This window comes from Caretta caretta, chromosome 11 (genome assembly GCF_965140235.1).
Source record: "Caretta caretta isolate rCarCar2 chromosome 11, rCarCar1.hap1, whole genome shotgun sequence".
Classification (NCBI taxonomy): Eukaryota; Metazoa; Chordata; order Testudines; family Cheloniidae; genus Caretta; species Caretta caretta.
Genome location: NC_134216.1, coordinates 67,533,102 through 68,678,131, shown reverse-complemented (window position 1 = coordinate 68,678,131; position 1,145,030 = coordinate 67,533,102). Strand labels below are relative to the sequence as shown.

At 42.4% G+C, this 1,145,030-nt stretch overlaps 5 protein-coding genes and 2 long non-coding RNA genes across 16 annotated transcripts; 4 read left to right on the top strand and 3 right to left on the bottom strand.

Annotated features, from left to right (window-relative positions):
* Nucleotides 1–83,865: 83,865 nt before the first annotated feature.
* ABCA12 (ATP binding cassette subfamily A member 12) lies at nucleotides 83,866–170,087 on the top strand. The gene is made up of 45 exons (XM_048869959.2): nucleotides 83,866–84,274; nucleotides 86,824–86,939; nucleotides 88,036–88,142; nucleotides 90,017–90,270; nucleotides 90,372–90,484; nucleotides 91,005–91,129; nucleotides 91,989–92,162; nucleotides 93,527–93,691; nucleotides 95,291–95,492; nucleotides 97,110–97,249; nucleotides 100,257–100,376; nucleotides 101,873–101,963; nucleotides 107,114–107,293; nucleotides 108,512–108,827; nucleotides 111,842–111,956; nucleotides 113,623–113,952; nucleotides 115,125–115,194; nucleotides 115,291–115,425; nucleotides 116,669–116,824; nucleotides 121,027–121,213; nucleotides 123,656–123,874; nucleotides 124,528–124,724; nucleotides 125,748–125,908; nucleotides 130,173–130,409; nucleotides 132,353–132,482; nucleotides 134,994–135,246; nucleotides 136,671–136,757; nucleotides 137,817–137,910; nucleotides 138,577–138,704; nucleotides 139,709–139,796; nucleotides 142,709–142,814; nucleotides 149,209–149,263; nucleotides 149,752–149,929; nucleotides 152,678–152,793; nucleotides 153,525–153,684; nucleotides 155,478–155,746; nucleotides 156,587–156,797; nucleotides 158,195–158,304; nucleotides 159,464–159,608; nucleotides 160,348–160,482; nucleotides 163,951–164,054; nucleotides 165,207–165,299; nucleotides 166,204–166,309; nucleotides 167,781–167,918; nucleotides 169,360–170,087. Exons 1-45 carry the CDS (start codon nucleotides 83,880–83,882, stop codon nucleotides 169,477–169,479), a joined length of 7,131 nt encoding a protein of 2,376 aa, XP_048725916.2. The 5' UTR covers nucleotides 83,866–83,879; the 3' UTR covers nucleotides 169,480–170,087.
* Nucleotides 133,302–147,046, bottom strand: LOC142068580 (uncharacterized). The gene is made up of 3 exons (XR_012664458.1): nucleotides 146,558–147,046; nucleotides 138,670–142,879; nucleotides 133,302–136,796 (listed from the first exon to the last, which is right to left on the bottom strand). It is a non-coding gene; the product is annotated as an uncharacterized LOC142068580 (long non-coding RNA).
* A 26,294-nt stretch (nucleotides 170,088–196,381) lies between the features above and the next one.
* BARD1 (BRCA1 associated RING domain 1) lies at nucleotides 196,382–262,867 on the top strand. 2 transcript variants are annotated; one of them, XM_048868912.2, is made up of 11 exons: nucleotides 196,382–196,575; nucleotides 199,014–199,070; nucleotides 203,494–203,639; nucleotides 211,391–212,418; nucleotides 223,921–224,001; nucleotides 225,376–225,548; nucleotides 241,882–241,990; nucleotides 246,654–246,789; nucleotides 249,228–249,320; nucleotides 260,366–260,463; nucleotides 261,185–262,867. In XM_048868912.2, the coding sequence occupies exons 1-11, from the start codon at nucleotides 196,421–196,423 to the stop codon at nucleotides 261,515–261,517; spliced, it is 2,409 nt and encodes an 802-aa protein (XP_048724869.1). In that variant the 5' UTR covers nucleotides 196,382–196,420; the 3' UTR covers nucleotides 261,518–262,867. The 2 variants fall into 2 exon arrangements, with proteins under 2 accessions (XP_048724869.1, XP_048724870.1); XM_048868913.2 differs by lacking the exon at nucleotides 203,494–203,639 and having other exon boundaries at nucleotides 196,454–196,575.
* VWC2L (von Willebrand factor C domain containing 2 like) lies at nucleotides 260,550–384,915 on the bottom strand. 5 transcript variants are annotated; one of them, XM_048868914.2, is made up of 5 exons: nucleotides 383,948–384,915; nucleotides 381,247–381,713; nucleotides 351,826–351,955; nucleotides 320,729–320,773; nucleotides 298,591–301,960 (listed from the first exon to the last, which is right to left on the bottom strand). In XM_048868914.2, the coding sequence occupies exons 2-5, from the start codon at nucleotides 381,655–381,657 to the stop codon at nucleotides 301,812–301,814; spliced, it is 735 nt and encodes a 244-aa protein (XP_048724871.1). In that variant the 5' UTR covers nucleotides 381,658–381,713; nucleotides 383,948–384,915; the 3' UTR covers nucleotides 298,591–301,811. The 5 variants fall into 5 exon arrangements, with proteins under 5 accessions (XP_048724875.1, XP_048724874.1, XP_048724871.1 ...); XM_075118126.1 differs by lacking the exon at nucleotides 383,948–384,915 and adding an exon at nucleotides 381,955–381,974; XM_048868918.2 differs by lacking the exons at nucleotides 298,591–301,960; nucleotides 320,729–320,773 and adding an exon at nucleotides 260,550–260,755 and having other exon boundaries at nucleotides 383,948–384,910.
* LOC142068579 (uncharacterized) lies at nucleotides 379,659–380,770 on the top strand. Its single transcript, XR_012664457.1, has 2 exons — nucleotides 379,659–379,776; nucleotides 380,417–380,770. It is a non-coding gene; the product is annotated as an uncharacterized LOC142068579 (long non-coding RNA).
* Nucleotides 384,916–385,094: 179 nt separating the features above from the next.
* On the bottom strand, nucleotides 385,095–1,139,514 carry SPAG16 (sperm associated antigen 16). 5 transcript variants are annotated; one of them, XM_075118125.1, is made up of 16 exons: nucleotides 1,139,336–1,139,514; nucleotides 1,126,815–1,126,861; nucleotides 1,125,161–1,125,259; nucleotides 1,111,566–1,111,693; nucleotides 1,103,996–1,104,133; nucleotides 1,099,646–1,099,753; nucleotides 1,094,589–1,094,706; nucleotides 1,092,725–1,092,794; nucleotides 1,073,923–1,074,074; nucleotides 1,011,658–1,011,788; nucleotides 717,477–717,620; nucleotides 666,374–666,559; nucleotides 621,866–621,992; nucleotides 559,513–559,578; nucleotides 520,599–520,725; nucleotides 385,095–385,440 (listed from the first exon to the last, which is right to left on the bottom strand). In XM_075118125.1, the coding sequence occupies exons 1-16, from the start codon at nucleotides 1,139,382–1,139,384 to the stop codon at nucleotides 385,265–385,267; spliced, it is 1,866 nt and encodes a 621-aa protein (XP_074974226.1). In that variant the 5' UTR covers nucleotides 1,139,385–1,139,514; the 3' UTR covers nucleotides 385,095–385,264. The 5 variants fall into 5 exon arrangements, with proteins under 5 accessions (XP_074974226.1, XP_048725226.1, XP_048725230.1 ...); XM_048869269.2 differs by lacking the exon at nucleotides 1,139,336–1,139,514 and adding an exon at nucleotides 1,138,830–1,139,061 and having other exon boundaries at nucleotides 1,126,815–1,126,903; XM_048869271.2 differs by lacking the exons at nucleotides 520,599–520,725; nucleotides 1,139,336–1,139,514 and adding an exon at nucleotides 1,138,830–1,139,061 and having other exon boundaries at nucleotides 385,272–385,440; nucleotides 1,126,815–1,126,903.
* Nucleotides 1,034,560–1,034,940, top strand: LOC125644789 (zinc finger protein 593-like). The gene has a single exon (XM_048869274.1). The coding sequence runs from the start codon at nucleotides 1,034,560–1,034,562 to the stop codon at nucleotides 1,034,938–1,034,940; it is 381 nt and encodes a 126-aa protein (XP_048725231.1).
* Nucleotides 1,139,515–1,145,030: the final 5,516 nt, after the last annotated feature.

Below are 1,145,030 nucleotides of genomic sequence, written 5' to 3'. Positions count from 1 at the left end.
GGGAAGGACACGAGGGTGAGGAAGTGAAACATGTGGAGCACAAGCGTGTATAGTTGTTCGCTTGGTGTGGTTCGGAAGCGAACTGGCTGCAGGGCCCGCAGCCGGCTCGGATTATGGAGCAGAGGAGACTACGGGGCTCTTGGGACAGGAGCCTGATTAAAAGGTCTGGAGGGCCTGGGGTGAGGGGTGGGCGGAGAGCAGCCTCTCACAGGACCCTCTCAAATAAAACCCAAGAGGTGGGCGACAAGGCTGTGCAGGAGGGTCTGAAGGATGGAGAGCCTCCTGCGCCGACCGAGCACTTGGGGATTCACCCACTACACTCGCAGCTGGCCTGTGCTAGGCGACTCCGGCTTGTGAGGCTCAGGCTGCGGGCTGAGTAGACTTCCGGGCTTGGGCTCTCGGACCCTGTGAGATGGGAGTGTCACAGAGCTTGGGCTCCAGCCCAAGCCCAGAAGTCTACACATCAATGAAACAGCCCCGCCACCTGAGCTTCACGAGCCGGAGTTGACTGTAAATATATAATACCTATTTAATACGGTTATCTACATAGCACTATGAAACACACAGGGCCTGATTCTCCATTGCCCGTACTTTATGCAGTCATTTACACCAGTGCAAAGTCACTTCTGGTTTGGTAGCATTTGACATCCATATAGCAGACATTTTGCAATAATGTGATTGACTGCACAAGTTAGAGGGCAAGGTAGGGTCAGGCCAAATGTTTATGGTGGAAAAAAATCTGTTTTCAGCTTTCCTGTATAATTACAAATACAGAATTTTAAAATCTGTAGTGAACAGTGCTGTGTATACAAATTCTTTTCTGAAATTAAAGAAACGGTTTGACAGTGTGCAGAAAGCACATACAATATATTGAAAAGTAATATTTGCACTTTATGAAGGCAGTTTGAGGACAGGTCATATTAAAAAAAAAAGTTCACAGAGTCCAAGATCAGAATGAACCATTGCAATCATCCAGACTGACCTTCTGTATAACACAGGCCATAGGACTGCACCAAAACAGTTGCTAGAGACAATATTTTAGAAAAGTATCCAAATCTTGATATTAAAATGGTCAGTGGTGATGGAGAATCCACCACAACCCTTGGTAAATTGTTCCAATGGTTAATTACCCTCACTGTTAAAAATGTATGCCTTATTTCCTGTCTGAATTTGTCTAGCTTCAACTTCCAGCCATTGGATCATGTTATACCTTTCTAGATTGAAGAGCCCATTATTAAATATTTATTCCCCATGTAGATACTTAGACACAATATTGCCAACCCATGATTTTATCACAAGTCCCACAATAGTTGAAATGTATTTTAAAACCTGAGCTTCTAGGATCAAGAGACTGCGTGAAAATTTCAGCTTTTCATTTTTTAAAAAAGCAAGTTTCTAGGCATCATGTTTGCCAAGAAAAGCTGGAGAACATGAAGCGAGAACAGCCTAAAGGCTCAGACACTGGAAGGCAAATAAAAACAACCCCAAATTTGGGGGGCCTTATCTCTTGATATTTGAACTCTTAGGTTCATTCTGTGTACATAAGTGAGAGATAAATGAGAAATAGTAAATAGAGTAAACTTTGTGCATGTATTACTCTTAGAAGCAGCTTGTGACTTACAGTAATAAATCTGTTCCAAAGGGTATCTGTGGCCAAATGAAAAATACTGTGAAATAGTACTGGTGCCATCATTATTATAATTTACACCGGAGAGAGAATAAAACTTCCATAAAGAGTACAAATTTAGAAAGTTGTGCTGGGCCTTTGGGACAATTAATGTATGAAAAATGAAAACCTGTGAGGTGTTATGCACCGCTTGTGACAGATATGGGAATTTCCTGCAATAATCCAGGACAAACCTTATTGAATTAAGTTAAACCAGACTGAATTAAGTTTAAATATCTTAGGAGTTCATGTTATTAAAAACGCAAATGTTTATGTATTATTGTGGGATTGTATGTAACTTCTTTAAGGAGGAGACATGGCTAATATAGACCCTATAAAATTTTATGAGCTCCAACAAACTCTTTGAAACAATGTGCTAGCCACACATTAAATGACATTCCTAGGAAGAAGGGAAGGCAAGGTCTTCTTTCTGGACCCATACTTTTGAAGCTGCACCCTGAGGAGAACACCACTGTCACCTGGTACATGAGCACAAGATCAGAGGCTCCAAATGGTTAAAAGAGTAATTCACAGATTCATGGGGTGGATGCTCTGAGCTAAGGCAATTACAAACTTGTGACCACAGAAAAATCTCTTGGTGGGGTTTGAAGGTTGACCTGCCGGAGCCCTTGTAGGAACTGGGGTGATTTTTGGTAAGCTTTTTAGAATGCATATAGATTCTTTGATTGTTTTCAGTGTTTTCTCTGTAATGCTTTTATCCTGAGAATAAATATGCTTGCTGAAAAAGAGCATTATGGTAAATTAACTGTGGGTAATTACACTGTTGGTAGCCTCTCAGGGGAAAAGCAAAGCAGGCCTGCTTAGGCAGTTGGATATGCTTGTGAATTCACAGTATAGATAGGGAACTGTTTAGCTTGGAAATACCCTGGTCAGGAGGGAGAGAGATGCATGTCTCTGCCCGAGAGAAGTGATGGCTGGGAGCCAGAAGCCTAAGGGTGCGGGCCCTTAGCTGGAGGATAAGAGGAAAATACAGTTGCAGTTGCCCTGAACTGCGACACAGGTATCCAAGGATGTAAAATAAATTGTAGGATATTACAGTGCACTATCTGAGAAACTGTAAAGAGAGAGACTGTGTATGTCGTTTGAGAAATAGGGTATACTGTACTATTACAGAACAGATATTTGATCATACAATCATTCCTGTGTCATAATACTGACACACACAAAAGCGCAGAGGAGACACAGCATCCAAACAAAGAGTTAAAGGGACACTGTCAAAGTAAATGATGGAATTTGCTTTCCCAGCTGATCCAACAGTTTGTTGTCTTTTAGGGCATGCTGCAAGGTCTCTGTCATTTCACGGTTTGCGTGATGGGGTGGCTGGAGCTGGGGCTGAGTTTGTTCTGTGGCTCAAGACGCTTCTTGTGAATTGACATTTTAGTTGATCTTATTGAGCTGACAGTTTAGTTGTGCTTTAGTCATCTGTGTGGGTTTATATGTGACATGTATGTGCTGCAATTCACAACAGACATTTTAAAAAAATAGAAAACAAAGAAATAAGAGCAAAGCCTACCTGGGATTTAGTTTGCTTTTTAAAATTACTAAGAGCTAATTTGCTTTTTAAAATGAATAATTATTACTAATTGCTGCTAATACATTTTTTGGTGATGATCACAAGCTTAGGGACAGCTGAAGTACCCCACACTCCCGCCTCTTCAGCAGGAAGAAAGGAGCTCACTATAGTTTTGCCTTGTGCTTTGAGCTGCCACTGGGGGCTCATTTGGTCCAAGAATGCAATAGAATCGTACTGAAAATTATAAGGAGAGACTAGGGTAAGACAAACAATAATAGGACCACAGACATCATATAAAATGTGTTACTTTGTTCATACCAAGATCTACATTCGTGCACAGACAATCAGACTTAATTAACTGTGCATTCTGCTGCTTTAATGAAGAAAAGTGAAAAGCAGGTCAACACTGAATAGGAATATACAAAGAACACAGTTCCAGTGTTTGCAGTTGTCAAGGCGATACCCTAGATTCCCCTCTCTGGAGAGGGTAGAAACTAATGGCAATGCTCTTTATCTACCTTGGCTTCAAATCATTATTGTAATGCTCAGTTTTTGCATGCAGGACTAACAGGATTATAGGGAAAAAAGAGGTTGATTTAATCACTTATTAATTTTGGTATGTTAAAAGGACCTCTGGGTGGCCTATTTTTTTTTGTTAGGTCTTCTCAATAACTAATTGTTTTGCTAATTGTTCATGCAAATCAAAAGCAATTAAAAGAATGTACCTTTTGAGTCAATTATGTTCGCAAAATCATTTGTCTTCCTTTACTCTCTTTATGTGACTCCACTAAAAACATCACGGTTCTAATAGCATCCAGACACAGATATTTTGTATAATTTGAGGAGAGCCAATGCACAACATCTGTTCCATGAACTGTTTTTCATACTAACGGTCATTTAAAACATCAGAAAATGAGAATCCAACGTACAATTCAGGAAGAGAACTAAATTTTAAAAGGTGATTGCTATTATTTGCATTACAGTAGCACCTAATGTCCTCATTCTGCTATAATTTCAGGGCCCATTGTGCTAGCCACACACACAAAAAATGGTCACTGCCCCAAACATTTTACAACATAAGACACCAATTCTGCAAACACTTATGTATGTGTTTAACGTTACTATCCACTATCCACCTAGAGGATAGTAGGGTCATAAGGAAGAGCCAACAAACATTTGTCAAGAACAAATCATGTCAAACCAACCTACTTTCCTTCTTGGACAGGGTTATTGGCCTTGTGGGTGGGGGTGAAGCTGTAGATGTGATGTATCTTGAATTTAGGAGGGCTTTTAAAAAGGCCCCACATGACATTCTCACGTGCTAATTAGGGAAATATGGTCTAGATTAAATTACTATAAAGTGTGTGCAAAATTGATTGAAAGACCTCACTCAAAGAGTAGGTCTCAATGGTTCGTTGTTCAACTGGGAGGATATATCTAGTGGGGTCCCATAGGGGTCTGGTACTAATCAATGTTTTCATTAATGACTTGGATAATGGAGTGGAGAGTGTACTGATAAAGCTTGAGGATGACTCTAAACTGGGAGGGGTCACTAACATTTGGAGGACAGAATTAGAATTCAAAATGACCTTGATAACTTGGAAAATTGGTCTGAAAGCAACATGATGAACTGCAATAAAGAAAAGTGCAAAGTGCTACACTTAGGAAGGAAAAATCAAATGCGCAACTACAAAATGAAGAATAACTGGCTAGTCAGTAGTACTGCTCAAAAGGATCTGGGGCATAGAGTGGGTAAAAAACAGAATATGAGCCAACAATGTGATGCAGTTACAAAAAAGGCGAATATCATTCTAGGGTGTATTAACAGGACATATTTGTAAGACACGGGAGGTAACTGTCCCGCTCTACTCAGCACTGGTGAGGCCTCAGCTGGAGTGCTGTGTCCAGTTTTGAGCATCACGCTTTAGGAAGGATGTGGACAAACTGGAGAGAGTCCAGAGGAGAGCAACAAAAGTGATGATAGGTTTAGAAAACCTGAACTATGAGGAAAGATTAAAAAACTGGGTATGTTTAGTCTTGAGAAAAGAATACTGAGTGGACCTGATAGCAGTGATCAAATATGTTAAGGGATGTTATAAAGATGACTGTTCAGTTGTTCTCCAGGTCCGTTGAAGGTAGGACAAATACTAATGGGCTTAATCTGCAGCAAGGGAGATTTAGGTTAGATATTAGGAAAAAGCTTTTGAATTGTAAGGGCAGTTAAACTCTGGAATGAGCTTGTAAGGGAGGCTGTGGAATCCCCATTGTTGGAGGTTTTTAAGAACAGGTTAGACAAACATCTGTCAGGGATGGTCTAGGAGGTGTACTTGGTCCTGCCTCAGTGCAGGGGGCTGTATGAGATGACCTATCAGGGTCCCTTCCAGCCCTACATTTCTATGATTAGGGAATGACTCACAATAGTGAAGATATGCATATTCGTAAATGTTTAAAGGGGTATGGCTTAAATAGACAAGTTAGAGGCAAAGAGAAGTGATGTGATTTACCCAGCATCACACAGGAATTCAGAAGATTTTAGAACCCAGCTTTCCTGATGCTCAATCCAGCATCCTGTCTATGGGATCAATTGCCTCTCAGATTTATGGTGACTTCAGAAAGGATCATTACTAGCATCACCTGTTGGGTTATAGCATGGAATGCTAGAGTTAAGCTAAGCATTTCTTGACTGTATGTTGTTCAAAAGCTGCTCCACACTAAACAGGTCACCAGCCTTCGGTAGCTAATTAACAGAGGTTTATTTAGCAGCTGTGCTGCGGAAAAGACTAGCTAAGTATAGTCCATGGTAACCAGAGAGGCCCGAAAGCTGTAATTATTTTACAGTTCCTCTATCCATTGTCTATCCCTGCGCAAGTGTGCCGGCACCCAGTGCCGAGAGGCAAAACAACAGCTGGGGTTGGTTCGCTACGCGGTGTGCTACACCCAATAATCACAACGGGGTGGAGAAGCAGAAAAGTTTATTTGAAGCTTCAGAAAGGTACAGGGAGAATAGAATCTCAAATCCTGCACACAGAGCAGGAAGTTACACAGGCTTTTATACATCCTTTCTTCAGCATACTTATCCAATAACAAGCCGCCCTAAGTATCCATATAGCCAGCCAATCCAGTTATCAGCTAGTTCCCTTGTTTTTTGTATCATTTGTTAAACTATACATAAAGCTGCTTTATTCAGCATTTTTCTTCCATATCTGCCCTGTTTGGCCTTGTTTAGTTTCAGGCAGTCTGACTCTGCAACCTATTGTTGCAGATCCTCAGCATAACTGCTGCGAGCGCCTCCGGGGGGGGGGGGGGGGGCAAGGACACTTGGGCCTAGTACGCAGAGCTGCTGCAAGTGCCTCCAGGCCGGGGGTGGGGGGGCAAGGACACTTGGGCCTAGTGCGAGGGGGCTTCATCGACACTCGTGGTCTTCCATCCCCTCGAGTTACCTAGTGGCCATGCCCCAGTGTCCCCAACACAAGCAATTCTTGTGATTCTACCTTCAGTTTATCCTCAGCAGTTGATAGTGACTCAACTCCTCCTTCATTCATCAGCATAGGCTGACCATTCTGCTGGCTGTCCTTGGCACGTCTGGCAGCAGGATCACAAATACGACTGTGGTGACTAGCTTGTCAACGGCTGAGTGTTGCTCTTCTAAAGCAATTTAGGCCAGAATTTTCAAAAGCGCTCAGCACCCACAGCTGAGACCAGATTTTCCGAAGTTCAGCTTCTGTTTATGCACCAAAATAAGCGCAGAGGAGCTGAGCATCCAAAGTGAAGAGCTGTTTGGAAAATAGGCGCATACTTTTGTAGAAAACAGTACAGACTAGATAACATCTACACTTGCTGTTGGAGGAACTGCTACTGACTTCCTGAGGTCTCTTCCAGCCCTGATCTTCTGTGATTCTCACAAGACAGGCAAAGCATGGAAAGAACAAGAGCGTGTGCTAAGCAACAGCGCCACCTGTGGGCATACTGCCGTCCGATATTTTTTATGACACATTCGTCTTTGGCGCTTTTAGGTCAGTTTGATTTCTGGGTCTGCTTCCAAGAAGAAAGCCACTTCTATGTAACCCTTCTGCCCGTCAGAGTTGGCAGCAACAAGGGCCGGGTTCAGTATCTAGGGGATCCATTCCAATAACACAATGCAAACCGGCTCGAGCCCCCACCCAGTGACCTGGGACAAATATATACCACCCCCGCTGGGCGCCTCCAAGAGGCAATACTTCCCCTCTCGCAAGCACAGAGTCTGAGTGTAGCCAAAAGCCTTTTAATAACAGAGAGAAACAATGTGGCATTATGTTGGGGAAACACCACCAACAGGATTCATAACACAACCCATGAACAAAAAAACCCACCCCAAGCAAATTGGGGCATGCCCCTTTCCCTTTGGTTCTTGAGTCCAGCAACCCCAAATCACCCAAAGTCCCAAAAGTCCAAAGACCCAAAAGTCTCTGTCCCTGGTCAGGGCAGCCCCAGAGTTCGAAAGTTTATTTGCAGAGCTTTACCTCCCAACCTGGGTGGAGATGGGACGGGGGTAAGAGGCACCTTACATGATCTGAAGCTGACCGCCCCACAGCTCCATAGGCCTTCACTTCGCTCCGCTCCGCCAGCCGCCCCACGAACTCCTTTGCTCAGCTCCGCGGCCCACAAGCAGCTCCCACCGTCCCACGAACTGCTCCACCAGCCGGTCCACAAACTGCTCCACGTCCCACCAGCAGCTCCCGCCGTCCTACAAACTGCTCCACTAGCCTGTCCACAAGGCACTCCAGCCGTCCCGCAAACTGCTCCACAATATATCTTCAGGCTCCCCCACTACTTAACACAATGCTCAGTGATTTCAGCTCTTAGGTGAATTCAGCTTGTAGTAGGGGAGCCTCAGTGCTGGTGCACCATTAGCCCAAAGTGAGCTCAGCAGCCTGTAACTAGACTCCTAATGGAATCAAAATTAGCTCTGATATTCCACAGTGGAGAGAGAAGGAAGTGCAATTAGCATGTAAGGTCCTTACCAAGGGGCCCATGTCACCAAGTGTTAATGCTTGTCCCCAGCCTCTCTCAATTCACAGAGTTTAATGTTTAAAACCCATGACCCTTGCCTAGCGAGTGCCACTTAGTTGATGGTGAGTCCCTCCATCATAACAAAAGGCCAAGTACAGTTCCAAGCACAGTTCCCATAATCAGGGTAATAACAATTTATTCTTCCTGCCCCAATAACAGAGACACTGGGGATCCCACAGCAGCCAAAGTGACCATTTGGGCAGCTGTGGCCTCATGCTAGGCGGGGTGGGTGTGCCTATGCAAATGAGATCGGCCCCTGAAGTTCTTTTCCACAACTTGCCACACCTCACCACCAGATGTCAGGGTGGAGCTCATCCTGACACTGCTTACATCTCTTTTCAATTGTGCTAGCGTACCATCTGATCCCCTAAAGAGGTGGTAGTGGTGGGGAGAATGGGACAAGGCAGGATGTACTAAGCCAAACCTGTGTTCTTCCCGCCCCCCACGCAAAAATGGGCTAAAAAATTGCATCTGAAAAACAACAATTCAGTCATCTAAAGCACCAGCAGGTTAGTTATGAAAAATAGCCCCATTAGAAAAGGGTAGGTTGTTTAAATGGCCAAATTGAAAAAGGCACAGTTGAAAGTAATTTGGTTCCACCACCTTTAGTTTTGCAACAAAGAAAAAGCACCTTGCCCAGAATTCTTTTTTGGGAGCTCAAAAACAAACAAAAAGGCAGTTTTGTAATTATATTTGTCCACTAAGTGCAGAGACCTCAAACACCACCCCTCACTGAACGGAGCTGAGGCAGGTGCTAATTATTTCCAAGCTGCAGAGTTTTGATGCTTATGGTTCTCATCTCATGGTTCCTAACTTGTTTGTTGCATCCCACGGATTAGTGAAGGAGAAAAATTGTAGCTCAAATCCCTCCAGGGTGATTTGTTATCTTGGCTTTCGCGTTACCTTCCTACACATTCCTTTATTTTATTTTAAATTCCATGAGCAGAAGTCATCGCTATACACCAATTTGTATGCAGTGGTCGGGAGGGTTTTTGTTCTGAAGTCATTTGATGCTAACGATAAAGCTGGCGATAATTTGTGGGGCATTTTTTTTTAAAGATAAATAATTACAAACAATTACATTACAAATGACTTGTTAGGATTCAGCCTGTTTACTGTTTTAACACCCTCTCTCTGTAGGAGCCTTCACCCAGTGCAAAAAACTGCTGCGGTAATTCTGAATGCAAATTGGAAGCACAAAAAGGAAAGCACTAAGCGGGGTTTAAAAATAAGAGCCATTATCTCTTGTTTTCCTTCAAAATGGAGCAAATGGCCATGGCTGAATAACCAGGCCACAAGTATCTTCCCGCAGCCTGCATCTCAGAACAGCTATGGAACTACTCCACAGAAGCTGAAGTAGTCTCCATGAGCAGTGATGCGCCCCACCTATGGGCAGAGAGGATGGAAGGACTGTCCCCTCGGTGCGATGACTGATACTTCCTAGGACCAGAGAGCCATAAGCAGCAGTAAGGAACAGGAAGTAAAGTGAGGCCAAACTATGGGTCTGATGAGCCACGTTTCTTTTCCAGAATGAACTTAATACATTCAAGGGGTAAAATCCTGGCCCCTTTGAAATTAATGGCAAACCTTCCATTGACTTCACTGGAGCCAGGAATTCACCCATAGAGGTTCAGACCAGCAAAGATCATTGTGATGATCTAGTCTGACCTCCTATAGACCACAGGCCACAGAATTTCACCCAGATTATTCAGTATATTGTAGTATTGATTATTTTCTTCTCCGTTTTTGTTGCACTGAAGAAATGAAGAAAGCTGTTGAATATTAGCCACATAATTGTGCCCTTGGAGAAATGTCCAATGACATGCTAGAGCGGAGTCGGTTTATCAAAGGGCAGAATGTGGCTGTATTTCATTGACTAGTTTAATGGAGTTAAAATCTGACATTCTAAGGACAGAATCCTGTACATTTTTATTGATGGTATATAGCATTTAGCTAGGGAGTCTGATGATAGCAGAATTTTTTCACCCAATGCTTAAAAGCAAGGTAAACTTTGGCAGAATCTGCAAAATGATGGTTTGCTTCCAACCAAAGTTAGTTGACCCAGGCTGAGCACACTGGTACAGAAAAACACAATTAAAGAAAACATTGAAAAAAACAGGCCTTAACCCAACTAAGAACAGATTAATCACAATAGGTCCGATAAGCATCTTTTAAAGGTAACCTGGGGAGTTTCTCTATTCCAAGTCTATTCCTAAAGTGCTAAAATCCTGCAGCCAAGCACCATCAAAAACTATTGGATGCACAGGATTAGGTGGTTAGTGACCACTTATTGCCTATAGTCTTAAATTTAGATAATAAACCCTTCACGACAGGGACTGCCTTTTTTATAGTATTGTACAGTGCCTAGCACAACGGGATCTGAGCGCTAGGTGCCACCTTTATACAGGAACAATGTTAACAGACATGCCTGGAAGTTAGGAGTCCTGGGTTCTATTTCCAGTATGCATCCAATGAAGTGAGCTGTAGCTCACGAAAGCTTATGCTGAAATAAATTGGTTAGTCTCTAAGGTGCCACAAGTACTCCTTTTCTATTTCCAGATTAGGCACAGAGTTTCTGTGTGAATCCTGGGCTAAATTCTACCCTGATTGTAAGTGCACTGAAATTACTGTCAAGTATCCGAGGGGTAGTCGTGTTAGTGTGTATCCACAAAAACAACGAGGAGTCCGGTGGCACCTTAAAGACTAGCAGATTTATTTGGGCATAAGCTTTCGTGGATAAAAAACCCACTTCTTCAGATGCATGGAGTGAAAATTACAGATACAGGCATAGATATATTGGCACAAGAAGAGAAGGGAGTTACCATACAAGTGGAGAACCAGTGTTGACAAGGTCAATTCAGTCAGGGTGGATGTGGTCCACTCCCAATAATTGATGAGGAGTGTCAATACCAAGAGAGGGAAAATTGCTTTTGTAGTGAGATTACTGGTGTTACAGCAGGGATAAGCTTAACCTTCTGCATTTTGTGTTGTATTCATAGTTTAGATTTTCTCCTCATTTTTCCAGAGCGTCACCCAACACTTTCTCTGTTCTATACATATTTTCCTAAACAGGGCTCAGTCTCATTACAAAAAAAGAAAAACTATACCAATTGCCCATCTTCTCACAGACAGATAAGTGCTTCTGTTCTCGGCAGAGATTTGCATAGCATTTCCAGGGAAGCCTGTCCTTTTCTTACTAAACCACTCACCTGCATAATTCCTGTGTGCTGCATTTGCAAACAAAGCCTCATCTTCAGCCCACTGAAATCAATGGAAAGACTCCTATTAACTTCAGTGAGCTTTGGATCAGCTCATAGAGCACCTCCATCAACCCCATATCTGTATGACGGGGAGTCACGTTTAGTCAGACAGTCCCTAAGGGTATAATAATATAGGCAGATCATGGAAGCAAGCAGTGCTGGCCATGCTTTGCCTCTAGTTCCCAGAGCAAAGGGGAATCCCCAAGGGAAGCTATCAGACAAGAAGTGTCAGCAGCAACCTACAAAACCAGTAGCAGCAATGGGAGGTGATAAGGAAAATCTAACCTGCAATAAAAGGGACAGAACCTGCTCTACCTGCTGTCACTCAGCAGCATGGGCATGCACCTTGCTCTTTCTGGAGTTTTCAGTATGGGGAGTAGTTGTCTAAGCAACTGCCCATGAAATTACCAGATACTGAAAGAGATGTCAGTGGCTTCAACAGTTTACAAACTCTGCTAGACCAGTTTTCTGACCCGCTGGCATTTAGACTGACTCACAACCCTGAAATTCACGTTGTTACAAGGCTGAAAGGAGACTGAACTAAACAGGGTTCCAGTGACGCAACAGAATGCCTGATGTCATCTGATACAGCAGCTACGGGATAGAGTAGAAACTATCTTCTCTCTGCCCACGCTCTCCAATCCTCTCCTTGCCTTTCCAACTAACAGCATGATCAATTTTCCTGTCTCCACTGCCAGAAATTGAGCTGTCATTTTTGATCAGCAACTCTTGTTTTTAATCTACTCCCAGTGTTGCCAAATCTTGTGGTTCGGCTGTAAGTCTTGTGATATTTGGTGTGTTTTTTCCCCTTAAAGTCTCAGCTTTTAGAGTCATATGAATACATGAGAATCTTAGGCTTCCTTTTTAGAAGAGTGTATTTCTAGCCCTTGCGGCTGCAAAAAGAAGTTTGAAAACATAACCCCAAAAGGTTCAAAAACTCAGTAGACGAATAAAAAAATAGCTTATAGCTTATAGTTCATAAGCTGCAACATTATTTGAAAACCCATGACATGATTTTCAAGGCCCAACTGATGATTTTTGAAGCGTGCCGACGCCACTCCTCCCATGCATGTATCTCATGAACGCTGTATACATCCTCAAACTTCTTACTCCTGGCAGTGCTAAAATGTTAGTTTTCTGCCCTCAGCCTTCGCAGCGCTATCCGCCCTAGTCTACCCAATTCCATGTGCCGGCTTGCTCTGAATTATGCCACACACCTAACTTTGTGATCTGCCTTCCAACTCACAGACTTACCTCCCTGTGTTGTTGCTTTCAGGTTTGTACCCGTATTTTCACTTTGTCCGACTTCTCACACGGACACATACCGCTCTTCCCTCAACACTCCTCACTCTCTTCCTTCCTTCAGTTTTTCAGAACCTGATCAGAGTTCAGATGCAGAGGGCTGTCCCTAAACCTCATGCTCCAACTCTGCTTATTGCTTGTCTCATTTTCAGTTGAAATCCCCTCTTAACCCCTCACTCCTTCGCATTTGATATTTTACGTTTTATTTCTGTCACTTCCGCCTAACGATACTGACTTTCCACCTCTTCCCCATTCCGTAGGCTGGGATGGAATTTGGATGGGGCGCTACCAGTTTGTTGGTTTGGGCTGGTCTTTCAATTGCGTTTTTCGCTGTGTACGTCATTGTTTCCTCTGCAATCCTTGCCCAGCGAGATGATAGTACAGGTATTACGCAGATAAATATAAGGTAAGGCGATGCAGTGCTCAGGATTAGAAATGGACAAAACCAAGAGGGTTTTGCGAAAGTCTTGTCAGTCAGGTTTTGGTTTGGTTTCAGGCCTCATTATTCTTTGTTGATGGTAGCGCCCACTATATGCTAGGAGCTTTCTAAATGTGCAGTTCTCCCACTCCAAGACTGGGCCCTGGGCTACAGTATCCTGTGTGTTAGGGCTTGTCTACAAGTACAGCGCTGCAGGGAAGATAGTATCTCTGCTGAAGGGAGAGCTTCTCCTGTCAGCGTAGGTACTCCACCTCCCCAAGAAGCAGTAGCTATGTCGATGGGAGAAGCCCTCCTGTCAACGCAGTGCTGTCTACACTAGGAGTTCAGTCGGTATGCCAGGATTGTTGATTTCCACACCCCGAGCAACATAGTTATACTGACAAAAATTTGTAATATAGACCAGGGCTTAGTCATTCTTATCCTGACTTCTTTCCTTTGGTAGTCTTAGATCAATGGTGAATTGAGTGACCAAACAGCGTTCTTAAAACCAGAATATTGTTTATATTAATAGTAGAAACAAAGCTTTAAAAGGGGTTTTTTAAAACGCAGTCTGCATGCATGTCTATTTTACCTAAAATCTTACTTACCATCCCTTCATGGTAACCTCAGCCAGCCTAACTTCTTCAGACAGCTCCAGTAGATGTCATCTGTCTCAGTCTGGTTCCTTCAACAACTCCCCTCCCTCCACTGCTTGAGACAGAGTCCTTTCAAAGGCCACTATAATTATTTTGATCTCTTGTGTTCCTGTCTAGACTTTGGCTCTTAACAACTCTCAAATGTTTGCTCCTTTCCTGCTTGTGTTTCCTGACTGTCCCCATTAAACTAAATCAATATATTCAAACAGTAACCGTCCCAGTAACCAATCAACCTACCGTATTCATAAATTATTACCGAGCAGCTCCAAACCCATCACAGATGGTCCCTTCCCAGAGTGGCTCACAGTTTAAGGCAGACAGACAAGAGACAGGTGGGCTGAGGTTATGGGGAAGAGAACAGGGAATGATGGGTGTCATTTGCCTAAGTCAATAAAATTGTTCAAGAAATGCAGGAAATGCAACTATTCTTATAGCTGGTTAAGCAAAACAATGAAAACATTCAAAATATTTGAGCCAGCTCTTGAAGGCGAGAGGATTCCCTGTAGACAGTGTGGAGAAAGTGAGCTTGTCAGAGGGCTCTAACTGCGGAGAGGGCAGGGGCTTTTGGGGTGAGCTCAGGGAAGTCTTACCATGCACATGGGACTGTGCCTAAGAAGGCACAGAGGTGGTGGTGGGAGAAGCTGGCATGTAGGCAGAGAAGGCTGGGAAGCAACACAACGCAACAAGGGCAAGTAAGCAGTAAGGGTGACGTATAATATGGATGGACAGTACTGTGTAGTAACTACCGTATATACTCGTTCATAAGCTGAATTTTTTTAGTAAAAAAGGGAAGCACCAGGGAAGGGGGTCGGCTTATGAACGCGTATAGAGGGGGAGAGGTGGGGCACAGCCCCCTCCCCAAAAAAGAGGGGGCAAGGAGAGGCAGCAGAGTCAGAAGGGAAGAGGCGGGGCCAGAGTCTCTCCGCTTCTGGCCACGCTGCTCTCCCCACAGCCTCCAAAGCAGCTGCCGCTCCGGCTGGGCCAGCGACATCCTCCTCTGGCCCGCCCCAGGTAAGGTGGGAAGGAATGGGATGGGGAGAGTGTGGGGGTCCCAGGCTAGGGGTGGGGCGGGGAGGGGTTACATGGGGAGGGGTTATGTGGGGAGGTCCTGGGTTAGGGGTGGGGTCATGTGGGGCGTGGTCACAGGGGTTACTCTCCTGACCCCCTGCTTCTCCCCACTCCCCAAAATTTCCCCACCAGTTGGTGCTCTGGCCTGTCAGGGTAAGCCACTGGTGGGCTGGGACATTTTGTTTACTTAGATTTACCTCCGTGCCTCCGGACGCTCGAGGTAAACAAACCGTCTCGACCCGCCAGCGGCTTATCCTGATGGGCCGGGAGCCAAAGTTTGCCGACCCCTGAATTATAGGGTCAGTTTATGAATGGGTCATAAGAATTTTCCATTTTTACTTATCCATTCTGGAGCGGGGGAGGGGGAGGTGGCTTATAAACGAACCGGCTTATGATCGAGTATATACGGTACTTACAAGGAATTTATATATGGAAGCCTCACTTGTAATGTTACTACTCCAAATTTCTGTTTTACTCCTCATGTGCGTAGCACTGTGGGATGCACTGTAATAAGGCCTATTCCAGTTTTTCAAAATAAATCTGTCATCCAAAGTTAGCTCCACCATCAGGGTGAAGTTGAAACTTACCTCTCAGATTTTAACATGCATATTAATCGACTCACTTTAAATTTAAAAACAGTACTAGACCGAAAAGACACAGACGTTATTCAAATTAGCAACAACATGTACAAGGTAAAACAAGACTTGAATAACCTTATTCATGATGAGGTATGAAATACTGATTTCCCACACTTGGATAGAAATTGCACTTAAGGCTTTGCTTGTATTACAAGGTGTATAGTTTTGGCTGTGTTAATTATGTATTGCCACTTACACAGTTTATTAAAACTCTTTAAATCACTTATAAAGGCTCTCACCACTGGTCCCTCTATTAATTTGGCAAAGCTGTCTCCTTGACTATTACAATCATCAAGACGACAAGCAGGGGCCTGTTGACCAATATATGCTGGCTAGCATATATATAATAATATTAATAATGTGTAATATCTGCACCATATATGTATTAAGTATGCATTAAGCACAAATAGCATTAAGCACAAATATTATAGCAGTTATATAGCCTAAATTGGCCTATACATTTCCTATAATCCTATTCACTTATGCTAAGTATCCTATAACACCTTGCATTAGCTGAAGTAAGCTTTGGCGTAAGTAGATAGGAAAGTCAGGTCCAGAATATATGAGTATTTTACTATGGCAGCAGGTAGGGAGTTATTCTCACGGGCCTGTACTGGAATGTCCCAAAAGAAGAGGACAAGACATATGAATGTCTTTGCCAAGATGATCAGTGCTGCAACCCTGTGCTCTGGGTGTTCCTAAACCTCTGACTGGTAGAGGCTGGGATGGGACAACAGGGGATGGATAAGTTGATAAATTGCCCTGTTCTGTTCACTCCCTCCAAAGCATCTGGCACTGGCCACAGTCGGAAGACAGGATACTTGGGTAGATGGCCCATTGCTCTGACCCAGTACGTCCCTTCTCATGTTCTTGTAAAGCCTAGTTTTACCCTAGTACAAACCTAGGAGGTGCCTTCACGTCCACTGATACCTAGAATGTTCAGAAAAACAAGGTAGAAAGTCGATTGGTTAAATCTAGTTTCTGGTGATGTACCTGGTAAATTTTACTTCTAAACGTGTAGGTTAAAAAAGATGACTTAAGAAGTGTAACTCTGGGAGCATACCGTCTATGTAAGGTGAACGTAGCAATGCGGCACAAGACAGCATCCCGGAGACTGGTATCATATAGAACCATTTTCCTGTACTATATTATTACTGTCTGAGGTTGGTTATTTGGTCTCTTGGGTATATTTCATATTGAACCAAAATGTGGTCAGGCAATTGACTATACAATTTATCAACAGGTTTGATAGTGCTTTGGTGCTGGTGAAAATATGCTTTAAGCCAGGGGTCTCAAACATGCGACTGCAGAGTTATTTGCTGTGGCCTGCCAAGCTCCCTTCCCCTCCCACCCCCCCGGAGTTATTTCCTGTCCCCGCCAAGCTCCCCTCACCCGCCTCCCCCCCCGCAGCGCTCCGCGTCCACGCTCCTCTGCCTACCTCCAGGCGCTTCCCACCACCAAACAGCTGTTTGGTGGAGCTTAGCGCTTTCCAGGAGGGAGGGCGGAGGAGCAGGGAGTGCGTGCTCAGGGGAGGAGGCGGAGAAAAAGTGGGGCAGGGATTTGGGGAAGGGGTTGAAATAGGGGCAGGGAGGGGGTGGAGTTGGGGTGGGGACTTTGGGGAAGGGGTTGGAATGGGGGCGGGGAAGCAGTGGGAAGAGACGGGGCAGGGGCGGGGCCTCATGGAAGGGGTGGAGTGGGGGCAGAGGCAGAGGGGCGAGCATTTGTATCTTTATATGAAAAGGTGTCAGTGATGCGGCCCTCGGGCCAATGTGCTAGTCCTCATGTGGCCCTCGTGGTAATTTCAATTTGAGATCCCTGCTTTAAGCCAATGTGATCGTGTATGAAGGATTCAAAGAGGGGAGTTACATGGTCATACTGATGTACAATCCACATCCATAGAGTGAAAGATGGTGGTGGTTGTTGTTTTTATTAAGGAACTATGTTCTGTCCATCTGTATTATTTAATGTAGGGCCTGATGTTGTTCCACTTAGAGTCAATGATAAAACATCCACTGAGTCACTGAGATGTGGGATCCAGTCCTTAGAGTTCTCAGAAATCAAGGAAAATCTGATACCACTACCAGCTAATTAAATAAGTGCATTGATTTCCCCAGTTAGGCAATTAAAAACATGAAATGCTGCATTGCTAATTTCTTCCTTAAAATTAATTTTACAAATGTTTGTTGATTCAAATGAAAGGAAAACTGTATTGCTCAAAAGGAAAAGGCTTTATTTGGTAAAAATGCTCCAAAATTTGAGAATATGTTCTTGCAGTCTGCAGATACTGGTTAGTTTAAATCCAGTGCAAATAATTTAATTCTGTTTCTCTACTTATTTTTTACACCATCCCACAATAATACATTCTGCATGGGAAGATATTAAAGGGGATGATGGCAATTTGGGATGTTTCCCAGTAACTTTTATCATTCTTAATAACTATTAGGAATAGCTCCATCAGATTCATATCCCAGTCATCAACAGCCTGAAAGACAGGTCACAGCCAGGCTTGTCTGCACCTGTGGATGGAACTAATGTGTCTTTGCACATGGTTGATTGTACAACAAAGAATCAAACACATACTCCTCATGCTTCAATGATCTTTTTTCCACAAGGAATATGGAGGAGACTCATCAACATTCCTGGAGAAAAACATCTGCTAATCCACCCATATTGGTTAACAGGTTTAACCCCTTTCTTGATAAAACCATTAGGCCCTCTCACTTCATTGCAGATAACTGTGGAGTGCGGGGGCAGGGGGGCACTACGGGAGCAGCTAATATAGTGCCATTTCCAGCTGATTGACAACATTAGAACTTGGAGCCCACACTCCTCTCAAGCATAAAGGAGACTGTCATAAATATAAAGGGAAGGGTAAACCCCTTTAAAATCCCTCCTGTCCAGAGGAAAAATCCTCTCACCTGTAAAGGGTTAAGAAGCTAAAGGTAACCTCGCTGGCACCTGACCAAAATGACCAATGAGGAGACAAGATACTTTCAAAAGCTGGGAGGAGGGAGAAACACAAAAGGTCTGTGTCGGTCTGTATGCTGCTTTTGCCGGGGACAGAACAGGAATGGAGTCTTAGAACTTTTAGTAAGTAATCTAGCTAGGTATGTGTTAGATTATGATTTCTTTAAATGGCTGAGAAAAGAGCTGTGCTGAATAGAATGACTATTCTTGTCTGTGTGTCTTTTTTGTAACTTAAGGTTTTCCTAGAGGGATTCTCTATGTTTTGAATCTAATTACCCTATAAGGTATCTACCATCCTGATTTTAGAGAGGTGATTCCTTTACTTCTATTAAAAGTCTTCTTGTAAGAAAACTGAATGCTTTTTCATTGTTCTAAGATCCAAGCGTTTGGGTCTGTGGTCACCTATGCAAATTGGTGAGGATTTTTACCAAACCGTCCCCAGGAATTGGGGTGCAAGGGTTGGGAGGATTTTGGGGGGAAAGACGTGTCCAAACTACGTTTCCCAGTAAACCCAGATAAAGTTTGGTGGTGGTAGTGGAAATCCAAGGGCAAAGGGTAAAATTAATTTGTACCTTGGGGAAGTTTTAACCTAAGCTGGTAAAAGTAAGCTTAGGAGGTTTTCATGCAGGTCCCCACTCTGTACCCTAGAGTTCAGAGTGGGGAAGGAACCTTGACAGAGACATAAAGGAATTATCTGTCTTTCACATCCATGGCAGAGCCGCTGAACTGTGATCAAGTATCAAATGCATGATACTTGATCACAGCCGATCAAGGCAGCCGATCAAAGGCAGCATCCAAGCTAAGACTGGATCCCAGTGTTTTCAACTCCTGAAGCTATTACCAGCTTCTTACCTTAATTGATGAGGAGGTGTCAATACCAAGAGAGGGAAAATTGCTTTTGTAGTGACCTCCTCATCAATTATTGGGAGTGGACCACATCCACCCTGACTGAATTGGCCTTGTCAACACAGGTTCTCCACTTGTAAGGTAACTCCCTTCTCTTCATGTGCCTGTATATCTATGCCTGTATCTGTAATTTTCACTCCATGCATCTGAAGAAGTGGGTTTTTTCCCATGAAAGCTTATGCCCAAATAAATCTGTTCGTCTTTAAGGTGCCACCGGACTCCTTGTTGTTTTTATGGATATAGACTAACACAGCTACCCCACTGATCTTTGAGTATGGTTTCTCAACCATTTATACACCCACCTTATAGTATTTTCATCTAGACCACGTTTCTCTAGTTTGCTGATGAGAATGTCATGTGGGACGGTGTCAAAGCCTTACTAAAATCAAGATATATCACGGCTAATGCTTCTCCCAATTCACTAGGCCAATAACCCTGTCAAAGAAGGAAATTAGGTTGGTTTGGCATAATTTGTTCTTAACAACTCCATGTTGGCCATTACTTATTACCCTATCTTCCTCTAGGTCAGTGGTTCCTAAACTTGTTCCACCGCTTGTGCAGGGAAAGCCCCTGGCGGGCCAGGCCAGTTTGTTTACCTGCCGTGTCCGCAGGTTCGGCCGATCACGGCTCCGAGTGGCCGCAGTTTGCTGTTCCAGGCCAATGGGAGCTGCTGGAAGTGGCGCAGGCCAAGGGACAAGCGGCAGAACAATTTTGGGAACCACTGCTCTAGGTGTTTACAAATTGTTTGTTTGTTTATTTGTTCTAGTACTTTACCAGGTATTGAAATTAGGCTGACTGGTTTATAGTCCTCTAGGTTCTCTTTGTTCCACTTTTTAAAGTTAGGTGCTGTGTTTGCCCTTCTCTAGTCAACAGGAACCTCACCCCTCCTCCATGAGTTCTCAAAGAAAATCGCTAGCTCTTCTGACAGTGCTTCAGCTAGTTCCATAAATACCCGAGGACGAAGTTTGTTAGGCCCTGCTGACTTGAATACATCTAACTTATTGAAAAATTCTTTAATTTGTTTGTTCCGTATTCCGGATTGTATTCCTTTCCCCTGGTTGATAATCTGAATTGTGTGAAGTATCTGGCCTGCATGCTGTCTCACAGCACCATGCACCAACAACTGGTATCCCCTCACTTCCTCTGTTCCCTTAATATTCTTCCATGCTGCAAAACCTACTGTGACTTAGGTCACCTTTCACTCGGAAGGCTCCCAGAGTGCTTTAAACACTTGGTTCTGATCTGGCAAGGGGGCTCTTGCTCTGCCAGTTCTCACTGAAGGAGAATGGCCTAACACAAAGCATCTCTGAAAAGTATCTTCCCTTTGGTTGGCAAGCTACTCTGAGTGGAAAAGCAGCAAGCACCATAGTGAAGAACAGTGGTCACAGTCATCAGGGTAAAAGCTGAATTGGTTAAAAACATAACCTGATACAAAGAGGCCATGAAGAAAGTAGGCTTCCTACAAGAGCTGGTATGGAATCACATTTTGCATTGACATTTGTAGAGGGCTGGGTGAGGCATACATAAATCATTTGTTGGTTCATTATGCCTATTTTTGTCATCATGAGTAGACCATTATAAGTAGGCTTGGAAGGATTCGATTTTTATTGGTACATGTCAGTCAATGTTGGCTTCACCGCACATGCACAAACGGAAAACAAATATTTCCATCAATAATTGAAATGTACAAATAGGCAAAGTAAGAAAAATGCTGCTTTAGAACTTCTTAGAGTTTGTTTTAAGGATATGTACTTCGTATAATTTAACGTGATGCTGAGAATTGGTGTCTTAGCAGTTGTAGGGCTTTTACTTTTTGAATCTCAACATCTAATGTAATTAAATAATTGTCTGCCCCCCTGCCTCCCTCCCAAATTTCCCAGAGCTATGAAAATTTAAATAGATAAAAATAGAAAAAATGCTTAAAATAAACATTGGTATTATCCATTAAAATTATAAAAATAAAAATCAAATTCTGCTAAGCTGAATGATTAGACCATGATTTTTGCAAATTTACTTTGTTCAAAATTATTGGTTAAATTATTCCTACAAGTAATTCTGGATTGGCAACTTCTTTTAGAGCAGTTCATTACAAATCAGCATTGTGCACATAGGCCACATGGTATGTTTCTGCTCCCTATTGTATATGGGTAACTCTTAGACTCAAATTTCTGTTGCAAATGCTGGTGATCATGAGTTCAGTATTTCCAGCTCCAAGCATTCAAAAATCAGGCCAGCAAAACCATGAGATTGGCCTAAATATTATAAGATTTTAAAAATGTCATATTTTTATTTGCTTTCTGGTATTTGAGACTTTAGGGTTCACATTTTCAAACTTTTCTCTGCAACCATTAGGGCTAGAAACTTACTTTTTCTTTTAATGGAAGCTGACATTCTCACTTAATTAAATGACTCCAGGAGTTGGGGCTTTAAGAAGAACATCAAATATTGCGAGAGTGGGCAACAGTGCAAATTCAGAATTTGTTTTATCAGAATATTGTGCACTAATCGCTTGGCGTTCCCTTTTTCAGTGAGCTTTCTGCCAGTGCACTCATTGGAAGAGCGTTTGCTGACAGGGAACACTTCAAGAAGTGCAAAATAAACTTGGTTAAAAATTCAGATGCATATTTGGAGCTGTTTTGTTTTCAGTATTCACCCTTCTTTAGCTGCTAGAATATTCCTGATGCTCTCTGCTAATCTGGCAACTCACATAAGAGTTATTTTTCTTAAATGGAACAGTACTGCACTTAACAGGGCTTTAAAACTGGACACTCAAAATCACTTTTTCCCCTCCCTCTCAGAACATCCCAAGTCCTCCTGGTTTTGCGGGTATTCTGTCTGATGGAATAATTTCTTCAGGCGTAGAACAGTCCCATAGACAGCTCTGATAGTCTTCTTTGGCTTTTTCCATAATGTCTTCCACAGGCACCTGCGCTGAGCAGTTGGAATGAGATGTCACCATCAGTATTTTCTTTGTAATCCATATTGATTTTGATAATTGACAACAGAGTCCAGGACAATGGAAGTAGCATGGATAGGATGCTGCTTTTACAAGACTTGCCCTAGTCCCACTCTCCAATATCCGATCTCTCTATCTATGATAGACTAGCAGACTCAGCTGCCGGCAAGATATCTGCAGCTCCCTCCCAGTAATAATGAACTTGGGGTGGCATCTGCAGGTACTCAAGAAACAGCTTGAATCTACAAAGGAAAAGCTTAGGGGTAGAATTGCATTTTTTAAAGCGGTTGCTGAATGCAATATTTTACTACCTTCACAGTGGGCATTGCAATGTAGGTACTTTAAATCCAGATACTACTCATTAGCCATGTCTGTTTAGAATAACATCTGGCATCAAAAGAGAACACAAAAAGAAATCTGTTAGCTCAGCAATAAAATACAAGGCGTGCCATGCTAAAGATCACTAGGCCAGATAGATCATTTAGGTACAAAGCTGTAGGCTGATTTATGCAATCATTTGAAGGTGGTGATGTTCCGTGACACACTCCCTGTCATAGATAATTACCTTTGAAGATATTTTTGAACAGCAAACATATTATTACATACAAAAATACAATTCCATAACCCAGGATAAATTAAATTAAATTATGCACATAGTAAGAATTAAGCCTTTTAAAACTAAGTTTTCTTGCGCTAGACAGAAGCTGGTCTTAGAACTGATTTTCTTTTTGGTTTGTTGTTTATTTGATATCTGTTAGTTTTCCTGTATGGAATAGAAATGAGCAACGCTCATTGTGCTCCTGCGAAAAGGAGTGAAGTCAAGAATACAAGCCAGCCCAAGCAGCCCAATGCACACCATTTGGTCAGGTGACCTGTGGCTTTCAGGGTCCTGTATGAGTTACACTACAGTCCAGAGTAAGAGAAAGGTGCCAGAGACTTTTGAATATGATCACTGTTTTAGAAGTAAAGGAAGCTAGATTCTGTGGTTTTACAAGGAACCTTCCCTAACTGGAACTACAGCTTTTAAAGATGTTTTATGCTGCTCCAGCCCTTTTACATGATGTATAGGGGCTGTAGTGTGGACAAGGGTCTCACTCCAGAAATTTAAGGCTTGGTTCGTCACTGTGTTACTCCAGTTTTACCCTGGAGTAACTTACACTGGTCTCCAAATAACTAGCTTTTGTTAGGGGACTTGAATCCACAGAGTGATTTGAAACTATTCGAGCAGAAGAGAGCCACTGGGAATATCCCACCCCAGAGCATTTTTTCAGTATTTCCAGATCCATCATGATTTAACTGAGCTTAGTGCAAGATTAAGACAAACTGACAGTTACTGCTCTAGAAAAGATACGCTGGATAAGACAGTCCTTATGGAAGCCCATTTCTAAAATTTGCCAACTACATCTTAATATCAGGGGTTCTTAAATTTGGAAGAAGAACTAAACCTTAATTATATGGGAGATGGGTGGTATGCTGCATTCAAATAGGTTTCATCTATTTCATATTATTTATAACACTCATGTACATCTAGATTTCTTCATACTGTATATCTCATGTCTGTGCAATGGCCTTCTTTCGTAAGAAGTACCTCCACTCGGTGTCAGATGACTGTCAAGAAGAAATATCTCCATACTGTATGCTTTGGTTATGCAATAACTTCTGGGAAGACGCCATTTCCCAGATCTGGGGCATAAAAACATTGTGATCTCTGTTTCCCCTGAAAGATCTTCACTGTAAGTATCTCCTCAGTCTCAGGGCAGTACAAATGGAAGTTGCTGCTTTTACTGTCTATTTTGTAATGAGCTTGCACGTAGCACACGGGCACGCTATGAAAGCACAGGCGTGAGGGCCCCATCCTGAAACCAGTTAAACATGTGAGTAACTTCACTCCCACAGATTGTTCCATTGACTTTCATAGCACTAGTCATATGAGTCACGTTACTCATGTCCTTAAGCGTTTTCAGCACCAGGCCCCACAATTGGAAGTCAGCCATCGACGGTGCCTTTTAAAGGATAGATTATTCTTTAGGCACAACTCTGAGCAAGAAGTGGTACCTAAACTGCACCTCCCCAGAAGCAGCTCCTGGAGGGGTGCCACAAAAATTTTCAATTAAAAAAATTCATTTTCATTTACTTTTTTCACTGAAATTTCGATTTTCAGTGGAAATTTGAAAACTAAAATATTTTGACTTGGAAATGCCACACTGGTGCCTTATGGGAGTTGTAGTCTGGGTACCTTAAACTCTCATTCTCCTCTAGAGGTTGGGGCCTGGGTTCCTTGGCTGGACTACATCTCCCATGATGCACCATAGTCTCCCCCCTCTTGGAGAGCAAGTCACTGGCAATGGTGCACAATGGGAAAGGTAGTCCGGGAGCGAGCCCAGCTCATAGGGGAGAATGGAGATATCAGGCAATTGAACTACAGTTCCCATGAAGCACTGTGGCAGCATTTCCAAATAGAAATATTTTGGTTTGGGGGCATTCCATTTTTGGCAACAAAAAAAGTCAAAATTTTCCAGAGAAAGTGGATAATTTCACAAAAAATTTTACTGTGTCAAAACCCCAATTTTCTATTGAAAAAGGTTCTGTCCAGGAGTCATTGTTCCTCAGAGGCACGATTCCTTCCAGCTTCCCGTTTGTACTGGGAAGGGGGACTGGGTTGTAATTTGCTGTTGGCTATTACCAGGAGCAAAACACCCCCTATACATGACTCAGTCACCCTGGCTGGTACACTGGGGAGGCGAGGGAGTTGAAGTCAAGGGTCCTGCCACTCCCTGGCTACCTGCCCTTGGAGAGTGGAGGAAACAGTCAGTGCCCTGTGCTCACACCCGCATGCTCTGATGCAAAATCCAGGTGTCTCACAGAGGTGCTCAACTGGGATTCTTACTCCCCTGCACAAGTGCATAGTCCTAGTCACAGTCTCGTCCTTAATCCACAGTGTAATCTTGCCAGGGATCAAGAAGATTACACAGGTGTTAGCCTTAGAAAATTAGGCCTCAGCTAACTCGTGCCAAGGGACCCAATATCCTGGGTGAACTCTCCTCTTGCATGAGTTCCGACACCAGAAGAGCCTCCGCTTGCTTGTGGATCATGATACAGACTTTGAATGTTTGGCTTCATATAAAACAAAAAAAGTGGCATGAGCAAGGCCTGCGTGTGGCAAAAATCTGGGACATTGGTCTCATGCTGGGTCCTCTGCTGAGGGGTGAGTTTTATCCATACTAATGATCAGTGATTTTCTCAGGTCATTACAGCTGGTCAGAGACAGGGCTAGAACAGAATCTGGGTCACCTGCTGACTCCAAGGGCATGTCTACACTGCAACTGCAGCGTGTGGTTGCAGCACATGTAGACAGACTGATCTAGCTAGCTCAAGTAACCATAGCAGTGTATGCTATCTACATATGCTGCGGTCACACCTCCCAAGTGCAGTGTAGGCATACCCCAAGTCCTGCTCTCCTCTCCGTTACACCATACTGCCTTCTCCCAACACACTGTGTTTCCAACCCTTCGGGGGTGAACATGCTTCTCTCTGGGAAGGATCGGTTAGTCCCTGGGGAAGTATTTTATCTGATTTCACCAGACTAGGCGCTCTTTCCTGCACCACTAAACTGACCCCCACATTTGCCAGGCCGGCACAGGGCAGTTTCTGTGGTGCCTTGCTGGTTGCTCAGGGATCCAGGTGGTGCAGTTCCCTTGGGGAGCCTGGCCTCGGGCCTCCGTCCAGACACACATGTCGGGCATGTGGTGATGGGTTCTGAAGGTCTTGTTTCATCGTGTGGAAGAGGGGGTTCTCCTGATCCTGGGGGGCCGGGCCCCAGACCCAGGTCAGGTGATGGCTTGGATCTTGCCTGGGATGCACGCTTGTGGTTGGTTCTTGTTAACTAGACTAGAGTTTGTTGGCAAGGGGAGAGCAGAGAGAGTGTTGGTTGGAGTATCGGTGTGCATGCAGGCTTGCATTCGGTTCTTGAGGCACACAACAAAAACACTAACCCAGGAACCTATCCTTGCAACAAAGCCTGTTGCCAACTGTGTCCACATATCTATTCAGGGGACACCATCATCGGGCCTAATCACATCAGCCACACTACCAGAGGCTCGTTCACCTGCACATCTACCAATGTGATATATGCCATCATGTGCCAGCAGTGCCCCTCTGCCATGTACATTGGCCAAACCGGACAGTCTCTACGTAAAAGAATAAATGGACACAAATCAGACATCAAGAATTATAACATTCAAAAAGCAGTCGGAGAACACTTCAGTCTCTCTGGTCGCTTGATTACTGACCTAAAAGTCACAATTCTTCAACAAAAAACCTTCAAAAACAGACTCCAATGAGAGACTGCTGAATTGGAATTAATTTGCAAACTGGACACCATTAAATTAGGCTTGAATAAAGACTGGGAGTGGATGGGTCATTACACAAAGTAAAACTATTTCCCCATGTTTATTTTCCCCACCTACTGTTCCTCACAAGTTCTTGTCAACTGCTGGAAATGGCCCACCTTGATTATCACTACAAAAGGTTTTTTTTTTTTCCCTCCGCCCCCTCACCTGCTGGTAATAGCTCACCTTACCTGATCACTCTTGTTACAGTCTGTATGGTAACACCCATTGTTTCATGTTCTCTGTGTATATAAAATCTCCCCACTGTATTTTCCACCGCATGCATCCAATGAAGTAAGCTATAGTTCACGAAAGCTTATGCTCAAATAAATTTGTTAGTCTCTAAGGTGCCACAAGTCCTCCTTTTCTTTTTGTGGATACAGACTAACACGGCTGCTACTCTGAAACCTCACATTTACCCTTGTAACTCCCACTTTGAAACCTTCCCTTCACACCACACCACAGACCTCTATGACCTGAGTCAGAAGATGGATTCCAGTGTCTTGGAGGGGTAGCAGGCAGCTCTCCTCTGTAGATGAATTAAAGAGGGGAGATGCATACCGCTTGATGAATAGTGGATGACATTAGCATTGCTTATCTATAGCTTAGAGACCTGCTTGAAACACCCTCTGAATGGGAGCAAACCTTCCAACCACAAGCATTTATATTCACGCTCCCCATTCACCTACAGTGCCTTAAGGCCTTTGTGAAATGATCTGCATACACACATCCTCTTGCAGTGGGTGAGCTCAAGCTTTGGGAAGTTGTCATGCAGCTTAAACTTGTGCAATTTGCACTTAGTCATCAGTATAGTCCATTACAGTTTGCAAATAAGGGTGTGTGGTTAGATAGCTAATTTTGTAATAGCAGCCAGCTACCATGGTGATGGACATCTAAGAAATCATTCTAACAACAACAACTGATAAATGCCACATATCTGCACTCAGTGTTGTTGTAACTGTGTGGGTTATTACAACAATCTGTAACCTACTAACAGCCCTCTCCAGCTGCTTCTCCCCCAGCCCTCTTCAACCCTATAACTGGAGGGGTATTCACCTTGAACAGTCCTTTGAAATGTGTTAATTACTTATGCTAAACAATCTGTTCCACCTTGTATTTAGCAGTGATGCTCCTGAGTTAAAAGAAAAGGAGGACTTGTGGCACCTTCGAGACTAACCAATTTATTTGAGCATGAGCTTTCGTGAGCTACAGCTCACTTCATCGGATGCATCCTGAGTTAGTTTCCCAGACCTGAAGAAGAGCTCTGTGTAAGCTGGAAAGCTCATCTCTGATCCAATAAAAGATATTACCTCACCCACCTTGTCTCTCTACATATCTGCACCACATTTTGACAGATCAGTTTTTTTTTAAATGCAGTTTTAGCTATTAGAGGGTCAAATGGCTTCATGAGCAATATCACGTTCACTAGTTCTTTTGGTAATGATTTTCATATCTGGGAGTTTTTTCCATATATCCCAGTCCTTCACTCTAGAAAACAGCCTCTAGAAAGTTCTACCTCCAAGCAAACTAGAAGATAAAAAGAGGTTTTATTATCCAGTGAAATGTGTCCATACATATATATATATAATGTATCCGCTTTGATCTACACAAATCCATATTTTGTTTGGCTTTATTACAGTAACCACACTCTTAACCTAGTTAGATGGTTTCTGTATTAGCTCAATAACATCTAATTTTACCATCCATTCAATTCTGCTTTTACTTGTGCGAGACCCTTAGTGCGAGACCCTTGGGATCAAGAAATGAGCTTTGTGGTGATTTTTCTATTCTAGCAGCTTGGACATATGGTAACTTAATCTTTTGAGCGCGTTTCCTCGCTGCTTCTGTGCTTGATTAAGCTATATGGGCTTTTCCAGTAATTTGACTGTAGCAGCGCTGTAACAGAAATACCAGTGTGGCTGGTTACAGATGCCATTAAGTTACTTTTTGTTATATCAACATCCTGCTGAATGGAGTTGGCTTCTAATTCACTGGGCCATGGTAACAAGACGGTAAAATTCTTTTCATTGTAAAAGGTTGTTAGAGAAAAAAACATTTTTTACTTTGGCTGGTAATTTGATTTGCCTGATGTATGTATTTTTGGAGGCACGCTGGGATCAATAGAAATGTGCTGTATTCTATCTTTGATGCAATCACGTCCATTGGATACCTAATCAATTTCTTTAAGAATACTTTTCTGGAGGCAAGTTACACTTGCTGACCCGTTTGATCATCAGTAAGGAGTAAGTTTTGACAGGAGAGTAATTAACTATTGGAACAATTTGCCAAGGATTGTGGTGGCCATTTTTAAATCAAGAGTGGACGTTTTCTAAAAGATCTGCTCTAGGAATTATTTTGGGGCAGTTCTCTGGCCTGTGGTAAACTGGAGATCAGACGAGATGATCACAATGGTCCCTTCTGGCCTTGGAATTTATGAATCTGCAACTCACACCCCTCTGCTACCCGGCTACATACATCGGACTTCCTAAACCACTATCTCAAGCTCTGTTGAGGGGTTTCTGCCCTTATGTAGATGTGTGCACTACCTGGACTGATTTTGTGCCCAGTGTATGAAGCAAGATTAAGTTTCAGTTTAACAGTGGGTGATCCCTAATTATTTTGTACCGAATACACTTTCTGTGATTACGTTACACTTAGCTCCAAGTATCTGTTGTGGAATACACTCTTTATTCATTTATTTCCAATGCCCCAAAGCAATCTCTTGCATAGCCTTGCCTAGCACATTTGTTAAAAGACTTCATAAAGAACTCTATCTCTGAATCAGCACTATCAGATCTTTGTCCTCCACCCCTATGTTGATGGATATATTTTATATTTGTGTGTTTTTGTGAGGGGAACACACTTTTATAAGAGGCTTTTATTGTAGGCATGACACCACACGCCTGATAGCGATGAAGACCTTTGGGTAATGTTGGAAACACCTCCATATTTCTCACAAGCAAATCTGGCTTTTGCAACTTAAGCCAGGTACTAAGGGTGTGGCGAAATCTCCATGACTGGCAACTTTTAAATAAAGATTGGGTGTTTCCCTGAAAGATATATGCTCTAATTCAAACAGGAATTATTTTGGGGAAGCCCTATGGCTTGTGTTACACAGTGGTCCTCTCGGGCTTTAGAGTAGATGAAACTATGAGTTTCTTTACCCTTGTAGTCTGCCTGTATGTTTTTTAATTAAATGCAGTTCAGTTTTTTTGATTGCTTACTGCCACTTTTATTTGGGATGTATCATTCTATGCAACGAGGAGAAAGATAGTCCAGAAGAGGATCTTGATAAATGGAGAGATGCGTTGGAGAGACATGGCTTCAAAATCAGCAGAGAAAAAAAATAGAGTTTATGGTATGTAATTTGAATAATGTGAACACTGAAGAATTAGCCCTGAAACTAGATAGGCAGACAATACCAAAAATGCAAAGTTTCAAGTGTCTGGGTTCCAGAATCTGCGGAAATGGGGAAACAGAGGACAAAATTAGAGCTAGGATAAGAAGTGCCTGGCACAAATGGAGAGAGATCAGTGGTGTGGTATGTGATTGGAAGATACCAGTAAGATGAAAAGGAAAAGCCTATAACCAGTGGTCCATCCCATTTTAATGTATGGTACTAACGTTGGGTAAAAAAGAAGAAACATGAGCAAATCCACAGAGATGCGAATGTTGATGGATGAGGGGTGTCAGCAAGAAAGACCATGTGAGGAATGTGCATGTTAGAGTCATGCTCAAAGTAGGACCCCTATATGAAATTATGGGGGAGTGCAGGCTTTGATGGTTTGGTCCTGATAACGGTGTGAGTAAGACAGTCCAACAGATCAAGGCTGAAGGAAAAAGACAGAGGCCAACCCAAGAAGTAGTGTTGGGATGTCATAAAGGAAGATATGTTCACATGTGTTGTGATAAAGGATACAGCATTGAACTGAGCACTTTGAAGGGAGAGGAGTCTTAGAGTGGACCCCATTTGCTGGGATTTACACAAGGAAGATGATGACTTTCATTTTGGAAGCAGTTTTCACCAGCCCTGCAAATATCACTCGGACCGTCCCTGAACACAGCTGTTGCCTGGGACACACCTACTCTTGTTTTTGCAAGCTTTTACAACACAGAGACTTTACCATGGCAAAGCCTCAGGCCATCTCTTTGTATTTAAAGGGGACCCTCCGGGACTATAGAAGTCTCAAAGCCCCTGAAATGACCGTATCATCTGGCCAAAGAGCCAACTGCCAGGGCTCCAACACCTTCTGATACAACCCCCACCTGGTGTGTCCTCCCTTCCCCTCATCCCAGCATATCCCACATTTCCATAAGAACTGGAACACTCCAAAAAGGCTTTTCGGGAGCTGGTTCTGCCTCCTCATCTGACTTCTCCATCCTTGCTATCGCTTCACAAGCTTCTCTTCCAACCAGCCCTCCAACGATGCCCACCAGGCCCCCTGCTGATGGCACTGAACCCACACTAGAATCATACTCTGGGTAAGACCCTGTTGGTCACTCAGAACCTGCTGCATCTTTTGCAGATAAAAATGAAAATTCAAGGTCCTAAAAAGACCACCTCTGGGTGTCTCATCTCCAAGCCTCCATGTTCCACCTCTCGACAGACCAGAGACCTCTTACTGAATGGATACATCTTCCATCCCCGCAACAAGAGGCAAAACAACCTCATCACGTTCCCCATTCACTGGGCTGAGGGTGGCATGCACACTCTGAGCAAGTGAAGGAAGAGCAGAAGCAGGAACTGATGTATCATTCACACTCTGTAGACCAGGGATGGCCAAAATGTGGCTCCGGAGCCACATGCGGCTCTTCAGAAGTTAATATGCGGCTCCTTGCTTAGGCACCGACTCCAGGGCTGGAGCTACAGGGGTCAACTTTCCAAGGTGCCGGGGGGTGCTCACTGCTCAACCCCCGGCTCTGCCATGGGCCCTGCCCCCACTCCACCCCTTCCCGTCCCTTCCCCTGAGCCTGCCATGCCCTCGTTACTCCCTCTACCCCCCCCCACCCGAGCCTCCTGCTGGCCACGAAACAGCTGATTGGGAGGTGCGGGGAGGGAGGGGGAGGGAGGTGCTGATCTGCGGAGCTGCCGCTGGGTGGGAGGCGCTGGGAGCTGGGGCTGGAGGGACCTGATGTGGGGCTGCTAACATATTACTGTGTCTCTTTGGCAATGTACATTGGTAAATTCTGGCTCCTTCTCAGGCTCAGGTTGGCCACCCCTGCTGTAGACTATGGAGGGTCCAAGCCAGCTCCTCCATCGTTCCATCACCCACTCGCCCAGCTCCAGGGCCCTTTCCCAATTCTGTCTTGCAGTTGCTCCTTGCAAGCAGAACTCTGCCCCCCACCTTCCTGCTGTCTACTGTACAGCCCTTCCAAAGGAGGGAATGCTGGATCATTGCCACCCCGTCCCACTCATCCCCCAACCATAATGCCTTTCTCTTTGTCAAATTAACATGGCCCCTGACAGTTGCTCAGACTACTGGACGTAAGTCCCCAGCCTGTCATTCTCCTCACGGTTCGTGACCATGACTGAGGTCATCCACAAAAGCTACAACCTGAGGGAAACTGACATTGACATGGACCTGGCCCTGGCCTTCTACCCCCCCACCCCCAACTCCACTATCTGATGCTAAGAGTCTAACAGTGGGATCCACAGAGAACCCCATGTGCTTAAAGAACAGCCCAGACCTCAGTGGGATTGCCTTCTGCCAAGCCAGCCACTAACCAAAGGGTAGATAATCACTCCCTTGCACGGTATCTGCAGCCAGGAGATACAGGACTGGGGATCCCATAGTGCTGTAGTACATCACACAGATACTCATGCCACACTCGATCAAAGGCCTTGTTTTGATCCAGGGACTACACGTACCCTCACCACGCACCTGCTGCCCCGCCTCAAACACCTGCCGAAGATTACACACTGAGTCTGTTAGCAGCCTGCCCTTGTCTGCACTGGCCTGGGCTAAAGGATCAGGGTTGGAGCCACCTTACCAAGCCTCTTCAGGAGCACCTTTGCTAAGATTTTATAATCTGTATTCAAGAGGGTGAGAGATTTTCAAGTTTTCTAACAACCACCCGTCTCCCCCTTTGGTCAGCAGGATCAACAAGCCCTTGTTAAATGATCTCTCCAACTCCTACCTACTCAGTGCCTGATTAAACACAGTGGTCAACACCCAGGTGAAAACCTCTGGGAAAATCTGGTGCAATTCACTTGTCAACCCATCTGTGCTGACCAGGAAGAGGGTGTGGTCAAAGCTGGGTCTGTGAGGGGATCCTTCCCATAAAGAGTGACTACTCTGAGACTCTGCAGCCTCCCTTGAGGATATAACACAACCCTTCTTTTAACTCCACCATTTCTCTACCCAGTGCCTCCTCCCCCCGTCTTCCTGCCCCGTCTGTGTCAAACAGTCAGTATCTCTCCATTTTCTGAATCTGCCTGTTGTTGGCAAGATTCCTGAAAAACCGCTTCATTTCCTCCTTCCTATTTAGCCACCAGCTCGCCAAGGAGGGGTATGCCTCAGTTACGGTCTCTGAATTCCTAAACTGAGCAAGGAAATGAAAACCCAGGCCTCTTCCCCCTGCTCACCCAGTCGCTGCCACTCATTACTTCCGTGAGCCTCGGATTCAACTTCCAAATTCCCTTCCCAAAGCGAATGACTGTATCCAAATGCCAAGTGACCTGCACCAAGAAATGATCTGAAACCTTCAATGCAATGGTCCTAAACCCTACACACTTTACTCCCTTCTGTATGTACAGTCTATCAGTTCTAGTCCCCCTTGCCCCTCTAAAAACATGTGTATCCACCATCCTTCTCACTTCTGGCTTGAGGTGTCCAAATCCCCTTTCCACACCTGGTTTAAAAAGACTGCCTTCACCACCAGCAGCAGAGCAGGCTCTCCCAAGGCACTGGTGAGTTACTGAGCACCAGCACGCCACCACCATGCTTGCTGCTCCCTCCGTTATCCACCTGAGTGGCTCCTGCCAGACCTTGTGACTCAAACTCCACCATCGGGGCGGACAGAGAAAGCGGCCCAGCTCATGCCCCTCTCCTCCTTCCACACTCTCTAGCTTTGCCTGGTTCTGTTGTTTTTCCTACACCACCATGTTCAATGACGCCTGCTTGTGGCTTTTACTACTGTCCAGCTCTTTGCCTTCTCCTGGGTCTTTCCCCCCAACCTTTCCAAACTGCCTGCCCTCCTGAATCCCAACATTCTTCCCTGTCCCCTAATCTGCTCCCTGCTCTCAGAAGTCTTCTGGTCTACTAGCTGCAAGAACTCCTCCTGGTGGGGCAGGCTCCCTAGAGAAGCCCTTCTCCCCACCCCCAGACTTGGGAGAGAGGCCCCTTCTCTCCTGTCCCAGCCCTTCTGGATTGGCCCAAACTACTCTCCATACCCTCTGCTTTATGCCCTTGCGCTTCTGCAATGCCTCCTTCTGTCCTCCTCCCTTCTCTTCTTCCTTTTTCTCCCCTTCTCCTAAATGAGAGCCTAACAGGAGGGATTCAGGCCTTCCTTGCAAATCCCCTGGGTGTTCTCCCTGGAGCTGCCGAGCAGATGCAGCCTGCCCTGACTCAGCAGCCACCTTGCTCCTCTCATCCAGGTTCACAGCTAGTTCTCTGAAAGGGTCAGGGGCCCAGCCTACCTCTGACAGGATCTACAAGGCTGGGGGAATGAGGCAACTTCAGGTTCACCTGGGACTAGTTAACTCCTTGTGTTACTGGGAGCAGGTAATTAGGCAGGAAAGCGCCTGGGTAACATAAAAGAAAACTGCTCCCAGGGGGTCCTCATTAGAACCAAGCCTTCTGGGGAGAGGAACAGTCCCCAGGGCACAGAAAGAGAAAGCTGCTAAAGAGAGGGCTTCTCAGGAGGAAGCTGGTGAGCGGTACTCCCCAGCAAAGGAAGAATGCTCCTCAGTAGGGGAGTTCCTGGAAGGAAGGGACTGTGGATGGTATGTCTCAAAGAAACTTGACTCTGATGAAAGACTTCACCTGGCAACAGCAGATGCCCAAGGTTAGAGGAATTAGATGCTGTCCTGAGGAAGGGTCCTTGTGGCTTGGCTTCCATGCAGAAACTTGGCTCTTCTTTACCTAGTGCCAAGAGGTCCCTAACTCCAGAGAAGGGTTCTGGGTCATGAAGGCCTCACTGGTAAAGGACCACCTTGTCTGCAACTGGGGTTGACAGACTAAGGTTAACTTAGACCCTTCAGATAGAGATGCTGAAGGGGAAACCTATTTGTGTGATGCTCTGCCATTGGACTCGACTAAACTAGAGTGCTGAAGGGGTGCTGTTTGGGGAAAGTGAGGCAGAGCTGCAAAGGTGGTGCTGTGCTGGGTATCCTGGAAGCGTTCCAGGGGTGAGGGGCCCCATTACAGGGGATAGATAAAGATTACACTCCTTGCAAATAGATGGCCGTAGCTGCTAGTCATAGAAGTAGCTGTGTCTTGTTGAAGAGCAAATGAAGGTGGATTTGACTTGGGAGCTGGCAGCCAGTGATAAAGAGCTGACCAGCCAAGACTGGTGACTGTGCGGTAAAGCCAAGCAATCAAGCGTATTATTTATTTTGCCTGGCCCTGCTTAATAAGCCTCTGAAGCTTTAAAGGGTCGGCTTTTCATAAGTGCTCAGCTTTGGTGTCACTCTGACTGGATTGGAGTTACCACTAACTTCAGAGGAATAGCCAATAATGAGCACACATGAAAATCCCACCCCAGATTTTTCAATCCTAGGTGCCTGAAATGGAAGCTTGGATAGTCAGCACATTTGAACATGTGGCCACTTTGTTTTAGATGGCCATGTTTAGGCACTCAGGTTTGAAAGCGGTGGCCTAAAACTCTCCCTCAGACCGAGGGCTTCTTCTCTAAGGCAGAGTTGATTGGAATCACTCTAAAAAAGAGCAGCAGCTATCCGAGAGCTTGATCCCACTGCCAATGCTACAGCTCCCTTTTCTCTCCTGTGTGATGGGTGCTTCATGGGGGAACTCTTACAACTTCCTTTTAAGAGAGAGAATTAAAAGGAACCCATTATTTTGCCTCCAAAACATAGGAAGACACCTGGTCCAGTGGCAGTGTGCTACCATTGTGGACCAAGCTGTTCCAAAGTGACTGGTGATTTTGGTGGCCTCCATTCATGGGTGCCTAGGGCGAAACATTTTAAGGGGCCTGACTTCAGAAAGTGCTGAGCACCTGTCCTCAGATAATCAGGTCCCTTGCAACTGTCTCAGTTGGACACCTGAGGCCCCAAAGCCACGAGTCACTGTGGGGAAAAAGCCTCTGATTCCCATAGGGGAGACTTACAGTGCCAGACACTTGCTGTCTGCTCACAAGGAGCTTGGAGTGACACATCAGGCCCCTTTATTCATCCTCTGAGGGGAAGGAGTGTCTTGGGTTGCCCAACAAAGCCTTTTATGCTAAATAGCAAGCAGCATTCCTGCTCCGGTAGCATAAAACTCTCACGCCTCTTCAGCATCAACTAAGTGATTGCCCCGAGAGATCAAATACTCCTGCAGAAACCTACCCTGCATAGGAGGAAGACAGCAGATTGAAGGTGGCTGCAGGTCCCTTAACTTTGATTTTCCTCATTGCTGCAAGGGCATTTAATACTAATGAATCAACTCTTTCGTTGCTGTGCTCTGCTCCATCCTCTCTGCTGTGGTAGAAATGATCTTGGTGCTGTGCTGTCTGGCACATGGGATATCTTTTGAGCTCAGTCCTGCAGGCAATCCTGCCCCAAGCCAGCACAGCACTTAAGCATGTGCTTAACTTTAAGTATGTGAGTTGACCCAGAGCGCTCAGCACCTTGTGGCGCTGAGCCCTAACTGAATCTTTCCCTAAGTCACTGGTAGATTATGCAGCAGTCAGAGGGTTTTTGCAAAGAATGTAAGAATGTAGAGAGACTTTTATTGTGCAAATAAGATGTCTGCCATTGTATAATGCTGAAATCTGATCGAAGACGGTGTCAAATCCAAGTGAAAAGAACGATGTACACTGTACATTGGCCAAACCGGACAGTCTCTATGCAAAAGAATAAATGGACACAAATCAGGCGTCAAGAATTATAACATTCAAAAACCAGTCGGAGAACACGTCAACCTCCCTGCACACTCAATTACAGACCTAAAAGTTGCAATTATTCAACAAAAAAACTTCAAAAACAGTCTCCAATGAGAAACTGCAGAACTGGAATTAATTTGCAAACTGGACACCATTAAATTAGACTTGAATAAAGACTGGGAGTGGATGAGTCATTGCACAAACTAAAAACTATTTCCTCATGCTAATCTTCTCCCTACTGTTACTCACACCTTCTTGTCAACTGTTTGAAATGGGCCATCCTGATTATCGCTACAAAAGTTTTTTTCTCCTGCTGATAATAGCCCACCTTAATCGATTAGTCTCGTTAGAGTTGGTATGGCAACCCCCATCTGTGTGTGTGTGTGTGTGTGTGTATGTATATATATATATATACACATAATACATACACAGAGTGACTGGGTCAGGCCAGATGGCTACAAGAGAGTGGTCGAAGATAGATACATTAGTTCCAGGTTAAGCAGGTCCCTTTTCCCTGGGTAACATAGCAGGGACTATTCTAGAACACTCAGGAACTTTCTAGAGCTAATTAAGGCAGGCAGGCTAATTAGGACATCTGTAGCCAATTGAGAAGCTGCTAGAATTAATTAAGGCTAATCAGGACACCTGGTTTAAAAAGGCTGTCACTCCAGTTAGTGAGGTGTGTGCGTAAGGAGCTGGGAGTGAGAGGACTTGCTGCTGGAGGACTGAGGAGTACAAGCGTTAACAGACACCAGGAGGAAGGTCCTGTGGTGAGGACAAAGAAGGTGTTGGGAGGAGGCCAAGGGGAAGTAGCCCAGGGAGTTGTAGCTGTCGCCCAGCTGTTCCAGGAGGCCCTCTAGACAGCTGCAGTCCACAGGGCCCTGGGCTGAAACCTGGGGTAGAGGGTGGGCCCGGGTTCCCTCCAAACCTCCCAACTCCTGGCCCAACACAGGAGCTTCCCCCGGAGGTGAAGGTCTCTGAGCTGGTCCCCGACCCACATGGTGGATCAGCAGAAACTGCGGGGATTGTTCTTATTCTTTTTTTCCCCATGCTGGTCAGTGATGAGGTTATTTGAGTGAATGGCAGATTTGAGCCATGAAAGTGGCCAAACTGAGGGCTGCCATGAATCTCTGAGGTGAGCAAAATCCGTCAATAAGCGCAGGACCCACCAAGGTAGAGGAGGAACTTTGTCACTCTCTATATATAATCTTCCTACTGTATTTTCCACTGCATACATCTGATGAAGTGGGCTTTAGCCCATGAAAGCTTACGCTCAAATAAATTTGTTAGTCTCTAAGGTGCCACAAGTACTCCTCGTTCTTTTTGCTGATACAGACTAACATGGCTACCACTCTGAAATCCAAGTGACAATCTCAACAATGGAATATAAATTAAGACTCCAGAATGTGGCCTGTTTGCCAATCAGACTGTTACACAACGAACCCCTGCAGATATCTTTCATATCATTCTGCATTTGGTGTGGTTTTTTGGAATGGTGGCTAATCTGATTATGCTCCAATGGCCGCCTTCAGAGCTCACCCCTCTCCTCCTCCAGGCCCCTGCTGGCACCTAACCACTGCTCACCTTCTGCCTCTTAAGCTTCTTCATGGTTTAGTCTCTGCATGTATACAGCAGCACTACACATTTTTCCGTGGTAGGTGGAGGGCGGCTCTTTCAGCGCCGGTTCGCTTGCCTGCTGGCTGAAGTCTTGCATTCGCAGGACTGTTCTACCTTCCTTCTGCAAGGGAAAGCTAAGGGTCGCACCAGCCAGTTTAATGCCTTTGCACATCTGGTAGAACATCACTCACCAGGCCTGAGAGCTTCTCAGAGATTATGGCCCTGATTCAGCCATGTATTTAAGCTTGTGCTTAATTTTAAGCACACAGGTGGGCCCATTTGGTGTTGCCATGCATGTGTATATATTTGTGACTCAAGAGTTTTTCCTTGCTTACAGTGCCGTTTCCTCCTTACTGCTTCTGGATGTTTCAATTCCCTATCAAACTGGCTCTCGGAACTGCTCTGTCTGGGCAACCCCCCTGCAGAGGCCATGCTACAAAGGGGCTCAGAGAGCTGAAGTAGCATCTGGACTCACTGCATTGGAACTGGGTAAAATAGACCAGAGATAATTGTAAAAGCCTGGTCTCTTCACACCAGTGATGTATACACCTATTAGAGGTGGGGCTTGACCTCACTAGCCCATAATAACCAGCCACTATTGCAATTCCTTTTCTCACATTCATATTGGGTAATATCTGTGGCTATTCTCATGACACTGGATCCCCTTCCCTGGTCCCTTTCTCTCTGATTGGCTCTGCTGCACTCTGCTTCCTATCTCCCTGATGATGGTGGCAGGGCTGACATCACCCCTTTGATGTGATCCTCAAGGGTGACTATGAGGCCTTTGGGTCATATGTACAGCCCCTGGATAGTGTAAAGAGGTGGTTGTACAGAGCAGTTGTCTCCAGACATTGATTCCCTTGTTTCAGTAGTTGACTACTGTCACACGGTTTGGGGTGGAATCCAGACCAGTGAGAGTCTGAGTCACCCTTCCCCTGTAACCCTGGTTGCCTCATATGCTTCACTGCTGTAACTCCCTGTCTGGGACGTTCACAGTCAGCAGCAAGCATGCATGCCATCACCTGAGTGTCTGTTTAGAGCTACAACCCTGGTCCAGCAACTCTGACCCCAGCAGCCTGTCATCCACACACCAGTCATGCTCGCTGGTTTCGACCAGCCTGGGTTACTACTTGTAGGGTGACCCCAAAACACTCCCAGTCCTGAATTTTCCCAAAACCATGTGCTCTGCAATGTCCAGCCCTCTCCTGGACAGTTCAGAAATAAGTTTTTTTTTTTTTTTTGTTCCTCTACAGGCACAAAAGCCCACCTCAGCTTATTAATTTAAGTGTGTGGCAGGGGAGAGTAAATATACTCTTCTTATTTAAACACAGCACTGAGTTGGTTTATAGTGAAAATAAAACAAATTTGTTAACAATTGGACATAGGTTAAGTGATGCCAAGTAAAGAATAAAAGTAAAGGTGGTTGCAAACAAATCAAAGTGAAAACAGGTATCTAAAAGTCTAGAACTTAATCTAGCAAGGTACAAGTTTTGCTGAAGATGGTTTCTCTCACCAGTCATTCTTCTTCCCAGCCATGGTGGACTTTCTCTCAGTCAGGTCCTTTCACAGAAGTACAAGGTGCTGGCTTCCCTTGTCTTCCGAGATGAAAGATCTTTGCCTAAGCAGGTTTCTCACCTATATTCAGTTTTCAGAAACGTCAACCCCTCCTTGGCCGAAGACCCATCTTTCTCAGCTTCCAAGAACTCTGGCCTCTTGTGTCTGTCTAGTGATGGGTGCCAAAGATGGCTTGTCTTTACTTATATCTTCCAAAGTTCAGTGCCTTTTTTCAAGAGGCAGGATGCTGTTTTCCCCTTCCTGTGTGCTTCCATTCACCTATCTGTCAATGGGGCTTCCATTATTTTGATTCAACCATGCTTAATTTACATAGGAGACAGGTACATATCTCCACCCTGTTTGGCCACAGACTTCAAAATATAGATCAAGGATCAATATTTCCTCATACAGTGCTAATATAGGCATTGTACCATGATATTAATCACCATGGTGTCAGTAGCTTTCAGAAAAGACCTCTCTCTACACTTTTATAATACAGTAATATTGTATACAGTCAGTTAATTCAATTGCTTATCACGTGTGGTTCCGCCCCCACCCTGCATCTTTATAGACCAGTAAACCTTTGCAATGTATTCTTTGAAGATTAAAACCGAGACCCAGTGTCTCTCTCCTGCTGGGCATAGATGCCATGCTGTCTCCTTCCCCACTTGTTAGCTTGATTTCTTTGTTTGCCTGATAGTTGTTGGATCTTCATTGTCTCTGCCTGACAACTATTCAGAGAACCAAATACACATTCCTTTGTCTAGGGCAGATCTGTTTACCAATGCCCTCTGACATACCTGGCTTACACACATTTTAGTCCTCATTCCAGCATGTATCCATAACTCTTAATACACACTACATACATGCATCGTGCCAGGATATTAACTATCACTGAGTTATTAAATTTCCAATGATACCTCACAAGGCACGTTTTGTACAAAGAATATTACAATCGTGTGTAGGCTGTGAATTTAGGGATAGTTAGGGTCACTTCCACGCAACGGACACCTTACTACATGCTCTCGTGCTCTGACACGTGTAGTGTTGGCTCAGTCCTGCAAGGTGCTGAGCACTCCGCTGCTGCTCCAACAGAGAACTTAAGAACATGCTCGGCCTTTGGCATGAACACCAGTGAAGACCACTCAGTAGTTTTTCATTCTCTCCTACTTGGGCTTGCTAGCTCTCTAGGGTATGCCTACCATGCAAGTGGCGGTGTGATTGTAGCTCAGATAGGCAACCAGTGCTAGATTTAATCTAGTTAGCACAGGCAACACTAGAAATGTAGATGTGGCAGCATGGGTTAGCAACCTGAGTACACACTCCCTGGGAATCCTAGGGACCCTTAGTTTCTCACTACTTTCCAGTGCTCTCAGTCCCAAACACATAAAGCTACATTATTTAGGGCAAGTAGGCAAGTATATGGAACATGAAGATGCTCATTTGCATTCGCTAGCTTATGCACAGACACCTGTATTTACAAGAATAAAAACTTCCCAAACAAAATCCAGATGCGCGAATGTTTGTGGGAAAGCAAACTAAGACAAACAACTGTTTGGATGAGGAACTATCGTTTTGTTCTGGGTTTATACAGCGCTTTGCACAATGGGGTCCTGGTCCATGACTGGGGCTCCTAGGTGCTACATAATATAAATAATAGTAATAACTAAAAAAAGTGCACACCTGGATTATGCTGAATCATGCTTCAGAACTCACAAATGTGTTTGCAACTCGCTTTCCCCACTCCTTGCTCATCTCCATGTTCACAGGAACAGATTCTGCTTTTCACTCCTGTGTGAGTGAAATTGGAAATCAGAATCGGCAGTTTGCACTTGAACCCAGAATGGCAGAAACGTCATTCTCTTCTGCTCTTCAACAAGTTACCCTCTGGCTGCCTCCCACAGGGAGTGTTTGAGGACTCCGTTCAAAAAGGAATGAAGGATATAAATTTGCTTGAGACAATTATTATCCTAATCACAATGTTCTTTTTAAATAAGTGTTTGAGTAAATACCAAAAGGGAGCAATTAAACTCTTGCCTCATAAGACCTTGGCAAAGCGCTGAATGGTGAAGCCATAACTCCATTCCCTTTCTGGAATTTATTCAGCTCGAGAGTAATGGAGTCAGATTGGTAAATGGCAATCGGACAAGAAGAAGTTTGCCATGCTAGAGTCTCATTCACATAGTTAAAATTAGAGTTGTATTGAGATTAGAAAATGCTGTTGAAAATGCTAGTGTTAGAAAATGCTGTTGAAACACACACACAAATGATACTTTTCTACTCACAGCATAGAGTAGTGGGCAACTTGTGCACAGATTTGGGAAGTGGGGACTAGAGCTGGCTGGGTAACATCTTTTGGACAAAATGTTTTTTTTGTGTGTGTGAAAAAATGTGGATTCCCATTTCCCAAAACATTTTATGAATTTGTGTTGAATTCATCAAATTGTTTCGGTCAGGGAAAAAAGATCCCCCAAAATCTAAATGTTTCATTTTGACATTTTCGTTTGGATTTTTGTATTTGAAATGACATTTGGTTTTGAATTTTGTTTTTATTTAAAAGGTTAAAAAAAATCTCAAAGAGGGAAACAAAATGTTTCATCTCAGTTCAAACCAAACATTTTGTTTGCCCCGAAACACTTTTATTTTTTTTTTAACTTTTTCATGTCGTCACAAAATTTTCATTTCAGGTTGACCCAAAATAAACGTTTTCCACAATTTTTCAGTTTGAGCAGAGAACCAAAAAGAATCAGTTATTTGTCCAGCTGTAATGGGGACTTTTCATCCTCTTCCTAATTGTTCTGTGCCTGGCCAGAGGTATGTTCTTTAAGCTGTCTGAGCCTCTGTTTCCCCTTCCCATCCTTTGCCCTGTCTGTTTACATTATGAGCTCTTCTGGGCTGTGGTCCCTTAAAGTCTTTGGAGTATCTCCTTCACAGTTCCTGAACGCACACACTCCTCCTCACAGCATTCCGAACCTCTGCAGGGAAGGCGCATCACTTCTGCAGGCAACAGCTCCATCTTTGTTATTTCAACGCCATTGGCTTGTAGTTGCTCTGCTACCTCTTCCAGTTGTTTCTGTCCATTAGAACCGGCTCCAAAGTAAGGAGAGGGGAGGGCCTTTTTAATTGTCATCTTGGCTTTGCAAGTCACAAAGCTGGCTCAAGTGTGGCAGAAATATCTTTTTCACCCCACGTGAGTTCCCAAATTTTCTAGTGAGAGGAGAAAAGACCCATTGGCCCAATGATAAAATAAAAGGTGGGGGACAGGAAATGAGGCTCAAGGCAGGCTTTGCATGTTGAATTCACCCCCTGTTCCATGACATTATTATAAAGTTCTCTTTTATTTCAGCAAGTGTGAAATGTGGGTGTCTCAGTGACAATTAAACCAGCTCATTAAGCGATGCTAATAACTCATGGGCAAGGCTGATTTGTCCCTTCTGTTGCCCTATCCCATCCTAAAAGCATCCTTCCATTTTGCCAGCTAGCCCAAAAGAGCTTGGTAAGACTGTCTGAGTTAGGTAGGGGGTGACTCCTGCTGAAAGAGATTCGAGGCGAGAAGTCATAACCAAAATTGCATGCACGTTGCCTTGGAACAGGCAGTCAAGATTGTATTGTGATTATTGTTAGAGGAAAGAAAGAAAGAAACTAAAAATTCTGCAGCTTATTCCATGGTGTTTAACTCTGCTTCCTTCCCCAGACCTGAAGAAGAGCTCTGTGTAGCTTGAAAGCTTGTACCTTCCACCAACAGAAGTTGGTCCAATAAAAGCTATTACCTCACCTACCTGGTCTCTGTCATATCCTGAGACCTACAACAACACTGCAAACTGTGTTTAACTTCTCCACTGAGTAGCTGGGGTTCTCTCCCCATTTATACATGCCAAAATTCATAGAGGTCAAGGCCACAATGGTGTTAGTATGTGTTGGCGTTACGTATTATATGTGTAGAGTTGGATGTAGGCAGTTGTAGGTTATATTCTCATTTTAGGGCGTGTTTGACAATGTTGCCTTGTCTGATCAAATCCAGTTTCATTTATTGTTTTGTTAGGGTCACCACAGAGCTTTGTGCTTGGACCCTCAGGAAGTTAGATCCTCAGCGGGTGTTAACCACCTGAGCATCTGGCCTGTTATTTTGAATATTCTTCTGCAGGAGGATTAAATGGAACACTGCAAAGTGCTAGACTACGACTCAGCATGATGGAAAACTGGGTCAGACTTTTTGTCAGCCCACAGACCACTTTCCTTTAAGGGCAATGAAAACACTGGGGAGCTGCTAATGCATTCAGACACTGATCAAGGGCAATCAGGCTATTTCAAATCACACCTATGACCAGGCTCTAATCCCTGCAGTGAAGGTGTTTTGTTCAACCCTGAACAGTAGAGAAATGAGATATTACACACAGGATCTCAAGGTTGGCCTGGTAATCCAGTGACATCGCAATGCAGAGGACACGTCCTAGCTGGGCTGGGGAATGTACGGTGGCAGCCCAATCAAGCCCTGAAGGAGAGGAATAATAATACTTTGCACTTACATAGCATCTTCCACCCCAGCACCTCAGCTCTCTTCACAAGCATTAATTAGTTAAGCAACACAGGACTGGGATGTAGGCGTTACTATTCCCGATCTATAAGTGGGGAAATGGAGGTACAGATGGAGTAAACTACTTCCCTAAGGTTAGATGGGAAGTGTTGTGACAGAGGCAGGATTAGACTCTTGTATCTTCTGACTCTTAGGGTGGGATGGGGGAATAGGGAGCCTCATAATCATAGTGGGTTTATAACCATATTTGGTAAATCAGTAGAGCTGGTTGGAAAATGTTTTTTTGTCTCCCATGGAAAATTATGATTTTTTTTAAAAAGAGGAAGAGTACCCAAAACTGGAAAAAATGTCCAAAAACTGTTGGGGAAAAAAATCCCCAAACTACTGGATACCGGGAAAAAATTGACCAAAATTTTAATATTTTTTTCAGTTTTTGGCTGAAAACTTTCTGGGTTGGGGTTTTCCAGTAAGAGGTTGAAAGTTTTCAAGGAAAGCTGTTACTTTCTGCAAAACTTCTCATCTTGTCAAAAATCATTTTTCAACAAAAAAAAGTTTCAGGAGAAAATTTTCACCCAGCTCTATGGCAGATCTAAAGCGTAGGCTCTCCCCTCCAAATGTGACTGTCACCTAAATATGAACGCTGGCCTGCTGACTGGTTAGAGAATGCTGATAGACATCAGCACAGTGCATGGTGAAGGCTAAGCTTATGAAGAGTAACAATTTTACATAGAGCCTTCCCTAGGGAAGCATCGCAAGCTGGTTTTCTTGTTGACCCTCATATGGGAACCATTCTTGCAGCTCCATGGGGAGTAGAACAAAGGGGCACATCTGCACTGCGGGGGAAAAAACGACCCTGGGGCAGCAAATCTCAGAGCCTCAGGCTCTGAGCGTGGCTGGCGGGTATTTTTTGGGTTTTGTTTTTCGGAGACGTAACCTGCATCCTGCACTAGTGACACAATACAACCGTTTTTAGGAGGGGAAATGGAAAAAAAACCCTATTGATTTTCCAAGGGGCGCAGCCAGTTGAGTTAGGAGACGTCTCTTGGACTATGGATGCTGCAGATATTATTATTACTACTTAGTATAGCCACAGTGTGGAATAAAGCTGTGATAAGCATAGTGCTCTACTGACCGGGGACAGCACTCCATGCTTAAATGCAGTAAAGGTCGGGATTTAGACAATTGTTATCTCATTGTCACACCTGATATGGAGTCTGTAGTACTCATTATCTCAGGGAAGAGTCCTCTCTGAAGTGGAAGGATTTGGCTGAGCTCTTGAGCTTCAAATTGGCTTCCTCTTGGGAAGGGGCAGGTCCAGATTAGCTGCAGCCTGGAGGTAGTTTTGATTGGCACCAAGACCAGCTGAAGGGGAGAGGGGGCATGAGTGATACTGAATGACACCTGTATATAACAAGGAATAAACAAGCAGAATCTTACAACAACTAGACACACAAACCATCGAACTGGAAGTTGACACAGTGTTGCTTGCTGGATTTCTGGCCTTGTGCATTATAAGATGTGCTTTTATAAGGTGGTATATCTAAAATTTATCACCAGAAGTGTACACATTTTAAAGCAATACAGATTAGGATTAAATATCCTGTGTCAATTCATTTCTCTCTCAGCAAGGAAACAACCCACTCCTGGAGCTAAATCCAGTCTAATCTACCTATTTACCAATCCATTTCTACAGCACTCATCACCATGATGAGTGACAGTGGAAGTAATTAACCATTGGAACAATTTACCAAGGGTCATGGTGGATTCTCCATCAATGACACTTTTTAAATCAAGATTGGATGTTTTTCTAAAAGATCTGCTCAAAGAATTATTTTGGGGCAGTTCTCTGGCCTGTGCTATACAGGAGAACAGACTAGATGATCACAGTGGTCCCTTCCGGCCTTAGAATCTGTGAATTTATGCAACTTCCTGACGACTTAGAAGCTCCCACAATACTACATCATAGCTCTGAGTGTGTATCAGTTTGGAACTGTACAGCTGATTAGTGGCTGACTAGAAAGAGAGAGAGATGTCATACTTTAATGTGCTTGCAGTGTTCTTTTAGCCATGTTGGTCCCAGGATATGAGGGAGACAAGGTGGGTTAGGTAATATCTTTTATTGAACTGGTGAAAGAAACAAGCTTTTGAATTCTTGGAAATTTGAAATCTTGTGTCTTCCACCACCAAAAGAGACAAACTCTCTCATACTTCTAATCTAACAGATATGGAAGACTATCTTTTAATTCAAGAGCTAGAAGCCTGTGGTTTTGGTAAGAAGGGACTTTCATGGTTATGAACACTGTGTGAGGTATCCAGATCATGTGGTGATTGGTGTAGTACAAAAATGTCAATACATAGATGAGTCCTATTCCCAAATCCACATTTATTCAGGTCACTAACAATCGTAGTGACTTATATGTAAATGTGGAGATGAGCAAAACTTGATGTGGTCTTGGTTTACTTGGTAGACTTGCTTGACATATAGACTTTGCAAAACTAAAACAAGGAGTATTTCAAATCCAGCTCCCATGGAATCCCAAGCCCCAGACTTTAGGAGAATTCAGATAACTGATTTTGATTATGGCCCAACTTTATTTCCAAACCTCACTGATTAGGTTATGGTTTTGATTGAGTGAGAGGGTATGTGTGTGTCCCATTTTACCTGAAAATCCTCAAGATTTTGTAGTAACAATGATTTCAGGTCAAAGATTTTACTCTCAACTTTTCTTTAGTAGTGGCCTTAGACTATAATAGATAAATCCCACTCACTGTTTAACTGCACTGCTGTTCTCCCAACTCCTGACTATGGGACTGAGTTGTAGCTATTTGAGAATGAACTCAGCCTTACAAGGCAAGGTATCCATGTATATGTGTGTGCAGTTGCCCTCTTTTACATAGAATCAGAGCTGCTCAGATCCTCCCACTGGCTGAGCTGTTGAGCTATTCCAACAGTGGTTGAATTTTACAGGCAATGGATGTATTTTTCCATCCTTACCATTCTTATCATAATTTCCGTTAAGTTGAGATTTGATAGAGAACCCCCATGTATACACAGCTAATCTGACTTCAGCTAAGCAGAGAATGCACATGTCGCTGCTGCTGGTTTTGACTCCCAGCCATTGCGTGTGTATTAAAGGAGGGCAGAGAAATATGATCTGTCATACGGGCCTGGCAAGCAGCCGAGTCATGAATTTTTTATGACACCTCTTCCTCAGGTGCTATGTGTGGGCAGATAGGTAGTTTCATCAAGGCATGTAGCAACTTCAGCAGACGCATCTTGGAATGCCACCCATTTTATCACTCAGGGACTGAACAAAGCACAGTTAAGAGAGACTGGATATTATAATTAACACAAGCCACTACAGGCTGCTGCGTCTGTCTCCGCACCATTAGAAGAATAACCTGTTGCCTTTGCTAGGAGCTATTGCAGTGGAGAAGGGAGCTAGATTTACTGAGAATACAGCAGCTATGAGTGGCTGAGGTAGCTGCTCCAAAGCTATGCTGTGGGGAGGAGGAAGGGGCTCGTATGCTGGACGCAGCAAATCTGGTTGGGTCAGAGCATAAATTTTGGCTTTCTGAGACTGAGGGGAGAGAGAGGAAGCGGCTCGTCTGCTTTTGCTTGGGCTCTCCCAAGGATGGCTTCACTCTTTCAGCACTTGCGGATCCTGCTATGGAAAAACTGGCTGAGCGTCAAGAGGCAGCCTGTGAGTATGAAAATGAAGCTGCTGGAGGGGTGAGGAGAGAGAATGAGGCAATGGAATGGAGGGAAGGGGAATTCAGTAGTTTTTAAAGCCTTTGGGAGCAAGTGACAGGTGTAGAGAGAGGAGGAGGGCTGGAAGTGAAAACTTGTATTTTTGCATCAGCTGAAGTCAAAGGCTCTGATCCTGCATCGGGATCCACCAGTATGGACCCTGGGCATACAGGTGGAGTTCCATGGAAGTCAGTGGGGCTCTACAGGGGTCCAGAGGTCCATGCTGGGAGGACCTGATGCAGGAACATGGCCATATCTGGTATTTTCACTGTCTGAACTAAGGACTTGATCCTACCGCTAGCTCCAGGTGAGCAGAGTGCAAGGTACAGAAAAGGGCAACAAAATGATTAGGGGTCTGGAACAGCTTCCATATGAGGTGAGATTAATAAGATTGGGACTTTTCATCTTGGAAAAGAGACACCTAAGGGAGGATATGATTGAGGTCTCTAAAATCATAACAGGTGTGGAGAAAGTGAATAAGGAAGTGTTCTCAGAACACAAGAGCTAGGGGTCACCAAATGAAATTAATAGGCAGCAGGTTTAAAAGAAACAAAGGGAAGTATTTCTTCACACAATGCACATTAAACCTGTGGAACTCTTTGCCAGAGGATGTTGTGAAGGCCAAGACTATAACAAGGTTCAAAAAAGAACAAGATACATTCATGGAGGATAGGTCCATCAATGGCTATTAGCCAGGATGGGCAGGGATGGTGTCTCTAGCCTCTTGTTTGCCAGAAGCTGGGAATAGGCGACAGAAGATGAATCACTTGATGATTACCTGTTCTGTTCATTTCCTCGGGGGCACCTGGCATTGGCCACTGTCGGGGACAAGATACTGGTCTAGATAGACCTTTGGTCTGACCCAATATGGCCGTTCTTATGTCTGCAGCTAATTCTAATTCTGTCAAAAGAATGCTGCTAAGGGGAAACTTCTCGAGGATGGTGAACATGGGGCCATTTTGGCCCCAAACTCTAAGGAACAAGGACTTGTCTATAGAGAGAAACTCAGAATGCATTTCCTCCCATGGTGCACCCAGCAACCCTGCAGATCTTCCTAGCCTCCTCATAAGCAGCAGTGTTTATTCGTCTCTCATTGATTCTTGTGCTGCTCCCAACACCCTGGCCTGCAATTACATTGCAGGAGTTTACATTAGGAATACCGTGTGTGTGTGTGTGTGTGTGTGTGTGTGTGTACGTGCACAAGGTATTCTTAATTAAACAACATGCATCAGAGACTTGATTGCAAGGGAGGAGGAGAAAGTGGGTAATAATATAAAAGGATGATAAAGGTACTATTTTCAGTGACATGTTGGTGTTCTAAATAGCACAGAGATGAAAAGGCATGTAAATCAGTTGTCTGTACAGGCTCAAATGTTGCTGAATGCTGAAACTGTGCAAATAGCCGCTGAATGGGAAGGAGCATTTTCCTGTGTCTGGTTTGGTGGAGTTGTTTCCCCCATTGGACAATGCAAAGACTCTCTGTTCCACTCCTAGAAATCAGCTCTGCTGTCAGTTACACGGGCGTAAGTCCACATGCCCCATTGCCCTTGCTGGAGTTCCTCTGATCCATCCTCCCTCTGATGGTGTATCTCAGAGACGAATCAGGCTCCTAGGCAATGGGCCTAACTCTGGGTTTTCAGTAAAGAGAACATTTCATCACCTTTTGGAAAACTGTGTGGATAATATCTTTTTTTAAAAATTGTGAATATTGTTGAAAAATATGTTTAAAATGGGTCGGCTTTGAGCACAGCTGACAGTAAAACAATCCTCTCACGCTTTGACTTCTGGCATAATATTCACCATCCCAGGAACTTTTACACTCCTGCCATTACTATTATCTAGCACTATCTCAAGGTGTATAACATTATCTCCATCTAAGAGATGAACCTTCCTGTGTTTCGGTATTTCCAAGTGAATCACCTTAAGGTCATTTTGCAATTCTATTGCCCTTATAAATACTACCTGGTTTTTAATAGTGTACATATAATAGTAATACCCAGTTTTTATCATCAGTAGATGTCAAAGCACTTGGAGGTCACTATTCTCATCTCCACTTTACAAATGGGGAGGCTCAGAGCAGCGAAGTGATTTGCCCAAGCTCACCCAGCAGCAGAGATGGGAGTAGAACCCTACTTTTCCATATCCCTGTTCTAGCTACTAAGGGCTTGTCTTCACTACAGCTGCTGGTTAATCTAAGCTATGCAATTTGAGTTACGTTGGTAGTGTAACTCAAGTCGACGTAGCTTAGATCTACTTACCGTGGGGTCCACACTATGCTATGTTGACGGGAGAAGCTCTCCCGCTGACATTGCTTCTTCCTCTCGTTGAGGTGGAGTACAGAAATCGATGGGAGAGCGCTCTTCATCGATTGAGTGTGTCTTCACTAGACCGGCTAAATCGATGCCACTGCATCGATTGCAGCAGTGCCAATTTTGCTCATAGTGAAGACGAGCCCAAAGCAACACGGCCTCTCAAAACAAGACAACCACTATTTACAGCATACTATTTATGATACATACCTATTGGTACTTGTACTTTCTAACCAAGTTCTGGTGCTCACCAATACCACCAATATAACAAATATGCCTTTATTCCTGTTTTATAGCTTTGGTCGTTCACCTTAATTTCCTGGCCTTTGATTGTTTTTATAATCCTGGCTATTGTCCGAATCAAATTCCCTCCGGAACCACAACCAAACTGTAAGTAACTGGAACATTTCTATATCTTTGGGATTTAGTTCCCATTTCAGTGACGGACATATTACTTTTAAGTATTTGGTTCCTTTACATGTACAATTCTTTATAGTTTCCAGATGAAATTTCCTTAGGTACAGAATGCTGCATACAAAATGTCTGCTTTTCTGAGGTTATTTTTGTTTACAGGTCTTTCATATTATCTTCATAGTTAGAAAGTGGGGTTTACACATGTTCCCCATTGAGATCTTCTCAGGTACTACTCTAATGGGGGGCAATATAACCCCCTAGATAAACAAAGGGAGAGAGGGCAGTATGAGACAATTAGCCTGCTAAACCCAGGGTTGTGAGTTCAATCCTTGAGAGGGCTATGTAGGGATCTGGGGCAAAAACTGGGGATTGGTCCTGCTTTGAGCAGGGGGTTGGACTAGATGACCTCCGGAAGTCCCTTCCAACTCTGATATTCTATTCAGCAAAGAAAGTAAGTACAAAGCTATTGGCCCGTGCTGAGATCCACAAGGGTATTTAGGCTTCTAACTTCCACTGTAATCAGAAGTTAGGAGCCTAAATACTTCTATGGATCTGGGCCCATACCCTTAGCTGGTGTAAATGGGTGAAAGAGATCTGCCTCTTTATGCCAGCTGAAGATCTGGTCTTAAATGTATTCCATTTGGTTTGCACATAACCAGTGTTGCCAACTCTTGAGATTTTATCATATGATGAGCAATATTTGCTGTTTTGTTGTAAAGCTTCACCTCTGGGAGTCATGTGACTATGTGGTCGGCTTTCATTTTTGTAAAAAAGTAGGTTTTTAGTTCTTGTAGTTGCAGAGGAAGAGGAACACTTGGAAATATGGGGTGAAATCCTCCTCCCTGCTGTGGCCCTGTTACAGCACGGAAAAGGACTGTAGCCCTGTAAAGGGCCCTAAAACCCCTGTATCTGGCCAAAGCAGGATTCCTTTGGTGCAGCCACCACAGAAACAGCCATAAGTCTGCCTGCTAAGGACCCCCTTGCACGTTGTGATGTAGTGTGCATGGCGGGAGTAGGACAAGGAATATGAGAGAAATGTCAGGGGCAGGGCTACAGCACCCCATGCTTCCTGACCAGCTGTAGTGCATATTTTTAAGGATGCAGTCACTAAGCGTAGGTAAGGAATTGTTTACAATCACATAGCGATGGACAGATTATTACATGTAGCTAGCACAGTCAGGAAAGAGAATAAGCTGCAGAGAGATAGAACGAGCTTCTCAGACACCGACTTTTGTATGCTTAAAGATTCTCACGGAAAACCTCAGTTTAAGAACATAAAAGTACCATGAGATCTGCAACTATGTCCAGTCAAGACTAACACAGCTCACATCTTAATATCAAATTCTCCATAGGACAGGCTCATATGCAATCGACAGATCTGGAATAATTCAGTAACTAATGTTCAATAATGAATAAATAGATGGTGAGATTTTTGGGGTAAGGAGTATCTTTTTTTTGCATATCTGTACAGCGCCTAGCACATACTGATGCCTCTAGCTGCAACAACAGTACACATTGTAATAATAATGTGCTGTTCACAGATAATTCAGGAACAGAAAAAGAGCTGAAATGGGTCAGGTACATTATTTGCTATGCCTAGTAAAATATTCACTCTTGGAGTGGAAAAATTAACTAGTTGGTACAGTAACTATGGAAAAAACATCACTCTGCGCCATCCAGGCAGCCCAGATGGTTTTACAGGTCATGGGAACGTGTACAAGATAGAATCTATCCCTAAGGGCTCAAGCCACTCAGTCTGCTGAGGAACATAAATTAAACTCCTCGCCCTGACTGGCACTTGCCTGACCCCACCAAACCTTCCTGTCCCTCTCCTCCACCTTTTTATTCTACTCCTTTCCTTTCCTTTCAGTTGCCCCCTCACATCTTTCTATTCTCAGTATATGCTCTCCCTAGGAGACTGATCCCTGTCTTCTATTCAGTGCATGATGTCTTGAAAACCATAACCAGATTCAAACAACTGTTTGATATTCTTACTTAGCTGCCCAGTTACAATGCACCCATCACTGTAATGCCAAGTGCAAGTACATCGCTCTCCAGTTAGACCATAAGCTCCGCTCTTCCAATGACATGGACTTTCTGAGGAATCGTGCTCGACACAGTTTACAAAGGAGATGTCACTGGGCTGATTCACAGCCTGCTTCGCCGAGGAAAGGCCTGTGCACAAAGCAGAACCATGCACTGTGTGCTCTTAATGTGTCAGGAGCGTACCTCATTTCTGCCCTGAAAGGGTTCCTCATCTGGGGGCCCTCCATGAAGAATGCTCTCCTCCCTGCCCCACTTTCCATCATCCAGCATGTCCCTGGTTTTGACACTTGTAATCTCGGGGGTAGGGTCTAGTGCAGAGAGAAAGATGATCCTTGTGCTGAAAGCCAGTCTTGAGTCTAAGCTCTGCCCAGACACATTTGTATTGTAATGTACAAAGCGGGAGGACTGTGCTACCCATGAGCAAGGACTGGGTGGGTGGACACTGAAAGCCCACCGAGTATGGAACTCCCATTGGCCTCAGAGGGGAGTACTGCTTGCAGGATTGGGCTCTAAGTTAGTAACTCAAGAGGGAGATAAGGCATGAGATAATGATTATCAGATTAATACTGGAAAATGCCACACCTCCGTTTAAAAGTAGAGGTTATACAATTTGCCTGTGGCACATGAGCCAGGATTTACATAGGGTCCTACTAGTGTAGCAGAAGCAACAGATACATATATTACATTTTTAAAATAACAGACATTTAAAAAGCCCTGAACAGTTTCACTCTGGGGCTAGGAAGAGAGAAAGAAAGAACCCCAGGTGACAGATGCGAGTCACAAAGGCGCATCTGGAAAGCGCTCAGGTACTACAGAGAGGACGATCATATCTGAACACGAGTAGAACGGATCCTGCAAGGTGCTGAGCATCCTCAACTCCCATTGACTTCATGGGTGGTACAGGGGAAACCTGCACTTCCAATGCAGCATCATTCATGGGGTGAAATCTTGGCCCCACCGAATGGAAGTTTTGCTGCTGATTTCACTCATGATCCCTAAATTAGCTGGTAAAATGAGCTTCCAGACACTAAGGGCATGATCCTGTGTTTAACGTTAAGCTCATGAGTAATCCCATTGAAGGCAATAGGACTAAACATGTGTTTAAAATTAAGCACGTGCTTGAATGCTTTCGTGGGTCGGGGCTTTGCTTCATGTTCTCTTCTGTATTGGAAAGCTTTGATAAAAGGTTACATTTTTGATCATTTTGAAGTTTTTCTTTTAACAAACGATACTTTAAAAAACTTCTTGTGACACAGGAGGGAAGAACCTTTGCCCCAGGGCAAAGCAGATCACAAACACCCTGAAGGACAGCACGCAGACAAGTCAATAACTGCTACCTAAGCAGCCCAGGTGGCTATAAATTGCACCAAGGGATGAGTCTGCCTCAGGATCAGCTGGCTAGATTGGTTCTTTAAGGCCACCTTTGCTCCCTGCCCTGGTTCCCTTGCCAAGCACAGTTCAACCGAACCTGAGAATTGGAATCTATAGTTTAGAAAACTTGTTTTGCGTTTTCAGACTAGTTTACCTCGTTCTCCCGCTAAAGAATTTGGCAACCCCCATCACATTTTTAGGGAGCTAGTTCAGGGCTCATTGATGTTGCAGGTTTCATTCTCTCTTTGCTGATACAAAACTGTCACGCAGGGACGGCCGATAGAGCTGAGCCCTGGCCTCTCTGTGGGACAGGCTGCCAGTTAGTATCGGTTTTGATGGTGACTGTTGCTATGTGGAGACCTGCCCATTAGGCACTGGATTGAGATCACCACAACGAATGGTTGGTATGAGGCTACCAGCAGACTGTGCTCAGGCAGAAGACCAAGTGGGAGCCAGCTGGCCACAGATGGCACTAAGAAAAGGAGTACTTGTGGCACCTCAGAGACTAACCACAGATGGCACTGATATCGTGGCTGTGAAAATGAAGGGAAAAAGCCTTAGTTAGAGTGGGATTTCTAAAGAGTCGGCACCGACCTCACTCTGCTCCCATTGAAGTCAATGGTAAAACTTTTATCAGTTGGTGATGCCTGCTTGTTTCTCCTGGGCCAAGTTCAGTCTTGACTTTTGGAGAGATGCCAACAACTCTGTTGTCAATATGTCACAATACACTAAACTGCTGGCAGCAGAGACCAGCTGGTAAACATTTTTAATGAAATCCTTTTCCCTGTATTCATGTGCAATATCTTATTACCAGATTCATAAAGCTAGGGATGGACCAGTCAGTTATTGGGTCATTCAGCAGATAATTCTGAAGTTGTTTGATTTTTTTAATATGTGTATTTGATGTCAGAGCTACATTTTGGAGAGATGCCAATGGCTCTTATGTCAGTTGTCCTTAAAGGCCACATAGTTGTCGCTAGGGCAGAACTGGTCAATATTTTAACGAGACTCTTTACCCCATGTTGATAGTGTTGGGGTAATGCCTCATCACTCAATGTACCGGTAAATAAAGGAGGGATAAGCAAATGAGATTTGGTAAAATAGGAACAACCTCAGTCTTCTATCCAGAGCGAGATTCAGATATTTTCTAAGGATTGAAGGAGTTCATTTAACTTTCTTTCCATTTCTGTGCACTTCAGTATTTTCTCATTCAGCCTGTGAGAGGCCTGCTCCAAGGCCCTGGATCTGAAAACCCCAAACTTTAGGAAATTCTGGATCTTGTTTAGTGTCTGGCCCTCATGCTTATAATGGAGTAAATTGAAACCTCATATTCATACTGGTGCTTTTAGCTGAATAGTTGCCTTTAATTTGGGAAGGTTCAGATCTTGACTCATCTGGATCAGTTGATGCTACCTAGTTGATACTAGACATGGGTGTATAGATTCAGATAATATAAGGATTTTGATCCCGTTCAACTACCATTGAAAACCTCAAACCAAATCTTTTTTTGGATATTCTACTTTTCTTTCATTATATTTCACTTCTCCCACTGTTCCGCATTTCTGGGTTTCAGCTGGATGTGGAAGTGCCAAAATAAAATTAGAGAGGCTGTTCTTGTACAACGTCCAGCCCAGCTGGAAGCAGATGAATCTTGTTTCTGTAGATCCAACATGTCAGGATTCCCTGGATAAGGTTGGGAGAAGCATCCACATGGATGGGCAAATATTTGAACAAAACTTCCAATTTTTTCTTTAGCTTTCCCAATTGCACTCTAATAAACAGTCGGATGCCAGGCCCGGAGGTTAATAGTTGCATTTGGTACAGAGTTTTGTCAAATTATTCTTCACAATTAAGTTTTAGTCACCAATTAAAGGGATAAACATGGATTTGGGGAAAGACTGGGAAGTTCTGAGGAGCTTTCAGGTCACACAATGAAATCTTCTAAGATGGCAGAAGTACCACTGGAACGATATATCCATTAAAAAGCAATCAGACAGTAACTACAGTCCTGGCAGGGGGAAGGAAGAAGTTGAACAAGGAGGAATAATTCAGTAGTGTAAGAAGAAGCACATAATGCAGCAGTCTGAATTAAAAGCTACACGTTCTCATATAGTCCATGAGAAGGCAAATAAGCAAAAATGGACTCGTTGGAACACCGGTATTAGGTTAGTGGTTTCTAACCTCTCCTCACTCCCTAGCCCCCTTTTATCACCTCATGATGTGCCCTGGCACAGATTCTCAATAAGACCTGAATATAATTGGTAATTTGAGAAGAGGGTGAGGTGAGAATTATTAATGGGTTACCCCAATTCCTGGTTATAAACTAAATAGAAGAGGTGGTGTAGGTTGCAGAGCCAAGAGTGCAACGATATATCTAGAAGTAGCCCTAGCCTGTATCAAATGAATATTTCTCAGTCGAGGAACATGAGGTAGAATCTGTGCTTGTGAAAATATGGTGGAGTGTGTATTACCAGCGTCCTGATCCAAACAGTGACGGTGCGTAGAGAGGCTACAACAGCAAACAATGGCTGATGTGAATGTAACCGCCAAGTTATGAAGTGGCTTAATGTTGGTTTGGGGTGTGGTTTATCTGAAGCTGGGAACAACAAATTCTGGAGCTTCACCAAGCAGCACTGGGCTGGAGGCACGGAGTTGATGTTTTTCACAAAGGGTGTAACATTAGCCACTGGAGTCATGTGTCATGAGACAGGGGTCTTGATCTTCCTGACCATGGCCATATGACTGGGCCAGGAAATAAAGTCACAGTTCCTTGCCAGCATAAGGGAGGGACGTGATAGGGATGGGAGCACAGAGTGAGAGAGGGAATGGTGTTTGGGGTAAGGGAGAAGATGGCATGTGCAGCAGATTTAAACATTTTGTGTGGAAAAGTCCAACAAGGTCAATTTTCATGTAAATATTTTTACTATACATTTTGTAAAATTTTAGTAACTACTGTATAAATGACAATAGACATCTAATGAGTTCCGAATGACAAAACACCATTCGGATTAAACACAGTGCTTTTTAACGAACAAATTTATCCACAAATACGTTTAATGCACTATTTGGCAGGCGGAGTGTTCTATGGAGTCCACGTGTCTTATGTATGGAGCATGGGAGGACCTGATAAGGTTTATAATATGATGGCATGATATGGCAAAGTTGAGAGTAAGAGAAGTTACCCCAAGAAAGTGGTAGTTCTGTGAGGAAGGGAGAGAGGGCGGATGGACCAAAAGGTCATAAAAGTTGCCTGAAACAAATAAAGAATGAATAGGGGAAGGAAAAATATTCTTAAATGGCAAGGAGCAAACATTTGTAAGGCCTGAGAAGTAACCATTCAGATTCCATCCATCTTGTAGTACAGAATATAAACGTTGGCAGGTGCTGCAAGGTAGAAGATGAATACAGAGAACGTGAAGTGGAAAAGTGAAGCACTAAAAACCAGAAATACAGGATGTAGACACGTAAGATTAAATTAATTAAGGACAGCAGTAGTAGGAAGCCAGTGAGTAAGTTAGCAGAACAGATTCAGTCCTGGTATAAATTGGCGTAACTTCCAAATGGGAGTTGCATATTCTTATGCCAAGGCTGCATTTTAACCAGGGTTGGAGAATGCCCAATCAAAGAGAATAAGGAAAAGGTAGAGAAGTGTATTGGTCAACAGATTACATGCCAGATCCTCAGCTGGTGTAAATCAGCTTCTCTCTGTGGGTTTACAACCAACTGAGCCTCTGGCTCTATGTTTGTCATTAGCATTTACCATTATCTCATGCTCCTGTGCTGGTTTTTCCCGTACAAAAATTAATAAGTAAAGGAGACAAACCTCTGGAAGTTTAAAGTAGAAAATGCAAGATATGTAAGTTTGATTTCCTTTGCCTGGTGTTGGTAATGATGGCCCTGATCCTACAAACACTTAAGTGCTTGCTTACCTTCCCTCACATGAGCAGTCTCATTGACTTCAATGAACATTCTCGCATGAATATTGTTAAGCATGTCATGTTTGCATCTCAGGGATCATGGCTGTATTCCTCTGGGCCCCAATCCTGCAAGAGGACTCCTGTGCTCATGGGAAGCGCCAATGAAATCAGCAGACCAAATCCGCATCTGGTGCAAATCCGTGTAACTTTAGTGGCTTTAGTCTAGTAGAACGGGTTGAAAAATTTTCGATGGAACAGTTTTCCATCAGAAAATGCCGTTTTGTCAAAACCGAAACATTTCATGAGAACATATTGGTTTTGACAGACTTTAAGGTGGGAAAGTGTCAAAATGAACCATTTTGGCTTTACTGTTTTAATAACGTCAAAACATTTGATTTTGATATGGTAGAAAAGTTTCTTTTTAGACTTTGTTGTTTCAAGATATTTTGATTAAACTTTTATATCCTATTAAAATATTAATTTTAATGTTTTATATATAGTCGATAATAATTTATAATGTTTCAGCATAATCAAAGCAAAGTATTTTCATTCAATCAAAATGAAACCTTTTAATGGTTCCAAATCAATTTTTTCTTTTGGAATTTCCATTCTGCAGGACATTTCAAATTTTTTGACTTTTTGTTCCAATTTGGAAGTCAAACAACTGTCAAAATGTTGGAATTTCCTGGGGAACTGGCATTCCAGTGCCCAATCAGCTCTATAATCGAGCTATACTGATTTACAGCAGCTGCAGATGTGGCCTACTATGTCTCTCCGTGGGTGCGGACGCCTACCCAGATGAATCCAGGTGTAGGTCTGCATCTCATTGCGCTGTGAGTTTTGTTTGGTTGGGATTTATGTACTTTTCTTTAAGAGTTAGTAAAGAATTAAGAAACCTAAAGCAGTTTTAGAGAGGGAACATGGTTTTGCCTGAGAGGGGTGTGAATGCGCTGGCTTTCATTGCTAGCAAAGGCAGAGTGCCATTGGATGTCTTATTAAAAAGATCAGACTCTGGCTTCTGAACCACATTGTCAGAGTGGGTGAATCCACTTGGACACGAAGATGCTGCTGTAAACTGCCCTCATCGCAGCAGGGGAAAGACTAGGGCAGGCGTTTCCTTGGACGTGTTGCTGCACGCTTTCAGTGACAGTGAAGGGCTGCCGCTGCTTTACATTGTTTCCTCCATAAAGCCAGGGGTTCTGTGAGGTACAACTCCTGCCCTGAGTGCCCCTTGGGGCTGGGGGTTTACCAAAGGCCATATGGCCAGCCAGAGGCAGAGTTGAGGGTGAAAGCTCAGAACTTCCTGGTTTCTGCTCTGCGATGGATGTGGTGATGCTTTGTAACCACCTAAGAATACTGGTATGGAATCTGGCTACTAAGGGCATGTCTACACTATAAACTTAAGTCAACCTATGTTAGGTTGACTTACAGCCACCGGCGGTGATTCATCTGCCCGCACTGCCTTTCTTCTGTCGGTGGTTCGTGTCCTCACCAGGACCGCTTCCACTGACTTAAGAGGGGCAGTGTGGGGGGCTGAGAGACCGGGCTCTCGGCTCTGCGCGCAGCTCCCTGCCAGTAGCCCAGCTTCCAGCTCCCCACCAGGAGCCTGGCTGCCCCATCTCGGCTCCCTGCTCCCCACATATAGTTTGTTGTTTTAAGATCTGTTTTCTCTGAAATCCTTTTGTCCCAAATAAATAATACTTGCCCTTAAGAAGGCCGTTGGTTACCACGGTCATTGCCCCAGAAGGAAATGAACTGCGGGTACTGAACAGAAGCCAGGTCTGCTGGGAAACCCGGTTAATCACAGGGGTTGGTGGCCTGGTCTAAGAGTGGGAGAATGGCATGATTCCATCCTGAGAAAGGTGACAGCTAGAGGGATGCTCTCAGAGAGACCAGGAGTGGTCAGAGGTGGATGAGGCACCATTTGAAGAACTTGTCCTGCTTGCCCAGTAACACGCTCTACTGGCATAAAGAGACTATAAAGATGGCAGGGAATGCCCCCAGTGCCAGGGGCTCTCTGGGTGGCAGAGAGCTGCCAGGACAGCTCTCTGTAACCGACCCTTGCAGCTCCAGCATAGAAGACCTGCTAGAGGCGAGCTGGGGGAACGAGTAGATACGGCAGCTGCGCATCACATTCCAGCTGTGCTGGGCCGCAGTACAGTCCTTAGTTACCCCTAACCTTGTGGCTGCTGTAACTTACCTGGGGAGGGGCTGCAAGTCAAGGAGGTGCAAAAACAGCTTCAAGGCACCTTTGCTGTCCTCTCCCCATTTCTACACCAAGGTCCAGGATAGTGGACTGTGCCTTTAAGGGAGTAGATCAGCAATGGCACACATCAGGAAAAACAAGCGGCTGGATCCAGGGCAGTTGCAACAAGGATCTGTTTGTCGTAGCCGCCAGCAGTGGCATAAAGTGGGTGGAATACAGCCCACAGCTGGTGCCTTTGCGACATTGATATGAAGGCAACCAGCCTCTCCGGGTGCTGGTGTGCGAGTCACCATCATGGCTGAAACACTGTGGATTGACCTGGGAACCTGCAGAGCTAAATGCACGAACCACTACACCTTGAGCTAAAGGGCCCAGGCTCTATAGGTGGGGGCAGCACAATGTATCCTCTGTGGATTGTCACAGCAGGGCCCTGTAACACACACTGCCCCGAGGGTTACCCTTGCAGATGAAAACCTGGGTCCTGGAATGCAAGGAAACCGTTCTCTTTAGATTCCCTGGATTTAAATGTATTTATCCCATTGACTCAGAGCCGTATGTTCCAAGTGTTTGCTATGTTGCTAACACTGATGTTGCCACTGGGACCGTTCAGGCTGTCGTTTCAGCTTTGCAGGCATTGCTGACCGCTAATACACTTAATAGGTCTAGTGCTCGGAGAGAAAGTGGTGAGCAGATCAGGAAAAGGTGTGACTGGTCGTCTGTTGTGGTTAAAGGACAAGCTAATCAATTGCCACTACAGGCCACACAGAGTTTCCAGGTGGCTGACTCATTTCCGTATAAGAAATAAGAGCAGCCTTCTTTGCCAGGTGTTTTTTATTACTTGTGCATCTCTTCTCATATGCTGTGATTAAATGAAAGAGCTTCAGGATTTACTAGAGGTGCCGTCACTGAAAATAAGGGTCTTTAATGAGCCATGTTGGTTGGCAAAGGGCAGGGCAGGGCAAACTGTATTTAAAATGCTGGCCTCTCTAATGACGTAGACCCCATTAAATACCATTGACGATCTGGGTCTTTGGATATGACTACACTGCAGTGAAACATCCGAGGCTGTCCTGGGTCAGCAGGCTTGGGCCTGTGGGGCTATAAGATGTCAGTGTAGATGTTCAGGCTTGGGCTGAAGCCTGGCTCTGGGACCTTCCTGCCTCACGGGGTCCCAGGACCCAGCCCGACCCCAAACATCTACACGACAGATTTACAGTCCCACAGCTCGAGCCCTGTGAGCCTGAGTCAGCCGACATGGGCCAGCCACGGGTGTTTTGTTGCAATACCCTTAAGCTCAATTCTGGCCCTGGCTATGGGCTTGCACAAGGGAGGAAGGGAACATAAAGGCACCCACTCACTCCCCTGGGCTGGCTACATGGATGATGGATCACTGAACACGGGATGTGGGAGAGTGGGAGGAATGCAGCCACTGTGAGGCTGATACTGCCTTTCCCAAACAAGTTGAGGCCAATGGACAGGCATTGGTAGCTCCATCCCCCTTTGTGCCTAGATCAGCACAGACGAGCCAGCACACTAGGGGAAGCCGTCTGGTTCCAGATCTGCTCCTGCACTGCCCCATCTGTGAAGCTTGTAGCAAAAGCCACAATGGAGTCATTACTTCACTGGGGGCTGGATACAGAAGCCAGTGGTCCTGCAAAGAGGTTGTCCCAAGCAAACCCTGAAGATCCACCCTGTGATTATGGATGTTTAGCCATTATGCTGGAGCTAAGTCCTGCCTTTCAAAAACAGGAACTAGCCATCACAGTTCTATGGCTTTTCTTATCTTTTATATATTCATCTTTTTCCCATTTCTCAAAAGCTTGTATTGTGTGTGTACTGACAAAAACCTTAGTAAAAATAAGGAACACTGGTTCCCATTTACACTAAGGCCCCTTGTCATGGTTCTGGCAGGCTAAAGGAGCCTTAACATAGGCAGACATGTCCTTCACAAGTACCAAATGAGAATCAAGCCAAAGCTCCTGAGCTTAGAAAATCATTATAGATTCAAATGAAGAAAACACCATGTCACAAGAATTAGATTTAAAAAAAATTTTTTTTTCAGGTTATCTAGCTCCTCGGAACCTCCCCAGTGCTGGTTTTTTCCCATTCCTACAAACCTTGCTCTGTGATTCAGATGCCAAGTGCAAGGACACACCATACACACCAGAAGATCTGTTACCAAGACTTCCTGGCAACTCCCCTCTCAGACGGTAAGGGAATATGAAACTGCCTTGTTGTTATTGGCTATGGAGCCAGCCATTCAGTGACGTATGGGGGCAGGCATGCATGCAATTTCTGTCCATCGCTCTCAGTGAGTGGTAGACCAGTTCTAGGCACTACAATGCTTTAGCAACGTGTGTAAGAATGGGCAAATTGCCCACTGGGCACGTTAAAAATGTTTCTATTAAAATAATTATAGAAGGAGCTGGCACCAACATTATAATTCTCTGATGCTTTCCACGATTAGAAAATCTTCCAACACTCAATGCGCACACACACACACACACGAGGGCTGAAGTAAGGTTGCCAGAGAAATACAGGGGTGGCGCAGATCCCCACTGCAGGGGTTAAGATTTTACGAGCAGGACCTCTGTGCACTCATCTTTTGTCAATATTCCCTAAAGCAGCGGTTCTCAACCGGGGGCCCCTGGTGGGCCACGGGCGGGTTTCAAGGGATCCACCAAGCATGGCTGGCATTAGACCCGCTAGGGGCCAGGGCAGAAAGCCAAAGCCCTGCCATGCAGGACTGAAGCCAAGGGCCCCCAGCCCCAGCCCCATCACCCAGAGCCTGAGCAACTTAACTTTATGGTGCCCCCTGTGACGTGGGCCCCTGGACAATTGCCCTGCTTCCTACCCCCTAATGCCAGTCCTGGCTTTTCTATGCAGAAAACCAGTTGTTGTGGCACAGATGAGCCATGGAGTTTTATAGCATGTTGGGGGGGCTTCAGAAAGAAAAGGTTGAGAACCCCTGCCCTACTTTGAGCCCTAAAAGATGCTCTTGGTAAATCAGCTCTCCTAGCTCGGAACGATGATCTATCACCCGAGGCGGGTAGGCCAGATACTCAGCTGGTGTAGATGATCTGTCGTTCCATTGAAATCAGCAGAACTTTGCTGACTTACACACATGATGATCTGGCCCAGTACCTCTGGGGTGACACTGGGAACTTTGTGTTACAGTGACTACTATCATTTCTACTGGGCTAGTGTCTAGAGGCCCCAACCAAGAGCAGGGAACCATTATGCTCCGCATTATACGAACACACTGTAAGGGTGTGTCTACACTGCAGGGTGAGCCTGGGTCTGTGGGTCTCAAGTCATCAGGCTCGGTGCTTCTAAGCCTGCGCTTGAGTGTTCACACTGATAGTGACCCTGGGTTTAGAATTTCTGAACCCTGATCTCACACCCTCGATCACACGTCCCCACTGCCCTTCACAGACCAGAGCCAGACCAGCCTATCCCAGGTTTCTTAGTGCACTCCCCAGCTGTAGCCCTTTGTTCGTGGTGCACTGTGGGAAAACTTGACTGTCCATTCCGTGGCACTGTACCAGAAACCATCTCAGCCTGTCAACACATCCAGCTGAGCCATCTTTCGGGTCTGCATGCTCCCGGCAACCAGAGCCAGCAACATGGATGAGGCCCCATTTGAAGAACTTGTCCTGCTTGTGCTTGCACTCCTGTTTCGGGAAATGGGCAGAGCATGGCAGATGTACCCTAAGTGATGGTTCTTGCACTAAAAAGTTTGCTACCTAGGTAGCAGAGCTGGTCGGAAAAGCTCTGATGCAACATTTCATAGAGACGGTTTGATTTTGTTGAAATTGTGATGGAACCCAGGCAGGGCTCTGATGGAATCCTGCCTGCCAGGTTTCTGAAACCTGCTTCATTTCCTCACCTGCCCAGCTCTTTGACAGCTGAGAACCTGAAAGCACTAGGAACCCGAGCTCCGAAGCTCTTTGGCTTCTCAATTCTCTGCAGTTTTCCTGGCGGGCAGCTGTGGAGTGGGGTTCTCAGGGCTCCCAGCTCTCTGTGTGTTTATCGAGTTGCCTGATAGGGAGCCAAGACCCAAGAAGTCTTGGGAGCTGCAATTTCCAGGGGAGCTCGGGGGCAGACCACCAGGGGAACTGCCCCAGAACTGGAGCTCCATCCCCTTTCACCTAGAATTTCAAAATTTTGGGGTTTCGTTCCAAATGGGAATGAAACCAAATCTGAAAATATTGAAATCCTGCATGAAACAGAATTCCCTTTCTCCTCACAGCTCTGCTAAATAGACCAAGCGCTGGACTTGCCTGAGGTCCCCTAGCAGATGAGTAGCAGAGCAATGAATAGAGGCCTGGTCTCTCGATTCCCGGTCCACTGCTCGATCCAGTAGACCAGGCCGCCCTCGCTGTTTTGGCAGTCATCATTTGTGCTTCTTAAAGAAGGTGGTTAATTAGGGATCAAGAAATTATAACTCTCAGGCCCAAAGTTGTTTCAATTGTTGCCATTCCTCCTAATTTGTCTTTTATTGTTTTGTGGAAAGAGGGCCAGATAAGGTTTTATTTTCCCAGCAGAAAATTTTGACAAATGTGGAAAAAAACTTGAAAACTCAAAAACTGATTTAAAAAATAATAACAATTTGGCAACTGAAAACCAAAATATTTTGGCCAAATTGTAGCACCCCTGCCTCCTCCCCCCAGTCATTTGGATTGTTACTCAGCTTCCCTGTCACTGGTAATGTTTATACATTGCTTTGTACAATATAAAACGAGTGTATCTGTATGTGATCATGCATTTGTGTATGCACGCCCGCATGCTCATTGATTAGATGCTTAATTTATCCATTTTACAGGCTGTGAAAGCCTAACTGAAAACTGTAGGGTATGTGATATCAGCAAAAGGGTTACTTGGAGCAAAACAACATCCGGAGGTCTCTGATTTCAGTCATGGCTCTAGGGTAGGATCAGCCAATGGGAATTTGTTTTGATTACGTAACGCTTCTATCTTGGTGTTTCACTGGCTGGATGTGTTGCCACTAGACATTTTTCTGGAGGATTTTAGGGGAGTCACATTGAGAAAACTAAGAATTTGTCTCCTATTATGCAGCTTGGTTAAACTTGTCATTTTGCTAACTTACCTCTGAACTGTTCATTTCTATTGCTCCAAACACAGTAAATAAGCCAGTTTCTCAGCTTCAGTTCCATCTCACTTCCGGAGCAATTGAATGTCATCTGGCTGCTGCTAGCCAGCTGAGATTTCCCTCAGTGAAGTGAAACTGGTTCCCATGCCAACACCCTTCTCTCCTCACTCCCACCCTCAGTTTAGGAGATGATTCACAGGATGGAGATAGAGCTCTGGTACCCTATGGTGATTCTCAAGAGGAGTATAGTCCCTTAGTGAGCACGGCCTGTTGTCTTAATTTAGAGTAGCCCCTAGGTTGCTTTAACTTGCAGTAGAGCCTGGGCAACTGTAAAATCAGGGAAACACAATCAGCTCCTTGGTGTCCCATCCCGGTCTTGTGCCGAGCATGTCTTGGGCAAAGGACAGAATCTGGCGTGATTATGTTTAGCCCTTCATTCAAATACAGGAAATTAGATAGAGATTGGACCTAATTAATGCCAGATGTAATTCAAATGTAGTCAGTGGGGCTACATAAGGGGTGAATTTGGCTTTCTCTTTGTATTCAGTATCTGGGCCTGCCACTGGAGTCAATGGTACTGAACCAGAACTTCAGCGCAAACTTCAACGTAGCATGAATCAAAACCCCTCATCCAACCAGCCCTGAAAGTCGGCTCCAGCTTTAACCTGAGACCATCTCTAGTTTAGCATAAGTTCAGTTTTAAGCAACCGTATGTGGAGTTACAGGTCTTGTCTCTTTCTTTATAGGAGAAAACAGAAAAGGTCATCTAACCTGGGGAAGGCCATCCATCCATCACCGCAGAGTGCTGAGGTTCCAAAAAGCAGGAACGCTTCACGAGGTATGTTATTCAATTCTGTTAGTGTTTAGAGAGCTCTCGGTGTGCTGCATGGAAAGGTCTAATCTTTTAAAGGTTCATCTTTTAAAGCTCTCCTGACAGAGATGCAATTCCTAGAAGAGTGCTGTTGAAATGATGGATATGTTCTCCATGGCCGCTTGAGTGTACTCGTGCTATTATTTTAAACTTGTGGGAATAATCACAAATAAATGTCTTTACAAAGCTCAAAAATTTCTTAACCCGTTCGGGATCAGAGGTTAGGCCCTCCTAGAGCCGAATCCGGTGTTGGAATGTGGCCAGAACACTAGGGTTTTCTTCTAAGGAATTCCATGAGATCTTTGATGCCCACTAGGGCCATCCAAATATTTCATAAATAAAAATGCATGTAACTAATATTGCCTTTTTCCCTGTTCAGAACTCGTCCACAAACTGACTATGATTTTTGCAAATTTCTTATTCAAAATTCTTCAGCAGATAATTTCTGTGAATAATCCTTTCCCTGTAGCTCATTTGTGGCAATGTGAATATTTAATCTTTGAGATGTTTTCATTGGTCACAAGTTTCTCTTTCACTGAAGGAGTACTGTATATCTTAGGTTTCAAGTATAAATAATCATAATTATTATTATACAGTATGTGCTAGGAGTTTCCCAAACATTCAAGATGGACATCTCTGTTCCAAGGAGCTCTAATTCAATTATGAATTCACAATTCACATTCTGTAATATCTATTACGTATTCATAATGACCAGAGGTGGTCAGGAAGGCTTAAGTTTTACATCTAATTAAAAAAATTACAGGTCAGATGTAAACTGGCATAACTGCATTGATTTCATTGAACTATATAGTTGCGAACACGTGAATGTATACAAATTAGGTCTGTTAAGCAAGTAAAAAAATTAATTGTGATTAATCGCACTGTTAATAACAGAATACCATTTATTTAAATATTTTGCATGTTTTCTACATTTTCAAATATATTGATTTCAATTACAACACAGAATACAAAGTGTACAGTGCTCACTTTATATTTATTTTTGATTACACGTATTTGCACTGTAAAAAACCAGAGAAATAGTATTTTTCAATTCACCTAATAGAAGTAGTGTAGTGCGATCTCTTTATCATGAAAGTTGAACTTTCATATGTAGAATTATGTACAAAAAATAACTGCATTCAAAAATAAAACAATGTAAAACTTTAGAGTCTACAAGTCCACTCAGTCCTACTTCTTGTTCAGCCAAATGATCAGACAAACAAGTTTGTTTACATTTGCAGAAGATAATGCTATCTGCTTCTTGTTTACAATGCCACCTGAAAGTGAGAACAGGCATTCTCATGGCACTGTTGTAGCCGGAATCACAAGATATTTACGTGCCAGATGCACTAAAGATTCATATGTCCCTTCATGCTTCTACCACCATTCCAGGGGACATGTGTCCATGCTGATGATGGGTTCTACTCTATAACAATGCAAAGCAGTGTGGACCGACGCATGTTCATTTTCAGTATCTGCGTCAGTTGCCACCAGCAGAAGATTGATTTTCTTTTCTGGTGGTTCAGGTTCTGTACTTTCCACATTGGAGTGTTGCTCTTTTAAGACTTCTGAAAGCATGCTCCACACCTCGTCCCTCCCAGATATTGGAAGGCACTTCGGATCCTTAAATCTTGGGTTGAGTGCTGTAGCTATCTTTAGAAATCTCACATTGGTACCTTCCTTGCGTTTTGTCAGATCTGCAGTGAAAGTGTTATTAAAATGAACAATATTTGCTGGATCATCATCCAAGGCTGCTATAACATGAAATATATGGCAGTATGTGGGTAAAACAGAGCAGGGGACATACAATTCTCCCCCAAGGAGTTCAGTCACAAATTTAATTAACACATTTTTTTTAATGAGCATCATCAGCATGGAAGCATGTCCTCTGGAATGGTGGCCGAAGCATGAAAGTGCATACCAGTATTTAGCATATCTGGCACGTAAATACCTTGCAATGATGGCTACAAAAGTGCCATGCAAATGCCTGTTCTCACTTCTGGTGACATTGTAAATAAGAACAGGGCAGCATTATCTCCTGTAAATGTAAACAAACTTGTTTGTCTTAGCAATTGGCTGAAGAAGTAGGATTGAGTGGACTTGTAGGCTCTGAAGTTTTACACTGTTTTGCTTTTGAGTACAGTTGTGTAACCAAAATAAAATCTACGTTTGTAAGATGCACTTTCACAAAAAAGAAATTGCACTACAGTACTTGTATGAGGTGAATTGACAAATGTTTTTCAATTCAGAGGCTTTTTTTGCCTCTGTTTTCACTAACAAGGTCAGCTCCCAGACTGCTACGCTGGGCATCACAAAATGGGGAAGAGATGGCCAGCCCTCTGTGGAGATAGAGGTGGTTAGGGACTTTTTAGAAAAGCTGGACGTGCACAAGTCCATGGGGCCGGACGAGTTGCATCCGAGAGTGCTGAAGGAACTGGCGGCTGTGATTGCAGAGCCATTGGCCATTATCTTTGAAAACTCGTGGCGAACCGGGGAAGTCCCGGATGACTGGAAAAAGGCTAATGTAGTGCCAATCTTTAAAAAAGGGAAGAAGGAGGATCCTGGGAACTACAGGCCAGTCAGCCTCACTTCAGTCCCTGGAAAAATCATGGAGCAGGTCCTCAAAGAATCAATCCTGAAGCACTTGCATGAGAGGAAAGTGATCAGGAACAGCCAGCATGGATTCACCAAGGGAAGGTCATGCCTGACTAATCTAATCGCCTTCTATGATGAGATTACTGGTTCTGTGGATGAAGGGAAAGCAGTGGATGTATTGTTCCTTGACTTTAGCAAAGCTTTTGACACGGTCTCCCACAGTATTCTTGTCAGCAAGTTAAGGAAGTATGGGCTGGATGAATGCACTACAAGGTGGGTAGAAAGCTGGCTAGATTGTCGGGCTCAACGGGTAGTGATCAATGGCTCCATGTCTAGTTGGCAGCCGGTATCAAGTGGAGTGCCCCAAGGGTCGGTCCTGGGGCCGGTTTTGTTCAATATCTTCATAAATGATCTGGAGGATGGTGTGGATTGCACTCTCAGCAAATTTGCGGATGATACTAAACTGGGAGGAGTGGTAGATACGCTGGAGGGGAGGGATAGGATACAGAAGGACCTAGACAAATTGGAGGATTGGGCCAAAAGAAATCTGATGAGGTTCAATAAGGATAAGTGCAGGGTCCTGCACTTAGGACGGAAGAACCCAATGCACAGCTACAGACTAGGGACCGAATGGCTAGGCAGCAGTTCTGCGGAAAAGGACCTAGGGGTGACAGTGGACGAGAAGCTGGATATGAGTCAGCAGTGTGCCCTTGTTGCCAAGAAGGCCAATGGCATTTTGGGATGTATAAGTAGGGGCATAGCGAGCAGATCGAGGGACGTGATCGTTCCCCTCTATTCAACATTGGTGAGGCCTCATCTGGAGTACTGTGTCCAGTTTTGGGCCCCACACTTCAAGAAGGATGTGGATAAATTGGAGAGAGTCCAGCGAAGGGCAACAAAAATGATTAGGGGTCTGGAACATATGAGTTATGAGGAGAGGCTGAGGGAGCTGGGATTGTTTAGCCTGCAGAAGAGAAGAATGAGGGGGGATTTGATAGCTGTTTTCAACTACCTGAAAGGGGGTTCCAAAGAGGATGGCTCTAGACTGTTCTCAATGGTATCAGATGACAGAACGAGGAGTAATGGTCTCAAGCTGCAGTGGGGGAGGTTTAGACTGGATATTAGGAAAAACTTTTTCACTATGAGGGTGGTGAAACACTGGAATGCGTTACCTAGGGAGGTGGTAGAATCTCCTTCCTTAGAGGTTTTTAAGGTCAGGCTTGACAAAGCCCTGGCTGGGATGATTTAGCTGGGAATTGGTCCTGCTTTGAGCAGGGGGTTGGACTAGATGACCTTCTGGGGTCCCTTCCAACCCTTATATTCTATGATTCTATGTTATTTCTTTTGTTTATCATTTGTTCAGTGCAAATATTTGTAATAAAAATAATATACATTTTGATTTCAATTACAACACAGAATACAATATATATGAAAATGTAGAAAAACATACAAAATGTTTAATAAATTTTAATTGGTATTCTACTGTTTAACAGTGTGATTAAAACTGCGATTAATCACAGTTTTTTTAATCACGATTAATTGTTTTGAGTTAATCATTTGATTAACTGCGATTAATCGATAGCCCTAATACAAATAGTTCTAAGAATGTTGACTTCAGTGCAGCCATGCCGATTTACATTTACAGTTGAGGATGTGCAGTATACCTCAAGTAGGATAATAAACAGTGCCACCCGGTGAATCACTGAGATCACTTCCTGCAATGCTTTGGTGTTCCTTAGAGATGTCCCATCCAACCACAGGCCCAGCCTGACCTCCATTACCTAGTAAGACCTTGTAAGATGACTCCACCAAGTGTGATGACTGCAAGACTGAAGACCCAGCATGAAAGTAAATGTGAAGACCCAATAAAACATTCAAATGGATGAGTTTTAAAAGGTTACAAAAGGAAAATGTGACCCTTAGGATTTCATTAGATCAGATAAATCCAGTAAATATTTGATATTGACATACGTCCTTGAAGATGGAGTAGTGACTAGAACTTTTTGGGAAATAGTTTTTATGAGAAAATGCCAATATTGAAGCCAGAACTTTTTACAGAAATGGGTTGGTTTCGACCAGTTTTTCAAGTTGAAAATATTTGGGGGGGGGGGGGGAAGGAATGAGACTGTTGACATGTTTTGTTTCGACATTTTTGAAAAAAAAAGTTCAGCTTTTTTGGTTTGAAATTAATTTTTGTTTTAAAATTTGAGCTAATTATTGTAAAAATGAGGTGTAATGGTCAAAATCAAAACAAAACATTCTGAAATGATCAAAATGAAATGTTTTGAGAGCGAGCACACCTGATTTAAAAAGAAAATTTCGGTTCACAACCAATGTCAAAATTATTACTTTTTGTCCCAGTCTGGGAGGAGAAATGTTTTGATACAATTTTTGTGCAACGGGAAAACTGTTTTCCACCCTGCACTGTTACTAATCACACAAGCAAAGACGTAGCGTTGCTAATTGTGCTATTGCATGAGGTGGTTTACTCGAGAGGTTAAGAGTCATGGGCTTATTTGTGTCAGAACATTACATTAAGTATAGTGTTTGAAAATTCTCATTATTACAGCGATATTGGATTCAATAGCTAACCTGAAAAGCACCTTGGAGGACATTTCATCACCGTCCAACTTGAGTTCCAGAATAAACGTGCTCAACAAAATTCTAAGTTTGGGAAAGGTAATTTTTGCACCCGTGGCGCAGTGACGTGGAATGAATTTGTTTTTGTTTAAATAACAGAGTTTTAAGCGGAATGGGGCCGATTCCTAGCTGGTGTGAATTGATTTCAATGGAGTTATGATGATCGCGACGCCAGCTGACAAGCTGCCCCTATCCTTTGAACATGTATTTTATTTTAGGAAAGGGAAGATAGTTGCGGAGGATGGGTTGTTAAGTGACTATGGTAAATTTACAAAAAGAAAAGGAGTACTAGTGGCACCTTAGAGACTAACCAATTTAGTTTTCCTCTAAACATAACCAGCAAGTATTATGTTAGACATCCAAATTACTTTGCCACTTCACAGATTACCAAATACCAACAGACCATACCCTGATATACGAGCACAGGACTTTTCTATTTTCTTCAAAGCAAGGGCACTTCATGAGGCAAAATGTATATCCTCTTTCACATTCAGCTAAAATACCACATCACAGTCATTGCGATCATAGTCAGCATTTGCCAACAGCTACCACACGGTGGTTTCAGAGATGCCCCAATATCCGTCTGTGATAATAATTGTTTAGGGATGTGAGCTTTTTGTCAGTTAATGTACAACACTATTCTCTGGACTTTGTCACCCTTTAATTGATGAATTATAAACTATAATGAATATATTAATGTTTTTATGTTACGGCCCCAATCATGCAAACACTTACCCATGTGCTTAACTGCAAGCGTGTGAATAGACTCAGAGAAGTCAGTGGCACCATTCACATGTATAAAATTAAAGTATGTACATAAATGTTTGTGGGATCAGGGCTAAATTGTTTAACGTAATTACCACCAGTCACAATTCCTTACTGCTTTGATTAAAGTCACTGTCAGGAAAACCCTGTTTTTATCACCACTAAAGTTAAATTTCCCTTTTAGGTGCAGACACAGGATTCATCGGCAGCAAACATCAAAATTGTTATCTGTGAGATCCTGTCACCATATATAGCCTCTTCTGATCTCCCCTGGGAAAGCATGGGAGCAAATGTTCACAGGACGTTTTGTTTTACCAACTCATCTCTTTTAGAGTCATTTTTCCAAGCATTCAGAAGTCAGATATCTCAGGTGACTAGCCACCTCCTCTTGTCTCCATTGAGAATATTAATAATGGCTATTATTATTCTGATTGTTGTATTGGGGTAGTGCCTGGGAGCCCTCCTAATGGACTAAGATCCCATGTACAAGGTGCTGTACAAACACACAACCAAAAGATGGTCCCTGCCCTAAATAATTTGCATTCTAATTCCTTAGGAGAAAGGATAATGTAATTGCTTATGGGTCACATTCTTCAAAGCATCTATTGGAATGAAGCACTCAATGCCCATTGAAAAGCAATGAGACTTAGGCGCCTAACTTACTCCCACTGGTGTTTTGAAAATTTCCATAATAAAGATGGTTTGTTTCCTCCTGTTATTAGTCTGCCTGCTTTAGTAAATATAGGGATTTGCTGAGAATATTAGTAGATTTTTAAGGCCAGAGAGATCATCATGACCATCTAACCTGACCTCTTTCATAGGAGCCATATAATTTTACACAGTGTCAATCCCAATAATTTGTGAAAGAGCATATCTTTCAAATGGCCATATAATTTATCACTCAAAACAATTATATCTTAAATAAAGTGTATGCTCCCTATTTATCAGGACAAGGGCTGGTTTTCACTTGTCTTGCCTTCTCATTCTCAGTCTCATACAGAAAGCTAGACTAGATGACACCCATGAGCAGAGTTCTCCGAACGAATCGCCTGATGGAGTCACAGCCCGTGCTGCACACATGCAAAGTCTTTAAAACTAGTTAGACCGCAGGGATCTTATGCTTTGACGCATTCATACTCCAGCACTGAGATGCGTCTAATAAAGGAATCCTGGTCACGGCACTCTGCCACTTAGAGCCAAATGGTCGGCTGATGTAAAGATGCTGCTTTGTTGACTTACATGGATTTCTCCCTGTTTGCACCATCAGGGAATTGGGCCCATGTTATTTTCTCACCCTCCCCCCCTTGGTTCTCGTTTTACCACCTGTCATCTTCCCTACGTCCATTGCTTTATGATCTCTGCTGTAGAACCTTGTTGTTCTCAGTCCACGAGGGAATCTGCGGAGGGGATTTCATGAAGGAGAACAAGTTATTCCACCACGCTGTGCTCATCAGTGACTCACCGTGGAAGGACTAGCTAGAACTGGACTCCTCCCAAGACCTGTAACAACTTAAACAATCGCTTGAAATGGAATTTAGATAGGCTGGCCAAATTCATCCATGGTGTAAACCCATTCATTTCAGCAGAGTTACACTTGGGAGGAATATGATCCATTGACACAACTGTAGGTACAATAGGCAGAATCACCCAGATATGAGATCTGCTGAATGCCTGCGCAGGGGAATAAGGAGGCGTGTGGAACCTCCTTGCCTACAGAGTGTACCTGCATTGCCAGATCCTAAGTGGAGGGAAATCAGTTGCCAATGGACTGCTACCCTCCCTGCCCGCACAGGTTGGTGAGGAGTGGTTTGTCAGGTGTGTGGAATGAGCAGAACCCCATAAAGCACCAGGCAGCACAACTAAACTGTCTTAGAGGGGGTCGTAAACTGTGCTAGAAAAAGGGAGGGGGCATCTTACTTCCCCACAGAGCAGAGATTGAATTGTGACTCCATGTGACCCCAATCTGGTTCCTTCTCATGCTCTTGGGTCATTGCAGTTGTGTGTTATCCCTTGCTGAGGCTGGATTGTAAGGGTACAGCCTCGCTCAGAATAAATAGCGTACTCAGCCCACAATTGTATTACATTCAAAAATATTTTCCAATTTTAATTTTCATACAACTGGTAAAGGCCTTCCAAAAGTGTCCTGGGGTTACCGGAGTTTAAAATGCTCTGGTACGAATTCTAGATAGCTGTACCCGTTTGTATGTGCAATGTGAATATTTTGGTTATGTGGTGCAGCTAGTTAACAAATATTAAATTCTTCTTTACCCCTTAAATAATTTTATCTTGTTTTTATGGTTTAAGTTGCAGCAGGACCCTCAGTACCAGATGATGTTTGTCAAAGAAACCGTCTCGTTCCTGTCACTCATCTCACGAGTGCAGAATGATACCTCTCTGTGGCATTTCCTCTTGATGGCCCCAGATGTGGTCCAAGGCAGTCTGAGGATGAAGGATATAGTTGCTTTTCTTCAAAACACAAACAGGTAGGAGAACAGCAGGGGTGGGAAGGGCGCTGACGGTATGGTGGTTATGCTTGTTATTGAGCAGCCAGTCGTGATGCAACAAAACCTGAGTTTTGTTGGTGCAGGGCTATCTTACTATATGTCTGAAGGTCTCTAAGGATGGTGGGTAGAACACTGACTTTCAGTGAGACTCGAGCCCCTGTGGGTACACAGCCCGCAGAAGTGAGCCTTTCAGCCTGAGGTTAACAGACTTGTGTACTAAAAACCTCACTGCAGACATTCCAGCTCGGGCTGGAGCTCGCCCTCTGAAGCCCACCCGGACCTGCAACTTCCAAGTTCTGTCTACACGGCTAATGTTCGAGCACTAGCACAAGCCCTGCTAGCCCAAGCCTGTCAACCTGGGTTGGAGGGCTTGCTCCTATGGGCGGTGTAGACATACCCGATGTCGCTAAATCACTTGTGAAAGTGACTCCTGTGCCACTCAAGCACTTTTGCAAATTTTACCCAGTGTCAGCTGGCGGTCAGCCTGTTCTGAGGCATAGTCGGTATGCAGCTATCATTACCATGTGGAAGTTGAAACGCTAGGTAACTGACTGTCCAAAATGTCAGATGAAGACAAATCCTTTCTTCAGTGCTCTGCGGTAGATTTTTGATGATGATATTAGCTAACCAGCTCCTTCCAGAGGATCTCAGGGCCAGATGCGCTGGTATACGCTAGCGGCTTTGTACCACTCTCTGAATTTGGCTTAGAAGAAATCTTAAATGAGGTTTATGGTTACTTCGCATTGCTACATTGGCATCAAGCAGCCAGACCAGAGAGGTGAATCTGGCTTTTAGAGTTTTGTGGCTTTGAAACTATAGCTCTAGGTAGGAAGAAGTACCTTTGGCATGATATTTGTTGCTCAACAGTTACAGAGAAAATGGAGGGGACAAAACAGAGACTCAGACATAGGCTTTATTGCCCCGATTGAAACCTTTGACACTATCTTCAACTAGGATTGTGAAAACTTTCCTTAGTGGGCTCAGTCCTGAAGTCCTTTCCCAATTCTTACTCAGACAAAACTCCCATCGAAATCAAAAGGACTTCAGGATGTGCCCCAAATTGGGGTATCAGGAGAAATTTGTGCAACTCATCCACTGGCTGTGTGACTGAAAGCTGGATAGTGTATCTGCAGAGATCATTGTCTCTGGTCCACTTTATAATATCCAATGGAGTCAAACCACGTATCTCTTTGCCAAGTCTCTTTCCAGCAATGATTGATGGAGATGAGGCTGGCAAGCTGTATTTAATATCAAACACCTGCTAAGCTCCTTAACTTGAACAGTTTGAAGACCCTTACAGAAGTTGCCAAGAGGGTTGGTTGTGAACCTTTTTATGGAGCTGATTGTGATCTTGGAGGACTCACTCTTGCTCATCATTAACAAGAAGCAGAGGAAACTAAAAACAATCCAAGTGCCATTAATCTGGAGAAAACTGAGATAATGTCCTAACCTGCGCTTGGGAACGCACATGTAAGCTCTAGTATCCCGATCCTCAGTGGAGCCACTCTCAATGTGATAACAGATTTCACTTCCTTTGAAGGGGTTTTGTCAATGCTACTCTTTTTAATCAAGGAGTTACCTGTGAGTGTCCACATTCATTAGATTGCTGCTTCCAGACCTGTAACCAGGACTATATCACGCAAGAAGACATAACATTCACTATGCTATTCCATCTCACAGGGACATGTATCACCTGTACATCAAAGAGCTGTGCAGAATTTTGTTCGTGGCACCTTGGAGCTGGTATACCTAGAAAGTGGCATGATAAATGCAACAATTAAGGGTTTCTGCAAAGAACTTGCACAAATACAATTCGAAATTATGATTATGAAAGTACGTCTTAGCCAGGCTGGGCATGTCCTCTACAGGAAAGATGAGGTTCTCAAGAAAATATTAAACAGTGATCTTTTTATAGGTGAATGATCAAGAGGCACACAAAGAACCTTCATTCATTGTGACGTTGATATTAACATATGGGAAGCTGCTGCACCAGAGCAGAGCAGTCAAGTAACATCTTGTGCAGAAAGTTTTGGAGTAAATTTTATTACCCCACAGGAGAAACTGAGGCCTTGCAAGCAAAGAAAACAAGAATTATGGATAGGGTTGCCAATTTTGATTGGACATATTCCTGGAGGTTTCATCACATGATGTAATAATTAATTAAAGATTAATCTTTAATTCCTGAAGACTCCAGGACAATCCTGGGGGGCTTTGGCAACCCTTATTATGGACACACCTAGTAAGCATTCCTGTTTTTTAAATTTTCCTGCCCAGCCAGGAAATTAATAATTGGACTCTTCAGCTACCTTCAAGACCACAAAAGTTCTTGCAAAACTTTCAATGTCGAAATAAAAGACAAGCAGTTTCTATTTCTACTACCTACTCCTTTACAAAATTTTTGCTCACTTTGGGCAATCCATAGCATCTAGTGCCCTCACTATTCCTTTCCTGATGCTTTTGGCACAATGAGTCAGGTGCAATTTTTATGCATGTCCCAGCAGCTCTTTCCCCTTTTGAGGCTCTTGCTGCTTACTCTTTCTAATGTGCGCCTGGGCAGAATGAAAATATTCAGGTTAACAATGAGGGGAGAAAACCTATCCAAGAACATTACAATAAATATGGAGATGCAATAAGCAGCATACTTCGTCCTTGCTCTGGGGCCATTCTTGCAAGGCAGTATGTGTTCGTCCACACAGTACAAATCAGCTCTACTATGCTGTTTGCATATCTCTTGCAGTATGTAAACAGGGCAGCAGTTGTAACTCCACATGCAATGCTGCACTGCAAAATGACTCTGCACCTACCATAAATTTTATACATGCAGAACATAGAGGGCCTGATCCAGTGCCCATTGAAGTCAATGGAAAGCGTCCCAAAGATTTCAATAGTCTTTGATATATGCCGTGTTGTTGTAGCTGTGTTGGTCCCAGGTTATTAGAGAGACAAGGTGAGTGAGATAATATCTTTTATTGGCCCAGCTTCTGTTGGTGAGGGACACGAGCATTTGAGTTTATGCAGAGCTCTTCTTCAGGTCAGGTTCTTCAGGTTTTTCAGGCCTGCGTAAGCTTGAATGCTTGTCTCTCTCTCACCAACAGAAATTGGTCCAATAAAAGATATTACCTCACCCACCTTGTCTCTCTAATGGTCTTTGAATCAGAGCCATAAGACTGTGAATATTGAATAGCTATTTTAATGGATACCACTGTAATACAATCAACCTAAGTGACAGCTTTTTCTTTTCTAAAAGAGCCCTTGTTTCCCTTCGGTCTGAATGTTTTAGAGAAAAAATGAATTCTCTGAAATGGCCACACGTTTCCCATCCATTTATCTTGTCTTCTGTGGATTCCCACTTTATCTTGATCCTTACCTGCTCTATTTCTTAGTTTCTTTCAGGATAAAATTCACCCTGCACAGTGCACCGCCAGGACTGTGTGTCACTTTTGTCCTACTTATGCCTTATTTTGAGAAGTTAAGTAGTGTATAGGTTTTGCTTGAGCTTCTTGATAGGAGTGAAAGTAATGAGTGTAAGGTGTTACACATTTCTGCTATTATACTGCTATGGGTTTCCTTCAAAGCCCTTTGTTAGCATTTTGTGCAGGATCAAACACATAATTAAACATAAGGGCAGCGTCTTTTTTGTCAAGTATGTTAAGAATGGTATGCCGCACTCCAGCTATTTCCCCCGGTCTTTTGTTTCTCCCTGTAAACCTGGAACTACAATTTGTTATCATTGTTTTTCCCCCGTAGTGCTCTGATGGCATCTCAACAGGTTTCTCCTCCAGTCATGAGTAATGATGGAATCAAACCTATCCAAAAAAGGGCTTTGCGTCTTTTGTATTCCCAGAACTGTTCAGAACAAGGTAAGATCCTTCAAACTATCTTTGTTGAAAAACTGCAGTACCAAGGAGAAACATACTGTGAGCTTGTAGGCAACCGGACCAGTCCTGTGCCATTCAGCTTAATGAATTGTCCCTTCAACTTTTAACAAATCTAAATAAATAAATAAAATGTCTCATTGCCAATGGAAACTTAAAACTCTTCCTCAATTAATCTGCTGCTACCAAAAAAGATATGTTTTTACAGCGTGATAATTAACATGAATTAGCTTTCTCAGTGTAATATCTTAGTGGAGACAAAGTGCCGTAGTTTTTACCTCAGTGTAACTAGGCACGGTCAACCCCAGGTGGAGAGTATGGTATTGAACTCAGGTAACTATGTAGAGGTGAAAACTGCAGTGCCTTGTCTCCAGTTGGACTTTACAGTGAGATAGCTATCTCAAGGTAGTTGTCTTGCGTTAAAAACACACTTATTGGCAGTGAAGGCAAAGCCTTTGAAACTTGTAGGGTATAGTCAAGTGGGATTACATGAGTGGTCAGGAGGGAAATAAAACATATTTTATATATACATATACAAAATATGCTATTCTCCATGTGCTCCTTTACCTAGTCCTAATCAATTTTCTGTTGTCTTGTTCAGTATGATTCATGGATAGTAGATGTTGGCATTGATAAGGAGGTTGTGGGATTAGTACAGGGTGGAATTCCATGCTTAAGGTGTGGTCTGGAAAAAAGCATGAAGTCAACTGGTGGGAGAAACAGACAGGGGAAGAGGTTCGAGGTCGCAATGATTGCAGAGCAGAGGGTATGGGAGGTGGTGCAAACAGAGATAAGAACAGACAACTGAGGGAATTGTGAAGGGCCTTGAAGATGAGCACAGGAAGCTGAACAAGCAGGCAACATCAAGTTGTATTACTGGCAGCAAGATTCTGGTAGTGCTAATGGAGTACCTCTGCTAGCAGCCAGATGTTCATGATCCCAAGGTGTTCCTCATATGGGGAAAACATAGATAGGGAAACCAGGACACTTATTTAGCTGCTTAAATATAGATTTAGGTGCCTAACTTTAGACATCCAAGTTTGCAAATATAACCATAATTTTCAGTTCAGTTTCCAAATTAACATATGCATCTTCTTTATGCTTCCATTGTAGGCAAAAATAACAGCTCAACAGTGGCTGATATTTGCAATCTCTCCATTAACTGGAAAGACAACCGAAGTTTGGTATCTCAGATGGAAGAAGTTTGGAGGTAAAAAAGGACTTACAGAACCATGGAAAATGACAAAAATATCATTGAATCTGCATTTATGTTTTCACTTAAACTGATTTCATATTTTCTAAAACACTTTTCTTTCTTTTTAGAAAAATCAAATTACCGGAGTTTGATGGAGAAGACTTCAGAAGAGCTATTTTCTCAAAGGATTTAGAAAGCATACAAAAGTCCCTATATCTTTTAAAGGGCTTCCAACAAAATTTTAATAGAAACAAATCAGAAAACGTAAATCCATTCACAGATGTTGAGAATGAAACCATTCAGCGATTGTATGAAATTCTGAAGTTGGGAATGAATATCCCCTTTGACAATAAATTAAGGAAACCATTAAGTAAAGAAACAATTGATGAAGTCTATAACTTCACATCTCTTCTACTTCAGAAAGACTTTTACGGGACTTCTATTTTCAATACAGCAGCCCATTGGAAAGAAATTCAAAGTGCTTTTAAATTAGCTACAGTGATTTGGGATCTAGAATTTTTAAATAAGACTAATTTTAATACAGTGAAGACATGGGATATCATCAAAATGAAGATATCTCATAGGATTTCATCATTCCCTGAAGACATTAAAAACTCTATCTATACAATGCAAGAAATCCCATCTTTGTTTTCAGATTCTTTTCTTAAACCTACTATCAATGAAGTCTTTCAGGAGCAGTACTTTATTTTCCAGAAAATCTTTACTAATGTGATGAATGTGAATATGATGAGTCAGTACTATCTATTGAGAAACGTTTTTGAATTTATGCAGATAATGCAAAATTCCACTGATGAAGATCTGTGGAAGGAGCTGAATGCCAGTTGGCGTACTGTTGAAAAACTAAGATCCACGAAATGGAACAACACTGACATCATTGCATATGGGCAGTTTTTAGATATATTGCACAATCTTTTATATACATTGAATAATGGGTCAGATGTTCTTTTCAATAAAGAATTGGAACAGCTGACAGAATTTGCTACCCAAACGTTACAAGAGTATGGTGGAGAAGCCTCCAGGGTGGCCAATATCTCAATGACCATAGAAGCCATACAAAAAACCCTGTACGTATTAAAAGATTTGCAGCAAAAGTTTAATATTAGTCCATTAGAAACTATTGATCTAGTCTTTAATTTTAACAATAAAAACACTGGTAGATTTTTGGAAATATTGAGGGCAGGAATGAAAATCCTTTACGACAACAGATTGGGCGAAGCATCCGACAAAGAAAAAATTGATGCTGTCTATAATTTCTCGCATCTGCTACTTCAAAAAGAATTAAACAAGACTTTCTTACAGCACAATACTTCACTGGAAACAAAAGTGTTGGATCTCTTGCATTTAGTCTTGAGTCCCTTTCTCGTGGAAAATAACAATCGTAATGAAAAGCCACAGAATTGCTCTGTCCAAGACATTCTTCACATAATTCTTCAGATGTTGCTTAAAAATGTCACACTAAGTGAGTCCTTACCAGGAAGCCATTGCAAATTCCTGTTTATTTCCATGGATATTCAGACCAGAACAATGGAAAATCAAACATTTACTGAATTGTTTCAGCTTGCAGTAAGAAACCTAGAGCAGACTCCAGAATTTGCTAGCATCTTCAAAAACAATAATGAATATTTTTCAAGGGAGCTGTCATGTATCATCCAGTCATTACAATTTTCTTTTAGTTTTCTTTCAAACTTAAATACTGTCTCTAACTTTAAGAATCTTTGGATAGAAGAAAAGTATCAGACTCTGACAGCCATCTCTAAGGAGCTTCCCCAGAGTAATGCAACGTGCCTAATACCAGCCTTTCAGAATCTGGATAGTGTAGTTAAATCTTATCCTTTAAACATTTTGATTCCTATTATTTTGAATGAAACAGACTTGAAGTCACAAAATTTCTCTGGCAGTTCACTGGACTGGAATAGGTTGCCTTTGTCTACTGCCAGTCTTCTGCCAACTGTTCCCCAGTGGAATGCCAGTATATATGAATTGGTACAGATGGTCCAAAATGCCTCCAACCAGCCTGAATTGAGACTTTTCTCAAGAGTCTGTAAGAGCATTGGCAATCTGATGATCAGCAAATGGAACCTGACAGAAGTGGATTCCAGTGTGAAACTATTGGAAATACTGAAAAAAGCTCTCAATGTTGTTGACATTGAATTAGCTCCCAGAAAAGCAAAAGCACATCAGTTCCTTCATAACTCTAGCTTGGGAATGAAACTCGCAGATTTGGAAGGTATATTTAGTTTGTTAAAACACTTCCTCAACTCAACTTCTGCCACAAAGAACAAGCCTGACTTGGAGAGGATGTTTAAAAGATTTGCCCCATCAAATGAGATCCCCGCTGAAAGACTTTTCTATACTAATCCCTATTCAGAGGAAACGCAATGTTTTTTAAACTTAACTAGAGTAATTTGGTATAAACTCATAAATAAAGAGCTTTTATCCCTCCAAAAACTCCTTGCTACCATGGCAAAGGTGAACATAACTCAGCATTACCTATTGATCTCTTCCCTGCCTAAACTAATGCAGTATATCCAAAATTCCACTGATGGAGCTCAGTGGAATGAGCTCAACAGTTACTGGCACATTGCTGAAATACTGCGGTCCATGAAATGGAGCAGCACCGATGTGATTGCCTACAAGTCACTTTTAGATGCATTGCAAAAAGATTTACATACAGTGAAAAATGGCTCAGGTCTCCATTTTAGTAACGAATTGGAGCAGTTGATAAAACTTGCATCCCAAGAGTATGGTGGAGAAGATGCCAGAGAAGCGAATGTCTCAAAATATTTGCAAGCAGTACAAAGGAGTATATTCATTATAAATGACTTGCAACAAAAGTTTAATATCAGTGAATTGGAAACTATTGATCGATGGATGAATTTTGACAATAACTCCACCCAGAGATTGCTTGAAATATTGAGGGTGGGAATGAAAATCCTTTCTGACACCAGATTGGGTGAAGCATCCAATAAAGAAAAAATTGATGCTGTCTATAATTTCTCACACTTGCTATTTCAAAAGGAATTTAACAAGACTTCCTTACAGCACAATACTTCATTAGAAGCAAAAGTGTTGGATCTCTTGCATTTAGCTTTGAGTCCCTTCCTGGAGGAAGGTAACAATGACAACAAAAAGCCACAGAACTGCTCTGTCCATGACATTTTTTACATAACACTTCAGATGCTGTTTAAAAATGCCACACTACCCGAGTTCTTACCAGGAAGCCATTGCAAATTCCTGTTTACTTCCATGGACATTCAGACCAGAACAATGGAAAATAAATCATTTACTGAATTGTTTCAGCTTGCAGTAAGAAATCTAGAGCAGACTCCAGAATTTGCTAGCATCTTCAAAAACAATAGTGAATATTTTTCAAGGGAGCTGTCTTGTATTATCCAGTCGTTACAGTTTTCTTCTAGTTTTCTTTCAAACTTAAATACTGTCTCTCAGTTTGAGAATCCTTGGATAGAAGGAAAGTATCAAACCCTGACAGCCATCTCTAAGGAGCTGCCCCAGAGTAATACAACGTGCCTACCACCAGCTTTTCAGAGTATGGATAGAGTATTTAATTCTCATCCTTTAAGCAGTTTGATTGCTTTTATTTTGAATGAGACGGACATGAATTCACAAAATTTCTTGAGCAGCTCAGTGGCTTGGAAGAACTTGTTCATTCTCTTCAGTGATGTCCAGGCTGATGTCCAGCGGAACTCCAGCGTGTATGAACTGCTACAGATGGTCCAAAGTGCTGCCAGCCTCTCTGAATGGAATAATTTCTCCAGAGTCTGGGAAGCAGTTGACAACTTGCTAAGCACCAAATGGAACCTGACCAAAGCGGCGGGGTATGTGAAGCTGCTGGAAGTGATGAAGAGGGATCTGGCTGACAGCGAATTATCTCCAGGAATAATAGAAGCTGCTCATTATGTTCTTAAGAAACTGAACTCTTCTGATCTGCCAATCTTATTGAAAACGGACCTCAACCCAGAGTCTGCCCCTAACAGAGCTGATTTCAATACTGTATTGGACAGTGTTGCTCATCCTTTCAGTGTTATGGCAAAAACCCTTTTCAATAAGAGCCTGACTTGGAATGAAGGAGAACAAACCCTGTCTCCTAACAATTTGGTCGCACAGTAAGTTAATTTATTTCCAATTTCATAACTGTCACAATTTCTTGTAGAATCTACAATGACCTCTGGCTTCCAGTTTATTTTATTTGGCTATTAAAGGAGCAACATTACACTGAAGTTACATGAGCTACACCTAGCTAGGGACATAAAATACAATAAGAAAAGGTTCTATAAATACATTAGGAGCAAGAGACATATGAAGAAAAATGTAGGTCTCCTACTTAGTAGGGAAGGATCGCTAATAATGAATGACATCAAGAAGGCTATAATGTTTAATATGCCTGTTTTGCTTCAGTCTTCACTAAAAAGGTAAATTGTGACCAGATACTCAACACAATTAATATTAACAAGGGGGAAGAGCCGCAAGACAAAATAGGGGAAGAATAGGTTAAATAATATTTAGATAAGTTAGGTGTATTCAAGTTGGCTACAACTGATGAAGTTACCCAAGGGTACTTAAGATACTGGCTGAAGCAATCTCAGAATGATTAATAATGATCTTTGAGAACTCCTGGAGGACAGGTGAGGTCCCAGAGGACTGGAGAAGGATAAACGTAGTGCCTATCTTTAAAAACGGGACCAAAGAGGACCTGGGGAATTATAAACCACTCAGCCAAAGTTTGATACCTGGAAAGATACTGGAACAAATTGTATTAAACTGTCTGTAAGCCCAAAGAGGATAATAGGGTTATAAATAATAGCCTACAGAGATTTGTAAGAACAGATTATGCCCAACCAACCTAATTTGCTTCTTTGTCCCTAGTGGATAGTAAACACAATATATCTTGATTTTAGTAAGGCTTTTGTCACCTTTTCACATGACATTCTCATAAGAAAAACTAGGAAAGCATAGTCTAGATTAAATTGTTACAAGGTGGGTGCAAAATTATCAGAAAGACTGGACACAAAGAGAAGTTATCAATGGTTCTCTATCAAACTTGGGGAATGTGTCCAATGGAGTCCCTCAGGGGGCTGTTCTGGGTTCAGTACTATTTAATATTCTCATTCATGACTTGGATAATGGAGTGGAAAGTATGCTTGTAAAATTTGTGGATGCCCACAGGTTTGGAAGGATTGCTAGTGCTTTGGAGGAGAGGATTAGAATTCAAAACAACCTTGACAAATTGTTGAATTTGTCTGAAATCAACAAGATGAAATTCAGTAAAAACAGGTGCAAAGTACTGCAGTTAGGAAGGAAAAAATCAAATGCATAACTACAAAATGGGGAATAACTGGCTAGGCAGTAGTGCAGCTGAAAAGGATGTGGGGGTTACAGTAGGTAAATAATTGAATATGAGCCAGCAATGTGATACAGTTGCAAAAAAGGCTAACCTCATTCTGGGTGTATTAACAGGAGTGTCGTACGTAAGAAATGTGAGGTAACTGTCCTGCTCTGCTAGGCACTGGTGAGGTCTCAGCTGCAGCACGGCGTCCATTTCAGGGTGGCACACTTTAGGGAAGCTATGGAGAAATTGGAGAGAATCCAGTGGAAATCTACAAAAATGATAAAAGGCTTAGAAACCCTGACCTATAAGGAAAGGTTTAAAAAATTGGGCAAGTTTAGCGTTGAAAAAGAAGACCAAGGGGCGGACCTGGTAACAGTCTTCACGTATGTTAAGGGCAGTTATAAAGAGGATGGGGATCTATTTTTCTTCAAGTCCACTGAAGATATAACAAGAAATAATCAGCTAAATCTGCAGCAAGGGAGATTTAATTCCGATATTAAGAAAAAGTTCCAGTTATAAGGGTAGTTAAGCTCTGGAATAGGGAGCTTGTGGTATCTTTGTCATTGGTGGTTTTTAAGAACAGGTTGGACAAACACCTATCAGGTTGCTCAAGGGTTATTTGACCCTTCCTCTGTGCAGGGGGCTGGACTAGATGGCCTCTTGAGGTCCCTTCCAACCCTCCATTTCTCTGATTCTGTGTCTGAGACCTACCACCCTTATTTATGGTTCCAATCCACACAGACATTGAGAACATGGGGGTGAGGAAGATTTCATAGTCACTAAACCACACGAACACTGGGAGATTTTCAAAAGTGCTCAGTGTTGGCCTATCTCTGTTCCCATTGAAGTCAATGGGAGTTTTAACCATTGGCTATAGAGAGAGAACAACCAAATGCTAAATGCTTTTGAAAAATCTCACCCTAGGGAAACTAAACTCCTTTGCCTCTTCCCCCTCGTTAAATGACTGCCACCTGCTTCTTAGTTTTCCCTACTGTGCCTTTAAAATCAGTCACTTTCATTCAAATGAGTGACCATTTAACATACATTTCCTTTTGCTCATTGTCTCAGAGTGAATTTCCGCAGAGGACTTCTCCTGTTGTTGGTGAGATAATGGCAAAAGAGATCAATGCAGTAAAAAGCAGGAGCATCTTCAGTGATTAAATATCACAGACTAGATCCTCAGCTGATGTAAATTAATTGACTTCACTGAAGTGATGCTGATTTACACCATCTGAAGATCTAGCCCTAGTGCTGCTGACAGGTTACTCAGTAATGCCCCTTGTTTCTTTTAAGCCGAAAAGGACTTATTCCAGTCTTATTTTTCAGGTTTCTGGTTTTAGAATTGGAAAACGCCATCTTACAGGTATCAGCCGATAACATTTACAAGCCATACTTGATCTGTTTAATGAATGTGAGTGGAAGGCAAGACAATGAGTTGACAGGTAATAATTATTTCATTAACTCTGTGGGAGTTATCTGGTAATGTCTTAAGCCTATCTTTTTAAAATGCTGTGTGTAATGACATGAAGAAATGGTGCTGCGTGTTATCAGTGTGCTTGAAAGTCCATTGGAGCCGTGAGAGCTCAGCACCTCTGAAAATGAGGTCCCTTTTGATTCGTCTCATGGATTTTTATTTTTTTGGTCCTTAGATGTGTCACGGTATCAGTGTAATTTGTCCACTCCAGTAATCATAAAAACATGGAACACTCTTCCCTTTGTGGTTGCATGGCTAGTAAAATGTATGCTGCTGACTCCTAAATAGTGAGTCCTTAGTAAAATCAATCTGGTATTTCCTCCTCTGCTGTGTACTGCTGCAGCTTCTACAATCCTTTAAAGTGGCAGCCATTATCCTGAGAGCTAAGCTTCCATTGGTATAATGGTGTTTCATATGAACACGCTTGGTACATACTTACAGCAGCACCGGAGTTGCTTGTTTGCCTCACATACGAGGTGTTACCGACTCACTAGGTCTCGTATGCTTTCATGAGTGTTGTTTCCATTATGGGATGTGTTTCTGGATTGTGGGGGGCGTTATCTTGAAGGTGATCTCTGAAAAATCTTGGCAGACTCATTAAGGGTTTTAGTAAAAGGGCTGATGCAGATTACTTCCCCCAGAGCAAGAAGGAAGCAAGGACCAGCCTGTGACTCTCGGTTCCTACCCTGCTCCTGGGCAATGCTGCTATGTGAGGGCTTCTCGGGATGTCGTTTTATGGCTGTCTCCTGCCATGCCTGTCCTGGGGGAACTCTCTGGCTGCAACAGGGGCTCTTAGAGCCCCTTTATATCACTCGGTCCCTTTAATGCCATGTCGTAAAAGGGTCCAAGTGGGGGTGAGGCTCTCACAAGCTGGACCATAGGGGTACAATCCAGGCCTGAGAGCATGACTGCAGAGGTGCTAAGCACCATTTGAACTCAATGGGAACTGCGTGCACTCAGCACCTGCGGAAAGCAGGCCCCTGAAGAGGAAGTTCAGTTTTCCATTGTGCAGGGTTTCTGTAAGATCTTGTGTGTCATCTAAAGTAACTTATTTTCCCTTGCAGAAAACATAACACGTCTTCTGAACCACGCTCAGCTAGAAGAAGCTCCTTTCACTCAAAATGGCATCTATGAGAAACATGCATCTATTCCAGAGATCCTACAGTCAAAGGTAAGTCTGCTTAAAATGCTGACTCAGAGGAACCCCGCACTGATACTACATCAGTGTGCAATGAAGCGTTCAGGAAACCAGCATATAGAAAACAGGTTTTAAAACACCTGACGTGAGCTAGAAATGCAGCTTGATCTTACTGCAGCTGCCTGTGCTTTGGGGTTACCATTACCCAGGCCAGAGAACGCTCTTTCCCACATGGTCAGTGCAAATGCCCCATACATGTTTGGGAGCAAAGGGAGGTGCTCAGAGTCTGCCCGGACTGACTCCGAACTACAGTGGTTTTCATCACCCCTCTGGAAGAGGCAATCAGTGCTGTGTGGCTTGTGACTGGCAGTTCATTTCCTTGTTGGATGGATGGAAGGTTTATCCGTATTTTTAAGGCTCAAGCCACTCGTGAGACTTTCATAAGTGCTTAGTGAAGTTAGGGGCACCATTCCCATGAGACTTGTGGCCCTAACTCCCACAGGTGCATTTGAAAAATCATGCATGGGGAGATTTTTCAAAGGCACAAATGACAATTCAGCACTTAAGTCCCACTGAAAGTCGATGGGAGTTAGGCATCTCTAACTGCCACTGGAAAATCTTCCCTGTAACTAACAAGACATGCACCTTTGGCGTTCTGCTGGCATATTCCTGTCTATGATTGCTTGTCTCATTAGATTGTAAGCTCTTCCGGGTAGGGACTCTCTCTAAATATGTTTACACTGTACCTAGCAAGGCAAGTCTTTATGCTGATTGGGGTCCCTCAGCACAACTGGAACAATAATATAATAATAATTAATAATAAATAATTAACAAATAAGAGTTTTCATTGCTGGAGATCCTGTCCCAGGAATTAGTTAGTGCCAGGGTTGGCATTGTAATGCCAGTGTATCATCTTTTCTTGTGCTGATATGTCTTTCTTGAAAATAAAAATAGCCAGTTTTTCCCCAGACCACTCTGGAAGGGAACAGCAGAAACACGGGTTTCAGAGCCTGAGCTCCAGCCTGAGTGGTAATGTCTATGCTGCTATTTTGAGCCTTGTGCTGCTAGCCACACAAGCCCTAGTAAGTTGACCCAGGCTCTGAAACCTGCTGCCACAGGATTGTGGGTTTTTTTTTTCAAAGTAGATTGACCCAAACTTGCAGACCAAGAGGAGAGTGGGCTAGAGTAGCTGTCTACCACATGCCTACAATAGGGGACTCCTCTGTGGCTGCAACCAGGGTTTCTTTATGCCACTCTAGCTCTTTAAAACAGTATCAAGGAACCAGAGCAGGTGTGGGGCTTTCACCACAGGTACCTGAAGTTAGTGTCCTATATTTAAGTTTAAACACCTAAATATTATTGAAGGGGTCACAGAGCGCACACTCGGAATTGTTTACAATGCTTAACTTTTATTGAAAATATATGAGAGAAGTCAAATACACTGTGCAAAATCACAAAAGTGGTGTAATGGACATCAGGATGTAACACTGTTGTTAATTGTTTCTCTTACAACAGCACCTATAAGCCCCAGTGAGCTAGGCACTGTACAAACACATAGTAAAAGATAATCCCTCCCCTAAGGACTTTACAATCAAAATAGACAAGGCAGATAAAGGGTGGGAGGGGAAGCCAGAGTCAGGAAGAGACGTGACTTGCTCAAGGTCACATAAGACAGCAGCAGAATTAGGAGCTGAGAATTCCAGGTCAAGTCCCTGGACCTTTCTGCCTCTCCAGGGCTGGGAACAGTCACTGTGAATTTCAGTTCATTTTAAGACCTTTTGAACTAAAGGGCTCGAAAGCTGAATCCTGAATAAAATCAAAGCAATGTCTATATCCTTTAGCCTAAAGACCACTTCTGATCATCCTTTTCTGTAACTTGCGTCTGTCTCTCTTTTTTTAATTTAAAGACATCTCGCCTCCGAAGCATGATAAAACTTCTTTGTGACTACAAGAGCTTTAAATCACTGCAGCGTATCTGTCAGCTCCCTACTGTTAGCTTTGAAGCACTGTGTGAACAAAGTCAATTTCATGAGAAGCTCCTTCACAGCTTTGAGTTAAGCAATCACCTTATGACAGATGTAGTTCATCACAACAGGGTTTTTCGAGAACTTGGAGATATACTGATTGGGGATCCCACCAAAATCCAGTCACAAATGAATTGGTAAGGACTTCTCTAAGCTCTTCTACACCAGTGTTTCTTCCTGAAATTATTAATGTGGACCCTTTATTTTCTTTTAATGTTCCCATTTTTTAAAATTTAAGGATTCAAGAAAATGTACCGCAAATTGATTATTTTCAAGATATCCCGCGGTATATGGCTATAATGAGTTCCATGATGAATACCACTGAGAATGCAACAGCTTCTCAAAATCAAGGTAGTTTTACCTGTTTACTTTAAAACCTTGGTTTATAAGAATGGTCGCTAATTTACTTGTTGCTGTTGGCCTTTCTGAGGCAAATTTCACAGATTGTCTTATGAAAGCTATATGGTGACGGAAGTAAGCATGTGCTATGTCCATTGGCTTCTTTTTTAGGACAGGCTGTAGGCCTACGGAAGTCAGTTACAAAACTCCTATTGAGTCAAAGTTGCTGGTTCAAGCCGTCAGAGGTCCTAAACGTATGTACAGGCAAACTGTGCTCGGTGCAGGCCCCAAAAGCTATGGCTCCAAAAATCCCTAGGTCTGCCAGAGGCTTACAGATTGACAAATGGTCCATCCAAATTCAGACATGTTTGACCGGTAGTGCTCCTCTCAGCCAACATGCACAACATCTTCAGTCTGGGCAAAAATGTTTCTCTTCCGCTGTCTTAACATAGGTGCTCTGTGCATAGATATATAATAGTTCTGTAAGTATGGAGAAAACCATTATATCATTTTTTGGTTTTTTATTTTAAAGAAATGCTAATGGCTATGTTTAAAAATGTCGACCAGCTCAAAGAGGAGCTCAGAAATGAAGCAGGAATGTCCATAGCAAGTATCAAAGCCCTGATGGAAATGCCTCTCCCAGAAAACACAACTCAGGTAAGTTTATCCTAATTCTAGCTGAAGGTCCCTTTAAATTGGGCACTCAAATAATTAAATCCAGGGGCTATTAATGAAAGCAGCTCAGCAAATCTCTGCTCCTGTGGGAACGCAGAGGGAGATACATGATCTTTAAGGGACACAAACTCTATAGTGCTTTATAGATCAAAATAGACACCCTGAGTTGTAACTGAAAGAACTTTGTAAGCCAGAGCAGCCTCTGGAGACCAAGAGCAGTATGTTCTTTGACTGACACGAGTAGCCGGTGGGTAGTCACATAGTGGGTGATTGCTGAAATATTTAGCTAGTGCATTGTGCATTGCAGTAATCCAGTTCAGTGGTCACAAATGCGTGGATATTTTTGGTGAGGTCCACACTGCAGAGAAACAGTGGCAATGCAGATGGAAAAGGGCATTTCTGGCCACTGATGCCACCAATAATTATAAGAGCTACCCCTGGGATCCAAAATATCCTTGCAGACAATGAATCTCAGCTAAGGATGGACACGCTATCCTCAATGATTCGGCTCCAAAGACCTCTTCCCCTAGCCCTGCCTCAGAGCCTCACCATCATCTTGTCTCGTTTCAGTCTCAAACAGCTCACTTTTATCCAACCCCCAACTTTGTCAATCACTGGGAAAGTTAAACTGTCGGGTCATTTCAGCCTGTGCAAAATGTGTTAAAGCACTACCATTCTGCTTTGATTCTCCATGCAGGAATAATAGGGAGGAGAAGGTATGTTTCTTAGTCTACAGCATTGGAAGGTGATGTTGGGGAAGAGTTTAGAAGCAGTCGTTTAACCCATGCATGTTGGAGTAACCTAATAATGTACCAATCTCCTGCTTTTTGTGCAAATACAGCTCGTTTCTCGGATTCTCCAGCTGGAGTCGTGTGACGTCCATTCCATCGACCCAAAGCTAGACGCAGTAGTAAAGGAGTTCTGCAACCTGTCACTCCCAGAAAGGACCCGCCAGTCTTACATTCTGGGGGTCATATTCTTACGTCACTTAGACATTTACAATTTTCTGTACAAGGTTTGTGTTGGATTTTTAGAGCACTTTTCTGGCTTTTATTAGCTACTGTGGCTAAGATCCTCATCTGGTATACCTGTACTGGTATGGAGCTAGGCTGCTTCCCACCAGCTGAGGATCTGGCCTTGTGTATGAAATAACAAATAATGTTATATTGCATACCTATGCTGACATATACATTAAGACAACTGTCCATTATAGAGCCAGCTGGTGTAAATTGGCATGCCTCAGTTGTAACCATTGGGGCCACACTGATTTACAGCAACTTAGGACCTGGCTCTCAAGCTACTCTTGCCTGGTACACCATCCAACTGGCTCACAAGCTACTCTTGCCTGGTACACCATCCAACCATCCTAGCCTAGGTCAGGATGTGAACCCAGGTTCCAATGGATACAAGACACTGGGCTAAGGCTCACTGTACCAATTAGTTATCCCACTAAATCCAAAACTGTAAAAGGTTCTGTGATATTTATTTGCCCAATCCATAATAATGTTGCAATTGCTGTTATGGCCAATCAAATATTCAATATGTGTGACTACCGTTGGTGACAACCATATGCTAAAATAGGTATGATTCGTCAACAAGTATGTTTTCGATACGCCTTTAACAATGCTGAAATAATTGTCCTTCTGAACAATGCAATCAAATGAGAATGACAGTGAACTTGGCTCTGTAGTGATTGACACAAGGACATAAGAACAGCCATACTGGGTCAGACCAATGGTCCATCTAGTCCAGTATCCTGTCTCCGATAGTGGCCAGTACCTGAGCTTCAGAAGGAGTGTACAGAACAGGGCAATTTTGGAGAGATCCCCCCCTTCTTCCCCTCCCAGCTTCTGGCAGTCAAGGTTGTCCTGAGTATGGGGTTGCATCGCTGTCCATCTTGGCTAATAGCCACAGGTGGATCTAAGCTCCATGAATGCATCTAGTTCCTTTTTGAACCTGTTATACTTTTGGCCATCACAACACCCCATGTCAGTGAGTTCTACAGGTTAATTGTGCACTGTATGAGAAATAACTTCCTCTTGTTTGAATTAAATCTGCTGCCTAGTCATTTCATTGGGTGGCCCATGGTTTTTGTGCTGAGGGTCTTCTACTGTATTCCAGCCATCCTCAAAACAAACCTTCCCACATTTTAACTGTTCAGAGCCAGGTTCTTTAGAGCGATACCTAAAGTTCCAGGGTGGAATTTTCAACAAGTGGATAAGTGACTTGGGAGTACAAGTTTCCCATTGATTTCCTATGGGATTTGTGCTCCTAAGGCACTTAACCACTTCTGTAAATCCCACCTCTGACCCCAAAGAATTAGTGCTAGGTAGGTGTGTATATGCTGACAGTTATTTTCTTCCTTCCTCTGTCTTCTAGATGTTTTTCCCCAAAGAACTGCAGAAATCAATGGACAAGATGTTAGGCCTCCTGAAAGAGATGGAACATTTCAGGAACCAGGTGGCATCTGGCATGCGTCCGCTGTTAGAAGCCATTAATTCATTCAAAAAGCTACGGCAGTCTAGAAATGTGCCCCTCTCCAAGGTGTGTATTAGCATGGGAATGGTCCTGAGCTAAAATGCCTTTGGAGTACTTACACAGTGTTGGCCGTAGAATCTCTAAGTACATCCAGGGAAGTAGCTAGAGGTCAGCAAGTCTCTGTCAGGGTACCTAGAATGTTCTTGTTTGGAATGACATAGGTAGCAGTCACATGGTCAATATGGGCAAGGGGAGGAATGAAAACACAAAAGACTTACAGCTATGTTGAAGTGGGGTAACTAAGAAGGAGATTAAAGGAGACCTGCAGCCACATTGAAAAGACCCAACAAGAGGCTAGTAAACACAGCACGAGAGCAGGGGTGCTGGAACCCCTAGTTCCAGCACCTATGCTTGAGAGTGACACAGCAAGAGCCTGATCGGGCTGCTTCCCTGAGACCCCACTGCTTCCTCCATTCCACACCTCACCCCCAGGTCCCCGCTGCTCGCTGCATCCCTCCTCCTTGGGATGGGGGAGTGAGGAGGAGGGGACGTGGAGAGCCAGCGGCTAGTAGCCTGAGGAGGCTCGGCCCGGCACTGGGGCTGGTCTGGCTCTTGGGGGGTTGGCGGCTTGGCTCAGCCGGGTGCTGGAGCCGGTAGCTCGGCGGGGTGGGGGCCCTTCAGGAGTGGGAGGAGCTAACGCTTGGGTGGCCGGCAGCTTGGCCCGGGCTGACTCTGGAGCGGGGGTGGAGGATGGCCCAGCGCTGGGGGAGGCCAGCGGCTAGGCCCGGCACTGGTGCCAGCCTGACTCTGGCGGAGGTGGGGGTCGGGGCAAGGGGGCCGGTGGCTCGGGTTGGCTCTGAGGCTGGGCTGGCACACAGGGAGGCTGGTGGCGCCGCCTAGTGCTCAGAGGGGGGGAGTCAGGAGGGGCGGAGGCTCGGCCTGATGTGGCTGTGGTGGGCAGACAGGGGCTTCTTCTTTTATGGTGGAAGGGGGGGTTTGGGGCTCCAGCATGTCTGCGGGGGGGGGGGGGGCGGGCCTTGGGCAGAAGAGGCAGGGCTGGCGGGTTCCCCAAAACAGGGGTTCATCCGCTACCATGGGCCTGATCCAAAGCCAACAGAAGACAATAGAAAGTCTCCCATCAACTTCAGTGAGCTTTGGCTCAGGCTGTAATCACACTTATCATTGTGATTACACTTATCAGCCAACTGGCTGGTCATGGTACCTTACGCTATCCCTAGGGCTGGGTAACCATCCTTCTGCAGCTCATCTCTTGTCCTGTCATTATGCATCTTTTGCATTATGGGAGTAAATCTTGCTCTACATACTCCAGGGAATAAACCACCTTGAAATTAATGAGAGTTGAGGATGCTCTGCACTTTACAGGAGACCTCCAGCATGTCTCATGATTGGGTTCTCAACTCCTTTCTATAAATTTGCCAACCGCTAACACATATCAGCACAAAGTATCCTTTGATATTTATGCTTTTCATTCATATTTATGAATAAGCATGCAAAGTCTCAAGGTTTTCCAAGTAAAGTCCCTTGTTTTGTACACAGATAAACTCTCATCCAAAAGCCAGCATAAATGTGGTTTACTTCTCCCACTGAGATAAGATGCTTTAAACATGCAGGTGTGTCTTTTTGCTTTTGTTTTTTGTCCCGTAGGCATTGTTTAAAACAACCAACATAACAATAGCTCATGGATCATTTAAGTCCATTTCGAAAGCTCTCTGCAATGAGGAAATCACACCCTTGTTTTTTGAATCTTTGCTGCCTAATTTTGGAGATCCAAAAAGACCTAGTTCTTCTATCCAGGATGAAAATATACAGAAAATAATGCGGAAATATGGCATTCCCCCGGATCCCAGTGAGTTTGCGGCGAAAGACGCGCCACAAGAGAAAACACTGAAACTATTCGCTTTCTCAGAGAATGTAGTTAGACTTAAACAGAAGGTCAGCTTAAAAATGTGTGGGCTAGATTCTGTTCTCTTTTGCACTAATTGTAAACTGGCGTAACTCAGTTAACTTCAATGGAGCTTCCCTGATTCATCATGAGAATCACTCCCTTCCTCCCACCCCCCGAGCTGGTTGAAATTTTTCAGACAAAACTTTTCATTGAACAATTGCTTGCTTTTTTTTCATGAAAATTTTGTGAAAACCTGTGTTGACATCTTTAAAATTTTTCATTACTTTTTCCCTTGCATCTTTCTGATGCCACTAGCTAAATGGGGTGACAGTTTTTTGGTTATTGAAAACTCTGGGTTTTGGTAAAGTAAATGTTCTTTTCGTGGGTTCCTTTCTAACCTTGAGAAACAATTGGAAAAAAATCTTGAAATTTTTTGTAGTTTTTAAAAAAAAGGTTTTGAACAGCTCTAGCCCCTACAGGTTTAGCGGCACAGAAATGCTTCAGACCAAATCCTCAGCTGGGTTAAACTGGCAAAGCTGCATGGAAATCAATGGTGCTATGCCGACTTCCACCAGCTGGTTATTGTATCAATTCTTTGTGGAGCACTGATTGATTGATCATGGAACTGTAATGTTTCCTGATGTAGCAGTTTGTGTGGAATGTGATGTATTATTTTGTGCAAGATGCTGCATGATATGACAGCTTGGGTCGGGGTATCCCTGCCACTTCTGCAAGTGGAGACGCCTTGGAGCTGGCAGATCCCGGTGGAGAAGTGGGGAATGCAGCCTTCATGGCATTGTCCCTCTCTTCCCCCAAGCCTGCAGTAGCCCGTCTGTGGGAATCAGGCTCCAGAAGCCAGGTGGGAGTCGATGTGACTGGGGGACACAGCTGCTTTCCACAACTCTACGGGAACTCATGAAGTCCCTTTTCTCGACATAGGTCTTGCTCCTCTAGGCATCTGTCTCTTCCATTTTATGTAACGAAAAAGAGCTGCTTGTTTGTTTGAACACTGGGACAGAAACATTTGGGAGCTGACCCAAGCATTTCTGATTAGATCCAGCGAGCAGCTGTTCTGGGCCAAACCCTCAACTGGTGCAAATCTGCATACTTCTGTTCAATGGAGCTGTGCTGATTTACACCCGCTGAGGATCTGGCTCACTATGCTTATGGGTGACTTATTTTCATAAAGTTTAAAAGGCTTCTGAGTGGAGTAGGGTGGCGGCTTAATGTTCCCTCATCTCCCAGTTCCTGTGGTGGGCTGGTTTTAGGACTTGACAGGTCAATGCTTTCATCCTAATGTGTCATTTTTCCAGCTGCACTAACATTATTAGCTCCTCCTCATTCACAAAAGTCATTTAACCTTAAAGCAAAAAAAGCTCTGCTAGAACAATGAGAATCTTGTTGTCTTGATTTCAGCAACAGGAGACCTTGGGGTGGATTAGCTCTGTCAAGAGGTATTACGTCAGTCAGTGCAGAGAGGGTTATGCAGACATTAATCGGACACAGCAACAAAAATACTCTTGGGGAGTTTCGTGCGTCTACTTTATTTGTGCTATTTGTTTTTTTTTTGCCTTGCAGCACCTTTCTGCTTATCGTTTTATCTGGATTTGGTTAGTACCTCTACTGGAGCTTTAATATGGTCTTTCCTCAAACCTATGCTGTTTGGGAAGATTCTGTATACACCAGACACCCCAGAAACTCGAGCGATCATGGAAAAGGTATGATGTTGTGAATAATGAGAGGGGCTCCGGTCAAGCAAATCCCAATGAGAGAGCTTCTTGTTGAGTCTCCAGCGCAGGCTGGCTTTTTGGAGAAGTAGCAGAATACTGTGCTGCAAGTATTAGACTTGGTTGATAACCCCCCCCGGGAGAAAAATGAATCTTGACACATTACTGTAGAACATAGCTGATGTGGTCTCAAACTGGGGGTAATCTAAGGCTTCGAAGACTCTTTGAGACGAAAGAAGAATGTAGATCAGTCATCAGCAAAGAATTGTTTAATGCATTTAAATTCAAAATGGGAGTGAGGTACTGATCGTGGGGTGTTGGTTGGGACCAACTGAAATTACGGAAGCTGGATCACAATTTGGTGAGTATTCAGAGCTCGGGGTTTGCTTTGGACCCATCGCTGATTGGGTTATCCCTAAAAATAATGAGGTTAGATAAGCTTGCAAACCCTTCGGAACTTGTTTCCAGTGCGCCGTAGCTTTGTATTTCTGTTTGTGGGAAGGCACTGCAGAGAGAATCCTGATCTCCAAGAAACGAAAATACAAATGAAAGTGAAAGGCAGCAAATTTAAAACTGGGGAATGGGAAGCGTGATTTCACACAATGCACAGCCTCTGGGGCTCTTTGAGACCAGCTGTCATTGAGGCCAAGAGCTTAGCAAGATTACAAAAAGGACTGGACATTTAGACAGATGCCAAGAATATCCAGAATTATAATAGAAAGAATGTAAAAACAAATTATGGTGAAACCCTGTGTCCATTGAAATCAGTGACATCACTGACTTCCATGGGGCCAGGATTTAACCCCAAGAGTTTTGGAAGTGATGGAGACACTCACTCTTCAAGGCATAAACCAACCTCTAATGAATGGGGGTAGGAAAAATATTTCCCTGTGCTCAGATTATCCCATAACGATCTACTGCAGGGGTTTCTTGCCCCATAATCTGAAGCAGTTGATGCTGGCCACAGTCAGAGACAGAATGTGGGACTGAATGGACCCCAGGTCTGATACATTCTGGTGATTCCTATGGTCTACAGGTCAATTGAAACATAAAATTGTTAAAGAGACAGCGACGATTTGTAATCTACCCCTTTGTGACTGTGGTCAATAGTTTCCTTTGCATGAAAAATCCAAGCAGCACTAGAAATGTGAGGGGCATTATGGGGTTTGGAAGCATTTCTCTGCAAAAGGCCTTAGACCCAAATCAGTCCTGGCATAAGCAGCAATATCTTCCATTAATCATAGAATCATAGAATATCAGGGTTGGAAGGGACTTCAGGAGGTCATCTAGTCCAACCCCCTGCTCAAAGTAGGACCAATCCCCAACTAAATCATCCCAGCCAGGGCTTTGTCAAGCCTGATCTTAAAAACTTCTAAGGAAGGAGATTCCACCACCTCCCTAGGTAACGCATTCCAGTGCTTCACCACCCTCCTAGTGAAAAAGTTTTTCCTAATATCATTACTCCTCGTTCTGTCATCTGCTACCACTGAGAACAGTCTAGATACATCCTCTTTGGAACCCCCTTTCAGGTAGTTGAAAGCAGCTATCAAATCCCCCCTCATTCTTCTCTTCCGCAGACTAAACAATCCCAGTTCCCTCAGCCTCTCCTCGTAAGTCATGTGTTCCAGTCCCCTAATCATTTTTGTTACCCTCTGCTGGATGTTTTCCAATTTTTCCACATCCTTCTTGTAGTGTGGGGCCCAAAACTGGACACAATACTCCAGATGAGGCCTCACCCATGTCGAATAGAGGGGAACGATCACGTCCCTCGATCTGCTGGCAGTGCCCCTACTTATACAGCCCAAAATGCCATTGGCCTTCTTGGCAACAACGGCACACTGTTGACTCATATCCAGCTTCTCGTCCACTGTAACCCCTAGGTCCTTTTCTGCAGAACTGCTGCCTAACCATTCGGTCCTAGTCTGTAGTGGTGCATGGGATTCTTCCGTCCTAAGTGCCGGACTCTGCACTTGTCCTTGTTGAACCTCATCAGATTTCTTTTGGCCCAATCCTCTAACTTGTCTATGTCCCTCTGTATCCTATCCCTACCTTCCAGCGTATCTTCCTTTCCTCCCAGTTTAGTGTCATCTGCAAACTTGCTGAGGGTGCAATCCCTGCCATCCTCCAGATCATTAATGAAGATATTGAACAAAACCTACCTGAGGACTGACCCTTGGGGCACTCCACTTGGTACCAGCTGCCAACTAGACATGGAGCCATTGATCACTACCCTTTGAGCCCGACAATCTAGCCAGCTTTCTATCCACCTTATAGCCTTAATGTCAATGGCAGTTGCTCTCCCTTCATCAGGACTGACTTTGGTCCTTCATCACAGCGCGCTGTGTAACCCAACAGGAAAATATAGAGAGTTTTGTGACTGCACCAAATTACTGCTTTGTGCTAACTCGATAAGGAGCTGAGGTCAATAACCTTTAGTAGCTTCTGAAGGAGTTTTCGGGGAGGAAAATGGTTGATTCTTGATTAACAGAACTGGACTTTTATTCTTAGACATAGAGGAAGTCTACAGTTAAAACACTTTAAGCTTCTCCCGCCGACATAGCACTGTCTATGCAGGGGGTTAGGTTGCTATAAACTACGTCGCTCAGGAGTGTGGACTTTTCAAACCTCTGCATGACGTAGTTATAGTGATATAGGTCTGTAGTTTAGATGAGACCTTCGTCATAATACTTAAGGCCCCAATCCAGCAAAGCATATAAGCAGGTGCTGAAGTCCAGCTCTGTTCAGCAAAGCCCTGAAACGTAGGCTAAACGTTAAGCACCTACATGTGACTGAGGCATGTGTTGAAGTTAAAGACATGTTAAAGTTAAGCACATGCTTAAGCATTCAGCAGAACAGGGATGGACTGCTGAATCGGGGCCTAAAGAAGGAAAAACTTGCTCAATGTCATGTGAAAGGACCATGGAAATATTAATTTAGCTTTTTGTAAACAGGTCAAATGGATTTATTGTATGTGTTTGTTTTGATTTGTTTTTTTAAGTCTAATGCAACCCTGAAGCAAATGGCTGATCTAATGCAAAAGTCCCAGGAATGGCTGGACAAGTCACCGTTGATCATGAATTCACTGACTACATTAAACGAAACAATTCCAGTTGTCAAGGTATTATTATCTCACAGCTAACAGGGTTCCTTTGTCGCTCAAGTTAACAGAAGGCTGGGGGCAGATCCTCTCTGATATAAATTGTCATAGCTCTATTGACATCCACCAACAATACAAACACCAAGAGATTCTAAAGGGGCACCTTTTCAGAGCTAAACCCTCCTTCTGAAATGCTTACAGTACTTCCTCTAAAACTTCCAACACACTGAGGACTGATGGTTGGCCATACAAAGGGGAGAATTCTCTTAGGTTTGTAAATGCAATTGCCTTCTGCTTGACGTAGCAATCAAAGCTGGGTGACTCATCACAGGGCTCACCCCAGCCTGAGATACCAAAGAAGTGGTTCTCCTCAGGAAGCAGAAAAGCTGGGATAATACCTATGTCTCCTCATTAGAAAAGTGCTGGAGAGCCTAGAGGATGAACGAATGCCATTCTGCCTTTGTAGCTCAATGAGGAAAAATATTTAAATATCAAGGTAAAACTTCAGACTCTCTCCATGAGGAACAAGTCACTGTTCAAACCTGGAAAACTGTAACGTGCCTCCTCTTTCTACTCACTCTCCGTGCTTAAGTTACTTTGAGGCACTTTGAGGTTACTTTGAGTTACTTAAGTTACCTTAGCAGCAGTGATTGGCTTCTTTTTGGTGAAGAAACAGAACACAGCCTGTTATAGAAAGGATATCTTGGGAACACAGAGTAAATATTAACTGGTCTCAGTGGGAGAAATTCACCACAGTGTATATAGCATAGCTGGACTCCTGGAAAATCCAGGACGGAGCATGTGAGAGTCAGCGATGAAACATTCTCCACTGAGCGGACTCCTTTGTGGAATGAGCTATTAGAGATTCAGCTAAGCTCAAACCTGAAGGCCTGAAGCTCATTTACACGCAGGCCACTCTGCACTGTGCTCTGACAGCGTACAGCGCCCTTACAGGGTCTGTCTACACAGCATTCTGGAGCCCGCGGGTTCGAGCCTCCCAGGAGGGTCGACAGACTCGGGCTAGCACGGCTCATGCTAGGGTTCTAAAAATAGCTGTATAGACGGGGCTGGACCTTGGGCTCTGAAGCCCAGGGAGAGGGGTGGGCTGAAGAGTCCAAACCACAGCGTCTAAGCACTGGCTGTATGTCTAGTTTCAGAGCGCTAGGGTAAACCACACCTGCTGACCTGGGCTGGGACGCTTGCTCCTGCGGGCTCCAAAACTGCAGATACACCAAAAGTTGGTAGAAATTACATTTGCACATACTTCAACGTCTCTGTGTCACTAAGCATCCAGGCCTAAGTGCTTTCCAGAACCAGTCCGATGCCCAGTGAAGTCAATGTGATCGTTTTCCGTTGGATCAGGCCCTTAGAGAGCTGTAAGACTCTGTCACTGGCTAAAGTTTTCTCTCCGTAACTGAAATCAAGTGAAGAGAGGAGGCTCAAGAAGGGCGTAAGTAACATGGAGGGGATCCAAACAGGATGAATGTCACTATCTCTCTCTCACTCTCATTTGATAGAATACCCTGCAGAATCCATTTGTGCAAGTTTTTATCAAACTCATGGTGAAGCTGGATGCTGTCAAACTGCTGAGCGAAATAAATGAACTGGGTAAGTTGCTATTCATACACCTCCTATTTATATAACAGTGCTCAGAACATCACAACTGCCTCACTGCCTTAGACCATTGGTGTAACGATTCCTGCTGGCCAGTAGCTGATGCATTAGTGCCAATCAAGCTCATCCATAGTGTATATTTGCCTGGAAAGATTCCTCCTTCACCTTCTTAAAATATCAGCATATGTCCTGAGCAATGTGGTTTGAGTGCCCACATTATGGATGGATAAGACAGATGGGGGGAGAAAGGGAGCATTATGAGCCTTGTTTTACAGATGGGAAACTGAGGCATAGAGGGATTAAGTGATTTAGCCAAGGGCACACAGGAATTCTGTGGCAGATTTTGCCTTGAAGTGCAGTCTCCTGAGTCCCAGTCTTGTACCTTAGCCCAATGCCACTCATCCTCTCCATAAATATGTCTTATGTGGCATCCAGTGTGTAACACAAAACACATTATCAGATGCATAAGCCAGTCTTTTAGCTGTGGGATCCCTGAAATGTAACCTGTTACTATGTTGTTGTTGTTTTTAAAGAAGCTAATGTCAAACCAATATTTTTAAAAAAGGTAAACAGGATGATGCAGCCTGATAGTGATCCCAGGAAAAATTTCAGGAAGGCTGATGCGGGATATCATCAGTAAAGAATTAAAGGACAGTAGCATAATTAATGCCAATCAACATGGTTTTATGAAAAATGAGCTTGTCAAACAAATGTATCTCATCATAAACTGATCACTAGTTTGGTCGAGAAAGGTAACTGTGCTGAGATAATAGATTTCTGTGAGTCATTTGACTTAGTCCTGCATGACATTCTCATAAAAAAAATTAACACTATACAAAATTCCTGTTTTCCATATTAAATGGATTAAAACCTAGTTAAATAATAGATGTCAAAATAATTGTAAATGAGGAATCACAGAACCCTAGAAGTATAAGACTGGAAGGGACCTTGAGAGGTCATCTAGTCCAGTCCCCTGCACTCAAGGCAGGACTATATAAAAACAAGACCATCCTTGGCATGTGTTTGTTAAAAACCTCCAATGATGGAGATTCCAGAACCTCCCTAGATAATTTATTCCAGGGCTTAACCACCCTGACAGTGAGGAAGTTTTTCCTAATATGCAACCTAAACCTCCCTTGCTGCAATTGAAGGCCATTGCTTGTCCTATCCTCAGAAGGTAACGAGAACAATTTTTCTCCCTCCTCCTTGTAACAACCTTTTATGTACTTGAAAACTATTATCATGTCCCCTCTGTCTTCTCTTCTCCAGACTAAATAAACCCAGTTTTTTCAATCTTCCTTCACAGGTCATGTTTTCTAGACCTTTAATAATTTTTTGTTGCTCTTCTCTGGACTTTCTCCAATTTGTTCACATCTTTCCTGAAATGTGGCACCCAGAACTGGACACAATACTCCAGCTGAGGCCTTATCAGCACGGAGTAGAGCAGAAGAATTACTTCTTGTGTTTTGCTTACAATACTCCTGCTGATACATCCCAGAATGGCATTCCCTTTTTTTGCAACAGTGTTACACTGTTGATTCATATTCAGCTTGTGATCCACTATAACCCACAGATCCCTATTCACAGTACTCCTTCCTAGGCAGTCATTTCCCATTTTGTATGTGTGCAACTGATTGTTCCTTCCTAAATGGAGTACTTTGCATTTGTCCTTATGAATTTCATCCTATTTACTTCAGACCATTTCTCCAGTTTGTCCAGATCATTTTGAATTTTAATTCTGTCCTCCAAAGCACTTGCAACCCCTCCCAGCTTGGTATCATCCACAAACTTTATAAGTGTCCTCTCTATGCTATTATCTAAATCATTGATGAAGATCTTGAACAGAACTGGACTCAGAACTGATCCCTGTGGGACCCCACTTGATATACCCTTCCAGATTGGCTGTGAACCACTGATTGATTACTCTCTGGGAGTGGTTTTTGAACCAGTTACACACCCACCTTATAGTAGCTCCATCTAGGCTGTATTTCCCTAGTTTGTTTATGAGAAGGTCATGCAGGTACCTACTTGGAGAATAGACTTCTGATAGCAGACGACTCTTTAATTGATCAGAAAAAGGCTTTAAAAGCTCCAATGGTTGGAAGCTGAAGCTAGAAAAATTCAGACAAGAAATAGGGTGCAAATTTTTAACAGTGAGGGTAATTAACCATTGGAATGACGTGCCTAGGGACATGATGGATTCTCCATCACTTGATGTCTTTAAATCATAGAATCATAGAATATCAGGGTTGGAAGGGACCCCAGAAGGTCATCTAGTCCAACCCCCTGCTCGAAGCAGGGCCAATTCCCAGTTAAATCATCCCAGCCAGGGCTTTGTCAAGCCTGACCTTAAAAACCTCTAAGGAAGGAGATTCTACCACCTCCCTAGGTAACGCATTCCAGTGTTTCACCACCCTCTTAGTGAAAAAGTTTTTCCTAATATTCAATCTAAATCAAGACTGGATGTCTTTCTAAAAGATAAGTAGGGCTCAGACAGAAGTTATGGGCTTGATGCAGTGTTTACTGGATGAGGTTCTATGACCTGGGCTACGTCGGAGGTCAGACTAGATGATGATAATGGTCATGTTCCAGTATCGGATATGGACTGGCAGCAGAGCCTGCTTATACACATGTGACGTGTTCATCATAAGTTCCTTTAATGCTCTGCCAGGTATGGCTGAGGTTTCTTTAAATCAATGGTCACCAACCTGTTGATCCCGGAGCCTCGGCCAGTCAATCGCAATCTCTGGGCCGCTAAAAGTCCAGTGGGTGCAGGGGCTCAGCCCTGCCTTCCTTGGCCCCACGCCACTCCCAGAAGCGGCTGGCTGCTGGCATGTCTCTGCGGCCCCTGGGGGAAGGGGAGGGTGAGACGGCTCTGTATGCTGCCCTCGCCCCTTGCACCATCGCCGCAGCTCCCATTAGCTGGAAACCGACCATTGGGAACTGCGGAGGTGGCGCTTGCAGGTGCGAGCAGGAGTGGCGTGGGGCTGCAGCAGGCAGGCAGCCTGCCTGAGCCCTGCTGTGCTGCCTGTCCTGCCTGGAGCCTGCACCACGCCACCCCATGCCCAGCCCAGAGCTCCCTCACAGACCCCACACCCCCTCCCACATCCCGACCCCTTGCCCCAGCCCAGAGCCCCCTCCTGCACCCAAACTCCCTCCCTGAGCTTGCACCCCAAGTCCCTGCCCCAGCCCAGTGAAAGTGAGTGAGGATGGGAGGAAGGACTGGAGGGAGCAGGGCCTCGGCGAAGGGGCGAGGTAGATCCTGGGTTGATCTTAAATTCAAAATGTGATCTTGTGTGTAAAACGGTTGGAGACCACGGCTGTAAATGAACGCGGTGCCACCTAATGGCTGAATAGTGTAATATGGGTTAGCATTCCATTATAATTATAGTCCCTTCCAGCCTCAAAATTTATGAAAAATAGTCTTAAAAACCATAAGGCCTAGTTTAAATGATTCCAATCCTGAATGTTAGTCAAATAGACATTGTAAGAGAATCTCTGCAGTAAATTGTATTAATCCCCTCTGGCCACCAGAGGACACTGTTCAGACATAATTATTCACCCAAATAGTGAATTGGAAGCCTGATGGGAAGTGATTTTAATAATTCACTCACATCAGAACTGGAGTTTTGCTTTAAAGTTTTCAGGTCTCTCAGGTCCCCCTCTCCTCCCTACTCCCACAGTGGAGTAATGTAGCAGCCACTTTAATAACATAAGAACAGCGATACTGGGTGAGACCAAATGTTCATCTAGCCCAGTGGCCAATGTCAGGTACCCCAGAGGAGATGAACAGAACAGGTAATCATCAAGTGATACATCCTGTCGCCTATTCCCAGCTTCTGGCAAACAGAGGCTAGGGACACCACCCCTGCCCATCCTGGCTAATAGCCATTGATGGACCTCCATGAACTTATCTAGTTCTTTTTTGAACCCAGTTATAGTCTTGGCCTTCACAACATCCTCTGGCAAGGAGTTCCACAGGTTGACTGTGCATTCTGTGAAAAAAATCTTCCTTTTTAAACCCGCTGCCTATTAATTTTATTTGGTGACCGCTGATTCTTGTGTTCTGAGGAGTAAATAACACTTTCTAATTTACTTTCTCCACACCAGTCATGATTTTATAGATCTCTATCATATTCCCCCCCCCCCTTAGTCGTCTCTTTTTCAGGCTGAAAAGTACCAGTCTTACTAATCTCTCCTCATACAGAAGCCATCCCTTACCCCTAATAATTTTTGTTGCCCTTTTCTGAACCTTTTCCAATTTCAGTATATCTTTTTTGAGATGGAGCGACCACATCTGCACTCAGTATTCAAGATGTGGGCATACCATGGATTTATATAGAGGCAGTATGATATTTTCTGTCTTATTTTCTATCCCTTTCTTAATGATTCCCAACATTCTGTTTGTTTTTTTGACTGCCACTGCCCATTGAGTGAACGTTTTCAAAGAGCTATCCACAATGACTCCAACACAGCCCTTGTTTGTGCGAGTGGAAGCTGATGTAGATCAGGAGTGAGTCTAGCTCATTGCAACCCATATCAGCATGCTGTTTAGAATGAAATGAGTGCAAATAGTCACCTATTGGGTGCAATCACCTGTCCTAACTGCAGCAAAACCATCATACTTGTGGCCGCTGTTCCACATTAGTTACACTGCATTATGTAGTCACAATGTACAACAGCCAGAAGACAGCAGTACTTTTATTGGCTGCATTAACAGGTCTAATACACACAGCACCATGGCAGACCTACCTCCTACTTGACGGGCTTGGATAAAATAGATTGTGTTCACCACTGAGCTAAAACAGATCAGCAGACATGGCGATTACACTGAAAATCACTGGACGTGGAACGAATGGAGAACATCATACACAGTTTAAAAAACCAGCAGATTAGCAGTAACCTCTGGTTTGAAATGGTTGTCACATTCCATAGTTGACATTCTCCCAAAGACAAACTCATTAGCGTGTAAAAAATGATTAACCTAAAAATTGGGTCAACCACATGCATTCATTGCACTGATAAATGCAGAATAATATTTTACGATTAATGTTTAGTGTGATTGTTTTTTTCCATCGTTATTAGCAGTAACAGCATAATGAAGTGATGGTTCTTTTGCTTCATTCCCTTCCCCCTCACCCCAGATGATATAAGGTTGGAATTGCAGAACAACGCTGACATCATCAATCAACTGAACACATTATCTACCCTGGCAGTAAATGTATCCTCCTGTGTGTCGTTTGATCGCATTCAGGTGGCAAAAAACAGAGAGGCGCTGGAAATGGTAGCTAAAGAGCTTTTTTTGAGGAATGAACTTTTTGGAAGTAAGTGCCATGTTCAGTTACAGAAATGCCCATGTAATTAATGAATTAACCCTTTTTACCCTGTTATCATGTGCAGTAGCCAAAGTGCAGTTCATGAGTCAAGTGCTATACCCAGAGTTCTATACTAGGAAAACAATAGGTCCCAGCAAACAATGCTCAACCTGCAATCTTCAGCCAATCAGCCATGACATATTGCATGGCCATGCCTCCTTATCACAGATGAGAGTGGGCTACAATCTGCTCCTTTTCATGCAGATAGGTGTAGGTAGCCCTTGGTATCCTGGCAAGGTGCCAGTAGGGTCTTCTGTTGAGCCACCTTGGGAACCCCTGGTGAATCTCCAGGATACAGAGCTGTCCTCCAGATAGGCCTGTAGAGGGAAAGGGATATGTAAAGCAAGTAATATGAAGAGACCACACCTTTCTTTAGCAGATCATACTGTTCTTAAAATGCTTTAATGAAACCAAATAGTAGCCCATTATTGTAGGAGACATATATTAGCAGATGAGAACTACATTCGTAAAAGGCAGATGAATTTGGCCCATTAATATTTGGCTATCATATCAAGTAGGGAAAAAGAAAGGATCTTATGTGTGACCTTCGTTTAATTTTTAAAGGAATCGGAATGCGAGCTCAGGACTTTCTTGAAAGTCCCATAAACTGTTCTTTTTTAATATCCCATAATTCAAGCCACCATTAAAAACATCTCCCTTATCAACAGAAACTCTACTAACCTTAATAATGTGATGTATCAGTAGTTATTAAAACTGATTTCTTGTACCTCTATCATACATGAGATTTGATAATCTGTATATGGAATATTTATAGTTTTCCTAGTCGGGTTAGATCTAAGACCAAGGTTTTCCAAAAGTGACTAGTGATTTTGGGTACCTCCAATACTGAATGCTGATGTACGAACAACTTAAAAGGGTCTGCTTTTCAGAGGGTGGGTTCTTGGCACCCAGAATCACCAGTCAGTTTTGGAAATGTCAGCATAAATACAGTGTGAGCAACAACAGCTAACTCTGCTTTGACATGCTTGATAGTGACAACAAATTGCATATCTAGCTGAGCAGTAGGCTCTTCAGTTAAAAGACGGTTGGGTTTTAATATGCAAAAGGGTTATAAAAATGAGGAGTTCAGATTTGATACTTATACGTGGCACTATCCTACTGCAACCGTTGTTGACTGAAAAATAAATTTCACTTTGTTTTCTCAAGGTGTCATTTTCAATCTACCATCAAGCAGTAACAGACAGAGGAGAGCAACTCCCGACAGTCTCTCCCTTCCTCCACTAGTCAATTATACCATCCGAATGAGCAGCAGGATTTCCCAAACGACAAATAGGATCAGGGAGAGGATCTGGACCGTGGGCCCACATAATTCAACCTCGCAGAGCCAGATCTACAGCCGAGCCTTTATCTATATCCAGGACAGTATCGAGAGAGCAATCATTGAGTTGCAGACTGGGAAGAGTCCAGAAGAAATAGCTGTTCAAGTCCAGGCCACTCCCTACCCCTGCTACAATAAGGACATGTAAGTTCATGAGCCCTCAGGAAGTCAGCAAATCCATACCCTTGCACTGAGGCAGGACCAAGTAAACCTAGACCATCACTGAGAGGTGTTTATCTACAGTGTTCGTAAAATCCTCTAGTGATGGGGATTTCACAACCTCCCTTGGAAGCCTGTTCCAGAGCTTAACTACCCTTATTGCTAGACATTTTTTCCTAATATCTAACCTAAATCTCCCTTGCTGCTGATTAAACCCATTACTTCTCATCAATGACAATGACTTGCAGAACGTGTTATACATTAGCAGGATAATTACAATGGTTGGGACTTACCGGCTTCCTCAAAGCCATGCTCCCATGAAAAGAAAATCATAATAGAAAAGGAAAATCTATATGAAGATTTAAAGAAATATTATTTTGTTGTTTTAAAGGATCCAGGATGAGACTCTGGCCCTACCGAAATCAATGGCAAAACTCCCAGTGACTCTAGTGGGGTGAGGATTTCACCCAGAGTGCCTTGTCTCATCATTGTACTATAAATATGTGAATCGTCATAATTCCCATAGGTACTACTGTAGGTGAAAATTACTACCTCCATTTTAGAGACAGGGAAACTGAGGCATAGCGAGTCACTGGCGGAGCTGGGATTAGACTTCAGGAGTCTTGGCCTATTTCAGTAGGTGTATAAATCCAGATAGTAGCTTAGATAGTAGCTGAGTAGCAGATAGTAGCTTATCTGTTGAGGAAAAAAAAAGTCCCTAAGTTTACGAGCCTAAATATGAGCTTTAAGTTACTTGATATTACTTCAAGTTGCGGTATTTATTTTTTGTTCCAGCAATTCCAGTTTAGACACCATTCATAGTGTACAGTTCTGCTACATATGCCTCTCTCTCTCAGGGGTTGCAAGAGCTATAGAGGAGATGAGGTTGTAACTCTCCTCTCAACAATGTTGAGGGGAGACAGATGAGATTCCAGTGCACTGAGCAGTCAGGGTTAACTGCCTGCTATACCAAGTGGTGCAGTATGAATGGTGTGTGAACCAGAGTGAGTCTTGATAAACAGACTGGCACAGGAGTGAGGAGTTTTGGATTCTGCTCACCTTGAGCCAGATCTCAGTGGGCGTAAATCAGCATAACTCAGCTGACTTCAATACAGCCATGCCACTTTATACCAGCTGAGGATCTGGCCCCTGGGTGCGACAGTTATGATAAGAAATGGGATCCTGGGTCTGTGATGTCTCTGAATTATTACAGGGACCAGAGGCGGCATCCAAGCTGGGTAAACACATGTGTGAAAAGCCATTTTCAATGTATTTTACAGCAGTGAGGGATGTTCAGCAAATTGCACTGTTGGCTTGGACACTCATTCTACAGAGGGCAGTATAACTGACTCCACTCGGGCAGACCGAAAGAGTTGGGCAGGGACGGTGTCCCTGGCCTCTGCTTGCCAGAAGCTGGGGATGGGCGACAGGGGATGGATCCCTTGATGATGACCTGTTCTGTTCATTCCCTCTGGGGCACCTGGCACTGGCCACTGTCAGAAGACAGGTTACTGGGCTAGATGGACCTTTAGTCTGACCCAGTATGGCCGCTTTTAATGCAGGACATTTCATTCTCAAAGCACGAGGTTGTGCCACCTGAACTAAAAAGCTAGCTGCATCCTGTAGGGCACTTGTTAACCTTATAGGTCGATCAGCCGAGAGACCGAGAGAGAGAGAGTTGTATTCTCCTAATGTAGGTTACAATAGGATAATTCACATGCAAAGGTCTGCCACCTTATTGTGACTGTGAAGTGGTCAGGAATAGTTCAGACAATATGTCAATTATTTACAGCAAAAATACAGATTATTATTGTTAAATCATTGTGTACTATGATGAACTATTTCCTGGAGGCACTCATTATTGAGCTGTAAGCTGCTTTTCTCGCACTCTTGCTGCCAAGAAAACAACTCACCTTCACAATTCTCTTTCCCCCACCTGGAAAGTTCAGAAGATGCCATTTCATTCAATCATTAAAATACCCAGGAGCTGTGGAATGACGCTGCAGTAGAAGCTGCTATAAAATCAACATTCATCAACTGATACCGCTTAGTTACCATTTTACAGGCAAAGTTGTGGCAATCTCATATGTCATTGTACCGTAACATTTGGAAACTGCTGAAATTTGGAGACCTGGTTGACGTTCTTTTTAGTTGAAAAATGCAGTTTCATCTAAATCAAAACCTTTCATGAACGTGGGTTGATTTTTATGACGTCTTTGAGTTTCCAACTAAAACAATTCAGAACAAAATTAAATTTTAATTTCGCTTGAAATAGTTTCATTTGAGACTTTTTGCAGAAATAGTACTGGCTTTTTTCATCAGAAAGGGAACATGCTATATGTTCCTTAAAATTAATCTACTGTGGAAAATCAATCAGGTAACAATCTTGTTTTCAAATACAGTAGGCTCAATTTACTACCACCACTACTTCCTTTTGAGTGGAAGGAAAGTCTGCTGGCTAATGCATAGGGATGAGGATCAATACATGTGGATTCTAATACCAGTTCTGTCACAGTCTGACACTGGGCAAGACATTTGGGCCACAGTTTGCAAATGTGGGTGTCAAGTCAGGCACCTGAATCCAGGGAAATAAGCAGCCCGATTTTCAGAAATGGTAATTATCTGCTGACTGTATTGACTAACTTTATTCGGAGTCATGAATTCCCAGCACTTTGGATTTAGGGGCCTAACTTTAGGCGTACAGTTTTGAAAATGTTGGCCTTAATTTCTCTGTGCTACAGTTTTCCCAGCGGTTAAAATCAGATGAATAATACTTACATGGTAGCAGGGTAAAAAGGGTTAATTCATTAATATTTTTAAACTGTTTGGAAGGTCCTATGTAAGTACAAAATATCCTTATTCTAATAATTATACTCTACATTTAAAAATATGAGCATGGTTTTCCTCTGCAAAGAGTATTGGTTTGAAAAGTATATTCTTCATAAATCCCAATCCAGCACATTTTCTATTCAGCTAAATCCTGCATTTGTCTTTTACAGGTTCTTAAGCAGTGTGACCTACTCTCTTCCATTTGCTCTGATGGCTGCTTGGTCACTGTTTATAGCTGCTTTTGTGAAAAAGCTTGTTCAAGAGAAAGATCTAAGGCTATATGAGGTACAGTAATGAAATTATGACTAGATTTTCTATCTAGAAGATAATGTGACATTGACTGGAGCAACATAAGTGTTAAAAGCCCCGTTTTCAATGTATAAAATGCACATGTTAAACATGTAAATGTATGGAGTCAATGAAATGAATGAATTGTAGTTGAAGGGAAATCACTTACTTTCTTTGTTAAAATGAGAGCTGGCGGCTGACAGAGTTTCTGCAAATAAACCAGCTCCTGCTGCGTGTTTCCATTTAGGTGGGTGGGGATGACAAGCTGTCGATGTGTTATTAGTGGTTTTATTCAGTGAGGAATGGGGGACAGCTATATGAAACGTTCAACCTAAAATCAACTTATATACAGCCTGGTTCAAGTTTAACCTGTGTTTCTGAACGTGCTGCAATGGTTTGCTGGAACTGCTCTGTTTGTGTAAACTGTCTTGCAAATCTTTTGTTATCTTGACTTTTCCTGAAAGGTCGCTCAGGGCAATCTAGTCACATAAGTCTCATGGCTCGTCTCTTGTGTCCCTGATTGGACCCATACCCCGTGTGATCAGGAGGGGTTTGCAAACTCAGGAGACACAATGTTCCCTGGGTATCTAAAGGAGAGGCTGAAATTGGGGCAGGCCCCCAGCCAGTACAATGCCCCAGGTGTTGTATTTTACATCATCTCTTGCGAAAGAGAGCTCTTGGCTCATTGCGCCTACCAGAGGGAAAATAATAGCATTGAAAGCAAAGTGAAGTTCTTTTCCCTGCCATAATTTAATTGGATTTTCAAAGTGAACATGGACTACAGCCTTGAGAGCCAAAGGGCTTTTGCAAGCCTAACCCTCAGCAATCAACAAGAACTCAGACAGATCTGTTCCTGTTACCATTCCCATGGAAACAGCTGCTGGATCACCAAAAAATGTCTTAAACTAATGGACACTTACAAAAATTGAAGGAAATTTCATGAGTTCTTTTCTTAAAACAACCCAAAACCAATTAATTGATTGATCTAATTGATCGCAGCTTTCATGCCATTTTCCACAGGAACCAGAGGAGCGGCAGGCTTGTTAGAAATGTAACCAGTCGCATCAGTTATAGAAAAGAGCTGTGAATGTGGTTTCTCTTGCAGCACATAATATTCTTAGGCTACTAAAGCTGAGAGGGCCAGGTTCACAGCTGATGTAAATGAGTGAGCCTTTGTTGCAGCAGTGTCTGTTTATACCAGGAGGCTCTGGATTTCTAGTGTTAGGTAAGAGGGAAATGAGGAAATTGACTTTTTCTTTTACAGTGAGGTCCTTGGTTGAGATTTTAAAAGTGTCTTTGCAGTAAAACCACTCAATAGTCTTTTAAAATATATTCAAAATGTTTTAGAAAAGCAACGAATACTATAGGCTTATACGAGAGGCTAATGTTAGTATTTGCGTTGGATTTTGGGGGCCATGTATACCTTCTGGGACATGTCACTCTTTTACTGGACTGTTCTGCAAACACAGGATAGTCCGAAGATGCAAATTTGCTAGGCTACACTGGTTTATAAGTAGAGCATATGCCAATATTAGAGAGGGCATGCTCTAATTTCATGCACTATCCAGAGTGTGAGAAGAGAGAGAAGTATTTCAGTGACAAGTATATAATCAGAAATATCTCTTAATAAACAGCTGTCCCTTTTCTGCCTTCTTTTCCATAGTACATGAAGATGATGGGTGTCAACTCCAGCAGCCATTTCATTGCCTGGTTCATTGAAAGCGCCACCTTCCTTCTAATCACAGTCATGTTTCTCATCATTATACTGAAAGTTGGCAACATCCTGCCCAAAATCAATGTGGTGATTCTGTTCCTGTACCTTATGGACTACAGCCTCTCCATCATAGCCATGTGCTACCTCATCAGTGTCTTCTTCAACAACACCAACATCGCCGCCTTGGTCGGCAGCCTTATCTACAGCCTCACCTTTTCTCCCTTCATTGTGCTGCTGGTAATTGAGAATCATTTGAGCTTTTCAGTGAAGAGTCTGCTGGTAAGTTTTTTTCTCATTAAAATAAAGGGGTGGGGGTGTCTGGCAGCAGACATTTGCTTCTGGTGCTCCCGAGGGTCACAAATGAATGTGAGCTGAGTGGCTTCATTCTAGACTCTGCTTAGGGACATCACCAACCCACTGCACAACGTGACGCAAGATAGAATTCTCCAGGTTCTGATCAAGAGCTACCCACAGCTAGACTAGCAAGGCTGTTATGGATAGAAATGAGGGATTCTGTCAGCGCTTTAAGGGAAGGTTGCTGACTTCATTACACCTGGCGCTGCCAATTCGTTGATTGCACAAACCTCAAATTCCCCTTTACATAGCAATGAAACCAGACCTCAAGAATTATAACGTAATGCTTGCTCCAAAAGAGAAAAAACAAGATGATCAGATATCAGTTCCTTTCTGAACTGAGATATGGAATAAAAGGACTTAGCAGGAGGGGCAAAACATCTCACTGGCTAACGCATCTCTGTCCTGCAATGGAAACCTCAGATCCTGCACTCCATTGGGATCCCACAATGTAAAGCAGTTACACCCAAATCTTCAAATACATTTAGGCTCCTAACGTCCACTGATTTCAATTCAAATTGGGAGCCTAAATACCTCTGAGGATCTGGGCCTTAGTGTCATTTTGGCATACGGGAGTACCTTTCTCATTGCCTGGACTGTATAAAGTCAAGGTATTAGTCTCATAAGTAAAAACCTCTGACTGGAGACAAAATTTTCTCTGGAATCATAGATGTTTAGGTCCCAAAAGCCAAATTCATTGCTTGCATAAGCAAACATAAGTCCACAGAATTCAGTGGATTAATTTTGCCCCGTGCTTCAAGTAATTCTGACTGACTGATTAACTTGCAAAGTTGCAATTTTTCAAAATTTTTATCGGCCAAAATCCTCTCTTTGTGAATACTGCTTGCGTAAGATATCGAACTGTCTGATTTTTGTGTACAAATGCATGTTTTTGCACAAAGAAGCAACTGCATATGCAAAATCATAGGGGCACTTTTAGAGACCACCACTGAAAATTTTATCAATAATGTGTTTGATCCAGTGCTCACTGAAGTCAGGGGAAAGATTTGCTGCCACATCTCTGGCCACTGGATCAGGCCCAGTGAAGGTTTTTTTGTGAATTCTTCAGTAATTTTGTTTTCCAATTTGTTCCACAGAGCCTGTTGTCCCCAACTGCATTCAGTTATGCAAGTCAGTACATTGCTCGTTATGAGGAACAGGGCATAGGTAAGTAGGGGACATATGAAACTAAGTTTTGCTCCTTCATGACGGTGATACTTCATCAACATATTTCACACTATATTCTCTATATCTTTACTACAGGCCTGCAATGGGACAATATGTATAGCTCACCCATGTCTGGCGACAATACTTCTTTTGGCTGGATGTGCTGGCTAATTCTGATAGACTCTTTCATCTATTTCATTCTGGGCTGGTACATTAGGAATGTTTTCCCAGGTAAGAATGCCAAGTATTACAGGCGACTGCCACACAGTCTCCCTTGAAAATTATAAATCAGCCCTGGCGGATTCCAGAATTCATGGGAGTGGGTAGATCTGTCCTCGGCAGTGCCCTCCACTTGTAGATCAAGGAGGCATGATTTGCTTTTTAATTGTATGTGACACACAGTAATAGCTTAGGGGGTGTCCTTGGGTTCCAGTTGTGACTGGGTATCTGAGAGGTGTAATGAATCTGTGACAGGGTGACGCAGCAGCCCAGAAAGGGTTAGGGGGTCCCTGCCGGTCACATGGCTAGGTGGGCTTTTTAAGAAGCTGGACTGGGAAAGGCTGCGTATCTTTTCCCCTGGCTGATAGAAGCCAGGGAAAAGCCTTTGGGGATGTAGCCAGTATTTGTCAGCATAGGAGCCGACTCCGTGGGTGCTCTTGGGCTGGAGCACTCATGGGGAAAAATTAGTGGGTGCTCTGCACCCACTGGCAGCCAAGCTCCCCTCCCCCCCCTCCTCCCTTGAGCATGCCATGTCCCCGCTCCTCCACCTACCTCCCAGCGCTTCCCCCTGGCCGCTACCAAACAGCTGTTTGGCTGCTCCGGGGGTGGGGAGGGAGGGAAGGAGCGGAAACATGGCGTGCTCAGGGGAGGAGACAGGGAAGAGGTGAGGCCGGGACAGGGATTGGGGAAGGAGTCGGAATAGGGGCAGGGAGGGGGCAGAGTTGGGGCAGGGACTTTGGGGAAGGGGTTGGACTGGGGGCAGGGGTGGGGGCAGAGGGGGATCAAGCACCCACCAGTGGGAGCAGAAGTCGGTGCCGATGTTTGTCAGTGGAGTTGTTTTATTTTGTGTCCTACGGCTCCTTTCATTTCACACAATAACTCATGCCCTGAGGCAAGGGGCTTTAAAGGACTTGGATGTGGTGTTTGTTTCCCTTCCCTGGCTGGTGAAATGGTCTATCAGTGTACAGACACCTACAGTGGGCCTGGGAAGAAAAGTAAAGTGCTCCTTCCATCTGACTATGAAATTACTCAGGATAATATATTACACAATATTTCCTACTATGCAAGCGGAGAAAAATCCTATACAGGAGTTACCAATCGTACACGTGGGCATCAAGGCGAGGATAAACTCCTCCGGACTTTATCTTTGCTATTCACCAGTGCGCAGTCGCAGCCAGTACTTTCTGTAAGATGTCAACGAGCATATACTTCAATTTGCTTCTTTCCTCCTTTTTCCTTTTGTTTATGGTTGCAGGAAAATATGGCATGGCTGCCCCATGGTATTTCCCATTGCTTCCCTCCTACTGGGCCGAAAGCTACGGTGACAGACCATTATGGAACGAGAAGAGATGCGGACTCCTCTTCACCAAACTCTTGCTCAGAAAAGAGGCTGCATTCGCCAGTAAGATGTGTACGTGCCTACTAGAATTGTTAATGATGGTAATCCCGGCAAGCGCTATATGAAGCTAAGTTTACAACGGGGGCGCCATGTCGTGTGTAGGCAATGTTTGTCCAGAGGAATGGACAGTACAGGAATGGACTTGTTAAATACTCAACAAGTCCATTCCTGTACTGGAGAGATTGCTGGTTGCAGTGGTAGCCCAGTTGTTTTAAATGTAAGGGATAACTCTGAAACCTTTCCTTATCTAGAATCAGAATGACCGGGTTAAGTACACCCGCTCTGCCATGTCTATGTGCAAACTTGACACTGGCCCATGCAATCTTAGAGAGGTGCAGTTACCTAGTTTGGACATGCAAATGCAGGTTTGCCTTTGACAAAAGGGATGCCTGTATTTAAAAGCTTGCTAGGTTTACCTAAGGTACATAAATATGGTTTGCTTGAAGAAAGGGAGTACTTGTGGCACCTTAGAGGCTAACGAATTTATTTGAGCGTAAGCTTTCATGAGCTACAGCTCACTTCATTGGATGCTCACGAAAGCTTATGCTCAAATAAATTGATTAGTCTCTAAGGTGCTACAAGTCTTCCCTTTCTTTTTGCGAATACAGACTAACATGGCTGCTATTCTGCAACCTGTCACGGTTTGCTTGGTATTTTTAGCATGCCCTATGCGTGTTTTAGGGAATACCTTCAATTCTGGAAAGCTGAGCTAATATTATTTAGTTAACTACAGGCCTAACAAAAAACCCCTTACACTGACGTCAGGGAGTGATGGATCCAATCCCACAACTGCTATCAAGCCGTAGTGCTTACTGCCTTGAGAAATCGTATGAAAACCAGTTAGACTCTTCTCACTATGCTTTGTAGCAAGTGTTTTCAGGATCAGGACCTAAGGCGTTATCTCAGACAAGTGGCAAGGGATTAAGGATGGCAGGACATAATTCCATGTCTGTTTCTTTTTAATCAGTTTGTAACATAAATTTCTTTAGTTTGTCTTCTTCAGAAGTATCTGAGCACAGAGCCAGGATCTGCTGAGTTTTAGTCCTCGCTCTTACTCCCTCTGGGGCCTAGGGCAAGTCACTTCAGCTCTTTGTGAGGCTGTGTCTACACTGGAAACCTTACAACAGCGCAGCTCTATCGCTGCAGCTGTGCCACTGTATGGTTTCCCATGTAGCCGCTCTATGCCAATGGGAGAGAGCTTCATTAATTTAATATATAATTGAATTAAACCACCCCCAATGAGCGGCGGTAGCTATGTCGGTGGGAAAGCGTCTGTACACACCGGTGCGCCTGTCGGTGAAAATTACGTTGCCTGGGGGTGTTTTTTTCACACCCCCGACCGACAAAAGTTTTACCAATAAAAGTGCTAGTTTAGAGAGAGCCTCAGTTTCCTTGTTTGTACAATGTGATTAGCACTGTAACCCTTCCCTACCTTCCTGATAGGGGTGTTGAACAAACTGATTGATTAGTGAAGACGGGTTAAACGCTTCGTTCTTATATAATGCTTCTCGTGTTCATAAAGTGCTTATTATTTCAAATAATGGCTTTTTATAATATGAACAGGAATAGCAGCAGCTAAAATAATGAGAGTACAATGCAGACAGTTAAATTAGCATCATTATTACTACTAATGATAATAATTAATTTTTACAAAAAAGTGCCTAGAGGCCCCAACCACGATTGCTCCCCCACCCCCAGCGAGGCCTAATGAGAGACAGTCCTGGTCCGAAGGAGCTCACCCTTCAAACAGACAAGACAGACAAAGGGAGGTGGGCGGGGGGAGAGAAGTAGTGGAAGTGTCTTGAGCAAGGTCATGGACAGGTCAGTCATCAAACCATGAATAGAGCCCAGGCAGGGCGGCGAGTTACATGGGCCCATGGTGCCCAGGCTCCAGCAATATTCAGGGCCCAGGGGCCCAGCTCCACCAATGTTTGGGGCCAGGTCTCTCTCCCAGCCCCACCTGCTGCCCCCACGCATCTCCTCCAAGTGTCTCCCAGACCCCACTTGCTGCCCCGGGCGCCTCCCGTGGACCCCGGAGCATCCCTGTCTCAAGCTGGTGGTTGCCCCCTGCAGCTCCACCCTGTGCTCTGCTGTGCTGGCTCCGGGCATCAACTGCTGCCGCAGGGTCCTAGTGACCCCCTCCTCGGGCCAGGGCAGGCTGACCCTGACCCTGCCTTTCCACCTCGGACCCTTCTTTTTTCCGTTGGGACCCTCCACCAGCACAGGGGTCCCCCCCCCCGCCCGCAGTCACTGCTCCTGCCCCATGCTGGGCAAGGGGCAGCCCCATCCACCACCCCCAGTGAGGCTACAGTGAGGGGCAGCAGCAGGGGAGGAGGCGCACATGTGATGGCAGCCCCCCCACCTGGCACACACCACAGGGAAGGCAAGGGGGCTTCCTGGACCTGAGAGGGGCCCTAGGAGCATGTGCAGTGACAGTGGTGAGAGGTGAGTGTGCTGCTGGGGGAAGGGGAGAGGGCCCCCCCCCCCCGGAGCTCGCTGGGGTGGGGGGGTCTTCCTCTCTGGCCCCAGCCCTGGGGCAGCCTGCCTGCACTCCAAACTCCTCTTCCCCTGCCCTGCCCCACCCCAGAGCCCGCACCCCCAACCAGAGCCCTCACCCTGCCACATCCTAACCCTCTGCCCCAGCCCTGAACCCCTCCCACACCCCAACCCCCTCATCCCCAGGCCCAGCCAGAGCCCTCACCCCTGCATGCTGCACCCCAACCCTCTGCCTGAGCCCCCCCACACCCCAAACCCCTCATCGCCAGCACCACCCTGAGCCCTCACATTTTTACATAATTTAAAAATATATATATAGGCTTACAAGGCAGGGGTGTGTGTGTGGGGGGGTACTTAGACCTATTCTGGGCACCACCAAAAATTATACAAATGTGCCGCCCCGGGTGTCTTGACTCCCAGTTAAGTACCCTGCCACTCGACACACCCTCCCTCCTCAGACAGTTGTGTATTTATTGAGCATTATTTGCGTTAGGTGGCATGGGCATGGGGCCACTTATAAACTGATTAATTTTTACTGGTATGTGTTGTTATAAGCTGTAGAGAGACAAGGTAGAGGAGGTAAGATCTTTTATTGGAACAACTTCTGGTGGTGAGAGAGACAAGCTTTCGAGCTACACAGAGCTCTTCATCGGGTCTGGGAAATGTACTCCAAGTGTCACAGCTAAACACAAGATGGAACAGATTATTTAACATAAGTAGTTAACACACATTTCCAGGGGCCATTCAAGGTGAAACGGCCTATTGACAACCCTCCAGTCACAGGGAGGAAAGGAAAGGGTGTGAGGAAAAGGCAGCTTGTTGGGAGGTTGGGGAGGGGGGGTTGTGTGGATTGTAGATTGCTGTAATAAGCCATAAATCCACTAGTGCCTCTGTTCAGCCCGTGATTTTTAGTGTCTAGCAGAGTAATGAATGTAAGCTCCCAGGCTCGTCCTTTGAAGGTGCTGTGCAGGTTTCCTTTGAGGACGAGGACTGAGAGGTCCGATATAGAGTGATCGTTTTGTGAGAAATTTTCAGCCCAGGTGACAGGGTGTTTTTTCTTTTCTCATTTTCCTGTGAGAGTTCATTGGAGAGTGCAGTGATTGTCTGGTTTCACCCACATTGTTGGTAGTGGGGCATTTAGTGTACTGGATGAGGTACATCATATGTGGTGATAGGCATGTGTAGGACCCATGGACCTTGAAAGGTTTGTTGCGGGAGGGTATTGATCATCATAGCAGTGGAGCTATGTCTGCAGGTTTGGCATCTGTTGTTCTGGCAGGGTCTGGTGCCGCTTTGAGTTGCTGTGTGCTGGTCTCTGGAAAGCTTGCTTCTGATGATGAGTCTGGAGAGGCTGAAGGTTGTTTGAAGGCCAGAAGAGGGGCTTCGGGAAAGATGTCTTTTAAGATGTAGTCCCTATCGAGTAGGGGTTGTAATTGTTCAATGATACCCTATATGGGTTCCAGTGTGGGGTGATAGGACCAACACATCTACAGCACCACATACAATCATGGAAGTTTGAAGCTGTAGGAAGTTAGAGGGAGAAATATTGGAAAGTTCAAAAATGATGCAAATACCAGGGAATGTTCCCAAGTTTTCAGCTGACAAGAATGTATTTCTCTTTATTGTTCTTTATAAAAAGCCCTATACCTTTTCTCGATAAAAAGGTCCATAGCCTCATATATAAAGTCATAAGTTATCTCTTCTGGTTCTTTTTTTAGATGTCAAAAGTGCCCTTCCTCCTAACCTCGAGCCTGAACCCCCCAACCTCACCGTGGGAGTCTCTCTTCATGGAATAACAAAGACCTATGGCTCCAAAGCTGCCGTTGAGAACCTCAGCCTGAACTTCTATGAAGAAAACATCACCTCCTTGCTGGGGCACAATGGAGCTGGAAAAACAACGACAATGTATGTCTCTCTTGAAGAGTGGTTATTAGACGCTTTGTCAAATGGGTCTGTGTTGCGAGTGGGGATGAGTGAAAGAACAAATGGGAGTTCTCAGTGTTATAAGGTCTGGATAAGATGTCTTCTTTGATTTGGTCTTTTTGTAATTATCGTACATGGTGTACCTTGCCCCTTGTCCATCCCCCCTGTTATAGATAAGGGTGTTTTTCTACTTTGGAGTCTGACCGTACTGGTTTAGAGCATTTTAATAGGGGAAAGTGATCTCTCCTGATATCGAGGAAACAGAATTAAAAGCCGTAATAGTCATTGGGTGCGTCCTAATCTAATGGAATTCCTATAATATTATATAGCACAGCAGTGACTGCAAGTTCCATGGCACTTTGGTGCCCATGGCAACTTGCTCCCAAAAGCAGCGGTTGATTGGCTCATATCCCAGGCTGCAGCAGTATTGGGAAGAAGCTTAATGGCTGCGTATTTAAATGAAAAGCAAATGAGTCTGCTGGGCTGGGAAGAGCAATGGGTTAATCTATTTTGGCCTTTCAGTTCTGCCAGGTTTGCATGTTTTCATTATTAGGATTTTTAAATAATGAATCTTAGAACAGACCTGTAGGACTGGATTTCCCCTGCGTCCAAGCTGTGCTCAGCACTAGGGTGGGATGATGAGCCCCCCAGGAGCTGTTTACACCTCCGGCGCTGTGAACTGGTCTGTGGAGAATCCAGGCATGCGTAAAAGCAGCAGGAGTTAGAGCAGCCTAAGGAACCCTACATCACAACAAGAGCAATGTAGCACAGTGGAACTCCACCCCACAATTGACATCCATCCTAGCTCCCCAAACATGTCCTCTGTGCTGCACTAGGCTGGGGAATGACTGTTCCAGGAGCAGCTCCATCAGTCACACAGGTGCCTAGGTTAGAGAGTATGAAACCCAGAGTTCTCCATTGTAAGCCCACCTCTCTGGAGTCCTATGCTGCAGACTTAACACAAGGCCCTCCTTCCTCCCTTCCACAGCACCCCAGCATTAGAGCGATAGGCACAGCATACCAAACCTTGCAACAACTGAAAGGCCCAGGAATGATGAACATGTAGGCGTTACCCGGACAGTACATTAAGCTGATAAGTAAAGAGATCCCTAGGAGGACTGAACCCACAAAGGCAGACACACCTTATGACTCTGGATTACTAATTCATCCTGTATCCGCCGAGGAGATCACAGAGAGAGATAGTGTGAGAATAATCATAGTGACTTTCTGGAACTTGACAGCTCGGGCAAATTCTGACGGGGATGAGCAGGGGTCACAGGTTCCTTTCTTTTTCTTTTTTAAATGCAATTAAGGGAGGGTTTGGAGTCCCAAGGGAATGAAGAGCTCTTGCTCAGGGCTTAGCAGCAGCTGGAAAGGCCAAGGGGCAGCTTGAGAAATAGCTTCTCCTTTTAAACCCTACAGGAAGTCTCTGAAAGCGACCTATATTGCATTAGTAGTCATTATGGGGAGAAAGTACTTTCCTCAGTTCCACTGGGTATTGCTGGGTAGGTAATTATTTGCCTGAACTAACCTACTGGATGGAGACCTGAACTACATGAGGTGCTCACTGTAGGTATTTTGTCTGGAAGTCTACGATTTGCTCTTTTTCTTGCTAAGAATGGCAGTGAACTCAGTGAACTCTCACTTTCAAAGCCAATGTGGTTACCAGCAATTTGGAGGTCACTAGATAGTGCAGCTAAAACTCTCTAAAATTTAGAGTGATCTTCACAATGTGGTTTTTCAGTAACTAAACAGCAGCTCAGGGGTCCATATTTATCTAAGTGTGGGGTAAGCCCAGTGGCCTGATGGCAGAGCAGTGTGCTTCCACAAAGAGGATCTGAGTTCAGAACCTGAGCTTTGGCCCCTTGACTCTGGGCCATCAGACCCTGAGCGTGTTGCTGGTATAGAATAACCCTCTTATGGGCTCCCCAGCAAAGACACAGAGCTGACAGGTTTCAGAGGAACAGCCGTGTTAGTCTGTATTCGCAAAAAGAAAAGGAGTACTTGTGGCACCTTAGAGACTAACCAATTTATTTGAGCATGAGCTTTCGTGAGCTACAGCTCACTTCATCAGATGCACAGGCTCTGAAGGGAACTGTCTTGTCCTCATTGGCGGAAAGGAGCGTTGCCATGATGTGGAGTCTTTGTGAATGGCAACAGGGGAGGGATAAAAAGGTGAAGTGGGGATACCTCTTGCTCCCTTTCTCTTTACCTGGCTGCACAGGTCAGTCCAGTCTTTCCTCATGCTGTAGGCCCCCAGAGCTGTCTGGGACTTCCCCTTGGCAGCTCGAATGTGGCTGCCTTGCACTAAATCAAGGAGAGTTATATTAGGAGTCCCGCTAGGGGAATTCTGCTAGGCGCTCAGCGAGCCCCTGGGGAAGAGAATCTCCGCATTTGTTTACGCCATTTTCTTTTTTCTCCCAGATCTATTTTGACAGGGCTGTTTCCTGCATCATCAGGCACGATATTTGTTTATGGCAAGGATATCAGGACCGATCAGGACCTCATCAGGAAGAACATGGGTGTCTGTATGCAGCACAACGTGCTATTTAGTTGCCTCACTGCCAAGGAACATTTGCTGCTCTATGGCTACATCAAAGTCCCGCACTGGAGTGAGCAGGAGCTGGATGAGGAAGTGAAAAGGTCTGATAATGCGGATGCCACACTCCCTCAGCATGTGTCACCTACAGTGTTCTCGCATGTTAATGCAGAGTATGGCTGTAATAGTCACCACAAGTGGTTGGACTCAATGCAGGAATCACTGGGTAAAATTCTACAGCCGGTGTTAAGCAGGAGGTCAGGCTAGGTTATTATAGTATCCCTTTTGGCCTAAAATCTTTGGAGCTAGGAAAACATGGACCCTGTCCCAAGGAACTTACAATCAGCTGTAGATATTCTTCTTGATGAGATTCCCCAGTATGGTTCCAGGTACTTTGCACCACTCCAGAGACAGAGCTCCAACGAGCCAGCTAAAATGGGATTAGAGCTGCTTTGTGTCACCAAAACGTGCAAAGACCAGGAACCTACCAGTGAATCTGGCACTTTGTGTTCTCCAGCCGCAAGATCCTGCCCTTAACCTTGACATGTCAGATGGAATTTTTGAAGCATCCTAAAAAACACCCCCCCTGTGTCTGAGCTACATGTTAAACTATCATGCTGCATTATGACAATTCTGCATGGCAGTTCATGCCTGAGCAGTTTTTCATTTGTGTTAATGTTGCTTGATGCATTCAGATTCCCTTCCTTTTGCTAAATAACTGAACTGCAGCCTTTGGGGGCTTTTTTGCGTTTTGAAGGACTCTGAAGGATACTGGCTTGTACAGCCATCGTCACAAACTAACTGGCTCCCTGTCGGGAGGGATGAAAAGAAAGCTGTCTATATCGATAGCTCTCCTTGGTGGATCAAGGGTCGTGATCTTGGATGAACCAACCACTGGTGTGGACCCATGCTCTCGGAGGAGTATTTGGGAGATTATATCGAAAAATAAAAAAGGTACTGCAAAGATACTCGGGGTAGCATTTTTTAAATGCACCCAAGTGATTTAAGCTCCTAAGTGGCTACATCACTTTTGAAAATGGGACTTAGGGTCCTTTGTTGCTTTTGAAAACATTACCCAAGATTCTTACACATGAAAATCCAGCAGCAGTAGCCACAGTTAGAAATGGGGGCCCTGGCAGGTAAAAGTTGCCCTTGCTGCTAATGGCAGGATTAGGGTTGGTTGGAAAATGGTTGGATGTTCAAGAATGGGTACGGACAGGCTTGGCCAAGCAATTGTGTCCCTCATCCAGGCTCTGATCCAAAGCTCATTTAAGTGAATTAGAGTCTTCAGTGGGTTTTGGACCAGGTCCCCAGTCCTTGAAAAATATTTCCAGAAGAATTATAATACATTTATCAAGGAGGGAGCAGTTTTCTCGAAGTCTTAATTGTTGTAATAATTTCATGAAAGGGGCCTGACTGACAGTCCACATGATTCATGCCCGATCTTGTACTAGCACCCAAGTGACTGGTCTGAGGGCTGAATGGTTCAACCAGGCCAGAATCCTTCTCCCTGGGCTATGAAGTAGCAGCAGGACTGCTCCCGGGGCATTACTCCAGCCACAGGGATGGATGAAGCTCCATAGCCCAAGCACCTCTGGATCTATAGCTGGTGGAAGATCCATTGGTACCACCTTTTTCTGCCTCTCTAAAAACCTCCATGGCCTATGAGATATAGAGACCACAAAGAGCTGGGCTTTATGGGGAATAGGGTCTTTTGAGACCCTCGATGGGCTCCTGTTATCTTCCGCTAAATTCACTTTGAAAAATTAACTCTGCCATAGTGCTTAGGGGAGCTTTCAGTTTCTTCCTAATTTTGCCTCTTAATCAACTCCACTATTAATTCTAGACATGTACATATGATATTCAATGCACTGTCTGTAGCCCTCATTTGACTGTCTTTTGCCTGTACCACATATTTCAAAATCTCCATTTATTCTATCATGTGTCTTTTGCTTTGTTTTCATATGCATTTTCCAGGCCGAACAATTATTCTCTCTACCCATCACTTGGATGAAGCGGAAGTTTTGAGTGATCGAATTGCGTTCCTGGAACATGGAGGACTCAAATGCTGTGGGTCTCCATTCTACCTCAAAGAAACGTTCGGTGATGGATACCACCTGACTCTCACTAAGAAGAAGGTTTGTAACTGTGTTGGGAACTGAAGAGGTTTAGGCTGAAATTTTCAGAAATAACGAGTGGTTTTGGTTGCCCAATTTGAAATACCTTCAAGGGGCCTGAGTTCCATCGTAAAAAGAATTGAGAAGAGAGAGGCAAATAACGGCATCCCATGAAAATCAAGCACACTGTGGAAAGGTTGGTAGAAGGTCTTATCTACATGGTGGAAATTGACCAGAATAGCTATTCTGGAATAATTCTCATGTATGGACCCTTTATTCCAGATTAAAAATGATATTAGTCCAGAATAAAGTCACTTTTATTTCAGAAGAGTTCCCACTTGGGGAATTATTCTGGAATAGCTATAGTGGCCAGTCTGAGTTTCCCCAGACATGCCATAAGTGGTGGAGTGAATCAAAATGAAACCTTGAGTCCTGATTCAGCACTTAACCACACTGGGAAAAGATTAAAGGGTTTATGGGTAGGGTGACCAGATGTCCTGTTTTTAAAGGGACAGTCCTGTTTTTTGGGACTTTTTCTTATATAGGCGCCTATTACACCCCCACCCCCGTTCCGTTTTTCCACAGTTGCTGTCTGGTCACCCTATTTATGGATGCCTTCCAGTCACATGGCTGCTCAGGTGGGGTACAAAAGGAACAGGAAGCTGAGTCAAAAGGGGAGTTTAGGGGAAGGGTGAGTCTTCTCTCCTCCTCGCTGTCTAAAGCAGGGAAAGCCTCTGGGAATCTTGGCCCAGTGTTTCTCAGCTTTCTTAGCTTGCAGTCATACTTATCCATAAAGTAAGCTTGAAGGAGATTAAGCAGATGAAGGTCCCACATTCAAAATCAATGGGAGTTGTGGCCCTGATCCTTCTTGATGCTTTTGAAAATCTCAGCCTCGGCCAATGGGGCTTAAGCACTTGCTTAAAGTTAGGCACGTGCTTGAAGTGCTTTTCTGAAAGGGGGCCTTTGTGTGCAAGGTTTTAGTCTGATGTGCTAGGGGACAAGAAACAAAATAGTGGGATGTAACCAGAAAATAGAGAAATTCCCCAGGGGATGGGGGTGGGGGATTTCCTTGGCCATGGCATCTCCACTTCTGATTACCAAGTAGCTGCTCTTATTACTCCTGAGGGCATTCTGTGCCAAAAATTAAAAATTCTGCCCCAGAAAAATAAAAATTCTGCACACAATATTTTAAATTTTTGCAAATTTTATTTGTCAAATAAATGTGGAGACTCCAGCATAGCATTGGGTATCACTGGCTGCACAGAGGTGGGAGATCATTGTGCAATGCCCACGGGACATGGACTCAGCGGTGAGACTGCACCCAACCCTGACACCGCTCAAGGACTGGGGTTACCCCAGAAACACCCCAGAGCCCTGCCCCTCTGTGCCAGGTGCACCAGGCAAGCTCAGCAAGGCAGGATCCAAGTGTGGAGGGGCTTAGTGTGGGTGGATCCAGGTGTGGGTTGAGAGGGTTCTGTGTGGGGCAATCTGGGTGCGGGTGGCTCAGTGGGGGATCCAGGTGCAGGGGGGATCTGGATGCACAGGGACTTGGTGGGGGGTTCTGGATGCAGTGGTAATGGGACTCTGCAGGGGTGTCCCGGTGAAGGTGGTTGGGGCTCAGTGGGGGGAGGGTGTCTGGATGCGGGTGGGATAGAGCCCAGCAGAGGGGGTATGGGTGTGGGGGGCTCAGTGGGGAGTCCAGATGCAGCTGGTTCAGGCTCGGTAGGGTGGGGATCTGTGTGCAGATGGCTTGTCTGGGTGGTCCAGGTGCAGAGGGAGTGGGGTTTATTGGGGGGGGTTCTGAGTGCGGGGGTGAGGCTTGGCAGGCGGGTCTGGGTATGAGGGGGTCAGGATGCATAGGGGTTGGGCGAATGGGGGAGCAGCTCCCTGTACAGGAATCCCTCCTCCTGCAGCGGAGGAGTGATGGGTGCAGGAAGCGGGGGGGGGGGGGGCTGAGGGGGAGTTTGCAGAGCTCCCTTCAGCTGGGGGAGAAATCTGGTGGTAGATCTGACCCAGCCCCAGATGCTGTGCAAGGGAAGAGGAAGTCCCATCCTCCACAGCCCAGCCGGGACTAGCAGCTGAGCCCGCAGGGTAGGAGCCATCAGCCAGGTCTTCGTCAGTCCCTCCTCCTGCCCCACAGTGATTTACCTCTCTGCTGGCTGCCCTAGGCCCGCAAAACATGCTGCATGACTGCTCTTGTTGCTTTGCTTTGCGTCCCTGTTAGGAAGTCATTTTTCTGTGGGGGAAGCAAAGAAATCTATACGGGACATAAATTCTGTGCATGTGCAGTGGCGCAGAATTCCCCCAGGAGTAAAGTCTTACAGAGGTTCTGTGTTCCTTCTGACAATGAGACCTTCAGTCTCCTCACTCCACGCTCTGCGCCTGTGTTGCGGTCTATGATGGTTTACCAGAGTAAGCCATACCATCCACAGAGAGAGCTGGCTGTCAACCCTGCTGCTATTTATAAATGATACTGGACCAGCTAAACCCCCCATGGCCCAGGGGCTGAGTGCTGGGCCAGCTCAGGGAGGAAGAGACTAACAAGGGGCAGAGGCCTTGAGTTTGCCTTAGAGCAGAGAGTTCTCTAACTAGGCCATTGACCCACCCTCTTTGCCCCCCTGAAAGCTGAAACACAGACGTCCTCCATTCTAAAAGAGGAATAGGATATCATGGGAGGTTAAAGGCAAAGCTGCCTGTCGAATGTAAATTCAGCAGTTGGGAGAGAGTCCATGGGAAATGTCTTCCCTGGAGCCGAGTGTTATGCCACTTCACAGAAGAAGAAATCTGCTATTGATACTATGGTATCATCAGAAGCCCTGCCAGGTAGGGTACTTTGCAGACACTTAGTGAGAGCCACTCCATGCCCCAAAGAGGTCACAGTCTAAATAAATAAGAGAGACAAAGTGAGTATTATTAGCTCCATTTTACAGGTGGGAAATGAGACACAGAAAGCCTAAGGCTCAGCTCTTCAGAGGGATATAGGTGCAGAACTCCAATTTAAATCAATGGGAATTAAGTGCCTACCTACTTTTGAAGATCTGGGTCTAAAGGTATGTCTACACTGCAGCTGGGAGCGAGCCGCCCAGCCTGGGTACACAGACTAGCATGAGCACGCTGAAAATAGCTGTGTGAACATTGCAGCTTTGGCAGAGACACAAGGGGCCGGGTGAGTTAGAGCTCAGGTGGCTAGCCTGAGTCTCTGCTGGAGCTGCTTCGTACACAAAAAAACAACAAGGAGTCCTTGTGGCACCTTAGAGACCAACAAATTTATTTCAGGGGAGGGACAGCTCAGTGGTTTGAGCATTGGCCTGCTAGCGTTGTGAGTTCAATCCTTAAGGGGGCCATTTAGGGATCTGGGGCAAAAAAAATTGGGGATTGGTCCTGCTTTGAGCAGGGAGTTGGACTAGATGACCTCCTGAGGTCCCTTCCAACCCTGTTATTCTATGATAAGTTTTCGTGGGCTAGAACCCACTTCATCAGATGCATGGAGTGAAAAAATGTAGGCAGGTATAAATATATAGCACATGAAAAGATGGGAGTTGCCTTACAGTTGGCGCTCAGTGTTAAAGAGGCCAATTCAATTAGGGTGGATGTGGCCCATTCCCAACAGTTGATAAGAAGGGAATGGGCCACATCCACCATGATTGAAATGGCCTCATTAGAACTACAAAAAGTAATTTTCCCTCTGTTGATATTCACCCCTTCTTGTCAACTGTTGAGAATGGACCACATCCACCCTAATTGAATTGGCCTCGTTAGCACTGCCCCCCCGTTTGGTAAGGCAACTCCCATCTTTTCATGTGCTGTATATTTATACCTGCATACGTTTTTTCAATCCATGCATGAAGTGGGTTTTAGCCCACGAAAGCTTATGCCCAGATAAATCTGTTAGTCTCTAAGGTGCCACAAGGACTCCTCGTTGTTTTTGCTGTTACAGACTAACACGACTACCCCTCTGAAACCTATCATACACACAGCTATTTTGAGCATGCTCGTGCTTGTCTGTCTACCCAGGCTGGGCGGCTCACTCTCAGCTGAAGTGGAGACATACTCTAAGTGACTTGCCCAAGGTCAATCAAGTCTATGGCAGAGCTAGGCCTTGAACCCAAATCTCCTGCAGCCCAGTCCAGTGCCTCAGCTGTAAGACCATTTCATCTGCCTTTGATAAAATTGGAATCTCGTGTCTTGAAGACGGTTCACATAACACTCGCAGATAAAGTCGTGGGTTAGGAGGCTGGCACCCCTGACTGATATTTGATCATCAAGAAATATCTTCTTTTCCTAGTGTCCAAACCAGAACCTGGCAGAGGAGTACAACACCTCAGCAGTGACCTCCCTGATCCAGTCACACCTCCCAGAAGCTTATCTCAAGGAAGATGTTGGTGGAGAGCTTGTGTATGTGCTTCCACCATTCAACTCCAGAGTCTCTGGAGCGTATCAGTCTCTCCTGAAGGCTCTAGATACTGGCTTGAGTGATCTCCATATTGGCTGCTATGGCATTTCAGACAGCACCGTGGAAGAGGTATGAGTTTAAAATCTTTTAGTTTTAATTAAATGATATGGAGAGTCTGTGATTAACTTTCCCAAAAATCTATAATTCTGCTTTGGGGCCAACCAGTGACACGACTGGGTGGGAATGGTGTGTTGTTGGTTTTTGGTAGGTTAGTCGGCTGGTGCCCACCCCCACCCCCGCCCACTGGGTTTTGTGTTTTGTTGTAGTTCTATTTTTTTTAAAGTCCAGCAATGAGAATGTTCTGGCTCACCAAAAATTCCCACCTTGCTCAGTGTTTTTCAGTATCTTCCCAGGAAAAAGAGATGATGGGCCGGGGGGAACGGGAGTGGTGCTGTGCTACTTAACTTCTTTTGGCAATCCCAATGAATCAGGGTGTTTCGGCTGAAACAATCAGAATGAGAGAGTTCATAATATCTACATTTTGTATGTTGTCCATTATGCTTCAGGGTGAACACCATATAGGCCACTCAGAATGACTGTCTCCGTCTGTCTGTCTGCAAACCCACAGAGAAAGTGCTGCATCGTTTCCCATTCAGAAGCTTTAGTTCACTAACATAAATGTGTTCAGATGAAAGAGTAAATTCTTCAGAAACTGATAGGGGCTGCTGGAGAGGCATTGGTCCAGGTGCCCAGTCTGACCTGTTGGACTCTAACCCCCAGAAAGTGTGTTTTCTCTATCCTAGCCAAAGTCACTGTGAGGCTAGTGTTGAGAATCTGCTGACATTTCTTGTGAAGAAGATTTATTTCCCACTGCTGAATCATTAACTCCCACCAAACACAGGCATTCAGCGAAACATAAAGAAATTTTAAATATTAAGGGCTAGGTTATCACAGCCCTTTCCTGGCAGTGCAGTAAGGGGGCAAAAGGCCACCATTACCCCCTTGAACAGATCTCCTGGACTTGTCTTCACTGCAAAGTTAATTTGACTTAACATGGGTGTTGCCCATCCCCACAAAACCCCCTAACTTGAGTGCTTTTAACTTGGCTGGACCAAGAGGCTGTGTCTTCAGTTGGCAAAAAAGTGTGTTCTTAAGTTAATTAACTTGAGGTAAAATCCTAGCAAGGACAAAGCAATTTGTGATTTTTACATGGGTCGGCAGGTCAAGTTAAAAACTAGGCTTCCCAGTAATCCTTAATGCGACTTGCTGACTTGTGTGAAAGTCACAAATTGCCTAGTCTTCACTACAATTTCACCTCAAGTCAAGAACACACCATTTTTGCCTAGTAAAGACAAGACTGAAGCGGGTATAGGGTAAAACCTGAGGGAACGCAACTTTTCAGTTGACAACACAACCATTCTGCCGTGCAGATACAGCCTACTGCCACGCGAGTGCTGTTAGTCTTCCAATGCCTTTCCTCAATTCCCCCCATGTGCCCAGACAAGTTCTTCTGTAATTCACTGGGAAAAAGTGTAACAGCAGCACTAAGAATCATGGGATGTGTCCCCAGAAGTCAGAGCGCCACACATAAGTCAGTGCAGACATAGCAACTCGAGTGTTATTTCACAGCGTGGCCTCTCACTCGAGCTAGCTACTCAAGAGAAGTCACTTGAGTGTAGATAACTCGGGATAACTCCGCAGTGAAGGAAGGCCCTCTCAGTGGGGTGAGCAAAGGCTTCTTGCTCAGTACGCCCCACTGCAAGTGAACAGGCAGAGAGGGAACCTGGGTGGGTGGAGACTCACTCACTAGCCAAAGTAGCTGATAGGGTGCACAGTGGAGAGGAAGCCACTCCATCAAAAGCGGCAAATTTACACCTCACCCAGAGCAAGGAGGACAGCAGGGAGGGGACTTTAATTCAGAGGGGTGTCTCTGAATCTCACAATGTCTTATGAAGGCCAGGGGCACAACTGGATGATAAGAAGACAAGCTGAATGGTTGTTCTGTTTTGTCATTATGCTAGGGAATGATTGTAACTTGGAATATTCTTCTCTTTTGTTTTCTTGTCCTGTAGGTATTTCTTAACCTGACTAAAGACCTGGAGAAAGACAAACAGCATGATCCTGGATTGTCCCAAGAGGCCAGTGGACTAATGGACACCAAGGAGATGTCTCTGAGCACGGATAGCGTCACTGAAAGAGATGGTACTCATTTAACGTGATTTTATTCCCAATTTATACCAAGTGTAATTAATGACAGCTAGGCTCAGCAGTGAACACACTGTCTCCTTTCTTTGGTTAAATACAGACCAAACTTCAGCCAACCAATCATCATCTGTCCAATACAAGTACAGTACATAATAGTTTTATAATAATACTGGTTTCTAATTGTCTGAATCACAAAAAATGTTCTCAATATATTTTTTTACCCACCTTCTGATAAATAAGTCCTTCCTTAGAACACAGGATTGGGACTCAAGAGAACCAGGTTCTATTCCTGGTTTGGTCCTTGGCCTGATGGGTGACCGTGAGTAAGTTACATCACCACCCTATGACTCACTCTTGTCATATGTAAATGGAGACAATTAAACTGACCTCCTTTGAAAAATGCTTTGAGCTCCATTGATGAAAAGTGCTAGATAAGAGCTGGGTATTATTATTATTATTTAATCCAGTCAAATACAGCTCTCGGTAAAGGTGCAAATGTGCATCTGAGTGTAAGCACTGTAACGGATGCAGATGATTATTTATAAAAATTAGACCAGCCTCAAAGAAACTACCTGGAAAGACCTTTAATTTTGTGTAGCACAAACGCAGCTAGGGGAGAGTGAGCTGGTTTCAGTTTCTTTCTGTCATAACCATGCCGGCAGATTAGAAACCTATCTTTTTGCTTGTAAATGGACCCTGTAAGATAGAGAAGTAATTGAGGAGATACAGGCTAGGTATTAGAAAAAACTTTTTTTTTTTGGATTTATAATTTTTTATTAATTTTTCCAAATACAACAAATATACCAAAATACCAGCTTCATCCTAATACACAAAGTAAGTAAGGAGGGGTAGATTAAAGGGAGGGGAAGCAACATGTCTATCTTCAGGGTCTGCATTCATCATAGACCTCTAAAAAGTCAGCCCAAATAATTTTGGGGATGCCAGAAGCTGGGAATGGGCAACAGGAGATGGATCACTTGATGATTTCCTGTTCTGTTCATTGCCTCTGAGGCACCTGGCATTGGCCACTTTCAGAGGACAGGATACTGAGCTAGATGAACCATTGGTCTGACCCAGTATGGCCATTCTTATGCCCCTTCTGCGGAATGCCAGTTGTTAGGAAAAACTTTCTAACTATAAGGATAGTTATACACTGGAATGGGTTACATAAGGGGGCTGTGGAATTCTGGAGGTTTTTAAGAAAAGATTAGACAAATACCTGGTCTAGGTATACTTAGGGTATGTCTACACTGGAACGCTCCCGCAGCAGCGCTTTGAAGTGCGAGTGTGGTCGTGCGCGGGTGCTGGGAGAGAGCTCTCCCAGCGCTCCTCGTAATCCACCTTACGCTCCCAGCCTGTCTACACTAGCCCTTTAAAGCGCTCAGACTTGCTGTGCTCAGGGGGGTGTTTTTTCACACCCCTGAGCCGGCAAGTTAGAGCTCTATAAAATGTAAGTGTAGACAAGCCCTTAATCTTACCGCAGTGCAAAGGGCTGGACTAGATGATGTAGGATTAAGTATAAACTCAATTCCAGCCCTGCATTTCTATGATTTTATGTCCCTTCCAAAGGAGAGCACTGAACATTATTTGCTTGGTCCTGTATTATATATGTGGTAATATTTCATTCATGACAAAGAAAACTCTGATGGACCAAATAGAGAAGAATATCTGGTACAAGCATTTGTCTCCATTTTTTATGTATTCTGTGCAATTATCCATTAGTTTACATGGCAGTTCCTATGCCTTGTTCTTTTTCTTCATTTGCAATTTTCAGATAAGTTTTATTATTGATTTGTGTGTCTAAGAAGCTATTTATTAAATGATGAAAACATCAAACTTGCAAATATGAACAGCTGTAAGTTTCCTATGCCAGTTACAGTTGTACATGTAAGCTATTTGTGTTTTGCCGCTAGGGTAAGGAATGAGGAAGGATGATTCAGTGGTTAGTGCACTCCCCTGTGAATTGGGAGACCTGGGTTCAGTTCTGTGCTGTGGCATTGCTTTCCTCTGTGACCTTGGGCAAGTTACATCAGCCCAAATCCTGATTTGAACAGAAGTTAGGTGCCTAAATACTTTTGAGGACCTTGGTCTTAGTCACACTGTGCCTCAATTCTCTGACTGTAAAATGGGGCTAATAGCACTTCCCTACCTCACAAGAGTGCTGTGAGGATAAATACATTAAAGATTGTGAGGTGAGCAGATAGCACAGAAGGAGGGGGGCAGCATATAAGTATTTAAAACAGGTAAAAGGCTCACTCCCTCTCGCACACAGGCAGGCATCTGTGAGAGAGAGGGGTGATGTAGTGACCTGATCTAGGAATGCCTGAGTTCTAATCCCAGCTCTGGCCTTGGGTAAATAATTTAGCCTCCCAGCTCCAATTCTCTCCATCTGTAAATGGGAACAGTAATATTTACATACCTCACAGAGGTGTTGGGGGGGTTGATTCATAACTCTGAAGTGTTTTGACAATGACAAGTGCTAAGTGGGGTTCTCTTTATTATGCACAGACCAAGTCCTGGTTAGATCAAAAAAGGTGACCGGTTTGCCACTGCTGCTCAAGAGGACAACAGCCGTTTTCATTAAGAGGTTCCACCACACCCGACGGAACTTGAAAGGCTTTTTTACTCAGGGCATCCTACCCGTGATCTTTGTGACAGTAGCCATGGGCCTCAGCACATTGAGAACTGAGGTGGCTGAATACCCAGAACTCCACCTTTCTCCCTCCTTGTATGGTTTCTCAGGGCAGGCAGATTTCTTTGGGTAAATCTCTCTTTTTTCATTTTTATTAAACCTGTTTTACTGATTGTTTATAAAATGGCAGATTGTGCTGTCAGGAGAGTGACTAAGCAAATCCAGTGGAAAAGTGTTACACAGAAAACCATGTAATAATAAAGTCATATTCCTAGGTTGTCTGCCTGGGAGAACAGTTTTGCTAAACCCAGCAATCTGAGAGCTTAAAAAAATAGCTTGAATAACTTAAAATCTCTCCCTAGGAATTAACTCAGAAGTATGTGCTCCAAGGTTTTAATGGTATTTGTCATTGAAATCCACTGCTGACAGCAGCCATCTTGCCCAAAGGGATATATTTCACTTCCTTTTTGTAATAAGAAGAGGGAGTGTACCTATTCCCAACCCTTGGGCCTTCAGCTCCAGGCTACCTAGATTATAGGTCTGGGACTGAATTCTAGCTCCCAACTCATGTTGTGGGCCCATCTGCCTCTCTCTTCCCATCTTCATAAAAAAGCAGAGGCTCCATTATCTAGGCCTCACTTAACCAAACCTCTCAGTTACCCAAAGGTTAGTCATGTCTCCTCTCCCACCCCACCCCTGAGGTTTGATTTCAGTACGTAAGCCCTTCCCTATTGAAGCCTGGGGGTCTTCCTAACCATAAAGACTTAATTATGCTTAAAACCAGCCCTTGACTTCTCCAAAACCTCACCCAAATTAATGTAATGTGCAGCTTTCTAATTCAATAATGAAGTTTCCTGGCTGTCTCCAGTAGACCTGGTCTTTCAGTTAGGAATACCAAATTCAGCTCAAGCCTTCTCCCCGCTGCCTTGTTGCTCTTAGAGTTCTTACCTTAGCAGTGCTCATGTCCTCTTCTTCTAGCCAACTGCTATCTGGGTGGGGTGGGGAGGCAGAGCTACCTGCCTCAGTGAGTCAGCAGAACTCACGTCCTCCATTCCCAGCATGACCTATTCCTGCTAACAGGGTGGGTGGTTTAAGGCAAACACTGCCAAATGGATGGATTTGGAGGGAGGCTCTTCTTTGAGCGGACTAGAGTGTTTTGGCTTCACAGAAGACGGGGGGAATTGATGGAGGTGAGAATGTTGACATGTACCTGTTCTAACTCCATTACCTGAAATCACAGTAGATGGCTCTCATTTGGAACGAAATTCAGAACTGCCACAATCGTATACGCCATAGCGACCCCTCCCACCCCCTAGGCCTGAATTCAGCAAAACACTGAGGCCTGTATGTAACTTTAAGCATATGAGCAGTCCTGTGGAAGCCATTGGAACTACTCTCATCCTTAAAGTTACACAGGTGCTTAAGTACTTTGCAGCACCAGGGCCTAAAATAATTTATTTCCAATCCTTATTTCATGCACTGGATGGGTTTTTACTACTGGGTCCGTACTGCAAGTATCTTGAACACTTCTCTCGTTCTTTGTTAAATCTTAGGAACTTTAATGAGACCACAGATGCTTTAGTTGCTTCGATGCTTTCTTTCCCTGGAACAGATAACACATGCTTGAATGAAAGCAACTCGTAAGTAGTTCTTCATCTCCTTCCTTTTAAATTCCTAATCTGAAAAAAGGAAATGACATAAAATTAATAGCTGTCGGGTATGAATAAACATCCTTTGATCAGCTGCAAAGTTTTCATACCCTGGAGTCACATCAAAAAAGGCTTCGTCTCTTGCCAGAGTTCCCAAAGATAGACTCACCTCTTGAAGCAATCTGATTTTAAAACTCCTTAAATTTACAAAGAAAATCAAACTTGTCTAAACTCGGAGGACTAGATTGTGCAGCCCACACACGCTATGGTGAGCGCTTACATGAGTAGTCCACTGACTTCACTGAATTTACTCACATGAGTAAGTTCTCATCATAGGTGGTAAGGGTTACCCTGTAGTAAATATAGACCAGAATGAACATCTTGGGTACTACTCAGCATAAGGAAGCCTATCACAGTCTAGCCCCGGAGGCCGGGTAAACATCCAAGCTTGAAGGGTCTCGTATCTTTTGGCTGAGTGGGCAGAGGGTGAGGTTTCCTGGGATTTTACTGCTAAATCTTCAGGGGGTCGGTGCAGTAACTGCTGAGAATTCCTGAGTGACTTCGTACATTGTGTGCCGTGCAGAGAAATATTTGGGCTGCCTAGACACAATTTGTCAGCCATCAGAGGACTATCCAATTAATGCAACACCCCTGAGAGGGGGGGTTATGTTTCTTTTGTAAGATAATTTTGTCCTCTTCATGTTAGCTTCTTAGGCTGCTTTCTACGGGATTTGAAGCAGCCTCACCAGGCTCTTTCTTAGAAGTCTCACAGCGCAATCACTAGAAACAGATCTAGCAAGAACCACTAAGGAGCAAGGCCAAGCACCTCATCAGCAGAGCTGAGCAACCTGAGCCCCCAGTGAAGTCAGCAGGAGCTGAAGGATGCTCAGCACCTCCCGAGAAGCACCATGAGGAACATCAGTCTCTGCAATGTGTTACCTGTGCTCTGTCATCTTCAGTCCATTCACTAGAACTCTGCCATTGTGCAATTACAAGTCACCTGCTTGCCAGTATACAGAAAATCTCAGGGTAACGTGTGCTCATTTTCAGGGTGTGTTTGAACGACAGCATGCTTGGCCAGTGGGTATTCCATGGAAACCAGAGTACTAGATATTCTGCATGCAACTGCACAGCCAGCAGCCAGGTAAAGTTAAACCTTAATGGGGGAGAGTAAATTTAAAACACTCAAGAGGTACCTAGTGTGCTGGAGAAACTATCCTGTGGGACGGCTCACAGGCCTGGCATTGTGACTGGGGAGTCATTACCGCCAGGTCGCTGCTTCAGATTCATCCTAGCTTGTGTTACAGTCAGTAGCTCCTAGAGGCCCTAACTGGGATCAGAGTCTCCTTGTGCTGGGCATGATGCACAAACGTTGTGAGAGGCTGTCCCAGTGAGCTTTCTGCCCAAGGCCCTGCTCAGGCAAACATTTATGCATGTGTTTAGCTCTCCTACCGCAAGTAGCCCCAATGATTTCAATGTGTTTGCAGGAACAGGACCTAAATGGGCAAAGGGTGGAGGAGAAATAGGTCTGATGAAGTGATGTGATCCCTTGTAGCTTTTAAACTCCACAAATCGGAGACCCAGGGATGTGCTTAGCTGAATAGGGGTAGACTTAAGCCTGTGCTTAAACTAAGGCACACGTGTAAGAGTTTTGCTGAATTGGGACACTAATCAGAATGTATGGCCCAACACTACAGAGCACCGGACTCCTGTCTTTGTGAAGAATTGACCCTTGGGCGGGGCGGGGGAATATAAATTTTGCCTTGTGATGTTTTTAATTAAAGGAACAATTTTTAAAACTTGTTTTCAGACTTGTCCAAGGATTGACTTCTCCCCACCTCACAAAAGAACTTTTTCCTCTCGGATGATTTATAATCTTACTGGGCATGATGTGGAAACGTACCTTCTAGCAACTGCCAAAGATTTCCTCCAGAAAAGGTTGAACATACCACGATTTCTTCTCTTTCTCTTTGTCCTGTGTCTCACTGGCCAGTGGCTTCTTACGTGTTTGATTCTCCTTTAGGAAAGCAGCCTTTTTATATTCATTTCTCACATTGCTTATTGCAATAGGCCCAAGACGGTTACTTTAAAGTGTGGTGGGACTCCATGTTGGTTGCACTGAGCACTCTGCTAAGTTATATTGTACAGCGTATGCGTAACTACTGAAAGGTGCAGCTATAATGGGCAACCCCCCCCCTCCCTTTACTCTGATAGATTTTGAAGAAAAGCCTTTGTCCAATCTAGAAACTTAAGGAAAGAAATCTGGCAGAGTACCCAGTTAAGCAAGCCTTGTACAGAGATTGTAGAATCAGAGTTTGGGTACACACAGTATCTAAGTGGGTGCTTCAGTCCACTGAAGTTAAGATTAGGTACATGCTTAAACCGGCTAAACCAGGGCCTTATGCTAGCTGGTGCTGTATAGCACAAGCTGGGTTTGTGTGTGGAAAGTGCTAAGGTGCAAAAATAAATGTACAGTTAAATTAGTCAAGGGAAAACCTACTCTCCGTACTGACTGAAAGGGAACTGTTCATCTTCCATGCAAATCTTCCACAAATGTGGAATTGTACCACTAAAGAGGGTAGAAAGATAGCTTGACTCCGCAGGAACCAAAATGCATTTCAGAATCGTGTTCGTCGACACAGAGCAGGACTTAGCTGAACTGTTACCTGTTTACTTGCTTTTCAAAAGTAAAGGCTCCTGCAGCAGTGTTAACTGGGCCACACTACAAACACTGGCCCAAATCCTGTTCTCACCTGCACCTGTGTGAATCCAGGGTGACACCTGTGATGATCATTCGTTGTATAGTGCCTGGAGGCCCCACGAGAAATTGACGCACCTCCAGTGACTTCAGCGGAACTAATGCTGCTTCACACCTGCCGAAGATCTAGCCCGGCCTCTTTCCAATGACAATAATGCATTTTGCTGTATTGTTTACCATGCAGATATGGCGGCTGGAGCTTTGGGTTGCCTTTGACTACTGACCTCAAGTTTGATATACGCCCAGTGCCTGCAAACAGAACGCTAACTAAGGTAATGAATGCCTCCTGCTGCAATGCAGCTGTAAAGTCAGTGCCGAGTGGACAGGCATCTGAAATGTCCATTGCTAAATGAAGGTGAAGCAAGATTAATGTCCTTGTGTGTTTTAGGGGCGTTACTGAGTAAGCACAGAACTCTTCATTTTACCGTTAACACAAGGAAATACATAGAGAATTAAGGAGGGAAAAAGAAATTGAAGGAACTGGATTCATCTCCACTGGTGAAGGGAGGGACACTGTACCCCTCAGCTCCCCCTAACTCTGTTACTCTTGCTGCATCCAGGACCTGCACCACCCAGAGCCCAGCTCTTCACTTTCACAAGCTCTCACTCTCCCCAGCCGCTGCTGCTTTGCTCCAGTAATGGCTCACCTAGCCTGGCCTCGCTAGGACTCCTGTCCTCTCCTCCCACCTCCACCCCATTCCCTCACTCTGCATCCTCTCCGCCAGGGGAGCAGCACAGAAGGTGCACCCAAGGGGATCCAGAATGACAGCAAGAGAGCCCTCTAGAGGGGTCTTTCAGTGCTGCTCAAGCCATTATATCCTGCCATCTAGCAGTGCCGGTCAGGCATAGGGATTCAGTTCTAGACTGCTCACGCACCATCTGTTATGAGGGTGAGCTGGGGTTTCTCCTCCCAGTAACAGAAGCAGTCCCTGGGCTTTGCCCAGTGTACACACTTCTCCCCTCAGCTCTACCCTGGTCATCAATCAAACTCCTACGCAGTCTTTCCACGCCTCATATTAAAAAGCCTTGTTTGGCCTTCACTTGAACTGCCCTGGACAGTTTGCCTCTACTGTGCTAGAGGTCTGGCATTACAAATGCAACTGTGTCCATTCTTTTAAATCAAGCATTGCTACAGATGACAAATGCCCTGCCTCCTAGAATACTACCTAACAGAGTGCCAGATATGCACCAGGGAGTTCATGTGAATAGACCCATAGACTCCTCGCTGGGTGAGTAACTGCTCACCAGTGTGAGTAAAGGGGGCACAATCTGGGCGGTAGTGCAGAGTCATTTGTACTTAGTCATGGGGCTGCTTGTTTTTCAATGTAGCAAGGTAGAGAAGGCCAACTGAATATTGGGCTATTTCAGAAAATACAGTAATCTTTTCTGGTTTGCATGCAGGTGGTCAATCCATCCCGAAATCGGCAGCTTGCCTGGGCCAAAGAACTAAAAAATATCTGTTTCCTTCCCTTATTTTGCTTGTCCCTGTCTTCTCTTTTCTCCATCTTCCCTCTCTTAGTCATTATGGGTATTACTAGTTGTATTCTTTCCTACCTACTGATGAGTGGCAAAGCCACACTAACAACACCATCTGCCCTTTGAGGGAGCGGGATGGACCCTCACTGCAGCCGACTTGTTTCTTTAGTGCACTCAGATTTACCCATTGCACTTTCTCATCTCTTCAAAAACGTTGTAACAAGTATAAATTGGCATAAAAAAATCCATGGTTGGACTCTGAAATAAAAGAGGCACAGTATGAAAACTGTCAAGATCTGGTAAATTCATGTACATCCTTATAGCCATGACAGTGTTCCTTCAAGCACAGTTCTGCTCTGAGATGTGGCTTCATACAAAATGGAATTGTGCTGTTACATAGTTTATTGTCTCAGTAACTTTCAGAGCAAACCTGCTCTGCTTGCAGGTAAAAAAGATGCTTTTATCTAACCGCCAGCCCATCAGCCTGAGCTGGCAGTCTGAGAATTAGTGCTGTTTGTTGTTATTCATCTTGCGGTAACACTTCGAGACCCCGGTCAGGTATTGGAATCTCATTGGCCTGGGCAAAGACTCCCAAAGAGTTTACAATCTAAGTGTAAGATGAGAAAACCCAGGCTGGGTCATTCAACATCCCCAGAACCTCCAATTCTGCTGTAGATCAAGTGCAGTTGAGATGTGCACTGATTTTACTGCCCATCAACGGGATGTCTGGGCACCTTCCATGTAAAATCAAGAGCAAAATCCTTAGTGGACTTCATGGAGTCTCTGGCATGTCTCATTTTCAGGGTGAAAACTCTGCTAGGGGTAAAGGTGGTGGATTTTTTATGTTTGGCTGGTTTTTTGTAGGGTTTTAGGAGTAGAAAGGGCACCATCTCTAGGTAAAGTCTCTGCAGATGGAATGTTGGCAGCCATCCTGCACCGAGCCCTCCATAGATGGACACCTGAAGTTGTTGTGGGTCTGTACAGAGCTCACTTCAGGATCTGGGCCCTTGTTAACAGGTCTGGTGATAGTGCACAAGCCCGCTCCCTTTTCCCATAGCAGCATTGCCTCTGCAGGGCTAATGGGAGTAAAAAACGTACATGTGTCGCTAACGTAAGCAGATAGAACGTGTAATACACAAAGTGTGTATTCCATATTCTGTTCTCCCTTCAGTTCCTCTGGATTTATACCAGTGAAATGAGAGCAGAATTTATCCCAGGGGGCACAGCTGTTAAATAACAAGGTGCTGTTTTCACAGTGTTTTCTACCCTGGGACAATTAAGTGCCCAGTAGGCACTTCAATAGGCCTTTTAGAAAATACCAGCCACTGACATTGCTGAAATGCAAAAGCACCTATTGTGGAAAAGCAAAGTGTCAGTACATGTGATGCCCCAGGCACCATTAACATAAACCATTAGCAACGGGCGTGTCTTTCTCATCTTTCTGAAGTCAACTGAACTAGGTCTTCTAGAAGTCGATGGGACTAGTCACAGGCTTTGGCACAGTGTAGGATCCGGGCTAATGCACTCAGAATCTTGCATGATTGGGTCGCTGGCCTGTAGTTTGTAGATGGCCCAGCTTTAGCAAATGTTTTTACTGCTACTGTTTTTAAATATGAGTTACGGACGCATTCATTTGTGCAAATGGAAGAAACCAATGTTCTTGGTCACGATTTTCTGCCTGTTGTTTTTGTTTCCTAATGGGGTACAGGTGTGGTATAATCCAGAGGGGTATCACAGCCTTCCAGCCTACCTCAACAGCCTCAACAACTTCATTCTTCGAGCGAACATGCCGAAAAACGAGTCTTCCAAATACGGTGGGTGCTAACCAATCCTTGACACAGCTCATGCTGCCCCATGTGAAGGGGGCCCAGTTCTCCACCTGCAGACAGAAGACAATAGTGGGTGGGCCAGATTCACTCCTGGTGTAAAATGGAGCTGTGCCCATTTAAACTAGAAGGAAATTTATCCTCTGGATGAAATCCTGGCCCCACTAAAGTCAGTGGTGAAACGTCGATTGACTTCAATGGGGCCATGTCTGCTAATGTTGATTCAATTCACTCTCCTTTAAAGGGTGTCAGTATTTCACATGTCTGTTTCTAGAAACAGGGGAGGGGATAAGGTAAAACCTTAAAAATAGGCTTTCCTTCTCCCACAAGCAACAAGGGCTTCTGCCTAGTATTGACTTCCACGTCAGCATCGAGATAGCTGACTGTAAAGATGTGACATTTCTATGCAAAGAAAGGCTACTTTAGGTTGCTTCCAGTGAGGTGTTAGATTTAATGTTTTTCTCCCTCTGAGCTGTTCATTGTTGGACTTGTGGTAATTAAAGCATTTTATTTTACAGGTGTATACGTTGTGGGGAGGGATACAAACATATTCTCACACACCCCTGAAGTCATTTGGTACACACCGAATGCAGGGTGGTGAAGTGGAGCGTAAAGGTTTATCAGCATTCATTTGGAATGACCTGCTTAGCTTTGCCTCACTGATACCATGCAGTGTCCCAAATTCATGCTGATAAACCTTCATACTCTACTGCACTGTTTGTTCCATCTGCATTACATGTGTAATTCAGGCATACTGGTTTGTGCGGGTGTGTGTTTGCCTGTGGCCAGGTCTACACTACAGACTTCTACTAGCATCCTCTGTATAGCTCTCATAGTCAACAAAGAGGTGTTTTTACCAGTGTACAGCTTGTTCCACTCGTGGGGCGGGGCATTACTACTTTGGTCAAAGTGCCGATTTGTCAAGATAGCTATATCCACAGTAGGAGCACTTTGCCAGTACAGCATAACCGTATTGCTATTCCAGTAAAACATGCCTTGTGTCGATACTGACGGTTATCTATAGAGTGAGAGAGAAGAAAGTCTTATATTCGATTATGGGGCCTGACAAGAGTTCAGAACTCACCTATCAAGTGACTTGCTTCAGCAAACACCAGCCATTCTGCCACATTCTAGTCTCTCCTGGCCTCTCTCATGTCAGACGGCTTGTGTTCCTGCTAAAGGATCATACTCAGGGGAAACGGGCTGGAAAGTCATTTGGCTTGTCAACATAAAGCTCTTTATTGACGGATGAATTAAAAGGTAAATCCAACAGAGAAGGAAGGCCTATTTGAAGCTCTAGGCCTCCTTGACAATAATTAAAAACACGATTACTATTATAACGATGTATTATGTGTATTAGCACAGCGCATAGGAGCCAGAGACTAGGGCTCCATTGTGCTAGGTGCTGTACAAACGCAGCACAAAAAGATGGCCTCGTCCCCCAGGGGCTTACAATCTAATATAATCCTAAGCAGAAAGGCAAAACATCTGCACAGATTTCTTTCCCCATCACCACATAATAATCACCAGCCAGTGTTCATGTGGCAAACTCCCTCAGCACTCATCTTCTCGCGAAGCAAAACCAACTCCCCGGGCCCACAGCCACCTCCACCATACCTGAAACACCCGCCTCTCGGGTCAGCAGGGCCCAGCTATTTCACACTCAGTGTGGGAGCAAATCCCCAAGTGGGAAGGGGCCAGCTGGCAGCCCTCTTTTTAAAATACAGATGGGCTCCAGCTCCTCTCTGCTGCCGCAGTATGGCACAGAGCCACAGGCCATCTCCCCAGCAGGAATGTCCCTGACCAATTTAGTTGTCAAGGGGTGAATCCTGGCCGTGGAGAGGAGTGTGGTGGTGTGCTGGGGAAGATTCCCCTACCCAATCATCAGTGAGCTACTCAAGCTGAGCTGAGTATTCCACCAGCAGCGCCTTCTCATCAAGCCTTATCCAAAATAGAGTGGCCCGTGCCATGAGTGGGAATGGGCAGACACAGTCAGAGGGTCCCCCACAAACGTACCTTTCAACATGCCAAGGCCCCAGCATGGGACATGGGGTGAGACCCCAAATGAGGGATGCAAAACTTATTTGAGAAGGAAACCCAAAGTGCTGCAGGATCTTTCCCTTTAACATGAACAAATATCTGCCACCCCAGCGTCACCATGCTTTATTTCTGGTTTAAATAATTTTCAACACGAAAAGGAAGGGCATGCCGCATATATGTGGAAAACAGGTACCTTGGGGACTAAAATGAGTGACGTCCTTCAAAATGAAGGACAGTGGAAGCATATTTCCCAAACCGCTCTTCTGCTCGGAGAGCCATTTTTTCCTAATCTGTCCCCAAGCTTTCTGGAGATGGCCTTTTATGTTTGTTAGAGCAGGTCAAACCTCGGAATGCCCATTCCAGGGGAAATTCTAACATTTTAACATTTCATTCTGGATTATAATGAAACCAAAAAAAAAAAAAATTCCTGTGAGATGAACTTTTCCAACACAATTTTTGAAAAAAAAAAAAAAATTAAATCAGGTCAATTGAAATACTTTGTTCTGATTTTGACTTTTTTATTTTAAATTATGTTAAAATTTATCATATGAAATAAACTTTCAAACAAAAAGTCGCTTTGAAACGAAAAAAATCGAAACCTTCCCTTCTGGTAAGTTTGACCTTTGTTTCAGACTTTTTCCCCCCTGAAACAAAATTTCAACGAGGTTGACACATTCCCATGGAAAGTTTCAAGTTTGACAAAATGGCATTTTCTGATGGAAATATGTTCTGCTGGAATATTTTTGAACAGCTCTAAAGTTTGCACTGCATCTAGCAAGTTCTGGGTGTCCTTGGAAACAAATGAATGATAACAAATGACCAGATTGATAATTCCCAGGTCCCCCTAAGGAACCTGTATTCAGTACAGGGAAAATAAATGAATTGATGAGTAAAGCTTAACAGGACTTGTATAAACTGGTCTGAAATACAACTGAAGAGACCCTTCTCTGCAGTAGTTTGCTGGCAGCAGAAGCCATTTGTTGCTGTGACAAATAAATGACAGTTTAAGAACCATTGAAGTGGCCAGATAAAAGCATAGTCATTTCAGCAATTTGAAAGAGGTGCCAATCCTGCTTTTGAGGTTTGACTTAAACTTCATATATTTAAAAAAAGAAACACATAAAAGGAGCTTTTTGCCCTGTCACCAAGCAAATCATAATAGCTTTCGACTTAGGTATACTGGGCTTCCTTTTCTCCACACCTCCCGCCCCCGCCCAAAAAGAAGTATTGAAATGGAAATTTTGACTTCAAGCTAAGCCGCAGTGAAGGAAAAATGGCTTTATTCTGCTGCATTAACAGATTAGTCAGACTGGATCACCTTTTTTTTTTTTACAGAAGGAAAACGTTTTCTAGTTGTTTGTACATCGTTGTTAGCAACTGGAGACTTATATTGAATCCCTCAAGAAAAATATTGCTCTCGAATGACACCGCTTTTGTTTTCCTTAAAATGAACTGCACCATTCATTTGCTTCAATGATACAGACTGAATAGAGCACATAAAACGGAGGCCACCATCTTTATACAGCATTAGAAATTTAGGCACCGAATTGGAAGGCGGCTGATTTTCAGGGGCATGGAGTACTCTCAGCTCCTTTTGAATTTAACGGCACACTCTGGGAATCAGGCCACTTCAGTGCCTAAATATGGATTTAGTTGCATAATTTTAGGCATTTAAAGTTTGAAAATATTACCTTAGCCTCTTCCAGGTCCAAAAAGTCATGGAAGCTGGTCCCCTCTTCCATAGAACTTCACTGGAAATTGGAACTGATCCACTGGGGTTCAGTGGAGTCCCTCTTTTTATTGTATTATGCTGCAGAAGTCTATAGAAAAGAAGCCGTAACGAGGCCAATCAAAATCCATCCTCACAAAATAGTATTTGCCAGGGGCTGATGCCACAGATGGCTCATCAACGGCACAGCTCCCATCCTAGAGCAGGGAGGCTGTAGAATGTATAAAGCGACATTCTGCAGCTATGTTAAGTCCTCTTCGCCTTGGGAACCGAGAGCAGCTTCCTCCACTGCACAGCCTAAGAAGCTCATTATTTCCATGGAAAGAATGGCCTGTGAGGGCCAGCAATTCCCCGCCTGCATGGCCATTGACACCCGTACAACATGAGTGTTAAATGCTGCCAAATAGGATGGAAATGTTTTGCACCAGCTTTGCTCTTACTGTGCACAGATGTAAACGACAACTCGGGGTGCAAAGCAGTGGAGAATCAGGCCTGGAGTCTTATTAATACTGGACCACGCCTCTGAAGACATTGCTGTGGCAATCACAAATGTTTCATCAAGCTGATTCTTTTGTGGATTTTGTACAAATATGTTCACTCAAAATCAGTAATCATGAAAACAAGTAATTGTACATGTTATGGAGAAAGAGAAAGGAGAACTCTTGATAATTTTTCTCCTTCATACGAATTAAAAAAAAAGTGACTACCTCTGGCATGAATCTGAGCATGATTTGGCCAAAGAAATAACCTTTGCACGAACTCTACAGCTCTTATAAAAACATGTCAATTAACTTTTCATTCCCAGCATCAGTTTCTAATCTATTCACGGGGCTCCCCCTAGTGGCTAATTTAGCAAGTGACAAATGTTTTTCTCCTAGAGGAACTCGACATTCTTCTCTCAAAACAGGCTATTAACACGTAGGCTTTTCCATATGGAGAATATAGATCTGCAATAATACAGGGCCTATTCTGATTGATCCCAAAGCACCTTTACAGCACTCTGCTAGTGTAAAAGGAGTCTTAGTATAAGTGAGAATAATGGCCATAGACTTTGGTAAGGTTGTGGGTTCTAATCCATTTATGATTGTCCTTGCACTGCTGGAATATTTTTTTATCTCAGTGCAGTAGATAAATAGATTCTCATTGCTTCTAAACAGAGCAAAAGCCCTTCATATGTGATATAACCCATACTGCGGGCTAGATGCTGGCTTTGGAAGGGAAGTGTTTAAACCAAACATTTTGGCAGATCTCTGCATGCCATATAATGGTAAGAGAATTCCTGCCACCCACTGCCATTTGATTGTCACAGACCTGATTTTGTGAATCTGATTGGGAAAGACTTGAGTTTCTCACAGGGCTAAAACGAATAGTCAGACCAATTTCTGGAGGCTGGCTGTTTCTTTTGGTCCAGGTGCTTCTTTCTCGCTTCACATGACAGAACTGTTCAGTTTAAACTTTCTCATCAGAAAATATACTGATTGCCTTCCTAACTGCAAACAGTGTTATCTGAAGCTTATTCCAATGTCTGCTGAAAGGCTGGAGACCCAGTGGAGAATGTGAAAGATGATTCCACACTGGGTTATCCAAGATAATACTTATCAGATATGGGGCAGCTCATCAAAAATGGGCAAAAGTATGTCCTAGAATCACAAGAGCTGCCTATCACTCCAGTACATACTTAGTGATAGTGGTACTAATAGGGAGAGGGCTGTTCAAGTGATCTAGTGAGCACCTGACTTGTAACAGGTGAGTTAAAATCCTGACTCTGTATCAACTCCTGTGGTGGCTTTGGCGTGTCACTCGACCTCTCTGCCCTTATCTTCCCCTGCTTTGAAATGGGGATAATGCTGACTTACAGTGTACAGTACCGCACTAGAGGGTACTGAGGCTTAGTTAATGGTGTCAAGGGTTTTGCAGATAAAAAGGACCCTAGGCTTGATTGAGTGCTCTTGGAAATCACTGGGTCAGGCAATTCTCAGCTGAGGACTTGGAGTCTGAATGGGGCCACTGGAAACGGACATATTAAATAAGTCTTTGTACCAACATAGGATGGTGTTCTTTCCAGGGACAAAGGGTGGGTGAGTGCTATCCACCTTCTACAGATGTGGAAACCGAGGCACACAGACATTAGGGCCAGGATTTTAAAATGTGGCCTCTGCGTGCTTCAGCGTTGGGCCACCCAACTTAAAGCACATGGGCCCTAATTCAGCAAGCTATTTAAGTACATGCCTAACTTTAAGTAGGTGAGTAGTCCTATTGAAGTCAAAGGGACGAGTTACACAGCTAAAGGCGTATGCTTGGGTTCCTTGCTGAATTCAGACTGCAGGACTTGATTTTTCAGGGCTGCTGAGCATCCACAGCTCCCACTGACTGCAGTTGTAGGCACCGAACACTCCTGCAAATTAGGCCTTGCAAGAGCCGCTCAAAATAGTTGATGGCAATTGTGAAAATTCTGCCCAAGATGACGCCATGAATCAGTGGCGGAGAGCAGAACCCCGCTCCGCCTGCCCCAGATTCCCTTCCATAACCGGTAGCCGGCATTACTTCCAGCCTCCACGCCTAACAAGGAACTTCACCATACATGTTACAAAACTACTTCTCTTCTTTTTGTAGGTATTTCCATTGTGAGTCATCCCTATCCCGGTGGACAGAGTAAAGAACAAGTCATGTAAGCGGTTTAATTTGGCTGATACCTGCTGCTCTGATTCATTTAGTGGCAATAGGAGCAAAACAGCTGCCCGGAAATCATGAAACACCTAAATTGGTCAATAACTTTTTCTGAACGATCTAATTGCTCTTTTCACAAAAGCAAACTGTCTCTCCCGTGTCTACAGCGCTACTGATTTCCCTTTGAGTTTCTTCCCAGAAGGCCTGATAAATGTGGGGCATTATAGAAACAGCATCAGTTTTGGAGCACGGCCACAGCAATGACAATAACGTATTTTTCTTTCTGCCTTTCCAAACAATCTGCTGTCACAGTCCCCCACCCTGCAAAGCCTTTCTGCCAGCCTTAGTGGGTACCACTCTGAATGGTCTCTACAACCAGTAGGGAATGTTGGCAGGATCAGGCCCTTGATTTTTTTAAGCTATGAATATTGTCTTCTAAATCAGGGAGATCAAACATTGACTCTGTCTTTCTTCCCCTTTTCTCCTCAGGCTCAGTAGCTTGCTTGATATCCTAGTCTCAATGTCTGTCCTGATTGGCTACTCCATCACAACAGCCAGCTTTGTGCTTTATGTGGTGAAAGAACATCAAACCAAAGCTAAGCAACTGCAGCATATTTCAGGCATCAGCGTGACAAGCTATTGGGTGACTAACTTCATCTACGACCTGGTAAATTACTTAACTTTTATGCACAGAGAACAGGATTCTAGAGTGAAAAATCCCCACTTCTGTTTGTTCCTAGACTTATTAATATCATCACTACCAAAAGAGCTAGGTCTTGTTCTCAAAAGCATTACCGATTATTAATTGTGAACCATAACTCTGGGGTATGTATAAACCTCAGCAGAGTTATAAGAGATCAACATGGCAAAGACCAAAACTTGGGTTAGTTTTTAACATGTAGATGCCAAATTGCCTTTGAAGTTAGATTGCAGAGGTGGAATTCTTGTTGTCATCCAGGATTTATACATCTGGGTAAGGCTCATGGACCTGATCCTGCAGCTCCTACTCCCATGAGGAAGGGCTGCAGGATATGACCCATCTTCAGAACTCTACTGCAGATGGCAGACACTCTTGGAACCTTCAGAATACAAGATCCTACATTTGTAAACATCTCTTGGTGGAGATTTGCAAGATTGGAAAAAGCCAACTGGTGGGTTAAGTAATATAATAGATAAAGGTTTCCAAACTCCTGACATCAAAGAAAAGTTACCTTCTGTTACTGTTAGTCAGGTCAGGGGTGATGTGCTGTATATATCTGGACTTATCTGCCTCAAAAGGATCCCGCGCTTTTTTACGTCTTTTGAAAATGTCCCTTTCAGGATTCCATAGTCCCCTTTGTCTTATGGTTTGTGAGCCATTATGGTGCTCAAAGGTCACATTTTCAAGGTTTTCTCCTCAACCACAAGGAGCTAGGAACTTACTTAAAAAAAAAAAAAGGTGAGATTCTCACCTGACTCCAGAAGCTGAGGTTTTAAGAAAACCAGCAAGCATTGCAAGGCTCACAACAAAATCATGACGACTGACAGTGCTGAAGATAACCTCAGGGGGGTGGCAATGAAACAGAACCTTTTCACCCAATAGATGATCCCCCAGCTCATCTGAGTTGATGTTTATCTGACAGCATGAATTTGCTTTCTCTTTTGTATTGTTCAGGATTTCCCCCCACAAGTTTGTTTGGCTCGCCATGTAACTGATTCTTATTTTGGTCATCAGGATGTCAGAATTCTGGCACCCATTGTAAACGTTATCCTTTTCGTGCAGCTTCCGCTTCCCACCCCCCATCTCCCTCCCACACCACACACACTAACTTGGACGTGTCCCTCAGTCAGGCTCACACAGCTTGTGGCAGAAACTGCTGCGGGCCATGTCTACAGGGAGAGGGGTTTTTTGGGTTTTGTTTAGCTACTGGCATGGCTACCCTGGTAGTTAGGGTGCTAGCCAGAGACTTTGGAAACCTGGCTTCAGTTCCCTCCTCTGCCACAGAGTGTGTGGCCTGGCGCAAGTTGTTTAGCTGCTCTGGGTATGTCTACACGGCAGCTGGGCAGATAGCATGGAGCCAGCGTGCTAAAAATAGTAGTGTGGATGCTGCTGCTTAGGCTAACCATCCAGGCTCCAGGCTGGGAGGGCTTGAGCTTGGGTGGCCAGCCTGAGTGTCTCCTGGAGCGGCAATGTGCCTGCTCTCAGCCATTTTTAGCACATTATCTTGAGCCCTGTCTACCTCACCTGGGAGGTTCCCACCCAGCTGCTGTGTAGTCATTCACTCTGTGCCTCAGTTTCCCCTCTGCACAATGGTAATAATAGCACTGCCTTGCCTCACAGGGGTATGGGAAGGGTACATTAATGACTGTGGGGCACTCAGGTACCATGGTGGGGGTGGGAGGGGGCGGCATATGAAGCACCCATGACCTGGCTCTTAGCATAGACACTCTTTGCAGCAGTGCAGCTTGAATTGTGCAGGTGCAGCTTACCTTGGCTTGCGAGCTGCATCAATGCAAACTGTGCTCTGCTGATGTCAATGTACCTATATTAGCAGTTTGCAATGCGGCTACACTGCTGGCTAAATCCCAGGAGAGGCAAGGCTTTAAGATTTGATTAACTCCACATGACCCTCTGGGGGCAGGAGCCGTCTTTTGGTTCTTTGTTTGTACAGCACCTAGCACAAGGGGGTCCTGGCCCATGACTAGGGCTGCTGGGCACCACTGGAATAGGAATAATAACAACAGAGCCAAATGTTCAGAACTACCCGCCTAAGCCTGCTCATGGAGTTGGCCAATGGAACAAGCAGCTCCTGGTTGTGAGTGCAAACGAGGGATTTGAACACACCATAAATGCGGCCAGGTTTGAAGAATTGGCGCTGAGTCACTGGTCATACACCTGTGACTGTGACTCTGGCCTACCTCTGCTTTCATGCTCCGGGCTCTCAAGTTGGTGCCCCAGATTTTTAAATGGCAGATCGAAATAGCCCCAGCGTTCTAACTGCAATCACTATTCAGCAGGCTGAAACTAATCCAGAGCTCTCAGCAACCGGATATTTCTCAGTGAACACCTACTAGCAAATTCTCTGAAATCCCAAAGTCGGGGATACCAGGAACCGCTTGAGGCATCTACTGTGTAGATCCCTGGCTTGACAGAGTATTGTAAACAGCATAATGTGACTCTATAACAGGAAAGGCACGGGACATTTCTCATTCACATCTAGGCCTTTCATGCCCACACTTCCTAGGGTTCAAAACTGGGATGCTCCGGAGGGCCAAACAGAATTTAAAGTCTCCTCTCCCATTGATGGACAGCTTACTGCACCTCTAGAGCAAAATTGACACCTGGTGTCATTCCCTCCCCTGTACAAGCTGCATGTAGCTCTATTAGAGTATTAATTATTCTGACTACGATACACTCTTTAATATCATTTCACAGGTTCTTTTTATGGTCCCGGTTGCCCTCTCAATAGGAGTTATTTCAGCTTTCCAAATACCTGCTTTCTTCAATGATAATAACCTCGTGGCTGTATTTCTTTTGATGATGATGTTCGGGTAAGTGTGTGGCTCAGTTATTTGAATATGACTCCATGGTGGGGTGGAGGGGGATTTGCTTAGGGTTTGGAGTCCTGACCAAAGCTGTGCAACTCTCCCATCACCGCTACTGGGAATCCTCTCTCTTGGCAGAATAGGAGAGGCTGAACTGACCCCGTAATATAGATAGCACTTGATAAACATTAACTAGTTAGCCTTCAGAAGGCTTGGGAGAGATGTGGCAAGAACTGTTATCCCCATTTTAGACAGGGGTGGACCAAAGGTGGCAGCTTAAACTGTAGAGATTATAGAGACTCAAGACACCATGGTTGGGGTGGATGATGCATGGTTGTCCTTATTTCCTGTTTACACAGACTTTACCTGAATAGCAGCTCTAAATGTTCGTAACTAACACCAAAAACCGATATGCTCAAGGTCACAGAAACAGCCTGGATTGTAACTACAGCTGATTGAAACTATTCAAATGTCAAAATATCAGTGACATTCCCAAATTTAAAAAAAATCAGGAAAATTTAATAATTCTTGCCTGCCTGAGAGCAGCGTTGTGAGGTTAAAAGGTGGTGAAGAGATCCGCTGATGAAAGGCGCTATATGAGAAATAGGCATCATTACGACTATACCCGCCTGTGTATAGCGAGTGAGGCAGAAGTGCTTGAGCTGAATTATTTTGTTGCCCGTTTTCACCACTCTTTAAATTACTTTCATATTCTCTCTGCTGCCGGTGATCTACAGATATGCAACGTTTTCATGGATGTACTTGCTGGCTGGGATCTTCAAGGAAACAGGAATGGCCTTCATAGTTTATGTCAGCATCAACTTGTCCTTTAGCATTAATACCATCATTACTCATTCGGTTGTGTTTCTACTTTCCCAAGAAAAGGCTACTGATCAGGTAAGAGCTCACTAACACTTTGGGCTTGTCTACATGATGAATCAGTCTTCACTAAAGGAGTGTAAATTCTAGTGCACACTAGTGTGTTGCGCATTAACTGGCCTGGGTGGACCCTGCTGCTGGCATGCACTGAAAATTTCCTAGTGTATGCTAATGTATCCCGTTTTAAACAGTACTACTAATGCACCATGTAGAGAAGCCCCATGTTAACTCTTAGAAAACTGATTGGTTTCCAAGTCTAACTAACACACGTTGCGGCCTGAGTCAAAGGCTACTGAAGTCAGTTGGAGTCTTTCCGTTGATCTCAATGGGTTTTGGATCATACCCGTGGACTTCCATTGTTTTTCAAGGTTTTGAGGCAGGTCAAGTAGGGGACATTACTCTAGAGATCTGGTGAGGTTCTCTAAGGTCCAAACATGGGGCAAATGAGACTCTTTCTTCTCCATTTAATTTACCCAAGCCCCTCCCCCCTCTGATTAAGAACTAAGGGTGGAGAGAGAGGCAGATGGGAGTGGACATCTGGGAGGGGGAAATCAGATGCATGTGGGAGAGATCAGGGAATGAATGCGGGTCCACTTTTTTGAGAAAGATGGTTGTTTTGGGAGTTAAGTTTCCCTAGTGCAAATTACTGAGGCTGAGTACTAAATCTCAGTGCCCCAAGGGCTACATCAGCAGACGAACTTTCTGTAGTCTAACTGTGAAACAAGTGGTCTCTACAATGAATTCCTGTCCATACAAAGGGAAAAGTGCCTCGAAGGCACTGACATTTCCCTAAAGTGGAGCACTGCTCTTTAATAGATCTACTTCTCGTGTGTCTTAGAGAATCCGTACTGGCTAAAATGTAAGCTTTGGGTTTTTTTTGTTTATTACAAGGACAATTCCTTAATTAAAAAAAAATCAGCCCTTGTCCCATTGTCAGGCAGTACCTGTTTACCAAACCCTTGGATCGTGTCATTTGTAGTTGTCTAGCCACATCAGGATGGAGACAATCTCCTTCCATGCTAATTTATTGCGTATCCAATGTGCCATGTGTAATGTCAGTTGTGTTCAGCAATCTTCACTGCTAGTGTTAGCGAATAACGATATTATACAGGAGCTCTTCACTGCTAGGCTCGGTGCTTGGCTGTTTGTCATGCATTAGCAACTCCCTGGGCCAAACGTGTCTCCTTGTCAGTGGGCATGGAGCTGCTTGACCAAGAAGAACTGATGCGCTTGTGCTACAGAAAGCGAGAAGAAGGATTTGGGTACTACCTGTGTCCCTTTGAGCTTCATGGAGATGCCCTGCAATTCAGCATGCAGCGGGATGGATCCACAGCTCTGAGGCTCCATGGATGGGGAGCACATTGGCCGCAAGGGTTAGCGCAGCTAGATAGCTACCCCAACTTCATGAAGAACACCAGTCTGCAACCTGCTTACTCAGCTTTACCTCACTGTGCATTCCCTGCATCAGGAGAATTCCCAGCTGCAGCCTCAGAGCACCGTTCTGGTGGTTGCCTGCTACCTGAGCAGTGCAAACAAGCTGGAATAAGAACCAAGGATCTGTACCAGGAAGTATGATCACTGGGTGCTGGCTAGAAGGGTGCCATTTCTAAAGCACCTAAGGGAGTTAGGCACCAACTCCCAGTGACTTTCCCACCCTGAATTCCTTGCAATTGTGAAACAAACCGTTTCGGAGCTCTTTGCTGTTGATTTATCTGTGGTTTGAGATAGGCTAATAAGCCCAAACAGGCGTCAGTCCCAATGCCGTCCCAAGAATAAAGTCACAATGATCATTGGTGTTTCTCTTCTTTCAGGGCTTGCATGATCTCTCTGAAATATTGAGGCACGTTTTCCTGATCTCTCCTCAATTCTGCTTTGGATATAGCTTGATTGAATTGTCTCAGCACCAGGCGCTGATGGGCTTCTTAAAAGCCTATGGCGTGGATTACCCTGACAGAACCTTTGAGATGGACAGAATAAGCTCCAAGCTGCTTGGCATGTTTATCCAGGGCACTATATTCTTTGCAATTCGGCTCTTAATGCATGACGGGATGATTCAGAAAGTCTGGTCTAGTATATTAGAGTAAGTAACATCAGTATTCCTACAATGGATATAGATTAAAACAGAGCTCAGTGCTTTTGTCTTTGACATTGTCATCGTTATCAATTATAATTATTTTGCATAGCTCCATAAACTTACACAACGCTTTGCAAACTCAGCGTAAGCTCTCTCTGCTGGCAGTTCCCATATCTACCTGTGGTTATAGTGATGACTAATGGAAATGTGTGCACCTTAATTTTTTGTTGCACCTCCCTCTCTATGGGCATTGGGAGTAATTGCTTATCCTGCACTAATTCTGCATGTGCTGGACAATTTCAGTACCCGGGAAGGGAGAGGTATTCGTTGTTGTAATCCCTGCGTAGGCCAGTGAGTTCAATTTCAAAGAACAGGCCTGGCTGACTGTATCCATTCTGTGTTGGAAAGGCAACTCAAAGGGCTGCCATTTCAGGTCTCCAGTGCCACAGGATGCTGATGGGTTGATCGGAAGAGTGGCTCTGGGGCCAGCAGATCCAGAGCCCCTTCAATTCATACAGTGGCACCTTGAGCCCAAGCTGATTTGGATTCAGTTCATGCATGATCTGCCCCCCAAATTCAAACGGTAAAAACTGTCACCAAAACTGAAAGCTGCCATGATGTAGGACCGACACCAAAAGCAATGCATTTGTTGAATACAAGGAAAAGCTTCATAAAGAAAGAACATTTGTTTCTAAGCTTCGTACATGGAATAATAATAGCAGAGAGTTTTAAATTAATATAATGAGAGCATATAATAGGATCTCATTTCAATTTTACTGAAAAGACACTAAGTCCTCTGCACACGCAGATCTGGAATGTAAAGTCACCTGTCTCCTTCGCCTTCAGATTCCTGTTCGACAAAGTGCATGGCAGGCCACCGCTTCTGCTGGAGGCAGCTGATGAAGACAAAGACGTTCAGGCTGAGAGGGAGCGGGTTGAGTCTGGCCGAGCAGACGTCGACGTGGTACAACTCCAGAGCCTCTCCAAGATCTACCATCTTCCTCTCAGAAGGATCATGGCAGTCAAAAATGTCAGCATTGGAATCCCAGCAGGAGAGGTAAGCAAGCAGGCTATGGCAGTAGCAGCCTCTCCTCTAGAAAATGTCCTCCAAGCCACTTCCTCATTGTCTTCCCAATCCCTGCTTAAGACTCAGGGAGACCATCTGACAGCAACTTATTGGACAATAACTTGCTTTACTGGTACCTCATCCTTCCTTTCTTCCCTCTGGTATTCGTCACCTCCATCTATTGAGTATCATTGATTATTTGTATTATAGTAGAGCCCAGAGAACCCAACTGAAATCAGAACCCCCTGGAGCTAGGGATAGCATGGACATAAAGCGAGAGATGGTCCTTGCCTCAGAAAGTTTAAATAGACAAGACAAAGGAAAGGTGGGAGGGAAACTATGATAATCTAGAGAATGCACTCCAGCAGGGACTATCTTTTTACTGTGTGTTTATACAGCGTCTAGCACAGTGGGGTCTTGATCATTGGTTGTTTGTCTGTCATGGATTTACAGTTACCATTAGAAATGTAGTCATGACTCTTTATTCAGACTGCATTGGGCTTGGAAAGTGGGATGGGCAGTTAGAGAGGCAGTGTGGTCCAATGGATGGGACTAGGAGACCTGGGTTCCGTTCCTGTCTCTGCCACTAGCCTGCTGGGTGATCTTGGGCAAGGCCAGATTTTCAGAATTGCTGAGATCCCAGTTTGACACCAACAGCCAGATTTTCAGAAGAGCTTAGCATGCTGGGAAAATGGGAGCTGACACTCTTTGAAAATCTAGCCTCTGATCTCAGTGGGGGAGATTTTCAAAGGCATAAATGGCAGATACACCCTAAATCCCATGAAAGCCAGTGGGAATTAGACTCCTAACTGCCATTTGTGTATTTGACTCTCTCTCCCTCTAGACCTTTGCTTCCTCTCCCATCTGTCTATGTCTGCAGGACCAGGGCCTAAGAATGGTACTGAGTGTCTGTACAGTGACTAGAAAAGGAGTACTTGTGGTCTGTCTACACTGCTGTAGGAGGTATGATCTGAAGCACATGTGGACATATTGAGTTAGCTTTAATCTGGCCAATGCAAGTACCAATAACAGTGAAGCTGCAGCAGCATGGGATTGCAAGAGTAAAATGATCAGGATTTGATCCTTCACATGGCCTACATATGAAAATGCACTTTGCAATAAAAGGAAGGCTAGTGTTATAGACACATTCATTATTTCCTACTATATTAAACAGAGGAGCCTAATACACACTGCAATACACTGCCCAATAAACAACCACCATTATAATATTTATATGCACTTTGACTGCCTGAGGCTTTTCCATAATTCGTCTTGCTCAAGGGCCAGGGGAGGAGAAGTGTCAAGTCGCGTTGAGCACTCGCTGCATAGCAATACGTTAGCATTAAATGCAGCATGCTAAATGTCTCTCTTTCTGTCTCATAAACCAGTGCTTCGGGCTGCTTGGCGTGAACGGTGCCGGAAAGACAACTATCTTTAAAATGCTAACAGGAGACATCGGGGCTACCAGTGGAAGATTGAGAGTCCGGGATCAAACTGGGTATGGAGGATTAGCTATCCAGAAGTGATGTATCAACAAGGCTGTCTGGAAAACAATTTGTCATTTGCCCTGGCTCGGATGAATCAACAAAGCAAATTAAAAAGAGTTAGACTTAATAAAAAGCAGAAAATTCAGCCATTTAAAATATTATATTTATTTCCTCGGGTCTTGAGTCTCATTTCACTGACAAATTTTTATGCTGGTGCAACTCTGTTGGTGTCAATGGAGTTTCTCCAGATTTACACCACTGTGAGATCAGAATCTGGCCCTCAGTCATTAAGAGCCTGATTCTGTCACCCTTTCTCTTGTTGAATAATATCACGCTCCACAACTGGTCCCACTGAAATCAGTGGGTCTGATGATGGAGTAAAGTGCTACTAAACATGAGTAAGGTTGCGAGTCTGTCATAGAGGTCATGGGAGTCACGGATTCTGTGACTTTCCGTGACCCCCATAACTTCCGCAGCTGCAGGGCTGCCCAGGGGCCAGTCACACTGGCCGCTGCTGGAGTGGCCCCAGGACCAGCTGCTCAGGCAGTCCCCGGTGCCAGCAGTTGGCCCCGGGGATCACCCAAGCAACAGTCCTGGGGGTGGCCAGAGCAATGGCCCCAGGGAGGGCCAAAGCATTGGTCCCGGGGGCGGCCGTGGGGACCGCTGGAGCAGCAGCGGTCCCGGGGGCGGCCAGAGCAGCGGCCCTGGAGGCTTTCAGGAGAGCGGCCTCTGTGGGCCTTGGAGCAGCAGGCCACCGTGGGGCAGTCAGCCTCCACTGCTGGAACGGGGCCCCACAGCACAGAGATTTAGTCATCATGGGCATTTATAGTAAAAGTCACGGACAGGTGAATTTTTGTTTATTGCCCATGACCGGTCCGTGACCTTTACTAAAAATACCCATGTCTAAATCTTCGCTTTAAACATGAGTAAGGCCACTGGAAACTGGCCCATCAAAACCACTGGACATACAAGCAGTGTGAGGTACTACTCAGTGTGAGACACACAATCCTTCCTTTTAGGAGCTAAGAATGTCAGATCTGCACAGGCCTTGCTATCATGAACTAAAAGCGTTCCTGCCCCAGTGGGGGATACGTTTCCTTCCTGTTTAATAGAGCATATAGGAGACTTATGAAGTGTTTATAAAATGACCTTTCACCTTTCCTGATCCAGATCCCTGAGTGACATTGATGACACTCACTGGTCGCTCTTCGGCTACTGCCCTCAAGAAGATGCCTTGGATGACTTGCTGACAGTGGAAGAGCACATGTACTACTATGCTCGGCTACACGGCACCCCAGAGAAACAGATTAAAGGAGTGAGTAGACCCATTTGACTGAAGAGTTCCCTTGGGACCCAGTCAAGTCAGTGTGAGTCTTTGCATTGACTTCAGTGGTCTTGATCAAGGCCATTATGTGTAATAATAAACAATGAGGATGACAATCATGAATTTCCAACCTGGGACTTCATTGCTTTGTGGCTAGATGGTTGTGGGATGGTCACAGAACTTGACTGTTTTGTAACACGGGGTCACATGAATTGACTTAGAACTGGGCCATGCTGTTAAAACTCTCCCTACATAGACATCTGTGCAAATACTCCCATTGAGTTCAGTAGTAAGTGTTTACTAGATCAAGTCCTAAATGAACAAGTGAAGCTGGAATTTGTAAAAGGGATTAGTAAAAGTTGTGTCCCTAATGTTTTGATCCCAAGGGGTCTTTGTGAAATCGTTGAACTCCTATGTATTTTAACGTGTATTTCAAAGCAAGTCTCCACACTTCAAAGACTTCTGTGGAGTGAAACCCAACCTGGCAGCAATATGCTATTTCAAAGGACATTTAATTATAGTATCTGAACCACCAGAGACTGAGGGCTAGATCCCTCCTGATGTAAATCGGTGTAGCTCTCTTGAAGTCATTGGAGCTACACTGATTTGCACCTGTTGAGGATTAGGTCCTGAATTGTTGGCAAATACATACTTGTTCCAGATATTCTATGGTTGGTCTAATTCTCAATGTAAAGCAAGTTTTTATTATTATTATTATTTGTACCCACAGATTGTACATCAGCTTCTTCATAGACTTAATCTGATGCCGTACAAAGACAGAGTCACCTCGATGTGCAGCTATGGCACTAATAGAAAGTTATCAACTGCTCTGGCCCTCATTGGTAATCCATCAATTCTATTGCTGGTAAGAAATCAGAAATTTTGCGATGAAAAAATGCGTAGCTTTTAAGGCCAGAAGGAACCATTCTATCATCTATTCTGACCTCCCGTCCGTAGCCTTGGATAATTTTAAAGTGCAAATTGCATCAGTCACTCATCACAGGTTCTTTTACTCAGCAGCTATGTAAGAAATGTTGCTGAGTTGGAGATTGGTGAAGCACACACACAAACTTTGGACTTTAGTTAGTAGAGACAAATATAACTGAAATGATAGAAAAATCAATATGCATAAGTACAGCAAAGTGGTTTACTGCATTGTGCTTACTTGCAACCTTATGGAGGCCATTAGATGTGAAGATGGAAAGAAAAATAAGTGGTGATGACGGTTTTGGCTGTCGCTAACTGTGTCATTCTGATGATCCCAATTAAAGGTTGGATTTACACCTTATTTTATGTCTCAGACCTTCTTCCCCTGAATACCCACACATGCCCCATGAGCATGGTTAGATCATTTTCTGGCCTTCGGTCCATTTATGGGTTTCCAGGAAATCATAATTGCTGTTATGATCGTTGACATGGCTTTTTGCATCAATACTTTTCCTAGTGTTTCCAATATATTCAAGAAGTTAACCTCATGGTTACACATACTAAAAATCCCCTAGAAGTTCATTAGCATTCCTTTAATTTGTTCTTTGCTGTGCACTTGTGTATTGTAATGCACTCGTTACTAAATCTTATAACCCTAGGTCACTCATAACTAATAAAAGCAATTTTATTACATGCAATATTTTATACCTATATATCAAGCTTGGCTTATAACCTCTGTAGGGTCTGGTCAGGAGTCACAGGTCAACATGTATAACACAGGTCTTGGGATTTCACCCAGTTACCCTTGTACTGAGCCTAATAAGTTGTGTTTGACTTAAGCATTTCTTCCGGAAAGGCATCAAGTCTTCGTTTGAAGACATCAAGAGATGAAAAATCCACCGCTTCCCTTGGTAGCTTGTTCCAATGGTTAATCAGCCTCGCTGACAAATTTGAGCCTTATTTTTCATTTGAATTTATCTGGTGTTTACCTTCCAGCCATTGGTTCTTGTTATGCCTTTCTCAGCTAGATTAAAGAGCACTTTAGTTCCCACTATATTCTCCTCAGGAGGGTACTTACATATTTTAATCAAGCCACCTCTCAATCTTCTTTCTGGTAAGCTAAACAGATGGAGCATTTTAAGTCTCTCACTCTAAGGTATTCTTTGTTCCTGTCGTCACATTATTTAGTGGCTCTTCTCTGCACCCTCTGCAATTTTCCAATAGCCTTTTCAAAATGTGGACACTGTATGAAGTATTCCAAGCGTGGTCTAACCAATGCTGTATACGGAGATCATTATCCTCCTGACTGTACATGTCTGAAACGCCCCTACTTCAGACGAGCAGTGGTAGAGAGAAATCCAGAGGCTCTGCATGAGTGCTCCTTCACGGATACTATATGGTGTCTCCCTATTGCTCTTAAAAGGAAAGGAACCGAAAATGCCATCACATTATTCCATACTTATTGTCTATCTACAATGTCCATATCAGATTTAAGATGTGATCACGCCCTCCCTGGAATAGCAAGAAGGGGATGAAAAGAGCAGATAGTCTGTACCAGTGGCCCCAAATTGCCATGGGGTGAAAAACAGAACCAGAACAGTAGTGTTCCTTTAAGATACAATCTAGAAAGCATATATCTCTTGCCACATGGAGGATATTAGAATGTTTCACCTAAATGTAGCTTAACATTTTCTTCTTACATTATACTGGAGTTTTGCTCTGAAGTAGGATCATAACTACAAATGTTCTCTTTGTGCAAACTGCCATTTGCTGGTGTCAAAGAGATGCCTCAAGCAGTGGGTCTGGCTTTGATGTAAGAGTCACGGGGGTTTCTCTCTCGAGGGTCACCCACAAGTTTCAGACAGCCGGGAAAGGACGCACACAAAACATTCCATACATGCACGCCCAAAGTCGCAGTTCAGATTTCCCAGTCAGGCTTTTCAGCTTGCAGTTCTCCAGGGCATAGCCCTAGCACACCAGGTTTAGTTCACTCGGCATCCAGAAGTGGCCAATGTTTAAATTACCCCCATACCATCTAAGCAATTGCTTTTCTCTGGCCCTGCTCCGATTGGCCTCATTCTCTGCTTTCCTCAACAAGCCTCACCTGGCCTTTCAGGATTAAATCAGGGCAATTAGACCCAGTCTTTTCTGCCTAATTGTTGTTAAGGCAACCAGCCTTATTCCCACATGTCAGCACTCTTTGGGCTCGTAGGAAAGAAAAGGAAGTGTGAGAGGATCAGAAAAATGTTTCAGCATAAATAAACATAACAGAGAAGGGGGGGGAAACCAAGAGAAGATGATCTTTCAGACGCCATTCATAGCACATTCACTCAGTCACACCACAGGCAACATAAGTCTTTTAAACTGGAGAAACCAACCCCACAAAGTACCAGACCACCTGCCACTGCTGTGTTGTAAATTCTGCAATACTTAGTGATCAGTTTTCCAAACATTGGGCCAGATGGGTACAGCTCTGATTTACACCCATTGAAGCGCCACCCCTAAATTTATATAATTCCTTCTAACTTCTCTTCTTACATATAAAATCTCAATAAAAAGGGAGAAGAGGAGGTTGTCTAAGCAGAAGCTGCTTTCTGAATAACAAGCTGTTTTCTTTCTGCTTAGTATAATACATTGTCACCAACAATAACAATTTTACAATAGGAAGCTGGCTGGTAATTTTGTTGATGATGAATGTGATGGGGCACGACATACTGTTACTCATCTGTAGCTTATTGTCTATGGAATCCTGAAGACAGAAAACTTGTTTTGTCCGTAAATGAAGCAGATATTACCCAAAAGACAGATAGGTGTGGAGACAAAGAGCCAGTCTGGTATTACCTCATGTTTGGATCACAGCTACAATTTACTAATAAGTTGTTATTTATAGAAGTGTGAAATAGAACATCTACATAGAGGGATGTTTATCAGAGTCAGTTTTGCGCTAGGAAGAGCAAGGCTGAGATTTTCAAATCAATTGATATTTTGAAATGAATGGGAAGTGCGTTTCCAAATCCTCTAGGCAGCCAGAGTGTTTCTAAATTAGTTTAATGTTCAGATAAGGTCCTTAGCTGTGGAGAGGGCTCTGCCACAAACCTGCTATGTGAACTTGGGCAAGTCACTTCCCCTCTGTATCTATTTAGTTTGTAAGCTCTTTGGAGAAGAGACTTCCTCTTAGTATGTGTTTGTACAGCGCCTAGCACCAGGGGGTCTCATCCTAGGCACTGCCATCATACATACAAATAATACAGACCAAAAGCTCCATATAAGAGCTAAGTGGTTGTATTGGTAGCTGTATTGTCTGTAATGACCATTCTAAACAAAGAGCAGATATGGAGAGGAAGAGAAATGACATTTTCTTTCCTATTGAAACTTACAATCTGTTTTTTGTTGTTGTTTTTTAAAGGATGAACCAAGCTCTGGAATGGATCCTAATGCTAAACGACACCTTTGGAAAATCATCACTGAGGAAGTCCAGAACCAATGTTCCGTGATACTCACTTCCCACAGGTAGAGTTTACTGGCTGCCTTTATGCTTTATTAAGCCCAAACTAAAATTGCACTTTGGAACACCCTAGACCAGTGGTTCCCAAACTTGTTCCGCCGCTTGTTCAGGGAAAGCCCCTGCCGGGCCCAGCCGGTTTGTTTACCTGCCACGTCCGCAGGTTCGGCCGATCGCGGCTCCCAGTGGCCTCAGTTCGCTGCTCCAGGCCAATGGGAGCTGCTGGAAGCGGCGGCCAGTATGTCCCTTGGCCCGCCAAATTTCAGTGCCCCCAATGTTCCCTCGGTACTTGGAACTTTGGGGGCACTGAAATTTAAATACATTTCCAGTTCCAAGTTTTCCAAGTCTGTATAATGGACTGAATCCTAATTCTGAATCACAGCAGCAGAAAAATGTATCTGGATCTGCATTATGCTGCTTGAGCCCATCTTTAGTAACATCCACCTGCAATAACATGTAATAAGAAAATCCAGGAAGATCATCCAGGAAATGCTGAACACTTCCTGGAAATGTGTGATTGCTTTGCACTGAATGGATCCTTGGCCCAGATCCTCAAAGATATTTAGGCATTTAACTCCCTTAATTATCTTTGAGGACCTGGGCCCTCCCTATTCTAGTGGAATAGGAGCCAGATAGATTTGAGGTGAGGTGATTAAGATGATGAGTTACAGGTTAATCTCCTGAGTAGCTCATGGGAAACCATTAATGTTCTGGCCATTAGAGTTTCTTTTATTCCCATTCAGTGACTGTATAGAGCATGGGTGGCCAAACTTACCGATCCTCTGAGCCACATATGACAATCTTCAGAAGTTTGAGAGTCCGGGCATGCCTGCAGGGGATTGGGGCTTCTGCCCCGCAGGAAGCACTTGCCGGGGCTTGGGGCTTCAGCTCCACTCCTGCTGAGGCCCCGAGCCATTGGAGGTGCACCCTGCCAGACTGAAGCCCCGAGACTCCCCTTCCCGACAGGGCAGAAGCCCCTACTCCACCACCCTGTTGTAAGGCAGAGGTCCTGAGCTCTCCCCCCCGCCCCCCACAGTGTGGTAGGTTGAGAATGGGGGAAGCAGGAGTGCTCAGCGAGCCGCACTTTAACTATAAAAGATGAGGCTCACGAGTCACAGTTTGGCCACTCCTGGAATAGAGTTTCTTTGTTTGCTTTTCAGCATGGAAGAATGTGAAGCTCTCTGTACCAGGCTGGCTATTATGGTGAATGGACGTTTCCAGTGCCTTGGCTCTTTGCAACATATTAAGACCAGGTCAGTAAAATGTATCTACTATCCTTTCACTGTATTGCATTTAGAGCCAGATGCCCAGCTAATGAACAACAGTGGAGCTCCACTGAAGGATGCTGATTTACGTCAGCTGAGGATCTAGCTGTGTGTATTCAGGGCATTAGCACGTAGCGAACAAACCCAGGACGTCACTGAAAGCCTTTCTGTCTTTTGTTTCTGAGAATCTGTGATAAATAATGGCAGGGGGCTGGCTGGCAAACAAGAGTTCTGTTTTGTGATAAATGTTGGGGTTTTGGCATTGGGTTTCATTCTGCAGCTGAACGAAGCCGAGGCTTTTCATCATGTCTGAGAGTGAGAGAGTCCCACCCCAGACTAGCCAACACTCAGCTGTAGTGAGGGGGACCAAGTTCAAGGGCCTATTCCACAACAGGCAGATCAGGGTCTTGAACCAGGGTCACCCCATCCCAAGTGAGTGCTCTAGCCACTTGGCTTTTCTGGGGTTGGTTGGGAGTTCTGTCTCCCTCTCCCATCCACCCAGGACCTGAGAGCTTTCTACAAATCGACACTTGCCAACAAAAAAACATTTTGTTAACAAACTGTCAACCAGCTCTCTCAATAATGCATGTTCTGCCTCCATGAAGCTTTTGTTCAGTGTTTGAGAGGCATGTTCCTCTACACAGATGACACAATAACTTGGTCGACTTTAATATGGAAATTAAAAACATATGATATTGATGAACTTCACAGCTTATTAATGATCACCCTGACTGGATTGCTATCCAGATTTATTCCTAGCATGACGCTGTTGACCTCACTGGAGTTACTCGGGGGCTGGCTTTGTTTCACGAGAGCTTCCAGCAAGGCTACTTGACTCTCTTGTGTCTGTTCCGTACCTGCTGTGCAGCATGCATTCTGATTTTCTGTCTAGGTTTGGAAGAGGATTCACCGTGAAGATGCACTTGATGAGCAGTGAGGTCAGCACGGAGGCTCTGACGGAGTTAATGCAGTCCCACTTTCCAGATACGTGCCTGAAGGTAAGCAGGATAGATCAGACCAGATGCTGGGGGAACTGAGAATGGAATCCCATATCAAACCTGTTATATTCACAATGGATATCTTGTAAGCTTCTTCTGACCACAGCTTTGACTCAGCAATAGCTGCCCAGAGCATTATGCTCTCAAAGCATAAGGGAATTGTACACCCAACTCCTTCTTCCAAAGCAGAGGCAAGGCTCAGATTTACAGAGCTGCCAAAAGGGTTTGGACACCGAGGTCCAATTAATTTCAATGGAATTAGAGCATCCAGATTTCCTAGGTGGCTTTAAAAACACAGCCAAATGGTAACAGTGAGCATGCAAGAGAGGAGTCTAATCTGGCAACTCCTTACTCACTTGAGTAATCCCACTGATGTCAGTGCTACAGAAGGCTGGAGTTAGAATCATAGAATATCAGGGTTGGAAGGGACCTCAAAGCAGGACCAATCCCCAGCTAAATCATCCCAGCCAGGGCTTTGTCAAGCCTGACCTTAAAAATATCTAAGGAAGGAGATTCCACCACCTCCCTAGTTGTCTAGCTCCACTTGTTTTCAGTGGGAGCTGGGATTACTCAGTGCCTCTGGTGATAGAATTACATTGGCATCAAGGTGGAGTAACACAGTGTTGAAGCAGGACCAGCCAACCCTCTAGCGTAACGCCAACTTTCAAAGTCATCCATCCAAACGCTAGTTCGTCCTGCACTTTAGTCTTCCCCAAAAGCCTAAGATAATAGAAGTTTTAGTTGGATCCTCACATAGATTCCAGAATATACCTGATATTTGTTGCACAACAATATTTCCCATGCAAGAAATTTCTTCTCCAGCTTTCTCAGTCTTCACTGAGGCTAGCTGACATTACAGAATGGACTAACTAGCACGTCAGCTGGGGAGTAGCTTTACCAGCCAGGAAAGAGAAATAAAGCTCCAAACCCCTGTTCCTCAGGGCTTGTTTATTGGCCACCAAAGAGTACCACAAACATAAAGCAACTCACTGGAAACACATGAGGCCAGCGGTCCTCAAAGTGTGCGTCATGACCCCAAACTGGGTTGAGACCCCATTTGGATTGGGTCACCAGGGCAGAAAGACCCAGCCCAGAGCTCTGGGGTTGGTGGTGGGGCTAAAACCCTAGCCCGCAGCTTCAGAGGCGGCAGTGGGGGGCTGAAGCACTTCTTATTTAAAATACTAACTATTCTGAGTCACCCAGGGCACTGGGGTTCGTGTCGTAATTTTTTTTGTCAGAATGGGGTCACGGTGTAATGAAGTTTGAGAACTGCTGCACTAGGCAGTCATTGCCCATAGGCTTTTCTCACTTGAGTGAGTCAGAAAGGGAGAAGACACATCCTCCCCCTTAATTCCGTTTTGAGTCAGCTTCCCCTACCTTTTTATACTACACCCAAGCAGCTGTATGGCCTGCCGGGACCTTTTACAGGTGGCAGTGACTTGACTTTGTCACTCTGCTCTTGTTCCCACAGGACCGGCATCTCAACATGGTGGAATATCACGTGCCCATCTCCGCAGGAGGAGTAGCAAACATATTTCATCTTCTGGAAACCAACAAAATAGCCTTCAAAATCAGGCACTTCTCAGTGAGTCAAACCACTCTAGAGGAGGTAAGAAATTCAGCAAACGTTTCAGACATGAACTGATTAACAGACACATTGGACCACATATTGAAAGGGGCTTCATTCCGCTTGCCTTTTGAGTGCGCACACCTGTACGTGCATCTTCTCGCACTTCTGTCTCCAGATGCATATGGTAGCGCTGGTAAAATGCATAAGCAAAGTTGTGTGTGACACACATGAAAACATGGCACAAAGGACTTAGTCTGCCCTCAGTCACGCCGGTTCAGTACTGTTGATTTCAGTGGGACTATATAAGTGTAAATGAAGGCAGAATTTCAACCCACATTTTTCCAAAGTGAAGAGTGGTCTTGTGATTAGGGACCTAGGCTGGCAGTCAGGAGCTGTGGCTTCAGTACCTGGCCCTGCCATTGACTTCAGAAGTTATTCACTCTCTTTCTGTGCTTCATTCCCTATCAGTAAAATGATAATATTCCTTTCTCCCAGCTTTTGCTTGTCTATTTAGACTGCCAGCTCTTTATGGCTGCTCTTTTCTTAGTATGAACTAGATCTTCAACTGATGTAGGTTGCCATAGCTTCATGAACTTCAGTGAAGCTGCGTCAACGTATGCCAGCTGAGGATCTGCCTCTATATAGTTATATAGTGAGGCCCCGATCTCAGGTGGGGCATCTAGATTCTGTTGTAATACTCATTTTGTTTATGATTGTTTGTAATGTGGGTGCCATAGTTACATTCCCTCCATTTCCACTTCAAAACTTTTTTCACCAGTATACAATATTGTAGGAGAAACCCAAGTTTAAGGGCTACCTTGAGTTAGGCCTGCATGGACCATCCCATTGGCAGGGGATAGCTGGAGCACTAGGCTCTGCAGTCATGCCCCCAAGATGACCCACTTTTAGTCCCGGTGGTGTGGTGGAGCTATCTAGTTTTTATGCCACCTGGCGATTCCTCTGTGACAGGTGAATCCTCAGCTCATCCGATAGGGCAGCTGTCCAGCCCCTTTGTGCCAGCAGAGTAGTGCAAAGTGAATGGATCTGGAAGCAAAACTATTACCCTGCAATCCTAGATACAATTCTGAGAGTGAATTGTGTGTGTAGATGTGTGTAATAGGGTGTGTGTGTGTGTGTGTGTAGAATGGAAGGGTGTGTGTATATAATGTAGGTGTGTGTGTGTGTGTATGTATAGGATTGCGCATGTACACCATATAAATATATAGGTAGATGTGTGTGTATATAGGTATACATGTGTATATATAAAATATACATTAAAGCTGGGCTTTGCAAGACATGTAAGTGCCCCAATCCCATTTGAGACCTAGGTTTCTCAGACTCCTTTTGGAAATCCCATCCCAACCACAGAATCCCTCCCTCCCAGGGCTATGGTCCATAGGAAAAAAAGGCTTTTTTGGCAATTTCTTGACTTATTTTTTTAGGTTTGTCACATAACCAATATTTTCCTTTAAACTTTTAGGTTTTCATCAACTTTGCCAAAGATCAGACTGGGGCTGACAATGCAGATGCGAGTACAGACGTAGGCTCAGACTGCTCGGATACAAGTAGCCAAGATACCAACATAAGCGCCATCTGTTAAAGGGATATTGCGGTGTTAAAAAAAAAATTGTATTTTTCTAAACAATGGGTTTTTTACTTATTTTGTTATTAGCAACCTGGTAAATATGTAAAACTGGCATGTCAGATTGGTCTTGCCCCAGTCTTACAGTTCTTGTTCTAGGTTTATTTTATATCTATATTGCGAAGTTGGTGACATCTCCTGATACTTGCTGTTCAAATACGCTGGAAGCTCTTCGCCATTGGCTGTCACCAAGAAGAACAGTGGGGGATAGAGCAGAGCGGCTGCTCTGGAGTCAGGGACGTAAGTGAGAAGAAGGACGGGACAGTCGTTCGGACGCTAGCTGGGCCCTCAGGAAACCCGCAGTTCAATGTCCTACTTTGCCACAGACTTCCTGTGCGACCTTGAGCAAGTCACTTGAAATGTCAGTCAAATGGGGGGATCACAACACTTCCCTCCCCCCCAGAGGTGTTGTGAGTCTAGATACATTAAAGGTGGTGATTCTCCAGCAATGGAGTCCATCTTAGATAGCTATGTAAAGCTTTTCTCTGTATGTGGATTATGTCAGTATTAATACAGTTATTTAAAATCCATGCTTCCTGTTGTTTTTGTTTGTTTCTGTAGTTTGCACCAACTCTACATGACCCCTAGTACAAATCTCCCGGTCCCACGCAATTTTCCCCTACCAATACTCCACAACTCTGCAAACCCAACAGCTTGACCACAGGAAGCATTGTACCGAGCAATATTGCCCAGTCACACTCCAATTTAATCACCACCTCTCTGCCACCAACTGAAACACGTTAACCCGGCCTCTCCCAGAACAACCAATCACCCAATCCCTGCAGAACTCCGCCAGGTTTATCCCTCACCCCACAGGGACGACACCTCCTGGAGGACAGTGCTTCCCAGCTGGGGTGCTGCACTTCACGCTGCCAATTGCTCTGTCTTCCCCTTTGGCCTGGGAGGTTCAGCAGTATTCAGGGCCTGGCAGGGTTGTTTCCACGAGGGTGAGAAATCAGTGCTGAGTCAGGTATAGTCTTATTTATTTCTCCTCCCCCCCAAAAAAAAAAACACAAAAAAACCTTACACAAAGTCCTGTTGATCTGAGTCCAGTAGAAACAAACAGGAGCAGGCTGTTTCCTTGCTCAGACATCCCCAAGTCTACCTCTCAAGCGAGCTCTGTGCACAAGCAGCCCTGTCTCTCTGCTTCCTCTTGGGGTCATGCCCACAAATCCTTCTGGCTTTTGCCTTCACCACACACAACCTGCTAATGATATCCTAGCCGCTGCATTTGCAAACAGAGAAACTCCTCCCTCCCACAGCTTAGCTCAGCTCTGCCATGCCACCTATTACTTTGGGTTATCTCCCAGTTGTCTGCAGCTACTGTTACGTCATTGGCTTTAATGAGGCTTGTGACTGGATCTAAGATCCTGCTGATTGACAGCCATTAGCACCTTTCAGCAGAACAACAGGTTAAAAATCCCAGCATTGGATCTCGCTGCTATTTTCCAAGAGTAGTGGGTGTTCCAATGAGGTCAGAGAATATTATACCTGTATTATTTATTTGTATTTCCATAGCATTGAGGAGCCCCAGCCATTGACCAGACCCCATTCTGCTAGGTGCTAAACAAACACAGAGCCAAAAGGTGGTCCCTACCCCCGGCGAGCTTGCAACTGAAATACTGGTGTTGTTGTAAGAAAGGGGATCCCCAATAAAGCTGTGTGAAGCCTCCATTGCAAAACCTGAAATGACGTGAACCTCGCTTGGTTTCAGGGTCACGTACAACATTCAAACCGGGGGGGTTGTTCAAACTCATTTTGGGCCAAGGGAAAATTTGATGAGACCTGTGATATATTTTGCTTTGATCTTTAGGGAATGAGTTTCCCTACTTCAAGTTCGATTTTGAGGCTTGTTGCAAAAGTCACACAGGGGCAGGTATTGTTCATAACTAGTGTGTTCAGGATCATATTGTGGGCTTCAGTCTCATGTAGTTTGGTTGCTCCAGAAAGGTCATTGTCTACCCTTGATCTTTGTGCAAACTTCCTGCTGACATCACTGGGTTTCAATGGTAGCAGCTGGCCCTAAATTTAGAACCCAACCCACTGATCATAATTAAAACAGGAATTCAGTCCTTTCTACAGAACGCACTTCACACCCTTAACTTAGAAGTAACTGAAAATGCCGCCAAAGCATTCGTCGTAACTTTTATTTATTATTGTTGCTTCTGCCCTGTAAAAGGCTGCCTTTTCTCATTTTCATGGCATGTATTATACAGATCCTGGATGAAATTAGTCTTGTCTTTGATGGAGGTCTTGCTTTCTCTGCAAAGGATTCAGAGCATGTCTACGATTTAAAACCTATCTGGAATTCCAATCAGAGTATTATTTTATTATGTCAATTGCTTTGTATGCTGCCCCTGGAAGATGGATCTTCAATGCTGTGTCCAGATGTACTTTATATTTAACTGCGAGAGGCTGCGTGCGATACAGAGATGCTTGTGTTTCTTTAGATTGTACAGATCAAAAAAAAGGGAAATGATTCTTTAGAATACTTCAGCAAGTTTTAGTGGGTTTTTTTTAAAGGCAGAACTTTGAGTTTCTATCCAAGTCTAGCCATTGTACCTGATGGGCCAGGGGTACGATATATACTTAGAACTTGGTGGTAAAAGTAAAATGTCTGTTACCTCAGTCAAATCTCTAGGTATTAGTCCAAACAAGCAAAAGTTACACGCTTCAAGTAGTTTATTGGTAAACCTTGGAGAAGTGGTTTGAATTGTTTTGGCAAATAGATCAGACAGATTATAACAGATACAGCCCAGATCTGTGTTAGCTTTTCTGTGGCTTCCTGCAGAGCCCCCACGCCACAAGCACAGCTGTCCCTGACTCCTGCAGATCCCTCTGGATCTACCCATGACTTTCTCTGGTGGAGGAAAACTCCAACCTTCCTCTCAATGGAATGATATGGGAGACTCTGTCAGAGGACCTGTTCAAATCCACCATAGAGATTTCTTTTCGCTACAACTGATGGGAGGGCATACTCTGGTCTCACGTTTGGTTGGGAATAAGAGAGAAACTGAGATGCCAATTGATAAAAATTCTGACTTTAAAATCACCTGACAAGCCTGAATTTTGCCCAGGCAATATCAGGATAATATGGACTATTATATTTTGGTGCTTTAAATGCCAATCTCTTTAATTGACACAAATGGACTCATCAAAATGGGACAGTGAGCAATTAATGTGTGACTTACATTGCAATGGAATCCTACACACTTTAACCACTTATCGGTCAGCACGAGTCTATTTTCATGCAAACTGGTGGCTAGTTTATGATGAGGTGAGGGGATCAGTCCATGCTGACAGTGTTGGAAAATAACAGGTGACTTGATCTGAGGAATCACTCTGCTTATTTGCAGGTACATTTTCTCTCATTCTGTCTCCGTTTAAACCCCTAACTCCCACTTTTCCCTTTATAAATATCCTCTTGAGAGGGCTAGATTTTCAGAAGAGCCTGGTGGTAGATTGTCAAGGACTCAGCACCTGAGCTGGTTGGGAATGTTTCGATGAAACGTGTTTTCACTGGAAAATGGCAGCTTGTCAAAACGGAAACTTTTTGCAGAAATATATTGGTCTTGACAAAAAATTTTGTTGGGAAGTTTTCTCAGATTGAGGGCGGACTGTCTGGTCCAAAGGAGCGAGCAACCAGAATAGCCAATAGCCCAGTGGTTAGGGAGCTTACCTGGGCAGTGGGAGAGTGGGTTAAAGACACTGCTCAGAATCAAAGAAGGAACTTGAGCCTGTGTCTCCCCCTGTCCGGGTGAGTCCCCTACCTGCAAAGTGCAACAGCTCCAACAGAGGAGTGTGAGAATGCCTCTACAACCCGGTGGCTAAGGCACTCATCTGATGTGGGAGACCCCCACTTCAAGCCCCAGCTCTGTCTGATGCACTCCCTGCTTTGCACCCATGATTACAGGCGGGTTTTCAAAAAAGCCCCTCTCCCATTGAGGCACCTACATAAGGGCAGTCGGCAGCTCCCGGGGCGACACTTGTGGCCAAATGTCCCGAAGCGTTCAGCACCCGATGTGCATCCGAGAGGCCGAGCTCTGATTCCGGCCCCTGAATGGAAGCTAAGCTCTTCTGAAAAGCTGGCCCCTGTTATGCCCTTTTGGTTTGTCTCCGAGGGAGAAGGAGCTGCCTGAGTACCACGGCTCATCAGCTCTCTGTGGGTGTGAGATGAACTCCGAGAGCAGACCTTTGACCTCTGCTCACTCACACATTATCTTTTCAGCCTTCATAATGCCAGCCGATTTTTCAGGGAGTAAAGACAAGTCCCCGTTGGATGGAGCATGTGGCTTATACATGCTAATTAGAACTGCATGGTCCTCAACTGGGCTTAATTTGAGAAGGCTCCTGAAAATTACAGAGGAAAGTGAAAAACAGTCATACACTACGTAACGGTTAAAATAGTCTGGGGCCAGGGAGTCAAGTAGGAATTTTATAATTAGTTATGTGGAGTTGTGAGACTGATTCAAATCAATTTCATAATTGGCAACGTGGAGTTAGAGACACTGGCTCAAATCTCTTTCCCATCTCTGTTAAATTAAACACTTCGGGGAGCTGTTTATTTTGTGACACAGCTCCAGGCTCAGACTTTGCAGACGAAGCTTCTGCTTTTAGCAGAGACATTGAATTCTGCTACTGTGTCTTCCATCTTCCTGGATCCAAATGCAAGGCCTTTATCTGAATGAGGCTGACTTCAGCAATGGGGTGAAATAGATGGCACCTGAGTGGTAAATTTGCAAAGTGAAGTTCATGCCAGCAAGGAAAACATCAGTCAAAGGGCACCATCCAATGAACATCTCTGATTTGCCTCTAGTTAGAATATAAAATCAAACTTTAGTGGGTTTGTTGTTGTTGTTGTTTATTTGCTTACTTGCTTGTGTAAGAAAAACTAGCTTTTGTGTCATTTCAGCATGTGACTAATTTTACCCACATGAGTAGTTGGACTGACATGTCATTGGGACTTCATGTGTGTAAATTACTCATTGGCAGGCTCAAGCATGTAGCAACAAGTTCCCAACTCAGACCCCAGGCCTGCAAACACACGGGTGTGTAATTTTATTCATGAGAATAATGCAACTGGCATTAATGGGATTACTTATGTGAATAAGATTTCTCCTGGGATAAACTGTTTGCAAGCTCAGAGCCTTAGCTGATAATACTGTCACCAAGATTTTCAAAAATGGGTGCCTAAAGTTAAATGACTTATGTCCCTATGTAGGCCCCTAAAGAAATGGCTGGGTTTTTCAAAGTACTGAGCAACCTGCAGGACCCTTTGAATTCAGAGGAGCTTCAGGCAGTTTATTTAGGCACCTAAAGAAGGATTTAGAAGCCTTATTTTATGCCTCCTGTCATAAATATAAAGGGAAGGGTAATAAATACCTTTAAAATCCCTCCTGGCCAGAGGAAAAATCCTTTCACCTGTAAAGGGTTAAGAAGCTAGGATAACCTCACTGGCACCTGACCAAAATGACCAATGAGGAAACAAGATACCTTCAAAGCTGCGGTGGGGGAGAAACAAAGTCTCTCTCTCTGTCTGTGTGATGCTTTTGCTGGGGACAGAACAGGAATGGAGTCTTAGAACCTGGTAAGTAATCTAGCTAGATATGCGTTAGATTATGATTTCTTTAAATGGCTGAGGAAATAAGCTGTGCTGAATAGAATGGATATTCCTGTTTTTGTGTCTTTTTGTAACTTAAGGTTTTGCCTAGAGGGGTTCTCTATGTTTTGAATCTAATTACCCTATAAGGTATTTACCATCCTGATTTTACAGAGGTGATTCTTCTTACTTTTTTTTCTATTAAAATTCTTCTTTTAAGAACCTGATTGCTTTTTCATTGTTCTTAAGATCCAAGGGTTTGGGTCTGTGGTCACCTATGCAAATTGGTGAGGATTTTTTATCAAACCTTCCCCAGGAAAGGGGGTGTAAGATTTGGGAGGATTTTGGGGGGAAAGGCGTTTCCAAATGAACTCGTTCCCAGTAACCGGTGTTAGACGTTTGGTGGTGGCAGCGAAAGTCCAAGGGCAAAAGGTAAAAGAGTTTGTACCTTGGGGAAGTTTTAACCTAAGCTGGTGAAAGTAAGCTTAGGAGGTTTTCATGCAAGTCCCCACATCTATACCCTAGAGTTCAGAGTGGGGAAGGAACCTTGACACCCCCATTTTTAAAAGTCTCAGTCTAGAGGTTGTTTAGCCTGCTGCCAGATCCCCAGCAAGTGTAAATTGACATAGCTCCACTAAAGTCAAGTGATCCAGAACAATTTACACCATCAGAGGATTTGGCCCAGTTTGAGGTTTAATTACATAATAATTTGCAATAACATTTTTTATTAAATTAATAAAAAAGTTGACTTCAACTGATTCTTAGTATTAAAACGTATAAAAATGTGGATTAGATAGGAAATGTAAAAATTGTTTGAGTCAATTTTTTAAGCAAAAAAAAGTATGATTTTTGCTTAAAGCAGTCGAAAAAAATTACAGGACATGTCCTCAGATGGTATAATTCAGCGTAGTGCAACTGAAATCATTATGCTGATTTACACCAGCTGACGAGCTGACTCTAGGATTTTTTTATGAACAGAGAAAACTTTAAGTGTCTACACTTAATAGGGGCAATAGGTTTCGTAAATGGGCTGCACACAAAAAAAGATCATTGGAAGGCAACTGAACATAGGATGGGGGTTTTTTTTGTTTTTTTTTCTACTGGACAATAGCTGTGATCTTGTCATGTAACAAAATACGAACAGAGTATTTAAAAGAAAGAGGGGGTGATGAACTGAGAAAGGACAGACCCTAAATCCACTGGAATCATTAGCCTACAATGGTTTTTAAATAAGATTTGCTGTAGTTAGTTTATGGTTAGGGTAGGCCTCGTCCAGCCGCAGCTCGCGCCCAGCCCCGCTTCGCGGCCCAGCCCGACCGTCCCAGCCCTTAGAGCCAATCCTTATCCCGAAGTTACGTATCCGGCTTGCCGACTTCCCTTACCTACATTGTTCTAACATGCCAGAGGCTGTTCACCTTGGAGACCTGTAGTTGTTTGAGGAGCATGTGGCAATGAGGAAGACGGCACTGAACCAGTGAGAACAACATTAGTATGGAAGAGCGGGTCCCTTAACTTTCTGTTGTCTTTGCTACTTATGAGGTTTGCATACACAACTTCATGAATGAGAGAGGCCGGATCAGCCTATCCACTACTAAAGTATGATACAAAATTGTACAAAAAACATTTAAAAAAAATCCTGGAAATTCTTAGTTAAAAATGGCAGAACATTTCATGCAACAGGGAAATTTTTGATAATGTAGGTAATTTTTTTGCTAAAAGTTTCGTTTTTGGGAAAAGCACCATTTCCTTCATTTAAAAAAAAAACGTGCATGCCAAAAATTTCAACCCAGCTAGTGCCTATGGGAGTTAGGTGCCCAAATACCTTTGAGGAGCTGGGCCTTATGCACACAGAAGACTAAGTCACTTGAGCACTTTTGAAAACTTTACTCCATATATTTAGGCTTGGCAGAATTCAATTGTAGTGCTTTTATAATTTCAACAGAGCATATCAAAGTTTATTTTTAAGCATTTTATTCTATTTTTATCTATTTACATTTTCGCAGTTGTGGGACATTGGGGGGGATCAGATACCAGAGAGAAATCAGACTACAATTATTAATGACAGTAGACACTGAGATTCAACAAGTTAAAGTTTTATAACCAGTAAAATGCAGATTGTCAAAATATACAAAAGTAAATACCCTTAAATCCATCTATAATAAGTTCTCAAGCAAGATTTTTTCTTTCTTTGCCTCTCTGTAAATTTCAATTATTATCGATGGGAATATTTTTTGTCAGTATGTGTATTTACTGTGAAATCAACGTTTACCGACATGTACTGATAAAAATCCCAGCTTCCACACACTTTAACACGTAGCAAATTATCAGCCAATTTATACCCCAGCTGGGTATGCAGGCAATCCACAGAAAACCCAGTGACAGGTGGTGTGTACGGGGAAAAAGGGTTAGGACACACATCTGTTTGTGTCATAAGTCATTTGCTAGAAGCATCAGCAGGAAACAGCGTCCATATTGAAACAATTACAGAAATCCCAAATGCCAAACCAACATCATTACTGGCAGCCAAGCTCTCCCCTCCCCACCTCACCTCCTCTCCTGAGCGCGCCACGTCCCCGCTCCTCCACCTACCTCCCAGCGCTTGCTGCCGCCAAACAACTATAGCAAGCTCCGGGAGGGACTGTATCTTGACTGTCAGAATACAGTAAGTAGTGATAGGGAGGGAGGAGCAGGAACGTGGCATGCTCAGGGGAGGAGATGGGGAAGAGGCGGGGCTGGGGCGGGGATTTGGGGAAGGACTCGGAATGGGGCAGGGAGGGGGTGGAGTTGGGGCGGGGACTTTGGGAAGGGGTTGGAATGTGGGTGGGAGGGGGCGAGATATGGAGTCGGGGGAAAAGGAGGGGTCAAGCACCCACCGGCGCCGGAAGAAGTCGGCACCTATGACAGCAATATAGGTTATGTATTTACCGTTCTTCCTTTCCAGGCAGTCTTATTTATCTCCTAGCCAGCTGTACCATACTCCTCTTTGGTTTTTTGGAGTGATGAATAATGTCTTTCTGATAAGGAAAACAACGAGGAGTCCGGTGGCACCTTAAAGACTAACAGATACATTTGGGCATAAGCTTTTGTGGGTAAAAAACCCACTTCTTCAGATGCATGGAGTCCAACTCCAACACTTGGGCGGGTTTGTTTTCCTCCTCAAGTATAGCCTGTATGATGTTTCAGTAGCACTGGCTATCACTACTTACTCTATTCTGACAGTCAAGATACTGACTCATGTGGTAAAAGAACAAAATGGCAGCACATTTCAATCACTGGTGTGGCAGGATGGTGGGTGCCTGCCTTCACCTTTAACCCAGTCAATAGTTTGGGCCAGTGCCTCAGGTATGTTGGAGTAGCACCTGAGGAAGGAAGGAGGTCATGATGGGTAAATTTTGGTTTTCATGTAGGCCTCGTACCTATCTTAGATACTTACGTGGCCCCCATTACCACAGTATCTGAGCCTCAGAAACTTTAATGTATTTATTCTGAGTCATGTAAGGTAGGGAAATACTATACCCCCATTTTACATGTGGGGAACTAAGGCACAACGAGTAAGGGCTTGTCTACATGAACAATTAGTTTGCAGCAAGCTGGGGTCTGAATCTCCCTGCGCCCCTCAGCCTGCTGTACACTAACTGTCTGTGAGGGCCCTGCTGACACTTATTAACAGTAGGTTAATGTGCTTTGATCTAGTCCTCTTTGAGATGGGGCTAGATCAAAGTGCATTAACAAACTATTACTGTGCGTTGGCAGGGACCACACAGTTAGTCCACAGCAGGCTAGTGAGGGGTAGATTCAGACCCCACCTTGCCGTGACCTCCATCTTCATGTAGACAAGCACATGGTGACTTGCCCAGGGTCATACAGGCAACCTATGTCAGAGCAGGAAATTTAGGCAAGATCTCCTATTGCCCTAAGTTAGAATTAGAACCGGTCAGAAAAATTCAGACAAAACATTGTTTCATCTGCATTTGCTGATTCAGCAAAATTGACATGTTTTGTGAAGACGTTTCATTGCACTGAAATTCTGATGGAACCCAGGCAGGTTGCTGGGGAGCCCGGGCTCCCAGGGTCCATAGCTCTGGGGCAGACTGCCATAAGAACTGCCCCAGGGCCACAAACCCCAGGATTTCCAGAGTCCAGGACTTCAGAGAAGCCCCACCATGAAGACTGCCCTAGTGCTGGGAACCCCAGGACTTCCAGGGTCTGTGATCTCAGGGCAGCTTGCCTAGTGGACTACCCCAGAGCCAGGGCTCTATTCCCTTTCACAGAGAATTTCAAAATTGGAGACTTTTGTTCCTAATCAGAATGGAACCGAAATGCTCCACGTAGCCTCCATCTTTCTCCACCCAGCTCCAGCTAGTAATACCCTAACATCTTTCCTCTCATCTGGAGCTTGTTTGCCTTCTGGGACAAGACTGACAGCTGCACCAAGTTGGACTCAATGTAGCAGAGGAGAGCTGTGGGGAAAGGTAGCTATAAGCAAACTTTTCACACCCCCACCCCCTTGATGCTGGACCAGTCAGAGGCCAGCTCGTGAAATAATTCAGAGCGACCAAAGGGGCGCACTGGAAGGGACGATGCCTCTGTGAGGTATAGTGTCTCATAGTGCTATAATTGACATTGTCCTACATTACATAGCTTGTGGAGGGTGATGAGCATAGAAGTTACTATCAAGCCTGGGCCTTAATGGCATAACAGAGCCTTGCAATTAGAAAGTTAGAATTCTCCGACAAAAGGGAACAAACAAAATGAAAACCAAATCGCTGGGTACATTTGTATTACTCTGTTAGCTATATTAGAGCTAGTTCAGTGTATAAATTAGAATTCAGTCATCGGAGACTTTCTCACCAAGGATTTATAGTGTTGCCTAAAAATACAGGAAAAAGGAAAGCTTGACTTTCCTTTGAAATTTGTAATGGTAGAACTGCAGAACTGAACTGAATATACTGTAAATAAGGATCATTAATCATAAGCAAAGCAGTCTGTGTTTGCTGTTATTTACTGAAACAACATCAATCATGAGTGGTTGCTTTGGTATTAATTTGGATTTAATATGTAAATCTGTAGGAAAGAAAACCATTCTTACCTGTAAATACGTAGGGATTTTTTTTCTTAGTGTTCTCTTGCTAGCAACTGAGTCAGGAAAAAAGTTTTAGCTACATAAAAGTGTTGGTATTACAATTTTCCAGACCTAGTCACAGACGTAGGGAATGATGGTCTTGGGGTTAAGGCTTAATCTGGAAGAGCTGGATTTAATGCCTGGCTGGTGTTTTGTGTGAGTTTAGGTAAGTCCATTAGTAAATGTCAGTTGTACAGGAGTATATATCCCTATTGCAAACGGGTGCTAGGAGTCTACATTATTAAAGTCTGAGGTGCTCAGATACCGGGGGAGGGGGCCATATGGATACACAGATGTGGTTTCAAAGTGTGGGTATAGTAAACCCTAAATATTGCATTCATACTTTGAGAGCAAATTCTGAAATGTTGAGCCCATCCTCTACCTAGCTCTTCTTCTCCCCAGTGCAGCTCATGAAGCAAGCCTAGAAATAGCTAATGGTTGCCAGAGGCCTTATAATACTCCCCCGTTTTCTCTGGGGCATGGCAACCCCAAGCAGCAGCAATGAGTCCCTGGATCGCTCCCCACCAAATTGGCTCAGTGGATGAGAAGGCGTAATAAGGGCTGATTCCAGAGGTGAAAAGTAAGCTGGTCCGGTCTGGCGTACTGGCAAGAGCCAGTACACCGTGCCAGACCAGACCGGCTTCCCCAGGCTGGCGATTTAAAGGGCCCAGGGCTCCGTGCAGCGGCTGGAGCCCCAGGCCCTTTAAATAGCTCCCGAGCCCTGATGCCAGAGCCCTGGGGTAGTGGCAGCAGGGCTCTGGCGGTGATTTAAAGGGCATGGGGCTCCAGCCACTGCGGGGAGCCCCGGGGCTCCCAGCTGCTTCTGCAGCTTGTAGCTCCGTGGGTGATTTAAAGGGCCGGGTATTTAAAGGCCCCGCCTCTTCTGGTTGAGGCCCCGCCTCTTCTGGTTGAGGCCATGCCCCCTACTCAGGACTCCGGTGTACTGGTATGTCCTTTAAGTTACTTTCACCCCTGTCTGATTCACCTCTAAGAAGAGACCCACTTTAATAAGTAGGACTCCATTTATCTCCCTCTCAGTGCTGTTCTGTAATGTCTGCAATCAGAACATAGGAATTGCCAAACTGGATCAGACTAGTGGGCCATCCAGTCCAGTATCCTGTCTCTGACTGGCCAACCCCAGCTGCTTCAGCCAAAGGTGCAAGAAACCCTGCAATAGGTTCTTATGGGTTAACCTGCGCTCAGGGACACTTCTTTCTAACACCCGGGCATTAGAGGCTGGCTTATGTCCAGAAGCATGAAGGATTTAAATCTCTTCTAAGATTTCTTTTCAATCCAGACTCTGGGTGCTCTCATTTTCCATACAAATGGTTGCTCCTTCTTATAAATCCTGCTAAGCTCACACATGGCAATGAGTCCCACAGCCTCACTGTGTGTTGTGTGAAAAATCATTTTCTCGGATCAGTTTTAAATTTGCTGCCTCAGCCATCATAGTCATTGCCTCAGGCCTGGGAACAAAGGCAGGAGCTGATACGTCCTAAATGTTTATCGCCCATCATAATAGGGATTTCATTCACTTAACATTTAACTCACATTTGTGGATTAGTCATGTTTTTGGTGTTTATGTAGCGGTGAGAGACTCCTTTAATCAAGGGGTTGCCAGAGCCTGCTGGTCCCCATTGAAGTCTGTGGGTCGGTTCTCAAGTCCCATACGTTCCCTATCATAATTCAAGTAGCAAACAGGAATTTTAGAAGCATCTGTGCAGAAAGGAGGGCCGTGCTGCTTTTGCGGGAGGATAATTCAGTGCATGGGGAAATTACGAGCAAGAATAAATGTTCCTTTCTAGTACATTCCTTTGTACTAATCAGGACCTTTGGGAAGCAATAAAAACAGGATGGTTACAATACTATTGCTTGTGACCTTATCCTGAAGGCTGCATCTGTGTGAGATGGCGCTGCCAAAAGACAGTGCTTTGTGGATGAGTTAATGCTGCTCCAAATTACTGAAGCACAGACTTCCAACAGCAATGCTTCCTCTTTCATCTGTTGAAAAAGGCATTCTAATATGAACGAAAGGCTCATTAATTCCCACATGCTTCAGGAATGCACACTTTCATCCCTCTTGCTTTATGTTTCTTCCTTTTGACCCGTCTCAGAAAGATTCTGACCAAAATATCCAAAAGAGCTGGGCTGACTGAAGATTTGGTCCACACAGTAAAATTCTGCCCTAGGATTGAAGCCTTTGGGTGAACTTCTGGCCTCATCCAACCCCGAAGGGATTTTTGCTTTTCTTATTAGAAGAGCAAACACACGTTGGCGATCAGAATTTGCATCCCCCTGTATTCCTAATTTCTTTAATTCTATCTGGGCAGATTTTCCCTGCTCCAGTTAATGTAGCCCAAGTTGTTCAAATTATAGCAACAAAAAGGAGTGAAGGTTTCTTACTAACATGTAACATCACTTTTATCTGTGGAATCAACCCCACAGCTGTGCTCACCATTGTTTTACCTTGATGAATCTGAGTGTACTGATCTCTGATTGACAGTATAAGGATCATTGACCTGCTTACAGCACATATGCCAATCAAAAAGGCAAATTGAAAAGGCTGGAACTTGAAAGGGGAATACTGCAGTACATGTTCAAAAGGAGGCATACTGGAAAAAATTAAACCTTCACCAAGGCACCCTATCTGTCTAAGAGGAAGTTTAATGTATTTAGAGTTTTTAAAAAGCTTACAATGTGCAGAGCATGATTATTATTTATTTGAATTATCATAGCTTCGAGCAGCCCAGTCATGGACCGGGACCCAATTGGGCTAGTCATTGTACAAACACAGGACAAAACTCTATTATAGTTATTTATTACTTGAATTATGATAGTGCTAAGAGCAGGCTCCCATTGTGCTGGGTGCTGTATAAACATATAGTAAGAGACTATCCCTGCTCCAAGGAGAGTATGATCTAAATGGACAGGACAAATGATGGGAGAGGAAACAGAAGGGAAGTGACTTGGCCAACGTCACACAATAGGTCAGTGGCAGAGTCAGGAACAGAGCACATACCTCCTAGATCCTACTCCAGTGCCATATCACACTGCCTTTCTAGCGGCTGATTCATAGGTCCATGTGCCCCTCCTTGGCTAGACTCTGTTGAGATTACTTGTGATGTTGTTGTGGACTACAGTTGGTTAGCAAATTATTTTTTTCCTCACAATTTTTTCCCCTTGAAATGTTTTGGGGGGTTTTATTGAAAAACTAAATTCTAAAAACACTTTTTGTTTATTTTTCCAACCCCTCCCCCCAAAAATTGTCCATGAAAAAAGAAAATTACTGGTGAAGATTTCCAGTCCATTTAAAAGCCATTTTCCTTTAAAAAAACATTCTGACAGAAAGTTTCCTACCAGCTCTATTATTGACGCCTAGAACGTGTTGAAAACCTTGTAGAACCTTTGGGTGTGGAGAGATCTCAGCTGGTTACTAGTGGAGTTCCTTAGGGATCAATCTTGGGACCAATCTTATTTAACATTTTTATCAATGACGTTGGCACAAAAATTTGGAGTGTGCTAATACAATTTGCAGCTGACACAAAGTTGGGAAGTATTGCCAATATGGAGACGGACCAGACTATCATACAAGAAGATCTGGACAACCTTGAAAACTGGAGTAATAGACATGGGATGAAATTTAACCGTTCACAGTGAAAGGTCATGCATTTAAGGACTAACAAGAAGAATTTTTTGCTATAAGCTGGGGTCTTATCAGTTGGAAGTGACAGAGGAGGAGAAAGAACTGGGTTGACTGGTCGATCACAGAACGACTATGAGCCGCCAATGTCATGGAAAAGGGCTAATGTGATCCTAGCATGCATCAGGGGAGGTATTTCCAGTAGGGATAAGGAGGTTTTAGTACCATTATACAAGGCACTGGTGAGACCTCACCTGGAATACTGCGTGCAGTTCTGGTCTCCCATGTTTAAGAAAGATTAATTCAAACCAGAACAGACACAGAGAAGGGCGACTAGGTTGATCTGAGGAATGGAAAACTACCTTACGAGAGGTGACTCAAAGAGCTTGGCTTGTTTAGCCTAACCAAACGAAGGCTGAGGGCAGATATGATTGCTCTCTATAAATACGTGAGAGGGATAAATACAAGGGAGGGAGAGGAGTTATTTAAGTTAAGGGCCACTGTTGACACAAGAACAAATGGATATAAACTGGCCATCAGCAAGTTTAGGCTTGAAATTAGACAAAGGTTTCTAACCAACAGAGGAGTGAAGTTCTGGAACAGCCTTCCAAGGGGAGCAGTGGGGGCAAAAACACCTAACGAGCTTCAAGAGTGAGCTTGATAAGTTTATGAAGGGGATGATATGATGAGATTGTCTACAATGGCATGTAGCTGATCTGCGACTGCTAGTAGCAAATATCCCTAACGGCTGGTAATGGGACACTAGATAGGGAGGGCTCTGAGTTACTACAGAGAATTCTTTCCCAGGTGTCCAGCTGAAATGCTAAGGGTCCCACTGACTGCCATATTTTCCCAAATTGCCAGAGACCTTGGGAGTTTTTTTGCCTTCCTCTGCAGCATGAGGCATGGGGTCACTTACAGGTTTAAACTAGCGTAAATGGTGGATTCTCTGTAACTTGGAGTCTTTAAATCATGATTTGAGGACTTCAGTAACTCAGCCAGAGGATAGAAGTCTATTACAGGAAGAGGGGCAGGGTCTGTGGCCTGCAATGTGCAGGAGATCAGACTAGATGACCATAATGTTCCCTTCTGGCCTTAAGGTCTATGAGTGTAAGACAACAGAATGGAACTCCCCTTCCCCCCCAAACAACAGAATTATAGCCCTCTAGTGGGTTTAGTTTGTACACCAGGCCTCCTATGCGTGGACTAATTTCAACCCACAGCGAAAGCCCTAAGAACTCCCAGACATTACTCTAGTATTTTCACAAGCATCTTAGTAACGTCAGCCTTTCAGGCTAGTGTAGAATCTTAAGATGATTTGACTCATAATTGGTTCAGGCCCACTAGAACAGAAAATTTTGAATATTGAGGGATTTGTTCCCAAAAGGAAATTAAAAAAAGTCTCTTACACTCTTCGTCTAAGCAGCAGAGTCAGCATCAAATTATTAGTCTACTCTCAACAGCAGGAACATCTGCTGGAGTTAGACATGGCATTTTTAATTAAAGTCAGCAGCAAAGAAGCTTGTGGTTCATCAGTTCTGCTTTCACTATATGAATCGCTAAATCCAAGGGCACGTCTACAAAGGATTTTGTCCGCGTGCACTCTCTGAAACCGAAATAGAAAAATAGCAAGTTAAAAAGTGACTAAAATGACAGATTATTTGCATTTGCAACCACGGGTTCAATCACTCATTGAAACCACTCTGTACAGATCGGAGAATCCCAAACTAATTTAAGATCTTTATGAGATTCATCTTTTGGTTCAGTGCTGGTTTTTTCTTCTTTCTGTGGAAATAGGAGGGGCAAGAGGAGAGATTTCCTATGTAAAGCTACAACAAAAGAAAATATAACACGAACTGCCCCCAACATGCACACAGACACACTACAAGATGTAGTTTCAAGGAAAATCTAAATACTAATTTCTTAGGGAAGTTCTAAAGCTTTCACAACACTCAGCTCTTCTGTGGGTTCTCTCCCACAATTACTGATCAGCATTAATGAATGGCAGATAGGCCATAGCCATTGCATTGTTTTTATAGTAGAATTTTACCACACTGTTTAAGGAGAACTGAAGCACTGTCACTTAGCTGGAGCAGATTTCTCTTTCCTGTCATTGGCGGTCTCGTGAGCTTTCACACAAACCCTGATAGCTAGCTTTTATCTTTATAGTCCCAAGGTCTTTACTGGTCAGTAGGCAGGTCACCAGGAAGCATTGTGTCTCTGATCCACAATCCTCCTAGGGCTCCACTTTGTGAGGAGTAATTACAACAGCCTTTGGGTGCAGCTTCCCTTGTCTGGTGTATGGGCAGATGGGGCCATGACTTTACCTGCTCCCTGCCCTCTTTCATCCACTGACTCCCTCACCCCACAGCCCTTGCACACTCCCCTGGAGCTATGATCCGTGTAGCTCGTCTAGTACAATCACATAGGGCCGAATGGGAATCTTTACATGATTTTTCAGAGGTGGAATTGGGCACCATATCAACCATCAATCAACTGGGGGGAGGGATAGCACAGTGGTTTGAGCATTGGCCTGCTGAACCCAGGGTTGTGAGTTCAATCCTTGAGGGGGCCATTTAGGGATCTGGGGCAAAAATTGGGGATTGGTCCTGCTTTGAGCAGGGAGTTGGACTAGATGACCTCCTGAGGTCCCTTCCAACTCTGATATTCTATGAACCATTCTGAGCATTTCTGTGGCGCATCTTTAGAACTGCTGCAGGACCCAGTTCCACCTTTGACATGGTGTTTTTGAGAGGGAAGAGGAGTTATTTAAAGAGCTGCTTGGTACCTGATTTAAAAGGGAAAAACTCTCACTGGTTCATAGTCTTTCAGTGTGGGGAAAGCAACCTGACTTGTCAAACATAAGGGCAGTTGCCTTTATTTATCACTGTCATTTTTACTGTGCCTGGTGCTGTTACATGATGAATAAAATAATAATTGTAGCTATACTGAAAATCAGCGGGGAACTTTGCTTAATGAATAAAATATCAAGTACTGGTGTATTTACATAAAATGGGCATTACCACATGGGCAGCGCTCTGTTTTAGCACAAGGTAGAATATGATTTTCCCTTCCCTGTCAGTTGGGAACCTTGGCACCATACTTCACCCTGAGCTTTTCTTTGAAGAACCACATTGTTAAGAAATCACATTATCAATTTAGCAAGGCTATGAGCATTGTTGTCTCGGCAGGATATGGAATACTTGATTCATGCATGTATGGAACTTGACTATCTCACTATATCACACCACTACGGAAACTATTTTACTGGCTTTCTGTCACATAACAAATTGATTTTAAAATACGTGGGCCTCATATAGGCCAGAATTCCTTTGCCTTTACTTTAAATACTGCATAAACCAAATTTAGTGATCTGTTTATTTTTCACTCCCCTGTTGTCTGCAGCATTTTGCTTCTGACTCGCCAACGGTCTGCAATAATTCACTGTAGAGACAGGTGGTTCTTATATTTTCAGTGTCTGCAACGCCTTAACCTTACAAAATTGGGGATAATGAATCACTCACGACTTTTATAAATTTCCTGAATAAAAATATTTGTTAGCTCTTAGCTGCCTGGGGCAGTGGTTTGTCTTACGTCTATCTTAGTTGTAAATATTTGTAAATCTGCAAATAATGTTTCTGCACAGTGGGGGCTATGTTCATATATACTGATTTATTGGGAAGGACTCCGAGCATATTTCAACTAGGGGAAGGGAAGATGAGGTACTTAGCTGTTTTATTGTCCTATACAGTATATATTGGCATCACATATTTTTCTAATGTAAATGCCAAGTTCACAAAAGGGCTCTATGGATCATATGTTGTTTGTAGCCTGCGCTGAACGTTTCAAATTGGGATTACTTGTTAAAGGCTCATTCTCTCAGGAAGACCTTTAGCAATGTTCTAATCCTTATAACCCGATCAGCTGGACTCCAGTTTTTGTGTATTGAGCACGTGGTGCATAAATCATAAGAAAAAGGAGCATGAAGCAAGGGATCAGCTTGGTGACTGCTCATATTTAGTGACTGAGTCAGCAAATAGAACATTACTTTAATTCCGGATTCTTACGTGGGTTTTCGAGTTTTGAGGAGGCAGATCCTTACCCCGGCTCCATCCCCTTTGAGAAGCGGGATGGGGAGCTGCGCTAACAAGGCATTGCCCTTGCATAGGGGTCCCCCACATGGCACAGAGACTTCACTGCCTGTTCTTCAACTTCCAGTGCTGACTCCGCTGGCATCTTGGCCATCTGAGGGGATGTGAGTGCTAGTTTTGACAGAAGGACAGGCTGGGAGGTATAGCCAGAGCATGCTGCTCTCCAGTGATCCTTGCCCTGTGGTTATATATCACTTAGAGTTATGGCTTGCTCCTCCGGTGTGCTTGCATTCTGCTAGATTCACCTGGGCAGGGGAAATAGGGGACTTGCTGCCACTCTTCCACTGCCTTGATCCTGAAGGCAAGCCCAGAGGGCTGCTCAAACTTGCACTGGCTAGAATGGGGCCCCCGTGGGCATTGCTGCTGTTCTGTCTCACTGATGGCTGTATTTCTCCTGCCCTGCCCATGCTGAGGCCTCACTTGTGTGTTGTTTTTTCCCCTGAGTCTGTTCGTTACTGTGTCGCTGCTTGATGAGATATCCCCAGGCAGGGGAGAAATCTGGGCTTCACACATCCATGATTTTTGTCCTTTTCTGCTGCATACTGGGTATTGTAATTTCTGCTGATTTTGCCACTGCTTGGAGCAGTACAGGCAGCATCAATCGCCGGCATTCTTCCTTACTAGCCCCTGGGGCCTCTTTCATTCCACTAGCAGGACCTCCTCTCCATCACCTGTATGTGCCTTTTCTTTTGGGACACTCTTCCTGCAGTAAGATGGCGGCCGCCGCATATAGCCCGCTAGTGCCTCCTGATCGCGGCCATTCCATGACGTGACCTTCCTGTTCCTCTGCAGCAACTGGCCCTGCTGCATCACTGGCCTCATCCTCATCATCTTCTCTCTCAGAAGAGGAAACTCAGCCATGAGTCATCCCCGAAGAAAACCTCCTGCCTTCCAGATATGCTGTCCTCTTCTGCATCAGTATGGCCTAGTGGGTAGAGCACTGGACTGGGACTCAAGAGAGCTTGGGGGGCGGGGGCGGTCTTTTTCTGGCTCTGCCACTGGGTGACCTTGGGCGAGTGCTTCAGAAGAGCTAGATAATAATAGTAATCTGCGCTAGAACAAGAGCATTCATCACATACTCTGTATTCAAGAAGCTGCTCCCTAATCCCTGGCTTCCAACTTTTCCCAATCAAATCATGCAAATAAGATTGATGTTGTGGTATAGCTGTTCAGGGAGGTCACTCACTGCCAGAAATGCCTTGTGGGACGAAAAGATGCTGGTTGCCAGCCTGTTGCCTTGACTATGCAAGGGATCTAAACATCTCTTCTTTCAAGGTGCCCACTTTTGTTTTCGCTTCCACTCTTGGTATGACTAGATCATTTATTCACTGCGGGTGAAATTCAGCCATGAGGCGATGGCCAGCACAAAGTTAACACACCACTTAAATCGCACCACTTGTGATTCCAGGCAGTTACTAAAGGGATACTGCTCAGTATTATTAACACAGTGGGGCGTGTTTCCCAAGCCCCAGAAACAGGCTATTACAGAGCTCTAACCCCGCTTTTCACAGCTGGAACCTAGCTCACAGATGTGACTACCATACTGCTAATGGCAACAAAGGGGGGGCCTGTATTTTTGCACATGCAGAATGAGGTGCAGGTGCAAATCAGAACGCCTGCATCTTTAGCTCTGTGTGTTGTAGCTCACGAAAGCTTATGCTCAAATAAATTGGTTAGTCTCTAAGGTGCCACAAGTCCTCCTGTTCTTTTTGCATTTTAATAGCCAATGCAGATTTTGCTGATGCCAATTACACTTGCAAAAGATGGGTCATTGTTTTTTATATCAGATTCTCAATGCATCTTCATTGTTTCTTTCCTCCCTGGGGGGATAAGGAACAAGTGTTATCTCTAATACAAAGACAATGATTACCTTTTCAGAAAGATGCATTGTCATGTTCCCTGATTTATCTAGGGCAACCTAGATTAGGAGGCATAAATCTTATTTATTGAAGCCTGAATTTGCTAAGGTTGAAATTCATGGGGGGTGATATTTTACCCTACCAAATTTCAAATTATTTTGGATGTCAATAAGGACATTTTCTGAGACTTTGAGGACGCTAAGAGATTTCTAGACTCCAGATCCCGTGTGAGGCTGAGAATCCTACCCTAAGTGGAGCAGTACACTGAAAATGGTGCTCTAATTAGTTGATTTGAAGACGATTATTTAACCTTATGCAAATGGTTGTGGAGGGCCCTCCCAAAAGCACAAAATATCCCCCAAAACTGAGGAGCTACTGTTTGATTCTTTGCCCATAACTCCTTAGCCACATCTACAGGTGCCACATTTTTGTCATTTAGCAGGAATACACAGCTGGCTCCTGTGTTCAGTTTTGCACCTTCTTAAATTAGCTGCTGAAACAAAACTCATCTTTGCTTGAGTAAGGGAGAGAGTGAATAAAAAGGGTTCTGCTACAAATCTTTGTTAAATATCACAGAAAGATCTGCCCCAAGGGCAACAGTGGATGCTGCTAACATTGTCCAAACACACTCAAGAAGAGACAGTGCTCTGATACCAAAATGATAGGCAAGGTATAGGAATCTGAATTGAATAGGACATTTTTTTGCCACACCATTATCCCTAAGACACAACATGCAGGCCTTGGTTAGAAGAGCACTTAAGCACCTGCTTAACTTTAAGCAGGTGCTTAAATGTTTTGCTGGATTGAGGGGACACAGTGCAGTTATCCAATCTCTAACTATGGTTGGTAACATGGCTACAGCATTGCATACCTTGCATTTCACCCTTACTTAGCCCTAAGCCCAAGTATATACAGATTTTGGATACCTCTAAAATTGTCCTGAAAACTAGCTTTTCATGTTATGTGGAGAGTAAAAGGGGAGAATTCGATTGAAGAGAGGACCATATCCCTCTTCTTAGGGATCATACTTGTGCTTTTCCCTGTGATGTCCCAAAAGCTAGCCACCCCTTCTACCAAAAGCGTAATTTCTCCATATTAAACCTGAAAATTGAAGAAGCTACTTTTGAGGGTGTGGGGAAAAAACCCCAAGCAAACTCATTAAGATACGTTTTAAACCCAGACTTAATAGTCAACAGAAATTCTCCATCAAGCAGCAGTTAAAAGTCCCAGAAACAAGAGCGAAAACTTGTTCCCTAACAATTAAGTGTTGTAATATATCTCAACCACTGGAGAGACTGTCAGTAAAATAAAGGGTTTATGGCAATAAATGCCATTTTATAGTTATTTTATGGCCCCTATTCTGGAAGGTACTTAAGCATATGCTGGGACTACTCATGTGCTTAAAGTTAGGCACATGCTTAAATACTTTCCTTGAGTAGTGGCCATTATGGGGAGTACCATATGATAAAGTAGTGTATGTGATCATAAAGATTGTGCGTGCTGAAACACTACAGTCACAAACGTTGTCTTCACAGCCGTGGGCCGTCAACTGCTCCCTTGATACGAATTGAAATTACTGCCTGAGTTCTGATGGAGCTGATTGCAAAATTTTAAAGTACAAAGGAAAATGGAATGGGTGCCAGGGTCCGTGTGCCAAATGAACATTTTACTCGTGCCCAAGCAGCTGCTGAAACACCACTGAAATTTAAAACAAGCTGTTTGTACATTTTACTGACAGCTGTTCTCCATGATTTTTGTCAACCAAATTTTGCCGCTCTGCACCACAGAATTCTTTTATTATGAAGTCCCCCCCCACCCCAAAGAATAACTTGCTTGCTTTAATCACATTTGCTCAGAGATTTATGACTTGATGAGTATTCACTAGGAGAGTTTCTCGACATGAAATGTCAGTGAGCCTGTTATAAATTGCTTCTGGCATTCCTACTCTATCTTTGATTTGGCTGGGAGTATTTCTACCTGAAAGTGATAAATTCCTGCTATAACTGCTTTATGTGCTTCAGTAATTACACTGTGCAGAAAAGGGGGAGGGAGGGGCTTCTACAGAGATATCCTTTAAAAATAGCAAGCAGTAAAAGCAGTGGAATGGTTTGAACTCTGAAGTGTTAGTGAACAGAAAACAATGACCAGTGAAATATCTGTGTCAGATTGAATTTGATAAATGATCAGGAAATAGAAGAGACACAGAAACCTTTAAGGCCACTGTGTGAACATTTTAATATTGCCGTGTCGTGGTGATGCACATTTTTGCTTGTTTACATACACAGCAACTCAAAGACCACTGGCCTCGGCTTGCTACCTTCACCCCATCTCTCTCCACAACCTTTCGTGCTTTGACTGCGTCTGCAGAGAGTCTTCCAGGCTGGAGAATTTAATGATTACAGCAGAGCCCAATCATGCCATCATTACAGTATTTAATGTGTTGGCATTTCCATTACGAACTCCACATTTTAAACATTTTATAACTTTCCTCAGATAGCTAGGTAACAAACCTTTGGCGTAGGCAAAGCAAGTGCAGTTCCACAGGGTGGAGTTTCATGACTGTGCTGTTAGGTCCCCACAAACACTACAATCACAAAAATCTTGGTGTCATCCGACTGAGGAAGATTTAAAACTCATCTCTCTGATCTGCCAACTTGTTTTGGTTTCCTTTTCAGTCTGTATAACATGTGTATCATATGTGCGTTGCATTCCCCTGCAGTGGCTAGTCTACACACAGGGTACTAGCCTACTACTGCTCCCAGCCAATGAGATCACCCATTAGCTTAAATGGCAGAGTCTGTGTTTTGGTAATGGAAAGTCCAAGTTTAAAACCAGTTTTGAGGGTTGTTACATAAGGTGAAAACATAAGAAATGGACCCTCATGGAACTTCCTCTTCTAATTCTTGTTCTGCGCTTGCTGATTCTCTATGCAGAAGTAATGGGGCAATACCATGGTAGGACTTGCTTTCATTGCTATTCCCTGACATCATAGTAGCTGTAGTATGCAATTCAAAAGGAGAGAAATGTTGAGGCTAAATTCAGCTATTGATACTCAATATGCCTTCAGATCATTGAAACCATATTCAGTATTCCAATAAGAAAGGGTTGCCGTGATGCCTTCAATTAGAAGGACAGGGTCAAGAAAATAAATAGAGAAGGCTCAGTTTTAATTTTTCATAAGAATTTGTACATTGACATGTATAATGAAATATCCCCTAATATGCATGTAAAATCTAATTAAAGTGTCCTACAGAACAGAGTATGTGGCAATGTAGCTCCATTTATCAGATTAAACATTTGCTTACAGAGAGCACTGAGTATTCTAAGTGCGAGAATTATTGAGGTTTGAAATAGGTTTGCACAGATAGTTGTATGTATCCTTATCAAAGCAAGAGGCAAGTGAATTACAAAATGGCATTACTCAGCAAAGAATTAATCTTTTCTATTTCCCTTAGCCGGGACTAAAAATTCCTCCTGCCTCCCGCCTATTCCAACTGAGAGAAAGAAGTTAAAAACTGCTACACGGCCTGCAGATTGACGAGGCACGGGCATGGAATTGGACAAATTTGGAACACTTCAAATAGGAGGAGGAATGCATTGGGCCAGATCCATAACTGATATAAAACGTAGCTCCACCGCTTGCAATGAGCGGTGCCAATATAAACCAGCTGAGGACTTGGCGGCAAGTGATCAATGGGCCAAATGAAATACTCAGCCAAGGTGGATCACAATCGAGACAGAACGGCAGAAAATTAACTGTGTACTCCTTTTCGCTCTCTCTTTTGACAGCTGAGTGTGGCTTCTCATGTTCTATTGCCCTTGATCCATCTGACTGACAAGTAGATAAATCTCATTATGAATGTTTTTCCGTCTTAAAAAGACATTGCCAAATGGTTTAGGCTCACAATTTGAACGGCTTTATAAGAACACTCCCAAAAGCTACACGTTTGACGAACATTTTGTCTTCTAATATGCTAGAAAAGCCCATGTGATTCTATAAAATATTTAATTACTACAACAATAATAATAATAAAAAAATAACTTTCTACCAAGCATTGTGCTTGCTACTGTAAGTAGTTCCATTAAGGTCACCTGGCTTGATTATACTCTTTACATAAGTTGGGTGGAATTCAATTATTATTATTTTATAATTCTAACAGATACTATTGCTATGTATTTTTATGCATTTTAAATATTTTTTCATGCATTTAAATTTCCACAGTTTTGCAAATTTATGGGTTTCAACATATTTTGTGGTTTTTATCTATTTAAATGTTCACAGTTGCAGGAAATTAAGGTGAGCGTCAGGCAATAGGGGGTTCAGAAAAGTTGTTCTGAGATTCAAAAAGTTAAAGCTTTTTAACTGTTAAAACAGATTGTTAAGATCACATCAAAATATTCAAATACCCTTAAACTCTAGTAAGTTCTCAAGCAGCCTTTTTCTTACTGTGCTGATGTATAAATTTCAGTGGAAACACTTTTTTCATCAGCTTATGTGTGTATGGCGAAATCCACATTTCCCAATCAATATCGAATCCTTCCAAGCCTATCTATCCAGAACTGAACTTGATGAGGAACAGAATCAGAACAGTTTCCGTTACAAGGAGTGGAAAACTTACCATTTTACTTTTTAAATGAACACAACTAAAGAGATGAAAGGGAATGAGAAATACAGAGACGTGGGAAGGCCTTAATATTTTAATGTATAAAAAATTGAACAAATAGCCTAAGGAAATCCATAAAAAGCTTAGTTCTGTTTTCTTCAGGAAACATACAGACTTGTTCCTGTGGCGAATTACTTTCCAGCAACTCTGCAAAAACAAACAAAGTGTCTGATCCTGCAAACACTGCCATGAGAAACTAGTCCCACTGATTTCAACTGCACGGAAATCAATGGAACTAGGTAGTATCTCTTTGCAGTACTGAGCTGAGAATGCATAGACCATTGCACTGTACATTTGAGTACGCTATTAATATTGCTTTTCTTGCATAGAAAATGCCAGCCCTGCCTCATGTATATTTCTGTGCTCTGTGCTGCAATTCTTTAACTGAGTAAATTGTGTAGTTTTGAAGCTGTAGACTTTTTTTCAGCTGCTGCGACACTTGCAGTTGGTTTAAATGGCCCAATCCTGCAAACATTTACTAAAATGTGCAGTGCTTGCCAAATGGACTGGTTGGACTATCGTTGCTGGGAGATCATGCTCTCAGATTTGCAGTTAGAGATCTCCCATATGCAGAAAAGGCTGGCACCATCCCTCCTTTCTTTGAACCTAGTGGAGTTGATGGGGCTGGAGATCTTCACAAGTGATGGGGCCTGGATGAGGAGCAGGGCAGCCAGAGGCGGGGCCAGGGAGTTGTGGGCTGTACGTTGCCCCCTTCCCAGCAGAGATCACAAAGGAGATTGTGTCAGTTTTCCCACTGACCTCCCACAGGGCAGGGATGCCCCATAATGATGGACCCACTGCAGCTGTGAGAGCCTTGGCCCAGCTGCTCCTGGCTGCCAACTGAGCCCCAGGGCTTTTGTTGTGTGTGGCCCTGCAATGCGGATGGCCACAACAGGGGAGAGAAAATCTCTCATCCCCCAGGGCAGGGGGGAGAATGGGGGTGTCTCAGCCCTGGCCCCCAGGGTGATGGGAGTGGAGGGGAGGGAGTCTCGGCCTTGCTCCCCCAGGGCGATGGGAGTGGAGGGGGGAGTCTGAGCCCTGACCCTCCCCCTCAGGGTGATGGGAGTGGAGGGGGGTGTCTCGGCTCTGCTCCCCAGAGGGAGGGGAGGGGATGGGGGTGTCTCGGCTCTGACCCCCCCAGGGTGATGGGAGCGGAGGGGAGTGTCTAGGCTCTGCCCCCCAGAGGGAAGGGAGGGGAGGGGAGGGGGGTGTCTCGGCTCTGACCCCCCCAGGGTGATGGGAGTGGACGGGGGTGTTTAGGCTCTGCCCCCCAGAGGGAGGGGATGGGAAGGTCTCGGCTCTGACCCCCCCCCCCAGGGCGATGGGAGTGGAGGGGGGTGTCTCAGCTGTGCCCCCCAGAGGGAGGGAAGGGGAGGGGGGTGTCTCGGCTCTGACCCCCCCAGGGTGATGGGAGTGGACGGGGGTGTTTAGGCTCTGCCCCCCAGAGGGAGGGGAGGGTCTCGGCTCTGACCCCCCCCCCGGGCGATGGGAGGAGAGGGGGGTGTCTCGGCTCTGCCCCCCAGAGCGATGGGAGGGGAGGGGAGTCTGGGGCCTGACCCCGCCCCCCCCCAGGGCGATGGGGATGGAGGGGAGTCTCGGCCCCGTCCCCGGGATGAGAGTGGGCGGGGCTTGCGTCCAGGCCCCGCCCCCGGGGAGCGGGCTCCAACCGGGCAGTCGCTCTCCTGCCTGATCCGCCCCGCCATCCCCAGACCCTGCGCCAGCGGCCCTGGGGCGGGGCTCCGCGCTCCTCGCAGTCCGTGCGCGCGCCCGGCCACGCCCCCCGAGCCGACCCGCGCATGCGCCGTGCTTCGGGCGGGAGCCGGCGGTTGGTTTGAGCGGCGGCCGGTCCCGCAGTAGCGGGAAGATGCGGGCTGCGCTGCGGGCTCGATCCGGCAACCAGCCGGCTCCGGCAGGGAGGCCCGCGCCCGCGCCGCGCGGCATGGAGCGGCCCGCCGGCAGCTGGGACGGCACCCGGGCCGCCCTGCGGCAGCTGGAGGGGCGGCTGCGCTGCTCCCGCTGGTAACCGCGCCTGCCCCGGGGCCCGCGGGCTGGGGGAGTCACCGCGACCCTGGGGGAGACTGAGCGGCCCTTCCCCCGGGACAGATTCACCCCCCGACAGGATCCCGCCCTTCCCCCCGCGGAGAGCCTGACCCGGCCCCCCCGAAACACTCCCTCCCCCCTGGGGCTCCCCCCCGAAATACTCCGCCCCCCCCCGCGGAGAGCCTGACCCGGCCCCTGGGGCCCCCCGAAACACTCCTTCCCCCCTGGGGCTCCCCCCGAAACACTCCGCCCCCCCCCCGCGGAGAGCCTGACCCGGCCCCTGGGGCCCCCCGAAACACTCCCTCCCCCCTGGGGCTCCCCCCCGAAACACTCCGCCCCCCCCCCGCGGAGAGCCTGACCCGGCCCCCCCGAAACACTCCCTCCCCCCTGGGGCTCCCCCCTGAAACACACTGCCCCCCCCCGCGGAGAGCCTGACCCGGCCCCTGGGGCTCCCCCCCCGAAACACTCCCTCCCCCCTGGGGCTCCCCCCCGAAACACTCCGCCCCCCCCCCGCGGAGAGCCTGACCCGGCCCCTGGGGCCCCCCCGAAACACTCCCTCCCCCCTGGGGCCCCCCCGAAACACTCCGCGCCCCCCCCGCGGAGAGCCTGACCCGGCCCCTGGGGCCCCCCCGAAACACTCCCTCCTCCCTGGGGCTCCCCCCAGAACACTCCCTCCCCCGTGGGGCCCCCCAAACACTCTGCGCCCCCCCCGCGGAGAGCCTGACCCGGCCCCCCCGAAACACTCCCTCCCCCCTGGGGCTCCCCCCCGAAATACTCCGCCCCCCTGCCGCGGAGAGCCTGACCCGGCCCCTGGGGCCCCCCGAAACACTCCCTCCCCCTGGGGCTCCCCCCCGAAACACTCCGCCCCCCCCCCAGCGGAGAGCCTGACCCGGCCCCTAGGGCCCCCCCGAAACACTCCCTCTCCCCTGGGGCCCCCCCCGAAACACTCCGCGCCCCCCCCCGCGGAGAGCCTGACCCGGCCCCTGGGGCCCCCCGAAACACTCCCTCCCCCCCGAAACACTCCGCCCCCCCCCGCGGAGAGCCTGACCCGGCCCCTGGGGCCCCCCGAAACACTCCCTCCCCCCTGGGGCTCCCCCCGAAACACTCCGCCCCCCCCCGCGGAGAGCCTGACCCGGCCCCTGGGGCCCCCCCGAAACACTCCGCCCCCCCCCGCGGAGAGCCTGACCCGGCCCCTAGGGCCCCCCGAAACACTCCCTCCCCCTGGGGCTCCCCCCCGAAACACTCCGCCCCCCCCCGCGGAGAGCCTGACCCGGCCCCTAGGGCCCCCCCGAAACACTCCCTCTCCCCTGGGGCCCCCCCCGAAACACTCCGCGCCCCCCCCCCGCGGAGAGCCTGACCCGGCCCCCCCGAAACACTCCCTCCCCCCTGGGGCTCCCCCCTGAAACACACTGCCCCCCCCGCGGAGAGCCTGACCCGGCCCCTGGGGCTCCCCCCCCGAAACACTCCCTCCTCCCTGGGGCTCCCCCCGAAACACTCCCCCCCTTTTCCCCCCAAGAGTCCAGGTCGCCCATCTGATGACACGCCTGAGGCCTAAGTGTTGTTAATGTGTAGGGACTTTGGGAGACAGGAATTATACACTGTTCTGTTCTTGAACACTTAACAATAAATATAGTGAATAACCCCCCTTCCTCAGGCCCCCTTAGTGCTTCCTGTTTAAAGAGCACATTTGACCTCCCCACCAGACACATTAAACCATCGGAAACTGACATCCTGTTCTAGTGGAGGGTTCTATGTAATTTTGATGTAATTGCATTGCCATGGTTAGGTGGTGTGATTGCTCCCGAAAGGACATCCACCTCAGTGGGAGTTGATACCCTATAATGATTGTATTGTAAAACTGCTGTAAAAATGCCCTTGATTTTCCCAATACTTGGCTACTGTGGTAATGGGCTTATACATCCCTAGAGAGATTAACAGTGAGCAGTGCTAATGTAGTGAAGCAGAACTGTGTTTACTTGTTTCAGAAAACTGCTGTTGGCAGCTTGATGAGCTGCTGTATGGACAGAGCCTAAGGAAGCTGGTTGTGCAGTAAATCCATCTACACTGGAATCAGAACCATGCTAGCTGTCAGTGGGCTTAAAAATGTGTTGCTAGCAGGATTCTATCATGATTTCCCTGATTATTATGGAAGGAGACATTTTATCAGAGAACCATGCTAGCTACACTGTATGCTACTTTCCACTGATTCAGTAGAATTCAGTAGCGTGATTTATAACACTGTCCTCAAACAGAATATCTCAAACTCATCAGAAAAATCATGCTAGAGTCCTGCTAGCAATAATGTTTTAACTGCAGGCACAAATACAGATGCCTTCAGACTAAACTAATTGGTTCTTTGATGTTCTAGGAGCTAAGACTTTTTTTAATCGTTAATGTTTTTCTTCCTCTCTGAATAGCATGAACATCCTTAAGGAACCTGTGTGCTTGGGAAAATGTGAGCATGTCTTCTGTCTGTAAGTACCATATTTACTTAAAATGAAACAGCTATAAAGAAAAGGACCCTAGTCCTGCAAACAGTTATGTATAATACCCTTAACTTTACATATCTGAGTAGTTCAGTTGACATCAGTGGGACTGTTCTACATGTGCTTAAGTTTTCCTGGTTTGGAGACAGTGAGGTCAAAAGAAAAAGCTAAACAATTTTAAAAGAGAGTAATATTTGAAATTCATGCTGTCCTTATTCTTATAGTCGTTTTGTGGGAAAGGAAGGCTTGGGGAATACAACAGGGAAAATTAGATGTGTAAATGTTTTTTAAAAAAATCAGGCTCTGCCTGATTGGGTCTTCACAAGGAATCACAAATCTTGGAATTAAGGCCTTAGTCCCACAGAGGTCTGCCCAAGCAGAGAGCCTTGTGGCTTTAGTAGGGGTCCAGGTGGGTGCAGAGGTCTATCTGAATGGAGGTTTTAGCAGGATCAGTGCCTACATATTTAGGGTTTTAGTTCATAGCTCATTGAGTTGTATTTGTAAGAGGCACATTCTCTGAACTGTAAGGCTAAAATTATCTTCTTTATATTTGAATTGTAGTGCTGAGAATACCAAGGGGAGCCTTACAGTTACAGGAATTAGTCTGGAAAGATTCAGTAGTTTGTCCACGCTGTGGTACCCTCATCTGAGAGAACAATGTACATATTGGACAGACTGAAGTATTCATAGGTTTTATTGGCATACCAAAGCGCAAACAGAGGATTTAATGTATCCAAACTAGCAGGAAAGGGAGAACGCTGTCTGTTTTCACTGTCCAGAAATTCCCATATAGCATGCAGGATCAGGTTACAGATGGGAAGATATGCAAGTCCTTAGCTTAACAGTTTACTTGATGTCAGTTAATTTGCATATCACCGTAACCTCTTGTTAATACGGTAGACACTGTGCCCATAAAGGTTTACATGATCAATATATTCTCCCTCATGTGGGGCTCTCCCTGTTTCACTGTAGGTAGGAGAGTGGCAGATACCACCAATTTGGTCTACTTAATGTATCCTCTCTTCACACAGGCACATCATACATCATTTGAAAGCTTATTATGTCTATTTTAAGATGAGGTATGATGTGAGGCTGTCACACAGTGTTGTTACCATAGAAATTGGTATAAACAATGGCACCATCAACCGGTTCAAATATTTACATTCACTTCCATCGGTTTAAAGACTCAGTATTGGATTTTGTGACCTCAAAGCATCACAACAATGGTCCAAAGGATAAAACAAAATCTAATAATAAATGTGCACAGGTATCATTGAAATGTAATAGTGCTGATGACATTTCTGGTCAACTCCATGGTCATTTTGTTCATCATTATGGTCTCGGTCAAGAGCGTGGGGGTTGCCACAGTCTTTGTTGCCTTGGCACATACACAGTTTTGTGCAGGGAAGATTGTTCTGACTACAGACGCAGTTGATCATGCAGTGACGCATGCTGGTAGAGACACAAATAAAGTGTTACAGAAGCTTAGATGTCACTGGGCCCTTGAAGAATATGGGAAATAGTTCATTATCCACATTTTTCCATCCATCTTGCAATGGTGATCCAATATCTGGTGTACCTATGTTGCATAGACATCCAAATCTTTGTTTGATAAGATGCCCCTTTGACATGCTCATCAAAACTTCATCATGTGACAGCAGTTTGGCCAATGACTTGTCCTTTCTGATGGCTAGTTTGAGGTGCAAGCAATTCAGGTCTCTGTGGGTCTCCTTTTCTTTCTTGTTCTGGTCATACAGCACTGCTACAGTAGTTGTAGCATATGCTGAGTTACAGCAGTATGAGTCTCTTTAATAATATGTTGTTAGTGTCTTCAGACTCAAACACCTTTTGAGTGTTAGCTAACGTTTCCCTGACAAATGCTGGAACTGCAAGAGTATCTCCTCACTGATCACGCCATTAAAGAAATGAATAAAGTTTCAGAGCACTCAGATCTTCCAGACGTCTATAACTTCTTTGGAACCTCACATCCCTCTTAAATCACTGTCTCTCAGGCTCTGTTGGAATCCCTTTACCATGTTCCATTTAAACCATCTTACCACAGAGTATTTGATGCTCTGCAAAATAATCTTCAAATTTAGTCTTGGTCAAGAGACTTTACTATGTGTAGGCTATATCATTGTTTTAATAAAAGCAGTTTTGAGAGGTGGTAATATGGATCATTGGGAAATAGTAATAGGAATCTTTAATTGAGTTAATTGGCTGGTTGTCAGACATCTAAAACATAGTAATTTAGTTTTGGATAACCCCACTCTAATTTGGAGAACAAATCTTCAAAGATTTTTGGATATTATTATTGAAGTAAGATTTTTTTTTTTTTTAGAAAAGCTTTCAGAACATCAAAAGATGCTCTAATCTGAGTTGAGGGTCAGGGGGAGTAACCAATGGACACCTTAGCTTTTGATAAAGGCTGCTTTTTTCCCCTCCAGGTCTTGCTGCTAGAAAGCAAATAGTCTTTATTACTAATCGGTTTCAGAGTAACAGCCGTGTTAGTCTGTATTCGCAAAAAGAAAAGGAGTACTTGTGGCACCTTAGAGACTAACCAATTTATTTGAGCATGAGCTTCATGGTCCTTTATTTATTCAGTGATGAACTAGTTTATTATTCATCTATACCTTCTGATCATTATTTCCAATCCATTTCCTGTGGTAGCTTATTCCTGCATAGTGGCTGTTTGTTTTATTGAACTTTTATATGATGGTTTAGGCTATTCAATTGTAGTTTGTTTCCAAACAAGCCAGCAAGAGGTAAGGCAAAGTCTGACATGAGGTTATTCTGGTCCATAGCCCATTAGAGAAAACTATTAATATATTAAAAGGGTGGGAGGGAAACAGGTGACAATGTTGCTTTCACACATTTATCTTTATACAAGTGACCTGCAGTAATTGGGTCACATGTTGGAGACTTTTCTATGGGCTGTGATATTTATTATTTGAAATCCATCCCTGTAGTATGATCTGATCCAAAGTAATTTCAGGAGGTTAACAACAGTGAATGGATGTCCTGCATCAAGATAATGGAATATATACGGGAATGTACAGTTAATAGATTGACAGCCCCTGCCCTGAATAGTTTGGAACCTAAATAAATACATAAGTTAGATACAGAGTGGAAGAAAGATCCCCATCTGTAACATGGGATATCAGTTTCTGAGGATAAGAGAGATAACAGTTTAACTTCCAAAATACTCAGCACCTGGCAGCTCCCACTAAGAACAAAATCAGCTGGGTGCTGAGCTCTTCTGAAAACATGCCCATAAGTGACTTGCCCAATGTTACACAAGGAGTCTGTCTGAGCCAGAAGTTGAACTGAAATCTCCTTAGTCTCAATCCAGTGCTTTAACTGCAAGACCACTTGTTCTCTCAACAACGTAAAGTTCATGGGGGAAGAGTTTCAAAGATACAGATGTCAGGCACCTAACTGTCTTTTGTGCCTTTGAAAAAATCTCCCACCTTGAAATTAACAGAGAGAAGTATACCTTAGTGTGGTGGTTTTGGAGAGACTTTAAAAACCCCACAGTGTTGACCTAACTGCTCCCATAGGTCAGGTCTATGGAGACTTAGTGCATGGCAAGTCAGAGTACGAATCTAGAGAACACTAATCCGATAAACATGAGAGCGGTGTTTTTGAGAATCCCACTTGATAACTTGTTTGATGGACCCAAAAGTCTTTTCGCTATAGTAATCAAATGAGTGAATATAATTCTGTGGAGGAGGATGGAAAAGTAGTACTTGGAAGCTACAAGTTTGGGTTTAAGTGACCTTTACTAAGCAAACTTGTTTCTTCTTGAGCTGTTCAGAAATAAATGCTCTGAAAAAAATAAAGTGATAAAATAATTCTGACACCTGTGTATTCCTAGGGGACTTCTTACTTAGAAATGGTGAGAGGTGTGTAACTTAAAAGTACCAAGACAGTTTTAATAACAGACAGGTGAAAGTGATAGCTTACTATAGATTGGATTTTCTATCACACTTGTAAAAAGGAATGCTGTTGAAAAACAGCACTGTTTAGTTGAGGGGACAGAAGAATCTAGAGTTAAGCTATTCAGAAATGTAATGCCAATGTGTAGAAGTGAGGCTTTGGAATATTTTAAATTTTGATTAACATGGGTGAGTGTGAGATTCAAAAGTTTATTAAACAGTTTTGATGACACAGCTTCCTGATAAGACTTTTGCTTAATTCTGGCTTGTAATTTGCCAGGCCAAATATTTGATTTCCTTTTCTGCAGTGATAAGTGAATTGTAAGTAATTCTTGTAGTCTTTGCATGGTCAGCTTTTTGGAATTAAAATAAAAAAGTCTTGCCTATCAACTACTAACATAGCTGGATACTGAAGAGAATATGCCAGTTTACTCGTGTTGAATGACTTGTGTTTATACATGCTTGACTTTCAGAGCTTGTGTGGGGGACTGTATTGGCACAGAATGCCCAGTGTGTCACACTCCAGCCTGGGTACAAGATGTGCAAATAAATAGGCAGCTAGACAACATGATCCAGCTGTGCAGCAAACTGCGTCATCTACTGGGCAAGGACTTCACAGGTGAGACGAGATCTTGTCTCCCCACATTGTGCTCCCTATTCAAACTTGGGTCAATTTCATATGCTTTTAAAGGACAAGAAAACTGTCTTTAAAAAAGATTCTGAAGGGTTATATCAAATCATATTTGGAAAATCAGCATTTGAATGGAACAGTTGCTGGGTTTATCTCCTTCATCAAATCTACATAGATCTTTATTAAAGAAAGGGAAAAAGTCTAGAATTGCATTAGTCCACAATTCATTAGAATCTGTCTGCTAAATTTAGAGTTAAAGATATGTAACATTCCGAAGTCACATGACACAGTGAATTACAAGTAGGAAAATGGCAAGCACTGTCATATCCTATACTCTACATTTGTGAGAGCATGTAATGTTCTAAGGCTTAATTCTTCAGTGAGCCCTATACAAGGCGATCTCATTGCAGGTTCAGGGTTCTTTTCACTCACCATCGTCGTGTTGTTGCCGTCCTATATATAATGTGTCCAGTAGTTTTCAGATTAGGTTGTTGTACATGTGAAATCTTATGCTTTCTGCTTCATGATGGGGAGAGAGGCAAGTCTCAATTCTCTTGGATTGTCAGAACCAGAGTGACACAACTGTACCTATTCTCTGTTGTGAAAATCTGTCATTTCTGACCATTGTGGTGGTGACTGTGCTACAAAACTGCAGAGTTGCTGATCTAGGATTTCCCTTCCATTATTTCCTTGCCAGACTTTTGGCTGAATGACAAAGAAGGGAAGATTGAGGCAAAATGATTGTCTCTTGAGTAGTTATCACATTTTAGAAAACACTCATTTAGCTGTCAAATACAGATGAGGTACTTTTTTCCCCTCATTGCTTATTTCCAATATTAATCTAAATAGAAGATTCTCCTTTATCAACCAGATTCCCTCAGAAGGTTCACATCACGATCACTTCTATGGTAGTCCTTTTTTGACATCCAAACACTGGATTGTGATATCACTGAAGCAGCGAGGCTAAAGGATGTCTAACAGTAATAAAGAGTTTTTCTTATGCAGCTGAAATCTCTGGGTAATCAAAAGCTATGAGTAAGATAGAAAATGTGGATGACAGTTTAATAGGGTTAGGGAAAATATTTAAGTGTGGTATAAGAGTACACACTTTAAGAGTATAATGGGAAGGGAGGGCTTTTGAAGTGATTGGCTTGAGGCACTTTTATATAGTGTTGAAGAATAATAGTCAAAGCTGAGAAGCAACCTTTTATGGTTATCGAGTGAACTTTAGTGTTATTCCAAATGTCAAAGTGAATGGAGAAAATCATGCATGAGGTTCTTTTGGTCTGAAGTGAAGTTTCCCTATATGGTGGCTCTAATTACAAGAAGAATGGAATGAAATGTATTTTAAAATAAGGTTCATGCAGTGCAGTGGAAACCAGAGTAACAGATGAAATATTTTCCTGAAATTATTTTAAAGGTAAATATATTCAGCTTTGAGAAACTTGAGCTTTATTGTGTCTAATCTGTTTTTTTTAAAACCACTACAGTATTTTTACAAGCACTTTTTCAGTACTACTGCAGCAGGAGAGTGCTAAAATTTAAAGTGATGTGGTGATTGATTTTTCCATTTTTGGAGGATTCCTCCCTTATTAAGTATTAGTGACCTTTTATTAATCTCTCATTCCTGACTTAAGGAAAAAGCAGTTCTTGAGGGATGTTGATAGTGTATTGTCATAGATGCTATGGATGACATAACTAGGTGACTAGGCTTGATCAAATGAAAATAAAGACATTATTATGCTACATCTAATGACGAATGATAGAAGGCTGCAGGAATTGAAGATTTACAAATTGTGGTAATCTAGGTTGTTTTGCCACTCCTGCTCGCGCTTGGAAATTAGTCACTTCCTGTAGATGTGTGTCTAGTGGAACTACCTCACAAGTGTTAAGTTAAATATGTGTGTGCAGGATCAGACCTTTCTGGTTATGATGGTAATTTGCACAATGCAGATCAATGTATTTTTGCAGGGTTCCAGATGGGTTACTAAAGACAATACAAATAAAATTATAGTAAAGCCACAAAAAAGTAACCCTTCATGCCAAGGCTTACTTTCAGCCACATTTTTGTCCTGTGGCAATAAGAAATGGACAAATTTCTATTTTTGTGGTTTTGCCCTTTGCATTTTTTGTGCATGTAGCAAGGCAAATTGAGCAAGTCAGCATTCCGCTTCCACATGCGTATGTGGCGTAATTTTGGAAGGGGCCTTCTCCATGTAATTGAGGATGGGTGGAAATCAGGAGCAAACTGTCTTTGCAGGCAGAGATTTGGTAACACCAGCATGGCGGACAAAGATGAGTTTTGGGGCAGTCTTTGTGAGTGGAGGGCAGGAAGGTGGTTATGCTGGAAGGCGTATCAGACTCAACTATTGCACATGGATGCCAATCCAGGAAAGTACTTAAGTGTGTTGGGGTACCAGCTGTTTTTGAGAGAGCCTGCAAGACACACAGAAAAAAGTCTGTCCTGGACTCCTGCTGTTGGAGCCTCAAGTGAAAAACTGGATCCAGAATATGGGGGTCTCTTTTGTTAGGTAGTGCACATATTCTTCAATGGTGATCTGGGCCCCATTGTCCTTGTTGCTATAAAGGCACCTAGTCTGATAACCCTTGCGCTGAAGATTCTCCAGTCTATTTAGACCAGATGGGGAGTTGGGAGAAAGGAAGGGGTTTTTTTAACCCTCATTTTAGTTATTGAGCGGCCTGAGGTCCGAGGCAGAACTAGGGGTAGGACCCATGACTGATTTCCAGTCCAGTGTCTTAAATGATAAGACCAGCCTTTGTATGCAGTGTAGTTGTAGCTGTGTCAATCCCAGGATACTAGAGAGACAAAGTGGGTGAGGTAATATATATATAATTTTTTTTTGGACCAACTTTTGTTGGAGAGAGACCATCTTTTAATATTTACACTTGGGATCCTGCATTTGGAGCCAGTCTTAAGCAACATACAAGAAAACAAAGTAGTCAGATCTCTGCAGACTTTTGTTGCCCTTGAGTATAAGTGACTGGTAGTACGTACACCTAAGTGGAGGACTTTCATTTGTTGGATTTGAGTTTGGCTCTCTTTCTCTCAAAAAAGTGCCATCTCTTTAACCACCTTTTTTATACCACAAATATGGAGAAGAAATCTGCAATTGTAAAGATCTGCATTGTGTAGACTTGAATCTGCACATCTTAAGAAAAATTAGTTAATATTGGAATTGTGTTATAAGAAATAGCCTGCAGGTGGCAATACAGTTATTAAATGTGTTAATGGGACAGTTAAATTTTTAATTCACATGTAATTTAATTCAAAATTAGAATACCTTAAGAATTTATCTTGTTTAGCCAGCATTGAATCTATGATGCTGCTCCTTAAACAATTAAAGTATTTTATGAAATCTTGAATACAAGTAATTGCGATATAATAAGAGCTTGATTATACCCATATAGGGCACAAAATGGAGCATATAATAGAAAATCAACTACTGTGCCTGCATACCAATTTCCATCTCTTCTATCTGTGCATTAAAGCATGCCATATGTCTAGTAGAATTGCACCTTAACTGTGTTCTTGTCTTGATGTTCTCTAGATTTGTACATGTACTCTCTGTATATTATGAAGAATTGAATTTTTTGAAGACGTCTCCTAGAACTACAAAAACATTTCACTACTAACCCCTTCACCTGAAGTATTGTGTATGTTGCTGCAGTTGCTAATGACTTTTATTTGACTTTCAATACTCTTCTCCCTTTCCCAAAATACAAAAGTCCTCTTCTCCACTGGGAAGGAGGAGATAAACTGCTCCTCTGAATTATTATCATTAACAGCTCTGTCATCCCCCATAGTTGCAAGACTTTTTTGTCTCACCATTTTTGACAATTCCCCTTCCAAGTGAACCTTATTACCTGCATTTACTAGAAAGTATATAATTACTGTAATTAAGGTGGGTAATTAGGAAGAACTTGTCGAATCATGGACATAATGTATGGCATACTAGAGATAAAGAAGCCTGATTTACAGTAATACTTTTCAAAATTAGCTTCTAAATACTTCACTAGATTTTCTCAGTTCAATGTACTTTAAAGAGAAGAGATTCTGTCATAAATTTTCCTGACAACCATTTATAGATAATTTTATCTTATTCTTCATAACACAATATACCTTAAACTAATAGTTAAATTGAGGTTTTTTTAAATTCTTTCCATTTTTATATTAAACCAGACTTTACAGCTGTTGGTCAGATCCTGTTAAGCACACGTTGATGCTGGTGGGCAGCAAAATAGATTACCTTTGATTAGCCTTTATAGATCACAATTTAGTTTCCATATTTTGATGTGGAGGGAAACATATCGGATGCCTTCTGTAACAGATTACATTGCATTTTGTGTGTGTTGTGACATTTTTCATAATAGCGAAAGATGAGTGTTTGAATAGCTGGAATTTCTCTCCCCTTCCTACCCCCCACCCCACCCGTGCTGAATACTTAACTTGCAAAATAATCATTCTTCAGTGAAGGCACTAATGTTGCACAGATGGTACCAAAGCACTTCCCTTTGATTTTTAATAAGGGACTAGTTTGTCAAAGAGATTTCTCAACTTCTGTTCTGAAACCCATAATAGAGAATAATTTGAAAGACACACAATGTGCATCATTATATTCCTTTGATGCAGATTAATGATAGCTAAGACACATTTTCTAATTGCTTCTTTTTCCTCTACAGTTTATTATTGCATTACAGCAAAAACTTGAATATGGAGCTCTTTAGCGATAAGTTTCTCTGTACCTCATAATATTTTTGTCTGGTCTGAATCATTTTACAGTCCACAGAATTGATTTCTATTAAATGTCAACGTTAAGAAACTTGGTTTTATTATGTGAAAATAAACCAGACTTTGTGAATAGAGATGATTCTGTTTATTTATCATGTATATGAATATTGTGTTTAGCATATAGGTAATCAAGACCAAATTTGCTGGAGGAGTTTTAGGCTGGTTTTAATATGGGTACAGTGGGTTGTTTTTTTACATTATTGTAATTGCTTTAGGCTAATCCAGAATTAGCAAATTCTGCTGTGTTGATCTGTCTGTCCTATTAAATAGATAATTTTTAAATTTTGGGGTGAGATATAAGTGGAATTAAGAATTAACTTTTAAACACATACAACTAACTTTCTTCTTTTACATTAAGGTGCAAATTGTATCAACTTTTTGTTTCTATCTTGGAAGCAGCATATGATTCCTTTGGATCAAAATCTACTTGCAACTTTTTCTGACGGAGGCTTAATTGAGTGTTCTTAATTATTGTAATGGCCTCTGTATAAATGACTGTGAGAACTTCCTTTTTGTAGCTAATATACAATTCTTAAATTGTAACATAGATCCATGTGAATGTCCTTCTGCAGATAGAATAGAAAGAAATCGATTGTCTTCCACCCCTACTGAACACGTGTTAATCTGGGATGGGGTTACAGAAAGGAGGAGTTGAGGGTTCAGTGTCTCAGGTGTGTTTCCTCTCTCACAAAACTCTGAAAGCCTCTGCATCTGCATCATAGAATATCAGGGTTGGAAGGGACCTCAGGAGGTCATCTAGTCCAACCCCCTGCTCAAAGCAGGACCAATCCCCAATTTTTGCCCCAGATCCCTAAATGACCCCCTCAAGGATTGAACTCACAACCCTGGGTTTAGCAGGCCAATGCTCAAACCACTGAGCTATCCCTTGCCCCCTAAAAAGGAGTAGAGTTGGCACTTGTCCTAATTGTCTTTTCTCCCCCATGTGAGAGTCCCTAAATAGGTAGGAGAGTGAGTGTTGTTGTTTTTTTCCAGTAGCCAGGTGGAAAGATTCACCTGTCGCTGATACTACTAAGCAATGGTTCTTCTGAAAGATGAAGCCTCTGGAGAGGATCCAGGGACAATACCTTGTAAGAGTCTAGTAGTCCCCTTCCTAGAAGCTAGGTAGGTGGCTAAATTTCTATGGCTCATCTTTTATATTGGCCTGTGGCTAGTAAGTGTCTGGAAATCTGGGAATACTCAAATTTTCTCAGAGTATAGACCACATTTAATAGTCTTTTGAATGTATCTCCTCCTATTAATAATCATGCAATATCCATATAGCAACTGAAGCAATTGCTTATAGGAAAAATACTAGGAAAGTATTCAGTGTATTTTCAGCATTCTTTTAATGCAACTAATCTAAAATTGAGGAGTCTGACTTCCATATGACCAGCCAGCCCTCTGTTTACTGTCAGTAGTCCACAGATCAGTTTGAGAATCTCTGTAATCCATTTTCCAAGCACTACTGATGTCACAAGTGGTACATCTGAAGCATAACATGCTATGCAAATATTTAATTATATTAATATTGCTTTAGAATTTGTACTACTGAAAGATAGTGCCTGTCATCACGATATCTCTAGGACTTTTCTCTTATTGTGCTATATGTGTTAAAATAATCTGGGCTGGTACAAAATCTCTACACACATGACTCTTGCAAATTTATAAAAAGAAAAGGAGTGCTTGTGGCACCTTAGAGACTAACCCATTTATTTGAGCATAAGCTTTCGTGAGCCACAGCTCACTTCATCGGATGCATCCGATGAAGTGAGCTGTAGCTCACGAAAGCTTATGCTCAAATAAATGGGTTAGTCTCTAAGGTGCCACAAGCACTCCTTTTCTTTTTGCGAATACAGACTAACACGGCTGCTTCTCTGAAACTTGCAAATTTATTTAACTCTTGTTCTCTAGTCCAGTGCTTCTCAAGCTATCTGATGTGTGGTACCGGCAATTTTTTTTCCCCAATGTGCACGCAGACCAGCAGCTGATGGCTCGGACCACCACTTTGAGTAGTACTGCTCTAGTCCATAGAGATGAATGATAGTTATATCAAGGTAAATATTTTAGAGTAGACTCTGCTAGTTGTGTAAACAGTGAAGACAAGATGAAAGTAAATATCTGCATTTTATATTGTGCATCTGTTTGCAATCAAGCCATTCCTTTTTTAGATACCAGTTATTAAAACAAAATTGGATCTGAGATCTTTATAAAGGTTAACTAGTTACAGGATTTGTCTCAATTTTAACTTTCCATCAAACCCATTCCTTAAAGTAAGTGGAGAATCTATAATGCTGTAGTTGACAACCATCATGCCTATATACCGTAGCTATTACTGGATATTTAAATGATTGATCAGCTAGCCTGAGGTTGTATTGTTTTTGAAGTAAATCTCAGCCTAATGCCGTATGTTTCTCTTTTTTTTTTAAACTGAATCTCCACCTATTTAACTACACTTAATTGGAGGGATACGTAGGGTAATTTAGCTAAGGATAGGAAAGCCTTCTATCTTGAAATATCATTTTTGAAGATTATTGGAAGTATTTGTTTTGGTGTTTGACTGCTATACTGCAGAGTTTTTAGTCAGATCTATCTTTGCAATTTTTCATGTGAATTTTGTTAAAAGTGAAATTATCTCAAATTCCTTTCTGTTGGAGAGTGGGAAAGTAGCATGCCTGTCTGGTATCCATAAACTTACTACCGCTTGAGTTAGCGTGAGTGCTGCTACTAATTCTAAAAATAGAAGATATGTAGAAGACAACATTATGGCTGGAAATTGAATGCCCTGAAATAGAAGTAATACATTTATTACAATCTCATGACAGGCTTCCATTTTTAATATTCAGAATTTTGATTTAGTTCTATTTCCAGAATGGTAAACAGCTGATCTTGGCCTTAAAGCTCATTTTTAAAAATCCCTGTTTCCTACCAGATTCTGCAGAAGACTTGTTCACATCAGTAGGTCCTGATCATGAAACAAGAAGTAAGAAGAGGCAGATAAAAATGTGGTTCAGCCCACGCAGTAGGAAGATCAGGTGTGTGCTAAACAGCAGTTCCCTTCAGAAGCAGAATCAGCTGGTGACTAATGGTGGCAGCATTCACCAGGGCCCATCTTCTACTTTTGACTTCCTTCCTTCTCCTCCTCAAGAGAAGCCTTCCAAGATGACCAAGGAACCACCACCACACAGATCGAAGAAAAAGCTGAAGAAAAAGAGTCTAGCGCACATCAACCAAGTATGGGGTATAGAGAAGGAAAAGCAGAAAGAGGGCAGTGGAACTGAAGGGGAGACCCAAGATGAATTTAAAGAGAAGACTGTGACCTTTTGCAGCCAGCCATTAGTTTTATGCAGTCCCGAACCAAATAATATGGAAGAGACAGTAGGACAGGAGTCTGTAATGGAAACCGACCGTAAGGATGGAAGTGTGTCCCACTTGGAAATGGCCACACATGTAAAACCCACAGAGGATAAAGATAGCTCTGCACAAGTTAACACAATGAATACAGAGAAACCTCTGCCATCAGAAAATGAAATTACTCCTTTAAAGCGCAGAAGGCAGCAGTCCATATCTTCCACTGTTTGTCATTCTAAAAGACTGAGAAGAAGTGACCAGAGTGCTGATACGCACTCAGTCAACCAAGGTGTTTGCAATCCTGCGGTAACTGCCATGAGCACTATTAAAATCTCTCCAACTATTAAACATGGAACTCCAGTTCATATCTCCTCTCCTGCATTTAAACTTACTGGTGGCACTGTATCAAAGACAAGAAGCTCTGCAATTTTTCAAGAAATAAATAGCCCTTCACTTTCAAAAACTCCCTCTACCCCATTCACTTCAAATACTCATAATCAAATGGAAACCACACACAGTCCTTCCCTCTTGAAGAAGTCTCCTAGTAATAACACAACTACCAAAAGGAATCACAGAGGAGAGACCTTGCTCCATGTTGCTTCAATCAAGGTAGGACTTTCTTATTCTTCTGGTTTGAGACAATGGTTCAATGGTCACGTTAAGACAAGTGCAGATGTTTTTCAGACTGTCACTTTCAAATTGCAACATTAGTTCCATATCTCATGTTTTTCTGGGGCAGGGCCAATTTTTATGGTTTTGCTGTTGTTTAGATCACCAAGTGTAATGAGAGTGTGTTAACACTGCAAAAACAAAACAAAAAAAAGCCTTATGGCAGTGAGTCTCGGAGCTGGAGGTCAACTGACTCAGCCTTGTGGTATGGGGCTACAAAGAACAGTGTAGATGTTCCCACTCAAGTTGGAGCCTGGGCTCTAAGAGTATGTCTACACTGCAATTAAACACCCATTGCTGCCCTTGTCAGCTCGCTCCAGCTTGGGCAAGAGCCTGTTTAATTGCAGTGTAGACATTCAGGCTCAGGCTGGAGCCCAAGGTCTGGAACTGTCCCTTCTTGCAAGATCCCAGAGCCCGGGCTCCAGCCCGAGCCTGAATGACTACAGCACAGTTAAACAGCCCTGTAGCTTGAGTCAGCTGACATGGGCCAGCTGCAGGTGTTTAATTGCAGTATAGGCATACCCTGAGACCCACCCCCTTTGCCAGGTTTCAGGGCCTGGGCTCCAGCCCAGGCGGGAACATCTGCACTGCTGTTTTCAGGCCCACGGCGTAAGTCCTGCAAGCCTGCTTCAGTTTGCCCTGGCTCTGACACTTGCTGGGGTACGTCCTCCCCTCTGGGCTCCCCCACCCCCCTTTTTTTTTTCTGGTGTAGAAATACCATGGGTTCTCCAAATTGATGTCAAAGGTGTGGTTCTTGCAACCCTTGGAGATTTCAATGTATGCTCCAAGATCGGCTAGGATTGTCTTGCAATGACTTCCAGAAAGTGATATCAGTCTAGGCTTTGTTCTAAAGATATTGTATATGCCAAAAAGTTGAATGTGTGATTGACATTGTTGTTGGGTTTATTTTGGATATTTCAAGTCTACCCTGCTAGGTGGCCTTATCAATTAATTGGTTGGCTGTTCAAAGAGCACATCAACACTGGAGCTAGATTATTTAAGTATAATTAATGTTGCATGAGACTACCTGAATACTGGTATTGCCTAGGTTTTGAGATCTTGACTTTACAGCACTAATAATAATCTTCTAATATCACTTTTTAGATGGACTTTTTATGGTTTTCTTAAACATAATTGAAAGCAAAAATTCAGTCATAACTGGTAGACAGAGGTAGATTGCTGCATATCAGGATTTTTGTACTATGTTCCTGTCTCTGGGAGGAGAGGGGATGATCTGATGGTTATAGCAGGAGACTGAGAGTTGGGATTCCTGGATGCAATTTCATTTTTTTAACTATGCTTTGCATTTACACAGTGCTCATTCATCTGTGATCAAACCTGCCAGTTTCCTTGACGTTTTACAGTCAGAGTCCCTCTGTCAGCTTCTGTGGTGTTACAGTGGCATGCTCCTATTTCTTTAAATGGATTTTTCCTCTCCCTTGTTGCTGTGTGAAAGACCCACACAAACAGAAAAAACTGTCTGTACTTAGTTAACTGTTTCCCCCGTGTAGTCATTGTTGTCAAATTCACTAAATAAACAAGAAGGGGAGGGATATTTTTTTCATTCTCTTTTTGGCTATAGTAATCATAGGTGTTCTAATAGCAGCTAAAACAGTTTGACATAAATGACCTTTTAAAATTTGTGCCCTCTTGAGAGGGTGTTCTTTGTTTTCTGTTGTACAGCTCCTCAAGTTCTCTCTCGGGGGATCAGACAGAGAAGTCTCACATATGGAAAATTTTGGTAATGTTATCTGGGGTCATTTCAAAGAACTTGTGCTTTGTGCATAAGCACTTTAAATATATTTTATATTAAATCATACATAAAAGATATAGTCTCATCAATAAAATGCCTGTACCTCTAGAATTGATATACCTGTAAACATCCTGACATTGACACAACATTTCTATTTGTAGAGTCAAAGAATTTCCTTGATAAATAACTGTTTTCTTCCTTTCATGGAGGCATTATAGCAATTCTCACCTGCTGCTTATGAAACAATTCTTCCATTTGATTAAATGGAAGTAGAGCCTATGGGTTATGAGTACAAATCCTCTGTTTGAAATCATTTATACTTAATTAGTCATGGTAGAGAAAATTATATACTGTAGTTAGTGACTTGAGAGCTCTAAGGATGGTCTGGCTATTACTCCAGTTCACAGATTCAGCATACTCATCTTTTTTATTATTAAAATGCTGCTTACAAACTATCCCTGTATATTTCCAGGAGGATTTTTTAAAAGGATGCTGTCAGGATTGATTGTCCTAAAATTGGGCCTATCTTGACAGCTTTCCCACACTTTTCCTTCAAGATTGCGGTATGTTCAATGTATTTTTGAGATGGGAAAAGAGCAGCTTTATCGTGAGATTCATAGTAAACTAAGAGAAGTCAATAAGGTGCAATTATCAAGGTACAGTTTTCTTGATGTTTATAGTCAGTGAGCTAAAAATGGAAATCTGGTGCTGTTCCTCATTAGTACTGGTACAATTTTTCTAAATTTTCTTTATTTGCATTAAAAAACCACCCAGTATTACTAATTATTGGTTTAATTAGATGGGGCTTCTCCGTTGCCCTAAAATAGAATGTGACTGCCTTTAAGTTCAACAGCTGAAAAAAGGGAGAATGATCTTGTGTTTAAGATGTGCAACTCAACTGAGAAGACCTGGGTTCAATTCCCAGGTCTACCAAAGATTTCTTGTGTGACCCAAAATGACTAGTTTAGAGTATGTCTGCACTGCAATTAGAAACCCACGGCTGTCCCATGCCAGCAGAATTGGGCTTGGGGGGCTTTGGCTAAGGGACTGATTAATTGCAGTGTAGACATTCAGGTTGGACCTCAAGCACTGGGACTCCCCCACCTCATGGTGTCCTAAAGCCCACGCTTCCTTCTGTGCTCAGAGATCTACACTGCAGTTATATAGCCCAAGCTCTGCGAGTCCAATTCAGCTGGCACCGGCCAGACTGGTTTTTAATTGTAATGTAAACATACCTTTTATCTATCTGTGCTTCACTTCCCCTTCTGTAAAATTAAGATAATACTTTTTCTTCCACACTTGTCTTATGTATTTAGACTGTAAAATCTTGAGGGCAGGAATATCCTGTATTAAGTGTGCATACTGCTGCTAATGCAGTGCTCTAGGAACCCCTGTAATGCAAGCTGTGGTGTATTTAAAACTGTTTAAAATTACAAGCTATGCTTTAAGTTTTAAGGGGTTTTTGAGTCTTGGTTGAAGGCAAGAGTGCACATAGGGAAGCATGCGATCTGGGTCTTCAGCAGTTGGTCTGTAAACAGCCAGGTGAGCTTAATTATGCTTCTCTGTCTTAGGGCACAGCCTGCTTCGTGTGTGTGTGTTGATTCTTGTGTTTTATGGTTCTGGATTCAAAGAAGTAAAATAGTGTTATCTTGCAACCTTTGAGCAAGTGATTTTGTGTGTGTGTGTATACAGTGAACTGAACATAACAAACAAAAAGGGGAATTGAATAATCTCTGTACTTGACTTCTCATGTAAATTAGGCTAAATTAGAGAATTTTAGACTATAATACATGTAAGGTAGCCCAGTCAGTGATTTTAGTTCCACAAGCAGAATGAGTTTTTCTCAGTCTTTCTAACGTTGTTTTTCTGATTTCTTCATTCACCCATGTTTGTCAAATTGTCACTGTAATGGAAACAGTCTTCTTAAAAAAAAAAAAAAAATCAGAATTAAAACTAAATTCTCTGGGACTTCATTAATTATAAAATCTATATTATTTTCATTAGCATGTAGATCCTAATACGTTGCTCTTAATGAAAGTTAATTGAGTTTTACTTTTTTTGTCTTTTTAAAGGAGATAATTAACAACATTATCAGGCATTAAAATTAAGTATATTGTGCTATTCCAAATCAATCGAAGCTGGTAGAGTGTGTGGCTGTTTCCCATTTTACTACTTCTACACTAATAATAAACATACTAAAAGCAAAATGGTTCTGAAAAAAGGTTATAGAGTGGATGAGCTTCATGCTGAACTGCATTCATAAATTAGAATGAACGTAGCTATTTGCCTAGTGAACTGAAATCATGTTTTTTATTACTCTCCATACTCATTAAAGGTAAAATTTCCAAGTAGTTAAAGTGCAAAATGTGGTCTTTTATACTTTTAAAATGATCTAAACGGTTGGGGAAAGCCCCACTCCATCACAGTCCTCCCACATCTTAATTATCTAAATTCTTCTATTACCAAACATTAGATCAGAGAACTACTGCCCTTCATATGTGGTGATCAAAACACGGGAACTTGCACCTCTTGGCTTATAATTACACAGGGTTTTAAATTTGGCCTGGAATTAGAGAATCCTGTAAACTTCTTGCATAAACTTCCCTTCAGATAAGATTTTGCCTGTATTTTTCCTGCAAGCTAAAGGGCGACTGGGTAGGAGAGACTGTACGGAAGGCTTCCTAAGCAAAAGCAGCACTAGTATAAAGTCCAGCAAGAGGAAAGAATGATAAACCATGGGGTGGGATGAGGACAACACAGATGCATAGCACATTTAGTTTGGAAGAGAGTTTGAGCTTTATGCCATAAAGTTTGAGCTTTATGCCCGCTCTCCGACTCTGGGAGTAGGAAGCAATTTACATGTATTTAGGTGACTTTATTTTAATTGAAGGAACAGTGTGGGACAATCAGGACTTGCTTTGGGTGTTAGTAAAAAGATTACTTGGCATCTATCCTCTCTATTCCAGGGATCCTCAATTTTTGTGTATCTGTCTGAGTTTAGTCTGCAGTACTGGACCCTTTACTTTCATGGTACGCATTTAGTGCAGTCAGGACTGTTGGGTAACCCCCTCTGAGCACCTGAGCTTTATCATGTATCCTATAGGGCTGCATTTCTAGAGAGATTCAGACGCATAAGGTATAAACCTCCTTTCACAGTGTTCCTGAGCCTAAAGTTACTATGTCCACACTCCAAACTCCTCTATAAAGTGACTTCTGGATTCTGTTTCAACAAGTTCAATTTACCAGTCATCTGTCCCCAAAACCTCAGTATTTTTACTGAGGACAACTAGAGTGGTTAAGTTTTATGTAAAAAAGGCAATCAGTTTAAATACCTAAGCCACATAAAGCTTTTTCACACAGCAACAGTGAAGAAAGATCCAGTTCTTTAAGAACTGGAAACTGATTGAAAAACCCCAGGAATTGGCAGGGTAACTCAGAAGCAGGTGCAATACCTGCTACTGCCTTTAATTTGTTTGACATTGATTTAATCTCTTGATGTCGATTCCGCATGAGGCAGGGTAAGGCCGCAACCACCCCACTCCATGTGCCATACATAGCAGAAGAGATTTAAAGTTGATTGTGTCCTTTTAAATCTAAGTGCTGTAGTAATACTAAGCAGACTATTGTAGACAATAATTTCCAGGTTTTTTCAAATGAAATTTACACCTGATGGCTTAAATGTATTTCAGACAAATATAAAAGCCTCATAACTACTTAAAATATTGAATTTAGAAATAAAAGAATTGACCATGATCATAGCAATCTTTCCCAAATATTAGTGCTGAATGTAAAATTGTTTCCAGTGTTCTACAAATATTGCTTTTTACAGTGCTCAGTCTCTGTGACTTGTTTTAGTTATGAGACGGGAGCTTAACTCTTCTTGGATGTTTTATATTACAAATATATGTGCTGAACCACCATGCTCATTACTCACTAAATGATCTGCTGGTGAGGAAATTAATTTTAGAGAAATCAGAGGTGATTATTTTCTTTAAAGTTTCAGTCAGAGCATTCACAATTACCATAAGTTCTCTAATTCCTTGTCATTCTCTTTCTCCGCTTAATACAAGTTATAAATAAGATGTGGGAAAGCAATAAGAGCTGGTGGGGGGGAGGAGGGGAAATTGGGTTGTTTAACAATCAAGTAGTTCAGTCATTAGATCAAGGTATTGGGTTCTTTTGTTTGACTTGCAATATAGTAAAATCACGTGGAGCTTTAGAAAATAGAGAGGGAGTAGAATTCTGTGGACTTATTCCCTGGTCTCAGCTTCAGTCTTCTTCACGTGATACTCTAATTCTCATTGTACTTCATTTTTTCCACCCTGGCACTTAATATTACCATTAACTGTAACTCACTGGTTATTATAAGGATGCTGCAAAATATCTTTAATAGAAGTAGAAAAGGGGGGAAATTTTATAAAATAGTTAAAGGGTTGCTGGCTGCTTTTCTTAACCATCTGTCAGCACTAGCATTTGATACAATTGATATTAGGACTTGAAAAAATCCACTTGCCCATGCCAAATGGGAAGCTTTTCTGGGGAAGTGCCATCAGCATCTGCAGAATCTAAGGTTTCATTAACAAAGGGGAGGAGGGGACCTGGGGCTGGGGGTAATGGTTTTGAAAATATCCTTTTCCTCGTAAACCAATGCAATGCTGTCTTCTAGATTTGCAGATAGGTGGCTCCAGTGCCTTTCATGCTGCTGTGCTGCTTGGAGCTTTCCCAACCTGCAGCATAGTGAAGGCTAACCGGAGCTGTGTAATTTTTCATTGCTGCTATTCACAATCTTGATAATAGCTTAAAATGGCCTTCCCTTGGTCTGTCTCCAGCAGATAATGGTGCCCGCACACCCTGTGATGGTTTTCTTCCTGTACACAAACTAGTTATTTCTTTGGGGTGTTATTCACTCTTTAACAATAACCCCCCCCCATTAATTTACAATATCAGCTTTAGCTAGCTTACCTCTTTTCCTGTGTCAAACATATGAACATCAGGCAGTATCCTCCCAAGTAGGAGAATCCCAAGTCTTTCCAATAAATTTGTTGGGCAGAGGCCTATATTCTAAATTGACCAAGGCCAGAGAAGTCCAGCTCAGTGAGTTACATAAAATTACTCAAAGTCAGCAAAAGTGAGAGAGACTGAATTAGTCCAGACTAAAAGGTCTACTCGTGTCACCCAAAGGTTAAGATCATAACTAGTAAACAAAGGAGAATGGAATCGGAAATTAACAACCCAAAATTGGTGGGTTGGAAACAAGGTCTAATTGGTGGACAAAAGAGGGGATGGGCTATCCTGTCCATTAACCCCCAGGTCCTTTTGAAAGACTTCTGGGGGATCTAATGCTGAGAAATGGGTGGACTGTAATGAGTGAGCTTTGCCATCATCTGTTGGGACCCAAGAATCCATCATGACACCATTGGACATCTACTGTCCTGCTCCTGAGAAATGTCCTAAACTGACCAGGCAGGGCCAGAGAGATGGACCCAGATGACATTGCCACCTTCACAAGCTTTGGCTAAATCCTGAGCATCACTCGGATCATGAGATTTGGGTTTCTGCTGTCAGCTCCTGCATGCCATGTTCCTTCCTTGTCCATCTTTTTTTCTTTTCTCATCACTCTTTTGCCTTTTGTTTAATAAGTCTGGCTAAGCCACCCAAGAAAGAGATTTACAACACTGCTGTGAGCCTGCAACCAGAGAGGCAGCTCTAAGTAATGTCTTAAACAGCCTGATGCTGAGATGCTGATACAATTTTGCCAGGTCTCAGAATGGCTGGTAAGACTGTGTGCTGCACGTGTTTCTCCACAGCCAGGGTAGCAGGTAAGCGTGAACACCACAGAAACTCCATTTTCTATCTTTGTGATTCTTTTCTATACCCTTTTGTGGCTATTTGTCCTTTTTTTTGTTGAAAGGAAGCAGGATCGGATTTCAACATCAGCTCCAGCCCATCTCAACTAACTTTTTTCTCTTCCCCAGATGACCATCCCCGGTTGTTACCATAATTAATACTATCTAAAAGAATGTCATACAAGGTTTTCCTTCTGAAAAAAAACCAACTGTATACAACTAAAAGGAATAAGAAATATTGTTAAAATGAAATTCTTACTTAGTACTTTACAATTCAGATGCTTTAACTATTTTTCCTTTTTTCTGTAGCTTTAATAAAAGGTTATTAAGGATAGCGCTATGGGACAAAGCAGGCTGAGGTGGCTATACTTGAAGCCCCAAATCATATTTCAGTGTTTAGTATTATGTAATGACAGGGTCATGTTAACACTTTTGACTCTTTGGGCCCATTTTTTCCGTTAACCTTAACATAACAAGCCCTTGCTAGCGTAAGCTCAAACAGGCACAAAATATTTTAGTAGTATCATACCTCAGTGCAAATATTGTCTGATAGAGGGATTGATGACTTATCGTAGTGTCACAGAAACATGTAGAATCAAGCAAATAATTTTGTATCTGATCTTGAGAAATTTAACTTACTTTAAAATAAAAGCCAAAGCAAGTTTTCTGTGCTTTTTAGTTAAATGAGTACTAGATGGTACTCTTGAAACAAAAAATATGTATAGATGGAGACTCCTGTTGTGTTTTCTTTGCAGCCGGTGAAAACTGTCAAAAGAACATTAAATTATCACTCATCTTCCTGATTCCCTCCAATTGGAGATGGACCATATATAGAATCAGATCCTCAATTGGGGCTCAATTCTGCCAGGTGCTGAGCACTCTGGCCCTGACCCAGCAAAATGCTTAAGGCACTTGCTTACCTTTTAAACATGTGAATTATCCATTGAGATCAATGCTTAAAGTTAATTATGTTGTTAAATGTATTGTTGGAGCACTGTCGGGAGCTTGGAACCTAGCAAGATTGAATCCCTAGTATATGCCAGTTGAAGATCTGTCCCCCCCCTATTTTTTCCTTGCATGTTTCTTTTTTTAACGAGTATTCACTGTGAAGTAGTTGAGTGCATTTTCAGAACCTCTTAAAAGTTCAGGGTGCAGAAGACATAACTTCCATGGGTCTACTAACATGCCCTGCAGCTGTAAATTTAAACTTTAATTTCTGGCTGTATTTCCTCTGTCAGTCTCTAGGCCACAAACAGCTTTCTTAATGCATCACTTCTAATCCTGATTGACAGTAGCTGTTCAGTCATTGTGCATGTGTGTAATCAAAATGAAAGCTCCTCTCCCATTCCCTCCACTTTTATTGTGAATTGTAAGTGGTTAAAAAGAGAAGTTCAACCTCGGTAACAAAAATGGATTTTTTTTCTCATTTCCAGGGGGGAAAAAATCCCACTTAACTCCATTGTAAACTGAGAAATATAGTTTTCTAGCTTTACTCTAACACTTTTTCATTCTGTATATGTTGACAGTACTTCTAGTACTTCTACAGAAAAATTTTACTGTAATAAAAATTAAACTAGCATTTTATAGATTTGTAATATGAATGTTAACATTCTGAGCAGTTAATGTACCTAATGCCCACACCAGATTCAAATTATTTGTAACGGCTCTAAGGGAACCCTGCAAAAATATCAACCACTGTTATACATGTTTGCAAACTTAATAATTTTAAAAGAGAAGCTCAAATATCACTTACCGTAGGTAATTCTTTTTATCCATGGGAAAAGCTCTGTTGCACTGATCACTGAGTCCAATGCCTGTGAAGATTTTCTCTTTGTACATGGTTTCCACTTGTCTCTTTCCTTGAGACCAAAAAATATTCTAACTAAAATAGTTTTTTTCTTTAATTGCTTAAAATATAACATTTTGCTGGGGTTGTGATTATAATGCATGGAACATATCTCTGTTATATAAATTCAGTTGAATGATATAAAACCAGAGCCTTTCAGCATTTTATGTGAATGTTGAGTTAATATTTCTTTTATCAGTTGCTGGTTATTTTTTCTGCTGAACAGAGTTTGTTGTCTTGGAAGAGTTTTCTTTGGTTGTAAAGAATGAGGATTAATGCTATTCTACATTGTCTCAGAAATGTTCCCTGATATCATAGAACAGGTTTGATGCTTTCCTTCATTTGGTTTATTACTGTGCTCAATTTTGGGCCTCATATTTGTTGTTCCTAAAAAAAGAGGTGAATTCTAAGTTATGTAGTGGGATAATGATCGGGATCTCTTTCAGTTAATATACCTGATGGCATGAGAATTACAGCTATCACATTGTGATTCAGGTATTAACTTCTTCCACAGCTTTTTGTTGAGAGGGAGAGCTGCTGGTTTTTAACCTTTTTGGGTTCCCTTTCTCTGTTTTCAATAGATCTGCACTTGAAGCCCTTCCTTGTTTCAGCTTTTGCCATGGGGGCAGGAGATTTTGTTTTATTCCATATTGTGTCTCTAAGTTTGCAGTTCTGTCTTCCACTTCCAATTATTTTTCTCTCCTTTCTTTGCCGTCCGTGTAGCCTTAGGTTTCTTGGTACATGGAGTTCTTTCTTCTTCCTTGTGGTTTTTCCTACCTTGTCTCTTCTTCTATAGGTCCCCCCTTCTTTCTTTCTCCTCTTGCCTCGTTTTTCCCTCTTCCCATCTCAGAGTTTGTAGCTGGCAGTACAAATTTTGCCAAGGACAGTTCTAATAAGACTTCCCTGGGGACTGTACCTTGACACAGTGGGAAGCCTTATGTGTTCCAGTGACCGAGAGCTATGCTAATGGGAGTTTTAACTCCTGGTAGGGCCATCAAGCTGGACAAGTGAAAAGATAGGAACCAAAAGAACCACAGTCAACTGGTCCTCGAGGTTGGGGTTGAGTGATAGGTCAATAACATATTCTCATAAAAATATTAAGCGATAGAAGCACAACAAAGTAGCCATTCCAGCAAACCGCATTATAAACAGGGGTGAAGGAGCCTTGTTCATGCTCTAAGCAATGTCTGACTGCACAGGTTCAGAATTCTAATAAGCAGGGAGTTTGGGAGCTGTTAAGTCACCCAACTTTAACCAATTTTATGTGTATTCTGGTCAATTGTAGCTTATATTTTTCTAGGCTCCTCCTTCTACTCCCCATAATTTCTGTCTCAGGCATTCCCCTTTCCTTCCTGTATTGCTTCCACCTCTGTGCCGTAGCAAAACTTGAATATCTTGTTGTGTTCTGCCAGAATGGAAATGAAATTATGATGGTAGCATAACTGCCAATGATATAAGGGTGCTGGCAGTTTTAACATGCATAATAATTGAAAGATTAAATAGAAATACTTTCTCTTTGCTTTTCTTTCAATATTTTAGTCATGCAAGTTGGATGTTTCTAAGACAGGCACATAAATTGGGTTCACTTGTGCATATTTCTAGCTAGTCATTTAGATTAGTTTGACAAAATTTTTGGTTTGAAGGACATGTACCTGGTCTTAATCCTTGCAGTCAGTCTTAGCCAATAGATTGCAGTCTACGCACACTTGTCCAGTTATGTATTCTGAATTATTTATAGTGTGTGAGATGTGCCTTATTCAGTCTGCTCCTGACTTAAATAAAGCTTTTAGGTGTTTCTGACTACACTATACTAATAAACAGTGTTTTTTTTAAAAACAAGGAGTAAAATTTGTCAGGTTGACATTGTCTAAATGAAAGTCTTGATTTAATTGTAATCAAAATGATGCAGCTGCTTATTGTTCTCTCCCATTTATTTTTCTCTTTGTTCTATCTATCCTTCCTAAGATGTTTAGCAATGATTTTTTTCCCCCTTCTAGGGTGATGTATCAGCCGTTGAACACTTACTGAAAAATGGAGCAGACCCCAATGTTAAAGACCATGCTGGATGGACACCATTGGTGGGTGTCAACATTCTTCTGATATTTTCATTTTTGTCTGTTGTCCTTTCCTCCACACTTCCATTTTTTACAGTTTGTTCTTTCCTGCCCCTATCTTTATTGTATCCAAAACGTAAAGAAGACTGAAAGAATGAGTACTTGTGGCACCTTAGAAACTAACACATTTATTTGAGCATTACAGACTTAAAAGTCACAATTATTCAACAAAAAAACTTCAGAAACCGATTCCAACGAGAAACAGCAGAACTGGAATTAATCTGCAAACTGGACACCATCAAATTATGCTTGAATAAAGACTGGGAGTGGTTGAGTCATTACACTAAAAAACTATTTCCCAATGCTAATCTTCTCCCTACTGTTACTCACACCTTCTTGTCAACTGTTTGAAATGGGCCATCCTGATTATCACTACAAAAGTTTTTTTCTCTCCTGCTGATAATAGCCCACCTTAATCGATTGGTCTCATTAAGAGTTGGTATGGCAACCCCCATTTTTTCATGTTGTGTGTGTGTATCTCTATATCTTCCTACTGTATTTTGCACTGCGTGCATCTGATGAAGTGGGCTTTAGCCTATGAAAGCTTATGCTCAAATTTGTTAGTCTCTAAGGTGCCACAAGTAGTCCTCGTTCTTTCTGCTGATACAGACTAACACGGCTACCACTCTGAAACCTGTCATAAAGAAGATGATTATGAGAAATAGTCTTCATTATGGCAATGCGAGAGTGCTCTTCCTGTAGAATCATCCCACCTCTCATCAAGTGTCAGTATTCTCTATCACTTTTACCATCATATTCACCTATGATTTCTTAAGTGTGCAAAATGCTCTCTTTCCAGGTTAGAGTGCAAGTACAGTTTTTTGTAAGTCTTGTCAACTGTTAATTAGATCTGTAGTTCCCACCATTTTGGGTGCACGTTAAATAGTGGAATTTGAACTTTGGTTACCAACAGGTATACCTTAGATATATTTTTGTATTCTTGCATGCTTGAATTTCATTAAAAAATTATAGGTAGTGAGTGCTAATCCCTTTTCATCCGCTGCCTTTTTCTCCCAAAGAGCATGTTTGACCCTAGTCGATAGCTTGGAAGGCATTCCTTTATAGTCGTCTTTGCACACCACATGGTCTATGTTCAGTTCCTCTGTGCTCTTTATCAATGCCATGTTTGAAAAGATAATTACTCATGATGGCCATTGCATTGTCAAAATTGAATAGTATCTCCATATCATGCTGCCAGTCTGAGAGATGCTATGAAAGTGAATGCATTAACTCATAGTGACAAACATCCATTATTAAAAAAACATTCTGTACTTTCATTAGAATTTTATGTCTTTTTTTTTTTTTCCCCGTGTGCTTCTTGTCAACATCACCGGCTAGCATGAGGCTTGTAATCACGGGCACAGGAAGGTGGTGGAGCTATTACTACAGCACCGGGCGTTGGTGAACACTACTGGGTATCAGAATGACTCACCGCTTCATGATGCTGCCAAGAATGGGCATATGAGCATTGTTGAGCTGTTGCTCTCACATGGAGCCTCCCAGGATGCAGTGTGAGTAGCTGTGTAATGTTGTTTTGTAATTGACGTCTTTATTTCAAAATTGATGTTGCTGGTGAAAGTCCAGGATGTAACATTGAGTAAATTTTGATCCAAAGCTCTTAATACAAAATATATGGTTTATTCAATGGGAGTTTCTTTTTGTGTTCAATTATACAATGCCCCTTTCTAACTTGGATGTTATCTTTTTTGCTTAGGCTTCAGGATTGTCCTAAGCTTTTCTTTATGAAGTTTGGAACAAATCCCAAAGTTTGGGCTTTAAAAAAATAAATTAGCATTAAAAAAAAAATCTGAGTGCATAATGGAGATTATTACTGATATTTTAAAAAAGTACTTCCATTTTAGCTATGTATATTTCTGGTGAGTTTGCTCTATTGATACGCATGTAGCAAACATCTGGAGTTGTAATGTGATTGATACTGACTCAAACACACAATAATTATTCATGGATTTATCTTTCTCGTTGTCATCACATCAGTTGAATGAGATGCTGGGTTGTTCATGTCATGCTACAATGGCAGTAGCGTTGCTATTTGTATCAGCAGCTACTGTATACAATCTGTAATCTGGAACCATGCATGTTGTCGTAAATGGCATGTGCACATTACATGCTTGTAGAATGTAGCCTTGTTCATGTCTGACTTGTTTGCTGACGTATGTACCTCCTTGGCCATAGTGTGAAGTGGGAATAAGGAAGCTTTAGTAAATTAGCTAGTTTCAAATGTTGTAAACTTGTTGAAGTTCTGTTACAGAATGGAGGTATTCGATCAGAAAATACTTCTAGTTTACATGAAATGTGTCAGGATATAAAAATAAATCGGAAAAGTACAAAAGGAATCGTTCCCTTGGCCTGGCAGCATATTTAAAAAAAAAAAAAAATAGGATAGTACATCTGCTTCCTCAGGTGTCAGCTTTTCAAGATAAAATGTTCACCAGTTGGGTATTGGTAGCTGCCTGCATGATTTTTACAACTCTCCTGGGTTTCTGAAAATATTACACAACCAACCAATTTGGGTATAAATCTTTTTGATAGCAGCCAAAAGACTGGAGAAATTGTACAGTAGAACTTTAAATTGGCAATACTAGAATTTTCAGGTCAGTCTTCTTATTAGCCCACCGTTTTCCGTTAGCCATACTGGCAAATATATGACCACCTTTGGTCAAAAAGTCTCCTACTCATTTCAAAACAAGAAAATAGATTGAAGTCCAGTTCCATTCAAAATGTGAACTGACAAGACATAGTCTAGTGTGAATATAAGCAATGTTCTAATATTTATTGTAGCAACAATGATATCTGAAACAGTGTGATATGGGGTATCCAAGACTACATCCCCTCTAAAATCAAATGTTTTATGAGACTGGCTACAGGTTGTATCAGCATACTGCCTTTGGTGGTACAGAAAAGGTCTCCGTTTGAATTTTTAAATGGGCAATGTTAATAACGGGGAGGCACTATGACTACAGAATTTCCAGGGTATACAAAATTCATTTATAGTTTAAGTGGTTTTACACCTAGCAAGAATTTTTAAATGTACCTTGCCAAAGGCTTCTGTAAAGCGAGTGATGTCTGAGAATAATGATAATGCTAGATAATTCTCATGGAGTAATTTATACTGTGATTTATTCAAACTTTATTAAAATCTTCTGCGTACAAATTTAGCATTCTTTGTGTTTCATCTCTTGCAAATGGACCTGCAAATGCCATGGCAAGTGTTTAGTGTTATGCCACTTGGTAAGTGCCACAAAAAAGATTTAATTTTCCTCATCTTATATAGTCCTTCTGTATCTGTTGCTGAGATGCTGTTGTGTAACACACTACTGTAGTAGTTGCAGAATTACATCAAAGATCTTTTCTTCCCATTTGGTAAAAGCAATTTGTCCTCTTACTCCAGTAGATAAAGTGACTCCCATGTTGTAATGTATAGAAGAATGCCACCCCTTCTCTGATGTCAGGACTAAGTCATCAATGTAATAGTACAGTGTAAGCTAGGCATTTTCCATCCGTAAATCCCAAAACGCTTTGCAAAGAGGCAATTATTATAATTGCTATTTTACAGATGTGGAAACTGAGGCACAGAGAAAATTAAAGTTCAAACAAAACTTCTAAGTCGTAGAAATACTTCTCTTATAACGCTTGCTCTTACTCCCAGTGTGACAGCACCCTACAATGAGACTCCTGCAGTTCCCTCCACCTCACAGCTCTTCAGTCTTCTTCTTTTTGGCATCCCTTGCTTCAATTTATTTTCAGTGAAAGCATGACATAACACGACGTCACATAAATTCTGACTTTTCTAATTGCCTTTGTAGCAATAGTTGTGACCAAGCTGGTAATATAGAGGTTCAAAGCTCCTTATTGATCAAGGCAGGATGGTTTCTTAACGCTGAGTTGATAATCCCATTGTCTTTCAGGCTGTTTATGTACACATCTGCCATGGGATTTCTGTCACTGTCAGCCAGGTTTTTGAAAGGGTAGAGATTTAGTACTGAGTTTTGAGCAAGATCTGAAGTTTTACTAGCTGTTTAAGAGTCTACTAGACGGATGCACAACTTGAAATGGAATAAGTTTGTGGTCTTAGGCTGTACTGCTCAAACTGCGTTGCTGTTTTCTTCATCTCAGTTCATCTGACTAATATTCCAATTTTCTACTAGTTTTTGTTCATTCCCATCTCCCCAGGCTCTTGAGAAGCTTAAAACTTCCTATTAAAGAGAGCCCTCTTTGACATGGGATATAAGTGGTTCTTAATTAGCTGATTAACCTTTTAGAGCCATATAAAAGCCTGAATAATCAGTTTTCCTGTATCTCTCTTAGCCCACTAAGTTTTGTCAACATGTTAAATGTGTTCAAACCGTATTTAGGCCCCCTGTATAAATATATCCATCATTAAGCAAAATGTGGCTTTTGCAGTCAAACACTTTTATTTTGAGTGCAGAATTATGTAAACCAATATTTTCTTTTCAACAGTGTGCATTAGTAATTTGGGGTGTTGGAATAAAAGTGATGCCTGAGTTGAATTTAGGGTATTTCTACATTTGAGAGCTGGAGCTTGAGAAGACATGTCTGCACTAGCTTTGGTCGAGCTAGCACAGTAAGGATAGAGTGTAGCCATTGGGGCACAAGTGATTTGTACCTGGCATCTTGGGCAGGCACGTACTTGGGGTGGCTAGCTCCTGCCACTGCTTGCGATACGATGACAACGCTGTCTAGCTCACTAGCTTGAACAGAGCTAGTGCAGGTGTGTCTTCTCCTGCTCGAAGTGTGGGCGTAACCTTAGAGTGCGAGTTTGAAATAGTTCTATATGACACTTCGTAAAAAGTGTACTATAAAATATAGTAACCTAGTTTAATGCTGCTTTTTAGGTATTTAGTATCTAATTTACTGTAGTGCTTAGAGGTCCCACCTGAGATGAGACCCACTGGGTTAAATTCTGTAGATATACATGGTAAGACCTGAAATCTTATGCTTTGTCTGCCCTGTCTGTTTAGATTGTAAAAAGAGGAAGGAAGTCCTTTTATCCCCATTTGACAGAGAACTGAGGCAAAGACTTGCCCAAAGTCACACAGGAAGTCTGTGGCCATGCCAAGAATTAATATTTTAGCTGTCCATATACTACTCGTATATAGAGAGTCTTTGTGACTTTTTAAAATTTTACTTTTCAAAACCTTTAAACAAACATCTGATGTACCGTAGAAGTAAACTTTACATCTAGTACATCTCACCTCAAAAATACTGTCAGATTTTTATCTCTATGATTTAAGTATAGGAAATAGCTTTACTATAAAAGGGAGTGTGTGTACATATTTTGTAGGATGAGAACACAGTTCAGAATTGTTTTTATTTTCCAGAAGACAAATCATAGGATTTCAATTTTCCTTGGCAATACTTTTTTGAAAATCTGCAAGATTAAGCAGTTAGAGCATGTTCTTTGCTGTTCAATTTTTTTCTGACTAAAAAAGATACGAACTGCAAATGGAAAATATTATATGGACCAGTGGACCTATTAATTGCCCGGCTGGTCTAGTTAATTTTTTTTAAGTTAATCTCCTACACATTTATGTTTTCATGTGCTTGTTCTCTTGAGTTCTTTTTTTTTCCTTGCTTCACAGCAAGCCAAGTGACTTGAAAAATTAGATCTATTGCATTTGCAATTTCACAGTTATTCATAAATGCTTTCACTCAAATGGGCTATCTTGCCAGTTCCTCATGCACAATAAGTTTAACATTGGTAAAAATTGTCTCATTGCCTTATTTCTTCTAGGTGTGTTTTAGCCTTCATCCAGTTGGTGCAAGTTTGAGTGTGAACAATCCCAGGTAAATGGGAATATTTTATTTAGAGGTAGACATGCCTCTAGGTGCAGATGTGAGCAAGGCATGGGCATATACTGCTCCACCCCATGAGTATCCCAGATCATATTGTGCCTCAGATACTCCTCAGACACAATTCCTTCCTTGCTTCCCCCTTCCTTGAGTGCTGCTGGAGGTATGTATTAATTGGCTTTTTGCCCTATACCAGCAGCAAATCATAACCCTTCCCACTCCCAACCCAGCTTAATTAGTGCTGGCTGATGCACTGGGGAGCAGAGCCAAGGCTCTACCCATTCCCCATCCACCTACTCCCAGGGGGAATAAACAGACCTGTTTGTTTGTGTACTCCCAGATCCAAAGTCTACACCGCCAATGCCATGGTATAAGAAGAGGGTTCTTACTGTTCACCATATAGCGTAAGTATGAACAGTGAATCAGTTACTCACAAGTGAAGGCGGGTGGTGGTGGTCGGGGTCTTTCTCCTCAGGGGGACTGAGTCATCTATCTGCCGCCCTGACTGGAAAACCGAGAAGTCTGCTGCTTGCCAGGAGCTAGGATTCATGAGATGACGGAGAGACTGCCGAGACTCATCAAGCCCTCTGATCGCTACCCTCTTCCTGCTTCTCCATGTGGGCACCAATGATACTGTCAAGAATGACCTTGAGTGGATCACTGCAGACTACATGGCTCTGGGAAGAAGGATAAAGGAGTTTGAGGCACAAGTGGTGTTCTCGTCTATCCTCCCCGTGGAAGGTAAAGGCCTGGGTAGAGACGGTCGAACCGTGGAAGTCAACGAATGGCTATGCATGTGGTGTTGGAGAGAAGGCTTTGGATTCTTTGACCATGGGATGGTGCTCCAAGAAGGAGGAGTGCTAGGCAGAGATGGGCTCCACCTAACGAAGAGAGGGAAGAGCATCTTCGCAAGCAAGCTGGCTAACCTAGTGAGGAGGGCTTTAAACTAGGTTCACCGGGGGAAGGAGACCAAAGCCCTGAGGTAAGTGGGGACATGGGATACTGGGAGGAAGCACGAGCAGGAGAGCCCAAGAGGGGAGGGCTCCTGCCTTATACTAAGAAAACAGGACAAACAGCAAGTTATCTCAAGTGCCTATACACAAATGCAAGAAGCCTGGGAAACAAGCAGGGAGAACTGGAAGTCCTGGCACAGTCAAGGAATTACGATGTGATTGGAATAACAGAGACTTGGTGGGATAACTCATATGACTTGAGTACTGTCATGGATGGATATAAACTGTTCGGGAAGGACAGGCAGGACAGAAACGGTGGGGAAGTTGCATTGTATGTAAGAGAGCAGTATGATTGCTCAGGGCTCCAGTATGAAACTGCAAGCCCTGAGCAAACTGAAACTGAATTGTCAGCAAGTTAAGGAAGTATGGGCTGGAAGAATGCACTATAAGGTGGGTAGAAAGCTGGCTAGATTGTCGGGCTCAACGGGTAGTTATCAATGGCTCCATGTCTAGTTGGCAGCCGGTATCAAGTGGAGTGCCCCAAGGGTCGGTCCTGGGGCCGGTTTTGTTCAATATCTTCATAAATGATCTGGAGGATGGTGTGGATTGCACTCTCAGCAAATTTGCAGATGATACTAAACTGGGAGGAGTGGTAGATACGCTGGAGGGGAGGGATAGGATACAGAAGGACCTAGACAAATTGGAGGATTGGGCCAAAAGAAATCTGATGAGGTTCAATAAGGATAAGTGCAGGGTCCTGCACTTAGGACGGAAGAACCCAATGTACAGCTACAGACTAGGGACCGAATGGCTAGGCAGCAGTACTGCGGAAAAGGACCTAGGGGTGACAGTGGACGAGAAGCTGGATATGAGTCTGCAGTGTGCCCTTGTTGCCAAGAAGGCCAATGGCATTTTGGGATGTATAAGTAGGGGCATAGCGAGCAGATCGAGGGACGTGATCGTTCCCCTCTATTCGACATTGGTGAGGCCTCATCTGGAATACTGTGTCCAGTTTTGGGCCCCACACTTCAAGAAGGATGTGGATAAATTGGAGAGAGTCCAGCGAAGGGCAACAAAAATGATTAGGGGTCTGGAACACATGAGTTATGAGGAGAGGCTGAGGGAGCTGGGATTGTTTAGCCTGCAGAAGAGAAGAATGAGGGGGGATTTGATAACTGCTTTCAACTACCTGAAAGGGGGTTCCAAAGAGGATGGCTCTAGACTGTTCTCAATGGTAACAGATGACAGAACGAGGAGTAATGGTCTCAAGTTGCAGTGGGGGAGGTTTAGATTGGATATTAGGAAAAACTTTTTCACTATGAGGGTGGTGAAACACTGGAATGCGTTACCTAGGGAGGTGGTAGAATCTCCTTCCTTAGAGGTTTTTAAGGTCAGGCTTGACAAAGCCCTGGCTGGGATGATTTAACTGGGAATTGGTCCTGCTTCGAGCAGGGGGTTGGACTAGATGACCTTCTGGGGTCCCTTCCAACCCTTATATTCTATGATTCTATGCAGAAAAACCTGAGAGTCTCTGGATTAAGTTTAGAAGTGTGAGCAACAAGGGTTATGTTATGGTGGGAGTCTGCTATAGACCACCGGACCAGGGGGATGAGGTGGACGAGGCTTTCTTCCGGCAACTAACGGAAGTTATTAGATCGCAGGCCCTGGTTCTCATGGGAGACTTCAATCACCCTGAGATCTGCTGAGAGAGCAATACAATGGTGCACAGACAATCCAGGGAGTTTTTGGAAAGTGTAGGGGACAATTTCCTGGTGCAAGTGCTGGAGGAACCAACTAGGGGCAGAGCTCTTCTTGACCTGCTGCTCACAAACTGGGAAGAAGTAGTAGGGGAAGCAAAAGTGGATGGGAACCTGGGAGGCAGTGACCATGAGATGGTTGAATTCAGGATCCTGACACAAGGAAGAAAGGAGAGCAGCAGAATATGGACCCTGGACTTCAGAAAAACAGACTTTGACTCCCTCAGGGAACTGATGGGCAGGATCCTCTGGGAGAATAACATGAGGGGGAAAGGAGTCCAGGAGAGCTGGCTGTATTTTAAAGAATCCTTATTGAGGTTACAGGGACTAACCATCCCGATGTGTGAAAAGAATAGTAAATGTGGCAGGCGACCAGCTTGGAGTAACAGTGAAATCCTTGCTGATCTTGAACACAAAAAAGAAGCTTACAAGAAGTGGAAGATTGGACAAATGACCAGGGAAGAGTATAAAAATATTGCTTGGGGATGCAGGAGTGAAATCAGGAAGGCCAAATCACACCTGGAGTTGCAGCTAGCAAGAGATGTTAAGAGTAACAAGAAGGGTTTCTTCAGGTATGTTAGCAACAAGAAGAAAGTCAAGGAAAGTCTGGGACCCTTACTGAAGGAGGGAGGCAATCTAGTGACAGAGGATGCGGAAAAAGCTAATGTACTCATTGCTTTTGTTGCCTCTGTCTTCACGAACAAGGTCAGCTCCCAGACTACTGCAGTGGGCAGCACAGCATGGGGAAGAGATGACCAGCCCTCTGTGGAGAGAGAAGTGGTTAGGGACTATTTAGAAAAGCTGGATGAGCACAAGTCCATGGGGCCGGATGCGCTGCATCTGAGAGTGCTAAAGGAGTTGGCAGCTGTGATTGCAGAGCCATTGGCCATTATCTTTGAAAACTCATGGCGATCGGGGGAAGTCCTGGACGACTGGAAAAAGTCTAATGTAGTGCCCATCTTTAAAAAAGGGAAGAAGGAGGATCCTGGGAACTACAGGCCAGTCAGCCTCACTTCAGTCCCCGGAAAGATCATGGAGCAGGTCCTCAAGGAATCAATTCTGAAGCACTTAAAGGAGAGGAAAGTGATCAGGAACAGTCAGCATGGATTCACCAAGGGCAAGTCATGCCTGACTAATCTAATTGCCTTCTATGACGAGATAACTGGCTCTGTGGATGAGGGGAAAGCAGTGGACGTGTTGTTCCTTGACTTTAGCAAAGCTTTTGACACAGTCCCACAGTATTCTTGCCAGCAAGTTAAAGTAGTATGGGCTGGATGAATGGACGATAAGGTGGATAGAAGGCTGGCTAGATTGTCGGGCTCAACATGTAGTGATCAATGGCTCCATGTTTAGTTGGCAGCTGGTATCAAGTGGAGTGCCCCAAGGGTCGGTCCTGGGGCCGGTTTTGTTCAGTATCTTCATAAATGATCTGGAGGATGGTGTGGATTGCACCCTCAGCAAGTTTGCAGATGACACTAAACTGGGAGGAGTGGTAGATACGCTGGAGGGTAGGGATAGGATACAGAGGGCCCTAGACAAATTGGAGGATTGGGCCAAAAGAAATCTGATGAGGTTCAACAAGGACAAGTGCAGAGTCCTGCACTTACGACGGAAGAATCCCATTCACTGCTACAGATTAGGGACCGAATGGCTCAGTAGCAGTTCTGCAGAAAAGGACCTAGGGGTTACATTGGACGAGAAGCTGGATATGAGTCAACAGTGTGCCGTTGTTGCCAAGAAGGACAATGGCATTTTGGGCTGTATAAGTAGGGGCATTGCCAGCAGATCGAGGGACGTGATCATTCTCCTCTATTCGACATTGGTGAGGCCTCATCTGGAGTACTGTGTCCAGTTTGGGCCCCACACTACAAGAAAGATGTGGAAAAATTGGAAAACGTCTAGCGGAGGGCAACAAAAATGGTTTGGGGACTGGAACACATGAGTTATGAGGAGAGGCTGAGGGAACTGGGATTGTTTAGTCTGCGGAAGGGAAGAATGAGGGGGGATTTGATAGCGGCTTTCAACTACGTGAAAGAGGGTTCCAAAGAGGATGAATCTAGACTGTTCTCAGTGGTAGCAGATGGCAGAACGAGGAGTAATGGTCTCAAGTTGCAGTGGGGGAGGTTTAGGTTGGATATTAGGAAAAACCTTTTCACTAGGAGGGTGGTGAAGCACTGGAATGTGTTACCTAGGGAGGTGGTGGATCTCCTTCCTTTGAGGTTTTTAAGGTCAGGCTTGACAAAGGCCTGGTTCCGATGATTTAGTTGGGGATTTGTCCTGCTCTGAGCAGGGGTTGGACTAGATGACCTCCTGAGGTCCCTTCCAACCCTGATATTCTATGATTAGGAATTTTCCACATAGGGGTAAATGGTAAAAGTATAGCACTGGGAGCTGATCTTTCTTTTTCCAAGAAGGTCTGGAAACCAGGGGAAAAAATTATTTACATTGGCCTACTGAATAAAAATACAATGGCTAGAGGTGTTAAAATGAGGCATTTAGAACAAGTATTATTTATGTTGGATATACGTGTGGATACAAAAATTTAGCATTTGACTGCCTAAATTGGAGATGACAAACAAAAAATCAGCCTTCTCAATGCTTTTGAAGCTCTCCTTAATTCTGCATACATATCTGCCTTATCATACATTCTTTCCTTTTCTCTGATTCCTTATTTCCTGACTAGCAGGTTGTCCTTTCCCCTTGCTACACTTTGCTGTATTGTTACTGTTACCCCATATGCTGGAACGGTATCTGTAGGCTTGGTAAAATGTGTTTTGGATTATTTTTTTTAATTTCAGTGGATATTATCAATGTTTGTTTTAAACGCTTTTTTCTGATTTTATTGGTTTTCACAGTTGTGGGAAATGATAGGGATCAGAAAAAATAATTATTTAATGACAATAGATGTTGAGATTCAGAAAGTTAAAGCTTTATTACTCTTAAAACACACATTGTCAGCACCACATGTCAGAGTATATGAAGTAAATATGCTTAAATCAAACTCAAAGGAGTTCTCAAGCAGCATTTTTCTTCATTTGCCTGTCTGTAAATTTCAATTATTATCAATGGAAATTGTTTTTGTTGGTTTGTTGTGTACAGTGAAATCAACATGTACTGATTTTTTTTAAAAAAAAAATTTGAATCCTTCTAAAGCCTCTAACTCCATGACGGAGAAATATTCTCAATCCCCGTTGTGCCCTACCCTGAGGCTGAACACTGCTCCCTGCACCAAGTGCACTTGTTTAGCTTGAGGCCAATGTCAAGCTCCACCCGTTGTGGTCAGCCATGTCACCCTCATCCCTCAGTAACCAACATCCTTGGAATTTTACATTAAGATCCCATTAGACTGGCAGTAGCCAATGGACTCCCAACGCCCTGGAGTTCAGTAGTGTCGCCCCATCAAACAAACTCCAGTGCTAACGGTCATCAGCTGCTGTTGAGGAGGTCTTTGACTTTGTGGTCCTGCAAAATCCAGCATGGAAGGTCCTGAGGGGTCAGCTGCAGTATCATATGCAGCATCACTCTCCGTATTCATTTAAGCATCAGGCTTGAGGTGCCTTCGAAGGTCTCTGTTCTCCAGCACAGTGATCTTTCCAATATTAGATTTAGGCTCTCTTTAGCCTGGAGTGTTTTCACCATCAGTTAGTACTTAGATAAGTAGCTGATAGGCTTTTTGCCTCAAAGGATACATCTGGCTCTTGTAGACCTAAATTAATCTTGAAAAGTCTAATTTCACCCTCATTCAAGAAGAGGTATTTATTGGAGCACTTCTGGACTCTGGATTAGCAAGAGTAGTACATCTATCTTACCTAAAAAAGATGGAGCCTCTAACTTCAGGATTCTATCAACAAAGAATAAGAGGCTAAAGTTAAGGTTGAGGAGCTCTTTGTTTAAAAGGAGACTCTTCTATGTACTCTAAACTTGGCATGCTTACATGGATCACCTCGAAATGTGGTGTGCCTTAGTGAGGGTGATCTAAATTTGGAGTTATTTGAGCAAAAGGTCCCCAAGATAAAGTCTCTTCCTGCCCCTCCCCTGGGGGAAAAAAAAAAAGCTTTTCTCAGGGTTGATTTTACTTAGTTTTTTCTGTTTCAGAGTAGCAGCCGTGTTAGTCTGTATCCACAAAAAGAAAAGGAGGACTTGTGGCACCTTAGAGAAATTTGTTAGTCTCTAAGGTGCCACAAGTCCTCCTTTTCTTTTTACTTTTTTCTGTGCATACCTGGGGGTCAAACCATGGCTCTGATTTTGCCTAAGGTGTCTCAATCAGTCAACGCTTGCCCCAGTTAGTGACAACCACTGCCCTCTTGGGAAGGCAACACTGAAGATGTTGTTCAACAAAGTGTTAGGTTTGAGCCTAAGGTTTACGCACCAAACGGATTACACTGCACACGTGTAGGCAAAGTATGCAAAAGGTTGCTACCCAGCCCATTTTCGTATGACCGGGGTGGCTCAAGGGGCCGTGCTGTGGCCATTAAACCATAGCAACACCTGGGTATTATATGTTCAGAACCCACCCTTGGCAGAAATCTGAAAATGAAATGTATGCATGTTGCTCCAATCTGCCTTTGTCAAAGGGTTGGTTTTTGTTTTGGGGGGAAGTGGGCAGGGAAATGTAATCTGAATGCAGCAGAAAATTCAGAAATTGCTCAAAGTATATTCAAAAGGAAAATAAATTACACATGCAAATACTTGCTCGGGGAAGGAGAGAAGAGTGGAGTGCATAGGAGAGGGGTTGTGGGGCACAGGTCAAGGGATGGGACACTGGGAGTTGGTGGCAAGTTGAGTAGACGGTATTAGGGGTGTGGGGCCCTGTCAGGCTCCCATTCCTTCCTGTGTCTGTGCTAGGATCTGGGGGCTCTGCCCCTGCGCGGTCGATTTAAGATCCTCTTCTTGCTCCCCATATGTGTGGGCCAAGATCTTGGGAGGCCCTAAGGTGACACAGATTTAAACCTGAGAGTACCAGGAAATACAAAGTTAAGGTACACACCATCCCTGTGTGGAGTGGGGGGATGGGAGTGGCCTGGAGAGAAGGTAGACTGAGTGTGGCAGAGGAGCCTCGGCCAAAGCAGGAGCATAGGGAGTCTATTGGGTGGGGGAAGAGTAAGAGGTGTGCAGGACTCCATGTACAACTCGGGCTACAAAAATCAAGGAGGCAGGCGAGCCTCCATTAATCTGCCTGATGTGTATGCAGCAGCAGGGTGTGCCAGACTTGTTATGTTCTAACAGCTTCTAAAGTGCTACGGATTAATGGGTCAGGACTGGAAGGGTGAGCTGGGAATGGTGGTAGGGGAGCCTGTATGTTGTGGGAGAGGGGGAGTGGAAAAGGAGAGAGAGACATGAGTCTTTGCTTATGTGCTTAGTTACTGTATCTGCCATGTAATGAAACTGTCAAGTTCTTGATTTCTCTCGCTCTCCCTGTTAGCAACTATACATGCAAAACTTTTCAAAGCATGACCATTATCCCTACTCTATTATAGCAAAGTGTATAGAGGTGGGTATTTATGATTTCACACAACCATGTTGGGCCTAGTGGAGAGAAAAGTGGACTGGCACAAGATGCCACTGGGCAACATTAACTCTATTAATTAATTGTTTTTTGTCAATGAATAAAATTAATGGTTTCATGGAAGGTAGCTCTTGTAATCCTGTTTAAAAAAAAAAAAAGACAATGGGTTGATAAAGGCAACTGTGATATAGTATACTTGGATTTCTACTGGGCTTTGACTTACGACCACATGACATTTGATTTTTTTTAAAGTGTATTATATAGAATTAACAGAACACACATTAGATGGATTAAAATCTGGATCACAGACAGATCTCAAAATGTAGTTAGAGAGATGCCACTGAGCAGGGCTGTTTCCAGCAGGGTCCCCCAAGAATCGGCTCTTGGTCCGAACCAGTCCTTGGTCCAAGTCTGTTAAATATTTTTATTAGTGATCTAGACAATGATATAAAATATTTGCTGGTGAAGTTTGTAGATGAGGTACAGATTGGTGGGACAGGTTACTGTTGTAGAGCAATCTGAATCACTTGGCTAAATAATCACAATCCCAACAATGTGTTCTAATTAGTCTAATCAAGGTAATAGATCTGGGAATTAAGAACACAGGTTATCTACAGCAGTGGTTGTTCCAGAGTGTACATCAACTCATCTAGATATTTGCCTAATTTTACAACAAGCTACACAGAAAGCACTAGCAGTCAGTACAAAGTAAAATTTCATACAATGACTTGTTTATACTACTTCATATACTATACACTGACATGTAAGTAGAATATTTATATTTCAGTTGATTTATTTTATAATTACATGGTAAAAGTGAAAACGTAAGCAGTTTTTCAGTAATAGTGTTCTGTGACAGTTTTGTATTTTTATGTCTAATATTGTAAGTAAGTAGTTTTTAAGCGAGGTGAAACTTGGGTGTACACAAGACAAATCAGACTCCTGAAAGGGGTACAGTAGTGTGGAAAGGTTGAGAACCACTGATCTACAGGATGAGAGATTGTCTTGGAAAGCAGTGACTTAGGGGGATTTAGGGCTCATCATAGATAATCAACTTAATGTGCTCTCTCATTGCAATGCTGGGGCATAAAGATCTTATGGAAAGAAAACCCACAATACTTGCCTCTGAAGCGTCACATTGATCTAAACTAGAGATGGGACACCGGGCGGGGTGGACCACCTCTGAGGTAATACAGAGAATCCTTTCTAGGTGCCCAGCCGGTATGTCTTGCTCACATGATTGGCAGGGACCTTGCTGGGGGTGGGGCATACCACCTTCTGTAGATAAGATGTGGTTTGCCTGCTCAGATCATCTGGGCATATCTCACCTAATTATTTCCTGCCATTACAGGGGCCACAGGCTTTGACCCACTTAGCAAAATCTACAGCCTATGTTTATTCAATGTTACAGTTGCACAATTAAAATAAAAATATATATCTCAAAATATTCAGCATGTGTAACATGGCCCACTTGTGAAAACCTGAGGTCTTGCATTTTCTAACATTATTGTACTTTAATTGTTTGACTCTAACATTATGTGAACATCCCTTATTTTTTGTCACTTTGCAATATCAAGCTTAGGCAGTGTATGCACCGGTAAAAGGCAAACTTAAAATGCTCTTTGAGACAAATAATTCCTAATTGTCATAAAACCCCAATTAAATACAATATGAAGACTGAAACAGTGCAAATGAACAAACTGTATAATAAGGCATATAGTTGTTCTTTCACTTAATTGTCAAGAGTTGAAGCCCTCGGGATTCTTTTGCAACAATTAATGACATCACTATCACTCTATGAAATAAAAAAAGCATACAAAGTGATATGAAATTTAACATTTTTAAAAGCTAGGTTCAGCCATTTGGTGTAAAGATGATGATTTTAATGCATATGCTAATATTTATTTCTCTTTTGGACCTGTTTGAAGGAACCATCTTACAGCAGCTTGATTGAAATATTGCCCTAATTTAAGGAGAGGCCAAAGCCTACCCTGATGATGCATGACAAAGCAGGAACAGCATGGTAGTATTTAATGGGCTGCAATTCCCAGGGCTGGACTGAGGTGTGACAAGTTATCTTTTAATCTGCAGCATTTGTAATATGCCAACTCCCAGCATTCAGAAATACAGGAGAGCTAGGAGCTGGCACTATTGTGAAATTAGGGTGTTTTAGCAAAAACCCGTCCAGAATCTTTGACCAGAGATTCTCTCTGTTAACAAGTTGCGTGTACTAAAGAGCAATGAAAAAAGTAGTGGTGCATTTAGGTTAGAATGATCATACAGCTTTGATTTCATTGTTTTTTCTTGGTTAAGATTAATACAAGGATCTTTCTGTTTATGCCAAATCATGTAACTATGCTGAGGTACTTCCACATATGGACTAAAATCAGATTTCCTCCTAGATACAGGCTTTATATGGCAGCATATGGCTATCCTGAAAAGATAGTGCTATAGTGACACAGCAGTTTTTGGACCTCTTTAGCTCTGCTTTTTCTATTACTCTTTACTCTGTAACATGGCATAACCAAGTCACTTCATTCCCATCGTGAGCTCTTACATTTCCTTTTAAGCTCTAGGGCCATGTAAGGTGGAAGGAAGAGGAATAGCTGTAGTAGACATTATTCCTACAAAGAACAAGGCAGGTACAATGCCCCGGGGGAGTGCTAGTGAGACCAGGCTTACCAACACCAGTTATTGTACCTGTTCTGTAGCTGCAGGCTTTTTCCTCTCTAACTACTGTCCTGCAGCTATAAGGTGGTGTGGGGAGGAGACAGATGTCACAGCCACACTCAGATATGCCCATGGTTCACTGCAGGTACAACTATCCAAATTATAGCTGGTGAATTATGTGGGGAGTAGGAGGTTTCCTGCATGCCCCGTAGCATGAGTAATCACCCTGATTTCTCTCTGTTGGCAGATTTGTCACCTGTGACATACAATAGCAAACTGAATAAGAGAGAGACCAAAATTTGAGTTGATGCCTATAATAGAAAACAATCTTGGCTAGCTGTGGGAGCCTTACGCGCATGGGTGTTTTCTGTCACAGTTGTGGTCTCGTTAACAGGCATCTTGTAGTACATCATATAGATCAAAATATGACACTGTTCTGTTTGAATTGTGTTTGAATTCTGGTAGCTGGATTATTTGCTAATGGAATATTGAATGAGGAGAAAATAACATTTACAATAAACCCTTGGTCTTGGCTTGATTAGTATCTCTAACCTACTATATAGAGACTTTCAGTATGTCTTTTATAGTCTGTAGTAGCTAATATGGATTTTTGTACCTAAACTGTGTATTTTTATACTTGCTAGCATATTTTTTTTTCTATATCAGCAGTGTGACACAATGTTGGTGGATTCAAGTGAAGACCTTGTATGCCTGTTTTACCTGTATATTTGTTTGTATTTAACTTGTAATAATCTGTTGGAACTTTCCATTTGGAATCAACATGCTTTTTCTTCCCTGGTGGCGTGATTGCAATTAAGCGTTACAAAGCAAAATGCTGGCTGTTGTGATAGATATCAATGGGTGAGCAGCAAAACATTTAACAAGGGCTGTGGTTTATTTAACCTATCATTCGGTTGTAAACTCTCTTACTTTTCATGTTGAATGTAGCAGCTTGTGATTCTGAATCCATCTGCCTTTGATGCAATTCTTGAATCTTTTCTGTGTGTTTTAGCAGAAATTGCATATTAGTAAGAAGGTGGAAAAACTATCCAGATAATGCACCCAGTTAGTTAAGAATCACGTCACACATTTTATTTACTTAAACCATCTGTGCTTGTTTTACCAGTAATATATTCGGTCTGCGCCCTGTGGACTACGCAGAAACTGAAAAGATGAAGTCTGTGCTAATGCTACCAATGAAGAATGAATCATATTCATTTAGTCAATGCGGGGAAGTAAGTGTTCCTAAAAATCAAATTCATCTTGTGAGCCCTGAATACTTTGGACCTAGGGTAACTAGGGCATCTGGCTTTACAGACAGGTTAGAAATGGGCTGGGACAAATAGTCTCAGTCAAACTTGTAAAACTCTCCAACATTCCCAAGAAGATTTCTGTAACAAAAATGATATATATAAGATTTTATATGCAAGACTGTGGGGTCATCTCCATAACTCAGAATTCAGAGTAACAGCCATGTTAGTCTGTCTTCGCAAAAAGAAAAGGAGTACTTGTGGCACCTTAGAGACTAACCAATTTATTTGAGCATGAGCTTTCGTGAGCTACAGCTCACTTCATCGGATGCATACCGTGGAACCTGCAGAAGACATTATATACACACAGAGACCATGAAACAATACCTCTTCCCACCCCACTGTCCTGCTGGTAATAGCTTATCTAAAGTGATTATCAAGTTGGGCCATTTCCAGCACAAATCCAGGCTTTCTCACCCTCCTCCCCCCCCCCCCCCCCCCACAAACTCACTCTCCTGCTGGTAATAGCCCATCCAAAGTGACCACTCTCTTCACAATGTGCATGATAATCAAGGTGGGCCATTTCCAGCACAAATCCAGGCTTTCTCATCCCCCGGGGAAACACACACACACACACAAACTCACTCTCCTGCTGGCAATAGTTCATCCAAACTGACCACTCTCTAAGTTTAAATCCAAGTTTAACCAGAACGTCGGGGGGGGGGGGGGGTAGGAAAAAACAGGGGGAAATAGGCTACCTTGCATAATGACTTAGTCACTCCCAGTCTCTATTTAAGCCTAAATTAATAGTATCCAATTTGCAAATGAATTCCAATTCAGCAGTTTCTCGCTGGAGTCTGGATTTGAAGTTTTTTTGTTGTAAGATAGCCTCAGAAACAACTCTGACATCATAATCAAAAAGGCTGACAAAGGAGGTGCTGTTGTCATCATGAATAGGTCGGAATATGAACAAGAGGCTGCTCGGCAGCTCTCCAACACCACTTTCTACAAGCCATTACCCTCTGATCCCACTGAGAGTTACCAAAAGCAACTACAGCATTTGCTCAAGAAACTTCCTGAAAAAACACAGGATCAAATCCGCACAGACACACCCCTGGAATCCCGACCTGGGATATTCTATCTACTACCCAAGATCCATAAACCTGGAAATCCTGGGCGCCCCATCATCTCAGGCATTGGCACCCTGACAGCAGGATTGTCTGGCTATGTAGACTCCCTCCTCAGGCCCTACGCTACCAGCACTCCCAGCTACCTTCGAGACACCACTGACTTCCTGAGGAAACTTCAATCCATCGGTGATCTTCCTGATAACACCATCCTGGCCACTATGGATGTAGAAGCCCTCTACACCAACATTCCACACAAAGATGGACTACAAGCCTTCAAGAACACTATCCCTGATCATGTCATGGCTAACCTGGTGGCTGAACTTTGTGACTTTGTCCTTACCCATAACTATTTTACATTTGGGGACAATGTATACCTTCAGATCAGCGGCACTGCTATGGGTACCCGCATGGCCCCACAGTATACCAACATTTTTATGGCTGATTTAGAACAACGCTTCCTCAGCTCTCGTCCCCTAAAACCCCTACTCTACTTGCGCTGTATTGATGACATCTTCATCATCTGGACCCATGGAAAAGAAGCACTTGAGGAATTCCACCATGATAGCAACCAGTTCCATCCCACCATCAACCTCAGCCTGGTCCAGTCCACACAAGAGATCCACTTCCTGGAAACTACAGTGCTAATAAACGATGGTCACATAAACACCACCCTATACCGGAAACCTACTGACCGCTATTCCTACCTATCTGCCTCCAACTTTCACCCTGACCACACCACACGATCCATCGTCTACAGCCAAGCTCTACGATACAACCGCATTTGCTCCAACCCCTCAGACAGAGACAAACACCTACAAGATCTCTGTCAAGCTTTCTTACAACTACAATACCCACCTGCGGAAGTGAAGAAACAGATTGATAGAGCCAGAAGAGTTCCCAGAAGTCACCTATTACAGGACAGGCCTAACAAAGAAAATAACAGAACGCCACTAGCCGTCACCTTCAGCCCCCAACTAAAACCCCTCCAACGCATTATTAAGGATCTACAACCTATCCTGAAGGATGACCCAACACTCTCACAAATCTTGGGAGACAGACCAGTCCTTGCCTACAGACAGCCCCGCAACCTGAAGCAAATACTCACCAACAACCACATACCACACAACAGAACCACTAACCCAGGAACCTATCCTTGCAACAAAGCCCATTGCCAACTGTGTCCACATATCTATTCAGGGGACACCATCACAGGGCCTAATAACATCAGCCACACTATCAGAGGCTCGTTCACCTGCACATCCACCAATGTGATATATGCCATCATGTGCCAGCAATGCCCGTCTGCCATGTACATTGGTCAAACTGGACAGTCTCTACGTAAAAGAATAAATGGACACAAATCAGATGTCAAGAATTATAACATTCATAAACCAGTCGGAGAACACTTCAATCTCTCTGGTCACGCAATTACAGACATGAAGGTCGATATCTTACAACAAAAAAACTTCAAATCCAGACTCCAGCGAGAAACTGCTGAATTGGAATTCATTTGCAAATTGGATACTATTAATTTAGGCTTAAATAGAGACTGGGAGTGGCTAAGTCATTATGCAAGGTAGCCTATTTCCCCCTGTTGTTTCCTTACCCCCCCTCCCCCCCCCCCCCGACGTTCTGGTTAAACTTGATTTAAACTTAGAGAGTGGTCAGTTTGGATGAGCTATTGCCAGCAGGAGAGTGAGTGAGTGTGTGTGTGTGTGTTTCCCCGGGGTGGGGGGGAGGGGTGATAAAACCTCGATTTGTGCTGGAAATGGCCCACCTTGATTATCATGCACATTGTAGGGAGAGTGGTCTCTTTGGATAAGCTATTACCAGCAGGAGAGTGAGTTTGTGTGTGTGGTTTTTGGAGGGGGGTGAGGGAGTGAGAGAACCTGGATTTGTGCAGGAAATGGCCCACCTTGATTATCACACACATTGTGAAGAGAGTGGTCACTTTGGATGGGCTATTACCAGCAGGAGAGTGAGTTTGTGTGTGTGTGTGGGGGGGGGGGGGGGGCGGAGGGTGAGAAAACCTGGATTTGTGCTGGAAATGGCCCAACTTGATGATCACTTTAGATAAGCTATTACCAGCAGGAGAGTGGGGTGGGAGGAGGTATTGTTTCATGGTCTCTGTGTGTATATAATGTCTTCTGCAGGTTCCATGGTATGCATCCGATGAAGAGAGCTGTAGCTCACGAAAGCTCATGCTCAAATAAATTGGTTAGTCTCTAAGGTGCCACAAGTCCTCCTTTTCTTTTTGCGATAACTCAGAATGGTTCCCAAATACTGACAAACTTTATTCCACATCGTGTGTTGTCTTCCTCTGTTGTTTGTTGTATACACACATCCAGTAAAAAGACACACCTGTTCTTTGCTCTAAATGCTTTTACACACTTTAAAAGTATAATAGGCTCTTCCAGTATCTCCCGTCACCCAATAATTAAGATGTTTTCCACTGCTGGGTTATTACACGTCTTTACAGTCTTCTGCCAGAGGCCTCTCAGTTTCTCCCAGCTGGAGATAACAAATTGGCCTCACTGTGCGCCTTAACAGTAACAATTGTAGGACTGTGTGTGGGTGGTGGTCTTATTTACACACACGCCCTTTTTCCCTGCTAGAGGAATGTATAGAGGCTTTAGTGTAAATGAAAATTAGACCTTACATACGTATTTCTCTATGTACCCATAAAATGTAATAAAAATATTTACTCTTCATTGTTTAGAATGCCCTGCAAGACCTTTGGGGCTGGGGGGAAGGGTGGTGCCTCTTTGGACAAACTGACTTTGTGGCTGTCTTTGATATTGTGTCTTTGTAGAACGGTTTCAACTCTTAGTGCCTCATTACAGTAAAATTTGTATACCATTTGTAAGCTAATGTACAAACATTTATTCATGTGTTTTATGTGTCTGTGTTTGTATGTCTTGTGGGTGTATATATACAAAAATATTATGGTAGCACCCAGAGGACCCAATTGGGGGGGGGGGGGAAATAAAAAGCTATGTTGTGCTAGGCACTATACATTAAGGGTCATTTTAAAATCTTTACCCTTTCATGCCCCAGTTTAAACCGTTCAGAACACGTTGATTTAAAATGTTCCTGAGTACGTTATGTTCTTCAGTTGCTTAATACTCAGTAATTGCTATTAGTCGGGACTGTGTGGTGAGTTTCTTGTCACATTACTGTGACCTATGGAAGTTAGGCATGTACTACAGTTCCCAAACAAAACACGCTGCATCTTCATCAGCCCGTTTGCTGAAAGCTGCTACTGATTCAAAAGGTCCCCAAGACCGAACTTTTAGTTAATTGAAAATTGCTTTGGTATGTTACATAAATTAAAGAAAGTATCTACAATGCCATAGCATTTCCTCTAGATAGATTTATGTATGTGTCCTGTAAGATGCCATGAATTATTCATTTCAAAGTCTTATTCTTTATTTAATAGACTGTCAAATAGATTAGTTGTTTTCTTTAAGTTCAGTTTAGGAAGGACTTTAGCATTTTTTCCTCTTGTCGTCACACAGCAAGCAAGCCCAGGCCACCCTAGAGAAGGGCCTGTTGTTTTACTGGGAAGCAGCCTCAATTCAGAGCAACAAAAATCACTGAGCAAACTTGCAGCAGTGCTGAAGGCTAGAAAATGTGTGGAGTTTAACAGCACAGGTAAGTAAGCCCACGTTGGAATGTCTCTTAGGTATGTATGTTTTAATGCTCACTTTGTACCAGGGTTATACATTTTAGCTATCAAGATGTTAACTGCATAATGTTTTGTAGATTGAAATAAAACTTCAGGTTCCAAGAATGATATAGTATTTATGCCGCTCATAAGACTGAAGCAATATAAAGTTTCACATCTGTTAGCCCACAGCCTATGGGTGCTCTTTCTGAAGAGAGAGAAGCCTCTGGCACAAGAGAAGATGTGAGCTTGCTGGCAACAAAAATGAGTTGACTAGAAACTTATCCTTTAAAAGGAACCAACCACCAGGATACTAACTCTGAGTTCCCAGCTTCCTAGTGCAAGACAGGCAGAATTCACTAAACGCTTATATTTTGCCCCAATTACATTGCTAGCAGGGTACCATGCCATTGACGTGGTAGTTTAGCCCTGCTTAGCTTACCTACTGCTCTTGGAACCTTCCACTCAGTTCTTCTGGACCACAGGTGGTGAAGGTACTGCCTGCAGGAGCTCTGTGTGTCTGCCAGTCACCAGTTTGGCTGTTTTCATCCATATCTTCTTACATCTGAGATCCTTCTCCCATAACAGTCCTTCCCTTCTAGGTAGAACCAGGAGCAGCATTTCTGTTTGTGAAGCTGTTTGCCTTGGGTGCTTGTTGCCTAGTTTTTTGTCTCTGGGTTTTTTGTTTTTCTGTTGCATTTCAGCACCAGTGTGGCTGGTGTTTTGCCGCTTACTTCGCACTTTGGCAGCAATTTTTGGGTAACGTATCAGTGCCGGCCTCTGCGTTTGTGCTGGTGTTATGGATGCTTAGCGCCCTGTTATTGCTCCTCTAGTTCTGATGCCTCAACACTACAGCTCTAACGCTTGCCATGCTTCAGCACCTGTCTTGGTGCTCCCATGCTGGACGCTGGGGATCTCTGCTCTTGCTCTGATTCCTCAGCTCCTTGCATTTCTGGCACTTCGCTGCATCTTTTCATCTTCTGTTTTTTTCTTTTTTGTTTTTGCGTCATTTCTGTTACATGACCTCTAACATGGAGGAAGGAAGGGACACAGCAAAGCTGCTTCATGCTTGTTAGTACTGCAGGGCCATGTCTATAGTACATAAGGTAGAAAATATGGTTATCTTCCTTGGACTTTACCACAATGTCACATTTTGCCAGATGTCACCCTGAGTACTAAGAAAACATGGGAAAATACTTCAGGTCTGCCTCAACACCCCGGAAACTCCTATCAATCTGTATGAAGCCAGCCTGGTAAACCTGCTGACTTAGGACTCTGTTTTTGTCTTGTTTGCGTTGGTGCTACCTGCATTGGTGCAAACCCAGCTCCCCTCTCCGAAGCCCATCATTAGTGGGATGGTCTCGTCAAAGTGCTTGAAACCACTGCCTTCAAAGCTGAGGCCACAGTTGGGGCTCCTCTGCTTGGAGCCACTGGTGCAGTGCTTTAGCTCATCTTAGGCAGGGCCTCTCCAGAAGGTGAGAAGAACTAAAGAAGAAGCCAGCAGCATTTCAGCATGCTGTTGTTAAAGTCTCTAACTCCAGGCAGCTGATGTTACTCTCCTTCCTCATTTAAAAGGACAGAAAAAATTCATAACAGTTTTGGTTCTGGCCCTAGAGTTGCTATCTGTTGCACTTTTACTTCATTACTTGAGATGTCTCTTGAGCTTTATTACACTTTTGGAGTGAGAATCCTACACAGGTAGTATCTTTAGAGGAAAAGCAACTTACTGATCTGTAACTCTTCTCTGAAGATAGTATTGTGACGAGTTCTTTTACCTGCCATCTGTCCTCAGAGTTTCAAGTTCATCTTTACTAAGTTGATGATGAATAGTTACATTTGTTGGATATTTTTTTAAGCATTCTCTTAATCCCTTTTATCGATTCTTATTCCTCTTGAGAGATTTACTACCCATGCAGTGTAGAACTGACTGAAAGATTCTCAGGCTGTGGTTAAGCTGATCATGTGTAATGGAAATGCTTAGAAGGGGCCAGGCTCCTGCTCCACCTAACTACTGTTGCATGTTGAACCTGAAAATCTCGAGCTGAGACAATTCCACCAGTCTTGCATTAAGGTACTAACATCCAGTAGTGAGAATCCTATTGCAATTATACCTTTGGAGGAGAAGTAGGTTAATAGATCAGTAATGCTTCCTTCTCTTATAAACTACAAGGCTACACTTACAACAACTAAAAGCAGACAGAAATATTGTGGGTTTTCAGTTATAACACCCACTTGCACAAGTTTATAAAGAGAAGAGTTTAATTGCAGTGAATGAAAACAGATTTTGAGTTTGGGGAAGAATGGCTGCTCATAAATGGGGAGGAAAGAGTTCGTAAATTGGGGGTGACTGGATTTGCAACAAGTCTTATAGATCTGGTTATTTTAGGTTTGTAGGCTTTCTTACATGTGTAACTTTTTATTCTAGTGACTCACGTCATTATCGCTGATGATCCAATGCGAAGTACTATCAAAGGTATGCTGGCCATTCTGGCTGGATGTTGGGTCCTGAAATTTGAGTGTAAGTATTTGAATAGGTGGAACGTTTATTTTTCAAACAAATGTATAGTTTGACCTGAGGATTAATATTGTCTGAGAACTTTCCATTCCTGTTTCAGAAACTTGTTTCAAATATGGATATTGGCTTAACCTAAACTATGGGGCTTTTTAAATTTTGAGTGACAAGAATTAATGTAATTAATTGTGATTACATGTAATTACTCCATCTGTGGAAAATGTGTAATGCATCATTGTTAATCAGATACCAGTGAAATAGTCATCCCCCAAATGTAAGGAGGGGATGAATTTGTTTACCGCTCAGCATATTAGCAGTAGTGCTGGAATGCTCATGGTAAATGTTCCGATGTATGTGTTTAAGCATTTTAAATGGCTGTCGAAGGGCTGATTTGCTATAGTAGTATAAGACTTCCTGATCAGGAGAAATGACAGGATGACTAGTTACCAGCAAAAACCAGTCAAGCTTATGGCCCCATCCTTGTGTTCCTTATGCTTTGCATAGCTCCCACGGAAGTCAATGGAAAATTTTGGTGCTTTAGGTGTATGGGATCAGTGCTTGTAAGCAATATATAAAGCAGTAGTTACACTATCCAAAACACCTCTGCATTCAAGGACTTATATATGCCATCTAACAAAATAGTAACTTAAATGAAAGGGCAGATGAACAAATAACTATATAGTATACATCTGACTTTATTAATTCCCCTTCTAATTTACATTGTGAAAACCCTTCTTGTTTCCCTTGACTTCTCTGGGGACGGAACCCCTCTTCCCCCCCTTCCCCCCCAACCTTTATAATTAATTTGTGTGCAGTTTGTCTATCAATGGAGAATTCATAGAGAGCTTTCTTCAAGTGGTTTCAGGAGTGTCTTGGATGATTAAACACTGGATATGAAAACTCATCTTTACTCAATAGGGACTCTTCAAATAACTTAGCCTAAATTTTTCAAATGGACTACTGAGTTTGGGTGCCCAGCTTAAAGGGGGCTGATTTTTTTCTAAAATGCTGAGCATGAGGCCCCTTTAAGGTGTTCCAAGTTGGGCAGCCAAAATCACTAGTCACTCTGGAAAACTTTGGCCATCTGCTTCTAATGTCCATGTAACTTCCTAACATCCACTTGATTTCTTCTCTGTTCTTTTCAAATGGCACATTGGTTAAATGTTCCCTTGGATACTTTGGATATCACTTATTTAAAACAGATTATATTCATCCCATTTATCTATAGGTAATTCAAAAAGAAAAATCTTCAAGGAGTCTTGGTACTGCAATCTGTTACAAGTATGAATAGTTTCTCATTGACTCCCTCTGACATGTGATAAATGTTGGTATGCCCAAACCAACAGGTTGATTTGGGTATCGAGGACTAGCTTCAGATAGTTTGGCTGCTGAAAAGTAGTGGGGAATTGTGGGACAATTATGGTATTGTAGATGTCTGGCTGCTTAGAGGTTACACGTGGGCAGGAAGATAAAACCTCTATGTGGCTGGGGGTAACAAATTTCTGAGGGGTTAGGAGCCAGACCTGGGTTTGCACAGAGTGCATATGGAGTTTCTTCAGTAATTAGAATTCTGTTTCACTGAGAATCTTTAAATCTAACATTTCTGTGGCAGATCTTGACTTTATCAAAGCTACATACAGGCTGTTCAGGAGGTTTGTTAATTTTCCAGGTTAAGTATCCTCCTCTTCTCCATCTCAGCATTTTACTGGTCAAACAATATAGAAACTAATACATAATGATGTCACCAGTACAGGATTATCTCTTCCTTCAATTAAGCTCTAGGGAGAAGATGGATTTTTCTTGCAGAGGTGAGATTGAACATTTGTGAGAGAACTTGGTTGTTTTTTAACTTTAGAAACGTAACCGAAAAAAGTAAACGCAGTCTGTACAGAAATCTTTTTTCCATGACATTTTAATACACTTCTTTGTTTTCTGTTGAGTTTTATTTAATGTGGTGGTAAAGTACTGATGATTATACTCCTGGGTGCTAATGCTTATAGCTTAGTAAGCAACATACTTTTTAAAAGCAAGTGCTTCTCCTCCCTACCGGGAAATGTTAGTAATAACTCACGGGGTCTGATGCAGTTAAGTGCCTATAATTAACAACACCATTCCATCTGCTCCCACCAGTTTGTTGTTGGTCTTCTTCAGAGTCATTTACAAGTTAAAGATTGTTATAACAAATAATTGGATGCCTACTGATGAAACATTTGTTAGGAAAAAGGGTTTTACTTTGCTCTGCTTTTCATACTCTCTCCTTATTTATCATTGCTTTCATGGCTTCTGTTTAGTAATTGGTTACATCCATTTAGATGAGACACAAAATAAACTTTTAAAAAGTGTGCCCTTACTCTGGTGTATTTCTCTTGAATCTATATCAAAGCCATTACAAATAAATTAGACATAAGAGATGTTTGTTTTGCTTAAATTTTTAAGCCAGGAATTCAAACTTGGGGTCCACTTCAAAACTCACTGAGTTAATAGAAAGATCCAGTATTTCACTTGTGAAAATATTCCCATTGCGGCACATGTTAAAATTGTTTTCCAAGTGTGTTCTTTAAAGGAAATTTACATTATGGCCTGAAGAGTTTGTTCATGTCACAAAAAAGATACTTGCTTTGTACTTTGCAAAAAATATTTTAATAAAAATACGTATTTTTCTGTATGAACACCTCCCTTACAGCAGCTTTTCATACTTTTGTGTAATAAAAGCAATCTCCTTTCTCAGCTGCCTGAATCATTCTATAGCATCATGCAGTATTGGAGATGGTATATTTATTTTAGAATTATGTGTGATCTCCCTATATACTTTCTTACTAACAAGCTGAATTTGGAACATTCTAGTGAAGTGCACTACTCTTATTTGACCTAGGGACAAGGCCTGCTACTACTACAGATGGCCCAGAAACCTCAACTATTTGAATTCCCTTTTGGCTCTCACTGGAGGCTGATGATGTAAGAGGGGTAATACTGTGCAAGAAGTATCTTCAGAGAGGAAAGATTTCATAGTACCTATTGCCAGTTGCTTATTGTCTATACATTTTATATGTACTTGACACACTATTGGCAATATCTCCATTTTCAGAGCAGCATAAAAATCAATTGAGACACCATTGTCACCCTGCTCCTTGCCGTTGGCCATATCTTTCATTGCTGTTGTTATTTTATTGCCTTCATTATTTCTGGGACCTTAATAGAGACAGAAAGTAGCATATCCTCATCCTCCAGTAAGTATGTTGAGATTAAGTTTCAAGTATTACTGAATTTCATCTGTTTTTTTCCTAAATCAGAATATAATTTGATTAAAAACAGCAGAATTCTTTAATATCTCTGGATTCACTCTTTTCTCCCTTTTTCCTAAAAAAAAAAAAAAAAAAAGCTTGACTATTTTTCATTCCTCATTTAAATAGATGACAATCCTGATGCATGTTCTTGTTATAATAGCTACTATGAATGTCAGAATAAATGCATTCAAGAAACATTTTCATGTCAATGCACACATCAGGAATATGTAGCTTTAACTACACCACTCCAATCTCTACGTTGCTTCACAAAAATATGTAATTTTAAGGAGTTTGTAAAACTAATTATGAAAAATGGTTTCAGAAACCTTTTTATGTTTTTCAGTTTGAAATCTGATCTCATGTGTTTCTTCCAAGGTACTCTGGATACTAGTAAGACTACTATGCTTAAGGCGTAGGCCAACCGCTTTGTCAGATTCTGTTAACTGCAAAGGCTGCTTTTGGTCCAGAATTCCTACTTTCTTTTCCCAGTCAATTCACCTAATCAGTTTCTGCTCTATCTGCATAGAGACCCCTATATTTCCATTTCCAGGGTCCCAATCTACAGGTAAGTGAACATTTGCTGTTGCTGCCACAACTAGACCCTGGGCCCTTTGATACTAATTTGGCTGTGCAATAGCAGCAGTAAAGATAAAACGTCACTTAACCTTTTAGAAAGTTTTTTAGGATGGTAGTATTCTAAAAGATTTAGAAACAAAATCTGTGCTTAGTTGTACCTAGTGTAAATCCTGCAGAACACCATTAAGGTCAGTGCAGTAAGTTAGGGCTTATGCCACTGTAACAGTGGGTGAATAAAACCATACTCATGTAAATAGCCCTGGCTAATGCAAATAGCTTCACTAAAATCAGTAGCATTGTTCACGTGAGTAAGGGTTGGAGGATTGTGTCCTCACCTTGTAAAATTTACAAATTGCAGTTTCTTAATTTCCATGGCCTGGGAGCTACATGAACATGAAAGGGTAGTAATAAAGGTAAATTAGTGTGAGCATTCAGGCAGATGGTGCATTGGGAATTTGTGGTGTTTGCCCCAAATGTGTTGTGATGGGTTGTGGGAAGACTAGAGACAGAAATGATTCAGGGTAAACAAGAGGAACAGTGTGAGCAGCAGCACCTGTATGAAAGAAGTCAGTCTCCCCTTTCCCAAATGTGGGGACATTAACACACAAGCTTACAACTTCTAATATTTAATGTTTATAATGCACTAATGCCTGGACACCTGCTCAGGGCCCCATTTGGTAGATGCTGTGTGCACACAGACAAATGAGTCTGTGCCACAAAGAGCTTAAAGTTGAAATAAGGGGGGTTTAAAAGGACTACTTTTAGAATGGTATGGATTTATATCTTTAGACACTGGTTATCTCCAAGATGAACAACTAACTTTTTTTTATAAGAGCAATTGCGCTTAACTCGATCCTTCATCAGACAGATTCTCAACATGGTTTACTAAGAAATGGACACCCTGGTGTAGGTTACTGTACCCCTAGAGTATGATTCCAATCCCTTTGAAGTGGGAGGTATTCTTACTCTTTTGGGTAGCTGATCCAACAAACTTTAGCCACAGCAGTTACAGTCATCAGTTTAATGACAAGGATGTTCCCCAGCACAGATTGAAAAGAACCTGTTAAATGAATATACATGCCCACCCCAGAATTGGCAAGTCTATAACTTTCATTGGTGGTAGAAATGCAGAATGGATCAAGATTTTTTATAAAGGAATCCTGATTGCCGATGTTTGAGTGAACAAATTCTACTCTCTAGCAGGTCAGTCCATTGTAAGCATTGGCTTATTTTAAATCTGTTCAGAGGGTATATATTAGAAGTTAATAGGAGGTATGTAAACATTATGAAAACGGTTTATTTACAAACCTATATATAGTAGAGCCAGTTTGGGGAGGAAAAAACAAAACGAAAGAGGGCACTGTTGTGTGCCTCATGCAGAATCTATAGTTTTCACAAGGGGGGAACTTAGTCTATCCTCCCTAATGCTTGCCTACCACCACCACCTTATGAAAGTTTAAAAGATAGATCATCTTTTAAAATTCAGACATCCGTTATGGATTTGTCTTTGTTTTCCCAGGCTTATCGATTCAGGGATGGCCATCTTATTAGGATCTGTTCTAGGGAAGTGAAGTAGCATGTTAATGATGGAGTGTGATGATAATTGCTTTTTAATTGGGACTATAGCTTAATTCTGCTTCGTGATGGCTCATTCAGCCAGTGTCTCAGGATCAAATTCTCAGCTCTGGTCTTTCAGTACGGAAATTGTGAAATCACAGATCATGTGGCATTTTCAAAAGCACTCTGCACTGGCCCAACTTAGCTCCCACTGGAGTCAAAGGGAGTTTTACACGCGACTTCAGTAGGAGCAGAGTTGGGCCACCGCTGAGAACTTTTGAAAATCCTTCTCTAAGTATATAAGTATAACTCAATTATTTATTCATTCCGTATAGTATTTTATTTAATTTGGTCTCCTCTTAATCAGGATGACTGGCTGAATCTGGTAGAGGGGTTGTTAAAAAGGAAACTACCATGTTATTCAGGCACTCATGCATATTGCTGAATAAAGTGGTTATCATACAGCAGACTGCAAGTTCAGCTGTATAATGGTATTGTTTCGTTGTCTTGGCTTTCCAGTCTATTTGTATTACTGTAGTATATAGCAGTGGTTATCAACCTTTCCAGACTACTGTACCCCTTTCAGGGGTCTGATGTATCTTGCATACCCCAAGTATCACTTTGCTTAAACTACTTGTTTACAAAAATCAGACACACAAATATAAGTGTCACAACACTGTTACGAAAAAATTGCTGACTTTCTCATTTTTGCCATATAATTATAAAATAAATTAATTGGACTATAAATATTGCACTTACATTTCAGTGTGATATTTGAGCCTGTTTCACTTGTGTGCTTTGTCATGCTGGGAGGCAGTGAATTACAATTTTCACTGTCGCCGCTTTCAGCTCCTCTTTTTAAAACTCTGTCCATTTTGACTTCGCAACCACGTACACCCCATGACAACTTCAACCTCATTAACGTGCTTGCACACCTCAGTAAAGACATAAAATGCCTGTCTAATACAGTGTATATACGCACGTTACGTTACCATATAATTTAGTATATAGAGCAATATAAACAAATCATATGAAATTTTAGTTTGTACTGACTTCGCTAATGCTTTTTATGTAGCCTGGTGTAGAACTAGGCAAATACCTAGATGAGTTGACGTACCCCTTGGAAGACCTCTGCATACCCCCGGGGATACGTGTACCCGGGTTGAGAACCACTGGTATATAGGTTTCAGAGTAGCAGCCGTGTTAGTCTGTATCCGCAAAAAGAACAGGAGCACTTGTGGCACCTTTAGAGACTAACACATTTATTTGAGCATAAGCTTTCATGGGCTACAGCCCACTTCAAGCTTATGCTCAAATAAATGTGTTAGTCTCTAAGGTGCCACAAGTCCTCCTGTTCTTTTTACTGGTATATAGGATGCCACTATGCTAGGCACCGTACATAAAACAGACAGTCCTGCCCTAAAGAGTGTAGAATCCAAGTACCCTGTCTCCTGTTCTGAAATGGTAGCTCCTTTAAGAGTAGGAATCATCTTTCTGTGTAATCTGAACTGTGTCTACCTCAGTGGGGCTTTGTTCTATAATTGGGGCTTCTAGGTGCTATCACAAAACAGTTGTTCTAATGTTCTCAGAGGTGCAGCCTTCCCTAGAGTAATGTGTTCGGTTCTAATCATCCTAGTTAAAAAAGGATATAGCCGAAACAGTGGTCTAGAGACATGGGAAGACTTCTGTCTGAGAAGAAAAAGATTGAGACTTACAGACTACTCCAATAAGAGGGAGCTCTGATACAAGTAAACATAATTAACACTATGGAAAAGTATTTTGGGCCTTTCTGTTACCTTTTCTCATATTAGAATCTGAGGATATTCAATTGAACTAATTCACTCAGAACAGAAAAGAATACAAAGTATATGACTAACCTGTGGAACTCATGGTCACAATATATCAGTAAGGCCAACAAGTAAGTAGCTTTAGAAATACTTACGGAGGAGAATGTCCACAGTTAGTGTTTGGCTTATATGCTAAAGCAAAAGAGATTACAATTTTTTTATTCTCACAGGATTTGGAAGAAACTTCCCCTATGGGAAAATTATTCCATAATTATTTGTATTAGGATTTCTTGCACCTTCCTCTGTAGCATCTGGTCCTTACAACTTCCAGACAGGATACTAAAACAAATAAACCACTTCTCTGATCTAGTATGACAATTTTAATATTTCCTTCACTTCCTTATGCATTCTTGTCTCTCTGCTGTTATCCTGTGTGTATTGTCTGTTCTCTTCCAAGCGGTGCTGTTTCCTGACCACCTATTAGTCATGCTATTTGACAGTAAAATGACATCTAGGATTTAGAAGTTTGAAGCAGCAACTGACATTCCCGTATTGCTGAGGATTCTAGTAATTTTCACATTGCTTCCCATACACAGACAGGAACAAGGTACGGGAGATTAGAGAAGAGACTTAATGACAGCTGTTCAAAAAGCATCTCAGCACACGTGGTTCTGTAAAACCGTCTAGCCGTGAGTTGTCGAATATTACAAGAGCAATGACTTAAAACAAGTTCTGCTTCAGCATCGTTATAGGATAGACTTTCTCAAGTGGTGGAAGCCTACAGTCATATTATTACAAAGATCACTCCAAGGAGTGGTATATAGCCTTAGTGAAGTCAACTCACTTAAAATGTCTGCATTTGAAAGATTTTCATCTGTGCACCAATAACTTATGCCCAAGACTTCTTTCCGTAACTGTAAGTGTACCGTGTACATTGTGTGATTCTGATAAAGTGGAGGTTAAAATGAATGAGATGAAAAGTCTTCAGACAAACCTTTATTAGTAGGGTGTGTGCATGTGTATACGTTTTAAAAAAATACTTAGCACTAATTCCTGTAACATTTCTAACTCTCAGTGTTGGAGCTTAGTGAAAATGAGATGGGTAACACCAGTATCATCGTCACTATCTTGGTTAAATGTTCTCATGGCAGTTAAAAAATTAAACCATTACAATGACTGCAATTAAATTTTACTGAAAGGATTTATCAGTGGAGTTGCCTGCATGAAATGGGGAGACATATGTATGCAGAGAAGATTTAATGTACTTTGCATTTTCTGCTAAAATAGATGCCTTTTACCAGTTAGTCACTTTCACGATTTAAAGTTCAGTTATCCTCAGGGAAGTAACTCTGTAAAAAGATAACGTAGTGTTCCATATTCGTTCTGCTTCCTCTTTTGCTCTTATCAAATTTGCTTTGTTTACCACTGACAGCACTACAAGCTCAAGTTGTCATTTGAAAATCAAGTTGTGATTAATCTAGCCTTGTAAAGCTTCACCTTCCTTAGCAAGGATCCTGAAATTTGAACTTTGCTGGCAGATTGACTGATGCATGAAGCAGAATAGCATAAAGCCTGTTCTCCAACAGGTATACTGGCTCTGCACTGCTAGCAAATAACCCAGATTTGTTGGTAACCCAAACAGAAAATATGCAGTTGTCATTCTGTTTTCCTGACCAAAGCCGCTCTTTGAAAAATAAACTGATACTTCAATGTTAATAGTCTAATACTTTTTCAGAGGTGCTGTGCACATGCAACTTTCATTTACTTTATTGGAGTTGTGGGTGTGGAGTATTTCTGAAAATTGAGGCATATATTTTAATATGCATTTTAAATATGGGAACTTTTAATGTACTTTTCTATAAAAGTAAAAAGTTTATTTGTGGTGATCTGTAGATAATGCAAGGACCAGTCCTGTTTTCAAAGCTAGATCAGGTAGTACATTTCTCCTTTTAATTATAAGTAATACTCATTAACATCCGTGCATTCTTGAGAGGAGGGGAAAAAACCCAACCTTAAGGTGAAGTCCTATTGGGATTTCCTTCTGTCCATGTGCAGTGGTATCAATGTAAGGGTTGTGGGAGTCGTTTTAAAACTATGGTTAGTGCTTGAGTTATGAAAACCTTTGAAATATTTTGTCAGTATTTGCTGCTCTGGGTCTCCAGTAAATACGTGATTTCTTCCTTTTTTAGAAAATAAGTATCTTTTTGGAACCCTTTTTAAATTTTGTGCAAGTTCATGTTAATTTCCCACAAAGGAATTGAGCAGAACATGCACAGATTCAGGCTGGCATGCATAGATGAGAGGAAAAAATGTGGAAAACATAGTGTTGTGGCATCTAGACTAGGCCTGTAGAATTTTTGACCTCCCCATATACGGGAGGCCCTGTTTGCAATCAAATATATAAGCACAACTTGCCTCATCAAATTATCATTTGCTTTCATGTAAACAAATAGCTTGGTGAGTTTTTTATTTATAACTTGTCTTAAAATTCAAAAATCAGAATGAAAATTAAAATCAAACTGATCAGTGGCCTGTTGGAGCACAGTTGGGCTTTCAGGCTCCTTGGGGTTGGCACAAGCTGGAAGATCTCTCTCTTAAGGTTCAGTAGTGCCACCCATCACCATAGCAATGTCCTTCATAGACTTCATGGAATCTCGGGCTCTTCTTCCTTTGGGGGCTAAAAACTGTAAGTAGGGTTGGGGTTTTTTTGTATTGGTTGAGTATTGGTTTTGTTGGTTTCAGATTTTAGGATGGGTGGGGGGCCTGTGTATAATGGAGTGTCAATATTGTGAGTACTACTGAGCGAGTGCACCTTTTGATGGCTGTTAACAGGTTTTATTGATCTTCTTTCAAAAGCAGCTTCACAAATGTGTATTCATGTAGCATTCACACTTGTGCACCTCTAAAACTCTACTCAAATGCAAATAAATTGGTGAATCTGAAAGGGAAAAGCCAAAGTTAAGGTATTCGGATGTTTCTGTTCTGATTTCAAACATCAACTACAAATGACCTGTTTCTGATCATTTTCATTAAAACGGGAATGAAATGTGATTCCTTATATTAGTAATACAATACAGAGTCAACTTTTTATTAGCTTATAACCAGCCCAGGTCAGGCACTTGCTATCATCTGATGGCTGTTGGTTGGCCTCCAAAATAAGGTTATTTAAGGGGCCAAATGATCAGCAAAGCAGTAGTTAATTCTGACATTTTAAAATGTCTGTTAATGACACTTCAGAGTTCATGCCCAATGGGAGATGGAGTTCATACTTGTCTGTCATTGTTTCAGGCAGCTTGAAGACCTGATGCAATTTTGTCCGTCTGATTTGTATTCGGAAGGTTATTTGTGCAATCGTGAGAACTATGCATGGTGGTTGGGTTTTTTCCCCCTAATTGAAATGAAAGCTTAGATTCTGCAGCATGAATGTCCAGCAGAGTCACTAAAATATATCAGGCAGGCCCAGTGTATGCTGTGGATGGAACGTTTGACGCCACTCAGCTACAGTGCTCTACTGCAGTACCTATTCCATCTAGGAGTAGGATTTCATTTTCCAGGGGCATCAAGCTATCATCTTTCAGAAGCACTTCTATAAATTCACTTTAAAGAAATTCTTAGAAATTGGCTAAAGTGGAATCTCTTAGTCTTTGATGTTGCAAGGATTTCCACATATGTTTAACTTGATCTGGTAGGAATAATCCCTTTGACTTCAATGTAACTATTCACAGTATGTAAAATTAAGCACACATGTAATTCTTTGTTGAAACGCGACCTGAATATATGAAGTACTCCTGTGAGTTGGCAATAACAATGTTTTGCTCTGTTGCCTTGACATGTGGCCTAATTGCAGGGGTGAAGGCATGTTTGCAAAGCAGAATTCGTGAACGAGAGGAGAAGTATGAAATCTGTGGTGGCCCACGAAGAGGCAGACTCAACCAAGACCAGCTGGTAGCTATTTTTTTTTAAGTGATCTTTTATACCACTGCCACATGCGTGGATAAGAGATTTAATACTTCAGTGTGCACTTATTCAGGTGTTTTTGTGAGTGGTGATTGAATTTATTGTTAATGGTTGTCACAAGCTGTTAATGGATATCTGACTTATATTCCCATAAACCTTGCCAAAGCTTCAGAGGGAAGTCTCCGTGTCATTATGCAAGAAGTTGCATGAAACACAAAGGCTGAAGTTTCCTCTAGGATTCTCCAGTCCAGTTTCAGTTGCTACTTGGAATCACTCCCATCTAAAAGGAAGGAAAAATATTGTAATTATTTTTCATTCAGTCTATGTCCATCCTATCTTTTTAACTAACATCTACTGATTTAAATGGACCGGTGGTGTGATGTAATTTTATCACTTGTATTGTTGTAGCACCTAGCAGCCCTAACCAAGACCAGGGCCCTATCGTGATAGGCACTGTACTAACAGAGGACAAAGGTGTTCCTTGCCCCAGGGAGCTTACAGTCTAAGTAAATGCCTTTCAGAGACTAGCTTTAATTGGTTGGAAACGTATATTGAGGTTTCTAGAAACTGGAATGGTAACTTGTTGCACAACTTAGCCTATATTTTCTGATGCTCCTATTGAGCTAATGCTTGTTCCTTTGACTTCCCCATCATATGCGGAGCTGTGGAACCCTGTACTTATTCTATTTCTTGTTTTCTTTTTTCTTAGCTGCCTAAGTTGTTTGATGGTTGCTACTTCTATTTTTGGGGAACTTTCAACCACCACCAGAAGAACGATCTCATAGAGCTGGTTAAAGCAGCAGGAGGACAAATCCTCATTAGGCAGCCAAAGCCAGATAGCGACGTGACACAGACCATCAACACAGTGGCATACCATGCCGAACCTGGTTCTGACCAGAGTTTCTGCACACAATACGTTATCTATGATGTGTCTTCTAAATACAACCCAGATAAAATTCGCCAAGGCAAAGTCTGGATGGCCCCTTCCAGCTGGCTTATAGATTGTGTGATGTCATTTCAGCTGTTACCTGTTACAAAGTGAATATCCCGGCAGCATGAACAAGTTTCACAAATGACCTCCGAGCCTCTTGAGCAGTTGGAACACACTGCTAGGCAGTCTAAAAGCTAAAACCGCTCTTCATTATTCACACTTAAAACCACAGTAGCACCCATTAATGACTGGGAGACTCACTGTGAATTGCTGAATTTTGTGAGTAAATGAGCAAGCAATGAAAAATAAGGATAATGCATCAAAAATGTACTTTAAGTTAATTTGACACAGCTAATTTTCAGTTATATTTCAGCATACTAATATATGTTCCATATAGTATTTTGTAATTTCTAATGAAGTCTTTGTAACATGAAACCTTTATAACACCCTTTGTTGTTCAAACCTTCCCTTCAAAGTGGATGAAATCACCATTTCTTATGTGTGATGTATAAATTAACAGCGTTCTACCGTAAGTATCACATAGTCAGATTTCCTTTTAAAGCCAAGAATTAAAAAATAGAACCCTAAAGTTAAATGCCTAAAACCATACTCCAGCATCTGCCTAATTTCACTGAGATCTAAGGTAGCTGTGTGCTCAGCACTTTTGAAAATGAATACAGATTTAGGAGTCTAACTTCAGACTCCTAAGTGGTATTTGCAAAACCACCTAAGTTACTTAGGACAAGTCCCATTAGACATTCCATAGGATTTGTGGTCTTAAGTCACTTAGGCACTTTTGAAAAATCCCACCCCTCTATTTAAAAATATTGACCTAACCTACTCTTAATGTTTCACAACAGCATATGAGTCATTATCAAAACTCATTCCACTTTCATACCTGTAAATATATAATTTAAAAAAATCCTAGCAAAATAGCATCTCATTTAAGGTGTGATTTTTTTAAAAAAAAAGTTAGATTTAAAGAGTCAGATTACAGCTATCATAAGAATTGTTTTATCCATGCGTACAAATGGTAATTGTATTACACATATCACTGCTATCATAGCCCCTTTAATGGGAAAACTACGGCACCCACAAGCATAAAATCATGCCTTTTAGAAAATAGAGTTTTTATTAAAAATGTATCCTGATTGCATTTGAGTGAAATTTGACATTTTACATATTTCGTTCTAATCACTGATTTTTATTGAATCCTTTATTGCTTTCTTAATTGACCACAGTTTATGTTAATGTCTATAATCTTGCTTTTTTTCAATGTATTCGAATGGCTTGTGAAGCTTTTCATCCTGTAGGTTGCATATGGTATAATCATGACTTGGAGCCGGGTGATTGTAGTGATTGCTATGTGATGATGACGATGGCTGTGTGATGGGATTAAGCCTTTGTGTTCGCATTTTGTATTGCTTGTAATAAAACTTACGGTGCCAATGACTAAAATAATTTATTACGTAAGTTTAGCTGCAGAACAGATATGAAGCTTGTACATAACTTAACGAGAATTTCAGAATTATTTTGCATAAATTCCCGACACAGCAGCTGAGCGCAACAAAGATTCCGTCTGTGGGAGACTCTTCTGCGGGAAGGACAAATGATTTCTTTTCTATAGCCATTGTCACTGGGGATTGTAGGCCATTTCCATTATTCTCCATGGAACTCTTTGTGGAATGTTGCTTTCTTCGCAGACAGTACAATGGGTAAAATTTTCAGAAGCGGCAAAGTGACTTTAGGAGCTGAAGTCCCCGGGATGTAGATCTCTCATTTATCCTGGGTAGCCTTCGGACTGTCACCGTATACTAAAAGCAGGTCTCGTGCACTTGGCTTTGTGTGTGCAAGCGTGCGCACAAATTTCACTGATTAACGGAGTAACTGTTGCAAACTGCTGATTTCTGTGAATAAGCAAATGATGTGAGTAAACACTACAGAGGCGAACATGTATCCATTAATTTATTTTGACACTGGTAGTTCAGTTAACAGCGAAATATCAAATCTAAGTAATAGACTATAGTATACTTCATAAAAATAAGACGCATTCATTGCTGTTGTCATGGAGCACAGCTTTACACCAACAGGGAGTTTAACCCTTTAAGGATTTACTAATCTAATCACTCTCCTCAGAATTTTAAGTGGAGAATCCACCATTTGGGGAGGTTTAGGGGAGCTGCAAATTCTAAATCACACACATGGGAATTAAGGACTGAATAGAAGTGAGGTTAGAAACTATAAAGTTGCCACAACTCAATGTCAGGGGATGGGAAAAATAACCACATCCTCCTATGTTTATTTGGTTTGCTCACAAGTGGACTTTTGTGTTTTTCTGAACTAGATCACATTTCCAAACCGGGTTTCTATGAAATGCTGCAAGAACCATATAACATCAGACTGAGTGTTATCTAGTCTTCTCAGCAGAACATACAAAAGTCATAAACTTGGGCCCAGATCTTGCAAGATTTTCTCTGCAGTCAGACCTTTGTTGATTTCAAGGGGGCTCTGTGTAGGTACCAGAATCTGCCTATGGGAATAATTGCAGGATCAGGGCCAGTTTTAGGGCTAGAAGATGGAATAATTCTGTAAAAAATAAATATATATATTTGAGACTACACAAGAATTTTTTAAAATCCGCTAAGAGAACCAGTATAGCAGTATTCACTTTGAGTGTTTCAACTCTAGTACTTAGTATAGTTTACATTTATTGTTAAATTTTTTGACTTGCTGCTTATTTAAAAAAAGCTGTACCCTCACATTAATTTAATTTGATTTCCAAGTGGTTTGGGTATTTGATTCCATAGGATGACCTGGTGAGGTTACTGCTGCAAAGGGAATTATTTATTTGATGTAGACAAAGAATCAAAGATGCAGAAAACAGAAACGCTGTTCAGATTTCACAAAAGTTAGGATTCTGTAGCTTTACTTCTGTAAAAGGCCAAACAAGGGCACGCCTAGAACCCCTTTTGAAGCATTTAGGGCCAATTTTAAATGTTTGAGCTTCCTGGTTCCGAATCTTGATTGCAATCCACAACTCTTACTAATCATTGTAAACAGGTTCAACACCTGTCTCTGCCACAGACTTGCTGTGTGACCTTGGGGAGGTCACTCAGTCTGTTTGAGACAAAGTTCCCCATCTGTGAAATGGAGAGAATACTTCTGCCTCGCTGGGCTGTTGAGGATAAAATCATTAATGTCTACTGGGTACTCCTGTAAGGGTAATGAGGCCTTTACAAGTGCTTAATCAGCAAAAGCTGCCCTACACAGCTAAATAGACAAGACAGACAAAGAGATGGGAAGAGAAGCATAAAGGTCATGTAGCAGAGCCAGGAACAGAACCTAGGTCTCCTGGTTCCCAGCCCCGTGCTCTGACCACTGTACAGTTCTCATAATTAAACACTTTCCTTTCTGTTGTGTTTGCTTTCAGAGAGTGTTTTTGACTCCATTTAGTTCTTCCAGAAATCAGTGTGCCACACTGAAGTTGGGCCACTCTGGATTAAATTCTGTAGCAAAATTTAAATTTCTGCCACAGCGTGAAATAAAATCCAAAGCTCTTTTCCTGAATGAAATATTAATATGGACAGCATAATAGGAGATTCTGTTATCTACATTAATATTCAATTCAATACCAAGGCCTCTGGTTTGGAGTTATTTTTCCCCCATTGATTTTGTGCTGTGGCAGCAATGTGAATTTTTCACACTGCTGATAACATGAACTGCATTGCAGAGGTGCCAGAGGAGGTGGAGGGATTGGCAGCCGGGAGTCAGGCACCGTTGGAGGGAGGATTTGGCAGCTAAGAGCAGTATCGTGCTGGGCTGCAATCAGTAAACCAGACAGACATGCCCAAGGTCACGCACTGAGTGAGGCACTGAAAGCAGGAGTTCCAGCTGTGACTCCTGTCACCACCGGACAAACCCCTTTAGAGGCACATCCCGTGGCCTGAATGCAAAGCCCCTTGACATCAATGGGAGTATTTCCACTGAATTCTTTTGGATCAGGGTCTGGCTCCAGAAGCTGTGACTATTGGCTGCTGTTAGTAAGGAAGGTAATCAAGTCAAGTACCATTGACTGGGCAACAAAGATATATTGTGTTTAAGCCATCCAGAGCCCCCATTGAACAGTTTCCAGATTGTGTTTTAAACTCCACCAACCCTGAGCAATTCTTTTATGGCCATAGGCAGAAGGTTTAATAGAGAAACTGTCATTAACACAAGTGTTAATATAATTTAACTGTAGCGAGGAGACTACAATTAAAGGCTAGGAGGGTCACCCCCACCTCCAAGCCATCAGATTCCCAATTCTTTGCTTTTAACACACTTGTCAAACACAAAGCAGTAAAACCTTTCAGGCTTGAAATCACACTGAGCCATTGTTTTCAAATGATGGCCCGCCATGGAAGACCATTTCTAGACATGGCATTTTTAGAGAAATTGCTTGGTGAAAGATATCTTAACTTGCGCAGTGAGAAACACAGGAAACTTCCTGACTAAATAAACCCCGTTCAGGCTCTTGGACATAGACCCGATTTTCCAAAGAGCTTGGCACCAATTTAAACCCCTAATTAAGGGCCAGATTTTCAGAAGTGCTCAGCAGCACCTGTTGCACCATTTATGGCCAGATTTTCCAAAGAGCTCAGCACCCAATGTTCTGGGCTCCATGGAAGATCTGGCCACTTTTTTTTGTGCCTCATTGGGACCTTAAACTCTTTGGAAAAGTTGCCCCGGCATTATGGGTACTGAGCACTTGAAAAATCAGCCCTTAGGAAGAAATCCAGTGCTCAGTGAAGCAAACAGGCTCAGATTGACAGCAATGAGTGTTGGATTGCCCCTTTGAAGGTGTTCTTTTGGAATTTTGAGTCTTCTGGTCATAAATATTAGGAGTGATATTTCAAGGTCCTTAGCATTCTCATCTCCCATTGAAATAGATGGGAGCACCCTGTGAGAACAGACCTGGTATGCTGATGTTTAACTGATAATTGTTTCATTTCCACCAACCCCCAATACATTACTCAGGTGTTGAAGGTGTTTTCCAAGTCAAACTTTGTGTTTTACATGAAAATATGGGATTGCAATCCCTGATTCTTCTTCTAGTAGATGCAGCCATGTATTCCACTTAGGTGTGTGCGTGCTCAGCACACCGGAGCAGGAGAATCTTGCATAGCAGTAGTCATAGAGGGGTGGTGTTCATGCTTCATGGCTATCGTCCTGCCCTGGCTGTATGAGGCAGTGCTGCCCTGACCCCACTCAGTTCCTTCTTACCGCCTGTGGCTGGAGTCGGAGCTCTGTGTGGTTTAATCTCACAATCCTCCATCTCAGTGATTTTTTTCTAGTTGTATATAGTTAGTGCCCTAGGATGAGTTAGATTTAGGGTTAGTTGCGTATTTCCCTGGGGATGCCCTCACCAGGCTGTAAGCACTGTCCTTTGTGTCTGGGGGGGGAAGTGATTCCCAGCATTCCCCACATGCGGTGCTTGCTCTGCTTGGGCAAGGCTCATGTCAAAGAGCAATGTTCGATGTGCACATCATTCATGAAACAGACTCGGGTGGCTTAGAGACCTTCTCCTAAAGCAGCACCTGCTCCAACAGACCATGCGTCCTGCTTCGGCACCGAGGCCTACGTCAGACCGGAGGTCGCCCTCAGGTTCTGGGAGAGCTGCTGTTTTGCACTCTGGACCTGGCACCTCGCCAAAGAGACAGTGGAGCCATTCCCCATCGAGGAAATGGTTGTATAAGATCAATTGTGACCACTCCATGACTCTTCTGCCTCCTCCAGACAGCGTATGGGTTGGTGTGGTGTTAATGGTGGCGTACAGGTTGGAGCAGCTCCCTGTAACCATTCCCTGATACCGCGTAGGGAAGTGTCCTGTGGGCTGTCTTTACGGCTTGGGGCATTCTGACGATTGACCCATCTGCTACAAGGGTCAACAGGAAATGCCATCTGTTCTGCTCTTGCGAGGGCCTTTGTTCAGGCTCCCTCTCTGATGCCTTCCATCTGCGCTGGCACGTGGAGCTCCTGCACGCTTCCCCCCAAGCCTGATCATTCCACAGGTCAGCCTCAAGCTGAAAACGGATGGGGCCAAGCTCATCATTCCCCAGGGATGGTGAAGAGTTGGTTCTCTGACCTTCTCATGCTGTCAGTTCAGCCTCTCATACCCTTTCTTCTCCATCCTAACCTACCCTCACAGAATCACGGTCATACCTTGCATCCCGGGCTCAGGTCCTTGCATCTCCCAGTGTGGGTGCTTTGTGGTTGAGTGAGGCAGGAGGGCATTGCTTGACAGCCGTCCAACAGGTTCTCCTTAATAATAGAAAGCCCTCTCCCAGAATGGCCTATACAGCTCAGTGGAAGTGGTTTTCAGTGTGGTCATTCGCCCACAGAGTTCAATTGATGCTGGCATCTACGCAGTACATCTTGGAGTACTGGCTACATCCTCAGCCTGCGGGCCTTGCGCTCAGCTCACTGAGAGTGCATCTTGTGCCAATTTCAGCATTTCACCCTTCACTCATGGAAGATCAGTCTTTTCCAATGCAAGATTTCTCAAAGGACTTCTTCGCCTCCATCCACCAATCCAAGAGCCGTTCCAGTGTGAGACCTTAACGTGGTCCTGGCGGCCTTAATGGAACCACCGTTCGAGCCTCTGGCATCTTGTTCCTTCCCGCTTTTGTGTGAGAAACGTGCATGCCTGACGCGAATAATATCTGCAAGGCGGGTCTGTGAGCTGCAGGCTTTGAGGGCACGGCCTCCCTACACACAATTCTCTAAAGATAAAGTAACTTTATAGCTGCACCCAAACTTTTTGTCTAAGGTGGTCTCTTGGTTTCATTTGAGCTAGGTGGTATGTTTGCTGCGTTCTTTCCTAAGCTGCGTTCATCTCCGGAGGAGCAGCGTCTCCACACTGTAGACGTCAAGTGATGGCTAGCCTTCTACCTGGACAGGACTAAACCATTTGCTGCTTCTCCTCATCTGTTTGTGTCAAATGCAGATTGTATGAAGGGGCAAGTGGTCTCTTCACCTACGATCTCTATGTGGATATCATCTCGTATCAAGACTGCATACAAAATAGCTTTGATGGCACCTCCTCAGTGGGTGCGAGCTCAAGCAATGTCAGTAGTTCCTCAGTGACATCTCAATAGGGGACATCTGAGGGCTGCCACGTGGTCATTGATGCATACATTCATGAACCATTATGCTATTACCACATCAAGCAGAGTGGATGCAAGCGTTGGGTGGGCAGTCCTGCAATCCTTGTTTAGACAGACTCTGAGCCCTGCCTCCTGTGGGCGCTGCTTGTGAGTCACCTAAGTGCTATACATGGCTGCATGCACTAGAAGAAGAAGAAACGGTTACTTGATGCAGACATGTTGTGCGACCCATCCTCTGTCCCCTCTGCATTGGAGTCTAGTCTCTGGGCATTCAGTGCAAAGGAACTGAAGGGCGGTGCGGGGGAGCTGCCTCATGTAGCCCGGGGAGGGGCTATGGCCATAAGGCATCAGCGCGGCCCCTCTACGGCTACTACTAGGCAAAATTCTCCAGCTCTGGTGGACTGGATGCATGCACACCTACGTGGATTACCCATCTGCATCACATCTTGAAGACCCACCGTTATAGTAAGTTACCGTTTCTTTATTTCTATTATTGTATATGATTTATTCGGAAAGGATTTACTTTAGAGTGTAAATAATTGGTCGCAGACAACTTTAATAGAAGAAAGGGAAAGTCTTGCAGGTGGAGCCAGTGGTTTTAAGTTTGAATTAAAAATGAAGGAGCTGATCCATGCAAAATGTCTGTTACTTTCCCAGTCGCATGCCCTAAAGAGTGATGCTGCAACCTGGAGCACGCACGCGGCCGGAGTTTTGAGAGAGGGTGCACTTCAGTTATGAGGGAGCCTGAGGGGTTTGCATTAGGGACTAGACAGTTGGACTTGTGGTTTCACTTCTCAGGCAGGGCTGCTAGACAGAGGAGCAACACCCCAAGAGTGTGTCTAGAGACCCCAGCCGGGGGCAGTGCCTGGACTGCGTTCTGACCCAGGAGACTTACAGGGCACAAGGAGCCCAGTGAGGTGGGCTCCAAACCCCACAGACTGGGGAGCGTCCAGCCAGAGGCGGGAGCACCACCAGACCGTGTGTCTGAGACACAAGTGCTTCCACGGTGCAACTGTCTCACACTGACCATGGGGAGGGGATTGAAAGAGGCACTACATGCTTGAGTCCTTGTCCCATAATATGCTTACGTTTGCACACCTTCTTTCATCCCGAAGGATCCCAAAGCATGCTGCAAACAGTGGCCCTGGCCTTGCATTGTGCTTCACTCTTGTGCTTTCGTGGGGCACCAGTGAAGTCAACGGGGATCTGAGCAGACCTCCTGGCATATGGGTCACATTCTGACTGCTTTGCACCACGCTGGCAAGGCAAACCCGATGTGTAGCTGGCCTGACCAACCAGTTAAGATGGATTTATGGCTGCCTTGCTATGCAGTCGGAGTGTATCAGCAAACATGATGATAGGTCAGATGCACTGTGTAGAACATATGCAGGTCTAGCTTGAGCTCTCATTTATACTAAGGCTGCTTTACACTCCTGCGGCAATAAAGGGGCTTTTAAAGTGGGTCTGAACTGGCCCTTTTCACTGTCAGAGGGGTGTGAAGTGGCCTCAGTGATTGTATAATGCCACTGACCTGCAGCTGGGGTGGCAGCCAGCCAGTGCATGGTGGGGGAGGGGATAGAGAAATTCTGGCCAGTTACACTAGTGCAAACCCCTGCTCTTCTGGAATATCATCTGATCCAAGCTTTAATGCCCCCACACAAGCAGAAGGGGCCTCGACTTTATGGCCTCAGCTAGAAGACCCATCAGCGTTAAACATGGAACTTGATTCACGCTGAGAGCTCTAACCCATCCTCAGCAGCCTTCGTGGGAGGTGGCGAGAGGAGAGGGAGCCGTATTTGACTGAAAGCTATTTGCATTTTGCAAATTGTATCCATTATTGTTGTAATCCACCAAATTACGTGTTTGCGAGCCCATGAAAATCCCATTATTCTTGCTTTTATTTCCTCATCAGTTTGGCTCAGGGCACCAATTGTGTCAGCATGGAGCCTCATTAGTGCCGCTGATGTTAGAGCCATGAAGCAACTTGGTTCTCAAAGCACCTTTCTGAAAGAGATGGTTATGGCAAGCTCTCCGTATGACGGTACCAGCCTGCATCCCTTCCCGGAGCCATTTGTCGGTGCACACCTGCGGCAGGGCGACTAAAGCCGCTGCTGAGTTGTGTTGTCGTCCAGCCCCAGGAGCAGGTTGTGCCTGGGTTAACGGTTCTGAAAATACAGCCCAGAATCTCTGCATATAATAAATTGTCAGCTTCACACAACTCCCGGCTTATCAGGTATTGAAGGTCATGCCACATGTCATTCACAAGGCATATTCCCTAAGATTTGCAGGTCTTCCCTAGTGCTTACTCGGGTAACATACCCAGGGCACTCACACTAAGTATAGGCTTCAAGATCAGCCACTTGGAGTGGAGCAGAAGCCTTGGGGGAGCAATGAGCTTCTGAGGCGGTGAGTGAATAGAAGAGCGAGGTGCAAGAGAGAGCAGGAGGAGGAGAGAAGGAAAGAGAGCGCCTCCATGCTTAAGTGGATGACCCTCAGGAGGTAGACAAAGAGTCCATTTCAAATGATTATTATCATGTTTACTAACATCTCAGTACCCTGGTGACTGGTACTGCACAAAAGGCCCCTAGATAAAGAAGCTGCAAAGGTGGCTTAAATCCTTATTAGTGGTCCGGCTGCAGCCCCAGCAGCCAGGAAGTGCAAGGGTCTGTTGTATTTAGAACTGATGGAGAATTTTTTGACTAAACCTCTCTCTGGTTTTTTTGTTTTTTTTTTTTGCCATTGGAAAATGCAGATTTGTGGAATCCAAAGCTGTTTGCGGGAAAGGGTTGGTTTTGACAAAGTTCCTCTATTGGGAGAGAAAAACGGAAGTGAAGAGCGTTGAAATGGGGGGTCTTTGGACACTTTCCCGTTTTTCAGTTCCAACCGACTTTTTCCTTCCACAATGAAATTAATTTAGAACAAACCTATTTAAAAAATAAAAAGGTCAAAAATGGAAACTGTTTGAAATTATTATGAGCCAAAAAATTGGGGCCGGGGAGGGGAGGGGTAGTTTTGGTTCACAAAGATGCAGAGATTGCATCCCGGGTCAGAACAGGAAACATTTTCAAAATCTCAAACATTCTTGCGGGGAATTCCTGCCCAACTAACCCTTTGCTCTAACTGTGCAAAGGGTTGTACGTGCACACGGTAGGAGACCTGAAGATTTCACCGTGTGTCTTGACAAGACATAGGCAGCACTGTTCTGATGTTACAGCCAAGGCTCTGAGGCACAGAGAGAGTCAGTGAAATGCTCACGGTCACACCAGCAGGCTGTGGCAGAGCTGGGAATTGAACCTGGATCTCCTGACTCCAAGCCAAGAGCCTAACTGCACCATCTTTTCTCCTTGGCCCCTCTTCCCCAGGCCTGTGCTCAGACTGTCGCCCTTGGTTTGTGGTATTATGAAGAATTAGATTCACAGAGTTCATCCTGCGATGTTCCAAATGGATTCCAGATGGCCAATTAAGCTATATTTTGTCCTCGTTTGCCAACAATCTTCCTAAAACTATCATTACTTATGAGGCTAAATCACAATTTCCTTTCAGTCCTGCAGAGCGATAAATCTTTTTACATTTTTTAAAATATTTGATCTCTTAAGTGAAATGCATCTGAGCACGGAAAGCAGGGTATATAATGAGCCCGTAGGATGTGATCCATATACACAAACTTAAAAGTCGATGGTGGGCTCTCTGCTTCTCTCACACATTCACACACCTTAGCTGATATTAAACTTAGCATGTTAAAAAACTGAATGATAAATAGATTGATGTGAAAGTGATGAGAGAGAGTGGACGCAGGACCTTCATGAAGTGATTGTTCTTCACTGAAGGGAATCCTATACAATTCCTAATAGTGTGGGGGGGGAAATACACATGTCTAACTAGTTCACTGTATGGACGACTCCTTTGCAAAGTTAAAGTATTATATTAAAAAACCCTAAGTTAAATGAACATTAAAGTTGTAAAGTCAAGCATTCAAAAACTTAGGAAAATGCAAGAGAGGTAAACTATATGGCCACTTATGTGGGCTGGACAGTCATATTATTTGTGGGGTACTAAATAAGAGAGGATCTTTTTCAAAATCCTCAGTTCTGAGGGCCTTTTAAAGGTCTTCCATACAGTAACACTGTGCTAAACTAAACCTGTGTAGATTTTTTTTATTCAACTTTCTCCTCAAAACGCCTTGCCTTGGGGTACCACTTCTGCATCAGACTTTTGCAGGCTAATTCTCGACATTATGATCCTGCATGTCCTGATTTCCAGACAATGCCGACTAATGGATTTTTGCATTAGTAGCTAGTATCAGGAAATCTACTACCAAAAGGTTAATGTACATCCATTAGTTTTTTTTATTTGTTAGTACAAGACAACCAATTTCTGTAAATTCACAAGGACTTAAAAGGGCATGAAGCACTTGAAATCCTGTATCTGAGACGCGTTTGTGCTATTAATGTTGCTCTGATTAAATATTGTCGATGAAGCTTGATTCATTCACTGCACCTTAAGTAATGTGGTCTCTGCTTTCTGAGACACTAGTCTCAACAATAAAAAATTCTATTGTGTAGATCTTTGAGATTTTGTCTCCCTGGCACAGATCCCATTGGGAATGGCTTTCTAGCTCACATAGGTCCTGGATTACATGAGAAACAGTGATTTCACACATTTAAGTGTACCCCAGTTACATTCCCAGTATGTTGAACAGAAGACAACCCAAAAAGAAATAACATAGCTTGTCCTACCCCATTCTGTGGCCTATGTTGTACGGAAGGTCAGGCAAAATGATATAATACTGTGGCTCGCAGACGACTATACCCCTTTCAGGAGTCTGATTGGTCTTGGTGCCCCCAAGTTTCACCTAATTTAAAAACTACTTGCTTACAAAATCAGATATACAAATATAAAAGTGTCACAGCACACTATTACTGAAATATTGCCTACTTTCTTATTTTTACTATATAATTGTAAAATAAATAAGTTGGAATATTAATATTGTACATTTCAGTATATAGAGCAGTGTAAACAAGTAATTGCATGAAATTTTAGTCTGTACTGACTTCACTAGTGCTATTTATGTAGCCTGTTGTAAAACTAGGCAAATATCTAGATGAGCTGATGTATTCCCTTAGAAGATCTCTGGGTACCCCCAGGGTATGCATATCCCTGGCTGAGAACCACTGATACAATGGACTTAAACCCTGTTAAGCGAATGGCCACAACCACCAAGCCTCCAAGACAATGCATCAGAACTGTGCCTAATTTGATGTGGTGTTTTAGTAAATTTCATGAGAAGTTGTTTTCTCTCATCAGTGGCTCACTGTCTGGGGCTTTATATTTATGATTCACCAAATCTTAGATGTGCCCTAATCCAACTCCCAGGCTTCAAACCCACAGAACTGTGAAAGGTCAGGAATATTAGCATCTCCAGGCTAATTAAGCTAGAATAGCACTATATAGCTTTATCAGTGGTTAAGGCTTGATTCTGGAAGGTGTTGAATACAATGTCCCTGCTGCCAATGTTGCTTAACACTAAGCACATGCTTAAGTGCCTTAGAATCATAGAATCATAGAATATCCGGATTGGAAGGGACCTCAGGAGGTCATCTAGTCCAACCCCCTGCTGAAGAGCAGGACCCATCCCCAATTAAATCATCCCAGCCAAGGCTTTGTCAAGCCTGACCTTAAAAACTTCTAAGGAAGGAGATTCCACCACCTCCGTAGGCAACGCATTCCAGTGTTTCACCACCCTCCTAGTGAAAAAGTTTTTCCTAATATCCAACCTAAACCTCCCCCACTGCAACTTGAGACCATTACTCCTTGTCCTGTCCTCTTCCACCACTGAGAATAGTCTAGAACCATCCTCTCTGGAACTACCTCTCAGGTAGTTGAAAGCAGCTATCAAATCCCCCCTCATTCTTCTCTTCTGCAGACTAAACAATTCCAGTTCCCTCAGCCTCTCCTCATAAGTCATGTGTTCCAGACCCCTAATCATTTTTGTTGCCCTTCACTGGACTCTCTCCAATTTATCCATATCCTTCTTGTAGTGTGGGGCCCAAAACTGGACACTGTACTCCAGATGAGGCCTCACCAATGTTGAATGGGGACGATCACATCCCTTGATCTGCTGGCTATGCCCCTACTTATACATCCCAAAATGCCATTGGCCTTCTTGGCAACAAGGGCACACTGCTGACTCATATCCAGCTTCTCGTCCACTGTCACCCCTAGGTCCTTTTCCGCAGAACTGCTGCCTAGCCATTCGGTCCCTAGTCTGTAGCTGTGCATTGGGTTCTTCTGTCCTAAGTGCAGGACCCTGCACTTATCCTTATTGAACCTCATCAGATTTCTTTTGGCCCAATCCTCCAATTTGTCTAGGTCCCTCTGTATCCTATCCCTGCCCTCCAGCGTATCTACCACTCCTCCCAGTTTAGTATCATCCGCAAATTTGCTGAGAGTGCAATCCACACCATCCTCCAAATTCAAAGATAATGGCCAATGGCTCTGCAATCACAGCCACCAGTTCCTTTAGCACTCTTGGATGCAACTCGTCCGGCCCCATGGACTTGTGCACGTCCAGCTTTTCTAAATAGTCCCTAACCACCTCTTTCTCCACAGAGGGCTGGCCATCTATTCCCCATGCTGTGATGCCCAGCGCAGCAGTCTGGGAGCTGACCTTGTTCATGAAGACAGAGGCAAAAAAAGGCTTGATTCTGCCTTGCCCTGTTAGGGATTGCGTGTTCAAGTCAAAAATTCCGTGGCACTTTAATTCTACCTTAATGATTCCTCAATCTATATTTTTCAATTGCGCGTAATCTTACAATGATCTTTGGAGCAGTTTACCAACAAAAAGCCTTTGATAACATTCAGGGTGGTCGCTGTGTTAGTCTGTATCAGCAGAAAGAACGAGGAGTCCTTGTGGCACTTTAGAGTACTTGTGGCATCCTCCCTTATGTCAGGTATCCAAAAGTCAATAACCCGACAGTATTCCTGACTGGAGAGCTAAAGTCTGATTTTTCAGCTTCCGGACGTTATTATACTATAATGATGATTATTTTTCTGCTTGAAAGACGCGTGGCTCATGACCTGGTGAATCCCACAGCATGTTCTTGTATTTCATCCCCACAGCAGCAGCTTTCAGAGCAGAAGCATAGTAGCACTTTGTACCGCTGCACAGTTGGGTGTGTAGTATCTGTTTCACCTAGTGACCTCTTCTATGTGCTGGCGATGGAGGAATAAGGTACTCCCAGTTGTACGTCATCAGATGGTAATTCCCAGATTCGAGCCACACCACCTATCTGGAATGGTTTGCTCATGAAATGAGTGTGTGAATTTATATGGCATTTATTTAGTTCCTGCACATTTTGTGGGTATATTATTTAATATAACGTAGGGTAGATGTGGTGGATAAGATAAGACATTTGAAAAACAACCCCAGTGTCATTCGTATATGCTACAAGACATTGAAAGAGAACTCGATACTCTCTGCCTATCCTGTCCAACGCTCCTTCTTTTGTATGTCCTATTTCTCCTTCCCTTGTCTTTTATCCTTCTCATCTACTCCTCCAGGTTGTCTCCCATCCTGTTCATATTTCCTTCAGCTTGATAATTTTACAGATTGACCCTCAAAGTGCCTCTCCCACTATTAGGGATGGGGCAGAGAGGAGTAACCTTGCATTTTCCTTTAGAAGAAGGTCGTGTTTGGTTTTGATTTCTGATCCCTGAATTAATAAGAGCTGCCCACAGAATATTGAAAAGGTCAAGGCCCCATACCTCCATAATACACCCAATGTGCAGTAACAGTAGGAGACATTAGCATTCTAACACACCATTCCTATGACCAAAAAAAAATCGTAAATAAGAATGGAAAATGGCATAAAATGAAGTCAAACTTCATGACAAATGTTGTTATGAAACTGGAGACATGGAACCAGAGGTACCCATTCTCATTATAGTGCTCACAGTGTAGTGTGACACATGCATTATATTAGCAATGTGTTCCATGAAAGAAACAAAAGGCATTTCTCTTTTGTCCTCTCCCCATCATGTAGCCTATGGGTGAACCTCACTAATGACTAGGAGACACCCTTCAAATGACTGATTTTTGTGAATTACACCCTGGTCTTGCACTATTAGGTCAATGGAAATTTTACTGGTGACTTCAGCGGGACCAGGAGCAGACTATGGGTAAAATTCTCACAGTGCAGAGGCCAGCACAAATTGTATGCACTGCTTAAATCCCATTTAAGGCTTCGAAATACATCTTGAGTGGGACTTATGTGATGCAAAGCCCTAGCACCGTTCCTCTGTAGTGGGGGGGGGGGGGGGTAAATTCTGCCCAATGTGACTAGCTAGGATATAGTGGGCAGGACATGTCACATGGCTTGAGTTCTATTCCCAACTCTGTCATTGCCCTCTTGTCGTGACCATGGGCATGTCCCTTTGCCTCTGTTTGTCCTGCTAGACTTTGTCTGTTAGTAAACTCTACAGGGCAGGGATTCAGAGTAGCAGCCGTGTTAGTCTGTATCCGCAAAAAGAAAAGGAGGACTTGTGGCACCTTAGAGACTTACAAAGGTATTTGAGCATAAGCTTTCGTGAGCTACAGCTCACTTCATCAGATGCATACAGTGGAAAATACAGTGGGGAGATTTTATATACACAGAGAGCATGAAACAATGGGTGTTACCATACAGACTGTAACAAGAGTGATTAGGAAAGGTGAGCTATTACCAGCAGGAGAGCGGGGGTGGGGAAGAGGGGGAACCTTCTGTAGTGATAATCAAGGTGGGCCATTTCCAGCAGTGGACAAGAACAGTAGGGGTGGAAATAAACAAGGGGAAATAGTTTTACTTTGTGTAATTTCCCCCCCTACTGTTCTTGTCCACTGCTGGAAATGGCCCACCTTGATTATCACTACAAAAGGTTCCCCCTCTTCCCCCGCCCCCGCTCTCCTGCTGGTAATAGCTCCCCTTTCCTGATCACTCTTGTTACAGTCTGTATGGTAACACCCATTGTTTCATGTTCTCTGTGTATATAAAATCTCCCCACTTTATTTTCCACTACACGCATCTGATGAAGTGAGCTGTAGCTCACGAAAGCTTATGCTCAAATAAATTTGTTAGTCTCTAAGATGCCACAAGTACTTCTTTTCTTCTTAGGGCAGGGATTGTCTCTTTTTATGTGGTCTGACTACCTCACAATGTATTCTGTTCCTCATTTTGACTGTTGCAGCTTAGTGTTAATGATTCATGGTAATACCACAGGGTATCAGAAAAAAGAAAAACAATATTTTATGCAGTCCTAGGAAGTTTCACAACAGGATTCAGCTATGAAAGCTTTAATGAGAAGAGAGGCAAGGCGATCAATTATATGAATTGTAGTAACATAGCACCGAGGAATTGTATATGAATTGTAGTAACATAGAACATTTAATAATGGGCCCGGACCTCACTGCTCTTGGCCCCTTTCAAACACAGAACACAAGACAGTCCATGCCCCAAACAGCTTTTCAGTTCCACCAATCACAGTTTGTCTTTTGCGCCATGTTGGTTAGTTACATGAATCATCCAATCAGACAAGATACATTAAAACTAGGCAACACAGCACAAAGTTCTGGGCACACTGCAGACGTTCTCAATGGAGTTTTGGCAGATGAATCCCCTAAGTGGGCAAGTGGGATTTAAGTGGGGCATGGTCTTGAATTTCACCAGGAAAAAATTCCCAAATAATTTCAAAGACTGAATACATTTGATAATTTGTTGACCTGTTTTCAAATGGAAGAATAAAGGCAACATTCCCTGAATAGCTTATTTGTTGCAGTTTTTTCAGGCAACTCTTGAAACCATGGAAGAATGTGACCCTTTACAACGACCCCACTGTTGACATCTTCTCTGTCTTCGATGCACGTGACCCAAGTGGGCTCCATAACTAGTTGATTGATATTTCATACACTTCAGAAACCTCCCAAGTCTGGCACACAAAACATAGGTGCCCCAAGAATCTACAGAGGCTAAGGCACTGGGAGAACTTGAATTACAAGTTAGTCATTCTCCCTTCCAAATAAATCACTGTGTGAGAGCTTTATGTCTTCGGCGCTTACTGTATTAATTTTATGCATGAGTGCTTTTTTTCTTTTTTTTGTCATGTGAAATATATCACTAGCCTACTAGAGCAAAATATCATTATATCTGAAAAGGGATTTGGTCACTTACACGTTGTCACCGAGGATCATTGCACATAGATTATGTAGGGCTGTACCGTGCAATTTTTCTTGTGTTTATTAAGTGATTATAAATGTTGAGCAGAATGCCTTAAGGGGACATTTAATGTCTGTTATTGTAGTGACATTTCATTTAAAAAATGACCCACCTGGGGCGGGATGTGGCTGCCGGGCTTTGCTCGAGGGGATGTTTTGTGAGCAGGTGTCTATAGCCCTTTCTGGCCTGAATAAGCAGATCTCCTTTGCGTTCCTATGTTTTCTCTGTTGTTCTCATGCATGCATACTGGAAGGTGGCACAGTCTAGTTGTTAGAGACCAGAACTAGACATGAGGGCCTCAGGGTGGGTCTTGGCTACTTCACAGAGTTCCTGTGTGACTTTGGCTAAGTCACTTAGGTTTTTATCAAAGGGTCCTTTGGTTTTGGGAGTCTCCCTTTTTAGATGTCCAGCTACACTTGATTTTCTGACGTGCTGAGCACTCAAAGCTTCTGTTGGTTTCAGTGGGTACCAGGGTACAAGGATGGGCCAGAAAAGTGCTATATAAATATGAAGTAGTAATATTTCCCTTGGAATATTCACCCTAGTATATGTACTTGCACCCAAGGAGGAGGAAAAGAGTATTTACACAGAGTGTATGCTTTTGCATGGTGTGCAGATCTCGTTTGCCTACCATCTACTCCTCTCTCTGTGGGAGACAGCAGGGACATTTCGTTGGGGCTTTCCCCGTCCATGATACCCCCCAGCCCAAAACAGCTCTCATGTAAGCTGCCTTCTCCTAAGGAAGATGGCTTCACCCCTGACAACCAGGGTTAGATTCTTGTATCAGAGAGAAGAATTAGAGGTTTCTAGCAGCCCAACCCTTCCCTCCCACCCTGAAGAGGGCTGAGCTATTCCAGCTCACTCCTCTCCCCATCTCGTGATGAGGAGAAGGAGAGGAAGGGATGGCCTCTTGTCTTCTGAAACTTTTCCTCCACAGTGTTTGCAGGTGAGGACAGTATTTTCCAGCCTGATCTTTTGCTTTCTGTGCCCCCAGCCTTGGCTGCTCTAGAGCTGCCCACAAAGTGACTGGAAATAAGATCAGGGTAACTTTCCTTGTACAATTTGCTGGTGGTTGTGAACAGAGACAGTATTGATATCCCGGACAAGATGTGAATCAAAGCCAGGCTCCTACTTCTGGCTCAGGAGTCTAGTAGTAGCAATGGGGGATGGGGAGCGGGACATTTGCTAAGTCCTTTGTTCCCTAAAACTCAGCAGGAACTAGAAGTGCTCTGAAGGCAGCAGCAGTCATGAATCCCTCGTTCAGACTGAGATGGACCGATGGCTTGACTGAAGGTTGCTGGGAAATGGGGCCTTTGACAGCCCATGAAGTTAAGTAAACAAGGCAAATGGGGGAATCTGAGATGTCAACACCCTGTTCTCCCCTTCCCCCCCAAATACCCCAAAACAATGAGTCTCTTAACTGTTTGAATCCAACCTTCACAGTACATTCCATAGCTCACTTGAGTACACACAATTGGCATCATAATACTATGCACTTCTCTGACCTCTTCTCAGCCAAGGATCTTACAAACATTAACTAAGCTCTGTAAGTTTGGTAAGGTGGCTCGTTGACTGCAGCAGGGAGGTTACTGTACCTTGCCCATGATCACACGGTATCAGTTAGTATCACAACTTGGAATGGAACCCAGGGGTCCTGTTTCCTGCTGCTCTGATCTTATACTGAATCACAGTCTTTCCCCGGGGCTGAGGGAGGAAGAGCAAGGATGACTAGGATGTACCAAAGAGAATTGCTCCTAAAAGGCACTGCTCTTTCAGAGTGGTTTGCCTTGTTGCTCATACTCTTTGAACAAAAGAAGCAACCGTATCCTATTCCACCAGATGATGAGTCAGAAGATGTGTTACGCTCCAGCTCTGCTACAGATGTGCCGTTGTGATCTTTGGCAAATTAGTTAGCCTCGCTCAGCCAGATTTTCAAAAGAGCTCAGCTCCTATTTTGGTGACCAAATCAGTCGTCAGATTTTCAGAAAAGGTGTTCAGCGCTTTTGAAAATCTGGTCTTGTCTCCCTGTTGGACACTGTGCTCTTTGGAAACGCTGGCCCCAAATTGTGCATGCTCAGCACTTGAAAATCTGGCATTTTGTTCCTCAATATCCCCATCTATAAAATGGAATAAAAACGGTTGTCCACATTTGTAAAATGCTTTGAGATCCGGGGATTTAAAAAAAAATGACTTTTTAGCTGTTAAAAAGTGAAGTGTCTGTGATTTGTTAATCAAAAAGACTGCAGAGAAGGGAAAATATATGACTTCTTATTTGTAGAAAGTAAACAATCTGAATAAACTACCTGCCACAAAAGAAAAACAACTAATATAAAGATATAATGTTGTTGTGAGATGGTTTATAATATATGAACCATGAGAAATGAAGCACAAGTGATTTGTGACCAAGAGTGTAAAAAAAAAAATCCCTGTATTACATGGTTGCATATTTGTTACTTTTATTAGTTTTATAATATATGGCCGGACCATTTTGCTTGCAAATCACTTTTGTGTAACACTGCATTTTCCTCCCCAAAGTGAGCTTTTCCTATCAGTTATATGAAACACAATTCCCTGCAAATGGCTAATCCTTGAACTTTATTAATGCCTCGTGTTCTTCTAAATGATCTGCATTAGCCCAGATAATAAAGCTCTTGTTTTGCTATTATGTATCCACCTTATCTCATGGGCTTTCCATAGCAGAGGAAGGATGAAAAATCTGTTAATAAAAATAATAATAATCCAAACCATAATATGGTGCATCAATAGTAATGTGATTTTTTTATACCAGCTGCTGCTCTTTGGGAATTTTCAGAGGCCACATACTAATCTAATAATAACCTCAGTCCATATTTTGATGTGATCTATCATACCAATATTGAATTTTCAGCCCTAATCATTTTGATATACATGGTGCACCGGAATAACGATAGTCTACAGAAAATCCCTAGGTTTACGTCCGCACCCTAGCATTTTGATCAGGACACATGTTTTTTTGAGGTTTGTGTCTCAGCTTGACCTATGTTATTTATCACCAATGCATGTAAAAAATTAAGCATTGGGATACTGTAACATTTCTGCTTGTAAGTAATTCAATTGTAGACAATGGGATATTAACATATGACCTGTAGACACAGGTTCTTCATGTGAAGATTCTTAGCATTGCTTGTATTGAGTTTAAGAGTCCAAGCTTGCCCCCATTGAAATCAACGCCAGATCTGGCACTAAAAATATGATTTCATCTGAGGTAACTGTGTGCCTCGTTAACTTTCATGCCGTTATGTCTGTTCCCCAGGCCCTGTAGCCATATGAAAAAACATTTTAATACTTTCTTGTTTTCTAAAATGCTCAATTTCTTTTCTCTCCCTGAACCAAGCTCCCAAGTGTTAGATTCTTCATAACAGAGCCTTTAACAGCTTTTAATGATAAGAGAAAGGCTATGACAGCTCCAGCATCTGCTACAGCAGAGCCCCAGAATTGCTGACCATTGATCCCACTGTATGCATTGGCTCGAGAGTGGAAGTAATTTCCTCCTTTTGATGTCCTTGGGCCTCATAGAGATGGAAAAGCCGGGCCGATGTATTATAGTCCAATGCCCGTTTTTATTCCAGCTCGAAAAACGTGACACAGAGTACTAAAGAGCCCCAGTTACACGGTGAAACCTGCTTAAATGAACAGGTGCGTAATAAAACCTGTAACGAATGAACCTGCTGCACACCTCAATGCCGATACATCCTGTTACACGACAGAAAATGTATCAAATAACGAAAACGGCTAATCTGACCCTGATAAATGCCTGTTGTGTAATAATTGGTGCCAAGACTATGCATGCAGTGAAACCCTTACACATTTAATTCCGGGTGAAAGAATTGAGTTCACAAAGGAATGTGGGGTTCTCTACACCTCCAGTAATGCATTCAATAATTTTCTCTTGTATAAGGAGATTGAAACAAATCATATTTGTTTGTTCTAGCGGGCAAGGAACCAATGTGTACTAAATAGACTGACAATAAGCACCTGTTTAACTTTTATAGTGTCAGTCATCCCATTGCAATATATAAAATTAAGCACGAGCTCAATCCTGAATGCTGAATGTTCGGGCCTGTTACAGTGAAGCACTGAAGTTTGTGACCAGCTTTAAGCGTGCAAGTAGCCCCATTAGCTTAAATGGGATTACTCATGCATTTAAAGTTAAGTGGGTGCTTTGGTGCTTTGCTGGATTGGGCCAGAATGCCCAGCACCTCACAGGATGCCAGCCCCAGAGCTTGCAGGATCGGTGCTGAAATCAGTATGGTCTAGCTTTTCAAAGGTATTTAGACACCTAATTCCCTTTGATCCTTTGAGTTCTAGTGACTTAGATGGGTAAGTGACATTTTCAAAAGTGATAGGCACTTAGGATCCTAAGTCCCATTGACTTTCAGTCTCTGGCCCTGCCATAGCTGTGCAAGGAAATACCACCCCACCATGGGATGCAGGCATAGCGCACATTTACAAAACAACCTAGAACAGGCTGGGTGACTCTCAGCATTGGGCACATAATCTGATGCACTTAATCTGCACATAATCAGCACTGGGCACATAATCTGGGTGACGCTCAGCAATGGGCACATGCATTTGATCATCACCGGGACATAAAGGGTCACATTTTCAGTAGTGGCTACTGCTGTGGGATGGCTCAGTGGTTGGGAGCTCAGTTTGTGACACTCTGGGCCTGGTTCCCAGACTTGCTCAACTCTGCCAGGTCCAGCCAGTGAGCCCTCAGCAGGTGCCATTGCCACCACACTCACTCAAGTGTAACGTGTCGCCCCGAAGTACTGCCTCACCTCAGGAGCAACCCAGCGGGACACAGGCGAGTGGTCGTGTGCCTGTCCCAATGCTTCGCCAGCTCTGCAGCTCAGCCATTTTACAATGGCCCAATTTGGCTTGCTCAGTGTGGCTCATGTTAGGAGACTACATCTACTAACCTCAGACAGTATCTATTTCCCAGTAAGACACCTTAATGTTCACTTGTCTCAACTTGTTTGAGCCCTTTCTTATGTCTGGGGGGGAAACCTAGTATGAGAGACTTCCTGTTGCTCTAGCAAGAAGAGCCGTCAAAACTCAAGCCAATAGTTAAAGCCAAGATTTTTCAAAAGCAACTAGGGACTTTGGGTGCCTCTATTTTGGGGTGTCCAACGTAAGATGCCATAAAGAGGCCTGATGTTCAGAAAGTTCTGAGCATACACCCTTTTTTGCCACCCCTCCGCCTACAGCCTCTACTCTAGCCTGTAGGTTGGAGCACTGGTCACAGCTGTCTGCCTGACTTGTGTGTGGTGGAAAGTTTGGGTTCCATATCAACCTGGTTACCTTGACTTATCCCTGGTTGACCCACATTACGCCCTCTGTAATGGTCTCTATGAACTCCCCCATCATCCACGAGTGGCCATTCCACCTACAGTCCAATTAAGGTAATGTTGAGCTCCTTCCCTTTCCACTTTGCAAAACCTTGGTTTATAGCTAAGATGGCGCGACGCTAATGCCATTTTTGTCTGAATCAGAGACTACCATTTTCCTTGTGAACAATGCTGGCCGAACACTGGATATAAAACCCATTTGTAAATGTTGTTACCTTCTTATCAAGGCATCCAGCCCTCCTTCAATATATTGCTGTCATCATTACCAGTACAAGCAGCTTGTTTCAGGATGGATTAGAGATGCTGTGGGGTCTGAGATACTCTGTGGGTTTTCACACCCTGATGGTAAACGTGTTTCTTTTTCAATGTTTGTAAAGGAAAAGGGGAGGGAAGGAAATCAATCATGCACTGCGTTATCTGGCTAGCTATAAAATTAGCAAATGTCTACAGGACTTTAATAGTCCAGCACAGTAAACTTGAATCCAGTGGAAGTTAGGGGAAATTTAAAGACAAGAATTATACACCTGTAACTGAAATAGGTCCCAGTGCTCCCTTTTTGCTCTCAAATTCCTCTCATGCCAATAAAATACTAGAAGAATACAATGGAAGATTGGATCTTTGGGTATTATAGCATCTTGACTTAGAAGTGCTTTAACCTTGGCCTCATGCTTCCTGTGGGGCCTATTGTCTTTGCTACATAAATACCAGCACTAGCAAGGAGCATGTTGAATTTCATCTAAGGAAAATTAAATATGAAACCATCACAATCCCATTGATTCTGAACATGTGCTATATACGTTAAATTGAACTTAATGGACTGAAAAACGAGCATCTCACCACATATGTGAGAGAATTATTTGTTGCTCACATATTTATATTGGTCCCTTCCCCCTCCTTCAAAATACATGTATCCATCTATGGGGGCAGACAACACAGAAACTATTCTATTAGCCTGCTATGACTCTGTGCCGACTCCATTTCAGATCTTTTTTTTTGTGTGCGACCGATGAGAAATTCTCCTGGGAAGTTCTTTGTCTCAAAAAGCTTCAGTGGTAAAAAATAATGCAGTGGAAATACAGGAACAGAGTTGACATCCAGGGACTCCAGCAGGATTGTGCTTATGAAGCGAGCAGATGATGTTTGACTCCATCAAGCCATCTCCATGGTAATAATAACATGTTATTAAGACCAAGTCATTAATTATTAATTAATTAATGGCCCACTCTTAAAAACATGATTAGTATTTTGCTTTGGAAAGGGTATAAACCTCGAATCAATAAGGTTTAGGAAGAAACTTCCTAGTGTTCAAATGATCGTATACCTACCTTGTCTTGCACCTTCTGAATCAGCTAGTGATGACTACAGTAGGACATGCAGCCTGGAATTTCCTATGTTCTTAACGTGAACATCACACTGGTGAGTATTAATATAACCCAGTTCTATCATACTGCTTTAATGTTATAGCCTAGTATCTCTTAGGTGAAGCTTTGCAACTTTTTTATTCAAACTATTTAAGTGTTATATCGTACATATTCTTTATAGGGATTTTTCCTGTGTTTTGTTGACCACTTGCCAGTAACTATCGCTGACCCTGGCCAGCGTCATGGTCACAGGCAGATCAGTTTTTGTAAACCAGTCCCATCTGCAGTAGCCTGGTCTGAAGTGGTTCCATTATCTGGACCCTGTATTTACAGCTCCGTGGTGTTTATCATTGTCAGTCACTGGCTGGGCACGTGTTACTTCAGTCAGCCCACAAGCATTGTCAGCAGCATTGTTTGTGTCCTCAAGAAACAGGCAGCCAATGCCCTCTTTGGTTTTGTTTAGATGTTTGCTGTTCCTCAGGAGTGATAATGTCATATGACTATGTTGGGTAGAATTCAATTTTTTTTATAATTTCGATGGAGAATAGCTTTTTTTTTTAGGCCTTTTTTATTTTTACCAATATAAATGTTCATGTTTGTGCAATATTATGGCCATGATGTCAATTTGTAGTGATTTAAATGTTCACAGCTGTGGGGTATCAGGCAAGAATTATTTCATGACAGGAGACACTGCGATTCCAAAAGTTAAAGTTTTATAACCGTCAAAACAGAAACTGTCAACATCACATGCCAAAATATACAAAGAAAATAGCCATAAATCAAACTCTCATAAGTTCTCAAGCAGTTTTCTTACTTTGCTTAGCTGTGAATTTTGATCATTAGTGATGGAAATATTTTTTCATCGGTTTGTGTGTGTACGGGGAAAGCGATGTTTACTGACATTTGCCAGTAAAAATCTAATCTTTCCAAACCTACATATGACCTTCGTGCAGCCAGCATAGCTGCTATCATCAGAACCATGTATGTTGCTATCCCTTTTTGCTTGAAATCGAAGTCTCTCATATGTGCATTGAAGGTATAAGTTTGGCACTCACAATATTTTTCCTGTTCTACTTTCCTACTCTGTAGAGTCTTTTGTAATTTTTTCAGGACTTTGGGTCCAGATGCTTGTTAGAGCATGACACTAATTTTTGTTTTCTATCCACCCATAAGTCTGTAGACTGGTGAGCCTAATAAAGCACCATGAGATGCGTGGCAATATTCTAATCACTGCAGAAAGGTCCCAAATTGTATTGGTTCGCATACCACTTTCTTTAAAGAATTGATGTTAGAAATAACATATGCAAATTTCTTCTTTTATGCACATTTATTTTTAGGCCTCCATAGGATAACATAACTATCCGTTGAGTCGTTGTGAAGCGATGGAAACAGCTACAAATATGGTTCAGAGCTCTTTCTGTTTATCACTGGGTTCAATCATAACTGGGATTCGCAATCTGTTATCTTCCAATTTTTAAGTTCTCAGCCATTTGACTTTACGAACTACACCTGTGCCACGTAAAGCTAGAGCAAGGCATATATCGATGCCAGACCTTTGCGATAGCAGCGAGAACTCAACCAATCAGCACCCATAGTCTACAGGGAATTTGCATACAACAATTTCATTGGTTGTATGAGGGAGAGTGCCCAGATGGTGGTCACTTGGCCCAACTGCCAGACACATGCGATAGCATGGGCTTTCAGCTACTAATAGTAAATAAATGCCTCAGGAAGGCTAAAGTGTTCCATTATAACATAAAACCGCTCAGGTATTTAGACAGTTCATCAAAAAGAAACACAGTGAAGCAGCCATTATTATTACTCGGCTTTCGTGATACACAGATTACCAGGAACAATTCAATATGTCACACAATGCCATTGACACGTTTGGGTGTGTGTCGATGAACTACATTCCGCCGCTTTTAAACGTGTCTAACGAAAGTGTGCAGCTCCTGCTCATTCTGAGCTGGCTCTTTGTTGAACACTGATGAGCCACAGTTCACTTGGCTTCCCTTTTATCGAATTTCAATCAAGGAAAATATGAAGTGTTTTGAGTGGCTCTTGGGGAAAACAAAATGAGAAGGGAACACGTGTGCGAGAGGGCCGGGGGAGGTTCTGGTGGAGTGGGCGTGTGTATGTAAAAGGCAGGGGTCTCTGGTAGGGGATGTGCATGTATTTCAGGGCAGGGGGCTTAGAGAAGGGTGGAGGTGGGAAAGGCTTGGCTGGGTGTCAGGCAGTAGGTTACGCCTCAGAAGCTCGGGCTCCCTCCCAAGCAGGGCAGCCTACAGTCTGGGTGAACCACTCCCTCTGCTCGGAGGAGGCTCAAATTGCATCCACCAGCTGAAAAATCAAGTCACTCTCCTTAGCCCAAGCTTTTTATGCACGTGAGCGACCATCACCACCCCTCAACTTTCTTGCAGCAACGGGAGGGAATTCTTCCCCATGCATCCCCCGCAGCAGCTTCCTGTGTGGGGACTCAGGAGCTGGATATGAGTGTGCCGTTGTTGCCAAGAAGGCCAATGGCATTTTGGGATGTATACGTAGGGGCACTGCCAGCAGATCGAGGGACGTGATCGTTCCCCTCTATTCGACATTGGTGAGGCCTCATCTGGACTACTGTGTCCAGTTTTGGGCCCCACACTACAAGAAGGATGTGGGAAAATTGGAAAACGTCCAGCGGAGGGCAACAAAAATGATTAGGGACTGGAACACATGAGTTATGAGGAGAGGCTGAGGGAACTGGGATTGTTTAGTCTGCAGAAGAGAAGAGTGAGGGGGGATTTGATAGCTGCTTTCCACTACCTGAAAGGGGGTTCCAAAGAGGATGGCTCTAGACTGTTCTCAGTGGTAGCAGATGACAGAACGAGGAGCAATGGTCTCAAGTTGCAGTGCGGGAGGTTTAGGTTGGATATTAGGAAAAACTTTTTCATGAGGAGGGTGGTGAAACACTGGCATGCGTTTCCTAGGGAGGTGGTGGAATCTCCTTCCTTAGAAGTTTTTAAGGGCAGGGGGTTGGACTAGATGACCTCCTGAGGCCCCTTCCAACCCTGATATTCTATGATTCTATGACTCTCTGAACTCAGGGCTCCATGTGGCTGCAGGTTTTACAAGTGCTCTGAACCAGCCCTGTTCTGGATGAGAGGAGAGCTGGGGGTGTTTTGCTCATTCACCTCAGTAGCTTGAACTGAGTAAGGCAGGGCCTAGCAGAAAGCCACCCAGCTGCATGCCCAAGGAGCGTACAACATCTGTCTGTACAGCCACTGTGCAGAACACACCACTAAGTAAAACTGCTCTGCCAGCATGGTCAGCAGCTTTGTTAAGGCTGAAAGCAATCGGGAGAATGCCTTGTGGTTTGTGGGCCTTTTCTCGTGTCCTGCAGTGGGTGTGTGTGTGACAACTGGAGGGAATGTGGGGTTTTTTTTATAAAGAGTTTTTAGTGTCCCACTTCCAACAAGCTCATGTCTGACCAGTGGCATGCACACCACAAATTGGGACCCTCCACACTTTGCCCTTGATTGACATGTTTGATATTGGTTCTGTCTTGTCTGCTAACCCATCTGACGGTGCATAGGCAGGGATCGGCAGGCTGTGGATGAACTGACCTATGAAAGAGCAGCGCCAAAATCAGCCTCTCGTGAACTGCGGGCCACCACGTGTTATTAACACCTCAGGCATCCACGGGGGAGCAAGCAGAGCTGGCAAGAGTGAGTATACGCTGACTCCAGCCACCACTGTGCCACTCACTTGACTTATGAGGGGAGGCTGAGGGAACTGGGATTGTTTAGTCTGCAGAAGAGAAGAATGAGGGGGGATTTGATAGCTGCTTTCAACTACCTGAGAGGTGGTTCCAGAGAGGATGGTTCTAGACTATTCTCAGTGGTGGAAGAGGACAGGACAAGGAGTAATGGTCTCAAGTTGCAGTGGGGGAGGTTTAGGTTGGATATTAGGAAAAACTTTTTCACTAGGAGGGTGGTGAAACACTGGAATGCGTTACCTAGGGAGGTGGTAGAATCTCCTTCCTTAGAAGTTTTTAAGGTCAGGCTTGACAAAGCCCTGGCTGGGATGATTTACTTGGGGATTGGTCCTGCTTTTGAGCAGGGGGTTGGACTAGATGACCTCCTGAGGTCCCTTCCAACCCTGATATTCTATGATTCTATGATTCACCTCTATCTGATAAGCAGTGGTGGCAGACAGGGTACGAACTGCATTTGTTTTTTGGTGCCGCACTTTTTGGATGCCTTTAATGGAGCCTGATTTTTGGCACGCACTGAACACCTACCCTCAGGGTTTTCCTTGGCCCAGCCTAGACTCTTTTAGGGTTTTTATCTGTCTACCTACCTACCTACCTACCTATCTATCTAATCTGATAAATGGATGAATATGCTGTAGCTTTTAAACAAGAAATTACCGGCACTTAGCGTCATGCCATCAGAATGGTCATATACTGTATCTCCTTGGTTGTTTTTTATTGGGGAGGGGTGTTAGCTAGCCTTCAGTGCATTGCAAGGGCAGGACTGGTTTAACTGAATATGACTGTAGTATGTAGGATTGTTGTAGCCACGTCGGTCTCAGGATATTAGACAGACAAGGTGGGTGAAGTAATATTTTTGATTGGACCACCTTCTGTTGGTGAGCTCAAAAGCTTGCCTCTCTCTCACCAACAGAAGTTGGTCCAATCAAAAATATTACCTCCCCCCACCTGGTCTCTCCTTGATTGTATGTATTTTTGTCTTTTCCCTTTAACAAGCAGTAAACGGAAGGAGAGTCTTTCATGCTATCTGGTGGATGGACGGTACAGTCACAGTGAGACTTTGCTCTTTGTGCGCATGCATGTTGCTTTATTATGTTTTTCAGACGCACGGCTGAATAGCTTTCACTGCAGTGATTCTGGCCTCCCTGCTGATTGGGCTGACAGCTCGATCCTCAAGAAGGTCAAGTAAAATGGAACTCAAGTCATTATGTGCCATTGAAGCAATTACACGCTGCTGACTCAGGGGCATAGATAATCAGCAGTCTGGGTGCTGACCGCGGTTGGTGGTGGCTGAGGGACGGATGAAGGGAGTTGCAACTCCAATTTGTTCCAGTCTTAGTCTGTTTCAATTCGTGCCTCTCTAATGCTGTTACACAAGGATGAAATATGCCTCATCATGCTTTGCAGGTGATACAAAGCAAAGATCGATTTCCACAGGAGTGTGGGGAAAATAATCTCAAATTCTAGATAACCACATATTAATAAGGCTCTGAAAACAGACAATACTGTGAGGCAAAGCTCCTGGGACTGAAGGAGATGTGAGGTACTCTCATTAAAGAGGCGAGAGAAGATGTATGCTCACACCAGTACGGGGGACAGGAAACCGGAGCCCGTTACAGCTTGAAAGGTTTGAATAAAGCAAACTGTATTTAAATTTAAAAAGCAATAACTTACCAGCTCCCTGTGGAGTTTCCTCTTCTCTCTTTCTGTCACCTAGGTCCCTGTGTGACTTTGCTGCAATTTCTCGGTGGTCATGTTTTCCCTCAGACTCCTTTTCTCTACTTATCAGCCTTACGAAAAAATCATTTTTTTCTGTAAAAATCCTACTTGTCTCCCACACACCCTCCCACACTCTGCCTCAGTCTCTCTCTCTGTCTGTCTCACTCACCCCAACTCCATTTGCTAATCTCTCCTATCTCTGTCCTCAGCTCCATTTTTACCACCTTCGTCTCTTTTCATTTTCCCAAGCAATGTCCTATGCTCTCCACCAACTCCCCCCCCACTTCCCTCTATCCCCTCAGCTCACCCTGTGCTCCCTTCTCTATCCACTCAGCTCCTTCCTACTTCTCTCCCCTCTGCACTCCCCCTATGTCCCCTCAACGCCCCCAAGCTTCCCCTCCATCCCCTCAGCGCTCTCTCCATCCCCTCAGTTCCCCTGGTGTTTCCCCTCCATCCCCTTAACCCCTGCACTGCTCCCAGGGCAGTTATGAGACCGACGCTATAAGTGGCACAAAGAGGAGCTGATCCCCTGCTGCCTGTTCTGAACCTGGCTGTCTGCCATCTTTTATCCATGAGCCTGGGTGCTCTGCCATGCAGGGGAGGGAGATGTCTGAACCCCCTGGCCCCACTGCTTGGGGCTGGTCACAGCCCTGGAACCACAGGGCCGAGAGGCAGGCTTGGCACAAGTGGGTGAGGGGTAGGCAGAGCTCTGGCTCCATAAGCCTGCACACTGGAGCCTGTTCAGAAAGGGCAGTAATCTGTGCCAATAAGAGGATGGGCAAGTGCGGCCCCTCTGGAGCAAGGGGGAAGCAGAGACCAGACTGTGATTCTGAGAGTGACACTCGAGTTCCTGCATTGCCCCTTGGGCGTGTTGGATCACAGGGCTACAACCCAGCCACTCCATAGCTGCTAGATTGATCTGAGCAGCATCTGCTGACTATGCCAACTCCTAAATGCACGCCTGTCCAGCTCCCTAGACCTCTCCACTGGAACGCCCCTGCGTTCACATTAGAGATACCTCTCCGCTTTGGGTTTATGGACATACACAGCTCATAGCAAGGATTTACCTTCGCATCCTCTGAGCACAATTGCAGGTGCAGAGCCCTCACTGAAAACCAGGCATTACGAAATCGAGCCATGAGTGTCAGCTTTAGAGGAGGAGAAAGGACAGGCTGATAGTACAGGCTGTGCTCCTGGATCTAATAATGTATGTATCAGACACCTTGCTCTTGAGATAGCAGATCCTGGAAGCCCCACACGAATCTTTCAACAAGATTAAAGAGATGCTATTAATTGCTATCGATCATGGGTCAAGAAATTAAATTGCATCTGCAACTGTATCTCTGAAAGGCCGAAGAGTAGTTAATGGGTCTGCCTGGCCCAGTGCTGTGATTAATTAAAAGGGGAAGAGAACCACAAAATATTAAAATAAATAAATACGTTGAGATGTGTGTGCTTATCTTTGGAAATATACAAATGAAGAGACTAGACAGCTCACTAGAAGGTAAAAGTCTCAGTTTAATGCTTCCTGTCCTGGAAAATTGTTAATAAAACTCACTGTGCACTACATTATTATTAGCATTTATTATCAATGGGGCTTGTGCTCCTAAAACCCTTAGGTGCTTCTGAAAATCTCCCCCTATATGTATTACGCTAGCATCTAACCCAGATCAGGACCCAGATCAAGGTGCTGTACAAACACATACTGAGATACAGTCCTTGCCCTAAAGAGCTTGCAATCTAGGCCCCCATTCAGGAGAGCATCCCTACTCAAGACTGTACTTTATACATGTGCTTAATTTCAATCATGTGCTCAAGTGTGTTCCTGAACTGGGGCCTATGCAGCTGAGCCAGACAATGGATGGGTGGGAACACGGAGGCATGCCACAGTGACTTGCCCAAGGTGACTCAGTCGGTCATTATGCAATGTTGTTGTAGCCAGGTCGGACCCAGGATAGCAGAGTGACAAGGTGGGTGTGGTAATAAAGCTTGTCTCTCGCTCTCCAACAGAAGTTGGTTCACTCACCTTGTCTCAGTAGCTCATTAGCAGCTTTGGGCCCAGAGCCCAGGCATTATGACTCGCCTATCCATTAGGCTGCACCGCCTACTCTGAAGATACGGGAATGCGTTCCTTTGCCACGGCTATTCAAATGTTTAGCTGGCCAGGGATGTTAACATGAGCTGGTCCCGCTCTACTTTGCTGAGATGACTGCAGGTGTGTCCTTCTGTGACGTGCTTCTATCGTATTGAAACTGCTCAGAGCAAAGAGCAGCAGATAGATTACTGTACAATACTATGCAAAATACCGACCGACTAGGGATGAAGAATTCTGGGGCTAGTCAGCTAGGGACAGCTTGTGACCAGATCCTCCCCAGTGTGTATCCCCTACTCAGGAGCTGGCTCAAGCCCTGCTCCCTGTTCACGCAAAAGGGGGTGGGCAAGAGGCAGGCCCATGGCCACCTCACTATGCAGCTACATTTGGGCGCAGACACTTAGCCTGGGATTTTCGAATGAGTGTAAGGGAATTAAGCACACAGTTCCCACTGGCTTGCCATAGGAATTAAGCATGTAAATCCCTTAGGTCCTCTTTGAATCCAAGCCTTAAGGGCTACCAGTGACTGCATCACCCTTGCTGACAAGGAAGTCTGAGGACCAATGGCACAGATCCGTAAAGGTATTTAGGTGCCTAACTCCCACTGAAATCAGTGGGAGTTAGGCACCTAAATACCTTTTGAGGATCTGGGCCAATGTCTCATTATGGTGGTGAGGTTCTTCACATGTGACAGAGTTCTACATTGGTGCAAACCTGCCTCGTAGCTACCGGCTGTGACCTGCAGTGTGAGAACGCAAGCAGTCATTCTGGTCACCTGTAGTTCATAATAGATAGGGCTCCCGTTTACTGAGCATGACCCTGCCTTTGGACTCCCCTATCTGCCGACATGGGACGTTTTGAAAGGGGAGGTAGGTAAAAGCTGTTGAGCCCTAGCAGCAAGTCAATATCTTTCTTACTCAGCGTTGGCGATAGTTGGGCTTTGGAGGATCCAAGCAAGAAACCAATTGTCTGACGGTCCCTTTTCATAGAAACTCGTAAGCAATGCCAAGGTGAAGTGGTGGCAGTCCATGGTGCCAGTTAATGACAGCGAGCAGGGCTGAATGTAACAGATGACTGCCTAAGGATGTGTCAGCTAAATAGTCATTCAGCTGTGTTATTAGTCATGCCCTTTAAGTGAGATGAGCCAGAACCACAAAACACATTAGAAGGATTTTTAGTCTATGTGGTTTTTACATACGCCATATTGTGTGACACAAAGAATTTATATCGCTACAGCAAATGCCCGTGTCCATTGAATAACAGGAATAACTCACAACTCTGCACACAAAGGGCTAGATGGTGCCTTTAGACACAGCCCTGAGCAAAAGGTGTTGCCTTAGGCTGCAATAGGACTCAAAGATACCCTGCTACAGGACAACTCCTCCCCTGCACCTGGACTCATACCGGTAGTAATTACAACAGCCCAAGGATGACTCTGCTGTGTTGGGCCGTGCACTGGAAGGACAGAGGCAAGGTTCTGCCCACCCACTCCTTGCTCATTACTCCATCTCAGGTTGGGGTAAATGACCCGATGTCATCGGCTTACTCCTGTGCCAGTGTGTAAAGGGAGGTCGTACTAGTTTATGAAGGACTGTAGTGCAAGACACACGCTAGACCCAAATGAGATAGGAGGGCCCAAGGACCTACTTCTTAGACTGCACCATTTGCCTTTTGTTTGTTTTTAAACTGAAGAAATAACCCACAACTCAAAGCATCATGTATTTTTATGTATGTAAAGGCCATGGACCATGGATCTCCCTGCCACTACAGATGGACACAAGCCCAAAGCCTTTAGATGTAGGAACAAGCTCTTGGCACAGCCCTTCCCACAATAACAATGGCAGAAGACCACCCTGGCACTGTAGAACAACAGGAATAATCCAACAAGGGGAAAAATTACTCACAAGTAACATAAAATGAGGGATGGATGGCAAATACCATCCTTCCGACAGAATTAGGCCTTATTTTGTTATGTCAGTGCCCAGCTAGCATGGATATAATCACTTCAGAAATGTATAAGTGAAGGGCTGGTTCTTATTGAAGCTTGTGTTCCTTTACACCATGAAAGGGGCCACAGTGTAAATGCGGTTCAAGTCCAGCCTATGTAAAAGGCTCTTCCTGGCCAGTCCATTATGTAATCCTTTAAATTCCGTTCTGTGGAACAAAAGCCCTAATTTCACCCAGGATACTGTCATCTGTTTTTCTGATCGCAGTATCCTCATCAGAAACCAGTGTTACCTCTCTGCTGAGCAGTGACAGATGTCCAGGGCCTTGCAGGTCAGCTTCCCTCAGGAGGAGAACTCAGAGATGTGGGGTCAGGGTACGTGCTAGGTGTAACTTGCTTTCTTTACACTCTCCACCAGTCCTGGAATGGGGTGGTCAAATAGCATGCAGGCAGTCCCGCCTTCCAGGCATCTCAGTCCAACAACAATGCCTGGATCCCATGGAGCAACCCTGTCACAAGTATTGACTCTAATCAGAACCAAGGGATAACACAAACTCTCCTGCTCCTCCCATACCTTCCTCTTACCCGTGTACCCCAAATCCTGCATAATCCCAAACTAGCAAGACATCACGCCTTCATAGAATCATAGAATCATAGAATATAAGGGTTGGAAGGGACCCCAGAAGGTCATCTAGTCCAACCCCCTGCTCGAAGCAGGACCAATTCCCAGTTAAATCATCCCAGCCAGGGCTTTGTCAAGCCTGACCTTAAAAACCTCTAAGGAAGGAGATTCTACCACCTCCCTAGGTAACGCATTCCAGTGTTTCACCACCCTCTTAGTGAAAAAGTTTTTCCTAATATCCAATCGAAACCTCCCCCACTGCAACTTGAGACCATTACTCCTCGTTCTGTCATCTGCTACCATTGAGAACAGTCTAGAGCCATCCTCTTTGGAACCCCCTTTCAGGTAGTTGAAAGCAGCTATCAAATCCCCCCTCATTCTTCTCTTCTGCAGGCTAAACAATCCCAGCTCCCTCAGCCTCTCCTCATAAGTCATGTGTTCCAGACCCCTAATCATTTTTGTTGCCCTTCGCTGGACTCTCTCCAATTTATCCACATCCTTCTTGAAGTGTGGGGCCCAAAACTGGACACAGTACTCCAGATGAGGCCTCACCAATGTCGAATAGAGGGGAACGATCACGTCCCTCGATCTGCTCGCTATGCCCCTACTTATACATCCCAAAATGCCTTCCCAAGAGGCAAAACTTGCTCTCACACTAAGCTGATGCCCAAATAAATGTGTTAGTCTCCGCAAGGACTCCTCCTTGGTTTTGCTGCTACTAACATGGCTACTGCTCTGAAACCTCTCACGCCAAGAACGCTACCTCAGAAGACTCGCTGTAACACCAACAACTGCTGCCACCTGTGATAACAATATCAGCTGCACCGGGCTTTAAGCTAGCTCTTTGTTTCCATGCTACTAAACCGGAACAGCGCTGTGAACGTTGGCTTTGTCCGCTGCTTCCAAGTCAGTTGCTGGGTAAACCATAGTACAATAAAGCTGTCTTGCCTACGAGCTGCATGCTCTCAATTAGCTTACCTCACGATTTTATTTCTTTTGAAATGACTTCAGCCACTGAGCACTCCCTCCCACTCATGGCACAAATTATCTCTGCTGCTTAACATGCCCTGTCTGTCCCTGGCCCTAGGTTACCTCCCCCGCTATTTCCCTGTCAGCCTCACCAGCCTTGTATTACTTTATTCTGCCTCCCAAACCCCAGCTTCCCCTTGGGCACTTTCTCGGTGCCTTTCTCAACTCCTTGCTGGTTCATTGGTGGCCTTTCCTTGCTGCAGCTGGGCAGCTCTTGGTTTGGGTGGCTATTGCGCAGGCACTAGAGGATACAACTGCAGCCTCTGGAGTGGGCAATGTGTTAGCAGCAATATGCTGCCCGCAGGCCTGCTTTTCACAGGGGCCCACATCCTCAAAGGTATTTAACCTTGTACATACCTATGAGAAGCTCAGCCAGGAGCCTGATACAGGAGAGAAGCTCACTGGCAGGCCCTGAGGGTGACTGCCTCTTGGAAGTGATCAGAAGCATGGCCGGGCTTCACTGTATCTCCCTGCAGCAAAATCCATTTTTTCATAACCTAGGAGCACGGCTTGACTACTAAGTTAAGCAGCTTGTTAATTTCCTCCTTTAAAAGCGTGACACCATTTTTTCCTAATATCTCTCTGCCAAATGATTTTCCAAAATCCAAGTTAGTAGTCCCCGCATTGTTTATCAAGCCACTTCTCAACTGGCTGGGGAAGAGAGACACGGTCAGTCCCGTCAGCCCTTTTTCACACCCAGCCGCCCTTTACTCTGCGAGGTGTCCCGCTGAAATCAACCGCACTACTCACGGAAGAAGGGATGACTCCATGCAAGTACTAGTGTGAGAGTCTGGCCTTTAGGAAACAATTAACCAGCATGGGCTGGGATATAGATATGTCTAGTTTAATTAATAATATTTTGCACGTGTATTGCTGTACATGTTCCAAGCACTGTACAAACATTAACTACATTCATTCATCTGCAATTAATTAGTGTAACTACTAATTAGGGTAAATAATGTGCCTCTCCTTCTGTAGGTACCAAATTGATTTTGTGAACTGAAAGCAAATTATTACTCTGATTAGATGGCATCAGGTTTAAAGTGGTACCACAAGGGGAGTGATAGCAGTGGGGTTAAAGGAAAGGCCCAGGCGTCAGGACGGTGGTGTTCACAGCACTACCATAACTTTTCAGTGTGACCTTGGGCAGTCATGTGACCCCCTCTGTGCCTCAGTTTCCCCATCAATAAAAGAAAGATCTTGCTATTGACCTCCTTTGTAAAACATTTTAAGAGCTGAGTATTTTATTAATGTCTGTTAAGGGGCTCCAAGATCCTTGGCTGGTAATCGCTGAAGAAGTGCCAAGGACGATTACCATTTTGGGACTAGTCAAGCGCTTCCTACCACAGTACAAGACCTATGGAGTAAATCTAGTGTCTTGTGTAATTCGCCATCCTATAGTTTGAATTACTGGGCTTTCAATTCACTGAGCCAGAAACTAACTTTGTCGCACCTGGGGACATAAGTGTGTAGGCTAGAGTTGAAAAGGCACGAAAGCAATTACAAGTTCCGGAGCCATCTTGCAACCAATAAACGAATGTTCAAGAAAAGGCTGCAGCAAAGTGCCGCAGCTGGTATAAATCAGCGTCATTCCATTCACATCAGTGGAGCTAAGCCAGTTTACACCAGCTGAGGATCTGGTGGTTTAACCTACTCCGCCAGAATCCAGGCACTCCTCAGCTATTTACAGCCACCAGGTGAGCTCCTGCAGTCTCTTCTGCACAGTCTTTACTCAAGCAAAACCCCCCGGCGGAGATCCCAGCGCCCGTGCTGTCCTGTTTCATTTGGAACTGGAGGAGAGTGATGAGCTGACTTGTAGTTTGGGGGACGAGTGGCAGAGTAAAATACACCAAAAAACATTTTTTTTTTGCAGGTTAACACACTTTATATTTAACAAAATAATTTTTAATAATATATTTTTACACATCAAATATTGTTGCTCGAACCCCGTATTTTTACAGTCAAGTTTGGGGTTTTTGTCCCATTCTTTTTTCCAGGCACACTGTTGTTTAGAGCGTTTTGAAACTGGCTAGTCATTGCCCGCTAGCCGCTTACAAGTATGATGGTCCCTTATTTAACAGTAGCAGTGTACATGGGCCACATTCTCAGCGGGTGTAAATCGTAGCTGACGTCAACAGCGCTATGCTGAATTCTGGCAGCTGCGAATCTGGCCCCACTAAAACCCAAATGGGGAGGAAATAAGAATACAGTGGCAACAGGCTGGTTGCAAACAAAGGATCTGAGCCTCCTACCATTGATGCCGAAGTGGGCCAGAGCCTCAGCTGGTTTACATCAACATGGCTCCATCGATTTCGGAGGAACTGTGCCAATTTAAAGCCGCCGAGGAGCCGTCCCTAAGAGTTTTGCCATTGACTCTAACAAGAGCAGTTTCGGGGCCCAAAGTCTTAACAAAAAATTCATAAATAAAAAAGCAAACCATGGTTCAAAAGCCGTGACCTGGTTACAATAGAACTGTAAAGTGGCATTACTGTTTTGAGCAGGTCTGTCACAGTATTGGGTTACATCTTCAGGAAGATAAACAAACAGGTGTCAGGGCTACAAAGCCGGAAAGTAACTCGCTTGCAGTGAGGAAAAGACTCTCTCTGGCTGCTAACCAAGACCACGGAGCTGCCCTCCTCTAGGCAGCTGCTTTTTGAAGATGGCTTCTCAGTGTATGCACCCTTTGCCCTAGTAAGTCCTTGATATAGCTCTTGGTGTGCTTAGCCTTTGCTGCAGAATTATTACATCTTGGTGTCCCAGTTACATGTTCTCATTCCATTCCCCTAAGAAGGACACGGTAGCTCCTTAATAATGGATACATCATGGCTCTACTAAAGGTTTTCTCTGTGTTTCCACCCCAGCCACATCATTTATTTTTTATTCCCACGAATGTGAATTTCAAAGCTGACACTAGGCTACCTTAGTGCAAAGGAAACCATGTCTCTCCGTGCACAGAAAGCCTGGAATGCCTCTACTTTGTGTGGTCATGACTAAATCACACAGGGATGCTCATGAATGATTCAAGATCACATATTATCTATGAATGGCTGCCACAGTAAAGTTCCAACCTGGGTGCAGATCAGTGCTCTGCAGAAAGGGCTCTTGGTGGTCTGCACGATGGCAAAGCTATTTGTACTGCAAGGAAACCAGTTTACTCAAGGCGTTGGAGGGCCAACCCCTCACCACGTTCATTTTAGGAATGGCTCTTGCTGGAACTAGCTGCTTTTAGGAGGGAAGACGTGTAATGTCTGTGGGAGACATTCAGATCCTCTGTCTCATGCTGAGTAGCACCTTGCTTTGTGATTGGGCCCACTGGCTTCAATTGAGCTACACCAGGAGGAAGGTATGACTCAGCATGGAGAGGAGGTTAATAATCTGGCCTTGTATGACAAGTGCTGCTGTAAATCCAGGGAAATATGCCTTTGCGGGCCTAGTCACTGGTAGCACATCACACCAGTCTGAGCCTTGGCCAGTTTCCACTGGAGTCAGTGGGAAGAGTCCCAGGATGAGCTCATTTAAACTTGATCATTTGCTCTTGGGCTGCTAGGGTCTAGGCGTGTCAGAGATGCAAGGAGCATGCTCACCTCCTGGGAGTGGGGATGTTACAGATGGGTTCCTTGGCCGTGTGAGCACAGGCCTTGGGGAATGGTGAGAAAATGAGGGGCTCATTAAGAGTGTTCTCAGGAAACCATATCTTGTCCACTGTCCATAGGACAGGAGAACACACTAGGCAACAGCTCATACCATGTATGTTAGTGAGGGCATAGGTTTAGCTTGCTCTGTGAACAACCAGTTGTCCATTGTCACTCTTTCTGCGGGTGCTCTGGGGCAGTTTTGTGATTTTAACGTTTTTTTTATCACATCCAATATTTTAATTCATAACAAAAAATCTCCAGCAAACAGCTGCAGAAATCTCACTGGGGGGCTGGTCAGAGATGTGTTCAGATCTGCACTTGAAACAGAAACAGTGGCCAAATCTTGGTCTCACTGAGGTCAAGTGAAATTCGCCACTGACTTCAGTGAGACTAGGGTTTGAGGCAGAGTGGTGATGGCACAGTGACAAGGTACATGCAGACGTAGCTGCATGTTGAAACCAAATCAGAGGGCTAGGGTCAATGCTGATCAATGCATATTCACAGTGGGTCTGTGCACATTGGGCCAACAGTTTATGCTAGCAGAAGCCACAAAGGGCCGAACTAATCGCTGGTGTAAGGCAGCACAGGTACACCAGGAATGTATGTGTATCCAAAGTGATTACGAACAGCCCAAAACAAAGAGCTTGATCCATGCTGGTGACAAATGGAGCACAGTTTCAACCTCGGCTGCAAATCTAGTGTTTGTCATTTTCCAAATTATTTTGATTTGTGTTTTCCCATCATCTTCATCGGTATCAAGGGAGTTGTGTCCACCTACTGCTGTTATCCGGCATCATTTAGTGATTTGATTGACAGCTTTAACGTATCGGTCGTGATTATTGTGTAGATTTCTTCAACTTGATTGTCCCCACTCGGTGGAGAAAGCGTAACACAGACAGAGTGTTCCTAGCGCATGGCCGATCCCTCTTTATCTAGGTATCTAGCCTGACCTTTCTGTAGTTTACAGTCCAGTTTGATTTATTCCATCTATCCAGCCATCCACCTCCCATCTCTATTTTTAGCATCATGAGACATTTAAAAAGTGTTCATTCTTGTTTTACCCATAATCTTATTACCCAGAAGACCCTGGCTGTGAAAAAGTTTAGGAAGATGCTAAAAAAAAAAAAAAATCACAACAGCGAAAATGCAATTCACATTGTAGGAAAAGCTACAAGTTAATTGGCAGGGTGGAGGCATTATGAGTGGAGGAACCTGTGCAGGTATTTTCCCTTCCAAAACCTCAGCTATCGAGTCCCCATCAAGCAAAAGCAGATTAGATATCTAGCTACTGGATATATATTCTGTATACGGTGTGTGAGAACTTTCCTGTTAGCAAAATATTCACTTTTGTTAACCCTAAAAGGTTTTGCTGGTGACCCTATTGCAGCTGGCAGGAGGTTTAACATGTGCAGTGTAGAAGCCGTTACGTTTGCTTTTTAATAGACTTGTCATTGGTCTGGATTTTGCCTCTACAGAGTCTGCTTGCCGTGGCATTCGCGTTTTGAACACTGAGCAGGCTTCCACCAGTCCCCGTTGTGACAGTGACAGATGTTACACTCATCCACTTTCACTTCAATGCCAGCCGGAATTATGGTGGTTCCTGCAAAGCAGTTTGGACCTGGAAACACACATACAAAATAAATAAATAAATTAAAATTGGGGCTGGGTGTGTATGGGAGGAGGGTGGGGGGGCAGGACGCATGGTGGATTTGAGAGTGAGACCACATGAGAATCGTTTACGAGCAGGGAGTCTGATGAAGTCACCCCAAAGTACAACCCCGCTCCACCCCTTCAAATCACCAGGCAGTTCAACATCACCATAGTCCATTAGCACCAGGCAGGAAATCCTGGCCCCCTTGAAATCCATGGCAAAACCCTCATTCACGTCAATGGGGCGAGGATTTTGCCCATTGGGCAGTTCAATAACATTTTCGTAGAAGGCAGGAGAGTGCTGAATTGGTTTCCAAGCATAAAACAAAGCTTCAAACGTTTAGCTTCCTTCACGCCCCTCCCCTGTTATTGGATACTTTGTCATGGTCAAAGGCTTCCCCTGAGCAGCTGATTGGTAATGCAGTGTCCCCTTCCCGGCTGCAAGGCCGCAGGAAAACATTGGGACAAAATCTTCAGCTGGTGTAAATTGGCAGCGCTCCAGTGAAGTGACTGGAGCCCTGCCAATTTATACCCGCGGCACATGTGGCTGCTAAAACTCCCTCCAGCTCCTTAAATTCAGTCCCTGGGATCCTGAGCTGGTTCCCTGATAACAATGAATAATTCACAGCATCAATAATTGATTTGTCTCCCAAACAAGCTTGCTTATAGATTTTATTTTATAAAGGGGATTCCTTTAATCTGCTGATCTTGACTTTAAAAAAAAAATCTTTATTAGGCAATTTCAAACCCAAGTTGCTTCTGAAGTCAGCAGGATTTTTGTTTTCTCATGCCCATTAAAGGCCCAACAAAGAAAACATGGCCCAGCTGGTTATGTACATGCAATGCTTCTCTCCCACATACCCACTAGCATTGTGCATGTGTGAGTGTAATACTGAGCTTCAGATCTCAATAAAATCAATTCTGAAAAGCCAGAGATGTGAGGTTTAGCCTCTTTGAGGACCGTTGGCTGCATTATCCCAATCACCAGGCGAGCTGATTGTCGAGGTTAAATTAGCTAAACCAAACTGCTCTGGAAATCTGATTGTCTCGTGTATTTGGTATTGCCCAAAACTATGGCCAAGTGTAACATCATCAACTGTGCTCTAGTTCCATTTTTTTGCATTTGTTTTCCTACTACCGGGAGCGAATTTGCAATAATATTTGAACATCAAAGCACGTGAACCACAGGCTAGGTGTAGAGCAGAGCTCTAAACTAGACTTAGCACTGTTTGAAAGGAAAGCAGCTCTTTCCAATGTGTATTTATTGATCTGTCTCGTAGTGCATTTTAAATCTACATTTCAAGAAAAAAAATCATATCTGTAAACATGCGTATATAAGTGACTGTGAAACGGGGAGGCTCAATTGCATTCCAGGCTCTTTTCACATTAACTAACAGGTGGAGCTGGTTAGGCATTGGCCATTGGAGTGATTTTCTAATGGGAAAATGTAGTTTTGGCAAAATTATTATTATTTTTAATCTGGAATACTGATTTTGCCCCAAAACTTGATTTCCCCATCAGGGAAAACCAAAGTGAAATATTTTATTTGGGGTTGTTTCAACCCAAATTAGAATATTTCATTATCAGAAATGACCCAAAATGTTTCCTTTTGAATCAATTCAACAAAATATTAAACTGCATTTTTTTATTGCGGTCCATTGCTTTACAGGAGTTACAGTTCTGGCACTGATTCTCTGTGGTTCAAGCTCCCACGAGAGCTACGTCTCTTGTATCAGGACAAAAATCAAATGTTTAAGTGTCAGAATTTCTCACGGGACAGAATTTCAAAACTGCCCTCAATTCTACGTACCGTACCAATGTTAAGAGTCCATTGAAAGTTTATTTCATGCCATTGGCTCGGTGCATGTGGAAATGTTAATATAGTCATTGTTCTCAAGTTGTCATCATCAGTAGCTGTTTCCCATTCAATATGACCCCCAAATTGACATTACTTGTAGTATAGTAGCACCTAGCTGCTTTATTGGGGCTCCACTGTGCTGTGTGCTAGTCACACATTAGTAAGAAACAGGCCCTGTCCAAACAAGGGTGCAAGCCAGATGATGGATGGGAGGGCAAATGACTTGCCCAAGGTCACACAGTACATCGGTGGCAGAGCCAGGTCCAACACCCAGGCTTCCTGACTGTGCGAACAGTAACCCATCCGCTGGACCATCCATTTGCCTTTCTCGGCCAAACCTTTGGAAACCAAAGGAAGTTTTCAAGCGTACATGTGCACAGACAGACCCAAGCACACACTGGAAATGCTCTTCAAGTTTCTTGCGTTTTGAAAGATTAGCCATTTGCATGACATTCCCAAGACTTAAAAATGGGGACTACTGCTGGAACTGGTAATCTGTCCCAAAACGGAAGAAATCTAAGCATATAAACACTGCATATACTGCAGTAGTCATCTACTTGAAAGGTTACCTCCATTCCATGGACAATGGACAACAGAAATATCTCCATACATATGAATTCAATAAAATAACCTTTCAAGTGACTCCCAGTTAGGCCCTGTGCTTTAACCTCACTACATAGGCAGAAATACAATTCAAAACTTTCTCCCCTTCCCTGCCCCCCACAAATCCATTTGCAGGAATAACATTTGTGGCATCCTATTAAACAAAGGGAGGGTGGTGAACTTCACACGTTTAGCTTAACATTTGCTCGCCTGAAATGTCTCCCCTGAAAACTGGAGCTATTATGGGCAAAGCAAGACATCTGGGCACTCTAAATTATAGATGAGTCTAAATCCGAGGGCCAAGCCATTTAATGGGAAGGAGGTGAAATGCAGTATGTAGCTTGGTAGGACTTACTGGTCCGTGCCTGTCACAGGCATGACTGGGAATGGGGTGGTCTGGCGCCATACCAAAGATGTTTGCATTTTACAGCATCAGAAAACTTTTTTTTCCCCTCTCATTAACTTTATTAGTACCATGACCTTACAGTACACTTCTCAGAGCCCACAGGCCACAAGTTTGACATTGCTGGTCTTAACTGCCCAGAAGTAATTTAGATAGTTGTCAAGCAGAATAATTGGTGTTTCTTGGCTATTATTCACATTTAAATCATCCCTCCCTTTAATAAGTGCTGCTATAAATTTTGATCAGCTTTGTCTCAGCTTCTACTGTCCACGCTAATAGAGTCACAATCAAAGCATATGAGTGAGACACCTCTGATGACTTTCACGCTAGCATCTGGAGCTATTATATACGCCCTCTACCTGCTACTTTACCACCATCCACTTTCATACTAATAGGAACCACTTCCTTGTAATCTATGGGTTAGCATAGGCGCCGACTTCCCGTCTTCCCGGTGGGTGCTCGACCCCCCCCGCCGTCCCTGGCCCCGCCCCGCCTCTTCTCCATCTCCTCCCCCGAGCACACTGCGCCCCTGCTCCTCCCCCCTCCCAGAAAGTCGTAAGTGCCGCCAAACAGCTGTTAGGCAGTGGGGTGGCAGGAAGCGCTGGGAGGGAGGGTGAGGAGTGGGGACACAGTGTGCTGGGGAGGGGGGAGAAGGAGGCGAGGTGGGGTGGGGGGAGCTTGGCTGCCAGTGGGTGAGGAGCACCCACTAATTTTTCCCCATGGGTGCTCCAGCCCCGGAGCACCCATGGAGTCGGTGTCTATGTAGGTTAGTGCATTTGTCTCTGTTCTCCAATTGCCTGGCAGACTGTGGTGGGCTAAGGTATAGCCAAGGTGCATAGAAGTACCATGCTCCATGTTGGGAGAGAAAGGAAGCTCTTGTGACTAAGGCACAGGGCTAGGATTCAGGAGAGCTGCATTCAGTTCTTGGCTCTGTCACTGACTTTGGGCAGGCCATTTCCCGCAGGTCCCCATCTGCAAAATGGGAATAATCATTCCTCTCCTGTGGATTTGGACTGTCTGCTTCTCAGAGCAAAGGTGTCTCTGACTATGTGTTCGTTCAGCGCCCTGCTCACTGCATCCCCAATCTTAGCTGGACCCTCCGGGCAATCACACAAAGAATGGATAATAAAAATAACCATGTCGTTACCATGTGGCGCTAACATTGTAGCAAACAACTTTGACCTTTAAATGGCCACCCAGGATCTCCTCACTAGTCCTTTTAAAGGAGTACTGTGCCCGTCCTCCTACTCTGTGCGCTGCGGCTTTAAGAAACAAGGCAGAGAAGCGCAAGAAGCGTATTGCCTCGGAGTAACTCCCTGAGGCGGAGTCAAGCATCGGCTGCGTGGGCCCTGGTTGACAAAAGGGTACAGCCAGTCCTCCAGAAAGACCCACGAGAGCAAGGAAGGGGCTTCATGGGATCTCAGGCCTGTTTGAAAAGAGCAGGCCTGGCCCGCTGCAAGAAGGTGTGGGCAGGGCCAACTCCATGCACAATGTGATTCCGGCCAAGATGAACGCCTAGAAAAGGGAGCAAGCTGAAACTGAGGCAGCTGCAGTGGGACCCAAGCAGATACGAGCACAGGTTTGGAGGACACTGGTGCTTGTGGGATATATTAATGATCAGAGACCATTGGAATTATTGGGAATCTTTCCATTGAGTTCAGAGGACTTTGGATCAGACCCTAATAAGTTGGAGTGAAGGCTGAGAGTGCATACCAGCAATTTACGGTGAAATACGGTACATAGATGTTGAAAATATTCCCAAACCAAGTATGACCATCCCAGAAAACTTAGAGCCAAGGTTAAACTTAAAAGAAATCCAGACATGTGACAGTAAAATGCAGTTAGGACACCCAAATAAGCTAAACTCTGCCCCCTAGGGATGCCATGCAATACCCAGGGGATTATGATTAATGCATTTTAATGTTTGTAATCCAAGATTAGAGTCCCCCACTCATGGTGTCACTACAGGAAAGAGTTAATGTTGTTTGGATGCCTTAATGGAGCATTTCCACTACTCCGCTTTGAAGCACACAGCATTTCTATGGCTGTGTATGTGTTCGGGCCGTATAGCTTTTTGTCCCCATTGAGTGGCTGGAACATGTAAAACATTTATGAGTCTGCTGCTGCCGCCACGCATCTAACAAACTTTAGTTCCAGACACTCATGCTTTTAAGATCCAGAGGTTCTGGGTTTAATCTTCATACCCGACCTGGAGCCGTGTTATAATTGATGTAGGTAGGTCTCTCTCTCTCTCGCTCTCTTCCCCTCCTTCCTGCTAAACCAGAAAAGACTTCAACAAAAGAAAATGACAACATCTGGATTCCCTTTTAACGACCACAATGACTCTGCGCTGTCTAGACAATGCTAAATGCGATTTGCATTCTGCTGTTTTCATGACTTTCGTTTTCATTCTTTATAAAATAAAGGCTTTGCTCTCCAGAAGCAGGACCAAATTGTGCTCTCTCTCTCTCTCTCTTTCACCCACACCCCTTGCGTCTTAATGTCAAGAGAGCTGTACACCCAGAGTTTGGCTCTCTTCTCACTCACACAGATTACGGACTCCAGCAGAGTCACCTCTGATTTACACCATTGTGAGCAGAGAATCAGGCCTGGTCTCGGAGGACAGACTTTGGTCTGCAATTTTGCTTAATTAATCAATCACTCCGTATTGGCAGACATATTGTATGCAACATACTGCTGTAGGTTGGGTTAAACCTCATTTAAACTGTGGAGTGTGTCCTCCACCCCTCATTGAAAAGAGCTGTAAGAGACAGCTGCCACCCGAGAGAAAGAGGGCGCCGGAGCCCACCCAGAAATCTGAACTGTGTACATGAGGGAAGCAGGGAGACAGCCTGAGAAGGGTCAGAAGATGCGAAGCGTGAAGAAGCTGGCTAAAAGAAAGTTGGGGCTGTAAGCAAAGAAACAATCTCTTCTTTTTGATTCCTCCTGTGTTCAGGGAAACAAGACTTTGTACACAAACAAGATTAAGGACAGAGTGTGGTGCACTTTCTCCACCCAACTGGAAATACCGACAAGATCTCAAATTCTGGCTAGCCATTCACGGTAACAATAACACATATCATGAATAGCAGCATGGTAGATAAAAGTACAATGACAAGATTGTGGCAAAAACGACTTCCCAAAACATCTGCTCCCTAGTACATGAATGTCACTCATCCAACGCTGAATGTTGAAAGCATAATTTAGAACACCACTTGAAATGTATTTTATCAATTTCAACTCCAGTGATTTACATGCTAATAAATCTGATCCTAAATGAGTACGTTTGGTATTCATGAAAAGATCACTTTTTCATTCACACGGGACCTCTGCAGGATAGATTCTGAAAAGATCACTTTTTCATTCACACGGGACCTCTGCAGGATAGATTCTGAGAACCATTTTTGGACCAGGCCTTTTTGAAAGCTCTAGTAAATGAGTTTTGCCGCAGCACAAACAGGGCAGATTATAAACCCAATGTCTATATTTCTTCACCAGCCTGTTGAAGTAATTGTTTCTTCACACAGTAGGCTTACAGACTTCTGCGTACGGCTGAACCAAACTGCTGTCTGTGGTGTTCACAACAGCTTTTAATTCTCTGCTTCATGAAATCCGAGATACGTTGTTGTGTTATGACACCTAGAACAGACTTTTCCATCAAGTGGACTCATTTGCTTCTGTTTAAAGTCCCAGGTCAAACACACTTGAAATGCCACTAATTGCAGCGAGCTGGATTTAAAGCTGAACTAAGCACCTGTACCTCTTCAGAACAACGGTCTGTTTGCCTGCCAGACTCCTAACAACAAACAGATTCCAAAACAGTTACCAGATCGGGGCAAGGGCTATCTGCCCCCGGAGTACAGAGAAAAGCCCTTTTCATTAAAATTTAAACAAAAAGCTTCCTCTGGAGCTGAGGGTGGCAAAGAAGGGGGAAGAATGTTTTCTCGATTGCTGCCCTAAGGCTGCCTGTTAATCATTTTATTTGAAAATTCAATACTCCCACAACTCCCACACACATGAGAGACGGAGGGATTGCCTGGCACTTAAGGATGTCAGATTTATAGCACCAGGCTCCAATTAACTCTTCTGAATGCGTGAGGAGGAATGCAGCCAAGCTGTGTCGGGGAAGGGGAGGGAGCTGGGATCTTTTAGCGCCAAGGGGTTTGACAGGCTGAGGGAATCCTCTACCTGTCAGCCGCTAGCACAGACTGCAGCTGCTGACCCTGCTTGTCTGCCTCTAGCAGAGCCCAGGTTGGGAATTCTGTGCCTTCCTGCAATGGATTTTGGCTGCGTCCGTGGCACTAACATGCAGCAGGGATGACACCGGCAAAGAGCTGCCAAGCTGCAGAACCAGGCTGGAAGGAGAGATGCATTCAGCGCTGGAGAGGGATTCTGCAAGGCCAGGGGGAGGGCTGGATTAGGTCTCCTGCTTTGCTTCCTCCTTCCACACCGGCCTGGCTGTCTGCCCCATTCCCCATCCCACCACCCTGCTGGTGGAAGAGAGCCGCCCAGCTCCGGCCCTGGTGATGGTATGTAGGGCCAGAGCCGGAGCAGGGCTCTCTGTGTTCCACACAGCAGTACTTGGCTCGGCTTCCCGCCTGGGTCCCATATTTCCAGGAGCAAAGCAAGGAGAGCTGATGCAGGGATCGACCCGAGAGGAGCAGACTGGGTGTGTGTAGACCATCTAGGCTGCTTGCAAGCTAGGGGAGCCCCCTGGATCAGTTGTCTCTTACCCCTCTCCCTTTAGTCTGGTCTATTTCCCTACTCCCCCACCCCCCACATACCTTCTGTTGCTTCCATGCTCCTCTCCCACCTTCCTCTGCTGCCTCTTCCCTCTCCTCCCACCCCTTGTTCCCTCTTCTCCCTGCCCATCTGCTCCCCTCCCACTGTGCTCTCCACAGAGCAGGACTTTGCAGTGACATTGACTAATGGTTAGTCTCATTCTGCCTGTGAGTCAGGGTTGGCTACAGCTGGGTTGTGCTTCTCTCCCTTGGGCTATGAGGGCTGGCTGGCTTCCAGGCCATCAAGCAAACTGCTGGACCATTCCACCCCTCGGTCCCTCTGCACAGAGATTGCAGCAGCCAGGGGGAATGGTAGGGGAGTAGCAGCTCATGGAAGGAAACAGATCGGAGGACAGTGCGAGGTGGGCAGGCTCTGAATGAGAGAGAGGAGAGGGGACAGGTGGGGGAAAGGAACTGGGAGCACAATGCACCCACTGGAAAGGAGAGACAAGGCAGGTGCACCATATGTCGGGCATGTGATGTGCTTGGACCCGCCTTGCACAATAGCAGCCCCTCCTGGGTAAGACCTCAAGACACTACCGCAATAGAAATGTGAATTAAATAGTAATAACCCTACCAAGCTCTGCGATTTATTGATCCATTAAGGACCTGACAACTGCCTCTACATCTAACAGGAACACTGCCATGCTTCAAAAAGGGCAGATCTCCTCCTATGTGGTGTAATGTGTCCAAATGAGGGTGCAATCAGCAGCAAAGCGCACTGTTCCAACGACAGCCTGCTTGGAATAAGTGGCTTTCTCCAGAACTGGAAGCTGGGTAGTCACTGGGGAGCTTTCTAGCTACCTGTGCGTTTACACATCTGACAGCTAATCCAGACATACAAAGGCAGAATCTCACACAAGGGAGCAGTAGGTGGATTTGTGATATTCCCTGGAGGAATGTCAGCCTGCAAATCAATGAGCGGATTACATGGTAAAAATAAAGTATTTTGATCTGTGGCAGATCTAATCTAGCTCCAATACGCTTCACGTTGTGCGCCCTTTATCCTCACCCCAGTGCTCCGATAAGTGCTACCACGGCCCATGAACGCATACCGCTGAGGACCAGATCTGGCCACCACTGTTAAGCTGAGGCTCTAAGAAAAACACCAAACTATAGCAAACCTAGCAATAAAAAGCACAAGCAACAACGATACAGCCTTTCCCAGCAATCCTGCTTAAAGATCTTCCGTCACAAGGCAACACTGGACGAGGGTGCAAAGAGTCACAGCCTACGGGCTGGTGCCAGCAACCCCTTGCTACCATTCGGGCGTAATACTAAGCACTCCCCGCAGCAGCAAGGATCGGGCCCCACATCGCTATGGGCAAGGCAGTGGGAACTCAGAGGGACGGACCCTCCCGGGTCCTACAGGTGGCAACGGGGCTGCAAATGCTGTGCCGAGCTTCAGGAATGTGGGCTGCTTGCACCAAAGGTGCTGGGCTCTTCTCCGCCTGCTCTGTTCTCTCTGGAGTGATATGTTCCCCTTCTGGGGGGGTGCACTGATAGACTCCACACTCAGAGGAGTCAAGCGACTGCTCCAATTTTAGGAATTAGGATGAGACCTTCATGGTGGGGGGGGGGGGGCGGGGGCGGCAGGTTATTCCATTACTGCCTGTTTCTTGAACTTTGCTTGGAAGCAGCCAGCGCTGGTCACTGCCAGAGACAGGAGTCTGGGACTGGATGGACCTTGGGTCTGACCCAGCTGGGTGATTCCTATGTGCTTATGTTGTATGCAACGGGCAGATGGTTCCTCCCCCTGTGCTCATGCATAAGGGCCCATTGTAACCAGCTCTTAGTGAGGCATTTAAACCCACAGAGAAGGGGTGGGGGGAAGCGGGAGCAATCAAAGGCCCAAAACTTATTGGGTCAGACCCTCAGCTGGTGTCAATTGCCAAGTTTATACCAGATGTGGATCTTCCCCATTAACAATAACTTAGATTAATAAATGCTAATGACATGGGGCACTCAGGCAGACAGAGTTTTATGCTCCTGGTTTAACACTGACTGAAATGAGTTAAAAAACAGACATGATTTTTTGTTTGATTGCTAAACTAACATTTTGAATGTGCCATAATCCAAGCCTTATGCTTTCTCTTTATGATCCTGGATGAGCACCTGTGTTGATAACAAATGCCAGAGAAGCATCCAACCCGACTGCTGTTGAGCCACTTTTAGAGTAAATTATGACTTTGTCCTACTCCCTGCTACGGCATTATTGAGATGTGGAATAAAACATTAGAATTCAATAGCATCCTGCAAGGATTGACTTAAAGCAAACAAGTAGCAGGGAGCATGTGGTTTAATTTTCTTTCCGACGCTGAGCATATGGCATCATGCCGACGTTTTGTACATTTTAGCAGTTCAGTGCCAAATGTCACAGCGATTCCTAAGCGCTGGGGGCTGCATTCTGCTCTCCGTTACATCTCAGGCAAGCCAATTGAAATCAATGGCTTTGCCGGGGGGCCTACATCCGTGCAGAGCTGAGCCACGTACGTGTGAACGAATGCTGCAATAAAAGATTAAACACTATGAGTGAGCAGGAATTACGTAGGGCAGATGGTGACACACTGAATAGTACCCTGCACTACGAGAAGTCCCCTTGGCTTCAGTGGAACTACTCATGGAATAAGGTTCCAGTAAATAAAGTACTTTTCTGGAAAGTAAAGATATCACAATACGGACTTAAATTTCACCCAGCTCTATGGGTCCCCCTCCTTCCCCCAGTATGGCTAACATCTCCAAAATAATTCAGATAATTGGTTAATCCAAGGGATATATATTGTTTTAGGAAGAGGTGAACAGATACTTTCTTATCTATCTCATGTTGGTTAATTCTTGCCAATTACCTGACATACAGTAAGTACATTTAGACATATTTCCTCTGTCTCCCAAACAATGTGGCACATTCCCAAGGAGCGGAAGTTACATTGTGTAACCACAAGAGGGTGTTGGCTTGTTTTTTTGCTTGAGGTAATAATCCTCTCCTTGGCTCCATAATATTCAGAGCTGGGTAGATATTGCAAACATTCCCATGAATATTCATTCAAATGTCTTAATGAATTTGCTGTCAGAGTTTGCGGTCCATGAATATTCTAGCAGAAACGTTTGCTGAAATGGAAAGAGTTTTTGGCAAGTATGGCAGAACCTTCTCAGAAAGCGAATGCCGATTTCCTAGCCACGAATATTCACACCAAAAACCTTGTTCTGAGTTATGACCATCCAATCGGGGAACTAAAACAATAGCATCTGGCCGGCATGTCCAATCCAAACAACTCATATTCCCAACACTGATTATTCACAAAGAACTGACCACACACAAGCTACAGAGCAAGAATTATACACAAAAATAAACGGGGGAGGGAAATCAATCTGCTTGCAGCCAATCCACAAAACAAGAAAGAGGTGACAGTTGTAAAATAAATTATTCATTACAAATTATTCCCCCAGTTCTATTAATATTTATGCATTCACAGCAAGTCTGCTTAATTTCTCACGAGGGTGCCTGAAGTCATGACTGTGGCCCATGTAGGAGCGTATCCAGGGGGTAGAGGGAAGAACTGGAAGTAGGACTAAGCCCAGATCTATTCCGGATTCTGTCACTATAGTCTTGTATATATTATTTTGTTTTCACAATGTATAAAAGAGGTTATTTATTTACCACTCCAGGCACTTGTGTCAACATTTCACAATGCACAACTCAACCATCCCCCTAAACCAAATGCTTGAGAAACCAGTGGGCCTTGCAAGACAATGGACAAGTTCCAAATCCTGGGTGCCTCAGTTTATCCACTTGTGGAGTTATTATAACAAGGTCTCACAACGCTGTGATATTTTTAAATATCTTGTGCCTGATTCCCAAGGTCTTGCACTTGGCTTAGCCATTTATATTTACACTTGTGCTAAATCACTGCACTATTCTGATCCGGTAAAATTGTCCAGCCATGTCGCACAGCTGGACAAGTCGCATGGCGTGGGAGCTCCTTTGAGGTCTCTCAATGAAAGGAGGCTATAACAGAGCTTCCCTGCCTATTCTTGAACTCGAGGTGACAAGTTATTACAAGCGCTATAACAAGTGCCAGTCAACATATCCCAGCTCACTCTGTTGCTGTCCAACCTCAATACTCATGCATCACAAAGCTTGGCTATTGAATCAATCAATGCTCTTAAATGCACCAGAATCCAGCCAAAGCATGCTATAAAATAAAGAGCAAAGCAGTTGGGTCGGTGCATATTCTCACTGAATTTCCATTTTTTTGTTCTTTTTTATTGCTATCATTGTTTTTGGCAGATACCCTCACCCACAGCTATTTTCCGCAAAGCTTTCCCCCCGCCATCCATTGTCAGACAAGTCAGGAACTATGTGTTCAGCCTGTTTGAGGTTTTTTGTTGTTTCAGGAGGAACTGTCTAATCACATGGATCAGCTATTTCACATACCTTACAGGCTGGAGACATTTCAAATTCCTTGCTCTGCCCACCTGGATGTATCATGAGCCAGGTTCTGATGCCTTGACTCACACTGAATAGGATGTTATCGCACAAGCAGGTCCCTGGATGCCAAGGGCTCTACTTGCAGAGTGAGTTATTACTCAGTGTGACTGGATATCAGAATCAGAACATAAGAACGCCCATACTGGGTCAGACCAAAGGTCCATCTAGCCCAGTATCCTGTCTTCCGACAGTGGCCAATGCCAGGTGCCCCAGAGGGAATGAACAGAACAGGGAATTATCAAGCGATCCATCCCCCGTCACCCATTCCCAGCTTCTGGCAAACAGAGGCTAGGGACACCATCCCTGCCCATCGTAGCAAATAGCCATTGATGGACCTATCCTCCATGAATTTATCTAGTTCTTTTTTGAATCTGGTTCCCAATGGACCCCACTTCTGTATGATAATGCCATTTAGATACGCTGATCTTGCACAAGCTTTTCAGATGTTAATTCCTTTCTCTCAACGCTATTTATACAGCACTCCAAACCACTATTTATAGCCAGTTCAGACTGTAAGAAAAGATTTCAACTTGTGTCCTTAATTAACTTGTCAAAACAGTGAGAGAGGTTTGGCTTCACCCCAAGATACCAAAACTTAAACTCTTCTTCGGGGCCAAAATGAGGAATTCAAAAGTCAGCTGATTAAGATGAGGTTTGCCTGTCTACAGAGGTAGATTTTAAAATAATGCTCCAGGATTCTACAGTGCTGGTCCAAAACCCCCCAAAAAACCACAGCAGCAACTCCTGTAATATATTGGATAGTAACAATACTAGAGTATTGCTTTTATTAGGCCAGTAACAATACTGTGTTATATTTATCATGTTTATTATTTTTCCCAAATACAACAAATATACCAAAATACCACATTCATCATCATGCACAAAGTAAAGAGGGGTAACTTAAAGGTAGCGGAGGGGAAGCAACATATCTATCTTCAGGGTCTACATTAATCTTCGACCTCTAAAAAGTCAGCCCTAATTGATTTGAATTGTTCAGAAATTCCCCTACTGCAGAATGCCAGGTGTTTGTTAACTGCAAGCCAGGCATCAATATTTAGCAAGGATGGACTTTTCCATTTTGTCAGGATTAATCTTTTAGTGACCAAAGCTGCATGTTGGACCTACGCTGCTTTGTTACCAGGTAACCTGCCGGTATCTGGAATATCTCCAAGAAGGGAGCCTAAGGGGGATGGCTCTAACTGAGCATCCAGTATCAAACTGGCCCACTGACCCATCTCATACCAGAAATTCTCAACAAAGGGCACTCCAAAACATGAGTGCTAATGTAACGCCAAGGGATTTATAAAGGCGGACCGCTGTTGGAAATGGGAGGCCCTTTATCATTAGCTAGCCAACAGGAGCAGCAAATAGGGGAGTTTGGGGAGGGACTTCTCCAGGTGACCTTTGGGTGAGTTTGTTGTCTGTGAGCCTGAGTGCTTGTTTGCCTGCCCTGTGCCTGCTTGATGGAAGGTTACAGTGTGGTCTGTTTTGAGGGGGGGCTGTGAGCTGAGCCTAGCGGCCTGCTAGGCGAGGCTGAGAACTTCCTAACGAGGCCTTAGCCTGCCATCCTTTGATCCCTTAACCCTCTAGGATCCTGTGGCAAGGGGGCGGGGCTAACTGAGGGAGAACAGGGGTTTAAAAAGCCAGCTCCTAAGCAACCAGAGGAGCTAGCGAACTGATGAGTTTTGTGAGGGAGAGAGAGAGAGACAGGTACACCTAAGAAACATACTCAAAATTTAAGCCAATAACCACCTCTACTTCCCCTACTCCCCCCCCCCCGCAAAAAAACCCCATAACCCCACAACTACAAGACAAAAACAAAACCACCCTGCCTGCATTGTTTTGAATCTTGCAGAAGTCCAGCAGCAGAGTGCGGGATATGCAGTGTATTGCACTGAATGCACCCTGCCTTGTGGGTGGACGGCAAGTGAGTGTATTCAGTGCAAGGAACTCATGGCCCACAGAGACCAAGTACGGGCTCTGGAGACCAGAGTGGCTGAACTGGAGGAGCGAAGGGAGACAGAAAGTTACATAAATGATACTTTCGGAGACACAGTAGGGCAGTCCCACCCCTGAGTCCGACAAACTCTGTGATGTTGAGGAGGATCAAAGTCTCAGGGAAGGAGAACATCAAAGCGGAGTGGAGGGAAATGATCTCATAGTTGGGAACCTCCTTCCAAATGTCATGCTATCCTCTCACACTGAGGACACCTCTGAGAGACAGGAGCCCAGTTATTGGGAAGAGACAGGTAATAGTAATTGGGAATTCAATTAGAAATATAGACAACTGGGTTTGCAATGATTGGGAGAATTGCATGGTGAATTGCCAGCAGGGTGTGAAGTTTATGGATCTCTTGAGACATCTAGACTGGCTTATGTGCAGTGCTGGGGAGAAGCTGGTGGTCGTGGTATAGGTAGGTACTAATGACACAGGGAAAGGTAGGCGAGAGGTTCTGGAGGGCAAATTTAGGCTGCTGGGTTAGAGATTAAAGTCCAGGACCTCCGTGGTGGCATTCTCTGAAATGCTTCAAATGCTGCACACTGGGCCAGTTGGACAGGCAGAACTGCAGGGTCTCAACGCGTGGATGTGATGACGGTGTTTGGAGGAGGGATTTAGATTTATTAGGAACTGGGGAGCCTTTTGGGAAAGGAGGTGCCTATACAGGCAGGATGGGCTCCATCTAAACCAAAACACCCAGATTGCTGGCATATAAAACTAAAAAGGTTGTAAACTAAGGGCTGGGGGAAAGCTGACAGGTTCGGAGGAACACACGGTTCAGACAGAGGCATCCCGTAGGGGAGGATTTATTAAAGGGAATACTCTAGATCCTAGTAAAGAGGAGAGAATAGAACTTGATGAAGTACAGGTAGGAACAGAAAAGAAACTGAAATGGAAAAGAGTCCCATTCAATTACATCACATGAAGGCAGACAACTAAATACTGACTGATCTTTTAAGTGCTTGTATACAAATGCTAGATATCTAAATACTAAGGTGGGTGAACTAGAGTGCCTGGTATTAACTGAGCATATTGCTATAATAGGCATCACTCCACCAAGTTTCTCTGATGCTAATCAATGGGACACAGTAATACCAGGGTACAAAACACATAGGAATGACACAGTAGCTTGTGCTGGTGGGGGCGTGGCACTGTGTGTGAAAAGAAGCCGAGAGTCAAATAAAGTAAAACTCTTAAATGAATCAAGCTGTACAATAGAATCTCTATGGATAGAATTCCATGCTTGAACAATAAGCATATAGCAATAGGATGGTCACTGTGATAGTAAAATGTTCAGGGAGATGAGAGAGAAACAAGAGGAAAAAAACCCCAATAATAATGGGAGATTTCAACTATCCCTATATTATTATGCGTACAAAGGTAATACCAGGAGATACTAACTGAGATCAGGGCCCCATTCTGTATGTACACAGAACAAGAGACAGTCCCTTCTCTACACATAGAAAGGAAAACAGGGACTTACCCAAGATCAGTGACCGAAGTAGGAAGAGAACACAGGCCACTGGTCTGGAAGGCAGGAGGCCTATCTACTAGTCTCTCTCTCTACTCAGGTGCCCAGTCCCTTCCTCTCCCTGCCAACCACAGAATAACTTCCCCAGGCCAGCAGAACCCTCTCTGAACTATGGCAGCTCCTCAGAGGCGAAATGTGCAGCATCTATTCAAAATATGCTGCGTTCATATCAACGGCCTGTATTCGGCAGTTATTTAGGGTGGGGCAGAGGTGTAAAAAGCGACTAAATTTTAGGTTTAAAATCCACTAAACTGCATCAGTCTTAATGCTTCCAATTAAACCCCCCCTATGGCAGGGAGCAGGGTGTTGTGGTCGGTGTAAATCTCTGACGTGGTTGGCAAAATCTTTGCCAACCCATCTGCCACCACAAATGCTAGTCCTCAAAACTCCACAGCTTGTAAGCTGTGTGCGTTGTATGTAAATATTTTCAGCGTAGGCAGGTGAATCCTGCTTGCTAGCGTAAACAATAAATCCCCTCTTATAGACCCCGAGACGCAGACCTGATTGATTGCAGTCTTGCTCTTCACGTCTAGCTTCCACCAATAGAAGTCCCTGGTAGGAATGCAGACGTGCCATCTGGGATCCAAGAAAGTGAGAGCCTTTTGTGTTGAGAGTGGTATGGGTGAGAAAACTGGGAAGTGAAGCAAAGCTGAGCTGTTTGGCAAGCATCCCCGTGAGAAAGAGGATGCTTCTATCTCTCTGACAGCATGGATTAAATCATTACAAATCCTTCCAAGTTTTTTCCTCCAGAGTCTTTGCATTAGAATATTGAGGCAAGAACACGTCCTCCTGGATGAAAACCTTCCACTGTTGTGGGAAAGCCACCAATCAGGAGATGCAGTTGTTCCTCATCCAGCCAAACTAAGTCTTTGTTCCGTGAGTAGTGGTTTTTAAAAGACAAACAATGCTCTTGAACAGAGCTGGGTGAGATTTTTAGTCCAAAAGTTCTTTTCCAGCCAAAAAAAGGCAGACATGGGTGAACTGAACTATTTCACCAATTCACATCAATTTCAATAAATTGTTTCAATCCAAAAAAATCTAAAAAAAAAACCTAAAAAACCTGAATGTTTAAACATTTAATTTTGTGATTTTTGAAACGTTTCAACTTTTTAATTCAAAATGATATTTTTGTTTCAAAGTTACTTTAATTTTATTTTTAAATGGAAAAGAAAGCTTGAAATATAAAAAAATTTTGGTTCAAACAAAATGCTTAATTCAACCTAAAATGTACTTTTTTTTTTTTAAGATACACCAAAATTTTGAATAAATTTGTTTTTGGGTGAGCCCAAAATGATTTTTTTTAAATTTTGGGAATTTTCAGAGAACTTGAATGATGAGAGATTGACAGCCCTACAGGCTTGCACAGAGTTGGTTGAAAGTTTCTTACTGAAAGATTTTTTCTGCAAATAATAACAAAATAATGATAAAATTAAAATGTTTGCAAAAAATTTTCCATTTCTGTGGAAATGTCAAGATTTGTCAAAAAAAAAAAAAAAAATCCCCAAACTCCAAGACTGTTTCAAGCAACTGAAATTGTTGCTGTTTTGACAAGAACCCAAACAATTTTGAGGACTATATTTTTTTTGTTGAAGGAAGGAAGGAAAGGGAAGGAATAATTTCCCAACCACCTCAAGCCCCAATTCTCTCTTTATTCATGGAACAGGAAGAGCCCAGAAAAGTTTTGGAAGCCAAGTCAACATTTTCTGACTCGCTGGAAGCCCCATAGAAGCTCAATTTCTATGCCCATTCGATCCTTGGCCTCTCTGCTGAAAGTGCTAATAAAAGATGCTAACTAAAGACAAACATGATGATGGTTTTTGTTATGTGACCCCCTCTTCCCTAACAGCTGAGATTTCCAACATGTGTTGAATAGGCCATCACATAGTAATGGATTTTAGCTACTCCTAGTTTGGGTCACATTCATCCTACTGACCAGGGGGTGAAAGACTTAGCATCCCATTACCAATCTCCTGCCCCATCCAATCCATCACGAAGATTTAAGGCCTGCTACACCGTTGCCCCACACTTTGTGTGATCAGTGCAAGTTGGGGGGTCAAATGTCTGACTGTTTTATATCCATTTTATGCCCATGTACATGACCAGCAGGTGCAGAAGAGTGGGCAGTCAGGCCTTTAGTTTTATCTTTGTTATGTTCCTTTCTGGACACAACAAAATAGGCCTAATCTAAAGCTCACTGAAATCAGTAGAGATCTTTCCTTTGACTTCAAAGAGCTTTGAACTTTCCCTTGACTTCAGCGGGCCCAGTGTTCCAGGTGAGAAACTAATTGAGGATATTGGCGTAAGTGGAACTAAATAAATCTCCACAAACTAATCTTAAATTGTTTTCCATCTTCTCCAGCGAGGTTTTCTAGCTTTCATTTATTTTGCAGGGCAACTGAAGAAGCTGCTACATAAGAGTTACTATCTCTAAGTAAAAGAATTATTTGCAGTTTCCTTATCTATTTTAAATCCAAGTTGTTTACTCAAATTAAGGTGTAAATCATTAAGAGGAAGCTCAATCCAATTCCCATTCAAATCTAAGGGAGTCTTTCCATTGACTTAATCGGGAACTGGATCAGGGCCAACAAAGCAACATCGCAACCTTGTATTTGAGGACAGTTAACAAACGCAATGGTCCTGATTCTCATGTACTCTAAGGCCTCTTTGTACTACTCAGGCTGTGTAAAGGAGCTTTAAAATCATGGGATAAGAGGGAAGGTTCCGTCATGGATCAGTAGTTGGTTAAAAGATAGGAAATAAAGGGTAGGAATAAATGGTCAGTTTTCATAGTGGGGAGGAGTAAATAGCAGAGTCCCCCAAGGATCTATACTGGGAAAAGTGCTGTTCAATAAATGATCTGGAAAAGGGGGTAAACAGTGAGATGGCAAAGTTTGTACATTTGTATTAAGTCCAAAGCTGACTGTGAAGAGTCACAAAGGGATCTCACAAAATTGGGTCACTGGGAATAAAATGGCAGATGAAATGCAGTGTTGATAAATGGGTAAAGTAATGCCCTTTGAAAAGCAATCCCAACTGTATATACAAAATGATTGGGTTTAGATGAGTTGTTACCATTTAAAGATCTTGGAGTCATCGTGGATAGTTCTCTGAAAACATCTGCTCAATGTGCAGCAGCCATCAAAAAAAAAAAAAGAAAAAAAAAAGCAAACAGAATGTTAGGAATCATTAGTAAAGGGTAGATAAGCCAGTAAATATCATAATGCCATGATATAAATCCATAGTACTCCCACACCTTGAATACTGGGTGCAGCTCTGGCTGTCCCATCTCAAAAAGGTATATTAGAATTGGAGAAAGTACAGAGAAAGGCAACAAAATGATTAGGGACATGGAACAGTTTCCACATGAGGGGAGGTTAAAAATACCAGGATTATTCATCTTGGCCTATGTCTACACTAAAGAGCTTACAGTGGCACCAGTGAATATTCACACTCCTGAGCAACGTAAGTGGGAGTGTAGACACGGTCTCAGAAAAGAGAGGACTAAGGGTGGGGGAGGATATGACAGAAGTCTATAAAATTATGAATGGTGAGGAGAAAGTGAATCAGGAAGTGTGATTTACCCCTTCACATAACACAAGAACCAGAGGTCACCCGATGAAATTAATAGGCCACAGGTTTAAAACAAACAAAAGGAAGTACTTCTTCACATAACACACAGTCAACCTGTGGAACTCATTGCCAGGGGATGTTGTGAAGGCCAAAAGTATAACTGGGTTCAAAAAAAGAATTGGGTAAGTTTATGGAGGATATAAGTCAATGGCCATTAGCCAAGACTGTCAAGGACACAACCCCATGGCTTCAGGTGTCCCTAAACCTATGGCTGCCAGAAGGTGGGACTGGATGACAGGATGGATCATTTGATAAATGCCCTGCTCTGTTCATTCCTTCTGAAGCATCTGACACTGGCCAGTCAGAAGACAGGATACTGGGCTGGATGGACCATTGGTCTGACCCAGTATGGCCATATTTATGAGAATCAGGCTCAATAAGCCAAATTCTGCTCTCAGTTACACCAAAGCAACCCACAATGGAGCCAATGATCTGGTGCCTATATGTCTAGTATAAGAACAGCAAATTAATTAGAAGGTTCTGAGGCTGTAGATTCTATGCAGGGTGATGAGCCAAAGTCAGAAGCAGATGTCTATTAACCAAACTGCAAGGGTATTGCTTTCATTTTGCTAGAACACTGTTATTGTCTCAAATCTCATCTTCCCTATCTTTGTAATTATTAACACATACATGTATGAAGCCTAGCCCTGAATGGCATCAGTTTTCATTGGTTATTCCTCTGCTACGTGGCTTTCACAGAGATATTCTGATGAAGAAAAGTTTCTGAAACAGATGCTAGACCAAGGCACGTCAATGGTGATTTGCCAGGCAGCCTCAAGAGTCCACTGCATTTCAGGCTAATAAATATAGGGGATAAGCGTGCATTTCCTAAATGATGATCTGCCTTCCACTGACACAGATTGATTTAATCTTAGCTGCTTTGCATCAAACTTAGATTACCAATAGCTTGTTATCATTCTTAATCAAGCGCAGTAGTCCCCAAACAAATCAGGGACGGAAGGCATCCTAAGGGAATACACTGCATTACTCCTTTTTATTGATGGCACAGTTACTTAATTTGATGAGGAGACATAAATGCAGGCAGCACTAGATACCGAACCAGAAATGTTTTGGTACAAAGAAGATCTATAGATGCAATTTGAAAGCACTCTGCTTAGGAAGGATGGCTTCTACCAATGGAAATTTTGATTTGAGATGTGCACACAGAATACAGATTACTACTCCAAAAGGAAGTTAAATACAGGCTGCTGCTTTTAGCATTTAAAACAGATCAGCGGAAAATTGCATCTCCAAGTTCCTTTCCCCAGGCAATTCCTGAGCATCATATCTGAGGTAACATGGCAAAGGCATGCCATCCCTCCAAGCCCAAACGAAGCTGCTTGTGTATTCGGATGTTTCCCACAGGTGTATGACTGTATAATCATCTCCAGCATAGCTATCCCTCCAGATTGCTCAGTTCTAATTAGTGACCCTTATTATGTTCCTGATTGGTAGTAAATGCACTATTCTTGGTAACCATGCACTGGGGTTTCCATTTTTGGAAAAAAAAAATGGGTGAAGTCTTATGCAAACTAGAGTTGTGTGAACTCTGGAAACCTTCCTCTTCATTGCAGGGTGGCCTTTCACTCCAGGAGAACCTTTTCCCTACCAAGTAATGGCACCGACACAAGCTGCTCCATGGCTCCGCAGCACCACATATAACTCAAAAAGGGACATATTTGCCACCGTTTGCTAGCAAGGGTTATGGCGTTCTCCACCACTGCTGTAGAGAAAGGCAGGAAGAAAGTTGCCTATACATGCACGCTATGAATTAGGGCCACAATTCAGGAGAGCACTAAATCATGTGCTTAAATCCATCCCTGTCCAAGACAATATTTAAGCATATGCTTAATTTAAAGCATGTCCTTATGTTCAATCTTGAACAGGAATACTTTCCTGACTAGGGGGCTAAGGCTGTGCAAATTTGCGGAAACAGCTCAACAAAAAGGCCAGAGAAATCTCCTGCAAATTCGTTTTGCCCACGTTCGTGCCCCAAAATGTGTGCGTTTTTCTAAAATTTCACAAAAATGGTAATTCAGTCGCAAGAACATGCAAAACTGCAACATTTGGCCGTGGAAACAACCCCATTCAGAGCTGATGCTGATCTTTAAAGGAAGCGCAAGCAATTCTGACTTTAGTTGTGTTCTGTTTCAGTCTCACATTTTGAATTTCACTGCAATATTTTGCCCACCTTCACGACCAGCATTCCTTCTCTGTTATGAGCTGTAATGGGGCTTGAATCAGAGAGCTAATGGTGACAGCACGACCCTCTGAACTAGATTTGCTGGATCTCACAGATGAGTTTAAGGCCCAGCTTGGAGTTGTGTGATTTCCTTTGTTTTGTTCTGAGCACAAAGCAGGAATTCATGTCTGGGTCCTAAGAGACAATCCTCCAAGAAGCAGAGTACTCTCAACTCAGCTTCTTGGAGATACTCAGCTCCTTGTTGGATCAGGCCTCACATTCATATTATCCTCTTGACTGGTTATTGAGATTTAATTGATGTAAACGCACACATCCCTGCTTTACCCCGGTGTGACTCATCCACCCTGCTTGGCTCCGACAAGCCCCACAATAGGGTAGACAATTTTCAGCTTTAAACCAAGAAAAAAGATCTGATTTTTGTTTAATTGGAGCAAGACCAAATCTTGACCACAGACGTCCCATGGGCCACCAATGGGGATCCAACACCAGTTTTGGCCCTTAGTATTAGATATGGCTTGGCATGTCAGGCTCAAGCTCATGCGACTCCCACCAATGTCCAGGGGAATTGTATGGGCAAGGTTGGCCTCTTAATCAAACGGGTCCCGTAGGTCTCAACAAGCAAGTGGTTCATGGTGTTAATTTAACCTTTCACGACGAGGCAAACCTGAGAAAAATACAGTAATGGGCCTCCCATCCTCATTAGCTAGATGGCAGAGGTGCATGGTTTGAGAAGGCTGGGAGAATAAAAATGGACCCAAAGGCTATGTCTACACTGCAGCTGAGAGCGTGCGTCCCAGTACTGGTAGCCAGCCATGCGTTGGCACGGCTTGAGCAAGTGCACTAAAATTAGCGGGACAGCCACAGCGGCATGGGCAAGCCAGTTGAGAACAAACCCGCCCGGACCCCAGGCTACTAGCCCAAGCCACCATCCGTGTTACCCTGCTACTTTTAGCATGCTGGGCCAAGCAGACCTAGCGCATCTTCTAGTCAGGCTGGGAAGCACTGCAGCGCACGGATACCCACAGTGTTCTTGGGCTGGGTAGTGCAGCCTGCCACCAGCTCTGGAAGAGGCAGGCGCGGCTGTGTTAGGGCTAAAGTTGCTTGGATTTTTAGACAGCGTGGTCCCGCCTCATTCCTTCATATATCCCTGATGCTGCAAATATATTTACTCTGTGACGACAGTTTTCTGCATTGCCTTTGGGCCTGACCCAGCTCTAGGATGACCAGATGTCCTGATTTTATCGGGACAGTCCCGATATTTGGGGCTTTGGGTTATATAGGTGCCCCCCATCCCCTGTCCCGATTTTTCATACTTACCTACCCAGCTCCCAGTGGAGAGACTCTCAGCCGCTTCTGTGGGAGCCAATCAGGCTCATGGTTATTCATTGGAAACTTTATCGGGGGGGGGGGGGGGAGAAGAGGTTTCCTCTCCACAATTCAGTTCCTAATCGAGTTTGAGTCCACAGTGAAGTCACCTTGGTGTTATCGATACAATTGTATTGATAATATCACACCATGCTGTCATGGTAATGATTGTGCTGTCAGCAATACTGCATCATGACTTCCTGGTAGGATGGGTGGCAAAACGCACCACCAAAATCATCACTGGGGAAAAAAACCCCAACATTTACTGTGCCACGGGAATAAAATTTACCATGGCATCTCTGGAGTTCCCTCTCCTCAGAGCAGGAAACACTGCAGTGCAGTAAAGCCTCTCTAAGAAGCGAGTGCAATTGTTCTGATTTTCACATTTGCTCCTGCTTCTCCAGCCAGAGCTGGAAGAAACTGCAGAAGCAGAACATTCAGAAGAGCTGTGATGTTGGACCCCACAGGACCCGTCTGATTCTGCTGAGTTGCTGTTGCTTTGTTATAACTCCACTCCGGAGACTCCAGCCGTCTCATTATGGGGAGGAAGAGGAGAAATGATAATAAACTATCAAAAAACCAGAACACAGGGAATGAATCTTTTTAACAGTCAAAGACCACTGCAGATTATGCAGTACAATTAAACTGATCTGGCCATATCAAAGAAGACATAGCTACCCCGACTGGTGCATTTCACACGCTCTGGTTAAGAGCACATGCCTGAAATAACAATGTTGCTGGAGTTTGGGAGCACTTAGAGCTGAAGTGAATATTTGCACTGAATGAATTTTTCAGTGAAGTTAGCTTCTTTTTCTTCTAGGGCCTGATCCAAAGTCCACTGAAAGCCATGAAAAGATTCACACTCGCTTAAGTGGGTTTTGGATGAGGCAAAGTATTTGCAAACAAACTGATTGCAATGAGTTTGTAAAGCAGAGGTGATGGCTGCCCTACATCTGCCCACTGTGTACAACCAAGGTGCAGAGTGTCTGTCACAGGAACGACATGAGGGGCCGGTCTGGCTTTACAAAAGCAATAACCATAGGTGCTCCTCCTTCTTTCTTCCTCCTTCCCCAAGCTTGCAAAGGATGTGCACAAAACATTCCAAACACAAACACCTGGGGCTAGATCCCCAATGGGATTTAGGTGCCTAGCTGCCACTTTAGGTACCCAATCCAAAGTTTAGATCCTCAAAATCCCTTCTCTGCTGCTGCCTAAATTCCCTAGACACCTAAGTACATATGCAAAGTGAGCATATGCAAAGCCCCCTAAGCTGCTTGGTGCCTCAGGCCTGGTAGGATCCACAAACAAAGCACCCCCCCACCTAACTTGCCTGCAGGACCCAATCTGGTAGACTCCCAGAGACTGGCTGCCTCACACAAAACCCAGCTGAGGAGGAGAGTGGGGATTTGAACCCAGGTTTCCCACACCCTGGCTGAAGGCTCGAGCCACCGAGATATAGTCGCAGGGGGAAGACCACAAAATCACCATCATGGGCTCGTTTGGCAAGAAAGAGCTGATCTGGTTTAAGCATTTAACTCCAGGAGAACATTCACAGCTGGGAGTCCCAAGCAGAGGGAAGCATCTCCCCGCATCTCAGGGTTAGGTACCTAAGTCCTTTTGAGGGGCAGGGAGATGCTTAAGCCACATCCCTCTCCTCAGCTTTTCCTATGGCTAGTTTAGGCAACTCCAGCTCAGGATGCTGGCTTCTGTGAATCCCATTTTTAGGCGCCTAAACTTTTCATTGGATTGGAGCTTGAGCACCTAACTCTGGGCTGTGGATTCCACTAAACAGCAGCGTGCCTAAATCCTAGGCACTGCACCACTGAGTAAGCCCCCTTCGTGGATCTAGCCCCCAAAATCAAAATTCGGGTTTACCAGCCAGGGGTTTCAGCCTGCAGTCCTCCAATGACCAGCCCCAGCATTCAGGTTCAGACTACCTGCAGCTTCCAGCATTTAAACTCAGGAGAGCTGTTTTTATCTGGTTCTTCTCCTGTCTGGATTGGCCCCAGACTCTGCCTTCCTTAATAAGCCTCACTTGGCCTTTCAGGATTAAACCTGGGCTATTAGTCCCTGTGTTTTCTGGGATAATTGTTCCAGCAATCCAACTGATTCCCAGGTGCCAGCACTCTCTGGGCTCAGTTGACTCCCAAAAGAAAGCAGGACAGGAGCTAGAGCAGAAAAATGGTTAAGAAAAAATAGACACAAAACCAAGGGGCAGGGGGAGATAGGACAATCTTTCATATTCACTCATCTGTACTCATGCAACATAAGAATTTGGGGTCTAGATCCACAATGGGATTTAGGTGCCTATCTGCTACCTCAGGTGCCTAAGTCCAAAAATTAGATCCTCAAAACTCCTGATCAGCTTCTGCCTAACCCTGTAGGTGCCAAAATTCCCTAAGTACCCAAGTTTCCCACGGTAAAGTCCCCTACCTGCCTAACTTTCTGCCGCTGGCCACGTGTAAAACTGCCAAAATCCTGACATAGGGAAGCTGCTCAGTGCCTACACCCTCACAGGATCTTCACACACCTGCCTCATCTGTAGGGTCTAATCTGGTAGGGTCTCACAGTCTGCTTTAGAGTACTCCTGTTGGATTGGGGCCCACAAAACATACCTGAGGAGGAGCCCCCCCTACAGCTCAGGCCTTAGAACACTTACCTGGGATGCAGGAGATTTGCACCAGGCCTTGAACTTGGGGATCTCCCCCTGCCCAGGTGAGTGCGCGAATCACTGAGCTATTGGGGAGTTATCACCACTTTGCCTTCTCCTCCTGCTTGTTTTTTTTTCAACAACGGGTCAGTTCCCAGCTGTGAATTCTGAGTGTAGACAGGCACCTTCCTCCAGCCCAGAGTTAGATGTTTAACCCCCTTTGGGAGGTGGGGCCTAATTCCCACCCCTCTCCTCAGCATGTTTTATTGGCTAGCTCAGGCAGCTCCCTGCTCAGCATGCTGGCTATTGCAAAGTCACTGTGCTCTCTCCAGGCTTTGTAAAGGGAGCCTGGGGCCTACCTTGGGGCCAAGGATTCCACGGGGCAGCAGGGTACCTACGTGGGGCATTGCATTGAAGCCCTGAGTTCCTTTCAGGGATCTGGCCCTTGTGAACTATAGAGACGTTTCTGAAAAGGAGGAAGAACCCTCCCCTGGTGTACATAATCCCCCAAAGCCCCAGACCATCCTCTCACGCTTTCTCACCTCTCACTGGGATCGTGAGGGTTAATTAGGGTTTTCACACTCAGATCCTCAGGTGAAAGGTGCTAGATAAGTGAAGAGCAGTATTAATAGAATAGCAACACTACACAGGCTGTAAAATCTTCGGGGAAGGGGCTGTCTTTTTGTTCTGTTTGTACAGCGCCAAGCAGAGTGGGCTCCTGGTCCTAAGCATTACTTCAATACAAATAAATAAAAACATATTCATATTCCCTTACTTAAGTTGCATACTTCTAGTGGCTGAGCAATGCATTTCACTTAATCAAATGGCATTACAGTGCTGAGCTCTAACTACTCACATCAAAGCTGTGGGAGATCAAGGCCCAGATGTGCAAAGGTACAGAGGCACTGAACTCCCACTAGTTAAAATGGAATGTAGATAATTCATTACCTTTGACAATCTGGACGATGGGAGTAAGGCACCTAAATACCTTTGAAGATCTGGGCCCAAGTGCCCAGCGCTTCTCAGGATCAGGCCCCAAATGGGAGATGAATCAATCTATTGTTTTTATATAAAATGCAGGCTGACATCTCCAAAGTCCCCTAGGGGATTTGCATACCAACTTCCTATTCATTTTAATGGGAACAGGGTGCTCAAATACCGTAGACAGCTTTAAAATGTTAATCTTTATTAAGAAATATACAAGTAGCCAAGATACTTCCATTTGAAAAGCAGCTAATTTGCATGTAGGTCAGCAGCATTACTTTTAAAATCAGATTGTTACTATGCCCACTTAAAAGATATATTTACAAGGCAAACCATCACTCTCACATACCATACAGCTGTCTATTGGTTAAACCACGTGTATTTCAAAATGTGCCTGGATACATAAGTAAGAAGATGTAATAAGATACCTTTGCAGATGGCACGACATTTTAGGTGAAGAATATTCATTTTAAGAATTATTGATAGATTTTAGCTGCAGGCAATAAAAGCTACTTCTGGGCCATTACAACCTTGAAGATAAATAATACGCTTTAAAAAACTTGTCTAAATAGCTCTAGCCTCAAATTAATTCTAATAGCACGGACGGTGCTGATCAAATACGGCAGAGATTTTCTTTTCTTTTTGACTTCATGTAAAGTAAACTAATTAGAAATAAACTAATAAAGTTAACAGTAACAATACAAAGTGAGGCAAAATGAACAACATGTAAGAGTAACATTTACAGCCAAAGAAAGGAAATATAAATAAAAAGATTAAACTCTTGGTTCTACTCCTTCAAACACATATACATGTGTGGAATCCTGATTTATGCAAGTATTCCCATTAGTGTCGATGGAATTGCATGTGAGTAAGGATTACTTGTCTGAGTAATATTATGCCAGATAAGGCCATATATCCTTAATATACAACACTGTGTCAATTTATTATTATTCATTATGGACCAGATTCTGCTACCCTTTGTCATTCTGGATAGACTCATAGACCTGAAGGGCTGGAAGGAATCTCAAGAGGTCTTCTAGTTCAGTCCTCTGCACTCAAGACAAGACTAAGTATTATCTAGACCATCCCTGACAGGTGTTTATCTAACCTGCTTGTGAAAAGCTACACAATCTCCCTAAAAAGAAAAGGAGTTCTTGTGGCACCTTAGAGACTAACAAATTTATTTGAGCATAAGCTTTCGTGAGCTACAGCTCACTTCATCGGCAATTTGTTTGAGTGTTTAACTACCCCGATATGTAGTTTTTCCTGAAGTCCAACCTAAACCACCCTTGCTGCAATTTAAGCCTATTGCTTCTTGTCCTAGCCTCAGAGGTTGACAAGAATAATTTTTCCTCCTCCTCTTCGTAACAACCTTTTATGTACTTAAAAACTGTTATCATGTCCCCTCTCAGTTGTCTCTTCTCCAGACTAAACAACCCCTTTTTTTTTTTTTCAATTTTTCCTCATAGGTCATGTTTTCCAGACCTTTAATCATTTTTCTTGCTCTCCTGGGGATTTTCTCCAATTTGTCCACATCTTTCCTGAGATGTGGTGCCCAGAACTGGACACAATATTCCAGTTGATGCCTTACCGGTGCAGAGTAGAGTAGAAGAATTACTATTCGTGTCATGCTTACAACAGTCCTACTAATCCATCCCAGAATGAGTTTGCTTTTTTTGCAACAGTGTTACACTGTTGACTCATATTTAGCTTTCAGTGGCATTCCTTGCACAGCAAGCAGGGCCGGCTCTGCAGTTTTTGCCACTCCAAGCAGTGAAAAAAACGGCCGCTGCAGATGGCAAAAGGGAGAAGCTGCCACGTATTTGCCTCTGCGGCCGGCGGGACAGAGGAGTTGCTGCCGAATTGCCACCGCGGTTCGAGGACCTGCCGCCCCTTTCTAACTGCCGCCCCAAGCACCTGCTAGGAACGCTGGTGCCTGGAGCCGGCCCTGACAGCAAGGCGCTACTCAGAATGAATAAAGGGAACAGAATCTGGCCCAGTTTTATAATGCCTCATATCAGTGTTGATGTCCCTTTGGTGGTTATATACCAGACCCCCAGCTGTGGTCAGATCCCCAGCTTGTATAAATTGTCAGCTAAAGAGAAAGCTAAAAAAGTGATGTCTTAAACAGAGAACTCGGGGCTCATTTATTACACCAAAGTCAAAACACCACCAGCTGAGGATCTGTCCCTGGGTTTCTAATATTGCTGTTTTAAATGAAGTCCAAAAAGACAATCGTTCACATGTATAATAGCTGATTCACCGAGTTGTCTGCTGGGGTTTTTATACCATGCTCATTATTGTGGTATTAATTCACCCTAATATAGCAGCACTAAGGCTCTTGGAAACCATTCACTGCTATTACAAGGCAGGGCCTGCCATTCTTATACAAATGTAGCTCTGACGGAAGTCAATAGCTGTTCCATGTCTGTAAAAATACAAGGTGAAAACCTCACCCACTGAAGTCAATGGCAAATTCCCACTGGTTTCAAGAGGGGGTGGGATTTTACTTGCAAGAGCAATATTACCCATAAAGCAGCAGGTTAATAACAGAATTAAAGCACTAACTCTGAATTTTCTGGTTCTTTCCAGTTTTAGCCAACTCCTGAGCATCATAGTAATGCATTAGTTGAAAATTTAATGATTTTAATGTCTGTTTTAACACTTTTATATCTTTTAACAAAATAATTATAAATTCAGTAGAAGAATTAAAGCTGTGTTTCCTCCTTTAAATGCAATCATAGATGATGTATGTAAGAGTATTGGCTGCAAGTCAAGTCAGCAGAAAGCCAAAATTGAATCTAACTCCACCGCTACAGCTATGTATGATGGCTTTTGCAATTTTTTTATATTGGTTATAAATGAGGCGGAAACTGTGATTATGCCAATTTTGGAACAACACAGTTCTTCTAAAACACCAAAAATAAATAAAATTAATTTTAAAAACCAGCGCCACCAGCAGAATTCAGACATATTTATGTGAGCGAACGCTGCATTCCACTGAGTATACCAAAGGAACCCATGCAAACCTTACTTGTTAATGGAACTACAGCTATTTAACATACTATCGCTATATGAAGGAGCACTGGTACAAAAGTCAGCGTAGTGATTGATTATCGGTAAAATGTGAACAGTAAGTAATTGCCCATAAAGCGTGCAGATCTACGCGAAGGAATGAAAGAGCCCCCTTTCCATTTGGAACCCTAAACACAAGAATGATAAGTAGAGTTGGGTGAAAATTTTCTGCACAGAACTTTTTGCCATTGGAACATGCCAATTCGTTGAAATCAAAACGTGTCAGTTGTGATAAAATATTGTTAAAGAAAAGAAAAGAAATTAACCGTTTGGATAAGCTGAATGGAGCATACCATTTAAGCCCTATGGGAGCATTTCAATTTTTCCTTTCAAAATGACTTTTCATTTGAAAATGTGTTTTAGCTTACATTATAAATTACACCATAATATTGCATTAAAAAGTTGGAATTGAAACAAAATGTTTCAGTTGACCCCAAACTCAATTTTTTCAAAACTTTTGCTTCATGGGAAATTTTAGAAATTCTCCGGTTTCATTTTTCAGTTTGGAATGAAAACACATTTTTTGGAAATGTGGCAATTCCCACATAGCTCTAATGATAAGTGTTGCTGTGCGCAAAACCCACAGTCTAGGAAAGCCGGTCCACAAATCTAGACGGGGCAAGGTCTGAGTGATATGTAAATTTAACTGCAAACTGCAATTTAACTCCTTTCTCCACGGTCTTTCAATGCATGCATTTGCAGCCCTGCTCCCCCAGAGAGCCCTGTTGGTGTCAATGCAACTCGTGCGCAGAGGTCTGCTCACACACATCACTTTGCAGAATTGGGGCCTTAGTGTCTGAGTCAAAGCCCACTGAAGTTAGTGGAAAGACGCCCACTGATGGGCTTTGAATGGGGCCTAAATAAAGCAAATTCCCTCCTACCTCTGCAGGTCTCCCAGGACAGTAGACTCTCACTGAGTTGCACTAATGACTGGGGCTCAGATCCTCAGAGATGTTTAGCTGCCTAACGCACATTGATTTTAGTAAAATAAATGGGAGTTAGGTGCCTAAGTGTGTTTGAGGAGACCTGTTATAAATGACTGACTGTGGAGAAGTAGCAAGGAAGTGAATAAACAGAACGAAAGAAATGTACTTTCTTAATTTAGGTTGGGACTCTAAATTTCTGACAGCGATGCCCTAGGAGGGAAAACAAATTCAAGGAAATGAATACATAATAATCCTTCTACTATGAGAAGTACATGGATTTCCTTAATATTTACATTCTTCAGAATATGCATCACTATGTTAATTAAAATGTTAGACAGTCCAGAGTTTTAGGGCAATTCTTAGAGATGAGGCACTCCAGATCCAAACGTCTACCGAACTCTGGAAAAGTTCTGCTCCGCATCTGAATCTATCTGCAACATTTCGCAGCTGGGCGCTTCTCTCGTCAGTATGGATAGCGGGAGCTTGGGGATCACACAATAACATGTACTGCATGGGAATGCAAAAGAGCACAATGTGTGCTGATTAACACATGTCTTCTGTAGTGCAGGCCACTTCAGAGAAACACACACTAGCTTGAAATGAATGAGTGCCACTCTTTACTCTGCCTGCCTATCACCTGTCATTCAGCTGGCTCCCTGAGCTCTGACCACTCTAGAATTGACTCATTTCCACTGTGGAATGAGAGGGAGGCAGGATGCTGTGAGCCAATGCAGAAGTCTGCACCTCTTGTGCAATTTGGAGAGACAGAAGGGTCAGGCCAGGAATGATGATGCCCTGGCTACCCTGTCCAAGAGGCCAAACATGTCATGGAAGGGTGCACATGGGCTGATGATACTAACACAGTCGGGTTGCAACAGTGGCCTGGATGTGGCACTTTGTGGTCTGAAGGTGGAAGAACCCACACGCCACAACCACAACAGGACTTCCCCCCCCCATAACCCCCCCGCTCCCTGTGCCAAGTCTTTTTAGTCAGGCTGGTGGTGGGTTTTGCTCCAAGGTCCTGAGCCAAAGCCCTTGGAGATCAGTGGAAAGACGCCTATTGATGTCAATGGGACGCAAATGGTCGGGTACCCCAAGTGAATAGGTTCAGGGTCTATTTTGCCTCAGGCTGGTGAATGTAGCGAACAGACTTCAGTAAGAATGCAACTCATTTTTTCCACCACAAGGCCTTGTCATTTAAATGCAATTAATGAGATTTATGACCTTCGTAGATTGCTGGATTGCAATGCCGCGCAGCGAGTCAGGTTGCTGATCAAATAAACTGAGCATATGCCACTTTCTGGGGGAAGTCGCTGCATTGAATTAAATCACCAACTGGGAACTGGGCACACTGCTGTGTGCCAGTCCTTTCAGGCACCACGACAGTGCAAAAGGGCTGATTTGTCCATGTGAAGGCAACGGATCCCATTCTGAGCTGGTGGGGTTTTATACCCGGTTTGCATTGTAATGAATGATTACCCAAGTTGCAATGCAGTGGAGAATCAGGCTCCCCTTATGATGTTTCTTTTATAGATTTCAAATTATTATTAGAATCCTTCAAGATCTTTTTCTCGCTTGAGAAATTATTCTTGGCTCAACCACATTAACCAACTCAAATCTTTTTGTGCCATTCATACGGCCTCCATTACTTCAGTTTCAGAGCACCTTTAACCGCACTGCACTCCTGTGAGGCAGGGCAGTGCTATTATCCCCATTGTACAGATGGGGAACTGAGGCACAGAGAGACCAAGGCCCAGATCCTCAAAGTTATTTAGGCACCTAATGTACATTGAACTCAATGGCATTTAGGTGTCTAAATACCTTTGAGGATCTGGGACTATGTGACTTGCCTAAGGAAATCTTTTGCAGAGCAGGGAATTGAAACCAATTCTTCTGCATCTAAGGACAGCGCCCCAGTCACTGGACCAGCTTGATATTTAGCCAAACTTTTGATGCTTTGTCAGTGGTGAGGAATGAAGTATCACGAAGCCAGATTGTGGCTGTGCAGGGAAGTAAGGGGGTAAACATGTCCCCTTGTTTCTTTGGACTTCCTACCCAAACCACGGGCAGTGGTGCAAAAGCCCCTGGTGGGTGAAAGGTGTAATTGCAGCACCTCTGCAGAAGAAGCTATTATTTTGCAGGGGAAAAAAATCTGTGCGGGACATGAATTCTGCTCTTGTGTTTCTTTTGTTAAAAAAGTGTGTGTGGGGGGGGGCATGGCCCCGTGGCCCCCATGGTTCTGGTGCCAATGTGTAGTGGGCCTTCCATGGGCCCACTACATTGCCCACTCTGCATAGGTGGGGGGGACGGGACTCCAAAAATGGCCTTGGCTTCCCCGCCCCAATGTGCAGTTCAGTACGGATGCACCAGTATGTACACTGCCCTAGGTACTGGCCCGGGGTGTGAGGTGGGAACAATCTGCATCTTGGGCTGCTCCTGCAACATCGAGATACCCCTTGCACAGGGCTTGTGGTAAAGCCCCTAGTGACTCCATCGCTATTCTGAAATGACCATGCCATTGCAAACAACAATATCCACTCAAGCTGTGAGGAGTTTCACTCCCCTTATAACAAATTATCTTGTGTTTCTTAGATACTAAGTTAGTGCTTTAACAAAATGGTTAAAAAAAAGTGTCAATTTAAAAGATTGATGTTTCCTATTATATTTTTTCAATGCCAATTAATTACTTAATTCATTAGCAGTGGAACACAAGAATAGGCATTGAAAAGCCTGTGCTTTGTGTAGATGCCTTTAATTATGGCTAATTAAATACTGTGGAAGGACCTGATTATACCTCTGAGCATTTCCTAAGCTGGAGAAAGAAACAGGGTCTTGTAGTCTTGAATGCATGTAACAAAAGCAGAACTCAACAACTACATGGCTGTAAAAAGAAAGAAGAGTACACATTATCGAGAAACACTGGGGGAAGCATTCCATCCTCAGTACGTGGCTGCCTGCCCCATGGAGAATTATAGATGTTACCACTGTTTGTTTTGGATATTAGTAGAATCTGGAGTAAACTCGAGTAGGAAGCAGTGCATGCAGCCGCTGAAAAGGAACAGCAGTGCCAGTGAGTAAACACAGTCTCAAGGCAAATTGATGTAATGCTCACTAAAGTGAGGAGCAGATTTCCAGATGGCCATTGTACATATGGTTACGGCGGCTGCTCTCGCCAAAACTGCAAAAAAGAGCAGAACACTTTCCAAATGAAATCAGCATTGACCTTGGAAGATGAAAACGTACCAGCCCCAGAAGTTGGGCTGGTTATTTGGTTTCTTTTCTTTTTGCTTCTTCTCTTTATTCCTCACCAGTGATTGCACCAAAGATCAGAATCCAAAGAGTTGTAACCTAAACCATCTCTGCCGCCATCTGAACCAGTGAAACATTTCTTTTGAAAGACATGTCGTGCTATCACTTTAAGGAAAGCCTTCCTCGAGATCTTGCAGTTGGCCATGCTGGCAAGCAGACTTATTTTTGGAACCCAACGTGCTGGCTGAAACAGCGTGGTGGTGGTGATGGTGATGGTCGTCGTCGTGGTGGGGGAATAACAATTAAACAAAGTCTCTTCCTACTAGGACACCACAGCCATAGAGCCTCCTCTATATACTGTATTTCATTTTCAGTTCTTATTTATGCCAAGAGTGATTCTTCTCTGTGGTCATGTCACTCTTTTGCTGGTAACAAGCCCTTTTGAACGCTATTTTGTTCTGCCTTAATTAAAAGGATCTGACTAGAGCTGGGTGATAAAACTGTGCCATGGGCTTTTATTTGCTATTGGCCACTCTTGCCTAGCCGGTTGGAAGCGGACTTTTGCTGCTGGGCAGCCTGATTGAACTTCTTAATAAATGGCAGGTTCTCAAAGTGTCAGCTACATATGTTACAGAACGGGATTGTTAACCACTGTATCACAAGTGAGCAATCAGGCAGCGAGACTAAATACTTCTGTGGAGTGTTGTCTATCCCTGCCGGGCTGTGCAATTCATTCTAATGATCATGGGGGCTATACTGGACTAGCTTCAATGTCAAGCTTTCTAATCTAGAATCTCATTTTGCCATCTTCCTCCTTGTGACATGAAACTGTCACCTACGCTGATGAGCAAACACCTTATGCTTTATAAAATCCTTTCTCGGCAGTTAAATGCTAATCTTTTAGCTGGAAATACACTCAAACAAAGAGTCCAATGGCATCTTCTGAGTTGCATAGAGCCATTGTCAGAGGGCTGTATGCCAGTGAGATTCTATCAAAAGCTCTAATAAGAATTAAAACATGGTCCACAATAGAAGACACACTTTACTACATTTAAAAGCTAAAGTATTAATGGCAAGGTCACTCCTATTGATGATGCAGATATTTTTTGTTTTGTTTTGTTTTGTTTTTTCTGCCCCAAAAAACTCTCCAGCAGAATGTGCGACATAAATCCTCAATTGCTCTTGCAGTTTTAATCTGGGGAAAGTATGAAAACCAGGGACTTCTGGGTGAAATGCACAACTGCAAAATATGACATGTTGGACAAGGATTGATATGGCTTGGGAACATGAAGCCTAGGGTCATTCATCAAGTCCAAGGAGCTCATGTTGCAAGAAGCTGCCTACAAAGGATAAGGGGCCAGATATATTGTAGCCTTACCCGTTATGGATCCATTTATATATGTGCAAAATGGAACCTTTCTGATTTGGTAACATTCTCCACCCACTCTGCACAATCTCCATGGCCAGTGTAAATGACCGGACAAGGTGCAGCCCCTGAGTGAATGGGGCCCCAGATGGAACTCAATGTAGACAGACCTTCTTGGGTTTAGTCAGCTGTTCGCTACCATTGTATTGGAAGGGAATGGAATGGAGATCTTTTTAGCCCTAAGGTGTCATCAAGCTCCAATAGATCAATGTTTCCCAACAGTTGCTGGTTGGTGACCCCTTATTCAAAGTTGAACGTTTCACGGCTCTCCCACCCCCGACATTCATTATGACAATGACAAGCATGTATAATTTCTCTCTCTGTGGGTATGCCACCACTGCGATAGAAATCCCTTGGCACTGAGCCTCAGAGCCCAGCTCAGCTGACTTGGGCTTGCAGGGCTTTGGCTGCAGGGCTAAACATTGCAGTGTAGACTTTTGGGTTCAGGCTTGAGCCTGGAGTCTGAGACCACCCCCCTTCGCAGGATCTCAGCGCCGGGGCTCTAGCCCGAGCCAGGCGAGCCTGAGTCAGCTGACCTGGGACAACCATAGTCCTGCCACAGGTCTTTTATTGCAATGTAGATGTACACTAAGTGTTTCAAGAGGTTGACACAGAATACTTAACCTTGATGGGTAAGGGTGTGCAGGGGGTCATGGAGCGAGCTAGTCAGAGACAATTGCCTCCATGCACATGAAAGGGGTGGAGCTCCTAGTACAGTTACTAACATAGTTGACCTCACAAACTTTGAAGGCTTTGGCCACCCCCAAAGAGGTGCTGGATACTTTCTTTTCTTTGCTTTGGAATTTGAATATTAGAATATCACGATCCCTCCCCAATAGCCTTTCGTGACCCCTTTGTGGGTTGAAACCCATCAGCTGAGAAACACTGCAGTAGATCAATACGGTGCTAGTCTAACTTTGCCATGTATTCCCCAGTGTCACCTTCCCCAGTTAAAACAATCGTTGGCTAAAAAATACAAAGCTGCAGTCAAATCAGCACATTCACATACTGCCGGTTTGCTGTAAACTCTCCTGTGTAACTGTGCCGCTCAGCAACTGTGTCCCACGACAATCCACATAGCCTTAAACAGTGGAAGCCAGTGTGCCAGTGGAGACACACTGATTTACACCACCTGAGGATCTGGCCCATGGTTATATAGGAATACATTTAGCCAGGGCTCAAACCTAAGGAGCTGTCCTTGAAAATATACAGTGGGCCTGATTCTCATTTGTGCTCAGTCCCCTTTATGCTGCCAGAGCAGTACCAAGTGACCATTAATGTAAATGAGAATTAGGCTGCGGTGCATCACTATTATTCTAAACTTCAGCATCCTCCATGCAAAAGGTGCAATGCCTTCAAGCGTTATTGCTTTAAAAAAGGCAATTTGGAGGCTGAGAGACGACTGCCTGTTTGCTGAATGCAATGTCTGATGCAGTCTGCTGTTGCATATCTGGAAGTCGAATAGCATCACACTTGGACCTGCCAAGCCTGGTTACTGTTAGTGCTTCCAATTACCGGCCGTCTCCTCCAATCTCATTTTTGGCTTCACAACACTCTGATGATTTATTTAACCTGAATTTAGAAGCGGAGCTTTTGTTTGATCAAATGTGAGCCTGGCGCTGGGGTAGAAGGGAAAGGAGCCGGCAACATTTCTGAGATCACACTAAGTGCAAATAACAGGGCCTACACGCATTCAGAAACCTGCTACTGTGCGCAACAGAGAACCGCTGGGTTGGGGCAGCACCATCTGTCATTGGGAACTTCAGGGATCTGGTTAATATTCAGCGTGCAGATCCCTAAAGAGGCACCGCCTGGTTTTAAAAGGTCGTTGCTCTGTTGTGAAGACCCTGTTGCACTAGAGCAGTGGGATTCAACCTTTTCCACGCTGGGACACCAGGTCACAGCAGAGAAATGTTGCTGGACTCCTTGCCCATCATTTCAGGCGCCCCCCCCCCCCCTCATCTAGCCTTAAAGAACGGGATTGCAACCCCTCTGGAGCTGTTTGGGACCCGCAGGTTGAGAAACCAGGTCCTACAGCAAGTACCTATGTGGATGTATCACTGCCCTCTATTGGATGGCATTAGAGCTGCTTCTCTGTTTGCAACAGGTCTTATTAGTCTTAGGGTTTGTCTATACTACCCGCCGGATCGGCGGGCAGCGATCGATCCAGCAGGGGGGTCAATTTATCGCGTCTAGTGTAGACCAGGCCTAAGCAGCATCCCCTTTCACTCAGATAGTAAGGTCCTGGGCTTTCAAAACAGGATGCTCTGAGTTGCATCCCTGCTGCCACTGTGAAGTTCTGAGTGGCATCTAGGGTGAGTTAGATGCCCATTATTTGTATTGCAGTAGCATCTAGAGGTTCCAGTCAGGGATCAGGCCCCTGTGCTAGGCACTGTACATGCACATACAAAACAAGAGACAGTTCCGGCCCCAAAGAGCTGCTTTGTTACTCTGTTAAGTAGCTATAGGCTGCCTTAACGAATATAAAGAAAAAGCCAGGGGTGAGAACTGATGTAGTCACTTATTTCTAGAAGTCCAGTGCACCTCAAGGCAAACCAAGGTATAGTGGAGATACTGGTAAAGCAGAGAATACATAGGTCCCTGCTAAATAGCCATCGCACTTTAAACCAAAATCAATAAATTGAGGTTTGCTGTTATAAGGTTGCATTTCCAGACTCCTGTGAATTCCCTCTCCAGAATGGGTTGCAAAACCAAGAGCTTTTGACATTAAAATGCAATTTCTGTTGACGCCATCGGGCGCTGCATTATGTAGGTCATGAAATGGTAGGGTATTCCCATTTTCCCACCTGTCTTATCCTTTCTTATCTCCACCACGCAGGGCTACTGCTTCACCTCCCCCTGCTATTCGCTGGTGGCATTAGGACTGGACATGTCATACAGCTCCAGCAGGAAAAAAAGAACAGCTTATTTTTTCCCCTGCAGTGAATCTGGCTTCTGCACAGCATAAAGGGAAAAGCCTTTGGGCGTCATGCTGAAATTCTGTCTTGCAGCCTTTCAATGTATTAATCAACACAGCGTTCCTCCGGTCTGGAGAGGCAGCCTTTTGGTCCCAGCTATCCTGAATGGTAGGGGAGCTAACCACTAGGGACCCACTCTGCAGCTGATATCAATTGGCTGACTATGCTGATTTCGACCAGCTGAGGACCTGGCCCTGGAAATTCAGCTTTTACTATTTAATTTCAAAGCTATTATAAAATCGGACACAGGGCTGGGTCCTCAGGTGGTGTAAACTGGTGTATTTGCACTGGAGGGAATGGAGCTATGCTAGTATACACCAGCTCAGAGAAAACACAGTTGAAAAAGGTGGCTTCTGTGCTGCGTGTAGTGAATAAAAGTAATTGCCAGTATAACCGATAGGTTTCTGGTTTTAATCACAGTTTTTCCTCCTCCTTTATAATTACTGCTCATCATTTCCTGTAATGCATTTCTTGTTTGTGTGACACCGCTTGAAAAGTAACCAAAAATTCTCTGTCGAACCTTCACTTGCAGTGTTATCAGGGCACAAGAGCCCTGTGCAAATCAACGGCAGCGTGTCAAATAAAGGCAAACTAAATTCTTTCATTAATTTTTGGCATCTGATGACCTGATCTGTAACCCAGCGAGTATATCTGCAATTACTATGCTGTACTGAACTTGGTAATTTGCCCCACTATCAGCATGCATCCTATTTCTCACTTACTGGGGATTAACAATGAGGCATCAGATCCTGCAGACCTTACTCCTGCCAGCAATCCTTACTCCTGGGAGGGTCCCATCGACTTCAAAGAGGCTGCTCCAATGCCGAACGGCTACCCGTGAGAGTCTGATTTTGCAGGATTGGGCCCTCTGAGAACTAGCAGCCAGGGCTTGCAGGGTAAGAATCTGTATAATCAAACCCATTGATTTAAAAGATCCATTGTGTTCCTCCTGAACTGAAACACTGCAAATTGACTGCAATAGATTTGCTCCACTCTGCTCGGCTACAGAATGAGGAATCAATCAGGGGGATTGCTTGCTCCCAGTTTCTGAGTCTTTTTTTTTTATGCTAAGAGATGAGAGGGGGAAGGAGGGTCATTGCTTTATTCTGCATCACAAGTGAGAAACTAGAAACCTGGTAAATGCCGTGACTTTGGCTAATGAGATTCAGAAATACAGAGGCAATATTAAACAGGAATTCTGAAACTTACATCTCCTGTCATTTTTCATGTGTTTTAATTGGGCAAGATGTAATTAAAGGCACAGTTGCCGTGGCGCATAATAAAAACTCTTTTCCCAAATATATTCTGAGGCTCCAGTCCTGCAAGATGCCCAATCCTGCAAGTACCCTCAGCTCCCACCAGGTATAATGGAAGAGGAGGAGGCCTGACATCTTGCAGGATTGGGCTAGTTAGATAGAAAGATAGTTAGTTAGATACACTCCTAGCTGCAGCGTAGCTATAACCAGAGAGAACCAAAGCAGGCTGCATCCTAAAACAAAGAGTTAAAACTCACCTTGCCTTACTCTCCGTTGGCTAGCTGCTGACTGACTGCTGAGACCTAGAATTGCCGGCTTCCCTACAGAGCCCCCTAGCCTGCAAACTGGACCAGCAATCCCCCCCGCCCCGCCACACACAACTCACGCTTTTAAAGTGACAGCTTGCAATTCCAACACAGTCCTCAATACACCAGCCTACCATGGTCACATCATAATAAAAGTTACCATTCTCTATGACTTCAGTGAGAGCTTTTCCCAAGCAAGGACTTGGTGAGGCCTGCAGGAAAAGTCTGCAGGCTCCTGGGGAACTGTACACTCCTCCATGGGAAGCCCAAATGAAAACAACATTCCCCTCTTCTTTACCCCATGTTTTTATACGCACATTAGGATGACCAAGCCCAGGCAAGATCTGAATCTTGCCCAGCTTTGCTTAGCACAAGTGTGGAGGAATTCACTACAACCTTGTAAAAGGTTTTCCTCTGATTTTTTTTTTTTAAATCAGCCCTCAGTGTGCCAATCTGATTGCACTTTTTGCTGCAGGAACTCAATTACATGAAAGAGAGGCACCTCAGCATTCTGTTCCGAAAATGACACCTTGACACCGACCACTTATTGGAGTACAGAGCGGATGAAAACACCCACGGGGAGCGGAGGATGATGGGAGCTAACCAAAAGGGCGAGGGGTTGGGCCAACGCTCTAGCACGAAGTCGATGACGATGATGAATTGCAACTGGCGTGCCTTTGAGCAGCAATGGTGTGGAATTCCCCATGTTGCCATGTTGGAACTGTCTCTCTTTCCCACCCCGATTTCGTTGCGTGCTTTATTTTCATGTTTTCAGCCTCTCAGGACTGCAATAACTGGTCGGTGTCAAGGTGTCATTTTTGGAACAGAATGCTGAGGAGGCCTCTCTGTCACTCAATTAAATTCCTGCAGCAAAAAGTGCAAATCGCTTGGCATATTAAGAGCTGATGGAAAGAAAAAAATTAAGAGGAAAATTGTCACTTGCACATATACATAGCACAAAGTTAACCACATTCATTCACCTGCAGCAAAGGAGCATCACCTCCACAACTTACTTGCCAATCTTTTCCCAGGGCACGAACAAGTGCTGTTAGAAATTGCGGGTCCCTCTGGCAAACCAGTTTCACAAAGCTCACAAGCTTTCTGCTCTGCCTGGGAGACTATGCTCTTCTTCTGTGAGCATGTCAGGGTTTGGGATGAAGGACGCACCTTAAAAACATGTTTCAAATCCCACTAATCAAGCCAGTGGGAGTTCTGCAAGCTTAAGAACCAAGGATGCTGCTTAAACATATGATAATGTCCAGAACAAGATTACTGGAATGATCTAATTCTAAATGGTGGACGAGTGAGAACAAGACAAAAGCCCCAGGTCTGAAATTAGTGACTGCACCAGAGTGGATGGAAGGTTGGGGGCAGGAGAAACATGGAGAGAAAACTTCTGAGTGCATTTTTCATTCTAATTTCTCCCAAACTCACTTAGCTCTAATCTTTATTTCATATTTTTATTCTATTCTCTTTGTGCTAGAAACTCCCTATTTCATGTAAAGGGAGCACCTCAGACATCAATTATTTGACATGTCAATCCCTTTCACACGTTCTCTGTTCTACATATAAGTAGGCACCAATAAGAGGCATTAAACATTCATAAAATTAGAAATACATGAAACCAGCCTCGGCAGCTCTTTTCATACAGCTATGACTAATAATCCAAACCCTGTGGAGGAGCAAAGTAAACCCTTCTGTAATTCTTTCAGAAAGCTTGACCAGTAGAACATCTTTCATAGTTTGCCTCTCAGTCATAGACATTAGATTCAATGGCCAGATCCTTAGCTAGTGTAAATCAGTGTAGGTCCATTAGCTTCAATGGGGCTGCACTGATTTACACCAGTTGAGGATCTGTCCTAGGTCTCTAAGGCAGCCAAATGGTTTGCAGTAGCATAATTGGATACAAACATCATTCATACTCTTCTAAATTACTGTGATGATTTGATTGCCCTGGGAATAATAATGACATGCCTGCTTTCATTTTAGTACCTTCTGAACTGCTCCGGTTCTGTCAGTTTACCTATGCTCCCAACCTGATCTTGATGTACACGGTCCAGAAGTACTGCCCTGGAGATAGGGAGATGCTGGAATCTGAAGACTCTTCTCAGTGTAAAGAATTAACAGTGATTCCCAAGTTTTTACACAAAGTTTCAACAAAGTTGTCCCATGGGCTTTTCTCAACCTGTGTTTCTTATCACAGCAAGGAATCCTAGCATATACTGCAGATTTCCCAGATACTCAGTCTCTCTTTTCTGGATCAGTTCTTTGCCTACCACGCTAATCCACACACTTTTGGTTAAAGCGGATCAATATGACAACCTTAGCTGTTGCAAATTAAAGCGGGTCCATTGACTGCAATTCACACCAGATGAAGATCTGGCCCAGTCTTTCTTCTGGGTTTTACCCATTCATTGCTAACAAGAGTTATGGCTGCCATATACATAAATGGTTGTTTTTTTCTATGGCTTTAAGTGTATGCAAATGTGCTTCCAGAGTGACTGAAGATTATACCATCCCAGGTAGCACCTTGGACTCAAACACCATAGAAGAGTCAGGGGATACCAATAAGTAAAGGACATTCTCTATCTGTTTCCTTTAGTCTTGCCACAGCCTCAGTGAAAAATTAATTTGCCACCTACCACCTAGCCTTTTAAATGGCATCTCTTTCTGTGTGCCCATAACCTGACCAAATATTTAGCGTCTTCAAGATGTTTATGCTAGAAGAAAGGGGTTAAGAAGAAGAAAAAGGGCTAATAATAGTTCTGTAAGAGGTGTGATCTTCCACCAGACCTCCGAATGCTATTTTGCTTCCTTTACCCCACAAATTGTATGCTGAACTCTAAAGCAACCTAATTTCCAAAGGTATCTATTCCTAATGTACATTAATTCAGTTCATCTCTTTGGGGGCTGTCACCTTGTTGTGATGAAGGGGCATGTGTGTTCCAATGATCCTCAGAGCTAAGCTGTCAGGAGCTTCATGTTCCTGGTAGGGTCTCCCAAGGCGAACAGGTCTGAGGGGAGGTCCAAGTCCTCAATGGTAGATCAGGCAAAAGAGGGTCCTCGGATCTCAACAGCTGTGAAAGTGGATGAAGACTGCAGCAAGCAGAGATCTCCAGTTGTCTCGGACTTTCCCTGCCACTGAGCCACAGACCTCCAACTTGTCATGATCATGTGGTCGCTGTAGGCACACCATCTTCCCCAAATTTAAATAAATCATGTGCAGGCTTCTACCATGGGAAATAACATCTTCCCAACCTTCCAAGCCCTGCAGCAACAGACTAGTGGTTACAGACACAGGACCCAGACTTGCTGCTGCTGGGGAGAGGCGCCTCTCCCCCAGCCCTGAGCTGCTGCAGTGAGAGAGGGCTGAGTGGAGTCCTCTCTCCCCACTGCAGTCCGGGTAGCCTGCACCCCAAACCCTTCAGCCTCGCTCCCCAACCCTCTGCCCCAGCCCTGAGCCCTCTCCCACACTCTGAACCCCTTGGCCCCACCCCACTACATGCATTTTGTTATGTGCACCAATATGAATGTTATGTGTCACACATCACCTCCATATTGGTGCACATAACAAAATACATTCCGCACATAGTTGTCAAAAATTAGAGGGAACACTGGTCCTGGGCCTGGTTTAGTTCAACATCTTCATTAATGGTCTGGATGATAGGATGGATTGCGCTCTCAGCAAGTTTGAAGATGACACTAAGCTGCGGGGAGAGGTAGATACGATGGAGGGTAGGGATAGGGTCCAGAGTGACCTAGACAAATTAGAGGATTGGGCCAAAAGAAATCTGATGAGGTTCTACAAGGACAAGTGCGGAGTCCTGCACTTAGGGCGGAAGAATCCCATGCACCGCTACAGGCTGGGGACAGACTGGTTAAGCAGCAGTTCTGCAGAAAAGGACCTGGGGATTACAGTGGATGAGAAGCTGGATATGAGTCAGCCTTGTGCCCTTGTTGCCAAGAAGTCTAACTGCATATTGGGTTGCATTAGTAGGAGCACTGCCAGCAGATTGAGGGAAGTGATTCTTTCCCTCTATTCAGCACTGGTGAGGCCACATCTGAGTATTTTGTCCAGTTTTGGCCCCCCCACTATAGAAAGGATGTGGACAAATTGGAGACAGTCCAGCAGAGGGCAACAAAAATGATTAGGGGGCTGGGGCACATGATTTATGAGGAGAGGCTGAGGGAACTGGGCTTATTTAGTCTGCAGAAGAGAAGAGTGATGGGGCTTTTGATAGCAGCCTTCAACTACCTGAAGGGGGGTTCCAAAGAGGATGGAGCTAGGCTGTTTTCAGTGGCAGCAGATGAAAGAACAAGGAGCAATGGTCTCAAGTTGCCGTGTGGGAGATCTAGGTTGGATATTAGGAAAAACTATTTCACTAGGAGGGTGGTGAAGCACTGGGATGGGTTACCTAGGGAGATGGTGGAATCTCCTTCCTTAGAGGTTTTTAAGGTCAGGCTTGACAAAGCCCCTGGCTGGGATGATTTAGTTGGGGCTGGTCCTGCTTTGAGCAGGGTGTTGGATTAGATGACCTCCTGAGGTCTCTTCCAACCCTAATCTTCTATGGTTCTATGATAAATTAACTCAAACTCCAAAATAATGAGTAATGAGCGTATATTCTAAGTAAATTAAGAAAGAAGCTTAGGTGAAATGTGGATTTCTATGCAAGGAAATAAATTGTTATTTACATTAATTTGTGCCCATGCCCTCAAAGATGAAGACATTTTTAATATTTATAGCCTATTAAAATAAATGTACATAATAACTGTGCCGGATCCTGGCCTCTTTGCCCAGGTAAAACTCCAGCTGAAATCAATGGGACTCTTCCTCATACAGAGGAAAGGATCAGACTTTTTATTTTAAAATCTGTATCAACTGTGATAATTTAAAACTTTAATTACAGACGCAGGTGACAGATTGCCTATGAAACATCTTTCTCCTATCCAGTATTTCACCATGAATCTCACCCGTAGTCTATGCAGCTAGTGAATAAGTACAGTTGCCAGAAAGTATTTCATTGTAGATGTGTTAGGTTTCATCTGTTTTGTTGTGTGCAACTAATTACCTTCTTGAGGGTTAGTGGCAACAAAAATTAAATTAAAGTGAAAGCCAGAGCCCAAATCAGAAACGTATAAGGCTTATTTTGCTCATCCCTCCTGAAAATGAAAATGCCAGGGCACAGTCTAATATTTTAGCAACTGCATTAATGTGCATGTAAGTGGGTGAGAAAGCTTTTGCTCTGAAAAGAATTTCACACTTTAGTGAAGAAAAATGTTAACTAGTCTAGGGCTGCGTTTATTGGATTTTTAAATTAATTTCTGTGACATAGGCATGCCACAAAAGCCCCAGTGATGAATTCTTGCTAATGTCAACATTATTTTGGGAAAGAATTTTTAAATAGTGCCCATAATTCATGAGAATAGAGACCTCTGGGAATTTACTGCATAATCTTATTTTGCCCTTTCCTTGTTTTCACTCACAACTACACTTCCCAAACCAGTCTAGATTCTTTTAATTTTAAAATGTATCTGGATTTTTCTTTAGCAGAGCAGTGAATGGGAAGTGGGATGCAAACCTGACATGGAACTATATCAAGCAGAGCCAATTTAGAGCAGTGGGTAAAGATCACACTGTAGCTAACTCAGAACAGCATAGGAAAAAAACAACCTATCTTGTCTTCCCAGAGGACTATGGTCTATAGCCGAGCTGTTCTCCTTGTTTTACTTTAAAACGTAAGAGCCAAATCCTCAAGTCCTAAGGACTTGGTCCTAGGCAAACAATCCGGTGCATGGGGAAGTTTCTCTCATCTTGTACATTTTTCCCCACGATCCAAAGGCGATAAGAACCCATTTAACTTGGACAGCAGCTTAAATCAGATTAAAAGAATTGGAAGATCATAAACATAAAAAAAGAAAAAAACGAATGCACTCTGTGCCAGAGTGTATTCAAGAGGATTCAAGGCATCATAAAGAGCAACCTCCCAATTATCCTTAGGAAAGAGCTTTAAAGTATGTCCATCCACTGATAATGAGCTCTGGCTCTGAGACTGGGTCCCTTACTCACAAATCCAAGCACCACTCGCCAACTTCAAGACAGGCCTTTGGTGAGAGTAACAATGGAAGTTGTGTTAGGTGACAAGAAGCAAACAAGGGGACAGACCAATTTCACAGTACGACAGGCTGATTGGGAGACAATTGGCTGGATGCTCAGTTGTATCCAAGGGTGCGTCTCCTGAACAACACAAGCTGCAGTTCTGACCCATAATTAGCAGCAAGTAGTGGTGAAAAAGGTGGGTAGCGTCTCATGCTGGATGTTAGAGATGGAAGGGTCCAAGAGCACGTGACAAAATACAAGATGAGAAATAACAACACACTCTCATGTGCAGAAAGACCTAGGCGAAAAAGCTCAGGGGACATCTTAGTGGGAATTTGCTTATATAGGTTGCTGCTCTTGCTTCAGTGTGAAATGAGTGGACAGTTTTCTTATTGAGATAAAGTAAAGCCCATGGGGCAGGAGGGACATCACAGACCAGGGCGGTCTCGAGCTTGATTTAAATAATAACAGGCAAGTTTAAGATCATGTGGAGACAAAAGTTCACAATAGTTGACAGACTTTTATCTGGAAAAGTCAAAATGACCATAAAGAACAACTTGGGGCAATAATTTTGTATTCTGTCACTCCTGGAGAACTTGAAATCCAGTAACCTTCCATCATTAGTCAAAAACCCTGTACAGTACCTGGAGCCATCACCCTTAAAATGTACTGTGACAATTTGGACAATGGGACATGAAAGAAGGAATGTTTCCTCCCAAATTTTAGCCTTGCAATGAACTCTGCCTACTGTATGTGCAAATCAATTAAGCTGCCTGATATAACAAGCTTTGCAGTCACTCCACTGAATTTTTCAAAGCACAGAATAACAGTTCTATTTCTTTGGACAATTAGGAGTAAATTTCCAGACCCGCTTGTTCAGGATGCAGGGGAAAGGAATTGATATTGGCTGCTTATGAATCTTCAGGTCAGGTAGGATAGAGTCAACACATTTCTGCATTAACCTTCCTTCTGCACAGCGCTTCTGCCCTTGGCAACACATAATTAAGACAGGCATGAAAATCATTCTCAATGTATCAAAAGGAAATTATTCTCCAGTTAATGACAGCAACAGTTACCCATACAAGCAAGCTACACTGCTTACAAAAGAAAGCACAGCAAAGGACATGGGGCTCTATCTTAACCAACAATAATGGCCTTTCGAGCTAAATTCATAAGGAATAACTTTTCAAATGAGAATGTGCATTGCACACTGCTCTGCAGATTTAATCATATCCCCAAATCTCTTTCATTTGCCTTTATAGAACAATAACCAGACAAGCAGTAAGACTGAGCCGAAATCTTTTGATCACAACATATCTTTCCACTGAAATAGTTTTCTTTAATGGAAAACAAAAGCTGTAGGGTGGGGGAAAAAATTGTATCACTCTGTTAAGTGAGATTGTCAAACAGAATGATCCATGAGCGTATTTGTGAAACTTATCTTTAATTGACTGTGTGCAGTGGAGTTTTCAGAAATAAAAGCTTGGTCTGAACATGGGTAGTTGGCTTCTTCTGGAAAGTGATGCAAAACCTCCTTTTAGCATATGTCAGAGGGCTTCGGAGGGTGAGGTGACCCATTCGATATCTTTCTATGCTTTTGCAATCAAGATACCAAGGATTTCACAGAGCCATAGATTCCAAGGTCAGAAGGGACCATTATGATTATCTAACCTGACCTCCTGTAGATTACAGATCATAGAACTTCCTCAAAATTATTCCTAGAGCAGATCTCTTAGAAAAACATCCAGTCTTGATTTAAAAACAGTTAGCGATGGAGAATCCACCTTGACCCTTGGTAAACTGTTTCCATGGTTAATTACATGTTACACCTTTCTCTGCCAGACTGAAGAGCCCACTATTAAATATTTATTCCACATGTAGGTAGTTATGGACTGAAATCATGTCACCCTTGAACCGTTTTGTTAAGCTAAATAGATTGAGCTCCTAGAGTCAGTCACTGTAAGGCATGTTTTCTAATCCTTTTATCATTCTCATGGCCTTTCTCGGAACCCTCCCCAATTTATCAACATCTGTCTTGAATGGTGGGCACCAGAACTGGACACAGGATTCCAGCAGCCATCACTCCAGTGCCAAATACAGAGGTAAAATAAGTTCTCTGCTCATACTTGAGATTCCCCTGTTTATGCATCCAAGGATTACATTAGCCCTTTTGGCCACAACATTGCACGGGGAGCTTGTGTTCAGCTGATTATCCATCCCAATCCCCAAACATTTTCAGAGTCCCTGGATCCCAGGATACAGTCCCCCAAGATGAGAGGTCAACTATCAAGATGCTAGTAGAAACAATAATGCCAAACAGGAATGCTCATCATGTTTCCTATAATAACAAAGAGGTGACATGGACAGACAGATAACTGGTGAGCCTTAATCTCCCATATTTCTTCCCCACCATCCTCCCTTGCCTCAGAAACCCACCGTCCTTAACAGACCTGGGCTCTTGATCTTAAATGGCTTGGGGGTGAGTATAATAATCATACCTAGCTCTAACAAAGCACTTTTCATCAGTAGATCTCAACGTACTTTGCAAAGGAGGTCAGGATCATTATCCCATTCCACACAGTGGGAAGCTGAAGCATAGGGAGATGAAGTGATTTGCCCAAGGTCAAAAAATGGGTTTTGGTAAAAAGTTTTGCATTTCCAAATTCCATTTCTGGTAACATTTTTCAGTTCTGGTGAAAAAAAATCTACCAAAAATCTACCAAACCATTTTACTGAAAATATTTTGTTTTTAGTTTTGGCGGGGAGGGGGGTTGGTTAGAGGGGGAGGTGTCAAAAGACTAGAACATTTTATTGACGTTGACATTTTTGTGCAAACATTTTCATTTTTGACCAAAAGCCACAAGGAAAACATTTCAGACAACTCTAGAGATGTGTAGGGAGTGGAAGTTACACATTGATAAGAAGACATGGACATGAACAGCAGGGAGTTTGAGAGTATTACTGAGCCTATGATCTTACTGAGTATAAGCTGGTGTAACTCACATGTGAAGTGGGCTAGAAGAAAGTGTAAGTTACACCTGCTTAGACTCACCTCTGAATTTATCCCAATGCATGACTAAAGAGAATGTCTCAAGGGGTGAGATGTGGCAAGGATAGACTGAGTGCCACTGTAGATGCTATTTAGGTAAGTACTAGCAGAAACGAATGGAGACAAATAATACCATAGAAAGGACCTGAATTACAGTTAGCCTAAGGTTAAGGCTCCGTTCCCTTCCATTCTCCAGTGAACGCATACAGCTACAAAGTGGGCTTTACAAAACAAGGATCTGAGTGGCTGATTCTGACTAGATGGTGTAATGACACCCTAAAAATGCCCATAGGCATAACTCACTGAATGAAGTCATAATGACAGTCATGTTACCGCAGTGGTTAAAGATGCGTTGTATCCTGACATAGGTTCCCCGCTTTGTGTGCTGTTGTTATGGTGATATTATGGCACAAGTAGTGCACTGGGTCTCTGTCAATGGAAAATAAATGCTTGCACCAAAAACGCTGACCAGTGGCAAATAATAACTTAAATCATCGAGGGCCCAACCCCGCTTTCACCAAAACCAGTGGGAGTTTTGCTACTGACTTCAATGAGAGCAAGAGCAGCCTATTGACCTTAGACAAATGTTGACCCCTGTCATCTCAATCTAGAGCCAAATGCTGCTCCCCTTACTCATGTAAATAGTCCAACTGACTTCAAGTGGGACTAAGTGTGGGAGCAAGGTAAGCAGGAATTAGCTCTTGGAGAGCTGAAATTCTCACCTTGATTGATCCTCACTAGTTTTAGGACACATCTTTGCTCGGGTGAACAATCCCATTGAGATGACTCATGTGAGTAAGAGTGTCCTTGAGTTGCATTGATGGAAGTTGATAACGAAAGCACACACACAATGAGAAGGAACAAACATCGACCTTTGCCTGGCAAAGTAGTTTCTGGGCTGCGTATAGGTAATCAAAAAATCTTTATAGAATTTTGCTGTTATCTCTTCTTTAAAGCTAATACAGTACATTCTTACCATTTTTGCAGACAGGACAACACTGTTCTGGTTCATAGACTGGGTTGACACATTCAGGAACTGCGCAGTCTGCTACAAGACAGTGAACTTCATTGCTGGGCTCACAACGACACCATTCACATGGAGAGGGCTAGGAACAAATCTAAAATTAGCCCATTTCCTCCTGCAGCTCAAACATTTGTAACATTTATATGTTGCCATAAGACAAAACATCTGCGTTTAATACGACTTCACTGCATTCATTCATCATGTGCAACACAAATTAGCCTGTAGGACAAAATAGTAAACTCTGAAATATTTTTAAAAGTGCTAAGGAGAATGATCAGAATTATATATTTTTTAAGGACCATGCTTGTACTTTGTCCATTGTCACACTTACCTCTCTATTATAAAAGGACCCAGAACAGGTCAGCGGGTCTAAAGCAAGTCACCAGTTTGGCTTTTGTTTGAAGGCACATGAATGCATTGCACAGATCGTGTTCCGTTGCTCATCTGTTGTCTTCTTGTGAGTAAGTCTGGTGTTAAGAGTTATAAGAGCAGAATTCTAGTAAACCTCAGCTCCGTGGCTGTTCTTGGGAAGGGGGCAGAAGGACTGCATGATGTTCAAATGCACATTCATGTCATGTGTAAACTCACAGTTGCAAACCAACCTAATGCCCTGAGTGTGTTGCTGCCGGATCAGCTGGCTCAAAAGCTGGAAACTTCAGTGTTGCAGCCTCGGGTTAGAAGAGTGGATACGTTTTTCGGAATCAAGAAGAATTTCTGTTGCTTTTCTTATAGGGCAGGGATTGTATTTTTGTTCTGTGTTTGCACAGTGCCTAGCACAAGAGAGCCCCGATTGGGCCCCCCAAAGCACCACCACAATATAAATAATAAATAATAATAATAATTTAATTTTCTAGCCCCACCCTGAAGAAGGTATTTAAGCATATGCCCAAGATGAAGCTCTGAGTAATACCACTGAAGTCAATGAGTCACTTGGGAACCAACTGAACTGGTTACATTTTAGGACTGCCAGTCTAAAGGGTGTGCCTTGAACATGGTAGAGAGAGTTGTCTTCATCTCACTTGCCTTCCCTTTTAATGGGGAATTGAAGAAATATTTTAAAAAATAGAAAAGTCACTGTTTCAGGTCTCCAAAACAACAAGTGTGTGCATGCAGGTGAGATAGACACACACACACATACAGAAAAGGAGGGCAATTGAAGAATTAGAATCACAGAATCATAGAATCATAGAATATCAGGGTTGGAAGGGACCCCAGAAGGTCATCTAGTCCAACCCCCTGCTCGAAGCAGGACCAATTCCCAGTTAAATCATCCCAGCCAGGGCTTTGTCAAGCCTGACCTTAAAAACCTCTAAGGAAGGAGATTCTACCACCTCCCTAGGTAACGCATTCCAGTGTTTCACCACCCTCTTAGTGAAAAAGTTTTTCCTAATATCCAATCTAAACCTCCCCCACTGCAACTTGAGACCATTACTCCTCGTTCTGTCATCAGCTACCATTGAGAACAGTCTAGAGCCATCCTCTTTGGAACCCCCTTTCAGGTAGTTGAAAGCAGCTATCAAATCCCCCCTCATTCTTCTCTTCCGCAGGCTAAACAATCCCAGCTCCCTCAGCCTCTCCTCATAAGTCATAACTCATAAGTCATAACTCTCCTCATAATTAGTGCCTGGCAGGCTGGTGTGTGAAATCTCTAGCAATCGAGCATGCCGTGCACCAAGTGTTCGTGTGGGCCATGCTGCTGCACACTCGAAAATCCATCGTGAACTTTGATCTACTCTAGTTTGAAACAGCATAGCACACTAGGGAACTTCCAGTGAGTGGGAGCAGGGGCCACTCAACCAGCTCGTGTGCCCCACGCTAGAGTGCTGATGTTACAGCCCAGCGTGCCACACACTAATGCTCCATCCAGCTATGCCCTTAGATAGACTGGAGAGAGGGAGTGGGGCTAGGGGTGGGGAAGAGAAATAAAAACGACTAAATTAAGCGCATGTGAAAACCAAATCACTAGAAAATCATTTTATTCGATTACCTGTCAGACACTGAATTCGGGCCTCTTCTGAAACAGCTGATCCCCTCACTAGCAGCTAAACTAATGGGTGGAGGGTACTGGTGCAAACTCTTCCTTCCATCACATAAGGCGAAAGCTGTAATAATGCCATTGAATCCAACGGAATTCCTCCAAATTAAATGAGAGCAGAACGCCGATGAAATGTTTCAGATCATGGTGACGTCTCTCACCAATTCGTACAAGACATATAGAACACCCTGAGTTCTGGTCTTGGCAGGTAAAAAGCTTTTCTGTTCACCTCGAAGGGGCTCCATATGTCTTGAATCAAATCATTTGTGCCCAGGGAATTCATTTCCACCCTAAAATGGACTAATTAAAGCATCCCTCGCTTTGTCTGAACGTCTGCAACCTGTAATCCCCATCAACTCTCATTACTAGTGGCTCTGGCAAATTAGGTAAAATCAGCACATCCTGAGTTAGGGAAGCAGTCTGTGGAGGTGGAAATCCTCTGTCTAATTATCTGCCCTCATTCCACTCTGCTTTGATTTCTATCTGCAGCACCAGGAAGCTCAATTCCTTTTACCTGCTTTTCTTATTCAAGTCTATTTAATAACAATAAAAACAACACAGAAGAAACCCAAACTACTAGCCCAGGGATCAATAAGAAAATTGCTGTCTTGTTTTTCCCCAATTTAACCAATAGTTATATGGAATAGTCCAGCTCGATCTTCTGCTATATTGAGACCTTCATTAACACATCCTGGAGAATGTCTCCTGGCCACAAAGTTACACTGGTTTCTGTGATGCTGAGCTGCTAGCCCTGCAAGCTATTCTACTGCATATGACTGAGATTGAAGTGCATCAGCAGATGTAGGAGATGCCCCTAAATGACTCTGCACTGAGTAAATGAGACATGACATGTATATCTTTTGCTTCCGTGTTGTTAGCGTTACCTGAAAATGACACTGTAATAAAAGGTGATGTTATTTGACACTGGAAGCAGCTGTTGGGATGGGAGACCTTTACTCAGTTATAAGATGGAAAGAACTCTTCAGCTTTTCAGAGGATGAACATTCTGCAGAAGATAAGAGAATATTCGACGTTGAATTTCTCTACCAGCTTTCTATTTCCCACCACATCAAGTTCAACCTACTCGTTCTTGCCTTCACACCCATGCTTAACCTTGCCCCTTTATACTCATTAGTCTCTTATTGCAGCACCCACACATTCCTTTGCCTCCACCAATGATGCCAAGCTTGCTGACTACAAATGCCTCAATGCTTTCTTCAGCATCTCACCTTATACAGGGAACACCCTTCCGGAGTTGCTCTGCAAAGCCGCTCCCGTCTTCTGTAGGATCTGATCCAAAGCACAGTGAAATCAAGAGGATTCTTTTTTCTGACATGAATGGGCTTTGGCTCAGAGCCTTAAATTCCTCCTAGAGACACACTTCTTCTGGGATGCCTACAGGAAACTAACTGACTGAGGAGTCTGTTATTTATCTCATGAATGAACTGCTCTTCTGTACAGAGAGATGAGTCAAGTGTTGGGAGGAAAGGCACTGAAACTGAAGCTGGGAATTAGTGCAGGAATTGGGATTCATATGAGGCACCTCCAGGTCTTTTTCTGACTTCTCTATCCAGCCCATCTGTTCTTATTTTCCTCCAGGCATCAGCTACTCTTCTACTGACCCTACTGAAGTTCTCTTCCAGATGCTGATGCTTTGTTTGCTTTTTATTCCTATGCAAATATCATACATGGTGAGCGCTCTCTATCGTGTGCCGTGCGAAACTCGGACAGTTTTCAGCAGCACCAGGGTTGGGATTTAAAGGTGTGTCACTCATGGAGCATGGCACCGTGGTAAACAGTTTGTAAATTTGCAACTGGTGAAATTCAAAGGGGATGTTCTCCTGTCCTTATTGAAAACCAGTGATGGGAATGTTTGCTAACGCCTGACATACAAAAAGAGCATTCAGTCATGACACTTACTTTTAGACAGAGCAAATAGACTAACCAGAATCTTTTAGAGCTGATACTTTACTAAAAACTCTGAGGAGATCAATGAATTCAGATGAGTAAAGGGTTATGTATGGTACAAGATTTTAGGCAAGAATTTTGACACTATCCTTCTGAACAAGAACAATGTCTTATAAGAGGTCTTTAGGAAAGCATTTTTTTAACAAGACTTTTCAAGAACCAACCCATGTGTGTGTGTGTTAGGACTCGTCTCATTAACAATCCAACCAAAAGAAGGACCATGATTCATGTCCATATGTATATAATACATATGCACACGCTTATGGCAATATCACTTTGATAATATTTTTCAACAGAAATTCTGAACAATATGATGGATCAGGGTCAAATTCTCTACCCCTTTTGCAGGATCTCCAATTAACATCCAGGTATACTAAATTAGAACCCCAGTGAGCGATGTCGGTATAGATTTTCATGTTGTCATTTCCATCAAAGCTCAGGGGAGCTGGTGAAATAATGTAGTGCTTTCATTTTCTAGGGCACTGATTCCAACTCTAGCCAAGGCAGTATGGCGCAAATGTGGTCATCATCTGACTATTGTTCAGAGGCCTTTAAGAACTGAGTTGGTGGATCCAAGTCTGGTGCCTTTCTCACCATCAGTACTGACAATGTTTTAGCTCCCCTGTGGGCAGTCTCAGCAAAGAGGCCATTCACCGAAAAATCATAGTTCAACTATCATCTTCTTCCTAGAAGTGGATCCCTCCAGCACAGTGGTCGGGCTAGAAGATGTAAGTCTCTTGTCTTGGCAAGTGGTGGACATCTACAGCCACTTTTTAGAAAAGAAAATTAAAAATTGGGATAGAGAATACACACAGCGAAATAAGCATTTTATGTGCAAGGGAGGAGATAAGGATAAATCTGACAGATGTTATAAACCATACCAAGAAGACAACAAAGAGAAAGGAGAGATAAGGATTCAAGAGGAAAAAATAATGATCCTTCCCCAAGATGATGATGATGATGATATTTATTTATTTTGCGGGAGAATGTGAAAACCTGTTGGGATTCAAATCCCAATACCCAGTTCAACGCTCTACATTTGGGTGCCGGTTGGGCATGTTTCCCTGATCTAGTCTGGATGCAGCCAAAGATGGTGGCAAACCTATGACAATAACTGATCTCAAAAGACTTTGGACATTTTTGTCTAAACCTCGCCAGAAGCATTTACAAGAGCTTGGCATTGCTCAGTCTGAACCCTAGACTGGCCTAGACCCTGAATTCTAGAGTGAATCTAATCTAGATATCACCATCACCTCTTTGGTCACTGACTAGCTGCCTAAGCTATCTGCCTATTCCCCAAAACAATGTTGAATACTTGTCTTTACCATGTAGGTTTGCTCTTCAATTGTCTATCACTGGGTATTAAAAATTCTTACTAAAGCATGGAGCAAATATCTGTAAAATAAATATTATATAGTGGCCTCCCTTACAAGTTCTTCAGTTGCCTTAGATGAGTAGCTCTGTGTCTATTTCTCAATCAATTTTAGGTACTTCTAAGCAAACCTAGTTAGAGTGGTAGATAGGCAGTTATCTAAGACCACTGAAGAATTTTCAAGGTGACGAATGATATTTTTTCTTTACCTGTTTGTTCCATCCTTCAGAGAGATTTTCTCTATTCTCCGCCCCCCCCCTCCCCCCGAGTTAATACTGTCACAATTAACTAAAAGGCTAACTGCAGCTCTGGCCCTGCCTGGTCTCTCTGAGAGCAGCCCCTCTCAAGTCTTGGGCCTCTAGCCATGACCCGTCTGTCATGGTGGAATTATTTGATTCTCCCCGTCTCAGACCAGGCTGTGGGCTGCAGTCCCCTGGGATCAATTGTGGTTACCGCAGCAGGCTTGAGCTGGGTTCAGTACCTGCAGTTCATTTCCCCGAAGGGCAATGACAGTGGTAACTGGTAACCCAACAGCCCTCTTAAAGCCACATATAATTGATTTAGCACAAAAGCATTTCGGAGACAACAGATCTTAAAAAGAATAAAACAGTCTATATGCAGGCCTGCTTCTCCCTAAGGCTTACATTCCCCTGGACATGGAGAAACACCAGCTCTTTTAGAATCAGACTCCTCTCCAGAGCCTTCCTCTTTGTCAACAGGTCCCCAGATAATCCCTAACTATTCACCTCCACCCCTCTCCACCACTCCTTTCCTGAGAAAGGCTTTTTAACTGTTTGTCATTATTTTGATCTCTGGGCTGCCACCCTGACAAAACAAGGCTTGCATCTTCACTGGAGACAAGATACAAGATCCTCAAAGCTAAGTGCTTCTCCCATTGTCCTGTTTCAGAGTAACAGCCGTGTTAGTCTGTATCCGCAAAAAGAAAAGGAGTACTTGTGGCACCTTAGAGACTAACCAATTTATTTGAGCATGAGCTTTCGTGAGCTACAGCTCACTTCATCGGATGCATACCGTGGAAACTGCAGCAGACTTTATATACACACAGAGAATATGAAACAATACCTCCTCCCACCCCACTGTACTGCTGGTAATAGCTTATCTAAAGTGATCATCAAGTTGGGCCATTTCAAGCACAAATCCAGGTTTTCTCACCCTCCACCCCCCCACACACAAACTCACTCTCCTGCTGGTAATAGCCCATCCAAAGTGACAACTCTCTTCACAATGTGCATGATAATCAAGGTGGGCCATTTCCTGCACAAATCCAGGTTCTCTCACCCCCTCACCTCCCTCCAAAAACCACACACACAAACTCACTATCCTGCTGGTAATAGCTCATCCAAAGTGACCACTCTCCCTACAATGTGCATGATAATCAAGGTGGGCCATTGTCCTGTAATAGTCCCCTAAGAGTTTGTTTACAGATTGCTAATCTGGATTCATTGTTTTGCTTCCTTGATTGTTTCTCCCACAGCTCCCTATTAAATTAGATCAAAACATTCATAGAGGGAAAGTCTTACAATCCAATATACAATAACTTCCCTTCACTGACCAGGTCACATACAGTGTTCAGAAAATGAAAAGGAGTACTTGTGGCACCTTAGAGACTAACCAATTTATTTGAGCATAAGCAGCTCAAGGAAGTTTATGCTCAAATAAATTAGTTAGTCTCTAAGGTGCCACAAGTACTCTTTTTCTTTTTGCGAATACAGACTAACACGGCTGTTACTCTGAAAAGTGTTCAGAAAAGCATTACATCTCAGTATTCTCAGATTGTTTCATAGCAGTTCCTTGTCCACCACAAATACTTAGTAGTAAACGATTGTACAGCAGTGCAAACTTTACAAAAGATAGTTCACAAATATTTTCAAGGGGGCTGGTAGGAAGGTTGCATATCAGGTTATTTTTATCATCTAATTCAAGTTATAGTTGTCTTGTAGTTAAACCATCTACGGTTTGTTCCAGCTCTGTTGAAGGCAATGTGAGTCTTTCCACTGACACCAATGGATCTAAGGTCAGGCCCACGATGCATCTTACAGTGAAATACATGCATGCAAGTTCACGGAAAGGGCTGGATAAAAGGAGGAATCTGATTGGTTGATGAAAATTCCACATGGTTTGGAACAAATAGAGAAATGAACACAGCGGGGCCTATTTTGAAGACACACAATTCCCACTGAAGCCAAGATACATCCACACCTTTCACAACTGCAGAGTAAATTCCACTGTTTTTAGGATAACAACTTTAGTCAGGACAAATTACCTGCCCTGCCCTTCTTTTTCCATAAAGAGAATGCAGAAATATAGGTATGTTTTAAGTCTAGATTGGAAAAAATAAACATATTCTCAATAATGTATCTGAATATTGACAGATATTGAGTTGCTATATTTTTTTATATATTTTTTGCTATATGTATTTTGTAAGGGGTTTTTTTTGGGGGGGGGGTAAAGGTTGGTTGTCTTCTTCTGAAACATCAAAGATGGCCCTGGCTGGAGATGGGGCGCTGGATGGGGTGGGTCAGGGCTCTGAGGTGGCACGGAGCATTCCTTCTGTCATGTGCTTGGCCACAGGTGCTGGAACAATTTTTACAGTGGGGGTGCTGAGAGCCATTGAACTAAACTGTAAACCCAGTACACAATGCTTAAATAAATTGGTTCATCTCTAAGGTGCCACAAGTCCTCCGTTTCTGTTTGCGGATACAGACTAACACGGCTGCTACTCTGAAACCTGTATACAATGGAAGCCACTTCAATCCAGGTGCTGCGGCAGTACCCCTAGTTCCAGCACCTATGTGCTTGGCTGGCTGGTTCTTGCTCACTTACTCAGGGTCTAACTGATCACCATATGTGGGATCGGGAAGGAGTTTTCCCCCATGTCAGATTGGCAGTGACCTTGGTTCTTTTTGCCTTCCTCTGCAGCATTGGGTGCAGTACGCTTACCAGGATTCCTAGGTGCCAACTCCGTGGGCACCCACTGGCAGTCAGCTCCCCTTCCTCCCCCCAGCGTCCCTGCTGATCAACTCCTTCCCTTCCCTCCCAGTGCCTTCGGCATGCCGTGGAACAGCTGTTCCGCAGCATGCAGGAGGCAGTGGTAGGGAGGGGGAGGAATGGGGAAAGGGCATGCTTGGAGAAGGGGGTGGAGGCGAAGTGCGGGGTGGGGCGAGGCAGGGCGGGGGTGGGGGTTTGGAGGAAGGGGTGGAGTGGGGGTCGAGCATCCCCCCGGTAGAGAGGAAGTCGGCGCCTAAGCCAGGGTACATCTCCCTTAATCAATTCCCTGCCATTGCAGTGGCCCCAGGCACTCGTGCACCTCAGTGCCTCCTGTTCTCTGCCTTTGGCAAACAATAATTTAGTCTCCTGTGGGATGTCATGCTTGGGTCTCATTTCCATTGTTGGGTTTAGTGTGCGGGTGCTGGGTGGTGTTGGTGGTCTGTGATATACGGAAGGTGTAGTGAGGGGGTGTGGTGCCCCACCACCCCGCAGAGGGAAGAACCTCCCAAGACACCAAAGTGGGCAGAGCAAGTGGAACCTGTGCCCGCCCCCCCCAGAGGTCAAGGCGCAGGACAGGAAGTATAAAAGCCCAAACCCAGAGCTCACTCGGGCTGCAGCCGCCAGAGAGGCCAGATGCCTGTGACCTGGCTCCGGCTTGGAAAACCCTGACAATCCGCGGCTGACCCAAGGACTGGCCGGGTCGGCTAATGCCGACTGGTGCATGGAGGAGCTGCCAAGCCTACCCGTTGCCAGCTACCCCGAGGAGCTGCCAAGCCTACCCGTCGCCAGCTAGCCGGAGGAACCCATAGTGCTGGAACCCTCCGAGGATACCTCCCTGACCCAGGTACCCTACGAGGGGGAGTCCAGAAGTAGCCTGGGGGCAGCCGAACCTAGTCGGGCTGCAGCACAGCCAGAGGCCATGTCAGTGTGTTGCGGCCAGGATCCCCACTGACCCAGCAGCGGGTCTTTAGCCGCTGCTAGGGCCCCGGGCTGGGACGCAATGGAGTGGGAGGGCCTGCGTCCCCGCTGTCACCCAACTCGTGGGTGGCCGTCTTCCCCTCTCCCTGGTCGCTCAAAGCCAGGAGCCTGAGGTTTGCTGTTGAACGATTTGCTCAGTCCCTGCCAGAGGGCCTGAGCTTCTGACTGTTTGTTTGCTGGACCCACCCTGACCCAGGGCCCGGGCTTATATTGTATTGCTTGCGGAGCCCTGCCTGAAGGTCTGGGCCATAGACTGGGTATTCCCCAACCCAGCAGAGAGGGTGTAGCGAGGCGGTGTGGTGCCCCACCACCCCACAGAGGGACGAGCCCCAGCGAGGCCCCTTACAGGAGATCAAACTAGATGATCTGGTGGTCCCCTCTGGCAGAAAATTTATGACTCTATAACTCTATGAAATTCTCTAACATATAGTTTGTGTGATTGTATCAGTTTCTACTGGAGCCTTTTCAGTTTCAATGCCATGGACTGCTTGGGAGAGAGTCAGATCTCAAAATGGATGCAAGCTGTAAATTCTGGACCCAGTTCCCAACGTTACCAAGGTTCGAGGGCACGTGGTTCTTAGGTTTGGACTCATTTTGACTTGGTTTCAAAAGACCTGCTCTCCATCAGGGATGCTGCTGCCACCCTAGCGGTTCCCACGAAGCAGAGGCAAGATGTGGCATGTCACCAAAGCTTTCATGGCTGCCAATAATTCCATTTCCCTGCTCTCTCATTGTCTGCGAGCCACTGGTACCAGCTCTCGTATAGATAATTGCCGTCAAACCTCCTCTGTGCAGAATCTACTGATGGAATCATGCTTTATGCAGAGATAGCAGAAGGAAGTACAGAAAAAGGTAAGGTGACGTCTGTCAAATTGTGCACTGATACCTGGAGCGTAGATGTAAATGTTAATGATGCTAAGGACAATGGCAGTTCTGATGGAGATAATTTTTGTAGCTACAGTTTCAGGTGGTGAATTTATAGGGAGGAAGATGAATAAGATCTGAGCCACAACGGCTTCCACATTACAGCTAAGATAGTAGGTTATAAATGGGAAGAGAGGAAAATAAAAAGAGACCATCGACACAGGATGGCATTCATCAGAGGTGACTGCAGGAGTTGAAACTGGAATAATTTTCATTGCTATTTAAATTGCCTCTGATCTCAGGCAGAATAGCAGGGGATTGCAAGAAAGCTGAAGGAGTGCCTTCTCCTAAGAAACTTAGCAGGTGTTAAACTATTGAGGACAGACAGATTAGCTTGACATCCACCCTAGACAAGATAGCAGGATCAATCAGAAAGGATGGAATAGTAGGTTATTTATTTATAATTAGAGGTGGCTTAATATTGCAAGATTTTGAGCAGCAACTTATTACAATACATAATTAGCCCCATTGACTTCAATAGGCAGAAGATATTCAGTGTGAATAAGGGTATTAGAATTATCCCATTCATTGCAAACATCCATTTGAATTCTGACTAACTTCAATTTGGCCATGCTTGTGCCCTTTTTTATTTGTTATTCAGAACCGAGGGTTTTTTTGTTCACCTTAATGTTTGGGGAATGGCTGTTCTTCATACAAACACGGCTATTTGCATGTGAGTATTCATTAGTCACTATTCATTACTTGTTGGTTTATTTTCATTTTAAAAGTTTCAAACATCCAATCAGAGCAGCTACAATATTGTGTGACTTACATGGCCATTCACACAACAGGAATCACAAAGGTTCATACCCTCCTCCATAGGCTGAACTGTGTTCAAATAAACTAGCTGGTGAATATTTACACACAGTAAATACAATCATAGAAAAGAGGACTGGTTCCCAAATGAGTCGTCAATAGATAATAGTGCTAAAATGGTTAGATAATTTATTTGCAATGAATAATTAAATAAATATTGACTGACCCTCTGTAGTGTCATGCGTCACAATATTCAGAAGCACTCAATCCACTTTAGAGACTGATGCAAACAGTAGACAGATTTCAGAAACACTGAGCATCCATAAGTCCAAGTCAACAGGGTGCTTAGCATCTCTGAAAACCGGGCAATATATACAAGGGTTATCATGGTAACCACTGAAATGTAGCAACCAGTGAGGAATTATTTATTCAACCGAAAGAACAGGGGAATAAACATACAAGTTCTTTAAAATAAGTAAAACACTCTCTAGAAATGATAGCCCTGACTCTCAAATCCAGCTGAGCTGTACTCAGTTCAGCACCTGACTAGGAAGCAAAGATGACCTGATTCCACCTTTGTCGCTTCCACATGCAGAAGCTCTAAACAAAAGTTAGAGCAGCCTAACGGCTGCTCTAACTTATGTCCAGCTGCCCGCAGTCACAAGGGGCTGTTTTAGCAGCTAGGAAAAGCCATAACACAGAAGGATTTTGGCCACCCCCCCCATGGCACTGAGTGCTGTTGTTAAGGAGAGACATAGAGCTTCTATGGCAGCTCCCAGCCACGCAAGGATTGCCCCTATGGGGGACACACCTTCCCTTCCCCTAACTATGCCCCTCCTATAAACAGTGGACTGCATCCCCACCACTGAGGATTCTCCATATGCTGCAAGAATTCCAGGCTAGCCGGTAAAGCTTGCTTAATGGCTGGGGGAGCAGCACACAGGGGTTGTACCATAAAGAGCTAACCAGGTCCCATATTTGGTGTAACAGGAGGGTCATGTAATGATTGGCTTTGCTAGGTTTGCTGTATTTTCCATGTGTCGGTCCAGCTGACCGATTTCTAAGGCTATGTACACACTACAGCTTACGTTGGTGTAAGTCATGTTGCTCCAGGGTGTGAATAAGCCACCCCCCGTGACGTAAGTTACACCCACCTAAGCGCCGGTGTAGACACTGCTGTCGGTGGGGGAGCTTCTCCTGCCACCGCAGCTGCCGCCGCTCCCAGGAGCTGGAGTAATTAAGTGGACGGGAGAACTCTCTCCCACCAGCTTAGAACATCTGCATGAGCAGCGCTCCGGCGTTAACAGCTGCAGCTGCGCCATTGTAAGCTCTGTAGTGTAGCCATAGCCTAAGACTCCTGGAACTGGTTTTTGGTCTGGGTCGTCATCCTTCAATTAGCGGATAAAAGGGAACCAAATTTCATGAGAGGATCCAACCTTGGCCTCTCCCAAAAGCCTGCATATCCAGAGTCCGTTATTTCATTGACGGAAGCTATTCAACATGACTCCGCACTTCTCTTCTAAGAGCAAAACTTTATGTAGACACACGTGTCTACATCATTTTATTCCTGACAACAGCTGTACTTACAGAGCCCTATGGCTGGAGGGACTAGCGGTTTGTATTACTTGGGTTTGTAATTAGTATGCTTCTATTCCGATAGCTTTTTTCGTTTTGGACCCGCCCACCGCACGTGGAGTAAGTCTCCTTTCTAAAGGTTACCGCGGGGACTAACACAGGGATCAGGATATGGCTGGACCGTGTGAAGTACCGTCGATTTAGGACACCAAGAGAATGCATAATTTATCCCATGTATCTGCTTCCCGATCCACCTTGCATTCTTCAACACCCTCTATTGTTGCATGTGGTCCTCCTGGTGAAGCATCCTTAGAGGGAGGCTTCTTTGGAAGTCTGGGTGAATCCAAAGCCTGTTTGGAATTTTGATTCTTGTTTCTTGTGTTTTCGCTGGGTCTGATTCTGCTGCTGTCATTGCGTTACCCTGATTAGGGACTAATTGTGCAGTAAAACACTACTGACTATGGGTAAGAGCGGCAAGAGCAGGCCCTCAATGTTGCTAGGCTAAAGAGACTATATCAGGGACTTGACAGTTGCATAACACCAATATGCTGGTTGGTGGGGAGGGTCACAATTCCACCCTCAGCCCCCCCTTATAAGGTAGCAATCTGCTGTCAAAAGCCCAGGAGACCTCAGGTCTGCACTTCCCCAGACTTACTACACTGGGGTCAGATCCTCAGTGAGTGTAAATCAATGTAACTGCATTGCAATCAGAGCCGCTGATTTACACCAGCTGAGGATCTGAATTTATGGCTGATTCCTATGCAGGGCCACAAAAGGGAGATAATCCTTGTTCCTTCAAGCTCCCTCCCGTGAGCCCTTGCATGGGAACTGTCCAGAACGCAGCCCTTCAGCTGAGTTGAAGTAAGTGTTTGGAGTCAAGCATGTTGCAAGGCCTCCTGTCCCTGTATTTTCAGCACTTTGAAAATAACTCAGTGGGGGCGGAGATGGCAGTGGAAATTCTGTGGGCTCACTGTGGTGTGGGTGCAGTGCTTTGAGATTGTGCGGAGAACAGCATCTCCACTGGATCTTTCGCTCTTCTTCTAGGCTTAGCCCTGCTGCCTCTTGAGGAAGGCCAACCACACACACATTCCTTCCCCTCCCACCTCCCGATTCTCCTGCTGGTAATAGCTCACCTTTCCTGATTACTCTTGTTATGGTCTGTATGGTAACACCCTTTGTTTCATGTTCTCTGTGTATATACAATCTCCCCACTGTATTTTCCACTGTATGCATCCGATGAAGTGAGCTGTAGCTCATGAAAGCTTATGCTCAAATAAATTTGTTAGTCTCTAAGGTGCCACAAGTCCTCCTTTTCTTTTTACACATTCCTGTGGTGTGAATGGCTCTCTGGGTCTTCTGGTTCACAGTGGCAAAACAAAACTCCACCTCTTGGTTTCGTTTTTTTCTTGGCACCTGCCAGAAGTTTGGTCCAGTCTTATCAGTGACTGGTTTGTCCCTCTCCTCTGAAATTCTAGGGCCAGGAATTCTAGGAATTTGGACCTGAGATTCTTTTGTGCCATTCTGGCTGCACAAAGGGACCATCAAGCTCCCGGATCTGGGCAGCTGAAGATTCCAGTGTTGTGGGGGCAACACTGGTCCCTTTTGGCTTATATGGGTGGGAAAGGTGAACCCAGACAGCTGGTGTACTCCAGTGATCCCCCACGTGGTATAATGGCCCCTTGTGGACTGTTACCAGTGGGACGAATTTAGAGCAGCTCAGCCTAGGGCAGACAGAGTTTTGTCCATTCTTTCTCTGTGGCCCACACTGCCTTGTGTATTGGCTTTAAATAAGTTTGTTGTTGATGGGACTCATTTTTCCTGAATACCATCCTCTTGTTCACTTACATTCAACTCAGGATTCCCCTGTGATTAAGAATCATGGGATACATTGGTGGCAATAGTTCATTCTGATCCTGGTCAGTGGTGCTGGCTTAGCTTGGCTGTTTCCTCCCCTTTATCTCCAAAGTAAAGGGATGTTGGCTGAGCCAGGGCTGAGGAGAGGCTGGGAGCTGCTGGCTTGCCTTTTCCTTGGTGCTGCTGACAGTGCACCAGCTTGGTGGGGGGATGAATCCGTGTTTACAGCTCTACACACACACACACACACACACCTTTCAGGGCCTGATCGCAAGCCCACCAAAGTGAACAGAAAGAGTGTTGCTGGAAAGAGCAAGAGAGAGCAAGAAAGGGATTAAAACTAGCCCCTGCTGCTGATGGCAGAGAGTGGGCTGGGAAGACTGACCTACTTACCTCCTCTCAATGTCCTGCTCCCTCAGCCCAGGGCACATGGTATGGCTGAACTGCCCCGATGCCACAACTGTGCTTGCCAGCCTGGCGAAAGGGGAGGAGGCAGGTTGGATCCTCCGTCTCTCGGGAAAGCCCACTCAGTCTTGCTGCTGCTATGTTACTGGTCGAGGGGGTGAGGGAGGGTGAATTGGGTTCTCCCATCTGCTGATGCTCCATCAGTGGGGTAGATGCTGTTGTTTGGTTCACCAGTGTGGTGGGTTGAGGTGTCCTTTCCTGCTGCTGTTCCTGGGAAGGTTGTTTTTCCTCTTCCTTCTATCAGTTTCACTCCCAAAGGTTCTTTCTTTGACTTAATGTTGGTTTTCTGTCAGATTGGTCGGTGAATTTTGAAGCAGAGGGAGTGGGGTGCATGAAAACTCCCTCAGGCAATCCCTGTCCCAGCTCAGCATCACGTGGTCTCCATAGGGGCAGCTCGGACTTAACACCAGATTTTAACCAGCATAACTTCATTGGGCTAACTGAAATCAACGCAGATGCGCCAGATTACACCAGCAGAGAATCTGGCTCCCAGGCTACAGTGGAATTCATTCCTGTTTACACTGGTGAGAGTAAGAGAAGAAAACAGGCCTAGGGTCTTTTAAATGGAAGCAAGTGTTCTTGGAATGACGTAGTGAGAAGGACCCCACCAAGGTTCCAGGTTGAGATTTCTCCTATTTAACTTGCTAGTAAGCAGTTTGGATGAAGGACTAAGTAGCAGGAGATGCAGATGACATGAAGGCAGGAGAGGCTGATGACACTAAAAAGGATGGCAGTGTTGTACAAGAGTATTTAAACAGCGCAGGGCAATGGGTAAAAGACTGGCATGATGGAACTCAGTGTCAGACTATGTAAAACTGGGCACCCAGAAAGAACCACTGAGATGGCGAATATAAATTCTAAATGTTTCCTTAATCAAGAAAACACAGGAGGAAAAGGACCCAGGGCAAAAGTAATAACCAGAAATTCAGGGCACAGGACCAGATTATTACACCAGTGTAAATCCAGAATAACTCCATTGACGTCCTGATTTACAGAAGTATAACTGAGATCAGAATTTGACACTCATTGTTAGTCGCTGTCAAAAAAAAAGAACAAAACCAAAACCAAACAGAGTTTTAGGATGGATAAGTAGGGGATTTAATTCCAAACCACAAAAGACAATGGTCCCTCTGTACAGGGTATCTTTTAGGCCAAAATAATATGGGTCCAATCCTGCAAGGTGTTCAGTGCCCTCAGCTGTTACTGATTTCAAAGGAGCTGCAGGATCCATCCCTGTGTTGTAATAGGCAGGAACACTCAAGTTAGGGAAGCAATGGGTTAGCGGTTTGTGCTCAGGACTAGGACCAAGGAGCCCTGACACTGACTGACTCTGTGGCCTTGTGCAAGTCACTTAACCTCTATCTCTTAATGTCTCCTTTGTTAAAATGCTGGTTAATGCTGCCGATAAGACCGGGTAGGAGGTAGAGAGGATCAGTTCGTTAGTGTTTGTACACTTTATATAAAATGCCAACGAATACATTTCGGAAAAGGTAGAGAGGAGGGTGGTGAGGCTCAATTTTATACTGGAATAAAATTCTCATGGGGAAAGTCTCCTTGATTTTAACATAGATTAGTTCAGGAATAGGTAACTACCTATGTTCCCTGTAAGATGCATGGCCACACAGCAGCCTATTAAGTGCTGTGCAGGCATTCAGGGAACCCGCCCGGCCACGACCTGCCAGGGAAGGGGTGCCCCTCCCCTTCCCAGACCTGCTGAGTCTGGGGGAAGGGGAGGGGGAGGGATGCCTATTCCACGGCCCCAACCCAGCCTGGACCTATCATGGCTGGGACCTACCATGGCCGGGGTGCCCTTCCCCCAGCCCCAACCCAGCCCTGGACTTGTCGCTGCAGAGAGAGGCACCTCTCCCCCCAACCTCGCCCAGGTGCTACTGCAGGGAGAGAGAGAGCTGGGGGGAAGGGGGAATCCTCTCTCCCCACCGTAGCCCCTGGGCAGCCTGCACCTCAAACCCCTCATCCGCCCGCCGGAGCCCTCACCCCCAACCCCAACCCTCTGCCCCAACCCTGAGCCTCTCATCCCTGGCCCACCCCAGAACCCGCACCCCCAGCTGGAGCCCTCATACCCTTGCACCCCATTCCTCCACCCCAGCCCTGAGTCCCCTCCCACATGCCAAACCCCTTGGCCCCACCCCCACCATATGCATTTTGTTATATGCACCAATAAGGAGGTGACGTGTGACACTTCACCTCCCTATTGGTGTACATAACAAAATTCATTCCGCACATGGGTGGGAAAAATTAGAGGGAACACTGGTAACTACTCCCTGTGCTCATTCAAATCCCTCCTGAAAACTCAGTCCAGCCAACTCACCTATGGGCAGCGAGGGAAAGGGGCGGGGAAAAAACAATGCAGCCATGGAGGAGGAGGGCATATGCCTCCCCGCCCCCGCATAATTAGTGAGGTTTCCCCCTCTGTTAGTGATCCTCACTTTTTGGGTCATGGTGAATTTAGGATCGGGGCCCCATTACAGTAGGTACTGTACCAACCCAGACTAAAAGTCAGCCCATATCCAAAGATTTTACAATCTAAACAACATTCATCACCTTAGTAAGGCACCATCTCTCTGCTCTGCGAAGGGCTGTCAGGGAGGAAAGCTCCATGAGGATCCTCTAGCATAGTTTCTCTCCGATCATTCTGACTGTGAGGATGCAGAGGGCAGGCTGGAGTCTCCCCAGCCTCCCTGCAGACACCCAAGGTGAAGGGGGCACAGTGCCATGAAGTCAGGAGAGCCACATGAAGTTCTTGGGGGCAATCTGGCTCAGCGACAACAGTAATTAATAACAGGTTGGGAGGGGAGGGAGGCATCTAATTCCAACTGCTATTGTTTGAAATCCCTTAGGGAGTCACACAAGGATGTCAGAGAAAGTCTTTTCTGCCCCCAGGGGATGATATTACCTCTGATCATGACTGGAAGGCAAGGAAAGGTCTTTTTCTCTGAAAGGATTTTGGAATTCTTTGCCTGTGTTTAAGAAATGGACTGGTATTTACCGAACATCCAGAGATAGCCCTGGATTAAATTACTGTTAGCAAGATTCCCCTGCTAAAATAGAGGACAGAGATCCTGGCTGTGTGGTTCTTGCCTTCATTATAATCCTATGCAGCTGTTTTGGGGCCCAATTCTCCTCTCACTCGCATGGGTTTTACACTGGCGTAACTCCCTAGGCTCCAACAGAGTTATCCCTGACTTATGAAATCAGAATCACAGCTTAACATGGTCTCTATTTTAACCAACCATACTGAAAGCTGTCATTGAATGATTTATTCAATTTTTGGTTTAAAAACAATCACTAGGCTAATTATCTACTCGGGCATTACTTTTTAATTAATGTAATTCTGTGTAAAGCACTTGCAGCTATCAACACTCCATCAACCCACACGCCTACGCTTTTCAGAGCACTCTATTACAGTACCGAAAACCTTCCATGAATTCTTGCGCTACTTTTTCATCTCCTTCCGTAGGAGCTGTGCTCACAGGCTGATGGCAGGATCGGTCCCGATGACATACAGTATGTAAAGCTGTATATTTACAACTCTCTTCAAGAATCATGAGATTTCAGCCATATGGTCAAAGGAACTGAAATGTTTTGATAAGACTCATGAAAAAAATGATTAAAAATAAAGAGCCAGATCTAGGCACAGAAGGGGAACCCCCGCTCCTGGAGAGGGGATCAGCTCTTTGTGCCATAGACTCCCCCACCTCTAGGCCTTCATGGAAGGCACTTAGTGAGGGAGAGGGTTGGGGTTGGGGGTGAGGGCTCCGGCGGGGGTGCGGGCTCTGGGGTAGGGCTGAGGGGACACATGGACGATACCCCATATGATCCTGCCCTTAATTAGGAATGATAATACAGCCTATGGCTAGGTTAGCTTTTCCATGTAGCCTTCCCTCTGGAGTGCCTGGGAACAGCTGCATGCTAGGTGTTCTTCCCTGGATCTATCCCTACCAGCGTGGTTCCTGTGGAGATGAGGGTGTTGCTAGGGCCAGAGCCAGTGCAGGCGTAATGCCGACAGACCCTGGTCATCAGCGGGCGGGATCGAACCGGGGACTTCTAGAGGTTAGTGCATGAGCCTCTACTGCATGAGCTAAAAGCCAACTGGCTGTTAGTTAAGGCTGTAGAGCAGACTCATTTTATCTCTCTAAGTCAGAGGTGGGCAAACTATGGCCCACGGGACCATCCTGCTCGGCCCCTGAGCTCCCAGCCGGGGATGCTAGCTCCCGGCCCCTCCCCTGCTGTCCCCCCTCCCCCGCAGCGCTCTGGCCCACTGCTCCTGTCGGGCAGCATGGTAGCATGGCTGGCTCCGGCATGGTAAGGGGGCAGGGAGCGGGGGGGTTGGATAAGGGGCAGGGGGTCCCTGGGGCAGTCAGGGGACAGGGAGCATGGGGCGGTTGGATGGGGCAGAGGTTCGGGGGGGGGCTGTCAGGGGACGGGGCGCAGGGGGAGTTGGATGGGGTAGGGTCCCTGGGGGCAGTTAGGGGCAGGGTTGTGGATAGGGGTCATGTCAGTCAGGGGATAGGGAGCGAGGGAGGGCGTTGGATAGGGGGTGGGATCCTGGGAGGTGGTTAGGGGTGGGGGGCCTTGGGAGGGGGCTGTAAGGGGTCAAGGAGCAGGGGGGTTGGATGGGTCGGTGGTTCTGAGGGGGGCAGGAAGTGGGAGGGGGTGGATAGGGGGCGGGGGCCAGGCTCTTTGGGGAGGCACAGCCTTCCCTACCCAGCCCTCCATACAGTTGCGCAACACCGATGTGGCCCTCGGGCCAAAAAGTTTGCCCACCGCTGCTCTAAGTGGTCTCGGTGCCACCAGATGGGACAGAACACCACACCCAGAAGGTGTGTGGGTTACATAGTGGCACAAGTCTTCTCTGAGCAGATACCTTGTCTTCCAGCAGGTTTGGAAGGAGACCCAGTGGCTTATTTAATGGAGCAGATGTCTCGAGTTGGGCACCCACAAGTCGAGGCATACAAAATGAATGAACACTTCTGAAAATGCAGCTTTTAGTGATACTAGTGATGGCCACATGTTCATTCCTGGGTCTTATTTAGTGGGGAAAAACCCAAACACATGGGCATAAGGTTACAGACCAAATCCTCCTCTGTTCTGCCACAAGGAGGAAGGATGGGCTTTTGGTTAAGGCACTAGACTGGGACTCAGGGGATATGGGTTTGATTCCTAGTGCTGCCACAGACCGTCTCTGTGACCTTGGGCAAGTCAGCTGGGGAGATTTACATAGACCAGGTAGGCCCAACTCCCATTTAAAACCCATGGGACTTGGCCACCTAACTCCCATCTACACCTTTAAAAACTTCCCCCCATGGGTATCTGCACCTCAGCTCCCCATCTGTCAATAGGGCTGATGTTTCCTTTTTCAGTCATATCTATTTATATGTTGAGCTCTTTGGGGCAGGAGCTGTCTTTTACTATGTGTATATACAGTGCCTGGCACAACGGGGGCCTGAACTCAGCCGGGGCCTCTAGATGCTGCTGTAATACAAATAAATAACAACAACATGAAGTGACTGGAATTATTCCAGATTTACACCCATCTAACTGAGAGCAGCATACACCCCATTTACTATTAGACTTGGTAACAGAAACATCAAATTATATTACAATACTGTACTCGCGTATAATGTAATAGACATTATTATATACACACCGTCAGTACCTAAAAACACAGCACACTTTTAAAGTAGGTATTGTTATAGTTCAGAATATGTCATGCCATTTTACTTTATTATGTATTTTTTGTATAAACTATGACAGAAATACAGTAAGTCAGTAATTTCAGATACCTTTGCACAGACACTGTCACTGTAATTTTGCCAGGAGGGAGACAATAAATCATACCTTTCCATTTGTCTGACATTCTGTTTCCTCTATCTGATTTCAGTGGCTGTGTGCTATCTTGCAAGCTAGCATTGTTCATGGCTCCTTTTATTAAAGGATAGGCATGTTATTGAAATGTCTTTTGTACTATGATTTTCTAGCAGCACGTGAAATTGCTGAACATATGAGAAAAAGGTCTCATTTGTTCAAGCTGTAATGCAAAGTCACTGCTGAATGCATCTAAGAAGGAAAAAAATTATTAAGATTGAGGCCCTGTGCTGACCTTGTTAGTAATCAGTTTCTTGTAATTTACAAACAGGTATCTGAAAATTACTAGTGACTTGAATCACTGGTCAGCACACTGCCAAAAGGTTTTAATAACCTTTGCTCTTGCTATTATTAGCCTCCTTTGATCTGAGTGCTTGCCAAGGTTCAACATGAAACTGACACTGAATGTTCACGCTATGAAAGGAGGAGGCAAACTCTGTATGGAAAATTCGTTACCAGACTAATGAAGCTTCTCGGATTTAAGATGTCATATTTCTGTTCTCTTGTGCCACTTTAAAATATAGAATGCTCGTCAAAGTGGCAACTGGACTATTAGATTTACTTGGGAAAGGCGGAGTTTGAGGAGGAATGATCATCGCTTTTCAAATTAAACATGCCGCAAATATTTTCCTCTCTCATCCACACTGCACATCTCTATCACATAGCCTGCACGTGAAATGAGTGCAGAAATCCCTTTGAAATCAATGGGAATTTTGTGCAGTGAAGGAGCTTGGAATGTGCAATAGAAATCCCCACGGCAGTTAATAGATCTGAGAAGTCTGACCTAAGAATTTTAAATATAATGCAGACATTGATTAAACAAACTACAGTTCGAGTGACAGACAGTTTGTATATCAGTTTTGGGATTCATCTTGGTATAACAATATCATACAATTGGTAACAGTCTGCTAAGGTTCCAAAATGTGCATTTAATTAGGCTGTACTTATTGTAGTTGCTAATGGTTAGAGAAGGGATCTTGGTGTCACTACATCTGAATTCTGTTTTTGGCAGTCACTGTAGGAAAAAAATCACTTAACTCTCTGCGCCTCATCTTACCCCAAGATAAAATGAACATTATTAATTATTATTAGTATTACCGTCATCATCAGAGTGCACAGAACATAATTATAGACCAGGACCCTATGGTGTTAGGCACTGTACAAACACAGAACAAAAAGACATTAATACTTGTCAAGTCCCCAGGGGTGTCATGAAGATACCTGAATAACGTATGCTGTGCGTTGATAAAAGGTACTACCTAGCTTCCAAAATATTATGAGTACATTTGCATTAACAAAACATTTTTAAAAAGAAGTAACAATGGAACAGACGTTAGTATTCCCAAGTAAATGTTCCCCAAATAAATTAATAATTAATGTTTTACAAAGCCATACTTAATACAGTTATTACTACTTAGTATTTGGATTACCACCCAAAAGGTCCCAATCAGGATTGCAACTCCACTGGACAAGGGACTGCACCAGAAGACATGAACTCTGGCCTGCTGTGTTAAACCCAAGCCAACAGAGCACAGCGGTATATCCATGCATAGTCAACTAGAGGATCAGGGCCAAATTTCAGACATGATACAAGTGAATTTAAGAAGAGATGGGGGAAGTTGAGGTCGGAGGATGAGGCTGACAGTAAAACAGCATGTGTGAAATCCTGGTTCCATTAACATTAGTGGGAATTTGGCCATTAATTTCAGTGATGCCAGGATTCCACATCCTATGTTAATTCAGTCATGTGCATATCCTGATGGTATGGAAGATCCCACAGTGGTAATGGATTACTTTCACTCTCTTTTTTTCACCCCTTGGTCATGCTTAGTCTAGATAATACTTAGTCCTGCTTTGAGTGCAAGGGACTGGACTAGATGACCTCTCGAGGTCCCTTCCAGTGCTACAATCCTATGATTCTAGGCCCAGTACAAATTATGAATGTTTACTGGCTACTTAGGGATTCTTTTGGGGGATGGGTGTGAGACAATGAGACGAAAGGAAGTGGTGAGGGATATGAGAGTGGGTGAAGTTACATGGGAGTGGCAGAGAACACAGGAGAGGAACAAGGAGATAAGAAATGCTGGGCTGGGGACAGGTATCAGAAGAAGAAGGATAGATAAGGATCTGGAGGATGAGCGGAGGTGGTATGGCAAGGCAGAGAAAGGGTATCAGTAAGAACATGTTAAACAAAGCAGGTAGATGTAAGAGTCAGTCAGTAGCTGGTAGAGCCTGAGATCCTGTGGTTGGTGGAGATTGGCTGAGTTGGAACATGAGACTGGGGTAGCTCATCCTGCAGCACACAAGGAGTGTCTGTACTGAGGAGTGGGGAGAGCTGCCCCAAGCTCCTGGAGTTCTGGTCCATATGAGTCTGGAGAAGCGAGGCACTGTGCTGGGTAGGCAGGCTTGCCAACCCTCTGAGCAGCTCCTAGGTTCAGAGCATTGGTGGTGAGCTGGTGCTGTAGGAGACATGAATACAAGGTGGGAAGGCCCTGCCATTGGAGCTGTGTGAGTAATATCTGTGTGGGAAGGAGGGGGATCACATAGCAGGACAGTAGGTCTCTGGGCCCCAGTGTCCCTGGAGCAGATCCTCCATTGATATGGAAGTGGAAGGAAGGAAGCAAGACCTACTCACTTCTCTTCCTCATGGTTGCCTTGCCTTAGTACTAACTGATTATTGCACCATATTGGCTGACAGTATAGAGTGGATGGATCATTTATCCCCCAGCAATGAATGCTCCTAAACAGTATTTTTACGTGTTGATATATACACATAGAGAGGAGCACTCTGATGATCAGTCTGTGTCTTCCTATCCTGAGTGGTGAAAGAATCATGGGATGCACAGAAGCTGTTATGGACACACAATGGATTAATCAAAGTAAAAACTTAATAATTTCAAGGATGCTCCTACCTATGGCTATAAATGTATCATAGTCATGCTATAAAAAAGTATTTTAAATAGGGGGGGAGTTATGACTCCTTTTATTCCGTAAATTATGTATTAGAATAAAAAATCACCAAGCACACAGAAAAGCTGCAGTCTGATCTTCTCATGACTCCTTCATATTTGCCTAATTAACACTAAGAGTCATCTGACACATTGTCTCATTAAATCTACAAAAGTGTGTATGTGGAAATGCTAATTTAAAACACTAAGTGCATTTATGAAAACCTGAGGCTGTTTCCTTGTTGTCGTTGGGTTCCCCCCTGCATCCCATCCAGTGAGAAACGGGAGAGCTCCTGATCTGTTAGAAGAGTTTTCTAGGTTGGCACTGAATGGCACGGGTCTTGGATATTTGTAATTGAAACTGAAGCCACGGCTGATGTGTGGGGAAGAAAGAAGGTTATCTGACCACTTGGGTGAGGGGGAACAAAAGGCCACCACATGACCTCACAATAGGGTGAACCCTATATTATCTCATCACATGAAGAAAGTCTCCACCCTTTGCTACTGCCACCTTCTGACTGCGTGGATGGAGGGAGAGAAAGGAAAGACCAACCTCCACTGGTCATTCTGACGTTTGACCTTGGGAGCAGGGGAAAGAGTGGAAGAAGGCTCTAGAGGCAGCAGCTGTCAGGAAGTGGCTAACGAGATGGGAAGAGAATGAAAAATGAGGGAAGGAGAAAGGTAGAAGGCATAGAGCTCCGCCCTCTTCTCTGAACCCCACTGGAGGTGGTGGGAATTCTGCCTTTTGGGACTAATGCAGAAGTCCAAGGAAGGCCATGTTGGGAACTCAGACTGGGAGAGGAGGGTTTGTTCCTGCAGTAGTGAGGTAAGCTGAGTTAAGACTGGCTCCTCCCAAAAGCCCTGACCTGGTTCTGCCTCCCTTTTCCCCTGCACATTGCTCCCCAAAAGCCATCTCAAAACCCTGGAAACTGGTCAGTTTTGTGGCTATTAAGGCCCAGATTTTCAAGGTATTTTGGCATTGCTGTATTCAGTGTTGTAATGCCTCACTGATTTAGGAGCCGAAATCCCATTGACAGTTGAAATAGACATATTTGTGCCTAAATCATTTTTGAAAAGCAGATTCAGGCTCCTAAACCAGTCAGGTATTACGATGCTGAGTGCAGCAACACCTAAATACTTTTACAACTCTGCGCCTAAGTGCCTAGCAAGGCGATCCTGGGTACTGCCATCATCTTCAGAGCACTTACTGCATCCCTACCCACTCCCTCCAGATGGGATCCCCAACCCTGGGCTGAAGTTCCATGAAGATCTTGTAAGGTTCACATCAGGGTCACGAGGTCTTCATGGTTTTCTTAAAGGTTATTTGGCCTTTCTATAACATTGCGACCCTAGGCACCCTGTAGTCACACTCTACACACTACTGCAATGCTGTCAGTGCAAAATATGCCTTGTGAGGTACCATATGAAAGATAATAACATGCTGATTATTAATATCACTGTAAAATGCATGTGTTAACTTTATATGTGAAGCGATGAATTTTCTCTATATGATGTTTAAGACAAGATAGCCTAGCCTAGATAAAGATGACAAACAGGTCTGTCCTAGAGAAAGCAATATGGGCTTACCTCAGTTTACATGTTAGTAGTAAACACAGCTATAGAGTTAAACCAGCAGGGGTTCTCCTGTTCCTGAACTTGAGAGACAGAGAATTAACATGGTTACTGCACTGGACACAGGAGACTGAGTTTTCCAGAATGCCTTCCTGACTTGTGAAACAAAGACATCCCTTTGGGAAATATAAGGAACACAGGGAGACTCTATCTTTATTCTTCACTTTAAGCGACAAAAAAACCAAATGTTTTGATCTTTGAGATGGATCCTGGACAGGTCAGCCAGGAAAAGTCTGGAAAGGAGACTGTGGATGAGAGGCACCATCTTGAATGAAGACTGTATCTTGCTAGACTAAGTTTGAGACTTTTAGATGAGTGTTTTTGCTTTTAATTGCTTGTAACCATCTCTACCTTTATCTCTCTTACTTGGTATCCTCTAATCCTTGCTCCTTTCTCAATAAACTTGTTTCACTTTTACTCTGGAAGGGAAGGGAGTATTTACCCCAGTTAAATTAATAAACTATGATGCACTGACTCTTTAAAAGAGCAGTGAACTTAATATCTTCTGTGAATGCACAGTGGCATTGCAGAGAAACATCTCGGAGGAGCTCCAGGGCTGGAGTTCATTGGTTGTTTCCTGCTAGGTGAGGTTTGGGCTGGGAGAGCCTTGAGGGGTTTGCTGGTGAGAAAGACAGACTGATGTGGCAGGGAGCTGACACCAAGTCTAATCATCAGCAAAACTCTCTCTTGCTGAGACTGAGAGTTAACACAGTGGCCCACAGCTTTTTTTCTCCCCAGCAGTGTGTAACAAACACATAAGGAGCTTTATAAAGTATACAAACTATTTTTGAAGCTAGATTTGCATCTGAATTTCAGCTCAGCCTTTCTTTTAGGCATGCAAATATCAACATTTGGACAGCTAGTGAGTAGCTGGTACAAATGAGGTGGCTGGCTGTCCACATGCTCATATTTGTGCATAGTTTATTATGGGTGCACAAAAATTACAGGCACTAATTGTGTCCTCAACATGGAAGTCAGATTTTGGAAAATGGGAGTCTTAGTAACAAAGCAATTCGCACCAGGTACCTCTCTTTTACCCCCAAAACTAGTCAAATGCCTCTGTACTCACAAAGAGCAACAGATTGAGAAAAAATTGGATTTCCCATATCTATGGAATTGTACTGCACTGTAAACAGAGTTTAACTCCATAGAAATATCTTGAGGAATAACAGGACTTTGCTATTTTAGTATAGTTGGAGTTTCACCATAAGCAAGCTTCTTGTAAGGGCCACTCTATCTCCACAGTATATCCCCTCTCACTTTCTCAGGAGCAGAGATGAGTGAATAATTGACTTTTCAGTTCGGTGGCTGACTTTGTGAAGTTTCAGTGCTCCTAAAAGTGCACCTTTTTGTGAATTTGCTATTTGCAGGAAAAAAATCACTCCGCTCTACACAGGAACCCAGCTATGAGCAAGAGGAGGCTTGACTGTGATCTAAATTGAATCAGGAGTGTCTCCACTGAAGTCCTGCATTGAGGATTGTTTGATGCGGGGCATTCCACTATCGGATAGGCTTTTCCTTAGTTGTTGGGTGGTCATGATGATCTTGGAACTCCTCTGTCTACTGATCAGTCTCCAGCTAAAAATTTAGCATGAAGTTCAGGTGGGGGTTAAGTTTCAGCACAATAAACAGAGAATCAAATATATCTTATTAATTTTAACTGAAGTTTTGCGCCTCAATCTCAGTGCATAACATTGAAAACATACACCTAGTGTTATCAGTGGTAAAGTACTCATTCATTGTTTCGCTGAGTATAAAGGTAAAATGTGACCATTAGTTCTGTGACAACTTATTTTTTCTTGCACAGGGTTTGTGACATAAAGATCCACTTGGCATCCCTTATGCTCTAGGATCTCTCCTGAAAAGGTTTTACATTAATTTAGCATGGGTACTCGACCCTGACCCAGGAATTACACTAGGCCACTTATTTTTGAAGGCGTCACCCAAAGATGGTAACGTACCATCTTCAAGGGTCAGAGATGATGCCTGTGATAGTAAGTTGGACTAATTTTTCTTAGGCTACCAACATTCCAATATGTTTTTACAGGTCACACCATCAGCAGCCTCATGTCGTATTCTTCTGCAAAGCAAAGGACACACTGTTCATGAGTCTTTCAAGGATATGTGTTGTGACAGGGTCAGGCCAGATGGCTACAGGAGAATGATAGAAGGCAGATATATTAGCCCCAGGTTAAGTAGGTCCCTTTTCCCTGGGTAAGGTAACAGGGAAGGTTCCGGAACAATCAGGAACTTTCTGGAAACAATTAAGGCAGACAGGCTGATTAGAACACCTGCAGCCAATCAAGAAGCTGCCAGAATCAATTAAGGCAGGCTAATCAGGGCACCTTGGTTTAAAAAGGAGCTCACTTCAGTTTGTGGTGCGCGTGTGAGGAGCTGGGAGCAAGAGGCCGTAGGAGCTGAGAGTGAGAATGCATATCTCGCATACTGCTGGAGGACTGAGGAGTACAAGCATTATCAGACACCAGGAGGAAGGTCCTATGGTGAGGATAAAGAAGGTGTTGGAGGAGGCCATGGGGAAGTAGCCCAGGGAGTTGTAGCTGTCGCACAGCTGTTCCCGGAGGCACTCTAGACAGCTGCGTTCCACAGGGCCCTGGGCTGGAACTCGTAGTAGAGGGTGGATCCGGGTTTCCCCCAAATCCTCCCAACTCCTGATCAGACACAGGAGGAGTTGACCTGGACTGTGGGTTCACGAAAATGGCCAAACTGAGGGCTGCCATGAATCTCCGAGGCGAGCAAATCCGCCAATAAGCGCAAGACCCACCAAGGTAGAGGAGGAACTTTGTCACAGTGTCTAATGCACTATGGCACCTTATGAAGCTATTAGGCTGCTTCTAGGGGCTGGACTTCACTACGGGGAGATCAACGCTGCTGCAATCAATGCAGCAGGGATCAATTTAACAGGTCTAGTGAAGACCCATTAAATTGATGGCAGAGCACTCCCTGGTTGCCCAGCTCTCCAAGAACAGTAAGAGAAGTTGACCAGAGAACATAGCTGGAGTAGCATAACTTAGGTTGACTTACCCGATTGTGAAGACAAGCCCTATTCTGACTAATGCTAGTTATGGGTAGATGGGAAATCCCCCATGAAAGAAAAACTAAACAATATACTGTTTACTACAGGTAACAACAGCAAGAGAAGATACTATCTGGAAATAAAGAAGTTCTATCTTGTGTTACTGAAATGCTGGAAAATACGAAGACTGAGGTGAAAGTATTTTCACTGCCAGAGAAGAAAAGAAACTGGCAAGTATATAGAGGGATAAGGCTTATACCCATGAAGAGTCAAAGGTTGCGCTTCAAAGCAAGTCTTCATTATTGAGCTATGAATCTGGAGGCCACATGTTCTAGGACTATAAATTCATGTGTTGGATATAGATGCTACTTGCAACAGCAGTATGGCATTTTCCTTAGCTTAATGGAAAACCTGTAATCTAACTTACTAAAATCACAAATATATGTTGCGTTAATGGTAAAGATTTTTTGAAAGTATGTTTTGGTCTTACATTTAAGGGTTCTTTCAAAAGTATCACTGAGTACTTTCAACCCAATTCTCCCAATAGGAACTTGACAGTTATGATCAATTACTGAGCCATATACTTCCCATTATTTTAAAGTCACCTGCATGGAAATTTAGCTACTAGTGAACTTGATTATCATTATTTAACCAGACACAGCAAGTCCAAATGCTAACGACAGTTACATACTTTGATGTTCTTGTAAATATTAATTCTCTGAGCACTAAACCGGCATTTTTTGTTGTACAAATTTGGGGTGGGATTTTTGAAAAGAGCTCAGCATTGGCTTTACTCTGCTCCCATTGGAATCAATGGGAGTTTTATTATTAACTTCAGTGGGAGCAGAGATAGGCCAATACCGAGTGCCTTTGAAAGTCCGACCACTAAAGTTCATATAACATGCTAGTATTGAATAAATACTAAGATGGCTCATACCTTAAATTCCTCCAAGATTTTGTAATTTTTCCCATGATATTCACAAAAGTTTTTCACTTCTTTGCACTCTGGGCAGCATCCATTGTGTTCCACTTTAGTACACTTTGGGTGGATTTTAGGGCATTCTGGTTGATCACAAATAGGTCCATCCTCAGTACAGACACAAGGACAGTTGGAATGCCCCGGGAAAAAACGTTCTCCCAGTTTGTATACAAAGCCACTGTCATCCACACAGCCTTTCCCTCGATAGTCATCAAAGATCAGATTGTCATTACTTGAGGTCTGGTCGCCTTCATCAGCAGGGTAGTCTTCATGATTGATGGCAGCTGGAGTGACCAACCCAAGTATTAGCAACAGAAGTATGCAGGCTTCATGAATAGGACAAGCCATCCCCCTCCTCAACTTCTGCATACGGTCCCAGTCTCAGATAGAAACAGCTGCTTCCATAGGGACACCAGAGGGGTGGTCTGAAAACAAATATTTAAAATGAGAATAACTTGAAATATTAACAAAAGCAGACGTATGAAGACCATGCTTTCAACCTGTATCTGGAGATACAGTGCTTTCAAAACATACAGATGTTAAACATTGTTTCATTTGAAACAAGTCTCTTATCCTCAATTATTCTGAAGGAGAACAAAGCATACTAAATACGTACATTAAAGCAATCAATTGCATAGATATATAGAGAGAGATATACACACATACACGTGCATGCACACACGGGCCCATATGACATCTCCACTCAAATGCTGACTTACACTGGTGACTAATGTTTGCTTTTACCTAGTTGTACAATTGGGTCATCTGACACACAAAGAAGTGGAATGATTGCCTGCAATCGCACAGTGAGTGGGTAATTCACTGGGACTGAACGCAGGATCAGAACTGTTCCTTTCCTTTTGCTGTAACCACTACCTCTTCCCTGCTACAATACACAGCTCAGTTTCTTAAAATCAAGAGAATAAACAATCAGGAGAAGGCTTAGCAGAAAAAAAGAAAAAAGGTAAAACAATAATAGTATGAATTCTGGTCAGATTTGAGCTTCAATTATGAAAGACACTCCTGTATTTTATTTAGACTTAGAGAGATGGAATGCAACAGTGTTTTAAATGTGGCATTTTTTCAGAGGAAGGTAAAGAGGTTCGGCTGAGAACATCTGTCAAGTCTGGAGTTTTTGTTGTTGTTTTTTTGCTATAGTCCAATGTCCTTATTTACTATTTCTAGACGCTGACTTTTTTCTGGGAAGCAGTATTCAGATTTGTATTAATTTCCAGCTAGGAATTTATATAACAGTATTTTAAAATGTCTGGCAAGCGCGCAGAATTATCGTAATATATTTGTCTCATTAGGTTAGTGACAGTCTCCATTCTAAAACTTAATATGCCATCACAGCTACGTACAACACTCATACCATTTGGCAATGGAGAGTAAGACTTAAATGGCCAAGATAATGATTGACTGATCTGAAAAGGGAGGAAAGCCTGGCCCTGGCCCAGGAAGAATTAGGCACAAAAGAAAGACTCAGCACATATTTTCCTGTTACATTATTGTCTGTGTTGTGTGTCACATCACTGTCACCAATGCATGCAGTCTCAATTCTTTTCTAAATGCCATTCAGATACCAGTGTAACAGCAGCAGGAAAACAGTCTCTCACCTGTTTTCAGATAACTGGGCAGGGAATGGCTGTCCTATAGTCAAAAGTATTTGTAGGAAACTTTTTATGAACTGAAAAAAGATTAGCTTTATGTTTATTAATAGTGAGGCTTGCAGTATCTGCTAATAGCATACATACAAATACATGAATATAGGTATGTGTATTTACACACACACACATCTGTAGAAATGCACACATATTTATATGGATATCTATTTCCTCTTCCCTCAAAAGAAACATTTCCTGTATACTCCGATTTTTGGTGAGTATTGATGTTAAATGGTTATATTGAAAAAATCCGTCAAAAAGAATGAATCTGGAGAAAGCTAGAACCTCACAAGAGAAGCTAAAGGATCCTGCTAAAAAAGGCAGTTTTTCTAAAGCTACTATAGGGGGAGACACCGGATATTACACAAGCTTTGTCAAAATCAAAAGATATCCTCTTAATTCAAGTTCTAGATATGATTTTATCACAAGGGTAAGGTACTGTAGTACCGTCAGCAGGAACTGTTATAACATGCTGTTTGGGGGAAAGGGGGGGGGGGAAAGTATGATGCACACAGATAAGTCTGCATCATAGAACTGGAGAGTAAAGAGTTTTGCCCACCTAGAAGCCACAGGTAGGCATCAATTTTCTAAGCTCAGGTAAGTGGAGATTTAAGGGGGGGGGGTGGGGTGGGAAACAGCCATCAGGAAAGCAATTGATATTTGAGGTAATGTGAAAGGATCCAACCAACCCAATAAACCTATCTCCGTTTGCTGGTCAGGCACTACAAATGAAAGGATTACATATAAATCAATGCTGGTTTGGTACAGCCTGTGCCCCTCGTTAGATGTTCCACAGCAATTTCAAAGACCCAGGCTAAGGCATGGGAGGGAAACGGACCCGACTGCAGCTCCCTTCTAGGGAAGGGCTTTCACCAAGTAAACAAACCCGGCTCAGCTACGACTCACTTTAACAGTTCAACTTTTCCATCCTTTCTCGTGACCGGCTAACCCGGTGAGCAAAGGCAGATCTCCCCCAGAGACTCGCGGCTACTCACCTAGCGGGCTCGGGGTGTCAAGCTGCCAGGTGGGGTGGGTGGGGGGGGTCACAGGCCAACCTGGACGAAAAGGTCAGCAGTCTCCTAGCCAGAGCAGCTCCTCTGGATTACATTTTCAGCGCCGAGTCCCGGGCAACCCCTTTCCCTCCACCTCCGGCAGCCCCCGCGGCAGGGGAGTGGAGCTTTCGCCCGGGGTTCAGCGTTCAAAGCAAGCGGCAGCTCCAGAGGCGAGGCTGCCTCGCAGCCAGCCAGTCTCCGGCATCGCGTCCAACTTGCCCCGTGGTCCGGCGGCTCCCCGGCGGCGTTGTTCCGCAGCGGGGCTGGCTTAGGCGGAGGAGCCCGGGCGCGGCAGCCGCCGCCGGCTGGGGGAGCGCAGAGCCAGCCCCGGCTGGACCGCAGCCGGCACCATCCCCCGACGCCGCCTCCACCGGCTCTCCGGGCGCTGCCCCCCGCGGCCCCGCTCGGGCAACGGGAGCAACTTTCCCCGGGCGGGCTTCAGCCCCGCAGCCGCGTGGCCGGGCGCACGGTGCCCGCCGCCGGGGTCCCTTCAGCACCGCGGCCAGCGCTCCGCATGGCGAGCCGGGCGCTGGGCGTGCCGGGCGCGGAAACTAAGAGCCCTTCCTGGGACGGCCCATTGCCGCGGGGGCCAGAGCCGAGACTGCAAGACACGCGTCAGCAGATCGCCCAGGCAGGGGCCAGCCCCCGCTCCCCACCCCTCCCCGGTCCCGATCTGCTCAATCCGGAGCCGGGGGGCGCTCCCCCGGTCAGCCCGCGGGGCTCAGATTTCGGCTCCCTGCAGCTACTGGAGGAAGAGGCAGAGATGAGCGGCCAGGCGCCTCTCGCCAGCTCCCCTCGCCCTGCCGGCGATCAACCCGGTCGCTGCAGGAAAGGGGGGGAAAGCCCCACGTTGCTGCATTATTCAAACTTCGGAGCGGCTCGCAGGCTAGAAGGGGGGTTGGGGGAGGTAGGCGGGGGGGACTGGGGGGGGGGGTGTAGCCGAGCTCTTGTGGCTCTCGCTGTGTTACAGTCAAAACCGGCCTCCTTGCAATTCGTCTGGGCTGGCATTAGGCGTCATTGTAAAGCTACTTCTCCAGCAGCACCCAGAGGTTGCTCCCTGTGTTCAGAAAGACACACTTCAGCACAGAGAGACAGTCGGGGTTTTATTGGGATCAAAGGCAGAGTTAGATGCATTTCACGCAAATTAGGGCTCAGCCAACAATGAGGGCGAAGGCATTTAGCTAGTGGATCGCTGCTGCCATGGTGTCCAAGCATCTCCCCCCCACCACCCAACCTGAGATGACATCCAGGGGGGCTCACTCAGCTCCAGAGTCGAACAGTTCCATCCGAGCCCCCCGAAAGCAGGTGCTCCGCCTTGTGATCAAAGACAACGCTCTGCACCTCCTCCTCGTGGCCCACCAAGCTGGAAAGCTGCCCCGACTTGAGCTCCAGAGTCTTCACCGTGCCGTCGTTGCTTGCCAGGGCCACGACGTGACCTGGAATTCAGAGCAAAGTCATGAGAGTTCTAGAAGGCGACCTGGGGGAGCAAAGGCTCCAGCTGTGAAGTCTGATGCTGTGGACTCTTGCTTGAAATGCACCCACATCTAGCAGGCCACCCTGTCCGGCTCATCTCACTCCTTGAGAGGAAAGGGACATCCTTCAATAATAACAGAGGAGATTTCAGAGTGATTCAGTGAAGCTGAGGACCTGGACTTGCTGCTCATTGGGAAGGCAGCTATTCTATTTTAATTTTGGTTCAATGATTTAGGGCCAGATTCTGATACTCTGGCTGAGAAGCACTTTAGTCTACAGGTAGTTTCACTCAAACTAGTCAGCACTCCTGGATTAAGGTGCCATATCACCCAAATGAACCAGAATCCAGCAGACATTAATGTTGATATTCCCAGCATAATAAATAAAGGTGCCTAGGTGAGTTTAGGCATCTAAATTCCATTGGACTTTAGCAGGAGTTGAGCACATAAGTCCCTTGGGTTCCAGTGAAAACTCCCAGCCTAATTAAACAGTCAATATAGAAGTGGATACAGCAGTTAAATGGGGGGCAGGGGGGAGAAGGGGGGCTTAAAGAATCCAAAGCTTCCTTGCACTTATTTTTAAAACAAGCAGTCTCTATATTTTATCAGTCCAAACAAGCCCAGTATGTATTTATAAGGTTATTATTTTGCAGTTGAAATAAAAAGCATGGCCAACAGCTGGTAAGTGATACATTTGAATCACCCCTTGTTTTCTCAGCCATCAGATGAGAGAAACTCTCTGCTTCAAAATTAACTGCAATAATCAGGATCTTCACATATGTCCGTACACACAAAACAATAACAGTACCCAACAACAACAAAATCAATACATTCATTTCAAGGCAGATATGGTCTGCTCAACAAAGCCATCATTGTATTTCAAGTCATGATTTGGGTCAAACACCTTTAGCTATTAGAGGCAGGTTCAATATACCCTCTGAATGATTATGGCCCTTTTTTATGTATTGGTTCTTTTTTTTTTCCCCTGAAAGCAAAGACATATCACCCATAGAAGCTGAATTAATGGTGGCATTGACAAAGTCAATGCGGTATTGAAGCAAAAGTTTTTGAGGAAGAGTAGGGAAAACAGGTCCAAGTGTTGCCACACTTACTCCATGAATAGCTGATCAGGACTTAGGAGCGAACACAAGTGTGTGGGAAGAATCTGGCCCAAAAGAAAATGTAATTTTAATGATGATGAAGCCACAAGGATTTGTGTATCAGAATCTGATGTAAATTTTATCCTGGAAATATACTGTCCGTCCTTTCAGAATAATTCACGACAATGATGTCTCTTGTTATGCTCACCACAATAGGATGGCTTCATTTGACAGCGTATGAGGTAAACAAATGCCATTTTCTCCATTTATCAAGTGAAACATTCCAGCAAAATAATCTCAAAAATGCATTGAGAACATTTAATCACAGGTTATGCCTGGAGTGGTCATGGCTATTTGTACAAGAGGTGGAAGTATGGAAGTAGAGCTAACCATGATAAATATGCCTTATTTGCAAACCTTTATAACTACCGGGCTTCTTCATCTAAAACAAAGCCTGACACAGCAAAGATCTGTAGGATGGATTAGGGTGTCCAAAGCACCAGATGCGAATATTTATTATAAACTCTCTTTTAGCAAGTCTTTGCAAGTCTTTGCTGACAGAAGCATTACATATGGATTTCACTTGCAACCAGACTCTATAGGCAATTGCTGGGAGGTTTTCCCTAAGAGACAAACAAATGACTTTTAGCTCAGAGTCTTAACGTTGAAACAGCTGGGTAGGGAGTTATTGTCACATTTCATCTTTTTAAAACAGTAACAAATGCATATATTCAAAAGAGAGAGGATTTGGACAGTCCCAGTTAATGTTCGGAAAGTAAAATCCATCCAAATTGATATTTGAAACAATAAACTTATTTGTCTAGTTAAAATTCTCGTTGACTACTGTACAAGGGGAGTAGGACAGGCCCTAACAGTGCATCTTTATAACCTTTGCCAGCTAAATCATATGCCTGAAAAATACAGATATTTATGTTATTTGGTTGGGGTATGTGAATATCTGAAAATGTTAGTAAAATATAGTAACAATTAGCTAGATGGCGCAGTAGTGATCAAAGAAGTATGTGTCTGATAGCTAGTACTCTCTGGGAAAAATGTTTGGGGGTATGTAAGTGTTAGTGGAGAATGGTTCCTTTCACCCACCTTCAATGCTAGCCAATTTATGGCGCATTGCTATTGTGGACTATGAACAAAGCAACTTATTTGCTCTGGAGCAGAAGGGTGTATGAGTGAATGTGTGAGTGAGTGAAACAGCAAATGAGGAACAGAGGGCACATAATGGGAATGTCTCATTTCCGTTACCCTTTATGTCAACACTGATCTACCTGCTCATGACGATTTGCTGATTATAAAGTAAATGTACTCCCTCCTTCCTGCCAAAACAAATTTTTTCTTGTTTCAAAGAAACAAAGGACCTGCTTGATTTTGAGATCCCAATGTCAGGAAGCAGGGCTAGCAAAGAGGATGGGAAAGCAACTGAGCACATTAGATCAGGAGTCACAGAGACAATAAGCATGGAAACTCAGGCTGCCATTTTTGCAGTCATTGCTCAAAGCAGTTATTTTTGCCTTCATCAGCAGTAATACTCATGAACAGATGGAGGGTACAGGACGGGCAGCTAGACAGTCAATGGCAGTAGAGTACTGGCCCTGGGGATGTGCTAGGAGTAATATGGCTCCAAAAGGGGCACTGCAAAATACTTTGAGACCTCTGGGGTCTGAACTCCGTCTACTCTAGCACTCACTCCACTGTTACTGCTAATGCAGCTACACTGTTCCTGCCTGTGACTAGAATAGGGGTAATTGTTCTTGTTCAGCTGACTGGTGTTAGCACCAATGTGAATCACTGTGCAGACAGAAGGCCACAGGAGATGGGCCAGTTCTTATGACCATGTTAGTTATACTTGCTCCTTGCTTTACAGTGGAAAAAAAATGCCAGAAGCCACTAGAGATCATAATGGTGGGACATATTCATAACATTCCCTGTTGCATATGTGTTTGGTGTCTGTTGTGTCTGTTCCTTCCCTCTCTACTGGCCAGCAGCATAGAGCTTAATTCCCCTTGTACAGACCATATAAGGGCTTGCAACAGATATATAATGTGTGGGAGTCTATGACTGTATGGTCACATTTCTTCTCTGTTCTTTCTTGACTTTTTCTGAGTGATTAGGGCCTTCTGAGCCTTTCCATCCAAATGCAGAATAAGGGAACAGAGCATATGGCCTCAGCAGCTGAATTAGCTATCTCCACACTGTTCCCAAATTCCAGTGTACAACAAGCAAAGAGCTGTTCTTGGACTCCAGTTGTAAGCTCCTGCATGGTAGCTTGTCATGCTGCCATTTACAGATTAGCCAAGATCTTTATTTTAGACGCTGATTAATTACAAGCATAATCCTGAAGTTTTGGCCAGATCTATACCTGAAAAATGATAAAATCTTGAAGATCATTGCAATTCTCCCCTTGCCCTCTTATCAACATTGCCCTTTTAGAAAGACTGCACATACAAAACATACCCCTGGGTGTTCTCTCTTGAGAATAGAGGTGTAATATCAATCAGTTAGCACCTCAAAAGATGTTATAACTTTTTATTTTATGGGCCAGACCTCATTTGGTGTATGGCCATTGATGGAGTTATGCTGATTTATACCAGCTGAGGATCTGACCTTATAACTTAAGGAATATATGTAAGATTTTGGAGCTAGAGACATTTTATACACATATGATAATAAGAGACGAACTTCTGATCTTTCGTACACTGATACAAATGAAGAGTAACTCCAGTGAAGTTTATGCACTGGGATAAAGCCAATATGAGTCCAAAGTCACGGCCATTATATGTTTAACTAAATTTGATTTTAAGTTCTACGGAAGCAGGGATCTGTATTTTTATTTCCTTGACTATAAAGAGCCATAAACACCAATGATGCTAAGTAAATAATAATAACAATAATGAAACCACTTTATATAAATACAGTATGAAATCCATCTCATGATATGAATTGTTGGCTACATGTAAAATAGTGTTGAAGCAGTTTAATTTAATTTGTTACTGCATGACAGATTTCTTCAGAATACAAAACTAGACAAGATTAATTTGCTGGGCTGATAAAGCCAAATTACCGAGGGTAGAGGGAACAAGACCTGTACTTGTCAAAGGACAAAAAAATTGACAATTCATATTCCAGGAGATCCTAATAGAAATCACAGCAATGATTACCAGCTGTCTTTGTAAAATGAATTCGGAGCGAAGCTCTGCCAAGACAACATTAGGCCACGCTTTACGATGCGACGTATCCAAGTATCCATAAACAATGCCATTTTTGCAATGGAATAGCCTAAAAAGCAGACTGTTTTACTGATATTTGGCTTTGACATTTGATAAATCATGTTGACCGAAGCCTTAGATTTTTTGTTATTAAAGGAACAAGTCACAATCCCAAAGGCTGTTTTGCAGTTAATGTATCAAACAGAAACTGAGCCCGCCGTAGAAAACACTCCAACAGATCTAACCTAATTTGCTTTCTACTTCCCTACTAAATCCTGCTATAGGCTTAGACTATTATGGCTAAATGTCCACGTCAAACCAAAGACAAATGAAGGGCTGGTTGATTGGAATCATAAGATAATATTTATGTTGAAGCACTGGATTTTTCTTCAGGCAAATGAATGTAGAAATTATACATCTAATTTAATTATTGAATACTCTGAATATTTCTGTTTTAGCAGGACCAAGCTGCCTAGTGCCTCTACAGAATTTTGGTAGGATGAATGCTAAATGCCACACGCAAATCAACCAACCAACCAACTACTTAATATTTCCTATTAGACTGAGACATTAGTGCTGATAAACCAGAATATAAATAGCATTATTTCTGTCTTTAATTCAATTATTTGTGTAGACCCAGTATTAATTCTTTGGCTTATTTGTGGAACAGAACAAGAAATGCATATAAAAATCATGTAAAACTCTCCCTCAGCCTTTATTCATATAAGTAGTCAATACTTATATTGACTATTCATGAAAATGAAGAATACAAGACTTGGATCATTGTTTCTAATGAAAGAAGGAGGTAATAAAATAATTATATTTCTCACTGAAAACAAACCAAGAGCAACAGGTTTCCCAATTTAACACCACCAGCTCTGCTTAAAACTGTAAGCAAAGAATTCTTCAAAGAAACAAACCCAGTCATTTCATATTTCATTCAAATTACAGGTGTCTTGCATGAATTTTAGCTATTTTGTTTATCGTTGCTGCACAGGGAAGAAGCCTGAAACTATTACAACAAGCAGGAAACTATTGTGTGTAGCATAGATGAAATAACATGTCATAGAAAGAAAGCAAAGCTTTGATCAATCTGAAAATGATTTTTATACACATCAGAACCAATTCAAAGCAATTCTCCGGGATCAGTATAGATAGACAGAAATGCTTCTCAGCATTTATTACCTGTGGAGGGAATTATTGATTACCTCCATTGATTTCTTCTATGTATGTGGAGAGGCATCTGTTGTTTTTCCAGAAAGATGCCTCAAAGTGAAAAGTATCAAGAAACTACTTATATTTTAAGGATTTACATTAATGGTTCAAGCAGTGTCATTACTCAGGACTTTGCAACCCCATTCAAAGAGAGGTGAAATATAATTTAGCTTATTTTTAGCACATGATTGTTAGTCAATACAATGAATTGTAAGAGAAGTTGCTTTGAAACCTTACTTGCAACTCATCTTTTAAAGTACACATTGTACCAAATATGTTTTCACAGCCTGTCCCCTTTGTAAAGCATTCCTTTTGTCAAAAGCATTTGGTAAAAAAGGGGGAGAAAAGGGAGAGGCTAAATTCCTTGCTGGTGTAAATAGCTGAAATTTCACTGAAGCCAATGGAGCTACAACAATTTACATCATCATTATTAGATCCTATATTACAACAGTGCCTAGAGGATGCAATCACGGATTGAGTCCCCATTGTGCTAGGCACTGTACAAAAAGATGGTCCCTTACGCAGTTTGCAACCCAACTCAAAGACTAGAAACAACAGGTGGACAATGGATCGGGCAGTACAAGGTAAAATGGGACAACTGTAAATATAATAATCTGTGGTCAGACGGCCTACCCATTGCCAAATGCCTTGTAGGCATCATGGTAGGAGGAAAGGACTTGGCTCTAAATTTACAGATCCTTACCTGCTATGAATTTGAGGAGCTGATTGAAGCCAATTTACATCAGCTGAGGATCTGGCCCACAAAGTTTAAATTTAGTGTGAAATTGCACAAGCACTTATTTTTGGGAACTTTTGGGGAGTAGGAATTAATGGAAGGGAAGGCATCCGAACACACCTGTGACTTTACAGGCAAATGAAGGGCTAGCCTCAGTCAGAGTAGATAAAATGTTTAACAGCTGTTGCAAAGTGTGATTGTAGTGGCTGTAGATAAAATTGTTCATTACTGTCATACCATGCAGAATGTTATTTACCAAGCAACTGATTTGCACCATACGAAAGATGTTTTATATATGTTTTTGTTCTATAAACAGCTTTCAACAAATACAGTAATTATTTCTTGTCTTCCAAACGTAAACTATGTTTTGCTTAGGAATGCACTTCTTTGACATTGCTATAATCCCTAAATTCTAGCAGTACATGAATAAATCTTTTGAAACACTCTTCTCTTGCTAGTAACAACACATACCCCTTCCCCTCACCCACACAGAGCTTTTAGTTAAGTTTTTCACAAGAGAGAATGAAGAGGAATGTTCTCAAGAAGGTGCTAATTCATATGGAATAATTGACAAAATATTATAGTAACTCGGTCCAAGATAATTGGGAAAGAAAGAAAGGACTTCAAGACTTTGCTGACACAGGGAATGGTTTTTAATCAGTTGTTACTGAACTAACTTAGTTCCTGTTAAGAAATCACTGATTTTTCTCTCAGAAATAGTTAAGTCAAAGACGCTAGAGATCTGGCAATGTGCATTAGGAAAAATTACAATTATCTACAAGCACTTAAACTGCTGAGTCATCTTATTGATGCAAAATGTCCCATTGAATTCAATGCGATTACTCTCATGCGTAAGTGTTTGCAGGATCAGGGCCTTACTTTGCAAATAGAGAAATTTTATTGTGATTCTGTATTTTTTATGGTTTTCAGATAAACCAATTGCAAAATGCATAAAGGGAGAAGGAGACAATCAACAGAAAGAAAATAGAAATACACAGAGTCCCAGGCTCAGGAAGGTACTTAAGGCCTAACTTTAAGCACATGAGTTGTGGTAGGTAGGGGCTTCTTACTATGGACAGATCCACTTTTATTTGGTTCTTTAATCGGACTGAAACTGTTGGAGCCTTGTAAGGGGAAATTTAGCTTTTTATGGTTGACTGAGGGTATATAAAGGCAGGACCCTTTAGGAAAAATCCTAAAGGAAAAATCATGGAGCAGGTCCTCAAAGAATCAATCCTGAAGCATTTACATGAGAGAAAAGTGATCAGGAACAGTCAGCATGGATTCACCAAGGGAAGGTCATGCCTGACTAATCTAATCGCCTTATATGATGAGATTACTGGTTCTGTGGATGAAGGGAAAGCAGTAGAAGTATTGTTTCTTGACTTTAGCAAAGCTTTTGACACGATCTCCCACAGTATTCTTGTCAGCAAGTTAAAGAAGTACGGGCTGGATGAATGCACTATAAGGTGGGTAGAAAGTTGGCTAGATTGTCGGGCTCAACGGGTAGTGATCAATGGCTCCATGTCTAGTTGGCAGCCGGTGTCAAGTGGAGTGCCCCAGGGGTCGGTCCTGGGGCCGGGTTTGTTCAATATCTTCATAAATGATCTGGAGGATGGTGTGGATTGCACTCTCAGCAAATTTGCGGATGATACTAAACTGGGAGGAGTGGTAGATACGCTGGAGGGCAGGGATAGGATACAGAGGGACCTAGACAAATTGGAGGATTGGGCCAAAAGAAATCTGATGAGGTTCAATAAGGATAAGTGCAGGGTCCTGCACTTAGGACGGAAGAACGCAATGCACAGCTACAGACTAGGGACCGAATGGCTAGGCAGCAGTTCTGCGGAAAAGGACCTAGGGGTGACAGTGGACGAGAAGCTGGATATGAGTCAGCAGTGTGCCCTTGTTGCCAAGAAGGCCAATGGCATTTTGGGATGTATAAGTAGGGGCATAGCGAGCAGATCGAGGGACGTGATCGTCCCCCTCTATTCGACATTGGTGAGGCCTCATCTGGAGTACTGTGTCCAGTTTTGGGACCCACACTACAAGAAGGATGTGGATAAATTGGAAAGAGTCCAGCGAAGGGCAACAAAAATAATTAGGGGTCTGGAACACATGACTTATGAGGAGAGGCTGAGAGAACTGGAATTGTTTAGTCTGCAGAAGAGAAGAATGAGGGGGGATTTGATAGCTGCTTTCAACTACCTGAGAGGTGGTTCCAGAGAGGATGGTTCTAGACTATTCTCAGTGGTAGAAGAGGACAGGACAAGGAGTAATGGTCTCAAGTTGCAGTGGGGGAGGTTTAGGTTGGATATTAGGAAAAACTTTTTCACTAGGAGGATGGTGAAACACTGGAATGCGTTGCCTAGGGAGGTGGTGGAATCTCCTTCCTTAGAAGTTTTTAAGGTCAGGCTTGTCAAGGTTCCTCCCCGACTCTGAACTCTAGGGTACAGATGTGGGGAACTGCATGAAAAACCTCCTAAGCTTATCTTTACCAGCTTAGGTCAAAACTTCCCCAAGGTACAAAATATTCCACCCTTTGTCCTTGCCGCTACCACCACCAAACTAATACTGGTTACTGGGGAAGAGCTGTTTGGACGCGTCTTTCCCCCCAAAATACTTCCCAAAACCTTGCACCCCACTTCCTGGACAAGGTTTGGTAAAAAGCCTCACCACTTTGCCTAGGTGACTACAGACCCAGACCCTTGGATTTTAAGAACAATGAACAATCCTCCCAACACTTGCACACCCCCCTTTCCTGGGAAATGTTGGATAAAAAGCCTCACCAATTTGCATAGGTGACCACAGACCCAAACCCTTGGATCTGAGAACAATGAAAAAGCATTCAGTTTTCTTACAAGAAGACTTTTAATAAAAATAGAAGTAAATAGAAATAAAGAAATCCCCCCTGTAAAATCAGGATGGTAGATATCTTACAGGGTAATTAGATTCAAAAACATAGAGAACCCCTCTAGGCAAAACCTTAAGTTACAAAAAAGATACACAGACAGAAATAGTTATTCTATTCAGCACAATTCTTTTCTCAGCCATTTAAAGAAATCATAATCTAACACATACCTAGCTAGATTACTTACTAAAAGTTCTAAGACTCCATTCCTGGTCTATCCCCGGCAGAAAACCAGCATATAGACAGACACACAGACCCTTTGTTTCTCTCCCTCCTCCCAGCTTTTGAAACTATCTTGTCTCCTCATTGGTCATTTTGGTCAGGTGCCAGCGAGGTTACCTTTAGCTTCTTAACCCTTTACAGGTGAGAGGAGCTTTCCCCTGGCCAGGAGGGATTTCAAAGGGGTTTACCCTTCCCTTTATATTTATGACAAGGCTTGACAAAGCCCTGGCTGGGATGTTTTAATTGGGGATTGGTCCTGCTTTTGAGCAGGGGGTTGGACTAGATGACCTTCTGAGGTCCCTTCCAACCCTGATATTCTATGATTATATGATTCTATGACCCAGATTTACTAGACTCAACTATTCAGGGAAGAGAACTGTAACAGGAATTAATACCAGAGAAAAAAATACTTTTAGGCAAATTCCTCAATAGAAATTTAGGAATGTGTAGGGGGCTTTTAGTGAAGCATTGAATGATCCACCTTGTCGCAGTGATGGGTCATCAGGACAGAGTGATGGTGCTGCATCAGAATTGGGGACATTGGTTCCACATCAGCTGGTTATACTTCAGTCCCTTTGCATGGAGGGTTGTCCCTAGCAAGAGATGAGCTTACTATAGGATATATCCATAAGCATTTAGTTTTTGGAGAGTAAGGGATCTGGTCAGCATTTGGCAAATTTAAATGGAGCACACTGTTTAGCTCTGATTATGCTTCTATAAAGAAAACTTGACCTAGATGGAGAGGCATTCTTTCCAAAGCTTGAACAGTTCTCAGAACTTGACAAATTGCTTTTTGGTAAAAAAATATATATATATCACTGGAAAGTTACTCAAAGCAGAGAAAGCAGGTATCTGATAGGAGAAAATCCTTTATCCAAAGAGACTTATAAAAGATGTTACAAGATCCTGGACAATTAGTGTACAGTTATTTTTCAGCTGAACATGAATTTGTTTAAATTAGATTTTATTTGGCCTTTTGGTGGTATTTATTGTTTTCAAACTGGTTGCTTCTTAAGAAAAGAAAAGTGGAATATGTTGGAGGACAGTTTTTAGATGTCACTTTTCAAGTGAAGTTGTGAAGACACATTCACCATTCAGCACTAGATCTAGAAGGATGAGCTCATGGCTCACTTTCTACAAACAACCAGTTCTATCTCTTATCTATGAATGGCAGTATTTCATTATCTTTTCTATCCACGTGGAAGAAAAACAAATTGCATTTGCATCTAGTAGGAATAACTTTGTCTAAATATCAATTTTATATATTTATATATGTGCATGTATGGTCACCTGTGCAACTGAGTTTACCAGAATATAAGATTAAGTACATGGCAGATGGCATTCTGGTAAACAGTGAAAAGATCATTAACTCTGCTTAGAATTTCCTAACAGCAGGTAATTGAAGAGAGCAAACATACGTGAGGATTTATAGCCATTTATGTTTAGTTTGTGTAAGTGTTTGGGGTGGAATATCTGGTACTCTTCAATTGCTGTAGTACAAAGAGGGTATTTTCACGGAGAAGATAAAAAGTGCACTATTGAGAAAATAGGATGGAATAGGATCCAATAATGACTTCACACTGCCTTGGTCTCCGAAGTTGTCTCTTAGGCCCAGCTGTTCTGGTAGTAACCACACACAGGAGTTATCCTTAAGCTGAAAAAAATAACAGATCAAGGGTTGGGATATTCAAAGGGACCTAAGGGAGTTGGGCACCCAATTTCCATCGATTTTCAAGAGCAGGTAGGTGTCTAACCTATCAAAGCACTTTAACAAGGTGAATTTGGAGAGGTAAACTACAGAAGCCACTGAAATAGAGCAAGAAATGGATCATCAGAGAAATGAATAGTTTTTAGTTTTTTGGTAGCGATTAGTTAGAACTGTATGTCAACTAAGTGGCATTTCACCTGTACAATGTCCACTGGTATAAACTAATTCAATCTGTTCATCTTATTTCTCAAAATGTTATGGTGATGTATGTATACATATAAAGTTGCTGGGTTCGGGTGCATTGAGAAGTAAGGAGGCTTTTTATTTTTGCGATGGGGATCTCAACAGAGAAGAAGTGTGGGAGAGTGCCTGCTCTTGCTTTGGGCAACTCAGGAAGATCCTAGTTTCTTTGCATATTGACAGGCATGACTGATACAATTTCTGCACACTTGGAGTGAAATATTTTTCTTGGACAGAAAGGTCAGCAGTTTTATCATGCACAGGCCTGGGGGACTGATAGCCAGACATTTGAAATTGGCTGTTAAAGCCACTGTAGTGTTACCTCTGTATCTGGCAATTGCCACTGGAGTACTGTGACCAGTTCTGGGGTCCACAATTCAAGAATGATGTTGATAAATTGGAGAGGAATTGAGCTTAACAAAGAGAAGGCTAAGGGATGACGTGAACAGCCTGGAAGTACCTACATAGTGGAACAGAAATTTGATAATAAAGGGCCAGTCTGGCAGACAAAGGTATAACACGATCCAATGGCTCCAATTTAACAGTGAAGTTAATGAACCATTGGAACAACTTACCAAGGGTACTGGTAAATTCTCCATCACTGGAAATATTTAAATCAAGATTGGATATTTTTCTAAAAAAATATGTTCTAGTTCTAACAGGAATCAATTCAGGGAAGTTCTCTGGCCTGTGTTATATGGGTCAGACTAGATGATCACAGTGGTCCCCTCTGGCTTTATAATCTGTGAATCTAAACATCGGACTGGCCCAATAGACATTGGTAATGATCGCACATTTGTCGGAATATTAAATGATATTATGATGCTGAGTCAATGGGAAGCAGTACGAAGACATGTCAGAGTAAGGACTCGATCAATAATTGTGGTCTGAGGAACTTCAGAGAATGTGATGTTAATAACATTGCTGCTATAGCCGGCAGGGCAAAGAGATGACAAGAAAATGTCAAATGTTAAAATTCTGCAAGAGTGAAAGGTGACTGCAGAAATGAGTAACGATCAGTATAATCTGCTGATCTTCACAAATGAATTAATTATCATAAAATTATCTAAATGAGGTCCTAAAATGAAACTCCATTCGCAGGGACATTTTCCACAATAATTTCTGATCAAGTGGAAAGTATCCGAATTACTGTTAGGGTTCAAGTTAAACCATCACTTTTAATAACAATTTTTATTCTTCTATTAAAATTGCACAAATGAAATTTCAATTTAAATGAATAAATACTGGACATTGCGCAATACCTTCTCCAAAATGTGTTAGTTACTTCTTTGATAGTTCAAGCAACTTTCCTACAACAGTCTGGGAGAAACAAACCCTGATGTGAAATATGTTAACTAAAACATCTTACCTTATCTTTCTAAGTGTTCTGGGAAACCTAGAATAATGTAAGTGATAGCAAAGTGCATGTTACAAATTGGAATTTACACTGGACTTCTTTAGAATTGGGATGCAAAATGGCCTACACTATTAGAGGTCAGTATGATGTCCAGCTAAAAGATCAGGGCATTCATATTATTCCAGTTGCAAGAATTCTATATTTTTTTACTGGCCTAAGAAAGGGGTTAAATATCTCAATATATAGACATAGATTTTCTGTCATTTCACAATGCAATATTTCTGTTGCGTTTTATAAACAACAGAAAGACAGCAAGATATTCAAAAACCTGTCTCTGTCTAATAGAAACACAATTTTCAGAAGCACTAGTAGAATATAAAATAACCCTCTTTTTTATTAATATTCTACTCCTCTCTCTCTTTTTGGATGCCTGCAGTCATTCAATACAAGCCTCTCTGATCCTCCTTTCTTTCTCAAGTGGTAATATGGATATGCAAGAGGAGTACGAGATCAGACCAGGATGTAAGTAATGACTTGTTTTCCCCATGGATCCCCGTATCTGTCATCTATTCAACCTTATCATTAGCTTAAAGAATGAAGGGCCAGATTTTTAATGGGATTTAGGTACTTTAAGATGCAGACGGGTGCCTAGTGGATTTTCAAAAAGACTTAGGCGTCTAACTACCATATTTCCATTGAAATCATGGAAATTAGAGATGTGGGCACTTCTGAAAATACCACTGGATGCCTAAACACCTTTAAAAATCTGGCCCCCATTAGCCAGTGTCCACTACTGAACCTGGATCTTCATGGCAGGGTGCAGTCTCTAACACTGAGGTAATGCACTTCTTGTCTCTACTGTACTTCTAACTGGTTGTAATTAACACCTTCCTCTCTAATACAATTCCCTTGGCTCCTAGAAGAGACTTATAGAGTGCACTGAGCCTAATGACATTTCAGATGTGGCGCTCATTTATGATGAAGGATGCGTGAGATTAAAGTGGAATCAGGTGGTCGAGAGTTGTTGTCAGTTGTTCTGCAGGCGTGGATGTCAAGCTCAATTTTAGTCTTATAAGAATTTAAACTCATTGTAATCAGATGCATATAAATGACCTCAGGTGAAAAGGAGTTTGGAAAAAATAAACATTTTGCTTCACCTCACAAGTTGCAACCTTCGCTCCCAAACATTTTTACCCTGGAGTACGCGCATAGAATAAAGCACTTGTGTTCTCTTCGGGCTGGATTATAGAGGAAGCTGCTGATAAACACGTTTTGAGCTCTAATGCTTCTAGTATTCATCTTCCATTTGCATCAAATTAGCTGATGAAACAATTCCATTTTGGCTATTAAGTTACTTTGCAAGACCAGAAGTAAATGAATAAAGACGGAGATCGTTATTCATCAGGTTGATCTTGTGTTTAAGGAATGGGATTGAAATACAGAAGACCTTGGTTCAATGCCTGGTTCTGCTACAGACTTCTTGTGTGTCCTTGGGCCAATAACTTATTCCTCATCTGTAAAATGGGGATAAAAATGCTCCCTTTCTCAGATGTTTTGTCCCTTTCGATTGAAAGTTATTCAGGGCAGGAACAGTATCTTACTCTGTTTGTTCAGTATCTAGCACAATGGAGCCCCAAACTGTGTTGAAACCCTGAGATGCTACTGTAGTATAAATAAATCATAATAATTGGTTTAAGAGGTTTCTTTCATGTAGATTATTACGAAATGATTGGCACCTAAATGTTTTGCCCTGTAAACAACTAAAATGTGTTTTACCGTGATAGTGAAAGAACACAGATTTAGAAACTGGGTTTAATAAAACGTTTTCCAGGGAAAAACTTAAAACAGAGGCTCTGCCCTTAACATAAGCATGTTATTGTCAACAGTGGTGCAAGGCGGAACCAGGGAAGGAGATGCAGCTTGTTCTTTTACCTACACATTCCTACTACTGTCATTTTTCAGGTTTGTCATATTCACAGTCTTGACAGTGCAAACACTATTCTGTAAAATCTGTCAAAGAGGCCAGTTGATTTCCTATATCTTCTGACGCTTGCAGCTCTTTAATATCAGGCTGTCAGAACACCTAAGAGAAAGACAGGTGCTCACTTGTTCAGTGCTGTTACTGTGACTGCCATCACACATTCTTTAATCATTAGCCTTATACTATGAAATTCTGACTTTTATACCCTTGGAGTTCCATGCTGTAAAATGATACTAGCATAAATCTATCTTATGGGTCAGCTAGCTCACTTGCCCAGGGAACTATATTTATAAAATGAATCCTTTGTATTTTATGAACTGTATATTATTTTTTCTAAAATTTTCTTCTGTGATCTGTTACTTTCCCTGTTGTTTTTTGTAACTCTTTATTGAATTTATGATACCCACGGGTGAAACTCAGTTGGGTAACAGTCTTCTCTATCTTAAACCAAGGTAGATTAGGCACAGTCATGAGCAATGGGTAGAGCACCAACCCAAGAGTAGCCCTGGAAGGCCCTGGACTCAGAGAAACCTCTCTAAGCCACATCTCCTTCCCTGGTTCCTCCTTGCACCATGCTTATCAGCAGCACAAAGCCCCTGTGCAGGCTCAGCTCTTCTGGTCAATGAGGAGGGGTGCATTCAAAGCACTACCCATTCCTAACCCAGGTGTTCCGGGGGGGAGTAAGTAGGACCCTCTTCTTCCATGGAGGATAGGTCCATCAGTGGCTATTAGCCAAGATGCAACCCCATTCTCTGGGTGTCCCTAAGCCAGTGACTACCAGATGCTAGGACTGGACAACAGGTGATGAATCACTCGATAATTGCGCTGTTCTGTTCATTCTCTCTGAAGCATCTGGCTGCTGTTGAAAGACAGGATACTGGGCCACTATGATCTGACCCACTGTGGTCATTTTTATGTTCTTATGTTTCATGAAACCTTCCACACCTGAACTGTTACCCCATATATTGTATCTGAGTTGAATTTTAAGTGCTTTGAAGCAGATACTGTGTATTTTTGTGTGCTCTACAAAATGCTGCATATTTAGCTTTCAGACCTGAATGAGTACTATTACAAATACTGAAGCATTTTTCCTTATTGAAGTGCAGTAATATCAAGGTATAGCCAGAACAATTATAACAATTCTCAAATTAGTTATTGGGGTGCAACATGCACTTGTAACACACAAGTTCTTTTTCAGGTGGTTGCTTTGAATTAATTAAGAAGATGAAATTGATAAATCACACAGAGAAGCTTTATAAGCTTTTGATAACTGTGACAGGGTGCTGAGTGAGAAGCACTTAGTCAGCCCCTGCCACTCCAGCCCCAATCAAAGGGAATGGATTGGGGCTGACTGGATAGCCCTGTGTCTGCCTGGTAATGGGCAGCACCTGCCAGCCTCCTTAGCCAGGGCTATAAAGACTGAAAGGAAGCCAGAAGAAGGGAGGAAGAGAAAGGCCAGGCACAGAGTGAGGTGGGAGACTTCTGGTCTGTTGCTGGCCAGGCCTGCATTTGGCAAAGTTGGCTGTGAAACTTGTACATAGGTGGAAAGTGGTGGCGGGAAAACAACTGTAAATAAAGAACTCTGATATTGATCAAGCTGAGGCATTCCTGACTGATTGGAGAGGGCAACAGGGGCTGAAACTAGAGGGGTCCAGTGGGAGACATGCTACATGTGGGGGCTTGTCTGGGATCTGAAGCCAGCACAAGAGTTTGGTGGCCCGGAGATGGAGGGAACCCTGCAGTAGCTAGCAAAGCAACAGGAGGAGATGCAGAAGGCACTGCAAGCCTTCCAGCACTCCCACCAGCATGAGAGGCAGGCCTTACTTGCCTGGCAGGCAAAGCAACAGAAAACTCTCCAGGACTTTACAAAGGAGCAGGCCAATGTGCAGCAGCAGCTCCTACAAAGACTGGTGAGACCCCCGGGAGGTGAGGGCACCCGCACAACAGTGTTAGGCCTATGTAAGATGGGCCGGCCGATGACCCGGATGCCTTCCTTTGTGCCTTGGAGTGGGTAGCCATGGTCGCCGGATGGGATAGGGCAACCCGGGCCCTACGACTGGCTCCCCATCTGGCCAGCGAGGCTCAAGCTGCCTGTATGGTGCTGAGCAATGACCAGGCCAAGGACTATAAGGCGCTAAAGGCGGCTGTCCTAGCCCACATAGGGCTGTTGGTGGAGAAATACTGGCAGAAATTTCGGTCAGCCTGGTGGAAGCTGACAGACTGGGCCACGCATTGGTTGCGGCTGGATACCCAAACAGTGGGGGAAATCATGGATCGGGTGATCCTCAAACAGTTTTTACGGGGCCTCCCAGAGAGCATGAGAGTCTGGGTCAGGTGACACCAGCCAGGCACAGTGCAGGCAGCCATTAAGTTAACGGAGGAGTGCATGGAGGTGGATTTCCCCCGAAAGGAGGGTCGGACCTGAGTGGGGAAAAAAACCCTGAGAAATTGCCCCCGGGAAGGCCCGGAGAGGAACTAGGAGGAGACCGGGGAGCCCCCAGTCGCCCTGGACAGCTCGTGTACCAGTACATAAAAAGGGGGACTGCCTGGAGATGGACTGTGGCCTAGCTGAGTTTTGCGGCTGGACTAATGTTGGAGGGCAGGGGAACGGGCGAGGACTAGCCACCATTCCGGTGTGAGTGGGAAGGAAGCTCCAGAGGGGCCTGGTGGACACAGCCTCGAACTGCTCGCTTATCTAGAGGGGGCTGGTAAAGCCACATTGGCTTATCCCCGGGGCAAGGATAAAGCTCAAATGTATCCACGGGGATTGGAAGCACTGCCCCATGGCACAGGTGCCCCTGGAAGAACAGGGCAGATTTGCCTGGAAACAGGTTGGGGTAGTGTAGGGGTTACTGTACCAAGTGGTACTGGGGACAGACTGGGCCCCCCACCCAAAAGGGAAAGGAGACAGTGGGAGGAAACCCATCAGCAGGAAAAAGGGAGGGACCCCACAGAAGGGAGGAGAACCCCCTACACTAGTGGACACCGGTGAGGGGGAGGACCACAGTCCCCAGGGAAAACAAGGAACAAGCCTTAGACAACAGAGCACAAATAGGGAAGGAAAAGGAGCAGAGGCCAAGGAGTGCCTCAGAATAGAACCCCCAGGTAAGAAGGCCAGGGCCCCACTGGGGAGGGTAGCAGAACCTGAGGCCCTGGGTGTCCTGGAGGAAGGCCAGACTAACCCTGATCCCCTGCCAGGGGAAAAAGGGGAGCAGCCGGGAGAACAAACCCAAGGTTGTGACTGGTGTGAAGATCTATGGGTGGCAATGGACTTGTGGGGCCGTCCCTCCCCCCAGTGTGCATTGTGTGGGTGGGGGATGAACGATGACCCCGGAGATCACCTAGTGGGAAGTGAGGGACTCCCCCAGAATAACCCCCCAGTACAGGGAGAAGAGGCCGGGCTAGGCCAAGCCTAGCGGTTGCTTAAGGGGAAAGGTGTGTGACAGGGTGCTGGGTGAGAAGCACTTATTCAGCCTCTGCCACTCCAGCCCCAATCAAAGGGGAATGGATTGGGGCTGGTTGGACAGCCCTGTGTCTGCCTGGTAATGGGCAGCAGCTGCCAGTCTCATTAGCCAGGGCTGTAAAGGCTGGCAGGAAGCCAGAAGAAGGGGGGAAGAGATAGGTCAGGCACAGAGGGAGGTGGGAGCCCTCTGGTCTGTTGCTGGCCAGACCTGCACTTGGAAAGTTGGCTGCGAAACCTGTACATAGGTGGAAAGTGGTGGCAGGAAAACAACGGTAAATAAAGAACTCTGGTGTTGCATCAAGCTGAGGCGTTCCTGACGGATTGGAGAGGGCAACAGGGGCAGAAACCAGAGGGGCCCAGCGTGCTCCTTGCTACAATAACACAGACAAATGTAACTGAAATCTTTGAAAAATCAGTATACATAAGTATAAAAATAAGATAAGTATAGTAAAGTGGCTTCCTGCACTGTTCATACTTACAATCTTACATTGTGCATAGTTACAACCTTCTGGAGACCTTTGGAAACAAAGATGGAAGAAAATATAAGTGGAGATCACCCCAAGAAGAAAGTGCTGACCTAGGCTTCCTACCTGGCTGTCCCATGTCATCCCCATGTCCTAACAGGCTGGATAACCACATCTTTTATACACCTTTTCTTATTCCACCCACGCACGTCTGGGACCATATCTGATGAGGTTTCGGACCCTGCCCATGTGTGATATTCTGGCTAACCATAGTTAAACTTCCGACCATTATCACCCTCATTTGTGTCAATTAACGTCCCAATAATTTTGATATGTCAATGCAGTTAGCTCCATAGTTACTTTATTGAAAAAGTTCCCTACAAGTAGGGTGACCAGATGTCCCGTTTTCAAAGGGACAGTTCTGTTTTTTGTGACTTTATCTTATATAGGCGCCTATGTCCCTTTTTTCACAGTTGCTATCTGATCATCCTACCTACGAGGCTATTGGATGTTCATTTCTGGGTTAAAAGAAAAGGAGTACTTGTGGCACCTTAGAGACTAACCAATTTATTTGAGCATGAGCTTTCGTGAGCTACAGCTCACTTCATCAGGGTTACCTCTTTATCACACAATGCATTGCTAACCTATCACAAGAGACACATTGGAAAGTTTTATAACATTAGATCAAACACATAATACTCTTGCTAGCTTATACCAACTGCCAACTTCTACTGGGCCTCACTTTAAATCCTTAACACTTAATGCTGAAGACATTTAGCAGGCCTATTTTTAAAACACGTATTTTGGTTCTTCTGTTTGCTGTTATAGCTTCAATCGCTTCCATTTTGATTTCTATACACATGCTTAGCAGATAGATTACATTTTACATATCAGGTCAGGGGTCAACAGTCAACAAAATAAATGGATTGCTGTACATTCCTATGAACATACGGCCCAGCATATCCTAATTAGGTACGTGGGAATCGTTTCTAAGCTTGCAGTTAGTCCTGACTATTTTATAAACCCCCTGTCCAATGCAAATTTTAAACTTTTTAAAGAAAATAAAGCAACCCAAATATAAACATACACCACCACCACCACAAACAACCCTGCCCTGTCTACTGTTTTGAACTAACCACGGATCAGTCCACAAATAGTGTGTTAATTGTGAGCACCGCCAAAGTCACCGCTTTCTGGAACTGGAGCAATTACATTCTCCAATTTTCATGACATGAAAATGAAAGCCCGAGTCACTTCTTTATCTCACTGCTGTGTTTCAGGAAGAACACACACAGATATGGGTAATGTACACACTGTCATTCCAAGAAAAGCCAAGGCTGTGTGCGAAGAGCATGGTTATTACACGTGCCCAGCAAAAGAAACAGACATCCTGTGTGCTTTCCCCTTCTTTGCAGAAAAGGCCTTCATAAATTCTTCTCTGGCAAACAAGAGGCAATGATGTTACTACAGAATTGATGGGAAGCATATGTTTCATGTAGAGGAAGACAACGATTCAAGTAGGTGGTGCGCACAGTGATCATCATATTGAAAAAGCTGCTGGTTTAAAGCAGATGAGGCTTGTGGTCTGATATATATAATTTTTTCCCTGTGAATTCTATTCATACGATGATATGAAAAACATTTCTCAGGTAACAAGACGTTCCTAAAAGCAACTAATGTTCAATGTTTAATTCATCACTGAATTATCTTGAAATAGATTAGACATTAAACAATATGAAATTTCCATCAAACAACACTTTTGCTGTGTCTCCTTTTCTTCCCATTATAAATGAGCCTTGAGTCCCACTGTCATAGGGCCAAGTCCGCAGTAAGGGCAAATCCACATAGTTTCATTAACTTCATCTCTTTCTTTTAAGAGAGCCCTGAGCTACAAAGTTTGGGTCCAAATCCAGACCTGGACTCACCCAAACTTCTGGAGTGTTCAGATCTGGAGTTCTGGTTTTGCCCATTACATCAGAAGAAGCCAGGCTCAATGTTCTGATTCAAACTTTCCCAAAGTTCACAGGTATTTGGAGCCAGAACTTTGGTATGGTTCCAGGTCTGATTTTCCTTAGACAGTGTTGATGTTAGGTCTATGGAGTTAGTTTTGATGTCACAAAAACTTTAAACAAAGCTAAAGCAACCACACAGGGACACGTGAAATGGAATTTCAACAACAGAATCTTTCTTCCAAATTGTTGCTCTGCAATTGAAAAAATGCCTTTCACATGGACCTGAAATTGTATCCAGAATGGTCAAAAATTCTGCTGCTTACAGACTAAGGTCAAGAGCCTATCCTCAGATCTGAATGTAGTATCAAATGTGTGAGAGTGCATCTAAAAGGCCTGCTCTGAAGGTTTTGTTTCTTTGTTCTTACTGCTGCTTGCAAACTCAAGGAGAAAATATTTAAAGCAGAGGTCAGATGAAATATTTGTTATGAAAACTCACCATGCAAACACCATTCAATTTAATATTTTCTGATATCCCCTTGACATCTTGTCAACTTACACTTGAACTGTACTGTTTACCTTTGCTCCCAAGCCCTCTCCACTTCCCATTCTTATAACTGATGAACACATCACTATCTTCCCTCTAGCTCAGACCCTGAGCACCACCTTCGTTTCTCTCCACTCTTTCCCCGCATGCATCCAGGCTGTGTCTAAATCTTACTGCGGCTCCCTTCGTGACATCTTTAGCTCATCACTTCCTGTTCTCATGACTGAGACCTCCTCTTCCTCCCAGACACCTACAGTCCTCCCATCCTCCTTTTCCCAGTACAAAATGCAGCTACTAAGATACTTTTCTTTGCCTGATCTTATCATGTCACTCTCCTCCACTGCCCACCCCCACCAAATCCAATTCAAACGTCTCATTGTCCAGAGCCCTGCATAGCTCTGTATTACTGATCCACCCATCTCTTTCCACTTTACCCTCTTCCCCTTCTGTTTCTCAGTACCCCATTTGTCTGAATCACATACAACTTCCTCCACTCAGTCTTCCACTGGGAGAATGGAAGAAATCACCTAGGGGAGTTACTCCATTTAATTATTTAATGCAATTTAATTGAACTTCAAAATACAGTCATGATGAAAGTCACAAGGGAGAAGTTAGGATTAATAGAGGGCTGTGTTCAAACAAACTGTCTTGTGGACACCACCCCTGCATGCACTGTTATGCAAACCACAACCCCCTTCCCATTTGCAATTATGAAATATCACTACAGGAATTGGTTATATGGAGTAGCAGATTAAGAAATATGGCAAGTATAGGAATATTAGGAAAATGATGTCTTTTTAGCTGTCTTTAATGCCATTTAGCAGCTGGCGAGTAGAAAGGAGAAGCCAGCCCCATGTGACCAGCCAGCTTCTTGAAGAATGCCACCACATACTCTGTGGACCCACAATGGTCTATGGAGCTCACTTGGAGATTCGCTGACACTTTTCATGAGTTCTAAGAGGAGTTAGCTTTAAGTCTGAGGTTACAGAATTCTCTAAATTAGAATCATAGAATATCAGCGTTGGAAGGGACCTCAGAAGGTCATCTAGTCCAACCCCCTGCTCAAAGCAGGACCAATCCCCAATTTTTGCCCCAGATCCCTAAATGGCCCCCTCAAGGATTGAACTCACAACCCTGGGTTTAGCAGGCCAATGCTCAAACCACTGAGTTATCCTTCCCCACCCACCTGAGTGACCAAGTAGATGGGTTGCTGTGGGTCTAGATGCTAAAGATTACATCCTGTAGAAAACTGCATCTTCTCTTACTCCCTGGAAGATTTGGAGCCCCAAAGTTTAAAAATGTAGAAATTCAGTGGGGCAGTGAAATTGAGTGTTTTGCACAAGGCCACAGAGGGAGTTGAAGGCAGATTCAGCATGAGGACCTTGATTCCCAGTCTGGTGCTCAAAACGCTCAACCACACCTCTCTCTTCTGACAGTAAATGCCCTTTTGGAATTCTCCCAGTATGACGGTTAGTGATATGAATGCAACATCACAAGCCAAGTTCTCAGCTGCGACATTCCACCTTGACAGCAGAGTGCCTCGGAAGAAAGCTCAGGGTCTGACATGCTTTTCACTGCTCTGAGAGACATACACCCCTCACAAAATGCTCAAGTCACCTCCTATGTTCTGCATCAGCAGTTTCCATTCACTTTTGTCTCCCATATGTGAAGTCCAGAAACAGTTAAACGACATGAAGAGTATTTCTAATGGATTGTGTTATTAACGTGTATTGAATTGTGCTGGGATTAGTTATGAAATGATAACTAATACCCACATTATATCTGACAGAGATTAAAAGCCTACATGTGGATGAGCCTAATCCACTCATTGCTTTACGGACCCAAAGTCCTTCAGACAGTGTTACAATCTTCCACCTGTTCCTCAGCACTGAAATTAGCATTTAGATCTAAATTAGCTGAAGATGTATAAAATCACATTTACTCTAGTAACAAGTACATGGACTATATTATGGTGATGCAATGTGCTCCTGATCCACTAACTTCACAACAGAAAATTAACTGTAATATTGACACACAGGGCTATAGTCTTCCCTTTCTTTTCCAAACATGTCGCCATTTTGGGATCTTCAAGCACAGGTATGCTAGTTACTTAGGACCAGAAGCAGGTCATGGGCCTGAATGGCTTCATGACTCTTTTTCCTATACATGTTTTACTTTATAACTTCTCTCAAACTTTAGTTTTCTACACCTGACATATATGATTGTCTTATCTTGCCTAAAGGGGGATAGAAGTTGCCTGGTTCTACTATAGTTTTTGGTGGAGGCAGCTTCTAGGAACCCAACTGTAAGTGATATTCTGCTTGTGGTGCTACAAGTGTGGGATGTAAGAACAGAACTGGTCAGGTAAAGAGTTTCAAATGTGACTAGTGATTTTGGGTACCTCAAGTTATGGACTCCAACCAGAGACACTTTAACAGGCCCTGATTTTTAAAGAGTGCTGTGCACATGCCCTCTGAAAATAGAGCCCCTTAAAAAGTGTTTCAGCTGAGCCCTCAGAAATCACCCAAATCACTGTTCACTGTTGAAAATCTTGGCCTGAGTTTTAAATGAACCAATACATAAAAGAAGTTGGGTCTGAGTGGAAATTTGGTGAGTAAATATCAATGAGTTGCTTTTTAAACTCTAGATTGTAGCGACTTCTGAATAAGAAGGGTGGGTACAGGAACTTGAAACTGTTTTGAATTTATCAGCTCGGGTTTTTTCTGAACTGATTGATAATTAACAGGTATAAAGGATAAATTAAGAGGTGCCGACTGGTTTAAACTGGTTTTAGGGCAAGAGCTGAGTGATTGTCCTCAGACAAAGGCATAGGAGACAATACAAATAAATCAAGTTAGCAATAGGTCACCATGAGCTGTGAGAGGACAGAATAGAGGCAGTAATAGAGTAAAGAAGAAATTAAAGGGAAGCGAGTTAGGGCTAAAATGGGCTAGGTGTTGAGTGACAGCAGGGAAACAAGGGACCGGACAGGACAAATAATGTATGTGGAGAGAAGAGAAGTGAATGAATTGCTGATGACTGAGTGTTGTGTTATATTTCTAGCTATTAGACTGTTGATATCAGAGAGTGAGTGTGGAGCATTGTTTGGAAATTAGGGCTCGGGAAGAATGACTATGCAGCTGAAGAGTAGAGTCAATAACGTCTCCTGAGAAAGATAAATATGAACAGCTCATTAATGATAGATGGTTGGTGGTGTATTTCGTAGGAGAGTGCACAGAGGGGGAGCAGCAGGTTATAATGAGTTACATAGCAAGTGTGCCATTTAGCACACTGGATTGAATGGCGACAGACAACGTAACAGTAAGGGATGTGGTTGTAAGTAAAATTACATCTGGATTACAACTGTGGGGGAGTGATTTCAGATAGGTTTGAGGCATGGAGTAATTGCTCAGGGAAATGTGGATAATGGGCTTTTGGCATCTAATAAGGGTGGTTAAAGCTGGAGGTAGGGAAGAAGCAATCTGAGGGGAAAAATCAGAGGAGATAATGTTAGGCAGCTTGCAGTGTTATGTGGACAGTAAGTTCTGCCAGCATCCACAGTCAATTGCCAGTCTAATATAAAAGTTTGGAGATGACAGGTAAATTGATGCAGAAAACATGAAGGAACTGGTAGAAGTCATATATGATGCTGGAATAAATTACACTGAAGGAAGAAAGCTCCAAGATAAGATTCAATCACTGCTATTCTTGGGGGCCTATTTTTCTCCAGAGGATACAATTAACTCCCATTGACTTTAATAGGATCTCTGGAATTGAAGGAAAGTTGCATTTGTCTGGTTGATGTCAGTCACTGGTAGAAGGAGAAGGGGTGAAAATATGAACAGAATACATGAAGATTGGAAATATGTCTTTCTAGTCAAGTGGGCTGGTATCCTGGGATGAGCTATAGCTCAGTCTGCCTGTGGGATCTTACTACCTTCTCCATCCTACAGGCAAATTCTCTCCCTTCTCTTCTTAGCCTTTTTATTCAGGAAAAATCAAAACTACAATAAAAAAAAAGGCATGAATGCATTAAGCTGAACAGATTGCGCTTAAGTTTCTTTAATGTGAAAGACCAGTTTTCCTTAATACTGCTCAGATCTGAGGATCATAAAGTGCATAGATGATAGAAAACTAAACCAAACTGTTTGCTCATCCTGGGCCCAATCTGAATGTTGTCAAATAGGAGTTATTAATTTTGTAGTAATAGGTAAGTGGGTTGCTGACATCTGAGTGGCTTAGGCAAATTCCTCAACACTATACAAAGCTTTTGCTCCTTATACTGTTTTGCAGATGGATGCCCTGTATCTTTTATTTCATATTTATATCTAGAAATCTATGGCTGGGTTTTAAAATGATAACATCACAGGCAAAATACCAGCATTGCCGAATCCGGAATGTGATTGCTGTCTGCTTCTACTATTGTAAAACAGTGAAGTTCAAAATTCCTGGGTGTCTCAGGCCTCATGGCGAATAAATATATGTTCAGTACTTGATTTATTTTTTTCATGATTCAATCTTGTATCCAGGGGGAATGGGAAACATCCACTAACATGAATGTATTTCACGCCACAATGAGTCATGGCACCAGAAGTCATTATTTCTACTGGAAACACTGCAATCACATCTGATATTCCTGTATCAAACTCTTGTGATGGAAATTAAATTTATAGCATGCAGGTAATTATACCTACTCTTACACTGTGGAGGTGTATGCATTTACAGGCTAGTGTGCCAAAATTTTGCATTTATATTGCCAAAAGATGTGAGAAATTTCCATTGGACTCAGCTGTCTTCCAATGACTTTCAACATCTACACACCAGCAGACCTTCTTTCGCTTTTTTATTTTTAAAGATAAATTGCTTGGTTTGCTATCGAAGGATACTTAGAATTTAAGAATAGAACATATTAGCCTGTCATTCTTTCAGAGACACAGGTCTTGAAGAGTCTGAAGTAGTTGTCTTTATATGACAGCATAATAAGGATGTCAGCTTTTTTCCCCCCTCCATCTTTTTGAACGACATTTTCCCCAGCAGGGAAAATTAATACACTTCAAAAGATATGAAGAGCAGGAAAACATGGATTAGACATCAGTGTGATTTTCTAAAATGAAAGAGTGTGCAAATCACATTCTTAATAGATTTTGGTAAACTAGTTCCTTTTAAAAAAACCCCCAAAACATGGTTTCAAAACACCAGCCTGCGTGTGGCATTAAATTTGCTACTGAAGTGTGGAATATTTCTCTCTTATGTTATTAAATTTCAAAAATATATTCCTCAGGGCTTGTCTTAATTCTGTCATCTGTGCTTCTGGTAAAGATTCTTAACACTTGGACAGCTACCTACCTCCCATTTGGATGCTAACAGCAAATCAATCAAAATGGCAGCTTCTGTATTGGATGTAGGCTTTTAGCAAGATGCCAGGAAATGTTTGTACTTCATTACTGTTTAGCTGTTTTTTGTCACCAAATGAAAGTTGTCCATACCACTTAACAAGAAAGACAGCCCCACACTGTGAGAGGGCCATCTCTTTAGGGTCAGACAGAGGTGTGATTATATTCATTGTTTGATCTTTGTGAAAAGAATGGTTGCCATCACTGTAAAGTCAAAAAGCGAGAAAAGCAAAGAGATATAAATAAGTTCAAAACTATAAGAGTACGGAAAAAGACACAAAGATAGAAGAGCAAGAGGAAAGAAAGGGATATACATGAAAGAATGGGGGGAAAGGAAGATCAAAGAAATGTGAATTAAGAGAAGGAAAAGTTAAAGTAAACTTGGGAAAAGAACAAGGAACAAGAAAAAAGGAAATGGAGCAATTACAATAGGTTCAGATTCAGATCAATAAGTTGGGCACCAGCAGTGATAAACATTACTATTGATATCTCTTCTGGCTAGGTTTGTGTGTGTGTGTGCGCACGCATGTGTGTATATATTGTGATACAGCACGGCCAGAGGGCAGCAGGAGAGTGCTAGAAGGGAGCCTTCTTCCCTGTAGCGGGAAGAAAGTTTGCTATAAATTAATTAAAGCACCTGAAGCCAATCACCTGATAAAACCCCCCTGCTTCAATCAGACAAGAAGAGGAGTTGAAGCAGAGTGGATTGGTGTTGGAGCAGAGAGCAGTTTGGAGGAGTTGAAGCAGAGTGGATTGGTGTTGGAGCAGAGAGCCGTTTGGAGGAGTTGAAGCAGAGTGGATTGGTGTTGGAGCAGAGAGCAGTTTGGAGGAGTTGAAGCAGAGTGGATTGGTGTTGGAGCAGAGAGCCGTTTGGAGGAGTTGAAGCAGAGTGAATTGGTGTTGGAGCAGAGAGCAGTTTGGAGGGAAGCAGAGGAGAGTTTGGAGAAGTGCTGTGGTGGGCTAAGAAGACCAAGACCATAGGTAAAGGGACACCTGGTTTGCGCAGAGGGAGGGCAGGAAGCCTCACAAGCTGAAGGGCAGGAGAGGGAAGTAGCCCAGGGGAGCTAGTTCTTGGTGCTCTTTTGAGGCTGTTCTTGATGTGGGTCACATGCTGTGTAAAATAAGATAATTTCTTGCACTAAAAAACACTGCTTCTGGTGTTGACTGGATATAGTCTTAGTTTATGAAGAAATGTACAGTCGGTAAATCTCTTGCTGCCGGTGTAGCAGAGAAGTAGGATCTCTTGGCATCCTTCACAGTGGTGGCATAGGTTTCAAGGAATTCTTGTGTCTGACTGTATCAGACCACACTCTTCATCAATACCATTTACGTTTTCTTCCTTCTCGCTTTTTCTGTCACAGGTCCGTTGAAAACCATAGATAGAGGTCTGTGTGAGCAGGAGGGGGTATGCTGGTGCTAGGGTGTCTACAGTAGTAATGAGAGAGCAGGTGTAATACCTCACTTATTCTCTACTCCTTGGCCTGTTGGTTGGGAAGAATTTTCTATAACTAAGATAGGAATCTTGCAGGGCTAAGGGTTATCTGAGGCAGATTATGGTGGTGGTTTCCTTTTGTTATGCAGGAAGTGCTTCTTTCTGTCAGCAGAAAGAAGTTGTTTGATCAGGGCAGGGGTCAGTCCCTGTGTTGCTAATTTCCACATCCACATCTTTTAAAAAGAACCAACTTGAAAAATTATTTGGAAGGAAAATGATCACTAAAAATACTGAGCATTAAATTTCTTGTCTTTTGTGAAACAAATCAACTAAGCTGAAACAGTGTTTGGCGACCCTGCTGTGCATTTCTGCATACAGAATGAAGATGGAAGAGAAAAGGATGCAAAAGACTGGCTCTTACTGACAGGTCAGCTAAGGTGACTGAACTAACAGGTTAGCTATAGCTCCAGTATATACAATGTAAGGAAAATTTCCCCTTTCCTTTTAGTTTAGCTTTGAACTGGCAAATTTTGCAATACTGTAATTTATGTCTCCCAACAATACGAACAGTGGTAAGCTTTTATAACAAGCAAGCAAATCTCAGAGCTGAATGGTTTTAATTCATCGATCAATAGAGAGCTGTTGAAAATTACAAAATGGTATGGAAAAAATGATAACTCTTACATTGTGAAAACTATGCTATGTTAAAGAGGTTCTATTCATTCTTAAACATTGGACTCTTGTAGAATTCTGCAAGCATTACGTCGCAGAATGATTGAGTTTTATGATAAGATGAGTTTATGAGTTTTATGATTTGTATCTGCTTCAGGTAATTCTTAAAACGTGCATTGGAAACAATTCTTTTGGAATAAAATGAGGTGAATGTCAAATCTCCTACCTCTATGAAAGAGTTAAATCTTTTAAAGATGGGATGAAATTGGCCAAGAACTCCTTTCTCAAGTCGATACTCTGAATACAAACCCACAAGCATGCTAAAATGACATGTAATCACTACAGGGTAAATTTTTAATTTACCATATGAGTAAATTATTAATATTGCAAGGAGTCATACAGTTAACCATTGTAGACTGCAGTGGAAATGTACCTTTTGTTGTACCACATTATGCTAGTTTATATTTGAAGAAAAGATAGGGAAATTACAATTAATTAAAAAAAAAAGATGCTGAAAATAATGTCTATATTGGGATGCCTTTGACCCTGGAAGGGGAAAGAAAATCAATGTGGAGGCTGAGAGAGGTAATCCTATAATCATAGCTGTAACACTTACCGTAATCAAATTCTGTATGTAACTCTACTAGTAAATTTGCATGTCATAGTATTTTAATCATGAATAATTACTGAGAAATAAAAGGAAATAATGGTGAGGTAAGAACCAGACCAGAAAATGCATTAAGAACATATACCCACTGATAAAAAAAGATTTAAGATGGTGTCTGCTTTCCCATCATTTTAATACTGACTTACTAGAACATAATATACTAACTATCGTCTATGCTTCAGTCATCTTGGATCAATATGAGGATGAAACACAATAACTCAATATTTGTATTTAATCTATTTTAAGGCAATATTAATAGAACAAGGCCCCTGCTCTGGTCATCTGCGGGGGCTGTGCCTGTGATCTCTGGATTTAAAATCATGAGCTGCCACTGCTTGAACAAAAGCCTGGAGCGGGGGTGGCCAACCTGTGGCTCCAGAGCCACACGCGGCTCCTTGCTTAGGCACCGGTTCCAGGGCTGGAGCTACAGGCGCCAACTTTCCAAGGTGCCGGGGGTTGCTCACGGCTCAACCCCTGGCTCTGCCCCAGGCCCTGCTCCCACTCCACCCCTTCCCAACCCCTCCCCATAGCCTGCCCTGCCCTCGTTCCTCCCGCTGCCCCCTGGAACCTCCTGCACGCCACGGAACAGCTGATCGGGAGGTGCGGGGAAGGAGGGGGAGGTGCTGATCGGTGGGGCTGCCAGTGGGCGGGAGGTGCTGGGAGCCGGGCGGGGGAGCTTATGCGGGGCTGCTGGACTTGAAAAGTACATTAAATGTAACTGGATTCCTGTTAATGCTTTCCTTAAAGGACATGGTGCAATGCAAAGTTGTATGCCAGACGATTTAACGTGGATCCTGATAATAAAAGGATAGCTGCTTTCAACTACCTGAAAGGGGGTTCCAAAGAGGATGGCTCTAGACTGTTCTCAATGGTAGCAGATGACAGAACGAGGAGTAATGGTCTCAAGTTGCAGTGGGGGAGGTTTAGATTGGATATTAGGAAAAACTTTTTCACTAAGAGGGTGGTGAAACACTGGAATGCGTTACCTAGGGAGGTGATAGAATCTCCTTCCTTAGAGGTTTTTAAGGTCAGGCTTGACAAAGCCCTGGCTGGGATGATTTAACTGGGAATTGGTCCTGCTTTGAGCAGGGGGTTGGACTAGATGACCTTCTGGGGTCCCTTCCAACCCTGATATTCTATGATTCTAAAAGAACAAAAGCCTGCAGCACAATCCAAATGGCAGTTGAAATTCCACCAGCAATTAATGATGTTTCATTTTGTCATGAGCAAATCCAACCCTACAATACCAGGATCTTCTACTGAATTTTTAAAAAGGGCCAAATATTGCTGCCTTTATTTATGTAAAACTCCCACTGGCCTATAATGTTTTAAGTTAAAATACCATTTTAGAGGAACTAAAAGGTCATATTTAGATTTGATGCCATAATGGAGGTTGACTCTCCTAGGGTAACGTAGAAATGATGTGCTTTCAAAGGAGATATATTAATATGAGCAGAATGGTTAAACACAGGCTAAAGAGCAAAGTAACAAAAGAATGGAAAAATCCCCCACAGAATCAGCCTGCAGGATTTTTAAGAACACAACATTAGACATGCTCCTGGTTTCTTTACCTCTGAGTAGAAGGAGAAAAAGTAATAAGAGAGAAGGGTAGAACCATCACGGTTAAGCAGCAAAGTTTACCAGAAGAAAGAAAAGCATCCTAAGATTGGAGCCTGTGTCAGGTAATGTGCAAAGCTGGAAATAAAAAAAAATGGGAAAAATAAGACATGAAGAACAAATAGTCAAGGAAGTTATGGTGTCGGCTGAAGTGCTCATGTGCTGTAATTAATCAGGGGCCACGTTTTGGGCCTCCACACCTCCCTGGAACTACCAGACCCAGCATGACATTCTTAAGGGAGAAACTACATCAGTGGTAGGTACATGATGCTAGCCAATCCTGTGCTTACGTCCAGGAGTAGAATTCATGGGGCTGATTCGCCACTGTTACTCTGATTGTAGATCAGTGCAACTGCATTGACCGCAATAGAGTTACAATGATGTAAACCCCATCTAATGGAGTGAAGAATCAGGCCCAATGTCACCTTCGCCTCTGGGTGCTGAAAGATGACATCTGGCCCCTCAAAGCCATGAAAAAAAGAGCTGAAGATTTGGTGTCGGTAGAGGAAGATTGTGAACTGTGACGCAAATGAAACCCTTTTCCTGTAAGCACTCTTAAAAAGCACCAGAAATAAAGGAGAAGGGCAGAAAGTAAGCAAAGCAAATCAGCACACTTTTTTCATGCATTTATATCAAGTAACCTTTCCCTGGCTTACAAGCCTTCCATATAATACTTAAAAGAAGAAGAAGAAGAAGAAGAAGCAACACTTAAAAGCAGGTTTGCTTGGTATTCCAATCTCACAGACCTTTTACATGCAAAGCTCCCTTTAACTTGTGTGTGTGAAATAATGACAAGACCCTTCATGAATTTGGCTTGGTCTTATCAATGCACTTTCACCCACAGTTATGAATAGAATCAACTTGTGCTAATGGGCACTGTACACTTCAGATCTAGGGGGGGACACAGAATCATGGTCTCAACTCTCTTTCAAAGACAAAGTTTGTAATTTCCAGTGCCCTCACTTATTTTAAAATTTATTTTAGGCTTCTTAATGTTGGGAAATGCAACCTGTTGTCTCTAATGAAGGAGAGGCTCCTTTCCAAAGCTGGGCTTCTGATAATCACAGATTGTGGAGGCTGTGAAAGGGCTGTCATTACCAACAGATTTATGTTCTCTAGTCTCTTGGCAGCAGATACTGCCACTGCTGACAGGATATACAGCACCAGGGATGGATGAGAATGCCTTTCTGGTTTGGGACTAGAGAGGTTTGTCAATCCTTCAGAAGCATCTGGAGGAAGCTCCAAGACAGAAATCTGCTTTTTGGATGGTGACAGAATCACTACATGGAGAGACAGTAAGAAACAAGTGATGGACAGGCACGTGGAGGATAAGGAAGTCAGAAACAATGGGAAAAGAGGTGGAAATGGAAGATACCAAGAAATATACATGTTCACTGGTGTGAAGAACTGTAGCATTTCAAAGAATTCTACCAATTGTTATGATAGCTGGGATGGAAATTTGTAAGGGATCTCAGCCCTTACTTTTCAGGACATAAGCCAGTCACTACATGCTTGAGGTTAGCCAGAAACTCCCCAGTGGGCATGTTATTGCTAAATTGTCTATTATAGGGGTTTTGCACCTCTCTCTAAAGCATCTGGTCCTGGCTACTGTCTGAGGCAGGATGCTGGACTAGATGGACCATTGGTCTGATCTGTTATGACAATTCCTGTGTTTTCTACATATTTCTAGGCTAAATTCAGGTTTCAGTTTGGCTTCCTGATTCACCTTACAAAAGGATGAATATTACATGCATAAATAAGGAAAAAGCAGAGGGTATGTACCGGTCCAAACTATTATTCAGCTCATTCAGTTTTATACACAGCATCACTGCCTGATTCAGACATAAAAAGTATCTTTAGAAATGAGTTTAAGCAGAATCCCAGTACAGCTACACTAAACAGTAGCCTGCATCAAAGTGGAATGAAATAAATATTCCTTACATATCCATCTTACCGGATACACAAGATTAATTATTTGGATCCCCTTTTAGAAGCTACATTAGAGCTAGCCAGAAAATGGAATGCCCCTCCTGCAAAACCCCCCAACCCTGGATGAATATTAAATCAGCTAGATTGACAGTGTCAAAAGAGGTCCTTTCAAGAACAATGATAATTTCTCTCTCGGGTTTAAACTTGTAAAGGGGACTGAATTATTTCAGAAAACCTGAAAACTCTTTTGATTGTAAATCCTTGTAAAGCAAAGTCAAGTGAAGCTGTCATTATAAGGGAAGTTTTGTTTGAAATTCCTCAAAGCTTGTAACATTCTGATTTTTAAATGTTAAACCAGTGAAGGAAACACAGGTTTGTTATACCCTATTCTTCCATAAAAAACAGCCAATCAGATTTGAGGCCAAACTTAATATGGAGAATGATATTTACAGGGAACCCCTGGGATATTAAAAGTCTCTAACTCTGCCCACTTCTGAAATGATTTCTTACTGGAATTTGGCTCAGCTTGAATTTCCCAGCACTGGACACCTGTGCAGAAGATGACTGATAATTCTTTAGTATATGAGAATACAAAGAAGGGTATTTCTCTTTCCCCTTTGCTGCCTGTGTTTTGCAGAAGAACAAGCAACTCTTATGCTAAACTGATTAATTTCTTCTACTTTATTTTAGCTCTAAGGATTATAGCACTCTGGACAACATAATTTCTAATGTAATATTGATAAGTGTGGGCTAGGTTTGCCACAGTACCAAAGAGCTATATTTTTGCTTCTTTCAGGAAGAGGGAGGGATTATGCTAATTAGCCTAATGTCTATTTTAAATAGACAAGCACATTTTCAGCATTGAAGTGCACATTACAACATTGCAGACTCTCTTCTTTTTTTAATAAGTAACAAATAAAATTCCTGTCTCACCTCTTGCTTACAGGTGGACTCGTACATAGTGACGGTTAAAATGCACTGCTGCACAGAGGGCGATGTGATACACAGGAACATAGTTCTGCATCTGCAATGCCTAAATAACTTCTTCCACCAACAAAACAAAACAATCACCCTTCAGCTATAATCACACAGCTCCAGTAAGAAGGTGTAAGATAGGGCAGAGGGCTGTGGCCCCAATCCAGCAAAGCATTTAAGCCCATGTTTAACTTTGAGCATAAGTAGTCTTGTTGACTTCAGTGAAACTACCCACATGCTGAAAGTTAAGCACATGTGTTTTGCTGGATCAGGACCTGAGGGATGTGAACTGCTTTCTCTTATGCCCTCTTGTCAGTTACTTTCCCTCCTACCGCCTCACCCTTTACAGATATACTCACAGACTGATATGTAACTTGCATCACCTGTGACTCTATCAGATGAAGTTAGGTGGCTGGGTGATAAAATCCAGGATGTTTGATTACTTCATGTCTATCATTCATTTAATTAGCCTTCCTCCTTTTCAGAGATACAAGAACAGGGACCACATAAATTCAATGACTTTCCTCCAACACACAAGATGGAAGAAGGCTTTTCCCAGAGAGTTCATGTTCAACACAGTATTGATCTAGGGCTGACATGTTTAGGAGCTGGCAGATTTCCAGTGCAAGGTGATTCATCATTTTGCAATCAATTGAGATAAATGAAATTGCTCATCTGAAATTATTTCTCCAACTCCCTCTATGATGAAAACATCGGGAACCATGACCCTCACTCATAAATACTATTTCAGTGACCCATGCAGTACACATGCAGATCTGAGCAGGACCAACGCAATGCGAGAAGGTCCCTTTTGAGAGCAGTATCTGGCACTATATGAGCAACTATTGGGATCGAACATGGCCAATTTCTCCAGGAAAAGTGGATATTTTTCAGTATCAATTGTGGTTTCTGCACATTATTTGGGTTTAAAAAGATGCCTATCTTAAGCTCCAGGCATCCTTGACATAAGTGACAAAAAACAGAATAAATAACCAGCAGCAATTCCCACAACAGCCAACAGAGTACGGGATCAATTCTACAAGGTCAAGTACAATCTGGCCCCAATCCAGCAAAGCACTTAAAGAAGTGCTTCACTTCAAGCACATGAACAGTCCCAATAAAGTCAGAAGATCGAGCCCTATATGATCAAATATTTGATATTTGCAAGAACGGATCCCACCACTCCACCTCCAAGTTATCTGACTACACAGTTAAAATCTGTATAGTGACCATAAAATCAATATTGTATATATGAGAATCTGGGTACTCCATCCTTGTTGCAAACTAGCCAGATCCAGCTGGCAAAGAGCACTCTTAGCCACCAGCATCACTTGGAATTCCAGGAACTAACCAAGAATTTCCAAATTTTGAGTCTTTTGGATAAGATCCCAAGGTCTAGAGCTGCCTCTGTTTCCTCAAAAGTCTGCTTGTGAGATTTGTCAGGTCCCACTACTGACATTGATGGGGAGCACCTATACATTTCCCTGCAAGTACTGGAGGCTTGGGGGTAATGTGTACATATTGCCCAGGGGTCCCAATGCAGCCATTATGGTGGAAAGACATTGGTGGTGGCATCCACTGGTGTCCATACCACCCCTGAGTATGAGGTCTGGAATGTAATTCTGACCTAGTACTTCCTTGTATGGGTGATCAGAGTTGGGATGAAAAACTTCCTCTTCCTCATTGCCTTCCTCCTCTCCGGAGAAGGGAGGAGCAGATCTGGTTGGTAGAGTGTGAGGAGGTACTGGTGCCAGGAGGTGTGACTCCAGTGCGGCAGCCATTCTCAAGTCCCTGTGCACAAGGAAGTGTTGTGGTCTCGGTACCGAGGGTGGTACCTGTATTTATTGCGGTACTGGGAATTGTTGTGCAGGGAGGTGGTGTGGTGCTGGGAGAATCGTTGCCGATGTTGTCTGCCTCAAGTGAGGCATAGCAGGCTATAGAGGTATATGCAGCAGAGAGCCAGAAAATGGCGCCCTGATCTGAGAAGCCTTAGAGGTACTCTGCAGCTGTGAAACACTCAGTACCGACAGCACCAGTGTGGAAAGGGCAGTCTTTTCTCTGCCTTCCTTTAGAGAGCCTGCCCGCGTAGGGTCTTTGGCTTTAGTGGTACTGGAAGTCCCTGCTGACTCACAGGTACTTAGCTGGGTCACGGTCGGTACCGCTGATGTGCAGCAAGTTGGGGAACGCTTCTTTTTTGATGAAGTCTTTGTAAGAGAAATGGTAGCTCTCCTCTTTGCTTGCCTTTTAGGAGACATGTGGTGTTGACAAGGGAGGGCTGTCAGAAGTCAAATTAGGCAATTGGTGGCCAGGAGAAGTTTGTGGTCCCGGGTCTGAGGCTGGGTGTAGAGATTTTTCCATAAGTATGAGTTTCAGCTTAAGTGCCCTGGCTTTCCTGGTGCGGGCCTTAAGATTGTGGCAATGTGTGCACTTTTGGGGTACCTGTTGTGATGTTATGTCCCACATTCTTTATAGAAATATGCTTGTAATATGAATATGGCATAACTAAGATATATTTAATGCAAGATGGGTCATGTGCGGTATCATTGGAAAGGTTATGATTTACTGAATACAATTATAAAATTTGTATTCCTGTATCATCTCTCAGAGTAACAGCCGTGTTAGTCTGTATTCGCAAAAAGAAAAGGAGTACTTGTGGCATCTTAGAGACTAACCAATTTATTTGAGCATAAGCTTTCGTGAGCTACTGCTCACTTCATCGGATGCATACTGTGGAAAGTGTAGAAGATCTTTTTATATACACACAAAGCATGCTTCTTCTACACTTTCCACAGTATGCATCCGATGAAGTGAGCTGTAGCTCACGAAAGCTTATGCTCAAATAAATTGGTTAGTCTCTAAGGTGCCACAAGTACTCCTTTTCTTTTTGTATCATCTCTGTATCTGAAGTTATGAACATTGACTAAGTAACAATTACAATTGTATGTATACTTGGGGAACACCCACCAGACAGTACACAATCAGCCTGGATGGGCCATTAGGAAAGACAATGGGTCTTTGAAGATGCTGATCTCTCATCTTCCTGGAGTTAGGGAGAAAGAAACAGGCATAGAAAGAAAGGAAAGAAGTCTTAACTAACTATTCTAACTACTATTCTACAGCTAATCTTAACTCTGTTTCTGAGGTGAGTCATGTGGAAGCACCGCTGGAGCTCCAACTTGGACCAAGAGTGGCTGAGAAGGAACTGGAGGGGTGGCCGCACAGCGCTAGTTAACTGCCTCTATAAGAGCGAGATGGGGAGCGTGCATGTGCGGCCCACTGGGTACTGCTGTCGAAATTCTGCGACTAGAGGCCTGGGTGAGGGGGAGGGAAAAACCCCAGGTGGAGCACCCAAAGGGACATCACGCAACAAATAAAGTACAGATACAGAATGAAAAATTGCTCAAAAGGAGGTTCACACAAAGCTGAGACCCAAGATTTACCCTTCAGGGCAAAGCAAAGGAATGGGTAATTTGGCTAACTGCACATTCTTCAGAAAGCAGAAAATATTAGTTTGGGATCCTAACAAGACTCTCTTAATTACTTCTGCTAATGGCCCTTATCATGGAAACATGAATGCTTCGAGAGCCAAGTCCTAGAGCCTAAACAGTCTATATTGTAAGAATGCTGGTATTTTAGATGTTTGAATATGCCTTAAACTGTGCCACTCCAAAAAGAACAAAACAAGAAGGCTCCCATGGTCTGAAAGACACACATTAACAGAGCTCCAGTTCCAACTTCCTCTTTTCTACTCAGATCTTACAAAGCAACCAGGACTGTTACTTCAGCTAACTCACCGATGGGAAGGACTGCTGCAGGTCTGAGGACAACAGAGAACTTGCCAGGAACTGAGCTGCTGCTTGTAGGAATCCATGCTGGAAATCTACTGTCCAGGCCAGATGTCTTTAGGTTCGAAATTAGAAAAATTACTGTGATCATTGCAGAGACTGAGCGAAGAATCTCCTTTGCAGAGGAGTGTAAGGATTTTCCAGTTATTCAGAAAAGACCAGGTTTTTTAATAATAAAACCAAAGACTTGGAAAACAAGTTATGATGTTCAAACCTAAGAATACTTGGTATTGCAGAAGAAGCTGAAGGCAAACAGTTTATTGGTTTTAAAACCAATCTGATAATAGTTATGGGGCGGGGGGAAACGCATTCACTCACAAAATAGAAGTGAAGAGAGAACAAAGGCCCCTCCAGCCATTACCCAAACAAGAGGACAACCACGTGGCCATCACAAAGACAAATAAGAAGTTTTAGCACATGGTAGGAAGCATAGAAAGTTTCTACATCTGTTCAGATATGGAGAGCAGTAAACCTTGTTGACAGTAATACCTGTCTCAGCTATACCTCATTTCAAGGCATGCCACTTAATGTAGACTATGTTTACACTGGTGACTGAACACAGGTCCAAGCACGTGGTTCTGCCAGTACCCCCTTATCATTCACATTTAAACCTCAGAAACAGGAGTTTCAAGGCATGTATGGGGCAAGAATGCTAGCACACCTGAGGTTTGTTGGCATGAACACACCTTGGGCTGTAGCATGGTCATTTATCTATGCCAGTTTGTAGTGTGGATGCGGGTAAGGGGCATGTCCTATGTCCAATACTCTCCCAGCCCTATGCCCACAATGCTCTGACCATTACCCAATTCTATAAAGGTCCCTGTCCCACAATTTTCACTCACAGTAGCAAGCTATGCTGACCATTTCACAATACTGCACTCTTTTCACCCAGTACACACGAACATGAAACATGCTGAGAGAGCAGCCACCTCGTCAGCTGAGCACAGGAAGGTCGTAATAAATGTGTGATCAGAGTCCACCATCCTCCAGGACTTCTCCTGCAGCACAAGAAACTTACATCTGTACCAGGAAGTTTCAGAATGGCTGGCACAGGCGATGATTCACCATGTTCCAGTGCTAGAAACAGATAAAGCATCTGAGGTTCAAAAGCATCTGGAGGACAAAAGACAATGGCAAACCTAGGTATTTCTGAAGACATTTTGCTTATGTAGTGCCATTGTAATTCTTTTATAATTATAAGAGTTTTAACTGTGACATGCTTTTTGGTTATGACAATAATATTTCAGAGCTCAATCTCACATTGCCAAAAAACAAGACTGCCTCCTTTATAAACAGGCTTTTACAACAGTATACTTTGCAGAGTGCAGGTATGTGCTTTTGTGAGGTCAGCATATGTTGGCATTATCGAGGCTTAAGGAATAAAAAATTGAAAAAGAACCATGGGGGGCGGAAGAGAATCCTAAGCTGTTCTGTCCCAGCAGCTATTGGACGTAGAGAGAAAACCAATACAGATGAGGATGGTACAGACAGGCCAATGTGAAAAAATACAAAAAGAAAGTTCCACCTTGGCATGGAGAGTCATAGAAACATTCATACACTAGATTACAAATCAGAAGTGTTAGGTAATAGCTTTCCTGTCAATCTGCATTTCACCTGTTGCACCAAAAATAATCATCATATTAGCTGAAGATGGCAAAGCATGTGTTCCCCATAACTGACTCTCAGCTGTGTATGGTGCAATAATAAATCAGACCCCTTGTCATGTACTTCCATCTCCTTTTAATGTCAGACATTCTTGCCTTTCCTTTAGTAATGCAAGTACATAGCCAGAATAAGACACAATCCTGGACTAATGAATAAAAAAATGCCTTTGGCTTTGCTGATGGCCCTAAGCATTCCATTGTGTATACCAGGATATGAGCGTGTAATCAGGAGTAATATCCTTGTTTTATGACCTCCAGTTTTCTTGACAGAGAAACACCTAACAGAGTTATAAGATAAAGGTTCAGAATGATTTTTGAGGCCATAAGGCTTTTGAAAGTCACTTTTATTTCATTTTTTTAATGGCACAAGAAAGGAACAGGAACAACACAGGTGCAATAAATGACTTTGTAAAGAATCTTTCCTGATCTTCTCATCCTAGACTCTCTGTCAAAACCACAATTCTAATATTTTTATTCCTTGTTTTAGCTTTGCTAAAACGGATTCTGTTTTGGGGAGGGAGGTGTTATTGTCTTTGGATTATTTCTTCTAAACTCATAAACTTCGCTGTTCAAGGAGGATCCTGACTCAGTTATGACTTTCTTGTCAGTATCATTATGTCTTGAACTAATTTTCTCAAATTTGTATCAATGAAGGTAATTGCTTCCGGCATGAAATTCGATCTCCTCTTTATCACATTATTATCTGGTGATAGAAGTCTTCAAATTCACTGTAAACTGGAATCACTCAAGTTCACCAAGAGAGGAGCTAGGATTAAATATTTGGATAAACCTCAGATGGAGCAATTCTAATTTCAATATCCCACAGTTTAATATAAGCAGCCTGAGAAATCTTAGTTTAAATTATTAACAGTAAAAACATTTTTGTTGTGCCATAATTTTACATTAGGCTTTGGAATAATAGAAAACGACACACTCCTGTCTGAAAACACACGAGACAAGCTAACCCTCGAAAAGACTGCACTTCAGGGAGAGAGGGATAGAAGGAAGGAAAGATTCCTGGAAGAAATGGATTTCAAGCAGGGATCTGAAAGGGAGGTGGAGTTGGCAGATTCTCATAGACTCAGAGACTTTAATGCCAGAAGGGACCACTGTGACGGTGATACTGCACCCATATTCTTCATAGAGATATTATCATGATATGATTATGGCATAACTATGATGTGTTTTATGCAAGATAGGTCATGTGAGATATCATTGAAAAGGTTATGATTTACTGAATATGATTATCCTATTTGTATGCATGTATAATTTTTGTATCTGAAGTTAGGAATATTGACTATGTATCTGTATTACAAATGTGTTTACACTTGGGGAACGCCCACTAGACAAAAGGCTCTCACTGGAGATGGCTGGCTGAGAAGGGCCCATTCAGGTTAATGAGCCATTAGGAGAAAACAATAGGCCTAAGAAGAGGCTTACCTCCTGAGGATGCTACAGACAGCCTCCAAGTTATGTCCGCTGTAACACTACAGGGACATGTGACCAGGTCACTTGGTGCTGGTCTCCGTCTTGGGATAGCAGTAATTTTCCACTGGCTGGCGTGGGAACTAAGCTTGGAGACAAAGTCACATGCAAAAGCTATGGAAGGCAGGGGAATGACATCATTGTGGCTCTTCACTGATTCCCCACCCAAAGAGACTCCTGGAAACACCTGAAGAACAAAGACTGAACTGGGGGAAGTGCTGGACCAGGCTAAAGTGATTTTTAGCCTGTGAATGGAACACCTGGGGCTTCTAAGCTGTAAGCCAGTGCAGCTTTCCCCTTAAGAATCTGCAGCCTGCTTGCATCATCATTTAGGGTGAGGATCTGCTATTCATATCCAATCTCTTTAGTATATTAAGCTTAGATTGTGTTATTCTTTATTTGCTAGGTGATTTGTTTGTTATCCCTTATAATCACTTAAAATCTATGTTTTGTAGTTAATTGTAATTAAACTTATTTTTGCTTTGTCTAAAACCAGTGTGTGTGGGAGTCATAACTTGGGGCAGAAAGCTGTTGTATATTTCCTCACCACATTGAGGGAGGGGGCGAATTTCATGAGCTTATGCTGTACAGTTCCCTGTGCAGCACAAGATGGTATAATTTTGGGTTTACACTCCAGTTCCTTAGCTGGAGCCTTCCCATGCAGAGCTGATCACTGCGTCTGTATGTAACTGCAGCTGGGTGTGTCACTATCTGTGTGTGTGCTGGAAAGGGCTTAAGAGCTTGCCACAGCAGTACAGTATAAAGGGAGCCCAGGCTGGTGGGACAGGCAGGCTCAGTGGTACCCCAGTTCCAGGTGGCATCCCGCGGGGAACCCATCACAATCATCATCTAGTTTGACCTCCTGCAAATTGCAGGCCACAGAACCTCAACAACCCCCTTCTGTAATAGACCCATTACCTCTGGCTGAGTGACTGAAGTCCTGAAATCATGATTTAAAGACTTAAAGTTATAGAGAATCCATCATTTACTCTAGTTTAAATCAGCAATTGACCCATGCCACAGGCTACAGCGGAATCTGAACCCCCCCCAGAGTCTCTGCCAATCTGACCTGGGGGGAAATTCCTTCCTGATCGCAAATATGGCAGTCCCCCATCTAGTGTCCCATCACCGGCTGCTGGGGATTTTTGCTACTAGTAATTGCAGATGGGCCCTATGTCTTTGTAGGCAGTCTCATCAAAGCATCCCCGCCATAAACTTCTCCAGCCCAGTCTTGAAACAAGTTAGGTTTTTTGCCTCAACTGCTCCCGTTGGAAGGCAAATCGGAAGTTGGAGACTATTACTATTATAGGGCAAGGCCCCTCCCCTTCCTCCTCTTTCTCTCACCATTTTAGCAATCTGTGGATCAGCCACCACTCTGATTTCTGGGCCCTGATAGAAGGTGCAAAAATTAAGAAGGTGAGAATGTGATTAAGAATAGAGACCTGTAAGGCAAGAGGTTTGGGAGATCTAGGGAGTAAATGAGGGAAATTGCTGCTCCATGGATAAAGATCTTAATAAGACACCTGAAAAATATGGTGCCACTCTCAGCTAGATCCCATTCATCTCTTACCTACCTATCTGCTCTCTACATTACTATGGTGACTGGTGGCTTATACAGGATTAATAATGCCGCATTTTAAGGCTCACAATAGTTACAAATGTAACAAATACAAATAAAATAGCATTAATATCACTATCACTTAATAATCAACAATATCAGTAATAAGCATTTGTGGTTTTTATTTTCAGCACTAAAAAAATCAGTTACTAAAAAAAAATCAAGTGTAAGATGCTACAAAATCTTACTTGCGTGTGGGCAGAATTACTATATTAACATTGTTAATAGGAATTTGGAGATGCAGGAAAAAAAGTAGGTGTTTTCCTAATATTTGGGGTGAAATCCGAGCCTTATAAAAATCCCTGGGCATTTTGTCATGGATTTCATTGGGGACAGGATTTTATCTTTGGAGGCTGATCAAGTACAACTGATGTCAAGGGGAGATTTATCAGCACTGGATCAGCCCTCTGATTTGCACAAGGAAACGCCTATTTGCTTGTGCAGTTGGAGTAATTACGACCACAAGGAAAATGTATATTGCGCACACATAGAATCATAGAATATCAGGGTTGGAAGGGACCTCAGGAGGTCATCTAGTCCAACCCCCTGCTCAAAGCAGGACCAACACCAACTAAATAATCCCAGCCATGGCTTTGTCAAGCCGGCCCTTAAAAGATGGAGATTCCACCACCTCCCTAGGTAACCCATTCCAGTGCCTCACCACCTCCTAGTGAAATAGTTTTTCCTAATATCCAACCTAAACCTCCCCCACTGCAACTTGAGACCATTACTCCTTGTTCTGTCATTTGCTACCACTCGGAACAGTCTAGATCCATCCTCTTTGGAACCCCCTTTCAGGTAGTGGAAAGCAGCTATCAAATCCCCCCTCACTCTTCTCTTCTGCAGACTAAACAATCCCAGTTCCCTCAGCCTCTCCTCATAAGTCATGTGTTCCAGTCCCCTAATCATTTTTGTTGTCCTCCGCTGGACTTTTTCCAATTTTTCCACATCCTCCTTGTAGTGTGGTGCCCAAAACTGGACACAGTACTCCAGATGAGGCCTCACCAATGTCGAATAGAGGGGAACGATCACATCCCTCGATCTGCTGGCAATGCCTCTACGTATACATCCCAAAATGCCATTGTCTGGCCCCACTCTCTGTGGGCCTACTCTCTGACTTTAATTAATAGAAGAATATAGAATCCAGTCAGTCACATGCAATATAAAAGCTCACTTGTGGTCACATAATTATGTTCCCGCAAATTCCCTCCTGTTTGAAATGAGATGTGCTCACCTCACAAAACCACCACGCAAACTGGGACAATTGGAGTTCTTCACCCCGGACTGCGATATTGAGTGCATTTCAGGTCACCACTCAGCTGCGCTGACAGGGCTGTGTAGAAACATTTACCTCTCATGCCTGTGCTGTGTGCTGTTCCAGACAGTCAAGCTGGGCCATCACTTCTGTGAACACTAAGTCAGACCATCACTTATTTTTTAAACCTGTTGGGTTTCAGTTTAATTATTTTCGCTTTAGAGATGATTATGTCGCTTCAGCAGTTTTCTTGCATTCTGCCTCTAAAATTTAAAACGCTTTCAGATCTAAGGCATGAAATCTGGACATATTCAAGAAAGGATGGCCCAGTGATTAGGGTGCCAGCCCAGTCTTTGCTTCACCACAAGTTTCTTGTGTGACTTTGGGCAAGTCACTTAGCTTCTCTATGCTTCAGTTCCCCATCTTTAAAATGGGGATAACAACTACTTCTCTAACTCATATGGGTGTTGTGAGCAGCAATACATTAAAAATTGTGAGATGCTCAGATACTGTGGTAATGGGAGCTATATAAGGACAACAAACTAAGAACAGCGTAGGAAGGTGACCGCCGTAGAAAGACATTGGAAGGAACACAGAGCACTGTGAATGGTATCTATAGAAATGCTGTATGCACCAATGTAAGTTAATTCTTAAGATCTACCGGACTGCACCAAACTACATCACATGGTTGCTACCTATATAAACAGACTTCCAGCATACATGTATGTGGAACACATTGCCACAAGATATCACTGAAAGGATTGAGTGTTTACACAGATAACAAAAATATCCAGAGTTTAAAGATTAAAAACAACCAAGAGTTCTGGAAGGGATATACAGCCACTTAATTCAGGGCATAAGCCAACCTCTGACTAATGTGGGGTAGAAAGAAGTTTTACTCTCTGCAAAGATTTTCTGGTGCCATCCTTTGAAACAACTGGTGCTGGCCACTGTGGGTACTGGACTAGATGGACTACGGGTCTGATCCTGCCTAGCACTTCCTATGGATGTCTGCAAATCGAATTCAGATTTAGTTGTAAAATAATTTATATTCTTTTCCCCACTGTGTTAGGCCGTGTCTACACTAGCACTTATGTTGGCAAAACTTTTGTCACTCGGGGATGTGAAAAAAACCACACTCCCGAGTGACATAAGTTTTGCCAGCATAAGCACTTGTGTGCATAGTGCTATGTCAGCGGGAGACACTCTCCCGCCCACAGAGCTACCGCTGCTCGTTGAGCTGGTTTTCTTATGTCGACGGGAGAGCTCTCTCCCATTGGCATAACATGGCTCCATGAGTGCCCTTACAGTGGCACAGCTGTGTCGGTGTTGCTATAATCTTGTAACTGTAGACATGGCCTTAGTCCTCATTCCATAGTAGAGACAGACAATTAAGTTTCACGTAACTTTCATACAAAGTTCACTGTAGGAAACTGAAAAACATGTGATCACCAGAGAATGCAAAGCTTTTTCTGCCAGCGAGCCAAACAGCAAGAAAATGACTGATTGTATTTCACTGTGTATTTTGGATCGCCATTTACACAAACCCAGAGAATGTAAGGATAAGAGCTGTACAGAAAAGACACATGAGTTAAGCTGCATAAAGTCCCCAGTCACTTCCAAAGTAATTCCAAAAGGTGAGACTTTCATTTTAATTTATATATGAGCTGAATCGTTTCCCTGGGTGCTGGGATTTTAGATAGCCTAAAAGTTTACAGCGTCTGTATTTCAAGTCTGAAAAAGCTTTGTCTGATTAGAAAATGTACAAGTCATTTTTTGGGTGAAAAATAAAATGACAACATCCACTGGAGATGGATCCCACAATGGGCTAGTGTATGTGACTGTCCTTTCGGAAACATGTGTCTTTCAACTTGTTAACTTTTGGAACAACAGATAGGATTTAGGTTTGGGGAAGCGTTTCAGTCCCTGCCTGACAGGAGCTTCAGTGCTAGCAATGAACTGATCCAGAGACACAGTTAGGTCCAGAGATACAGTTCGAGTTCAGAATAAAGTGGATAAATATATCAAACTTGAATAAAACATCAACCTATTTTTAAGTGTGTTCTTTCAATCCTTACAGGAAAAAATGCTGTTTCAGAACAGTGAAACATCAGTGCTAGGAGTCCATCACCTACACAAAATTCATGCATTTACTATTAAGACCTTGATTCAGCAGACCAGCCGCATTCAGCAAAATACTTAAGCGTGGGCTTAAATGTTTTGTTGATTAGAGATGAACTAAAACACATGCTTAAATGCTTTGCTTAACTGGATCCTCAATGAATAAAATAAAATAAAATAAAAAAACCCTGAAAAAAATCTCAAAAAGATATGGTGGGAGTTTTATTATTACTATTATAATTTTTATGATGATTGCAGCTAGAAGTCCCAGTCAGGGATCAGGGTCCCATTATGCCTACATCGTACACACAGATAATGATAATGGGATGATAATGGGATGCCAGCAAAATGCTATGATGCTCTTACTGGACAACAAGCGTTGTTTTTATGACTTTTAATAGTATAATCTGTAATGTGTTATCTCTTGGAGGCCCCAGATCAGTGATCAAGGCCCCATTCTGCTGGGAAATGCACACATATATAACGACAGTGGGATTTCAATAAAAACATCGCACTATTACCATACAGTAAGACTATACTGGTGATATTTAAGATTGCTAAATTAACATAATTTTCGAAAGTAACTACAGCAGTGTGTTTAAGGATGCATAAATAAGTCTTCCCCACTATTAGCCATAAACACTGCTGCTAGTGATGCAAATGTGTCTTGTATGCCAATTGAGTTTAAAGATTACTGCACTCCTTCTCTTAGTCCTACAAACTGCACCACCTTCTAATCAGTAAGACAACTACTGCTGGATATTCTTTAACAACTTTGTCAAAAAGTTTATGGATCACAGGCAAAAGTTCAATATTAGTAATGTTTACATAAAATACTTTTACCAATGCTTAATGTTCCCTTCCCTTTCTGTAAAATTAACTTCAAGGTAAAAAAATAAAAACAAAAATACTGGTAAATAAGTGATTGCTCCTTTGTTGCCCATGCATCATATAATTAATACCATGATGTGATCTAACATGTTAAGGAAATAATAATTTGCAATCAACAGGCTGAGAGAAATTTGTTTATTAGTTTACTGTGATTCAGTTTATGAGAATGTGCTTCATTGATCTTTGCAAAAGAACTTTAATTGGAAATGAATATCGCAATCTATTTACCACACCACTAGACCCAAGCTGCTGCTGTTCATTAAGTTCTACACCTGCTACTTAACTTTCCTGCGGGAGAAAAAAATTCTTGATTTAATACAATAAGGAGCAGCCCACAAGTCGGTTCAAAAGACCACTGTTTTAATCAAGGAATTCCTTTGTTTTCTACACTATTTATATCACAGCTTGCATTTAGATATTGCAGATTTTTATGAGTGCTATCAGCTTGCCCAGTCATTCTTCCATTGGCTGGCAAGATCTGAAATAAAAGAATCCATATCCAGCACTCAAGGTTCAGAAGCAGTATCTGAACAGTTAGGGCCACCCTGCCCCGCCCTAGAGCAAGGATATAGGCGGGTGCAAGGAGCCTTTCCCAACACCAAAGTACACCCCACAGAGAGGGCAGAAACAATTGTAAGGCCCAAATCTGGAGGAATGTAGGCATTCTTCTCCTCCATGCATAGCTGGGGATGAAAATCAGGACAGGAAGGGAGAGGGCAGGGCCAGACCCTTCCTCCCTGCCTTGGCCTATGGGACTTGCTTGGTGTGTTAGAGGAGCAGACCACACCACCAGAAGGGATGGAGCAGCATGCGTACTCATTGCTCTGTGTGTGGGAGTTTTTGGAGTAGTCATGTCTCCTGATGAGCCACCTCTCCTGCTGGGTCGATGAAGTTCTTCATGGGCCCCTACTCAGGGACTAAGTTGCAATCCAGCAGGCAAGCAAAGTCATGTGGGTGGGCAGACGGAATGCTTCCAAGTGCAACAGACTGGGCTGATATCTACTGTACCTACTCTAATGAGGCACTAAGAGGAGGCATAATGGGGCATGAATAGCTGGAAAGGAGAAATGGCTGACTCAAAATCCTACTGACCACATAAACTGCCTCAGTAGCAAGCACGCCCTATCAGAAGCTGATTAAGCACACTGCTTCCCTGCGAGAATTAGTAAGTGCCCCAAGCATGGTTTGCCAACTCAACATAAAACATCTTGCCAGGCAATGGCAGTCCACTGTGATACTAGATGTGTAGCTGGCTATGTGTTGCTACCCACACTGCACATCCTTTGGGTAGAGATGATTGAAAAATTCACTACAAATAAGGGGGCTGATTCAGATCTCACTTTATACCAATTGTACATCATTACTTCAGTGGAGTTATTCCTGAACCTTAACAAATGTGTAAGTGAGATCATAAGGCCCAAAACTGAGTAAAACTTGGGGAATTTTCCATTGAATAATTATTTATTAATAACATTTTTCCCCATTATTCAGCCATTTCTGCTTTTGGCTGTAAGGATAGGATTTAGTCTTTATTTACTATTGATCTTCATAAGTGAGTTTGCCACAAATTTATAGCTCTCCCTGATGCAATATGTTTGTCCTGATTAAAAGATGTCAGCAAAATCCTGTACTCTTCTTTATAATGTTCTATTTCATTTTAACATTCTGTCCAATTAAAAGAATCCTATGAATGCATTTATCTGCTGCATAATAATTCAGAAGACTTTGAACAAATTAATTTTTCTATAGTTGACGGACAGATCATTATAATTTTCCATTTACCATTTTTTTTAGGGACAACTCTTACCACATGCCTTTCGATTGACCCAGACGAGAACATTTTCAGTTTGTTGGTTCATGACAATTTTCCAGATTTTGAACTTTTGTCCTGATTTTGAATCAGAACCATTTTCAAAATTGCAGACATTTTCACAGGATTGGGAAATTGCTTCCCACCCAGCCCATTCTGCACCTCCTGCGTACAGCAGAGCAGTGCTCCTTGGATATGTCCTAGACTGCAGTTGGGAAGGGAAATTCCCACCTCAGGCAGGGATACACACACTAGCTCTGCCCAAGCTAGCATGCTAAAAATAGCAGTGTGGCAATGGCCTCATGGGCAGCAGCTCAGGCTGGCCACCCAAGTTGTACTGAGGACTTCAGACAAACCCCTAGGAGCTAGTATGTGTGTGTCTATCTGAACTGGAAATCACACCTCCCAGCGGCTGCTGTGCAGACATCCCCATGAGGAGGTTTGAGGACAGGGCCAGCGGTTCCACCACAACAAGATCCACTGAGTGTGGAGGAAGTTCAATGGCCTGTACCACCGCTCATGGGTTGCACTAGGGCTCCACAGCATGAGAGAAAGGGATTCTGTTAAGAAAGGCCCTTTTCTTCAGCCTTTGTCCGTGGTCTAGGAATTGAACCTTTATATTCACTTTCCCACTCTTAAATTGTTCCCTCCTGGCTTGGGGAAAGTCTGATTAATATTCTTCAGGAATCCCTTATTAATTCTTCATTATGGTGTAGACTCAGAAAAGGCAAGGGGAATATTACGTCTGGCTTCCTGCACCTCACCAACCATTTCAATAAATATCCTAAAAAACAGACTGTGTGCAGAGAACGAAAACTACTGGGGACTGCTTGTATTCCAAACACTACTAGATATATCACCAAACTGTCTGCTTTAATAAAAAGCAATATAGCACACAGCTAAATCCCGGAATTGGATGCTAAAAGATACAGTGTCATGAATTTGCCTTAATATATATTCAGCATATAGATGTATATATATGTTATTTATATTAGCCATAGAAAGGCCATAGGAGCCTTTTGTATGCTACAGTGTTATACTAAATACTGTGGTACCAAAATATAAGTATGTATGATATTAAAAAATAAAGTACACACAATACATGCAATCTATAAATAAAGACTATCCTATGGAAATATATGAGCACTAAAATAATTTACCTGTGAATAAGAAGAATATAACTTACTTGTAGTTATAGGGCTCTTGTGTTATTAACTCAAACATTTTATTCAAAAAAAGAAAAGGAGGACTTGTGGCACCTTAGCGGCTAACCAATTTATTTGAGCATAAGCTTTCGTGAGCTACAGCCTAATCACATCAGCCACACTATCAGAGGCTCGTTCACCTGCACATCTACCAATGTGATATATGCAACCATGTGCCAGCAATGCCCCTCTGCCATGTACATTGGTCAAACCGGACAGTCTCTATGTAAAAGAATAAATGGACACAAATCAGATGTCAAGAATTATAACATTCACAAACCAGTCGGAGAACACTTCAATCTCTCTGGTCACGCGATTACAGACATGAAAGTTGCGGTATTACAACAGAAAAACTTCAAATCCAGACTCCAGCGAGAGACTGCTGAATGGGAATTAATTTGCAAATTGGATACAATTAACTTAGGCTTGAATAGAGACTGGGAGTGGCTAAGTCATTATGCAAGGTAACCTATTTCCCCTTGTTTTCCTAACACCCCCCTCCCCCCCCATTCCTCAGATGTTCTTGTTAAACCCTGGATCTGTGCTGGAAATGGTGCTCCTTGATTATCACACACATTGTAAGGAGAGTGATCACTTTAGATAAGCTATTACCAACAGGAGAGTGGGTTTGTTTGGGGGGGTGAGAAAACCTGGATTTGTGCTGGAAATGGCCCACCTTGATTATCATACACATTGTTAGGAGAGCGATCACTTTACATAAGCTATTACCAGCAGGAGAGTGGGGTGGGGGGAGAGAAAACCTTTTGTAGTGGTAAACACCCATTTTTTCATGATTTGTGTGTATAAAAACAAACATCTTCTGTATTTTCTACAGTATGCATCCGCTGAAGTGAGCTGTAGCTTACGAAAGCTTATGCTCAAATAAATTGGTTAGTTTCTAAGGTGCCACAAGTACTCCTTTTCTTTTTGTGAATACAGACTAACAAGGCTGTTACTCTGAAACCTGTCATTTTATTCAAAAGTCTTCTAATATCTTCTGGGTACATACTGCATTTCATAGAAAGTTTTCCACTGTGCCCACTTCCTCTCTCACTCCCTTTCCTCCCTGTCATGCCTTAAATATACTACAGGCAAAAATCTTGCCCTTGAAAGAGGATGCTGGAGTAGATGCTGGAAGATGTAACAGGTGTTTTTGAAGTTCTAATTCCTCTGGATTTTATCTTTCCCAGTTCCTGGTCCTGTCTGATCCAAATGCCATTGTAGCCAATGAAAATCTTACCACTGACTTCAATGGGCTTGTTGGATGAGGCCATGTTTGTCTTACCTGAAACCTGTATTCTTCTTCTAGTTATTCACAAATGCAAAAGGAAGGTATTTTTCAAAGGTCCTTTATTTTATTTGAGAACATTTATTATTTTGATTTAAGTCAATTTAACAAAAACAACTGCTTTTAACTAGGGCTGTGAAGTGATTAAAAAAACTAATCGTGATTAATCATGCGATTAAAAAATTTATCGGGATTAATCATGCGATTAATTGTGCTGTTAAACAATAATAGAATATACCATTTATTTATTTTGAGATGTTTTCAACATTTTAAAATATATTGATTTCAATTACAACACAGAATACAAAATATACAGTGCTCTCTTTATATTTATTTTTTATTATAAATATTTGCACTATAAAAAAAACAAAAGAAATTGTATTTTTCAATTCACCTCATATAAGTACTGTAGTGCAATCTCTTTATCATGAAAGTTGAACTTACAAATATAGAATTATGTACAAAAAATAACTGCATTCAAAAATAAAACAATGTAAAACTTTAGAACTTACAAGTCCAGTCAGTCCTACTTCTTGTTCAGCCAACTGCAAAGACAAACAAGTTTGTTTACATTTGCAGGAGATAATGCTGCCTGCTTCTTGTTTCCAATGTCACCTGAAATTGAGAACAGACGTCTGCATGGCACTGTTGTAGCTGGCGTCGCAAGATATTTACGTGTCAGATGCGCTAAAGATTCATATGTCCCTTCATGCTTCAACTATCATTCCAGAGGACATGCATCCACGGTGATGATGGGTTCTGCTTGATAACGATTCAAAACAGTGCAGACCAATGCATGTTCATTTCCATCATCTGAGTCAGATGTCACCAGCAGAAGATTGATTTTCTTTTTTGGTGGTTTGGGTTGTGTAGTTTCCGCAGTGGAGTGTTGCTCTTTTAAGTCATCTGAAAGCATGCTCCACATCTCGTCCCTCTCAGATTTTGGAAGGCACTTCAGATTCTTAAACCTTGGGTTGAGTGCTGTATCTATCCTTAGAAATCTCACATTGGTACCTCCTTTGTGTTTTGTCAAATTGCAGTGAAAGTGTTCTTAAAATGAACAACATGTGCTGGGTCATCATCTGAGACTGCTATAACATGAAATATATGGCAGAATGAGCGTCATCAGTATGGAAGCATGTCCACTGGAATGGTGGCTGAAGCATGAAGGGGAATACAAATATTTAGCATATCTGGCATGTAAATACCTTGCAATGCCGGTTACAAAAGTGCCATGTGAATGCCTGTTCTCACTTTCAGGAGACATTGTAAATATGAAGCGGGCAGCATTATCTCACATAAATGTAAACAAACTTTTCAGTGGTTGGCTGAACAAGAAGTAGGAGTGAGTGGACTTGTAGGTTCTAAAGTTTTACACTGTTTTGATTTGAGTGCAGTTATGAAACAAAAAAAATCTGCATTTGTAAGTTGCACTTTCACGATAAAGAACTTACACTGCAGTACTTATATGAGGTGAATTGAAAAATACTATTTCTTTTGTTTATCATTTTTACAGTGCAAATATTTGTAATAAAAATAATAATATAAAGTGAGCACTGTACACTTTGTATTCTGTGTTGTAATTGAAGCAATATATTTGAAAATGTAGAAAAGCATCCAAAATATTTAATACATCGCAATTGGGATTCTATTGTTTAACAGTGTGATTAAAACTGCGATTAATAGTGATTAATTTTTTAATTGCAATTAACTTTTTTGAGTTAATCGCGTGAGTTAACTGCCATTAATCAACAGCCCTACTTTCAACACACGAATCTACTGCGCTGCAGTGATGATTCTAGGTTGTGTCTTTTCACAAAAGCTTTAAAGATACCTTGCACTCCCTGCTCCAATTGTGAGAATTATTCCTCAGCCACAAGGAGGGACAGGGATGTAAGGGCCAGATTCTGCAATGCCCTAGAGCATGGGCCTAACTTTAAAACACAAAGAATTCTAAATGCAGCACCACCATCACCTAAAGCTAACCTGTGCTTAGAGTTGCAGCCATTCTACCAATAAGCTGTTGAACAAATCAGATAATGATTTATTATACAATACGTACATTTACACACACCACATTGATTTTTGCTGTGTTCCAAGACCATTAAAATGAGGGGAAATGGTCAAAAAAGGAGGCAAACCCCCCCTTTAAAATGAAATTTGAAAATAAAGTATAATTCAAATTTAATAATATTTACAGTGGTCATTCACCTAAAGAGATCAAATCATACTACTATAAAGCCATTTTTTATTGGGTCTGATATATTTGCCCCTCACCTACTAATATCAGCAGGAATTTGGGCCCAGATCTTTGGCTAGACTAAAGGACACAGACATTGATTTTGCAAAAAGAAAAGGAGTACTTGTGGCACCTTAGAGACTAACCAATTTATTTGAGCATGAGCTTTCGTGAGCTACAGCTCACTTCATCAGATGTATACCGTGGAAACTGCAGCAGACTTTATATACACACAGAGAATATGAAACAATACCTCCTCCCACCCCACTGTCCTGCTGGTAATAGCTTATCTAAAGTGATCAACAGGTGGGCCATTTCCAGCACAAAGCCAGGTTTTCTCACCCTCCACCCCCCCACACAAATTCACTCTCCTGCTGGTGCTAGCCCATCCAAAGTGACAACTCTTTACATAATCAAGTCGGGCTATTTCCTGCATAGATCCAGGTTTTCTCACATCCCCCCCACCCCCATACACACACAAACTCACTCTCCTGCTGGTAATAGCTCATCTAAACTGACCACTTTACTGATTATGTAAAGAGTTGTCACTTTGGATGGGCTAGCACCAGCAGGAGAGTGAATTTGTGTGGGGGGGTGGAGGGTGAGAAAACCTGGCTTTGTGCTGGAAATGGCCCACCTGTTGATCACTTTAGATAAGCTATTACCAGCAGGACAGTGGGGTGGGAGGAGGTATTGTTTCATATTCTCTGTGTGTATATAAAGTCTGCTGCAGTTTCCACGGTATACATCTGATGAAGTGAGCTGTAGCTCACGAAAGCTCATGCTCAAATAAATTGGTTAGTCTCTAAGGTGCCACAAGTACTCCTTTTCTTTTTGCGAATACAGACTAACACGGCTGTTCCTCTGAAACCAGACATTGATTTTAAGACTCAGTCTAGAATAGTTGCATTGATGTTTTTAAGCGAAGGAAAACATTGCATACCTTTCTGAATGCTGCCTGGATTCAGGAAAAGATTACCACAGTTTGTAGGAGTGCAAATTAGAGACTGCTATAAAACCTGACTGATCTGCTAAAGCACTGAAGTGCTGGCAAAGCCTGCTTTGTCTAGAGACAGTGATGGTGGGAGGGGGTGTGTGTCTAATGTAGGAGGTTCACTGTTTAGGGAACTGGATAAAATGTTTGGGAGATGATGATCAAAACTAGGTATGCTCAAGTTAGCCCTAGTGACAGGATTCTACAGTAAAAAAACATTTTAAAGCAGTGCTGGGGAGTCTAGAACTTACCTGCCTAGAGAAGAAGTTGACTCAGCCCCATTAGAAGTCTTCATCTGCTAAAATCCTATTGGGATTGCTGTGGAGGAAGTTGCTACTTTATGAATAGGGTTGGACTGGATGACTCAAGAGGTCTTTTCCAATCCTAACATGAGATTCTACATAAGAATATATCGCTGTTCTTGTGGAGTCAGCATGACATGGGTTGACTACACCCAGATAAATTACAAATGTTAAAAGGGGAGTAACAAAAGAAATCCACCATAAGTAAAGCATTGCAAATAGTCTAGATATGTTTGAGATAACAAAATGATGCAGTGATCAGAGTGTGTTGTTTAATTCTCCCAACCCATATCCTCTCTTGCTCCATTCCTTTCACAGTGGTCACTCACCTCTTCACTTGCTCTTCCCTGCCCTGCACAGCTCCCAACTGCTCCTTGTCCCCCCATCCTATTTCTCTTCAACTAGTATTTAATCTGCCTTATCCCCTCTTTGTATCCCCAACTGGTCCACACTGCCACCCTTCACCTGATCTCATCCCCAAATGGTGTCTCTCCTCTCCCAATCACTATCTCTCTACATCCTCTCCACCACACCACGTTAGTGGCTGTAGTAAGAGGAAGAGGGAAGTCTGTGGAAACCTCCTACTGGGGAGGAGGAGGAAGTGGTGAATTGGTGCTTTCAATGATGCTTCAGGGTGTAGTGCCTTGGAAGGGATGGTAGCTTTCAAAGAACCCTGCACATGACCACAAGAAGGTGAGGGGATCAAAGTTAAAGGTTGTGTGGGAAGTGGCCAGCTGTATCTCCTGATCCCTGCAGTCTCCTCTCATTCTTCCACCGAGAGAATGATGGATAAGAGGAGAAAAGTTCAGGACTCAGGCATACAATATGAGTGCCATGACAGATCTTCATTTCTGTCTTCCAAACACATAGGAGATAGAATAGGAAGAACACCAGGAGTCTGAAGTCCTTACATTTGCCATACATTTCAAGTGATTCATTAAGTCTTCTAAAGATCTATGAAAATTGCTGCAATATTATGTACATTCAGTATCCAGAGCTTTATAGATAGTCCTGGTTGCACAAACTATGCTGATACCGTGGGATGCATTGGTTGATTTCCCAGCTGGAATATAAGTAGCTGGTATGCACTAATTACTGAATTTTAAAAAAGAATCTTTGAAAATAAAAATTATAGTCAGAGGGGAAACTTTTATTCTTACTTTGATATAGTGGCATTAATCTTGTAATTTTTGAGGAAGCACTGTAGTTCAGAAGTTAAAAAATGCAGTCATAGATGTAAAATTGGAGTCATCTCTAAACATGATGATACAGCTTCAGTACTGTGCTTTCTCTCTATATAGACTCACAGAAAAGACTTATTTCATAACCAGTAACAGACTCAGTTTTGAATGACTGATCTCCAAACCAGTGCATAAAATGGTCAGAATGAATGTAACAGCCAAATTTGGTATAGCACAATTTTATGGAAATAAATGTAAAGATGACATCCCAACGATATATGAAAAGAAGTGCAGCTTTAATCAAAGAATCAGAACAACATAATTCAGAAATATTCATTTATGGATAAACATAGGTAAGGGTCTTTGGCAACATTTTGAATTTGGGTAAGTTGCACAGGTTTATCTATCTGATAACAGATAGATATCTGTTCCAAGTAATGGGAAGCTCTATCATTCCCAGTAGCAATGTTAGAGAGTAACAGAAGACATCCTATGTAATTCAAATCAGCATACAAATCAGAGGAAAATAAATTATGATTCCAAATCAAATCTGAATTAACTCAGGGAAAGCAAGAATTTTTGGCTCCTCCTACATTTCTGATCAAGAGAATTGGAACTTCCATTTATAAAACATAATTGAAACTAAATGTACATTGGATTTAAATTTAAAACTATTCCAGTTAAAATTATCCAAAGCAGAAATATATTTAATATCAAAGGTTCAGGTTCCAATTACCTTACTCATGTTGAATAGTACTTTCCTCCACAAATAACCTTCCTGAAGTCAATAAGACTATTAATGGAATAAAGGTATCAGAGTTTGGCTGAAAGTTACTTACAACATGATATGAACATATCAGAAATGTTTCTCTGGTAAAGATTTCTCCCTAATACATGCAGCTATGCAATAGTGAGCATTGGCCATCCTAGCTTTGAGTACCATTCACAGCAGAGGTTGGTGTCAAAAAGAGCTCCTCGTGCAGCTGCAAGGTGGAATATGTCTCTCATACTATCAGTAAAATAATTAAAAAAAAATGAAAAGCTTATGTGCTCTGGCTGTCAACATAAAGTCCCATCAGCGCTGTTGAAGACCAAGACTTAATGAGGATTTATTTAAATTAAACTACTCACACACAAACTGATGGGTTTTAAATTAGTTGCAACCTCTCAGGGAAAGATCTAGGAGCCATTGTAGACAACACACTAAATTCCTTGGTTCAACACACAGAAGTCAAAACTGCAAATCAGAAAGGCTGCATGATACAGAGAAATACAAATATACTAGCAATGAACATATATGTGCATATCTTAAATGCTACATTCGGGTTTGGTCACTCACGTGGAAAAGATCGCAGTGGAACACAAACACTCCAGAGAAGATCAATGAAAATGATTTTAGGCATGGGGTATTGGAACTCCTATCCTAAAATAATCCTAAAAGAAATTTAAAATGCCAGATGATTAACAATAATTTGGAATATGTGTATATGATGGAAGTATAAAAAGTAATGAATGCAAGATTCATTTCTGGGTAAGCAATACATCTCTGGGTAAGTGATTGCTTCTGTATTTTCAATCCTGCTTTGTTGACCGTATAGTCATCCCAGCAGATTTACTAGTGTGCTAGGCACTGGAGGAGAAATTTTCAAAGTGCTTTGTGTTGGTGTAACTCTATTCTTATTAACATTAGTGGGAGTAGAGTTAGGCCAATGCTGAGTGCTTCTGAAAACTCCACCCTAAAAACACTGCTAGTCGTAGGTTCAGATCACTGTGCTTTAAGACACCATGACAGGGAGAAAAATGAAGGGAACTGCCTAGAAGGAGAGTGACAAGGGAAGAAGGGTCAGGGAAAGAGTGAGTTTGTCACAGATTTATAGATCTCCCCGATTCAATATGTTTATCCTGATTAAAAAAATAAGACTACAGCAAAATACTGTACCCTCCTTTGTAATGTTCAATATCATTTTAACACTGTTTAATTAACAGAATCCTATTTATATATATATATATATATATATATATATATATATATATATGCGCTGCATAATATTTCAGGAAACTCTGAACAATAACATTTTTCTATTGGTTATCACAACCATTACAGTTCTCCAGAGAGGGAGGGGTCCGGAAAACAGAGAATGACAACAAAAACGATGCTCCCCCAGATTTTCGTAATTGGTGGGCATGGTATAGGGACAGGCAGTTGAACCTTCTGATTTACACTCTCCCATAATGTAGGAATGAGGAGACTCTTAATAAAAGGCAATACATTTAAAACACAGAGGACATACTTTTTCCACCCAACATATAAATTAAACTGTGATACTCACTGACACCAGACATCATTGAAACAAACAGCTTAGTGAGATTTCTTTTTAAAAGGATTGGACATAGATGTCAGAGGAAAATCATATGCAATTGCATTATACTAGATAAACACTACAAAAGTTACGAATCCCAATATTATGGAGCATAAACTGACGCTCAACAGGAGTCAGGAAGAAATTTCTCGTATCCAGCTGCAATAAGGCAGTTTAATGTGGTATAGGCATTTGATAGAGCTTATAGACCACCGGAGGACATAGAAGGTTGAATAGAAAGACTATTAGTTATTGCCTTACCAGAATACACTATGAGCTTTATAAGCCTCTTTCAAAGTTAAAGTAAGTCAGTGGGATTCCTTCCATTGATTTCAGTGGGCATTGGAACATGTCCTATACACATATCCTTTAAATTTGCCTAGGTTTGCCATTTTAGAGCACTATATTCATTTGTTTAACTTGTTTGCAGTCACTGAAGGCTGCTAAAAATTTATCAAGATTCATTTGCCACCAAACTTTTTTTGAGGGATTGCTGACTTTAATGTCTTGGACCAAATTTTACCCTCAGTTACGCCAGTACAAACCCTCATGACTTCAGTGAAGTTGCAATGATGTAGCTGACAGCAGAATTTGGCTCACTGTGTGGTTATTTTTGTATAGAAACCAACCTCAAGATACACAAAAATAAATGTATCAAAAAATAAATCTCTGCAGGTTTTGCTGGGGTGTTAGGGAATAGAAATTCTAGGCTGGTACATGCATAAAAGATTAAAAGACAAATGCATGGGGATGGAGGAAAGTGGGGAAAAGAGGTGATTTTTTAATGTCTTAGCAACAGATGCCAGGAAGGCAGAGTCTGTGGGCAATGAAAAGAAAAAGTAGATTTAAAAGGTGCAACTAACAATATTTTGAATTGCTAAAGATACCATTTTCAGCTTGAAATAACAGTTTTATCATACACATTAAAATGTATGATTTGTTTCATTAATCACGCTCATTTCCCTTCCAGAGCTCCTGATATGAATCATACCTTATTTTACAAGACCAACGTAGAAAGGTTGAGTTTTTCCTTTTTACTTGACTGTTCAGCCTGATTATTGTGAAAATCATTTCCACCTTGAAATGCTCAAATGCTTTGTCTCTGAATGTGGAGGCTGCAATTACTAGCCGCCTCCCTTCTCTACCTGCAGTTCCATTTTCTATTTTCCCCTCATTGAAATCAGAAAGGATACACAGAGTGAAAGAAATGGTTGCAGATTTTTGACTCAGAGACAGAGAAGCCATCATCAGTCAGAGAGAGAAAGAGAGAGAGAGAGAGAGAAGTAGGTATACTTACTGTAGCTATCTGGACTTAAAATAACACATATTCTCAAGGAGAGAATAACTAGATAAATAGGGATGAAGGGGGAAAAGATCTAGAGAAATTCAATGACCATTGGACTTTCTGGGTTTGAAATTTTACAACCCACTCGACACATCTGAGGTCTGAGTCTATTTTATTGTGATGTCAAGACCGAGGGATACTTGTAATGACGAAGCTCAGAAACACAAAGTTCAACGATATCATGGTCTAAATCCTGCCCTTGGATTCACACATGAAGCCCATATACTACCATGGAAGCTTCTTGTGCATATGCAGGCAGAAATTAGCTTTCTACAGCTAGCAAGAATGAGTTGCAGAAGAGAGGTGCTGATAGTGAATAACAATCAAGAGAGGAAGGGGAAAATTTCAAGTCTATGTTCTTGAAGGGCTGCCTGGAAAAGGAAGATATTGTATCCATAAAAATTAGTTTGTGATTAAGAACAGATGTGCCTTCAAAAACTGTTGCCTCCTGATTGTTAATCAATCCAGCCAAAATCACTTTTACAAAAGGAAGACAATCCAGAGATATTAATCATTAAAAATATTGCATATTTAGAAAGCTGAAGAAGATCAGTGAAAAATGGCTTTGGCCAGGAATTGATCATTGGAGTCATGAACATAGGATACTCCTTATTAAAAACAACCCCTTTTCTGACAACAAATAATAAAAAAAAGGGTCAGATTTTCAACTGGTATAAATTGGCATCACTTCCTCAACCTCATTAGCGTGATTCTGATTTGCAGCAGTTGAAAATCATGGCCCAGGATTATTATTTTGCTACTCATAGCTTTTACTCTTGCCTTCAATCCCTGACCCTGGGAAAGCACCATGTCAGGTGTCATAAGAACATAAGAATGGCCATACTGGGTCAGACCAAAGGTCCAACCAGCCCAGTAGCCTGTCTACTGACAGTGGTCAATGCCAGGTGGCCCAGAGGGAGTGAACCTAACAGGTAATGATCAAGTGATCTGTCTCCTGCCATCCATCTTCACCTTCTGACAGACAGAGGCTAGGGACACCAATCTTTACCTGTCCTGGCTAATAGCCATTAATGGACTTAACCTCCATGAATCTATCTAGTTCTCTTTCAAACCCTGTTATATTCCTAGCCTTCACAACCTCCTCAGGCAAGGAGTTCCACAGGTTGACTTTGGCTGTGTGAAGAACTTTTCCTTATTCACTTTCTCCACACCACTCATGATTTTATAGACCTCTATCATATCCCCCCTTAGTCTCCTTTTTCCAAGATGAAAAGTCCTAGCCTCTTTAATCTCTCCTCATATGGGACCCATTCCAAACCCCTAATCATTTTAGTTGCCCTTTTCTGAACCTTTTCTAATGCCAGTGTATCTTTTTTGAGATGAGGAGACCAAATCTGTATGCAGTATTCAAGATGTGGGAGTACCATGGATTTATATAAGGGAAATAAGATATTCTCTGTCTTATTCTCTGTCCCTTTTTTGATGATTCCTAATATCCTATTTGCGTTTTTGACTGCCGCTGCACACTGTGTGGATGTCTTCAGAGAACTATCCACGATGATTCCAAGATCTCTTTCCTGATTAGTTGTAGCAAAATTAGCTCCCATCACATTGTATGTACAGTTGGGGTTATTTTTTCCAACGTGCATTACTTTACATCCGATGAAGTGAGCTGTAGCTCACGAAAGCTTACGCTCAAATAAATTTGTTAGTCTCTAAGGTGCCACAAGTACTCCCTTTCACTTTACATTTATCCACATTAAATTTCATTTGCCATTTTGTTGCCCAATCACTTAGTTTTGTGAGATCTTTTAAAAGTTCTTCACAGTCTGTTTTCGTCTCAACTATCTTGAGCAGTTTAGTATCATCTGCAAACTTTGCCACTTACTGTTTACCCCTTTCTCCAGATCATTTATGAATAAATTGAATAGGATTGGTCCTAGGACTGACCCTTGGGGAACACCACTAGTTACCCCTCTCCATTCTGAAAATTTACCATTTATTCCTACCCTTTGTTCCTTGTCTTTTAACCAGGTCTCAATCCATGAAAGGATCTTCCCTCTTATCCCATGACAACTTAATTTATGTAAGAGCATTTGGTGAGGGACCTTGTCAAAGGCTTTCTGGAAATCTACGTACACTATGTCCACTGGGTCCCCCTTGTCCACATGTCTGTTGACCCCTTCAAAGAACTCTAATAGATTAGTAAGACATGATTTCCCTTTACAGAAACCATGCTGACTTTTGCCCAACAATTTATGTTCTTCTATGTGTCTGACAATTTTATTCTTTATTATTGTTTCAACTAATGTGCCCGGTACTGATATTAGACTTACCAGACTGTAATTGTTGGGATCACCTCTAAAGCCCTTTTTAAATATTGGCGTTACATTAGCTATCTTCCAATCATTGGGTACAGAAGCTGATTTAAAGGACAGGTTACAAACCATAGTTAACAGTTCTGCAATTTCACATTTGAGTTCTTTCAGAACTCTTGGGTGAATGTCATCTGGTCCCAGTGACTTGTTACTGTTAAGTTTATCAATTAATTCCAAAACCTCCTCTAATGACACTTCAATCTGTGACAATTCCTCAGGTTTGTCACCTACAAAGGATGGCTCAGGTTTGGGAATCTCCCTGACATCCTCAGCTGTGAAGACTGAAGCAAAGAATTCATTTAGTTTCTCCGCAATTACTTTATCGCCTTTCAGTGCTCCTTTTGTATCTCGATCGTCCAGGGCCCCCACTGGTTGTTTAGCAGGCTTCCTGCTTCTGATGTACTTAAAAAACCTTTTGTTATTACCTTTTGAGTTTTTGGCTAGCTGCTCTTCAAACTCCTTTTTGGCTTTTCTTATTACATTTTTACACTTAATTTGGCAGTGTTTATGCTCCTTTCTATTTACCTCACTAGGATTTGACTTCCACTTTTTAAAAGATGCCTTTTTATCTCCCACTGCTTCTTTTACAAAAAGAAAAGGAGTACTTGTGGCACCTTAGAGACCAACAAATTTATTTGAGCATAAGCTTTCGAAAGCTTTTGCTTCAATAAATTTGTTCGTCTCTAAGGTGCCACAAGTACTCCTTTTCTTTTCGCAGATACAGGCTAAAACGGCTGCTACTCTGAAACCTGCTTCTTTTACGTGGTTGTTAAGCCATGGTGGCTCTGTTTTAGTTCTTTTACTGCATTTTTTAATTTGGGGTGTACTTTTAAGTTGGGCCTTTATTATGGTGTCTTTGAAAAGTGCCCATGCAGGTTGCAGGGATTTCACTCTAGTCACTGTACCTTTTAATTTCTGTTTAATTAACCTCCTTATTTTTGCAAAGTTCCCCTTTCTGAAATTAAATGCCACGGTGTTGGGCTGCTGAGGTGTTCTTCCCACTACAGGAATGTTAAATGTTATTATATTATGGTCATTAGCAGGGTGGTCACCCTGCTCCGGCCCTGAAGGGGTTAAAAGCAGCCTCTGAGAGGGCTGCGACTGGGAAAAGCTGAGTGAGTAGCTGACCACAGATGTGGCCAGCTCAATCAGGGCCCAGCTGGCCCTTATAAGAGGGCTGGGGGCCAGGAGCTGAAGGAATCTCACTCTAGCCCTGGAGTGGGAAGGGCTAGCTGCCTGAGAGTGAGGTACCTTAAGCAGAGCAGAGCAGAGCAGAGCAGAGCAATGCTGGGGAAGGGCAAAGGGAGATGGGGAACTCCAACCTGGAAAACCCCCAGGCTGCAGGCCTTGGTAAAGGCCCAGAAAGGTACTGGGGTTGCAGAGGGGCAGCCTGGTGATAGGCAAAGGCAGCAGGTCCTAGCCCCTTGCCAATGATGAGTGGTCATTACACTGCAGTCTGCCCCAGTGAGTGGGGGCTAGCTGATGACTAGCAGTAGCCACTGAGGAAAGGTGGGTTTAGAGGGCTGGGGATTCCCCTGGGAGGGGAGACCCAGAGTGTGGGTACTGCTGGGGCAGAACCCTGAGGAAAAGGGCACCGGGGACTGGGAGGGACACGGGGCCAGCTGGAGAGCTAATTCCCTGGACGACCAGCAGGCGGCGCTGTGCCTATGAACCTCGCTACAGGTCACTATTTTCGAGCGGTCCTGTTATAGTTACCTCTTGGACCAGATCCTGCGCTTCACTCAGGACTAGATCGAGAGTTGCCTCTCCCCTTGTGGGTTCCTGTACCAGCTGCTCCAAGAAGCAGTCACTTAAAGTATCGAGAAATTTTGTCTCTGCATTTTGTCCTGAGGTGACATGTACCCAGTCAATAAAGGGATAACTGAAATCTCCCACTCCCATTGGGAAACCAAGTGCAAGAGGAGCACCAGCTCAAGGACTTGACCCCATCAGACACTGCTCCTGTTGCTCTACTAGGATCTGCAAATTTAGTATGTCTGAGCATTGCTTGTCAGCTTTGATTTTTCATAAATAAGACCAGAATGTACGGGCATGAACCTCAGCTGGTGTAAATCACCATTGCTCTACTGACTCAAATAGAGTTACTCTGATTTACACTAGCTGATTTACCCCGTGTGTGTATATAGATCATATATTTGTTTCTTACGTCAAACCTAGTCACTGATATGGGGCTTTACACTGATGTTTGCATTGCTGACTGCTGTATGCCCCACATTTATGAAAGCCTTTTTTCTTCCTTATGCTCAAAACATTACAGACTAGATCCTCGGCTGATATAAATCAGCGTGGCTCCATTGAAGTCAAATACATTTGACTTTCTAGGGACAAGATGATATTTAAACAAATAGGGCCAGATACTCAGCTGGTGAAGATCAGCATGGCTCAGCTGAGATCAATTTACCAGTTTACACCAACTGAGAATCTGGCCCTATTTGTTTATAAGTCCTTTCACCCCAAGAAGAGTCAAGTCTGCATGAAACTGATATTTCTATGTCTCCCACAGCAATTGTCTTTAGCTACATGTCTTTAATCGTTAACATTAGGCATGAAAACATGTGTGATACTTCATTTTAAAATACCATATGAATGGCCTAGCTTACTGGAGGGCTCCAAAGCTCTTAAATCAACAGGAATCATTCAGATTAATCAGTGTTTTGAATGACTTTGCATCTTGGGAAGTAAGTTCCTGCCACACTTTCAATTAATTTTATTTTACTGAATTTCTTTTCTTCCCACTGGTTCTTTGTGTGTGTGTGTGTCTACTCTGCTAACTCCTTTAGGTATCACATTTTTATTTTTATGGTAATTTAAATGGCTGCTTATACAAAAAGGCCAGTATTGGAATGATCGCAAATGTGAACCGAGTTTACTCAAATATTTTCATCCTCAGCGCCACATTGGTAGGTGTGCTCTTAAAGCATTTTCCTCATTAAATGCAAATGTTAGAGCAGTATAAAAAGCTGCCAATAATGTTCTAATGCATCACTAGTTTGGAATAAAGCTTTTTTCAATTTGAGCTCAATTGGCTAGGGTTTATTTGACTAATTAAAAAAAACATTAAAAAAGCCCCCAAAACAAACCTGCCACGCTTGCAGGAGAAATATTGCAAAATATAATTATAATAATCCTGTAAGTTAATAAGACACAGTATGTGAAGAAAAACAAGCATAACATGAATTCAAGAAATCTCAAAATCAGATCAATCTGTAGTCAGAAGAATGGTGAGTAATGGAATAATTAATAATGCCGCATTACCATTCACTGTAAGATATTATTCTGTTGTGAATGGTTCACGTCTGCTCCTCCATACACGAAAATATAACAGTACTGAGTGCTAATATCTATGCTATACTAAGTCTGCAATAGGCTCAATTCAACATATTCTATCAATTTTTCATCTACCAGCTGCTATGATCATTTTTGTCTTCCTTTGGCTAACCTTTCTGTCCAAGGTAAAGCTTGCTCTCTTGATTAAGAATAGCAGTTATGCAGCCACTTGACGTATTACATAATCTATCAAGATGAAAGCGAGAAACCCAACAGGTGTCTGGAGATCTTTGATCTATTTTAACATTTGGTATGTGTTCTTTACATTCTCTGGAACCATATTTGATGTTCTTAAAGTTGTTATGTAAATGTCTCCTTTGGTGCAACAAGGGAAAAAACATTCTCAAGCTCATATGTGATATGAGTAATACCTAGCAAACGTGAAGGTCTAGGATTTTGTTACATCTGAGTGAATAATGCAAACTGTTTTCTGAGAATGCTCTATGAATTTTAAACTAATTCACCAAGGTGAATTAATATGAAAGTTTGCGTTTGCTTTCTATGAATGTTCAAGCTACCACAGATTTATGAGTCAAAGTATTGCAGAAAAGCGATTTTCAAAGTTTCAAGTTCACAGGAACAAATATTCACGCCAGAAGCGCTTGTGTGTGCTCAGCCAACTAAGGCACCGGAAACAATAGCATGTGACTCATCTGACTGATCAGAGGTAAGCAAGATATGTTGACTGTATTCATCATGAATCCAGGCAGTAAAAGATTTGAAGATCAGAATAATTAATTGGAGGAAACTGTGATTGGCTCATGGACATCCGGTGAGTGGAAAAGGAAATGACATGTGTCAAATAAAGTATTCATTGCAAATTGTTCACTCATCTGTACAAACATTGGGCTAGATTGTCACATCCCTTACTGAGCCATTCAGGGGAGCAAGGGCACCACATATGGTGATTCTAGCTCTAGCTTCATTCCCTCCTACTTGCCAGCCAGAGTAGCTAGCCCAGTGTGTAGGAGAAATGAGCTGCTCCATGAAGAAGAACTCTGTGCAGCTTGAAACCTTGGATGTTTCACCAAGAGAATTTGGTTGAATAAAAGACATTACCTCACCCACCTTGTCCCTCATGAAAAAGGGAAGCCATGAAGACTTTGTGTCACAATTCATCCTCCAATCCATTCCTGGGGCAGTAAAACTACCGTATGAAGGACAGACAGTAAGGTTCCAGTCTAGCACATTATGAACTGTACAACTCTATGTGAGATGTAAGGTTAACCCTGTCACTACCATAATTTTTTCCGAATGTGTGTCAGTTTGAACAATTAAATCAGGCAGAAAATGAAGAGCTGAAATACAATGCGTGAAATGTGGAGTGATATGGCTAAGTGACTTAGCTGAAGTATGACTGGTCAGCTACAACTGCAACTCCTAGCCAAACTGTAACAACAAAGGTTTGTCTATATTTCACACGTAAACTCCTGTTTTCTAGAGTTATACAAATTGGCTGCAGGTAAAACTCCCTATATAGAGCTGTGTATGCTCAGGGTAGTCAGCAAATCTCATTAGCCAAAAAGCATGCGTTTCAGATGTGGGCATTTGCGAGGCTAAAAGAGTGACAGCAATTGACGTGAAAAGGTTGATGAAAACCCTCAGGCAAAGCACAGACACGTTCACTAGCAACCTGACATTTCCTGCATCCCTAGTTCCTCAGGGAAGCATAAAACATCTTATTTTATTCCTACATCCTCTCAGCTATTGGTCACATGCTCCATACCATAGAAGTCATTAGCATATAACATATAAAATCCCTTTATAAGGGGAGTGTTTAAAATCACTTCTTAATACCTATAAAATATGTGTTTAGGAACAACCATAACCATATGTAGCATGTAAAAAACACACCATAAGTAGACTTGAAAAACAACCCTCAAAACATTCCTAAACTACCAAGTTATAAGCACTAACTGACAGGGATTATTTCAAGGAGAACATTTATGTAATTGCAATAGGAAGCCCTGCATGTAATTCACATACAATCATCACGTTATGTGCATTTTTATAACAACCGATGAACCCATACAGATAACCGGTTCAACTTATGTGATGGGTGAAGGGAGGTCTGGATGGTTAAGGGGCTTGGTACTTGATTACAGAGTCTTTCTTCTCTAGGGACCTAGTCCAGAGCCCATTATAGGCAGTGCATAGACTCCTGTTGACTTCAGTGGCTTTTGGACCAAACTGTTAGTCAGTGGCTTAAATCTTGCTTAGGTCAGTAGTGAAGCACACTGGTGAAATATGTGAAATGGGTTGGTGATCTCAATCCAATTCCAAGTGAACAAGCCTCCACATCACAAAAATCACTTATACAATGGGTACTAATATACACGTTTGGAGATAAACAGAGAATACCGATTGAACAGATGCAGAGAATAAAATGCGGTATATCACATATAGACCATAGATCCGGCTTCTTCTCTGTTTAATGACAACAAGAGGCAAGCTTCTAATTGAAAGCAGCAAGAACTGAAATAGAGTAATCACTTAAGCATAGCTGTAGGCTCTTGGGGCGGGGGGGGGGAGGAGCATGATTTAGCACAATGGAACCCCCATTTTTACTGGAGCATTGGGGTGCTACTGTAACACAAATATAAACAATAAAAGATAGATAGTTTGACCTCTTTGCCCTGCTCCAGCAACATCAAAGGGATGGAAGCTTGTCAGCTCTCCCTAGCTGATGATTTCTCAGGTATAGGGACTTCTCCAACTGATGTATAGCCAACATAGCTGACTTATGAGAGGCCATGCCAGGAGTAGGAATGGGCATAGTTAGAGTGTTGTTGCACTCCAGCCATTCCCAGCTTCCTGAAAATCCCTTGAGAGCTACCACTAGCTGGTGTACTCTAGAGTAACTGCAACTGGCTGTTAGAAAAGGAGGACTTGTGGCACCTTAGAGACTAACCCATTTATTTGAGCATAAGCTTTCGTGAGCTACAGCTCACTTCATCGGATGCATACTGTGGAAAGTGTAGAAGATCCTTCCACTGAGTAGAGCTGAGAATCTGTGTCCTGATATTTGTTATAACTTGTAGCTCTCTCCCAAAATTGTTCCACAGTGGGTCAGAGAGGACAAATAATTTTCCTAGCGTTGGATGACACACTACAATACATACAGTACTTCTTAAAATGATCTTTATATACTTCAGGTTAGAATGCTTACATCTGTACAAAACCAAAATGAATGCCTAGTATTATATTATCAAGGTAATACCCCAGAATCCCCATTAAGTTCAATCATTATTTGATATAAATATGTGTGTGTTCGTGCACATGCTGAGAGAGAGACAAAAGGCATAAATGTTCTTTTGACTTTGAGTCACTACCGTGACTCTCAATTTTATTTGTCTTCACAACCTTGCAAGTAAAGTAGAAGAAGGTTACTCAAATAATTCATTGCATGTATAGTGGCCACGACTAAAAAATTCAATATACTGTAACTTCAATATGTGTTGAATTCAATATTGAAATTCAATATGTGCACTGTAACTCAGAACGGTTATGATTTCATTGTTGGATTTCACAGATTCTTAAGTCCTTCCCATTAGGGAATTGCAATTTTCAGGCGTTGTCATATGTGTTTCAATATTAAATAGAGAGTAAACTATTCTGAATGTTTTTCTTCCTGTTTTAACTAAGCTCAAGATTTTATCTACTTACATTTTCTTAAAAAATGCATAGAACTATGAATTAAATATATGCATCACTCATATTTTTTATCTACTGCACTCATTTTATATATACACAATTAGATTAAATATTCATGTGATCCTTCTTCCTTGCAAAGTACTATAACTTTTAGTTACTTATTCTCACAGACTTTTCTATTAGCTTTGTATAAATTGAAGACCATCTAGGGATAATATCCTAGGGGAACTTGGCCTAAAAATTTAACATTAAACGATTTCTAAACTAGTAGTAGTGAGTTGTCCATATGCTCGTGTTAAGCCTGAAGGATCTTCGATTACCCCTTAGTTTGTAGTTATGCAGCCTTAATGAAGTTTAGATACATTCATAGCTGTTAATAGCTCAACACACTGAGACCTTGAAGAATAACAACCAAGGTTACTTAGTAATGAATGCAGTAAAATAAACCAGACTTCACCATCTATGCAAAAGAAGTCAGTAAACACATTGCTGATTTTAAGACATATGCTTCTTTAAAGTGCTCAGAACAAAAATTATGTAACTACCCCCACCCCCATAAGCCAAATTTATTGCAAACATTGCAAGCTGCAATAAGCAGGTAAAGACATAAATAGTCAGCAATTACAAATTTGCTGAAGAGGATAGTTAGGGGAATTATGCTAATTTAGAGAGATGAAATGCAAATATATAATCCTTGCATGTATAGGATAACCACACCTGTGCCCTCACAAAACCACTAAATCAGCAAGCATGAGTCAACAATCAAACCAGGAGGATGCAGATCACAATGGAGCAGTAACAATCTTGGGGCTTAATTCTGAGAGGTACTGAGCCCCGAGAGTTCCCTCTGACTTTAGTGGGGATTGTGTGTACGATCAGCAACTCTGAGGTGCAGGCCCACAGTAAGAGACTGTATGTATTAAGCTAGAACAACATGCTAACAATCAGTTACTCCTCCAATAGCCCTTCCAACAGCAGGACAAAGACACTTTGCAAAAGGTTGGTCTCCAAAGACCTCCTCTCAGTATCTCCTCAAGAGTTTTCTCACATGTCCTGGTTTCTCATTATACTGAAATATTATGGCTGTTAGCTTAAGAAATCACTAGTACTTTAAGAAAGGGCTGGCTGGCTATAACTGAATTATCATTAGCAGAAACACTACTTCAACTTTTGGAGATTATGATTGAATGAGGTGCTTCCTGGAGGGGCAGGTATCCAAATTCCCACTCTACCTATGGTTTAGCAAACATCTGCACGCACTCAAGTAGATCTTTGCCAGTATACTCAGAAGAGCCTGATATGTTTTTTCCCCAGGGCCCCTCTGGGTCAGCTATGGGGTGGCAAATGGTTGTAGAACAGGAGTGTGGCCCTTTAATGGCATGCAAGGCATAGGGGAGCCCTAGGCCTAAGCACAGAGCCGGCTCCGTTCCATCTGCACAGCAGCTCAGGGAGCATGCTGGGGCGGGGCAGGGTCAGTCTGGAAGAGGAAAGAGGTGGATTGAGAGGTAGGAAGAGGTAAGCCTCTGCCCCTGAAACATCCCCTAGGGATCAGCGAAGAAAGGGCACAAATTCAGGCATCCTTCGCCTGAGTCAGCAGTCTTAGTGGCCACTGCAGCCCCTCTTTCCTGCCCTAACACCAGGACCTGTGTCAGCACAGGGACGAGTCGGGCCCAGCATCTCCTGGTAAGTTTTGCAGATGCACTTCTGTTTGGTTGCCATTTGATTAAACTCTGCAGGATGAACGCTGTGTGAAAAAATAGCTCCCGCTCTAAGAGGTTTTGTTTCCATCCTTTTCACTATCCCCGTGGTTAACTTGTCATAAGGCAACACTATTCACGTTCACTTCAGCCGTTGTTAGTTGATTCATGCTGGTCTTTCAAATTTCAGATTGAATGAGACGTGGCATTCAACTGAGGCAGCTGTTGGAAACGTGCTAACTATGGCTCTGAATCAGTCTGTAGCTGAAGCAAACTGTGCTACTAGCTAGCCATAGGGAAAACCCATTCAATGAGCCCTTTGAACAAATCCATGCTCAATTGATGTAGCTCCTCTAAAACCATGACAGTGGCTGCGCTCTAACAAGATGGCCAAGACACATCACTGCTACCAATCATTGAATCTATTTCCCTAAGTATCCTCGCACCTTCTTGTCAACTGTCTAAATGGGCCATCTTGATGATCACTACACAAGATTTTTTCTCCTGCTGATAAGAGCTCATCTTAACTAATTAGCCTCTCACAGTTTGTATGGTAACTTCCAACTTATCTGTATGTGTGTATACATATTTATATCTTCTTACTATATGTTCCATTCTATGCATCTGATGAAGTGGGCTGTAGCCCACGAAAGCTCATGCTCTAATAAATTTGTTAGTCTCTAAGGTGCCACAAATACTCCTGTTCTTTTTGCGGATACGGACTAACATGGCTGCTACTCTAAAACCAATCATTACAGGAGAGCTCCTTCTCCTCAGGAAGTGGTGTCGGTCCAGGAAGACCACACAATCAACAGCAGTAAGAGAATATGCTAGGGAGTGTGGGATAAAAGAGGTAAGATCAAAATTAGTAACCTTATTCCCTGACAACCAGAAACTTCTATGCGTAAACGCTGTACCGTTTTTTTAATTTTAACATCATCTTAGTAAAATTCTTAAATTTGAAAGGCTCGGTGGGAGAATGAGAATTTGCTGAGAGAGGATGAAGACATCAAGGTGAGAGAGTGAAGGAGAAGGAAAGAGAACAGCTTAGGAGACCCAGAAAGCTGAGGGAGAGGAAAAAATGGAGAATTCCTAGAGGAAAAGCAGAGTAGAGACTGGAAGGAAAACAGAATTCAACTGGGGGACAGGGATCAAGTTGAGATTGAAAAGAATGGATGGCTAGAAGGAAAGGGAGGAAAGCATAACAAAAGAGAGAGGTCTAGCAGGGACTGAAATAAGAGAGTCGGAAGTGGTTGGGTTACTGGGAAGGGTTTGGAGTTACAGGCCAGAGGAGAGAGTTGTATTGTAAAGAGATAGGGAGTCAATTAGGAAATAAAGAAGCTGAACAGCTGATCCAGATGGTAGGGGATGCTTGGGAGAAGGATCTATTGCAGACTGTGGAGAGAGAAGGTAGAGAAAATAGTTCTGGAGGAAATGTAGAAAGAAATAAAGCCAGAGAGATGGAAGTGTGAGAGGCAGACAGTAGAGGATTTTGAAGCCTAGGAGGAAACAAAAAACTCCAAATTGCCAGACCTTGAGCTGGTGTAAACTGACATAGCTCCATTAAAAGCATTGGGGCTATGCTGATTTACACCAGCTGAGGATCTTGCACCAATTACTCCCCCCCCCCAATATTATTCTGTTTGTTTTCCCATATAAATGCTCCCTGTCTCCTGCTTACACATACTTTAGCCTCATCTTTCAGAATTCTGCCATGGTTTGACAGATGATCAATGTACCCAAACCTTTAAAGTTGGGAGCATTCGGAACCAGAATCTGAAATTAAGAAATGTGTTGTGAAACAAATGCCCTTGTAATCTGGTTACCACCTGCAGAAGCTCCTCTTATTTAATAGATTTTTGAAAGAAGAAAAAAGGCTAAACTGAATTTTAAAAGTGGTAGTGGAGAAACGAGGGGAATAATGAAAATCGGGAGTCTCAATGATTATAAAGGGAGTGTAAACTTGTCTACTGCTTATAGTAAGGGACAGAAAGTCAGGTTCAGCTTTGCCACCAACCCATTACGTGACCTTTAGCAAGTCACTTAACCTCTCTGTGCTGCCGCTTCCCTGTCTGTGCAACAGATAGGACAATACTTACCTTACAGATGTATTTTGAGGCTTATTTAATAATTGTAATATGCTCAGAAAAGTGCTATATCCTGTAAATGAACAGTGTTGTTAAAATTTTGCTTCATAAACCAATCATAACAAGGATTGTATGCACAGCAGTTATTGTACCAAACCTTAAGGTCCTTGTTTAACCAGCAAAACTCCCAATGACTTAAATGGACTGAGATGGGATTGTGGAAGAGATCAGGAAAGAAGCTAGTAGCACCGCTGGCAGGAACACGTCTAAGTACTCCAGCTGTGGGACCATTATGCAATGTACCCATTTCCTGGCCTGACTGCTCCCACACAGGGAAAAGGGAATTAGGAGGAAGATGCATTTGGGACTCTCAGTGACACACACAGTAGAGAATGCACATTTGAGGTGGGCTGGACATGTGATAAAAATGGAAGAAGAATGACCAGGGGAAAAAAGCATGGGAGGAAGAAGACAGCAAGAGAGGCCATGGAAGACCAAGGATATGATGGAAATAATCTGTCAAGAGAAGTTTGAAGAGAAAAGGGCTGGAACTCCAAGACCTATGAACCTGGGTCATAGACTGGAAAGAGTGACGAAGAATCATCGGCAGCTCTGACCTCATGTAAATGGGAAAAGGAGTTGAGAAGTGAAGTTTTATGTATATGTATACACACACACACACACATATATAGCCAGGTCTAGACTCGGAAAATAGCTTGTATTTAAAGATATGCTAGTTAGCACTTTTTAACTAACATGTTTTTAAACAGTAGTATAGACAAGGTAAAGCAACTTTTAAAACATTAGCTGGCCACGATCAACCCCACCAGCCAATATACTTTTAGCAGTGTCTGCACCAGAGTTTCAAACATTTTAACTAACATGTTTTTAAACACAAGCTATTTTCCTAGTCAAGATGTAACCTGTGTAGGGAGTATATTCTAGTTATTCATGTGGGAATCTAGGGGTGCCTCTCTAAATAACTGTGGGCTGAATATTGAGATTAAATATGACATACTGGAAATCCCATGGACAAAGGACACTATAGTGTATGCAGTATACACTATTGGTTGTGATTAATGCATACATTCACATCTACTGAGAGGCTATGTTAAGAATGTCTCATCGAGAATCCTGAAGGCACCAAAAATTGAGGTGGGTTTGGTTTCCCTTCCCTCTGCCCCCACATACACACTATTTGTCTATCTTTTCTATTCAGGTGGTAAGCTTCTGGGGACAGGGACAGTCTCTTTTTGTGTGTGTAAAGTGTCTATCATAATGGCTCCCAATGCTGGTTGGAGCCCCTAAGTGCTTCTCTAATATAAATAACAATAGGTGCATCAATATTTGGCATATTTAGACAAATACTGTTCCAATAGTCTCTCCCCCATGCCTTTAAAGCTCACAAATTAGCATAAACAAAGCTTTCTTTGCATTCTGGAAAAACAGGACATAGGAAAATCCCTGCAACCAATCTGAATTTTCTCCTGTTAAAATTGAATCTGTTCTTACGGTTTGGTTTGGTTTAATTTTATCATTGCCGAGATTCATTTTGTATTGTGCTCTTTCCCCATAGATCTATTGGGGTCTTTCATCAGCCACAGCCTGTCCAAAAGTTCTACTTAACTCACAAAGTAAATGCAATGTTTGGTATAATATTTCAAACAGGTCACATTATGATTCCTAGCTTAATGGCCATTCATTTTGTTTCACATATGTTTAAATTCACACTTTGTGGTCAAGGGCAGTAATGCCATGCACAAAATAAATAAATAAAACAGAAATGCTCCTGATATGTGGCTTTTGAAATATGTTTTATATATGTGGGGACAGATTCTAATACCTGTAATGAATAGCACCTTATGGCAAGCATAGTCCCACTGAACGCAATAGGCCAGATTTTGATATCCTTAATTTATGAATAGTTCCACTGGCTCCTATCTATACTGGTATTTATATCGCCCTATCACTGGGGTATCTGAGTGCCTCACAGTCTTTAATGTACGTGTCCTTACAAGATAGGGAAGTTCTAGTATCCCTATTTTACAAAGATACACAGAGGGGCTAACTGAGGGTATGTCTATTCCACCCGCCGGATCGGCGGGCAGTGATAGATCCAGCGGGGGTCAATTTATCGTGTTTAGTCTAGATGCAATAAATTGACCCCCAAGCGTTCTCTTGTACTCCACTGCCGTGAGGGACACAGACAGAGTTGACGGGGGAGCGGCAGCAGTCGACTCACCACAGTGAAGACACCACGGTGAGTAGATCTAAGTACGCTGACTTAGCTACGTTATTCATGTAGCTGAAGTTGCGTAGATTCCGCCCCCAGTGTAGACCAGGCCTACTTATCCAGTTTCACAGTCCGCAGCAGAGCAGGGATTTGAACCACGGTCTCCCAAGTCTTAGGCTAATGTCCAAATCACTGGGCAATCCTTCCCCTCTGTAGTATCTTCATCTACAAATAGTTCCATTCCATGACTACTTATGGAGTAAGTTACTTTGCAATTGGTCTGGGTCCAAAGCCCATTGAAGTCAATGGGAGTCTTTCCACTAACTTAAAAAGATTTTGGATCTGGCCAAATGATGCAAATATATCAGCAGCTGTCTCTTATAGTCAAAATACCAGCACTAACCATGAGTAAATAAAAAAAAAAATACATTCAGAGTAAGGCAACTTTCCTTTGAGATGGCAAAGTTTAAAACCTAACTTCTGTCTTTTCACGGGAGCACAATATGGCCTACCAACATAATGAAGTGTGACAGTCAATTTAAGGAAAGCACAGCTCAAAAAGATATTTGTTTTGGTGAAAAGAAATAATGTTTTCACTATCCTAATCTTCACAGGAATAGTTTTGTTTCCCCTCCCTTCTAAAAAAAATCCTTTGACACCAGCTGAAGGATGTAGGACATTTTTCTGCAGCCTGAATTTTTTTTCATTTCCTAAGTGGCTAGGTGGGTTTATAGCCATGTTACCCACATGAGTGAAACCACATTTGGAGATTCCCCCATATATAGATTTTAATGCAGTAGAACTGATGTAAGTGGCTCCCCTCTCAAAGGATACATCTGCAGGTGCCATTAAAATCTTGACATTTACCACAATACAGTATTTACCTTATCTATGGCATTTACAAATATTCCTTATGCTTAGAATGGGGAACATTGCAAATGCCAAAGCGATTTTATCTATTGCAAGCAGTAAATGTCAAGAGTTTCAGAGCACCCACTGTATATATGCTCCAAAGGGTCCTCGATGTGTGTGCATTCTAGCAGAGGTCAGTCCTATGTACAGATCCCTTTCATATTCTGTTCCTACCAAGAGTTGGAATAATTTGCATGGGGGTCAATGCATAGGGACCATTGCTTTGCCTGGGTGTTCACTGATGTATGTATGTATATACAAACAAATTATGTTCAGTTATCTATGGCTAAGGCCTGATGCTCCCCAACATCTTAGTCGTGGATGCCTGGCATGTGGCAGTCTTTTCATGTCTCTCTTGAAGACACCGAATTGGTATGAGCATCTTTTGCAATTTGTTCCACTGTAGCTCATGGGGCTTCTTCTGGTGAGCAAACCTGTACAATCTGATGGAATTTAGCTCAGAGCATTGTTTCTCTAACTGAAGTCCAGAACAGTATTGACAGCATTTTTGTTTAGCAATTTTGAATCGCTCATATCTATTTGAAATTATTGTCCTTCAAAACAGTCCTAAACCTGGGAAATTAGATATTGAAGATGACTTATGTATCAAAAATTGCACAACTCCAGCATTGTCAATTTCACAGATCTATGAATCCTAACTTATTACAATTTCCTCTTATCCAGCCCAAGGACCTAACCTCACTCAATTATAACGGAAGAACAAGTAGTCCAAATATCATTTTAAATAAATAAATTGAATACCATACCTTTCACATTATATTAATGAAATGGAATGATACTATATGCAATGAAATGTCACAGGAGATGGATCAGCAAGCTTGTATAAAATTATACAGGCATGAGTACCTGAACTGAAATCCAAAAAGTAGTTTATTTTGGATTAGCTTTCTGTATTAATCTGTTATTTAAACCAGTGTGTACATACAAGTCTGTTCCTTTCCATTTCCTGTTAGTATATGATAAAGGTGATATTAATTTCAAAGAAATGCATGCCGGTCCCATATTCTCATAAGAAATGCCCTAATTTACCATATGATACCTCTAATCCGTGTTTCACTTCTCATATGTAGCATAACATTGGGTCACATTGATTTCACTATGGATTACATATAGCATGTCTCCAGTCACATGTATGCTTTACAGGAGGATTAAGCTACTGGGGTTAGCTCTGTGGGATGGTTATGAATTTGTGAATAATGGACAGACATGAAAGACTGTACAAACATTTAATCTAAACCCAAACCCCACCCCACATCAGAGTGGGTTTGGTTTGTAGCCAAACTGACAAACATTAACCCTGGGTCTGTGAATTTGTGGCAGATTTGGGCTAGTCTCCCATAGCACCTCTCCCTTGCCACCATGTTCAGGCCCCATGGCTGGCCCTCCCTCATCTCTGTTGCTGTCTGTCCCCTTGGCCCCTCAAAAAAACCTGACCTGAAGCTGCTGGGATTCTTTCCATTGACCTCTTTGTGCTTTGGAACGAGCCTTTAAGCACTGGACCTCCCTGAGTCATTCAGAGCCACGGGGTGGCTGTTTTCACAGTTTTCCCCTGGGATCACCTGCTAGCACCACTGCCTTCTCCAATCCACCACATTTGCAGAGAGATCACGAGCTGGCATGACTCCTCCTCAACCCAACAGGCAGCAGTGGAGTAGGAGGAAACTCCCCATTCTCTACTATCTGCTACCTCCAAAGAGCAGAAAGACACAGCTCACACAGTACAGAGTAGATATTCGGGGGTGCTACCGCCCTTTGCTAATCAGGGTAAGGAGTGGTCAGCAGCAATGTTTCCCATTTAATGGTCTATAAAAGATGAGGGAAAGTTGCTTCCACCCCCCAAAGAGCATGTGGCTCTTGTCTTACCTGACCTCTCCCCCCCAAAAAGAGAAAGAGGAGTCAGTGAGTAAGACCTGGGTATGGTTGTGACCCATGAACCCCTCGGTGCCAGCTGGCAAGGGGGTTATACGAATATCCTGATCCTGGTTTATACATTCTGGTTCAGCAAAGAGTATCATGTCAGGTCTTCAATGAAAGCCAGGGTCACATTGGTCAGTAATATCATTATGAAATGTTTGCACAGATATTATGCAAAGAGATACATATGTATGCCAAAAAATGTTCTTAAAGTCTGTATCAAGGTAGAGTCAACAAACAGGTTTTGTGCCAGACAAAACATGTGTATTTACCTCTCTCTTGCTCAGCATATAAATTAAGCATTGTAAGCCGACACAATGCAAGCCTCATTTACCTACAAAGTCAACAGGGGAATGTTGAAATCAACTGGGAAGAAGCAGGACTCAGAAAGAACAAACAAAGGGAGGGTTTTACTGTCCCTGAGGGCAGAAAATAAACATTGGGGATACAAGTAGAATGCAAAAATACACCCCCTTATCCTGAAGCTAGGCAGCAAATGGACAGCATGTTATATTCATGAAAATGGGATCTCCACCAGGCTTGGTTAAAACACTGCAAAGGATACTTGGGATGAGATAAACTTCTTTAAATAGGAGGTTAGCCTGCTAAGTTAAGTTTAGTCTCTAGACATCATGTTATGATTTTGTTTTATCTGTAACCCCTTTGTTTCTATTATCTTTACTCACTTTCTCTTGAATCTCGAATCTTTGATAATAAACCTTGTTTTCACTATAAATCAGTGCTGTGGGGTGACGCAAGGAGCTGATCCTGAGTTGAATCATACAGGCTGGTGTGTACACTGTTCCCTTGGGGACAGCAAGCCTAATATTTCTGTGAGCATTCAGTGGATAAGGGGCTGGACTCTACAGGGGAACAATTCAAAGAGGTTCAGGGATTGGTGTGCACCTAGTGGTAACCTGAAAGGCAAAGTAAGGGCTGGCCTAGCCCGAGGAGAGTGCTTGTGTGGCTAACGGGCTAATGGTATCAGGGAACTGACACCCAGTTAAGCGAGTCTTCCTCTTGCTGAGGTGGGTAACGAGGTGACACACAGTCCTGGGTACCCTGAGAACTGTCACAATGGGCCAAACAGATCAAGCAACCCCAATCCACACAAACAGACAGCAATGGTTAGGAGGATTCCAGGGACATGAGTTCTTAGTGGTTTGGGTTCTGTAGGACTTCTACTTACAAGCAAACTGCAGGGGTTGGCCTATTGCCAAGCCGGCTAAACAACCCTTTCACCCTTATGGACCAGGCACTGGAGGGTTCATTCAAGTTCAATATGTAATACAGGACCAGGTCCTTTTAATGGCAAGAGCAGGTGTTTCCCAGAAGTCAGACATTGCCTGTGAAAATCTGAATACTGGCCTAAGCAGCTGCCTGGTGATATTTTATACACTAAATGTACAAACTATTTACCATATGATGGAACAAACTTCTTTACCTTTCAAATAAAGTTTTTTCCCCCTAAAAAACGAATTGCAAATTTTCTCAGAAGTTACTTTTCCAAGTCAGGACTACAACAGTTGTGATAAATTACTTCTTCATTTACTCTTTCCTCCATTGGGACAAAAGCTTTCCATAGTGTGGATTTTAATGTCTTAATGATATTTGCCAATAAACAGAGAGCGTAAACTAGAAATTAGATGCATGGCCGTCTTTCACCACACTTTTTGTGTACGATTAAGCATTTCAGAAATCACCCAGTGCTGGTGATCATGACAATTCTATTCATTAGTTACACTCTAGCAAGTAAACTTGAAGCCACAGTGCCAATTAAAACTACTTAGTTGTGTTTGGAAGTTAATTAATAGTAGATTAAAGTTCTGATTTTCATATGGATTTCTGATCCATGCTGTTAAGTACACTGAATGTGTCTGATGGTGGGAACAATTTTCTGTCAACTTATTTTCGTCTGAAAACAAGCTACTAAAATTTTCTTTATGCCTCATTTCTTGGTGACTTTGAAGAAGGTTGTTTATGTTCTTTTTTCAAGTATTTTGAAGGTGTTCTTTTTCCCCATTCCAGTAAATGATTTTTATGTGTTAGTTGGTTTTGGATAGACTGCACAGTCATTAAAACTATACCCATAAAGAATTTAAAAATAGCTACTAAAGCTCCTATTTCCCCCCATCGTAAACCACTTTGAGCTCATGTTTTTGGCATACTACAATTTTTTGATAGGAATGGGATTTCAAGGTACAAGGTAATGCACTGAAATGTGATTAATCTAGGACGAGGAAGAACCTAGAAGCCAGTGGGGTATATTTGAGAGGGCATAGATTCAAATAATAAAATCATTATAATATATGGCAACAGCAAGTTGGGATGACATATGCAATGTGATACAAAAAAATGGTGAAGAAAAGTCAGTGAAATAAAAAGGAGAGGGTTAGAATTATATAAGGTGTTTAAATGACAATTAATTGATCAACATTTTTGTTTCAAAAGCTTTTTATCTTATTTGCCACTTGCAGTTAGTCAGATTTCTCAGGAAACCAGTTGCCTATATATATTATTGAGGCCAGTGAATATTTTATAGTCCAGATTCTTGGTTCTATTCTGGCAACTTTGTATGATTCAGACACCATAAAGTGACTCAATTCTGGCCAGGAGAGGCCAATGGAGAATCCCCCCTAGTGAGGGGAAACTCTCTACTGGCTCAAAGCTGATTGAGCTGGCCCCTGAGCCAACTATCCTGTACATCCCTGAAGTAAGGAAAACATTTCCATGGAAGCAATGGAGCTCTGCTTTGTTACATTGGATTTCCAGTGGCGAAAGGTCTTTTAGTGACCTTATACTATTGGTGTACATTAGAGCAGCCCGTAGGTTGTATGTACACACACAATGCTGAATGAAGTGCTACCTGGTTTGTTTACTCAGTCATGGAAATTTGTCAAGATGGGGCAAAATCAATGCAGCTATTTGTTAAGTGTCAGAGTGCTCAACACTGCTCTCAGTTACAGCCGTGTAAATCCAAAATAACTCAATTTGAGTTCATTCTATTATGCAGCCTCATTGGATTTGAAGTCAATACTACAAGTTTACCCCACAGAGCCATTATAGGTAAGGCCATTGACTTCAATAGAGTGGGATGGCCAATGAGAGCAGAAACTAGCCCAGTGGCCATAAAATGTGACTGAAGATTGAAAACTGCTCGTTATTTCATTTCTGACATAACTGATGACAGATCCAACTAGGGGCTCAATCATATTTCAACTGGAATCAATGGGAGGAATGAGAGATTTCAGATAAAATCATGTTACATTATTCAGCATTTTGGTTTGGAGAGTAATTTAGGTTAGCTGTGAAAGCAGTCCCAAGTTTTCATTAATGTGGCTGTACTACTAATTCTAAGCAATCTGTGCTGCAAACTGCAGTTAAGAAATGTTAATTTAGGACAAAATCCCCCTCTACATTCAATAGTGTGGCTCTCTGTTTTAAAGTCTGGCACTCATTCTATGCCTGGGATTCCTAAGGACACCTATTGCACATTTTACATGTGAAACAAGTGTACCATATGCAATAGAGATTCAGAGAGGATAATGTTGTCCTTAATTTTGGCTTGCTTGGCATTTGTGCTTTTCTACTGAAAGATTTTGGGTGGTGTACATGACTTTATATGGCAGTGAAATATACAGACTGAACCTAGCATAGATGTAAGTTGCTGGTTTGCTTTAGCTGTTGCCTGCAAGCTTATGCGATGTGACAGCTAGTAGTTTTAGTTCTTTAACATGGTGGACCACTGTGCCCATTGAAGCTCCTAAGATCTATATCATAATGGGACCCCTTCTCCACACAGAGTCAGAATGAAATCAGTGGGCTTCTTCCAGGCAAGGGGTCCACTCACTGCACCACCATGCAGGATCACAGTTTAAATAGGGCTATACCCTATTTTAGAGTGATTTTTTTCCCCAAATACTGAGAGAGTCTGGAATTTTAGACACATCTGTATCCAGAATATCTTAAATACCCTCTTTTGTCACATTACCTACTTGTTGCTAGTGGTAATCTAGAAGTCAGTGTAAGTTACTGTGGTGTTTGATGCATGAAACTGATCATGAACCTTAAATTGCTAGCTTTTCTTAAACAGAATATGTCTGAAGTGGCTGTTTGATGGCCAAATTCTTTTTGCATATTTCACTGAGTCAGCCTGTTAGGAAGGCATGAGAAATACGGCAATCGTAAGTCATTAGTTTTTTGTGGTGTCAGTTTAAAATAATGCTTTATCTGGTTCTGTTACTACATTTACTGTAATTAAAACACATTTATCACCATACATTCTCTGCAATATTTGAGACAGGGAAGTCAGTTTTTCCATGGTCTATTGAACATTCTAGTTCTTTGAGTGGCCAGGGACATGACCTATACATGCCTATGATAGTCAGAAAATTCTACAACTATATACTTGTGCTTGTTTTTCATTAAAATTCAATGGACCCTGATTATGCTTGATGAAGGGCAACAGAGGGTCATTTATATCAGTGTAAAGTGGTTGTACTAGGCTCCCAAAGCAGAATGGGAGTATGCTATACTCAGTTTGCAGCAGGGTAAATGACTATACATACTACAGGACAATGAAGAATAAGGACCAATATGTTTTGCCTGAATGCCAAGTTAAGTCCTGATTCTGCTACCCTTACTCACGGTGAGTAGTATCACAGCCTGCTTGGAATTCACCCCTATGAACACACAGGATCTACGCACCACTTAAGACCCATCTAAATTCCCTGAGGGTGCGGTGAATTTCACCCAGAATGATTGTGTATCATGTCTAGCAATCTGATGGCGAGACAGGGTTAGTGATAATTTCTTCTAGTAATCCGAAGGTTTTTAAAATCAGAGAAATGCAGGCCTGTTGTCATGCTATGGAGACTCTGCTAGTATAGGACGAGTTTCAGGGTTTTTCAAAGTGCACCAGTGAGGCCCAAGGCATTAGAATATTTTTTTATCCCTCTAACACTGCATATCGCTCATGATTCAGTCATGGAGCCTTGAATGGACACTATTAACTTTAAATCTAGTCAGCATAAACAAACATGAATTCAAAGTAGTTGAAGGTACTCACCTGCCCAAATTTGTGGCTTTACAATTTTACTGTTTTGAAATGACCACCCCCTCCAAATTAATACCTGATGGGCTACACAGGGGAAACAGTGAAGCTGGCTATGCACACAGCATTGTTCGATGCACAAAGTAAACACACTGAAAACAGGGAAACGTAAAGCTTTTCTTTACTCTCTCTAAATTATCTTGGCGACTACCTCTAAGAATAGGAGGGGAGAAATGTTCAGAAGTGTGATGTTTAAGTTGACTGTGTCCCTTTAAAATGCTGCCTGCCCAACACAAAGTGCATATTTTTTTTACAGGAACTCCATGTTTTTCAATGGAGTTTACCTAGCAGGAAAACTTCTCCAGAGCAGGTGGCATTTTAACACTTAAAGACTGCATGTTGCTTTCACTTCTTCATGGGCAGTGGCATTTACTCTTTTGCCATTCTAGACAAGGGCATGAGGCTTTCATGGCTCTCCTTCTAAACTGCCAGTTTTCCAGATTAGTCATTTCACAGATGCAGAGTAAGTACATCTGACAGGGCTGACGTTCTCCTTTTAATACAGCTGGCTGGAATGATAGGAGTGAGAAGATGGGCTGGTGCATGGCAACCTTTTGCCCAGGAAAGTGAGAGTATCACCTATGAGTTGTCCCTCTCAGCTCCTGCAGATCACAAGTGAACCATAAGTGAACCTCTACTGCTTGACTCTGCAATTTGCTGTGTACTGTGCCAACAGATGGTTATTATTTACTAATTTATCAAAAGTAGCCTTCACAGGGTGATGTACAAGATTATATACATCAGAGCACAGAAATACTTGGAACGTCTCATCTAAAGTAACGAGACGGAAGGAATTTTTAACATTTGACCTGAAGCATTTTGAGAGTATAATCTGACTTCACACACTTGCAGTTAAATGAGAGAAAATGCTATACCAGGAGATTACAGAGGGCATACATGATACAACAAGGGAATTATCTGACCTGGAAAATACGGCTTTGCACAGGGACATAAACATTAATCATCTTACACAGATTTGATGGAGCCAAGGAATGAGGAACCTTAAATACAAATAATAAAGGTGGGTTTTTTTTTTGCAGGATAATGGGTAGCCACAATAGGTGTTTGAATAAGGGCCTGATGTAGGAGTTATACAGCAAAGAAATAAATGAAATGTGCTGTTGTGTTCTGAATGGATTGTAAATATGTAATGGATGAGGCAGATAGACCATACAGAACCACAAGACTATTACAAGAGTGTAAATGTGAGATTATAGGACTGTGAATCTATATCTGAACTATTTACCTATGATTTTTTAACTGTTACATTATTAATAAAGACCTTATAATGGCTGTTGTACTGTTTTTCTGGAGTCACTGGTTGAGTCTTAAAGGTGAAATGAAAGGTTTAAAACAACAAATAATATAATCTAGCACTTTTCCTCTGTGCATCTCAATGTGATTTACAAAGCTGTGTATTAGCATCACAGAGGGGGATACTGAGGGACACACAGGTTATGTGACTTGTCTGAGGCCATGCAACAACTCTGTGCCTGGGAGTCTACGAGAGGCCAGGGGAAACCAGCAATTGGGAGGGTGGGGAAATGTTCAGTATTACTGAAGAGGGGCTTTTGGGAGGTTGTTGGTGTGGGTGAGCATTTGGTATCTTCATCCTTGGTTCTTTAAGGGGTGCGGGGGGGTGGGGGGGATTCTCCTAAGCCCATGCAGTAAATGTGCATGCTGACACTGGAAGTGCTTTTATGCAGGAAAAACAAACCGTGGCCCTTTCAGAGTCTCTTCAGACAAGCAGGGCCAAATATGTGGCTATAAACAGCTATCATTTTAGGAAGATGGAAGCAACACAGCTGGTTTCGTGTAGGTGTGGAGGCCGCTGTCTGATCTATAAAGACTGCCAAATTCTGCAGCTTCACAATGTGGGTCTGACAGAATTATATGAGCCTAAGTGCACAATCCTATTACAAAGCCACGTTTTTAAAGAGCATTTTATAGGAGCAGCAGACCATGGACATGAACAGTGCTGTGATTGTCAGCAACTGCTCTGTGGGGCCCTTATTGTAAAGGCATTGAAACGCTTCTGCCGAAGAACAGAGATACGGTGCAGTTTGAAAAGCGAAAGAATAAGCTAGCACTGGGAGTAACATTTGAGTAGCTCAACTGTAAACACCTGTAGCGAGAACCATCTCACCAACGTACAGGAGACATGTGGTACCTGCTGAGGTCAAAAGGGAGGAACTGGGTCCACGTAACCCACTAAACCCATCATGCTGGATTTGAGGCTTCCCCTGGAAGACCATGCACCTCTCTTGGTTTTGTCTAATCCCATACCTGTTGAAGTCAATGGCAGACTCCAATGGACTTTCGATCGGGACTCAGGTGCACAATTAGGTGAAGGAGGATGGACTGACACCTGGGACCAAGAATACTTTTCTCATGCCCCTGCCCACCTTTTCTTGGGTCTGCGTCTGCCTCGGCTGTGCGTAAATGCAGCGCTCCCGGACTGCGCTTGCCTGCCCCCTATGTTCAGGTGAGCACTCATTCTGGATAGCTAATACTGTTCTTTGCCTTCTCTAACCCATCCAACAACGGTAAGGACATTTTTATACAGTACAACTTATTTCAATGTACTATTTTGGCTAAATCCCGCTTGCCTTATTGATTCAAAATTTGCTGCTGAACTTAAGCAAGATTTGGACATAGATGAAAAATTAGACAGAGAAAATAAATGAGTGGATGAAAGAAAAATATATTTTTAAGATGGGGATGCTAATCTTTTGTTACAAGGTTTTCTTGAGGTATAAACTATAGAAATAAAAGATAAATCTGCACCATGATATCAGCCACTGTAGTAATATTTTAAATTATTCAAGGTCAGATTAGGCATTATCTTTTAAAGAGAAAATGTAAATAACAAGAAATATACTAGCTTTATCAACACTTCTGTATGCAAAGAAGTGGTTTTCTTTCAAGGTCACTGGCACATACATTTAAAACAATATGATAAAACGTGATAAAGAAAATGTGAAATGACTTGTGTTCCTACAGTAGAAGTGCAACATTTGTTTACTTTTGACAGTTTTTTAAAAAGAAAAAGTGATACGTGATATATAGCATGGTAGCATGAGGCAGAACAATGCTGCAGTTTATGCTGTCAGAAACAAACAAGGATGCTGGGAAGATCTCTGGAATTTAAAATGATTTTTTAAAAAAATCATGAATATGGAACCACCTACTACAGTCGGTCAATAACACTGCACTCTGCTTTCCTTGTAGAGAGAAAATAAAAGCAGAGTTTTAAGTACTTTCCTGACAAGGGAACTATAAATAAAATAACACTTTATTGTAAATATCATTCTTTGATTTAGTGAATTGCAAAAACAGTAGCAGCAAAACATAGGTCCCTTGACCATCACTGTATTTTAAACTGATGAACAAGATAAATACAATTTTGACATTTAATTTGGTCCTCTCTGCCCATTGCTGCAGAATCATGTAAGTTGAATTTTTAAACAAATCCCATGTTATCTCTTTAAAAGAATTAGATTATGCTGATGCAACATGCTAGTGCAAAATGTAGGCCTTGTAGGCAAAGTAATAAAGTATACGGCAAATTGAGTTTCAAAGCAACAGAGTGAGTACAACAGCGGTTCAACAACATTCTGTCCCAGGTTCATCTATCTTTATGCCCATGGACTCTACAGCTCTAGAGGATGAGGAGAAGATGATCCTAGGAACTAATTGATCTCCATGGTTCCCAGCAGGCCCAAGCAAACATCCAATTGGAAACCTGCCTGGAAGTTATATCTGGAGAAATAAGCAGAAAATGCTGTTCCACGGTTGCAAACTCTCCATCCCCTAAGAAAGCCTTTAGGTGCAGCCTCCATCAGGTACTAGGTGGAAATCCAACAGCTCATGGATCTGTGCTGTCAAGAAGTTAGTGAGTTGGTGGAAGACTCTTCTACCCAGAGGCCCTTATCCTTTGTAAATGTCTCAAGAGGTGTATGGATTTGGGGGATGGAACTTCCTGCCAATTCTGGACAGCGGAAATCTCTGTTCCTCTCCCAGTGAGATGATTACAAAGTAGCTTAATGCGGAAACTGGGTATCCTAATTCCTTCCCAGGTTTTCCTTTTCAGGAGTTGCCTGTGACCCTTAAGGACTAGTCTTGACTAAGATTTGGAAGATATTAGCTAACTCATGTTAGTTAATGTGTAAACCACTAACATAGAAAAGTCGAAGTGCTTTTAACATGTGTTAAGTCAATTGAGTTGAACTTAGGTAGGCTTTAACCTGACCAGCCTGACACAGATCAAAGACACTCTGACTTGTCTACACTAGACTGTTAATATGTGTTAGCTAACCCCTTCCCAATCCTAGTTTAGACAAGGTCTACAGTAGCATAACACCTGCAATAACGGGTTGAACTCTAACTCTGTAGGATCAATAACAAACCTTTCTTTAATTTAAAAATGCAAACATTGACCTTAGAAAAGGCAGCTTTTATTTTTGTACATTTGACATTATGTAGAAAAATAAAACCAGTGACCCATCCTTATGCCATGCTACTAATTGTTCTGCATCATTGGCCAAAGTCAGCCCAGAAGTAAAGCAAGTGCAACTCCACTGGCTTCATCAGGCCTGGATCTGAAGCTACAGACCAATAAGGCTAATTAAAAGCCAGGACAGTCGACGTTAAAAATTTAAGCCAGCTCAGATTTAACTTGCTGCTCTATACTATTGCGTCACTTATGACGGAGTGGATCACCCTCTCTTTGGAGATTCCTCTAATACCTGAATCTACCCTCAAATTCCGTACTTAATTCTGAATATCTTTGCTGGGAGTTTTTTTTTGGTTTTTGTTTTGTTTTGAGGTAGCTCTCCCAGGGACCCAATGTTATCTGAAGAAGGGACTCTTTTATGATTTTAAAAAAACCAACCAAACCCCGGAGTGTACATTCCCAGAAGTGACTGACTGTGATCTTGGTCCTTCTCTTCAATACCTTCCTGTAGAAGTGGCTCTACTACACATTCCAATCCACTGACCAGGTTGCACTGTGTCACCAGAAAAAAGTTACAAACCTCCCCCTAAGGCACAGTGAGGCTGTGACAGCCCAGGCTTCAGCGAGGGCTAGCCACCCAAGTAATAACACAGGATTCTGGGTGGGCTTGTGAACCCTGCACTGAAGCCCATCTTGCCACAGTTTCACTGCTCCAGTCCTCAGGGCAGCTAGATTAAAGATAGCTCGGATGTGTTTACATGAGCTGCAATCACACCCTGTGACTGCAGTGTAGACATATCCCCAGCAACTGGTATTTCTAAGGTGCCTACAACCAAAGTACAAAGACACCCAATAATAGCAATTATAATGAAGCTTGTCTGGTGTGATATTTTTTTTCTTAGCTTGTACATAGAAATTATTTGATCACAAGTTAGGGGAAAGAGCAGATTTGTAATCACTTACCCGGTGATTGTTTGGGAACAAGCATTATTACAAATTGTGCTGACCTAGCTGATTTTGTGGCTTATGAAAGAATATCCCCCAAATTACACTAAGACACTCTAAATCCTACTTTAATAAAACAGAAGCCTTGAAGAGCAAAGCAGTATTCAAAGAAGGTAAATCTTTAAAGGGCTGAGCAATGCCTTTACTCAGCAGGTATTTAACAATGTTAAAGTAACAGCTTCTTATGGCACCACATTTTCTGTGCCATGCACAGTAGTTATGTCTGTGAATAACAAACCCGGCAGGCCAATTACTAGCACATTGTCCAGATTTTAGTTTGGCTGGAAAGGACTCAAGAGCTCCATTACGGAATGCACTTTCAGACAATCACTGTGTTATTCCACAGCCCGCTGGCTAACGAGGACGAAAGCTATTAAAGGAAAAGATAGAAAAGTCTATCTAGGACAAAAAGAAAAGGAGGACTTGTGGCACCTTAGAGACTAACAAATTTATTTGAGCATAAGCTTTCGTGAGCTATTTTTATGTCTCATTTTGAGTACTGTACAAAGCAAGTAGTTTTTAAGTGCGGTGAAACATGAGGTACACAAGACAAATCAGACTCCCGAAAGGAGTACAGCAGTCTGGAAAGGTTGAGAGCCACTGACCTAGGATAATGAAATACCAAACCATGTTGTGGTCTTATGGGGTAAAATGCCAAAATTATTCATGTGCAATAAGTCTTTGAATTAGAAAATGTAGAACAGTAAAAGTGTGCCATGATTTCTCTTCAGTCACAGAATCTTCGATCAAGAAACAAAGTTGAAACTCTTTATTGCCATTAGAGGGTGGGGGGAAGAAACCGTCGATATAGTGGACCCAGTGTTGCATCATAGAACTCAGTGGGCATCTTAACACTGATTTCAGTGTGATCAGGATTGGCCCCAGTAGGGTTACCCTGATGAACATATTTACTCGTTATTGTGAGAAACTCAGATGATCCTTTTAGTGGTATTTCTGAAATCATTCAATAGACTGCCTAGCACAGAAGGGTGGGACAAAAAAACAGTTCATCTGCTTATTGAGATCAACTAGATTCTTGCTGCATTTTGGAAGTTACTCCTTTCATTTCTGTGCCTCACTTTCTAAAGCACACTCATTGCAGACAGCTGTAGGGCTCCTGCAATCCTCCCTATTGCGAATTTAAGGCAGGAGGGCTGTGCTTATTAGCTGTACCGATCAAGCAGGAGCTCTAGAAGGCATTGTAATCAGGGGCGTGTGCTCTCTGCTTCACCCCTTCATGGGCTGTAGGATGCACTCAGCCAGAAAATACTGACCAATGTGGAGACGATGGGACCACATCCCTGTTAAGCAGCTAGTACCATTCACTAATGCAACTGTGCTCCACGACCTCTTTACAAAGGGAGAGAGGAGTTTCCTTGCCCTCTTTCTTCCCATTTCCATACGCACAAAAGCCAGGCACATACTGATTCTTAGTGTTGACTATAAAAATATTAGCTCTTCTTTCTTTTCCTCAGCGGAAGGTGTGCAAGCACAGAACCTTCTGCCTCCCATAATGCAACACTAGCTACAGTTCAGCTCTCCTGTGGTTTACAGCCACAGCCTGAGTAGGGGGCAGCATAACAAGAGATCTGGGAGCCCCAACCCCTCAGTTACCCACATTGCCCTGCAGGTCTCCCAAACATCACTCCTGCTTGGGGTGAGTTGTGCCTCACGAGTTTTAGCAGAGAATAGTCCCTGCACTCAGGAGAACAAAGGTATTGCATTTGTGGCCTGCCCCATGAGGTGGCTTGATCTTGAGTCCACCTCCCTTGCACAGGGACCGCTCACAATCTGGCTTACACTACTGTTGCAGTTCCCAGTCTCCTGGATAGTTGCACAGTCTCAGTAGAGTCTTTCAGGCTTGGACATCTTACTTGTTATACAGTTTGAGGAAGAATCTGCATTTGATAAAGTAAATGCACTATCTAATGTGAGGATCATTGGAAACATTTTCCTGTATTGCAGCAGGTTACGATGCAGATTGGAGGAATTTACATGACAAGGATCTGTCTTATTGTTGTAAAAAGGTACTGCAGAAAACATAATGCAGGAGAACATTTCACTCTCCCTGCTGTCTCTTGCTGAGTTTGAGCAACCTATAAAAAGTTATTCTGTGTGAATTCTAAAAGACCAGCTGCTATAATGTGTGCAGCCACTATGTGCTATTTCTAAAAATAGGGCACTATGGAGAACAAAAAAGTGGAAAAATAGAGAGTTACTGATGGAAATCCAGCCCTAAGTGTTCCCTTTTTCTATTTTAAGTTTGTCTGAACAGATAATTTCCACAAGAAACACAGAAACGCTGCCACTTTCTAAGGTTACTGTTAGACGGTATGGTCCAGGGGATCAGCCATTAGCCTCCCATTTAGGAATCTGGGTTCTAGTCCTGACTATGCCTTGACATGTTGTAGGACTTTAGACAAATCACTTATCTCTCTGTGCCTACGTTTCCCATCCTGCCCTTTATCTGCCTTGCTTATTTTGATTGTAAGTTCTTCAGGAGAGGAAAAAATCTCATAGCATGTGTATATACAGGGCTTGGATTTTATATCTATGCACACTGGAATACCAATCATAATACAATTCAGATATAAGTACCTGTTTTGCCATTAGTGTAGCTATCCTACAACAATTCCCACAAGATACAAGTGTGGATCGAGAAGTAGCAACATCCTGATAAGTAAATTTACAAAAGTTAAGGACATATTAAAACAGAATAGAAAATATTGTAGGAATCCATGTGATAAACATTCATATATGTATCTGTAGTAATTATATCTTGTTTCTTATCTGCTAATGTAATTTATAATTAAAAACAAACAAAAGAACATATATAATGGAAATCTTGAATATATGTGAAATTTGAAACCTCCCACAACAACTCCCTTCCTTCAACCAGTGTAGTGTGCCTGGCTTGGGCTTTCTTATACCACAGCAATCCCTGGTTGCCACAATGGCCCCTTGGGAGCTTGCAGAAGTTAGAGCAGTCTTAAGGCTGCTCTAACTTGTATCAGGGGCCTTGCTGGTGCATAGTGGCCTTGAAGGAACAGAAAACTTAAAACCATCTTTGCACCCTACCCTTCCTGAGCTGTGCAGTGCTCTCTTTGGCTGCAGTCCCAGGATGGGGGCCAATACATCTTCATTTATCCTCTTTGGAAACTGCTTCTTAGAATGTAAACAAATGTATAGTTTTAAAGATTGGCTCCCCTGCGCCACCCCAACAATAGATACATAAAAAAGAGTTAATTGATAAATGGTGCCCTGAAGTTCTGGAACAAAAATGCAAAATAAAATGAAATAAAACTAAAATAAAAGCATAAATCTACATTTTAGAGTAAGCTTGGAATATAGCTTGAACAAAAATTACTATCTTTCTAGCCCCCATTAAAGTCAAGGATAAAGCCATCATTATGTCCAGTAAGAGCAGGATCGGGCCCTAAATTGCAACATAATACTTGGCACAGTATGTACTGTATAGGCATAAAAATCATCATTTCGCTACCATCGACCATTTGAATGTTGTGGGCTGCATTTAATTTTCATATTACTTGTAATAAAATCAAAAGTACCTTAACCAACATTTTCATTGTGTAGCTACTTCCATAAGGAATGTCAGGTTAAAATGGAAGCTTTAAACATTGTTTTGTAGCCTGAAAATACAAATTTGAACATTTTTTAAAAAGGGCAGTAGATTTTGGAAGCAGGAAATCATAGCAAATATCTGTCCCTCTACCAGTTAGCTGCTGGAGGCATTGCTCTTCCTAACTTCTCCTGTCATTATGAAAGCCTGTTGATGCTTTGATACGTGAATTTGACAAAATATTTGAGAGTCAAAAGTTGAATATAATTTGAACTAAAGAATATGATCACTGAAATACTTAATCTTCATCTGCCCTATTGTAGAAGAGGTTTTAATAATATCAGTGATCATATTCTTTAGTTCAAGTTATACTCAGCTTTTGATTCTGAAATTCTTTATGAAAAAGATTCCAACTCTTCATGGTGAACAGAACATTCTCACAGCAAAAATGTTCAATGGCTAATAGAATATCTTCTGTCAGATGGTAAAGCAACCACATTATGCTCTAGCTTCTTGTTGAGGGGAATATGTAACCCATAGTTACATATTGCTAGTGAGGGGTTTTCCCTCAGCTCATTATTACGCAGAATGTCAAGGAAAACATTAGTACAACCCTGTAGAGCATAAAAGGAACTGCACTACCATGAGCAGAAGCTTCTTTTCAATAGTATACTTGAAATACAGCTGAGTGGATGAAAGAAAGGCCACTTACTAGTGGTTCTTTGGGAACACCACTCCTCGTATCCCTCACCTCTATACTGCAGCACTTCAGGGACCCTCTAGAAAAGCAGAGCCCCGCATCGCAACCAACATTCAGGGTTGATCCTGTAAGCCATGTGGCTCGCCACCGACCCCCTTTCCTTCTGTTAAACCCCATTGTACAGAACAGAACTCTGAGGAAAAGGGGGAGGTGGACAAGTAGCATGAACACGCAGGGGTAACACTGCAAGAACTACTGTGACTGGTAAGAAACCTCTCTCTTTCTTCTTCAAGGTGGCTTCTGCATATCCTCCTTTGCGGAAGTCTAGGTCGCAGCAGCACCCAACAACTGGGGCAGGCTGATTAAACAGTTTACAGGACTGCTCTCTCAAAGTGAATATCAGATATAGATGTCAATAGATTCCATGACTGGATGTAGCAATGAGAGAGGTGACTACTTTATTTCAGCTCTTTTAGAGGAGGCAGAAGAGTGAATTAAAGGATTGGGCTTCTCAGCTTTGGTGGTCCCCTGACCACCAAAAGTTGAGAGAGCTCGCTGCCAATATAGAAATATCAGCCATGGGGTTAATAGAAGGAAGACAAGGAAGAGAAGTCTGCATCAAAGTGTCCCAGGGAGCCTGAGAGGTCCTTTCTAGTAGAGCCCAAGGGGAAACATGAACCCACCGAAGGCTCAGCTCCCTTGTCTCAAGAACTGTCCCAGTGAGCCTCCAAGCCCTTCCTGGGTGAGGCCAAATCCAAACCCGACATCTTCCAGAGCACAGTCTCTAAATCAGGAGTTCCTGGTACCTCTCCCAATTTGAAGGAGGATCTCTCCTGGATTCTCCCAGAGAGAAACCAGTACCATGCATAAGATGATGTACCCGTACTGATGAACCTGCACCTTCCTCAAACAATAGAAAGTGAGACTGAGTCTTAGTTTAAGTATCCCTGGTTCCTTCAGAACCAAGGAAGCAGGAAAGGAGATCTTCAGTCCAAGAGATGTTTCTTCTTCCTCTGCAACTGCATCACTTATCCCAATAGGAGGAGACACTCTGTGCTCTGATTCCTCTTAAACTTATGCCGTAGGGTAGAAAAGAGCAGAACTTAGGTTTTCACAAATGTTGGGCCCAAATGAGACATCCGATCCCAGGAAAAATTGACACTGACAGCACTCCACTTTGAGAGAGACTTTCCAGAATTGAGACCCATTCCAGCATGGAGGAACTTACAAGAGCTCGTTTCTTCCTAGAAACAGATGCTGCTAGAGTCCCTGATATCAGAGATGATCCCTGGTGGCTCCAGAATCAAATCATGGAGCCAGTCCTCTCATTGCCAGAGCAGCCTTGGAACTGGATTCAGAATGTTCCTCTTATTGCAGGTTTCAGAGTAGCAGCCGTGTTAGTCTGTATTCACAAAAAGAATAGGAGTACTTGTGGCACCTTAGAGACTAACCAATTTATTTGAGCATAAGCTTTCGTGAGCTACAGCTCACTTCATCGGATGTGTAAAAGTGGACTTATTGCAGAAAGTCCCAGCACTGAAACCTTTTTTCCTCATTTCAGGGAAATTCAAAACCAACAAAGGCTAACTCTGTCCCTGCATGAAAACAGGGTCTCGACCCATGGGGAGATCTGAGGTTTTGGCCCAAAGGCTTCTAGCACAAAGAAGACCTGGAACTGAGTGTGCTTGTCTTTCTGGGATCAAGGCATAAAGAATCAACACACTGATCAGCAATGTGGAGAATAGCCTTTTCCAAGGCACATCAGGCCGTTGGTGTGTGCATCAGAAGTCTGGGAAGACAGAGGGCGCATGAAAACACTGTACTTAAACCCAGCCTTTCCCCCAGGGTATTTAGGATCTGGATCAGATTTGATGTCTCAGAATGGAGCTGGAAATGGATGTGGAACCTGCACTGTGCAAAGTTGCCTTAAATTGCCTAAAAACGTATTTAAAAAACTCTAAACTGTGACAACTCTAACAAGCCACAAACAATTCAGTGTAAAGCCAAGAAAAGGCTTTGTGGACTCAGAGAAAAGGTCTTTAACACCAGGAGCTAGCCATGGAAAGAAAGGACTTAGGCAGCCGGGGGCTCCATAGCTTTATATAACCTCGCAGCTGAATATTCATTGCTGTGAAGGGTATGGCTTTTCTGTCAGGTTCCTGAAGCTCAGTTGTGCCAGGGGGTGAATCCCAGAAGATGGAATGTGCAAAGGTCATCTTGAAGAAAAAAGAAAGTATCTATCTGTGTTAATAAATGGATCCCCATGACAACGCATGAATGGAAAATTATCAATTGATGCCATCACAGAGGAGAATGGAATGGAAACAACTTTTCAGCATCTAACACGATTTCCTTTCTATTAAGGTAAAAAGCAGGAAAGCTCATATAATTATTGTTTAGAAAGAATAGTTTGGGGCTTTAAAATACACTTTGGCTTAAATAATGCAAAAGGGTTACCAGAAAGTTTTAAGGAACACGTCTGTATTTACGACCAAGAGATGGAAATCTGCTGATGTGTCTGTGTTTTACGACTATTTAGTACTTTAGTCATAAATTGGAAGTCACACATTATTTTTTAGACATTGATTTCTGTTGCTTTTCTTAACTTAAAGCCAGGTTTATATTAAAACTTCAGATTTACTGTTAGTATGCTCTAAATCTTAGAAAATGCCAATATTTTCTTCACTTTCTTCTTCATTTGCTTCAGCATGCTTATTTCTTTCCTTTTATCTGCAAGCCTCTCACAACTGTTGGAAAATAAGCAAATAGCCCAGTATGAGGACAAATCACTCTAATAATGAGTCGTGACGATTGCTGGTGGCTCAAAACTCCGACAGGGAATGGGCTGTATTTTCAGAAAAGGTTGGATATTCTTTTTATTTTGCTTTCAGGGAATTGGGAGGAACAAGACGGCCAAGTGAATTGCACGTCACTTATCACAGTTTATGCAAGGGTGTTCCAAATGTCTGGACCAGGCTCTGCCATGATTGACAGAGCCAGTTTAAGATCTTTAATACTCTACTTCCTCCCACTTTCAGCCAACTAACTTATATCTTATCTTCGTGGGTAAAAAAGTACAGCAATTTAACCAGTTCAGAATAGGCTTGTCCTATTAATAGACTACAGAAATAACTTTGAGGGTTTAAAGAGTTCTCAGAGTTCTGACTCTGATGCTAGACTAGTTTAAAGAATATTTAAACTCTGCGGGGCACAGACATATATTAAAGACTAGGTCCAACATAACAGAAAGAGTTGGAAAGAACTCTCTTTACAGTTACTGTTCAGCTACTGATAAGTCTGACTTTCTTGCCTTTTTTTAATTTATGTCTTTGATGCCTTTTTTCTGGTGTCTTTCTCTGTTTTGCTACCTGTCTTGCTGTCCATTCACAATGTAACTGAACAGAACTAAATACGAGGGGGAAAGGATCGAAACAGAAATACAGTGATGACCTAAAAGAAAAAGGTCAAATGTCTTGAAGTTAATCCTTAGTAATAAAGAATGTAATTTCATTTGATAGGAATAATATAATTTATTTTCAAATGAAATTCATTGCACTTATATATTTGACTCAGCTGAAGGGACTGCTACAATACAAATACTTTACAACTAGTATATCAAAGATACATTTCCAGTGTTCATAACATTCCATAGATCATGGAATGAATGTACATCAGTATATATTAAGCCATTTGATGATCTGTTAATATTCTGATGTGATTACTTTTCATAATTTATATAAAATCACATTTTCTCCTTGAAATAGATTAGTGATTTTGATGTCCATTTAAGACAGGTAGTTTATTGCACCATAGATTAATATGCTAAACATGGTAAATTATTTGGAAAACTGCAAACATTGTTGCTTGGTTTGCCCAACTCCAATCTGAATACATTCTAATACCAACAAGTAAACTCTCTTACTCTGCTACTCAGACTGACTTATGACTTATATGACATAAACTCATGCACTCTGTCAAAAAAAGTTAAAAAAAAAAAGACAGAGAAAGTTTATTAACCAAAGCCAAACATGTGCCACAAACAGATAATGATTGGAAGAGAAGTATAGATCATGAATCTAAACTGCTTGTTACATTAATCTAGCAGACCCACTCTGCTAATTAGAATGCACACTTGAAGCATCTTACTTGACAGAGTTGGTGAAAGATTATTTCCTTGCCAGGGCATATTCAATATTCAATTATTTTCCGTTTAATAATTTATCCAGTATAATAGAGAAAACACTGTAAATAACCATCTGTCTCAAGGAACAGCTTTTATATTCACAATAGTTAGGCCATGCAAAGAGTCTCAAAGTGGGCTCTCAAATTCATGGCATGTTGCAAGGAAGGACATTCTGGTTTAACCTTTAGAAATCTGGAATTTTGCAGATTGCCAGCTAAACTGAGGTTATAGACATATTCTCCATATCCACAGTGAATTTTCAAGATTACAGATGTAAGTAATAAATTCAGGTGTTGTGGAAAAATCCAGGCAAACATCAGCCTTTCATTATATAGAATTATCCCCATTAAAAAGTCCACATTCCCCAATAGCTACGACACCACAGTCTCTGACATTCTATGTGCTGTTCAGGTTCTTACATCAGTCATCACCGTAGTAACTGAGCACCTTCCAGTAGTAGATTACACAATGTGACTGATGATTCAAAGTTTTTCTAAAAGATGTTCTCTAACTCCACCATGATTATTCGATTTGAAGAAGGAATTAAGCAAAGACTTGTTCTGCCGCTTGTGCAGGGAAAGCCGCTGCCGGGCCGGGCCGGTTTGTTTACCTGCTGTGTCCGCAGGTTCAGCCAATCGCAGCTCCCACTGGCCATGGTTCGCTGCTCCAGGCCAATGGGAGCTGCTGGAAGTGGCGGCCAGCATGTCCCTTGCCCCGCGCCGCTTCCAGCAGCTCCCATTGGCCTGGAGCAGTGAACCATGGCCACTGGGAGCCGTGATCGGCTGAACCTGTGGACGCGGCAGGTAAACAAACCGGCCCAGCCCGGCAGCGGCTTTCCCTGCACAAGCGGCGGAACAAGTTTGGGAACCACTGGTCTAAGGACTTTGACATAAGAATCAAACTCATGCTAGCCGTGAGTCATCACAATGGCCAATGCTAAGAGAGAAGACAAGCATTTAAAAAAGCTGAGCCAAATTTAGCATCTTAAGTATTTGCCAACCACTTGCTTCAATGGATTTGCCCCTGCTTACCCCAGGCTCAACTTGGTCTTTCGAACTTTTTTGTTTTGTTTGGTAATGGAGCTCTAGCTCCGGTCAGGCACTGGGTCTTTGTCCAGCTGTAGGTAAAAAGAAACAGCTGGTGAAAGAGAAAAGTAAAGAGGGAAAAGAAAGAAAGAAAACATTTCACTGCCTCAGAGCACCCCAGAAAGATGCTCCATATATTACCAGCTAAATTCTCTCTGAATTGAGGTTGCAATGATTTTTTAAAAAACAACCAACCCTCTCTGCATCTATTAGAATGTAGCACTAGGACTGTTGCTTTTTTCCAAAAGACGCCAGAATGGAATGACCCTGAAGGATTTAAACCTCAGGCGCAAAGGAGTGGTGTCCTGCAAGCCAATGAAATCTGCTTAGCACGGCTGGTACTGAACTCAGCCTGCAGATTCCTCTCTTCTGAAGTCCCGTTCCTCAGTGTTTACAAGAATTAAATTCCCCACTTTAACAAGATGGCTTGGAATACAGAAAGGCTTAGTAGTTATAACTGTAAACTCCAGCTGAGACATTAACACCAGAAATATGCACAAAATGTATTTAGACTTAAAGTGGCTTTAAAAAAATGATTGGGTAGAGAGGAATCTGACATCGCAGACACATATGTATCTGAAACAGGGACAGAGAGTAGCTAGAAGAGTCTGTTATATGCCTCCAGTTTCTCAAATGCATTACATTAATTTTGCCACTTATTTCCATTATTCTTTTCCTGCTTATTCCCAGGGCCAATTAAAATGCAAACAGGAGATTTTGAAGGCTTGAGTTTGATAAAAGACAGCAAGACAAGTGAGGCATGGGACAGAACTGAAATATGACTGTTTAATGTGAGCATATTAATAGAAATAATTGGATTTCTAAAGTTCCACAATCACAAGCTTTACCTCTTATTGCCCATTAAATCAACTGATGTCTTGCACTTGTGATTTCAGAAGTGTTAGTCTTCTTTCAAAAAGTGCCATTCTCATTCAGTTTTCAGCCAGGAAAGTTTGTTGAGTTTCATATTAAAATATGTGGCAGTCTCCCATTCTGGGGCATTCTTCAGTGTTCTTTAACAAAGACAAAGGGTGGAATCCTGGTCCCAACAAAGTCAATGGGCAAACTCCCACTTACTTCAATGGGCCAAAATTCCATCCAATAGATTTTAGACTCAAGCGAAGTTCATAATACTTCATTAGCCTTCTTGTAGTCATTATAAAATAAATTAAATTATTTAGCCTAGGATTTTCAAAAGAGCCTACTGGAGTTAGGCGTCAGGATTTTTTTAAATTTAAGCAGGAGTTTGGTGCCTAATTTCTTTGAAAATCCCACTCTTAATGTTTATTTCTGAATTCTGGAGATTAGAAGTTCATCATCTTCCATTCCATACAGATCCAGGGCCACAATTCTGATTCACCCTTTCTTGGTTGTCAGCAGAACACTAGGTACAGCTAGGCTGCTCATAGATGGGATTTTCAAAAGATGCTCACCCACTTTGAAATTAAGTTAGGCCAATGATGAGTGTTATTAAGTGTTGAAGGCTGGAAGTCGTTGCCTCAGTAACTCTGTTTAGGCTGCTCAGTGCTTGGAGTTTCAGTGTTAGTACTAACAGCAGATAATGCAGCCTGTTTATTCAGCAGACGCTTATGTTACTCATAAAAGACCATTGGCACAGTTCAGTGACAAAGTCACTTGGTCAGGTTTATTGCCCTCAAGGCACAGTCCTAGTGCCCTGACTCCATAGTTACAGGTACTATAACATGCATGCCCAGTGGCAAGAAGTTACTCAGTCAGCAGCGGAAGTTGTTGCTGTTCACTAGGCCACACAAAGAATTAAGGCAAGACTTACAGACTGAAACAAAGAACTGGATTAAACAATTTACGTACCTCCTTATGTGTTTAATGACATCTGTTTGTTACCTCCCCTTGTTCCTGATATCTTGGACAAAATATCCCTATTCATTAGTTTGTCAGACCATCTTATCTTGTATCACATTGGAATGTATCTGTACTAGTTGGAATAAATTTACATAAATATCTAGTGGCTAGAACAATATCAATAATTCTGCCAAGTTCACATACTGAACAGTGAACTTTTAAGCATCTGCTTTAATATCTGGCTTTAATGGCCTGACTTTGGTTCACAGCCTCTGGTACAGGCCTCAGACCTTGCACCAGGCCCAGTGTTCCAGGCTCTCTCTCTCTACTAAAATTGAACACTTATTAAATTCCGAGGCCAAGAATTTAAGGCCAAGATTTTCAAAGCTAGGTACCTAAAGTTAAGTTTCTAACTTTGCCTAAAATGATGAACAACCAGCAGCCTATGAGGTCACTTACTTGGTGTCTAAGTATGGATTTAGGACACTAAGGGTATGTCAGCACTGCAAAGAAAAACCTGCAGTGTCGAATTTCAGAACCCAGGTCTACTGACTTGGGGTTGCAGGGCTAAAAATAGCTATGTAGATGTTCCCACTCAGGCTGGAGCCCGGGCTCTAAAACCCAGCAAAGGGGTGGGTCTTGGGGCCCAGGCTCCAACACGTGGGGGAATGTCTACACAGCTATTTTTAGCCCCGCAACCCGAGCCTCACTAGCCCAAATCAATTGACCCGGGCTTGGAGACTCGGTGCTGTGTTTTTCTTTGCAGTGTGGATGTACATTGAGTGAATGAGGAGTAGAGCTGAGTGAATAATTGATTTTTTTGGTTCAGAACTGACAATTTGTTTCAAAAATGATGTTTTGAAATAAATGGTCAAAATGATTCTTTTAGAAAATATCAAAGCGAAAACTTTCAACATTTCCCAAAAGACATTTTTCCTTTCTCCCCCTGCCCAAAAACCAATCACCACATTTTTGGAAATGATTTTGGTGCCCCAAAATGTATTTTTCTGGAATGTAATTTACTAATCGCTGAAAAAAGTCTGCCCAGCTCTACTAAGCAGCAACGTCCCATTGAAGCTGAAAGGGAGTTGTGCTCCTAAGACAGTCAGGTGCATTTGAAAATCCCATAACAAACTTTAGGCTCCCATTTTTTTAAAAAAATATTGGCCTAAGTCTTTATACCCATTTATTTTCTTTTGCTTATTCCCAGATTTAAAGCATGATAAATAATCTTTTATATTTAAGCTTCCCTACAATTCCTGATCACTTTACTTATGTAAACAGTCATATTCACTTAAATTGGACCAACTGGCTTGAGTAAGGTAAGAAGGATCTGTGCCCAGATTAGAGGTAGCAAAATAATATATACAAAGAAAGTCAGAACCCAGCTTCACTGGCATGCTCCAGCTGTTTCGGGCCTTTCCAGTGAAGTAAAATAGCTGTAAACCTGGTTTAATCACCCAGGTTTAGGGCGGTTTTGCTTCATTGGAGTGGCATCATTTGAGGAAAATTATATTTTTTAAAAAAAATATTAAACTGATCTGGGGCCATAAACACAGAAATTCATTAATCATAATTGTACACCTATGGCATGATGTAACTACAGGGCAGAGTTAAGGTTGTTTGCATTTCCATAAATTAGTATTTTTACAGTTCTTTTATATGTAAACATAGCTCTGAATTTCATGTGTTTGGAATGTTTATTTTTTACATAATTACAAGATCCCAGTAATGTTTTTTTCCCCTAAAGTTACTGATACATACTCTCAACCTTGTTTCCATTTTAACACAATTTCTGTTTGGGAATATATATAGTTCTCCGTCATAATAGTTCTGAATTAGAATTATGATTGGAGCACAAGATTCAGTGAATTGGTGCTTATACAGATTTGTATCTATAGGGTCAATTTTTCAGATGTAGATGCCTGAATTCTTTTTTTTGCAAAATTTAACTCACAGATGAATTGCATACAGAAAGCATGTATTTGCATACACAGAATGGATAAACATCTACCTGTGTGTGGACGAGTGCTTTATTTTCTTGTGCTACAGGTACGCATGCAAAATCTTTCCTCCAAAATCAATTAATTCATCTCCCACAATCAATTATTTCTCCTGTCTCAGAACAATCCATTTGATGCTTCAAAATCATTCTGCCTTCACAAAAATCAATTCATTCTACACTCCCCTCCCCCTTCTTTGCAAGGCTTCTATATAGATTTTGCTGGTTTCACACTTCTCCTAGGATCTCAGCTTCCCACCTCCTCTAGTCCTTGCTCCCAGACCCATCCTGTGAAAAGAGCAGCAGCTCCAGCCTTCTGCCCCATTGACTCCCCTCCTCTTCTGCAAGAAGGACAGAAGAGCTTCGGATGACGTGCCCTGTTTCCCCCCTTATTAAGGAAGCAGCATCCCCTGATGAGCAGCATGAAGGGGAGTCTGTAGGGGGAACACCAGCTGGAATTCCTAGCCAGAGCTAGGGGCCTGTCACTAGGGCAGGGGGAGAAAAAGCTAGGGTAGACATATCCCCTTCATAGACTCTGTAGTTTGGTATGATCACAATGAAGTGCAGCTCAGTGGCATAAGAGGTCTATTGGGAGAAACTCCAGACTCCTACTTTGTCACCCGATGGACTCCCTCTATGGCCTTGGTAAAGTTATTAATCACTCTGCCCCAGTTTCACCATCTGTAAAATGAGACTAATACTTGCCTTCCTCAGAGGCCATTTTCATGGTTACTTGGTTAAGGTTTGTGAAGTGTTATACATGTGCTATGAATCCTCAGAATGCATATAAACCCCTCTAGTAGCTGAGGGCCTAGCATGCCCCACACCGTCAGCTTAGTTGGATATTTCCCCCTTGCAATACTCTAAATGTTGACAACTATGCACAAACAGTGGGGATCCACTTGTCTTACAGTAGAGGCCAGGTTGTACCTGAAGATTCACTCCACCCACAAACCCTACCAAATGCATGGACACACAAACAACTGTTAAATAAAATGAGCTAGCTAAGTCTGGATGCTTTCAAAAGGGTCACCTCACTAACCCCATAATGTTCATGCCATCCCTTCACAGTACAGATGGGATCATGACGAACAGCAATCAGTTTGATTAGACATGACAAAAACTTGTTTCTAAGGTTCACTCCAAACGCTAAGGCTGCTTAAACCAACATCCCAATGATTTCTTCTGCTTATAGTTAATACTCTATGGTTGGCATCCCTGATTGTAAGCAAAGATCTCCTTGAATGATGAGAAGTTTTGCACTTTATCAAAAGAGTCAAATTCAAGCTGGCCATAAGAACTGAAAGAGCAAGTCTGTAACAATTTAACCCCTGAACATGCCAATAGGGTTGCCAACTCTGACTGAAGCTATTCCAGGAGATATTTTCCCCCCAACATGACATACTGTCATTTTCTTAAAATATCCTATTAAAATCTCCTGGATTACTTTCAATGGTCACCGGGAGATAGATGCCAATTCCGTGAGACACCAGGCCAGTCCTGGAGGGTTGGCAACCCTACAGGCCAATGGAATCATTTTAACTCTAAAATTATGAGAATAAGTTCAAAATGAACTTTGTGGACTGATTGTACTTTCAATTTCTTCCAATTATAATGTTTATTTGCCTACATATATGTTTTTACAGCAATAAATATGAGCAAACAATGAATATTCATTTACAGTAGCTATTACCAGCAGGACAGTGGGGTGGGAGGAGGTATTGTTTCATATTCTCTGTGTGTATATAAAGTCTGCTGCAGTTTCCACGGTATACATCTGATGAAGTGAGCTGTAGCTCACAAAAGCTCATGCTCAAATAAATTGGTTAGTCTCTAAGGTGCCACAAGTACTCCTTTTCTTTTTGCGAATACAGACTAACACGGCTGTTCCTCTAAAAACAAGTCTGAAACTCTGAGTATGAATTTTTAAATATCATTTATTTGTTCCCAGAAACCCTGTTGAGTGAAGTCAGGTTAATTGCTTCTGCGTCTCTTTGAATAATGCTCCAAAACTCAGTATTAACAGTTACACCATTCTTCTGTTACCAATGTATCCCACAGCCATAGCAGTGTATAACTGTTACTCATTTTGGCTTTTAGATCCACATGCTAGGTTAAAAGCCAATATCAAACACTCTTGCTCTGCCTTAGATTTTTAATCACCTTCTTATCCAGTGTGTATACATTTTGGAGGCATTATTTAATCTAACATGCAGCAAGAAGATTGCTGGCTCATTTTCCTAATATATTCCCTCAAAATTATCATCTTTCATGATGGTAATGGTGTCTTGTCTCCATACGCTACACTACTGTTGTTACCCAATATTCTGTTCAGCATTTATCAGTCGATTGCAATCACACTAAAGCTTGAAGGTAAACAGGATTCTGAGTTTTCCACAGTGTAGCAGCTCCAAAATTACTTAGCAGTCCATTAAAAAAGACTCCTATCAGCAGAGATGGGAAAGTTAAGGTTGCCCAGTGAAGTATTCATACATCAACTGGTGGGATCCTCTGGTTTTTAAGTAGTTGTGTTTTCATGGGTTGTCGCGGGACAGCATGGAATCCTGGACTTATGTCCTGAGAGGCAAGGGCAGGAGAAACTAATTTTCAAACAAAAATGTGTTTAGTTGCAACTTAAAATTTATCTAGATACAAAAACAACAAGGAGTCCTTGTGGCACCTTAGAGACTAACACATTTATTTAGCCCATGAATGCTTATACCCAAATAACTGAGTTAGTCTCTAAGGTGCCACAAGGACTCCTTGTTGTTTTTGCTGATACGGACTAACACGGCTACCACTCTGAAACCTGTTACCTAGATACAGTTACTGATTCCAGATCTTAAAATGTTTTGTTTGAAGATTCACAATTCATCATGAAGACCTACAAGTGAAAACATTTTAAGTTCACTCTCAAAGTGTTTGCAACTTTTACTCACTGTTCTATCAAGCAAAGACATCACCCAGCCAATGAAAGAACGGACTACAGTGTATGCAAGCCTAATAGATAAAAAAATCATATCAAAGCAAAAATAAATAAATAAATAAATCAGAGCAGCTTTCTTTAAGCTACCTTTGCTGTGCTCTTCATATCCTGCATCTTTCTGCATTTAGACTTTCTCACAATAGAAGGACCTCTATGGAACACTAAAAATATTTTGAAGCGTGGCCTTCTAAAAAGGAAAAAAAAATGGGAACATTATTTCCACGACTGGCATTTAAAAGCAGTATCAAAACATTCTTAGTTCGATGGACAACAGGAACATTTACAGCCTGAAAATCATAAATGCCATGGAACAGATAATGATAACCTCCACTGACATGACGAATAAGATATATTCAGTTTTTAATGGCTTTTGTGATTTTTCTTACGTGAGCTGCATACTATGTAAAATGTATTTTAGTCCTCAGTACTTGGGAGCAAGATATCCCATTATTATTTCACATTAGCTCCATTTGCTGACTTGATGACTAAAGGCCTAGTGTCCAGATGCAGATTCTGCCTTCTGATGTTAATCTAACAAGCACAGAAGCCATGAGCCTGTCATTCTACAGTCAAAAGCTTGAATGAATCAGGAGAATCATTTCGTAAAGTACTGCGTAACGCTAAGATAGATGCAGTAATTATCTGGAGGAAGCTCTCAGTTCTGTATGAGAACATTTATATTAATAATAAAGAAAATGGTCTTATTTATTAAGATAAATCACTTCACCATAAAGATACTTGTTTTTTTCCCAGTCAAAAATTTTGCCAGAGGGCTTGATCTGAGAAGTTGTACAGCGCTTTAGCCTTCAGCCACAAAGCACATGCTTAACTTTAAGCAAGTATGTAGTTTTAGTGAAGTCAATGGGGTTACTCATATGCTTAAATTCTTTACTGATGCAGACTAGAAGGCACGGAAGATTGTTAATTCTCCCAACACCAGTCACACTGGTATAATCTGATGTACTCTAGCTCAAAGGGATGAGAAATATTGATTTAAAGCTGAGTGAGTTTCTCCTGTAGCTTCCTGATAATAGTTACTTCCATAATAAATACACTTCCCTTGTTCTGAATTTGCTAATAATTGCTGGTATTTTGCCTAAGAATTTGGGTTTTAGTTACGTTGTTTAATAGACTTTCATCTTTGAATAATGAGAGCTGAAACAAGTAAAGGTGAAAGACTATTACAATTAGTATTCAGGACCATAAATGTGTAAATATATGGGTAAGGAAAGCTTGTGAATTAAAGCTGTCTGATTGCTGGAGACTGGTGAAATGTTAATTATATCTGAATAGAGCATGCATTTATATGAAGATGCTGTATATGGTTCAAGTGTCATAATATCTTTTACTCAAATTCAGAAAAGACCTTCAGATTCATTTAATTAGCAGTTATTCACATTATGACATTCAATACTTTATTTCTTCCTAAAAACAGGTAGGTTAAAAAAACACAAGAAGATATATACCAAAACCCCCACAATTTATATATATATATATATATATATATATATATATATATATATATATATATATATATATATATATATATAATACTGTCATGCTTCAGTGCCTCAGCCAACCATGAGCTGATGTGGTTAGGACGAAACTTGCCTAATGGGCAAGTTGTTGCTTAATTGATCATAATGGGGTTTCTTACACCTGCCTTTGAAATAGCTGGTATGATCAATTTTGTAAACAAGATACTGGACAAGACGACATATGGATTTAATCCAGTACAACTCTTTCTAAGATTCCCTGTTCTGCAATTCAAAAGGACCCACAAGTCTCCAATTGCTGAAAATAAAAATGTTTCATTTTTAAATCCAATTTTTTTGGTTTACGGTTGACAAAAACCTTGAAAATGTGGAAGAAAAAAAAATGACAAAATGAAAACATTTATATTTTCCTCATTTTTTGCAGGATAAACAAACAACATTCCCAACAGCTCTGATGCAGATATAGATATCCGTGTGCAGACATGTGCACATTTCTAATTTTGCCAATATCTAGAATATAAGAATTCAATCTCATCATGCCTTATTTCAACCTGCTGTTGAGAAGCAAAAAGACATTTTCTACTAATAATAAATACCTGCACAGGTAACATGTAGAAGGATTAAAACTTCACACCCAAAGCCGCCCCATCTGCCCTCCCTCCCTTCCAACCACACGCACCGGTTTTTTCTCTCTGGCTACACAAAGGATACTACATTCACAATATCAAGAAAATAAAAGTATCTCAATAAAATATTATCTATAGCAGAAGTAGAATCATTAAAGACCTTCTGTCAAGGTTCCTCCCCCACTCTGAACTCTAGGGTACAGATGTGGGGACCTGCATGAAAAACCTCCTAAGCTTATCTTTACCAGCTTAGGTCAAAACTTCCCCAAGGTACAAAATATTCCACCCGTTGTCCTTGGACTGGCCGCTACCACCACCAAACTAATACTGGTTACTGGGGAAGAGCTGTTTGGACGCGTCCTTCCCCCCAAAATACTTCCCAAAACCTTGCACCCCACTTCCTGGACAAGGTTTGGTAAAAAGCCTCACCAATTTGCATAGGTGACCACAGACCCAAACCCTTGGATCTGAGAACAATGAAAAAACATTCAGTTTTCTTACAAGAAGGCTTTTAATAAAAATAGAAGTAAATAGAAATAAAGAAATCCCCCCTGTAAAATCAGGAGGGTAGATATCTTACAGGGTAATTAGATTCAAAAACATAGAGAACCCCTCTAGGCAAAACCTTAAGTTACAAAAAAGATACACAGACAGAAATAGTTATTCTATTCAGCACAATTCTTTTCTCAGCCATTTAAAGAAATCATAATCTAACACATACCTAGCTAGATTACTTACTAAAAGTTCTAAGACTCCATTCCTGGTCTATCCCCGGCAGAAACCAGCATATAGACAGACACACAGACCCTTTGTTTCTCTCCCTCCTCCCAGCTTTTGAAAGTATCTTGTCTCCTCATTGGTCATTTTGGTCAGGTGCCAGCGAGGTTACCTTTAGCTTCTTAACCCTTTACAGGTGAGAGGAGCTTTCCCCTGGCCAGGAAGGATTTCAAAGGGGTTTACCCTTCCCTTTATATTTATGACACCTTCCATCTCCTGTGTCAAGGTTTCTTCCCCACTCTGAACTCTAGGGTACAGATGTGGGGACCTGCATGAAAAACCTCCTAAGCTTATCTTTACCAGCTTAGGTCAAAACTTCCCCAAGGTACAAAATATTCCACCCGTTGTCCTTGGACTGGCCGTTACCACCACCAAACTAATACTGGTTACTAGGGAAGAGCTGTTTGGACGCGTCCTTCCCCCCAAAATACTTCCCAAAACCTTGCACCCCACTTCCTGGACAAGGTTTGGTAAAAAGCCTCACCAATTTGCATAGGTGACCACAGACCCAAACCCTTGGATCTGAGAACAATGAAAAAACATTCAGTTTTCTTACAAGAAGGCTTTTAATAAAAATAGAAGTAAATAGAAATAAAGAAATCCCCCCTGTAAAATCAGGAGGGTAGATATCTTACAGGGTAATTAGATTCAAAAACATAGAGAACCCCTCTAGGCAAAACCTTAAGTTACAAAAAAGATACACAGACAGAAATAGTTATTCTATTCAGCACAATTCTTTTCTCAGCCATTTAAAGAAATCATAATCTAACACATACCTAGCTAGATTACTTACTAAAAGTTCTAAGACTCCATTCCTGGTCTATCCCCGGCAGAAACCAGCATATAGACAGACACAGACCCTTTGTTTCTCTCCCTCCTCCCAGCTTTTGAAAGTATCTTGTCTCCTCATTGGTCATTTTGGTCAGGTGCCAGCGAGGTTACCTTTAGCTTCTTAACCCTTTACAGGTGAGAGGAGCTTTCCCCTGGCCAGGAAGGATTTCAAAGGGGTTTACCCTTCCCTTTATATTTATGACACCTTCCATCTCCTGTGTCAAGGTTTCTTCCCCACTCTGAACTTTAGGGTACAAATGTGGGGACCTGCATGAAAGACCCCCTAAGCTTATTCTTACCAGCTTAGTTAAAAACTTCCCCAAGGTACAAACTTTACCTTGTCCTTGAACCGTATGCTGCCACCACCAAGCATCTTACACAAAGACCAGGGAAAGAGTCCACTTGGAGACGTCTTCCCCCAAAATATCCCCCGAAGCCCTACACCCCCTTTCTTGGGGAATGCTTGATAAGAATCCTCACCAGTTTCTACAGGTGAACACAGACCCAAACCCCTGGATCTTAAGAACAATGAAAAATCAATCAGGTTCTTAAAAGTAGAATTTTAATTAAAGAAAAGGTAAAAGAATCACCTCTGTAAAATCAGGATGGTAAATACCTTACAGGGTAATCAGATTCAAAAAATAGAGAATCCCTCTAGGCAAAACCTTAAGTTACAAAAAGACACAAAAACAGGAATATACATTCCACCCAGCACAGTTTATTTTACCAGCCATTAAACAAAAGGAAATCTAATGCATTTCTAGCTAGATTACTTACTAACTAACAGTTGTAAGCTGCATTCCTGATCTGTTCCCGGCAAAAGCATCACACAGACAGACGAACCCTTTGTTTTCACCCACTCCCGATTTGAAAGTATCTTGTCTCCTCATTTCAGAGGAACAGCCGTGTTAGTCTGTATTCGCAAAAAGAAAAGGAGTACTAAGGTGCCACAAGTACTCCTTTTCTTTTTGTCTCCTCATTGGTCATTTTGGTCAGGTGCCAGCGAGGTTATCTTAGCTTCTTAACCCTTTACAGGTGAAAGGATTTTGCCTCTGGCCAGGAGGGATTTTATAGTACTGTATACAGAAAGGTGGTTACCCTTCCCTTTATATTTATGACATCCTGGTATTTCTGAGAAGTGAATTCTTGCTAGCATTCTTGCACAGGAATAAAAAATGCTTTAGCAATAGGTAGAAAACTGTCCTCATTTCTGCATAATATCAGTAGTAAATACAGTGTAAAACAGCCTAATATGAAACACTTTCATTATTAACTTCCCCAGGCAACACAGAAGAAAAGTTTACAAAATGCAGACTGACATATTTCTATGCTCTCCATTCTTCTGCAAAGAAATATTATTGCAAATCAAATAATTGGTTGGGGCCTAGAAAGAAGTGAATTCACTTGCTGCTTGGCTTTCTTTTTGAAATAGGCATGATGTGACCTTTTGAAGATCTTTTACTTGTGTCTCTAGATCAGATACAGAGGAATAAATCAAATCCAACATCTGATCCATCTGTACTAAGGCCTTAGTTGCTAGTGATTCTAAAGTTGTACAGGTGTTTGTTTTTTCCCCTCTCCATTCAAATTGATTAAACATGGGATTGGGATTGCTCGAAGGCCTGAAACCTTTATCTGCTGACTGGAAATTGTAGATGATATTTCTCTCATAGCCGCCATCACAAAGTCTTGAAAAGTGCCCAAGGCACTCTCTCTACAAAGAATCCCATTACATACAGGTAATTTGTGATCTATTCCTAATTAAAAACTCTTCATTAGTCCTTGCCTTGGACTGCTACATTCACTGGATGGGATGGGCAAAGTCTTTCTTTTGCTATGCCTAAGCATGTAAAGAATATTATACCCAGATCTCTAGGAAGACAAAATATCTCTGCACAAAATGTACCTAAGACACAAATAATTGGCATGCGCAAACAAAAATAGGGGGAAATTACTTCCCAGAAGTGTCACTACATACCCAAAAGGCAACACAGGAAGCAGAACCAGACAGAATGAGTCAAGAGGCAGCTTAAGCATCTTCACATAATAGTGCATCTTGGTAAGTCTAGCACCAATATGGATAGCAACGTTGTTTAGGTAAAAACTGAGAGAACAATAAAGTAGCCTGTACCCCATCATAGAATCATAGAATATCAGGGTTGGAAGGGACCTCAGGAGGTCATCTAGTCCAACCCCCTGCTCAAAAGCAGGACCAATCCCCAATTAAATCATCCCAGCCAGGGCTTTGTCAAGCCTGACCTTAAAAACTTCTAAGGAAGGAGATTCCACCACCTCCCTAGGCAACACATTCCAGTGTTTCACCACCCTCCTAGTGAAAAAGTTTTTCCCAACATCCAACCCAAACCTCCCCCACTGCAACTTGAGACCACCACTCTTTGTCCCGTCCTCTTCTACCACTGAGAACAGTCCAGAACCATCCCCTCTGGAAACACCTCTCAGGTAGCTGAAAGCAGCCACCAAATCCCCCCTCACTCTTCTCCCCCGCAGACCAAACAATCCCAGTTCCCTCAGCCCCTCCTCACAACTCATGTGCTCCAGGATTTCTAAATTCATTTTATCCCAGGTCTCAGATACCATTTGAAGACATTCAAGTAAATATTGTGCACCACTTACATCTGAGATGTCAAAGCACCACTATTCCCTGTTCTAGCTGTCTAGCCTTAAGTTGAATCAAGAACACAGATGAAGAAATCTGTGACAGCAAAGGGACAGCTGCATCGTGCACGAAAATTCAGGCACCTCATCCACAATAAAACCATCAGGTGATGGTTTTAGTAGCAGCTAACGTTGCATTAATCAGTGTGAGCTGAAGTTTGGACTCACTGTCCACTGCCGTCTCTGCTTCAGAGAGGATATCCCAGGCATGTCAAGAGGGAAGAGACAAGCATCTACAACCTTAACCTACACCTAAACATCTGATCCCTTCCTGTCTGATCCCCCATGCTGCTATGAAAATGGTGGATAAAAAGCCAGAATTCTCAATCCTGGAATCAGTCATCATGTTGGTCCACTGAGCCCTAGCCACCAGCAGCCAGGTTCCATCCTCTAAGACTTCAAGATTTCATGTTAACCCCATGGACCTTGTTGGACTGCAGCCATTACAACTGGAATCATAAATAATGTATTACAGGGCAGGTTTCAGAAGGAATTCTGCAACTGTTCCCCAAACCAAACCCACAGGAATGCCTGCAGAAGGCCCTCACCTTTTCTTATCCATAAAACACAGCTCAGCTTAAAACAGACCTCATCCTGAGCCCATCCTCTGGCACCTGACTCCTTATGCAGTACATGTCCATGGTCACGGGGGATACCATTCCTGCTCACCCCCTCTGTCGAAAGGCTGAGTCCAGTCCTAAACAGGGGAATCCTAGAATGATCTATTTACTCACTCAGGTCCCTCCCCTTTCCTTCAGCCCTTCCCATCATATGTCCAACAAAAAGAAAACATATAATATGGCTAATAAATGAAGAAATGAGAGCAGCTAGTCACAGATCCCAGCTAGCCACTGTTGACAATAAAGACAAGCTATTAAATAAAGGGTCTTTCTTCAGAAGTCATACAGAAGCCCTATATATGTCTTCCTGGTCAACAGGAGGGCAAATGGGGCACTGAAAATCTCTGACATTAGGGGCAGCAGCTTTCAAAGGTGGCCCCACTGGAATTAATAAAAGATCCCAAACTTTCCCTTTTGTCAGCAGGGAAAAGGCAGGTGTCTTGCCTGTGTCTGCCAGATAAAATGCAACAGCCACTCAGCAGGGAGGCAACATGGGGGTGGGGGGAGGACCAAATTTCAAAACAAAGTCTGTAAATAATATGTCACAGAATGGTAAATAAAGACTACTAAGACAAATAATAGCAATATGTAGCACTTCAGAGTGAAGTGTTTATTATGGTTTGCTTTATGGGCTTGATTACATTCCCATTGCAGTCACAGGAAACACTCCCATTGGACTTTGATAGAGTTGTTCCTATAAGTTTCAAATTCTGCACAAGCATTAATTAACCAGGTAGTTCAATATTCTGCTATATATGGCTCAATTCTACAACTGTGTCTGTGTGGGTGGACTCCTGCACCCACGTGGAGCCCCACTGAAATTAATGGGGCTCTGGCAAGCATAAGGGTTGGCCAGCAATGCAGGATTGGGACCTGTAACGTCACTTGTCGCTAAAATAGAAACACCGATGAGTGAAATACGGACAGAACATAACAACACTGCACTTCCTGTCCTAAGCCATTGTGAAGAATACTGTATCCTACAAGGGGGATTTTAGGCAGGCATGATGTAATTACACAAGATGACCAGGACACCAGGGTTAGCAAATTTACTTTATCAAAGCGTTGTGAGATCTTTAATTACTACAAGTTGTCAGTGATGTTGTAGCTGATGTTGGTCCCATGATACTAAAGACAAGGTGGGTGAGGTAATATCTTCTACTGGACCTACTTCTGTTGGTGAAAGAGACAAGCTTTCAAGCTACACAGAGCTCTTCTGCAGGTCTGGGCTCGAAGAACGTTCAGACCTGAAAAAGAGCTTTGTGTCATTTCGAAAGTGTCTCTCTCACCAAACAGAAGTTGGTCCAAAAAAAGATATTACCTCACCCACCTTGCCTCTCTAGGTGGTCAGAAATTTACTTTTACAACAGATCAGAAATTAAGGGGTTTGGAGTTCCAGTGAATTTGGCAGGGAAAAAAAAAACATTCTAAATCTGCAATTCAATTCTCCAAATCAAGTTAGCATTTCTTTGAAAGGACTAATTGAAATTGTTCCTTTTTTGAGTCGCCCTTATCTTATTCTCCAGTAACTCTGTCTTTAAAGTTTACATTAAGAGCTTAACAATGAGATAATTAAACTAGAAGTTGGAACTCTTACAGAATTCCATATTCTAAGAATTTTAATACAATCTACAGAGGTTCAATAGAGTTAGAAAGAAATTATGCCACCAACTTAAAAGAAAAAAAAATCAAGTGATTCTTAAAAGCTGACCTCCCAGTCTTATCTTGGAGGGCATATACATCCACTTTGACCCTCAAAATTCAATAAAGAGGTCTAAAAAGCCCATAAGTGTATGTCTGATGTTATTCCTGGTAATTCTGCTTGTGAGATACTTCTGATGATGTACTCAGAGTACTCTAAATCAGAGTATATACATGCCTGTTCTTCACAAGTGGCAAAATGCTAGCCCTAAATGCATAGAAATGCTAAGACAGGGGCTTGAAGATTACCACAAGTTTTTGACCCCATTTATTCCTTTTTCTAAAATAAACCTTAACAAAGTAAAGCTTTTATGCAGTTGCTGATCAGATACTGTGCAAGCAGCCTTCCCACATGGTTTAAATTAGATATGAAAGAATTAGTATCCTAGGTTTGAGAAATGGTTGCCTAAAGGATTCATGCTGAGAACAAAAGAGAGAAAAAAGCTACTGTGGTCAAAGAGAGATGTCAATGTTTTGCAAGGGCTATTATTCAAGACAAAATATAAAACTCATTTAACTTTATGTGCTAAAGTGGCTTAGTCCTCTAAGAAACAGTATATGGATAATAATAATTGTATAGTTTCTTAGAAAAGAAAGAGGGAAAAATAAGCAGGAGAACAGCATTTTTGTGTGGTAAGAGGTCTATGACCTCTCGTGGGAATTCTTCACATAAGGTGTATATTGCTCCGTGGGGAACAGAAATAGTTGTAAGCAGATGGGCTTGTGCAAGTAGAAACAGCAGTTCCACAAGTAACTGGTTTCTTTAATATATGACAGTTCACATCCACCAGAGCTTTCAGCACCACACTGCTTAATCACTCCTGACATTTTGCCCATTTCATACATTCACAATATGATGGCCAAATATGAAAAATAATGAGACCAAATGGCCGCGTAACCCTCAATGAAAACAATACAGTTTATGCAAAACAAACCACTTTCTTAGGGAACTCTCTGTTTAATGAATGTGAGTCCATCTGTTCACAACAGTTCCTTGGAAAGTACTTGTTTTGCCCACAAAAACCAATATTGACTGTGCTGGGTGGTTTGTTTTGTAAAATTGTGTAACATCTGTGAAAGCAAGGTTGTATTAGACCCAAACAGTCAAAACATAAAACTTTAAACTGCATTTCATTATGTTACAAGGTGCATACATTATAAGGGCAATCCTGGGGGGGAATTCCTACTGTTAGCCAGAGAATGACATTGTTTTCTCTCCATGATGAATGGTTGGGATGGTGCAGAGGTGAGGTTCATATGTCTTCTCCATGATTATGAGGAATCAGACAGATATAGAGCCATTAGAGGCTAGCATAGAAAACCCTGTCTCTGCAGACAGCAGAAGTAATGGGCCCCACTGGGCCCCCAGGGAAGCCAAGAGTCATGCTATTAACTTCAGTGGGAGCGGGAGCAGGATAGGGCCCACTGTTCTTGCTTTTTATGATGGCACAAGCGAAGTCCTAATGATCGTTCTGCGGTGTCTGTATTCAGCAAGCAGCTCTGCTCACATAATTGGGTAGTTTATTGTGATAAGAGCTTGTTATCCAGTCCTAGGCAGGGCATCAAAAAAAAACAACCCCAAAAAAACAAACAAAACCCCACCACACCATGTTTTCATAGTAAAATCCCTCGTATCGCAAAAGTGCACTGTACCAGGGCAATATTATTATCTGTGCAACCATACGCGCATTAGTATCTATTCTTTAATTTATAGAAATGCAACTACTGTGTCTTCACTTATTAAATGCCCCTGCTTTGGCCATTTTTGACGATCCCCCCCGCCCTTCATAGCATTACTGCGAGATTCACCTCTCTGTCACTGTAACCTGTAAGTCTTAAAGGAGAAGACAAAACAGAAATGGGACCTTTAAAAATTATTAGAACAAAAGGATTTTTCTAAGAGGAAAAAGAAATGAAATGTATTTTAAAGTATAACTTAACAATAAAAATGAACTATTATAAAACGTGTAGCAAATGTAGCCACCTTTTCTAGTCTGGGGTAGGGCTGGAGAAAAGCAGCTTCCAGGAGTGCTCAGAGAGCAGTGCACAGGCTGGGGTGATTTAAACTGAAACAGGCTGCCTGTGTATCTGGTATGCCTCTCTTACCCCGGAAATCAGCCGATGCCTAATGCTTCCCTTTCTCCAAACTCCAACTCTGCCAACCAGCTAAGGCCTGTGGGGAGACTTTAGGGGGCATCGTCTTTATTTTTACTTTACTGTGAGTTTTTGAGGGAAGAAGAGTTTATTTCTGCAGGATTGGTTGGTTGCTTTTTTGATATCCTTGTTTCCTTTGCCTGTTCCCTTTCCCCTTCTTTTAATTTACCCTTATCCTTTCCAGGAATAAAATGTTTGTTCGGCCTGATAATCTGCTGGTCCTTGATTTCCTGTAATTATGAACTGTAATGTCCTAGAAGTCATATGGGTTTTCTGTTAGTTTATGCATCTGGGTGTAGGCACCAAGAACAAAGAAACCAGGGCCCATTAAGCCTAGAGTGGACCACTGACCCCTTGTAGAGGGAAGAATTAGGAGTTCTCCCCCTTTACGTACAAAAGGGTAGTAATTTTTTAAAGAAAAAAATTAATATAAAGAGCTTTTATATTAATCTCTAGGCAAATTTAGACATTTTAATACTCTGGTGAGGGTGACTTAGTGATGCTCAGTTCTGTTTAGTTATGGTCCCAATTAAATAAATTGGACAGTGATTCTCAAAACGATATGTATCATTATCAGAAGGAGTTAGAAATATATGTTGTGACATTAAAATACACACTTAAAAAGACAATTCAGGGAGACACAGACTGATCAAATGGTCATATTTTGTACTGCCACTGGGATTTTCAGTATGGCTCAGAAAGTTATTCCTGGTAATGGAGGTTTCATAGTGGAAATCACAGTAAAACTCATTGGGGCCTGATCCAAAGCCTGTTGAGGTCAATAGGAGTCTTGCCAGTGATTTCAGCAGTCTTTGGATCAAGCCCTAAGAATACATATTTGCAGTAATAAATGAACGGAGCATCGGGAAGCTGAGCTAAAACTTGTGCACTCATTGAAGCAATTAGATGTCATCCTTGACGAAACCTTAATAAGAATCATTTTTCTTCCACACAGCATGTATATCTTTTGTATCCTTTGGGTATACCTGTTCAGATGTACAGGTACCGTGTGTGCAATATACAAATAAAAACAGAAACAGCAAAAATGAAAGGTTTCCTCCATTTTTGCACAGGTAAAACCCAGGGGGGAAAAGCTTTTCTTCAACTACTGAAAAGAAAAAAAGACACCTGCCGTTAACTGAAACCCCTTTAAAAGTAATTTTCTGGGACTAGTTTTGGACAGTAATCAATATTCAGAGTTCTTGTGGCCAGATGCCATAATATGCACACTGACTCATGTGTCAGAACACCACTTTCCCCTCCCCTTGGGTAGCTTGCCTTTTTGAGGTGCAGTCGCTGAGTCCCTTCAAGCCTGGTCACCGAAGATTTAGCTTGGATTTTATGCAGCGGAAGTCAAGGCCAAGGGAAGGATCCTTGGATGCTTCCAGTCCCCTGTACCCTAGCAAGGACCAGGTATAAGCTAGGCTTTGGAGAATAAATCAACAGATTTCCGACTACCACGGGCCAGTAGGTATTGCAGTGTATAGAGATACTTACATTTCCCTATCTCCACAGCTCTAATTGTGACAAGGAGATGTGACAACATTAAAAAGGAAGTGGGATCAAGGACTATGACCTAACATACCCCCTCTCATATGTTATTTTAGTGATCTGTAAATGCACTCCTTGTGAAACAACTATGCGTGAAAAAGCATTACTATTCTGCACCATGAAAGTTTTCGGTAAAGGATTCAATGCTTTTCTCTAGCTACTTAAAGGGCAGGCTTGTAGCTACAGCTAAAATAATAATAAAAATAAATAAATCACCATTATACAGTGCCTACTGTGTTACCTGGGACATTTCAAGGAGGATATAGGCTGAAGCTGGCAGATTTATTAAGGTGAAGGAAAGGGGATATAGACAGTAGGAGTCAGAGACAAAAATTCCAGTTACAAACTTTTTGTTTCCTTTCTTTCTAAAAGGGCAATGCACAGGGTTGTTTTTCTTTGTGTGCCTTTGTTTACTAAGACCTATCTTTGAGATATTAATTTACTGGCAGAATGTTTGAAATTGACAACTCCAGCATGGAATACCCTGAGGAAACAAAAGCTACAGAGGAGCAGGAAACAAAACCCTAGGGTATGAACTACTGCTCACTTTGCCAAGGTGATGGGGGAAAGAAAGAGAAGTCAAAATCCAGACTGGAATTTAAGTTTCACAGCAGGATGACTCTGTACAATAGACCACACCAAACCCTGAATTCAAATAATGCTGTATTTTAGGGATAGGGAGCAGCTTAACTCACAGCTAAACTTTGCATCTCAGACTCACATCTAATAATAATAATAAATCAGATCACCTTACAGTATAAGAACAGATAAATCTGTTGAGGGAAATAGTGACACATTTTCCAATTAGTCAGTTATCAGCTGGGCCTTCAAGATGAAGTCATGTGAGGTTTAAATGCCCCTTGTTCCAAAAGTTTGAAATTTTCTCTATTTTAGAAGGGTTTAAAATCTGTGAATGAATGATTTCTAGCCAGACACATACAAAAGAAAGAGTAAAGGATTGATCAAATACAATGGGCCAGAATTAGCTCTGGATTATGCTGGTTGGTCCCTGGCATCAGAAAGTATCTCCTCTGGAAGAAGCATCAGGTAATGACAATACATTTGGCACCTGGAAGTCTGGTTATGCATCTGGAGTGTGGCCAGGCAGGTAGGGGAGTCAACACCCAAAGATAGATGTCCTATAGAACCACATGACAGATTGGCCTCTGGACACATTCTTCATACTGCATCCTGGGGAGCCACCACGGCACAAGGCCTGGAGGGCCACTCAACTTCCCAAGCAGCGCCATCACTTCGGGAAGCGCAAAAGCAACATGCTGGGAGGGGTCTGAGCAGGTGGATGTGGTGCAGTGGTGCCAATTCAGATTTTGGAGGGGGAGGGAAATTCCAGTCCCAGTTAGTGCCCCCCCATCCCAACAGGTATACCGGGTCTCCTTCGGTCAGGGAGTCTCCCTTATCTCTTACCTCAGCGGACTTTCCACATAGGAACAGACTCTCCATGTGCCAGGCTGCAGCACCATTTGGCCTGGCCATCCCTCTATCTAGACGGAGGGTAAGAGGGGCCATATTGTGTTGGTCATGTGACCATAATGCCACTTACTGAAATTTAGCCCGGTCACCCTTTGTCCGTACGGAGAGACAGCCAAGTCAAATTTCAGTGGCACTGTGACTATGCAGTTGGAGTAATGCTCTGGATGGCTCAGCAGCAGCTACTCTGATTGAGTATGAAACCACTCTTTAAAAGTTGTCAGGCCATAGTCCCACCCGGCTCCACAGCCTACGGACCTTGGAGCAAGTGCAAAAATTGAGGGGGAGGGGGATGGCTCACACAGACCCTCATAACTGGCACCATTGGTGTGGATGACCTTCTTGCTACGTGTGAGAACCACATTGCCTAGGGGAGGATGGTTGTTTGGCACTAGATTTTTGTTCTGGACACCAGAAGGAAGATCCTTCCAAGGAGAGAAGAGATCCTCAAGGTGAGCCAAGTAATACGTAGAAAAACAGACAAAATTAAAAAAAGATATTTAGAGCGAATTATTTTCTGAGCTCTAGCTCCATTGTACTGTGGGGGAATCTAAGGCAAACAAAAGGTAAGAACAACTCCGCCTGGGCCACAGTGCTACAGTGATGTTTCGAATGCAGGAGTCTCTCATTCTGAGTCCTGTGCTTAGTCTACTTAAACTACTCAGCTGTCACTGCTTAGGGTCTGAGGCACCAGCTCACCCTCAGATCACGCAGGGGCCAGCATTTATGTTAGAGCAGAATGGCCTCCCTCAAAGGCGTAGTCAAATCAGTCAGGGCTTTCCACCTGGACTTTGGTTCTTGTGTCTATGAACTTGGGGACTTCCAGTCTTTGGTCAGTTAAATCATTAATTTTTAGAATTTAAAAGTGCTCCCATCTCCTTGCCTCTGAGCTCCTGTATGTACATTAGTAAAAAATAATACTGCACTCAGCAAACCAAAAGTAAAATTACGTACCTACACATTGTATCAAGGCAGGTCCTCCTGGAGCAGCTCCTCATGGCTAGAGGTGGCCCCACAGGTGCCCTGACCTCAGTTTCCTTATTATAAGGTTCCTCATAAACTCCATTTTGGATCTTAGATTCAATAGTGCCCTGGCAGCAGGCAAATTTATTAACATAAATTCTTCAAAATAAACCCCCAGAGTCACATAGTCCACCACTATAACATGAAAGCCAGGCTTTTCCTCCACTTCCTTCTTCAGAGTGTCAGGTTCCCATGCATCTCCCTGGTGTCCCCAAACTGAACTCAAAGCCCAAATGAAAAAGTACAAAATAAACAGTTTCTGCCTGGTCTGATCACAACAAAAATGCAAAGTAACCTAGGTCTGCCCAACCTGGGCTTCAGGTCTGAGTCCTTCCTTAATTGTCCCCAGAGCTGAATTATTTCCTTGGACCTTCCTTCTCCATAGGCTCAAAGAGGTCAGAGAGCAAACTTCCCTTCACTGGTCTCCTGGCCCTGAGCTTTCCCAGCTCTTAGTTCTTCCTGGGCTGGTCCCAGCTCCCTGTCCCTTGTCTGAAATACACTTCATGGGGACTGTTTCCTTGGACCTCCTCTTCTCCCTTGGCTCACAGAGGTCAGCAAGCAAACTCAACTCTGCTGCTCTTCTGGCCCTGAGCTTATTCTAGTTCTCCACTACTGTTCATTCCAAGATGCCCCATCCTACCTCCCCATTGCCACATGACCCTTTATGTAGGTCGGGTGTGTTCTCTCCCACGGCTAGAAGGCAACTAACGAGGCACAGGTGGACTGGATTTGCTCTCTCTTAATGGGGCCAGTCCCCTTGTGACACCCATAGTTCTCCTACTCTGAAGTGGGCATCTGAATAAGAACATAAGAATGGCCATACTGTGTCAGACCAAAGGTCCATCCAGCCCAGTATCCTGTTTACTGACAGTGGCCAATGCCAAGTGCCCCAGAGGGAGTGAACCTAACAGGTAATGATCTAGTGATCTCTCTCCTACCATCCATCTCCACCCTCTGACAAACAGAGGCTAGGGACACCATTCCTTACCCATCCTGGCTAATAGCCATTAATGGACTTAACCTCCATGAATTTATTCAGTTCTCTTTTAAACCCTGTTATAGTCCTAGCCTTCACAACCTCCTCAGGCAAGCAGTTCCACGGGTTGACTGTGCGCTGAGTGAAGAAGAACTTCCTTTTATTTGTTTTAAAACTGCTGCCCATTAATTTCATTTGGTGGCCCCTAGTTCTTATATTATGGGAACAAGTAAATAACTTTTCCTTATTCACTTTCTCCACACCACTCATGATTTTATAGACCTCTATCATATCCCCCCTTAGTCTCCTCTTTTCCAAGCTGAAAAGTTCTAGCCTCTTTAATCTCTCCTCATATGGGACCCATTCCAAACCCCTAATCATTTTAGTTGCCCTTCTCTGAACCTTTTCTAATGCCAGTATATCTTTTTTTGAGATAAGGGGACCACATCTGTACAGAGTATTCAAGATGTGGGCGTACCATGTATTTATATAAGGGCAAGAAGATATTCTCTGTCTTATTCTCTATCCCTTTTTTAAGGATTCCTAACATCCCGTTTGCTTTTTTGACTGCCGCTGCACACTGCATGGACGTCTTCAGAGAACTATCCATGATGACTCCAAGATCTTTCTCCTGATTAGTTGTAGCTAAATTAGCCCCCATCACATTGTATGTATAGTTGGGGTTATTTTTTCCAATGTGCATTACTTTACATTTATCCACATGAAATTTCATTTGCCATTTTGTCATCCAATTGCTTAGTTTTGTGAGATCTTTTTGAAGTTCTTCACAGTCTGCTTTGGTCTTAACTATCTTAAGCAGTTTAGTATCGTCTGCAAACTTTGCTACCTCACTGTTTACCCCTTTCTCCAGATCATTAATGAATAGGTTGAATAGGATTGATCCTAGGACTGACCCTTGGGGAACACCACTAGTTACCCCTCTCCATTCTGAAAATTTGCCATTTTAATCACAATAACCTCCTCATTTTCCAACACAGAGGCGCTCTTCTATTTTTTTTAAAATCCCTCTCTAGTCACACCACAATGTCAGCAGGTGGAGCTGTTCACAGAACTGATTGGCTATGGAACTCAGCCAACTGCCCAAGCTGAGAAGAAAAACTATAAATTCCAATTAATAAACATTATGAAAGATTAGTCATCTTCAGGAAGGATAATTTATCTTTTACCTACTTATTCATCTATTATACATTAAATGGAAATGAAGAGACTTATGGCTAAGTAAGATATCAATGTGAGGGCATCCCAACATTTTTCCATCTCTCTGCAGGAATAGTCCATAAGGGGAAAAAAGGATTGACTGAGATATTTCTCTTCAGCTGGAATTCAATGCAAGTTAGATGATGCCTTGGGTGGGGTCTCAAGAAGAACCAGGTGCTCATTTCAGAGAAGGGGGAGGGATAGCTCCGTGATTTGAGCTTTGGCCTCCTAAACCCAGGGTTGTGAGTTCAATCCTTGAGGGGGCCATTTAGGGATCTGGGGCAAAAATTGGGGATTGGTCCTGCTTTGAGCAGGGGGTTGGACTAGATGACCTCCTGAAGTCCTTTCCAACTCTGATATACTATGATTCTAAGGAAAGAATACACATAGGTAAGTACACTTTATCTTTCTCCCAGAGGGCTGTTGGTACTCCAAGATCTGTTACAACTGGGAAGTAGCCAGCAGTAAAACAATTTTCTACAAATGGGAGGGAAATATATAACATCAAGAAAACTGAATCAAGACAGGGAAAACCAGCTCTTATTTGATGGTTTAGGGATTTTGAGGGGGTTGCTTCTGTTCTTTTTGTTGGTTTTTTATTTAGTTTTGATTTTTTCTTCCCTCACTATATGAAGCATTTTAATAAAGGAAAATCAAGGAAAAGATTGCAGAAACCTTTGTCCAAAACTCAGACAACACATCTGTTTTAATGCAATAGATAAAAGCATACACTGAAGGTCAGGTAGCCAAATAGCAAAAAATTGCTTGAATAAAGCACTGTGCGGTTCTTCTAAATTTATCAGTCTGGAAATAGTGGATATGAACATTTCACATCCCCTTCTTAGGTCAATGATCTTATCCTAAAATTGAATCCAATTTTCTTTAAGCACTAGTTATACATAAAACAAATTTGAATGTCCCAACTCTATGTAAAGTGTCCAATTTATTCACTTAGTAGTGGAAGGTCTTAAAATTCAAGGAAAGCAAATAGTGAAAACAATAATTTTGAGAGACAGAAAATTCTGGTTCAGGCCCGAGAATCACCTCATCTGGGGAAAAAATGCATATAAGGATTTCAGATAGCTATAACCCCCAAACTTGCTAGCTCTTCAGTCCAATGTAATTGCTAACAGGAAAAATAATAATGGGAAATATCCAGAACACACCTCCATATATTCAAAAAAAGAAGATTTAGAGATTACTGAAACTTCAAATCATTGCACTAGTCTCCCAATGGCATCTCTGCAGAGACACAACTTTAAAGTTTTTGGATGTGTGATGTTGCTTCAAAAACAGGCCAGGAATGGAAGGAACATGCTACAAGGCTCTTAACACTGAGACTTTGATCTTTAGGAAGGTAGGACTCAAACCCAGCCAGAGTCCATCTAGAAGAAACTGCAATGACTCAAACCCAGCCAGAGTCCATCTAGAAGAAACTGCAATATATTCCTGGTTGAGAAAAAAATGGGATTCTTGTCCTTTGAAAAACACCAAGATCTCAGAAGCCCTTGAATTGCCAAATTTGTGGACAATTAATAGATCTGAGCAAGAGCTCTCCTCAATAGTCATTCTCTAGAAAGCAAGTCCTTTCAGGTTCCAGGCCAAGTGCCTCAAGTACTTTCAGCCTGGCAGTTTGAGAGGATCCTGAAATAAGATCATGTCACAGACCATGGGGGTTCAATGATGCTGAGTGCCGCCTGTAGGAATCAGAGATTTTGGGCATCTGTGCCACTACCTTCCTGTTTAGGCTTGAGGGGAACTCCAATATAGAGGTCTTGGGCTGCTGGAGTAGACTGCTTTGCAGGCATGGAAGCCCGAAAACATGCACTATGTTTTCTTCTCTTATTGAAGAATGTTTCAGTCCTTCTGGCCCTTGTTCCTTCATACCAAACAAGGATGCTTCCATTCAGAGGAGAATATGTCAGTCGGTGGGTGATAAGTACTAGTGGAGATGGAATGGCTGTATGGCCACCCCATGTCCTATCCCTATGCTGGGAGGTGGGAGACGTCAATCACTCCTAAACCCTGCATTGGTTCCTATTCAGAAGGCCCATTCACTCTCTTCCTTCTGGGGAAACCAAGATAACCCCTCAAGAGCATGGAAGACACAGAGATAGGTCTGTGAGATATAACAAGCCCTCATTAAGCATATGTATGGAGACTGTATTATTAATCCATTTATTTTGCATAACCTCATGGACCACTTTTTGTCCCTGATTAGGCCTTTTAACCCCCTTGATAATTTGTCAATATAAGTTTATGGCTGCACTTTTCATTGTATTTCATTTTAAAGAAGATTACATGCTTATGAAAAGGTGCCAGACTCAAAGAACTGGAGAATGACAACTAGCAGGACTAGCATAGGCAGCTGTGCTGTGCTCTCTCTTCCCTCTACCCTTTGAATATGCTTCATCCCCAAACTAGAGATGCCACCCCTCCCTCTCCACTGAGATCACCAATGGAGGTGTCAATTAGTGCCAGTTATTAGGTTACTAAATGAGGTACAGACAACTTTTCATGAAGCCTACCAGCTCTTTTTGGATTGGTCATCAAAAAGCTGTCAGACTTTTCATCACTGTTGAACTGAGCCAGATTCTAACTACTGACCAAGGGGTGACAATCTCTGTACCCCATTACTAATCTCCTGAGGCATCCTCTTGCCACTGAATGCCTGTTATACCTGTCCTATTCTTTGCACTACATTTAAAAAAAATTATACACATGCGCACACGTACACACACACACACACACATATATATATAAACCAATTCATTTGATACTTTATTTTATAAATCCCTGATTTTTATTACATTATATAATAGAGTAAGCCTTATTCAAAGCACAAGAACTGACTAAGCTGTTGATCTTTTAAGTGAAGCTTTCATGGAAGAAAGGATAGGATGACCTTCAAGGGATCTTTAGTGTCTGATTGTCTGTAGGAATAAGCTAATCAGGAGATGAAGTCTTGTATCTAAGCCAGACTTTAGATGGAACAGTGCAGTGAGGCTTCCAGAATAAAAGAAAGGAGTTTTCATTAAATACTTGTAAACACATTCAAACTGGAAATATAATAATTGTACCTTTGTGAACTAGAATTAATATAAATTCAAGAACACATGGACTTAATAAAGTCACAAGAGCAGCCAATGTTATAAGAAAACATTTAAGATGTTGAATAGATTTATATTTAAAAATACTTGTGCCTAGTTTAAGGGAGATTTAAAAAAAAAACAACTGAAAAATTAAATAATCTGGTTTGTCGTTAGCTGCTAGAGAATCAACATTTTGATCAGTTATGTTCCACTTGGGAAGTGCAAACCTCCAATTACTTTCAGCTTGTGTTAGTTTAACACAGGGATTTCAAAAATCATGTGGACATTTCTGGCACACACTCTCAGAACAAACGATTCACCCATCACCAAGTTATGGGCTTAATGCCAGTACAGCCGAGAGTCCTGCTCTGCCTTAAAGAATAATGTTTAACCAGTCAGCTACCGCTGCATTCAACCTGGGGTACTCAACGAAACTAACAAATCAGTATATTGCTCTAATGAGGTACCACACTTGCATCCAGAACTTAGTTTTAGTGTTGGAGATATGCAGGCATGTGAGAAGAGAATACTTAATCTACAGTGTATCTACTTGACAAAAGCTGGCTCTATTAAACAGCTGTCCATCTTCCTGCACTCAGGGGAAGGAAGCACTCCTCCCTAGCAAAGATGAAGAGAATATCAATGGGGCTAATCTCTTCAAAGTGCTAAGAGCTCAAAGCAATTGCCTGCAGTAGTACACAGTCCCCACCTCATTAGCTCAGCAAAGAAAACAGACACAAATATACAAAATACAATCCCACATTTCAGGCAAAAATATAAAGCACTGAATTTCCAAACCATTCCCCCTCTCCTTTCCAAGATACAAATATTTCATACATTTTAAATCATGTGTATATAGTGAAAATGTAGTTATACATATTAAAAACCTCTTCTCCTTCCTTTTTACACATTTAAATAGCATGGACTCTGGTCACATTGAAAAATGTTCATGTCATGGCATAAGTATTGTACAGCATAACTCCCCTTGTTAAACAAAGGAAAATTACTCACTAGCAATTCCTTCCCTTTGGAAGGCAGCGACAGTAATGAATAGACTGTGTTATATGGCTTCACCTACAAGGACACAAGGAGGCAAAATACCTGTCAATCAGATCCTATATATGAAGGCCCTGGTCCACCCACTTCTTTCCAGTTAGAGAATTTCAGAGGCAAAGGAAGATTCTGAGAGAGAGAAATTAGATGCAATGCAGAAGTCAGGGGAAAAGGATGCATGATGGAAGAAAAGAGGACTACAACAAAAGATATGATCATTGAGCAATTTTGCCTTGTTTTACATTCCTGTATTCCTATCCTAACCACTGAGTCAGTCAAGGACAGCCAGTAGATATAGTCAGCAATGCCTGGAGGAGGAGGAGTGTTTATATTAATGTGTTGCTTGTAAGACTTTAAGACCAAGAGAGGCATCCTGTGATACAGCCATACAGCCCAGCTGGGACAAGGAAAGAGGTTAGGGCCTTAGGCCAACAAGTGCAGAGGACACAAGACCGTCCACAGTTCCAAAAAACAAAGCTGTCTGAGCACCAGGAGACAAACAACAATACCTCTGAATTATTCTTTGTTATTTTCCTGAGAACACTGGCTTGTTACAGCAGTAACTGTTTGTCCCAATGCTTTGCAAAAACACCTGTGAGCAGGGATCTGACCCTAACAGATTATGTGCAAACACAAGGGAGTTTGGATGATAGAGTTGAGGTGAACCAAGCCATTATTGGTGTTGCCAGCTGGAGACCTACTGTCTGAAAAATATTAAGCCTCCATTGTCTTCATTAGTGATGGCTGAGTCAAAAAATCGTTGAGCTATAAAGTGATCTCCTGAAGAGATACATGTTAGGATACCAACCAGGCACGCAGAAGACATACTCCCAAAAGAAAATGAGCACTCCTTGTCTCCTCTACTCTGTTTACATCTGTGACTGTTGACTATTGGCTGCTCTACTGTCATACATGCTTGTGGAACATTGGGGAATCTCAAGTTTGTAGGACTAAGAAGATAGCCTGCAGTTATAAGAGGTTTATGCTCAGTCTCTGTTGGCCAAAGAAAGACTGTTCTCCTTGACCTCAACTCAAAAAGCTGGCACCTGTACAGCTGGTAATGAGAAGATTTGGGATAGGAAAGAGAGGCCAACTGAAAGTGGAGTTCGGGGAATCACTAGGCAAAAGGAGGACTAAGCTGGCTTGGGAAGAAAGATTCCTGGAGGTAGCGGATAGATTGCCACTAGGCTAATGTTAAGGACTTAAGAGGCCAAAGATGGGCCAGGAATCACATCCACACAGGCTGCAAAATGACTCAGACCCTTTGAAAGACCTATTGAACTAGCTGACTATCTGGATTGCTCCCCAATGGAGAGAGCATCCAAGGACTCTGAGGCAGAGATCCTATCTCTGCTGGATTCATCTTGGATCCCTCCTCAGATTCAGATTCCATCTTTTGTTTTGGCTTCTTTCCTTATTCCTTTGCTAAACAGGTCTGGAAGGAAAGACAGAAGCAGAATTATTGAGAAAAGGAGCTGAATCAGGGACTAGTGACACAAACTCCAATGCTTCCAGGCTGAAGAAGGCAAAAGAACTGGAGGGAAGTGGACAGATGAGCTGTTATACACATGGTTGGTTCACCTCCTTTATTCCTGGTGGGTGGAGCTATAACACTGTCTGTAAGACAGAAAACTGAGAGTGAACAACAACTAGAAGTAGGGATTTTTGGTTTGTCTGAATTTTTACACCAAACTCAGAAAAATGCCAGTGCAATTCCAAAGGATGAGTCAGACAGAACAAGCTATGTTTCCATATTCTCCTTATTTTACCCTAAATGAATTTGAAGCTCAGGCATTGAATGTTGAGGGAAAAGGTACCCTGTAGATTTATTAGTGTTGTTATATAATCTGCCTTTTGGATAAAAAGATGCAGGCCAATAGGATGCTTGTAATAAATAAATTCAAATATGTATAAAAATCACCTGCCTTTCAATACAGAATTTAAAGGCATAGGGAAAAAAAACACAGATTCAGAATATCACTGCTGCAACAAAGGCTAACTTCGTAAATGCTGGATGAGAGTATCTCTTTTTTTGTCAAGTTCTACTTTAACCATAAGTAAGAGGATACCAAATAAAGTGCAATGTAAAAACACCAGGAAAAATGGGGCCCAGATTTTCTCCTGCTCCTGAATTCTAGACTACTCCAGTTTATGCCAGCTGGCAGTGGTGCTCAAAGGCTGAGCATTGGTGGAGTGGAGGTGCATTCTGCCCCAGCCCCATGACCAGGCAGTTAATGCAGGAGAGCTGCATTAAACCAAGTGAGAGCTCTCCCTGGCTGGGAGAGTCTTCAGCTGGCCAGTTAGGACTAGATTCCATTTTGTGCCTTCTGATAGGTGCAAAGTGACCAAGAAGAAGAAGAATATCACTGTCATCACTGCCATTGGCACCAATCTCTCGCAAAGATCTGGACCCAAAACTCCAGCTGAAATTGAGGAAATGAAATAATTTTGGTGTGCTTCCCATTGCAGGATCAGACCTTAAAATACATTTCACTACAAAATATTAAGTAGAAGTAATTATTTGCTTGGTTTCTTTTTTTTTAAAGCACAGCACATAGTAATTTAGCCAGATCTGAATTTATTCTACTAAGCTATTTCTCCTCTTTTTAGCAAAAGGATTATTTCTGTTACACCCTTCTGCAGTTATCAGATTTCTGTGGACTAGGTTATGCCTTCAGGTAATGGATAGTGCAGAGATGGTGCCAGTCCAGGAATAGCCCCCAGAAGCAGTGTGCCTCACAGACCCCCTCCTGCCCCCGAGTCACAGTTACAGTGGCTGAAATAAAGAAAAAAAATGTGTATGGAATTTATGAAAGTGTGGAACTGTTTCCTTTTCACAAATTTCAAAGTGGACACATTTTTCATTTGTCGTGAACGTTTCTGTGCATTTTCCAAAGTTTTAACAGCAATGATCAAAATCGTGTTCCACCACAATTTCAAACATGATTTCAACAGAAAAATATGAACAACAGTGTTGTGGAAACATTCATGAAAAACAAAAAACAGATGTCAAAAATGTTTTACGAAAAGTCTGTTTTCAGAAGGTGGCTATTTTTTACTCTACATTTTCTTTGGGCTAAAATGTCTCCCCAGCTCTAATCACAGTTCCTCCCCTGCTTTCTCCTTGCTCCTGGTTGTAATTTACCACTGATCTAGACGAGCAGTTAATTACTAACTCCTCCACCAGGCGATGGCTCATCTACTCTGGCCAGTGACGGGTCTGGTGTAGAACCAAGGTTCACCCCGACCCTCCCATCTATTAGAGGGAGTGAGCAGGTGAATAGCCCAAAGCCAGGTTAGCCTGTCTATAGAAAATGTAAAGAGGGTTCTTATTCCCTTGTGCTGGTGTACAGCCTAAATCCCAAAGTAGCTCTTAGTACTCCCCCTCTAAAAGGTCAGTAGGAAAAGAGTGAAGAAAAGAATATCAGAGTGACTGCAAAATGCACGCGGTAGAGCTGAAGATTATAGCTATTTCATCACACTGCACGTGCTAGAAAGCCATACTCTACAAGTCTGATTTTCCCAGAATAAAATACTTGCTCCTTTTCTTAAATTTGCACGTTGTTCAGTGAAATAAAAACAAGCTACAGAGGCTTTTATCTTCCACCTAAAATAAAAGGGAGATGGAACCTCTGAGCTCAAAGTGTATAAATTGCATGGAAATGTTTGACATGCAGTTTTAGATAAAACAAGGCTAGTAATTATTTCTAGTGCCACCTGAGCAGCCTATGGTCTTTTGCTAATAATGTGCTGTTTGCCCCGGCAAATAAAATGCAGACCAAATTAACTGAAACTTCTATTAAAGGATTATCCCATTTATGAAATCAACCTTACAGATTACAGAAAATGACTATGTATTCAATTTTGCTTGGGCACCTTTTTACTCAATTAAAAATGACTCCAGACAAATCCTTTTTGTTGTTTGACTTGAGCTCATGCAGTATATGAGGACCAGAAGGTTGGAATTATAACAATATTTACTTTAAACCTGCTAGTACAATATTCTAAGTAGCAGAGGCAGTGACCTGTGCAGTTAAAGTTGACTAACATTTCCCATTATAAGACCCTGGTTTCGGTTGCTTATAACTTTTCCAACTTGACATGGTTCAGGCTGACATTTTGCCTTTTGAGAGTCTGCCTAAGGCTGATTCTGGGGGGAAAGTGTCAGCTGAAATGGTTCAGCTGTTTTTCAGGATTAGATTGGAAAACGATGTTGTTTAGCCCATTTTGAAAAAAAAATTCTCTCAACCATTTGTTGTGAAGCTCTAGAGCCTCTACGCTTTGGAGCAGGGACTTGAGATTTGGCAGGTGAGTCACCCTGATGCCAGAGATGTGTCTTTTGCTATCCTAATGAAAATTCTTCTTAATTTGGCCAAGTTATAACCTCTGGACAATCTCAAACTGTACATGCTCAGTATAGACTTTTTAGAGTTTGGCAGCTAAATTCTCTGAAGAGTCCATCTGCACAGAGCATGCTTCATCACCTCACAGTTCTATGTGCTGCCTGAATTGCAATCTCCACAGAGTGACTAAGCATCCTCATCCCAGGGATGAGCAGGACTTTCCTTATAATTACTCCTCCTAGCGGTTGTGGGCTGCTATGGCACCCTGACAATATGGAGGAGGAAGCTTCCTGGCTGAAATGTAGAGGGCTGAGTAACAGGAGGTTGGTACGGGGTGGAGATGCTGGATAAGGGGAGCAGGAGCAAGGAAAGGCAAAGGGAGGGGAGCAGAATAGCAACAGGAGCTGGGAACTAGAGGACAGGACCAGATGGAAGAAGTTGCCACTGTGAGTGTTCTGCAATCAGACCCCACGTGTCTCAAGTTGGATACCCAGAAACTGAGGAACATACAGTGGTTAACTATGAAAATGTTGGTTTATGTAACATGCTCAGCATCACATTCACCTAGGAACCCTGCTCTCTAAGACAGCATTCAATTGCCTCACTCACAGGACCAACCTTTCACTGCCTCTGGATTCTCACCTCATTTGCAGCCATGCTGAGCTTTCACAACTGCAACTGAGGTCAATAGGAGCTTCAGTCCAACACACACACAGCTATGAAATGCGAGGTACTCCGAAAAATCACCTCCTAGGCATCTCAATGTGGGCACCTAAACTCAGTTGACAGCTTTGACAATATTGGCTTTAATTCCTGTGCCTCTATCCCCCACGTGTAAAATGGGGATAATAATATAACCACACCTCACAGAAGTGGAGTGAAGATAATTTGATGAATGCCTGTAAAGATCTAACATACTATGATGACAGCAGCACAAAAAAGCCCATAAGGGATGACTCTGTATTCAATTAAAGGTTTGGGTGGTGTGCGGTAAATAATGCCTGGGTCCACAAAGTGAATCCTGAGAATAAAAAGAAATATTGAATAGCAACCCACTCAAGGAGTTCATCCTGGGCACTAAATGGGGCAGGGGTCCTGTGAAAAAAATAGCATGTGACCATGTAATTAAAGACTGCACCTTATGCACAAGGGGCCCAAATTAATGTTGGACAGGCAACCTTAATACAGGCATTTCCTACATAAGAACAGCCACACAGGGTCAGACCAAAGGTCCATCAAGCCCAGTATCCTGTCCTCTGACAGTGGCCAATGGCAGGTGCCCCAAAGGGAATGAACAGACAGGTTATTATCAAGTGATCCATGCCCTGTAACCCAATCCCAGCTTCTGGCAAACGGAGGCTAGGGACACCATTCCTGCCCATCCTGGCTAATAGCCATTGATGGACCTATCTTCCATGAATCTATCTAGCTCCCTTTTGAACCCCGTTATAGTATTGGCCTGCACAACACCCTCTGGCAAGGAGTTCCAGAGGTTGACAGTGTGTTGCATGAAAAAATACTTTCTTGTGTTTGTTTTAAATCTGCTACCTATTAATTTCATTTGGTGGCCCCTTGTTCTTGTATTATGAGAAGGAGTAAATAACACTTCCTTATTTACTTTCTCTATACCACTCATGATTCTATAGACCTCTATCATATCCCCCCTTAGTCGCCTCTTTTCCAAGCTGAAAAGTCCCAATCGTATTAATCTCTCCTCATACGGAAGCCATTCTATACCCCTACTCACTTTTGTTGCCCTTTTCTGAACCTTTTCCAGTTCCAATATCTCTTTTTTGGGATGGGGCGACCACATCTGCACGGAGTATTCAAGGTGTGGGCGCACCATGGATTTATATAGAGGCAATATGATATTTTTTGTCTTATTATCTATCCCTTTCCTAATGATTCCCAACATTCCTAACTATTGAGTGCTTGCCTTGGCAACCTTAATGTTCTTTTAACAGTGTTTTTGGATGTAATACAGACAGAAAGTGAGTCTTCTCATATGTTTAGAAAACTCAGCAAACCTTGCAGCAGAAATCATATAGCCACCATACTCCTTTTACATAGAGCAGAATTTTGCTCCTTTTCCTCAAACTGGGTGTAAACGGAGAAACACTGTCCCATCCCACTGAATCTGCCACGTATAGTAAACTGCTACATTTTCCTGGTACTACTCGCTGGTTTCTGCATCTCAGCCATATCCTAAATGTCTTTCCTTACACAACAGGAGATTAGTGTGTGCACCTTAGGGTTCAAAGAGAATGTCCTGCAGCATCTATAGTTCTCACTCCTTACACTAACTGTTGCTATTAACTGTGCTGTTCATCATCTTTTCAGGTGGATTTGCTGGATGGAAACTGTGAAAAACACCCGAGAGCATCATATGCGGCAAGGTTGGTGGGTTGCTGATGAGGAAAGGAGGGGATTTGACATGTGCATGGTTTGTGAATGTTAGGTGTAGTGGTCAATATGTGCTGGAGAATAGATATAAATGCCTGGAGATGGTGGTAAACTTACTTACTAAAGGACAGATCTGTTTTTAATAATAAAGGATAAGTCACAGAAATGTTAGGCCACGATACTGCAGAGAGTCGCCCACATGCTTAACTATGAGCCAGTGGGGTACCCACGGTGCACAACGTGAAGTAGATGTGCATGTCTTTGTAGGTCTGACATTAAGCTTGAGCCTGATGATCAAGTCTCACAATGGGCTGTGCCCTAGCTATCTCAAGGACTGTCTCACTTTCCATACCATAAGCTAGCGTTGTAGTTTCTCTAACTTCGCTCCTCCCCACACACAAACACAAAAACCCCTGGAACTATATTTAGAATGAGACTTCCAAGTAGAGGGGTGTAACATTTTGTTTGTATAGGTTTAAACTGAAGACAAGATCTACACCTAAGAAAGTGATCCAGTGAGAGAAAAGCTCAGGCAGAGAGAGAATAGACTTTACTGTTGATATTTAATCAGAGAAAGATTTAGGCAGATGTGGGGTCTATCCAAAGCCCACTTTAGGTAACTAGGGTCTTTCCATTAACTTAATTGGGCTTTGAATGAGGCTCAGAGAGAAAATGAATATCACTTTACTGGTCATATTCTCAGCTTCTGAAAAGAACTGCATCACAGCGCCAATCAGCACTTCTGCCAACAGTAACATTCAGATAAATAGAACCAGCAAAGAGCATCTTCAGCAGCACCATCTGGTTTCTCCCAACAATGTTACAAAGAAACCAGGCTTTCTTAGTAGCAGCTCTGCACTGGAGAACTTTCAGCAGCTGTCACATTGACAAAGGATGTTCCCATCTTCAGACCAAAATATAAGACCTTTCTCTTTACATTAGATTTCCCACAATAACTATCTTAAACTGGTAGCAAAAGAAAATCAAACAAAAATCTTCCATTAAGTATAATCACGTTGTTTTACAAGGAACGGATTACTTTATTTATGTAAATTTTTATATGCAGCTATCTCGGTGATGGGAACAAGACACATAATTAGATTTTAAGCAATTTGGGGCAGGGACTGTCTTTTCATTCTGTACAACGCCTAATAAAAAGGGGCTGTAATCCTAATTAGGGCATCTAAGCACTACCAGCATACAAACAACAGAGATACAAATACTGTAATATTCTATTGTAGTCAGATATTATTGCTTATGACTGCGTTCTTTTAAATTATGCTTCCTTGTGGTCATTCTTCCCAACTTGGCATCTCTGTTGTGGTTACTCCTGCAGAGAAAATTTTGGATTTTATCCAAATGATGGGAAATTTTGCCCATTCAGACTATCTGAAGCCGATAAGCTTTCTACTGGAAACTTCCCATCTGGCTCAAAATACTGCTATTGCATTTTTCAGTGATGTGACTCCTTTACAAATGCCCCTACATTACATTCCAGATATGAAAAAGCAAAACTCCTTCAAATCCACATCATGCAGAATGTGAGCTATTTTTCTAAACTCTATATTCTTACATAGAGCAGAGCTGAATTCAGACTTGTGGAAGTAGTAGAAAGTGTATAATGTCAATATAGTTTCTGAAAATGACAATACATTCTTTAAGGATTGAATATAGAGATCTGAAAAATTCCTTATAAAATGCTACAGTGTCCCATGGAACTTTTTCTAGGAACAGCAACTCAGTGAAATAATATTCTATATTCTGTAGTTTTTTTACCATTATGACTGTAGTACTATTATTAGTAAACTGCTACTCTCTCACATCTCTCATATTTGATTTAAATGCTTGTGTCTGGCCTCATCAGCACTTAAGTGCATGCTTAAAGTTGAGCACATGTTTAAGTGTTGCTCTGAACAGGAGTGTTTTCCAGAATTGGGACCTAAGTTTGTACTGTGATACAACTGATTATCTGCCCCTTGAAAGTGACGATTAATGTCCTAGGTAAAACAAAGCTATTTTTGTTCATTTTGTACAATGGCACTCTTAAAAATATAAAGGAGCAGTCAGTCACAATGCTAGTGACATATTGTAATATATGGCTGATGATGCAAAAAGCGTTGCACTATATATGCATTTCAATTCTTTGTACATAACAGACCACTTATTTCAATATGATAGGGCGCTGCAGGGAGAATAATAGGATTTATCATCGGTGGTTATGAAACACAACTGTTGTATAAACGTATGAAGAAGCAGTAGAAAAGGAAGAGAAATAAACCCCTCTGTTTTCCTCAGACAGTGAGCATTTCTTACCTTTATGTAATTCTTTTTTTGCATCATTGTAAATGTTTGGTTTTATGTAACAACGGAGCATTAATACAATTTGACAAATTGAAATAAGTGTGTGTCACATCATTAGTTGGTATAAACAGGCATCGATTCACGAAAGCCAATTTACACCGGTTGGGGATCTGGCCTCAGAATTTTAAACTCAATTACAAAATGCTTTCAGAGCAAAACACTTCTTTTGATAGTCAGTTTAAGAAAGGATCCTACCGGATGGGTCAAAGACCACCTGATTGCCAGGATGGGGGCCTGCATCTATAGATACCATTGGTGTTACCCTCCGAACATCCCAGAACTTCATCACACCGTAGGAGTCACAGGAAACAATGGTGTCACCCTGCCAAGTATTAAAAAATGAATAAATTATTATTTGTGCTTCAGAGAGGAAGAGAGCACTGTGGCAGACATGGAGCTCATGTGTAATAATGTTAAGAATACTGAGATAGTTACATGTTTATTATGCACCTATAATGCCCAGATTCAATGGGGTCTGTGCATGAAGATGAGAGAATGGCTTCTCAGATAAAACACCCAAGCACATACGTGAAAGACAGTGGGGCAAACTGTTAGTTTCAAGGATCCGGTCTCCAACCAATTGCAAACCTTGTCTTGCCAAAGCTGGGAGTTACCACATCAAAGGGCTATAAATGGTGAAAAGGTGACATGATTTGGGGGAAGTGGGGTGATTTGCCAGGTGCTGTCCATGGAGCTGTCAGTGAACCCTGACAGGGAGGCTTTAACAAGCTAACAGAGAGAAAGCCTCTGTGGAGAAGCTTAACGGCAGTTAGTCCAGAGGTCCCCACGTGGAAGATGGTTGAACACCTAATAAACTAGACATGTCCAGATGCTGTTTCCATGTTTTTAAGATCTGTTTTCTCTTAAAGGATTTTGTTCTAAATAAATAATACTTGCCTTAAAGCTGGCTCTTTGATCACTGATGACCATTGCCATTGCCCTGGAGGGAACAGAATTTCAGGGCCTGGACAAAAGTCCGATCTGCTGAGGTAACCATGGTCAATACACAGGGGACTTCAACTCAGGGCCTGGTCTAAGAGTGGGTGACCTGCCTGATTCCATCCTAAGAGACAGGCGACGGCTAAAGGCTTGAGACCTAAATGGGGGCAGCTTATAGAGTCCAGGAAAGATGCAGTTAGCCTGGTAACTATGAATTTGTAACTGAAATTGTATCTTTAAATGCTTTCATTTTGCATGTTGTTTTGTCTTTGGGAAAACAGAGAAAGTGAATGATATTTAAAAAAAAATCTCTAAAAAACATAACACAAGGGGGGAAAAGTTTATAAAAATTGTCAGGTTGACTTCACATTAATTGCAGATCAATTTTATATGCAAAAGAATATTTAAATGTTAGCTACACTTGAAGTTAAGCAGCACTTACACTTTGATTTTTATAGTTATTTTTATTAAGGGTTACGTTAATATTACAATGCAGAGAAAGCTTATGTGGTTACTGACTGCTAATAAAACTAGTCATTAAAAATATAAATATATATACACATACAATATAAATATAATTAGTACAGTACTCTCATTAAAACTCAATCAATATAATACTTAATCTTTCATTGCAATATATCATAATCATAACCTGCACTAGACCTCCATCCCAGACAGTGCTATTGGAGGAATTTAAAGAGGAGCTACTTTCGTCCATGAGCTTACTGAGCTCGGAAAAAATGAGTGGTTTTGCTGTGACAAATAGTTCACAGAATAGCCACACTTATAATATCTGACGGAAACAGCAAAGAGCAAAGAGGATGTTTCAAAAGGCACATGTATGATAGCGTCCATATAGAGCCTTTTGATGGCATTAGGACAAAACATGAAACCTTTCTGTAAGGTATATTATTAAGAGCTCTCACTCTGTAGACCTTAACCAAATAAAACTCATTTTCTTCAGTGTGGGCCACATGTGAGCAGAACTGTATCCCTATATTAGCCATTTCTAAATAACTGTACAGGTTTAATAAAACCCTATTGTGAAAGGGTTTAAACACCAGAAGAAAAAGTTCACAGGAGGTGTGACACTTCTTGGGGACTGAGTCACCTTGTTCTCCCTGCCGCCAGCATCAGGGAGACATGCTTGTACTTAACTGGGTGTCATCTCCCTGGAAACACCAGCCTGTTAGCCACCCAAGTACTCTCCTCTGGGCTATTCCAGCCCCCACTTAACATTAAAAAGGTTGCAGAGCAGTTTTTAAACTAAGACGGGGGAAAGCCGATTGCTGCAGAGGAGCACGTGGATCGGACAGAGACTTCTCTTAGAGGAGAGTCTATTGATAGAGATTCTCTAGGTTTTAGTCAGGAGGAGAGGATGGATGAGGATAACATATGGGCCAGATCAGATGAGAAACAGTCACATAAAAAAGAATCTGACATATCAGAAAAGGGCAGACACATGAACAGTGACAAGTTTATAAAGTGCTTGTACACAAATGCTAGAAGTCTAAATAATAAGATGGGTGAACTAAAGTGCCTTGTGTTAAAGGAGGATATTGATATAATTGGCATCACAGTAAAAATCTGAAATGAATCCACATGTTCCATAGAATCTCTATGGATAGTAATTCCATGCTCTAATAAGAATATAACAGTAGGGATCTATTATCGACCACTTGACCAAGATAGTGATAGTGACTATGAAATGCTAAGGGAGATTAGAGAGGCTATCAAAATAAAGAACTCAATAACAGTGGGGGACTTCAATTATCCCCATATTGACTGGGTACATGTCACCTCAGGACGAAATGCAGAGACAAAATTTCTCGATACTTTAAATGACTGCTTCTTGGAGCAGCTGGTACAGGAACCCACAAGGGGAGAGGCAACGCTTGATCTAGTCCTGAGTGGAGCACAGGATCTGGTCCAAGAGGTAACTATAACAGGACTGCTTGGAAATAGTGACCAGAATATAACAACATTTAACATTCCTGTGGTGGGAAGAACACCTCAACAGCCCAACGCTGAGGCATTTAATTTCAGAAAAGGGGAACTATGCAAAAATGAGGAGGTTAGTTAAACAGAAATTAAAAGGTACAGTGACTAGAGTGAAATCCCTGTAAGCTGCATGGACACTTCTCAAAGACACCATAACAGAGGCCCAACTTAAATGTATATCCCAAATTAAAAAAACACAGTAAAAGAACTAAAAAAGAGCCACCGTGGCTTAACAACCATGTAAAAGAAGCAGTGAGTGATAAAAAGGCATATTTTAAAAAGTGGAAGTCAAATCCTAGTGAGGTAAATAGAAAAGAGCATAAACATTGCCAAATTAAATGTAAAAATGTAATAAGAAAAGCCAGAAAGGAATTTGAAGAACAGCTAGCCAAAAACTCAAAAGGTAATAACAGAATGTTTTTTAAGTACATCAGAAGCAGGAAGCCTGCTAAACAACCAGTGGGGGCCCTGGACGATCGAGATACAAAAGGAGCACTTAAAGGCGATAAAGTAATTGCGGAGAAACCAAATGAATTCTTTGCTTTAGTCTTCACAGCTGAGGATGTCAGGGAGATTCCCAAACCTGAGCCATCCTTTGTAGGTGACAAATCTGAGGAATTGTCACAGATTGAAGTGTCATTAGAGGAGGTTTTGGAATTAACTGAGAATCTTAACAGTAACAAGTCACCGGGACCAGATGGCATTCACCCAAGAGTTCTGAAAGAACTCAAATGTGAAATTGCGGAACTATTAACTATGGTTTGTAACATGTCCTTTAAATCACCTTCTGTACTCAATGATCAGAAGATAGGTAATGTAACGCCAATATTTTAAAAAGGCTCTAGAGGTGATCCTGGCAATTACAGACTGGTAAGTCTAAAATCAGTACCAGTCAAATTAGTTGAAACAATAGTAGAGAATAAAATTGTCAGACGCATAGAAGAACATAAATTGTTGGACAAAAGTCAGCATGGTTTCTGTAAAGGGAAATCATGTCTAACTGATCTATTAGAGTTCTTTGAAGGGGTCAACAAACATGTGGGACAAGGGGGATCCAGTGGACATAGTGTACTTATATTTCCAGAAAGCCTTTGTCAAGGTCCCTCACCAAAGGCTCTTAAGTAAATTAAGTTGTCATGGGATAAGAGGGAAGATCCTTTCATGGATTGAGAACTGGTTAAAAGACAGGGAACAAAGGAAGAAATGGTAAATTTTCAGAATGGAGGGGGGTAACTAGTGGTGTTCCCCAAGGATCAGTCCTAGGACCAATCCTATTCAACTTATTCATAAATGATCGGGAGAAAGGGTTAAACAGTGAGGTGGCAAAGTTTGCAGACGATACTAAACTGCTCAAGATAGTTAAGACCAAAGCAGACTGTGAAGAACTTCAAAAAGATCTCACAACACTAAGTGATTGGGCGACAAAATGGCAAATGAAATTTAATGTGAATAAATGTAAAGTAATGTGCATTGGAAAAAATAACCCCAACTATACATACAATATGATGGGGGCTAATGTAGCTACAACTAATCAGGAAAGAGATCTTGGAGTCATCATGGATAGTTCTCTGAAGACATCCATGCAGTGTGCAGTGGCAGTCAAAAAAGCAGACAGGATGTTAAGAATCATTTTAAAAGGGATAGAGAATAAGATGGAGAATATATTTTTGCTCTTATATAAATCCATGGTACGCCCACATCTTGAATACTGTATACAGATGTGGTCCCCTCATCTCAAAAAAAGATATACTGGCATTAGAAAAGGTTCAGAGAAGAGCAATTAAAATGATTAGGGGTCTGGAATGGGTCCCATATGAGGGGAGATTAAAGATTCTTTGACAATGGGATGGTGTTCCATGAAGGAGGAGTGCTGGGCAGAGACGGGCTCCATCTTACGAAGAGAGGGAAGAGCATCTTTGCCAGCAGGCTGGCTAACCTAGTGAGGAGGGCTTTAAACTAGGTTCACCGGGGGAAGGAGACCAAAGCCCTGAGGTAAGTGGGAAAGCGGGATACCGGGAGGAAGCACAGGCAGGAATGTCTGTGAGGGGAGGGCTCCTGCCTCATACTGGGAATGAGGGGTGATCAACAGGTTATCTCAAGTGCTTATATACAAATGCACAAAGCCTTGGAAACAAGCAGGGAGAACTGGAGGTCTTGGTGATGTCAAGGAACTATGACGTGATCGGAATAACAGAGACTTGGTGGGATAACTCACATGACTGGAGTACTGTCATAGATGGTTATAAACTGTTCAGGAAGGACAGGCAGGGCAGAAAAGGTGGGGGAGTAGCACTGTATGTAAGGGAGCAGTATGACTGCTCAGAGCTCCGGTACGAAACTGCAGAAAAACCTGAGTGTCTCTGGATTAAGTTTAGAAGTGTGTGCAACAAGAGTGATGTAGTGGTGGGAGTCTGCTATAGACCACCGGACCAGGGGGATGAGGTAGATGAGGCTTTCTTCCGGCAGCTCACGGAAGCTACTAGATCGCATGCCCTGATTCTCATGGGTGACTTTAATTTTCCTGATATCTGCTGGGAGAGCAATACAGCGGTGCATAGACAATCCAGGAAGTTTTTGGAAAGCGTAGGGGACAATTTCCTGGCGCAAGTGCTAGAGGAACCAACTAGGGGGGGCGCTTTTCTTGACCTGCTGCTCACAAACCGGGTAGAATTAGTGGGGGAAGCAAAAGTGGATGGGAATCTGGGAGGCAGTGACCATGAGTTGGTTGAGTTCAGGATCCTGACGCAGGGAAGAAAGGTAAGCAGCAGGATACGGACCCTGGACTTCAGGAAAGCAGACTTCGACTCCCTCAGGGAACGGATGGCCAGGATCCCCTGGGGGACTAACTTGAAGGGGAAAGGAGTCCAGGAGAGCTGGCTGTATTTCAAGGAATCCCTGTTGAGGTTACAGGGACAAACCATCCCGATGAGTCGAAAGAATAGTAAATATGGCAGGCGACCAGCTTGGCTTAATGGTGAAATCCTAGCGGATCTTAAACATAAAAAAGAAGCTTACAAGAAGTGGAAGGTTGGACATATGACCAGGGAAGAGTACAAAAATATTGCTCGGGCATGTAGGAATGATATCAGGAGGGCCAAATCGCACCTGGAGCTGCAGCTAGCCAGAGATGTCAAGAGTAACAAGAAGGGTTTCTTCAGGTATGTTGGCAACAAGAAGAAAGCCAAGTAAAGTGTGGGCCCCTTACTGAATGAGGGAGGCAACCTAGTGACAGAGGATGTGGAAAAAGCTAATGTACTCAATGCTTTTTTTGCCTCTGTCTTCACTAACAAGGTCAGCTCCCAGACTGCTGCGCTGGCCATCACAAAATGGGGAAGAGATGGCCAGCCCTCTGTGGAGATAGAGGTGGTTAGGGACTATTTAGAAAAGCTGGACGTGCACAAGTCCATGGGGCCGGACGAGTTGCATCCGAGAGTGCTGAAGGAATTGGCGGCTGTGATTGCAGAGCCATTGGCCATTATCTTTGAAAACTCGTGGCGAACCGGGGAAGTCCCGGATGACTGGAAAAAGGCTAATGTAGTGCCAATCTTTAAAAAAGGGAAGAAGGAGGATCCTGGGAACTACAGGCCAGTCAGCCTCACCTCAGTCCCTGGAAAAATCATGGAGCAGGTCCTCAAAGAATCAATCCTGAAGCACTTGCATGAGAGGAAAGTGATCAGGAACAGCCAGCATGGATTCACCAAGGGAAGGTCATGCCTGACTAATCTAATCGCCTTTTATGATGAGATTACTGGTTCTGTGGATGAAGGGAAAGCAGTGGATGTATTGTTTCTTGACTTTAGCAAAGCTTTTGACACGGTCTCCCACAGTATTCTTGTCAGCAAGTTAAGGAAGTATGGGCTGGATGAATGCACTATAAGGTGGGTAGAAAGCTGGCTAGATTGTCGGGCTCAACGGGTAGTGATCAATGGCTCCATGTCTAGTTGGCAGCCGGTATCAAGTGGAGTGCCCCAAGGGTCGGTCCTGGGGCCGGTTTTGTTCAATATCTTCATAAATGATCTGGAGGATGGTGTGGATTGCACTCTCAGCAAATTTGCAGATGATACTAAACTGGGAGGAGTGGTAGATACGCTGGAGGGGAGGGATAGGATACAGAGGGACCTAGACAAATTGGAGGATTGGGCCAAAAGAAATCTGATGAGGTTCAATAAGGATAAGTGCAGGGTCCTGCACTTAGGACGGAAGAACCCAATGCACAGCTACAGACTAGGGACCGAATGGCTGGGCAGCAGTTCTGCGGAAAAGGACCTAGGGGTGACAGTGGACGAGAAGCTGGATATGAGTCAGCAGTGTGCCCTTGTTGCCAAGAAGGCCAATGGCATTTTGGGATGTATAAGTAGGGGCATAGCGAGCAGATCGAGGGACGTGATCGTTCCCCTCTATTCGACATTGGTGAGGCCTCATCTGGAGTACTGTGTCCAGTTTTGGGCCCCACACTACAAGAAGGATGTTGAAAAATTGGAAAGAGTCCAGCGGAGGGCAACAAAAATTATTAGGATACTAGAACACATGAGTTATGAGGAGAGGCTGAGGGAGCTGGGATTGTTTAGCCTGCAGAAGAGAAGAATGAGGGGGGATTTGATAGCTGCTTTCAACTACCTGAAAGGGGGTTCCAAAGAGGATGGCTCTAGACTGTTCTCAATGGTAGCAGATGACAGAACTAGGAGTAATGGTCTCAAGTTGCAGTGGGAGAGGTTTAGATTGGATATTAGGAAAAACTTTTTCACTAAGAGGATGGTGAAACACTGGAATGCGTTACCAAGGGAGGTGGTAGAATCTCCTTCCTTAGAGGTTTTTAAGGTCAGGCTTGACAAAGCCCTGGCTGGGATGATTTAACTGGGAATTGGTCCTGCTTCAAGCAGGGGGTTGGACTAGATGACCTTCTGGGGTCCCTTCCAACCCTGATATTCTATGATTCTATGATTCTATGAGGCTAGAACTTTTCAGCTTGGAAAAGAGGAGACTAAGGGGGATATGATAGAGGTCTATAAAATCATGAGTGGTGTGGAGAAAGTGAATAAGGAAAAGTTATTTTCTTGTTCCCATAAGAACTAGGGGCCACCAAATGAAATTAATGGGCAGCAGTTTTAAAACAAATAAAAGGAAGTTCTTCTTCACTCAGCGCACAGTCAACCCGTGGAACTACTTTGCCTTGCAGGTTAATAGGTGTACCCTGGCCCATGACTCCCTTTGAAGCATTTCCCGGTGATACCCAGCCCCTGACACTAGCTACTCACAGAATTACCACATCCGCTGTCCCCAAGGAAACAGTGTACACACCAGATTGTATGATTCATCTCAGGATCAGCCCTTTGCTTAATATCACAGCACTTAGATATGTTTATAGTGAAGGCAAACATAAGTTTACTACCAACAATTGAAGATTCAAGGGATAGTGAGGAAGGACATTGGAAATAAAAGGTTACATGTAAAACAAGATCATAACATGCTTTCTAGAGACTAAATGTAACTATTAGATTAGCCTCCTGTCTAATGAAATTTATCTCACCCAACGCCTTTTGCAGCTTCTTCTGTTCAGGTAGGCAGAAATCCTGTTTTCATGAATGTAAATGCACTGCCCATTTACTTCCTAGGTTCAGCATGAAGGAATGTCTTCTTTGACTTCTACTTATATCCCCAAAGTTAATTATCTGTACTCACAGTATAGCCCACTCCACCATTCACTTGTTTTTGTGTGTGTTCTTTTCTGCTGACTACATCTCTTTGATAACTTCCTATGTAAATGGTCATCCACTGTGTTAGCTTACATGCTTAATTTACATGTGACAGAAAGGTGAATAAACATCTTTTGTCTGACAAAAGCCTGCTTCTCCATCTGTACTGTGGTACTGAGTCTAAGAACATATTTCAGAGCATAAGTGCTTCATAATATCTGTACACACATTTCACAATGATATCACAGAGCAATGTGACCTGGCTTTCATTTAAGGCGTCACATAACATTCTTTAGTGAACCAGAATGTACATACCTGAATCAGGATATTTTATAACCCTCTTGCTAGCTGGCATTAATGGATTTTTGGGTCACAGAAGGCCTAACCAAAATAAATAAATACATGAAAATAAAAATCCCCCTATTAGGGTTTCCAGTTTGATAAGGTTGTGAGTCAACCAACAAAACACACATCACCAAAGTCTCTGGCCATAGCTCTTCCTGAGGGAAATCATGAGTTGACCATCACATAGTTTCAGGTATTTTACCCAGTACAATGTACAACTAAGATAAATTTCAAACAACATAAAAGCTGTATCAAGAGGGCAATGCATGTCTATAGAATTCTCTGGTTTTTCATCAGCTATAAAAATAATCCATGCACCTTTTTCTTCAGTACACTGAGGCCCAATGTGTTTTACTGATGCAGCTCATGAGGCAATGCCTGGGGGCTAAAGGGTTATACGGTAGGGCTATGTACCTCTTGCAAGGGAGCGTCTGCACATTTTATCACATCTATACAGAATAGGGTTTTTCAGAGGAATATTAGAAGAATTCTGGAAACATGGCCAGGGGTGCGGTGGAGGGGAGGTTACTTGAGGTATGTAGAAGGGGAATGTATTCAATCAGTGTCAAAACTCCTGGGTGAAAATACTGCTCCAGCAAAGACCCTGTGAATCTCAGGCAGCAAGTTGAAAGAACAGGGTAAAATAACTGAAACAGTGCGATGAATGGCTCAAGATTACAATATAGCAATCGAAAGAGACTGAGAAGTGCTGCCAAACTCAGGAAGGCTTTTTTTCCCCCCTACTCACTGAGGTGATGCAGAAAGAGTCATAGGTTTTTTTGGTATATTAGGAAAATTTGAAAGGCATATCTTATGAAGTCTGGGTGTTAAATGTATAAATTGTTAAAACAAGCCAAGGAGTTTTCACAGATCTGCTTATAATAGATTATACAGTCTGGTATAACTTTTTCTCATGTTAGCTCCTCAGCAAATAATAATTTCATTTTACAATGTTGGGCCTGATCCTGGAACCCTGGCTCTTGGACGCTTCTTAAGTAGTCTTTACCCATGCAACTAGTCCCACTGACACTCTGGTTTATGTTGTGGCATTTAGCAGCTTAGGGTAGGAAACAAGATGGAGCTGTATTGCCCCAGTGGGAGTTCTGTGAGGTACTGTGCCTCAGGAGGAATGTGAATGCTGCATCATCCTTGGACTTCTCTCCTCAGTGGGCTAGATTCATAGCCAGCACAGAGGGACAGGGAGGAAAAAGATCCTGCTTATTCCCCATCCCATATGGGAAAACTTGCACACCAGGAACTGTGGTTGTGATTATGACTTAAGGGGGTGCAAAGGAAAACTCCTTGGCCCTGATCTTCCAAACACTTAACTTCTGTAGGACGACTAATCCGCTTAAAGTTAAGCACGGGCATAAGTGTTTGCAGGACAGGCAACCTTCTTCTCCACTGCTATGCACCAGTTCTACGGCTCAGGACAATCTCACCTTCAGTGGTTGGTTATATGCCTATGTATGGACTATTCATGTGAGTGAGGGTAGCAAGATCAGGCCTCTCATCCTCTTCAATATTAATAATAAGTCCACACAAAAAACAATGGCAAAAGAACTGGGAGGACGCAAAGGAAACCACTCCCAAATCAGTGAATGCCATTGATCAGGTTAACCTAGTATAATCTGTTAACTAGCTGCTGTCACAGCACCAGAAAGTAAAGCATTAAAAATGTTTTTGTATAGTCAAAGGAAATGTCTGTTTTGTCCTTTAAATGTCTTATCAATACAGTCAAAGAGGAGGTGAATACATAATGCTAGCCAACTACAGATGACTACAGCAACACTAGAGGAGGAAGGAGAAAAGCAGATCGAGGGATGTGATCGTTCCCCTCTATTCGACACTGGTGAGGCCTCATCTGGAGTACTGTGTCCAGTTTTGGGCCCCACACTACAAAAAGGATGTGGAAAAATTGGAAAGAGTCCAGCGGAGCGCAACAAAAATTATTAGGACACTAGAACACATGAGTTATGAGGAGAGGCTGAGAGAACTAGGGATGTTTAGTCTATGGAAGAGAAGAATGAGGGGGGATTTGATAGCTGCTTTCAACTACCTGAAAGGGGGTTCCAAAGAGGATGGCTCTAGACTGTTCTCAGTGGTAGCAGATGACAGAACAAGGAGTAATGGTTTCAAGTTGCAATGGGGGAGATTTAGGTTGGATATTAGGAAAAACTTTTTCACTAGGAGGGTGGTGAAACACTGGAATGCGTTGCCTAGGGAGGTGGTGGAATCTCCTTCCTTAAAAGTTTTTAAGGTCAGGCTTGACAAAGCCCTGGCTGGAATGATTTAATTGGGGATCGGTCCTGCTTTGAGCAGGGGGTTGGACTAGATGACCTCCTGAGATCCCTTCCAACCCTGATATTCTATGATTCTATGAAAAGGCTTCTCTACAGGGAGGACTCTGGCTGCTGTATGGAATCTGAAGTGCTGACAAACCCAGCAGCTCTATGATACAGCCAAAAGGTGCCAAAGGCACAACTGAGGATGAAGCAGTAGCAGCTACAGCACCAGAAAACTCCTGAACTAGTGGAGAGTCAGGGACTAAGATGCAAAGCAGGTCTGATGTATTATATGATACACCAGCAGTGTGGAGACAGTCGGTGCTGGTGCCCACGTCAGCTATACTGAATTTAACAGAGCACGCCATGGCCAGAACTGGAGTCAGCGCTATGGGCCTCCGCTGATCTCTGTTTGGTATCGGGGAGCTGATGGACCTGCTCCATCCCATGTGCGGGCAGGAATAAGGGGACGGTCAGCACATCTCTTACATGATGAAGAAGAGTCTCCCTGAACCCTGGAGTGGGACCTCTTTCTCACAACATCAGAGAAGGGAGTATGAGTCCTCTTCCTCTTGCAGAAAAACCCCAGAGTTCAAACACAGAGTGGCATCACAAGCTGGTTCTGAAGATGACTGCCTATAAGACGAGGACCTTAATCCCAAGTGGGCCTCATTACCTGCTCCAGAAGGTGCTGCTTCAGCTGTAAATCTCTTTCCAGCTGAGTCCTCTTTTTGAACAGAAAAAGCACCATTCCATAATGTGACCCTCACTGGGACATAACAAACATCTTATGCAGGGATTACTATTGGGGATTCCCCCTGCTACATGATGGACAGTGCTTGAACCCTGGTGAGGTCATCACACATGGCGGACAACTATTCTAACACTATTCTAACCCTAAACTAAACCTGAGGTATTACTAACTATTATCTAGAGGAAAAACTCTCCACAAACTGAGATTGAAAATGAGAGGTGAAAACAACACACAAAGCTCTGAATGTAGCCGTAGGCAGTGAGAAGGCACTAAAGGGGAGGAGGTTGGGCGGTGTTGCCCTTAGATAGCCAGGGAGGGGCTTGGGGCATAGGGTGCAAGCGCAACCCCTACGGGTCCTGCTAGGCAAAGTTCTCTGGCTTCAGCAGGCCGGGCACACACACTTATCTGGAATACATGGCTGCATGAAGTAGTACTGGAAGCATTATTACATAAGTTAAATTATGACTTAATTAGCATCACAGTGACTTGGTGGGATAAATATCATGACTGGAATATTGGTACAGAGGAGTACAGTTTGTTCCAGAAGGACAGGCGGGGAAAAAGCAAGGAGATGCTGCAGCATCCATCAAGAAGACACACACTTGTTCTCAAGTCCAGAAGGAGGTGGGAGGCAGACCAGTTGGAAGTCTCTGGGTGAAGATAAATGGGGGGAAATACAGGGGCGATGTCATGATAGGAGTCTACTATAGGCCACCAAATCAGGAGGATGAGGTAGATGAGGCATTTCTAGACAAATAACAGAAAAATCCAAAACACAAGACCTGTAAAGAATCGGAGACTAACTACTCAGACATCTGTTGGAAAAGTAATACTGCAAAACACAAAACGTCCAGTAAGTTCTTGGAATGTATTGTTTCAGAAAGCAGAAGTATCATCTAGGGGAACAGCCATTTTAGACTTGATTCTGACTAATGGGACACAGTTGGTTGGGAATCTGAAGGGGGGTGAAAGTGATCATAAAATGATTTATTTTTCGATAAAGGAAAGGAAGGAGTGAGAGCAGAAGAATATAGACAATGGACTTCAAAAAAGTAGACTTTTTACAAACTCAGAGAACTGGAAGGCAAGATCCCATGGGAAGAAAATCTAAGAACTAAGATGGGTGAGGTAAGATCTTTTATTGGACCAATTTCTTTTGGTGACAGAGACAAGCTTTCGAGCTGCACAGAGCTCTTCGGTTCTGGAAAAGGTACACCAAGTATCACAGCTAAATGCAAAGTGGAACAGATATTTTAGCATAAGTAGTTACCACATATTCTAGGGGACAATTCAAGGTGAAGTGGCCTGTTAACATCCCTATAGTCAAAGAACAAAAAGGAGGGTTAGTGGGTTACCGATTGCTGTAAGCCATAAATCCAAGGTCTCTGTTCGGTCCGTGATTTTTAGTGTCTAGCAGAGTTATGAATTTAAGCTCCCAGGCTTTTCTTTTGAAAGTGTTGTGCACTGCATTCAGAAGAGTTGGCAGTTTCTCAAAGAGACAATATTAAAGGAGCAACAGCAAACCAACCTGAAGCAAAGGAAAGATTGGAAGAATAGCAATAGGCTAATATAGCTCTGTCAGGAGCTTTTTAATTACATGAAAATAAAAAGCAGAAACATAGACAAATTGCTAAGGACGAGAGCATGTAGGGACAAAATCAGAAAGGCTAATGCACAAAATGAGTTACGCCTTGCAAGGGACAAAAAAGGCAATATGAGATTCTATAAATATATTAGGAGCAAGAGAAAGATGAAGGATAGTGTAGGGTCTCTACTTATTGGGGAAGCAGGACTAGTAACAGACAATATGAAGAAGGCTGAGTGGTTTAATTCCTATTTTGCTTCAGTCTTCACTAAATAAATAGTGATTAGATTCTTAACACAATCCATATTAACAACAAGGGGGAAGGAATGGAAGCCACAGTAGGAAAAGAACAGGTTGAAGAATATTTAGATAAGTTAGACGTATTCAAGTTGGCAGGGCTTGATGAAATTCATCCTAGGGTACCTTAAGGAACTACCTGAATTTATGTCAGAATAATTAATAATTATGTTTGTTATGGAGGACAAGTGAGGTCCCAGAGCACTGGAGAAGGACAAACATAGCACCTATCTTTAAAAAGGGGAACAAAGAGGAGCTGGGGAATTATAGACCAGTCAGCCTAACTTTGATACCTGGAGAGATCCTGGAACAAATTATTAAACAATTAGTTTGTAAACACCTAGAAGATAATAGGGTTATAAAGCAGTAACCAACATGGATTTGTCAAAAAAAAAAAATCATGCCAGACCAACCTAATTACCTTGTGTGACAGGATAACTTGTGTAGTGAATGGAGTGGGAGGGAAATGTAATGTATCTGCATTTTGGTAGGGCTTTGGACACAAACCCATATGAGATTCTCATAAACAAAGTTTGGAAATGTGCTCTAGATTAAATTACTACAAATTCAGTGCAAAACTGGGTGAAAGACCTTTCCCGAAGAGTAGTTATCAATGGTTCACTGTCAAACTGGGGACACTTATCTAGTGGGGTGATATTTTCATTAATGACTTGGATAATGGAGTAGAGAGTATGCTATTAAAATTTATGGATAACACCAAGCTGGGAGGGATAGCCAGCACTCTGGAAGACAGGATTGTAATTCCAAACAACTTTGACAAGTTAGAGAATGGATCTGAAATCAACAAGATGAAATTCAATAAAGACAAGTGCAAAGTGCTTCACTTAAGAAGGAAAAATAAAATGCTCAACTACAATATGGGGAATAACTGGCTAGGAGGTAGTACTGCTCCTTAAAAGGATCTGGGAGCTATAGTGGATCATAATTTGAGTATGAATCAACTATATGATGCAGTTGCAAGAAACTGCTAATATCATTCTGGGGTATAATAAGAGGAGTATTGTATGTAAGATATGGAAGGTAATTATGCTGCTCTACTTGGTACTGGTGAGGCCTCAGCTGGAGTACTATGTCCACACTTTAGGAAAGAGAAGAGCTACAAAAATGATAAAAGTTTTAGAAAACCTGACCTTAGAAATTCCTTAGAAATCCTAAGGAAAGGATTAAAAAATCAGGGCATGTTTAGTCTTGAGAAAAGAACACTGAGGGGGCACCTGATAACAGTCTTCAAATATATTAAAGGCTATTACTCAGAGGATGCTAATCAACTATTCTCCATGTCCATTGACTGTAGAAAAGAAATAATGGGCTTAATCTGCAGCAAGGAAGATTTAGGTTAGATATTAGGAAAACATTTCTAGCTGTAAGGATAGTTAAGCTCTGGAATCGGCTTCCAAGGGAGGTTGTGGAATCCCCCTCACTGGAGGTTTTTAAGAACAGGTTAGACACACACCTGTCAGGGATGGTCTTCTAGGTGTATTTGGTCCTGCCTCAGTTCAGGAGGCTGGACTACATGACCTCTTAAAGTCCCTTCCAGACCTACATATCTTTGATTTTGTGATTCTGTGGAATTTTAGAATATAGGGAGTCCAAATTCTGAAATCAGTTCAGATGAATATCTGAAGTAATACAACCTAAATCAGTGTAGCTACTTCTGATGTATATTAGTCTGGCAGAACAGAATGCAGCTTGTTGACTTCAGTGGGACTCCAGGAATCCAGGATCAGGCTTCAGATTATTACAACTTTAAAATGGGTCAGATTCTGTGTCTAAGGCTTATAACCCTAATTTTCATTTCTTTCCTGGCGCTAATGCATGCAAGAAAAAGCATGGGGTCATCAAGCAAATAGAGACATTTAGACTTGAAGACATCCATTTCCAAAGGAGAAGGTAATGACCTGCAAACCAGTATTAAGGTACAACTACAATGAAATGTTTAGGTTCATTTGCAGGGGATGTAATATTTCAAAACTTATTTCTGGCATATTACAAAGAAATGTTGGAAACAAAATAACGAAAAACGAACAATGGTCAGTCATCATCTACATTTCTCAGAAAGCAATGAGGGACAACACATCAACTTTCTGATTATGAGGTTTTGAAAAATTACTCCAATCACCATAGATTAGATTTTCCAAACTACTCAGCGCTACAGCAGGTTGGAACATTTAGCAAAAGTTGCTGTTTTGTCAAAGGGCCAACATTTTGCAAAGACTTAGCAGTTTCCATGAAACTTCAACTGGGAATATTTTTGGGTCTACGGTAGACTGCCGATACCTGGATGGTTGGGATACTGGCCTGGGATGTGGTAGACCCAGGTGTAAGCTGATTTGGCATGATCTGGGATGAAAAATTGTGCTCAGAATCTAGTAGAGCAGGGACTTGGACTTGGAACCTTCTTTCCAATGCAAAATGAAAACAAATTTTGAAACCTCAGAAGTTGTCACAAAATGTAACTGTTGTCCTCTGTACAGCTCTACTCAGTACCAATAGTTGAGGGCAGGCTTTCATAAGAGCTTATTAACCAGATTTACAGACAATCTCTCCATGCTGAGTACTGAGTACTGTTAAAAATCTGGTCCAATATGTACTCATCTAATTCTCTGTAGTTACATATGGTTCCTTTCACAAAGTTCAGGTTATATAAATTGCAAAGGTGAGTCAGTCATGAAAAATATTACTAATACTTTTCTCAGGTGCAGTAATGACTATTCTCAAATTGCAGATTTATTCTGAATTAAGTCTCAATGAAGCTAATTTTCAATGGAAAAACAATATTGAAACTGGAATTAGCTCTGATGGCAGCCACCACAGACTTTCACAAAGGCATTGGCCCAAGTTTGCAAAACTGGATACTCACTTTGAGTGTCCAACTTGAGACATCCAAGACCTGATTTTCAGAGGTGCTGAACATCCACAACTCTATTGACTGGAGAGTTGTAAGAGCTCCAAATGAGACTATCACATGGTAGCATCCAAAATGTGAGAAGGGATGGGACATGGATGGCTATGAGGGACTTCTCCTTTAAATTGATCCTCCTCTACCCCACTTACAAGGGGAAGCGGTACTGCATAGATCCCCTGGGATGTAGGCTGCTTCAAACATTGGCATTAGGAATAGACCACCACACCTCCACTTCTTCTTCCCTTTTCCTCCCTTTTGTAGGTTATACCCATCAATATGGTCATTCCACTTACAAGAATTATTAGTTTCTATTATATCCAGTATATCATAATCTCTATAATTTAATATGATTTCTAGACCTTTTTGCATGTTGCTTGTGCTTCTGGCATTCTTGTACAGATGCTTTAGTGGGTTAATACACACATTGGTCTTAATCTTTTCTTTCAGAACAGCTCCATCTTCAGCCTTGTTTTGTATATTTGAAGTCTACTCCAAATCACTTGAATTACATGAATGCTTGTTAATTGCTACCTAATTTAAAACTTGCCTAACAAGTATTGTCAGGTTTGAACAAAGGCAATCAGCACCCCTTCTGGTTAAGAGGAACCCATCTAACCCAAACCCAAATAATCTTGGAAGGCATTCTGTAGCTCCAGTCCTTCCTTTCGATATCATCAGTGCGTGCATCAATGGGTCTGTACTATGAGACTTCTCCTTTCTTTATTATTATAATTTAACATCTGAATTACAATAGCATCGAGAGGGCTCAACCAGGCTAGTGTCTCATTGTGCTAGGCACTGTACACACATATAGTAAACGACAGTCCCTGTCCCAAAGTGTTTACAGTCTTAGTGGTAAATTGTGAGCAGGGACAGTGTACAGCTGTACTGTTCTGGGGAAAACAATGTGTCCTATACCTGCTGCAGTTTACTCCTCCCATGAGCCAGTTTAGCTGCACTGGCCAGCACAATGGCGGAGTGGAGTAACTCATAAGCAAGCCCTTAGCTTGCACTTAATACAAGTACATCTAGAAGATGACCTGCATCACTCCTGTCTTAAGTTCTCACCCATGAAGTAATTTGTGGCCATATCAAAATGGATAGCTTCAAGTGTTATCTATAAGGATCATTACTATTGTTATTATTTACTGTTCGTATTGCGGTAGCAGATAGGAACCTTAGTCATGAACCAGAATCCCACAGTGCTAGACGCTGTACCAGGACCCTACAATCTAAGAATCAGAATCAAATAATTTCTATTGCATCAAATGTTCTTGGCAGACTTTTCATGGATACCTACAGAGCTGTAATGAGCTTACTATTCCTTTCTAAAAAAGAACAGGAGTACTTGTGGCACCTTAGAGATTAACCAATTTATTTGAGCATAAGCTTTTGTGAGCTACAGCTCACTTCATCTGTGGAGTTTAGCTCTCCAAGATTTTGATTTTGACATACAACACATCTCAGGAGCTTCTAACAAAGTGGCTGATGCACTCTCCCGTGAAAGTTTCCCAGAATCAACTGGTTACAATCGTCCCTGAGATGTGGAAAATATTGTTAGTCTTTATATACTTGGTAGTATATTTAGAAGTGCATGTGTCTTATTAACTCTGTTTTCTCCTAGAGCTTCAGGAAGAAATCACAGCCAGTGTTTCACCCTATCTGTGATTTGGGGGGGCGTGTCATAAATATAAAGGGAAGGCTAACCACCTTTAAATCCCTCCTGACCAGAGGAAAAAACCCTTTCACCTGTAAAGGGTTAAGAAGCTAAAGATAACCTCGCTGGCACCTGACCAAAATGATCAATGAGGAGACAAGACACTTTCAAAGCTGGAGTGGGGAGCGGGGGGAACAAAGGGTTCTCTCTGTCTGTGTGTTGCTTTTGCTGGGACCAGAGCAGGAATGCAGGTCAGAACTCCTGTAAAGGGCTAATAAACAATCTAGTTAGATATGCGTTAGATTCTGTTTTGTTTAAATGGCTGAGAAAATAAGTTGTGCTGAATGGAATGTATATTCCTGTTTTTGTGTCTTTTTGTAACTTAAGGTTTTGCCTAGAGGGATTCTCTATGTTTTGAATCTGATTACCCTGTAAGGTAATTTACCATCCTGATTTTACAGAGGTGATTCTTTTACTTTTTCTTCAATTAAAATTCTTTTAAGAACCGGATTGCTTTTTCATTGTTCTAAAGATCCAAGGGTTTGGGTCTGTATTCACCTATGCAAATTGGTGAGGATTTTTATCAAGCTTTCCCCAGGAAAGGGGGTGTAGGGTTTGGGAGTATTTGGGGGGGAAAGACGTTTCCAAGCGGGCTCTTTCCCTGTTATATATTTGTTAGAAGCTTGGTGGTGGCAGCAATAAAGTCCAGGGGCAAAAGGTAAAATAGTTTGTACCTTGCTGTAGCTCACGAAAGCTTATGTTCAAACAAATTTGTTAGTCTCTAAGGTGCCACAAGTACTCCTTTTCTTTTTGCGAATACAGGCTAACACGGCTGCAACTCTGAAACCGACTCCTTTCCACCTACTCATTAGCATAGTGTAATCTCTATTTACCCCTTTCCTAAATCAAATGAGTTGGACTTTTCAATGAGAGTGAATAAAATATTAGCAAAGGAATGGAGTTGTGTTTTAAGGATGGCAATGAGTCTTTTTCAAAAGTTTTAAAAAGAAGTCTGGTTTAATTCTCATGTGAGCTTTCGGCATCTTCATCCCTATTATTGTTATTATTTTAGTTATTCATGGATGAAGCCTCTGCCTTGCTCGGTTTTCTTTTTCTTGCCACATTAAAAAGTCTTTTTATGATATATTTAACTCAACAACATGCCAGAGTGTCAAAGCAGTGGAACATGGTTTTCTTGCATGCGGGGGAAGAATGAAATGCCATCTAAGGAGAAAAGTTGGAACTCCAGTACATCAAGGCAAAAATTGTGCTCCATTCTCTTTGTCATGCTTTATTTTGAACTTCAACTGAGGAGGCATCAACTCTGTTATTTCATCTGGTCATACAGATCCATTATGTCTGGATGATTCACAAAGCTGATAAGATAGATGTTGGAAACTTGCTTCTCATATTTCATAAACTATTGTACATCTCGATTAGGTTTTTGTTCTATGGTAATTAAACAAGGAGGATGGTCTTGTGATTAAGGATCAACTCTGAGGCACTAAACGAGAACTCAGGAGATCAGGGTTGAATTCTTGGTGCTGCCACAGATTCTCTGTGTGATTTTTGCAAGTCATTTAATCTCCTAGAACTTGAGTTCCCCATTTGTAAAATGGGAATAAAACACTTCTGTTCCCCAACTCTTTGTCTTTCTTGCCTGTTTAGACTGAGGTCGTTGGAGTAGGGAACACCTCTTACTACGCATAGAACATACAGTCCTAAAGCACAATGGGTTGCCAGTCTCAGGTGGCTCTTACAGAATACAAATAGTTAATAATTTAATAACAAGAGTGAGTCTACCACTGTCACCAGCCATTTGCAAATATTAATTGATTGATCTATGTTACTTTAAGTTTGAGCTAATTATGCTTTTTCTTTTAGAATTATTGCTACAGTACATTTGTGAAAAATCTTAGTAACAGTGGTAGTAATGTTACCGACTACTTTGTGTAAAGTCTTGTATGTTATTAGATCTTATTAATGATAAAAATATGAACACTTGTGGCTTTCCATTAGTAACAGACCTCTAAATATATGCACAGTAAATCACTAGTGCCTAAAACGTAATCAAATGGCTTTATCTAATTCTGATTGTAATAAACTCCTTTGGGGAGCTTTCCCTTGAAAGTCTTAACTCTGAAGGAGACTTATTAATTGCTTTGTGACATTCTGCAGATCTTTTTAAAGGGTACAGTATTAAAGAACATCTAATGTATTTTTCATTATGTTTTTTATCTTGTAAGAAAATTAGACATTTGTATTGAATTCAGATCTGGGGAAAACAAGTACAACACATTTCCAGTCATTGCACTATCTTACACCAGGTCTGAATTTGGTCTTTTGTTTTAAAAATTAAAATTATGTACATGAAAAGAATATTTTATTATTAATGAATGATTTTGAGAATACCATTAAGACTTCCACTGACTTCAATGGAAACATGGTCAAACCCTAAGACTCGCTCATGAGGATGAAGTTTTTTTGAGGTTTCCCCCATCCCATCTTCTACTACTGAGCATCTGACTGATGCCTGGAATGACAAAGTGTTTATAGAATAAACAACTGAGAGTCTGGTCCCTGCAATGTCCAGAGAATTTAATGGTCACATCTGCATGAGGGAGCAGATCCAACCCCCTCATACGTCGCCACAGATGTACTCTGGCACTTGAAGCAGTAAGGTTCTGCTGCATAACAGGGGAGGAAAGATAAAGACACCTGATTGGGAAGCAGAAGATCCAAAAGTAAGGGTTGTCCGCTAACACATTCCTGCTAGATTCTAACAGACTTTTGTTGTGACTTTTTGCAAGTCACTGGCTCTCAGTTTTCTATCTATAAAATGGAGATAATGCTTCCTTTCTTAAATGCTTTGTCTGTACTGTCTATATTGCACGCTCTTTGAAGCAGGGAGTGTCTCCTACTATGTGTTTGTACACCTAGCACAGTCAAGCCCTGATCATTGTTAGTAACTGCAGACACTATTGCAATACAACAAATAAATAACAGATGGAGCAGGGAGATAATAGTGGTACTTTCTCTGTGTGGTGTGAAATCTGGCTTCCTGCACAGCAGTGAGCAGGGGTGGTGTGAGGCCAGAAGATCTGCTGCAGCAGAAGCAGGGGAGAGAGCTTTTAATTTCTCATTAAACTTGTAAAGTATCATATGCGAGAAGAGAAAATGCATCCGTAATCCATTATTAGAATTACGGCTAATCGATCTTAGACCACTTTTCAGGTATCAAGATTAAATCATCTTTCTTCCAATGAAAATAATTTTTCTAGAAATGACTCAGAATTATTTACTGGAGCAAGGATTCTGAGCTATATTGATTACCACTTCAAAAAAGAAGTGGCTCTATTTTGAATACATTATTTTAGTCAGGAGTGTGGATTAAAGGTTATTTACAGCCACTTACTGCAAATTTTTCCTCTATCCACCTTTTCACTAGCTTTTTCCTTTTACAGTTCAACTTCTTAATGATAATCACAGTAGGGTAATACCATTTGTCTTATCAGGCAACTATCTGTTACAAAAATCTAGGATTCCAGCAAAAGGATGCCACCACTGTCTCTTGGTATGTCCCCGACACTCTTTAAAGACCTGAATGTACTAAGGCAATTACTGAGAGGATACTTCTTCCCATAGAGGTAATATATCATCCAGGGGATTTTCTTCCCATCATGGCAGACAAAATCATCTGTGAGACTATTACTGTGTTAGTTCCGGGAGAAGAACTCTCTAGGATTGCCAGCAGAGGTCTGTCAGTGCACAACCCCTACTTTTGGCCTGCTTGGCTATCTATTCGAGCTAAAGTTTGGCAAGTGACAGGGCCCAGTGTAAGACACTTACCTGGTTATTTGTGTTATATCTAATGTGGTTAATTATTCTACTCTCTTCATTGAGAATATGGTTCACAGCAGTAATCCCACTCACTGTGGATGCTCTTTAGGACAGGGATGGCTTTCTTTCTATTTTCTCTACAGCATTATGCTCATTGTCACTGTTTGACAAATACTTTATAGAGTGCCCATCACTTTGTCATTACTATTCACTATCACAATGGAATCCAAGACACAGAACTATGTCAAAATCCAGTCAGGAATCTATCCCAAGATCCCACTTACTGTTGTTATCAGCATCTTTATCCCCCGCTCAAAGAGGATCTCCTGCCAGTGAGCTGGCTGATGTTTTGTGCTAGTAGGTAGTGGAGATCATTCTTGTTCCTACCTCTGTTATTTTGCTGGCTGATTTCCCTTCAAGCTTCTGGCAGCTGAGGTCCATAAAGACCATGGATAAATTAACTTCACTTTATTACAAACCCATTAGGAGGATTATATAGCAATGTGCTCTTCTTTTCTCACATTCTCCCACAACGGGGGTGTGAAAACAGCCACACTGAATGGTGTGCTGGTTTGAAGGGCCATTCATAAAAATGCAGGGTGCCTCCATCAAAATTTAGATGCTGGAACTCGCTATCAAGATGCAAAGTAATCATTGCTGGCTCATGTTGGGAGGTGGATCTTCTTAGCTTCAATTTAATATAAGGGGGGTTGGAGTGTCTGTGGGGCAGAAGGAACTGAGTAATTGGACAGAAGAGATTCTGCAGGAAAACCCAAGAAACAGAAAAGCTTGGGGAGCAGCCTAGACTGAGGTTTAAATTTCATTACTATTCTTCAGATAGGCAATAAAGACAGACCCACAAAGGGGGTTAGAGCAGGGGTAGACACACAATTTGCTTACAGCAGGGTAAAAAGTATCCTATTGAAATGTTTATACCTAGTGATCAATTGTGAGAAGAGTGTTCTGGTATAGCAATCAATGTGCCTACCAGAATAAAATATTGATGGGGTTGAGATGGCATCATGTTGATAGGAAAAGTGGTGGGTGTGTTTATAACATACAAAGGAAGGGGACGAACTGAAAAGCTGAGTCAGATTTGGGTCAGTATTTCTTGCTACCAGCTTTATTTCCTTAGTGTTGTAGGACTCAGTAAAATGATGTGATATACGAATGATGAAAATGCCATGACGGTATTATTTCTGCCTTACTAATTTTACAATGTGGGAGCGGGTGGAAGCTAATAAAGAACACTTTTTGTAACCATGGGTTATAGGGATCACTGTAAATAATAATCAAAGAAAAAGGAAGAGCTTTTGTTTCAGCAGATTTTCTAGTACTACTAACTTTCAAATAATGACGGATCATTGTTCTCTTCCTTTGTTTACATGCACTCCACAGGCTCCCCTCTTGCTGTGTGAAACAGAGGGAATCTCTCTTCCCTTTGCCACATCAAGTATTAAGAAGTTCCTTGAGGTGTTTGAGAACAGCACATGCTAGGCTTGCAGAAGTCCTTTGCATAAATTTACATAAAAAACTGAAGATCCGCGCACTCCCTGCAGAGTTACTGCTAGCCATAGTTGACACTACAATTGAAACAGTACAGCAGAGAAAGCTTCTTCTTCTTCTTTTTTGTAGAGGGACTTAAGATGATCAATTCTGTTTTTCTTTTTATCCATCAAAGCTGTGCCTTTGAATGCCAGGAGTTGTGCAGCAGGAGGAGGTGAATGCTAATTCCTATTACTTGCTTTTCAGAATATTTTGAAAGATATCATGCCTAAACTAAAGTTAGGTGACAATGTTACCACATTAGGTATTCCCTCTATGATCACTGCTGATCATAATGAACTCATAGCATATTACAATAGATATCATGTGTTTCTCCTCAAGAGTTCTATTGTAATTCAGCTTTTACATACCATTAAAGTAAAGGATTACACACTTAAAAATAAGTGGGCAGTCATTGCGAATCAGTTTTGTATTCACTGTAATAACATTATCACCAAAACTTTATTTTGGTTACTGATGTGTCTGTAATATATGATTCCACAAATTCAGTGATAGTGGTAACATATCAAATGTTCATTTAAAATAAACAGTTATCTATACTAATGCTTAGCTTTAATAAATCAGAAAACATTTTCCATTAAAAACAAACAAGCAGCACTTACCTATACATAATACTTTCACACAATATAAAATAAAGCTGGCTGAAATTTGTCTACCATTTTTTTTGACACACAGAATTTTGCTTGAAAATATTCCATTGTCCTTGATATATATATATATATATATATATATATATATATATATATATATATATATATATATTTTGCATTTTCATTTAAAAATCAAACAAAACTTTTTCAGTTGCTAAAAACAGAAATATTTTTGATTTACAGGTGGTCAGTTTGACAAAAAGAAAATCGAAGAAAATTTTCAACAAAATTAAAAATATGTTCATTTTCATCAGAATTCTTCACCAGGAAAAATAATTGCTCTATCAGTTCTAGGTTCAGTAAAAGCCGTGTTATCCAGCATGTTGTGGGAATGGGGGTTGCCAGTTAGGCAAAAATTCCAGGCTCAGGGCTGGGGTGTGGCGGGGGGAGGGGTGCGGAGCATGGGCTCTGGGAGGGAGTTTGAGTGAGGGAGAGGGCTTGGGCAGGGGGTTGGGACGCGGGAGGGGTTTTGGGGTTCCGGATCCGGGTGATGCTCACCTTGGGCAGCTCCCTACAAGCAGCGACGTGTCCCTGATGCTCCTTGGTGGAGGCATGGCCAGCGCCTGGAGGCAGAGGCAGTGCGCAAAGCCACCTGGCTGCACCTCTGCCTAGGAGAAGCAGGGGCAAGTCACCACTTGTGGGGAGCCGCTGAGGTGAGCACCGCCCTGATCCGGCACCCCGAAACACCGGTTTCTAGAGTTTTCTGGTTCATAAAGTGCCGGAAAACACAGCTTTTCCTGTAGCAGTAGTAATAATAATAATAATACAAAATTTATCCTCCCAATTTCAAAATATTTTGTAATACAGGGGATGATCAAACTAAAGAAAATTCATCCCATCAATTCAAAGACTTCTTCACAAGGTATAAGTGATAATCTAATCCTTTAAGGACATAATCTTCATTCTGATCCTGAATGTACCTCTGTTTTTGTGCCTGCTATTAAATTTAGGTACTTCATTGCACCCACAATTATTTCCAGGTGATATTACTTAGATGTTTACCTGCAAAATCTGGTATTTAGACAATCAAAATGACTGTGATACCCTGTACCCCATATGACACCCTGTACACCATGTTCATCTCTGCAACCTGATTACAATATATTGTGCACAAAGTGTGCCTTGTGAGGTAACATTTGAAAACTTATAATCTGCTGATTATTATTATCCTGTTCAAACATGTGTATCAATACTGCATGTGAAATTATGGGATATTGCTATATGTTTGTTACTGAAATATGCTATAGTTCTGGGTAACATCCTCAGATCATTTATCTCAAAAACAGAGATACACTGGCACATCAGCCAGGTGCTAAAAGGCCATTACCTGGTTAATGGGAGATTCATCAGCAGGGGAGTTATAAACAAGAAATTTACAATTCACCTGAAGGACAGTTGGCAGTTCACATATGCCATGGAACTGCCTGATCTCATGACCCAACAAATATTTTTCCAGTACAAAGCGTCAGAGTAGAAATAGGAGAGACAGTGAACTCTGATCACCTCTCCTCCCCCATCTGTACTCACAGCAGCAAGATTGCTTGAAAGACAATAGGAGCATCATTGAACTGCGGGGAATGGTCCTAGCCGGAAGATTTTCCAGTTAGTATGGACTGCTGAAAGTTTTTGGGGAAGAGAAACATTTTTGCTTTCAAATCTTATTTAGCTTGGTAAAGTTTAGGAATTAGCTTCTGTGTTTAGCTTTTTATTTCTTTTCTAACCAACTCTGATTAGATGCCTTATCAGTTATAATTACTTACAATCTATCTTTCTCTAGTTAATAAACTTGTTTTTTGTTTTATCTAAACCAGTGTGTTTCAGTTGAAGTGTTTGGGGAATCTCTGCTCAGGTTAAGAAATGCTGGTGCATGATCATTTCCTTTGATGAAATGAAAGACTAGTAATGAGCTTGCATTGTTCAGTATTGCACTGGACAGCACAAGATGCACATTTCTGGGGTGCAAGGCTGGGACCAAGAATTTGCAGGTGTCACCCTATATGTAGTTCATGAGTGTCTGGGAGAAAATTCATGTAACTTAGTTGGGAGTGACTTTACATGCTAATGGAGGTGTCTGAGCAGAGCATGGAGATGCTGCATTTCAATAGTAAAGCTGTGTAAAAGGCACCCTGAGCTGGAGAGTTAAAGGAACATAGTGTCCAGCAGTCCAGACTGTACCCTGGGGCAGTGGTTCTCAACCACGGGTCTGGGGCCCCCTGCGGGGCCACAAGCAGGTTTCAGGGGATCCGCCAAGCAAGGCCAGGGTTAGACTCCCTGGGGCCCAGGGCAGAAAGCCAAAGCCCCTCTACATAGGACTGAAGCTTGGGGCCCTGAGCCATGTCACCCAGGGCTGAAGACAAGCCTGAGCTCATACTACTCTGAGACAGAAAACCACCTCCATGAATGGCTGAAGCTATGTTGGTGGGAGAACCTCTCCCACCGACACAGCGCTGGGCACATGATTGCTTATGTTAGTGTAACTTATGTCACTCAGGGGGGTGGTTTAGTCATACTCCGGAGCAACATAAGTTATGCCAACATAAACTGTAGTGTAGACATAGCCTTAGAAAATTTAAGTGAACAAAAATATAGCATCCATGCAGGTGCATGAGTGCATGTAAATTTGCGTATGTCAGTGGTAAGGAACCTGTCTCATGAGTGTATCAATGAAATATACAGCTCTTAGTATATGTATTAAGTTTTAAGTATCAGAGGGGTAGCCGTGTTAGTCTGTATAAAAAAAACAACAACAAGGAGTCTGGTGGCGCCTTAAAGACTAACAGATTTATTTGGGCATAAGCTTCTGTGGGTAAAAAACCCACTTCTTCAGATGCATGGAGTAAAAATGACAGACACATAAATATATATTGGCACATGAAAGGAAGGGAGTTACCTTACAAGTAGAGAATCAATGTTGACAAGGCCAATTCAATCAGGGTGGATGTGGTCCACTCCCAATAACTGATGAGTAGGTGTCAATACCAAGAGAGGGAAAATTGCTTTTATAGTGAGCCAGCCACTCCCAGTCCCTATTCGAGCCCACACTGATGGTGTTAAGTTTGCAAATGAATTGTAGATCTGCAGTTTCTCTTTGAAGCCTGTTTTTGAAGTTTTTTTTGTTGAAGAATTGCTACTTTGAAATCTGTTATTGAGTGTCCAGGGAGATTGAAGTGTTCTCCTGCTGGCTTTTGTATGTTACTATTCCTGATGTCTGATTTGTGTCCATTTATCCTTTAATTATTGGGAGTACACCACATCTACCCTGACCGAATTGGCCTTCAGCATTGGTTCTCCACTTGTACGGTAACTCCCTTCTCTTCATGTGCCAATATATGTTTATGCTTGTATCTGTAATTTTCACTCCATGCATCCGAAGAAGTGGGTTTTTTTTACCCACAGAAGCTTATGCCCAAATAAACCTGTTAGTCTTTAAGGTGCCTCCGGACTCCTCGTTATATTAAGTTTTGTTTGTTTAGTGACATAGTGAGTTTAAAAAACAGCTATTGAAATGAAAAATGAATTCAGTTGGGCCAGGGCCCATTATGTAAATCTGCCACAGCAAATCCTAGCATGTTTCGCCAGGAGGTGTAGTTTTTTAAAAATCCTTATTCCTACAGTTTCTGCTTGGGATATACAAATTAATTCTCCTCTCAGAAGGAAGGGCAAAGTCTTCTGCACTGCTTGAATTTTGCATGTTAAACAGCACTTGCTTCTTGGATTATACATACAGAGGGCCACATTCACTGAAGAACATACAATTGAGCAAACAAAAGCACATTAAATGAGATAATCTCTTTTCCTTGTAATTATATTTAGGCATAAATTGGTATGACAGTTTGTTTATTTTTTGCAAATATGAAGTTCAAATATATAAGAAGTATGATTTATGATGTGTTTATTATCTGTTTCTCCCCAGGATCTCTTAAAGGCTCAAACTGGCCTAAGATATATGCAATTCCTTAGCCATACAGAATTGTATTAAGTCAAGGGCAGTTACACTAGATTAGGCATCAAATGTACAGTCAGTCTTATTAAACATTGGAACTGATTCAAAAACAGAATCTCCATCCAGCAGGCAATTCTACTATTTTGACTTTTTTTCAGGAAAAAAAAACAAAACAAAAAGTCAAAAATATCATTTTTTTCATGAATAAAAGGTTCTGAGTTTTTTCAGTTTTGAAATGTTGAAATGTTCTGTTTTGCACTGGTTTGGCATTAATCTGCATCTGCCTGAGCCACTGTGGTGTTGCATAGGAGTTGTATTTTGGTACCTCATGCCTCAGTTTCCCTGGCGCTCACTGGCAAACTGCATCTCTCGCAACATACCAATGCAGCTCACCCATGGGAGTCGGGCACCTAGGGTAGAATGGAGGTATGAGGCACCCAAAGAACTGCTTCCATGAGACACAATGGTAGCTTATGTGCACTGTGGTGGAATATACTCCTGGGTTCACACCCTACACACTACTGTAATAATGCTTGTACAAGCTATGCCTTGTGATGTACCATTTAAAAACTCATAATTTGCTGATCAATGATATCATGACAAAATGAAAATGAAGTTCTATGTGAAGTTATAAACATAAGCTGAAATCATGACTGGTTTTGCAGGTAAATCTGGGGAGTGGCCAAACCAGTTCCTCAGAGACAAAGGGTAAACTAACACCTCAGCCAGGAGTAAATAAGGCTGATGGACTATTACCTGCTAAGTGGCCATTCTTTGGCAGGAAAGGAGGTATGGGCAAAAAAAATCTACATTTTAGCAAAGGAACAGCATGGGATTACCTTCCATATAAAGAAAAGGAGTACTTGTGGCACCTTAGAGACTAACCAATTTATTTGAGCATGAGCTTTCGTGAGCCACAGCTCACTACATCTGATGAAGTGAGCTGTGGCTCACGAAAGCTCATGCTCAAATAAATTGGTTAGTCTCTAAGGTGCCACAAGTACTCCTTTTCTTTTTGCGAATACAGACTAACACGGCTGTTCCTCTGAAACCTTCCATATAAACTGTCTGTTACCTTGCTCCCAGATGGAAATGCTTCTCAAAGGGGCGGGGGGACAGAACTATAAAAAGAAGGGAAAGACACCCCCCTCTCTTCCCTCGCCCATCACAGTCACTGCAGCTGAAGAGACAAAGGAAGCAGCTGTTGGACTCTGGATGAGGGGTCCTGACCTAAAGATTTTGGTCAGTAAGACTGCTGAAAGCATGTGGTGAATTTTGCTCTGAATCTGATACAGTTTGTTAAGCTGGGCACCAGTAAGCATTTTAGCTTTATTTTTCTTGCGACCATTTCTGATTTTGATGCCTCATTATTTGTAGTAACTTAAAATCTCTCTTTGTAGTTAATAAACGTGTTTTATTTAATCCAGTGTGTTCTAGTTGAAGAGTTTGGGTAACTCCTTTTGGGGTAACAAGTTGTGTGCATATTATTCCTTTAAAGGAATAACAGACTCCATATATTTGTATTATCCAGGAGAGGGCTGGGCAGTACAGAACACACGTTTCTGGGGGAAAATCTGGGTCTGGGTGTGTGTTGGGGGTAACCCGGTGATAATCTTTAAGGCTTGGTAAGAGACAAGGTGTGGCTGGCTGCAGCTCGCACACAGACAAAGTTAGAAGTGATCTACATGCTGGAGGCTGTTTGTGAGCAGTCAAGGTTGGACACTAGAGCAGCAAGGCATTGGAAAGGGCACCCCAGGTGAGAGGGCAGGGGTGACACAGCTACTCACTGGTCTGGACTTGTACTCTGGTATGTCACATGGACAAAGAATAACGTTGACCCCTAAATTTTTGCATTTTCTAGATGGAAAATATTTTTTAAAAAAAAATCCTGCAAAGTCAACATTTTCCTGTGTTGTTATAGCTCTGTGAATCCCAGGACAATAGAAAGACAAGGTGGGTGAGGTAATATCTTTTGTTGGACCAATTTCTGTCAGTGAAGGAGACTCATAGAACCATCCTGAATGAGTTTAGGGGTAATCTGTACAGAGCATGGGAATAGCACTGGTGTAGCTCAGGTTTATCATTAGTTCATGGTGCAGTTGTCCAGAAATTCTTCCTAAAGGTCACCCATGAAGAGATTGGCATACTGGGGAGCCATCCTAGTACCCATGGCTATTGTCCTATTTTGGAGGAGGTCCTGGAAGAAGCTAGCTCTTTGTGTGGTGAGTGGTTTGAGGAAGGTTTCTGTGAGTCCTAACATTCCTTCAATAAGAGTACCATTGTCTTAGAATCATAGAATATCAGGGTTGGAAGGGACCTCAGGAGGTCATCTAGTCCAACCCCCTGCTCAAAGCAGGACCAATCCCAATTTTTGCCCCAGTTCCCTAAATGGCCCCCTCAAGGATTGAACTCACAACCCTGGGTTTAGCAGGCCAATGCTCAAACCACTGAGCTATCCCTCCCTCCAACGTCTTAATAAAGACGTTGGATTTATGGCTTATTACAACAATCTGTAACCCACTAACTCCCCTTTTTTTGTCCTATGACTGCAGAAGTGTTAACAGACCACTTCTCCTTGAATGGTCTCTTAGCATGTGTGTTAACCCCTCACTTGGTAAGGCAACTCCCAACCTTTCATATGCTGTGTATATATACCTCCCTATTGTATTTTCCACTCCATGCATCTGATGAAGTGGGTTTTAGCCCACGAAAGCTTATGCCCAAATACATTTGTTAGTCTCTAAGGTGCCACAAGGACTCCTCATTGTTTTTGCTAAACAATCTGTTCCACTTTGTATTTAGGTGTGACATCCTGAGTACTTTTCCCAGACCTGAAGAAGAGTTTTTTGTAGCTTGAAAGCTTGTCTTTATTACTAACAGAAGTTGGTCCAATAAGCTATATTACCTCACCCACCTTGTCTCTCTAATTTCCCTGTGAAAAAAATTGATTTTGCAGAAACCCTGTTTTCCATCCAAAACAAGAATTCTATTAAACAAAGCTTATTTACATAAAAAGTATAGTTTAACTGATCAATTCTGTTTTTCATTTAAAAAGATGCCAATATTTTATTAAATATATTGAAAATTGAAATAATGAACATGGGACATTCCTGTGCAAGAGGTAAATAAATTTATATTACTCTTCTCAGAGCAAGTGCATTCACCATTCCAGAAGCACATGGAAAACTACTGACTAGCATCTATAAATCCTTGACAAAAAGGCATCTTTTAAGGAATTTTTATGTTGGCTCCATTTAACCTGTTTCGGAGGCATGCATCTGGTATATGATCCCTGGGGGTCCAAAGAAACTATGTATCACACTGGACACCACAGAGAAAAGAGACAAGTTAAAATTCACAGCAAGGATGGAGACAGCCTCCACAATGGTATGTGCATTTATTCCAAGATAACTAATATACAGACAAGGGATTATTCCATTCCCATTTGTTGTGTACTCACTGATCCAAGGATATGGAACACTACTGGGATACATCAAACAGTGCATTATTCAAGGAAGAGAATTAAGGTATTAAACAGGTTAGAAAAACATAGCAGCTTTTAGTACCTGATACCAGAAGGCAATATCTGCAGAAAAGCAGGCATCAATCTTGTAATGTTTAGTGAAGGGGAAGATTGAAGTCCAAGAGGTGGCTCTACAAATCTCATTATGAAAAGCTATGTTCCTTTCTTTCCCGGAGGCTTCCATGTGAGAGAGAGAGCGAGCTCGGACAGTAGAGATAGCTGAAGAAGGAGGGTTTTTAGAGCTGATGGATGGTACAGTCAGCTTCTTTGCCGTTTCTTAGTGGGACGAAGACTTTCTAGCAAGTTTGGAGATCTTTACTGGGTTTACCATTAGGAAGAAAGAGAGATACATTTTGCAAAGAAACAATATTGTTTATCAAGGGTACCGGATGCTCTTGTGAACACCAGAGAGTTGCTGTAATGTGACAACAAAAGAAGAACGAAGAGAAATTTCTTGGTTCAAATGGAAAGTTATTTTAGCTTGGTGATGGATGAAGGAAAAGTATAGAGGATGTGATCTTATCTTGGAAGAATGGGAGATTAAGTTCAAGGAACTTCCAGTTCACCTACTGTACTGGCTGAAGTAATAGCAAAAGAGAGAGAATTTAATGGCTAAAACAATAAAGGAGGGTGAGATTGAAGGAGGTTGCCTTGACCTATAAGTATTTTTGTAAGATTCCATTTAGAGATATCAGTCTTGATAGGACTAAGTCTGGTGAAAGCCTTCAACAAACTAGTAATTTGTGGGAGAGTGGAAGTCTTGTTATATCCAAGATTCCTAAAGTAACTTGAAAGAACTGACTTCTGTAGATTGAATCTTGTTGAGAAAAAATGCCAAAACTTTGTGCAAAGGATAAAGAGAAAAGATTCAATGCCTTCAGCTCTGCCTTTCCACATTAAGAAATAAAAATGTAGTTCTTCTAGTTGATAGTTATGCTCAAATAGACTCAACTTCCAGGATCATATTTCTTCGATGAAAATATAAGCGCAACTATCAACTGGAAGAACTACAGTTTTCTGTTTTATGGGAAAAGGCGGAGCTGAAGGGGGGTTGTGTACTAAATCAGTGCTCAGCAAAGAAGGTGTCTGGATTAACATAATCTGTCATAAAGAAGTGAGGGATGATCTTTCAATGTAAGTATTTCAATGGCCTACCTCACCATAGTGGTCAGCTCAATGGATCTGAGTGCCAGATTTCCTTAGGCCCTGATGAAAATCCCAACTCATATATTTGGGGGTTGCTCATAGGTTGGTATTAACAATTTACTGGGTAGCCAGAGGCTGAAGTCAGCCAGGGGGAGTTAAGACACCCTACTATTGAGCTGAACCATAACTGTATTACAAGCATTGCTATGTTTATCTTCACAACACCTCTCTGAGACAAGGAAATAGAACAGAGAGCGGAGAACTCAACGTCACATAGGAAGCTGTGGCATAGCTAAGGATGGGACACACATCTCCTGAGTCCCATTCAAGTGCTTTTATTTTAAGACCATCTTGCCCTTCTAGAAGGCAAGAGAATTATGGCTTGCAAGGCTAGTACAGAACAATAAGAATTTGCAGGGATGAACTTGGGCTTCCTGACATTCAGAGTATCATCAGAACAAGACAAAAGGCATACATCTAGGGACTTCTCCACAGAAAGAATGCAGAATCCCTCTCCAAGACATTGTGTTACAGTATCTGGAATAAGAGAGCTGATGTCTGTGATGGTTACTGAGGTGAATAAGTTGAGGAGCTTCTGATATTTGGAAGAGTTAGCAAAGAGAATTTTTCTAGTCTAATCTCATAATTTGAGAATCTGATTTCTGAGTTATATGACATGAATATTTAATTTGATCTGGATATATGCTTCAGACATGGATATAAGGATCCTCCTAGGATGGCTTCAGAACGTCTTTTCTGACTGCACCTTAGAATCATAGAATCATAGAATATCAGGGTTGGAAGGGACCTCAGGAGGTCATCTAGTCCAACCCCCTGCTCAAAGCAGGACCGATCCCCAATTAAATCATCCCAGCCAGGGCTTTGTCAAGCCTGACCTTAAAAACTTCTAAGGAAGGAGATTCCACCACCTCCCTAGGTAACGCATTCCAGTGTTTCACCACCCTCCTAGTGAAAAAGTTTTTCCTAATATCCAACCTAAATCTCCCCCACTGCAACTTGAGACCATTACTCCTTGTTCTGTCATCTGCTACCACTGAGAACAGTCTAGAGCCATCCTCTTTGGAACCCCCTTTCAGGTAGTTGAAAGCAGCTATCAAATCCCCCCTCATTCTTCTCTTCCGTAGACTAAACATCCCTAGTTCCCTCAGCCTCTCCTCATAACTCATGTGTTCTAGTGTCCTAATAATTTTTGTTGCCCTCCGCTGGACTCTTTCCAATTTTTCAACATCCTTCTTGTAGTGTGGGGCCCAAAACTGGACACAGTACTCCAGATGAGGCCTCACCAGTGTCGAATAGAGGGGAACGATCACGTCCCTCGATCTGTTGGCAATGCCCCTACTTATACATCCCAAAATGCCATTGGCCTTCTTGGCAACAAGAGCACACTGTTGACTCATATCCAACTTCTCGTCCACTGTAACCCCTAGGTCCTTTTCTGCAGAACTGCTGCCTAGCCATTTGGTCCCTAGTCTGTAGCGGTGCATGGGATTCTTCTGTCCTAAGTGCAGGACCCTGCACTTGTCCTTGTTGAACCTCATCAGATTTCTTTTGGCCCAATCCTCCAATTTGTCTAGGTCCCTCTGTATCCTATCCCTACCCTCCAGCATATCTACCTCCCCTCCCAGTTTAATGTCATCTGCAATCTTGCTGAGGGTGCAATCCACACCATCCTCCAGATCATTTATGAAGATATTGAACAAAACCGGCCACAGAACCGACCCTTGGGGCACTCCACTTGATACCGGCTGCCAACTAGACATGGAGCCATTGATCACTACCCGTTGAGCCCGACAAACCTTGATGATTCAGATAGGCAACCACTACCTGTGGGATTCTATACAAAGTATTGATGGTGTGAGATGGGGAAAGGGGTGGTGAGTAGTCTGTGTGGCAGAGAGACAGAATCCCAGAGAACCCCTAAAATCCTGCTTGTGACGGAGGGTCTTCCAACAGTTACATCTGCATCTGATTGAATCTCTCTACCTACAGCAAAATGAATGAAAAACTGTATGAGGAACAATTCTGTTTTGGTGCCTACTTTCCTCTCTGCCCCACTGTGAGTGAATAGCAATTTCTTTCTCCCTTTGCCTTGATAAGGACACTTCTCAGTCTTTGATTTTTTTTTACTTCTAACTTTCAACTAATAATACTAATATCTGCATTTAGAATGTAACCCAGTTGTGTAATTATATTTCTTATGCATGAAGACAGCAATAAACTTGGAAAAGAGCCTATTAGCCCTTCTGCATGTCTAATTACACATTTGATATTACTAGGTAACCTTTATAAGTGACTGGCTTTGAGCTTATGCAAAGAACTGAACACCCTGAATACATAAACAACAGCAGCAGCAGCAGATCCATGTTTGATTTTGTATTCTGTTCTTTTCTGGTTTCCGTCTGTCAGCTGTAGTCTGACAGCCCTGGCTTTATTTGGCCATCTATGGAAACATCTAAAAGATTTGGCTTTTGTATCATTTGGGTGCAGTACTGAATAAGAACTGACATCAAATATCAATATTATTGGCCTAGCTAAATGGTAGCTGACATCAAGCTGGACTGCTGAAGAGGTAAACAAAATTGAAATTTCGTTTTTGTATAAGAACTGTCTGACATTATTTGTCCTTCAGTAAATCAATGGAAGACTGACCAGAAATGCTGGTTGCATTTCTGCGTGGGGAGGGAAAGCTGGGTGCTGCTATTGAAGTATGTTTTATGAAGCCTTTTGGGCATTAATAATTTCAGAAATACTATTTGTTTTAAGGAAATTTAGTTACTGTGATTTTTTCCCCTAATCTAGTGCAGGCAAGGTGCGGAGAATATCAGTTATAAACAAGCACCAATGAATGGTGACGCATTCCTCCGTTTATATGCAAGCATTTCTATACCCACACACCTAGGTTCAAACTTTGCTCTAAGTTACAGTGAATCTGAAGTAATTCCACACAGGTAAACAGAGTTACTGTATGATAATGAGGTACAAAGAACGTAAATGCCTGTCAAGTTGGAAAGTGCTGTATGAGAACTTGTTTTAAATGTTGCGGTTTATCAAATTCTTACAGTTTAATACAGGTGTATTACAAAAACAGAGAAGATACTCAAGTTCAATGCCAGCTCAAGTTGCCTGAGTGAAATTTACATTTTGCAACTGTACTGTTTTCCTATAATTGCTGAACACAAATATACATATCGGGTCTGATTTTTCAAAACTCAGAACAAAAATACTATTTTGCAGAACAGACAGTAAAGTGATTGTCCTTTAAAACTGTCCCATTTTGCCTTTTATGTGCACTGACAAGGAAGAGCTGCATCCATGACCCTGCCTCCATATTCTGCGCCAGTGGATATAGCCAATCATGGAAGGGTGCATAGGCTGCACTATGCAAAGTGTCTGTCCTCGATAATACCTAGAGAAGGGATTTTACTTCCAAGTGCAATTTCCCTTGGGTCTCCCTCTGATAGGGCACATCAGCACCCCTAGTCAACTGAGCTATGTGGAATCTGTTATTCTGGTGAGTCTTGTGTGTCTTGGGGCCATTCACTCAGAGCCTTTGAAGAGAGTCTGAGTCTGCACTGTAATCTCTAGAGAAATGTGCAAAACTATATCCTCACTTATGTATGTATTTTTGTAAGTAATGAAAGGGCCTAGCCCTGCATGAGAAAAAGCCATCTTGAACATTTTAGGTGATAAATTAGCTGTGATGTAGTTATGGAAAAGTAAGCAAATAAAATATTCACCTTGATTGATTGGTCCTTCAGTTCTCGTATAGATTGCACCAATCACAACACGTCTTCAATTCTTCTCGTAACCTGGCCTTCCTTCTCCATGTGCGGCCATGTCTTTTCATGATAAAATCTTCCCATCTCTTTGGAGGTTGGCTAAGTGGTCATTTCAGTTCCCATGGGTACCACTCAGCGACAGCTGCAGTCCATCAATTGTCAGTAAGCCTCACAATATGCCCGGCCCATTGCATTTTACTATGCCTGCTCTCAACAATGACGACCTGCACTCCACTCTGCTGTCTGATCACTTCATTGGGGACTCAGTTGTGGATTGAAATTCCCAGGATTCTTCTTTCCATCGCCCTCTCCATGACAGACAGCTGCTGCTCCTCTGTCTTCATCAGCGCCCATGTTTCGCGACTATACAACATTGCTGGCAGTACTGTTGAGTTGAAGAAGCTGGCACATGTTGCCTGCTGCAAAATCCTATCTCAATGCCTCAAAGTGGCACAGCAGTGACCCTGGCTTCTCTGACAGTGAGGATAGTGGAGTGTATTCTTCAGTAGGTTCCACTATGCTATTAAGGTGTCAGACTACCAACCCAGGGTTGTCCTCCTTCTTGAGGTTGGGTGCTAGCTAAGTTGAGGAGGTAAACACACCACTGACAGCATAGCCAGTGGGTGGATGAAAAAATGGCTAAAACAACACAAATAAACAGGCCCCAGCTCCTTGTGTGCTCCTCGATCTGTTCTACGACAGTGGTAGGGAGTTCAGTTGACAAGAGGCTGTTAAGAATTTCAGGGGACAGAAAAAGGACTGCCTTCTCAGCGTGCACCTATAACTGAAGGACACTGATGAGAAACAATTTGATAAACCATGTAATGGAGGAGAAGGCAACGACAGACTGCAACATCCTTGGTCTCTGTGAAACACGATGAAGAAAGGAGATGGAAGTGAAATGGAGAGATGAAAGTACCTTCATGTTGGGAAAAAGAAAAAGCCCAAGAACCATTGGAGGAATTGGCTTCATCATCAACATGGAATGTTCTTCAAAAATCATCTCCTGAAAGTTTAAGTCATCCTGCATTGGGGTGCTACACCTCCAACTGAACAAGAAAAGCACCCTCAGAATTATTCAGATCTATTCTCCCACAAGCGCGTGCAAAGATGACAATGTGGAAGAATTCTATCAGGAGCTCGAGGAAACCCTCACTCAAAAATCCACATATACGATCGCAATGGGAGATTTCAACACCAAAGTTGGAAGAGGGAAAGAAAGTGAAAGTTTCATTGGAAGGTATGGCATTGGCGAATGGAATCCACAAGGAGAATGACTGGCAACTTTGGTGGAGATGAAAGAAATGTTCATTGGTAACACCTGGTTTAAGAAGAAGGCTAAGAGGAGGTGGACTTGATCACACCCAATGTGAAGAACAAGAACAAAATTGACTATATTCTGATCGATAAGTGGCGCATTGTACAAGACAGCTCAGTAGTGCCATCATTTAACACCGGTAGTGACCATTGCTTGCTCAGAGCACGGCTCAACTTCAACAAAAAGGTGGAGAAGAAAGCGCTACAAATGGTAAATCAGAGACAGTGGCCAAAAATATTCGATGAGGCAATCTTGAAAGTGAACGTTTCCAAGGAAGACTGGAGTCTTTAGATAAAATCTTCACTGATAAATTGAGGCAATGCATGAAATTAGCCAAGAAAGAAAGACCAAAAAGAGTGAAAGGAAGAATCTCAGAGGAAACGTGGAACTTGCTGGAGAAGCGGTGGGATATGAAGTGAAATGATGGTAACAAACTTGAGTCACAGTGAGGGGGAATGGCTCAGAGACAGCAAGAAATAAACTAAGCTTTGTCATAGGGATGGAGCATTATTGTACGTATAGCAGGAACTTTACATATTATAATCAGTATGTGTGCCTTCACAAACTGTCACAGGATTGTGAGACATTCCTACAAGATACGCAATTTCATGAGGGGGAAATATCTGTTCATGAAGACTGTTTACAAAAGAGGTATATGGAGATTTTAAGATCAAGATGGGATGTTTTTCTAAAAGATACACTCTAATTCAAACAAGAATTATTTCAGGGAAGGTGTATGGCCTGTGTTATAAAGGAGGGCAAATTAGATGATCACAATGGTAACTTCTGGCTTTATAACACGGTGACAATGAGAAACCTATCCTTCGTGCACAGAACTTACCTTCATGTTGAATGTAGCATGATTACAGGAATGCAGGTGACCATAAAAAGTCTGAGCACAGAGGCCCTAGGAAATCAACCAAAAAAAAGAAAACAATTAAATGATTTACAGTTATGTAAATTACAGTATTTCCTTATAAATACCGAGCTTGATTTTACTGTCATGTACAAAGATGCACGTCACTCAACGTGCTAAAAATTAGCCACTGCACTTCTGCATTCATGACAAGGAGCAGATTTTTTAAAGACATGTGATGATGCACATCTGCTTCCACAATTGTGCTTAGTAGAAAAGATGCATTAAAATATTGTCAGCTAATGGCTCTCTTACAAAACACTTTTAATGAACTAGACACATACAATTATAGTCCTTTGGAAAGCAGAGTGCCAGCTTTCAGTGAATGCTTCAATAATGATTTAATAAAGTGTAGTGATTTTATATATATTACTGTGATGCTGTATGATTGAAATATGTCCATTTATATAATGGATATTGCCACTGTTATACAATTGCAACAAATCTTGTACGAAGTACATCATCTAAGGGATCAATGGAAAAGTTACAAGATATCAAATATGATTATCCTGGTTAAATCCATGTTTCATCTCTGTACCTAAAGTTATGAATATTGGCTATGGACTTATATCTTATACATGTAGTATTCCTGGGTAACACCCACCAGGTAAGATTTACATCAAGGCTAGAGAGCTTTGTGTTGATGGTCCATCAAAGACACTTAGCTCTCACAATGGGCCATAGAAGAAACTCATTCCACCCAGATAGCTCTTCCTGCAGATGCCTCAGCCTCTAAGGGGCCAACAGCCACCCCCGGTGAGTCATCAAGCCATGTAAGGATATCCAATATGCTCATGTGATCCTGGACTCCATCTTGTGCCAGTAACTTTCCACAAACTGGGCTGTGAGCTTTGTTTGAGACAGTAAAATTCCAGGCACATGGCAAAGGGTAAAAAAGACCTCAGAGATATTTCCATTTTGCCTTTTTCCCACTCTGATTCTCTGGACTCTGGATTTACAACAAAAAGGAGTATTTCAAACTATGGATTGAGGACCTTCCAATTTTTGGAAGTTACCAGTGAGACTTTACAAACTAGTAGTCTATTCCATCACTGCTACAAACCAGATATAAGGACTTTGCAGTTATTTGTATGTATACGATCTATTAATCATTATTAACTCTCTTCTTTTCTTTTATTAATAAACCTTTAGATTTTAGTTACTAAAGGATTGGCAGCAGCATGATTATTGGGTAACACCTGAGTTATATATTGACCTAGCTCCATGGCTGATCTCTTGGGATTAAAGAACTTTATATGTGATGAAAGTGGTTTTCAGTAACCACTCCTCATAGAGTCCAGTGTCTGGGTGGTGAGACAAGGGCTGGAATACCCAAGGACACTGCATCTTTGAATTCCTGTTAACCAGTGTGTTGAGACAGAAGTTTACCTTTGTTACTGGCTTGGTATGGTATAATCTAATAATAGAATAACCACCAGTTTGGGGTAAATTGGTCTGATTTCTCAGCATTTTGTCCTGAATCTAGTATCTCAGCTGTGATCCACTGAGACACGGTGGCAGTTACATATACACCTTTAATGTCTGTCTTAAGAACCCAAAAGCAGTGAAATCAAAATTCATTATCTTCTATTTCCCTCCCCAGTAGGCTGCAGTTGACCTAGGGAGGCCCATAGTATAGGTCAGATGTCATCTCAGATTTCTGACATGTGCTCTCTGTGGACAGCAGGCATCCAAACTACAATATCTCCTGCCTGGGAAAGAGATGGCCAAGATGGGAGAAAGGAGCTAGTCAACCTATGCTCTCCAAACATGGGAAGCAGCCTACTGGCAAAGAAGTCAGCAGTTAGCAACCTACAATGCCTCGTCCTGGGAACAGATGACCTGGGTCTTCAGGGGATGGAGGACTGGCATAAAAGGCTCCAAGTTTGCCTCCACTATGCCAGCCTGATCCCTCCCAGAGAGATCTAACCTCCCTCCAGTTCCACACACCCTCAACAAACTACTCCCTTCCTCTGAAATCTGGCTCTTCTATACTGGGAGCGTTTACCAGAGCTCTCCCCTACCTTGGAGGGATGTTCTTCTCAAGGGCCTTCCCTGTTGGTAAGCTGGGCCATGGGGAGAAAAGAATCCCCCATCTTAATAAAAATAAGTACAAACTGACCCAAAGGGAAATAGCATTAAAATGCCTTCCATTAAAAATAGCCAAAGGTTTTGGGCAAAGCATCACATGTTAAGAAACCACTCTGCACTTTGGGCAATATTTTACTGGCATTGGAACCAATCAATATTTATGTAAATGTGACCAACAGCAAGAACTGCTACTGAGGTTGCACCGTATAATACCCCCTCTATTTTTATGCTCACTTTATCTGAAATTCTTATTTTAGCTGAATTTACAATCATTATGCTCAACCCAATGCTGTTATTTGGGGAAAATTTTAAACTCTGTTTAACCATTCATGAGTATGAGAGAGTGAAAAATTACAGGTTTTCCACCGAGGAAAGATTTTAATGTACTCTTTGGGGCATGGAAAACTCAAAAATTGTTGAAATTCATAAGACAAACTTTCACAGCAAGGTTAGTCCTAGTCTCTAGGCTAATTTGCAAAGAAAAAAAGTACTTTTATGCATAGTATGGAATTTCTATTAAGTTTATAGTTATCTTACTCCCTTGCTGCAGACATATACACAACACAATACTTCATGCCATCTTAACCCTGCTGGTCACTGGTTCCATGACTCAACCAGTCCTCAGTCCTCCTTCCTGGAGCTGGGTTATAATCCCAACAGCCCCTTTACTTCTTGCAGGGCCTGGTTTTTCCCCACGTGGCACTCACCAACTACTGCTTCCTCAGGCCAGCTGCAGCTTCACAGACTTCCGTCCTGCCTGACACTCCTAGCTCTATATAACTGGAGTGTTACAAGCTCCCACTCAACCTCCGCCTCTCCCTTTTGTCCCTAGGCCTGGCCTGAGTTAGTCACATGACCTCATTATTACTCATCCTCCCCACCTGGGAAGGTGAGCTAAGCATGTTGCAGGTAAGGCTGAGGCCCATCTCCCCTTACTGGGCCCAGCCACCCTGTGACAAGGACAGCACACAAAAAAAGTATAATACAGCAGTTGCCCAGTAGGGACGCATCAATTAGAAGTAACGGAGGAGGAAAAGGACCTTGGAGTATTGGTTGATCATAGAATGATTATGAGTCGCCAATGTCATATGGCTGTGAAAAAAGCTAATGCGGTCTTGGGATGCATCAGGAGAGGTATTTCCAGTAGGGATAAGGAGGTTTTAGTACCGTTATACAAGGCACTGGTGAGACCTCACCTGGAATACTGTGTGCAGTTCTGGTCTCCCATGTTTAAGAAGGATGAATTCAAACTGGAACAGGTACAGAGAAGGGCGACTAGGATGATCCGAGGAATGGAAAACTTGTCTTATGAAAGGAGACTCAAGGAGCTTGGCTTGTTTAGCCTCACTAAAAGAAGGTTAAGGGGAGATATGATTGCTCTCTATAAATATATCAGAGGGATAAATACCAGAGAGGGAGAGGAATTATTTAAGCTCAGTACCAATGTGGACACAAGAACAAATGGATATAAACTGGCCACCGGGAAATTTAAACTAGAAATTAGACGAAGGTTTTTAACCATCAGAGGACTGAAGTTTTGGAATAGCCTTCCAAGGGAAGCAGTGGGGGCAAAAGATTTATCTGGCTTTAAGATTAAACTCGATAAGTTTATGGAGGAGATGGTATGATGGGATAACATGGTTTTGATAATTAAATATTCATGGTAAATAGGCCCAATGGCCTGTGATGAGCTATTAGATGGGGTGAGATCCAAGTTACCCAGGAAAGAATTTTCTGTAGTATCTGGCTGGTGAATCTTGCCCATATGCTCAGGGTTTAGCTGATCACCATATTTGGGGTTGGGAAGGAATTTTCCTCCAGGGCAGATTGGAAGAGGCCCTGGAGGTTTTTCGCCTTCCTCTGTAGCATGGGGCATGGGTCACTTGATGGAGGATTCTCTGCTCCTTGAAGTCTTTAAACTACGATTTGAGGACTTCAATAGCACAGATATAGGTGTGAGGTTTTTTTTGTAGGAGTGGTGGGTGAAATTCTGTGGCCTGCGTTGTGCAGGAGGTCAGACTAGATGATCATAATGGTCTCTTCTGACCTAAATATCTATGAATCTATGAATCTACATGGAACTTCATTTGGGACTCAGGAGACCTAGGTACTATTCTAGGCTCTGCTGCTAACCTGCTGCGTGACCATGGGCAAAGCACTTCACTGCTCTGTGCCTCAGTTTCCCTATCTGTAAAATGGGGATAATGATATTTGCGTGTTTGGATATCTACTGTTGAAAAGCACTCTGCTGGAACAAGGTACTATTCTCATGGAAATTTTGCAATACAAATATAGCAATAATAAAAAGAAAAACAAACCATTACAAAATTCCATTATCTAAACTTCAGTTATAGGAAGAAAAAGATTCACAAAATGGGCTTAATGCTCTACTTGTGTTACTCCATTGTCTTCAATGGACACACAGCAACAAAAAATTTGGCCCTATATATTTAAAAGGGTTATAAATAATCAAACCACCACCCATAAACCCTGATAAAAAAGAAAATTTAAATATTCATTACCCAATTATGAATTCTCTCTTAGCAGAGAAACAGTATTACACACAATCCCCAGGGCAGATAGTGAGAGATAAATTAAATTTGGATAATAACATAATAGGAGATGGGAAGAGTGTAACCGAATATTCATGAAAAGTCTGGTGAAGAAGAATTCTGAGAATACAAAATCTAGTTTGTGTCCTAGTGGCACTGTCAAGCTACATGTCAAAGCATTTTTTGCATCAGTGTAGTCATGGAAAATATACTTTGGCCCCTTTAAATTAATGTGTTGTTTGGTAGGATGAAGGGCAGTGACTTGCACTCTGATATATATATAGATATATATATATATGCTAATATTTTTAAAAATCCATCTTTCCCCAAGCATGGGAATTCAGAACGAAAAGACAAGAAACATGTGGACACAATCCCCCCGAATGAGCACTTCTTGACTTTCCTTCTAGAAAGATCTCAATCTTTATCACCAATGAATGAAACAGACAATGGTCTTGTAAGGTGTTTCTAAATAGTGTCCCTGAAGAGTAATTACAACAACGCCACTAGATTCATCATAATATGTAGTGTATCAGCAGATCAAATTTAATTGCTAATAATAATTGCAAATAAATCTAATATATTTAAACTAATATTTCAGAGTTTACATTTTATTGTTCCCTTTAGCACCCCCAGTCGTGGTAAGATTTGTACTCTAACTGCATACATAAAAACTATATGACTGCACCTGCAAACCCTTACTGATGAACATAGTGCTTACTACAGTGAGCAGCCCCATTGAGGTCAAGAGGTAATAAGTATTTTCAGGATCAGAGCCCATGGTAAGAAAATGTTACGTTTGCAAAATTGAACACTCAAAAGTGAATTAATGATGCACACACAACCTTAACACTGCCTCCCCCTTGCATACACATTCTGCTTTGGTCTTTAATTATTTGATTGTATATTAGTATATCCTCAGGACCCTGGTCTCATTCAATGTGAAATTTACCCCATGCAGACTGCCTGCACAAGAGGTGTAAGTCCCAGTTAAGAAGTATTTTGAATGCCCTATGTCCAGGGGTGAATTTCCCACTGAGTTAAGAGGAGGAGCCCAGTGGAATGAATTAGGCAGGGGTCCTGCAGAACAGGCTTTTGTGGAGCTCCCACTAAGGCAATGTGGTTCTGCAGTGTCTTCAGGGCAGAGTCCCTTTGCAATTAGCATAATCTGGTCCATACAGTATTAGAAGTAATTGTTAAAGGCGCAAGAATATCCCATAACTCATGGTTACAGCACTCTCCTGACAGCTGGGAGAACCCTGTTCAAATCCATTCTCCGCATCTGGCAGAAATAGGAATTGAACTTGCATCATCCACATCCTAGGTTGAGGATCTCTATCCATGAGGCTAAAAGGCTAACACCACCACCGTTTCCTCTAGTCATACTTTAAATGGGACTGGATACAGTAGGCATGCTCAAAGTCTGCCTATCAGATCAGGCCCCACGCACAACTTAGGTTGCTGAACATATCTAGTCTTTCCCTGGTTTGTGAATTGCTTTGGGGCCTAGGTGGCTGATAAGTGTCTGGGTGCTTACAGTGAGGCAGCAGTGCCCAGAGGCAGAAACTTAAGCACTGAGGGAACTTTTACTCTGAAAACTTAGGCATCAAGTGAGTTTAGGTGCCTATAGGGTTCGACAAGAGCTTTGTGAGTTGCAATGGAACCAAAACTGGGATTTAGGCACCTCAATCTGAGACTGAGGTGCCTACATTAGAGGTTTAGGTGCCTAAGTTCTATCATGGATCCCACCTACATAGAGCAGATGCAAACATTGTTGGCACTCCAGCATTTTACACCATAATGCCTGGCTTACTGACAGTACTTCTTGCCACCAAGAAAGCAATGAGGATGCCTGATATTTGACCAAACCTCTCCATTTACAAGAGTGTTAGAGGCAAACTCTGGAACACAGTACTTTGCCCCATATAATGAGAGACAAGATCTGTTAGAAAGACAACATCTTATCCCAACATCAATATTTTGGAAGATTCTCCGATTTGGGTCCGAAGTTCCTGAGACATTATTGTCACAAGTCCAATGACCATCAAACTATGTCTCTCCAGCGAGAGAAAAATAAAAGAGCAAACTGTTTATTATAGAATTCCATAGTTTTAAAAGAGCAACAAATTTATCCAGTTCCCCCCTAAGGAATGTATTAATATCGTTGGGTACAAAGCCCAGGAGCCTCACGGGGCACTAAATTATGAAGAATACCATATTCATTTTTAAACTGAGTCACCAGTCTTTTGATATCTTTGAAATTTAAATTAGTAAAACTGGGTTTTCCTCCACTCTCTTTGAATTACTAGCTGCTAGCCACTTCCTTTTATGTGCACTACTTTCTTCTTTTGTAGCTTTGCCATGAAACTAACAATCAAAGAAAAACACCACAGCAGCAGCATTCACTGAAAGGAAACAAGTATTAAAAGTGAAGCATTTGTTGATAAAAATGGATATAAATATTCTTTTTCATTTCAAAGCTTTAAACTTCTATTTGAATTAGTGTTTATAAATAACACAGAAAAACATCCCTTGGTGCTTATCAAACTGTTAGCTTTCACTAAATATAGCTGTTAATTGCCTGTCTGGGATTAGAGTCATCTGAATGATCTTAAAAGACCCTGATGATGCGTCTATTTTTAAACCTCAGCACAAAAGAAAAGGTAGCTTCAGAAAGCATTTTGCCATTTTCTTGGAGCAGAGAAGCTAAAATAGGTAACCTTGAAGCAATCCTCATGGAACACTGAAACAAGGAACCTGAGTTCAAATAATTTCTTAGGTCTAATTTACACCACGCAAAAAGCCAGGGAATTCAGTGCCATGGGTGAAATTCTGTTCTAATTTCTCCTTGCTATTGAGTGATGCATATCTAGGCAAAACAGGACAAGTTAAGGATAGAGATTTCAGCCCAGCTCTTCATTTCTTTTCATCTATGGAATTAAGTTAGACCATTAACTGCTTACCACAGCAGTTGGGTTTCCCTGATATGTATTTAATTGCTGGTTTAACAAAATCCATTGAGCCATTTTTGATTTACGTGAGTGTGAAAACAATATTGTGCTGCATGTTTTAAGGTGCTGCTCAACCATTTTGAAGGCCTTGATAATTTGAACTCTTTTGGGACTGAGAATGTCATACCACGGGCGATAGACTTCCACAAAGAGCACATCCTTTACAGGGCTGAAAAGTTTGGTTGAGAAGTGTTATAACTGATTCAATATAATGTGCTATGTAAGTGCAGTACATCATTTTCTTTACTGATTTAATCCTTTATGATCTTTTAGATATACACATCTGAGCGTATCTACACCTGTTTACATGGACAGAGATTCAAATATGAAGGACTTCTTGGCCTTCCTGGGAGTTCTAGAGCCTTCAAGAAGTGCACCTACAGGGACTGGTGAGTGCACTCAGAAAAGTGTTTACACAGCAAAACACTCATCGGTATTTTCACTGGTCTTTGTGACTTGGAAAGAATGCTATGATCCCTGAGTGCACCTTAAAGAAATACTCATGGGCCAATGAACACATCCTTTCTTCAAATAACCATATGCCTTACACGTCCAAATAGGAAGTCCTAACTTTTCTACACTAAAGTAGAAAACATATGTATTAATTAAAATAAATAATGTCTTGCGCTTACATAACGCTGTTCATCAGAGGATGGACTTTACAAATGATGCCCTGTGAGGTAGGTAAATAGTAGTATTATCTCCCTTGTACAGGTGGAGTAACTAAGGTACAGAGTGATTAAGTGACCTGTCTCAGGTCACACGGGAAGTCTGTGGCAGTGTCAGGAAACAACTATTGGGATATCATCACAAGCAACTATAAATCAAGGCCCTGAAACTGAGACACCCCTCAAAATGCATTCATTGGAAAATTTCAAATGAAGGGGGTTTTTTGTAATGTTTTGCAAACAGTACTGGACTTTGAATGAAAAAGTCCTTTGAAAACCCACGATTAAAGAAGATAAGAAATGTTGACACTAAAGAATCATTGTGTTTTCTGTAACTCCTCCCCCACAAAGAGACAGAAGGGGTATAATGATATATACATATCGAATATGACATTGAAATGTCAAAATGAATAATTGTTAAATGGTAAGGGTAAAAGTTTTGATAGATTGATAGTAATAATTTGTAATAATGGATAGTGGGTGAGTTTAAATGAGGTAACACTTCGGCTCAGTTCTTGCAGGCATAAGTGTAGTTTTGCCAGTTCTTCTTTTACACAGAATTGCCAATCTGCTTAAAATGATGTTGTTGCTGATGGAACAAAGATAATGTTGTTCTGGAAGTTTTGAGGAAGAAACATACAAATCTGTAACAAGAAGAGATGTTTTACTGAGAAAACCCAGGATATAAAAACTGCAGAAAAACAGCAGAAAAAATGCAGGAGTTGGGTAAATTAAAATGTCCAGGTTACATAAAGAATTAAAGGGTGGCTGTGATAGAAGCTGATTGGAGAAAAGAAATATGGAATGTGAAAATGTATAAAAGAAGTGAACAGGGCCCAAATCAGAGAAACAATGGACCGAGAACTGAAGGAACAGGACTGAAGGACCAGACAAAGAGATCAGAGGAGGCAATAACCAGCATGAAATACAAGCTAACTTTCCCAGTGTCCCAGAATTAGGAAATCTGGGCCCTACACCTATTCTGTTTTGTCTGATATTATTTTCTGGCATAAATATATGTTCAGACACTGTAAGTAACACTAATTCTGTCTGAAATTGTATAAATAAAGGCGAGAATTGATTAAGTCTAAATTGGGTGGACTTGTGACTCAGTTCCCCCATTTTACACCCTCCCCCCAACACAACCTACATCTCTCAGCTTTCACGCCCAAGTTTCAAACACAAGACCAGCCTTGCCTTCAACAGGAAAAAAAAAATCTGCGAGTGAACCGCCAAGGTTGGGAACGTAAGCACAACAAAATTAAGATGCCCATCATATTAATTCTGTCACATTGCACATAAATATTATGGCAAACCCAGTGGCATTGGAGCAATTTTTATAATGACGGTGCTGAAAGCCATTGAACCAAAATGTAAACCTTGTATATGATGGAAACAACTTTAAGCCGGGGGTGCTGCTGCATCCTCAGCACCCGCAGATCCAGCACCTCTGGGCACATCTTTGAATCGACACATACAGCACCACGGTCAACAGATCAGTACAAATATGGAAGGAACTAAGGTAACTTTGCTTTGGGAGTACTTATTTCTGACTTTCCTCACTCCTGTGCATTTGAACTTCCCCTTAACGTAGCATTAACATAGCTTTTGGATTAAAATATTCTTCCAAGATATAAATGTTCAAACTTATTTTTCTTAATTGGGAAGAAAAATGTGCTTTCAGGCCAAGACCTTGAATGCTAAGTCAGTTCAAAGTGAACCTTGGAGGCTCTCCTGGCAAACCCTGAATACAAGGGTTTGTAATAGAAATGCTGACAGACCCCATTCATGCCTCTGTAATATAATCTGACTCCACGATAAATGTTTCATGAATTAAGAAAGTTGAAAAAGCCTTTCTGTTTGACTTTGTTCTTGAGATGAAAGCAAATCATCTTTTTGTCTTCTCCCCACACTTGGATTTCTAATACGGCAGTCTGCTAAAACCCTAAACCAGAGGCAGTATTTGAACAGACATGACCATGTAGGGTACCTTCTTCTATGAACTCCTGAAGGATTCATCAGCTTCCAACTCAACAGAAAAAAGTTTCAACAAACCAGAGGAATGGAAAAAATATGGTTTTGTGACCTATTTACTAAACATTTACAGAGTTTCGGTGCATTGTTTAAACAACTATCTTCCCCAGAGAAGGTTTTAAAAATAGATGTAATTGAAAAACAGACCGCTGACAATTTGACCCTGAGGTCTTCTCCACCGTAGGAAGTCTACCACTTTTTGACAAAGGGTGTCAAGAACTGTACAACCTTCCCTCGGGCAGCGTAGGACAAGTCAACGGAATTCAGTACTTGTTGAATAGAAGTTTTTAGCTTGTTTATCCAATATAGTTCAGTCAGCTTTGCTACAATGAGTGTTGAACTCAATTGATCAAGATCATGCCAGAGGATAAACTATTTCCAAAGATCTTGAGGGGGTAGGGTGGGATTCATTTTTTAAACCTATGGCTCATTTTTTCTAGACACACCTTTTCAACCAGTCCATCAGGGTCCCACTGGAAAAGAATAGCAGTAGTACTCTCCCATATGCCACCTACATGAGACACCGAAAGGTGAGATCATCATGAGACTCCTCTCACAATAGCTCTTCATATTAAGATCAGCCTTCCCTTAGTTATTTGGCTTTACCAGCAGAGAAATAGTGGATAACATTGACTTTTAAATCAACATTATTCTTCAGAGTCAACCACCTTTCTAATTAATAGGAACAGTTTGCATCCCTCTCACAGTTATTGTTCAAGACTATCTGGAGACTCAGCCTCAGGCATTAGTTGTATTAGTCTTTACTTAGTTCATGCTTGTTAGTTTACCCTTGCAGCTAAAAGGGCTATAGTTTAATTTGTGTTTTTTTGTTGACACTGAATCAGTCCCATTGAATGGTAAGGGACTGTGTAATAACAGAGGTGCCATCTTCAAGGTAAGATGTGAAACTGAGGCTCTGAGCACTCGTGATCACAAAGATCCCATGAAACACTGAGGTGTGTTAATTAGCTTTTCAGGATGGGGATGCTGAGAAATCAAACCCTGCAGGTCTAAATTCCACATAATCCTGCCTCTGAGGCTAGCGCTCTTTCCTATTGCTCTTTAGGGCACCTCTGACTGCAAGTCCTCTGCCAACATTACTCTTTTGTTGTCCTCAAAGGGGCTGGTGAACCGATCTCCTCTGCCTCCAACTTGCTTTTCAGCCCAGGTTGTTCCCCTAATCCAGGGTGCACCAGGTGACCACATCCACTATCATGCAGTTTCAGCGGCGCTAGTGTCTTTAAACAATACATGAGTGTCTCTGGGGAGAGGAAAACCTCCAGAAGGAAGAAGGGTCTGGGACACATGCCGGCAGCCAATGCTGTTAAAGTTAGTGAAGGGTCATAGACACTCTCTAAATCATAGTGCAGAAGCTGGAAACCACTAGTTGTCCCAAATAGTACACAGTTGCTAAGGAACCAGAACAATTTTCTGCCTACCACACTCAGAATTATGGGATGCCTTCATCTGTGCTCTCATTTTAGCAGTACTGGCAATTGAAATGTCTCCAGCAACTACAGAACCCTACGGTGGGAGGAGTCAGCCATTGTCTGCTCCTCCTCCTACTGAATACCAGTGAAGGGTAGTCTGTACCTAGCAAGCTGCAAGACGAAGAAAGTGAGCACACAGTTCCCCCTCCCCCTGGAGGGGGAGCGGGGACTAGAGACGGCCATGTGGCTTGGGAGAGGGAGAGTGTAAGGTTGGATGGACCACCTCTTAAAAGACATCCAAGGTATTTATGGAATATCAATGTCCTTGAAGGGAAGGATGTATGAGGAGCTGTAGCTGGAAGGACCTAAGGATTATACAAAGTGTTTATTCACCTGGTTGATGTCCGCAGACAACACTAGAAACAGAACCCATTCCTTCTTCAAATGGATTCTGAGATCTACATGAACATATCAGATTGCCACTGCGTTAAGCACCCAATTTAGATGATTGTATTCCTCCCCCTGTAATTTTAGTGGTCCACCCTACAGAAGTTCTGGAGAACAATGGTCAATCAAGATGGCCAGTGCCACCCTGCTAATCAGGGTGAGTGTGTCCCTCAGCTCTGCTCACTGCATGAGTGGGATGAGACCCTTCTCTCTCACAGAACAGGGTAGTTTATTTTTATTGTAGCTAAAGGTCACATTAAATGAACTCATGATTCCAAAACTCTGAAAAGCATACAAGAGTTTTCATGAGTTATGTTCAAGTGGTATGGATATAATAGGTCTCTCTCATGTTCAGTCTTCTGAGCCTCAGTTATCTTAACCTAGGAAGGAGCACTACAAAAAAGATCAGATTAACTAAATTTGCTAATGGTGCCTAATAAGGGAAGTAGTGATCACAGTGAAAGCAGAAAGGAACATTCAAAAGAATTTATGTTGGCCTTGTAAATGAGATGACACGAAGGTGGATGTCAATACAAGTAATACATAAGTGGACTTGAATTAAATATAAGAAATAGAGATGAGTCCAAACTGGAAAATCTGCCAATTCTCTTTCCTCCCCAGATTTCAAGAGCAGGAGATTGATATTCAAGTTCCCTGCCTTTAAAATCTTAATTCTCTGTGAAACCAAATATAGAAAGAGTCTTATTTTTTTGGATGTGGTTCAAATGCAGCCCAAGTTTGTGGAAAGCTAACAAAAAGAGCTGATCTCTTAAGATGTCCACCATTTCTCCACACCTTCTGTGGTTGTAAACTCCTTGCATGTGTCCAGTGATTGTATTTTTAAAGCTGTACACTCTATGTCTTCTCTACCTAGGACTCTCAATAAATAAAATACATAAAATCTACAACTCAGGCTGGCACGAATATTGCAAAATCTCTTGAGTTTTCCATTCTATTTCAGTTAAAATCTCTTGAAAAGCGCTCACAACATTTAGGCACATTCAAACGAGAACCATAGCCTTGGTTCAGACTCAGACCCAAACACCAACCCGTTATTTAATTCACACCAGAACAGTACTTATTTGCCTATCTTGAATAAACAAAACTAAGTTGTTTAACTAGAACAAACAACTTAGAAAACATTGCAGGCAACCTATGGAAGAGTTGCCTGCAATAACGAAGGATGGCTCAAGGATAGGGAATGGTTAATAAGCCTCTTCCATTTTCAAAGTGCCAGTGAGAATCCAAATCAGGTCAGTGGTAGCAAAGCTATTACCCATCTGACTGCTATTTTCTTTTTTAAAATCCCATTTTTATTTTTAAAAACTCATTAGTAACAATACTGCATTTACACTGTGCATTCTATTGTCAAACCTGTTATATGTGGAACATACCCCATCCAAGTTTAACATGGCAAATCAATGTAGAAATAAACCAAAAAAAGGAAGATTAAAAAAAGAAGCTATAAACAACCCTGCAATTTTTATTAAAGCTTTCAGTAATAATTTGTGATTGGCATTTTATTCTCTTGTGTCTTAGTGTTTGTTCTGTGCAATTTTGGTCCAATAAAATATATGATCTTACCCACCTTGTTTGTTCTGTATCCTTTATTGTCTTCATTAATCTACAAGGTGGGTTGATTGTGCTATAGATTTTCAAATGTGTATGTTCAGCTCCTTCACCATCTAATTGCTGTTCCTTGGTTTATGAGCAAATAATGTGTGATCTCAGTCCATTATCCTACTGGGCAGAGAGCCATAACCCCAATTGGCATCCAAATTAGCAGTCTCGGCAGAGAAACCCAGCACTGAATGGGAATGGAAAGTAAACCACTTGCTCATCCAGGGCTTTCTGTCTGAGGAGTTGTGAAAGGTTCATCAAAAATTCCTAAAGTCTGTCAAATTTCAAAATGCTGAATTTCAAATGTTGTCAATGTTTTGAAACTCAGTCAGTTTTAACCCACTCTAATCATTTGATCAGGTTTGACAGATTCTTTGGGCGGAGGGTGGAAATTTTTTCTTAGCTTTTATTTAAAATTTGAATATTTCAATTAAATGTCAGTATAACAGTGACAGGATGGTGCTTCCCATTAAATTTAGTCAGAACCACATCCTGAGTTAATAAATTCCTAGGCCTACGGCCTCTGAATTTGTTCATCCCAGGATACAGTTATCACTTAAAAAGGCAGCATCCTCATGATCATGATTACCATACATTGCAATATATGTGTAGTAAATGTTTTTCGTTTAGATACTGAATTACGGAATGGGTCAGATCCTGGGCCCATTGAAGTTAATGGCAAAATTCCTATCAGTTTTAATCATAGGACCTCATCCTGCAATGCTTGTTTCTACAAAACTCACATGGATTTCAGTGTTGTACTACATATTGCAGTAGCTATCCCAAATCATGTAGGCTCAGATCCAGGAAGGTACTTAAACACACGCTTTAAACTTTAAGCACATGAAATCAATTGGACTAATCAGAATTAGAATTAGAATTAGGCCAGTACTGTGTGATTTTGAGAGTCCCTTCTACATTATATAACCCATATAGCTCTCTGATCACAGTGCAGGAAAACAATTTCTAATTTTTATATTTTGTGGTTACTTAAAAATATATGTAATTGAGTTCAGCTTTGTTCATATTTCCCTGTAAAGAATAGTTCTGACGTAAATGGAAAGGGAATTTCTGTTTCATTTTTTGTACCCAGGCATTGTGTTTGATGACTGAATTCACAGGAGTATAAACTATGTAATGACCCCTGCAGTCTTCAAAACCAGAAAATCTTACACAGGCTGTAATGGGACAGCACTAGTGTTGCCAACTTTCTATTTCAAAAACTGAACACCCTAGCCCCACCCCCTTCCCTGAGGCTCCTCCCCCGATCATTACATTCCCCCTCCCTCAGTGGCTCATTCCCCCCACCCTCACTCACTTTCACTGGGCTAGAGCAGGGGGTTGGGGTGCTGGAGAGGGTGAGGACTCCAGCTGGGGATGGAGGCTCTGGGGTGGGGCTGGGGATGAGGGATTTTGGGTGCACAAGGGGGCTCAGGGCTGGGCAGGGGGTTGAGATGTGGGCTTACCTCAGGTGGCTCCCGGTCGGCGGTACTGCAGAGCCAAGGCAGGCGGCCTGCCTGTCCTGGGGCACTGCCCTGTGATCCAGAAGCAGCCATCAATTCTGGCTCCTAGGCGGGCGGGGAGGGCAAGAGGTTCCATGGCACGCACTGCTCTCGCCCACAGACCTCCCCCCCACCATTGACCAATGGGAGTACAGAGCTGGTGCTTGGGGTGGGGGCAGCATGCAGACCCCGTGGCCCCCCGCCTAGGAGCTGAAAACCGGATGCCTGTCAGCCCTACCCACTCCCTGTCAGCAACTCCAGTCCCAGCAGCCAGCCAGGAGCTCTCTTTGCTCCCCTGGTCCCTGCTCACACTGAGGATTCTGTGGTCTGCTGCTCTTTCAGCCGGCAATCCAGCCCTCTCCCTTCCAGCTCCAGACAGAAACTAACTGCTGCTCTATTCTGCAGCTCCTTTTATATGGCCCCGCTGGGCCCTGACCGGCTACTCCCTGCAACCTCTCTCATTGGCTGCTTCCCCACAACCACTCTAGGTTACCTGGAGGACTTCTCTTCTGCTCCTCTCTGCGAGGGGGTGTGGCAGGACCGTGAGGCCTCCAGCAGGGGTCACTGGGCCTAGTCTACCCCGTCACATGGGCACATCCCATGGCACAGAAAATATCAATGCCAGTTGCTTTTGATTAACGTTAAACAAATAACGGGATAAGAGGCCATTAATAAAATGAGATGTCAAAAAATAAAAGCTGACCAGAAGCACTTTCTCCTGAAAGATTTCTTGCCTGTTACAGACAAAGTTGTCAAGACAAAAATGAGTTCTCCAAAACCCATTTTGCACCTGAAGAGAATAAGCACTGATGGGCCCACGAACGCCACCTATTCGACAGCAGTGTTCCCAAGATGCTAGTATAGCAAACAAACACTGAGAAGAGTAACACTCCTTGAAGCATTTTCACAGTTCAGTAGTGAAATTGGAGGGCATGTCTGCATCAGCACTTGCCAAGCTGCAAGCTGGGGTGAATATCTACAGCGTTCCAGCATGCTGCACACTAAGTATCCGCGTGGACCCTGTTGCCGCACACTAAACATTTCCTACTGTGCATGGATGTACTGCAATTTGAAACAGCCATATGTCACTGTATATATATGGAAAGAAAAGTTTATTTTTGAAATCTGAGTTTTTTGGACATTTGGGTGGGAGTCTCTGACCAAATCTATTCTGCTTCTGTCGTACACTGTATAAAATATTAGTTGCATTATTTTAATATTGCAAAATGACAATATTGGCCTGATCCTGCAGTCCTTATTCAGGCAAAGCTCCCAGGGACTCAGTGGGAGTTCTGCCTGAGTGAGGATTGCTGGACAGTTCCTTACAGTATGTAATGGAAAACAGAAAATACACACAGCAAACTCACATTATAGTAGATCTATCATTTTATATAGTCTGCGGACAAAAGAATTTCAGCCTTAGGGTTTTGCGAGTTATTAAAGGCAGCCAGCTCCAAAATTGTTAGTGCAATAATCTCATTGACACATACAAGTTAGGAAATAGAGGTCTCATTAACAAAGCCTCTAGTCTTTATTAGATCATATAAATAACCAAGAAAGCCTGCAAAAGATCGATTACAGCCTTTAAAATGTTTACAGAATTTGTGTTTAATTAAGACCATTTTAATATGCAAATCAAGGCTAATTATCCTCATTTATTAATGTTAGTCTGCCTGGGCTCTGAACAGCTTCAGCTGTGGGAAAGATAACTGCATCCTGTTTCTGTTGTTCTTTCAAAGGGGAACGGCAGAGGAAACGATCAAGTTCTGCCACCAGTATGTACTAAGGCTTTCAAAACTGCATTTCTGTTTACCATTTGGAGATCGAGGTAAAAAAAAATGCTCAATGTAGCATAAAATCTAGCTGATGTGTTAAGCACTTCTTCACCCACTATTTTTCTGAGTGCTTTAATTAATGCATTTCCTTCAAAGTATGTGATCCCTCTGGGAGCTTCTTTTGGTGAAAACCTGCCCTTCTTCAGTGCAGTGATTGAACGGATTGGTTTCTAACACAGCACATTGTCAATTAGAAGTTGATATCAGGGCATGGTCAGCCCCCTCCACCCACCGGAAATGGAAGCCTCCTACGTTGAAAAGCCAAGGCATTATAGCAAAGCCCTAGGAAATTAAACATGAAGCAAACAAGACCATGAAGAACCCAACAGCCTTCATCCACATGAAGGGAGAAGAGGCTAGTGGGGAATAAAAAGCAGCAAGGGGGGAAACAAATGTCTGTATTTTGATACCTTAAGAATGAAAATTAAAGCCTAAAATCCCACCTGAATTTGTTCCGAGAAAAAGGTAGGAAGAGCCAGAGCTGAGTTCTTGTAAAAATCATCTTCCTTTTTTCCCCTCCCCACTCCACTATTCTCCTGCCTCCAGAGTGAACTCTTAAGACTTCACAATCCAGAGAATCATTCGCCATTGTTCAGTATTGACTTGTTATTGAGGGCATAGGGGTTTTATGCAGTGGGGAAAATGTCAAATGCTTCTGTTTGCCACCTGCCCCATTCTAAAATCGATGTCTCTATTTTCTTTTCTTGTATTGTAAATGGGTGGCCTTGGATAGCTCAGAGGGCAAAAGTGGATGTTTTCCACCTCTGATTCTTCTGTGATACCATACTAGACACTTTTAAATGTTCTGGGAAAATAAAATCACATAGAAAAAACACAGGCAACCACTGTAGGTTCCTGCTTTTTGAGATAAAGAGATCAGAGCAGAAAAAAACCAAGATTTCACAAATAGTCATGTACAGTCCCCATTCCACAGATCAGAAGCAGCGCTGAGAAGGCTGGTGCTGCCCCCAGAGTCATGAGGGGCTAGGCAATGAGCAGACAAAAGAAGCTGGCCTTTCTGCCTACCACAGAGCTGGTAGACAGACTGGCTAGAAGGCTAGAAGGAAATCCAGCTGCCAGCTGTTTCCAATTGGATAATGAGGATGGAATTTGAGAAGGGACTTTAAAGGCTGCTGGAGAGGGCACATAAGGGCATATCAAGCCTAAACGGAATCTAAGATCTGGCTTTAGGGGACAGGCCCAAGGAGCAGCATGAGTCATGGTCCCCATGAGCCTGCATCACATCTAAGGATCAGTTCCTGCCCAAAGGGAAGAAAGTGCCTTAATCCGGGACTAATGAGCCATGGCTGGAGGGGTTGTGGAGCCTCTTTGTGACTGATGGAGGGAGAATTCTTTTTAGGCATCTTGGATTTGTCCCAGTCTTCAACTGGCTGTTCTTCGCAATGACACCAGGATTCTGGACGTGCTAAGAGAGCACCGGGACATTTCTCTGTGTTGGAGCAATCCCTGAGGGAATTCCTGCCTTCTGAAAGGTTGCAAGCATTTGAAACAACCTTGTGCCGGATGGGTGCTCCTATTACAGTCTCATTTTCTATTGTAAGTTATTGTTTGTAATTAGAGACTTTGGCACTTTCTGGCCTTTATTACATGAGAATATACGGCTGGGATTTTCAAAGGTGCCTGGAGACCTAGGAAGCCCAAATCCCACTAAGGTTATTTTTACACAACAACTGGGAGGCAACCCTGAAGCATGTGTAAGCCTACCTGAGCCAGCTTGCTAAAAATAGCAGTGTCCTATGGGCTAGCCTCTGAAGTACAATGCCCACCCAGGACTCTAGGTATGTACTCTGGAAGTTAGCTTGTGCTGCCATAGCTACACTACTGTTTTTAGTGAGCTGTTAGGATATAGACATTCAGGCCTGCCTGTAAAGACCTATACTTTAAGAATGTAGGTGTATGTTTATCATTTAGCCAGTTACAGAGGTATAAAAGAAAGAATCTGTGTAAGGGCCTTCTCTCACTGTGACAGTCTGAGGCCTTGTTCTTAGGCCAATGCCTTTGGCTAAGCAGCAGAGGCAGCCATAAGCTGGGAAGCGAACGGTCACATCCTCACATCCCAAACGAGTCGATCTGGGGCTGTTAGCAAGGTGATCCGATCTATCACCTCCAGGGAAAGGGAAGAGCCTAGAAGATGTAAAAGGAAATTTAGGTTGATAGTTTTCTCTCTGGTAAGAACTCACTTATCAATAGACACAGCTGGAAAACCCTTATGTCTTTATAAAGGTACTTGTGAAATCCTTACTTCTGTATTGTTTTGTCATTATAGTTCCCACTTTGCTATTGTTTATTTGCATGGTCTCTGTCTAGTTCTGTGATTGTTTCTGTCTGCTGTATAATTAATTTTGCTGGGTGTAAACTAATTAAGGTGGTGGGATATAATTGGTTAGCTAATCATGTTACAATATATTAGGATTGGTTAGGTAATTTTCAGTAGAATGATTGGTTAAGGTATAGCTAAGAATATTACTATATAAATTAGGGGCAAAGAGGAAGTAAGTTGGGATTCAAAAATAAGGAAAAGGGAACTTGGATTTAAGCTTGCTGGAAGTTCACCCCAATAAACATCGAATTGTTTGCACCTTTGGACTTTGGGTATTGTTGCTCTCTGTTCATGCGAGAAGGACCAGGGAAGGGGGAGAGTGAAGGAATAAGCTAGAGAGCTAGCTCCATAAAATCTAGCTCAGGCATGCCTACACATGCTGTCCCAAACTGCAGTGTAGACACACCCTGAGTGTCAGTAGAATTCCCTGTCAAACAAAAAGCAAACTGAGTGCATTTTCACATAATCAATGCAAACCCAAGCTCCTCACAGCCAAGAGGAGAAGCTGGAAGGTAAACTCTACCTACTTTCTAAGTGAAGATGTTTTCTTTCTATCCATTGGAGAGGCATAGCACAGCTACAGCTACTAGATGCTGTCCAACCCTGACTTGTAGGGACCACCTCTGGGGAAAAAGGAGTATTTTTTTTTAATTATTCATTCTTTAGCCATTCTGTGGAAATGCCAGTTATGGAGACTGTATTTGTAATATGGACATTTTTCCTAAAAGAGGATGAGACCAGCAATTCATTTCATGTAGGCCACAGAACATCAGATAGTAACAGCTTTTGGTCACTGATGACCTTGCCTGGATTTGAACCATTGACGTAGACATGAAAGACACCACATTCTAGTACCAGGCTTCTGAACTATTATATCCCCAAACGATATGTTTTAACATGGACTCTGAGACCACTCGCCTGTGAGACCAGTGGAAATCTCCCAGAACACAGGAATTGCTATATCAGATCACACCCAGAGAGTATAGTACCCTCTGAAGCATCAGAGACAGGAGGGTGCGTGGGGGAGAGTGAGAGACGGGGTGGGGGCGGAGTGAGCGGGGTGGGGCCTTGGAGAAGGGGCTTGGCAAGGGTGTTTGGTTTTGTTCAGGAACGTTACATACTGTTAATAACTGCCTCCAAAGTCCTTTCTTCTCCTCAGAGTGCAATTGTGCAAATAGGAAGAATGAGCCCATGAATCAAAACCATGAACATGATAACATTATAAGGAGGAGACCTTGTGGCACCTTAGAGACTAACACATTTATTTGGGCATAAGCTTTCATGGGCTAGAACCCACTTCATCAGATGCAGGGAGTGGAAAATACAGTAGCAGGTATATATATACATAATATATGAAAAGATGGGCGTTGCCTTTCCAAGTGTGTGGGGGGGATCAATCTAACGAGCCAATTCAATTAACAGTAGAATACCAAGGGAGGAAAAATCACTTTTGTAGTGGTAATGAGGGTGGCCCATTTCAAACAGTTGACAAGAAGGTGTGAGTAACAGTAGGAGGAAATTAGTATGGTAAAATCAGTTTTTGTAATGACCCAATCAAGTGGGTTCTAGCCCACGAAAGCTTATGCCCAAGTAAATTTGTTAGTCTCTAAGGTGCCACAAGGACTCCTTGTTGTTTTTGCTGATACAGACTAACGTGCCTACCACTCTGAAACCTGTCATTATAAGAAGGATATGGCATAAGTTTTCTTGACAAACCTTAGTCAAGAAAACTACTTAGCTGATTACCTGTACCACCTTTCTTAGGGTTCTTTGAATTTTGATTGCTTAACTAAAGAAAAAGGACTCAAGAGTTTAATTAAATTTTATAGAGTTTTATGAATTATTCTTAACAACAGCAACAGAGAGTAGAGGATACAAGAGGGCAAACATAGTACTGGACTATGATTTTTCCAACATAAACTAGAAAGTTGATAGATACAGTAGCCATCCAGGTTTTCAGAATAAATAATACAACCACAATAGAAAATAACACTTATACTTAATCACTATCCTGAAAAGGTGACTTCGTTCAGATTTTTGACTAAGAGATCCTCAGAATATGGCCTTACTTGTGTCAGTTGGTTATCAAGTCTGGTGTTGGTAGCACAACAGAGGAAAAAATACAAAACTAAAGCATAAGACAATTTCGTCAACTGCTTACATGCCAATTCACCATGGTCTCCTTCCCAATGGATCTACACTAGCCAACCCTTTACACCCACTTCTCAGCCAACTATATTAGCCTGGGATCTGATTAACGCTCTAACTACCTAATGTAACTCCTACATTTATAACAACTATACAGACTGAGTGCAGCTCAAGAGGCTCGCACACTTGGTCTCGTTTTATGTCTGTACACACCTACAATTTGAAGGTCAGTATGAAACTATTAACTATGGTAGACATATGTACAGTGTTTCACAGTCTTAGTTAGCCTTGGTGACTTGTTCAGTGTCAAAGCTACTTTACAAAAATTTTGATTGCAACTTGTTACAGGACAAGGACACACACAGTAACTGTGTGACAATTTTTACAGCGCACACACAAACATATATATTTCCCTACTAATTAGGTACCCCGTTTCAAGAAGTAGTCAGTTTGACTGATTTGGGTCATCACTCAAAAGAAAGTCTGGGTGTTACTTATCACCAGGTCTTTGCTCAGCCATCAGTAGGAGTTGACACTGCAAACACAGGTGGATTGAAGGATGGACATGACTAGTCTTTTCCTAGTGCACTAGTGGGCAACCCGAATTGCTAGAAAATACAAAGGGACAGTTACATGTGCCTATCCAAGCTAGGTACTTGATGTCATCAGGAGCATTCCCAGGTGACTGGTCCAGGACCTCAATCTTCTGGGAATTTTCAGTTCTTGGGAAGTGATGTGCTGAAGGAGACAGACCATTTTTTCTCGTTTGTGCTGATTGACCAGCTTGGGTCCTTTTCTTGGAGATGCTGGACTGGATCAATCAGGTAGTGAACTAAACTTCTGCGAAAAATTTGAAACCATCCAATGAAAATGTGAATGGTCCTCTCTTACCATTCAATCAGGAAACGAGGCAAAACTTCGAATGGGGAAAATGCATTTGACCAGCTCTGTTAGGCTTGTGCCCCTGCTTTAATGAACCATGTGGTTTTGCTGGGGATAGAATCACTTGGTGTCTGCCACCTGCACTACAGGCTGCTGTGAAGGTGGTGCAGAACTGATGATGTGGCTTTGCATCTGGGCATAGGGGTCCCCAGGGTAATCCTTCCCTGTGGCATCTTTGTGTGGGGCTACTGGTGTAAAGCAGAATAAGGGCAACGTCGGATCAGGCCCAATATCTAAGCTGGAATTAGAATTCAGGAGTTTGTGTCTCCTAATGCCATGCTCAGACCACCCCTGATGCATCAAATGGCCAGTATAGTCCCCAAGGATGTAATGCCACCTACCATACAGGACACAGTGGCACAAGGAGTATTGTACTATAAAGAACCCCATTATCTTCATTTTCACTTCAGCTAACTTTGTACGCCAGTGACCTGGGAAGCAGCATGAAATGAGTACATATTGCAAACTGGCTTTTATAAACATTATTTGTTCAAAGAAGGAACTCTCTTTACAATATATGAACCATGACTAATTACAGAGGTCAAGGTGACCTTTGCTCCTCACTGTGTAAAGTATTTTTCTTCTCTAAAGAAGATCATAGTTTAATGAATAAGGTGTCAGGGAACACACACAAAAAAGAGAGACTAAGCAAGAGTACACTCGTTCTTGGGCTCTGCTATAAATAATGCTCTCATTAAAATTCTGCCTTGAAAGAAAGGCAAGTCCATTAGTTTGGCAGCTAATTTTTACTGCCTCCTTAGATGTACGCATATTAAAAATTCAGCTTTTATAATTGCCAGCCATCAACCACCTAGTCAATGCTGTTCTTGGAGTTTTTAATTATTTACTTCATTTGCATAGACACTCCAATTTATGATCAACCATTTAGTTATCAAGGGACAGTTTTAATAATTTCTCTTTTCCATTTTTGTTTAGCCCTTTTGTATCCCAGTAAAAGCTCTGAGACAGTCCTTGCCCTGTGCTGAGGACTGTTAAAAATATATATGCTAATAGCACTGGCCTCCTTTTCCCCATTCCAGCCTACTCTGCTGCAGGGCCACGGTTTCTGATTAACATGTGTTAAAAGGTGTGATCGACTCCATAGCTAGGTTAAGTTAACACAGGACCCTGGATCCAACCAGTCATTTGCCCAAGTCCTCATGCCCCTAAAACGCTACCAGTGAAACTGAGCAGATTTGAATAGCTGTACTGATGAACACCCCAAATATTCCACCAGCTGCAGCAAGTTGTTGTCTGTCCTCTGCTTCCACCCAGAGGGGAAAACTCACCTTTGATGGTCTTTTTCCTTTTTCACAGGTGCCAGCAAGCTGGGGGAGGAGACACCAAATTCTGTCCCATACTTTCTTCCCAGTAGTCTAAGATTTTTTTTCCCTCTTTCTCTTTATGCTGCTTTTTCACAGACTCCCTCTATCCCCGAGGACTATGCTGCTGCTAGGTCTTTGCACAGCTTATACATCACACCTAGTATTGTCCCCCTCTTCTATTTGACTCACAACAGCAAGGGTCCGGGACTTTTTTCAAAGGCTTTCCGCCCCCTGCTTTCTGTTTGTAGCTCCATGCCCAGGGCACACACCTTTGTTCTCAGCATTCTGTCTGCACAGGACTTGCGCTCCTTGGATACACACATGACGTCTGTGTCCTAGTGTGCATGGGAGAGCGCAGCCTCCCAAATGAGACCCTCTACCCTTCTGCAGTGAATCTCACTGACCCTCTGCTCCTGAACAACCACAAAACCCTGTGCAGCGGAAAAGGGCCATGAGCACAATTATTATTTTCAGCACCCTTGGTGTGAATTCTCTCCCACTATGCATCACAGCAACGGCTACAGGATAAAAATGCGTCATGAAAGAATAATTGTAGGGCTCTTCATACTCCCTCAGAAACAACTAAACTATTGAACAAAAGAATTGCACTGTGTGTCATCAGGGTTCAGCTTCAGGCTCTGGCGACAATCAAAGTGACTGATTTGTAATCCCAGGTATCAGTGTGCTCCCTCCCTGGGTACTGTCTGGAAGCTTTCTGTGGATAGGATATTGAGGAGTGAATGTGAATAGAGCAAAGCAGCCTTGCCTGGCAGGAAGGAAATTGATTACCAATTCCTCTTTCTGCCAGGCAAAACTTCTTTGCTTCACTCAGACTTTTCAACGGTTTGTCTGAAGATGGCCTCAAGTGGCATTGGGGGTCAGGGTGATGAGCCTAGAGATTACAAATCAATCATTATTACAGAGCCTTTTATTCGGTTTCTTAGTAGCAAACAGAAAATAAAAATCATGTTCCAATTTTTGTCTTCTTTTTCCCTTCACCTCTTTCACTTCCCCTTTTCCTCACTCACCTGCTATTTTGCTTAATTTTGCCATTTTTACTTTCATTCTTGAATTTGTATTTCCCTTTTATATTTGATGTTATCCCTTTACCAAGGTTTTTTTTACCTCTTCCCTCTGCTAATTCACTGATCTCCCCACCATCCATATACACCTGAGATTAATATGAAACATTTCAGACAACTATCAGGTCTTTCCATTCCACAATCTCTTTTCTTCTTCTTTTCCTCTCTCCCACTCAGACCTCTAAAAATTGGGAGTATAACACTACGGGAGAGGAAGATGTCAGTTATGCTGCTTAATGTTCTGCACAACTGTGCTCAGATACTATGCTTCTGAGTGTGTATAAAAACCTACATAGAATAATATATAAGGCCCATTTGAAGCTTCTTGACCATCCAGCTGTCTCCTTTCAGTGTCCTCACTCCCTCTTCCTACAATGCTATTCTCTGTACAGCAAGAACTGGTGGGGTTTCACTTCAGAGCTTCCATGACACAGCAGTGCTGAAAGTCTAGGCCCAATTCCGTTTTCACTTACACCAGTTTTACACTGGGGATTTGTCTAGACTATTGTCAACTTCACATGTTCCAAAACCATAGTGCCCCCTCTCCCCAAAACGGATATATTTTAAAACACAATTTGGGGGTCATTTTTATTTACCTTCTAGTTTTTGAGCCTTTTGGGTGCACTCTGGTCACATTGCCAAGCTTTTCCCACAACCATGAGGGATAGCAAGTTTTTTTAGCTTTTTAGTACAACATCAAATTGTGCAAGACTGCAATACAAATCATGAGAGAGGATAACGATGGAATTGCCAATGAACTTGAAATAACTAACACAACTGTAAATGCCGGCCTAGACAGTCCAAAACATTCCAGTGGAGTTTAGCCTAGGGCTCGCCCTTACATTGCATTTCCACAGGCGCTCTCTGCCACTGAGGACTATATTGCTGCTGGCCTTTTCACAGCTTATACTCAGCCTTAGTACTGTTTCCTCTCTCTTCACCTGCCTGGGCATATAGCACCAAGGGCCCAGGTCTTTTAAAAGTGGCCACTTCCTTTCCTTCCTGTGTCCTCTTTTGCAGGTCCATGAGAAAGTCAGACACCTGTATTCATAGATTCATAGATATTTAGGTCAGAAGGGACCATTATGATCATCTAGTCTGACCTCCTGCACAACGCAGGCCACAGAATTTCACCCACCACTCCTGCAAAAAACCTCACACCTATATCTGTGCTATTGAAGTCCTCAAATCGTAGTTTAAAGACTTCAAGGAGCAGAGAATCCCCCAGCAAGTGACCTGTGCCCCATGCTACAGAGTAGGGTGAAAAACCTCCAGGGCCTCTTCCAATCTGCCCTGGAGGAAAATTCCTTCCCGACCCCAAATATGGCGATCAGCTAAACCCTGAGCATATGGGCAAGATTCATCAGCCAGATACTACAGAAAATTCTTTCCTGGGTAACTCAGATCCCACCCCATCTGATATCCCATCACAGGCCATTGGGCCTATTTACCATGAATATTTAATTTCCAAAACCATGTTATCCCATCATACCATCTCCTCCATAAACTTATGGAGTTTAATCTTAAAGCCAGATAAATCTTTTGCCCCCACTGCTTCCCTTGGAAGGCTATTCCAAAACTTCACTCCTCTGATGGTTAGAAACCTTCATCTAATTTCTAGTCTAAATTTCCCAGTGGCCAGTTTATATACACTTGTTCTTGTGACCACATTGGTACTGAGCTTAAATAATTCCTCTCCCTTTCTGGTATTTATCTCTCTGATATATTTATAGAGAGCAATCATGTCTCCCCTCAACCTTCTTTTTGTTAGGCTAAACAAGCCAAGCTCCTTGAGTCTCCTTTCATAAGACAAGTTTTCCATTCCTCGGATCATCCTAGTCGCCCTTCTCTGTACCTGTTCCAGTTTGAATTCATCCTTCTTAAACATGGGAGACCAGAACTGCACACAGTATTCCAGGTGAGGTCTCACCAGTGCCTTGTATAACGGTACTAAAACCTCCTTATCCCTACTGGAAATACCTCTCCTGATGCATCCCAAGACCGCATTAGCTTTTTTCACGGCCGTATCACATTGGCAACTCATAATCATTCTATGATCAACCAATACTCCAAGGTCCTTTTCCTCCTCCGTTACTTCTAATTGATGCGTCCCTAGCATATAACTAAAATTCTTGTTATTAATCCCTAAATGCATAACCTTACACTTCTCACTATTAAATTTCATCCTATTACTATTACTCCAGTTTACAAGGTCATCCAGATCCTCCTGTAGGATATCCCTGTCCTTCTCTAAATTGGCAATACCTCCCAGCTTTGTATCATCCACAAACTTTATTAGCACACTCCCACTTTTTGTGCCGAGGTCAGTAATAAGAAGATTAAATAAGATTGGTCCCAAAACCGATCCTTGAGGAACTCCACTGGTAACCTCCCTCCAGCCTGACAGTTCACCTTTCAGTAGGACCCGTTGTAGTCTCCCCTTTAACCAATTGCTTATCCACCTTTCAATTTTCCTATTGATCCCCATCTTATCCAATTTAACTAATAATTCCCCATGTGGCACGGTATCAAATGCCTTACTGAAATCTAGGTAAATTAGATTCACTGCGTTTCCTTTGTCTAAAAAATCTGTTACTTTCTCAAAGAAGGAGATCAGGTTGGTTTGGCACAATCTACCTTTTGTAAAACCATGTTGTATTTTGTCCCATTTACCATTGACTTCAATATCCTTAACTATCTTCTCCTTCAAAATTTTTTCCAAGACCTTGCATATTACAGATGTCAGCCTTTGTGTCCTGGAACAAACATCGGTAGTGTCCTCAGTAGCAATTAAAATCTTGTTAGTTAGTTTGAGTTAATTGGAAATCAAATAAGATCACAAACTCTGATCTAGACAAATTTCAATGATTTCAATGGAGTTACTCCTGATTTACTGTGAGAGCACAGGCTCCATTGGCCTATGAGTCAATGAAGGCCTACCCAGATAGAATTAATAGATTAGGCATTTAAATATCTTTCAGAATCTGCTCCTTAAAGATGTGGAAAGGTGCCTAGTGGGATTTAAACACCGTTTGGAAATTCCGTTAGGAGCCAATCTGCACCTTTGGGTGTCTGAATGCCTTTAAAAATCTGGCCTTAATATGCTCCGTTAGCAGAATGAGACTTCTTAGTTTTGCTTTATGAAAAATCCTGCACTAATACAACTGCACCCTTCTGTTTTATGGCAGCATCCTTCCCATGATCTCAGCAAGGTAAAAGAAACAAGTGCTATTTTGAGTAGGCCCGATTCAGGTTTTTTTATCCATTGTTTTATGGTCCTCCCTTCCTACAACACCATACATTAGCAGGCAGCCTTCAAGCGCTCCCTTTTGTGGGGGAGGAGACACATCGTATTAGTGGTCTGCTTTTATCAAATCCATTCTATCTATTGGATTTGTAGCATGGCTGTTCCTGCTGAATCCAGGCCAAGGATATCTCAGACCATTCAGATGTTCTATTGTATTCAGAAACCCCTGAAAACAGGTGCTTAACCAAAGTTTGGAAATCTCACTAGAATCCAGCAGGCTTTCTCGTGAGAGTCACAGTTCTTCCTGATTTTGGCCAAGTCACAAATAGCACGAGAGTCGTCTCTTTGTGTGCTATTTCAGGAATTCCACTTCTGGTCAAGAACAGACCAAACAGTTCACACATCTCCACTCTAGATAGCAGTGGCTGTGCGAGGGGCTCAAATGCCCTCTCAAAAATCAGCATCTTCCACCTGCAGATGAACAATGTTACTTTGCTCCTGTTCTGAGATACAAAGTCACTGTAGCAAACTCACACAGGCCACCGCCAGCCTCACCGTCCTCACCATGCTTAATTCAATATGGATCATTCAGTAAACTGCTACCTCCAATGGTTCCTTTGATTAGCTACACTATTTGTGGCATGAGGGACCAGGTGGTTGAGTTCAGCTTCCTTGCTGTGCTTATATTTAAGCTCAGTTAGCAGAGCAGTTTAGTCGTGCCTTCATCTCAGCACAGTGACAGCAAGGGGAGTCATGCAGCAGCATACTGCAGATATTCGGTGGGAAAACAGTTTTGTATTGTGATCTGTGAACCCCGTATAATCGACGCAGAGCCTGGGCGACACATGGTGAAGCTGACATTTGGCTAAGGCAATGAACATTCTCTAACTCTATCCCCTCCCTCCCCAAACCTCACCCAAACTCAATAAGATGGGGTTGGGGGGATTTTTCACCTCTAAATAACCCTTCCACGTTGGTATCCTTGCTTATACAACAGCATCCTGAGGTCAAAGTAGTGGAAGACAATCCTATATGCACCTAATTCATATGCTCAATATAAGAGCTATGCTTGCATATCCCTGCTCTATATGCATTAGTTTACAATATGTGGTAGTATTAATTGATAGTTGAATTTAGGGGTATCAGCCTTGTGCCACTTTCCTATTCTTTATTTTACAGGGGGAAATGTACGCAAACACAATTGCATCGATTGAGCTGGCTATTAGAAATCTAAGAGAAAAGTTTTGTTTTAGTTTAACTTTTTGTCATTGTGCCATTTTTGACAGCTGAAAATTGCTGAAAATAAATGACTGGCAATTGTTTGAATACCATTTTTACAGCACATTACTTTACAAGATTATTCTAAATTGCTAAAAACAGATCAATTTATCGAAACAGAATTCTTTAACAACCAATATGGATTAGCATTATACAGTACAGTATGCAGAAGCTCAAAGAATACTGTCTATCTTCTAATTCTTTTCTCAGATTAAGAAAAAGATCTCTACTCAAAAACTGATCAAAATATTGAACTTTATTCCTGAGAATACCTCTAACTGCTCTGTGACATATGGAGAACTTCCTTTACGAAAACCAACATGTGACTCAAACTACTGGATATGAGGCCTAGCTCATTCCGAATGATCTCATATACAGAAGGGTAAAGATTCCTAGAAAAAGAAAGCAAAATCTTGATTTTGCTGTCAGTAAATGCTGGCAGCCAGCCATTCTTTTCCTAATTTTGTAAATGTTATGCCTTTATGCTAGGCAGATGTTTATCTAAATCATTTAACTCACTATCTTCTCCATTTTAGACACATTTAGTATTAAGGGCTGCTCCCTGCGTAACAACATAGATTAAAAGTTAATTAAGAGGAAGCTAAAGAAAGAGAAAAGTAAATACTTTTGTTATCCTCCCCACAGCCCCACCAAGACATTTGTTTCTTTTTGGCAGGTTAAAAATGGAATAAAAATGTGAAAGTAGGCAATTAAAAAAAACCAAAACTGTTATTATCCATTTCCTTGTGTGTGATGAGGACACCAAGCTAATTAGGAATATTTGTCCATTTACTACTGATAAATGGGGCTAATGAGTAATGTAAACCAGTTCATTTGGTTAGATTGTTTTGTACAGTTGATCTTTTTAAAAGTTGTACATCTAAATCAAATAGCAGACAATGGTGATCTATAATCACAAAAGCAACCCATTTTGGATCAGTGCTACTTACTATTTTCAGTTTTTCTCATTATCCAGTGTCCAATGATAATGTCTCTATCACTATAGGACTAACGATAAAATAATATATTATTGCAAATGAATTCTGTTCCAGAGGCAGAATAAAATATACCCAGAAAAACTGTGTGCACAAGCATACCTTAGTTGATAAGAATATTTTCATTATCCATTCTTACTCATTTCTACCAAAAACCAGTCTTGCATTGCTGGAAATTCTAAATTCCGAAGGAAAAAAACGTATACAAGAATATGCTTTTTTTATCCTTTAGACTAACGGACCCCATGATTTCCAGATTCAAAAGAAAAGCCCGAAGAATAGAAATACAGTCAGTCTCCGAGGCATATTCATGTTGTACTGTATAAAGCAGGACTATTGTTCTTGCGTGATATAATCCTCAAGATCTAAAGCTATTTGTATGTAAGACATCAGGTCTTAAAACACCTGCATGACAGAGGCATGTATGTGTGCCATTAAGATTGATCAACTGTAGGGGATCCTCAGTCAGCCTCTGAAAGGCAGCATTCTCCCTGAGTATGGCCAATTTACTCCATCTGTGAACTCCGTCAGTGTGGGTTATATTTATGGCTGTAGACGGGTGTTGGGGAACCTGTGTTTGGAGTCTCTGCTTTCTTCAGGGAGGAACTGACAAAATGTTAATTGTCAATAGCAGGATTAAAAGGGAACTGAGCAGGGAACACACTGCAAAATCCAATGGAAAGCAAATCTGCAGAGGAACAAGGATTCTAGGAAGGGATCAAGTTTGGAAAAAACCCAAAATTATTCTTTATTACCTTTTCAGTGTAAAACAGTCTGGTGTGTTTCTCTCACAATGTCTGATCCTTGCCATCCCTACATAGTCAAAACTCACCCTGACTTCAAATAACATTGATTACAATTTACATGACTGAAATCAATGAGTGTGTCAATGGCAACAACTGGATCATCAGGCCCTAAATCTACTCATTTACTTAAGTCTAGCAGCCCAATTCTATCTTGCTCCATAGCCTCTTACACTATTCAGCGTAACGAAGCTGTAGAGGAGGTAGTTCTGTTTACTGGGGAACAAGCCTAATTAGCGCTTCCCCCGATGTTGCAGCAGAGCCAACTATGGCAGCTCTATGCTACTCCTGCTCTCACTCCTCAAGGGCGGGTCACACTGGGGTGATGACCACTTAGGAAGAGGTATGGTTGGAGCCCTTGGTGCCTCCTGTTCTTTGCCTGTTAAGTCTCCTGAGAGCTGTAATACTTTATTCTAATCCAGTTCTTTGGGCTCAATACAAGAGTAACTAAGGGTATTTCTACACAACAAAATTAGGTTGAATTTATAGAAGTCGGTTTTGTAGAAAGCGCTTTTATACAGTCGATTGTGTGTCCCCCCACACAAATGCGCTAAGTGCTTGTAGTCGGCGGAGTGTGTCCACAGTACCGAGACAACCATCGACTTCCGGAGCATTGCACTGTGGGTAGCTATACCACAGTTCCCGCAGTCTCTGCCGCCCATTTGAATTCTGGGTAGAAATCCCAGTGCCTGATGGGGCTAAAACATTGTCGTGGGTGGTTCTGGGTACATAGCGTCAGGCCCCCTTTCCCTCCCTCCCTCCATGAAAGCAAGGACAGACAATCGTTTCGTGCCTTTTTTTCCGAGTTACCTGTGCAGATGCCATACCACAGCAAGCATGGAGCCCGCTCAGCTAACCATCACCGTATGTCTCCTGGGTGCTGGCAGACATGGTACTGCATTGCTACACAGCAACAGTTTATTGCCTTTTGGCAGCAGACAGTGCAGTATGACTGGTAGCCATCGTCGACGTAGTCCTGGGTGCTCTTTTAACCGACCTCGATGAGGTCAGGGGGGCCTGGGCAAACATGAGAGTGATTCAGCCAAGTCATTTCCCTTTTAAGTTTTATTTCATGGCGATTCAGTCCTACCGGCAGTGCACTGTCTTTGAATCTGCAGCCAGCAGAAGACGATGGCCAGCAGTCATACTGCACCGTCTTCTGCCGAGCACCCAGGAGATGACGATGGCTAGCGGTCGTACTGCACAGTCTGCTGCCAACAAGATGTATAAAGATAGATGAAATGGATCAAAACAAGAAATAGACCAGATCTGTTTTGTATTCATTTTCTCCTCCCTCCCTGCATGAAATCAACGGCCTGCTAAACCCAGTTTTGAGTTCTATCCTTGAGGTTTTGAGTTCTATCCTTGAGGGGGCCATTCTGTTTCTCACAAAGCCACCCCCTTTGTTGATTTTAATTCCCTGTAAGCCAACCCTGTAAGCCATGTTGTCAGTCGCCCCTCCCTCTGTCAGAGCAACGGCAGACAACCATTCCGCGCCTTTTTTCTGTGCAGACGCCATACCACGGCAAGCATGGAGCCCGCTCAGATCACTTTGGCATTTAGGAGCACATTAAACACCACACGCATTATCCAGCAGTATATGCAGCACCAGAACCTGGCAAAGCAAAACCAGGCGAGTAGGCGGTGTCAGCGTGGTGACAAGAGTGATGAGGACATGGACACAGACTTCTCTCAAAGCACGGGCCCTGGCAATGTGGGCATCATGGTGCTAATGGGGCAGGTTCATGCCGTGGAACGCCAATTCTGGGCTCGGGAAACAAGCACAGACTGGTGGGACCACACAGTGTTGCAGGTCTGGGACGATTCCCAGTGGCTGCCAAACTTTCGCATGCGTAAGGGCACTTTCATGGAACTTTGTGACTTGTTTTCCCCTGCCCTGAGGTACAAGAATACCAAGATGAGAGCAGCCCTCACAGTTGAGAAGCGAGTGGCAATAGCCCTGTGGAAGCTTGCAATGCCAGACAGCTACCGGTCAGTTGAGAATCAATTTGGAGTGGGCAAATCTACTGTGGGAGCTGCTGTGATGCAAGTAGCCAACGCAATCAAAGATCTGCTGATATCAAGGGTAGTGACCCTGGGAAATGTGCAGGTCATAGTGGATGGCTTTGCTGCAATGGGATTCCCTAACTGTGGTGGGGCCATAGACAGAACCCATATCCCTATCTTGGCACTGGAGCACCAAGCTGGCAAGGACATAAACTGCAAGGGGTACTTTTCAATAGTGCTGCAAGCACTGGTGGATCACAGGGGACATTTCACCAACATCAACGTGGGATGGCCGGGAAAGGTACATGACGCTCATGTCTTCAGGAACTCTGGTCTGTTTCAAAAGCTGCAGGAAGCGACTTTATTCCCAGACCAGAAAATAACCATTGGGGATGTTGAAATGCCAATAGTTATCCTTGGGGACCCAGCCTACCCCTTAATGCCATGGCTCATGAAGCCATACACAGGCAGCCTGGACAGTAGTCAGGAGCTGTTCAACTACAGGCTGAGCAAGTGCAGAATGGTGGTAGAATGTGCATTTGGACGTTTAAAAGCACACTGGCGCAGTTTACTGACTCGGTTAGACCTCAGCGAAACCAATATTCCCACTGTTATTACTGCTTGCTGTGTGCTCCACAATATCTGTGAGAGTAAGGCGGGAGATGTTTATGGCGGGGTGGAAGGTTGAGGCAAATCGCCTGGCCGATGGTTACGCACAGCCAGACACCACGGCGGTTAGAAGAGCACAGGAGGTCGCGATGCGCATCAGAGAAGCTTTGAAAACCAGTTTCATGACTGGCCAGGCGACGGTGTGAAAGTTCTGTTTGTTTCTCCTTGATGAAACGCCTCCCCTCCCCCTGGTTCGCTCTACTTCCCTGTAAGCTAACCACCCTCCCCTCTCCCCTTCGATCACCGCTTGCAGAGGCAATAAAGTCATTGTTGCTTCACATTCATGCATTCTTTATTAATTCATCACACAAATAGGGGGATAACTGCCAAGGTAGCCCAGGAGGGGTGGTGGAGGAGGGAAGCACCAGGAGGGCTGGTGGAGGAGGAAAGGACAAGGCCACACAGCACTTTAAAAGTTTAAAACTTATTGAATGTCAGCCTTCTGTTGCTTGGGCAATCCTCTGGGGTGGAGTGGCTGGGTTGCTGGAGGCCCCCCCACCGCATTCTTGGGCATCTGGGTGAGGAGGCTATTGAACTTGGGGAGGAGGGCGGTTGGTTACACAGGGGCAGTAGCAGCGGTCTGTGCTCCTGCTGCCTTTCCTGCAGCTCAACCATATGCTGGAGCGTATTAGTTTGATCCTCCAGCAGCCTCAGCATTGAATCCTGCCTCTTCTCATCACATTGCCGCCATCTTTCAGCTTCAGCCCTCTCTTCAGCCCGGCACTTACGCTCTTCAGCCCGCTGCCTCTCCTCACAGTCATTTTGTGCTTTCCTGCACTCTGACATTGTCTGCCTCCACTCATTTGTGCTCTGTCAGTGTGGGAGGACAGCATGAGCTCAGAGAACATTTAATCGCAAGTGCGTTTTTTTCACCTTCTAATCTTCGCTAGCCTCTGGGAAAGAGAAGATCCTGTGATCCTTGAAACACATGCAGCTGGTGGAGAGAAAAAAAGGGACAGTGGTATTTAAAAAGACACATTTTATAGAACAATAGGTACACTCTTTCATGGTAAACCTTGCTGTTAACATTACATACATAGCACATGTGCTTTCGTTCCAAGGTCACATTTTGCCTCCCCCCAACGCGTGGCTAGCCCCTCATACCTCACCCCTTCCCGTGGCTAACAGCAGGGGACATTTCTGTTCAGCTACAGGCAAACAGCCCAGCAAGAACGGGCACCTCTGAATGTCCCATAAAGAAAAACACCCTATTTCAACCAGGTGACCATGAATGATATCACTCTCCTGAGGATAACAGAGAGATAAAGAACGGATGTTGTTTGAATGCCAGCAAACATATACTGCAATGCTTTGTTCTACAATGATTCCCGAGTACATGCTACTGGCCTGGTGTGGTAAAATGTTCTACCATGGTGGATGGAATAAGGCTGCGCTCCCCAAAAACCTTTTGCAAAGGCTTTGGGAGTACATCCAGGAGAGCCGCAAATGCCAGGACAAATGAATCATTAAACATGCTTGCTTTTAAACCATGTATAGTATTTTAAAAGGCACACTCACCAGAGGTCCCTTCTCTGCCTGGTGGGTCCAGGAGGCAGCCTTGGGTTGGTTCGGGGGGTACTGGCTCCAGGTCCAGGATGAGAAACAGTTCCTGGCTGTCGGGAAAAATAGTTTCTCCGCTTGCTTGCTGTGAGCTATCTACAACCTCATCATCATCATCTTCCTCATCCCCAAAACCTGCTTCCATGTTGCCTCTATCTCCATTGAAGGAGTCAAACAACACGGCTGGGGTAGTGGTGGCTGCACCCCCTAAAATGGCAGGCAGCTCATCATAGAAACGGCATGTTTTGGGCTCTGACTCGGAGCAGCCGTTTGCCTCTCTGGTTTTCTGGTAGGCTTGCCTCAGCTCCTTAAGCTTCACATGGCACTGCTTCGGATCCCTGTTATGGCCTCTGTCCTTCATGCCCTGGGAGATTTTGACAAATGTTTTGGCATTTCGAAAATTGGAATGTAGTTCTGATAGCACGGATTCCTCTCCCCATACAGCGATCAGATCCCGTACCTCCTGTTCGGTTCATGCTGGAGCTCTTTTGCGATTCTGGGACTCCATCATGGTCACCTCTGCTGATGAGCTCTGCATGGTCACCTGCAGCTTGCCACGCTGGCCAAACAGGAAATTGAAATTCAAAAGTTCTTTTCCTGTCTACCTGGCCAGTGCATCTGAGTTGAGAGTGCTGTCCAGAGCAGTCACAATGGAGCACTCTGGGATAGCTCCCTGAGGCCAATACCGTCTAATTGTGTCCACAGTACCCCAAATTCGACCCAGCAAGGCCAATTTCAGCGCTAATCCCCTTGTTGGGGGTGGAGTAAGGAAATCGATTTTAAGAGCCCTTTAAATCAAAAAAAGGGCTTCGTCGTGTGGATGGGTGCAGGGTTAAATCTATTTAATGCTGCTAAATTCGACCTCAACTCCTAGTGTAGACCAAGGCTTAGTGGGGTTTAGTGGTCTGTGATGTGCAGGAGGTTAAACTAGATGACCTGGCGGTCCTTCTGGCCTTCGATTCTCTGATGCTGCCAGATGATTAAGACACAGACACTATAGGCCTAGTACCCTGACTTCTGGAGTCATGTGATTATGTCAGATTCTCAGCTTTCATTTAAAAAACAAGCCTGTAGCTATCAGGATGATGAAGCAAAGGTTAAAGACATGTCTCTGCAGTGGTTGCACTTGGGACACCTGCCTGCATCTGCAGTCACCCTGGAATATTGTCTCTGAGGGGGTGAATGCCTCATGCAGTTCCATGAGGAGTTAATGTCCAAAGCCACTGCTCTAGGAGGTCCATCAACACCAGCCCAGCAAAGGATTCTGTGCACAGCAGGAAAAGAAAAAAGTAGTAGGCCCTGCCCTGCCACCCACGCATGCACTCTGATACATGTCAGCCGCTGAGGTAAGTGCTAGGGATTTCTCTGCTGCCACCCCTGCCTCCCCAGTGAGAAGGTAGGGTTGCCAACTTTCTAATCGCACAAAACTGAACACCCTCGTCCTGCCTCTTCCCTGAGGCCCTGCCCCCTACCCCACTCCTACCCCATGGCCCCGCCCCTGCTCACTACATTCCCCCTCCCTCGGTGGCTCACTCTCCCCCATCCCCACTCACTTTCACTGGGCTGGGGTGGGAAGGGGTGAGGGCTATAACTGGGGTGGTGGGCTCCAGGGTGGGGCCAGAAATGAGGGGTTCAGGGTGCAAGGGGGGGCTCTGGGCTGGGACAGAGAGTTGGGATGTAGGAGGGGGTAAGGGCTCCAGCTGGGGGGTGCAGGCTCTGGGGATGAGGGGTTTGGGCTGGAGGAGGGGGCTCCAGGCTGGGGGATGGGGCCAAGGTTCCTAGCCAATGGGAGTGTGGAGCTGGTGCTCAGGGCGGGGACAGCACGCAGAGCTCCATGGCCCCCATGCCTAGGATCCAGACCTGCTGGCCGCTTCTGGGGTGCAGTGCAGGGCCAGGACAGGTAGGGACCAGCCTACCTAAGCCCTGCAGCATCGCCGACCACACTTTTAATTACCCAGTCGGCGGTGCTGACTGGAGCTGGCAGGGTCCCTTTTTGACTGGGTGTATACCTGGCAACCCTATCAGAAGGAAATGCTGCTATTTTTTGTGCGGGGGTGGGGGGGGAGGAGTCCCCATTGTACTGTCCTTGCCTGTTAGGAGAGATGTGGGGTTTCTCTGCCACTCCAAGTGTGTATGGATAGGCCCATGGCACTGGGATTATGCAGGTGTGGGGGGCAGAGGGGTGTGCCTAGGCCTACACACATTCCCTTATTCCAGTGCTGAATACTGTTTCCCCCTCTAAATATTCATGGCTACCAAAACAGTACCTTGGAATCGTTGCTGCTAAGCCTAAATTAAAGTACGCCCTGAGCCGGGCTAAGAATACAGGGAGGGCCAAAGGTGTTATAAATCACCTCTGCATACATACCCTGAACACCCATTCCTGTTCTGAACGTAGCTTGGCCAGAACAGAGAATCAGGGCCCAGATATTTATTCTAGTCACCAAGAGTGGAAGATCATGTGCACAGGCTTTGTCAGATGGTTAAATTGTGCTCCTTGCATATCAGTTTTGTCCCAATGTTTCTAATCTGTGTCTGATAAATGTCTGTTCTCTTTGAAAGATTATTTCTTCTCTACAAAACATTTTCAGGGCAAAACAAAACAGCAAAACAGAACAATCAGCTGAGTGAGAGACTGGCATGTAAAGCACTATCATTAGCAAAACACTAGCCTAAAATGCCCTTGCAGGCAGAAATCCTGGGTTCAGGCCACAAGAGAGGGAAATAAAAATGAGATACATATCCGTATATTTTTGGAGAAAATTAAATGCTGAATAAACCATCGATCTGAAACCAGAGTTTACCAGTAGATCCTGTCTGTATCTGAAAGCTGCTCTAAACAATTCAGGAACCGTCAGGTCTCAGTGGATTAATCAGTGGCACCTTTCTGGCAATGTCTCATTCCTTCTGTGTTTTGTGCCACTACACTTCAAGTCCTGAAACAATTAATTTTAAGTAGTACTGCAGAAAGCTACTGTCAGAGTTCTGAACTTGAGAGATCAAATCACATACTGCAATTCTCCTGTTAAAACGTATTCTTCCATCCTAAATCTGCAATCACCTACTAGGCACTCATGAAGTGGAGCTCTGAGATTGCTGTGCTGAATTGAAAACACCAGGTTTCAAACTGATGCAGAAGTGAGAGATGGCAATGCAGCTTCAGGTAGCAATGATGAAGGGATTAGAGCACTCACAACTGGATGCTACATTGGATTGTGTGTGTATGCATGTCTGGGAGTAAGGTATGTTCAGGAAAGATACAGAGATTGACTTGGGGGTGGAGGGTGAGTGTGTGTTTGTATGTGTGTGTGTGAGAGAGAGATGTCTGATCGTGCCATGAAAACTAAGAAGCCTATCATTGCCTCCCACAACAGGATAAAATAGACACAGAAAATTCTGCAAGTGATTCTAATGCATCACCCGCACCTCAGGAAATGTTACAGCCAAATGAAGGAGTCCTGGGGCAAGTGATGATGTTCGTTATCTAGGCAGTTAACTAGAGGGCACCAGAACATGTATGCAGTGTATGTTAACGTGTTAATATCACCGTTTAGAGTACAATCCTGTTGGTGGCTGGAAAGTCAAACTTGGAAAGAAACTGTTGCTTTCTCTTAATCACATCATGTACTTACAGTATATAATTGGGGTGGCCACTATTAGTTGCCCCCAGGATCTTGGGACATCCAGGGATCTCAAGGCATCTGCACAGACAGCTCTCCCCCTTGTAACTTGCTCAGAAACCAAGTTACCATGGGTGGCCCAACTACACACTACCTCCTCTGTTCGGGAAGCTGTGGAGCAGGTGTCAGATTTGCTCTGAGCACTATGGACTCCCAGTGGGTTTTCTAATGGAACATCTGTTGGCCTCAAAGAGTATAATGTTGTATAGAACAGCTGCTCCCTGTTACTCCCCACACCTCTCCTGAAACCGTTAGCATGCCACTGCATGAAGCAGGAGTGATGCTACCTTATATGCTTTGTCCTGCCCCTTCCATGCTAACCAGCCAGTCCAGTTTGGCATTTGCACCAATTTCACACTCTCCAGGCCTCATACTGGAGGAATGGAAGAAAGAGTGAGTGGGGAAGAAGTATGACTTCTAAAACAGAAGTTTACATGTATTAATTAGGCCATCAGGGCCGTCCTTACCCATATGCAAAGTACGCAGCTGCGTAGGGCACCAGGAAATTTGGGGCACCAAATTTCCTGGTGCCCTATGCAGCTGTGTGCTGCTCCAGCCCCTGCTCTGCCTCTTGCCCCTAGCCCCTGCCCCTGCACCTATGTCACCACTTCCGGGAGCCACCTGAGGTAAGCGCCGCCCAAAGCCCGCAACCCCTCTCACACCCCAACCACCTGCCCCAGCCTGGAGTTCCCTCCCACACTCCAGACCCCTCAGCCCCACCCCCAGCCCAGGCCCTCTCCTACACCCCAAACCCCTCATCCCAGGCCCCACCCCAGAGCCCTCATCCCCAGCTGGAGCCCTCACCCCCTCCTGCTCCAGCCCAATGAAAATGAGTGAGTGAGCAAGGGTGGGGGAGAGCGAGCGACGGAGGGAGGAGGGATGGAGTGTGTGGGGAGGCGTAGCCTTGGAGAAGGGGCGGGGCCTCAGGGAAGGGACGAGGCAGGGGCGGGGCAAGGGTGTTCGGTTTTCTACAATCAGAAAGTTGGCAACCCTAGTCGAGACACAAGCCAGTGGCAGAGCCAGGAATGGAAGCCAGGCCTCTCAAATCCCAATCCAGTGACCTATATACTAGGCCATGCTGCTTCTGAAAACAGTGTTCATATTTAACAGTGTTGCATCATACTGATTAAAATGAGATCTGTGGTTATCTAATAACCACGGGTGGGAGAAATCTGTGTTTAAACCACAAAGTTTGATGAACTCTTCTCTATGCCCTGAGTTTGAGGGTGTCAGAGCACAGTGCTGGCTCCGAGTCTCTGCAACAATGACAATTCTGCGTGTACCACACTTGCATTTGCAAAATGCTGGTTTGGATCAAGGGCCAGAACTCAATAAATTTGGATTGTCACTGCAATTGCTCACTATTCACCAAAACCATGCGTGGGACACTGTCTCTGAAGAAGATCCAAGAGGCCATAGCCCTCTCCTTCAAATCCCTCCTCAAGTCTAGCTTGTCTCATGAGACCTACACAAAACCAGCCAACAAACTGACTAGTTCAAGGGGAAATAGGTGTAATTTTTGCTTGTAGATTTAATCCTCTGCCCCACCCTTCAGATGTTTCTTGTCTTCTTAATCTCTGATCCTGCAATTGACTCAATCCACCTGTGTGGAGCCCCAGGGATGGCAAGAGAGTTCCTCTGCACGGAAGGAATAAATTGCAGGAATGGAGCCTTAAATTGTAAGCTCTCTGGGGAAGAGACTGTGTTTTCCTATCTGTGTGGATAATACCTAGTGTGAACAACTGCTGTAGCACAAATAAGAAATAAATAATAGGGACCTAATCCTCTTTCAAACTCATGTTTTCAGAAGTTCTTAATAATTAGTGCAATGGGACAGAGCTGCTCAGAAAACGGGTGTCTTCCATGGAAAGTTTCAACTATCAAAAAAAAAATGAAAATGCTCAGCCAGCCCTAGTGTGATGCTGGTAGATCAGGTGCCAGCCAGCTCATGCCAAATCCCCAAGCCTCCCTGGATACTTACAAATGCACAGATAAGGCTAAGATTTTGTCATGGTTATTTTTAGTAAAAGTCATGGACAGGTCACGGACAATAAACAAAAATTCACAGAAACCGTGACCTGTCTCTGACTTTTGCAGCTGCGGCTCCATGGTTTCCCCTGCTACTCTGGTGGCTGGGAGCTGTGTCGTTCCCCTTCTGCGCGCATGGCAGCTGGAAGCTGCAGAGGGGACCCCTTCTGCTCACGGCAGCTGCAGGGTGACCATATTTCCCAAAGAGAAAACAGGACACCACCAGCTACTCACCTGAAGCGTCCCCCTCCCTCAGTGAATCAGAGAATGTCATGGAGGTCTCTGGAAGTCACAGATTCTGTGACTTCCAGGACCTCCGTGACATAAACATAGACATATGCATATCTGGAAACCAGTCTTGTTTATCTGTGGGTTAGCATTATCAAAACAGATATTAGACGTTATATTGATAAGAATGTGTTTAGACTCTATAAAATGCTTGTAGGATGCTGCATATATTGATCTCACTTATAACTCCATAGCACATGGCATAAAGTAATATTGAGAGTTTTCTTAACTCCCTCCAGGAAGGAGAAACTGACACTTGAAGACATCCCATCAGTGTGGTCTCTGGAGTGGAGGGGATATAAATGTCTGACAAGGAGAAACTAACTTTCTCCAATTCTGTCTGGATTCTGAAATGCAAAGATTCCTAAACATAAGCATAGAGATCCCCATGCTGCTTGACATGGGTTAGTCTCAAAAGACACTTTGCATTGACAGACTACTATAACTCAGTCACCTTTTGCATCAAAGGCAAACACATTTATGTATATATGCTTGCTTGCTTTAACCTGTAAATAACTCTCATTTCTTTTTCCTAGTGAATAAGCCTTTAGTTTATTACAGATTTGGCTACAGGCTTTGTCTTTGGCGTGAGATCAAAGATACAAGTTGATCTGGGGTAAGTGACTGGTCTCTTGGGACTGGGAGCAATCTGAATATTTTGCGATTTTTTTTGGTGTAAGTGACCACTTATCACTAAGTCCCACTTGCCTCGGGGGCAAGATAGACTGGAGTGACCAGGGGAATGCCTGTGACTCCGTTATAAGTACTTTGGGATTTCACATTTGTTACTGGGTTGGTGAAATCTAATGATAGACCACACTATCAGTCTGGGGTGTTGGCTCTGAGGTAGACACTCACAACTGTGAGCCTCTCCAGATAGCGTGACCCCTACTATGAAGCTTTTACGGCTTGAAATAGAAAACGTTTGCCTCTTTTGCAGTTCAAGTTGCTTCCAACAACACAGTGTTTCTACTCCTATTCTGTCAATGATCTGCAAACAAAAAGTCTAAAAAGCCACATACTAAAGGTATGAGAGATTGGAGTGGAAATATCTTTGTTACTTAAGCATGAATGGTTAGAAGTGAGTAATATTATACACGATGCAATAAATGGTTTCCAGGTTCAGTAAACACCAACATTTTGATTCAGTATTTACCCAGCCTGAAAGCTGTTCCCTGAGAATAGATTATTTACTTTTCAACATTATTGTTATTAGAAAGGAAAATGATTTATAATGTTCCTTTTTTATGGTTCTCTTTGAGAATTCAGTCATGCTACAGCCATCACCTCCCTCAGACTTCCTGATGAAGTTCAGGGGTCTAGTTAATAACTAAAAAACTGAAAATTGAAGAGCTTGGTAAAGGTTTGGCTGGGATGGGGAAAAATATATGATTAGTCAGATAATGGTCCAGGTTTTGAGTTAGAGGTACAGTGCAAACTTTGGATGTGCTAAAGACAAAACTTAATAGCTGTATTCACTATGGGTGAGACTGTCATTGGTCTAACCTGGGGGAGCATGCAAGTGCCAGTCACAATTGCAGTGTGTGTGCTCAGTGGAGCACGGGCATTGCTCCCTTGGAGCATATCACTCCAAAAAGGAAGGGGAGGAGGTAAGGCTATTCCTTAGTCCTCTCCCTTCACATTATTTGGCAACGGAGACGAGGTGCACGGGGAGTGAACCATCTCTAGGGTAATCCACCACAAAAATCTTTCGTGCATGGCTCCCTTCTATAACCTGTTTTGTTCAATTGATCTATGAAGCCACTGGGGAAGGTAGCGAGGTGGTCTGAGTTGCAGAGCCATCAGCACACAGAAGATATGTAGATCTAGGTATCTTTCCTCATACCTTAACAGTGAGGTGTCTCTTTTCTCAATGCCTTGTCAAGAGTGAGATTTGGATACGAGCAAACTAGTTGAGGTTATCCAGATAAGACATGGGTGATGCTCGTTATCTAGGGAAAGCATCAACTGAATACAGTGGGAATAGTATCTACCCATTCTGAAGGGGTTTGACCACCATATGTCCATAAAGATCATACTGATGGGCTATGTCTGGATCCTCAATTACTCCTGGAATATCTCTTTTTACATAAACTAAAACTAGCAAGTGCAACCATTTCTCCCTGATGTGCATTGTCATCCATGCTTTTTCACCTCTAGACTGGACTACTGGAATACACTTCAGGATCTCCCAGAGGTACATCTGATACAGAATATGGGAGCCTGCTTGCCAAACTGTCCCAGATTGAGGAAACATTACACCAGTGCTCCAAAAATTTCACTGGCTTCCTATTTGTTTCCATGTGCCATTAAGATGTCACTATTGAGCTATAAGGGCATGTGTACACTGCATCTGGGAGCAAGTCTCCCAGCCTGGGCCCACAGACTTGTACTTGTGGGACTCACACTAGAACTCCACAATAGCTGTGTAGACATAGCAGCTCAGGTTGGAACTTTGGGTCCGAAACCTGTGGGGTGTGTAGAGTGTGCGTGAGGGGCTGGACTTGAGAGTCTAGCCTAAGCCGCAACATCAGAGTAACATCTACCCAACTATCTTTAGAGCGCTAGCATGAGTCACGTTACCACAAGTCTGTGGACCCAGGCTGGGACGCTTGGTCTCAGATACAGCACAGACATGGCCTAAATGGTTTGAGTCCCAACTACCAAAGGCGGGGGATGAACCACTACAAAAGTTGAGAAGAGCTGAGGTACATAAACTAGAAGTCATTAGATTTAAAAGTCTTGTGATACAGTGTGTCCTGGACTCAAATTCATTTCCCTTCTTGGCCTGACAGAACCTGACTGTGAAGAACTTCAGGGGAGGGCGTACAGTCTGCTCCCATGATTCTCATTTACACTAAGGCCCCTTTATACTGCCAAAGCAGTGCAAAGGGACTTCATGTAAATGACAAACAGGGCTCCTCTAATCAGACATTTGTTACTTTTTGGAGGGATGTATGTTTTATTGCTGAATGCAGGGAAGTTTTTGTCTTGCCTGTTTATCCCCGCTCTACCTGCTATCTCTTAAACAACGGTGATATGTCAGCTCCCACCTCTGCTCTGCAAGTAATACCAATGTGGATTGCCCATTTGGAAAATTTTCCAGCAAGCACATTCATGCATTCTCCCATGTGGCCCCTCATGTGGGAGGAGCTCCATATAAACATCTGAAATGCCACTTCATCGTCCTCCTTCAAATCTCTCCTAAAAACTCGCCTTGCAATACTGTCCACAAATAAACTCTCCAATAGTTAGGCAGTGGGTGTGCCGTGAGGTCTGCTTACTAAGCTGTATATAATCATTTCATTATTACCTTGGGCTTCCCCTGCCTGTTCGTTGTGTCTACCTGTTGCCTTTTGTCTCATAATTAGACGGTAAGCTGTTCAAAAGCAGGGACTGCCTTTTTGTTCTGTGTGTGTATGGTGTGTAACACAATGGGACCCTGATCCCTGATTAGGGCTTCTAGATACTACCACAGTACAAATAATAAATGTTGTACTTTTTTCATTAACTGATATACCTGCACCTAGCGACAATGTGATGGGTATATTTAAACTTACACACACACACACAAAATTACTAATTGATGACTAATTTATTTTTTCCTTGCTTCTTCCAATAAAGTGATTAAATTAAAAGCAACCTTTCAGAGATTGCATTTGCAATTCCTTCCATCTTTAATCACTTACTTTGCTTTAATTGCTAAATTAAAAACTATTAAGAAAGCAGCCTACTTCATAATCAATAATTTAATTAGAATTTCAGGGCCAAGAAGACAATGAAAATGTTATTTTTCAGTCAGATCTTTTCCAAGTCCTTTGAAAGAACTTTGCTCCCATTTTGCTTGAAAGTGACATTGGTGACATAAAAATTAATCTCATGGGGACTGTTATATATCATGTACACACATTACAGATATACACTGCCAGTAGGTAAAAAGTTCAACTTCAGGTCAATCCATTTGCTGCCCAGACAGGAATACTGCTTGCTTTTCTCATTCTATTTCCAAATAATCAGTGACATATCAGCACAACTTGACATTACACATTCCAGTAATACCTACTAGAGATACTGCATGTCAGAAGCCACAAGAGCATAAAAACGTACTGACATCTGCAACCAGATGTGTCTCCTGGCTGTAGCTTAACACACTTTAAATTATACCTTTTTTAAAAGCTCTGTAATTACCTTTAATATTTTCTGATGACCTGCAGTAAATGTAAAACGAATACAATGGCTTTTTAATTGATAAGATCTGATTCTTTTGGTAACATATCAGTTTTCTCCCACATTTCCCTCTATGACTTCTGTTCCCCATGCAACCCTACATCAGCATCTGTGCTACAACAAAGGGAGGCTTCACACCCAGATACAAACTGTGATTTACGGTGCTTCATGCCTGAACTATGACCATCCGTCATCCATAATTATAAGTGAGTTGTCACAGCCATGCTTTACAAGATTCAGCCACTCTCAATGGTCGAAACGGCTGGCCCAAAAGTAGCTACACGCAGGGGAAATTGTTCTGTTATTAGTAATATATGAAAAAGAGGAAGTGAAGTAGGAGCCACTAGAATGGTAGGGAACAGTCAATGTGGTATGTAACGAGGAGGAATGTCCTCCCTCAGAGGTGGACGCAGAGGGAAAGCCACAAGCCGCCCGATGGGCGAAGCTAGGAGGACCACACCCTGCACGCTGGAAGCAGAGGAGAGGGACAGGAAGAGGAAGTATAAAAGGCCTGCCTAGCAATTCAGTTAAGGAGGAGCTGCCAAAGAAGACAGACACATCTTCCCTGCTGCTGGAGCAGGACGCCAAAGAGAACCGCAGCTGCCCTGAGGGCTTGCGTGAGCTTCCTGAGAGTTCTGCCATTCCCAGTGCTAAAGAGCTGCTACTGCTACCCTTGGCGGTGTACCCTGGGGAGACTGAAGGTGACCCCTGGATGCAAGTATGCCTGAGGGGGAGAATAGGAAGCAGCCCAGGGAAACCAGATAACAGTATGGTTGAGAGCTGGCCTGATACAAAATCAACGTGTTGCGGGCGGATCCCCACTGACCCAGTGGTGGACCACTCCGCCACTGTTAGGGCCCTGGGCTGGACGAGGTGGAGTTGGGTGGGCCCAAGTCCCCACTGCAACCCCACCACTGAGGTAGCAGTGCTCCCCCTCCTTAGACCAGGACGCCTGCGCTCCTCGGACACTCCTGCCGGAGCTCCATAGACTCTGCTGGGTGCTCTGCTATCACTCTGCCTGACTGTAGTCCAGAGCCTTGACTGTTTCCTACCCTGCCCTGCTTAAATGCTGGGCAAATAAACCTCTTCTGCTTTGTCTGGTTGCAGGCCAGAGCCCAGACTGTTTATGGCCACGCCCCACTTGAAGTCTAAGGCCAACTGAGAACCACTAATTCCCCCACCATTTTTATTCGCTTGGAGACTACTCTAGCAGACCATACTGCAAGGAGGCTGGCCTCCTTAGAGGCTGATGTGGAAGGACAGCCACACCAGTTTACAGGTAGCAGGGAAAGCAGGAAGGGAGACACAGCTTTTGTCTGCTGAACAGGTGAGAAGGAGTCTGCACTAGGAACCTTGAGATGGAGAAGGCAACAGCAAAGCCATAGGCACTTGAAGCAGGGGAGGGTCAGCAGTGAATGGCTTGCTAGATGGGAAATAGGTAGACAGGTAGTCATGCACCCAAGGAAATATGTGGGCAAGCACAGGGGTAAATGGGAAGTCGCAGCCTAGGAAATTTGAAGGAGAGAGGAGAGAAGATGTTGGAAGGCACAGGTCAGATCCTGAGCAGGGAAACGATGCAAGACTAATATCCACAAATATAAAGTAACATACAGGACCAGAGGAGCACGTGCAGGCAACCTGGAAAATACCTTATTGACAGACTTGAAAACTAGTGAGAGACAATCCACAACTAATTCTTCTGCCTCCTCAGCTCTCCCCAAATCCATTCTTCCACCATGCCTTCTGCCCCTGCCCCCAGACCCACTCACCTCCTTGGGTACATCAGCACAAGGATAAACAACCCACAGCTGGCCCGGGTCAGCTGACTCAGGCCAGTCACTCTTATGACTAAACAAACATAAAGCTTCGCTTTTGTGGTTTATGACACTACCAGAACTTCTTCATGGAATTATAACCCAATAATTCACAGCAGCTTGTTATTTATTCCGTATTTCATTGTGACTCAGAAGTTCCCTTGCACATCCAAGCCAGGGATTAAAAACACAAGACCTATTATTTACAAGCGAAGAACAAAATAAAAAATAAAATATATTTGTTACTAGTTAATTCTTCATACTATGAATTGGACCCTATTTCTAGCAGAAAGCTTCAATAATAGTAAGAGGATAAACCTTTTATGGAAGTCAGAAAATTAAGATGCAGATTAGGATCTAGATAATAATTCCTCAAAATATTGAGGCTATTTGGAGTTGTCAGTTTGATTTGGGCCCATCTGAACTCATGAGGATTGTACTCAAGATCTGAGTGGATGTACATTTTCTAAGAAAACAGGTTATTTTTAAAATATGTGACAGTTTATGTACATTATTCAAGTCTGACCTCTCTAAAACCTGGTCAAAGATTGAAGTTTTCATTACTCAAAGTTCTGTATTAATATGCCTAGTAAGGAATCTATTGATCTAAAAACATTTCCTGAATCTTTTTTGTTGCCTGTATTGTTACAGACATACTCGCTGACAGGTATTTTGAAATAAATTATCAAAATAACTGAAACTGGCATGATTATATTGTGTTATTTTGACAAATAAAATATGCAATATTGTGCACAGAATTTTTATTTTTTGGCACAGAATTTTTAATTTTTTGGTGCAGAATTCCCCCAGGAGTAGGATTAGTAATTAGGATACATGCTTCAACCCAATTTAACCAAGATTCAGTCAACTAAAAGTCTCAGTTAATTCAGACTCTTTTGTGCCTCTCACGATTTTTATAGCCGAATGACCAGCCTCCAACCCTTCTTCACTATGTTCCAAAGTACATATGGATTGTAGCTTTTTCAAAAATATATGGCTCTTCTGTTCAGCCAGAACCCTGTTTATCCCAGGGTTGCAGAAATCTCCCATAATTTTCAGAGTTGTGTTGTCAAGGCTTTCACGATCGGTACCTGCTGCAATCCAATGACTCAATCTTGCACTGAGAACCACATCGCTGGACACCTTCGCCCATATGAAGAAACACTGAGGTCAGTGAGCTGTGCGGGGGTTGAAGGATTAGGACGCAATGCAGGTCCCCAGTGACTTGAATACATTACCATCTAGCACTTGTTATATGGCTGTGCGAAATGCAAGGATGAATCAGTCCAGTTCCAGTGTGACGGGACAGATGTCCATACCATAAAAACGTTACACCGTCATAATTGGCACTAATTAGCAATCTCAGCAGACAGCTCAAAAGCTCATACACACAGACACACATCCCATAATGTTTGCGGCACATTAGTGAGGCAGTACAGGGGGATCTTGTTTTGTTGCAAACCATGCTGCACATGTTCTGTATACAAATTAATGACTTCACTCTCCAGGGCTATGAATCAAGCACCTTTCCCAAGCACTAACATTTTACCAAAAAGAAAGAGCTATAACACTATCCAGCATTCTATGTATTTATAATTGTTTTGTTGTTCTACATGGTCTTTCCTTGTACGACACATGCCCTTTTGTATCTGTATTTTCTGCTGCATATGGTTTTATTTTCTCCTGAACAGTGTGTCGTTCCTGTTCAGTGAATTTGGTAACCTGGAAAAACTATGAAGTCTCACTAATAAAACCAACAATCTGGCATATTTGATTTTCATGCACCAGCAACTCTGATCTAGATTCGACTCTCTGTAAAACTTGTATGTTGCATGTTGCAAGTTTACTGCTATACACATTTTGCAGACTTTGTTTTCCAAGCAGGCTGTTTAATTTGCTAAGCAAATGAAAACCTCTATATGCCTGAAAACCTCTATATACCTGAATTAGAACTCCATTTTTTAATCCCGCTCCCGTCCCGCCCCACAATACCCATTCCCACTGGCTTTCGCGTTGTTTCTTGCATTTTTTACCCTGCTCCCTACTTCAAAAACCTTAGATCCCACAAATGAGACTGATTCCTCCATGCTATTAAAAAACAAAAAACAAAAAAAGACTGGTTAATATATTATAAACAGAATTCAGACAATTTTTACCACTAAAAGAATAAAACAAATCTTGCTTAAACCATGTAAAAATACTTTAACTCCTGTTAAATCAAATCTCTTTCTAGCTTGTTTTACATTGCTGAAATTCTATTTATGACAAACTGATGGAGATGTTAGAGTTTTCCTGAAAATTACTGCACTCTGGTTTTTTTGCCCATCCAATCCCACCCACAACTAAGTACATTTTATCCCACTCCTGCTATTATGGCAGTAGGTCCGGTGGGACCCACCGGATCTCAGTCTCGCTGCAGGCCTTTAGCCTGAATCATATTTTCTCCTGATGAAAGGAAGGCCATAAATTGGCACATGTAACAGACCGTGGAGTGTTATTGGTACCAAGTCCAGTCTCAAGATATTCCAACCATTCTGCAGAGATATGTCAATGTACTCCCAAGTTGATGTCCTCTTCTCAGTACCCCCTCACAGCAAGGAAGCAGCCTCCCTTTGAAATTTACAGTAGTGCTGTTGTCTGGGTTAGGTAACAGGAAACTACATGAAGGCAAGTTTTCAGTAACATGGTTAAATAACATCCATCCTTGCTAACCCATCTGGTCTGGAAACTGAGGGACTATGATCCTGGGTCCACAGGCTCAAAATGTATTTCTTTATTATAAATTTGGAGCTCTTCTATCAGCAGGACAAAATACTGATTTTCCCAGACGCTGGTTCAAGCACAGAACTTGGCTGAGAGATAGTTTTAATTTTCAATTACAAAGATCAGAGTTGTTTTATGTATGCTGGATATTAACAAATATTCAATAACCAGCTAAGTTCTGTATTTTCAATTGGCTTTGTCCCTGTCTTTTTTCTATAAACCAAGTGGTAATTTGGCAAAAGCAGGCAGAGCAGGTTTCTACTTTTTTTCAGCTGCCTAACTAGAGGAAGAATGGGAAAAACACAGCATAAATTTATAAGGGACAATCCACCCTACTCTGAGAAAACAATATTCTTATAAAAGAGGGGCTGGGTTTCTTCTTTCCCCTAGATTCTCATGGATTATTTATCTTCTTCCCTTTATTTCCATTGATGGGTCCTTGTAGACCTCAGGAGCTAAAAGCCAGCAGGCCAGATCTTGCAGAGCAGACCGAGAATACAGGAGTAAGAAGATCTGACCCCATGGCCACCCTATTACTAATTTTTAAACACTAGAAGAAGGGTTTTAGACAACCCCTGTTCACCCTTTTTCCCTCCCCCCCTTTAGTTCTCATCACTTTCTGATTTCTTCCTTTTTCTTTGTCTCTGAAAGTGAATGAAACATGGCCCTTCAGCACATGCTTGTGGGCTGTCCTGCCCTATTATGTATAGCATGGTGCCATCAGCAGCATGAATCATTCTAACCAGTGTAGAGAAAGAGATATGCCCATGGAAGAGAGGGAAGCATGTTGTCCCTGCACACTTTCCTCATTCTGTGAGCCAGGATGCTGAGGGAGTGATTTAGCCCTACAATCTCATATGGAGTTCCTCCTTGGGGTGGTGTGCTTCTCTTTGGGGTGAGCAGCCAGATTCCTCTCATGCTTCTCCTAGTCATGAGTCAGCTGGTGGGTCCTATTTTGGAGGTCAGTATATAGCTGTCAGTCAACATCACTGCTTTCTACAGTCACAATGTCTCCTGTCAATATTGTACCACCCACTCCCATACTCCAGGTGGGAGGATCTGGAGAAATTGCTGAAGGTACAACAAGACCAGGAGAAGAAGAATAACAAGGGGGCCTGTATCCTAGAGTTCCAACCAGGGAACTGACTGTTACTTCTGCTATCTACCTCTGAATCCAATCTGTTGGCCCTTGGCAAGGGCGCTTTGAAATAGCAAGAATAGTCAGGACTGTAGACTACAAAGTTTGCCAGCTGGGAAGAGGAGAGCCACCCAAATATATCATGTCAACTTGGGGAAAGTGTGGAAAGAATGAGAGGGGGTCTTCATCACCCCATTATCCTCTGAGACTAAACTCAGCTCCTGTGCCATGATGGTTCCCCAGTCAGGGACCGTATCAATCGGGGAAGGCTTATAACCTGACCAGGAACAACAGACACACAAACTCATCAACACATCCCCCTCTATGCTTTTGGCAACAGCAGGACAGATGCACCAAGTGTTCCACTGTATAGAGACTGAATCTGGCCAGAAAGTCTATGACCATTACCCAGAAATCTGTGGCTGACTGTGTGACAAGAGCTACAGAACATGTTGGCCATGAGAGTTGTTGAGGAGTCACACAATGAGTGGCGAAGTCCAAGAGCTCTCGCCCAAACAGAACCCTGCACAGACTTTCAAAAAATGAATGCAATATTCTAGTTCGACACCTATCCCATGCTGTAGGTTAATGAATTGCTAGAGAGGCTGGAGGCTGCCAGGTACATATCCACCCTTGACCTAACCAAAGGGTACTGGCAGATTCTTTCTTGTCCCCAAATTCAGGAAAAAGACAGCCTTCTTTATGGTCCTCGTCAGTTTAGAATCATGCCCTTTCGGCTGCCTGGGGCCATGCTTATGTTCCAGAGGTTAATGGATCTCGTATTGCGCCAACATAGTCAATATGTGGCCACTTATTTTGACAATATTGTCATCTACAGCTGGACCTCTAACTATCCCATAAAACAACTCAGAGAGCTCCTACAGGCACTCCAAGAGGCCAAGCTGACAGCTAACCTGGCTAAATGTTGATTAGCCAACCAGGAAGTGAGCTACCTGGGATATACCGTGGGCAGGGGAGGCTTATGCCCATTAGTAGGGAAGGTAAAAGCCTTGGCAGAATGCCCTATCCCTTCTATGAAGAAACAAGTATGCTTATTCCTGTGGGTAGTGGGTATTATAGGCAGTTCATACCAACTTTGCCACAATAGCTGCACCCTTAACAGACCTACTAAAACAGGGGTGGGCAAACTATGGCCCGTGGGCCGGATCCAGCCCCTCGTGGCTTTGGATCTGGCCCACGGGATTGCCACCACCGGGGGCTCCGTGCTGCTCCGGGAAGTGGCCACACCCCTGAGGGTGGAGGTGGGGGTGGAGAGGCAGAGGGCTCCGCACGCTGCTCTTGCCTGTGGGTACCTCCCCCAAAGCTCCCACTGGCCAGGAACGGGTTACCGTGGCCAATGGGAGCTTCGGGGGAGGTACCTACAGGCGAGGGAAACACGCGGAGCCCTCTGCATCCCGCCCCACCCCCAGGGGCCGCGCAGGGATGTGGTGCCGGCCACTTCCCAGAGTGGCACAGTGCAGGGCCGGGGCTGGGGCAGGCAGGCAGGGAGCCTGCCCTGGCCTCAATGCACGCCACTGCCACCCCAGAGCCGCTACAGCTAAGCAGTGCCAGGCCAGAGCCTGAACCTCTCCTGCACCCCGCACCTCAACTCCCTGCCCTGAGGCCCCTGCCGCATCCCGCACCCCTCCTGCACCTCAACCCCCTGACCTGAGCCTCCTCCTGCACTCCACAGCCCTCCTGCACCCTAACCCCCTTCCGTGAGTCCCCTCATATGTCCCGCACCCCTCCTCTGCCCCAACCCCTTGCCCTGAGCCCCTTCCTGCACACTGCACCCCCTCCCACACCCCGCATCCCAACCCCCTGCCCCGGCCCCGCAAGCAATTTCCCCACCCAGATGTGGCCTTCAGGCCAAAAAGTTTGCCCACCCCTGTACTAAAAGATACCTCACTCAGGAAGATCTGGCAGACCAAGGCCAGCGACAAAGCCTTCCACCTGTTAAAAAAACAGCTGGTCTAGGAACCCTTTTTATTTCATCCAGACTCTTCAAAACCTTTTATTTTACAAAAGGATGTGACGGACATTGGTCTTGGATGTGTACTATCACAAGAAGTAGAGGGAGAGGAGCATCCCATCCTATATCTTTGAAGGTAGCTATTTCCCTGAGAAGCCGCCTATTCAGTGATAGAGAGGGAGGCTCTAATGCTAACACTGGCTGATGATGCCTTGAATTGCTACCTGTGGGACCAACCACCCCAGCTAGTGATGGATCACATGTCCCTACGATGGCTACAATCCATGAAGGACCACAACCACCAAGTCATGTGGTGGTATATGTCCCTCAACCATACTGCTTTCAAGTACTGCAGCCAAATGGTAAAGATCATAAAAATGCAGATTTCTTTTCCTGAGATGGGGGTGGTGGTGCGGTGGAGGGCTGTCAACATAAGCAGACCAGTGACTCTGAAATGGAAGGGGACAGTTTCTGATGGGCTATGCGGGGCCCACACTGAACCAAGTCAGGGAATAGAGCAGTACTGGTCTAGGGAATGTCCCATCCCTCAGCAGGTGCAGGACACAATTTAAAAGGATGCTGGTACCCAGGAAAACGGGGAAGGAGCTGCAATGAGGATGATGCTGAGAGCTGTGCCAGGAGTGGCAACAGTTTGTGAGGGCTACTCTAGGATCAGGGACTTGGATTTCCCACCCCCTCTTCTTGGGAGTTGAAAGCTCTAAGAGAGATTGGCTGAACAGTACACGAAGAGACCAAGGAGAGTCTGCTAAGCCTGTGATGGTGCCCAAACCTGAGGAGCTCCAGACTGGAACAAAGTGACAGAGGGAAAACAAAATTTGGGATAGCTCAATGACTGGGCTGGGCACTTTGATAAACCCCTAGGGTCGTGGGTCAGGACCCAGTGGAGTGGGAGGACCTGGGTCCCTCTACCTTGCCACCCTGCTTTTCTGTAATGGCAGAATCTCATGGGGAGCAACTGGAGCACGCGAGGGTGATGAAGCCACAGCCAGGGTCCCCTCTGGGATGACTAGGTCAGCAGAAACTGTAAGGCCACAACCTGAGCACCAGGCCAGCTGGTCATCAGGCCTTCCAGCTATAGGCTCTAAGAAAGTGAGTTAGCATTAATGGGAGTTATTTGATGCTATCAAAGCAGAAGAGTAAGTGTTTTGGACAAGCTCATCCAGTTTTCTTCCTCTTCTCCTGTTATTGATGCCTGCATTATTCATCAAAGACACCACACTACTTCAGAGCTTTCAGCTTTTAACTGTGCTCTTCAGTCCACAAATTAAGTCATTGATAAGGTTTGATGTATAGATTTTGAACACAAGTTTGGCCACTGTAATGCTGAGCTATTTTACCAATGTTTAAGTAATTTTTAACCCAAACAATAAAAATCTGACACGCTTGCTGTCTTCCTATATGAATTCCAGGGACGTTAGCTTCACAGCAGGATAGAAATGGCATCACCTGTGTTATTATTCTAGCATTCTGCTGCAGAACAGTATGGAAGAATAAAAAGCATGTTTGAAATTGGTAGACTACATTGCAAAATAAGTGACAAAGTCTGAAAGCAATCATGGATAATGACATAAATTGTACTACGCACAACTGAATTACAGTGGTTGCCACTGAAAAGTCAACATTTGCCAACAATAACTACAGAATGATATCTGAGTTACCTAGTATTTCCCTATAGCTAGAATAAAAAATAAGCACAGTATGGCCCTAATTCTGTAAAGAGTTACGCATGTATTTAATTTTACATGAGTATCCCACTGAAGAGAATGGAATTATTCAGATGGATAATACTAAGCATATGTGTAAGTTTTTGCAAGATCATACCACAGTGTGTGACTATTAGTAAATGTTAACTTTTTAATGACAACTACTATTACATACCTGTTACAGAATGTGAAATCGCTAGTTACAGAATATGACAATTGTTTTGCCTCAGACAGTACTAAATCAAATATGACTTCACACATATAGACAAATACATGTTCTGATTTTTTGTTTGTTTTGTTTTTATCCAATTTTTTGAAAACTCAGTGTACATGCAGGCTGAGATGACTGAATATTTGGATTTGTGTTTATTTTCTTCAAACAAATTTGACTAGCACTGGAAATTACTCATCAGAATGTGAGAAATACAGATGAATGGCAGCCATCTTATCTTGGACAGAACTAACCATGCAGGTGAACTGTGCTTTAGGGTATTGTGAGTTTCTCACGTTCCGTACATTTAACATTCGATACACATTGCAATTCCCACAAAGAGAAGATGTTTACTCTGATGTGACAGCATAACAATATTCTGCTGAAAAGCCAGAATGCTTGTATTTCTATGAAACTGGCAAAAAGAAAGAAAAAAATTCAGCACCTTTGCTTGACATGAAAATCTTCAGCTTTACTGCCAATAGATTCCACCACTGAATTATGCCCACACTTGTAATCCAGTGGGAATTTGGCCCAGTGTTAGGATGCTTCCAATTCAAACTTAACAACAGCTTGTGTTTCCTTCCAAAACATTTGGAAAGTTCCACGATCATCTAAATCTTATTTACCCTTTCATAATCTTATTTCCCTGAAAACAACATACTACTTATTTAATGAAAGCATCATGGATATTTCTTCAACCTGTTGAAACAAACCATGCATGCTATCAGAAAAAAAAAAAACATGCACATTTAATTCATTTCCAAACTCTGCAAGATGTTTTATAGGTTCAGCTTTGTGATTATAAAGATTTATTTTCCATTCTCCTCCAAAATTCAAAGCTGATGTGTCCATTTGACTTAGACAGAACTGACGTGCTGTTCTTTGCATCCATTATGTTTTATAATAGAGAGTCGACTTAGGCTAATGATTTAAGAGCAGGATATGATTAATAATGTGAATAGAAGCTTTAAACCCAACTAATAGGAAAATAAACCAGTGTATAATTTTCATGTTTCATTAAAGAACATCTTTAGATGTATGCCTTAATACTAATTGATCCCAGAGAGGTGGGGAAATGCATTGTTCCAGTCTGACTAATGTGACTAAACTGCTTTTCGTGTTTCTGGAAGAGACCATTAGTATAACCTGATCATTCAGTATTTGAGAAAGAAACAAGGTGTTCATGATGAATGAGTCACTTACGTGCTATCCAAATATGAGCAATTTATTTGAGATTTGCAAGATATCCCAAGGGACACAAGTAGAATAAACATGAAAACAATTTTAAACAGATACTATGTTTTGGACAAAGACCTTTTTTACAGTAGAAAGCTATCCATTCTTGAAAACCAGTGCAGGTGAACGAATACTGAAAAGGGTTTAATTCCAAGTTTAGTAAAGGGCAAACCATGGTAAGCACTGTATCAGAAACTGACTACTTTTTATAGTCATAGAACTGGAACAGACCTCAAGAGATCTTCTAGTCCAGTCCCCTGCACTGAAGGCAGGACTAAGTATTATCTAGACCATTCCTGACAGGTGTTTGTCCAACCTGCTCTTAAAAATCTCCAGTCTCCAGAGATTCCACAACCTCCCTGGGCAATTTATTCCAGTGCTTAAGCACCCTGACAGTTAGGAAGTTTTTCTTAATGTCCAAACTAAACTGCCCTTGCTGCAATTTAAGCCCATTGCTTCTTGTCCTATCCTCAGAGGTTAGGAAGAACAATTTTTCTCTCTCTCTTCCTTGTAACAACCTTTTATGAACTTGAAAACTGTTATCACAGAATATCAATGTTGGAAGGGACCTCAGGAGGTCATCTAGTCCAACCCCCTGCTCAAAGCAGGACCGATCCCCAATTAAATCATCCCAGCCAGGGCTTTGTCAAACCTGACCTTAAAAACCTCAAAGGAAGAAGATTCCACCACCTCCCTAGGTAACCCATTCCAGTGCTTCACCACCCTCCTAGTGAAAAAGTTTTTCCTAATATCCAATCTAAACCTCCCCCACTGCAACTTGAGACCATTACTCCTCGTTCTGTCATCTGCTACCATTGAGAACAGTCTAGAGCCATCCTCTTTGGAACCGCCTTTCAGGTAGTTGAAAGCAGCTATCAAATCCCCCCTCATTCTTCTCTTCCGTAGACTAAACATCCCCAGTTCCCTCAGCCTCTCCTCATAACTCATGTGTTCCAGTTCCCTAATCATTTTTGTTGCCCTCCGCTAGACTCTTTCCAATTTTTCCACATCCTTTTTGTAGTGTGGGGCCCAAAACTGGACACAGTACTCCAGATGAGGCCTCACCAATGTCGAATAATGTCCCTGGAAAAATCATGGAGCAGGTCCTCAAAGAATCAATCCTGAAGCACTTGCATGAGAGGAAGGTGATCAGGAACAGCCAGCATGGATTCACCAAGGGAAGGTCATGCCTGACTAATCTAATCGCCTTTTATGATGAGATTACTGGTTCTGTGGATGAAGGGAAAGCAGTGGATGTATTGTTTCTTGACTTTAGCAAAGCTTTTGACACGGTCTCCCACAGTATTCTTGTCAGCAAGTTAAGGAAGTATGGGCTGGATGAATGCACTATAAGGTGGGTAGAAAGCTGGCTAGATTGTCGGGCTCAACGGGTAGTGATCAATGGCTCCATGTCTAGTTGGCAGCCGGTATCAAGTGGAGTGCCCCAAGGGTCGGTCCTGGGGCCGGTTTTGTTCAATATCTTCATAAATGATCTGGAGGATGGTGTGGATTGCACTCTCAGCAAATTTGCGGATGATACTAAACTGGGAGGAGTGGTAGATACGCTGGAGGGGAGGGATAGGATACAGAAGGACCTAGACAAATTGGAGGATTGGGCCAAAAGAAATCTGATGAGGTTCAATAAGGATAAGTGCAGGGTCCTGCACTTAGGACGGAAGAACCCAATGCACCGCTACAGACTAGGGACCGAATGGCTAGGCAGCAGTTCTGCGGAAAAGGACCTAGGGGTGACAGTGGATGAGAAGCTGGATATGAGTCAGCAGTGTACCCTTGTTGCCAAGAAGGCCAATGGCATTTTGGGATGTATAAGTAGGGGCATAGTGAGCAGATCGAGGGATGTGATCGTTCCCCTCTATTCGACATTGGTGAGGCCTCATCTGGAGTACTGTGTCCAGTTTTGGGCCCCACACTACAAGAAGGATGTGGATAAATTGGAGAGAGTCCAGCGAAGGGCAACAAAAATTATTAGGGGTCTAGAACACATGACTTATGAGGAGAGGCTGAGGGAGCTGGGATTGTTTAGCCTGCAGAAGAGAAGAATGAGGGGGGATTTGATAGCTGCTTTCAACTACCTGAAAGGGGGTTCCAAAGAGGATGGCTCTAGACTGTTCTCAATGGTAGCAGATGACAGAACGAGGAGTAATGGTCTCAAGTTGCAGTGGGGGAGATTTAGATTGGATATTAGGAAAAACTTTTTCACTAAGAGGGTGGTGAAACACTGGAATGCGTTACCTAGGGAGGTGGTAGAATCTCCTTCCTTTGAGGTTTTTAAGGTCAGGCTTGACAAAGCCCTGGCTGGGATGATTTAACTGGGAATTGGTCCTGCTTCGAGCAGGGGGTTGGACTAGATGACCTTCAGGGGTCCCTTCCAACCCTGATATTCTATGATTCTATGATTCTATGAATAGAGGGGAACGATCACATCTCTCGATCTGCTCGCTATGCGCCTACTTATACATCCCAAAATGCCATTGGCCTTCTTGGCAACAAGAGCACACTGTTGACTCATATCCAGCTTCTCGTCCACTGTAACCCCTAGGTCCTTTTCTGCAGAACTGCTGCCGAGTCATTCGGTCCCCTAGTCTGTAGCGGTGCATAGGATTCTTCTATCCTAAGTGCAGGACTCTGCACTTGTCCTTGTTGAACCTCATCAGATTTCTTTTGGCCCAATCCTCCAATTTGTCTAGTTCCTTCTGTATCCTATCCCTACTCTCCAGCGTATCTACCTCTCCTCCCAGTTTAGTGTCATTTGCAAACTTGCTGAGGGTGCAATCCACACCATCCTCCAGATCATTTATGAAGATATTGAACAAAACCGGCCACAGGACCGACCCTTGGGGCACTCCACTTGATACTGGCTGCCAACTAGACATGGAGCCATTGATCGCTACTTGTTGAGCCCGACAATCTAGCCAGCTTTCTATCCACCTTATAGTTATCATGTCCCCCCTCAGTCTTCTCTTCTCCCGACTAAACAAACCCAGGTTTTTTTTCAATTTTCTGTCATAGGTCATGTTTTCTAGACCTTTAATAATTTTGCTGCTCTTCTCTGGACATTCTCCAGTTTGTCCCCATCTTTCCTGAAATGTGGTGCCCAGAACACAATACTCCAGTTGAGGCCTAATCAGTGCGGAGTAGAATGGAAGAATTACTTCTTGTGTCTTGCTTACAACACTCCTACTAATGCAGCCAAGAATGTTTGCTTTTTTTGCAACAGTGTTACACTTTTGCCTCATATTTAGCTTGTGATTCACTTTGACCCCCAGATTCCTTTCTGCAGTACTCCATCCTAGGCAGTCATTTCCCATTTTGTATGTGTGCAACTGATTTGTTTCTTCCTAAATGGAGTACTTTGCATTTGTTCTTATTGAATTTCATCCTATTTACTTTAGACCATTTCTCCAGTTTGTCCAGATCATTTTAAATTACAGTCCTATCCTCCCAAGCACTTGCAACCCCTCCCAGCTACATATTGTCAGCAATCTTTACATGTGTACTTTCTATGCCATTAGCTAAATCTTGAAGATATTGAACAGAACTGGACTCAGAATTGGTCCCTGTGGGACCCTACTTGATATGCCCTTCCAGCTTGACTGTGAACTACTGATAACTACTCTCTGGGAATGGTTTTCCAATCAGTTATGCACTCATCTTATAGTAGCTACATCTAGATAATATTTCCCTAGTTTGTTTATGAGACAGTCATGTGGGAAAGTATCAAAAGCCTTATTAAAGTCAAGATATACCACATCTACTGCTTCCCCCCATCCACAAGGATTGTTACCCTGTCAAAGAAAGCTATTAGGTTGGTTTGACACGATTTGTTCTTGACAAATCCATGCTGACTGTTACTTATCACCTTCTTATCTTCTAGGTGTCTGAAAATTGATTGCTTAATTATTTGCTCCATTAACTTTCTGGGCATTGAAGTTAAGCTGACTGGTCTGTAATTTCCTAGATTGTCCTTATTCCCATTTTGTTCAAGAACAAATAAGTGTCCTGATTCTCATTTTGTTAGTGAAAAAAGCAATATTGGTGAGATTTCGGTGATAATGTGTTCAGCATTAAGTTATGGTAAAAAAAAGGTATTTTAATATAAATAAAGTTCTTTTTTCCAATTAAGTTTTAACTTTATTTTTTTATTTCAATATTCACTCTCTTTTTGAATTGTTCATTCTTCTAACAAACTTCCTCAGAAACTATCTTCCATATATAAGAACAATGAGTCTTGACTGACTTCATTTTAACTTGTCGTGCTTAATGTTCATGATTCTTATTAAATGACCTTTTATCCTGTCTGTTTCTATGATCCATAAATAGAAAGTGGCTAATTAACTTCAGAGTATTCCACTGTCCCCTTCACGAGAACTTCTCTCTCACATCTAATATTTGCATAACTATTACAGCAATGACTTTTTCTCCCTTCTTCGCATAGTTCTCCCCCATTTTACTTTTATAATTACTTTTCATAACAACATGATCTTCCGTATTCTGTGTATATTCAATATTTTGGTTGCTTTATGCTGCTAGAGTAGTGCAAAGGGGCCATAATACCAGTTCAACAGGCTAGTTGAGAATTCCCACAGTGTAGGAGGAATACCATGGTGATAGATGTTCTCTCTGCTTTTTGGCCCAATCCTTTCAGTATTACCATGGAAGATGGAAATCTGTCCCTCTTATTTTATTCCTAAGTGAACTTTTATTATTACATTCTTTATCAATTAGGATTAGACATTTAAATTGTGGTGTTGATTGAAAGCAACAGAGATCAAGAGGTTGTAATGTACCAAGCATCATGCATCATTCTGTACTGTATACACTGTGTGAATGCCTATCATTCCAGGCGTTTATTCACATAGGAAAAAGTGAGGCTAGGGAACAATGAGATGGAGAGACTTATATTTTCAGCCAGTACCCACAGTGATATATTCCCTTTCTTAAGAGAATGACCCATAACTCATGAGAGGTCAGCAGTGAGTTATGAAGGCCATTCCCTCAAAAAGAAAACATATTAGACCTAGACACTATTGTGTCCTCTATTCCTCCTCACCTCCCAACCATTTTTCACTGCTAAATTTTCTTTATAAATAATTTAAAGTCAATTTTAATGCTTATGAAAGGTACCATACAGAGCTCACTGACAACTGTTCTATTTGCAGAATAAATACACCATCGCTGTAGCAGGGCAGTCTTCCACACACTGCCTTACCATTGTTTTCAACTCCATTCTGCAGGGGGCAGTTATAAGGCTGGGATTCATCCCTCAGCCTTTCTGCTAAGAATGCCAATAAGGACAACAATTAACGCTAACAGTGATGTTGATGTCTGAGTATTAGCAAATGTACTTAGATGAACAACGCATTTCAGAGGTCCCCCAAAGAGCTGTTACATGGTGATAACTTTTTGGTCAGTATATAATACCTGAAGATGAAAGGCTCTGTGTTCTACTACCAAGTCCCCTGACAACACACTTGTTGATTTTCTGCACCAGCTTTCACTCTTCTTTTCATTAATCAACCATTGTATTTGCACAGTGCCACTAACTTCCGTATATTCGGAAAGAGTCCAAAACCACATATTACTCACTGTTCTGGCATCCCAGAGAGATAGGGTCTTGTCTGCAGAGCTGGTGAGAATGGTGTTGGAGAATGGAAGAAACTCTATACTATTGACCGAATCCTTATGTCCACGCAAGGTGTATCTGCATCTCTCACTATAAAAGAAAACAATGACAGAAATATAACTCTTGCCATTAAAGAGAATCAGCAGTCTAGAAGACAATGGCAGTAAAAGAGAATCCGATTTCAAATGGAGTTAATTGTCTCAGTTACTATTTTCAGAGAAGTTAGTACACAGGGGAAAGTTTATTGCATAGGCTAAAACAACCATCATCAAAAGGTTTCCTATGCTTTCTGTAGAGTTATTTGAACTTTTGAAAGGTTGAGCAGTACCCACTGCATTGGAGAGAAAAAGAATAAAGATCAAAAGACAGTGCAATAAGTTACCACCTTACTAATATTCCAGAGATCATTTATACAAACTATGGCTAGACAATGACAAAAGGTTAAAACACTAGGCATGTTGAGTCTTGAGAAAAGAAGACTGAGGGGAAACTGATAACCATCGTCATATATGTTAATGGCTGTTGTAAAGAGGACTGTGATACAGCATGGCCAGAGGGCAGCAGGAGAGTGGTTTTATTTTTTTGAAGCAAAAAAAGGCGTTTTTATTTGCATAACACACTTACAAAACAAAAACAACAGCATATGCAATGTGTAACACAGCAACCAATCACAATTGTTTTCTCATTAGCTTCAGGGGAGGGAAGTGTTCAAGCTTGCCTGGGCCCAGAGCGGGGGGGCTTTCTCAACTCTCGTGGTCTTCCACCCTTCCGAGTTACCTGGTGGCCCAGAGCGAGGGGGCTTCATTGACTCTCAAGGTCTGCCACCCCCTCGAGTTACCTGGCGCCACGCCCAGTGTCACCAACAATTCCCTCCTCTGAAAGTATCCAACAAGAGGGGCAGGCTGTGGGGTGGACAATCTGGGGGGAGGCACATGCACCCATGTGTGAAAGGACCCCTCTAAGGTGGTGGTGTCCGCAGCAGCAATGGCTGGGGCTGGGGTCCCTTACTCTCTCCCCCAATCAAAGGGTCAAACAAAGGGAACTGGACAAGGACACCAAGCAGAGAACCTCGGACAGCGCCCACCGCTCCTCAAAAGCATCAAGGGAGTCGGTGGACGCCGCCAGAGGAACTCCGCCCGGATACGTGAACGGACCGAGGATCGGAAAACGGCCCCACAGTCACAGGAAACTCCATCGGCCAAGTCCTCTCTCTGGTTTTATAGATGTCCGTTTTAGCCAGGGCCAGGAGGAGGTTAACCAGGAGATCCCGCGACTTTGTGAGGCCATGGATGGGGAGTGCATAAATAAAAAGGTGAGGGGAAAAGTGCAACTAAAAATGTAATAGGAGATTTGTGAGGAGCCGGAACAGGGGCTGCAGCCTGGCGCACTCCAAATATACGTGCACCAGGGTTTCCCTCACACCGCAAAAGGGACAAGCATCTGGGATGTGGTTGAAACGCGCCAAGTACATGCCCGTGCTCACAGCTCCGTGAAGGAGCCGCCAACTGATGTCCCCGATGGGCCTCGGAACCAAGGTGGAATATAGGCTGGCCCACTGGGGCTGCTCACCCTCCAAAGGTGGCAGAAGGTCTCGCCACTTTGTGTCGGAGCGGGACACTAGGGTGAGGGCGTGAAGGGTATGGAGCATGAGTGTGTATAGATGTTTCCTTGGCGCAGTTTGGAAGCATACCGGCTGCATGGCTCGCAGTAAAGGGGTGAGGGGGTTGATTGGGTCTGCGGGGCAGGGGTCCAATTAAAAGGTTCGGCTGGCCTGGGGTAGAGAGTGGGCAGGGCATGCCTTCGAGCAGGACCCGGTCAAGGTAAGCTCGAGCAGCGGGCGGCAAAGCGGCCTTCACCTCCTGAAGTACGCGCCGGGGGGTGCGAGGTCTGGAGAGCCCCATTCGCCAAACGAGTGTCAGGGGATCCAGCCAGTCTCCCTGGTTGTAGTCCAGGAGGTCTCTGACTCTCGTGACTTCCGCCAGGATCAAGCTCTGGCACACCAAGCGGGACTCCGCCACCTGCACACGGAGCTGGGGGTTGTGTAGCAGAGGCTCCGTGAGGAGATCTGCCCCCGCAGTGGCCGCCACGGACCTGGTCGTTAAAAACAGTTTCCAAGTCCGGAGAAGGTCCTGGTAGAAGACCGGCAGCCCGGAGAGGTCTCGCAGAAGACCTCCCGGATGGAGATAAAAGAGCTGCCGATCATATCGGAGCCCTCGGATGGGGTACAGGATGGCGTGCATCAGTATGCTCCACGCCGAACTGCCTGCACCGTAGGGCCTGGAGGCGGAAGATGCGGACCTGAGTGTGCAGACACTTCAGGCTCTGTCCTCCTTCCTTCAGGGGTAGATGAAGAACCCCTGCAGGGGCCCAGTGCATTCCTGACCAAAAGAACCCCAGAATCGATGTCTGGAGGTTGGTCAGGAAACCCAGGGCCAGGACCAGGGTGTTGAGCCAGTACCAGAGCATGGACAGGACTAGCTGATTAAGCACCAGTGCTCTCCCTCGGAGGGAGAGACATTGGAGTAGTCCCATTCATTTCCGGAGCTGCTCTAACACCCCGCCCTCTAAATTTTCCCAGTTCTCCAGCAGAGAGGGATGCGTGGCAGAAAGGTAAACACCGAGGTAGAGCAGCGGACTCGCGCTCCACCGGATGGTCTGATGCACGGGTGGGAGGGAGCTCGCCTGCCACCAGTCTCCTACCGCCAAGCCAGAGCTCTTGACTTAGTTGACCCAGGCGGAGGAGGCTGCTGAATAGATGGCCTGGCAAGCCTCCGCCCGCGCCAAGTTGCCCAGGTCCTGGACCACGAGGAGCACGTCATCAGCGTATGCCGACAGGACCAGCCGCAGCTCCGGCTCCCGCAGCACCAACCCTGTCAACCTCCTGCGGAGGAGACAGAGGAAGGGCTCGATCGCTAGAGCGTACAGCTGGCCCGAGAGGGGGCACCCCTGCTGTACTCCTCGCCCGAAGCTGACTGGTTCGGTCAGGGTCCAGTTGAGCTTAACCAGACACTCTGTGGAAGCGTACAGCACCCGGAGAAAACCCAGAAACTGGGTTCCGAAGCCAAACGCCCGCAGGGTGCCCAGGAGGTACCCGTGGTCCACCCTGTCTGATCTAGGGACAGGAGGGTGAACGACAGATCGTCTCTACACCCGAGTTCCAAGAGGTCCCGAACCAGAAATAGGTTATCAAAGATGCTGCAGTTCAGGACAGTGTAGGTCTGGTCTGGGTGGATCACGTCCACCAGCATGGACCCTAGCTGCATAGAGGTTGCTTTCACTACGATTTTGTAGTCCGTACTGAGGAGCAAGACGGGACGCCAATTTCGTAAATTGCAGAGGTCCCCCTTCTTCGGCAATAAGGTGAGCACAGCTCGCTTGCACGAAAGAGGGAGGACCCCGCTCTGCAGAGACTCAGCCCAGACGGTGACTAGGTCTGGGCCGAGGACATCCCAAAACACGCGGTAGAACTCCATGGTCAGCCCGTCCATGCCTGGAGACTTATTAGTGGGCATACGATGGAGAGCTTCCGAGAACTCGGACAGAGTGAGAGGAACTCTAGCCTGTCTCGGTCGCTCGCGCTGACCATAGGGAGCTCCTCCCAGAGCACTCTGCAAGTGCTAGGGTCGGTCGGATCCGGGGAGAAAAGACTTGAGTAGAAGGCTCGGGCCCTCCTGCACATCTCCGCCGGTTCCGTGAGGGGGGCACTGTCTTTTGCCAGGAGGCAGGTGACGTTTTTCTTGGCCCTCCTCGTTTTCTCCAGGGCATAGAAGAAGCGGGAGCCGCGATCCATCTCCCAAAGGAGGCGGATGCGGGATCGAACAAAGGCGCCCTGGGCCCGATGGTCCTTGAGGGTCCGGAGCTCCTCCCGCTTCTCCTGGCACACTCCGCAGAGGAGCAGGTCCTCGGGGCTGGTGGCCAGATGCCTCTTCAGCTCTAAGACCTCCCGTTCCAACTGCTCTATCGCCGCATTTCTCTGTCGGCTGCTGCCCCGGGTGTAGTCGTGGCAGAAAAGCCGGGCGCGCACCTTCCCCAGGTCCCACTATCGCTGCGCTGAGGGAAAGGCACGCCGCTGCCCTCGCCAGGCCAGCCAGAATTCCCGGAAGGACGTCATGAAGCCCTCATCCTCCAACAGGCTGTTGTTAAAATGCCAATAGGCCAGCCCTGGCCTCTCCGCACAGAGAGAGGCTGTCACAGCGGCTAGGTGATGGTCAGAAAATGGGGCCGGCCGAATGCTGGAGGAGTGGGCTTGTGAGAGATGGAAGCGTGATAAATAAATGTGGTCCAACCGGGAGTGGCTTGACCGATGGGCCTCCACCCGGACAAAGGTGAACATGGAAGTGTCATCCGGGTGGTGGTCACGCCAGATGTCCACTAGGAAGTGATGTTTGACTACCTCCCGGAGGGTGTCCGTGGTGGCCGGGCTCTGCTCGGTCCCACTCCTCGAGGGTGGTATTAAAATCCCATCCCAGGACCAGGCACTCGTGAGAATCTAAGGTGCCGAGGAAGGCAGACGCCCGCTGGTAGAATTGCAGCCGCTCCGGGCCTGATGTCGGGGCATAGACATTAACGAGGTTAACCACGAGCCCCTCTATACGGACCCGGAGATGCAGCAGCTGACCCGGCACAGCTTCGGCGACCCCTAGCACCTCGGGCCGTAGGTCAGGGGAGAACAGGGTCGCCACTCCAGCCTGTCGAACTGTGGAATGGCTAAAGTAGACCCTGTCCCCCCACTCCAGCCGCCAACTGTCTTCGGCGGTCGGATCCGTATGGGTCTCCTGCAGGAAAACCACAGAGCACCCTCCCTCCCAAAGGAAGGAGAGCACCTGGGACCTGCGGAGAGCCATCCTACAACCCTGGGTGTTCAACGTTGCGATGGTGAGAGGTGTCATGGGGAGGGCCGGGGAGGATCCTCACTGGCAGGGACGCTTGCATCCCCCAGCGGGCCACGCAACAGTCCTTGACCCATCCTGTAGGTGAATAATTGTTCACGGAAGACGCGGACCCGCCAGTAGGTCCCTTTACCTTCCCCCATGAGGGCCCTTGTGGCCCGGAGGATTCGAGAAAAGTCCCCCCATCGCTGGAGAGCAAGCTGTACCTTGTTGCGGGAGCCACGGACATCCTCTAAAATCTTCTGCAGCTCTCCTCGCAGCTCATGGGGGATGGGGTTACGGTTTCCCGGTTGTTCCCCGGAGGGGCCCTTGGTGCAGCCCCATGGCCCACTAAAACGGGCAAGCAGGGTGCGGACCCCCGACGGGGTACCTGATGGGCTGGAGCTTCTAGGCCCACCTCAAGCCCTGGGGTGATAGGGGGCAGTGGAGGGAAAATAGCAGCCCCTAATGGGTCCGGGCAGGAGAACGCAAAGGCCGCTCCCTGGGGTCATCAGTTGGAAAAGGGAAGGAGACAGCCCCGGGGGTGGCGATAACATCGCAGGAGGTAAACTGGATAGGGGTAGGGGCAGGGGGAGGGGCAGAGGTGAGGTTCTGGGTTTCGGGAGGCAAGCAGCTGGATGGTGGCGCCTCCCGATCAGGCTTGAGGGTTAAGGGGGTGGGGAGGGACCTCTCAGTAACATCAGGCATGGGCTCTATGGTGGATTTAGCTGCCACAGTGTCAGGAGGTGAATTATCTTCTGTAGGGCCCCTGCCTGGGAGGAAAGTCGATTGCTCCGCACCAATGGGGGGTGCCCCTGGCGACTCGTGTCCTGGCCACGTGGCGCTGGCTGTCACCTGAGCAGGCTCGGTGGTCGTCAGAAGGGTGCCATCAGCGGCCGGGTAGATGGAGGAGTCCAGGGGCTCCTCGGAGGTGGGAGCAAAAGCAGCAGTTAGGGGGAGGGAGCATGGGGAAAAGAGGGGTGGAGTGAGGTCACCCAGATCGAGGTTTGCTGGCAAAAGGTCGTCCTCCCCCTGGGCGACCGGGGTCAGATGTAGGGCCTCAATCTCCTCGAACATGGAGGAGAGGACGCTTTCCGCCGCCCCGGGGTTCTCCCCGATGGCACCCGCCATGACGGTTGCCTCGGGGTTCATGGGGGCTTCGAGTAGTGTCTGGACAGAAGGGGCTTCCTTGAAGGTTTTGGAGGAGAGGGTCTCCCGTGGATGGGAGACACTACCTTCCGGTGCTGCCACATCTTTCCCGGCTGACACCGGTGGATGGGACGCACTCATGGGCAAAGTGGAAGGCTTGGCATCGGTGCCCCCCTTCCTGGTCTTCCGGGGGGCCTCCACTTCGGATAGATGAGGCGGAGCTTGGGCCTTCCGCTTGCCTCGCTTCCCCTGGACTAGGGCCCAGCCCTCCATGGCATCATCTGGGGGCTGGTTAGCAGGGGTCGTGTCAGGGGCTAAAGGCAATGGCTCAGGGACTTGGGTGGGGGGGGAACAGTGGGGCAGCATAAGGGGGGGAGGATTCTCCCTGGGGCAGGCTCTCTCCCATGCCTGGTGGTATCTCTGCCACACCCTCCTCCATAGGCCCCGCCAGATTGTCAGCAGCAAGGGTGGGGCTCTCCCACTCGTCTGAGAGTTGTAGGGGAGGTGTCCCTTGGGCCTGAGCGGGAGTAGCGGTGGTCCGAAGAGGAGGGGGGCAGGTTCGGGCACCGGGCGACCAGGGGCATTGGCAATGATGGGGCCGATGTCCTGCCAGGTCTCGGGGATCCCAGGTGCCCCTCCTTGCCGGGCTAAGGGGCAGTCCCTCTGGACATGCCCCAACGCCCGGCAGATGTTGCACCAGGCTTCCCCCATGGAGAAGTACACCTGGTAATGGGCCCCCTGGTGGGGGACTAGGAAGGACCCCTTGAGCGCCTCCCCATCACACGCCGCCAACGGCAGTAGAAGCTGCACTTGCCGGTGGAAGGAAAAGATGTGACGGAAGGTGGGGTCCTTGCAGCCCAACGGGAGAGGGCTGATAACAGAAACAGGTTTCTCCAGGGTGGAAAGGGCGGGTAACAGGGCAGCACTGGGGAGAAAAGGAGGGACAGAGGTCAGAACCAGGCGGACGTCCAGGTCCTCTTGCGGCTCTAGGGGGACAAACACCCGCCCCACCGCCAGGCCCCTCTCCACCGCTTCCTGGGCAGCAGCCTCCGATGCTAAGAAGACGACGACCTTCCCGTACATTTTGGAGGCCGCCACAATGGCCGAGGGCCCCACCATCCTCGCCAACACCCATACGTAGGTCTCCACCTGGGGCGAGGTGGGCACCAGGAGGCATCGGACACCGTGCTTCCTTATCATGGTGGGAAAGGGGCCCCGGCCACTATTGATGGTGGCGGAGGTGGTGGGCGGGAGAGATGATGAGGCGGCAGGCGGGGGAGCTACTGCCGCCTGGGCATACGTCCTGGGGGCTGAGGGAGGGACACCCGCAGAGCTAGTGGAGGGGGCAGCGGGGAAGGACGCTATGGTCGGTGGCGGGGCCGCAGCAGTGGGGGTGGCCCCTGCCATGGAGGGCCTGGTGGTTTTAGTGGGGCCCTTCCCCTTCTTCTTGCCCTGGCCTTTCCCACTGGCTGGGGGGGCTCCCCTAGAATCTGGGGAGGTGATGGGCATGGGAGCGGCGGAGGTCACCACGGTGCCCTCCATTGCCGATGCCCCAGCGGGGGCGGTGGCAGGTGGTTAACAGGAGTTGGGGTCAGGTAAAAAGGGACAAGCTGTGGAATGGACAGTTCGGGGGGCGGGGGGCACATGAACCAATGTACGCTCATACAGAGAGTCCTGTTTGGTTGGCTGGTGCTTCTGGCCCACATGGTGGAATCAGGGTGAGCATCTGAGTCCAGAGGCAGATATTAAACAGCCAGCAAAGATGGTGGAGGGTGGATGGTGAAGATGGTAGTGTGGGTGTTGGGAGGACACAGATGGATCGGGGGGCAGCTCCATGCCACACCCCCTGTGTCCCTACAAACAAAGTCAAGACACAGTCAAGGCCTCCCCCCACACAAGAGCACTGTTCGAAAGTTACTCAGTCTTAAGGCCCCCTCCACGGCAATTTTTGTAGATTCCCCGGGTGGTGTTCCTCCAGTGGATGGCTTTTTCCCTTTCTTTTCCGAGCTTTCTTTGCAGCTGTAGCATTCCAGGGATGCCAGAGCAGATGATAAGAGACTTTCTCGGCCGGATACGGGTCCACAAACAAACAGCAAGCGGCTGGGTCTGGGGGCTGGGTCCCTCCACTCCCTCACTCCGGGGAGCAGGTCAGCAGGCCCCCCCTCTCTCGGGGGGTTGGGGGGGCTCAGCTGGAGAGGCAGCATCGTCCAAGGTCGGGCGGGGGGGGAGGCCGACAGCCAGCTGGCAGCCGACCAGCACTCAAGCAACAGCAGAAAGACAAAACAAAAAAGAGGGGAGAAAGGGGGAGAGCGTCTGGCCCGGTCAGGGGGGAAGCTGAAACAGGGGCAAAAAGCGAGGAAAGCCCAGGCCAGAGGGCAGTGGGAGAGTGCTAAAAGGGAGCCTTCTTCCCTGTAGAGGGAAGAAAGTTTGCTATAGATTAATTAAAGCACCTGAAGCCAATTAGACCACCTGAAGCCAGTCACCTGATAAGCCCCGCCCCCCTCCCGCTTCAATCAGACAAGGAAAGGAGTTGAAGCGGAGTGGATTGGTGTTGGAGCAGAGAGCCGTTTGGAGGAGTTGAAGCAGAGTGGATTGGTGTTGGAGCCGAGAGCAGTTTGGAGGGAAGCAGTGGAGAGTTTGGAAAAGTGCTGCGGGGGGCTAAGATGACCAAGACCCAAGATAAAGGGACACCTGGTTTGTGCAGAGGGAGGGCAGGAAACCCCACAAGCTGAAGGGCAGGAGAGGGAAGTAGCCCAGTTTACCGCTATACCTAGGGCCCCTGGGCTGGGACGTGGAGTAGAGGGCAGGCCCAGGTCCCTCTCTCTGCACTCCCCTCCTTTAGAACACTAGTGGGGTAGTTAATACTCCAGTTCAGGGATGAGAAACGGTACCCTGAACCCTCCCCAAGAAGAGAAAGCACAAGACCCATCAAAGTAGTGCCAGCAATTTTCCACAAGGACTATGATCAATTGTTCTCCATGTCCACTAAAGGAAGGACAACTGATAATGAACTTAATCTGCAGCAAGAAAGATTTTAGGTTAGATATTAGGAAAAACGTTCTGGCTATCAGGATAGTTAAGCTCTGGAACAGACTTCCAAGGGAGGTTGTGGAATCCCCATCACTGGAAGTTTTTAAGAACAGGTTGGACAAACACCTGTTAGGGGGTAGTCTAGCTTTACTTGGTCCTGCCTCAGCACAGGGGACAGGACTCAACGATCTCTTGAGGTCCCTTCCAGCCCTAAATTTCTATGATTCTCTGAAATAAGTGTCTCAGTTCAGAAGTGCAAGGCCTCTTCAAAATACTGACTTTATTTTATTTTTTTATTTACTTTGCTTTATCAATGATTGACATTTGGATTGGTGATGTTCAGGAGAATGGCCTGGGAAGGGGATATTAGAATTGTAAGCATAGATGAGGCCAAACCAAAAACATTTAACCAACTCTTCTCTGCTCTGGAATTTTTCCAGCACCCTTGCTTCTGGAACAGTTTGGATGGGGAGGATAATGAGTTTATGAAAACCCCAAAGCACAATTCCTTTTTGCCCACATTGAGTTGTTGCATCCTTACTTGCTTGTCAAGCCAGTTTCCAATTTTTTGTTACTATGTAAGATTTCAAAAGGATTAACTTACACCGCCAAAACCCCCCACAGAATTTTACAATTAGTAATGAGATCAATTCTGTCCTGTATGTCCTCCTAGTGCCTCAAATAAAGAGGGGCAGATAAATTAGCAAACAAACAGAAAGCAGCAACCCACCACTGCCCACTATAATTTGCAGTGTTAGTTCAGTATTTTATTCATTGCACATTTGGTTTGATAGCTAAAAACACACCAGTTCTGAGCTGGCCACTGAATACATTGGGCTGGCAAATTAGATTACTGCGGGGGCTCAACTGGAAAAGACCAAATTTCTTACAGTATTCTCTTTAGGAGGCTGTTAGCAGAGGGAATTAAAGATGTGTTTTTTTTTTTCCATTCCTGCATGATGCCAGAAGACTCACAGAGCTGTTGCAGGGTTTTTTTGTACTAAAAACATTGGAGATCAGATGCAGACCACGAGATCTTAAAGAGGCTTGCCAGAGTCTCGCACTGATCTGCCAGAGAAAAGCGAGTTCCCAGACTTACTTAAGACTCCTTTCCATTTTCCAGGCTAAAACATATATGTTACTTCACATCTGAAGATCAATATTGTCTTTGAAGAAGGCGTGTAGGTGTGTGTGTGTGTGTGTGTGTGTGTGTGTATCTGCTTCCAAAATGGAAATTTTACCCAGGAAATACATTTCAAATACACTGTATATTGTACATATTATTCTATTATAGATATTACATCACACTATATGTTTTTATAGTATTTATAGTATAGTATGTGTTATTTTGTAACAAGGATTCAAGTTAAAGAATCTGTTATTTATATCATACATGTAGCTTCCCGGCTTTTAGAGATTACTGCACAGTTTGTCTGATGTTCATGATTGTTTGATATATATTATTATGTTTTATATTCCCCACGGTCACACTGCTTTAACCATCAGGACAGATATACATACATGCATGTGGGCATATGTACGTCTCCGTTTTCAAAAGTGAATAGTGATTTTCAGGTGCCCAATCTGATATGCCTGAAGGGGAACTGATTTTCAGATGGTGGGTACCCAACACTTTCTCTTAGAGCTATGTAAGGTGTTGACTGGTGATGCTGAATGCCCATCTGGAACTTTTGAAAATGTAGGCCAGTTTATATCTTAATGTAACATTATGTTCCATTAGAAGAAGAAAGAAGAGAGAGAGAGAGAGAGCGTGAGCGCGCACAAGAGCACTTTGGGGGATATACTTCTGTACAGTAGAATAATAAGAGGATTTATATCACACTCTTCCCAAAAAGATAGCTGAAAAATACATCTTATCTCTTTGTGGAAAGGGACAGCATAACAGAGAGGTGGAGAGGGGGAGGAAGAGTATTGTTCATGAGTTCATACGATCTAAAATAGGGGCATCCCAGGCAGACTGGCTGCAAGAACAGACTTGTGAGAGATTAATTAGGTGCCGTAGCAGGAAGGTCCCATTCAGAATCTCTGAGTAAGGTGAAAATGGCCTAAAGTGATGGACAATAACAGCAATGGAAGGGAAGGAAATGAGTTGTACATTTCCATCAAGCACATAAACACTTAGGCTTGATACAGCTCTCTCTCTCTCTCTCTCTCTCTCTCTCTCTCTGCAACCTCCATACCAATGTGTCGTGATGAGAGAGCTTTCTCACACTCCAGATTTAATTTACCACTCTGGTAACTGACTGACTGATATTTCTGAGAATCTCTGACTGCTATATAGAACAAACTCATCTTCCTTTCCAGCTGAGATATAATTTAAATGAGACTGCATTTCTTGCATACAAGCTCCCTTCTAGTTGTAAGGGAAAACTTTTATCTAGATGTTCTACTGTGGCAAAGGAAAACTTGGTTAGAAGCAATATACCAGCAATATACCACCAATGACTCTAGCACATTTTGTACACAATGGGCCAGATTCTACACTTTTGACATGGGAGTAAATCCAGAGAAACACCAAAATGCGTTGCTCCAGAGAGAGCCTGATGAGACAAAGAACAGAATCCTTTCTTTGTAAAACAAACACTCATTATAGATGGGCTTAGGTGCTTCAGAAATTTTTGGGTAGCTCAGAAAATAGAGGAAACCACCTATTCCTAGTAGGTTAGGTATTTGTACCAACCTGACAATTTCCTTAAAGCCTGAGCCACTGGAGTCATAGGAATACATGAGTATCTCAGCTTTCATTTTTTTAAAGTATGTTTTTAGCCCTCATGTTAGCAGAGAACAGAATACAAATGTGATCCCAGTGTACCTTAAAGAACATAAGGCAAATGGAAATAACCCAAAATTTGTTAATTTTTTAAAAAACGTTGATTTGGGGGGAGGTCCTGACTCATGATGATTGAATATTTGGGCTTGGCAATTGTGGTAGTGTTCAAATACCACTTAGTAAAAATTTCTAAGCAGGCAGCTGGAGGCACTTTATTAGCTCTTTGTCCACTTAAATTAAAGAGGACAAACCATCTCCAACACCTTGCTACTTTGTCAGCTATCACCTTACAGACTCAGGGTTGTCAGTTTAAAAGTCTAGCGAGCCATAGACTGTGCGTGACAGATAATTCCACCACACCTACGTGCAGCCACCATTCTGGATTTGCTGCTCAGAGCAGCAAGTTCCCATGGTCTCTTTTTGAAAATAGCAAAACCCTAGCTGTAGGGTATTAGGTGTAAAGGGATCAGCTGATTATGTTCACGCTAATTAATCCACACAGGCTGGCAACTGAAGGTGTGTCCCTCTTAAAAACAGAATCAACTGTACCAGATTTTTAAATTAAAGAAATGATAAAAAAATGGAATAATTAATCTTAAAATGGGGCCTTGTATAGTAAGTTACAATTGAAAAAAATGATAATGAAGCACCAACACAACTTTAATCATGTAATCATACAAAGTGCAACTTATCTTAGTCCAATGCCATATTAGGCCTTGATTCAAAAAAGGCACTTAAGTAACGTGCTAAAACAGTAAGCCTCAAACAGCAGCATCTTTCTTATTAATTGTTTTCTCAAATCATAAAATGGAAAATAACACTAAACTCCTTCTTCATATCTATCATATAACATCCTACCATCTGTATTACCTTTGCTATCAACTAAAAACGTGTGGGAAATTTGCACCATAAAGTGATTAACAAATAATCTACACACAGTAGTTCTGTGAAAGTTTTGTAAAATCACATACCAATCTCAACCCTGTTAAGCTGATAGAATGGGACCAGTTAAAAGGAGAATACTATCAACAGAAACACACCCCATCAGTTACCCACTATGTGACTTTATCTCCAAAACGTGTTTAACTCAGGCACAGAACCTTTTGGGCCAAGATCAAAAAAGAAGTATAGCAAATGGGCTGGCTTGAGACATTAAAATGCCAGTTTGTTTTATGATGTTATAAATACATCCTATCACGTCTTTCTATTTTATTACCTCTATTTTATTTCTAGGTAGCTTCACATATGACACATCCAATTATTCATGTCAAGAATATAAAACTACTAGTATTTCAGTAAAAAGTGCCTACCATCACTTATAACAATGATTTTTTTCTTGACCCATTATTTCACCAAACATAACCAGGATTTCATAAGACATTGATGACTGGGGACATATCCTCTATAAAGCATATTTGTCTTAGACAAGGTAGAGATGTGTATGATATTGCCAATATGAGTCATCCAGCTCAATGCAAGATATTCTTTCATTACCTTCCTTCAATAAAATGAAGTTATCCTCTAATTCTGAAAACTCAGTTTACAATCTCTGTGTAATTAATGTTTGTACAGTGCTTTGAAGAAGAAAAGTGATGGAGTACATAGGTGCTTATTATTATTTTTGTAAACATACAGAAATTCTCTTCCCTAATGTAAATTTACATGCACTTAGAAATAGAATGAAGATCAGATAATTGGTTGTATAAATAATTGATATTAATAATACTCAGAACTTATAGTATTTTCATCTACAAAATCCTGGACAAACATCAGTGGCACTGTGCAAATGGATCTGTGTGGGCAGTCCCCTGACTTCAGTGCTGGTTCAGGGGGGTCTACCTGCACGGATCAATTTGCAGAGTCTAGCCCAAAGTCATTAAGCCTCACAACTGCAATTATGTTGCCTTATTCAAAGCTAAATTTTCTCACTGTACACTTTTAAACCATACTGGTGGATAAAATCAAGACTACGTGCCAAATCTCCCATTATTCACATCAGTAATCCCATTGAGCTCAGTGTGACTACTCATGGGAGTAAGCCAAGCAGTGGCTGGAGATTGGCTACATCAGAGCAGCAACCCAATCCTGCTCCCACTGAAGGTAATGCAAGTTTTGACATTGCTTTCAGGGGGAGCTGGACTGGGCCTTAGTTTATCACCATGGGAGGTTGGCAGTCCAAACCCTCGGTCCAATACACAACAAACTGCGCATGTAAAAAGAAACCGACCCCTGAAGCAATACAGACTTGACTGATACATTAAAAATTCTCCACTCTTCCCCACATCCCTTCCTCTTTAGTCTTCTAATATCAAAGCCAAGGCTTAACTGCTAGAAACAACAAAGGGGAAAAAACCTACGAGATGGTATGATGTTTTATTAATATTTTCTAGGTATATAAATAAACCCATTTCCTCTGACTCAGCATCTTCACAAGTCAGCAATAAACTATCGTTTATATTCTTCTGTTATACCTCTTTGAGAAAAATGAAAACTGATGAGTCTCATAATTTAACTGTGACATCTCCATTCTCAAAGTTCAAACTGCTTCTCGTTTCATTAAAAAGATAAGTCAATTTTAACCGCTTACATTTTGGTCTTGCTGCAGCATTTTAATTTATGCTGATAGGCGGTTTTCTTCTCAGAAACTTGGCAAACATACTTTTCCTGTATTTTGAACGGAGCTGAATTTAACTTGACAGCTATTCATTGACACCAAGTTATAAAAAGTCTTGCCATGACAAAAAACATAATTGGCCCTGCCCCAGTTCACAGTGAGGTCAATGGCAAACTCCCATTGATTTCAATGAAAGCAAGATCAGGCCATTTGTTTACGCAACAATGTAATCTGGTGCCAACATAACCAATGGAGTCATAGCAGTTCTGGCAATATGTTAGCTGTTGGCTAACAGCTACCACAGTACTAGAAGAAGGAATGCAAAATGCTATTTTGGCTCTGCCCTTGCAATGAACACTGTGCAGGCAAATCCTTCTGCCCACATAGTATCTCATTCTCCATATGGGGGCCCATATCTACCTGTATGGAGCAGCTCAGGGCATGAGCAACATTTGAGTTGAAAGAAAAGGAGTACTTGTGGCACCTTAGAGACTAACCAATTTATTTGAGCATGAGCTTTCTTGAGCTACAGCTCACTTCATCGGATGTAGCTCACGAAAGCTTAGGCTCAAATAAATGTGCTAGTCTCTAAGGCGCCACAAGTATGCCTGTTCTTTTTGTGGATACAGACTAACACGGCTGCTACTCTGAAACCTGTCATTTGAGTTTAATGCACTGCTCAACAGAAACATTAAAAAAGAACAGGAAAATAATCTAATTGTGATGCTAGAGGTTAGTCTTGGAAATTTACTGAACCTTCCGGGATCTTTGCTCCTGGTACGTTTTTCCTGGTCTAAAAATTATCTTTTTGCATTTCTGTAATTTGAAAAAATGCCTCCATTGAACACTACTCAGAGAGGGAAAACTTACAGGACTAAATGGCATAGAGAACACACAAAGAGCGGCCCAGGATAGATAGGGATGGTAGTGCCTTGTTTGTGTCCTTAGTGACATCTGATGGTTCAGGAAGGATTCAGATTGAAAACAAATATCTGCAGATATGTTCACCAAATGCCCCCTGTCTTCAGCTGATTTCAAACTTACAATTAATTGGGAGAAAGCAACTCGCTAGTCAGAACAATATTCTGAAATGGGACTGGAGAACATAAAAATACTCCCAGCTCTGGAAACAAGGATTCTATAAGTGCTGGAGAAAAGAAGCACCAAAAGCTTATGCCTTACCTCCACGACTGAAAAGCTTGTTTCTCAGCTGATTACAAATTTAAGACAGGAATTATATTATTGCAAGAAATAAAAGCAGAAGGCAACACAATATTTCTTAGTGTACACAAGTAATTTTGTGGGGAGAAAAATATAGTAACAGACTTTTGGAGGGGTGCCATTATATGTATATTAGTGGAAACTATATAACTGATTTGGTTCATGGAAGTTTCCAGCATTGGGTGGACACCCAGTAAGAAGACTGCTCAGTCTACCAAGAGGCATCAGTGAAGAAACACTGGTTGCTACGGTGTTGCACATGCATTTGGCTCCCTGATGGTTCTGGCTATCCTAAGATGCAATGAGGACCCCTACCTTCCACTCTTCTGATTGCTGAGCTTGTTTCTATCTAGACTACACTATGGTAGTGGCTGTTGTGTTTTCTAGCACAGAAGACTTTTACAAGTACCTATTGGAGACACCTAGAAAAAGAATATTGAAAAAAATTTGAAATTCTTTATTTTCCGCATGGTGTGTTTTAAATAGTCCTCAGAATCAGGACTTATTTGGTAAATACTGAAAATAATTTCTTATAGATACTATTATTTGACTTGTTTTATGTGACTAAACTATATATCCTGGCATTACTCTAATTAGGCTTTAACAGGAGAGTGTAAAGAATCCTAACAGTGTATGACTATAATCTTTGTCACCTGTTCTGTAATGACTTGAAACATTAATAATTAGGCTTTTCCTAATTATCCTAATGAAGGATTAGTCAGATAATGATTTTATACTGCTTTGAACATGTAGAGCACTACATAAAGTGGTAAGTATTATTATTTAGATTATTTTTGGTTTCAGATAAAGGCTTTTCTGGTTTTAAAAGGAGAAAAGATAAAAGGCCTAATTAAAATAAAATAAAATTAAAGCTCCAATCTTGCAGAGACTTAGGGCTAGTCTGTACATAGTTTTGATACTGACTGAACTCTTTCAATTCAGAGTGTGATTTTATTCTGATATAACTAAACTGGCAGAATCCCTCGTTTGAATGCAGTAAAAGCAGCTTTGTATCAGTGTAATTGCATCCATGTTGGTGAGCTATGCTGATTTCTAAATCTATATAGCTGAACCAGTGCAAAATCTGCTTATAGACAAGACCTTAAGGGGGTGCTGAACTTCATGCATGCGGATTGGGGGACTAATCAAGGACTTAAAGTTAAGCATGTGCTTAAGTGCTTTGTTGGATCCGGGCCAGAGTACACAGCCCCTCAGAGGAGCCAGACCGAAAACAGCCACAGTAATTAGCACCTGCATTGGTAGTGTCAACAGAAAGCCAACAGAGTGAATGATCATAATGAAGGGAGACAACTAGTTTTTCACGCATACTCCTGAGGCACATTGGCAAGGCAGACTGGGAAAGCCTGGGCTGTTGTACAGCAAGCTGTATCTATTCTGATGTAGAACAGATGATAGGACTTCCGTTCCCAGGATTGCCATTTATTTTTGGCGGGGGAGGAGGGAAGAAATACTTGAAAAATGCCTTAGCTTGTTCAGTGACAATACCCCATGAGATAAAAAGGCTTAGAACATACTACACATTTTTCATACCGGATTTAGATGGATATTTCACTTTCTTTAAAAATATCGACTAAGCTGGCCTCTGTATTTGCTCAGCTTGCTTTAAAATATCCATAGAGAAAGAGCTTGACTGTCAGAGGAGCTGAGCATTCCCACCTCCAGCTGAAGTCATCAGCACCTGCCAGGACTCAGCACTTCTCACAACCAGGCCAAAAATGTTTGCTAAAATGGATACCTTATTTGTGCGTCATTGTGTATTATGAATGGAAACGTATTATTAATAATAGGCAAAAGATTTTCACAATGACTAGTCATTTGGGGGGCCCATACCTGAAAGGGGTCTGATTTTCAGAGGGTCGGGGTTGAGCACTTTCTGAAAATCACACCTCTTCAAATTGGGCACTTAAAAACGGAGGTACCTGAAATAACTAGCCACTTTTGAAAATCTTGGCTTCATTTTATGAAGCAACCATCTCCTATCCCCACCAAGGAAACGGGGGGTGCCACTTAAGTAGTTAAAAATAGCCACAAATAGATGTAAAACATGTAATTAAACCATCGTGAAACACTGCAGTACTAGTACGACCATGCTTCTGCCCACCAGCTCTGTAGCAAAAGAATAAATTATATGCCTCACTCCCTGAGGACAGGTTTCAGAGTAGCAGCCGTGTTAGTCTATGTCCGCAAAAAGAAAAGGAGGACTTGTGGCAGCTTAGAGTCTAACAAATCTATTTGAGCATAAGCTTTCGTGAGCATCCGATGAAGTGAGCTGTAGCTCACGAAAGCTTATGCTCAAATTTGTTAGTCTCTAAGGTGCCACGAGTCCTCCTGTTCTTTTTTCCCTGAGGACAGTGGGCTTATCCTCAAATAACGTATCAGCTGAAATCAGCACTGAATTGATGTCACATTTCGGTAAGCATTTCTTAGGAGGCTTGTACTGAAGCTGCTTTTTGTTCTGGTCTCTAGCACGCCCTTCATATAGGTAAAACTTCTGCTTTTTTCTGATTTGTCTTGGATGACTAAACCCAGGTTTTTCCCCTTAATCCATCCAAGTTGATGTTGCTGCTGGTTGCTACAAGGCAACAGCGTAAAGGGGAAAGCTTCCTTGACTTGTGCTTTGAGGGATCAGATGACTTCCCAAGTGACTCTCTCTTTTTTTTTTTTTAAAGTATCCTTAAGCTTACTTTAGGCCTGCCTTGTCCAGACACACTCTGCAGGCATAGTTTTGTGTTTCAGTTTTTCAAATAAAATATCCAGGAAAGTTCACTTTCTAGATTTAATGTTCAGTCTTTCCTATACTTTATTTCCAGCAGACTGAATCGCTACAAAGCTGGTTGAATGGATGCTTCTATTATAGCTCCTGTTCTCTTCCATGAGCTGGTATTTATTTTTAGATTTACAAAATGTTTCCATCAGTCATTGGATCCAAGAAGAAAACTGTAAAACAGCATACATCTGTCAGCCCAAACAGATTCCTAAACCAGAATAAATTTTAGCAAGTTTCCTATAATTTCACTCCTCTGGCTAAATGGCTGACAAAGTCCATGTTGGTCAGTTTCTCCATGAATTTGCCTTTTCTCTCAGAACAGGGGATTTTAGCAATTTCAGAACTTCTTCACCAAAAGTTTTTCAAGTTGGGCCTTGAACCCAACAGTGTTTTGCAAATATTTTCAGTTTTGACAAATTGCAAGTTTTCAGTCTAAAAATTAAAAAGTTTTGTTGAAAAACTCCCAATGAGCTCTAGTTAGGGGCCAGATTGTAAAAAGTATTTAGGAGACTAAACATGCAGATAAACACCTAGCAGGATTTTCAATCGTTCATAGGTGCCTAACTCCCATTGGCTTTCAAGAACTCCCTTAGGAACTTTTGAAAACCCAACCCTTAGTCTGTATTAAATTGTGGGTGTCTGGCCCAGATGAAAACTATATTTGCAACATCTTTCTTACAGGAATTTGGCATGATTTAGCAGAATTTATAGTTGAAGAGGAAAAGGCTCTCCCCACTGACGAGTTGGAGGGGGCTCTCCTGAGGCCTCTGTTAACGTTGACCTTGGGCTCCATGAAGGACAGCTTCAACTCACTTTTATTAAATGCAAGATTCTATCCTTCTCCCTTGTGAAATGTAAACTGTTTTATCCCTATGGACAGGAGCAAGCAGCTGGACTTCAGTTATATAGCCCAACGCCATGGAAAGGAACAAAGACACCCCCTCACACACACACATACACAGGGTTTTTTTACACAAAAGGACGTATTCCTGAAAAATCAGCTCACTAATCTTCCCAACAATCCATAGGCTGGCCCTGCACAATAGTGAGGAAGGGAAGGTATTGGTTATGGGTGGGGGAAAGACAGACCTAATCTGCTATGTCATTCCCCCAGATTCCTAGATTCTTGAGACAACAGGATGGCGTGGAAATTTTCATATCCCCCCACCCGCACCCAGACAAGAAGATAAGTGTGCAATCTGAGTAATTCAGATTTCTCAATATGCACGTAAGAAACTGTACAGTAATTTGCATTCACTGAACTCCTCATCCAAATGCGCAACCCACTGAAAACCATGCACAAGGTGTTAACATAATTCCACTGGAGATCATCCAATTATTCCTGTTGATACATACAAGAAAATGACTGAATCAAAAGCACAGTCAGATAAAAATACTGCAGCATGTCAAATCCAAGCTATGCGGCTGCCGCTGAGTGTTAGTGGCACTTCTTCTTTCTTTGGAAGAGATGCCCTTTTCGTTCATATTACCATAGCACCTCCAAGGCAGGGTCTATTCATCTTTATAGGGGAAGGTTATAGCCTAAAATGCCGAGTTCCAATCTGTGCCAATATTATGCAGTACTAACATACAGAGTTTGGAACCAATGCTGTACTATTGTAAGTTAACATGAAGATATGTATATTGTTGGGGTTCCCCCAACAATAGCTATACAGCTTATTAATGGTTCAGTTTGATCTACTTGGTATAGAGCCGTTATACTCATCATTGGTACCCTGGTCCTCTTTTGACTTGATTTTCTTTCTCATTTTAAATTTGACTGACACTGCTTTCAATCTATGAAATTAGCAAATACTTTTGAAAACAGCACAAAATGGCTGAAACACAATAAATATAAGCACATAAATATTAAAGTGAGTAAAATGAATTTCAGTGTGTTTTCAAATTGGTTTTCTTCAGAGCGGGAGTTTCATTATTTGTCCAAATGAAATGGATTTTGAGTGGGTGGCGGTCTTAAGGAGGCATGCTGCACTGTTTCAATGGCTTTATGAGCTTGGGAAGATATGAATAATGGATTTGCTGTGCAGTTAGACACAGCACCACAACAAATACAATATCATTCTGGTTCTCTAATAAGCAGCTGCTAGAGTGAGGAATAAAAAGCCTTGCCTCCTGGTCTAACCTACAGGTGATATCATTTTCAGTCAGTTTATTTTTCATAACCATTGAAACAAATTACTGCATTGCCTCTGTCTGGTTTTATATGGAGAAACCACTGAAAACACAGCAAATAAGAGGCTGAATTCTAGAGGTCGTCTCTTATTCTGATCTGCGATTTAGCTCTTGAAGGGACCAACCTTTCAAAAGGCAGATGTGCCAGGGTGTGACTAAACAAAGGATACTCCTGATTTTAAGGAGGCAATTTCCAATTGGAAGGGATTGTGTCATTGTTGTCCTAGCTATTATGCACTCAGTTACATAACCATGGAGTCACAAACTTCTAGAAAGGTTTGGGGGAACAATACTGATGCGTCTCCTGCTGTCTTAACTTGGGCACAAGCTCTCCTCTGCATTTACAGTTGAAGTGTTGCTGTAGCTGTGTGGTCCCAGGATCCTAGAGACACAAAATGGGTGAGGTAATATATTTTATTGGACTAACTTCTGTTGGTGAAAGAGACAAGCTTTCAAGCTACACAGAGCTCTTACGCCTTTTTCAAGAACAGAATTTGGTCCAATAAAAGATATTACCTCACCCACCTTGTCTCTCTAACCAATATTTAGTCAGGTGGGAAAGTATTACAATGGAACAGCATTGCCAGGAGACAGGAATTAAGCTATATGCAGTTTTGCTGGAACCGTCTCAGTCCCTGGATATTAGAGAGACAAAGTGAGGTAAGGTTCCAAAGTCAAGTACTCGAAAGTTAGGAGATGCTTAAATTAAGGTTGTCTGTGCAATTTTAATTCCCTCCCTCCCTTGTGCATATGTTTATGGTACAGTCTTTAATTATGTGCTCACATACTTTTCTCCCACAGAACCTCTGCTGCAATCCTTCCCACATCCATGGCTCATGTCCTCTCCCCTTCCCTCTGCTCCTGCCCCTCTTGTTCCTGTCACCCTAGGCCATCATCTGCCCCCTCTGCTCATGCCTCTGTCCCCACCTCCTGCTCCTAATTCCAAAGCTCTTTTCCCTGTGCCCCTGCCCTGTGTTTCTTCCTCCCCCATATTCCCAATTCCTCATCCTTCTACATTCCGGTCAATCAGCTCCTCCTTCTCCATGCTACCTGTTTACAGTCAGGGGAAGCACAGGGAACACCTTCAAATCAGTGGCACTGCTATGGGTACCCGCATGGCCCCACACTATGCCAACATTTTTACGGCTGACTTAGAACAACGCTTCCTCAGCTCTTGTCCCCTAATGCCCCTACTCTACTTGCGCTACATTGATGACATCTTCATCATCTGGACCCATGGAAAAGAAGCCCTTGAGGAATTCCACCATGATTTCAACAATTTCCATCCCACCATCAACCTCAGCCTGGACCAGTCCACACAAGAGATCCACTTCCTGGACACTAGGGTCCTAATAAGCGATGGTCACATAAACACCACCCTATACCAGAAACCTACTGAACGCTATTCCTACCTACATGCCTCCAGCTTTCATCCAGACCACACCACACGATCCATTGTCTACAGCCAAGCTCTACGATACAACCGCATTTGCTCCAACCCCTCAGACAGAGACAAACACCTACAAGATCTCTATCAAGCATTCTTACAACTACAATGCCCACCTGCTGAAGTGAAGAAACAGATTGACAGAGCCAGAAGAGTACCCAGAAGTCACCTACTACAGGACAGACCCAACAAAGAAAATAACAGAAAGCCACTAGCCATCACCTTCAGTCCCCAACTAAAACCTCTCCAACGCATCATCAAGGATCTACAACCTATCCTGAAGGACGACCCATCACTCTCACAGATCTTGGGAGACAGGCCAGTCCTTGCTTACAGACAGCCCCCCAACCTGAAGCAAATACTCACCAGCAACCACACACCACACAACAGAACCACTAACCCAGGAATCTATCCTTGCAACAAAGCCCGTTGCCAACTGTGTCCACATATCTATTTAGGGGACACCATCATAGGGCCTAATCACATCAGCCACACTATCAGAGGCTCGTTCACCTGCACATCTACCAATGTGATCTATGCCATCATGTGCCAGCAATGCGCCTCTGCCATGTACATTGGTCAAACTGGACAGTCTCTACGTAAAAGAATAAATGGACACAAATCAGACGTCAAGAATTATAATATTCAAAAACCAGTCGGAGAACACTTCAATCTCTCTGGTCACGCGATTACAGACCTAAAAGTGGCAATACTTCAACAAATAAACTTCAAAAGCAGACTCCAATGAGAAACTGCTGAATTGGAATTAATTTGCAAACTGGATAAAATTAACTTAGGCTTGAATAGAGCCTGGGAGTGGATGGGTCATTACACAAAGTAAAATTATTTCCCCATGTTTATCTTCCCCCTCCCACCCCCCACTGTTCCTCAGATGTTCTTGTCAACTGCTGGAAATGGCCCACCTTGATTATCACTACAAAAGGTCCGTCCCCCGTCCCGTTCCCCTCCCACCCCCCGCTCTCCTGCTGGTAATAGCTCACCTTAAGTGATCACTCTGGTTACAGTGTGTATGGTAACACCCTTTGTTTCATGTTCTCTATGTATATAAATCTCCCCACTGTATCTTCCACTGAATGCATCCGATGAAGTGAGCTGTAGCTCACGAAAGCTTATGCTCAAATAAATTTGTTAGTCTCTAAGGTGCCACAAGTACTCCTTTTCTTTTTGCAGATACAGACTAACACGGCTGCTACTCTGAAAACTGACAGAAGAGAAAGTCTCCTTGCTCTCAGTTCTTGTGCCTGGCACCATGGTGGCTTCAAGAAGAGCTATTGTAGAGAAAGTCCTGCTTTGTCCCTGCAGCCCTTGGATGAAGTATGCACGTGGTGGGAATGGTGCATTCACAGTCAGGTCAGACATGGGAGCTGTGAGGGGATGGACTATGCCCAGTGCAGACACAATTTTCAGATAATTTAGCTCCAAACTCTAACAAGTTTGTTAGAGTTTGGAGCTAAATTATCTGAAATCAGATCATTTATGAAGATATTGAACAAAACCGGCCCCAGGACCGACCCTTGGGGCACTCCACTTGATACCGGCTGCCAACTAGACATGGAACCATTGATAACTACCCGTTGAGCCCGACAATCTAGTCAGCTTTCTACCCACCTTATAGTGCATTCTTCCAGCCCATACTTCCTTAACTTGCTGACAAGAATACTGTGGGATTTCCCCTAACCACATTCTCAGAAATTGTGAACTATTTTAGATGAAATTTTCCCAAAAAACTTCCTCTTGAAGAAATGATTTCAATTGACCTGAATGGTTTATATTTGCAGAATTATAAACCATGAAAAACAGAGCAATCTTGACTATGGGAATCTTAAATATAGCTGACAATAACAAAGGTTAATAATGAACACAGACAATGACCAATGCTTTCTTTTTGTCTTTAAGAGCTGCCCTCTTCCATATATTGTCTCTAAGTGTCCTAAAGTTTACTTTTTACAAGTAAACGTCCAGAGTTACCCTTGTTTTCAGTGTCATTCAATGAAATTTGAATGACATTTAAATGAAATTTAAACTGGATTCTGGATTTTACCTCTGTACTTCTCTGAAAAATGGCATTGTGAGGTTCCATGTTCATTGTGTCTCAATAATCCCATTTAAAATGTGCTCTGTTTACAAAATAAGGCTCTTTTCTAACAAGCAGCCCTATAAATTCAACCACAGATCTGAAGTCAACATGGAATATTTCCTTTTCACACATGACTACAAATCAGCAAATTCTTCAGGCTAAATTATGCCTTTTTTTTACACCTAGGCAAACCACAACATTTTCAGTGGGATTATACAGGTGTCACTGAAGCAGTAATTTGAAGACAAAATGGGTGGCACAAATATTATTCAGGGCAGCATGTGGTCTGCAAAATCTAAGTTACGAGTGTTAATCAATGAGATGAAAGAACAGAGCTTGACTTGTAGATCCCAGATTGAATTTGCAGTTCTGACAGCTAGAAAAATCATTTTTACCTGTAAACTGAGCAAATTTAATACAGAATTAATTGAGACAAATATACAACCCCACAGTGTTCTATTTACAGTTACTGTTAAGAGTGGAAATGCACTTTCAATTGTGTCTGAGGCTGTACACTAAAACAAAGAGAATACGTTTCATTAGACTATGAGAAAATTACCTAGGCTTTGAATATTAATGACATAAGCAAGGCCCAAAGATTTTCAGAATAGGCAGACGATCAAAACAGATTAAGAATAGCATATCTGAATCTGTTTGAAAGTCAGCTGGCCATTACCGTACAGTAAATATCAATACCTTTATAGACATATGACCAGATCCTGAGAGAGCTGGGCACTTTCAACATCTATTGGCTTCAACCAGAGTGGAGAGCAAACCTCATATAATTGGCCTCTCTGATTATTCAGCACTGATCGTTGTACGTCCACGTTAGACCCGATCCTGCACACACAAATGCTTAACTGTACACATATTAATGGTTCCAGGGGCTTAACTGGGACTAGAGTTCGGTTAAATTTTTCAGACAAATAGTTTATTCACTGAAAAATACACTGTTGGTTAACCTGAAACTATTGACGAATTCACCAAGTTGTTTCAGCCATTTTTTGTTTCTTTGCAAATTAGCTGCCATTCAGAAAACAACTAGAGGAGGCGGCGGCAGAGAATGAGGTGACAGTTGTGCGATGAGAGAGACAGCGTTCAGTGGCCCCCTCTACTTGATGTGGAGAAGGGATTTGAACTTAGGTCTCCCACAGTGCAAGAGAATGTGCCCTCCCTGCTGGGCCAAAGTTATACGGCAGGTGCCGTGACCAGTACGACCTCTTTCTTCTCCTCCTCCTCTAGCCATTTGGTGACTCTAGACTTTCACTTTTTTTTATTTATGTTTGGCCTTTATTTGTAAAAATGGCTGAAAACCAAACCAAACCTTTTTTTTACCAGAAACAATATTTTTGTTGAGGTTTTTTGGTTTCCATTTCAGTTGATTTTTTTTTTTTTTTTACTTCCAAGAAACTGAAAACTCAATTATTCCCTTGCTCAGCTCTAATGGAGAAAACTCTCAGGTGTAAATTTATAAGCATGTGCATGAATGTTTCTACAATCAGAGCCTCCACTATTGGCCCCAAAAGCCAGCTTGGAGTACATGAAATCTAAGATTATAATAAGGTTAACAGGTCAGTGGCTGCTAAGATTTTAAGGGCTGGCACTGTACATTTGGATGTGTCACTGTATAATACTCTCAGTAAAAATGTCATAGAATCATAGACTATCAGGGTTGGAAGGGACCTCAGGAGGTCATCTAGTCCAACCCCCTGCTCAAAGCAGGACCAATCCCCAACTAAATCATCCCAGCCAGGGTCATCTTCTTGTATAATATAAGTGTAAGCTATTTCCATGAACAGATTGTATAAATCCTAAATTGCAGAATGTAATCTTAGTTTGTATCACTGTTGTAGGTGTTGAATATGTAATCAAAGTAATGTCAAACAGTGATTGATAACCTAATAAGAATTATGCAAAAAGTTCACACAGTCAAGATTAGATTTTTGTCACCCCAGAGCACTAGCTGTTAATTTTATACACGGTATAACACACCACATCCTCAAGCTATTATTTTCATCTAAACTTTCAAAATGCTGTTACTTCATATCTATGCTATTACCATAAAAATGAAAGAAACAATTATATCTCTAAAAACCATCCTCTAAGCAGAAAAACCTAACATATTAGTTTAACTGCAAACATCAAATATAGTACTTTATTATGCAGATGATAGGTATAACTTCACAGGTCAGGTACAGTACAACTTCAAATATAGTCATACTTTGCAGTTTAGTAGCCCCAGATCCCTCTATCTGATCTGACTGACAATAGGGGTTTGATTGTGAGCCATTACACACACATGCACCAATGACTAAGGGAATGTAACCATGTTCTTGCCCCCTGCATGCTCTACCACTATTGCAGGGCATAGGGAATTCTTTAAAAAGCCATTACTCTCCCTCTTGAGTAAAGGTGTGGGCAAGGACAGGGAGTGAAAGGAACCAGGGCTTTCACATTGGGCTTTCACAGATTGCTTTCCCCTTGCATTAATGTCCAATCTGGTTTGTGCTGTGCCCCATAGTCAAGGTTTGTGGCAAAGCCACAATCTAGCCCCAAATGTGAAAGTAAAACTAAAGGCTGTAGCCTACAGGGCTAGCCTGCTTGCTTGCCTATATATCTTTTCTTATAGGTTTCTTAGTTTCTGATGGTTTTGATTATTTGTTTTATTATAATAGGTTATAATTGGTTTATAGGTTTATATTAGAGTATATGCTGGCTGTAATGCAAGGGATCTACAGGCCACATCCTGTATGTTGACCTAAGGCAGAGTTAGCACATGTATGTTTGGGACCTTTCACCTAGATAGTGGTGATGAGCTAAAGCAGAAGGTCCATACCTTTAACATAGGTAGATAAAGGATATGTAGAAGCAGGTTGGAGTAGAGGGCTTCCTAATTTCATACCCTTTGTAACTTAACAGATACACCACAAGGAAAGAACCAAAATAACCGGGTAGGGCAAAAATAACAAATGTGAGAATGATCTAATGTCATTAATATATGTATGTATATGTCATCAATACATATAAACATACCAGCCCATGGAGTAAGTGTAGCCTAACATTTTGTGGGTGAGGAAACTAAGTTTGGACATAGAAGGAGGGCTCAAGTACTCAAACTCTATAAGAGGGGTGACCCATCATGCCAAGGAGGTTTCTGAGTTCCAAAGCTTCTAAGTTTCTAAGCTTCAGGGTTTCTAAGCTTCAAGTCTTCTTTGTTTGTTAGTCTATTAGTTCTTAACTGTAAGTTTTAAGTCAGTTAAGTAAAACTCTACGCTAGCTTGGATAGCTCTTAGCTCTTTAGCTTCTCCTAAGCTCTGCACCTCCCACTCAAGAACTGAGGAACCTGGACCTGAACTCTCTTGGGATGCCAGAGGCAAGGCTGGTCCTTTGTCTCTTACCACCAGGTTATCAAGGAAGGGTGTGAGTATATTAATCAAAAGCTTTATAGTATATAATATCACATACATCTCTAGAACAATATTATTGCATTTTAACTGATTATTTTTACAATGTGATTACTATTTGAGTACTATCTATTTATCTCAATAAAAGTCTTTAAGGCTATATTTGTCTCCGTGTGAGCATCCTTATCATATCCCTGAGGGTCCTTGCAAACTCTGTGTAGCCTGATTCTGAGACAAGAACCTAATTATCTTCTGATCAGATTAATTGGCAAGCCTGTAACCCATACTATCCAAATTAATAATATTAACCTCCTAAAATCAGGCAACAGGGCCACATTCTGATACTCTCACTCCCTCCAAGTAGCACCTTACTCTGTGAGTAATCCTACTGAAGCCAGTGGGACAACTCATGGGATAAGGTGCTACCTGTCATGAGAAAGGGCATCAGAATTTGACCCTAAATGTTTAGTTCTAATTAGTATGGGCCAGATTGTGAAGCGCTTACTCCTAGCGGTGAGCAGCCACTCAGACTCATGTGACTGCTCACGACTGCACGTAAGGGATTCACAATCTGGCCCTTTTATGTTCCACTACTTACGCTATAACTATGGCTGAGAAGGTACTTTTATTATAGGCCTTATTTTCAGGTGCTTAGATCTTTCCAAAGGTGTTACCCTGCGAGTTGAAAATGGAAGTTTGGTTTGGGTTTGACTTGGAATAGATAATTTTAATTCCATTTCACCATTTTCAGTTATCCTGGCATGAAGGGGAGGATGATATACACTGAGCACACTCATCCTGAACTCTGTTGGCAGAATGGCAATTGGGCTTCTTTGATTATATTGAATTAGGTTTTCAAAGATGTATGGTAAAGCTGGAAAGGAAATGGTATTCCTGTCCTGGGAAATTTGTCAAAACCAACCCTATCTATAAATAGTTTCAGTTTTGACAAATAGGCATTTTTCAACCCAAAAAAATTAATCAAAAAAGTCTCTATCAGCGGTAATGCATAGGTCCAATGTGTGAATGCAAATACCAGGGCTGCTCACAGAACCTCCATACATAGACATACACGATATTCCAAGTTTGAATTCATCATCATCTCCCTTTTCCAACACCAAGGCTGGGAAGAACTGATATTATGAGCTGATTCCATCCACATCTGTTGTGAGCCACCATTTGAGCGTTTTGAGTGGGTTGTCTGGATATATCATGTATACCATGTTAGACCACTGTGTCTCCTTGGACATCCATGGCCTCTCTCACCATGTACTCTTCCACAGAAAGCAAATTACGCAGTCAATATAGGGTCATTCTAGCAACATGGCCAAACCACGGTATGATTATAATCACACATTGCCTTTTCAGTCTTCCACAGATGCCATCATTTCTTAGTGTAATCAAGCTTTGTCACACCTCATTTCAAATGGTTGCAGCTTTTACTCCAGAAGCTTTGTCAGTACCCGTGTTTCACAACTGTAAAGTAACAATGAACATTGTATATAATCTGGTTTTAGCTGTCATGGACACTGATTTAAGGTTCCAAAACACTTTTATTCAGACACACAAACATTGTGCTGGCAGTAGCCATTCAGTTCTCAATGTCATCTTCAGAGCAGTTGTTATGTGTTGTGATGGAAACTGTAGTAGTAGAAACTGTCTACCTTGTTCGATGTCTACACTGCTAATGACTAGTTTAGCCTGTTTCTTGATATTTGATGTTACCATTAATTTGCTCTTTTGTTCACTCGGTTTTAATCCTCATTCTCTGGCTGTTGTGTACAGGTTAATTATGGCTTTTTGGTTGTATTCCTCCATAAGCATTATCATTATGAAATTGTCAGCAAAGTCAAGGCAATTAATAATTTGCCCAATATCTTGCAGCCTCCATCAATGTTACTAAGGGAACTGGATATGATGCTTTTGAGGAATAGAGCATAAAGTAAGAGCATGCACTGCCATTAGTCTCAAGTTTTCACTTCAAACCACTTTGTCAGTTCTCCATTGGCTCTTACTGCATGCCAAGTTACGATATGCAGACTCTGCAGTATTTGAATCAGCTTGCTTGTAAAACTGTACCAACTGAGTATTTTCCACAGAATTATACCAGTAACATATTTTACACACCTCACACTGAAAATGTAACAATGTGTTTCATTGTTAATAAATACAATGTTAAATAAAATGCACAGAGAAGATGGATAAAGGGGTTTTGTGCCACTTGGAAACAAAGCTCATTCTTCCCTCTCAGATGGTGCAGCTGCAAATCTCTTTCACTCATGTTGGTCCCAATCTGATTTCTTCTGCACAGAGACCTGCTATTCTAGATGACACTTCTGCACTTCTTTTTTCAGCACATCCATTTCCAGTCTGTGACACAGATAACTAGACTCTAATAAAACACTCAGCACTAAAGCAAAAATAATAAAGAAGTGTCAAGTGTGTTGCCTTCATTTTTGCATGCCACGGAATATACAGGGTTAGATTGTTCCTTTAAGCTAAGCCATAAGTAGCAGTGCCCTAGGAGAAGCCCCAGGAGGACTTGTGCCTCACAGACACCCCCACTGCATATCAATTGCTTCCCCGCATTAGGCCAGCTACTCTGGCTGCTGTGTAGGGTTCCCCTGTCACTTGTTGACAGTGGGAAGTACTGAGCAAGTAGCCTCTGCTCTCCCCACCCTGGCTGGAGTTACTCTCCTCTGCAGCGAAGAAAGGGCCATGACTATTTACCACACATTGAATAGCTGACCGACAGTGACATTACGCTAGAAGCTAACAGCTAGAATAGAGTCTCTGTCTAGACGGTACAGACATGAGTGAAAAAAACATTGAAAGGCAAAGGAAGTACAATGTTTCAGAATTACCTGGACATTCCAACACATATACAATGGGGACACTTAAAGGTTTCTACCAGTCCGAAAGCTTTGCTGCTGTGGTGTTTCATAAATGGATGTATCTGAAATGGGTCTCAGATTGGTAAATGCTTTCAAGCAGGTAGAAAAATTTGGTTGCCCTGGGGCCAAATTCTTTTATGATATTGTGCCTAAGTACCCATGACAAAACCCGCTCACCGCAGGGGGAAGCACAGAGAAGAAGCTGTCTGCCCAATTCTAGATACCCCCAAAACCTCATGGAGAAAGATGTTCTCGTGACGGGTCTAAGGGTTGGCCCTGGAAGGGGCAATGGGTGTATATACTTCAGCATATACATCCTTTGACCTGACAGTGGTCTCTTCATCCCCTCTTCTGTGTGGATCATTCACAGCTCTAGAAGGAAAGATCTGTGAAGAAGGGCTGCTGCCAGTCAGAACGGAATGACACAGAAATAGCAGTCCTTGAGCATACTCATTTAGGGGTCATTTAAACTTTGGTACAGAATTCAGCCCAAAGGTATTACAAAACTGTGTTTGAGGAGAGAAAGAGTTGTTGTACTGAATTATATTTATTCACATTTTAAGATGGTACAAAGACAATTCAGTGTCTGCCAACTTCAATAAAGCACCCTGGAGACTTTTTTATACAGAAGAAGTCATTGTTTAAGGGTTTCTATGTGACTCGTGTTCATATTGCAGTGACGCTAATCAAAGATGAACGTGGGCTGCTTTAATAGGATAGTCATATGGTAAAAGACAAGCCTTCTGCCATTCGGGGTGGAAAAATCATTTGACAACAGAAGATTTTATGCAAAGCCTACTCTTTCTGAACTCTTAAAAAAAAAAAAAAAGATACATCGCTGAAGACTGCCTGAAGCCAAAAGAACTACAATCCAAATGAGAGCAATTGATATGTATTAAGGCATTCATTGCAACAATCTTTCCTTTTCCTATCAAATGACCAGCTCATCTAATTTCAAACTAGAATACATTAACAGTTAACAGCAGTTTAGGATTCAGGCAGTTGTGCCTTTCCATGTACTACTGCTTATGAATAATAAGGAACGTGCCAGTTCTTGTCCTCTGACTAGAGTTGTAAGCTATTTGCAATTTTGATCCAACGTCTGTGCTTTTGGGTAACACACCTCTTTAAGATGTACCACATATGATACATATACAATTTGCACTACCTGGAACTGAAAGAATATAGAGGTGATGATTGAAATACTTCATCTTAATGAACCGTTCGTTGTCTTTAGTGATTAGCAGAAAATTATCTGACAGCTCTCACTACTGTGTGAATCTCTGACAATAAAATTAATTCTTGTTTTGTTTGGGATGCTGTAGGACAATGTTTCCACGAAATGGGGCTGGGGAAAGAAAAGGTTGCAAGTAAGGAGTTGGATATGCAAAGAATCTGATTGGATAAGGAATCCAGTCATTTGGTGAAAGACTGTGCTTTCAGCTAAAATGGACTGCTGTCCAAAGTGCTGTTTATGGCAGTATGCATATTATATATAGGGCTATGGAAGCTTTCTGTGGAACTATGTACAATATTTTGCAAGACCCAGAGTTAAAATTTCTAAACATTGCAAATGAGACAAAATATTCTATTCGCAACAGTGTTGTTTAGATACTAAACACGGATGTTTTAAAACTATTCTAAAAAGTGGGCTCGGTTCTCCAGACCAGACAGAGTGTGTTTGGTACAAGTTGGAGGAGGGGCAGTCAAAAGTGGCTTTAAGTCTGAACATTGCTCTATTTAGTGTTGGCTGCCAGTGATCCAAGGCTGAAATTCTCCTGGCAGCCAGTTAAGCCTAGTTTAGGGTATTTTTGCAGTCACCTTGGGGTTGATGCAGAGCGGCTGGAACATACTGATGAATCAGACTCACTAAATGATTTAACAAAGCCATCTTCAAAGGTATCAGATGTTAATAATAAAAGTTTAAAAGGAAACAAAAGAATGTGAACAAAAAAATATACATACCAGGATAAGTTAAATTACCACTGACAGCTGGTTTCTAATTTTAGTGGAAATCGTATGTACCTAGCTGAGTGTACAGTTCAGATAACAGAATAAAAACCAAATTTATAGAGAAGGAAACTAAGGACTTGAGGAAAACTATTCCTATTTAGCAGTATCTTATTTTTAAATTATCCAGTAACTTGATCAAAATCATAATTATTCCTTAATTAATCCAAAAAATAAAATTGCTGTACATTTCAAGCCTATTACCAGAGTCCAACGGGGTGATATACCCTTATTTTTCTAATAGTTTTTAGCAATTTGAAAAGAACACACCCCAAAAAATACCCCTGCAAATGAACAAATCACACCTCTTTCTTTACTAAAAAGCAGTATATGCCACTCTAATACAAGCTACACCCACAGAGGTAGCTCCAGTGAGAATACCTTCCATAACAGGAGAGAACAACGAACCATCTAGACTTGGCTTTAACAGAGGCCAATATGGATGTTTTAATGGAAGTTGTAAAATTCCCATTATGTGCTTTATAATGTAATACTGTGCCATGGAGGGGCATTTCTTCTTGATCCCAGCTGGTGATTAGTTTATGCCCTGAAGCATAAGGATTGATAGCCCTTGTAATTCTAATTGTAGCTAATATAACTTCTGATGCTTCTTATTCCTATAAGAAACTGCTGTCTGATCATTGCTAGACCAAAGCACAGAAAAGTTTAGCTGAAAACTATTTCTTTACATTGTACTATCTTAATGTCAGTTAGAATAATATCCAGTGTCCAGTGATTTTTTAAAATCACTGTTATTATTGCAGCAGTAATTCTAACCTCATTCCTTCCCAAACAGTTTTCCCTTCTTTCTTTCTTTCTTTCTTTCTTTCTTTCTTTCTTTCTTTCTTTCTTTCTTTCTTTCAGAAATTTAAAGAGAATCCATTTGGACATTTTTTATGTTATCCAAGGGTGAAAAAATAGTGTTTCTAACCATGGCTTTAACGCTAACTCACTGCGTGACCTTGGGCAAATCACTTAACCTTTCTATGTCCCAGTTTCCCCAAAAGTGACTGGAGCTCCTGGGTATCACAGTAATAAATAATAAACAGTATCCATCTACCTCACAGAGTTCTTGTGAGGATTCATGAAGTGCCGTTTGTATGTTGCTTTGAAAGAGATGTGAAATATTATGCTATTTTTATTTTATTAAGATATTTCTTAGTAACTAAGTTCTGTTTTTAAAAATATTTTGTCCTGCTCCTCCAATTAGATATAAATAAGTAAAAACTATGGAGGTGTTGCTCACAGCTCTGTAGTTAAGAATGAGTTGAGTTTTGCACTTAAAGTATAGTTTCATCTTATTTGTTATGTATATCTTCCCCCAAAATTACTACACTTACTCTTTGGGCAAAGAATGCTTTTTCCTTTGTATTTACAAATAAATCCATTAATTGCATTTATCAGTTAAAATTAATTTTAAAATGGGTTCTTTAAGAAATTTAACACTGAGTGTCCTGTCGTTTTGTCTTGAATGATTTCAATAACCGAACAACAAAGACTCTGCAAACTTCCCATGTAGTTAAACCTCTGAAAACTTGTGCATAGATTTTAACATTTTTTAAAGATGTTTTTCCAGGATTAATGATAGCTTCTCTCATTATTCTTTATAACTGAAATTTTCTTCTTCAGTGGCAGCTTAAGAGTCTATCTTGTGTATGTAGATGGTAAGCCTTTTGGGACAGTGACTGTCGTCCACTCTTTGTTTGTACAGGCCACAGCACAATGGAATCCCATTCTTGGTTTGTCCCTTGGCACTAGTGTAATAAACATGAGTTGAATTCCACAAAGAATTGCCCTCTTTCAGAATGGCTGGTATCTCTTAATATTCTCAAAGGGACCGAGGCCACACACTATCTTTAAAAAGCCCCACGGTCATCACCATTCATCCTTCACCAGCCCCTCACAGTGCTTGTCTCTACTTCCAGACAGCACAGGGGACCACCATCTTCCTGAGGGCAGCAGGGCTCACTCCTACAGGGAACAAGAAGAGGGGATGGACATTTTAAAACAGGATATTTTATGGCCTCATTCTCACTGAGAAAATGGGAAATGGCAGCCATTTTAAAAGATGGCATGTTAATCCAGGGCAGACTATAGCCACAGTCCTGTTCAGAACACCTAGAGACGGCAGCCACTTTGAAAGTTGGCAATTCTTCATGAGTTTCTCTGAAGGAGAAGATTTTATCCATCAGCCTCTGATGACAGAAAAAATTTCAATTCAGAAAAATAACATTCATCCTAAATATTTCATTTAAAAATTACCCACTGCATCCATTCTGTTCACCAAGGAGGACAAGTGAGTAGAACCAGTGCAATACAGAAGGAAGAGAGTAGAGCAGAACATGAGGGTAAAGGAGGCAGATTGCACACTGGTTGCTTTGTGGTGCACTGGTGATGCAAAGCGGCTGCAATCCCAGTTTAACTAGCGAATTAGGTAATCAAAACAACCTTAACTCTGTCCCATGGAGACACTATAGAAAAATTATAAAAACAATGTACTGTATCTTTTAAAATCACAGTTTAATCTCCCGGGGCTCTGCAAACACTGCTATGATGAGTAAATCATAATTGTACAGCTATCATCCGGTGTCATTACAGGGGCATGTTACGGTGATTAAAGGAGCAGTAACTGTGTAATTCCATACCTTAACATATTTTTATTTCTTTTACATTTATTCTTACATCCGAATCCCCTGAATTCATAACACTGCCTTTGAATAGAATTACAACTGCAGTTCAGCAGTCAGGAAATGCAGACAGTACATAACAGAAGCTAAGGGTATCAGTGAAAAAATCTATTGCCAGTAGAGTTAAGGTCAATAAGAAGGAATTCTGAAAATATATTACTAACAAATAAATTCTTAGCAATGGTATGGATCCGATATTAAATAAGGATGGTAAAATTGCCAGTCATAATGTAGAAAAGGCATTCAATAAATATTCTGCTCTGTATTTAGAAAGATGCATTGTATTCCTATATTACAGTGATAATGAGATACTTTATATTCTATCAGTGACTAGAGAGGACTATTCTTTATCTTCTATCAGTGACTAAACAGCAATTATTAAAGTTAAATGTTTTTAAATTAGCAGGCCTGGAAAACCTGCACCCAAGAGTAATAAAAGAATTGCCAAAGAGCACTTTGAACCAATAATGTTGATTTTTAATAAATCTAATTACACTGGAGAAGGTCCAAAGGATTGGAAAAATAGCTAGTATATAAAAGCAGGGGGATATTGAATTACAAAATGACAAATAATGGCTGGGGAACAGTCAATAGCAAGTAACTGTGGTCCTGATTCTGATACTTTTATTCCCATGGAAGACTTCAAGGGGGTACTATAGAGCCGTTCTTCTCTGAAGGCTGGTTCCACTATCCTTATGGCACTGGAATAGTGTAAAAGTGCATGAGCAAGAATGGAGAATTGTCTCAGTTAAATTTCAGTGTAAATTAGAGGAGAATTTGGCCCCTTTATTTTAAATGTTCTTAGTCAGCACAAATAATTTCTCAAATTAAAGGTATAACATAGTTTTTCCATTTTATATACTGTATACAGCATATGCATGCTCTGCGAAATAACTGTCTGTGTTTACAGTAGGTACTTTAAGCTAAACTTGATTTGCATTTCAGAGATAAAGTTCTGAATCTCTGAAGAGATTTGTAGTCAGATAACCACAATTAATCTTGCCATAATGACTTTGACAACCCTGGATTTATGGTCAGGGAAAACAATCCTGAATTGTTTGCTGAGCTATTAACATGGGCAGCTATATATTTTCAATCTTAGTTACACTGGTGAATAATAAGAGGGTTATACAAAATAATGATTAGCATCTCCTCTACCCCTCTTCCCTACAAACTACTTTCTATGGTTACTACAGAGAGAGGTATGGCCTGGGAAGGCTGGATATATCTAAATACAACAGTACTTCCACCCAAGCAGGAAGGTTAGGTATCTCTATTTACCTATAGATACTACGTCATTACATAGCTTATGGTCATTTCCTTCAGCACACAGCTAGACCTCAAAGCTCTTCAAAACCGCCACCACTATTTATGCAGAACAGTTAATACTGGGAGGCAACGGTGGGTACTCTCGACAGCAGTTCTTTTATGGCACTTGCATGTCTCTTGGGGGGGAAAAGATGCTGCATTTTTTACTCAAAACAGATCTTTAAATCAAGGGCAAACAGGCACTCCAAGAGAAGAACATTGTTGACGACAAAACTACCTTGCAGTATCCTGATTGTAGGAATGCCATTTATGGCTTGATATATGGCAGACACTTACAAGCTACAGAAAAGAAAAGTGCTTGTGAATAATTTCCATTTCAAAGACCAGACGTTTCAGAACCAGTTTCCCATCCTAACAGTAATAATAGAAAAACAAGCATGTAGCAGTTTCCCAGCTTTCCTGTCACTGACAATTATTATATCTTCTCTGCTTGCAAAATTCTTTACGTAATACTCTACTAAGTTGTGTGTGTTTTAATGTCTTATCATACATGCATTATATTTTTGGAACTGCTTTGTTGCAAATTCTGAGTTAATTCCAACCAGGGATGGAGAGCCCAATACTGATCTAATTTCAAATGCTTACGGAAGTAACGTTTGTGAATTAACTGACAGAAAAGATGCAAAAAAGACTCCTGATACCAAATTTACTACCCAGGAAAGAAATTGCCTTAGGCATTTGCAAAAATTATATATTTATTGTGAAGGAGTTCCAGGAATTGCTTTATGAAATCTGAGTTTATTTCTAGAGCGGAACAAAGATTATCTTTCATTACTACGAAATGTGTCCTAGTAGATCAAGCACTGGACTGGGACTCAGGAGCTCTGAATTCTCTGCCTTGCTGTGCCACTAGCCTGCCAGGTGACCTTGGGCAAGCTATTTCTCCTCACTGTGCCTCAGTTTTCCTATCAGTAAAAATGGGGATAATGCTGCTTACATCCTTTTTAAAGCGCGTTGAGATCTACTGATGAAAATGCTATATAGGTACTAAGCAGAACCATCATCAAGGAGAGATTTTCTGCATGTTGCTTATTTATAATGTATCTTCTTTGGAAAGGTGACAGTTCACAGCAGAGGTGACACATAGCTGTGGCTGGAGGAGGCACAAATGAAAGGTTCTGAGGGGTCAAGTGCCCCCCCTCCCCTCAATTTCTCATGGATGGCCTGCAGTGAGGAGGAAGCACCCCCCTGGCAGAGGCACTCTCAGTGTGTCCATGCAGCGCGGGGAGGGAGGAAGCAACAGGGCTGCTGGCTGAGCTCCTCCCCCACCACATGGAGCTGCTTCACCTTCCCTGCTGCTGGTGTCCTACAAGTTGCCTCTGCCTTCATTCCCTAACTCACCTTGGTGGATGGACTCCAGCAACCAGGAAGGCAAAGCGGCCCCATGTAGTGGGGAGAGGAGCTAAGCTGACAGCCAGCCACCCCCTTCTGCTTCCTCCCTCCCCACGCTGCAGGGATATGGAGAATGCTGCTGCCAGGAGGAGTGCAGCCTCCTTGCTACTGGACCTCACCACAAGAGGCACCCCAAGAAATGGTGGGGGAGAGAATGTGACCCTGCATACTCCCTCCCCACCCCTCCCCGCGTCGCCTCTGGTTAACAGCCTTGATTTCTGTCTTATGCCTGTAGTATTTTTCAATGTGATGTTTTCCCAAAGTGTTATAATTTATCTAGGACACCCATCTAAGTATGTTAGCAGTGAAAAAAACCTCATTGATAAAAATATGAGTTTATTAATACTAGCAATAACTTACCAGTGGATTAAATTGAATGATTTACCATTGATTACTACGGTAATCATAATAATCCCTCCCCCATCTGATCTTTCTGTTGCATACACTGTTTTCTCATCATACTCCTAGACTGTAAATTCTTTTGGATTTTCATTCCATTTGTAACGGGCTCCTGACCTCTGACTGGTGCCTTTAGGCATAACCACACTACTAATACTATAGGCAGAGCTCTTTACAACATCTGTAGTTAGAGTAGCCTAATTGTCCATTATGGATTATCCATTTTTAAAAAAATAATTTTGCGAAACTTTAACAATTCAGGCTGAAACTTCCTATGCTGGGAGTTAGCATCAGGTTGAATTTTTCTGGCATGTTTCAGTAAAAATAGTTCAGCTGATTCTGAGAATAAGGCTGGGGGGAAATGCTTTGTTTTGCAAATGCTTAAAACCGGTCCCCCTTTAAATTGAGAAGTAGAGCTGGGAGAGTAGCGTTTGCCTAAATTAAAAAAATAAACATAGGAAATTACGTTTTAAAAGCCTAAGTCAAAATAATGCCAAGGTTGTAAAGTCAAGCACTCCAAAAACAAACAAAAAAAACCCCCATCCTTGTCCTTTTGAATTATAGTTTTAAATATATGCTCACATTTTCCCACATAAGTCCCCTACCTCATTCAGTGCACAGAGTAGACAGTGCCTTGAGAATAAATCGGGGTTGTGCAGTGAATGAGGCTTTTATCTGAAGGACTTCTGACTTGTTTATTGCAGAAGTTGAAAGGTGTTGAATGAAGCAAGGGACTGCAGGTAGAGAAAGGATGGCCTTGTGGCTAAGACAGCTGAATTCCCTCTGAGAGAATAGACTGACTATTACATATACATGCAGTACAGTATAGCTGTTATATTTCTACAAAAAAGGCACTGTAAAATATTTATTCTCTTTTTAGACATAACGTTTGCTATGGAAAATGGTTCATAATGAAGAAAAGAGGAAAATACATATCAATTTAGCAACAGCAGATGCTTTTAATTACAGTGACCACTGTACTTTTAAAAAAGTGAATATGGTTTAATATCTAACTTTTCTTTTTCCCTTCCTTTAGGCCCCTAGCTTACAACACCATCTGTAAGAACATAAAAATGGCTATACTAGGTCAGACCAATGGTCCATCTACCCTAGTACCCTGTCTTCCGACAGTAGCCAGTGCCAGATGCTTTGGAGGCAATGAACACAAGGCAATTATCGAATGATCCATCCCGTTATCCCGTCCCAGGTTTTGGCAGACAGAGCCTTAGGGGGCTGCATCCCTGACCACCTTGGCTAATAGCCCTTGATGGACCTATCCTCCATGAACATATCTAATTATTTTTGAACCCAGTTATGCTTTTGGCCTTCATAACATCCCCTAGCAATGAGTTCCAGAGGTTGACTGTGTGTTTTGTAAAGAAGTACTTCCTTTGTTTTAAACCTGCTGCCTATTCATTTTATTGAGTGACTTCTGATTCTTATGTTATGTGAAGGGGTAAAAATAACACTTCCTTATTTCCCTTTCTTCACAGCATTCATGATTTTATAGAGGTTTATCATAGACCCCCCTCAGTTGCATCTCCTCCAAGGTGAACAGTGCTATCTTTTTAATCTCTCTTCATATAGAAGCTGTTCCGTACCCCTAATAATTTTTGTTGCCTTTCTCTATACTCTTTCAAATTCTAATATGTCTGTTTTGGAATGGGATGGCCAGACCTGCGTGCAGTATTCAAGGAATGGGAGTATCATGGATTTATATAGTACCATTAAGTAGACCCTTCGCCTGTGAGCAGTCAGTGTGGAATTAGGGTCAACTCCATCTGATTGTTTTACAGGATTGGAGCAGTAGGTTGGATCTCCTGTATTAGATCTCATCATGGCTTGCTGTCATCAGATCCCCTTTTCCTCAAGGGGGACTGGCCTACTTTTCACATTCTGTAAAAGGGTACATGTGGAGTGTACTGTGCTCTGGATTCCACCTGTCCAATAGTAAAACAAAATCTTTACATCAATCTGCTGACGAGGAGCAGCAGAAGAAGCAGCAGCTCAGTTGTGGGGAAGTGAAAGTGGCTGGCTGATGGGAGTAACACGAGCTGTACTTTCTTTTAGGAAGGTTGAATTGGGAGCTGTAAACAGCATGCGATATAGATTTTTTTTAAAATAAAGGGAAAATGGAAAGTGGCCACACTGTCAGATTAGTGAGTGGGAGGCTCTGGTGATGGGAAGCAGCACTCAGGAACAGAGAGCAGACTTCTCTTTGATGTTTCCTGAACTCAGCATCACCTGGCTCAGTTCTTGGGCAATTTTCACTAGGGAGTGCACATCAGAAAAAGTTTTATTTTGAGCCATTTGATGGCACACAACTGAAATTTGTCTAATACAGCCAAACCCACTGACAGAGTAAAATCTGAAAGGTGTCAGAGGGTCCACACTAAGCTATCAGCACCATGGGACTCCTTCCATTTGTTGGGTTCAGCTCTGACTATACCAGCATAGAGTGGAGCCAGGAAAGGGGCTACTGGATCCATGTTTACTCTACGGCAGTACTCATTTGGAACCTGTGTTCAGATAAATAGGTTCTATTTCAAACACGAAGCATTGAAATGTATGAAAATGTAAGAGGAAAGAACCCAAGCAGCCAAACAGCTGTCTCTCTGTTACTATAGGCAGGGCTGGTATCTTTATGCGGTTGGGATGAAATTTTTCATGGCAGGTGTCTGCCTCAGGCTCTATTTTGGGAGGGAAATCTCAACCAGAACTGTTCAGTGGGATTATTCTGTGGTGATGGCACTAGGTCAGTAGCTTGATGGCTTCCTGGCAGAGGGATGCTTGTTTATGTAATGCATTGCAGATGCATTGTCTGTCAAGATCCACACTGTGGAGTTCCATAGAACAGATAGGAGTGCCGTGCAAGCCAGTGTTCTGGGCTCCCTATGCTGTTCCTGATGATATGTGATGAGTGTCACGGTCAGAGAGGGGGCAGGGAATGCACTCCTCCCATTCATACCATCTGGAGTCTCTCCCCTTGCTCATCTCCCTCAGCACTTAAAATAGGACTGTGACCCTCTTTTTCATGTGGTACTTGAATAGGGAGTACACTGACCTCAGCCAGAGTTGTAGGGGCAATAGGTGAAGCTTGGCACCTTTACCGTCCCCTGACTGTAGCTGGGGGTTTGGCTGATCCCCAACAGCAGCCTCTATACAAGGTGAATCTCCAGCTGCCAGTAAGACAGTTTTCTCCCTATGGTACAAAGGACCCATTAAGTTTACATAGGGAGTAGCTTGTTTGCACCTACAGCCACAGCTGAAGCAATGCACGTTTTAAAAAGCACTTCATGTGATCTGTAAGTTCTTTTCGGAAGGGAGGGTGTTTTCATTAGGTCTGTGTGCTCTGCCCAGCATAGTAGGGATCCAAGTGCTGACTGGGGCCTATAAGTGCTTCTGCAATACAAATACTTTCATAATAACGTTATTAATAATATGATACAATGTACACTGAATTCAAGTCCTGTTGTCTTTTGTAACAGAACAGATAAATTATGCACAGAGAATCCTGACTCATGTGGCATGGACCAGTGTGCAAAATTTTAAGGTCAACATTTTCCAACACAATCTAATTTTCAGTGCCTTCCAGGTTTTTTATACCCAGCTTGAGGCATTTTATGAGACAAGCAAAATATCCTCTTTTTATGTCTTCGGTAGGGAATAGTAAATACTTGTCTATTTGTGGGGAGCAGTGTTTCCAAATGTCTTCTATACCCAGTTTGTACATACTGTATATACTGAAAATCTTTTCCATAGGACATCATGCAAAGAAATCTAACTTCAGTAGAGTAGCTGGGCAGATTCTTTTAGTGCCTTTTGGACTCAATATGATCAAATTAAAGTAAATAAGCGAGAACGCCGGCTACTGTTATAACACAGAAAAATCAACCAGTGACGTTTCCATGTAAGCTTCCTAATTTAATAACCATTGAGTCTCCTAAGTCTGACCGGGTATATTGTGCCACATTCTCTTACCACCTCCTATTCTAGCTAAGCATTTACACTTTCTCATTACTTAAGGTTTTAACCATTATGTCATGATAGTCTTTCACATTGTCACTGTGCTGCTTCCTTGTGGTTGTATGAGTAGCTGAGCCTCACTCATTGCCAAATGCCAAATGTACATCAGACTGTACAGAGAAGGTAGAAAGGCTAGCTGCAAATTAGTGTGAGTGGGAGGCTAGGGTTGGTGGTGAAGCTTTGTGTTAATTTCTGTGACAACAAAAGCTTCCTTGGTGGAGATATTTTAAGATGTTTAAAGCATAACCACACCTAAGCAAATTTAAAACCATTCAGACATAGAATTAAAGCTATTCTTAGCACTATTCATTAGAGGTTACAAACATGTTTTACATTATGCTGAAAGATAATCAAGTTACAAGAAGTTAGGAAGAGAGGCAAGCGATCGATACATGAAGACATGAGAAGTTTCAACCTAATGTCGACCATTCATTCTTGTCAGAAAGACTGCTGCTATAGTTAGGCTGGTAGAACTGCCTCTTATTAAGGTTGCCCAACAGTTCCCATTGTAAAAAAAACCTGTTTTCGGTTGCCTATAACTTTGCTAAACTTTAATTGTTTTGGGCTTAAATTTCACAAGCTGGGTGTGTGCTGCAAAATTTATTTATTTCAGTCATAATAGCCAAGCCAAGGACAAGGCTAGTGAAAAATACAGTGTTTTGTTCATGATAAATTCTGGCAAACTTTCTTTGAAGTGATCTAGTGCCCCTATGCTTTGGCACAGAGACTTGAATTTTGCAGGAGAGGTGACGTTGTGCCAGGGATGTGCTCTTTGCTGTCCTGTGAAAATCTGCCCAAATCTGGACAAAAGTTAAGGCTTTGAAAAACTGCAGTTCAGAGATGCTCTGTAGAGACTTGCTAGACCTTTTGCAGGTAAGGTACAAAACTCTGAAGACTTCATCAGCACTGAACATGCTCCAGCCCAAGACTAAGTAGGACTTTTCCTGCAGTTGCAGCTCTGGACTGCAGCAGGCCAGGCCTAGTTTAGGAACTGAAAATGAAAGCAGAAGACTGTCTCTCCTGTGCTCTCAATGACCCCCGGCTGGGGCCAGGAAGCATGGAAGAGAAAATGGCCTGGTTCAAATGCGGAAGGGACAGAAGCCGGATCTGGGGGGTGAGGGAGATTAGATTGGGACAAGGAGTCATACATGCAAATTAAGAAATATATAATGCCACCTCATTAAAGTGGAAGAATTATTAGCTGAGCTGTAGGCAGAAACACACAAGTATTTCTAGAAGTGTCTCCTATAAAGTGGGCTCTAATTTGACCAAAGAAGGAATTTAAGGATATAGGCACAGTTGCCAACTTTCACACAGTAAATAAGCACCCCAAGTTTCACAATAAGCCAAAAATCAAGCTAATCCCATTTCAAAACAAGGCCAAAACAAGCCAATCCCAAAGAACCCCAACACTATGTGACTAGATCCCCATGGCGTGCAGTCTGGGACTGTGTTGGGCCTGCTGTGCACCCCGACTCTCTCCCCCACCCCCTTACCCCTGCTTGCTGGGAGCCCATCAAAAAAAAGAAGCAACAAGCTACAGCAAGCTACAAGCCAAATAAGAACAAGCTACAAGCCCAAAACTAGCCAACAAGCAACTCACAAGCCAACTGAGCCAAAACCAGGCCCAATTTCTCTGTTTTTTTTCCGTGGGTTTCGCATGTTTCAATATAGGGCATGTATCCTTTAATCAGTCAGAAATCACACTTACAATACAACTAAAATAAGTGAAATATTGCTTAACTGGTCTACTCTTAGTTTAAAAAGTGTTGTGTAGTCATGCACCAGAAACAAAGCCTAGAAAACACACATTTAAGTTTCTGGCTCACAAAGCATTGATCCTGAAAAAACACCAAGGAAATTCAGATGCAAAGTAAAACAATCCTGTTCTGAAATACTCTAAATTACCTGCTTCCCAGCTCTCAGCTCACTAAAGCCCTGATCTAGCAAAGCACATACATTCTTAATCTAATGTTGATATCAGTGGGACTACTCATGCTGAAAGCCAACCATGTGCTTTACTGGCATGGGGCCTAAATATATATCTCTACAGGTGACCTAACACATACCACATTTTGCTGTTAATTATAGTTATCAATCAGTTACACAATGATTTTCAATAAGTACACACCTGTTAATGTCCCATATTTTGCTGGTGTTGTCCATGGAAGCAGAAGCCACAAAATCTCCACAGGAATGCCACGAGCAGTCCCAGACTGCACGGCTGTGTCCTTCTAAAGTCAGAATACATTCACCCTTTGTGAAGTTCCATATCCGTACTGTGGTGTCTCCACTTGAAGTGACCAGTTTGGTGCCACTGTTACCAAGAAAAAGGAAGAGAGAGGGGTCATTAGCAAAGATGGAGGGGAAGATTACTTGGCGGCCTTCTGCAAACCATCTTTTTTCTCTATAGGAGTACAGGATGGGCACCTAGAGTTACATTTTGAATAAAGTGTAGAAAAAATGTTCTAAAAAATCTCAGTCCTGTCTTTAAACTGCTTTCTGATACAGATGCAGAGGAAACTGGCATTTTAGTGTGTATTAATGAAGTCATATTGAGAGAAAAGAAAACAATACTTAAAATAACTTTATTTCAGTGGAAAGTAAACATCGATTTCAAAAATACCACTCACTTTTTCTAATTTATTTTTAAGGTGATCAGCAATAAAGTAACTTAAGCGCAAACAATTGCTTTCATAAAAGGGTAAAAGAGGTTTTTCAAAATCCATGCTAGTTTTTAACCAATAAATTGTTATGTAAACATTATAATTCTGTCTCCTCTCTCTCAGTAAGGTCGCATTACAGTAGCTAACATACAGTAGCTTCATTATATATTATATAAATGTGTGAAAATAGAACTCCACTCAGATTTTTTGTCAGATCTTGAGCTGATGTAAATAGGCATAGATCTACTGAAGAAAACAGAGCTTCCCCAATTTACATCAGCCAACAATCTGGCCTTCTATTTTATTTATAAATGCATCAAAGAAAAGAATGCCGTGAGATCACATACAAAATCTAGTACCACAAATGACTTTAATTCAAATGTCTGAACTACTACTCCTGACATCTCACCCAGTGAGAAAACAGCTGTGGAAACACAGAGTCAGAGTTTAAGGCCAGAAGGGACCATCAGGTCATCTAAGCTGACCACCTGTGTATCACTTAGCACCCTCCAGTCACCCCCACACACTAACCCCAACAACTGGAATTAGACCAAAGTCTTAGAGCTTTCAGGAAATTAAAATACTGTGTGGGTGGATCTTGCCTTAAAGATCCAGCAAACCCTGGGTTTGTTAGAGTTGTGGAGGATGTGTTGTCCAGAGTGGAGGACTCTCTGTTGGGAACATCCTTCCATCAGCCCCTCTGACATGAAAATGTGAGGACTGTGACCAGCTGCAGTACTGACCTCAAGGATCACAGCAGAACATCACTCAGATTGATGACAAACTGAGATATTCAGTCTTCTGTGCCTTGTAACAGAATGGCCTTTCTTACATCTATTACTCCTTCCCGCCCTTTCTTTTCCAATAGATGTCTGACAGATTGTTGTGTAAACGTATGTACTGAGACAGCTTGAAACATTTGTCTCATTTACTGGATAGATCTTAAGGCTCGCTTGGCATTATGAAATATTGCCAAAGGCTATGGCTACACTGCAAAACAAACAACCAAACAAAAAACAAAACAAAACACAGAAGGGAGCCTCAGAGCCCAGGTCAATTGACTCAGGGTCATGCTACGGGGCTAAAAATAGCAGTGTAGATGTTTGGGCTCAGGCTGGTGATAGGGTTCTGAGACTTGACCCCTCACTACATTTCAGAGCCTGGGCTCCAGCCTGAGCCCTAATGTTTATACTGTTATTTTTATCTCCATAGTGTGAGCTCTGCAAGCCCAAATCAATTGACTCAGGCTCTCACCTCATTACCACAGGTCTCTTTTTGCTGTGCAGATGTACCCTAAGTATAGTTTTCGGCCATTTTTAACACACATGGTTCAACCTGCTATTTCTATCAAAAATCACTGTAAAACCAATTACACCTCATGTTAAGGAGAAACTTTTCAAAGTTACATCTCCCTGCAGTTTTAAAACCATAGGGCCCAATTCTGCTACCCGTTCTCAAATATTTCCAAGAATAAAAGCATCTAGTATGAGTAAGGGTTGCAGGATGAGATCCTAATTTTGCCAGATTGCTACAAGCAAATGTGTTATTATTAATGAATCATTTGCCATTTTAATAATTCAAGCTAACTCTGAGTTCAAGGGACATATAAAAGCAACACAGTGATGAGCTATTATTCTTTTTATTCATTTATAAAGATCACATTTCAGGTGATGGGAGGGAAATTTACTAAAAAATACGTTCTTGGGCTAAGAACGTTGACTTTTTTTATTCAAGAATAATTTTAAAACAAATTTGGGAACAGCCATAAAATGAACGTTATGGAAAATATGATTGATTCAGAATGATTGCCACATTTATGGCCATTGTGATTCATAATGAGGCTTTATTTACTTCCAAACTTTTAAATACACAGTCCTGAAAAAGCAACACGAAACACAAGTTCTTTGGCCCAAATTCTGTCTCTCTTGGGGATGTAAGTTAGACATCTGATGTAAGCTGCCCAGAAAACTGGTATACATAGGAAAGTAGTCTAAATGGATCCCCATTGGCATTCTGGGGTAGGTCAAATAGAGTCTAGTTTTTCTTCTGTAACAAGCGGGAGGGCAGAGTGCATCAGTCAAAAATACTGTATGTGAAAGGAAGAGTCCCATGAAGGATAGCTTCTGGTAGTGGTGAGTAAGTGCAAGGAAAGTGTAAAATAAAGGTACCCAATACCACACCTCCTGCAACATTAAGGGTCAGATCCTCACCTGGTGTAAATCAAGTGTAGTTTCATGAAAGTCAATCGGGTTACACCAACTGAGGATTTGCCCCCATCCGTGCCATCCCCAAAACACCTGGCAGCATACTTAAAGCCCACAGTTGACACACATGCTGTGCAGTGTTGTTGGGAATGTCTGTTGTCGCACCCAACAGCATTTCATTACTGAAAATACATTTTGAAGTCATGACACTGGCAAATTTGGACAGCACTTAAATAAGTGATCATGAAAATACATGCACTAAATTTTAAGAACCTAAAGTTAGGCTCCTAAATCAAAAAGTCCTGATTACAAACATATTAACCATGCAGTTGTCAGGCTTAACATTTTTCCAAATTTGTCTTACCAAAGTGCAGCATTCATTACATTTACAGATACTGCGATAACATTTTGTTCTCTAGAGCTAATGACAACTTTTTAAAAGTGTGACCACTCTACATCTGTTTGATATAATATTTATCTTTATACTTGCCTGATTTTAATATCTTCATAAGTTGACATTATATTATACCTATCGCAAATGTTTATCGGTCTATAATATACACACAGGCATATAGATCGATGATGTATTATTTATATTTTTACTGGAATATATAGTAACTATTCAATTAATAATATATTATAAATGCCACATTAATGCTAAGCTAACACTGCCCCAATTATCAGCAGTAATTCCCATTAGGGACTCTACAAGTGTAAGATTTATTCACAGGAGAAAAAGAGCTTTGGTTAATTAGATTGAGGGCTTTCTCTCCCTCTACCCCTTTCATGGGGTAAACAATATTTACATTTCATGGATTACTAGCAGAACCTTATTAAGCCTGAAGAAGAAATATACTTGGACATAAAAAAGTAATTTAGGTTATACATGAAGTTAGATGCTTAATACAGGATTTGTGCTTATGGGCCTGACCCAAAGCACTCTGAAGTCAATGGAAAGTCTTCCATTGCAGCCAGTGCACTTTGTGTAAGACCCTATAAGCACGGGAATTTACTGATCCTCAGATTTGAGAATGAGAAGAAATCTTCACCTGGGCATTTGGTGAGAGACCTTGGAGTTTTTCATCTCCACCGGAAGCACTGACTCAGGCGAAAGTAGGTGTGTTCCACCTGGCTAATTTCCCACAACTGCAAAATAGGCAGGCAGATGGTGGTGGTGGTTTTATTGTCTAATTCTATGTTTCCAGGTGTTTTTATTAATTTACTGTAAACTGTATTAATAAATTATCATCCATGCATAGACATAAGGGATCACAGTATAGCTACAGAACACAATCCCAAATTTTGCGGTTAGCCCAAACACATGGAAATGTGCGTGCACAATTCTTCATGCCAACTATTACAAATTAAGCCTTATTTTTTTCTCAATCTCTGAAACAGAAAGACTCTCAGCTATAACAGTCCGACACTGATCTAAGAGGGTTTTTTTTTCTTGTTCAGGATTTTTAGAAGGACCAAAGGTTTATTAGGAATAAAAAACACTTTATTAAGAGTAGTGCTTTACATTTTATCTCCAGTACAGATTCCATTAAAGCTGTAATTCTTTGCATTGTTTCAAAGGCTACATTTCCTTCCTAAAACTACATTTAAAAAAAAAATTATTAGAGCACAGAGAGCTTTTGAACTATCAGTTTCAGCCTCTCCAGATAGAAATAGAGCATTAACTCTTGCTAAATCTTCATAAACCTTTCCCCCACATTCTGCTCTAAATTAAAAGATACAAGATACAAATGCTTTCAGATTTGTGATCAAAGACCAGAATTTCCACTCCACATAGCATGGATCCAACTATTGCCTCATGGAATTGTGTCCCCAAGACCCTATGAATTGATTGCCTTGCCATTACCAGCTGCATGTACTTACCTCTGACTACTGGTCTCCACACTTGATTCCCTTTCCCCACCATTCTATTCTTCTCACCTGTTCCCAAGTCTGGTTCACCCCTAACATCTACTTCTCCCATTCCTGCATTCCAAAAAGTTCTGTAGATGCACACCACAGACAAAAGAGACTCCCTACATTACAAATCCATTATCCCTTCAGCTCCATCGTATTTCCTAGAAAACAGCACTACTAATACTCACTGACTGATTCTTACACACCTACAATTAGGGCGATAGGCATTTTGTGATTCTGCAGCCAGGAGAAAGAGAGAGAGTTTGTTTCCTGAGTCTGCAGTCAACCTGCAACAATGGTTCAGAAAAACAAACAAACAAACAAACAAAAACCCCTGCCTATTCATCTCCAGGAGGTATTAACTCTCAACTGTAAACAAGGCAACATAAATGCCAGTATTTCACTGCTGATCATTTCCGAGCAGAAACAACAGTTTAATAGGATTATCCCAAGATCTCAAACTGTGTGTCATGACTCCCCCAACTATTAAAAGTCCCTGTCCAGCTGTCAAAACCTTCAGCTGCCAACCTGTATGATGCAGTTAAACATTGTCCATATAAAAATCCGAAGCACAGTGAAAACTCAATATGGGATAACATTAAATGAATGAAATTTAAAATCAAAGTTTTAAAAAAATCATATGGGCCACTGTATTGATTGTATAACTGGTTTTCATATTCAGTTTAGTAAAAAATATCCATTTCTAATTCTAAATAGAGATGCTTCAGAATTTTTAATCAGCTGTAAGAGTGATGTTATAAAATCTAAAACTTCAGCTTTAACTGCAGTTTGCCCAGAAGTACACATTCACTGATAATTTTGTCAACCATGAATTTCATCGGCTAATATAGTGGCAATTCATCTAGCTTTGTGAGCTCTTTGTGAAGTTTCTCACAGTATTCTCTAATCTAGACTAATATGAATAATGCTCTTAGCTCCAAATTTCAAACAAAAACTCTAGTAGATGAGAGAGGCATGATTTATTACAGATAAGAAATATTCTTCCTTTAACCAAACCAAATTATATGTAAATCCAGAAATTAGTAAATTATCATCCTTACCATTCTTATATCAAGAAAGCAAGTTCTAATATATTACCTCAAAAAATTTAACTTTAAATAAATGTAGGTAAAATCAAAATAATAAAAAGTATAGGCTTTAATCCGTTTCATATTTCTAATGTAACGTAACAGACCAGATCCCCAGATGGTGTAAATTGGGGCAGCTCCATTGACTTCAACCCACTGAGGAACCATCTAAACATTATATTTTTCCATTAGTGCTACAGCGGCAAGGTCCCACACCAAGACAGATTAGGACGCTGAAGCTACAACATATTATTTAACATGAACTGCCTGCTTTTCCTATGCGTTTCTCTCACCACCACCTTTAGCTGTTTTAAATAGATATAAGAATTATACAATCTAGTCAATTCTCTATTTCTATATAAATATTTATTTTTTCTCATTTATTCCCTTTTTGACGGGGATGGGGGGTTAGTGATGTTCCTTTTGGTGGATAGTGCAGCTGCAGTGCGGAAAATTTCAGTATCGGTGTTTCTCAAATGAAATGGAAGTCTTCATGTTTCCTTTTGGAAGGGCAGAAACCCTTTTCATTGGGAGCAACGTGACACCAAATTTTTCCGAAGATGGACGTAACATCTCCATTTTAAATCAAAGCAGAACATGTACATTATTCTGTGGCATTTTAAACCAGGAGGACTATAGTATCGATAGAGAATGAGGAAAGGATGAAAGAAAACAGCAGAAGGGCAAGAGATGGGAATGCTTTACTTCTTTACCTCTGATGTAACCATCCAATCAGAGAGGAGAAGAAAACAAGAAACATGGGAAGAGTGACAACTGGATAATTTATCTAATTTGTCATAATATCACTGGAGATATTATCATGATCCATCACCCACTAATGAGCCATTCATTAGGCAGCTGTGGAAGGAGAAGGGATGGCCATTTTGCGTGTCACAATCTCATTCTCTCAGTAATGATCTGTAGGGGAGGTATATCGGAAAGAAGCAATTATGCGTTAGAATTGTACACTCTGCATTTTTGTGGGTTTCTATTATTCATTTGGGGCTGTACCAGTCCAAAAGAAATGAGTTGGTAATACATGCTTTATTTGTTTGTTTCACACTTGTATAAAACTCAAATAAGGACATTTCTTTCCTTCTTTTTGTAACCTCACTCTCAATCTGGAACCTTAAAAGAGAGCTTTATTTTCATCAGCTGTAGTGTATGAAAACTCTGGTCAGCAGAATTTGTCCTGGGTGCTATACGTAGTTGAAAACAGAAGCTATCTTTACTAAGAGGTGGAATCATAGAATCATAGAATCATAGAATATAAGGGTTGGAAGGGACCCCAGAAGGTCATCTAGTCCAACCCCCTGCTCAAAGCAGGACCAATTCCCAGTTAAATCATCCCAGCCAGGGCTTTGTCAAGCCTGACCTTAAAAACCTCTAAGGAAGGAGATTCTACCACCTCCCTAGGTAACGCATTCCAGTGTTTCACCACCCTCTTAGTGAAAAAGTTTTTCCTAATATCCAATCTAAACCTCCCCCACTGCAGCTTGAAAATCCTAATATCCAATCTAAACCTCCCCCACTGCAGCTTGAATCAAATGCAGCAGTCTCATAGAAGGAGTTTATAGACATTTTATATTCTGCTTACAGATAAAATGCATTCAAACTGAAAGGTATGGGTGGTGGCAAATTGGAGATGCCACCTTTCTCAACTATGTACACCAAACAGTCTCTCATTGCCAAAATGACATATTCGTGAAGAAGCAGCCTCAGGTTTCAGTGAAATTATTTTATTTAGCTATTGCATCATTGAAAAAATGAATGAAAAGGAATTCAACATCTTACTAAGAGAATTTCTGATCTCAGAGCATGTCCTCATGTCTCTTTAACATACTTCCTCCTGCCTCTGCACTTCCTGATAGGTACATGCAGTGTCCAGAAGGAAGCACTACGCCATGCTCATTGTGAGGGGATTTATTCTTCAGGGAAAAGCAACCGCAAATCTCCTCTGGTTGAGTTTCAGACAGTGGAGCTTTAACAAAGTTCTGGAGTTGCGGGGAGGGCTCTTGCCTACAAAATGCACATTGAGGTGCACTCTCCTCATATCTGGTCAAAGCAAGCAGGAGCATACAGGGTTCTCTGTTGGTTGAGACTGTTATAGCACTGCCAACCCCAAGCAATCAAAAATCATGAATCAACCCCAGTCTACCCCTTCTTCCAAAATCATGAGGCTTTAAAATAAATAACACAGTTATTTTCCTTTGTATTCTGGTTTCTGCATCATTAGGGTGCACTTGGGTCACATTTTCAAGCTTCTCTCTGTAACTACGAGGCTAGAAGCTTACTTTAAAAAAAAAAAAAAAAAGGAGACCTGAGATTCAATGCAATCATTTGTTCCCAGGAGCTGAGGCCTTAAGAAAACCCCTGAAGACCTGCGATAAAATTGTAATAGTTGACAGCACTGTCGTTAACATCTCCTTATTGTAGAGTAGGGTGACAGCTGGACTGGGGACATTTTGATTCATTCAGATGTCCCCAAATTCTAACACTCATGTCTGTGGATGGAGAACCACACTTGCCACCCACTGGGCTTAAAATTCGTGGCTTCCTTCCACAACCTTTGAGGAAGCAGGAATTAACCCCAGAAATGAATGCCATACTCATGGGGAAACATCGTAGTTATTAAAAAGGACCATTCAAAGGCCTCGAGAGGAAGTAATGCCTAAACCTGCAGCAGTAGCAGGTCCCCAGGCTGCAAAACACATAGTAATAATATTTTACACAACCAAGAGTCCAACAGCCCCTCAGCCCTCAAAGATGGCACCTACTGCTTCTTGCAATGATGTTGATTCTTGGGCACAGTGTGAGCATGGAGCGGTGAGGTTCTCTGTTGTGTAGCCAGGTGTCAATATGCTGGTTAAGGTTTCTTCCATGGGACCTGGGCCACTCTTTTAGCCTGCCTGTGGCTATGCCCGCAGCCTACTCCCTAGGCTGATCTCCTAGCTCCAAGGTTAGGATGAATTTCAGCCTCATTTAGAATAATTGCATATTTATACATAGGTTTCAGAGTAGCAGCCGTGTTAGTCTGTATTTGCAAAAAGAAAAGGAGTACTTGTTGCACCTTAGAGACTAACAAATTTATTTGAGCATAAGCTTTCGTGAGCTACAGCTCACTTCATCGGATGCATTCAGACTTATGCTCAAATAAATTTGTTAGTCTCTAAGGTGCCAGAAGTACTCCTTTTATATTTATACATAATAATAATAATAATAATGAACAGAATGGTTTTTACACAATTATTTCCCCAGTGTGATAGTAAAAATTGATAGTTTAAAATGTTTTTGACTATATATTTTTTCAAAAGCTTTCCATTTGTTGCATGTCTTTGTTTTTACATTTTTAACATTAACTCAATTTAAATTTACCTTTTTAGCTTGTCCCAGCACCACCCCTGTGCCAGCTGACTGGCCCACAGCCAGCCAGGTGGTCTGCAACCAATGCCCTGTCCCTACTTATGCAGGGTGGACATCTTCACAAGTGGGGAATACACACAGTTTCTCTCAAAACGGCTGCCTTTAGGCCTCTGCTTATGAATCCACCTCTTGATGCTGGTGATCCTGCCAGTTGTTGGCCTGTCTCTTAAATTGCCTTTTTAGGTAAAGGTTTTGAAAAAGTTTGGGAGAAGTGAATTATGTCATCTCTGATTCCTTTCAGCCTCCATACATAGCAGTTTCCTTGCTGGATGCAAAAGGGTCTGAACAGCCTTTCATACTATTGGCCAGGAGGTCTTGGCAAGGGCTGAGGGGAGGGATCCTCACAGTGACATTGGGCAATTGAGTTTCTGTCCCAAACGTTCTTGTGTAGGGTTCTGCAAGGTTTATTCCTGTCACCACTCCTTATTCCACATAACATTGAAGGCCCCTTTGTGGGAGAAGAGGACTATTTTGCTTGCATAGCCGTTAGCTCAGTCTCATTTTCATCATATCATGATAAGAGTGTTCCTGAGATGTTGGAAAGTGAATAAAAGCAACTTGGTTGATGCTCTCACTCCTGAGGAGATGCTAGTAAAATTTAGGAAGTAGCTAAATCCTAGAGCACAGATTGTCCCCATATTAATGAAGGGGTGTGCCCATTCTAAAATATACAGGTTCAGATTTTATGACATACATAAACTTAATGACATCTATGCTACTTGCATGTGCCATGGGCATGCATAGTGCTCTGCAGACATAAAACAAGACCAGGTTCCTATCCTGAGGACCTTACAGTCTACTATATAGTAGATGAGCAGAGATTCATAGGTCAGGGTGATAATTATGGGGTCTCCAAACAAGGACAGACAGGGCCAAAGGAAGAGCTTGGACGACTCTTCCTTAAAGTTTTGTTTCATAACTCTAAGAGGGACAATGGCAATGGGGGGAGGGGGCGGCACCTGACTAGAGTTTAACAGTAGAATGTCAGCTGGAGGCATGGAGTTTCCAGGAAGAGAGTGAGGAAAATTTCAGTTAAGTTCATTTTGTAAAATAAAGACAATCACCAACGTAAACCATTCTGAAATACAGTCTAAGACATTTTAAACTATCTATTTTTATCATACTTGAGAAATAATAGCACAAATAATCATGCAATAAAATCAATCCTAAAGTGCAAAAATAACATTTCTGTTAATTTTTATTATTTTATAAGCATGCAACTATTCTAAATCTGGATTTACAGAATTGCTGTACTACTCCATGTGACAGAGCAGGCTACCACTGAGTAGGAGAAAAACATTTAATAGCTTCACCCCTTAGGTTAATACCAAAAAACCTATTTTAGGTGCATTAAAATCCTTCACTGAAACTGTATGGAAAGCCCCAGGGGAAAGGTAGGGAAGAAAAACAAACAATAGCAGGGTGCATACTGCACAGCTGGTTTCTTCCTTCTTTCAGACCTCATTACAAAAGACAGAGACCAGGACACAGCTCAGGAGAGTGGGTATTTGCTGATGGACTCTGTTTTAGCTCATGTGATGCGGCGTGTGGGTGCTGCTGTTTATCCCATCATACTGTACCACCCGGTGCCGAGAATGTGGGCACTGCAGCTTCCCACTGAGGATGGCCAATCCTTAGTTTAGCTGTTTCTTGGTTCTCATTTAGATTTGTTGTGCTTCTTTACATATGTTGTTGTTGATGGGCCCTTATTACTCCTATTTAGAGGGGGAAAGGTGGAATAATGTTTTAAATTAAAGGAAAAACATTCCACAGCATAGAATGGTAGAGGAGGCTGATTGGTTGAAATACAAAAGGGGCGGAGTCAATGGCCGATATAACTTTTCTGCAGCTCCTAAGAACTCAGTCTAGATTAGACTCATAGACTTTAAATTCAGAAAGATCTAGTCTGACCTCCTGAACATTGCAGGCCACAGAACACCACCCACCCACTCTTGTAATAGAACTGTAACCTCTGGCTGAGTTACTGAAACAAAATCATAGAATCATAGAATCATAGAATATAAGGGTTGGAAGGGACCCCAGAAGGTCATCTAGTCCAACCCCCTGCTCAAAGCAGGACCAATTCCCAGTTAAATCATCCCAGCCAGGGCTTTGTCAAGCCTGACCTTAAAAACCTCTAAGGAAGGAGATTCTACCACCTCCCTAGGTAACGCATTCCAGTGTTTCACCACCCTCATAGTGAAAAAGTTTTTCCTAATATCCAATCTAAACCTCCCCCACTGTAACTTGAGACCATTACTCCTCGTTCTGTCCTCGTTCTGTCATCTGATACCATTGAGAACAGTCTAGAGCCATCCTCTTTGGAACCCCCTTTCAGGTAGTTGAAAACAGCTATCAAATCCCCCCTCATTCTTCTCTTCTGCAGGCTAAACAATCCCAGCTCCCTCAGCCTCTCCTCATAACTCATATGTTCCAGACCCCTAATCATTTTTGTTGCCCTTCGCTGGACTCTCTCCAATTTATCCACATCCTTCTTGAAGTGTGGGGCCCAAAACTGGACACAGTACTCCAGATGAGGCCTCACCAATGTCGAATAGAGGGGAACGATCACGTCCCTCGATCTGCTCGCTATGCCCCTACTTATACATCCCAAAATGCCATTGGCCTTCTTGGCAACAAGGGCACACTGCTGACTCATATCCAGCTTCTCGTCCACTGTCACCCCTAGGTCCTTTTCCGCAGAACTGCTGCCTAGCCATTCGGTCCCTAGTCTGTAGCTGTGCATTGGGTTCTTCCGTCCTAAGTGCAGGACCCTGCACTTATCCTTATTGAACCTCATCAGATTTCTTTTGGCCCAATCCTCCAATTTGTCTAGGTCCCTAATCATTTAAATAATCATTTAAAGACTTCAAGTTACAGAGAATCCACCATTTACACTAGCTTAACCCGCCATGTGCCCCATGCTGCAGAGGAAGGCAAAACCCCACCACGGTCTCTGCCAATCTGACTTGGGGGAAAATTCCTTCCTGACCCCAAATATGGCTATCAGTTAGCCGCTGAGCACATGGGTAAGACCCACCAGCCAGACATCTGGGAAAGAATTCTCTGTAGTAACTCAGAGCCCTCCCCATCTAATGTCCCATTACCAGCCATTAGAGATATTTCCTGCTATCAGTCCCAGATCGGCTACCAGTGTTAGATATCAATACCACTTAGATATCATGTATGGCTTAGTTTCTAGCAGAAATTCTTTTATACTTAAGACTGAGGCTGAAATGTGGTGGTGTATTTACTGAATATTGCTGTTCTGTAAATCAGATTATTTATAATAGATTTTTAAAATTAAAATCCCCTATTTTGATGCATACAATGCACTCCCAATTTCTTTCTGCCTTCTCTCTCCCTCACTTATTCTGTGAGTCTACAGCACACATCTCTCATGCTATAACTGTAGAATGACACTCCTTTAAAAACAAAACAAGAGCCTAGGAAAGAACCCGTTTTATTAACCTACACGGTGTGTCATTTATCCAGGTAGCTGATACCACAGAAGGAGTCAGAAATCACAAACATATGATTTTCCTCATTTATCATCCTCATTTATCATCAAAACTGGGACAAGAATGAATTAAATTAAAAGGGTTCAAACTCAATCCTAAACTGGCATTTTATAAACCAATTAAGAAATTTCAGGTCCAGCAAACACAGCAGCAAGCACCTGCTGGTCAATTGCAGGCACACTCCTTCTCCTCACAGGAGCAACAGATCACTCCAAAGTGCAGGGCTCTGGCCCTCCCTGAGGAATCCAGTCCTAGCCAGCAGGAACCCTGTGCTCAGAGCACACTGGTCTGTTTTCCTGCTCTCCAATGCTATGCTGGCATTGGCAGGGTTTGGCCCCTACTGAGTGCACTCTGACTTTGCTAAATACCCTTAAAAATCAGTTAAAGAAAAAAAAAAGAAAAGAAAAATATGAATCTCTGTCTTTCAGAAAGCTGAAGTTTCAGAGTTCACTGCATTGGGCTAAAAAGATCATGACAGACAGTGATATATTGCTTCCACTAACGTGTTGATGTCGCTTCTCAGTTACTTCCAAACACTTAGTTGCTCATGTCGTACTGAAAAGCCCAAAAGAATGTTGAACACATTCAGTTGAAACACAAACCCGCTTTTTTGTTTGTTTATTGAGGGAAGGAGGAAGGACGGAAGAGTTCAGTTATCTATTTTTGTTAATATAGCCTTTGCACCAAAATACCACTAAAAAACTGTTCTCATCGTATTTCTGGCTCAACCAAGTCAGCAATTACTGCTACTTTTAAGAAGGAGGTGACACAAAAACTACCATCTGGAAGCCTTTAGAAATTCTCTCCAAAACTAGTAATGCATAATAAGCCTAGTCCAAATTATAGGTATTTTTTCATCCCACTCTTCATAGTAGTTAGATTCTTTCATAATATGTTTGTGTTTGTCTGTTGTTCAATGACATTGTAATTGGTTTCCTCTCCTCCACTAGCTGGTTGACAAGTGGGTGTGGTGTCATAGGAAAGCTGTGGCAATGGAAGGGGAATGTTCTCTTTGAGAGCGACCTCTCACCAGTTCTATGGGAGACAAGCACTCTGTGAAAGGACTTTGGCTACATTAAAGGGCAGTTGTACTTGAAGACAACGTAGTGTCTGCTCATTCAGTCAGACCCCCTCATGATACAAGGTGTTTCAGAAATGAAGACTAGTTGGGTATAGTTACATGGCCACTATAATGTAAAAAGAACATGCTCCCACTGCCAGTAAGGTTTGAAAATATAGCACATATGAGCTTTTGGGAGGATGGAAGGGCTGTAAGTAAGTTTATTGACCAAATCTCACCTGTGCTATGTTTATTTGGTTCTCCACATGTTTAAATATTTTTGTTTTCATTTTCAAGTGATCAGAATACTGGTGGAATATGCTGGCTCATCAAACGAAAGAAAGAAATCCTCAACTTCACAGAGCAAGCTTTCCCAGCAATGCCACTAGCAGTTTGATTCAGTCATGATGCAAAGGCACACCCAGTATCTTTAGGAGTAAGGACAGTTCAGTCTGCATGCAAATTCAGTCTTTGGTCTCTGCACGTGTTTTTTAATGTCTATAAGGAAATAGGCTGCAAGTGCCAGTGCATTTTACATACTGTAGGTCATCATAACATCAACTTATTGCTCCCAAAACAGCAGCCAAGATCTTATGTTACCACTTATCTCAAATAGTGCCTACAAGATGTTGACAGAGGGCACTGCAGTAGTCAGTGTTCAGTGTTTGGCTAGGCTCTCCACATTCACATCTGGGGTATTCCTCAGCCTCTACTTGGTGATATTATCACTAGTCTTTGCTATCCCAGGTCTCGCTCAATTTAGAGTACACAGTGTTTCATTCAAGGTTGCTGTGTGGAGGGAGTTGTCCTGAAGGAACCAAGGTCTCCAAGATCGTTGGCCTTTCCTGCCATTTTGTTACTCTGTAGCCTTTCACAGTAGTATTTTGGGTTAATGGATTTTTAGAAGCAAAGCCCTTTCTGGACTTTAGACTCTTGGTTAGTAGTATGTATCCATATACACTGGGTGTCTCAGATCATGCACCTGTTTTTGTCTCCCCTTTTTAGTAAAGGCATCCTGCTGCCTCAGTAATGGTGGTGGAATCCCAATGAGGAAGTATAGCAACACAGTGCGAGTTTGTTTCAAGGTCTCTGTTGATCCTACCCCTTTTATGTTGGCCTGTTTCTGGAGTACACAGTTCCTGGAGTTCACTTTCGTTTTTCAGCTTCTTGATGTGCTTTTTGAATGTTTGGTCCAATATGACATCTGGGTATACTGGATGTTCATAATGCTCAAGGACTGGACCATTCCATAATATCTGGATTTTTTGCTTGGCCTGGTGGTGTTTCAGATGGAAGACACACACTTGTGTTGTCTAGGGTTGGCATTCAGGAACTATGTGCAGTAGTATTCTCCATGTACACTCAGGGAGTCAATTAGAAAATGCTCAATGTCCTCAAATCTCTCCAAGTGGGTAGCAATGCAAAGATGTATATAAATTAATCTTCACATGCCAGGGAATTCTGGTTGGTCATTTGTGCAGACATTAAACAGCAAAGATGATAGCACGGAACTTTGGAGCAATCTAGTCCATTGACAGGTTTCAGAATAACAGCCATGTTAGTCTGTATTCGCAAAAAGAAAAGGAGTACTTGTGGCACCTTAGAGACTAACCAATTTATTTGAGCATAAGCTTTCGTGAGCTACAGCTCACTTCATCGGATGCATCATGAAAAGCTTATGCTCAAACAAATTGGTTAGTCTCTAAGGTGCCACAAGTTCTCCTTTTCTTTTTGCTAGTCCATTGAGTATGCCATCGACTCTTCTGACCACCCATCTTGACAAACAAATATTGATTCTTGAGCAAGGAGGAGTTGACCTGGACCATCTTGCTATTTCTAAAAATTCTTGCCAGTTTCACCAGAAGTACACAATGGTTCACAGAGGTGTAAGCAGCTGACAGATCAACAAATATAGCCCCTGTAATTTTGCAGGTTTCAAAGTTATCTTCTATGTATTGAGTTAGGTTTGCAACTTCACCACAGCATAACTGTCCTGGGCAGAATTTGGTTTGGTCATCAGTCAGCTGCCCTTCCATTATTGGGGTTATTCTACTTATTATCCACTCACATAGATTACAGGTTGAGTAGAGTAATGATTTTGGTCAGTAACTCTTTGCAGAGTTAAGATGTTTAGGGGGTTTGAGTACTGCAACCACTTTAGCCTGTTTCCATCTTCTTGGGTATCTGCATTGTCTCTGTGCAAGAATTAAAGAAGCAGCCACTTCTGTGCTCTTGTTCCAAAGTGTAATAATAGATCACTAGATATACATTTGAGACCAGCTGCCTCTCCACAATTCAGGGTTTTCATGGCTATTGTGAGCTCCTCAATGCTCATTGTGGGCTTTGGTGTTTATGAGAAGTGAGCAAAGTTACTATTTAACATGTTTAATTCTATGTTTTGCTTTGTGGACTGGTTTACCATTCAGGATGAGCTGGTGTGCAGCTTGGTTGGGAGAAATTGCAGGGATCCACTTTTCACTGTTGTCCATCAGAGTTCAGATTGCAGATGGTGGCCCTATTACAAACATGGCACAGGTTTGTTGGTTCAAGCAGGTCTCTCCAGCATTCACACTGCTCTTTTCTGATCTCTCTCATAAGCATTTCCCTGAACCCAATGGTTTCTTCACCAAAGGGATCCAGGACAAACAGTTCTGAACATCTCTTATGTTCTTGGCTTGTTTGTTCTGAAACCCCAAGTACAGGGAGCTGTGTCAGATATGTGCAAATTGTGACCCCCTGTTAAGCTCCCATTACAACTAACCATGCAAGAGACCAAATTTAACAATATGTACCGAGACCACAATAGAAGGGAGACAGACAGACTGTAGGCTGTGGCCTGGGCTAGATTCAAACAAGTCCATTGGCAATGAGCAGCTCTGAGTCCCAGTACAAATATCCTGAGTGATATAGTTCTTTCCAGCCTAGTGCTCTTAGAAATATAAGTAGCTTCCTTCCAAATTCACGCAATTAAAGAATAATTAAATGAGAATTTTAAATAATTTAGGTACCCAGTAGAGGGATGTGTACTTAATACACTCTAATTTGCCTTTTAAGAGGTTTTGGAAGCATCTGGGGTAGGGAATAAAAATGGAAAAGCCAAAAAAAAAATAAAAAATTGAAAACCTGCCATAGTGGTTGCAAGTAAACTATCTTCATTTGCCATCTGCAGCTGAGTAGCTGGGAATAGAAATATCTCTTCATGTCAGATTACATTTTGGGATGGTTTAGTTTATCTGTGCCTATTACAAACATTTGGGGCAAATCAACAAATGATGCAAAACACCAGTTTTGATTTAAAGTTTCTTAACACAAAGGGCAGTAAATTGAGGATTACATTTGGAAATTCTCTAATCAGACACATTGTGATGATGTGGAAATGCAGTTAGACGTAATGAATGCTATTTTGTTTGAACAGAACACTTTAGCAACTATGTATGTGCTCACAAGCCCAATTCTTCCATTCTTATGTTGAGTAACAATCAAGCAAGTTCTCCCACATTGACTTCATTGGGAGTAATCAGATAAATTCATAGATTATAAAGACAGAAGGGATCACTGTGATCATCTAGTCTAATCTCCTGTATAACATAGGCCATAAAACTTCCCTGAATTAATTCCTGTTTGAATTAGAGCAGATCTTTTAGAAAAACATCCAATCCTGATTTTAAAATTGTCAGGGATAGAGAACCTACCACAACCCTTGGTAAATTGTTCCAATGGCTAATTACCCTTACTGTTAAAAATTTATGCTTTATTTCCAGTCTGAATTTTGTCTAACTTCAACTTCCAGCCATTGTAACTTATTATACCTTTGTCTGCTACATAGAAGAGCCCTCTATTATCTAATTTTTGTTCCCCATGCAGGTACTTATATACTGTGATCAAGTCATCCCTTAACCATCTCTTTGTTATGCTAGTCATTGTGAGTAAGAGTGGCAGAACTGGTTCTCTTGTATTCAGAAGTAATAAACTGTATTCCATGTCAATACTGTTTTTCCAAATAATTTCAGTCAAAAACTGCTTCCTTCCTATGCCCTATTGTATTTCTACGTAAATTAATACATTTAATCACATAAAGCCGTGCATGCTAACAATCAAGGTTCATAATGCAGTTTGTTTTAAACAGTGCATTATGGTGGGGTTAATACACAAAGCCATTAAAGGGACTAGGGAACACAGCACTGGACTAGGACTGCAAAGACCTAGGTTCTCTTCTCAGTCCTGTCGCTGGCCTGCTGGGTGGCCTTGGGAAAATCACTTCACCTTGCTGTGCTTAGATTCCCTGTTCATTAAATAGGGATAGTAATACTGACCTCCTTTGTAAAGAACTTTAAGATCTACTGATGAAAAGTGTTACGTAACAGCTGAATAATTTTAATGTCAACATAAATCCCCCCTAGTGTGTAGTCTTTTCCGCCCTCCAAATGACTCCATGATCTCAAACTTTGTTGAGGGTTAGAAGAAAAAAAGTGTTAAGAAAGATGTCCAGATATGTGAACTGACAAACTGCATTGTGTACAGAACACAACCCTGATCCTATTGTTATCTGGGCTAATTCTCCTGACAAGGTGTGGGCATTCACTCCCCCTCCCCCCGCCCCAATTTCTTTATAATATAATAATATGAGAGAGTTATTGGCATATTTTTCTGCCCTTTCTAACATTTCTCTTGTGCCGTGCATCATCAGCATGATATCCACAGTCCTGCAGTATTAAGATCCAATGCACATAACTTTAACTCTTTCCCCTTAGCATAGGCATTAGGATACAGTATTTAATTACATTATTATATTACTATTACTTAATGCATGACAATGTCATACACATTCACCTATAAACTAGACACACGAAGAATTTTCTAGTACTGTGTATACTATTCTATATATGTTACACAAACTAGTTTATGAAAGTAATTTATGGGACTATACCTGCTCTCTGCCACTGGGGGATCCCCTCAGCCATGCAGTTAAGGACGTTTGTGGCACTTTGCAGTATCAGGGTTAAGGATCTGGACCAATGAGACTACTCAAATGTATAAAGTTATGGTTTGGGACCCTATATAAGAAATTAACTGTACTGTATATGTACAGAGGACAATTTTCAATAAGTCAGGCCAAAACTACTTTTTACCAGAACTCTCAATGGGATTTCTACTCAGTGAGACCTCTTTTCATTCCAGAAGTGTTCTAGAGTGTACTTTCCCACCCATCCCCATCATGCTGAAAAATAACTGCACTGGTTTTGGTCAAACTTTTCATAAAAGGCATCTTCTTTTCAGGCAGAGGCTAAGTTTGGAATATTTTAGCCTAAAAAGAGAACATTTCTGAAATGTATAAGCACTTGAAAGCAAGGGGTCAGAATAGAAACCTTTATTATAGCAGGCACTTACTGTGATCACTTAAGCCCGAATCCTGCAACTCTATTCACATAGGTGGATCCCTGAGTCCATGAGGAACAAGCTGCAGGATCAGGGCCTTAGCATATATTTTCCACATGGCTTATCGAGAAAACATGTATGTGACAAAGAAGTGGAATCAGGGATCTGTTCTGTACAAAATGGTGTTTTTCAGTCCACATATCTGGAAGGCTTCCTAAGCCAGCGTATGCTGGAGTTATAGGATGAATTGGAACAAAATATAGGACTGGAGAAATATGTTTGAAGACGAAAGGATCCACTCTATAGGTTCAGTCTAAAATATATTAGAAGAAAAAAATATTATGGGAGCCATCCCCATATGATTAAAAAGTGGCACAACAGAGAGCTTCCCTTTTGTTCTCATTTATGTTTAGAAAATTTTAAATGAAAACTACATTCCACGTTATCACTTCATCTAAAAATCTTCTAATCCTGCACAGAAGAACTAAACAATCCCATATCTTAATCTGGCGAAAAGAGATGTTGCTTTTCACGGCTAAACAGCTGCAGATGGCAAATTAAGATTGTTCACTTGCTTCTACTGGCAGCAGGCTTTAAAATTAATCTGTTGGTTGTTCCTTTTTTAATTCCTTACCTTTATATTGTTCCAATCCCCTTAAAAGACATATAGAGAAGCACCAAGACTTCCTTCATTTCTTTTTAGGCCTAAAATGTCCTTTGAATGATGGTTCTACCTGAAGTCAGCCATTTAATATTCATCGAATGCTAAACAAAAATAACAAAGAAATGAGCAAACTATTCAGTAAGATACTTCATCCTGACCTTTAGAGGTTCATCACCATTTTTTTTAATGGTAAAAGAACATGAGGTGTTTACACATTAGTTGTGCATATGCTCGAGGTGGCATCTCTAGTGACATAGTAAACAAGTGTTTGAAATTTTGTGTAGCCCACACACCTTCCATTCAGGATTTTCTAAAACTACTCAGAATTGGCCTAAATCCCCTCTTAGTGAAGCAGAATTGGATCAACACTGTACACTTCTAAGAATTTCCCACTCTATGGGCTAAATCTTTCAAGGTGCTGAGTACTTTGGTCCCAATCCAGCAAAGAAATTAAGCACTGTTGTGACAATTGGGCTGAGAAATTTCTCCTAACTGTGACCTCAACTGTAAAAATTATATAAACATTTATAAAATATTACAAGAGCCTATATTAATACATGGTAATAGAAAGTAAGCTGAGTTGCTTTCAAGAAAGAATGTTACAAACAGGAGCAAAAGAAACAGACAGAGAGATTAAAGTAGTCCAAACAAAAAAGGCCATGTTGATATAATTCAAGGACTATTTTGAAATCATGCTTGTTAAAAACAGAAGATGATGTACTGGAAGTTAATGAGCCAAAACTGGTGTGTTGGATATTAGACCTAACTGGTGGACAAAATAATGAAGGGATGGGCTATTCCACTCGACATTCCCTTTGTGGGTACTTAAAGACAGACATTGTGGGGAGAAGCAAAGAGCAGGCTTCACCACTATGGCTGCCCCCACCACCATTTCATGTGACCCCAGGCCTTCATCATCCTGATCCTGAGAGATGTCCTGACCAGACCGAGCTAAACAGAGAGGGACCCAGATGACATCGGCACCGCTACCAGCTCCACCTGAATCCCAACCACCAGCTGAAACGAAACAGGATCCAACTTTGACAACAGCAGCAACAAAACCAGCTCCTGGTCATCTCAACTAACATCTTTGCTTTTACCCAAAAGAACAATTATTGCCACATCCAATACTAGCTAACAGACTGTCAAAAAAGGGTTTTTGTCCTCTTAAGACTCTCACCAGTTAAAGGGAAAGGGAAGAAGGGAGGTTGTTAAAATGAAAGCCTTATTTAATACTTTACATTTCAAATACTTTAACTGGTTTCCTTCTTTTCTGTATTTTTATAAAGGACTAAAAGGATTTTTAAATGGTGTGTGCTGTGGTGCTAAACAGGTCACGGTCTCTGTTTACCAAACCCCAGAACTTGTTTAACACTGTGTTGGGCAGTGACCGGGTTATGTTAACACCTTTGGCCCATTTATTTCCTGTAACATAATACAACAGCACATGATTAACTTTAAGCATGTGTATAGTCCCACTGAAGTCAATAGGAAAACTCAGGTACTTAACATTAAGTACATGATTAAGTGATTTGCTAGGATCAGAGTGCTCAGCTCCTTGCAGGGGCGAATTAGGGTTTTGTGGGGCCTCTGGGCCGGAGCAAGTTTTTCCAGGGGGCTCCCAATTGGCCGGGCCCCATTTGCTAATCCGCCACTGTCTTCTTGCAGAAACAAGCCCTGAGATCCGTTCTCCCAGCTCCATGCTGTCCAGAGATTCCCCTTCAGTGGTGGGCTGTTTTTTGTGGGGTTACAGCCCCTTTCTGCCTTTGGAGCATGGAGAGGGTCTGTAACATAGTAAAAAACGGGCCAAAATTTATTTTTGGGGCTTTGGCTCTTTACAGATGGCAGTGCTATGATTTCTAAATCCAAAATGGAACAGTTCTAGAAGTATATAATCAAAAAAGGAAAGAAACCCCTTTTACACAGTGTTATTAATTTCATTACACTATTATATTTACCATTCGATTCTTGATTGTGAGATCTCACACATTAAGTTTACCACAAAAATACTTTGGTTCATTCTTTGTGATACGCAAAGTATCAAATGTTCCAGTTTCCTGAAAACAGTAGTAGTTCTACTGTCTCAGCATTTTTCTTACCAGGATGCAGTTCATATTACTGATTTTGGTTGCATTTTGTTAAGTATAAAACAGGTTAATGTGAGATATGCAAATATAAAATATGTGGACAGATTGATAAATCTATTACATACATTAATAAAGGATACAATTTTAATATCTGTCACAGTTCGGAGCAACTACACCTGCATTGCCTCTCAGTGGACCAGCTAGAGGGCCCGCTCTCAAGTGTCCAGCTCTCCAGCCATTTCCTTTCTTGGGTGGAAACTCGTGTCTCAGACACTTCTGCCTGGGGTATTCTCAGACTGCACAGAACCCTAACTTCACTGTGATATTCCCAGCAGAGACAGGCTGCCAAGCAGATCTGTTTGCTTTGCTTTCAGAGAGATAACAGAGTGATTATAAATTACCACACAGCTCTTTCTATGCAAGCCTATTTTATTCTTAAAGTAAAAGCACTAAAAAGAAAACCTATTCAAAACAATAAGAAACGACATGCATGCTAATAAGTTTACCAGACATCATCTCAACTTTAATATGGGCTCTAGCAGGAGGCAGTCTTACAGAACCCCACCCACGTGGTAGTAAGTTGATCACAACTTCAGCTCAGAACAAGCACACTTATAACATGTTTAGTTCGCCCTTTATACAGTTCAGAGGTCTTCTGGAGTTTCCAGTAGCAGGTAATTAGATGAATAATAAATCCAGAATAATATACAAGCCAGGGCCTGTTATGAAGAAGGTTAATTCATTTCTGAGAGGAATGCATCTTAAAGAAGGGTTTTCCTCCCCAGGGTGTAGCTTCAAAAGAGTAGATTTGAAGTGGGTCACTTTCATTCCCTGTATCCCCAGGTACTTCCTAGGAAATCCACTTCACACGTATTGTTCCAAAAAGCCCTTTGATGTTCCTAATACCTTCCAGACATTGGATTAGCCAGTCTCCTAGAGAAGATACATATATACATACATACATACATACAAGTGCACAACAACACATATACAATTGCATTTTTAATACAGTAGACCCCAACGATATTCAAACTAATTCCATAAGGCTTAACTTAATTGAATAAAATTCATTCAGCATATTGCAGGAAATTGTCAGTCTGATTTGCACTACAGTGTGTCCACGTTCAGAGATACCCAACTCTTTCTAAAGGCAGTTTTAATACTTCTAATTGGAATAAACTTTCATTAAAAACAAGTTTCTACTTTTTATATAAAATTGGTTCTAGGTTCTTTGAAAATTTCTCACTTTCTTGTATCTGTTTTGTATCCATATTTTGCCTGTGTAAAGTATGCAATTCATCCTTCTGGTACAGTCTGGAATTGCTTCTTTGAATCCACTTTTATCCTAATATGAAGCCCACCTGGTTAATGATGCAGATTAAGAAAGTGCTCTGTAAAAGTGTTATCCTAATCATATGTACGAACCCTGTTCCCGGAAGTGATTTTTCTCTAATCCAGAAGCTCCTTATCGGGCTTTAGAGATGCTTCATTAAATGATGTAGTGTCAAAGGGTTTTGCTAAAAAGTCCTTATTGTTCACACAATTCTTCTCCAAAGTTTATGCTTCCAGCTAACTATAGAGCATCATCAAACACTGACCATATGTCACTAATCATTATAGCATATACTAGATAGAACTTGTCGGAACACTTTTGGCGTAATGAAATAAGAGGCATGCACGCTCCACAGCCTGATGATTAGGGAACTAGCCTTGAATGTGGAAGACCCCAATTCAAGACCCTACTCTGCCTGACTCAGAGCAGATTTTCATCCTAGATCACTCTGGATCAGGCAGAGCAGGTACCTGAACCTGAATCTCCCACATCCCAGGGCAGTGGCCTCGCCTCAGGCCACACATACTCCTAGCTGAACTGCAAAGCTAAAGTTTCACCTGAAACTTGACATTTTGGCAATTCCATTTTCCAGAAAATGTTGGAAAGGTTTTGGTTTTGTTCCATTTCAAAACCTGAAAAGTTGCTGTCCTCTGGTCAGCAGTAATACTAAATAATATCATCTTAACAGCCCCCTTTTACGATATGCATATTTCAACCATTTCACATAACATGCATACATCACCAGCGACCGCATGGGAAACCCTGAAAGCTATCCTCAGGAACAAAATAATTGCCTTTGATTCATAAAAGAAAACAGTAATGGACAGAGAAAATGTAATGCCTCAAGATAATTGCACACACAGAAATACCACACAAAAAGATTAAATTAAAAGAGCTGCTCAAATCTCGAGAACAAAAACTGATCAGAACTGAACAACATATTAAATGATAACATGGGAACAGAGCAAATACACTGCTAGCAACCCAAATGAGGAAGCAGCAACCCTTCAACATTCTCCATAATTTCCACCCAGTGTAGAATGAAATAATAATCAACCCAGACAAAAATAACAGCAGCCTTTATTTTGAATAAGAGAAACATCCTTATTTCATCTCCAAAACAGATGTGACATATGCAAATCTGACTTATTTTATTGAGCACCACGCAGCAGCTGTCATACAACCACTGGAAACTGAGGAATTAGATGACATTAAGTTACTTAGAACACAGAACACCCAAGGACTCCAAGAGCAGGGTGCAGACTTCTACAACCCCCCCCTGGAACAAATATGTAACCCTTACAGAGAGCACTCATACAAATTCCAACAAGACAATTCTCTGCATGCTAGTAGCCATCACAGAAGCACCAACGGAGGCAAGGATTTAAGACAGGGTCTCTCTTAGAGACCTTCTCCCTTTTGGATTCAGCCAAGAGCTATGTCAGACCCTGTTAGTGTAACCCCAGATGGTTCCCAAGGCAGATTGTCTTCTAGGGTGTGGGATGTTACAGGGTATCAAATTGTCTGTTCAGTGCTTCGGTATGAAGCCAAATCATGATTAGAGTTTAAGTTTGATTCCCTCGCAAGATGAAAATGTAAGCCTCCAAAGATCAGGTGATTTCATAAGACTTCCATCATCTTCAGTCATAACGTTACACACAGTGCATACCACTGGCATGGGCACCAAGTCATCATCATTGGGCCCTCCCACCTAAGGGAGCCCCACTGCAGGAACTAGCCCTATGGCAGCAGTGAGGAGGATCACTGCTGGGTGCCCCACTGCCCATGCAGATTTGGCCCCGCGGCCCTCGATCATGACAGTGGGGTCAAACCTGAGCAGCGTTGAGACCCCCATGCATAAGGTCATAATGCCACTCATAGTTTTGGTACTGCTGTCATAATGGAAGGGCCACTAGAGCTAAAGCTAAGTGGGCAGTGGGGAGGCCATAACTGCATCTTCTTGATGCTACCATGGAGCCAGCTCCTGCCCCAAGGCTCCCCCCAGGGGCCTGCCCAGCCTCACCATGCTTCCAGCAGCCCATGTCCCCTCTGCTCTGTCCTCAGGACTTGCTCAATGACAGCCTCAAGACCTGCTACAAGTACAGGGAACTGCAGTGAAGAGGGGCAGCGGGGAGCCCTGGGATGTACCATGTGTAAAACTTCTGGGGATGCCCCAGATTATACAACACTATCATTCACATGAAATTTACAAGAATGACACCTAGCATGAACACTTCTTCTGCTATTAATATTATGTGAAGGCACCCAGATTCTATGGTGATGCACACCAATAATAGAACCCTAAGGTAAGATAGATTGGAACCAGAAGGGGAGGATTGCAGGGATGGATGCAGATCTGCAATTCTAATCTGTACTCCCTATGATATTTGAATGGATTCTGATTCAAGTTCTGTTTCTGGCTAATCTCTGGTAAAAGGACATACTCACTTGGGACTGGGCTGTCTTCTATGGCAGCATTTCTCATTGCACCGCAACTCCCTTCTGACAACAAAAATTACTACATGACCCAGGAAGGGGGATCAAAGGCCAAGCCCCACCGCCCTGGGCAGGAGGGTCAAAGCCGAAGCCCAGCCACCCTGGGAGGGGCAAAGATGAAGCTTGAGGGCTTAAGCACTGGGCAGGGGGGCGGTAAACCCCTGCCACCCAGGGCTGAAGCCCTTGGGCTTCGGCTTCAGCCCTGGGCAGTGGGTCTCCGACTTTGGCTTCAGCCCTGGGCCCCACTAAGTCCAACACCAGCCCTGGCAACCCCATTAAAACAGGGCTGCGACCCACTTTGGGGTCCCGACCCACAGTTTGAGAAGACCGCTGCCATGGTGAAGAAGCATCCAGCACACTGAGGCTTCGTCTACATGATAGACTTATGTTGGTATAACTATGACATTCAGGGATGTGGAAAAGACACACCTTTGAGCAACACAGTTATACCAACCAAACTGCTGGTGTAGACACCACTGCAGCTCCTGCTGACATAGCTACCGCCTCTTGAGGAGGTGGGTTAACTACGTCGACAGGAGAGCGTAGGCAGCATCTTCACTAAGCACTACAGTGGCACAGCTGCACTGCTGTACGGGTACACAAGCCCTGAGAGTGCGTATCAAAATAAATAATAATATGAATTTATTTGAAGGTATGAAAATATAGCTCTTTTGTCTGTTAGCTGGATGAATGGACTTCAGCATTCTGAAGATTTCCATATTATACAGAAATGTATCATCTGCTTTTTTCTACCGTACTGTTATTGTACATAGATTGTTACCCCTTTAGATATTTTCTTAAGTAAATTCTGTTCAGGTTCTACACAGGATCTGATTACTCACAAATCTGATCAAATACGCTACTTTTAATTCCCAGGAGTTTAAAAGTTCAGATCATATTTCTCAAGTGAATTTGAGTAACCTAAAAAACTTTAATAGGCAATATTCAACCTGACACCTACTCCTTACAGCATATGAAGGTAATCACAGAGCCTGCACACCGCTATGGTTAAACTTGACTGGGCAGTCCCAATATGACTAAAGTCTATTTTCAGGTCACATATTCACACACAGACAGAACTTGGTACACAAATTACGAGCTTTTAAGAATATTTCTCATTTTGAAAAGTAACAAATGGAACTGAAATATATTTGCATTTAAAGAAAGGCTTAAAATAGCATTTAAGACCACAATCCTGCACTGGGTAGGGCTAGCACACTCCCATATCTCAGATGGACCACAAATGCCTTTAGAGGAACAACAAGGAGTCCAGTGGCACCTTCAGGACTAACAGATTTATTTGAGCATAAGCTTTCGTGGGTAAAAACCCCACTTCTTCAGATGCATGGAGTGAAAATTACAGATGCAGACATAAATATACTGACACATGAAGAGAAGGGAGTTACCTCACAAGTGGAGAACCAGTGTTGACAGGGCCAATTTGATTAGGGTGCATGTAGTCCACTCCCCATAATAGATGAGGAGGTGTCAATTCCAGGAGAGTCAAAGCTGCTTTTGTAATGAGCCAGCCACTCCCAACCCCATTCAAGCCCAAATTAATGGTGTTAAATTTGCAAATGAATTTTAGTTCTGCAGTTTCTCTTTGAAGTCTGGTTCTGAAGTTTTTTGTTCAAATATAGCTACTTTCAAATCTGTTAGAGAATGTCCAGGAAGATTGAAGTGTTCTCCTACTGGCTTTTGTATGTTACCATTCCTGATGTCCGATTTGTGTCCATTTATTCTTTTACATAGGGACTGTCTGGTTTGGCCAATGTATACGGCAGAGGGGCATTGCTCGCACATCATAGCATATATAACACGTCTACTAATGTTCTATACAGTTTTTCAGCACCTTCTAGGACTTTCTCAAGGAACAATTTATTTCATCATGCGATCTATTCACTTTCCCTCAACTGAGGAAAATGCCAGAAATATTAAAATTTGAAAAAAAATGCCAAGCAATTTATTTGATAAGACTTATACAGGTGTTGCTCGAGCGATCATACAGTCACTTAAAACCTACTGGGTAAAAAGAAGGCATTTTAACCAATGTGTATTTCCGAAATGGAATAGAATTAAGTTGATATGCTGACAAATCAGAAATAGACTTTTTAAAAAATTGGTAAATACATAGTGATGATAATGTAAATGTTCAGCGCTTTGCAAGTGAACCGTAATCCTCAGCTAGCTGCAAAATTTGATAGCTATTTTCCACTAGTGAGTAAAATACACTGGAGTTTCATTCTACCATACTACCCTCCTTTTAAATGTATACATTTCCAGGGGCTAAGTCATAACTCTAGATAGCTCATAGGACTGAAGGGTATTTTGAAAGTGGTTGTGATGTATCTAAAAACTCTGTTGGAACTGTAAACTGTCAGTTTAAACTGTAAGGGGTTTCCTGGTGCTGTTTGCATGCTAAGGGATTTTAAGGAAAAGAGTCCAATAGAGTCAGTCTGGAAAGAACCTAGAACAAGGTGGGGTGGGTGATGCCTCAGGGAGCAGCCAGCTTTTTTTTTTCTTTCTTGCTTTGGTTACTGTGTTATCATCTTGGATTCTAAGGATGAAAGTAGTGTTACATTGCAAACTTCCAGTAAGTGCATCTGCTGTTTTTATCTAACTTCTCTGTGTGGATGCTGTGAACGTAACAGTAGTCCCCTTGGACGCTATCCTCTTCTCTTTTTGTACATTACAACTTTTAGATTAAATAAAACAGTCTCCTCTAGATTAGACTTTACTTCCATCACATCCAGACTGCAGGAAAAGCTCTTCCACTCCGTGAGGTAAATGTCAAAAAACGTACCTTGGGAGTTTCATTGCCAATTGGCATGTGCTTAGTGTACCATTCTCTGGCATGTGTGAATTAAATTTCAGAGGGTGTATGTCTTTTCTGCAGGAATTAATGGGATCTCCAGTTAACGCCCACAGACACACAAAAGGGAACTAACACATTCAGCAAACTGCAAATATACCGATGTCTAAAGAAACCTACTATACATTTCAGTTATTAGAATTCCAGTTGCTTAGTAGAATACAGAAAAAAGCAGCAAAAATGTAGGAAATTCAAATTAAGACCAACACCTCATCCCAAATTTATAACATTCTTCTCCTCCTCCAATCCAAATTTATTGATTTTTTTCAGTTTCTACCTCAACTTAAACATTATTGGAAGCCATTTTTTTCTTATTTAAATCAATATATCCAGATACCAAATAACTCTTTTTTCCAGCTCCAAATGAACCAAAATTTCCTCTTATCTCAATTACGAGTATGTTGCCCAGCACAACACACTTAACAAGCCAATCCACAAAATGTTTCTGACACATTTCAGATAAAGACAAACTGCAGTACAATATTTTTAATATGCAAAGGGCACTTACCAAGTACCAGAATTTATTAGTGTCCTTACACAAATTTCAATAGGTTTCAATTATGACTTTCTGAAAATAAATATGCAAAGTCACCCAAGTAGCTAACTTCACAGCAGTCTCAAAGGGCAGCATTTTATTTTAATACAATTCCTTCTTGGAATTATTTGACATGTACATTTGAATTGTTCAAAAGAGTGATTGCTTATTCCCCGTCAGCTAGTTTTCTGCCTTTGACTTTCCTGAACAGTCATCAGCATTCATCTCTCTTGCTGTTTGCTGAATTATTGAAGTGGAGATCATATCAGTGAATCACTCTAATTTAGGGTGGTCAATAATTTCACCAACTGGGGCATAGAAACCAAAGATCATTTTTGCATTAAAGAATCGTCATTCCTGATGAAAAGTGAAGCCTATTCAGTAACCATAGTATGGAACTGCTGATTGTTTGCTTTGAAAATCAATATAATGATAGACTTTTAAGTTTCCTAATCTAAGAAAAATCTATTGCATTTTGTATTTTGTCCTGAAAAGTATTTCTATTTTAAGCGGTTTTCCAAGGACAATTCTATAACTAAGGGATTTGTTTAAAAGATAAAAATAAAGTTGTATGGTGCTTTTTGTTTTCAGCGCCAGGTCTGTCTTTCTCATGTTACTCATGGGTCTAGGCTAGGGTGTATACTTAGGACAGGATGTCCCAAATTTTTGGTTGGCACAACCCCATTTTAATGAAATATTTCCTCCCAGATGCCTGGATAGCCTGGAGGACACCATTTTGAAGAGCAAAATGGCGTCCTCCTCACAGCATGACCTTGCACATGTGAGGTCATGCTGTGCAGGATGGCATTTTGCAAAGCACAATGGTGTCCTTCATGCATTGTGACCTTGCAGGCACCGTACATGTGAGGTCAGGCCATGCCGAGCAAAATAACATCCTTCGAACACTAGGGATTGCCGTGACCCCATATGCTGATGGTGCAACCCCATTTGGGGTCACGGCCCACAGTTTCAGAACCGCTGATTTAGGGCATGTTCACCAACAAAGGCAGAGAGTATTGATTAAGAGGAATCTGTTTTTGATAAAGCAGACCATTGATAATAAGCTGCTCCCTAGGCTTTAACTCAACAAATGGGGCATGTCTTAAAGTATGAGCTGTCTTGTTTACACCAGACTTTTTGAACACCGCAGTAGGAGATTTGACTGCAGCATGTGGGGGGAGGGGAGCATTGGCCTGCCAAACCCAGGGTTGTGAGTTCAATCCTTGAGGGGGCCATTTAGGGATGGGGCAAAAATTGGGGATTGGTCCTGCTTTGAGCAGGGGGTTGGACTAGATGACCTCTGAGGTCCCTTCCAACCCTGATATTCTATGATTCTATGTGTAGACATACCCGAGCTAGCTTTGATCTAGCTAGTGCAGGGGTTCTCAAACTTCATTGCACCGCGACCCTGTTTTGACAACAAAAATTACTTCACAACCCCAGCAGGGGGACCGAAGCCTGAGCCCGTCCGAGCCCCAGGTGAGGGATGTGCGGGGGGGGGGGGGCAAAGCTTGAGCCTCACCTCTCTGGGCAGGGGGGGCAAAGCTGAAGCTCAAGGGCTTCAGCCCCAGGCAGGGGACCTACAACCTGAGCCCCGTAGCCCAGGGCTGAAGCCCTCGGGCTTTGGCTTCAGCCCTGTACAGTGGGGCTCGGGCTTAAGCCCTGGACCCCAGCAAGTCTAAGCCAGCCCTTGTGACCCCATCAAAGGGAGTCGTGACCCACTTTGGGGTCCCAACCCACAGTTTGAGAACTGCTGAGCTAGTGCAATACCAAACAGCAATGAAGATGCAGAAACACAGGCTTCAGTGCAGGCTATTCAGTCCTGCCTGGATCCCTGGTACTTACTCATGCGGCTGGCCCATGCCAAAGTCTGTGCTGTTATTGCTGTGTATGCTCACTAAATTAAAACTAATTCAGTGTGTCTATATGAGCTTCAAATCACACTTCCGAAGTCAATGAAGACATACCCTTAATTAGCATGTTAGCGAACAGTTTCTAACAATTCATCTTTATATGCTAGTCTAAACAAAGCCTCAGTGTCCTTGGGCAACTAATTATCCCTGTGCCTCCAGTTACCTATTTTTAAAATGGGCACAATAAGACACCTTGTACAAGAGAGGTGTTTCCCTTAATGAATGTGTGTAACACACATTAAGCTCCTCTGAGGAAAGGTGCAACATCCACAAAGAACATTAGCATGATTATAAGTAGCTGAAAGTCCACGCTGTCGCATGGGTGTAATTCCTAAAGACTTTGTTTTAAAAAAAAGCAAGCCAAAAATGGCTGAGAACTTAAACATTTAATGGTAACAGACTGCACATCCCAATGATGATTGAACCGGAGGATATTCTAAACAAAAAGAGCTCTCAATAATACTCCATTGCTTCACACTGACTCAAGAGACATCCTAGGTTTCAGAGTGATATTTAGGTTTATTGTGCATGGTGGTTGTGTTGTTTTGTGGATAGTTGTGAAGAATTGTTGGGCCAGCTCTCAACCATCTGTGCAGTCTCCCTCACACAACCAATGAAACTGTTGCATGCAAATTAGGTTTAGAGTAAGGTTGATGATTGATTGAGTTGTCCCTGATATTAAAATGGCCTTTGACACTTGTCATGCACACATGCCTTAGCCCTGGTCTATGCTTAAAATTTAAAGTGACCTATCTACGTTGCCCAGGGATGTGAAAAATTCACACCCCGGAGAAACGTAGTTACGCGAACCTAACTCCTGATGTAGATGCCGCTGGATCGATGGAAGAAAACTTTCTTCAGCTTAGCTACTGCTGCTCACCATTACCTACATAGATGGAAAACCCCGTTTCATTGACATAGGAAGTTTTATGCCTACGCCTGTATGTAGATGTGCTTTTATTGTAGCTGCACACCACAAACAGGAGTAATTTGTAAAGTCAAAATGGCTGAAAACTGAATAACAGACTGCAAAATACAGTGATGATTCAACCTATGATATTCTAAACAATAGAACTGCCCCCCGCGCTTGTAGCTGTTTCAATCACCTCACACTCACTCAACAGACATTCTAGTGACAATCCTGGAAACTTATTATATAGATATTAACCTACTTTTTAAGAAGCCAGCACTAACTGGAGGTCAAGTTCCCTTCCAGCCATACATTTCCATGATTTTTTGACTCTAAGGCATTCACTATGTATATCCTGTTATAGTAAAAACAACCACTGATATACTGTAGTCTGCAATGGTGCATTTTAGGGTGAATCAATCTAAAGAAAAATTATATTTAGCTGTACATATGCCATTTTTGAAAATGGACCCAGATACTTTAATTGATATCTGAGATGTGTCATAGAACACACACATGTGAAATATACCTATGTATAAGAGCACACACACACACAGGAAAAGCAGAGTGGCTAACCAACAGCTCCATATATCAGCAGCCGATTAGTATGGGTAGCAACATTTGGCTTGTGGGGGCGGCTGGAAAGAGGAAAAAAATAAACATTTTAATCAAATCCATTACCTGGTTATTGATTTCTCTTTGCCAGGCTGATCCTGCAGAATACTTATAAAGCTTTTGACATTGAGACATTTGGCCAAAGATATTGGATTAGTCTAAGCAAACGCTCAGCTTCTGGTGTAATCTCTCATATTTCATTTATATGTGATTTATTCCTTTGTCCAGGAAAAGGCCGTTTTATTGATAAAATTAATGAGATTGAGAATCCCAAAGGGAATTTAACATCCACCCACTCAAGACAGGTTTGTGAAGTAAAAGGAGTGGGGTTTCTTGGTCTGAAGAAGGATTCTGTTACATGCAGTTTGTTTCTTTCTATATGTTGTTGTATAATAAGCACTGGTTAGATTTTCTGCCCACTGTGTATTTACCAATTATTTATTGTTGAAGTTTTAAAATGGACAAAATAAACAATGCTACATTCCAAATACAGGTTTTGTTATACCCAGAATGCAGTGTCAATGAGTGTGTAGGTGACACCTCTCTGCAGCTAAAAAGACATTCAGTCTGAAAGGCTTTTGAAAACAATTTTTTCTTGGGGAAAAAACAGCTTTTTGGGGGGATACGTTCTGTGCTATGACCATTTTCAAAAGCCTCTTGACATGTATCTAGTTTGCCAAGTCCAATGTGTTTTTGCAAAGCCTGTTATGTGGCTCAAAAGTAATCATGCCATCTCCCAAAAAAGGGTCAAGTTACTGTTATATTTAATATCTAGTCTGATAAAAGAAGGCTTTGTTGAGTTCTGCGTCTATCAAAACCCTCCATAAATGAATCAAATCAATTTGGCTTTACAGTAAAAATACAAACTTAAGAGTCCTAATGAATATATTAGACCTATTGTGTTTCCATATCAATAATATTTTTACCAGGGATAAATAAGGTATGTGTTTCTGCAGTGAAATCTGCATCAGGTTTTAACGCCTCCACCTTACCTAAAGTCACAAAACAGAATGATTCAATCCCACTGCTATTTAACAGACCCTGCTGTGAATATGAGCCATACATCTCTCTTACATTAATACTTCAGAATGAGGTTGTTGTTTTTCCCCTGTGTGGACAGGGGTGTGGAGCTGCACTACTTAGCATGGACGCTCCAGCCAGAAACTCTCCCCACACTGTGAGCGGTTATGTAGGGACCATTTACAGCAGCAGTCCCTGAGATCCCTGCACTCTGACTGCAGAGATTGGCCACTCCTCCCACTGTCAGCAGGCCGACCTTAGGAAAATGGTGCCCTGGGTGAACTTGTATTTTGGTGCCCCTGGCTCCTGTGGGCACTGGCCCTCATGGACGCCCCCCATTTGCTCCTGGCCCGCGTGGGCTCCCTAGGCTCCCCGCCTTTGCCCCTAACCCCTGCACCCCCTCCCTATCTGTGTATCACCCCCACACCACCACCAGTGTTCCTCCACTGGTAGGGTTGCCAGGTGTCCAGCTTTCGACCAGAATGCCTGTTTGAAAAGGGAGCCTGGCGGCTCCGGTCAGCACCATTGACTGGGCCATTAAAAGTCTGATTGGCAGTGCTGCGGGGCTAAGGCAGCCTCCCTGCCTGCCTTGGCTCCGCGTGGCTCATGGAAGCAGTGACATGTTCCCCATCTGGCTCCTATGTGTAGGGGCAGCCAGGGGGCTCCACACACTGCTTCCGCCCCAAGCGCCAGCTCTGCAGTTCCTGGCCAATGGGAGCTGTGGGGGAGATGCCTGCAGATGGGGCAGCACGCAAAGCTGCCTGGCTGCGCCTACACGTAGGAGCCAGGGGTGGGGGCATGCCAGTGCTTCCGGGAGTTGCCTGAGGAAAGTGCCGCCCGGAGCCTGCAACCCTCCCTCTCCCATGTTCTAACCTCCTGCTCCAGCCCTGATCCCCCTCCCGCCCTCCAAACCCCTGGTCTCAGCCCAAAGCACCCTCCTACACCCCAAACCCCTCATCCCCAGCCCCACCCCAGAGCCTGCAGCCCCAGCCAGAGCCCTCACCCCCACCCGCACCCCACCCTCCTGCCCCAGCCCGGAGCCCCCTCCCACACCTCAAACCCCTCATCCCCGGCCCCTCTCCGGAGCCCACACTCCCTTCCACACTCGAACCCCCCGAGCCAGCCCAGGGTGGAGATCGGAGGGCCTTGGAGGAGGGGCGGAGGAAGGGTGTTTGGTTTTGTGTGAGTATAAAGTTGGCAACCCTATCTGCTGGGAGGAAGCAGAGAGTATTCTGTGTGCCTCTCCTCCTCCCATGCCGTGCTCCCCTGCTAGCTGGGAGCAGTTTCTGACTCTACAGTGGCAGCATGCACCTCTGCGCTGCAGCACCTTGACTATGGCGCCCCTGGGCGGTCCCCTGGGTGGCCCACCCCTAAGGCCGGCCCTGTTTGCCTGAAAGGAGGGAACAGAGCCAACACCACCCCTCCCTGCCACTGTCCTGTTCCTTAAGAGGAGGAAGGAATGAGTCTCAGTGCTCCCTAGGGCACAGGATTTTCTATTATGAACCCGCTCTCCCCCGTGGCATGAGGAAATGAGGAATGGGGAGGGTTCTTGCTGACCCCTAGCTAGATGTGCATTGGCCACACAGAATGTGGCCCTTACTTGTTATCATAATTCTCCCTTTTCTTTCAGCCCCTTGCTCTCTGACCCTGGTGTCCCTGGCAGTACTTTGCACTTTCAGCAGTGGTTGGCAGAGAGAGGCTTTTCCACAGCGAAACCTGAGAGTGTGGATGATACTGAGACTAGGTCACGGGGCTACTTAAATTCTCAGCCTCTTCCAGCCTCCACCGGGATAAACATTTTGATGAGTCACCTTTTGACCCGAGTAGGTTGACATTAAAAAAAAAAATATGGCACTACTTTAGGCATGATTTTTGACCTCATCGATGCTAAGTGGAGCCTTTCAAAGCATCATGTTCTATTGTCTAGACAGAACCCAATAATATTCTCTAAGACACGATTTATAAACGCCTCTGCTTGTCTCTATATCAACAGAATTTTCCAAGACCTCTAGAACAGCATGCCAAGGTCTCCGCTGAAATTAACAAGACCATCAAATACAGATGAATGCTGTTTTGTTTAACCCGAGCTAAGAAACATTACTTTATAAAGGCATTTAGCAGATCCTGGAGTCATGATTTTGACAGCGTCTGCTTGACCTGCAAACCTTTCTAGCTTCAGAGAATACTCTCAGTGCAAATGATACTCTATGCTTAAAGAGATGAGGTGAGTGAGGTAATATTTTATTGGTCCAACAAAAGATATTACCTCCCCCACCTTGTCTCTCCAGTATCCTGGGACTACAGCCTCCACAGCACTGAATATTCTAAGCTTAAGTCCACCTATTAAACAAGAGAAAAGATACAATAGCAGGATAATTCATCAGTTGCTTGCTGTATTCGCCAACGAAACATGCCATATAAGACTGATATTAGAAATTATTGAAGTGTTAGGGAGGAACATATTTGCTGTCAACGTAGATTTTTCAGTAATATTGACACCATGATTAAAGAACCCTAGTCACTGTCAATTTTTCATCAAATCACTTTCCTTTGTTTTTGTTTCACTACTTACTAGTTATGCTTATTATTATGGAAAAATAGTTGCTTTATGCAACCAAATAGAAAACAGCCTAAATATTTTTGGAATCAGATTGATAGAGTGTTTGACTCTCTGTGTGCCCAGTCGCTGTTTCTCACCAAACACTGATGTATGAGGGCATTATCGCTTGATAATGGTTTGATGTGGTTGCATATACCAGTATTAGATCCCTACTAGCCGGTACGATCTATAGGGAGTCTACAGTTTGAGACATGGAGAATGGAGGGCTGAGCATTGATCTCTGTTTTTAATGCGCCTTGATCATCAAATCAGCTGCATCCTTGTCCTCAAAAATTTGACAATGGTTAAGCCACACCCTATCATGCTGACCAATTTTGTTTCATTGTTTCCTTGTAATCCCTATCCGTCTGTCTGTATCCATCTGTTTGCCCTTGCCTTATATTTAGATCGTAAGCTCTTTGGTGCAGGACTGTCTTTTTTGTTCTCTATTTGTACAGCACCTAGCACAATGTGCTCCTGGTCCATGATTAGGACTGTGAGGCACTATGTTGACACAAATAATAAATAATAATATTTCCAGATGGTATTGATAATCCTTGGCCCTTCTTCCACCAACTCAGATTTCCTTTTCAATTTTTCTGTGGCTGACTATGGGAAATGATCATACTATTTTAAATATAAAATTGCAATACATTAGCGTCTACTTTCACATATCCGTCACTCTTTGCTACTGATTTTATGCTTTCTCTTTTCTTTTCATTTTCTCTCATTCTTCTTCCCTTCTAATATCATCCTGTGCTTTAAGAAGAAAACCGACTTTGACTATATTGTTTAATCACTTCTTTCCATCCTTGATCCTGACATCACAACAATGGCCACCAACTCTTTTGTCATTTTACCTTCCCTAACATTTGTGGCCACTCATTTCTTCTGAACAACCCTTTCTTTCAGCTTTCCTTGTAAATTCCCAGGGTAGTTATCAATACAGTTAGCTAAGATTTAGTAGATTTAGACCATGAGGAAATCATATATTTAAAACACAGGTTCTAAGATTAATGAGGGTGACTCCACACGTCAGAGTAGGCTCTGTTTTAAACCTTTTTGCTCTTGGCTAATTCTCATGATTGGCCATGGTTACATAGCCTCAGCAAAGTTCTTTGTCTCCTTCATACAACCTGTTAGCCTTCTTCTGTTGAGCATTTCTCCCAAATGTCCTCTTCCAACTTTCTGTTTTTCTACCACTTCTCTGAAGATATGTATCAATGCCTCCAATTCATCTTGGGGGAACCATTTAGACCAGATTACACATGAACATAGGACTTTGGGCCACAAGACTAGCTTACTCATCTTTTGAAGAGAAAGGCTATACAGCTCCTCACAGATGACATTATAGCTATAAATTCCATGAACTACCCAGGAGGCAGATGATCGCCCCTTCCTTTGACAAGAAGATAGCCGTGATTTTTTTCACCAACACTTACAAAAAAAATTAAAAAATAAAAGGAGAATTCTCTTGAGAACGTTCAAACTGAAGCACTCAGAGGTGGCCTCAGAAAAAAGTTAGTGATAAATCTTGCCAGATGAGCTCACACTGAAATAAAATTGTTTGTCTTTTCAGATAATAAGATTTTGCACACGAGTAGATAGAGATTTTTTGTTTTATTTTAATCTGTTAGCGATCCATGAATTACCATTTTCTTCAGATTTCAGGCTCAGTAGGAAGTTCAGTTTTTATACTCAAACACAGTCGCTTTACCTAGCAGGCTACCTATTTGGCCCATAGTTAGTGAGGATCTTGGATGTTCTGAGGTGCTCAAAAGAAAAAAATTCAAGGCTAAAATTATTGTTAAACATTATAATGCGGAAAAGCTTATAGTCTACCAGGTTAGGCCCTACTGTTCTAGGTGCTGTACAAGCAAACAGAAAATGATGGTTCCTGATTCAAAAAGCTTATGAAGCCTTTCACCTGGTAGCGCTCTGGAAGGCATACTGGAAGGAGACCCGGGAACTTGGTTATGAAGTACTTGTGGTGTGTTCTTGCCATAATAAATGTGCAGATATAGACATTCTGATTTTTCGCTTTTCTCAATAATTGTTAGTGATGTACATTTTTATGAACACCAAATGGCTTGACAAATACATATGTGGATTACTCAAGTTCAGTGAGAAAATAGGGCATTTTCATATATAAAATGTCTCTCTTCAAATGCTATTGTCTACACTGCCAAGTACACTGTTAGTGCTCATCATATAATATTAATAATATTGATATTATTTGTGTAGAATTCATAAATGAGATGCTGAGAGAGTAGAAATAATAAGAAGATATTGGCAATTCTTCTGTCCCAGTTCAACAGAATACTACCAGTCCATGAGCCCATGATTTGCAGCACAAGGGTTTGAGAATGAATCAAAATTACTACTCAGATTCAGAGGAACAGCCGTGTTAGTCTGTATTCGCAAAAAGAAAAGGAGTACTTGTGGCACCTTAGAGACTAACCAATTTATTTGAGCATGAGCTTTCATGAGCTACAGCTGATGAAGTGAGCTGTAGCTCACGAAAGCTCATGCTCAAATAAATTGGTTAGTCTCTAAGGTGCCACAAGTACTCCTTTTCTTTTTACTCAGATTCAGAGGATCTGAAGTAAAAAGTTCATGTTGTTTCATGGGCTCAATCCCTGTTTTACATGAGAAAGTCTAAAAAATATGTTCCAAAAAGAAGGTACTCTATTAATATTCAATACTATATTAATGTCATTGAACATTATGCTAGCATATGTGGAGAGCAAATAATATAGCATTAAGACACTCCACGGTGAGTTTTATTGGTCCATTAACATACACCTCGGGTACATGTTGTGGTTTGCAGTTTTAACCACCCAAGGCTAGTATTAATAGACCAATAAAATATAATACATGCCCGGAAGTATGGTTCTTTAGGTTGTTTTATTATTTTACAAAAAAAACTTTTTTAAAACAGTCTTTAAAGCAAAAGGATAAGTTAAACTAGTACAACAATATTCCTCCACTATTTTTGAATACAATTATTTGTAAATGATTTTTGCCTAACCTTAAGGTGTCCTTCCTCCTCCTCCTCGTCTACATGTTTTGGGAACACTGGAGCCTTTCCTGAGCAGGTTGTGGCCCATCAGTCCCTTTCCCCTTTCACTTCATACTGCTGAAGCTCAGTTGAGAGATGTTCAGTGCTTTAGGTTAAGCAAAGTCCGACTCCTCATAGAGCTTTACTACACAGCATTTATATCTTGCAACAGAATGTGAGAAAGCAAATTGGCTTTAGAACTGTAAAGTACTGTTAAAAGTGTAGAAGGCCACTGGGGAGAATTTTAAAACAACTCCTTTTCCCCATCAGGAACCCCACGCTGCTCATTAACACTGCCGACTGCCAAACCACTTTCAGTTTTAAGTACAGGTTTCAGAGGAACAGCCGTGTTAGTCTGTATTCGCAAAAAGAAAAGGAGTACTTGTGGCACCTTAGAGACTAACCAATTTATTTGAGCATGAGCTTTCGTGAGCCACAGCTCACTTCATAAGTACAGTGGCTGATGTGATGTCTGCACTGCAATCACGGGGTGTAACTGCAGCTTCTGTAGACATCTCTGAGCTAGCTTTAATCTAGCTAGCTTGGGTATTGGAGCAGCAAAGCTATGGCAGCACAGGCTTCATTGTGGGCTAGCCACCGAAATAATTACCCAGGGTTCCAGGCAGTCTTGCAGAACCATGCTGAAGCCCATGCTGCAGCAGCTTCACTGATCTGTTACCCAAGCTAGCTCAATTAAAGCTAGCTTGGGTGTGTCCACATGAGTGGCAATCACACTCCTAACTGCAGTGTAGACATATATGAGACACTCCAAAGGGGCTGTAGGTAGATGGAAATTACGTGTCCCTGCACCAGTCTGGACTTCTGTGCCACAGGAAGAATTTCACCCATAGGGAGAGCAGACGCTGATGCAATGACTCATGCTGTCTTTTGGTGTCCACCAGGGATAAAAGGAGAGCAGCTCTAAGTTTTAAGGAGCTTCCCTTGTTGAAGCTAAAGTGACAGACTGAATCCACACATTCTCTGGTCACCGTGATTGGTGGTCAGCCTGTGGAAGCTGTGCTGACTCCCTAGGATCCCACAGGTAGAGAAGAAGCTGCAGATTTTTTCCCCCCATCATCAGGGGTCTCTGCCAGACTCGATCCTGTGGTGAATCTGGGTCAGTTTCTAAACAGCTAAATCTAAAGCTGAATGCACACAAGCTTATAACTCAGTTGTACCCGTTCCTCACTGCTCCAGTGAGGAGTGTGGAGCTGAAGAGAGATGTTCTGGGGAGGATTTAGGCAGAGTGCTTCAGAGAGTGCTAGGGAACTACATGGCCTTCCTTGCATGTGCTGGTTAAAGGTGCAGGATGAGTTCCCTCAGCTCATTCTGGAGGCTGCTATCAGGGGTGCAGGGACATGGGACCTTGCCTACAACCCCAAACTGTGGGGACATCCAGAGACATCAGATGTGATTTCTAATGTCGGCGTTCTGCATGAGACCTCTGTGGATGGCTGTGGAAGGAAGTGCCCCCTCTCTCATCACCCCTCGCATACTCACACAGGATGAGCCAGCATTTAGCCTTAAGTGATTTAAATAAAAAACGAATCCTGAAAGAAGCTCTTTCACCTTCAAAGCACTGTTCAAGCAGAAGAAGCCAGAGTGATTCCCTTTGCAGTTTGACCACTTGTCGCCTGAACTTCAGAAACAACACATCTCTTTCTTCCTTCCCTCCAGCTGCAGTGCTCCGCAGATGATTGGACCTCTCTGAAGTTTTCCTTTCATTTTTTTTAAAAAGCGCAAGGCCAAACTACTCTCAGATTTGCACGGGGGATCACAACACAGACACTCTGTTCTCCCTATATGTATTGTCCTGAGAGTTCCATGTAGATAATGAGATCACAGTCAGGATCAAGATCCTCGGAGCAGATCCAGGAGCAGAACTGAGCACTAAGTCTGTAGTAGTATGAGATCCAATCACAGTGCCCTCCCACTTAGCAACTGTGTTCAAGAGCATTTCCCAGTATGGGGAGGGAAAGGCTGGGTCTATGCAAATGTTTATCTTGTAAATACACACATCACCCTTGTCGTGATCCACAGAGGATCTGAATCTGCTACAGCCCCCTACCTATGAAGTCTGGCTATTTAGCTCAATCTGTAGTGATTCATGGTTTTAGTTCTGGAAGTCCCTGGTTTGTCAGTCAGTATAGCTGTTATCATATATGGATATCTATGGTGCACATGAAATGATGTAGTGATCAAAATAGGTTTGTCATTATACCTCGTTTTCCAAGGGAATTATTTTAAATATGAGATTGTTATCAGTGAAATTCTTACCCAGTTAATAAGAATACAGCTTCAGTCAAGATGGCTTCAAAGTCAAATAGTAGTTTGATTTAGATTAGTACTGGAAAGAAAATTCAATTCTATTTTGCATCCAAATTTTGGTCAATAAGCAGAGCTGGGTGAAAATTTTTGGTCATAAAATTTTTTTCACCAAAACTTGCAGATTCAGGTCAACGAAAATATTTTCCAAATTTGCCGAATTTTGCCAGTTGAAAAAAAAAAGATGAAAAAATTGAAACATTTCATTCAATCCAAAACAGTTTTTCTTCTTCTTCTTTTTTTTTTGGTAGGGTCAGTGAAAAAAATGATTTTTTTGTTGTTTCTGGTCAACTCGGAATGATTTTTTTTCCACACTGCTCTACCAATAAGCTATGTTCTGTTTTTTCATTTGTGTAGAGACTGTTCCATTTCTTTCCCTTTCCAGATATTTAAGACTGTTGAAAAGCTGTACCAGAGGACTGTGCAACTTTGCTTTATGAAAGACAATGTAAAGGTCAGAACAGATTCTTTTCAAGGTTACATTAGCTGTAAGTTGAAAGGCAGCAATTTCCAAGATTTCTGTGGGGAATAATACAAAGAAAGCATTCTCTGTGTCTGCCATAAAATATAAAATTGCCATAGGAACTCAGCAATATGGTTAGTAAATATTTTTAAGCCCCATAATTTTTTCCCGTAGTATTCTGGCGCTGAATGGGATTTTAGGTGAGTACAAAGGAAAGTGTTCTATTAATTTCAATTACAGTTCAGAGCTCGCATGGCATTGCTGAGACACCAGATGAAGCTTTTATTGAATCTGGCCCTTGGGGCAAATTCTCTACGACTCCTAAATTTCATACTGGATTTTTTGGCTTTGTTTTGAAGGCCTTTTGTGAAAGACAATCTAGCCTGTACTGTAGCAGGCAACTAATGGCCAACAATAAATTGTGGTTAGTAGAAAAATCCTTATGCTCAGCCCTAAAATAAAATTTCATAGAAAAAATACAAACTTCAGAAAACAATTAAGCAAGCCAATGACACGTTGACATACAGAAATAATACAATAGCAATAGACCAAAGGCTTTTAAAAAAATGTTTGTAGTTTTCCTAGTACAAACTGTGTAAAGATCTAGAGGAAAAGGTTACTCACCTTGTGCAATAATTGTGGTTCTTTAAGATGCATATTCCTATGAGTAAAAAGAAAAGGAGGACTTGTGGCACCTTAGAGACTAACCCATTTATTTGAGCATGAGCTTTCGTGAGCTACAGCTCACTTATTGGTTAGTCTCTAAGGTGCCACAAGTCCTCCTTGTCTTTTTGCGAATACAGACTAACACGGCTGCTACTCTGATTCCTATGAGTGTTCCCCTTCAGGTATGCATGTGCCTTGATTGGAGATTTTCCATTAGCAGTGTCCTTTTGGCCTGCACATGGCTCCCTATGCCTCCTTGTGCTGGAAACCGAGGTTATATAGGGATGCATGGACAAAGCACCCTTCGTTTCTTCTCCACCTGAACATCCCATAGGAAACGGTCTAAAGCAGAGGGGAAGGAGAGCTGGCAGTGGAGCATCCGTAGTGGGACACATCTCTAAGAACCGCAGTTACTATACAAGGGGAGTAACCTCTTTTTCTTCAGGTAGCATCCCCATTGGTTCTGCTCTTCAGGTGACTTCCAAGCAGGATCCCCAGAGGGAGGAGGGAGCTTCAGAGCTGAGTCTAGAACTGAAGATAGTACTGCAGAATCAAGTGCCGCATCAGATCTGGTAGCACGGATCAAAACATAATGTTTAGAAAATGTATATACTGAAGCCTATGTGATGGCCCTACATATCTCAGACACTGACGAGTTCTCAAGTAATGCTGTGGATGTGGTTATGATCTGGTAGAACATGCTATCACCCTTTTGGGGAGAGGAGGGAAGAATGCTGCGGCATAATAACAAGTGATAATACACCCAGATATCCACCTCAATAGTCTCTGACAAGAGACTGTGGACCCCTTGGATCTACCTGTGATGAAAATAAACAGTCTTGGTGACTTCTGAAATTCTGTTTGGTTCTACCTGCTTGACCAATGCCCTTCTAATGTCTAAGGCATGGAAACAGGTCTCCTGCAGAGAGCTATGCAGTTTTGGGAAGAATAGTAGGTGAATGGATTGGTTAAGATGAAATTCTGATAGTATCTTAGGTAAGAATTTGAGGTGTCAGCATAAGGAAACCTTATTCTTGAAGAACACAATAAAGGGGAGATCTGCCATCAAGGCCCCCAATTTCCCAACCCCCCTGGGCCAATGTGATAACTACTAAAAAGGCAGTCTTTGCAGATAAGTGGAGCAGAGAGCAGGTTTCCATTGGTATGAATGGAGGTCTCATGAAGTATTTAAGTACCAAATTGAGGTCCCAAGTGGGAGTGGGGTCCCTAATCTGGGGGCAGAGATACCACAAATCATTAATAAACCTTGATGACACAGGGTGAGGAAATATGGAGAACCCTTCTGCTGGAGGATGAAAGGCTGATACTGTAGACAAGAGGGTCTTAATCGAACTAACTGATAACCCTGATTTATTTTGATCTAACAGGTAATGCGGGATGACAGAGTGACACAGATGCAGGCACCAGACAGTGGCAATGTCACCAAAGGAAGAATCTCTTTGTTATAAATATAAAGGGAAGGGTAAACCCCTTTGAAATCCCTCCTGGCCAGGGGAAAGCTCCTCTCACCTGTAAAGGGTTAAGAAGCTAAAGGTAACCTCGCTGGCACCTGACCAAAATGACCAATGAGGAGACAAGATAGTTTCAAAAGCTGGGAGGAGGGAGAGAAACAAAGGGTCTGTGTGTCTGTCTATAGTCTGTCTATATGCTGGTCTTTGTCGGGGATAGACCAGGAATGGAGTCTTAGAACTTTTAGTAAGTAATCTAGCTAGGTATGTGTTAGATTATGATTTCTTTAAATGGCTGAGAAAAGAATTGTGCTGAATAGAATAACTATTTCTGTCTGTGTATCTTTTTTGTAACTTAAGGTTTTGCCTAGAGGGGTTCTCTATGTTTTTGAATCTAATTACCCTGTAAGATATCTACCATCCTGATTTTACAGAGGGGATTTCTTTACTTCTATTTACTTCTATTTTTATTAAAAGTCTTCTTGTAAGAAACTGAATGCTTTTTCATTGTTCTCAGATCCAAGGGTTTGGGTCTGTGGTCACCTATGCAAATTGGTGAGGCTTTTTATCCAACATTTCCCAGGAAAGGGGGGTGTGCAAGTGTTGGGAGGATTGTTCATTGTTCTTAAGATCCAAGGGTCTGGGTCTGTAGTCACCTAGGCAAATTGGTGAGGCTTTTTACCAAACCTTGTCCAGGAAGTGGGGTGCAAGGTTTTGGGAAGTATTTTGGGGGGAAGGACGCGTCCAAACAGCTCTTCCCCAGTAACCAGTATTAGTTTGGTGGTGGTAGCGGCCAGTCCAAGGACAACGGGTGGAATATTTTGTACCTTGGGGAAGTTTTGACCTAAGCTGGTAAAGATAAGCTTAGGAGGTTTTTCATGCAGGTCCCCACATCTGTACTCTAGAGTTCAGAGTGGGGGAGGAACCTTGACACTCTTCTATTTCTGCAGGTAAGTAATTTGTGTTGACTCATTTTTTACTGTTCAGTAACACCAGCTGCACTTCCATAGAGCAGGAAGATTTTAACTCTGAGAAGACTGAGGATCCAGGCCCCAAGGAGAACCCCTAGATTGGGGTGAAGCACCTGACCTGAGGGCGGGGGGGAGGTGAGGAAAAGTCAGAAGCTTGAATGGCTGTTGGACACAAAGGTGGAGTATGCAAGTGTCTCCACCAGATTGGTACTATTAGGGATAACTCTGGCTTTGTCCGGTCCAATCTTGTTCATCACCCTTAGTATTAGCAGTGTTCGAGGAAAGCATAGAGTGGACCCTTCATCCAAGGTAGGAGAAAGGCATCTCCCAAAGAGTGGTGGCCTAGCTCTCCTCCTGAGTAGAACAGAGGACACTATTTGTTCCTGGTGGTGGCAAAGAGATCCACCTCTGGGAGTCCCCACCTTTAAAATATATTGTGGAGAATTTGTGAGTTTAGCTTTCGTTCCTAGTCCTGGGAAATGCTCCTGCTGAGAAAATTGGTTGTGATGTTCTGAATACCTGGGAGATAGAGTGATGAAATTTCAATCTGATGAGCTATGCATCAGTTCCAGTTTCATGGCTTCGGTGCACAGGATGGGGGATCTTGCTCCCCACTGCTAGTTGATACAGAACATGCAGAATAGTTTGTATGGCATGATCCTGATTGATTTGCCCCAATGAGGGGTAGGAAATGGAGGCAGGAATTCCTGACAGCCCTGAGTTCAACAGATTGATGTGGACACTGGTTTCTTGAGTTGTCCGTCTTCCTGAGTTGTGAGGGCATTGAGGTGAGATTCCCATCCCAAAAGTGATGCATCTGTTGATAGAGTTAATGGTGGAGCTGGGCAACAGAAAGGTACATCTTCACAGATGTTGAATTGATCTTTCTACCTATCTATGGAGTTTGTCACTTGTAAAGGAAAAGTCATCTGTCTGTCCAAGGTGTGAGAATAGGTCGTCCTGAGGCAACCCTGGAAGAAGAGAAGGCATGACCAGTCATGAAGGTGCAAGCTGCCATGTGTCCCAGGAGCTGAAGACAGTTCCTTATTGTGGTTCAAGGTCTCCCCTGAATTGCCCAAAGAAGTACAACATTATGAATCTGTCTAAGGGAAGGTAGGCCCTAGCCGTCAATGACTGCAAAGATGACCCAAAAACTGTATTTGCTGTACTGGGGTTAATGTGGATTTTTCTACATTCAGTTGCAGACCCAACTCCTGGAACAGAGCCAGAGCCATCTGGATGGAAGATATCACTGCTTCATAAGAATGGCTCTTGAGTAGCCAGTCATCGATGTATGACTCCAGACAGCTTGACATGGGTAAACTTGGTGAAGTGTTGCTTACCCTGCTCATTTACCACATTCACCACCAGGGAGTTAGGTAGAGGATGGGAGAACAAAAAGTCAGAGTCCTTAGAGGGAACAAAATACTTCTTATCTGGCTGTTTATGTGATAATAGAATAATAACAGGTGCTTGCCATACAGTGTTAGCTGGATCCAGGAACACCTCACTAATGAGTGACACCACCATGCATGGTGTTCCTGACTGCAGGATATTCAACAGTTTGTGCTGTGAATCCTTGACTTATTTGAGTGCAATTTCAAGAGCATCAGTCACCCCCTTTATGAGATCTTGAAATTTCCAAAAATTGTTGGCCATGAAAGATGGCAGAGGCATAACAGCCTTGTCTGGAGCAGAGGATGAAACAGGTGTTTTAGGGGTGGCTTCTTAATCCACCTTGGCCTCCTGCTCTTCAAATGTCTCCTCCTATCATGGGACCTGGTTGGTGAGGAGAATACTGTAAGACTCTAGCCTCCTTATGACACACTAGCAGTGGTCTGGCAAATTGCTGCCCATAGGCAGCCCCGCAATCCCATTCGGGGGGCCCATGTTGGGATGGCATGCAGCATTGGTTCCCCCACCCTTGCTGATGAGCGCCATCTTCCCTATGACTTTCAAAGAATGGGTTCCTGAAAGGTGAGGTTGGAAAACCCTGAACAGAAATAGAAGAGACTGACCGGATGTTTCCTTTATCCTCAATATTGTCCAACAGAAGAGCACCTGCAGAAAAGGGTGAAGAGTCCTGAAGTACCAGAGGTCAGTGGCTGTCTGGAGATCAGGGTCTCGGTACCAAGAGGTGGTCAATACCCATGAGGAGCAGAGACTCCAGGTTTGTCTATTACAGACAGATCCTTAGTGTATCTGAACTCTTGTGGTACCAAATACAGGATTGGTACTGAGGCAGTAGCCAAGGATGCAGTAGGTGAAGCCGATGGTACCATTGATTGGGGAGGGGCGGCTATGCACGGACGGTATCTGGTGCCATTGTTTGTTTGGTACTGAGGGTGCCAAATGGGTAGGCACCAATGGCAGGGCTGAGCCCAACAGTTCCAATCCATCGTGCTTATGCTTGCTCTCCTTGTCCTTGGTAGAGGGTGCTGAGGCCCTGTTGGAGCCATGTCTCTCCTTTGAGTTCTGGGACTTTTTGGCCATGCTGGTACTGGATGAGGAGTCCCATGATTCAATGGTACCAAGCCCAGAGGTCAAGGCTTCAAAGACCATTGATCTGGCAGGCGACTTTGGCTTGTTCAGAACTGGCTCCTTAAGAAGAAAGTCTGCACCCCTCTTTTTGGAAGTTTTCCATGAAGCCTCCAAAGTCTTTACTTTCTTAGGGAAAGCCTCCACCGAGGTTGAAGGGGAACTGGATCTATCTGGAGACAGAGGTACAGGAGGGGGTCTCCTGACCTGACTCAGAAGTTGGTTGAAGGGAGCATTCCATCATCAAGAATCTGAGTTTAATCTCCCTATTCTTCCTTGCTTGGGATTTGAGGGCCAAGCAGAAGTTGCACTTCTGGGAGATGTGGGACTCCCTGCAGCAATGGACACACTTAGAGCTGGTCTACGCTAAAGCTGTAAGTCGACCTAAGTTATGCTACTTCAGTTATGTAACTGAAGTCGACATAACGTAGATCAACTTACAGAGATGTCTATACTGTGCTAAGTGAACAGGAGACACTCTCCCTCTAACTTCCCTTCTGCCTCTCGGGAAGGTGGAGTACAGACGTTGATGGGACAGCGCTCTGCCATTGACTTAGCTTGCCTTCACCAGACCTGCTAAATCGACACCACTTCTTGAATCACAGCAGTGCCAATTTAGCCAAAAGTATAGACAAGTCCTGAGAGGGGCTGTTGTTCATAGGTGTAGCCTCTCAACAAGAGGCAGTGTTTAAAATATGGTGAGCCAGGCACACCCTGCCAGGAGAGTAAGGCTTCCCAAGGGGAGGGAGAGGAACAAAACAATCCTTCACTACTTATCTTTAACTGACTATAATTATCACTAACAACTACCTATATTAACTAATCCTAAACAAACTACTTCAGGAAAATCTGAATACAAGATAGTCGAGGCACGCTCAAAGCAAACACACTAAGAGTCTGCCTCAGGCTGATGCAGATGAGAAGGAACTGAGGGCAGTTTGCCCTCTCATCCTTATATAGTCTATTGTTGTGTAGCACAAGGAGGCATAGGGAGCATGTGCGGCTGATGAAACACTGCTCATGGAAAATCTCAGATCAAGGGTTCAAGAGGCACATATGCACCTGAAGTGGACACCCACAGAGACACTACTTGACGTAGAATGTTTATTCCTTTTGTTTGTAGCAAAATTCTTGTCTTATGAAAAGGAAACCCAAGTTCTAACAGAATTGAGCCTTTAAAAATGTAAGAGAGCTTTGTTTTTAATATCTTATAAAGATAGATTATTATTCATTTGTATTATGGAACCAGCCAGGTTAGGCCCCATTGTGCTAGGCATTGTCTAATATTATTATAAGAGACAGTGCCTTCACTGAAGACCTTAAAATCTTAATAGACAAGACAGACAAGGGTGGGAGAAAGTAGGTATTATCCCCATGTTACAGGTGGGGAACCAAAGCAAAGAGCAATTAAATTACATGCCTCAAGTCACACAGGAAGTTAGTGGATGAATAGGGAATTGAACCCTGGTCTTTGAATCCCCACTGAGAAGCCTTCCTACGGGAATACCCTTCCTCTCAACCTCCTCTGTGAATAAACCATTTATTCATGCAAATAAAAATTAAACTAATGAATGTCTACATTTTAATCGTGACACCCTGTACAAGAACTTTCCACTTACATCTTGTTAATTTCACATCTTGAACATCTGATGTGTAGAAGCCCTAAACTGAAAAAAAGACCGATTAAATGTATTTTGTCCCATTATATTTATTTCATCCATTAACAGCAGGCGCATACTGTAGCAGCATTTCGTTTACTCTTTATATCGCATTCAGCCAGAGTAAATTCATATTGCAAGTGAATAATGATGTACCTTGCTCATTTTAAATTTCAATCATTGAATGAGAGACTGGGAGGCCTATTGAAAGGACTGTCTGCTGGTCAAAAACTAATGAGTTTTTTTTTTCCCTTTTTTGAATCTGAGTCATCGGTGTCATGGTAACAACGCATTATCAAAATCTGATTAGTATGCCCAGCAGCCTTATAAGTGATAGCATGCTTTTCTAATTGTATTTTCTGTTCTCAGAGAGGAGTTTGATGTTCATAAGAGGTGAGACGATGGCAGTGTTCTGTTTATCTATAAGTTTGATACTGCAGGCACCTATGTTCAATGCAACCTGAGCTGCCATTCATTGAAAAAAAAAAAGTCTTCTGTAGTATTTAGGGAAATGGAAGACCCAACTTCCCATTCTTCCTCCCTTCCCTTGCCTCCCCCACCTACATTTTTTAATTCATTCAAATATCAGAGCGATGCCCCTTTGATACATCGTACTGCCTCTAAGTATTAGGAGGGTATTCTGAAACAAAGGCACCATATTTAGGGTCCGAACCTACATTACTTATGCACCTGAAACTCGCAGTTAAGGCAAGGGGAATTTTGGGTACATAAGGAAATGCAGGATCAAGTCTGCAACTTTCCATCTTACTCAATAATAACCCATTTCAGGAAAGCACACAAGCACGTATGCAAGTCCCACTGAAAAAAATGGTACAAGCTGAAAATTAAGCACATACTTAAGTTCTCTCACAAATTGGGATGCATTCCTGCACTGAGGCTTAAAAGAGCACTGCTACTTCTTTTTCCTTTTTAAGATTCAATTAACATATGAGAAGCCAACAGAAGCTTTGAAATTAAAAAGATTTTTTTTAAAATTACTTCTGAAGAACAGCAAAGATAGTGCCTCGCAATGAAAAAAATGCAGATTTGAAGGCTTAATAAGGCTTTAAGTTAAAATTTGGGCTGCGGAGTCAAGCAGATATTCACTATGTTAAAATACAAAGAGCTCTAACTACAACTGCAAGCCATGGTTTACAACATACATCTGATGCAAAATCATTTTACTGTGTACATCTCCAACCTCAGGAGATGAAAAGCTAAGTTTTCCAGAGTACAATTAAATTACATTTTTCTATAGAATAACCATTAACTCTAAATATTTTTGGACTATTTCAGTAACTTATGACTGTTTCCTGTTCTGAACATTACTTTGTCTGCAAAATCATTTGACTTTCTATAAAAGGGTTGGGGGGAAGCCCACACACCTATTCCTTAGGGAAATTTAAATATTTTAAATAAGATCCACAAAAATGATTAATACAAGGAAGTCAACTGTCCTATACAACTAAAGAACACGCAATGTTTGTCACGGTGCAGGGACACACAGAGAATGAACACAGCTAGACTTAAAAAGCTCAGTACTATTTGTTCGATGCACCGGCATGTGCACCAAGTTTGGGGCGTACAAAATATCCAGAGCAATCAATCTTAAGTCAACACAGTGAAAGCCAAAGGAACGTTTATCTACATGTTTAGAAATTCAGCAGAGAGCACAGGGTTACACTGAGAATAGAAAGTCATCAAAGCAAGCCACCAAGGAACGAAAAGGCAAACAAGCACTTCCCCAGAAGGGATTAGCGCTGGTTGAGGGTACTGTTTGTACTAACCTTGGATGGAAGCAGCAGCCAGAAAGCCAATCAGTGTGGCCTTCGCCCGTCATAATGATGTTCCCATTAGGAAAGGCCCACATCTTCCAGAGGCGGTCATCACTTGCAGTTACCACAATGTCTTTCCGAGGATGCAAAGCCAAACTACAGAAGAAAAGAAAGACATACAAGAATTTGATTCAATTTAATCTTATTATATCTAAATAAGATATCTAAAGAAATCTAAAGCAACATGATTTGATTTTAGCAATAACAAGGTCTACATTACTATGATTTTGGATGGTGTGTGTAATATTTATGCTCCCAAAAGTTATAAGATACACAAATCCTTTATCTGTTACAGGCCTGATCCTGCTTCTATTGAAGTAAATGGCAAACCTCCCATTGACTTCAGTGGAATCAATACCAGGTTCAAACTCTTAAGGCCCCTATTCAATAAGGCACCTAAACATGTGCTTAAGTGCTTTCCTGAGTTGATCCCCTAAATGAGTGCAATACATAATTTAAAAATATAAATTATGAACCCACAAAAGCAATGTGAATCACTAACACTGTTCCAGAAATAATATCCTCTGAAACATTAGCCTGTGGGCCTTCTCAAGACAGATGGGTTACAGGAAATCAGACTTTGTGCTAGTGTACTGTGTCCATGAGCTTAAGATCTCCTCAGCACACGGACATTACTGAAATCTGAATTACACTACAGTAGCTCTGGTTTATTGTTAATACTTCAGCCACTACTAGGCTAAGTTAAGTAAATTCCTTTCAGTTCTACTCTCTGATTGTTCTACAGGTTTTCCTTTTGTGTAATGAAGTAATGAGAACACAATGGCTAGGACATTATGCATCTATTATAACTCTTAACTGAAAATTCCTTCCAACACAGTCTATTTTTGGTTTGGACATTGTGCACCTACAAAAGAAAATGTGAACCTGTGACAATGAGCATTACCAAATTCTTTTTATTTTGGCTTAACTGTTTGACTTAAATCAGTATAGCGATCAACACTGTGCTTGGTCCTATGTCCAAGAAGGACATAGACTCATGGAGCAAATGGCTTCAATAGACCAACAATACAGTTCAAAATCAAAATGGAATGAGGGATGAGAAACTATTTTTTTAGACGGATGAGAGAGATAACATAAATATCTCAATATTAGAGTTGATCTAATGGTAGGTTGCACAGAAGAAGTGTTTTATGGTGGGATCAGAATGGAGAGAATGGATACCTAGCAGCCAAGTAGAAGAGAGTTTGACTCATAAGAAGTACATAAATGTTACACCAGAAAAATCTCTTGTTCCTATAACCGCTTTCTTCTACACATAAATAATCTATTAATAATTATTCCACAGTTTCACAAACCAGCATTCTCTCCTCTAGTAGGCTAAGAATTTAACACTTCTTCAAATCTATCATAAAAACTCACTTTTTCCAGTTAGCTTTCCATCAAGAAATATCCACATATGCTCTCCTATCTCAAAGCACCAACTCATAGTACAGAAGTATCTTCAGTTTCCAGGGATTTAACAATTAGACACTCATTTGGACAAGGATTCTGAATCAAAGGAGGAGGAGATCTTGGCGCTCTTGGACAAAGAGGAGGATTTTGCCCTCCCATTTACTGGGGGAGGAGAAAGAGGAAATGATATTATTCACATTCTACAGTGATGAATATAGAATAATTACATTAGTTAGACTGGTAAGAATTTGGTCTGCAGCTGAGGAGGGAGTAGAAGGAAATGTCACAAGAAAAGAAAGATCTCCAGCCTATTACAAGGCAGAGGAGAGGCGTAATTGGTATGGGTCAACCTGCCTCAACCCAGAATTCTCATTGATATAGGACTCTCCCAGAACACAGGAAAATCTGTGATAACATGACTGTATCTGAGGCCTTGCAAGGAAAGTAGTATTATTGCCAAAATGGGGGAGAGGCAACCAGGAAGGAGGCCAGAGCTACAAAGGAGAGTTCAGAATAACACCAGTCATAAAGGGGAGTCCATGGAGATCAAAGATAGAGGGGCCCACGAGGGTCTTCTCACCCTCGGAAGACGACATGGCAGGCTGGGTTAAGTTGGAGCTTCCCAGCTGGCAAGCACATGTGGGCAAAGCCATTGGCAGCGTGGCAGGCAGGAGCAGAGCCAGTGCACATGTGATGATGGAGCAGACGTCGGAACACAGTTTTCACCAGGCTGCTGCTGAGATTCCTCTGGTTTAGTAGATGTAGAAGGAGAATGGTAGGAGAGAGGAAGAACAGAAGTAGATTCCCAGCAAGGCCTGTAGAAATGAGGTCTGCTCAGAGACAGGAAGTTCCTGCAGTGAAGCTGCTCTACAGCTATATTGCACAAAGCATTTTTTTAGGCAGCACTAGTGCCTGCCTACAATGGGAAAACTGAAAGCCTGAGGCTTTCCGCTTGGTTAATCTCATTGTTGAGAACAGCTGGATTTCACTGCTGTTTAAAAATTACAAAAATATCATTGAATACCTCTTGAAATCTTGATGTCAACCCAAACCTAATACTTTATCTTCTGACTGCCTCTCCCATCTGTAAGTTTGTCTGCTCTGCCTTTCACGGTACTTCCATAAGTAGTTAACTAAGCTGCCACTAGTATGCCTTTTCTTTTTGGGTGTATACAGTGATCAACAGGTTCTGACCTCAGCTATCAATCATCCCTTTTATAAAAGTCTTCCTACATTCTGAGACCTGCTAAAAATCTCATTCACATCACCTTCACTTCCTAAATTCAATTCAAGATTGCTGATGGTTTACTCTAGATTCATATCCACCTCCTCATTCCACTCTTCCAACCTGGCTGCTGCTTCATGGCTTCCCTACAATTGTCCATAGCTGGAAGTTGCTCATTTGCTTATCCGGCCCCATCTGTCTGGAACATTTTCTTCCCTGCCCTCCAAAGCACAACAACACTTCCTTCTCTTCAAAGCCAGCCTTTAGACCTTATTTTCTTCTTAGCATTTCTAAAGTGTTTTGTGATGCTCTTTGTTAAGAATGCTCTGTAAAAAATAAGGTGTATTATATATCAGAAGAAATAAACTCTTGCAATTGGAATGGAACTCACACTGTACATGTTATAGACTTTTCTTTTTAATTGCAGAGCTCCTGTAAAATGATGCTGCGACCCAAGTGTGTATTCCCCCCCACCCCCGCAATGGAATTGTACAGGCATAAAGCTAACACCATTTAATGAACAGGAGGCTGGGTGACATCACCACCACTGAGCTGCTTCTCAAAATGGGAAGCACATTCATCCAAAAAAAGAGTGCTATACACCATTGAGTGCCCTTGTCTTCATTTTTGGCAACCTGGCATTGAATTGATTCTTGTTTCATCTTTGTACACACCGTCTAATTATTTCCATCACAGAAGACTCTGGGTGGATTAGGGTGAAAATCAATAACAGGACGTGTGTTATATGAACGTTCGTTTTCTCCTCCTCTTTTTTGTGTATGTGTGCATGTGGTGGGAGAAAGGGACATAGCTAGCAATAGGAGAACTCTCAGACATTTGCTGCTGTCAAGTTGTGCTGTCAAGTTGTATCTATATACCCATTTCAACAGCAGAAATCATTGAAATGTCTTCATCACTTGCAGTGGCAGATATGTAATGCTTGCAGTAATTTGCTTTAAAAACATTCATGTATTGTATTAATGTACCTTGACTGAACAGCAAACAAACATACAGCATCTTAAGGTGCAGGCAAAAGGTAATTTCAATGTAAAATACATACTACATAAAAAGCTACATTAAAATAACATTTTTAAGGTTGTGATGTCAAGCACTCAACAGTTAGGAAATGCCAGAATTAAGGTTGCCTGTGCAACCTTAATTTGGCCCCCTTTGTGCATATTCTGATCACAAACTATTATATCCACAGAACCCTGGCCTCATTCAGTGCACAGGATGGACAGAGGTCAGTGAAAAGATAGTTAATGTCACAAAAATATTAATGAATTTATCTTCACTATACTTCTCTGAGGTATATTTTGTCCCCATTGCACAAACAGAGAAAACTGAGGCACAGAAGGATTAAAGACAAAAGTTGCTTATTAATTTTTGGTGGCTTTCTGAGACACCTACGGCCTGATTTTTCAGTGGACTTACATTTTTATAGCACTTTATATGTTCTAAGCACAGCTCCCACTGACTTCAACAGGAGCAGAGAGTGTTCGGCACGTCTTCAAATCTAGGCCCCGGTGCCTCAAGTTGGGCACTCAGAAAACAAGCAATACAAAATTAGTGGCCAATTATGAAAAGTTTGGTTTAAGTAACTTGCCCAGCACCATATGAGAACCCTGTTGCAGAGTTAGGGATAAAATCCAATTCTCCAGGATGAATTCAACTGCATTAGCCATGAGACCATCCTCTGTCTTCCTGAAATCCCCTGCCTCACTCACTACGCACTGCCAATTTCTGCAACAACTGAGGCAGGAATCCCTACAGAGAACAGCCTCATTTACGACACAAACTGATTCATCCCCAGATCCAGTACAGCCTATGCACTGAACGAGGCAGGGCCTCTGTGAGAAAATAGTATGTGATCATGTAATTGAAGACAGTATCACAGTGCATACAAACAAAGGGGCTGAATTAAGGTTGCATGGGCAAGCTTAATACAGACATTTCCTAACATTTGAGTGCTTGGCTACATCAACATTTTTAATATAGGTTTCTTGGGATGGTATTTCCTACGTTTTTACAAAAACTGAAGTCAGAAAGTCCATCATGTAGGGCCACATTGTGTTCCCATATGGGACATCAGTAGGACAGGGACTTTTCGATCCACAGCCCAATCCTCTATCAGTTGAGTAATGGAGTCACTGAGAGAAGTGGTGAGTAGTCATTCTCTGTGGAACAGTCACTAGACGGATAGGCAATACATCTTTTGCCAGTGGGGTGTCACAGCTATTTGCTGACCACAAAGAAATATTGAGATTCAGGAATCCTGGATCCAGATCCAGGTTCTGGAAGGGATAATTCTCGAGTGGTTATAAACTCTTCTATCCCAATCCCCATCATCCCCAGCTTCTATGTTCCTCTCAACACCACCACCACAGTTCTTCCTCCTGTTACCCCTCTCTTCTCCTCCACCCCTCTGCATCTGAGACAGGCTTCTGCTCTAGTGCCACCTACGTGCCAGTATGGGAAAAAGTTTCTCTACTCAGCTCTGATGCCTTGTATCTCAGTGGACCCTGGCATCTGGGAGGAGAAATTGCAGGGAAAGTGCTGCTCAGCCTCTGATGCCCCCAGGATGGTGCATGCTCAGTTATTCCGTGGGGATAGCACATGTGTAGACCAATTGATAAACAGGAGCTGTAGGAGGAGGGAGCATGACTGGTGCAGATGGAATTTAGCTGCCGAGCTCTAATAACCCTCAACTGAGCATGTGCAAACTGTAATTTTCAGAGGTTCATGATTTACCTGAATTTGAATGGATTTTCACAAGGACGGGATCCTTGACACCAGGGCAACCCTTCTGACAAATTTTAAGTCCCTGGTCCAAAGCATGGAGACACTAGAGTTTCTCAATGAAACAACTGTAAGATTTTAACATGAGTAAAAACAGTATATTTTCCCATAATCTCATTCTCAGAAACTTAAAAAAAAATCAGCCTGAGTTAGACAACTGGACATAAGAACATTAGAACGTCCCTCCAGCCCAGTGTCCTGTCTACTGACAGTGGCCAATGCCAGCTGCCAAGAGGGAGTGAACCTAACAGGTAATGATCTAGTGATCTCTTTCCTGCCATCCATCTCCACCCTCTGACAAACAGAGGCTAGGGACACCATTTCTTAACCTCCATGAATTTATCCAGTTCTCTTTTAAACCCTGTTATAGTCCTAGCCTTCACAACCTCCTCAGGCAAGGAGTTCCACAGGTTGACTGTTCATTGTGTGGAAGAACAACTTCCTTTTATTTGTTTTAAACCTGCTACCCATTAATTTCATTTGGTGGCCCCTAGTTCTTATATTATGGGGAAAAGATCTCTTTCCTGATTATTTGTAGCTAAATTAGCCCCCATCATATTCTATGTATAGTTGGGGTTATTTTTTCCAATATGCATTACTTTACATTTATCCACATGAAATTTCATTTGCCATTTTGTTGCCCAATCACTTAGTTTTGTGAGATCTTTTTGAAGTTCTTCACAGTCTGCTTTGGTCTTAACTATCTTGAACAGTTTACTATCATCTGCAAAATTGCCACCTCACTGTTTATCCCTTTCTTCAGATCATTTATGAATAAGTTGAACAGGATTGGTCCTAGGACTGACCTTGGGGAACACCCTTCTCCATTCTGAAAATTTACCATTTATTCCTACCCTTTGTTCCCTGTCTTTTAAACCAGTCCTCAATCCATGAAAGGATCTTCCCTCTTATCCCAGACAACTTAATTTACATAAGAGCGTTTGGTGAGGGACCTTGACAAAGGCTTTCTGGAAATCTACGTACACTATGTCCACTGGGTCCCCCTTGTCCACATGTTTGTTGACCCCTTCAAAGACATGATTTCCCTTTACAGAAACCATGTTGACTTTTCCCCAACAATTTATAGTCTTCTATGTGTCTGACAATTTTATTCTTTACTATTGTTTTAACTAATTTCCCGGTACTGATGTTAGTCTGTAATTGCCGGGATCACCTCTAGAGCCCTTTTTAAATATTGGCGTTACATTAGCTATCTTCTGATCATTGAGTACAGAAGGTGATTTAAAGGACAGGTTACAAACCATAGTTAATAGTTCCGCAATTTCACATTGGAGTTCTTTCAGAACTCTTGGGAGAATGCCATCTGATCCCAGTGACTTGTTACTGTTAAGTTTCTCAATTAATCCCAAAACCTCCTCTAGTGACACTTCAATCTGTGACAATTCCTCAGATTTGTCACCTATAAAAGATGGCTCAGGTCTGGGAATCTCCCTAACATCCTCAGCCATGAAGACCGAAGCAAAGAATTCATTTAGTTTCTCTTCGAAGACTTTATCGTCTGTAAGCGCTCCTTTTGTATCTCCATCATCCTGGGGCCCCACTGGTTGTTTAGCAGGCTTCCTGCTTCTGATGTACTTAAAAACCTTTTGTTATTACCTTTTGAGTTTTTGGCTAGCTGGTCTTCAAACTCCTTTCTGGCTTTTCTCATTACATTTTTACACTTAATTTGGCAGTGTTTATGCTCCTTTCTATTTACCTCACTAGGATTTTACTTCAACTTTTTAAAAGATGCCTTTTTATCTCTCACTGCTTCTTTTATATGGTTGTTAAGCCACAGTGGCTCTTTTTTAGTTTTTTTTACTGTGTTTTTTAATTTGGGGTATACATTTAAGTTGGGCTGCTATTATGGTGTCTTTGGAAAGTGCCCATGCAGTTTGCAGGGATTTCACTCTAGTCACTGTACCTTTTAATTTCAGTTTAACTAACCTCCTCATTTTTGCATAGCTCCCCTTTCTGAAATTAAACAGTGTTGGGCTGTTGAGGTGTTCTTCCCACCACAGGAATGTTAATTTCAGCCTGAACAGTGACATCCTGGTGAAGTCATGAACAGCTGAAATCAGGGTCTTATAACGGAAATTGTTAGGCTACATTAGCTTCACCTAACAGCTCCACCTATGATAATAAGATTATAGTAGGAAAATAGTACTTCAAATTGGCAACTGGATTCTGGAAAGTTTGTGCTACCAAACGAAGAAATATAGTTAGCATATCTGCCTGAAAAATATTTGCCACATATTGGTCAAACTATAGTAAGTCCTTTAATTATAAGCCCTTCTAAACAGCTCACTCAGCAAAACAAATCACCCTGTTTATTCACGAGATGGTAACTAAGCCCTCTTTGAAATTATCTGATTAAACCCATGGAATTTGTTGGGGGCCTTGACGGCTACATCTTATGCTTGCTAGGAATTTCTAGGGATGGCCAGAAGACAAAGTCAGTAAGGGCCAAAACCAGCAAAAAGATTAAGTACAGTGCATTCTTAAGTACTAGGAACACTGGCAGTCCTGTTAAAGTCCGTGAAACTACTCACTTGTGCGTGTGTGTAAGAGCTTTGCTGAGCTGCATCTTAAAAACCATGATTTTAGTGTTGCATAGAGGAAGTTTTGGTCTATTCCCAAGTCTCTCAGGTCATTACTAACAAGCAGTGAGCTCTAACAAATCTAACCAATTACTATAGATTCTAGTAGATAGAATAGCTTTGTTTGGATTGCATGTCTCCCTCCTCTGATGGAAGTAGCTTTTTGCACCCCAGTGGCAAAATTAGACATAGTCCAACTAGGCAGATGCCCATATATATAAGATCACCCCCAGGAACTCCTGTATGTGCATTTACTACTCAAAGTACAAACAGGAACAGTCAGAAACGGAGACAAGCAGAGGGAGCAGACTGATGTGCTCTCATTGGAAAAGCTATTGAGAAGAACCATGACACATAACAGTCTGAGGCTGCTGAAAATGCAAAGGCTGGGCCATGAGCTCCATTTACTTCCTCCCTGGGAGCACAAGGCTGGGTGAGGTAAAGGTGAAACAGGAGCCCATGTGACAATGAAAACCCCCCTGCTTCCTTCTTCAGCAATTGGGATGGAAGAGAAGCAAAAGAGAAAGTCCTTATCCCCATCCGTTACAGAGGAGAAGTTATTGTCCACATTCACCCCCTCTGAGATTTAGCCTTATTGATAATTCAAAAACAAACCATCAGAAAAACCTCCCCCTTAACAACCTCCTAGACTTTGCAGGTACTCCTGGTGTTCCTCTCTTAAACTACTTCCCTCTACTAGAGGCAGCTCATTCCACCTCCTTTATGTCTTCGTTGGAGCTAATTGGTCCCACCTGCCAGCTTACCTCAGCAGTAATTATTACCCTGGCTTCTAATGCAGGGGTTTAGAACCTAAACCTAGGATTATTTAGCCCCAAAATCCCTGCATTCCTACTCAGGGCCTCAAAGTCTGCCTTCTTGTTAGAAAGTGGCGGAGGGGAAGAAAATATGGAGTGAAAGCAAAATAAAAGTAAAACAAAAAGTAAAGCAAAACCCATCAACCAGAAAATAAACAATAGAATAGGGCATAGGCAAACCCCACAATGTTCACATAAACAAATCAGATTATTTCATATTCCTATATGCTGGCCTATGTTTCAGGGTGGATCTCAATTATGGGGTTTTCAAAAAAAATATATTCTATTGATATGGTTGGCCCTTTTTTTTATCCATGTGAGTTAGAAATGGGGAAGAAGAAAAGGTGCAAAAAGGTGGTTTTCTGCAGGGCACCAACATACCTACAGCCCTCTCTGCAGACCATCCAGCAATCCTTTGTAGACCACAATTCGTCAACTGTCCTAATCTTCCAAAGGCTTTCAATCCACTTCTCCAGAGATGAAAGGCTGAGCAAGTAGCCTATGGAGCTATCCAACCCACTCCTCACCTATATCCTGCATGCAAAATCTTTAGTCTCAGCTGCATACTACTCATGGATTCACAATTCATATGCATACTCATGAAGCTGCACCTCACTAATCTGTACTTTGTTATCCATCTACATTATAACTCACCCAAATATGGCACCACACTCAACAAAATGTAATAGCGGAGTGCTACATTGCAATGCAGTTTTGTTATCAACACTACATGGTTATACAAAATATTCTATAAATTAGAGTACATTATGAAATATTATCATTAATTGAAAATAAGCTAAAATTATATGAACAAAAAACTTTTATAGGTTTTTTGTTTGTTCACTTACCTGAAAATTAGCAAAATTCAGTAAGTTGCAATGGACCCCCCAAGTACTTATATGAAGTAGCTAGGTTTTACTGTATTGCTGGTCCAATATATAATCAAACCTGAGTAAATGTCCTATTCAAAGGTATGATGCTGATATTAAATATGCTGTAGGCCCCGATTCTGCAAAGATTTATGCTCATGGTTAACTTTATGCACTAAGAGTAGTTCCATTGACTCCACAGGGCAGAAAGTTAAGTGACTGCATAAGTCTTTGCAGGACTGGATTCTTGCTTGATTTGGTGGGAGCAGGAAGTCTCCCCACAGAGCCCACAGGTAATATGCAAATTATTTCCATTGTTGCATTCCAATCTATTGTGAACCTCAGCAACATAACTCTTTTGTCCAAATACTTATAAATAATAAATGTGTCATTATTTTACAGCATTATTTTACACTTTTTAGAAAGTCTTCACTGAAACATTCTTCGCTTTTGCTTATATAGCTTTTGCTTATTACTGATTACCAAATTTTTCTTTGCTTTTAATTCAGATAATATGCATGTTCCAATGTAGCTGTGTAAGTGTGCTCAGCAGAGGTTTTTTTTCTTTCTTAGACCTGCCTTCAGTTGAGATGTCAGGAAGTTGACAGACTACCAGTTTACTTTAGAGAAGACCGTTATACTTCCTTTGTGCTTGCAGCACCTGTGGACACTTAAGTTTTTATTTAAGCTTCATAGTTTAGACTGTGACAAAGCTGTGACTGCCATTATTTAAACAGATATATATTTTTAAACTATACCAAATTTAATCCAAATTTAGGCTAGCAGTTATTCGAACAAGCCCAGAAAAGTCTGTGTGAGAGTAAGTACAAGGCAAGTATCTTGTTATAACCCAAGGATCATATATATATATTCCTGATAGACCTAGTAGAGAACAGAGAATAGGCGGAGTCACTATTGAAAACTGTTCCTCTTCATAAGGCTATGAGCCAAATTCACAGGTGACATAAATGATGATGTAAATTACATATCAGCAGGTCAGTGTGCTGTAAGCAGGGCTGATTTGTACGTCCAAAGGAGAGCAGGGCAGGAGGAACAAACAGGAAGGTGCAAGTTAAAGCCGGAGGTAGCAACTTATACCCTCTTGTTACTTCTGTTTTCTGAGACACCTTGCCCTTTGCCCTTGGTGTGAAGGCTATACCTGCTCACATGGATTTACCAACATGTAATTTATATTCCCCTTGTAAATAAGCTCTGAACGTAGTCTAACATCTGGCACATAATTTTCCTGTAGCCCCTTAGTTCTACTGATAGTTATCTGAGTAATGACAGCCAAATTTCCTTTGTATCTCCACCACCCTGGACTAAACTGACAGTGCAGGAGACATGGGCCCTTCACAGAAAGTAAAGAAGCCGCTTTGCACCCTTTGGAGGGCTCCCAGGTGAGGATTAGATTGTGCCCATTAGACACAGCCCTGAGCAGAGGGCAAAGTGGAGCTGCACCTTCCCTGGGGAAACTCGGGTAGAGATTGCCTCACAGGATCAGAATTCTCTGGTGCAGAAGTGGTGTAGGCAGGTGAGCAGGCTGCATCAATCCCCAGACCTTGCAAAGGTACAGCCTGTTTTCCTCAGTGCCCCATGCACCAATATGCAGGGGAGAGTGGAGCAATGGACCCGTCTCCTCTCCACCATTTTGGGGCAGTGTACACCATGGGGGGCCCTTAGAAGTAGTAGTCCCTACACTTCATTTAGCACAGGAACAGTGAATATTCTTTTCCTTGGTACAATCTGACCATGTGCAGATTGCATGGATGTCCCTGTGACTCTCTAAGGATTTACTGGTGCTACCTACTTATTGTAATATCATCACTTACACTGAACACTCTTTGAGGCAGGGATCATCTTTCTTCTGCATCAAACCTAATAACTGTTGATCCACCTTACTCTTCGGGGAAGGGGTTCTAACCCCAAAAAGGGGACAGAAAGTTGTCTTGTTGGCATACAGCTGTATACTCCAGGGTGCCCAATAGGGCCATGACTGATAAGCATACGGATATTGGACTGGTGGCCACAAAGCAGGATCCAGGGGCCCTGTTCCTGTGAGACCCAGGCATTCTCCTTCTCTACTATTTTCCAATGGAGAAAATAGAGAGGAATATACCTCAAGTGCTCAGGCTACTCTTTCTGGTGAGCTACAATGCTCCTACCCCCTTCTCCCTGGGTTGGGGAAGTAGAAAGTACCAATGTCTCAACAGCTTTGTGAAGTACTCTGATTCTGGTGACTGAAAGCCTTGTTAGCACTGCTGATATTGTATGAACCAGCAACTAGGATTATGGCACCAAGCCCACAGACAGGTCACTCAGTGGTGAATATGCCCCAAGCACTGAAATGGATGGTACTGAGGTGCTGGGTACCAATAACAGTGCTAAAGTGTCTGTGTTAGAGGAATCTGTGGTCTGCAGTCTTACTGCAAATACTCTTCGTAGCCCAAACTGAGGCACCAAAGGGACCCACCTTAAGTCATTGGTTGCCTTTCAGCTGAGAGGCTTGAGATGAGTCTAACACATATTGATTCAAGTCTTGGTTCAGAGGTTCTCAGAGAGGGAGATCTATGTCTTGTGTCACCTGTGGAGTTATGCTCCTTCCTAACCCTTCTTGAAGAAGTCAATTTTGGATCAAATTTGTCCACTAGAGTCTTAGATGTCTCAACCCCAGAGCTTGGGGTGGAATCATGGCTCGCCCTTAACCTAAATAAAAGGTGCTAATATTGAGGGGCTTAGAAATATCACAGAAGGGGCATATCTTAAAACCTGGAGATTTAATTTTCATGCAGACAACTCAAACCCTGGTATCATGGGGTGGTGTGGAGCTCCAACTTTCTATGACTAAATTTTCTCTCTTTTGAAAGCCAATGGGCAAAATAAAAAGTTAACAACTATGATAACTAATCATTAGCACTAACTGCAATAGGGTCACAGAGAAGAAGGCAGATACTGCAGGAGTACCATCTGGCTGCCACATGCAGTAGGAAAAAACTGAGGGACGATTGGGCTCCCTCCATTCTTTATGCCCTTGGGTAGGGGGCAGGAGGACGTCGAGGACACAGGTGCAGCCCCAACAGACACTGCTGGCCAAAGGAAACCAATCTCTCATATATGGAGTGCATGCACACCAAGAGTGGAATTCATTTGGACAGGTTTCAGAGTAACAGCCGTGTTAGTCTGTATTCGCAAAAAGAAAAGGAGTACTTGTGGCACCTTAGAGACTAACCAATAAGTGAGCTCTTTAAAATGTGTATTCTAATCAAGGTGGGCCATTTCCACCTGGATTTGTGCTGGAAATGGCCCAACTTGATGATCACTTTAGATAAGCTATTACCAGCAGGAGAGTGGGGTGGGAGGAGGTATTGTTTCATGGTCTCTGTGTATATAATGTCTTCTGCAGTTTCCACAGTATGCATCCGATGAAGTGAGCTGTAGCTCACGAAAGCTCATGCTCAAATAAATTGGTTAATCTCTAAGGTGCCACAAGTACTCCTTTTCTTTTTTCATTTGGACAATCACACGAAGGACTACCTGACTGGCCACGATTTGGGGAAAGTCCTTCAGGCCTTGTGATTTTATTGCATTTGTTTTACAGTATTTGGAAAGTGAGTTTTTAACATTAGATATTTATTTGTGCTGGTTGTAGGCATCACAAAGGGAGAAAGAGAAAAGAAACAAAAAGCCTTCAAAGTACTCGAAAACACCCAGAATACTCAAAAACCCAGATTCACAGTTGTTTAGGGAAATCAGAAATGGCCCTCAGGATTCCTTTTATTCTGTAACATACACAGCAAGAGAGGACAAAGGAATATGAATAAATAAGAGATTTGTCTATTTGGGGCCATAACTGAAGCTGGGAATAATGAAATATTAAATACCACTGGTATTTCCATAAGTATGAGAGATGCATTTTGTGAATATTGATAATAAAGTATAATCGTCCTCCCCAAAACAAATAAGAAAAACTCATCTATCCACAAAAGCCCTGCCATTTATCAACCATGGTAAAGCACTATGGGACATTCAGGGTCACTAAATTCACTGACTATTCCTAAATCCTTTAATGTAAAGTATATCTTGTTCTAGTTGTATGAGAGGCTCCCCATGAATAATTGAAATATCAGACTATAAAAACACAGAGTAAAGATGAACCATTATGCTCTGATAGCTGAATTGTTAGTAAGGGTATCTCTAATTCAGAATTAATCCAAGGAGCATACCTCACAACTATATTGCCTTACAAAGGATTGCACCTTTCTTTTCAACATCAATTTATCTCCCTTCTATTCATTGTTGGTTGCATGAAAAATGCTAAGTCATTGGGGGAGGGATAGCTCAGTGGTTTCAGCATTGGCCTGCTAAACCCAGGGTTGTGAGTTCAATCCTTAAGGGGGCCATTTAGGGATCTAGGACCAAAAAAAAAAATTGGGGATTGGTCCTGCTTTGAGCAGGGGGTTGGACTAGATGACCTCCTGATATCCCTTCCAAATCTGATATTCTAAGGACATAGGAAATTTTATTTATCAGAGTTAATTACACTTTAATTCAAGATTCCTCTTCCATTTTATTGGGCGTTTTGTCCCACATAAGGATTTTGCCAAATTAAGAACTGTGCTATGTACTATTATGTCTATATACTTACTATAAAGCACTCCTGGAATACAATTTGAAAAAAAGAGATAATTCAACACAAAAATGTTAGAAACCATCTGCATATATCCTTCTTCAAATATCCCCCATTTTCACACAGTCAGAATCGAATAGACCAAAGTTACCTAAACTACTCATGCCAGACTCATGCCACTCTGTTCAGAATATATCCTCTCCTCCAGCCCCGTAATCATTTTTGTTGCCCTCCGCTGGACTCTTTCCAATTTTTCCACATCCTTCTTGTAGTATGGGGCCCTGTCATAAATATAAAGAGAAGGGTAAACCCCTTTAAAATCCCTCCTGGCCAGAGGAAAAATCCTCTCACCTGTAAAGGGTTAAGAAGCTAAAGGTAATCTTGCTGGCACCTGACCAAAATGACCAATGAGGAGACAAGATACTTTCAAAAGCTGGGAGGAGGGAGAGAAACAAAGGGTCTGTGTCTGTCGGTATGCTGCTTTTGCTGGGGATAGACCAGGAATGCAGTCTTAGAACTTTAGTAAGTAATCTAGCTAGGTATGTGTTAGATTATGATTTCTTTAAATGGCTGAGAAAAGAACTGTGCTGAATAGAATGACTATTCCTGTCTGTGTGTCCTTTTTGTAACTTAAGGTTTTGCCTAGAGGGATTCTCTATGTTTTGAATCTAATTACCCTGTAAGGTATTTACCATCCTGACTTTACAGAGGTGATTTCTTTACTTCTATTAAAAGTCTTCTTGTAAGAAAACTGAATGCTTTTTCATTGTTCTCAGATCCAAGGGTTTGGGTCTGTGGTCATCTATGCAAATTGGTGAGGATTTTTACCAAACCTTTCCCAGGAAGTGAGGTGCAAGGGTTGGGAGGATTTTGGGGGGAAAGACGTGTCCAAACTACGTTTCCCAGTAAACCCAGTTAGAGTTTGGTGGTGGCAGTGGAGATCCAGGGACAAAGGATAAAATTAATTTGTACCTTAGGGAAGTTTTAACCTAAGCTGGTGAAAGTAAGCTTAGGAGGTTTTCATGTAGGTCCCCACATTTGTACCCTAGAGTTCAGAGTGGGGGAGGAACCTTGACATGGTGGCAGAGTGGTGGGATTAACCTGAAATCATTTTGAGATCAATTTGAGATATTTTGAACTAGAAATACAGATTTTAAAAAGGAAAAAAATTTTTTTTTCCTTTGGGGCTGCTGGAAAGGAGGTCCAACTGAAAGCAGCTAGTTTTTTCTCTGCTTTGGGGCCAGAGCAGAGACAAAAGGGGATTATCTTTGTGAATTGCAGGTTTTCTTTACCTGGAGACAGGGTACTTAACACCTGCAGGGAAATTCACAGTCTTCCAAACCAGAGTTTTTTTTTTCCCTAAAAGTAAATGGGGCGGGGGGAGGGGGGTGTTCTACCCATTTGCCTGGAGACAAAAGTGGCAAGAGTTTTTTTTTTTTAGGATTTTGATTTTTTTTTGTTTTATAAGGAGCACGTGTTTGAAAAGGAATTTCTTTCCTTTGGGCTGCTGGTAAGCAGGTTTCCAAGTAGTTGGAGGTTTTTTGCTTTGATTTGGGGCCAGAGCAGAGACAAAGGGAATTGTCTTTTTCTGTAGGCTGACAATCATTATCAGAGAATAGGTACCCTATTCCAGCACAGCAAAATTTTACAGCCAAGTTCTTTTTGTTTTATTTATAAACCTCGGGTGTAAAGTTAGTTAAAAACAGAGAGGTTAGGATGACAGGATCCATGGCTCAACAAGAGCTGGAATTAGCCAGATTTCAGGCTGAGGAAAAACAAAAGGAACATGAAAGACAGAACTCCTGCGGCTGGAGAAGGAGGTACAGGAGGCTGCCCACAAGAGGTAAATGGAGGCAAGGAAGCATGTGGAGGAGGAGAAGGAAAAAGAGAAGAAGCATGTGGAGGAGGAGAAGGAAAAAGAGAGGAAGCATGAACTGGAGATGGAGAAGGTAAAGGCTCAGCAGAATATACCAACAAACCCTAGCAATCCTTCTCCAGGTACCACTTCCCATCCCAGGAAAGTTCCGCACCTACAAGGCAGGTGATGATACTGAGGCCTTCTTAGAAAACTTCAAAAGGGCCTGCCCTGGGTACAGCATCTCTACCGACCAATACATGGTAGAGCTGAGGCCGCAGCTCAGTGGACCCTTAGCTGAGGTGGCGGCTGAAATGCCTAAAGAACACACGAACAAGTATGAACTGTTTAAATCCAAGGCAAGAGTCAGAATGGGGATAACACCCGAGCAGTCTCGTCGGAGGTTCAGAGCCCTAAGGTGGAAACCAGACGTGTCATTTACCCGACATGCCTACCACATTGTGAAACATTGGGATGCCTGGATATCAGGAGCCAATGTTGAATCTCCAATAAATTTGCCCTTCCTAATGCAAATGGAACAATTCTTAGAGGGTGTTCCTGAGGAAATAGAAAGATACATCCTAGATGGGAAGCCCAAAACTGTAATCGAGGCAGGAGAGATTGGAGCCAGATGGGTGGAGGTGGCAGAGAAGAAGAAAACTGGTCGCAGTTGGAGCGGAGACCAGAAGGGACAACCCCAGACCACACCCTATTACCGGGGGCCACCCAAGGCCCCACCTACCTCCCAAAGAACCCTCCAGACCCCTTATCATCCCACCACCCCGTTCTCCAGCAACCCACCTTGCCCCAGTGACCTGTCAGCTGGACGATGTTTTAAATGTAACGAGCTGGGGCATGTAAAGGCCAACTGCCCCAAGAACCCCAACAGATTACAGTTCATTGCACCGGAATCACACCAGAGGTTCGCAGGCCCAGATACCTCCCAGATACCCTTGGAGCGGAGGGAAACTGTGAGTGTGGGCGGGAAGAAGGTCACCGCGTGGAGGGACACCAGAGTACAAGCGTCAGCTATCCATGCTTCCTTAGTGGACCCCAGTTTAATCAACCCAGAGATCCCAGTGACGATTCAACCCTTCAAGTCCAACTCTTTCGATCTGCCTACAGCCAAGTTGCCTGTCCAGTACCAGGGCTGGTCAGGAACGTGGACTTTTGCAGTCTATGATGATTATCCCATTCCCATGCTGTTGGGGGAAGACTTGGCCAATCATGTGAAGCGGGCCAAGAGGGTGGGAATGGTCACCCGCAGCCAGGCTAAACAAGCCGTGAGGCCTAGCTCTGTTCCGGAAACTTCTATCAGGACCCGGTCAGAGGTGATGGACCTGGACCCCAGGCCAATGTCTGCAACAGCAGTAGTGGATTCAGTCCCAGAGACCCAGACGGAACCAGTCCCAGAACCGGAACCAGCCGAACAACCAACACCAGACCCATTGCCAGCACTGAATCCAGTACTTGCAACCTCAACACCAGAGGGCCCCACAGAACCTGAACCAGCAGCAGCCCATAACCCTACACAAGAGGCTCAGCCACAGCCTGAACCCCAACATAGTGTCCCAGCAGAGAGCGGTTCACAGTTAACGGAAACAGCCCCATCCCCTACATCGCTTCCAGAGGGACCAAGCATAGGTCCACAATCCAATGAGGAACTGATGTCTCCAGCATCAAGGGAACAGTTCCAGACCAAACAGGAAGCAGATGAAAGCCTCCAGAGAGCTTGGATGGTGGCACGGAGCAACCCCCCACCGCTCAGCTCTTCTAATCAATCCACGTTTGTTGTAGAAAGAGGACTTTTATACAAGGAAATTCTTTCTGGTGGACACCAGGAAGACTGGCATCCTCAGAGACAGTTGGTAGTTCCAACTAAATACCGGGCCAAGCTCTTGAGCTTAGCCCACGATCACCCTAGTGGCCATGCTGGGTTGAACAGGACCAAAGACCGTTTGGGGGGGGGGTCTTTCCACTGGGAGGGAATGGGCAAGGATGTTTCTACCTATGTCCGGTCTTGTGAAGTATGCCAAAGAGTGGGAAAACCCCAAGACCAGGTCAAAGCCCCTCTCCAGCCACTCCCCATCATTGAAGTTCCATTTCAGCGAGTAGCTGTGGATATTCTGGGTCTTTTCCGAAAGACACCCAGAGGAAAGCAGTACATACTGACTTTCATGGATTTTGCCACCCGATGGCCGGAAGCAGTAGCTCTAAGCAACACCAGGGCTAAAAGTGTGTGCCAGGCACTAGCAGACATTTTTTTGCCAGGGTAGGTTGGCCCTCCGACATCCTCACAGATGCAGGGACTAATTTCCTGGCAGGAACTATGGAAAACCTTTGGGAAGCTCATGGGCTAATCACTTGGTTGCCACTCCTTACCACCATCAAACAAATGGCATGGTAGAGAAGTTTAATGGAACTTTGGGGGCCATGATACGTAAATTTGTAAATGAGCACTCCAATGATTGGGACCTAGTGTTGCAGCAGTTGCTCTTTGCCTACAGAGCTGTACCACACCCCAGTTTAGGGTTTTCCCCATTTGAACTTGTATATGGCCGTGAGGTTAAGGGGCCATTAAAGTTGGTGAAGCAGCAATGGGAGGGATTTACACCTTCTCCAGGAACTAACATTCTGGACTTTGTAACCAACCTACAAAACACCCTCCGAACCTCTTTAGCCCTTGCTAAAGAAAACTTACAGGATGCTCAAAAAGAGCAAAAAGCCTGGTATGATAAACATGCCAGAGAGCGTTCCTTCAAAGTAGGGGACCAGGTCATGGTCTTAAAGGCGCTCCAGGCCCATAACATGGAAGCATCGTGGGAAGGGCAATTCATGGTCCAGGAGCACCTGGGAGCTGTTAATTATCTCATAGAATTCCCCACCTCCAACCGAAAGCCTAAGGTGTACCATATTAATTCTCTAAAGCCCTTTTATTCCAGAGAATTAAAGGTTTGTCAGTTTACAACCCAGGGAGGAGACGACACTGAGTGGCCTGAAGGTGTCTACTACGAAGGGAAAAGTGCTTGTGGTGTGGAAAAGGTGAACCTCTCCATGACCCTTGGGCGTATGCAGCGACAGCAGATCAAGGAGCTGTGCACTAGCTACGCGCCAGCGTTCTCAGCCACCCCAGGACTGACTGAACAGGCATACCACTCCATTGACACTGGTAATGCTCGCCCAATTAAAGTCCAACCTTACTGGGTGTCTCCTCAAGCTAAAACTGCTATAGACTGGGAGATCCAGGATATGTTACAGATGGGTGTAATCCGCCCCTCTGGAAGTGCATGGGCATCTCCAGTGGTTCTAGTTCCCAAACCAGATGGGAAGATACGTTTTTGCATGGACTACCGTAAGCTAAATGCTGTAACTCGCCCAGACAACTATCCAATGCCACGCACAGATGAACTATTAGAGAAACTGGGACGGGCCCAGTTCATCTCTACCTTGGACTTAACCAAGGGGTACTGGCAGGTACCGCTAGATGAATCTGCCAAGGAAAGGTCAGCCTTCACTACACATCTCGGGCTGTATGAATTTAATGTACTCCCTTTCGGGCTGCGAAATGCACCTGCCACCTTCCAAAGACTTGTAGATGGTCTCCTAGCGGGATTTGGAGAATATGCAGTCGTCTACCTTGACGATGTGGCCATATTTTCGGATTCCTGGGCAGAACACCTGGAACATCTACAAAAAGTCCTTGAGCGCATAAGGGAGGCAGGACTAACTGTTAAGGCTAAGAAGTGTCAAATAGGCCTAAACAGAGTGACTTACCTTGGACACCAGGTGTGTCAAGGAACTATCAGCCCTCTACAGGCCAAAGTGGATGCTATCCAAAAGTGGCCTGTCCCAAAGTCAAAGAAACAGGTTCAATCCTTCTTAGGCTTGGCCGGTTATTACAGACGATTTGTACCGCAATACAGCCAAATCGCCGCCCCACTGACAGACCTAACCAAAAAGAAACAGCCAAATACCGTTCAGTGGACCGAAAAGTGTCAGAAGGCCTTTAACAAGCTTAAAGCGACACTCATGTCTGACCCTGTACTAAGGGCCCCAGACTTTAACAAACCATTCCTAGTAACCACAAATGCATCCGAGCGTGGTGTAGGAGCAGTTTTAATGCAGAAAGGACCTGATCAAGAATTTCACCCTGTAGTGTTTCTAGGCAAAAAGCTGTCTGAGAGGGAAAGCAACTGGTCAGTCAGTGAAAAAGAATGTTACGCCATTGTCTACGCCCTGGAAAAGCTATGCCCATATGTTTGGGGACGGCGTTTCCACCGGCAAACCGACCATGCTGCACTACAGTGGCTTCATACCACCATGAGAAATAACAAAAAACTTCTTCGGTGGAGTTTAGCTCTCCAAGATTTTGATTTCGACATCCAACACATCTCAGGAGCTTCTAACAAAGTGGCTGATGCACTCTCCCGTGAAAGTTTCCCAGAATCAACTGGTTAAAGTCATCCTTGAGATGTGGAAAATATTGTTAGTCTTTATGTACTTGGTAGTAAATTTAGAGATGCATGTGTCTTATTAACTCTGTTTTTCCTAGAGCTCCAGGAAGAAATCCCAGCCAGTGTTTCACCCTAGCTGAGATTTGGGGGGGGGGGGGTGTCATAAATATTTAGGGAAGGGTAAACCCCTTTAAAATCCCTCCTGGCCAGAGGAAAAATCCTCTCATCTGTAAAGGGTTAAGAAGCTAAAGGTAACCTCGTTGGCACCTGACCAAAATGACCAATAAGGAGACAAGATACTTTGAAAAGCTGGGAGGAGGGAGAGAAACAAAGGGTCTGTGTCTTTCTGTATGCTGCTTTTGCCGGGGACAGACCAGGAATGGAGTCTTAGAACTTTAGTAAGTAATCTAGCTAGGTATGTGTTAGATTATGATTTCTTTAAATGGCTGAGAAGAACTGTGCTGAATAGAATGACTATTCCTGTCTGTGTGTCCTTTTTGTAACTTAAGGTTTTGCCTAGAGGGATTCTCTATGTTTTGAATCTAATTACCCTGTAAGGTATCTACCATCCTGATTTTACAGAGGTGATTTCTTTACTTCTATTAAAAGTCTTCTTGTAAGAAAACTGAATGCTTTTTCATTGTTCTCAGATCCAAGGGTTTGGGTCTGTGGTCACCTATGCAAATTGGTGAGGATTTTTACCAAACTTTCCCCAGGAAGTGAGGTGCAAGGGTTGGGAGGATTTGGGGGGGAAAGACGTGTCCAAACTACGTTTCCCAGTAAAGCCAGTTAGAGTTTGGTGGTGGCAGTGGAGATCCAGGGACAAAGGATAAAATTAATTTGTACCTTGGGGAAGTTTTAACCTAAACTGGTGAAAGTAAGCTTTGGAGGTTTTCATGCAGGTCCCCCACATCTGTACCCTAGAGTTCAGAGTGGGGGAGGAACCTTGACAGGCCCCAAACTGGAAACAGTACTCCAGATGAGGCCTCACCAGTGTCGAATAGAGGGGAACAATCACGTCCCCCGATCTGCTGGGAATGCCCCTACTTATACATCCCAAAATGCCATTGGCCTTCTTGGCAACAAGAGCACACTGTTGACTGATATCCAGCTTCTCGTCCACTGTAACCCCTAGGTCCTATTCTGCAGAACTGCTGCCTAGCCACTCGGTCCGTAGTCTGTAGCAGTGCATGGAATTCTTCCATCCTAAGTCCAGGACTCTGCATTTGTCCTTGTTGAACCTCACCAGATTTCTTTTCTTTTCCTTGTTGAACCTCATCAAATCCTCTAATTTGTCTAGATCCCTCTGTATCCTATCCCTACCCTCCAGCGTATCTACCACTCCTTCCAGTTTAGTGTCATCTGCAAACTTGCTGAGGGTGCAATCCATGCCATCCTCCAGATCATTAATAGGGTAGATCTGCAGTGCTGTTATATGCCCCGCTCTTCATGGCCTCTGCCACCAGAGAGTTTGGCATAGGCTGTGAAAATAAAATTCTGTTCCCTTGGAAGGCACGTAGTATTTATCTGCTCTTCTGCAGTAGGATGGAATTGTTGCCAGGGTCTTCCAGATGGTCTTGGCTGATGCCATGACAGCCTCAGTTACTGGGAGGGAAATCTTGGAAGGGATCAAAGTCTGGAGGATATCCAAAAACTTATTTTGGCATACCACAACTTCATCCAGCGGCATCTTCAATGAGTCTGCAATCCTTTTACATGATTTTTGGAATCGTTTAAAGTCATCCCGTCATGGCTGGTGATGAAATGATGGGTTCATCTGGACAGCAGGATGAAAAATTGGCAGCTTGGGTGACTTCCTGGTCTGAAGTCTCTTCCAGTTCCTCAATTGCCTCTTTTTGGGGCTCAGAGGGTCCAGTTACTGAAGGTGATGGAGAATGTCTCAACCTCTCTCTATGTGGACTGGGAGGCTTAGGGTAGTGTTGATAGTACACTGTCCATGGGTCCCAGTAGGGCCACCGTGGTGGGAATGGCATTGGTGGTGGCATCAATAGTTTCTGTACCATCCATGAGTTTCAGGTCTGGGGCGGTACTCATGTTGGTGTAGTGGACCTGGTATAGTGGCTGTCTGGATAGGCGAGGAATGACAGGAGGAATAGATTTCCCCTTCATCACCATTATCCTCTGTGCTGGATAAAGGAGGAGCTGATCTGGGTGGTGTTGCAAGTTGACGTGGTACCGAGCATGCAGGAGTAATGGTACCAAGGTGCTGATAAGACTAGAAGGTCTTTATACCGGTGAAATTGCTGGGCTACTGGGAGCATTGGTACAGAGGTGGATGTTGTCAGCGGTACTGATGGCTTAGAATCATAGAATCATAGAATATAAGGGTTGGAAGGGACCCCAGAAGGTCATCTAGTCCAACCCCCTGCTCGAAGCAGGACCAATTCCCAGTTAAATCATCCCAGCCAGGGCTTTGTCAAGCCTGACCTTAAAAACCTCTAAGGAAGGAGATTCTACCACCTCCCTAGGTAACGCATTCCAGTGTTTCACCACCCTCTTAGTGAAAAAGTTTTTCCTAATATCCAATCTAAACCTCCCCCACTGCAGCTTGAGACCATTACTCCTCGTTCTGTCATCTGATACCATTGAGAACAGTCTAGAGCCATCCTCTTTGGAACCCCCTTTCAGGTAGTTGAAAGCAGCTATCAAATCCCCCCTCATTCTTCTCTTCTGCAGGCTAAACAATCCCAGCTCCCTCAGCCTCTCCTCATAACTCATGTGTTCCAGACCCCTAATCATTTTTGTTGCCCTTCGCTGGACTCTCTCCAATTTATCCACATCCTTCTTGAAGTGTGGGGCCCAAAACTGGACACAGTACTCCAGATGAGGCCTCACCAATGTCGAATAGAGGGGAACGATCACGTCCCTCGATCTGCTCGCTATGCCCCTACTTATACATCCCAAAATGCCATTGGCCTTCTTGGCAACAAGGGCACACTGCTGACTCATATCCAGCTTCTCGTCCACTGTCACCCCTAGGTCCTTTTCCGCAGAACTGCTGCCTAGCCATTCGGTCCCCAGTCTGTAGCTGTGCATTGGGTTCTTCCGTCCTAAGTGCAGGACCCTGCACTTATCCTTATTGAACCTCATCAGATTTCTTTTGGCCCAATCCTCCAATTTGTCTAGGTCCTTCTGTATCCTATCCCTCCCCTCCAGCGTATCTACCACTCCTCCCAGTTTAGTATCATCCGCAAATTTGCTGAGAGTGCAATCCACACCATCCTCCAGATCATTTATGAAGATATTGAACAAAACCGGCCCCAGGACCGACCCTTGGGGCACTCCACTTGATACCGGCTGCCAACTAGACATGGAGCCATTGATAACTACCCGTTGAGCCCGACAATCTAGCCAGCTTTCTACCCACCTTGTAGTGCATTCATCCAGCCCATACTTCCTTAACTTGCTGACAAGAATACTGTGGGAGATCGTGTCAAAAGCTTTGCTAAAGTCAAGAAACAATACATCCACTGCTTTCCCTTCATCCACAGAACCAGTAATCTCATCATAGAAGGCGATTAGATTAGTCAGGCATGACCTTCCCTTGGTGAATCCATGCTGGCTGTTCCTGATCACTTTCCTCTCATGCAAGTGCTTCAGGATTGATTCTTTGAGGACCTGCTCCATGATTTTTCCAGGGACTGAAGTGAGGCTGACTGGCCTGTAGTTCCCAGGATCCTCCTTCTTCCCTTTTTTAAAGACTGGCACTACATTAGCCTTTTTCCAGTCATCCGGGACTTCCCCGGTTCGCCACGAGTTTTCAAAGATAATGGCCAATGGCTCTGCAATCACAGCCGCCAGTTCCTTCAGCACTCTCGGATGCAACTCGTCCGGCCCCATGGACTTGTGCACGTCCAGCTTTTCTAAATAGTCCCTAACCACCTCTATCTCCACAGAGGGCTGTCCATCTCTTCCCCATTTTGTGATGCCCAGCGTAGCAGTCTGGGAGCTAACCTTGTTAGTGAAAACAGAGGCAAAAAAAGCATTGAGTACATTAGCTTTTTCCACATCCTCTGTCACTAGTTTGCCTCCCTCATTCAGTAAGGGGCCCACACATTCCTTGGCTTTCTTCTTGTTGCTTTACCACAGTTGTCGGTATCAAGGGTTGTGCGCTTTGCACTGTGGAGGCAGGAGGTGGTGTCACAGACTGTAGTGCTGCCCAGTTGCTCGATGCCGCATGTTTAAGTAGTTTTGGTGGTACCAAGGCAGGGTTTCCATTTTATGCCTTTGTCTGAGCCTGCCTGCTTAGGGTTTTTGGCTTGCCTGGTACCCACAGTACCGGATGATACCACTGCCTCAGAGGTAGATGGTCTCTGTGGCATCTGTACTGATGGGAACTGATGGGTCGGGGAACGCTTCTTCTTGACAGTTCCTGAGGAGAGGAGATTGGAGCCTGTTTTTTGCTGCCTTTGTGGAAGAGTGCTCCTTCCTCTGAGAGGGTGGAGGGGAACCTCTGTCAGATGCCACCCTTGGAGACCAGTGCTCAGGAGGGGTCCGTCACCCCGGATCAGATGCCAGATGCAGAGACTTCATCATGAGGAGTTTTAGCTGTAGGTTCCTCGCATTCCTGGAGCGAGCCTTCAGATTATGGCAGTGGGAGCTCTTTAATGGGATGCGTGTCTCGCCGAGGCATTGGACGCAATGCGAATGTCTGTCAGAAACTGGGACTGATAATTAGTAAGGCAACATTTAAAACCCAGGGAGCCAGGCATGCCTCTTAGAATAGGGTTTCTCCCATGAGGGATGGTAACTATACTACACTGAAGGGTATACTTATAACTGATTGTTAAATTTCTAATGGAAGGGACAAAAATTTTATTTTATTTTTAAAAATGGGGAAGAGATAGGGTAGTTAAGTATTAACTAACTAAATAACTGGGTTCTAAAACCAGTACTCTAAAGATAGACTAACGATAAAACTCAGAAGTGCTGCCTATTGCTTTGTCTCAAGCCAAGGGATGGTAAAGAAACTGGGGGTGGGGAAGCCGTTGGTCACATAGCGCTATGTAAATGCCAAAGGGGGCATGAGATAGGGACAGTGCATGTGCAACCCAACCAGGCACTGCTACTTAAATTCTCCGATCACAGGTGCAGGAATGCAGATTCACCTAAAGTGGAGCACCCACAGGGACACTCCTTGAAGATGAATATATATTTTTAAATATATAAAAATTAAAATAGCATAAATGCAATCTTAAGGATTAAATATCAAACAGTCAAAAGTTTGGAAATTACAGAAGTTAAAGCTGTTTTCATTACTTTAACTCAGTCCACTTTCATATCCTATTTTTTGAGGTATGTGTTAACAGCAGACAATTATATCTTAACATTTATGTTCGGCAGGGACATCAGGAACTGAAAATACTCCACACAAGCAATATGGACACTATATGGATAAACTTTAATGTCTGAATTTCCTGACTTTCATGTGCTTGACATTTCAACTTTAACGTTTCAATAGGTAATTTTGTTTATTGGTTTGGTTCTTTGCATTTTTATTTGGGGATTGGTTTGAGGGTGTTTTCTTTATTTGTTTTGTTTTTGTTTTTTTACAGGGAAGTTAAATGCAAAAATCCCCAAACCTCCAGCACTCTGTAGAGTTTACTATCAACCGTTCTGACATTGCCAAGAGAGCTTGTTAGTTCCTTCATCCTAGCCCTACGCTAAAGGCTTCCCAGATCAATGGCTATATCTCTTGCTGGGCTCATAATCTCTACATGCTCCTGGACCCAGCATCTCTAACAGTAGCCTTAACTGACTTTATTAACATCCTTAGAGAAATACCTTTTGTTTATGGAGTCTACAAATCCTTATAATGCATGGGAGTTTTACTATGGACTTCACGGGGGCCAGAATTTTAGCCTCTAATTTTAAAACTACTGAAACAATTTTCTTAACACTTCTTTTTTAAGGGTCATTAAAATCTACAGATTCCAACAAACTGAGTCTGAAGTTTCTAGTTCAGCTATTACAAAATTTCTAATCAGAACATATGAGGAAAGTAGTGACTTATTTTTACACTCCAATAATTTTAAAACAGCTGAACTGCTTTCGGTCAAATATTCACCATCAGGCTATGACCGAATATGGAAAACATCAGCCTAAAAGGAGTTTGTCTGAGTAAGTTCTGAGCAACTGAAAAGGACAGGGAACTAGAATGGAAGTTGGATTTCAACTGTAGCTCAAACTCAGTACAGTTAGAGTTGCCAGGCATCTCGTTTTTGACCGGACCACCTGGTCAAAAAGGGACCCTGGCTGCTCCTGTCAGCACCGCTGACTGGGCTGTTAAAAGTCTGGCTGGCGGCACAGCGGGTCTAAGATGGGCTCCCTGCCTGCCCTGGCTCCACAGGGCTCCTAGAAATGGCTGGCACTTCCAGTTCCTGGGCACAAGGGCAGGCGGCCAGGGAGGCTCAGCGAATTGGCCCCACCCCTAGTGTCAGCTCCACAGCTCCCATTGGCTGGGAGCTGGGGGCTAATGGGAGCTGCGTAGGCGGTGCCTGCAAGCACCGGCAGTGCACCGAACCACCTGGTCCCTGTGCCTAAGAGCCAGACATGTTGGCCGATCCTGGGATCCGCACAGAGCTAGGGCAGGCAGGGAGCCTCCCTTAGCCCCGCTGCACCACCAACCGGGAGCCACCTGAGGTAAGTGCTGCCTGGCCGGAGCCCACACCCCCTCCCACAGCCCAACCCCCTGTCCGACATCAAAATCCCTTCCTGCACCCAAACGCCATCCTGGAGCCTGCACCTCACACCCCCTCCCACACCCCAACCCCCTGCCCCTGCTCTGAGCCCCCTCCCAGAGCCCACACCCACACTTCCTCTTGTATCCTAACCCCCTACCCCAGCCTGGAGCCCCTTCCTTCACCCTGAACGCCTCATTTCTGGCCCCACCCTGCAGCCCATAACCCTAGCTGGAGCCCTGACCCCCTCCCGCACCCCAACCTCTTGCCCCAGCCTTGTGAAAGTGAATGAGGGTTCAGGAGAACGAGCAATGGAGGGAGGGGGGAAAGCATCAGTGGGGGGCAGGACCTCAGAGAAGAGGGTCAAGGGCGTGGCCTTGGGGAAGGGGCAGAGGTGTTCGGTTTCATGCGATTAGAAAGTTGGCAACCCTAAGTACAGTGTACAATCCTGGCGCCTGATGTAACTTAAAGCGCTTAATTATATACACATTTTCTTTGAGTTCAAATCCCATACCCTTAAAACTTGATGGTAAGCTATTTTTTGTAATTAACATGCTCTTTTTTGAGATAAAAGAACATGTCACTTTTTCACATAAAATTTGAGGGGAAAATTAAAAACCCTGACATTTTACTGGTCACACTAGCATAGCTCCATCAAAGATGTCTCTTCTTAGATCAAAGGCTTCCTGATGTTTACTGTGATTAAAAATCTCACAACAGTACTCACCACTGAATCACAAGTTTTCTCCTGTACCTCAGCCTATTAACTAACTTGGTTTCAAAATACCACATAATTTCAACAAGACTTCCTAAGCCTTCGGGTACCATTCTACTTGATGCTGCAGTAAATATCTGAAAGTAACATTCCTGCCAGACAGTGTTTCTGTATACTGTGCTGGAAGGGTAAAATCCTACATATGACTAAAGAGATTACTTATTTTCAACAACTGCAATTTTATACAATATTTACCTGAAGGGCTGACGTCTATCTTGCTTCCTAACTGCTTTCTATTCCACTTCAAACTGAGCTGTAATGAAGGATAAGCATCCGCATGAAAGGCCACCGCTGCTTTCCTCAGTGCCCCTTAATGAACATGTTAGGAATATGTACTTTTACAATATATTTTAGCAACTGAGAAGCCTCTTTCTTGAGCAGAAAAGAAGGAAAAAAAAGTTGTCTTTCATACTGTTATAAGACTCTAGGTCACCATGGTGATTAAAATGATCTCAAAATCAGTCTATACCTTGTCTGAGGAAGGCCTATGGTTTGATATGTGTTTGTTATTGTATATTCAATTCTTAAAAGAAAGTAATAGAAAAGTCTCAAATTTCACCTCAGCTTCACCACTTTTTATCTCAAATCCCACACAAATGCCATAACTAAACTAGTAAGGACAGATTCAAAAACAGCTTCCTAAAGATTGCTCTGTAGACCACTGGTGGTCTGTGGAGAGCTAGAGGGCCAAAAGTGGCATGATCCAATGGCAACTGAAGTCAGCCAAAAGACTCCTGTTTAGTTCAATGGGCACTGGATGAGGCCCATCACACTGGCTCTCATCTTGTTCCAAGGTGCTAAACTGCATTAAAAGACAGCTAAGAATACACTAAATACTTCCCTAATGTATGTTACTTTTCCTATACAAGCAACTGCTGTCAAAGTCACAGAGATGCTATAGGATTATGAATGAGGGGAGAGGTTGTCCGCATGATCCTAAGATCAGTACCCGCGTTCAAGAAAGAAAGTAACTGGCCATCAATTACTCAGGGAGAGCACATCAGAGAGGAGGCCTGGCTGTTCATAACCATCAGAGAGAGGGTCCTGGCAGCCTTCTACAAGGCTGGAAATAGATGAGGATGGGCAGAATTTTCCAGTTGATATCTGGTCCTCAGGTGGAAACTGAGGATCAAGATCCTCTCAGGATCAAGCTGGTCCAAGGGTATGGAGAGATGTATGGGTTGTGCCTGTGGATGGTAGCTTGGCCCAACCATAAGAAAATCAAGTTTGTCTACAAAGAGTTCTCGAGCTGTCCAAGGAAGACAGATGGTCCTTGTTGGGGATTCAATACTCAGAAGGATCAAAAGAACATTCTGCAAGGGACAGGCAGACAAAAGGATGGTGTACTGCTTTTCCAGAGCCAAGATATGAGATGTCACTAAGATTAGATCGGCATTTGAAGTCAACGTGAAAGGATCCATTGGTGATGGTTCATATAGGCGCTAATGACACTGTGTTGGGGGTATCTCACAGATAGCAGATGACTTCAGGGAACTTGGAAGAGTGCTGAAGAAGAATATCCAAGTGATGTTCTCGGAGATCCTTCCTGTCCCATGAGCAAAGGACGACAGAAGGCAGAAGATTCTGGAAGTGAACTGGTAGCTAGGTAAGTGGTTGAGGGTTTTGATTTTGTGGAACATTGGTCCACCTTCTTTGGGAAGAGGGAGCTGTATAGTTTAGATGGCCTCCACATCAGTATAAGGGGGACCAATCTTCGTGGGGACAGCCTGGCTAGAGTAGTCAGGTAGGCAGTAAACTAATAAAAAGAGGGGAGAGTAAAAGGAGAGAAGATAGGAGTACTCAGCACAAAATTGAGATATTGAGAAGAAAATTAATCAAGGAAACAAAGGACACGAAAAGAAGAAATTCTTTAACTGTCTATACATCAATGCTAGGAGCCTGGTTAACAGAGAGGAGGAATTGGAATTGCTCATTTATGAGCACACATTTGATCCAGTTGGTATTACTGAAACCTAGTGGGATGTTAAAATCAATGCTTATAACCTATTTAGGAAAGACTGAGTAAGCAAAAGGGAAGGGGGAGTGGCGGTCTATGTCAAAAATGGCATTACCAGTTTGAATCACTGATAAGTGAAAAGAAAATGGTCTTGAATGCTTATGAATCAATGTCCTAACAGATAAAGCACTAAATGGGCTATTAGTTGTTGTCTGCTCTTGTCATAATATAAAGGGAAGGGTAAACCCCTTTAAAATCCCTCCTGGCCAGAGGAAAAATCCTCTCACCTGTAAAGGGTTAAGAAGCTAAAGGTAACCTCGCTGGCACCTGACCAAAATGACCAATGAGGAGACAAGATACTTTCAAAAGCTGGGAGGAGGAGAAAAACAAAGGGTCTGTGTCTGTTGGTATGCTGTTTTTGCCGGGGATAGAACAGGAATGGAGTCTTAGAACTTTTAGTAAGTAATCTAGCTAGGTATGTGTTAGATTATGATTTCTTTAAATGGCTGAGAAAAGAACTGTGCTGAATAGAATGACTATTCCTGTCTGTGTGTCTTTTTTGTAACTTAAGGTTTTGCCTACAGGGATTCTCTATGTTTTGAATCTAATTACCCTGTAAGGTATCTACCATCCTGATTTTACAGAGGTGATTTCTTTACTTCTATTTACTTCTATTTCTATTAAAAGTCTTCTTGTAAGAAAACTGAATGCTTTTTCATTGTTCTCAGATCCAAGGGTTTGGGTCTGTGGTCACCTATGCAAATTGGTGAGGATTTTTACCAAACCTTTCCCAGGAAGTGGGGTGCAAGGGTTGGGAGGATTTTGGGGGGAAAGACGTGTCCAAACTACGTTTCCCAGTAAACCCAGTTAGTTTGGTGGTGGCAGTGGAGATCCAGGGACAAAGGATAAAATTAATTTGTACCTTGGGGAAGTTTTAACCTAAGCTGGTGAAAGTAAGCTTAGGAGGTTTTCATGCAGGTCCCCACATCTGTACCCTAGAGTTCAGAGTGGGGAGGAACCTTGACAGCTCTAGACCACCAAATCACTCTAGGGAACAGGATGACCAGCTCCTTATGCATCTATTTACTGTGATAAACTCAGGACAGACAGCTGCAAGGAGTGGGTAGAAAACAGTCCCAGAAGGTTAAATGGCCCTCCTCCCTACCAACTGAGGAGGGGTGACTACAGGTCAGTCAGGCTCACCTGAGAAGAGGGTTACTGTTAGGATATAGATATTCAGGCCTGTCTGTAAAGGCCTATACTCTAAGAATTTAGGTGTATTCTTATCACTTGGCTAATTATAGAGGTATAAAAGAAAGAATCAAAATCACTATCTGCTGGTGTAAGGGCCTTCTCTTACTGTGACAGTCTGAGGCCGTGTTCTTAGGCTAAGGCCTTTGGCTAAGCAGCAGAGGCAGCCATAAGCTAGGAAGCGAACAGTCACATCCTTACATTCCAAACTAGTCACACTGAAATAAGGTGCTATTGGGCTGTTAGGCACTATCAGGACAGGATTGTATTCCTATCACCTCCAGAGAAAGGGAAGTGCCTAGAAAATGTAAAAGGAAACTTAGTTTGATAGCATCCTGTCTGGCAAGAACTCACTTATCAATAGCTGGGATGTGAAATCCTCACTTCTGTATTGTTTTGTCATTATAGTTCCCACTTTGCTATTGTTTGTCTGTATAATCTCTCTGGTTCTGTGATTGTTCCTGTCTGCTGTATAATTAATTTTGCTGGGTGTAAACTAATTAAGGTGGTGGGATATAATTGGTTACATAATCATGTTACAATATGTTAGGATTGGTTAGTTAAATTTCAGGAAAATGATTGGTTAAGGTATGGCTAAGCAGAACTCAAGTTTTACTATATAATCTGTAGTCAATGAGGAAGTGAGTGGGGGTGGGAGATGGGAACAGGGAATGGGGGTAAGGAAATTGCAATCATGTTTTGCTAAAGGGGGAAATGGGAACAGGGAATGGGAGTAAGGAAGTTGGAATCATGTTTGGCTAAGGGCAGGAATGGGAACAGGGACACAGGTGTAAGGCTCTGTGGTGTCAGAGCTGGGAAGGAGGATACTAAGGAAGGAAACTGGAATCATGCTTGCTGGAAGTTCACCCCAATAAACATCGAATTGTTTGCACCTTTGGACTTCGGGTATTGTTGCTCTCTGTTCATGCGAGAGGGACCAGGGAAGTAAGTGGGTGAAGGAATAAGCCCCCTAACAGTTACCAGAGATCAATTAGGATCAGCTGGAAGGGAATTGCCTGAGGTCAATTAGGATCAGGGGATTCCAACTAAGGGCAGCCTGAGACCTTTTTAAACCCTCCCCTGTTCAGAGAGAGAGGGAGAGAAGGAGTCATACTGCCAGTAGGTTAGGAGCAGCAAGACAGTGAGCCGCACCAGGAGGGGAGGCTGCATTCCCTCCCATAAGGGAGAAAAAACAAGCCCAAAAGACTGGCGGAGAGAAGGAACGGACTGCTCCGTGCCGCCAAGAGGGACTGTTTTACCCAAGCCCGTCTCGCCAAGGCTAAAAACAGCTGAGGCTGGTGAGACCAAGAAGGTGCCTTGCCACACTAAAATGTGTACCAAAAAAAGCTGCATGACTGTGGGGTATTTCAATTTGAGCAACATATTTTGGAGATCTCATGCTGCCAGTACTAAAATATGCTTGGAATTTATAAATATTGTAGATGACCATTTCCTAACTCAAAAAGTGTTGCATGGAACATGGGGGGAATCCTATACTAGACCTTGTATTGACAGATAAAGAGGAACTGATCAAAGAAATAAAAATTAATGGTAACCTAGGTACAAGAGATCATGACTTGATTACATTTATAATGTGCAAACAGAATAAAGTCCAGACCAGTGGATATATATATCGATAAATATATAGATTCGATAGACATACACACATGCATAGATACACACTTGGTACTTTAAAAGAACATATTTCACAAAGCTGAAAACAATTATGAGCCAGATTAGGCGGGAGAAAATATGTAATCAGAAAAATGTGAACAATAATTAGGAATTGATTAAGAACACTTTCTTAGATGTCCAAAAAGCCACACTCCCACAAACTAGGAAAAAAGCTGTATTGGTTAAAAAAAAAAACTGGCCTGATGGGATGTGAGGGCACCTACATAAACAAATGGAAGAAAGAGGAAGTCGATAGTAATTAATATAAATCCGAAGCTAGTAATTACAGAAAATTGATAAGGAAAGCAACGGGACACAAGCAGTAATCTAGGACGAGCAGAATTAAGGACAAAAAGGAGTTTAAAGTATAGTAGAAACAAAAAGAATCCTAACAACAGTATTTATCCATTACTAGATGGAAATAGTAGAATTACCAATAGTAATGCAGAAAAGGCAGAAGGTGTTCAGTAAATATTTCTGTTCTGCCTTTGGGAAAACAGATGATGTAGTCATATCATAAGGTAACACACTTTCTTTTCCACCTCAAGAGGATGTTAAACAGCAGCTACTAAAAAAGAAAAGGAGTAACTTGTGGCACCTTAGAGACTAACCAATTTATTTGAGCATGAGCTTTCGTGAGCCACAGCTCACTTCATCAGATGTGTGGCTCACGAAAGCTCATGCTCAAATAAATTGGTTAGTCTCTAAGGTGCCACAAGTACTCCTTTTCTTTTTGCGAATACAGACTAACACGGCTGTTCCTCTGAAACCAGCAGCTACTAAGTTAGACTTTTTTAAATCAGCAGGTCCAGAGAAACTTGCACCCTGGGGTGTTAAAAGAGCTGGCAGAGGAGCTTGCTAGACCATTAATGTTGATTTTCAATAAGTCTTAGAACACCTGGGAAGTTCCAGAAGACTGGAAGAACGCTAATGTTGTGCCAACATTTAAAAAGGGTAAATGGGATGACCCAGACAACTATAGGTCTGTCAGTTTGACATCGATCATAGGCAAGAAAATAAAGAATTAAAGGAGAGTAATATAATTAATTCCAATCAATGTCTGTTTATGGAAAATAGATCCTGTCAAACTAATTTGATATTTTTGATAAGATTATAAATTTGATTGATAAAGGTAATAGTGTTGATGTAATATACTTAGACTTTTGTAAGGCATTTGACTTGGTACTGAATGACATTTTGATTAAAAACCTAGAAAAATATAAAATTAACCTGGCACACATTAAATGGATTAAAAACTGGCTAACTGATAGGTCTCAAAATGTAACAGGAAAAGGGGAACCATCATTGAATGGGTGCATTTCTAGTGGTGTCCTGCAGGGATTGGTTCTTGGCTCTACACTGTTTAACATTTTTATTAATGACCTGGAAGAAAACATAAAATTATCACTGATAAAGTTTGCAGATGATACAAAAATTGGGATAATGGTAGATAATGAAGAGGACAGGTCACTGATACAGGTGATCTGGATCACTTAGTAAGCTGGAGATAGGCAAACAATATGCATTTTAATACAGCTAAAGGTAGATACCACAGTATTCTTGCCAGCAAGTTAAAAAAGTATGGATTGGATGAATGGACTGTAAGGTGGATAGAAAGCTGGCTAGATCATCAGGCTCAACGGGTAGGGATCAACGGTTCAATGTCTAGTTGGCAGTCGGTATCAAGCAGAGTGCCCTATGAGTCTGTCCTGGGCCAGTTTTGTTCAACATCTTCATTAATGATCTTGATGAGGGGATGGATTGCACCCTCAGCAAGTTTGCAGATGACACTATGCTGGGGGGAGAGGTAGATATGCTGGAAGGTAGGGATAGGGTCCAGAGTGATCTAGACAAATTGGAGGATTGGGTTAAAAGAACCTGATGAGGTTCAACAAGGACAAGTGCAGAGTCCTGCACTTAGGACAGAAGAACCCCATGCACTGCTACAGGCTGGGGACCGACTGGCTAAGCGGTTGTTCTGCAGAAAAGGACCTGGGGATTACAGTGGAAGAGAAGCTGGATATGAGTCAACAATGTGCCCTTGTTGCCAAGAAGGCTAATGGCATATTGAGCTGCATTAGTAGGACCATTTCCAGCAGATCGAGGGAAGTGATTATTCCCCTCTATTCAGCACTGGTGAGGCCACATCTGGAGTACTGCATCCAGTTTTGCCCCCTGCAGTACAAAAAGGTTGTGGAAAAATTGGAGAGAGTCCAACAGAGGGCAATGGAAATGATTACGGGGCTGGGGCACATGACTTACGAGGAGAGGCTGAGGGAACTGGGCTTATTTAGTCTGCAGAAGAGAAGAGTGAGGGGGGAACTTGGTAGCAGCCTTCAACTACCTGAAGGGGGGGTTCCAAAGAGGATGGAGCCAGGCTGTTCTCAGTGGTGGCAGATGATAGAACAAGAAGCAATGTTCTCAAGTTGCAGTGGGGGAGGTCTAGGTTGGATATTAGGGAAAAAACTATTTCACTGGGAGGGTTGTGAAGCACTGGAATGGGCTACCTACGGAGGTGGTGGAATCTCCATCCTTAGAGATTTTTAAGGTCCGGCTTGACAAAGCCCTGGCTGGGATGATTTAGTTGGGGTTGATCCTGCTTTGAGCAGGGGGTTGGACTAGATGACCTCCTGAGGTCTCTTCCAACCCTAATCTTCTATGATTCTATGTATACATCTAGGGACAAAGAATGTTAAAGGGTGGGGGACTCTATCATGGGAATCAGTGACTCTGGAAAAGATGTGGGGGTCTGAACATGAGCTCCCAGTGCAACTCTGTGGCTAAAAGGGCGAATGTGATCCTTGGATGCCTTAAACACGGAAATCTCAAGAAGCAATAATAAGAGGTTATTTTCTCTTTGTATTTGGCACTGATGTGACAACTGCTGGAATATTGTGTTCAGTTCTGTTGCTCACAATTCATGAAGGATGTTGATAAATTGGAGAAGGTTCAGAGAAGAGCCATGAGAATGACTAAAGCATTAGAAAACATGCCTTATGGTGATACACTTAAGGAGCTCAATCTATTTAGCTAAACAAAGAGAAGGTTAAGAGGTGACTTGATTATAGTCTGTAAGAACCTACATGTGGAACAAATATTTAATATTGGTCTCTTCAGTATAACATGATCCAATGGCTAGAAGTTGAAGCTAGGCAAATTCAGACTGGAAACAGTGAGAGTAATGAACCATTGGAACAATTCACCAAAGATCTTGGTGGATTCTCTAAGACTGATAATTTTTAAATCAAGATTGGATTTTTTCCTCAAAGATCTGCTTTAGGAATTATTTTTGGGGAGTTCTATGACCTGTGTTATACAGGAGGTCAGACAGGATGATAACTGTTGCAATAAGATGCTCGTATATTCTAGAGAATGCTTGAGTGATGTAATGGCAAGGCATTAGAATATAACCAGTGACTAGCCTGTGGACTCTGCAGCAGAATGTACTGTAGTGCCAGAGTTTGATATTTTCCAGATGGAGCAATCATACAGTATGCAGGATGATCCCAGGCTACTCTAAATCCAACATACAGAAATATTTTCTAGCACTACTAATGACCCCTGTACAATTATGTAAAAACAGTTCTCGCCTAAGTTTGCTAAAATATGAGCCTAGATTGTAATTACAGGATGTATGCATTTTCTGACCAATACTTTTTTTATACAATTAATATCTGTGTAATATTTTCATTGAACGGGTACCCAATAGACTAAGAAAAAATGCTGGTTCCCATAAGTGAACAACAGAAATGATATTAATTTATGAATGCCTCAAAATATACACACCATCATGTCAAACACAGGACTATAAGAATTTAATTTGTTATTAGATATCCAGGAATGTACAAAGGTTAGTTAACATCATGTAAAATATTAATATTAATCTCTTTCAGTTGGAAGAATTTTCAGGCTCCTTTTACTTAAATTTAAATGCAATTATTGTTTCTTTCATGTAATTAAGGAAGAGATCTCTTCCAAGAAAAAAAAAGGAACAGAAACATCCACCAGCCAAATAAATGGACTAGCAATTAAGTAGAATAAGGGTCTAAAATGAATTTTACTACTGGTGCCACTATTTGTAAAACTAAACTAATATAAGATGTGCCCCATTAGTCTTCCCACCATGTGGAGTAAAAATTTTGCCAACATTAATCTTTAAACTCTGCATTGCACACTTCTACAATTACCATGCTAATGATATATTTTTTCTATGACAAATAGACTATGTAGCTCTGTTCCCAGTCTTATAAAGGGCAACTGTCCAAGAACAGCTTCCTCTACATTGCAGGAAGCAATTGGGATATGAAAATCTGAGACGAGAATTAACTCTCTCTCTTTCTTTAAATAGCAACCGTGCATATGAAATCACCTACAGTAGCTGCTCAGAGCTGTAAAGTGAAGTTACAGTTAGTGAATGAGCTGCACAGATGTCAAGGCTCAGACTATTGTGTGAAGGTGACACACAGTACTTTTCTTTCCTATAGCCATTTAGTTCAGTATTATGTACATGGTGTTAGTTTATTAAATATATCGGGATGTAACAAATAATGTGCAAACAATGTGTTTGCAGGCTCCTCCAAAACCATGTAGCCAGCAAGGCAGAAACAAAAATATTGCAGTAAAGAATTACTGAGAGTGGAGTGGAGTTTTGCAACATTATTGTTTGACTTGAGAAAATAAGTCAGTGTGTTAACATTCAATACCACACAGCACCAAACTATGCCTATATAGAAATGAGACATCTGCCACCCTCAGTCTCCTTAATATACAGCAGCCATTCCCATTTTTTTCTGGAATGGTTCCAATAAATTCATTTATACTCAGTCTCATCGCAGTACATAAGTGGACAGTGAGGGATACAATTTCAAACTGGTGCATGGGGCTTTAGATGCAGGGATCTCATTAATATAAGTAGGAATCACAGCATCAACTTTTTGTGCATGGCTCCTAAGTCATTCAAATTGGCAAATTCTTTGTGACCCTTCTGCCCACCAGAGCTGGCAGCAACAAGGGCCAGGTTCAGTATCTAGGGTTTCCGTTTCAATAACACAATGCAAAACCGGCTCAAGCCCTCACCCAGTGACCTGGGACAATTACATACTACCCTCCGGGTGCCTCTAAGAGGCAATACTTCCCCTCTCACAAGCACAGAGTCTGAGCGTAGCAAAAGCCTTTTAATAAAGTAGGGAAACAATGCGGCATTAGGTTGGGGAAACACCACAAACAGGATTCATAACACAAACCATGAGCAAAAGACCCACCCGCCAAGTAAGTTTGGCAGTGTCCTTTTCCCCTCAGGGTCGTAAATTCAGCAACCCAAAAGTCACCCCTCCCACAGTTTCTGTCCTTGGTCAGTGCAGCCCCCAGAGTTCAGAAGTTCAAAGTCTGCTGCAGTTTCCACGGTATGCATCCGATGAAGTGAGCTGTAGCTCACGAAAGCTCATGCTCGAATAAATTGGTTAGTCTCTAAGGTGCCACAAGTACTCCTTTTCTTTTTGCGAATACAGACTAACACGGCTGTTACTCTGAAACATCTGCAGAGTTTACCTCCCAGCCTGGGTGGAAGTTGGGAGAGGTATGGGTGGGGGCATCTTTACATGCTCCGCTGGTCAGGTTGACGACCAATTGCCACACCTCTCCATGGGGTTATGCCACAGTCTTCACCGCCAGCTGCACCTCTCCACCAGCCGTCCTGCTATTCACTCTTCTCCGCAATCCAAACCTCTCCACTAGCCATCCTGTTAGCCACTCACCAACTTGTCTTCAGCCCCCACCCCTTAATACATCTCTCAGCAATTTCAGCTGTTAGCAGGGCACACTCAGAACCACTAGCCCAAAGTAGGTCTAATGCTTAGACCTAGGAATCAGTGATTTCAGCTCTGCAGCACCTACCAAGACTCCTAACAGAGTCAAAATTAGCTCTATTTTTACACAGTGGAGAGAGGCAGGGTCAAAGTGCTGTTTAGAGCCCTCAGAAAGTAACATCCAAGTCCACATACCTATCCCCACCCCCTCAATTCACTGAGCTTTGGAACCCATGTCCCTTGCCTAGCGAGTGCTACTAAGTTGAGGGCGAGTCCTTCCATCATAAAATGTCAAGTACAGTTCGACTGTCCTTGATTCACATCACCAGGATAACAACACTTCATTACTCCTGCCCCAATAACAAAGAGACTGAGGATCCCACAGCAGCCAAAGTGACTATTTGGGCAAGCAGTCCATCATCCTAGGCAGAGTGGGTGTGCCCATGCAAACGAGATCCGCCCCTGAAGTCCTTTTCCACAGCTCACCACCAGATATCAGGATAGAGCTCATTTTGACTCTGCTTACATCTCCGTACTAAAATGTTATTTTAAAGTGCATCTAGTGTATATATATCCTCTTCCATGTGTTTTCCCTTAAGTCCTTACAGCCTGATCCATAGCCTAGTGAAGTCAATAAGAGTATTTTCATGTATTTCGATGGGCTTTGTGGAGACTCTTATTTAGGAAAAAAATTGCCATTAAAGTTCATGGGAATGTGGCCTGAATCAGTACTTCAGGATTTGGCTCTATATGCCAACACACAGTATTTATTTTCTCTCCCTACAAATGACGCTGCTCAGAGGTGCATGATAGGCAATATTGCAATGGGAAACTGCAAAGGTTGCACGAGCCTGTGAAATATCTGCACTTATAGTTGCAACATTATGATTTATAGAAAATCTATTTCAAGTAATTTTTAAAGCTTTCTAAAATGGATTTGTCGGTGTTTTCACCCTTGTAAGCCTGACAGTCGGACACATGTTTCTATGGCAGCCTAGCTTTACAGGAAGGGAGATACAAAAAGCAGAGAAATAACATTTTAAAATGTTTTAAACATTTCTAAAAAAAAAATCTTGTAAAAAGGTGTTACAAATTAACCACAGTAAAAGTACAGTGAGGTCTAAAAGATTCTTTAGTTCTCATTTGTATGTAAGTTATATAGAGACACGAATATACACTGAATACCTACTACTGGATATACACAGAGAACTTGGACTGAATGTACCATTTCAAAGAGCATCAATATGAGGGCAACTTTTGAATGACAGGGGTGAATCAATGGGAAATGAGAATGGAGGACTGACAGTGTCCACATGAAATGTTCAGTTAGGGTTTGATCCTACAAGGCAAAGCACTTGAGCATGTGCTTCATACTAAAAATGAGTAGTCCTCTGAAGAGCAGGTCACTAGCAAACCAAGATAACCTATTTTGATGTCACTGGGACCACGCATGTGCTTATGTGCTTTGATGGATTGCGACTTGAGTGCTCTGTGCCTTACACAGTGAACACTTAGTCCATGAATACTTAAAAATAATTATTGTACAGCTGATCCAAGAACTGTACATGTGTCTGCATCATCTGCGCAATGGAGCAGTTTAAATCAGGACGACAGTTCTTCTTAAACTGCCCCCCATTGCCCAGCTCCCTCGCATCCATTCATGCACAGAAAAATGGAAACCCATGGACCTGAAAAGCAATGTCTATTTTGCCCTTGTAAATATATTACCTTGGTTTGCTGTTGCTGCTGGTCTTTATATTTTTGCATAATAAAGGAGAATATTGAATACAAATATCCGTGTAATTAGAACATCAATCATGTTGTTCTTTAATATAAATGAAATATTAATTCACTCCTCCATAAACTCCCTGGCCATAACTAATACAAATCATTAATTAATTAACCACAAGAAAAAGAAACATAGAAAGCTATCAGAAGCACATACATCCCATCAGCAATATATCTTAAAAAAAAAATAAAGGAATTATCCATTTTGGTGATTCATCTCAACTCCCCACCATCAGCCTCAAAAAGTGTACCCAGAGCATTACCAGCTTGAGCAGTATGCCAACTTCAGGCTGTGCTAATATAAAGCAGCAACCTTAGGTTCAACAGCTTCTCTATCTGGCTGTGCATATGGTGCTGCACGTTCTGCTGCCTCCTTGCTACACAGTTCATTAAAGACCTCACCTCTGCATTCAGGAGTCATATACAAAATGTAGCTTGTAGCTGTTATAATTACCCCATTTGTCACTGAAATGTCATTGTAGGGGATCAGCTGTCTCCATCTTGCTTTCAGTTTCCCCAAATCACAAGCTTGTGTTTTTCCACCAAAGGACAGATACTAATTCATCCACGCATTTGGCAGGTTCAGGATGCAGGGGAAGCCTGGCCCACACTGCCTCATGACTGCTTTTTAAAATATTCCTTGTCAAGCAAGAGAGAGGAACATTCATCCTGGCCATTACTTAGAGGGAACCAGGGACCAGGAAGTAGCTGTGGGGAAATACCTGGGGAATTATAGGAGTTTCCTAGCTGGCTATAGCAGTTTGATCTCCTTTTCCCCACACTTCTCCTTGGTTCCTATAAGGCTTTTAGAAATTTCCCAGAAGCTCCTGCTTCAGGGAGTTGTGCAGGGAATGGTAGGTACCCAGAGGGCAGCAGAATTGCAGTTGTTTAGTATGGTGATGCAGGCAAAACTGCAATGGAAAGAAAATGGCTAGCATCCAGGCTACAATACCATACCACCAGTTCAATGCTCTAGGGCATAGACAGCCTCAAGGCGCGGACATGGGTTCACCTGAATCAGTGAGAAGTCCCACAAAGCAAATTCCCTAAAGTTGTACAGCAGTCAAATTGATATTTGACTTAAGGTGGCCACCTGGGCTTTGCATTCCAGAAAACAAACAAAAACAGTGTTCCACTGACTCAGCCAAAAAAGTGCAGCCAGACTTAGACCCCTGACGAGGCCGGCTTTCAGGTTAAGACTAAGACAGGAGAGATCCTTCCTACCCACAACACAGCTTCATCCAGAACTGACCTTTGGAAGACGCCGCCAACCCTTTTTACCTTGCCTGTTGGCTCCTGATTGGTTTCTGTCTGCTCCCAGCCTTTCGAACCAATGGAGGGCCAATTCTCATTGGTTCCACCCACAGCTGATCCTGGGTGGCCTCGTTCGGGAGCTCTTGGAAGTTTAAATGTGCTTGTGTTTTTCCACCAAAGGACATTTTCTTTGGGTGGGGTACGCAAGGTGGCAGGGCCTCCAGCCGGAGGCAACAGATGCCAGGTATAACCCATCACAGGTGCTTATTTCTAATACTCCATTTATTCATGTGTAGAGAGTGAAGTGTATTAATAATCCCTTTAAATTCAATTAATTTATGTTTGGTTGCAGTCTAGAGCTCTGTTTTTGTTTTCTGTTTTTAACTTGTTACTCAAATTGGAATGGTCAGATTTTTTTAAAATTAATTAAGCAAGAGCGGTGTTCTACTTGTTTTCTACCTAAATCTACCTGACAAGCGCTGCTTGTTTGAATCTAGTAAAACAGTAGTCCATCTGCTTAAACGGAGAGTGGATTTGAGTCTCCATTCATCACTGATGGCATTCTAATCCTCCATGAATCCAAACCTCTCTCCTGTATCATAGCCAGAATTCAGCAACGCACATCAGCATGGGCTTCACTTTAAGCACCTGCCTGAGCCTCATTGAAATCAAGTCTCTTTGAAGACAGTGGGATTTAATTGTTGAATTGTTTACTGAATCAGGGCCTGTAGTTCTGGTGCATATATTTGCTGCTATCCAATAGCAGCTTTTTCTTTATTTCCCTTATAAAACAAGAGTATCACTAAATATTTCCAAGAATATCACCTCCATTGAGCCCCATATTCCAGTCTCTTAAGTCCCAAATTTCATTTTATTCATATAATTGATTCTCATGTTGTTGGCCATAAGTACAATTTTGATAGGCATCCTTCAGGATAACTCGTGTCCCTTTTGTCGCAATAGCCTCCCTGAGAACGAATCTCTCTCTTATACATACACATACCATTATCTATATTTTCCCCAAGTCTATAATCAGAGACAGCTGAAGACTAGACTTTTTTCCCCATCGAAGTAGTGATCTAGTTTGAAAGCTCCTGAGAACATGAAGAGAGTTATTATATTATTGTAAAACTGCATACCACGCTAAGACATATCCCACTGCACAGATACCTTTCCCCTTAGGGACAGTACAATTTTAAATTTCATTTTCTTACTTTTGTTTGCAAGGAAGAGCCTGTTCTTTCCTTCTTCAGCTGTTAGCAGCCAATCAAAAAAAGAATTTCAACAGAGATGTTTTGAAAAGCTAGCGCATAAGAAAAAATGCAATTTCCCCCATAGGATTAGAGTATAATCATCCATTGAAATTTCATTGATGTGTGACATTGTGGGTTGCATGCCACATACCGTATTCTTAAAACAACTGCTGGGCAAGGAAAATGTTTTACTCCACATTTTTAACATATCTTCTTTTTTCTTTTAAAAAGAAATTTTGACTAAAAAAAAATCTTACTTTAGTCCCTTCTGTTTAGTGGTTTGTTATAGTTTTTAGAATTTGCAAAAGTTTACATCTCCATTTGCCTCTACAGATAGACTGGACAGTTCCCTCCCTCTCTTTTGAATCAGCAGCATGAAAAACTAGCACCTTATTAGTCATTGCTAATTGAAAAATCAGCAGTTTGCCAGATACTAGGTAAAGGAAGAATCATTTTCCTTCAAAAACAATCATTCAAACAAACAAAAAACAGCAGAGGATGTTGGGATGGGCTATTCTGAGCTAATGCAAATGTGTTTAATCACTAATTTGGCTAATGACAAAGATGGGATTGTTGGGCTCATTCTGACCATAGTTTGTGTTTATTTCAAAAATAAAATGGTCCAATCATCCGGATAGTTTTTTATGCACAACTCTCATTGAAGTCAATGTACCTGCAGAATGGCTGGAATGAGAAAGGCCCCAGAAGTATACAATCAGATGTGAAGGGGCATCTTTGCTCAGCAGAGATCTAGGACTTTAGTTTAGAATGGAAGATAGTGATAGAATTATTACACCTAGAACAGGGGTCTCAAACTCAAATGACCACGAGGGCCACATGAGGACTAGTGCATTGGCCCAAGGGCCGCATCATTGACACACACCCCGTCGCTGCCCCCGACCTCACCCCCACTCCACCCCTTCCCTGAGGCCCCGCCCCTGCCCCGCCTCTTTGCACCCCTTCCCTGACCCCATTCCAACCCCTTCCCCGAAGTCCCCACACCAACTCCGCCCCCTCCCTGCCCCCAGGGGGAGCAGGTGGGGTGCAGGGTGTGGCAGGGGCTAAGGGCAGGGAGTTGAGGTGCAGGAGGTGTGCAGGGTATGGCAAGGGGCTCAGGGCAGGAAGTTGGGCTGTGGGGTGCAGGAGGGGTAAGGGGTGCAGCAGGGGGTCAGGGTGCAGGGTGCGGTGGGGGCTCAGGGCAGGGAGTTGGGGTGCAGGGTGCAGAAGGGGTTTGGGGTGTGGGCTCCGGCCCGGCACTGCTTACCTAGAGCGGCTCCAGGGTGGCAGCGGCGTGAACCAGGGCCAGGGCTCCCTGCCTGCCTGCCCTGGCCCCGCTCAGCTAGCTACTGACTAGCTGCCAGTAACTGGTGCCCTAGGTGAACCATGCAATCGGCGTCCCCCACCCCCCAAACCTCAAGGGCAGATCTAGGCTGAGGTTTTTGGTAAACTGGGAAACATTTTGCCCCTTTTTTCCTTTTAATGTTTTTTAAGCATTTTTTTTAAACAGAGGCTTAATTATTCGGTTTTTCCATCCATCCGTCCAACCAACGTTTCTGAGATCAGATAAAATAGAGACACAAAATTTTCAAAATAGATTTGTACGTGACAGCTAGATGCTATTTCAGTCCGATTTTAAATAAAATTGCATTAAAATGTTCATTATAATTTTGATTATTACAAATCCCAAATCATCTATTACGCTATCCTGCTTTAACGACCTTTTTCACAGTTATAACCCGACACCGGTTGTTTGGAAAGTAATCCCCTTCCTCACGGTTACCCGCTTGGAGTGTGACATCATCACTTTCATAGTGTATTAAGTGTTAACACTGTTACTTTTCTTTTATGGACCTTATTTATTACATGGAAACCAGTTATAACAAAGAAAACGTTATAATTACACAGCCTGAGAATAATGCTAAGGTTTAATAACGCTTAAAGATACTCACATTTTGGATTTATAATGTTGAAAGACGTTATTCTTTGGCAACAAGAAACACAATTTTTCACAGTATTCACTCAATTCTACCTGTGACGTGTGTTAAAATGACCGTTTGACATGTATCAACTCGCGGTATCTCTGCTCTACATAAATTTCCAGCCATGCAACCTTGATGTATATTCAAGTTAGGTGTCACTAGCATTGCAGCTCTTGCCATTGGTGGATGTTTTCATTGTATCTGAGTTATTGCATATCAAAATTGCGGAGTGGGTCATCTTGACCCTATGTCGCAAATTGAAAATTTTTTTTGCTAAAATATTATTTATTTTTGCAGTAAATATAAGATTTGACATATTAATACATTCTCAGAAATGTAGAGAAATGAATTATAATTCACATTCCCTCCGTACGCACACAGGAATTGAAATAATGACATCTTTGTTATTTTATTTGATTTTTTTCCTCGAATTTGGTGCCCCATTTAACTTGGCACCCTAGGCAACTGCCTAGTTCTCCTATATGGACGGGCCGCCCCTGGGGAGGAGTGTTGGAGAAGAGATCTGAAAAATCCAAGGAATTCTCTCCCTCACACAGGTAATAGATTTGTAAGCACAGAGAGCTGTCCAGGAGTCCTTACCTAAAACTTCCCTTTCCTAAATTATCTGCTGCCCGGCACCTCAGACATGGCTGCATTTCAGTGGTTTGTATGTAACGCGGTATGCTTTGTAATGGGACTGTAAATATCAGGCCTGGTGCAGCTAGCATGAGAAAACAGTGAACATTTTGGCCATTTTGTTTGATGCTTAGGCTAAGTTGGAGTTTCTCCCATAGACTGCTATCAGATCAAAGGCTTGCACCTGCAAACATTTGTTTGCACAGCAGATTGGAAGGGTGGTGTTTGGAATTTGCTTAGCTTTTCCCCCTTAAATCCTCCCCAAGGGAAAGTAAATCTTCAGAAGCAGCAGATAAACCAGCCTGATCTGTACCAGGGTTCCATCAACATCACTGATTCTTACAATCTGCACTGCACACAGACAGCCACAAAGGGAGGATAAAGGTCCATAAGGGATGTAATGAACACAGGCAGGAGAAGCAGAAGCAGCAGTTAAACAAACCTCTTGGTGTGGTAGGTAAATAGGGTCCTTGCCCTTTGGAGCCAAAGCACTACTCATTTTGAGCTGCAAATTCACCAATATCCATGCGCTGCAGTGTACAGACACTCCAAATACATGTTGGGTGTAGAGCAAGGAAGCGGTTTTTAATTAGAGGGCAACGCTTGTCTGAAAAATCTCACTCTATTAGCAGGTGTTGATCCGACTGGGAAAGGATTAAGTGGGATCTGCTGTGTCAGTGATCTCCAGTCAAGATCAAATCACTTCCCACAATGCAAGGTGTAAGGAAGATATTATCAGGAAAAAGCATGTTGGGACCTGAAGAGATCTTGTGAAGGCATCACTCCAATGCATACACAGGGCCAAATTCCATCAATGAAGTTTCTCCACATTTATACCAGTTTAGATCACTGGATAGCAAAATTTGGTCCTTAAAAAGAAGAACTGAAAAGAATCCCAAATACCTATCAAAAATCAGCAAGGGAGCCAGATGACTGCACGTTTTGCTTACCTACAACAGTTCACAGCTGCTGCCTCTGTAACACTATATCTTGGCCAGGAGAAGAAGAAAGGTTAAAAAGGAACTAATTAAAGATGCAGCATTGATATTCAATTTTACATACATACAATTCCGTGCATTCCTGTTAAAATATAGTCCTTAATGTCTATAGTTCAGTAACTCTTCTCCACTGACTTTCACATTTTTCCCCCCACACGATTCCTGAATCTGTCTCCAAGGAGAGAGAGAAAGCTATAATTCCCACTGAGTTCCAAACTCATTTTGCTTGCCTCTCAGACATGCAAAGGAAGAAATCAGAAGTAAAATATCTTGGGTTCCTACTTCTATGGCTTGGTTCCAAGAGATAACAAAAGGACCACTAATCCATTTTTGCCACTCAAGCCTCTGATGTTGTCTGTTTTCAGATTACCGAGGGATAATCTTAGCTTTTTATATCCCTTTTTGAGTGAAGAGGTTCAGCACAAAGAAATCTATTTATCAAAATAAACAGATGCTGTCATTTTCACCTGTCGTATTTTACAGGCTGTCCATCTTTTCCAAGTTTTCCCATCCTTACTCATTGAGCACGGAATAAATACTGAAAACACATGCAGACAACCTTTCAACCTCCAAGTATACAAATACATGAGAGTGGCTACCATGCAAGAAAGGATGACAAATGGAAAGTACAGTAGACTCTCAGAGTTATGAATACCAGAGTTATCAACTGACCTGTCCACCACATACCTCATTTGGAACCGGAAGTATGCAAGCAGGCAGCAGTAGAAACCAAAACAAACAAAAAAAGCAAATATAATACAGTACCGTGTTAAACATAAACTGCTAAAAAAAAACAAGGGAAAGTTTAAAAAAAAAGATGTGACAAGGTAAGGAAAGTGTTTCTGTGCTTGTTTCATTTAAATTAAGATGGTTAAAAGCAGCATTTTTCTTCTGCATAGTAAAGTTTCAAAGCTGTGTTAAGTCAATGTTCAGTTGTAAACTTTTGAAAGAACAACCGTAATGTTTTGTTCTGAGTTATGAACATTTCCAAGTAACAAACAACGTCCATCCCCGAGGTGTTTGTAACTCTGAGGTTCTACTGTATTGAACACTCGTTTCCTCTCCCCCGCCACTCACACAAGCTACAGACGAAGTAACTCTACACTACAGATAGAGAAACAAAGCACATTTCAAAACCAGAGAGAAGTATATGTACAACTAACCTGACAGAGAAGAGACGAAGAGAGAAACACTTTCTAGTCCAAAATCTGAAATACACAGGAGCACAGCAAGGACATTTTTTCAAGTAGTCAGAAATGGCCAAAGATATTTCATCAGAAAGAAATTAGGAAAAAACCAGTTCCTAAGCCTGGGCTTCACACTGCAGAGTAACCTGATCAGAAATAGACACACACAGTAGGACAAAAGAATAAAAACTTCACAAAGTGTACACCCCATCCCAAATTGTATTGGCCTGTGACAGATACCTAGAGTTCAATCTCTTTTACACTTGGGCAACACTTGTACAGCTGGTCAAGCCAATAAAGCATTTTTATTTATGTATTTAAATTTATATGCATATTAAAAATACCGAACCTCTAAGCACTCTTGATGCAATTTAAATATACAAGAAAATCAAAATCCAACCTTAACTAAAGTGCCACAGTACAACTCAATATGCCACCCGCAGATAAGGCAACCCAAAAGCTCAAATCCATCTCTTCTATTAGCCCCACCCCTGTTTATAGATGCCTAAGGGTGGAAAGATTAACTTTGTAGGTGACTCTGAGTCATCAGAGCCCCACAATTTTGAACCAAGAGAGACTACTAATTTTGAAATGTGTGTATTGGCATAATTGTTCAAAATCCAGCAAAAAAGAGAAAAAACAGAATTTAGGACTATGTGGATATTTATGTGGGATATTAATTCATGTTTCATCATTTGATAACTTTACCCACACCTTTACACTCTCTCTCTGGGTATGCGAGTCTGGAAGTCACTCTGCATAGAGACTTTTCTTTTTGAGGAATAGCTAGAGCCAAACAAGACCAACACCTTAGTGATATAAAAATTAAAAGGGAGGAGTTCATTTTGTGTTGCTCTCTGGCCAATCCAAATAGGATGGATAAGATCTAGAAAGAGATATATCCTTTCCTGGCTGGAAGAAAGGGCTTGAAAGAATGCTTTGGAAAAATTTACCACTACTATCATCTCTTTCTCTCTCTCACACACACACACACACACACACACAGAGTTTATTTTTCTTCCCAACCATCCAGATCTTTCCTCCTCCCCTCTCTCTTAACCCATTTCCCCTCACCAGTCCATTTTATATCTTCTACACTTATGATCAGCCAGTCATTGTGGTATCTTCATATCTCTTCCCCAACCCATAGGCCCCACCTCTTCAGCCCATTATCAGAGATGCAAGTGGTGATTTTCCACTCAAGGAGTGATATTTCTGCAAGATTCATCTGGCCCATAAAAAGGAGCATTTGGGCTCTCTCTTGTTATAGAAATGCTTGACAGGAGGTGCTGCAAGAAGATCCTGATGCACAAGCTTCCTATACTGGTTAGATGGAATCGATATGCCTGTGTAGGACTTGCAGGGATGAAGGCTGAAGATGAGGAAGATGGCTGCCTGAGTCTTGTGAAATGCGAAAGACACCGTAGCCATGCAAACAGTGGCAGAGGAGTCCTAGAGGGCAAGAAAACTGGTATGTCACACTAAATCTGGTATCCTAGAGAGGTCTGAATACAGAGCATCCTCATATTTCACATAAATTAGAACAGGTGTCTTCTGGCCAGTGTTCAGGGAATTCTGTTGTCGAACTGAATACGAATATCTGTAGAGAGGGAGACCAGCTAGACAGCACTATCTGTTACCTGTTAATTTGAAAACTAGAATTTTTCAGAGATACAAATAGGCCATAGGATGTTTAACTTACAGCAATTTGTATTCTGTAACTGTTCTACGCTGCCTGGAGTCGTGGATAGGTGTCCCATACATTGCATAAATAAATAAATAACTGAAACACTCTATTTAATGAAAGCCTATTTCAGAGCTTAATATGTTAAATTTTCATTAATTTCTTCCTCTAGGTCAGTAGCAAACAAGTTACATTTCAGAGTATGTTAATGGAAATTCCCTATAATTTGTCTCTTAGTATTACCTGTAAACAAAAAGATATCTGAAAAGTATTTAAGCAATAAGACATGACAGATAGCATGTTCCTGTGAGAGTATAGTAATTATTGGGTAGAAGTAAGGCACAAGGACAAACCAAATGAATTTACCCATCTGAGCAATGCAATAAGCTTGCTAAATTGCCTGTTCTGTCTTCGGCACTCATAAAAGAAACATATAAAAATAAGGAACTCAATTGAAACTGATCACTTACTATGCCTTAGACATTGTTAGTTATTAATAAATTAAGTGTTGAGCTGGACTTGGTCCTGTACAAGTCACAAATGAAGACAGTTCCTGACCAGAGTAGCTCCCAATTTGAAAGACACCGATCAGAGATGTGTGGAAAGGCCGAAAAGAAGGGGCTAGCTTTTAATGTGTTTCTTCCTCACTTTTCATCCTTCTAAAGAAATGTTGGGGTAGTGAAAACATTTGACTGACATAAGTTAATGTTGTGGAAGAAATGGGTACAGTACACTGGGTACGCTTGGTACACTGGGATTGGAAAGTCCACCCAGAATGGGAACAATAATAGAAGACCCAGAGACAGGATCAGGAAGAGGACAGAAATAGGACTTTGAGGGAGTCATCAATGGCACAGCGAGGAGAGAAACGGTAACTGTCAAGGTTCTTCCCCCACTCTGAACTCTAGGGTACAGATGTGGGGACCTGCATGAAAAACCTCCTAAGCTTATCTTTACCAGCTTAGGTCAAAACTTCCCCAAGGTACAAAATATTCCACCCGTTGTCCTTGGACTGGCCGCTACCACCACCAAACTAATACTGGTTACTGGGGAAGAGCTGTTTGGACGCGTCCTTCCCCCCAAAATACTTCCCAAAACCTTGCACCCCACTTCCTGGACAAGGTTTGGTAAAAAGCCTCACCAATTTGCCTAGGTGACTACAGACCCAGACCCTTGGATCTTAAGAACAATGAACAATCCTCCCAACACTTGCACCCCCCCCTTTCCTGGGAAATGTTGGATAAAAAGCCTCACCAATTTGCATAGGTGACCACAGACCCAAACCCTTGGATCTGAGAACAATGAAAAAGCATTCAGTTTCTTACAAGAAGACTTTTAATAAAAATAGAAGTAAATAGAAATGAAGACATCCCCTCTGTAAAATCAGGATGGTAGATATCTTACAGGGTAATTAGATTCAAAAACATAGAGAACCCCTCTAGGCAAAACCTTAAGTTACAAAAAAGATACACAGACAGAAATAGTTATTCTATTCAGCACAATTCTTTTCTCAGCCATTTAAAGAAATCATAATCTAACACATACCTAGCTAGATTACTTACTAAAAGTTCTAAGACTCCATTCCTGTTCTGTCCCTGGCAAGAGCAGCATACAGAGAGACCCAGACCCCTTGTTCCTCTCCCTCCTCCCAGCTTTTGAAAGTATCTTGTCTCCTCATTGGTCATTTTGGTCAGGTGCCAGCGAGGTTACCTTTAGCTTCTTAACCCTTTACAGGTGAGAGGAGCTTTCCCCTGGCCAGGAGGGATTTCAAAGGGGTTTACCCTTCCCTTTATATTTATGACAGTAACTAACAAGACATGGGTCAGACTATCACTGACAGCAAATGAGAGAGCCCAAATTTATTTTAATGCCATAATTAACCACGATAGGATATGATTTAGTGGTGCATTAACACATTCCAGGTATAGTTTTATATTTTCAGCTGCCCAAGGTATGCATTAATGGATGAATGAATCATATTTTTAAATGACTTGCCTATTGTTATATGATATGGTTATGTATTTTTGTACATGTAATGTTTATATTTAACTTTTTTTTTTTCCATTTTGACATCTTCCCCTTCTATAGGAGTAGTTCCTGCTAGTTGGTTAAAATAAAATAGTGGAACACAGGTATTCTAAGACTATACTGTATTTTGTTGTTTTTGTTCTTTTACAAATCTTTTTACTTTATTTTTTGAATACAAGTGACTAACTTAGAGGAATTTCTTCGAATTGTGCTTCCAGTTCTTTCTCTGTGTGGAAAATTGCAGACACAGTTTTGCTGGCCCAAAGTATAATACTCACACGTACAGAAGGTTTTTTTGTTTTGTTTTGTTTTGTTTTAATTACTGGTTCCAGCAGTATTTCCCATTGCATGTGCAGGGAATCTCCCACAAACCAGTAGACTCTTGGAAAAACATAAGGAAGTTTTAAAATGCAGCCACTGTGTATGCTTGTCCCCTCTGCTCTCTGGAGATCTGGTAGGCAGAATTTCTCCCAGAGATCCCTAAGTGGCAGGATGGTTACACCAAGCTACAACCCTGCCCAATATTTTACATAGATATTGTGCCTTTCATTCTGATTGATTCCAAAGTGTTTCGTAGATTCACCGTGAGATTCTTTACTGTGCCTCTAAGAAGCCCTGGCACTGCCCAAACTCTTCACAACACACTGCCTAACATGCCACTCCGATCCCCAGCACTTCCCCTATTCCGGGACTTCTGAGGAGGTCCTCGGGAGGCAGCCATACAGCTGTGTAGCACAATATCTGAAGGAGGGAGATCTTCCCTCCAACGGAACTGGGACTTTCAGGAGCTTGTTATTCCACTTCAGCACTTTTATGTGGTGTAAAGGAGCCAGAGTGGAGGTGAGGCTCTCACCCTCTATGTATTTAGCACTCTTGCAAAGCAGCAGTAAAGGAAGTTGCAGTTTCAAACTAAAAATATGCCTATTGTCATTCAGGCAAGATAAATGAAAAAGGGGAACATTGTTGTTCTAGTGAAAAATAGCACTGATGTACAGCTGTAATATAGAACCTCTTAGTTATAAGCATCCCACCAGTCTTGAAATGAACCAGTACCAAGGACTTGATTCTCATCTCCCTGTAGGCCAAAAATAACTCCGTTGAACTAAACAGAGTTAGTCTGGTATAAAATGAGTGCCTGCGAGATTGGAATCAAGCCTCAGGATTTCATAAGACCATTACATATCGGAAACACAAACTTTTATTGATTTCCTCAAAGGGCATGCAGTTATGTTGATCAGAGAGGTTTTCTGCAAGCAAAATTGTGTTTTCCTGAATGAGTCACATCAGAGTAAGTGTAATCTCAGTGGCTAAAACTTCTGACTCACAGCAGCACTGAGAGCAGGATACTTAAATTACAACATTTCACTCTCAACTGGAGGCTTGTGTATATTTGTATTATTCAGATCTTCACTAATGACACAGGTGTGAAATATGGACTTGACTCCTGTGTGCTCTGTCAGTATGCCCATCCATCGTGCATCAAAGTGGTATCTCCATGTCATCTGAAAAATGAGCCTGTTTCTCTAAATTCATCTTGCGTAGTCCTGCCTTACTCCCAGCAACGAGACTACTGTAATACACTCCTAATTGGATTTACAGAACAGAACTGGCTGTTTGCCTCTTTGGACAGGAGCAAGGGAATCAGTTATGTCCCAGCACCTCCTGTCATTTGACTAGGATTGAGCTTTATTGGTCCCAAGGTCCTCACTTGTAGAATTCTCTCTTGGAAGTCTGCTGGAGTCTTGCTTTTAAGGCACAGTGATGAGTCAATGGACCATCATGTGAGTAAAATTACTTATGTGAGTACATGATAATAGGATCAATCCATTGTACTGTACAGTAATAACATCAAAGGGCAAAATTTAGATCTGCATGGGAGATCTGAGTTCCAACATTATGTTTTTCCGACTGGCAAACATATCCCAACGGCAGAATAACAGAGTCAAGATCTACTGTAAGGATCAGAGACAATTTTGTACAAAACAGTTACTAATTGACCAGTTCAAATTCCAAAGCAAAAGCCAATGGCTTTATTGCTTTTAACAGGAAATTATCTTGCTACCTTAAAAACAAAATTACTTGAATTCTCGTTTCTTTAGTGTGTGTGTGAAATATGGTTAATCCATAGTTGATCCAAGCATTTTAAGATAAAGGGAATGAGTATCAGATACAAACCCCAACTAAACTATTGAGAGATCAGTCAGCATCCACATTTTAAACAAATTGTGTTAATTCAATAAGAATAAAACCACTGACCTACTTACAGTTACATTCACTTTCTTTGTGTTAGGTTTCTGCCTTTTATACTATTGTATAAAGTGATGTTATATTTTTTTTCAGTTTTAAAATAGCAAGGTACCCGATTCTGTGACCGTAACGTGGGAAACTGCTTTGTCTTCTATGTAGCTTTTGTATCTTTGAAAAGGAAAATGCATATTCTGAAGTCTTGTGTCTAATAAAATGTGCGTAAAATTGCTATTGTGTCTTTTTGAAATAAAATTACAGATCATGAATGCTAAACTGTGTTTTATTTTCTCTAACACACATTTGAATGCTATGAGTTTTTCCTGGATATGTCAAAATTGAAGCTGAGAAAAATGTTAGAAGGCCCTTACTTATTCATTATAGAGATAAAAGAAAAAATAGAAATTAAATTACAAAATACAAATTCTATCAGAAGATACATAGAAAACAGTATGGAAATGTGGCAGTGATATTTATGATATATTAGGACTGTTGTGTACTAACTGGAGTCTACTAAACTATGTAAACTGGAGCTTTGGTTTAACAACAGGTAATATCCCATGACTTTCACCAATCAGTTTTTATAGTATTATAGAATCCCCATGCCCAACTTTGAAAATAATCTTTGGTCAGAAATCTGTAACAGCCTTACCAAATCATTAGTAATAAAAACAGAGGGTAAATATTGCCCCCATGGAAGTCAATGGCAAAACTCCCTTTGACTTCACTGGAGTCAGGATTTCACCTTTGGAGATCAAGGATTTCTGTTTTTTTGTTTTTGTTTTTCACTTTTGAGATAAAACCTAATTATTTAAGAATCTGATTCTGCACATATTTACCCATATAAATAACTCTATTCACGTGACTCCTCCCAAGGAGTAATTCACTGAATACACTAACATTATGCTACTTTCATATTAGTAACAGAGAGGAAGTGGGAGGCTGTTACAAATATAGACTAAAGACATGAAAAGACAGAGCATAGGGTAGGGAAAAGGAAACAATGAGCATCTAGGAAGAAAGAAACAGTAGAGTGGAAAGAGTTTTCAAGGTGAGCCCAAGATGCTTAAACAGAAGGTGAATAGAAGCCTGTGAAGAAATTCAGGGAGGGCGATATGGCCACAGAAGTGGCAGAAGAACACGTTACTCAGCTTTTTCAGTAACTGCAGTTCTTTAAGATGCGTGTCCCTATGAGTCCTCCACTTCAGGTGCGCATGCGCTTCTCAAGTTATTGATTGGAGATTTTTTTGTTTGTAGTGTCCATATGGCCAAGGCATGCGCCTATGCATCCTCATGCCATACGCCATGGCTATAAACTGCCCTACTTCCTTCTCCATCTGAATGTCCCACAGAAAACAATGCGAAGCAAAAAGAATGGAGGGTAAGTAATGAAGCACTCATAGGGACACATATCTCGAAGAACCACAGTTACTGCACAAGGTGAACCTCTGCATCTCCTTCTTCATCTTCCATCTTCTTCTTCTTCGAGTAGTGTCCCTGTGGGTGCTGATCTTCAGGTGACTCCCAAGCAGTATTCCCAGAAAGAGGAGGGAACTTTGTAACTGAATCCACAACTGATAATAACATCACATTACCAAGTGCCGCACAAGATCTGTTGGCATGGATCAAGGCATAGCGCTTAGAAAGTGTATATACTGTAGCCCTACATATCTCAGATACTGGAACATTTTTGAGTCATATTGTGGATGTTGTTTGCAATCTGGTAGAATGTGCTACCACCCGGGGTTGTGGGGTTGGGAGGGAATGGACTCCAACTGTATCACAGCAAGCGACAATACACCCAAATATCTACCTTGACACAGTCTCCGAGCAGACACTGTGGTCTCTTCAGATCTATCTGTGATAGAAACGAACAGTCTAGGTGACTTTAGCCAGGTAGAAGGGCAATATCTTTCTAACATCTAAGGTATGAAAACAGGTCTCCTACAGTGAGCCATGTGGTTTTGGAAATAATACTGGTAGATGAATGGACTGATTAAGAAGAAATTCTGATAGTACCTTAGGTAAGAATTTGAGGTTTGGGCATAAAAAGTCTCTGTCCTTTTAAAACACCATAAAGGGGAGATCTGCCATCAAGGCCCCAATTTCCCCAACCCTATTGGCCAGTGGTTTTCAAAATTTTTGGGCTGTATATCCCTTTCCAAATAATGTAGTCAAACACATACCCCTGTCATAATATACTTATGATTAGATTGCCAAATCTTACTAAATAAAACGTATTGTCTGCTATTACAGGATTTTTTCTCGTGTACCCCCTGATGAGAGCTCACATACCGCAGTTTGAAAACCACTGCTATGGGCCGATGTGATAGCTATTTAAAAGGTCATAGCTTTGGCGCACACATTGAGAGGGATCTTGCTCCTCCTTGTTTGTTGATTTCAAGCATGAAGGTCACATTGTCTGTCATGATCCTGAGTGATTTGTCCCTGATGAGGTGTAGGAAATGGAGGCAGGCATTCCTGACTGCCCTGAGTTCTAACAGGTTGGTGTAGAGACTGGTTTCCTGAGGTTTCCATCAACCCTGAGTTGAGATGGCATTTAGGTGAGCTCCCATGCCAACAGTGATGTAGCTGTTGTCATGGTTACTGTTGGAGTGGCACAATGAAAGGAATGCTTGCACAGATGTTGAGATGATTCTTCCACCAGTCTAGAGAGCTCCTCACCTGGAGGGAAAGCATGAACTGCTTGTCCAAAGTATCTCTGCCCAGGGATTAGGTTGTTTACCTGGAAGCAGAGGTAGTGTAACCTTGCATGATTGGTCACAAAGTTGCAAGCTGTCATCTGTCCCAGGAGATATAGACAGTTCCTTATTGTAGTTTGAGAACACCCCTGAATTTCCCTGACCAGACCTGACAAAGTTATTAATCTGTCTGTGTGAAGATAGGCACTGGCTATCAGCAAATCCAAGTATGCCCCTATGAACTGCATTTTCTGTACAGGAGTTAATGTGGATGTTATTATGTTCAGCTAGAGACCCAATTCTTCAAAAAGAGCAGGAGCCGTATGGGTGGAAGATAGTACTTCTTTGTAGGATCTGCCATTGAGTAGGGGACTGGTACTGACATGGTAGCTGAAGAAGACAGTGCCTTTGGACTGTACTGACGCAGGTGCCGATAGTGTTTGATGCTGTGGTTTGCCCCGTACTGAGAGTGCTGAGTTGGTAGGTAGCGATGGTGCAGCTGTGCCAGGTAATAGCAGTCTGGATAGCATATCCTTGCCCTCTTTGTCTCTCATAGACAGAACTGCAGCTGTTGGAGCCATGTTTCTCTTTAGAGAGCGAGGACCTTCTGGCTCTGCCAGTACCAGAGGAGTTTTTGCCTGTACAAAACTTCTAGGCTTCTGAGACCATGGAGCTAGCAAGGGGACCAGGGCCTTTTAGGAGGTGGCTCCTTATGATGAGAGTCTGAGCTCCTCTTCTACAAGGCTTTCCACAGCCTTCTCTGTCTTAGGGGAACCTGCACTGATGTTGAAAGGAAACTGGATCTGTCTGGAAACAAAGGTACAGGGGGATGTCTTCTGACCTGATTCAGACATGGATTGAAGGGAATGCACCATCATCAGAACCCTCAGTTTAATCTCCCTGTTCTTCCTTTCCCTGGATTTGAGGACCAGGCATAAGTTGCTCTTCTGGCAGACATGGGACTCCCACAAGCAACAGAAAAACTTGGAGGAGCTGTCACCAACAGGTGTAGACTTCTGACAAAAGAGGCAGAATTGAAACCCTTGCGAGCCAGGCATGTACTGAGGTAAGGAAGGGAGAGGAAACAAGTTAATCCCCTCACTACCTATATCTGTCTAACTATAAACAATCTACTAACAACTAACAAAACAAACTAATTCTAAACAAAACCCTCTAGTTACCTCTATAAGAGATTAGCTGAGGCAGGCTCAAGGTGGACACACTAAGACTCTATCTCCGGTTGAGACATTTGAAAAGGAACTGAGGGCAGTTCACCCACACAGCCCTACACAGACTTGTTGTGTGACATAGGTATGCATAGGTCACGTGCCCGGGTTGAATGGATGCTGCTAACAAAAAAATCTCTGATCAAGGGATCAAGAGGCACATGGGCATCTGAACTGTACCACCCACGGGGACACTACTGAAAGAAGAGGAGGATAATTTTGTTAGAAGCATTTTGATTATACTAGAAGTAGGGTAGATATGAATGATAAATAGGGAAGCTGGAAAGAAAGTGGTTGTGCTGGGGTAAATTAGAGTGTTGGAGATACCTGCACCTGTGAAGGTGCATTGGCCACTTTGGCAAAGAACATCTAAGACGAAAGGTGACAATCATGTACAAGATACCAAGAAAGAGAGCCATCAAGGTGGGAGAGGAATTATGCAAGTGAGGTGTGAAGTAAGATATAAGCAAAGACAAATTTAGGTTGAACTTCAGGAAAAATGTCTTAATGACTGTGGAATAATCTTCCAGTAGAGAAAGGCCCATCATTTGGGTCCCTGAAAACTAAATTAGACAATGAACTAGAAAATGTTCCCTAGAGAGAAATCCAACATTAGCAGGAGCCATGGACTAACTTACATCTCTAATTTCTGTTTTGTCTAATATTGTTTATTTCTACTGCATTATTTATTAAGTGCTGACTATGTGCTCTGTGCTGCACAAGACACAAAATAAAAACGGCTCTTGATGCAAGGAACTTGGAGTCTCAAAAGGAAGATGGAAAGAAGACAGCTTATACCAAGAAACCCAGATGAGAAATAAAGCTTTTTAAAGCTATTGACCATCCTCTTTTCAACAATCTGTGGGTCTTAAGAACATAGGAACATATGACAATGGACTGGCAGGGACCTCTTGGGTCTTCGAGTCTGGTCTCCTGTTACTGCAGACAACCCCATAAGATTCAGGAATCTGAATGATTACAAAAAAGGGAAACGTTCCAAATGATTCCTGAATATCTGATTAACAAGACAAATATTGGTACCTATACTGCAGCTCAACACACACATCTGCTAATTGAAAAGGGTGATGTTGTCAAAGACAGCTAAATGCTACAAAACTGGTGATCTGTTTATTCTATTGGAATATTTAATTCTCAGTCCAACATATTTTACAGGCAACAAAGAGACAAAGAATTTTTAGTGAATTTTAACATTGTTAGAGTCAGTCAAGTTAAAATTAGATCTTTTCCCCCCCCCCCTTTGACTTTTAAACATCTTGTTAGATATAATTATCAGCTGGTTAATAACAGTGGTTTAAATAGATGAGAAAATGTGATCTTTAAAAACTACTCAAATAGAATAACAAGTGAAATAATTTTATCTCAAGGAGCATGTAGCGGGGCAGTTACCCCTCTCCTGGGAGAAAAGGTAGGCTGATTGGGGAAGCGGCCACAGCTGGGGCCACACGTAATCAGGCCACAGCAAGCCCTGATAAGAAGGGCTAAGGGAAGAGCTGGGTCAGAGTCTCTCTCCAGTCTTGGAGTGGGAAGGACTTAGCTGCAGGTGAAGCACAGGGTACCCGAAGCAGTGCAGTGGAAAGGCAAGAGGAGCTGAGGAGCTCCAGCCTGGCAACTCCCCAGGCTGAGGCCTTGTTTAAGGCCTAAAGAGGTACCGGGGCTGAAGAGGTATAGCCTGGGGATAGGCAGAGGCAGATGGTCCTACCCCCTTGCCAGTGATGAGTGGCCATTACAGACTGCAGTCTGCCCCAGAGAATGGGGCTAGATGACAACTGGCAGTAGTCACTGAGGCAAGGTGGGGTGGGGGAGGGGGTTCCCCTGGGAGGGGAGACCCAGAGTGAGGGGGGCACTGCTCTGGAGCAGCACCCCAAGGAAAGAGGCACTAGGGTCTGGGAGAGACATGGGGGGCCTGAGGCAGGAAAGACACCAGCGAGCAGGAGGTGCTCCAAGTGCTGGAATTGAGCTAGTTCCTGGATGACCAGCAGGAGGTGCCATGGCGGTGAGTGCTCAACCTGTTCCAGACCATTACACAGAACTATCTCAAAGCAGAGGTAAGGCTGCTGAATACAGCATTCCACTCTAGATCATCCGTTCAGACCCCACGTCAAAGGCTAAATTCCGCCCTTTCTGTGGTCAATGAATTACGTGTGCATTCCTTAACTGAAACCACGATTGTATAATGACTACTGACTTATATGAAATAAGTTGATGGCTGGACTGTAGCTCCTAGTGTCATCATAAAAGCTATCATAGTAATGGGCAATGGTACTGGCAGTTTCAGCACAGTGAACTGCTTTGTCATCTCTGAGATAATCCCTCCAGAACAGGGTTGAAGGCAAATTGATAGAATGGCAGGAGGAAGCTTTCACTTTCACTGCCTCCACTGCAACTGTTCTGTGATTAGAGGGCTTCAAGCACCTTTCACAAGCACTGCATTCAAAACAATTGTCTGATTAAAGTACATTTATTATATTGAATATTCAAAGAATTAAAATGGAGGTAAGTATGCATGCTGTGTTCCAATTCACAGGCAGGAAACGGAGGCAGAGAGAGATTCCACTAAAATGGTATGTTCATTGAAGGTGCCTCAATGACTCGGGAATAAATTACTGTCTTGTATTATATCCACAGAAGAAATATGGGAGAGGAAGTGGCAGGACAAACTTTCCATAATTCTTTATCAATAACCTGGAAAGATGACCTCTTGGGTAAAACACTGCTTAGTTTTGAAGTAATATTTTCTACTCTGACTGCTAACAAAGACTTTTGTCAGTAGTTTTGGTGCTGAATTAGCATAGAAGCACTTAGGCATCTGTCATTTTGAATCAGCTTTCCGTGTAGCAGGAATACCTGTTCAGGAAATGTTAAATCAGGAACATCATGTGTTAAACATGAAAAGACAAAATGGAACTTTTTGATGTTATGTCTGCGAGATTGGCTGGGAAAAGAGGATGCATTACTGTGTAACACATTTGGTCAGTGTTAAATTATGGCTATGAAACATGGATATTCAAACAATTGATAATAAAGAAATTACAACCCTTCAAATTATGGAGCTTTAGAAGAATTCTGAAAATACCATGGATAGAGTAGCCAATGAAAGAGTATTGGAGGTGATTAGAACTCAGCAAATGCTAATCAGAGCTCTTAAGAAAAGAGAGATTCAATCTTCATGGCACATTTTAAGAGGTGTACAGTGGGTCACGCATGTTTACAGGCCCTGGAAGGGAAAGATGATGGCAGAAAAACATCTGGGGTGGGTGATGTCATAACCTGGGTGGACCAAAAGGACTGTTCATCCACAGAGATTAATGGAGGATTGTTGCCATAAATATAAAGGGAAGGGTAACCACCTTTCTGTATACAGTGTTATAAAATCCCTCCTGGCCAGAGGCAACATCCTGTTACCTGTAAAGGGTTAAGAAGCTCAGCTAACCTGGCTGGCACCTGACCCAAAGGACCAATAAGGGGACAAGATACTTTCAAATCTTTGTGGGGGGGAGAGGGACTTTTGTTTGTGCTGTTTGTTTACGTGGTTGTTCTCTCTTGGGACTGAGAGAGGCCAGACAGAAATCTATCTTCTCCAACCCATCCTAATCCAAGTCTCCAATATGGCAACCAGTATAGGTAAGCCAGGCAAGGCGGATCAGTTTATCTTTTGTTTTATGTGAATTTTCCCTGTGTTAAGAGGGAGGTTTATTCATGTTTTCTGTAACATTAAGGTTTTGCCCAAGGGGGATCCTCTGTGTTTTGAATCTGAATACCCTGTAAAGTATTTTCCATCCTGATTTTACAGAGATGATTTTTACCTTTATTTTTTTAATAAAATTCTTCTTTTAAGAACCTGAGACTGATTTTTTCCATTGTTCCAAGATCCAGGCGTTTGGGTCTTTTGATGATTTTGTAACCAATTGGTTAGGATATTATTCTCAAGCCTTCCCAGGAAAGGGGGTGTGTAGGGCTTGGGAAGGGGGGATGTTTGGGGGGAAGACATCTCCAAGTGGGCTCTTTCCCTGTTCTTTGTTTAAAACACTTGGTGGTGGCAGCATACTGTTCAAGGACAAGGCGAAGTTTGTACCTTGGAAGTTTTTAACCTAAGCTGGTAGGAATAAGCTTAGGGGGTCTTTCATGCAGGTTCCCACACCTGTATCCTAGAGTTCAGAGTGGGGAAGGAACCCTCCCAATCGTACAGAGTGGGATACCAGGGTTCCAAGCTTCCAGCAATGGAGATGCCATGTAAGAAGTAGCAGAAAGACAAAATGATTCTGAAATATAGTTGTAGTGGTTACAACAGGGGGTGGGACATCAAGATGTATGTGGCCAAATTCTGATATCAATTAATCTGGACTAAGCCAATGAAGTTATTCTGATATTACATTCAGAGCAGAATTTGGCCCATGGTTGCTATTGCTATTTCTGTCACTTCAGACTCTGTACAACCTTGGGCAACTCACTTAAAGTCTGGGGACCAAACTCATCCCTGCTCCCGCATAGTGCTTCTAGCACCTGGTGAATTCTCTAGGAGGCCAATGTGGCTGCTACAATTGGACTGTGAATCATGTCCTGTGTGTTCCAGTTTCTCCATCTCTAAAATGGGGAGAACACCACTCTACCACCATTGTAAAACTTTCAGATTCTTGGGGTGAAAGGTGCTATGTAAGTTCAAAATATTGTTATTAACTGTATTATACACATTTCCCCAGCATGAACTGTTCAGGACGAGATGACCATTTTTCCTCTTTGGAGAGTGAGGAAGTTAAGATGACTGTATTTCTCAACCTTGCTGTCCAGAAATATTTTTTGAAATCTAGCCATACTAGCTAGATAAAACTAATTGTTGAAATCTTGTTCTAAATTAATTTTGCAAGTAAACCATATATCCAACAACCCTTCCTCGTATGCCCACAGGGTGAAAGAGAATCTCAAAGTGAAACCTTGGAAGGAGATTTATTTAGATTTTACATATTTTGACTGCTAATGAGAGAAGAATAGAAATGGAAGACATTTGAGGAAGATCTTTCTGGAGATGGGAGTAGCTACAAACACACAAAAGAATGAACAGATGGAGAAATCAAGGGCCCAAATCATCCTAGTGTAACAATGGAGGTACACCAGGAACAATAGAGCCTGGAGACTCAAGTATTGTCTGCCCATTCAAAAAGGATTCTTTTTTAATGTAATCTCTTTACCCCACAATACAGGCAGCATTTCAGTTTTACTTAAAGCTAATTTATGTGTTAGGATCAGCTATTTTATAAGTGTTCAGTAATAGAATTAGGATATGTTGAATATTACAAAACAACAGACAAATGTAATCTGCGTATTGGGAGACTGAGGAATTAATTTTAAACTTTACACCTGAACTGTCTTGGTTTAATTAAATAGAATAAGCCAGTATTTTAATACAAACACTTATAAACATATCAACAACAATAAGCAGATATTTATATAGAAGGCCGGGGGGGAAAAAACCCTTATTTACTTCTGCAAAATTATTTGGGATGCCAAGAGGTTAATAAGCTGTTTAATTGGCTGGTAACAAGTAACAGTTTTCACTGAACTCAGAAGCAGGCAAGCAGGTAGCACTCATTTACATATGCAAATCATTGCTTAATATTGCTCCTAATCTCTCTTCAGAGAAGAACAATATTGAAAATAATCTGTACTCATCTGAAGATTATCTTCAGCCTATTATAAACCAGGATTACTGCCTTTTTATATAAGAGTTATTATCTGTCGGGCACTTTGAGCAACACGTACTTTCCTAGGCATGTATTTTCAAAGCTTATTAGTATTTTGGTTGCCTTCATTTTTAGGCACCCATCTTGAAGGGGCCTGATTTTCAGAGGGTGAGGACCACCCAACTTCTGAAAATCAGGCCCCTGGAAGGTGTCTTCTATTCAGCCACCAAAATTGCTCATCGCTATTAAAAATTTGGGCCTAAATCAATAAATCATGAGGTTGTCTTGAAGAGCTGTCAATTTTTGTTTAATTATTAATCATACAGAACAAACGGCAGAAAGGACAACGAACAGCTCTGCCGTATGCTGCTTAATATCCATGCACCCTTCAAGGAAGCTCTAAGTATGATTATAAAGGTAGTGTCAAGTATCAGGGGGTTGGACTAGATGACCTCCTGAGGTCCCCTCTAACCCTGATATTCTATGATATCTGTGGTAAGCCTCTGAACCTACCCAGTGTGACTAGGATGTTTCTAGAAGCCACAGTAGTCCAAATAAACTGAGTGCTTGTACAGTTAATAACTTCTCTCCTGACTCCAGAGTGCTTATTAAACAATACAAGATGGTGAAAAATTTCTATCTTTAAAATAAACTGAACCACACAGAGAAGCCTATTTTGTCAACTACCTAAAAAATCAGATCCAATCTCCCCACTGTCCAATGAGATTTCAGGGTATTGAAGCATAATACAAAGTTACTCCCTAGGTCATGCCATAATCAATGATATTATTGACCTTATTAACATTGTCATAGATGTTCCTATTTTTAATTCCTCATATTTATTTATCTAAGTCATTCTCAGGCCTAGAAAGAACATTTTTGAAATGATAAAGATTAGAAAAATACTCAGCAGGAATGCAGGAAAACACAACCCATATTCAACTACCAGAGATTTTTCTTTTTCCCTAGTGTCTATGTACAGATTGTACAGTTATTACTGTACATTACAAAAACAAATACAATTACATGGAAAAAAGAGAATGAATGTTCACTATAACAACTAACTATAACTATATAATATTGTTGACAAAGTATTGGAATATTCAGGTCCTCCACATACAAAGTCCTTATCAGAATAGTTTGAATGGGGCACTGGCATTGTGCCCATTAGCCAGCCAGGGTTAACATTCACAAACAAACACCTTTCCAGAGGTGTTACTTACACATACACACACCCCTTTCTAGAGGTTCCCCTCATGCCTTCTGACCAGGAGTGTTTAGAGGTGGGGCCCACCCTTCCTGACCATTATCTTTTGACCTAAAATAATGCCTACATTTATTTTAGAGCTGTCCTATTGCAGTCAATGCATGCATACAATTTTGGGCACTGCTGTACCTTTAAGAGATGACTTGTGAAGTACATCAGCCTACCTACACCTCCGATCAGCCCATCATTGTTGGCTCCACCCTTTAGTGGAACAAGACTTTTTTGTCTGAATCAACTGCTGTCTGTGTCTATGCTTTCAGGGGTAGGGGCTGGTAGGTAAAATGAACAATGGGACAGCGTGGGGTGAATATACAGCAAGCATAAAGAACTGAATAAGAAGACAGTCATCTGGTTTAAGGTAAAGATCTGGGATGAGGGAAGATCATTTGTCTTTTAAAGGCCATCACATGTAAAGAAATACATATTTCTCTGTGGCAATTAGAATAATGCTTTCAATCGTAATCCTAATCTGCAACAATGTTACCTATTTACCTTAGTCTGGTTTTCAACCAATATTTTAGCAGTACTTGATTAGAGGAAGCACATAAACAAGAAAATGGAAATGAAGAACAATATAAACTAAGCAAATGAGGAAAAGCAAGATTGCAAAAGCAAGTTATTCTGCTCTGCCGTAGAGAATATAACCCATCCCCAAAGAATCAGAGCATGCACTCTCACAAAAAATGGTGAGATTGTTCAGAGAGCTTCATAATTAACATTCTGCTGAACTCTCACCATTTTCCAGGTTGAATCAAAATGTTTGGATTCCAAAACATGCTTGTTTTGCTGCTGTTGTGTTTTAAACCTCCTAGGGAAGTATCAGCTTTCCACATGCATGTCAATGTACATTTTTTTTTTTAAAAGGAGGACAGTTCAGATTTTGAAAAGTTTGCGGTTGAGAAATTAGCCAAATTCCATTACCCTTTTAATAAACATTTTGGGGCAGAGATTATTAATTGATTTTATAGTTGTACAGTAACTAACAACACAGCCCTGACCTGAGGCCTCTACATACCACCACAAGATAAATGTTAAATAATACTTATAGCAATAACTTAGTATTGAAGGTCAAGACTCTGGTTCTGTCTGTACTGCAATGTATATGGAAATTAATGTGAAACCTAACTTTGCCTCTTTGCCCTAACCTGCCCTTCTCATATAAAAAGCAGAAAGCCTAGGCAATCCATTCTGGTAATGACATGATAATCATCAAACAGCAGATCCTACACTCGACTCCACTCTCATTGACTTTGCATTGATCAAAAGCTAAATTAAACATTCCCGATTTCCAATTTGCCTCTTATCTGCAATCCTGCTCCCTGTTATCTACAATTTTTCAAAACTAAGTGCTATCGTGCTATTCACCAGTGGAGGAGTACATACCGAGCTTGAGAGGGCAACCACCGCCATTAACAGATGATTATTTCTTATGAAATGTGCTGTTCTACATGCTACCACCAATTTCTCCTTGAAAGAAAGAAGATTCGGAGCTGGCTCCTAAAATTAGGAAAGCAGTTTTGAGACAGAAGAGTAGAAATCTCCATTTCCTGCCCTTCTGATACAGAACCAGGGAAGTCAACAAGCACTACCAGACTCTGGCAACATTCATCAACATTAAGCCAAGAAATAATATGCCTACATGCTGCAGTTGTCAGTGCTCACCTGAATCTTACACTATCACAGTACATAGGGAATAAAATTACTCCACTTGGAGCACTAGTGTGCTCTGAGATTAGTCCTTGGTTTTCACATTGAAGGCACATGCAAAAATTGAGTCTCTTTTGGCTGGATTATAAAAACCCAATACTATTTTATGCCCTTAAAAGGTGTTTTCGCTGCTTTCCTTTTGTTTAATGTCTTCTCCAATACTGCAGAGCACAGAAACAGCCCCACATTTCAGCAAAATGAACTTGCTCAAATCCTTTTAATGAAAGAAATAAAACTTTTTAGAAGAGGATGGAGAATGTAGCTCTTACGGGAGCCTTTACAAGCCCTTATTTCTGACATTTAGTTTCTCAAACCAATAAAGATCTATGTGAAGTTTGTTCTAACAATTGTGTGCATGTACACAGCATATGCCTATGAACCTTGCATGTTATAGACACTCATACCCTTCCTCACTTTTTTCAACATTTCTGTGTATCTTTCTTGCAAACAGTTATTAAAAGGAGAGAATTTACATTTTACTCCATTTCCCCCTCCCCCAATTTTTTGTGCCAGAATATCATTGAATTTCTCTCAACATAAAGACATCTCCACATTACCTAGTTAGGAATTTCTCCAACTGATAGATCAGAATGGCACTAATCAGAATGAGCCAGGGAAAGTATCCATTTGACCTCTTTTAGCACTGAAGAGCTAGTCAGTCTCCTGGTGTGCTGCATGGTACAATATTAATACTCAGAGCCCTAATCATTTCAGGCTTTCCATAATGGGGCTCAGTTTCTGTCAGCTTCTTTAGTGCCAAGACGCTTTTATGATGGAAAATCTTTGCATGTAAATTTCCTTACTTGTCGAGACAACGTGGGTGAGGTAATATTTTTTATTGGACCAATGTCTGTTGGTGAGCGAGACAAGCTTTCAAGTTTACAGGACCTGAAGAAGAGATCTGTGTAAGTTTGAAAGCTTGTCTCTCTCACCAACAGAAATTGGTCTAATAAAAGATATTACCCCCACCTCATCTCTCTAATATCCTGGGACCAACATGGCTACAACAACATTGCCTAGTAGTTATGTATGGCATTTTGGCTTTTTCAGTCAATTTCAGGAAATGGACTGTTACTGCTCTAGTGATTAGAACATTAATGTAGACCATCACACGCTCTCAGTGCGACAAAAAAAAAAATCTCAGTGAAAAAGCTCTTTAGAGAGTCTAAAGAAAACCTTTTATGTGCTGACCTCCACTGATATTCTTTTAAAATCTCAAATTGGAGCATGGTTTCTTTTCTGGGTCAACAACCTTTTTGATTAAGTGTTAAATGGCCCTTCTCATCTCTTTCACATCACAGGATTTCTTTGAAATTTGCTCCTCTAAATTACCATTCAAATTTCTCTCTTTTGCAGGCTGTTATTTTAGGTTACCATTTTCTGAACTACTGCGGGTCTGCTAACTTCTTTAATCTTGTTGTTAGTTGCATCAGCCTATCCTTGCCTCTAGAATTTTATATAGTGTCAAGTATGTGATGCAATTGGCAAATCATTAGGCATCAGATTATTAGCAGCTTCAAATCCCACCTTAGATAGAATCTTCCATTTTAGTACAAAAATGCACTTCTTTTATTCTACCTTTGGGGATTTGTTTTCTCTCTTATAGTACTAATACTAGCAACCATAGTATGGTTTTACAAATCATAAAGCTATATTTTAAAGATTTGCTTCTATAGAGCTGGAAAAGAGAACATTAGCACAAATAGGAGAGACAGACAGAAGAGAACATCAGAGGGGAAAAAGAAAATAGGGGAAAAGCAGGAAAAGAAGATGGAGATGGAAAAAAATAAGGACAGAAGTGTTTTCTTGTGGTCCCTTTTTATTGCAAACAACTCGTTCCGTTGAAAATGTCTTTTATGGGAGGGTCCCTGTTATTTAATTTACTAAGGAGATTATTTCACCATGTGTATGTGATAGGTATTGTTACATTTTCAGCCTTATGACCTAGGGTTGATTGAGAAACAGGTTGACAGTCTGTTATAACTCACAGGCATTGCTGTCTTGTATCGAAGAATATATTTATTACAACTCTAGGTGCTCTTTTTAAAATACAGAATGGGATGGCTAAACATCTAACATAATTCATCAAGAATAAGTAAGGTGCAGATGGGCACAAAGAGAAAGTAGAAAGGACAGAGAGAGTATTATTATTATTTATATTACCGAAGAGTTTGAGTCATGGGACCAAGACCCCACTGAACAAACACAGAACAAAAAGATGGTCCTCCCTGACCCAAACAGCTTACAATGTAAGTATAAGACAATAAATAACAGATGGATATAGACAGATGGAGAAGTTCAAGTAAACAATAAGATAATACTGGTCAGCATGACATGCTATCGTTTCTGCACCCTATCAGCCTTATCAATATCAACTTTTGTGCAGGCATCATGGGCAAGGGAGAGTTTTGAGAAGGGATTTGAAGGTAGCTTTGTGCATGTGCACAGGGAGCACCTCCCAAGTGTGTAGGGCAACATGAGAGAAAGCACAAAGAAGTGGGCAGTGGTGGCTGGCATTTGGTGCATAAAGCAGAGATGTGGCTGTGGGTCTAAGGGGGAAGTCATTTATCAGGCTGTACAGAAGTCAGCTATTGCCTAGCAGACTAGGGTTTCTCCTAAAACAACTGGGACTGAGGAGGTTGGAATGAGTGAGGGAATCAAAGTACAAGACAGATGAGAAAGTATAATGAGGCATGGTATGCTTAACTCATTACATGGCAATTGACATGTGCTTCAGGGAGGCTTCAATTTGACCTTCGGAGCTGAGCCCTAAAGAAGCCTTGTGGGAAGATATCTCATTATAACACAGCCCCTACACTCTAACACATCACATGGGAGCTAGGAAATTGATTTGATGCTGTTGAAATGCCAGGAAGGTAGCGTTGCACGATCCTCACCTCTTTGAGAATGACTCCAAGAGATTGTGTGTGTTGAGTCAGAGTCCAAATGCATGTGTGAACAAATGCACGCACATTGTGTGGATGGAGAAGTTTATGGCTTGCGTTTATATTGGGAGTGACCCAGTAGATTTTTCCCTCTGCAGGTACATTTTCTTGACAATTTCACAAGACTGTGATAATGGATTTATTAAGACAAACAAGAGCTGAATTGGACCCCCAGTGGACATGGTGCCCAAACGCTACTTTTGAAAAAGTCTTCTTCAAAGTTTCTTTTCTGCTCTGAGAGAATCAAGTCAAAGCCTGTTATGCTTTCCCCAGGAGCTGAAGGTTCAAATAAGGCATCCCTGAGTGGCTACTGCAGTCACATGCAACTTGGTTCACTTCAAGACAGCACAAACACTGAATGTGATTGTGCACAAAAGATGAATGCCATCTCTTGGACATACTTCAGACACTACTGAAAACCAATGGGATCCTTTCTGATATCTGTGAAAAAATAAATCTTGACACTAAACGGGTACAAGAAACTGAGAATTTCTCTCATGTTCCTCCCCTGCTCCTGAAAAAAAAAATTAAAAGGTTACTCAAAGTTTTTGAAAGAATAAACCTTGAATGTTGCCAAAGGAAAGGCAACACAGATAAAAGCAAAAACTTAGCTGATCAGCCAAATACCAGGTTCATAAATATAGAGACAAGAATAGCAAACAGCTGTAACTACAGCCCCTCAAATGGCAGCACAGAACGTGAACTCATGACTGTTGGGTTGGTGAGGATGACCATTATACTGTAAGTGAGATCACACGGAAGCTCAGGAATTTGATCTATGGTGGTGCTATCAGAGTTATAGGCTGGGAGCAGCAATCCAGGAGTGGTAACACATTACTCTTATCTGAAGAATTTGAGCAAGAGCTCAAACAGCTGTACTCCCTTGGGTCAAGAGAATCAGAGCTTTAATGACCAGCAAGTGCAGTATAAGAGGATCCATTCAAAACTAATAAAAAAGCAGACTTCTTCTTCTCAGGCACCTATTGAAATATTCAAATGACACAAGTTAGACTATTGGTATTTTCCAACTTAAATTCCCAGGCAGATGGTGGCAAAGTACATTGATATGGGTATATTTTTGCTGATTTGCAAAGTTTCTTTTATTACATGTATTCATGAAGGAAATGTTTTCTTTCTTTCTCTTCTATTCTGCAAATTCTCACAAACCTAAGTCATGAATACTTAAAAACACAAGAGGGTTTTTTCATGCACACTAGGTTATTCTGGGAGGTAGCTTCCCAACCTTCCCCCCTCCCCCCGATCATTTCTGAGAGCTTTGATTGTGCAGAAGTAAATTCACGGTTGAATAAGTCTGTACTTCTGAAAAGACAATGAAAATGCAGCAAGACAGAAAAGGAATTAGCCCATGTGCAAATTTAAGTGTCTGAACATTGCACTATGTAACTACATAGAGACAGAGGTGGTATTTAGTAATTGGACACAATTTACCTGGTGGTAACCATCAATCAGTTAGGTAGCTTGTTCCACCTGCCTGAACCAGAGTAATATTGCGGAAGCTTGTGTAAGGGTCTCATACTTTGCCTTTATAACTTTCTCTGCAATATGTTCTTTCTCTGGCATTGTCAAAAGCCACTCAGTTTGTTTTAGACTTTGGAGACAGCTAACACACTACTTATAGCACCGCATGGAGGAAATGTATAATTTTGAAAACTGCTTAGAGAATTTAAAATATAATAAAACAGCATTTATTTTTAAGTAATTTAACTGGTGGGAAAACTGGTGGGAAGACTCTTGAATGCACTAAATAGATAGCTAGATATATGTGCAGGAAAAAGCCAAGCCGGGGGGGGGGGGGGGGAAGAGGGACAGAAAGAAAAAGTTGAGATTTATTTTATTTTCTGATTTTTGGTCTTTGTGTTGATGATGTCCCAAATCAATAGTGCAATAAACTGCACAATACATAAGAGACCGCAAACACTCGTATTCAGCGGACAGGGCACAGAGTTTGTAATTTCATACATACTTTACAACTTCCTGCAGAGGTTCTATCCCATTATCAGTACATGCTGTTAGTATAAAAGAGAAATAAATGTGGCCAGTTAGCTGAATTTCCATCACAGTATCTGGGTGAAAACCATTAAGACTGAATTCAGGAGAAAATGCTCTGATGCTTTATTAGTGAGTCATATTTTCCTAAACAAAGCAGTTAGGCACAGCAACATGTCACGAGATCTGAACAAAAGATCAATAGGAAATCTTGCAGTAACTTCAAAATTGGTATCATTTTTGTTCCTCATGCATGGGCACTAGTTTTCAAAGACTGATCACCCCTCCAGCTACTCTCATTGCAGAGTAGTCAATCAGTAACACAAAGAAAAGAAGACAGAAAAAATGGATTTCTTAGCTGCCTGCTTTTTTTTCTTTAGGATTCTGGATTCTTTACAAATTGATAAGGTTCTCTTTACTCACAGCTAGAGCAAAATGTTGAAGGGAGCTACCAATCAGCTGCTTCTCCAGAATTTATACTTCCCACAGCAGGTGCTAAGATGCGTATTAGTTCAAGTTAACTTCCAAGCAAAACCGTTTAAACATTCAGCAATGGAATATTAAAATAATTAAAATTTTGCCTTAGGGATATGAGTAATAACTTTGAAACAAAATACTCCAGCCATTTACAGGAATATAGATGCTTGGATAAAGATGGGTAGATGGTGGATTCAGGACGCAAAGCTGACTTTAAGACACCTTTGTGCCTCCCAAATTTTGGGCTTTCCTGGGGGTCTTCCCTAAGACCACCTTTCATACATTCAAGAATCTCTGATCTTTTAAGGGATTAGGAAGATGTCTGGGCCCATATAAACTAGTGCCTGAATTAGTTCAGTGCTCTGGATTATGATTTATACATGGATGGCTGTTTGAAAAAAATAAAATTGTTGACTAAAGTTTCTGACAGTTTTCCCTTTGTCTTAACTTCCTTTTAAGCAATCAGGCATCCATATTCAATGGCTGTGGGTGCTGGTGGTGTGCTGGACCATGGCTGAGGTACTCTGGTTTCATATGTTAACATCAGTATGGGTTTCAAAAAAACCCCATCGTCTCTGTGTCCAGTATGGTGTAATAAGTATGGAATTTGGCTCATTCTGACCTTCTATTATGTACTTCTCTGGGCTGAAGGGATACTGGATGAAAACATATAGAGGATGTTGTGACCACAGTTGCAGCAGAAGAACGTTGACTGCAGAGTTCATTTATTGGGCTCCCTGAAAAGTACAGCAGGCCTTTCTCTGGATCTCTGGGTATGATTCTCATTTACACCAAGAACCCTTTACACCTCTGGCAGCGTAAAGCGGCTTTTAGAGTGGACATGTTACATTTACACTGATTTTAAGATCTTTTATATTACCAGGGGCCTTAGTGTAAATGAGAATCAGGTCCTCTATGTATCTTGGCCTGAAATAAATAAGATGAAATTCAATAAAGTTAGCTGCAAAGTGCTTCTCTTAGGAAGGAAAAATCAAATGCACAACTACAAAATTGGGGATAATGGGCTAGGTGGTGTTAGGCCTGGAAAGGATCTGGGGGTTATCGCGGATCACAAATAGAATTATGAGTCAACAATGTGATGCAGTTGTGAAAATCATTCTAATATCCTTGTGGGGTGTATTAACAGGAATGTAGTATGTCAATCACAGGAGGTAATGGCCTGCTGTACTTGGCACTGGTGAGGCCTCAGCTACAGCACTGTGTCCAGTTCTGGGCACCACACTTTAGGAAAGATGCAGAGAAATTGGCAAGAGTCCAGAGAAGAGCAACAAAAATGATAAAAGGTTTAGAAAACCTGACCTATGAGGAACGGTTAAAAACACTGGGCATGTTTCGTCTTGAGAAAAGACGATTGAGGGGGGACCTGCCAAGAGTGTTCAGATATGTTAAGGGCTGTTATAAAGAGGACAGTGATCAATTGTTCTCCATGCCCAGTGAAGGTAGGACAAGAAGTAATGGGCTTAATCTGCAGCAAGGATGATTTAGGTTAGATATAAGGAAAATCTTTCTAACTATAAGGATAGTTGAGTTGTGGAATCCTCCTCACTGGAGGTTTTTAAGAACAGGTTGGACAAACACCTGCCAGGGATGGTCCTTCCTCAGTGCATGGAGCTGGACTTGATGACCTCTTGAAGTCCCTGACAGCCCTACATTTCTATGATTCTGTGATAATAAAGTACATGCAATTTTAGGGTTTACCGCTATGACAAAGACCCTTAAGCACCGTTCTCCTGGTTTTAGAATATCAACCTTTCATAGTAATTTCTTTCTAATTTATTATTTCCTATGTATGAAAATAGCCAAAGTATTTCAATCACTTCACTAACAAAATAGGATTCTTTCAAAAACCTGTATAAAATTTACCCTAGCAAACTGTTATTTGGTGCAGATTTTTCCACACTATCAAATCTAAATTTCCACAACACAATCCTATAAGAATGAGCTTGTTACACTGGTGAGAAATTAATTCTTCAGGGAATAGAGCCACTGGCCACATGTTCAAGCACACTGTTCATTTACGCAATTTATGGGAAATGGCTTCAAATAAAAAAAGAAAATCTATTTTCATTCCCAGCAAACCAAACAAATAGTACGGTTTTAGCAACAGTAATCTGATCAAGCCTAAGTGAGAAGAAACACTGGGGGGAAATGAGAGCAGGAATGAAGTTACCAAAAAAAAAAGGCATTTTGTACATAAAAATGAAAGTCCTTGCTATACGCCTACAGATATACACAAGCACCATATTTTGGGGGCAGATTCACTTCTATACTCTAAGTGCTTTGTGCTGCTCTGATGATACAATACATCTGTAAACCCAACCTAGTCAGCTGGTGGAGCTGTGCTTATGCTGCTTTGCCACAGCTGTGTGATGCAACCAGAACCCCGAATGGACTGGGGACTGTGGCCCATATCCACTGTTGCCGACTCTCATGATTTTATCAGGAATCTAATGATGATTGGTGGTTTTGTTACAGCACCAGCTTATAGCCTCTTTTTTAAAACACAAATTCGTAGCCCTCATCGTGGTATAGAGAAAAGCTTGAAAACATGACTCTAAAGACTCAAAAACCAGAAGACAAATAAAATGAACTCAAGGGTTTTTTGGAGTACTGACATAATTTTTGAATGCTTAGCACTGACAATACTCATCATCATCAAGGTCAATCCCAAAGGGACATAGCCTCCTTCCAGATTGAGTGCCATTGGCAATACTGTATAGTGTTATTGATGGATTCATAAGAATGGCCATACTGGGTCAGACTAATGATGTAGCTAGCCCAGTATCCTGTTTTTCAGTAGTGGCCAAGGGCAGATGCTTCAGAAGGAATGAACAGAACAGGGCAATTATTGAGTGATCCATCCCCAGTTGTCCAGTCCCAGTTTCTGGCAGTCGGAGGTTACTAACATGCAGAACATGGGATTGCGTCCAAGACAATCTTAGCTAATAACCATTGATGGACCTATCCTCCATGAATTTGTCTAATTCTTTTTTTTTTCAACCCAGTTACACTTTTGGCCTTTTCAAAGACCCCTAGCAAGAAGTTCCACAGGTTGACTATGCATTGTGTAGAGAAGTACTTCCTTATGTTTGTTTTAAACACAGTATTTAGTCAGCCAAAGTTCATCACATTGTGTCTCTTCCTTAAAAAATGATCTGTTTCATCATCAGAACATGCGTATTGAAATGATTAATTCAGATTAAAATGTATACGGTCAGACTCAGCAGTCATTTAGTTTTAATTATGCAAAGTGGCATTTCAGTGCTGAATACAGTAAGGATTTTTAATATACATCCTTACTTTAAGTTTTAAATCTAATTAATGTTACCAATGCAAGAGCTAGTCAAAGCTCCCAACTATGCTACAATTTTCACCTGAATTAATTAAAAGAAAACCAAGCCCATCAAATCTTGATCCTCCAAAAGTGAAATGAGATAAATGTTACACTAATAGTTACATGAGAAGTTTTATTTAAAGAATATTGAGTTCAAACACAGATGACATACTCTCTGGGTTATTTATCTTATGCCCCTAATCTGCCAGAGTATTTCAGGTATAAAAAATAACAAAGTGCTTCTTAAGGTTATCTACAAAATACCTTCTCTTTTTAAGGTCAGATAAAGAAAAAAAGAGATTCTGTATCTCTTTACTCAACTGGAAAAAATGGTTACATTATTTATTAAGGGTCTCAAACCCTTTTTCACAGGAAGTCAATGGAACTACTTGTATCAGTAATGGTTTGCAGGAACACGCCTTTTAAAGAGGGGATTGTTTCCATTTTGCAGGGCTCTTGTACTTTCCATCCTTCCTTCAAAACCAGATTATACCTCAAACTTCACAGTGACATCCTTTCATCTGGAAGTGATTTCCTTAGGCTTCAAAGGACATCAGGAAAAAAGAAAAACAAAATTGTCCTCCATTTCTTTCTCTAAAACCTCATTCAACTTTACTGGATATATAACATAACTGGATATAGTTTTTCTTTAAAAAGTAAAGAATGAAAATTATAACTAAGTTATACAAGAAAAGCACCTGTAAGTAATAAAAGAAATCCGCAGGCTCTGAAATAGGATACTATTTCATTTTCAGCACATATTATGCTAATGTAGAAGTAGGTACTATAATTTAGCAAGTAGGAAGAGCTTTACATCAATTTGACGGTCTTATTAGCCCTCACTAGAAGGTGAAAGAAGAGGTAGTTATTGTTGTTGCAAACGAGTTTTTGGTATCTCTCTTCTTCTACCTTTTTAAATCTCACCTTGGGATTATTTTCAAGAAGAGATGTTACTACTTTAAACAAATAATACATTTTTCTTACATACTGTGATGTGCTGTTCACATTTTTGTCTAATTCTTTACCTGCAGCCATTCTTAGGCTGATTTCATTAGTAAATTTCTTACCCCAATAGGTAGCACTGCACTGCTTCTAGCAAAAGTGAAAGTGCAGGAGTAGGCTTGACACAAAGGTTTTTCTAATGGTGTCACCTAATCTTGATCTTTCCTCCCAAAACATCTCCATTCTGCATATTCTCTGACACTGTAGAATATACTGCTATCCTCTCTGGTCTGGGCATCCTATGGTTGGGGAGGGAATGGACAGAACACGGGCAGATCATGCTGCACTCCAGCAATCCAAGTGAATCCCAGGCATGTGTCCTCACTTCCCTAGCACACCTCCACTTCGGGGTCTGAAAGGAGAGAGGCATTCCACTACCTCAGCACCAAGTGCAGAACCCTTTTATGCCAGGGGTATTTCAGAGGTCAGTTCTGTCAGCCCCTTTACACCACTAGAGCAGCCTAAAGTGATCCACTGGAATGGATAATTGGACCCCACAGCATATATTGTTGAAGCAGAGAATGAGGGAATATCCCCCTTTTAAAAACTCAGATATACGGCAGCCTTGAAGCAGAGAGAAAACAAGAGGGAAGGCTGATAAAAATTCCTTGTAAATACAAGGGATAGGCAAGCAGGTTTGGGTACAGTAGGAACCAAACCAAATCCACTCTGAGCATTTTCTGAGCTTCATTCCCCCCAAACGTAAAACATTATTTACACTTCTTTCTGTAACTTCTTATTTTTACCTGTACGTGAGGCTACTGAAATACTATGCAAATACTTTTTTCTTGTAGTATTTGAAGCATAACTGAAACAGGAATTAGTGGAAATCTTGACCTACCAAGAGTGGTCATGATAAGTTTGGACACTTTGGTTAAGCTGCATATTTGAACCAAACCTCTGAATCTTTTGAGGTTTTCTCATCACTATTATGTCCTACAGATTAACACTGTGGCCATTAGGGAAGCTAATTGAGGGCCCAGTTCCACAAAACCCTATTCACACAAATATTTCCCTTGACTACTAACATGAGCATCTGGCCCTAAAAGGAATATATGAAATAAAGTCACCAATTCTAGTATTGGTACATCCTCCAGAAGATGAATATTGTATCTGCTAACACTAGCAGAAAATTCAATGTAGGAGATGAGCAAGGGAAACTTCCAATCATAGAGAGCTTAGAGTTTCTTTGTTCCTTCAAGAAAAAGAGACCTTGTCTGCCAAGTAGATTTTTGCAAGCACTCACAGCTCTAATACTGCATATTAATTTCCTCACTGGTATCTGCTGATATGGAAAGAACGGATCAGGAGAAAGCCTTCTTACTGCTGAATGCAGCCAAAAACTTGCTCTAAAGTCTGAAGTATGTAAAAGTTTAAATGGGAATCATAGACTAATTTCCCCACTTTCAGGATAACCAAACTTTCTGTCCAATAGGGAAACTAATCCCACTAACCCTGGCCAATTTGCTTTTAAATGGCAACATTTTCCTTGGAATTGGTGGAGTCCAATTAATTTTGCAATGTGAAGCTTTATACAATTCTAATTTTTTAAGTGTCCTAATAATCTTTAAAAGGCTTGGCAGACTCTTATTTCCTCTAACAGGATCAAAATAATGGGACTTGTTAAAACTTTAAGGTGGAATCTATGATGGATTAGTAATTTATTTTCCCAGGCCCATCTTTGGAGTGATGAAAGAGTCTCTAAAGCATGACTTAAAGGGTTAAAATTTTGCTCGTTTGGGGGACATCCTCAGTTGCTATATATTGTCATAGCTCCATTGAAGTTAATAGAGATCTGTGGCCCCTTTATTCCCAGGGAAATCAATGGGACTGCTCACATGAACAAAGCAAAGCGCACTTGGCTCAATATATAATAACCAATAAAGAGCTAGACCATTGAAATCTTATGGAATATGTGCTGCCCAACATGAATAAATGTATGAGAATCTGGGACTAAAATCACTACTCAAATGTGGAAAAAGTCCAGGGACCAGAATGTAAGCAACTGTAAATTGGTGTAGCGCCATTGACTTCAATAGACCTATGACAATTTATTCCCCCCCTGAGGATCTGGCCCCAGAACTAGAATTTGAATTTCTGTTTTCATTTGTTCCTCTGAATTTAAAGTAGTAGCACTGATAACTCAAGTCTGTTTTAGTTAATACAAATTTACTTTTACTTGTTCTGTTCAAAGTGACTATAGCTACTAGTACTGTCATTCAAATCTGCTTTGTCTTTCAAATGTAATTGTAAGTGTGATGCTTTGCCAAATTCTGAACTCTTTCTTTCTCCTTACAAATATGAAATGCATCATCTGAAAGAAACACCTTGCTAGAAGACCAAAAATGGCCTATTGTAATACATCAAATACACATCCTATAGACAGCGGATTCTGAAAATAATTCCACAAAAATGGTGAATCTTGAGCACAAGTTCATTGTTACAAAGGGACTGAGATCATTTACCATGATACGAATATTCTGTCTGACAGAAAGGGTTCACGAGGATCAAAATTAATTTCCTTAATATGGTCCTGTGATTTAACAGAAATGTTAAAAAGCCACACAGCCTATAATGGATTGATAACAAAAATAGCTAGCTGATTGTTGCTGCTTTACAAATTATAGAGGATGATTGTTATTGTGAAAGATGCTGCTGCTATTCTGGTCTGATAGTTGAAAGTAAAATCTGTCTTCTACGTATTCACTATCGTGGCTTCTGTGTGCAAAAGTAAATATACTCGCCATGCTCCGAAGAGTGTCCAAGGAATACAATGTTAAGATTTTAAAATGAAACCAATTATTGATGATAACCCAATTTATTCTAAGATTTTGGAATAAACCTAAAATGCCATTGCTCATAATCCCTGAATGTGTGAATATGGAACAACGTGTTCTTGTATGTTTTATATTATATTTGCTGGAGTCACATGGAGGCTAACTTCCTCTTGGCTGGCAGTCTTAAAAGAGTTTACAAAAGAAATGACACCTGGATTCTCTTCAATGGGAGATATTTCCTGTTGCTAAATAACATATTGCTTTCTATACACAGATCACAGCTATTTTAAATTGGTTGTTTAATTCTAGACAGTTTGAAGCAATAGTTTTTGTATCCTCATAACTACGCCGAAAACCCAACAAAGCATACCTGGGGGAGAAAACAACTATTTTGCCTTAGAATGCTACTAATGAGAGGATTTTTACTGATATATCAGTAATGCATTAATGGTCTACAGAGCTTCATGACAGGTAAAAAATAGCAAGTAAAAATTAAGCTGCTGGACAATGAGCACACAAAAAAAAACACAGACAAGTACAGCACAGGTAACAAAACAAAGGGCTATGCATGGAAGCAACTGCAAGTAAGCCTCATGGAATAGGTGGGAATTAAGAAGTGAAATTTGAAGGAGGAGAGGGAGAGTGATTGATACACATCAACGGAGTGTGCCAGGGCCCAGGACAACTTGAAGGGAGCATGGAGTAAGAAAAGCAGACAAAGGAAACAGTCAGGAGACCTTTGGATGACACTTAGGAGGAAATGGAGGCAGAGAACACTGCCTGAACAGCTTTGCAAATGAAGATATTCTTACATCCTTCATTGAAGCAGGTGGGAAACACATGCAGAGATTCATGAAGGAAGGTGACATGAACTGTGTGTGCAAAATAAATATGATCTTGGCAGTAGCATTTAGGATGGATTAGTGCAAAGGGAATGAGAACAAGCAAGGGAAATTTGGAGAGGAGAAGACTGAAATAATGAAAAAGGTAAATTATGAGAGCATGAGCTAGCATTGTGGCAATACGGATGGATTTTAGAAATATTGTAGAAAACAGTAAAAATTTGAGAGTGCCTAAGTGCAGATAAAAATGAAAGAGTCAAAGATGAAACCAGGGTTGCAAATGTAGGTGACCGGAAGGGTGGTGGTGATGTCAACAAAGCCAGAGAAAAGGGGATTTATGGTTGTATACTTTTAGACAGCATGAATATTAACTGACTGAAGAGAATATTGATGGGGGGAAGTGTAGAGGGTTTAAGGGGACAGATAAGGACCTCTGCTTTCGCTATGTTAAGTTGTCAGCAAGCCATCGAGGCAGAAATGTTGCAGAGACAGGCTGAAATGCATTTCTGGACAGAGGTAAACAGGTCATGATTTGATAGGTTTTTGAACATCAGCACAGAAATAACACTTGAATGTGTATGAGAAGATGAGGTCACCCAGCGATGAGATGTAGAGGGAGGAAAAGATAAGGCCAAGGAGACCTCAGGGGCTGCCACAGACAGCCAGAGATAAGAGCGGGAGGGATAGCTCAGTGGTTTGAGCATTGGCCTCCTAAACCCGGGGTTGTGAGTTCAATCCTTGAGGGGGCCGTTTAGGGATCTAGGCCAAAAATTGGGGATTGGTCCTGCTTTGAGCAGAGGGTTGGACTAGATGACCTCCTGAGGTCCCTTCCAACCCTGAGATTCTATGATAAACCTTCAAAAGAGATGCTGAAAGAATGGCTGGAGAGGTGGCAGTAGAAGAATAAGGGGCCTATGCCAAGGATTAAAGGACATCAAGGAGAATTGAGTGAGCAGTGGTATTAAAAAAAGGAGAGAGGTCCAGGAAAATGAACGAGAAGTGAAGGCCCTCACCTTTGACAAAGAAAAGGTCACTGTAGGATAGTGGGAGCAGTTTAAGTAGCTAGGAGAGGGCAGAAACCAGACTAGAGTGCACTAGAGTAGTGAATTAGAGGAGAGGAAGCCAAAGCAATGGTTTTAAACTGCAAATTCAATTAATCTGGAGATGAGAGAGTAACTGGAGAGACAGCTGAGTTTGAGTGTCAGTGTTTTTCAGGAAGTGGGTTATTGTACTTAGAGGGGAAGGAGTCCGGAGAGGTGGAGCAGGTTAGGGTGGGGACCAAGAGCAGGCAGAATCCGGGAAGGGAGGCAGTGAAAGGGACATATGGAGGGCATGTAGGTGGAGTGTAGATAAGATATCTCAGTTAATTACAAGAGAAAAGAAGGACATGGTGTTGGGAAGGGCCAGGAGGAAATCTCCTTGAAGAAGTCAGTGAGGTCCTAAGCAGTGGGCAGGAGAGAAAAAAGAGGGGAGAGGACTTGTAGGTATTTGACTTGACAGGTAGAGCTGGTTTGCAAGGAAGAGGGCAGCGGTGTGGAAGGAAAGAATAAATTAGCAGTGAAGGAAAGCTATGCAGTTCTTTCATTTTCACCATAGATGTGCAGTGGCATGAGAACAAGAGTTCAGGAGGTGGGTGCACAGTATGAGTTACATGGATGGGGTTTAGTGGGATGGATGGTGCATTAGAGAGATACATCAATGATGGAGTTGATGTTGTTAACCACAGAATCAATGGTGGTAAGTGTGGAAAGGGATGGTAGGAGGAAACTGCACAGAAGGAGGTTGGTGGGTTAGATGTTATGGATAAGCTAGATAAAAGGGTGGGAGCTGGGTGAAAGTGTGCCGTGTTTAAGAAAACAGAGTTCTCTTTATCTAACCACCACTTTGTTTCCTTAAACACGGCACACTTTCACCCAGCTCCCACCCTTTTATCAATGGAGTGATACCAATTTACACTAGGCAGGAATCAGTTTCTGTATCTCTTGACTTCCTTTCCTGTGCTCTAACCATCTTCCCACATCCAGAGCAGAAAACCATCCTTCCTTCCCTGCTATCAGGCCTATTGTTAGTTATAAAAGTATTCTTCAAGAGACAAAGTTCCTTTGTTCCATACACAGTGGCTTTCCACACCCTGGAGTCAATCTGTTTTCTTGTTGTTTAAACAAGATTTATTACGGTAGCTCATCTAATGAACTTTTTAAAAGGAATGTAATACTGCAAACATAAAAGCCCCAGTCTTACAGTCCTTCAACACATTCACTTGAATAACTTTTGTACAAATCTTATTCAAAAACCCTTTCATCACATTAGGCCAGACTGTGCCACCCCGATTCAAGTTGAGCAGTGCCTTTACTCCACGAGTAGTCCTATTCTAATTTACAGATCTACTTGTGGAATAAGGTATTACTCAATGTGACTAGGGGTTATCATAATCTGGCCCATTACTAGGCAGCACAGTCCTTGCATTAATGTATTAATATAGAAAAGAAAGAGAAAGAAAGAAAGAAAGAAAAGTTGATTTTTCAGATGACTGATCACTCATGACTATACAATACAAAAAAATACAGATCACTGTGTCCACTTAGGGGCAGTTCAATGAAAAAGTTGTATTTCTGCTTATCAAAAGAAAAAAGATTCATACTAATACTTGAAGAGATAAAACTCTGCTACTATCCTTGCTTGCTGGGTGGCATTTTGACTCCTGTCATTGTCTTTTGAATAAGACATGAAACTGATAGCTTGCATGTGAGCTGATACAGTATAATACTCCACGAGCAAGCTTCTACAACAATATTTATAAATCACTTATGCACTTGAGTCAATCAGATTACATTATCTGCTTACTGACAATATTAACTTGATCATATTGATGCTTACTGTATTCTGTTAGTTTTTAGTAAACATAGTAGTTCAGAGCTTGCTCAGAAATACTGCTGGGTTTTTTTAAAGGCACTTTTCTGGATAAGTTGGTTTCTGACTGACTGTAGTTTAATTTCAGGTTTCAGAGGAACAGCCGTGTTAGTCTGTATTCACAAAAAGAAAAGGAGTACTTGTGGCACCTTAGAGACTAACCAATTTATTTGAGCATGAGCTTTCGTGAGCTACAGCTCACTTCATCAGATGTATACCGTGGAAACTGCAGCAGACTTTATATACACACAGAGAATATGAAACAATACCTCCTCCCACCCCACTGTCCTGCTGGTAATAGCTTATCTAAAGTGATCAACAGGTGGGCCATTTCCAGCACAAATCCAGGTTTTCTCACCCTCCACCCCCCCACACAAATTCACTCTCCTGCTGGTGCTAGCCCATCCAAAGTGACAACTCTTTACATAATCAAGTCGGGCTATTTCCTGCATAGATCCAGGTTTTCTCACATCCCCCCCACCCCCATACACACACAAACTCACTCTCCTGCTGGTAATAGCTCATCTAAACTGACCACTCTCCAAGTTTAAATCCAAGTTAAATTTGTATCCCTTTCTTTCAGTAACTAAGCCTCAGCAATTCAAGAGCATGGCACTGATTTCATTTGGCAGAGTTTTATACCTGAGGTGTTTGCGGCTGCTGAGTTGTGTATTGGATTAGTCTATGTTTCCCTGTGACTAAATGGGGACAATGATGTTCCACATACATTCATTCTAACTTAGGTCCACAACTCTCAGTACTAGTAACACTATGGACCCCAGCGAGTCCCGAGCTATTGTAAATGACCAGGTCAGGCCAGTAGGGGGCAGTTGGGGCAGGACAATGTGGCAGGGAAAAGGAAAGGCCCGTGTCTGGGGATAGAAGCAGTTGAGTAAGGACTGCTCCAGCCCCATTCCACTTTCTCCTGTGTGGGAACTCCACATTGTCCCTCTGGTGTTGGGTCTTGCCCTATAGAAAGCAGGCAGGGGTGGTCAGCTGAGAGCATCATCAGCAACCTGGACCAGAGCAAAACCAGCCTGGAGTGGAGCACAGCACAGTTTCATTCTGAAGAAGCCAGGACATAAGTGAGACAGAAATAAACAACATGGGGTGCTTCACTCACTTCTGGGGAGCATTTTTAGTGCTTCTGGAATAGCGGGAGGGAGGGGAAGGAGAGGTTGCAGAAAGGTAAATCTCTTTCAGAAGCTTGGAAGGATATAAGAGAGGAAGGGAGTGTGAGGAGGGGAATGGGGCTATTGCAGAGGCAGAGATTGTGAGAAATCAGGCAAAGCACATGTCCCCTCAGCATCTTACTACTTAGGGATACAAGGGCTAAAGCTTTCACTCTTTGACAGACCATATCAATGAATGACAAGTATAACAGTTTGGCTGTTGGTGGGGTGGATTTAGATAGCCATTGTTATCCTTTAACATTACAATCCACAGACAGCTCACTCCTCCTTTATAATTGTAAAGCACATGCTCCCCATTGCACCCATCCAGCTCTGCTCTGTTCTGCTGGCCCTTCCCCTCCACCTTTCCATGCCCTCATTAGGCAGGCTAGTGCCACCACAGTCACTAATATAGAGCAGTGGCTTTCAATCAGCAACTGCAGAGCTAGTCTGTATTTAGGGGTTATCTGTACCCTCATCCTCTCTTGCACACTTATGCATGTCTGGACTGTCTGGCCCTTGGAGGTTTAGGGCCAGATTCTGATCTCTGTTCTACTGTTGTAAGTTTAGAGTAACTCTGGCTTCTATGGAGCTACTCTGCATTTACACTGGTATAACTGAATCTGACCATTTGTTTTCTATAGCTTTGTCCAAATCATTTTGTTATGCAGTAGAATCTTGCTAATTGGCACAAAAGAGTAGGAGAATAATTGAGTTTTTTGAATGAATGAATGAATGAAATACACATCTAATACAGCAAGGATAAGTCATCACAAAATCTACTGGGCCACCCATATGCCCTGGCTGCTTTGCTCTACTCCCATGACACAAAGCAGCTATAAAACTCAACTCCCACTGGCCATTTAAACTGGGTTTGCAGTTGTTTGCATTGCTGGAGCAGCACAAAGCAACTGGAGCACAGTGGTGGATCTGGCCCGCCTTGTTCATTTAACAATTGTCATTTGCTTTACAAAAGTGCTGATGCTGGATAATCCTCTAGTAAATGTAGTATAGTATAGGAAGATAATGATGAAATCAACAGGACTCTGAGACCGCAGTACAGCACCCTGCTGTTAATTTTTTGTTGAGCAAGAATAAGAGAGAATCACTTTTACTGTGTTATAGTTATAAAGTGGGACAGTTAGCAAGGGTCTGTTCTAACAAGTATACTAAGGCCAACATGTGGTGCACCTCCCTTGTATTCCTTTTTCTTGAAAAGTGTCCTTTCACAGCTATCATTCACTTCAGATTCATAACCCAGTTTTCTATCCACTATCACTTTTCACAGGACTCTATCTCCATCAAAAAGCTGTTGAAAAAAACTGTATTACATCAACTCCTTTTCCTTCATCTATTATGGAAGTAATGTCTTCAAAGAATTCCAGCAAGTTAGCTAAGCACAACCTGCCCTGCATGTATCCCAGCTGTCTCGCTTTAATCAAATTGCTTTTGCAGGTGTCCTACCGTACATCTTTAATACGCTGCTAAGATTTGCCTCACAGTTATTATTAAACTCACTGCTCTATAGTTCATAATTAGTTTCATCATCATTTTTTAAAATAGTCAACTTTCTTAACATGAAAGAAAAAAAATTAGCAGTGACAAACAACTAGCCACTCAATAACTATGAGATCTTCCTACACTATCTTTTTAGGGCTGGCTGATGCAAGTACAGAGATACTTTTAAAAAAACAGATTTTTACCCCATTTTGCATAAGACTTCAGAAAACTAGAACATGTTTCTGAATACTGAATATTTCGAACTCACTTAAGTCTTTGCGGGATCAAGGTCCATGACTCTCTTAAACTTTACACAATTTGATTAGTCCCATTGACTTCAACTGGACTACCTCTAGATAAAATATTTCAGACTAAAGTATTTTTGGGGAAAAAAATGCAGATTCAATGCGTCAAAAATATTTTGAAAATTTGAATTGGCTTTGTCGAATTATTTTGTTTAAAAAAATCCCTCCCCCATAATTCTGAAAACAAAATTGTTTGTTTGTTTGTTTTTTATCTGAAGTGATTTTGGGTCAAAATATCTTTTAATTTTACTTTTAAAAAATCAAAAATATTTTGAAATCATCAAAATAAAAACTTAACATTTCAATTTTGTCAAAACAATTTTTTTCAACTTTTCGATTCACCAGAGATGTTGAAAAACTTTGTTTTCAGTTCAACTTGAAACAATATTTTACTTTTATTTTTCGGAATGGCCAGTAAACCAAAATCTGTTATGTGCTCATCTCTAAATGGGACTACTGACAGGCAAGGAGGTGTCGCCTTATTTATCAAAAAGTATACACTTGGACTGAGGTTGAGATGGAAATAGGAGGCAGACTTGTTGAAAATCTCTGGATAAGGATAAAAGGGATAAAAAACAAGGGTGATATCATGCACGAGTTGCATCCGAGAGTGCTGAAGGAATTGGCGGCTGTGATTGCAGAGCCATTGGCCATTATCTTTGAAAACTCGTGGCGAACCGGGGAAGTCCCGGATGACTGGAAAAAGGCTAATGTAGTGCCAATCTTTAAAAAAGGGAAGAAGGAGGATCCGGGGAACTACAGGCCAGTCAGCCTCACCTCAGTCCCTGGAAAAATCATGGAGCAGGTCCTCAAAGAATCAATCCTGAAGCACTTGCATGAGAGGAAAGTGATCAGGAACAGCCAGCATGGATTCACCAAGGGAAGGTCATGCCTGACTAATCTAATCGCCTTTTATGATGAGATTACTGGTTCTGTGGATGAAGGGAAAGCAGTGGATGTATTGTTTCTTGACTTTAGCAAAGCTTTTGACACGGTCTCCCACAGTATTCTTGTCAGCAAGTTAAGGAAGTATGGGCTGGATGAATGCACTATAAGGTGGGTAGAAAGCTGGCTAGATTGTCGGGCTCAACGGGTAGTGATCAATGGCTCCATGTCTAGTTGGCAGCCGGTATCAAGTGGAGTGCCCCAAGGGTCGGTCCTGGGGCCGGTTTTGTTCAATATCTTCATAAATGATCTGGAGGATGGTGTGGATTGCACTCTCAGCAAATTTGCGGATGATACTAAACTGGGAGGAGTGGTAGATACGCTGGAGGGGAGGGATAGGATACAGAAGGACCTAGACAAATTGGAGGATTGGGCCAAAAGAAATCTGATGAGGTTCAATAAGGATAAGTGCAGGGTCCTGCACTTAGGACGGAAGAACCCAATGCACAGCTACAGACTGGGGACCGAATGGCTAGGCAGCAGTTCTGCGGAAAAGGACCTAGGGGTGACAGTGGACGAGAAGCTGGATAGAACCTCCTTCCTTAGAGGTTTTTAAGGTCAGGCTTGACAAAGCCCTGGCTGGGATGATTTAACTGGGAATTGGTCCTGCTTCGAGCAGGGGGTTGGACTAGATGACCTCCTGAGTTCCCTTCCAACCCTGATATTCTATGATTCTATGATTCTATGCTACGGAACTACTACAGACCTTACCAGGACGAAGAGGTGGATGGGGCTTTTTTAAAACAACTAACAACATAATCCAAAGCACAGGACTTGGTGGTGATGGGAATTCAACTACCCGGACATCTGTTGGGAAAATAACACAGCAGGACACATAGCATCCAATAAATTCTTGGAATGTATTGGAGACAATTTTTTATTTCAGAAGGTGGAGAAAGCTACTAGGGGAGAGATTGTTCTAGATTTGTTTTTGTCAAATAGGGAGGAACTGGTCGAGAATTTGAAAGTGGAAGGCAGCTTGAGTGAAAGTGATCATGAAATGATAGAGTTCATGATTCTAAGGAATCGTGGGAGGGAAAACAGCACAATAAAGATAATGGATTTCAAGAAGGCAGAATTGAGCAAACTCAGGGAGTTAGTAGGTAAGATCCCATGGGAAGCAAGTCTAAGGGGAAAAACAATTGAAAACAGTTGGCAGTTTTTCAAAGAGACATTATTAAGGGCACAAAAGCAAACTATCCTACTGTATAGGAAAGATAGGAGGCATGGCAAGAGACCACCCTGGCTTAACCAGGAGATCTTCAATGATCTGAAACTCAAAAAAAGAGACCTAATAAAAGTGGAAACTAGGTCAAATCACAAAAGATGAATATAAAAAAATAACAAGTATGTAGGGACAAATTTGGAAAGGCCAAGGTTCAAAACAAAATGAAATTAGCTAGAGACATTAAGGATAATAAGACATCTAACATAATGAACACCAGTGAAAATGAGGTAGGATCAGAGGCTACAACAGGGAAAGAACAAGTTAAAAATTACATAGACAAGTTAGATGTCTTCAATTCAACAGGGCCTGATGAAATATATCCTAGAATACTCAAAGAGCTGACAGAGGAGATATCTGAGCCATTAGCGATTATCTTCGAAAACTCATGGAAGACAAGAGAGATTACAGAGGACTGGAAAAGGGTAAATACAGTGACAATCTATAAAAAGGGGAATAAGGACAACCCAGAGAATTACAGACCAGCCAATTTAACTTCAGTACCCAGGAAGATAATGGAGCAAATAATTAAGCAATCAATTTGAAAACACCTAGACAAAATAAGGTGATAGGTAACAGTCAGCATGGATTTATCAGGAACAAATCATGTAAAAAAAAACTAATAGCTTTCTTTGACTGGGTAACAAGTCTTGTGGATGGGGGGAAGCAGTAGATGTGGTATATTTTGACTTTAATAAGGCTTTTGATTCTGTCTCGCATGACCATCTCATAAACAAACTAGGGAAATACAACCTAGATGGACACATACAAAATAGGAAATGACCACCTAAGAAGAAGTACTGCAGAAAGGGATCTGGGGGGTCATAAATATGAGTTAATAGTGTAACACTGTTGCAAAGAAAGCAAACATCATTCAAGGATGTATTAGCAGGAATGTTGTAAGCAAGACACAAGAAGTAATCCTTCTGCTCTATTCCATGCTGACTAGGCCTCAGCGGAAGTATTATGTCCTGTTATGGGTTCCACATTTTAAGAAAGATGTGGACAAATTGGAGAAAGTCTAGAGAAGAGCAACAAAAATGATTAAATGACCTATGAGGGAAGATTGAAAAAAAAAAAGTTTGTTTAGTCTGGAGAAGAGAAGACTGATGAGAGGCATGATAGCAGTTTTCAAGTACATAGAAGGTTGTTACAATGAGGAGGGAGAAAAATTGTTCTCATTAACCTCTGAGGCTGGGACGAAGCAATGGGCTTAATGGCACTTTAGTTTAGACATTAGGAAAAACATACTGTCAGGGTGGTTAAGCACTGGAATAAATTGTTTAGTGGGGCCGTCATTGGAGACTTTTTTTAAGACCAGTTTAGAAAAACACCCCTCAGGGATGGTCTAGTTAATACTTAGTCCTGCCTTGAGTGCAGGGGACTGTACTAGAAGACCTCTCCCAGTCCCTTCCAGCCCTACGATTCTGTGATGAAGTCATTTAATCATTTACTATTTCTTCATTTCAATTTGGAGTCACTATACCTGCCCACTTGAGAGCTTTCACAAAAGTTAACTCCTAATTCTTAAAACAAAACAAAACAAAACGCAAATAGCAACTGCAATATAATAATTCACTGCCCACACAGCTTTCACAAACACTCACCAATCAATAATCATGTTGTAAAATGTCCCACAGTTCTATCTTCTCACAGTCCACCTCCTCCCAAAATGCCCAAGAAAAATTATGGTCTTTGTGACAGGTTTCAGAGTAACAGTTGTGTTAGTCTGTATTCGCAGAAAGAAAAGGAGTACTTGTGGCACCTTAGAGACTAACCAATTTATTTGAGCATAAGCTTTCGTGAGCTACAGCTCACTTCATCATCTAGAAGGTTAATAAATCCTGGCTTTGGGTGTGTGTATGCAAAAAAAAAATCAGTTCCTGACCTCAAAGAATCAACATGGCAGGCATATTTAACAAGTTTTCCATTTCTGGTCACTAATAGTCCTTTGTTCCCTCCATCCTTGCCCCACCCCCTTCACTTTCCCATGCTCCCAAAGGAGACTTTGTGATGTTTGTATTTAGGCCAGAAAAGTGAAGTTAATTTAAGGAGACGTTGTTCTATATGAAAGGCGTTTTGCCAGTATATACAGATGTTGTTTACTAATGGTACTTTAAGAGCTGTTAAATTTCTAGTTCCTTACTGATGACCAAATCCCACAATGGTTCTGTCAGCACCAACCCCTACAAGCAGAGTCACAGATCTCAAGTGGAACTGTGTGTGGAAGCAAGGACAGAGACCTTTGTGGGATCAAAGTGTATGGGTAAAACCCTCATCAGTTGCACAAATCCTGTGTAAACAAGCTGTGCAAAGATGAATTCACTGGAGACAGGATGAAGGGGAAACCCACCAACTCAAACCCCTCAGTCGCCAGTCTCTATTAGGGTTGCCAACTTTCTACTTGCACAAAACCGAACACCCTTGCCCTGCCCCTCCTACGAGGTCCCACCCCTTCTCTGAAGCTCTGCCCCCCACTCACTCCATCCCCCCTCCCTCTGTCGCTCACTCTCACCACCCTCACTCACTCGCTTATTTTCACTGGGCTGGCTCAGGGGGTTCGGGTGCGGAGGGGTGAGGACTCCATGTGGGGGTGTGGGCTCTGGTGTGGGGCTGGGGATGAGGGGTTTGGGGTACAGGAGGGGGCTCCAGACTGGGACCAAGGGGTTCAAAGGCGGGAGGGGAATCAGGGCTGGGGCAGGAGGCTGGGGCACGAGGAGGGGATCAGGGCTCTGGCAGGGGTGCAGGCTTTGGAGTGGGGCTAGGGAGGAGAGGGTTTGGGTGCAGGACAGTGCTTCGGGGCTGGGATTGAGGGCTTTGGAGGGTGGGAGGGGGATCAGGGCTGGGGTGGGGGTTGGGGAACAGGAGGGGGGCAGGGGTGCAGGCTCCAAGCGGCACTTACCTCAGGCAGCTCCTGGAAGCAGCAGCATGTCCCTTCTCTGGCTCCTATGTGGGATGTGGCCAGGTAGCTCTGCGTGCTGCCCTGTCCACAGGTGCCACCCCTGCAGCTCCCATTGGCCATAGTTCCCGGCACTTGGGGCAGGGGCAGCGCGGAGCCCCCTGGCTGCCCCTAAGCCTAGGAGCCAGAGAGGGGACATGCCATTGCTTCCAGGAGCCACATGGAGCCAAGCAGGCAGGGAGCCTGTCTTAGCTCTGCTGCGCCACTGACCGGACTTTTAATGGCCCAGTCAGCAGTTCTGACCGGAGCCACCAGGGTCCCTTTTCAACCAGGCATTCCGGTCGAAAACCGGACACCTGGCAACCCCAGTCTCTATGGTCTCCTCATCCCCAGCTGGGTTTTTGGTCAATTACTTTTGCAAGACACTCTCCCTGTCCCCGTCCCACTCACAAATCCCTCCTTTTTAGTGCCACAGATGAATTTTAACATCACAAGTTTCTCCACATCATAGAAGGGGGTGCACAGTGTCTCTGCACAGCCACTTCATCACCTGAAACCTGTGTGATAGAACTGTGTTATCTCCAATGCAGTTTGGGCCAGCATGCTCTTCACACAAGGGATGGCAGGATTCCCCATCTTTGATCACAATGTGCAAGGTGAAAAGCAAATATCTATTAACATTACCACAAACACGGGTACAGACTGACAGAGATCTCCCTACGGCCAGGCATGAAATTCTATTTTATTTTCCTTTCGGACAATTACTACCTCTTTCAAAAGTGACTGTGACTTCTTTACAACAGCCAGATAACAATATTAAATGCTGTAGCTCAACTCATTCCACAGTGGGGAAAATCAGCTGGTTTTATCATTCTATCACATTGCCCTTTGGCATCTGTTTTGTATTAGACATTGGTGGAGAATCTGTAAAGTAACTATGAGAAGGGATAATTCTGTCACTTCACTTCTGTTGTGTTTTAATTCTCTGTAGCAATTAAAAAGCTATATTGAATCAATTTCTTTTCCTCCTTTAGGGAAAGATTATGGAATTTGATTTTATAAGCAACAGATCCATCCTCTTCCCACAAACATTATGGCATAGCAAACACATCTGATGGAATCACAAGGAGACAACAAAAGTAATAAAATCTAATAATACTTCACTAAAATTATACTAGTTTAAAATGATCACCTCTTTTATAAAAAGTCCTTTTCAGTTCTATTAATTTCAATGATTTGGGAATAGTTTTGTTAAAAAATCAATGCTCCGTTTAACAATAAGTTACTAAAACATTTAGGAACCACAGCTCATATTCTGCCAGTGATTTTTAAGCAGACTCCATTATTGATTTTAATGGAGAGTTCTGCTTAAAAATTGATGGCATGATGTAGTCCTGAGAGAGGGATAATTGCAAATAGATCTGTGCCTCTCTGGAGCCCCAATGACTTAAAAGGAAAGGGGGATCTGCCTGCATGGATCCAGATGGAGGGTCAGGGACTACTGATCCTTTATGACAGAGAGTTCTAACATTTCTCATGTGCATGAATTTTATGGTAAATTTCCATTATTTACAGCAGGTACATCTTAATTACAGCATGCATTTCTATTCTTATCTCTTCCTTCTCCATTGTAAATCATTCACTGAGCTATCAGAATCCTATTGACTACTAAATTGCCTAATTCTTCACATGGCGAGCTGCCTTACTAAAATGTAGGGCGGTGATGAATCCCTAAGTAGGGCTCAAATTCTTCAGGATGTACTCTGAGATGGGTCCTCAAATTAGTAGAGCCACCACCCCTTTTCCTCCCACAATTTTTTGTTTACCTCCAGTGTTATCTGTGTGATACAGTAGAAGTCATTAACCTTTTCTAACCATTAACAACCAGTTACTACAGATATCTGCTTTAAGTGAAAAGGCCAAGTACAGTTTTGGTAAATTGTTGAGAATGCTGACCATTTAATGCTGACCACTCTATATACAAAAAAGTTTTGGCAGCAAGTAATAGTTCTATGTAGGGCTGTCGATTAATCACAGTTAACTCACGCTATTAACACAAAAAAATTAATCATGATTAATCGCACTGTTAAACAATAAAATACCAACTGAAATTTATTAAATATTTTGGATGTTTCTCACATTTTCAAATATATCGATTTCAATTACAACACAGAATACAAAGTGTACAGTGCTCACTTTATATTATTTTTATTACACATATTTGCACTGTAAAAATGATAAACAAAAGAAATAGTATTTTTCAATTCACCTCATACAACTACTGTAGTGCACTCTCTTTATCATGAAAGTGCAATTTACAAATGTAGGGGGATTTTTTACATAACTGCACTCAAAAACAAAACAATGTAAAACTTTAGAGCCTACAAGTCCACTCAGTCCTACTTCTTGTTCAGCCAATCGCTAAGAGAAATAAGTTTGCTTACATTTATGGGAGATAATGATGCTCACTTCTTAATTACAATGTCACCTGAAAGTGAGAACTGGCATCTTCATGGCACTGTTGCACCCCATAAGGCTTATGTAAAGGTTATGTTATATATATATACATTCATAAGCATATTTCCATTAAGCCTTACGGGGTGCACTGTCACACTGGCGTCACAAAATATTTTTGTGCCAGATGTGCTAAAGATTTTCATATGCCTCTTCATGCTTTGGCCATCATTCCAGAGGACATGCTTCCATGCTGATCACACTTGTTACAAAAATAATGTGTTAATTAAATTTGTGATCGAACTCCTTGGGGGAGAATTGTATGTCTCCTGCTCTGTTTTACCCACATTCTGCCATATATTTCACGTTATAGCAGTCTCAGAGGATGATCCAGCACATGTTCGTTTTAAGAACACTTTCACTGCAAATCTGACAAAATGCAAAGAAGATACCAATGTGAAATTTCTAAAGATAGCTACGGCATGCAACCCAACGTTTAAGAATCCGAAGTGCTTTCCAAAATCTGAGAGGGATGAGGTGTGGAGCATGCTTTCAGAAGTCTTAAAAGAGCAACACTCTGATGCAGAAACTACAGAACCCAAACCACCAAAAAAGAAAATCAACCTTCTGCTGGTGGCATCTGACTCGCGATGACGAAAATTAACATGTGTCAGTCTACACTGCTTTGGATGGTTATCAAGCAGAACCCATCATCAGCATGAACACATGTCCCCTGGAATGGTGGTTGAAGCATGAAGTGACGTATGAATCTTTAGTGCATCTGGCATGTAAATATTTTGCGACGTCGGCTACAACAGTGTCATACAAACACCTGTTCTCACTTTCAGGTGACATTGTAAACAAGAAGCTGGCAGCATTATCTTCTGCAAATGTAAACAAACTTGTTTGTCTGAGCGATTGGCTAAATAAGAAGTAGGACTGATTGGACTTGTAGGCTCTAAAGTTTTACATTGTTTTATTTTTGAATGCAGGGGTTTTTTTGTACATAATTCTACATTTGTAAGTTCAACTTTCATGATAAAGAGATTGCACTACAGTACTTGTATTAGGTGAATTGAAAAATACCATTCTTTTGTTTTTAGTGCAAATATTTGTAATAAAAAATAAAGTGAGCATTGTACACTTTATATTCTGTGTTGTAATTGAAATAAATATATTTGAAAATGTAGAAAAAGTCCAAAATATTTAAATAAATTGTATTCTATTATTGTTTAACAGCACGATTAATTGCAATTACTTTTTTTAATCATGTGATTAATTTTTTTAATCGCTTGACAGCCCTATGTCTATGAAACACAGCACAGTTCCCACAGCCATGGGGAAAATGAACAAGCACCATATAATCTTTTCTGGGACTAGCAGTGCATTGGACATACAAATTCACCAGAAGAACAGCTGTGCTGCACGGAGAAGTTTTCAATAGCAGCTATCTCTGGAGTGGAGGGCAGCAACCAGCACTCTGGGCAACAGAAGGGGGAAAATGAACTTTATGACCGAGGGTGCTATAATAAAAACTCCTACAAATAGTGCCATGAGATATTTATGTGCATGCAGAGCAGACAGGACTTTGTTGCTCAAGGTCTTATCTGAACAATGTTAATGCAACTCTGTTCAGATATCAAAACAAGGGGAAACAGTGTCTTGGTCTCTCTGTAAAGGTAGTACAAGGTCAAAATGAAATTCAGTTGTTGATATGAGCCCATGAAGACAATGATGATATCAAAGGGAAATAAAGCAGATCACATCTGAGTTCCACAACCCCAAGGATACAGTATGCTACCATTTGTTCCTTAATATTGGGAATGTCTGTTTTCAGAACACGTCCTGGTGCCCGAGCTATTTAATTTCACTTTTTGGAACACCCACCATCACCACCACCACCTACCCACAATGGAGGCTCTGGCTAGAGGCTGAGAAAGTGAAAGTGAAATTGAAAACAGACTGACTTCTTAAGGACCACCTCTTAAGTGCACATGCTTCTTAAGGACCACCTCTTACTAGGGTGTCATCTGTTGTCATTCTGTCCCTAAAACACCTACCAGTGATTATCAGTCACCTAGCACAACCCCTTGCCTTCATCAGTTGTGCCAGCACCTGCTTGTGCACACCTCTTAGATACCACACAAAAATTTTCCTTTGCATTGACCCCAATCGCCAACACTGTAGCTCCTGTCTTTCACTTTAGTAAATATCAGGACAATGGGCTAAGAATGACAATATTAATTTATGGAGGTGGCATTGCAATGTCAAATCAAGCTTATGGTATCAAGATGAAATACAACAGTGTCAGGATAAATCTACAGCGCTGACAGCATGAAGTCAAAATGGAGGCATGTCACTGTAGATCTACAGAAGTAACATTAAACTGTCAAAATAAAATCAGCTCATTGGAATTTTGCAAGGCTTAATGGTTGTGTGTTTATTTTTTTCCCAAGGTATTATATAATTTACATTCACGCCCTCATCTCGGCAAGCAAGTTGTTTCCCTATTCCCACACAGTAAGTGTGGGTGAGTAAATGTTGTGCTTGGGTTAGAAAATGTTAATGCAATCTACAGTGAGGGAGAAATCCTGCATCTGCCTTTGTGACCATGGAGGATCCCCTACAACCCAAGCAGAACTAGAGTGCCTCTGCTGCACAAGGTGAAAGGTGGGATTAGAGGGTGCATATCTCTGCAATATATTCCTGCATAGCAGCATAGTGGGGGTGGTGCATGGGCAGGACAAAGGAGGAGCCGGGCTTGAGGATACCGTGCTACGGGGATCCAGCTAACCTCTCCCTATGCAAAGCCATGCAAAGCCCTGCAGAATCTACCACAGCAAACCAGTCTATCTAGCAAACCTCTCCGCCATGCAAAGCCCCGTGGAAGCTACCATAGTCACTGAGCAGGAATAAACTCTGCAGAGTGGCTCTGTAGCCACTTCATGGCTTGGAATGCTCTTGTAACCCACACACCTCCTGTGTGAGGTGCTCTGTCCCACCTAGAGGCACCAAGACCACATACAGAGAGATTAATGATTAATACTGTGTGCTTTCTAGTGGCACTAAGACCACTTAGAAAGAGAGATTAATGAGTCTGCTCTACAACCCTAGCTAACAGCCATAGGGCTTTTAACTTATGCAATAGAGGCTCATGCACTAAGCTCCAGAGGCCCCAGGTTCAATCCCGCCCACTGACGACCCGGGTCTGTCAGCGTTACACTCTGAACCTACTGAGACAGCGTGTGTGTGCTTAAGATCTAACAAAAAGTAGTTTTACGTAAAAACACTCTTATTTGTACCAATCATTTATCAGACGGAGGAGCTGTGTCCCCATTGATTTAGTCCTGACAGCGCCTGGAGAGAAACAGGTTACCACTGCCTTGATTCTGAAAACCTAGGGTAACAATGTGACGGAGAGGAAGTAGCTCTGTAGGGGGCCAGCTCAACTCACTCCCTCTAGCTGTGTAGCACTGCTCCTAACTCTGTCCCACACACCGAGCTCAGGGACTATTTTCTTTGGAGCTCATGAGCTTCACCTGGGAGAAGGTGAAATTCAAGGGAGTGTAGGGACAAATTATTGGAAATCGGCTCCCTACATATCTTCCTCTGAGGTGGAAGCAAAATGGATTAGGATGAGGCATCTCAGAGGAGGAACACTTACTTTTGAGAGAGAAGCCTGAAAACTGGGGCTAGACGTGCAATTTCTTTCTGGAACAGACAGATCTGACAGAGATTTTCTTTTGTTCTTGACTTTGTGGGAAACCTGGTCTGAGTGAGTGAGGGAAACGGACAACGTGGATAAGGAGTTACCCTGAGTTAGCTTAAGGGTAGATTGTTAGATTTGTTTCACATTTTCTTGAGAGAGGAGGGCTGGATAGCCTCTTGAGTTGAGAAGGGCTCCTCAGGCTTGTATTAGATCTCTTCCCTCTGTGGCGGTGCGTGCATTGCTGGGCTCACTAAGAGGAAGGAGAGTTGGACACTGAATAGAAGAACCCAGAAGTTCATAGGGGATCAGTTACAGCCAGACAAATGATTGTATTTGTGACCCAGTGAAAACAGGTAGCTTAAATTTCCAGTATTAGAAGCATGTTTGAAGAGAGAAGTTGAGAAAACAACTGCTCTGCAGAGGAGGTACAGACCCTTCTTGAGCTGCTGTTGAGGCAGACCGAACTGTGTGGCTCTTTGGGTGTTGGGGGAAAGAGGCAGAGCTCAGCAAGGGATACGCAATCCACCCTCAATGCTCCCTGGAGACAAAGTCCATTGTGAGGCTCAGTGGAGCTGAAGATTAATTCTGGACTTTCTATTTATGTATTTTTTGTAACGGCTGTTTTCATGATGCATAGATGCATCAAATTAAAGACTAAATGGAACTGCACTAGCTAAAATGCTTTTGTACAATATATCTGTATATTTTTCCCCATTAACTGAACCTGCAGAGAGATCAGCAGGGTGTTTTGACAGCGAATATTTAAACCTCATCATCAGATATGAGAAGGTGTATAGATGAAACATCTTGCTAGCATAAATCTATACAGTTTCAGTTGATTGAATCATGAACATAGATGAAACAGACAAAATGCTAGTCTTGTACAGGGCACCATTTCATTTCTCCTACATATTTAGCTACTTTCCACCACTAATACAGGGTGATGGAGAGCCTTTTTGATATGGCTTTCATTATTAAAAATATGTATATTGTTTTGCAGGAAATATTATGTGAATTCTTTGAGACAGTGCAAAAATACCTTCCTGCCCCACCCTCCAACCCCCAAACTAGAGACAATGTAAAAATTGTTGAAAGACAATGGGAATTTTTCCTATTTCTGCAGAACCCTATGTTAGTGCTTTTTGACAGTGCAATTGATTTTCTAGTAAACTATATTCATTTTTGCTTCAAGTTTGCTAAATGACTGCAGGACCAACACAAATCTGCAGGAAAGTTTGCTAAATAAAGGTGAGATTTTTTTTTTCCACCACAAAGCTGCAGAAAACTTTGTCATTCATGAGTGATATGGAATGTGTACTTTGGAAGCTATTGCTTTGGAATATACTGTATACCAGGGGTGGGCGAACTATGGTCTGCAGGCCGCATCTGGCCCGTCAGAACTTTTAATCCATCCCTTGAGCTCCTGCTGGGGAGCGGCATTGGGGGCTTGCCCCACTCCACCCACCTGGTGCTCCCCAGCCCCTGACTAACAATTCCTTGTTGGGCATCATCTTCCCGCATGCAGAGCCACACTGCGTAGGGGCCAATGGCACCACTTATCCAGACTTCACCGCACTGTTTCCGGGATCGGAGCCCCGCCCCTACATAGCAGCACGCGACCAATCCCCGAAGCGCCAGCCTCCTCGTGCCAGCCTCTGCCCAAACTAACCAATGATCAAGGCCAGCAGCATCGCAGGATACTGCCCCTAATCGAGTCCAATTAGGAACGGCGAGCTCCTTCATTGATGAATCGTTGAGGCACTGCTCCTCCAAGAGATTCGATTCATTCCTCATCAGACAATCACCATGGCCCAGACCCTTCCAGTCTCCTATGCCCCCCCCTCGAGACTCTCAAAACTGCCCAGGGGCCACACCCGTCTCCGCCTGTGGTGGTGCCTGGTATGGCCGCATTGGTGTCACTGCCAGCAGGACCCCTAGGAGTTCCTGGTACCACCCCTGTAGAGCCTCCCACCCACACGCACCACACCCATGAGTCCTCCGTCCCACCTTGGTAACATCCCTTACTATATACAAACTTTGAATGAACACGGATTTCCACAATGAGAATGACACCGGACTTTGATGCCATTGTAAAGAAGAGTGACCAGCTGCATTGTTCACATTAATCAAAGAGGGTGTGGAAAAGGGGTAAGTTTGGTTTAATTATTGTAATGTGTTGTTATGATGGTATATTTATAATAATAAGTAAGATTTTATGTTTATTTCCACTAATACATATCTTTATTAAATAGACTTTATTTGAATATCTCTGAATTGTTAATTTAGTGAGCATTCATGGCCCGCCGTAAAATTTCCATACCCAGATGTGGCCCTCAGGCCAAAACGTTTGCCCATCCCTGCTGTATACAGACTGTGAACATGTGACTTTCCCAGCTATATTAAAACACATCCTGTGTAAGCTCAAAATTCATGCCTTTATTTTGACTTTATTATCAAATGAACAAGACCATAAGAATGATCAAAGCCTTTCCTCCAGGCTTGGCTACTCAACCCACCCTCTATGTCATCTCTGCTACATAACCAAAATCACTTTTCCTGAGCAAGCCAGCTCTGAAGCCTGTTTCCTCTCTCTAAGCTTGTTATTGCTGGTGGGAATCATATAGTGAGGATAGCCTCAGTCCCTGCCTCTAGGACAGACTATTAACTCCTTACTGCTCTTTCTGGGGCAGAGATCTGTCATCCCATCACAGATTAAAGAGTAAGACATTTTTTCTGATATTTAAGGTCATGCATAAAAGCTTTTTTAAAATTTATTTGCATGACTATTCCACAGAATTTCCAATATAAAGCTTTTAGCACTATACACTTTGATAGTTTAATTGCCATTACTCATTTATTTACTGTATTATGAAAATCCTGCCCTTACGTCTAGGAACCACATTGCAGAAGGAATTGATGGTTCTGGCTTTGCACAGAGTTCATGTCAAGATGATGCATGGCAGAGAGAGGCAGAGGAAACATGATGTGATCTTCACCTTATTGCCATTTCAAAAAGGAGCAGTGTGTACCCACCACCAGTCAACCTACTAAGGCCTCATTGTGGGACACAGTCTGCAACAAAGACCCAGAGTGAGGGAATTTCACAAAGTTTGGTTCTCTTGCCTATCTTTAACTTCTGCATGAAGCCATTAGAGGAAGCTGAGAGCCATCACGGGCCCAAATGCCAGCAATATACAGACGGCACATTGCTTTGCATGTTCAAACTCATTGTGTAGTAATACTAAAGAGCATATAGATGCAAAATATAATGTATTGAACAAAAATGAAAGGTTGAAACAAAGATAGAGAAAATTTCCCACAAAGGTGTTTTTCACGTTGTCATATAAATGAGTATAAGTGATTTCAATTATATTTCACTTTTTTTCCATGTAATCAATAGAACATTTTAATATATGATTACATGTATCAATCCTATTTTATATGCTGAATATCACCCTCTCATTACTTGCAGTTTGCTTAAGCAAAGCAATCCATTCTGCCTCTGCTGGAGAAGAAACAAAACACTGTCACAATATCATTTGTCTTGCTCTTGTTAATGCTACTCATCATAACAAATTGTTGTGATTTTGAGATACGTTCCGTATTTGGAACATTTACTTAATAAACACAAGGTTGGAGAAACGTTTACATCTTCTGGAGAATCTTGTGATTTGCACTAAAGACCAGGGACCAGATCAATTGGTCACTAAGAGGAGTGTAGAGGGTTCATTCTGCGCAGGAAGAGAAGGGGAACAGCCACACCTACAGTATTGTACTGCTCCCACTGAGTCCTCTTTGTGTAGCAAGGATCTGTTACTCGGGAGGCAGCTTTATGCAGAAGGGGGGAGGACAGGGGTGGAGCTAGGGCATGCACAATATTCCTCCCCCCATGCCCATCAGAAATCCCAATGGAAAATTAGTGTACCCTGGGGCTGCATTAACTCCTCTACAATTCCTCCATATTCCTAGCAACAGCAAGGCATTTGGAGAAAATGCTCGGTGCCATAAAAAGACTAAAGAGTAGGAAACAATGTCAGTAGTGTCCTTTCATATTTCCAAGCCAAAAATCACTTCTAAATGATTCATGCAGGCTTTCAGCCGCCTCTGGTCTTGGCATAATCAGAAAATCGCAAAAGAGCAAAAAACAACATATTAAAATATTGACTCGAGTTTTTAACCTGTAAATAATATTTAAAGTATCAGAAGTTTCCAGCACCATTGGTTCCATAAGCTAAAACTAGTGTATTTTTTGTGCTGGTGCAGGTATTGAGAAACAAAATCACATTATAAACCATTATTTGTGGAGTTATCGGGCCTGTCTATCTGTCAATAAGCTCAATGTTATAGTGCAAATAAATAAATTTTAGATTACTCAAATTGTAGAGTGAGCTGTAGCTCACAAAAGCTCATGCTCAAATAAATGTGTTAGTCTCGAAGGTGCCACAAGTCCTCCTTTTCTTTTTGCGAATACAGACTAACACGGCTGCTACTCTGAAACCTGTCATTAGAGTCTTCTGTGATTTGATGTGAGATGACATTTTGAAATGACAACATAACACTCAATACTAAGTTTCCCATTGCCTATAATTTCCTTAACAGACAGAGAACAAAGAGTCAAAAGTAAAAGCCAAATTCTGCTACTCAGACAAATAATGCAACTTTCATTTGTTTCTGCTCATACCGGAGGGCAAAATATTCAAGTTGCTACATTTGCTTTATTATTTATTACTTGTACTGTGGTAGCTCCTTTGAGACCCCAGTCAGTTTTCTAGGCATTACATTGTGCTAGGCATTATGTTAACGTGTAAATAAGAAAACCCTGGACCAGAGAGCTTACAGCCTAGAATTGTGACAGGACATAACAGATAGAATAACAGACAAAAGGAAGAGATAAGAGTAAAATGGCCATGCTATGTATAATAAGCAGTGGCCTCAGCTTGCTATCTGAATGGCCATTGTTTGCTTGGAATGCACTCGTGTCCATGAAGTGTTACACAGTTTAAAAAGAAGAAGAAAAAAATGAATTGTTTAAAAAGAATAAAAATATTAGAGCTGGTTGGAGAAAAGTTCTGATGGAGCTTTTCGGGGCAAGGGCAGATTTAACTGATTTGTTGAAATCACAATGTTCTGTGGGGATGTTAGGTGAAATGTTCTGTGGAAATTTCAATGCCAGGCAGGTCTTGGTCAGCAATTTGCTTGGTTTTCTAGAGCTTTCCTTTCCGGATCCTCAGCAGCCTGCTTGCCAGGCTACCTTGGAGTCTGAGACCCCAAGGCATCCAGGGTCCATTGCTCTGCAGTAGGCAGCAGCAGGCAGACTGCAGAGGAGCCCGGTGGAATGCCCCGGAGCTGGGGCTCCATGCCCGTTTGTGAAGATTTTTGAAACTTTTCATTTTCATTCCAAATTGGAATGAAAACTGTCCCATCCTTGAATCACAGTCATAGAGAGTTTAATTTAAAGCCAGAATGGACCACCAGATCTTCTAAACTGACCGCATCTATAACATACCACCCAGCACCCACATACCAAACCCAACAATCAGAATTAGACTGAAGTATTACAACCCATGGGAGAGTAAACTATTCTGTGCCAATGGCGGAGAACAGGAAGGATCTAGTTGCACCAATGCCCGAGGCCTCTACAAGGGCAGGGAATTAAGTGAGCTACCCAGATAATCCCAGCAAGTGACCCAAACACCATACTGCAGAGAGAGGTGAAAAAAACCCCAAGGTCTTGTGGAGAATTCCTTTCTGACCCCACATATGAGGATCATAACAACATAAGAATGGTCATACTGAGTCAGACCAATGGTCCATCTAGCCCAGTATCCTGCCTTCCAACAGTGACCAATACCAAGTGCTTCAGAGGGAATGACCAGAACAGGTAATCATCAAGTGATTCATGCAGTCTCGCCAGCTTCTGGCAAACAGAGGCTAGGACACTTCAGAGCATAGTTTTGCATCCCTGCCCATCCTGGCTAATAGCCACTGATGGACCTATCCTTCATGAACTTACTTAAAAAAGTTCTTTTTTGAACTTTGTTATAGTCTTGGCTTTCAGAACATCCTCTGACAAAGAGTTCTACAGGTTCCTCATGTAATAAAAACTGTCCTATCTTGTATTCAGTTTGCTCCCTACACTGTGTTTTCCTCCTCAAAAAATACTTGCTGCGGCACACTCAAACACTACACTGACAGCTATTCTGAAGCCCATTAAACCCCAGTAGCTCTATTCCACACAACAAGATGCTTCTGCCAGAACAGTTACTACAGAAGCAATATAATGATTGATAAGTCACAAAATATTCTTCGTAACTTACACACACGTCAAAAAGATCTTGACTGAGGTATATATCATGAGACACAATCTGCAGTATATGTCACATTGCAAAATAATTGGCTGTAACTATTGATAATGAGCTTTATAAAAAATAAGATTTATACCACTGCAGAAGATTTATCTCTTGTACTTGAGGCACGAATGAAAATAATTTGACTAACAAGCTCTTAATAAAAAATATAATATCTGTACATTTTGTAGTCACCACTGACTGGAAAGGCACAAGGTTTGGCCAGGAAAGGAGCATATATTGCATACTGTCTCCTGAAACTCCCACTGGAGTGGTATAATTCTGCCCCTCTCCCAACACTGCACAAAACCAGTATTACTAGGAAGGACTAGATTTGTATTGGTAAATGTTGATTTCACTGTCACGTACACACCCACCAATGGAAAAATATTTCCATTGGTGATAATCTATATTTACAGAAAGGCCAAGTAAGTAAAATGCTGTTTGAGAACTTATTGGAGTTTAATTTAAGCATATTTCTTTTGTATATTTCGGCATGTGATGTTGACAATGTGTGCTTTAACATTTATAAAGCATTGCAACTTTTATATCTCAATGTTTACTCATTAAATAATGTCTGATTTGCCCCATCATTTCCCCAAACTGTGAAAATGTAAATTGATAAAAAATAAAAATGCTTAAACTCATAATTTTGCACAACTGTGAAAATATAAATTGATAATAATGGGAAAATGCTTTAAAATAAACATCAATAGTATCCATCAAAATTATAAAAAAATAAAATTGAATTCAGCCAAGCCTAGGCATAACTGAACCCAATAATGTGTTCTACAATATATTTCAGTCGTACCTTCACCATGTCACTTGAAGGTATTGTGTGCACAGAACAGGCATTCGACATTACCAGGAAAAAAAAAAACAGCTGGTAGAATTGTTTTAGGAAAAGGAACTGGGACAATGTGAACATACACTGAAAGGGTCTAATGCTTCAAGAGAAAATAATTCAGTGCCAATGACGAGGGAGTTCATTTGTAAGAATTGTCCCTCTTCTACTATCTCCCGTGCTCTCATTTCATAAAAATAAGTTACTAAATTTTGGGACACTATAAACCAATTGCAAAGTTGACACTGTAGAGACGATCAAGAGGCGTGCCAACTGTAGTTGATTTATTAAACAAGAGGCACCTATGTGAACACTATGAGTGCCTTTGACAAATAATTAAAAATATAGTCTATAAAAACATCAACCCCATAATATATAATAAGGCAGCACAAAAAAATAAACTAAATTCCACTCTCTTTATGTAAAACTCCTATAGAGCCATCTTTTTAGCAGATCTCCAGAAAAGATTTGCCTTGCTAGTCAGCAGATTTGGGCTATTTTGGTCCAAAGGAATTTGATGTTATTTGTGATTTCAAGACTTGTCTACTAGGCTCTAAACAAGATACATTTTTTATCCCCACACAGGCCACTGAAAGGTTATTAGAAGGTAATGACTTCAGGTCAATACTGAGTGGGGTCACCTTACAACCAATGATAAGTGAAAATCTCTGAAATACATTACTAATCTCCTAGGCTATACTGTCTTTGCACACATATTTTAAATATTTTGGAAATTCTGGTGGGATTTATACCTTGTGCAGACCCACTGAAGTCAATTAGGTTGCATAAAGAGTAAGTCAATGCAGAATTTTGTCAAGTATGTTTGCCAGGTAGACAATTGATCCACAATCTTATTGTGCAAAACTTGATTGTGAAATTTACTCCACCTGATGTATGCAATTTGTAGAAAATGTTGATATTGTAGTCTGGAACTTTTCAAACCATGAACAAAATTTTGTTATATACGTTTACATAGTGGTACACTATAAAAACTTGTATAGGAGACAAAATTAATTTCAAGTAATGTAGTGTCTTGCACAACTTCTATCATTAGTTATGAGATATGAGCAGCACTGGTAAGATTCAACGGATCAATCTGCAAAAATTAATGACATGGTCTCTCATAACCTAGTTTATACTTTGCACCTCAAAAGACTGAGGATCGCAAAGTGCTTTAAAACATAGTTCAGGGACTCTTTCAACACCTCTGTAAGGTACATAACCATTATCTTAACTTTACTGGTGTTGAACCCAGGGCACAGAGAAATTAGACGATTTGCCAAATTGTTGTTGTTGCAGTAAGTCAACAGTAGAGTCAGAAATATAATGCAGTTCTCCTCAATTCCAGTCCTGTACTTTAAACCACTACACCATGGTCACTTTATTAAAAACAACCACCATACTACAATGAATCTGCAACTTCTTTAATAAATAAAATGACATTACATTAAAAGCATAGTGGAATTGGAAGCAGACTCCATGAAGGCAACCGCACTGAAATTTAGTCCCATTTATGGCTTTGTGCGTGAGAGGGAGCCAATCTCACTGGCTGTTTTAAACTAAGAACTTTTTTTTCCTGCTCACACTTATGTTTAAATATATTTGAACACTGCCTACGTTCCATTGTGTTTTAAAATGTAAACCAAGCCAGCAAGGATCTTCTTTCTTCTCATGAAAGAATCCCACGAGATACCAAAAACTCCTACAGTTTTTCCAGACCATCTATGACAATTTTTAAGTGATGGCACTCAATTTCACTAAGTTATCTAGAGGTTTATCTAGCCATTCACCTTCACATGTATTTTATAAGCACAGACATTAACTACAGATTCCAGGATGGGGTTTGGCCTAAGGACAGTAAGTCCCAGTGGACCCTACTATAAGGCCCACCAGCTACAACAGCAGTAGTCAGAATAGGAAGCAGGGGTGAATGCCTAAAATAGTTGAATCCTCAGTGGGCCAGAGAAATCAAGTAAGAATTTATATAAAGTAGAACAGCTTCAATGGCAGAAATTGAGAGAGAAATGCCAAAATAGCCAGTAGCCAGGCACTCACCTGGGAGGCAAGAAGACTTGCTTTCAAGTCCCTGCTACAGAGCAGGGTTCAAACCTGGCTCTCCCATATCTCATGTAATTCTCTAATCACTGGGCATAAGGCGGAGATTAGCACCACCACCTCCTTCTCTTTCATGAATGGTTCATAAATTCCTTTGTGAATCTAGCCTGAATAATCAAAATGCTTCATTTTGATAAATGTCATGATGGTTAATTTTGACTTTTCAAAAAAAAATATTGTTTTTTCCTTTTCATAGAATCACAGAATATCAGGGTTGGAAGGGACCTCAGGAGGTCATCTAGTCCAACCCCATGCTCAAAGCAGGATCAATCCCCAACTAAATCATCCCAGCCAGGGCTTTGTCAAGCCTGACCTTAAAAACTTCTAAGGAAGGAGATTCCATCACCTCCCTAGGTAACGCATTCCAGTGTTTCACCACCCTCCTAGTGAAAAAGTTTTTCCTAATATCAAACCTAAACCTCTCCCACTGCAACTTGAGACCATTAGTCCTCGTTCTGTCATCTGCTACACTAAGAACAGTCTAGATCCATCCTTTTTGGAACCCCCTTTCAGGTAGTTGAAAGCAGCTATTAAATCCCCCCTCATTCTTCTCTTCCGCAGACTAAACAATCCCAGTTCCCTCAGCCTCTCCTCATAAGTCATGTGTTCCAGTCCCCTAATCATTTTTGTTGCCCTCCGCTGGATGTTTTCCAATTTTTCCACATCCTTCTTGTAGTGTGGGGCCCAAAACTGAACACAGTACTCCAGATGAGGCCTCACCAATGTTGAATAGAGGGGAACGATCACATCCCTCCATCTGCTGGAAATGCCCCAGCATATACTTCCCAAAATGACATTGGCCTTCTTGGCAACAAGAGCACACTGTTGACTCATATCCAGCTTCTTGTCCACTGTAATCCCCAGGTCCTTTTCTGCAGAACTGCTGCCTAGCCATTCGGTCCCTAGTCTGTAGCGGTGCATGGGATTCTTCCGTCCTAAGTGCAGGACTCTGCACTTGTCCTTGTTGAACCTTATCAGATTTCTTTTGGCCCAATCCTCTAATTTGTCTAGGGCCCTCTGTAACCTATCCCTACCCTCCAGCGTATCTACCTCTCCTCCCAGGTTAGTGTCATCTGCAAACTTGCTGAGGGTGCAGTCCACACCATCCTCCAGATCATTTATGAAGATATTGAACAAAACTGGCCCGAGGACCGACCCTTGGGGCACTCCACTTGATGCCGGCTGCCAACTAGACATGGAGTCATTGATCACTACCCGTTGAGCCAGACAATCTAGCCAGCTTTCTATCCACCTTATAGTGGATAGAAACAATTCACTGAAATTGACATGAATCTGCAAAATGTTTCAGTGGACCCAAATCTGCATTTTTTGGCAAAAAATAAAAAACAAACAAAAAAAAAGTTTCAGCCAAAAAATTTCATCCTGCTCTAGTCCTGATAAGTCTTCAGTTGCTAGCACAATACAAAGAAAGAATAATAATGGTTACATTAATGAAGAGCATTATGGGACTGTCACAGTGTGGTTTAGCCTCTCAAAAATTTGCACTCGCACATGTTGTCAGTTCAGAGAAAAAAAATCAATCAGCAATTGGCATACAGCGATTAAATACTAATAGACAGTAACTTTATGTATTGCTGATTCACAGGAAAGAAAATGAAAAGAAATAGTGACAAAAACATACCATCTGATCAAGGAACTGAATTCACATTATGACAACTTACATTAGGGGACCCTCCATAGTTCCCTCCAAGAATCTTGGGAGATTTGTGATAGAAAATGGCTACATACCACTTTGAGCCCCCATAATTCTGTGGCCAGTTGGGGGCCAGTTTGCTCCACCAGAGAAGATAAATTTATACCCCGCTGCAATGGCAGTTCTCCAGTCATGACCCTTCACCTTGATATATCCCCTATGCTGGCTCTGTTCTACTTGGGCATACCTCAGTCCTCAGCTGGCCACTAAGACCAGCTGTAACTGTGTTTTGAGCCAATGGAGTAGTGCAATGCAGACTAGAATCTGGACCTAACTAATGACAGAAAGCATAGAAATATAGGGCTGGAAGGAATGTCAAGAGATCATCTAGTCCACCCCTTCCTGCTGAGGCAGAATCAAATACACTTAGATCATCCCTGACAGAGGTTTGTCGAAGGGTATGTCGACACTGGCAAGTTTCTGTGCAACAAGTGATACCACTTTTATTAAAGCGCTGGAATTAAACCGTTGTTGTGCATCCACACGGTGCTCCTTGTGACGGTGGAGCGCATCCACATTTAGCAGCTCTTGCAACGGCAAAGAAAGCAATGCACTGTGCAAGTGGGAGCAGGGTGCTTTGGGAAGGGTTTGCAGTGCCTCAGGGGGCAGGCACAGGGTCACATGATGCAGGTTTCCCAATCCCATTGTTCCATTCCATGGACATCCTATTACATTGCCAGCTGCTTTTCAACTGAAGTTGGGGGAGAGAGGGGGGCAAAGAGTGTGTGACAGGGAGTGTGTGTGTGTATGGTGGGGGATAGAGACAGGGTTCTTTTGGGGGACAGGGAGTGTGTCAGCATGCTGTCTTGTAAGTTCAGACAGTGGCAGGAAGCAGCCAGTCCTGAGGCGGGAGAGAGGGAAACCCCGACATCAGCTCCTATCTCCCTCCCCAGCTCTCTCTCTCTCACACACACACACATACACCTGCCTCTGTGTTCAACAGCACGAGCATTCCACATTAATGGTTTGCTTTGTGTCCCAGAGCAGATCAGCACAGCACCCAATGGCTGTCAGAAACAGAGCTTTGAAAGGGGAGGGGTGCATGCCTCCAGGGCAGCCGAGTTCAAAACAATGAGCAGAGCGGCCATTTGAGGGATTATGGGACACTTGTGGAGGCCAATTGATTGCTTTCTGCGCTGTAATGTGTTTACACTGCCAACATAGCGTTGCAGTCTCTGAGCTTTAAGGGTTACGACTCTTGTCGAGGTGGGTTTTTTGCACCTCTGCGATTGAGGAGTTTCCGCGCACTAAGTGGCTTGGCAGCGTGTACACCTTAGGAGTTACACTGCAGAAAGCTGCTTTACTGCACAGTAACTTGCCAGTGTAGACAAGGCCTTTAATATATTAAGTAACGTGTCTATCTGTGTTGATACTTTATTATTAAATAAGCAAGTGAAATAGAGTGAACTGATTGGCCAATAATCCCAAACTTGACTGTAATCACCGCAACTGACTGCTCAGAATGTGGAGCTCTGAATGTTACGCTCACAGTTCGGAATTTATGCTAATGAGATTAAAACCTTTTATTAACACAGTAGGCCTCCGGTGTGAGAACTGCCACATTAATTTGCACCTAGTTGTCTTGACAGCACTTTGTTTTGTGGCTTTATGTCAAATAACACAACAGGCAAAGATAAATATAAGGTGATTTACACCCTGTCTTGTTTTTCTGCTTAACAAACAATAAAAATACTGACAGGCTAAATCCTTAGTTTTTCTCACACGTCACCCAAGTTTATTCACATTGACTTTAACAGGAGTTTTGCCTAAGAAATGAGTAACAACTGATGAAAGGTCTCTGGTATTTTATACATATTTAATTTAATTTACACAACATGGATGTACTGGGTACTAAGGTAAAATAAAAGCCTGCAAAAAAATAAAGAATGACAGATTTTAAATACTGTGTCTTAAAAATGCAATACGTCTACAAATCACATTTAATAAATTGATTATCCTGATTTATGCTTACACGTGTAAATGTTGGGCCAGTTCCTTGCACCTTTCCTCCCCACGAGTCCATGTGCTTTGTGCTGATCAGGCTGCTGGAAAGAAGCCCTAATGACTCAGCTACATCCCTAGCATAGGGGGATTTCCTGGTGATGTAAAATCAGCTCTACACCACCTTCTTCTTCTGTCCTCCCAGGTGGGGCCTGCCTGACAGACTGTTGTTGTCAACATAACATAGAGCCCTCCCTGTATTCTAAATTACAGCAGGATCTGAACCCTGGCCCCCAGTTGGCCCCAAGATCCAGGGAGTGGAAAGATGCACCTCAGAGGCTATTCCAAGTGCAGCAAAGCCAAACCAAGGGTCCTGGACCCTAAAGTACAAACAGTTATGATATTTGCAGTAATCATCTCTATTGACATTTGTTAATATTTTAATGTCTTTACTTAAATCTTTCTAAACATTAGCTCCGTGACATTTTCCCCTCACTTAATTTTCGAGTTTATTTAATTTATTTGGTTTACCAGATTATTATTTCAAGGGTTGTTCCCTTAACTTCCTCAAACTCATGCCTAAGCCTCACACACTTGATTATCTCATTCTGCCTTCGGTCTATGGCAACAAGATACTATACAAGAGGAAACTGAGAATTTTTATTTTTTTTTTACAAAGGAAAATATTTTGATACGCTGTTATTGTCATGGGGAAAGCCCTGTATTTTACTAGAATGGAAGTATACTCTAGTTGAAGTAATGTGCTTCAAAGGATACCTTTTTGAGGGGACAAACTTTGTTAAGAAATTTCAGCAATAGTGACTGGTGATCTCTACAGGGAGAGTGTGGGGGAAGGGAAGGACTCCTACTCCTTGGACCCAGGATGTGGAATTTCCATTCCATGCTTTTTCCTTGGACTGGCAGCATTTGAGGAGCTCCAACAGAACTGGGCTCTGCATCACATACATGTGCACAGACCTTGCACATCCTTCCCAAATCCTGCCCCTCTGCAGAAGAACCACACTGGTTCCACAACATGTGGTGCTTGCTGCACCTGCAGAGGAAGTGGCAAGATTTGACCTAAATGGGAAGTTCACACTAACCCAAGAATTAAGTTTGCATACTACACTACACTGAAACAAGATTTCCACTTGATTCACTATGAACTGATTTTTGCTACATCAGAGCTCTGTACGAGGGATCCACTCTGCTCAGTAATTCAGTAAATCTGTGTCCAAATTTAAATGTGCATTGGGTGACATTAACTGTAACAATATTATCTCATTTTTTTAATTGTATATGGGTGAGGTAGGTGAGCTAATACATATTATTGAGACTACCTTCTCTTGCTAGGAGAGACAAGCTTTTGAGGTCCAATAAAAGCTATTTCCTCACCCACTTTGTCTTTCTAATATCCTGCCACTAACACACCTTTCTTGTTTTTGAAAGTTTCATCATACAGTAAACACTGTATACTTCTTCTTAAACTTTGTATTTGTTATTTTACACAAGCTAATGTTATTTTATTGGACATACTAAAACTGCTTCTTACAAACTTCCTCTTTTGTATCTGGAAAAATAAGAGCACTCAGAATAATAAATTCAATCACCTCCAGGAGAGGGGGGCGGGGAAGAAACACCACAAGAAATCAAGGATGTCTCAATCCAATATAGAATCACTTTACTATATGCATTCTGTACCATCAGAAATGAGTAAATTAGGTTATTGCTGTGTAATGCTGTTCTCGGAATATATTGCCTCCACTCCTGGAGCTTATGTTGTCTCATAAGGACCTTAAAAGCATAGACTTTAGGGGTCCAGTACGTCAAAACAAGCCACTAGTGGGTTCCCAAACTTACTAATTAATCTGCCACAAAGTGATCCACAGGCAAGTGCAGAAGGTGGGAAGAAGCATGTGGATCTGTGGAGGCAATATGATTAGAAAACTCTGGAAGTAACCCAGTTTTTTTGCCACTACAGATTCGCACTCTTGGAAACAGCAAGCAGGAAAGCCCCAGGAGTTGAGTTGGGGAGTCTTCCTAATAAAGGAGAAGAGACTGAAGCAGTGCCCTACCCAACCATTTTTAAAGCTAACCTCCCAAGCCATTGGAAGTCAGCATAAAATTACAAAGAAGTTGCTGTATGGATCCTACCCACAAGGCTGGGGAAAATGTATTCAGACAGCTGTGGTAGGCTAAATGCATGTGTACGTTAATCTGCAGCTATTGACAATGAAACAAAATACTCATACAAAGACATGTCCCTTAAAAAATCTTTGCTTGTAAAGAAGCTTTCCTATAAATCCACCTGTCAAAATTCAGAGCTGAAGTTTCTTTCAGTAACTATGTCGATTTCAAGACACCGCTAATCATAGTGACATTTTCTGTACTATTCCATGCATGGAAAATATCCTTGAAACAAGGAAGAAAAGGATCAGGTAAAACATTTGAAGCTCCCTTGCCATCCTGCCAAGGGGAATTACTAGAAGGATTTCTTGAAAAGAAAAATGCATCTTCCATGAAAGAAGAAAGAACAGCCTGCCATCCAAAGAATTATGGAGAACAATAAAGCTGCCCAATAAACTCTAATGTAAGTTTAGTTCAGACTTGCATAACTAAGGACAAAGCTATTAAACAAGCAACAGGAAATAGGGACCTATTGTCATCACAAATGGACCCTTTCCTTTAACCCCATATGCACACATAAGAGTTGTATGCTCCTAGCATACTCTGATGAAAATCGGCAAAGTGTACAAATGCAGATCCCAGAACTAGTGTGCTATGCAGAGAAACTATGCAGGCTTACAGTGAAGAATTCTGTCTTTACTGGAAGGTGCTTATGCTTATTTTTATCAATTAAAATATTACCCCAGGAAACAGGGTCTCCTATCTAGCTGACATTTACAGCTCAGATCAAGCATGAATATGCTTCTCAAACAGGAGAATTGAGCATGGCCTTGAAGTTTGGCGGGGGAGGGGGAGAACCTCAAGTTAATCATTCAGCTAAAGAACACCTGCTCTGAGCTGTCATAGTTACTTCAAGGATATAAATGACAATGTGCAAGATATCGAGCATACTGAGCCTGGTGTCTCATCACCATGTAGCAAGAAGGGTTGATGAATATGTCCTCTTTTTTTCTATGAGAATCTAAGTAGCAATAATATTTGGCACTCACTTAGTGCTTTACATCTTCAAAGCGCTGTATGAACATTAATCTTTTCAATACCTCTGTGAAGGACAGGAAGTGTTATCTTCATCTTAGAGATAAGGAACTAAACCAGAGATTATTATTGTTGTTTTAATTATTTGTTAAATTCTCATCGTTTATTTGACCCTGAGAATGACACAAAGCAAAACATGGTCTCTGCCCCCAGGAGTTTCTAATCTAAACAGGAAAACTTGTCAAAGGCCACACGTTGAGTAGCAGAGCTGGGATCAAAACTCAGCAGTTTCTGGCTTGCAGTCCTCAGCTTAAATCTGTGGTCTAAAATCGACGGTAATTTTTTTGGTGGAAAAATAATATTTTCAGCCAAGAATCAAACACTTTTAGGCTGAAAATTTTATCTGAAACCAAAAATGTTGATTGGGAAACGCCATCCTGGCGCTACCTAGGAATTGTATTTCAGATGCCTTATTCTCCTATCCATGGCTTCCTGGCTCATCTCCTCGACCAGTCTACATGATGAAGTGCATTATGGAGACTGAGCTTTCGTGTGCTTATGAAAATAAATGAAGTTAATGCTGGAGGCAGGCACTGAGCTTGCTGGACCACTGGTCTGAGTTGGTGTGGCTAATCCTACGTTCTTGCTTTGTAAACGCAAAATCATCCTGGCTAATCCATGGCAGAAATTGCTTTATATCTCTTTTGAGGATCATTGTATTGTTCTAGATCATTGGGGGTTGCAACAAGATGCCAGAGGGTTCCAAACAAACCTGCCTCTCTTATATTACTAAATGGGAGGAGGTCTCAGTATGGAAAAGGTTGAAAACCACTGTTCTATGCTTTAATAGTAATTGCTGCATACCGTGCAACTCACTCACATGAGGCATAGGCTTCTGAAAAAAAGCCAGGTTGTGGCTTCGCCAAATGGAAGAATTTTGCTCTCAACCCACCCTTAGTTCTGAATTCTTCCACCCCATATCTAGTCATAGTGCATTCCACCTCTGAAAATGAATAACAATTGTGACACATTTACTGCAGAGGTGGAACCATGTGGGAGATGGAGGGACAGATGCATATTTATAGCCACACACATCTGCTCATAGAAAGGTCACAAAGCAGGCATTAGCAATGAAGAACTTCCAATGGACGCTCCCTGGAGGATATATCTCCCATCACCCCATAGATTCAGGTTGGCAACTTGTCAGAGTTACAGTCCACATCCCAGCTGGTTTATGTTAAACCACAGGAAAATATGTATTTATGCTCCTCACATCAGCACACTGAAATGTCAAGAGATTCACCTCTCAGTATGAGGACTCTCAGTAACACCAAAGAAAAGCATCTGACATGCCCCCTGGAAAATCCACACCTTGCTAAGGAACCAAATTGGGAAAGTGATTAGATGGAAATAATAAGCTTGTGTTGATGAGGCAGCGCTAGGTGTGTAGAGTGGATATTCTTATCATGTGCTTATGCTCCTATACAGATAGTGTATTTGCTTTTACTTTACTTTGCTTGGAAAAGCAGAGATTTGCTTTTACTTAGTCTCAGACAGCGACCATTTAGTCCCGTATTTCTCTCTCTTTTTTTTTTTTTTTGAGTTCTCCACAGTGGTGTCTCATCAGCCTAGGCAAATGAAGCACAGCCCAACCAAAGAATTGAGAAGCTAATTTCTAAAAGCTACACTTTTTGTATATATACAGATTTTTAAGAACTGTTAAGCATGTACATTTTAAATAAGTAACGTAAGGCCACCAGAAGTGCTTGTGGTTTGGTTAAAGTCTGTCACATTACTCACTCTGTCTCTGTAGTGACAGGCAATGCCAGAAAATGTAGTGATGTGGGTGAGGCTCAAATCCTGGTATAGGTAAGAGCACCTCAGGAAGCTGCCTTGTTACCATGGCAACTTATCACCCCAGGAGTCAGTTTAAGAGGGTGTTGCTATGGCACCCAGGGCTTGGTGAGGCCAAAGCAGGACTGCAGCAGTTAAGGGTGGTTCTGAGAGTAGAGCTGCAGGGGGCCCCCTGCAAAGGGCCAAGACACCAGAGCGCAAGATGGAGGTGAGTTTTCAGTCATTCTGGCCTGGTGGAGCAGAGACCACTGGCCAAGACTACAAGGAGGAGGACAAGCCTCCAGCTGCGAGGGAGGCCATCCCACTTCTTAAATGCCTGGGCACTGCTCTGACACTCCTGGGTGGTGAGTGAGGCAGCAGGGCCATGGCAGCAGAGCTGCAGAGGGCTCCCTGAACAGCCGCAGGGCCAGCGACACTGGATCTCGGCAGGAGCGGGGTGAAGCAGGGAGGCTGTGACACTGGAGAGGCATAGCAGAGACTCCCAACCAGGACTGGAAAGAGGCTGAGGTATATTGGAATTTGTGACACTTTGTGATATGCGCCTCACCTGTCAAAAAGGTCACGAGCTACCACTCGTTCTCCAGGAGAACATTATGTGCCAGATTTCCAAAGAGCTCAGCCGCCAGCAACTCCCATTAATAAAGTTAGGAGCTGAGTGCTTATGAAAATCTGGCTCTCAGTGATTTGTTCTGTTATGTTCGAGGCTTTCACTCAAATCTTGTGTGGTTTTACTCCTTAGCAGCTAGTGATGCAGAAAATGAACCAATGGAAGATGAAGTCCAGATGGTATATAATAATATGGCATATAGGAATGTGTGGCCAGACAACTGGGAACTTCAACCATGGAATAACCAGCTATGCGGTCCATTTGTGCACCTCTATTTTTCACTGTCATTATTAGAATCACCATGATCAATTTTATGGTTATATAAAACCCATCCCTGTAGCATCTATTGATAATTTGCCCTTGATGAGGTAAGAAGAATGTGGTGAATAGAGAGAGGGTGGTTTTGGTAGTGAGGTAAGGAGTAATACAGCAGATGAAAAGAAAAGGAAGGAATTTTGAAGGATAAATGGCAAGTGACAACACCCAAAATCGAGGGGTAAGCAATGGATGATTATAAATTAAATGTATTAACCTCCTGATGCCCAAAATCTGACAGCTATTGGAAGATCCTTGGGGTGATATTCCTGAAAGAAGTTTTACAGAAACTCTTTTTTCTTACTTACAGTCTCTTGAAAAATAACACATTCCTCCATGAAGAGGAGATATCTGAGCCATTGGCAATTATCTTTGAAAAGTCATGGAAGACAAAAGAGATTCCAAAAGACTGGAAAAGGGCAAATATAGTGCCAATCTATAAAAAGGTGAATAAGGACAATCCAGGGAATTACAAACCAGTCCCCTTAACTTCAGTACCCAGAAAGATAATGGAGCAAATAATTAAGCAATCAATTTGCAAACACCTAGAAGAGAATAATGTGATAAGTAACAGCCAACATGGATTTGTCAAGAACAAATCATGTCAAACCAACCTATTAGCTTTCTTTGACAGGGTAACAAGCCTTGTGGATAGGGAGGAAGCAGTCAATGTGGTATATGTTGACTTTAGCAAAGCTTTTGATACTGTCTCTCATGACCTTCTCCTAAACCAACTAGGGGAATATGACCTCAATGGAGCTGCCATAATGTAGGTGCATAACTGGTTAGAAACCTATTCCCAGAGAGTAGTTATCAGTGGTTCACAGTAAAGCTGGAAGGGCATATCAATCAGGGTCCCGCTGGGTCCGGTTCTGTTTAATGTCTTCATCAATGATTTAGATAATGACATATAGAGAGTACACTTATAAATTTGCAGATAATACATAGCTGGTAGCAGTTGCAAGTGCTTTGGAAGATAGGATTAAAATTCAAAATGATCTGGACAAACTGGAGAAATAATCTCAAGTAAATAGGATGAAATTCAATAAGGAGAAATGGAAAGTACTCCACTTAGGAAAGAACAATCAGTTGCATACACACAAAATGGGAAATGACTGCTTAGGAAGGAGTATTGCAGAAAGGGATCTGGGGGGTCATAGTAGATCACAAAGCTAAATATGAGTCAATAGTGTAACTCTGTTGCAATAAAAGCAAACAATACTCTGGGATGAATTAGCAGGAGTGTTGTAAGCAAGACACAAGAAGTAATTCCTCCACTCTACTCCATGCTGATTAGGCATCAACTGGAGTATTGTGTCCAGTTCTGGGCACCACATTTCAGGAGAGATGTGGACAAATTGGAGAAAGTCCAGAGAAGAACAACGAAAATGATTACAGGTCTAGAAAACATGACCTATGAGGGAAGATTGAAAAAAATGGGGTTGTTTAGTCTGGAGAAGACTGATAGGGGACAAAATAACAGTACATAAAAGGTTGTTACAAGAAGAAGGAAAAATTGTTATATTTAATCTCTGAGGGTAGGACAAGAAGCAATGGGCTTAAATTGCAGCAATGGAGGTTTAGGTTGGACATTAGGAAAAACTTCCCAACTCTCAGAGTAGTTAAGCACTGGAATAAATTGCCTAGGGAGGTTGTGAAATCTCTGTCATTGGAGATTTGTAAGAGCAGGTTAGACAAACACCTGCCAGGGATGGTCTAGATAATACTTAGTCCTGCCTTGAGTGCAGGGGACTGGACTAGAAGATCTCTTGAGGTCCCTTTCAGTCCTATGAGTCTATGAATTACAAAGAGTGAAGTATGTGACTTAGGGGGAAAACAAACGTGTCATTTCAAAGAAAATAAATAACTTAAAAGCTAATACTGTAAGTTTTAAAAATGCGTTACTGAGTATTTCCTAATGAAGTTATCAAGATTTGAAAATGCTTTCACTTCTGTCTTCTTTATTCAAAGACACATAATGGAAACAAGACCATTTATCTTCTTAAATATTTTACTTTAAAAAAAGCAATTGTTTCCCTCCTTCGTATAATTTACTCATCTATATGAGAACCAAAGGACAGCTTTTCAAGGTAAAATAGCATTTAAGGAGATAGAGTGACAGCTCTCTTTTACAGAATGCAGTTGGATCCGAGTATGGGCACCTTGTAGTTATTTGGGAGAAAATGGGCACAATGTGATAAGCAGATTGAATGGTGTTCCTACTTTTCATTTTTATTTCATTTTGCAGATTGAACATGCTTCACTATTCAAAAAAGGAAAGTAACACTTTAGCATTAAACCTGCTTAACAGAAGAAAGCCTGGGATTGTCTGTTTATTATTTGGGAATACAGTTAACAAAAATGTAATACAAAGGGATGCCAGTTCCCTTATTAAACATGTTCATATTATTAGAAACAGAAGCATTCCAGTAGCGAACAGACCCCTTTAGTATTTGTTTCACTCATTAAATCTCAAGTAGAACTGAAATTGGTATTCTTTCCTTATCCCTGTTTCATGTCATCTCAGAACTCAAAGAATAAAGGGTTCATGCAGACAGCATTTTCCCAAGGTCTGTTCTATTGGCAATACATAGTCACAGTGTTGCAATTCCTGTCTCTTATGCTACCCCCTACAACTTGTCAACACTTGTAACTTATACTCATTTGCAATCCCTTGCAGGCTGCCTGGACTGAGGCAGCTGACCACAGGACTGAGGTACCATTTCCTTATTAAATTGTATGTTTACATCAGAAAGGCCTAGGCTTGGGGCAAAATCGTGCTTCCTCTGAAGCCAATAGTTTTGTAGTTGATTTCAGGGGAACTAGGATTTGGCCCCCTGATGAGGATGACCAGTCTGTCAAGCCTGGATCAGAGGGAGCCCTGTTCTCCTGTATGCCCCTAGGATGCAAGGATGTCTCATGGGGCCAGTGGCCCTTCAGGGAGAATCAGGGACTAAGTGGCCTCTGATGACCCCATAAACTACACCTGGGAGCAGGTCGGTGCTCCCGGTGGTGGCTCATCAGACAATTAGTAAGGAAGCAGTGGGGTTCTATAAGAGGACTACTTGAAGAGTGTAAGTAGGAGGCTGCTCAGGTAGGAAGGGAGATCCCAGGTGAGAGGAAGGAAGAGATTTCAGTCCCTGGGGAAGGCCTGGGACTACACGCTCGGGGGATTCGCAGTGCAGGCTCCTGCAGGGGAGGAGCCCTGAGCTAGGACTTAAAGGTAACTGGGAGAGCTCCCAGAGAAGACAGTCAGATCCCTGGGGAAGGGAGACAGTAGGGGACATCTGATTGTTAGCTCAGGGAAGAGAGCTGGTGGGTGCCTTTGGAGAGTCCCAGCAGTTTGGGACAGGCTGCTGCTGGACAGCTGAGCCACAGGAGTAGAGCTAGGGGCAAGGTGTCCAGGGAGGCAGTCCTGTGGCCAGTGTTTCAAAAGGGAAATGGAATGGAAGAAACCCACAGTGGCTCCTGTGGGGGAGCCCTGATAGAGGGACTACAAGAAACAGGGAACAGAAGAAAAGCCCAGCAGGGGTGGAGCATGATTTTATATTGTATTTGGACTTCTAGTGGGGAAAAGCCTGGAGGAGTCAGCACTCTGATAAGTGTGAGAGTGATAAGTTGAGCCCAGGAAGGGTGAAGGACCTTCTGTCTATGTCAGCTTTGATTCGGAGTGTCCCAGAAGGGGGCTGAACTTTATGTGACTTGGCCAGAGGGCCGAGCCACAGAAGACCTGATGAGAGGCAGACGGGCTGCAGGAAGTGCTAGAGCTGAGACTACCAGTGATGTAATGCACTAATACAAGGGATGTGCTAAGGGTGAGTGTGGATCATTAACAGACAGGTTGACCTTGGATGTGAGATGGGACTTGCAAACTCTGAGCACGACCCTATGTTCTAGCAGACAGATGTGCAACCATGCTTCTCATGTAGTCCACAGGCCCAGAGTCTGCAGACCATCAAGAGTCCATCACTATAGTTTAGGACAGGAGAGGATGTACAAAGGGGACTCTCCTTTGCAGACCATTTTCTTTCTACCATGTTAGGAAGGAGAGTACTAGTTGACGTACACAGAGAAGCATGTCCTATTGATGTCTGGTGGGGAAATACACCAACCTTAACCAGCCCTGCTTGCATCAAAGGTCTAGTCTAGCATGCAGTATTATGAAATTGCATGAAGCCACATGTACAAGCAGAGCAAGACGCATCCTCACTGTGGTACTTGGGTTTGACTCTAGTTTGGTTATGAAGACAGATGTGTTCTCAAACCTGTCAGAGGTTAACCATGAGCTTGGTGGAGCCCAGGGCAGCTGCTATAAACTTGTGCCTCTGAATGGGAGTCAGTTTAGATTTTTGTATGCTGCTTTGAGAATGAAGTCTTGGAACAGTTAAAGAATGTAACAAATGGCAGCTGACACTTGATGAGTAGTCCTTCCCCAAACTAGCCAATCATCCAGGTAAGGGCAATGACCACTAGCACCTTGGTAAAATCCCTCAATCAATAAGCCAAAGGTAGAACTTGATACTGAAAATGTTTGTGGCCTACCATGAATCTTAGGTACTTCCTGTGCAATATGCATCTTGGAGATTGAAAGATGTGAACCAGGATTCAGAGAGGGAATTATTGAACTCGGAGCCGAACTTCTCTAGATTTGTGGGTAATGTGAAAGTAGAACTTGCAAACAGCACAATTGTTGGGGATGTGTGATTCTCCCAAACCAAGTAAATATTTTACATGCCATCACTAATGGGCATAGCACTCTCCCATGAGGAGCAATACTTAAATGCAGCCAAGTTAGAAGAAGCCATTCTAGTACTAGAAAGATATTGTTTTTCTTAGGAATAATTTTTTTTTTCTTTTTTACCAGAAAGAGAAAACAAAATACCCACAGGCAACAACTAACTATACCATTTAAACAAAGCTGAAAAAGAGCCAGCAATTTGTTGAACAGACAGCGAGCATGAAATGGGGAGAGGAAGTGAGTGACAGTTGGCCTTCTTTGCCCATTTATGCCCTGTGCGACTACAAAGAACACTTCTGGCCAAAAGACTTTCAACTTGGGCACATGCACAAGTGGAATATGCATGAGGATAATCACTCAAAGGAGAAATCAGACTTATTCGCAGTTGCTATCAATCAATGTACTTTCACTGACTTCAATCTGTCCTATTAGCTTTAAGAATTTTTTTCCTATAGGGGGTTAACAGAATTAGTGGCTTGAAAGATTCAACCTTTCCCTCCATGAATAACACAGAGTTTAGCAGAAAATAATATAATGGTTTCCCTCCTGTTTTTTTTCAAATGCCATTTTGAGGAATGTAAACTCTTTGTGCCAAGGCTGTTTTCGGTCACAAAACAATACAATGTTTTTGCCTTTGTAAGTGATGTCACCCACAGCTAAAGCTGCCTTCAGGATTCTCTACTTGTCATGAACATCAGATAGACAGACTATACTGATGCTTCTTATATTGAGCCTTTCTCAAGGTTCATGCATTGGAACCTCAAAGCATCTCCTCCAGTATATTAAGTTTAGTAGATCAGAGAGAAACTTTTCTTTCATATATAGCATCAAAATTACCCAGAAAATCTAGAATTCAAACATTTTAACCCTCATTTAGTTTTCTCAAGTTTTTAGTCTTTTTTCCTATTATTTTTGAAGGGGGTAGATTCACATATTTAGGCGTTTCTTCCACAAAGTCTTTTAAAGCCTTAATCTCAGCCTCCATATGGCTCACTGTTGAGCCCCAGTAACTTGAGTCCAAACCAGTGAACATTTCTGAGACCTTTACTTCCACAGAATACAGAGACTGGATATAAAACATTAAGTTTAACCTTACATTCAAAATCTTTCATTTTAAGGAGTTCCCTTCCCCTCTCCCTGCATTTTCTATACAACAAGATGGTGCTGGGGTCTAGGAGTCTGGAACTTGAAGGAGTCAGCCACCTCAGGATGTGTGTTGCTTTTCCTCATTTAACTGGTAAGACACATCGATCTTGTGGTTCCAAAAGGAAAAGAACAACTTTGGATTTTTGCAGGAAGTCAGGAGAGTTATGTTTCCTAAAGCTGGAATTTCTCTGCTATACATCGGCTCCAGTAGAGACTCGGGATCCCCTTTCCCCAAATAATCATGGTTAAAAATATATTCTAGCAGAACTAACAAGTCATGTACATAACGACTAAGTAATCATGTAATCCTGTTATTGTAGCCCTCATCCTCCCTTTTCCTGTCCCCGCTCCCACTGTTTGCTACTCCAATTCACTGTATCATGACTAAAATGACATTGTAAACTCCTTTGGGCAGGGTGTATGCCTTTTACTTGATTTGTAAAGCACAGAACACATTTTGGACACAGCATAAATACTAATAATATACACATTTCATTTCTAGGCATGGACAAATGCTTTGATACAGTAACTAGAGGAATATATCGATCGCTCTAGGAGGCAGATTAATGAGCACGGCAGAATCAGATTTAATTAACAGCTGCTAAAATGTATTTATCGATAGGGCAAATAAAGCTTCTCAAAGTCTGTGTCTTGTGGTTTGGTAGTTGACACTTTGACAGGCAACACTGACAGAGCTCTATTTTCAGCTGCCAGTCAAAGATTAGCAGTCTGACACCTAGGGAATTCCGTTAGTCATTAGATTACAAACTCAAACTTCTGCAGAGACAGGTTTTAGTTAGACATTCCCATTTCCTCTACCTGGGTCTGAAGCTACCATTCCCCTGACATTTTTAGAATAGATAGCTATCAGTAATATATAAATGGGAACAAGTAAAATGAGAGTGCACCTGGTTATTTGCCCAGATTGTAAAGGGAAATCTGATTGAAACTAATATTCTTTTCCTAAACTACATTCACATTAGCTAAAAGCTACCATTAGCTGAAAGTTAACATTGCCGGTGCTTCTCACAGCCCCATACCCAGCGGCACTGAGCCCGTCCTTGGTACAGCCAAGGGGCAAGAGACACAAAGGTGGCTAAGCTACTTTTGTACTTCCCCCAATGCTCAAAGTTAGCCCAGTCACAGGGCAAGCTCTAATTTATCCAAGCTAGGACAGTCTGCCAAGGACCATTCCAGTGTGCCAGGATTGCCTGAGTGCAGCTATGCTCCCTTCCCTCCGCCCCCACAGCCCATGCCAGAATGCCCCCTACATGGGTTGGTTTCAGGGGAAATGGGTGATTTAAAGCTGGCTTTACACCACCAGAGAGTCATCTACATCAAAGGAATCCCCAGCTGCCCCTTTAGGAATGGTTCAAAGGGTACTTAGCCCTGGCCAAGGATTTTACTCATAAAATGCAGTTCATGTAGTGACGATCCAGCAGGAATGTAGGATAATAAAAACTATTTATTGGCTACTGTGGATTAAAAAGGGCATTTAAAAATGTATTTAGAGAAAAAGTAGTGAAAACATTAATCCAAGAAGATATAATGCAAAAAATAAAACATAAGTATAAAGGAATGAAGACAAAAAAAAACAAAAAACATGGTTTGCATGGAGGGATAATACAGTAAACTAAATCAATGTGCAATCATTTTTTCAATACATTATTTCCCCTGTGAAACCTCGACATCTTATTTTCAGACGGGTTTCAAGAGAAATAGGAAGTAATCTACTGAAAACAGAATAAAATAAAGTTAAATGTGTATATGGATATCTGTTGTTAGGTCGTTGTTTTGTTTTGTTTGGTTTTGCTTTTTTAGAAATTGTATTTTAAAGAGCATTTTCAGTCTTAAGACTACAGTCTGCAACAAAGAGTGGCAATATGAACAGGTGAAGATTAATAAACAGCAGGCTTACTGCACATATATGACAGCAGTCATGCACATGTATGCAGAAAGTGGCTGTAAAGCATTCATGGGACCAGTGGCAATTGAAATTTCTGCAGTTGCCACATGTGGAGCCAGTACTGTGTTGCGAGATGTGGCATAAATAGATGGTGATCCCAGAAATGACCCCTCTTCGTGCACCTATCCACCTTTTCTAGATATGTGTGTGTAGCAGGGTGGTCACCCTGGAATCATAGAATGTCAGGGTTGGAAGGGACCTCAGGAGGTCATCTAGACTATTCTCAGTGGTGGAAGAGGACAGGACAAGGAGTAATGGTCTCAAGTTGCACTGGGGGAGGTTTAGGTTGGATATTAGGAAAAACTTTTTCACTAGGAGGGTGGTGAAACACTGGAATGCGTTGCCTAGGGAGGTGGTGGAATCTCCTTCCTTAAAAGTTTTTAAGGTCAGGCTTGACAAAGCCCTGGCTGGGATGATTTAATTGGGTATGGGTCCTGCTTTTGAGCAGGGGGTTGGACTAGATGACCTCCTGAGGTCCCTTCCAACCCTGATATTCTATGATTCTATGATCTAGTCCAACACCCTGCTCAAAGCAGGACTGTCAAGGTTCCTCCCCCATTCTGAACTCTAGGGTACAGATGCGGGGACCTGCATGAAAAACCTCCTAAGCTTATCTTTACCAGCTTAGGTCAAAACTTCCCCAAGGTACAAAATATTACACCCGTTGTCCTTGGACTGGCCGCTACCACCACCAAACTAATACTGGTTACTGGGGAAGAGCTGTTTGGACGCGTCTTTCCCCCCAAAATACTTCCCAAAACCTTGCACCCCACTTCCTGGACAAGGTTTGGTAAAAAGCCTCACCAATTTGCCTAGGTGACTACAGACCCAGACCCTTGGATCTTAAGAACAATGAACAATCCTCCCAACACTTGCACCCCCCCCCTCTCCTGGGAAATGTTGGATAAAAAGCCTCACCAATTTGCATAGGTGACCACAGACCCAAACCCTTGGATCTGAGAACAATGAAAAAGCATTCAGTTTTTTACAAGAAGACTTTTAATAAAAAATAGCAGTAAATAGAAATAAAGAAATCCCCCCTGTAAAATCAGGATGGTAGATATCTTACAGGGTAATTAGATTCAAAAACATAGAGAACCCCTCTAGGCAAAACTTTAAGTTACAAAAAAGATATACAGACAGAAATAGTTATTCTATTCAGCACAATTCTTTTCTCAGCCATTTAAAGAAATCATAATCTAACACATACCTAGCTAGATTACTTACTAAAAGTTCTAAGCCTCCATTCCTGTTCTGTCCCTGGCCAAGACGACTACAGACAGACACAGACCCTTTGTTCCTCTCCCTCCTCCCAGCTTTTGAAAGTATCTTGTCTCCTCATTGGTCATTTTGGTCAGGTGCCAGCGAGGTTACCTTTAGCTTCTTAACCCTTTACAGGTGAGAGGAGCTTTCCCCTGGCCAGGAGGGATTTCAAAGGGGTTTACCCTTCCCTTTATATTTATGACACGCCCCCCAAATCTCAGCTAGGGTGAAACACTGGCTGGGATTTCTTCCTGGAGCTCTAGGAAAACAGAGTTAATAAGACACATGCATCTCTAAATATACTACCAAGTACATAAAGACTAACAATATTTTCCACATCTCAAGGACGATTTTAACCAGTTGATTCTGGGAAACTTTCACGGGAGAGTGCATCAGCCACTTTGTTAGAAGCTCCTGAGATGTGTTGGATGTCGAAATCAAAATCTTGGAGAGCTAAACTCCACCGAAGAAGTTTTTTGTTAGTTTCTTTGACGGTGTGAAGCCACTTCAGTGCAGCATGGTCGGTTTGCAGGTGGAAACGCCGTCCCCAAACATATGGGCGTAGCTTTTCCAGAGCATAGACAATGGCATAACATTCTTTTTCAGTGACTGACCAGTTGCTTTCCCTCTCAGACAGTTTTTTGCTGAGAAACACTACAGGGTGGAATTCTTGATCAGGTCCTTTCTGCATTAAAACTGCTCCCACACCACGCTCGGATGCATCTGTGGTTACTAGGAACGGTTTGTCAAAGTCTGGGGCCCTTAGTACAGGGTCAGACATGAGTGTCGCTTTAAGCTTGTTAAAGGCCTTCTGACACTTTCCGGTCCACTGAACAGCATTTGGCTGTTTCTTTTTGGTTAGGTCTGTCAGTGGGGCAGCGATTTGGCTGTAGTGCGGTACAAATCGTCTGTAATAACCGGCCAAGCCTAAGAAGGATTGAACCTGTTTCTTTGACTTTGGGACAGGCCACTTTTGGATAGCATCCACTTTGGCCTGTAGGGGGCTGATAGTTCCTTGACCCACCTGGTGTCCAAGGTAAGTCACTCTGTTTAGGCCTATTTGACACTTCTTAGCCTTAACAGTTAGTCCTGCCTCCCTTATGCGCTCAAGGACATTTTGTAGATGTTCCAGGTGGTCTGCCCAGGAATCCGAAAATATGGCCACATCGTCAAGGTAGGCGACTGCATATTCTCCTAATCCCGCTAGGAGACCATCTACAAGTCTTTGGAAAGTGGCGGGTGCATTTCGCAGCCCGAAAGGGAGTACATTAAATTCATACAGCCTGAGATGTGTGATGAAGGCTGACCTTTCCTTGGCAGATTCATCTAGCGGTACCTGCCAGTACCCCTTGGTTAAGTCCAAGGTAGAGATGAACTGGGCCCGTCCCAGTTTCTCTAATAGTTCATCTGTGCGTGGCATGGGATAGTTGTCTGGGCGAGTTACAGCATTTAGCTTACGGTAGTCCACGCAAAAACGTATTTCCCCATCTGGTTTGGGAACTAGAACCACTGGAGATGCCCATGCACTTTCAGAGGGGCGGATTACACCCATCTGTAACATATCCTGGATCTCCCGTTCTATAGCAGTTTTAGCTTGAGGAGACACCCGGTAAGGTTGGACCATAATTGGGTGAGCATTACCTGTGTCAATGGAGTGGTATGCCCGTTCAGTCAGTCCTGGGGTGGCTGAGAACGTTGGCGCGTAGCTAGTGCACAGCTCCTGGATCTGCTGTCGCTGCATACGCCCAAGGGTCATGGAGAGGTTCACCTCTTCCACACCACCACCACATTTCCCTTCGTAGTAAACACCTTCAGGCCACTCAGCGTTGTCTCCTCCCTGGGCTGTAAACTGACAAACCTTTAATTCTCTGGAATAAAAGGGCTTTAGAGAATTAATATGGTACACCTTAGGCTTTCGGTTGGAGGTGGGGAATGCTATGAGATAATTAACAGCTCCCAGGCGCTCCTGGACCGTGAATGGCCCTTCCCACGATGCTTCCATTTTATGGGCCTGGAGCGCCCTTAAGACCATGACCTGGTCTCCTACTTTGAAGGAACGCTCTCTGGCATGTTTATCATACCAGGCTTTTTGCTCTTTTTGAGCATCCTGTAAGTTTTCTCTAGCAAGGGCTAAAGAGGTTCGGAGGGTGTTTTGTAGGTTGGTTACAAAGTCCAGAATGTTAGTTCCTGGAGAAGGTGTAAATCCCTCCCATTGCTGCTTCACCAACTGCAATGGCCCCTTAACCTCACGGCCATATACAAGTTCAAATGGGGAAAACCCTAAACTGGGATGTGGTACAGCTCTGTAGGCAAAGAGCAACTGCTGCAATACTAGGTCCCAATCATTGGAGTGCTCATTTACGAATTTACGTATCATGGCCCCCAAAGTTCCATTAAACTTCTCCACCATGCCATTTGTTTGATGGTGGTAAGGAGTGGCAACCAAGTGATTTACCCCATGAGCTTCCCAAAGGTTTTTCATAGTTCCTGCCAGGAAATTAGTCCCTGCATCTGTGAGGATGTCGGAGGGCCAACCTACCCTGGCAAAAATGTCTGCTAGTGCCTGACACACACTTTTAGCCCTGGTGTTGATTAGAGCTACTGCTTCCGGCCATCGGGTGGCAAAATCCATGAAAGTCAGTATGTACTGCTTTCCTCTGGGTGTCTTTTTCGGAAAAGGACCCAGAATATCCACAGCTACTCGCTGAAATGGAACTTCAATGATGGGGAGTGGCTGGAGAGGGGCTTTGACCTGGTCTTGGGGTTTTCCAACTCTTTGGCACACCTCACAAGACTGGACATAGGTAGAAACATCCTTGCCCATTCCCTCCCAGTGGAATGACCCCCCCAAACGGTCTTTGGTCCTGTTCACCCCAGCATGGCCACTAGGGTGATCATGGGCTAAGCTCAAGAGCTTGGCCCGGTATTTAGTTGGAACTACCAACTGTCTCTGAGGATGCCAGTCTTCCTGGTGTCCACCAGAAAGAGTTTCCTTGTATAAAAGTCCTCTTTCTACAACAAACCTGGATCGATTAGAAGAGCTGAGAGGCGGTGGGTTGCTCCGTGCCGCCGTCCATGCTCTCTGGAGGCTTTCATCTGCTTCCTGTTCGGTCTGGAACTGTTCCCTTGATGCTGGGGGCATCAGTTCCTCATGGGATTGTGGACCTAGGCTTGGTCCCTCTGGAAGCGATAAAGGGGATGGAGCTGTTTCTGTTGACTGTGAACCGCTCTCCGCTGGTGCACTATGTTGGGATTCAGGCTCCGGCTGAGCCTCTCGTGTAGGGTTATCGGCTGCTGCCAGTTCAGGTTCGGTGGGGCCCTCTGGTGTTGAGGTTGCAAGTACTGGATTCAGTGCTGACACGGGGTCTGGTGTTGGTTGTTCGGCTGGTTCCGGTTCTAGGACTGGTTCCGTCTGGGTCTCTGGGACTGGATCCACTACTGCTGTTGCAGACATTGGCCTGGGGTCCGGGTCCATCACCTCTGACTGGGTCCTGATAGAAGTTTCCGGAACAGAGCTAGGCCTCACGGCTTGTTTAGCCTGGCTGCGGGTGACCATTCCCACCCTCTTGGCCTGCTTCACATGATTGGCCAAGTCTTCCCCCAACAGCATGGGGATGGGATAATCATCATAGACTGCAAAAGTCCACATTCCTGACCAGCCCTTGTACTGGACAGGCAACTTGGCTGTAGGCAAATTGAAAGAGTTGGACTTGAAGGGTTGAATCGTCACTTGGATCTCTGGGTTGATTAAATTGGGGTCCACTAAGGAAGCATGGATAGCTGACACTTGTGCTCCGGTGTCCCTCCACGCGGTGACCTTCTTCCCGCCCACACTCACAGTTTCCCTCCGCTCCAAGGGTATCTGGGAGGTATCTGGGCCTGTGGACCTCTGGTGTGATTCCGGTGCAATGAACTGTAATCTGTTGGGGTTCTTGGGGCAGTTGGCCTTTACATGCCCCAGCTCGTTACACTTAAAACATCGTCCAGCTGACGGGTCACTGGGGCGAGGAGGGTTGCTGGAGAACGGGGTGGTGGGACGATAAGGGGTCTGGAGGGTTCTTTGGGAGGTAGGTGGGGCTTTGGGCGGCCCCCGGTAGTAGGGTGTGGTCTGGGGTGGTCCCTTCTGGTCTCCGCTCCAACTGCGACCAGTTTTCTTCTTCTCTGCCACCTCCACCCATCTGGCTCCAATCTCTCCTGCCTCAATTACAGTTTTGGGTTTCCCATCTAGGATGTATCTTTCTATTTCCTCAGGAACACCCTCTAAGAATTGTTCCATTTGCATTAGGAAGGGCAAATTTACTGGAGATTCAACACTTGCTCCCGATATCCAGGCATCCCAATGTTTTACAATGTGGTAGGCATGTCGGGTAAATGACACGTCTGGTTTCCACCTTAGGGCTCTGAACCTCCGACGAGACTGCTCGGGTGTTATCCCCATTCTGACTCTCGCCTTGGATTTAAACAGTTCATACTTGTTCATGTGTTCTTTAGGCATTTCAGCTGCCACCTCAGCTAAGGGTCCACTGAGCTGCGGCCTCAGCTCTACCATGTATTGGTCAGTAGAGATGTTGTACCCAAGGCAGGCCCTTTCGAAGTTTTCTAAGAAGGCCTCAGTATCATCACCTGCCTTGTAGGTGGGGAACTTTCTGGGATGGGAAGTGGTACCTGGAGAAGGATTGCTAGGGTTTGTTGGTATATTCTGCTGGGCCTTTATCCTCTCCATCTCCTCCACATGCTTCCTCTCTTTTTCCCTCTCCTCCTCCACATGCTTCCTTGCCTCCATTTCCCTCTTGTGGGCAGCCTCTTGGTGTTGTTCTGCCTCCCTTTCTTGTTCCTTCTTCAGCTGCATGAGTTCTATCTGTCTTTCATGTTCCCTTTGTCTTTCCTCAGCCTGAAATTTGGCTAATTCGAGCTGTAGTCGAGCCGCGGATTTTGCCATTCTAACCTCTCTGTTTTTACTAACTTTACACCCGAGGTTTAGAAATAAACAAACAAAACTTGGCTGTAAAATTTTGCTGTGCTGGAATAGAATACCTATTCTCTGATAGTGATTGTCAGCCTACAGAAAAAGACAATTCCCTTGTCTCTGCTCTGGGCCCAAATTAAAGCAAAAAACCTCCAACTACTTGGAAACCTGCTTACCCAGCCCAAAGGAAAGAAAGAAAAAATTTCTTTTCAAACCTGTGCTCCTTGTAAAACAAAACAAAAAAAAATCAAAATCCTAAAAAAAACCCCTGCCACTTTTGTCTCCAGGCAAATGGGTAGAGCACACCCCCCCCCTATTTACTTTTAGGAAGAAAAGAAAAAAAACACCTCTGGGTTGGAAGACTGTGAATTTCCCTGCAGGAGTTAAGTACCCTGCCTCCAGGCAAAGAAAACCTGCAATTCACAAGATAATCCCCTTTTGTCTCTGCTTGGCCACAAAGCAGAGAGAAACCAAGCTGCTTTCAGGACTTTCTTTCCAAAGAAAAAAAAAATTTCCTTTTTAAAATCTGTATTTCTAGTTCAAAAAATCTCAACTGGATCTCAAATGATTTCAGGTTAATCCCACCACTGTGCCACCATGTCAAGGTTCCTCCCCCACTCTGAACTCTAGGGTACAGATGTGGGGACCTGCATGAAAAACCTCCTAAGCTTATCTTTACCAGCTTAGGTCAAAACTTCCCCAAGGTACAAAATATTACACCCGTTATCCTTGGAATGGCCGCTACCACCACCAAACTAATACTGGTTACTGGGGAAGAGCTGTTTGGACGCGTCTTTCCCCCCAAAATACTTCCCAAAACCTTGCACCCCACTTCCTGGACAAGGTTTGGTAAAAAGCCTCACCAATTTGCCTAGGTGACTACAGACCCAGACCCTTGGATCTTAAGAACAATGAACAATCCTCCCAACACTTGCACCCCCCCCCTCTCCTGGGAAATGTTGGATAAAAAGCCTCACCAATTTGCATAGGTGACCACAGACCCAAACCCTTGGATCTGAGAACAATGAAAAAGCATTCAGTTTTTTACAAGAAGACTTTTAATAAAAAATAGCAGTAAATAGAAATAAAGAAATCCCCCCTGTAAAATCAGGATGGTAGATATCTTACAGGGTAATTAGATTCAAAAACATAGAGAACCCCTCTAGGCAAAACCTTAAGTTACAAAAAAGATATACAGACAGAAATAGTTATTCTATTCAGCACAATTCTTTTCTCAGCCATTTAAAGAAATCATAATCTAACACATACCTAGCTAGATTACTTACTAAAAGTTCTAAGACTCCATTCCTGTTCTGTCCCTGGCCAAGATGACTACAGACAGACACACAGACCCTTTGTTCCTCTCCCTCCTCGAAGCTTTTGAAAGTATCTTGTCTCCTCATTGGTCATTTTGGTCAGGTGCCAGCGAGGTTACCTTTAGCTTCTTAACCCTTTACAGGTGAGAGGAGCTTTCCCCTGGCCAGGAGGGATTTCAAAGGGGTTTACCCTTCCCTTTATATTTATGACAAGGACCAATCCCCAATTTTTGCCCCAGATCCCTAAATGGCCCCCTCAAAGATTGAACTCACAACCCTGGGTTTAGCAGGCCAATGCTCAAACCACTGAGCTATCCCTCCCCCCTGCTCTGGCCCTTAAGGGGTTAAAGCAGCCCTGGAAAGGGCTGCAGCTGGGGAAAAGGAGTTAAAACAGCCAAGCTAGGCTGATTGGAGTAGCAGCCACAGCTGTGGCCACCTCAATCAGGCCCCAGCTGGCCCTTATAAGAGGGCTGTGGGCCAGAAGCTAGAGGAGTGTCACTCTAGCCCTGGAGTGGGAAGGACTAGCTGCCTCAGGGCAGGGCAGGGCAGGGCAGCTCCAACCTGGTAAACCCCCAGGCTGCAGGCCTTGGTAAAGGCCCAGAAAGGTACTGGGGCTGCAGAGGGGCAGCCTGGGAATAGGCAGAGGCAGCTGGTCCAACCCCCCCTTGCTGGTGATGAGTGGTCATTACATTGCAGTCTGCCCCAGTGAGCGGGGGTTAGATGACGACTGGCAGTAGCCACTGAGGCAAGGTGGGTTTAGAGGGTTGGGGGTTCCGCAGGGAGAGGAGACCCAGAGTGTGGTGGTACTGCTGGGCAGAACCCTAGGGTAAAGGGCACAGGGGTCCGGGAGGGACATGGATGCTAGCAGCAGGCGAGACACTGGCCTGCAGAAGATGCTCTGAAGGCTGGAAAGAGCTAATTCCTGAGACAACCAGCAGGAGGCGCTGCACTGGTGACTCGTCACCTTGCTACAAGACCATAAGTTAGATACGCAGTGTAGATCTGAATGCATTGTATGTAACTAGGCTTGAAATAATTCAATTTCTATGTATTGATCATTTTGATGGATAATATTGATGCTTATTTTAAAAATTTAAAAATAATCAGCAATTTAAATGTTCACATGTGAAAAATTATTAATTTTAAGCATTTCTTAATTTTTAAATCAATTTATATTTTCACAATTGCTGGAAATTTGGGGGGGATAAGACACTAATTACTTAATGACAGTAGATGTTGAGATTCAAAAAGTGAAAACTTTGCAACTGTTAAAATAAAAATTGTCAACATCACATCAAAATACATAATTTAAATATCCTTAAACTATAATAGTTTCTCAAGTATCAGTTCTCTTGCTTTGCCTATCTGTAAATTTTGATTATAGATGGAAATATGTTTTCATTTGTGTGTGTGTGTATGGTGAAATCAACATTTACTGATCACAATCTAATCCTTCTAACCCTATATGTAACTATATGCAGGATTTAAAAAAAAATATTTCCACACCTAATAGGGGCTGCTTAAGCACCACAGCTAGAGAACACACACGTGCACACACATATAATTTGTGTGTGCATGTGGGTGTCTAAACTACAGCTTACTAGTTATGTAAATTTGGGAACAGACTCAAAAAGCTTTTGATATTAGCATTCAATGGATTTCAAAAAATGAAATCTCTCTAAGCAGAATATATCTGTCTAAATCTTGTATACAATGCTGATATTTAATAACATAGCTATATAGTTTTTCATTATGATTTCTATACTATAATCAGATTTGGAATAAATACTTTTGGTTGTTTTGCTCATGCATTAAAGCCAACAACAAAAAATGAAAATGCCCCTCTGCCTTTCAAGGTCACCTTAACCAATTCCTCATACACACTAAAATGGCAAGTTCATAAATCACTGAAACAATGAAGTATTGTAAAATACATCTAGACTATAGAGCTGAACTTTAGTTGCAGCACCATAACCTGTAGTGCATCATCTATGATCAATTAAAGATGACCTTAATTCAGCAAGATCTAATACAGAAACTTATTGATTTTTCTGATTAATAGCTTCTGTATACCTAGAGTTCTTGTAACCATTGCATGAATGTGTTAAATGAAGTGAGGAAATGGATTAATCACTTGTGGGGATAAGGCATATGTTTCTGCATGACTGTAGCACAAATATCATACAAATAGATATTGTGATTAGGGTGACTAGATGTCCCGATTTTATAGGGACAGTCCAGATATGTGGGGCTTTCTTACATAGTGCCTATTACCCCCCACCCTCTGTCCCGATTTTTCACACTTGCTATCTGGTCACCCTAATTGTGATTGTCAGCTAGAATCCTATACTCTTTCCCATGATTAAGACCCTGATTCAGCAAACCATATAAGCACATGCTAAAACACTGAGTCAGGGCCTAAATGTTAATTTCAGTTAAAAAGCATTTTATTAGAGTTTACAAAGAAAATGTATCTACATTCAGGCACACTTACTCCCTGTTTACTATGGCTTCCACCACTGTATTCCATGGATATTGGAAAATCTCCCTTCGGGCAAGGTTACATCGGTGCAAGACACCTTAAAAGCCCTATTCACTCCATTGTGGGGCCTGGAGACCAGAAAGTGGTGGATTAGTCAGAAGATGTGCTAATGCAAACACTATCAGTCCAATCCTCAGTTGGAATCAGTCTAAGGTACAACTACCTCTGCTGAGTCAGGAGGGAATTTTCACCCACCTACACACACTTGCTCCTCTATGCATCAGCTGTGAAAAAAGGTAGCCTACCATACACAAATTCCTGAATCTTGGAGCCTACTAAAAATAAGTGAGTTCTGCATATGGTTGCAGAGCAATGAATTTCTTGTAGTTAATATTCTGTGTAGGAAATACCATAATCTGTGAGATGTATTTTTGCCCTTTGGCATGAATTCACTTGCTAAGGACATAAGGAGTTTGTAAAAGGGAAGACAAGAAACACATCCACCTAAGACTTAAAATATTCTGACACCGGTATTTCCAATGAAAAAAGAAAACTAGTGGTCTTCCAAATTTACAAAATCAAAAACATGAGAAAGGACCCTACAAAACAGGTACAGTATGCATAATCCATCATGACAAATGGCACTAATGATCTTTAAAAAAGTTTAACTGATTTAAAGCATTGTATTAGCCTATATGCTTAACAAGCTATTGATACATACAATTCTTTTGGTTAATATTTTATTTTTCTTGGAAGATATGGAAGGTTAGGAATTTTGATGTCACATAATCCTTTGATGGCCGGAAAGCATTTGTACCTACTCCCCAGCCCCTCTCTCTCATATATATATACACACACAAACTGAAAAGAGATAAAAAGCATTATCTTTTTTAGAACTAAATCTATGGACTGAAAATCCTGACCCCATTGAAACCAATGTGGATTTTGCAATTAATTTTATGGAGTCAGGATTTCACTCTATAGTGCAGAACCCTCTAGCCTGCCAGGTTGCGGCAGCTTCTACTTCTTCTTGCATCCTGCTGTTGATTCCCCATTTTCTGCAAAGTTTAAGTTTTCATTAAAATGAATGAATAAATAAATAAATCTCTAGCTTGTACATTAATGACAGAGAAGGGGAGGAGAGGGATCAAAATGTGAAGCCATATGATCTTGTCTACCTGCCCTAAGCTATGCCATTGATGGCAGCACCCGGAGTCTGTTATATAGCTGGGGTTTGCCCAAGTACAACACACTGGCCATTCTTTTGCCATGCCCCTCCAAGGTAGGGTGAGGAAGGAGTGGCACAGTGGCCAAGGCTTTCCCAGCTGGCTCATTACACTGGCTTTCCAGCCCTTTTCTGGTGACAAGTATCTGATGGTAGAGAGACTGCTGAGCAGAAGGTGCAGGAAAAGACAATGGCTCCAACCTCCCCTCCACCAGAGTAACTGTAGGCAGCCTGCATAGCCCTGAAGTGGGGGTTCTGGGCTGGCAGGGAAAGAGGCAAAGTGAAGATTGCAGAGGACTGCACTGGTTCCGTACATTACCCACTTCACCCTTCACCAGCAGAGCACCTAGGCAGACATTGAAGGAATTGAAAGATACACCTCACTGAGGGATGGTGTCATTGGAAATACAAGCTGCTTTCCCTGGAAGGTAGATTTCCCAGCTAGTTGTGGGAGGGACAGTTTGCACCTCTCTGAGCTTGCAGAAGTGAATGTAGTCTTCTGACAGGTTAGTGGTCTTTTGTTTTGTTTTGATTTTTTTTTTTTACTATGGTGGGGTTGTTTGCTCATTCAAAACACCACACACTGATCTCTCCAGGCACCTGAGACTCTAATGCTCTGAACAGATAGAATGCCTCAGAGTGTCTGCGTCTGATTCAAGCTGCCACTCAAGTGCATACTACTCCACTTAATTCCTTGTGAACAGAGAACTCACAAGCAGGCCACATGCCATGAGGCAGAGAGGTCAGCCTGAAGAACCGGTGGTGCCATTATCTAGGCACACAGCTCAATCCCAGTCACTGTGTTCCAACTGCTGGCCATCAAAGTTTGAAGCATTCATATGCAACAGGGCATAATGTGATGACTTCCCTCAGTGGCTTCCACTGCAAAATCTCTGTTGCAGGGAAATGCCTACCCTGACTATCAAAGGATCTCTGAAATGCAGAGTTCTGACAGGGCAAAATCCCTTGATTGGCTAACCTTTAATCCTGAAAAGAATTAGGTCAGAGGAATCAAAGAGAACACATACATTGTTATGTGAGGGGCATGGCCTTTGTTAGAACCCAGCAATCTTGGGTTCTAATAAAGATTTTTTCAAACGAAAAAACAGATGAATCTGAAGAGCCAGGAAATAATGAAAACCCATAAAACAAATAAGAAGTAATAAGTAAAACCACAAAAAGATGTTCTAAATACAGAGAAATGCAATTCACAATTCCTTCAACTAAAGGAGAAAGAACTATGCAAGAGGTATCATTTTTCATGTAAGAAACTGGACAGAAAGCAAGTTAATCGAGAAAGAGGGATACAAGTGTCTCTAATGGCTAAGCCATTAGAGAGCTGTCTAGCCATATCCTTGCTCCTTAGAGGAAGAGAATAAGCTGAGCATAGAAAGCTGGGACACTGTAATGTCTGCCTTAGGTCACATAGCTGTGGCTCTGGAGAGGGTTTTCAATTCCTAGCTTGTTAGCCAGTTCTGATAAAGAGAGCATTTAATATGACTTTTGCCTTGGGAGGAAACTATTTCTTAGAAATAATCCACCCTTCTTAGTAATTAAAGAAATTAAAATAAAACAACCAAAATCCAACAGCCATTTTTTATGCAAGACCTTCCATGTTTTGATATGATAACAGCTATCCAATCAGTATGTGGCGCGTCAGTTAGCTATTAAAAGGGAACTGCTCTGTCACAATCTCTGATCCTGATACACGAGCACAGGACATGAAAAGGGCTGGCACAACTTGCTTCCACATGGAGCAAAGGGAATCAGGGCCAAAATTGTGATTCTCTCTGGCAGCATTTGGACTCTGCCCAGCTTCTGGGGCAGTGCAGCCACAGGCTGTCCCTTACTCAGGCGGAATGCCAATCAAACCCAATATAGATTAATGCGGGCAGTACAGTCATGGACCCCTAGTCAGCCAAGAATTTGAGCATGTGGTTATGTCTATTCCGATTCAGCAAAACGCTTAAGCACATGTTTAACTTGATTTCAATTAGACTTAAGCATGTGCCTAACATTGAACACACGCTTAAGTACTTTGCTGAAAAGGACTGCCAAATTGGGGCCTTAATCCTGTTTCTTGTACAGCATCATGAACATTTTTGGTGCTTAAGAAATATTAAATAGTCAGATGAAACAAAGGAATGTCATGGAATGACAAAGGAATGTGCCAAATAGAAAGTATAAAACTGGATCAACCTAGTGTAAGAAAACAGTAAACCTAAGGTGCTCTCTACAAATGGAGCTTCAAATCAAATTAACAATGTACCAAGATACTTCAAGAAATGTTGCACAGTCTTTCACTTACTAGTATCTATTATTCCCAGCACTTCTGTGATAAATCAGTTTCTGCTTTTTAAATCATAGCATCACCAACAAAAAGATGCAATGTCAATTCCTTCCTGTTATTTATAGATATTTGTGAACAGACTACTTGAGCCACAAAGCAAAAAGTACATAACTGTGTCCTTCAGATACAATATAACAGCATTTTTTCCCAAGCTTTGTTGTCATTACCCCTGAAGTTCTGTGTATTTATCTGTAAGATCTTCATATTTATTTAATTTTTAAAAACGAGTGGGAACAATATTGTTGGGACCAAAATTAAAAATCAAAATAACTCAGATATTACTGTGACCGGAACCCTATAAACATCTAAGCAGACAAATAGCTAGATTAAAAGAAATCTCGTCTGGAGGCCCTGTAGGATGGTAAAAATGTTCATTAGCTTTTACTCAGGGTTGTGCCTTAAAGTCACAATTGACCCTAAATCTTGACATTCAGGAGAATTGCAGCAGTATTTTAGGGATTCATCCAATGGATTAGAAATGAATGTTTTTGCTATGCTGATTAGGTGAGCTTGATAGTGCTCACATTCTTAATATTACGAGCTGGGAAATCTTGTCATCTTTATTTCATACAAGGAAGGGGAAAGCCTATACAAATTGTATGTGTAGTGTTTTTGTAGCTGGGTTGGTCAGAGGATATTAGAGAGACAATGTGGGTGAGATAATAGTATTTATTGGACCAACTTATGTTGGTGAAAGAGAGAAGCTTTTGAGCCACATAAGAGCTCTGTATGGCTCGAAAGCTTGTTTCTCTCACCAACAGAAGTTGGGCCAATGAAAGGTATTACCTCATCCACCTTGTCTCTTATACAAATATCAGTCACTAGTCTGCTATTAGTAAATAGCTGTATAATGAGTTAAGATGTTGTTGTTATAAACTGTCTGTTTGTAAGGTTGCATCCCACTGAATTAGAAGATACTTTGGGTGAAATCCACCCCCCATTGAAGTCAATGGCAAAATTCCCATTTACTTCCATAGAACCAGGATTTCATCTTTTGTAAGCAACTCATTGGTGGTACCATGAAGTGAAGCTTAATGACTCAGTCCTACAGCTGAACCCGACATCACACTACTATGTGTGTAAACTGCAACTTGCTGTAGACAAAAAAAAAAATAAAGATTCAGACAAACAAGACAGTAAAACTTTAGTGTACCAGCTTCAGAAGTTAAGGGAAAGATGAAACCTGGGTTACACAGTATATTATATGTAAGCAACGTCAGAATGGGCTCTATTCTGACATCTGGTGGTGAGCTGGAGAAGAGGACTTCAGGGGCTGATCTCGTTTGCATGGGCACACCCACTCTGCCTAGCGTGATAGGACTGCTTGCCCAAATGGTCACTTTGGCTGCTGTGGGATCCCCAGTCTCTTTGTTATTGGGGAAGGAGTAATAAAGTGTTTTTATCCTGGTGATGTCAATCAAGGACAGGAGAACTGTACTTGGCATTTTGTGACAGAGGGACTCACTCTCAACTAAGTAGCACTCGCTAGGCAAGGGACATGGGATCCAAAACCCAGTGACTTGAGAGAGGATGTGGGTAGGTATTTGCACCTGGTAATATGCTCCCTCCTCTCCCTGGTGTAATAACAGAGCTAATTTTGACTCCATTTGGGCTCTTGTTACATGCTGCAGAGCTGAAATCACTGATGCCTAGGTCTAAGCATTAGACCTACTCTGGGCTAGTGGTGCACCAGCACTGAGGCTCCCCTACTAACAGCTGAACTCACTAAAGAGCTAAAGTTACTAAGACCTGAAATCACTGAGAGCTGTGTTAAGTGTGTGTGTGTGGGGGGTTGAAGACATATTGGTGAGTGGATGGCTGGCGGAGAGGAGTGGCTTGTGGTGAAGACTGCAGCTGAACCCTATGGAAAGGCATGGCAATTGGTTGTTGACACGAGCAGTGGAGCATGTAAGGTGCCCCATACCCCGCCCCCTCCACCCAGGCTGGGAGGTAAACTCTGCAGATGAACTTTTGAACTCTGGAGGGCCCACACTGACCTGGGACAGAAGCTGTGGGAGGGGTGACTTTTGGGTTGCTGGACTCAAGAACCAAAGGGAAAGGATACAGCCCCATCTGCTTGGGGGTGGGTCTTCTGGTTCATGGTTTGTGTTTATGAACCCTAGTTGTGGTGTTTTCCCAATTTAATGGTAGTTAAAGATGTTATTAAAGATTTTTGCTATACCGAGACTCTGTGTTTGCAAGAGGGGAAGTATTGCCTCTTTGAGGCGCCCAGGGGTGTGTGTGTAATTTTCCCAAGTCACTGGGTGGGGGCTCGAGCCAGTTTTGCATTGTATTGTTGAAAGGGAACCCCTATGTTCTGAACCCGGCCCTTGCTGCTGTCCACTCGACCTGGCAGAAGGGTTACATATAGAAACAATTTCCTCCAGTTTTGCTGATGCAAGCACATTTTCTTGAACAAGTAATTAAGAAAGTAACTTGCAAGTAAGTATGTATAGTCTACAGAAATAAACAACAGGAATTTTTCAATCTTAAAGTGCCATAATTGATTAGACTTTCCAAGAAATTATTTTGTGTATTTTCTTACTCATCCTGGCAAAATATTCATTAATAATGCAATGTACTATCAAAACAGCTATACTAATATTCATTACCTGAAAGTAAAAGGAAAACTCACTATTCTAAAGACTTAATATAACCCAGTCTGTAACTAAAATTATATTACTCTGCTTTAATTAAGACATTATACACTAGTTTTCCTTGGATGCTCACAATCATAATTACTGAACGTATGGGTGAACCCTTGAATTACTTTTAATAGAATTTAGCATTTGCGCTGGTGTCCCCAAAGGCAATAGCATATGAAAAAAAAGCAATGTCTTCTGTCAGTGGAAAAAAGGTAGAGACGTGAACCTCTTCTGCATGAAATCTAAACAGAGAACATTAGCAAAACAAAAGTTAGAGTCCCTATCTCCAATCTTGTCAAGATTACTGCTGCCATAGGCATGCTGTAGCCTTTTCCATTTGATTGGTTATAGCAGTGCCTAAATTCTACTCTGAAAATGCTGCCTGTGTGAAGATAGCCTCAAGTCTCCATTGGTTCCAGAAGTGTCAGAATATCATTCACCCATGTAACACTTTCCAAAGAGGGAGTTCTAAAGGCATTCTTGAGGACAGTTGCTTGTCAATTTGTGCTACTGTTGAAGTATATTCTATGGTAGTTAATGAAAAAATTGTAAAAGCAAACAGAGCACTATCCACTCATGATAGCTTATGTTGTTAATGTTTGCCAGGAGCGGATTTACCATGAAACAAACTCTGCGGTGGCAAGAGGCCCCCAACGACGGGGGTGGGGGGCAAAATGCAGGACATATATCTGACAGCCTGCCCCTGAGTCCCAGCTGGCAGTGCAGCTGGGCTCAGGCAGGCAAGCTGCCTGAATGCCATGGCCGGTGGCCCCACTCCGCTCCTGGAAGTGTCCGGCTGCTGGCACGTCTCTGTGCGCCCCTGGAAGGGGCGGCTCCACACGCTGCCCCCTAGGCACCGCACAGAGACCTGCAGCACCCCTCCCCACAAAGGGCGCACAGACGCATGTCAGCAGCAGGGTTAAGGCTGCTCCCTGCCTGCTCTGCCTCCCTCCTGCCACTCTGCTTCACTCCCAGAAGTTGCCAGCATATCCCAATAATCCTGGGGTGGGGGGTGTTTCTCTCCATGTGCTGCCCCCGCCCTGAGCACCGACTCTGCAGCTCCCATTGGCCAGGAACTGCAGCCAATGGGAGCTGTGCAGGTGGTACCTACGGACAGCGGCATGCAGAGACCCCCCCCATGCCCCACCGCCTAAGAGTCCCTGCTGGAGGGGTATGTGTGCTGGTCGCTTTGGGAGCTGTGCCACCCGAGGTAAGCGCCGCACCCCTGCCCCCCACCTGCATCCCAACCCCCTGCCCCAACCCAGAGCCTGCACCTCGCACCCAAACTTCCTCCCAGAGCCCACACCCCTCATCCCCTTCCACACCCCTGCCCCAGCCCAGATCCCTCACTCCTCCTCCCACACCCCTGCCCCAGCCCAGAGCCCACACCCAGCTCCCAAACTCCCTCCCAAAGCCTGCCCCCTGCACTCCATCCTGCACTCCAACCCCTGCCCCAATCAAGGTTCCTCACTACCTCACTTTATTTTCATTTACCTCACATTACCTATAATATAGGAGGAGGATGAAGAAAAAAAGAATGAAAAACAGGGGTGGGAGGGGAGATAAGAGAGAACATTCTTTTTCGTGGCTGGGTCCTGAGGGGGGCCCCGAAAATGAAGCTGTGCACAGGGCCCCACTAACTCTAAATCCGCCACTGCAGTGGAGCAAGCTGTGGCTCATCTTGTTCCTATTTACATAAAGAATTTAGCACTAAGAAGTGTTCAAAAATACAACTGATAATACTGGAAACTGAAGTCCTTAATTAATGCATGGTATAAACAGCATAAACACTATTAGTGCATGCTTCCTAACACTGTGACGTACTGATTTTACGTAGGCCACTGCCTTCTACTGCATGGAGTCCTACTAGCGCATGTACTTGCTCTCCGGTGAAGCTGGGCTGAAGAGAGGGTATGAGAAAAATGTTTAAAGACAACTGTGTTTGGTAGGCTCCTACCCCTTCTCCCATTCTACAAAACAAGATTCCACACAAATATTTAAGTACCATCTACCAGGCAGTGGAAAGCAAAAAGACTGTCAAGCGCATGAGGTACGTACAGAGAAACAGGTGCTTTGTAAATAGGTGCAAGCACAATTATGCTAAAAAGAACCTACGTTAAAATAAAGTTATTTAGTCAAGAACTAAAATGTTTCGAAATGCCACAATGAAATTTTCCTATGCATTAATTCTGTTCCGTTCTTGAGTTTTATTGTCCATGCATTTTAGATTAATGATAGAACTATCCATGGCAACATGGTGTTACAACATACTGAGTGGCCATAACCAGTCAACTGGGGACATCTTTCTTAAGATTGCCAAGTGATGCCCTATATTGTCCAATTCTGAAAACAAAATTTAAATATATCAGAATTTAAATAATATTTATTTTCTTTGAAAGTGCAATTTGATAGGATCTTTCATAAAGCCTGCTTACAGAATTAGTTTAATAGAGTTTCATCTACAGTGAGGCCGAGACTGACCAAAGTATGAAAGATTACAGATGATTCTGGCATTCGTAAGAATTGGAACTTTCCAGTCTGAACAACAGAGGGCAATGATATAGTATATAAGTTCATTTGAGAATGCAAGCACCACTCATGAGGTTGAAGACAGAATTACTGTAAAAATATATGTCAAAATTAGAACTACCGAGTTTCAGTTAATCCACTCTAATTTAGCAAAATCAGACTCTACACAGGTGTGGGCTTTTCTCCCTCCAAAAATATTCTCTCTGAAGGATCATTAAATACAGTAAATAAATAGGTGAAAGGACAGGATAAATTAATCTTTAATGAAAATGATACTGCTAGTTGTCACAATTAAATTAATGTTTTTATTTTGTTATATCAAATCCTATGTTGAAGCTGAGTCAGCTCTATGGGAACTTTTCTAATATGACAGAAGCATGCTTCAAAACAATTACAGTCAAGCCCCTCAACCAACAAACCAGTCACATTCAATTGTCATCCCCAACAAAAGTGTTAGATTATTATACACAGAAAGCTGAAGCAGATACTATGAATTTGTATTCAGTTCAATAACTTCCCTTATACTATCAAGATCATGCATGACTTTAACATATTCCAGTAATAAAAACACTGCTGTATTTGTTTCATCATGTTTTCTTTGTATATTTCCAAATGTGCTTTGTATATTTCGACATCTTGTAGAAAACAATGTGGGGCTTAAAGATAATAAAGGATAGAAATTTTATCAGTACAGAATATGCTCCAGAGCCCGGCCTTAGAGGCAACACTGGACACAATGAAGGATTCTTCCACTAGAAAATATTATGTAGGAAATGAATGGTATATAGGTGGAGATACAGGCCAAAACAGTCTAAATTGGGCGTTTAATACTAAGCACCTAAATCCATAATTAGGCACTTACATGCTTTGATGAGCAGTGAAATAGTATTTAAAGTATCAAAACTAGCAGTTGAGTTAGCACCCATTTACATTACTGGGGCAGTTCATACCTCACAGCTACTGTTTCAGGTGTTCTGCAAACTCATGTAGACATTGCTTCATTGGTTTCACTCAGATAACGTTAGTATGGTTAAAGCACTGAAGTAGGACTCAGGAGATCTTGGCTCTATTTCTAGCCGTGCCACAGACTACCTTTGTGATAACAGGCAAGTCACTTAATCTTTTGATGCCTCAATTCCTCATGTGTAAAATGGAGATAACATTTCTTTTATACTGTTTGCCTATAAAAATGGCAAGCTCTTTAGAGGAGGGACTCTTTCTTCCTGTTTGTGTCAGCTCTTAGCACAATGGTGACCAGATACTGAAAACCAAATCATAACCTAGTGGCCTAATTTTCAGAGGTACTCAGCACTCACAAGTCATATTAAAATCAGTGGGTCTTATGACTGATCAGACCTCTGAAAATAAGGGTAGTTTTATTTAGATGCCTAACTTAAGACACCCAAGTTTGAAAAAATTTGGCCTTTACATATATCAGTGTCAAGGTTCCTCCCCCACTCTGAACTCTAGGGTACAGATGTGGGGACCTGCATGAAAAACCTCCTAAGCTTATCTTTACCAGCTTAGGTCAAAACTTCCCCAAGGTACAAAATATTCCACCCGTTGTCCTTGGACTGGCCGCTACCACCACCACACTAATACTGTTTACTGGGAAAGAGCTGTTTGGACGCGTCCTTCCCCCCAAAATACTTCCCAAAACCTTGCACCCCACTTCCTGGACAAGGTTTGGTAAAAAGCCTCACCAATTTGCCTAGGTGACTACAGACCCAGACCCTTGGATCTTAAGAACAATGAACAATCCTCCCAACACTTGCACTCCCCCTTTCCTGGGAAATGTTGGATAAAAAGCCTCACCAATTTGCATAGGTGACCACCGACCCAAACCCTTGGATCTGAGAACAATGAAAAAGCATTCAGTTTTCTTACAAGAAGACTTTTAATAAAAATAGAAGTAAATAGAAATAAAGAAATCCCCCCTGTAAAATCAGGATGGTAGATATCTTACAGGGTAATTAGATTCAAAAACATAGAGAACCCCTCTAGGCAAAACTTTAAGTTACAAAAAAGATACACAGACAGAAATAGTTATTCTATTCAGCACAATCCTTTTCTCAGCCATTTAAAGAAATCATAATCTAACACATACCTAGCTAGATTACTTACTAAAAGTTCTAAGACTCCATTCCTGGTCTATCCCCGACAAAGACCAGCATATAGACAGACACACAGACCCTTTGTTTCTCTCCCTCCTCCCAGCTTTTGAAAGTATCTTGTCTCCTCATTGGTCATTTTGGTCAGGTGCCAGCGAGGTTACCTTTAGCTTCTTAACCCTTTACAGGTGAGAGGAGCTTTCCCCTGGCCAGGAGGGATTTCAAAGGGGTTTACCCTTCCCTTTATATTTATGACAATCAGCTTTAGCATACTTTATTTAAGATTTGCACAAATAATTGTACTGCATATCTGGCTGACACAGGTAGATGTCTGGTGTACTAGAAATACTATAAAATATCAAACAGTTGTCTCCAATTTTCTTGCTCAAAACAGTCCCCACAAACCATTCTCTGAGGAATCTCAACATATGACACAGCTACAGAAGTAGCTATAGTACTGAAAATCCAACATTTTTATGGCTGACTTAGAACAACGCTTCCTCAGCTCTCATCCCCTAATGCCCCTACTCTACTTGCGCTACATTGATGACATCTTCATCATCTGGACCCATGGAAAAGAAGCCCTTGAGGAATTCCACCATGATTTCAACAATTTCCATCCCACCATCAAACTCAGCCTGGACCAGTCCACACAAGAGATCCACTTCCTGGACACTACGGTGCTAATAAGCGATGGTCACATAAACACCACCCTATACCGGAAACCTACTAACCGCTATGCCTACCTACATGCCTCCAGCTTTCATCCAGACCACACCACATGATCCATTGTCTACAGCCAAGCTCTGTGATACAACCGCATTTGCTCCAACCCCTCAGACAGAGACAAACACCTACAAGATCTCTGTCAAGCGTTCTTACAACTACAATACCCATCTGCTGAAGTGAAGAAGCAGATTGACAGAGCCAGAAGACAGAGCCTACTACAGAAGTTACCTACTACAGGACAGGCCCAACAAAGAAAATAACAGAATGCCACTAGCCATCACCTTCAGCCCCCAACTAAAACCTCTCCAGCGCATCATCAAGGATCTACAACCTATCCTGAAGGACATCAGTCTCACAGATCTTGGGAAACAGGCCAGTCCTTGCTTACAGACATCCCCCCAACCTGAAGCAAATACTCACCAGCAACCACACACCACACAACAGAACCACTAACCCAGGAACCTATCCTTGCAACAAAGCCCGTTGCCAACTGTGTCCACATATCTATTCAGGGGACACCATCATAGGGCCTAATCACATCAGCCATACTATCAGAGGCTCGTTCACCTGCACATCTACCAATGTGATCTATGCCATCATGTACCAGCAATGCCCCTCTGCCATGTATATTGGCCAAACGGGACAGTCTCTATGTAAAAGAATAAATGGACACAAATCAGACGTCAAGAATTATAACATTCAAAAACCAGTTGGAGAACACTTCAGTCTCTCTGGTCACTTGATTACAGACCTAAAAGTGGCAATTCTTCAACAAAAAAACTTCAGAAATAGACTCCAAGGAGAGACTGCTGAATTGGAATTAATTTCAAACTGGATACAATTAACTTAAGCTTGAATAAAGACTGGGAGTGGATGGGTCATTACACAAAGTAAAACTATTTCCCCATGTTTATTCCCTCCCTCCCCGCCCCGCTGTTCCTCAGATGTTCTTGTCAACTGCTGGAAATGGCCCACCTTGATTATCACTACAAAAGGTCCCCTCCTCCCCCCGGCTCTCCTGCTGATAATACCTCACCTTACCTGATCACTCTCGTTACAGTGTGTATGGTAACACCCATTGTTTCATGTTCTCTGTGTATATCATTGCCAAAAAAAACCCTGTGACCCAAGTGACACTGGTGAAGCAATGTCTGTCTGAGTTTGTAGAGAGCATGAAACAATAGCTGGGAGGTATAAACTGGCCCCAATAATTATACAGGTACTAATTCAGCTGCCAATAATGCTACTGTTCACTGCTTATCAATGCATGTAAGAAAGGAAAGAAAGCACCATACTTTGAAGATCTACTCACTCCATCTATTCTGAGTGACCACTCATTTTGGCTTGACTTTTAACAACACATGGTGGAGTTAAAGGGTGGAGCAATTGGTTTCATTTTACTGACAGGCAGGGAAGTACTCAATTTTCAAAAGTTTGAGACACTCTACCTGAAGGCCTTCTTTGTAGAGTTCTAAAAAATTTTAAGACATACTTTTTAAAATGTCCATAGGGATTGTGACCTTTTTTCAATGACAATCTAAAACCTCACATGCTTGAAATTTAACCACAGGGCTTCATATTACAGAAAAGCTTAACATAAGATAAATTTTTAAATAAATTATTCAAAATATAAATAGCTGGTTTTATGTTTAGTTGGTTGGTTGGGTTTTTGCCAGAACTCTTATTTTTCACTGCACTCAAACACACAAGACCTTATCTCCAACCTCATATTCTTTCAGGAACAAACAACTCATTATAACAACTATAATAGACGTGTCCAGACAATGTGGCTTCATCTAATGGATGTTAGTTAAGGTCATGTATTTGATATCTGTATAGGGTGATCAGGTGTCCCGATATTATTGTAACTTTCCCGATATTAGAGGCTTTGTCTTATATATGCAACTATACCCCTCCCCCCACAAAAGAGTAGGTGACCAGGGGAGAGAGTACAATTTTTAGCCTCCAAGATTGGAGAAGAGGACCTTTTTTTTTTTTTTTTGAAATAAAGAAAGCACAAATTTGCAGTTTCTATAGATTTTTCTCTGCCTGGTGTATCTGACATTGAGAATAAATAATTATCACCATGCTACTTGCATATCATATTGCTGCAGCATTAGCAAACAAAATGACAGCAATGATGATGAAAACAAGTTCATGTGGAAAAAATGGACAAAAACACAGCTATCTTAAAAATAGAGTGAGCAATTTCAGTAGCAACACTGACGTAGATAATGACCATTTATGAAAGCTCTTTATTCCGCTTTGCAAATGTTGTTTACACTTCTTTCAGTGCAGACCGAGATTACTCCTATAAACACTCTAGTGCTAGGTCCAGTTTTGGCTGCCCGTTGGAAATTAAAATACATGATGTATATAATTGTCAAAATATGTCCTTCTCATATATCCCTCCTTAAACTGAAGATAGGGGCAATGAGACGCTATTGGTGCATTAGCCTTTTACATAACTTCCAGTAGGGTTAGAAATAAAAGTGAGTTCAGTGATCTCTTCCTAATCCATTATGCAGACATTTATTCTCCGCATAAAAAACATGACGATACTTTGTGACTAGAAATCTGTATATAGCAGTGGCCCTTGGCGAGGGTAATAGGGAAGCTGCTTGTCAGGATTAAGGTGTATTGGCAGAGTTTCATTAGGAATCTTTTCTGCCCTCTCTGTAATACACTGTGTGATCAGGAAGCTCAAACAATACACCTGGTCCAGACCATGAAATTAATCGTTCCCTAATATATGCACAAAAATTACCAAAAAACCCAATGAAGAAATGATGAGATTCAGTAGATTTTTGAGTGATATTCTAAACAGCAACTGAATTATAAAACTTCTGAAAGCTAGAAGAATGAGAGAACAGCTACTTACCAATAACTGAGTTTCTTTATGTAGGTTCGCAAAAAGAAAAGGAGTACTTGTGGCACCTTAGAGACTAACCAATTTATTTGAGCATAAGCTTTCGTGAGCTACAGCTCACTTCATCAGATGCAGCCGATGAAGTGAGCTGTAGCTCACGAAAGCTTATGCTCAAATAAATTGGTTAGTCTCTAAGGTGCCACAAGTACTCCTTTTCTTTTTGCGAATACAGACTAACCCGGCTGTTACTCTGAAACCTGTCTTTATGTAGATTGTGGGTCCAACTGCAACCATTACTCCTAGTTGAGCACTTACATGAACAGGCCTGCTGAAGTCAATGGGACTACTCACATAAGTGATTGGTAACATAAGGATTGCACAACTGTGCCCTTTGTGAATAGATACACATCTCCAGTTTGTGCATGCACTCTCAGAGTCCAGGTTGAGACCCTCTAAAAAGCACTGATTTGGGGGGATGCACAGATGCTCTCTCATGAAACCAAATATTCTGGGAAAGGTTATGAGCTAGATTGTGCTCACACAGGGATGGATAGGGTGATTGGCCCTTGTAAAGGCTATACAGGGAGGTGGGTTTCTTCTCATAGAATAGAATCATAGAATATTAGGGTTGGAAGGGACCTCAGGAGGTCATCTAGTCCAACCCCCAGCTCAAAGCAGGACCAATCCCCAATTTTTGCTCCAGATCCCTAAATGGCCCCCTCAAGGATTGAGTTCACAACCCTGGGTTTAGCAGGCTAATGCTCAAACCTCTGAGCTATCCCTTCCCCCTTCTGCCTTACCCCCACCCACCCCACCGCAGGGGCTAATAAAATTGACCCTTTATAAGAAGCTGGGGCCCCAAACTTCCTCCCCTTTCATCAAAATCCCTAATAAAGGCTCCAATGAATTAGGGATGGAGGGTAGGAGCATGGATGCATACAATCTACTTGAAGAACAGCAGTATTTCTGATAAATAATCTTTCTTTCTCCTCTGAGCATGAGCCTCACTTCTGAGTGATTAAATGGCAGCACTAACTGTCAAAGGATGTAGATGTGAGATGCATGAGCTAAATGAAAATTGAGGACTGCTTTCCAAATTGGGCATCCTATCTAGCTGCTAAATTTAAAGTGCTTAAAGTTTTGACTAGTACTCAGGTAGCAGTTTTATTTATCAACAGTGATAATAAGGCCCCACCGACACAGTGGGGAGGGCTGCTTTAGGCTTTGTGGAATGTGTTCTCAGTCCCTGGAACTGTAACAAATGCAAAGTCATAACGACTTGCAAAGCTTGCTCATCTTAGACAATCAGAGCAGAAATTATCTGCTCCCTTGGATTTACCTCCATATGCTACAAATAATCTACACAATTTGCAAATGGTGTTACTTTTATTTAAATCATAGCCAAAGGCCCTTTTTATTTATCTAAACTATATAGCCTGTACTCCCAACATAAAGTATGCCATTTAGAGAAAAATAAAGGCAAGATGATGGAGTAGTTTACCTGAAAATGAGTAATTGCTTTAGTATAAAATGGTGGCTGCGGGCACAAAGCCACCTTATCTTTATGCAACACTATAGGAATAAGGGAGGTTATCTTTTATATTTAGATCTCTATGACACACCTTCAAGAGGGTCTCCATTGAACTGATAAGAGCTAAGCTGTACTCCCAAGAAGGTGGTGGCCCCTAAACAGCTAGCAAAGCAGGAATCAGTCCTTTGAGGAAATCACAAGAGGGGCCTATAGATATGACCCTATAGTGTGTACGTCTTATTTGGCCCCGATTGTGACTTATCAAACCAAGTCAACTGATTGAGGAAACAAACCTGGTGAAACATCAGTTTACAATATATTACCCAAGATAGCAGAAGTTTGTAATAGCATTCAGCTATGTCTTGCTGATGGTGACTCTGTGTATGGTTTTCCTGGTGCAGGTTGAGACATGACCTCTGTCTGTTTCAGATTGATTGTCAGCCTGTGCCTTTCTGCAGTCTCTGCAAATCTGTTCATAATCAATTCTATCTCTTTTAGAGTAGGTGCCCCTAGAGCACAGTCATTGGCACACAGCCGCTAATGAACAATTGCTTTGAAGACCTTTGTGGAAGATCATACCCTGTTCAGGTGAAATAATTTTCCAGAGAATCGGAAATGTATCTCTTGTAGCAGCATTGAGCATTGCTGCATAGAAGAGATTAAACAAGAATGAACCAATTACACAGCCCTGCTTAATACCATTAGTGATAGGAAATGGGTCAGATAGAACACCATCTACACAGACTCATCTGAGCATTCTGTCATGCAATAGCCTCTGAATGTTGGTGAATTTACTGGACAACCAAACTTACATGATAATTGCCAAAGCCCAGATCTACTTATGGTATCAAATGCTTTATCCAGGTAAATGAAGACCATGTAGCGGTTCTGTTGCTGTTCTCTGCATTTCTCTTTCATCTGACAGGCTACAAATATGTCTCCCATTTCTCACGTTGGCCTAAAACCACATTGCAACCCCTTTGGCAATGAGTAGTGATGTTGTATAGCAGACGATCAAAGAGTAATCTTAGCCAATACCATTCCAACAATGGAGAGTAATGAGATACTACAGACTTTTCACCTTTCCTCTTGTACATGGTGACAATGGTGGTATCTCTGAAGTCTTGTGACATGTCTTCAGTACTCCATATATTGAGAAATAGTCCATGAAGTCATCTCACCAGGATCTTGCCTCCATACTTCAATATTTCTCCAGGAACGCCATGAGATCCAGGAACCTTGTAGTTCTTCATGGTACTGATTGCCATGCTGACTTTGTCAAGTGAGGGGGCTGTGTCCAGGTTGCCATTACCTGTTGACTGATCCACTACTCTTATTAGTGCCTTGTCTGTAATGTTGGACAGTGTGTTCAAAAGATCACAGAAATCTGTCATCACCTCTGAAGGATTTCTCCTTTGTCAATAATCAGTGCTAGGGCATCCACACTCTTCAAAGGCACTGTAGTGGTATGTGTAGGACTATATACTGCTTTGAAAGATGTATAGGTCTTTGGTCTCCTGACAGTTGGCCTAGCACTGGATTTCATCTACCTTTACATCCCACCACTGATCCCACGTATCTCTAAGCTTAGATTGCATGTCATGACAGATTCCAGTATGTTATAATTGTGCGTACAGGGACATGAGATACAAGAATTAGGTGATGCATGTCATGATTTTTAGTGAGTACCTGTTGAATTTCTGGATCATTCTCATAAAACCCATCCTGATAACATCATTTGCTGTACCCATGGTGGCATGAGCAGCTCAGTACACAATGCTGTGAAAAGTCACTGACTCACTCTTTACGTTAGCACTAGTAGTCAAGCCAGCAGGGCCAGACAAAGCTGCTGCAATGCTATTACAGAGCTGCGCTTGTGTAGCTTTATCTTGTAATCGCTTTTTGTTGAGCCGTCTGACTGGGTTTAGATTTTGAGTTGTGATGTACTGGCCAAATTAATAAAATTAGCTTGGAATGGATCATGCAATGGTCTGTCCAGCAGTCTGCCCCACACATGGCTGAAGTGATCTGTACATCCTGCCTATCTCTCCGCCAGACAATGATGTAGTGGATAAAATGTCACTGTTTGGACCTTGGGTGCATCCATGACATTTTCTTTTTGTTTGGTAGATGGAAAAAGATATCTGTGATTGCGAATTGCCCCTGGACACGGTCTCTAAGTAGCAGAGTTCCACGCTTTTTCCTGGTCTCATACTGAGCAATGGCATGCAGCCAGATTACTGCATTACTTCCAACCGTTGCATTAAAGTCCCCCAAGATAAGCAGTTTATCCGATGCTGATGTAGACACCATGAGTTTGTCTAAGTCATTACAGAACTTTTCTTTACTACTGTTGGTATTTGTCATGGTAGGAGCATAAGCACCGATGATGGTAACATACCGCTTATGTTTCAGTGGCAACCAAAGAACCATAAGACAATCCCTTATGCCTGTAGGTAGACTTTTGAGCTAGGAAGCTAATGGATTCACTAAAGGCAAAGCCAACACCTAATTTTCATGGCTCTGTGGATGGGTAACCTCACCAGAACAACATGTACCCTGCACCCGACCTCTGCAAGTTGCCCTTCATCAGCACGGCCCTGGTTTCACCGAGTGCAGCAATGCCAACCCTATACCTGACCAGTTCTCTTGCAACAAGTGCTGTGCCTCTCTCAGGTCAGCTGCTGGCAGGGTTATCACATGAAGTCCTAACATTCCACTAAGCTATGCTAATTGGTGTTGTGAGTCGCCTACATGCAGCACTGCAACGACCAGCAGGGTCACCATGCCTGTCGCTTCACCACTTGCCCCGCACTGCAAGACTTTCCTCCATCATTCAGTATACGCATGAATTGTTTTTAGTGGTGATGGCTTGCATCACCCCATTCACACACTCTCTCACCCATTCGCCTGTGCTCCAATGGCATGCATTCACAAGATGACTGGTAGGGGTGAGGGGGCAGTCTACGGCTGTCGATGTGAAATCATTCCATGTATCCACTATTAAGTCCACCCTCCTGGTACACAGCATCTCCACGGCAAGACTCCTGAGTGGTAAATGGCATGCATTCACAAGATGACTGGTAGGGGTGAGGGGGCAGTCTACGGCTGTCGATGTGAAATCATTCCATGTATCCACTATTAAGTCCACCCTCCTGGTACACAGCATCTCCACGGGCAAGACTCCTGAGTGGTACCAACCAGAAACAAGTTCCTTGCACACCTAGTCAAATTCTGCCAGGGATCTCAGAGCAGTACAGGACCTCAGATATGTAATGAACAGGCCTACCAGTGTGTGGAACATGACCTGGCACTCAGTAACCCATGCCCTTGGCTAGCAGGTCGGTAGTGAAAACATCCTACAACAGCGTAGCAAACAGACGCAGGCATAGCAGTTGTGGCAGGGGTGATAACAGCAATGAAGACAGAGCAGGCTAGCGAGCAGAGTGCATACCCAGGGCCCATGCTGGGCTTGTATTTTCCATGCTGAAGCCTGAGGTATTCTGTCTTCACTGTTACTGTGATCCGTGCTAGCTGGATTCAAGCTAGCTCAGGTAGGCTAACCTGTGCAGAGCTTTTGCTACGTAGACATACCCTTAATCTTGATCCACGATAATCAGGTACTTACAAGTGAGATTTTTTTTGACCTGGATAATATAAAATTATTCAGTCTGTCTGATTCCAAAACCAATGTAACCGTTTAGAAAAATGCAAAAAGAGTTCTTTGAAACCAGATCTATTCTTGGAACTCTGCACCTCCCTCAGTGCTTTGATTAGCATAAAACTTTTGAATTTAAAAGAACTTCAATTTACTAGTTGAAAAGATTGATTGATTGATTATAGACGAATTCTTGCCAGTGATGCCTCTAACTACCAAAATGATGCTGCTTTATTAAATGGATTTTAAATTAACAAGGCTTTTCTGAGGTGGTAATCATTATTATTACAGCACACAGGCACTCCTGTGTCTGAATACAACAAAAGCATTAAAAGTAAGGAACGCGATTCTTAATATACTTATAGACTCGGACTAATAGACTTTAAGGCTAGAAAGGATCATTGTGATCCTCTAGTCTGAATTCCAGCATGTTGCAGGCCACAGACGCAAACAGAAAGCTATGCACCTACTCTTGTAACAGACCCATAACCTCTGGCTGATTTACTGAAGTCCTCAAATCATTATTTAAAGAAAGTTACAGAGAATCCAGCATTTACTCTAGTTTAAACCAGCAAGTGACCCAGGCCCCATGCTGCAGAGAAAGGTGAAAACCCCCAGGGTCTCTGCCAATCTAACCTGGCAGCAAATTCCTTCCCAACCCCAAGTATGGCAATCTGTTAGACCCTGAGCATGTCAGCAAAATCCACCAGCCAGACACCTGGGAAAGAATTAACTGTAGTAATGCAGAGCCCTCCCCATCTAGTGTCCCAGCTCCAGCAGTCACAGATGGGCCATATGCCGTTGTAGACAATCTCATCATATTATCCCCTCCATAAACTTATCAAGCTCAGTCTTGAAGCCAGTTAGGTTTTTTGCTCCCACGGCTCCCCTTGGCAGGTGGTTCCAGAACTTCACTCCTCTAATTGTTACTTAATTCCATATTTCTAAAACTACCTCCTTTTCTTTAAAAGAAATGCAGTTGAGGAGCTGGAATTCCTACTTTGAAGGAGAGGTATTGTAGAGAAAAGTGGAACAGTTACAGATAGTTCCATGTTAATTGCCCGTCAGGTCAGTTTCTTAGGGTGCAATGTGTGTGATTTAAACAGAAAGCCATACATTCACAAATCAGATATCCTCATCATCTAAATAGCAACAACTTACCTTTATCTAACCTGCACTAAAATGACATCTTTTTTCCCTTTTTAAAAAAATTATTCATCTAAAAGAATAAGTTAGATGTCTGAAATAAAAGCTAAATCCAGCCTTCAAAATAGAAAAGTTCACTATGTTTCAAAGACATGTTAGGGATTAATAGAGATCCATGATAATAATGCTAGTTTCTCTCATGAAGTCATAGAAATGGATGTTGAAATATCTAAACATATAAAATGATGTTTCTGTATACTTGATTGCCAATCAAAACATGGTAAATATATATTTTCTGCACTAAGAAAAGGAGTACTTATGGCATCTTAGAGACTAACCAATTTATTTGAGCATAAGCTTTCGTGAGCTACAGCTCACTTCATCGGATGCACACTGTGGCTGTACTTTCCACAGTATGCATCCGATGAAGTGAGCTGTAGCTCACGAAAGCTTATGCTCAAATAAATTGGTTAGTCTCTAAGGTGCCACAAGTACTCCTTTTCTTTTTGCGAATACAGACTAACACGGCTGTTACTCTGAAACCTGCCATTTTCTGCACTGAAATTATTAAATTAGCACATTGGAAGGCTGTATCTTCGCACCATGTTCTGTTAAAAAGATCTTTAAGGCAACATACATAGAGATTACTGTGTATTTTCTTTTGTTTAAAAATGGGTTTTTGTCATGAATGGAGCACCGATGTCAGGTGAAGAGCCACTAATCAGTTTCAAATCTTCAGTATTCTGAAGTTCTCAGCATGAATTAGCCCTTCCACAATTTAGTGCCATATACAGCAGTCCTTTGTAAAGCAAAATTCATGCTGAATATGCACTGACCCTGAGTTTGACTAAGGAATGAAGAATTAATGGTTTTTAAAGACTCTGCTACTTAAAATGGGGAATATTATGGGAACGGGCAGCATTCTGAAAATGAGAATGAACTAAGTGCAACCACCATAAATGATTGAAGTGAGCCACAACCAAAACTCCCATCTGTCCAAATATAGCCTGCCACCCTGATGTTTCTTCTAACGCTTCTCTGATGGCACCAGCTCCTCTGAAGTGAAGACCTTCTCCCATTTTACCTATATGCTTAATGATGCAGGGCATCTTGGAAAATTGTTCCCTTGAAAATTTTTTGACCAGCTGTACATATAAACTACCCCCGACAGGTGTTTGTCTAACCTGCTCTTAAAAATCTCCAATGATGGAGATTCCACAACCTCCCTAAGCCATTTATTCCTGTGCTTAACTGCCCTGACCATTAGGAAGTTTTTCCTAATGTCAAACCTAAACAGCCCTTGCTGCAATTTAAGCCGACTGCCTCTTGTCCTATCAGCAGACATTAATGAGAACACATTTTCTCCCTCCTCCTTGTAACAATGTTTTCTGTACTTGAAAGCTGTTATCATGTCCTCTCTCGATCTTCTCTTCTCCAGACTAAACAAACCCATTTTTTTCAATCTTCCCTCATAGATCATGTTTTCTAGACCTTTAATCATTTTTGTTGCTGTTCTCTGGACTCTCTCCAATTCATCCACATTTTTCCCAAAATGTGGTGCCTAGAACTAGACACAATACTCCAGTTGAGGCCTAATCAGCATGGAGTAGAGTGGAATAATTACTTCTTGTGTCTTGCTTACAACACTCCTGCTAACTCATCCCAGAATTATGTTTGCTTTTTTTTTTCAACAGTGTTACACTGTTGACTCATGTTTAGCTTGTGATCCGCTATGACCCTCAGATCCCTTTCTTCAGTACTCCTTCCTAGGCAGTGATTTCCCATTTGCATGGGTACAACTGATGGTTTGTTTCTAAGAGATTACTTTCCATTTCTCCTTATTGAATTTCATCCTATTTACTTGAGATTATTTCTCCAGTTTGTCCAGATCATTTTGAATTTTAATCCTATCTTCCAAAGCACTTGCAACCCCTCCCACCTTATTATCATCCACAAACGTTATAGGTGTACTCTCTACGCCATTATCTAAATCACTGAGGAAGACAAGAAACAGAACTGGACCCAGAACTGATCCCTGCGGGACCCCACTTGATATGCCCTTCCACTGATAATGACTCTCTGAGAATGGTTTTCCAACTAGTTATGCATCCACTTATAGAAGCTCCATCTAGGTTGTATTTCCCTAGTTTGTTTATGAGACGGTCATGCAAGAAAGTACCAAAAGCCATATTAAAGTCAAAATATACCACACCTACTGCTTCCTCCCTATCCACAAGACTTGTTACCCTGTCAAGAAATGCTATTAGGTTGGTTTGACATGATTTGTTCGTGACAAATCTATGCTCACTGTTACTTCTCACCTTATTATCTTCTAGATGTTTGCAAATTGATTGCTTAATTATTTGCCCCATTATATTTCCAGGTACTGAAGTTAAACTGACTGATTTGTAATTCCCCGGGTTGTCTTTATTACCTTTTTCAAAGTTTGGCACTATCTTTGCCCTTTTCCAGTCCTCTGGAATCTCTTCCATCTTCCATGTCTTTTAAAAGATAATCACTAATGGCTCAGATATCTCCTCAGTCAGCTCCTTGAGTACACTTTATGGCTCTAGCTAATTTAATCTCGTTTTCTGCCAGGGCCTTTTTAATTTTGTCCCTACATACTTGTGTTATTTTTTTTTTATATTCCTCCTATTTTCCACTTTTTTTAGGACTCTTTTTTGAGTTTGATAATCTAAAGATATCTAATCTACAAATCAATGTTTGGTCCAAGCCAAGAGAAAGCTCTCTGGGCATAGAGTGAATCACAGAATATCAGGGTTGGAAGGGACCTCAGGAGGTCATCTAGTCCAACCCTCTGCTCAAAGCAGGACTAATCCCCAACTAAATCATCCCAGCCAGGGCTTTGTCAAGCCTGACCTTAAAAATATCTAAGGAAGGAGATTCCACCACCTCCCTAGGTAACGCATTCCAGTGTTTCACCACCCTCCTAGTGAAAAAGTTTTTCCTAATATCCAACCTAAACTTCTCCCACTGCAACTTGAGACCATTACTCCTTGTTCTGTCATCAGCTACCACTGAGAACAGTCTAGATCCATCCTCTTTGGAACCCCCTTTCAGGTAGTTGAAAGCAGCTATCAAATCCCCCCTCATTCTTCTCTTCCGCAGACTAAACCATCCCAGTTGCCTCAGCCTCTCCTCATAACTCATGTGTTCCAGTCCCCTAATCATTTTTGTTGCCCTCCGCTGGACTCTTTCCACTTTTTCCACGTCCTTCTTGTAGCGTGGGGCCCAAAACTGGACACAGTACTCCAGATGAGGCCTCACCAATGTCGAATGGAAGGGAACGATCACGTCCCTCCATCTGCTGGAAATGCCCCGGCATATACATTCCAAAATGACATTGGCCTTCTTGGCAACAAGGGCACACTGTTGACTCATATCCAGCTTCTTGTCCACTGTAACCCCTAGGTCCTTTTCTGCAGAACTACTGCCGAGCCATTCGGTCCCTAGTCTGTAGCAGTGCATGGGATTCTTCTGTCCTAAGTGCAGGACTCTGCACTTGTCCTTGTTGAACCTTATCAGATTTCTTTTGGCCCAATCCTCTAATTTGTCTAGGGCCCTCTGTATCCTATCCCTACCCTCCAGCGTATCTACCTCTCCTCCCTTCATCTGCAGCTTGCCATGGAAAAGAAGGCACTGAAGCAGCTGGGCAGTGCATGACCTTTTATCATCACCTCAGTCATTTCAGAATGTTTGGTGCCACAAAAGGTTCTCACGCAGTTACTATAAGCTCTGCTTTTCTAGAAGACTCTTGATGCTCATCTGTTCCAAGATGCACATCTCACATGTGGGAATATACAGGAGCCATGTAAGAGCCACCTTGAAGAAGATTACATATTATCAGCCACAAAACTCTGCCAGTGTATATATCTCAACCTGTTTTCCTTGGAAAAAACCATCAAAATGTCATTGTGGCCACATTTAGTATTAACTGTTAATGTCAACAGTCTAATAAAACAATGATCCTTAAAGAAAACTAAGTAATACATATAAATTCAATTTGAAAAGAATTATTGGTAATAGCATAAAATCTGACAGATTCATTAAGGTCTATTTTCTGAGCCTTGTTTCGGAGTGCAATTGTTCGTGCAGTCATGACCATTTGATAAGGTCTCCTCTATATAATGTTTCCTAAAAACATAAAGCACAAACACACAAGTGATCATTTCCATTGCTGGGTACCTGGGAACAATGAGAGGGTTATTAACTGTTCCTTCAGGTGGGGAAAATGTGAGTCATTGCTATGAATTAGAAAATAAAATTACTCTGAATTTATGAAAAAGTAATCTCCATTGCTGAAATGCCAAGGCTTGGTTTACAAAAGGATTTACCACCCTACAGTGCTAGCTGCTTTCAAAAACTACATAGTGTCAGCATGTTATGAACGCCTCTAATAAAATTTCTGAAATATATTTTCTCCTGATATTTATGCAATACTAAAACCACAAACCACTCTAATCCTTTTGAATAATACTTTGTATTATGTGCAGAAAACATAGGTTCATTAAGCTTTGCTTCTTTTTGGATCCAAATAAAGCCACACCCTCTGTTCATGAAGGCCACGGTGTCTTGCAAAATACATGAATATTCTGACATAATCCATTATGAAACATTTGGATCTTTCTCTTAGAAATGGGACAGCTGGGGGTAATTTAGGTTTTCAAAAATCCTGGTTATATTTTTCAAAGGAAAAAACCAAATCCATACCTGGTTTTGGCTTCAGATTAATGGTATACAGGAGTGGTGTCCACGAGCTGATTGCAAAGCAATTGTTGGTGTGCCTGGAGTCTGGAGATGGTGGATTGCATGATACTGACTCCTCCTTCTTGTTTCCAGGTATTCCTACAAGTGCCCAGGCTCTGATCCAGGGGCCTGGTGAACGTGGCTACTTTGTGCTTACCACCCCAGGTTATTTCCCTTGCAGTCCTCAGTGAAGATCTAATGTTATACACTATGTTTCTTCACCCCTCAGTCAATATCGCCTCTCACTAATACTTCAAAGGCACTTGTACAACATCTATTTACCAGACCCCGTGTAATTAAAAGACTTCCTCTCCTTGCACTATTGTCATCTTGGTCCACTGGTAGAATTAGCCAACAAGGAATCACAAAATAAACTCTTTGTAAACTCAGGTAAAGTGTTTAAAACTTGGGGAAGGAAAGTCCCACATCGCACAAGGAAGGAATAAATGTTACAGGAGTCCTCCTTGCCCCTTCTATTGTCAGTCTGCTGTACAATAATTATCAGAAACAGCAAGCTGTGGAAGAGCTCTGATGATACCGGAATTTCAAATGGTGATTTTAGGTTTTGAATCAGCACCTGACAACAGCTTTGCATAGGAGGCAAAACCTACTTGTATCAAAAAGTGACTCATTAGTTATGACATATTAAAAATGATTTATTGAAACTGTGGGCTGGGCTGTGATTTCCATAGGGAGATTATGGACAGTAGTAAAGTTCCAAACATGACTCAGGGCATGTCTACATACGGAGGCTACGGCAGCACAGCTGAGAGAATGGCAGAGCTGGAATTAGAACCAATCCTCTAATTCCCAACCCTGTGCTAAACTGCCTCGTCTGCCTTTTTACATGCTAAACTGGATTCTGGAACCATTACAGAATCACAAATTAATTCCATTCCTGATAATTTCCCATCTGCATATGATTTTCAGGAAGAAGATGTGGCTGCTTGCTGCCTCATCATAACAAAAATCAACTATACAACTACTATCTGAAATTTGCATCCCAAGCAAGAGGGAAAAAACTTGCAGGGAGAGGCTTCAGGCTCAGCTGGATGAATAAGCATCTCAAAAAGATTATTAAGAGCAAGCAGAAAGCCCATCAGGAAGAGAAAAGTGACATTGTGGAGGTCAGAAAGTGTAGGAATACAGTGAGAATTGCTACAAGTCAAGTTGCATTAGTTCTTGCCAAGGATATTAAAACAAACAACAAGAGGTTTTTTTAGTTATACAAATAAAAAGAGACTAAGAAAGGATGAATTTGGGTCAGTATGCAGTGTGGATGGGAAGGAGATTAAAGATAATCTAGCTGTAGTGGAAAAACTAAATTAATACTTTCCCTTGGCTTTCAATGATGATGATAATATGAAAAAAGTGCATGAAGTCATTAAGGTTGATGGAAATGAATGTCTAGAAATAGAAACTACTACCCCTGAGATGGAAGAAAAACTTAAAGAGCTTAATTCACTTAAATTGGGGGAATCAGATAACTTCCATTCCAGAACACTGAAAGAAATGAGCCAAAAGATTACTAGTCTGGTAGCAAGGATTTTAACACATCTATTTGAGGGTAGTACCATATGACTGGAGAACAGCTAACGTCATACCTATATTTAAGAAAAGGGAAAAAAAGAAGGTAAATGATAAAGGGGATGTAATGCAATATGGGTTTACCAAAGGTAGATCATGCCAGACTAACATGTTTTCCTTCTTTGAGAAAATAACTGAGTAAGAGAAGTGAGGTAGATCTAATATACTTGAACTTCAGTAAAGCATTTAACATGGTAGCACATGGGAAATTATTAGTTACACTCGGGAAGATGGAGATCAGTACACAAATTGTAAGATGGATAAGGAACTGGCTAAGTGGGAGAACGCAATGATTTGTGCTGAAAGGTCAATTAACAAACTGGAGGGATGTTACCAGTGGAGCTCCTCAAGGATCAGTCTTGGGACAAATCTTATTCAATATTTCTATTAACAACCTTGGCACAAAAAGTAGGTATGTGTTAATGAAATTTGCTGAAGATACAGAGTTGGGAGGCATTGTCAATACAGAGGAGAATCAGGACATTTTATAGAAGGATCTTGAAGAATGAAATGACAGAAATAGGATGAAATTCAATAATACAAAGTGTAAAGTCACGTACTTAGGATCAAATAAAAAGAATTTCTGCTACAAGGCTCCTTAGTTGGAAGTGACAGGGAGAAGAGAGAATTGGGTCTGCTGGTTGATCACAGGATGATTATGAGCCACCAGTGTGATGCAGCTGTGAAAAAGGCAAATGCGATCATAAGATGTATCAGGAATCTCCATCCTTGGAGGTTTTTAAGGCGTGGCTTGACAAAGCCCTGGCTGGGATGATTTAGTTGGGGTTGGTCCTGCTTTGAGCACGGGGTTGGACTAGATGACTTCCTGAGGTCTCTTCCAACCCTAATCTTCTATGATTCTAAGGCATTTCCAGTAGAGACAGATAAATATTAATGCAACTGTACAGGGCACTGTTACGACTGAATATGGAATCCTGTGTACAGTTCTGGTCACCCACATTCAAGAAAGATTAATTTAAACTGGAACAGGTGCAGAGAAGAGCTACTAAAATGATCAGGAAAATAGAGGGTCTGTCTTATGAGAGGAAACTGGTAGAGCTTGGCTTGTTTAGTCTCGCAAAAAGAAGGCTGACATATGATTGTTCTCTATAAATACATTAGGGGGAAATACCAGGGAGAGTAAAGAGCTATTTAAGCTAAAGAGCAATGTTGGCACAAGAACCGCTGGGTATACACTAGCCATTAAAAAGAACAGGAGTACTTGTGACACCTTAGAGACTAACAAATTTATTTGAGCATAAGCTTTTGTGGGCTAAAACCCACTTCATCAGATGCATGTAGTGGAAAATACAGTAGGAAGATTTTATATACACAGAGAACATGAAACAATGGGTGTTACCATACACACTATAACGAGAGTGATCAGTTAAGGTGAGCTATTACCAGGATGACTATGTCTGGAGATAGGATATTGGACCAAGAGGGCCATGGCTCTGAAATGGCACCGAACATTCTCTCTCTCAGGGCTTGGCTGGCTAGTTCTTGCTCACATGCTCACAGTCCAACTGATTGCCATATGTGGGGTTGGAAAGGAGTTTTCAGGTTTGATTGCCAGTGACCTTGGAGTTTTTTGCCTTCCTGTGCAGAACGTAGGTGTGGGTCACTTCCCAGGATTATCTGGGTATGTCTCACTTAATCATTTCCCTGCCATTGTGGGGTCCTTGGGCATTGGTGCATCTTGGTTCCTCCTAATTTCTGACTGTGGCACATAACAGTCTATTCTCCTGTGGGCTGTAATACTTCGGTCTAATTTCAGTAGCTGGGTATTGTGTCAGGGGGCTGGGTGGTGTTCGTGGCCTGTGTCATACAGGAGGTGAGACTAGATGAGCTGTGGGTCCCTTCTGGCTTTAAAATCTATGACTTTAAAACAGTGATGCAAGTAGATTTTAACTCTTACCGGTAAGGTATCGACCCCCCAATCCCACCCCCTCACAAAAAATGTTCCATGACTAGAGCCCTGAGTGGATACAAATTTATACCCACGGATGCAGATATCCATGGATAGAAATTGATATCCATGGAACCACAGGGCTCTCCCAGGAAATGCAGTGGCAAAAGGAGCAGAATGTGGGGCCCACACCGGCAGCTCTTCCAGCCTTGTTTTACTGCCCCAAGCCTTTTAGAAATCCTAAATTAGGCACCAGAATCATTAGTTACTTTTGAAAGTTTAAGTCATGATCTTCTAGACCTTTACGAATTAGAAATGTCCTTGTGCATTTTCATTTCAGTCAGTTTGTGCAACTGACCTTGTCTTGTAGAGGAGCCGTTCTTCTACTGCTCACAAATATTGCTCAGTATGGTAAAAGAGCTTCTGAGACTCTCTTCTAACAACTTGATTCTTTTATGTTTTCAAAGTTATGTCCTTATGGTATTGTATATACTGATGTTTGAATGTGACAAGAAACTGGATGAAAACAGACTGTGAACAAAAGAATATTTTCTTTGTCTCTATCTGTTTTTTTATGTCTGAACAGCTTATTGTAGACCTGGGCAAATAACTGACTGTTTGGTTTGATAGCAGTTCTGAATTTTTTTAAAAAAAATTGGGTCCAACCTAATCTGAAAACTGCAAAAAATTTCAGCAAATAAAAGAAAATCAATTTGGGGCATTTGTAAAGGGATAGATTTGGGTGATAGTGATGGAGGCTTCCCTTATAAGTGTAAACCCAGTGGTTAGAGCAATGACAGGGGATGTGGAAATCTCTGGTTCAATTCCCCTCTCTGCCCGATGAATAGAAGGGATTTGAATTTGGGTCTCCCACATTCCTAGTGGCAACTAGTCAACTAGTTCATTGCAGCACTTGGCTCCCACTTCTTTACTAGATTACTCTTTTAACATGACTGTTTGTTTTGACTGTCGGCTGTGGGTGCTAGACAACCTGTGGCAAACATGCAGAAAATGTTTTCTAATGGGCACTTTGTGTGTGGCCCATGCATAGCACACAAGACTGATGGATCTTTGCAAGAGGGTATATTGTTCTTTTACTTTTATAAGGATGATGAATAGCTCAAATTAAGCTTAAAGATGAATATTCCATATTTAATGGGGAAAATTAATATTATGTAATTCATTCAATTAGAAGGCGCATTTCAATATGTTCATGTAAACTTGTCACCATCATCTTTTCTGTGTTTATGGTCTCCTAGGCTTTGGGCAATAAAATGATCATTCCAGTAAAATCAGCTAAAATTCCTTTGATTTAAAAAAGAATCTGTATGAAAATACTTCAAATTTTAAACAAAACCCTTAATTAAAACCCTCATCAGTGGGTCTAACAAAGTTCTTCCATCTCTCTTATCATATTTAAAACCTCTTCACATCTGTGTATAGCAGTGTTTCCCAAACTTGTTCTGCTGCTTGTTCAGGGAAAGCCCCTGGAGTGCTGGGCCAGTTTGTTTACCTGCCGCGTCCGCAGGTTCGGCTGATCGCAGCTCACACTGGCTGCAGTTCACTGTGCCTGGCCAATGGGGGATGCGGGAAGCGGCACAGGCCAAGGGACATACTGGCCGCCGCTTCCCGCAGCCCCCATTGGCCGGGCACAGCGAACCGCAGCCAGTGGGAGCCGCAATCGGCCGAACCTGCGGATGCGTCAGGTAAACAAACCGGCCCGGCCCCGCCAGGGGTTTTCCTTGCACAAGCAGCGTCCCAAGTTTGGGAAACACTGGTGTATAGTACCATACGTCACATACAAACAAACTTCCAATGCCGGGCAGAGGTAATCGGATGTTAATTTTAATTCCATGAGTAAAAGAAAGCTCCTAAATCATTAGCTTTATAAGATACATCTGTAATGCTGGTAGACCAGGTGCCAGCTCATGTCAGCATCCCCATGTCTCACCTGAACACTGACAAATACATAGCTGGAATCAGTCTGGCTCATTTGTGTGTTATTATTGTTATAATAGGTATTAGAATTTTTAATTTTATTAAATACTTGTGAGCTACTGTGTGCATTAATCTCATTTACGTTACAGTATGGGATACAGATACAATATCAATTCTCAAATGTTATAGTAAGCCTCTGTAATCATATAAATCATCAGGCAAGAGAGATACATTAAACCAGTGTGACATGCCAATCTGCAATCAAAGGTATTACATCCTGCCCAACAGGAAAGGTCCATCGACACCAGGCAGACTATTGTGGAAAATTAAGGCGGACAAAAGATTTTGTTGCACTGCTTGCTCTTCAACCACATGAGAATCCAAAATTCCCTGATATCCTCCACATGGACTCCAGAAGACGTGGCTTGGGAATACTGTCTGTCAAGACCAAGATGGGCAACTACACATAATATGCAAGCAAAGGATTTTCAAAAGATGAAAGAAATTACCCTGCCCATAAAATGGAATTCTCTTAGCTTTTAAATAGACTCTTTTGTAATAGTTTCAAGACTATCAGTCTGATAGCCAATTTACTGTTTTTCCTGTATGTGTTTATCACTGCAAAACTAGATGCAGCTAGCTGTCTTATCAAATTTACAGATCAATCATAGAGCAGGGAATATTAACCAGGATGCAGCTAGTCTTTCAGAACAACTCCAGGAGCCACCGTTTGAGCTCTAACATTATCAGTTGGACAGAGTTAGAATAGATTAATTTTCTACTTAGTGAAAAAGAAAAATATCATCCTGTCAGTCAGATCCATTGTAATGCAAATGCTTACTACTACTCCTGAGCTGACAGGGATGGAAGAAATAAAAAAAAACATTGAACTCAAAGAGATCTAAACTATGTTAACTTGATTTTTGTTTCCTGGTGAGTAAATAGTAAATTATTCCTTACTTAAGCTAGGGAGTTAAACATTAACTAGAGAAACTAAACTAGCCAGTAACTTCTGAACATTATATGGGGTACTTATTATTAGTTTGTGTTAATTCCTGTGAAGGCTGAAGTGAAAAGAATTTACTGAAGAAAATATTTAGAGAAATGAATTTTTATGACTTGGATAAAAAAATTAAGATAAAGAGTGAATATACCATTTTTGAATTAAAAGCGTAAATCATACTGATGAAGCTTAGAAACTTCTGTGCTGTGCATTTATTCCCATGCACAAGTTGCTACAGAAGTCAGTAATGAAGGGGAAAGGAAGATTTGTTGTAATGGAGTAACTGATGATAAATACCACATCATTATTCTATACATGACTAGAAATGAGATTTAGTGGAACCTTAAATATGAGTTGCTACCACGAGCTGCAAGGCACAGGTTGCTGTCTTGGTACCAGAAGAGGAGAAAGAGAAGAGAGAACCATCCACAAAAAGCTAGATCTCCTTTTGTTTATACCCATTGTCTGCAGTGTTTCTTTCTGGGAGTTAATGGGCAGAGGCTGGACCCTACGGAACAGGGCTTCCCCCTTTTAGGGCTCGTCTTGCCTTCAGGACTGGCTGCCTGAGCCCAAAGCTGTTCTCTAACCTCTTTTTGCCTGGTGCATGGTTCGTACATTTTGCCACAGTATCTATTAATGTTTATATTGAAAACTGCAGTGTTGTAGCAGTGTTAATCCCAGGATATTAGCGAGAGAAGATGGGTGAGATAATATCTCTCATTGGACCAACTTCTGTTAGTGAAAGAGACAAGCTTACACAAATTTCATCTTCAGGTCACAAGAAGAAGAGCTCTGTGTAAGCTTAAACACTTGCCTCTCACCTGCAGAAGTTGGTCCAATAAAAGATATTACCTCACCCACCTTCTCTGTCTAATACATTGAAAATAACGTTTAGCCTGGTCACATGTCCTGTCTGTTCATTCATTCATGTCAGTTCATTAGTTGCTGCTCTTAACTTGCTGCCACAGTGGCAAAGTGAGGAAGCAGTAAGGTAACCACATCCCCTTTGAGCATGACTGTTACAGAAAGATTGTAAACCTGGATCATGGGAAGCATGGCTGTGGGGAATCATAGAATCATAGAATATCAGGGTTGAAAGGGACCTCAGGAGATCATCTAGTCCAACCCCCTGCTCAAAGCAGGATCAATCCCCAATTAAATCATCCCAGCCAGGGCTTTGTCAAGCCTGACCTTAAAAACTTCTAAGGAAGGAGATTCTACCACCTCCCTAAGTAACGCATTCCAGTGTTTCACCACCCTCCTACTGAAAAAGTTTTTCCTAATATCCAACCTAAACCTCCCCCACTGCAACTTGAGACCATTACTCCTTGTCCTGTCCTCTTCCACCACTGAGAATAGTCTAGAACCATCCTCTCTGGAACCACCTCTCAGGTAGTTGAAAGCAGCTATCAAATCCCCCCTCATTCTTCTCTTCTGCAGACAATCCCAGTTCCCTCAGCCTCTCCTCATAACTCATGTGTTCCAGACCCCTAATCATTTTTGTTGTCCTTCGCTGGACTCTCTCCAATTTATCCACATCCTTCTTGTAGTGTGGGGCCCAAAACTGGACACAGTGCAGGGGAGAAGAGAAGTGTCTTAGAAGTGAATTCAGAAACCTGACTATAGGACTTATTGGTATGTCTCTTAAAAGTCTGTAGACAGCTCTCTTATGCATCAGATTTGTGCAGTACAGGGGCCTTCTAGTCTCTTCTCTGACATAGCCCATGTTCATATGGTGTCACTGATGTTATTACAGTGTTACCAGCTTTGCCTGTTACTTTGGGGTATGCTCATTTATTAGGGTTACTCTTGCGGGGAGGGGTTCCGGCTGGAATGTCATCTAATAAAGTGGCTGTTCAGTGAATACAGAATTCTCCTGCCCCTCCCCTAACTAAATGGGTTAGAGACCATTCTTAGATGTCAAAGAACCAACTTAGGCAGTGGTTCGCAAACAGGGGTATGTGTACACCTGGGGGGTACCCAGAGGTCTTCCGGGGGTACATCAACTCATCTAGATATTTACTCATCTAATTTTACAACAGGCTACATGAAAAGCACTAGCGAAGTTAGTACAAACTAAAATTTCATATAATGACTTGTTTATACTGGTCCATATGTTATACACTGACATGTAAATACAATATTTATATTCCAATTGATTTATTTTATAATCATATGATAACCATGAGAAAGTCAGCAGTTTTTCAGTCATAGTGTGCTGTGACACTTCTGTATTTTATGTCTGATTTTGTCAGCAAGTAGTTTTTAATCAAAGTGAAACTCGGGGGTAAACAAGACAAATCAGACACCTGAAAGGGGGACAGTCATCTGGAAAGGTTGAGAGCTACTGAACTTAGGAATCATCTTTAATGAGTGAAATCCTCTCATAGAAGTCTTTTGTTACGAGTGATAATATAGTTTTGATCAAAGAGGAAGACCATTTTCAGATGGCAAGTTGTAAAGCATTTCAAATGATCTAAGACTGAGATCAAGATTAGTGACTGTGTAAGCAATGTTGATGCAGTTGGAAATCTTTTGGTTCTCTTAATGTTGCATTTGACAGAACCTAACAATAGGAGCATTTTGTGGACAAACTGACTTTTCACTTGAGCAACAGGGGAATCATGTACCCGTAGGAAATCAATTGTATCCAGTTACTAGAGAACTGCCTTATCTGGAAGCTCCTCCTGATTTCTGAAACATAAGAACATAAGAATGGCCATACTGGGTCAGACCAAAGGTCCATCTAGCCCAGTATCCTGTCTTCTGACAGTAGCCAATGCCAGGTGCCCCAGAGGGAATGAACGGAACAGGTCATCATCATCCCTGTCACTCATTGCCAGCTTCTGGCAAACATAGGTTAGGGACACAATCCCTGCCCATCCTGGCTAATAGCCATTGATGGACCTATCCTCCATGAATTTATCCAGTTCTTTTTTTAACCCTGTTATAGTCTTGGCCTTCACAACATCCTTTGGCAAGGAGTTCCACAGGCTGACTGTGCACTGTGTGAAAAAATACTTCCTTTTGTTTGTTTTAAACCTGTTGCCTATTAATTTCATCTGGTGGCCCCTAGTTCTTGTGTTATGAGAAGGAATATATAACACTTCCTTATTTACTTTCTCCACACCAGTCATGATTCTATAAACCTCAATCATATCTCCCCTTAGCCGTCTCTTTTCCAAGCTGAAAAGTCCCAGTCTTATTAATCTCTCTTCATACGACAGCCGTTCCATACCCTTAATCATTTTTGTTGCTCTTTTCTGAACCTTTTCCAAGTCCAATATATCTTTTTTGAGATGGGGTGACCACATCCACACACAGTATTCAAAATTTATATAGAGGCAATGTGATATTTTCTGTTTTGTTGTCTATCCCTTTCTTAATGATTCCCAAAATTCTGTTCACTTTTTGACTGCCACTGCACATTGAGTGGATGTTTTCAGAGAACTATCCACAATGACTCCAAAATCTCTTTCTTGAGCGGCAACAGCTAATTTAGATCCCATCATTTTATATGTAAAGTTGGGATTATGTTTTCCAATGTGCATTACTTTGCATTTATCAACACTGAATTTCATCTGCCATTTTGTTGCCCAATCACCCACTTCTGAGAGATCCTTTTGTAGCTCTTTGCAGTCTGCTTAGGAGTTAACTATCTTGAGTAGTTTTGTATCATCTGCAAATTTTGCCACCTTACTGTTTACCCCTTTTTCAAGATCATTTATGAATATGTTAAAAAGGACTGGGCCTATTTGAAATTTGAAAATTACACAAATCTTAATTTTTTCTACATAAAACCCCAGGACAGTTAGCTTTCCATAAATTTTGGAAATGGGGTTTATTTATGTCTAAGTGTTTCATATTCCTTATCTTTCTGTTTTGTGTCGCCTAATTTATACTGCTTGGGCCAGGGCCTTCTGTATTATACTTTGCTGATTAAGGCTGATGGGTTTTTAACTCCTCCCTTTCATGCTCCCTATAATTCCTCTCACCACTCATATGCAACCTGAAAAGACAAGGTGATAGCTGAATAATTGTATACTGTGAGGTTTCCATACAACGTTACCACAATGCGTGCAAACCACCCTGGAACAGACTATCTCCTAGCAAAATCTATTGTTGGTAGCCTAGTTTGGCTCATGACACAATGTTGTTGAATGCATGGTACAATATGGATCAAAGGTCCATGTTAATGTTCCTGTCACTGTATCGTCCCATCCAAGTAAATGGGATCAAAGACTGGCAACAGATTAATTTTGACTTGCAGAAAAAGACAGGCTAACCTCTCTCCTAACTGCTGATGCCTATGCAAGGTGTCTAGAGGTAGCTTGAAATTGTACCACTTTTAGCAAAACCACTGAAGCTGAGGAAAATGGTTTGCTGAAAACAGATTCCAAAATAAGACTTATTAAACAATAGCTCTCAACTGAGAATTCAGGAATTTCAGACATTCTTAAATATTACAAAGCATACTAGCACTGTTATTCACTACCCTGAAACAAACAGGTTAGAAGAGAGCTTTTTTTGAAACGTTAAAAAAAAAGAGATAAACATGTAGGTATATCAGTAAGCCATTTTGTAGCAAATATTTTATATTAAAGTGTCATTCCTCAAGGAACACTACAGAAAATTTCTGCTAATTATTTTTGAACACTGCCCTGGAACCAGATTTTCTTCCCATAGAATGTAAGTGGCAAAGGAAAAAGGAAATAAAATGCAGGTAGAAAAATAATAAAATATGAAAGAAAAAGAGTAAATTCAGATTGAGCATTCAGTCTTATACAAGGGAGAGGAAAAAAAAGAACAGATGTATATAAAGGATGTAATAAAAATGGAACGAAGTCTTACAGCATAAGTGATTAAGAAACAAATCAGTACAGTGTGAACACAACGTTTTTATTCGTTAGAAAGTTTTTACTGATTATACTAGCATTCTCTATTAAACACAGAGGAAATATTTCTCAAACCAATAAAAACATTCTGACTAGTAGAACCATTTTAAGTGCGTGACAATAACTGAGACCTTGAAAACATTCTTGTAGACTACAAGTCATGAAGAAATAATTTCACCTTGCCTAGAGGCTTTGCAACCTAATCCTCATGTTACACTGTCTTCAAGTTCTAGAGAGAATATGGACTCTGTTAGTGACAATTCCCAGTAGAGAGTTACTGAAATAAACAGCACACTGCCTAAGAGGCTTAACTGTAAAAACAAAAAGAAATGTGTCTCTTTCTTTCTTTTCTCGGTATAACTTGTTTATATGGCCAGGGAGTTAATATACGACGTATGTTCTAACGTGCACCTGTCTGGATACAAAACTACAGAGATGATCAGGGAGCCGTTAAAGCAGTTTATGGAAGCCAATGAGACAAGCTATTTAAATCTCTCTGCTTAGGCACAACAATGGAGTGGGGGAAACATAGTATAAAAAAGTGACTCCTCTGCCACCTGAAGTCTTTAAATCAAGAGCACGTCTTTCTATAAAACACGCTTGAGATCATCCACAGATCATGGTCTGTATCACACAGGAGGTCAGACCGGCTAACCTTAACAGTTCCCTCTGACCTTAAAATCTATGAGACAAAGTTGCATGAGGGGAATGACAATAATCCTGTTGATGTTCTGATGTATACATCAACAGGGGAAACATGTTCTCACTCCTGGTCTGCTCCAATATCTTTTCAGGGGCTGCAGCCCTGCTTTAAATGTCTTGGAATTTTCTTTCTATGCTTAAAGAAAAGTAAAGCATTTGGTTGCAAAAAGGTCTAAGAAAGTGCTGTGTGGTTCTTCAATTCACAGAAAGTTCTTCTGTGGAAAAAACAAGCATCTTGTAACTGTAGTGCAACAGCCCATCTGCTTGGTTATCCTGTGGTCAGATTTGACATTCACATACTGCATCAAAGAACAAAATAACACAAATCTGTACTGTGTAGACCTATATCTCTTATATATATATATATCTCAGAGCTGTGCTGCTATTTCTTTGCTTTAAAGCTGCAGCTTGTGATGTCCGAGTTGATAATTTCTGGCACATGAAACTTTAAATAAAAAAAAGAGAACAAAATCCCTATATTAGGCAATCTAATAACTAATGCTAATCACTGATTTTTTTAATTGTTCATGTCATTTATTGAAACATGGTGACAAACATTTCAAAATGTCTTCAGTATTATAAAACGCAGAGTAGTGTTCAAAGGTATTCAAATGCTGTCCATTTGTCAATGGGTTTATAGGTTCAACAGAAACTAGGAGTGGATTTCAGAAAACTTGAACCTAGCAAATGGCTGTTGTACAGCTCAATATTACCATGCTGAAAATGTGAATGCTGAGAATTCCCCATTTTAGAATGTTCCAGTTATAACACTTGAAGTCTCTTATGCAATTTAAGTTTTAAATTATTGTAAATAGTTTCCAGTTACTAAAGTAGTAACTCCTATATAAAGACCATCTATTTAGTAAATTGTATTCAGCAAAACTATGACTGAATTACTAAATAAATTTAGAAATTCATAAATGTTAAGCATCTTATACTCATAAATGCTGCAAGTAACGGCATTTCGTTGTGAAGTAATTTAAATACCACAGTTAGGACAGGAAAAGTTCAGTTTGGTCTCAGGTATTTTGAATGAGACAAAATATGCCTCAAAGTGATAGGAATAGTATTCAGTTTGTCATTTAAATACTAGCACAGCTCAAATATAATAGTTGTCACATTGCGTTAGTCACTGCCTTTTGCGTTAGTTGATATTTCACTGACAGGATCAAAGATGTTAACAGTAAAACACACAGGACTGGTAATGGGATATGGAGCCTTTCACCTCTAGATCAAGGTTTCAGACCCAACTAGGATTGAAAGAAACTGAACATCCTTACCAACGGTGGTCTCGTTTATAGTCCACTGTATGTAACATGAATTGTCAACAGCGAGGCTGAGACCACCAGTCTCAACAACCAGGCTAAAAACTAGCGGACATCAAGAGTGAACATTTGTATCTTAAAAGGTGGTCTTTCCAGAACAGTATTGAAGCCATTGGAGGGGTACTCTGGGGAAGCTTGCACTGCCAGTGCCTGTCCTCCCTTTGTCTGTGGTAAGAGAACTTCAGGTCCCAGGGCAACTAGCTCAGAAACTTTCACAAGCACTAAGGGTTTGTCTACACTACAAAATTCAGTCAACCTAGTTTAGTCGATGTAAAGCCACTGCAGTAATTTTGCATATCTAAACTTTGCTCCTTTTGTCAGCGGTGCACATCCTCACCAGGAGCGCTTGCATGGATTTACCTGTCAGTGTGGGGCATTGTGGGAAGGCTTCTGAAAAACAGCAACAGTCAATGTAAGCCACACAGTGTCTACATTGACACTACGTCAACCTGACTAAATCGACCTAAGCACTACGCCTCTCACAAAGGCCGAGTTATTAAATCAGTGTAGTGGGCAAGTTACATTGGTGGGAGCTACATTTTAGTGTAGACACTTACAGAGTTAGGTTGATGTAAGCTGCCTTATGTTCTTACAGCAACCTAACTCTGTAGTATAGGCCAGGGCTAATTTAACTACTTTACTTTGTAAGTTTGTTAATTTACTGCAGTTCTCACTGCAGGTTTGAGGCTTTAAATTATAAATGATAAATTAGTGACATTATAAAAATTTCCACGGACACAGACAATGGTGCCTAACTATAATAATAATACCTAGTCCTTATACAGTGCTTTATACCAGTAGGTCTCAAAGTGATTTACAAAGGGAGCTAAGTATATACGATAATGACTTCACTGCAGGAACAACCAAAAGGAAAAGACGAATTGGGAGGGAGAAAGACTTTAATAAGGGAACATTAACTTCAATAAATAGCAAAAAGGGGAAAGATAAATATACTAAGTACTTTTTTGTGTGTAAATGTTCTTTTTCAGGTTTGCTCCTGTATGAAAATCCCTGGGTAACAGTTACTTAATGTAGTGACCACTATAGTTTAAATTTGCAGAAACCATTACAATTATTCCTCTTTATTTCAGCTGATCATAATTTTCCCCAAAAATACATTTTTGGGTTGAGCATCTGCATCCATGATCTGTGCTCTCAGTTTGTTTTTCACAGAGCTGAGAAAAAGCTATTTGGTTTACTGGAGAATGAAAAAAAAAGAAGAAGAAGAAACTTCCCCACTATAAATACATCCACTCTTTTTAAAAAATGAAACTACAAAAAACTAAACTCTGAATTTCAGCATACACACAGAGTCCTCAGTGAGGAGTGAGGGCTTTTTCCCAACTATGATAAAAAACTGGTTTTGACTTTTGACTGTGGAAACATTGTCACTCTGGGCACGCCTGGCTGAAAATTTTATGAAGTTGCTAGTTGTGCACAAAAATTTACACATTTTATATTACTAGACTGTGTTCTCACACCTGTGTGCCTTTTTATGAAGAAATAACCACCCTGTAACCTGAAAATAAATGTTACCACTTCAACTTGCTAAAGAACAAGACTGCATCTCTTCATTTACGGTACTTGCATATGTTGCTACTTTTATTAAACAATGTAATATTATGATGTGCTTAAATGACAAAAGACAAAGGTTCCCCTGTGAAAAAAGTTATTTCCACAGGGAAATTTACTCTTGATTTATGAAGCCTTCCTTGCTTAAATAATGTGACAGTTAATGGGGTAATTGAAGAGCACAAAATGACAAGCATACTTTTTACCAGGATCTATCTTTAATCCACAGTTCTCTTCAGTTGGAAGGAACAAGAAAGAGTAGTGAAAGAACAAACAATGTCTTTTGTGTGCAGCTAAACTATATCACAGGACACCTGTCTAAACCCCTACATTCTTTCAAAGACTCACAATTTCATTTTGCTATTGTTTTAAGGCATTGCTAGTTTGGTAATACTCCATTTAACAACTTAATGTATATGATTTTCTTCAAAAAGAAGAGCATGAAACTTTGTTCTTCATTCTTATTTACACGTCACAAAGTACAAATGCACCAGATATACCATAATCCCTAATGGCAAACACAAACCTAAATACACTTTGTCCCGGTTGTATTAATTTTGGTGGGGTATATGGTCCAAAGGTATTAACATAATCCAGTTGTTTAACATAAAATAGTTTTAAACAAGGTTTGGGGTTAGATTTCTTAGTACCTTGGCAAATACACCATCATTTTTTAATTTTTTTTAAAGATGTTATTAAAGATACAGAAAAGAAAATAGTTAAGGCATTTGAATTGTAAAGTATCAAATAAGTAATAGCTGGAGAGAGTTTTTAGAAGGGAAAAAAAACCCATTTGACAGTCTTTTAGGTGTTAACTGGTTCTGAAGGGGGAGAGAGAAGAAGTTAGTAGAGATGGGCTAGAGCTGTTGCTGGCATTGCGAAAGTCCATTTTTGATTTTAAGGTGGCAAAACAAAATGAACACACACAAAGGGGGAAATAAGAGAACAGCAAAACTTGGGACGCCGCTAACAATGTCACCAAAAATTGTGAATGATGTCAGATATGTGGGCAAGGGAACAGGGACCTGATGGTTCAAAAGAAATCATATACCCCATCGCTATGTAAGTTGAAGGATAAAATGATGGAGAGGAAGGGGTAGGTAACCGTAGCAATAAGCAAGAGAGAGCTCTATTGTTTTTTATGTTAGTAACCTACTAATGACGCCCTAGGACTAAGATAAGTGTTTCTCAACAAGTTTGAGGTCACTCTTCCATGTTATAATTTGTCTTAGCTGACCGTTAACATTTTTTTCTTTGGTTACTTCTTTGAATTCATTGACTTTGAGAAAAAGGTGAAAGCAAAAATCACAGGGAATGGAAGGTGAAGCTACTCTAACAATTTTCATAAGAGGTCGGAGTCTTTTTGGATATTGCACTGAGATCAGAGAAAATGCTTCTATCAACAAACCAGGAGGCTTTGATAACCTGATGTAAAAGGGCACAAAACAAACAGAGGTAGTAGGAGGACATGCATCTTTGGAGGAGAAGTACAATAAAAATAATTTGTATAGAGATACATTAGACATGTGGATTTCCCCTATATGGGTTAACATGTCAGTGTTTGTGACGGTTCATCCTGTCTCATTGCTGAAAACAAGCACAGCATAGCGGAAGGTGGAGGTAGGGAGAGGGGGACCACTGCTGGTTACTCCCTGATTCACATCTGCCCAGCCCTGACACAAGATAGAGCTGCCTCCCGTGAAGCCCTAATTTATCGCTCTGGAGAACTGGGCATAGCAGAGCTCTTCTCTGCCATTCCATCTCCTCTTTCCACCCATATGCCAACAATACTCCAGATATGTTCCTTCCTTTCTTGTAGGTAGGGAGTGGGGAGATTGGCACAGTCTCCTCCACTAGTTTTTCTCCATTAGAGAGCTCACCTGTGCAGGAGAAATTCCCCAGCAGCTACCTCAGGATAATTTAAGGCCACTTCCACTTTTCAGCGGACGGGAGAATCCAGTGTGTGGCTTCCAGACTCATTACTTGGACAATACCCCCTGTCCAGCTACACTTCAGACTGCACTGGGGGAAAGAATGTGGCAGATTCAGAGATCCAAATGACTCCTTGAAACAAGGTTCTCTCACCACTGGGAGCACCCCTCGTGGCTAGGTCTGGGGACCAGTTCTCATCCAGGCTAGCCCACCTTCCTCCATCACTTGCCCTGCAATATCTGTTGCTCTCCCAGACCCAGGGTGCTCTCACTTCATGACTCAGACCTCCAGCTAGGTCACTACATAATCTTCCCCTTCCGAGGTATAAAATTCCCTCTAGACCACTTGTCCATATACTGCCCTTGACAGTCCTCTGTAACAGTTCCCAGTCTGGTGTCACTTCCCCAGGGGCTGGTAGGGGAACCCAGGCCCACCGATTACTTAAGGTTCCAGCCCAGTGACCCTATCAGTAACAGCCAAGGTCTACACAGTCTCAACCCTTACTGTTCTTTCTCTGAACTTCTTCCTACTCTGCCTTCCACAGGCTTTCTTCCGCGCAACTCCTCTGGGTACACCCCTTCTGTCAGCGACAGAGCCCAGGGCTTTGCTGCCCCCCAGGTTTCCTCCTACCTCCCTCTCCTTGCCCTGAGAGCAACGGCAGACTTTCTCCCTGCAGCCCCATTGGTCTTCTCAACTACTGGCTTTATACAAGCCCAGCCTGCTGCTGCCCAGCTGGGCTTCATCTTCAGATAGTGCTTATGAACCAAGCCTGACTCTTCTTCAAGTTTCAGAGGAACAGCCGTGTTAGTCTGTATTCGCAAAAAGAAAAGGAGTACTTGTGGCACCTTAGAGACTAACCAATTTATTTGAGCATGAGCTTTCGTGAGCTACAGCTCACTTCATCAGATGTATACCGTGGAAACTGCAGCAGACTTTATATACACACAGAGAATATGAAACAATACCTCCTCCCACCCCACTGTCCTGCTGGTAATAGCTTATCTAAGTGATCAGCAGGTGGGCCATTTCCAGCACAAAGCCAGGTTTTCTCACCCTCCACCCCCCCACACAAATTCACTCTCCTGCTGGTGCTAGCCCATCCAAAGTGACAACTCTTTACATAATCAAGTCGGGCTATTTCCTGCATAGATCCAGGTTTTCTCACATCACCCCACCCCCATACACACACAAACTCACTCTCCTGCTGGTAATAGCTCATCTAAACTGACCACTCTCCAAGTTTAAATCCAAGTTAAACCAGAACATCTGGGGGGGGGGGTAGGAAAAAACAAGAGGAAACAGGCTACCTTGCATAATGACTTAGCCACTCCCAGTCTCTATTTAAGCCTAAATTAATAGTATCCAATTTGCAAATGAATTCCAATTCAGCAGTTTCTCGCTGGAGTCTGGATTTGAAGTTTTTTTGTTTTAAGATAGCGACCTTCATGTCTGTGATTGCGTGACCAGTGCAACCTATAAGATTAATTGGCCCCTGTGACATTGCACTCCGTACGATTTTATGAAAATATGCTAATGAGTGTGAATATAATGTAACTGGAATATGCTTCATGCACAAGGTCTCTTGTAAGGTATCATTACAAAGCTTATACTCTACTGAGTGTGATCATCCTATTTGTATAAATGTATTTATCCTTGTATCTGAAACTAGAAATATGAAATATAACTCTGAGGTCCTATTGTAATTATGCAAAGTGTGGGCCATTAATAGTGGTTTGGAATCTTGATGGCTCCCATCAACTAGGACAATTGGTTGTAAATGGCTCTGTTTACTTGCAAACCTTCCTGTGAGTCAGGCCAGGAAGGATGAAGGCTTGGGGTCTCACAGGACATGTCACTATTTCACTATTTGAAATAGGTGACCATGTCACCTGGTACTGGAATCCATCTTAAACCTGGTGCTTTTCCATTTAGAAGGAGGGGTGGGGACCCAGAGAGACAAAAGATTCCCGCCTTGTGCCAAAGATATATAAGGGGGTGGAACAAAACAAAAGAGGTTCCAGTCATGAGAAATCCCCTAGTTACCATGTGGGCTGGAGCTAATAAGAACTGTACCAAGGGAAAGGATTGGGCCCAGACTAGGAAGGAGTCCAGTCTGTGAAAGAAGCTTATTGGAACATCTCTGAGGGTAAGATTTTATCTTAATCAGTTTTTTAATGTATTAGGCTTAGACTTTCATGTTTTGTTTTATTTTGCTTGGTAACTTACTTTGGTCTGTCTGTTATTACTTGGAACCACTTAAAAATGATTAGGGGTCTGGAACACATGAGTTATGAGGAGAGGCTGAGGGAGCTGGGATTGTTTAGCCTGCAGAAGAGAAGAATGAGGGGGGATTTGATAGCTGCTTTCAACTACCTGAAAGGGGGTTCCAAAGAGGATGGCTCTAGACTGTTCTCAATGGTAGCAGATGACAGAACGAGGAGTAATGGTCTCAAGCTGCAGTGGGGGAGGTTTAGATTGGATATTAGGAAAAACTTTTTCACTAAGAGGGTGGTGAAACACTGGAATGCGTTACCTAGGGAGGTGGTAGAATCTCCTTCCTTAGAGGTTTTTAAGGTCAGGCTTGACAAAGCCCTGGCTGGGATGATTTAACTGGGAATTGGTCCTGCTTCGAGCAGGGGGTTGGACTAGATGACCTTCTGGGGTCCCTTCCAACCCTTATATTCTATGATTCTATGATTCTATGAAATCCTACTTTTTATATTTCATAAGATCTCTTTGGCTTATTAATTAACCCAGAGTAAGTAAGTAATACTTGGGGAAGAAAACAGCTGTGCATATCTCTCTACCAGTGTTATAGAGGGTGGACAATTTATGAGTTTACCCTGTATAAGCTTTATACAGAGTAAAACGGATGTATTTGGGGTTTAGGCTCCCAGACAGACTGAATACTGGGTGCTGGGAAAGTCCCTGTTAACTGAGAAGACCCTGAGCTGAGTGGGTCTTAGTTTCTGTGAACTGCAGGGGGGCGTGGCCCAACCTCTTGGTCTGTGCTGTAGTTGATTGGAGTGTCTAGCTCAGGAAGACCTGAGTGGAGGGAAGCCTTCTCTGGCAGGGGGATTTGTTCTCAGTGGTATCCCAGCACATCCAGTGACAGTCTTGAGAGAGTTTCTGTGACCCAACCCATTACAGCCCCCTCTGAGCCATCTTAACCCCTTCAGGACTGACGCGAGGTGAGCACCCCATCACATACATTTACCCACTTTTTTTTTTTTTTTACTTACAATGGTGCAGACAGACCCTCAAAATCAAGAATCAGGGCGCATATCCCTGATTATCAGTCTCTTGCTTTAATGAAGTCTCTATTTTACTTGAGTTATTTTCCTCACATGTTCAAAAGATATTCTAGCCATGTTTTTTCTTTAGCATTTTATTTTCCTCTAAAAGGGTGTGTGCTGAAGTCCAAAAAAGAAAGTGTCTTTTGCAAAGACGAAAATTGTGTCTTTCTAGAGTGGAAAGACGTTATTTTGCCTGCCTAGGAAGGTCGGGCAGATATAATATATCACAAATACTAAAGCCTTTTTAACTTCCCAGGAATGACAAAGGAAGAAACCCAATATATCAGCACAGCAATGTAGATGCATGCAACTTTCCTACCCTTTGAAAATAAAGGACTTTGTCAAAATATACTCATTTATCATGCAGAGTTCTTCCAAATGCTGAAAAAAGCCAAGGTCAAAACTTATTGTGCAAAGCCCTCATGTATGTAATCCACATGCTTGCACTGCAGCTATTGATTTTCTTTAGTCTAAAGAGGGGCGAGACGATCAGAGAGACATGTGTGAGTGTGTGCCTGCTAAGGTACACCTTTGCACTGATAAACATATGCAACAGCAATAAAGTTGGGAAATCTGTGTGGGAAAATACCAATGGAGTTATTGCATACTAGCTGTTTAAGAAAAGGTATAATGAGTATTCCAAATGCTCATTGCTTATATAACTATATGGTACTTATATAACTATATGGTACTTTCAGCAACTTAGTTCTGTGTAAAATTTTTCTTTACTCTTCTGACAAGACTGAGCTTTGGCCTGCGCTTCAGCACCAAAGCAGGCTGAGATACAGGGAAAAAGTGTTATACATAATATAGTACTCTCTTAACCAGTTACACATACATACGCACTGAGGAAATTATGGCGCTTCCGTGGCTGGTGTGCAGCCCTCTGCTAATGTACATCCTAGAGAAGAGGAGTTACTGTCTGAGTTTAAAAATTGGTTTACAACAGTGGAAGAAAAGGCAAAAGATCACGCAACAACCACACAAACATATGTCAACAATTCCACTCCTCTGGCAAAATGGAATTTTCTACCATAAAAATAATGCTCATGTGAGCAGGAGACAGAGCTTTCTTGCTCTAATAACTAAAGACCACCACAAACCTCATCACCTTCTGGTCAAAGAGAAATTCACACCTCTTCGACCTTGCTTTCTCCAGTATAAACAGAGAGAACCCTGTATGTTTTTAAAAAATCCTCAAAAGCAAACCAAAACATTCCACTGCACACACACTTCTCTTATGGAGAGGATGAGAGAAAGAACAAACAGATGGCAGATGTTAGTCACACTGTTTAACACACTGTTGGAAGGTGCTCAGATACTACAGTGATAAGGGCAGCTATGAAGATTAGGGAAGATAACTGACCAGATTTTCTTGCTGAATAAACTTTTGGTATCTACTAGCTTCAGAGAGATAAAATTCTGCCTCCTTTTCCAGAGATGAATGCAATACAGGAACAACTATCAGCTAGTCATACTCCATAAAGCTTTTCCAATAGTACTGCTGATTTACATATGCCTGAACAGAATGTGACCAGGAAATGTGTATCATCTAGGAGGCCATTTTGCACTGGCGGAGTGAATCAAATCTAGGAATAATGAAAAAACAAATGTGAGATGGATATCACAGGAAAAGAAGCTGATTCTCTGAATCATATGTGAATTCCAAAGATCAACAATGGACATGAATTGATTAACAGAATTATGAGAAGTCAGAAGCTGCCCACAGAGCAATTAAATATCTTCACTCATTAACGTGAGCAAGTTTCCTCAATGTGGCCAGATCACAATCATGGAGGAACTTCTGGAGATTAATTGTGGTGCTTAATAATGGTCAGAGATCAAGAGCAGTACTGAACCCAAAGCCCATGTCATAAACAGTGGGCTACTGGACCTTTCCTTCATTCTGCGCAGAAAAATCAGCAGTGCAGGACCAGAGGGAAGTTAGATGTAAAATAGCTGTCTGAGACCTGAGCTGTCATGAAATAGTATAAGAATCCATCTCCACTGACTCTTAAAATCACTTAACACCCCATGTCATAAATATAAAGGGAAGAGTAATCACCTTTAAAATCCCTCCTGGCCAGAGGAAAAATCCTTTCATCTGTAAAGGGTTAAGAAGCTAAAGGTAACCTCGCTGGCACCTGACCAAAATGACCAATGAGGAGACAAGATACTTTCAAAAGCTGGGAGGAGGGACAAAAACAAAGGGTCTGTGTCTGTCTGTGTGATGCTTTTCCAGGGGACAGAACAGGAATGGAGTCTTAGAACTTAGTAAGTAATCTAGCTAGATATGCATTAGATTATGATTTCTTTAGATGTCTGAGAAAATAAGTTGTGCTGAATAGACTGAATATTCCTGTCTGTGTGTCTTTTTGTAACCTAAGGTTTTGCCTAGAGGGAGTCTCTATGTTTTGAATTTAATTACCCTGTAAGGTATTTACCATCCTGATTTTACAGAGGTGATTCTTCTTTTTCTTCTATTAAAAGTCTTCTTGTAAGGAAACCGAATGCTTTTTCATTGTTCTAAGATCCAAGGGTTTGGGTCTGTGGTCACTTATGCAAATTGGTGAGGATTTTTACCAAACCTTCCTCAGGAAGTGGGGTGCAAGGGTTGGGAGGATTTTGGGGGGAAAGACGTTTCCAAACAACGTTTTCTCAGGAACCCAGATAAAGTTTGGTGGTGGCAGTGGAAGTCCAAGGGTAAAATAGTTTGTACCTTGGGGAAGTTTTAACCTAAGCTGGTAAAAATAAGCTTAGGAGGTTTTCATGCAGGTCCCAACATCTGTACCCTAGAGTTCAGAGTGGGGAAGGAACCTTGACACCACAATACACCAAAAAACAGAGTACAGGATGCTAATATTATAATTATTATTTATTTGTACTAAAATAGTACCTAGAAGCTCTAGTCATGAACTACGACCCCATTGTATACCCCAAGAAAATTACTAAATTAAAACGTATTTTATCAAGAGGAGTGTATCAGGATTGCAGCATGAGAGGACCTCTGTCTGCCAGTGATGACATGGTACCCAAAACAAACAAAGCTGACAAGGCCAAAGATGAAAGTCAATTGTCTACAAAACCTGGTTTCAGTCCATTAGTGTCAGATTCAAAGAACTGACCTATGTCCCAAGATTCTGTTTGTGATGACAGAAGTTGCTGATTTTAGAGGACAGAGACATTGTGCTGGAAGCTAGAGTAGGAGAGACCACAGAGGGCATGACATAGCTGCAGCAATTGACAATATGGAAAACACAGTCAGTAGAAACAACATCAGAATCAAGATGTACCTGCAAGATGAAGCAAGAGGAAACCTAATTCATTATGAGCAAACCTTGATTAATGTTCCATTCCCTCAATGCAAGGCTGGTAAGAGACAAAGTCAGTTGCGAAGTTTCACAATTACCTCTAAAGAGACATGATTCTGGAAACTGTTAGGGACTAACCTGAACTTTTATTCCAAGTCCACAAGCTTCAGTTTTAATGAGATCCAAAAAACAAACTAAAAAAAATGAACATTAAAAAAGAGAAAGAGCTGGGTGAGATTACATCAGGGCCTTGAAGGGCCCAGTGACCACAGTGGTGAGGATTTGTATTGAAACTCGCATTCTACTTTCAGAATCAGTCGTATACAGTAAAAGACTCTAAAAAGAGGGGAGCTAAACAATGTTTACTTATATGAAGACATGCAAGAATATTCTTCAGTGACAGGAACAGAGTAAGAGCTAGTGAAATAATGGTGGCAGATTGTGGAACTCAAGGAAAAAAGGGTAGAAAAAAAGAAAGAAGAAAAGGCTTAAAACAAGGAATGTCACTGACAGATGTAGAGTTGTTGAAGAAGTGGAGGCTTTAGATAACTAAAGATTAACCAGAAGAAGACTGCCTGTTAGGAATAATAAAAAAACCCAATCGTAGTTATGTTAATAAGAAAAATATTATGTAGGTCAGAGTGTTTAAATGAGGTAAACCAAATTCTTTATAATTGCAGTGCTGAAAACATTTTTAGCTACTTGAAATTGGTACCAAACATTAAATCATGCAAAAAGTCACTTAAATCACAGAAACACTAACAGATTTTATCTTCCAATGAAAACCAAGTCAGATTTCCATGTGTGGACACGAACCAATGAGAAAGATGTATAAGATGAGCCCCCACAAGAATTGCTTATATAGGAAGTATCCGCTGTAACTCCATTGGTACAGATGAGTCTAGACTTGCTTTTTAAGTCATATTTTCTACCATCCACTCACTTTCAGTTGGAATAAATTATTTTGTGTGTGTGTGTTCCAAATGGGGTCTGAGAAGAGTTTGGGATTTTTTTTCCCTTGAGAACTTGGGAAGTGTAGGTTAAAGGTGTTTATATGTTACTTAACTGAAAACATGTGCTTTAATGTCTCATGATAGTATCTGCCACCATGTTCTCAGTATTGTCTTCTTTTAGACAGTTCTCTATATTTCACACACACAGATAGTTCTATGTACACTCACACAGAGGTGTTCATCCATTCAAAGGGCATTTTTCAGGAAAAAAGATTTAGGAATCTTCACCTTCCTAGAGACTGAGACAAGGAAGTTGGGGAAAGATTAGAGAGATAAACCAAGAGGTAAACTATGGTAGTGGAAACAAGAGTGGGGAATATATATTATTATTAGGATCCCTTTAAATGTAAATTTTATATATATCAATTTACTGATTGCTTTCAGCAGAATTCCCACACCTGAAGAGTAGGATAGCTAATATTCCCATAAAAAACATTTATAAAACTCTGAGTTGCGAGTACATAGTACTGAAAACTGTGCAGTAACTTTTTTATTTAAAGCATTTGGTAATGTTATTAACATATAACCTAGTGGTAACATATTTTCTTTTAATAGCTGCTTGGGGTACAATAAAATACAGTTAGAAAATGCAGGAATGAAAAAAAAAAACAATAAAGTGCCCTGTCTTCAGAGAAACAAAAACAATATAAGCTTTCTCCTTTTTCCTTTGCCAAAAAAAAATGATTTAATCAAGGGTTTCTGTCAAAGTCACAGAAAATTACAATTTTTAGTATGCAGAAATGAATTCAGATGGTGAATGTATCATCCAGATTTACTGAGGTGAAGAGAAGTTCAGCAAAGTATATATAATCAATAGTATCCATGTATCTGTTATTACCCTGGAACACCAGTTACAATTATAGCAATTGCTCAAATAGTTCAGCACACATCTGAACCACTCACCATATTCTTTAATAACTTCAAAAACTAGTTATGTAGGAACTCTGAACTAATTCAGTTTGGTCACACAAACCAGGAATAGACAATTTTGCTTAAAAGCTTTTTCTCAAAAACGTTTCTGTAAATATACAGACAGACAGACACATACACCACTTGTCCTGCGGCAGCAGTGCCATCTGGATATTCCACTTTGCAAATATGGTGCTTTTAGCATACAAGGGAAAGCTACTGGCCACACCACTACTGAAACTTTCCCCTTGATTATCCTACTTACCCTCGGAATTTCAATTACCACTGGAATCAAACAAACATCCAAAGTATGCCAAATCAAATTGACATCAATAGAAGCTCTGTGAGTGTGTAGTGGGGTGGCTGCCCCACTCCTATCCTAGATGGGGCTTCAGCAGGCCAGGGAGGCGGTACAGGTGGTAGCCAATCAGAGGCTGTGTTAGAGACAGCCAATCAGAGCCAGACTCAGCCATATATAAAGGCTGACCAGGAAGGGTGTGGACAGTCTCTCCCTGGTGGTCAAGAGAGGAGGACTGGCTCCTCTGCTGGAAGGTAGCACCTTGGACAGAGCTGTGCTGGGGAGCTCCGGCCAAGGAAAACCCTAGGCTGCTGGCCTAGGCCAGGCAAATGCATAGAGCCGAAGGGGAAGTGGTCCAGGGACAATAACAGGGCAAGGGGAGAGAATGAGGGCAGAGAGGCTGCCACTATAGGGTCCTTGGGTTGGGACCCAGAGTCATGGGTGGGCCTGGGTCCCCCCCCCTTCCCCTTCAGCTACACTGGGCTGAAGAGGAGCATGGCCTGATCCAGGCTGTGGCTGGGCCCTGTGATAAGGGGCTAGACTTAGAGGCTGCAGCCGGCCACTACAACAGGTGCAGATTGTGGACTGCGATAACACCAAACCCCCAGAAGGGGGTGAAATCGGAGCAGTGGGCACTGCTGGAGGGCAGTGTCCTGAAGAGGACACTGCTGAGTGAGGAGCAATGAGGGTCCCCAAAGCAGCAGAGCAGATGAGGGGCAAGGTACCACACAAAATAGATGCTCTATGACTGGACAGAGCTAATTCCTGGAGCAACCAGCAGGAGGCGCCAGCGGTGGTGAGTCCTAACCCTGTCACAGAGTGAAAGAAATATTCAATATAGTGCACAACATAATTCTACAGCACAGAGTGAGAGCATTGTCCTTAAGCTGTATATTTGTATCAAGGATTTTTATGGACATACCCAGATGCTTTAAATACTGATTTGCCATAACAGTGTGGGCAGGGGTGAAGCTGTGCTGGTACAATCCCAAATTCATCACGCTTGGCCATCCTGAGCTATAGATTATGTGATTGGTCTTGGAGAAAATTACTGTTTAGAGATTCTCCCACCTCCAGACACCAGTCTGAGAGTAAGTAACAGGAGGCAAAGTTTGCCACTCTCTGTGTATCTGAAGCTGCAGATGAAACCATTCACAACTTTTCCTGCAGGCAGAGTAAGATCTCGGCCTATAATAAGGAATCATGTTGTTGAATTAGATTAAATACTGCATATAGAGAGTTAGTTATTTTAAAAAAACAATAGAAACAGTTTCCTCTGTTGCAAATGTTTACTTCTGCTTATATTTACTTTAGGGCCAAGCTTTAGATCCCAAACAGCTATTCTTGCCATAGTTTTTGGCAGCGAAAGAGTCTTTCTAAACAATGCAATCTTAATTTTTGTAGTGTTTTTTTATAGAAGTCTCACTAACATTAACAAATCTGAAGAGCTAATGCTATACTCTGTTGCAGTATAGTAAATGAAATTAATTTGTAATATATAGGGCTAGATTGTGCCTATCAATCCCGGCTCCGCATAAGGTGGAGACAGCCATATGATAGTAAACATCCTTGAAGGAACTGTGGCTGACCACGCCGGAATTGTTTGGGTGTTTCAGGGAATGTGCAGTACAACAGCTCTGCCACCTTTTTGCAGGCGCTTCTTGTGCTGCCCTCTGCACCTAGTCAGCTCTGGTGACTAGTTTAGAAGTAATGCTCCATCTAACCTTTCATCCTCTTTTCCACAGGGAGGGGTCACCACTAGAAGGAAAAGGCCAACGAAAGCTAAATCTGTGCGCTTGACTGTATTGTCTGTAAAAGGGGGCAACTCCTACATATATAACTCCCTGTTTCAGTGTGTTAAACTGCAGTTTCCACGGTATGCATCTGATGAAGTGAGCTGTAGCTCACGAAAGCTCATGCTCAAATAAATTGGTTAGTCTCTAAGGTGCCACAAGTACTCCTTTTCTTTTTTTAGAGACTCTTCAGTATCATCACTGAGAGGAAGGCTAGGAAATGGCTCCCAAAGTTTATTTCCTTTAGTGAGATCACCTTGCTGTCAACAAAGGAAGTACTACACCTTCCATGTTCTCCCTTCTGTTTTGCAGCCCACCAGTCAGATGGGGGATCTTTATATTTCTGTTTTTCCCTAGAAACAAAACAAGAGTGGATGAGGAAGAAAGAGGAAAAATCCCCATGCTCCCAAGATGGAGGACACAAAGACCAACAAATGGAGGGGGCAGACTGAAGCCTACCAAGGGAATTCTGACACTCAACTCCTTTGCTTCCTTGTGTCTTGGTAGGCAGAGCTATACTCTGTTGCAGTATAGTAAATGAACCAACTGTTCCTGTCTGCCTCTCCCATAGGATGGGGCAGAGAGAGCCATATGCAATAAAAGTCCATTTTATTATAAGAGAAAAGAAATAGGGTATTTCCAATTATTAAAATGTAGCAGAGAAAACACATATTAGCTTTCTTTCAAACCCTTTGTTAGATGTCCTAACAGTCAGCATTTGGGGAAAGCACTTTTTCAGACTGTAATTAAAATGATCATCTAGACTGAGGTAAATAATAAAATACCTAGCTCAATCTGAGCCCACTTCTTATAAATAACCCTGTACTCGTAATATACAGACAGGATTGTGCCCACTTTTGTTGAGACCCCTTCATTCCCAAAATGTGTTATGAATGAATTAATATAATTTTCCTTCAATTGAAGGATTCCAATGAGTCCCAGAAGATCCCAGGATCTGTCAATTTCCTCTCATCCTTCTACAGCCTTCTTTTCTAATGGAAGACTCTGGATGTTTCTCCCACCACCAAAATCCATTAGTACTGTTTTCATTCCCTTACTAAACAGTTATTTAAAAAGTGACAAAATTTGCTTAGTCCCCACCAGCAGCAAACATGCTGCCTATAGGTTATCACTACATCTTGGTCCCTGCTCAGATTATCTCACTTTTTGAAGATAATAAACAGTTATATTTTCCCCCAAATTCTGTACCACAAAGTGTCTGTAAAATGTATTTTAAGTTATCCAAGCAAAAGAGTGCACTCAAAAGTCTTTCTTTTTTACTCAAACTCAAAAAAAAAATGGCCCAATGCTAATTCAAATGTTACAAAAATATTTGCTCCCAGACTCAGATCCTTCATGCCACATTTCAGCACAATGAATTTAACTGTGCAAACTATACGTTTCTGAAATGAGGTAATAAAAACCCCAACAAGGCTTAGCTATAGCGATCTGAGTGATGACACTAATATATTTTCATATTATACACATTGCAGAAAATGGAAATGTCAACTGGTTAGTTTACAAGGAATCTGAACATCCCCAACAGCTGTAACAGCTTGTCAATAGCAGGTGCATACGTACTTGATGTTAAAATGCATTGTCAAGAAACACAGGAGAAAGTACATGAAGGTCAAATAAAAATTAAAAGAACAATCCATAGTAGAGAATCATGTTACCTACATATATTTACATTTCAAATAAAAAGATATTAAGATAACATTTGTCAAAAAATAAACTAGCGCAATGCCGCTTTTTGCTTTGATCTAATACCACAGTCACTGTGCTGTGAAATTTGAAGTCAGAATGAGATTAATAATCTACAAGGCTAAAGCTTCTTTCTAAAATAAAAAGGCAACTTTATTATCTATTACACACAGAAAAACTACCTTCAAAAAACAATATTAAGGTTGCCAAGTCCAGGAATCAAAATTAGTAAATGACAGAAATGATGTTGCCTGTGCAATATCAGCTTGGCCCCCTTGTGTGCCAGCATTATGATAAAGTAATTACATGATCAGTATTTATCCTGGAGGACCCCGCCTCATTCAGGGCCCAAGATGGACTGTGCTCACAAAGTGAGCAGCTTTTCAATGTTTTGTTTTATCCTTATGGTTCAGTGTGGCTCCAGGCCTTATTCATTGCACACTACACTGCTCTGAAGAGAGGATTATTAACCTCCTCATGGGTTTTTCTATGGCATTCATCACTATAGTATCTGAGCGCTTCACAGACATTAAATTAATCTATCTTTAGGAACACCGCTCCAACCCCAGTGAGAAGGGGGGGGAAGTACTACCCCCATCTTACAGTGGGGAGCAGAAGCACAGTGAGTTTACAGTTAGAAGGATCCATTTATTTTGGGTGCCTAATCTGAGATGTCTAGGACCCGAGTTCTCAGAGTACCTACATTATATAGCAGATTGAGGGAAATTATTATTCCCCTGTACTCGGCACTGGTGAGGCCACACCTGGAGTATTGAGTCTAGTTTTGGTCCCCCCGCTACAGAAGGGATGTGGACAAATTGGAGCGAGTCCAGCAGAGGGCAACATAATGATTAGGGGGCTGGGGCACATGACTTATGAGGAGAGGCTGAGGGAACTGGGGTTATTTAGTCTACAGAAGAGAAGAGTGAGGGGAGATTTGACAGCAGCCTTCAACTACCTGAAGGGGGGTTACAAAGGGGATGGCGCTCAGCTTTCTCAGTGGTGGCAGATGATTACAAGAAGCAATGGTTTCAAGTTGCAGTGGGGGAGGTCTAGGTTGTATATTAGGGTGCTGAAGCACTGGAATGGGTTACCTAGGGAGGTGGTGGAATCTCCATCCTTAAAGGTTTTTAAGGCCCGCCTTGACAAAGCCCTGGCTGGGATGATTTAGTGGGTGTTGGTCCTGCTTTGAGCAGGGGATTGGACTAGATGACCTCCTGAGGTCTCTTCCAACCCTGATATTCTATGATTTTATATATTTAACCACAAGTCTGATTGACATCAGCTGTGAGAGCTCTGGTCTTCTACAAATTGTACCCCAGAGCCTCAGATGCCCAGAAAATGAGGAACACACAATTAGTGACCACCTGTGAAAAATTTGGTTTAAGTGACTTGCCCAGCGTCACATAGCGACTCTGTTGCAGAGGCAGAGATGGAATCCAGTTCTCCAGGACAACATTCAACTGCCTTACCCGTAAGATACTCTTTTCTCTTCTGTAAAATCTCTGCCAAATTTCAAGTCCCACCAACAAAGCATGCAGACACAAGAACATTTCAAAGTGAAGATTTTCTTTTAACATAGGCAAAACAATGCACTGAACTGTTAGGGCTGAAATCCCCTCTCCCACAAAAAAATATCAGCCCGTGGCAAACACCCAGTCTGGAAAATTTCCGCCCAAATGATTAAAGCTGGGCAAAGTTATAAGCAACTGAAAACTGGGTTTTACCATGGGAAGTGTCTGGCAACCTTAATAATATGTGGTGCTACCAGCCCCACTTATAATTAAAGTTTAAAATCGCACACTCTATTTGTTGTTATATTTAAATTTAAAGAGATGGAGTGTAAATGTTCAATGGAATGGCAGTGGGTCAATAAGGCCTACAACACTCAAATTACTAATTCAAGACATGGCACATTGGTGGGGTCAGAATTTAACGGGTAGCACTAAATTTCCAGATTTTCCAGTTTTGCTTGTGTTTGTTGCATTTGGCCTAAAGACCAGATGTGAAGAAGCAACCTGTAATTTTGTATGTGAGTTTAACAACAATGCTTGATCTGTCCTGTCTCTCCTAAAGCCATAATATCCAACCCTACTGATTTAAGCACTGGTTTGTTGTTTTGTACCATAATTGCTTACAGTGCCAATTTGAAAGACCTACTGCCTTTTCCTCTTATTGCCTCAGTTACTATTAATTTGACGGCTCCACAGCAGGGAAGTAACACTGAAGGCAGCAGCATCTCATGCCAATCCCTGACAGGGAGCCTAGTCTCTGACAGTGTTGATTCAGCACTGCTTGGGAACAGAAGAGCAGAGTGGAAGCAGTAGGAGTGGCAGAACCGGTGGCTGTATTCACTCAAAAACCAAACCGTTCTTTAAAGATGACATTCAGGAGGCCCACATAAAACAGACTCCAATGAGAGACTGCTGAATTGGAATTAATTTGCAAACTGGATACAATTAACTTAGGCTTGAACAAAGACTGGGAGTGGATGGGTCATTACACAAAGTAAAACCGTTTCCCCATGTTTATCACCCCCTCCCCCGCTGTTCCTCAGTCATTCTTGTCAACTGCTGGAAATGGCCCACCTTGATTATCACTACAAAAGGTCGTCTTCCCCCCCCCCCTCCTGCTGGTAATAGCTCACCTTACCTGCTCATTCTCCTTACAGTGTGTATGGTAACACCCATTGTTTCATGTTCTCTGTGTATATAAATCTCCCCACTGTATTTTCCACTGAATGCATCCGATGAAGTGAGCTCTAGCTCATGAAAGCTATTGCTCAAATAAATTTGTTAGTCTCTAAGGTGCCACAAGTCCTCCTTTTCTTTTTACTTAAAAGCTGAGTAATTGGGATTTATCAGAGCTTCCTGTAGAGGACTTGGAGGGAAAAGGAAACTCACTGCTAGACCTGAGGGCAGGCTGCATGACTGCAGAGCACAAACCCATGCCCCAGCCTCCAACCCACAGCTATCATTTGTGGGGATTATCAGTCAGTGGCCACCCTTGATGCTTCACCTGTCCATTTGGTGCTGACAGAAAGCACAGCTTGCCAGTATGCAGGCATTGCAAAGATACCACTGCATGACTTCCACACCTCTGCTAGGCAGCCACTAGGCTTCCACAGTGCAGGCAATGTGGGTGTGTTTCATCCAAAATGCAGAAGTATGGAGCAAATAAAAGGGGATGCTGGTAGTGGAAAGAAGATCAGAAGAGAAAGAGTAAAGGAAATGAACTGTGAAACAAAATATTAGCTATTTTGCTTGGTCAAAAATGAATAGTGAATGGCAACATCCCATAGGCTGAATCAAGGTAATTGCAATAATAGACAGAAATTTCCAATACATCAGTGGGGCTGTTGCAGATCTTTAGTACTTTGAAAATACATCTGGAAGATGAAGAGATTAGCACTTCAAGAAAACAAAGGGCCAAATGCTCCTGCTTCTCACTTTCTAGGGATATTAATGCCCTCTAATTGTGGGAAAGGAGAGAAGATGTGGACAAACACCCTTCACAATCCCTCAACCCCACCCAAAAAAGTTCCTGAGACAGTTGAAGGCCCACTGTGCAAACAATGCACGGCTGCGGTCTCCACAAACCCATGAGCAAACCCTGTAGGTAGAATACTCCTCTAGCAAGCTGACATATTACATACCTCAATCCACTTCAGATATTAACATTCTTTTTTTCATCTTTAGTGTCTAATCTTCAGCCTCCACATCTCATGCAATTCGTGTGCGCATGAGAGTGTGAGAGAGATACAATGGGCATATGGCCACTCAAAAATCTGTAAAGTCAGGCAAAGTGTACCCTGTAAAGAATGCACAGGGAGCTGGTGCTCAATATAGTTATCCAACAGATGCCTCATGGTTCCTTTCATGCTACATGATTAAGAGACTAAGGCCCTTGTATGGTGCCACTAACCTTTCCCACTGTGAGGATACTATATCAGGTTGTGCGAATGGTGGACTTTTGAATGGACCATTTCCTGGTCTATGGGTTTGTGAAAGAACATTTGGGCCAAAGGATTTATGAACAGATATTTTCATAGTAACTTTTTAAGTCTCGCTGGTGTAACTATTAAACAACCGTGCTTCATCTGGGACTTTTAGTCTTAATCAAGACCTTATGTTATGTGAATTTTCTATTAGGTCTTTTTCACAGAAAACAGAAGTTAAATATCACAAAAGGGACATGGTATGACAGCACTGTTATAGAGTATGAGGGAAAGACAGAGAATTGAACTGGCAGTGAAATCAAATTACTTTTCCCAAAAGAGAGAGTTCCCTCCAAGTCATAATTAAAACCATTGATGCAGCAGAGATTAGCAATGTTACCAACTCTCAAGATTTGGTTTTGTGGTACCCAATTTTTGCTGTCCACAGTACACCATTACTCATGAAAACAATTACTTCACACTGCTACTGGGCTCATTTTCTGGTTTAAAATAGAACTGATTGAATAGTGTTGGTAGCAGGAAAGAATCACTTCTGTAGCAAAGAAACAGATTTTTTCTTGACTTGGGTTAAAATTTGATAAGTGTGTTTCTTTCCAAGAATATGGTCTTGAATTTGAGAAAGCAGCACAAAAATTCTGTGTGTTTGTGTATGGTGGGGTATAGTAGATCTAACCTAAAGAAGAAGAAGAAAAAAATTTCCAAAGACTTTCCCAACTGCAAGGGTCATAAAGAAGGAAAGCCAATAGGGTACAAAAGGACACAAATATTTAAAGACTAAATTATTCCTTTTAGGCACAGTCCCAAGATGCAAAATCCTTCCCTGAGATCTCATGGTCCTAGCTTTAGTAGTGTCTTCCCCCACTGCACAAGACTCAGGTATAATTTGGCCCAAACATATGATACCTAAAAAGTAGACTAAAATACACAGGGTATGCATAGATGATGAAACCCCTCTAGTAATATTGATTCCTCTGCAGTCACAAGGCTTTCTAAATGCACAGCATGATGTTACAGTATCCTGTAGTCCGAGTGGGTTATGCACAACAGCAACAATATACTTGGTATGTTTGCTGACATTTTTTTTCTTAAATCATCCCAAGGAAATTGAAGAAATGAAACAGCAAACTGGCATTGCAAAATGTTCATCTTCACTACTCCAAATTAGCACTATTCAGATGACATTAATTTTAAAGATTTAGCTTTTAAAATAAAAAAATAACAATCAAAAGGTACCGTGTTAAGTATTCAATAATTTAGGGATATATTCCATATCTAATAAGAAACCAGAATATGGCCTTATTATTTTACAAAAATTGGTTAATGTTGAAATTCTAAATTCAAACTGTGCTTCAACTTGTATGTACTGAGTGTAACATTCTATATATTAAAAAATTAATTCATGCCCAAACAAAAGCAAAAGCTTCCTACATTGTTCTGTTGGAACTGAAAAATTCTGCAGTCACTGTAATTGCATAGATAAACATAAGTAAAGGAAATTTATAAGAAACATCTTTGTCAAGTATGACTGTAGTCTGGTGATTTCAGAGATCCTGAGTGACTCCATCTTGTATCCCTGACATCCATTTTGAATAAGCAAAAGCCACTCCACCATTAGATGGAAGCTGCAGGTCACATAGTGCAAAATATAGAATTGGTGGGAAAAGGTGGTAAACAACGATTCAGCCGATCATAACACTGTGAAGTAAATAACAATCGCAAGTCTAAAAATGGAATTGACAGCAGAAGAAAGTAAACTAGTAGAATGATGTCACGTGTCTAAATATAGAATTGAAAAACAGTTTAAAGGTCCGTGGCTTTTATGGTGCTGTGTGATGGTGATGCAATGGTGATAAACTCCAGCCAGAGAAACAGATTCATCCTACTGCAGCAAGTATGCCTTGCCAGACCACCCAGCAGGGAGTGAGATTTTACTTGCTGTAAGTATAGCATAGGATTATATATTTAGGTCCTGTCATAAATATAAAGGGAAGGGTAAACACCTTTAAATCCCTCCTGGCCAGAGGAAAAACCATTTCATCTGTAAAGGATTAAGAAGCTAGGATAACCTCACTGGCACCTGACCAAAATGACCAATGAGGAGACAAGATACTTTCAAAAGTTAGAGGGAGGGAGAAACAAAGAGTCTGTCTGTGTGATGCTTTTGCTGGAGACCCAACAGGAATGGCATCTTAGAATTTAGTAAGTAATCTAGCTAGATATGCGTTAGATTCTGTTTTCTTTAAATGGCTGAGAAAATAAGCTGTGCTGAATAGAATGGATATTCCTGTCTTTGTATCTTTTTGTAACTTAAGGTTTTGCCTAGAGGGATTCTCTATGTTTTGAATCTAATTACCCTGTAAGGTATTTTACAGAGGTGATTCTTTTTTACTGTTTCTTCTATTAAAATCCTTCTTTTCAGAAACTGAATGCTTTTTCATTGTTCTTAAGATCCAAGGGTTTGGGTCTGTGGTCACCTATGCAAATTGGTGAGGATTTTTACCAAACCTTCCCCAGGAAGTGGGGTGCAAGGGTTGGGAGGATTTTGGGGGGAAAGACGTTTCCAAACAACGCTTTCTCAAAAATAAAACCCGGTCAGACGTTTGGTGGTGGCAGTGGAAGTCCAAGGGCAAAAGGTAAAATAGTTTGTACCTTGGGGAAGTTTTAACCTAAGCTGGTAAAAGTAAGCTTAGGAGGTTTTCATGCAGGTCCCCACATCTGTACCCTAGAGTTCAGAGTGGGGAAGGAACCTTGACAGGTCCTATTGTAGTTTTCAATACATTGTTAAAACCACCTGGTCTCTCTCAAACTTGACTGAATTGCTCTGGAGGAAGGGCAGTTCATAACACTGGTCAGTTGTTTGAAATCTGATCTTAGTTGTACACCTCTACAGGGTTCAAATTCTCATTTGTTTGGCATTCTTCCTAGTAAGTATCAATACAGAGCAGTCGGCATTTTATACTCCAGTGAAGCTGGCATCTGACAGTCTCTTTTTTTGCATCCTACCCAGTCCCATCCAACTTGACATATTTATTAATGAAGATTAATTCTGTTACTTCAACATATTTGAAAACTATTCAGTGTGTAAGAATAAAATATTGTCATTGTGTTTGCTACTCTGCCCTTTTGCAAAATGATATTTGATTAAGATAATTTGCATAATTCTGAATTAAGAATATCCTTCTGTTCAGAGATAATATAGTGACAGTTGTCACAGTTGTACTGAGACAAGGATCTGTGTTTTTTAGTTATTCTACTTTTTTTGCTTAGTCCAGACACTGCTTTTGAAAGCAGATAAATTATTAGACAAGAGAAATGCTAATAAAAATAAAAATAAAATTTGGAATGAGTGCAATTGGCATTCACTATCTGTATAAAACTTTATATGTGGATTAGTTACACTAATTTCATGCATATTTCTTGCCTACTGTACCTAAATAAGATATTAATTCTATCCAGGCATACTGGCAATATTAAACTTAGATAGAGAATCCCTGTTCCTCAGGCGTACCAGAGGTCTGCTCAGTAGAGAGGAAGAAAGGGAAGGTAAAGGTATCTTTTTAAGCTACCTTTGCACACCCCTGATCCCAAGTGCTAGCCAGTTTGTTGTGTAAATGAGAGTAGCCTCGGGACTGCTTTCCAGAGTGCAGCATACTATATCTATCCTGCATCTCACCTTAACATGCACCCAACATATCCCTACTAGGGTTGGGAGAAGGAGTTGATTAGAGCCAGCTACACCACTTGTATGCCAGCTGGGGACTCCTGCTGGCTGATTAGGGCAGCCTTTGCTACTCTTTTGTGACACTAAATCAACATCAAAGGGACAAAATGGAGGCCAGGACTTGAACGTAAATGAAGAATTTGGACCATTTTTGGCGAGAAGGAACCAAATTCTGCTTTAACTTAAAATAAAGTAAATCCAAAGCAATCCATTGACTTCAGTGGAGTCACTCTAGGTTTACATCACTTTAGCAGAGAGCAGAATTTGACCCACAGTCATTAATATGAAGAAATATATGCTTAGCTATCATGTCTTCTTCCTCAGCTCTTTCCTGTGTATGGGTGTCCCTTCCCAACAAAATATTTTCCCTCTGGTTCATGCAGTAGCACTCTCTGGGCTTCTAACAGTGCTCGATAGGGAGCCCCCATCCCAACCTTGGATTCGCTCCCTCTCTTGTTGAGGAATTTAGTTTGAGGTCCTTCAGGGCATCGTGTAAGGGCCACCTTTTTGTTTTCTTCAAAGCTGAAAAATAATATGGTGTGAAAGACTGGGAATGATTTATCTGGAGAATGCCCTTTCTTCCTTTGCCTTTAAAATAGGCTAATAGGTATTGGTTCATTTTTAGATTGTTTACATGGGCCACAAGATGTACAGAGAAACACTACAGAAATCTAAATATAAATCAGATTAATTTATGCAGGATAGATCTGCAACTTTAAGCAGAAGTAAAAGAGCAATGATTCCTCCTGCTTTCCATGAATACAACTATATTAGCCAGCGCACTGTAGCTATCAATAAAGTGATTGCTACTTATGAGATTACAATACACATTTTTCACACTGGTATCATGTGACTTAATCAGTTTGCTATAATCAGAATGGAAGAATAAAGAAATGATGGGAATAGTTTACAGTCATTTTGTAATCTGGCAGGGAATGGCAAACCAATGTATCTTGTGAAGATTGACACCTGATGATCATTTACTTCCAGCCAATTACTAATTAATGAAGCACGAAAGCACATTGATGAAATACACAAGGGTGATTACAGAGCACATTTCAGTATCATATTACTGAATAATTAATGCTAGGAAAACTTGAAGTGCAATTTCAGCATAGGGAAATAAGGATAGCCAGAACCTTTCAATAACAAAATGCCTGCTTGCTGCATAATAATGAATGATTGTTTCTGGTTAGCAATTTAGGGCTTTATCCTGCATTCCTAGTCCACCAATAACTCACACAGAAGCCTCTTTGAGAATTTTGCCTCAGCAAAGGATACATGATTAGGATATTGAGGATGAATTTCTAGATTATATAATATTACAAAGGGGTGAAATTAAAAATCTTCTAGAGTTAGCGGTATTTATTTCCAAGCTTTGTCATGGCTGTATTTTACACCAAATTGATAGCCCAAGAAGAAGAAAACTTTCTAATTTTTTCTAAATCTCTCACTGAAGATTAATACAGATGTCTGGTTTTCAGCTATTTATAACTTTATTGGGTTGCTATGGAGATATTTATCTTTATAACAGGAAATAAGCAGTGGCTCCCATTAGCTCATCCAACAATTGTCCTCTACAACTACTTTTTTGCCTCCTGTTTAATCAAAGTGCTGACAGTCCCCCCCACCCCAAAGTTTCTTAAGTAAACCTAAAAAGTGCAGAAAGTGTCAAGTTTGATGTATCTAAAAAGCAAGGCTGCATTTCTTCTTAAGCTAATTGACAGTAAACAGACTTGCCTGTCTATCTGTCTTTGTCTAACTTTTTCCAGCTGGATAAACCCAATTGCTATTAAACTTGACAAAAGACAATGGTATTATTAATGAAAGCAGCTACATGATGTTAGACTTTTCATTACAGTCTCCTAGTGAGCTTCAATTAATTGCAGGGCTGTTGTGCCTAAGAAGGCTGCAGATGGGAAGAAGGGTTATGAGAGACAGCACTGATGGATTGTTTTACCGCTCACTTTCAGTAGGGTATCTTATCCATCATTTTTCTGCCTTGAAACTTTAACTAAATTATGTTTCTGAAGAGTTATCTGTAAATTACCCATATATTTTCCACTCTTCTGAATAACATATACGCTAGCATACACATTTACATATGTGGATCATTTAGACATACCTTGTTGCAATGAATGGTCACATCCTGGCTTTGGTAATGTGGTGTTTAATTAACAAACCTAATTTTAAACACAAACAATCTGAATGGGGCTAACAAACAATGATGCATGCATGTATTACAGGTTTGCTGAGCACAACAGCACATTCATATAGTCACTGTTCTGCTTTAGAGGAGGAATGGAAATTATTTTCTGGGTCATCTAGCCTATCCTTGTGAACAAGCACATGAGTTACTCTATCCTACTAACATTAAATCTAATTTTCTCTTAATTAAAATAAAACAATGATACTTCAATGACTTTTCTTAGCACATTACTTCATTGCCCAATTAATTTCATTTGTAGGCTTTCTAGTTCCTAAAACTTCACTTGAGTTTTCCTTTCTCTCTATTCAGGATTTCACTCCTTACCTTGTTGCCTTAGACCCCACCAAATATTTCTCCTTTTTTTCATTACTTCAAGATTTTTGCATCATTATTACTATTGATTGAGTACTCTCAATGTTCATAATCCTGAACAAATATCAAAGAATCCCCAGGGGCTTACAGTCTAACTCGATTGCTTGATGTCCCTCTTTATGTCTTTTTATGTCTCTTTTAACTAGGACTTATCCAGTTGCTTCAGTCTCTCCTACAGAACACTTATTTGTGTAGCCCTTTATTAGACTTTTGATTTTATCTGTGTCCTTTCCATTTCCAGGCGCTTGAAATAGAATTCTCAAAATTGACTCTGCTCTTGTCATCCTATGGTTCACCTGTTTATTTAACTTGGATTCCCCACTACTCCTCCCTTTCTTTTCTCTTCTTCACCTTCATTCTTCCTACCCCCTGTTATTGTGGGTAGGTGTGAAGAATGTGAGAGTTATCTGTGTTACTTTTATTCAAGTTATTATATAACTCTGTGGGCTTGGTGGTTATTGTATTGCTAGCTATGGGATAACTAAAAGTTAAATCAGTCTTAGTTAACATTGCAGGAACCAAAAATCAATGGCCATAGACAGCCCCAGTGGCTGGTACTAAAACAATGAAGATGATAATTCCTTTGAAACTTATGTGGAATTAGGATCTGCCTGGTCCCACAGGAAGGGAGGAGGAGAGATTCCAGCTTGAAGGGCTTTTAGGCAGGAGCTCTGAAATAAAGATCTTCAAAGCAGCTAAAAAGCTGACCCTCTGAACATGCAGGAGATACAGAAGATCTTCAGAAAAGCACATTCTACTTCAGGAACACTACAGAACAGGAAGGTACGAAGGTTAATTCAGGCCTACCTACTTGCATGAAGTAAATGCTGAGTTTAGATAACACAATATGCTTTTGTTGTTTTAACCCTTTTCTCTCTGCTTATCATATTCTATGGATGAATAAATAATACATTGTTGTGACAAGCTGCTCTCTATCACCACATTTTCAACTGATCACAGCTTCTAGGGAGAAATTAATAGCAGGGACCAAAGGGTAATATTTTTGGTAAACAGGGGTGGTGATCCACTCTAAAAGTGGAGTGAATTGTGGGATTACACTACAAGAGAAATGCAAATGTAGGCAAATGAAAGAGGTGCCCACCAAGAGAGGTCAAAAGTAAAGCTGAACCTGAACCGTAACAGTGGGCTTCTTTGACAAACTGGGATTTGCACTAGGCTGTGACAATTATTGGATCAGGTTTGGCTATTATCTTTTCTGACAAGATAAATAAAGTATCAAGAGCCTACCTCCTGCTGCATAATGTTTAACCTTTGAAGGTGAAAGTTGCTCTATCCCCAATGAACCAAAATTGTTTTGCTAGATTGTGGATAGAGAGACAGTCAGATAGTCTGGTGCCAAACCACCAAGGCCCTTGAAGATTAGTACAGGGAGCTGGAAATAGGATAAGATAGTGGAGAGTGCAGAGAACTTGTGTAATGTTCCTGCAGCAGCTATACCCACTCAAGAGATGAAATTTTTAAATGACAAAGCCTGACAGTCCTAACAAAAGTGTCAGCTTTGGATTGTTCAGTCTAGATGTGACCAATACATGGATTATGATTCCTAAATCTACAACAGACATCATTAACTAAGCTCCTTGATCGTTTTTGTCGCACTTCTCTGAACATTCCCAATTTGTCAATACTTTTCTGGTAATGAATTGCCCAAAAATGAACTTAATATTCCAGGTGCAGTCCAACAAAATACATATATAAGGTGTATAGTGGGCCTCCTTCCAACCGTCCTCTGTCCCTTCTCTCTTCCAGCTAGGCTGTGTGCTTCTGATGGTCTGAGTCTCGGTAGCAAAACTTGCAGTCCCCTAGTGCAGAGGAGGCCATTCTGGCCAGCCTTTAAACAGGAAAAGCAAAATGTGAGAAGCCCCCTGGTTCTCCTCCTCTCAGCCCCGACCCCGAGTCAAACAAAAGCTGGCCACAATTGAGCCATTAATCAGGACTCACTCATTCCACTCCCTTTCCTGATGCTCCTTTAGATGCAGCACCTTATGTCTCTGACTGACAAAAGATGCTCTTTCTGGCAGGAGGGTTTTTCCACTACTTCCTTTATCCTTCTGTGTCCAACACTTCTCAATTTTTGCCTCTTCCCCTGTTTTCTGTAAGGCTTCAATCTCTGACAGGGACTCAACTCCTCTCCCCTTTCATGGAAAATATCTCCCTAGCATACAGATTCTATTCTCCAAACAGCACAGGAAGCTCTGCAAAATCAGGGACTTTCCATGCAAAAAGAGCTTCATGAATTATTAATAAACAATTTTCTTTCCCACAAGCAGCCTGAGTCCTAAAATGCACTTAAATACCTTGAGATGAACCAGTGAAAGAATTGTGTTCCCATATTTCCAGATCCTGCAGCTACAAAGATGAGTGAAACCTCTTGGAACCCATGCCCTCCCATTCTCAGGATTGGTTGACCTGCTGCAAGGCCTGTTAACACCACAGTCTAGGACTACCTTACCCTTTGCAACTCTGTAATATAGGCACCAGATTTGCCAATAACAACTTCTTTGCTAATAAGAGGAATTTGTGCTTTTTCCTGGATTCTAATTTTGCCAGGGTTGAAACATAGGGGTATAAATAATGGATTTTCTTCTGAAAATACTCAGTGAATATTTAATAAAACCCTTTTCCCTCCCATCTGCAAAAGGACCAATTCATAGAGTCATCAATCCCTGGGTACAGGGACTTTGAAGTGATAATTGAGAGTATCATCTGACAAGGTGCCAGAAAAACAAAAGGAAAATATGTAGCATCTTCACAGATGGATCAAGCCCCTCTGAACATGCTTCAATTTGGAAAATTAGCTTTAGAAATGGCGATATTAGACTTGTTCTGCAATTGATTCATCAAGCCCCGTTCCACATGGAGATCCCTGAATCACCTTGCCAGCGTATCACACGTCTTCCTTTGAATATGTAATTTTCCCAAACAATCTCTATGCATATTTCACAACTAGCACTTTTCATACTTGATTTTTCATTTTAGAAACTCTTAGAAAGAACCATAGAAACAATAAATAAATGATCTTATGGCTTCTGCATTAATCATCAAGTAAGTTTTCCAGGAGCTACTTATTGCTACATGGAGTATACATTGTGTTATATCAATACATGCACAGAAGAAAACCTGTTACCATTCATGCCTTGGCATCAGGTAGGTAGGTCCCTCACAGAGAAAACAGCAGGCCCCTCCCCTGAGAATGTAGACATGACATAGGAAAATACGAACGGGACATGTAAAAATAAGGTGCAAAGTTTATAAAATCTTGCAAAGACTCAGTATAACACAGCACCGTCTAATAATGAGAGGAAGGATGGTCTTCTAACAAAGGCACTGGACTGGGACTCAGGAGATCTCAATTCTATTTTATAGTGTGTGTCACAGAATTCCCATGTGAATTTGAGCAAGTCACTTAAATCTCTGGGCCTCAGTTTCCCTCAGTAAAATCGAGACAATATATGTTCCTACCTTACAGGGGTGTACTATGAATACATTCAGTTATGTTAGTGAGATGCCACACAGATGGGAACTACAGAAATACCCAGACAGAATGAAGAGTAAACGAGGCTAGCAGGGTTGATTTTGAGGCAGCTACTATTCATCAGAGTCTATAATCTTTATAAAATGATACCCATTTGCCCCGTACTTCATACCTTTTCCCGTCTTTCTTTAAGACATGGGAATTTCTCTATTACAGTGGTGTCCCACTTGTCCTTTGAACCAGTGTAAAGTGGATATGTAAGCACTATGCTGGCCAGCTGGGGTGCATTAATGAACTACGACTTGGAGGATTTTAACATGATGATCTATTTTTTCTTATTGGGTTCATTATTTACTCCTAGCACAGGGATGGACATATGTAAGTTAATGAAATCCACAGGAGTTTTTGCACGGGTTGGGACATCAGGCCTCAAAAATCTGTAAAATGGAATGATGACATCACACGTGCACACCCCTCCTCTTGGAGGCATTGCTTAGACAGTATTTGTCAGATTAGTTTGTTATAACTGTGCTATGAAGTTCCCATTTGTTAACATGGAGCCTGATCCTGTATTCGTTGAGCATCCAGAACTCCTACTAAAGTTAATTACAGTTTTGCACTGAGCTTCATGTACCATATAAACAGTTCTTTGTAGTATGGCATACACGTCAGAAAACCCTGCCTTGATTACTCCAGCACTTTTTATTTCTAATTTTGTTATTGGTCTTAACATGAATTCTTTGAAGTTAGACCAATTTAAAATATGGAAAAAGCTAAATTACATCAATTAGTATATACTTTTTAAACTATGCTATTATGTTAAACAGTCTTTTTCATCAAGTAGTAGAACAAATGTGGGGTTCAATGTGCACAATGAAGTTTGTGAATCACTTGTGGAAATAGAGGACTGATGCAGAATACGCTTAGTAGGGAGTCGGCTATAGTATAATTAAGAACTATGGTAAAATTTCCTACATACACGTATATTATTACACACATTTAAAGTGCACTCATCACCATAGTATCTGGGGGCTCTTTACACAGGTCAAGTCTCAAGTACACCAATCATTTCCTCAAACTCAGGATCATACCCATCATGGGTGAAACACTGACCATATTGAAGTCTTGCCATTGACTTCTATGGGTCCAGGGTTTCTCCCCAAGACTGTACTCCACAGCACCAAACTAACTTCTTCAATGACATCGGGGATGGGAAAACATCATAGGAGGTCTACAAGACAGAACTGCATTTAATGGGACGCCTGAACTAGAAGCTGAATCTTATAATATGCTATAAAGCTGCCCAGGCTCAGACTCTAAGGTAAGTCCAGCAGGAGCAAATTTCAAAAGCAAACGTCTTACCACTAAGAACCACTTCTCCGCGCTCCTGAAATCTTCACCTGTGGGACAGCCAGCCAAAATGTTCTTGACAAAGCCATTGCTGATGTGGCAGGGACAGGGCGAGAGGTGACCCCTGAGATAAGTAGGACCTAGACAGCTATGGGGTCTCTGTACATAACCATACCTTCACTTTCAGCCAGAAATGACTTGGCAGTCAGTGTATGGAGCAGAAGTATAACATGATCTCTTGGGTCAGCCCTATTCCGAAGACATTTACATGCATTTTGTACTAGCTCAAGCTTCATAATAACTATTTTAAATGCAAAACTTAACAAACCCTTAACTGTGAAGCTGCAACTGGAGAGATCATAATAAAATGACCTCTTAGTGGCCTTTAAGGGCAGCCTTAAGGTAGAATGTATCAGAACAGTCCTGAGGTAACAGAGTTATGGGTGATGGTGGCAAGGTCTACATCTGAAAGGAAAGGATGCGATTTCTTGACCAACTTAAAGGTGGCCAAAAGCATTTCTGGTCAGATATGGATCTTGCCATTATTATTCATTCATTCGCTATTTCTAAGGCACCTATTGTGGAGTCCAAGCACTAAGTAACATTTACAGGCAGCAATGAGGGTGCCTCAAGGGGCAATATTCTCACTGCTCCCCAGGGTGAGGTGTTTTTATTAGTGTTTCCTTTTAAGTTTTTTTTATTTGTTTATTTTCTTCTCCTCATCGGTAATTCTTCTGTCTCTCCACATTTTCACACAACTTTCTCACTGTAGGCTGGTACGGAAAACAAATGTTGTTGCTTCATGAGGCCCTATGCAAAAGGTTGCAGGAGTCTGGCATTTAGGTCTGAAAATGATGAGGCATGGGCTTGTTCAGATCTCTCCTGGGAAGGTGTTCCACAGTTGAGGTTCCATTCCAATAGATCCTGTCTGCCAGACAGGTTTCAAAACCTGTCTGATTTTCTGCCAGCTTGCCCACCCAGGTCCTTAGCAGACTCCCACCCAGGCTCCCAAACTCCCAGGCTCCTGGCTCTTTGACAGCCTGGGTGCCCAGGGTCCTTGGTTCTGGGACAGCCTACCAAGCAGGCTGCCTCAGAGCTGGAGGTCCCAGGGTTTCCAAGCTCCCCAGCTCTGGGGTGATCTGCCAGGCAGGCTGTTCCAGAGCTGGGACTCCCTGGACTTCCAATTCCTGGCTTCTCAGCGGCCTGGAGGCCCTGTGAGCCTCAGACTCCCTAGCTTCCAGGGCTCCAGGCAACAGGGAACGTCAGAAACTTGTAGAAAAGATGACAATGAGCTGTCATTTTGACTTTTTCTAAACAAAATTTGGAATTCCTGTTCCCCCTTTCAGAATGAAAACATTTTTGACATTTTGGAATTTCTCAGAATAGGAATCCTAGTTTCTGGTCAGTTCCATCTAGCACTTTAATATCTGGGCACCAGAAAGATTAAATGCAGCCACATCCAGTCATAAGGACTGTGCTAACTGAGCCTTACCTGTATTGCACTGTTAAGGCACGTGAGGGAGTTTCTGCATACAGTCATGGTGACTGTTATGGGGAGGATGTTGCAAAGAGAGGAGTTTTACATTTCATTTTGAACATGGTGAGGTCTAAGGACATCTTGATTTCTGGAGGAAGGGAAAACTACAACTGTGGGCCTCCAAGCCCCTGTGAACTCTGCTGTGGGCACTGTCACCTTCAGAGTGCATAATAAAGCTCGCTGTCATGGAGGGCAATGGAGATTCTGTCCCTGAGACAATAAAGGCCCAGCCTATTGCTGGTTTTGAAAATTAGAACCAGAACCATGAAGCGGATCTGGTACTTGGCTCGGGAGCCAGTGTAGAGAGTGAAGCGCTGATATTATCTGCTCCCATTGACCCATTCTGCTCAATAAATATGATGATGTAGTTTGGACTAGCTGGGGCTTCAGCATGTCCCCTCCCTTCAACCTCCAGCAGCATACATTGCATGGGACCCAGGTCCATTTGTAGGTCAACTGCTGGATTTCACAGGAGAAGGTATTTAGTACAAGAGTGCAGCTGGCAAACAGGTGCACACTGAGCCTTCCTGAAGCAAGTGCTGGGCATTACAATCTCTCTCTCTCTCTCTCTCTAAAGGATAATCAGTCTAATGTATATCTTCAGCTAATTCACAGAAGGTGTGGTTTTCTATCCCATCACACTGACTGAAATTTTGGGTGCAAGAATCCATTTTTATTTAAACCCACTTATATTTAGTTTGGAAACAAGGGTGACATCATCCTGGCTTAGGCAAAGGGCTGACTGATATCAATACATGTATTTACTATATCAACTGGACTAAATGGCACATTATGAAAATTTCTTTCTTTCTCACACAGGTAGAAGTATTTGACTAGATATACATTTTGTTCTGTTTTTCATCATATTTGCTGGATTTTCTTGAAATAGTCAATCTAGCTAATGAGATAGAACATTATGGGTATCTCAAAATAAAGTATTTCATTCTTGTGATCAAGAACTACAGACTCTCATTAAGACACACTTTTACTAATTGTCACGCTGGATAATTCACACTCAAATAAATAAATAAATACAAAAAATATATATAAACCCTCCTTGTCTTCTCAACAAAGCTGTAATAAACAGGATGGCCTAGTAAGAGGTCATATTACATGTCTAAAGCATCTCCAGGTTTTCAGAATAATACATTATGAACTACTATAAATAATGTAAACTAAAATATCTATCTAAATAAAGGCTAGAGTATGAATAAGGTGCAATTCATTGTTATGCTGTTCCTGGAGCATCTCAGGAGAATGTCAGAATCTCCTTTCTGGTTCCCCCTTTGTTTCAAAGCAGGAGTGCTGGAAGCTCCTTAAAAGTGTGGTGGGGGGACCAATACACAAACCATGACCCCACTCCCTACTCTACCTCTTCCCCCAAGGGTCGTGCCCCCCCCCACTCGTTCCTCTCTGCCCCTCCCCCATCACTTGTCCTTAAGGCAGGTAAAAAGTGATGGGCCCGTGGCCTATCCTGTTCAGGTGTCCCTGCTCCAGAGAGGGAATAAACTGGGCTGGATCTACATCCAGTGCAGTCATTTGTCTGATGCTCTGCCATGACTATGTTGCCCAGTGCATTGAGGATGCGAAGCCAAGGCTCTGCCTTTTCCCCATCCTATTCGTACACATCCTTCCGCCCACTTGCATGACGTGGAGGAGGAATTCTCAGTTCTTCAGAGGTTGCTTTCACTTGGGAAGGCCTGCCTTTCTACCTGTTACGCGAGTAGCCAGCCCAGAGGCACACAGGGGCCCCTTGTGCCCCGTTACATTCTTGTGCTCCTGCATTAGCTGGGTCATAATCTGGCTCTAAATGAAGAACATGCATTTTGCTTTATTATTGTGCTCATTCACGTCCTTGTCAATTCCCCAAATTCAGTCATTTGAATTTATTGGGTTTTCTCAGTCAAGTGTGAATGAGTGGTGTTCTCTTATACATCTACTATTCAGTCATATAACTTACATTTTATACTCATTTTTTCTTCCATAATAAAAATATCTTTGACAGAGATTTGGTGACCAGTGAATCTGTATTCTTAGCCATTCAAATGAAATACAGAGGAAATGGATGTTAAGCATTACCACAAAGCTATCTTTTCACAATAGTGAATTTTATTGTACAGCATTTTCATGAATGTTGGATAAGGGCAGCACAGTGCTTCAAAAATAACATTAAAAGCTTTCCAACTGTCCAAATAGCACAGTTAATGAATGTTAGCATAGGTCTTCATTTTGATGGGCTATATTAAATTTCCTGTTAAAAAAAAGCATTATATCTCTATGAGGAGGTCATCTTTTTGATAATAATAAGTAATGGAAGATACATCAAAGCTCTATTAAAGTATAACAAGGGAAATGAAATAAATGAAGGTATTTTAAATCACTTGTGTGCCATTTTCATGATTTCAATGCAGTACTTACTTCAAAACACTTTATTTCATAAAGTGCACACAGTTTGTTATTTAAAACAAATGTCCAAGGAAACTATTTTCTTTCTTTATTTTTATGACCTTTTTTGTGATTAAATGCAACAAACTTGAAACATCATAAAAGGAAAGTGGTAGCTAAAACTTGTCACCTTTATGTATCCTTTAGGTTAAATAACTGACTTTGCTAGAAAAATCTCTAATATTCATACTCACAAATCCTACATACATATTTCTCAACCTTTTTAAGCACAAGGGGTAGGAGAGTGAAGGGGTTAAAAATATAAGACGGATAGGGTTGCCAGCTTTCCAACTGCACAAAACTGAACACTCTAGCCCCACCCCTTCCCCGAGGACCCGCCCCCCACTCATTACATTCCCTCTTCCTCCACCTTCACTCATTTTCACTGGGGCAAAGAGTTGGAGTGTGCAAGGGGGTGAGGGCTTTAGATGGGGGTGCGGGCTCCAAGGTGGGGCCAGAAATGAGGGGTTCAGGGTGCAGGAGGGGGCTCCAGGCTGGGACAGGAAGTTGGGGTGTGGGAGGGAGGGAGGGCTCTGGTTGGGGTTGCGGGCTCTGGGGTGGGGCGGGAGATGAGACGTTTGGGGTGCAGGAAGGAGCTCCAGGCTGGGAGGTGGGGCCAAGAGATTTGGGGAATGTGGGAGGGGGCTGGGGTGTGCGAGGAGTGAGGGGTCTGAGCTGGGGCTGGGGATGAGGGGCTTGGGGTGTATGAGGGGGTGCCAGGCTGGGACCGAGAGATTTGGAATGTGGGAGGGGGCTGTGGGTTGAGGCACGGGTTTGGGGTGTGGGAGGGGTGAGGGCTCTGGTGTGGGGCCAGGGATGAGGGGGTCGGGGTGTGTGTGGGGACTCTGGGCAGGGGTGCAGTGGGGGTGAGGGCTTTGGGGTGCAGTAGGGGACTCTGGGTTTGGGGGGGCTCAGCACTGGGGGTTGGGGTGCAGGAGGGGGTACAGGCTCTGGGCTGGGTGTGTGGGCATTGAGGTGGGGCCGGGGATGAGGGGATTGCGGTGCAGGAGGGCTCTGAGTTTGGAAATGCTCAGGGCTGGGAGTTGGGGCTCGGGGTTGAAGTGCGGGCTTACCTCGGGTGGCTCCCAGTCAGCGGTGCTGTGGAGCTAAGGCAGGCCGCCTGCCTGTCCTAGGGCACTGTGCTGCACCCCAGAAGAGGCCAGCAGGTCCGGCTCCTAGGCAGGGGGACGGCAGAAGGCTCCATGGCATGCAGAGCCCTGTGGGCCCCCCATCTAGGAACTGGACCTGCTGACCATTTCCAGGGCTCAGCGCAGTGTCCAAGGACAAGTAGGGACTAGCTTCCCTTAGCTCCGCAGCACCATTGACTTTTGACGGCCCAGTCGGCAGTCCTGACCAGAGCGGCCAGGGTCCCTTTTCGACCGGGTGTTCCGATCAAAAACTGTACACCTGGTCACCCTAAACACGGATGAGGCCCAACAGAACTTAGTAATAAACAACCGTAATAATAATAATAATATAATAATACAACCACCAATTTGGATTGGAGAAGCGCTCTCATCTGATCTCAAAGCACTTTACAGAGAAATAATGAAGGCTCACAACATCTATTAAGGTAGGTAACTGTTATTATTCCCTTTTTACAGATGTGTGACTGAAACACAGCGAGATAAAATTACAGCTGAAGACTGCATTGTAAGTTAATGATGGAGCTTAAAACATAACATTTATCCCAAGTCACTCAGAAGTTCCCTCTTTTGTATCCACCACAGAATACACAGAATTTCAGTTGGTACTCAAATACTAACTATTCCTTATCTTCACAATTCAAAAAAAAATATCTCAGTGGAAGTAATTACAGTGATGTAAGTTTAGGCCTTCATGCTGCAATCAGATTCATGTGGTTGACCTCTTGTGCCTTTGAAGGCCTCTAAGGTTACAGGACTGGCACCATAAGCTCTTTGGGGCAGGGACATACGCTTCGTTCTGTGTTTGTACGGTGCCTAGTACAACAGGGTTGTGGTCCATGACTGGGACTGCTAGGCACTACTCCAATACATAAATCATAGTAATCATTTACTGTACTCTTTCCCCTTTTCATTCCTGACTCTTTCACTTACCTCTGTCCCCACTATCAGAATTCTCCAGCTGCAAGTTTGAAGGTCCCTAGGTTGGCTCTACTACTAGGAGTATTTTTCATGCAAGTTGTTTGTTACAGAGGTCACCCATAAAAAGTGTTCAGTTGCCTTTGTAACTAACTAAATAAATGCAGTATTCTTTATACAAATTCTAGGGCATACAGGAAATACCACAACAGCATTACTAGTTGCCAAAACAAAGATGAGAAGGTTTTTAGGGTGACCACTGTGTAATCTATTATATTACTGCATAGGTTTGAGTTAGAAGACTCAAGAGAAGATGAACAGCGTTGGAAATTCAAGTAAGCCAGTGATTGACTAGCTTAGCTGTTGAATCATTTGGAATGTAACTCCCAGGGTGGGTTTAAATTTAAGTATTAATTACCCTTTTCTTTAAAAAGAATCTCTGAAGTAATTTGGCTAAGTGAGCCTATGGACTCACAGCAATGGGATACATGAGTAAAATGCACCTATTCCCTAAGTGATCTCTAAAATGATATAACATAACTGAACTGTAGATTTCAGTAAATTAATCATTCATAAAATACAATAATATGCTGTGGAGGTGATTAGCTAAACTGCTTATACTTGCACAAACATGCAGGCATACATTTGCCAAAAGCTGCCCCCTTTAATCTTGCTAGACACTGTTTCATTGTCATGGACGACACCAATAACTCAACTCTGCTCTGACAGCTCTGGAACTTCAGAAGATGATTTGTGGAAGCCAAACTTATGCAAATAAGTATGCTTACAAATTAATTTATTTAATGGCCAGAGAACATATTTTTAACTCTCTTAGAACTGTAGCTTTCCTATTCCAAGTTGAATGAATATATTGCATAGTCTACTAGCCCAACAAAGCTATAGCATCTGTAACGATAAATCTGCAGATGGCTCCTCATTAAAAGAGTCCAGAGAAATCCTGTTACTATAGAAATTATTTCAGAGGGACTCCACACAGATGCAGGGATTATAGTAATGGATCCTGATGGGGGGGGAAATAATTTAATGAAAGGAATAGTCTACTTATTTCATTGCATCTAGCCAATGTTTCTATTTTTAAAAAGACCTGCTGAGGTGTTTTTTAGTCTACTGTAGAAACCACTTCTTCATAGGTGGCACACTGTGAAACTTCTGAAATCCATTCATGTACCGTCAGGGCTTTTTCTGATTTCCTTTGTTGTGTCACACAAGAAAAAAAAAACAAGTGTGCAGAGATTTCTGTTTGTAAGCAGAAACAAATGTCTTCAAGAGGGGGATACTCAAAAGAAATATCTTCTGAGCAAAGGAGATTTTTTATTCTATTCCAGCAGTTCACTGGTGGTTGTACATTTTCTAGTATTTTTGAAGGATGGCACAGTTCCATTGTATATGCATAAAGTTAGCATTTTCTGTATTTTACTCCCACATTTGTTTAGCTCGGCTACAGGGTTCTGTTTCAGTTTTTTGGAACCCTGCAAACTATGCTGCAAACTATCTTTCCTTTTGTGAAAAGTCTGTTTGAAAGGGAATATTTAAGTTAATAGAGTAAAAAAAAAAAAAAAAGCATTGATTCCTCTGAGGTATGAGTTAAGTTGAGTCACAGAAAGGTTAAGTGATGTGCCCAAGGTCACACAGCAAATCAGCGCCAACATTAGAAAAAGAATTCCTAATTCCCAGTTCTATGTTTTAACTATTTAAGCTATGCTCACTCTCATAACATTAAAATATCATTCATGAACATTCACTGTCATTTCATTACAAGCCCCTTGTTGCCGTATCATGATAAGATGCCCCAGGAATAAAGTAAAGATACATTAATTAATTGTATATGATAATTAATTACCGTATGTACATAAAAGCAAAGTGCATGCTTCAGATGTTCCAAGAGACTTTTTTTAAATCTAAAAGTCTGAAGATATTACTTTAGTTGAAAGGAAAGAATGAGGTGTTCTATTTCATTGGGAAGACCATGCTAGGTGTGAATAATATGACAAGCCCTGTACATAAAGCCTGCCAGAAGCTTTCATTATACCTTTGAAATTATCTCAAGAGAATATGATCATATATTGATATGTAGTGAACCAAACACACCAGAGATTAATTATATGATTAATAAAACCATGACAGACATTCAATGATTAAAAAACCCCACAGAAAAGGTTATTATACTATTTCTCAGTACTGATACAGAAGACATTTTTCATGCTAATCTATATAGCATGAAATAAACCTGTAAGCCACACTCATTCTAAACACTTGTTATTCAGCAACATCGGTATCCTCTGACTTCACAGGAACTTTTTTATTCTCTGCTTATGAAACTTATACAGGAGCAAGCAACAAAGACTGCTGTTCCGTGGTGCTGAGGGAAAGGAAAAACAATAAATATTCAAACAAGTTACCAAGGTCTGGTGTTGCTGTAACTGCATTCAATTTCTACCTGCAACATCACAATTACTTCTTTTAAAACCGGGAAAATAGATACTGAACAGAGTAATGCTGGATAATGGAGACAGCATGACAATGAGATCCAGTTCTGGAAATAAAAGCAACTTCCAAAGATCCTCCAAAGCACGCAAAAACTGAGTCTGTCTTCTTTGATCAATTGATTTTTCCCTAGTGTTACAGCCCTCCTACATCAGGGCTTTGGATTTACTTCAGTATCTATCGGTTCAAGTGTGGGTGAGGGTGTAAAAATACACACACACATGAACCTACCACTATATTGGCATCTACAACAGAAGAGCAAACAATTCTGTATTGATTTAGCTAGCTTCACTATATGCAGGGCCCCATGTATTCTGCAATTCTTCAGCTGTAGAATTTGCTGTGGAATATAATCTTTATTGCGGAGCTGTACTTCAGAATCAAAGTTTCCATATTTTAGTGTTTTCTTCTCAATATGCAATGGCTTTGAGAAAAAAAGCAAACAAAATATTTGGAACCATAAGAAATAGGATGGGAAGTAATAATGAAAATATGATAATGTCATTTTATATTTCAGTGGTACACCAACATAAGGAGTAGTGTGCTCATTGCTGGTTATTTCATCTCAAATACTGCATAATAGAAATAGAGGGGGTTCAGAGCCAGGTGAAGTAAAATTATAAGAGCCATGGAAAAACCTTACATATGAAGCTTCTTGGAAGGAAAAAGCAAGTTGCACAGTCCTAAAAGGAGACAAGCTGCACTATGCCTCTTCCCAGGGAGAGAGCACAGAGAGGGAGCACACCTAGGCAAGGTGAAGTCTTCCTCAAGGAGAACTTCTCTTTCGTAGCTATCCTGCGTGATCTGCATTTGAGAAGGAGCTACTCATCTGTGTTGCGCCAGTGGAACTAGGTCCCAGAAAACCCAACTGTATGTAGTCAGTATAAGAATTATAATGAACTGAACACTGTAAACTTAGGAACAGTGCAATTGAATTTAAGAGCAAAATAAACAACACAGGGGCTACTGTACTGACTGTATTACTTATTTTCATAATTAGAGGCCTTAACTGCAGTTTTAGCTTACTACTGAGCACATGGGGACCCGACTGTTACCCTTCTTCAACTGACATACTAGTATTCAGAAATACAATTCAAGCAGGAGATCCACATGCAAAGACAAAAGTGATTGGACATGTTCTTTTTAATCATTTATAATAGAACAAGTGATCATCACTTCCCTTCTAACATTACAATATTACACTCTGAAGTAAGACAAAACATATGGAGACATGCAAATTTTTGACCCCAGTTACATCTCCACTGCTGTAAGTGGAGTTTCATGGATGTGACTGAGGGGAGAATTTGATTCAACACTAAGCCAGATCCGGTTTGCCTGACTTATCCAAGTTCTCAGTGGGAAATGCTGGAAGTTGGGCATTTCTCTTCTACCTGAAGACATATGAATTTTGTTCAACCATCACCTCAAGCCATTTCCTTATTCTAGGTAGAAGCCAGGAGCCATCCTCCTCAAAAATCTGAGAAATAATTAAATGATTTAATAAGAATTTTCATTCAGCCTCTTGTGACCATTATGTGATCAAGGATCAAATCATTGCCCTGTCTGCATTTTTCTAATAGTTTTAATTCAGATTTAGCTGTTACAAGTAAAATAGGGGAAAAAAAGGAGTACTTGTGGCACCTTAGAGACTAACCAATTTATTTGAGCATAAGCTTTCATGAGCTACAGCTCACTTCATAGGATGCATCCGATGAATTAAGCTGTAGCTCACGAAAGCTTATGCTCAAATAAATTGGTTAGTCTCTAAGGTGCCACAAGTACTCCTTTTCTTTTTGCGAATACAGACTAACACGGCTGTTACTCTGAAACCTGTCATTAAGTAAAATAGGAATGACAGACAGTGACGCATCCTGTAAAACAATGAATGTCGGAGGCATTAAGTAGACTTAGGAATTGATTATATAAATTAATGGGAAATGTTCTCTAAGTATTTTATACATCTAATAATGTTCTGAAAAGCAACTTGTCACTTAATGACTACCTAAGCTGTTTTCAGAAAAAATAACCACTTTGGAGGCTTGTTTTACTAATGGCAAATGTGGAGGATACTTTATCTGAGTCAGACTGAATGACTTCTATTTTTATTATGATTAATATTGATCAAATAGGAAGTAATTAAAGAATAAAGGAAGAATAATTTAGGAATAACTTTAAAATTTACAGAAGTGACTGAAAGCTTTTTATAGCTAAAGAAATTACACCATAATGAGAACTCTAGTAATTAACCATTTACTGCATCTATATCGGTATTTTGAAGGCCCCTTTCACCATAATAATTGATTGACTAAAACTTGTCATTAACTCGGCCAAGGTTTCTCAAACATCATTGCACCACAACTCCTTTCTGACAACAAAAATTACTATGTGACCCTGGGAAGGGGGATTGAAGCTTGAGCCCCAGTGCCGGGGGGACAGGGGGTGAGGTGGGCAAAGCCAGGAGGGAGGCCAAACCTGAAGCTTGAGGCTTCAGCCCAGGTCTGGGCAGGGGAAGGAGGAGTTGTAACCTAAGCCCCACTGCCCAAGGCTGAAGCTGAAGCCTGAGCCCTGCCCCAGCCCCAGCAAGTCTAACACCAGCCCTGGCAACCCCATTAAAATGGGGTCACGACCCACTTTGCAGTCCTGACCCACAGTTTGAGAACTGCTGAACTAGGCCAATAGACACCAAGAGTATGACATTGTAAATACAGTAGTAAGTAGCCAAAATAATTTATTTTATTTTTTGCATCAGTGCTGTGAACTATGAAGAACATGCAGTAAAAGTTTGAGATCAGTATCCTTTGTAGACTATATGCTGCCTTTAGAAATTAAATAGTACTTGAACTGAAAATTTTGATGATCTCTGAACACAATAAACATGGCATAATGTCTACAAATTGTTGGCCTTTCTACAAGTGTAGATCAGCCTGTTCAGTAACCACACAGAATCTCACTTGTTAGATAAACATTTTGAGAGCATAGAGGTCGAGAATGTTTCTCAGGTCCCCTTTGGTTTTGGGGATCATAAAGCAGGAATAAAAAAACAACTCCAAAACTGTGTGGGAACCTCCTTAAAAGTCCCTAGGGTAAGCAGCAATGGTTGAATGTCCAGAGCTATTCCAGAATTTCATAACCACAATGTCAGTCTTATTATAATTGCAAAGGTCTCAGCCCTACAAGAGGCATCTGCAACATCAAGTGCCAACTGGAGTGAAGTTTTCAGTGAATGTCACAAATGTCACTTGCCCCTTGCATCCTCCAGGAGCTTGGCAGAGAACTTAACCATTGTCTCCCAACTATAGAGATCATATTTTGCTAACAGTGCTTGCTGGTTCGCTGTCCTCATCTGGAGCAAGGCAGTCAAATACATTTTCCTAACAAATCCAGCCTTTTCAGCCCTTTCTTTCTGAGTTGCTTGGACCTCCGCTGCTGAGACTTCTCATTGACAGCTCTGACTATTAAAGAGTTAGTCAGTGGATGTGAATAAAAATGTTCAAACCCCTGAGCAGGTACATAATGCTTATCAATACATTTAGCGGTCAGGGGAAGTGAAATAGGGATTAACCATAAAGCCTTTGCAGGTTATAATACAAAATTTATTGGGAGGACAACCCTCCTCAGAGTAAGGGTTCAATAAGTAAAGGTAGAATGTCCAGTAAGTTGTGGGTATTTTCCTGGACTTGTTCAGACTATATACCCAGAGCTGAAGCAATCCTTCAAAAAAGGTCCTGGTAAAATTTAAAATCCTCTGGGAGGGGAGATGAGGAATCTGGGACTCCTGGATCTTCCAGAGGTGGCAGGAAGAGAGATAGCATAGCCAAGGTTATCTCCCTAGTGGGAGGTTGCTGCTTGGGCTGGGGCTCTGGAGGATGGACATTTTTGAGCGGGGGCTCTCTGACAGCAGGGAAATATGCTTCCTGGCTGGGGTGGAGTCCTAGCTCTACATGAATGGGAAATCCCAGGAGGGCCACTGCGAAAAAAGGAATGACACAGGAAGCCAGTATATCGGAGGCCAAGATAGACTGTCCTTACTATAACAGTGTGAACACTCTTGATACTGATGTTGTTTCCTCCGCAGGGCACTTAGAGGATCTGTGACATGTCTTCCACCATGATGGAGAAGCGCTAGAAAATTCCATGTCAAAATCTGATGAACCCTCTGTGGTTATGGTGGAGCCAACCTAGGTGGGGCTAAGGGCACCTGGCCTTGTCCATAGCCCAGGAAGAAAAGGGAAAAGTTAGTCCCAAAAACAGAAGCATTGTCGGTAGTACCCATGTTGCCAAGAGGCCCAGGAAATTGTATTTTTTTGCTTCCTGGCAGGGTAAGGAATCAGTGCAGGCTCAGAGAGGAGTCTGGGTACTGACATCCTCAGCACCAAGGTGAAAAATATAGACAGTGCCACAGGGGAGGAGTGCACTGGTGCCGAATCCGCAGTCAGCTGCTTTAAAAATGGTGCCCATTTTGTCACCGGTACCAAGGATGTTGATGGCATTAACCTCAGCCCCATTTCTGAAGAAGTTGAAGGGCCTGGAATAGCAGGCATTATTGATAGTCTCACTGACTCCTGAGGTAGTGACAAGGTTGGCATGGATAAACAGAGCTACTCTGTTGCTACCACACAGGCCTGTGGGGTCGAAGGTACCGAAAGCATTGGTGATGCAACTATGTCCGTAGATACCAGATTTGACAGTCGTCCTCAGACAGATCCGGAGTCAACAGTGTGGTACCAGACATCTCCCTCCCCAATACTGGGGAGACATGGATTGACTGCCTGACTCTAACCTTGGTACCAGTCCATCTTGTGGGTCTTCTTTCGAGGCAGTTCCTGAGACGTAGAGCAATCCCTTTGCCTCTACCGCCACTTCAGAGGTGGAAGAGGACAGTATGATCAGACCCGAAAGCAGGCCAGCCGACAGCAATTCTGGGCCCCAGGGCAGAACAGTCAATGGGCCCCCTAGAAAGCCCATGCAGGGCGGGCTGGAGCTGGGCCCCACGCTGCTGCTGGACTAGCATGGCGTTGCCACATGTGTGCGGAGCTGGCAGCTGATGCATGCACTCATAAGCCGCGGACGTGGTCCATCTGACATTTGGGTGGTGCTGTGCATGAGCTGGTTGGTGCCCAGTGAGCTGCTGCCGACTGTGCTGCTGGTGCCCAGTGAGCTGCCAGCTGCGCTGCCGGGCATGCTCTTCCGGCCTGCCCAGGGCTTCCACATGCCTGCCCGGCTGCCACCCCGCACGCGCCTAGGAGCCATGCAGCCCGCCTGGATGATTTAAAAGGGCCGGGGGCCCCTGGGTCCTTTTCAATCATCCGGGCCCCTGGGCAATTGCCCCCCGTCCCCCATCAGCGGATCTGTCTGCAGGCTGTGGAGGGTCCCAGTGCAGACATGGACCTCATAGCCTGCTCCAGAAAGTGCTGCTTTAGACACAGTTCTCTTGTGATCTGTTTTCTCTTTTTAAAAGAACAGCAGATGCTACACCTCTCTTTAATGCGACCCTTTCCTAAGCAGAGAAAGCAGCGAGTCTGTGAGTCACTGCTTTGGATGGAAACCCCATGTTTGAAATGTTTGAAACCTGGAGAACACTCCATAACTCCCAGCGCCGGGCACGACAATACAAGACTAATTATTAAAACTACACTAAAAACTAAACTTAACTATGGAGACTACTACTAGCAACTATTAAAATTATTTACAAAGAGAAAAACTTAGCAAAACCAGCATGACTCAGAGAGGAAAAAACTGTAAGGAGAAGTCTCACACATCGCGAGCTTCAACTAAATTCTCCGGCAGTTAAAGGGAACTGAGGGGGGTCAGGGAAGTGCCACCCTTATAGTGCTGTTGTGAGGGTCATAAGGAGGCATGAAGCATGTGTACTGCTCCAGTGGGTACTGCTAAGGGCAAAATCTCTGATGTTGGTGCACTGGTGCTAACACACTTGAGTGGAATATATGTCTGCAACCCCACGCAGAAGAATAAATAAGCCAGATCGATGCGCTTTTGTTATTCTATAAATAAGTACCACACTATACTCCCACCACAAGGAGCCAAGGATATGACCCAGAATTCCAAATTTCCAATATTCCACTACAGACTTTCAATTAGTTGTTTAACCCACGGGCAAACTGTGTGTCAAATCCCCCTCTAGTGTACTAACAATACTTCTTGTAGCTGAAGTGATTGGGTTGTGTGCTGAAGGTCCGAGGTTCAAGTCCTGCCATCAATGTAAGAAGGATGTCCATGTATGGATGAGATCAAATTGGTTTTCATAGAATCATAGAATCATAGAATATCAGGGTTGGAAGGGACCTTAGTAGGTCATCTACTCCAACCCCCTGCTCAAAAGCAGGACCCATCCCCAATTAAATCATCCCAGCCAGGGCTTTGTCAAGCCTGACCTTAAAAACTTCCAAGGAAGGAGATTCCACCACCTCCCTAGGCAACGCATTCCAGTGTTTCACCACCCTCCTACTGAAAAAGTTTTTCCTAATATCCAACCTAAACCTCCCCCACTGCAACTTGAGACCATTACTCCTTGTCCTGTCCTCTTCCACCACTGAGAATAGTCTAGAACCATCCTCTCTGGAACCACCTCTCAGGTAGTTGAAAGCAGCTATCAAATCCCCCCTCATTCTTCTCTTCCGCAGACTAAACAATCCCAGTTCCCTCAGCCTCTCCTCATAAGTCATGTGTTCCAGACCCCTAATCATTTTTGTTGCCCTTTGCTGGACTCTTTCCAATTTATCCACATCCTTCTTGTAGTGTGGGGTCCAAAACTGGACACAGTACTCCAGATGAGGGCTCACCAATGTCGAATAGAGGGGGACGATCACGTCCCTCGATCTGCTCGCTATGCCCCTACTTATACATCCCAAAATGCCATTGGCCTTCTTGGCAACAAGGGCACACTGCTGACTCATATCCAGCTTCTCGTCCACTGTCACCCCTAGGTCCTTTTCCGCAGAACTGCTGCCGAGCCATTCGGTCCCTAGTCTGTAGCTGTGCATTGGGTTCTTCCCTCCTAAATGCAGGACCCTGCACTTATCCTTATTGAACCTCATCAGATTTCTTTTGGCCCAATCCTCCAATTTGTCTAGGTCCCTCTGTATCCTATCCCTGCCCTCCAGCGTATCTACCACTCTTCCCAGTTTAGTATCATCCGCAAATTTGCTGAGAGTGCAATCCACACCATCCTCCAGATCATTTATGAAGATATTGAACAAAACCGGCCCCAGGACTGACCCCTGGGGCACTCCACTTGACAGCGGCTGCCAACTAGACATGGAGCCATTGATCACTACCCGTTGAGCCCGACAATCTAGCCAACTTTCTACCCACCTTATAGTGCAATCATCCAGCCCATACTTCTTTAACTTGCTGACAAGAATACTGTGGGAGATTGTGTCAAAAGCTTTGCTAAAGTCAAGAAACAATACATCCACTGCTTTCCCTTCATCCACAGAACCAGTAATCTCATCATAGAAGGTGATTAGATTAGTCAGGCATGACCTTCCCTTGCTGAATCCATGCTGACTGTTCCTGATCACTTTCTTCTCATGTAAGTGCTTCAGTATTGATTCTTTGAGGACCTGCTCCATGATTTTTCCGGGGACTGAAGTGAGGCTGACTGGCCTGTAGTTCCCAGGATCCTCCTTCTTCCCTTTTTTAAAGATTGGCACTACATTAGCCTTTTTCCAGTCATCCGGGACTTCCCCTGTTCGCCACGAGTTTTCAAAGATAATGGCCAATGGCTCTGCAATCACAGCCGCCAGTTCCTTTAGCACTCTCGGATGCAACTCATCCGGCCCCATGGACTTGTGCACGTCCAGCTTTTCTAAATAGTCCCTAACCACCTCTTTCTCCACAGAGGGCTGGCCATCTATTCCCCATGTTGTGATGCCCAGCGCAGCAGTCTGGGAGCTGACCTTGTTAGTGAAGACAGAGGCAAAAAAAGCATTGAGTACATTAGCTTTTTCCACATCCTCTGTCACTAGGTTGCCTCCCTCATTCATTAAGGGGCCCACACTTTCCTTGGCTTTCTTCTTGTTGCCAACATACCTGAAGAAACCCTTCTTGTTACTCTTAACATCTCTCGCTAGCTGCAGCTCCAGGTGCGATTTGGCCCTCCTAATTTCATTCCTACATGCCCGAGCAATATTTTTATGCTCTTCCCTGGTCATACGTCCAACCTTCCACTTCTTGTAAGCTTCTTTTTTATGCTTAAGATCCGCTAGGATTTCACCGTTAAGCCAAGCTGGTCGCCTGCCATATTTACTATTCTTTCGACACATCGGGATGGTTTGTCCCTGTAACCTCAACAGGGATTCCTTGAAATACAGCCAGCTCTCCTGGACTCCTTTCCCCTTCATGTTAGTCCCCCAGGGGATCCTACCCATCCATTCCCTGAGGGAGTCGAAGTCTGCTTTCGTGAAGTCCAGGGTCCGTATCCTGCTGCTTACCTTTCTTCCCTGTGTCAGGATCCTGAACTCAACCAACTCATGGTCACTGCCTCCCAGATTCCCATCCACTTTTGCTTCCCCTACTAATTCTTCCCGGTTTGTGAGCAGCAGGTCAAGAAAAGCTCCCCCCCTAGTTGGCTCCTCCAGCACTTGCGCCAGGAAATTGTCCCCTACGCTTTCCAAAAACTTCCTGGATTGTCTATGCACCGCTGTATTGCTCTCCCAGCAGATATCAGGAAAATTAAAGTCACCCATGAGAACCAGGGCATGCGATCTAGTAGCTTCCGCGAGCTGCGGGAAGAAAGCCTCATCCACCTCATCCCCCTGGTCTGGTGGTCTATAGCAGACTCCCACCACTACATCATTCCTGTTGCTCACACTTCTAAACTTAATCCAGAGACACTCAGGTTTTTCTGCAGTTTCGTACCGGAGCTCTAAGCAGTCATACTGCTCCCTTACATACAGTGCTACTCTCCCACCTTTTCTACCCTGCCTGTCCTTCCTGAACAGTTTATAACCATCCATGACAGTACTCCAGTCATGTGAGTTATCCCACCAAGTCTCTGTTATTCCAATCACATCATAATTCCTTGACATCACCAGGACCTCCAGTTCTCCCTGCTTGTTTCCAAGGCTTTGTGCATTCGTATATAAGCACTTGAGGTAACCTGCTGATCGCCCCTCATTCTCAGTATGAGGCAGGAGCCCTCCCCTCACAGACATTCCTGCCTGTGCTTCCTCCCGGTATCCCGCTTTCCCACTTACCTTAGGGCTTTGGTCTCCTTCCCCCGGTGAACCTAGTTTAAAGCCCTCCTCACTAGGTTAGCCAGCCTGCTCGCCAAGATGCTCTTCCCTCTCTTCGTAAGGTGGAGCCCGTCTCTGCCCAGCACTCCTCCTTCATGGAACACCATCCCATGGTCAAAGAATCCAAAGCCTTCTCTCCGACACCACCTGCGTAGCCATTCGTTGACTTCCACGATTCGACGGTCCCTACCCAGGCCTTTTCCTTCCACGGGGAGGATGGAGTTTTGTTTTTAAAATCTAGTTTATTTCATTCAGACAATGAAATGACATCCTTTAAATAGTTTTTTTAAAAAATTGTAATCTATCAATTATGTCCCCACACTCTGTCCCGATTTTTCATACTTGCTATCTGGGAACCCTAGTGAAACGTAATCAAATATAGGCTTTCTACACTTATTTGTCAGCCATTTTGGGTATGTCTACACTGCAATTAAATACCTGCAGCTGCCCCATGTCAGCTGACTCGTGGTTGCTGGCTTGAACTACAGGGGTGTTCAATTGAGGTGGATATGTTTGGGCTCAGGGCCCTAAAGCCCAGGCTCCAGCCCAGCCCTTAATGTCTATCCCACAGTTAAACAGCCCTATAGACCAAGACCAAGTCAGCTGACATGGACCAGCCGTGGGTGTTTTTATTTGCAGTGCAGACATACCCTTTGATTACTGGTGTCACATGTTGGTAGGTTTGAAGTTGAGTGGCAATTTGATGACAATTTGTGGAACACTTATATTTGAACATAAAGGACAGTGCCCAAATAAATACTTCAGAAAAGTATTTCAGGATGGATTTTCCTGAATAATTTTTAACAAATTTTTACTTGCTTTTAATGATAGTACTGATTCCAGTGCTATTACCTACTTTAAGTATAGGGAATCTCTCAAGTATAGGGAACCAGTAAAAGTTCATTTCATTTTAAAAGATATATAAAATGTGATTTTATAGGCTAGTGTAATATTAACAAGACAGAATAATAGGGTGTACATAGAGTTGTAACAGACTTTGATTGCTATATTCCCAATGACTATCTATCTCCCTATCAGCCAGAGACTAGGACCAGTCCCTGGTAAAAGTTAGAACCCAGAGGGTCATGCCAGAGATCACTGTGGGGTACTGTGGCAGGGCAGGGGTAAACCCCTTGAATGCCCTGCTAAAATGCTGGCTAAGCCCTAATTTCTGGTAGGGAGGCCAGATACAGGGGGCCAGGCAGTCAGCAGAGAGCCCAGCTGCAAGCCCTAATGAGGGCTGGCTCACTGCTATGAGTTGAGTTAAGTAACGACAGCTGGGCTGAAGAGGAGAGGGCTATAAAAGCCCTGGGGAAAGCTTAGTTGAGAGGCTAGCCTGGGAGGGGATAGGAGGGTTACATCTCTGTCTCCTCACCCAAGGAAAGGAGCCTCACGGGCCAGCAGACCCTGGGAAGGGTCTGGCTGGGGATAGCTGTTGAGGGGGAAAAGGGGGATAATACTGTTGCACTGTAAATAAAGATACAAGGGTGAAGCACCGAAGAAGGCGTGGGGTCTCTTTATTTCACCAGCCAACACAGGGCACAGGCACAACAGAGTGGAAACCTGAGCAGACCCTGTGACAGGTACCCATCCCCTAGCCACATCCCCTACACTAGAAGCCAGTAGGACAGGTATATAAGAGTTGCTACAGCCACTCCGTATCACCTAAGGATTCCCCTAGATAGGAGTTCTTTAAGGATATGAATGTAGTGGTTTTACAGTTGCATTGCACCCCCTAGGATATTTTTCAAACATGGGGCAAGCTTTTCCAACATTCATACACACAAATCCATCCAACTCTAATAACATGTTTGTCATTGCCATGAAGGTATCATTGTACTCTACCGGATGAACGACCATTTAATTTTGTTCCACAGATCATTATTCAGATGTTGCACAAAAATAATTAAAGATTCTAATTGATTTTCAGTCAACAGAGGCTAGACCAGATGTTCTGTACTGAGTTGAGGTCATTATCCTTTTGTCAAAAATTACTAAGAATGGCAATTTGCTCATAATTATAATAAAAAAGCTATGAAATTTAATTTAGCGCATGGCCTGCTTAGCACATGGTTGAATACTTTTGGTACAATTTCTATTCACTCAACAAGCCCTCTCCTCTAATCAGACATGCCTGCTCCTGCTTAAAATTGGTAGCATGAACTGCAATCAACTTAATAAAAGTAGAAATAAGAGCAATTCATTTCACTCAAGATCTCCAGCTATCTATTTTATAAAACTAAATAGAAATAATGTTGGTGTCCCTGCCTGGTTTTGGCAATACTGATTATGATGATACCTGCTCATGCCAAAGCAGAATCGGATTCTGAAAATCCTGATTTACACATACACAGCTGAGATCAGAATTTGACCCACAAGGTGGTATCTTGGTGCATAGAAAAGAACAGCTTGGGAGTTATTTACAATGATTGAAACTGTTATTGGTGTAGTACTATACCAGCAAATAAGGATAAAGTATAGCAAAACTAAGAAAAAAAACACAGATCAGAATATTATACAAAGATACTCGAGGAAGAAGACTTCTGACTAGAAGCTGCTGGGCTTGTTTTGTTTTGTTTTGAAACAAAATTCCAATGGAGCCTTGCCAGCTTTCAACAATTATTGGGTAAAGCATTGTGAATTATGGGATTTTGTGAAAAATAGGCATTACAACACTTTCCCAGTTGGGAGCAACTGTAGGCTAACAGACACTTAACTGGGAGTCAGGACAAATGGATTCTAACCTTACAATCTAGTCTGACTTCAGAAAAAGACACTTGGGGACTGATCCAAACCCCACTAAAGTCGATCAGTTCCTTGGAAGGGATTTTAAAGGTGGTGAGATTGGCACGCAGTGGAGAGAAAGGTTTCAGAGTCGCAGCCGTGTTAGTCTATATCCGCAAAAAGAAAAGGAGGACTTGTGGCACCTTAGAGACTAACAAATTTATTTGAGCATAAGCTTTCGTGAGCTACAGCTCACTTCATCGGATGCATTATGCTCACGAAAGCTTATGCTCAAATAAATTTGTTAGTCTCTAAGGTGCCACAAGTCCTCCTTTTTTTAGTGCAGAGAAAGGTGGTCTCTTTGGGCCATGGTAAATACAATACAATACTAATTTTTGAAAGACAGCTCTGAAATTCAGCCCTAACACTGCCCCTTCGCTACAAATTATTTTCCCTCTGTCCAGAGGAGAACACAGGCCTTGGGATTTTCAGAAACATCCAAGTGGCACCCAAGTGTGCACAAGGAATGCTACTAGACGTAGCACACTTATTATTGTGTGGTGAAATGTAGTAAATGAGGCTTTGTAAGGCAAAATACACACACCAGACAGAAGGTAAAAGTGGCATACCTAGGCATAAAAACCCCATGTGAACAAATAGAGTGTGTCAGCACTTCCGTACAACAATCACAAACCTAGCTCATGTGCACTTTCTTTCCAGACATGCAGGAAGTAAAGCACGCATCTCTCCTCTCTAACCATTAACAGCCACAACTTTATAAACAAAGTCACACATTCACATAGACGGACCTTGGCATTGTGCAGCAGCAGCAATGTCATGAAGGACAGGGCAGTTGCTCTGAGTTATGCACAATTCATCACTGGCAGATTCTGTACCTCACAGTTACAGTGAAAAGGTGGCTCATGCATCACTGGTGAAGCTACATTGCTATACTGCAGTCTGTGCTTCCCACATTATTACCAGCGTACACTGCAGACAGCACAAGGCAGGGTATCTAGGATGCAAATGGACTGCAGTGGGCCAATGAGGCACAGAACATTCAGCATTTCCACAAGCTATGCTAATTATCCTATGGCTGACTCCAGCCCAACCCTGCCTTTAATCTCCTCACGACAATATTAATGGCAGTCATTTAAATATGTTCCTTATCAATTTGCACACACATTTTGAAAACAAATATCGTTGCATCGTATCTACTTCAGTGACATCAGAGAGCACAGTCAACCAATGAAATTACTCTTTATTCACACTATTCAGTGAAACTGATAAGTAACACTTTAGAACCAAATTTCCAAAGACGTCTGTGTAACTTTCCCAAAACTTTGCACTTATATGATAGCTTTCATCTGATGACATTAGGGCATTTTACAAGCCATTCCTCATACCCATTTTAGGTAATGATAAACTGAGGCACAGAGAGTTTACTTGACTCGCAGAAGGTCAAACATTTAATCACTAGTAAAGTCCTTTCTCCCAGTCCCCTGCAGTAGCCACTATTCTGAACTGCACTGGCAAGTAAACAAGAGCACTACAACACAGTCTTAGGCAAAACTCCTATTAACTTCAGTAGTTTTGCTTGAATATGGACTATGTGATTGGGCCATAGAAGTGACTCTGATTTTCAAATCTACTTTTAAACTTCAGATATATTTGCAATTTTTAAGTCTGCATATAATAATTGTGGGATGTTTTATTTATATCCGAGTTCCTTAAAGAGTATGATCTAAAAGCAAGAATGCAGGAAATCTAAATATTTTCTGTTACTTGCAAAATAACTAATAATAATACTAACAATAATTGAGACTGTGTGTGAAAATAAAAGGCTCTCTTAACAGGCTTTAAAAAAAAACCTTTGTATTATCCATGAAGTTTCTCCTCTTGCATAGTTATCATAGACAGAAAAATTAAACAAACTAAGGCTTTCAAAATGGTTCACACTCACTTAGGAATAGAATTCATTGTGTATTGTATTCACATAGTTTCCCTGATTTCATTTGGAATTTATGTACTGAGATGAGATTTGTGCTGGGATGGTCTTAAAGACTATCCTGTAACGTTATACAAGTAGCAGTAGTGACTATTGTGGCATTTCTGGGTTATTACTAATAAAGCACTTTCCTGTACCATAACCGCATCGGCCTCCTTGCTCCTGCCTACACCAGAACACAAAATTTCAAGCACCCAAAAGTTAACTATGAAAATTATAAATAAAAACCTGACATTAATGCAATACTTAATTTAAATGATTTTCTAAGTATTTTCTGATGTAGCATTTATAAGGAAGAAGATAACCTAAAACCCAGCCTGGGACTAATGTAAATTTTTGATATTTGATGTAACTGGTACATAAGTCACCTGTCAGGATCACACCTCTCAATTCATCCTTCGGGTTTACATTAGACAGATATAGATACAGATTAATAGTTCCTAACTGGATAATATATTTTTCTAGAGGGTTGCAATACATTCTGCTGACCTCTTGCCTTCCATTCTTCATGTTTCTCTTACTGTTTTCTCTACCATGGAAATAGAACACGTTTCCACTAAGCATGCTGATGTACTCAACAGTAATTGTGTTTCTGGCCGAGAGAATCTGCATTAAATTATGTTAGCATTACAGTATTAGAAGTTCATTTACTTGCTGACCTTACAAGTGGAGATGAGATGAATCTGTGCTTGGAGAATTTCACTTGGAAAACTTGTAGATTATAATTCAGAAGTGATCCCTGCAGTCCCAAAGCTGTTATATTGCTTTAGAAAGATTGAACATAAAAGATTGGAGCCATTGTTTGGGGACAAGGGAAGATGGTAATACAATATTTCTATTCTTCTGGTGTTGAGTTAATAGTTTGTATGATTAAAAAGCAAAGTTGCCTGAGGACCAGAGATGTCACACCTTTTCAGAGTTTACATTTTACAAAACTTAATTTCTGTGACTAAAGAGTACCACATATTTTGTTAAAGCTAAGTAACCCAAAGTAATTGTATCCTTTTCCTGAGGCAATATTTAATTTTGATTCATACATTTTACAAAATCCTACATTGACCTCACAATAAAACTCTTTCTTCAAAAATGTTGTCAGTTTTCCTTGTGTAAGCCATCATAAAAATACAAAGCAAGAAACCAGGATAAGAAAATACATTAAACTTGATAACCATAAGATATCATCAGAACAACTCAATGCTTGTTTAGAGTCTAAAAGCTCAGTTACCTATCTAAAAAATTGGAGAAAATGCTAGTGTCACCTCTTGGTGAAAACATTAAACTGCCAATAATTCTTTCTAATTTGAATAAGGTAAAATAATTTACCATGAGGGAAAATAGCCAATAGGTGGGGTTTTTGTTTGTTTTTACAGTTTTCAACGTATATTTCAGGTTAATAGCTATTATATTTAGTGTATGTTTTGGATAAATTAGTCACCATAACACTGAAAGCAATGGAAAAGGGTAAGACTATGAATGTCAGAAAGACAGAGATGCACATATTGATAGCAGAAGTATAAGAACACAAATATCACAGAAAAAAAGCAAATTCAATACCAACACAAGGTAATACTGCTCTACAGAAGTCTTTCAAGTATGAATAAATAGTGGTTGCATTTTAACCCAAGGCTTAATACATTTGAGGGACATTTGGAAGAGCATCTGGCTCTGCAAAGTAAACAATTTATTATCCCCTGGATAGTTCAATAAATATCTTGAAGAAAAAATGTTTCTATCTGAAACTGCTAATATCAGAGAATGCTCATAGGGATAGTTCAGATCTTTTGCATCTTCTTTGTGCACTATAAAAATGCAAACTATGGTAACCTTAAATTTACGTTCAGAATTACATTATAATCCTAATTGTCCTGTGTTTACCACTTTACAAAAAGTTTTCCTTCTGTCTCAAACATTCTACGATCTGGCTCATTTCAGATATGAATTGTTTGGAAAACCTGAAGAAAATCTCTTCAAACAGATTGAGTTATAAAAGATTGAAACAAACATTTTTTGTGTCTTAAATAACAGTTTCCGTTTTAAATCACATTCCACAATATACTGCTATAATATTTTAAAATTTCAGTCACAAAAAGAATAAAGGTTTAAGCATTTTACATTACGAAAGCTATGTCTACACTACCGCAGTAAGTCGACCTAAGATACGCAACTCCAGCTACATGAATAACGGCGCGAGAGTTGACGTAGCTTAGGTTGACTTACTGCAGTGTCTACACTGCGCTGGGCCTACAGGAGACACTCTCTCATTGACTTACCTTACCCTTTTCATTCCTGGTGGAGTACCGGGGTCGACCACTGATTTAGCTGGTCTTCACTCGACCGCTAAATCAATCCCCGGGGCATCGACTGACGAAGCATCAGTCCGGCTGTAGCCTAGACAAGAGGTTAGATACAGCCACCAAAACCTAAATGGATGAGCTCCTGTCCTTTTAATCTAGCCATGCAGGAAGCATAATTTTAGTATTACTTTGTAAAGCTGTCCTCTATGGGCAAACTAACAATCTGAAATTGGGATGTGTCACTCCTTAGGTAATTCTGCCCTGAATTGTTGCTAGTATTTTCCATACCTAGCTTTCCATTCCACCTCAGCAGCCCATCTTCTCCCCATTCAAAACTTCCTCAGCATCTAGTACAAATAACAGTGAAATTCTGAATAAAATGCTAACCTTTCTGTAACTGTTGTGCTTCAAGATGGGTTGCACATGTCCATTCCACTGTAGGGCTGTGTGCAGTCCAGTGCACAGTTGTTGGAGACTTTTTACCCCTAGCAGTACCCATTGGGGTGACCTGTGTGTACTTTGCTGTTATGTGCACACCGCACAGATATAAAGGGCCAAGCTGCATCAGACCCACCTCAGTTCCTTGCTAGAATGATGATTCCGATAGAGAGGGAAAGGAGGGTCAGTTGTGGAATGGACATGTGCAACTCATCTTGAAGAACAACAGTTATGGAAAGGTTAACTATTTTTTCTTCTTCCAATGATTGCACACGTCCATTTCACTGCAGGTAACTCATAAGCCATCCCATCTGCAGATAGGTTTGAAGTCTGTATGAACAGGGACTGGAGGAACCTCTCCTCCAAATTTAGCATGTTCCCTAGATTGCTGAGAAATTGCTTAGTAGGAGGCAAATTTGTGACATGATGACCAGGTTTCCACTTTGCAAATGTCTAACATGGGCACATGAGCCAGAAATGATGCAAAGGCCACTTGGGATATAGTCAAATGACCCAATACTTTATTCAGCAGCTTCATGTTAGCCAACTAGTAACAAAGGCAAATACAATCAGATATTCATGACAAAATCCTTTGCATGGAAAACGAGGTGCCCTTCATTCTGTCCACAAATACAACAAACAATTGCGATGAAGACCTGAAAGGTTTAGTCCATTCCAGATAAAACGCTAGCAGTCTTAACATCTGGAGCGTGCAGTGAATCCTCTCCCTTATTACTGTGAGGCTTTGGGAAGAAAGTCAGTAAGAATATTGCTTGGTTCACATGAAAACAGAAGACCACTATCATAAGAAAACTTGGATGAGAATAAAGGTAGCCTTTATCTGCATAAAAAAATGTAAATAGAGGATGAGATACCTTTGAGGAAGTTTACTTTTGTTGCTGGTTTGGTACATCTCGTGAAAGAAAAACCACCAGTTTTGGGGTGTGTCTTCCCTTTTTCTAAGCAGCTTGTCCTGAATTTGGTATTCTCAGTTGTGACCCATGGAGGCACAGTGACAAACACTGAATCAGGATTTTAGGCCCTGATCTAGCAGAGTACATTAAGCAATGAGCAGTCTCACTGATGTCACTGGGACCTTAGTGTAATGCTAAAATGGTGCATTAGTGTCGGTGTGGGCCCCCTGTATGGGGTCAATGAATAAATGTCTGCTCCATCAATGTATAAAGCCCAACTTAAACAACTTTCATTCTAAATGAAGGTGTTTTTCCTTGCACTTTTATGCTTCTTCTGTTATCTTCACAAAATGAGAAAAAACACAGAAGTTCAGAGTTTGATAAAAAATGTTTTGGAAAAAAAATCCACTGTTTAGATCCATAAAAATTATTCTCTTGTTTCATTAAAAATGCTAAACATGAAAGGTAAACTTCAAAACATCCAGAAGCTTCTAAATCAGAAGCTAATTGTAACAGTTTGTGGGATATAGAGGAATAACACTTCAGCTCCCAGATAAATGTCAGCACAGCAACCATGTAACTCAGTGTTTTCAGTAGGTTCATGTATTCAATGACACAAACTAAGGACCAAATCCTGAGTGATGCTAAGCACCCGCATCTGCCATTTGAAAGCAATAAAAGCTGCAGAAATGATACGTGCCAAAACTGATTTGACTTTCAACAAGACACACAAAGAAAACAGAACTCCCTACAACAACAACAGTGTCTTCATTTTTAAATGGTGCATTGGGGAATAGGCAGGCAACTTCCACTAAAGTCTATGGGATCATACAGATAAGGGGAAGGATAACTCAGTGGTTTGAGCACTGGCCTGCTAAACCCAGGGTTGTGAGTTGCAATCCTTGAGGGAGCCATTTAGGGATCTGGGGCAAAAATTGGGGATTGCTCCTGCTTTGAGCAGGGGGTTGGACTAGATGACCTCCTGAGGTCCCTTCCAATCCTCATATTCTATGATTGCTTCTATGATAAAACCCTTCCCACACTGCTTAGGAAGCTGAGGGGTAAATGGCTTCTGAACATTTTAACCAAAAGTCCTTTCACTCTTTACAACTGCACAAAAATGTGATGATGATATACAGTATGTTTTTCCAGTGAAAGTTTTAATTCACAGGTGTGGTGGACATAAACTAGGGTGTGCCACATTAGCAGATAATTTATTATACAAGCATTATAACACCAAATGAATATTTAATAAAATTTATACAGTAATATTCAGATATTACCATTTATAAAAAAGTGTAAGCTTACATCACACTGCACAAAAACTGATTTGCAAATAAATATTTATGAATATTACAAATAAATAATGGGTTCCTGCCTAGAAAAGAAACTTACAGTCTCTATTCACCATCAGGTACAGTACAATACAGAATAAACACAGAATCATGTGTGGTGATTAAAACAGGAACGCTTCATGTAAAAAACAATCTAATTTCCTTCTTTGACAGGATTATTGGCCTCGTAAAATGGGGGTCGGGCGAAGCAGTAGATATGATATACCTTGATTTTAGTAAGGCTTTTGACATAGTCCCACATGACATTCTCGGAAGCTAACTAGAGAAATGAGGTCTAGATGAAAGTACTATTCGGTGAATACAGAGCTGATTGAAAGAACAAACCACCAATGGTTTGCTCTCAAACTGGAATCCCACAGGGGTCTGTCCTGGGTCCAGTACTACTGAATATTTTCATTAATGACTTGGATGAGGGAATGGAAAGAAAGCTTATAAAATTTGCAGATGAAACCCAAAGGGGCTGCAAAGCACTTTGGAGGACAGGATTAGAATTCAGAATTATCTGGATAAATTGGAGGGTTGGTCTGAAATCAATATGATGAAATTCAAAAAAGACAAGTTCAAAGTACTAAACTTAGGAAGGAAAAATCAAATGCACAAATATGAAATGGGAAATAACTGGCTAGGCAGCAGTATTGCAGAGAAAGATCAGGGATTATAGTGGATCACATATTGAATATAAATCAACAGTGGGATGCTGTTGCAAAAAAAGGCAATGCAATTTGGGATGTATTAAAAGGAGTATTGCATGTAAATCACAGGAGGTAATTGTTCTAATCTACTCAGCATGTGTGTTGGCTCAGCTGAAGTAGTATGCCCAGTTTGAAGAACCACACTTTAAGAAAGATATGAACACCTTGGAGGTAGTCCAGTGGAGAGAAACAAAAATGATAAGGGGTTTAGAAAAAACATGACCTATGAGTCTTTGAACATGTAAAAGGTTATTATAAAGAAGATGGTGATCAATTGCTCTCCATGTCCACTGAGGGTAGGACAAGAAGTAATTGGCTTAGTTTGTAGCAAGGAAGATTTAAGTTGGGCATTAGAGATAACTTTCTAACTATAAGGATAGTTAAGCACTGGAACAGGTTATCAAGGGAGATTGTGGAATGTCTCTCCTGGGAGGTTTTTAAGAACAGGTTGGACAAACACTTGAGATTCCTTCCAGACCTAGAGCATGAGACAAAAATTGGGTGCTTTTTTATTGCCCCCAATATCAAACTCTAACCTAACATCACATCAGCAAAACCAATCTTAATCATAACAAACCAGAAACGATTTTGTTAACATTCTGTTCATAACAATATTATTCCTAGTAGCAATCATAGTGTGCAGTTGACCTTGCTCTTGCTCAGCGATCTTGAGACACTTTACTAGTGACATAGTTCCTTCTCTCACAGTAACGACCTTTACAGAGTTATTAGTGATTAATATGCCTATTTCAGAAGCATGTTTCATTCTCGAAGCATGTGCTCTTCTTTATTCCTTAATTACAACCTTTTTAGTCAGAACATTTACTCCCTAGGACTTTCAAATTACTGTATATGGCTTTATCATTTACTGTATATAATTACAGTCAGTGCATTTTTTATAACGTAAGATGTTCAAAAACCAAATTTCATCCTCTATGTGACCTTAGCAGATGGAGCTTGGTTATTACTCCCTGAAGCTTTCGAATGTATAGGACAGATTGGATCACTTTCATCATTCACCTTTTGCGTTAGCCAAAGTTTTGGTCAGCTATTTTTGACCCACAAAAGGCCAATTTTTATGGCTTTTATGTATTCCCATCTCTACCAATGAACATATAACAGACGCTTCATGGAAGGAATGGGCCTACTGTGTCCACAATGCACCTTTTCTCTTCAGTTTAACATTCATCAAGCCATTGCTAAAATCATTAGTAGTTGTGATAAGGAGGAAGGCGGCATGATATGATAGGCAAACTTTTAGTACGTGTTCACGAAGCACAGCTCTTCACTTTGCCTCATTTACAGTGAACAAATCTCTCTTCCCTGGCTCATTGGTACCAGAAGACTGTCAAAGGCTGGCAGCTTGAAGAATGAGTTAGCTATGGTGTGCTACATTTATTAAAACTATCGTCAAGAAAGAATTTGAGCTACCTAACTCAGGTGAAAAAAAGAATATTGCACTGAGCAAATACTAGAACAGAAAATATTCCGAGAGAATTACATGCAGCATTACTAAGTGAAATGCTGTGATACGTAGTGTATCTTGTATTGTTTCATACCCGATTTACATAATGTAGACAAAACGATGCCAAATTTTTCGTTATGAATATCTGTACTCTGTAGATTGCTCCTGCTAGTTTTGGGGATTATTATATGACACATGTAGTAAGGAAGTCAGATAGTCACACACACAAAAAAACCCTTATCCTTATGCACGTAATTGTTGAGATTTTAAATTCAAAGTTATGATTCCTGCAGCAACTTGAAGTTCAATCCTTTTGAACATGTGTAGAATATTGCATTACTGAACATGTTAACATCAGTGCCTCCCTACTTGGGTGCAATGTGTCCAAGTTATTGTGTTAGTCATGCTAGGGCTCAGTAAATACATCCCAAATATGCAGTAGATCATTGTATTATAGAATCCAGCTTCAGTGCCTTTTGGTAATTCTAGTTTCCCCATATGAGGTACTGGAGTGAACCCTTAAACTGGTAAACTGTTTCCAAGGTTTGTGAAGGCATTACCAATAATCAGTTTTTGACAGTAGAACAGAGTTTTAGTACATATATAACACAGGAAGCAAAACACAATCAGGCAAATGTTCAAGAAATTTCTGAATACTAGTCGACCTGGCTTCTTATGGGTCTCATCTCAAATCTAATGGCACAACAGCCATAGTGACATACTTTTCTGGTAAAAAAAAAGAGTATGGAGTCAATGTAGGCACAGGTAAGGAATTGTTATTGGTGCTTGTTAGCTCAAGTGTCCTATATTTTCTGAATCTGACAAAAAAATCTTTGTTTTACTTCAAAAATTTTGGTGAAAAACAAAGTATATGAATTCTGGAATACATGTGGTACAGTAAAATGAATTCTATGAATTAGGAGTATGGATAACTATAAATTCTCCATGGAAACACACCATCCTTAATACATAAGCTTTCATTTTGCTTTTTAATGCTGCTGTGAGTTAAGGAAAGAAATCCAGCCCGGATTCTGAACCACAAAACTCTTTGATTTTCTCAGTTGAAGATTACATAAAATAATGTAGGGCTAAATGTCTCATGTTGTATGGGTGTGATGCAGAACAGAGAAGGATGCTGTCATCAAGTGCACCCATACAGCAACAAGATGCGATACCATCGTGTACTCTTAAGCACTTGGGGTGGGAGGGAAGAGCCCAAGCTAGCATAGCCGTACATTCTCCAGAGCCTCACAAATATGTGGTCTGTCATTTTGAGAACATAGTCAGCCCCCATTTTGAGCATGTCTGTACTGTAGGAGGCAGAACCCCCAGCACAGGGCCCTTTGTGCCCCTTTCAGGAGCAGCAGTAAGTTTCATCTTAATGTGCTTTTTTCCCATGCCCTTCTGTACTGCTTTGGTAAGATGGCTCAGTGTGTGGCCAGTATCACTTCACTCCTCTGCCGCAAAGTATAACACCAGGATTTTACCCTCAATGCAGTTTTTTGTATTACAATACCAACTAGCCTACAGTATTGCAATTATAAAGAACTAATCCAAGGTAATGTCACATTGCCAAGTGCTGTGAGACCTCCTACTCAAGTTCCATATAGAGCCCATTGCTAGGAAGAACAGAAATATAGTATTGGTAGCCTTGTACATCAAAATAACAAGTACATCACCAATTAAGAGAACTGCAACATTAATTTCATGCCCCGTTTTTAAAAAAAATATCCCTGAGTCACGATTGCTCTGGGGCTTAGGCTTGCAATTCCATTAATGATTCTTATTTCATACAGTTCATAGTGTATTGAACCATACTGTGCTAATGGGAAAGCTGTAATAATTTACTGTGTGTATTTGCTGCTGTCTAATGTAAACATGACATGCAAGAAGTGTCAGAGTGTAAAAATAAAAGGCAGGTAATGGGAGGGGAAAAAATAAGAAGAGAATGACAATTCCATAATTCTTCTTAGAATGTTTGCCTTTTGGGTGAATAGAACGGCATTAAATGGTTAGTCAGAAGTATGACACTTCTGAAAGCTTATCTTCATTTATTTTCAACAAGGATTTGATGACTTTTACATTAATATTTTATTCCAATTCCCTTTTAATGTACTTACTATGATAGGCATCCAGCCAACTTTCTATATTCTAATGTGCCATATCCAGCAACAACTGTTTGATATGCTCATTATAATTTTTTTTAAAATTGGATACATGAGGTTAGTGAAGCATTTATGGGATAGATGAAAAATTAAATGGCTTTTCATAGGCATCTAAAAATAGGTTATATCATTTTACTATTTACTTGTCAATTGTTTTGGCAAGCCTTTCAGTAAGAAAATAAATGGGAAACATAAAAGTTAAAAATTAGAAGCTTTCAGGTATCCAATAAATCCATTTGGCTACACTTGCCTACCTAGCATGATATGAGGTCCTTTCTCAGGTAAAACTCCCGTTTAAGCCAGGGAAAACCTAGGCTGACATTTGTGTCTTGTAATCACTGGATTGTCTTTTGGCAATAAATCAAGGCACACAGAAAAGTACAGTTCCAGCAGTCTACTCTAAACTACAACTAGACTAATCTCTAGTAGTGCTATGGCCCTCAGGTTTCAATACAGTGGCCTTTAAGGGACACATCAATATATGGACCAAATCCTGCAATCTCCAAAACAAAATGCAACTAAAATAGATAACAAAAATTGAAATATATATATATATATATATATATATATATATAAATGTAGTTATACAGAAAGTTTCCAAGAAGCACCAAAGGGCAGATTTACTCATGGGAAAAGATGAAAGGCAAAACTTGTGAAGGAATCAATAGTACAGAAAATAAAAGCTGAGAAATGTCACTGAAATGTGAGAGATTACTAAATTTAGTCAAGTTGAATTCTGAATCCAGTGGAGAGCCATCAGTCAGAAGAAAGGAACAGCTGGTCAACAATATGGGCAACTTCAAGTGTTCAAAAATCATGATTTTTTTTTAAAAACCAATACATTGAGTCCTTTTTATTTGCCTTCTCGTCATAGAGCCTTTTGTCATATGAGTCAAAGAGCTGGGGCTTTAAGAAAGACACCAAATATCATGAGATTTCTCACAATCTCCATAAAATCTCAAGTGCTGGCAACACTCGGAAGATAACATTTTTCAGACAGCTGGCCAAAAACTTTCAGATAAGTAGTTTATTCACTGAAAAAAGCAATTTAGGTTGACAAACTATTTGTGAATGCAGGTGGAATGTGGCAAATTGTTTTAGCCAACCAAAAAAAAAAAAAAGAAAAAGTCAGAACATCTTGAGTTGACATTTTCTAAATAAAACATTTTGACATTTCCCTTCAAAATGTTTTGTTCCAAAATCTAGCTAGATTTATTTTTAAAATGGGGGTAAAAATAACCCCTGAATCAGAAGCAAAAGAAAATTGGTTTCTCATTTCAGCAATGAAAGCCACAAAATTCCATTTGGGGTAAACCCAAAACAATTTTGGGGGGCTTTTTTGGTTCAGCCATGTGATAAATGAAGTGTGTGTGGGGGGGAATAACTCCCTTTTATGGACACCCAGCCAGCCAGTAGTTATAAAATCCCTGTTAGTAGCTGTTCTCTACTTGCTTTACCTGTAAAGGGTTTTAAAAGCCCATAGGTAAAAGGAAGGGAGTTGGCATATGATCAAAAGAGCCAATGGGAGGGCTAGAACTTTTTAAAATTGTGAATAAAACTTTCCCTTAGTCTGTCTGTTGTTGTTTTCCAGGGAGAGGAGACACAGCAGTGACAGGGCTGGGACTATGCTGTAAGAGCTTTGAGCCAGGTATGGAAACCATCAGATCATACCTAGAGCTACTCATTGAAACCCAAGATGTGTAAAGAACAGGAGTACCTGTGGCACCTTAGGGACTAACAAATTTATTAGAGCATAAGCTTTTGTGGGCTACAGCCCACTTCATCGGATGCATAGAATGAAACATATAGTAAAAAGAGATCTCTCTCTCTCTCGATCCCCAGTCTCTATTCAAACCCAAGTTAATAGTATCTAGTCTGCACATTAATTCAAGCTCAGCAGTTTCTCGTTGGAGTCTGTTTTTGAAGCTTTTCTGTTGCAAAATTGCCACCGTTAAGTCTTTTACTGAGTGGCCAGAGAGGTTGAAGTGTTCTCCTACCGGTTTTTGAATGTTATGATTCCTGATGTCAGATTTGTGTCCCTTTATTCCTTTGCGTAGAGACTGTCCGGTTTGGCCAATGTACATGGCAGAGGGGCATTGCTGGCACATGATGGCATATATCACATTGGTAAATGTGCAGGTGAACGAGCCCCTGATGGTGTGGCTAATGTGATTAGGTCCTATGATGGTGTCACTTGAATAAATATGTGGAAAGAGTTGGTATCGGGCTTTGTTGCAAGGACAGGTTCCTGGGTTAGTCTCTCACAGATCTTGGGAGACTGACCAGTCCTTGCTTACAGATAGGCCCCCAACCTGAAGCAAATACTCTCCAGCAACAACACACCACACAACAAAAACACTAACCCAAAACAAAAATTCAGCTATTCACTCAGCTCTAATTGATAGCCACAGTTACTCAGCAGTATTTCCCTCTAGTGGTGAGGAAGTTTAAGTTTTTTTTAAATAAAGGAACATACTTAATCTGACATTGCTGGTGCTGCATGTCCTAGCTGTATTTTTGGTACCAAAGCAAACCAGCTATACTGCCTCTAAGGGGCCCCTTACAGTCCCTAAAAAGCATCCTGCTCTTGTAGAGCTTTCCAGTCACCCAAAATAATGAGGAGGGCCCTAGAGATTGAGAGTATGTCTACACGGCAATCAGAGGTGTGACTGCAGCATGTGTACCCATCCGTGAGGTAGTCTGACCTAACTACCTCAGGTAGTGAAGCTGAGTGAACTGCCACTCAAGTTCCCAAGGTCCCCAAGTGGGTTTGTACTGCCATTGATGAAACCCATGCTGCTACGGGTTTTGGTACCTGCGCTAACTAAATTAAAGATGGTTCAGTCCTGCCAATATATACTGCATTCACATACACTGACTGCAATCTAGAGAAATCCTTAGCGAGAAGCCCGAAAGGGCCTCCATTTTTTGACCAAATCAAATGCTACATAGAGTTTTCTGTTACGGGTACTTCAATCATAGAATCACAGAAGATTAGGGTTAGAAGAGAACTCGGGGAGGTCATCTAGTCCAACCCCCTACTCAAAGCAGGACCAACCCCAACTAAATCATCCCAGCTAGGGCTTTGTCAAGCTGGGCCTTAAAAACATCTAAGCATGGAGAGTCCACCACCTCCCTAGGTAACCCATTCCAGTGCTTCACCACCCTCCTCGTGAAATAGTTTTTCCTAATATCCAACCTAGACCTCCCCCACTGCAACTTGAGACCATTGCTCCTTCTTCTGTCATCTGCCACCACTGAGAACAGCCTAGCTCCATCACCTTTGGAACCCCCCTTCAGGTAGTTGAAGTATGCTAACAAATCCCTTCTTACTCTTTTCTTCTGGGGACTAAATAAGCCCAGATCCCTTAGCCTCTTCTTATAAGTCATGTGCCCCAGCCCCCTAATCAATTTCATTGCCCTCCGCTGTCCAATTTGTCCACATCCTTTCTGTAGTGGGAGTGTGTGGGGGGGGAACTGGATGCATTATTCCAGATTTGGCCTCACAAGCGCCAAATAAAGGGGAATAATCACGTCCCTCGATCTGCTGGCAATGCTCCTACCAATGCAGCCCAATATGCCATTAATCTTCTTGGCAATAAGGACACACTGTTAACTCATATCCAGCTTCTCATCCACTGTAATCCCCAGGTCCTTTTCTGCAAGAAGTGCCACTTAGCCAGTCAGTTCCCAGCCTGTAGCAGTATATGGGGTTCTTCCGTCCTAAGTGCAAGACTCTGCACTTGTCCTTGTTCAACCTCATCAGATTTCTTTTGGCCCAATCCTCCAATTTGTCTAGGTTACTCTGGACCCTATCCTTACCCTCCATCTTATCTACCTCTCCCCCCAGCTTAGTGTCATCCATGAACTTGCTGAGGGTGCAATCCATCCCATCATCCAGATAATTAATGAAGATGTTGAACAAAACCGGCCCCAGGACTGACCCCTGGGGCACTCCGCTTGATATGGGCTGCCAACTAGACATGGAGCCATTCATCTCTTCCCGTTGAGCCCAACGATCTAGCCAGCTTTCTATCCACCTTATAGTCCATTAACCAATCCATACTTTTTTAAACTTGCTGGCAAGAATACTGTGGGAGATCATATCAAAAGCTTTGCTAAAGTCAGGAGATATCACGTCCATGACTTTCCCCCTATGCACAGAGTCACTTATCTCATCATAGAAGGCAATCAGGTTGGTTAGGAATGATTTGCCCTTGGTGAATCCATGTTGACTGTCCCTGATCACCTTCCTCTTCTCCAAGTGCTTCAAAATAGATTCCTTGAGGACCTGCTCCATGATTTTTCCAGGGACTAAGGTGAAGTAGTTCCCTGGATTCTCCTTCTTCCCTTTTTTAAAGATGGGCACTATATTTGCTTTTTTCCTATCATCCAGGACCTCCCCCGATCACCATGAGTTTTCAAAGATAACGGCCAATGGTTTTGCAATCACCTCAGCCAACTCCCTCAGCACCCTCGGATACGTTAGATCCGGCTCCATGGACTTGTGCATGTCCAGCTTTTCTAAATAGTCCTTAACCTGTTCTTTCACCACTGAGGGCTGCTCACCTCCTCCCCATACTGTGCTGCCCAGTGCAGCAGTCTGGAAGCTGACCATGTCTGAGAAGACCAAGGCAAAAAAAGCATTGAGTACTTCAGCTTTTTCCCCATCATCTGTCACTAGGTTGCCTCCCCCATTCAGTAAGGGTCCCACACTTTCCCTGATCACCTTCTTGTTGCTAACATACCTGTAGAAACCCTTCTTGCTGCCCTTCACATCCCTTGCTAGCTGCAATTCTTCCCCATAGCAATTCAATCTCTAATAACAAGCAGGAGAACAGACCCCCATTGTGAAGCCTTCCCCTTAGAGAGTATTTACATACAAATAGTGAAGGGTAAAAGTAAGAAACGTGTTTAACTCATCTAACTTGTTAAATTTATCACACAAGTTCTCTCTTCTTTTTCTTTTTTCAGGATTGGAAACTGATGTTTTTCTCCACTCTTAACACCTTTTGTGCCATTTAATTCAGAAAAGATCTCAAATGCCTTGAATTTCTAAACCGTTCTAAATAACAAAAGAGCTTTCATTTCTCAGCCAATCAACCTTCAATCACACTACTCTATTACTTGCAAATGCAATAAAAATGAGTAAAATACTTGATGGGGTTCATAATAGAGTGGAATAAGAACAGTATTACAGCTGATACCTCTCGACCCAGGAAAAGCACTCACTGATTGCTGGTAGATAAGTGTGTCTATCTAGTAGACTGAAAGTGTTGGTCAGTCTAGTCAGTAAGAGAATCCATAGCTCAGGACCAGAGAATGTTGAGAAGAGTTACAGGTGCCTCGAGAAGGTTGAGAAGCGTGTATGAAAACAAAATTTAAATCTAACTTTTAGAGGTAAGGCTGCTCAACAGCTTTTCTTAACTACACAATCACTAAAACAAGGATTTTCCCAGCTAAGCCAACACCAAAATTATTATTTATTTGTACTAATGTAGTGCCAAGAAGCCCTACTCATGGTGCATGGCTCTGTACCGCGGCGGGCAAACTTTTTGGCCACATCGGGTTTCCAAAATTGTATGGAGGGCCAGTTTGGGGAGGCTGTGCCTCCGCAAACAGCCAAGCGTGGCCCTGCCCCTGCCCCCATCCGATCCCCGCCCTATCCCCTGACAGCACCCCTAGGACTCCTGCCCTATCCACCCCTCCCTGTCCCCTGACCGCCCCATCCAACCCCTCCTCTCAGTCCTGACTGCCCCCCTGGGACTCCTGCCCCATCCAACCACCCCTTCTCCCTGACCGCCCCTGGAACCCCTGCCCCTGACTGCCCCACACTGCCCCATCCAACCCCTCTTCTCAGTCCTGATTGCCCCCCAGGGATCCCTGCCCCCATTCAACCTCCCTGTTCCCCACCCTCTGACTGCCCTGACCCCTATCCACACTCCCACCTCCTGACCACCACCCCAAATTCCCCTGCCCTCTATCCAACCCCCTGCTCCCTGCCCCCTTCCCGTGCTGCCTGGAGCACTGGTGGCTGGCAGCACTACAGCCGTGCTGCCCAGAGCACCCGGACAGACATCCGCACACCCGGCTGGAGCCAGCCATGCCACTGTGCAGCACAGAGCCGGCAGCGCAGTGAGCTGAGGCTGCTGGGGAGGGGGAACAGCAGGGGAGGAGTCGGCAGCTAGCCTTCTGGACCAGGAGCTCAGGGGTTGGGCCGGATGGTCCCGCAGGCCGGATGTGACCCATGGGTCGTAGTTTGCCCACCTCTGCTCTGTACAAACACAGAACAAAAGACAGTCCCTGACCCAAAGATCCTGTAATCTAACAGACAAATCAGCTCCAACTCAGAGACTCCTCAGACATGATCCTCAGCAACACGACAAATTCACTATCCATTCTAACACAGAACTATACACAGTACACACATCACCGTTCAACACAATCATGTTATACCAATAAAATAAAAACCAGCAGGATCTTATTAAAGGGAAAAAGGCAAAATACCACATTTATTGTGAATACAGAAAGAATCATAGTAAGCAGTTAGTTATAGTTATAACATTCCATTCAATCTCATATTTATTCACACATTCATTCATATACACACACACACACACACACACACACACACAGGTTCTGCAAGGTTGTTATCATAGTTACCAGCCTTAGAGTTGCTCATGCCAAACCACTGGCCAGGTGGCCTGGACATGAGGAGGGAGCAGGGCCTTGTCAGATGCTCATCTGATGCTCCTGGAAGTTGGTTTGCAGAATCAGACCCCAAAGTTCTCACTTTTTAAAGTCTATTTTTATAGGAATTTCTTCCTATGCCAGTCTATGGGAATTGCTTCATCATGCTGTTGCTGAATCAATCAGCAGATAGCACATTCCTGACGGCTCCAAGATGTTATCTTGTTCTTTGGTTCTCCCATTCTTGAGGCTGTTGGGTGGATTCCAGTCTGCCCTCCGGGGGTCCTCTGGTTATTTCCACTTGACGCCTTCTTCAGCCGATGGACACTGGATTCTTAGGCTGGCACCTCCCTGATCATTCAGTTATTATCCACACCAAGCATCCATCCACATACATCCTCTATCTCTATTTTAATCACAATTGTTAATACAACAAAAGGGCAGGGAGTCTCTGGATGCTGTTTCTGTTGTTAGAGTATTGCTTTGAGTCTCTCTCTCTGTGAATTGCTTTGAGAACAGACTCTGTCTTAGAATGTACTAACACAATTAGCAGCTTGCAAGTTTCACACATAGAGGGAGAGAAACAGTACCAAAAACCAAGAGACCTCTTAATTAGTAATACCCTGGAATTTAAACTGTGGGGAATCAAACTCATTTGTGATTTTAATACAGAACTTCTTTAATATGATCCAACAATCAGACTCAAACACAAAACATTGGTTTTGATCTCAACTGGATTAAGATATTTTACTGATAGCCTCATTTGATGTTATTTTACTAAGTAATATGTGTGTTTATTGGTTTATTTTTAGATCAGGAAGGAAGATGGTGTGAAATGTATGACTCATCTGTGATTTGGTGCAAAATAGGTTGTGCTCTCCTTTGTTTCTTGAGCTTCAAATTCCTCCTTTCCCCATAAAGCTTGCCAGGGGAATTGGTGACAGCCCCTTCGGGGCTCTATAGGGGATAAAGAAGTGGAGCTGTCACAGCACTAATTCCCTGCAGCATCCCAGCTAAAATGGCTTTCCCCACTGCAGAGATGATCATCAGCCAGTTATGAATCAAGAAGGTCACTGTAATTTGCCAGCCATAGGCCCTGATCCTGCTGCTCTGCTCAGGTGAATCCCTGCATCTGCTAGCAGCTCCATTAAAACGGCCTCCAAGTGAGTGCAGGAGTCTGCTCTTGTGGAATGGGCTTGCAGGATTGTGGTGATCATACGTTGGCAGGGGGGTGAGGGGGGGGATGTTATTTCTGCTTCTATGGGTGCAATTCTAACCCTTCACACTATTTGGAATTAAATAAGCGTTTTGCTTAATTATTTTTTCTTATGTCTACAAATCTGTTAGTATGAAGTAAACTTTCCCCAAACCAACAAATTTGATCTGCCCTTTTGTTTATTTAGTTTCAAAAATAAGAGAGAGCAATGAGAGAGCTTGATGGCCATGCAGGTTTTCCCACACTTGACTTATCATAGAATTGGAAGGGACCTCAGGAGGTCATCTAGTCCAACCCCCTGCTTGAAGCAGGACCAATCCCCAATTTTTGCCCCAGATCCCTAAATGGCCCCCTCAAGGATTGAACTCACAACCCCGAGTTTAGCAGGCCAATGCTCAAACAACTGAGCTATCCCTCCCCCTTCTTCTACCCATCAGTCACCAGACTGATAGGGCGTAATTATCCTTCATTGTAAATCATTATACCAGTCATCCAGTTTTTGAATTCCAAGCTGAATCCAGCTTTCCCCTGTTTGTAGTATTTAGCTCTTTATTTCCCCAATTTCTAAACTCTCCCTCAAAGCCCCATAAAAACATTAACAGGTACACAGAGGAGCCATGAAGGTAATTAGCCCTCAAATTTTTGAGCTCTGATATCCTATTACTCTAAACCATTTGAAAAGCTACGATTGTGACATAATTATAAATTGCAGAGAGCTGAAGAAGCAAACTATGTAATAGATCAACTGTGCAATTATGGCAAACAGTGTAAATATGTACCATACCACCAACTCTTCTACTACAAATCTGTCTTCCATCAGCTGGTGAAGTATAACCGTCATCTTTCAAAAGGCACAATGCCAATCTACTCATGCTGTTATACTGATAATCAGAAAAATGCCAAATATTTCATAAGTAGAATACCATCTTAAATTATCTCCAAATAGATTACCATCTGATAACTCATAAAAACCCCTTTAATTTGTCTGTTTGCTTTATATCATATTCTTAGATCTAGGTTTGCAACAGTGATTAAAATTTCCAACTAAATATCATTGTTACACAGAAGGCTATTAGTGGCTCACCGCTCTGTCAGCAACTTATCAGACCTGACATACTCAGTACACCTAACATACTGTTGTCATGATACTATAACCAAAGAGTGGCATTTAATATATCACTGGAAAACTAATAATTCACTCATCATTAATATTCTTGCATGGTATATGTACCAGGTGTGTCCAAAGAGTTATAAGCATGTGATAGAATTATGTTCTTGAAACGTGTTTGGCAAGCAATGAGTAAGCTCAATCTGCCTTAGACAAAGAAATTTGATTGTCTGACCAGCCTGGTTGTCAGAGACAATGAAGGTACATTTCCAAATATGGTATACAAAGCTATCACGCTAACAAGCAGGGGTGGTGGGAAACATGGTGTCTACATCCCAGGAGAGAGAAAAATTATCAAAGAATACATTTCCAAGGTTTACTGATCTGTAAAGACAGGCCGTCTGAACTTCAAGTGATAAGCAATTGAATCAACTGATTGTATACACTATTATTGTATTATAGAAGTGTATCAAAAAAGTCTTTTGTGAAAGCCTGTGATACTCTGGTGATTAATATAATTGTGAAAGGTATGCATTAATACTATGTGAGGAATTATTAATACTATGTGAGGAATTATGGCTACTCACTGATAATGTGATTTAAAGTCTGTGACCAAACACAGGGAGAAACAGGTTTTCTTCCAGACTGGAGGAAAGGAAGCTATCTACCCATCTTCCCTGTAAATTAAGCATTGTGGAATCAAAACAATGGAATCCCCATTTACAAACAAATCATCAGGGTGATGGGACGTCAACAGGGAGGGAAAAACAGCAGGAAACCTTCCTGCCTCTTGTAACCAAGTCAATGAACTTTGGGAGATATAAACATTTTGGTATCCATCACTTGGGGGACTAAAGGGCCCAGAGCTCCTGAAATCACAGAACACCAGATCCTTCAGCCAAGGCGGTTGATGTCTTTTGCGAACTGAGTTTAGGTAAGAAACCTGATTAGGCAAAGACTGTAATTTGTTGAAATTAAATATTAGTCTTAGACGCACATTTTTACTTTTGTTTGCTTGTAACCCTTTCTATCTGTATTCCTTATATTTGGTATCACTTAATCTTATGGCTCTTTGTTAAATAAACTTGTTTTACTTTTACTATACATTAATTTAATGCTGCAGTTGAAATAAGAGTGTTTGTCAAAACCCCAGTTAAGCTGCTCTTACTGTCTCTTTAAAGGAGCAGCGAACTTAACTTCTGTGAGTGTTCCAGGAGAAAGCTGGACATTGCCTGGTGCAGTCTCTGGGGAGCTTAGGAGCTGGGGTTAACTGTTTAGGCTAGCAGAGTTCTCAAGAGTTTGCTAGCAACACAGACAAGCTGGTGTATCAGGGAATTGTCACACAGCTTAGCAGTCACAAATCTCTCACTTGCTGAGGCTGAGACAGGTCAACACAATAACTCACAATTCTGAGAACTGCATTGACAAATGGCTCAAGGGAAATTCAGGACTGGGACTCTGCAAAAAGTAACTGGGCGGTGGAGGCCGGGCTGTGACTTGCATACTTGTAAGGCTGCTTCCTGGTGTCAGAGCTGTAAATAACAGCTGAATAGCATTTAAGGCACCCAGAGTTGCAGGGCGGGGGCGGTGACACAATCCCTCACTGGTCTGAGTTGAACCCCAAAACATCACAATAATCAAGCATTTTGTGTTAGGTGTCGCCGCAGTAGGCACTGATTAAATATATAGTTATATGTTTAATCTAAGAAATCTTTTGGGGTTTCAGTTGTTGAATATCCGTTTGCTTTTTTGGATAATAGAGCTGCTACTATGGCCCATGAACATACAGAGATGTGCAAAGCAGCTTGGGCATTGTTCTAACACAAGAACCAATTCACATCTTCATCAACACTCAATATTTTTTAGACTAGTCCCAATGCCACTTCACTTATTTTAAGTTAAGTTCCTTTTCAGGAGTAACAGCCACGGAATTTCACCTTGGAATGGGAATGTCCCCCAATGGACTTTCACTCTATAGCAGTCATTGCAGGGCATGACTTGGCAGCTTTCCCAGTGGTCTCCACTGCTGTATCCCTCTGCAACTGTAGCTACATGTAAAGGTATCCCTAGTCCTGATGACCTGAAAGGGACCAAACACTTCTATCCTGTCCTGCTATGCTGGTTCTTCAGGACTCACCACCACAGCAAAACTGAGGCAAAAGTAGCCTGTTCAGGAGAGTCCCACCGCTGTCTGGCTGAGCTAGCACTTCATGGTTCTGGAGGCTGTTTAGACATATTGGGCCATAAACAGAGGTTTGACAACTTTCTAACCATACAAAATGGAACACCCTTGCCCCACCCCATCCCTGAGGCCTTGCCCCTTCTCCAAGAACCTGCTCCACCCACTCACTCCATCTCCCCTCCCTCACTCCATAGAACCATACTATAGAATCTCAAGGTTGGTAGTCCAACCCCCTGCTCAAAGCAGGACCAATCCCCAATTTTTGGCCCAGAAGGATTGAACTCACAACCCTGGGTTTAGCAGGCCAATGCTCAAACCACTGAGCTATCCCTCCTCCCTTGCTTTGTAGGCTTCTGTGAGGGGCACTACATACAGAACCTCAGCGAGCACACCCAAAACAGCATTTCTACACAGCCCCATTTAGACAGCATTTCAAAAAAACAAAGGAGGGGTTTCCTGAGATGAACGCTCCAGTCCACAGAGTCCAGCCACCTGGGCAGGGGTGGAGGGCTCATGCAATGGTGAAGGGGAGCAGAGGCTGCCCTTCTGATGGCAAATGGGTAAAGGGAAAGCCAGTTCCCCTGCAGAGGGGAGGAAAGCGTTCTACACAGTGGCACACGGAAAGGGACATGTAAACCTGGCTGTTAAGATGTGATCTGCAGTGTGGCAAACTAGGAGCCTGGTCCAGCTCCTCTCTGAACAGCCCCAAACAACTCAGCCTCTTATTCTCCTGCATGCCCAAGTGAACTCCTCAACCTGCTTTGAGGCACTTCTTCGCACTTCCCACAGGGTCATAGCAGATGGGCTCCTCTGGGACAGACCCAGGCCCTGCTAGCTCTGCTTAGAGAACCATCCCTGGGAGCAAGAAGTTAGGGCTCACCATGAAATTAAGCTCCTGCATCCTGTGTGCCACATGGAATGGCCTCGTCGGCATGCAGTGAAAATGTACTATGCAAAGCAGCGGCATGGGGGGCTGATCAATAATAAATGACTCAGGGGAAGACAGAAACAGAAGAAGAAAATGATCCCTTAGTTAGGCTGGAAACATAGAGCATCCCACTCTGCATCCCCGCAACCCTTTCCTGGCAGACAGGACCATTCATGGGGCTAAGGTGGATGTGTAGATCTTTCCCTGCTCCCATCGCAGATCAGAAGGGGTGGAAGTAATGCTGGGGCAGTGGCCCAGTGACTCGGTTCTGCATTTCCAGCTTTCAGTCACTCAGGTCCAAGTGGATTCCAGGCTCTCTGTGACCAGTATGTTTAGCTGAAGGGAGGGGCACTCTCCCCAGCTATCATTCTAGGAGCATCAAACACCGTGCCCCTTCCTGTACGAGTATGGAAAAGTCAGGTCGGCACAGGAGGGTGGGTGAGACACATTGCTGCCTGGGCCCCTGCTGATGGACAGCTAAGAACCAGCACATCTTTTAGTGACAAAAATCTATAAGGCTGGGGCTGGGGGTTAGGGTGGGGGAGGGGGGGTGGACTTGGGGGTGGGGCCAGGGATGAGGGGTTTGGGATGCAGGATGGGGCTCCAGGCTGGGACCAAGGGGTTCGGAGTGCGGGAGGGCCTAAGGGATGGGGCAGGAGTTTGGGGCATAGGGGAGGGGCTGAGGGCTCTGGGGTAGGGCCAGGGATGAGGAGTTTGGAGTGCAGTAGGAGGCTCAGGGTTGGAGCAGGGGGTTGGGGTGCAGGAGGGGGTATGGGTTCGGGAGGGGCTCAGGGCTAGAGCAGGGTGCGGGCTCTGGGAAGGAGTTAGGGTGCAGGCGGGGGTTCCGACCTGGGGCAGGGAGTTGGGGTGTGGGCTCCAGCCTGGCTGCATGCTGCCCGTGCCCACAGGCTCCTCCCAGCTCCCATTGGCCACCGTTCCTGGCCAATGGGAGCAGCAGAGCCAGCACTCAGGGTGGGGGCAGCGCGTGGAACCCCCGTAGCTGCCCCTGTGTCTAGGAGCCAGACATGCCGGCCGTTTCTGGGAGCCACACAGAGCCAGGGCAGGCAGGGAGCCTGCCTTAGCCTTGCTGCATTGCCAAGTGGACTTTTAGTGGCTCAGTCAGCTGGTCCCTTTTCAACCGAGTGTTCCAGAGCGGCATAATCAAAACTCTTAAATATTTAGTCTCAATCTGCTCGCAGGAAGGAATGTGAGTAATGCATATAAACTGGTGGAGGACAACAAAGATGGAACTGACTGTAAGAGTCACTAAGGGGACTACACTGTCAACTTCAGAAGTCTAGCTCTGGGAATTCCTGAAAATAACACACTAGGAGCAAGGACCCAGGAAGTGTGAATCCATTATTATGCATCTTTGAAGAAACTATTGAAGTGCTACAAAGGCATGTTTAAAGTGAAAATAAGGCAAAATATATTTCATGCTGACACCAATCTTTGTAACAGACCATGTTTTTTTGGAAAAAATGCATATGAAAGATCTTTTATGACCATCACAAAAATTTCCTCTCTTACTAGGGAGACACATGTTCCATAGTGACTTTTTTTTAATCCACTGCAATCTAATACACCAGCAGTTCTCCATCATTCTTGCTTTTGTTTTTTGCATAAATTGTAATATAATCATGAAAAATCTCTCTTGCCCCCAAACAATCTAAACTCATCTTGTTTTAAAACACAACAACAAGTATTTTTCAGAGATTCCCTTCTCGGCCCTATCCCCACCCACTCAAAATCCTAGTAAACAGAGTAAACCTTAGTTATACAGAGGAAATATTCAGAAATAGGTGGGGAGAATCTCATCCCTGCCATAGTTATGGGATTAGCTGCACCTTTGTTCCCCTTCTGGTTTCTCCGAGTGCATCCAACTCTCTTCCCCTTACCTGTCTCAGAGTATAATCTCATGATTCTTTCAATCTTAGCCCAGGATCTCTTGTGAACCAACTGCTTTTCATCTTATAGGTGTGACTTGGTTTCAGAAGCCTGTGTTTCTTCCCTTTGGGAGCCTGTGACTAGTGAGATTGACCGACAGCCCTCTTAAAACAAAGTATTTTTTATTTAGTAGCTGAAAAAAAGCATTAGAGAAAAGGATTCTAAAACAACAAGCACCCCACACACACATTTAGTCTCATTTAATCTTATGCATCACTCCAAGCTACATTAGATTGGCTTTCCTCTTCAGTTACAGGAACAGAACCAACCTACATTCTCTTAGCAAGGCCAGATCTTCCTGACCAGTATATACCAGTACCTATTTGAGAGGAGTGTTTTGAGGATTAGTTCCTGTTTGTATGGTCTGTTTCAAAATGCAAGTCACTATGTAAACACTAAGTATTTTATTTTATTATTGTTACTGTCCCTGGCCAAATCCTGAGGTCCTTCATCAAAGCTTCTTTTTCTCTTATTCAGGTATAATAAGTGCAGTGGAATGTTTTAAATTCACAGAATTTTTTACTCATGTTACTCTGGGGCATGGGAAGCGTGGTTTCCAACCTGCATGGAGTTCAGATTGCACCCCCTTAACCCATGGTCTTTCTGGTTCTTTAAAAACCAAAGCAGACAAGAGACTTCTGTGCAGATGTTCCTGACCTCTGGCTGTGCCTGCCGTTCCCACTGGCTCTTGTTGATCATAGAAGAAGACATTCCTTCATGGCTCTCCTCAGATGCCCCAATAAAAGAGAGAGGGGACAAAAGCTCAACTTAAAATATGATCCAGCATCTCTCTCTCCTGGGCCTGAAAAGGAAAGAAGTCCATCCTGGACCCAAGGAAAGTTAGCCAAAACTAATGCAAACCAGCCTTTTCCAACAAAACATTTAATCAAAAAATTTCCTGACAGCATTTAGGTACCCAATGGTGACTTTCAATGGAAGCGGGGCTTCTAAAATGCTCTTTGTGTCTTTGGAGACCCTTTGTGACAACACTCAAACTCAAGTTCAACATTGTTCCAACTCAGCATAGCATGCCCAGCTTAGTAAAGGTCTTTCATTCATCTAGAAGGGATGCCTTTCAAACTGTTGATCATCCATCAAGATGCGCTGCAAGCTACAGAACAGAGATATTTTCAATAGTACAATGGACAGTTAGTAGGGCTGGCCAGAAAACAAGAATTTGGTTTAGAAAAAAAAAATCTGAGGTTTAGAAATGTGTTTTCATGCTGGTGTGGGACAAAAATGAGACCTTCTGAAATTTTTAATGAAAACACACACGAGAGGGGGAACCAATCCAGTCAGAATAGCCAATAGCCCAGTGGATAAGGTACTCGAGTGGGATGTGGGAAAGCCAGGGTCAAGTCCTTTCTTTGAATCAAGCAGAGCAGGGACCTGAATTAAGGTCTCTCCCCCTTCCCAACTTACCTCCAGGCTACTGGCTATTCTGGGGTGAGGGTTCTCTCCCCAGAATTCCATCCTGGACCCAAGGAAAGTTAGCCAAAACTAATGCAAACCAGCCTTTTCCAACAAAACATTTAACCAAAAAATTCCCCGCCAGCATTTAGGCACCCAATGGTGACTTTCAATGGAAGTGGGACTTCTAAAATGCCCTTTGAGTCTTTGAAAATCTCCCCCTAAAAAGTGAGTACTGCAGCATTAACAAAACCACAAATCAGGTAGCTATCTCAGTCACTAATAGAGCACTTTGCCTCTTGCTACCATGCAGGTCTATGTTGCTTGCTCCTGTCTTCAGCATAGCATGACATGATGTCAGAACTAGCCTGAACCCACCAACAGTGAGGAAAAGGAATAGGGATGAAGGAAGGGCAAGTAAGTGAAACTTCTCTGCAATGAACTTTTTTTGCTTTTCCCCAAGCACTGGATCATCCCTCACAACAGGGCACTGAAAGAGAAAGAGGAGAGACAGCAGAAAGGCAAACAGAAAAATCAGATGTAACAGAGAAAGTGAAGTCTATTAAGAGGAGGATCTACAAACTGGCTGCAGGCCACAGACAGATCACTTGCAGCAAAAGGGCCCATTCCCACAGCAGCAGTTAGGGAGGAGGCCTTCTTGAAAGGAGCAGGAAGAGCTCTCTTAAAGGCACATGATCTTTAGGAAAAATCTTACAAAGAGTTTGTAATGGAACGTAAGTTCTTTTTCGGAAGTAATGGAGCTAATGTGTCCTATAGTCTCTCCAGAGATCTTCAATTTTGCTGTTAAATCAGCACTGTCATAATGAATAGGCCATTGGAATAGTGATATTCTACATCAGGACTTGTTCATGAGGGTACTGAACAAATTAATGTTTTCTCTGCACGATTGAGAGATGATGCAGATGATCTACTGTTGACATCGGACTTAACTCAAGATCAGAAGAGTATGTATGAAACTGTGACATACACTTCATTGGGAAACTTGAGCTATCCCCACTGAATAACAAAGGCATGCAAATGAGGATGCAAATTTCAATGCAATGAGATTCTGCCAAAAAGCTCACAATGAGGCACAAAGCAGAGGCTGTGGGAAACTGAGAAAGACGATTATGGGGATAAATAACAAAGCAGTGAAAATGATATGTGGAAGATGTTATAAGGCACACCAACACTCCTTGTAAATGTGCCCAGCCTGAGAAGCTGAATACTATACATGTCAGAAAAAATGACACTGTATAGGTGATGTACACTGAAAGAGAGCAGCGAAAAGAATCAGAGAAAGAGGAGTTTTCCACAACAATCACAGTGACAGAGCTTGCCAGTATTTCAACCTAAAAGTGATAACAGCGAAAAATAACCACAGAGGAAACAATGTTCCTTGGTTAATCTGCACAATACACATGGAGACGGAGCTGCTAATGTTTGATTATGGGAATGCTGAGAATGAAGTTACAGCACCTTTGTCACCACACCCTACTGAGGAGTAGTTTACCAAAGGTTATAACTGTAGCTCAGTAGCGGATTCAGCAGTAAATTAAGAAGATTTCTACATTGAAAACGTACGTGAGCATACCTCTGAGGGGTGTGAAAAAACCACGCCTCTCAGAGACATTGCTATGCTGACCTAACCCCCAGTTTAGATAGCGCTAGGTTGACACAATAATTCTTCCATCAACCTGGCTACTGCCTCTCGGGGAGGTGGATACCCATAGCGCTGGGAGAGCCCCTGCCATTGCGGTGTTTACACTGAAGCACGACAGCAGTGCAGCTGCAGCTGTGCCACTATAGCATTTTAAGTGTGGACATATCCAGAGGTCCGGTTTACGCTGAAAATTTGTATCGGCACAGCTACGTCTCTGAGAGGCACGGAAAATCCACGCTCCTGAGATGTAGCTATGCCAACCTAACCCCCACAATAGACAGCTCTTGGTCAAAGGAAGAATTATTCTGTCGACTTAACTACTGCCTCTTGGGGAGGTGAACTAAGTACAGCGATGGGAGAACTCCTCCAGTCGATATAGTGAGTGTCTATACCAGGGGTCACAAAGCCCCGGCCCGTGGGCCAGCTGTGGCCCGAGAACCTCCTCACTGCGGCCGCGGAGGAGAGACGCATGTAGCCACGCCGCCGGCTCTGTCTGCAGCAGGCACTGCCTCCCCGCCTCTCCCCCCGCAGCTCCCATTGGCTGGGGGAGAGGGACAGAGATACAATCACTAGTCGCCGGGCAGAGTCAGCTATGGAGGCAGCATCATTAGTCGGTCATGGAAGCAGCGTCACTTTTTTCCAGAATGACTACAAACAAGTCAAAATACCGAACACAACGATCTGATGCCCACCTTGCTGCAATCCTGAAGGTTTCAACTGCTCAGTCACTGAGGCCAAACATCAACAAACTGACAGAACCGAAGCATTGCCAGGTGTCTGGCAAACACTAAAAACTCTCTGGCAGGTGAAGAATTGAATAATGTTCTATGACTGTTTTATTAATTCTAAGAAATTCAAAATAAACAATACAATATAAACATTTTCTTTTCTGACTACCATTTTCAGTGACATTATTGGCCCACTGGGAGGATTTGAGGACTGGCACTGGCCCTAAGGTAAATTCAGTTTGAGACCCCTGGTCTACAATGAAGTGCTGTGGTGTTTTAAGTGTAGACATAGCCTAAGACTTCTGAACTTGTGCAGAAAACAGCAAAACTAGCTTACGGAATGGATGAGAACCAGAGTTTCCTTGCAAAGATTTTGGTCCCATTCTGGGTTCCGAAGAGGCCAGGCCAATGAAGACCTCACAAACTGCTGATGATGAAGGCAGGAATAAAGGGTTTATGAATATACTTGGGCATCTAGAAGCCCCTTCTTAGGCTGGCCTCCAATGCCACCCATTCTGTCAGCCAATCTGATGTCAATGTGGCTTCCCCCCACCACCACACATGGTGTGCAGATGTTCTCCCTTTGTGTTTGGGTGAATTTTCCCCTTAAAGTTTTACTTTGAATTGTTTCTCTTTCATTTTGTTGTTCCTAAATCTTTGTGTTACCAAAACATTCTTTAATTTAAAATATATTTTATCTAGATGGGGAACAGAGGAATTAATATGGGTGGATGTGCATTATCTTTACTACATCTCCTGTGAGTTTTTGTCTTTCCTCCATCAACTGATAATGTTTAGTTTAGTAAAATTTGGGATAAATTAGAAAAACATTAGTCTCAAAATCATTGAAAACTTGAAACATTTTTGGCTGTTTATCTTGGAGGAACACAAGGAGCTCTCAAAGGGCTATGTTAATTAATAGATCCAAGTAATTTAAAAAACTAAAACACTGCTCATACCATTTTGTAAGTACACTTACCTCATTAACAAAAACCAATTCAACTTTCAAGAATTCCTATAGGACTTATAAGAAAGATTATACAAATATTGCTGAGGTACTAACACAAAACATGTATGGCAATTTATCATCAGAGTAGTGTCTTCTGAGCCTTTCGGCTTGTACTTCTAAAATAAACTGCAAAATGTATAACAAACAATGGCTATGTACCCTACATTAAGTGTGGTTCATCAAGAGGTGTTGTCCACGTGGATTCCACTTCTAGTGTGCATGCGTTCAGATTCTTTTGGCCAGCAATGTACACTGGGGTCAAGTCTGCATCCTGGATGCCCCGTATGCCCCCTCCCCCCCATTTAGGACAGAACAGGTCCAACTGTCGCTCATTTCCTTTGCCAATACAGAATCCAGATGGCATAGGACTCTGGAGTAGTGAGGAAAGAAGGCAGGTCATGGAACCCACGTGGGCAGCATGATTCATAGATTGTAAGGCCAAAGGAATTATTGTCATTGTCTAATCTTACCTGCCAGGCCATAGGACTTAACTGTATTAATTCCCACTTCCAGTCTATTAGCTGTGCTTTAACTAGAGTATATCTTTTAGAATACCTTTCAGACTTGGGCAGTTGCAGAAGCACCTTCCAGGGCTGCTGTTGGGCATGTACATTGAGAGAGACTGCTGTTTTTCACAGATACAGAGCTGCCCAACCCCTCTGTTAGCAGGGCAACCAATCCCAGCACCAACCCAAAGCCAGGACATGCACCACTGATGCCCCAGGCTTGGCAGTGGCCTTGCACCTTGCATCAGTGCTGCATGAATTTTACTAGCACCCCGTTTGCTTCCTGGTTTGGAATAGGAATTTTTTATTTTTAAATCTCAAAAATTCTCAGTGGATGGAAAAAATATTTCCCACCCAGCTCTATTTGAAAAGAAGCAGCATGCTGGGACTTCCTCAACAACTATGTCATAAGCCTTGTCTACATTAGGTAAGGTCTACAAAAATATCCGCCATTGCTAGCACTAATTCAGTTGCTCTGATATTAGCAACACGGAAAATCCTCGCACAGAAGGCAACTTTTCATCACCATGTCAATCATTTATCCCTGGGTATGTAAGCAAATTATTTTCAGATTGGGAAGTTTGAAAAGTGAAACAAATAAAGGTGTTACTTTACAATAAAGAGTACTGATCTCTTTCATACAAAAACAGTACACTTACCATATAAAAATTCCGATACCACATTTGCAAATACACAGTGAATTGTGTATTTGCAACCCTGAGGGACTTTATTGTAAAAGCCATTTCTAATTCACTACTAATGTATCCTCTTGAGATGCTGTTCAATTCCATCAAACTCCCAAACACTTTACACCTAAATTCTATGATCTACGATTATAAAGGCTATCTGTAAAAATTATTTTTCCAGGGGAACACTGAGTAAAGATTATATTTTATATAGATATGTAAATGGTTAATTATATCAATATATAGATATATAAATGGTAAATGGAAGAAAGCTATGAAAAACATGCATGAAATATAATCATGCAATAAACAGACAAATGTAATATTTAAAATGCATGGTCCTCAGATGGCAAATAGAATAATCAATGGCCTATCTGTTATAATACAAGGCTATAATGCAATGTTACTTTCATTCACTGATGTAGGAGTGCCCACTATTTAACTTGTCTGGACACAGGTTATGTTTTTTTTCCTCTGTTTAACAGGATAAGGGACCTAATGAATTCACTGCTGTATCTCTTGGAGGGATATAAAGTCAAAGCAGTACTTTTGTTTCGATAACAAGTGACAAGATTTTTATCCCTTTACTCCCGCCAGGCAGCATCTTACTACACAAGGAGCCCCATTGACTACTTTCAGAGTAACAGCCGTGTTAGTCTGTATTCGCAAAAAGAAAAGGAGGACTTGTGGCACCTTAGAGACTAACCAATTTATTTGAGCATAAGCTTTTGTGAGCTACAGCTCACTTCATCGGATGCATCACGAAAACTCACGAAAGTTTATGCTCAAATAAATTGGTTAGTCTCTAAGGTGCCACAAGTACTCTTTTTCTTCTTCCATTGACTACTGATGATGTTGTTACACTGCAGGTCCAGCAGCTCTGCTCCCATGTAACTTCCATGGACAGCTAGAGCAGCACCTGCCACAGCTGCTGCAACAAGGGATGTACCGTGAGAGACTGTGCAGTTCTTCACAGACACAGAGCAGCACAGTCCCACTCTGTTTGAAGGGCAACCAATCGCATCTGCTCCCCAAAGCCAGGTCATTTGCTCCAGATGCTCCATATTTGGCAGTGGCCTTGCACATCACCATGGATGGTGGGGGAGCATCAGTGCAAGAAAGCATCGAATTTAGCCCTAAACACTTAGAATTACAAAATGTCAGACTACCGTTCCCTCAAAACATGATAGGGTGGATTTCTCAAATTGTCAAGGTATACACAGAGAGTAAAGACAGAAATATCAATCACATTCTGTCATTAAGCAAGTGCCCTTGCATTTGTTGTAAATTTCACCAGAGATTTAAAATAAAAACATAGATGTATAATATTTACAGTTTTGACAATGCTATAAACTCAACACATTTGTATTCAGTAATTTAGCTATATGGTGAGTTTGAAATATGTTGACATTTGCAGCACTTCAGATAGTAATCCATAATTCCTAATAATACTTCAGAGATTCTGCGAATCAGTGCCGTATTTGCCTTTAAACATGAATTGAGATAATTTGTTAAAAAGTTTAAGATCACCAAAGTTACAAACTATATAGAATCATAGAAATGGAGGGCTGGAAGGGACCTTGAGAGGTCATCTAGTCCAGCCCCCAGAACTGAGGCAGGACCAGTTTAACCTAAACAATCCCTGCCAGGTGTTTGTCTACTCTGTTTTGGAAAACTTCCAGTGATTTGCCCATATCTTTCATAAAGTATGGCATCCAGAATTGGACACAGTACTCCAGCAGAGGCCTCATGGGTGCGGAATAGAGTGGGACAATTACCTTCCCATGTCTTACATATGACACTCCTGCTAATACACCCCAGAATGATACTAGCCTTTTTTCACAACTGTATCCGCCTGTTGACTCATAGTCTATTCGTGATCTACTCTAACCCCAATATCCTTTTCAGCAGTACTACCACATAGCCAGTTATTTTCCTTTTTGTATTTGTGCTTTTGAGTCTTCCTTCCTAAGTGTAGTACTTTGCACTAGTCTTTATTGAATTTCATCTTCTCAGTTTCAGACTGATTCATCAAGGGTTGTTTTGAACTCTAATCCTGTCCTCCAAAGTGCTTGCAACCTCTCCCAGCATGATGTCATCTGCAAATTTTATAAGTATACTCTACTCCATTATCCACATCAATGAAAATATTGAACAGTCCCTGACACCTGAAGGACCCCACTTGAGACACCCTCCCAGTTTGACAATGAACCATTGATGACTACTCTGAGTTCAATACTCTTAGTTGTACACCCACCTTAACATAATTTCTACACCACATTTCCCTAATTTGCTCATGAGAATTTCAAGTGGGACTGTATAAAAACCATTACTAAAATCAAGCTATATTGCTACTGATTTCCTCTTATTGACTAAGCCAGTAACCCTGTCAAAGAAGGAAATTAGGTTGGTTTGGTACGATTTGTTCTTGACAATTCTGTGCTGGCTATTCCTTTTAACCCTATTAGCCTATAGGTGCTTACAAATTGATTGTTTAAAATTTGTGCGTCTATCTTTCCAGGTATTGAAGTTAGGCTGACTGGTTTATAATTCTCCAGATTCTCTTTGTTCCACTTTTTAAAGATATGTACTATGTTTGCCCTTTTCTGCTCAACAGGAACCTCACCCCTCCTCCATGAGTTCTCAAAGAAAATCGCTAGCTCTTCTGACAGTGCTTCACCTAGTTCCTTAGTACCCTAGAATGAATTTCATTAGGTCCTGCTGACTTGAATACATCTAACTTATTGAAATATTCTTGAACCTTTTATCTTTCCTTGTTTTGGCTTGCATTCCTTCCCTCTTGTTAATATTAACTGTGTTCAGTAACTGGTCACCATTAACCTTTTTAGTGAAGACTGAAGCAAAATAGGCATTAAACACCTCAGCTGTCTTGATGTTATCAGCTCTCCTTCTTCACTAAGTAAAGGACCTACACTTTACTTTGTTTTTTCCTTGCTCTTAACATATTTAAAGAATCTCTTCTTATTGTCTTTTATGTCCCTGGCTAGGTATAACTCATTTTGTCTCTACATGCTTGTGCTGTTCTTTTGTATTCCTCACTAGCAATTTGTCCAAGTTTCCACTTTGTGTATAATTGTATGATTACTTTCTGAGTTTCTCCAGATGGAGCTATAATTGCCTCTTACTATTCTTCCTATCTTTTCTTTGTTTTTGACTAGTTTGCAGTTTTGCCTTTATGTATAGCTTTAAAATCTTATGTACATTTTAAGTTGATTAATCATTTCTTGTTCTTTACATACAAAGATTTCAGTTCAGAGTTTTTGCTTCCCTTATAACAGTTGATCAGATCACTAAATTGATACTGTCTAGCACGTACTGATCAATGTTCTTGAGCTGTTTTTTTTTAGTTGTTGTTGTTTCCAAAAGGCTGATTACTCTGTCTTTGTTAGTCTCCTCTCTTACTTAGGTTCCATAATTCTACCCTATCCTGGTTCTTTTCCTCTTACCTTTCTGATAACAGTATCATTTTTGAGCAAATCTAAGTTCAGATTTGAAATACCTGTACTATCTGAAACCACAGTGCTTAGTTTAACTCAGAGAACAAAGGTCTGAGTTCCATGCAGGTTTACTGCCTGCAGACACTTTTGTAGAAATGCTTATGAATATATTAAAAAATCAAATGTCTTCAGAAAGAAAAAGATGTGCAAATGGCAGCATTTAGGAAAGACCTTAAATGGTTACCACTCATTAATTCTTGTAAAATTTTACTGACAACCTTAAAATTGTAGCGATTGGTTAATTTACAGATGTTTAGACAGCTTGTATTATGATGTTTGTTTTTCTGTTACTTTCCCACCATAATTTGTGAATGTGATATTATCAAAAAATATTTCAAAAATGTAACAGTGAGCATAGCCATTGATTGCAGGCAGCAAAATTTTTAATTAAAAAGAAATGCAGGGTGAAAAACGAAAACCATATAAATGAGATTTACAATTCAATTCAAATGAGTCAATGCAATGAGCCCCTACCGGGGATACTGTGCTGAAACATTAACTAATTTAAATGAGCTGAAAAGCATCTGACTAAATAACTCTTTTATCTGTGTTCCCCTGAAACAGTATTAATTAGTTTTCTTCATAACTCACTACACTACACCCTTAATGGGTCATTAGCATTTTTGTTATGTATACTATCCTTAAAGCTGATGCTCATCTGTGCTTTGTAAATTTTCCCTTTTGAAAATAAATAATTTCTATAGCTGCTTTCACTGAGTGCTATGTGAAACCATAAAAAGATAAGGCTGGAACAGATCCACCAGACCATTTAATCCACCCTCATTCATTGTTGTACTGTACACTGTCTACTCTTGAACATTGGTAGTGATGTTGTCCCTCACACCCTACCATGCAACGTTATTCAGTCGTCTAGCTCACCTTGTTATCAGATGCTTTTCTCCAGATCTAGAATATCTCCCTTTTGATTACCTCTTGTTATGGAAGCCCAGACTCATTTAGACTAGATTGGACCTCCAACCTGACATCTAGTCCCTCCAACACAAGACTGAAAGGACTGACTTAATTATTTCTAAACCATCAGAAAGGATCCAAAATGTTTTCCTAAATGTGCCAAACCACAGGTTTTCTCTTTTAAGTACCACAAATAACCGGAAAGGATTTTACTGTCCCTATGTTTAGATTCAGTTTTAAAACAACAAAGCAAAATAGTGAAAGTAGGACAGAGTAAGCTGGCTGCAGATGTTTGGATAACTATGAGTCATAAACTTGCATAAGGGAAATTTGTTTGGTTAGTCCCTGGCTCAAACATGTCATTTTATACAGGGGCAAACAAAACAAACAAAAGAATTATTGACACCTAAATAAAGCCTGATGCCTTATATATAGTTCTGACTTCACAAAACTTCATCACTGAAGCAGCTCAGACTGTAAATAGGTTGGAGATGCCGTGACCAAATGCACCTCTGTATTTGCATCCTACACATTACTATAATCTTAGTACAAAATATGCTTTGTGATAGCATTGATCAGTGATAGCACTGATAACTCACTGATCAATAATATCAGGGTGAAATGTATGTAGCAACATTATACATAAATTATGAATTGCCCATGACTGATGTTAGTAGCACATGTTTAAACCCACAGAGCCCTGATTAGGCAAGAGTTGTTATGCAGGTCTATCTTAAACAAAGGAATGTGTGTTTACTTCAATTTACATATAAATAGTAAAAAAAAAAAAAGGGGGGTCCTTGACACAATGAGAAAGACAAGGCAAATCTGCATTTCAGCATACACAGGGGAGAAGAAAGAGTATGGGTGGACCTTCACCCCCAGACTATGTTGCCTTCTTTATCATTTGAATAAAGAAAAGGAGTACTAGCGGCACCTGAGAGACTAACCAATTTATTTGAGCATAAGCTTTCGTGAGCTACAGCTCACTTCATCAGATGCTTATGCTCAAATAAATTGGTTAGTCTCTAAGGTGCCACAAGTACTCCTGTTCTTTTTGCGAATACAGACTAACACGGCTGCTACTCTGAAACCTGTCATTTGAATAAATTTTGCTTTAGGGATAATCCTCAAGAAAAATGAACTTCATAGGGTAATTGGACTATAGAAGTGAGGGGCAAAAACACCCCATGTATTCTCTCTTTTTATCTCTCCCTATCTCTCTCTCTTTCAGCTAAGACAAGGGAATCAGCCATTTTGACTTTGGGAGAGATCCTTACCTGAAATTTGGTCAGCCCTGTTGGTGGAAACCTGTGGTAAGGCTTTTACCTTGACCTAAGTCAAGTTTGTTACATTTTAGTACAAGAAAATATTTTATTTTTATTTCTCTGGTAACTATTTCTGACTTCAATGCCCTTTACTCATACTCACTTAAAATCTCTCTTTGTAGTTAAATGAACTTGTATTATACTCAAACAAATCCAGTGTTATGTTTAAACTGAAATGTTGGGTAACTCCACTTAGAGCAGCAAACTGTTGTATATTGACCCTTTACCAGGGCAATAGACTCATAATACCTGAAATGTCCAGGAGAGGGCTGTGCAGAACACACATTTTGGGGGAAGATTCAGGACTGAGAGTGTGTTGGGGTCTTCCTGCAGGTAGTAACCCAGGCTGGTGGGGTCAGTATTGGTAGCAGGCTGCAGCTATACACAGACACTCAAGCTGTGATGTGCATGCTGTTTGTAAGACACCCACATTGGGAGCTACAGCAGCAAAGCATTGTGATACACCCCAGGTTGCAGAGCAGGTGGTGACAACACCTCACTGGTTTAGATTGCACCCCAGCATGTGACAGATACATAGAAAACTTTAATTTTCAGTACTGCAGTCTATTAACTTTCATGAGTATGAATGCTTACAACCAGCCAACCCACCCATGATCATAACTTTGCACAGGCTCTGGTAAGAATGACTTTTTCCTTTTGCAAACTCAAGTGCCGACACACGCACAAATGGGACAGATTAGGACTAGAGCGTGCCGTCTATTTTGATTTGATTAAAAGTTTAATTTATAGATCTCATTTGTTTTGAAACAAACAAAAACAGAGATGATAATTTTGCAAATACCACTGTAGCCTTTGGTTAGTATCAATTAGCTTAAAATGCAAATGAAGATGATTTTTTATCTGGTTTGACAGGATCAGTTTGTTACTTGTTCATCTTGGTAGACTGCTTCCTTCTACACTGTTGATTTTTAAAAAATCTAAACTATGTCATTAGTTTCAAATGTAAAGCTAATAAAAAAGATCAAGAGTACTCAGCATTCTCAACTGGGGGCAGATTGTCAGAAAAGTTGGGCTCTCAATAAGGCACCTAAGTGAAATGGAAAGATTTTCAAAAGTGCTCAGCGTCCAGTAGCTCCCATTGTTTTGTTGGGTATTGAACATTTTTTTTAAACTCTGGCCATTTTATTTAAGTGCCTAAATGGGAACTGAACTCTTTTGAAAATGTGGACATTATTTGGCTGCCTAAATGGGAGCTGTTTTGAAAATCTGATCCTAATATTAACCTTGGATATGAATGAAAAACAATGCAAGTTGGATACCTGTCTTAGGCATTTTTGAAAAATCTCGCTCTTTGTAAAAGGAATCAAACAGATGAAAACATTTCTTATAAGATAAGATTACATCTGCCACATGGCTACTTCATTTTCTTCCCAAGACTTATATAATCTTCAGCCAGTTAATTCCCTACTGTAGGCCACAGAATGGAAATATAGAAAACAAGAGCATGGTTGCCAATGTGTTTTCAAAATATTTCAAAATAATTTGTTTTAAAACTCCTAACAAAACAATCACAAACCAAAATGTATGACTTTTAGCAATTGATTAAATATCCTCTGAGAGATCCAAATTACTTAGATTTAATAAGTTAGGAACAGAATCTTCAGGTATAGATACAAGAACAAGAGTGTTGTCAGTATAAAAGCATGACCACGTGGTCCATTTGGCCTAGCCCGATGTGATGCATATATTGATTTGTACAGATAGCAATAGCTAAACAATAGCTAGGAGTAGGTCAAACAGCAAAGGCAAGAGGAGGCACACCTTGCAGAACATTAAAAAGACCTCTACTGTTGACCTATGATTAAGGCTGATTCAGCAGAAAATTATATTTCTGGCACACTGGTCCCAGCATAGGTTACAATGCATGGGCCTTGACAAAACTGACTATTGATGGAGATGTCTCCCAGAGTCACACTGGCTCATATGTGTTGGGACTGTCCCGGGATACAATCCTTGTGGCTAGAAGTAGGCAGGAGGATTAATATAATGCATACACCTCCTTAAAAATTACTTCCCAGAACTGTGTTTTTGGAAATAACACATCATCTTGGAAACCCTATAATTCAGATAGTTAGGTTCCCTGGAGCAGTGATTATAGCGAAATGAGACATACAGCCTAGCAACAAGGGCAGGCTGCCTCCAGGGATAGAATCCTGGCACAGCAACTTGGCTGCCCTGGCAGCTACAGAGTGGCTGACAAATCAGACAAGACGTTAACCACAGACACATTTGAAAAGATTTGGTCTGATTTTTTAGAAATCGTTAATTACTTCCTAGTGGATAGAAAGAGATGTCACTCTCCTTTCTCCCACCCTGTCCTCCTTCCTTCCTTTCCTTCCTACTCCTTCACTTTTTTTTGTTTTGTTTTGTTTTGCTTTTTTGTTTTGTTTTGTTTTTTATCCCCTCCCCAGCTTACTTATTGGGAAAAATAAAAATAAACTAGTCACACAACCACATGCTGTACTATGAAATACATGCTGCTTTCTGAAAACTTAATCTGGTCCCTCTATAATTTTAGAATATATAAATCAGAGATGTAATCTGGGATCAAATAGTGGCATGTGTCATTTAACAGCATTTTCAAAGGTTTATCAAATTGTCAACCACATTGTAACCACTGTGTACAATATAACAGGTTTCAGAGTAGCAGCCGTGTTAGTCTGTATTCGCAAAAAGAAAAGGAGGACTTGTGGCACCTTAGAGACTAACAAATTTATCTGAGCATAAGCTTTCATGAGCTACAACTCACTTCATTGGATGCATTCAGTGGAAAATACAGTGGGGAGAATTATATACACAGAGAACATGAAACAATGGGTGTTACCATACACACTGTAAGGAGAGTAAAAAGAAAAGGAGTACTTGTTGCACCTTAGAGACTAACCAATTTATTTGAGCAAAAGCTTTCATGAGCTACAGCTCACTTCATCGGATGCATGTAAGGAGAGTGTGCTTCATAATATGTGCTTCATAATAAGGCTGCTTGCAGGAACAGTTTCAAAAAATTCTAACACTCTCTTTAAGACAAACTTAGTCCCTGGCAATCTGATATTTTATAAAAAGAATAAATATAATAATGTGAGTCAAATGGCATTGAATAGACTTCCCTTTTACATCTGAGATAACAACAACTAAGAAAACAATGTAAAAGAAAAGTACTGGAAGGGAGCTCCAACTTGATTTTGCAACTCTCATACAACACCCATTTATTCTAACAATCTTTAAAGGGCCACATTCCATATGAATCTTTTTTTTTTTTAAAGTTGCCTTATGAGGTGGGCCTGTCATAGTGCTGCTATACTCAAGTGTTCAAAAATGATGAGTCAAGGCCCCAAACATTGCAGGATTGGCTTAAAAATAAGTAATATATTTAGGGAGGTTTTTTTATTTGCTTTCTGCTCCCTGAGCCTTTGTCGTAATAGTGTAGGCCAAATTCCCAGATCAGTAGATACTAAGAAACAAAACATTTCTGGGAAAAAGTTGCTAAAATTATTTTCTGTCATAATTTGAATGTGCTGCATCTGAAAATGATGCTTATCAAGCTATGTTTTGAACTTTAAGGTAAGTAAAAACAAAAGAAAATGGCTACCATTTGTAACTTAAAAAAATAAATAGAAAGTAATGGAGAGGGACTAAATATGGAATACATTCCTAATTTGCAATACTGTGCTATCAGAAAATGGAGGGAGAGATCTCAGTTGAAGATTGTACTCTGCTTCCTCTGGTCAAGTGATGATATTCACTTTGAAGAGAGCTGTAGCTCACAAAAGCTTATGCTCAAATAAATTTGTTAGTCTCTAAGGTGCCACAAGTACTCCTTTTCTTTTTTGCGGATAGAGACTAACACGGCTGCTACTCTGAAACTTTAATTTTTGTTGGTTTTGCAGTAAGGACAATTTAAGATTAAGTAAACTAACCACTTTTCAGGTATTTTTGATTATGTGAAGCATTAAATGCACTGCTGTACATTATACAAAGTATCATACACAACATAACAGGTATCATTAAACAATTACAACCCATACTCGATGGGGACTATATCCTGAAAGAAATCTTTCCTAACCCCCCTCTTCTGGCCTTCAAACAATCCCCCAGCCTCACCAAACTCCTCATCAGAAGCAAGCTCCTCACAGACCAGGACACATCAACTCAAAGCAGCATCAAAACCTGCCATAACAGATGCAAAACCCATAGACACATCACCATTGCTACAATGATCAATACCCCCCAATGCATATTTCAAGATCTATGGATCCTACACATGCCTATCACAACATGTGTTGTACCTAATCCAGAACTCTAAGTGCTCCAATAACAACTAGGTGGGTGGAACCTGACAGTCACTACAGCTCTCGAATGAACTCATGAAAAAAAGTAATAATGCCATATTGACTGTGGACGAACACTTCTCACAAAACAATCACTTCATCTGTAACCTTATCCTCAAAGGAAACCTGCACAACACCTTCAAAAGATGAGCCAGGGAGCTTAAAATCATAATTTTGCTAGATACTAAAAATCATCGACTTAATAAAGATACTGGATTTATGGCTTATTACAACTATCTAACCCCTCCCCCCACCTTTTCTGTCTTCTGACTGCAGACGTGTTAATGGGCCACTTCATCTTGAATGGTCCCTTAGAATATGTGTTAACTACTCATGCTAAACAATCTATTCTACCTTGAATTTAGCAGTGACACTCGAGTACCTTTCCCAGACCTCATGAAGAGCTCTGTGTTGCTTGAAAGTTTGTTTCTTTCACCAACAGAAGTTGGTCCAATAAAAGAATACATCACCCACCTGTCTCTCTAATAAACTACATCATACTATGCATTTCCATAATTTCTCCTCTATTAGCCCTAACCACTAACTTAACCTAAAGCTTACTCTTGGTTACAGTGTAAGGGGGTTGAGTATTGATTTAGATACCTGTCACATAAGCTACATCACCTTGATCAATCAAACCTTCAGCCCTCATTTGGTTGTGCTGATCACAACACGTCTTCCATTCTTCTCTTATCCTGGCCTTCCTCTTCCATGTGCGGCCATGCATTTTCACAATAAAATCTTCCCATCTCTTTGGAGGTCAGTCGAGTTGTTTCAGTTCCCATGGGTACCACTCGGTGACAGCTGTAGTCCATTGATTGTCAGTGAGTCTAACTATATGCCCAGCCTATCACATTTTACTGTACCTGCTTTCAATAATGTCCGGCACTCCACTCTGCTGTCTGATCACTTCACTGGGGAGTCAGTCGCGGATTGAAATCCCCAGAATTCTTCTTTCCATCGCCCTCTCCGTGACAGACAGTTGTTGCTCCTCTACCTTCGTCAACGCCCATGTTTCGCTGCCATACAACATTGCCGGCAGTACTGTTGAATTGAAGAAGTTGGCACGTGTTGCCTTGTGGATTTTTCCTTGGAGAACATCCCTGATAGAATTGAATGTGTGCCAGCCAGCTTTCTTTCTTCGTGAGACTTTGCCATCCTGATCGTGGCGCACATTAATTTCTTGGCCCAAATAGACATAGTTGTTCAACTTCTTCTATTTGTTCTCCCTTGACTATTATTTGGGCTTTTGGCAAGGCATAAGACAGCATACATTTCATTTTAAAGCAGTTCACTTTCAGTCCGTCTTGGCTGCTTTTTTTGTTGAATTCTCACAGCATTTTCTGTAGTTTGATAGTGTTTTCGGCAAGCAACGTGATATCATCCGTGAATCTGAGGTGGTTTAATTGCTCTACATTGACACTGATTCCACCCTTCCAATTCATCTGCCTCATTACCATTTCAAGGCAGGCTGTGACGAGTTTCGGTGAAACCATGTCTCCTTGCTTCACACCTTTTTTGACTGGGATAAGAAGGGGAGTGTATAACAGAGTTATATCCACAGCGCAGTCAGAGTTTACTTCCTTTAATAGTTTGATATAATTTGTGTTGATGCCCTGTTCCGCAAGAGCTTTCAGCACTGCAATGAGCGCTATGTTGTCAAACACATTTTCATTGTCAGCGAAGGCAATGCATAAAGGGAACACACAAATAAGCTACATACTGGTAAATATGTATAATTTATTTGTTTTAAAACAATATTCATGTAGTAGTAGTTATATTTCTCATCAGGTGTTCCATAGATGAAATATGAAGGCAGTCTTGAACCTGAACATCACTCAACAGGATCTTCTGAACAATGCATTATTTGCCAACTAGTGAAAAAGGGCACTGTTTTTGCTTTAGTGAACAGGAATTGTCTACAAGAGGCAACCAGTGCAAGATACATTTGGATTTTCAAAATAGGGATGCATCTGATTGAAGACCTGTTAGAATTCTGTCTGAATGCAAGCAGTCATTACCTTGCTGCAAAAACCTGTTATACAATGTTTACACGAGGGTAAAAGTAGCAGACTTTGTAAATCTTTTCATTTCAGCACTCATACATGAGGCTTCATGATAAGATGGCAGCTCCCATGAGTGGAGCACCAGCACTGAGGGAGATAACTTGTTCTGGAAGGATATATAGGGGGAACGGAGGAGGTGTTGTACTGTATGTCAAAAACATACACACTTGCTCTGAGGTCCAACAGGAAGTGAGCAGTTGACATACTAAAAGTCTCTGGGTGAAGATAAAAATGTAAAAGAATAGTAGCAATGTGATGGTGGGGGTCTATTATAGACCACCAAATCAAGAGGAAGTGAATGAGGCATTCTACAAGCAGGTAACAAGATTAGCTAGCATATATGAGCTAGTATTAATGGGGAATTTTAACTTCCCTGATATCTATTGGAAGACTATTACCACAAAACATATGTCCTACAAGTTCCTGGCATGTGTAGGGGACAACTTTCTGAGTCAGAAAGCTGAGGAAACAAGGGGTCATCCATTTTTGATCTGTTATTGACCAGCAGGGATGAATTAGTTGTGAACGTGAAGGTGGTCAGAAATGTTGGAGGAAGTGATCATGATCTCATAGAATTCAAGATCCTAAGGAAAGTAGGACATGAGAACAGCAAAACAAGGACACTGAACTTCAGAATGGCAGATTTAAACGAACTCAGTAGGCAAGATCCTATGGAAAGACTAATTAGGTAGAAAAAGATTTGAAGGAGATGGGCAGTTCCTAAAATATGTAATACTAGGAGCTCAACATCAAGCTATTCCAATGCATAGGGAAGATAAGAGCCACAGGACGCCAATGTGGCTGCACAAGGAACAATCTAAAATTCTCAAGGGATACATACAGGAAATAGAAACAGGGGCACGTCACCAAGAAAGTATACATGGGAACAGAGTGAGTATGTAGGGACAAAAATCAGGAAATGCAAGACAAAGAATGAGTTACACCTGACAAGGAATGTGAGAGACAGGAAGGGGTTTTTTAAATATGTCAGACAAAAAAAGATCAGGAACAGTGTGGGTCTGTTGCTGAATGAATATGATGATAGAAAGGCAGAGCTGCTCAATGCCTACTTTGCTTCAGTCGTCTCACAAAAAATAACATGTGACTGGACAACTAGGACAATAAAGGGGAAGGGATACAGATCAGGATAAGTAAAGAACATGTCAGATCTATTAATTGAATGATGTCAGATTGGAAGGAGGTCTCAAGTGGGGTTCCACTGGGATCTGTTCTGGGTCTGGTGTTGTTTAACATCTTTATTAATGACCTGGATGTAGGAATAGAGAGCAGACTGATCACATTTGCAGCTGATACAAAGCTAAGGGTGTTGCCAACACTTTGAAGGGTAGAGCTAAGATTCAGAGGGATCTTGACAAATTAGAGAACAAAATAAAATTTAAAGAAATGTAAGGTGCTACACTGAGGGAAGAAAATCCAAATGCATGGTAACTGGTGTTGCAGCAGCACTGCTGAGAAGGATCTGGGAGTTGTGGTGGATTACAATCTCAATATGAGTCAACAATGTGATGCTGTTGCAAAAACAACAACAAAAACACAAATGCAGTTACAGATTGTATTAACAGAGGCATAGCATGCAAGTCACAAGAGATGATAGTACCACTCTACTCGGTGCTGGTTAGGCTTCAGCTGGAGTACTGTGTCCAGTTTTGGTCACCAATGCACAGAAAGGACGTAGAGAAACTTGAAAGGATCCAACAGCAAGTGACAAAGGTGATCGAAGGGATTGAATGCAAGCCACATGAGCAAAGGCTGAAGGAACTGGCTATGTTTAGTTTTGAAATACGAGATTAAGGGAGAACATGATAGTGGTCTTCTAATACTTGAAAGGCTGCCATAAAAAGAAAAGATGGAGAACAGTTGTTCTCTCTTGACACAGAGGGCAGGACAAGAAGAAATGGGTTCAAACTACAGCATAGCAGATTAAGATTAAATTTTAGGGGAAAATTCCTAACTGTAAGAACAGTAGGACAATGGAACAGGCTGCCTAGGAAGGTCATGGAAGCTCCTTTACTGGAGGAGTTCAAAAAGAGGCTGAATAGCCATCTGTCTTGAATGGTATAGACACAACAAATCCTGCATCTTGGCAGGGGGTTAGACCAGATGACCTTCATTGTACTTTCTAACCCTATGGTTCTATGCCAGCCTGGTGCTCTACTTGCTTACTGGTATACTTGCTGGTACACTGTAACCACAATTCACCATTTAAAGAAGTACAAGTTATGCCAGTTTCCCGCCCCCCCCCCCCCCCCCCAGTTTGGCATCAGCTGTGGTTCCCTGAAACTCACCTCTACTGCAGGACAAAATTATTTTTCATTAAAAAGAATAACAGCTGCAAACAGAGACTTCATATTACTGTTGACATCAGTGCTTTCTTCTGCTTTTGATAGTGCCATGTCTTCTGCTGCTTTTAAGGGTATGTGTGATGATTCATTCCTGCAAATAGGATTGCTAAAAAGGACATCCATATCCCTCAGTTCATCTTCAATAAGTGTATTACGAGCCTTTCTGCTAAACGTTTGTTCCTCTTCAATCCTGTTCAAAGCACGTATTTCTCCATACTTAGCCTCTGCATTGGCCATTGCCACCACTTTCCCGTCCATTACTGCCTCTCTGAAGCAATTTATGAACTCCAGCTGAGCCAGCCAGTGTGCAGGAGTAAAATCAGAATTTGTTGCTTTTACCTTTTAACGCAACACATTACACACATTTTCAGTGTAGCACACCGAATGTCATATGCCTGGGCATCTTTGGGTCAATGCACTCAGTTTATTTTCCATGCAACATTCTCGGTAAGAATGACTGCTTCATACAGATTCTCACCTGTCTGACATGTTGAAACTGTGCTTAATGGATGTCCTTGGGCTTATCACAGAGGAAGCATCTGTACTCAAGATGCATGCCATGGGACCTAGTATAAGGCAAGTCTTTCCGACAGCTAGCACTTGCCCCAGCATCTTCAACTTGTTCCTGGTTCTTGATGTAGTTCCTCTCCAACTTTGCCAAGTTCAGTTTATGGGTGCACTTCTTAGAGCATGTAAGGTGCCAACACACATCGTGTTTAATCAAATTCTACACAGTGGTATTCTCCAAAGTTTCAGCTACTAGTTGATACTCTGTCTCCCTACTGATGCATAACAATGAGCAAGACCAAAGTGAAACAAAGGACTTTGTAATAAATTATTTTGGGATTGTAATTATGTTATATAATGTATACTATGTCCATACCGTTTGCAGATGGATTCTGGGAATTTCTTGCTGATGTCTTAACCAGTGCCTCATTACAACTTTTAGAATAATAAACAAATCTGATAATCAATACCATGTCTCAGCTTTTTTGCAGATGATGGCATATCAGCTTGAAGCACTCCTTCCATTTATATAATCTAACGTTAAAAAATTAATCTGGTATCATGTTCTGAGCATTAACTGTACTGTCAGTGGACAGCTCCAAGTTAACTTTGTGAGGGCTGCATATTTGACATGCCTGTGTTAAAGTATAATTAATACATTGTTTTTTAAACCTTTTATTGAATATATAGCTACATAACTGTTCTGGGTCTGTCATGTTTGGTACCATTGTGTTTGTGGGAAAAAGAGCTTTCGAATGATACCCAAGCTGACCCGTTTCAGGCCACCCTATATTATCAAAATTTCCACCGAGAGACCTGGATTGGGTGGGGTGGGGGTTGGGGGGGGAGTGAGTTCCCCGCGTTGCACGCTGCAGAGGATGACACAATTTAAATTTATGTTTCTGTAGATTTTTATGACTCAGATGACACTTTCCTCTCCTTTCCATCATTTACTTGTCCACAGAATTACACTTGGTCCCAGTCTGAATAGAGGAAAATAACATTTTCCTAGAATCTTACAATCCCAATGATCTGAAAGTTTACTTCTAACAGCTATACAATTTTCAGAAAGAAATGTGATTGGAAAGTCGACTGTGTCCCTTTAATAATCATATGTTAAGACAGCTTGATAAAGTGATAGGATTTACCTAGGGTCCCATGAAAACAAACAATTACAATAAAAAAAATGAATGTAATGCACACAAATCATTTTGACTATGGAAATATCAATAATGATGACACTGAACTGCCTATGAGAAGATAAGCACTTTATTGCAGTTTGGCAAACTTTTACCAATCTGGGGACTAAAAAGTTATGCAAATACATGTTAGAAAAATGTGATGACTGTATATTCAAACAGCAAGCAGAGATCGATTTTGTCTACTTTAGGGTTTGCTACCTAATACCAATACACAAAATTCCCACTCAGTAGAATAGGTTACATACCTGTTGCATAATATGTTTAATACTATTACTTACAATGAGTAAGCTCCACCTCAACACGAGGCCCAACATAAGGTATATGCCACAAAAGAACAATACTGCCTTAGCATGGTAAGGGCAAGATGAACTAAATACATGTTTTCTGTTACTAATTTCTATGGTTGTACATGAATAATACCATGTAACAACGTGTCAGATACGTGAGTTTTTTTCTTCAAATGCTCCAAAATTTCACTTGGTCTTAACATTAAACTAACGGGTGTCCTTTGCTTTTCTTTTAGAAGACTGTTTTTATTTTCACTACATCATTTATCAGAGATCTTTGTTCAAAAGAAGCAACTAAATATAACTGATAAGGATGCTAATCATTTCTCAGATAATTCCTTTAATACTCTGGTGGATTTCACCTGGCCCTGATTCTTGTAAGTTCATTTCCCCTACAAAGTGCTTAATTTTTTAATAATTGTGCTACTTCCATCATCTGCTTTTTCCATAGTTAATTGGCAAAAGGTGTAGTCTTTCAGCCATTTTTTGTCAATGGTTCTTTCTTGCTCTAGATATATTTGGCCTAGTTCACTAACGAATGCCTCCAGGTCTTCCCCAGATTCTCTCCTGTGCTAATATCCATGGGAGGCAAGAGATGGTGGAGGATCAAGAATTTGTTGCCACTCCATTCTCTGGGCCAATCTGTGTTGACCATGGCACAGGCAGGATCTGCTATAATTTATGACAGCTGGTTATAGTCCTCAAGGGATTTTACACCAGCTGGGATGGCATAAACCTAGAGCAGGGATAGGCAACCTTTGGCACGTGGCCCACCAGGGTAAGCCCCTTGGCGGGCCGGGCCACTTTGTTTACTTGCCGAGTCCGCAGGTTCAGCCGATCGCAGCTCCCACGGGCCGCGGTTCGCCGTCCCAGGCCAATGGGGGCTGCAGGAAGCAGCGCGGGCTGAGACATGTTCTGGCTGCCACTTTCTGCAGCCCCCATTAGCCTGGAGTGGTGAACCACGGCCAATGGGAGCCACGATCAGCCGAACCTGCGGATGCAGCAAGTAAACAAACTGGCCCAGCCCACCAGGGGCCTTACCATGGTGGGCTGCATGCCAAAGGTTGTCGATCCCTGACCTAGAGTAATGCTGAATCATGCCCATTATCTAAATAAATCTACTGTCACAACTGATCATATTCATGCATCTTTCACTAGTTCATGTATATTTATCGTATGGTAGGGCGCTTTTTATGGCATGCTAGCATATTTACAAACTGGGGAGAGAGAGGGGAGAAGGGGGAACAAAACCTTAGTCTTATATGCAATACACAAACTGTTCTTTATACAGTATCTTTTTTTAAAAAAAAACAAGTGTTTTAAAAATGCATTATTGAATTTCTAAATGTGAAATATTATGTCAAGTCCTGTCATCAACATCAGGAAATAAATGATTATTGCACCTAAAATATGCCTAAAAATTGAGACTGTGTACAGAAATTAAATGATTATTTTTAAAAAGGAATGATAAACCATCCTGAAGAAAAATCTAGAGTGTTCTGTTTCACTTACTTTCCTGATGGGTGTATTTGGACAGTTAAAACTATAATGTTAGAAGATCTCCAGAGAGATATATTTTTTGAAAGACTAAGAAGGCAATTCACTGACAGAGGAACTGGCAGAGAATTGTGCTGGGAAAAGTCCAACAGTGAATTTCACCTGTTGGACTATTTCAGCATTATATCAGTTTCAACATTCCAAGTCAAACTCCAAGGAATTTATTTTCCTCTTGAACAGCTTGTGTCTATTTTTCGGTAATTTTTAAACAATTTCACTATCCTGGTTAGCATCATATGTTCTCTGTTAATCTTATCAACATGTGGACAGCTCATGGAATTTACGAAAACGGATGTTTTAGGGGTTTAAGCTAAAGAAAATGTATTTGCAGTTAAGATAAATCAAGTAAAATATAATCAGGAGTGGTACTGTATCTTTTTAAAACAATTCTATTTTTATGCACTGTGAACATACTCACAAACCCACCATCATTAACTACACAGGGTCTCATTCACTCCTTTACTGAAGTGTAATTCTGTGAATTTCAATGGAGTAAGAGCAGTGTAAACCTGGACCAGTGCAGTGGAGAAATCAGACCCATATTTGGTGAAATCAATATATCTAACAAATCCAGCAGTTAGTTCATTGAACAGTCATTCAATGATTGCGATGAAAAAGTCAACATTTAGCAATATTAGACAGTTGCCAGGTATTTCCTTTCTAAAAGTAGGAAAACCAATGGTATCTTAGACATGGGAGAAGGGGGGTGGAGGAGTGGATGCCTTCAAGGAGGCACAATTGATACAGATGCTCTGATGGGGCAATCTCCTTCCACTGGAACTGAAGCAGAGGTTGAGGTGTGCAGCCCCAACTCCCTGCCCCCTTTGAGGTAACATGCATCCCTGCAGTCCCAAAGAGGAAGCAGTCCCTACACTCGCCAAAGCATAGGAGTTGCTATTATCCCTGGTCTTCGTATAAGGTGCATAAGGTAGTGGAAGATTCCCTGAGCCGTCTTCTCTACACAGCACCTACGAAAAGGTCCATCACAACCTGTCTCATTGTGTGGGCAAACACTGATTTTATTAGTAATTTAAAGGTTGCTCTATGACACATATAATATCTGAGTAGCTCACATATTAGATATTAAGGAATTTATCTTCGCATCAGCTACTCCTGAGTAGAAACTTATTGTGAATGATTTGAGGAGCACTTTGCATTACTCTTGTAATTATTCCATTATGTAAGTTACTCAGTTCCATATTTGTATTGCTTACATTTTATTTATGTCAGTGGAGTGCCCTCTTTTTGGTAAGGCACCTCACTTTCCCTTGTCTTTAGTACTCTTTGGTTTTGATAAATGTCATAGAATCAAAGAATATCAGGGTTGGAAGGGACCTCAGGAGGTCATCTAGTCCAACCCTCTGTTCAAATCAGGACTAATCCCCGATTTTTGCCCCAGATCCCTAAATGGCCCCCTCAAGGATTGAACTCACAACCCTGGATTTAGCAGGCCAATGCTCAAACCACTGAGCTATCCCTTCCCCCAATTCAACAATGCTGTAAACTTCCCAACAATACAACCTTTGTATTTGTCCAATTATATTACGCACGCACACACGCACCCTATACATGTAAACTTGACCAGAACTTCTACAGGGTATACATATTTGCATGTTTCCTTTCTCTAAAGACCTATGGCAGTCACTTCAGATCAAGTACTATGCTCACCTTAATGGCAGAAAACCAGTTTAAAATGCTCAGACAATGACAAATGGCTGAACAGATTTTTCTCAAATTTTTCAAACACTTTTATTTCATGGACAAAACCCACATGAGATGCATCAACCCAAAATATATTTGGGAATAAAGTTGTGTACAACTGAAATGCCACTGCTGGTGTGCTGTATTATAAAGAGACAAATTTAAAACCTTAAATGTATTTATGTATGACTGGACTTTAATGAAAAGTTTGGGATCTCTGTGTTTGTTTTCACCATTTTTTACCACTTTTTAATATATGCATAACATTCAAGTAAACTGTCAGATTAATAAAAACAAAAGCCTGAGGGCATTACCAAATTAATTTTCAATTTCTACAGTAAAGCCTCAAAGAAAGTGCTTTACAGTAGAAATTACAAAGCAATTATTGGCAAATCTAATCCATCATTAAAATAATATAGACAATTGTGTGCATTATTTTTGAGTAACAAAAGTATTAAGAGCACTTTGCATTACTCTTGAAATAATTCTATTATGTAAAAAGAACAAGAGTACTTGTGGCACCTTAGAGAGACTAACCAATTTATTTGAGCATAAGCTTTCGTGAGCTACAGCTCACTTCATCGGATGCATAGAATGGAACATATAGTAAGAGATAGATAGATAGATAGATAGATATAGATATAAGTTGGAAGTTACCATACAAACTGTGAGAGGCTAATTAGTTAAGATGAGCTATTATCAGCAGGAGAAAAAAAAACTTTTGTAGTGATAATCAAGATGGCCCATTTAGACAGTTGACAAGAAGGTGTGAGGATACTTAAGGAAATAGATTCAATATGTGTAATGACCCAGCCACTCCCAGTCTCTATTCAAACCCAAGTTAATGGTATCTAGTTTGCATATTAATTCAAGCTCAGCAGTTTCTCCTTGGAGTCTGTTTTTGAAGCCACGCTCTAAGATACAACCGCATTTGCTCCAACCCCTCAGACAGAGACAAACACCTACAAGATCTCTATCAAGCATTCTTACAACTACAATACCCACCTGCTGATGTGAAAAAACAGATTGACAGAGCCAGAAGAGTACCCAGAAGTCACCTACTACAGGACAGGCCCAACAAAGGAAATAACAGAACGCCACTAGCTGTCACCTTCAGCCCCCAACTAAAACCTCTCCAGCACATCGTCAAAGATTTACAACCTATCCTGAAAAATGATCCCTCACTCTCACAGATCTTGGGAGACAGACCAGTCCTTGCTTACAGACAATCCCCCAACCTGAAGCAAATACTCTCCAGCAACCACACACCACACAACAAAAACACTAACGCAGGAATCTATCCTTGCAACAAAGCCCGATGCCAACTCTGTCCACATATTTATTCAAGTGACACCATCATAGGACCTAATCACATTAGCCATGCCATCAGGGGCTCGTTCACCTGCACATCTACCAATGTGATATATGCCATCATGTGCCAGCAATGCCCCTCTGCCATGTACATTGGCCAAACCGGACAGTCTCTATGCAAAAGAATAAAGGGACACAAATCTGACATCAGGAATCAGGACATCAGGAATCAGGAATTCAAAAACTGGTAGAAGCACACTTCAACCTCTCTGGCCGCTCAGTAAAAGATCTAAGGGTGGCAATTTTGCAACAGAAAAGCTTCAAAAACAGACTCCAAGGAGAAACTGCTGAGCTTGAATTAATATGCAAACTAGATACCATTAACTTGGGTTTGAATAGAGACTGGGAGTGGCTGGGTCATTTCACATGTAGAATCTATTTCCCCATGTTAAGTATCCTCACACCTTCTTGTCAAATGTTTAAATGGCCCATCTTGATTATCACTACAAAAGTTTTTTTTTTCCCCTGCTGATAATAGCTCATCTTAACTAATTAGCCACTCACAGTTTGTACGGTAACTTCCAACTTATCTGTATGTATATATATCTTACTGTATGTTCCAATCTATGCATCCAATGAAGTGAGCTGTAGCTCATGAAAGCTTATGCTCTAATAAATTTGTTAGTCTCTAAGGTGCCACAAGTACTCCTGTTCTTTTTGCGGATACAGACTAACACGGCTGCTACTCTGAAACCTGTCTATTATGTAAGCCACTTATTTATCTTAAGTATGATTTATTTATTTTAATTTAGTGTCCTCTTTAGTTTCCCATTTTCTCTAGTTTTACTATATCATATATAGAAAATTCCTGGGTTCTGATGAAATTTCATTCAAGAATACTTTAGACTTCCCCAAAGTACAACCTTCCTTCATTATTGGCAAGCTGTATGTATGCTGACTCAGATGTACATTTAATCATCACTGTTCTCTCTTTGCTCTTTCCGAAGAAATATCTCATTTTCTCATGAATCTCAACATCCAGAAATTTGCTGCCAAGTTTAAATGATGGCAACTGAAATCAAAGCAAATCCTCTTGGATATAAATTCCACTTTGTGCATGTCTAATTAAATGGATAGCGTTAAACAGATACAGTGAAACTATTCCATTGCTGTTCAATCTGGGACTTCGCTGAGTGATGTTCAGACATTGGTTGTGCCATACCACATAACAGGGCAGAACACAAGAAGGTGCTTCTGAAAGCAAGCACACCAGAACAAGAACAACAACGAGACCTACCCCTCATTTGATATATAGAATGAAAGAAGTGACTTGCAATCACTACTGACCTCGATTCAACCAGTCAACTTAGAGGTCTTCATCATGTCACCTAGAGGGAAATCACTAGTGTCAGAAGTTGTCTACACAGGCATGAAGAGTAGGTATTCCAAGTCTTACAGGCCTATGATAACCAGAAACCTTCTGGAGCAGAGGTTCACAAGTTGTGATCCACATAACACTTGTGGATGATGCATGGATTGCTAGCTCTTTCTCCTTATTAAAATGACAGCTAAAATATATTTGGCACTTTCCTAATATTACTTTTCCATGTAAGCAGTTGTCATAGGTAGAGCTGGGTGATATTTTTTGTTTTTTGGCAAAGAGAAAGCCCACATAAAAATGTGGGGATTTTGGAGGGTGGGAAGGAAAGTCTTTCAGGAGTGAGGCACCATTCACAAAACAGCTGGAGGAGGTGATGGTGCTGCTGTCTCCCTTTTAAGCTTCAGTCTAACTGTTAGGGCAGTCATCTGCCACATGGGGAAGACTGGTTCAGTCCCCCCTCAGCCTGATATAGAGAAGGGACTGAGTCTCCCACATTGGAGGACAGTGCCCTAGTCTCACCCCAGAGGATATACTGGGTCTCTCTCAGTCTCTCCTGTGGAAGTTGTTCCACTGTGTATAAATAATTAAATAGTAACTGGAGCAGAAACATGAACTTGGGTCTCCCACTACCCAGACAAGCTCCCTAACTACCAGGCTAGAGAGTCATTCTCACTATCTCCTTCTGGCCCAGTGACCTTCTTCAGAAAGATATAAGGGATAAATCAATCTTCTATTATGCTTGGGGTTTCTGAGTTTTTTAAAATGTTGGTGGTAGGAGAATGAAAATTCCACTTCTTTAAAGAAAATCACATTTGACAGTTCTTCATCAAGGGCAGGAAAAAAAAATGACAGCCCAGATGGGGAATAAACGGCATTTATAAAGGCATGGTCATTGCATTTCTTAAATTGCAAAAACTGACACTTTAAATTATTTTAACCATTAAAAAAGTAACTGAACAGGATAGATAAGAGCACAAAATTAATAGGGTGAAAAAACAAAGAAAACTTACTGAAAGCACAAAGACTGATCAGCCTTTCCCTGCATTAACTCCTCAAAATGGTTTCACAGATGATTTAAAATAGAGTGACTGTGAAAAGGGTAAGATCAAGGCAGAATTTAAATATTTCTTCTCTATTTTCCCATTTGAATCAAGTTTTGTTTTTGGAATAGAAGAAACTATTCAAAATGCAGGACCGTAGCTCAAGCAGATACTATATAACAGATTTTATTATGCTCTGCCTTTCAAATCTGGAAACAGTAGCATTTTCTCCAAAACTTGCCTCACAAGTTGTATTAGACTTTTCTTTCATATTTCTAAAGATAGCATTTGAGATTCATTTCCAGGGGCGGGGAATCAATCCTCAATTTAAACTGTCTATTTTTGTTCAGCTGACATTAAAGTGATCATCATATAAAAAAAAGTTATTTCTGAACGATAGGGGGTGAACCTCTGCTTGCACCACTGAATACCAAGCACAAAACTTTGTATGAAAAAAGATTGAAAATGCAAAGAGAGAGCAATGCTCAACTAAAACAGTTTAGGAGAGTTGGGATGACCCCATAGTGAATTGACATTACTTTTTGCTGGAGAACATTTTGGAGCTAAGTCCCTCCTGACCCCTGAAGAGATTAAGACGATAGCAGAGCCCCAGTGGACATAGGGGACAGAGACTTTCTTGCACGCCTCTCTTCCCATAGAGATCTGCAGCCATGTCAAGGTCCACAAAGGGGCTCTAAAGTCCATCCAAGAAGGTCCATAAGGGGGCTCTATTTCAGCCATGCCATTACAAGAGTAAACTGTAAAAAGGATTAAAGATTGGGGAGCCCCTGAACCCATCAAAGTGGGGAAGCTGAGTCAATGCAGCAAACTTCTCCTGCCCTAGAAGACACCCCAAATAAGCAGAAGGTGGTGGGACTTTAGGAGGTTAGGAGATGCTGGCCAGGATATGAGGGGTAGAGAGTGGGAGTACTTACTTTAAAGAGTAGCATTTCCACCTTAAAATTCGGCAGCAGTTAGTGCTGCTAATGTTAACCTTTTCTCCATGCAGTCTGCTCACAGAGGGAGTAGGGTAAAGGCACCGTCCGCATATGGTGGCATGACTCCTAAAAAATACTTGTGCTACTGATGGGAGAGAGAACCTAGAGAGCCAAGTGGACATCTGTGCAGCTGCAAATTATTTCTCCTGCAGATGTGTAAGGATCTAGGGGGCTGGGAGGCCACCATCTCTGACTCTTCCATTTCCCCCAAACTTCTCTCCTCTGAAGGGAGCGTGGGAAGGAAATTCCATGAGGCGAACTGTGTCTTGAGCCCTTTGTCTGCTACCTCTTACCACAGGAGAGTACAATAAGATTTTATGTTCCTAAATCATTGTAAGCAGGGACACACATTTGAAATGTCTCCTAAAACTAAAATATGGATCTATTCATACAATTATAAGGATCAGGCTTGAGTCTAAATCTCACAATGAAATTTTTAAATCCCTTTCATGCTGCTAGATGCAGAAAGACTTAGTGAGTTGGAGGACTGTCTAATCTGTAAGCAGGTTAAAAAATATATATCTCATATTGTTGTCTTGGACCCCAGGATACAACGATTACTTTCTACAGCATCCAACTTTGACATTTACTCATTGTGGAAAAACGTGTACTACTTTTTGAAATAGGTTTTTCTCACTCTAATCTCACCACAAAGGCACTTAAGAGTCTGAAGGTAGTAGTGAAGATAAAATAGAACAATGCTGAATAGACAGTCAAGTATCAAAACACTCTTGCTAAAAGTTTGAACATATGTGTGCACATGTGAGTGCGAAGGCATACATGAGCTAATATTTGTATATACTCCAGCCATCTCTGTATCAAGATGTTAAATCCTAGGCCAAAAAAAAAAGTGTTTATGAGTCTCCAAAGGCAAGAAATACAATGCAACTGGCACAGGCATGAAAGTGTATTAAACCTTACCAAGACTCTTCAGAAGTAGACTACAGAAAATTGCATCATCAGTGTAATGTTATGTGGAGCTGGCTTGTTATGCAAAGCAAAAATATTTCTATTTTACTTCACTTAAGATTTGTTTGCAAAGGCAATAAAGTAAGCTTTAAAATTCTCACACTGCAGGCATTATATGCCCCTGACATATTGTAAGGAGAGAACATTAGAGTCAAAACAGTCTCTTTCTTTGGTCAGGACTAAGGCTAGCTGGAAAACCTGTATTCGATTTTCAAAAAAATTGAGATATTGAAGTTTGTTTGTGTTCTGATGTGAAATGCAAATGAGACTTTTCTTTCTTTCTTTCTTTCTTTCTTTTTCTTTTTTTTTTTTTGGTGGAAAAACAGAGACCCACAGACCCACCCTACAGTTGTCCAGTGGTTAGGGCAGGCCCTCGCCGGGCATATGGGAAAAGAAGCTTTTGATTCAGGCAGAGCAGGGACTCGAAACTGGTCTCCCACATAACAGGCAAGCGCCTGAACCATCAGGTTATAAAGTTAATCTCTCCTGTTGGAGCTGTTCCACTTTATATAAATAATTAAATATTCAGTCAGCCAGAGTGTGAGAGGCTGACTCCACAGCCTGGTAGTTACAATACTCAGCTTGGATATGGGAGACTGTCATAAATATAAAGGGAAGGGTAAACCCCTTTGAAATCCCTCCTGGCCAGGGGAAAGCTCCTCTCACCTGTAAAGGGTTAAGAAGCTAAAGGTAACCTCGCTGGCACCTGACCAAAATGACCAATGAGGAGACAAGATACTTTCAAAAGCTGGGAGGAGGGAGACAAACAAAGGGTTTGTGTCTGTCTGGGTGCTGCTCTTGCCAGGGACAGAACAGGAATGGAGTCTTAGAACTTTTAGTAAGTAATCTAGCTAGGTATGTGTTAGATTATGATTTCTTTAAATGGCTGAGAAAAGAATTGTGCTGAATAGAATAACTATTTCTGTCTGTGTATCTTTTTTGTAACTTAAGCTTTTGCCTAGAGGGGTTCTCTATGTTTTTGAATCTAATTACCCTGTAAGATATCTACCATCCTGATTTTACAGGGGGGATTTCTTTATTTCTATTTACTTCTATTTTTTATTAAAAGTCTTCTTGTAAAAACTGAATGCTTTTTCATTGTTCTCAGATCCAAGGGTTTGGGTCTGTGGTCACCTATGCAAATTGGTGAGGCTTTTTATCCAACATTTCCCAGGAAAGGGGGGGTGCAAGGTTGGGAGGATTGTTCATTGTTCTTAAGATCCAAGGGTCTGGGTCTGTAGTCACCTAGGCAAATTGGTGAGGCTTTTTACCAAACCTTGTCCAGGAAGTGGGGTGCAAGGTTTTGGGAAGTATTTTGGGGGGACAGACGCGTCCAAACAGCTCTTCCCCAGTAACCAGTAATTGTTTGGTGGTGGTAGCGGCCAGTCCAAGGATAACGGGTGTAATATTTTGTACCTTGGGGAAGTTTTGACCTAAGCTGGTAAAGATAAGCTTAGGAGGTTTTTCATGCAGGTCCCCACATCTGTACCCTAGAGTTCAGAGTGGAGGAGGAACCTTGACATGGTGGCACAGTGGTGGGATTAACCTGAAATCATTTGAGATCCAGTTGAGATTTTTTGAACTAGAAATACAGATTTTAAAAAGGAAAATTTTTTTTTCTTTGGAAAGAAAGTCCAGAAAGCAGCTTTGAAACTGAAAGCAGCTTGGTTTCTCTCTGCTTTGTGGCCAAGCAGAGACAAAAGGGGATTATCTTGTGAATTGCAGGGTTTTTTTTGCCTGGAGGCAGGGTACTTAACTCCTGAAGGGAAATCTTCCAATCCAGAGGTTTTTTTTTCTTTTCTTCCTAAAAGTAAATAGGGGGTGTGTGTTCTACCCATTTGCTTTTTCTTTGGGCTGGGTAAGCAGGTTTCCAAGTAGTTGGAGGTTTTTTGCTTTAATTTGGGCCCAGAGCAGAGACAAGAGAATTGTCTTTTTCTGTAGGCTGACAATCACTATCAGAGAATAGGTATTCTATTGCAGCACAGCAAAATTTTACAGCCAAGTTTTGTTTGTTTATTTCTAAACCTCAGGTGTAAAGTTAGTTAAAAACAGAGAGGTTAGAATGACCAAATCCTCAGCTCAACTACAGCTGGAATTAGCCAAATTTCAGGCTGAGGAAAGACAAAGGGAACATGAAAGACAGATAGAACTCATGCGGCTGGAGAAGGAGGTACAGGAGGCTGCCCACAAGAGGGAAATGGAGGCAAGGAAGCACGTGGAGGAGGAGAGGGAAAAAGAGAGGAAGCACGTGGAGGAGGAGAGGGAAAAAGAGAGGAAGCATGTGGAGGAGGAGAAGGAAAAAGAGAGGAAGCATGTGGAGGAGATGGAGAGGATAAAGGCCCAGCAGAATATACCAACAAACCCTAGCAATCCTTCTCCAGGTACCACTTCCCATCCCAGAAAGTTCCCCACCTACAAGGCAGGTGATGATACTGAGGCCTTCTTAGAAAACTTTGAAAGGGCCTGCCTTGGGTACAACATCTCTACTGACCAATACATGGTAGAGCTGAGGCCGCAGCTCAGTGGACCCTTAGCTGAGGTGGCAGCTGAAATGCCTAAAGAACACATGAACAAGTATGAACTGTTTAAATCCAAGGCGAGAGTCAGAATGGGGATAACACCCGAGCAGTCTCGTCGGAGGTTCAGAGCCCTAAGGTGGAAACCAGACGTGTCATTTACCCGACATGCCTACCACATTGTGAAACATTGGGATGCCTGGATATCAGGAGCAAGTGTTGAATCTCCAGTAAATTTGCCCTTCCTAATGCAAATGGAACAATTCTTAGAGGGTGTTCCTGAGGAAATAGAAAGATACATCCTAGACGGGAAGCCCAAAACTGTAATCGAGGCAGGAGAGATTGGAGCCAGATGGGTGGAGGTGGCAGAGAAGAAGAAAACTGGTCGCAGTTGGAGTGGAGACCAGAAGGGACCACCCCAGACCACACCCTATTACCGGGGGCCGCCCAAAGCCCCACCTACCTCCCAAAGAACCCTCCAGACCCCTTATCGTCCCACCACCCCGTTCTCCAGCAACCCTCCTCGCCCCAGTGACCCGTCAGCTGGACGATGTTTTAAGTGTAACGAGCTGGGGCATGTAAAGGCCAACTGCCCCAAGAACCCCAACAGATTACAGTTCATTGCACCGGAATCACACCAGAGGTCCACAGGCCCAGATACCTCCCAGATACCCTTGGAGCGGAGGGAAACTGTGAGTGTGGGCGGGAAGAAGGTCACCGCGTGGAGGGACACCGGAGCACAAGTGTCAGCTATCCATGCTTCCTTAGTGGACCCCAATTTAATCAACCCAGAGATCCAAGTGACGATTCAACCCTTCAAGTCCAACTCTTTCAATTTGCCTACAGCCAAGTTGCCTGTCCAGTACAAGGGCTGGTCAGGAATGTGGACTTTGGCAGTCTATGATGATTATCCCATCCCCATGCTGTTGGGGGAAGACTTGGCCAATCATGTGAAGCAGGCCAAGAGGGTGGGAATGGTCACCCGCAGCCAGGCTAAACAAGCCGTGAGGCCTAGCTCTGTTCCAGAAACTTCTATCAGGACCCAGTCAGAGGTGATGGACCTGGACCCCAGGCCAATGTCTGCAACAGCAGTAGTGGATCCAGTCCCAGAGACCCAGACGGAACTAGTCCCAGAACCGGAACCAGCCGAACAACCAACACCAGACCCCGTGTCAGCACTGAATCCAGTACTTGCAACCTCAACAACAGAGGGCCCCACCGAACCTGAACTGGCAGCAGCCGATAACCCGACCCAAGAGGCTCAGCCGGAGCCTGAATCCCAACATAGTGCACCAGCGGAGAGCGGTTCACAGTCAACAGAAACAGCTCCATCCCCTATATCGCTTCCAGAGGGACCAAGCCTAGGTCCACAATCCCATGAGGAACTGATGTCTCCAGCATCAAGGGAACAGTTCCAGACCGAACAGGAAGCAGATGAAAGCCTCCAGAGAGCTTGGACGGCGGCACGGAGCAACCCACCGCCTCTCAGCTCTTCTAATCGATCCAGGTTTGTTGTAGAAAGAGGACTTTTAGACAAGGAAACTCTTTCTGGTGGACACCAGGAAGACTGGCATCCTCAGAGACAGTTGGTAGTTCCAACTAAATACCGGGCCAAGCTCTTGAGCTTAGCCCATGATCACCCTAGTGGCCATGCTGGGATGAACAGGACCAAAGACCGTTTGGGGGGGTCATTCCACTGGGAAGGAATGGGCAAGGATGTTTCTACCTATGTCCAGTCTTGTGAGGTGTGCCAAAGAGTGGGAAAACCCCAAGACCAGGTCAAAGCCCCTCTACAACCCCTCCCCATCATTGAAGTTCCATTTCAGCGAGTAGCTGTGGATATTCTGGGTCCTTTTCCGAAAAAGACACCCAGAGGAAAGCAGTACATACTGACTTTCATGGATTTTGCCACCCGATGGCCAGAAGCAGTAGCTCTAAGCAACACCAGGGCTAAAAGTGTGTGCCAGGCACTAGCAGACATTTTTGCCAGGGTAGGTTGGCCCTCCGACATCCTCACAGCTGCAGGGACTAATTTCCTGGCAGGAACTATGAAAAACCTTTGGGAAGCTCATGGGGTAAATCACTTGGTTGCCACTCCTTACCACCATCAAACAAATGGCATGGTGGAGAAGTTTAATGGAACTTTGGGGGCCATGATACGTAAATTTGTAAAGGAGCACTCCAATGATTGGGACCTAGTGTTGCAGCAGTTGCTCTTTGCCTACAGAGCTGTACCACATCCCAGTTTAGGGTTTTCCCCATTTGAACTTGTATATGGCCGTGAGGTTAAGGGGCCATTGCAGTTGGTGAAGCAGCAATGGGAGGGATTTACACCTTCTCCAGGAACTAACATTCTGGACTTCGTAACCAACCTACAAAACACCCTCCGAACCTCTTTAGCCCTTGCTAGAGAAAACTTACAGGATGCTCAAAAAGAGCAAAAAGCCTGGTATGATAAGCATGCCAGAGAGCGTTCCTTCAAAGTAGGAGACCAGGTCATGGTCTTAAAGGCGCTCCAGGCCCATAAAATGGAAGCATTGTGGGAAGGGCCATTCATGGTCCAGGAGCGCCTGGGAGCTGTTAATTATCTCATAGCATTCCCCACCTCCAACCGAAAGCCTAAGGTGTACCATATTAATTCTCTAAAGCCCTTTTATTCCAGAGAATTAAAGGTTTGTCAGTTTACAGCCCAGGGAGGAGACGACGCTGAGTGGCCTGAAGGTGTCTACTACGAAGGGAAATGTGGTGGTGGTGTGGAAGAGGTGAACCTCTCCATGACCCTTGGGCGTATGCAGCGACAGCAGATCCAGGAGCTGTGCACTAGCTACGCGCCAACGTTCTCAGCCACCCCAGGACTGACTGAACGGGCATACCACTCCATTGACACAGGTAATGCTCACCCAATTAGGGTCCAACCTTACCGGGTGTCTCCTCAAGCTAAAACTGCTATAGAACGGGAGATCCAGGATATGTTACAGATGGGGGTAATCCGCCCCTCTGAAAGTGCATGGGCATCTCCAGTGGTTCTAGTTCCCAAACCAGATGGGGAGATACGTTTTTGCGTGGACTACCGTAAGCTAAATACTGTAGCTCGCCCAGACAACTATCCAATGCCACGCACAGATGAACTATTAGAGAAACTGGGACGGGCCCAGTTCATCTCTACCTTGGACTTAACCAAGGGGTACTGGCAGGTACCGCTAGATGAATCTGCCAAGGAAAGGTCAGCCTTCATCACACATCTCGGGCTGTATGAATTTAATGTACTCCCTTTCGGGCTGCGAAATGCACCCGCCACTTTCCAAAGACTTGTAGATGGTCTCCTAGCGGGATTAGGAGAATATGCAGTCGCCTACCTTGACGATGTGGCCATATTTTCGGATTCCTGGGCAGACCACCTGGAACATCTACAAAAAGTCCTTGAGCGCATAAGGGAGGCAGGACTAACTGTTAAGGCTAAGAAGTGTCAAATAGGCCTAAACAGAGTGACTTACCTTGGACACCAGGTGGGTCAAGGAACTATCAGCCCCCTACAGGCCAAAGTGGATGCTATCCAAAAGTGGCCTGTCCCAAAGTCAAAGAAACAGGTTCAATCCTTCTTAGGCTTGGCCGGTTATTACAGACGATTTGTACCGCACTACAGCCAAATCGCTGCCCCACTGACAGACCTAACCAAAAAGAAACAGCCAAATGCTGTTCAGTGGACCGGAAAGTGTCAGAAGGCCTTTAACAAGCTTAAAGCGACACTCATGTCTGACCCTGTACTAAGGGCCCCAGACTTTGACAAACCGTTCCTAGTAACCACAGATGCATCCGAGCGTGGTGTGGGAGCAGTTTTAATGCAGAAAGGACCTGATCAAGAATTCCACCCTGTAGTGTTTCTCAGCAAAAAACTGTCTGAGAGGGAAAGCAACTGGTCAGTCACTGAAAAAGAATGTTACGCCATTGTCTACGCTCTGGAAAAGCTACGCCCATATGTTTGGGGACGGCGTTTCCACCTGCAAACCGACCATGCTGCACTAAAGTGGCTTCACACCGTCAAAGAAACTAACAAAAAACTTCTTCGGTGGAGTTTAGCTCTCCAAGATTTTGATTTCGACATCCAACACATCTCAGGAGCTTCTAACAAAGTGGCTGATGCACTCTCCCGTGAAAGTTTCCCAGAATCAACTGGTTAAAATCGTCCTTGAGATGTGGAAAATATTGTTAGTCTTTATGTACTTGGTAGTATATTTAGAGATGCATGTGTCTTATTAACTCTGTTTTCCTAGAGCTCCAGGAAGAAATCCCAGCCAGTGTTTCACCCTAGCTGAGATTTGGGGGGCGTGTCATAAATATAAAGGGAAGGGTAAACCCCTTTGAAATCCCTCCTGGCCAGGGGAAAGCTCCTCTCACCTGTAAAGGGTTAAGAAGCTAAAGGTAACCTCGCTGGCACCTGACCAAAATGACCAATGAGGAGACAAGATACTTTCAAAAGCTGGGAGGAGGGAGACAAACAAAGGGTTTGTGTCTGTCTGGGTGCTGCTCTTGCCAGGGACAGAACAGGAATGGAGTCTTAGAACTTTTAGTAAGTAATCTAGCTAGGTATGTGTTAGATTATGATTTCTTTAAATGGCTGAGAAAAGAATTGTGCTGAATAGAATAACTATTTCTGTCTGTGTATCTTTTTTGTAACTTAAGCTTTTGCCTAGAGGGGTTCTCTATGTTTTTGAATCTAATTACCCTGTAAGATATCTACCATCCTGATTTTACAGGGGGGATTTCTTTATTTCTATTTACTTCTATTTTTTATTAAAAGTCTTCTTGTAAAAACTGAATGCTTTTTCATTGTTCTCAGATCCAAGGGTTTGGGTCTGTGGTCACCTATGCAAATTGGTGAGGCTTTTTATCCAACATTTCCCAGGAAAGGGGGGGTGCAAGGTTGGGAGGATTGTTCATTGTTCTTAAGATCCAAGGGTCTGGGTCTGTAGTCACCTAGGCAAATTGGTGAGGCTTTTTACCAAACCTTGTCCAGGAAGTGGGGTGCAAGGTTTTGGGAAGTATTTTGGGGGGACAGACGCGTCCAAACAGCTCTTCCCCAGTAACCAGTAATTGTTTGGTGGTGGTAGCGGCCAGTCCAAGGACAACGGGTGTAATATTTTGTACCTTGGGGAAGTTTTGACCTAAGCTGGTAAAGATAAGCTTAGGAGGTTTTTCATGCAGGTCCCCACATCTGTACCCTAGAGTTCAGAGTGGAGGAGGAACCTTGACAGAGACCCATATTCAAGCTCTTGCTCCAAAATCAGGCAGAGCAGAGAGAAACCAGGTCTCCCGCATCCCAGATGAGTGCCCTAATTACTGAGCTTTTGGTTATTCTGGGATCACTCTAGTTTTGAGAAGAAATTCCATCCTGGACCAGAGAAACATTCCAATGAAAGTTTTGTCAAAACCAATGAATTTCCATGAACCTTTTCAGTTTTGACATATCATTATTTTCCAACCAAAAAGCCCCACAACCCATGTCAAAAAATTCCCAGTCAGCTCTAGATGTGACCTGAGGGTCAGCACTTTCCTTTGCTTCATGCAAGGGAAAGACCCCACACATCCTTCACCAGGAAGAGTAGATAAGAGTGGTGACTCACTGGTTCTGTGACTGGACCCACTGCCACTTCCACTGGGGCTGGAAGGAAACTGCATTCCCCCAAAAGAAGAATTAGAAGGAAAGTAAGTAAATTAGCATTCACAAAGTTTCCATTCCCCTAATCCAGTCGTTCCCATGATGAAGACCATGAGGCCCTTTTGTAGTTCTTACACATATTTTTCAGTAAAGATTCAACAAGTCATATTGCATCAAAGAAATTTTATGGGGCCTAGAGGGGTTTTGCAGATTAGATAATACTTTATGAATATAATGTACACACACTATTTCTACTTAGGTGACAGTCCTTAATTATCTGACAGAATCCTAACTCATTTCTCAAACAGCTGTAAAAAAGCACAAGATTTGGGAACTTTAAAAATGAGTTTCTGTATATTAAAGAGATTGACTGTCAGGTAGATGGCTCATATATCAAATGGTTGTCTGGTGCCATGAGATGTACAATTCTGCAAAGTGTTAGCTAAATTATCCTCTCTCATTCACGAGAACAATGCCCAGGGCCTTCAGTGGAAGCCCCGAATGAATGTCTGAAGGGAAAGTTTAAGTTCAATACCATTTTAAGTTTACAGCAAATGGATGACCCTTAGGTACTTCTAAGGTACTTATTTAAGTGTGGAACTTGCGTATTATACTGATTGGATTATCTAATTTATAGTTGCTCAAATACCATTTACTCAGTTTTGAACTCTGTAAACAGTAATAGCATGTTAGGTGATAAAGACCCTGAAAAATCCATGTTAGAAGTCTGGGTTTCCCTATATACCCAGAAGGTGTCATCACTGCTCCACAGAGGTTTTGTAAACAGCATTTACCTTTACCTAGAAGCTAAAATGCTTGGCTCTTAAAGGAAGAGGCTTATAACTGACAATGAGCAACGCTGTCTTCACATCCTAAACACTCAAGCAGTCTGAAGTAGATTCCATTTAAAATAAGAAAACCACCTGTAAATTGGATGATGAACCAAACTATAGCATTGACCTTTTAATTCTTCAAAACTAGACCTGAAGACAAGTATAAAGCACAGCAGACCACTGAGCCTTTGCAGATCTCAATGCAGGATTGGAGCCTCAATGTGTAATTTTAGAATGAGGGGATGTTATAATACTGTCTGCAGCAAGTCAACAGGTCTGAATTTTCAAGGAGATTTTAAAAATATCTTCTCTGGAAGCCACTCATAACAAATGGGGAAACCTAGTATAATTAAATATAATGATGAGTTAATCCTTGGAGGAAAACATATCTTTGACTGATCCCATCAGGAAAACCTTGATAATCTCACTAAATCCTTTATATTTGCTTTCCTTTATTATCTCTAAAGTCATATGGCAACAGTGGTAGGCATAGCTGTTTAAATCTGTTCTTTACACTACAGAGTATAATGTAGGGCTAAAAGGATGTAGAAGCACCCACTTCCATGAAAACAGGAATATATGTTTTTTAAAGAGTGTATGTAGCTATAGTTAGGGTGTTTGGGTGTCTCCCCAACCCAGGAGGTATTAATACTAAGCCCAGAGTCTGTTCAGGCCCTTTCTTCAGGGTACCATTTACTGGTTGCACTGACCACCTTTAGTAACCCCCAAAATAAAACACTTCAAAATAAGCCCAACAGCTACTTTCCCCCTGACTCAGAGGCTCCCTTCTCAGAGCTTCCCTGCCCCCTGGCCTACCACAGGAGTCAACCAGTTTCCTGTAAATCCCACTACCCACCCTTCCAGCCTCCATAGGAATCAGATGCTCATCAGTCAGTCACCTCATCCCTTTCTAGCAGGACCTGATAATCCCCTCTACAAGGTCCAAACACCAATTTTTGAAGTGGCTCTGCTTCTGAACAGAATTGGCTGGCCTTTGAGGGGAAGACTAGCCTGCTACAACAAACAAATGTATGTTTTAAATAATATTGGGCAATACACCTTCTAAATACTTTTGCGAATGGATCACTTTCCCTTCTAGTGTGCACAGAGGGGCATGAGGTAGGATCAGTGTCCTCCTAAAATCCTGGCTGTACACTTCTGGGCAAGGAATATTAGTAGCTCCCCTACGCAGACTGCAGAAAGAAATGAGACACAGTCACACCCAGTTATCTTCCCTCACTGGATCAGAGACCCCATGCAGTATGCAGCTGTACCAGAGAAAATAAGTCAAAATGTTGACATTAGAACTTAAGAATATAAGAACGGTCTTATTGGGTCAGACCAAAGGTCCATCTAACCCAGTATCCCATCTTCCGACAGTGGCCAATGTCACGTGCTTCAAAGGGAATTAACAGAACAGGTAATCATCAAGTGATTGATGACCTACCCTATGGGGTAGATTCAGCAAATCACTCGTATGACTAAACCAAGTCCATCGAAAGCCAGGCAGAAATTTAAAGAACTACTGTGAAAATTTGTCAAAATGGTTTAGCAGTCATTCTAATAAAACCAAATAAGATTTTCATGGATTTTCATGAAACATACTCAGATTTTTGAAAAACTGTTTCCAGTTTCACAAACAAGAACATTTTCGTACAGGGAGCTCTTGGCAGACCAGTACAGTGCCTGAATCACTACTGCTTATTCCTAAAAGTAGGCAAGCTAGCAGGCCATAAGAGGGCCTATGTAGCAGCCTTAGCATAACCGAGTCAGGAGGGGAGGGGGTTTGGGTGCCACAGAAAGGGCAGCTTGACCCCGGTGTCCTTCCTGATGAGATCTCTGTTGAAATTGCTGAGATAGGCATTTTAGGAAAACAGGAAGCTTGTCTATATATGCCCTCAGGGATGTGTCTGTCAGAGCCTCAAGGCATGCAAACTCTGAAAAAACACATCTGGCTCATTGATGATCAAAAGGAAACCTCTTGCTTGACCTTTGAAATTGCTTGCTTAACAAGTTTTCTTTGAGTGACGTGTTATTGTAATACTAATGAATAAATAAGGGAAGAAAGTTTGGGGTAGTTGGACTCTTCGGGGATTCTCCCTGTGGACACATCTTGGGGTCCCCACTGGCAGATGGAAGATTGGCCATTGGAAGACTGCCGCTGTGCCACTCGAGAGGCACACCCAACTTTGGTAATTATTGAGGGTTGGGGGTGTTTTACTAACCTGTTGCGGACATGGGTAAGTGCTTGAGACTAAGTAAAGTATAGCTTTAAGTGACAGCATTTTTGTGTTGTCCTGTTTGTGCCAGCCATCTATTGGTCAGACGGCCATGTCCCCCTTGATTTATTTCCTGACACCACCATGCACAGCGTAAAGTTACCAAGAGTTTTGGGTTGAAAGAACCGCAGATAACAATTTTGACCAATACAAACCTCCTTTTGTTAGCAACATTGTAACCAGCTCTACTTGTTGTATATTGCGTATATGACAGATCCTCATAAAAATATATTGGGTGTTTCCCCAATTTTTCAAACACTGATTTTTGGGAAGACCTTCAACTGACATTTGAGAAACCACATTACTAAAAATACAAGATCTAAGAAAAAATGTACTTTGGAGAAAACTCCATGGATTTAACAAGAACTTTGTGAAATTAAATGAGGAAAGACAATGTGTCTTTAGGCTGATAACTTTAGTAGCCTTGAACCTGTAATATGGCTGCAATGTACACAGTACAAAACTGTTCCAAAAGATCTATAAATAGCAAAAGAAATGCATCTGGGTGGGTTTCAAACATGTATTTACAAAGAAACACACCTAGAAAATTTGTCAGAAATTTCTGAACTTTGCTGCTAGCTGTAACCTATTTTTAAAGATGACTTTCACGTTTACTCTTCCTCAGCCCAAAGCACTTTAAGTGTGCAAATTTAAAACTTGATACTTTGACCCAAGGAAATGGGCTGCAAACAACTGCAAAAACATTCATTTTTTATCATTCAGCCTACTAGAACCTGAGTTTACAATCATCTTCACATAAAAGATTGTCATTATAAAATATTATTAAATACAAACCTGCCAACCAAAAGGAAACCATTTTTGTCCACAATGGAGAACATTCAGCTTCCCCCAACACTTCCTTTAAAGTCCTGTTATGGTGGTAAAAGCATGTGACTTTAGGAGTCCATCCACAACACCCCAGCCAGAGTGCTTTTTGCAGAACAGTGCTACCAGCTTTGTCAACTTACACCAGCTGAGGACCTGGCCCTTAGATTAAAAACATAGCTTAGCTCACAAGTGGACATGAATTTTAGCACATTTATCCTTGCTCATTTACACAAAACTCACAAAATCACTACAAATTTGGTCCAAATTACAGGTCTTTCCTCAAGAGTAGATGAAGAATGGAGCAAAAAAAGATAATGCAAACTCTGATGAGCATTACCACCATACTGATCTATTATTCCTTGGCAATCCAGTTCTGTTAGTTTTATTTCTCATGAAGACCAATTTACACACTCTTTAAATGTCTATAAAGAATGGCTGTTAACATTAGAGGTACATACTGTCAGACTCAACTACCATACAGATTCTGTATGTCAAACTTCCAGCTATCTTTAATGGATATATTGAGAATGTCCATCACATATGCTTTTCAGCTGGTTTGAAAATCCACTATGACAAAATGGACTAGGACACAGACACCAGAATTTAATATTTTCTAATGGCCAGATTCTGTTCTCAGTTACATCAACTACTAAAAGCGTCTATCTAGAGGAAGTCATTGGATTCAATGAATTTATTCTAGATTTACACCAGAGTAATAGAGATCAGAGTATGGCAGTAAATATATTGCATGGGAATCTCAGAGCAACTGCTCTGTACATTTTATAGACGAGGGTTAGGTCTCTTAGCAAGGACTCTGCATAGTCCACTTGGCCTGCACAGTGCTTTTGACAATTGTTTCAGAAGTTTAACAAGAACAGTTCCTTCACCACTTTCAGCAAATTGTTCTCTATGACCTTTTGAAAGATAAAACTCAATGATATACAATGATAAACTGAAAAAAAATTGTTAAGGTTCCTACCAGCTGACTGCTAGATCATGGACTTTTAAAGTGCTGCTCAGCCTGTATACTCCAGATTTCAATGGTCGGGTGCATTCCTTGGCACGAGAAAGATAAGGGTTCACTTGAGTATCTATGGGAAATTCTGAATCCTAGGAAAAAAGAAAAGTATTCATTCTTGGGATTACGGCACAAGTTTGTGTAACAAATTATTTATCAATTTAATTTTGCATGTATACAGTTTTGTCTATTTTTTCCGTTGCTCACTATTGGTTCTTCACCATTGCTTCTCGTAAACTGCAGTCAGCCTCCAATCCTGCAAACACTAATGCATGTACTTAAAGCTATGCACAAGTATGTTTACAGCATTGGTGTCTATAAATGATTACCCTGAATATACTCAAAGACCTAATTATTTGTTTCTTTAAACGCGTGTTCCACGGAGTATGTTTCTGAAGCAATGTTAGTTGTTAAAAGGAGCCCAAACCCCACCCTTCTCTAAATCTGAAGCCTGCATCTACGCTGCTCAACACAGCAGTACATTTTCAAAGTACGATGCAAATGTACACTGTAAATACTGTGAAATATAATGGAAAATGATGACCGAGTTCTGCTGTCATTTATACCCATCCAACGTTACTGAAATTTATGCAGGTGTATGGACGTAAATAAAAGAAAGAAATGGGTCTCATGCTTTAATTCAAATTGCCATTTATGAACCTGCTTGGGGCGGCATATATGTTGCTGAAAAGTGAAATTTGTTAAGCCAGCAGCACAGCAACACAATAGAAAATGTAACCAAAATTCTATATGCCACAAATACTCGTTTCATAAAGCACAAGGTGAACTTCAGAGTACCACTTGTTATGCAACATGTTATTATTTAACCAATAGAAATCTTTTTATATTGTTTAGCCAGCACTAGAGCAAGAAGTTTAAGGACGTTGCTAATTTGCTAATTTAAAAACCCTGGATTCAGTCTAGGGTTGCCAACTTTCTAATCGCATAAAACAAAACACCCCACCTCACACCCCCCCGCCCCGCCCCTTCTCCGAGAGCCCGCCCCCCACTCGCTCCATCCACCCTCCGCCTGTCGCTCACTCTACCCCACCCTCACTCACTTTCACCGGGCTGGGGCAGGGGGTTGGGGTGCGGGAGGGGAGTGAGGGCTTTGGGCTGGGGGTGTGGACTCGGGGAGGGGGGGGACACGGCGATGAGGGGTTTGGGGTCCAAGAGGGGGCTCCAGGCTGGGGATGTGAGCTCTGGGGATGAGGGGCTTGGGGTGCAGGCGGGGGCTCAGGGCTGGGGTGTTGGAGAGCTGTGAGGTGCAGGCTCCGGAAGGGAGTTTGTGCGTGGGAGGGGACTCCGGGCGGGGGCGGGGGTTGGGGTGCGGGGTCCCAATGGTGTTTACTGTGGCTCCCAGGAAGTGGCCATCAGGTCCCTGCAGCCCCTAAGCTAATGGGTGGCCAGAGAGGCTCTGTGCAGGGCCCTCGCTCTTGCAGGCACTATCTCTGCAGCTCCCATTGGTCGCGGTTCCCAGCCAATGGGAGCTCCAGAGCCGGCACTCAGGGTGGGGGCAGCACGCAGAACCTCCTTGACTGCCCATGTGCCATGGATCCACAGGGACCTCATGGCTGCTTCTGGGAGCTGCGTGGAACCAGGGCAGGCAAGGAGCCTGCCTTAGCTCCAGGCCCCCACTGCGCTGCCAACCGGACTTTTAATGGCCCGGTCAGCGATGCCAACTGGAACCCCAGGGTCCCTTTTCAAAAACCGGACACCTGGCAACCCTAATTCAGTCCTGCTCTGTAGCAAACTCATTTTCAGACCAATGTGGCTTTAAACCACCTTTACACCTTCCCCATTCTTCAACCAATATCATCTCCAGTGTAATTTAGAGCTGCATTTGCACTATAATTTGCACTCTGGCTAAAGCAGTCCTACTTATGCTGTTCACTTTTTACTTACTCCTGTTAATTTATTTTGGGGGAAAATTAGGTCATTTATTTTTTAGGCACCAAGGGCCAGATTTGCAAAGGTCTGTCGGTGCCTAAAGATGCAGGTAGCTTCTTTTGAAAATCCCACTAGAAGTCTAAGTGGATTAGGTGCCTAAATCCATTGAAATCAATGGAATGCAGACACCTAATCTACTCAGGCACTTCTATAATTCCCACTAGGCACCTCTCTGCTTCTTTAGGCACCTAAATAACTTTAAAAAATCTAGCCCTAAGGCCCTGATCCAAAGCCCATTGAAATCAATGGAAAGAATACAACATTGACTTTAATGGGCTTTCAATCAGATCCTTAAATATAGTGTTATATATACCTATCTTTCAGCATCCAAGACTGAACTTTTTGGCAGACATTTAGATTGTATGTGCAATTTGTTATAAAGCAAAGATACCACAGGAATGATAAAAACTTAGATTAGACTAGTCTGCATTGTATTAGACAACCAGTACAGAATTGTAGTACAGAGATGGGCTCAAATGCACAACCAGGACTGGATTTCAAATGCCGAAATGTTCCATGGTGTTGAGATTAAGGATTTAGGTCTGACCATTGTAAGGATGGGACCAGTAGCAAAATTTTAACCTGACACAGATTTCAAACATTCCAAGGGTTAGGATGTGTTGAGTCAGGGATTTTGTCTAAGCCCATCTTTAGTAATAAATTTGTTTTTTTAAACAACTACCAGAAAAATAAAAAAGGATTACTATTTACTCTTCAGAAAAGCATATTTTTTCTTTATCTAGGACAATACTGCTAAACAGTTGATATGTCTCTATATCCATATGGTTTTACAACCTCACTTCTCTGATCAATGTAGACTCTTAAACGTTTTCTAAAGACTAATCAACCAGCTAGAAGATTTATTACCTGCTCTAATTAGCCTGGCTACATGGGCTTTATTAAAAACAGATTGTCATTTAAGAAGTTCAGGAGAGTACTAATCTTACACAATATACATTAAGGACTTTAAAAAAAGTCCTTGTATCCTTAAAGGAATTCTAAAGATTTAGCTGACTGTACATGTTTGCAACATTCATAGCATATCAGGGTTGGAAGGGACCTCAGATCCCTAAATGGCCCCCTCAGAGATTGAACTCACAATCCTGGGTTTAGCAGGCCAATGCTCAAACCACTGAGCTATCCCTCCCCCAAAGAAAGTAATTTTTCACCCCAGATGGGACTTGAACTCACAATCTCTGGTTTAGGAAGCCAGTGCCTTATCCTTTAGGCCACTGGGGCCCTGAACCGTCCCAAAATACACTGGTGAAAAGAAGTTTCATACAGAAGAATAATTTATAGTGTTCTTTAAAATTCCCATCACCCAATAAGATTAAGAATGGAACAGGATCCACACGTTATTATCTGAGTATTATCGCAGGGATACGGACATTCTTTTTAGTGTTTGCACTAGTTCTTGAACTCAGTCAGGACTAAATTGAAGGAATAAGCATCGGGCAATTAAATTCCAAAACTGCAGAATATTAGGAGGGTATCATTTTAATTCACATTTTAAAACCACTTTATAATTCATGTTTCTTGTTACAGAGTTCTCTCACCACTTGGTATCCCCTCATGGTCAAGAATGACATAGCTGCTCCTCACTGTACTAGTGCCCCTTGTTGACAGTCACTCAGGTGCTGTGGCAGTCGGGGTCTCAAACACATGGTCCACGGGCCACGAGTTATTTGCTGCGGCGCACCAGCAAATAACTTGCACAACCCACCAGGTGTGGGGACCTGGAAATATCTCGCTCAGAAAAACCTATACGAACAACTATAACTATACTAACTACTAACAACTACAAAACAAGAAAACAAGAAGAAGAATTAGACTAGGTAACTACACTAGGGGAACACTTGCAAAGCAAGCGAGTCACTGTTCCAATGGCTGCCACGGACGGTAAGAAGGAACTGAAGGGGGGCCGGGTCAGCAGGGTCATATATTGAGCGCCATGAAGGCGCCACTCCAGGGTGCTCCCCAGCTGACCCGACAGGAGGTGCTAAGGGAAAAGGTTTCCGATGACCATGCACGTGGCACATGCACACCTGATTGGAATCGATGTGAACAAACACTTGAAGAAGAACAGTCATTTATCAGTATCTCTTAAGCTGTTTTTCCAGAGAAATACATGGACAAAACTTTACCAACATAGTTTATTTTAAGGATTTCCTCTTTGATTCAGGCAATGTCTACACGGTCCCACAGTGCAGACTATGGAGGTGTGAACTGCAGAGCACACCAGAGAGTTCCATTCTAACTACCCCATGTGGATATGGTACCTAGCTCATATTCAATCATAGAATATCAGCGTTGGAAGGGACCTCAGGAGGTCATCTAGTCCAACCCCCTGCTCAAAGCAGGACCAATCCCCAATTTTTGCCCAAGATCCCAAATGGCCCCCCTCAAGGATTGAACTCACAACCCTGGGTTTAGCAGGCCAGTGCTCAAACCACTGAGCCATAGTCCTGTCTGAAAGGGGACTATGTTAACAGCAACCAAGTACCAGTTTGCACCAGCAACATCCATATGGGGCACTTATAGTGCAACTCTTTGGTGCACTTTACAATTCACAGCCCCACAGTCCACACCCATAGACAAGTCCAAAATCTGTTACACAGTTTTTCATGTGACATATCTTCAGACTTTTTAAAGAAAGTTTAGATACAACTTTCACAGAGTATTGGATTTTACTCTCTTTAATACACTTTTAAACTGTTTCTTTAAAGAGTGAGAATTTGTCCCCTTCTATGCAAGCCCTGTTCCCTTATTGGCCTACAATGTCCCCTTTCTTATCTCATAAGAGATATTGTAGCTGCCATTGCAATTAAGCATCACTGCACTGTTTCCATCCTGAGATTCTCCCATTGCTTAGGCCAGCATCAACTGGCACGAACTCTTCAGTCAGAGTACATTACTGTGATTAATTTAACCCTTTAAATGCTTCACTCCTTAACAGTGTGAATCCTGCATTATTCTGGAACATGAGATTCATCCTTAACTATGAAGATCCTATCGCACCTCAAGGTCCAGGTGGTGAAAATAGTGGTAACTCCACTGATGTCCAATTGAAATATGATTTCAGGGGAGCTACCCCAATTTACATCAGCTGAAAATCTGGCCCTCTAATATAATCAATCAGATTTACTACTGAGGTGACTACTTTGCATGGAGTTCAGAAATGGAAACAGTTTTGGGTTCTGCCTAGTGCAGTGAACATTTAATACTGAGCATTTTGTTTTGTTTATTAACTTACACAGAATAATACTTAGCTCTTAAATACTGCCTAACATCAGTAGATACCAAAGCACTTCATAATCTTTAACGTATTTATCCTCACAACATCGCTGTGGGGTAGGGAAGTATTATTATTCCCGTTTTCTAGATGGAGAACTGAGGGACAGAAAGACTATAAAGAATTGCTCAAGGTCACATCGGAAGAAGGAAATTGAACCCAGGTCTCCCCAGTCCTAGGCTAGTGCCCTAACCACTGATCCATCCTTCCTCATGTTTCTTCCCCTCTTCAGTTCACATGATGGGCTAGCTCAGTGTGGAGTTTCTGAGTCCTGGTTCTGCAAAAGAACCCAAACTTGCTCCCTTTGAATTCATAGGAGTCAACTGAGATCAGGATTGGACCCCAAGGTAATTACAGTTATTTAACATTGTGAAATAAATACACAATCCTTATATGGAGAGTATCATTCAACAAAAATGTGACAGTTGAACTGTGCTTTCTGATTGGAAGGTGCATGCCAACAAGTTTTGGCAGAGACAGGAGCTCTTCATTGTCTAATCCTCATTCTGTGTTCAAGAACTAACCCTCAGAGTAGGAGGAAATCCTCAGTGCAGCACAGCTGAGATGTAGCACACTGAGGATTTCTTGCAAATGCAAACATTAACTGCAAAAACGTATGCTATTTCAACATCAACAATAAGAATTTGTATTCACAAAAATCAAAGAAATGGAAACGTTAAGATTCCAAAGCAATGTGTACTTATTATTATGTATTATTTTTGTTTGCTCTAGCATCCACAGTGTGCTAGACATTTGTATTACATTGCACATTAAAGGCCTTACGCTTCTCTCTCCACGTTATCTACACGACCAGAATAATGCATTTCCTGCCTGTAAACATCCTATTACTTTATCATTAAAGGCGAAGAACACTGACTTCTAAATAGTGCCCATGAGAGAATCTCCATGTCCTTGGCCATTCTGAGCACAATGGCCTTAGTCTCTGCTGATACTGAAAACAAATGACCCCAGCTATATGCCCAAAGTGTCATTTACAAATCACAGTATCTTTGTTATTTAAAATTACACAGTGAAATGGATTGTGTCAGCCAATCGCAATACCAGGATGATGTCAGATATTACTAGTATTAAGCTCTTATATAGTGGTACCATAGATCTCAAAACATCTTACAAAGGGGAGGAAGTATCATTATCTCCATTTGACAGATAGGGAAATTGAGGCATGAGGAAGTGAAGTAAAACGTCCAAGGTGTCTCAGCAGGTCTATGAGAGTGCCGGAATATAATCCATGTCTCCCAACTTCCAGTTCAGTGCTCTACCCACTATTCAATATTATTATTTATTTGTATTACATAAGCACTTAGAAACCCCAACTGTGATTGGGAACCTATTGTGGTAGGCACCGTACACACAAAAAGAGAAAATCCCAGCTCCAAAGATCTTTCAGTCTAATAGACAAAACAAAGAGTTGCAGAAAAAATATTTTCAGTTTCCCATCTAATTTTACAAATGGGAAACTGAGGCATACAAAGGCTAAGTAATTTGCCCAAGGTCACCCAGGAAAGGTATAGCAGAGCTAAGAATTTTGACTCACATCTCCTGAGTCCTAGTACAGTGCCTTAACCATAGGACCATCCTTCCTACCAAGATATTAAGATACTTATCTGCTTATTAACCCAATTTACGAATCTGCTGAGGTACCTAAAGGGGTTCTTCCTTCTCTGTCCTGCATCTTTACTGTGGGGAGACATTCCCACCTCCAACAGCAGCACTCTTCAGGACAACTTTGTGGCCCTCAGTCAGGATTTTTGTGAGAAAAAAAATTATGGGGCCCTCCCTTACACTAACAGAATTTTCAGGAGTGAGACTCCACAGTAATTTTAGATAGGAAGTTTGAGTACCATCCCAGTAAGATTAGCTGCAGCTGCCTGAATGCAAAGTCCACCCATTTTTCTGCCGGTCCTGCTGCTGCCTGGTTTGAATGAATACTTGTTGTCATAAATATAAAGGGCAGGGTAACCACCTGTCTGTAAACAGTGCTATGAAATCCCTCCTGGCCAGAGGCAGAACCCTTTCACCTGTAAAGGGTTAAGAAGCTAAGACAACCTCGCTGGCACCTGACCAAAATGATCAATGAGGAGACAAGATACTTTCAAATCGGGAAGGGGGGGGGAACAAAGGGTTCTCTCTCTGTCTGTGTTGTCTTTTGCTGGGACCCGCGCAGGAATGCAGGTCAGCACTCCTGTAAAGGGTTAGTAAGCAATCTAGTTAGATATGCGTTAGATTCTGTTTTGTTTAAATGGCTGATAAGTTGTGCTGAATAGAATGTATATTCCGGTTTTTGTGTCTTTTTATAACTTAAGGATTGCCTAGAGGGATTCTCTATGTTTTGAATCTGATTACCCTGTAAGGTATTTACCATCCTGATTTTACAGAGGTGATTCTTTTACCTTTTCTTTAATTAAAATTCTTCTTTTAAGAACCTGATTGCTTTTTCCTTGTTCTTAAGATCCAAGGGTTTGGGTCTGTGTTCACCTGTACAAATTGGTGAGGATTTTTATCAAGACTTCCCCAGGAAAGGGGGTGTAGGGCTTGGGGGGACATTTTTGGGGAAGACGTCTCCAAGTGGGCTCTTTCCCTGTTCTTTGTTTAACACGCTTGGTGGTGGCAGCATACAGTTCAAGGACAAGCCAAAGTTTGTACCTTGGGGAATTTTTTAACCTAAGCTGGTAAAAATAAGCTTCGGGGGTCTTTCATGCAGGTCCCCACATCTGTACCGTAGAGTTCAGAGTGGGGAAGGAACCTTGACACTTGTTCTAGGGCTTCCACTTAAGATCAGTAACAACCCAGAGTGCACAATGTGACTTAGAAGTTCCAAAGCACATAAGCTCAGGGGTTTCAAAATACACTGTGTACTCTGGAGATCTACTATGCGGGGAACACCAGAGTACACAGCGGAAATAGGGGAGAGCAGACACGCTGGCAAACACCTCTGTCAAAACTTACAGAAGATAAATGGTGTGTAAGCGGAATTTACCTAAATCAGTCCCAAAATTCAAGAAAGGTTTGACATGGTGTAAGAGATATGTGAAATATTAGGAAGTATTGTGCATCTAAATCAGTACATTCATGTCTAATCTCAGCCTTGTCTATATCTATGAGGCTAAAATGCTAGGATTCTGCTTTGCCAGCTAATGTAGATGGAAGTCTAGGCAGTCAACTTCACTAGGCAAATGTCAGCAGAGTCAAACTTGTTACCTTGCTTGCAAAACGTGAGAGCATTATTAAGAGGGAGATAGCCAGAAAGTAACTCAGTGACACAAAGATCCCTGTGGTGAGGAGCAGGAATCTATTTCCATTTCAAAAAATCATTTGACAGCTCTGCAACATCAGTCTGTAGCTCTGCTTTGAAAATTACATCTTTCTACATCTGCAATGATGTTAGTCACTGACTTGCAACTTCCAAACTTTTAAACATGGATCAGTCATTGAATCATAGAAACAGGGCTGGAAGGGACCTCAGGAGATCATTAAGTCCAGCTCCCTGCGCTGAGGCAAGACCAAGAAATAGACCATCTATGACAAGGGTTTGTCCAACCTGTGCTTAAAAATCTCCACTGATGGGGATTCCACAACCCCCCTTGGAAGCCTATTTCAGTACTTAACTATCATTAGGCCATGTCTACACTAACCGGCGAATTGGCGGGTAGTGATCGATCTGTCGGGGATCTATTTATCGTGTCTAGTGTAGACACGACAAATCGATCCCCAATCGTCCTGCAGTCAACTCCAGAACTCCAACAGGGCGAGAGGCAGAAGCGAAGTCGACGGGGGAGCGGCAGCCATCAATCCCGCGCTGCGAGGATGTGAAGTAAGTGATTCTAAGTCGATCTAAGGCACGTCAACTTCAGCTACGCTATTCTTGTAGCTGAAGTTGCGTATCTTAGATCGATCCCCCCACCCCCAGTGTAGACCAGGCCTTAGTTATAAAGCTTTTCCTAATAGCTAGCCTAAATCTCTCTTGCTGCAGATTAAGCCCATTACTTGTTGTCCTACCTTCAGAGGACATGGAGAACAATTGATCACCATCCTTTGCATAAAAGTCCTTAACATAGCTGAAGACTGTTATCAGGTCCTCCCCTCAGTCCTCTTTTCTGACGACTAAACTTGCCCAGTTTTTTTTAACCTTCCTCATGCTTCTGGTTTTCTGAACCTTTTGTCATTTTTGTTGCTCTCCTCTGAACTCTCTCTAATTTATCCACTTCTTTCTTAATCTGTGGCACCCAGAACTGGACACAATACTGCCGCTGAGGCCTCACCAGTGATGAGCAGAGAGGGACAACTACCTCCCGTGTCTTATGTACAATTCTCCTGTTAATATATGAATGATATATTTTTCATAACTGCAACACATTATTGACTCATATTCAATTTGTGATCCACTCTAACCCCCAGATCCTTTTCTGCAGTTCTACCACCTAGTCAGTTATTCCCCATTTTGTAGTCATGCTTCTGATTTCTCCTCACTAAGTATAGTACTTTGCACTTATCTTTATTGAATTTCATCATGTTGATTTCAGACCAATTCTCTAATTTTTCCAGGTCATTTTGAAATAGAATGATGTCCTCCAAAGTGCTTGCAACCCTTCCTGGTTTGATGCCATCTACATATTTTATAAGCATATTCTCCATTCCATTATTCAAGTTATTAACGAAAATATTGACTATTACTGAACCCAGGACTGACCCCTGTGCAACTCCATTAAATACACCCTCCCAGTTTGATAGGAAGCCATTGATAACTACTCTGTGAGCAGGATCTTTCATCCAGTTGTGCACCTACCTTATAGTAATCTCATCTAGACCAGATTTCCCTGGTTAGTTTATGAGAATATCATATGGGACTGTGTCAAAAGCCTTACTAAAATCTAGATATATCACATCTACTGCTTCCTCCCTATTCACAAGCCAGTAACCCTGTCAAAGGGGGAAATTAGGTTGGTTTGGCATGATTTGTTTTTGACAAATTCATGTTCCTTATAACCCTATTGCCCTCTAGGTGATTACAAACTGTTTAATAATTTGCTCAAGTATTTTTCTAGGTATCAAAGTTGGGCTATAATTCCCCGGGTCCTCTTTGTTTCCCTTTTTAAAAAGAGGTACTATGTTTGCCCTTCTCCAGTCCTCTAGAACCTCACCTGTCCTCCATGAATTCTGGAAGATAATTGCTAACAGTTCCAAGATTGCTTCAGCTAGTTTTTTTAAGTATCCTAAGATGAATTTCATGAAGCCCCACTGACTTGAATACATCTAACTTATCTAAATATTCTTTAATGTGTTCTTTCCCTATTTTGGCTTGTGTTCCTTCCTCTTTGTTCTTAATATTAATTGTGTTAGATATCTAATCACCATTAATCTTTTTAGTCAAAACTGAAGCAAAAAAAAACCAAAAAAAACCAAGAGGCATATCTTGTGAAAGGCAATGATTGCTCCTCTGTATGTATAAGTTTATTCATTTTAAAAGGAAATAATGAGACATGTTAACAAATGAATGGGGGGGGGGGAGGGAAGAAAGGGAGAATTATGAAGCTTAGTTCTTATTATTTATCTACCGTATATGTCCAAATACCCTCACAAAGTGCTTACTTGTCTGGCTGCCCGTTTTCACTGTACGAAATATTCTTCTCTTGGATGTCACCCAAAATGAAGAATGACTATGTATTTTTCCAATTGGAAAAGCACCATTTAGATCAGCTATTTTAACCTTACTCTCATTCCATTAAAATCAGTTTTTACTTCTTGCAAGAAAAGAGAGAGACAAGTGCATCTTCTTTTAAAAAGGGTTCTTCATGTCACTGTTTTAGGAAAGTGTTTATATGTTTTGTAAGTGCATTTATATTTTGGAGAACACAATTGCCTTTAAAAGAAAAGTTATCTATATACAAGCAACCCTAGTTGAAAGTATCAGTACTGACTACAATAACATTGTGACATCTTCTCCAGAAAAACTGCTTTTGCAGCAAAGGCGCCTCATAGCAATTTGGAAAGTAGGTTAGGTAGTCCCTGTATTTGATCCACTCACAGGACAGTTTAAAGATTCCTAGATCTTTAAAACCAGTGCAGCCCCTCTCTAGTATGAATTTAGTGAAGTAAACATGTAATCCTTAGAAGTGTCAATTTGATGCAACATGTTAAAAATGTATTTTCTATTCATGGAATTATAATATTTCATTTTCTATTCTTGGAATTGTAATATTTCATTTTCTATTTCTAAATGCCACATAAAAATAATAGAGACAAGGTAGATGAGGTAATATATTTTATTGGACCAACTTCTATTGGTGGAAGAGAAATTTCAAGCTTCACAGAGCTGTTCTTCAACTGTGGAAAAAGTATTCAGTGTCACAGCTAAATACAAGCTGGGACAGATGTGTTAACCTCTTATGTTTAACAATGTCACAGGAGACCCCTTAATTGCCCACTTCATTTTAACAATTCTGCAGTCATAGGACAAAGGAGGGCTAGTAGGTTACAAATTGTTGTAATGAGCCATAAAACCAGCATCTCTAAGTCCATGATTTTTAGTGTCTAGCAGAGTTATGAATTTAAGTTTCCAGGCTTGGCTTTTGAAGGTGTTGTGCAGGTTTCCTTTGAGGATGAGAACTGAGAGGTTATTCCATTTTCCACTTTTCACAATTTGTAACCTACTAACCCTCCTTTGTCCTACAACTGCAGAGGTGTTAATTGCCCACTTCATTTTAAGTGGTCTCCTGAAACATTAATTAACCCTTTATGTTTAACAATCTGTCCCACCTTGTATTTGGCTGTGACTAAACCTACAAATCTGTCACTGATTAGGGCCAGATTGCTAGATTAGGGCCACAGAGGTCACAGATTCTGTGATTTTTCATGACCTCCAGGACTTTAGGGCTTGGGCTATCAGCCCCCCCCAAGCCCCTTGCCAGTAGCAGGGATCAGGCTTCCGTGAATTCTTGTTTATTGCCTGCAACCTGTCTGTGACTTTTACTACAAATAACCAAAATAAAATCTTAACCCTAGCTGTGACACACTGATTACTTGCCTCTGTCATATCATGGGACTGATATGGCTACAATAACACTACAAACATAAAAATGATTACTTATATTTTCAAAAGGGACTGGTGAGTTAGCATACTTCTATTTTTGGATGTCCATGTTGCAATACCTTACGAAGTGCTTCAGAAAGTGGTGAGCACTTCCCCATGAAAATCAAGACGCTTTAAGGAGTCTCAAATTGGACACCCAAAATTGAAACACACAAACTCACCAGTCACTTTCTTTAAATTTTCCAATGGAACAACGCAAAGCACAACTAAAACACACCTGACAAATATTTTGTTGGAAAAGAGTAGAGGAAGAATAAAAGAGCTTAAGAAACCAATACTGGAAGCCCAAAATCTGACAATACTCAGAAAGATTAATATTTGTACTCCTTTGAGGACAACAAGCGCTTTATAAGTAGCTGGTCAGAAAATGGAATTTCCATCTCATGGAAAGTTCCGGCATTTTGAAATTTGTTTTTGTTCTGAATCAGAATAAAATGTTGAAATTTCAATAATTTTCAAATTCTGAAAAGAAAATTGATTTGGAAACATCAAAATATTTTGTTTCATTAATGTCAAAATATTATAATACAATACATAATAGTACATATATATCAAACTATTATAATACAATATAAAAGTCAAAATGGAACAATAAAGTAAAAAATAGTTTTTACCCTATTGAAACAAAATGTTTCAACATTAACAAAATGAAATTAAAAGCTGAAATTATTCATTTTGACACTTTCCCTTGAAAAAATTTCCTGCAAAACGCTTAGATTTTGACAAAACTGCATTTTCCAATGGCAAAGTGTTCTCTGTAAAATATTTTGATTAAAAATGTTCAGCATTATTACCAGTTACTATTATGAAGCACACAGTTACTTATGTATGTTTATTAGGGCTGACAAGCGATTAAAAAAATTAATCACGATTAATTGCACAATTAATGACGCTGTTAAACAATCATAGAGTATCATTTATTTTAAATATTTTGGATGTTTACTACATTTTCAAATCTATTCATTTAAATTACAACACAGAATACGAAGTGTACAGTGCTCACTTTATATTTATTTTTATTACAAATATTTGCACTGTAAAAAAACAAAACTGTATTTTTCAATTCACCTCATACAAGTACTGTAGTGCAATCTCTTTATCATGAAAGTTGAACTTACAAATGTAGAATTACGTAAAAGAACCTGCATTAAAAATAAAACAATGTAAAACTTTTGAGTCTACAAGTTCACTCAGTCCTACTTCTTGGTCATACAAACAAGGTTGGTTACAATTTGCAGGAAGAGATAATGCTGTCTGCTTCTTGTTTACAATGTCACCTGAAAGTGAGAACATGCATTTGCATGTCACTGTTGTAGCTGGCGTTGCAAGATGTATACATGCCAAATATGCTAAAGATTCATCTCTCTCTTCATGCTTCAATCACCATTCCAAAGGACATGCTTCCATGCTGATCATGGGTTCTGTTTGATAACAATCCAAAGCAGTGCGGACTGATGCATGTTCATTTTCATCATCTGAGTCAGATGACACCAGCAGAAGGCTGATTTTTTTTTCTGGTGGTTTGGGTTCTGTAGTTTTGCATCAGAGTTTGCTCCTTTAAGACTTCTAAAAGCATGCTCCACACCTCATCCCTGGACTTTACTTTTGTTTTGGACTGTGCTTCAGATTCTTAAACCTTGGGTCAAGTGCTGTAGCTATTTTTAGAAATCTCACATTGGTACCTTCTTTGAGTTTTGTCAAATCTGCTGTGAAAGTGTTCTTAAAATCAACACGTGCTGGATCATCATCTGAGACTACTATAACATGAAATATATGCAGAATGTGGGTAAAACAGAGCAGGAGACATACAATTCTCCCCCAAAGGAGTACAGTCACAAATTTAATTGATGCATTATTTTTTTAATGAGCATCATCAGCATGGAAGCATGTCCTCTGGAATGGTGGCCGAACCATGAAGGGGCATACAAATGGTTAGCATATCTGGCATGTAAATACCTTGCAATGCTGGCTACAAAAGTGCCATGCGAACACCTGTTCTCACTTTCAGGTGACATTGTAAATAAGAAGCAAGCAGCAGTATCTCCTGTCAAAGTAAACAAACTTGTTTGTCTTAGCGATTGGCAGAAAAAGAAGTAGGACTGAGTGGACTTGTAGGCTCTAAAGTTTTACACTGTTTTGTCTTTGAGTGCAGTTATGTAACCAAAAAAAAATCTGCATTTGTAAGTTACACTTTCACAATAAAGAGATTGCGGGTCAGTACTTGTATGAGATGAATTAAAAACATACTATTTCTTTTGCTTATCATTTTTATAATGCATATATTTGTAATAAAAAATAATAATATGAAGCGAGCATTGTGCGCTTTGTGTTGTGTTGTAGTTGAAATCAATACTGAAAATGTAGAAAAATATCCAAAAATATTTAATAAATTTCAAATGGTGTTCTATTGTTATAAGTGTGATTCATCACAATTAATTTTTTTATGAGTTAGTCACCTGAGTTAACTGCAATTGACAGCCCTAATATTTATTCAAAACAGATGGCTATTTTCAGGTGTTTATAACACCTGCCAGGCTGAAATCTGACAAATTTGATCTCTGCTTGAAAACATTCTTTCTTTTGAATGTTTCAAAATGGCCTCATTCTCAAAAATAACTTTCAACTGTTTCTGAGACTGAGAAGAGTGAATAAAACCACATTTGTCATTATAAAAAATAGTTACTTAAAAACAAATAGTTGCTGCATATCAACTGGAAGAAGAAACTTACAATTTCTTTTGGAGTTGGCCCTTACTTTGCATATATATGCCTTCCAATGGCCCAATAGGAACAGATTTTCTTTATGTTGAGAGACAATGGTTTTTTTAAAAAAACATACATTGTGGGTATGCACTGAATTTTGTTCTAAGATCAATAATCTGCCACGATAGTCCATTTACATGTCACATTTGCATGATTGTAAATGGATTCGATATGTCCATTGAGTAGGTGATCTCACAGCAGTCTACTCAAGTTATGCATGAACGAATAAAAAAATTGAGTTAAAATTTCATTTTTAGGCCCCCAACTGTGCAAACAGCTCCAGATAGATCAATCCCTGTATCTATGCGGAGCTCCAGTCTTTTCAGTGGGACTCTGTGTGGACACACAAACCCACCTGCATAGAGCTCATTGGGGCCTTAATGCATAAAAGAATGTGGAATATGACCTGTGATGATACCTATGAAAAAGAGAATATAAAAGGATGCAGATCATCTGATCCCAGCCTCATTTTACAGGATATGTTAAAACGTGCCTGGAAGGCATGCAAAATATCCTGTCTTTTTGCAAATTCGCCCCAAAATAAAGGAAGCAAAAAAGTCAATGATATAAAGCTAGATAAAAGACAAAGTAACTAAGAAATAAATAAAGATGTTATATAAATACATGCATACATTTAAAAGAGAAAAATTAGTGGGCAAGATAAAAGTAGCACAAATACAGACCCCAGTCCATCAAAGCTCTTACGCACATGCTTATTTTTAAGCCTGAGAGCTGTCCCACTGAAGTCAGTGGGACTACTCACAAGCATGCTTAACTTTAACCATAAGGGTTTTGCTAGATTAGGGCCTTAGTGTCTCAGCAGAACCATGCATTGCATACAACCAGTATTGCATACAAGCCCCAACTGCTTTCAAGATGATTCTAAGCTCACTAAGAACCCACTCAGTCCAATAGTGGGGATATACATAAAGAAATTCTTTGAAAATCCAAACGTGTGCATCAAAGAAAGGGTAAAAATCATCTTAATTGCATCTCTGTTTATGATGGGTGATCTCCAGTCAGTTCAGTACCTCAACATTTGAATGCTTTTTATAAAGTTACTAATACTTCATAAGTGGGCAAAATAAATAAATAATAATAATGAAAGGAATAAGCTCTCTCAAGAGATTTCCAACCTCTTTCTTATTACTCCTGCACCTCCACTTCTTGTCTTCAAAAAAAAACAGAAGGTGCAGGTTCTGAAGCACATAAATAATGACGCACTGACTAACTAACTAAGATAGATTTAAATTAGCTTGAGATTTGAAGAAAGGTTCAGGTCAGTTCATATTTTCCCCACACCCTGCAAATTATGTCCCCACCCTCTTGCCCCACACAAAGTCAGGTGACTTAGCTTTGGTGCTGAGGAGATGGTTTGATTCTAAATGTACCAACTATTAAGCAGGAAACCATTGAATTTTTGTATGTCTAATCATTATATTGCAAGCACCACATTATATGAGTGTAAAATATGACAACCCACTACTGTTCCAATTTGTTATTTGTCCTTTCCACCCAGACCAATTTTCCATTCTTCACTGTTAGCCATGTGTGCAAGAAACTACAATCTGAGCAATTCAGAAATATATATATGTAAAATAAATGGAATGTCATTAATACATTCCCAATCTGTACTAATCTTGTATGATCCCTAATATTCAAGAAACTTGCTTTTCAAAATGTCACTGGGTTCATCAGTATATCATAGTACGACACGTTACACGTTTTTTATTTTAATCAGAAGTACAATTGATTTTATAAGCATCTGAAATATCAGGAAAAAAGTTGAAAGCAATACCAGGAGAGCTCAGTTTTATTGCACACTACATCTTGCTTAGCTTGTTAATAAAACTCATAAAAATCACCCACAACGGTTGTGGCTACATAAATCTCCCTTATTCCGCTTTATAACCCTGATTTTTTTTCGTTTTCTTTTTTTTTTTTAAACATAAAGATAATATGCAATAGATAGTAAAAGTTAGATTAATTAAAAAAGCCATTGTAAAACTGCTCTTACTTCATCTACAGGACTACTGTGTTCATCAAACTGTTCAGACACAGTTTAAGTACTGGTGCCAAGAGTAAATTTAAATCTGAAAGTGCTCCTTACAATGTTAGTTTTAAGGTTCTGCCAAGGCAACTTCTTACAGCAGTTGCCTATGCAGCAAAGAAAATAGGTATTGTGTTTACAGCTGTTTCTCAGGTGCTTAATGATACTTTCCTGGCTCAGAAATGAACTTACTGTTCACCATAAAAAAAGGAGCATAAGGTTTGAGAAGAAATGCTGCTGGTTTTAACTAGTAGTGTATTTATTTTATTACAGTAGTTAAAATTATACTTAGCATTGTTTAGTATATCAGTGGAATTAGGGAATAAGAACAAAATTGGAAACCATCATATATATCAAAAAGATTACATTTCTGATACTAAATAAGTGTACAATTCAACAATGTGCATAATGGTGTTTAGTACTCTTTTTTTCAGATCGTTACCATTATTTGACTATCCTTTAGTGCCCTTAATACAGACGGTAAAGTAAATATCAAACTAAGGAATGCTTCTGAGCATATTTTATGTGATTCATACTGTATAATCCTACAGAAACAGAGGCAACTCTTGCACAGGTCATGCTCCTGCTCCTGTTAAACTCTGCAAACATGCTGGCCAATATCTGTGTCAATCACATATCTCAATTAATCATATACATTCAAAACAAATGAACTATATATGTAAAGGATCCAACACAAAATCATACACCATCAAGGTAACATGTTTATAATGACTCAAGGACAGATTCTGTCAGTCACCTAGGGGCTCGGCATTGAGGGTAATGGAAAGTGGCACCCAACCAGGTGGAGCTCTGAGTCAGATTGTGCCTCCCCCATCTCCCTGGCACCACACGAATGTACAGGCTGCATCACTCATCATTTGTGCCACTCTGAATTCATTTATTTGCCCCGACTCACTGCAGGCACACAGACAAATTCATCCAAAATACCCATTACGTAAGCCCTATAAAAGAACCGAGTGGGGCTTCCACTGGGAGAACAGCTACACCAGAGTGCCTGTGTATGTGCTGCCCAAACTGGAGCCACATAGGCATTTGCAGAATATCACAATGGGAGTGGCCACAGACACACATCCATGTGTAACGCCGAAAGACCCCCGTCATCAGGATCGAACCTGCGACCTCTGAAGCTAAATGCATGAGCCTCTCCTGTATGAGCTAAAAGCCATACGGCTAAGGCTGTAGAGCAAACTCATTAATCTCTCTCTCTAAGAGGTCTCGGTGCCACTAGATGGGACAGAACACTACACCCAGGAGGTGTGTGGGTTACATACTTCCCATAGCTGAGGAACCATGTCCTGAGCTCTAGAGACTTCCCAGTTGAAATCCGGGATGATCTCCCACTTGTAACACCAACAGACCCCAGTGGTCAGCGGGTGGGATTGAACCTGGGAACTTTGGAGCTTAGTGTATGAGCCTCTAGTCACTAGATTTTTTATAAGGGGTGCGAGAACATATTTTGAGAATCAAAGGGATGCAAGCTGCAGTAAAGGATAAGAACCCCTGCTCTAGTGCACAAGCTAAAAGCCATATGGCTCTTAGCTTAGGCTGAAGAGCAAACTCATTAATCTCTCTCTCTAAGTGGTCTCCGTGCCACTAGATGGGACAGAACACCACACCCAGGAGGTGTGTGAGTTACACATGCAAGTACAGTAGCTCAAAACCCCACACTACACATGTATGGAGGGACTGTAACCACTTCCGCAGCTCATTGGTTGGTATATGTGGCTTGGACGGTGAGGGCTGGGACCAGCACAGAAGCCGTGAACCCAAACCCTTACTTGAGAAATGGATTTCATTTCCCCAACTGCTCTGCATTCACACAAGTGACATGGTTTTCACCCAGAAGGAATAGCCTTCACACTATGCTAAGCATAGGGACTGCTATCTGTCCTTCTCCCTGTCCCTTCTGTGGGATTTACAAGGTGGTGGGGGCGGGGGGACGACTCCTGCATCCTCTTCCATTCATGCACTGGAGTAAGGAAAAATTTGGTTCTCAGACTTCAGGTTCTGTGTAGTCTTTGTTCAGCTGTGAAGGACAGTAATGCAGCAGAGAAACTGAATTATTCCTGGAATAGCTTACACAGTGGACATATTCACAGCTCTTTTGGAGCTAACTCTCGTCTCACGTGCCCACGTAGTTCCACTGAAATCAACGGGACTACTCACCTAAGTTAGGCCAGCAGGACTTGCTTTTTAATTTTTACAGTATCGAAGTTGTGAATGAGTGAACAAGTCAGTAAAAGTCAAGGACTATCCTGAACCTCAGTCCAAACATTCAATAATTCTTTAGGAAGAGTTAGATCGGTTTGGATAAGAAACCCCTTGCCTGATCAAAGGTATTTTTTGCCCATACCTTTTTCCCCATCTTTGTGAAAATCATGCCATATCATTGTGCAATATAGCACATCTAGCAATCTCCTCAAGGTCAATAAATTGAGTCGCTGTGAGCTCAGAGACAGGATGCTGTCAAGAATTCAGTTCACTATATTCAGTTACAGTCTCCACACTACATAATGATTACCCAATTGTTTTATTACTCCTTGGTATTAGAAATAAGGATATTGTTGTGACTCTTGGATCTCAAATGTGGGCCCACAGGGTTCATGGAAGCAGCCATGCTCCAACCCTCCACCTGGCAACCTATCGACAACTGCTTACCTGGGACCAGCAAAGACCAGGCCCAGCATGAAGGAGTCCTAGAGCAGCTGGTTGTCCTGCTGGCCCTATTTAAAAGCCAGCAGCAGGAACAAGAACCTGTCTGAACAACTGGGCCCCGCCCTGCTCCAGATTGTGTGCCTATTGCCCCTCGGCCTGATTTCCTGGCATTCAGACCTGGCTTGTCTCCTGGCATCTGATCCGTGATTCCTGACCTTCAGTGGGCTCTTTTGGTATCCTGACCAGCCTGACTCTGGTTCCCAACTCATGGTCCTGATCTCCAGTTTATCTCCTGCTTCTGTCCTCCCACTATCCTAGCCCAGCAGACTCGACTCCTGTCTCATGACTGGAGATTCTGGCTCTGACTACAGGGTCTGGCTGCCCATAACCTGGCCCATGCCCATAACCTGGCCATGACAGATATAAGTAAATATGCACATTTAATTGTCATCCCTTGAATAGCAAAATTGTTTCATTCCATATTATAAATATAGGATGCACAGAGTCTATTCTTCTACTGATGCCCTTGGATTTTGGATTTTACACACCTAGCTCCCATTAACATTAATAGGAGTTAGGTATATAAATCCCCACCAGAGATGGGAAAATAAACTCTCTAATATTTTATAACTAGTAATCTTCAGTGTGTTGATACTGATTCTTGTTGCCAAGACATCACTCAGTTATTATGGTAGAATATGCTCCAGCATATTCGTCAAATATATAATTACCCTGAATATAGCAAATCACTCCCTTTTGAGATGCAAAACCCTATCAATTTTTCCCCACTGTGTAAATATACACTACAGCTACACAGTTGCGGAAACGTCAATGATTTCAGAGAAAAGACATTCTGAGAACGTGGTTGCAAATTAAATCAGACTTGCGAAATTCCACTTCCAAAGGGAAGAAAATAGTGTTAAAAAATACTATCATCAGTCATTTTGGTAAAACAGATGCAAGTACATTTTATGCTTTGACTTGTACATTTTCAAGACAATTTTGGCATGTTACTCCTGAGGACATTACCTGTCTCATCCTCAAAAAAGGCCTACATTGGAGAAAGCGACTATATTTATGATTAACTATAAAATAAACATTGATGTAAAAATATGCAAACTTATGCAAAATAATTTAATTTTGTAGATTTAAATTTTGCTTAGGGTTCTACCAGACTTCAGTGATATTTTAAATGACAGCAACACATGGTGCATAGCCCATACAATTCAATTAGGTATATTAAAATAGGCAATTTTGATTATACGATAGACTTCTAGTTCAGCTTTGTAGAGCACTTTATAAATGTTGCAGTTATGAGCCAGACATTTCATCATTTTAACATATATTAACTACGAGAGATTATTATGAACTCTCTTTACTGTGCAGAGATCTGCTTAGACCTAATTTTAAAGCCGAACCTGAACTGACTAGACCATAACAACCCAAACCTGACACAATCCTGAGTGAGTCAAGACATTTTCAGACCCAGCCCAAATCTTTGTCAGCACCACCACCACCTCATTCTAGGGGCTCACCCTGGCTGGGGATTTCTGGTCCCCATGCCCACAATCCATCTCTGGCTGCTTCCTGCCTGTGGGATTGGTGCCCCACTCCTGACAGCCACCACCACCTTGCTGCCCTGTATGTGCTGCAGATTGAGTATGCTGACAAGTCACAGAGACTCTCACTCCGCAGCATATGCAGTACGAGGCAGTCGCAGCTGCCAGGAGTGGGTCATGCAGCCACTGCGCCAACCTGATGGGCAGGAGGAGGTGAACAGGTACTACCCAAACCAAGCCCAAGAATCACAGAAGATTAGGGTCGGAAGAGACCTAAGGGGGTCATCTAGTCCAACCCCCTGCTCAAAGCAGGACCAACCCCAACTAAATCATCCCAACCAGGGCTTTGGGTTGGGTTGTTTTCAGACCAGATCCAACCTGACCCCAACGCTTGCAGTCATGTTCCATCAGGTTCTTGTTGAGTTGCAAGGGTCTAATTCTTTGTATATACAACTCTGTATCCTGAACAACTTATCAGCCCTATTTACTTCATTTCCTTGGGATAGCCACATATGTCAACTGACTAGGCAATTTAGGCCCACATTTTCAAACCTGGGTACCTAAAATGAGGGTCCTAGATCCCTAAGGTGGACATAGGAACTTTATTTCCATTGATTCACTGGCTGTGTCAATCCTTAAAAGGCAGGGAGCCTATCATGCAATAGATTTGTGTGCCTTGAGCAGCATTAGAAGCTCCTGTACGCTCCTGCAGCTACAAGCTTTAATTTTTCCCCTGAAGTAGAGGGTCTGAGTCCACGCAGACACCACAGCTGGCACTAATTAGCACCCTTGTTGACTCTCTCAGCTGAAATGCCAAGTAGTGAGAGATAAAGAAAACTACCCTGTCATCACATTTGTAAGCTTGGGAAACAACTGAATTGGTCTGAAATCAAAAGGATGAAATTAAATAAAGACAAGTGCAAAGTATAACACTTAGGAAGGAAGATATGAAAATGGGGAATAACTGGCTAGGTGGTAATACTGCTGAAAAGGATCTGGGGGTTGGAGAGGATCACAGACTGAATATGAGTCACCAACGTGATGCAATTGTAAAAACGGCGAATATCATTCTGGGGTATATTAACAAGAGAGTTGTATGTAAGACATGGGAGGTAGTTGTCCCACTCTACTCAACGCTGGAGTACTGTGTCCAATTCTGGGTGCCACACTCTGGAAAAGTTGTGGATAAACTGGAGAGAGTTCAGAAGAGAGCAACAAAAACGATCAAAGGTTTAGAAAACCAGCCCTGTGAGGGAAAGTTAAAAAAACGGAACATGTTTTGTCTTGAGAAAAGAAGACTAAGGGGGGACCTGATAATCTTCAAATACATTAAGGGCTGTTTTAAAAAGGCTGATCAATTGCTCTCCATATCCACACAATGGGCTTAATCTGCAGCAAGGGAGATTTAGGTTAGATATCAGGAAAAACTTTCTACCTAAGAATAGTCTCCCCGCCCCGTCCTCGCCATGGCGCCGCGGAGCTCCCATCACACGGGCTCGCACAAGGCGCGCTCCCTGGCCTGCCAATGGAAAGCAAAGCAGCAGTGCCGGAACCTGGACCAGATCCATGGGGACCTGCAGCCGGACATCACGGCCAGGCTGCTGCACCAGGAGCCGGACCCCGACATGCCTGGAAGTGCGCAGCACTACTGCGTGCGATACTTTGTAGATTTGAATAGCATGAAGGAACATTTCAAATCTAAAGTTCACAAAAGAAGACTGAAGCAGCTGAGGGAGGAGCCTTATACCCAGCAGAAGGCAGAGAGAGCAGCTGGGATGAGATCCTACATTCCTCTAAAGAAGATAGAAGTACAGACTCAACCGCTTGTGATGGAGGAATCTGGCTGAATAGGGAGGACCAGAGATTGTGGCAGCTTCAAAAAAAAAAAAAAAAAAAAAAGGGTAAGTACTGGACTAGGCTTCCAAGGGAGGTTGTTGAATCCCCATCACTGGAACTTTAAGAACAGGTTAGACAAACCTCTGTCTAGCTATACTTGGCCCTACCTCAGCATGAGTGGGCTGGGCTAGATCAGAGATGGATTAAGGTTTCCTGGGGTCCTGGGCCACAGCATCTGCCGGGGATGGGGTCGGGGAGGGGGGAGTGGAGGGGAGCACTGAGGCTTCTGCTGGAGATGGGTGCAGAGAGGGTAGGGGATCCTTCCCCCGTCCCTCGGCTTCTGATTGGGACTGGGGGGGGGAGCACGTGGGGGCTTCCCCCATCCCACAGCTTCTGCCAGGGGACTTCCCCCGCCCAGCCGGTGGCTGGGGCTCTGGGCTTCCGCCGCCCAGCAGCAGAGTTTTTCCAGGGCCCCCCAGGTGGCTGGGGCCCTTGGGCACAGGCCCTGTCTGCCCAGTGGCTAATCCGCCCCTGGGCTAGAAGACCTCTCAAGCTCCTTTCCAGCCCTACATTTCTATGATTCTGTGAACAAGGGTGCACGTGAATAAAAGAGGTCACCTTTTAAAATTTGACCCACAAAGACTGTAATAACTAAAACTACATTGCATTCAAGTGTTTGACAAGTTCACTTTTGTCTCCCATTTTGGTGTACTGTGTTTTGTTGCGGTTTTCCCACAAACGTATGTAATTGTCAAAGTCTACCACTACTTACTACACAGTAGAACCTCAAAGATACAAACACCAGAGTTAGGGACTTATCGGTCAACCGGACACCATGTGGAACTGGAAGTAATCAGGCAGCAGCGGAGACACACACACACACACCACACAAAAAGCAAATACTTTACTGCCTCGGAGCATTAGCCCTGGGGCTCAGGGCCTCAGCCGGGGGAGGGAGGAGCTGAGGCTGCAGCCGCAGAGTGAGGGGGGTCAGAACTCCTGGCAGAATACTACACTTAGGAAGGAATAATCAATTGCACAAATATAAAATGGGAAATGATTGCCTAGGAAGGAGTCATGAAGAAATGGATCTGAGGGTCATAGTGGATCACAAGCTAAATATGAGTCAACAGTGTAACGCTATTGCAAAAAAAAAAAAAAAAAAAAAAAAATAAAAGCAAACATCATTCTGGGATGTATTAGCAGGAATGTTGTAAGCAAAACACAAAAAACAATTCTTCTACTCTACTGAGCACTAATGAGGCCTCAACTGTGTCCAGTTCTGGTTGCCACTTTTCAGGAAAGATGTAGACAAACTGGAGAAAGTCCAAGGGGGGGGGGGGGGGAGATAAAAGGTCTAGAAAACATGACCTATGAGAGAAGATTGCAAAACTAGGTTTGTTTCATCCAGAGAAGAGAAGATTGAGCGGGGACATTATAACAGGCTTCAAGTATCTAAAAGGTTATTATAAAGAGAAGGGTGATAAATTGTTCAGCTATCCACCGAGGACAGGACAAGAAGCAAGGGACATTTAGACATTAGGAAAAATTTCCTAACTGTAAGGGCAGTTAACACTGGAACAAATTACCTAGGGAGGTTGTGGAATCTCTGTCAATGGAGGTTTTTAACAACAGATCTGACAAACAGCTGTCAGGGTGGTTTAGATAATATTTAGTCCTGTCTCAGTGCAGGGGAGTGGACTAGATGTCCTATTAAGGTACCTTCTAATACTGCATTTCTATTATTTGATTCTATGTATCACTTTACATGTGCCTGTATTAAAATGCATATTGTTTACTTGCCCCCAGTTTACTATGCGATCCAGATAGCTCTGTATCGGTGACCTGTCCTCTTCATCATTTGCCTCTCCACAATCTTTGTGTCATCTGCAAATTTTGTCAGGAATGATTTTATGTTGTCTTCCCAGTCATTGATAAACATTTTAAATAGAGCAGAGCTGATAACAATCTCTGCAGGGCCCACTCCATGTTGAAACGAACTCAGTGATGATTCCACATTTGCAATTCCATTTTGAACCCGATCAGTTTGCCAGCTTTTCATCCCTTCATGTGTGCCGTGTTGATTTTGTATCATTTTAGTTTCTTAATCAAAATATTGAGTGGCACCAAGTCAAATGCCTTACACAGGTCTAAGTACATTACATTAACACTATTACCTCTATCATCCAAACTTGTAATCTCATTCAAAATTGTATAAAGTTAGTTTGGTAAAATCTATTTCCAATAAACTCATGTTGATTGGCATTAATTATATTGCCATTCTTTGATCCTTTATTGATCAATTCCTGGCTCAATTCCTTACGTGCTTAGGTGTAAAACTCTCAACTTTCAGTCCCACTTGCAGTCGGTCAACTTCAAGTTTACAGTACTGAAGAATGGAATTAATTTTTGCCAGCTTGCTCCTAAATAACACAATTGCAATACCATGTGTTTTTGTAAGATATCATAACTGCAAGTTATTATTCAATTTCTGAACCCATTCTAAGATCTCTAGACAGGAAGATAATTTATTTATGGGGGTTAGAACAGATGGCATGGTGACTTAATGCAAGTTTTACTCTGAAAAATGGCACTGACTTAACTCAATAGATCTGTTTGTATGTATTCAGAATCATACCCCCTGAAATGGGTTAAAGTTTTTATGGCTTTGTATGACTCTTCACCCTTCAAAACCAACATAGTTCTGAGAGGAAGATAGATTCTAGTTGTTCTTCTACAGTCACTTTTAAAAGTAGAACTACACTTTAATATACACTAGCTTTTTCCTCTGCAGATTTTTATTTTTCAAATCCTAACTAAATGACAGGGGTCACCTGAACCTAATCTGCCATGGCTGTTCATCCATATATAAAACACACATAAAATTGGCACAAACCTCATCACACTTTCACTACAAATCTAGAGTAGTTTTATGGTGACCCTAAACACTGGTGAATGCCTAGGTGCTCTGCTCATAGGTTACAAAGGGGTGTCTGTCTGGCAGAAGAACTAGCTGGTGCAGTATTGGATTGGGTGCAACAAGCATGATTATGTTAGGGGTGTAAGGAATGCAGCCAGGACACCCATTGTGCCAAAGCTATTCCCTGGGCCATATAGGGTATGTCTATACTGCACATTAAGCCTAAGTCTGTGGGACCCAGACTTATGGACTTAGTGTTTCCAAGCCTGCACTTAAATGTCCTCACTGCATCATAAATCTTGGTTTACAACTCCTGGACCCATGTCCCAGAGACCTGCTAACATGTCCATACTGCACTGTGCAGACATTCTGACTCAGATCTGCAGCTTCACCTGCATCCACACTGCAAAATGACAGGGCTTGAACCCAAGTGATAGAGGGAGTTGTGTTCTGACTGACCCCGCAAAACAGGGTCCTAGGACCTGGGTCCTGAGTGCTTGCTGACCAAGTTAGACTTATTTCTGTGTGGCCGGAAGCAGGCTTGGGCTCAAACATGAATCAGAACCTAGACTTAGTGTGCAGTGTGTAGACATACCCACCAGTTCCTTAGATGTAATAGCAGCTAGAGTACAAGTTAAGGCAGCCCTCAAAACTGCCCTAATCAGTGCCTGGGGCTGAACAAGCCCCTGACATCACAAGGGTTGGACAGGTTTAAACCACCCCACCTCTGCCCATCTGAGAGCTAGGTACCTTCTTGCTTCTAATGTATTTGCAAAATGTTTTCTTACTAACCTTTATGTCTCTAGCTAGTTTAATCTCATTTTGTGTCTTGGCCTAATTTTTCCCTCCATACTTGTTTATATTCATCCTTTGTAATTTGACCTAGTTTCCAGTTTTTTGTAGGACTCATTTGAGTTTCAGATCATTGAAGATCTCCTGGTTAAGCCAGGACGGTCTCTTGCCGTACTTTCTGTCTTTCCTATGCAGTGAGATAGTTTGCTCTTGTGCTCTTAATAATGTCTCTTTGAAAAATTGCCAAGCTCTCTTGAACTGTTTTTCCCCTTACATTTGCTTTCCATGGGATCTTACCTACTAACTCCCTGGGTTTGCTAAAGTCTGACTTCTTGAAATCCATTATCTTTATTGTGCTGTTTTCCCTCCTACGATTCCTTAGCATCATGAACTCTACCATTTCATGATCACTTTTATCCAAGCTGCCTTTCACTTTCAAATTCTCAATCAGTTGCTCCCTATTTGTCAAAATCAAATCTAAAACCTCTCCCCTAGTAGCTTTCTCCACCTTCTGAAATAAAAAAAATGTCACTAATATATCCCAAGAAATTGTTGGTTAATCTGTGCTCTGCTGTGTTATCTTTCCTAAAAGATGTTTGCGTAGTTGAAGTCTCCCATTACCACCAAGTCCCGTGCTTTGGATGATTTTGTTAGTTGTTTAAAAAATAGCTTCATCCACCTCTTCCTCCTGGTTAGAGGATCTGTAGTAGACACCTACAGGGTTGGATCACAGAAACCCCCTGGGAGCTGCCACCTGATGTGCCAAGACTACTTCTACTCCTGCTTTCTTGCCCAGTCAGCTTAGGACTTCAGTGCCCTGCCTGGTTAGAGCCAGACCTGCTAGCCTGCTGCAAACCCAGACCCAGGTCTGAACCACGTCTCCTAACAGCTGTAGGCTTAACTGAAAGCAGCTTACAGAAATGTTCCTATCCTTGACACTCAGATGCCCAACTCCCAATGGGGCCCAAACCCCAAATAAATCGTTTTACCCTATATAAAGTTTATACAGGGTAAACTCATAAATTGTTCACCCTCTGTAACACTGATAGAGCGATATGCACAGCTGTTCCCCCCCCCCCCCCCAGTATTAATACATACTCTGGGTTAATTAATAAGTTAAAAATGATTTTATTAAATACAGAAAGTAGGATTTGAGTGGTTCCAAGTAGTAACAGACAGAACAAAGTGAATTACCAAGCAAAATAAAATAAAACCCACAAGTCTATGTCTAATAAAACTGAATACAGACAAAACCTCACCAGTTCCAGTAACGTTCCTTTTACAGACTAATCTCCTTTTAGTCTGGGTCCAGCAATCACTCACACCCCCTGTAGTTACTGTCTTTTGTTCCAGTTTCTTTTAGGTATCCTTGGGGGTGGAGAGGCTATCTCCTGAGCCAGCTGAAGACAAAATGGAGGGGTCTCCCAGGGGTTTAAATAGACTCTCTCTTGTGGGTGGAGACCCCCTCCTCTCTCCTATGCAAAGTCCAGCTACAAAATGGAGTTTCAGAGTCACATAGGCAAGTCGCATGTTCCTGCAAGACTGAGTTCCTTACCAGTCAAGCCACATTTCTGGGAAAGCTCAGATGCGGATTGGTGTCTTCAAGTTCTATTGTCTGTTAAGTGCTTCTTGACTGGGCACTTAACTTGCACATTCCTTTCTCAAGAAGCTGACCAAATGCTTCTTACTAAGACTATTTAGAAATCAAACAAATATACAGCCAATATTCATAACTTCAACTACAAAAATGATACAGGCATACAAATAGGAGGAATAGATTCAGTAGATCATAACCTTTACAGAGATATGTTACATGTCATATGTAGCATAAAACATATTTCAGTTATGTCACATATATACATTCATAAGCATATTTCCACAGAACTTTATGGGGTGCACCATCACAACTACCATGACATCACTCTTGTTTTTTAATCCCTTTATCCTTACCCAGAGACTTTCAACATGTCTGTCTCCTATTTCCATCTCAACCTCAGTCCAAGTGTATACATGTTTGATATAAGGCAACACCTCCTCTCTTTTCCCTGTGCATGTTCAAAGTACAGTTTTCACAACCCCATAGTCAGTCAAATCAAAAGAAGTTTTCCCGGGCATTGTTAAAGGCACTTCTCTTCATTGTGGGACTATTAACCAGCCTAATTTAAAGTTTGTCTAGTTAAATAGCTAGTGCTATTTAAATGTATGCCATGCATAGATCAAATGTTACACATACACACTCAGAGTATATATTACATATAAAACATTTAATCTTTCAGGTCTTATCTCTTTTGTAAAGTTTGAGCAAAAACCATTCTGCCATTTTGAAATGGAGACTGAAAAACACTTTCCCATTATTTTTAAAAGGGTTAGATTTTGGCCCTCCATTGAAATAATTGTCACCTATCATCTGATAGCAGCCACAGCATATGAACACTGTGAAGAATGTGGGAATTATCTCTATTAATTTTTGCGGGTGTAATCTATATCTATACTTATCTCTCTGGGTTTAGGTGGTTATTGTATGACTGGCTAAAAGGTAGTCAATATTAAATCCTCAGAAACCCACAAACTCTGGTTGTAGGCAGAATTCAATTTCCTGGAGCTCAAAGGGACAATACCAGCAATCTACTGTGGGAAGAATAACTCCAATACCTCTGGAGAAACACATGAACTTGTTCAGGTTCAGATGCTCTGCTCCAAACCCCAGGAGATCTTCAGGCAGAAGTCTGAGCAAAATGACTTTACAATGATTCACAAGACAACCTGTGACTTTAAGGGGAGAGAGAGTCACTGACTGATAGAGGCTGCAGGAGTGCACTCTATCTCGCCCATTCCAATGCTGTGACTCTATCTAAAATTGGCCCAGAAAAATCAAAGTTTAGGTAAGATAGTATGGATTTCAGCTTTTGTTATTTTAACCCTTGTCAATCAATAAATAAATCATACTTGTTTTGGAAAGCTGTCCTAAGTCACTGCAATTCCATACTCGTCATAAGCTCCCAGACAGAATTCTGCAGCAGGGTCCAAATTCAGTTGGGCTTGGAGAGGTAATACGCTTCTGGGAACAGAAGTGCTGTAATCTGGTGAACCAGTCTAAAAGTGGGCTGAACTGGAAGTTCTGCCTGGAGAGAAGGGCAGGCACAGACTGGTGGCTTGTAAAAGGAGCTCATGGGAGTGAATGAAAGGGAGGCCAAGGTATAGTGCACACTGGGAACAGTAACAACTACATACAAAGTTTCATAGACATAATGGGTTGAATCCTGGCCCCGTTGAAGTCAATGCCAAAACTCCCATTGACTTTAACAGGACCAAGATTTCAACCAATCTGACTACATATACACACAGATATGGCAGCACTTGATTCTGAGGCAGACCTTTTATCAACAAGCAATTACAAGTTTAGAACAAATGTCTCAAGAGACATTAAAAAGCATTTATCTGTATATATGATCCAATGACATCCTCTGAGTAGGTTAATTGAGTTTTAGATTATTTACCATTAATATACCGTGGGAATCTGTCCAGGCACATGAAACTGATTTTGAGAAGGAGAGAAACTTGCTTGTTGGACTTACAGAAGACGAACATACTGGAAAGAGGAGATAAAGGCACTCCTGGGGCCAGGTTCTAATCTCTGGTGCATGGCAAACATTTAAAATAGTTCAGAAATTCTGCTTCTAAACCTCTGCACTCAGGACTACACAGTGCCATCACCAGATCTGCACTGTAGAGCCTGAAATCTGATCTGACATTCAAGAGGCTGACAGCAGCTGCAGCGTTTAGTTGAGGACCACACTGCATGCTACCACCCAGCAAAATGAGTGGTCATCTCCATAACTCTATGGTGTGTCTTGCCAAAAGACATGCAAGCAGCACAAAACACTACAGGACTAATCTAAAGCCACTGAAGTTGGTTCAAAGACTCACATTGGACTTTGGATCAGGCCCTAAAATATATGCCATCAGAAAAAAAAAGGAAGAAGGGAAAAGCTGAGTACAAATCTATTACATTATTGGGCTTTTCAGTCCTAAAGGAGCGTGGTTATTTATTGGCAGTCTAGTTACAAGGTATTCTATTCATGTTATTTTTATCCATTTTTTAAAAGAACAGTTGTATTTTGACTAATAGAATAATAATTATTTTTAGACACTGAATTAATGTAGATTTTTGCGTCTTACAGTTATTTGTATGTTGCAGTAGTGCCCCGAAAATGCCAGATGGTATCTAAAAAGAGTCCCTTCTCCAAAGAGTACATAGGTAAAGCACGTTTATGTTTATGAGACAGGGATTTTTTTTAAAAAAAAGAGGGTCCAAGACAAAAGCTTCACAGTTTACAAAAGGAGGAGGTATCAGAAACTGCAGGAATTTTCAGAGATCAAAATGATCCTAGTGATTTATAAGCCCAATATTCATCTTCTGTAGCTAAGTGTAACTCTGATCTACATGGGCTGCTGGAAGAACACCACTTTCCTAGGGAAGAGTTTGATCCATCGGAGGCAACAGGACTACCAGTGGCATCTTCACAGGTCCAGGACCCTGCTGACACCATAACCTCCTTTGCCTAATTGAACTTCAGACTTTCTGGTGTGAAGACCTTTCCACTGTTCAACTGGGATCTTCCTTGACCCCTTGGCACCACCAAAGAGCATGGGGAACCCCTGAGCCACAGTGGTTCTATAGCATCAGATGGACTAGGTGCCCTGATGGGAAAGAAGAGGACCAACCATCTGGTGGTAACAACTATGAACAGCTTCTTAATGTTCAATTAAAATACGCTAATTTGAGAGTCCAGGTGACCACCTTAAAATCTGATCAAATATAACTAATATTGGAGGTAACTTCCTTTAAATGGATTGTGTCTTCTTCAGCGTGTATATATGCCAATCAATTTTCATATCCTTATCACAAAAAGAAATGCTATTCTAACTCCTTGACTATCTGTTTTAAAGACATAGCACTAAAAATGATAAAAAAACATACTGACTTCACAGAGCCTCCTGTTTTTTCTAGCAAACATGTATACAGACAGGCAGTGCTAAATATAAACCAAGAAGGAAAGATGATCTTGAGCTTAAGGCATTCCTCTGGAACTCAGGGGAGTTGGATTTAATTCCAGATTTTCCAATCGACTCTCTTTGTGTCCCTGGGCAAGTAATTCAGCCTCCCTGTGTCTCAGTTCCCCATCTGTAAAATGGGGATATTACTGCTTTTCTCCCACCCTTTGTCTGTTTACAGTTTAAGTTCTTAAGGGACTCTCTTAAAAATATATCTACAGTACCTTGCACATGTGCCCTGATCTTGGTTTGGGGTGCAATGTATTATCACAATACTGCTACTAATAACAGAAACTGGAATAATCCATAAAAACACAATAAATATGAAAACACAGTATATTTTGTACTTAACAGTCAGGATATCATGTTCCGATAACTTATCATGAAAATTTTGCTGAGAAGAGGAATTCAAAGATACACTTAGATGCCCCATTTGTAGAATGAATGCACTGGGCAAATCAGCTATTAGAAAAAAAACTTGAAAGTGTGTGCTTATTTGATTACAATCCTAAAACGGCACAGTTCCATCAGGGGAATAAAACTGCACACACAAAGAATGCAAGTACAGTCACCTTGTTCATTCTTCATCCGCTGAGACTGTCAAGTCACTGTTCCCTGCAGATAGCTACTTTAATTCTGCACTCAGAATTCTTTGCACATACACTAGGAGAAATGAAGCATGCATGCACTGGTGGAAACCATGTAACTTTCCAAATTCAGTCTGTAAAACTTGAGACATTTCACAGAAGTAAGCTAAAAATCTTTGTCATTTAATAACGCGAAAATCATCCTAGGATGATTATCATAACCAAACAGAATTTCACCAGAAAGTAATGAGAACTCTGCTAATGCAAATAATCTGACCAATATTAATCCCTTTTGCTGCAAGAAATTTTGATTTTTTTCTTTCAGATCTGATATTTAAAGTAGCATGTGCACATGGACACTGTAACACTAGCAGAAATAACCCTGCAAATTCAGTGGACTAAGCATATTTAAACTGTCAGTGTTCTAGCATCAATGAAGTACTTAAAAGCTTCTGAGGAGTATGTGGGAAACGCCTATGCTTTCTGCTGCAAGCTATGAATGGATAAAAGAGCTTCCACCTGGTCCTCTCTGGTGACAACTGGGGATACAACTATCACCCGTTAAAACCTGGAAGTTTGTTGCAGGCTAGAAAGCTGCTGAGTGACTACTGTTGAAAATAGAGAGCTTAGCCAACCAGATGCAAAAGTGAGGCTGGAGAAAGGTCTCCAGGGAAAGTCTCTTTTTGTTCCTTCGACCTAGGCAACACAAAGCTGTACTTGAAACTTGGTATTATGAAAGAAGAAAGAAACTAATAGAAGTGGTATAAGAAAAAGAAATGAGAAAATTATTAATATTGTTTAGAAACAACTAAGTACACATTTTCTCTAGTCAGGATTTGGTAGAAGCTGGGTCAGATATTTGATCTTTCCTGGGCTTTTAAATTTTGTTCTGCACATACCACAAAGTCTATCTAGAAAACCAGGGAAATGAACAAAGTCCCAGGCTTGGCCAATTCTAGAATATTCAAGTCCCACAATTGTGACATCACAGAATTCCAGGATATTTCAACCAAAAACGTAGCTCTTACTTCTCGCAGGCTAAACAAAACTGCTCACATAATGTGTACTTTTAGCCAATCTACTATGTATTTTGTATCTCAGGTTCTCCTTTGTATTCAAATTTCAAACCAGCCACAGACCCTCAAGTGCATAAGCTGGTGCCTGAAAAAACAATGCTGTGTGTCCCCAGCCAGACCTGGAAATCTCATCAGATTCTGAACAAGTATGTCTTTCTATGTCCACAAAAGACCTGATAATCCTTGTTCCTGCTCCCATCCACTAACGTTCTGCTCTACCTCCCAGCTCAGCCTGTCTCCAGCCAGCTGAAAAGGGTTTTGCTTCCTTATTGCTATCTACCGTAGAACTGTTTTAATTCATACACACATTTCCCACTCTGCAACACCTCCCACCAATCGCTATTCATAGTTTATATACTTCCTCTCTTCCCCAATCAGTTTTTTCTCCTATTCATTTGCAACTCCTCACATCCTGCCAACATTATCCAAGGCCTTAAGAAAATAACCACCTCTCTTGATTTCTTTACTTCTGCTGTCATTCATTGTTGTACCCTTGCCCTTGCTTCCTCCATTTCCATACGTGGCAAAAAACTTTCTCTGATAGCTTCCCCAACTCTTCAGAATCTGTCATGGTTCATCCTCTTCTCCAGAATCCTCCTTTAACTATGACACTCAAGCCAGAAATCTATTTCTAACCGTCTTTCAGCAGTACTTGGGAAGGTCTCTTTTTCTCTTATCTTCCATAACAACCCACACAGCAATATCCATGACCAATTTAAAATCGGGGTTTCACTGCCCCTTTATTACGGAAAACATTTTTCTTTTTGTAAGCAATGACCACCTACTCTCTGCTCCTGATAGCACCCCCTCCTTGACTTTAGTAGAGGCTTTAATGCTGTGGACCACTCTATGGTATCTTGCCTTGTCACACATCTAGCTATACAGGATGTAGACATTTTTAGTTTCCTTCTGTCATGTTTCTGCTCTTACCTAACTCTTCTACCGCTGGTGAGGACTCCAGGTTGCAATAATACCCTCATGCATCCCCAAGCGCAAAGTCAGTGTTGATTTGGGGAGGGGGCGGTCTGCTCCTTTTACCATTCAAAAAGCCAATTCTAAATCATAACACTCTCTCCTTACACTTTTCCCATACACAATACATGCTGCCTTCCTCCCTTCCTCCCAACTCCAAGTTCCTAATGGTTTTGTCACACTTTACTCATCACTCAAAATCCCTGTAGTCTCTGCCCCTCTCTCTCTTCCTCCCTTTGTGTTCTCACCCACCTATAGCACATCTGCCAGTGACTGGGAAAAGAGATCACCATTGTCATTTCCTACTGCCCTGTTTCTGTGTAGGTGTTGCTTCCATGTATGATTATTAGTCCATGGGGCCGGACGAGTTGCATCCGAGAGCGCTAAAGGAACTGGCGGCTGTGAATGCAGAGCCACTGGCCATTATCTTTGAAAACTCGTGGAGAACGGGGGAAGTCCCGGATGACTGGAAAAGGCTAAATGTAGTGCCAATCTTTAAAAAAGGGAAGGAGGAGGATCCTGGGAACTACAGGCCAGTCAGCCTCACCTCAGTCCCCGGAAAAATCATGGAGCAGGTCCTCAAAGAATCAATCCTGAAGCACTTACATGAGAGGAAAGTGATCAGGAACAGTCAGCATGGATTCACCAAGGGAAGGTCATGCCTGACTAATCTGATCGCCTTCTATGATGAGATTACTGGTTCTGTGGATGAAGGGAAAGCAGTGGATGTATTGTTTCTTGACTTTAGCAAAGCATTTGACACTGTCTCCCACAGTATTCTTGTCAGCAAGTTAAAGAAGTACAGGCTGGATGAATGCACTATAAGGTGGGTAGAAAGTTGGCTAGATTGTCGGGCTCAACGGGTAGTGATCAATGGCTCCATGTCTAGTTGGCAGCCGGTGTCAAGTGGAGCGCCCCAGGGGTCAGTCCTGGGGCCGGTTTTGTTCAATATCTTCATAAATGATCTGGAGGATGGTTTGGATTGAACTCTCAGCAAATTTGCAGATGATACTAAACTGGGAGGAGTGGTAGATACGCTGGAGGGCAGGGATAGGATACAGAGGGACCTAGACAAATTGGAGGATTGGGCCAAAAGAAATCTGATGAGGTTCAATAAGGATAAGTGCAGGGTCCTGCACTTAGGACGGAAGAACCCAATGCACAGCTACAGACTAGGGACCGAATGGCTCGGCAGCAGTTCTGCGGAAAAGGACCTAGGGGTGACAGTGGACGAGAAGCTGGATATGAGTCAGCAGTGTGCCCTTGTTGCCAAGAAGGCCAATGGCATTTTGGGATGTATAAGTAGGGGGATAGCGAGCAGATCGAGGGACGTGATCGTCCCCCTCTATTCGACATTGGTGAGGCCTCATCTGGAGTACTGTGTCCAGTTTTGGGCCCCACACTATAAGAAGGATGTGGATAGATTGGAGAGAGTCCAGCGGAGGGCAACAAAAATGATTAGGGGACTGGAACACATGACTTATGAGGAGAGGCTGAGGGAACTGGGATTGTTTAGTCTGCAGAAGAGAAGAATGAGGGAGGATTTGATAGCTGCTTTCAACTATCTGAGAGGTGGTTCCAGAAAGGATGGTTCTAGACTATTCTCAGTGGTGGAAGAGGACAGGACAAGGAGTAATGGTCTCAAGTTGCAGTGGGGGAGGTTTAGGTTGGATATTAGGAAAAACTTTTTCACTAGGAGGGTGGTGAAACACTGGAATGTGTTGCCTAGGGAGGTGGTGGAATCTCCTTCCTTAGAAGTTTTTAAGGTCAGGCTTGACAAAGCCCTGGCTGGGATGATTTAATTGGGGATGGGTCCTGCTTTTGAGCAGGGGGTTGGACTAGATGACCTCCTGAGGTCCCTTCCAACCCTGATATTCTATGATTCTATTCCAGGGTTGAACATAGTGGGAACAGCAAGCAGGGAGATCAACTGGTAGGCACCTTCAAAGGGTCTGCTAGCATTATTTGTTCCATCCGCAACAGCAAAGGGAGCTTCCTGGAGTGATGTTCGGAGTGGTTTTGGACCTTTCCCCTCCCTCCTGTGGGTCTTCTACTCAACCCTGTTACAGCTCCTGGTGCTTTTCCCTGCCCCATTGGTCCCAGCAAGTGAATCAGACAGCTGAAGGGAGGACCATGGAGAGTCACTCTTCTGCTTGAGGAAATGGCACCTCTGAAAAATCCCTCTTGGATTTTGCAGAAAGAAAAGGAGTACTAGTGGCACCTTAGAGACTAACCAATTTATTTGAGCATAAGCTTTCGTGAGCTACAGCTCACTTCATCGGATGCATACTGTGGAAAATACAGTGAGGAGATTTATATAAACACAGAACATCCAAAAATGGGTGTTATCATACACACTGTAAGGAGAGCTATTACGAGCGGAGGGGGGGGGGCGAAGAGAAAACCTTCTGTAGTGATAATCAAGGTGGGCCATTTCCAGCAGTTGACAGGAACATCCGAGGAGCAGTGGGGGAAATAAACATGGGGAAATAGTTTTCCTTTTGTAATGACACATCCACTCCCAGTCTCTATTCAAGCCTAAGTTAATTGTATCCAATTTGCAATGAATTCCAATTCAACAGTCTCTCGCTAGAGTCTGGATTTGAAGTTTTTCTGTTGTAATATCGCAACTTTCATGTCTGTAATCGCGTGACCAGAGAGATTGAAGTGTTCTCCAACTGGTTTATGAATGTTATAATTCTTGACATCTGATTTGTGTCCATTTATTCTTTTACATAGAGACTGTCCAGTTTGACCAATGTACATGGCAGAGGGGCATTGCTGGCACATGGTGGCATATATCACATTGGTGGATGTGCAGGTGAACGAGCCTCTGATAGTGTGGCTGATGTGATTAGGCCCTGTGATGGTGTCCCCTGAATAGATATGTGGGCACAGTTGGCAACGGGCTTTGTTGCAAGGATAGGTTCCTGGGTTAGTGGTTCTGTTGTGTGGTGTGTGGTTGCTGGTGAGTATTTGCTTCAGGTTGGGGGGCTGTCTGTAGGCAAGGACTGGCCTGTCTCCCAAGATTTGTGAGAGTGATGGGTCGTCCTTCAGGATAGGTTGTAGATCCTTGATGATGAGTTGGAGAGATTTTAGTTGGGGGCTGAAGGTGACGGCTAGCGGGGTTCTGTTATTATCTTTGTTGGGCCTGTCCTGTAGTAGGTGACTTCTGGGAACTCTTCTGGCTCTGTCCATTTGTTTCTTCACTTCAGCAGGTGGGTATTGTAGTTGTAAGAATGCTTACTACTATTACCCAAGATCCATAAACCTGGAAATCCTGGGCACCCCATCATCTCAGGCATTGGCACCCTAACATCAGGATTGTCTGGCTGTGTAGACTCCCTCCTCAGGCCCTCCGCTACCAGCACTCCCAGCTATCTTCGAGACACCACTGACTTCCTGAGGAAACTACAATCCATCAGTGATCTTCCTGATAACACCATTCTGGCCACTGTAGATGTAGAAGCCCTCTACATCAACATTCCACACAAAGATGGACTACAAGCCATCAAGAACACTATCCCCAATAATGTCACGGCTAACCTGGTGGCGGAACTTTGTGACTTTGTCCTTACCCATAACTATTTTACATTTGGGGAAAATGTATACCTTCAAATCAGCGGCACTGCTATGGGTACCCGCATGGCCCCACAGTATCCCAACATTTTTATGGCTGACTTAGAACAACGCTTCCTCAGCTCTCGTCCCCTAATGCCCCTACTCTACTTGCGCTATATTGATGACATCATCATCTGGACTCATGGAAAAGAAGCACTTGAGGAATTCCACCATGATTTCAACAATTTCCATCCCACCATCAACCTCAGCCTGGTCCAGTCCACACAAGAGATCCACTTCCTGGACACTACAGTACGATGGTCACAAACACCACCCTATACTGGAAACCTACTGACCGCTATGCTTACCTACATGCCTCCAGCTTTCACCCTGACCACACCACACGATCCATCGTCTACAGCCAAGCTCTGCGATACAACCGCATTTGCTCCAACCCCTCAGGCAGAGACAAACACCTATAAGATCTCTGTCAAGCTTTCTTACAACTACAATACCCACCTGCGGAAGTGAAGAAACAGATTGATAGAGCCAGAAGAGTTCCCAGAAGTCACCTACTACAGGACAGGTCTAACAAAGAAAATAACAGAATGCCACTAGCCGTCACCTTCAGCCCCCAACTAAAACCCCTCCAATGCATTATTAAGGATCTACAACCTATCCTGAAGGATGATCCAACACTCTCACAAATCTTGGGAGACAGGCCAGTCCCTGCCTACAGACAGCCCCCCAATCTGAAGCAAATACTCACCAGCAACCACATAGCACACAACAGAACCACTAACCCAGGAACCTATCCTTGCAACAAAGCCCATTGCCAACTGTGCCCACATATCTATTCAGGGTACACCTTCACTGGGCCTAATAACATCAGCCACACTATCAGAGGCTCGTTCACCTGCACATCCACCAATGTGATATATGCCACCATGTGCCAGCAATGCCCCTCTGCCATGTACATTGGTCAGACTGGACAGTCTCTATGTAAAAGAATAAATGGACACAAATCAGATGTCAAGAATTATAACGTTCATAAACCAGTTGGAGAACACTTCAATCTCTCTGGTAACGCGATTACAGACATGAAAGTTGCGATATTACAACAGAAAAACTTCAAATCCAGACTCTAGCGAGAGACTGTTGAATTGGAATTCATTGCAAATTGGATACAATTAACTTAGGCTTGAATAGAGACTGGGAGTAGCTAAGTTATTATACAAGGTAACCTATTTCCCCTTGTTTTTTCCTACCCCCCTTCCCTCCAGACATTCTTGTTAAACCCTGGATTTGTGCTGGAAATGGCCCACCTTGATTATCATACACATTGTAAGGAGAGTGATCACTTTAGATAAGCTATTACCAGCAGGAGAGTGGGGTGGGGGGAGAGAAAACCTTTTGTAGTGGTAAACACCCATTTTTTCATGGTTTGTGTGTATAAAAAGATCTTCTGTACTTTCCACAGTATGCATCCGATGAAGTGAGCTGTAGCTCACGAAAGCTTATGCTCAAATAAATTGGTTAGTCTCTAAGGTGCCACAAGTACTTCTTATCACTACAAAAGGTTTTCTTCCCCCCCGCTCTCCTGCTGTTAATAGCTCATCTTAAGTGATCACTCTCCTTACAGTGTGTATGATAACACCCATTTTTTCATGTTCTGTGTGTATATAAATCTCCCCACTGTATTTTCCACTGAATGCAACTGACAAAGTGAGCTGTAGTTCATGAACGCTTATGCTCAAATAAATTGGTTAGTCTCTAAGGTGCCACTAGTACTCCTTTTCTTTCTGCGAATACAGACTAATACGGCTGCTACTCTGAAACCTTTTGGATTTGGTGGTTGGATCCTGTGGTTTCTCCTCCACTCCAACACCTCTAATCAAAGGAGTCAAACAGGACCAAGTGCTGGCAAGTTCTTGCATTCTCTGCTATTCTTTATTCTGGTCTGTAAGCTACCTCTAACCTTAGCTGGCACATTTATACAGAGGAGACTCAGCTGTGTATGTCTTTCAATATTTTTAAGGCACACAGATACCACAGTTATGTGCACGATTTAAAAAACGACATGGATAGTCGGATTTAATGACTCCTCTGTCTTAAGTTAGAAAGCTTTATGTTTCTTCTCCCTCAACTAAATATCTCAAATATAGCAGCTCTTGTGCAATCCTCAAACACAGCTCACCTCTTCTTCTTGACCCAGGCCTCCTTTTTCCTCCCACTATCTGTTAACCTTGGCATCATCAGGAAGTTACCTTCTGTACCCACACCTACAAATTTCCTGAAATGAGTGTCATGATTTCATTTTTTCTGACTTTGATTATTTCAGTTCCTTTATCTATGGCCACTCAAAGTCCCAGCTCTCCATACTCCAGCAGGTGTAGAACTGCTCACTTTTATTCACACAAAATAAAATCCACAACCACCCTGTTCTCAGACTGGCTCCCCATTCATCTCTAAATCAAGTTGCAAATTGCCCTCCATTTATTTAGAACTTCCTAAAGGCTCTCTCCTCTCACTTGCAGACCTCCACTGTTTTTACCCTCCTCTTTTTCCCTTTCAATCATCTAGCACTGACCTCTTCTCTGTCACTTTACAACCACATATCATGACATGCAATACTTTGCGCCTTCTGCCATGCAAAACAGAAGTCATCCTACTCTCCAGCTTTTCACACACTCCATTTTATATCAAATCTCAGCTGAAATTCTCTCTTCTTCCTATCATTTTCTCTCACTCTCTTTCTCCTTTCATTATTACTGTATAACTAACTGTGTGATACATTAAACCAAGTAAAGCTGTATTGCATTTTTGTATTAAGACCATTTGCATATCATTATCATATTTCATATCGGTTATATTTATGAATTTTTGTCTTCTTTGGTGTCAGGATTTCCCATTCTAATTAATTATGTGGGTGCCAAGAATGTGCTTGCCTATCCTTCATTTTACTATTACTATCAAAGGTGCTTTACATTTTGCTGCGGAAAGCCTGAAGTACCTATGATATTTTGTTTAGAATCATTAGGAATCAATCTTCCCTGCACTGTGGAGAAGAATATTTCCAGAATTACTGTTAAACCATGTGTGTATTTTTCCCCCACAATATTCACAATCAAATGCATGTTTGTCCTTTTCCGACTGCTGAAAAAGCCTGACAGGAGTTCTCCAGTGCTGATGAGTTTCAATCAAGAGAAAATCATTAGCCCAGATTTAGTTTTTCTCTTGTTTCTTTTTCTATAGCTATGGAACCATTATTTAAGCTGATTAAGCTACATTATAATGCAATGGTACCCATACAGTATGTATTATTGTGGATGCTCAGTTGGATTTTTGAGGTGATATATTCTATTCTGTGTAGGTGGCATGCTAGAATCATAGAATACCCAGGAGACTCCCTTCAAGGAGTGTGTGTATCTTGGCTGGGGAACACTCATACATATAAATAAGGAAATAGTGGGGAGAAAGAATGAGCGATGGAGTCTCCCGAGTGATAAGTGCACTCATGTTAAACAGACCAGTTTACAAGTTGGATACAATTTCCCATTTTCAGTGGTTACTTCCATTAATCTGTAGAAATCTCAAACATAGGGAGATTCCATTAAAAAAATGAGTATTTACCACACAGTGGAATTGGAAATAACCCTTTTTTCTTATTCAAAATAAATGTACAGCTACGTTAAACCATTGCTAAGAGGTAGCAAGCAGTAAGGAAGGGGATAACCAATACCATCCTCCAAGGTCTGGCATACAAACTTAGTAATGGAAACATGTATATATGAAACATTGTTATGTAGCACACAATTTCAGTATTCTGCATGCAAGGGGAAGATGGTGTGCTCTGCCAGTGCACAGTTTGAGTGCCTCATTTGAAATGTATTATCTTAACTCTGTAGTTCCTAACATTAGTATTTTGGATTTTTTTCAAATCTAACATTCTTGACCGGTAATATGCACTCACATAATGCTATGTGCCTGTGATCTTGCCACCACTTTAATGTTTTTTGTATAAAGAGATCTCCCTCCCTTTATCCTCTGAAATAGAATCTGAGGAGAACAAAAATGAGAGACAAGGATAATTCTCCTTCCACACAGAAACTCACAATAGATTTAGATTTTTTTTTGAAGAATTTGATTTTTATTGTTTAACTTAGAGCAGGGGTTGTCAAACTTCATTGCACCATGACCCCCTTCTGACAACAAAAATTACTAAAAAACCTCAGGAGGCGGGGGGAGGGGGGGACGAGGGTTGAAGAGCCCAAGCCCAAAGGGTTCAGCGTCGGGGCAGGTCGGCGGCCCTGTATCCTGAGCCCCTCTACCCAGGGCTGAAGCCTGAGCAGGCTTTGCCTTTGGCCCCAGGTGGTGGGGCTTGGGCTTCAGCAAGTATAACGCCAGCCCTGGCGACTCCATTAAAATGGAGTCCCCACACACACAGTTAGAGAATCACTGACTTACAGTCTATTCACACAGAAGCTGGGAGCAAGCTTCCCAGCACAGGTAGACAGACGTGCTATCTCTGCTTGAGCTGGCATGATAAAAATAGCAGTGTGGATCATAGAAGATTAGGCATTAGAAGAGACCTCAGGAGGTCATCTAGTCCAACTCCCTACTCAAAGCAGAACCAACCCCAACTAAATCATCACAGCCAGGGCTTTGTCAAGCCGGGCCTTAAAAACATCTAAGGATGGAGAGTCTACCACCTCCCTAGGTAATCCATTCCAGTGCTTCACCACCATCCTAGTGGAATAGTTTTTCCTAATATTCAACCCAGACCTCCCACACTGCAACTTGAGACCATTGCTCCTCATTCTGTCATCTGCCACCACTGAGAACAGCCTAGCTACATCCTCTTTGGAACTCTCCAATTCAGGTAGTTAAAGGCTGCTATCAAATCCCCCCTCACTCTTCTCTTCTGCAGACTAAATAAGCCCAGTTCTCTCAGCCTCTCCTCATAAGTCACGTGCCCCAGCCCCCTAATCATTTTCATTGCTCTCCGCTGGACTCTCCAATTTGTCCATATCCTTTCTGTAGTGGGAGGACCAAAACTGGACACAATACTCCAGATGGGGCCTCACCAGTGCCAAATAGAGGGGAATAATCACTTCCCTCGATCTGCTGGCAATACTCCTACTAATGCAGCCCAAGGTGACGTTTGCCTTCTTGGCAACAAAGACTCATATCCAGCTTCTTGTCCGCTGTAATCCCAGGTCCTTTTCTGCAGAACTGCTGCTTAGCCAATCTGTCCACAACCAGTAGCAGTGCATGGGATTCTTCCGTCCTAAGTGCAAGACTCTGCATTGTCCTTGTTGAACCTCATCATTTTTTTAGCCCAATCCTCCAATTTGTCTCGGTCACCCTGGACCCTATCCCTATCCTCCAGTGTATCTACCTTCCACCCAGCTCAGTGTCATCTGCAAACTTGCTGAGGGTGCAATTCATCCCATCATCCAGATCATTAATGAAGATGTTGAACAAAACCGTGCCCAGGACAGACCCCCGGGGCACTTTGCTTGATACCGGCTTCCAACTAGACATCAAGCCATTGATTACCACCTGTTGAACCTGATAATCTAGCCAGCTTTCTAGCCACTTTATAGTCCATTCATCCTATCCATACTTTTTTAAACTTGCTGGCAAGAATACTGTGGGAGACCATATCAAAAGCTTTGCTAAAGTCAAGATATCTCATGTCCACCACTTTCCCCATATCCACAGAGCCAGTTATCTTATCATAGGAGGCAATCAGGTTGGTCAGGCATGACTTGCCCTTGGTGAATCCATGTTGACTGTTCCTGATCACCTTCCTCTCATCCAACTGCTTCAAAATGGTGGCGCACGGGTACTGGCTTAGGCTAGAGCTCCTTGAGGTTGGACCAAGGGGATCAGGTGCGCTTGGACTCAGGTGGCTACCCCATGCCATTGCCAGTGCTGCAATGTCCTCACTGTGAGTTAGCACAAGTCTGTCTTCATGGGCTGGGAGCTGCAGTGTAAATATTCTAGATGGATCTACAAAGTGTTTAGTTAGAACATTTGTATTATGAAGGACAGGGAAAAACCAGGATATAAACATCTGGGTATGTTTTGAGAAGGAAAATCTGAGCTATCAAAATGGTAAAAAGTGGGTGCAAGCCAGTTTTCATAATGAGAGTAACATCCCTAGAAATTATATTAGGGACATCATTAGGGACATCAAATGGTCAGACCTAGAAAGAGGGCTAAAAGGAGCTGCGTGGACTGAATGGACAGAAGAACTTGAGTGAGAGGCACAAAAGTTTTATTACAAAGGTTTATATGGTATCCTTCTTTGTAACATCTGAGTGCACTTTACATAGCTTAGACGCAAGCAAGACTACTCCCTAATGAAAAAAAAGTAAAATACAGTGATCCACACAGAATCACATTTAGTTACTCTTGGGGGAATTCTGAACCACTGCGCATGCACAGAATTCATATTCCCCTGCAGTTTTTTTTTCCTGCAGCATATAGATTCTGTTGGAGAAACACTGAAATTACACCTTTTGCCCTACAGGGGCTGCTGTGGCACCAGAAGAGAGGGCAATCATTCCGAGAGGCTGTGTTCCTCACAGCGGGGCCAGGTGAGATAGCACTGGAGAGACAGAGTGGGACATGCAGGGCTGCTGGGGGGTTACAGACTGTGGTTCAGAAGGACTAGTGGGGTGGGGGGGGGAAGACTGGGGCATGGGCTCAGGAGCTACTGGGGTGACAGCATTGAGCCAGGGGCTAATGGAAGAGGGGCTGCAGGGCCACGTGGGGACAGGGGTTCAGGGACACATGGGGATGGGAGCAGATGTGCCTGACTGAATGGGAGAGGCCAGGGGTCAGCCATGGTCTGGCATAGGGGATGCTCACCAACTCCCTAACACTCCCTCCCCCTGCAATAAACCCGTTCCATACCTCTCACCCCCACACCCAACAAGCCTCCAGGTTCACTCCCAGGCTCCTTCTCTCTCCCTCAGCTCCTCTGCTACCCGTTTCCCCCCAAGCCTTTGCACTGCTTCTGAGAAGTGCAGGAAACAAGTTTCTGTATTGTAGTTTAAATGAATTACTCAAAGTTCTGTATTAAAATGCCTCGTAAGGAATCTATTTGTCAAAAAACCATTTCCTACATCTTTTCTTTTCAGCTGTATTGTTACAGACATACTTGTTGACAGGAATTTTAAAATAAATTACAAAATAATTTAAACTGGCATGATTATATCATGCTATTTTGACAAATAAAATTTGCAGAATTTTAAAATATTGTGCTAAGAATTTTTAATTTTTTGGCACAGAATTCCTCCAGGAGTTAATTTAGATGACAGAGACTAAGGGAAAAAAAAGCTCAGAGTTGGCAAAATATTTTTATTTTTTGTACTATTGTCCAGGCTCCTAGGCACCACAAAGATTTTCTGATGAAAACTGCTATATAAGAGCAATTGCTATCTGAGACATCTTCATTGCCATATAACTAGCTCCTATATAGCAATTTTCATCAGGAAATCTTTTAACTATTCATTGCCAGACATGTTAATATTTTTTGGGGGGGGTGAAGCAAGGGGGAAGAGAAGTGTTAAAGATGCACATTATTTGAAAAGCAATATTGGAATGGATAACAGTTGGACTCCACTGAAACATTTTTAATCTTCAGTCTTGTTAATGATATTTTTGAATGTCAATTCCTCAACGTTTTGAATTATAAAGTCCACAATCTCTCTTCTGAGGTCTATAAGAGCAGGGCTCCCCTCAGACTTGCTAATGGATGTCAAAAGGAACAGGTGGGAAGTAGGGAGATATACCTGGTGTGAGATGAGGGTAGTGAACAGTGGAAGGGAATGGAAAGGGAGAAGGTAAATCCACAGTGAAAACTTTGAGCCCTTCTCCTATCAAAGTAGCCAGTTCATCTGGCTTATATGGTTAAGAAGCTTGACTGTGGCCCTTAAGATCATGACTTTGAGTCTCGCGCACTCTCACACTGAAAAGCCACCACCAGTTCACCCAGCTGCAAAATAGGTACATGAGCCATTAGGACACTCAAAGACAGCTGGATGTAAAGCTGGCCACATCATTCTCCTATGTACCACTGGCTATGAATCTGAAGTGTATTCTCTTTTGCTAAGTTTAAAATGAGGGAGAGTTTGTCTTACTGTGTCCTTCGATAGACATGTCTGCCAAGTGCCTAGCACAATGGGGCCCTGATCTTTGATGAGGGTTACTAGGTACTACACTACTGCAAATTAAAAGATAACACTAATTAACACTTACCACACCCAGTCCCCTGCACCTCCTTTATGTCTCTCTACCCCTTACCAGTTTCTTCCCCGAGCCATATACTCCCTCAACCTCTCTCCCCCAAAACCCTGCATGCCAAGACCAGGTATCACAGCTCCATGCCATCCAACCATCCCTGCATTAACTGTATTTGCAATTGGAAAAGAAAAGAAAAAAAAACAAAAACACAACACAGTTTGGCTACTGTTCCATAATCATTGTTGTTTGAATTTTAACACAACACAGATATACCATTTTAAGTCTTCACCGAGCCCTTTATGAATGCGTTTATGTGCTGTCTCCAAGCTGGTGTATCCATACTATACAATGACTTTTTTTTTTTTTTTTGAAAAGAGAAATGTCAAGGATCAAGCCTGGAAATTTCTTATGTAAGATCACTCGACTGTGTATTGTTATAGCGTGAGAACTACAAAGAAAAGCTAAGCCTCTCTCTTATGCTAAGGGCATGCAAGACACAAAGAGGTATTGCAGCTATATGCTTTATTGCTAACTGATAAAGTTACATTACTTAGTTCTGTTAAACATTTAATAGTATCAGTACATGCTATTTAAGTCTCCCAGTATGTAAGTGGGATGGATTTAGTCCTATTATGAAGGGTGTCACACACATGAAGTATATATATGTGAACAAGTAAGGAATGATGCTCTGACAATATTTTTAAAAATCCAGTAGATCTGGGATTCCCCCACCCCCACCACTTTTTTTTTTATTTGTTCTTTTGCTTGTTAACCTGTGAAAATTCCTTACAACTGATTTAAATCACAGCAGACAGTCTCAATTTTTGCCCTATTACTTCAAGAGTAAGATTTGTTTAGGAGTCCTGCAGAAACATTTTGTGGGATTTGTAACGCTTGTTTGCTTTCTATTGTTTGAGTGAGGCATTCCTGCAAAAATACAAGATCCTTGTATGCACAATAAATCACAATTTTGATTGACTGATCTCCTTTAGATGACTTCCAATATGCAGTACTTTATCTGCAGTGCACAGACATTGGTACTAAATGATAAAAAGGAAAACTTCAAAAACAAAGAAATGACAAACTAGACACAAAAAAAAACATTTTAAATTGAATCTGTCATGCATGAAATAATATCACCCCTACCTAAAGCAGCAGTATTCTATTTTTAGCTAGCATTTTTTTTTATAAACAAAATGCTACACCAAGAGACTTTTAAAGGTTGAGGGGTCATTTCTTTTTTAATGCAATGCACAAGTAGAAAGGCCTTACTGTGTTATGGAATGGGGGGGAAATAGAAAGCCGGAGCATGCAAGACAGGAATAAGACTGAATGAAAGAGGAAAATTGATAAAGCAGCAGCAGGATGAGATATGAAAACACTAGTGAGTATTAAAAATCCCATGGCACTTTCTGCTTAAAAAAATCCCATTAACTTCACTGGGACTACTTGTGATGTACAATGTCGTCACTGGAGTAAAACTACCACTATCTGGCCCCGTGTAAATGAGATCATCTGCTGATGGAGCAGGTGATGCATTTTGCAGGTGATTTAAAGACAGTGATGGGGTTTGTAAACCACATACTATAGAGGAAGGGGTAAAGGAGCTGCTCTGGGCCACCATACCTCCCATGCATGCACAGACTGGAGGAGGGGCTTGAAGGGGAGCAAAGTGGCTACATGCTGAAGCTCTGCAAAAAGGAGCATGGGGGAGGTCCTGCTGCTGGAGCCCCTAACTACTGGTGGTCTTTGTGACCTTCTGAGTGAAAAGCATTCTGGACATTTGCAAAGTTGAAGATTTCTTTTTTGATTTTTGTTTGTTTGTTTGTTTACAAGCCTTTGCTTTTCTCTCTTGCATAGGGAGACCAGTAGGAAGTGATCCACAGAAGCAGCTGCATAGTACTCCAGGGTTGAAGCCTCAGCTACCTATCTTTTGGGCCCTGGATTGGACTCCAGTAGAGAAGGTGGGCCCAGGATCCCCTTCATGCCCTGTGAAGCGGCTGGAGGCAAAATGCCTCTCTCTGATACCAAATACTCAGGACGAGAGACCCCATATCCTAGAGAGTCCCAAGTCCAGGCTTCATCTGGCCAAAGTCCTAAAGCCCCTTGCTGGGCAGCAGAACTAACCTTTCTCTGGACCCTCTACATACCCCTGAAGGGGTGGACACAACTTGTAGCCCAGCTGGAGGGCTAAGCCACAGAAGGGCACAGACTGCTATAGGGCCAGAGGGGCTATCAACAGGGGGCTCCAAGGTAGAAGGCCACCTGTCATGCCCTCGCCCAACTACTAGGTAGAGTCTGGGGGAGCAAACCTCTTCACAGGCACCATCAATTATTTTGGTTCTGTATTTGGGAAAGCCAGATGGATGCATTGGTATCGTATAACTATATATTTTCTACTCCAACAGTAACTACGGAGGATGTTAAAAAACAGCTAATAAAAACAGACATTTTAAAATCAGTACATCAAGACAACTTGCATCCAAGTATTTTTAAAAAGCTGGCTGAGCCGAGGAGCTCTCTGAATTATTAATATTGATTTTCAATAAGTTTTCAAACACTAGTGGAATTCCAGAGAATGGTAAGGCGGCTAATGTTGTGCCAATATTTTAAAAATATCAAGAGGACACTCCAGGTCAGTATAGTCCTGCCATTCAAATAATGGAACAGCTGATACAGGCTCAATTAATATAGAATTAAAGGAGAGTAACATAATTAATGCTAAACATGGGTATGTCAACCTAACTGATTTTTTGGGGGCGGATGGGGGAAGATGTCATGTTTGGCTGATAAAGATAGTCGTGTTCATGTAATACATTGAGACTTCTGTAAGGCACTGACTAGGTACTACATGGCATTTTTGATTAAGGAACTAGAACAATACAGAATCAACATGGCACACATTGAATGGATTAAAAACTGGCTAACTGAAAAGTCTCAAAATGGAAGTGTAAACGGGCTTCTGTGCCTAAATCAACCCCATGGTGCAGAGGTTGGCACGCTCCTCCCCTTATTCAGGGGTTCAGGCAAACTGCAGCTTATTTTAGTCGGGCTTCCAGCTCACCCTTGGAGAAGCTGGTCTGTTCTTTTCCCCTTCCTCCTCCCCCCAACTACTAAGCTTCCTCCTTTTTTCAAATCTACACCCAGCCCTAACAGTCAATACAGATGCACCTGGAGAAGGGCTAACGGAGACTCTGACTGCAAGTGAACTGCTTCCAGATCAGAATGGGGATTATATACCATCACAACCATATACAATACTGTGTGTATATATTTATACAGACACTTAAAACTGCTTAAGCAAAAACTACTTGTTTTTAAAATACAGCCAACATCTCAATGGATCATAGCTGCAATGGTTAGGGGAATAATCTGGTTATTAATTCATAAGCTATTTGGAGTGTAACCTTAGCATTTTCTTTCATTTAACACCTCCAGTATATTCTACCCAAAGCAATTAAGACTTTATTTTTTACTCCCAGAAGTCAAGTATACAATGTAAACAACACAGAATAGGATGAATAGCAGAGCTAATACCATGTTTACGACCAGGATGCTTGTGGTATATTAGAGAGATTCAACATTTACACTTAGGCTTCATGAAAAATGAATTTCATTTTTCTTAAGGAGATGTTTGCATATGCAAAAGCTTTGTTTAAATATTGGGGGAAAAGATTTAAGAGTGAAAATCTATGATTCAACACAGAATTGTTAATTTCAAATATAAATACTACACTAAATGAGCACCTGAGCCCCTTCCTCCAGACTTTAGGCTTTTGAGTGCTTATTTTACATTTCAATCACATTTCTGTAAATTGAAAGGGATCCAGTATTATGCATGAATAATTAAAACTGAACTACATTAAAATGGAAAAATAGAAAAACAATTAGTATTGCGAACTATAGTCTCATTCAATTTACATCAATTTTTCATTTTGGTAAGTATACAGTACTGTAGCATGCATACTATTTCTTTTTAACCATATCCCTGACCACTAATGTAGAACAACTACAGAATTCTGTATTTAGAATGGTTTCAGAGTAGCAGCCGTGTTAGTCGATCAGCAAAAAGAACAGGAGTACTTGTGGCACCTTAGAGACTAAAATTTATTTGAGCATAAGCTTTCGTGCGCTACAGCCCACTTCATCGCATGCACAGAATGGAACATATAGTAAGAAGATATTTATACATACAGAGAACATAAAAAGGTGGAAGTGTAAGAGGCTAATTAAGAGGAGCTATTATCAGCAGGGGAAAAAAAAACTTTTCAAGTGATAATCAAGAGGGCCCATTTTGGACAGTTGACACAAAAGGTATTAAGAATGTTCATTTTGGAAGAATATTACTTTAAAAATATATCCTGGGTGATTATTCTTCCTGTTCAAATACATTTTTCCTTTTCAACATTTTGATATAATTGTGTATGGATCACAAAGTCAAGCATTATTTGTATTATAGTGGCACTTAGATACACCAGTCAAGATCAGGACCCATTGTGCTATCCAACTGTTTATATGACACACTTGAATTGTGATGAAATGCATCACTGTAGACTAAAATTTATTCTGCAAAAATCTTAAATAAAAAAAGAACTTAAGGTTGAAATTATGTTTTATTGGAATTCATGTAACACCTCCGAAAATTAATTTTCTTTCCAAAATTCTATACCTTTCAAAATAATGCAACCGTTAACAGGTCTGGAAATGAGCAGTGAATAGATTCAGCAAGTTTTCCTCTGCCATATAAATGTCTTTTGAGAGGTCTAAGCTTAAAGTAGATAACCATAAAGATAGATATGTCACTTTCCCTCCCCTCCCTTTATCCTAACCCTCTTTACTTACTTTGTGTACTATGATGAATCTGGTATTTTGATATATTTGTTGTATTTGGCAAAATTAATAAAACATTATAAATATGAAAAAACAAAAACCTTAGAAAAATCTCAGGAAACTATGTTGAAAGAACATTCAAACTGGAAAAAAACTGTGCTGGCACTCTCTCTTTTGCTGCCTTTTCATGTTAGCATGTAAATATTATCGGTAGAAAGTTTAGATATTTATCTAATTATTTTAAAACACAGAATTCTGCCAAGCCTGCTTATGAGGCTGTACGTGAATGGCCACACGCGAGAGAGAGCGCGTGCGCCCATATAAAATTGGACCCCATAAAGGGGGTTGGACTCCCCACTTGAGCACCTACTTGTGGTTAGACATGATGTAGCAGCGCTCTCCTCATCTGGTGCCCCCAGCCCATGACTACCCTTCACATGATCGAGTGGTCTGCCTCTTCGCATGACTTGGCCTTCAGGCCAGGGCACAATTTAGTCCGCACCTTCTGGAGTAACGAAGTCCGACATAAAACAGTCATGTCCTTAGAAAATGGTCTTCGGCCCCATCTCTGGGACTCATGGTCCTCACACCATTTTCTCAGTGCCTTCGCCCCTTCCCAAGGACCAGGATTCTCAGGTGGTCTACACTGTAACTGGGAGCAAGCCTCTCAGCCCAAATAGACAGATTTGCGCGAGTTCTGCTTGAGCTAATGCACTAAAAACAGCGTGGACAGCTCAGGATCTCAAGTCCACCCAGCCCCATGGGTCTGAACTCAGCTGGCTAGCCTGAGTCTCCACCGAGCCACAATGTCCACACTGCTATTTTTAGCATGCTCACTTGGGTGATGCTAGAGCAAGTGTGTCTACCCAGTCTGGGAGGCTCACTCCTAGCTACAGTGTAGACATACCCTTCAAGCTGTCCTCTGAATCCTCTAACAAAAATCCTAAACTAAAGGTATATAAACTTAAACCTCCTATCCCTTTCTGCTGCTCTATTCCTCCACTGAGCACCTCTCAGAGCTCTCACCTAGCAAGTTCAAATCCAGCCCTTTTATGGAGGCTTGCCAATAGAGCCTGCTACACACCCAGTGGCTGCTGTCTGTGTGTCTGTCTGTCTCTCTCTTTTGGCCTCTTGCCAGACTCCCCAGGACTCTTGCCACACTCCCCCTCCCCAACCTTGGGAGAGGATCTCTGGACAAATTTCTCCATGGGTTCTTTCCTCACAACCTAGTCCCAGACAGTGACTGCAGAGTTCTTCACTTTCTACCTGCAGCTCCCTTTTCCACTCTCAACTTTCTTCTGCCTTCATCACTACTCAGCTCCTCCCAGTGTGACTTCCTCTCTAATTAAGGTTGGCACTCTTCTCCTCCTCCTCCCCGCCCACCACATAATGTAATTGGCCTCTCAGGCCCTCATTAACCCTTTCAGGGCCTGTGTGGGATCCACACTCCATCACAGAGCCCAGTAACAATATGAATGATACAAATGATTTCCTAGGGTTTTTTTTAAAAGGCATTAGCCACTTCAATTAAAATAACAAATCATTAAGACAACACATTTAAGTCCTCAAAAGCCAGGCAATGCTGAAATGAATTGTAGTTATGCAATTCGAGCTCTGCCACTCTCATATGTGCATTCTAATACAGCCTCTCATTCCCTTAGCATATATTATTTCTTAGACAATAGGCTACCAAATCATAGGCCTTTGCCTAATTCGTTGTTTATCGTTAGGGTGTACATTGAATGAAGCAGAGTGCTATAGGTGCCAAAGCAAAGGACTTACCCTTTCCATGTGGCTCACCCACAGCAGAAGGATTCCTGATTTTCCCTGTACAAGGGAGCCTCCCCTGGTTTGACGGAGAGGACACCATGGCCACCTTTTATCTTTTTGCAACAGAAGTGTTCTTGCTTTGGCAGAGAGTAGATGAGTAAAGCTGCTCAATGTAACCCTAAAGATTTTTAAAGTCAAAAAAGGGTGGTGAGGTATTTAAGTTGCAAATCATTGCTGTCACATACCAAAAGTGCGGGGGGAGGAGGGGAGAATGTCGTAGTCCTGGATGCAGTGTGTGGGTCTTTAAGAGGACCCTTCTGACTGACAGCTCTTGGCTGTCTCCAGCCTGCCTGGCACAGAACCTACTCTTAGACTAGACTCCTGGACATGCTTTGACCGAGGATGCTTCACTTAGTTTGAGCTGTAGATCACCACATGTATAAATCTCCAGCAAACAGACTAGGACTGCCTGCAAACACTAAGGAGGGGAAAAGGTGGACAAACTAAGAGACATATCCTGACCTTTTCTAAAAATGTGTCTAAGCTGAAAAGTCTGGCAGAGTCCCAAGTCAGTAGAATTAAAATCACAACCTGTCCTTGCATTTCAAAAATGGCAAAGTAGGGATTGCACATCTGGCTGGTGATAAAGCTTTCAGATACATACCACTATCAAATAAGGACAGTACAAGTAGTTTAAACACTCTTATGCTTACATTTTTTGTAAAAATACATTTTAGCTCCTAGATACTCTATCATAACTAAATTGCTACCTGTAGAATTCGGGGCCAGATATCTTGCCATACCTACCCTCTCAACTGTCGTGGCCACCAAAACACTGACGCTCCAAAGAAGGATCACAAAACCCCACCCAATATCAATAATGGGGAGGTTCATAGTAGAAAGTACATATGAGAAAAAATGACATCCTAAAAATCAGCAAAATCTTGATAGGCAAAGAACAATTATGATTCCTCACACTCCACCAGATTATAGACAATGTCCAAAAAAAAAAAAAAAAAAAAAACAGATTGCAAAATCTATCAATCCTCACTGAGTCCCAAGAAGCAGGTAGGAAGTTACTACAAAGTCCACAAATAACATCTTAACATTCTTCGTGTTCCTTGTTCACGGGCACCCTTCCTAATCTTGGGTTAGGTTCGGGGTCATCGTGAAAGCTTAACATATGCCTATTTTTCTCACTGCATAGTGATGGTATCCTTTTTATTGAAGGTTACATGCCGGTTATTCTCCGAAATGGTGAGATCTCAGGTGAAGTGGAAGAACGGCGTGAGATCACCATATCAGAGCTGATGCCTAGCAGTTTAGCTTTACAAGAATCAAAACTATGAGATAGCCAAAGAGAAGATCCATTCTCCACATCTTCATGGAACTGAAACATATGCATCTGCTCCACTGTAAGTGACTCCTGAGCAGCAGCCACCACTGGAGGCTGGGACTTCTGTAGAGGGCCCCATACGCAAAGTACGCAGCTGTGTAGGGCACTAGGAAATTTGGGGCACCAAATTTCCTGGTGCCCTGCACAGCTGCGTGCTGCTCCAGCCCCTGCCCTGCATCTTCCCCATGGCCCCTGCCCCTTCACCCCCGCCCCGCCTCTTCCTGCTCCTGTTCCACCCCAGTCCTGCCCCCACTCCCCTGAGGAGTGCAGCAGGACCGGGCCTGCACTCACCGGCGGCAAGAAGTGCAGCGACCCGGCCCCAGCCGTGTCGCCAGTGAGTGCTGTAGGGCGGTTCCCCCTTGCCCCCCAAGCCAGCTCCTCTCCCCCCCCCCCGCAGAGGCCTGGGGCCCCACACCCCCTCTCTGTGGGCTGGGGGGGGGGGAACTGCATAGGGCCCCAGAATAGCTAGGGATGGCCCTGCTTCTGTGGATTCTGTTACTAAAGAGATTACTGTGGAGTTGAAGATGGCATCAGAGGCTGAATTTCCAGTGATCGCATAATGTTCTGCGAAAGTGTGGGCAGAGGCCCAAGTTGCTGCTCTGCAGATTTCCAAGATCCGTCACATTCCTTAAAGATGTCCCTAAGTAGAAATTGACCTCATGGAGTGTGTATAGACTCTGGATGAGTTGTACCCTTAATAACAGTGATAATGCAACCAGAGATCTCTTTGGATAATGCTTGAGCTGATATTGCACAGCGTTTGGATCTTTCCATGAGTGAAAGGAAGGAGTTTAGGGGACTTCCTGAAGTCCTTAGTCTTGTCCAAGTAGAATGTTAGTGCTCTTCTAACATCTAGCTTATGGAGAATTGCCTCGCTGATATCACAATGTGGTTTTGGGGGGGAAAAACAGGAAGATAGATCTGTTAATTCATATGGAAAGCGGAGGCAACTTTAGGGAGAAACTTGGGATGCGGCCTCAGTTACTTTTTTTAAAGACAAAGACCATACTCGGTGGGTGTGCCATCAGGATTGCTATTTCTCCGATACAGCTAGCTCAGCTGATGGCAATTAGAAATGCTGTAGTCATGGACAGGTGTGAGAGAGAAAGTTGCCATGGACTCAAACAGAGGTCTAGTCAAAGCCCTGAGAACTAGGTTAAGATCCCAGGCTGAAACAGATGGTCTCACACATGGAAAGAGATTCCCAATGCCCTCAAGAAATCTATCCATCCACGGGTGAGCAAATACAGGAGTATCTCTCTACCTGGCCGTGGAAAGCCGTTTTCTCCACGATATGTATCCTAAAGGGAGCTGAGAGAGAGTTTTGACCTCTTGAGATCTAAAATGTAATATAAAATCAGACGGAGGGAAGATGAGGTTGGGTTATGTGTTTAGAATGACAACAAACTTGGAATCATTTCCATTTTGTAGGTAATTACGTCGAGTACTCAACTTCTGGCTGTGGAGCAACATGTTTTTCAGCTTGTCAGAGCATTTTGCCTCTAAGCCTTGGAACTAAGCCTGAAAGTGTAGGACCCACCAGTTGGGGTGAAGGATCAGCCCGTTGTTTTGAGAGAGCAGGTAAGAAATGGGCTGAAGAGGAACCAGATGACATATTGCCATCTGTGTCAGGTAAGGGAACTAGACTTGTCTTGGCCAGGAAGGGCAATCGGAATAACTCTCGCTTTGTCTTGTTGAATTTTCAACAGGACCTTGGAAAGAAGAGGAAACTGGGAAAAAGCATACAAGAAGTCCCTGTCCCATGGGAGGTTGAGGACATCTCCCAGTGAATGTTTCCCCAAGACCGGCCCTGGAGCAATAACAAGGACATTTATTGTTCTGGTAAGCAGCAGAGAGATCCGTAGTCAAGGTCCCCCAAAGAGCGAATATCTCTCAAAGCACCTCTGACTTCAGTTTCCATTCGTGGTCATGAGAAAAATTATGACCGAGATGGTCAGCTGTCACATTCTGTATCCCTGGTAGACAGACAGCCGAGATGAGCACATTGTGATGATGCACCAATTCAAAAGTTTGAGTGCTTCTGTGCAGAGGGAGGGAGATATGACACCCCCTTGATAATTTATGTAAAACCTTCATGTGGGTTTCTTGATGAAAGGCAGAAAGTGTGCACAGGTGTTCCTGACAGCCCTTGGCTCCAAAAGAGTGATATCGAGAGTCACTTCTGTGGAAGACCACTTGCCATGAACCTTGTGGTTATGTAGATGAGCTCCCCAGCCTATTAGGGGAGGCATCTACATAACCGTGTCAGCACCAGAGTCCCCTGGAGGCTGAAGTGCCTTCTCCAAAAGGAGCTCCCAGTTCCTGTGAGACTGCAGTTTTAGCTGTGGCAGGGGAACACTTCTGTGGGACTCTCCCAGGCACAAGACACAGGGAGAGCGTCTGGCCATTACAGGAATCGACTCCTTGCAGGAGAGGCACCTCCTGGAACCAGGCATGCCTCTGGGCTGGGGGCTAATATCCTCTAGCAGTGAGGAATGCAGAAGAAAGGTTTTCTTTCCTCTTCCTCCTCCTCCTCTTCTTTCCCTTTAAGTTTTTTCAGTTAAAAAAAGTCTTCTAAATGCCTGGGGGGAGGGGGAATCCCCCACACAGAGGGCAGGAAATGTAAACTAAAGTTTTTTTCTTTTCCTTTTCTTTTTTTTCCTTTAATCCCAACGGAGTAAAAAGGAAACAATAACTATTAAGGAGAACAAAACAAACAAGAACAACAAGAACTACTTATGCTAATGACACAGAAAAGGAAGGGACGACTGCTCGCTCTCCAGGCCAAAGGCGGTTGAGAAGGAACTGTGGGGGGGAGGGGGGATGTCCACTTGCACAGTGCTAGATAGCCTCGAAGCCGACCATGAGGGAGGGAGAACACATGTGTGGGCTCAATAGACACCGCTACCAAAAATCTCCGATTAGAGGCACTCGGGCACACATACACGTACAGTGGAGCACCCATAGGGACACTACTCAAAGAATAAATCTTATTTCTATTTTTGTTTTTAATTTTTCTCACACATGGAAAAGGCCCACTGTATATCCTAAGAATGAGGCCACCATCAGCCACTACAAACAGAATATTGCATGCATTCACTCCAAGGAAAATGCAAGGGAACACTCTTACAATGTAAGTTTCTCCCCTATTCCCCCAAATCACTATAACTGGAGTTGCAAAAGTGAGGGTTTACCTCACAAAAGATCTCCTCCTCCTCCTAACCCCAGGATGGTGACAGACTCTTGAGTCCAGCTTCAAAGCCCATTAAAATCAATGGAAAGACATCTATTGACTTCAATGGGTGGTAGAACAGGCTCTTGATGCCTACATTTGCAGAAACGCAATAATAGCTTGACATTGTTGAGGAGAGAGATGTGAGTGGTATGAACATCCCCTGGCGGGAAGCAGGAGTAAGAAGGGAGATAGAAATTCTTCCTAAGCCCACTAAATGGTATCTCAGAGCAGAGACGAAGGGGAATATGATATCGTTGAAATACAATTCTTATATAAAAGACCACCACAGGTGCTGTGTAAATTCCTTTGGAAAAAACATTTTGCAATAAAAAAGGTTTTTTCTTGCTCCACCGATTTATTATGCCTTGAATATTTCAGTAAAGATAAGAATTATAAGGTTACTATGTAGCAATACCTACATGAGTCACAGAAACAGTTTTAAAAGTCTGATTTCCCACTCCTGCAAATACACGTGCATATTGGTAACTACAGGCATGTGAATTGAACTCAAGGGGCCAGATCCTAAGCTGGTCGAAACTGGCATAGCTCCACTGAAGTCAGTGGAGCTGTACTAATTTACATCAGCTAAAGATCTAGGCCTAAAGTGTTATTTATTTACATACATGTTTGCAAGATCAGGGTCTTCGTTTTTTCACTCTATTTTTTGTACCTTTTACAAAGATCTTTTCAGTTCTAAGGAACAACTCAGACTTCTTACATACATGCACGCACATATCTTATCAAGGAACATAGACCTAATAATTACAAGAGCTGTTATTCCTATCAGTATTGCATTTTATTTCTCTAAACAATTTTTTAGAGTGTCATTTGCCATCATTTTCAACCTCTGTTCCACAGTGGTAGAAAATATCTCAGCCCCAGACCTTTACAATGCATCTTTCAATAAAGTTTTGCACCTAATAAAAACTTTAGAAAATGAAATTACATCTTACAGTAAATTACTGCCAGAATACAGACAAGAATACAAGCTGAAAGTGCTTTGCTAATTAAAATAAAAACACACAAAATTCAACTACGAAGTGCACTCTATCTGAAATCAGACATAAATTAATAAGAAAATCAATTAATAAAATCTACTCCAGATATATATAGACAATCATATTATCAAAGGTTGTCTGAGCTGTAAGAGTTTTTTCATTAAAATAAATGTCTTATGGAAAATTAGATTCAAATGCTTAACCTATGAGGTATTGATGCAATTAATATAGGAAAATTACAGAGTAGAGATTTTGATATTGTTTCCTCACCTGTTATTTTATGACCTAATTAAGTCTTGAAACAAAGCTTTTGGAACTAGGAAAAGGCATTCCCTGCACAGAAATCCCTTGCTGCTTTTTCACTGTTATTGTTATAAAACCTACAAAGACACCTTGGGTTTTAAATTAAACATCAGCTTTTATAGGACATTGGGATACTGAAGTGTTTGACTATCCTTGGAGAAAACTTGATAACTCAGCTACTGGCCATATTTGTAGATAGTTGACACTGAGCAAATCAAACCAAGAGATCACTGTTTAGCAGATGGTTGGACCGCAGTGTTCTCAAAAGATTTTAAAAAAAACACTTTAATTGTTAGAGCTCACTCATGTTTGAACAGTAAATTTAATACAAATATTTTCTAATTTTTGTACCAAAGACACTTCCTGAGTGGTTTGTTTTTTTTTCCCTTTTTTTAAACTGGTAATAATGTAATCAAGGTGGCTATCCTTGAAAGTATAAGATCTCTTACTAATTGTAGATGAACAGTTCACTGTCTCCGACTTTGGCTAAGCTTTAAACACTCTGAGCCCTCCTGAAAAGTTATGGAAAACATTCTTTTTACAGTCAATTCTATTTATATCTCACATGGTTTCTTTTATGTCTCTTTCCCTCTTTCATGATAAAGGACAGGATTATTAATTTGTATTGATCCCTATTGCTTACTCCTCTCCTAATTTATGAGGCCTGATCTGTATTTACACTAAGACCCCTTTACACATCCAGAGTAGTATAGGGGCTTTACAGTGAGTGTAACTTTAATTTACCTCCACTTAAATTCCCTTTATACCACCAGAGCACTTAAAGGGGTCTTAATGTAAATAAGAATCAGGCCCATCACGTTATCTGTGACATTATCTTCAGCATAAATTGCAATGTCACGAACAGACCATGACTAAGTGAGGGACCAATCTGCTTAAGATCTGGCATGTTTTACCAGGCTTTTCTGCTGCAAACAATGCAATTGAGGCAACCTCCACTGGTCTGATCCCCATCATCATTATAGTGGAGATCTAACAGGGATAAAGCAGTCAATCAAAGCCTAATCTTTCCCACTTGGAGGAGGCACCTACGAAATTTAGTAAACGTATAATTATTAGAATCACTTCTCAAAGTAGAACTGTATTTCAGTAGATATGGGGGAGGAGAATTACAAGACAGAAATTATTATGGAGAGACGGTAGTCTGATATAAATAGCTCTCTGATATCACCAGCTTCCTGTTTTAAAGCAGATTTTGGCTTTCCCCCACCATCTCCAACTTGGCCAAAAATAAACAATGCACCTATAGTTTCTCATGCATGCTTTTCCACCAAAGGAAACATTTTGGAACAATATAGTCATAAGATGAGATTTTTTAAAAAATCAGATTTTTCACTCTTGGGAAAAAATATCTAACTTTCTTTCCTAAAATGCCAGATTTGGTTTATTTTGTCACTTCAACAAGGAATAGTATACTTGACTATTCCTAGAATATTTAGTAGGCTATTTTTGGACTTATTCTCTAGTTTTCTAAACTAGCTCCAGGAGCCAAAAAAGACTTCAGGGTACCTGGATAGGATTCACCTGGGGCTTATAAAATCCATTGCAGCAGAGAAGCCTGCCAGATCCAGTCAATTAGCATTGTAATGTAATAGGAGAAGAGACCTTATAATTCCCAAGGGTGAAATGTTAGCCCCACTGAAGTCAATAGTAAAAGTCCCTTTCACTTAAGTAGGGCCAGGATTTAATCTTTACCCCAGTGCTCTGTGGAGTTCATGCATCTCTGACCTGCCAGGCTGAGAAAAATAGAGTTGCCCAGCAGCCAGAGATAAATACAAGTGCTTTCCAGGTAAGTCAAAGGATTAAATTTCCTGACCACTGGAAAGATTCATCGAAGGAGACTGGGCCTGGGCTGAGTGTGGCATGAGGCACAGCAGTATTCAGATAACAGGAAGGGAGACAGGCCAGAACTGACCTGCCTCAGGTATACAGCAAGGAGAAGGACCGAATAGAGTGATAGAACTGAGCTGTTACCCAGAGGAAGGGGTAGAAAGAGGAGGGAAGGAACAGAAACTAAAACTAAGCACTAGTCAGAGTGGAGGGACCTCCCTGATGTCAACCACAGAAGCAAGGTCTTTGCAGAATAAGAGATGGAACCATGCAAGGAATTCACTGCGATGCAAGCTTAATCAGAAGTCTGCGGAGATAGGGAGGGACAAGACTGGGGCTGGACTTTCCAGCTACATTCAGGTAGTCAAAAGCCTCTCTCCCCCAAAAAGGCTCCAACAGTTGCTGCCAGCCAAGCAAGAGTAGGCTGCTGTAGCAATTTTAGTGTCTTACATAGTTTTAGATATTCGAATTTTTACTTTAATTTGGGGAAAAGAAATCATTGTATGGTCCCTCGCTATGATTCAGTCTCAGACTGGTGAGGACCATAGTATTTTAGTTAATATTAAAGTGAGGACAAAAAACTCTCCACATAAAATTAAGTGAAATTAAAACACATTAAAATCAAGAGACTAAAAATGAGAAACCCCAGCACAATAATCCAAGCAAAACAAGAAAAATCTGAAGAAATCCTCTTAGACAAGCATAGCAAAAAAGCAACAAAATTTTGTTTTAAATTATTTGGGAGGAGACCACAGCCTGCAAACTCGAGCAACTGCATATCTTGTTGAACACCAACTTGGACATCTTAGCTGACCAGAAACAAGCAATCAGATTTTTCCACTCCCCGCCTGGTCCTGTCCCCTCTCTGTAGGCCGATACCTGGAACAACTCTGGTGTTTCTGACCCCTGAAGGCACAAAATGAACAGAACTGAAACTCTTGCAAAGTTTACAAGCCCTACAGCATGGGCCAGGATCCCTACTAAGAGCATGTGATACACAGAAGTAAGACTGCAGTCAGAACTTCTGCTTAGAGTTTTGAACTGCAGTATAGTTTCTAGTGCAGCTTCTGTGCACTCCCTATCCTAGTGCACTCACTCACTGTCACCCACCCAGTGACTGGGCTCCCGAGGCAGGACTTCTGACCCAACCTCACTAGTCCTGTATATTCTTACAACTCCATTCAATTATCTGAACTATTCTGTTCAGATAATCAAGCTAGAAAGATACAAACTCAGGAGCTCTTTAATGGTTAGATGTTTACCCTACATACATTTTCTGAACATGTGAGAATATAGAGCCAGACTCTGCTCTCAGTTACATTGATTCACTATCTTTCCACTAACTTAGTAAAACACAGAAGATTAGTTTAGATTCAATGAGTGTTTCATACCTTTGAATACCTCTCGCCCTTCTGCTTTGTTGGATCTTTGGCAGGATCATATGGAGCAACGCCAGCATACAGATATTTTTGCTCCCTGTTTTCTTGAACAGCTTTCTGTGTAGGACCCTGTCTTCCATCCTCCCTTTCACACCTATGACCTGCTATAAAATAAAAAACTATTTCATCCTCTTAGAACTTATTTCTCTTGTTCTTCTTAAAAAAAAGAAATTTCATTTACCTAGCAATAATCCCACTGTGAAAAAACTAAACAGAACTGGAAGCTGAAATTCATGCAAAGTAGGTCTTTGAAATAAAGTGATATCCAAGTAACCAAGGTTGCACGTATCAATAACTCTAAAATTATGCATACGACTCTTCCACTCCGTTCAGCCCCTTTAATACAAGTTCTGAGTGTGAATCCACTTAACTTTTATTACAATGCCCCAGAATTTCAGCATGCTGCAGATTCTGGTATTGAAAATATGAACAACACTGTAGTAGTTAAAGAAAAGCTGCAGGGTTTTGGTAACTAGATAGGGGAGAATTGTAATTTTTGGCATCCAATAAGGTGAGGAAATTATTTTGGAACCCAGGAAATAGCTGCGGAGGAAGGAATGCACCTCCTCTTTCCTTTCCCACAAATGTAGAGAGGGCGTACAAAACGTACAGAGCGGGCGTTTGAATTTTCACTCCAGCACAAAAAGCTTCCCCATTGTATTCCATCCCAGTGTCTGCCATTGCCTCCCAAACCTGACAAACACATTTGCTTGATGTTTCTGCTAAAATAATCAGCAGTAAAATAGTTAATGTTGACATTTAAATAGTCATCAGATTTGACAGTTACTGCTTCACTGAGATGAATGGGAAATTTCAGTCTTTCAGGTTCTCCACAGACTAAGGCAGATAGGATTACATTGGTTTACACCTGCTTCATATTTAGAAAGTTTCCATTGCAATCATATGGGATACTGTGCATGTTGGTATTGCATTGGGATGGATCCTGCACCCCTAGAGGAGTAAGAATGGAACACTGAATTTCCATGGGATTTAGGCTCTTAAGTCTCTTTTGCAAATCCCAACCTTAAAACATCACATGTAGAACTGGGCAACATTTTTCAGCTGAATTTTTTTTTTGGGGGGGGGGGGGGGGGGGAGAAGAGGGAGGAGGAAGAGGAGAGCAAAAAAAAATGGTAGATATGACACGCTGAAATGTTTTGACAAATTGTTTGTGAAAAACAAAACCCACAAAAGTTACAAAATGTCAAAACAAAAAACATTCAGAAATTCCATTTCAAAATTTCCTTCATTTTTTTGTAAATATAAAAGATTAAAAGGCTCTCAAAATCAATACAAAACATTTCATTTGGGATCTAAAGAAATGTTTTGTTCAACCCTATTTTTTTTCCCCCAGGATTGCTAGCGAACCAAAACATTTTATTTGTATGGCACTAAACACATAAAATAACTAGGCTGAAACAAAATTAAACATACACATCTAATAAAATCTGCTCTTTGTAAGTAAAGTTCTGTTCAGTTGTGAAATTCTAACTCTCAAAAAAACAGGATGCGTAAGTTGGATTAAATGAGGATCAAAACCTTCTGTATGATGAACTCCAATAAAAGCTATATAAAGGTGAAAAGAACTGTGTCTTACAAAACAGACTAGCCCTATTATCAATTCTTTTAAAGTGAAGACGACTACTGCAGTAAACGCTATGAATAACATTTCCTGAAGTACTATATAATGCAGAATTGTTTTATTCATGTGGAAGATTTCCCCCTCACTCAATAACTATCACCCACTCGCAATTATGATGCTCATGGGACATTGGGTTTGTTTGCGCTTGTGAAATATACATATTTATAAACCACCACAGAACCATGAAAGTTAAAGAGCTTAAAAAGTCAGTAACTGCTTGAAAGAATGACCAAAATCTAAAGGATTGTGATTACACTCTATAAAATGGTAACAGCTCATGTTTCCCATTCTGACTGCCTTGTGCTTGGAAAAGGTCAGTCAGGTCTAAGTATTTCAACTAATGCCTTTGAAATTTCCTTTTCCATGACATCCTGAGAGCAGTTACATCAGATCAAGGAAGGAGGAAACATGGTAACAGGCTTAGAAGTGAGTTAATTCAACCACGAAGAAAGTCATTGAGTTAGACTTCATAATTGGATAATAAACAGCTGCAGATTCCAGAGAATACAAGAAATATACTGAGCTGGTAACAATTTCATTGCATGGTTTTCTGAACCAATTCTAATAGCAGTGCTGGGTTCAAATATATACGTAAGCCAGAACAATGATTACTTAGAACTTTGGGGTCAGGAACTGTCTTTTTGTTCTGTGTACAACACCTACCACAATGGGATCCTGGTCCATTACTACAGCAATACAAGCAAATAATAATTCAGTGAACAAATATTAGCCCTTCTCTGTGTAGGCTCCTAGTTCAAATTTTGGACAGGGCAGGTTAAAAAGAAGTTCATATTCAACATGTGCACATTTTTCATTAATATTTTCACAAAATAGCCATCCTTCTTCTCAATTAAAAAATTCTCAATTTACCTTTTTTTTTTTTTTTTTTTTTTTTTTTTTTCTTACTGGCTCTAATATTGTATCCTTTTGAGCCCTGGTCCCAGTACAGCCAAAAACTCTTTAGCATGTGAAGAGTCTTAAAAGGAAGCATGAGAGTAGGGACTCCAGTTGGCATGCACACGCTTGAAGTTAGTTGAGCGCTAAAATGCTTTGCTCAATTGGCCCTTTAAGAGGATTTCCAATTACTAACTTGTACTTATTTATTTAGGAAACCGGAGGAGGGAATCATACTTATACCTAATAGTTAAAAAAAGAGCAAACATCTGATGGAGCTACAGGCAGAGTGTTAAATAACTTTAACAGCTGCAAATTCCAGGGCAACCGAGGGACACTGTCTTGGTATCCACTTTGGCCCTTTCTCCACCATCCTTCTAGTCTGTTACCTGAGCGGGTGCTGTGGTAAATCCAGACAGAACACAAATCAGTTCTGCAGTTTTGTTTTAATTCTCTCTTGCAGTAGGTGCTGGATTCCACTGCCCTGCCAGTAGCTAGAGGATACAGAACACAACTGAGGACTCTCTGGAAGGTGGGGACTAGTCCCTCAGCAGCTATCCATCAGCTCTGATTCTGTCCCCTACAGTTACAGACAGATGGACAACACTGAAGCTATTTCTACACTACAAACACCACAGGAGCACAGCTTCAGGTACACTGCTATAGCACTAACACAGACACTTGCTATAGCAAGAGAAGGTGTTTTTCTGTAAAGGTAGCAAATCCACCCTCTCAAGAGACTGTAGCTAGGCCTAGCAGTGTCTGTAGTTTTTCACACTCCTGAATGATGTAACTAGGTTGACCCAAGTTTTAGGTATAGATCAGGTTGGATGATCTGTGGAGCTAGCTCTGAAAGAGAAAGGCCAAATTCTGAACTTTCTTATGTTGCATGTTCGGGCCAAAGCGAAGAGAACCTCAGCATTCTTGCTGCACCAGTGGCCAAAACAATAGGGAGTTCACACAGAGAAATGCTGTACATCCATTCCATACTGTAGATGAGTGCTCCACAAGGCATCAGAGAAGGGGAAAATGTGTATATGTTTGGAGCATGCATAACACAAATCCACAATATGCAAAATTAGCATACGAGCGGAGGACCGACCTTGTTGGCTACTTCCCAAAACCCAGTAGCCGCACATAGCAAGTCTGCATGTATGTTCTGAATTAGAAAGATGTGTGGAGGTTGAGAATGCGGTTTCCAACCTCTGCTGAGTCTCACACAAGCAACATTTTGTTTCCCAGCGCTTGACTCCCCAAAAGAGCAGCTGTACATACACTATCATGTTAAAAAAATTGAAAGGCAAGTAACTCAACAAAATTAACATGACAACTGAATAATCAGAGAGATCACGGATCGCTCAGATTTTTGATGGAAGTCTGGGGAACACATTTTTATCATGATGTGCAAAGGGGTAGATCGACAACTCCTTTATAACATCTTGCTGATCATGGAGTACATGTCCGACAGCTTTAAGTAGGATGCGTGAGAGCGCGCTATTGATTTGCAATGGACACTGGGTAAAATAGACTCGATGCAGTAAGTAAACATTACTCCACATCTCCCTTCTACTGCACCTGGACTTCAAGTGGTTGTTGAGCGAACGAGAGCTAAAGCAGACTTCACCCTTTTATTCCTCCCACCAGACAAAATAGCAGCCCTGTGCTCAGGGCGTGCAGGATGTGTTCTATATGTGTGCCCCTATACGGCAGGAAGGGGTCTTGCTCCGTCCATCCCACTTTCACCCTGGAACTGGCTAAGCACACATGAGGTTGGGGCAGGCTGCACCCTTCAAAGGGACGTGCACTCCTCCTGCTCTCTAGAGACCTGAGAGATTATGCCTCCCCATCCTGAGGCACGCCACGCAAAGTTTCCCAGGGATGACAAAGCTCAGCACTGCCAATAATGTGGAGCCGCCCCATATTGGCACAATCTGGTCTCTAATTTAGGACACCCATTTTAAATCCATGAAACCCAGAATTTAAATATATAATTGACTTGAAATTGTCATTCTCTGACATATCAAAATGTATAAGTGTACTTTAGGAGTTTGGATGCAGATGGTAGAAAATAACTATCACTCCCTCAAAATGTGTAAAAGATTGCTTACATGCTATATTCTATCAACTCTGGCATGCCCATAAATGGAGAGAATGACATTTACACATCAAGTGTGGAACAGACAAAGGGCAAGCACCTCTTCCCTCACATTTAGAAAGTTCAGTTGAAGCACATGGTTGCTAAGGTTAGTCACACACAATTTTACATTTAAGTTCTCTTCACTTTATTTATTTTATGTTGTTCCGTTACAACCAGAAAATAATGTGCAAGGTTGAGATGCTAGGTCATGCAGCCAAAGACAATTGTACAAAGTATTACAATACAAACCCATATAGTTATTTAGATTTAAAAATTCACAAAAATGGGTCTAAGTACCTTTGGCATCAACTAAAAACAGTCACATAAGAGACTGAGCAGCAGAGGTTTCTCACCCCAAAAAGTCAGAGAATAATAGACCAAAGATTAAATCAACTCAACCCAAGTTATTTGAGTGACTAAATTTTACCTTGCACAAGTACCAATCCTTATAATGGCCAGGCATCTGCAGAAACCAAGGTAAAAACATGGGCTTTTTGGCATACCCTGAAGATCACACAGATTTGTAGAGCAAATGACCATTTGTATTACCCTTAAGCAAAATAGAAGAGGACAGAAAAGGAAGGCCCAAACAAAGAAGTGTTACTTACCAGTAATTGGGGTGTAGGATGATTGTCTGTCTAGATCCAACCTTGGGGAAATATGCAGATACCTTGGGCCTGATCCAGTGTCCATTGAAATCAGTGGAAAGACTTCTATTTGCTTTAGTAGGCATTAGATTAGGCCCCATAAGTGCCAAGTCAGAACACTCTAGAAGAGCACTGATTGTTGGGACCACACATGAATGCAGACACACTTGCAAGAGATTAAAACAGCAGTAACAACCATGACAGGAGGTAGGTCTGCGAGGAACTAGTGCCTTAGAGCAGGAATCATCCTTTTAAAGTATTTGGAAAGCACTTAAAACATAGTGGGTGTTACCGCCAATAAATAAATAGGTAAATAGTAAATCTCAGACAATTTTCCTGAATTGGGCATCAGATCTGGCTGCCAACCTCAGAAAATAGTTCTGTAATCTACTATGAGTGTTGCATATTTGAAGGAGACAGAGGAGGTATGGAATAGTCTGACCAACAATGAAGAACCCCTTGCACTGAGCTACCTACCATCCAGTATGTCAGAGAGAAGCTTGTAAAGCCACTTTCTAGCTCATCTAGCCAAAGCCAATCTGGTCAGGTCAGGATATGGAATGGAAACAGCATTAGTGGCACTGATGGACAATTTCCTTCTATCAATGGCTAGAGGGCCGAGAACCACTCTCTTTCTCTTGAGCCTTTCTGCAACATACCACACAGTTGATCATGAGATACTACTGTCCTTGCTAAGAGATGCAGCAGCAGTCCAGGGAAATGTACAAAAAAGAGGTTTGAGAGCTAATGTACGGACACACACACAGAGGACAGTTATGGGAAACTGTACTATACCAATTCAGTTTATAGGGGCATGAAGCTATCAGCCCTGGAGTAACTATAGCTAGCTAGTACAAAGTGCGCAATGGACATCCTCAGCTACACAGGCTACTGTGAGCACATCACACATGCCCTCCACGCAGTAGGCTGGCTCCCTATAAGCAATCATAAAATACAGAAAAAAACTGCCACCAACATTTGTCCTGTTTACATCTGTGCATAGGTCCACCTCTCAAGATTTCAAATACATCATCCCCAGAAAAAGCATGTTTTGATGACATGCTGCAGGATATTAAAACATAGTGGGTGTTACCGCCAATAAATAAATAGGTAAATAGTAAATCTCAGACAATTTTCCTGAATTGGGCATCAGATCTGGCTGCCAACTTTAGAAAATAGTTCTGTAATCTACTATGAGTAGGAGCGGCGGCGAACCAGCTGAGCAGCGGGGGACAGCAGAGCAGCTCACAGCAGGAGTTTGCCTGGGACTGGTAAGTATCCGAGTGTGTGTTTGTTTGCTTGCTGAGGAAGTATCCGAGCGTGTGTTTGCTGGGAGGGCAGTGTGAGAACCTGAGTGAGTGTCTGATTGGCTGCTAGCCTGCAGGGGTGGGCATTAGGGTGTCTGTCTGTTTGCGTCAGGGAAGCCTGGCTGTTTAAAACTAGCCAGAGCTTCGCGAACCAGCTGAGCGGCGGGGGACAGCAGAGCAGCTCACAGCAGAAGTTTGCCTGGGAGTTCGCCTGGAGTGAGCCCAGTGAGGCTTACGTCTTGCAAACTGCTCTGAGGAAGCTCATAGTAGGAAGGTGATATGGAAGGGGGGGGTTCAGCTGTTGTGACCTGCACTGGATGTGCCATGTTTGTCTTTCTTCCACAGGACAGAAGCGACTTTGTCTGTACAAAGTGCAAGCTGGTCTCCATATTGGAAGAGAAGATTGAAGGTCTGGAGCAACAGATAACGACCCTGCGTTGCATACGAGAAACTGAGGATTTTCTGGACAAAACTCAGGATAGGCTTCTAGGGGCACAAAGCTCTAAAGATACAGAGCAGGTTGCACAGAGAAGCCAAGAGGCCAGTGAAGAAGCTTGGCAACATGTGACCTCCAGAAGAGGTAAGCGGAATGTCCGGGTTCCAGTAACACAGACACAGGTAACTAACCGCTTTCATGTTCTCTCCACAGGTACCGTTGCGGAGAGTGGACCAGATGATATGTCTGGGGCGAGAAAGCAGAAGGAGACTCCGCTGGTTGGAAGGCATGAGATGCGATGTCCTGAGGTTGGGGGTTCCACGACCACCACTCCCAAGAGAAGAAGGCGGGTGGTGGTGGTCGGGGACTCTCTCCTCCAGGGGACTGAGTCATCTATCTGCCGCCCTGACCGGGAAAACCGAGAAGTCTGTTGCTTGCCAGGTGCTGTGACGGAGAGACTGCCGAGACTCATCAAGCCCTCGGATCGCTACCCCTTCCTGCTTCTCCACGTGGGCACCAATGATACTGCCAAGAATGACCTTGAGCGGATCACTGCGGACTACGTGGCTCTAGGAAGAAGGATAAAGGAGTTGGAGGCGCAAGTGGTGTTCTTGTCCATCCTCCCCGTGGAAGGAAAAGGCCTAGGTAGGGACCGTCGAATCGTGGAAGTCAACGAATGGCTACGCAGGTGGTGTCGGAGAGAAGGCTTTGGATTCTTTGACCATGGGATGGTGTTCCATGAAGGAGGAGTGCTGGGCAGAGACGGGCTCCACCTTACGAAGAGAGGGAAGAGCATCTTTGCCAGCAGGCTGGCTAACCTAGTGAGGAGGGCTTTAAACTAGGTTCACCGGGGGAAGGAGACCAAAGCCCTGAGGTAAGTGGGAAAGCGGGATACCGGGAGGAAGCACAGGCAGGAATGTCTGAGGGGAGGGCTCCTGCCTCATACTGGGAATGAGGGGTGATCAACAGGTTATCTCAAGTGCTTATATACAAATGCACAAAGCCTTGGAAACAAGCAGGGAGAACTGGAGGTCTTGGTGATGTCAAGGAACTATGACGTGATCGGAATAACAGAGACTTGGTGGGATAATTCACATGACTGGAGTACTGTCATGGATGGTTATAAACTGTTCAGGAAGGACAGGCAGGGCAGAAAAGGTGGGGGAGTAGCACTGTATGTAAGGGAGCAGTATGACTGCTCAGAGCTCCGGTACGAAACTGCAGAAAAACCTGAGTGTCTCTGGATTAAGTTTAGAAGTGTGTGCAACAAGAGTGATGTAGTGGTGGGAGTCTGCTATAGACCACCGGACCAGGGGGATGAGGTAGATGAGGCTTTCTTCCGGCAGCTCACGGAAGCTACTAGATCGCATGCCCTGATTCTCATGGGTGACTTTAATTTTCCTGATATCTGCTGGGAGAGCAATACAGCGGTGCATAGACAATCCAGGAAGTTTTTGGAAAGCGTAGGGGACAATTTCCTGGCGCAAGTGCTAGAGGAACCAACTAGGGGGGGCGCTTTTCTTGACCTGCTGCTCACAAACCGGGTAGAATTAGTGGGGGAAGCAAAAGTGGATGGGAATCTGGGAGGCAGTGACCATGAGTTGGTTGAGTTCAGGATCCTGACGCAGGGAAGAAAGGTAAGCAGCAGGATATGGACCCTGGACTTCACGAAAGCAGACTTCGACTCCCTCAGGGAACGGATGGCCAGGATCCCCTGGGGGACTAACTTGAAGGGGAAAGGAGTCCAGGAGAGCTGGCTGTATTTCAAGGAATCCCTGTTGAGGTTACAGGGACAAACCATCCCGATGAGTCGAAAGAATAGTAAATATGGCAGGCGACCAGCTTGGCTTAATGGTGAAATCCTAGCGGATCTTAAACATAAAAAAGAAGCTTACAAGAAGTGGAAGGTTCGACGTATGACCAGGGAAGAGCATAAAAATATTGCTCGGGCATGTAGGAATGATATCAGGAGGGCCAAATCGCACCTGGAGCTGCAGCTAGCGAGAGATGTCAAGAGTAACAAGAAGGGTTTCTTCAGATATGTTGGCAACAAGAAGAATGCCAAGGAAAGTGTGGGCCCCTTAATGAATGAGGGAGGCAACCTAGTGACAGAGGATGTGGAAAAAGCTAATGTACTCAATGCTTTTTTTGCCTCTGTCTTCACTAACAAGGTCAGCTCCCAGACTGCTGCGCTGGGCATCACAAAATGGGGAAGAGATGGCCAGCCCTCTGTGGAGGTAGAGGTGGTTAGGGACTATTTAGAAAAGCTGGACGTGCACAAGTCCATGGGGCCGGACGAGTTGCATCCGAGAGTGCTGAAGGAATTGGTGGCTGTGATTGCAGAGCCATTGGCCATTATCTTTGAAAACTCGTGGCGAACCGGGGAAGTCCCGGATGACTGGAAAAAGGCTAATGTAGTGCCAATCTTTAAAAAAGGGAAGAAGGAGGATCCTGGGAACTACAGGCCAGTCAGCCTCACCTCAGTCCCTGGAAAAATCATGGAGCAGGTCCTCAAAGAATCAATCCTGAAGCACTTGCATGAGAGGAAAGTGATCAGGAACAGTCAGCATGGATTCAGCAAGGGAAGGTCATGCCTGACTAATCTAATCACCTTTTATGATGAGATTACTGGTTCTGTGGATGAAGGGAAAGCAGTGGATGTATTGTTTCTTGACTTTAGCAAAGCTTTTGACACGGTCTCCCACAGTATTCTTGTCAGCAAGTTAAGGAAGTATGGGCTGGATGAATGCACTATAAGGTGAGTAGAAAGCTGGCTAGATTGTCGGGCTCAACGGGTAGTGATCAATGGCTCCATGTCTAGTTGGCAGCCGGTGTCAAGTGGAGTGCCCCAAGGGTCAGTCCTGGGGCCGGTTTTGTTCAATATCTTCATAAATGATTCATAGATTCATAGATATTTAGGCCAGAAGGGACCATTATGATCATCTAGTCTGACCTCCTGCACAATGCAGGCCACAGAATTTCACCCACCACTCCTAAAAAAGACCTCACATCTATATCTGTGCTATTGAAGTCCCCAAATTGTAGTTTGAAGACCTCAAGGAGCAGAGAATCCTCCAGCAAGTGACCCGTGCCCCATGCTACAGAGGAAGGCGAAAAACCTCCAGGGCCTTCCAATCTGCCCTGGAGGAAAATTCCTTCCCGACCCCAAATATGGCGATCAGCTAAACCCTGAGCATATGGGCAAGATTCATCAGCCAGATACTACAGAAAATTCCTTCCCGGGTAACTTGGATCTTACCCCATCTAAAAACCCATCACAGGCCATTGGGCCTATTTACCATGAATATTTAATTACCAAAACCATGTTATCCCATCATACCATCTCCTCCATAAACTTATCGAGTTTAATCTTAAAGCAAGATAGATCTTTTGTCCCCACTACTTCCCTCGGAAGGCTATTCCAAAACTTCACTCCTCTGATGGTTAGAAACCTTCGTCTAATTTCTAATCTAAATTTCCTAGTGGCCAGTTTATATCCATTTGTTCTTGTGTCCACATTGGTACTGAGTTTAAATAATTCCTCTCCCTCTCTGGTATTTATCCCTCTGATATATTTATAGAGAGCAATCATATCTCCCCTCAACCTTCTTTTAGTTAGGCTAAACAAGCCAAGCTCCCTGAGTCTCCTTTCATAAGACAAGTTTTCCATTCCTCGGATCATCCTAGTAGCCCTTCTCTGTACCTGTTCCAGTTTGAATTCATCCTTCTTAAACATGGGAGACCAGAACTGCACACAGTATTCCAGGTGAGGTCTCACCAGTGCCTTATATAATGGTACTAAAACCTCCTTATCCCTACTGGAAATACCTCTCCTGATGCATCCCAAGATGACATTAGCTTTTTTCACAGCCATATCACATTGGCAGCTCATAGTCATCCTATGATCAACCAATACTCCAAGGTCCTTTTCCTCCTCCGTTACTTCTAGTTGATGCGTCCCTAGCTTATAACTAAAATTCTTGTTATTAATCCCTAAATGCATGACCTTACACTTCTCACTATTAAATTTCATCCTATTCCTATTACTCCAGTTTACAAGGTCATCCAGATCCTCCTGTAGGGTATCCCTGTCCTTCTCTAAATTAGCAATACCTCCCAGCTTTGTATCATCTGCAAACTTTATTAGCACATTCCCACTTTTTGTGCCCAGGTCAGTAATAAAAAGATTAAATAAGATTGGTCCCAAAACCGATCCTTGAGGAACTCCACTGGTAACCTCCCTCCAACTTGACAGTTCACCTTTCAGTAGGACCCGTTGTAGTCTCCCCTTTAACCAATTCCCTATCCACCTTTCAATTTTCCTATTGATGCCCATCTTATCCAATTTAACTAATAATTCCCCATGTGGCACAGTATCAAACGCCTTACTAAAATCTAAGTAAATTAGATCCACTGCGTTTCCTTTATCTAAAAAATCTGTTACTCTCTCAAAGAAGGAGATCAGGTTGGTTTGGCACGATCTACCTTTTGTAAAACCATGTTGTAATTTGTCCCATTTACCATTGACTTCAATGTCCTTAACTACCTTCTCCTTCAAAATTTTTTCCAAGACCTTGCATACTACAGATGTCAAACTAACAGGCCTATAATTACTTGGATCACTTTTTTTCCCTTTCTTAAAAATAGGAACTATGTTAGCAATTCTCCAATCATACGGTACAACCCCTGAGTTTACAGATTCATTAAAAATTCTTGCTAATGGGCTTGCAATTTCTTGTGCCAATTCTTTTAATATTCTTGGATGAAGATTATCTGGGCCCCCCGATTTAGTCCCATTAAGCTGTTTGAGTTTCGCTTCTACCTCAGATATGGTGATGTCTACCTCCATATCCTCATTCCCATTTATCATGCTACCATTATCCCTAAGATCTGGAGGATGGTGTGGATTGCACTCTCAGCAAATTTGCTGATGATACTAAACTGGGAGGAGTGGTAGATACGCTGGAGGGGAGGGATAGGATACAGAAGGACCTAGACAAATTGGAGGATTGGGCCAAAAGAAATCTGATGAGGTTCAATAAGGATAAGTGCAGGGTCCTGCACTTAGGACGGAAGAACCCAATGCACAGCTACAGACTAGGGACCGAATGGCTAGGCAGCAGTTCTGCAGACAAGGACCTAGGGGTGACAGTGGACGAGAAGCTGGATATGAGTCAGCAGTGTGCCATTGTTGCCAAGAAGGCCAATGGCATTTTGGGATGTATAAGTAGGGGCATAGCAAGCCGATCGAGGGACGTGATCGTTCCCTTCTATTCAACATTGGTGAGGCCTCATCTGGAGTACTGTGTCCAGTTTTGGGCCCCATACTACAGGAAGGATGTGGATAGATTGGAGAGAGTCCAGCGAAGGGCAACAAAAATGATTAGGGGTCTGGAACACATGACTTATGAGGAGAGGCTGAGGGAGCTGGGATTGTTTAGCCTGCAGAAGAGAAGAATGAGGGGGGATTTGATAGCTGCTTTCAACTACCTGAAAGGGGGTTCCAAAGAGGATGGCTCTAGACTGTTCTCAATGGTAGCTGATGACAGAACGAGGAGTAATGGTCTCAAGTTGCAGTGGGAGAGGTTTAGATTGGATATTAGGAAAAACTTTTTCACTAAGAGGGTGGTGAAACACTGGAATGCGTTACCTAGGGAGGTGGTAGAATCTCCTTCCTTAGAGGTTTTTAAGGTCAGGCTTGACAAAGCCCTGGCTGGGATGATTTAACTGGGAATTGGTCCTGCTTCAAGCAGGGGGTTGGACTAGATGACCTTCTGGGGTCCCTTCCAACCCTGATATTCTATGATTCTATATGCTACCATCTTTCAGCATGCAGTGCAGACTGACTGAATAAAAACACACTGCCCATTGAGACATGAGTGAGACCAACACAGAGCAATAAAAAGCATGAGAGCCAATGGCGCTAGAAGGAAGTGAAATGAAATAGCATTTGCAAGGTGAAGTAGTGGGATGAGGTAAATCGAAGCTTGTGTGGGTGTGTGGATGACTGATGAGTTTAATAATTTGTACTGGATATGTAAAGTGATTTTATTTATTTATAAGTACTCCCCTGCTTGTCACTTTTTTGGTATTATCAAATGCTCAAGATTTTGGGACAATAAGTAAGTGTGGGTGAATAGCAGGACAGTGGTTCTCTGAATCACCTAACAAATGAAAGCTTTGTATAATATGAAAGACAGATGGAGCACTCATAATACAAAGCACTAGCACAGAAGAGGAACCCATGCTCCAGGCCTTTAGGCAACAGCACCTACCTGCCCTAAACTGGCATACAACAAGAAGCCAATACTCCATTTCCTGGCCTGAAATGTGACAAAGATGAACAAGGACCCCTCCACTGGCACAAAGGTTTACACATTTATTTGTAACTTAAGATCTCCACAAGTACTCCTCGTTCTTTAAGATTTAAAGTGGACTTACTGATGAGTAAGGTACTACTGCATGTGAGTAAAGGTATCAGAATCTAGCCCTAAGAAAATATTTCAGACAAGTAAAGAAAGGTGACTGATTTGTAACCAGAGTTCTTCAAAATGGTTCTGCATAGTCATACTTATGGGTACTGTGCTGTCTTGTGATGCCGTATGGTAAAACCTTCTCCCAGCAGTATCCATTAGAGCACTCTCTCACCACCAGCCCTTTCCCCTTCAGGATTTCTGAACATCCTGAGAGCAAGGCTATATAAGGAGTGGAGTGCCTTCTACCACCTCAGTTCCATCCACTGCAATGTCGGAGAACAAAAAGCAATTAGACTCTGACAAAGACAGGACGGTGAGTGGGGAGTAGGACTATACAAAGCCATCTTGAAGAACTGGAGTTACAAGTAACCTTTTCGTGTTCAAGTGGCTCTACATATTCCCACTTAGGGTAAAGACTCATAAGCAGTGCTGAAAATAACTTGGAGGTGGGGACAGAGTCCTAACTCTATAGAGACTGAGGTGCCACTCTACCAAAAGCAGCATCTGCCCTAGAGGCCAAGTCCAAAGCACAATGCTTACTGAAAACGTGAACAGAATTCTAGGTAACAGCTCTTCCAATCTCCACAGCAGGGACTTGTTTAAGTCAAGCAAGAGAGGTTGCCACAGCTCTAATGAAATGTGGACATATTGTCCCTGGAAGACAAGTCTCTGCCAAAGAATAAAACATTCAACAATACATTATTTAATGCACCTAGAAATGGTCTGGGAAGAAACCATATATTCCATGCAATTTTTAGCATAAAAACAAAAACAATCTGGATGATTTACAAAACCTTTTAGTTCTGTGTAATAATAAGCAAGGATTCTTCTTTCATCCAAAGTAAAGCTGAATCACCCTTATTATAACGTGGTTTTGAAAAACAAAACCCACCAAATCAATGAAATGATTGACATAAAAATCAGAAACCCACCTTTGGCAAAAACCTGAGGTCAGGCTAAAGAACCACTTACGTTTATGAAAAATGATGAATGGTGGGTCAGTCACAAGAGCATTTACCTTCTGGCAGATGGCATATCAATAAAATAATAGATAAACTTTAATAGATAAACAATGCAAGGAACACTCAGCAAAAGATTCAAAGGGTAGTTTCATCAGCATGGCTAGAGCCAAATTGAGATCCAAGAGGGACAGGATCTCTCAAATGACTATACATATTAAATAAGCCCTTCATAAAACCTCTTAATTGTATTAAACACAGTGATTACCAGCAATTAAGGTATGATAAGCAGAAATGGTTACCAAATGAATCCTTAACCACTTCATATTTTAAAAAGATGGAATATTCTCTAGAACATAGGGCGTGGATGCTGAAGCAGAAAAGACACCCTTCCCAGTCATCCCAAGTCACAAATCTGGTCCATATTGATTTGTAATGTTGTCTGGTAGACTGATTCAGATTAGATACAGTTGATCACCCAAGCCATCAGATGCAGTGTGGGAGGTCTCAGTTGGGATGAAGAAACCTCTTCCTGTTCAGATAACAGATCTAGTGACAGAGGAAGACACACAGAGACTCTGCTAGACAGTCGGAGGACACAGTATACTATTGTTGGTGTGACCAGACTGGGACAATGATCATCATCCTCACCATGTCCTTACGTACCGTCCTTGCCATTTTCTGGATCAATGGAAAGGGGATAAAAGTCATACTGCAGGCTCCTTCCCCACTGCTGTAGAAAAGCATCTGACAAAGACTGGCTGTCCCTGCTGGCTCTGGAGCAGACAAGGCAACACTTCTTGTTGCACATTATTGCCAATAGGTTCAAGTCTGGTCGACTCCTTCTGGCAAGTATGTGGTAAACCAATTAATCCTTCAAGGACCACTCATGTTTCTGAGACATGTCTCTGCTGAGACACTCTGCAGTCACACTGCTCTCCCCCAGCAAATGCAGGGTTACTGGAAACACATAGTGGAGGATGCACCAATCCCATAACCTTATTGCTTCTGCACAAAGAGGAGAAAAAAGTGAACACACACCCCCTGCTTGGTGACATAGTACATTGAAGTACTATTATCCATTACTACTTACACCATCCTTCCATGCATGTGAAAAGAGAATGATTGAGGGCTAAACAAATGGCTCTCAACTCCAACACACAGATGTGCAGAATCTTTTCCTGACGAGACCAATGTCCTCGAAGCACCCGATGATTCAGATGTGCCCCCCCACCACCGTTTGGCGCATCTGAAGTTAACATCACCAATGCTGCCAGAGCATCAAACTGGACACCTCTGAAGACATTTGTTCTCATTAATTACCACTCCAGTGAAAGAAAGATGTGTGGAGGTATGGTGACCCACAAGTGCAAATTGTTCTGGACTTGGACAGTAAACCTGAGACATCCAGTGCTGCACAGGTCTCATTGGGCTAAAGGAGTTACATAGGTAGTGGCCACCATGAGAGCAAGGAAATAAGATTACTCTTCAAGTCAGACACTCCTCAGCATTGAGAATAACCTCCCTCAACCTCAGAGACCTGTCCTCCAGCCGAAAGGCTCTTTCTTCCACTGAGTCCAGTGTGGAACCTATGAACACAATTCTGCAAGTTAAGCATTGATTTGATTTTGCTTGATTGATTTGATTGTTGAGAAGACCCAGGTCCAAGAGTAGATGGATTGTAACTGTTAATATGGCTTAACAGGTATTCAGGCACAGCAACCTTCATTAGCCAATCATCTAAACTACCACAAAGAGGCATTTTGTAGAAACTCTGGGTGCTGTTGAGAGGCCAAATGGCAGCACCTCATATTGGCAATGGCAACCCACCACCACTAAATGAACGTATGTGATGGAAAGCAACTGTCATTCTGGGGTGCAATCCTGAGCAGTGACAGGTTGTCACCGCCTCCCCTGTAACCCCAGATGCCTCACAATGCTTTTCTGGTTTAGGTCCTAACCTGGGCCACTCACAAAACAGACTACCAGCATGCAAGTCACACCCTGGAGTGTCTGTGTAGAGCTGCAGCCCTAGCCCAGCAGCTCTGACCCAAGCAGCCTGTCAGAAAAGCACCAGTCACACTCTGGCTTCCACCAACCTTTGTTATGACTTGCAAGGTGACTCCAACACACTCCCAGTCCCAGATTTTCCCAAAACATGTGTTCTGCACTGTCCAGGCCTCTAGGGGACAGTTCAGATATTAAGATCTGTTGCCCCTGTAAGAAGTCAACAGTTTGCAACTTTAACAGGCGTTATCAAACAGTTCCATTTAAACACAACACTGGATTGGTTTAGATTAAAGATAAAACAAAACAAAAGAAGAGAGGATTTTAAATAAATTCAAGTATAAAAGTTAGAAATGGTTACAAGCAAATGCAAGTGAAAACATGCATCTAAAAAAGTCTAAAATGTAATCTAGCAAATTCTGGTTCAAGGCTTTGTTCAAGATGGCCTCTCACCCACAGTCTTCCAGCAAGACAGTGAATGACCTTGGTCAGGATCTCTCCAAGAGGTCTAAAGATGTTGGTGTGTTTGTCTTCTTAGGTGAAAGAGATAAAGAAAGGGGCAAAGAACCCCATGTTAACAGTCCAGTGAACCTTTGAAGTGGATTCTTCTGAGGGTTACCCTTCAAAGTAAAGCTCATTCAAGCAGTAAAGGTGGCAATATGGAGTCTAAAGGTGAAGGACGCTCCAGGAGCTTTTCTGTCCCACCTTTGTGTTTGCTGAAATCCAAATTGTTCTCTTCCTGCTATCCTCTTCCCCCACTGCCTTTAGTATCCTGTTTACTACTTACATGTCAATTGAGGTAAATGCACACCCCTATGTTTATAATAGACCTGTTTAACAACTTTTACCTAGGAAGGGCTGTGTGGTTTTGAATGTGTGCTAGTATTATACAGGGAAATTCATAACTTCACTTATAATATTGCTACATACATTTCACCACAATATTATTGACCAGTAAGTTATTATTTTCAAATGATACCTCACACAGCATTTTTACACAAAGATTATTACAACGGTATGTAGGGTGTAGATACAGGGGTGTTCAGCGTCACTGCAACAAACTGAAATGTGAAAATATGCATCCTTTAAATCAAGAGTCACAAACCAAACCATGACCAAAAGGGAAGGGATTTATGGCAGTGAAGAAGAGGACTGCTGTAATGTCTGCATTAAGAGTTAAATAAAAGTCATCTCAATAGTTTAGGGAAATACTTGCTGTCCCCTTCACTCAAATACAGGAATTCGAAAAACCAAAAAGTTGAAGATTTGGCTATTAGTTCTTTCCAGACCTTGTTTCCCCTGAAGTAATTTTAAAAAGCACAGCATGGGATATAAAGCACCTAAAAGGACATTTTTCACACAGGATGCTACAAAAAAAAAAAATCACTGAATATTTACACTAATTTCTTCCTTTTGTCAAAATTACAGGGTAAGTACTTCTTTTAGATACAGATATAGGTGTTATTCCAGAAGGTATTATATATCCTGTATTATTAAAGGCCTCCGCCGAAGATCAATATGCTAGAATGAGTTGTTGAGCTCTACAATACCAGAATTTTTAAAAGCTCTCAGGACATCAAATTCTGCCAACCTTACACTGAGTTAGAGGAGACTGCTCTCCTGCTTATGTTCTACACAGTGAACCAGATAGCAGAATCAGATCCAAAGTTTGGTTTCTAGGTCATGATCCCACCACGCTTACTCAGGCAAAGTAGTCCTTACTGATATGTGTAATTTCATTGTCCTCAATAGAACTAAATGTGAGAATAAGTCTTCAGTGATAAAACTACAAAACTGAATCCTTAGTTTGTAGCTGTCACTAAAACAGCTAGTAACACACATTAAATGCAAGGACAGTAGAACCACTATTTTATGAACTAATTGGGGATTGACGAGTTCATAAAACTAAACTGAGCTTCTTAAAATTACAGTTGGTATCGTGCATAAGTTGCAGTATGATGCATTGCATCACTTTCTTCTTGTCCTTCAAACCACTGCAAGGCAATTTTCAATGCCTTGAAAGCACTGGAATGTGAAGGGATGTTGACTTGTTCTTCAATGACATCCTTTTATTATGTGATTATCTTTTTCCCCACCTGGACAAATGGTTTGTATAACTTGTTGTTCACAAGACTGGTGTTTGTAAAATCAAGGTTCCACTTTATTTCAAACTTTGTATTATATAAGGTTCTGAATTAAACTAGATGCCTGTCTCATAGAGTCTGTGCACATTTAACAGAATGTTTTACCTCCAGTCACAGGGATCTCAATGGCACGCCCAGATTCTAAATTTTGTAATGTAGCTTGTAAACCTGTAACCTAAAGAGTAAAAATAAAGAACAGTTATGAGGACTTTGCTTTTGTACCCTATAACTATCAGTACAGAAGACAGAACACACATGAATAAATAAGCAGTAAATACCATGTACAATTACTGATTTATCTAACTTGAGATCTCTGTTTAACTATATAAATATTTTAAAATTACTCATCTCACTCCATTCCTTTTCAAGAAATGGCTTGAATATAACTCATTTTTAAAATATTTAATCCAACGATATAAAATAATCTATCCAGAATTTCTGGTGGGAATTTTGCATATTTATTAAAACAATCAAATATAGATAATGTTATGGCCATATTGTGACATCAACTTGTAATCATAATTTCTCATTGAATTAAAAGTTAACCTGATGACACAATATGGCCCATAGCATTGTCACAATAAAACTGATCACACAATATGGTACTGTAAATTAAGGCATGCCTGTCATTCTAGTAGCCTAGTAGGTGGTAAACTGACCGGTCATGTATAAGATCTTTCATTTTCATTGCACCAGAGGATGATTTTGCAAGATAAATCTTATTATGCATTTAAAATGATTGATCCCTTCCTCTGGGTGTCAATGTATTGGCCGTAACCCTTCTTTTCCTCTAGGACATTTTCCTTCATGTAGACATTTGTTCTCAACCCATCCCTGTGCTAAAGGGGCAAGATATCATCTACACCAATCTATAGATCAGATGAAACTAAAAGGGCCAGGGATGAGCAAAACACAATCTTTATCTCTCCATTTGAAGTACAAAGGTGTCTGTCTCTTGTACCTACTACTTCAGGAAGCAAGAGTTTTAAGATCATTCCCAAGTAGAAAAATGCACTGTTTAATTCTCTAGGATCTGAGCTAAATTATTTGAAGGTTTGCAATGATCTTAGAAGGCTTAGATCTTAGAAGCTTATGGATACTGCATCTCTACAGGCATGTTTTGAAGTACCTGAAACTATTGGAGATAAATTGACATACCTTTCTTTAAAGCTTTTTGACTGACAATATTTAATTAAACTATTGGGGCAGCTAATAACCTTTAAGGATGGTTTCCTGTGCAGTATCCATAAAGGATAACGAGAACCCTGCGTGGATATAATACTTGTATCCATATCTGATCCACAATCCACAAACATGGTCCACAGATGTCTGCAGATATCCACAGATTTGCAGGGCTCTAAGGATTAATAGAGCATCAAAATTATAGTACTTAGATAAAGTTTCAGTGTAAGTCCTCTGACTAGGTCATAGTTCTCTGATGTTTCATTCACAAATATGAAAGCTGAAAGAATGATTAAAAAGAAGATTCCAGTACGCCCATTCCTGATGATAATTTAACACAGTCCTTCGCCCAAGTAAAGGCCCTGTTCAACTTAAGGTTGGCCTATTAGGGAGGACAAATTCCAGTCTGTATTAGTGATTTTGTCTCACTGATACTGAGCTAACTGTAAGTACTTCCAATTTAAACCATTAATAAAACGTTGTCTCTTCAGCTACACAACATCAGCAGGGCACTTGAAGGCAGATATGACTTTAATATTCTGTCTGGGTATATTAAACTAAAGCATCAAGATTCCTATAAAAACTTCAAAAGTATTTGTAAATAAGTCACATGAAACTCAGAAATAATCTAGCCTACTCTTATTTAAAGAAAAAAATATGAAATCAGCTGCCTAGTGAGCTGTAGCTCCTGAAAGCTTCTACTCAAATAAATTGGTTAGTCTCTAAGGTGCCACAAGTACTCCTTTTCTTTTTATGTTTCTGCTAGTGTAGTTGACCATGTTTTTACCTGACCAACTGCTCTGTCTCTCTCCAAGCTGGTTAGCATTTTCTGTCTCAGTATAGTCTGGTATTTTTCAGTCAACTGCTTCAACATTGGCTCATATGATGCATAATGTGCCTTCAGCCTATGAACAATAAAAGCCAAAATGTATTTTAAAGGATGACTGAGTTAAATCAGCAATTTCCACCTAAATAACTTTTTCCCCATGTACTATAGAGAAGAATAAAATGTAGGAAGGTCAAAACACAGGACACAGCTAGTGTTACTTAGCATGCAACCACCCCGCTGGAGTGCCAAGGAAAAAAATACGTATATATCAGTTTTTCAGTAATAGGATCTGTATATCCTGCCACCAAAACCTTTTGAAGTAATCTATCCAGTTTTGTTTTCTGTTTTCAGCAACTCCCCTAATCTTCAAAATACTTTAAATTTGTTACATACATTAAACTTTATTAATCTTTGCTTCCTTCTTGTAGATGGATGTTATTTCATTAGGAGAAAGAAAAATGCAGATAGGATTTGACAACCAAGTAGGCTACTAATTTAGAGAAATCAGCTACAATATAAAATTTTGTAGCATTAATTACAGTAGAAACTACATTTGGATCCCTTCATCAAATTAACAAGAAGCTAAGTCACCCATACCAACTCATGAATCAAAGTATGAGAATGCTTTATTTTTCAGGAGAAATTGTTCAGCTCAATACACAACAAATTAACAACTTCAAGTATATTGTGTTTTGCCAGAATGCTGGCAAAAAGACAAAACTGGGAGTTTTCTTGCAGTAAGATAGACTGTAAAGTTAAAATGCATATAAATGTGAGTCAGCCAAAATCATGAAAGGTGTTGAGAGGTACTTAATTAACATCTGCAACCCCAGGATTTGGCCCAAAGCTTGTTTTAAAATTGATCCACTCAAGGAAGAGATTCTAAAGAATTATCACTGTTGATTGGTGATCACCTACAACGTAACCCCCCCCCCGCCCAAAAAAAAAAAAAAAACACAAAAACAAAAACACCACAGATCCCTGCAGCAGTGGATCTCAGAGCCCTAGTTAACTGACTTGGGCTCCTGGGACTCACACTACAAGCCTAAAAATAGCAGTGTAGACATTTCCACTTGGGCTGGCCCCTGGACTCTGAAACCCATCCAGGGTGGGTGAGTCTCAGAGTCCAGGCTCCAACCCAAGGGGAAACATTTACACTGAAATATTTAGTCCCATAACATGAGCCCAACAAGCCTGAGTCAGGGGACCTGGGCTCTGAGATTTGCTGGCAAGTTTTTTTTGCTTTTTTTGGTTTTGCGGTATAGATGTATTGGTCAGTAACCTAACCTTGGACAGCAAAGAATGGCAGGTAATACTAGCAAAGGCAGAGGAGCACAAAGTTCCCAGGAGCAGCAGCTATTATGTAATGATGAAATTATGGAAATTAATACTAAAGAACTCATAGGGAATATTCATATAACAGTTTGGGTTTATTTGCACCCAAAGCAATTCAAATCCCAGGTAGAAAGCTCAAGTTTCAGGAGACTATTAACAAGGATAGAAAGACTAATTAATGAAAAGACCACCTCAAAAGGGCCTGATTCCCAAGGTACAACAACTTGTTACTGACTGATCTAGAAGATAAGACTACCTTGGTAGAAAAATTGATCTAAAAACCAGATATCACTTTGTAACAATGGGAAAATATCCAGAGGAAAGCCAATAGCTCATCTATTTGTTTAATCATTAAGGAAAATTACTACACAATACTTTACCAATAGTACTTCCCTCGATTTAAAATAAGGAAAATATACAAAAAAGGAAATCATAAATCCTGCAGAAGATGATGTGGAGGAATTAGGGACCTCTCTCTATATATGGTGGGAATGACCTAGGACTTTGTTTACACTTGGGATGGTGCGTAGGGTTCACATAGCTACATGCTGCAATGAAAGGCAGGCAGCATCCCTACTCACTGCAGTGTGTAGCTACATGTGGCAGTGAAAGGCTCCAGAAGGGGGAGGAAGCATGGAGGGCTCCAGTAGTGGGGCATGACCGGAACCTTTCCCTGCTGCTGGAGTCTTTCACTACAGCAGAGAAAGGCTCCAGCAAGTGGGAGGCAGCAGGACACAACATTGCTAAAAATAGCAGTGGAGACATGGCAGGCACTGTTTGGGCAAGTAGAGAGCCATGTAGGGGATATACCCTAGGGTTCAGGTGGGTAGGGTCCTATCACCTAAGCAGTGTCTCACCATCTACATTGCTATTTATACCCATGCTAGCTGCGCATGCAGCATCCGTACGCTACAGGCCACCATAAGTGCAAACATACCTTAAAATGATAGTGACTGCGATGAAAATGGTACATAGAAATTTTCAAGGTAACTAAAATTTAGACCACCCAGAGAACCTGTTCTATTAGGTCACAGCCCAAAGGAGGTTATTGCTTCTGAAAAGGACACATTAACTACACAATTACCACTAGCAGCCAGATGCTCATTTTTGGAAAATAATGGATCCCCAGCATTAGAGGCATGGAGGAGTAAAGTATTAGAAATCCTTTGAATGGATACAGTGACAGACAGCCTTACATCAATATCAAATAGATTTTATAAATATATAATTACCATTCGTTTAGACTTTGAACAGAATTAACACACAGAAAATGATAAGAGATCGACCAAACACTAATGGGTCTTTTGGAGGTAATAAATAGGATTAAATACTTCTATGGAAAGTTCATATATGGTAATAATGATAAAATAAATTAAAAAAAAATCTAGGGCCAGACTTCAACCCATGAACTTTAGCCACACAGTGATAAGGTATCATAGATCACTCCAAGGCACTTCACACAGAACTCGATGGGACAAACTTAGTTACTTTGTCAGAGTGTAATACAGCACCTGCAAGAAGGTATGTAATGTGATGCTCACAGATCTCTTCAATAAATTCTTTGACAATATTGAAGCTCCACCAAAGTATTTGTTTCCCACTCATATCTTAAAGCTACTTTTAAAAACATCTTCCTGCTTTATCGGATATTTTGTTGTCTATCGGTTAGAGCATAGGGCTATGAGCCACAAGACCAGTGCGAAATTTCCAAATCTGCCACTGACAGGTTGTTTGGCCTTGAATTACTCACTCAACCGTTCTGTGCCTCAGCTTCTCCATATGTCAAATGGGGATAATATTGTGACCAAAATGCTCGCCTATATTCACTCCCTACTCATTACTGCAATGATACTTGTAGAAAATATGCCTTGTGAGGTATCACTTGAAAACTAATAACTCACTGGTAAATAATATCATGGTGAAATGTATGTAGCAACATTATATGTAAAGTTATTAACAATCTGAAATTATGACAAATGTGGTTACCAGACAAATCTGGGGAGTGGATAAACCTGTTTCTTAAAGGAAAAAAAAACCAAGCTGGTGCCTCTAGTCAGATGTCAAAGTTGATGGGCAATCACCTGCTAAGTGGTCATTTTTTGGCAAAGAAAGGGATCAGTAACACATCGATCTACACTTTAACAACAGCATTGATCCTTTTTCACCATGAGACTCCTAGTCTCCATCCTCACAGCAGGAAGGAATTTTATCTAGGGGTAACCTGCAGGAAAATGCATTTCACAGGGGGAATTGACTATAAAAAGTGAGGGGCAAGAACACCCCAAAGCTTCCCTCCCTACCTACCTCTCTTTTTCACCTAAGATGACGAAGGAAGCAGCCATTTGACTTTGGAAAAGATCCTGCCCTGCAATTTGGTCAGCCCTGTTGCTGAGAGTACGTAGTAAGAATTTTACCTTGCACCAAGTCTGGTTTGTTAAATTTAGTTAATAAGAAAGCATTTTCTCTTAATTGCTCGTCACCAATTCCGACTTTAATGCCTTGTAATTGTACTCACTTAAATACCTCTCTTTGTAGTTACATAAATTTGTTTTATTCTTTAATCAAAACCAATCTAGTTGGAGTTACCCAAATAATTCACAACACTAAAGTAGCAAATTGTTGTATATTGTTTCCTTACAGGGGCAATGGATCTAAAAATATTTGAATTGTCCTGGAGAGAGCTGGACAGTACAGAACACATGTTCCGGGGGGAAATTCAGGACCAGGAGTGTGTGTTGGGGATCACCCTGCAAGTAGTAGCCAAAGCTGTTGGAAGCCAAAGGGTGGCTGGTGTGCTGCTGACAAACTAAGAGTTGCTGGACGAAGTTGGAAGCTACAACAGCAAAGTACAGTGAGGCACCTAAATTTTCAGTGGTGACCCAGCCCCGCACTGAATAGGATTGCACTCCAGACTACCATAAATATCACCTGCCTTTTGGGAAACATTTTGAGCTGTTCATATGAAAGATGCTGTTTAGGTGCAAAGTACTATTTGCTTTTATATATTTCCAATCCTTCTCCTTCATTCTACCTATCAAGAGGGCCTACTGATCCTTCTCTAAAATACAAATGTAGCTTAAAAAAAAAAAAGCTAGTCAAAATGAAATCCTTTCTTTCAAAGGAAGGAAGGCAACATGGAAAGCAGAGATGATAAAAGTTACAACTATGCAGTTTTTTGTATACATTAGTACAGCAAAAATGCCCAACAAAAAGAAGCAGATCATGTCATTCTACAGATTAGCTCAACTCATAGTCAACAACTGTCAAGAACAAGAACTAATGACATTTTAAAAAAAAAGAAGATTGATTTAGTAGTATCTAACTCAAGTTGAAACAAATAAGTGAGCTTGTTCAATCACCATGAAAAAAAAGGAATTGACAGTCAAGGAACGTTACATGCTTTATGTACCAAAAATAAGTCTATGTATGTATGTATGTATGTCTCCTTTCTCTGCATCCCAGGAGGTTTCCTCCAATTTCTGAAACGCTGGAGACATTTGAATTTTAGAGGCCTAGGTTATCATTTCTCTGCTTTCAAGGATGGGCAGAACTGCCAATTACCAGAACTGCTTTGGTCTAACAATTTAAAATTCAGCCATGACATAACATTGCCAAGTAACAACTCAAACTCACTTAGCTTTCTGTTAAATAACAGTAAAAAAAAAGATCAGTTTGCTTACCTTTTAATATCACTAATGAGCCTGTTTTTTTCCTGGGCCACTCGCTTATGGTGCATTCGATGGAAATCACGTTCTTTCTGTATTTTTTGCAGAGCCTCCTTAGCTTTGCTGCATGAAACCACAATGTCAAACTCTATTACAGACCTAAAAGTCGCAATATTACAACAACAAAACTTCAAAAACGGACTCCTACGAGAGTCTGCTGAATTGGAATTAATTTGCAAACTGGACACCATTAAATTAGACTTGGTAATAGTTCACCTTAACTGATCAGTCGTTATAGTGTGCATGATAACACCCATTGTTGCATGTTCTCTGTGTATATTATATACATCTTCCTACTGTATTTTCCACTGCATGCATCGATGAAGTGGGTTTTAGCCCATGAAAGCTTATGCTCAAATAAATTTGTTAGTCTCTAAGGTGCCACAAGTACTCCTGTTCTTTTTGCGGATACAGAACAACACTGCTGCTACTCTGAAATGTGAAACTTGTAATTCCATCTCTTGAAGACAGGAACTTGGGAGACTGATTTAAGAGATGGATAATGGAATACAGAATTTTTAACTCTAAGTCTATGTCTACATTGTCCAGTAATTGAGACTACAGTTGTGTGAACAGCAGTGTGTGCTACATTGTAACTCCTCCATGTGGATGCCGCAGGGGCAAACTAGGAGGTTCCTTGTTCACATTACTGTAGTCCTGTTTGAAGAGGAATACGTTAAGTAGAAACCTTTTAGTTTCCCCTTGTGGATCCTGCAGGTGTGGTTACAGTGCAGCACTTCGGTAGCCACTGCTATTTACACTGCCCTGGGATTAGGACTACAGGGATGTGGAGAAACCCTAAATCATGGATTCAAATCCATCCCAGACTGGTAGTGACTGAAATGAGAAGAAAAAGTTGGTGGCCTCAATCTACTTTCTCCTGAACTGTGTCTGCTCAAAAAAGAACACCATCACAATGCTACTCAGATGAGAGACTGAAGACTTAGCTGTCAAAGACCATTTTTGTGAAAATGATCCTTCCGGGTCAAAGTAGGTAGGTGGTTCAGATCCCACTCTCTTGGTGGCATTGCCAATTCTATCCCTTTTGGTGGGTACATATGTCAGAGATTTTAGTGTAAGGGCTGTCAGTCTTGCTCCCTTCACAAGCAGTTAGCTAAACGGAATTAGAGAAAAAAAGCAGGGCTATCTGTAGAACTAGGCTGGGATTGTCAAACTTTGAGCCATCTGTAATATAAAGAGGAACCTTTCAGAAACCACATATTCTCACTTACACCAACGTCTTGCCTTTACCTACACACTGTATGCAGCACATATCATTGTATGAAGTGCTGCACATAATAAAACAAAAAAAGGTGTTTTTCTCTGTGGCAAAGGCAAGCAAATGTGTATGGGCTTTTGGTGCAGTGGGAAGGAAGTCAAGCCAGGGTTCTCTTTTTTAAATGATCATCAATTCTGAGGAAGGTTTTACACTTTGACAGTCAGACTTCAGCTGCAAACAGGGTATAACACTGTATGCACAGTTTTGAAAGTCAGGACCCTAATCTCTTGTGCCACAAGTAGATTAGATTCTGATCTGTAAAATAAGAATAATGGATTTCCTCACATGGACACTGTAAGGCTAGTTTAACTGACGTTTGTAAACCATGTAAATGTAATCAGATTTAAAGCTCTGGTATTCACTGGTAAGTATTACTACAATGCATACACAGATCAGAGATCTATACATCCAGCAATCACAGCTGCCGAATACATTCCCACCACATGAGGCGCTAGAAATTTTATAACTCTTTGCAATACATAGTGGTTGGGGTTCTCTGTGGTGAAGGGCACATTAAATCTGATTACCGTTAGAGATATGCACACACAGTCCATAGCCTCTGTTTAAACAGTAGGGGAAATGATTTAAAATATCTACAGCTGCAAGTAAAACAGGATTATAAGACTGGAGGTTCCTCTGAAATCAAAGGCCAAAGCCTAAAGAGATTTGAGGCATCTCACATCACCAGGATAACAAGATTTAATATTCCAACTGGCTTCGAAACCATGATATACAACTTGATTGAAAAGTAATTAATATACAAAGAAGGTCATATCTTCAGCAAGGGTAAATCATCACTCAGAACAATGGAATTATGCTGCTTTACCCTAGTTGAGATCAAACCCTCCATGTATATGTTAGTTAAATAGATGGATTTAAATTAACAAATAAATCAATGTATTCAAATACATTGTTTCAGAGTTCGTGTTTTCAGCATTTCCTTATTCGTCCACTATACAGCTAGAGACAACATCCTTGCTGTAGCAAAAGAAGTGTTACAGCTGAAGACAAAGCAACTGCCTTGCCAACCAATCAGAACTTGACTTCAATGGAACTATACTCATTTATACAAAGCCTAGGATTGTGTCCGGAAAATACAAGGGATAGAAGGAGAATGAAGATAGTTTGGGGTTTTTTCCTCTCTACATTTCTACAGTCTTCAAAATAAACGCAATTTTAAGTTTGATTTCTATGACTTTCAAATGTTTAATTTTTAGAACTAGAACACTTCATTTTTTAAAATTAATAAGCCTAAATTTCAATTTAACAAAGTTTTTGCATGGTAATTAATGTTTGCGGAGGTATTGTTGGAGTGGAAGGGGCATTTCTGCACACATGCTGTATTTCTTTTAATGTTTTCCCTAGTTATTTCAGTAGGCAGATAGAGGCTTTCAGACTTTGGACAGCCTATTAAAAATGTATTATTTATTGTGCACAGGAATTGAAACTGATCAAGAATTTCTTTTTAAATGTTGAAAATCCATGGTGAAATGTGTCTGAGTAACAGGTAGGAATCTAATAAGTGTGTCTACAGTTGCCGTACAATCATTTTCATACTGTATTAAAACAACAAAATTAGATTTAGTTTTAGACACTATCACTCTTCCCATGATAGTTAAACAACATTAAAGCAGAAGGAAATTGGTTTGCAGTCTCTTACACTGGGCCCCCATACTGGTGGTGTCACAACTAATGTCCCTTTTCAGCAAGAGGATTGTCAACAGCAGCAAGCTCAGAAGCAACTAATTTAATTAGAAGCTATTTTCAAATACATTTCACAGCGATGCATCTCACCATGAAAACTTTCTGTCTGATACACCGAGTATAATGAGTATTATCGTCTAATCAGCACTCCCCCAGTATGTTCAGCTGGAAGCATTGAAAAATAAAGCTTTGTATCACCAATGGGAAAAAAGGCTGATCATAGAAATCTTCAAATGAAATATGTGGTATAGTATATTTCACTCAGCACTGGGACTTGGGATGTAAGGGATAGAGCCTCAGCTGATGTACAGTGTCAGTAATCCACTGCAGTCAATGGACCTGACAATTTATACCAGCTGAAGATCTACCCTGATGAGTCAGAAGTTCATTATTACACTGTGCAAATGAGGAGCATTCTTTCTTCTACAGAGAAAAATCTTTAGAAGATACCATCAAACGGACAAAAATTTCAGAGGGCTAAGGTTTTGCTTTTCTTTCTTTGACTGCAGCTTGTCATTCCTCCCCTACCTACTTAAATGGGAGTAGCTAGTTGCCTGGTCCTCCCTTCTCTCCTCCTCCCCCCCCCCCCCCCCCCCCAAGGTTCAGGGAGGCTGCACAGAAGAATAAAGGGATGGTTTTACTCACAGTTCATCTCCCAATAAAGCCCATTAGTTGTCAGTGCAATTCAACATTGAACACAAATGCAGAAAAAAGAGTTAGTAAAAAAAGACTGCAGTGTAGCTCACTGCTGCATCTCTCCATTATACAGTCTGAATGTAAATTACTAGTATCTTGTAAAATCAGCTACTGTGGATCCATATGCACAGATACAGTCAATAAATGTAAACATATATTTACACACATACCTACTAAACAACCTAAAAACAATAGAAGTTTTATATTTGAAAGGACTACAGGATCAGGTGTTTAATAAGGAATTATTCTTCTCCTTTACATGCCAACTTGTTGCAATATGACAATTTGTAGCATTTTGATGCATAGCATTATATGGTAATTTTTCATCTATCCCTACATATTACATTTTCATAATCCTGTGGAGTATTTTGTTGAGACTATTGGATTTTAAAATATTATCAACTAAAGCCAAACAAACTGACACAAAAGAAATTCAGACTCAGCTCTCTAGACAGAGCTGAGAGATATTTGGCAATTTCATTCAGCACCTCATCCATAAGTGAGAATGTGCAGAGGCACAGAGAAAATAGAAATGTATTAATTCCATTAGGAGTTTGATTTTATTTTATCTGGAGCATTTGCTGTTTAAAAAAGGAGGCAGCAGCATGCCTTTAAAACTAACATACCTGGCAGCCAGTTTATAGTTTTCCAATTCCTTCTTTAATCTTCTGTTCTCCATCTCCAAATGCTGATTGTAGGTGTACATATCTGGGACAAATCCAATATCTTTACATTCAATTGCACCTTTCTGCATCAGTTCATACCTAGAATAATATAAATGGGTAGACGTTTTACTTTAAGTTCCTTTATCTCCTTCCCCCCCCCCCAGTGTTTTCCTTCCCATGTTCATGTTTACATTAACTATAATCACTAACACACAAAGCAGCCTTGATCAAAAATTCTCATTTATACTCAGACTTAGTGCAATTACCACTCTATGTTATGCCCTATTTTGGTCCCCTTCATTTTAGCATTTTTTCATAACATTTAAAACACATCTTATTTGAGGCATACTGCCTTAACCTCAACAATTGTTCTTTTCCTTCCTTTCTTCTGGTCTATGCTTTCAAAAGAAAGCTTAAAGAAAAAATATTCACCTCAAAGTGTACCCCTTTAAAAGTAGCAGTTTCCAAAGATACACACAGTCCTTTTAGGTCATGTAGTCTCTAACACGCTTGTTTTTCTGAAGGCCTCTAGGACTCAAACAAAGCTATGGAATATGTGGATGAATGACCCTATCAATTGTCCCAAGCATGGAACTCATAGTTTACCTGGAAAAATGTCCCCATAAACATCTTGTCCTTCATTTTACTAATAGCACTCTTTCATATCAGTATTACATTTTTCTCCTTCATTATTTTGGAATCAGCTAATCACAAACACATTTCCCATTGCTCAATGTGATATTTATACATTTTTGTTACTAGCCGGCCAAATCTTGAGTGTACGAGCTTCTGTGATGTAGAACTCTATAACCTGTTCCGTGCTCCACAATTGCAGACCGAGCCATACCTTAGGCAGTGAACAGTGCTTCTTAGGCAGCCACGTACATTTGCATAGTACTCATGCAGCCTCTCAGTCATTCTTGCAACAGTGTCTATGACTTTACCCAGTCTAAACCTCAAACTCTTTAGAGCAATTCAGCTCATGGGTGCGTTGTTACCGGAAATATAGAATCACCAAGCAGAAGGGCAAATTCCACTTTGGCTTGCTGACACTATGAAAAGATAGATGATGCTATCCACGAGAACAGTATCTCCTACGTGTTTGCTTCTGTCAGAGTTCTAGTTGAGCTAGGAGAGAATATGAACTTCAAGATTTGCCAAGACTTTTAAAAAACACATCCATACACAAACTCAAGATCCTATGGGCCCCAGTTAACCCAAGGTGCCTCTGTACCAGTAGAGGTTGTAAAGAAGTTTCCTAGGTTCCACAGCCACAGAGAGTCCTCCCTAGTGCACAGAGGTACAGTACATTGCTTTCTTGGATCTGACTGGGTAACCTGACTCCATTCTCAGGGACAGCGGAGCAGATCCTCAGCTGGTGTAAGTTGCCATAGTTCTTTTGAGGTCAGTGAAACTATGCTCCAAGGAGCTGTGCCAAATTACAACAGCTCAGCATCAGCTCAATGGAGCTGTATCAATTTACACCAGTTGAGGATCGATCCTAGAATCCTTGGGTCTACCAAACCTGATTGCCATAGAAAGATATGTTGGGGCTGAACTTGCTAGTGGAAATCATAACAGCATGTTTTGCCGCACCAAAAAGGCAAATATACTTTTTATGAATCTGTTTTATGCAGTTAGTATGCCTGGCAACAGCAGCCGAAATTAAAACTAGGAAGGATATACTGTACACTAGCTCCTGAACTGGACCCAAACAGCAGGCTTCAAATGAATAATTGCAACATTGCTATGGTTTTCAGATCAATAAAACACATTTGAGAAAGCTAGAAGTTCTGTAGACCATCCTACAAGGGGTGTAAACCATCTAGATCAGCTATCTCAGCAATTGAAAAAAAATATGGCTGTTTCCAATGGGAGTAAAGTTTCAAAGGATGAAGGTGAAGGTTAGAAATTATTGTTTCCATGTGTATGTGCTCTGCCTAAGTCAATTGCTTATCTGTGACTTCTGGGTTACCCACGGTTCCTCAGAGGAGTAGGCACTGCCATTCATAGCTAGGAATGAGACGGTCACTCATGCATCTTTTTACCATCAGAAAAGTGATGGGATTTGTGTTATCTTTGAAAATATTCAATAGTATTTAACCAAAGCTAAAATTAACACTAGCATCACTTTTAGTTTTCATACCCAAAATAAGCTTTTGATATCAGGTAGGCTAACCACACTACCCAAGTTATCCTACAAAGGAACTATGACCATATCATTTCATTGTTTAAGTAAAGCTCTCATTAAAATCAAGGGCTCTTTTTGCCAAAAGCAATCTCAGACCATGTATGGTCTTGTCATTTGATGCTAATAAAACATTGGATAATCTAGTTTGTTAATACTTGCATTTTATATTGTGAAAACCATGTTTCAGGAAGAACTTTAAGATGGCACTAAACAGCTTATTTTAACTCTCAAACCTCCATTTTGTCCTGGTCTTTTAAGTTTGCCATGCAGCGCAAGGCAAGGCTTCCCCTTTTCCTCATTATTTTTTCATTTAGCACTAGAAATCTTGGCAGTAACCACACAGAGTAGCTTTCTAATCCAGTGGGGAAGGGAGTCAGAGTACCAAAGGAAAGATAATGTTTAATATGAACCTCTTTCTCTTCCTTCAGTTAATAAGCAGTGTAATATCAGATTACTCCACTCACTGGTCTTTTTCCTCTATGCACTTTCTATCTAGTTGTATTAACTTTTCATTCTCATGGCTTGAGGAAGACCTGAAATATTTAGAAATCATTCTAAGAAACCCATATTAGTTAGGGTTAATTTTTCCCCGCTTTCTGGTGAGGTAAAAATGAATCTTAGAGCTCCCTTTTTCAGTTTGAGTAGAGGTAGAGGAAGAGAACAATTAAAATTGGTCTCATTATCTTGGTTGCATCTAAAATTATCTATGACACTAATATACATATTCATTCTCAACATTCTCCAACAAGAGTGATATTTTCAAATGTATTTAAGTGATTTAATAGAACTTGTGTTCTTAAGACATTTACACGCTATTGAAAATTCCCACCCAAAAATCAATCAGGACCATACTGTACTTTCATTTTTAATCAGAACTCTCATTGGATTTCAAGGAACATTATGTCCATTTTAAACAAGGGAAGAGCAATGTATACAGAGATTATGGTCTAATGGCCTCATTTTCAAGAGTCATGGCTGATCTGGAGTCATGGCTGATCAGTGCATCCGAAAAATTCAGGCCCTGGATGTCTCAGGATGGGCACCCAAAATTAATGGTAGCTTTTGAAATTGTAGGTCTAAGTCACAAAGGAAGTGCCTCGCAAAATCATGAATTAATACCAGATCTCCTGAGCCCCAGTCCAGCACCTTAGACACAAGTTCATTCTTTGGTGTTTCACAACTTCATGTTTCATATTCAAACAAAACTCAAAATCTCAAATGAAACTAAGCTGCATACCACCAAAGTATAGACCTTGTTTAATCTAATAGCTGGAAAAGTATTAATGAATTTATCCCATCTAAGTTAAGCGTATGAGTAGGGCACACTATGAACAGCCATTATTAAATCCGGGCCCAGTGTGGCAAGCCCTTCACATGAGTTGCCCCCCAAGTCAAGGTGTACCATGATACCCTTTGATGCCCAGTTAGATTTGTCGGCAGGTACATGGTGCGAGAAGTACAGCCATGGCCTCTCCCTTTTCTGCCCTCTTGATCATGATGGGAAAGTGTTAGGTGCCCTTCCCCCTCTGCACCTAGAACTGCAATCTGTACAGCACCACCACCACCACTGGACAAAGGAGGAGAATCTTTACTCTTCTGTACTGCTCTCCAAGGCTGTGTGTTCGGGATAGACTTGATAAAAAAAATAAAGAAACCCTATATATCTCAGATCATTGCATAACTGCTGGCTACACTAGCTAGAAACCTATGAATGTCATGGGGTAAAACCATCAATATCACCAGTTGGAGATTCAATTTATATATGCTCCTTTTGTCAAGCAAATTTCTCAACAGAACGCCCTAGCATGAAAGCCATCAACTTTCTATATGAAGATACATAGGACATGGATAATTGATGAAGTTAGCTTCTAGCAGAGCCAAGAACCCTGAAAGAGATTTTTCAGAATTAATTGTATTTCATTAAAATTAACATGCTCTTCTCCAAGACAACCATTAAAAACCCATGTCGCATTACTTTTTCAGTGAAAAGGGGAAAAGCATGCTGCCAAAGCAGAAAGTGTGGTTAGGTCTTACTATGTTAAATTTGGCTGGTGAAAATTCATAGAGTATTTATAGCTAGATCATTCTCGCTCTTTTCTTTTAAAATTTTGAAAGGAATTGTGAAACAAATTAAAGTGTGGTTAGAGCCAAACGTACATAGTACAGGTGGGCATTCTTCAAGCTCTTCACCACAGTTTAACTCGAAATAACCCAAGTACCTACGACATGAGATTCTCAAGAAGAGAGACCACCAACTGTAAGGTTATGATTTAAAGCCCACTGGTGTCTACCCTGAAATCATGAAATTCAATATGCTTGCAATACAAGCCATAAAACAGATTCAGGTCCCCACAAAAGTTTTGAAGGAACTGGGTGGTGTGATGATTCTGCAGTTGTTAGCTAATGGATGTGGGGATTGATTGATTAGCATGATACTTTATCTTTGGATATCAGATAAAATGTTCAACACTTTGAATATTTAAGATGACATGCTGTGTCACTACCATTCTTATTGGAAATCTCAGCAGCAAGGCCGAGAAAGAACAGAGCATAGAAGTTTAATTATCTCTTTATCCTCAGAGTAGCCACTCCAACCTATCACGAAGGCAAATTAGTGGAGACTTGCAGTGCCATGCTGTGCCTGTCTCTTACACACAGAGAGATTCAGTACAGCTGTATAAGACTTATATATCCATTAACTGCAGTGTACCATAGCAGCCTTACATTAAACACTCAGTAGCATGAGTTTATATTTACAATACAGTGAAAATGTAATATGTACTGACGACTATATACTCACTACTAGGGAAAGATTTTGTTTACTTCTGATTTAATATATGTAAAGTGCACTCTGACATTAAAGTTATAGGTGCTCTACAAATGCATAGGGTTACAAACAAATATATAGATAAAAGACATGGCCTTAAAGATCAGAATGGGTTCCCCTCTGAATGCCCTCCAATGAAGCAAGCAAATCTTTGTCCTTTGTTGTCCTTCCATAGGGCTAGATTTTTAACGTATAGTCTGGCCAGCATAAAGGGCAACACATTGTTGCACTGCCCCTTGAATAGCCTGGGTGGGGGATTGTGACTCCATCATAATCTGCCTCCAGGTTTCTCTGCTGCTCCAGGAAGGAATGATGCTGCACTAGGTCGATACTCAGTGTAGTGAATTTCCCCTCAGTGTGCTGGTACAACTGCACAAAACAGCATATTGCAACCCTACAGAGTCTGCTTTCCACTCACACTGCTACCCCATAATACCTGTAGCCTATACAAAAGAGAGGGCATGCTCTGCACGCCCCCCCCTACAGTCTGGCATGGCCACACAAACCAGTCTATGCTTTTGTCCATACTAAGTAAAGGTAGATTAGCAAATTAAGTACTCTATTGTCTCAAGTTGCAATATAAACACTAATAATTTTGTCTAATTTAATACAGCATTAGATCTTAGGCAGACTATTACATTTAAGTGGATCATTTGATAAATTAGTCAAGCTCTTTTGGTGTAAATGGGAGAAGTTCTCAACTCATTATTTTCTCATTTTAAATCCCATTAGGACTTGATCACAGCATGGATCAGCTGTACATTAGCAAGAGGAAGGTACCAGTTCAAAGAAGAACTTGATAACACTAATCTGCTCTCACCTCATTAACAGTGTAAATCAGCAATTTAAAACCAGTTTAAAAAACCACTTGCTAGTATCATAAAAATATATTACAAAGAAGTGCCTTAATTCCCTAGGACTCGATCCTGAAAATCCTTACTTATACAAGTAGTATCAATGAAGTTAAAGGTATTGTCCATGTGAGGAAGAACTACTCATGTGAGCAAAGGTTTGAACGATCAAGCCCATAAACTAGGGTCTGATCCTCTTCTGTTTAGAGTCAATGGGAGCTTTGCCACGGATTGCATCTGAGCAGGATATGACACTTGCGAAGTTTCAGTTCTATACAAATTTGTCATTTATATCGGTCTAGTATTAGCTGTCTTTTGCCATCAGAGTTACATATCTGATATTAATCATCAACTGCTTACCATCTAAGAGTTACACAGGCTCCTGAATGGTGCTCTTTCTGAATGAATGTATTTAAAATAATGACATTGTATACAGTGTATAAACCATAAGCTCTACAGGCAATGCCTACCTTTGGAAACTCTGTATCAGTAAAACCAATGTCTTACAAGTGGCTGGGGCTTGGTCCAATGAACTAGACACAGTGACTCAGGGAGTAATAAAACAAGCAAGAAGTTTCAAGCCTTAAATATGTGTTTCTAAAAACGTTAGGCTTTTCATTATGTGAAAAAGACAACTTTTTTTTCAAATTGCATTATTCCAAAATAGCTTGTCAATCAGCCTAAAAACCCAAACAAAAACCCCCAAAGAATTCCCCCTGGCCTTAAAAGCAAGACTTAGACATTTCAGGTAGATAGGATCCCCACCTCCCACCCAAATTACTTGGAGGGCTTGAAATGGGCTAATGGAAGCTGTATCATTAGAAGCTTGCCAGCAGAGTCACCCCTAGAGATCCATAACATAGCTCTCTCCCCTGCACAGAAGCTGTGTCATTCTGACAGTTAATCAGTAAACAGATTATATGACTTGGAATATATATTTTAAAATTAGTGCATGGAACTCCTATACAGTTCCTCTGCTTGAAAATTGTGGGACAAAAAAAATCTCTACAAGCCACTTAAAAATACAGAGAAGAGACCAGAGGTAAGTAATCACAAGGTCACTCTTCTAAGCAGTATTTGACTTAAACTAAAAAGAGAAAACATACAAGGGTAGCCATCACAATTTTCTAACCAGATAAAATGATAAAAGTTGTGCTCATTCTGCCTCAAGAACTGAAGTAACTACACAATAGAACATGCTCCAAACATTTAGACAAGGAAACTGCTATATGCTAGGAGTCCTGTGGCACCTTATAGACTAACAGGCGTATTGGAGCATAAGCTTTCGTGGGTTGATACCCACTTCATTGGATGCATGCATGCCACTTTTACAGATCCAGACTAACATGGCTACCCCCCCTGATGCTTGCTATATGCTGGGTTTTCAAAAGTGCCCAGATTTTGAAAAGTGAGAACGATGGAAGCTTATGGGTTCTGAGAACTTGTGGTCACTTCATTTAGGTGTCTAAACGGGAGCTGCTGGGGTTCAGCTCTTTTAAAAAATCTGGCCCTAAAATGATTGTTTCCATTCTCAACTTAAGCTTATTTTCTTGAAAAGTAGGTTTCTCCAAGTAAAGTTTGACTTTTGAAGCACAAAGAGGCTGGATTGTCTACATTTATTCCAGAGTCCTCACAGATAAATGGACATTTTAAAAGTTTTACCATTCAGTTTGGAAGCAGTCAAGGGTTCTAGCCATCCCCATTCTGACCAGGAAATTGCAAAGAAAGTCATCCACAACTTCAGGTGTTTCAGACACTGAATGCTTAGAAGTCAGGACAGATCGCTGAGCCTGAAATTAAAGTTTAGTATTTGTTATTGTAAATTTGTGCAATCCCTGAAAAAGATACAAGAACCCATTACTTCCTAGCCCAGTGGGTCTCAAACTTGTTCCACCGCTTGTGCGGGGAAAGCCCCTGGAGGGCCAGGCCGGTTTGTTTACTTGCCGCTTCCACAGGTTCGGCCGATGGCGGCTCCCAGGGGCTGCGGTTTGCTGCTCCGGGCCAATGGGAGCTGCTGGAAGCGGTGATCAGTATGCCCCTTGGCTCGCGCCGCTTCCAGCAGCTCCCATTGGCCCGGAGCAGCGAACCACGGCCACTGCGAGCCGCGATCAGCTGAACCTGCGGACGCGGCAGGTAAACAAACTGGCCTGGTCCGCCAGGGGCTTTCCACGCACAAGCAGCAGAACAAGTTTGGGAACCACTGTCCTAGCCTATAATCCAATCCCAGGGCCACCCCTCCATCCAATAGTCATTGGAATAAAACAATGCAAGACATCTAGACCATTTGCGTGAAAGTGTGATGCTGTGTATAAGAAAGGTGACCATTTCTATCACTGTTGCACTTTATATAAGATTTATGGAAATTGTGTATCATGTAAGGCATCAATGGAAAAGTTACAATCAAGTATAATTATCCTGGTTAAATCCACATATCATGTTTGTATTTGAAGTTATGAATATTGGTTGTGTTGTATTCTTGATGATCGATATCCACCAGAAGGATTTACATCAAGGCTAGAAAGCTATGTATTGATGGCCCATCAAAGACACTCAGCTCTCACAAGGAGCCATTGAAGAAACTCATCACTAGTAGGCCTTCCTACAGATGCCTCAGACAGCACGATACCAATGACCTACCCCTGTGATTCAGCAAACCATGTAAGAACATGTGATATGCTCAGGTGACCCTGGATTCCATCTTGGGCCAGTAATTTTCCACATGCAGCTTTGTTTGGGATAGTAACATCACCACCACCACACCGGGTCAGATCAAAGGTCCATCTAGCCCCATATCCTGTCCTCCGACAGTGGCCAATGCGAGATACTTCAGAGGGAATGAACAGAACAAGTACTCATCAAGCGATCCATCCCCTGTCACCCATTCCCAGCTTCTGGCAAACAAGGCTAGGGACACCATTCCTCCCCATCCTGGCTAATAGCCATTGATGGATTTATCCAGTTATTTTCTGACCCGTTATAGTCTTGGCCTTCACAACAGCTTCTGGCAAAGAGTTCCACAGGTTGACTGAGCATTGTGTGAAGAAATACCTCCTTTTGTTTGTTTTAAACCTGCTGCCTATTAATTACATTTGGTGATCCCTATGTCGTGTGTTATGAGAAGTAGCAAATAACATTTCCTTATTTACTTTCTCCACACCAGTCATGATTTTATACACATCTATTATATCCCCCCTTAGTCATCTCTTTTCCAAGCTGAATATTCCCCATGTTATTAATTGCTCCTCATAGGAAAGCAGTTCCATACCCCTAATCATTTTTGTTGCCCTTTTCTCAACCTTTTCAAATTCCAATATATCTTTTGCGATGAGGTGACCACATCTCCACACAGTATTCAAGATGTAGGTATACCATGGATTTATATAGAGGCAATATGATATTTTCTGTCTTATTATCTACCCCTTTCCTAATTATTCCCAACATTCTGTTAGCTTTTTTGACTCCTACTGCACATTGAGCAGATGGTTTCAGAGAACTATCCACAATGAATCCAAGCTCTCTTTCTTGAGTGGTAACAGCAAATTTAGACCCCATCATTTTATATGTATAGTTGGGATTGTTTTCCCAATGTGCATTACTTTGTATTTATCAACATTGAATTTCATCTGCCATTTTGTTGCCCAGTCACCCAGTAAGTTTCCAGGCACGTGACAGAGGATATAAAAGACCCCGGAGAGATCTCTATTTTGCCTCTTTCCTGCTCAAAATCTCCAGTCTGGGGATTTACAACTAAAAGGGGCATCCTGAACCATGGACTGAAGACCTTCTAATCTTTTGGAAGTTACCAGAGAGACTTTACAAGCCAGCAATCTATTCCATCACTTCTACAAACCTCATAAGGACATTGCAATCATTTGTATGCATATGATCTGTTAGCCATTTATAACTCTTCTTTTATTAATAAATCTTTAGTAGCTTACTAAGGATTGCCTGACTGTGATATTTGGGTAAGATCTAAAATATATATTGATCTGAAGGCATGTGTCTGATCCTCTGGGATTAGTAAGAATCTCACATATGGTGAATTAGGTTTTCATTAACCCCTCACCACATTAGCTCCCATCCAGATAAACAGGTCTAAGTGGAATGCCTACAGGGAACTGTTTGGCTTCTAGTTAATCAGTGGGGTACTGCAGAAGCTCTTTTGTTACTGGCTAGATGAATATAGTTATAGAATAAGCCACCAGTTTTTGGTAACTGCCTTCTCTATTTCTTGCAGTGCAGTGCACACGGAGAGTGCAGTGTGGCACTCTCAGTGTGGCCCATTCCAAGAACCCGGTCACAGAAGGCTATTACTAAAAAGCAATTTCATTGTTGTTTGGGGGAAGAGGCTATTCATATAGATATGAAGTAGAATGTCAAAATGGCCTCTTTTCTGGATACAAACAAAAATATGTACATGGCAAGTAACTAGAGATGTAGCTTTGCCATTTGCACTTTGGAGTGAAAATTTTAGCCTTAGAAGGTGTATATGATCTTTTTTTAAAATAAAGTAACCACACAAGATTATAATTGTGATGCAAAGGATCCCGTAGAATATTTTATGAGTTTTACAACAAAATTGCAGTACAGCTGCCCATTTGGGCTATTTTCAGAGACAGAGAGAAGTTTGAAACAGACAGGATTTTAGACTGAGATTGCTCTATTCCACGGGCACTGTAAAGTAATGCTCATACCTGCACCTGTCCCTCCCAATCTTTTATCAATTAGTACTGCAATTAATAGTCTAGAGTAGTGGTGGGCAACCTGCAGCCTGTCAGGGTAATCCGCTAGTAAGCTGTGAGACAGTTTGTTTATATTGACCATCCGCAGGCATGGCCGCCTACAGCTGCCAGTGGTTGTGGTTCAGCATTCCTGGCCAATGGGAGCTGCGGCCAGCGCATGCTGCTTTCTGCAGCTCTCATTGGCTGGGAACAGCAAACCGCAGCAACTAGAAGCTGCAGGTGGCCGTGCCTGCGGATGGTCAATGTAAACAAACCGTCTCACGGCCCACTAGCGGATTACCCTGACGGGCTGCAAAATTGCCCACCACTGGTCTAGAGCCTGGATAGAAATAGGAGGAAAATCCCCACACAACCTCCCCTAAATCTCATATGATATGAGCTGCATCTTTATATTCAATTAATACTACCCATTTAAATTAAAGAACCAAGGTCCTCAATTATGTGCAACAGGCTATAATTAATAGTATATGCTTAGTGTCAATACACACTCCAGAATAGTAGTATTTTGACTTACACTCTAGTTGTGAGAATGCCATGGCTTTATAGAATAAGTCTGCTGTCATATAATGGTCTCCTTTCTATGCTCCTGCTGTTCTGTTGGCCCAGTTCAAGTAAATGCTCAACTGACACATCCAAAGGCTACTTAGGAGGGCGAGGCACCTCACCACCACCTGCTCTTAGCATGTGGAAATCTTGTTCGTGCCTGCTGTGCAGGCACAGCATGCTGAAGAATCAAAGAGTGCAGAACGGGGAAGAAAGTTGGCAGCATGTGACCTCCAGAGAAGAAAGAGGAGAACCCATGTATCCGCATTGCAGATAGAGGTAAGAAACCATTTTCAGGCTCTCTGCACAGATACCACAGCAGAGAATGGTTTGGAAGAGTTATCGGAGGGAAGAGATCAGAAGGAGACCCCATTGATTGGAAGGCATGAGATGCATTGTCCTAGGGATGAGGATTCCATGACCACCACTCCCAAGAGGAGGAAATAGGTGACGGTGGTCGGAGACTCCCTCCTAAGGGGGACGGAGTCATCCATCTGCCGGAAAGCTCAAGAAGTGTGCTGCTTGCCTGGAGCTAGAATTCAAGATGTGACAGTGTCTGAAGACTGATCCAGCCCTTGGACTGCTCCCCCTTCCTACTTCTCCATGTGGGAATCAATGATACTGCCAATAATGACCTTGAGTGGGTCATTGCAGACTATGTGGCTCTGGGAAGAAGGATAAAGGAGTTTGAGGTGCAAGTCGTGTTTTCATCCAGCCTCCCTGTTGAAGGAAAAGGCCCAGGTAGGGACCATCGAATTGTGGAGGTAAATGCATGGTTGCACAGATGGTGTCGGAGAGAGGACTATGGATTCTTCAACCATGGGCTGTTGTTCCAGGAAGAAGGATTTCTAGGAAGAGATAGACTCCACTTAACAAAGAGAGAGAAGAGCATCTTCGCAGGCAGGCTTGCTAACCTAGTGAGGAAGTGTCGAGGTTCCTTCCCCACTCTGAACGCTAGGGTACAGATGTGGGGACCTGCATGAAAACCTCCTAAGCTTACTTTTACTAGCTGAGGTTAAACTTCCCCAAGGTACAAACTATTTTACCTTTTGCCCTTGGACTTTCGCTGCCACCACCAAATGTCTAACCGGGTTTATTACTGGGAAAGAGCCATTTGGAAACGTCTTTCCCCCCGCCCCCAAAATCTTCACCAAAACTTGCACCCCCCCTTCCTGGGGAAGGTTTGATAAAAATCCTCACTAATTTGCATAGGTGACCAGACTCAAACCCTTGGATCTTAAGAACAAGAAAAGAAGCATTCAGTTTCTTACAACTTACAGTTTTTTAATAGAAGTAAAAAGAATCATCTCTGTAAAATCAGGATGGTAAATACCTTACAGGGTAATTAGATTCAAAACAGAGAATCCCTCTAGGCAAAACTTTAAGTTACAAAAAGACACAAAGACAGGAATATCCATTCTATTCAGCACAGCTTATTTTCTCAGCCATTTAAAGAAATCATAATCTAACGCATATCTAGCTAGATTACTTACTAAATTCTAAGACTCCATTCTTGTTCTGTCCCCAACAAAAGCATCACACAGACAGACCCTTTGTTTCTCTCCCCGCCCAGCTTTGAAAGTATCTTGTCTCCTCATTGGTCATTTTGGTCAGGCACCAGTGAGGTTATCCTAGCTTAACCCTTTACAGATGAAAGGGTTTTCCTCTGGCCAGGAGAGATTTTAAAAAAGGTGTTTACCCTTCCCTTTATATTTATGACAGGAGGGCTTTAAACTAGGTCACCAGCTGCTGGCGAACCTAAGTCTGGAGGTAAGTGGCATACCGGGAGGAAACACAAGGAGGAGGGTGCAACAGGGGAGGCCTCCTAATTCATACTGAGAAAGCAGGGCAATTAGCTAGTTATCTCAGGTGCCTGTACACGAACGCAAGAAGCCTGGGAAACAAACAGGAAAGATTGGAAGGCCTGGCACAGTCAAGGAACTATGATGTGATTGGAACAACAGAGGGGTAACTCACATGACTGGAGCACTGTCATTGATGGGTATAAGCTGTTCAGGAAGGACAGGCAGGGAGAAAAGGTGGAGGAGTTGCACTGAATGCAAGAGAACAGTATGATTGCTCACAGCTGCAGTATGAAACTGGAAAAAAGCCTGTTGAGTCTCTTTGGGTTAAGTTTAGAGGCAAGAGCAACAAGGGTGATGTTGTGGTGGGTGTCTGCTATAGATCACCAGACCAGGGGAGGAGGTAGACCAGGCTTTCTTCAGACAACTAACAGATGTTTCCAGTTCACAGGCTCTGGTTTTGGTGGGGAACTTCAATCACCCTGACATCTGCTGGGAGAGCAATACAGCAGTGCACAGACAATCCAGGAAGCTTTTGGAGAGTGTTGGGGACAATTTCCTGGTGCAAGTGCTAGAGGAACCAACTAGGAGGTGGGCTCCTCTTGACCTGCTGCTCACCTGCTGAAGAACTGGTAGGGGAAGTGAGAGTGGGTGGCAACCTGGGCAGCAGTGACCATGAGATAGTAGAGTTCAGGATCCTGACAAGAGGAAGAAAGGAGAGCAGCAGAATACGGACCCTGGACTACAGAAAAGCAGACTGACTCCCTCAGAGGACTGATGGGCAGGATCACCTGAGAGGCTAATATGAAAGGGACAGGAGTCCAGGAGAGCTGGCTGTATTTTAAAGAAGCCTTATTGAGGGCACAGGAGCAAACCATCCCAATGTGCAGAAAGAATAGCAAATATGGCAAGCGACCAGCTTGGCTTAACAGAGAAATCTTCGGTGAGCTTAAACACAAAAAGGAAGCTTACAAGAAGTGGAAACTTGAACAGATGACTAGAGAGGAGTATAAAGATATTGCTCGAGCATGCAGGGGTGTAATCAGGAAGGCCAAAGCACAATTGGAGTTGCAGCTAGCAAAAGATGTGAAGGATAACAAGAAAGGTTTCTACATGTATGTTAGCAACAAGAAGGTGGTTAGGGAATGTGTGGGACCCTTAATGAATGGGAGAGGCAACCTAGTGACAGATGTGGAAAAAGCTGAAGTACTCAAAACTTTTTTTTGCCTTGGTCTTCACGGACAAGGTCAGCTCACAGACTGCTGCACTGGGCAGCATAGCCTCGGGAGGCAGTGAGCAGCCCTTGGTGGTGAAAGAACAGGTTAAGGACTATTTAGAAAAGCTGGACGTGCACAAGACCATGGGGCCAGATCTAATGCACCCAAGAGTGCTGAGGGAGTTGGCTGATGTGATTGCAGAGCCATTGGCCTTTATCTTGGAAAACTCATGGCAAGTGGGGGAGGTCCCAGGCAACTAGAAATAGGCAAATATAGTGCCCATCTTTAAAAAAGGGAAGAACTACAGACCGGTCAGCCTCACCTCAGTCCCTGAAAAAATCATGGAGCAGGTCTTCAAAGAATCCATTTTGAAGCACTTGGAGGAGAGGAAGATGATCAGGAACAGTCAACACGGATTCACCAAGGGCAAGTCATGTCTGACCAACCTGATTGTCTTCCATGATGAGACAACTGACTCTTTTGATACTGTCTCCCACTGTATTTTTGCCAGCAAGTTAAAGAAGTATGGATTGGACGAATGGACTATAAAATGGATAAAAAGCTGTCTAGATAGTCAGATTCAATGGGTAGTGATCAACGGCTCGATATCTAGTTGGCAGAGTGCCCCAGGCGTTGGTCCTGGAGCCAGTTTTGTTCAACAACTTCATTAATTATCTGGATAATGGGATGGGTTGCACCCTCAGCAACTGGTGGTGGGGGGAGAAAAGAGGTAGATAAGCTCGAAAGTAGGGCTAGGGTCCAGAGGGACCTAGACAAATTGGAGGATTGGGCCAAAAGAAATCTGATAAGGTTGAACAAGGACAAGTGCAGAGTTTTGCACTTAGGATGGAAGAACCCCATGCACTACTACAGGCTGGGGACAGATTGGCTAAGCAGCAGTTCTGCAGAAAAGGACCTGGGGATTACAGTGGATGAGAAGCTGGATTGAAGTCAGCGTGCCCTTGTTGCCAAGAAGGCTAACGTCATCTTGAACTGCATTAGTAGGAGCATTGCCAGCAGATTTAAGGAAGTAATTATTGCCATCTATTTGGCACTGGTGAGGCAAAATCTGGAGTATTGCATCCACTTTTGGGGGCACCCCACGACAGAAAGTATGTAGCACTACCTTTCAATCCTTACTCTCTGTATAGGTTAGTAACAACAATTGGCTCCTGTGCTCTTTTAAATCATCCATGGCCCTGGGCAATTGCCCCCCACACATCAGCAGGCTTAATTACATGACAGCTTACAACGTAGAGCTGTGTTCTAAGGTATGTATGTGTATATAAAAAAATTTATCAGAGAAGAATGAATAATTTATTATTCCAGAGGGCATTCTGCACCAAAAAGACAATTCTGTGCACAATATTTTAAAATGTTGCAAAATTCTGCAAATTTTGTTTGTCAAATAAATGTGGAGGCTCCAAAATGGCATTGGGGAGCACAGAACACTGGCTGCATAGATGTGGGAGATCACTGTGCAGCTCCTCCTAGGACATGGACTCAGCAGTGAGGCTGCACCAAACCCTGAGACAGCACAGGGACGGGGCGTGCCCCAAAAACACCCCAAGGCCATGCCCCTCTGTGCCAGGTGCACCAGGTGTGGGCAGGATGGTTCAGCAAAGCAAGATCCAAGTGTGGAGGGACTTAGTGCGGGGGGATCCAGGTGTGGGTTGAGAAGGTTCAGTGTGAGGCAATCGGTGTGGGCAGCTCAGTTGGGGATCTGGGTGAGGGGAGGGAGGAAATCTGGATTCACAGGGGCTTGTTGGGGGGGGGGGTAAAAACAGAAATGGAACTCTGCAAGAGGGCCCGGTGAAGGTAGTTGGGGTTCAGCAGTGGAGGAGTGGGTGTGGGGGGAGATGGAGCTCAGCAGGGGGTCTAGATGCAGCTGCTGGAGGCTCAGTGGGATGGGGATCCACGTGCGGGGGGAGTGGGAAGAGGGAACTGTGGCTCAGCAGGAGGGTCTGGTTATAAGGGGGTCTGTATGCACAGGGTGTGAGGGAGCAGCTCCCTGTACAGGGATCCCTCCCCCTGCAGCGGAGGAGCAATTGGTGCAGGAAGTGGAGTGTGCAGAGCTTCTTTCAGCTGGGGGAGAAAACTGGGGTTGGGTTGGGCCTGGCCTTTTCCCGATGCTGTGCAGGGGAAAAGCAAGTCTTGTCCTCCCCAGCCCAGCTGGGCCTAGTACAGGGTAGGATGCACCTGCTGGGTCTTCCCCAGGCCCACCTCCTACCCCACAGTGATTTACCTCTTCGCTAGCTGCCCTGGGGCCCCACAACATACCGTTGGGGAGGGCTGCATAACCGCTCTTGGGGCTTCTCTTTGCTTCCCTGTCAGAAAGTCATTTTTCTGCAGAGAGGCAAAGAAATTTACAGGGGACAAATTGGGCACATGCGCAGTGGCATATTTTGTTTTGGGAGACTAAAATAAGACTTTTCTCATCTCCTACAAGAAAGCTTACTCCAAGTTCTTCCCGCAGCATTTTCACCCACTTCTGTGGAGACCCCTTCTCACAGGATCAAGCCCACTGGCAGTTTTTCCATACAAACTGACAGAATACTTAGAGGGTCATCAGTACCCAAATATAGTTTCAAAAGTTCATTAACAAGCTAACGCCTGAAGTTTTCATCTTCAAAGATTCCACAATCTTTCATTAGCATTCATCTCAGACTAGTGAGTGGGGGTTCATTGTGAAAAGACAGTTACCTTTTCCTGTAACTGGAGTTCTTTGAGATGTGTTGCTCACGTCCATTCCATATTAGGCGTGTGCGCTCAACACATGCACCCGTGCCTTAAGTTTTTCCCCTCTGCAGTATCTGTAGGGGACCAGCTCTGGCGCCCTCGGGAGTGGCGCCCTCATGGCGCTGTATAAGGGATACTGCCAGCTCCCCCCCACCCTCAGTTCCTTCTTGCCAGAACCTCTGACCCTGGGGAAGGAGGGCAGGTCATGGAATGGACATGAGCAACACATTGACGAACACCAGTTACAGAAAAAGGTAACTGTCTTTTCTTCTTTGGTTACTTGCTCATGTCCATTCCATACTAGGTGACTCCAGTAGCCCTGGAAGTGGGTAGGAGTTCACAGATATGTGGATTGCAACACAGCTCTGCCGAACCCAGCGTAGTCCCTGGCCTGTTGAGTGATGGCATAATGAGAGGTAAACATGTGCACAGAGGACCACGTTGCAGCTTTACAGATGTCCTGGATAGGGATGTGCGCCAGGAAGGCCGCTGAGGATGCCTGCACTCTTGTCAAGTGGCCTCTGAAAAATCAGCGGTGGCGGAACCCACACCAGGTCCTTATGCATGATGTGATCCAATTGGAAATCATAGAATATTAGGGTTGGAAGGGACCTCAGAAGGTCATCCAGTCCAATCCCCAACTAAATCATCCCAGCCAGGGCTTTGTCAAGCCTGACCTTAAAAACTTCTAAGGAACGGGGGGAAGGATAGCTCAGTGGTTTGAGCATTGGCCTGCTAAACCCAGGGTTGCAAGTTCAATCCTTGAGGGGGCCATTTAGGGATCTGGGGCAAAAACTGGGGATTGGTCCGGCTTTGAACAGAGGGGGTTGGACTAGATGACCTCCTGAGGCGCCTTCCAACCCTGATATTCTATGATTCTAAGGAGATTCCACCACCTCCGTAGGTAATGCATTCCAGTGTTTCACCACCCTCCTAGTGAAAAAGTGAGGACACCGGGTGACCCTTCATCCTATCCACTATAGCGATGACGAGTTGAGTCGATTTACAGAAAGCCTTGCCCAATAAAAACCATTCTGACTTCTTCACACCTAGGGTCTGTCAGGATCTGCTGGTACTCAGGAATTTTCTGTCCAAGAAATGCTAAAAGAGAGACTCCAAACAAGATGGGAGGTGGTAGAACAGAGACTGTCAAGAAAATGCATTAGAAGAGATTCCTTCTAAACTTATTCAGCTGGAAGCAAGGCAGGAAGAAAAACAAGAAAGTGCTGAAGATTCCTTTTTCCATATGGAAAAAGGTACAGTTACTTTTGACAGCCATTACATTCTGGGATCACCCACCACATTACTTTATACTGTCCAAGACACTGTTCAAGGCAAGGACAACAGCCAAAGTAATGAGGTGTAACAAACAGGACAAATTAGTACTGAAACAAGGATGGCAGCTAAGGAATCCCCCTTGGGCAGGGGAGTTCTGCATGTAAACCACCAAACCACTCCCAAAATAGGGGTGAAGCAGCATGATAGAGCAGATCTCCACTATGCCCTATCTTCTGTTGGCAACAGGTCCTGAGAGCTTACACCAATGGTGTAAGTTGAGCTGCTCCATGCAGCTCTAGCTTGCACTGGAACTGTGCAGTTTAGGATCCAGGAGACACACCTAGTTCCCTAATTGGCCCCTATTTCCAGTGTACTCAAGCAGAAATCTCAAAAAGCGGACAATCTGCCCCTTATCTCTTGCAGGAACACACCTTTAATCACAGCCCTAGTATTTCCCCCCCACCCCCACCCCAGATGGTGGATGCTAACACATCCTAGCTGTTTGGCACATAGTAGTCTTGGTTTACTGAAAGTGCTAGTTATTCAAATTAAAGACAATTTCTTCTCTTCTTGAGTTTTACAGCCTATGTTTGATCTTCTTAGAGAAAATGAAAGCCATGGACACCAACTCTAAATAACCATGATTTCTAAATTCAGGGTGTGGGCTGTGTAATGCTTACTATACTTTTGGATACCTACTTGATCTATGCACCACAATTGCATAAATACTGCATTTCCTTAAAGTCTGCATTTAAATAGTGGATGAAATTCTTTTATTATGGAACCGGGTGTAAAATATACAACAACTGAACTGAAGTTACAGGGGAAGTGGAGGTGTGCCAGGACTTAGTTTATGGTGGAATTTAGCCAAGACAGAGGAACTACCACTTGCAAAACGTGCTAGGGAATCTCATGGCTACAAATATTCATTGCTTCAGTTTTGCTTCAGATAAAGATGTGTTTCTTAGCACAGTGTGGGGATATTGATTCAGTAGGCAATCGGAGAGAAGACTAGTACTTGCCGAGTAATCAAAACCACTTGCTTCAACACCTGGGTTATCTAGTAAATGAGCACTGAACAACCTAGCAGATACTCCTCATAAAATATGCAGCAAACATTATGAAAGCATTAAGGCAAACAACAAGTGTGATTAAAAGTAAGTTTGTTTTGCACTACAGATCCTACCATCTAATGAAAATGATTGACATACTGTTGCCAAAAAACTATGATTTACAGTGAAAATTGTATTAAATATCTCAATACCAAGTCCAGAAGCAAAGAGAAACCTTTTAGCTTGAACACAAGAAATCATATTGAACTTGAGGCTAACTATGCACGTGGTGCGTTTTGCTATCAATGCTGCAGGAAGCTTCAGCACACACACACCCTCAAGTGTACCATATATCAAGTGTTTCTGTGTAGCAGTCTTACAATTCAATAAACACTTATCACACAGCTGAAAGATCAGGCAGTTGTACTCTGTCAAAAGATTAGACTAGTAAGATTCTCAGTTGTTCTGGGGTGGTTTTTTTACTATTATTTTTAAGTGTAACTACAGCAGATTTCTGAAGAATTTCAGTTTAAAACTTTTTTTAAGAATTGGAAATATTTGAATCTGCTTTCAGATGTACCTCTTATTTTCAGATTTCTTCCATCCAAGGTTTAATATTGACCACAGAACTGATGAGTTTACTTACACACACAAGCACACGATGAAGTATATCTTCCCTCAGTTGTCACTGAGAACTAGTCACTTTCATTTAAAAAAAAAAAAAGTTATATTCATTTGCCTTTGCAGAACAAAGATTGACAATCTCTCACTGCATAAAGGAAGAAAATATAAAAAGTTGATGGTATAATGGAAAGGAAAGATACCTTACTATGTGATTATAGTAAGCCAAACCAAGTAATTTTTCTGCAACTGGAAATAGCATCTGAACTCACTCTGACATACTTAAAAAAAAAAACACCGAACCACACCCCACTATGTTCAAGTTGTGATCAATTCAAATTCTCAGGGGTTTTCTTAGTCCCGCCTAAAGGTGGGTAGCTGGCTGGCTCTGTAGGGAAACACACGATCTGGCCCTAGCAGCAGGATAAGTTTTGCTAAGAGCCAGCCTACAGTAGGGAGGGATGAGGTGGGCTTCTCTTTTAGTGAGTCCCCTGCTTTGTGTCTCAGCATTTTGGGGTTCTTGGTGTTATTTTGAATTCTAAGAAAAAAATAGTGTCACATTACAGCCTTCCAACAAGAGTATTTAGGTTTTTAAAATTAACTTGTGGGTGTATGCTGTGAACATAACACTTACAATCCCACCACACCACTACGTGGTAGTCTATTGTGGTTTAAAAAATCAAATTCTAAAAAGGTAAAAGTATCTAAAATACTAGTTGTTAAAAGAGATAATTTGACCACAGCTCTCATTCGGCCAAGCAGCTAGGTATATACTTTTGTTTTTTAATAAAAAGCATGTGAGTAATTCTATTCCTATTCAGCAAAGCATTTAAGCGCATGTTACATAGTGATTAAAGCACATGCTTCAAGGGAACTTAAACATATGGGTAAAGGGCTTGGTTTAATCAGGGCCTAAATATTTTATTTAACTCATTCCATTTAGAGAAAAGGATACTTACACCACATTTTAGTGAATTAAGTCTACTATTTTCCTTAAAATATTGAGCAATGCATGAAATATACAACAAGACAAGCAAACAGTGAATAGAGGAATATCAGGGTGGATGGAAATGAATTCATTTAAGCATTGTTCTCACAGTGACATCATATATAAAATGTTTCTAGAGATTTATGCCATAAGAAATATAAAATGCTCTATCTATACTTATATTAAATAATTAAGTGTTCAATGTCTAAACTTTAAGCCAATAGAAATCAGTTTTATTACTGATGGATTCTTAAAAGTATTTTGAAAACTCTTACTATAATTTGTGCATCTTCAGCCTGCTCCTGTATTGTCTGCAAAGCCTTTACCAGATCTTCATCACCTTCCAGGAGACTAATATCATCATCTGCTGGAACCTAAACCCAAATATAAATGAAGTCAGATCAATGAATATTTTAAATGGATTGTACTTTCTTCCAGAAGATAATTAAGTCCCAACAGCACACAGTTAAAAATAAAAAGTCTTATGCTAGTAGCCATATTAGGAGCTTGGTGTTATAATTACACAACTGATTATTGTTCTACTTGGTACTGAAGCATACAATTTAAAAAAAAAAAAAAAAAAAGGAGGTATTACACACTCAGTGGTATCCTTGCCCTATTTAAATCAGTGACAAAACTCCCATTGACTTCTTTGGAGATAGACTTTCAACCCTGATCTCTTGGCACTTGATCCAAGGCTCCGTGGAAAGATTCTCATGGATTTCACCAGGCTTAGGGTGAGAGCCTGCTGTCTGACAGTGTAGATTTGGGGGGGTGGGGGGGGAGAGAATAGACTCACTGCTGGCACAGCCCAGGATAAAAGTCTCTCCTCATTAGCACTTTCTGCTAATCACTGCTTCAGTCCTACAGTGGTGTCATCTCCTCACAACTTGGTCCTCCAGGCAGGTCCCTTAGAAGTCTCACCCTTTCAGAGGTATCACTGTCTCACATGAGCAGTATCCCACACATTTTAATTACCACCATAGTATTTTCTGCTCAAACTAGATTCCTTTACAGTCCTACTTCTCTCAGAGAAAGAAATTCCCAGGTCTCCCTCAGCCTTCACTAACAAAGCACAGAAAATCCCCGAGAAACCACACCTAAATAAAGCAGCTTCTGTCCCTCCAGACTTGATCTTTTAATCCCACAAGGTTCTCCCCAGCATCCTGGTATAGAACACCAACACTACTTCTCCTATCCTAGGCACAAAATTAGTTCCTCTCCTACAGCCACCCTATGATTCCTTTACCATATGACTCTAACCCTCACCCATGCACCCCCTCTTGTAGTTTTCACTTCCCTGCTTTATGAGAAGACACAACTCCTCCTCAGCTGGGTCTGATAACAAATCAATCCTGACACACCCTCCTAGTGCTCTCCAGCTCCTACTCACACTTTGTTCACCAGTGTGGGGTTTACAGTCCTTCACACAACTGCTATTCAGAAAGAGATCGAGCACAGGCTTGAGTTAGAGGATTTTGTTTATATCAAAGACCAAGGCATTAATATACTGAAAACAATATCCAAGAAAGAAAAGATATATTATATGATAATATAAACATATTTAAATAATGAATAAGCTGAAATTAGCTCACTATGAATAAGCTGAAATCAGCTAAACTGAGTTACTGTTAACTTTTAAAAATTATTTAAATGGAAATAAGACATAATAAATCAAATGTTACTAGTTCTTTTTATTAAATGAAAATATATACTTAATATCACACATATTTTAAAGTATGCTTCATAAAAGAGGATTTACTTCTTTGGTGCTAAGATACAGTGAATGGTGCATTTAAATAAAAAGAGATGGTTACTACAATACAGATCTTTCTTAAGACTATCTCCTAAGTTTTGAGATCTACTTTTGAAAGGTACTATAAAAGAAAAAGGTATTATTATTATTGGCAATATTATTAAGTAAATTACCTCTTCATATTGATAATCATCTTCTGAGTCTTCTGTAATGGTAACTTCTGTATGTTTTGTCAAGTCTAAACCAGCTGACGTATGTGGTGCTTTCCAATGAGAAAACAATTGTATATGACCATTAAAAAAAAAACCAGTTATTCATAAATCAGTCCTTATCAGCCTCTCCCCTGTTCTATGTAAGGCCAAATTTCACATATTTAGGGCTAATTTTGGCTCTTGGATGCCCAGTGAAAGGCATGTCTCTGCATTCAAGAACAGAATTTAGCACTCAAACTTTTCATTGCAGGACTGCACAGCACTAAAATACCACCTATTTGCTCTGCTATAGCTAGACACCAGTTGCTGTGCTTCATACAAACAATAAGCCAAACTCTACTCTCAGGTACACAGTTACAGTGGCTATATTGTACCAGGAGACTTTCATTGTCCTTATGCCTCTGGGTGAATTTCATCCTTTTAGAAAACTAACCATTTTTTATCAGGTTTAGAGATCCGACGTGGCAAATGCACATCTGTGGATCCACGCTTTGGGGGAAAATAACAGTAAATTGAGCATTGAAGCTTCTGTTATGTTGGTTTAACAGTCCTACATCTCCTTTAGTTACATGAGGGAAAAAATGGATTAACTGATTTTAATGGGAGGATTGAGAGGTATGTGGTTTCAATGAATACTTTACAATCTCCTTCTGGCAAAGTGTTCCAGCAACAGCCCATGTGCCCATTGAGTTGGGCAGGGAGAACATAGCTGAGAACAGTTGCACTTTGCAGAGGACTTTGAAGAGCTCCTCCTGAAGAACTGAAGCCCTCACCACCCTTCCAAGACTTTAGCAGCTGTCTGGCTCCTGAGTCTCAGCTCCCCACTCCCAAAGGCAAATACTGGAGGCCTTACATCATCAGCTACTTCTGTTCTTTTTAGGCTCTTAAGAAACTACTAGTGGTGCCTGGATTCTCTGATCCTTTAACTGGAGGGGGGGCAGGGGAGAAGCAGGCAGCAAAGTGGTCCAGGGACCACTAACTGTATGGTAGAGGGGCAGAAAGAGCTAAGTGGCTGCAGCTGCTCTAGTGTTTACCAGATGAGACAGGGAAGGAGAAGAGTTACTTCTGACCTATTGAACAAGGACTGGGAGCAAAATGCACAACAGGGAAACCACTGTTTTTTTTTTTTGTTTGTTTTTTTTAAATGGCTCTGGAGATTAGTAGGGAACAGTAAAAGCAGAGGAAGTCTAGTGGCAGAAGAATTGATTTTGGAGGTCAGGAGTTTTGGTTGATTGAGTTTGGTAAGTAGTCTAAGAATCATTTTTTTAAAAGCTAAACACTCTATGATTAATTCAGTCTTCATTCTTTCAATGTACCTAAAGTGACCATGATGCTACTTTATGTCTGGGGCAGATATCTTGTGAATGAGACTTTAAAAAGTGAGGTCCTATTTGCACAGCATGGATACTAAGGCCCAACTTTTTATAAAGGAGGGGCCAATGTATGTGTTCTACTTCTGTATTTATACCTACTCTGTGATTATGTGCCTGAATCAGATATTTGTATACCTGCTAGTGCCTCCTAAAATCCATGGTTTATTTGGAAAATTGCCCTTGGCTATATTATATTTTGTCTATGTATTTAGAGAGAGAGGCAAGCAAAGGAAAAAGTTAACTGTTATTGCTAAAGGACAAGGCTTCGTTAGCTGAAGCTACAAAAATCTTTTGCTGATTTAAAATAAGCATTTAAGAAGAGGGGTTATTTTAAATTTCTTATAGCACTAATTTTTAAATTTGCCTCAGTTATACACACCGCAAAGTATGTAGTAATTTACATGTGAGGTTTAGAAGGCTTGCCCCACAAATGCTTTTGAGCTATTGGTAAGCCAAAGAAGTCTTAGTATGCTGAGAACACTTTTCTCCCCTCTCTCCAGTAACTCAAGATCATGAAGGGATTTTGTTCCAGTTTTAAAAAACAAAGCAAAAACAACAGAGCTGAGAATAGTTTCAGCCACAAAGGACTTTTCAGAAACCTACACAGGTGCATGAACAAAAGTTTATAATAGAAATCACAGTGTAACTGCAACTGCTTTAATTATAGCAAAAGGTATAATAAAAGTAACATTTGAGGTATGTATGATCTAGTCATCTGGGACTTACAAATGTTTTGAGTTCTAGTCCTGGCCCTGCTACTATGGTGTTGTGGGGCCTTGCGCAAATCAGATTAAATGTCTGGTCCTTAAAGTCCTTTATCCATTGAATGGGGATGATAAAATTACCTACCTTGTTGGGTATATAACAATTATGATTATGAAACCATTAATTAACTAGCACCATAACTGAATGGTACTTTATTTAAAGTTTGCAAAGTACGCAGAAGCTGAAAAATGTACTAAGTATCATTTTATAAAATATCTAATATTAAAAGACAGGATAATGTCACTGCAATTAATTAAGTAGCCTTTTGGTACTGTCATACTGTAGTAGTAGAGGTTTGAATGTTTATATGGTACAATTTAAATACAATATTGTGTATCCAGCAATTTGGCTAAAAACATTTCTCTCACTGGAAGCTTAATTGTATAATGAGAGACAGATTTTTGTCAACCTGTTTTACATATGTGCAAAACTTCATTCCTTTTTCTCCATATTGACAGTTCTATTCTACAACTGTAGAATATTTTACGATGTGGATAGAAATGTCACAATGTCATATCCACCAGTCATTCCAAACTAATGCAAATGATCTTGGTGATTTAGGTGCTTCCAAGAAGGTGAGTTTGCTGTTAGTTTTTTAAAGTGTTTTACTGACTCAATAGCCCTTATGTGCCATTATGGTCTAGACTACTGTGTTGTTGCAGATGCTATGCATGTGGAATAAAACCTCATGTTAAAAATCTTGACATGATTTTTGAAAAATCATATTTCAGATGCACAATCTTTTTTAAAGACAAAATTCCTCATTCAACTACATTTTTGAGCAAACATGGTCTACAAATTTTATTTTCAATGTCTTTTATAATATAGACACTCTTCTGTAACAGCCGTGTTAGTCTGTATTTGCAAAAAGAAAAGGAGTACTTGTGGCACCTTAGAGACTAACCAATTTATTTGAGCATAAGCTTTCGTGAGCTACAGCTCACTTCATCGGATGCATACTGTGGAAACTGCAGAAGACATTATATACACAGAGACCATGAAACAATACCTCCTCCCACCCCACTCTCCTGCTGGTAATAGCTTATCTAAAGTGACCACTCTCCTTACAATGTGTATGATAATCAAGGTGGGCCATTTCCAGCATAAATCCAAGTTTAACCAGAACGTCTGGGGGGGGAGTAGGAAAAAACAAGGGGAAATAGGCTACCTTGCATAATGACTTAGCCACTCCCAGTCTCTATTTAAGCCTAAATTAATAGTATCCAATTTGCAAATGAATTCCAATTCAGCAGTCTCTCCCTGGAGTCTGGATTTGAAGTTTTTTTTGTTGTAATATCGCAACTTTCATGTCTGTAATCGTGTGACCAGAGAGATTGAAGTGTTCTCCGACTGGTTTATGAATGTTATAATTCTTGACATCTGATTTGTATCCATTTATTCTTTTACGTAGAGATTGTCCAGTTTGACCAATGGACATGGCAGAGGTGCGTTGCTGGCACATGATGGCATATATCACATTGGTGGATGTGCAGGTGAACGAGCCTCTGATAGTGTGGCTGATGTGATTAGGCCCTGTGATGGTGTCCCCTGAATAGATATGTGGGCACAGTTGGCAACGGGCTTTGTTGCAAGGATAGGTTCCTGGGTTAATGGTTCTGTTGTGTGGTATGTGGTTGTTGGTGAGTATTTGCTTCAGGTTGGGGGGCTGTCTGTAGGCAAGGACTGGCCTGTCTCCCAAGATTTGTGAGAGTGTTGGGTCATCCTTCAGGATAGGTTGTAGATCCTTAATAATGCGTTGGAGGGGTTTTAGTTGGGGGCTGAAGGTGACGGCTAGTGGCATTCTGTTATTTTCTTTGTTAGACCTGTCCTGCAGTAGGTGACTTCTGGGAACTCTTCTGGCTCTATCAATCTGTTTCTTCACTTCCGCAGGTGGGTATTGTAGTTGTAAGAATGCTTGATAGAGATCTTGTAGGTGTTTGTCTCTGTCTGAGGGGTTGGAGCAAATGCGGTTGTATCACAGAGCTTGGCTGTAGACGATGGATCGTGTGGTGTGGTCAGGGTGAAAGCTGGAGGCATGTAGGTAGGAATAGCGGTCAGTAGGTTTCCGGTATAGGGTGGTGTTTACATGACCATTGTTTATTAGCACTGTAGTGTCCAGGAAGTGGATCTTTTGTGTGGACTGGACCAGGCTGAGGTTGATGGTGGGATGGAAATTGTTGAAATCATGGTGGAATTCCTCAAGGGCTTCTTTTCTATGGGTCCAGATGATGAAGATGTCATCAATATAGCGCAAGTAGAGTAGGGGCATTAGGGGACGAGAGCTGAGGAAGCGTTGTTCTAAATCAGCCATAAAAATGTTGGCGTACTGTGGGGTCATGCGGGTACCCATAGCAGTGCCGCTGATTTGAAGGTATATATTTTCCCCAAATGTAAAATAGTTATGGGTAAGGACAAAGTCACAAAGTTCAGCCACCAGGTTAGCCGTGACATTATCGGGGATAGTGTTGTTGACGGCTTGTAGTCCATCTTTGTGTGGAATGTTGGTGTAGAGGGCTTCTACATCCATAGTGGCCAGGAGGGTGTTATCAGGAAGATCACCGATGGATTGTAGTTTCCTCAGGAAGTCAGTGGTGTCTCGAAGGTAGCTGGGAGTGCTGGTAGCCTGAGGAGGGAGTCTACATAGCCAGACAATCCTGCTGTCAGGGTGCCAATGCCCGAGATGATGGGGCGCCCAGGATTTCCAGGTTTATGGATCTTAGGTAGTAGATAGAATATCCCAGGTCGGGGTTCCAGGGGTGTGTCTGTGAGGATTTGATCTTGTGCTTTTTCAGGAAGTTTCTTGAGCAAATGCTGTAGTTGCTTTTGGTAACTCTCAGTGGGATCATAGGGTAATGGCTTGTAGAAAGTGGTGTTGGAGAGCTGCCAAGCAGCCTCTTATTCATATTCTACAGCCAAGCTCTGCGATACAACCGCATTTGCTCCAACCCCTCAGACAGAGACAAACACCTACAAGATCTCTATCAAGCATTCTTACAACTACAATACCCACCTGGGGAAGTGAAGAAACAAATTGATGGAGCCAGAAGAGTTCCCAGAAGTCACCTACTACAGGACAGGCCTAACAAAGAAAATAACAGAACGCCACTAGCCATCACCTTCAGCCCTCAACTAAAACCCCTCCAACGCATTATTAAGGATCTACAACCTATCCTGAAGGATGACCCCACACTCTCACAAATCTTGGGAGACAGGCCAGTCCTTGCCTACAGACAGCCCCCCAACCTGAAGCAAATAGTCACCAACAACCACATACCACACAACAGAACCACTAACCCAGGAACCTATCCTTGCAACAAAGCCCGTTGCCAACTGTGCCCACATATCTATTCAGGGGACACCATCACAGGGCCTAATCACATCAGCCACACTATCAGAGGCTCGTTCACCTGCACATCCACCAATGTGATATATGCCATCATGTGCCAGCAATGCACCTCTGCCATGTCCATTGGTCAAACTGGACAATCTCTACGTAAAAGAATAAATGGATACAAATCAGATGTCAAGAATTATAACATTCATAAACCAGTCGGAGAACATTTCAATCTCTCTGGTCACACGATTACAGACATGAAAGTTGCGATATTACAACAAAAAAACTTCAAATCCAGACTCCAGGGAGAGACTGCTGAATTGGAATTCATTTGCAAATTGGATACAATTAACTTAGGTTACCTTGCATAATGACTTAGCCACTCCCAGTCTCTATTCAAGCCTATTTCCTATTGTTTTTTCCTACCCCCCTCTCCCCCTCAGACGTTCTTGTTAAACCCTGGATTTGTGCTGGAAATGGCCCACCTTGATTATCATACACATTGTAAGGAGAGTGGTCACTTTAGATAAGCTATTACCAACAGGAGAGTGGGGTGGGAGGAGGTATTTTTTCATGCGTTGTGTGTATAAAAAGATCTTCTACACTTTCCACAGTATGCATCCGATGAAGTGAGCTGTAGCTCACAAAAGCTTATCCTCAAATAAATTGGTTAGTCTCTAAGGGTATGTCTACACTACGGAATAAGGTCGAATTTATAGAAGTCGGTTTTTTAGAAATCGGTTTTATAAATTCGAGTGTGTGTGTCCCCACAGAAAATGCTCTAAGTGCATTAAGTGCATTAACTCGGCGGAGCGCTTCCACAGTACCGAGGCAAGCGTCGACTTCCGGAGCGTTGCACTGTGGGTAGCTATCCCACAGTTCCCGCAGTCTCCGCTGCCCATTGGAATTCTGGGTTGAGATCCCAATGCCTGATGGGGCTAAAACATTGTCGCGGGTGGTTCTGGGTACATATCGTCAGCCTCCCGTTCCCTCCCTCCCCCCGTGAAAGCAAGGGCAGACAATCATTTCGCGCCTTTTTTCCTGAGTTACCTGTGCAGACGCCATACCACAGCAAGCATGGAGCCCGCTCAGGTAACCGTCACCCTATGTCTCCTGGGTGCTGGCAGACGCGGTACGGCTTTGCTGCACAGTAGCAGTAACCCCTTGCCTTCTGGCAGCAGACGGTGCAATACGACTGGTAGTCGTCCTCATCGTGTCCGAGGTGCTCCTGGCCGCGTCGGCTGGGAGCGCCTGGGCAGACATGGGCGCAGGGACTACATTTGGAGTGACTTGACCAGGTCATTCTCTTTAGTCCTGCAGTCAGTCCTATTGAACCGTCTTATGGTGAGCAGGCAGGCGATACGGACTGCTAGCAGTCGTACTGTACCATCTTCTGCCAGGCAGGCAAGAGATGAGGATTGCTAGCAGTCGTATTGCACCATCTTCTGCCAGGCAGGCAAGAGATGGGGATGGCTAGCAGGCGTACTGTACCATCTTCTGCCGAGCAGCCATGAGATGTGGATGGCATGCAGTCCTTCTGCACCGTCTGCTGCCAGCCAAAGATGTAAAAGATAGATGGAGTGGGTCAAAACAAGAAATAGACCAGATTTGTTTTGTACTCATTTGCCTCCTCCCCTGTCTAGGGGACTCATTCCTCTAGGTCACACTGCAGTCACTCACAGAGAAGGTGCAGCGAGGTAAATCTAGCCATGTATCAATCAGAGGCCAGGCTAACCTCCTTGTTCCAATAACAACGATAACTTAGGTGCACCATTTCTTATTGGAACCCTCCGTGCAGTCCTGCCTGAAATACTCCTTGATGTACAGGCACCCCCTTTGTTGATTTTAGCTCCCTGAAGCCAACCCTGTAAGCCGTGTCGTCAGTCGCCCCTCCCTCCGTCAGAGCAACGGCAGACAATCGTTCCGCGCCTTTTTTCTGTGCGGACGCCATACCACGGCAAGCATGGAGCCCGCTCAGCTCACTTTGGCAATTAGGAGCACATTAACCACCACACGCATTATTCAGCAGTATATGCAGCACCAGAACATGGCAACGCGATACCGGGCGAGGAGGCGACGTCAGCGCGGTCCCGTGAGTGATCAGGACATGGACACAGATTTCTCTGAAAGCATGGGCCCTGACAATGCATGCATCATGGTGCTAATGGGGCAGGTTCATGCTGTGGAACGCCGATTCTGGGCTCGGGAAACAAGCACAGACTGGTGGGACCGCATAGTGTTGCAGGTCTGGGACGATTCCCAGTGGCTACGAAACTTTCGCATGCGTAAGGGCACTTTCATGGAACTTTGTGACTTGCTTTCCCCTGTCCTGAAGCGCATGAATACCAAGATGAGAGCAGCCCTCACAGTTGAGAAGCGAGTGGCGATAGCCCTGTGGAAGCTTGCAACGCCAGACAGCTACCGGTCAGTTGGGAATCAATTTGGAGTGGGCAAATCTACTGTGGGGGCTGCTGTGATGCAAGTAGCCCACGCAATCAAAGATCTGCTGATATCAAGGGTAGTGACCCTGGGAAATGTGCAGGTCATAGTGGATGGCTTTGCTGCAATGGGATTCCCTAACTGTGGTGGGGCTATAGATGGAACCCATATCCCTATCTTGGCACCGGAGCACCAAGCCGCCGAGTACATAAACCGCAAGGGGTACTTTTCGATAGTGCTGCAAGCTCTGGTGGATCACAAGGGACGTTTCACCAACATCAACGTGGGATGGCCGGGAAAGGTGCATGATGCTCGCATCTTCAGGAACTCTGGTCTGTTTCAAAAGCTGCAGGAAGGGACTTTATTCCCAGACCAGAAAATAACTGTTGGGGATGTTGAAATGCCTATATGTATCCTTGGGGACCCAGCCTACCCCTTAATGCCATGGCTCATGAAGCCGTACACAGGCAGCCTGGACAGTGGTCAGGAGCTGTTCAACTACAGGCTGAGCAAGTGCAGAATGGTGGTAGAATGTGCATTTGGACGTTTAAAGGCGCGCTGGCGCAGTTTATTGACTCGCTTAGACCTCAGCGAAACCAATATTCCCACTGTTATTACTGCTTGCTGTGTGCTCCACAATATCTGTGAGAGTAAGGGGGAGACGTTTATGGCGGGGTGGGAGGTTGAGGCAAATCGCCTGGCTGCTGGTTACGCGCAGCCAGACACCAGGGCGGTTAGAAGAGCACAGGAGGGCGCGGTACGCATCAGAGAAGCTTTGAAAAACAGTTTCATGACTGGCCAGGCTACAGTGTGAAAGTTCTGTTTGTTTCTCCTTGATGAACCCCCCCGCCCCTTGGTTCACTCTACTTCCCTGTAAGCTAACCACCCTCCCCTCCTCCCTTTAATCATTGCTTGCAGAGCCAATAAAGTCATTGCTGCTTCACAGTCATGCATTCGTTATTCATTCATCACACAAATAGGGGGATGACTACCAAGGTATCCCAGGAGGGGTGGTGGAGGAGGGAAGGAAAATGCCACACAGCACTTTAAGCACAGCACTTTAAAAGTTTACAACTTTAAAATTTATTGAATGACAGCCTTCTTTTTTTTGGGCAATCCTCTGTGGCGGAGTGGCTGGTTGGCCGGTGGCCCCCCCATCGCGTTCTTGGGCGTCTGGGTGTGGAGGCTATGGAACTTGGGGAGGAGGGCGGTTGGTTACACAGGGGCTGTAGTGGCAGTCTGTGCTCCAGCTGCCTTTGCTGCAGCTCAACCAGACACTGGAGCATACTGGTTTGGTCCTCCAGCAGCCTCAGCATTGAATCCTGCCTCCTCTCATCACGCTGCCGCCACATTTGAGCTTCAGCCCTCTCTTCAGCCCGCCTCTTACTCTCTTCAGCCCGCCACTTACTCTCTTCAGCCTGCCACCTCTCCTCCCAGTCATTTTGTGCTTTCCTGCACTCTGACATTATTTGCCTCCACGCATTCGTCTGTGCTCTGTCAGTGTGGGAGGACAGCATGAGCTCGGAGAACATTTCATCTTGAGTGCGGTTTTTTTTCTTTCTAAGCTTCACTAGCCTCTGGGAAGGAGAAGATCCTGTGATCATTGAAACACATGCAGCTGGTGGAGAAAAAAAAAGGGACAGCGGTATTTAAAAAGACACATTTTATAAAACAGTGGCTACACTCTTTCAGGGTAAACCTTGAAAGTTAACATTACATACATAGCACATGTGCTTTCGTTACAAGGTCGCATTTTGCCTCCTCCCACCGCGTGAACGGATTTTGGTTGAATGCCAGCAAACATACACTGCAATGCTTTGTTCTACAGTGATTCCCCAGTACGTGTTGCTGGCCTGGAGTGGTAAAGTGTCCTACCATGAAGGACGAAATAAGGCTGCCCTCCCCAGAAACCTTTTGCAAAGGCAGAACCGCAAATGCCAGGGCAAAGTAATCCTTTCACATGCTTGCTTTTAAACCATGTATAGCATTTTAAAAGGTACACTCACCAGAGGTCCCTTCTCCGCCTGCTGAGTCCAGGAGGCAGCCTTGGGTGGGTTCGGGGGGTACTGGCTCCAGGTCTAGGGTGAGAAACAGTTCCTGGCTGTCGGGAAAACCGGTTTCTCCGCTTGCTTGCTGTGAGCTATCTACAACCTCCTCATCATCATCTTCTTCGTCCCCAAAACCTACTTCTGTATTGCCTCCATCTCCATTGAAGGAGTCAAACAACACGGCTGGGGTAGTGGTGGCTGAACCCCCTAAAATGGCATGCAGCTCATCATAGAAGCGGCATGTTTGGGGCTCTGACCCAGAGCGGCCGTTCGCCTCTCTGGTTTTCTGGTAGGCTTGCCTCAGCTCCTTCAGTTTCACGCGGCACTGCTTCGGGTCCCTGTTATGGCCTCTGTCCTTCATGCCCTGGGAGATTTTCAGAAAGGTTTTGGCATTTCGAAAACTGGAACGGAGTTCTGATAGCACGGATTCCTCTCCCCAAACAGCGATCAGATCCCGTACCTCCCGTTCAGTCCATGCTGGAGCTCTTTTGCGATTCTGGGACTCCATCATGGTCACCTCTGCTGATGAGCTCTGCATGGTCACCTGCAGCTTGCCACGCTGGCCAAACAGGAAATGAGATTCAAAAGTTCGCGGTTCTTTTCCTGTCTACCTGGCCAGTGCATCTGAGTTGAGAGCGCTGTCCAGAGCGGTCAGAATGGAGCACTCTGGGATAGCTCCCGGAGGCCAATACCATCGAATTGTGTCCACAGTACCCCAAATTCGAGCCGGCAACGTCGATTTAAGCGCTAATCCACTTGTCAGGGGTGGAGTAAGGAAATCGATTTTAAGAGCCCTTTAAGTCGAAATAAAGGGCTTCATTGTGTGGACGGGTGCAGGTTTAAATCGATTTAACGCTGCTAAATTCGATCTAAAGTCCTAGTGTAGACCAGGGCTAAGGTGCCACAAGTACTCCTTTTCTTTTTACTCTTCTGTAGTGTCTGATCAGCCACAGGGCACTGAAGAATTTCTGTTTTAAGGAAACAGAAACTGAATTGCAGAGAAGTGGCTTACATAGGGTCACAAAGCAAGTCAGTCAGTACCAAGGTTGAGAACAGAATTCAGATCTCCTGAGTGCCAGCCTCTAAATAAATATACACTACAGAAAAACAAAACAAAAAACCTGCAACCACTAATTTATAGTTTGCCTTTGCTCTTTTTAAAACTGAAAAGGAGTCAAACTGATTGTTTCTAAATGTCATAACTCAGAAATAAACCTTCTAAATTGCTGCTCTGCAATCTAAAATTCCTATTTTACTTGTATAAACTACTCAATTAAAAATAGATTTTTAGGGAATGATTGGATAATTCAGGCACTGGATGACAGAATTTGAGCCTTTCGCTCTAGGTCAGTGTTTCGAATATTGCTAAGTGGAGGAACAAGCAAATGTGGATTACCTTCTGATACGTATTTAGTGCCTTATGGAAAAGGCTTAGAAAAACTTACCAGACGCTTGCTAGAGAGAGACAAGTACAAAAAGGAGTAAGAGGCAACAGCTCCAGGTCTTCAGTTGTTGCTCACAGCTTTCCCAAGTAGCAACCGAAAAGTGAAATTGTTATGGTTCTTGTTCGTTTCACCCAGGGATTCTAAACAACAACAGTGTATCTTGACAGCACTCCCAAATGAACAAGACTCTGGACAGTCCCACTGTTACTATTCAGAACCCCTAGGTGAAACTAACAAGAATCAGGACAATTTCACTTTTCTGTTTCCATACCGGAGGCACTGGAGTCATCTGTTTGTAGATGCAGCAAGATGGCACTGCATCAAGCTACACTCAGTTCACATTGAGAAGGTATTCCTCTTAATCATGAGGCCTGGAGCCTTAGCTGTCTTTGTTCAAATAGAAAAATTAAATTCTGCCCTAACTTATCGTTTTTCCCCCGGCAGTTCCCAGGGAAGTTCACTATTAGCCAGCAGCAAGTAGGGGAGTGTTGGTAAAATAGATTGGTAATCTCAATTTTTCCCCACCATAATTATGTGATTTTTGGCCTGGCTCCCACGGGGCAGGTCTGTACCTGGCAAACACAACTGTAGGGGCATCGAGTGAAGCCTTTATTGCAGGTGCCACTGAGCAGCCTGGCTGATGGGCCAGAGAGAAGGTCCTTCCTCAATCCTGGGCAGAGCTCGGGTGACAGCGGTGGCGGGGAGCGGCACTGACCCATGCAGAGAACGAGGGGACCCCACCCCTCCCCACGGCTTGAACTTGCCCGGGACTCAAAACCAGTTGGGGGGGGAGGGGGGGGATTTGTTCTCAGTTGAGTCAAAGGCTCCAAAAACCCCCCAGAGGCTGGAGCCCAACAGCCCGCCCCGCAAAGTGAGACCCCCTCCCCCCAGCTGAAACCCCTGGCTGAAGCCCCCCAGAGGGAAGATCCCCGGCTCCTTCTCCCGGGGTGAACCCCCAGAACCTCCCGCCCCCAGAACCAGGAGCCCCCGGCGTGAACCCTCCGCAAATCCCCCGAGCGCCCCCCATCCCCAGCGCGGCTCCGCCAGGAGCCGCTGAGGGGGCGCGGGGAGAGGATACGCTGCAGGCAGAAGGGCCCCTCGGCTCCGGCCGACGCCTCCCCCTCCATCGCCGGCTCTCCGGGTCGCTTGTTTACCCGCCGCTCTCGCCGTTGCTAGGGTCCCCCGGAGAACCTCTCGCGAGAACAGCTCGCTCCTTCCCTCCACCTGGCTCTATCCCGGCTTCACGGGAGAGCGCGCGCGGCTGGGGGGGGTTTGGTAAGGCCAGGAGTGGGGACGGCCGGACGCGTCCCGGTCGCCATAGCAATCGTCACTCCTTGGTTACGGAAAGGTCCAATGGCGCTTCAGTAGGGCGCTACCGAGGGACTAACTGGCCAATCGGTGCAAAGCAGAGGGGCAAAGTCCCGCCTTCTGGCCCAGGCTCCCCCACACTGGGCAGAGAAGGGGGCTCCGATGCGGCGGTACAGCCCCTCCCGTGAGCCCCCTCCCACCCCCCCCCACACACACGGGGCTGGGCCTGCGGCACAGATGCGGCCCTCAGTCCCCCTCTCTGGGGGCGGGGCATAAGGCAGGACCCCCACCCCCGCAGGGTGACCCAGTGCCCCCGGGCTTGCCCTGGGATCCGAGCTGCTGGGGAGAGCAGCACTAAGCCACGTGCAGCCTGCCAGGTGTCCTGCCCTAGAAACCCCAGGAGCCATGGTGCACGCTATTGAGCACCATCTGCTGTCACCTTCTCTGGTCACCGACAATATGTCTGTCCACTAGGGCTGTCGAGCAATTAAAATAATTAATCGTGCTGTTAAAGAATAATGGAATACCATTTATTTAAATATTTTTGGATGTTTACCATATTTTCGAACATATTGATTTCAATTTCCACACAGAATACAAAATGCACAGTGCTCACTTTGTATTTTCTTTTTATTCTAAATACTTGCACTGTAAAAACAAAAGAGATAGTATTTTTTCAATTCACTTGATACATGTACCGTAGTGCAATCTCTTCATCATGGAAGTTGAACTTACAAATGAATCTTTAGCGCGTCTGGCTCGTAAATACCTTGCAATGCCAGCTACAACAGTGCCATGCGAACACCTGTTCTCTCTTTCAGATGACATTGTAAACAAGAAGCAGGCAGCATTGTCTCCTGCACATGTAAACAAATGTTTGAGCAATTGGCTGAACAAGAAGTAGGACTGAGTGGACTTGTAGGCTCTAAAGTTTTACATTATTTTGTTTTTGAGTGAAGTTATGTAACAAAAAAACCTACATGTGTAAGTTGCACTTTCAGGATACAAAGATTGCACTACGGTACTTGTATGAGGTGAATTGAAAAATACTATTTCTTCTATAATTTTTACAGTGAAAATATTTGTAATAAAAATAATATAAAGTGAGCACTGTACACTGGTATTCTGTATTGTAATTGAAATAAATATATTTGAAAATGTAGAAACTTCCAAAATATTTAATAAATTTCAATTGGTATTATATTGTTTAACAGTTTTATTAAAACTGATTAATCATGATTAATTTTTTTGAGTTAACAGCCGTTAACTCACGTGATTAACTCAAAAAAATTAATCATGATTAATCGACAACAGCCCTAATACACACACACACACACACACACACCCCTCCCTTCCTCCCTCTTGTAACATCCTGGTTTTGCTGGACTGTGCCCGCATTCCAGCTATTTCTGTTTAAGTCAGAGCTTCCAAAACTCTGCCAAAATAGGGAAATGTTATTTATAAAATGGACTTTTATGAGAGAATTTTCAAGTAAAGTAAAGTTTGGGTCTATAACAAAGGTTTGTTCCAATTCCAGAGATTCCTAGTCAAGAGGAAATACAATGTTGCTAACTCATCTAAAATCTAGATTTTTTTTTCTTAAAATCCCAGCTCAGTGAAGTGATGTGATTACATGAGACCCTCAGCTTTCATTTTAAAAACTAGTTTTTAGTCCTGATGGTTTCAGAGCAAAGTTTGATAATGTGTATCCTAATGGCTCAAGAACCAAAAGGCAAAAAGAACCCTGAATGTATTTAAAAAAAAACACCATGATTTTTAAAAAGAAAAGGAGTACTTGTGGCACCTTAGAGACTAACAAATTTAGTAGCTCACGAAAGCTTATGCTCAAATAAATTTGTTACTCTAAGGTGCCACAAGCACTCCTTTTCTTTTTGTGGATACAGACTAACACGGCTGCTACTCTGAAACCCATGATTTTTAAGTGAACCTCAGATTTTTAGGGTTGACTCTAGGGTGACCAGATGTCCCGATTTTATAGGGAGTGTCCAGATATTTGGGGCTTTTTCTTACATAGGTGCCTGTTACCCACTACCCTCTGTCCCAATTTTTCACACTTGCTATCTGGTCACACTAGTTGACTCATGGTTTTTGAATCGTTGGGGTTGGCACTACTGAAATAGTTCATGGTATAATTATGTGCAATAAATAATATTTTGAATTTTTATAGCACTTTTCATCTCAAGGACTTTATAGATACGGTATTATACCCATTTTAAGTAAACTGAGCCACTTTGCCACAGACTTTCTGTGTAACTTTGGGCAAGTCATGTAACTTGTATAAGGTCTCACAGTGAGTCACTGACAGACCCAAAAGTAGAGCCCATGAGTTACTCTGAATTCTAAATATGTTTTATACTAACTTGAGATATTTTTGGTGACCTTCTATGCAGGTAATATGACAATGTGTGTGAAAGAATAAAATGAGTAGAAAGGAAAGTAAACTATCAATGTGTAAGCCTTTTAGACTGGTGTTAATTATCCCTTTAGAGAACGTAAGATCTTTTTGAAGCAGAAACAGATGTCCTGGAGCAGATGTTGCACCATAGCATATCCTTGAAGGAATTAGTTGTTCAAATTATGTTTCTATGGTATGCTTTTTCTCTGTAGTTTGTTTAAAAATATGGGCAAAGATTTTGAGGTCATAGTATATAATGTACTACATTCTTAAGGTTATAGCATATTATATATTAATGCTCTTGAGATGCCTTAGCTCAGGTTCTTTGGAATCGGTAGAAGACTTTTTCCATTGACCTCGGTGGGTTTTGGAATAGCCCATAGGGCCCAGTCCTAAATTCTCATCTTCTCACAATGGGGAACTCAGGGTTGGTTGAGCGAGAGAGGTTATTTGCATTTGTGTACAACAACTGGAAAAGAAATTCTTTGAAAGGGTTCAGGAAGGAGAACTGCCAGCAGTCAGACTCAAAGGAGATGTACTGATTGTGCTGGCCAGATGTGAGAGTATCTCAGGCAGTTAAGCGTACAAAGAGAGGCTCACACAAGTTAGAGATGGAAAACCATGCATTCGATCATCAAATCCAGTCCTGCAAATGCAGGATCTAATCAGAATGAGGACTTATTGCATGGGAGCCATAAGATGCTGCAAACAGAATGCTCACAGTGGGTTGGCTGTCCTTTTCATTTGTAGAGGCAGAAGTTTGAGGGAACTGATCAGATTTGCCGTTCCAGTGTCTCCAAATTGTAGTGAGACAGGGGTTGAGAGATTTGACAGGATGTGTGAGACGCACGATGGTCTGTGTAGTGGAAGTGTGTGTTATGGTGCTATATTTTCTTTAACAGTAGTGAGAGTGTGTTTGTAATGCTTTACTAATTCTCTGTGTCATGGCCTCTTGGCTAAGAAGACTTCTCTATAAGTAAGGGCTGGAAATTGCAGGGTGTTAAGTGTGTGAATTCAGACTGTGTTGTTGCTTTCTTCTTGTGTTGCAGCAGAAAAGGTTTTTTTATTTCTTCCCTGAGGAGGAAATGATCTGCCTCGAATATGGATGAGGATGCAATCCTGGGCTGTTTGAGTGAAGCAGCACCTGAAGGAATAAAAGGTACACAGTGTTGCCAAATGGAAGAATTCAAAAATCATGAGCCAGAACCCCCAAAATTATGATTGGCTTAAGATATTTTTTAAATGTGAGGTTCTTTTTATTTGCCTTTTGGTTTCTGAGTTTTTAGGGTGTACTTGCTGCATGCTTTCTAGCTTTTCTTCATGACGAGGAGGGTGAACAACTTTTCTTTTTCTTTTTTTTTTTTTTAATTTAGTGAAAGCTGCAATTCTCCTAGAAATTCTTGATTTCAGCAATTGGGACATTCAAAAAAACATTATAAATCATAGACACGGTGGGTGAGATAATATCGTTTATTGGACCAAGCTCTGTGTCAGCTTGACTCTCTCTCACCAAGAAAAGGTGGTTCAGTGAAAGATATTCCGTCACCCACCGTGTCTCTAATATCCTGGGACAACACTGTATGCTATAAATCATGACAGCTGGCAACAGGTGAGTGAGTATGCACATATGTAAAGGTCATAGAGATGCAGCTACTTTTGCTCACATAAATTAATATTGCTTTTTTGGGGGGGGTCCCAGAAGGTCTCTTTATTTGCTGCTGCTGTAGTGCTTTCAATGCTTAGAATATTGAAGACTAGTTGACTAATTCTTAGTGATCTTTTACTGACAAACTGAGGTTGAACAAATCCAGTTCCCATCCATATCCTACCCTCGCTCTTCCACCCGAACTGGAGCTCCACCTACCTCCTCATTCCTGCCAATTCCTTCTCTCCTCCACTTTCACCACCCTCGCCTCCCATAAGACCCACCCTTCCCAATGAGCATCAGAAGAATTCCACTGTATATGAGAGGAAAGCGTCTTGCTTTCTACCTACCTTCATCCCCTTCACAGTTGATCCTGTCTCCCCCCCCCCCAGGGCATTAGGTTCCACTCCCAGGCTCTCTCCTACACTGTCACCAGTGTAATCTCCCTCTACTCATTCTTATTTTAGGGGATGGGTCAGGAATTGGCAGCCATCTGGAAGAGGCTGTCATTTGAGGAGGAAACTGTGTGGGAGGTAGATTATGGTAGGAAGGAAGCCAAGTGGGTTAGGATTGGGCCCTCCCGGGAGTTCTAACCTGTTCTTTAGCCAATAGCTAGAATGTGCCTGACAGAGGTGGAGCAGCTTTGTGATTCATCTCAGTATTTTTAGATTTAATACTCTTCTGAACACTGTACATGATCTGGTCAGTGAGGTGAATTTACTGCTATATATTGGATTATAAAACTTTCCTGTAGAACATATTGATCTAGCTCAGTGGCTCTCAAACGATGGGGTGGGCCTCCCAAGTCTGACATGTGGAAATGTGTCAAGGGAGGCACGAGCTGTGTGTGGATGTGTTTGTTTGTTTTTGTTTTTTAAAAGAGCTCTGGCTATCAGCCCCAAATGGCTGGGGCTTGTGCAGAAGGGCCGTGCGCACCTGTGAGGCAGGGATAAAGGAGACAACTGCAGCCCCGCTGCTCGGGCTCTTCTTTCCCCCACTCCTAATCCCTCACCTGGAGTTGGCGGGGCTCTGGCTGTCAGTCCCAAAATGGCAGCAGCAGCGATGAAGTAAGGGTGGTAATGGGGAGCTAAGTCTGCTGTGAAAAGTGATATTGATGATCACTTTTCATATTGTCACCCTTACTTCTGTGCTGGTGTGGTGCTGCCTTCAGAGACGGCCGGCCAGCAGCCACTGCTCTCCACCCTGGTGGTGGTATATATACTTGATGAAGGAGCCGGGGAGGAGAAGGATGTAAATGACTACAGATGCAAAGAAGGGAGGCCTGATCAAATAAGTTTGAGAACCACTGATCTAGCCTAATAGGGGGTTGTGGGAAAGACCAGCAGGAAAGAAACACAATAGCTGTACACAAGCAAACTTCCCAAGAAACCATGTGAGGGGGCA

Excerpts from the sequence above, each read along its gene's own strand:
- ABCA12 (XM_048869959.2), top strand. The coding sequence starts at position 83,880 with ATGGTCCAAAGTGCTGCCAGCCTCTCTGAATGGAATAATTTCTCCAGA. Across the intron at positions 90,485-91,004 it reads AACAGCTTCTCAAAATCAAG|AAATGCTAATGGCTATGTTT; the intron begins GTAGTTTTACCT and ends TTTATTTTAAAG. Across the intron at positions 123,875-124,527 it reads CTGGATGAGGAAGTGAAAAG|GACTCTGAAGGATACTGGCT; the intron begins GTCTGATAATGC and ends TGCGTTTTGAAG.
- LOC125644789 (XM_048869274.1), top strand. The coding sequence starts at position 1,034,560 with ATGGCGCCGCGGAGCTCCCATCACACGGGCTCGCACAAGGCGCGCTCC.
- SPAG16 (XM_048869269.2), bottom strand. The coding sequence starts at position 1,138,854 with ATGCCCCTACAGTTGTGTTTGCCAG. Across the intron at positions 1,094,707-1,099,645 it reads CTCATTAGTGATATTAAAAG|GCTGAAGGCACATTATGCAT; the intron begins GTAAGCAAACTG and ends TATTGTTCATAG. Across the intron at positions 520,726-559,512 it reads ATGCTACATTCAACATGAAG|GGTGACACCATTGTTTCCTG; the intron begins GTAAGTTCTGTG and ends AATACTTGGCAG.
- BARD1 (XM_048868912.2), top strand. The coding sequence starts at position 196,421 with ATGCGGGCTGCGCTGCGGGCTCGATCCGGCAACCAGCCGGCTCCGGCA. Across the intron at positions 249,321-260,365 it reads TTGGGTCCTGAAATTTGAGT|GGGTGAAGGCATGTTTGCAA; the intron begins GTAAGTATTTGA and ends GCCTAATTGCAG. Across the intron at positions 260,464-261,184 it reads GACTCAACCAAGACCAGCTG|CTGCCTAAGTTGTTTGATGG; the intron begins GTAGCTATTTTT and ends CTTTTTTCTTAG.
- VWC2L (XM_048868914.2), bottom strand. The coding sequence starts at position 381,657 with ATGCAGAAGTTGAGGAGGGGGATGGCTTGTCCTATTCATGAAGCCTGC. Across the intron at positions 320,774-351,825 it reads TTGTCCTGTCTGCAAAAATG|ATGTTTTCAGAGAACTATCC; the intron begins GTAAGAATGTAC and ends CACATTGAGCAG. Across the intron at positions 301,961-320,728 it reads GACTCCAAGATCTTTAAATG|GTCCAAACTGCTTTGCAGGA; the intron begins GTAACAACTCAT and ends GTGTGTTTCCAG.